Here is a 1,153,433-nt window from a genome sequence, read left to right as displayed (position 1 = left end):
CCTGGGTAAATATCTGCAAAAAACAAAAACACTAATTCCAAAAGATATATGCACCCCAATGTTCATAGCAGCATTATGTACAAATGCCAAGATATGTAAGCAACCTAAGTGACCCCATGAACAGATGAATGGATAAAGAAGATGTGATATATATATATATACACACACACATACATACATACATACACACAATGGAATACTACTCAGCCATATAGAAGAATGAAATTCTGCCACTTGCAGCAACAGGGATGGACTTGGAGGGCATTATGCTAAGTGAAATAAGTCAGAGAGAGAAAGACAAATACTATATGGTATCACTTATATGTGGAATCTAAAAAATACAACAAACTAGTGAATATAACAAAAAAGAAGCAGACTCACAGATATAGAGAACACACTAGTGGTTACCAGTGGGGAGAAGGAAAGCGGGGGCAATGTAGGAGTAGGGGATTGAGAGGTACGAGCTATTATATATAAAATAAGCTAGGGATATGTTGTGTAACACCAGGAATATCACAAATATTTTATAATAACTAACAATGGAGTATAACCTTTAAAAATTGTACTATATTGTATCACTATATTGTACACCTGTAACTTATGTAATATTATACATCAACTGTACTTCAATACATTTTTTTATTTTTAAAAAGAATGAAAAACAAAAACAAACAAAAAAATGCCTATCCCATTTTTTTACACAAATGGTGGCATTCTGTTCACAACATAAGGTACTTTGCTATGTTTGCCTAAAAGTATATTCTAGTTTAGAATACTGAATAATATCCCTCCAGACATCCACATGCTCATTCCAAGAACCTGCAAGCCTTACACGGCAAGTGGGACTTAGTTGATGTGATTGAATGAAGAGTCTTGAGGAGAGATTATTCTGGACCCTCCTGGATCATCCAGGTGGGCCAGTGTGGTCAAGGGGGCCTTGCAGGGGGAGGCAGAGAAAGACACGATTATGGAGAGTCACAGAGCAGAGTCAGAGATCTGAAGATGCTCCACTGCCGGCTTTGAAGATGGACAGGGGCCACAAGCCAAGGACTGCGGGCGACCTCGAGAAGCTGGAAAAGGCCAGGAAATGGATTCCTCTCGAGAGCTCCCAAAGGAATCAGTGCTGCCGACGCTGTACTTCTTTCTGCCCAGTGAAACTGGTTTATTAGACTTCTGACCTTTGTCTTAAACCACTAAATTTGTGGTCATTTGTTACCTCAGCAATAGGAAACTAGTACCCCTAGGATTATCCCATACCAGTGCATACAGATCCATCCCCTTCCTTTTTACTGCCTACATAGTGTTCATGCGTATGAATGAACCACAACTTAAGAACATTTAGGTTGTTTGCCATTACAAATAGTGCTGCAAGGAATATCCCTGTACATAAGTATGTACACATGCATGTGAGAACATTTGTAAGAAAAAGTGAAGTTGCTGGGTTAAGTTTTAATAAATATTGTCATATTTCCATAAATGACATTTTTTGTGTGAGTGTGTGTCCAGTAAAACTTCATTTATGGATATTTGAATTTCATATAATTTTCACATCACAAAAATTCTTTTGATTTTTCTCAATCATTTAAAAATGTAAAAATCATTCTTAGCTCAGGGGCTGTATATATCAGGTGGTGAGCCAGATTTGACCTTACCAGCCATTGTTTGCTGGGCCCTGGTTTAGTCTAACTAGTCTAGTTTAACTAGAAGTCTTAAAACAAGAAGCTTTGGCTACACCTATCTTCCCAACTGAAAAGTTCCATTTAAAAAAACACGTTTTCGACTTATTCAAAATGTTTTTGAAAAAAACATTAAATAAATTTAGTCTACTAATGCAAATCACTCTGAACATTTTTTTTACCAATTAGTTTAAAAAAGTTCATGATAATTTCTTTTTTTCAGTGTGTTAATTTCCATTGCAAAAGTTATTAATACAGACTCTACTCTGACTTTATATCAAGATCAGCAAAATTTTGTTATGTGAGACCATTCTTGAGGTTATTTAAGCTTCTGACCCCCCAACCACTAAAGCTTTCTGGCTCTGCTAAACTAATAAGCCCCACAGCATGATGGAGGTGGGAATGGGACTTTGCAGGAAAAGCAGGAGTGGATTTGGCTTCTCATCCATCTTATTTTGCTAAAAGGTTCAGAGATGTATAGGTTTATCATTCTCTCTCTAAATGGAATTACTTTAACACTTGGTGTCGCATTTCCTTGTTTTTTTCAGGTTCCTTGAAGCCTTGTGCTAGTCTCCGCATTTGAAGAAATCACCTCCTCCACTCTGGCTTCAGGAGAGAAATACCTTCTGTCCATCCCACTAGGGATGCCGAGTCTTTCTCAGACTTTTCTATGGATACGCCAGCTCCACACTTCTTGCTCCCTGTTGGGAGGAAACCTCAAATGTTGTGTGCCTTCTTTAGATCCTGTGAAGCCAGGCCGGGAGCTGACAGCCTCCGGCTCACTTTCTCTAGGGTCCTGCTGAATGCTCAGGCTGGAGCACTTTCTCCCAACCCCACTCACTGACATCTGCTGAGGCTCGCACCCACCGCCCTCAGGGGCACACACAGAGCGCCAGCCACCGGGTGAGGGTATGCGGGTGAGTTGTGTGCAGGGTTGAGGGTGCCCGTGGGCCAGCTGGGGAGATCCAAGGTCAAGGTGTCCCCAGTGGTTTGGGGGTGGATGTCCTGATGGAGTCCAAAAAGCAGTTCCTGAGATACGCGTCCCTCTGATGCCCCCGCCAGAGGCCAGCCTGCAGCTCTCCCAGCCTCTCTGCCTCCTCCCCCAGTCGTGCATCACACCTGGGCACCCGGGATGGGGGAGAAGGCAGTGGGCAGTGCCCCGTGGAGTTGGGGAGACCAGGGCTTGCTCTCAGGCTCTCACTCACCCCTCCGGGGAAATCACTGGGAGAAGGGCTCTCTTGGCCCAGGGCTGTGCTGCCTGGGGTAGGGGTAGGGGTCATAGGTGAAGTGGAGCTTCCTTTTGAGGGGGCTGGGACCCGGGCCCTTGGCTGCAGCACTGGCACCTGGACACACGTCTCCTCCAGCACCAAGATACAAAGAAACTCTACGGGACTAAAAATAACTGTGTGCATGCACAACTGGGGCAAATTATGGACAACGAGATACAAAAAGACCAAAAACCCAACTGCCACTTCTGAAGAGCCGGGAGCCAGAGCAGGGCACTGCGCACGCCCCCTGCACAAAACACCACCTGAGGGGTGGGCAGACCACCTAAGCTACCCCTCCAGCCAGACCCCTGGACACACCCCTACCCTCACCCTGTATAAGACACCAGCTCGCCCCACCTTGACAAAGGAGTGTTTGTTCTCACTCCCCCACTCCTGCAGCAGGGACCCAGTAAAGCCTCGCCTGCATTTCTTGTCTGGCCTTTTATCAATTTTTGTTGATCAAGGAGGCCAGGAACCCTGGTCGGTGACACGCTTACCCTCTTCACTGCGTCCAGTCTCGTGCTGGAATTTCTCCACTGCCCTCCCCAGGCCGCCACAGAGGCCCTCTTGTCTACAGGTGATTGTCAACGTCGGTCTTCTTTGGGGGAAGATGGGAGAAAACTCCTATTCCATCGTTTCGATGGTGTCCTTCTCTGTAAATCACATTTTCACGTATTCTGGGGCTTCCCTTTGCCTGAGAATTGCTTAAGCTGATACCCACAAAGGCTCGGGAGTGCCATGCCTAGGTTTTCTTCTATCTTCTTTTTACTTCCATCAGAAAGAAGCATCTTTGGGGCTTATTGGTGCCATGCCAAGAAAAGTCACCTCGGAGATTTAGCCGGTCACCATCCCCCTACACAGAGCTCCCTCCTTGAACTGGAGAAGCATGGCACAGTGGAACCAGGGGCACAGCAGTGCCTGCCGCCTGCAGCCTCCACCTTCCTGTGTAGAAACAGTCCTGGGTGTGCCCTCCTGGAGCAGCCTCTCCTGTCCAGGTTGAAGCCCTTGAGGGTCAGTCCAAGTCCCTCAGCCAGCGTTCCATGCCAAAGGGGACTCGACACTGAAGTGCTTCTGCGGTTTTTATTCTAAATCATCCCAGTCCTCCACGTACAAAAATGTCTGAAATCAAAGTTAATTTACACAGCACAGGGAGAACCAAAATGCACTGAAACTGTATAATATTTTCTTTTATAAAGAAAGACAGCTTCAAGAGACAAATTCTCCAGTAATCCAGTCTGACGGCTAAGGCAATTAAATGGGGGCGGGGTGGGGGGCTGTGAAGGAGGGCTGTGGACCAGATTCTCTCCCAGGGAGAAGGAGTTACCGAGACTTTACATAAATCTCCTCTCTGGCAATTAAAACCCAGAAGGAGATAAATGAGTGACAGACCCAACCATGCCTGTTTTCGCAGTGACTAAGCCATGGCCACCGTCCCTCCAATCAGGAGGAGGGAGGCTCCTTTCTCTTTTCATGAGGTCACAGTCATTAGTCTCCCCGGTATGATCACCTGACGCCGCAGCATCAGATGATTGTCTTACAGGCAGAGATGAGGAGTGGCGGGTCTTGCTCGGCCCCACAAAGACACCCACACTGCTTCCGAGGTGAACTAAATCGAACAAGCTTGGACTCCACCCCAGACACCAGCTTCCAGACAGGGATGCTCCCCCAGCCCACAAGAGCAGTTTTCTTCATTGTGCACTGATGTTTGCAAGCAGACCTGGCACAGGGAGGCAGGTGGTCCTTTCAGGTGCCCTTCTCGCTCGTTCATCCGCCTGTTGACCCTCAGAGAATGTCCCCTGTAACTGTAGCCCGAGCGATGAATAATTGCCCTCTCCAAGACCCAAGACCCAAAGCCAAGTTTCCCTGCATATCTTGCTCTCTGGCCACAGACGTGGTCTGTCTCAGCCTTTCTGCCTGGAGAGGAAAAGATGAGGACAGTCCCCGTCCTGTTCCAGCCCATCCCCTCAGACGACTCCAAGGTCAGAAGGATTTTCCATCCTGCAGAGAGCAGACTGAGTTTTCAAAGGGAGCAGGAATTTTTTTTTGAGCCAGAGCCCCTATCAGCCACAGTTGTTGAACTTGAGACTATTTTAGTAGTGCCACCTGAAAAAAAAAAAAGCACAGTATGCATATTTGAAAAATGGAATTTGCTCTACTAAGAGTTACTTGCCTACATATTTTTCAACAGTGACTGATTTCCTCAACTCGTAGCTAAACTTCAACCATTCTGTGTTCATTTCCTCACCTGCATACCTTTTCAAAGGCATTTCTCCTACTGCATGGGGGAGATTCCCTCACACAATCCCACCTGATCTTCAAGCAGCCCCTGACTCTTCCAGCCTGGTGTCCACACCCCGATGTACACATTACCTGCATCTCTCATCTTCCTCAGAGTCCAGCTAGACTGCGCCTGGTGTTTCATGTAACTATTCCATGAGGGTCTACCTTATCTAAAATTAGGTTATAAATTCCTTGAGGATGAAAATGTTCATTTGCCACCTCTTTCATATGCGTTTCATATGATTACCACATACCCTCACATGTGGAAAATTGTACATTTCTTTTTAAACTTGAAATTACTCCAAATGGGAAAAAGCAATGAATACGAGGCCGGTGAACCTTTTCCATTTGTACTTCACTCCAAGGAACTTGATTTAAAGCCACTCACTTATTTTTTTCTGCTGGTCCAACATTTAGGGAAATTTTTATGCAAAGCGTGAGATCTAGAGACTTAGGGAAATGATTCCATTTCCCGAGGAGCTGACTTTCTAACCTCATCTCTCATACCTGATCAGCCCCTCGGCAGAGTGTGCTTTTATCATCACGACAGTAAACATTTCATTGACTCATCATTGTGGGCTAGGTACCAAGCTAAGTGCTTTACATGCATTAATTCACTGAATCCTCACCATAATCCAAGATAGGGACTGGAATCACCCTCATGTCACAAATGAACCAACCCGGAGACATGAAAATTGAGTACCTTGTCTGAGCTTGTACAGACCTGCAATGGATAAAGCAAAAATGCAAATCCAAGACTTGTCTACACCGTGGTTACTCACTGTGGTCCCTTGCCCAACAGCATCTGCAGTCTGTGGGACCTTTAGGGATGCAAATTCTCACTCCTGCCCTAGACTCACCTCATCAGAAGCACTGAAGTTGGGGCCCAGCAATCTGGGCTTTAACAAAGTCTCAGGTCTCATAATACAGTACTTATGTCATTATGATTACAGGCAGACCTCAGAGATACTGCGGGTTCAGTTCCAGACCATTGCAATAAGGCAAATATCACAATAAAGTGAGCCACACAAACTTTCTGGTATCCCAGTGCATATAAAAGTTATGTTCACACTATACTGTAGTCTATTAAGTGTGCATTATGTCTAAGAAAACAATGTACATGCCTTAATTAAAAAATACTTTATTGGTAAATAATGCAAACCTTCACCGAGTCATAGTAGTAACATCAAAGATCACCGATCACAGATCATCATAACAAATATAACCATGAAAACATTTAAAATATTGCAAGAATTACCAAAGTGTGATACGGAGACAGTAAGTGAGCCAGCGCTGTTGAGAAAATGGCACCATTGACTTGCCTGAGGCGGGGCTTCCACCAACCTTCAGTCTGTAAAAAAAATCGTGGTAACTACGGAGCATAATAAAGCGAAGAACAAGAACAGGAGGTCTGCCTGTATTTACATATTATCCCAAGAAGAATTAAGTAATATGACTAAGCCCATAGAGAAGGGAATGACCAATCCTAGGTCATAAACCACAGCCACTTTAAGGAGAATGTTCCAGACTCCCAGGTCATGCTCAGCTGCCTCTGTTTCATCTACCTCATCTCACCCTCACTTAGTCTTTTTTTGTTTTGCTCAAACAAAATTTCTTGAGTATTTTTTTTCATATAAGGTGCCTGGTTATGAAACTTTCTGAACTTTTGCTCTCCTGAGAATGTCCTTATATTGCCCTCATCTCCGGTTGACAGTTTAGCTAGGTACAGAAGTCTACATTCAAAATCAGGGGTTGGCAAACTATGGCCCATGGGTCAAATCCAACACAGCCATGCTCGTTCATCTATATACTGTTAGGGCTGCTTTCATGCTACATTGCAGAGTTGAATCAGTGCAAAAGAGACCACCTGACCCACAAGACCACCTTACTATCTTGCCCCTTAGAGAAAAAGTGTGTCTACCTTTATTTAAAATCATTTTATCTCAGAACGTTGAGGTGCTGCTTCATTGTTTCTCGCTGATGAGAACTCTGTGGGCTCCGCATTATTGTCCTATGTTGATGTCAGTCTGATTATTAGGCATCTAGAATAATCTTGCTTTTTTCTCTCTGGAAACTCTTGGATTTTTTCTTTATCTTTGTATATACCTCAAGTATCACCAGGTTTTGTCCTATTTTTATTGGAATTTACCTTTTTTAGTATTTAGTGGGATTTTCCAAGTAAAGATTCATGCCTTCCTTTACATAAGGCAACTTTCCTCTACTATTTTTTTTTCTTTATTTATCCCCTTCATTTTCTCTGTTAGCTATGTCTTTCCTATGAGCTGGATGTCAAACCTCTGGTCCTATCCTCATACTTGATAACTTTTCTCTCATTTGTCTTTTTGCTCTACATACTAGAAGATTTCCTTTATTTTCTTCTAAGTTATTTCTTTAGTCATGTCCAACATATTTTTCAATCAGTTGTTCATTTCCTATTTTAACAACCTTATTTTAACTATCAGAAGCTCTTCTTATTTTCTGATGCCTCTTGTGTCATAGCAAGTTATTCTTATTTTAAGGATACAGTATCATCCTGAATTGCTCTGAGAATGCTGAAGAGAATTTTTCAAGGTCTTTTTAGCTCTCTGACTTTTATCAGCTTTCTTCAGGATTGGTTGGTTATTCCATGTGTTCATATTAATCCTTCTCTTTCAAGAACTCAGTATGGCCAAATATCTAGTGTTTTATCTATGGCTGAAGGGTGAAACGGGCCAGCACAAAAACCTTGTTCCTCAGGCTCTGTTACGTGAGGGAGTTCCACGCAGACACGGGGTGAATGGAAGTGTTGACCAGCAGGATCCCGATTGTGCAGAGCAGGCAATCAGAGAGCCCCCAGGCTTGCTCAGGGCGTGAAGAACGTAGGCAGATGTGTCTGGGCAAAGCGCCCTTATCCCAGCATTTGCTCCAGAAGCCCAGAGTTACCTCCAGCTTTCTTGTTTAGGGCCGGCACCCACACTGCCCTACTGTTCAGTCTTTAGAAGTTATTTGCTTTTATCCACGTGACACAGTTTGTCCATGTTTGTTGTGAAATTGAGGAGTGGAGTAGGGGAGGAAGAGTGGGGAAAGGAAGTTCTAGTTGAAGAAAGGTGTCCCAACGTTGGGAATTCAGAACGTTACATAAACGCTCGAATGAACATCCTCCCCTGTCCCCCACCCCTTCTTGTCCTTTGTGTCTGATAGCTCCAAGCCTGGGGCTTCTTCAGCCGCCCTTATCTCTGGAATCCCCCTCTCTTTTTTTCTTTTGTTTGCTTTTCATATAAGTCCATCTGCTTTCTATTTACTAGCATTTATTCACACTCTGTGGTTCCTTTATTGATGCCCAGATTGTTGTGGCTTCATTCGATAGATTTATGGATGGACAAACAGACAATACGCAATTAATCATTTCAGTCTTTCAATGGGAGCTTGAGAAAGGGTGAGGTTTGAGGCATATGGTCTTGAACCAGACACTCAGCAAAGTTTAAAGCGTACAGAGTTGGTTTGGGGGGGCCATCTTTACCTTTCCTTCCTTCCACCCTGTTCAATTATATTTTCAGGAAATTATATGATAAATACACATACAATAAATATATTATCTGAGAAATACTTCTTTTAAATACATACACACACAAAGATAATGGGAAATTTTAGAAACTAAAATTTAGTAGAAACAAAAGTCTTGGGCTTTAAAAAAATGAGTTCTCAGTTGAGAATTTTAGGCACCCTGGAAATGCAAACATTCAAACATTTTATGGAAATTTACCTTTTATTGTGACTTTAATTGACTTAGATCAATGAAGTTTCACTCTGAACATCTATCAATCAGATGAACTAATGACTTTTTGGTGATATTTATGATCAACTAAAGAAGCAAGGTATATTTTAAGAAAAGCCATAGAACAAACCAAACCACATCAAGGTAATTCTAGACATCTCATTTTTCAAAATGTCTAATACTGCAGGAATCTTTAGAAGCCCACAGAAAAGAAATAGTGATAAATCTACATATATTTCAAACTTCTAAACCAAATATTTTGCATCATGATAAATAATACCTTATCCAGATGTGAAAAAAACAGAACCAGGTACAGAGTTAGAACCGAAAAAGATAAAGGTGGCAAACAGATACGAACAAACAATTCTAGGGTAACAACTAAAAGAAAAATCACCTTTGGAGTTTGAACCCTCACTTTTGTTCTGAATAGAAAAGAAAACACATAAGCTAATAGTAACAGTGGAATCTTGGTAATTTCACCCATTATTCAAAACATTCTTGATTTTATTGTAACAATGTATATTCTAATTCATTCATGTAAGTTTTTATAAATGGCAACTGTAGAACGATTAAGGTATAGGAACATTTTTTAAAAGTTGGCAGTTGACAACATTCTTTGGTCCCCTTCGCAAAGAAATAGAAAAGTAATTTCTTAGCTCTCAAACCCATCTTAAATTCTGAACCTTTTGGACGTTGAAGCTGTTCTTGTCTCTCTTTTAAGCATGTGCGGGCACACACATACCCCTTGCTTTTCATATGGATGGTTGGGTGGACAAAGCCTATGGCCAGTTTCAGCTACACTCCACAGTTATCAAGCATGACAGAGCTGGAAGGGAAACATCTGGTCCAAGGCTGCTGCCTGCCTTTGTGGCAGAGAATTTCCTTTGATCTCCAGCTAGAGTTCTCTATCGAGTCTAGCAGATCAATTAGTTAATAGACCTTTCCCACTAGTAGTCCCACTGGCTGACTACCTAGGATAGAAAGAAGTTCTATTTACCAGTCCTTCGTTTCCCCTTTTACTTTGGGCAGATCCCTTTTTCCCTTGAAATGACATAATTATTAAACCACTTCAGTCACTGCTGTGATTAATGATCCCCTCTTTCATGCTGAAACCCCTCAGTGGGTTTTAAGTGCACCGCTCGATGGCTACAGTTTCATTCTGCGCTACAATTAAGGGTAGGAACAGCTTGAAATACCGTTATTAAAACCAACATCTTGCCCAGGTTTTCCTAGTTCCCTTGGGGAACTGGAATTATCATCTTAGTATCTATTTCTCCAAAAATTCAGGGAAGGGGTATTACGTTTTCAACTGGATTTCATTCTAACAAGCTTGGTTAGTTTTCCTTATATTACAAAGATCGGCTCTAAGAATTTAAGCAAACATATATTATCTTTCCCCAAGAATGTTTTTAATCCCGTTTACAATACCATTACTATCAGTGCTATTTAGGAAAGAATAATTACCTGCAGGAAACCGAACTGAATTATTTGGGGTCTTACATATAGAATTTCAATTAGCTTTAATGATTTTACTGGGCTCAAAACATTATACCTGAGCTATGTTTTTTCACCTGAACACAAAATCATTACCTTGTACTATTTTAACCAGTCCAAAAACTCTCAAAGAGCTCCCTTTCTTAAAAACAAGATTAGACAATTGACTGTACTTTTCAGGCACAATTATGCCAGCTGTGCCCAGGAGACACTCAGACACACGATGCTCCAGTGAGCTAGTGTTTGCTGCTCAATGTTTTTTACTGTAAGAAGCCCCAGCCTGAGACCCCAGTCTGATCTATACACTGCGACCGAAATCAAACTGTGCAGCGCTAACACTGGCCATGATGATACCAACCTGGGGAAAAAACACGGCTCCTGAGGGCATGCAGCAACACACAGGCAGTGCGGAGCAGTGCCCCGGGATGAAATCGCAAAGGGAACTTCAGGAGGCAGAATGTAATTATCCCCTTTGGAGTTTGGCGTGGACGGGAGGATTGAACAGTGCTGTCCTTTGTCCCCAGAAGAAAGCGTACCAGCAGATCTATGACAAACGCGGGCAGAAACATGAGGAAGGAGCCTGGAGTCTTGTTTGCTTTCAGTGCCCCATTTTTCGCCTCCTTAGATAGATTCCTATGTCCTCAGAAAACTGGAACAGTCCTCAGTGTGGCCCTTTTTATGTCACGTTACTACCACTTCGAATGCTCTTTAGAAGAGGCTAATATAAATGCTCAGTAAAGTCCTGTGAGCCACTCTCTCTGAGCCCAGTTAAAAGGAAGAAAGATTCAGAGCACCAGCTTCCCAGCTCTGCCTTGCCCAAAGCTCTACACCAGGTGCTAATATGAACCTTCCGCAGGCCATCTTAGGCGGGAACTACCAATGTCACTGTTCTCAAAAATAGACATAAGGCAGCTGCAGACTCCAGAGGCTGTCTGATAGCTCATTTCCATAAACTCTGAAATAATTAACACTTGTGATTAAGGTTATACAGAATTAACTGCTGAGTGTGGGTCTTGACAGGGCCATCATTAGGTAGCTTCAGAGAATTACTGAATGCCAGTTAGCTGCTGGATTTACGCCAAAGTACACCCTCAAGGGCAGCAAGGCCAGGACGAAGCAGAAGCCGCCTTGGGCCGCCCCCGTGTTTACTGAACACTGGTCTGACTCCCTTTGCTCAAGGCAGCCTTGACGTGACTCCCCTTCCCACCCTCTACTTCCTGCTTGGCTCTTCTGAGAAGGTCATCAACCTAAATGACTTCGTGCCAGGGTCTGACAAATGACTGCGTCTACTGTCGTTTGACCTTGGTCCAACCAGCACCGCAATGACAGCAGGTCCATGGCCCTGATTCCAAGGCACAGCTTGCTGATGAAAGCTAGGAAACAGAATTCTAGAAACCCCAAGGTCAACTCCAACCAATGCCTAAAACCTGACTTTCAAATCCATCGTTCCCAAAAGGAAAAATCTCCCAAGTTTCTCAATCTTGGTTAGTCCTGAACCACCTAGTACTGATATGTTATAGCTGACTGGGTGACATAGACATCAAACCTAGACTCAGGTCTCTACGGTGATACATTTTCCTTTAGAGTTTGTTCTAGATAACAAATATCCTCCCGAGGATGGAACTAGTGAATTCCTCTTTCCCAAGAGCCACGCTTCATCAAGTGGCCCAGGCCGAATGTTATGACGTGCAAACTCAGGAGGGAGTAAACATCATGCGGGGCCAGCACATTTCTTACTCGTGCATTTTTGCCACCTCCAGTAAAAACGTTTTGGGTCACTTTCCTACAAGAAGAGTAGAATTGTGGTTCTAAGTTAGTCCTAAGTAAGTAAGTCTTTCAGGTCAACATTTTGCTGCCCCATTTTGATCTCTTTTTTTTTAGCAAAAATCTTGAGTTTTTTTAATCCAAAAAATGAAATGATCGAAATAGGCAACAGATAGAATGTCTTCTACGTGATGGTCCCAAAGGAATTGGTTGGAGTTAACCTTGGGGTTTCTAGAATTCTGTTTCTGTGAAGTCATGGTCAGATGGACTTCTTTGGGGAGGCTGAACTTTAGCCAGTCAGGGTGACCAGAACATTCCACCCTGATGGAACTAAGGAAGCCCCAGCCCCAGTCCTGACACTTTATGCCCCTGAATTGTTCCCTGACGTCCCGTCCCTACACTCTGGTTCCATTGTCTCTGGGAGGTTGGCTCTAGGCAGGTCTGCATTTCTGAACCTTCTCATTTCTTGTGTCTTGGGAACATTCTGTGTGATGCTTACTCCTCCCAGCCTTCATGGGATACTCTCCAAGCGTTGGGTTTCATCACATATGTACTAGCTGAGAGGCCTGCTTAGCAAACTCCTCTGGTTTACGGCCTCTGGAAAGCCCTCTGTGAAATCAGCCAACCTTGAATGGGGCTCCTTCCTCCTGCTCCGGCCAAAGCCAGGTTCCCTGTTTTCTACCTGAAGCTCACGGTGAGTTAAGTTTCTTTTTCGTACTTGCTCAAAATTCTTGTCTGATCTTTAAGGAGGACTTGTGAGTTAATGACATGTAATCTAAGTAAATACACCGAACGCTAATTAGGGGAGACTCCAAATTTAAAACAAGCCTCCTAGGAAGACTAGAGGTTCCCCGACATCCCCAGGGTTTGGCTCAGAGGCTCTGTGACCACTCTAGAGTCCAGACTCTGTTCGGCCCCGGATGGACCTCCCATGGACCCGGGGTGTCAGGACATTACTTTAACCCAGGATGAACAGACACCTTCACTCTGGCTGAATGGATGGGCTTCTTTCAGTAGTGTTTTTCGAAAGTGGATGCGTATCACCTGGAAAAAGGATCCAAAAAGGTTCAAAGGTCAAATAGCTTTCCTTTGAGGCCTGTGTCCCAATGTTCTCATTTTTAATGGAAATGTGCAAGTTAATTTCTGTCTGAACTTTATTTTATACACATCAATCATTAACAACTTTTTAGTCCGGGGCCATAGACTATGAGAAAGCATGGGGCACTCAGGAAACCCTAACTTCTAGACAACCATGATGCTAACTATACAAGTGTCCCTGGGGAAGTGACATAACAAGTTTACTTATCTGAAAAAGAAGCCCTTCATCGGGCTGATCTCCTAGGTCCCTGTACCCTTAGGGAAATCAAACGGCTCTGTGCCAGCCTTGACGTCTGCCACCTCACACCCGATGCAAAGTTTTGTGGCAGGCGCCCCTGAAAAGGCACGGGCACCACCTGGGAGCGAGTCTTCACGTAACCACTTCACTTTTCTCTCCATCAAGAGACTGTGACAATCCCTTTGTAACAACACTACCAACCCCAGAAACAGGAGGGAATCTGGAAAGCTGCTCTGTAAACAAAAAACATCCCCATTGTAAAAAGCCTGCCTTGGAAAAATTAAGGTAAACATCTTTTGGACTTGCTGCTGTTGACAACATGCTTTCAATTTGCAACGCAAATTCATCGGAAGCCTTTCTGCCAGGGAACCGGATGGCCCAGGGAATTGGTAATTGGTAATGAGTCGTGCAGACTTTCAGGTCTCTGATACCACTCTGAACGGAGCCAGAATTACCTGATGCTGCTGGAAACCTTTGCAACACGAGCCAAACCCCTAGATTCAATCCTCAGCTTAAAACATGAGTTAAGACAGTGTCTGATGGGCATTTTTTTAATATTTATTTTTTTATTGGGGTCTAGTTGCTTTACAATGCTGTGCTAGCCCACTGCTGCACGGTGAAGTGAGCCAGCCATACGTATACACATATCCCCTCCCTTTTGGATTTTCCTCCCTCTGATGAGCACTTATAAGGAGAGTTAGGAGAGAACCATGCACGGGGACAAAAGTGGACAATGAGAGAATAAACTAGGTGTTTCTGCCTTAAAGTCTGATGTTTTCCCCCAAGACATTCCAAGGGAAATTTCCAAGGACTGTCAGACCTAGAGAAATGGAAGGAACGTCCACCTCGCATTCTTAAATGGTCCAAATTCCAGTCTTGCAGTTTTCATTTCTTCCTAATCACTCCCAGTCCAGAGGGTCAAACTATTTGTGCAGCAATTTTTAAGGTGAAATCGATTTTACTCTTTCTTATTTGTCCTATGAGCCCAACTTTCCTTTAAAAAACAAAAGAATTTTATCACTAGAGCTTTACAAACTAGTCAAAACCATGAATCTTCTTTTCCAAGAGTTACCAAAACGAATTTCCTCCTTAGGATCTGGGCTACAGCATTTTATTTACAGTATTTTGTAGTTATCCTAGGGGAACCATCCAGCAGAACAACAGAACTTTTGCGTCGCTAGCTTTCCCTGGCTATCCCAGTTCCATATTTACATCACTATTTTCCTTTGCACTCTTTGGTTTATAGTAGCAGTAATTTCCCCTCCTATATGGCCCAACGAAGAACCAATTAACAAATGCTCAGAGCAGCAAGTGTTCTTGGCTGTCCTGCCTTGTCAGTCATTAATTTGGCGAAGGAAGGAGTAACAAACTCATAAAGAAGAACTTGAATTTTAGAAGTTAGTTCAACTTTACATTATTAAAAAGGAAAATGTAGTAAAAATAATAAGAGCTTTGCCAAAACTCTACAGCAAAGTCAATTAGTCTCACAAAGGGCCTGGGAGTCTGCAATCTGAACTTGCATTTGGAACCACTTAGCCTATTAAAACAACTCCAAGCTTCATCTCTCGCAAATCATATTTCAGTGCTCATGGCTGGATCCTAATGAGTAAAATTCTTTCACCATCCTTGGTGCAACACAATTTAAAGTATTCCTTTACTGTAGAGCACAGGGAACTATATTCAATATCCTGGGATAAATCATAATGGAAAAGAATGTAAAAAAGAATGTCTGTCTGTGTATAACTGAGTCACTTTGCTGTACAGCAGAGATTGGCACAGCATTGTAAATCAACTCTACTTCAATAAAAACATTAATTAAAAAAAATAATAATAATAAATAAAGTATTCCTTGTGTATCTGCCTATTTCAAATATACGTGTGTAACTTCATATGCGCATACTTTCATACCTATATATGTACACACCTATGATAAAAGTTTCCTACGCTAAGTATAGCCTTATACAACATATAGTAAAATACATGCTGCATTATATATTACTATATACCTTTAAGAGGCCTTTAAAAGCAAATTAATTTCAAACAGAAAAATAGTAACACTGAAATTACAAGTCTACAGCAAAAATAAAATGGGTTGTATTCAGAAGACTTTTACAATTTTACCATATTTCAAACATGAGGGGATGCTGTTTATTTAATTAAGACAATTTGGTAATGAACTAAAGACATGTCATTTGTTTCTCAGTATACTGCTATGGGCAATAAATATTTTATTTTGCTCTGACTGATCAATGAGGAAAAGTTAAAATGCTAAGTGAGATTATTTTCATAGATAATTCTTGTAAAATAGTGCTTTCCAATCAATTATATTCACTAACTGATAAAGATTTTTAAATATTCTATTTCACTGAAACCTAACAAAAATCCTCCACATTCTTTAAATGAAAATGAATTTGCATATTTCAAACCCATGCTTCCCAACTCTTAGCCTCTATAAAAATTCCAAGCAATTTCTATAGGTTTTCCAAGGAACACTCAGCTCTAATTAACTACAATTTTGTCCATATTTTGTTTTTCTCCTACACTGAAAGAATAGCAGGGGGTTAGCCCTGCAGAAAAGAAGATTATTAAAACTTTAATAACATCAGCCTTTGAACGTTTCCAAATTCTTTACAGTTTTCTCACATTTCCAGCCCAGATGTCTACATGGAGTTATAGTGAGTGCCAACATGAACTTTTTGTTTACAATTGTATTCACCTTAATTATTACCTCCTTAAAAAAAAACAAAAAACAGAAGAACACACAGTAATTTTATAGCTCTTCCAAACAAAGGAATTAAGTTATTCTTAAAAATAAATTTGCAAGATGATTTTTTATCCATTTTTAAGTTAGATATTTCCAACAACACAAATATTTCTTCCCTGCTGCTAGAGGTAAATTGTTAGGCAGCCTAGCAACGGTGGCCGGCTGGATCACAACATTTTTTTCAATCAACCTACAAAGCTTCGAACTACTGAAAAGAGAGTTCACTTTGGAAACTTGAACTCTTGATATTGTTACAAAAGAAAGACCAAAAAGGAGGCATCCTTTAAAATAATTAACTGCTTGCTGTTTCACCAAAGATGGGGATATTTGCATACCACAAAAGCCCTCATAGAATTGCCTTTCATAGACCTCAATATGGCAGCTGTGTTATCCCAACTCCAGATAATTGTAGCCCCCCAATAGCCAATTATGACTTTTCTTTTAATGAAAGAACCCCAATTATTCTAATGAATCCATTGCCACCTAACTAAATGATTGCATTTCACAAGTATCTTTGCTTTGTAATCAAATGCTAGCATGTAAAATGTGAAATAGGTGTGTTGAAGGATACTTCCAGGAAGTTTCCTAAAAGGGAGCCAGTGGACCTGTTTCTTCCCTTCCTCTTTCTTCTGAATGGAATGTTAATGTGATGGCTGGAACTTGAGCAGCCATCTTGGACCATAAGTCCAAGGGAAAAAACTACGAAAGACAAAAAAAAAAAAAAAAAAAAAACTACGAAAGACAGAACACTGAGATAGCCAAAGCTCGGGTCCCTGGTAATCATGGAGCTACATTTCCAGCTATGCAAGACCTACTTCCAGAGCTATTTTATATATGAAAGAGAGCTAAACATCTTTATTGTTTAAGCCACTGTTATTTGGGGATGTTTGTTTGTTTCATGTGACAAAGCATAGCCCTAACTCACATATCACCTGATTGAAAGTTAGGCTATATGTATAGCTATATTCTGCTAGTTGAGGGAGGGAAAAGCAGTCCCTGACATCTAGGAGCTGGCCTGGTACCATCATCCAGGACTTGGTATTGCTAGAAGCTGCCCCAGAATTCACAATTAAATCTTGGTGTTGAAATTAACATAAGGGGGCTTCCCTGGTGGCGCAGTGGTTGAGAGTCCGCCTGCCGATGCAGGGGACACGGGTTCGTGCCCCGATCCCGGAAGATCCCACATGCCGCGGAGCGGCTGGGCCTGCGAGCCATGGCCGCGGAGCCTGTGTGTCCGGAGCCTGTGCTCCGCAACGGGAGAGGCCACAGCAGTGAGAGGCCCGCGTACAGCAAAAAAAAAAAAAAAAAAAAAAAAGAAATTAACATAAGCAATTTCACAAAAATTCAACCTCAGACAAGGCTACCGGTGACCATGAAGGATGAAGACAGAGTAAGACCACTCCATATTGTGTCTGAGCACAGACAAAGCATGAACATCATCCAGGCTTCAAAGTTCCACATCTCCCCCCCATCCTGGCTAATGGGACGCTATTCTTTACCAGTCACAGCCCTAACATGGCTTCGTTTCTCCTGCCTTCTAGATAACATTTATTAAGATGCCCAATTATAGAATTAATTCCACTTCCTGACAGCATCCAGTTCAGACCAAAACATCACCTCCTGGAACCCTTTCCCAAATCACCTAACACAGTCCAAATCCTACAACGTCTTTTCTAACATCCTCCTACCAATACTCCATGGTTTCCCATTGTGTGAGTTCTCCCCCATTACTAGAAGTCAACAAACCCAATTTGTTCAACTACAGGTATGCTCCTGGAGGGCTTTGGCTGGTGGACATTGAGTATCTATGCTTGTGTCTCCCTACAGCAGAAAACTCAAAATAAATCTACCATTATATCCATCCATAATTCAGATGATCCCACCCAAATGGAAAGCCCCAATTCTTCAACCAACTCCAATCATTAAAAAAACCAAAACATCAATTTGTAATCATCAGATTCATTGAAATGATCCCCTTGTGGTATTGCCGTAGCTTGAACCACACCCAGGCTGAACCCTCACCATGTGCCACCAAGTTTTCAGGAACTACAGCCAGTTCAAAGCTCCTTCAAGTAAGCAAAGTCTGCAGTATGAGAGGTAAATGCTGCACTCCATCTACTTTTTCTCCCTTTCTTCCTTTCCTGCTTTTTTTCTCCCAGTTCCTTCCCTCTCTCTTTTTTGATTTCTCCCTTGCTACTCTTCAAACTTTTCAGTGGTTCCTGAGCCGAGTTCACTGAGAGTTCTAAGTGGCTCAGTTCTGGGCTAAGTTCTTACATCATAGTTATCATGTCCATCCCTCAATGGTGGCTCTTGCTGTCCTGCCACCCCACCACTAGGAACCTTCCCTGCCACACTTCTGTTTGCTCTTCATCTACTGAAAAATGACAATTGCTTATCTTATCTTCTCAAGCAAAGTCACAATCCCTGTCAACTGTTTTACAGATGAAAGCTAGAGATAACTCAACTTCTCTTCTAATGAAAGCCTGATCCACAGGCTATGTTCAAAACTTATAGAGACGATGCCCTTGCTCTTCTTGTGCAAATCAAAGTTACAACTCTCAAGACTGACAAGCAGAAGGGAAATACAACTTGCCCGTCTGAGGCAAATATTTTACAGCTAGTAGTGTCTTCATATGTTTTTTCCCCTTGCTCCAAATAAGCATCAGTGCTAAAATTATCACAATCCTGTATGACTCCTAAAGTTCTTTGAGTCTCTGGTCCCACATAACACCTAGGACAAAAGTAGGTAGTAAATAAAATTGGTTGAATGATTTAATTTATTAGTCAACAGTACTAAAAACCAGAACAGCCCACGTTAACCTGGTAGAAGAAAAATCAGTAGGGTGGGCAAGGAAGAAAGTGCCATGAACCAAAGACAAAGGGTCATTGTGTTATATTTTCTTAAGAAACAAACAGTAGATTGGGAGTCTGGTTGTCCGGGCTCGCAGAAGATCCGAAGTTTGTTTGTGTTTTACTGTTTCTGTTTTTTATCTATATTGAAGGCTAACATACACAAAAAAGGACACAAATCCTAAGTTCATACAGCTCAATGAAGTATCGCACAGTGAAATACACTTGTGTTGAGTACCGTCCAGGTCAAGAAATAGAACATTACCAGTTTCAAAGGCTAACCAAAGACCATCATAGGTTTTATACTGAGGCTGAAAGGGCAAGGAAGAGCCACGTCACTCTGGATGGAGATCAGAGAGCTGAGTGTGTGAGGAGAAGACACAAGGCAAAAAGAAAGAAGTTCCTTCCAAAGGACATTGGCTCCTCAAAAATAGTTTTGAACTGATTACAGAATGTGATTGGTCAGTCATGTGAGTTTTGAACTGATTACAGAATGTGATTGGTCAGTCATGTGGGCAGGCATTACACCCCACCCAGCTCTCGACAGGTTCAAGTGTCCTCCAACAGCCAAGCCCCAATGGACAAGTTCAAGGTTCTAGCAGGAGCTGACCTTGATCTGACACACCTGGACCTCTCCTCACTCCTCTTCCCAGCCACTGCCCTCTCCCTTCTCTCCAAATGAAACCACTACCCTAACTTCTGATTCCAAGAACTATTTGGGCCTGTTTTTCAACTTTAGATAAGTATACTAATATACTATATGTTCTTCACTTTTTTTGAGGTAAAATTCAAAGGGCATAAAATTAACTATTTTTAAATGAACAGTTCAGTGGCATCAAGTACATTCACAATATTGTGCAGACACCACTTCTATGGGTTCCAGAACTTTTTTGTCATCCCAGAACCCATACCCATTCAGCATTTGCTCTGCATTGGTCTCTCCCTCTGCTCCCTGGCTACCACCATCTGCTTTCTGTTTCTATGAATTTATTCTAGATTTTTCATATAAATGGAAACATAAAGTATGTAACCTTTTATGTCTGGCTTCTTTCACTTAGGATAACTGTAGCAAGTATTAGTACTTCATTCCTTTTTATGGCTGAATTATATTCCCCTGTATGTATGTATATACCACAATTTATTCATTCATTGATGGACATTTGGGTTTTTCCACCTTTGGTTATTATGAATAATGCTGCAATGAACATGTGTGTACGTGTTTGAGCCCCTGTTTTAATTACTTTGGGTACATACCTAGGAATTAAATTACTGGGAACCTATGATAATTCTGTTTAGATTTTTGAGGAATCACCAAATTATTTTCCATAGCAGCTGGACCATTTTACACTCCCACCAGAAATGTATGAGGATTCCAATTTTGTTATATCCTCATAAATCCTTATTTTTCATTTTTAAAGTTATGGACGTCCAAGTGAATAAGAGGTGGTATCTCATTGTGGGTTTGATTTGCATTTGAATAACTAATAATTTTGAACATCTTCACATGCTTGTTGGCCATTTGTGTATCTTCATTGGAAAAATGTCTATTCAAGTACTGTGCCCATTTTTTAAGTGGCTTGTTTGTCTTTTTTGCTGTTGAGTTGTAAGAGTTTTTTATATATTTTGGATACATGTCCCTTACCTGGCATATGATTTGCAAATATTTTCTCCCATTCCGTGAGTTGTCACTTTTCACTTTCTTGATCATATCCTTTGATGCATAAAAGTTTTCAATTCTGATTACATCCAAGTTTATCTATTTTTTTCTTTTGTTGCTCATGCTTTTGGTGTCATATCTAAGAATCCATTACCAAATTAAAATCAGGAAGATTTACCTCTGTGTTTTCTTCTACTAGTTTTATAGTTTTGACTCTTATATTTAGGTCATTAATCCATTTTGAGTTAATTTTTATATATGGTGTGGGTTAGGGTTCCAAATGAATTGTTTTGTATGTGGATATCCACTTGTACCAGCACCACTTATAGGGGAGATAATTCTTTCCCCATTGGATGGCCTTGGCACCCTTGTTGGAAATCAATGAGCCATATATGTATGGTTTATTTCTGGACTCATAATTCTGTTCCATTGGTCTCTATGTCTATATTTATGCCAGAACCACACTATTTTGATCACAGTAGTCCCTCCCTCTCTTCAGGGGATATATTCCAAGACCCCCTGTGGATTCCTGAAACTGTGGATACTACCAGACCCTATATATGCTATGTTTTTTCTTATACATACATACCCAAGATAAAGTTTAACTTATAAATTAGGCACAGTAAGAGATTAACAAAAATAACTAATAATAAAATAGAATAAAAAATACACTATAATGAAAATTATGTGAATGCGGTCTCTCTCTTTCAATATCTTACTGTACATATTTAATGCTTTTTCCATCTTAACTGAACACTTACCACACACTGAGGCTGTAACATTTGCAACTTGAGGTGTGACAGCAAAACTAACAGAAATTTCTTTTTCCCTCTTCACAGTTTTATGGATAGGAGAATTGTTCTTATTGTAGATCTTAGCAAACTTAGCATACCTGGGCTACGGCTACCACGGGCCCTCTGGGGTCTCCTGGGGACACGGCGTCCTCACCCCGTCAAGTCATGACCCCAGAGAGAACCGCCCACCCGTCAAATGGGCCCAGCTCTGCATCTTGGCAGCTCTGCTCTGTGGACCAAGCGGCAATTTGCAGGGAAGGGCTCAGAACAACCTCCTTTCAGATACTGGCCGTGACTCAAAGCCAGGAGATTCTACTCATTGCTTGGCCCCTTTACTGGCCCCTCACAAGCCCCTCAGCTGCCACCACACCCCACCTCGCCGGGGAGGATGTGAGCCCACAGCCCTGCGTGTCAAGACACAGAAAACCGTCTCAGCAGTGACACCAGGGAACGGGGGTGTGTCTGTCTGGACATCAGCAGCATATTCTCAGGTAGCCCCAGCAGGTGCTGTCAGCTGCATGGCCCTGTGTCCAGCCGTGCTGCTGCAGGTGACTGAAAATTAAAGCAAACAACCCTCAGAACTCGTAGAGACAAGGATACAGCCCCCCAAATTAGCAAAGGGTCCTACAGCAGAAAGGGAGAGCATGTTTTGTAGCCAAACAGCTCTGGGCCCATCCACTGGGACTGATAGGGTTCTCTACAGCCTGGCACCAAAGGTCTGACCCCTGGGGTCTCCCGATGGGCCCCTGTGATACGTGTGTGTAGGAGAGAGTAGCAGAGAGCAGAAAATGGAAAGGCAGCCCAACCATGGCTCATTCTTTTCCTTTAGACCTGTCAGATGACATATAGTAGATGCTGATTCTCATGGGTGTGTGTACCTGTTGAACCATCAGGCACAGACTTACTCAAATTTCAGCCCCCATGCCTGCCACGGACCCACTTCTGTGCCCATCCTCCCATTCCATTGACGGGTCCCACTTGACCACTGCGTGGCGTTTGACAGCAGTGACTATTTCTTTCTTGAAACTTGCTCACCTGTGGCTTCTATGAGGTCACTCTTTCCTGATTCTCCCCTGGGCTCTCTGGCCGCTCCGACTCAGCCCTCTGCCTTCCCTTTCCATGCCGATGCTCTTCGTGGTCTGCCTCGAGCCCTTTTCCATTCACGCACAGCCACGGCTCCGCACATCCCCTCTGCCAAGGACTCGCACCATTTCTCTCTTGCCTTCTTGAGTACCAGAGTGGTGTGCCCCCAAAGTCAACCTGCCCCCAGATTGAATGCCCCTCCCTGTGTCTTCAAGCTCGGCCAAGAGCACTCGTTCCGTCCTGTTGCTTGGGGCTCCTCCACCATCCTATCCAGGACTCACACCTCATTGAGGACCTGCCTCTTCGAGCTCCTCAGTGTCTTTCAAGTCCATTCCTCCCTCTACATCCACACTGCAACCCCCTGACCTCCAGCCTCCTCCTCTGTGTCCAGACTCCTGCAATGCTCTTCAAACAAGGTTGTCTCCTCTAGACACAGCATCCACCGTCCTTCTCCGTGGGTCACCAAAGCAGCAATTCTAAGGAGCAGACTGGATGTGTTCTTCCTCAGCTCGCCTGCAAGACCTGCACCGGGAAGCAAAGCTTGGGTCTGTATCTGTCATGATGTCGTAAGTCTTGTTGAATGTGAGCAGGAGGGGGGTAGGGGATCAATCAGGGTCCAGCCAAGAAAATGAAAACTATTCTAGATATTTCCAGCTGAGGGAATTTAATACAGAGAAGTGGTTACGCAAGTGTTAGGGGGTCCAGAAGACAGCGAGGCAATCAAAGGATTAGCAAGAAGGAGGCAGCGTGACCCAGGCCCAGAACCCGGGGCCACCCAGCAGAAGGGATATCTTTAGGCAGAAACCCAGAGGAGAGAGTCACTGCTGGAGGTGTCACCTGGAGCAGAGGAAGAACAGAAAACATCCTGGCTTCTCCCAACTCTTTCCCCCCAAGCTCATGCCAGCACCTCCTATTGGCCACAACAGCCAGAAGTCAGGTAAGGAAACCTGGGACATGCAGTTCACTGCAACGCAGAGCACAAGGAAAGGGTGGAAAGTAGATGTGACTATTTAAACAAGCAAAGGACTAGCATAGACATGTAGAGCATTCATACATCTGTGGAGGGGCGGGGGGTGTGCCAGATAGAAAACTCAGTTACAGGACTGTTTCCACACAGGACCTCGGGAAACCTGCCACTTCTTCAGCAGCCATGGCTTGTACAAACTTACCTTTCCAAAACCTCTTCAAGCCAGGCAGCTCACATGTTTGTCCCCTAGACATGGCATGAATTTTTCCTGGGTCAGATCCTTTCCTCTGGCCTGGAATAACATTCTTGCTCTCCCTTCTTCCTTAAATCCAACGCACCTTTGAAATCCTAGTTTACTTTCTATCCCTTCCACTAGCATTTCCTGACCACTACCACCAGCACAGGGCAGATGCGTGTTGCCAATTCTAGTTGAACGTGGTATGGCCGCAAAGTTGCAGGATACACAATTTAAATCTACTCGCTGTAACACTTGAGGGACTTCTGATGTTTCCTCCCACGTGAAAGGACTTTCATGTAATTTCAGCCTCTCTCCACCTCTTACTCTCTCTGTCCAAGAGAAGGTGGAGAGGCTTCTGAGAAGAATGCGCTAGGTATGCTTGGCTCAGCTTCACCTTTTCTCTCCCAGAGTTGCACTTGACTGCAGGCGCCCGGAGTTCCCTGCTCCTCCACACTCTCTCACCTGGTCCTTCCCACACGAATGTGCGGGAAGGATGTTGAATTTGGGAATTAGTTTTCAGCCCACTTAGTTCTCCCGATAATCTACGCCTTCTAACTCAGCCTTTAATAAAGGACTATTGAGGCCCCATCTGCTACTCTGAATGTCTCCTTTCTTTCAAAACTCGAGCAGGTTAGAGGGGGGCTCTTTCTCAGTCCCCCTAAGAAACTCTTACATATGACTTTTATCTCAGACTCCTAGCCATAGATTCTTTGATATCCGCTTTTCATTTTTTAATAAAATACGTCTCAATCTCTGACCTACTTTTTTCCAGACTTGGGCTCTGACTTGGCATTTTTATGTTTTGAAACATCAGCAAAGTAGACCTTCATCTCTCCCTCTGCTATGATTACTCAGGTCCTGAGTAATCATATGATTACTATGATGCCTTCAGGTCCTGCTTCCTTGCTCCTTACTGGAACAACCAACCCTAGTGGGACAAGTCATTTCCAGCCCACAGTGATCTCTGGCTCTTTTGAGACCTTGGTGAGGCATCATAGTCTGGTGGCTAAGAACATGGGCTCTGGAACCAGACTGCCTGGGTCTGAACGGCTTCCCCACTTAACAGCTGTCTAGCCCAGGGCAAGATACTTAAACTCCCTATACTATGGCATTACATAATAATTGTTCTTCATAAAGATGATGCGAACCACCAAGAAAAATTCAAAATCTGTTCAACGTGCTTTGTTTAAGAAGGCAGAAAACACATTCTAGAAATATCTATATCTACAATGGTTTTCAAACTGTTGGTGCTTAAACGGCTAAGCTTTGATTATCTTGAAAAACAATTTAGAAAGGATTCATCATTTCTTCACACAATTATATAACTGAAGCTCAAAAGCTGAAACTTTGAAGAGGCAACTTAGTACAGTGGAAGAGATCTAGCCTCAAAGGCAGACCTGAAACTGAATCCCATCTCTGTCACTTAGTCTGAAACTTCAGGTAAGGTATTTTACTTTCCTAAGCTCATACATAAACGTGGGGATAGAAATTACTACCTTGAACAATGGTCTTGAAGCTTAAATGAACTAATGCAGGTGCAAGAAGGCATGTGGGTGGGGAGCAGGGTGCTCCTAATGACCACACCTCCAAGTCACTGAGACTCGGGCCGTGAGTGCTGCTGGGTGGCTTCTGTCCATCTACCTATTTGCCCCATAGAAACAGGGAGACCCCTTGAAGAAAAAGAGATCTCTTCCCTTTATAATTCAAAACCATTAAAGTTTGTCAAATGGCCTTGAAAGCACCAACCAAGGCCTGATTACACAGAGTACAGGATACCAATGTCCCTGAGAATGCTTCACGAGGGTAGGAGGAGGTGAATTACAAATGTAAGCCTCTCTCTTATCAAGGGTAGAGAAAGGATGATGAGCATTCAGTCTGGGTCTGTGAGGCTTAAACACCATCCTGACCCAGCCACCGTGGTGACAGGCTTATGCCTAGATAAGAGGCCCTGTGAGTGAATCTGAAGAGCTTTAATGAAGCCATATGAAACCCACAGAGTGCATCCAAAGCAGGGCTCCGAGGGAAATGTATAGCCTTAAATACAAGAAAAAATGAAATAAAACATTGTTTGATGCAGGGAAAAGCAGACAAAAGGAATTAGTAAAGATAAAATCAGACATAAATTTTAAAGGAAAAAGTCATGGAACTAGTAAATATATCAAAGAGTTGGTCATAGGGGAAAAAATCCCTTTTTTCTATACTTGTTGGGTATGAATGTATTACGTATTCAAAAATCAAATTATCTATCATGAAATCAAGAGAGATAGGTAGATAGATGATATGGATAGATGATAGACAGAGAGAGAGAGAGAGAGAGATGACAGATAGACAGACAGGATAGTTGTAGAGCTGGGACCCAAGCCTGGCTTAGCTCCCTTGAAGGAGGTCCGTAATAAAAGAAGAGACAGTCCTGTATTATTCTTAAACACGTGTTGCTACCATCTCGGCTTGCTGGCACAAACCCATGTTTTCAGGGGGAATGGTCTCTTGAGGCCCCAACAAATGGGACGGCCAGGCCAGCTTCCATCCACTTCTTTCTTTCTCTCACACCCACATCCAATCTGTCAGGAAATCATTTCTTCTGTAATTTCAGAATATAAGAGAATCCGACCACTTCCCACCACCTCCATCACAGCCTCGCTGGGCCACTGTCTTCATCTCTCACCTGGATTATCGTCATCCTAACCAATCTTTCTCTTGGCACCATCCACCTCTTGTTAACTGAGTACACTAGTCAGGGTTCTCCAGAGAAACACAACCGATACAATAGACGTAGGTTCACAACAGGAGCGGTGTCATGAGGGATTTGGCTCAGGCCAATGTGGAGCCTGAGGTGTCTTGTGATCTTCCATCTACACTCTGGAAGCCCAGGAAAGCGGCTGCTGTAGTTCCAGTCCAAACCCAAAGAGCATCTGAGAGCCGGAGGAGGTTGCCAACTCAGCTCAAGCAGGGAGAGTCAATTCACCCTTCCTCTGTCTTTCTGTTCTATTCAGGCCCTCAAGGGATTGGATGATGCCTGTCTGTATTGGTGAGAACAATCTTCTTTCCTCAGGCTGCTGATTCAAATGCTCTTCTCTTCTTCAAACACCCTCACAGACACACCCAGAAATAATGTCGTACCAGGTCTATGGGCATCCCTTAGCCAGTCAAACTGACATATAAAGTTCACGGCCACACCAAGTGAATAGTAATCATAATATATTTTTCCCATAGTAGTAGATGCCAGGGAAAACCTCTCCCAATCCCTTGTCCAGTATAATAATAGGATAACATGACAAAAGAACAAATGGTCCTTTTGGTTATTTACCCTGAAGTGTCTTTATAAGCTGATGTCAGATATGGCCTTTTTGGCCGGTAGAGGCAGGATCATTTCTGTCTTGCCTCTACAATCAGATTCTGAACAGCTTGGTAAGAGGCATTGTATCTCAGACCTTGTGCAAAACTCTAGGATTTGATATTGGTCTCAGGACATCACAGGAGATTCAACCATGGCATTTCTTTGGATTCAAAGTTGGATTGGCTTTTCTCTGAAATCTGTCCTCAGACTTCTTGCTGTAGGAGACCCCACAAGCAATACAAAGGTTATAGCCACATAATGTAAATTTTAATATAAATTTCTCGGGTTTTCTGGTGTTGAAAGTCAAGAAGTACGGGTTCCTGCCTCCAAAACTTTGAGAAATAAATGTTGCTGTTTAAACTTAAAAAAAAAAAAAAAGAAAGAAAGAAAGAAGAGGACTCCCCTTGTGGTGCAGTTGTTAAGAATCCGCCTGCCAATGCGGGGGACTCGGGTTCAAGCCCTGGTCCGGGAAGATCCCACATGCCACAGAGCAACTAAGCCCGTGTGCCACAACCACTGAGCCTGCGCTCTAGAGCCCGCGAGCCACAACTACTGAAGCCCACGTGCCACAACTACTGAAGCCCACGTGCCGCAACTACTGAAGCCCACGTGCCGCAACTACTGAAGCCCGCGCGCCTAGAGCCCGTGCTCCGCAACAAGAGAAGCCACCGCAGTGAGAAGCCCGCGCACCGCAACAAAGAGTAGCCCCCATTCGCTGCAACGAAGACCCAATGCAGCCAAAAATAAAATGTAAATAAATAAATAGATTTATTTTACAAAAAGAATTATAACAAAAAAAAGATAGAAAAAGGAAGGAAGAAAGGAAGGAAGAAATACGGGTTCCACTGGCTCCTTCATGTCAATGATTTATCTGCCCCCTCCCCCCCCATGTTAAATACAACAGAACAACCCAGATCCTAAGCAAAGTTCTCATGCTTTAAGGAGAGTCTTGAGAAGCAAGAAGCGGGCTGGAGGAGTTTGAATCAGCTTCCAAGCCTGCAGAGTAAAGAGCAGTTTGACCATTTGGTTTTATTCTGGGTCTGAGTCCGCTGCATAATTGAACTCTGACCCCAGGACTGGCAACCAGAGTCCCTGCCCACCCCCAGCCCTCCCCAGAATATTCCAGCGCTGCTCCCACACGCACACACAGACAACCAGCAGGAAGAGCCCAGCTGGGAGGCCCTGTGCTCGGGCTCGGGCGCAGCAGCTCACAGCCCGGTACAAAATCCATTGTTCTCTTTAGAAGAGAAAATCATGCAAACGGGAGGAAAACTGGCCTTGAAGAGGCCTCAGGCAGGCAGCTCTTCAGAAACAATTACCTCCCACACTGTGGAGGCACATTTTTTTCTTTCTACTCTTTGGCAAGAGAGCCTTTAAGAAAAGTGACTTACTGTTGCCTAACAGGATTAAATTCTTAACTGAGGCATTTTCGTCTAATCCATCCACTACTTTCTAATCCCCTGTGAGTCAGAATGTAAGGAAAAGTTTCTATCTTGACTCAAAACCCACATTCTTAGAAGTCCTCACACCCTGGCACGCTTCAGACCCTCCTTGCTCAACAGCGCGACCCCACTGGCCTCTCCAGCTGGAGGCCTGGGGAAGATTCACAAAGGCACTGGCTCCCCCAGTCTCTCTGCTCTCTGTCTACCACCCGACCTTGCCTTGGGCCTTGACTTTTCTCTTTTCTTTTCGTTTTATTTTTAATGCACACACATCAGAGAAGTTCCTTCTTGAGGCAAATAACATTCCAGGGGTCTTTAAAGGAAAAGGCCCCCTGGAGGAGGCTCCTTGTAGGTTCACTCCATGTTTCATTCTATGATACAGATTTTATTTTGAAGGTCTTAACCAGAAACATAAGGCAACACCAACTCATTCAAAATTCCCTATTATTAGAAATGTAGCCAAAATTGTATTGAAGTCGGAATTAAAATATCTAGATTTTTAAGCCCAGTTCTCCTACCTACCAGCTGAGTCACTTAATATAGCTGAACCTCAGTTTTCTCATCCATAAGAAGGGGCTAATCATACCCACACAGGAATCTTCACAGACGGGGACGATGATCACGCTAGCTTTTGTATATGAAAGCATCTCATAAGCTGCAGCGCGCTCTACAGATACAAGGTATTCATATTTTCCACTCTGAATTCTGCTCGTGTCTAAATTGTGTGGCGTCCCCTTCGCTTGATGTAAACACAGACTGTGATTCTAGTGTGATCTTCTGCAGGGTCTAGCCACCCACAAAAATCCCAGTTATCACGGATCTTCTGGGCCATCCTGCCGGCCTCCAAAAAAATAATATTAATGTTATTGAATCCTAGATTATCAAGCGTTTTCTGTTTGGCAGGTGTTACCGCTGTGTTGGCATAATGTTAGACTATTAGGCAAGGTAAATGTTTTACAGAAGTATTTATTTCTCTTGCAGAGCAGAAATTTGCAATTAATTCACTGGAGAGATTCACATTGAGATACACTATGACTCTTCCCCTTGAAATATCGCCATTGCAAAGCAAGAAAGTAAAATTCATCCCAACTAATTGAGAAGCATTTTGGAGTCCCACTGAGGCAATGGGAGGGAAGAGAAACTTGTTCTGAATTGCAAAAGTGTTGCTAGAGACAGAGCTCCTGGCCTGCTCTGTGCTGTACTGAGCGCTTCTATCCCACCGGACACTCAGGGGCCGTGGTGGTTCCCAGCCTCAGACTGAAAGCACACAGACCTGCGTACCTTTTTGTAGCAACTTTTCACCAAGGCGCTTACAGTGCGTGAGAACAGGAAAAAGCACAGTGACAAATGGCAAAAGCCAGGCCACCAGGCCAGCAGGTGCTGTGTCCTGAGGTGTTGGGCCCGGGTATTCTTGCCCTCCTCCCTCTGGTTGGATCAGAGAACATTCTGGCTGACTTATGCGTGCATTTATCAAAGGACAAGATCCAGAACATCCCAGCCACATTCATCATCCTTGTCCTCCTCAGTTGCGGAAAGACAGGCTTGCAAATTGTACTCATGACAGGTGGAGAGCTGTGGCCTGCGTGTGTCTCGCAGAAGTGGTTAATCCACTTATGGAAAGAAAGGCCTTCCTCTTCTCTGCCAAAGCAAGACAAGAAAGTCACTTTCCTTGATCACCTTTATAAAAATATCTCTCCAAATAGCTTAATCCCAATTGTGGCCTTTATGAAAGATAAATGCGTAGGGAGGAAACCTTTGATAATTCAGATGCTCTAGAGAGAAGCCATTTTACGGGAAAGGCAGGTCCCGTGTCCTTTCTAGAGCCTCCTATAGGTTAATAAAAGTTGCTCTGTCGAGGCCTGTGGGAAACCTGTTCTGATGTCGAGGTGACATAAATCACGCGTAGCCTCGCCATCCTGTGCCTGTGCTTGGTGTTTCTCAGAACCTGTGTGTTCTCTTTGATCATCCTTCCCTCAACGATGAGCAACTCATAGTTATCTTAGCAAAGGCTGTCAGATATGCAAATGTAAGCTTCAGTGCCACATCTTTTCAACCTGATTCATCCCCAAACCTGGCTTTGGGAGGTTTAAATTAACGAGGTTTTATTGTCTTCCAACCAGTGAGCGCCAGGAACCCAGTCTATGTGCCGAGTATTTACTGTCAGATGGTAAAGCGCCACATGAATCATTGATCCGTGTGTCCTAAGGCATGTTCTACTTTGTAGGCTACATGAAATTACTAATCCCTACATCTCTTAAAGGCATAAAATTTAAAACCCACAGATTATTAATACCAGATTCTTGTTTATTGTTTCATTATTTCTGAAATTGTGCTCTGGAGTGAAGGTTTCCAAATATATTTGTATGACTGCCGCCCTGGGAAGAAAAGACAAAAGTGAAATGGTCCTCTCACGACAATATGTGGCACAAGAAAAATCATTTCCCACGGAATCAACCCCTGTAACGATTATCCCCTGATGCCTGTTTTGACTGCAGAACTGGTGACTACCATCCTTCACCATCCTTGCCGGCATTTTCTTTGCTTGATTGCCAAAATCCTGCAAACAGTTACAGTCTACAGATGTTTCCTTTGAACTGCTTTTTATGATTGTTTTACCTGAGCCCATTTTTACCACAATATTTTCTGTTCCCTTATGCAGAAAAGATGCCAAATGCCTGTGGACCTTTCTGTGTAGGGGCAGAGGAGGGGGAGAGGGAGGGGTCTGTCTTGTCCCCTCTAAAATATGCAGATGAGGATAAAAGCCAGTCCCAGAAAACAGGGGCAAGTTTGCCTACAGAGAATTTTTTTGATTCAAAGTCTACCATAAAACAGAAGGAACATGCCTCTCCACATAGGGCCAAGCCTGAAGTAGAACAGGTGACAGAAGCGTCTTTTGGTCTATTTTGTAGAATTCTCAAATGTCCAAAGTCCAAAACTCCCAATTTAATGTCTGAATCTATTTTTTTCTTACCATCATTTAAAAGCATTTTTGTTGTCCATTTTGTTTTGCGATAGGGGGAAGGAGAGAAAAAGAGTTGTACCCTATCAGTCTTAAAATTAGACATAGACATAAAATACAATTTCAAATTTTCTGCTGTCTAGTAATCTACAAAAATTCTTTTGTTTAAATTTCTGCCTCATCACAGGCGTTAATGCCACCACGTTCTAATCTTAACTTTCTCTTACACCAAGTATTTAATGACCTAATGTACAGCACTGCAAAATTCCTTCTTGGCTAGAATCTGCATCTAGCCATTACATCTGTCATTAACAGACTGTCAATGTCCATCGATAAGAGCTCCCACTGAATAGCTGCTACAGGTTTCAGGAATAATTCAGGTTCTGGCTTGTGTCAGGGTTGGAAACACAAGTCAGTGGAGATAAACCCCAAACTAGATTTGATCAACAGGTAGTTTCGAACCTCATTTTCAAGCACCCAGACAATCTCACCCATCTCTTGCCTGCGCATAAACTGGAATTAAACCCACAAAACAACTTTTTAAGAAGATTAAAGAGGAAGGTAGGAGGCTAAAATCTTAACTAAGACTTCTTCTTGCAAACCAGGATACCACGTAACTACCAAAAACATTATTCCATATGGAGAAGAGTGGAAGGATTTATGTATTGCCTCATCAAAGTTGAGAATATGTATTACTATTCCGTAGAGTCCATTGTACCTTACAAAGAGAGTATATCACTCGTTTGCATATAAAGTTCGCTAAGTCAAAATGGTTCCCTTAATTATGAATTAATAACATATGAAGATGCTTTACATGGAAAAAAATTAATTCTTCAAGCATCAAAGGGAAAACTATAATCGTAGAAATGTGGCCAAGTTCATCAACTTGAAAAGTTAATGAACGTTTGGTGGATTGGATTGACTTCATCTGCGCCCCTCCTCCAGAACGAGTTATAACCATTAACGACTCTGCAGCTAAGGAACCAATCCAGCCTCTTAGTCATCAAGAAGGTGCGGGGGATGCGAGGGCGTGTTCTTTCTTCCAAGCTACCGAAGTAAAGGGATTTCACACCCTGAAAAATCCTCCAGCATTTTGAGGGGAAATGCCGGAGCCAAAGGAAAAGAAAGATATTTTTTAATTAAGAAGTCAGTGCAACAGCGAAATGCCTTTGGTCCAGCTTCTCTCCCAGTCGCTAGGCGACGTGGGGAAATGCGTGAGGGCTGAGCTACCTTGAATAATAACCCAAATCCTTGAGCGAGCGAGCTCCTCCTGGGTGGGCTTGCCTAGCGCCCCTCCCCCCTCCGCAGGAATGCACGTTGACCCCTCACGGCTCACCTAGGGGAGTCGTCTGCAGCCGGGGACGTCCGCCGGGGCGCCTTTCACCGGGCGCTAGAGCGGCGGCGCGGAGGAGGGGCTTGGAGAAAGGCGCCCGGGGCGGGATGCCCTTGGCTGGGACGCTGGGGAGAAGCCGGGCCTCGTTCGCTCGGTCACGTTTACGGAGGGATCTTGCCCCGCCCCCCAGACCCCTTCCCGTTGCTGGGACGGGACGTCTCCCTCCAGCCTGGCTGGGGGCGAGGCGGGACCTCACCCAGGGCGGGGGACGCAGGGGTCGCGCCCTGGAAGGGGAGGCCCCGCTGTGTCTTCCAGATGCTGTGACGACCAGCCTGGGAAGTTTCCTTCTGACCTCGCCCTCCCCCGCCCCGCCCCCGGTACTCAGAATGAAGCGAACCCATTAACTGAAAACACAGCCCCGAGCTGCTGCCGGCCTCCGGCGCCGGCAGACGCAGCCTGGCCCTGGGAAGCCCGGCCGGCTCCGGGGTGCTGGGCCCGTTTCGGGGGCTTGTCTGCACAGCTCCCAGCAGCGGCTCTCGTTACAGGGAGAGACCCACGCAGACAGACAACCCTTTCCCTTACACACGGCAATTTGGGAGCATCTGTTGCTCTCTGCTCCTTGTTTTAATCATTTGGACTGTAAAGTAATTAGAGGGAGAGACATTCCAAAAAGAAAAAGATCTGCAGCCGAGCTTTCTAATTCTAACGTAAGCACACATCTCATTTCAGCCTCTCCCAAGAACCCTGGGCAGGTACGATTTCAATCATCAAAGCGCTTTGCAGACCTTCTCTGAGGCTCACTCCGGCCCCCGGATTGTTGTTTTTGAACTTCAGAGCTCACCGGGGCCACAGAGGGTGGGCTCCATCCCCCTGCCACCTCCAGGCTGCTTCTCTTCTCGCTCACAGCCCTGGTGTGCTCTGACCCACCCCGTCCCATCCCCCAAAGCACTGCATGAGCAAAGGAAAACAGTGTTTTCGGGGGAAGAGTAAGGAGTGGTAATTATATTCCTAATCACATGTAATTTAGGAGAAAATGAGTAGCTGTGAGGGGCCTCAGTGTAATCCCACAGTCTGGGACCACAGGCACCCCACTGTCACTTGGGTCTTTCAAAGCCACCCTCAGCTCAGCAGCCAAACGGTTAATTACCAGAGCGGCGCTGCTCCCCAGCGTCTGCAGGCCTGACTGGGGAAACTGTCACTAGACAAGAAGGGTGACCTTTCCCCAGACCCCAGCCTTCCTCCCCAAGTGCGGAAGCCACCAGGGACGGAGGGAAGCACAAGAGTAGCAAACACAGGCGCAGCCCCACGTTGGGCTAAGGGCCTGTTCTAAGGACTTAGCTGTGGAACACGAGTGGTGTGCACCATCCAGTCAATGAACAAATGGATAATGCACCGAGCACCTACTCACCCGGCAACACCCTACAGAGAAGTCATCTATGTTAGTTCACCTGGGAAGCAAGTGGAGTCCCTCGGCGGGGCTGCTGGAAGACCAGATGGGATGATGCAGGAAACCTGGACCACCGCCCACTCCTAAGAGCCCTAGTAAGCATTCCATGTTAACACTTCAGGGTCAGTGAGTCTAAGTTGTGTGTCCAGTGTCTTCTACTTAGTATTTACAACAATATTATGAAGAAAATTCTATTCTTGTTCACATTTTACAGAAAAGAAAACTGAGATTTAGAGAGATTTGAAAAGGTGCCAAGGTCCACTTAGAAGTGGGATTGGAACTCAGGAAGCTTGGCTCAGCGGCCTATTATGAAATCAAAACATTATTGCAAACTATTACATATAGGATGGATAAACAACAAGGTCCTCGTGTACAGCACAGGGGCTATATTCAATACCCTGGGATAAACCATAATGGAAAAGAATATGAAAAAGAATATATATATATAAAACAATTACTTTGCTGTACAGCAGAAATTCACACAACTTTGTAAACAACTATACCTGAATAAAATAAATTTTTTTAGGGACTTCCCTGGTGGCGCAGTGGTTAAGAATCCACCTGCCGATGCAGGGGACACGGGTTTGAGCCCTGGTCCGGGAAGATCCCACATGCCGCGGAGCAACTAAGCCCGTGCGCCACAACTACTGAGCCTGCGCTCTAGAGCCCACGAGCCACAACTAGAGAAAGGCCGCGCGTAGCAACGAAGACCCAACGCAGCCAAAAATAAATAAATAAAATTTAAAAAATAAAATAAATGTTTTGAAAAATCAAAACATTACTCTCTTTCTTTCTCTCCCTCCCTGATCCTGCCTCTTTCTTATCTCCTACGTATAAATATACGTATAATGTCAAACATCTTTAAATGAGAAACCTCACACAAACAACCTTGTTGTCATTGGAACCTAAGGATTATTACTTTCCCTCAAAGAAATTCTCTTTTCTGAACTCACGGAGCATTTACTATCTCTCACATTACATATATATACGTGTGTGTGTGCACGTATACATAGAGATTTATACAGCTATAAATCATCCATAGATTTTTTTATTACGAATCACGTTTTATTTGTATGTGTCTTAATCTCCAAAATCAGGTCTGACCCCCTGGAGCAGTGTCACGTCTGTCCCTCTTGGTACACAGCCCCACACCTGGTACTTCATGTGCAGTAGGCGTGTGCGTTAATTAAATTCAAAACAAATTGATAAATACACATCGAATGCCAGTGGAAGGCACACTCACCATTTTCTTTTCATCCGAGGAATTGTAACAGACCCAGAAATAAAAAAAAAGAGAACTTCCCAGCATTTTTCGCACTTGGAACCAACGCCAGATGCCCTTAAATAAATATCATTCTTTACTTAAATGATGATAATCTTTTAGATATGGGGGGACATGTGATACGGAGGGGATCCAATAACTTCAGTCACAAGTATTTACCAAAACTTGCACCCATGGCCGTGCACTCTAAGTGAAATGCTAATAATCCATTGACTTCCATGGAGAAAAAAGCAGAAAGAGGTGAAAGCGGAGAGCAGTAGGCATTTGCTGTTGCCCTTGTATTTTATGGTGACTGAAAATACAGGGAAACTATAATGGTAAAAGGAAGGACCTATTTATTCAATATGGAAGTATCGATCATCAACTACGTCTTCCACATCGAAGGGGAAGCAAAGACATTTAAGCCATGATTCTAGTGTTTGCAAAGCCCTTTCACATTTTATTATCTGACTTCAGTACTGGAGAGTAAGCTGACATTTCCATGGGCAGAATGAACATGGCAGCTTCCAGGGCTTTTCCTTCTTTCAATTCCAAGGAAGCTGTGAATCTGACCATGACAGTGAGGCTTTGCTCCTTGGCCATCTTCCGGCACAGAAGGCAAAACAGAGGCTGTGTGTTATTACTAGAGGCCAGTGGTCTGGAATCCTCCGCTTGAGCCCATAGATTGAAGGAAGCCTCATTCAATTAATCCTCCACACATTAATTAAACAAACATTTCTTGAGCATCCACTAAGGCAGCTATGATATCAGAAGATGGGCACATACCATGAATAAGACACCATCCTCTGCTCAAGGAACTCAGAGTCCAATGGCAGAGACGAACAATGACGACACAAGGTAGTTGGTTGACAGAGACCGAACAGAATGCCCTGAAAGTACAGGAGAGGGTCCCCTCTGCACCAAGAAGCTTGGCAGAGGAGGGGAAATTTTAATAGGGTCTTGAAGGCTCTATAAGAGCTGGCCTGGTAGAGCAGGAGAGAGGAGCATTCCAAACGGAGGCCACAGCATGAACACACAGGGGGAATCATACTGACGAAGCACTCTCACATTCGTCATTTCATTGAGCAACTGCTGCAGTCAGAAGGACAAACATTATTATGCCCCATTTTACAAAGTTGGAAGTTGAGGGCCATAGCACTTCACTTCCCTAAAAATTAGTAGTAGCAGCCATTGAACAGCAATGCAGTGTTCCTTTCTCTAAGATAGACGTCAGCCTCTGATAAAAAGGAGGAAACGTTGTTCCTGAGAGGACCATCTTAAATGTTTTAAAGTTGGAATCTGTCAGTGCTGGAAGGGACAGAGAATGTTCATAATTTAATGGGGCTTAATCACGTTATGGCTGCAGGTAGCAGGGGCAGGGTCTCTGGCTGGATGTGACAGCTGCCTAACTCTATACCCAGGTGTCAGAAAGGAAGGGAGGACCCCTTCATCCGCTGTGCTTTCAGGATTCCCCGGAAGGGTCTACACTCTGAAACAAAAGGTGGTACTAAGTCCGTGCCTTTCTTGGTTTGGGCCTCAGTCCAGCCAATAACAAGGTGACGTTACCCATCCCTCGCTTCCTCCTCAGCACCTGCAGGCACTTCTCCATTTCTTCATTAATCATCCTCATCCAATGCCTTCAAGAGCTGGATAGATAGATACAGTGCACATTTGTTATCAATCAATGCAAAAATGAATTAAGCCCTTTATCACACGCCAGTGACACCGGAGTGGGTTTGATCTGGATTCCACTAAATCAAAAGTAACCTGATAAGATGATCCTTTGGCCGTCAAACAGTGATTCCTCATTCCAAAAAAAAAAAAAACACTAGCTCAAAAAAATGTTGTTCTTCTCAGTTGATACCTCAGGAGGAAAATTCTATCGCTCTTCCCCAAATCCCAAGACTTTTTGCTTAAAATTTTACTTTCTGGGCATCAGACAATTATAGCCAGGGTGTCTTTCATTTGAGCTTTACTGAACTGTGAAACGTGCTCCAAAGCTAAGTTTTGCCATTAAAAGATGCTACTGTTGCTCTGTGACCACCTGGAGGGGTGGGATGGGGAGGGTGGGAGGGAGGGAGATGCGAGAGGGAGGAGATATGGGGACATGTGTATATGTATAAGTGATTCACTTTGGTATAAAGCAGAAACTAACACGCCTTTGTAAAGCAATTACACTCCAATAAAGATGTTAAAAAAAAAAAAAAAAAGAAGATGCCATTGTCACCTGCACACAGAGTAAACAGACCCTCCCGCATTGCTGGGAGGGAACCTGTCGTACAGACTCTACCTCTGTTCCAAACGTCTCCAGACGGGGTCTAAGAACTTGCTCCCAAGATTAGAGAATGAGTTGAAATAAAATTTTTAAATTGCTCATCCACCAGTGAACCCATTTTGCGATAGGCAAGGCCAATCCGCTTTTTTCAGACGTAGAAAACCAGTATTGTGGTCCGCGTGCTTCCGAGTTGTACTTCCTGTCTTCGAATTTAAAAGAGCAATTCTTGTGTTCTTCTAGAGGAGGGTCACATCAACTTCATACGGCAGCTAGAAACGTGATAACTCCACCAGGGCCGCAGCGATTCCTTCCTACACTAACAATTCATTGCATTGCTACAGTGCGCCGCTCTTGTCATCACTTTCATGCCTCTAATTACCTTCCATCTGTTTCACGTTCGGAGTTTACAACACTCGCCCACTTTGGCTGTGCTAGTTTACCTCTAACGCCAAACACATGTTTATGTTTACCACATACCAGTTTTGCCTTCTTGGACTTAAAATTATGTCAATTTATAATCCCATTAATGGAAAACTTATGAGAAGGATTCGGCTCCTTTAATAAAACTAGAAAGAACAACCATTTGGATGCTGTTAAGTACAAGTCCATACCAAAGGCCAAATGCTTCAATTAGATGTGCCCTGCTCAGATAAGTGCGCTTTGAGAAACACTATCTTGGCTGCTGTGTCCAGAGTCAGGCTGGAGAAGCCTGACGATCTTCCGTTTGCCAGGACTCCACGCTCAAGCCCCCGTCTTCTGTGGCAAGATAAAGAATGATCAAAGTGAACCTGGGTGTGCTTTGTTCAAAATAGATCCCATGTGAGTTGGCATCCTTGAACTTGGCATTTTTAAGGTCAAGTTTGTGAACAAAAAAAGGTTTTCAACTTGGAGAATGAAAGGGGAGCCAGAGGAGTGGTGGGTGTTACCAGCTGGCAACAGCTTCCCCATATATGGCTCCCTAACATGGGGGGCGTACATGTCTGGACATCTATATCTACTGCTGAATGGTTTCCAAAGAAAACTACAGATAAGAACGTTATTTGGATCTCGGACCAGTTCTAAAGGGTTTCAGCTCTAATAAAAAAAATTTAAAAAAAAAAAAAACTTTGGGAACTCTAAGGGATTAAATTCTGCTTCCTTCCATTTAAAGGAGAAACTACACTTTCCCTTCAACCTACTTTGTGAATTTCAATCCTTTTGGTGAGGACCTGGCATCCTGCTGTCTTTTAAAGCCCGGCATCTAGTAACAGGAAACCTGATCTTCAAAACCAGTAAATAAACAAGAGGTCTGATGACCTTTTGATGATCTTTCTGAAAAGCATTCCTTTAAAACAAAAAATAGCCTTCTGTCTAGAATAAACAAGTGGGTGACTGCTGGTCTAGAAGTCTGGATGATAAGAGCAGTAGAATCTTGAGGGAAATGCACTTTGCAGTCTTCTTCAGCCTGCAAAGAGGAATAAGTATTGCATCTTCTGTCACTGCCTCTCCTGGATGGGCAATGGGCCCCAGGGGCATAAGAATCTTACAATAAAAATCACAAACATCGAATGAGATCAGAGTTTGTCCACTCATATTATTCTAAGAAAGTACTGGCCGAAAAGCCACTCTGGGTCTGTCAAAAGCGTTTTCCTCTCGCCTCATGGCCCAATCCACTGACACAGAATCTGAGTAGCATCTCCACCCTGGGATGGAGGGTGGGCCTGCCCATCTCCCCGCTCCGAGAGGACTCTGCCATTCCTCTTATGTGGGAAGCACGCTTCTCTGGGTCCTGTTCACCTTGCCTACCTATGTAGAGCCAGCTCCCAGTCAGTCCCAAATAAAGACGTCCTGGGCAGCACAGTGCAAAAGACTGGAGGGGCGAGATGGAGGGGACAGGTCCCTCTTCATTGCACTCGGCGGCTTGGGCCATGGGAAGCGCACCCAGGCTCGTAATTCATGCTTGCAAAGCAGTATCATTTCCTTTCATCTGGGCTCCTTTCCTTACACCTTGGGGTTTTAAGTGGGAACCAGAAGATCCTTCAGGAGCCTGTAGCCCTCTTAGAAATTCTGCTTAGACCTGAGAGACTCTCTTGGGCTGTGGACTACTCAGCAGAATTCCAGTCCAGTGCAAGTTTGAGCCTCACAATACTTTATGAGACACCGTATAGCACTGGAACACCCTATAGCACCTCGAAAGCACCTTCCCCACCTTCCACTCTTAGTGAAGGTGCATTCACACACACACACACACACACACACACACACACACACATCATTCTTTAGAACCAGATCTCCCACCCAGCTACCTGCAGACTCCTGCCAGGGAGTGTAAACGGGTGAAGCTAGCCCTACGTCGCACTCCTCTCTTAGAATGGAAAGCTACGCCTCAGCTCCAGAGAACAGGGCCTTGCAAAATGGACCCAGAGATGGCAGGTCTTACACATTTCAAAGAAATGCTGGAAATATGAATTTGTACATGAAATCTCCTGAGTTTAAATGTTGGCTGAAAAATACCAAGCACTGTGCAAGGCAAACAAAAGGTATCAGTAAGCTGCCTCGGCTGGGCCTTGGCCTGTCAGTTTTTCACTTTTGCTTTCAAACCTGGAGGCATTTTCTGGGAGAATCACACCTTTCAATCTCTCTCGCTTTCTTAATAATAACTATTGCTGTTTATAACCTACTGATGTTGGATGTGATGCTTTCACACGTGTAATTTCATTTGAACCTGACAACAACCCTACAAGTCAGTTGTTTTCTTTATTATTGTCATTTTCAGATTAGAAAACTGTGGCCCTGCAGGCACAGGACATAGTGGTGGCCCACAGCCTCAGCTGGGCCTCGGGCAGACTTACCAGTTACTAACTGGGTGACGGTGGCCAGTGTCCTCTGTGTCCTGATTTCTAACATGGGGCTATCATACAAACTAGGGATCATGTAAAAAAGAACTTAGCCAGGGGCCCAGCACAGCATGGTTCATAAATGATAATGAATGGTGGCTCTGATGATGGGGACCAACCCCAAGGTCACAGAGCGGGGTCTGGTGGACCTGGGACTCAGGACTAGGTCTTCTAGCATCAAAGCCTTACCCTTCAAACGCGGACCCACTGGCAGAGGCTGGAGAGGTGAGTAGCAACATTGCATTCTGCCAGGGCTGGTGCCAGCAGCTAACAAAATTCCTTAAGAGTGAAGAGTTGCCCACTATCTTACTGTCTTAGTCTATTCTGGCTGCTATAAGAAAAGACCATAAACTAGGTGGCTTAGAAACAACCAACATTTACCTCTCACGGTTCTAGAAGCTGAGAAGTCCGAGATCATGGTGTCAGCAGATTTGGTGTCTGCGGAGAGCTCACTTCCCAGACTCCAGCGGTCTTTTTGCTGTAACCTCATGTGGCAGAAAGGGGCAGGGGAGCTTTCTCGGGCCTCTTTTATGAGGGTATGAATTATGTCTGTGAGGACCGTGCCCTCTGACCTAATCACTTCCCAAAGGGCCCCCCCTCCTAATCACCTTGAGGGTTAGGATTTCAACATATGAATTGGGGGAGCACAAATCTCCTTTCCACATAATTACCAACTGTGTAAATTGAAATTTGTATCGATTTCTTCTAGATCTATTATATTTTACATAGAAAGATATGTATCATAATACACTGATCACTGAAAAACAGCTTTCCAAACAGCTTATACAACATGTAACCATGTTGCTTTTTTTAAGTGTGTGTGTGTGTACCAGTGTGTACATAAAAAAGATCTGGAAGGGGCTTCCCTGGTGGCGCAGTGGTTGAGAGTCCGCCTGCCGATGCAAGGGATGCCGGTCCGGGAAGATCCCACATGCCGCAGAACGGCTGGGCCCGTGAGCCATGGCCACTGGACCTGCGTGTCCGGAGCCTGCGCTCCGCAACGGGGAGGCCACAACAGCGAGAGGCCCGCGTACCGCAAAAAAAAAAAGATCTGGAAGGACAAATATCAAAGCGTTAACATCAATTGTCTCTAGGTATTGAGATTACAGTGTTTTTTTTCCTAATTTTCTTCTTTTTATATATCTGTAATTCCTAATTTTGCTCAAATGCTCATGTAATACTTTTGTAGCAAGAAAAATGTTATTTTATCTATTGAGAAATGTCTCTAGCATGGAATTTCTGCCCAGCGAAACGCCTCAGGTTGGAGGTGTTTACAGGCACTGTGAAATTTTTAGAGTTTGCAAAAACCTCACTGTTGGTGCCCACTAAATCCCTACCCCATGACACTTAAAAGGAAGTGGAACACGGCACCCACTAGGCAGACTTAAAAATCCTCACTTGAGGGCTTCCCTGGTGGCGCAGTGGTTGAGAGTCCGCCTGCCGATGCAGGGGACACGGGTTCGTGCCCCGGTCTGGGAGGATCCCATATGCCGCGGAGCGGCTGGGCCCGTGAGCCATGGCCGCTGGGCCTGTGCGTCCGGAGCCTGTGCTCCGCAACGGGGAGAGGCCACAGCAGTGAGAGGCCCGCGTACCGCAAAAAAAAAAAAAAAAAAAAAAAATCCTCATTTGAGACTCCCCAAAAGATCCACTTCTAGAAACAGATTTTGTAATGGAGGGAGCTTCTCATAGAGAAGATCTGCTGCGAGCATCTTCGTGATCGCATCAAGCATGAAAGCAACCTGTCCACAAGACACGGCGGCCGTTCCCTTCCACGTCTGTCTCTGTGTCCCAAATGACAAAAACAGACCCCGGAATCAGGGATCCGGTATGGAGCTTGGCTTCTTCTGTAAGGATTCACTCACTGGGGGCTCTGAGATTGCCTTCAGGGTGTCTTTCAATAAAAAGAACGTGTGACAACATTAGCGAAGACGTGTCCTGAGCCCCCAGCTCTAAGGTGATGGGCTTGGGGTCCCTTTGGGGAAGGAACCAAGCTTCTCTGAAGGTCTCCAGCTCAAGCTTGTTGCTCAGAGATTCCCATCCTCAGGGTAGTTCCTCCTGCTGGATAAAGGTCTCCAGAAAGAGGACCAAGTTTACCCGCTTTGCTCATCCGTCCACACGTCCAGCAAACCTTGTCACCTCTGGACACCTTCTGTCACTAGCGCCAGAGCCTTGACACCATCTCTGCCTTCCCCTCCCCGCTCTGCACACCCTAGATCTAGCGCTTCTTCTTGCCTTTTCTGAACGCCCCTGGGTCTCTTTGCCCTCATCAGAATTCCAGCTCTCAGCTGACTTTCAAAGAAGAAAGTAATGAACTCGTGCATTCTGAAACTGCCAATGACCAATGCGGGTTTACTTGTTCTAGGGAAATTTGCTCTTAGAGGGAGAAAAAAATGGGAAACTAGAGAGAGCCAGGACTAACCCTAAGAAAGAGGGGCTGAGGTCGTGCGTGTGGGCATCTCGGTCGGGTGGAGGAAGCTTTTGCCCACCTGCATGGTCCAGGACCCCTGAACGCAAGCCACAGCGGGTGCTCGAGGTGCCCTGCCCTGGACACAGCCACTTCACGCTCGTGCTGCAAAGCCAGCTGCCGAGAGGACGCTGAGGACCCTTCTCGCTGCTAGGAGCTACAGCACACTTAGCAAGGCCTTTGCCGTCCACTCCGGGGGACAGCACGATGCAGGAAAAGCCACCAGGCTGGAAGCAGAAGGCTGCCGCTGACCCGCCTCTGCACCAAGTCAGCGACCCCGCGGAAGCGCAGTGGTCTTGACCCTAGACCTCCACCGCAAGACGGAGGGATGATGCTAAAGGGTCCCCAGACTCTTGGCTTCTGTAGCAAAATTTTAAAAAGAAAGCTTTTTGGGAAAACTTTTATTTTGTGTCAAAAAAGATACTTAAAAAAAATCATCTAATAAAAGAAGGTACTTTATACCAAAAAGAGGGAAGAACAAAATCTCAGAGTCCAGATTGGTTCTTTGAATTGAATAAATGTAGTTGCTTGGGAAAACCCACTACAGCCTGAATTTTGCTCTTTAGTTGGGAAAGGTAGACACTGGCCTGGAAGGACCCCCGAGGGCCCTTCCAGCTTTGTACCCAAGAGAAAGGAAAATGAAAAAGAAAAAAGAGAACCTTTAGGGCAGAGTCAGAGCAGTGCCTTCAAAGCCCAGGAGGATGCTTTAGAGCTCGGGCAAATTTCAGGCTCTCCGTTTCAGCAAAGGCTCTGCAATCCAGTAAGACTTTGAGAGGAAGGATTTAAACATCCATCTCTTTGCCTTCGGGGGCTCAGAGCCAGAGCACAGTTTCAAGCTGATGGGCCCATGATATTATACCGTATTCATTAGGCAATAAAGGATAAGCTAGATGACTATATGTTTGAGGGTTACTCCAGCCTCTCATTTATACAGCCTCTAGGAAACTCACTTTATATGCCCTCAGCTGGAATGGCTCCTCCAAAGCCATCCCCCAGATTGAATAATTGTTCATTAAATGTCCGCAGGAAGGCTTCCATCTGTAGTCACGAATCGCCCGCACATCTGTGGGAAAATATCTCTGCTTTCATTACATCTAAAATGTGATCACCCGATATGAAAACACAAAGAATGGTTACATTTTAAAGGTGAACGACAAAAATAAATGGAGAGTTGACTTAATCCCATTTTTATGGGCTGATTAATGTCCCGAGTAACCAGGCTGGGGAAGAAAGTTAATGCCTATTTCCTTTCATGGAATGCACCAGGCTCCTTGGCTTTTATCATGACAGCACGTCGCTGCCACTGTGAATTTGATACAAACAAGATTCAAAGCCATTGTCAGAAATTTCCTTGTGCCAAATGGAGCCCGAATGAATCACTCACTAAAATTCCTACCCGTCAAAGCTTCAATCCTTAAGGGAAAATAAAAAGTAAAATAAATCAGAGATTGGGACATCTTCGCAAGAGGCTGAAGAAGTATGTTGGCTAATGTGTATCTTTGTGAGAGCTTGAAATCTGAATTAATGGTGAAAAGATGAAGAAATTCTGCCTCCGTAGTAACAATAATAATTGCTTGTCCAGTAGCTATTCTGTTCAAGGAACCGGGCCAAGCGCTTTGTGCTTTTCCTCGTTCAACCTCCTGAGGTAGTGAATACGAGCCCTGAGGAGGGTAAGCAACTTGTCCAGGGAGCACAGCTAAGCCTGCCAGGTGCCCAAGGCCACGCGGGTCCCCTCCTGCTGGCCCCTGGGCTGTGTTGTCTCCACCTACCTGGGCCAGCTTAGCTTACCTGCCCTTGAGCAGCGGTTCAAAGAAGACATCCTTTCACTCCTTCATTGATTCGTCAGCCAAGAAGTAGAATTCTTCAGAGCTCCTTCCAGAGGCAACATGGCCAACAGCAACCTTCCTCCACACCCTTGTCCCCTGCCCCCAAAACTTGAAACATGGGGCTTTTTATTCCACCTTGAGGAAGCACGTCCATAACCAGCAGGCCACACTCATGCCCATTTTGAAAAGTATCAGGTACCACCGTGGTGTCACCAAAACTTCTTTATAGTCCTCTACATGTGGAAGAACTCTTTCTCATAAACTATTTCATTTGATAAATTCCCTTGAGCAGAGAGAGGGTGGAAGCAAGGCGATGAATTATTCGGGTGGGGATTGGTTTGGCTGAGTGGCCCTTATACAGAGTACCCAGGCACAGAGGGCATAGGAATGGCTCAGCCGGGTTGTTACGGAATTCAATATGGTCACAGGTTACTGTCACTTGACTGTATAGCATTTTGGTTTCCAGGAGCTCCTACATTAGGCTAAATTGGGAAGGAGGTACCTACCATCTTCCAACACACCAGCCTTTGAACTCTGACCTTGTTTCTCCCCAGGTCAGTATCTCCAATATCTATCCCACCCCAACTCCTTCCTCTACCCTCCAGTACCCTTAAAACTCACTTTCAAGAAAGAAGAGAACCTATTTGCGCTAAAGTATAATAACTGGCAATAGACCAAAATGTTAGCTCTTGCCCCAGAATTTTTAATACGAGTTCAATGTCTTAATCTAGAGGAGTAATTTCTAAAGATCAACAGCCCGTAGGGTAGGGGAACAGAGCGGAGAGAGCAGTAGAGCTTCTGCAATTACCAGACACACAGCTGCTGACAGCACGTCGCAGTACCAGCCAGCAATCTGCCTAGGGAAGCACACCTGGAGCCATGCAGAACCTCCAGGAGAGACCTAGCCAGGAGCCAGTCCACAGGCTCTGTCCACGTCTCCACCTGCCCTGGAACTGAAGGGACCAGAGAGCAGGGCTGCTTCAGGCTCACAGTGATCCAGCATCCCTGTTGACCAGGACTTGGGACAAAAAGGGACACAGACCAGTGATGCTACCTGCCATTTCCACCCCAATTGGTTGTTTTACAACAGTGGCAAATGAGAAGAGGTTACATCGACCTTTTTTAAATGAATGGTACCCTTAAGAAGAATAATAGTCCATAATGTCTAGCATGTAGTTAACATTTACTATGTGCGAGGCATTGTTCTAAGCATGTGTAATTCATTTAATCCTCTCAACAGCCCTTTGGTGTAGGTGTTATTATTGTCCACATTTTATAGATGATAAAATGGAAGTTCAGAGAGGTTAGGTGACTCTCCCAAAGACACATAGAAAGTGACAGCTGAGATTCAAAGGAAATGTAACTGAGTTCCAGTCCTAGCAATTCCACTAAGTAGCTGTGCGACCCTGGGCCAGTCACTCAACCTCTCTGGGCCTATGAGAAAAGGGCATTGGACTGGTTTACCTCTCGCCTTACTTAGCTCTACAATTTGATGAATCTAAGATCCTTTGAGAAGTCCCTCACACCACCCCTGAGAGCTGGAAGGTGATTCATTCTCTTGGTAGGAGGTGTGAACCAGATCCTCCTGTTTTAAAGCCCAGTGGAATCCCAGGCATGAAATGCATTCTATAAATGTCCAGTTGTTATCGCTATTACTACTGCTTTAATGGGAAACATCAGCACTAACTTCCCCTGCCCCCTGCAGGGCCCTGTCGTTTCCCTGGATCCTTTCTCATTCACCACTTAGATGATGTCGAGGGCAAAGATGTTATTATTTGTGCGTCTGGCATTGGGCTGTCTCCCCTCGCCAAGTGACCTCCACCTGCCAGCCCCAGTGGTGGATGATTTATTCCCACACTGACTGCTCTTTCCATCCTAGGCTTGTAAAGAGGAAGACAGCTCCATGCCCTTCCAGCTCACACTCAACCATCTGATTCATTTTCTCTTTTCTAAGTTTTTCTTCTCACTTTTTCAAGCAGCATTTCTGCTTGAAGAGTTGTACCCTTTGGCCACCCATGAAGATCCCATGCCCAAATGCCTCTTTTATGACTTTTATATAATCCAGGTGAATTGGGGTCTAACTAAACTGAATGCGAAGCACACTGTGTCCCATGTCAGTCCTGCATTTGTCCCACTGGGGCTCTCTCTGCTGGCCTCCTGCCATTTCTTCACCAGGTCTGACCAGAATGAAGTCCCCCTTAGGAGCCCGATCCAGCAGCAGTTAGAATCTGGAATTTATTCTACCATAGTGATGGTTAATTGCACGTGTCAATTGACTGGGTCACAGGGTGTCCAGCTATTTGGTTGAACATTATTCCTGGATGTGTCTGTGAGGGTGTTTCCAGATGAGATTAGCATTTGAATTGGTGGACTGAGTAAAGTAGATCATCTTCCTCAGTGTGGAAGGTGAATTTGCTCTCTCTCTGCCTGACTGCTGAGCTGGGACATTGGTCTTCTCCTGCCTTTGGACTGGGACTCACACCATCATTGCCCTTGGTTCTCCACCTTATAGACGGCAGCTTGTAGGACTTCTCAGCCTCCATAATCATGCGAGCCAATTCCTATAATAAGTATAAATATTTTTCCTATTGGCCCTGTTTCTCTGGAGAACCCTGACCTATACAGCACACATGACCCATAGGCTGTATACATCCAAGTGTGCCCTAAACCAGCCAACGGTGCCCAGGTGACTCTCACGCTCAAGTTAGCTGTCCATCCCTCTAAGGACTGGAAACCTGATCCCACCCCCCAAACCAAAATCATAATTTTATATTTCACTTTTTGAAGAACCACCAAACTGTTTTCCACAATGGCCGCACCAGCTTACATTCCCACCAAACATGCACTAAGATTCCAGTTTCTCCACATCCTCCCCAAAAGTTACTTTCCACTTTTTTGTTGTTTTTTATTTTAATAATAGCCATCCTAACAAGTGTGAAGAGATATCTCATTATGGTTTTGATTTGCATTTCCCTGTTGGTTAGTGACATCGAGCATCTTTTCATGCGCTCCTTGGCCATTGAACACTTCATTTCTCACTTACCTGAAGTGTTAAAGCACCTGAATTTGTCCTGAGAAGAAATTTTATTTTAAAGTTCAGAATTAGAACGAATTTAATATACCATTCTCCCTAGGCCTGCATTTTTAAGTCATAAATAACAATCATTAAGAAACAAAATAAGATATACAGCAGGACAGAGAAACTCCACAATGAGTCTTCCCTTGCCTTCAATCAATGAGATCCATGTATTCATTCAACAAATATTGATCTATTGAGAATTATGTGCCAGGTAATACTGTAGGTCATAGAATGATCACAAGTGTGATCAAATTGAATAAAGGTCTGTCCTCATGGAGCTTTTGTTGATGTAGACAAACAATAAAGATAAAGAAAAGCATGTTAGTGACCGAGAGTGGGAAGCTAATCCAAATGCTGTTTCCCCTTTTGTGGTATGCAGCCTCCAAGGTGGCCCCAGTGATCCCTGCCTCCTGAAATCCATATTCTTGTGGAATCCCCTCCCCTTGAGTGTAGACTGGACCTGGTGACTTGCTTCTAACAAACACGATACAACAAATACACAATACAACGTCCCTTAACCTATTTCACTTTTTCACTCTTTTTCTTTCTTTCTGCTCCTCTGATTAGATGAATCCTACTGTCCTGTCTTGAAATCCACTGATCCTTTATTCTGCCTGATCTAGTCTGCTGTTGAACCCTTCTATTGAATTTTTCAGTTCAGTTATTATACTCTTCAGCTCCGTGATTTCTATTTGGTACTTTCTTACATTTTCTATCTCTTTGTTGAAACTCTCACTTTGTTCATGAATTGTTCTCCTGTCCTCAGTGAGTGTCTTTATGACCATTATTTTGAAGTCTTTGTCAGGTAAATCACTTATCACCATTTCATTAAGGTCTGTTTCTGGAGTTTTATCTCGTCCTTTTTGGGGAACATATTCCTCCGTTTCTTCATTTGCCTTGCCTCTCTGTGTTGGTTTCTGCACATTAGATAAAGCAGCCATGTCTCCCTCTCTTGACAGGGTAATCTCATGTGGGAGATGAACCTTATTGTTCAGCCCAGCCTGAGCTCTTGGTTATCTCTCAAACCTTTGTGATTGTCCAACCTGCCTGCTTTGTTCCCCGTAGTTGGGGAAGTGCCAAGACCCATTTCATTGTGGGCCTTTTCTCATTCACCTGATGTGTGTGAATCACCTAGTTTCTGGACTTCTTTCAGAGGTAACTGTTCCATGGGTAGGTGTAGATTCAGTGTGTCCATAGGAAGAAGTGAGTTCAGGAGCTTCCTATGTCATCATCTTGCATTTTTTCAAGTCCACACACCCAACATTCACCAATATAGGACATATTCTGGGCCATAAAACAAATTTTAACAAATTTTTAAAATTGAAATTATACAAAATATGTTCTTAGACCATAATGGAATTAAATAAGAAATGAATTAAAATATATACTGGTAAAAATCCCCAAATATTTGGAAATTAAATAACACATTTCTGTATAACCTATGGATCAGTGAAGAAATCACAAGAAAAATTAGTAAATAGTCTTAATTAAATGGAAATGAAAACACAATATATAAAAATTCATGAGATACAGCTAAAGCAGTGTTTAGCATTAAATGCTTACATTAGAAAAAGAAGTCTTAAATCAATTACATAGGCTTCCACCTTAAGAAGACAGAAAAGGAGAGCAAACTAAATCCAACACAAGCAGAATGAAGGAAATAATAAAAGTTAGAGAAATAATGGAATGTAACATTTTAAATAATAGAGAAAACCAAGGAAGCCAAAGCCATTTTTATATCAAAAAAACTGATAAACCTCTAATCAAATTTAATGAGAGAAAAGAGAAGGAAGACACAAATTACTAATATGAAGAATAAGAGAGAACTTTACTACATATATCCTACAAAAGTTAATGGGATAGTAAGGTAATGTTACAAATAACCCTATGCCCATAAATTCAACTTGGATGAAATGGACAAATTCCTTGAAAGACATCAACTCCAAAGGTTACTCAAGAAGAAATGGGTGATTTGAACAGTCCCATATCTATTTAAGCAATTGAATTCTTAGCCTTTCAATTAAAAAAACAAAAAACCTCCAAGTCCAAATTGCTTCACTGGAATATTTTACAGGACATTCTTAAGGAAGATAAACACCAATTCTACACAAACTCTTTCAAAGCAGCACTTCCCAACTCATTCCCATCTCCCAGCATTACCCAGTACCCAAACCAGACAAAAACATTGCACGGAAAAATAACTACATACCAATATACATTATGAACATAAATGCAAAATCCCCAGCCAAATACTAGCAAATTTAATTCAGTAACATATAAAAATGACAACATATTTGAATAAGTGGAGTTTATCCTGAGCATGCAAAGCTGACTCGAAATTCAAAAAGCAGTGTAGTTCATCATATCATCAGACTAAAGAAGAAAAACCACATGATTACCTCTATAGATGCAGAGAAAGCCTTGATAGAATTCAACATCCATTCAGGATAAAAACTTGCTGCAAATTAGGGATTGAAGGGACTTTCCTCAGTTTCATAAACTACATTCTTCAAAACTACAGCTACTATCATACTTAATAGTGAAAAACTTAATGCTTTCCCCCTAAGATTGGGAACAGGGCGAGGATGTCTGCTTCCATCACACCTACCCAACATTATAATGGAGGCCTTAGGGAAATTAGGCAAGAAAAAGAAAAAAGGTAATACAGATTATAAAAGAAGAAATAAAACTGCCTTACTCTGGGGTGACATGACTATCGCTGTAGAAAGTCACAAGGAATCTATTAAAAAACTACTAGACCGAATACGTGAGGCTAATAAGGTCACAGAATACAAAGGTAACAATTTAAAAAAACAACTGTTTCCGTATATTTGTAATGAACAATTGGAAATTGCATTTTTTTTTTTTTTTTGCGGTACGCGGGCCTCTCACTGTTGTGGCCTCTCCCGTTGCGGAGCACAGGCTCCGGATGCGCAGGCTCAGTGGCCATGGCTCACGGGCTCAGCCGCTCCACGGCACGTGGTATCTTCCCGGACCAGGGCACGAACCCGTGTCCCCCGCATCGGCAGGCAGACTGTCAACCACTGCGCCAGCAGGGAAGCCCGGAAATTGCCTTTTTTAAGTGTATAGGAGTCCTAAAACGAATATGTTTGAGAATCCCTGCTCTGAAGAACGCCACTCACTAGAGGTCGTCGTTGCTAACTGCGCTCTTCAGGGTGAGAAATGTTTGACCCGCTTCCGCTTCATAAACTCCACCCACATTTGGAAGAGGTTGAAACCTTTTCCAAAAAAAATTAACTCCTGGTTCTCCAGAGCAGTGACTCTCAAAGAGTCTGTGATATAAAGCTATTGTTTCCCCAACTTATATCACAGACTGATATTTTGTAAAATATAATCAAAATAAATTACTGGCTGAAATTAAATTAAAACCAAAAATATACAAAATGAAGCCCCGGTTTTTTTTATTAGATTCAACAAACACAAAATGACTGCATCAAATTGTTAAAGAAGTTTCTAGACGCTTACTCCCATTCTGTGCTCATCTCATCATGAAGATGCAAAACACTTCACGGACCAGCTCCAGCCATGAACCACACTTCAAGTCACCTGGTCCTACAGTTTCACCAGTGGAGCCAAGGAAAATGAAAGGAGCTATAAAAAATGGCGAGGAACCCAAGAGTCTAGAAGGGCCGGCGTCTAACTTTGCTGCAAATCAATACACACCCTGGGGAGAGAGTCTTTGTTGGCACCCCTGCATCTCTTTACACCGAAGTCTGATCTCTCAAAGCTCTAGACGCCAGATTTAATTGCTGCTTGGGAGCCCACGTGGGACCCTGGGGCTTGTTTTATTAAATGTTAATCTGTTCCTTTTGTTTCCTTTTTCCACGCCCAAGAAAAAAATTTAATTTCCTCCTAGTCTTCTAATATTCCTGCATGTTTTCCTCCTCCCCCCTCATTCTTTTTGTTTGTTTGTTTTCATTTCATCTCTCTCTCTTTCTCTCTCTCTCTGGATGTACATGCAACCATGGAATACAGAAAACCAAGATGAGGCAGCTCTGCGTACGGAGCACATGAAGCCTTTTTGAAAATGGTTCTTCTCATTCTCCATCCAGAGCACCTTTGAATGTGTCGAAATAACAAACCAATTTTCTCTCTCTCCCTCTCTTATACATTTAATTTAAGCAAAACTTGGAAAAGTTAAACATTGACCTCTTATATGCTAAGCATGCTGGTGACCCTTTGTCTGCTAGACTCCATGTAACCTAACATCTTATCTTTCTGATGCTAGCATTTTCTCAGCACCTGACAACTCTTTTCATACTGCTTCACTTTAGTTCGGAAATATCAAATATTCATCTTTCTGTGAGAGGCTAAATGTCACTGGACTTTTTGATTATTCTGGCACGGAATGCTACTCTTCCACGAGATGAATTGTATAAAAAGTTTCCTATGTTGTGATCACTGACTGTAATCTGAAAGGAAATACTTTTCAGATAGTGTTATAAGTAAAGTGAATGAAGATGTCAAAGCACGACCATGAAGAAAGCTGTTTGAGTCTCTTGCTGAAAAAGACACTGTCCAGGTATAATTACAGTGTCTGAGTGCTACTGAGGCTTTAGAAATACAATTTACATGAAGTCTGACATTATATGACTTTGCAAAATATATCCTGATACTATTCACTGAAATTGTACCAGGAACCCCCTGTTCTTAGCTAAGAATTAAAAATCAAGACTAGTAATAAAATCGACACATCATTTTTTTCCTACGAGTATGTCTATGTTTCCAAGGGGGAAAACAAATCTTTCAGGAAGGTTCACTAATATAAACTACAAAGGTCACTCAAATCAATAGACTTCTGCCTCTTTGGGCTAGAAGGGTGGTTTGTAAGAGGGAACCAGAAGAGAGAGAGGATGAGACTTCACTTTGACTGCCTCTCTCTGCTCCTCCCAAAGGCCAGAAAAAGGCAAGTTAAGAGGGGCCTCTCCTTATCTCCAGAGGGAGGGGGTCATCAGAGAGAAGAATGAAAATACTTTCCCCATTGCTGCCAGAACGACATATATAACATGGGCTCTTCCCTCAAGGAATTAAACCTCGAAAGAAGAGAAGAAATTTCTCCTCATCCCCCAAACCCCAGAAATAAGCCAGGCAGACAATTCCTTCCTGGCTCCACAGGGAGGGATGAGGTGAGACTTGGCAGAAATAATGTGATTCGGGTTTAATGTGGTTTTGCCTTCCTGAAAGGTAGAGACCCTATTTCACACAAAGTGCCACTGTCCAGTTTCCATTCAGAAATAAAACTTTGTGAACTTGATTTTATTCTTCTCACAATCTCTCAGGACCTATCAGGAGCATGTGGCCCGGGAATGTAGTCCTAAGCAGAAATCCCTGTTCACAGCATTTGCCTTGGGCAAGCCATTTAGTCAGTTTCTTTCAACTGTGGGGTAGGCAGAAAAAGACCCCAACTTGCAATATTTAAATATTAAACACTTAGGTGTAGGTGAAAAAGAAACATAAATATTTCTTGTTCTAACCATGACACAGTCTCCTCATCTTAACATTTCAGCTAATTGTAGAAAATTTTCAAAAACAAAAGACAATTTCATTGCTATATAAGATTTGCCTTAAGTAGCAGAGAAGTACAAAGGTTAAGGTGATTTTTAAGCAGAATTCTAAGGTTTTTGTTTTGTTGTGTCATTTTCTTTTTCTTTCCTTCCTTCCTTTTTTTTTTGGTTGTTGTTGTTGCTCAACTTGATGTTTTGTTTTGTTTCATTTTTATTCAGGACGTTAAGAAAAGTCAGCATGTTTGGTTCAAACTATACTCAACAGTTCTGCTACCGCTTTTGATAATTATACTGTTTGGACTTTTCTCTCTACCCACCCTGGCCCAAATTCTAAGCCTGAGGTTTTCTGTAAATGTAAATTCAATTAGAAACAATACTCCAAACAGGTAATGCTTGTATTGGTGGAAAAAAGGAAAGATGGCCCTAACCTTGTGACTGCTATGTAAGCCATGTTCTGTCTCCTTACAGCAAATTTTATGGTTTCATTATAGATATCAGAGAGAGGAGAAATGATTCAAAACTGATATTGAAAGAGTAATAAAACAAAAAGTATAAAAGAAATAAAAATACAGAAACACGAGAATCTTTCTCTTTATTTCAAAATAGTACCTTAACAGTGATTTTTATTTTATAGTGCCTTTCCCAAGGAGCTCAAAAGGCCTTGCGAGCCGTGCAGAATTCCCATAGCACACTTCCAAGGTGGGAAGGAAACAGTGTTATCGTGACTCTCATTTTACAAATGAAAAAAAAGCTGAAAGATGGCATGATTGACTCAGTCTCACTAGTCAGTGTGGAATTTTTGAACAAATGGCTTCTTTTTCAAAAACTAAGAACCGACTTCATCATAGTTGCACCATAGTGAACAGGGGCCAAGAGAAAGGTGTTAGCAGAGAAACAGCTGTAGCTGTCGTAGCTTTTATCGATCCCTGCGCTGTGCAGGGCATCGTGCTACCTGAGGAACGGGCCAGAACACGCAGGAAGTCTCTGCAGCCCCTCTCCACGGGCTGCCAAGGCTGCAGTGCGTCCTCAACCAGCCTGAGGCCAGCACTGCCCAGACCCCACCTTGGCACAGGGCATCAAGGAGCCTGCGGCAGAAGCCTGTGGGCTTTCTGGGGTGCACATCCCCACTAGGCCTGACCAGGGTGGGGTGCTCACCCCCTCTGACAGCCTGGGCTTGAACCACCCTGCCAGGGGAGCCAGGGGCTGACAGCCTGACCAGCTGCCTCTGTGAGCCAACAGTTTGGCCAGAAAACCTGTAACATCTCATCCGACCAGATCCAGCTGGTGGTTCCTGGGCCTATGAATTCAGGTAGCCTCCAGCCACGGGGAGCAGGCACTCTTGGGAAGGTGCAGGTCTCTTCCCTTCTCCCAGCTCTGCCAGGAGCGCGCCCCCTTGGCTCCTTAGAGAGGCCTCCCCGGTGGGTGTGGAGGAAGACTTATTCCTCCTTCTCACGGGCAGCTTAACAGCTTAACAGGCTGGAGGGGACTGGAAATGTCACCGCAGAGAACCAAAGAGTGGATGAGCCTAAATTAGAGCAATTATAACAGATTTCAGTGCAAGCCGTCAGACCAGGGCCTGGAAAAAACAGACATCCCCTTTTGTGATGAGCTCAGGGGCCACCAGAGAAACTGCCAGCGTGTCCTCACTCCCAATGGTGCGGGTCTCCTCCTTCAACCACTGTCTTGGCCATGAGGACTCCAGCTTACCTCTGACCCCCTAAGTCCACAGGGTCCAATCCTACATTATCATTGGGTAAGGAACGCCCACCAGGAAACGTAGGGTTAGATGTGTCTAGGTGAGGTTAATGAACATGTGATTCTTGAGTGTGAAGCCAAGTTTGTATCTAAGCAAGAGTCCAGTGTTTCCAGGCCCAGGCAGGCAGGGTGACTCAGGCCTGGTCCAGCGCTGGTTGGCCAGCTTGACATCATGGCACCAGGGCTGACACAGAGAGCATCCCAGTTAAAGCCGAAGTCAAAGGTCCGTGTCTAATCATAATCCTGGAAGACAAACAGGCTAGGCAGAAAAGCCAAACCTAGAGACATGCTCACAGGAGAAACATGACATTAAGTCAGAGCAAAAGGGCTCGAAACCGGCCTGATGCAGAACCCAGAGAGATGGCCTGAGCTGTGGAGTGTCACAGACAAGACACCCCAAGCCTAGGGGGAGAGATGGGGGACTGATGTTAATCATTAACAATCCAAGCCACATCCAAGGGGGTCTGAAGAAATAAGGGGCAAGACCTAGGATGGGGGGAATGGTTCCAGAGCTAAAGAGAAACGTGCTGCTCCTGCCAGCCGCCTCTCACGCACAGGCGGTCCAGGAAGAGGCTGGCACTGCTTGAAGGCGCTGTGTCGACGGACATGGGACCCACAGACAGAGCCCTGGGCTGGGGAAGCCCCGCTGATCTGTCAGCTTCTTAAGTGACATGCCCATGAGGCTGGCCTACAGGAACACTCAGAGACACAGAACGACAGGTGTCACCACATTCCTCACAAGGAACAATAAATGACAAACTGGTGGATTTATGATTGGTTCTCCTATTTTCAAAGCTGCAGCGTGTTTTTTTTAAATAAATTTATTTATTTTATTTATTTATTTTTGGCCGCGTTGGATCTTTGTTGCTGAGCGCAAGCTTTCTCTAGTTGCGGCAAGCGGGGGCTACTCTTCATTGCGGTGCGTGGGCTTCTCATTGCGGTGGCTTCTCTTGTTGTGGAGCATGGGCTCTAGGTGCGCGGGCTTCAGTAGTTGTGGCTCGTGGGCTCAGTAGTTGTGGCTCGTGGACTCTAGAGCTCAGGAGCAGTAGTTGTGGCGCACGGGCTTAGTTGCTTCGCCGCATGTGGGATCTTCCCGGACCAGGGCTCGAACCCGTGTCCCCTGAACTGGCAGGAGGATTCTTAACCACTGCGCCACCAGGGAAGTCCCTGCAGTGTGGTTTTAGGCCAACAGATTTCGTAGAAGCACAAATTCTCATGAGAGCAGTACTCACTGAGCTTATGGAACCCAGGAAGGGTCCGGAACAAAATCTTCATATGCCTCTCGCCTTCCTGTGGAGGTGACTCTCACCAGCTCGGCACACGGACCCCCGAGTGGCAAAACAGGGGGCCAGGCCACGTGCTTGTGCTACCTGGGCTCGAAGCTGTGGACTGTGGCTGGCCCCTCTGTCACTAGGTCAGCCAGGCAAACTAGCACAGTCGAGAGGTGTGTATTCATTAACAGGATGTGCAAAAACAGGCATCTGTTGTCAGGGAGCAGATAACATGCCCTTCCTGGTTGTGGAGAGTGTTACACAGTCTGCCCTGTGCTGATGTAGACATCATAATGGTTCCTAATAAGTAAACTTCTCCTACAGGGGATACTGTAGTTTCCATATTTTTTTCAATTCAAATGAAGTACTTTCCTACTGTCTTGAGCAAACTATAAACATGGAAGGTTAACCTGGACAAATTAAAGACACACATATAAAAACGACGGCACGTCACTGGATCTTTGAATCTATCCAGTCTGTCTCTTGGTCTGTAAAGTGGGCATGTGGACCCCCGGGCACCTGTGCGTCTGTTCTAAGCATCGTGAGGGTTTATGAAGGAACAACATCTCGTCGTAACGGCTAACATTTACAACTCCGCAAAGGATTGAGCTAAACCTTTATTTTCATTGTCTTAGTTAATCCTCCCAACAGCCCAAAGTGCTGAGAATATCATTATCTTTGCGTGTCAGTGAGGAAACAGTGGTTAGTTAGGCTGAGGTCCCACCACAGGTAACAAGCCAAGTCGGGATGCAAACCCAGGTCCCTCACAAGCCAAAACCATACCACCATGGCCCCCGTAAAGAAGATTAAAACGTCAGGACGAGCACTTTGAACGACTGCTTTTGACTAAAGCAAGTTCCCACAAAGACCCACCTAGGGAGAGACTTCATGGCAGATCTTCTTCAAGCCCAGGAAGGAGGGGCCTTTTCCCAGAATAGGTGGGGAGAGGAAGCCAAAGGAAATGGTCACTTTATTTTTTTCCAGACACAGTATTTATGTGATGGATATTCTGAAGACAGGAGTTTTCCCCTTTCGGTTGCCCGCTGCTTTGGTGGCTCAGGCCCAGCCGGGAGCACGGAGAGAAGCTCCACCACCGGAGAGCCGGCGGCTCCCAGGGGTGCCTCCGTCCAGGTCAGTCCAGGGCCGAGCGGCCGCTTGCACTCCCGAAGGCCAGCGTGAGCGAATGAAAACACCGAGGGTGTCGGTCACTGCTGGACTTCATTCACTGCTGAGGGCCACGAATAAGAGCCCCATAAATCTTCCCCCACCAAGAAAAGGCCGGGCTTCCCAAGTTGGGATAAACAAACTGAACATTTCAAAGCCACCGGTTACACCCCAATTTGCATACAAATGCCAACCAACAGCCTCCTGTGGTTAAACAAGGTGGGTGAGGACCTCAGGGGTTTATGGTCCACCTCTATCTAGTGCTTGTCACAAACCAGCGCCTGCAAAGACTGACCTCCTAACCTGCTTCACAGTCGAGCGTCAAGCCCGGGAAAGGACCCTTGGCATTTAGCATCCCGAAGGGACGGACAGCCCCCTTCAGACGGCCCCCGACAGCAGTGCCACCTCCGTGCCTTGTCCTCCTGTGACATCGTAGCGGACACGAAGAGTCCCAGGGGAGACCCGCAGGATCGCCGCCACGGCAGGCTTTGCAGAAAATTTGCCTTTGAAAACGTTGGCCGAAATGGCGTTCCTCTTTTCCACACTTCATTCGTATTTCTAACAAACACTGCTGGAAGCGGGCTGACGTTGCTTTGAGCCAGGACTCATGGAAAATATAAATACAGGTACATATAAAATGGTTTTAAATAAATAAAAGGAATATGGGAAACTAGGAATAATATAAGGGTTGGAAAGGCATGAATGAACAACCTCTACACATACATTTTTAAATTTACCTTTGGTTATTTAAGTTATCTATGCATGACTAAGTTTCTTAAGAGAATAATATATATATAATAATAAAAATAATGAAATAATATAAAATATCAACCATATTATGTATTATAGTATATTAACTATTGATATATTTATATGATATATTAATAAAATTAATGTTATTAATGCTATATTAATTATATCATATGTTATATTATATTGATAATATTAGTATAATATATAATAGTATAATAATTATATTAAAATAATAAAAACTATATAATAATGTAATAAAAGAAAGCTATACAAAGTCTAAATTATAAAACTGTAAATGGATGCACCAGAACCACTTGACTTTTGAAGTAAAAGCATTTTCAGATGAAAATGCTACACGTTTGAAGGGGGCAGGTAATTTATTTATAACTTTTGGTGTGTCCTTGAATAAAAGACACAGCAGACTATTCTTTGCTTTTATGATAGCATCTGGTCAGAGGCTCACTTCCAGAAGAGAAAGAATTTGCTAAAGTTGCCCCAGTGGGGCTGAGACAGGCCATTGAAGATGAAATAGTGTATCCGCCTGCAAGTTCCAGATCCCTGAGCTTTGTTATGAGCACAAGTCTCAGGCACTTATTCCTGGCTCCTTAGAGAAACCATATTTGATGAAAATCTTGGATATTTAAAAATACTAAGATGAAAGTACAGCTCTTGGTTTCATGGTGGGGGGAGGATATACTTTTTGGTGAGAATCAGTTTCCTTCAATTAACCTGGAGGCTGTCCTCACGTGAAAAGGTGGCTGAGCGGACTGGGCCACGCCTCAGTGGTTTCTCCCTTCACTAGCAATCTGCTTTCCTTTAGGCTTCCCAGAGAAAAAAATTACACGTGTGGGAAACAGTAGTCTGGGGTAGAGAAACAAACAGAAAGACAATGTTTCTTTATTTCCTGACAGTCTAAATTCAGATGCCTGTTGACAAGAAGCCTTGACTGTCCTTCATCTCTGTCCTTGGATTGTGGAAACCTACAAAGGTGACTGATGCCACCTCCTCCCCACTAGCAGGTCACAGTTTAATCCCTAAATCCAGGTGAGAAATGCCCCATTTGCCAAGGCAACAGTGAGTTAAAGTCTATGGTATCAAAATTACATCCACTGCATTTAGTAGAAAAGGTTTCCACCTGAATGTCTAATGCTTGAAAAGGCAGAAACGGCTTGAAGCGTGGTGTTTCGCCACTGTCCTCATTAGTCCCCAGGGAAATGCCAAGGGGAAGAGACCAGGGGTAAGGAGTTTTCTGTATTCCTCTTGGTTTTGACTGCTAGCACAATTTTTGTCCCATTAGGTTTGTAATGTGAGACCTTTCAGAGTAAACCCACACGACAGCCTCTGACTTGATTAATTCATCACAACTAACATAGTCTTCAAGTGTCTAAAAACAAATCGCTGACAAATTCCAACATCTACTTACACGCCCCCCTGAAATTTGTTACATGTAAAATCATTCCAGGATTACAAAGACCATTTGGCTGGCGTGGCCTGTGTGTATACATATGGTGTGTGATAAATAGTTATCGACTTGTCTTCCCAGGGTTCTGCTCAGGCTTAGTCCCATAGTAATCTAATCTGCAAGATACAGGCAACTAAATGCAATTTGAAATAGCCTCCAGAGGCCATCTGGCCGCTGGCTACTAGGTAGACGGAATCTCCCTGAAGTCTTCAGGAATCTCCTTAAATGCCTTGAGATGTTACCTAACTGCTCATTCAAAGTATCTCCAAGATTGCTCATCAGTACCCACCTGGTTATCCCCGTTCCTATTCACATAAAGGGGAAAGTGCAGCTGTAAGGTTGGTAGCCCTCCCCAAGTAACAACAACTTCGGAAGGTTACAAAGCAGAACCACTGGAAAATTGCTGCCTTGCTGCAAGTAAACCCTCCTATCTGGTTAAACTCAGCTCTGTGCCCCTGCCCAATTCTATCTCCAGATTTCTGGAATGGCAGACAAGTGAACGCTACCACCGCACTGCAGAACCGTGCAGTGTTAGCAAATTAACAATCAGAGGCTCTAAGGTTGTGGTTAGTCTAAAACTGTACCTCAAATAAAGAGTTGTCAAAACTTGAAAAGGCACTTAATTTCATTATTGCATTGGATCTCAAATTCTCAGATCGAGGGTCTGGTTTTTTTTGTCAGCAGAGTGAGGGCAACATGCACAGAATGAACTGGGTGGAAGGGAGGGAGTGAGTTGGTGTCGCAGCAGTTCTTTTTCTCATGATGACTGTGACCCACAGAGTAATAACTAAATTAACTTCATCCAGGCAAATTAAGTAGATTGTTTACTAAGTAGGGCGCCCCCCAAAAACATTCACAAAGTCCTCCAAACCAGTGGAACCGCTGTATTTTGTCGGGAACACCTATGGGGCAAATTGTAATTGATAGTAGCACTTGCTCAGAATGCATCAGACACAAACTGTTCAAGCAATTCTGACGCACTCTGTCACCTAACTTGGCTTTTGTGGGTTTCTCAATGGATTAAGCGCCTGGAGCAGCTGAAACTCTGAGAGAACTTCCTTCCGTCAAACATCCAACGGGATAGGTGCACACAGTGAAAACGGTCCTATCAGTGCCGTCCAGATTATCGCAAAAGGAAACAATTACAAACCAACAGGATTTGTAGCTAGGAGAGGCTAAAAGCGGTCAGGTGAAAGTGAATATTTAAAAAGTTAAATCCAGTCTGCAGGCAACTGAAGAAGGGCTTGCAAACCTCAAATATGCAAAGATCTGAAATACTAAAGAGTCAAATACAAATACCCACTGTATAAAGAATAGGTACCAGTTCTCCAATTTTGAGGATTTGGTGGCGGGCGGGGGGGGGACTTGAGTTCATCCAAGACTCGTGTATTAGCAGGAATACCGCCTCCTACACCTCCTCACAAGAGTCACATAAAGTGTAATTACAGCCCCCATCGTGTGGGTAACCGAACTGAGTATCCAAAGAGCCTAAGTAACGTGCCCAAGTTGACACGTCTAGTGGGAATAGAGGAGTACAGGAACCCAGGCTGTGAGACCCCCAAGCGCCCTTGACTGCTACCTTGGACGAGTGCAACCTCATCACACCACGTAGCTTTTGTATGTTTAAAGTTATTTGGGCTAAGAGACACAGAGGAGGAACAATTAGAGGCTCTAAGGGAAAAAAGCTGTCCTGGCCCCAAAAAGGCTAGTTCCAGACTCATGATACTAGATGCCACTGCTTTCAAGCTTTTAGTCTATAATCAAGCCATATTGAAACCAGATTTACAAGCTCTTCAGAGGAGAGCTTTGTGATTTTCTAAAGCAGACATGTTTGGTATTTCAGGAGGGAGGTCAAACCCCCTATGGTGCAGTGTTTTTAATAAAATCAGTTCAGCAGAAATTAGAGACACACCAGTCAATTTCTAGGAAGCCTCTGAGCCATTCAAAATAAGGGAGGAAAAATCACATGAAAGATGTAACCACGGACAGATCAATTTTTTCAAAAGGGGCAGAAATGTTTAAGGGGTGTACGTACAGAAACATCATGGCAAATTTGGTCCCATTTGTCTCTGGTTTGGGCAAATTTCCACTCAGAAAGGGAAAATTACTTTTGGGGGGAGTTCTATGTCAATATTAAACAGAGACCGTTCCTGGTAAGCCCAGCCGGGTCCTGACACCTCAGAGTAACGGCAAACATCTCTATGAGGGAAAGACAAACAAATCCATCACCACTCTTACATCACCGAATCAGCTAGGTCATTATTTCACGAAGGGTCCTTTATCTCCGCTCTTGGTAACCTCTACACTCTCGTAGGGAACCAAAAGTAGACACTATAGTTAGTTCTTAGAAAAATCAAAGTGGAGAAACCTGCAATATTTTCGTCAAAAGTCCAAATTACGTGCAGATCCGACTTTAAAACTGGTGGCAGGAACGTGTACGCATACTAAACAAGGAGATAAAAAAGGGACAGGGTTTGTTATTACGGAAAGAGACAGGTCCTGCCTATTATGTGGCTACAACTTGAGGACACCCTGAGCACAGAGCCACCGTCCCACCACCAGGGAGGTGTAAACAGCCTCCTTGACGCAAGAAAGAACAGGAAGCAGCTCAGCCCAAACAGAACGTGGAGACACTTTGTGTTCACCTGCCACTAAACTTCCGTGACCTTAGCACCAGCCCAGAGGCAGGCCTTCCTGGAGGATGGAATTTACTGATTTCAAAGTGTTTCCAAGAGTATAAATTTCAGTCCTTCACTGTTCTATTTATTTCCTAATGAATTCCTGAGTTCCTAGTTAACTGGTATTTGGAAGAAATGGGGTGAATAAAGAATAAGAGGAGGGCAAGCAAGGGAACAGGCCACTTCAGAATCATGGGACTTGCACGACGCGCTCCCTGACATGAGAATGCAGAAGGGGCAAGAAGTCTTTCAACCTTCAGGCTACAAAATGACTGTCATTTGATCTAAAGCTTGGAAGAGGCGGTGAGGGTGGAAATTTCACCAACTGGCCATTTTGATCCATTCTCTTCTCTTAGGTTTGGAGAGTTAGGCCCCAAAATTCTTTGGCTCTCTCAAAAATGGACACACATAAAACTTAATACCTTTTACAAATTGTAAGTCATGCGTGCAAGAACTGTCAACCTCAAAAAGCACAATACGAATGCCATTTATTAAAACGCATATTTATTCCATAGCCTAATTTGTTTGGGGCTGTGGTCCACTAGTTACTAAATAACCTAGGTATTCATTTTTAGACTAGTCATTTCAACTCAGATTCTTCCATCAACTGGGCGACTGCACCTGTCTTCTTAAGGGACCCAAATTATACTGATCATAAAATATCCCAGAAAAAAATGCAAAAAATCCTTTAACATTCGTAAAAGAAAACCCCACATGTACTCAAATATGCAGGCTATAGGTTAATTTTTAAGCAAAAGTTTCAAATATACAAAAGTATTGAGCAAAGAACCTACAAATTATTCTCACATTTAAGATAGCAAAGACCCATCTGGGGGGGAAAAGTAAACAAATGTGGCATGGGCTTAAATTCAGGCTGGGCTATATTGCCGAAGTCCTGCAGGAGTGGAAACACTGTTATATAGTGTGTTAGTGACTAAAATCAAGTCTATTTGATTATATTAATAAAAGAATCATTTGGGGAGGAAATTGTTATTTAAATCTCGATATATAACGTTCACTCTTGAAAATCTTTCTAAAGATTGAGAAGTAAAAAAAAAAAAAAAAATAACACTGTGTGGAAGGAAGGCTTAAAAACTAGGAACATGGTGCAATCATGTTTGGCTAATTTGGGGTCCAAAATATTTAATTAGGTTTGAGACAGAATAAACTGATGAATTAAGAAGTAAAAATAGACAGTGACTAACTTTACCAAACAAAAAGTTTCATTTAGTAAGCTTTTTTTCCTTTTTTGATTGGAGGTAGACACATTTTTAAAAACGTATTCCAGAGCACCTAGATCAAGTTGATAAATACCACTCTTTGCTAAGGCAACTTCAGAAATTGATCAGTGATACCTGGGTATAAATAAGTTTCTGATTTCTATTAGATGAAAGTTAAAAAAAACAGCATTATCCTAACAAAACATTGTGGGTAAGACGCTGAATGATGGGCAATACACATTTAGAAACTCTCCACACTGTAAGAAAATGACACACGTGCCATGTAAGAAAAAACGAGATCTTGGTCTTGTTTAAAAAAACATAAAGATAAAAAAGTTAAGCCAAAATCTATAGTTGAGATCCTACTCTGGGCAATGATAGGTCTTCATTTGTATAATTAACATGTAGTTCCTTACCTTTCCTGCTTAGTTTTTAATTTATGACAAGACACCGCTAAATTTCAGACAAAATATATATATATACATATATATATATATATTTTAAATCTCTATGATAAATCAAGATGTAGGAGCTTACATAGAGCACACTTTCTTTTATTTAGGTACTCGATTCCAGCTCCCTCTGGATGCAAATAACCCTGGTAACAGTGTACAGAGTCTTCTCTTTGCTTTTTATACTTTTAAAGCAAATAATACATTTTGACTGTATTTAAGTCTGTGCAAATAATCCTTCAGAAGAAATATCCAAGATTCTGTTTGCAGAGGTCATTCTATCTCTCGAAGGTCATGACGCGAGTTTGTTTCTCTTCAGATAAAGTGCTCCTGTCCAGCAGAACTCAAAGGGTCCCAGAAGTCCAGTTCCGTGAGACCCCGTCATACGAACTCCAGCTTCCCGTGCCCACTGTACATGCCCCAGTGCACAAGCGACAGGATCCGGTCGTGGCTGAGATCAGCCTGTCTCGTCTTGTCGCAGGTCAGACAGCAGTTCTCATGGCCGGTCACGGGCACCATGCACTCCAAGTCTAGCTTTGCCACCTGCCCCTTTTTGGAGTGGTGCCCGTGAAAGCTGTAGTGCAAACGGGACAGCATCTGCTGCCGCTGGTCCTGTAGCCTCTTGCTCTCGCTCCGCAGCATCCTCAAGGCCAACATAATGAGCAACACGAGGATCAGCCCCCCAGCGATGGGAACGGCGATCACCGCCGCCCGGAACCACAGCTCTCGGGAGGACGTCAGCTCCTGCACTTTGGTGATGAGGTTTCTGCTCCCGTCATGCTGATACCTGTTCCCTTGTCCTAAAGGAACACAAGCAAAATGATCAAGCCCTCCTGGAGACCTTCGCGAGCAGCCCTCTGTTTTCAGCGTGGCACCCCATTAAAGAGAAGCTTACAGTTCAATCAATATTTAGAACAGAAATGTCGCCAGTGTGGCGGAGAAGCTTCCAAAAACATTTGTTTACAAACTGTCATTACTGATTAGTAATGGTCTCTTAGTGGCTTCAAAATGTTGGAAAAACAGGCAAAACCTATTATGCAGACAGACATCTAATGCTCACACAGACACGAAAGCTACCCAGTAGAGATGCCCCTCTGCACCCAGCCGTGCTTCTCCCTCTGCTGTCCCTAATTACATTAACAGCAAACTCAGGAGCAGGCAGGCAAAGTCATGGCTGTCGCCAGCCTAGAGACCAGGCAAGGGCTGGGTCAGACGGCTTCTCCGTACCTGAGGCCTCCCCCTTGGGAGGGGCGAGGACGGCCTGCAGCCCCCTGTAATTGCACATGTCCTCGTGACAGCACTCCAGCGTGGGCGCAGGGCTGCCAGAGCGGTTGTGGGCCTGTCTGGCTTGGCAGACATCTGCTGTGCTTGAGAGAGAGTCCAGGCAGCCATGCGTGAGAGGGGAATGTGTGTTCTGAGGGTCAAGAAGTCTGGAGAAGCAGGCGCTCAGCTCCGATTTACACATATAACCAGTAGCCACGCAGTGGGCGGCATCGCAGTAGCATCTGATTTCACCTGAAAACAAGGGGAAACTGCATCAAACTGCTTCAGAGACCAGATAAGGCATCCACTTAAGCAACTGCTAAACCCCCAGTCTCAAAGACACTCACTTTAGAGAATATTCAGCTGAGGGCTTCGAGGGCAGTCCACGTGGACAGGGAAAGCCCTTTGTGCAAGCCGGTGCTTGAATCCCAAGCCAGGGAAACATCATCTTAGAAATGTATTAATCCACGTAGCAGAGAAAAGTTCAATTTAGGATAAGTTAGCAAATAATGAAACATAACACTTTTGTTTCTGAAGCAAAATAATCATCCCCATAATTTCTCCTACCGTAAGGTAAATTACATTATTTACTCATTTAATCCTACGTGACCGTGCAACATGAAATGCTACGCTTTTAGATTCTCTCAGTGTTAAGTATTTGATCGCAGCTGCTGAATTGGTTACTACCTCAAAGGGCTGCACCTAGATGTAAGAGCTTTAGCTAACACCTCATAAAGCTACTAACTAGAAACACAGCAATCTAGAAGTTGCTCCGGTCAGGGGGTCTGAAAACTATGAAACTGGGTAGCTATTTGCAACCTCTCTAGAAAAGGCAAACTTTGCCTATAAAGATCTATGCATGCAGGGGAGCTTTTAGTCAGTATATTGTAAAACAGGAACTAGGCAGTTTACAATTAGTGGTTTGCTTGCCAAAGTCAATTTCTTTCAGCCCAAATGGAAAGTCATAAAACTGGGAGCAGGGAGGAGGGGATAAAACTGCAAGGCTCACTCCCCCCCCACCCCAGACTCCCCAGTTTTATGTGTAATTCAACATGGGATCTAAAAGGGGAAACATTGAAACTGAAAAGCCTCTGCTGCTTGAATGAAAAATCCTTAAGGAAACCTCAAATTCTTCTACAGGAAGTGATTAAAAGTTTCCTTTATAAAACTTAGTTTGTGAGTTGCAAGTCACAGCGCAAGATCTGAGGCTTCCACGTCAACTTCTCCTTGAAATTATCTGGCTCTGGGAGCGCTCGCTCACACGCTATGTGACCCGGTGGACCGCAGCCACTGTCACCTGCCACAGCTGAAGCTGCTGTGAACTGAACTCGGGTACACACCTCTCCCCAGCTTCCTCCTCTGAAGTTCGGCCGGTTACGGAAACCGCCGCCCTGAAATTGAACACCAACAGCAACACGGGGCACGACCGCTTGACAAACCTCTTCCCAGCCTCGCCTTTCTTCCTCCCTCCTCCCGGGAATGCCTGAGTAAGAGGTCTAGTTTAACTATCTGTCCAAATTCCAGGCCGCCGGAGCGAACGCTCAGCTTTCACCAGCATCTGCTAATGCTTCAGGTCTAAAAACCCAGCCAACTAAACACAGATCTTTGGCAACCTGAGTGCCACCACGCAAAGCCGGAGGTCTTGCTCCTGTCCTGTCTTGCTGCCGTCCTGGTCTGGGCCCAGGTCCCTTCCCCAGTAAGTAGGACCTTCCAGTCAGAAGCCTGCTTCGCAGAAGCTCTTTACTCCTCTTTCCAAGCTTCTCGCTCTTTCGCATAAAGCTCACTGGTCCTAAGTGGTGATGACTGCAGATCCCTAAGTCTGACAATTTCCACATACAGATTGAAAGTAGACATAAAACAGATTAAAAGTCAGTTTTGATCCCAGTCACTTCAGACCTCGTGCAGAAAAAGAGCTGAATACGAGTAGAGTGCTGCTTCAATGTTTACGAGAGCCTATTTGAAAGACTACGTTTTCAGTGACCTGAAACAGTCTCATAAAATTTTGACAGGTAACTAGGAAAGCTCTAACAACTTTTTTTTTTTAATTGGAGCCACATTTGAGCAAGTTGAATGGACTTTTGTGTTACTGTATTAAAACTCTATTTCTGCCGTTTCATAAAGTTTCTTCCTGTGGCACGTGGAAGGCCAGGAGGGGACTGGTATTTTGAAACAGGGAACAATGCTCTTCTGTCTGCCCCCCTTTCTAGTTACTGTATGTGGTGATTAAACAAAAATGTCTGCTTCAGTCCGGGCGGCTACAGGAGAGACTGCGGGCTTCTTCCAAAGCTTTTGAAGTCCGCAGCAGTCAGAAACCTCTGATCCCCTAATTATATCATTATCAGGCACATAGTTTCGGTATCTGCGACTTATGTCAGCCCCAGTCCGGCCCCGTTCGGCCGGCCTTTGATAGGGCCAGGAGGCTCCCCTCTGCACCCCGCGAGGGCTGTTATTTAGGGTTGATTACAGCCTTCCTTACAAAGTAAATAAGTACTGTAGCACATCATCCTCGCTGGCCTGGCTTATCCTTCAACCTCATGCCTGCTACATGGCAATTAGAGGAAAGGGGGCGTGGGATGCGGGGTGGAAAAAGCTAAAAATGCTTCCTATTTTCTAAAAAAGTATCTGTTCGCAGAGCAAACAGCAGGGAGAGTTCCTGGCGAGGGAGGCTGGGGGACCTTGAAACCCAGAGGCAGATGTTTGGGTTATTTCGACCTAAACGGCGAAAGCCTGCGGGGAAAAAAAGAAACTGACCACTGCTTTTTTTTTTTTTTTTTTTTTTTTTGAGTAGCGTTTATAAAATATGAGGTGAGTGGGAAACACGACCGCTGACAGAGCCCACACCTCCTAACCCCTGAGAAGCAACACAGCCCACACTCCCGCACACCCCTCGGACGGCACACACGCTCGCGGGCTCACAGGCACCCTCGCTCGGAGACACACACACACACACTCACGGACAGAGACACACCAATACAGACACGCACTCGCAGCAGAGACACACTCAAATACAGAGCGGCGCAGACCACCGAGACACACACTCACGATGGAGATGCGCACACGCGGGCACAGGGCGACGGGGGCGGGGTCCGCCGGCCCTCCCGGCCGTCTCCGCCCCACATTGGGGCCCCGCTCCCCGGTTGCAGCGCTCGGAAGTTCACGACGGGCCGACCTGCACAAACACTGACAACCACTCGCCCGCAGGCTGTCACTCCACCTCCGCGCGTCGGGCCCGGGACACCCGGGGGCGGCCGCGAAGCCACCGCCGCGACTTCTAAGGACGGGCAACTTGTCGCGACCTGCGGGCCCCGCGCGGGAGGCCACCTCTCCCGCCGCTAACAAAGCCCTGGCGGCGGGCGCCCCGGGACCCCGCGGCCCTCCCCGGGGAGCGCGCGCCCCGCCGGCTGGCCGGCGGGCACCCACCTTTGGTGAGCAGCACGGCCATGGCGCAGAGCTCGAGCTGCAGCCAGATGAAGATGTAGCTGGAGTGGCGATCCATGGACGCCCCCCACGGCCGCGGTGCCCCCGCCGGCTCCCGGAGCCGCGGCGCAGCTGCAGCCTACGGCTCCCGGCGCGCGCAGGGCATGGGTGCTGCCCGGGGCGCGGGGCCGGGCCGCGGCCGGAGCATGGAGCGCGGCTGGAGGGCGCGCGGGGCAGGGTCCGACTCCGCAGGGCGCGCTCCTCCGCTCCGCCCGCTCGGCGCGACGGTCGGGGTGGGCGCCTGGCTCCGCTCCCCGCGTTCGGCCGGCCACTCGGCGAAGGCGCGAGCGCCGGAGCGCGCAGACACCGCCCGCCGCGAGCTGCCGCCTGCACCCGCCCGGATCAGGCCGGCTCCTCGCCGTAAATAGCGCCCCGCGCTGGGAGCCGGCCGGCACCGCCCCGCCCCGCCCCTCCCCGCCCCGGCCGCGCCGGCGCCATCCGATTGGTCGCCGGGCTCCAGCCGCTCCTCCTGCAGCCGGGGGGCGGGGCCGGGCGCGGGCTGAGGGCGCTGCCCCGCGGCTCCGAGCCGCGCCGGCGTCTGGGCTGCGGAGGGCGCCGGCCGTCTCCCGCGCTCCCCCTCGCGGAGGCCGCGCGCCCGTGACCTTCGGGAGCGGCGGGTTGAGCCAGGCCTCAGGCCCTGCCTCGGGCCCCCGCCTCCGTGACCCTCACCGCGCTGCCTCGGGCCGGCGTGCGCCAGTGCGTGGCTTCCTTTTCGTTCCCCGAAACTCGCGAGTGACCCGCGTGGCCGCCTTCGGACCCCTCCAGCCGCGCGGCGCGCCTCGGGCGCTCGGGGGAGCGGGGGCGGCCCCCGGCGTGGGCCCCGTGGGCCGGCGCGCGCCCGGGAGGGCGTCCGGGCGGCGGGGCGGGAAGGGGGCGCGTTCAGACCTCCCCCCGGCCCCTCCGCGCTTCCGCCCCGCCGAGTGATCAATAAGGCCCAGACAGACAGGCTGTCGATCTGCAGGGGCCGCCGAGTTCTCCCGGGTAGACGGGACGAGTAGCCAGCCACAGACACTTAACGAGAATTAGCAAATCCAAAAGCGCCCGGCGCCAGCGAGACGACACTGGCCGAGACTGACGCTCAATTAACCACCCCACCCCCCCCCGAACAGTCGCAGGCAAACACACCGGCTGACCCTGATCAGTACCAGCCCCGCGGGGAGCGCCCTTCTGAGATGCTAATTCACTTACTAGGACTTGGGGGGCTGCCCGCCACAAAGTGCCCAAAGGCGGTCCTGGGAGGGTTGCTGTTGTTTTTCTATTTTTTGTGGAGAGGAAATTCAGTTTAAAACTCTTATCTGAGGGAAGCTCTTTTCTCCCCTCCCCACCAAACCTGGGGTTAACAAAAGTCAACCGTTTGCAAAATTTCCTTTTAGGATCAGCCAGCTTTTTGCGACCTGATAAAATGTCAAGGGGTGGGGCGAGGGGGAAAGGCGTATTTAATGCTAAGGCAGGAGAAGCAGTCAAACCCTTGAGGACTAAAGAGTGCAAAAATTAAGACCAAGAAGAAAAAAAAAAATATATATATATATAGTATACATATATTTTTGTGTGTGTATATGTATACACACACATACATATATATGTCTCGACTGAAAATCAAGGCCAACCTTGTAAATTAATGTTGTTAAGTCCACAGAGCTGCAGGATGTAGTTAATGAAATTGCCTTTGAAAAATAACGTGTATATGCAGAAAAAATAAAATAATTTCATAAACTGATGTTCTGCCCATTACCTCACTGTATCAAAATTGCATCTAAAAGGAGAGGAGCGCCAGCCCAGCAGAAGTTTTAAGAGGCAGTTAAACTGGTTAGGGCACCAGGTAAGCAGCAGCGGGCGTTTCTTAAGTGGGGGGCTGCCCAGCAGGTCCTGAGGGGAGGTTCGCTTGGTACTTCCTGACACGTGAGTATTTGACAAGTTAACAGCTCTAAGGGGTTTATGCAGACAATACTTGTGCTGTAATGACACTCTCTCTTTTAACTCTAGACAGTCCATTATTAGCCAACAGGAAACTTTTCGAGCATATTCATTCAACTATTTTGGAGCACCCACTGTAGGCCAGGCTCACAGCTTGCGGGGTCCAAAAGATGCCAGAACCTAAATAGTAAATCACAAACAAGGGATGATAGAGATTATGTGCACAGTTATGATGCATAAAGACAGCAGAGGTAACTAGCCGAGGAATGGAAACAAGTCCAGAAGGTCTGCTGGAAGCAGGGACATCCGCCATGACGCCTGAAGAATGAAAGAACTGGGAGGGGACCATTACAAGCACAGAGGACCACAGGAACTTAGGCGTGCAGTTCATTGATCGCAAGGGGGCATATGGGTGGTAAGTAGGAGATGGGTAGTTCGGACTACAAGCAATTCTTTGTTGCTGGAGCATAGATGTGAAGCAAAGAGTGGGCAGAGATGCACCAGAAAATAACCATATCTACCTGTGATGCAGGTAAAAATGCCTGTTTAATGGAAGAGGGTCTAGGGGGATGCGTTGATGAAAGTCGGACTGTAGTAAACACTTTGAATGCCTTCCCAGCCCCCTTCAGAGAACATCCCCTTTCGTCCCCTAGGCACGTCCCCTAGGGCACTGTGCCCCTCTGGCCACAGCTAGTCACATGACCCCAGTTGGACCAATTAGGTTCTCTCTTCGGGGTCTTTAGACTGAGGTGCTGGTCAATCTCTAGAGGTCACTTCACGAGAGACAAACAAATTCAGAGTCCACCTGTCAGTAAAGCAAGAAAAGGACAGAGATGTGCAGGGTGGCAAAGATGTAAGTCCAGATGGATTCCCAGTCCTTGGCTTAACTTCCTGTCCTTAAGTTCCATCTCAGGGTTAACTCAGGCTCCTCGATAAGGTCCTCTTGTTACTTAAGGTTCTTTTACTTTCAACCCAAAGGGTTCATACTCTGATACTTACATTTTACTGAATGAACATCAGCTGTTGTTATTCCAGGATGTGTACTTTTTTTGTTCCAAATACAATTCAGAATAAGAACATCGTGATCAGACAGTGATTCCGCCTCTTTTGTTTTCATTATTAGTTTAATGGGCAGGCATTTTAAATGGCTAAAAATTCATTTTAAGAGAAACAAGTCTGCACTTTATCTAAGGGTTTTGGAGCAGACATGGACTTTTCAACTAAGTGAACAAGAGTGTTTGAATCAATATGGAAAATCAAAATTGGTTTAGGGATAATATGTCAACTATGAGGCCATATCAATAGTTGGAAGAATAAGCAACCATTTTAATTCAATTTAAGGCTCAAGGAAATTTGCTTCTCTACAGAATTTTACTTGTGTTTTGTATGTAATTTGGTTATTACTTTCCCACAGGTAGGTTGATAAGTAGAGGGGAAAATAGTAAAATCTAGTGGGATTTTTTTAAATTTAAATCAACAAATGAAATCAATGAACAACTTCTTTTTACTCTTATGAAGGAAATTGTGAAAATATAAGCTGGGAACCAGCTGTCTATACCCAAGAACAGAAAGCTGATTTTAGACCTAAAACCCGAAATAATTAAACATTATAATAGTTTTATTTTATTACCTTTGAACAGTGTTCTAGATATGATGTATATGAACATATATATACTATATAATCACAACATGCCACTATGATGCATTTTCATGGTTGTCCTATACACAGAAAAACTCTAAATTTTATTTTTCTTATAAATAGGATAAAAAAATACCTCAAGGGTTTTTATGTCCCAAGTCATTTTGTTAACAAAGCTGTAAATACTCCAGCAATCTCTGCTTACCCAAATAATGACATTGTTCCCCAAAATGATATGTGATACCCCATTTCAGCAATTCCTCTCTCCACGACACAGATGAAAAATAACTCGGTACTTTTGTTCAGAAGCAGTTGTGTTCAAGGTCCCGGCTAGCATACAAACTATTGCAGTCTAGAGATAGAATCTAACATTTCTCCCTGTTATACAAATCTTCTACCAACCAACAATCCACAGAGGTTAGATAACACTTTGAATTCCCAGGAGCAGTTTTGGGTTTTTTTTGGGGGGGTGGGGTTTGTTTTGTTTTGTTTTTGCGGTACGCAGGCCTCTCACTGCTGTGGCCTCTCCTACTGTGAAGCACAGGCTCCGGACGTGCAGGCTCAGCGGCCATGGCTCACGGGCCCAGCCGCTCCGCAGCATGTGGGATCTTCCCGGACCGGGGCACGAACCCGTGTCCCCTGCATCGGCAGGCAGACTCTCGACCACTGCGCCACCAGGGAAGCCCCTGTTTTTGTTTTTTTAAGTCATTTGTTCTCAGAAGTTAGGAGTGCAGAGCTAAAATTTACTTTCTTTGGAATATGGTCAAAGGTGAGAGATTAGCCCAGCCCAAAGGAATGAGTGTCTAGTGAAGTTTTTTCTTTTCTTTTTTCCTCCAAAATGGAAAAGGAGATAAAGGACAGAGTGCAGAGTCCAGGACGTAGTGTGATAGGACCGAGAAAAAAAGGGGGAGACTGAAGCCCACATTCCCAAATGCCCATCCTCCTACAGACCAGCAAAAATGCTACTGAGTTTTACAAATACCACAGAGTATCTGTTGTGTTGAGAATTTTTAAAGCAACTAAGTTTAGAATACAGTAAGAAATGGATTAAAAGAACATCATGAACTTAACAATGGACACTATTTATAATCAAATAGTATCAAATATATTCTGTGTGATCCTTGATATAGCCTTTGTTCTATTGATTTATGTTCATGTAACGTCCAATTAAGCCAGTAGAACTTTTAGAAATTATTCAATGATTTCTGCTAGTTTTGCCTATCTGATGTCAAATAACGAGGTTGATTCCTTTTGTTCTTTTAACTAAAATGGTAAATTAATCTTTTAAAGCAGAGACATTACCTTAAATTCCTGCTTAAAGGAACATCCTTGACCCAGAATGCTGTTCAGATTCAAGCAACGAATAGTATTTGGCGTTCTATCTCCTTAGCTGGCAATACTTGTCTTTTTTTGGATTTTTTTTTAATGTTCATGTACAAACCATTAAAATTAAAAGTTTTGATATTTTCATTAGACAATCAAACATTTAGGCTCTTGCTTGACGCTGGCTGAAACCTTGCATCCTGGCCCACCGCCCAAAACCGGCCTGTGTTTCCACTGCTCTACCTTTATCCAGGCTTACCCGGGGGGTCTATGTTCCAAGACCTTCAGTGAATGCCCGAAACCTCAGGTAGCACTGAACCCAATATATACTATGGGTTTTCTTCCTATTCATACATACCTACAAAAAGTTTTAATGTATAATTTAGGCACCGTAAGAGAATATCCGAATTGCCAGGATCACTCTTCTTGCCCTTTGGGGCCGTTATTAAGTAAAATAAGGGTCACTTGAACACAAGCACTGCGGCCGCAACAGCCCATCTGATAACTGAGAGGGCTACTAAGTAACTAAGGGATAGGACACAGGGAACAAGGGGATGATTCACATCCCGGGCGGGACGGCGCTGGACACCACGAGATTTCATCACACTGCTCAGAATGGCATGCAATGTAAAACTTATGAATTGTTTATTTCTGGAATTTTCCATTTAATATTTTTGGACAATTCACCAGGTAACTGAAACCTCAGATATCAGAATTGCAGAAAAGGGGGGCTGCTGTAATGACTTCTCCTCAATCCATTCTATTCTAACACTGGACCTTCCGAACTGAAATCTCATTAACGGAACAGAATGAGGGCTTTTGCAGTGGAACTTTGAAATTACTGATATTTGCCATCATGTTGCTGTCCCTGCCACTGTTTTTATTTCGCAACAGTGTCCGAGGAAATAATTAGCTATACAGTATTTGTTTTGCCGTTTACAAAGTATCAAGATGCACATTCAATTTGATGTATGTGTTCAACCCATGAAATGAAATGCCATCCAAATGAGCATATCTTCTAATATTTAATGCACTTCAGTGAAATGTTTCCTGTGGGCAGAAGTCATGAAGAGAGCTGCAGGGCTGCACTGAGATCATCACTGAACAGTTCTTGTTTTTAGCCTTGATATTAAGGGAAGGACTTACATGCATTTTCCCCCATATTCGATAACCTTCCTTTGTTCCATTTGGTCACCTAACACATAAGCTCCTTTTCTGCTGTGAATTTGTTTAAACACAAGTAACCCTTCACTGGCCCATTCATAGTTTGGTGTCACTTACCTACATTTTTAGCCTATCATTTCAAAGATATCATTTAAAATACGCACATTTATAGCTCACTCAAACTTGTTTAATTAAAAGAATGAGAGACCCACTTGAGATGACTTAATTTAGGAGGGGTTTCTTGGGAGGATACAATAGGCTTATTGTAAGGATACAGCCAGTTGGTAATTTACAAGCATTACTTATCTTCCTGCGAAGCCAGTATCCCTGAAACCGGAAACTAGAACACTTGGGTCTCATTTTCCCAGGGTTCTCTTTGCTTCTCACCTCTCTACCAAACAGCTGGCACACTTTCCCTACTTCTAGTTTTTGCTCTTCATAACTTCTGCTTGCTTTTATACAATCATAAGCCCCCATTACACAGGTTGCTGTTCAGCTTAGGGAGAGATCATCTCAAAATGCTCAGTTTAGGGTCCGATCCGCTAGGGCAGGGTCCTGGCTGATATAAAACACGACTGCTGCCCGTCATCAAGGTCGTGGACCAGGAAGACCAGAAGGTGTGGGCAGGCCAGCACCATAAGGCATTTATATATATGGTATATATATGATACACACATAAAAACAAGGTTATCATTTAACTCGACTTTTTATTTTTTATCTTTATTTATTTTTTGTTATTGTTAGAATTAGGCTTGAAATAAAGATTCACACATTGTAATTGATTGATATGTCCCTATAACTCTTTACATTTATCGGTTCCACCTCCCCTCTGTCTTTTCTTTTTTCTCTGCTGGTTACTTATGGAAACAATCAGATCATTTGTCCTACAGGGTTTTCTGTGGTCTAAAATGTGCTGATTGCATCTCCATGGTGTCACTTAACACGTTCCTCCTTCCTGCTATTATTTCCTGTGAATTGGTTGTTAGATCAAAAGTCTCCATCAGATTCAGACTCAGTTGGTAAGACTACCTCCCAGATGATGATTGTACCTCTCTCAGAAGTTCATTCTGTCTCTTTGCCTCTATTTGTGTGATGTGAAGTTATACATAATCATTGCCTACATCCATTATTTCAGTGGGGAATGCAAAACCGTGATATTCTATTATTTTATGTTCATTTATTAGCTGGAACACTTCTATAAAGAGAAACTTTCCCCTCATCATTAACTCGTCTTTTTAATCAGAAAAGTATTAGTGAGTGGAATTAAGATCATTCCTTTAAATTATCAGTTTAGTGTGAGTTTATCACTTGAGTGTTTGCTGTCATCAGGATTTTAGTTCCCTGGCCGGGGGCTGAACCCGGGCCCCGGCAGTGAAAGCACTGAGCCCTAACCACTGGACCACCAGGGAATTCCCTCATCAAAAATAAACTTAAGGGACTTCCCTGGCGGTCCAGTGGTTAGGACTCTGCACTGCCACTGCAGGGGGCACGGGTTTGATCCCTTGTCAGGGAACGAAGATCCCATACGCTGCACGGCACAAGACAAATTGGTGGGCTAACTTATCATTACACAAGAAACATAGCTGCTCCCAGGAGCCACAATTCATGCCTCTGGTCTTCTGGGAAAAACAAGAAGAATCTTCCACCTTAGCATAGGACTCCTTTGGATTACCCGTCTCCAGTTCAACCGCATTTTTCAAAAAAGTCTGATGCTGCTTCCGCACTGTCAGAAGGAAGCATTTCCCAGTAAAACCCTGATTGATTACGGATGTACTTGCCACGAACGACTCACGAGCCACACGCTCTTTTTTATGGATGATCAGTAAGATTACTGAAGAGCCTCCTGCCCTCAAAACGCTTTCAACCCTGCCATCCTTCTTTTAGGTGACTGTCTAACAAATGTTTGGAGAAACTGGGGGGTGGGGGGAGAGGGGGTGCTGATATGCTGACGTTCCTTTTTCCCTAATCCTTCAAGTCATCCCCGGAAGTCCTGCAACTTTTCTGGAAATAGGTGAGTTCAGGCCCTTGGTAGATGCAGATAATGCAGAGAAAAGAGCCTATGTTTTCATATTTTCGTCTCGAGATGTAACCAAAGCCCTTTCAGGTCTAAAATCTTTTCGTTTCCATCACGCAGCCAGGAGCCCAGCAAGACAAGGGAGATAAGGGGGCGGGGGGCGGGGGGCGGGTGGTAGCCGCGGAGGGGGCGGGGGGGGGCATCTTCCATCTTGACAGATCCAGGAAGTTTCGGGAGCGTTAACCCCAGGCTCTGCACACTTGTACTGGCTCCCGGTTTACCGGAAGCGGAGGAGTACCTGCAGATATCAGTGTGAGCAGAAAATAAATGCTCATGCAGGTTCCTCTGAGTTTCCGTTGCAAGTAGAAAAAAGTAGCAGCAGCATCGCCGTGTGCGCCCGTCGGTGGGACGCTAGTGTCTGTTCTAGGGAGGCCTCGGGCCGCAGGGGGTCGGACAAGAAAAGATGGACGAGGGGAGGGCGAGGCTGGGGAGGGCGGGTGGGCCCCGTGAGGGCGCGAGATCCCCGGGAGAAGCGAACGCGGAGAGCCCCGCATCCTCATCCAAGGTACCGGCGCCGAGGCCACGAGCAGCTCCGCAGCTTCGCGCGGCTCTGCAGGGACCCGGCGCCCCGCACCAGCACCGGTCCTCCCGCGGCCTCGAGCGCAGCGCCCCTGCGGCCCCGCGGCCGCTCGCCTGCCGGCTCCGGCCAGCTGTCCTCGGCCGCCCCGCCCCTCCCCGCCGCCTCCCCACGGGCTCTTCCCGAAGTAAACAAGCGGCGGGCAGACTCTCCTGGTCTGGACAGATCCCCCCAGGCTAGAGTCTGCAGGGATGGGCGATGCGACCCTTGTGCCATGGCGCCCCATCAGGCTGGAGTTCTCAGTCCTGCCCGCAGCAAAACCTCCTTCCCTGTCCCCTTTAACGCAGGGAACAGATGTGGGTCTTCAGAACAAGCCTGGTGCAGCGGGGGAGTGAGGAGGGTGGTGGATGGGATGGGAAAGGGCTGTGTTGTTGTCTAGCTCTTGGTCAAAATGGGATCCGGGAATCATTTAATTATTGCAAGCAGTGGAGGGTGATGGAATAGACATTCCTGCCTGGCACCTGCAGCTGTAGAGACGAGGCCAGGGGAGTTTACGTGTGTTTGGAAAAACCACTGTTTTATATAAATATAGTTATAAAATATATTTTTTTTCCTGATTGCAAAAGTTATGCATCATTGAAGGAAACTTGGAAAACACAAAAAAGAAGTGTGAAACTTCTGTGGCCAGGGCAGGTGGCGGGGCACTGTCCCTGGTCCACGTCCCTCAGGAGCTCCCAACTCAGAGAAGAGGAGGAGGTGCTCCCTGCTCCTGGGGCTCTGCGTACATAGGGCTCCAGCCAGCAGTGTGTGGTTTGGGCCAAACGTGGACAAACCTCCCCAGGCCTGTTTTGTCATGCATCGGGTACGACCAGTAGAATGATCTCTAAGATCATTTCCAGATTCTGTGGAAGAGCCTCAAAAGTGAAATCAGGGTCCAAAACGGCGAGGGCCACCTTCTCTATCAAGTCAAATAAAGTGGAATTACTACTTTTCAAGAAATGCTTTACGAACGCCCCCAAAAAGCAGCCATCTGACCCTCTCTATCACTTAGGAGCTCTGTCCCTTAAAAACAGATGCAGATAATAGCACAGGTATTTGACAAGGCAACTTGGTGCCAGTGCCAGTTTAAAAAAGTCCACCGCCAAATTATGACTGTCCTACTGGAAGCTGCACTGATCAGACCATTCTAGAACATGAGCTTAATGCAGACGGAGCACCTTAAAAGGTCTCTGAGAAGTGATCAAGTTGGTAAAGGCACTCAGTGCCACGCTTAACAATAAATGTGAAGGGAAAACTTTCAATGATAAAAAAGGAGACTTGCTTGTATAACAGCAGAGGGCGCACCAAGGATCAGTGGGTGCCAGCAGTAAGCTGTCAGGAACACTTAAAAGTAAGGAAGACCTTGCTAGCATGATTGCTCTTGGGAGCTGGGAGGGGCGGTGGTTCCCCAGCGCTTCCCCAGAGGAAGTCCGGTGAAGGACATGTGAACCAGTGGTTGGAGCAAGAGACCCTTTAAAATCTCTTTCAACACTAAGATGCTAGAGTTACAGCCACAGGTTCTGGTTATAGATGAAACGCTGTGTCATTTTCCAGAAGTAGGGAAAATGCTGGGCCCTGGAACTCATGAAGGATTAAGAACTGAAGAGTCAACTCAGACTGTGCCAAGCTGCTCCAGACCAAGGACGTCCCGCTGAGGGGATGAGTGAGGGCTGAGGTTCAGCTCCCATCCCCAGAACCACCGTGCACCCTGGGGTTTGCCCTGACTGCCTGAGAGGAGGTGCCTTTTTCTAATTCACAAAAAAAGCATAGTACGACCCAGCCCTTACTAACCTGGCAGGTCTAGTTCATCGGCAGGGAATCATAGCGTGGGCTGCAAAGGGTAGGTGGACCACAGGAAGACAGCTGATAACTGAGCTGTTAAGTCAAGTTTGGGATCCACACAAGACCAAGGAGAAAAATCTCAAAACCATTTCAGACTCATAGACATTCTCCCAAACCTGCATTGTGTGTTACTGAAAGGCACTTCCTTTCTCTCTGTCCTGACAGAGTCCATCTTCTTTCACTTGACAAGTGGACAGATTTAACTTTCTATGGGGATAAAGACTCAGCAGACCTTAACAAGCTTCCTCCAAAATCACTTCATATCTATAGCATAATTCGAGACCCCCCCCCCCCAAAAAAAGGCAGAGGAGGGCGGAAGGAGAGGTGGGGGAAGAGGAGGTGAGTTGGGGATCCCACATCTTTCTTCACCGTGGTGCTGTATTTTATTTTCCCAGCTTTTGCTAACACGTTATTTTTTTTTCCATTCTTTTTTTTAAATTGAAGTAGAGGTAATTTACAATGTTGTGTTAATTTCTGCTGTACAGCAAAGTGATTCACTTATACATATACACACATTCTTTTTCATATTCTTTTCCATGATGGTTTATCACAGGATATTGACTGTAGTTCCCTGTGCTCTACAGTAGGACCTCGCTGTTTATCCATTCTCTATATATACTAGTTTGCATCTGCTAACCCCAAGCTCCCACTCCATCCCTCCCCCACTCGCCCTCCCCCTTGGCAGCCACAAGTCTGTCCTCTATGTCTGTGAGTCTGATTATGTTCCCTAGACAGGTTCATTTGGAACATGTTATTTTAAATTCCTGATAAGTCTGCCTTGAGATGCTCCTGGGACCGGGCCCTGCAGAACGGGGAACAGAACCGCCAAGCCCAGGCTGTGCCCTTGCTGCTGTTGAAAGCCCTGACCTCCCAGCGCCGTCCTCCCCGTGCGTCACGGGCCCCCGAGGCCACGGTAGCAGCGCCGGGGAACAGGGCCTCTGCCCTAAACCACCAGCTGCTCCTTTATCACACGTTTGGGTTCTTAACTGTGCATCATTCAAGCGATTTAATTGCGTTCACTCTCTAGAGAACGTAAAAAATGTTTAAAAATGAAAAGGGAAGTGGAAAACCCACCAAGGTAACCCCTTATTCCTAAGCCAACACTGGAACATACACAGCCATTATCAGTTTTATTTTCCAGAGAATAAAGACGCACTGTCTTTGCAGCCCAGAGCTTTCTCCTCTTGGAGGGGACACACACTCTGGCCAGAGGCGGCCGGCCTGGGCTTGGGTCTTTCTCGCCCTCTAGTGACCAGAGGGAAGCAGCACCCACCTGGGAGGACGGCCGGCTGCCCTTTGCTGTTGACACAGAAAGCGAGGTCCTTCTAGGGGAAACTGAGACTCAGTGTTTCAACGAACGTGTCTCGGTGTCATGCGGTGACCTCAGTAAGAGGCTGTGAGCGCTGTTCCCAGAAGCTTCCTAGGGCCTCGGACAGTAACGAATAAGCTCCTCTGGGCGTGAGGCCGGAGAAGCTGGTGGCAGCAGGTGAGCTGTGGCCCACGGCTGTGACCGCCGTTCTGAACAGAGCGCCCTTCCCCGTGAGGGTCTGTGTCACCCGCCGGCAGGCCAGTGCGCCTCCCAAGGAGAAGGTCATACCTGGGCCACCCTGGTTCATTCTTTGGTTTTTTTGTATTTTTGATGGAAATGCGTTTACTGAACAGAACCCCCGAGAGGCATTGCCTCTGAGACCTCTGAGACCTAAACGTGTGCATTGTTCCTACAAATCCACAAACTCTTCTGGCCAATTTCAACTTTCAAAAGCAAACAGAAAACCTCCAAACACATGAATTAAACAGAGATCCCCTCCTGTCCTGATCCACGCAACACCGAAGGAAGGTGACTGACATTCCCCGGCCCTGAGGGTGGCAGGCAGTGCGCCTCGGACGCGCCCTGGGGCCCCACGGCCCGCCCTCACGTGACCCGAGAACCTGACTCTCATTGGGGTCGAGATCAAAGCCAAGCGGCTAACAGGATCATTCAGGCTCCAACTCCACATGAGTTGCCAGTCTAGACTGATCAAATTAATCAAACAATTCCTCTGGTACTAAGTAAGAGCTACGTGAGGCCACGTCAGCCTCTTTTAAATTAAATCATGGAGATGATCGCGTCTGTCTCTGACTTTAGAGCTGAGGAAGCTGAGCGGAGGTTCACCCTCCACCCCGGGGGCTACAGCGGCTGAGGCTCCTAAGGAGACTCTAGGCTCAGGGCATCACTGTCTGGCCGTCTCAAAGGGAGAAGCTGTGACGGGCCACCACATTCCCTGTCCGTTTCTCTTTGAACCAGGGTATGGGGAGAAATTGTGAGCGTTTCTGAAAGTCCATAGCAACATTTTGGCGATACTGAAAGGCCAAATTACCTCTTGACAAAAGGAGTAATTTGAGGGAGAGGGGAAAAGGAGAAGAGAGAACTTTTGCTGCTCAGAATAGGGCTGTTTACAAGTTGATTGAATCACCGTCACACCCAGACCTCACTCACCTCCTACGAGCCTGAAGTGAGGATTTCTGGGAATGGGTTTGGGGTCGTTCCTGGATTTCAGCTTTCGTTGCAGGAACCAGCCTTCCTCGGTAGCTGTCAGTGACCGTTTTCCCTGATGCTTGATTCAATGTGCAATCTCCCTCTGCTCCGACCTTGGCCTTTTCCTGTAGAAAATGTTCCCTGACCCTGACCCTGACCTCGGCGTCATTAGGTACATAAAACAAAGCAACGAGAATCATAGCCTTCACACCAGCCAGGATGCCCGCGCCCACCAGGGAAGTGGTTTCCAGGGAAGGGACCCCTCAGGGCTCCTGACTGAGGCCCATACCTGATTTCCCTCTTGAGGAGGATGGTGGGAGCCCCACCAGTCACTCCTGGAGATGACGTCTCTTCCAGGCCACCAGGAAGGTAGCCGCGACCTCCCCTGGGGCCCTGCCCTCAGGGGACCCAGCTTCCCACCTGACCTGCTGCTCCGCGGGGTCCTTCCTCCTCTGAGTAGCAAGTGCTTGGAACTTTGTGATCTGGATGCAAGAAAGGCAGTGGGAGAAGAGCCCGGGGCTGAGCGTCACCTTGACCCCAGCTCTGGGTTTGGATCAGCCCTCACTGAGCCCCTTGGGGTAGCAGAATCCTCAGCTGCAAAATGAGCCAACCTGAAAACTGGCTTCTCGAGTCCCTTGAGGCTCTAGAATCCAGAGCCTCCCTTGTGATGCCCGCTCGTGTGGCGGAGGGTGAGTAACAGGCCGGCAAGGTGGGGTCCTTCAGGTGGAGAAAGACAGGTATCACGGGGTAGCGCTCACGCGTGCAGTCTAATTTAAAAATGATACAAATGAGCTTACTTACAAGACAGAAACAGACTCTCAGATTTTGAAAACAAAGTTACCAAAGGGGAAACTTGGCAGAGAGGGATAAATTAGGAGCTTGGGATGAACACACACGCACCACTATGTATAAGGTAGATCACCAACAAGGACCTGCTATAGAGCACCGGGAACTCTACTCAATCATCTGTGATGACCTATATGAGAAAAGGATCTAAAAAAGAGTGGATATATGTGTATGTATAACTGAATCACTTTGCTGTACACCTGAAACTAATACAACATTGTAAATCAACTAGAGTCCAATAAAATTTTTTAAAAAAGAAAGAAAAAAGCGGGGCCCTTGTTCTTGGTCTCTGCAAAGCCTCCAAGACCTAGTTCATGGTTCTCAAATGTGAGCAAGTGTCGGAATCATCTGGAGGGCTTGTTAAAACAGACTGATTGGGGACTCACTTGGTGGCGCAGTGGTTAAGAATCCGCCTGCCAAGGAAGGAGACACAGGTTTGATCCCTGGTCCGGGAATATCCCACATGCCGCGGAGCAACTAAGCCCGTGTGCCACAACTACTGAGACCACGCTCTGGAGCCTGTGAGCCACAACTGCTGAAGCCCACGTGCCACAACTACTGAAGCCCGCACACCTAGAGCCCATGCTCTGCAGCAAGAGAAGCCACCGCAATGAGAAGCCCGCGCACAGCAACGAAGACCCAACACAGCCAAAAATAAATAAATAAATATATTTCTAAAACAATTAAAAAAAAACAGATTGGTGGGCCCCAAGCCCAGGGCTTCTGTTCAGCGGGTCGGGAGTGGGGCCTGAGAACTCGCATCCTGACAAGCCCCCAGGTGTTGCTGATGCTCCTGATGCTGCTACACTTGGAGGACCTTCGCCCTGAGCTTCACGGGAGGCACCAAGTACCACCCCCAGCCCCCAGCCCCAGAAGACGTGGCGAGAGACGGTTGAGGGCTTGTGCACCTGCTCCACCAGCAAGATGGAGGCTCCTCCAGATCCACACTGAGACCTACACCTGCCGCCAGGTTGCCAGATACCCTATGACCTGTCTCCTGGCGTTAGCCTCACGGAAAAGCATGTAGTGACAACTAATAGTTATGTAACGCTTTACGGTCTCTGAAGAGTTCTGCTTTACCTCATTTGTTCATCCTGACAATCCTATGATACAGAGAGGGGAGGTATTATCCCCATTTTCAGAAGAGGAAACTGCAGTTCCTAGTGGTCCCGTCTTTGATCTGCATCACAAAGCTAAAAGGCAATGGAGCAGGGACCCAGGACCCACCCAAGGCTTTAGAGTCACTTTACCAAGCCACCCTTCCAGATACTCTTCTGGGTAATTGGGGCACTATTTCTAACCAAATAATTATTTCTTTGAGGTGCTAACTTGGTATCACCTTAACACAGGCAAAGCATTATTATTCAGAAAGCCCTTTTCTCTGGCCCAACTGTCATAACCTAGTAGAAACCTGAGCGGGAAGCTTACTCTTGCATTAGAAGGTCAGCCACTCTAGTGAAATAGTAAATTAATTTAGATCATATTTCAATCATCATTAGTATCAAATAGTTTTTCTGTGTTGCCCCACGTGCTAGAGAAGTGCTCCCTGGATAAGACTGCCAGAGGGAAAATGTGATACTTAGTTCTCAGTTTTGATTTTTAAAATCTCTTATCGCTTTCTGGATTCCTTTCTGTGTTCACTTAACTTGGTTAACAGCAAGTCCTCGGAGACAGTTGGCAGAAGGGTGGTATAAAGTGACAGCTGCAACTGGAGGGAATGGAGGCGCCCTCCCCTGTACACACTCTTCACCATCAGTGGCAATGAACTTCCCAAGCACGTCCATCGTCCCTTCCGGGAACGCTGCCTGTGATGAGTCTTTCATGCTGAAAGCTCCAGTGCAGCCACAGGGAATGTGGACCTATTTATTAGGATAAAGGAACCACACCAAAAAAATCACCCATCATCTTAATTGTTTCTACGTGCGGACAAATGGACTGTCTTACAAGGACTCGACTGTGCTTGTCGTGTTATGAAACACTGACTCGGGATAGAGCTTTTGCGAAAAAGATTAAAAACCTTTCTCCTTCTTCCTGAGATTCTCACCCCATCACAGGGTCCTGCATCCCTCATTAGCAATGCGGCAAGGCTGGGTGGAGCCTAGGTTCTGACCAGTGGGATCTCCCAAGTCACACGGTACCGAGAGAGTTGAGCTTTCTGTCTTACGATCAAATCCCTGTCCAAGCAAGCCTGAGGCCCTGAGACAAGATTCTAAGCAGAGAGGGAAGGACAAATATCGTTGGCCTCCTGGCCGACATGAAGCTTGGATAGTCTCCAAGCACCAGTGGCAAAAAGATGGGCCTGGGAGAACGGCAGTGGCCGAGCAGAGGAGGGCAGAGGCTGGGTTGATGTGTGGACTGCGTTGTGAACAGTGCTAGCCATGGGGAAAGGAGCAAAAAAATTATTAAAATAAGTGTTTAGTAAAAGCTTATTAAAGAAGTTTCAGCAAAATGATTTCTAGCAAACTGGCTGAGAGCCACCCAGAGATGCCAGCTGGTCTCTCCCTTGACGTCTTCCTAGCCTGGGTTTTACAAACTCAACCAACTACCTTCTCACCTAAATTTGGTAGCAGTTATGCCTCTTCTTTACCCATTACCTTGGTTTAGAATACAAAGCGCTGGCTTCTGAGTTAACGGTTCAACAAGGATGCTTTCCTGCCTGTAAACCTCCCGGGCCTCACACGCCCCCTACGTGTTCCTCCCCCAGAGTTTAGGGGGCAGTGGACTGGGGCGAGGAAGGCACACTTGGACCCCAAACGCCACCTGCACCCTGGCAACACCGTGACTAGGTCTGTGATTCCTCCAGTGTTTTGTTTTTCTTAATAAAGATGGATTTAATGGAGCTGTTTGTTTGTCATACACTTGGTGGCAGTCTTCACATCTTCCTAAGCCTTTATTTTTTCATTTTTAAAATGGGAATAAAATAACCATTTCATAAGGATACGGGGAGGAAAAACAAGACGTTACGTGCAACGCACGTAGCACAACGCCCGTCACGGAGGACGTGCTTCCTCGTTGTCTGATTATCTGGTGCAGCCGCCCTAGGGTTCCGGCCAGGAGCCGTGTGCTGCACAGGTTATGTGATCTGAGAAGTGATGCCAGAAGGTGATTCCTGCTTCAGTGTCTCCCTCCATTTTCTTGTTGACCAAGTGGAGGCCCCGGTGATAATTCCTGCCGCCTGGGAACATCGTGAGGTTTAACTAAAATACTACATGAGGGACTGTCTCCTAAGCTGTAAAGACTGGTTCCTAGTATTCTAAGGGGCTGACATGTGAGGAGGGACCGTGACCAGGAGGATGAGGACGAAGAAGGAAGAACCAGGAAGACACTGAACACAGACTTTTCCCGCCCTCAATCACACCCAGAGGCTACCCCAGCTGTCTCTGAGAAGTCCAGCTCCCCAAATACGGTTGTGCTGCTGCAACGAACGGGCTTGTGCCAGAAGCAAACAGTTTACCATCACTCACTCTTTAGATTGAGAGGTTCCAGACTCACTGCTCATATTCCTGGGTCAGTAGCACGCAGATAACGCCGGAAGCCACGGCCTCCGGAAGGCAGGCCCCTGGGGGTACCGAGCACCTCCCTCACTCCCGCTACAGGATCACCCTTCCCTCCCCACGCCCGCCAGCGCTGGAGAGATGGGATGGCCAGGACGGCGTGGACTGCAATCGCCCCTAAAGCACTTCTGTTCCACCAGCCAAGGCCCACCAAGCAAATGGCAAAGTATATGGACACTTGCTGTCCTGCCCAGACTGACCTTTGAACACATGAGAAAATGAATAACCACAAAAGAGTTAGGTTATCACAAGGTTCATTCTCTTCTGAAGTAACAAAAGTCACACCAGCGTGTTGAAGTCTGATACCCTCTCCCCCTCCCCCTGCTACAGGGTCCTCATAATAACATTACGAGCTCAGGCTGGAATGTCAACTTGAACTTCAGCATTTGTGGCACAAGCAACCATAACTCCGTTTAAGCAGACTTTTTTTATTTGACTGAGCATTCCAATTTACTCTGCACTTCCTGAGGTCCTTGGGTTAAAACAACATGATCTAATGCAATGAAAACCAGCAAGAAAATATATTCCTTACTTCCAGTAGCACCAGGCCAATTGAATCCACCCAAGCACACTTCAACGGTGTTAATCAGCCTGGAGATGAAACGGTTTTCTCTCCTTTCTTTATGTCCACACATTCAACTCAGAAGCCCGCCCCCCATTCCACTCAGTCTTCTGATGGTATATAAACTTTCACAGTTTCAGGAATAACCCAGCATCTCTTGGAGCTAAAAGGTAGTGTCACTGAATAGTTCTGAGGCATATTAGACCAAGAAGAAAAGAAGTTCAGCCTTCAATAGTTAATTCTAAGTCTATAACTCCTGCCAGGAGTGTGGGGTATAAGAACTTTGTAATATTCTTTTTTTTGTTTTTAATATTTACTTATTTATTTATTTTGGATGCCTCGGGTCTTAGTTGTGGCATGCAGCATCTTTCGTTGCGGCACGCAGGCTGTTCAGTGTGGTGCACGGGCTTCTCTCTAGTTGTGCTGTTAAGCGGTTGTGGCGCATGGGCTTAGTTGCCCCATGGCATGTGGGATCTTAGTTCCCCAATCAGGGATCAAACCGGTGTCCCCTGCATTGCAAGACAGATTCTTAACCACAGGGAAGTCCAAAACTTTATAATATTCTTGAGGACATAAAACAAGGAAAGGGATCAGGGAGAAGTTGGTACTGACTTGGGCTTTAAAGCAAAGACAGGACTTGGTAGATGAAAAGGAGAAAAGAGGATGAGCTGGTACACGGGGCCACACAGTGAAGGCAGGTACGCACAGGTAAGCATGGCATGCGTGCACTCAACAAGTGTTAACAGGGCATGTTCCGTGTGCCAGGAAGCGGGCCAGATCCGGGGGCCATCGACGAACGCAAATATCTCCTGGAATCTGCACTCTCGTGAAGGCAGACAGACAACAAAAAATAGGTGAGTAACATGTGGACGTGGCGGATGGTAACAAGTGCTCAGGTGACAGGACAGAGCCAGGAAGGGGGGAGCTGGAGTCACGGAGTCACTGTCCCACAGAGTGACCGAGGGACGCCTCTCTGAAAAGTGACCGTCTCAGTAAGACCTGGGGGAGGTGAGGGAGTGAGCTCGACAGCTCGATGGGGGAAGAGTGTTGTGCACAGAAGGTACAGTAGGTGCAAAGGCCCTGAGGTAGAACTACGTGCAAGGAGGGAAAGCACGCTTTCTCAACAGGGAGACGTCGTCCAAAGGGGCGGAAAGTTCACTCTTGGAGGATGAAAAAAACGTACTCTTTTAATGTGTAAAGCAGGGGTCCCCAACCTCCAGGCCATGGACTGGTCCTGGTCCGCGGCCTGTTAGGAACCAGGCTGCACAGCAGGAGGTGAGTGGTGGGCAGGCGAGGGAAGCTCCATCTGCTGCCGCTCCCCGTCGCTCGCATGACCGCCTGGACCAACCCCCCCCAACCCGTCCATGGAAAAACTGTCTTCCACGAATCCGGTCCGTGGTGCCAGAAAGGTTGGGGACCGCTGGTGTAAAGCACAAACACAGAGACGGTAGATAATCAAATGTAGTATATTTATGGCATTAAGATTTCATGGGGTGGTGTAAGAGGGTCAATAGGAAAAAAATATCTAAATAGGCATTTCCCTTCTGCTCCCGGCAGAGGCAATAACGAAAAAACGTCAAGACACAGAGTTTGAGGAACAGTAAAGGGGCCGAGATGGCTAGAACGGAGTGACCAAGAGGCGTAGAAGAGAACAGAGCAGGTGCAGGAAATGGTCCGATAGGTCATTGTAAACCCTCTTGCTTCTACTCTGAGGAAATGACAGATGTTGCATCACACAGGAGTGATGCGACTTAGCTTTTAAAAGAAGCCCTCTGGCTGCTGAGTTGAGAAGTAGACTGTGGGATGACCACCGCGGGTGGGCGCTGTGGCCCAGGTGCCAGGTGATGGTGCTCCGTCTAGGATGTCCAGGGGAGGTGGTGGGAAGCAGTGGGTTCTGTGTCTGTTGAAGATGAGACAGACAGGAGACGCATGGATTGAATGTGAGGGTGAAAGAAGGAGAGTCGAGCCTGACTCCAGGTTTTGGCTGGAAGGCCAGGAAGGATGGGGTGAATGCCGAGCAGTAGAAGGGGGATGCGGGCGAAGCACCAGGAAGAATCGCCACCGTCCTCGAGGGGACCACTGAGAGAGGAGCAGGAGAGGCCGTCAGGAGGCTGGGCCTGGTATGAGTGTGAGACGCCTTTGTGCCCAAAGACAGACGTTGAGGAGAGACTTGAATCTCAAAGCCTGGGGTCCAGGGGAGGGGCCCGGGCTGCAGATATAAATCTGGTCCGAGAGGCCTGGCAGTGAGATCAAGAAGGCTGTGAGGTGGGGAAGAAAAAGGAACAAAAAGAGAGTAGACAAAGAGAAAACAAATTCAGTGGATCCACACGCAAGTATGCCAATAATTACGTTAAAGATTGATGGATTAAACACTCCAGTTGAAAGGCAGAGATGGTCAGAATAGAGATTCTATATATATGCTCTGTCCAGAAGAAATGCAGGTTAAATATAACAACACATGTAAGCTGAAAGTAAGCGGATGGAGAAGGATACATGAAGCAAAGAGCGGGCATGAGACGGCTCAGTGCTGTGTTACTACAGAGAAAACAGACCTTAAGACAGGAAGTACTTCCAGAGACGAAAGGGGACATTTCATTGAGATAAAATGATCAGCTCATCCAAAGTCATAACAACCATAAATGAGTGTGTGTCTAACTACAGAGATTCAAAACACATGAAGCAAATATTGCTATAATTAAAGGGAGAGGGAGACCTATCCTCAATTCTAGTGTGAGATTTTAACAGCCCCCTCTCAGCAATTGACAAGATTGCTAATAGAATAACTAGGCAGAAATCAAGAAACACAAGAAGATCTGAACACCACCGCCTACGTTTTTAGGTACCTGACAAGGGCGGAGCACCGTTCCTTTCACTCATGGTACCTCTAGCGGCATAAACTATATGCTGGGCTAGAAAAAAGCCTCTATAGACTTTAAAATAGTGAAATCATATAAAGTATGCTCTCTGACTATAACGAAATTAAATTAGAAATCAATAATAAAAATATAACTAGGAAACCCCCAAATATTTGAAAATTAAACAACACACTTCTGAACAATCCACAGACTGAAGAAGAAGTTAAAAGGGACATTAGAAAAGGTTTCAACAGACTCACAGACACAGAAAACAAACTTACGGTTACCAAAGGGGAAAGGGAGTTTGGGATTAACAGATACACACTACTATCTATATATAAAATAGACAAGCAATAAGGACCTACTGTATAGCACAGGGAACTATATTCAGTATCTTGTAATAAACTATAGTGGAAAAGGATCTGAAAAAGAATATATATATGTAACTTAATATATTTATATATAACATATATATATATAACTTAATCACTTTGCTGTACACCTGACACTAATACAACACTGTAAATCAAGTAAACTTCAATAAAAAATAAAATAAAAATGAAAGCAAACAAAACAAAAAACAAAACAAAGAAGTTTTCGAACGGAAGGATAATAAAAATACAACATATCATAATTTGTGGAAGGCAGCCAAAGCAATACTTAAAGAGAAATATACAGACTGCAATCTTTTAATTTAGAATCTAGAAGTCCAGCACAGGTCACCCCATTCTAGATTTTGAGTGCTTCTGACCTTTTAATCCTGCCTCAACAAGGGAGAAGCTCTCACTGAATGACTGAAGGTCTGCAAGCTTATCACAGGGTCCTACCCCCAACTCCCAAAAGCCCAAGTGTCTCCAAGAAAGATGCTTGGGCTACAGGAGAACTCAGAGCAGAAGGCAACCCTCCAACACCGTAAGTGCAGGCTTGCTTTGATACAGATTTCTGGGAGGTTGGTGAATGAAGGCCATGAAATACAGTAAGTTTCTGGAAAGTCCAAGAACTTGAAACATCATCATCCCAAAATAAACCGTAAATGAGGAGATGCCACCAGAAGGCTCTGAACACTGTGAGGATGTTTTCCCAGCTCTGGTCTAGATACGTCACAGTTTCTGGTTTTAGGTCCAAGCCTGATTCAGTTTTCTAGATAAATAAACCCTCCCCGGCCCTGATCCTGCAGCTTTGCCCGAGCAGAACTGGTCTGGGGTCAGTGGAAGGCATCCAGAGCAGGACTTCACAGCTGAGGCCAGAGCTCGTGTTTAATCAGGCGCCTACGAGCCTCTGGGAGAAAGATCAGGCCCCGTCAACAGGTCTGCTCAAGTGGCACCGGTGACAACGCTGGCCAGGGCACCGAGAGCGTCTAATTACAGTGTGGCCACAAAACTCATACTTCTCGCTCCTCCTTTGAATCAGAAAGCGTCGGCGCTGGACTCCCTGCCGCCCCTGTGCACACCTCGCACATGGCGCACACGCCCGTCTCTCAGCTGCCTGCTGGTCCGTACAGGCTCTTCTCCCTGAACCCATCTCTTCGTTAACTCAGATCCCAGCGCATCCCAGGCTGGAAGAGGCCTCCACACGCACCCCCGCCTGGCCCCTCGGGCTGCCCCAAGCAGACCCCGCCTCTTTCTGCAGCCCTCCTGGGGTTTAGAGACCCTCCTGCCTGCAAAGTCTTCCTTTGCGAGACCTACAGACTTGACAGGATTTTAAACATCACACGTCCCCTCGGAGCATCCTCAGCGGAGGCACCATCCCTGCGGCGAAGCCCCTTCACCTGTCTGGGGACCCCTGGACGTCACGGCCCGAACCTCTCCGGACGTGACCCGTTCCAGGTCTCTGCAGCTCTGACTCCTGCCGGGCAGGGCCCCGGCTTGCAGAGCCCAGGGCTGGGCCCCACGCGGGCTGCAGAGGGTGTGGCAGGGACGGGACACGGCAGACTCAGCTAGACCGCGGCCCCGCTCCCCCTCCCCTGGTCGCAGAGCTGGGGTTAGAGGTGGCAGGCGGCGGCGGCGGCGGCGGCGGCGGCGGCGGCGGCGGCGGGGGGGGGGGGCGGGGGGGGGCGGGGTCTCCGGGTGACGGGCCACACGAAGCCGCTGCCGTTACTCCCGGGCGCCCCGGCGCGGAGAGGCCTCGCTGGCGGCCTCCGTGCCTCTACCAGGAGCCGCCGCCCAGGCCTGAATTCCCCCGCACAGCCCCCGGCCGCCCAGGGGCCGCTGTCCTGCCCGCAGGGCGGGTGAGCGGGCAGCTCCCCGGCTGCACAGGCCGCGACCCCAGGCGTCCCGTGGCGCGTGCAGGGCGCTCGTGACCCCTGGGCAGTTGGGCCGGAGCCTGTGACCAGGCCCGCCTCTGCCAGCCTCCCTGAGGGCCACCTGGCCCCGAGGGAAAAGCGTTCCTCCCAAATGTTTACCTGGCACCGTGGCAGGACAGCTAGAGCGGAGGGGTCAGGAGTTCCCCGCACGTCGAGAGTGCGGTCAGGCCTCTCCCCCTCGTGCGCGGCGGCAACGTCCCCCTCCTCGGGGACGGAGGCTTATTCACGCCGGGCGGCCGGCCGCGCGGGCGGGACGCCTCCCCGCCTCCCTACCTTCCGGCCTTTTTATTTTATTCTATGTGACTTTAAATAGTATTTATTTGTTTGTCTGTTGGGCTGCGCCGGGTCTTAGTTGCAGCGAGTGAGATCCGGCTCCCCGGCCGCGGATGGAGCCCGGGTCCCTGCCCTGGGAGCGCGGACCCTTAGCCACCAGGCCCCCAGGGCAGTCCCCCTTCCTGCCTTTCGGGTGGACTTCTGGAGGCTTCCGTGCGCATGCCCCGTGTCCACGACCCCCCAGAAGAGGCCTTCCTTTCCCCCGGGCCCCGACCCTTCTGGAAAGGCGGGCTGGGTTCACGGCGGGAAGCACTCGGCTGCTCGGCCTCTGCCAAGTGGCTGCGGGCGGTGTGGACAACCAGGCCTTGACCTCGCCAGCGAGCCCTGAGCCCCGCTTCGTTCGGCTCTCCTTGCGGGCGGCGGGGCCCCTGGCTCTGGCAGCGTCGGGCTGGCGGCCCCACAGCCCGTCACCCACACGGGGGCGGTTCCGAGAGGGAAGGTCGCGGTCCCTGGAGGCGCCCGCGGCGGAGCTGAGCCGCGCTGCCCCGGGCGAGCCTTGGTCCTCGGCGCAGAGAAGGGCGCTGACTCCCGCTGCCGCCCCGAGCCGCCCCCGAGCCGCCAGCCCGGCCGGACGCTAAGGTCCCGCAGCCAGGGCCCAGCAGGGCCCACAGTGCCAAGGTGGGCTTTTACTCCCTCTGGCGTAACAAACCTCACTGGGCCTGTTGGGCAGGTGTACGGGGTCCCTGCCTCCCCGAGGGCCTGGGGCCCTGATGAGGCAGCGCCGCGTGGTCCCGCCCCTGCCCCCACCTGCCCAAGGCAGGACCCCTCCCTGGCACACGCACACACGCAGCACGCACACACGCACGTGCGTGCACACACGTACGCACGCACGCACGCACGCAGCACAACACGCACGCGCATGCAGCACGCGCACACACACGCAGCACGCACGCGCGCACACACCACATTCCCCAGCGGACCCACCTCACCCGCCAGCATCGTGCCCCCCTGAGCCCCTCGAGGGCCGCAGGGACTGGTGGAGCGGTGGAAATGGGGTCTTTCCACCCGATCCCGGGCCCTTCGTGGAGGCCACGTCCCACCGTGCCAGCGCTGCAGGTGCCCAAGCGGCCCTGCGCCATCCGCAACCATGTCCTGGGAGCAACCGGGGCCACCTCCCACCTCTCTCCTTCACTCTTCCCAGAACCGAAGGGTCACTCCCCGTCCCCCAGCATCTAGCGCACCGAGCAGCAAGGTCGGCCGCCTTCCCAGTGCTCCCGGCATGGCCCAGCCCCCAGCACCTCGCGCCTGGACCTCTACAGTAGCTCCTAAGGGCCGTGCTTCTCCCCTCACTGCACCCCCGTTCGGTCTCTTCTCGGCACACAGCCCTCTAAGACGTAAGCGTGATCTGCTCCAACCAAAACCCTCCAACGGACCTGGCTCACTCCTCACGTGCCTCCGGGGCCCCACGTGCTGTGGACCCGCCACCCATCCAAGCTTGCCGGTGCCCCTGCCGATGGCTCCGCCTGCCCCACGCCAGGCCTGCTCTAGCCGGTGGGCCTTTGCCCCAATCTTGGCTCCGTGTCACCGCTCAACCATGCTGACCCCCCAACACACTATTCAAAGTGGCAACATGGGGCTCCCCAGGGGTCCAGTGGTTAGCACTCTGCGCTCCCACTGCTGGGGACACGGGTTCGATCCCTGGTTGGGGAGCTCGGATCCTGCGTGCCGCGGGATGCAGCCAAAACAATCAAAAGACAAAGTAATTTTGAAAATGAGATAAAACGGCAGTCTGTCCCTGCACCACTTACACACCTGGATTTTGTCACCCCGCTCTTCTTGAGCTTTATTCATATCACGAATATCACGTCGGGAGTCATCACCTTCTAACTCACCGCGTAGTTTACTTAAGTGTGATGTTTACCATTTGTTGTCTGTTTTCCCGGGGAAGCGTGCGCGTTCCAGCAGGCAGGGGCGTTTCTGTTCAGTGATGTGTCCCAAGCACCGGGGAAATTTTCTGGCACACGAGAAGGTGCTCAATGTTTGCCGCGTGAATGCGCAAAAAGAATGTCACCCTTTACCAACAGACGTTGCAGCTCGTCCTGGGCCCTGAAGCTGCCCTGCCAGTACTGCCGGGACCCCCAGAGCCCATGGTGCGAACCCGCCTTCCTGCTAGCGCGTAGGTGTGTCTGCACCTGGCGGTGACGGCACAACTGGGATTAAACTGGCATCACCGGTTTAAGCCAGAGACGGAAGAAAATACAGCAAGTCCCCTACATCCGAACGAGTTCCATTCCAAGAGCGCATTTGTAAGTCTGATTTGTTTGTAAGTCCAACAAAGTTAGTCTAGGTATCCAACTAACACAGTCGGCTATAAACCGCTGCTTTCACGCTCGCTTCCGGACATCCTGGGCTTGAAATAAAGATGCTGCACTACTGTGGTCTACACTGTCCTGTACAGTAAAGTACACAAAAGCATGACCACTTGCAGAGGACGCACACACGTGACAACGTACGCCAGACACGTGAGCTAACACGTGACTGGACACGCGAACGCATGTTCGCATCTTTGAGAGCTTGCGATTTTGAAGCTTCATATGCAGGGGCCGTACTGCATAAGAAAGGGCAGCAGAGCCCCCTGCGGGTGGCCTCCCCTGTGCGGCTCCCTGTCAGAGAAGCAGAGGGTGGGGAGGTGGCTTGGTCCGGTTCACAGACCTGGCCTAACTCCCAGCCACTCCACCGCTACCTGGGCGGGTGGAGGACAAGCGCCCCGCAGGGCCGTTACAGCGGCTACGGAGATGATCTTGTGCGACAACCCAATGTGTAGTAGGGACCTGATCGACGACTGAACGCAGTGGCTGCCTTTGTAGCCCAAGCAGCGTGGCTGCATTTGCCTCGCAGGTTGGTCCGGCACCTCTGAGGCTCATCACTGCTGTCCGGGCACCACCGGCTCGGCTGGTAGCTACCCCACAAAAGTAACATCCTGGCTTCGTACGTGCACTGGCCTGGAGTGGAAAGCTGACAGATCAGAGAAGTGCAGCGCGTGGGGCAGTCACTCACACAAAAGCAGCCAAGTAGTTCAGTTTGCTAAATACCCCCTTCATGGCTTCTCACCACAGGGCGGTGTAAATGAAGGCCCGATGGAGGGCGAAGCAAACACACACGTTCCTGGTTAAAGTGAAACATCCACAGGTGGTGACTGCTACATCAAACTCATATTCTCTTCCCCTTCGGGAAGATTTTTCAACTTCCTTCCTCTTCAGGTAGAGAAAGTCCCAAGCTTTGTTTCTAGAGCCACCACGGTACTGCTCACAGGTCTGCAAATACCAGACCCCGTCACTCCCCGGCCTCTCTCTTCGGAAAAGAGAGGAATCTGTTTCGTTCTGTAGATTTGGCTTCTCCTGGCTGGGTTCTGCTACCTTCTGTTCCCCCTGGGATCTGAGCAGAAAAGCAAAGGTCAGATCGAAGCCGGTCTAGCCCATCATCCGCCTACTGATGTAACGTTTCCCCCCTTTTATTTTTATTTCCCCCCCTTTTAAATTCTTGCCAACTCCTAAGAGATACAAACCCCACGAACAATAATGCCTGCTTTCCCCCAAATTAGATAGATAATAAGTACCATCGATTTAGCACCTTCCGTTACATCCATCATCTCTCATTTAATTGTCACAATCACCCTTCAAAGTAGGTCACAAAATCCCCTTGTTACCCGCGAGGAAGATCACACTCCCCGGAGCTGGTTCTCACAAGGTCTCGGAGCTAGAAATCCACAGGGCTGAGATGTGAACTCAGGTCTATCTGAATTCCTTTGCACTGATTGTCCTGGCTGACCATTCGGTGTTCCCAGAGGAGATTAATCGCATCTCGCCCTGGGCTGTAAACCTAGCAAGTAATGAAAGCCAGGTACCCAGGTGCCAGCTGACTCTCAGCTTGTCCCTAATGTCCTCTCGGGGTGCGGCCGCCTTATTTTCTTCATCTTCCAGCCCAGACCCTACCGAGAACAGAGATCCCAGCCCTGAACTACATTGTGAGTTTCCTGCAAGCCGGGGCTTCGTGCCCCTGATCAGTGTTCATGGCTGTTGAACTAGACCTTGATCTCCTTGCCCACGATCTAGTCGTTTTTCCCAGTTCATCCAGGGCCCCACCCCCAAGGACCACTGCTGCTACCATCCCCTGGCTGGCGTCTTCCTGTGTAAATGAATCACTGTCCACTTTGGGCTACTGTCCCCCTGGACTCCTGACCTGCCCATCCACCTGCCGGCGCTCTCATCAAATGGCCCACTTCCCCGTCTCCTGTTTCCACCTAGCCCGGTTTGTTCCTCCTCCAATCCAGTCGCCAGCACGGCGGTCCTGGCACATCTGACACTCGAGCCCACTCGCATGATGACAGTGGGTGGTGAGTAGAACCCCGCCAGCCACAGCCTTTGGAGTTTTCCGGGTGGACAGAGGAGGGTAGGCGGACGGCTTCCTGCAACAGCACAGCATGTCCTTCCTGCAGGTTCTGTGCTGCTCAGACGACTTCCTCCTGGGTTCCTTCCCTCTGTCCCAGGCGCTGCCCTAGACTGCTCATCTCCACATGGACAACTAAGTGTTTTGTCCATAAGGACATCAGAAAAGTGCCCTCGAGGATGTTTTCCAGCTCTGAAAACTCCAACTCTATGATTTAAACACCAAACAGTAAACCTACAGCCAAAGAAATAGCCAAAAACAACCAAGGAACTGCTGTGCCCAAGGCAGGCATCTCATAGGATGCAAATCTGAGCTACTCTCATGGGCACTGCTTACTATCCCGACAGCTCCAGAGCCAACAGATCCAATGCGACGGTGAGCGTTCAGATGAAGGAGGAGAGAACTTAGCAGAGGGTGGGATTGCTTCCAGTTAAGGGGCAGGGGGTTTACGCATTCAACAGACCTTTATTAAGCACTTACGTGCCAGGCCCTATTCTAGTCTAGGCGCTGGGGACGCTGCCGGAAACAAACGAGACACATACAGGCCCTGCCTTTGTGGGGTTTACGCCTCAAGTGGTGGGAGAGAAGCCACAAGTACATAACGACTAAACCTCATGAGGACGTGCAGTCCTGCTCTGAACACGAGGCTGATGTCCACCTCCCTAACCTGAAGAGGAGTCCACTGTCCGCCCAACACACAGGTAGCTCTGGAAAACAGGTGGGCTAGAGCAGAGGCAGCGAGGTTTTCAGGAGGATAAAGCCAACAGGGACCCGATGTTGGGGAGGAATGAGTGACCACAGCCGCAGGGCACGGCTCGTGCCTTGTGTCGGGCACATGCTAAGGACTTTCCGAGCATCGTCAACGTTTGTCCCGTGCAGCAGGTCCTACACACGATCAGCGACATCGAGCCTCCTTGAGTCTATGGCAAGTCAGCTTTGAAGGGCAGAGAGCCTGGATTTGACTTCAGTGGGTCAGACTCGGAGACGGTGCTGACTCAATATCCCCGCAAAAGAAGGGTGTTCATTAAAATAAGGTCTCCGCCGTTCCCCCCTTCCAGTCTCTTCAGGGTCTGCTCGCAGTTCTAGCAACTTCTCTGAAAGCGTCACCATCCTCCTCTCCCGCCCCAGCCCTAAAGTGTCTGGGGGACCTTCCTGCGGGTTCGGATGATCTGCCTGAAGGCAGCCCAACACCGCCACCTAGTGTCACCAGCGGGAGGGCCCAGCCCGCCCGGTGCTGAGATCTGCGGGTCCTGATGCCGCTTCAAACCCTTTTCTTTTCCTGACTGCAAAAGAAGATGCTTATTGTAAAACGTTCAAGTATGCTTGTAGAGAATGATTCTAAAAGCCAATTTACACAGTGGAAAGCCAAAGCAGCCCTGATTTGACCTCCATATGGATGTTTCTCTAATTGTCCTTAGCTCCCAAACTCCACCCAATGGTATCTGTTCTTGTGATGCAGTGTTATTGGTTATGTGAGGTGCTGTCCTTATCCGTGGGAGAGTCGCGCTGGCGTGTGGAGGGTGAATGCTACAGTGTCTACAACTGACTTCCAGAGGGTCTGGGGGGAAGGGAGGGAACGGGGCTACGACAGTGTTAGTGACCGATTCCGGATGGTAGCACACAGGTGTCCGTTGGACGGTTCTCTTCACGTCTCATAGGTCGGACATTTTGCAAAATAAAAAGTCACAAGCATCACTGGGACAGGCGAGGAGAGAGGGCAAGCATGTTCCCAATGTCAATATCCAGATTCAGGAATGGGGACCGTGTGTGTCCTTGCGTGGGACTCCTCGGGCCTGTGTGTTGCTTACGGGCAAATCGGACCCTGGGGGACTGGATTCCAGCCAACAGCCTCAAGGGCAGCTTCGCACCTTCTTAGACATCAGTGGCTTTCCCTGCTTGGTAAGCTCGATGGAGCCAACCAAACAAAATATGGTTAACCCTGCACGGCATTAGACAGAAGATGATGGACATGACTGACTGACTGGAAGCAGAGAGGATGCAGGGAGAGGGTCTCCTGCTGGCCTGCAGCGCAGGCGCTGGCTTGAGTTGGCTCATCTTTTTTTTTTTTTAAAGATCTATTATTTATTTATATTTGGCTGCGCTGGGTCTTAGTTGCAGCACGCAGGGTCTTCATGGAGGCACACGGGCTTCTCTCCAGCTGTGGCGTGCCGGTTTTCCCTCCTCTAGTTGTGGCGCGTGGGCTCTGTAGTTTGCGGCATGCAGGCTCTCTTGTTGAGGCGCGTGAGCTCAGCAGTTGTGGCGCGCGGGCTTAGTTGACCCGCGGCATGTGGGATCCTAGTTCCCTGACCGGGGATCGAACCCGCTTCCCCCGCATTGGAAGGCAGATTCTTTACCACTGGGCCACCAGGGAAGTCTCAGACTTGACTGTCTCTTGAGCTCAGTTTCTCTCTCTCCCGGTTGGTACACAGGTGCCGCTCCATCCCCTCTCAATGCTGGACACAGTTTTCCTTGTAGATGCTCACTTTTTTTTTCTTGATCAGCTGACATTCCTTTTCTATTTCTACACTAAAGCAGGAGAGGAGTCAGAAACAAAGTGGAAAATAACAATAGTTGAAGGTACTCAGGGAAGGGCCCCGAAGGGTAGGCTGACCCCTTCTCCGGTGGGGTTTAGGGCAGAGGACACAGCGCATGTGGGAGAGGAGAATCCTCCAGGCTCCTGACGGGACCACGTGAGCCAGAGGTTGCGTCACCCCTGAAGTTAATCGTGCCCGTCACCCAAACATTCTTGCTGTGGAAAACCCCGAGCTAATGTAAAGTGTTAAAAAAGTGTGGCACGCTGAGGGGGGACACAGAGGCAGGAAGAGGGCCCTTTGCAAGCGAGCTTCATGCCCGGATCCCCATCCTTTCCCTCCAGGCCTGTGGCGCGGTTCCCCTAACTGAGGTCATGGACGGAGCCCGTGAAAGTGCTAAATAACAGGGCGCAGGGGGCCGGTCCTGGCCGAGAGAGGGTCTGGCGAGCGGCCTGCCCGCTGCCTTTCCTTCTAGTCGTGTCCGGGGCAGGAGAGACTGGCCCGGGGACTTGTCCACGTTTTTATTAACTAGACATTTGGTAGGGCGATAATGCTAGTCAGAGATGCAGAAGTGTGCTGATGAATACTTAACAACAGGCCCGGGGGGTGGGGTAAAGCCTGGTTTGAGGGTTAGTCCATTTCCATGGTGTCCATATCACCACCGTGGCCAATTTCGAGCTGCCAACGTGCAGTCATTAAACAGAGTTGGGAATAAACGCACACAGTTGCAGAGCCAGCGCCCTTGAGCTTGGCTTCCTCGCATCACTGAAAACCACAGTAGTATTTCCCAAGGAGTCTTGGAAGTAACAGAGGTGATAAAGGCGTCTTTCTGTTCACGAGGTTCCCGGGACAGCTTCCCGTGTCGTGCCGCCGAGCCTCACGTGACGTGGAGCTTGACATGCTGCCTCGTTCCCCCTCCTCAGGGCTCAGCCCGAAGGTCACGTCTTAGGCGAGGCTTTTCCAGGCTCCTTGATAAACCCCTCACCTCCCTCCCTTGTGGGTCTCTAATTTATTACCATGTTTTGTTTTCTTCACAGCAACTATTTCTGTTTTAGGCATTTTGTATTGAGTTCTGAATTTTTTGTGCGTTTACGTTTTCAAATTGTTTGATTGTTTTGCCTCGGCTGGAGCAAGCGCTTGACCTGCCCATACAGAGCATCTTCCTATTGATCAGCCTCCTGTTTTCTCCCTGCTAAGAAGCCAATGACTGCACTTGGATCTCCTCCCATTTCCTTATCCCAACCTTGCCACGCTTTCCTACATCATGAGCCTCGTGCCCCGTCTTCTGGGGTCGCAGGTCTAGGTTGCTTCCACGTCACCAATGGTGCTTTCACCACCTTCTCCCTTCACCTCTTGGTTAGATTTTGTCAGTGATTGCTTTCTTCAAGGTCTCTGACCCTTTTATGTTTGGGAGTGTCTGCTGTCGTTATATTTGAACAACTTACTAACTGTAACGTTTGGGTCACAATACAGTTTCTCAGACATCTGTTAGGACTTCACAGACGGTGCTGCATCAAGTCCTGCCAGGAAGCATTGCTGAAACTGGCACACTTTCGTCCCTTGTTCTGCTCGAGCTGGTTATTTGCTTGCTTGCTCTTAGGTCCATTTTCCTCCCGTTTCTTCCCAGCTCAGGGCTGCAGAGCACGTGCCGGGCTCTCTTGCCGTCCTGCTTCTGGGTAAGCTCTGCCGAACTGGGCCGAAGCAGAGGTGGGGAGGTGGGCCTTCTCCCTCTCTGCGCAGCTGGCATCTTCCTCAGTGGGCTCGCCTTTGCCTTGGACCCGGCTCCCTGGGTGGGAGCTGCCCCGTTGTTCCCTCCAGTCAGGCCTGCCTTGGTTTTACCCCCCGCCAGCTTCAATTTCCCTCCTTTGGAAACACCCAGGGTGACTTCTACCTTCTGGCTGGGCCCTAAGTCAGGGGTGACTGGATGTGCTAAACTCCACCAAAATTTTCTGTCCGCTTTTCTCTCCAGCCGTCACCTTTCACAGATTACAGGACAGGTTTGTACTTTTTTCATTGTTTTGAGGTTTCTGGAGGAATATTTTGGCTCTTCAAATACTTTTGTTTTGTTAAGCATTGGGGGATATTTCACCAGCTATCTTATGCTGTAATTCCATCATCAGTATTTTACATAATATCTTTGCAACCCTTGTGCTTGTCAAACAGGTAGAGAGAGATGGAGCCTGAGATTCTGCATTGGCATTTCAAAAATTAGAGCCTCTCCAACCATGGAACTATCTTCTGCTTATCACTTTTAACAGTTTTAGCTCAAAAAGATGGTAAAATGTCAAGGTATCAGAATGGAAAAAAAAAGTGAAATTTAAGGGAGTGGCCTGTTGATATTTCACAATGACTCTGTTCAAGCTCTCCTCTTTAATCATGAATTATTTTTTAAATAAAAAAGTTTGAATGCATTACATTTAAATATTAAATACAAATTTGAGCAATCCTACAAAGCAAATAGTTAAAATGTTTACTTCACTCATTCATGCAAAAATATTGGAGCATACACTAGGTGCTGATTTTTCTAGGTGATGGGAATACATAATACAGTAAAGAAACAAACATTATTGTCCTTGCATTCTGCCTTTTTCTTCCAAGGTAATAACCCTGGGACTACCTCAACAGGATGAGAAAACTTGAGGCCACAACACACCCGCATAGACTGGTCAAACTGGGCAATTAAACAGTAGGCACACACAAAAAAGAAAAAGACACCTGTTTATGAAGTGCACCGTCGCAAAAGCAGGGAATTCTCACACCCCAGCTGTTCTCCTCTAGGGTGGATGTAATAAAGATGCTCCTCCGTCAGTGACACATCTCAGAGCATAGTATGTGTTTTCTGCCTAAAACACCCGTCCTGAAAGAAGGATCTGGTTGGATGTCAAGGCGTCATCTGAACCGAAGACATGGGCCTAGCAAACCTTCCCTCCCTGTGAATCCTGGACCCAGTCTCCAACCCCCCTCTTCTGCTGGTCCATCTCCCCAGGCTTCTCCCATCAGAAGTAGCATCTTGCTTCTCAGTGGCTTAATCTTAAAATGTGTTCAAGTTGACTAACCTTGCCTGAGAGAGAGAGAGAGGAGAGAGAGGGAGAGAGAGGGAGTGAGCGAGCACACATTTCACAATGCTAGCAATTAAAATGGGTTTGGAGTTCGGTTTTGGTAACCAATTGTCGTTTCTTAAAAGGAAAACAAAACTAGCTGCTGTTCCGTGCCCATCTCCCAAGGTGAGAGGACCAAAATTACAACTTGAAAAGCTCCGTAATCTTTGTCAATCAATCCTCTTAAATTGATTCTGTCCATAGCCCTTTAACACTCGTAATTCATTCAGTAACTATCTTCTGAAGAATACCAGCGCGCAGGCATAGAGAGTGGTGCTCTGATTTGGATGGGAGGTCGGGGAAGGCCTCTGAGAAGAGACTGAACGGGCAGCCAGCTAGCTGTGCAGGCCTCTGGGAACAGGGCTTTCCAGGCAAGAGAACGGAGGACCCTGGGGGACTGACTGCAGCGAGCAAGGGAGGAACCAGACGTGAGACAGCGCTGACGTTCGGGGCTTGAACACAGAAGCCACGGGGGAGCTCTGGGTTTTGTTCTGAGCGTGACGCCACGGAGAGCAGGCTGTGCACGTGTATGCGTGTGCGGACAGGAAGGCAGGAGGCCGTGGCAGCGCCGGGTTCAAAGAGGAGCGAGGGCTGGGCTGGAGGGGCAAACGTGGGCAGCGGCTCTCAGGCCCGAAGCACCTCGGGAAGGCAGAGCACGTGTGGGAACAAAACGTCTGGGTCTTGAGCAACTGGGGGAACCGCGGGGTCGGCCCCTGAAGACGGGGAACAGGGGGAGGATAAAAGTCTTAAGCGCAAGAGCTCCTCTTTTTCTTAAGAGAATTTGCCACGCGTGGTAAGGCCAGTGTTAAACTAACTGGTTGGGAGCTCAAGGAAGAGACCAGGGCTGCAGATAACCTGGGTGAAACCGACCTAAGAGTGGGATTCTGAAAGCCGAGGGCCTGGCCGAGCTCACCTCAGCAGGATGCACTTTGAGGGCACTCCGCAAGCTCGGAATCAGGGGAAATGGGTACAGCAAATCATAACAGGATCTAAAGAATCCCAACTCTAAGCCAAGTTTTTCACTAAAACAGTGCAATTAAGAAATTCTGTGAAACGTGCCTGGAACACAACTATTTAAAAATTTTGTAGTAACCTGGTATTTTAAGTTTTCTTCTTCAAACGCATAAAATTATGCACTCCTTCAAAACAGACTGTTCTGAAATAACTGCACAATGTAGTCAAAACATATTTATTACTTTTCAGTGTCATTTTGTACACTCCAGTACAAATACAAGAATATAGCCGTATTTACAGTATTGAAAAGAAATCCGTATATTCAAACCCCACATCTAAACACAGTAGCTCTAAGTCCTGAACTACAATAGTTCTGGTTTGCAGTGAATTACTTCACGCCCTGCCCCCTCCCCTTTGAAATAATCCCTTGAAGTTAAGGTTGTGTTTAAAGACAACAATAGATTGTTTCTGAAATGGGTTCACAATTCTTCAAAAAATTTTAAGCACCTCCTTTCCAAGATTTTACAACTGTGAAGCAGATACATAAAATCTGGAAGATAAAATCACTCATTTGGGCTATTAAAAGCAGCATAATGTGTTTAAAAAGGGCTGACAGAGTTTTCAGTGTGCTTAAAATCTGGAGATATAGCCCAAGTTTTAAAATTAAAAGTTAGTCAAACTAGTTAAACAGAAAACAAAGGGGAAAAAGGTAGGGAGGCTGGCTCCTCGGGGTAAGACTCTAACAGACCCACCTTCACAAAATACATTTTATTACAACATCAGTTTTTAAGGTTTGAATGTAACACCACTCATGTCCCTTTCAAAACAGAAAAATAAAAACCCTGAGGTTTCCCAGGGGCTATTTGTATTTCTATTCGCAAACTATCTGAACCAAGGTGTCCACCAAAATGAGATACATGCTCAAAGCCATGGCAACAGGAGAACTAGATAAAGAAGATTCTGGGATACTATGCCTATTTTAATAAATATTCCCTGGTTACCTCAAGAAGGTTAGTAGCTGGACACCACGTGTGTATTAAAGTGCAGTATTTAAAGTAATTCACTACAGAATAAGTGAATCAAATATTATAAAAATATTTCCACAAAATTTTTAATTGTTTAAAAATTCACCAGGAAAATTTCAAATTAGGCATCACATATGTGTATGTGAGCAGTTCCTTCAGGGATATAAACATTTTTAAAAGTCAAAATAAGGTGACATAGATCAATAAACAATTGGCAAACCAAGTTCAAAGTTAGCTTAAATCACAAGTTGCCATCTGATTAGGAAACATCTGCCTACTACATCATCTCTCCAGAAAAGATATAGGACTACATCAGTAAGGGTTCTAACTTAACATAGTTCTCCAGAGTTTCATTTACATGCACTAGTCAAGTCCAGCAAATATCAACAATCTCACAGGTATTAACATTTCATGGCGATATAATTTATAACATTTGCTTTTTCTTACATTTTATAAGTATCCTCAAGTTACAATTTAAAAAAAAAATCAGTTTCCAGTATCACTTTAATTCTTAATTACACTGGAACATTTTTGTATTTTAGAAAGTATCATCCATACTATTGCTTAGTTTACCTTTTTTAAATTTATTGAAAAATCTGAGCATTATCTTTCTAAGCCTTAAATATGCTTAAAGCACAAGAGCAATTTGGAATTTTAGCATCCCAGAATGTACTAACAATGTCTAACATCACAAAATAAGCCCTTGGTGCTGGCAGTTCTGAAAGCACATGAATACATCTGCCTCAAGAGGAAAAAAAGTCTCTAAATTGGGTAAGTTAAGATTTTGAAATCAGGAGGTCTTTCAGCATAAAGAAACCCTTGTGATCTGATTTAATACTGGCAGTGTCATGCTAAGGCCATGTGACCAATATTTTAGCAAAGAAAAAAAAAGCCAAGGTAATTTTATAGTAGCAATAGTTTCTTTTTTTATTTTAATATACTTTAGGAAACAATATACAAAGCTGAGCTTTCCCACCATTTTCAGGTAACAGCAGGAAGCTCCAATTACACAAATTTAGCGTTTTGTGATGGCTAAGAACAGCAGTCAGCACCAGACTTGAACAGTTAGCTACAACACAAACATCCTTCAAAATGAAATGTCATTAATAGCAAGACAGGTAAACCAGGGTTTAACAAATGACAACCACTTGGGAAGTGACTTAATCATTCTTGTTGAATTTCATATTTCGTTAAATATTCTTATACACAATTTCCTGTTAATTGCTTTAAACAAAACCTCCCTTAAGGAATTACTTCAATTAAGTATAAATGTTCAACAAGAATAGTTCTGACAAAGAATCCCCAGGTAGTTCAAATTCTAATATGCATTGACCGAAGGTAAAGAAAAATAACAATTTTTGTTTGTTTTAACATGTTTATTATAACAGATACAATTCACATCTGACTAGCTGTTTCCTCTTCCCCCACAACCATGTTCATTGGGCCATTTCCTTATATTTGAGCCATCAATGTACTTTCAGCACACATGCCCAGCAGTACTTTTAAGTCCATTCTTACAGGGTGCAAATGGATTTCAATAATTTACACAAACAAGTGGGTTATGCTCAATCACTGCAATTTTAAGCTACTGTACACAGGAATGAAAAGGTTATAGAAAAGTGCCATAGCAACAGTGCCTTAAGAAAGGAGAAAAAGAGGAGCCTTAAAAAATGGATAAAATCAGATCAAGGATTTCAGAGGGAAATGGAACACACGGGAAATGAAAAACATTTCTCTGCAAAACAAATGGAGAAGCACTGCTCTTGATCAGGTGCAAGTGTGGAAACGGTTGTTTCATGGTATTTTGTACACTGCCCATATGGTTCAAAATTGTATCCTTAGACACAGATCGCCTGGCGCTTGCACTGAATTTTTTGAAAATGCAAGGTTTCTGAATGATAAATTAACCCCCCAAATTTTTCTTTAAAAAAGCTAATTTTGCAGACAGGTTTACATGTAAAAGGCTAGGTATTTAGCCACCTCAGCATCGATTAGTTTTGGATGTCTAAGCTCTGTTACACATGGCTTCCCATGGCTTCACTCTACAAAACATATTTACAACGTGAAGAATACATCTACAAGAAATCTACATTTCAAGGGTTTTACAAATCAGTCTTGTATCTTTCCCCTGAATTGAATCTCACAGACCCCCACCCCTTGTCATTTCCTTTGCCCAGCTTAACGGTCCAAAGTCTACTTAAATGCAGCTCAAAAATGTTAAGACTGGGCAACAGATTTACAGTTCTGTTCTCAACACCATGTGCAATTATTCACATCTTCACACCATGAAGGAATTCTGATTTTTTAGCTTTTCGAGTTCCTTAATTTGTTGTCTCAAAAATAGTATCCTGAAAAATAAAAGAGGGCAATAGAACCCATGTGGTCATTACAAATGTTACAGAAAAACCAGACTTTGAACTATAAAAATAACTTTACAAAGAAAATGAGTAACTACTAGTTAAGATGAAGTAATTTAAAACTGATTAGTCTAGTTAGGACAAAATCACCATTTGAAAATATTACATATATTAAAGTGTCAGGATGACAAAAGTTAGAAGGTTTCCTAGTTTTCTAAAACCCGTTCTCAATAATTAGTTTGAATATAATGACTGACTTAAAAGGTAACTGTTCACTGTATCATCACCAGACACAAAAGGCAGCAGATAACATGAGATAAACTTACACTGCATGTTTTCTGGACCACAATATAATAAGCCTAGAATTAACGAGCGGCAAGAGGCTAATCGTTTCTGAAGAACAATTCTCAACATAAACGCAGGTTCATAAAAATGGAGCAAAGTCCAACTGACATGTATATCTAAAACAAAAACTAAAACACAAATCCCACAGCTAACTCGATTTCCATGAACTCTGTTAACACTGTTCCTCTTCTGACCCCTTTCTTCTGCGAACTATGACGATTACTGCTTTGATATAGCAGGGTATCTGTGTACAGTCAAACATGATACGTGACATGGGACTGATACGATACGTGACTGTTTCAGTAAGCTGCTGTAACGAGCATCGCCTGCCTAGCAAGCCAAAATAAAGTTAAGTTTTATGTACGTTAGAACTACCGTCAGAGCAATCCCAGAGTAGGAAATTCCCAACTGATACTCAACAAGTACCTCCAGACATTTTAGTAGTTGAAAGGTTAGGTAAAAACTCACTTTTCCAAGTTTACTATAAATCCCAACGTGGCATTTATTAAATTTTTGTGATTTCATGACAAGATTAAGCTCTACTTACTGACCCAGCCACTCAATATAGACAGGAGGTGAAGCCACTGAAAGTTAAGCCCTCGATTTTGTAATAGGCATTAAAAAATATATCTATACTATTTATTTAACACGATCTAGAAATCCTACTTGAGTAAGATACTAGATTAAGAAATATGAGACAGAGTTTAAGTGAAAACAATTAAAGAAAGCAGATATATTATCATTAAACTTCCCGGACAACTGAATTCTTAATGTAATTGCCAAGGGAGTCTATTGATGCTGCGAGGACAATGTAAACAATGATTTGAATTTCAAGGGAAAGATGTACCCTCAGCAAGAGAACGCTGCTCTCAACAGAACAGGGGACTCCTGGTAACTGGTTGCTGTCAGCACCCCGCTTTTTAAATAAAACATTACTGGTACCGTATACTGTCATAACGCAAGAAAAAAAGTCTAATAATGAAGCATTTACCATGGGTTAAGAGAAAGAAAATCTAGATGCCACTACCATTCGCCAGGAATGTTATTAAATTATGAAAACACAGTTTACAGTATCATGGAATGTGATATATCAGAGAACTTTAAATTTCAGAAATGAAATTCAACTTACGTTCTTTAGTCCAATTTAAGATCTAATTATTTTAAGATATATAATTTTTAGCATTACCTAAAAAAAACAGAAAAAAATTCATTTCAGTGAAAAGCTTACCTCTGCTCTCGCAAAGTTGCTTGAATTTCACATACTCGGACTAAAGATCTTAAATTTTTTAATTCAGTACAGATTTCTGACATATGAACGCTTCCCATGTTATGGGCTTCCTCTCGCAATCTCGATGCCTATAATTAAAGAAATGAAAATCTCATGAAATATAAGTTATATTCACATACAAAAAATAAAACATTAAATTTGAGTGCAACTTTATACCAAGATTACAGAATAAATCTTTTCCTTTAAATCCACAAAAACGCTCATGAATCTAAGGGGGAAAATGATTTTCTTTTAAAAAACTGTCTCTAATGGTGGAAAGTGTTCATTTTAAGATTTCCCCTTCAGGTTTCCTTGGGAGGATAGTATTTCCCGTCTCACAGTAGTTTAGTGCTAGGATAGAAGGACTCATGATTTGTGGTTAAATAAAGATGCTGGATCAGCCAAAGTAAAGTTCAGGTATTAACACTGATAAAAGGGCCTACTGTATCCCTGTATCAAGAGATACACAATATATTTCCATGAACTTCAAGAACATTTCAGATGGTCAGTCATTTGATAAAAGGGAAAAGCCAATGGCAGTAACTGCAATGTCCTAAGGTCCCTCATCCCAAAGCAAAAGTGTTCCCTAACTCCAGTAGCTAGTCTGGAGGGAGAGTCGTAAGATTAATAAATAGTACAGCTGAACCTTGAACAACAGATCTGAACTGTGCAGGTCCACTTACACGTGGATTTTTTTCAATAAACACCACTGTACTACACGATCCACACTTGTTTGAACCTGAGGGATGACGGACTCCGGATATGGAGGGCTGACTATAAACCATACTCGGATTTTCGACTATGTGGAGGGTCGGCCTCCCAACCCCTGAGGTGTTCAAGGGTCAACTGCACTAACAGGTTCTAAAACTATCAGAGTGGCCGGCTGAGTAGAAAAAGCACAACGGCTTTGAGTCATAACACTGCAGTAACGGGGTGACCCTAGTATAGATCTATTTGGTCTTAAAGGCCTCATTAGTAAAATGGAAAACTCATTATCTGCACTGGTTAGTAGTTTTAGAAAGTGGAGAAAACAAACATAAAGCACTTAGCACAGAGCTAAATGCTGAGCACTTGATAATGGGAGCTATACTGATCATTAAACTATTTTATGTGAAACCGCAAAACGTTACCTCACAAATACCCACATCAAGTATTTTACAAAGTGACCACAGACAATCTAATTAGAAATTACTTGTTTCAAATACAGCTTGAATCCACTGGTCCAGATTGGATTTTCTCACAGTAGAATCAAGCTGCCAGTCATCCAAAGGTTAAGCGTCTGCTGTGACCATGTAACACACCTGCTTCTCTGCATGATCTGCAGGCCATCCTTGGACGTGTTTGATGAGATGTTCACTGAAGTGTGCTGCTAGCGTAGGCGTGAACGCACACGCAGGACGGGCGGATGAAGCCTGTGGTACAACGGCTGCAGTTGATGCATTACTGCTAGACGTGTGATTTGGACCAGGTGACGGGCTTCTCTGGCTGCTACGAGAGGAAACACGATGGACAGTGTAGTATGTTTACAAGTGGTCTCTGGGCGTCCTGGACACTGTCTGTCAATACCGTTCATTCACTTAAAGGTGCACAAATGCCTAACAAATATTTATTATTTTAACATCACATAAAGAGAACTTAAACTGCGAAGTATACTTACATCGTGTATTCCTAATGCGCTTTGGGGAGTTAAAACAGCCCCTTTAACATTAACGTCAGAGTTGAATTTAAAGTATCAGTACTCTCCCAAATGTGACAGCAGAACCTGCTGACTTTGTATACTACAAACACTAACAAGGATGTAACTAAGCAATGGTCACACTTGAACAGGTGTAGATATAAGGCACATTATTCCATCTTAAGTACATGAAGATATGGAGGGGGAAAAAGTACACTGCCTTTGACTGTTTAATATCAGAATAAAGTGCTGAATCAGAGGGTGAAATAATGTGAAGCAAAAAACTTTTAATTGCAAAACAATGCAAGAGTTTAATGGCAAAATAAGACCAAAAAAAGCAACACTCTGAGGTTGCTTATCTTCTTCTTCTAAAACTGTATGGCTTGGGCTAGGATTCGGGGATATAAATAATCACCCAAGTTGATTTCCTACCTGCTTCACATCAGTTATTTCCAAAAACTAAGTCTCCCAAAGGATGAATGAAGCATTTTCACCACTGAGGATATTTATAATTATACTGCAGCCTCTAATGCCAATTTAAAAAAAGAATTTCCCCAAAATGTTCTGAGCAATGGCAACACTGCTGAAGTAGATAGCTTCCCAAAGTGATCATTTTGAAGGGAACAACTGTCATGTGGATGTACATGCTCTGAAATGGTTGTTTAGAAAACAACAGCTGAATTATGTTGCCACCTCATAGCAAGAAATAAAAATAGGAAAATCAATCAAATTAAAACCATTTAAAGTTAATAAACAAAGAAAACCGACAACACAGTACAGTTCTACACAATACAGCTCTGTATCTGACAAGCAATCCATATAGGGTCAGAGTTGACCCTACAGGGGTCAGGAAAGACACATGCACGCAGACACACACACACACCAGTTGTAAAATACTGGCCCAAGTTTTAGATGAGATATTTGGCTTTATCAATACATTCAAATCTAAAACTGCTATTAGGAAGTTAAAAATGGTATCATTTCCAACTAATGAAGTAGTATAAAATCATGTGCCTTCTACAAGTATCACATATTATTACTCCCATCAGAGTTCACCAAGTAAAATTCTAAAGAAAGAGCCACTTTCTTCAAATTAACCCAGGATTCATTACTAGAGACAATTTACTTATTGTAGTAAGATTTGCCTTTGTAAATTTTATAATACACAAAACTATGGTTAAGCTATTCATGGATTCTTCCAAGATCAAGTTCTACGACATATATGCATATAATAATATCCAAACAATATGGCAATATGCCATATTAAGGAAAAAACAATGTGGCCTCAACACACCACATCAACTTACTTTGAGCGCTGAAGGCTTCGAGGAGAGGCAGGCTCATGACCCTGCTGCTTGTCAGCAGTTACAGGCTGCTGTGTGGCTGATTGTGAAACTGGTCCTTGCTTAACTACTGGAGTACTAACCTGAAATATCAAAATCTGGTGAGACAAGGCTTCTGCCACAGAGACGAAAAGCATGAAAACTAAATAAGAACGAAAGTTCTACCAATGAAATTATTTCTAGTATTATTCTATTATCTTCCCAATTATTTCTATTCAGTGATTTTTAAGGTAACAAGACTAGTCCTAACTGTCCTTACCTAATAAGATTAGTATTAGTAGTCCTTACCTAATAAGATCAGTATAAGTGATACAGCCACATTTAACTGTGTAAACTATTGTCATTTAAGGCCGAAATCCACATACTCCTCTAAGTCTAGTTAGTAATCTTAAACGCTTTATAATCTAGAGGTTTAAAGAAGTAGAATCAAATGAGTTTCCAAAGATCATGTAGTTAGAAGAAAGTCAAGTTTTGAGACTTAGATCTAATTTCATAAAACAGCCCTGGGCCAAAAAATTACTTAGCAAACCAGCATAAGAAACTAGTTCTCCTGATTTTGAGCCCAGTTTTCTTTCCAGTACACTATAATACCTCTTCTGATTTACTGTTATTCCTGTATCAATAAAAATAAATTCGTTACCACATCATACAAATACAGCTGCTCAAATTTCAACCACATACGAAGAGAATGTATACACCGGTCTATCAGAGAATGAGCTACGGCCCATACACAATTCAACTGGAGTGGGCTTCAAAGAGATGTCACCCTACGCAGGCAGACCAAGAGGTCCATGACTGCAGTGGGGACACATATATTAGGGTGGCCAAAAAGTTCATTTGGGTTTTTCCGTAAGATGGTATGAGAAACCCGAACGAACTCTTTGGCCAACCCAGTATCATTCGCATTCAAATACGACAGACAGAAAACAAGGAGTCAAAAACGGAAGCCCGAAATTAAGGCACAAATGCAGACGGAGGCACCTGGGATGAAGTCACGCTGGTCAGCAGCAGAGGCTGTTCCGGGGGGGGGGGGCGGATTAATATCACCCCAAACAACTCTGGTTGGCACTGCTACTTCTGAATATAGAAGAGCGTGTTCTTTTATAAAGAATATTTTTGTGAGATCAAATGTCCACTTACTTTTAAAAACAACTTGTAAGTTTTTAATGCAAAAAACTCAGAGCTACCTGCTTAAAGGATCTGAGATGACAACGTTAGGACTGACGGTAAACCCAACACTGCCGCTCACGCCACGTACTCTTAGAACACCACCGCCAGATGAGCTGTAAGCTCTAAGAATAAGGTCTCTTTTGCTAAAACTCACCTTTTAATTCTTCTCCCATCAAAATACAGGCAAACAATAAGGAACTGCACAAAAAACTAACAATTGTAACTCAAAATTTAAAAACTTAATCTAGACTGAGCCCAAAACACACATAGACAAATGGCTGGTAGGGAAGATGAGCCAACAGAAGACCTAAGAGCCGGCCCACCATCAATTTCAAGCTGTTTCAATACATTTTTATGTTTAAGCTTCTGCTTATGATTTTCTTTCTTTATTTATTTTTTTGTGGTAAGCGGTTCTCTCACTGTCGTGGCCTCTCCCGTTGCGGAGCACAGGCTCCGGACACGCAGGCCCAGCGGCCATGGCTCACGGGCGCAGCTGCTCTGCGGCATGTGGGATCTTCCCGGACTGGGGCACGAACCCGTGTCCCCTGCATCGGCAGGCGGACTCTCAACCACTAAGCCACCAGGGAAGCCCTTATGATTTTATTTGAATAAAGAGTTCTTTGGCATGAAAGTTTGAAACAGCCCACTGTTTTACAACTAAAAAGAATTTCCTCCTATAGTTACCAGTAAGAGTTAAAAAAAGAAAACAATTAAACCTGTACATTCCAACTTCCAAATAGCTCAAGTTTTACTGGTGGTACGCTACAAAGCAAAGAATGAGTGTGACTGGGAAGCGCTTATGAATCTGTGTGTAAGACTCAAAGAACGTAATGCAAAATCGGCAGTAGCATGGCAAGGTCCTGTTCACAGTCCAGTAAGAATAGAAACCAGCAACTTTCTAACCGTGCTCTGAAGAGCCAGCCATGCGCGATTTCGCTGGGACAACCAGGCAGTGTAGCTTAGTATTAATGAAAAGGGTTCTGTGCTCAGAAAGGCCTAGGTCTCAAAATCTGACTTGACCACAAACATCAGACTTAACGGAAGATTTCATTTTCTATTAAATGAAGCAAATAGTAGCTGATGTGAAAATTAATATAATACATATAAAGCTCTTAGCAGAGAAACTGACTCATTTCTGTAATTTGTAGAGAGGTGGATGGACCTAGAGTCTGTCATACAGAGTGAAGTCAGTCAGAAAGAGAAAAACAAATACCGTATGCTAATGCATATATACGTAATATTAAAAAAAATGGTTCTGAAGAACCTAGGGGCAGGACAGGAATAAAGACGCAGACGTAGAGAATGGACTTGAGGACACAGGGAGGGGGAAGGGTAAGCTGGGACGAAGTGAGAGAGTGGCATGGACATATATACACTACCAAATGTAAAACAGATAGCTAGTGGGAAGCAGCCGCACAGCACAGGGAGATCAGCTCGGTGCTTTGTGACCACCTAGAGGGGTGGGATAGGGAGGGTGGGAGGGAGACGCAAGAGGGAGGGGATATGGGGATATATGTGTACGTAAAGCTGATTCACTTTGTTATAAAGCAGAAACTAACACACCACTGTGAAGCAATTATACTCCAATAAAGATGTTAAAAAAAAAGTATGGAGAAAATCACTGGAAAACATGTTCTCTGATATCTCCGTCTAAAAATTCTACAAATATTAAGACTCAATTAGTATACCTTCTTTATCCACAAAGCCAATGAAGAGAAGAGAACCAGTGTATAAAAGTGGCACAGATGCAATTCCCTCCCCTCCAAGTCATCAACTGAGAGTCTAACCTGAACCTATTCTCACTCACCTGTCATCCATCCCACCACTACCTCATTCCCAAAAGAGGGCTTTTTCTCTAATACATATTCTAAAACATTATGAAACTTGCTTTAACCAGAAGCGGTTTCTTTCCCAATTTCCCTCAAGGGCGACATACCTTTGGCTGTGATGAAACAGGAGGAGTACTAGCCAAAGGCTTGACAGGGACTGCGTTAGTCTGAGGTGTGCTTATTCTCGGAGACACATAGGACCTCGGGGATGATGCGTCAGACGTCAAAGACATCGGAGACTGATTAGACGGCTGGGCTGTGAAGAGTGAAATAAACCAAAAGCCACTGTAGGTTATGTGCAGGAGATCTGCAGCATCTCTCCACAGGCCCCACAGCCCCAAAGAGAACAGCTATCTGACGAAGTCAGCAGCTAAGCACTCGCTGGGGCCACACTGGCCAATGGGCTGCTGAGCGGGACGGGCACTCCCAGTGCAGCCCCCACTGCGTCTGGGAACACGCTCACCTGCGAGGCCTCACCTCACCCTCGCTGCCTCCTTCTCACCCTACAAGCAGGCCCGACCGTCCCCCCACAGGTCCCCGCCCCAGGAGGCCGCCCAAGGGCTGGCGGCCCTCACTGCGCGCTGCGCCAGGAGGCCAGATACTCCTGCTCGCTGCAGCGGCTTTCTGCGCCGGGGCTGGGGGCAAGCCAGGCAACCCTTTCATTTCCCGCGTGCTCCTTCGTGCCCCGTCCCCGCTGGGCACCTGCACGGAGAAGAGGGCTGGCTAACTCAAGGCAGGGCTTGCGCGTTTCTGCATCCTCTGGTCAAAACCCATCTAACACCAACTTGAAGCAAACTTCAACTCTTAAAACAGATCCAGCGATTCGCAAAGATTGAGGGTATATCATAGTTGATTTTAGCTTTGGCGTAAAATATCTCACTAACGACTTAAATGCTGAATTAAATATAGACTATATTGCAGATATGATGGCAACAGTGTAAGATATATGTCAAAAGCTTGTTTCATCTCAAAAGATAAAGAAAAATACTACTTGTATACAGCAGTTAAAAAATCAAAATAAAATCAGTATCATAGCTACGCTCTCTTCAAAGACTAAAGAAAAATCTGCTACAAATCCCACCTGCCCCCACCAAGACACAATTCTAGAGGCATCTAAGAGTATAAGTACCTTGTGTAGAGAGCTGAGCAGCTTGAGAGATCAGAGAAGTCATGTTGAAAGCAGATGGTCCAGCAGTGAGAAACTTATGAATGATAGACTGCAATGAGGCTTGGGTCACAGCTGCTGTAAGAACTATAAACATATTACATCTTAAATTCAAATAAAAACACAGTGGCATATGTGGTATTAGTTACAACTTGAAAACTCAAAAGGAACCCAGAAAAAGTCTGGAGTGTTTCCATACTAGAACTCCCAAAATAAAAGCCTAGAAGACAGGAGTAATACAACGAGCCTAGAGAGGTGAGGTGACCTGAGACAAAAGGCAAAGAAGTTTAATGGGTTTATACAATAAAACAGTAGAGTTTCCTTTACAGTAAAGTTTAGGTGTCCAGTTAAAGGAAACTCCTCTATGAGACTTTTAAAACAGCAAAGAGTATTCACCGGAACTTCTGATTATACCAGAAACCTATCCATACGTAGGCAAGGTACTTAGTACATTACTTGGAATTAACTGGATAAACAGCAGTTATTTCATGCGATTGTATTATTAGACCAGCTGAGCACTCAAACCCTGCATCAACACTCACCCACAACAAGCTTTCAAAAATGGGTATTAAAAAGCTGGGTACTTTGGAATACCATGTATTTTTGAAGCATAAGATCTTTTATTATTGACATTTGCTTAGGCTATCATTTCTTCAAAATGTTTAAAAGCCCCACTTTGCCCAGTAAAATGTTTACCTATCAAACAAGAAAATACAGAAATGCTGAAGAGAATAAGAATGGAAGGTTAATGACCAACTAGCCTAAGATAGCTCCATTTTTAGGGTAAAGGAAGAATTTAACCACTTATGTGGAAGTGTACACAAATAGAAAATTTTGCAATGTTCATAAGGCTTAATGTTTCAATCTGAATGGTTTATGAATTAAAAACTACATCCACTTTTATTCAGACTTCTTTGAGGTGGCTGCCCAAATACTTTAGTAGTACACTGAAAAGTAAAGTTGGAATTAACAATGCAATTAACTAGGAAAAATAGCATAATGTTATCCATTACTTCCCTTCTCAAAAGTGTTTAAGTAGTTTAAGAACTTCCTGAATTCCTACTCTTAGTAATTAGCATATTTTAAATATTCCAAATAATCATTTACCGATATACATGAGACTTCTTGAAATATGTTTGAAACCAGGTGTTTTCAAATCAGTTTTTGCAAATATTCTTTTTTCTGTTTTCACTTTGAAAGAAAAAAAAAATTTGCCGTATACATTAAGCTGATGGAAGAGTTATCTCCAGTAACTACCAGGTACACAGCAAGTCTTGAAAAATATACAGAAAATCCAAGTATTGCTAATTCAATTACAGTCACAAAGACTTTCAGCTATGGGGGATATAAACTCCAAAGCATGAAGTTCAAATGGGAATTTCAAAACAAAACAAAGACCATTCCTATATTGGGGATTTTACTAATTACATAATTTTGCACAATGCAGCTGAACTTGGTAGAAATTATCACAATGAAAACTTACCTTCATTTATCTTGGATATGTCCACATTAGAATTATTGAGTTGCAGCGTGGCTTGCAAAGCAGGAAGCAACTGTCTGAGCAGGTTTGGGTCCTGCAGTAATGGAGGTATTGGTGACTGTGGGACAGGAGAGACAGGCATTGCTGAAGCAGAGGCTGGAGGGGCAGGCGTGGGGTTCAGTCCAGAGGCAGAAGACGTGGAAGGAGTTGTGCAAGAGTGTGACACCGATTTGTCTCCTGATGTAGATTCTAAATAAAAAGGAGATAATAAAGCTGAAAAACATTACTTCAATAGAGGAAACTGGAACCAACCTCAAACAAGCAACACCCATGTGGCAGGCACCTAACTCAAGTAACCTCATTTAATATTTACAAGGTAGCACAGAGGGGGCTCAGTAAATATCTGGCTGACTAGATATGAGGCAGACATTTCATATCCTGATTTCATAGATGAGAAAACTGAAAAAAGATTACATAACTTGCTTGAAGTCACAAAACCTGGCAAGGCAGCGACTCTACCATACCCACGTCTGAGTCTCACAGTACCACACTCTATTAGTAATGCTGTCTCAAACACACGCACAAGCACACCTTCTTGTATTGCGTTTTGCCTTTATTGCATTTCGCAGTTGCTGCCTTTTTCTCCCCCCCCCCCACCCCAGCCAACAAATGGAAGGTTCTGCAGCAACCCTGTATTGGGCAAGTCTCTCCGTGCCATTTTTCCAACAGCATTCTTTTTAAATTAAGGTATACTTTGTTTTTTAGATATAATGTTATGGCACACTTAATAGACTACAGTATAGTGTAAACACAACTTTTATATTACACTGGGAGACCAAAAAATTCGTTTGACTTGTTTTATTGTGAGACCTGCTTCACTGTGGTGGTCTGGAATTGAGCCCACAACATCTCCATGGTATTGTCCTGTACTAACTACACTTTCAAATAAGCTTCCATTAGGATATAAAGGGACAATACAATTCTCCAAGACTTAATTTCTATGCATCATAAAATAAGGTGAAAATGCTCATGAGCACAAAAACAGTCTACTTAAACATGACAACAGCCTTAGTGTCACAATCAGGAGAGTCACGGTGGTGAGCAACCCCAGAGTGGACTCAGGATGTGATGCCTAAGAGGAGACTCCTACTTTGAACTTTCGTCCTTACAACTGAGTTTTAGAATTACATACTCCTCTTTCGGAATTAAATATGTAAAGTAATGAACTACCTCTATTTGTATCACTTAATGATTATTAGCACTAAAAAAGATACTTTTAAAAGCAAGAAACTCCCGCAAGACCCCAACCTCAGTGTTTAAAAAGTATTAAACATGCATAAAAAATTATCCTTTGAAAGCCATCCCTGCAAATTACTTATATAGATTCAACGTAACTGAAATTAAAAGCCCAATAGCATTTTGGTAGCATTTGACAAGCCAATTCTATAACTTATTTTTAAGACGTCTGGGCTAGTAAGAGCCACAAAATTCTTTAATAAAAAGAACACAGCTGGGCTTCCCCGGTGGCGCAGTGGTTGAGAGTCCGCCTGCCGATGCAGGGGACACGGGTTCGTGCCCCGGTCCGGGAAGATCCCACATGCTACGGAGCGGCTGGGCCCGTGAGCCATGGCCGCTGAGCCTGCGCGTCCGGAGCCTGTGCTCCGCAACGGGAGAGGCCACAGCGGTGAGAGGCCCGCGTACCGCAAACAAACAAACAAACAAACAAAACACAGCGACTGACATGCCTTGCCAGACATAAAAACTTTAACATTTAAAACAAAACCAATTTAAGGCAGGTTAGACCTCTGTATATATATCTAAGTCTTTAGAACTAGTAGATGAAAACACAGGAAAATAACTTTGATGTGAGGATGCAGAAAATAACAAAGAGCAAAACAATTCCACCCAAAGTACTGGTAACCAAAATACTTTAAGGAACTCCTATAAATCAAAAAAGACAAACTAAACAATAGAAAGGTGAACAGAAGACATGAAGAGACAATTCACAGAAGAAACGTGAATGGCTTAAAAAACACAAAGGATGCTCAATTTCACTGATAATCAGGAAATGCAAATAAAAAAGCAACAGAATATTCTTTTATGTTCACCAGACTGACAAAAATGTCCAAAGTCTAACAATACCGAATGTCCTCAAGTAGTAATGGAAACACCTAACATCTCAGGTGGAGACTAAACTCATCATCACACTGGAAAACAACTTGACACTATCTAGAAAAACTGGGGCTACACGCACTTCACGAGCCAGTAATTCCCCTTAGGTATACACCCTTAGGTATACACCCCTAGGTATACACCCCTAGGTATACACCCCTAGGTATACACCCTCAGAGAAACTCTAATGTACATAAATTTGGAGAAATATTCAACAATTCTCATAACATTGTTATGCTTCTCTTTTTATTTTAGCACAAAACTAGAAACAAAACACATGTCCACCAACAGGAAAAAGAACATAAACTGGTATTTTTACACCATGAAATTTTACGAATACAGTCACTGTAATGGAGGAAAGAATGAGAAACCGAGGTCCCATGGGGAACGACATTAAGACTAGATCAGTCAAGATATTCATACACAGTCTCTTAAAATCTTGGCGGAAAGGCTCTTGAATCTCCCATATATACCCATTTCTTGGAGATTTTCAAGCTCATATATACATTATATAACTGAATTAAGACTGCTACTATGATGTAGAAAAGTTTCAGGAACACTACATTTGAATATTACACTGCTACCTAATAAGTATAAATCTTCACTCCCAATTCTAGGAACTAAACATTCATTAATCATCATGGCCCCAAAGAAGCCAGGAATTACTACTGAATAGCAAGTTCACTGCCAAAAAAAACCCTCCTCTACGGCCTTTTTACACTACTGTAATGGTCAAAAGACCTAGGGACAATAGCTGCTTTCAGTAGATTTCACGGATGTGTTGATCTCCTATGATCCACTCAGAAGGTCTAAGACATATTCATTTTTGTAAGGCCAATATGTTCATTTTAAGTCTAGCGGATTGCCTACCGTGTTCAGCTTTGCTGTTTTGGAATCATAAACAAGTATAAAGAAACTTGAAGAAAATAAGATCTTCCTTGTGAAAAGTTTATTACTTCCTTGTGTCAGTTATTACATTTTATGAGGCAATTATAGACTATAGCAGCAGTTCTCTCCAGATCATATACCTTAAGGTTCAGCTTAAGGAATAAACAGTTTAGGGGCATCTTAATGATGTTTAGAATTAAACAACTTCTCTGTTTTTACTTCCTGCATGAACAATCAAATTAGTACTTATATCCCTCTGAAATGACCCTTTTGTTACGTTTACTATGCTTTTCCTCTGCCTTTAATTATAGGAGTTGGAGAAGGTGTAAGTTGTTTCCAAATTTGTTTGAATGCTGCTAAATCTATCCACAGATTTGAAAAATTAACAAAGGCTTGAAAATTCTTCAGTGTTGCCATTCAATCCAGGAAAAGGAAAACACTCCAAAACAGAAGATCCATATCACCACAAAGAAATAAAGTAACAACGTAAAAACATACGTGTATCCTGAGGAGGAATTTCGTTTGCAGTTTTGTGAGAGATTATTAATGAACAGTATGGAAACCAGTTACTACTACTCAATATTTATGGGAACCTTGAGCAAACAACATCTCTGAAGGCCAGAATTTCTCTTTTTAAAAGGTCTGACTTTGATAGGACTTAACAAAGTTTAAAAACAAAAAACAGATACCAGGGCTCCACCCCAGCTCTAACGAATGGGGCGGGGGTGAGGTGTCCGAGCATATGGTGAACTTCCAAGAGTTCTATGGGTGATTCTGGCACACCTTGTTGGTTATGAAAAAACAGAGAACTTCCCAGATTCCATTTAACTTTAAAAAACAAAAGGAAACAAAACCAAAACAAAATTTTAAAAAATATAGCACAGGGCTTCCCTGGTGGCGCAGTGGTTGAGAGCCCGCCTGCCGATGCAGGGGACACGGGTTCGTGCCCCGTTCCGGGAAGATCCCACATGCCACAGAGCGGCTGGGCCCATGTGCCATGGCCGCTGAGCCTGCGCGTCTGGAGCCTGTGCTCCGCAACGGGAGAGGCCACAGCGGTGAGAGGCCCGCGTACCGCAAAAAAAAAAAAAAAAAAAAAAAAAAATATATATATATATATGTAGCACAAACACAGAGAACTAGTGGAGAAAGGGCAAGATCAAAGACAGCAAAGCTAAACTGCTTTTCCAGGTAGGTCTTCAGCATGCTATTTTCACACTAGTTATTCATTTTTAAAAACAGCTCCACTCATCCCCTTCTTCCTAAAGGACACACCCATACAAATGCCCTCCGGAAGTATGTTACATCTTAAACATTTTTACTACTACTTGCCTCCATCTAGAAGTATAATTGAGAAAAATGATTGTGATAAAAATATAAAATGCAACCCTGAAAGGCAGTCTTGGTTTCATCATTAAAATATAAACAAAAGGGGTTTCCCTGGTGGCGCAGTGGTTGAGAGTCCGCCTGCCGATGCAGGGGACACGGGTTCGTGCCCCAGTCCGGGAAGATCCCACATGCCGCGGAGCGGCTGGGCCCGTGAGCCATGGCCGCTGAGCCTGCGTGTCCGGAGCCTGTGCTCCGCAACGGGAGAGGCCACAGCTGTGAGAGGCCCGCGTATAGATAGATAGATAGATAAATAGGTAGGTAGGTAGGTAGATAGATAGGTAGATTAGATAGATAGATAGATAGATAGATAGATAAATAAATAAACGAAAGCTATTGGTTGGGTGCCACTCCTCTGTGTTCAGAGCACCCTACCACAGACATTACCGAGCATCTCCTATTATATAGCTTATTATCTCTCTCCCTTCTATCAGAAAACGAACTCTTTCAGGAGAAGAATTTTGTTGTATTTAACTCTGTAGCTCTGGTGCAAAATGGGATCTGGCACCAAGATGGCATCTGCATGTACTTGTTGACTGGATGCCTGATTTGGCAAGAAAGGCTCAGGTGCCTGTGTCTATGCCATTTTTCTTAAGCTCTAGGTTCAAAACTTATAATGGGGAGGAAAAGCCTAAGGTCTCCAAAAATAATTCATTGAGCAGGCAATGAACAGCTCACCTTATGCTATTTTTCCATAAAGCTAAGTAATACTACATAGTCTTAGAGACAAACTTAACTTATTTAGATTATAATAATCATAAAATCCTCAACCCCCTTCTTCTTTTTTTAAACACTCAAAGGCAACTATTCGGAACAAATTCATAGTCATTAAGTGTGCTTTTTCTACACAGATATTTAATTTTAATTAACATTTCTATTTGTCTTTTTAATCCGGAATCTGTTACAATGTTAGGTTAACATACTTCACACGTTTAAACAGTTTTGTATCAGACTAAACTTAAAAATCTTGATCTTTGAAAATAAAGACAAATAATGAATTTAAGAAAATTAGTGTAGTGTTTTACATTACAAAGCCATTTCAAAAGGCTCTTCTGCTTTTTAACATCAGCCTCTAGTCTCATTCTTTAAACGCACACTTTTCCAAGCATTAAAGAAACCTAGGTTGCTTTAAGCCTATTTTTTCAGCTTTTGGCAAAACAACGGTATCCAAGTTTAGCTCTAGCATGTTTATTTTTTTATTTTGTGTGTGCGCGTGTGTGTGTGTGTGTGTGTGTGTGCGCGCCTATGATTTTTTTAAGGATATGTGGCGATGTCGTCCTACGGTATTTTAAATTTAAAATGAGCTTTAAGGTCACTTTCCTACCTGATGTTTTTCTATCATTTGTAGATCTCTAACCAATTCTTATTGTAAGCCATGAAATAAATGTTACTCTTTGATTTTAATTTAAATTTTGTATATTAGCTTTGATAAAACCTTTTTCTCTCACTTTATGCTTGTAATTATGAATTATTCATTTATACTTCCAATTTTTACCAGTAGGGGGAGTAAGCTACCAAAGACTAGACGTCACAGAGAAATGTACTATAATCTAACTTTTTAAGGCTTAAGGTAATAACCACTCACCTCTTCTAATTATAGGCACCCTTTCAAAATACCCAAGACAACACAGACCAAAGTCAAAATTTTCTGACCTACATTTTTCTGGTATGCTAAATAACTCCTCCTCAATCTGCAACAAGATCTAACGAGATACTGCATGTAAAGAGTAAACGGTACCAACTGCATTTCTAACCATTAATTTCCCACAATGTTCTGACAGCTGCCGTCATAATACTAAGCAGGATATGGGGACAAAGCTCGAACCACTGATGCAACAAGGGCAGCCTGCTTGTTCCACTGTGTAGTAACGGTGTTACAACATGGAGGAATCACAAAGTATACAAGTGTAGTAGAAAAAACCATAAAATAACTAGGTGACAACACCGGGTATATAATCTGTGACTTTCATTTTAATTTATTTTTTACTCTATAATTCATAATTTTAAATGTGTCTGTCCAGAACTTTTCTATGCATTTAAAATGTACATAAAAATAAGTATAGCATTGATGTTTTGTAACAATTATGTTTTTGCAACTTGCTCTTTTATTCAACCGAGAAAATCTTTATGCTAATACATACAAAGGATAAGCCTATTTTAAAACTTTTAACAGGTTTTACTTAAGTGACCTCCATCATAACCATCTTCTACACTCCTACCAGTTTTGTTTCCCTACATTCAACTGTTAATTGTCACCAACTTTAAGAGTGAAAAATCTCATTTTAATTTCCAATATTGTATTGGTAATCTTTCTCTTGAATTCTTTTATGCTGGTAAAATATACAACATACAATTTACCGTTTTAACCATTTCTGGGTTTACAATTCATTAGCATTAAGTACATTCACACTGTCATGCAACCATCACCACAATTCACCTCCAGAACTTTTTCATCTTTCCAAACAGAAACTTTCTACCCAATTAAACTATAGCTCCCCATCTCACAAGACCAAAGTGAGCACTATTCTAGTCTGTCTGTCTATGAATTTGCCCATTCGAGGTACCCCATAAGTGGAATCACACAATATTTGTCCTTTAGTGTCACTTAGCCTAAGGTTTTCACAGTTCATCCATGTTGCAGCATTTATCATAATTTCACTCCTTTCTAAGGCTGAGTAATACTGCATGTGTGTGTGTGTGTGTGTATACATACACACACACACACACATATATCACATTTTGTTTACCTTTATCTGCTGGTGGACGCTAGGGTTGTTTCCACCATTTGGCTACTGTGAATAGTGCTACTGCGAACACTGGTGTATAAATACCCATTTGATTCCTTGGTTTTCAATTCTTTTGATTACATACTTAGGCATGGAATCACTGGATCCTATGGTAATTTTATGTTTCACTTTTTGAGGAACTGCCAGACTGTATTCCACAGCAGCTGTGTTATTTTACATTCCAACCAGCAATACACAAGGGTTTCGATCTCCACAGCCTCAAAAACACTTATTGTCTTCTATTGTTTTTTTAAATATATACACAGTAGTCATTCTGATGGGTGTGAAGTGATAGTTCACTGTGGTTTGATTTTCTTTCCCTGTTGACCAATGATGCTGAGCACCCTTTTATGTGCTTACTGTGGCCATCAGACTATGTTCTTTGGAAAAATGTCCCATCAACTCCTTTGCCCATTTTTGGACTGAGCTGTTTCATTTTATTGCTGAGTTCCAGGACTTTGTATTCATATATTCTGGCTATTAATCCCTTATCAGACATGACATAAATATTTCCTCCCATTCCATGGGTTCAGTCTTTTCACTCTAGAGTGTCCTTCGATGCACAGAAGTTTTTAATTTTGATGAGGTCCAATATATATATTTTTTTCTTCTGTTGCCAATGCTTTTGGTGTCATATCCAAGAAATCACTACCAAATCCTGTGTCAGAGATTTTCCCTTGCTTTCTTACAGTTTTATAGTTTTTAGCTCCTAAGTTAAGGTCCTTGTTCCATTTTGAGCTAATTTTTCTAACTGTTCTAAAGCAAGACCGGCAATTTAGAACTCCTCTTCTGTAACTGCCTGTTCATGTACTTTGCTCATTTTTCTGTTGGATTGTGTTTTTCATCTGCTTTGATGAATTCTTAATGTATCCTTAATGTACTGCTATTCACATTTGTTGCAAATATTTTCTCCCAATTTTGTATTTTTTTTCAACCTTTTATTTATTGTTTATTGTATCTCTGTCACAGAGAAGTTTTAAATGTCTTACATAGCCGAATTTACCAACTTTTTAAGGCAAATGTGTTTTGGGTCCTCATTTAAAAGGTCCCCCTTGCCCCTCCAGTTATAAACAGTATTTTCTAACATTCTTTCATCACAGCTATTCCCCCTGCCCTCCTGCTCAAAATGCCATCTTTATTACATAATGCAATTTTAGTGAAACTTACTAAATCAGACTAACACCAACCCCCCACCCCCACCCCGTTAACGTCCTCAGCTATTCAACAAATACTTAAGTACTTCTATGGCCAATTGGTCTAATTGGTCTAATTTTACATGAACATTTAGTAATCCTAAAAGTAGTTTGAAAAGTAGTTTAAAGCAAAGCAAGGAAGGGCTAAATGTGTCCCACTTACAGCCAGCTATGACCTCCTATGTGGGCTATAAAAGATTACTGCTGTTAACACACTGGGAAAAGTCTTCAGGTTCATTTTAACTTCACCCAGTCTACAAATATCATCAAAACACAAAAAGGAAGTTTATTCCAAGTGACTAACTCACATCTCACATTAAAGGATGACTAATCCCCTTCCATTAGATTAAGAGTACAGAACAGCATGTAACTATGTGAGTCTTTAGACAGGCTAATTTTCTGAGAGCTGCCTTGAGGTCACTGAGTAGGTCTGCTTCTGTGGCTGCTCTGTTTACTTTTCAAACTTATCTCTGTTAATAAACCATAACTCTAAATTATTAAATAAGAAACTTTAAAGTCGTAACTCTTCTGACCCTGGCACTTATATGGCTGAATCAAAAAACAAGGACCCACGTCTCCTGACTATTTTGTCGTTTCACAAATCTGGAAAAGAGGCTGGGGTCAGGACCAGTTTAGAATGGTCAATGGGTTGCCAGCCTATAAAATTCAGTTTTAGACTTTTTTTTTTTTTTAAGCACATCAGAGTTTCCCTGTACTTTGTTATATGGCTGTCCAATAAAGGAGTCTTGTCAAGAGATGTTCAAATGTTACCGTAAGAAACAGATATAAATCTAAAAGGAGGTACCTGATGCCCTTGTTTCACTCTATCTAACTCTAGGATTATTCTCTGCAGAACCGAAGAGCTTCACAGCTCCTCCACACTTCTGTCCCTCAGGCAAGCACAGACTGATTTATCTAAGGTTCTTTTTATCGAAAGACACACTGGCATTGAACAGATCTAAATCTATTTCTTTAATTAGACACGCCACACATGTAACACTCTTCTTTTTCTCCAAAGACATGTTTTAAACCATGACCAATGCAGGTGCTTCCCCAACTCTCAGCACATGCATTACCACCCTGTCAGTTACGTGTCCATAGACCACAACTACGGACTGCCTGCCTCTTGCCTGTCAGGTACCAAGGACACAGCGGTGGTTAGGACGACGCTCCTGCTCTTCTGTTGTTTATGAGAGCGTTCGACTGCTATCACCCTCACATCAGTTTAGCTGCGCTATTAGCACTTGAGACTAAGAGGCCTATCTTAGTTGAACCATCGACCTCTTCATATAAATTATTTGTTACGGAAAATCCAGACAAGTTGACGAGAACGGTCAATAGGAAGCTCAACTTAAATAACATGTATGTCTCCACTGAGGAAAAAAATATACCGCAAATTAATGGACCTTTCACAAACTTAGACTAACTGGAAAACAATCTGAAAAGATCCAAACTGTTATACAATTTCTTTAAGGAAATGATACTGTCTTCAATTCACATGCAAGGGGAAATACTTGGTAAGACTGTACTACTTTCCCTATACACCTAGGCAATTCCAAGGTGATCAAGTTTCTTCCTGTAAGTTTAAAATTACTATATTATAAAATTTTCATATAAAGTTTGTGATCAGCAAACACACTTTGTAGAATTTAAACATGAATCACCTAAGATTTGTGAGGAGTTTTGAATTACTGGAGTCCAAACGAATATAGACTGGTGATGTCTTTCATTACGTACAGTTGTATGGAAAGAACATGGATTTTGGAGAAGCAGCCTCTTACACCATATGTTTGAACTTCAGCAATGTGCAGGCTCTTCATATCTAAGAAGACAATTCTTTCCCTCACAATGTTTTAAGGAATAACCTAAAATATGTACAAAACATTTAGCACCAAAGCTGGTACACAGTTAATCTTTAATTACGTTAAGTTTGTCAGGAATGGTGCTTGAAGCTTCGAGGGAGAGGTTAGGGAGTGAAAAAAGTACAAGATGCAATAAATCATAACGTCTGACCCTACACAGGATAGTCTAATCGAAGGAACTAAAATTATAAAGTGGTAAGTGCAGAAACAGACAAAAAAACAAAGTGTTTGAGAGGTTAACTGACTCTGAGAACCCAAGGACATCAACGCTGGCCCTTAAAGAAAGAGTACTGAGTTCAACAGAATGAAAATGGGGGAAAGAATACGTCCTTTTCAGCAAAGGATCAAAACACGAAAGAGCATAACACGATCTAAAAAACTTTGTACAAGTTTGCAGCAGATGAATTATACAGGGAATGTTTAAGAGCGAAATACTGGAGATCAAGCTAGTAAGACAGGCTGCAACCAGACTGTCAAGGACTTGCTATCATCTTACTGAGAAGTATGGACTTTTCCTTTGGATAAAACCATTAGAAAATTTTAAGCAAGGAAATAACACAATCCAATCTAAATTTTACAATGATGTCACTGTAAGTGGACAGACTGGGTAGAAGGAAGCACAGCAGTTATCAGAAGGTTGTTTCAAGAGCAATGACCTGAGTCCCAATAATGGCAGTGGCAATAACAAGAGAGAGAAACGATATACACCAATAAGACACAGGAGGAAGAATCCAAGATTTGTTGATGGATGAATGGGCAAGAATGTTGAAGAACATGGGATGGTTGGGAGGATAGTGTTGTCACTGAGAACCTAAAAACTGTGGGAAAAGGGAGGAAGTTGGGACACACTATATTCTGGGGAGATGTTAACAAATACCAACTGCTTGGAGAAGGAAGCAGACGTGTGTGAGTTAGAAGTAAAGATCTGGGAGTCACTTATGTAGACAAGGTAGTCATGAGAATTGCTACCCAGCAAAAGACGACATGCTGGGCAGGAAAAAAGAACAAGGGCTTCCCTGGTGGCGCAGTGGTTGAGAGTCCGCCTGCCGATGCAGGGGATGCGGGTTCGTGCCCCGGTCCGGGAGGATCCCACATGCCACAGAGCGGCTGGGCCCGTGAGCCATGGCCGCTGAGCCTGCGTGTCCGGAGCCTGTGCTCCGCAACAGGGGAGGCCACAGCAGTGAGAGGCCCGCGTACCGCAAAAAAAAAAAAAAAAAAAAAAAGAACAAACCACAGTGAAGACTGAGCTCTGTTGCCATTTCAGGAGAGGAGAGGGCAGGAAGCTGACGAGCGCAGCGTCCCAGAAGTCAGGGAAGAAAAACACTCCAAAAAGGAGGTAAGAGCTAACAACAGGTAAAATGAGAGAAAGACCAAAGATCTTTCTGAAGGCCAAAGGTAGTTTTTCAAACTGAGAAGTGTTTTTTAAATAAACTTTTTCTGTAACCAAACTAAAACTGGCAAAACTGAAAAACCAAAACATCCTTTAGAAAGTATTACTACACTAACAATTAATGCATTAATTCAGATTTTCTCTCTCAGGAATTCTCTTTTGTAAATTTAATTCTGCATCAGGGCAAATATGACTTGTACATATGAATCTTGGTACAAGCCATCTTTGGGGAATCTGACAACATTTGGAATAACCTGTTTATGTATGATGCACTCTATGATGAAAGTATGTTTAGTAATGTGTAACAACTGCTACAGGGGAAATTCAAACAACATACATAAAAGGAGAGCAAACTAGAAGCAAAAGAAACCCAATTACTTAAATCCTTTGTCAACAAATCAAATCAATGTGAAATAATGAGTCAGACAATAGAGTAAAAGCTTAAAGACTCATTAGGTCCACATAGCATCTCCTAAACCCAAAGGACATAAAACTTCCTCAACATTTACTGATGCTAATCTGCTAATTCATCTGCTAAGGGGTCTACCCAAGGTGATTTATTTACTTAATGCTTTTCAAATTTCCTTAGTTCCTTAAAACTGGGTTAAGTCTGGGACTGTGGCTGGTCTATGAAATAGGCTTATCCTATCATCCTGCTGCTTCCATTATGCACTGCCCCCCCAAGTGGTGGTTACCACAGTTTTCCTGAACCTTCTATGGTTACTAGCACCGAGTCGGATAAACACAATTTGGGTTGCAAAGTTCAACTTCTACTCTTCAGACTTAACTCATAATTCAGACATTAAGACTCCTTATCTTATGGCCCACAACTCAGTTTTCTAATTCACAAACTGAAACCAATAGTTGCATGTATGCGGAAATGACAAGTTTTTAAATGTCTCTATTCATATTAAATTTTAATAGAAAACTGAGACAATTTCTAAACTATATCATGAAGACAATTATCACAAAAACCAAAAATTACTTTATCCAAGTATGATGGGACAGTCATTTAGCTGTGAAAAGTTATTTTATCCATTATTAACTGTTATAAATTAAGCACTTGACTTCAAAGTGTCAAAGGCAAAAAACAGTTCTGAGGCTTCATAATTAAAAAGAAAAAGAAAAAAGCTAAATATGGCTCACTCTAGATCTAAATCTATGCAGTAACATTCTAGAAGACTTTTTAAAAGAATTCATAATCAAGCGTCTTATTTAAGCTACCGGAAATAATGTAATATGATCAGAAACTCAAGAAACTATAGTTCAACGTGCAGCATCTCGCAATAATGGCATACCTTTTCTCTCTGTTTTCTGTGCAGGGACAGAAGATGTGGGTGTAGGCAGTTTTGATAAAGTAGATGCTCCATTAGCATCAAATGATTTCTTTGGCTGGTGATCAGACTGTAGCGTAAATGGACTAGAAGGAACAGTGCTTGGGGCAGCAGTTGGATGAACCACTGGTTTGATGGGGTGCTGTACTGGCGTAGAACTACTGTGAGTCTCTGCTCTTGGCAGTCTGTAGTCTCTGTCATTGTGTCTGCTTGTCTGAGACAAAATATTCTGTGGGAGCAAACTACTGGCATCACTGGAATGCTTGTCTTCCACTTTAGTTCAGAGTTCGGAAAAAGAGATGTTGGAAATGACGGAAGGGGAAGAAAAAAGATTACGTTAGAAACCTGTCTTTAACATCAGCTACTTCAGCAACACACTTGTATTTGACATCTTTTTATAAAACTGCGAGCCCAGTTAGCGTCTGCAGTTTTACCACTAGCGTATAGATATTCAAATACTGGAAGAGGAGTTTTAGCTCAACTGTACGCACTTCATCTACACTGAGATTTCAAGCAGGCTGCTGGTTTGGGGGATTCTTTAGAACCACACACCATAGCTCAAACAAAACATCTTTTAAAAGATCAATATATGGAGAGGTATAACATTTTACTCAAATAAAAAAAATTATTTTAAAAATAGAAAAGGTAAACGGTCCATTCTTTTAAAATATGGATCTTGGTTCTAATAATTGACTGAATTATCCACAGTGGTTCAGCTACAAAGGAATACTACTTTGTTGTTAGCCTGATTTTTCTGAATACTGAAGTGGCTCATTAGTGGGCTCTAAAGTAGCTGGTACTAGGGCTTAAATGACCTCATTTTGGGATGGCTGAATTTTATAAAGAACTCTGCACTGAGTAAGTAAATCAATTCATATTTTTAATGATGCTAACAAATACCAGAGTTAGTTATAAAATCAAGTTATAGATAATGCTATCTGACAACAGGAGCCCTACATCTGCAGCAAAGTCAGAAAAATATACTTGGTATTATCAGTCATGTTAAAAACAGATCCTCTTCCAATTTAAAGCCACAAAATTATTTTAAACTCAAAAGTACTTCTGCTTCCGCAAAAAGAGTACAAAAGAAGGAAAATTTCAACAATCACAGTAACAAAACTTGTATTTGTCGAAAAATCTCCAGCCTAAATTACAAGAATCTCATCGGTAACTGAAGGATTAAAGCAACTTCCAAGGAGAAAAACACCTTAAGATTCAAGCACATGATATGTAATGATACTACCAAAGGATGCCCTCCCTGTTGATACCGTGTCGTTTTTTCCAGTTCATGGTTCCTCCAAGACTAGAGAGCATGACAGCACAAAGAAGGAAGTAGGCTTAAACCGCAAAGCAGTTTTCAAATTGTCAGTGCACACCTGCAGCAGAGACACCGCAGAGCGTTACAGCACACGAGGGCGCTATGGCGCCAACAGCTTTCTCCTGCTCAGGGCTCGAGACGCAACGCTGTTCAGCAGAGACTCCATGCGCACAGCCACGCGACAAGAACGCTCAGCAAACATCTGCAGACACTTCCGGGTGCCACCACTGGGCGAGGAGAGGTGTGCTACCGGGGCTGGCACGGAAAGGCCAGGTGTAACGCTCTACACCCTACAACACGGGACGGAACCCACATGCGTTCCCTGACCCCAAGCGCCATCCGTGCCACTGCTGAAGAACCCAAGGTGAAGTTTCTCTAACCACAGAGCAATCAGTCTGTGAGGCACCGATTAAAGGTAATAAAAGTAATCAACGATACAACTACGCCAGTACAATTGCAGCAGCAGCAATACCGCATTTAAGATTTTACCCCCACAACGTCACCGTCAAACTGTGCGTATTATTTGCTACGTTGCCCAAACTCCCGAAACACAAAAACGCTCTTTAAGAATCTTTTTTCCTACCTTTACCTCTTTACGTATGCAATGTTCCCACCCCTCCCTGTCCCCTCCACACGCACACCTCTTTCGCTGGCTGTTCGGGACAACAGAGCTTCAGGCCCTACCCTACGTGAACAGCAACGTAGCAGACGTACGGGAGGCGCTGCCAGCATTTTCTGGATATGGACAAAGTTAAGCACTTCAGCGCCTGGTGACCATTACTACTGTCCCGCCAAGAACAGTCAGCTGACCAATTTAAAAAAAAAGTAGCAGCAATACAGCTGCAGCCCTTTCTCAAACATTACTTAAAACTCAAGAAGTGTGATAAAGGAGTACATTTCAGCACAAAGACCCACCGACTCCTCATCTGCACTTCTAGGAATTTAGCTAAGGAAGTAATCAGGGAAGCGGGCAGAAATAGGAACAACAGCATTGTTTACTGCAGGAAGAAGCTAAAAGCCACGCGGGTATCCACGGAGAGAGGATTATTTATGAATGGGGGCACGTCCAAAACCGGAACACCATGCAGTTAACATATGTTGAACTATAAAATGGCAAAAGGAAACAAATCCTTGGAAAACATTTTTTTCTTAATTTTTTTTGGCCGTGCCGCGCGGCACGCGGGATCTTAATTCCTCAACCAGGGATTGAACCCGTGCTCCGTGCAGTAGAAGCACAAGAGTCTTAACCACTGGATCGCCAGGGAAGTTCCATATCCTTGAAACATTATTGAACAGAAGAAAAAGGTTAAGAACAGTAACACACAATCCTATTTTTGGTGTAAAATACATGCATATGTAGTTTTTATATACTTTCACATGCAGCTAGAAAAAAGTGTATGTCTCCAAGTGTTCCTGAGTCATGAGATTAAAATACTTTCCCTCTCTCTACTTTTAATAACAAACATGCCTAACTTCTGAAATCATAAAGAAGAAAAAACTGATTTCCCTTTTGAAAGAAAAAGATGCACACAGATAATTTGAAACCAGGACTGTGATTTTATTTCCTTAAAAATTTTTATTAAGCAGCCAGACGTAGTATTTTCACTTCCATCGACTTTCCTATCAGACCTCTAATTACCCCAAGAGAGGACGAGTGACTAGGTTATTCTGGAAAGAACAAACGTACTAGGCTCTGATCTTTTCTTCTCTGGGAACCATCAGCCACTACGTGGAGAGGCCTGGCCCAATAACTAAAAAACATTACTTTTACACTCATCTAGCCACTCTTCCTGGATACCCACAATTTGTTCAGGAGGACCACAAGCTGGGCACTGTATTTTTTTTAACCTGGAAAGGAAAACCTCTCATTTTTAGTTATTCGCCAAAAAGTCACAGTTACTTAAGATATTAAGTGAAATGGGATTACAACCCAAGTCTTCTGTCTCAAAATACAATATTCTTAAATTTCCTAACTTCAGTGCTTTAAACCATTGTTTTTTTCTTAGAATTCAGTACAATTTCACTAATATAAAAAGTTAAATGTTCCAGGGAACATACTTTAAACATTCAGCCCTACAGAACTATATTATTTGTTTCATCTTAAGTAATTTCTCCCATCAAAAATTCAATATCCTCCACTGGGACCAAATGTAAATAACCCTACTTTTTGTCTTGAGTTACAGAAGGAGAATTCAAACGCTTAACTCTAAGAATTCCCAAAACACATCTAAAAATTCTCAAAACTTCAAAATTTGATGACGAGCCTAAGAATTCTATGTGGCATTTAAATTTTATTCTGGGCAAGACAAGCCACTGGGAATAGAATATATTTAGTAAAATCTTCAAATTCAAATTTTATTTGAACTTAAAATTAAATGTATGTTACCCATATTGTCCAACTCGGACAAAATCTGACCTCAAAAGAACCTGAAGGTGCCCACAGAATGGAGACGGCACACAGATCTATGATCGTGGTGAAACCCATTTCCAAATACAAGGATGGGCAAGCTTCTCGCTGATAACACAAAGACAGGCACTTCACGTCACTCTCTGTGTGCGGCTATCGTTCAGTTACTGGACTGAAACCCAGCGGGTTTCTCAGTGACCAGTGTAAATGGGGGTGGGGCCTCTTGTCAATCCACAGCATGAAATCTGACTTCTTCACCAACTCTACGGCATCAGAGCCACCACGGGTAGTGATGGACACCTCCACGTGCACCGTTTCAAGAACAAAACGATGCACGTTACGAGGACAGACCCAACACAGAAAACCTTTTATGTTTCTATTTCTTTTAGTTTACCTATATAAACGGATATGCACATAAATCTGTAAAGTAAACAAACTACAGGAATGAATCAAACATTATATTGGTTCAAAGAAAGAAACGAATACTTACTTCCACTGGCAAACCCACTAGTGGCTGTTGCTTGCATCACCTCTCTTCTGTAATCCCTATCTTTTGGGAAGCTATTAACTGCCATCTTGTTCGCTTCTTTTTGTCTCTGTTCTCTAAAAATAAAAGATACACCCATAAAAATTACAAGAGATACAATAAATCTACATTTAACACTTCTGGTCAAATGCTCAACGAAACTGTATATGGAACATAAAAGAACAAGGCAGTAATATCATTCAACTGGTGTGGGACATGGGATACAGCAAACAACATTAATGTTTCTCACCGATGGCAATATTATACCAATTATTTACATGCCATTAACCCTACAACCAAAACTCTGTAATGATAATTCTACATATATGAAGGAAATATATTATTGTCCTACAAGAATGATAAAGTTTTCTAATACAAATTATAGGGAAGATGTATGATAGATTACAGATTAATATAAATTTTTAAATTACATAAATACACTGACTGTTCACAAGGCCCTTGTGGACAGCTGCTCATCTGTCCTAGTTTTTTTGGTTTTGCTTTTTAAGGTAAAGAGAAATTATGGAAAACACAGACATGGGCCAACCACTGCAGTTAAGGAGTGACGAGCATCACACTGAGAAACCTGAACTCAGAACGTTTAGCACCCTAAGACATTAGCCGGTAGAATCAAGAATGAGACATACTGTTCAATTAAATGAGCAAATACCTTTCAAGCCACTCTTTTGGTTTTTCCCACTGTGAGACTTCTGTTCGACAATTGTAGTAGTATTTTTTCCCAGAGGAGCTAATATGCTCAGACCAGTCATCGGCAGAATCGTAAGGCTTAAAAACACATTTCAGAAAATTAGAAAACGTCAATACAATTTAATCACTTGGTACGAAATATCAAGAATGTCGATGGTTTTCAAGGCATACATATGGAAAAAGACCTGAGATAAAAGTCCCCTGATCTAAGATGTCCAAGATGTAATTACCTGCATATATATCTTAGGAGACCCTAGTCTATGAAAACCTTCAAGGGTAACAATGGAAAACTCTATAAAATATCAAATTAAACAGATTAGCAGGTTCATTAGGCACAGGAAGAATGACACAAAACTAACATCATAGTGACTTTAGGAAAGCATTACAAAGCTCCCCGTTACCACAGTTTTAATTGCTGAAATCTAGTCACATGGAGAAGCCACTCTCAACTGACTGACCTGATGGCATGAGAGTACATCAGTTCTAAACACTCTAAGGCACAACAGTAATCACAAATAGTGTGACAGAGAACAGCCTGCCTGTATTCACTGTTACTTAGTGGGAAAAAGGCACACACAAAAGAACTTTAATGTAAACACAAAGCTAATTAAAAGCTACGGATTTGTTTCAACTTCAAAATCCATGAGGTGGGTCAAGTATTAACTCAACTTGTCTCACACAGTATATAGGGTCGGCAGTGTTGCTCTTTTTCCCATAACTAAAACTGGTCTGTATTCCGAAAGTTCTCAGATACAGTCTCTTGCTAGTAATTTCATAGGCACTGTAAAATTATAATGAAGTTAGAAATATCTGAAAGGCCCAGTTCTCATGGAATTAATCTCAACAAAAGTAATGTTTAAGTGCCTGCACCAGCTCCAGGAAATCTGGTAGAACCCCAAGTACACTTGAACATGAATTTAACTGTTTTCAAAGGAGCTTTGAGGCTAAAATGAAATAAGGTTATACTCTGGCAGCCCATCCTTCTACTGGGCTCACCACAGTACAGAGGAACACAATTTTAAAAATTAAGGAAAGGGAATCTGATGCACTGTCTACCCAGCTTTCTTTAATATACCACATAGGAACAAGCTGAAAGAACTTACAAGTTGTCCACAGGTCACAAAAGTCATCAGTGGCAGAAGAAAGGATCAAAACTCAGGTTTCTGGACATCTATTATTTCCACTAAGTCAATACCAACTTTGGAAATGTCGTTAAGAGTAAGAATTTTGAGGACAGTTGAAGAAACGATGCAGATTATGCTCTCAGGCTGGTGTCTCAAAATCATGAAGCTGCTGGAAATCAGCCCTGTGCTTCCAAACCTCTAAAGATCAGCGGAGAGTTAACTCTCAAGCCCTCTAGCTTCCAGGAGGCTTTGCCAGGCTGCAGGAAACCCAATCACAGAAGGCCAAATTCAAAAGGTTCTTCTCCACCACCTACCACTCCCCAGACCTACATTAGTATGCCAACTGAGCCCCTCTACGGATGCATCTGGAAGATTTGGTTTGCTGGGCAAGTGGCCACGTGGGGTTACTAGTTTGGTCTGGAGAGGCAGAAGGAGATGTGAGGCAGGGCAACAGAGGCCAGCAGAGCGGAGCACAGGGTCTAAGCCCGTGCCCCTCACAAGCGCACGCTGACACACTGCTTCCCGAGCCAAAGGCCCACTTTCAGGACAGACACTGCCACCGCTCAACCAGGCGGTGTGTTTGACGGCAGCTAATCTGCACTCCGGCACAGCCTCCAGGACGGTTCAAAGGTCACAGACCAGAACCTTGAAGAGCACGGGTTCACCAGACTCCAGCTTAGTACTAGTTCGTGTCTTACGTCACAGAATGTGCTCCAGGTATAGCACTGCCCTCACGTACTAGTAACCTAAGCTATCTTCTCCACCCAACTTCTATCCTCAAAGAAAGGTTAAGGAAAAAACCTTTAAGGAACAGGGTCGTGTTTTTAAACGCTGATATGCAACAGCAGGTGTTAAGTTCCCCCCGCCCCGTTGTGTAACTGGGGGCGGGGGGAATTTTTTTTTCAGCCTTCCTAAGGTATAACTGACAAATAAAATTGTAAGACGCCTGAAACGCACACAGGTAACGACTCGACACCCACATTCACCGGAAGGGTTTGCTCATCTAGTTACTGATCACGTCACTCACAGGCACTTCTTTTGGTTAGGACGCTGACGCTCTGCTATCTTAGCAAATGTCCATCACACAACACAGTGTCCCCAACTATAGTCATCATGTTGTATATTAGATTCTCAAGTTCCTCGATTTAAAAAAGGTATCTAAAATTAAGAATTAAACAAACGTTTTGCAAACATTTCAAGTTTTCTAATTTAGGCTTGCTGTAGTGGCCAAGTGCTGCCCAGGAACCCTTGAGGGACCCCGAGATCATTCACAAAATCACAACTATTTTCATAAATAGTTTCATAAAGAATACTAAGATAATTTTGCCTTTTTCCTCCTCATTCTATCACAAGAACACAGGGGAGTTTTCTCAGAGGCTTTACGGGAGATCTGATATCACAAAAGACTGAAGGTAGAACAACTATGAACTTCTATGTTTCTTCTCCCTACTCAGGGATTTAAAGAGATGCTCAATGTCTATTTTTCAAAAAACTAGAAAGTTATTTTTCAAAAAAACATATTACATGTGTTGACATGTAATAGCTTTACAATTTTTAAATTATCTTTCAAATTTATCAGTTTTAATTTTTAATATGGTTACTCACAATGGAGTCCACATAAACAGAAGCTCTCAACTTTCATGAATATAGAGGCCCTGAGACTACGAAGCATGGAATGGCTGCTCTATAAGAACGGCACTCAACAGTTACTGTAGCACCCGTCTACTCTTCAGTTCAAAATGCCTTTTAGAGCTTATATCAACACTGCTTTTCTCTTCTTAAATAAAAAAGCGCCTCCCTATTGACTCTCCAAAATACAGAGTTCCACCATTTCTTCTCAAAGTTAAACTATGGAAAACAAAGTGTTAATCTTGGAATTTAATTATGCACTGTTACTAAAGAATAGTTCATTAAATAACATCAAAGATGGCACTCACTGTAACAAAGAATTTCATGGAGTCCTAAGAGTTCTATGGTTAAGTAGAATATCTTCAGTCAAGACTGGTTACAGAGAACAGATCTGAAGAAGCGCCTCCAACTTAAAACCTCCAGAAGATATTTGATAACAGAAGATATTTAATTCATAACAAGGGGAGCTGGAGTATAAATGCAAAGTAACCTAGGACTGGATTTAAAGCACCTGCAGCAAATCAAAATTGGTAAACCATACTTAAGGGAAGATTCCAATTATAATGTCTTTAAATGGAAATAAATTTCTCTTCCTAAATAAACAGATTTTCTGAATAAAGAGATCTCAAAAAAAAATCAGGAATATGCACAACATAATCTAAGGCAGCCTACGTGATGTCTGTAAATCCTACCATGATTTACCTTAGGAAGCAGGAGGCGTTCCACAGGCTACATATGTAAATTCAACGAGGCCTACCTGTGAGTATCTCCATACTAACAAAACAAGGTAATTGCAACTCGACTTCCAACAGTTAACTTGATAATATAAATCATCCATACACATACATATCTGTGTGCATAACTCCAAAGAATACTGCTACTGATTTTCAAAGACAGATTTAAAGCTCAGAAAGCACAAAATAAAAACCCACTTAAAAAAAAAAGCTACTCCATATTTTAACCTGGGTTAAAATAATGTGTTGACCTGGGTTACCTTACATTCTTGTTCATCTCTTCTTTCATTATGAAAGTATTAATGAAAGGTGACTTTATGTTTTACTTTACTACTCAAAAACCTTCCATTGGAAGTGATTTTAGGACAAAGTCAGTTTACAAGTAACCTTCAGAAATGTTCAAAACCCAGGCTCTCAGGTAACATTAAATTATAGTCTGTAAAAATGTCATTCCCCCTGGGTACATTATGGTGAAAAAGACCACTACTTGAGGTTAATTATATACCTAGAGCTGAAATCTACAGAAAGGGGAACCCTGATTCTGAAAACACATGACATTTAATCCGTCTTCAGTTTCCATTCACACAGTGCAGTCCCCTGACGCCCTTTAGAATTTGGATCTTTCCAACTTATCTGATGCCCATTATTTATTCTTTCTGATTTCATTATGTCAATCCACTTCCTGAAAATCAAAATAATCAGAAACTGTTTTCCCTGAATAAGGATTTTTTTCCACCGAAGCAATGTCCACATGGCCCGCCTCTGTCCTAATAGCAAACACCAAATCTAAATTGTCCGTAATAAAGGAAACATTAGGTTAGTGCTAGCCTGTTAATTTAATGGGGCCATTTTTCACACAAATAGAGATACGCACTGCAGAATCCTGAGTATACGCCTTAGTGAAAGTGATCAGCTCAAGCGGTGCGACGGTAACACCTGTGAAGGTCCATCGAGCTGCGGTCTCAGTCCCGATACCACCCTTTCTCTACTCTGTGATGCTAAGGCTGGGATAACGCCAATTACACTCTGTTTAGCCAGCTGGCTTCCTCTTAGATTCTGCCAGTACCAGGCATTAGAGGAGGGCTGAAAGGCAGGAGGAAGAAGCCTTGCAGCGCAGCGGGTTCCAGTTTTCAGCTCTCAACCCAGAACCAGAACCAGCTTCATCGTACCTCGCAGAGGTACCATCACCAACTGTGCAAGGCTCCTCCTCTGAGCACCTGGGCTCTGATGACCCCAACCTCTTCCTTTTGCTCCCAGCCGTCAGGGGTAATCACTATATGTTCCTTTTCCTTTCCTGTATTTGAAATTCTCTATGCTAAAATAACCGGTATGAGTCCTGTTTTCCTAATTGGACCCTAATATTTAAAACTACTCTAAAATTTTTATGAAAATCACTGATGTCTCAATTTTCTATGGAAATGTACTATCTACACTGATTCAACAAGAGACAAATAATAATAAACCCCGAGGGTTTTCAATACCGATTAAGGTATGATGATCACCTGAATAACCAAGGCAACGTCTGCTGGATTCAACATACACTTCTATAGCCTTCTAGTTGTTCTTCCTTCCTATAATGTATTTTCCATGTTTTTTAAATTGCAAATATGGTACTTCACTGATTATACCCTTTAGTAGCTCTCTCCTGCCTTTACGTACAGTTCATATTCCCTGGAAAGGCAGAGAATGCTTTGTAATCCGGCCCCATTTCTCTCTGTAACCTGAGTCCCTGCCATTCTTCCACACCATCGAAATCCGTGTTCTGCAAACATGTGGTGTTATTTCATACTTCTGCGTCTTTGTAGGTGCTGTTCCTTTTCATGCTACACAAATTCCAACCTCTTCCACTGCGTGGGTTACAGTCAGTCTGCTGGCCAGCACACCGTCCTCATCCAGGCCGCAGCCCCCTCTGGAGGGCTCCCCAGCAACATTAACATGCATCATTTTAATGGTTTACTTTTCAGTCTCCACCACAGGTCCAAAAGTTCCTTTAAGATGGGCTACATTTTCTTAGTTCTATACATCAACAACCTAGCATATGCCTGGGAAATTGAAACCTTATTTTTGAATGAATGTATTAAAACTTTTGTTTGAACCTTGACTCTAAAAAGTTCAACCTGAGTAACAGTTACTTCATTAACAATTACTTCATTTTTAGAAATACCTACAATTCCTCACTGGGTTTCGTGCTTTTCAGGAGAGGGACCTCTATACCACTAGTGTCTTATAGAGTATAATACAAGTAGACACTCAATAAATTTATAGAATTTTTTTAACAGAAGTTTATAGATTATGAAAAGAAGAAGCTCAAGTTAAGCCACAAGTTTCACAATCTAAAATAAAGTTCTTTGTATCTCAAATATCAAAATAGTAAATTCTGCTCCATAGAGGAATGGAAACAATATTATTTCTTGGTGAAACAATACCAAGATGGCATATTTGGATCACGCTCAGTTCGAATAATAAGGCCAGCTCATTAGTTCAAGTGCGTTAAGATCAACTTAGATTAAAAAAAATTTTTTTTTGCAATATATTCCAAAAACACAAAATTGGGCATGTTTATATACTTACTGCATCTGAAGTTTTGCTTGGATTACTGCTTGGATTAGAAGAATGTGAATTTGAACTATGAAGAGCACTGTGGTTGTGTGAATTTTCTTGGGGAGAGTAACTGGTCCCTTAAAAAATAAAAAGCAAAGTGAATTACAAGTCATATTTCATGTCTGCACTGGTTCCCATCATACTACAGATCATTGTATGTCACTAACTCATCACTGCAAAACCTCATTTTTATCATTTCTAGCAACTTGTAGCTTTTTATAAAATAAAAGTTCTAATACATAACGTACATAGAGAAAAAGGCAAAAAAATTCAACTGACAGAGAACTAGAAGTCACAATTATCCAGTACGTTTTTGCAATTATTTTTCAACTTCTTAAACAGTTTCCACACTTGCCCTTTTAAGTTTTGCCGAATTTCCACTAACACGGTATGAAGTTTTCAAAAAGTTAAGTTTCAGGGAAGGTGCCTGCTTTCAAGATGATGAAGATGGCATCCTATCTCCTCACCACAGGACCAACTCTTCCTAAAAACTGCTTAAAAGTAATTCATGAGTTTTATGAAAAATCTACACATCTCAGAGACCATCAGGGATGATGGTTTCTACTGTCTTAAGAAAAACCAAGATACAAATATCCACACTTGATTAATGATACAAAAAGGTCCACTACAAAAGTCTAATTGTTAGTACTTCAATTTCATTCCACGTATTTATTTTTCAGCATCAAGGTAATATAATTCAACTCCCCACCTCCAAAAATGAGCTGGCAAGTGGTATGGAGGCTACAAGACAATGAACAAAAACTGCAAGTGGTAAGAGCAATTCAGATGGTCCAGTGGTCCTGGAAATTAATTAGCAGTCAGAACCAGAGCTGTTATGAGAAGAAATGAATAAGAATTAACCATTTCAATCAACAGGAACAACTACAGGCCTACCTCTGTTTTACTGGGCTTTGCTTTATTGCGCTTCGGTTACTGGGTTTCTTACAAATCGAAGGTCTGCGGCAACCTGACATCTATCGGCACCATTTTTCCAACAGCACTGGCTCACCCTGCATCTCTGTGTCACAGTTTGTAATTCTCGTGGTACTTCAAACTTGTTCCTGTGACTCTACTTGTTATAGCGATCCGTGGCGAGTGACCTTTGAGTTGCTACTGTAACTGTTCTGAAGCACCACCTACCACCTCCACGGGACGGCAGACCTCACTGACAAAGGCTGTGTGCCCTGACCGCCCCCGCCTGCCCCGCCTCGGGCCACTCTTCCCTGAGACGCAGCAACGCTGCAATGAGGCCAGTTAATCACCCTGCAATGGCCTCTCAGTGCTCAGTGACACGAAGGGTCACACGTCTCTCACTCTGAGTGAAAAGCCAGACATGGTGAAGCTGAGTGAGGAAGGCAGATCGAAAGCCAAGACGGGAAGCAAGCTGGGCCTCTTGCACCAAACAGCCAAGCTGTGAATGCGAGGGAAGAGTTCTTGAAGGAGAATTAAAAGTGCTGCTCCAGTGGACACACGGAAGAAAGAGCAACAGCCTTAACTGCTGACGTGAAGAAAGTTTTAGTAAGCTGGACAGAAGATCAAACCAGCCACAACATTCCCCTAAGCCAAAGCCTAGTCCAGAGCAAGCCCCCAACTCTCTTCAATTCTGTGAAGGCTGAGAGAGGTGAGGAAGCTGCAGAGAAAAGTCTGAAGCTAGCAGAGGTTGGATCGTGAGGCTGAAGGAAAAAAACGGTCTCCATAACATCAAAGTGCAAGGTGAAGCCGCAAGTGCTGATGTAGAAGCTGCAGCAAGTCACCCAGGAGATCTAGTTAAGATCATTCACGAAGGTACCTACACTCAACAGATTTCCAATGTAGACTGAAAGAGCCTTCTGTTACTTTCACAGAGAGAAGTCAATGGCTGACATCAAAGCTTCAAAGGACAGGCTGACTCTCTCAGGGGCTAAGGCAGCTGGTGACTTGAAGTTGAAGCCAATGCTCATTTACCATCTGAAAATCCCAGGGCCCTTAAGAACTCTATGCTAAATCTATCTACTCTGCCTGTGCTCTGTAAATGGAACAGCAAAGCCTGGCTGACAGCACATCAGTTTACAACATGGTTTACTGACTATGTTCAGCCCACTGCTGAGACCTACTGCTAAGAAAAAGATTCCTTTCAAAATATTACAGCTCACTGACAAGGTATCTGGTCACCCAAGAACTCTGGAGATGGACAAGATTTTTGTTTCCATGCCTGTTAACACAACACCTATTCTGCACCCCATGGATCAAGGCTCATTTCAACTTCCTGTTCTTTTTTGAGAAATACATTTCATAAGGCTATAGTTACCACAGACAGTGAGTCTTCTGACTGATCTAGGTAAAGTGAATTGAAAACCCCCTGGAAAGGATTCACCATTGTAGATGCCATTAAGAACATTCATGATTCATGGTAAGAGGTCAAAATATCAACATTCACAGGAGTTGGGAAGAAGCTGATTCCAACCCTCACGGATGACTTTTGAGGGGTTCAAGGCTTCGGTGGAGGAAGGAACTGCAGACGTGGTGGAAACAGCAAGAAAACTAGAAGTGGAGCTGAAGATGGGACGGAATTACTGCAATCTCATGATAAAACCTGAATGGATGAGGAGTTGCTTCTCATGGACAAGCAAAAAAGGTGGTTTCTTGAGAGCGAATCTACTCCTGGTGAAGATTGTTTGAAATGAAAACAAAGGATTTAGAATATTCAATAGACTTAGTTGATAAAGCAGCAGCAGGGTTTGAGATCATGGATTCCAATTTTCAGAAACAGGTTTTTTTTTTGTTTTGTTTTAACATCTTTCTTGGAGTATAACTGCTTTACAATGGTGTTAGTTGCTGCTGTATAACAAAGGGAATCAGCTACATGTATACATATATCCCCATATCCCCTCCCTCTTGTGTCTCCCTCCCACCCTCCCTATCCCACCCCTCTAGGTGGTCACAGAGCACCGAGCTGATCTCCCTGTGCTCTGCGGCTGCTTCCCACTAGCTATCTATTTTACGTTTGGTAGTGTATATATGTCCATGCCACTCTCTCACTTCATCACAGCTCACCCTTCCCCCTCCCCGTGTCCTCAAGTCCATGCTCTACACCTGCATCTTTATTCCTGTCCTGCCCCTAGGTTCATCAGAACTTTTTTTTTTTTTTAAGATTCCATATATATGTGTCAGCATACGGTGTTTGTCTTTCTCTTTCTGACTTACTTCACTCTGTATGACAGACTCTGGGTCCATCCACCTCACTACAAATAACTCAGTTTCATTTCTTTTTATGGCTGAGTAATATTCCATTGTATATATGTGCCACACCTTCTTTATCCATTCATCTGTCGGTGGACACTTAGGTTGCTTCCATGTCCTGGCTATTGTAAATAGAGCTGCAATGAACATTGTGGTACATGACTCTTTCTGAATTATGGTTTTCTCAGGGTATATGCCCAGTAGTGGAATTGCTGGGTCACATGGTAGTTCTATTTTGAGTTTCTTAAGGAACCTCCATACTGTTCTCCATAGTGGCTGTATCAGTTAGTTTACATTCCCACCAACAGTGCAAGAGGGTTCCCTTTTCTCCACACCCTCTCCAGCATTTATTGTTTGTAGACTTTTTGATGATGGCCATTCTGACAGGTGTGAGGTGATAACTCACTGTAGTTTTGATTTGCATTTCTCTAATGATTAGTGATGTTGAGCATTTTTCATGTGTTTGTGGGCAATCTGTATATCTTCTTTGGAGAAATGTCTATTTAGGTCTTCTGCCAGGGGCTTTTTGAATAGGGACTATATTTCACATTCTATGAAACAGATTTATCTAGAACACTTAGCAAAACTAACAACTGTAACTTAACTTAAAAAAAGAAATGAGGAGAAAAAGGAATTTAGAAGTGGATCAAGAAGTCTTTTCCATTAAAAAGATGGGGGCTTCCCTGGTGGCGCCGTGGTTAAGAATCCACCTGCCAATGCAGGGGACATGGGTTCGATCCCTGGTCCGGGAGGATCCCACATGCTGCGGAGCAACTAAGCCTGTGTGCCATAACTACTGAGCCTGTACTCTAGAGTCCGTGAGCCACAACTACTGAGCCCACGTGCCACAACTACTGAAGCCCATGCACCTAGAGCTGGTGCTCCACAACAAGAGAAGCCACCGCAATGAGAAGCCCGCACACCGCAACGAAGAGTAGCCCCCGCTCTCCGCCAACTACAGAAGGCCTGCGCGCAGCGACGAAGACCCAACACAGCCAAAAATAAATAAATAAAATAAATTTTTTTAAAAAAAAGATGAAAGTTAGGGGACGCACATAGAATATAATAAACAAGCACTATGGGCTCAGAATGAAGTGACGGCATGGCAAGAGAAAAGGCAATGACCAAGACTTAATCCTGGATAGGACCCAGATTACTGGGGAAACTAGAAGCAAATTCAGACCCAAAAAAGCGAGTGATATGACAAAAGACAAAAGGGGGTTAAGTGCCCAGCAAAATGTAGGTGATAGAAGAGAGGAAATTTCCCAGCAAGACCACTGCTTGAGATGCCTGACGGTTTCTTCATCTACTTACTTTTAAATTTATCTTGCTGGATGGTATGTATTTATGTAAAACACCCTAAACTTTTTTTTTTTTTTTAATACAGTAGTCAATGAATTCTTCAATAAACACTGTAAGAATGAACACGACTAAAAGAAATCAGTCAAGGATAAGCTCAAGCATACAGGAAGGTTAACATGGAGCCTGAGACTGCAGTCCTTGGAAAAGCCTGCTTGCAGAGCTGGTCCTCGGCTGGCACAGCGGCTCTTCAGGAGGGCTGGCACAGCGGCTCTTCAGGAGGGCTGGCACAGCGGCTCTTCAGGAGGACTGCCACAACAATAACTGGCAAGAGGGGCTGACTGTGGCTAAGCTGTTGTGCAGACAATATGGTTTATGCTGAACACCTGCTTTCCTACTGGGAATCCAGACTTTTGGGAAAAACTAGGCAGAGATGCCTACCTAAGAACCCAAATCCAATAAAAACCTTGAGTACTAAATCTCTAATAAGCTTCCCTGGTAGACAACATTTCACCAGTGTTGTCACAATTCGCTGCTGGAGGAATGAAGTGTCTGCTGTGTGACTCCACTGGGGCAAGATTCTTAGAAGCTTGCACCTGGTGTCTTCCAGGTTTTGCCCCAGATGCCTTTTCCCTTTGCCGACTACATTTTGTATTCTTTCATGGTTTGTAAGTCATAGCCATGTTAATCAAGGTCCTATGACTCCTCTTAAGAGGATCACCAAACCTGGGGGGTGGTATGAGGACCCCAACACGTTCAGTTACAAAGAAAAATCAATACTCCAAATTAGACTTTAAAGAAAACCTCTGCTCTATGCCAAAATTTGCACTTTTCAGATGTAACTCATGAATTTTTTTTTCCAAGAAATCAAGCTTTACAGCTGCATGCAAATAAAAAAGAAACAGTAATATGGACTACTAGAACACCATACTTATACACTACCAGTTGGGATTTCCATGGAAATTTCCATAAATATGTTGGCAATGTTGAAGAAAAGGCTGATATTACTGACTGAAATGATCCCCACAGTAGTTCACTAAGAAGCCTGAGTTAGATGCCCTGACATTTATTTGCATACGTTCTTGAACAAGATGTAAGTCTATGAGATAAAGTGCCACACAAAAGATTTCTTAGAAGACATGATGGGGAGAGTACTCTATAAGCCTAAGATTTATTAGAAATGAAATCTATTGATCTCTCATGAGGTTAAGACACAGGAATTCACTTTAGTGTTATTCTTCATATCCATGAAAATTCAAAAAACTGCCAAGCACCCAATTAATTAAGCTCTTAACCTCTGAAGAAATGACATGTCTTCCACCAGCTTGACAGATGTTATCAGATAGTTTTTAGGTCTACTCTCAGTGTTTTCAGAGGGCATGACGTAACAATTAAAAAACATAAGCATCAAGGCACACTAGCATAAGACTTTATAATCAAGAGAAAAACTGAATCAGCTGTTAAGAGGAAAGTCATTTTCAGAAACAGGAGCTTTCTGAATGGGGACTAGACTCCACATTCTACGAAACAGATTTATCTAGAACACTTCGCAAAACTAACAACCGTTAACTTAAGAAAGAAGTGAGGAGGACTTCCTTCCCTGGCAGTCCAGTGGTTAGGACCCTGTGCCTTCACTGCTGAAGGCGCAGGTTCTATCCCTGGTCAGGGAACTGAGATCCCAGAAGCCACGAGGTGTGGCCAAAAAAAAAGAAGTGAGGAGCGAGAGTGAGATACAGATATTTTACTGCAAGACTAGGAATAAACTCACGTTCCTAAGGATCCAAAACTAAGTGAAAGATTTTTTTTTTTTTTTTTTGCGGTATGCGGGCCTCTCACTGTTGTGGCCTCCCCCGTGGCGGAGCACAGGCTCCGGATGCGCAGGCCCAGCGGCCATGGCTCACGGGCCCAGCCGCTCCGCGGCATATGGGATCCTCCCAGACCGGGGCACGAACCCGTATCCCCTGCATCGGCAGGCGGACTCTCAACCACTGCGCCACCAGGGAGGCCCAAGTGAAAGATTTTATAGGAAGCATGATAAAGCAGGCAACAGAGCTTTCGATCAGGGCCAGAAGGATGCACTTAAGAACTGAAGGCAGGGCAGCTTTGCCTCTGAGTATCAAGACCATGATAAGCTGAACAACGGTAACTCTCTGTTTAAAAAGCTACAGTTTATATTATCTTCCAAAGCACTGGGGGGAAAGGGATGCATTAAAAGCACTGAGGCCTTTAATTTCTCCATGTAGTTCTTTCCAAAATGAAGTAACATGCAAGCAGGAAAACAAGGTCAGAGCAATGATTATGGTTATGATTTTCTACAGCCATACCTTAAAGTACTACAAAACAGTATTTCCTTGAAAACTCCTATTTTATCTTAAAAACTCACATAAATTTTTATATTCTATCCCATGATGGATGGACTTGTATGTTTCAGGATAAGGCAGAAGTGTTTTTTTTTAAGTAGTAGTAGTAGTAATATAATGTAGAGTCTAAAGCTGAGAGAAAGAATAAGTGATTTCAGGATGGTAACATATCCAAAGAAAAGTAGAGCCATGCATAAAACTTGAACTCAGATTTTCAATGCTAAATCCAGAGATTCACATACATACATGCTGGTGAGAAATAATCTCATAGATGCTGTTCGGTCCAACAAAGTAATGGAAGCAAAAACTGTTTATACGTCTGGTGTCCTTTACGCTTTCTTTACATTACCAAGAAAAAGGCTTGCTACTTTAAAGAAAGAGAAATTATCTCCTTGAGAAAAGTAGAATTTGTGGCTAAGTGGGATAAAATTGGTTTTAAGTAATACACATTTAAACCAACCTTAAAAAATTAAAGTTAAAACTGATGAAGCGAGTATTCAAGACTTCTAAGAAAGGGATACTACTGAGAATTACTTGGGGTCTTGCTTTTGGGAAGGGGCAAAAGGCGGGGTGGCGGGGGGCAGTTTATGTTGATCCTTGCAACTTGACCAACCTACCGGAGTGGGCCAAGTTCTCCTGTCCGGAGCTCCAACCCAAGGCAGACACGAAAAGGGGATGTGGCAACCTGACTGGATGCTAGCGTTAGACTAGAACACACGGACCAGCAAACTACCACCTGCTGGGTGTGCGGTGCAGCCAGCCATTTAAGTACTGTCTACGGCTCCTTTTGCTCTTTTCATTGTGGCAATGACTATGTGGACTGCAAGACTAGAATTTTTACTATCCAGCCCTTTAAGAAAAAGTTTGCTGACTCCTGGACTGGACAATATTCATCTAAGATAGATAGTTAACATAACGATGTAAGATGCTGACTTCTTCCCTGACAGAATTTTCACTATTTAAAAGGCAGAATAATCCCTCCTACTTGTCATCCTCTAAACTTCAGAAGGTAGATCTTAAGGGTGAGAAGGCTATAACCTACAGTCTGAGAAAGATGGAGCCCTAAGAGAGCACTACGGGAAATGGACCCAAAAAATGTAGCAAAACTCACCTAACTCAGCAAGAAATGGGCGTTAAGCAATTAGACTGCCCTCACATTTAGAAAAAGGGAACCTGGATATTAGGTGGCAAGTGGAAGTATATACAATTCTATATAAACAAACAAGGCTGGGAAATGCAACCATCTTTTCTAAAGGTGAAACTAGTTTCCACTCTACTCAGGGGCAAAATATTATGGCATTTGTGTCCTTACTCAGAACAAGACAACCACCAGAATTCCCTACTACATCCTCAGACTTAGAAATCAAGTCTTAATGCCTTCTCCAAGAAACTGGAAGGAACACGTAAGGCACATCTATAATGATAATGAAAGATTTCAAGTACATCCACCACCCCGAACTGCTATTCCAATAACACAAGCAGATAGCAGGCATGACTGAGCAAGGTTCAGTAGTGGACCTCAAACTTCAGTCTATTAAAAAATGTCGAATTCAAAGTTGAATTTCACAGAGACTGTGATTCACACTATGTGAGACCGGACCTCAAGACCTGAAGTATTAACAGGCACTCCCTCTGTCCAGATGGCTTTGGTGGTCCGTATCCAGACTGCACTTTATCCCAAATGTCCTCCTCTCATCACTTCAAACCAGAGACCACAAATATTTAAAAATAAAGGGATTTCACAAAGGATGTCATGTATCTGTAATGGGTATTTCTGCCATAACATAATAAATGCTTTCCCGAAAAACCTTTAACTCTGAAAAATTGCACACTAAAAGTTTTATGGGAAGAAATAGGGTAGGACCAAATCACTCGAAACTATGCAACTTTACCACAACCAGAGCACTAACAAAAACTTGAACAGCACAGGCAAGCAGCTCAGCATGGTTGCAGATTGCTTCAGGGGATATTAAATTGCTGGGCTTGAGAACATGGAAGTGAAATTCTGAGCGTTGAGGCTACAATCCAAATGGACAGAGAAGAAAAGTGCAACCTGCCACAGAGGGGGAGCCATGGAGGACAAGGGGAGCAAACTTGAAATGTTCTTTAGGGGTCCTGCCTGTACAGCTGGTTGAGGGCTTTTTCTTTCTATTTGAAGGTTATAACCTTACTCCTACTATTTTGATTAGCACTGCCTAGAAAAAAAAAATTTCACGTATGAACCAGCACACAACTTCAGTTTATACTGATGCCATTTACCAACTGCATATGAGCTAACTGGTGGTGAAAAGCAAAAGCTGTAGCTAACCAGACTTTCTCCTGGGGAGAGGGGAAACAGATAAGATGACGTGTCAACAGTGGGCTGGCACCTGACAGTCCCCTGTAGTTGAGTTACTCCCTACAGATCTGCACTATCCAAATGACAGCCACTAGCCTACATGCAGCTAGTGAGCACATGACATGATGCAGCTCCTCTAAACTGAGATTTGCCATTATGTGTAAAATACACACTGGCTTCAGAGACTTAGTACAAAAAAAGTGTAAAATAGCACATTAATACTCTTATATTATGTAATATATTGGGTTAAATAGTGTATTAGTAAAATTAATTCCACACATTGGCTACTAGAAAATTTAAAATTGCATACGTGGCTTGCTGGACAGCACTGCTCTAGATGAAGATGCCCACTGACACTTAGTGGGAGGGGCCCGGGGTGACTACTGTGCATAGGACACTTCTCAAAGAACTGCTGCGTATCTGAAAAATCAGTTTCTAATCAGCTGAGCCTAGAGCCTGATTCTGCTTAATACAACCTGCTGAATTTTCTAGGAATGTAACTGTTGCACAAATTGTATTACACTTAGTCTTGTTTTGAACTTTTACCAAAATGTTCACCACTTAGAAAATTCTCATCACCAATAATGCCATACAATACACCTGCACTTGTATTTATTACAAACAAATGGTACCAAGGAGACACCCTTGTTAAGAGCGTTAGGACCAAAAATAGTTAAACTAGTAGAGATAAATGAAAGATAACAGCTCTCAATGACTTGCATTAAAAAAGACTATTTTAAAAATAGTACTGCTGGGCTTCCCTGGTGGCGCAGTGGTTAAGAGTCCTCCTGCCAATGCAGGGGACACGGGTTCGAGCCATGATCCAGGAAGATCCCACATGCCACGGAGCAACTAAGCCCGTGCGCCACAACTACTGAGCCCACGTGCCTAGAGCCCGTGCTCCACAACAAGAGAAGCCACCGCGATGAGAAGCCCACGCACTGCAATGAGGAGTAGCCCCCGCTCACTGCAGCTAGAGAAAGCCCGCGTGCAACGCAGCCAGACCCAACGGAGCCAGAAATAAATGAAATAAATTTATTAAAAAAAAATAGTACTGCTATCCTGTATGTTTATCCCAAATGAATATGCTAAATATTTTCAGCAAGGTGATACAAACTACTTTGTGAAAATTACATTTAACATTATTTCCTTTGAAGCTGCCCATATCTTTCCTACTCTTATCTGTGCAGGTAGCGTGTATTATTCACACTTGTCTACAGGCTAGAAAAGGGGAATTTACAAAATACTTGAGAAGGTGCACATGCAACAAAGAAAAATTCAAAATGAATCACAGAAATTAATGTAAGAGCAAAAACTGTAAAACTCTTAAAATACAGGTGTAAAATACTGCCAAAAAAACAAGCGAAAAGAAAAACAAAATAGACTTTGTCAAAATTAACAACTCTGTGCTTCAAACTCTGTGTCAATAAGAAGACAATCCACAGAATGGGAGAACACATTTGCAAATCTTATGCGAAGGACTTTTATCTGGTTCTACCAGTAGGAACTCTCACAACTCAATAAAAAAGAAAACCCAGACTTTAAAAGAGTGAAACAGGCTTTCTTGGTGGTCCAGTAGGTAAGACCTCCCGCATCCACCTGCAGCGGGCACAGGTTCGATCCCTGGTCAGGGAAGTTCTGCATGCCACATGGTGCGGCCAAAAAAAAAGTGAAACATCCCAAATTTCCCCAAAGACGTACAAATGGCCAAAAGGCACATGAAAAGATGCTCAACAACATTAGCCGTTGGGGAAATGCAAATTAAACCTGCAATGAGATACAACTTCACATCCATCAGGATAGCTACCGTCAAAAAGACAGACTTGGGCTTCCCTGCTGGCGCAGTGGTTGAGAGTCCACCTGCTGATGCAGGGGACACGGGTTCGTGCCCCAGTCCGGGAAGATCCCACATGCCGCGGAGCGGCTGGGCCCGTGAGCCATGGCCGCTGAGCCTGCGCGTCCAGAGCCTGTGCTCTGCAACGGGAGAGGCCGCAACAGTGAGAGGCCCGCGTACCGCAAAAAAAAAAAAAAAAAAGAAAAGAAAAATGACAGACTTAACAAGTGTTGATGAGGATGTAGAGAAGCTGGAACCCTCCTACACACTGTGCTGTGCATCTAAGCACTCAGTTGCTTTGGAAAACAGTCTGGCAGTTCCTGAAAAGGTTATACACAGAGTTATCATATAACCCAGCAATTCTACCTCTAGGTACACGTCCAACAGAAATGAAAGCGTGTGTCCACAAATGTTCATTGCACACTATTCGGAACAGCCAAGACACGGAAACAAACCAAATGTCCCGCAAATGATTAACAAATGAATAAAACATGGTATATCTACACTATGGAGTATTATATAACAAAAAGGAACAAGTATTGCTACATGTTATAACATGATGAACCTTGAAAATAGTATGCTAAGTGAAATAAGCCAGTAACAAGACTACAACATATTGTAGGATCTCACTTATATAAAACGTCCTTAATAGCCCAACTATAGAGACAGAAAGGAGATGAATGGCTGCCTAGGACTGCGGGCTCAGGGGAGAGGGGGAACAGTAAGAGGTACAGGGTTTCTTTCTGGATGACAAAAACATTCTAAAACTGGCTGTGGTGATGGCTGCACAACTGAACTCCCGTACAGTTCACTGTAAATGGGTGAACTGTACGGGACGTGAATTACACATCAATAAAAATGTTACGAAAGAAAAAAAAAGTCTACCATACCTTACATGTGACTTTGATTTGTCTAGCTTATACAGGAGTCCATCATCATTTCTCAAATTCTAATCCTATGAGATGCTTTGAATAAACAATCTTGCATGGTCATGTGAACCTGGAAAAAGCTGTATATGATAGTCTTACGGAAAACTTAAATGTGTTTTAAAGGCTCTGAGAATTATCGTTAGTGAATAAACTTTAACCTGGGGGAGGGGGGAGGGAATTAAGTACATGATACAATATGAACGAACCTCAAAAACACCATGCTAGGTGGAAAAAGCCAATCACAAAAGACTGCACAGAATCCATTTCTATGAAATGTCCATAACAGGACAATCTATCAAGACAGAAAGTAGATGAGTGGTCTGGGCGTGGGCAGGGAGGGGAAGAAAATGGAGAATGACTGCTAACAGGTACAGGAGGTTTTTTCTGCGGGTGGGTGGGTGGAGGGGTGGCGGGGATTAATTGCGTGGTATGTGAATTATATCTCAATTTTTAAAAATAACGTTTAAAATATTTTGTTTTTTCACAGGATGGGGAGGTTGGGTCTAACCAAGTTGAGAACCGCTCATTTAGTGAAGAGTACTCAATCAGGCCACAATCAGGCAACCTGGGCTTCAGTCAAGATTTTGCCTCTACTTTACGAAAAAATGAAGAGGTCATCCAACTTCCACAGTTACCTCCACTTGTCAAATAAGGTACTGGTTTACAGTGTGCAGGGCTGCAAAAAAGCCACAACTAAATCTGAAATGCCGTACTTATCAACGTTAACAACCTCTTTTGACCTCTGACATCTGACTTCTCACTATGGGATTAATGAAGATTTTAGAGTAAGATTTTTATCCTCCTTTCTGTTAGCTCTTCACGAGGGCTGTATTAACAAAGTAACAATAAAAGCCTACAGCCTTCAAACTGCCTATGCCCTCAACATTCAGCGTCTTATACTTCTCCTTGCCTAAAAAAATTATCAACACATGACTCTCAACTCTTCAGTGATCTCAGGCCCTTGGTCTGCTAACACACAGAGCAAACAGGCAGTGAGCACCACACGGCTATGCAGACTTAATCCTGGACGAACGACCTCCCCCTTCTCACTGACTCCAGCAGAAGTTCGCTGGGCTCACCATTCACCACAATATTCTAACTGCTCTCCCACCGTCATTCCTATCTCCATTTCAAAACACTCTACAAAATAGTCAAAGTCATCTTTTAAACATGTATCTCAGATCATGACATGTGTTCTGAATTTTAATGAGTACAGAAGGAAGCCATTCACTCCACTTTGGCTACACTGGCCTCTTTCAGTTCTTTGAATACATGCCCGGTTCTTTCCTCCCCTCGATCCCTCACACATTCTACCCCCTCACTGCTTATCTCCCACTCTCTGTCTGCCTATTTCTTCAGGTCATCCTGCAGGTTTCATCTTAAATGCCAAATCCTTAGAAAAGCCCTCCCTGATCCCTCAGTCTAAAAACAAGCCCCCATCACAGCACACATCTATCCTTAATAGCTATTTTTATGCAGTGTAATTAAGACTACATCTCACATTGCTCCCTATGTTTTCTTGTTTTTAAATTAGCTGACTGGCTAGCCTAAGGACAGAATGCATTCCTTTAAGAGAAAAATATAAGTTAGTATGGAAAACAACGAGCACTTTTAGTTAATTTATGAAATTATCGTAAGATTCTAAAAGGGAGAGTAGGAAACGATGCAACTGAAAAACTAAGTATCCTCCCAAGCTGATGTCTTTAGAGACAGAGAAAGAGGCACAGGTGCTGGCATGCCTAAAGGTCTCTCTCCAAGTATTTTCACCTCCTGACTCTAATCGACTGAGCAAGAAGTGGCAGAGTTCAACTTTGGAAGCCTCATGGTCATGGTAACCCCTCACTCAATCTATGAAAGGATGAAAAATGACCAAAGGAATCTTCAAGTATGTGCCATGTCCTAAATGTGTCATACACTTAAAACTCTCAGTTACACTAAGACTGTGAGAAACTATACAGATCTAAGAGATTTAACTGGGTACAATGAAATGGAGAATAAACTTCAGTCACAGGAAACAATATGAGCAACTGGCATAAAAAGAGGTAAACACAGAATGGCAAGGGTTCAGAGGGCAATGAGTAAAACTAGTGTGACAGGAACATGCGGTTCCCAAATGAGATAAAAGGGAATAAAGCTAAGTTAAGCTAAAGACATCAAGGGCCTTGGAAATCAAACTCCGGGTTTGGGGGGGTGGGGAACAAACAGATTTTTATCTTCTGGACAAAGGACTGTCAAAATAAATAATTAAAAACCTATTTTTTGCTTTTGAGGTTCTTTTTTTTTTTTTTGGTGCTTTTGCACAGTACTGGGTGCATCATGAAAAAGCAGATTAAAAGTAGGCATCTCTGAGGGTAACATAAAAGACTAAAGAAGAGGTTTAAGAAGATTCTCTCTAGAGAAATCGTTATCTAATATTCTCCCCCCAACTTCAAGCCACCAAATTTCTTGCTTACATGGCTGGCTGCTCATCCTTCAGGTGTCAATTCACAAGCTGCCCCTAAAAAAGCCCTTCCCTGACCACCTCCTACACCTGCCTCCCTCTCTCCTGCCATTACCATTTTCAAATCATAATTCATTTCCTTTACAGCACAGATCTCAGTATGAAATCATCCTGTTCATCTACTTTAGATCGTGTCTCTTCCCCTAGGAGGGAAGCTCCCTGAGCACAGGGAGCCTTGCCTGTCATGCCACGCCATAAACCCCGCACGTAGTTACAACGGTGCTTGAGTTTCTCAACAGACTCTAAAATAGACACATGAATGGAAGCCCAATACCTCAACAGGAGCCGCTCTTCCTGCAATGGTGGTAGTGGCGGATTAAGGACAATAATTAGCCCAGTCATATTCTTGGAACCTCTGGGCTCCATACAGTATCATTTAACAAGAAATGACATAGATAATCTCCAGAGATTAGTTGTCAAAAGGCTGGGTAGTAGTAACAAGTTCTATGTATCATAAGCAGGTATATAAACTTCACCTGTTAAATATAAATAATATGACACAGCAAAAAAGTTTTAACAAGACACTCATGACCTGAAACACCCACTGAAATTGAAAATTCTCTCGACCTCCCTGGTGGCACAGTGGTTAAGAATCCGCCTGACAATGCAGGGGACACGGGTTCGAGCCCTGGTCTGGGAAGATCCCACTTGCCACGGAGCAGCTAAGCCCGTGCGCCACAACTACTGAGCCTGCGCTCTGGAGCCCACGAGCCACAACTACTGAGCCTGTGAGCCACAACTACTGAAGCCCGCGGGCCTAGAGCCCGGGCTCCGCAACAAGAGGAGCCACCGCAACAAGGAGTAGCCCCCGCTGGCCGCAACTAGAGAAAGCACAGCAACGAAGACCCAACGCAGCCAAAAAAATAAATTAAGATCACTGAAACAGAGCCTTAGGCTTTAAAAAAAACCTTACCCTCCATTTTATTACCTGTACAACATAATATAAACTGGAAAAGCACTTTTCCCAAAATTTTAAGGTATATGAAAGAAAAAAGGCAGCATATTCTAGCAGAGTTACCTCAAGGAAAACAGTAAGTTTCCTCTTACAGATAAGACACTTTTAATATTGCTCTTGTGTGTCCCTTAACAGAGACATATGCAAGCAAACAGCATTTACTCCACCTGTTTTTGCTGGGCAGTCATGCTGCTTTGTACCAAGACAGGTCTGCAGTTTGGGATACGGTACTGGGGAACTAGTAACACTGGACACTTTGTACCTGGATGTGCCCCAACTATGAAACGGTTGTCTGCGAAAGGGAAAAGTCAGCACTGCCGTATCACCCGAACCAGTTCTATAAACACTGAAGTGGCATATGCACAATACTATGAAGTATTTAAAAACTAAAAACAGAAGCTCAGAATGATAAGGGGGAAGAGAAGCTGCAACAGATAGATGACATGTGCTGATACTGTGTAACCTACATACTGATTTTATGACAACATGCTTTGGACAAAGAATATTACTTCATTGTCTCTTCACTCTCCCTTCAGTCCCAATCTTTCTGTTGCTCACCACCCTCCTTGTCCAATCACAGCTCTAGCCAGACTTAGATTATATAGATTTATTGAGGAGCTGTTTCAAACTTTCACGGAAAAAGTATATAATCTGTTCCAGAATCAGACTCAATCATAAAAGTAACCAACTGGAAAATCCTGGCAAACATTAACAAGAATTGCAGAGCAACAGCAGAGCAACAGTTGAATATTCAAAGTCTTGCATGAATATACACCTTGAATGTTAACTTTTTAAAATATGCTGTCAACAGATAATGAACAGCATTTGATAAATTTCAAAGCATTAAACAACTGTAGAAATAGCTGGACGTTTCCTTAATATGAAAAAAGCGTCTAATGAGGAATGATCTTTACATAATGATCATCTTATCACCAGGCAATACCTTTTTAATACCAAGAACCACGTCCGCAATTGAGTCTTTTACTGTTTTTTTAATTGCAGTAACTATTATTTGATTTTCTAAAATAAAGAACAGGTATTAATATTATAATTGGAAGCTATAGAAAAACATTAGGAAGGATAACGGTATCCTCACAGGCTTTATTTCTGCACACACATCTAATACCCAAAGATAGAATCACACTACTTTATATGTGTATTTTTCTACTTAAATGGCAGACAGAAGAGTGGGGAGAGAGGGTCACTCAGCCCAACTGAGTAGAGAACTACCTGAATCAGAAGAGAGCCCTGCCACTCTAAAACCCTGCCTGGATCCACAGATGTGACGCCTGGAAAGAGAATTAAAGACAGTGGAAGTTCAGGGCTTCCCTGGTGGCTCAGTGGTTAAGAATCCACCGAGCCCTGGTCCGGGAAGATCCCACAGGCCGAAGAGCAACTAAGCCCGTGCGCCACAACTACCAAGCCTGCGCTCTAGAGCTCGTGTGCCACAACTACTGAGCCCGCATGCCACATCTACTGAAGCCCACATGCCTAGAGCCTGTGCTCCACAACAAGAGAAGCCACCGCAATGAGAAGCCCGCGCACCGCAATGAAGAGTAGCCCCTGCTCGCCACAACTAGAGAAAGCACGTGTGCAGCAATGAAGAACCAACACAGCCAAAAATCAAATCAATCAACCAATAAAATTATTTATTTATTTATTTATTTATTATTTTTTTAAAAGACAGTGGAAGTTCGGAGAAATCAGTATGAACTGCTACTTTCCCACATGATCACTCTCCTCCTAATAGAAACCTCCCTCACCTCCTTCCCTGATCTGGACTCAGTTTAGAAACCACCAACTTCTAAGGCTACAATTAAGATAGTGTCCAGGAGAGTAAGAAACAAAGAGAATCTAATCACACTTTACCTGTATGTGTATATGTATATATATGTGTATATATATGTATGTATATATTTAAAGCCCAACAGAATGACTTCACTCAAGTACACAGAAACCACTCCACACAGAGCCTGTGCAGAGACCAAAGTGGCAGTATATGACCTAAACAGAAGAACACTTCGAAAGAAATCTCAGGAAACCAGTAACCTCTTAAACAAATTCTCTTTTATCTCAAGAAATAAAGAGAACATGAATTCTACAAAACAAAGCAAGAGATAAAAGGATACAGAGGAGGGGGCTGGCATAAGTAAGAGGAACTCAGTGAAAAGATGAAATCAAAGAAACAAACACGACCTCAGAGGTAATGAAAGCATCAGTACTGCTGCGGCAACATCAACCACACGGAACACAGACCTGAGAAACGTCGCAAAATACGTGGGACAGAGGACAGAGATGACAGCCTTCAGAGGTAAGATGCCAGACATGAAAGATGAAGCCAGCATACGTAGAACTGGAGGTCCTGAAGAGGAGGACAGAGAACGGGGGTGGGGGGGGCACCCAAGAGAAACGAAAGCTTCCCTGAAATAAAGGAAGATCCCAATCTGGAGACTGAAGGGGCTCACCACGTGGCAAGGAAAAGTAACAAAGAACCAATAAAAACTGTCACATATCCTCACATTCTGGTGAAGCTGCTGAATTTTAAACATAAAGACAGAATTCTTAAAGCATCCAGGCAGCAGAAGCATGTCACTTATGAAACAAAGAAGGGTTCACCGCAGACCTCTCCACAGAAAACACTAAATGCCAAAAGACAATGAAGTAATGTCTTCTGCTAAGAGAAAAAAAATGGATGTGACCCAGAGAATTATTTTTCCAACTAGGATGTCATTCATGAGTAACAACAGAAAGAAGACATTCTCAAATATTCAAGAACTCAAAACTTAAAGTACTCATAATCTGGGAGGTGATGGGGTTAGTAGATAATCCTAAGAAAAATCGAAACAGCCATCCGCCAATGGAGAAGCTGTGCTTTCAGGACAGGCAGCGTGCACCGAATGAAGCTAAATGCATCTCCTTAACATCTGGGATCAACAGCCACGCATTGTTACCAAGCGTTTATTCTGATACCTGCCTTGTGCCAAACAACTGACATTATACAGCAAATCACTGTCAAAATACACTCTCTAAACTTTTCCTTTGTTACTCTTTGATCAACGCCGTCAGTGAAGTCACACCCCCCCCACACACACAGCACTCATTGAACAAATGCTTCATTTACTGAATATTTACTACATGCCGGAGACACTGCAAGACCCTAACAGGACAGAAGCCGTTCTTCCCTGAAGCTCAGTATAGCTTCCCAAACTTAACTACGTATTGAAAGAAACTGAGGTGCTTTTTAAACAGTTAAAATTCCTAGTCCCATTCACCACTTTTAATAATTTAGGACTTTTAGGTTTGTTTGAATTTCTCGGGTGATTCTGATAGCCAGGTTGAGGAGCTGCAGGTCTGCCACAGTTACAACATATACGGCTGACCATTGATTGAACAAGGCAGGTTTGAACTGCACGGATCCACTTATACTCGGATATTTTTCAGTAGTAAATACTACGGTCCTCCAGAGTCTGTGGTCGGTTGAGTCCAAGGACTTGGAGGAACTGAGGCTACGGAGGGCCACCTCTAAGCCACACTGAACCCCTGTGCTGTTCAAGGATCAAATGTACGGTGACCTCTCCAGGTCTCCTGAATCCTCAAAGGCAGATTAAATAACATCCAGTAATCTTACTGTTGACTGTATTTTATTCTAAGTTTTTTGACAATAGCAGTACAGTCAGGATGGCACTTTGCTATAAATGTCAGAGTCTAGATTGTGTCACTGCTCTTGAACAGTTTTTAAATGTCTTAAAAACAGAGTGACAGCAAAACTGACTTCTGTGAAAACATGTAACAGCTTAAGAGTTTGATAAGTTAAAAATAAATTACCTTAAATACATACTTAAGTATAAATAAACACAATATAAACAAATTAAATGTGAACAAAGTATATTTGTTCCACGGAATACACTGACCAAATATGAATGTACAAGTTATCTAGAAGAGTCACCTATAGTAAGACCTGAGAAAAATGAAAAGCAAATCTGGTACATTTACTATCACTCCACGTTAGATACAAACATTAAACATTAAATTAGCACCTTTCCTTTAAAAAAAATTCAGGTATTTGTGTAATGACTTACAGAAGAATGTGATTAGAGAGACGACAGCAGATGAAAATTAAATTCTGGCAACAGTAACAGTTTGATAACTGATGACAATGAGTGAAGATTTTCCTACTTGCAACCGTGACTAGAGAGTTAAGCAGCAATTATACTCCAGCATTCGTAACAGAGAAATGAAGTTATTTCACACAAAAATCTGTACGTGAATGCACAGCTATATCGCTAATGGCCAAAAACTGGCAACAACCTAAATGTCCTTCAACAGTGAGTGGTTAAACAAACTGAAGTACGTTATACCACAAAACACTACTCAGTAATAAAAGAGAAACACGCCATTGACACACAGTCCCTTGGTTCTCAAAGGGAATCATGCCGAGTGAAAAAGAAGTCAATCCCAAAGAGTTACCTACTGTGATTCCATTTATATAACATTCTTGAAATGACAAAACTATACAGATTGAGCACAGATTAGTGGTTGCTGGGGCTTAGGGAAGCGTGGAAGGAGGGAGGTAACTGTGGCTACAAAATGAATAGCACAAGAAACCGTGCTGAACCGTTCTATATCCAGACCTGGGCGGGAGTCACATTGATCTACTCATGTGATACAACTGCAAGGAATGCGCGCGCGCGCACACACACACACACACACACACAGCATGTAAAACTGGTAAAATCTGAAGTTAGTGATGGTGTCAACATCAATTTCCTGACTGTGACAGTGCACTATAGTTATGCAAAAGTGTTTTGTTTGTTTGTTTTTTTAAGTAGCCAGCCAAAACCAAACAGCTGGGGTGTGAAGGCTCCGATTCTCCCGCCTGCTAACAAGTACAGGTGGTGTGGTTTTGCTCTCACCGCCCTGAGTAAGAGTCATTCTTGCTGGAGGTGCTCTTCCATCACTGCTCTGCACTCTCCCCACTGGACTCCCTAACCTCCACCAACGCGTGTTTAATCACTCCCGTTCGCTCATCTAACCTCCATGGCTTTTCTCTCATTTCACTGCCATGGAATCCATGCGCATCAAAACATCCTCCAGATACATCATTCGCCTTCTAGAGAAGCTCCAGTATCAGCCAATCATGTCAATGAACTCCACACAACAACACTTTCCCACTGTTCTTGTTCCTTAATTTTTCTTTCAAGTTTTTTTTTTTAAACACTTCTAGATTTGATGCCATTTCAGAAAGAAAATCTCTATTCAAATAATGTTTTACTATAATTCTCCTTAGAAATACAAGTCTTGGGGCTTCCCTGGTGGCGCAGTGGTTGTGAGTCCGCCTGCCGATGCAGGGGACACGGGTTCGTGCCCCGGTCCGGGAAGATCCCACATGCCGCGGAGCGGCTAGGCCCGTGAGCCATGGCCGCTGAGCCTGCGCATCCGGAGCCTGTGCTCCGCAACGGGAGAGGCCACAACAGCGAGAGGCCCGTGTACCGAAAAAAAAAAAAAAAAAAAAAAAAAAAATACAAGTCTTGTGTTGCTATCATTAAATTGCCATACGTCTGAAAAATTCCCAAACCTGTTTAGTGCTATAAAATATAGCACTTTAAGAAACACTTTCAATAAAAGAAGAAGTGCCACATTTAACCTTCGCCCTTCCTTCAACTCCAAAATCTCACTTGTCCTTATCTCCTAGAGCACAATCACTATGGTTTGGCTATAAGCCAAAATGAAGGAAAAACAGAAATATTAGGCATTACTAAACATCCTACATAGGGCAGAAGAATCGGATTACTTGAAAAGAGTAATGCTGAAAGAATATGGTTCTTTGTGCCTAAACAGTATCATAAAACAGAAAAACAAAGTAACATTTTTTGATTACCATTTTTTGTAGGAATTGTTACAGATTTCAAGCATATTATTCTATTTAATCCTCAAGCAAATCTTTCAGAGGAGAGTAAAAATGCCTGTGTTACAATTCAAAAAAGAGAGAAGTTTTAAACAATGAACCCCAGACTACAGAGTTACTGTGTGGAAGACAAACAGACCCCTGGCCCTGATGCTCCTTTTACAGTATTTTCTTTGCACCACAATGCCGCCAATGCTCCACTATCTACATAAGTGACAGCTGGTACAGGAGAGCCTTTAACCCCTTCAAATAAGGGATGGAATGAAATGCCCAAATACTGTTAATTTTATTAATTTTTCTCACCTTTCTGATATCCTAAAAGTATATTCTTAAATTATATTCAAATTCAGAAACAACTATTAACCATAACTATTTGCTCATTAAATCACCATTATTATTCAGCAACTACTGTGTTCAAGGAGAACATGTACCAGACCAAAAAGCAGGCTGGAAATGGTCAGATCACTCTATTTGCATCAGATTTTCAATTAATGTCACTGCCCTTAAGGAACTGGGGGAAAAAACATTTAGAAAACCTATGAGAAAACAGAACTCATCTGAAATGTCTGCAGCATATCATGTATCGCAGTCAGTTCCCAGCTCCCGGTTTTCTGCCCTCCTACCCTCTCACCCTTAACGCCCACCCTTACTCCACTGAAGCCATAATATCTCACCCACCATCCCACCTAATGAAAAACGTTTAAAAGTTCTGTGATCCCTGTTCCCGCCCCCTTAGGGTCAAAACACACACACATCCACATACCCTAATGTAAACTGTTTTAAACTACTCTTTTTAAAAACACCAGTTAAAAGTGAACTTCTCTGGTGGTTTCTGTCAAAGGAAAATCTACAAAGGTGACTTTAAGAACTACCATATGACCCAGCAATCCCTCTCCTGGGCATATACCCAGAGAAAACCATAGCTCAAAAAAACACATGCACCCCAATGTTCACTGCAACTCTATTTACAATAGCCAGGACATGGAAGCAACCTAAATGCCCATCCACAGAGGAATGGATACAGAAGATGTGGCACATATCTACAATGGAATATTACTCAGCAATAAAAAGGAACGAAATTGGGTCATTTGTACAGACATGGATGGACCTAAAGACTGTCATACCGAGTGAAGTCAGTCAGAAAGAGAAAAGCAAATATCGTATATTAACACATATATGTGGAATCTAGAAAAACGGTACAGATGAACCGGTTTGCAAGGCAGAAACAGAGACACAGATGTAGAGAACAAACGTATGGACACCGGGGGGGAAAGCAGGGTGCAGGGGGGTGTGGTGGGGGATGATGAACTGGGCGATTGGACTTGACATGTAGACACTAATATGTATAAAACAGATCACTAATAAGAACCTGCTGTATAAAAATAAATAAAATTAAAATTCAAAAAGAATTAAATTTTATTTATTCAAAATTAAATTAAAATCAAAACAGTCCAATTCATGGGAATAACAAACATCAAAACGAGGACAATTATATGAAACTAATCCTTCCCATGTTTAACTTGAAAGGTGGTACCGCAGTGCTCTCTCCAGCTCGAATTAAGTCAACGGTCCATAATAATCTGTATATAGTACAGCAGTACACATACACACACCCCTACGCACTACCAATGGACTGTTAGCGCCCAACCTAAGGCCGCCCTCTCCTTTGCACTCCACGTGCTCCTGCTTCTGCTATTCGCACAGACGGAGCGCCTCCACGTCCTCCGACGGCTCTTCACCTGTTTCGGGGCCCAAGCCGGCACCCCCCCACTCCCACCCCCGCACGGCCTGCACAGTGGGGGCCTGCTGCCTTTCTGAGGCCGTCCCCTGCCACCTCCCACTCTCATAAGCTGGCGGTTATCTGGTTTCTCCAACACAGCAAACATGCTCTCACCAGAAGGCCTTGACACCCACCCTTCTAGAATGTACTTCCTTCAGCCTATATTCATATGCCTACCTCCCCTACTGCTAACATTTCCATCGAGCAGCCCCAACTTCCCAAGATTATCTTATTTCCTCTTATTCAGCTCCATGTTTCTGCAAGCCAGTGCTTTTCTCTAACTCATATATTATCAGTTCATTCTCTCTCTCCCAAGAGAGTGTGAGCTTCGTGAGGGCAGATTTAACTACCTGCAATATCCACAGTGCCTGGCACACAGGAGGTGGTCATATAATTTACGTGTACTCTACCAGTGTCTCAGGGAAATATCATGCTCCCCCAATGGTTTTCTACCTTACACATTCCACCTGTTCTATCAATAAATTCACCTTGGTGGACTTGTACTACTACACATTCTTCACTCTACAGTTTTCTGTTATCTTCTCACCTTTCACTTCTAATCAACCTTTGACTTCTAGGTGCCTGCCTATTATATCAACTAAAAGGCCTACAGTGTATAAAAATTATGTTCTACTCTTTGTAGAGTGTCTTTATTCCCCAGGACAGCCCCACCCTGGGATTCCCTGAACTCCTTGAGGGCACCAGATTTTACTGATTCTGAAGCAAACTCATCATCTTACTTGCCGTCGTCACTAATCACCAGCAATTGCAGTCCTTGACACAGCAAAATGCAGTAACGTGAGCCAAGGAAAATGGAGAACCGTGAACTTACCTCGGTTGGTTCACTTACAGAAAACTTCTTACAATTTCTATTTATAGGGACCTCCCTGGTGGTCCAGTGGCTAAGGCTCTGCACTCCCAATGCAGGGGGCCCACGTATGAACCCTGATCAGGGAACTAGATCCCACATGCATGCTGCAACTAAGAGGCTGCATGCCACAACTAAAGACCCCGTGTGCAGCAGTGAAGATCCCACGTGCCGCAACTAAGATCCGACACAGCCAAATAAATAAATGTTTATCAAGGTAGTTTGTCGTGCATAACACTGGAGAACAAGGTAAGCGGCAGCAGGAAAAATAATTTCACAGAAGTAAAGTTTCATCTCTAAAGACCCGAGCTTGCTAAATCTCATATCCTTAGTATAGGTAATGATAATGTATACCATTAATACAGTTTTATAATACTGTTGTTACATTGCCTCAATATGTGATTTTTACTGGCACTGAAAATGCATTAAATTATGCCTCAGAGCGGGGTCCCCAACCCCCAGGCCACGGACCAGTACCGGTCCATGGGCTGCTGTTAGGAACGGGGCCGCACAGCAGGAGGTGGGCGGCTGGTGAGGGAGCGGAGCCTCATCTGCACCCCCCATCACCCCACTCCCCCGCCCTGTGAAAAAACTGTCTTCCACGAAACCAGTCCCTGGTGCCACAAAGGTTGAGGACCGCTACCCAACAGTTTATTAACTGATAACACAGGTACTCAAGTTAATTTCTGAACACCTCAGGGTATAGATAACCACCTATTTTTATTAGAAATAGACTGTTTCAAGTTAAATAATCTTTTTTTTTTTTTTTTTTTTTTCTTTTTGCGGTATGCGGGCCTCTCACTGTTGTGGCCTCTCCCGTTGCGGAGCACAGGCTCCGGATGCGCAGGCCCAGCGGCCATGGCTCACGGGCCCAGCCGCTCCGCGGCATATGGGATCCTCCCAGACCGGGGCACGAACCCGTATCCCCTGCATCGGCAGGCGGACTCTCAACCACTGCGCCACCAGGGAGGCCCCATAATCTTGACTTATGCAATTACCAGTCTCAAATGTTTAGGACAATCTCCATCTTAAAACTGTTATACATTTTATGACAAAAATGAGAAGTTTTCATTTAAGGAAACCACTGCTGGCAGGCAGGAGACACAGTCTTCTACAACCAAAAATAACCCATTCACATCCAGGCCAAAAGCTGAGTGCTAGTGTAAAACAGTCCACAATTACTGTAACAAATACCTGAAATTTTTTGAAAGGACTAAGACAGAAGAGACATTTGCCTAGAAAGCAGAGGTTTGTAAAAATCTTTACACACTGTACATATGACTCAAACACACTGTTTGAATCACAGGTTATTCCAAAGTTCTCTAGTGTGAGACACTAGAGACAAAATGTCATTAAGAATTAGAAGGCGTGTGAGTGCTGACAACTCCAACTGGATCCTATTCAGCCCCAAAGTTTGTCACACTTGCTTCCAGGAGAAAATGAAGGATACCTTCCGCAGACTTAAAGGGCTCATGTTCGCTTAGTATCCAAGTTTTAACTTACAGTTCTTTAAAGTTTTAAATATATTTAAATTAAAACATTTTTAAGTGTTAAAAGACTTCAAGTTAAAGCTTCTCCCAGACTTTCTGCCACTACCATACCGTGGGATTCACCATGGGACTCCATCATTCATACAGCACAGACCAGTGGTTGTCCAACTTTTATGTGCACCAACCTGCAAGTTAAATTTGCTGACATTCAGGTCTCAGCACCCAGAGGTTCTGACTCAGGTGGAACTGAGTGGTATTTTAAACACCCCAAGTGATTCTGGGGTAAATGGTCCCTGGACCACACTCTGAAAAACAATGGTACATGTTTCTGACCATGGAAAAAACAAAAAACAAAAAACAGAACGCTTCTCTAAAATATGATAAACACAGATTTCTCTGAAACATACTGAAGTATATTCTGAAGAACACAGAAAAACTGACAAGACTTAAAACTACTGGCAGTATATTTCATAGTATATGTTCACTTTTTGTTCAAAAAACCCTCTGCAGACCTAAATAAATGCACTGGATTTAGTCTAAGATTAGATATTTAGTCCTCTGAGGGGAGAAGATTCATGAGAAACCAAGCATTTGAACAGTCTGCTGCTGCCCTGGGTGAGAACCACAGATGTCACTGTCATCCTTTCGACTCTCCCATTTCGGTTCACTCAATATCATTACTCCTTAGCCATTACTCTGAATGGCACATTTTTAGATATTGTTTTCCAACTAGCTAAGTGGCTGACTGAAGCTATCCGAGATACCCGGCAGGAAGGCAGACAGATCGTGAGGCAGGAAGGCACCTAACGTGCTCGAGGAGAGTCGAGGAAGTCAGTGCTGTCCTCTCAGCAAGTCGAGAGGAGGATCGAGACAGAATGTCAGAGAGGTGACAATGCTGCAGCCACAAGTCACACAGGGGACCTGCGGGCCATTGTTAAGAACATTCGAGAGGGTCTGCTGTCCTGAGAATAAACTGAAGAGTCAGAAGGCAGGAAAGCAGAAAAACCGGTTAGGAGGCTCAAGATTATTGGTCTGAGCAACTGAGAGGCTATAGTCTCTGCTTATCAAAATGCAGACGACTGGGAAAAGCAGGTTTGAGAGGGGAAAATGAGCAGCTCAGTTTTGGACACTACAATATAATCATCATAAATAAAGTGTTTCCTGGGATAACAGATGTGCTAACTAACCTAGACTGGAGATTGGGAGGTCAGAGAAGCGACCTCTAAATTGAAGCCTGAAAAACAGGAAGGAATTAACAAGGCAAAGGGGAGTGGAGGAGAGACAGTATTCTAGAAAGAAACAGCACGTGTAAGTTACCCATGTGAGACAGATCTCAATTAGCTTCAGAGAACTACAGGAGGGCTAGACACAGAGAGATGCAGCAAGATGTTCACTGAAACATTTGTGCTTTACCTGAAGGGCACTGGGGAGACAAAAGATTTTTTCATAAAGAATGAGCAAATGTGCTTTTCTTATAAGGTGATTCTGGCTGCAGTGTGGAGAATGAACTGGGGAGAGGAGGGGACAGTAGACTACTGCTTTAATTCAGGCAAGAGGGGATCACGATCCCAGCTAGAAAAAAATGAGTAAGATTCAAGAGCTATTTCAGAGGCAAGATCTAAGCGAGTCCGCAAGTGGATACTGGGGGTAAGGGAGGTTAACAGCACGAAGAAAGTCAAGAGCGAAGCAAAGGAAAGGAAACCAAGATGCAGTTAAATGGACAGCCAGGATACTTCACCTACACCTCAATGCTTATTCCATGACACAGTTAACCTAACACAGCATTACAAAAACATACTAACCCATGCTATATTATTTTCATTTTGAAAAATTCATTTTCACCAAAAACAAATCATCAAATTTAAGTATTAACATGTACACTCTACTTACAGACTTTAAACTTAAAAGACCAGTAATGACTCTTCCCTTAACCTTAAATGGCACTCTATATGATTTCATGACACCTTTGTTTTATAATTTTGTAAGTATCTCATCTATTAAGTAAAAACCAGTAAAGACTGTATGTTCAAAAGAACATACACTAGAATACATAGAACAAAGAATACAAAGAATAAAGAATACACAAGAATTTCTGAAATATGAAATTATTATTTCTTCCCTTTTTAAAAGTAAATCCACCAGAAAATGGTATTTGACCAATAGAGTAAGTTTAAAATATTTAATACTCAGCATCTTGAGAGTCAAAATGATTATTTCCCGACAAAGCAAAATACTATATTTAGTGGGCAACTTAAGACTTAAATTGGAAGCTGTACTGACAAGGTCACAAACTAAATCACTTTTTTACATAAACAAAAATGATTTTTAAAGTATATACCATACAGTGAAAACTTCAGGGCTTCTGTTTATAATAGTCTTGAAAAGTCTCGGCCTTATTTCTCAACTTAAACTTCATGAAGGCAGAGGAAACCATCATGCTGTTCTATCCTTCTCTATATACAGCGATGAAAATACTACACGAACACTGGAGAGAAATATTCCAAAGGTTCCCACACACACACAAAAAAGCCATACCATGCTACACTTGTGGCAGGGAGAGAGCTTTGGTTACCATGCAACGGCAGGACAGACACACAGCAAACATGTGAAAGCACAAAATAAAGCACAAAAATTCAGAAGGTTCTCCTGCACACGTCAAGCCATTTATTTGGAAAGGACCTTGGAGATTATCAAATTCAACCTTGTTTAAAAAAGGGGAAGGAAAAAGAAAGCAGTCAAAAAATTAAATGATTTGCCCATAGTCAAAAAGCTAAGAACCAGCAAACAAAAACTACAACATCCAGACCTCAAGACTGATGCTCTTTCACCTTACAATTTTCTCACCTAATCCTTGTTACCAAGTTAACAATGCTCTCTCTCTCCTAACATCATGCCATCCTAAAAGATACATATATCCAAACCCAAAAAAAGGAACTTCCTTACAATTAGAATCCAGTCAATATTCAAAGAGTTCTGGCTCTATGATTCAACGTTTTCTTTTTTTTACGTTTCAAATTTTACTTGGTAGTAGTTCTTTAACACGATGCTTTGACATGTGTATTAAAAACCCAAATGCCACCCAATAAGCGTCTTCTGAAATAACACTGCAGAACACAAAACAGAAGGTCCCCATATGCTTCCTGGCCTTCCTCCACTGACAGCAGTCTTAGTGATACTGAAAGGTTACATAGAGGGAATATCTAGTATGTCCAAGAAGAGACGGCTAACAAACCCAACTTAGGTACCACTCTGACCAACAAGCCTGATTTTCTCCACCTGACAGAGGATAAAGCATGATGATACACTATTCCAACATCGCAAAAATAAATTAGTGCTTTTAAGCCAGAAGACAGCTTTTTAAAAACCACACATATCCTTAATAAACATTGAGAGAAAAAATTGGAAAGGTGATAAATTATGTGATGATCTTTAAAAAGATAATAAACATTAGAATACACACATACAGAACAGCAGACAGTAGCCTTTAAAGCACTCACCTTAAGGAGTCTCCAATGATGGAAACTTACACGCACTTAAGTACTCCTCCTCTGAGAGCCTACAGTACATGCACTCAAATATCTGAGGCCAATTCTTTAATCACTGAAGATGTGTTTGACTATTAAAAATAACTAATAATTCAGTGAAAATACTGGTAACTAAGGTAGGAGAAAAGTTGGCTAATATTGTTTGGTTAACACTGTTTCAGATCAGAAACAAAATGGGACTTAAGAGAAATTAAGATTGATATGTTACTATGGCTCTTGATTTTCAACAAGATGTGAATTCAACCCCAAAAGATTTCAACCGAGCCACTGCTGGACTGAAATAGTCTATGTTCTTTAAATGAGTTTACTTTTAAAAGTCATAATTTTACTGTCAAAATTTTACTGTCAAGAGCCAAAGTATGCTATGTTATAGTTGTATTTTTTTTTTGCTGATAAAAAATGATCTTCAGTTAACATTTTAGTCACTTTTAGGAATAAAATCACAACACAATGAATCACTAATTAAAAATAATTAGAGCAGTAATTCTCAAGGGTGAAAGAAATGGAGCACCACATGTGAGAATTTCTGGGAAATTCTTAATTTCAGTAAGCTTGAAAAACCTTATTGAATATTCAAATATAAGGAAATTTGGGGAAAAAAAAGACCAACAACCAAAAAAAAAAAAAAGCCCCACAAAACAACAAAAACTCACCTTATTGTCCTGCCTAAATATATCACAGAAAGTACAACTGTAAGTTGTACTTTAAATAGTGGGTGGTGCATGAATTTAAAAGGATTTGAGAAACAATTTACAAAAGGAACAGTAAAAAAATTAGTAAAGAGTCTGTAAAGTTTTAAATGTCATTATTCAAATTAAATACAGTATATTATAGTTTATCATAAGGCAACTGATAGCAGTCTAACTATCAAGGTGACTTAAAAGAACTGGTAGGGCTTCCCTGGTGGCGCAGTGGTTGACAGTCCGCCTGCCGATGCAGGGGACACGGGTTCGTGCCCCGGTCCGGGAGGATCCCACATGCCGCGGAGCGGCTGGGCCCATGAGCCATGGCCGCTGAGCCTGCGCGTCCGGAGCCTGTGCTCCGCGATGGGAGAGGCCACAACAGTGAGAGGCCCGCATATGGCAAAAAAAAAAAAAAAAAAAAAAAAGAACTGGTAATAATGTGTTGGAATTAACATACCAATTACTATACACAATTTTTTAAAAAGTTTATTTAGATAGTTTCCTGAAAATGTGAATAAACTGCTTGCTTCCTTCACTAACAGCAAAAAAGCAACTTCAATCCAACCTAAGAATTCTAGAATAGTAAATGCACCTGAAAACTCTCTGAGGTTTACTACCACTCACCCGTTTCTCACATGTACTAGATATGTAAAATGGCATGTAAGTTTAACAGTGCTGAGCACCTACATTTATACGCCAGGCCCTGATACAATTAAAATTAAAACACAGTCTCTGCCTTCTAGGAGCTTAGAGTAGGCAAACCACATATGTGAACAATTACAATTCACTGGACAGGAACTGTAAGAGAAATAGGTTCAAGGAAGGCTTCATACAATAAAAGAACTGGGATCCTGAAGGATTAAGAGGTTTGCCAAGAAAAACAAGGTGGGGTAGGAGTAGTGAGAGGACAGTTTTGGCTGTGAAAAACACATACAAGGGGGAGAAAAGTATCTGATATTCTAGGACTGGGCAAGTAGTTTCTACGCGACTGTAGTAGAGAGAAAGGAGGGGGCGGTGCTGAGAAAAGTTAGGACTCTTGGCCACGGTGACTCGGAAGCTTTTCAATTCTTCAAATTTTCTAGCTATGGTTTTTGTTTTGTTTTGTTTTGTTTTTGCGGTACGCGGGCCTCTCACTGCTGTGGCCTCTCCCGTTGTGGAGCACAGGCTCCGGACGTGCAGGCTCAGCGGCCATGGCTCACGGGCCCAGCCGCTCCGCGGCACGTGGGATCCTCCCAGACCGGGGCACGAACCCGCGTCCCCCGCATCGGCAGGCGGACTCTCAACCACTGCACCACCAGGGAAGCCCTCTAGCTATGTTTACAAGCAGAAACTCTATTCTGAGATGCCAACTTTCCAGCGTGAACATAACAGCAGTTTCTTTTCACCTCAGTGTCCCCTACGTATACCAGGCAGGAAGACCACCCAGGTAGGCATATGAGGAAGCAGGGAGCAAAACTCCCAGATCTGCACAGTCATGTGGCTCGTATGTAACGTGCTTAGATTTAGAGCCTCCACGAGGTCTAGGATTCCTCCTAAACACAGGAGGAAAGGAAAGGAAAAGGAATCAAGGATAACTTCCCAAGTATTAACCAAGACAGAGAATACTCAAGTTAGGAACGTCCCATGAAACATGCCTAATGACCAAAAGGTATGTGGACCCAGAAATCCAAGGAGAGGGTGCACAGCAAGGACAGAACGACGCAGAAAACACTAACGAGTCAGTGCAGACCAATGAGACTCAGAGCTCAGGACGAGCTTGTAACAGCAGCATGGAAAGCAAAGACAGCGTAATGAAGAATCAAAAAACTACCGATAAGGAGGGAGAAATCACTTCAAAGGACTCAAGTGAAAGAACGACTGGAAGGTTTTCAGTGGACTTGGCAACCAAGAGATTACTAGCAACTGCGAAAAGAGAAATCTCAATATTATAGAAAGAAGATGCCATAACACCGATGGGCTAAATTTAAATTTTAAAACCCTAAAACTTCTTAGTTGCATGAGCCACATTTCAAGCATTCAACAGGCACACGTGGCTAGTGGCTACCATACTGGAGAGCTCAGACACTGAACATTTTCAACTACACAAACGTTCTTTTGGACAGTGGCTACCTAACCTAGACTCTCCTCCCCAAATATGAACGGACAACTTCAAACAGCAAACGTATGAGGAAACCAGTAACATGGAAGAGATAAACCAAACCCAGACAGAAAACTTTCTGAGGACACATATTTGACATGGGAAAAACTAGAATATAATATAAAATCTCAAGAGTATTTCTACTGAATCAGTCATCAAATTACAATAAGTTATTTAAAAATTAAATCATCCAAAATAAAACTTTCAACAGGTGGACAAAATGAACACAGCTTTCACTATAATTATATGGCACCAGGAGAACCTGTCATGGGATTCTTCTCCCTAGAGTACAACGTACTCTCATTCAAAAAGTATCCAAACACCTTTTTATCTCTTCAAGCAAGAGACAAGAACAGAACCAAAACACATCTAACACAAACCCCAAAAGGAGAAGAGTCAGAAACAATTTTTAAAAAAGAGAGGGAGGGCTTCCCTGGTGGCGCAGTGGTTGAGAGTCCGCCTGCCGATGCAGGGGACGCGGGTTCGTGCCCCGGTCCAGGAGGATCCCACATGCCGCGGAGTGGCTAGGCCCGTGAGCCATGGCCGCTGAGCCTGCGCGTCCGGAGCCTGTGCTCCGCAACGGGAGAGGCCACAACAGTGAGAGGCCCACGTACCGCAAATAAATAAATAAATAATAAATAAATAAATAAGTGAAATCAACTATCATATTGGAAAACTTTCTCACCTGTCAGAAAACAGATCAAGTAAACATTAAGAATAAAAGGATTTCTATTACACAGTAATGTATGACAGAATTAAAGAACTTGATCTAAACAGTTCTTTGTACCGAAGAGAAAAATACATTATTTTCAAACACCTCAAAAATATGTGCTGTAATTAAAGTATTCTGAGATAACAAGAAAAAAATCTTAATTCCAAAAGGCCAATAAAATTAGAATAACAAAAAACCAAATAATAATTTTTAAAATACCAATTTACAACATTCATTTAGAAATTTGGAGACACTTCTAAATACTCCTGGACTTACAAAAAAAAAAAAAAAAGGAAAATCAAAACTGAAATCACCTTTAGGCCTGAATTAAAATGAAATCACTCTATAAGTCTACATTAAAATCTATGTAATATGACCAAAGCAGCAAAGTTCAGAAAATTTACATGTCAATCCATTCTACATTATCAAAGTAGGAACCAGAAGTTTCTATATTAGTGAAATTTTGATACGGTTCCCAAACAAGACTGTAAGAGCAATAAAGAGGTCACCCAATGACAAACACATGTCCAAACCTATCTACCTAGATTTGACACCAGAAATCTGTTTTTCCCTCACAATATGCGTATCAACTGCAATCCTCTTCAAATCCTACTTCCACCGTCTTAATCCAAATCCTCATCACCTCAAATCTATAGCACAGCGAGCAGAGCCAACAATACACGGCTTTATAAACTCAAACGTTGGCTAACGTGCCCCACACCAGCACACAAAAGGACGACCTCAAAGCCCAACTATACAGCGTGCCCATGTGCAAGGACACAGGGGAAGTCGTGAACAGTGTGTCATCCCCCGAGCTAATCACGACATGGTGCCCGCAGAAGTCCAACTCAACAGCAAGCACGAAGACCCCACCAGTAGTTCTCCTGCTCTAAGGAGACCTTACTTAATGAAAACGAACATCAACTAATACATAAACTAAACAGTAATTCCTTATCTCTGCACTAAAAATAACAGTTTGACATTTAAACACTAAAATGAGTGCTACATTTTAAAACCTGTTCTTCCCAAGAATCAAGAACACCCCTAAATTATGAGAGTCAGTATCAGGGACTCACCCAACTCCTTGTCAAGGTAATAATAAAACAATCTAGCCCAAATCAAATTGACGAGGGAATCTGGAGGGACCGAGTGCCTTGGGTCTACTTCTGCAAAATAATCAACACTGACATTTAAGTTACGTTACAAAGGAACTACCATAATTACACAAAAATACAAAACTGAGGCTGGTCTACAGCTTTAGACACTACGGCCTTGTGACTTAACCCTTAAGAATATTCTTTATAACTTAAATGTCCCATGATAAATGAGACTCATCTCTATGCATAGAGTATTAAATATAAATACGTTAAGACACTGATAGGAGCCAACAGGCAGCAGGAACACATCGTCACAGAAAAGGCTGTGGGACAGGAGAGAACACCACTTCTACCAGCCTATCTTACTGTGTTCCAACTCCCATGTTCTCCCCAGGGCTTCAATAAATGTTTTCATAAACCACCAGCACATACTTTTATGAAGTTGGAAGAGGCTGGAAACTTATTCTTCACAAATGCATTATTAAATGCAGAAATATTTACCATGATCTTCTCATCTGAGCCAAAATATTCCAAAATAACATCTTTTACTCGTATTGCTTTTTGGCTACCACAAAGGACTAGTTCTACGGGTACAGTACAGGTCAAAACCCTTCAGAAGATGCCAACACAATGCCATGCTCTTCGGGCACACCGCCATACAATTCAGAAGTAATCAGAGATTAAACCAAAAGACTAGCACTATCTAAATACATCAAACACGCTCATCCTAAGTTTCCTTCAAAATGCAATTATAGTTGACCCTTGACCAACACAGGTTGGAATTGCACTGGTCCACTTACAGGCAGATTTCTTCCCCAATATGCACATTTCACAGCACTAGACGAGCTGAAGTTAGTTGAATCTGAAGCGCAGAACGGCGGGTAAGGACGCTTGACTGCGAAGTCATACACAGAACGGCGACGGGGGAGGGGGCTGGCTGGCACCCTAACCCCACATCGTCCGACAGCCCGCTCTACTTCTCAGGGCCAGCTGCAGGAAGACGGTTTGCTAGCACCTGAGGTCGGCCTGAGCGCGCCAACTCGGGTCAAGGCCCTGTGTTCCGAAGAAACAAAAACCAAATGAAGCCTAGCACTGGGCTGTCTCAGGAAAGCCGGACTGCACGGGAATGGGGGTGTGTGCGCCAGAAACACTTGATCTAAGTAAGAGCGGCAGCTTCAGATACGACCCAAACATGTCCTGCTGGCCTGGCCAGCTGCTAATACTGGTGGAAAAACTCCTCTCCTTCCCAGCATTAGTTCTACTCTGGAGCAATGGCTATTACATTAGATGCCACAGGATGCTAACTGAGCTATTTAATGCATAACTGTATACAAATTATACTGTTATCTGTGCATCAGAAAAGAAGGTGACAGAGAAGAAAGTTCTCTGAAACTCAAGAAAGCACACAGTATGATCTGGCAAACCACCACTCTGACTTCTAGACCCCTGACAAGAAAATTCACACCCCTTCATGTCCATCTCAGCGCTCCTCCTCTTGTGCGTACTCCCCCTAGGTCTACAGTCTGCATGTATCTAAATTAAACCAGTGTTTATTTAAAAATTCAGTTTTCTAGTCTCCCCTCCCCACCCGCCCCCCACTGCTCTGACTGATGATAATTCAGATGGAGTCAGGAACTTGTAGCTCTAACAGCTTCCTAGGTGATTTGAATAGACAGCCAAATTTGGGGTCATTACCCAAAATGTGTGTTTTGGTTTACCCGTCCATCAATCCTAAAACCCTCTCCACTGCAGAGCTCTGGATGAGCAGGTAACAAGCTAGCACGGCCCTGCAGCCCCTGCACGTAACTCTCACCGATCAGACTCCTCACCTGGCAAGTGAAATACCCAGGATGGTCCTTCCTAAGGAAGAAGGAAGAAAGAAGCAGTAGCTTGAGACTGGGGCTGCTGGTCTGACACCAACGCCTCATCAGTCACAGGAATAAGAATAAACATAATAATGTACTATGTCACAGGCTGAGCACTTGGCTAGATGCTTCACAAGTGTTCCAAGGTTTGTAATTTTCATTCAATCCCACAACAATCCTAGGGAGTGGACACAAAAACACAGAGCGAGTGACATGCCTGAAGTCAGCACCCAGCTACACGTTTTCAGCAACTGGACTAAAACACAAATCTAACTAAAAGATGGCTCCACCCACTGGTTAAGGGTAAGAGCTAAGTATTCACATTCTCTGAGCACTAACTAAAAGTATGCCTGGTCAGTCCTCTCAGATTGATACTGCCAACACCAAGTGTCTACTGAATCCACTGTGAAAATATACTAAAGATGAGGCAAATAACCCCATAATATGAAACCATTTTTAATAAAAACTGCAAAGGCTATGTATAGGATCCTTCTCCTATGTTATGGCACAAAAATAAGTCCTATGACAACTACCGACAGGATCCGAGGCGATTTCACCGTCCCCCTTCTCTACATTTCCTAGTTTTTCTACCACAAACCCGTATTGACAAAGAAAACTTGTAGTATAAGCAGCACACTATACTGTTCGGGGGCCCATTAGCTCCAACTCCGCCTGGCATAAAGATGCTGTTTCAGAAATCAGGCGGATAAAACATTTCTGTAGAAAAACAAGAAAACATGTTAGGCCAAATAGGTCAACAGGGTGATCATATCCTCCAGAACTGTACTGTCCCATTCAGTAGCCACTAACCACATGTGGCAAGTAGGCACAAGAAATGTGGCCAGTCCCAACTGAAATATGCTATAAGCGTAAAATACCAGATTTCAAAGACTTTGCCCAAAAAAAGGATTATAAAAAAAAATCTTAATAGTTTTTAAAACATCCAGTGCATGCTGAAATGAGAATATTTTGGATACGTCAGGTTATATAAAATATATTAAAGCTCACTTCTACTTCAATGGCGCTACTAGAAAACTCGCCTTTGTGGCTCACTTTGTTTCTACTGGGCAGTGCTGCTCTAAGACCCTGTCACTCCCGTGCAGCCAACAACATGGCAACATCTGGGATCTTGTTAAGAAGGCAGACCCTCGGGCCCTACCCCAGAACTGCTGAACTAGAAAGTGCCTTTCAGCAAGATCCCCAGATGCTCAGCATACACAAGCACGTTTGAGGAGCCCTATTCCAGAAAACCAGTTTCATTTCCCTTTCAATCTTAACAATCCCAATAGTGTTTCATCCACCCATTTACTAAAACCTGCCAAGGTGTCAGGCACTGTTCCAGGCAACAGGGATACAAGGGGATAAAATCACCCACAAATTTACTCCCTGTTCTGGTGGAGGATGTTCCAGAGGACAAGCAAAACTGTCAGTCCTGCTATAACACTCTTTTTCAAAAAATGCAAATTTGTTTGAGCACTATTGGTTTATCAGGAAACTACCTGAGCATGACACAAGATTTCCCCACTTACCTACAAGCAACTTCACCTGGGAGAAACACGAGCTGCACCCAGCTGGACCAAGCTACATGGGGATTCACGGCACAGACACAGACGCCTCTAATACCTGCCAGCTACCCCAGCTCAGCGTCCGAGTCACGGGTCACATCCATTCACAGTCGGTGACAATGTTCAAAGGGTTATTTCAGATAACCCTCCTTCCATCACTTCACAGTAACTCACGAACTGCAGCCCTCCCACAAGCTGCTAACTTCAGGTCTTCGTCAAAGTAAAATGCCGTATCTACTGCATCGTGAGTGTACTCCATGACCGTTTAACAAAGTTGTGCAAGATCTTTGCAAGGCTCCCCCTCTTCCTAACATGCCGCCGACAGTGTTCTTGGAGTCCTGTGCCCCACCCACGTCCCCCCCATAAACCCTGGGGTGCACTCTGCACGGCACGGTAACTTCCAGGAACACGTGCTGTAACACAATGACAAGAAGGCGGTAACATCAGGTCACCTAAGTACAAAGAAGGAACAAAGCAGTGGGAAGCATAGGCGATGATAGGACGGTTGTCTGAGTGACTGGAATGGCAGGTAAGGCCTCTGGGAGAGGGTGGCACTTCAGCGGACACCCTACTGGAGAGATGGCACCAGGGGGAGATACAGAAAGATGAACATCCCAGAAACGAGGAGCATGACGTGCAGAGCTCAAGAACAAACCCGCCGCAGGGCCAGTATGGACAGAGCAGCACAAACGAGGGGAAGAGGCCAAAAAAGTACCCAGACACCAGGTTACACAGGGCTTATTACAGGCCTCGCTAAGTAACACAGCCAAGGGTGGGTCTCGAGCGTGACAGTGATGTAAGCTGTCATTTTAACTGGACTAGTCTGGCTACGTGCTGTGTGAAACATAAAAGATGTGGGACACCATTCAAGAGGTCCTGCAGAGTCCAGATAGGAGGAGGAGGGAACAACAGTTTTACTTTAAGTACAGACAGTCCCAGACTCACCATGTTTCGACTTACGATCTGCTGACCTTACAATGGTGTGGAAGCCAACAGGCAGGCAGTGGGAACCACACTTGTAATTGTGAATTCTGCTCTTCTCCCAGGCGAGCGACATGCAGTAGGACAAGCCTTCAGGATCGGAGCTCCCAGTCAGCCACGTGACCAGAAGGCAAACCACCCTTACGCTTAGAGCCATTCTGCTTTTCACCCTCAGTACAGCAGTCAGTAAGTTACACGCGACATTCAACACTTTACTGTAAAGCAGGCTTTGTGTTAGACGATTTTACCCAAAATGATTTTGCTCATTTAAGTGTTCTGAGCACATTTAAGGTAGGTTACACGTATTAAATGCATTTCCAACTTACGATATTTTCAACTTTTGATGGGTTTATCGAGATGTAACCCCACTGTAAGTCCAGGAAGATCTGTACTAAGTGGTTACAGCTGGAGTACAACTTTAAGGTAGAGATAAGGTTTTATGTGTAGCAAAAAGACTTGCTTTCTACTTTCAACAATTAATAGTAGGCTAAATAATTAGATTATATGTCATCAGTAAAACAGGAATAATCCTGACCAGCCTAATTCAATGGGTTATGGGACCAGGTGAAAAACAATGTAAAAGGTCTTTCAAGATTATGAAGCATCATGTAAATCATAAAAAGGAGAGTCTTCATAGGATATATTTTCAAGCCCTGAATAACTGGTTTTGAAATGACTGACGAACAATATCTCCAGTTTTTAGCACAGGGTCGCAGAAGCAGAGTCCAGGTACAGATGTGGTCCCAGGTACAGAATCTCTACCAAGATACCCCAGCTCATTGCTAGCTCCACTCTTTCCAGCATCAAAACAAAATGGTTCACTACATAAATCAAAACCATTCTGCACAACAGAATAAGACAAACAGAGCCTCAACAGGAAGACAACCTAGAATATATAAATTTTCTGTGAATTATGGACCAGAAATCCTAAGTGTGTTACACCAAGAACTTTAAATACATCTTGCACAACTAAACAGTTCAACTGAGACTGCCATAAAAGATCAAAGTAAACCATTCCAAAATATTTGATTGTGAAATTGAAATCCATTATATCATAAATACATAATAACCACCTTTTTAAGAACAACAACAGGTTAAAATGTCATGACGAGACAAATGACATGGTATGTGTTCAAACACACACACAAATGTTTAGAGCATGTATCTCCTAAAATTAAGGAATACTGAAGAGTTGAAATATTACAACTGTTTATCCACCAACCCTACTCTGTTCTTCTTGAAATGGAATACCTATTTCCTGTGGTCTTTTTTAACTAACCTATGGAAACCCGATGCAAACCTATCTGCCTACTTTATTACCTTACTATATATACACTGGACCAATAAAAATAGGTAATAGTTATCTATTTTCACTAGACAGAAAAACAATTCAAGTATCAGTAAATTTTAGATTCTGTACGAAATTTCCAAGTTGCTCTGAAAACAAGCCTCTGTATACGAGGGCTTAACTTGAGAAAAATGGCTTCTTCCTAGTAAAATTGGCAAGCTTTTCCATTAAAACTTGTTTTTAAAAGTACACTAACATGATCATCTGGTCTAGAACCCCCCACCCCACCCCACCCCACACACACTCAATGCCCTGATGTTGATACCCTACTATAATTCGTTAAGATGTATCTGGAGCATTAAGATACAAGTAAAGTCATCTTTATACTAATTTGTAATACAGTAAACACCCACCAAATAAAGTTCAAATATGCCTGAATGTTTCATCTGCAACAGTGTACACAAGTTACCAGAGTAGAGAGGACTAATTTCTAGACTAATCTGTCACTATGGGTTCCTTTCATAAAAGTAAATCTTCACTCATCTATAAACTGTAATACAGGGATACTATCTGTACTATCTACCTTCCAAGGTCAATGAGGATCAAATGAGACTGTTCATTTTTATAGTACTTTCTAACATTACAAACGCACAGCATATTTTGTTTTATTCCAAATGTAAAGTTATATGAATAACTGTAAGACTATACTGTGCAATTATCAGTCTATTATTTAATGGGAACATACTAAAACATTACTAAGTTATACTTTAAAAACTATAAAAACACCAATTATCCCCAACTACTCCCTACTGAACAATTCCTTCAAATGTTACAGTAACTGTCATTTGACAATTGTATCAAATACATTTCCAAATTTCTCCAGATATAGCTAAATGACAAAACATAAATAAATAAAAGCTTTCATTATGCAGCTAAAAACTTTAAAATCTTTAGAAATGTAACCACTAAGGGCAATTTTTCCTTTGTGCTCAAAGGTATTTGAATGCTAACTAAAAAGCTATGCAAGATCACTGCTAAGTCCCACAAATCAGGGAACCAATAAAGAATATTTTTCAATTAACCAACTGAGCTAAGTTATCTCCCCCCAAAAGATGTTTCTAACAAGTATGTTTCTGACAGTTAATTCTTAGAGGGATGATGAGAAAAATGGGACAACCCCCAAGAGGCTGAAGTTTTGTGGAACAGCTTTACAGAATCCTTGAAAAGATATCCTTCATTCCTAAACTCATTTGTACTATCAACATTCTTAAAGTTACTTGGTAAAATTATCCTCAGAACTAGTTTCGTTAAAGAAAAACATACTTTAACGAAATGGAAAGAGTTTTAGAATTCCACAGAAGTACAAGTTCAACCAGTATTGTACTGTCATACTTCTGAGGTGGGGGAATGTCAGCTGCACCTTTAAAGACATGTCTAAGCTATAAAAACAAATCCAGTGTACCTTAAGATTCTTGTTTTTGGTTATTTTTAAACAAAAGATATTTTGCAGACAGATCAGGGGATATATAAAAATAACTTATTCCACCAAGTTAAACAACCTTCTAGGTAAGCTGTAATGTCACATAATTTCCCTTAATTACGACAGATAATCTACATTCCCTTTCATAAATCCTACGGGATAAAAACCTCTAATTCTTTTAACTGCACATACTAAGCTGGAATAAATCCTTTCTAGCTGCAGATTTCTGAGAGTGACGATCCTCCTCAATCCCTGCTTTCTGATTTATGATATACCTTAAAGTCATTTTATATATTACTCTGAATTGGCACTTTTCAAGGAAATCCAAGGTGCCATGGAAGAAATCTAGTGAATTACTGAAAGAAAAATATGCTGTGATGTGGACAGATGCCAGTAAAGCCCCATTTTGGGGGGGGAGGATACACACATCCTTAAACTAGGTACTTATAAAAATTATTAGATTTTTTAAATCCTAAAATAAGTATCAATTTGAAATTAGTTAAATAAATATAGTAACCGGTTCTTACATTAAGTTGTTACTTACAAATGGTGAGTGCACAGATAATCCAACTCACTTGCATTTCACTTTGGATAATGATTTTGACTGTTATGTGGACACTTATCTAAATATATTTGAATTCATTTTTTTTTTTTTTTGCGGTACGCGGGCCTCTCTCTCACTGTTGTGGCCTCTCCCGCTGCGGAGCACAGGCTCCGGACACGCAGGCTCAGCGGCCATGGCTCACGGCCCAGCCGCTCCACAGCATGTGGGATCTTCCCGGACCGGGGCACGAACCTGCGTCCCCTGCATCGGCAGGCAGACTCTCAACCACTGCGCCACCAGGGAAGCCCTGAATTCATATTTATTTAAAGATAAAAATCTCAGGGAATAAAAATGCCTGTAATAAAACTACATATTCCCTTTAAAATCTGTTTCAAACTCTCATTAGCAAGGAAAAAAAAAAACACACCTGGAGTCAAAGTATAATGACTAAATATATCAGTGTTAACTGAGGGAAGAATCACCACTTCACATCTTTAAAACACAGAATTAGGGCTTCCTCGGTGGCGCAGTGGTTGAGAGTCCGCCTGCCGATGCAGGGGACACGGGTTCGTGCCCCGGTCCGGGAAGATCCCACATGCTGTGGAGCGGCTGGGCCGTGAGCCATGGCCGCTGAGCCTGCGCGTCCGGAGCCTGTGCTCCGCGACGGAGAGGCCACAGCAGTGAGAGGCCCACGTACCGCAAAAAAAAAAAAAGACACAAAAACACAGAATTAACATCAAAGATGCACTCTGAGCTCAAGGATGTAGATCTGATTTTATGATATTCATTATTATTCCTACCTAGTGTAAAGTAATATGGTAGCCAGGTATATGAGAGACGATACAGTCAGGGATGAAGTTAGTATTAGTTAAAAGCCTCCAGAGAAAGAAGAGCAAACAGCTAAAAAAGCAAATCAGAAAGTGGGGTTTAACTGAGCAAGTGACTAGATCAGAAAAATAAGTTTCTTTACAAATGGAGCTAAAGAACCATCAGCAAGCAGATACAAGTAAAAAGGAAACTAAAAGCAAACAAGAAATATCTGGACTACACGCAGGAAGGAAAACTAAAATCAAAATGAAGAAAAAGTACAGAAAAAGCAAGCAGCTAGACCACCACCACCAGCACTCGAGTCAGCGCCTTTTAAGAGTAGCTGCGGGGCCAGGATCACTTCTTAGCATTACTTCCAGGAACACCACACAACTGCTCACACACAGCAGATGCCCAATGTTTGCTGAATGAATGAGCAACAAAATGTTCTTGGGATTATTCCACCTGTAAAAGAATTTACCAGGCATGGTTCACTGTAAATGTATGAAAGCATTTAAAGAAGTTTCCTAGAGAACTTAAAATGACCTCCTTCCTGGATCTGGGGATACATGACAGATTAACCAGATCATAATCACTAAAAGAGAACCTGGGATACTTATCCATAAGGAGATGAGGTGCCACATCCTATTTAGTCACAGTCACTAAAATTTTAAAGATAAAGCAAAATACAGTGCAAACAGTACTGCCTTCTAAGAGCTAACATTTGAAATGAAATCCACTGCAGAAGAGTGGTTGGTAATAGAATCATCTTGACTACACATACACTATGAAAATTTACCCACAAAATTAAAAACGTTAATAGTTTAAGTAATTCTGTCCAAGAACTTGTAACGCTAAATAACCAAACCCATCTGCTGTTACTTATAAACAAATATATAGGTTATCTGTGTAAGTAGCACAAAGCTATACTATATTTAATGGAGAACTATATTCCCCTCCTGTTCAATAACCATCCAAATATTCCATCTCAAAGCAATCTTCTGATCATTATTAACTTCCTCAACCCAGTAATTATATACAGAGGAGGCCAATGTTTCTCTATATCTCATCGTACTGAGTATAGCTGACTTCTACCCTAGGAGGCAAAAAAGAGAACCAAAAGATGCAGGATTTTTTTTTTTTAAGCAAAATATTGAGAAGCTAGTTGAAAATCAGACAGAAAGCCATGTGAGACTCTACCGAGTTTCCTTAGAAGTTTATAAAAGCACAATCAATAGGGTGTATTTATTTCAAACACGTTATCTATTAAGCAATTTAAGATCTTGTAGCAGGGAAAAATAGAGATTAACTGCCTCAGCGAAATTGGTTTATCCCTCAATGCATCCTTTAGACATGAAATCTGATTATTTTGGTAAATTCTGGCCACATTAAATTTGAAAACAGTTAAGAGTTTAACTTTTTTTCTCAGCCTTCCACCTACCACAAAGAACTTGAGGCAAAGGAACAGCTGAAGGGTAACACCACTGAGGCTAACTTTTAACAAGGTGAATATGTGAATAAATATAGAAATTACATTAATAAGATCCTAGGAAACAGGAAAAATCTCATTTAAATGTTCACAGCAAAAACTTAAGAAAAATTTTCTGAATCACAAATGATTTTTTTAACCTGTGAACTGTCTCAAAATACCTACTAAATTTTTAAATTCGTACTTTACCATTAGGAGACACGGCTGAACTCCTTAAAAAAAAAAAAAAAAATTCAAGCAGAAACAAGGATCTCAAAATAAACCAAGCCAAATAAACTGAAATCTTTACTTGAAGAGGTGAAAGTTCCTTTCTTGGAAAAACGTCCTGCATTTCCCTCACCATTAATAAAGTACTGGTAGGCTACATTCATAAATGCATTCTCTAATTATCAGCTACTGGAGTCCAGTTTTGGATGCTCAGGTCAGCATCTGTTATCTCTACATCACTTGTTTGGGAATCAAATAAATTAATAAAAATAAAACATTCTGATGACATAACCATACGGTAACGTCTGCAAGCTGGAAACATGACTGACACCTTTTGTTTTATACAGAATTATCATGAAAAACAAACATGTGAAAGTTTCAACAAAAAAGCTACTCACCACCATCCCTCTCTCTAACTCTGTGAATATGCACATTTTTGGCCTTACTGTGACCTGTGCTGTCACTATATTTGTTTTCAGGACTATCAGATCTCCGCAACATTTTATTTGGTGGTGAAGGATCTGCGGCGTCTCGCATTTTTTCATGTCTGTGATCACCGCTACTGGGGTGACTCTTCGATGAATACTTAAGTGCCTGTAAAACATCACCCCCCCAAAAAAAGAGAATTAAAACATTGAACTCAACTTTCTGGGTTAGTTGTATCGTAAAACTTGGCATATTAACTTCATTCAGATTTATGAATTTGTATCAAGAAAATTAAAATTTCCTTTTCCAATTCTGCCTTTAAGTTATTCAGACAAGACCTAAATGACTAAGAGTTACTGTAAGGCTCCTCACACAAATCAAAATACCACGTTCAAAGAAAAAAAGATCCACTCCACTAATTATCTTGTAAATACAAGAAATCAGACACTTTGGTAAATTAACTCAATAAATTTTTCTTGGAATTAGAAAGTTTAATCTAAAGGAGTACTACCGTCATCCCGTTTCTGCTCTGCAACCGCTAGGCTAGACACAAAATATAAGCAAGCATGCACAGGTTTCTGCAATCCAACAAAACAAAAGCATCACTTTCTCCAATTCTTGGATTCACGCATGTAAAGCATTTGAGACCTGACTTCACTGCTCTTGCAGGTGCGGGAAATAATTTTAAGAGGCATAAAGAAACGCTGGCTGATATTTCCGACCTATCACGGCGGAACTTAATGGAACTCCCTCGAATAACGTATCTGAGACAACCACGACATGGCAGTCTTTCAAAGTGCATCATCAATTATGCTTTGGAGGGCCCGGCTCAACAGGGTTTGACCTCTGACTTATGCAAACTAATGAACACTGTTTTTCACATCAGGGGACCTAGGGTTTTTAACTTGGGCTTTTAACAAATCATGCTGGCCAGTAACACTACCGTCAGCTTAGAAACCTGCTCTCCTACCTGGTAAGGGATCAGACTCAGAAAGTATTTCCTTCTAGTGTCATCTGAGCGCTGCCAACCATGTCTGAGACCCGCCCCACCGCCGGAACCAGGGGCCACTTCTACCAGGACTTTTTTTTTTTTTTTTTTTTAAATTACAGGTTTACGTGCAGCCGCCACAGGCACACACTAGAAGCACCTTCCTTACTTAGAGTGGCTGCCCCAGCACCCAAAGACCTCAACTCCGGCAGGAACAAAAGCGCCATCTTCCACTAGCAATGCACTTAGCCGCCCCGAAAACAAACTGCGAAGGGAGAGCGCTCCACCGCGCGCCCAGGAGTCGCAAACCCCTCGGCAGCCTCACCCCGGCCTCGCGTCTACTCTGGACACCTTTCCGGCAACTTCTTGTCGCCCCGCTACAAAGAAGTGTGGCTCCAGAGGCCCCCGCGCCTCGCCCCACCGAGTCCTCCCGCCCAGAGGCCCAAGTCCGGCCCCGCCCGGCCGAGAAGGGCTCCGCTCGCCACGCGGAGCTGCGCTTCCTCCAGTCACCTGTCAAGATGAGCGCCCACACCTCGCCGGCGAGCGCCGCGGGGGCCGAGCGCAGGCTGCGGGCGCCGCGGAGCCTTGGCCCCGAAGGGCCTGCAGCGGCTCGCGAAGCCTGCGCTCGAGTAGCGGCTCCTCCCTCCCCGCCGGCCCCGCCGCCCCGCCGGCCCCTCCGGCCCGCGCCCGACCCGCGGGTACCTGGTAAGGCTGCGCGTCCCCCCGCCGGTCGTGACAGCTGGAAAACAGGAAGAGAGGCGGCCTGAGGCCGGGGGCCCCAGCGCCCCCCCCCCGCGGAGCCCGCCCGCGCGCACACGCACACTCGCGCCCGCCGCCGCCCGCCGCCCGCCCGCCCGCGCGGCCGCTCCCCCTCCCGGCTGCTCCGGATCAGGGTTAACAACAAAAATGGCGGCGCGGCCGGCCCAGATAAGGAGCAGCCGCCCCCCCGCCGCCCGCCCCGCCGCCCCCAAAACGAAAAGACGATTTACCCATCACTGAGTCTCTGCTGTTTCCTCGCATACATTACCATCAATGCCCGGCCTGTGAGCGTGTGTCGGGGACGGGGAGCGGCCGCGGAGCCGGGCGGCGGGCGGGCGCGCAGGCGGCGGGCGGTGCAGGGCCCGGCGCGCCCTCGGCGACGCTCAGCACCTCCCCGTCACTGGCGCCGGCGCTCCCGGGCCATCCCCTCCGTCCGCACCACGCTCACGCTCAGCTCGGCTCGGCTCAGGCCGGGCAGCGGCGAACCGGGGAAGGGGGCACCAAGACGCGTCCGGCTCGGCCCCGCGCGCAGCGACTGCCTCCTCCGCTTTCACCTCCCCTCCTCCCCCCGCCGCCGCCGCCGCCGCCGGGTCCTCCTCCTCCGCCGCCGCCTCCTCCTCCTCCTCCTCCTGCCGCCGCCGCCGCCGCTGGTGCCGCCGCTGCCGCTCCACCAACTACATCCGGGCAACTCGGCCGCTGCGGCCTTCGGAAACCCTCGGCACTTTCCGCCGCGCCCCTCCTCTCCCACCCTCGCGCGCTCCGGAACGCCGCCTTCGGCAAACCTCGGCTTGCCGCGGCCCTCCTCTTCCTCCGCGGCCTGGCTCGCCTCCTCGCGACCCGTCCGCTCTTTCCGGTTGCCGCTGCGGGCCCGCACGCGCGCGTCCGGCCGCCGCCCTTCCACTTTAGGGGTAGTCCGGCTCGGGGAGCCGCCCGAGGCTGGTCCCGGGGGCCCCGGGGCGCGCGGGGCGGGCGGCGCCTTCGGGAAGAGGCCGGTGGGGCGCGCGAGGAGCCATCGCGGACTTAATAAGGGCGGCTGCGCTGCTGCGCGTGCGCCCGGCGGCGCGGGGCGGGGAGGCGTCCCGGAGGAGCGCGCGGGCCGCCGCCCCCGCCCCTGCGGGCTCCGGCCGGGAAGCCCCTGGTTGGGCGGCGGGCGGACGCTGGCCCAGGCGCCCGCTCGGCGCGCGGGGACGCGAGCTGCCCCGGAGGCCCGCTCTTCAGAGCCGGACCCGGGGCCTGCGCGGCGGCCTGGGGCGGGCAGGGCGCGCCGCTGGGCCGTCGGTGTCTTAGAAGTAAGTTACCGCCGGAAGCGCGGGGCGAGAGCGGCGTGCGTTCCGGGTCACTGCGCGGAGCGCCCGGAGCCCGTGGGCCTGCGCCCCCCGGGTGGGGGGTCCGCGGGGGAAGAGCGAGCGCCGCTCGGGTCGCTGATTGGAAACGCGCGATGCGCCTGCATGCGTGGGGGAGGGGGGACCTTGGAAAAAGTGTTGTTTACTGTTTTCCACCCCTAGCCGCGCCCTCCCCTCTGTCTCCTTTCTTCGTTTCCCATTTTTCTCTCTTCTGGCTCCTCTTTGCTCATGTGCGGTCGCTTGGAGATTCTGCATGTGAATGGAGGCCTGGGGAGTGCTAAGAGAGATGCTGTCAAGGGAATTTGGTAGCGCGCTCCAGGCACGTTGGGAGGGAGAAAATCAACTCTGTTCCCCCTGCTAGGCTTTCCTGGACGGCGGTGGTATCCAGGTGGTTTTATTTCTCCTTCTGTTCTAAACTTCTTGTAAGGCAACACTGAGTGAAGAGAAGTGTAATAAACATACACTAAACATACAACAGTTTACATGGAAGAAAGAGGTAAGGTAGGAAACAAATCAGGAGAAACAAGGCCCTTCCGAAGAACTGATTTAATTGGTATCCAACCAGTTAATTATGGTTGGTCTAATGAAGAGGTGGAACGATGCGGGGAAGAAGGCCCAGAAATCACAGCTGATGGAAAGAGAAATAAAAAATAATTACGTAGCCTCATTTGTCACATCTACCTGCCAAAAGCTAAGATTATTGCCGTTTGGGAGGACTCGTAAAGTCCACTTAAGGCCCACCGAAGCTGTCAGTAACTAAGAAAAAAACTGCCAGTGACTGAAATGAGGAAAAAAAGAAAAAAACCGGAGTCTTCTAAGTGCGGTTTCTAAACACTTTTGTGACAACTGCTCAGATTGGAGGAGTACAGAAAGTAATACATAAATCTCATGCAGAAACTTTTTGAAAGCTGGCAGCAAAATTTATTACTAATATCTTGTTTGATGATTAGATGTCTGCTGAACTTGTTATATACTGTTTGATCAAAAGCAGCAAACAGCTCTAGGCAGTGTACGGTCGGTCCTCGTTATTTGCACATTCCATGTCAGCGAATTCACCTGCTCACTGCAATGTATTTGTAATCCCTGAATCAGTATCCAAGGGTTCGTGGACGTGCACAGTGAAAAATGTGACTTGCCTGACAGGCACTACTGAGGTGAAAGGAGACGACACTCCGCCTTGTTATATCAGCTCTTGCGCTGTAAACAGATGTGCTTTCCACAGTACATACAGTGTCATGTTTTTAGCAATTTTGTGCTTTTTACTGGTGGCTTTCGTGTTTTAAGTGCCTCCACACCCCCACCCCAGGTGTAGAGCTGCTGTCTAGTATTCCTAAGCAGAAGAAGGCTGTGTTCTTTGTGGAGAAGACGTGTGTCCTGCATCGGGTTGGTTTAGGGTTATCATTAGTGCTCTGGGCCGTGATGAGGTCAGTGCTGATAAATCAACAGTACATTAAATAAGATGTCTAAACTGGAACTCACATAAACAAAGTGAGGTATCGGTCAGTTGACGAAAATGTGACCGCAGGATCTTAGGAACCTAACCCTGCGCTCCTCCAGGAGAAGTTTAGCGTTCCCGGTGACCTTATAGAACACAGCTGCCTCAGATAATAAGAATCGACCGTACTAAAGGACACGTCTAAATGTTACCCGCATTTTTTAAAATCTCATCTCGTCGCCTGCTTTAGATTCCATTATCTGTTGTTGTGAGTCGTCCTTTGGAAATACCTTCCATCCTTGCCTTCTCCTTCCACTTTACATATCTAACCCACAGCCGTGCTCAATTCACTGCATGCATGAGGAAAACATAACACCTTGCTAACTCTGAAAAGAGCTCCCTGGGTTCCTCACCCCCCTCACACTAACTTCCCTGATCTGTTCACCCTGCCCTCTTCAACAGCTGTTTCACCTCTTCTAAACCTGACAGTACATCCCCAGTCCTTGCTGTGTTGCTTCTTGAGATGATAGACGGAATCAGAAATCTGTAACAGCTTTGGCCCATGCCCACTTTGCATATACTAACCTTCCTCCATCTGAATACACTGCTAGCCTCCATAACTGGATGGATTGTCCAAATTCCTGTCCAAGACCAAAATTGCCACTTTTGCATTGAGTTCCATTTTACTCTTGGAATTGTCCTCGTTCCTTAGCAAATTTTCCCCTCTCAACTTGTTTTTGTCAACGTGTAAAGATTTTAATAGCTAAAATCTTGATCATATCTCCCTCCAAGTACTACCCCATTGCTCTGATCTGTTCTCCTATACAGAAGAACTTCATCTGCGCATCTGCTACTCTATCTTGAACCCACAAGTCAGACTTGATCCCCAGACTCCACTGAAACTAAGGCTCCGGATCCTCGGGAGCCTCCACGTTCTCAAATCCGACTTTCGTTTCTCAGTCTTCATCTCACTCCACCTGTCAGCAACATTTGACACAGCTGATGACTTACTGTCTTCCTCCTGAAGCCCGTTTTCTTGCCTGCCAGAATTCCATTCTGTATTTCTCTCTTGCTTCCTAAATGACTGTTACTTAGTACCCTTGCTGGTTCCCTCTTTTTCCAGACTCTAAATGCTGGAGTACCCCAGGATTCAGATCTCACAACTTGGACTGCTTCTCCTCTCTGTTCTTTCTCCCTCAGCAGCCCCATCCAGATCTCTGGCCAAATGAAACCCATGTTTGAATCTCCAGCCCACACCTTTCCCCTAAACACCAGACTTGCATTTAACTGCCTACTTTACAGCACTGCTTGAATGTCTAATAGGCATGGCAGATTTAATATAGTCTAAACCAGACTGTTAACACTCCTCCCACCCCCCCCAAAGAACTGTGATTTAGTGTTCCCTATTTCATGAAATGACAACTCCATTCTTCCAGACTAAAAACTTCGGAGTCGTCCTTGATTCTTTCACACCTCACATCCACTCCATCAGCAAATCCCACCAGCGCTATCTTAAAAATATACCCAGGGCTTCCCTGGTGGCGCAGTGGTTGAGAGTCCGCCTGCTGATGCAGGGGACACGGGTTCGTGCCCCAGTCCGGGAAGATCCCACATGCCGTGGAGCGACTGGGCCCGTGAGCCATGGCCGCTGAGCCTGCGCGTCCGGAGCCTGTGCTCCGCAACGGGAGAGGCCACAGCAGTGAGAGGCCTGTGTACCGCAAAATATATATATATATATATATATATATATATATATATATATATATATATATATATATATATATGTAGATAGATAGATATACCCAGAGTCTGATCTCAGCTCACCACCTCCATCACAGCCACTCTGATCCAAACCGCCGTCTTCTTATACCTAGACAATAGCAAAGGCCACCGACCTGATCTCCCACTTCTACACTTGCTTCCACGTCATCTACTCACTCATGGCAGCTGTCAGGGTGATCCCTTTGAAAGTCAACATCATTCCTATCTTAAAGCCCACTGATGGCTTCCCATCTCAGAACAAAAGCCATGGTCTTCCATTCTTACCGTGGTCTGCAGGGCCCTGCGTAAGCCGCTCCCGCCCACATTACCTCTGGTTTCACATCCAGTATGACATTTTTGCGTGCTCAGTCTTTTCCCACCACTCCATCCTTCACTTTCCTCCACTATACCAAGCACGTCTCTGTCTCAGGGCCTCTGCACTAGTATCCTCCTGCCTGAATGCTCTTCCCCTTGGTACCCACTTGGCTCACACTGTCACTTCTTCAGGTCTCTGCTCAAATCTCTCATCAGAAAGGTCTGAACTCTGAGAACTATGTAAACAGCACCCCACCACCATCTCTCTCCCTTACCTTGCTCTGTTTTTCCTGTACCACTTGCCACGAAATATGTTGTGTATTTTGTTTATTGGTTGTCTCTCACTAGAATGAAGGTTCTGTGTGACATAATCAGATAAATATTTGGTGAGTGAAAGAATATTTACCCGGGCTTCCCTGGTGGCGTAGTGGTTGAGAGTCTGCCTGCTGATGCAGGGGACATGGGTTTGTGCCCCAGTCCAGGAGGATCCCACATGCCGTGGAGCAGCTGGGCCTGTGAGCTATGGCCGCTGAGCCTGCGTGTCCCGAGCCTGTGCTCCGCAACGGGAGAGGCCACAACAGTGAGAGGCCCGTGTACCGCAAAAAACAAAAAACAACAACAAAAAAGAATATTTACCTACAAAAATATATACAAAGAAAATAGCAAAATATTATAATTCTCACGAAGAAAAAGATACGTGGGTTTATTTCTGCTTGCTCTCTTAAAGAATAGAATTATAAATTGAGTCCTGTTGTCACAAAAATAGTAAAGCTGGATTATTCCTAATACTCGTAAAATATTGTAAAAGGTAACATTTGAAAATTTATATAAATTTGCATATATAGCAAATCTTATGCAAACTACTTGCATTTCTATTGAATGGGAGATCTCAAATTTGTGAATGAGCAGCAAGATCCATAATTCAGCCAATAAATTAACACATATCAACCATTATGGGGGAGATCTATCAGCCAAAAGGCCATAGGTGACCCTGATTTTAGTGTGACCCTATTGGTGGAGGAAGAATCAGAAAGTCACATCATCAGGCCTCTAATTGTAAAAGAGACTTTAAAAGATGTGCTAAAATTTTTAAAGGGTCACAAAATAAGAATACATTCTCTGAAATTTTTACCAAGTGCTTTTACTTTCTATCTTTTTTCTCTGTCCTTGCCCTTCTCTCAACTTGGCACAGTTTAGTGTTTAAAAGCATGGGTTTTGGAATCATAATGACATAATGTGGAGCTCTGGCTACATTATTGACTGACGAGCAGTGTAACCTTGGGCAGATTGCCAGAGTCTCAGAGGTTATGCTTCCTCATCCCTAAAATTGACTTGATAGGGTATAGGGCTGTTTGTAAAAAGTTAATGAACTTCCATAAATAATTTAGCAGCACGTGGCACATACATAACTCCACTGCTGGTGGATATCATTCATTCATTCAAAAAAAAAAAGCATTACTGAGTTTCTGTGTATCATGTCTTGGGAACATAGTATTAAGCAAATTCACTTGGTCTCTGCTCCTATGGAGTTTATGTTTTAACTAAGTGCAGTACATAACTAAAAGGAGACCCTTTGTGTTCTCAGATTTGTGATGTGAGGCTTTCATTCAACTATGTTGAAAAATAGCAAAAGTGCAACAAAAATTATGATTTAGGAAAGGGGAGTAAAAACTTCCAGGACAGTACCATATCAGTATATGGTATATCCTTCTAAGCTGGGGTAATAGTGTAAATAATGGAATCAGCAGGTCCTGGGATTCCCACCCTCCCCACACACCCCCCAGGATCCTTATTGACTCATGTATTCACAGTTGAGCTAAGTTCTGGATTTACAACTTGCCCGTTTGGGGTTTTTTTTTTTAAAAGTTTCTCCCAGTGATAGATAACAAAGTGCAGCCAAGATTGAGAACTATACCCTAAACCCTTTGCCTCTGGGAAAACTTGAGCCTCGATTAAGCCAACTATTCACTTTCTCAGTACCTGAAAGCAGTTGCATGCTGCTGAAGGCTGTTGAGTGAACTTCTGAATAGACTGATTCCACTAAACTCTCACGATCACCAAATAGACGGACCCTCAGTACAGCCAGGCAGTCTTAGACATTTCTCTCTCCAACCCCCTCATCTACTCCAAAAGTTTCTCGAACTTCCACGCTCCTCTCACTGTGCTGCCTCCCCTTCACTTTCAGAAGACAGCACCTCCTTCCTCCGAAACTGAAGCCCCCAAACGGAAATGTCTTCCTGCCTCAAAATAGCCAAATTTACCTTCCTTCTACTTACTCAACAATTTACTGAGAACCCACTAGTGCTGGGAATACATCAATGAACAATACAGACAAAAATCTACTCCCCTGGGGCTTATATTCGAGTGGGAAAAAACAAATAAGTGATATGGTAATTTGGAAAATAGTAAGTGCTATGGAGAAGAGTGGAGAATGATAGGGAGAACTAGATTAGGAATAATATTTTAGAGTGGTCATTGAGGTGACATTTAAGCAAAGACTTAAAGGTGATGAGAGAGAGGAGTGTTCCTGGAAAAGGAAACGGTGAGAGCAAATGTCCTGAAGCAGGACTGTGTCTGGCGTGTTCGAGAGCAATAAGGAAAGCTGTGTGTATTGACCGAGGGGAAAATTTGAGGAAATGAAGTCAAATAGTTTAAAGGAAGGGATGGGGGAGTAGGTGATGAAGGATCAAATAAGCCATTATGAGAAGACTGGCTTTTATTCTGAGACAGATGAGAAGCCATTGGGGAGTTGAGCAGAGAAGTGACACTGGCTACTGTGTTGAGAATAGTCTTTGCGACAAGGAAGTATGCAGAGAAACTAGTTAGGATGCTACTGCATTGTCCAAAGGTCACTGTTTCAAAACAGGAGTTAAGCCTCATCTCGTAAGACCATTTCCTTCACATATGCTTTCCAGCCTTCCACTTTAAGGAACTAGAACAAGAAGAGAAAAGTAAATCCAGCAATAGCAGAAGGAAGGAAACAATGAAGGTTACAGGAGAGATAAATGATATAGACAATAGAAAACAGTACAGTCAATGAAACCAGAAGTTGGTTCTTTGAAAAGATCAATAAACTTAACAAACCTTTAAATAGAATGACCAAGAAAAAAAGAAGATCCAAATTACTAAAATTAGGAAAAAATGGGGATATTATTACCAACCATATAGAAATAAAAAGAATTATAAGAAAATACTATTAACATTTGTATGCCAACCAATTTGATGACCTAGATGAAGTGTACAGATTCCCAGAAACAAAGTACCAAAACTGACTCAAGAAGAAATAGAATAGACTTAACAACGTTACAAGTAAGAATATTCAATGAGTAATCAAAAAACTTCCAACAAAGAAAAGCTCAGAATCATATGGCTTCACTGGTGACTTCTATCAAACATTTGAAAAAACACCACCGGTCCTCAAACTCTTAGAAAAAATAGAGGAAGAGAGAACCTCTTCCTCTAGGCCAGCATTACCTTGATAACAAAGCCAGACAAAGACATCACAAGAAAATAAAACTACCAACGTAGTCCCTAATGAATATAGATACAAAGTGTCCCTAATGAATATAATACAAAAGTCCTCAACAAAAGTAACCCAGCAGCATGTTTAAATGATTACATACCATGACTGACTGGAATCCACAAAATTATGAGTGCTAATAAATTTAGCAAAGTCACAAGGTACAGGATCAACAAAAACCAGTTTTCTTTCTATACACTTGCAATTAACATTCCAAAAAAAAGAACACAATTCCATTTACAATAGCATCGATTAAAATACTATGAAGTTTAAATGAGACATAAACTACATTGAAAACTACAAAACATTGTTGAATGAAAACTACAAAACATTGTTGAAAGAAAGCTACAAAACATTGAAAACTACTTACAAAATACTAAAGACCTAATTAATGGAAAGACATTCCCTGTTCATATTTTGGAAGACTTAATATTGTTTGGATGCCAAACTGATCTACAGATTCATTGCAATCCCTATCAAAGTTCCAACTATGTTTTTTTTTGCAGAAATTGACAAGTTGATCCTAAAATTTGTATAGAGTTACAAGGGACCCCAAAACAATCTTCAAAAAGAAGAAAGTTGGAGGACTCATACTTTCTGATTTCAAAGCTTACTACAAAGCTACAGTCATCAGCACAGTGTGGTATTGGTGGAAGGTTAGATTGATAAGTCAGTATAATAGAATTGAGAGCCCAGAAATAAACCCATACATGTGTGTTAAATTGATATTTGACAAAGATGTCAAAACATCACTGGTGCAAGATGGAAGGGATATGGGAACAGATGTAGATGTATAACTGATTCATTTAGTTATAAAGCAGAAACTAACACACCATTGTGAAGCAATTATACTCCAATAAAGTTTAAAAGAAAAGATAATTTCAAAACAACTGAAGTTTATATAGCAATTTTGCATCCTTTTTCACTTACGAATAAAAAAAATCACTGGTGGAAGACTAGTATTTTCAGTAAATGCTGCTGAGAAAATTGTATATCCACATGCAAATTAATCCGTTTGAACCCTTACACCATATAAAAACATTAACTCAAAATGTAAGAGGGCAACTATACAAGTCTTAAAATATCGGGGGTATATCTACATGACTTTGGATTTGGCAATGTTATTCTTAGATATGACATCAGAAGCACGAGTAACAAAATGAAAAGTAGATAAATGGATTTCATCAAAATTTAAAACTTCTGTGCATCAAATGACACTATCAAGAAAAAGCCCACTGAGTGGGAGAAATATTTGCAACTCATATACATGATGAGAGTCTATTACCTTAAATATATAAATAACTCTCATAAAGTCATCAATAAAAAACAACCCAACTGGGCTTCCCTGGTGGCGCAGTGGTTGAGAGTCCGCCTGCCGATGCAGGGGACACGGGTTCGTGCCCCGGTCCGGGAAGATCCCACATGCCGCAGAGCGGCTAGGCCCGTGAGCCATGGCCACTGAGCCTGCACATCCAGAGCCTGTGCTCCACAATGGGAGAGGCCACAACAGTGAGAGGCCCGCGTACTGGAAAAAAAAAAAAAAAAAAAAACAACAACCCAACTTTAAAATGATCAAAGTACTTGAATAGACATTTCTCCAGGGAAGATATTTTAATGGCCAACAGTATATGAAAAGATGCTCAATATCATGCTATTAAGGAAATATTAATACAAATCAAAACCACAACGAGGGCTTCCCTGGTGGCGCAGTGGTTGAGAATCTGCCTGCTAATGCAGGGGACACATGTTCGAGCCCTTGTCTGGGAAGATTCCACATGCTGCGGAGCAACTAGGCCCGTGAACCACAACTGCTGAGCCTACGCGTCTGGAGCCTGTGCTCCGCAACAAGAGAGGCCGCGATAGAGGCCCGCGCACCGCAATGAAGAGTGGCCCCCACTTGCCACAACTAGAGAAAGCCCTCGCACAGAAACGAAGACCCAACACAGCCCTAAATAAATAAATAAATAAATAAATAAAATAAATAAAACCTACAATGAGATACCACATCACACCCACTAGAATGACTATAATTAAAAACCAAACCGGTGTTGACAAGGATGTGGAGAAATTGGAAGCCTCATAAATTGCTAGTGGGAAAGTAAAATGGTGCAGCCGCTATGGAAAACTGTTTGGTGGTTCTTCAGAAGTTTAAACGTAGGATTACCTTATGACTCAGCAGTTTCTACTCGTAAATATATACTCCAGAGAAAGGAAAACAGGTATTCAAACAAAAGCTTATACTTGAATGTAGCCAAATAATGACCAAAAGTGGAAACATCCAAAGTGTCCATCAACATGTGAATGGATAAATTGTGGTATATACATACAATGGAATATTATTCAGCCATAAATAGGAGTGATGTACTGATACAACGTACAACATGGATCAACCCTGAAAAACCTGCCAAATGAAAGAAGCCAGACACACACACAAAAAACCACATAAGATTCTGATTCCGTTGGTGTGAAATGTCTAGAATAAGCAAATCCATAGAGATAGATCAGTAGTCACCAGGGACTAGGGAGACATAGGATTGGGGAGTTACTGCTTGATAGGGAGTTTCTTTGTTGAGTGATGAAATGTCCAAATTTATACAGTGCTGATGGTTTCAGATGTGAATGTACTGGAAGTCACTGAATTGTATATTAAAATGGTGAATTTTGTGTTGTAAATTTTACCTCAATTTAAAAAAACAGAAACAAAGAATTGGTGCCTCCCCTCTCTATTTTCTTTCCAAGCACTCTGTCTACTCCCATGGCCTCTGTGTATAGTTACCACCTATACACAGATGGCTCACGAATTTGTATCTCTAGCTCAGATCTTTTTTCTAAGTTCCAGGCCTGAATATCCAACTACTTACTTACCTAACACCGCCACATGAAAGCTTCAAATGCATCGTTGAAATGTAGAAAACCGAGATCATTCCCTGGCCTTTCAAACTGGGTCATCTTTGAATGTTCCCTATCAGTAAAGGTTAAAAATAGCTCACACTCATTGAGGGTTCACCTCGTGTTAGGGCTGAAATAAGTGCTTTACATCCATCAGTTCATTCAGTCCTCATAAGAACCTCATATGTTATCTGCTTTTCACACAGAGAAAATTGAGAGGTCAAATAACTTGTGGATATAACACACCGTGCAAGTAAAGCTAACTTTGAGCAAAGGCATCCTGACTTCTCTCTTTTTTTTTTTAATTAACTTATTTTTTTTTTCTTTTTGCTGTGTTGGGTCTTCACTGCTTCATGCGGCCTTTCTCTAGTTGTGGTGAGCAGGAGCTACTTTTCGTTGTGGTGCACGGGCTTCTCATTGCGGTGGCTTCTCCTCGTGGAGCTCGGGCTCTAGGCACTCGGGCTCAGTAGTTGTGGCTCGCAGGCTCTAGAGTGTAGGCTCAGCAGTTGTGGCACACGAGCTTAGTTGCTCTGCGGCATGTGGGATCTTCCAGGACCAGGGATTGAACCCGTGTCCCCTGCATTGGCAGGCGGATTCTTAACCACTGTGCCACCAGGGAAGTCCCATCCTGGCTGCTCAAAGTCTATGTTCTTAAACTAGGGCAAATAGTTGGCTAAAGTCACAGAGATAATAAAAGCAGGAGGGCTGTGGCATTTGGGCCCTAGAAAATACCCTCTCATCCACTACACCATGCTACCTCGAAATGAATTAAAGCAGAATTTTCAAGTGTGAGCTGGGAGTAGTCAAGACCCTTTCAAAAGATCTCTGAAGTCAAAACTTTTCATACTAATAAAGCATTATTTGACTTTTTCACTCTCTTTTCTGAGTGTACAGTACAGTTTTCCTGAGGCTACATGACAAGTGTTATTGCAAAAGACTGAGTGCAAAGCAGATGTGAGAATACAGCTGAGTTCCACGAAGGCAGATATTAATGAGACTCACAAAGATGTAGACAAAGCCACTCTGTGTTTTGAAAAATACAGTTATTTTCCTAAAAATATTTATGTTAACATGTAGTTTATTATTTTAAATGAATTAATAAACATTTTAGAATGTTCTTAGTTTTAATTTCTAACATGGTAAATCTCAACAGATAAAACCCACATAAACGAAAGTTCTTTGGAGTCCTCAATAATTTTTAAGGATGTAAAGGAGTCTTGAGACCACAAAGTTTGAGAACTACCAAACTAAAGAATTACTTTCAGGGACTTCCCTGGTGGCACAGTGGTTAAGAACCCGCCTGCCAATGCAGGGGACACAGGTTCAAGCCCTGGTCCAAGAAGATGCCACATGCCACAGAGCAACTAAGTCCACGAGCCACAACTACTGAGCCCACATGCCACAACTACTGAAACCCGCATGCCTAGAGCTCGTGCTCCACAGCAAGAGAAGCCACCACAATGAGAAGCCTGCACACCGTGATGAAGAGTAGCTCCCGCTCGCTGCAACTAGAGAAAGCCCACGTGCAGCAACAAAGACCCAATGCAGCCAAAAATTAAATAGATAAATAAAAATTAATTAATTAAAAAGAAAAAAAAGAATTACTTTCAGACAAGAGACAGTCATGTCACTTGGGCCTCCATCCCCCTTTCTGTGTTCCTCACATAAACAGAAGAGATTCCATGGGGGAATCTGTGGCTTCTCCTTCAAGACTAAAATCTTGAGAACTCTTTTCTAGACTAGAGCAGTGTTTTCCAAAATGTGGTACGTATAGAAAGTTATTTGAGATGCTACTATCCCACCGTCAGCCCATTTCTACTCCCTGTGCACAAATCTGTGTACAGCCCCCTCTGTTCAGTAAATAGCCCCCCAGGGTGCCAGCAGATGTGACGGGGCTCCCTGTAGGCAGAGCGCATGCTTCTCTAGGGCCCATGCGCCATCAGGGCAAGTCCAGGATGACGAGGGAGTAACTGATGTTTGTAATCTGCTGTGGCCAGAAGGGCACCTGATTCTGGTTTTCCATTTACAATACTGATTTTTAAAGTTTCCTTTTGAGATCAATTTAAGTTTAAAAACTGAGTTGATTTAAAGAAAAGTGTTAGGGAAAAATGTTATATATTATGTGAATATGACAGTAAAGAAAATTAGATATTCTGTGAATATGGCAAAATTTGTTAAGTGAGGGAAGTTTGAGAAACGCTGCTCTAAAGCGAATCACTGATCTGTCGGGGGTGGGTCTTTAGATAGTTGTTGGGATCTGAGAAAAATAGGGCAAGACTTGAGGTACCTTCACACCCGTACTCTAGGGGAGATACCGAAGGAAGAGAGCTCTGCGCTAACAGTGAAAGATCAAAGCCCTTTACTTTGGCGTTTGTGGGGATTTCTAGCCTCTAGTTATTCCTTCCCCCAACGACACCTGCTTATCAGTATGTTTCGTTCACTTACACAAAGCTTGTGTTCATCCCCTGAGTCTACCGCTACTCAGCCATGGTGCAGACTTAATTACCCCTTAAAGTGCCACGTCATATCATATCTGATAAGGATTGATATCCAGAATATATAGGGAGTTTTCTACAACTCAACAGCAAAGAAATCTGATTTTAAAATGGATTAAGGACTTGAAGGAAATATACACACTGCCAATAAGCACATGAAAAGGTAGGCAACATGACTAAGCATTAGGAAATGCAAGTCAAAACAACAGCAAGATACTATCTCACACCCAGCAGGATGTCTATTATTAAAAAATTATTTAAAAAAAAACAAGAAAACAGAAAATAAAAAGCATTGATGAGGATATGGAGAAACTGGAGGCCTTGTGCCTTGCTTGTGGGAATGTAAAATTGTGCAGCCACTATGGAGATTCTGCAAAAAATTAAAAATAGAATTACCATATGATCCAGCAATTCCACTTCTGGGTTTATGCCCCAACGAAAGCAGGAACTCAGACAGATATTTGTTCATCAATATTCACAAAAACAATGTCTGCAAAGGCAAAGGATGGAAGCAACCCAGTGTCTAGTCATATATATGGATTTTTAAAAACTATACACACACACACACACGGGAAGGCACTTCTGACACACCCTACAACATGGATGGACCTTGCAGACATTATGCTGAGAGAAATAAGCCAGTCACCAAAGGACAAATGCATGATTCCAGTTAGATGAAGCAGCTGTTGTAGTCAAATTCATAGCGAAAGAAGGTAGGATAGAGGATACCAGTGGCCGAGGAGAGGGGTAAGGGAGAGCTGTGTCTTTATGGGTACCGACTTTCAGTACGGGACAGTGAGGAACCTCTGGAGGCGGGTGGTGGCAATGCTTGTGCGACAGCGTGCATTTACCTAGTGCCCCAGAGTTGTACACGTTAAAATGGTTTGAACGATAAAATTCGCGCTATGCTTGTTTCACCACAATCTTTAAAAAGCACAATGTGAGGAATTATCACCCACAGAACTTAACGTACAACCTGAATCATAATACTATACATCTCGTGTGAAATGGATAATCAGACATATAGCACAGGTGACCCCAATATACCAACCCATCCCTGCTCACAAAACCACAATATTCAACGTAATTTGCATGGTATTGTCTACTCATATGTAAGCCCGTTTACTCACAGACTACAATTGTAGTCTGACGGAACATTGCTTCTGGGTTCACATTTTAGACTTGACTTTTCTTCTGCAGCCCTGATAAGATTACAGTAAAGCAGGCTGGATGCAAAAAGGAAGCACTCTGTTTTACCGGGAAGTTACCCCAACACAGAAGCAAACAGTCATCCAACCAGTATACGGGGCAACACCTCTTGGTGAGGGAGTGAAAGTACTGTGGTGACAGCGCTCAGGACTTAACCTGTTCAGGTACCTGGTTTATCCAGATCGTTCTGCAATGCAAACTTTGCCAACTTCTTTTTTTTTTTTTTTTTTTTTTTTCTTTTTGCGGTATGCGGGCCTCTCACTGTTGTGGCCTCCCCCGTTGCGGAGCACAGGCTCCGGATGCGCAGGCCCAGCGGCCATGGCTCACGGGCCCAGCCGCTCCGCGGCATATGGGATCCTCCCAGACCGGGGCACGAACCCGTATCCCCTGCATCGGCAGGCGGACTCTCAACCACTGCGCCACCAGGGAGGCCCTGCCAACTTCTTTTTGCATAACAGTATAAAACCTTAAGAGAAAGCTGATTCATATTTTGAAAAATTCATCATTTTATCTACTTTTTACCAATTACTCTTTTCTTATGAACAAATGTTATTTATTTTTAAATTTTTAAAAAATGTTAGGAACTACATAATCTAGCAACATTTCTCCAAAAAAGGAGAGCTTATCGCTGCCCCTCAGCCTTCTGTTTTGCCCTTCAGTTATTATCTGCCTTTGAGACAAAGCAGAGGGAAAGCCTAAAAGTGGTTTCTTGGGGCCCTTTTAGTCTCTTAAATTTTAGAGAGATTACACCATTTCGGGGTCTTTAGTAAAGCAAGATTTGCTTATAAGACTGGTGAACTCTAGAGGCCTCTGATAGATTGTGCAATGATTTCTTGTTAAAGTAGGGTTTCTCCAGATCCTGCAGCAAGCAAGCACCACCCCTGTCAACACTCTCCCGACAGGACATCACTTCTGCAAAACCTTCTGCAAAACCTTCCAAATGTGCATATACAGGTATTTTGTTCAGAATTTGAATTCCTGGGATATTGGTAGATTAAGGGAGTCACAGGCATACAGTGTAATCCAACTTAGGATAGAGTTAACATGGTACCCAGCTTTTCATGCAGTGTTTAAGGAAATGTTATGATGATATCACTCATGTCAATGTCCAATATTTCCTAATGAATCAAGCTTCATTTCAAGGCTGTATGACTTCTGTAGGAATATCCTTTTAAGCTCACCGTTGACCTGTGTTATGTGCATTTAGGCCACTGCAGTAAACACACGGCAGCAGGGAGCACCCTTGGCACACACGAGCGGGTCTCTGTCCTTACAGCCCAGCCCAGGAGGGACATATGACTCCATCGGCATGGCTCCAAACTTGTATCAGTGTTGACTGCTTGCCAGGTGGTATGGCACCAAATTCTCTCCTTTAAAGAGGTTGTTTTCCCATCTGGCTTTCATCCTTTCTTGCATCACAAAAGTATACTTCTAGAAAAAGGAATATTCATCAGCTATATCAAAAAAGACAGGCCATCTTAAATCAACATCTAAAAAGATTAAATTTTGTTTGCAAAATTCTAAAACAGATTTTTGATGTTTTCTACATGAAAGCTACTTTCCTGTTCAAAGGAATATTGACCTGTTTATATAGTGAATAGATTTACCTATGGAACCCTACAAATAGAATAGCCCTCTGTGGCAAAGAGGCTTTCTGCCAGTATCTTTTCTCCTTTTCTTACTCAGTAGAACCCTTGGTTTGTAGTGGGACCCATCTCTGTCCAGAAGACTGTATTTCCTCACTTCCCTGTAGCTTGATGTGGTCATGTGACCATCTGTCGAATAGGAAATAAACAGAAGCCGTGCAAGGAACTTACAGGAAATCCTTAAAGAGAAGGGGCTATTCTCCCTCTCTCCTTCCTCTGGCACAACATGAATGTGATGGCCGGAGCTTGAACAGCCATCTTGAACTATGAAGTGGAAGCCACGTGCTAAGGATGACAGAGCAAAAAGAAGCAGCCTGGTTTCCTGGCACCGTGGACAGGCATATCAGCCCAGGAGAGACTACCGCCAGATTTTTACATGGGAGAGAAAGTAATCTGCTATTTTGGTAAGCCACTGTAATTCTGCATTCCTTGTTGCTCATAGCTAAAGTCTAACTCAACTCTCGAATATGGAAAGAAATTCTCTTCTTTTGAGAATATATCATAATGTGCTCTAAGTTGTTTAATTTAGGCTGATGGTGGCATCTTCATTTGATGGAGGAATTCAAATCTGAATGAGGTCCCCGTAGTAAAAAAAAATTAATAACAATACAGCTCACTTTGATTTCTCTCTCTGAGGGTATCAGTACCTTCACTGTGATGTTCACTTCCTCTGAAAGAATAACATGTTCTGACAAGTGGAAATTGGTTATCTAAAGCAAATACCTTGCTACTTTAAATCTGCTAAAAAACAAACTGTATTCATTTTCAATTCCTGTGTCTAAAGCAATTGTGGAAAATTTATGTTGCAATGAATTCAGAAGATTAATGTTGAATTAATAGTAAGTGAATTTTGTACTGAGGATGGGTTGCTTCTAGAGTGCTGCTAATTTATTTCTTGACCTAGACGGTGGTTGCTTACATATTTGCTTTATATTTATCCATTAAACTGTACATATGTTTATGTACTGTTCTGTGTTATATATTTCATAATAATAAAGGATTAAAGACGTGAATGTTGTGATTTCTTTTAAAAATACACCTTTCACTTGTTTTGAAGCAAATGTTTTGTTTTGTTTAATATTTATTTACTTACTTTGGCCGCACCGGGTCTTAGTTGTGGCACGCGGGATCTTTTTAGTTGTGGCATAAGAACTCTTGGTTGCAGCCTGCATGTGGGATCTAGTTCCCTGACCAGGGATTGAACCTGGGGCCCCTGCATTGGGAGCGCAGAGTCTTAGCCACTGGGCCACCAGGGAAGTCCCACAAATACTTTGTTTTTGATGAAACAATGTAAAATATAAAATTCATATTATTGTCAGCAAATTTCCCAATAAAAATGTATTGCTTTGATTAACAATTTTTATCAAATATATGTGGTATTTTCATTGAAACCATCCAGTAGTTTAACTAAGGATAATTCCAGAAAATTATCACTTTCTATATATAACATCCACTTTAGCCAAACCCTTTAATAAATAGGATCTAGCTGAAAGATAACCATCTCACATCTTTAGTAGAACAAACCTAGAATGAATGAATGGCTAGATTAGATTTTTTAAACTTCCAGGAGCATTCTAAGACATATTTCTGTAAAAAAATATAGCATAGTAAAAGAGCATTGGTCTCCACTAGTGTGTTTGGACAAGGCACTTAAGTTTTTGAGTTTTAGTTCGCTCTATCTATAAAAGAGGTATGATAATCCCTGCCCTCCTAGACGTATGAAAGACTATTGAACAAGCATTTTATAAACCTGTTATTATTAACATACAGATTTGATTTAACATGGTTATGGCCCAGATTGATCCAAGTTCTCTGAGGCTTTATGTGCCAGCAGAGGGGATGTGTTAGTTGAGTTAAGCAATACTAGCTGCCTTCGCAGGCATTCTGACCTCTCAGGGAATTAGCACTACACAGATGTACTCCTCCATCATCCTAATCCAGTGTGAGTCAGGAGGGTCTCTGTGGTGGCTCTCCTACAATTGTGGGACGTGGGATGCTTACATTTCACAACTCTGCCGTCTTAAAGTCCTTTACTTCCAGCTCTACTGATGGGAAAGAGAAGACGGAGAACTCACACCTGCCCATTATGGTTCTGGACTGAAAGAGTCATGTGTCCTTCCCCCCAGAGTCCTCGGGCCAGAACTGTTTCTGTAGCCCCATCCCAGCTGCAGGGGACCACAGGTACTTAAAACACTCTCTCACAAGAAGCAACTTACAAGGAAGCTACTTGATTTAAAGCCAGGATTCTTAATATCAAGTCCATGGAATGGCTTTAAGGGGTCTGAGAATCCCATTAGATTTTACACAAAAATCTGGACTTCTGTTGTGATGTTTATTTTCCTAGGAAGAGGATCCATCTCTTTTTTTGGTCTCAAAAAAAAAAGTAAAGAATTACTGATTTAAGGCAATAGGTAAGGGGAGAAAACTGTGGAATTGGCTGCTATCCTTTCTTTTAAATTTAATATTGCCTACAGTTTACTGCCTACTTAGTATAGAAGACACACGGACAGTAGAGGTTCCACGCACAGTGGATGGCTAGTTGTTACACCAGGCATTTTTCATATGCTACCTTTAATCTTCACATTCACCTCGAAGGCAGATATTCTCATCCCCTTTGTGCAAATAGGGAAACTGAAGCTGAGCGGGGCCCTGTGAGGTTCCCAGGCACCGAGACTCTCTTGCCCCCCATTTCTTGTAGGCAAGACTCCAGCCTCCATGACCTCCCCTGAGTTCCAAAGGGCAGATTATGGAACAGTTGCTAATCAGGGGAGAGCAGCCAAGAAACCACCTGAGGCAAGACTGAAGGGGCCAGAGAAGCTCATCAAGACGACGACGAGACCACCTGAGATGAGGTTAAGGGAGCACACGCCCTGCGCACTTCCCACCCTGAGTCATGGTTATAAAGACCCTCATCAAATCCTCTGGGGCGGGGACACACAGCTTTTCAAGGCAGAAGCCAGTGTGGCCCCCTTTGCCTGGCAAAGTAATAAAGCTGTCCTTTTCTACTTCACCCAAAACTCTGTCTCCGAGATTTGATTCTGCACCTGTGTGCAGAGAGGCTGAGCTTTCAGTAACAAAACTAAGAAGCATAAAGATCACATAATATGCCTCAGATCACACAGCTAGTAAATGCAAGGCGTGTGTGTGAACCCAGGACTGTTTAGCTTCAGAGTCCTCATATCACACTGGGCAATTTAGGTGTTTATCATCCATTGTGAATGAGACATAAAAGACAATATGGCCTGAACATATTCATAATTTTATTTTCCTGCAAACTGAACAAACCAGACAAAATACCAGTCTTTAGCAGAAATGTCATAGAAATTTCTGTGGTTGAATTGACAAGACTCCAACATTGATGAAGATCTGTTGTGTACACAACTGACTACAGATAGAAAAAGACAAAATAGCAAAGAAGAAGAGTGAAAGAATTTCTACCTGATTCATATTTAAATAGAGAGATGGACAGATAAATAGAAATATGTGCTTAATGCTTTTCTGATTTTTAGATAACTTTTATTATTTTTAAAAATTTATTTATTTATTTAGCTGTGCTGGGTCTTAGTGGCAGCACGCGGAATCTTTTAGTTGTAGCATTCAAACTCTTAGTTGCGGCATGTAGGATCTAGTTTCCTGACCAGGGATCAAACCCTGGCCCCCTGCATTGGGAGCACAGAGTCTTAGCCACTGGACCACCAAGGAAGTCCCTGATTTTGAGATAACTTTGCAAATAATTTTCAGTAGTTGCATTTAGTTGGTGAGAACTTTTTTTATTCTTTCTAGATTTTTTTCTGAATTTTCTAAATTTTCATTTTAAATATAAAAAGTCATTTAGAAATATTAAACATGTCCCTGAAGTATCTAGAGTGACTCATGATCCACTCAGCCACTTCTGAGAGCATTGTAGAGTTGGCACCCTGGAGCATTTTTGGCAATAGAATCTGGATTTTTTTTTTTTCTTGCAAACAACAAAAACCAACTCTGGCTATAATAAGCAAAATGGAATTTATTGGAAGAGCTTAGAGAATTCCTGGAAAGCTGGGTCCCCCAACTTGGACAAAGAATAGGAACCAAGTTGATCTCCAGGGTCAGGAAGCAAGTTGCTCCCCAGGGTCGAGGGTCAGGAAGCGAAGGTTTTGCAGCAGTAACATTTTGTCAACTAGTAACTGTTCTCATACCCATGCTTCACTGCTTCAAAGTCTCAAAGAAGTCTAAATATCCAATCCTCCATCATAGGCTCAATACCCCTCTCCCTGCTATTTCCCCACCCCTGCAGCCTTTTGTTCCTATAAGGGAAAGAAGCCACTTCCTCCAAAAATGACACACGATAAAGGGTTCTCAAAAAAGAGACTGGGATGCCAAATAGGACAGCCAAACACTAACTAACTGCCCCCACTACAACCAGCCATCCCCAGCTCACTGACACAAGCCTCTTTGTGTACAAATTTTAGAAAAGGAAATTAAAAAGTGAAATGTTGTAGTCAAATTTCGTAGTTACCTATGCTAAATGAAAATATAATAAATGTATTCTATAAAATAATATATTAATTTGGAAGTACCACTCATCTCTTAATCACTGCTGTTTCTTTCCCAATACTTATCAGAGGAACAAAAGCTGAGTAGAGATAGGTCTTTTAAAAGAATAGTGTAGGAATTCCCTGGCGGTCCAGTGGTTAGGACTCGGTGCTTCCACTGCTGTGGCCCTGGTCCGGGAATTAAGACCCCACAAGCCACGCAGCATGGCCAAAAAAAAGAATAGGATTGATTATACCAAAGGAAGTACAATAAGGAAAAGAACTTGTGAATAGTTAATAACAAAAGTAAGAGGTAGATAGAAAACAGAAGTAAGGGATGAAGAGACAGACCCTGCAGAGGAAAAGGGAGGGAGGCTGTAGAGGGACACATGGGTGCAAGTCTTCAGCAACCTCTTCTTGCAGCCCCGCCCCTTCTGCTAATGTGTATTCCTCATCACCCTTCCCTTCCGGTCGCCATGACTTGCATCAGTCCCAGTGAGTTCCCTGCACCTAGAGACAAACATACGCCCTACAGAGATTTAGGGCTCGTTCAGATTCCTACCAAGAGCAGCTTCCTTGCACTATCAGAACAGGAGCTCAGAAAGCCACAGTGCTGGCCACAGCAGCCCTGGGGTCTCCGGCAGAAGCCTGGCAGGCAGAGATGACAACAGCCATCAGAACCTATTCCTCCTTTCTCTTCTTTAGAGCCCTTCCGAACAAGTCTCTTCCAAAAGAAGGGAGAACCCTTCACTAGCGGAGCCCAGTGAAACAAACCAGGGCTAACCCACCCCTCTGGCCTTCACCCAAAAGGAAATTCACCCAAGCGCTAGCCTTCACATTCTCCCTCAAATTCAGCTAAAAAAGAATCTTAGGTTTACCTCTTTGGTTTTCAAGTTTTTCTTCCATGAGCTTAAGTATAAGGGACTGTTACAGAACCAAACTTGGGCCCACTCACCCACAGGCAGTAAAGACAATCTACTGACACTGGGTCGTGGTGAAGGAAAGCGCAGCACTTTTCGCAAGGCGCCCAGTGTTGGGCCAAGCAAGGAGCCCGGGCAGCTCATGCTCAAAGGGCCCAAACTCCCCAATGGCTTTCAGGGAAAGGTTTTTAAGGACAGAGTGAAGGAGAGGGCTTTGGGGTGTGTGATCATCTCACGGACACTCTTCTGATTGGCTGGTGGTGAGGTAATTGGGAGTCAACATCATCAGCCTTCTGGTTCCAACCGGTCTGGGCTCTCTGTGTGGGTGGGCAGCATGCAGGTAACACACAGTGGCTCAAGGACATGGCTTAGAATAGTATCTACAGCCCTTGAGGAGGAACTAAATGTCCTTGACTTTGTTTAATGGCTAAACTATTATTATCTTGTCTTGCTTGACTGTTTTCCTTGTTTCTGCATTTTCTCACTTCTCTGATTAAATGTCTTCTTTGGAACTCAGGGAAGGCCTAGAAGGCTAAAGCTTTTCATAAACAAGAGGCAGGCGGAGGACATGGGGTGGGGTGGGGTCTATCCCAGGAAGAGCCCACAGGGTCCTGCTTGGTTCCAGGACTGCTCTTGACCAGAAGCTTACAGCGACATGATCACTGGTTACGGAAGTCCTGGAAAGTCCTCACAACCCCTAAATTATAGTCTACTTTGAAAATGAATAGCTGTATTAGACAAATACAAAAAGTCTAAGAGTGGGATACTCCTAGATATTTGTCTAAAGTAGGAAGTCCAAAGTAGGAAGAGGTAGAGAGAAAAAAATAGATGGTGATAAAATCTTTCCACTCTGTTTTCTCAAAAGAGGATTTTTCTTGTCCCTTTCTTTGGGAGTTACCCTATTAACTCCCTTTCCACATTAACAGTGTGTCTCAACTGCGGCCAAGTTTTGCTATATTTTGTAAATCACCTATATTTTTCCTATCAAAAATAGCAAGCACAGAAACTTTTAAAGAGGAATGACTGTATCAGGACTAAGACTTGAGGAAGAATAAAAATAGGTCAATTTAGGCTTCACTTTACTGTATATGCTTTTTATAATATGTATTTTTCTTAAATTTAGCATATATTTTTGTTACAGAACAGCAAAAATGTAGAGGAGGTTCTATATTTGGAAAATTGTTTGATAAACATTTTGACATTTGAGGAAGAGTCAAAATCTTAAAAAGGAGAGCTGTAGACTGCAAATTCTATTTGAAAATGAATATAGATTTGGCAGTATATCCTGATAATTGGGTGGTAGGCACACGACAATACTGAATGCAGAAGACAATGGTTTCTAAGAAAACCAGAATATTAGCCTTGAGTCACTGAGATGGGCTGGTGAACATAGAGAAGAATCAAAATACCTTAAGTTTTTAGAGCAACCATGCTTTCTGCATGGATGTAAGAGCCTGAAAGCAGGGAACATTTAGGAGAGATGAACCTGGCTCTGTATTCCCAGAAAAATGGAACTGGAGTTAAAAACATTTTGTAAGATTCAGTGTTAAACTGGGTAGGGGTGTATTTGGCTATCAAGAGTGCATTTTTTTTACTTGGGCTGGAGGCCAGGCTTCAGGCTCAGATGAAAAGGAGTGTGCTTCCCTAATACCCAGGGGAACTGAGAAAAAAGAAACTGAGCAGCTGCTTTAAATCCTCTTAGTAGCAGTCAGGGTATGTATCTCAACTAACTAAATAAATAAATGGCTCTGGTCTTGGCCTGGTCATGGAAAGACGTGGACTAGAATGAAAACTGGAAACAGTTTAAATGGCAACTCTGCATGGAACATGAGTTAAATGGCTTTAAGCAACACATATGCTTATTCGCCTCTTTTGTACGTAATTTGTGACTAACGATATGCCCGGACTAGAGTAAACTAGTTTATACACCCTAAATGGCTGATGGCGAAGTGGGTCTCGAGCAAGAGCACATGCAACACGACCCCAAGGACATCCCAGACCATCTCGGGGACTCTCACTTCTTTCTGGCGTAACTGTATGTCTCTTTGCAACGTGACTTTGCTGTGCCTCCCATCAGGAGACAGTCCTTAAATCTGGCCTTGACCATGGGACTCCTGTGTGCAAGGCCTTGCCCTCTCTTGCTGTTGGGGACTCTGCCTGTTACCGAGTCTATGCTTATACTGCTGTGTTGGGTCTTCGTTGCTGCGTGTGGGCTTTCTCTAGTTGCGGCGAGTGGGGGCTACTCTTCGTTGCAGCGCGCAGGCTTCTCACTGCGGTGGCTTCTCTTGTTGCGGAGCACGGGCTCTAGGTGTGCGGGCTTCAGCAGTTGTGGCTTACGGGCTCAGAAGTTGTGGCTCACGGGCTCTAGAGCGCAGGCTCAGTAGCTGTGGCGCACGGGCTTACTTGCTCCGAGGCATGTGGGATCTTCCCGGACCAGGGCTCGAACCCGTGTCCCCTTGATTAGCAGGTGGATTCTTAACCACTGTGCCACCAGGGACGCCCCCTCTTCGTTTTAACAATGAGAATCTGAATCACAAGGATTAAATGGTTTGTCTAAGATAACAGTGAGAAACACGGTTTCTTGATTCCTACCTCATTCATAAACAATCCATTGTCTTAACCATCAGCATGACTGGTCTTGGTGACAGTGAGATGTGCCTTGGGAACAAGCCAGACTTATTAGAAAAGAAAATGCTGTGCACAGAGCTGCTTCTGGGTAAACCACACCAAAATAATCATGGGAACTCTGCAGAACCCAGGCTATTAGAGACGCCAGGCACCAAACTCATGAAGGTAGTAAATCAGAGAAAGGGATGTAACATAGTGAGCTGTTACTAAAACGGACTCTAGGCACCCTCAGATACACATAAATAAAATCAATCTATAATGTGGCCCTACAATCTCTGTGCCAAGCCCACACCTACTTTTCTCTACTCACTTCTCTCTCAAGGCCTCTTTCTCTTCTGTCTCCTTTCCCCATCACTACTCCCTCGAAATCTAATTTTTTAAAAATATTTATTTCTTTGGCTGTACCTGGGCCTTAGTTGCAGCAGGTGGGATCTTCGTTGCCACGTGCAAGGTCTTTGCTGAGGCATGCAGGCTCTTAGTTGCGGCATGCATGTGGGATCTAGTTCCCTGACCCGGGATGGAACCCGGCCCCCTGCATTGGGAGCACGGAGTCTTAACCACTGGACCACAAGGGAAGTCCCTCGAAATCTAATTTTAACTAGATTATATTTCCATCAGTATTTTTTTTTAAGTGGCAGGGGAGAGGGTAAAAAGTATACAACACATATGCAGTGTAATTTCCCCTAAGTCCTGAATTCCTTAAACTTGATCTTAGCTATGTAATTTAATAATTTTCCCTATATATTTAATTTAAGGGTAAAGTTTAAAGCTTTAAAAATAAAGCTTTGGGCTTCCCTGGTGGCGCAGTGGTTGAGAGTCCGCCTGCCGATGCAGGGGACACGGGTTCGTGCCCCAGTCCGGGAAGATCCCACATGCCGCGGAGTGGCTGGGCCTGTGAGCCATGGCCGCTGAGCCTGTGCGTCCGGAGCCTGTGCTCTGCAATGGGAGAGGCCACAACAGTGAGAGGCCCGTGTACTGCAAAAAAAAAAAAAAAAAAAAAAAGTTTTATTTTTTCCCTTTAAAAGAATTATAAGGTTGCTGCATTATGCACCTCATGATCCATATTTTGGAAAAAAAATTTAAAGAAAAATAAAGATTATTAAACTTACCATACATTTATAAGACTGGAAGTATCTCTTTCTGTGAATCTTGCTAATTAGAGGATTAAGTACCTTTAAAGAAATAATCTTTAAAGAAGTGCCTCTACTGTGAAATTTATCAGATGGAGGCTTAAGTACCTGTAAAGGAATAAGAAAATAGCAGAAGCCTACTCTCTAATTTTTTTTTCTTCTTCTGACATGTACTCTCCTCTAAATATGTAATATTCTGCCTTGATGGAGCATTAACTTAGCGCTTGGACTGTGCCTGGCGGTGGCAACCGACACGTCAATGATATGAAAGGACTGTTTACTCTCATCACATTGTCAAAAGGTAATGAAAACTGAGAATTTCTCAGTGGTTTTGATGGCACATGAGTACAGGCCAATTTACAGTTATTCCATGATCCTATTTTAGTCCCCTGTTGATAATGGAGTCCCCGCCGTGTTGTTTCTTTTAAAAATCTCATACTTTTGAGTAAGTTGACATTCAACGTGTGATACGTCTATTTCTAGATGTAGTGTTATTAAAGAAATTATCATCTGAAAGTGTGAACACATAAAATTGTACCCTTAGCTTCTTGAGGGTATGGTCTTCTGAACCTTAGGAGTTTGCTTCCAGGGCTGCTTAGCCCCTTTCTGCAAAGCAGGAAAGTTCCAGCTCAGACTCTGGAATAATTCAGACCCTCTGTAAGTGGTAGACAAAGAACCCTAAGTCCACACATCACCAGCCCAACATCGGATCAGACTCTAACTGCTGATAGTGTCTGACCATTTACCCCAATATTTCCAGGAGATCGCTTCCTCATTTACAGCTCGCCTTCTTCTTCGAAGGTGGGAAGCTTGATTGCTGCTTTTCTCCCTGTGCTTCACTGCCGCACCCCCTGCACACTGGTCCCCCGTCCCCATCGCATCCAGCCGAGTGAATGGTTTCCGCCTCTGAACATCACTGTTCAGTGACTAATATCCCTAGACCTCCTCTTTCTTTTGGAGCTTTTCCAACGGCCTGGGATTTGGACACCCACCTGCCTCACTGACCACAGCCTGGCAGAGCTAAGGTTCATCACCTCCAAGGACTGTGCTTGTCTGCAGTGGACCCGACCACTTTCTATCCTGACATGTTTACAGCGTTCCCCAAATGAGAGACCTGGCAGTGGGGGCTCTGCAGAGAAGCCCTCCTAAGAACACAGGCTTCTGGAACGTCACCATATGGACAAAAGCCAGCTCCCTAGTCCAGTGGAGGCAGAGGTCCCGAGACGCGTGGGGCATGGGGGCAAAGATGGCCCATCAGAAGGTGACCTTCTCATGCAGAAGCAAAGGCCAACTTGAAGCACTCTCAGCCTATAAACCAGTCTATACAAATAATTAAATAAGCCTTCAGAGCAACAGCCATTAGCTCTGAAGAGTCAAACTGGCATCCAACACCCAACATCCTGAATCGGTGTCTTTCCGAGGCAGAAAGGAAGTGATGCACCTTCGGCATTTTGAAATGAAAGCAGAAGTTACTCTGTGGCCGAGCTATAGCGTAACATTTTCAGCAAGACGTGGATCCTTTATTTGCTCTCCACTCAATGATGCTCTGACTGCAAGTCCTGTTCACAGTGAAGGGGAACTGAGACCAGGGTCCAGAAACTAAGCCCCAAACCTGCCTTGGGTCGAGCCGCTGTTTCAGGTAAAATCTGGGGTTGCCCTGCCTAAATAATGCAAAGTATTGTGTGTTGCGGCCATAAGAATGAGCCTCTCAGACCTCCTAGTGCAGGAGGTGTAACCGGCCTCCAGCCCCGGACCCTGGCATGCTGGCAGCCAGGCCAAGCTTCCCAAGGGCTGCTCTGGGCGGTGTCCGGGCACGGCAGGGATGCCAAGGGGGCCCACAATTGGGAGGCAGGGCCTCCTCCCATGGGTGACTCTGGCTCAAAGACCCTTTCAACCTTGCGGGATTTTCTTAGAACCGCACAGCAGTCTACAGCTCTCCTCCGCACCTTTACTCCCCGTCCTTTCCTCCCACGCCGTCCACTTCCCCTCCATCCCTCCTTCCCGCCCCCCTTCACGGTGTCAGACCTGCATCAAGTCTGCTGGCTCTTCCCACCCCCTTCTGCTCCCTCCCCACCGCCCCTCACAGGTGTTTGCGCCAGTACATCTCTTATGAATACATCTAATCCCTTCTTGGCATCTGCTTCTCAGAGGACCGGGACTAAATCATTATTTAGCTATTTTGTTTTGCATGTGCAATTTGGAACCAAACATACTTTCTGAATTCAGATATCATTCATTAGAAGGAGAAAGACTTAGTAATGAAAGAATGTGAATGTGAATTACATATATTGACCAATTAACTCTGTTGACCTAAACATGTAGAAAGCATTTCAGTTCTGATTAACTTAAAATGTTTAGAGCAAGGCGCTCTAGACTTGAAGAGCTATCATAGGAGCCACAAGGAAAGAGGTGAGGCCAGGCAGTCTCCCCGTCCTACGTTCACTGGAATGAGCTTGTAGAGGAGGTGCTGTAACAACTGAGAAAGCACAGACTGCCTCAAGGCTTGGCTGGGGGTGGACGGAGCTCTGAGGGACACACTGTCCCTCATTACCTAGTCACTCATCCACACAACAAAGTCCACTCAGCACCCGCTCCACAACGAGCTTGCCTTCAAGGATGACAGAGGCAGGCCTTTCCAACTCATCACTTTGCCATTTCCCTTTTGCTGGTGTAAAAAAAAAATCAATAATCAGAAACCTCAATTAAACAGAGTTAGGAGACCAGCAGGGGGCACTCCCACGCACAGTGACGGCAGCAGAAGCCAGCAGGAAGAAGACAGACTCTCCCTCTTTCCTGGCAAGGGCTCAGCCAACAACAAGCCCTGGACTCTGTTTACTTCGGCCCTAGTAAATCTTCTCTTCCCCTCTATAAAAGAGGTCTCCTCCCCCTGCTTTGCAGGGCCTTGCATGTGGTTCCCCATGGTTACAGATCTTGAATTGCAATTCTCTGCTGATCTCAAATAAACCCATCTTTGCAGGAGAAATATCTGGTCAATACTAGGAACACAGGTGTCCATCCATGTGTCTACCTTCTGAATGCCTGAGTTTTCAGACAGTATTCAGGAATCTACTTGACCTTTATCTGTTGTTAAAGTTTCTTTGTAAAAAGTAAGTATACGGGATTTGGTTATAGTTTGCTTTATATTTTTCTATTTGTTTTAAATTTGTCATATTAAAAGTGAAAAGTAAGTAAAAGTGAAAAGTGATCTCATAGACTGAAAAAATGTTTTCCCTTTTTTATGTGGAAATAATTTCACACTTACAGAAAAGTTGAAAGAATAATACTTTCTGATCTTTTGTTGTTAGTGTATAGGAATGCAAGAGATTTCTGTGCATTAATTTTGTATCCTGCTACTTTACCAAATTTTTTGATTAGGTCTAGTAGTTTCCTGGTGGCATCTTTAGGATTTTCTATGTATAGTATCATGTCATCTTCAAACAGTGACAGTTTTACTTCTTCTTTTCCAATTTGTATTCCTTTTATTTCTTTCTCTTCTCTGATTGCCATGGCTAGGACTTCCAAAACTGTGTTGAATAAGAGTGGCGAGAGTGGACACCCTTGTCTTGTTCCTGATCTTAGTGGCACAGACAAAGCAATCTTGAGAAAGAAAAATGGAGTTGGAGGAATCAGGCTCCTGGACTTCAGACTATACTACAAAGCTACAGTAATGAACATAGTACAGTACCGGCACAAAAACAGAAATATAGATCAATGGAACAGGCTAGAAAGCCCAGAGATAAACCCACACACGTATGGTCACCTTATCTTTGATAAAGGAGGCAAGAGTATATACAATGGAGAAAAGACAGCCTCTTCAATAAGTGGTGCTGGGAAAACTGGACAGCTACATGTAAAAGAATGAAATTAGAACACTCCCTAACACCATACACAAAAATAAACTCAAAATGGATGAAAGACCTAAATGTAAGGCCAGACACTATAAAACTCTTAGAGGAAAACATAGGCAGAACATTCTACGACATACACCACAGCAAGATCTTTTTGACCCACCTCCTAGAGTAACAGAAATAAAAACAAAAATAAACAAATGGGACTTAATTAAACTTAAAAGCTTTTGCACAGCAAAGGAAACCATAAACAAGACAAAAAGACAACCCTCAGAATGGGAGAAAATATTTGCAAATGAAACAACAGACAAAGGAATAATCTCCAAAATATACAAAAAGCTCATGGAGCTCAATATCAAAAACACAAACAATCCAGTTAAAAAATGAGCAGAAGACCTAAATAGACATTTCACCAAGGAAGACATACAGATGGCCAAGAGGCACATGAAAAGATGCTCAACATCACTAATTATTAGAGAAATGAAAATCAAAACTACAATGAGGTATCACCTCACGCTGGTCAGAATGGCCATTATCAAAAAACCTAGAAACAATACATGCTGGAGAGGCTGTGGAGAAAAGGGAACCTTCTCACACTGTTGGTGGGAATGTAAATTGATACAGCCACTATGGAGAACAGTATGGCAGTTCCTTAAAAAACTAAAAATAGAACTACCATATGACCCAGCAATCCCACTCCTGGCCATATACCCTGAGAAAACCGTAATTCAAAAAGACGTGTACCACAATGTTCATTGCAGCTCTGTTTAGAATAGCCAGGACATGGAAACCTAAGTGTCTATCGACATATGAATGGATAAAGAAGATGTGGCACATATATGCAATGGAATATTACTCAGCCATAAAAAGAAACGAAATTGAGTTATTTGTAGTGAGGTGGATGGACCTAGAGACTGTCATACAAAGTGAAGTAAGTCAGAAGGAGAAAAACACCGTATGCAAACGCATATATATGGAATCTAAATATATATATATATATATATATATATGGTATTGATGAATCTAGTTGTAGGGCAGGAATAAAGAGGCAGACATAAAGAATGGACTTGAGGACATGGGGTGGGAGGGGGAAGCTGGGACGAAGTGAGAGAGTGGCATGGACATATATACACTACCAAATGTAAAATAGTTGGCTGGTGGGAAGTAGCCGCATAGCACAGGGAGATCAGCTCGGTGCTTTTCGACCACCTAGAGGGGTGGGATAGGGAGGGTGGGATAGGGAGGCTCAAGAGGGAGGGGATATGGGGACATGTGTATGCATATAGCTGATGCACGTTGTTGTACAACAGAAAGTAACACAGTATTGTGAAGCAATTATACTCCAATAAAGATCTATTAAAAAAGAAAAAGTATAGTACTAAGAACATCCACATTGTTCCCGTATTATTAACACTTTACCTCATTCACTTTATCATTTGCTCTATCTCTTCCAAATATTTTTTCCTGAATTATATGAGAGTAAGTTACATACATTAAGGCTCTTTATCTCCATATACTTCACTGTTTATTTCCTAACAATTGCACAGTTACTAACTTCAGTTAAATTTAACACCATGCAATGCTTTTACCTAATCTAATCTATCATCGGTAACAGTATTCCAGTTTTGTCATTTAAATCAATAATGTCCCTTACAGAAATTTTTTTCCCTCCAGTACACAATTTTAGTTGTCACGTCTCTTTCAGTCTCTCTCTTTTTTTTTGCAGTACGCGGGCCTCTCACTGTTGTGGCCTCTCCCGTTGCGGAGCACAGGCTCCAGACGCGCAGGCTCAGCAGCCATGGCTCACAGGCCCAGCCGCTCTGTGGCATGTGGGATCCTCCCGGACCGGGGCACGAACCCGCGTCCCCTGCGTCGGCAGGTGGACTCTCAACAACTGCGCCACTAGGGAAGCCCCCAGTCTCCTTTTAATCTAGAACATTTCTATAGCTTTCCTTGAAATGTTTGAAAAATACAGCTCCCCACCCCCTTTTTAAAATAGAATATTCCTCAGTTTGCTTTTGCCTAGTTTCCTCATGATGAGATGCAGGTGTACATTCTTGACCAAAATACTACACAGGTAATATACCCTTCTCAGGATCACTTCTGGAGGCACGTGACAGTCCTCCGTTCCTCCCTGGTGATGTTGATTTAGATCATATAATTTGCTGTTTTCTTCCCTCTTACAACCAATAAGTAGTCTCGGGGGAGCCACCAAGCTCCTCATCAAAGGACCTGGATTGAGCACCCTGATGATTCTTGCCTGATCCAGGATTTACTGTGAGTGTCCATCTCCAGCACACCCTTCACACTGTGAGTGAGCCCTCATCAAGGGTCTTCTCTCATTCCCAGATACTTATCACTTATTATTGGTTATTATTATTACTATTACTATGGACTTGTGCATTACTACTTTCCCAATGGCTTATAATGTACTAACACAATTACTGGGGCGCCCACATTGTCCTAGGACAATAGCTGGAGAGACTCAGATTCGAAAAGCGCTTGAATTGTATTCCTCTGGACTACAAAATGGGGGAGGCTTATAAAGGCAAAAACTGCAAAATCACATAAGTTGTTTGTCAAGAATTAGGATTGGAGCTGGAAGAAGTAAGGGTGCTTGCTAAGCAAGGATTGGTTGTGGTCTGAAATGGTTGTGTAGTTACCAGGGGAGACCCTGAGACCATAGATTGCAGCCGGCAGCTGCCAGCAGATACTGGTTTGAGAACAGCTGGTGGTGTCCTTGAGTCTGATACAGTTCAGAAAATTCAAGTTCCCAGGGATGCAGGAAGGTGTCTGAAACCACATCCTCAGTGGCCACCCGCTCCATTTCTAATGCCTGAACCACAGTTACTCCATTTTGATTTTTAAATGCATTCTTTCCTTTAACGGTTAAAGCAGATATACAATGCACGTTTAATAGGCCAAAATGACTTCCCCACACGTCAATATGTGAAAACGTCTCCCATCACTACTATCATTATGTTGTATGGCACTAAGAATGCAGTGCCCTGGGCTTTGAAGGAAATGCCTGGTTAAATTCTCTTTTTTTTCCTTCTGTTTTTAACCTCTCTTTATCATGGAACCTTGCCCAAGTTATTCAATCTGGCTGAGCCTTGCTTTCTCCACCTGAAAATAGGGCTAATAATACCTATCCTGCAGGGTTGTTGTGATTATTAAATAAAATAACAACACAAATTCATAATCTAGTCCCAGCCACATAGCAGCTACTCAATATACCTGAGCTCCCTGTTTTCAGGTCTCTTCAAATGATGGTCATCGATACAGTGGATCCATCATAGTTCTACTTTTACAGCGGGATTCTCATCCGAGAGTATTTGTTCATCCCGTGGGTCACGTTGGAGGAGATGCCGGAGCCTGGCCCACTCTGCCTCTCTGAATGAGCTTCACTCTACAGACCAGCCAGGTGGAGACCATGTGTCCCACTGTGTGTACAGCTTGGGTCCCACACGCACCCACCCCGCTTCCACCCAGCAGCCACACACGTGCCATTTGTGGAAGGCGGGGACAGAGGACGAGGCAGGAGCAGCAGAGGGCTGGGCTGAAGGCGCCCGCCTAGCAGTGGGGTCACAGCGGAAGCCCTGCGCTCTCAGAGCTCACCCAGGGCTCTCCAGATTTACACAGTAACTGAGAAGGCAGTTCCTCCCTGGGGGCCGTTCTGCGGTGTTGGTCTTGGGGTTAGTTCTGAAAGTTCCACCAGGGTCTTCTCATCCAGCCTTTGCAGTCATTTTTGTCGACGCAATTCCCTGTGGAATCCCTTTCTGCTTGACTGTGCTGGAGTCATTACCACTTAAGACAGAAACTGGCTCACACACATGCTCAGAGCTAAAAGTCACGTGGTACCTGAGGCTATAAGCTCCGTGGGATTTATCTCCTAATGTTTCCTCTCTGCTCACTGTGGTCTCCCCATTGCCCAGAACAGCCCAGCACAACTGCCCAGGAAATACCTGTGAAACTGTTGAACAAACTGGTAACATTTCCCCTTTATTAGTTATGGATCCCGTATTAGTTATCTGTTGCTGCATAACAAATTACCCCACATTTAATGGCAGAGAACAACAAACATTTGTTGCCTCGCAGTTTCTATGGGTCAGGACTCTGGGATCGGTGTGGCTGGATGCTTCTGGGCTGGGGTCTCCCCAGGCTGCGGCCATCTCAAGGCCTGAAGGAGGGTCTCCTGCCAAGTCCCCCACCCCCCAGGCTGTTGGCAGGAGTCCTCATTCTTCACTGGGCAGGTGGCTCCAGTTGCCAGAGTGTACTCACAGCCAGGCAGCCTGATTCTCCCCCATATCTTCCCTGCAAGAGGGCAGTTGATTTTCCCCAGTGTGAGTGATTTAAGGGAGGGAAAGACAGAGAAGGAGAACCACACACATCAGAGACCAAAGCCACAATCTTTGAAGAACCTAGTCTTAGAGATGACATCTCATCTCCCACCTATTAAGGTGACTATTATCAACAAACAGTAAGCAACAGGCATGGGCAAGGATGTAGAGAAATTGGAACCTCGTGCACTGCTGATGTGCATGTAAGATGGTTCAGTTGCCATGTAAGACTGGTTGACAATTCATCCAAAAAATGAAGCTTTGCTTTACCATATGATTGAGCAATTCCACTCACAGGTATATATACCCCAAAGAACTGAAAGTGGGACTTGTACACCGATGTTCATAGCTGCATTATTCATAATGGCCCAAGTGTTCATCCACAGATGAGTGGATAAACAAGATATGGTACATACACACAATGGAGTATTACTCAGCCTTAAAAAGGAAGGAAATTCGGACACACACACTACAACATGGATGAACCCTGAGGATATTATGCTAAGTGAAACAAGCCAGTCACAAAAGACAAATACTGTACGATTCCTCTTACAGGAAGTACCTAGGATAACCAAACTCATAGAGAAAAAAGAATGGTGGCTGCCAGAGGGTGGGGCAGGGGGAACCGGGAGTTGTTTAATGGGTGCTGAGTGTCAGTCTGGGATGAAGAAACTGTTCTGGAGGTAGACGGTGGTGATGGTTATACAGCAATGTGAATATCACTGGACTGAACCTTGCACTGAAGACACCCACGCACAGCTCCTGTGGGTCAGGAATCTGGGAACAGCTTAGCTAGGCGGTTCTTGGTCAGGGTCTCTCACAAGGCTGAACTGTACACTGAGCTGTATACTGAAAATGGTTAAAATGGTCAATTTTATGTATATTTTACCACAATTTAAAAAAAGAAATAAAAAATAAGAAAGGAATGACAGCTCATCATTTCTCCCAAATTCTACTGGCTAGAAGTGAAAGACTAGACCTGGCCGACACTCAAGGAGAGAGGAATTAAGTGCCACCTCCTGAGGGAGAAGCAACAAAGGATTTGTGGGTATATATTTAAAACCCCACACTTATGAAAAGCTTCCATTCCCAAACAGGCATAATTGGTAGAAAAGCAGAAAGACACACCAGCTACTTAAAGTATGCATCACAAACTTCTTCAGGGGGTGGACTTCATGCAAAGACTGGCCTAGAAGTCAAGGATAAGTGTTCATCCTTGGCTTGTACTTAGATTATCTCTTCACACATGTGGGACTTGACATCTAAACTGAGAATAAAATACTGATTAGGAGATTAGTATCCAAACTCAGTGAGTTAAGATTCTTTTAGAAAGAAAACTCTATAAATCATTTTCTTCTCTATTACGTGCCACCCCTACCTCCCAAGACTGTCAGGCAATCAGGCTAAAGGCCTATTCTGGCTGATATAATGTTAACACTAAGAAAAGAAACCTTTAACACAGGGAACTATACTCAGTATCTTGTAATAATCTATAATGGAAAAGAATCTATCTCTATATTTTAGATTTATATAAACTTTATATATATAAAGTTTTACATAAAGATTTATATACCTAGGAACTTTTTTTAAACTTTTTATTTTATACTGGAGTATAGTTGATTAACAATGTTGTGTTAGTTTCAGGTGTACAACAAAGTGATTCAGTTATACATAAACATGTATCTATTCTTTTTCCAATTCTTTTTCCAATTAGGTTGTTACATAATATTGAGTATAGTTCACTGTGCTATACAGTAGGTCCTTGTTGGTTACCCATTTAAAATATAGTAGCATGTACATGTTAGTCCCAAACTCCCAAACTCTCCTTCCCCACCCTGGTAACCATAAGTTTGTTCTCTTAAGTCTGTGAGTCTGTTTCTGTTTTGTAAATGAGTTCATTTGTATCATTTTTTTTAGATTCTGCATATAAACGATATCATACAATATTTCTTTTTCTCTGACTTCATTCAGTATATAAAAACTTTATATATATATAACTGAATCACTTTGTTGTACACCTGAAACTAACACAACATTGTAAATCAACTATATTTCAATTAATTTTTTTTTTAAAAGCAACCTTTTAAAAATAAAAAGAAAGAAAGAGAATTCTACCTTTTATGATTTCAAATCAAAAGTAATTACCTAAAGGACTACACTTGAAGTGGTACAATATTTGCAAGGACAACATTCAAAGTTTTCAATCTGCGATTTTGTTGAATTGTTAGAGGAGTATATAAAAACATATTCTAGAGGCTTCTTAATAGATTCCCCCATGATCACCCTGGGCCTCTCAGTCATAGAATGGAATGGGGGTGATCATAGGTCAATGGGGGGGTGGTCACAGGAGGGGGCGTGGCTGGAGAGAAACACATGCCTCTGCTGATTCCTGTACTAAGGCCTTTAAAATTCTTCTCATGGTAGAAATCAGATGGAGAACACTCACAAGGCAGCATTTCCCACTTCTTCCCAAAGGAATATGCTAACAAATGTGCTTTTAATAAGTTCTCTCAAATAGCTTAATTTTTTCTGTATATAATGAGAATTTTATTGTTTTTGTTTCCGATTATTCATCTTTTTCTCCCTACGTTTCTTTTTCCCTTCTGATGAGCTTCCAAACCATTTCCAACTTAAGCTGACACCGCACAGGCTTTTTTGCGATATTGTAGCTGCTTTCCTTCCTCTTCTCTTTTCTTTCCCCAGAGCGTATTACAGAAGGGTTGCAGCTATTTCTTAATTTTAAACAGTTGCTTTCTGGGGGAAAAAATCAGGAAGAGAATAAACTTAAAAAAAAAACTCAGCACCTCTCTCTAGCTTCTTATTATTTTGTCATTTGACGTGCCCGTGGTTACAGCTCCTTAAGGAGACCACAGATCTTTATCAAAAGAGTTATACATACATTATGGCCATTTTAAACCAAAACGGGGATTTTGATGTGCCAGGGGCTTCCTGCTATCGCCTTTCCCCAGATCTTTTTTTTTTCTCCGAATCCCTCCCCTCCCTTTCTCCCCATTTCTCCCCCCTCCCTCTCCCTCCCTCCCTCTCTCTCCTGGAGGTAAAGGGATCCATCCTGCCATTTCCATTTCCGGCGCCCACCCACAGTCCGCCCCTAAAGGCCACCCCCGCTGCTCAGTAACTACCCAATTTCTATACAAGCACAGGCGCCTTGGGTCAGGAGGCCTCTTCCTTCTGTCTTTGCTGGGGGGCTTCATTTGGGGGAGATTTGCTGACGCGTATTCTCCACCCCCTAGCTAGTGGAGGAGAAGACAGGGGTTCAACTAAGCAACAACTGAAAAATTTAAGTTACTGGCCATGAACTGGGGCTCATTTGACCGGGGTTGTTTGTTCCCCAACGTCACATCTTTCTCAGCACGTGAGCGTCTTGTCCTAGTCAGCTGAACCCCTCAGACTCCAAGGTCGTGTCCCCGGATTACGAAGGCTTCAATTCTTAAAAGTTGTCATTTTCGAAACAACACTAAACAATAATTTCCAGTTTCATCGTTTATCTTCTAACATGAGCTCAACAGGAACCGTCAACGATCAGAAGTTGTACCATACCTAAGAGAGAGTTTTGTACAGAGTTCTGAAAGTGTGTGCTATTGTTTTCTGGACGGTGAAACAAACGCCAGTGCTGAGACTTGGGTCCCCAGGAAGCCGACTCCGAGCTGGAGACGAGCGTGCATTCGTGCGGGGTGCTCCCCGCACCGCACCCGGAGAAGGACATAGGACTGGGCGGAAGTCGGGCTCTAGGGTCAGGGTGCCTCCGGAGCTGTCCCGTCTGACAGGGAGGTTTGCTCAGCCCGTCACTGGATGTGGGCCACGCAGGGAACAGTGTGTCACCTTGGACGAGGCTGCTTCCCACCGGCCACTGGGGAACAGAGGTCTTCACTCCTGCAGGGGCTCTGGCGGCGGCCGGTGGCACTCGCTACAGCTAGAAGCACGCGCCACACCACGAGCCTGAAGGTGGTTCACCTGGCCCTGTCCTGAGGTGTTGTCTGTGCTGCACACAGGGGGCGCCGTGCCGCGGGGCTGGTCCCCCGCTGCCCGGCGAGCGCTGGCACAGGCTGCAGGGAGAGAAGAGCAGCGAAGGAAGCCACGCTCACCTCCACCTCCTGCCCCGCATCTTCTCCATCCTTCCGATGTCTCCGATGGCGACTAGGTGACCCTCGGCTGCCGCCCGCCCAGGGCAGAGGAGGACTGGCTTTCCAGCTGGACTAAGGCACAGCCGGCCTTGTGCCTGAGTTCTCACACCTGCCTCAAGTTCCAGCCACACAAATCCTTCGCCTTTCCTGGACCAAAGTCCCATTTCCTGTCCTTTTGTGAAAACCTGGAAACATGGCCCAGGGTGAGGAAGGGGTGATCTTTCTGGAATGATACGTCCCCTGCTCTGCTCTTCCCTTCTCTGCCGTGTCCAGTTAACCCCGTGCTGGACGCCCTCCCAGCGGGCTGGGGCCCTCAGGCTTCTGGTCCCCGCCCAGCAGGCCCTGGCGGACACCCCCAGTCGTGGGGGAGGGGTGACGGAAAGTGCACACCACTCCCTGACCCTCCCTGACCCTCTGGAGTCACTCGTGTTAAACTCACAAACGTAAGTGGAAGAACAAGGCAGAACCTCTTCAAAACCATGAGAAGTCACTCCTTTACAGAAAGAGAGTGTGCATTCCCATTTCCCTTCAAAGTTTTCCTTTGGAGGTGAGCTTCGTGAAGAGGTATATTACGATACATTATATGTGACTTGTTGATATTTACAGAATAGCATTTTACTTTGTATGTTATTTGAAATTTGGGGTTTGGGGTACTGAATAACAATATACCCCTGCCATTTTAGTCTGGCTAGAATCAAATACAGCTGTATGTGTATACAGTCCGCATTCCCGTCCTCCACAGCTGGGGGTAGGGGTAGGAGGTGAGGGAGGGCTGGCACTGTTTTTAAGGCTGGGCCTAAGTTGAAATGGCAGATACGACTGAACTGAACCACAACTAGAGTTGAGTAAGATCATCAGAAGTTAAAAAGACATTGGGACTCAACAAGAAATGATGTGGCAGGTTAAATACAGTCCTCCCTCGGTATCTGTGACCCCTGCGGAAACCACAGTCCTCTGGATGCTCAAGTGCTTTGTGTAGATGGTGTGGTACATGGTCTGTCCTCTGTATCCGCGGGCCCACATCAGCGGCTTCAACCAACCTCGGATCCCGTTTGAATAGAATTGACACTGAACTCGCGGATGTGGAGGGCCAACTGTAGATATTGTCTATAGTACATATGCATTTTGGATTTAAGAGAAATTTGGTTTCCTGTCATGGTTTAGTGGTAGAGATTTGTCAACCAGGTAGCAGAGCAAGTTCTGGGTTCTTTCTCTAGGTCAACCACTGACTGACTTGTTTTACCTCATTTACTTTTCCCAGGGCATTTAATTTCCTTTTTTCACCCACAGAATTTTTTTTCTCCCATTTGCACAGATTACAATGTGGTAAAATTAGTTATGAAGACAGGAGTCGATTTTAGGAAGTCAATATTCTAATAAAGCTCAGATTTATAGAACTGGAGAATTCTTTTTATAACTTAAAAGGAACAGAAGACACTCAGATACATTGGTGCCTGAACAAGAAATCGAGGTTTTAGTTTTATTATTCAGAACAACACTAGGTCTTGCTGCAGTGACAAGTAACCTTAAAATCTCCATGACTTAGTCCTAGCCTACGTGGCACATCCAGTGAAGGGTGACAAGAGTTTTGCTCCACAGACCATCAGAGACTCAAGCTGACATTGGCTCCACGCTCATGACACTGCATCTCAGCACGTGGCTTCAAGGGCACCACAGCAAAGGCACGGTGTGGAGGACTCAGCTAAACCCTACTCACAGCCCAGAACTGGTCATGTGGCCCCAACCCAACAGTAAGCAACTAGGAAGGAGAGGAGGACCAGAAGTGGTGCTCTTGTCATCTCTACCACGCTGTGGTTTTCGGATCGGTGCAGAGTGTGTCCGCGTTCCCATCAATCTGGAAACACGATTAACAGAATCTTTATTTAAAAGGCATGATAGGAAGGCAGTTACTGTGTCAGTTTACACAGAGTTGCGCTTTGATATAGCATTTAAAATGATATACATTTTAACAAGTACCAGAATCATTAGACAGCTCAATAAAACAGAGATTCCTTGTCCCTATCTCTAGAAATTTTTAATCCAGCAAACCTGAGGTGCAGTCCAGGAATTTGGATTTTAACAAGCACCCCTGAGTGTTTTTCTGCAGGTGGTCTTCGTAGTGTGATGAACACAAGATGATTGGTTTCTGCCTTCTGACATTGATGCATCAGGGTTTCAGCATGCATGAGAGAGAGACAGAGAGACAGAGAGAGATTTTGAGGAGTACAACACTAGGCAGCAGGTGGCTATTACTTATCTTTGATCTCTACAAGACAAAAGCCTTGGTAGAAATGGATCCCCAAACTTCAGAAGTGTGTGGAAAAAAAAACAGCCCCAAATGAAAGAGAATAAATAGAAAGTGTCTTGTGAGAAGCTGTGGAGGATGCATGGACCATGAAGGGGTGTAAAGGAAGAGAGGAAATGAGGATAATGCACATCCCTGGTGGACCAATCATGTCGCTCGATTGAGGGATTAGTGTATCTGGGTCAACATATGGTTTGGCGGAAAGAGAAGGTGCCGAGACTGTTCCACAATATGTCAAAGGGTTTTCATGATGGTTTTATTTAGAACCACTAAACTGCAGAACTAAGACAACGCCGAGAAGGGGCAAAGTACGGTTGAACTTATCATTATTGAAAATGTGATCACTCACTAAAGAAATCACCAGAGATGTGTACATATATTACACACATAGCTTTTGCAACATTTTTATAATGATAAAAAATTGGAAATCACCTGTTTGCCAGTTGGAAATTAGTTAAGAACATTTGGCTTTAACCATGGGGTTGGGATGCTATGTAACCATTAAAATGCTTCTGGGGCGGGACTTCCCTGATGGCGCAGTGGTTAAGGATCGCCTGCCAATGCAGGGGACATGGGTTTGAGCCCTGGTCCGGGAAGATCCCACATGCCGCGGAGCAACTAAGCCCGTGCGCCACAACTACTGAGCCTGCGCTCTAGAGCCCGTGCACCACAACTACTGAGCCTGTGCTCTAGAGCCCGTGAGCCACAACTACTGAGCCCACGTGCCACAACTACTGAAGCCCGCACGCCTAGAGGCTGTGCTCCGCAACAAGAGAAGCCACTGCAGTGAGAAGCCCATGCACCGCAACAGAGAGTAGCCCCTGCTCGCCACAACAAGAGAAAGCCCGTGCACAGCGACGAAGACCCAACACAGCCAAAAACTAAATAAATGTAAATAAATAAATAAATAAAATAAAATGCTCTGGGGCAATCAGGAAAGACTGGGTTGTATTAGCAGGCTTACAAAAATCTCCTTCCAATACTGGAATGAATAAAACAAGATACACCAAAGAAAACACCATCCAACAACAAATCTAGGAAAATTTCCCAACCTCATACCACAGACTTCAGGAAATACAAATCTAAATACAAAACATCTGATATATCCAAAATACAAAACAATCAAGCCCAAATGGATATAAAATCTGGGAACCAACCCACAGCTCCCTTTTTGGAGTGAGCTGTACGATGTGGTGAGAAGAGGCCCACTAAAAAGTTTTCTCACTTTGGAGGGACAGGAAATGGGGGCTTGAGTTGGCGAGAGAAAAGATCTGGAATGTTCCACCCGGGGCCCTTTTTCCTAAGTGAAAGCCAAACATCAGCCAAAGGTCATAGGGGTGGGAGAGAGGCCAGAAATGAGCTTCCAGCAGCAATTCTCTCTGAGGGGCCAGCAGCTGTGGACAGAGCAAGCTGGGCGGGGGGCGTGCCTGAGGCCACACCAGGCAAAGTGTTCACACCACTCGGCTGGGCTCTGACCACAGCTTCCAGCAGCCAGAGAGGGGAGACAAACCCAGACCTCCAGACCCACCACCACCCACGGGACAGGGCAGGCTCTATTCACTGGGCTGGGCCTCCAGACAAGGGTTTCAACAGAATCAAAAATAAGATGAATGTGAAAACAGTTCCCAGCTTTGAGGGCTCGTAGAAACACGCCCCTCCCCACTCTTCTCGGGCAGCTTGGGACCAACAGATACAAATGATGCTGATCCAAGCCCCAGCTCACTCACCCTCTACTGGGAAGATGCAGATTGTGCTCAGGTAAACAGGGAGTAAAAAGACCAGGTAGATACTGTTTTGGGGTGAAAAGCAGCCCATGTGGAATGGGCACTATTTCAAAATGACTAAACAAGAAGAAACCCAGCTTGGGGTCTGTGCAATAATTCTATCCCTCATCCCCTTAAAAAAAAAAAAAAAAAGGAAGAAGAGGAAAGGAGTGTGTTACGCTCGTACTGCTCACCACACAACAAGGAATAGCGACTTTATTTGGAAAGCCAGAAGACCAAGAAGATGGTGGACTAGTGTCCCAAAGAGCCACCTTACCTGAGTTAGAATTCGGGCTTCTTTTATACGAAAAGGGAAGGAGGTATGGCTGGCTGCTGCAAACTTCTTAGTGCTGGAATCCTTTGTTTTTGCAGCTGTCCATGTAGGTCTGGTCAAGATGTTCCTATAAGCCAACAAGACAATTTTTTTTCCTGTTCTGCAGCTTTTTATCTCTGTATGAATGGGAAAGTGTTATTCCTTTAAAGGTCAGAGCCTTGAGAACGGGCTCTCCTGTATATTTCAGGCTACAGGCACCATTCTTTTACAAAAGGTGCAGAGCCAGCATGACTAAGCACAGGCAGCAGAGCACAGGGTTAGAGCTAAAGGAATAGATCCAGTACGGAGTCAGGTTTGCTCTTCTCTGTTTCGGGAGGTCAAAATGCGTAAGAACAAGCAAAAGCTCACTTTGGAAGAAAGCTTCAGAAAATTGCTTCTACGCTTAAGTAAGTTAAAAAGAAACATTTGATCAAAATAACAGATCGGGGCTTCCCTGATGGCGCAGTGGTTGAGAGCCTGCCTGCCGATGCAGGGGACACGGGTTCATGCCCCGGTCCAGGAGGATCCCACATGCCGTGGAGCGGCTGGGCCCGTGAGCCATGGTCGCTGAGCCTGCATGTCCGGAGCCTGTGCTCCGCAACGGGAGAGGCCACAACAGTGAGAGGCCCGCGTACTGCAAAAAAATAAATAAATAAAATAAAATAAATAACAGAACGGAAAAGACTGCGCGCCTCGCGGAGACGCAGGACTTACAGTGTATGCGGTGGCTGAAGACTCCGCCATGTATTCAGCCATGCATGTGGCTCCTCCACATACCCCCCAGTCCAGGTTCATCAGCAAATAGGATTGCCCTGCTGATCGCTATGGGTTGGGGAGAGCATGTGACACAGGTTGACGCAATGAGGCTGAAAGAACCAGCTTACATTCCATGGCAGGGGGACATAAAGAAGGGACTGTGCAGCCTTGGTTGCCACTGGCAGCCATCTTGTGACTGTGAGGAGAATGACCTTGTAGATGAGGTCAGTAAACAGCAGAGGAGACAGACAGAAAGCCCTGGGATCTTGATGACATCTTTGAGCTCATCCTAGCTCTAAGTTTTTGGTTGTTTACGTGTTTATGCCAACTGAAGTCATGGTGTCCTAACTCAAATACTTTGGCTTTTTTCCTTTTTTTTTTTTTCCTATATGCTTCCATATTGCTTGCATTTCTTTTACATTCAGTGGTTATTCTTTCTGTAATTAGGGGAAAAGCTGTTTATATTTTGACAAGTTAATACAGATGGAAACAAAGATACTGAAAACTCTTTAAGATGTATTATTTAAAGATGTAAATTTAAAAAGTAGGTTACAAAGTTTTCGATTGAGATGATCCAATTTTATTTTTAGAGGTATACATAATGTTATATGTGCATAGAAAAAATCTAAAGGAATGCATATTGAAAAAATTGCAATTATTTTTGAGTAGTTGGATTATATGTGACTTTTTTCTTTTTGTCAGGTTCCTTCCCTCTTTCCTTCCATCCGTCCTTCCTTTCCTTTTTTCTTTATTCGTTTTCTTTTTTTCTTTTTTACCAATGAACATGGAATGACTTACGTAAAGGTACATAAAGGTTTAAAAGATAAATAAAATTTTAAATAAAAAGTGAAACACTTTGATTTGGCCAACAAATAGTCTTAGTTTTATATCCTTTCAGATTTGAGTTTATAATATTTTGCAACTACTAAAATGAAAGCGGGGGAAAAAACTGGAGGCACCTCCTCCTCTCCCAACCCCAGCATTAAACACAAGCAGACTCCACCCTCTTGTTGGACGCAGGTATCGCTGGCTCCCCTCCACCTTCACAGCTCTTCCGAGTGGACACTGAAAATGTTTCCTCTCTCTTCTCATGGGGGTGAGGCTTCCCAACACTGGTGGTTTTTGGGTCTTAGCTGATATCAGTTTGCCCTGTGGGGGTTCAGCTTCAGATCTACAGTAAATCCAGTGTCTGGTCATAGGATCAGCAATTAAAGCAAGAGATGGCTTTCCATGCCCTGCAAACAAATGTTTGATCCAAAATTGCAATGAGAAATTGTCTTTAGCATCTTCCTCTCTTCGTTTTAATATTACTCCTCATTTTTTCCCTTATTCTCATGCTCATACTCTATGGCAGGTGAAACCGTGCATAATCACTAGTTAAATCCATTTCAACTGTAAGATAATCACAGTTGTTTTAATTGTTGCTACAAAAGACTTGGGTCCTCGAAGCAGCACGTCTAAACAGTAAGAGGTTTGCCTGAGTTGTTTTCTAGGAACTTGGCGTCAGCTGTGTCTAGTGGGAGCTGAGCTGGTTCACACTGGATGGGACCCCTGACCTTCCACCTGGGCACGTGAGAGCATCTGCTCCGCCGCCACCTTCTGAGGCCAGTAGTGGCGCTACGCCCGTGCAGAAAGGCCGCCGTCACAGCTGTTTCCAATCACCTTTCCCGGGGTTCCCCAGGCCTCAGACCGCCCTGCCCTGCTTTACTCTTCCTCCCATAAGCATCCCAGCCCCTTGCCCTGGGGGGGCGGGGAGGGGCGATTTGAGACTTGTCTGCCTTATGAAGACCTCTCTCTTTGCTGCAAACCTCGGGGTCTCAGCATTCCGGTGTGTTGCACCACGGGCAAATGAACCTGGTTTTGTGACACGGGTATTTGATAGACATTAAATCATTTCACTCTCATAAAACCTCTGTGAGGTTGGTATCATTGAAACTATTTACAGATAAGTCTTGAAGCAGAGTTTCACAGGCACTACTGGTATTTGGGACTGGACAATTCCTTGTCGGGGGCTGTCCTGTGCCTTGTAGGATGTTGAGCAGCATCCCTGGCCTCAACCCACTAGATGTCAGTAGCATCCCACTCTCCTCCCACCCAGCTGGGACGACCAAAACTCTCCAGACATTGCCAAGGATTCCCTGTGGGGCAAAGTCACCCTCAGCGAGCATCACTGCCTTGGGGGTTAACGTACCCAAGTCTCATTGCAGAGGAGGAGTCTGATTTTGAATTCCAGTCTGAACCAAAGCTTATGCTTGTAGCCATGATGTGCTGCATTGTTTTTCCCACCTTCACCACTGGCATTGCTCCCCCCGCCCCCAAGTACATCGTACTCTTCTCCCTGCCATAATCTGGAATTTTCTTCCTTTCCCCACCTGGCTGGGGCAGTTATCACTAATGAAGAGATAATTGGACAGAGTTGTCCTACAGCAACACAATGTCCTAGAGGTCCTAGAGTCCACATCTTAAAGTTCATACGTCAACCTCTGATCAGAGCCTCCATGCCCACTGTCTTCCTCCAGACCAGGCTCTGGAGGGTCAGGACCGCAGCTGCCTATGTACTGTGGTTTGCCTAGTGCCCAGGGCGTAGAAGAGATGCCCATATTTGTTGGATCTAATTAAATTGAAGCCCAGTGTGCTTTCTTCTTTATCTCATGAGAGAGATCTATTCCCTCAACCCTTCTTTTTTTTCCCTTGGTTACAGCGGACAGTTATTTACCAAATAATAACCACATGCCGTATAGTCCTGCTCTCAGAGACGGAGGATGCAAGTGATTCTTTACACTTTAATGGGGCTGGTGGTGGAAAATGGGCAAGCAGTTGTTACAATAGTATAGACCACTCTATATATGAAGAGGCTTTTTTTTTTTTTTTTTTTTTTTTTTTTTGCGGTACGCGGGCCTCTCACTGCTGTGGCCTCTCCCGTTGCGGAGCACAGGCTCTGGACGCGCAGGCTCAGCGGCCATGGCTCACGGGCCCAGCCGCTCCGCGGCATGTGGGATCTTCCCGGACCGAGGCACGAACCCGCGTCCCCTGCATCCGCAGGCCGACTCTCAACCACTACGCCACCAGGGAAGCCCGAAGAGGCTTTTTTTTTCTATCCAGATTAGATTCCACTTGAATCGCCTTCTGCCAAGGCTTCTGGACTCTCACATCTCCTCATATCTTACCCACTTGCCTTGCAAACCACCGAACGGAGACAGTTAGGTGTAAACCTTACCTTGGGTACCACCGAAATGGAGAAATGGAGTCTCCACCTTCAACGGAACCGCCAAGCTCCCCACCTCTCGAGCAGGAGACGCCCTCACGTTCCGCCTGACCGGAAGCCGTCTTCCCGTCCCGCCCACACGCTCGCCTGCGCCTGCGCACACCTGGTTTCCTTCCCACAGATTCGGAGGCCGCGAGTCCTTGTGTGCCTCACGGGAGCCCTCGTCTGTGGGCTCCGCTCTCTCCCTGGGTCATCGCCTCGTCAACTGCACGCGAATAGGCTCACGTCTCCGAAGTAAAGCAAAACCTGTGCACACGCCTTGTTTCTCTCCAGATACCTGGCCAGCTTCCCTTTCGGTTGCCAGCTGCTGGAAAGCGTCGTGTTCCCTCCCTACCGAGTTCCTGGCCTCGGCGACCCCGGGCTGGGGGCCACGAGAGCTCGCCGCCCTGCTGAGGCTGAGGCTGAGGCTGGCACCGCCGGTCCACGGTCCGCGGGGCGGGCAAGGCTGTCCTGCCATCCTGAGCGCTCCGTGCCATTGGCGTTCGACCAAGGTAACGCTCCCCATCTTTCTAGAAAAGGAACTCCAGCATTTTCACTTCTTGGGATTTTTTTTTTTAAAGGAATTTTGCCTTTTTAAAAAAATTTATTTATTTATTTTTGGCTCTGTTGGGTCTTCGTTTCTGTGCGAGGGCTTTCTCTAGTTGCGGCGAGCGGGGGCCACTCCTCATCGCGGTGCGCGGGCCCCTCACTGTTGTGGCCTGTCCCGTTGCGGAGCACAGGCTCCAGACGCGCAGGCTCAGCGGCCATGGCTCACGGGCCCAGCCGTTCTGCGGCATGTGGGATCTTCCCGGACCAGGGCTCGAACCCGTGTCCCCTGCATTGTCAGGCAGATTCTCAACCACTGCGCCACCAGGGAAGCCCACTTCTTGGGATTTTTAAAAATTACAGCCACTCTATCCAGAACACATTAAACGATGCACAAATTGATGAGGAAAAAGTGAGCGTTCTCGCTCGCCCGGTGTGAAGCTTTCCGTGTGAGGAAGCTTCCGCGTTGTCTCCGCCCGCATAAACGCACGCAGTGAGAGGGTTTCTCCTCCTCCCTCCCTCCCTTTGTCAGCTTCCTTTCATTAGAGGTCAGTTTATTGTTCCTCTGAGTGGTTAGCGGGGAACGCGTCCTCCCCCTGCCGATGGATGGTTCAGTCCGTGCGAGGGGTGGGAACCTTCTCTATCTCTTTCCCGTGGCTTCTCTGCCCACGTGACCTGTCTGACCGAATGAAGAGACTTAGCTGGTCCTTGCTCATCTTCTCTCCCCTTCTCTGGTGGGGAGGGGTCTGCTCTGGGGCAGCACTGCCCTGACAGGTCACGTTTTGTAGGATTCGCGTATCCAGTATTAGGAGGACATTCTTCTCTCACGCTGGACCACGTCTTCCACCAGAGCTGCTGGTCCAGCCTAAAGGTGGTGTTTGGCGCCCTTCAGCCTCCCTGTTTGTCATATATCTCAATTTGCTCAGAATTCAAGTCAGAAAGGGGGTGAGATAACACTTATTCAGACGTATGTTAATGAAAAATTAATAGTCAGTCTATGAAAGAAAAGGAAACTTTTATTTGAGACAAATTGGAGATTATAACTGGGGAACAGCCCCTCAGAAACCTCCAAGAGCTGTTCTGTCTGTTAGAAGTCAAAACACAGTTACATAAATTTTTTGAGACAGAGACGACATTAGATGACGTATTAGTGCCAGTTTACACAATCCAGATCTGTAAGTACAAAGTGTTGGGTCATCCTGACCCCCTGACAAGATCAGGAAGGAATGTTATCTTTAAGGAGTTGTCTTGTTGCGAGCAGGTATTTCTGCCAGTGAGGGAGCTTTTTCGATGCATAAGGCAGATACAAAATGCACAGTGGGGGGAGAGAGGAGGCCAAAGGGCAGAGAAGAATTGTTTTATGTTTAAATTTTTCTTGCTATAAAATGTGAACTTTATTTTACACATTTCTACATTAATGAATTGTCCTTTTTTTAATCAGTGAGGGTAGCCCTATGTATATTAGGTATAATTCTATTAGGTATAATTCTATCTCATGTACCTCAGAGTATATTATTTGTCATGACTTTGTTAATGGTTTTTCTCCCTTTACATAAGTGTCTAATTGCTGTGTAGTCAGATATGTTGGCCTTTTCTTTTTTGGCCCCTCCCACACAAAAGTTACATATTCTCCTAAATTTTCTTTTATCATTTCAATGTTTATATTTTGATCTTTAATATATCTGAAGCTTATTTTTGCACATAGTTTGAAGTAGGGGGTCCAGTTTTTTAGTTTTTCCAGATGAATAGTCAATTATGCCAGCACTGTTTACTTTAAAAACCAACCTTTCCTTTTTTTTTTTTAAATAAATTTATTTATTTATTTTTGGCTGCATTGGGTCTTTGTTGCATGGCTTGGTCTTTCTCCAGTTGTGGCGAGCGGGGGCTACTCTTCATTGCGGTGCGCGGGCTTCTCACCACGGTGTCCTCTCTTGTTGCGGAGCACGGGCTCTAGGTGCATGGGCTTCAGTAGTTGTGGCACACGGGCTCAGTAGTTGTGGCTTGCAGGCTCAGTAGTTGTGGCTCACGGGCTCTAGAGCGCGGGCTGCAGTAGTTGTGGTGCACGGGGTTAGTTGCTCCACGGCATGTGGGATCTTCCTGGACCAGGGCTCAAACCCGTGTCCCCTGCATTGGCAGGCGCATTCTCAACCACTGCGCTACCAGCGAAGTCCCCAACCTTTCTTTTATCAAAGATCTTTTTCTAATACCCAAGAGGAGCCTCAAATTTGAGGTACTAATTAACCCTTCCTGCTCCTACATTCTTCAGTTAATCAGAGGTACCTCCACCTTCATGTTTGTCTTTCATGTTTGCACCATCACCGGACTACTAGCAATGTCTCAAATAACTTTAAAAAACTTAAAGCAGTTAAGTGTTTAATATAGAAAAATTAGAAAATACAAATAAGCAAGAGGAAGAAGTTGAAAACATTCATTATCCCCAAACTCAGAGATGACCTTGTGGTGTATATCATTGTAGACATCCCCCCCTTTTTTCAACAGGAGTCCAGGGAGGATGGCTTTATGCCTGTTATCTCCCTTTTACTCCTCCAAATCCACTGTCTGCCAGTCCACTGTGCTCTCAAGTCTCTGCCCCAGGAGCCCCCTTGTATGAACGACAGCAAGTTCCCTTACTCTCGGGCTTCCTGTTGGATTTGGCCAGTGGGGACGCCAGCAGGTGACTGGCGGGAGCGGGGAGGGAATGAGGTCAGGGAAGTGGATTCCTAACTCCCCAGATTCGTTGCGTCCCAAGTGCTCCTCCGGGAAACCTCTCTGCGTGACTCTCTCCATCTGGGTCCCCAGGACTCCCTCCCCCTCGTCCCTTTGGGTTTGGGGTGGTAACATCACTGTCCTAAGTGGTCCTCCTGAACCCGTAACTTTATAACTGTCCCCTCATTAAACTCTCCTCAAATCATCCTGGGTCATACCATCCGTTTCCTGGCTGCTACAAGGGGGGCAATTTTTAAAAACGGGTAACACAAGTAATACCTGAATATATTCGTGCTGTAAGAAAAAAAAAATTGAACAATACCCATGAAGTGAAAACATCTATCTTAACTTTGTCTCCTAATTGGAATCCTTGCCTCAGAGGTAACTATTGTTTTCAATTTGGTGAATATCTTTCCAGATTTTTATTTCTTGCATTTACTTACGCATCAGAATATATGGATAGGGCTTCCCTGGTGGCGCAGTGGTTGAGAGTCCGCCTGCCGATGCAGGGGACACGGGTTCGTGCCCCGGTCCGGGAAGATCCCACATGCCGCGGAGCGGCTGGGCCCGTGAGCCATGGCTGCTGAGCCTGCGCGTCCGGAGCCTGTGCTCTGCAACGGGAGAGGCCACAAAAGTGAGAGGCCCGCATACCAAAAAAAAAAAGAATATATGGACAAATACAGGTTCTCATGCATAGATTTGGGGTGTGTGAGTATATGTGTGCTTACATAAGTGATATCATACTGTATATATTTTTCCATATTTTGCTATTTAAAATTGATGTACGAGGATTTTTCTGCTTCAGAGCAATGTAAACTGTAACACATTTAAAAAAACTTGCCGCCTAGTATTTTGTAGTGTGGAGATGCAACTGTTTATTTAACCCCTCCCCTATTGACTGACATTCAGGGTATTTCCAAATTTCCACTCTCATAAACAACATAACTAAAAATCTGTATACACCCCTTTTAATGTGCATGGACCATTAGACAGATGCTGCGAATTCAAACCCTGGAGAAGCTTCAGCACATTTCTGGGTATTGTTCTAATGTACACCATAGAAGTGTCTCCCCCTTGCCCTGAGTGTAGATACACATGTATATATGATGGACACCCTGGAAGACTAGCCACAAGGCAGTCTTTTCAAAAAGAGGGACTTTTAGTTACGAGTTGCAAGAACCTGGAACTCTGACTCGGGTCCTCTGATTCACTGTAAGGCGGGCGCTCACCTCAGCTCACCGTCTCAGGTGTGCAAGATCTGTCACCATCTTCACAACCATTTCACTTCTCTGTCAGGTCCCCTCTGCCTGGCAGCGTAGGCAGGGTCGTAGTGGGCGCCTGGGCACTTTCTTCAAAGCAAGGAGGAAGAGGAGGGGCCCCCCGGCTCCCCCAGCACGTCTGTGGTTTCTCGGCTTGGTCCTGGGCTCCAAGCGGGGAGCTGGACCCGTTGTAGGGTGAATACAGGTCCGTCTTGCGGCTTCCCTGGGACAGTCCTGGTTGGTGTCTGCGGTCCGAGCATCACTATCCGTAGCACTCTCTCTCACTTTCCCAAGTGTCCCAGTTTGGCTGTTGATCTGTAGGGTCACCATCCCCACCCCCAATCCCAGAATCTCATTTCCCTGTTTCCTTTCCATCTTGCCTCTCTCTCCTCCCCCAACCTAGAGAATGTGTGTCTCATCTCAGCTTGGAGACCCTGATTTTCACCATCACCCCGTATTCTTTCCAGTCTAGTGTTTTTGGCCTAAAACTGATGCCGTGACTCTTTCAAGGCCAGGCTTTTGATACTGAAAAGCCAAGATGTATGAACCTCCAAAAAGCATTTCCTCTGCTTCTCTGATGTAATAACCCTTCCCTGGGATGTATGACGGTCACCTCACAGTGGACTCTGACTGGTAAAGGGCATCGGGTAAAAATAAACTACGGTAATGAGAAACACGTGGTATAGGAATCTAGACACATACCCACCCTTGCGTCATTCCCCTTGTGTCCCCTTGTGACACCCTCCCTTGTGTCACTCCTCCCGAACCCCTAGAGGAAGCTGACTGCTCTCAGAGCTCTTCTCTGCTACCCCCTCCCCAGGAAGTAACCTGTGTGAAGCTGGCTTCCCTGGGGAGTGAGTTCCACTGCAGGGACCCGGTTGGGGCACTGGGCCAGGACCATCTAGGATGACTTCAGCCAGCAGCTGGCCAGATGCCAGATCATTAGTGCCCTGCAAGGGTCCAGGAGTTGGACACTCCTGGAAAGAGGGGGACTCTACACTGAGTGAGATCACCCTGAATTAATTGGAAGGAAGTTTCTGCTACCTAGTGCAATGGGCACAAAACATTAAAAAATAAGTACACTTAGGGGAAAATAAAGCCAGTTACATCTTTTGCATATCCGAAGTGTGGCCTGAGATTCACCCCGCTGCATGTCGGGATTCATGTGGGATTGATACAGTCATCATAATAGCAGCATTTATCAATGGCTTACTGTGTACCGAGCTCTGTCCTCAGGGCTTTACATGTGATGCTATAGATACGATTCACCCCAGTTTACAGAAGACAAGTGAGTCACGTAGGAGATGGTCCAAGATCAAAGGGCACATTGGCCTTACAGACTGATGACAGACCCTGGAATGGAATTTGGGACAGGTCACCCCAGCACATGAGAAAACTGCTGTGCGGAGATGAGGCGAACTTCTCAGAAGTTTGTTGACTTAGAGTATTAGTGGGCCAGGGTGAGCACGCTTTTGAAAAAAGTGCTATTGTTTCTGAGTCTCTGCAGTATGGTCGGCAAAAAGAAATTTAGAGGTCAGAAAAGGAGCCTATAAGGGCTCTTCTGTGGATTCCTAAGTGAACTGAACTGAACTTTGTTCCAGAAAGGGGTGAGTTTTGTATCTTGTAGCTCATAGTTCCACCTCCAGGACCCCAGCTCCGACCACCCAGGTAGAGGACCCCAGACTGCAGGCACACTGGCCGCCTTTAACCTGCCATGAAGCCACTGCAGACAAGCTGTGCTTTGAAGGACGATCCCAGTTTCCAACACCAGAAGGGAAAAGCATTCCCCATCCTAAAGGGGATGAGGTTTTTCTTGTTGTTTTGAGACAACCTTTAAAAGTTTCCAGAACAAATGCCTTCTCTGCTTCTCTTGATTTTGTCAGTGGCAAACGGAACCTCGGGCGGTGGACTGTCATACAGAAACGAAGGTGGGTGTGGGGACTTCCGCAAACTGGAAGGAACCCCGAAGACTGCAGGGGTCCAGGCTCAGCCCCCTCTCCCTGTCCTGCGACAGCCGAGGCCCAGAAGGAGGGGGAGGGGAGAAGGCACTGCTGGGCATCAGGCTGAGGAATCCACCTGCATCAGTGCTCCCCTTCAGGAAGGGCAGTCACTCGCAGCTCCACAGTCCAAACTCGCCCATAGTAACTCCCAGGTAAGTGAGGAGACCTGGCCGGGACGCCGTGGATCTGGGGGTGGCGAGGGGCAGCAGCCTTGGGAGCCTCCACGCGGCGTGGCTCGGGATCCTCCACGCAGTGTGGCTCGGGAGCGGTGAAAGGGAGAGGGTCCCAAAGGATGCAGGAGCAGCTGAGCCTTGCCCTGTGTGGCTGAGTGCAGTGTGCCTGCAGCCGGGAGGGCCAGAGGCCAGCGAGAGGGCGCTGCGACCTAGCCCGGAGGACTGGGGACGCCTCGGACGAGGCTCCGGGGGGATCAGGCTTCTCCTACAGCGGATTGCAAGTCCCAGCCCTCCCCAGTTCCCAGAATTGAGATGCAGCCCCAGGAGGGGTGGGCGTACATGAACTGTTGAGAAATCATGATCTGAATTGGCTAAGACCTCATGCCTGGCACCCTACGGAATGAAGAGTGGTGGTCAGTGGCGACTGTTTGAGAGAAAAACATCATTGCTATAAAATTTTACATTTCCTGTACACCTGAGTTTAAGGCCTGAGTAACTGGTACCTACTCTGATTTAGGAAGTGTAAACTTTAGGAAGTGTAAAACATTCCTACTACGAAAGGAGCCCTGTTACTCTTGAAGAAACAGGGACGTCACCATTCGCTGGAAGGTGATGAAAAGTGCTCTGGTTTGGTGATGTCTGGTGCATTTGGGCGAGTGGCGTTTGTTTTGATTTGGAGTGTGAGGGTGGGGAGGCTTGGCTCTGTGGGAATGAAGTTGGTGCAAGTTCCTGTGGAAAAGGGTTTTTATTAGCGTTTTGATTGCTGTTTGCAGGCAAGAAACAAAATAAAATACAGAAGTGTCTGCTTTGAGAGAGACTTTGGGAGAGTGGTAGGGATGTGCAGTGTTGCAGTGGCCCAGGCGACAGTGCAAGGGTGGGTCCCAGCCCCTCCCCGGTCCCTTGGGGTGTTGTGTTAAAGGGCAGCCAGCAGGGATACTGGTGACCTTGCGCAAGGGCAGCAGACGGGCTCCTCTGGGCCGCCTGGTGGGCCGTAGATACCAGACAGGAGCAAGGGGCTGGGAAGGAGGGGCGCAGCAGCAGGAAGGCTCGGCCATGGGTGCCGTGGAGGGTAACGTTTCAAGGACTCTGGGTAGACCTGGAACCTGGAAATGCAGGTTACGTATGATGAGTGTGAAGAGCTCCGTGATACTTAGGTATAAGAATATCCTTTTCTTTACTTTTCTACATAAAATCAAATCTGGCTCAGAGTTCATTGGCTTGGCTGACAGGATGTCCCAGTCAGTCATTTTTGGAAGACTGTCTCCAGGCAAAAGCATTTCTACTCCAGGTACCAAAATCTTCCAGAGAGAATCTTTGAGTAAAGGAGGCAAATGGTTTTGGGTAAGTCAGTAGGTATAATTTTAACAGTCACCACTTCCACTCCCTGGGTCCCTGGCCAAATGTATTCTGGGAGTGTCCCTAAAGGGAGAAACAGCAACACTGGGGAGAGCATATGCTGCATCCCTGCAGGGTGTTTCTCCAGCTGGTGTGGGGACTGGCTGCCAACAGACCATCCCTCTGTAGTACTGAGCTGTCTGCTTCTGGTGTTGGGCTGCATAATAAGGTTAGGGAATCTCATGGGCATTAGCCTATGGCCTGCTTTTTCTCTATAAAATGAGTTTCGTGGTCAGAAGTGATGTCATGTGGAAGAATATGACAGAGTATAAGCTGTTCAGCAAGTCCGTAGAGAGAGTGCTGGCAGCAGCATGATGACAGCCAGGGAACCAAACCCAAATCAGGAACAAGTGCCTGTTCCAAAGGGAACAGTCACCCTTTCCCTGATGGAAAGTGGCCAATGCAATCAGCCTGCCACCTGGCAGCTGGCCCCTGCCCCAGAGTTCCTCACTGCACTAAACGGCACCGCTGGTCACTCAGTCGATCAGGTTAAAATCCTCAGAGTTCTCTGTCATTTTCCTTCACACTCAACATCCAGTCTGCCAGCAGGTACTACTGTTTCTACTTTTAAAATGGCCACCAAATCTGATTTCTTCTCATCCACCTCTGCCTCTGTCACTCTAATCCAGGCCATTATTGTCTCACCTGGACCACTGCAATAGCATCCCAGCTGGCCAGCTTGCTTCTGATTTTTCTTGTCTACAAACTGTTCTCCACACAGTGATTAAATTTTTTTAAATTGTGATAAAATATACGTAACATAAAAATGGTTAAAATAGTAAAATTTTAAGTGTGCGTTTCAGTAGTGTTAAGTACATTTACATTTTTGTGCAACCAATCTCCAGACTCTTTGATCTTGCAAAATTGAAACTCTATACCCATTAAACAGCATCCCATTTCCCCTCCCCCGAGTCCCTGGAAACCACCATTCCTTCTCAATGAATTTGATTGCATGACTCATATAAGTGGAATCATATATTCCACTTTTTTTGTGTGACTGGCTTATTTCACTTAGCCTAATGTCCTCAAGGTTCGTCCATGTTGTAACGTGTCAGGAATCAAAAATCAATAAGGAAACATCAGCTTTAAATGACACATTAGATCAGATTAACTTAACAGACATATATAGAACAATCCATTCAAAAACAACAAACTATACATTTTGAAGTGCACAAGGAGCATCCTCTAGGACAGATTGTATGTTAAGCCACAAAACAAGTCTTGATAAATTTAAGAAGATTGAAATCATATCAAGCGTTTTTTTCTGACTGCAGTGGTATGAAACTAGAAATCAATTACAAGAAAACTGGAAAATTCACAAACGTGGATAAAACAGCATGTTACTGAACAACCAATGGGTCAAAGAAAAAAAATTTTTGAAATACCTTGAGATAAAAAAGAAAATGGAAATGCAACAGACCAAACCATATGGAATGTAGCAAATGCAGATGTAAGAAAGAAGTTCATAGAGATAAATCCCCAATTCAAGAAACATGACAAATCTCAAACAACCTAACTTTACACCACAAGGAACTAGTAAAGAACAAGTGGAGCCCAAAGTTAGTGGACGGAAGGAAATAACAAAGACCACAGCAGAAATAAATAGATACTAAAAAGACAATAGAAAAAATCAAACTAAGATATGGTTTTTTGAAAAGATAAACAAAATTGACTAAACTTTTAACCAGACTCACCAAGACAAGACAAAAAATTAGAAATGAAAGAGGAGACATTACAACTGATAACACAGAAATACAAAGAATCATAAATGACTACTATGAACAGTTATACACTAACAAATTGGGTAAGCTAGAAGAAATGGGTAAATTCTTAGAAGCATTCAACCTAACAAGACTGGATGATGAAGAAATAGAAAATCTGAACAGAGCAGTTACTAGTAAGGATATTGAATTAGAATCAAACACCTGCCAGGAAACAAAAGTCCAGGACCTGATGGCTTCACTGGTGAGTTCTACCAGACATTCAGAGAAGAATTAATACCAGTACTTCTCAATATCTTCCCCCCCAAAAGGAGAGAGCACCTCCAAACTCATGAGGCCAGCATTCTAATACCAAAACCAGACAAGGACGCCACAAGAAAAGTACCATCCAATGTTCCTGATAAAACATAGATGCAAAAATCCTCAAATATCAGTAAGCCAAATTCAACACTATGTAAAAAGGATCATAAAACCATGATCAAGCAGGATTTATTCCAGGAATGCAAGAATGATTCATTATCTGCTAATCAGTTAACCATTATACACAACATCAACAAATGAATAAAAATCATATGATCATCTCAATAGATGCAGAAAAAGCATTTGACAACATTCAACATCCATTTATGATAAACACTCTCAACAAAGTAAGTGTAGAAGAAACGTACCTGAACATAATACAGGCCATACATGACAAGCACACAGCTAACATCATAATCAACAGTGAAAAGCTGAAAGCTTTTCCTCTGAGATCAGGAACAAGACAAGGATGCCCACTCTCACCACTTTTATTGGACATAGTATTGGGACTCCAAGTCAAAGCAATTAGTCAAGAAAATAAGAATTAATATTGTTAAAATGTCCATTCTACCAAATCAATCTACAAATTCATTGCAAACCCTATCAAAATTCCAATGACATTTTTTCACAGAAATAGAACAAACAATTTTAAAATGTGTATGAAACCACACATACACACAAAAAAACCCTAAAGAGCCAAAGCAATCTTGAAAAATAAGAACAAAGCTGGAGGCACCATACTCCCTGATTTCAAACTATATTACAAAGCTAGAGTAATCAAAACAGTATGGCATTATTGTGGAGATAAAGGAACCCTCCTACACTGTTGGCGGGAATGTAAATTGGTACAGGCACTATGGAGAACAGTATGGAGGTTCCTTAAAAAACTAAAAATAGAGCTACCATATGATCCAGCAATCCCACTACTGGGCATATATCCAGACAAAACCATAATTCAGAAAGGTACATGCACCCCAATGTTCATTGCATCACTATTTATAATATCTGAGACATGGAAGCAACCTAAATGTCTATCAGCAGATGAATAAATAAAGAAGATGTGGGGGGCTTCCCTGGTGGTGCAGTGGTTGAGAGTCTGCCTGCCGATGCAGGGGACATGGGTTCATGCCCCGGTCTGGGAGGATCCCACATGCCGCAGAGAGGCTGGGCCTGTGAGCCATGGCCACTGATCCTGCGTGTCCAGAGCCTGTGCTCCGCAACGGGAGAGGCCACAACAGTGAGAGCCCCGCGTACTGCAAAAAAAAAAAAAAAAGAAGATGTGGTACATGTATACAATGGAATATTATTCAGCCATAAAAAAGAATGAAATAATGCCATTTGCAGCAACATGGATGAACCTAGAGATTATCATACTAAGTGAAACAAGTCAGACAGAGCAAGACAAATATCATATGATATCACTTATATGTGGAATCTAAAAAGATGATACAAATGAACTTATTTACAAAATAGAAACAGACTCACAGACATAGAAAACAAACTTATGGTTACCAAAGGGGAAATGTGGGAGGGATAAATTAGGAGTTTGAGATTAACATACACACACTACTATATATAAAATAGATAATCAACAAAGACCTACTGTATAGCACAGGGAACTCAACTCAATATTCTGTGATAACCTATATGGGAAAAGAATCTGGAAAAGAATGGATATATGTATATGTATAACTGAGTCAATTTGCTATACACCTGAAACTAACACTAAAAAAAACCCAGTATGGCATTGTCATAAAAGCAGGTACATAGATCAATGGAACAACATAGAGAGCCCAGAAATAAATCCACGCACATATGGTCAATTTAAGGACCCAAGAATATACAATAGGGAAAGGGACAGTCTCTCCAATAAATGGTGTTGGGAAAACTGGACCCCTATCTAATATCATACATGAAAATTAGCTCAAAATGGATTAAAGACTTGATGTAAGACCTGAAACCTAAAATCACAAGCTCCTTGATATAGGTCTTGGCGATGGTTTTTTGGATCTGACACCAAAAACAAAGGCAACAAAAGTGAAAATAAACAAATGGGACTACCTCAAACTAAAAAGCTTCTGCACAGCAAAGGAAACCATCAACTATATGAAAAGGCAACAAAAAAATGGGAGAAAATATTTGCAAATCATTTATCTGATAAGGAGTTAATATCCAAAATATACAAAGAACACACACAACTCAATATCAAAAAAATGATCTGATTTTAAAATGGGCAAAGGATCTGAATAGACATTTTTCCAAAGAAGACATACAGATGGTCAACATGTACATTAAAAGGTACTCAACATCACTAATCATCAGGAAATGCAAATCAAAACCACAATATCACCTCACACCTGTTAGAATGGCCATTATCGAAAAAACAAGAAATAACAAGTGTTTGTGAGGATGTGGAGAAAAGAGAACCCTCCTGCACTGTTGGTGGAATGTAAATTGGTGCAGCCATTACGGAAAACAGTATGAAGTTTCCTCAAAAAATTAAAAATAGAACTACCGTATGATCCAGCAATTCCACCTCTGAGTATGTATCTGAAGGAAACAAAAACACTGACTCAAAGATAAACATACCCCCATGTTCACTGCAGCACTATTTGTTTTGTTTTTTTTTGCGGTATGCGGGCCTCTCACTGTTGTGGCCTCTCCCGTTGCGGAGCACAGGCTCCGGACGCGCAGGCTCAGCGGCCATGGCTCACGGGCCCAGCTGCCCCACGGCATGTGGGATCTTCCCGGACCGGGGCACGAACCCGTGTCCCCTGCATCGGCAGGCGGATTCTCAACCACTGCGCCACCAGGGAAGTCCCACTGCAGCACTATTTACAATAGCCAAGACATGGAAGCAATCTAAGTGTCCATCCATGGATGAATGGATGAGGAAGTTGTGGTATATATATGTATATATCAATGGAATATTGTTCAGCCATAAAAATGAAATCTTGCCAATTGTGACAGCATGGGTGGACTTTGAGGGCATACATAAAATAGGTTAGAAAGATAAAAACCGTATGATTGCATACGTAAGATTGTACATACAGGTATATGTATACACATACACATATACGTATATACGTACATATACACATGTGGAATCTAGAAAAATAAAAAAATAAAACTCCTTGATACAGAGAACAGATAGGCAGCTGCCAGAGGATGGAGCGTGAGTGAAATGGGCAAAGAGGTCCAAGGTACACATTTCCATTCTAAAATGAGTAAGTTCTAGGGATGTACTAAGATCGAACTGTACGTTTGAAAGCTACTAAGAGAGTAGACCTTAAAAGTTCTCATCGGGGAGGGGGAAGGGTAAGCTGGGACGAAGTGAGAGAGTGGCATGGACATATATACACTACCAAATGTAAACTAGATAGCTAGTGGGAAGCAGCCACATAGCACAGGGAGATCAGCTCGGTGCTTTGTGACCACCTAGAGGGGTGGGATAGGGAGGGTGGGAGGGAGACACAAGAGGGAGGGGATATGGGGATAGATGTATACGTGTAGCTGATTCACTTTGTTATACAGCAGAAACTAACACAACATTGTAAAGCAATTACACTCCAATAAAGATGTTAAAAAAAAAAGTTCTCATCACAAGAAAAAAATTTGTGCGTGGATGTTAACTAGAATTATTGTGGTGATCATTTCACAATACATCCAAATGTGAAATCATTATGCTGTACACCTGAAACTTATCTGTCAATTATATCTCAACTTAAAAAAGACATTACAGGATCATTAACCCATACTCAAAAAAAAGTATGTGCTGATTCCCATAAGCAGGTATAAAAAATTCAGTTGTGGGAAATTCAGAGAATTCAGAAAGCAGCAATGGGAATTCAGAGAAGAAAGAGATGATTTTCAGCTCTAGCAGTTAGAAGTGTCTGGATGAGGCAACATTATTTGAGCCAGGCTTTGAGACAGGGGTACCATTTTAACAGGAAGAGAGATGGAATGGATCAACCTATAACTTACAAGATATTAGTAAATTAATAAATAAGATATTTTGTCTTGTAAAATATAAGAAAAATACAGGTGTATGAACCATCTGGAGCTCCTGTTAAAATATAGATACTGATTCAGTAGGTTTTGGGTGTGACATTTCTACCAAGCTGGCAGGTGATGCTGAAGCTCTGGTCCATGGAGCAAGGGGTTAGGCTTTGCAGGTGGATGGAGCCGCACAGGTGAGGCTCCGAGACGGGAAAGAGTAACACTTTCCCAGAAGCAAGAACAGCCCAGTTAACCAGAGTGTGATTGTATTTGGGAAGCTATGTGAAGTAAAGCTACAAGGCAGGTCAGATCCAAACCGTAGAGTGTTTTCTTTTTTAAATTGAAGTATAGTTGACTTACAGTGTTGTGTTAATTTCTGCTGTACAGCAAAGTGACTCAGTTACACACACATAAATTCTTTTTCATATTCTTTTCCATTGTGGTTTATCTCAGGATATTGACTATAGTTCCCTGTGCTCTGCAGTAGGACCTTGTTGTTTATCCATCCTATATGTAATAGTTTGCATCTGCTAATCCCACACTCCCAGTCCATCCCTCCCCCACACCCCCTCCCCCTTGGCAACCACAAGTCTGTTGCAAACTGTAGAGCGTTTTGAATGTTGAGTTTTAAAATGTGAACTGTGTCCCAGCAAGAGGGAGAGTGTCAAGAGGGGAAATAAGAGGATCAGAATGCAGATTAGCAAAGTGAATCTGGCTGTGGGATGCAGGACCAGTTAGAACACTAACTGTAACGGTCCACATGAGAGGTATTGAGGGCTTAAGATGGAGAGATGCCAGCAAGACTGGGAAGGAAAAATTATTGTTATGTAGCAAACAGACGCTCAAAAACTAAAAATTGGATAAATAAATGAATCAGCAAATAAAATAAAGGGCTTACCGTAGGAAGAAGGCACAGGACCTGGAGGTGGACATGTGACTGTCGTCTTGATGTGTGGGAAAATGATGATGCCATTAACAGAAAACATTAACAGAAAACTGAGGAAGGGGCACTTGTTTGGGGGAAAACATGATCCTAGCGATACTCACTGAATATTCCCTGTGTGCCGTGTACAGATTCGAATGCTTTTTTTTGCTTTGTCTCACTTAGTCCTTTACCATAATCCCATGAGGACGTACCATTTATATGCCCTCCTTTTTTTTTTAAAGACTATCCCTATTTTTATTAATTAATTAATTTATTTTTGCTGTGTTGGGTCTTCGTTTCTGTGCGAGGGCTTTCTCTAGTTGTGGCAAGCGGGGGCCACTCTTCATCGTGGTGCGCGGGCCTCTCACTATCGCGGCCTCTCTTGTTGCAGAGCACAGGCTCTAGAGGCGCAGGATCAGTAGTCGTGGCTCGCGGGCCTAGTTGCTCCGCGGCACGTGGGATCCTCCCAGACCAGGGCTCGAACCCGTGTCCCCTGCATTAGCAGGCAGATTCTCAACCACTGCGCCACCAGGGAAGCCCCTATATGCCCTCTTTTAAGGATAAGGAAACTGAGGAACAGAGAGATTAAGTAACTTGCTCAAGGTCACACAGCTGGTAAGAGGTGGAGCCAACCTCAAACCAGGCCCTCTGGGTCCAGTATACAGCTCCTAACGGCTTCCCTCAGTCCTGTGCTGCATTAGATGTGTCTGGGGGTGGCTCCCCCAGCTCCCCTTGTGTGTGTGTGGGGGTGGCCTTTGGCTCCCATGCCCCCGGCCTCAGCTAATTGTCCAGGGGAGGAGGCCTGGCAGGGCAGGCCTGTGACCTGGTGGGAAAAGTGAATTGAGCCGACCTAGTTCCTCTCCTGGGAACTTGGAACGGGGAAACGGACGTTGATTTGGGGAGATAAGGGGACCCCTCCTTCCCACCCCTGAGACTGTCCCCAGGGCCCTGAGATCTGGGGCCCGTCATTAAGCCCCCCCATTCCTGAGGTAACTTAGTCTCTGTTCTTTGTACCCAAATGATCCTGACTTCAGCTCAATAATTTACTTGCTTCTAAGAATTTGTCCAGATCCATTGAAAAATGAATAAAATACTTTGGTAACGCTAGGTGAACATTAACTCTCTAGTTTTCCCATCTGTCAGTTAAAGAATAAGCAGACATCCATGGGGTGATGTGCACTGGCAACATTCACAAGTGAAAGCTTAGGAGTCAAACCTCAGCCGACATCAGCAGGAGGGGCAGACATTGAGAGAGTCCCCAGTCTGCAGGATCGTGTCTCTTTCCAAAGCGCCGCACAGCACCGTTCTCACTGCAGTACCAGGATAGGGACAGAGACGGGTGCGAAAGGTCTTCCACCGAGGGCAGCGATAGCTAACCTACCAGGCAACAGGCATTTTGCAGAACATTCTAGAAGACAGGCCTCCTCAACTTTTGTGCCATTAAGAGTGGGAACAGCTAGAGCCAGAGCGGGGCGCTGGTGGAAGGGTGATGTGACTTCAACGTCCGTCTCTCCGCTTATGGCCAGGGCTGGTGCTGCCCATCGGGGTGGGCACCCTCTCCATGCCCCCAGGGCACGTGCCTCCTTCCCCACACGGCTGCTTGAAGGAGCGGGCGGACCTTCCCAGACAGGCAGACGCTTCTCCACCGACGTGCATCGGTGTCTGTGCCCCTGCCAGGACCTTCAGGTATACTCTAGCGGTGCCTGCACGAAAGAGTGTGAGTGGGGAAAGCTTCTAAGGTATTAGACAGGACCAGTCTGAACTGAGGTAGCCTCCCTGTCGAAGGATAATTTATAGACCCTCAGTACCTAAAATCTGAACTTTGAGCAGTTGCCGAGAGAGAGAGAAAAGCTGTGTGTAATTAGCTGGTGCTACCTTGTACGTACTGTTTATTTAGACTGAAAAATCCTTTGCATCTGTGAACCTCTGGAAAACCTTGACTCAGTCTTCAACTTAACTTCGACATCATTTCCTCCAGAAAACCTTCTCTGACCTTCCCAGACCCCTGTGTTTCCTTCCCCGGGCTCTCATTCAGCCCTTCACATGCGTTTAGGAGGATGGTGTGTTCTCGGGCCTCTTAGTCAGGCACTATATTGTGTTTGTCTTCGTGTCCAGTGCCTGGCACAGAGTGGTTGCTTAAAGTATTTTGGCCAAATAAATGAAAATGTGATTACAGAAAGACGCCCCATCCCAGTGCACTTGCCTGTGTGAGACAAGAATGAAGAAGACACCACAGTCGAGGGAGTTTGAACATTGAGGGTGGAGGAAAGCTTTGATGACAGCAAAAGGAGGATATCGATTGAAAAGCCACCTGTCTCTGGACCCCGAGAGGAGGAAATAAGACAGAAAACGATTTTGAGAGACAAAGGCCCTAAGACTTCCTAATTGAACAGAGAGACTCAACCCTGCTGTGAAGATCCGGTTATTATTTCATATTTTCAAGGTAGCCCCTGTTAGGTGCGGGCAGGGCTGGAGAAGACATGGACACAAGGAAGGAAATCAGTAAGAGTCCTGAGGGTTAAGTCTTGAGAAAGAAACAGACCAGAGGTTTGCTCCATTTTCCGAGGAAATTACAGATTCAAGCACACCAAGAGCCTCACCGAAGCAGAGCCTTGCGCTTTAAAACGACCCTTGGCTGGCCTGAAGTGGAAGGGCCGTCACTGCTGCAGCCTCTAAAGGAGATGCGCACCCCTGTGCCCCTCAGGTGGAGAATGAGGGCCAAGGCAGCTCCTCCCACTGGCAGCCACGGGCCGAGGCAGGGAACTTCCTCCACCGCCAGCACGGGGGACTTGCCCAACGCACGTCATCATCGCTGTGTATCAGTGACTCACGGGTGTCTGCCATCCTGCTCACTTCCAAGTGGGAGCTTTTATGGTGGCTGACATGACCCTACTCTAGCGCTGTACGTCCAGTGTGTATATGGGAGGGAGGGGGTGGGATCATTTTATTTTAGTTCATGGCTCACCAGACCTCAGAGAGCCGCACCCGAATCCGAGGGAGGAAGCTGTGCATCAGAGAGAGGTTTTGGAGCACGGGCTGCATGGGGGAGCTGGGTGATGCTTTCCACTAACAGCTCTGGGGCGCCCGACAGGAGGGTGAGCTCTATGGCGTAGGAAGGGGGCTACAAGTGATTATTCGGTGCCAAGCGGAGCAGGTGGCAGAGACTGGCAGCGCTCAACAAAACCCTGTTCTCTTCTCTCCGGGCACACGGTCAGACCACATTTCCCAGCCTGCCTGGCAGCGAGCTGTGACCATGTCATGACTTCTGACTGAGGGTCTCCCTTGAGAGCATTTCCCCTTCTGCTGGCTGGATGTCAAGGTCACCTTGGGACGTGACCGAAGGCAGAGCAGCTCTCCCTCACCTGACCCCCGAACAAGGAAGACACATTTGAACTCCTAAGTGAATGAGAAATAACCTTGTATTGGGTTCAGCCACTGAGATGGTGGGTTTATTACGGCAGGTGCCAAGCCTTGGCTGATGCCGAGCTTTGCGCTTCTCATTGCTTGAGGCAGCGGTAGCTAAGCCTGACCGCCCGCCTAGAGCGTCCTGGGGCTCTTTGTGTTATCATGCGGGAGAGGACCCCCGAAGAGGAGACAAAAGTCTTCAACTGGTGAGATGGGTCTTCAGAGACATTTGATGAGACCACTGAGAGAGATTCGCCCTCCTCTTGGACCTGAGGCCAGTGATACGGGACACAGCTCCATTACCTTGTGGCTTGTGGTCAAAATTGTAGCACTCAGGATGGATGGACCTGAGATGCTGCTTCAGAAAAAGGTTCGTTTCTGTATGAGTGATGTTTACGTCATAAAAATGAAACATTTTGTTTTATTTCTCCATTTTTTCATTGATCTTAGTATGGAAGAGAGTACTTAATAACATAAGAAACCTTTCAAAACAAATTTAGGTGGAAAGGGCTACTAATAAAATAGCATTCTCAGCATAATCCAGATTTTAAAAAGCAAGCCATGAGTATATTTATATACACAGTGACCTAGGAAGATGACGCTGAGAAGTCACTTGTGGGTACTAGTGAGTGCGATGTTTGTGTTTGTCTTTATTCTCTTTGATATTTTTCAAACTCTTCTCCGTGGACATGCACCATCTCCAGATTAACAACAACAAAGGCAGTAGAAGTTGTTTTTAAGGAAAAGACAAAGAAAAAATGTCTTGGAATAACACACTCTAGTCTCTTCACTCATCCTTACTGTGAGTTCTCGGTCAAGGTTATATCCCAGCAGAAAACTGGGGATCCTTGAATTCATCAATGAAATCAAAGCTGCAAACAACGGTCTTGTATTTGTGGTTGAATGAAGTCGCGAGTGTTTAATCCAGACCTTGGAAAACACGGTGATTTTACCGAGAGTTGGTATTTTCAAGAGCTGTACTTGCTTCCATTTAAGCATGCCTGTACGCTCCTGTGAAACTTGGGAAATACACTACTCCTTTCTTGGGCTTCAGTGCTAAACTCAGGCAAATCTAGCAGTGTACGTATCGCAGTGTCAGCAGCATCAAAACACTGCTTTCTGGGCCTCCCTGGGGGCGCAGTGGTGGAGAGTGCGCCTGCTGATGCAGGGGACGCGGGTTCGTGCCCCGGTCCGGGAAGATCCCACATGCCGCGGAGCGGCTGGGCCCGTGAGCCATGGCCGCTGAGCCTGCGCGTCCGGAGCCTGTGCTCCGCAACGGGAGGGGCCACAACGGTGAGAGGCCCGCGTACCACAAAAACAAAACAAAACAAACAAACAAACACCCCTGCTTTCCTTCTGTTTACATCATCGAATCCTGGTTAAGAATGTGTTGGTGGCCCTTCCCTTCCTGAGACAGAATTCCAGCCTCAGGTTAAAAATCATTCGCATTCCAAGGAAGTGGAAGGACCAAAGTGAGAGTTTCTGGAAGGTTAGCTACCAGGTTGGGGCTGAGAAGTCAGTGCCCCTCCCCCTCTGCCTTCAGCCACCACAGCCTTCAATGTTCCTGCTTTATTTACTTACATATTTTTGGCAGTGCCCTGGGGCATGCGGGATCTTAGTTCCCGGACCAGGGATGGAACCCACTTCCCCTGCATTGGAAGCATGGAGTCTTAACCACTGGGCCACCAGGGAAGTCCCCAAATGTCTTTGCTTTAGAATTCATCCTGTGGCACGAATGTTCTTTTACTGGAACAGGATAAACCTGTGGTCTTCATATTGGAAAGTCCTCCACTTCAGGAAACGTTTCAGCTTTCTGTTTGGACAGAAGCTGAGGAAAAGGCAGTGGGGTTAGATTAACATTTGCCCACAGGACTTCATTGTTCTGTAAATTCTAAGCATTTGCTATGGAAAGACTCAGACAGTGAGTGATATAAACAGAAAATACATTTTTGGCTGAAGTATGGATTCTTGGAAAAGGTGTAGACTTTGGAGGCCAGCAGACCCAGGGCCAAACCCACTCACAGGTGGCGTGACCCGAGGCCAGCTTTCAGCTTCTCTGAATCTGTTCTTTCACTGGGAGAAGGAGGGTCCTAACCTGTCTTGAAGTGTCATTAGAACGAGGTGACAAATGTATGACAAGCACCTCACCCAGTACCTGGCACACAGCACATGCCCCACTTCCAGGAGATGAATATGTAGAAAGAGAAAGACTTTTACTTCAAAGCATCCCACAGAAGCAGAAGGAAGATGTATTGTGAGGGCTGCCAACAGGAGGGCCGACGAGAACTTCCCCTGAGAATGACCCCTTTCAAGGGCCAAGGATGGACCGTAACTAGTCAGCTCATGAAAGCTGCCATTTTTCATGCTGTAGCAAAGAGAATCTTTCTTTTCTTTTTCTTTTTTTTTCATGCTCTTTTCCCATCAATTTTAAAAAATTGAACTCTAGTTGATTTACAATGTTGTGTTAATTACTGTTGTGCAGCAGAGTGATTCAGTTATACATATATATGCATTGTTTTCTTTTTGAAATATTTTCCATTCTGGTTTATCACAGGATATTGAATATAGTTCTCTGTGCTCTACAGTAGGACCTTGTTGTGTATCCATTCTCTGTGTCCATGATTGTGTTTCTGTTTCATAGTCAGGTTCATTTGTGTCATATTTCAGATGCCACATATCAGTGATATCATATGTTATTTGTCTTTCAAAGACAGTTTTTCGAATGGCAATTGTCATCATCACAGTGGCCACATGAATGGGAAAAGGAAAAAAGAAAAGGTCAATTATGAATGTACAATATTTCTTCCACATTTATATTAATTAAGGAATTCCAATGCCATTTAGAAATCAAGCTTCATGGGTTGCATAATGTACTCGATCAGATCGGGATTATACTGTTTTCATTTCTTGGCAATTACATGTGGACACACCCCTTCCCAACTATCTGATTTAGAATCAGCATTTGATATAAAATTAGTTGATTCAAGGGAGTGTCAGGTCAATTAGTCACTCTGTGTTGCTAATTCAAATCCAGATCTGAAGAGTAACTAAGTAAAAATTTCAGTTGACCCACTGCACTTCCATGGAAATGAGCTTTGGCTCCAATCAGTCAACAGCTGATTTTTAAAAAATCTTAACAGTATATTGTGGATATCTTTTCACATCAGTAAATACACATTTTCCTCATTATTTTTACAACAGCACAGTGAGAGGAGCAGTAGAGTGCAGGGAGTAAGAGCATGAACTGATGTAAAGTGTGTTGTAATAAAATGCTTTCAGTGGGGATTACATGAATTAATGCAGACGAGGCAAGAAGGCCCGCCAGCAAGTACACTGAACCCATCGCCGCCTCCGTATTTCCTCAGTGGAGCGCTCTCAGCTCTTTCTAAAGTGTGACTAGTACGAGGAGTGCTGAGATCAACATTCTTGCACACGTAGTTTTGAACACTTACTAGTGTTTTTACAGAGGTGAGAAGGAGGGATTAGGTAGGAAGTCCACACAGTTATGTTTGCCTAACCGCTCTTCAGAAGTTGTACCAATTTTACACTCCAGCCAACAGTGTACATAGGACGACTTATTTCTCCAGACTTTTGCCCAAACTGGATTTTCTTTTTTTAAATTTACTTTTTGGCTGTGTTGGGTCTTCGTTGCTGCGTGCGGGCTTTTCTCTAGTTGTGGTGAGCAGGGGCCACTCTTCGTTGTGGTGCGCAGGCTTCTCGTTGCGGTGGCTTCTCTTGTTGTGGAGCACCAGCTGTAGGCGTGCGGGCTTCAGTAGTTGTAGCACATGGGCTCAGTAGTTGTGGCTTGCGGGCTCCATAGAGTGCAGGCTCAGTAGTTGTGGTGCACAGGCTTAGTTGTTCTGCGGCATGTGGGATCTTCGGGGACCAGGGCTTGAACCTATGTCCCCTGCATTGGCAGGTGGATTCTTAACCACTGTGCCACCAGGGAAGTCCCCAAACTGGATTTTATAATAAAAAAATTTTCTTCTAATAGGTGAATATAACTGATCTTTAACACACTGGATTACAGTATAATGAATACTTTACCCAAAAAACCCACAAGGCAACCAAACTGAGCAGATGCCGTGCATTATACACTTAATTTTTTTAGTAGAATGTTCTCACCTTTGTCTAACATCAAGATTTATGAAATTCTTATCTTTTCTTTCCATAATGCTTCTATGTGCCTTCATTTGGAACCTAGGGTATATGAAAATCAATTTCTTTCCTTTTCAAATCTGAGGACACTGTGATTACTCAAGCGTTCAGGGGAGGTCAGGTTCTAGTTGCTACAAGCATGTAAAGTCCTATCATTAGAATAGAAACATGTTGGTATTCTCCACATGATACATCTTCCCCAAACTGGTCTCCAGGAGACTGTGATCTGAGTGGGTCCCGGCTGCAAAGGATTTAGTCTTTACCACAGATAAATCTAGAAACAACTTGAAAATGCCAGGGTTAAGTCAGATTACTGTTCAAAACTGTGTTTACTCTTTTCTCAGTTCTTGAGTTAGGGATCGTGTTTGCATTTGGGTTCTGTGTGAACTCAATAAACTCGCAAAAAGCCCTCGTCAGCCTTGTCCATTTCTCGTTTTATTTGTCATCTTGTTCGCCCTCTGCTGGTTGTTTGGAAGAAGAACATGAATGATTAGAACTACCCTCTCTGACCCTGCGAGATTTCTCTTAACTTGTTTCTGTCTTGGGAAATCAAAATTCCAGTTGCACTCCCTAATTCTAAAAATGTTAAAAGAAGATGTGCGTTTTAGTGGGTTAGGTTAATTTTAATTACTGAGGGTGTTTGGATATAAGGCTTGAGGGTGGAAGAAAAGCAGCTTGACCTGTTTTTATATTTGTTTTACTGTTTGGCTCTTCAGCTATGGATTTTCTCACATGTATAATTGTAGTTACATCACAAATTCAAGGAGTAGAATGGACATGGATGTCTTCTGCCAATCTGGGGAACCCAGAGCTGTAAGCATCCTGAGAGACTAAAAAAGAACACAGAAGCAGACAGTTTCCACTTATTACCAGACCCATTCACTCAACAAAAGGTTGTAGAGTGCTTTCAGAGTCCCAGAGCGTCCGTTTGACTTGTAAGCTCTACACAACAGCATTCCAGGAAATCCTCCAACTCGTAGGCATTACAGTGATACCAATTCATTTAAGAGCCAAGCACTTCAGTGTTCTGGCGCACCTGGGAGATGTAGACAGGACAGCAGAGTGCTAACAAGGGAGGTGACCGTCTCCACCACTAGCCTCCACTCTTCACAGACATCGCCTTCTTTGTCTTCTGCTGATAACAGCACCACTATCCCTTTGGGAAACTGCCCTTCCTCCTCCATGTGATTCCAGGGGTTTCTAATCATGTACCTTGGACCCCTGGCCACAGGGTTGGACACAGAAGCAAGGCCTGAAAAATCACCGTATCACACCTCCCCGGTCAAAATGATTGGCAGATGACCCAAACCTGGCCACTTCCCTGGGATTTTATGTGTTAATTCTGGGAGAGAGAAGCTCTCTCCTTCCTCTAGGGATTAAGAAGCCTGACCCCCTCCATGATCCTTTCTCTGCCACCCGTATCATGGTAGACACCCAGGAGAGTAAATGTGGAGGGAGAGAGATGGAGCTGAAATATATTTGGAAGTAGAATCTCTGAAAGATTGAGCTGGAGGTAAGAGATGAGCAAGAGGAGAGCCCAGAATAACTTCTCAATTTCTAATTTTGGTTCCTGGATGAACGTGTTAGCATTTGTTAATATAGGGGGAGAACCAGGAGGGGGATTGGAGAAGAAATCAGAGCTGTGGGGTGACAGGAGTCCACGGGCCTGGAGGCATCTGTGGGACACCAAGTGGAGATGCTACGTGTGCAGTTGGATGTGTGACTTCGGGGCTGGGGAGAGAGATTTAGCTGAAGGTATCAATTTAGGAGTCGTGATGTGTATAATGTAAGGGAAGATATTGTAGTGGATGAGAATATTAGGTATAGAAGACTGTGAAGAGAAGAAGGCCCAGGACCAAGTTTTGAGGAGGTTCAAACTTTAATGATTGAGTAGAGGAGGAGAACTTAACAAATGAGACCTAAAAGGAGAGGCTGGTAGAGCACAGTGAGAATAAGGTATCATAGAATTAATTGGAAAGAAGAGTTTCAAAAGAGGATAGTGGTCAGCTAAGTCAAAAGCTACTGAGAACTGGAGAAATTTGAAGTCAGAGACACATTGGGTTTGGCAATAAGGAGCGCGTTGGTGAAGTTGACAAGCATTTTCAGTGGAGTAAGAGGTGTGAACACTAGTTCAGAGGTTAGGAGGCAGTGACCAGCAGTGTGGATGACCTTGTGAGTTCATGGGAGACTCCCTACCCTCACTGCACACACACACACACACACACACTCACCACAGTATCCGTAGCAGTGACTGATAAAGTATTTTAAAAAAATTTGAGAGACCGTCATTGTATCTCCTGGCAGAAAAATTCATCCCTTGGGTGTTTGACTCCTAAACCATCAGTACCTAGAATCATGAAGATTGTAGCAAAAATATTGAGGGGATTCTTAGGTATAAAAATGGAGACACTAATCTCACTTCTCCCATCTACACATGCTTCATTCTTCAGGGTAATAATGTTCTATAAAGTCACCACTAACACTGAATCCACTAATACTGAGCTGCTGCTCCAGGGAGGAGCACAGGGTTAGGTTCCTGCAAGCTTCTGGCCTGTGTTGTCATCAGTATATACCACGCTTGTTCTATATTTGCCAACCTCCTTGTAAAACAAGCCCATCTCATCAGTCCTGAAAACCTTCTCATCCACAGAACACTTAGCAGGTATTTAAAAACTACTTCCACAGCCTCCTGACCTGCAGAACCTGCCTTGCCTGCAAGTTTCACATTCTTCATGCTGTACTGGCTTTTGAAATGTGTGAGCCAGCACTGGCCCAGAAGAGTTTAATTAACATTCTCCTGACCCTGGGTAGTGTGATTGTAAATTTCTTCAGCTTTCAGCCTCACAGCAATGGTGTGCACTATGCTTTATTTTTTTTTTTAAATCAGTCCTCATTTTTGAACCTTATCAAATCTAGGCTCATACTGCTTGCCCCACAACAGGCCAGAAAGTCAAGGGATTAGCTGTTGGGGCAAGGAATAGTGACTTTATTTAGAAAGACAGCAAGCCGAGAAGATGGTGGACTGATGTCCTAAAGAACCATCTTAGCTCTGAATAGCATCCAGGCTTCTTTTATGCTAAGGGAAAAGGGGAAGCAGGAGGGTTCAAGATTAAAGGGTAAAAGCAGATTGCAGACTTCCTGGAGACACCTGGCCTTCAAGGGAAGCATAACATTTCTCTGTTCTTCCGCTTGCTCATATAGGCTGGATCACAAGGCTCCCACAAAAACTTCAAGTTGTCAGCATTTATTTTTACTTTACACTCTTATCTCTGCTTATTAGCAAGGCTTCTAGGCTGAAAGCAAACTTATCTACATGTAGCAGCCATAACTAACCCTGGCCCGTGTTATGGGAACTTTCTTCAGGGATCTTAATGAGCTATTTGAGCACAGGCAACGTTTCTCTAATATTTAACTCTTTATGTGCAGAGCTAAAGTAATAGAATACATAGGCTGAAGTACGAGGGAGGCACTTCCAGCATGGTGATAGTTCTGTTCTTCCTCTGCTACAAATTCGCAAGGTTAGCCCCTTTTCCTCTCTTCCATAGGTTCAGCACACATTACAGATGTTATGTTAGCACTTCCTGGAGTGGCCCGATGCACAGATCAGAGAATTTCTTCTTCCTTTTCCTGGATGTCCCATATGATTGATTCCTTAACTTTAAACCTACAGACACAGCACTGTAACTAATGCCTGAACAAAGCTTATTAAACACATGCATTTTCTTCAAAAAGCACATCACAACCTTCTTGTGCTCAGAACATCAGACAGCACTCTACTTGGGGGCCATTTCAAACAGAACAATCACCAAGCAAAAGCACAGAAGTGTGAAAGACATGGCACTAAAAAGGCTGCAGAAAGGACACTTGTTCAGCGTGAGCTGAAACAAGAAGGCAGTGTTGCCTTGTTCAGTCTCAGCTGGAAACGTGTGCACAGGATGACTGTACGTGTCCTCAAATGATGGCAAAAGTGCCGTCAGTATCGGTATCATGGTCACAAATACATTTCAGCAAGTAGGCAAATTTGCAAAAACAGAATCTGCAAATGATGAGAGTTAACTTTGGGAAGGATTGACTTTGGCTTTGGGAAGACCCGTGTTTTAGTCCTTCCGTGCTGTGTGTGACCCTCACCACCTGCCCACTGCCCCATCCTCTTCTCATACCTTCTCCCTTTTACTCACTCAACTCCTTTCAGTCCATTTATCCCACTAAGTTCTCTGCTGCTTTGCGGCTTTCACACATGCTCTTTCCTGTGCTTGAAATACTCTCCACTCTGTCATTGTGTAGAAAATTTCTGCTCATTCTTCAGAGCTCACTTTAGAAGTCCCTTTCTTCAGGAGAGCCACTGCCACTCTCTCGGCCAGGTTAGGGCTCCACCAGTACATGGTCTCCTGGCGCCAGTTAGCGTGGCCTTTATCACACTCGTCACAACGACAATGAACTGTTATGTTCATCACAACTTTAATTGTGAAAGTAGGCAATTCAAGAAGATTCGCCGAGAAAGGGTGAGATTTCCATTTTGGACAGATTGAACTGGGTATGCCTGTGTGGTGTTGAAGTGGAGATTTCCAGAAGAATCAGATACAAAAAGGGGTAGCTGGAAGGGCATGTCTTGAATGCAAAAAATATGTTTGGTTTGCAACCATCTTTCAGTGGTTGTTGAAACCTGAGGCTACATGAGACCACCAAGGAAGACTGTGAGGGACAAGCACAGGGACAGAAACAAAGAACCGAGAAGAATGCAGACACTTAGGGGAAGTCAAAGGAGGCGGAGTCTAAGAGACTGATGAGTGATTGCTGGAGACGTGGGAGGAGAACCCGGAGAGCAGGCGCTCGACACTGAGAAAGGAGTGTTTCAGGGCGAGCAAGATGCTGCACGTAAGTCAGACCAAGACTGAAAATGAATCTTTGGCTTTAACTGAAGATCATTTAAGACTTTAGTGAAAGGAATTTCTGTAGGATATTAGAATTAGAAGCCAGATCATAAGAGGTTTATTCAAATATTGAGAAGTTAGGTAATAAAAGCAATGAACATTGACTTCATTTTTTTATATAAGTTTCAGGTATACAACATTGTAATTCAACATTCACTTCTATTGAAAGAAGTTTAGGGACTTTCCTGGTGGCACAGTGGTTAGGAATCCGCCTGCCAACGCAGGGGACATGGGTTTGAGCCCTGGTCCGGGAAGATCCCACATGCCGCGGAGCAACTGAGCTCATGTGCCACAACTACTGAGCCTGCGCTCTAGAGCCCACATGCTGCAACTACTGGAGCCTGCACGCCTAGAGCCTGTGCTCTACAGCAAGAAAAGCCACCGCAGTGAGAAACCCGCACACTGCAACAAAGAGTAGCCCCCGCTCACTTAACTAGAGAAAGCCCCTGTGCAGTAATGAAGACCCAACGCAGCCAAAAATAAATAAATTAATTAAAATTTATTTTAAAAAAGTTTAACAACATATACAACAGAAAATCAATAAATATTCACGACATTAATATATTAATAATATATCAATATAATTCTACTTAAAATAACACATTAATAGGTTATTATTAGTTATATTAAATAAAATAAATTATATTAAAGTATCAACTGATATTTTTGTAAATATTAATACAAATTAATAATCACACTATTATACATAATCATCATTAAATAATCCACCTGTACACTATTATTAACAATATATAGATCTGTTATATGTTATATCACATTATTAATTGCATTCTCTTACGTGCATATCAGCATATTATTGATACAATCAATATATTAGCTAAGATACATTAGTGCCCCTTTAAAGATCTTAAGCGTATAGCTGGTGGGGGGGCTCCTATCGTATCTTTGTTAGAGAAGATTAATACGGCTCATGTTATGCAGCCATTGGTTTGGCAAATGTCTCTTCTATCCCAATCAGAAAAGAGGATCTGAAACAGTTTGCAGTTATGTGGACTCAACCATATAGCGATACATTTACAGTTTTTCCCTGGGGCTAACTTAACTTACCCGCTGACTGTCATAATGCAATCAGAAGATATCTGGATCACCTGGACATCCCGTGGAACATTCTGACCTATTACAAACTGACCTATTACACTGATGATATCTGCTCACTGGACAGGGTGAACAAGAGATGCTGGCAGCAGAGACCTTGGCAAGACCCATGCGCTCCATGGAACAGGAGATAATTGCTATGAAGATCCACAAACCTGCCACTTTGGTAAAAAATTTGAGTGCCTGGGGGTTGAGGCAAACCGGGACATCCCTTCAGGGTTAAAAGACAAATTGTTACGTCTTGCATCTCTTCCCACAAAGAAGAAAATACTGCCCCTCTTAGGGCTCTTCACATTCCATGCCTAGGCACACAGCTCCCAGTCATGTACTGAGTGGTCTGAAATTCTGGCAGCTTTGAGTCAACTCCGCAGCAGGAAAGGGCTCTGTAGCAGGTCCAGGCTGCACCACAGGAGTCCTGACATTTGGCCATTCAATATGGCAGACCCTGCAGTGTTGGAAGGATGGGTGGGGAGAAAAGATGCTATAACGAGTTTAAGGCAAGTTCAAGAGGAATAGCTCTTTTGTCTTTCTAGAAATAATTCCTGGTGTGTCACAGGATCCCGGTAGAGGCAGAATGCTTTACCACGGAGTACTGAGAGGCCCATATGTCTGAAACTGCTCACTGTGGGCTGGGTTCTCTTGAATCTACCAATCATTAGGTCTGGGGGTCCCAGCAACCATCCATAATAAGGTGGAAGTGCTGTATCATCTCAGTGATTGAGTTTGACCAGTACTATTAAGATGTACTATTGGGACTTCCCTGGTGGTCCAGTGGCTAAGACTCCATGCTTCCAAGGCAGGGGGCCCAGGTTCGATCCCTGGTCAGGGAACTTGATTCCACATGCCGCAACTAAGTGTTCGCATGCCGCAACTAAAAGATCCTGCGTGCCCCAATGAAGATCCCACATGCTGGGCTTCTCTGGTGGCGCAGTGGTCGAGAGTCTGCCTGCCGATGCAGGGGACACGGGTTCGTGCCCCGGTCCAGGAGGATCCCACATGCCACAGAGCGGCTGGGCCCGTGAGCCATGGCCGCTGAGCCTGCGCGTCTGGAGCCTGTGCTCCACGACGGGAGAGGCCACAGCAGTGAGAGGCCCGTGTACTGCAAAAAAAAAGATCCCACATGCTGCAACTGAGACCCAGCACAGCTAAATAAATAAATAAATATTTTTTAAAAAAAGAAAAAAAAAGAGGCACTCTTAAGCCCAGACTCCCCTTCTCCCCACCGGAGTTATAAAAGCATATTTCCTATATGGCACATTTGAACATATAGGGCAAAGTAAGAGATGGTGAAAGAGGAGGAAAGCTTGAATTTGGTTTATGGATGGATTGAATTGGATTGTCTTGTTAAGTGGGTGCAAGCTTAAAATGGATAGCAGATGCATTACACTCACTCAAGGGTAACCTTAAAAGAGAGTGTTGAGGGAAAAATCTTTCCAATGAGTAGAACTTTGAGTCATCACCTTTTCATCCACTTTATGTAGAAAGAAAGCAGTCCAAGGTGAGAATTTATATGAGCTCATAGGCAGTGGTGAATAGCCCAACTGGCTGATCAAGAGCCTGAAAGAAAAGGACTGACAGATGGGAGACAAAGAAGCATGGGCTGGAGGCCTGGGAAAGGACATTCGAGGCAAGTGTGATGACCTTCCTATGTGTCCTTGCAGTTCCTGCCATCAAGAGGTGGGTCTGTCTCTCCAACTCTTAAATCTGGGTTAGGCCATGTGACTGTGGCCAATAGAACAACAGCAAAAGGATGCAAGTATAGGCTTCAAACATGCCGGGGCATTGGGGCTTGCCCTCTCTTGCTTCTAGGAACTCTTCTGCCACTTATGGGAAAAGCTTGGCCCAGTCTCTTGGAGGATGAGAGCACATGGAGAGAACCGCCACCAGCCCGCCGCCGTCGTCAGCCAAGGTCCAAATGCACGAGTGAGCCCCACTGACATGACATGGAGCAGAGGCAAGCCGTCCCAGCTGAGGCCCAAATCCCCAACCTTTAGAATCAAGAGCAAATGAATGCTTGTTGTTTGAAACCAGTAAGTGCTGGAGCAGTAAAAGCTAACTGAAAACGCAGCTTTCTAGGCTTTGCTCCTAATCTATTAATAGGATTTAAGGAACTCTCTTGCCAAAGACTGGCTTTGGGACTAGATTCTGAATCAGAAAGTCAGATATGAGATTTGGACTTGATTAAAACCTTTTGTCCAGCACACCTGCCTTCCTTTCCTAGGGCATTAAGCCCCATGCATCAGCCTTAGAGGTGGAAGTCTGCAAGGGAATATGATTTAAGGAAGAAATTTGACGAAAAACATTTGCTTGATATTTTCAAAATATTATCCCTATTACTGAAGTTTGCAAGAAGCCAGGGGAACAGTCACTCTCATGCACTGCTGATGGTAGAATAGATTAGGTGGACGTTTTGGAAGGCACATTGGCAGCACTGACCAAAAAAAAAAACAAAAAAAACCACAACCATGAATCTACACTTTGTCTAAGCAATTCCGTTTCTTTGTATCAGTTCACGATATGAAGAAAACACGTGAGTTCAAAGAGGCATACACAAGGTGTTCGTTGCAACATTTTAATAGCAAAAAAATTGAAAATAGAAAAATAATAATGTATATGATGGTATGCCTGTATTGTGGAATATTAGGTAGTAGTTTAAAAAAATGAGGTAAATCTATTTGTACTGGCTAGGAAATATCTCCAAGATATATTCTCAAGTGAATGTGTTAGTTCAAGAAATGCTAAATTCTCTTAGAGGTAAATTCCAAAATCTCAGTGGCTTAACAATGGAAGCTGTTTTCTTTCCTCATACAAACTACAGTGAACAGCAGAGCAGAGGGTGGGTCTGCCCCATGCAGTCATTCAGGGCCTCAGGCTGACAGACTGTCTCAACCTCCACCCAGAGTTTCTCAGGTCTCCCTGGGCATTTGTCCAGCCAACAGTTGGAGGAAAACAGAAGAAATCCTTGGAGGGACTTTTTATGGTATCAGTCCTAGAATTGACACCCATCACTTCTGCCCATATTTCATTGGCCAGAATTCAGTCACACAGCCTCATCTAGTTGCAAGGGTAGCTGGGAATGCAGTCTAGTTGTGAGGAAGGAGACTGAGCAATGAGCTTGGTGAACAGTCTGTGCCCAAAGGCTGTTAGAATCCATGCCCACACCCTTACCCCCAGCTTCCCTGGGTATTTGTTGCTGAAGTCTGATTCCTCCGGAGTGTTGCTTGCCTTTTCCATGCTTACTGTCTGCACTTGCCCTCCAAGCTTTGTGGGGATCTGATTCTAGTTTGGGTCTAGAGGTCATAAGAGGTGGAAGGGTGCGTTTCAAGGATAATGTGGCATCTCTCTGTAAGAAAACTATCTCAGATGAGGGCTCTGCCAGGTCTTCAAGCAAGAGGAAGTTTCTCTTCAGACAGAGGAAGGAGCAGCTGCCTTGTCAAGGGGTGTCAACTCTGTTCAGATTCCCTGTAATCACTAGGATCCCACTCTTTCCAAACCAGGTCCATAATTTTAGCATAAAAAAGACCCAGAGAAGCTGTGAATTCAGCGGAGGTTGTAATTTTGCAGTCTCTAGTCTCAGACATTGGGTCTGTTTTTCACACACCCTGGCTTCACGGCTGTGAGAGACCAGAGACCCCTTAGGTCCATCACAGAAGCTCCCTGGTCCTCTGACCAGACGTTAGTTGACAGTTCCAAGCCCTGAGCTTGCCTTGTCCTTTCTTTTCCTCTGCAGGGCAGTCCAAGGGACCAGCCCACTTTCAGTGCCTTAGTCTTCACTTCCATCATTGCTGTATCACAGCAGCCTCCCTTTCAAGATGCTCTTCATTCCAAACAAATTCAGGTGATAATTTTAAAATGCACTTGCTACTCCAAGCCATGGACTATAGTATTCCACTTTCCACAGCCTTCGAATCTACCAGATCAAACCTAATCTTGGAGCCCCATCCCTGTGGATCTCTTTCCCAATACCATTTCTGGACAAAACACTCTACCAGTCAGGGTTCAGTCAGGAAAACACATCATTCAAGTGATTTAAACCAGAAAGCACTTAACTCAGGGGATTCGGGGCTCACACAACTGCTGACAGGACTACAGGAGCAAAAGTCAGGAGAGGCAATGCTAGCACTTGGGGAATCAGGAAGTTCAGGAATCACGGGAAAATGGCAGTGATGATCCCAGCTGCCTGCAGTGTCCAGACAGGTGATTCCCAGGAGGAACCGCATCGTGTCCAGAAACTGCTTGCATCCGCAGAGGCCCGCTAGTCCAGCCTTGTTTCTAAAGCAGTAATGGCCTCTGCTTCTCTTCCACCTTCCACATCTCAAGCAAGGGCTGGAAATTAATGGAAGCTAAACTGGAAACATGGGGCAAGGGAGCCTGGGAAGCACACTTTGCAGGTTTCCAGCCCCTGCAATGCCGGAAGAGCATAGGAAGGAACTGAGATAACAGTCAATCTACAGAAAAGGAATGGTGGTGCTGAGATAACAGTCAATCTACAGAAAAGGAAAAAAACCAAACCAACCAAAAAACAGTCGTGGAACAATATGCACAAAATAATGCCATTTAGGGGAGAATAAAATCTTCACAAAATCTAATTATAAAGCTGAAGAAATACACAGAGTCTAGAGGGAAGCAGCAAACTTACTTTGTGGTTGGCTGGTATGGGTTGAACCACAGGCAGATGAGGGTTTTTTTTTTTTTTTTTTTTTTTTTTTTGGTACGCGGGCCTCTCACTATTGTGGCCTCTCCCTTTGCGGAGCACAGGCTCCGGACGCACAGGCTCAGCGGCCATGGCTCACGGGCCCAGCCGCTCCACGGCACGTGGGATCTTCCCGGACCAGGGCACGAACCCGTGTCCCCTGCATCGGCAGGCGGACTCAACCACTGCGCCATCAAGGAAGCCGGACAGATGAGTTTTATTCAAATTTTTGGTAATTTTTTACAATGAGAGTATGTATTTAGGTAAATGAAATAACAGGCAGTAAAAGGATGGAGGAACATAAGGTAAAAACTTGAGAGAGTTTGGATTAAGAAAACTTTCTTTAACTTTTTTTTAAAGGATGCAGAATCTTGGGGCCTCCCTGGTGGCGCAGTGGTTGAGAGTCCGCCTGCCGATGCAGGGGAAGCGGGTTCGTGCCCCGGTCTGGGAGGATCCCATATGCCGCGGAGCGGCTGGGCCCGTGAGCCATGGCCGCTGGGCCTGCGCGTCCGGAGCCTGTGCTCCGCAACGGGAGAGGCCACAACAGTGAGAGGTCCGCGTACCGCAAAAAAAAAAAAAAAAAAAAAAGGATGCAGAATCTTGCATATATTTATGGACTCGGGGAAGGAGCCAAAAATTCTGAAGAGGTTGGACATAAGGGGACTTCGACGTGGGGGAAGATCTTGGTGGAGTCCGGAGGGGCTGGGCTGCAGGTCCAGGCGGGGACCTCAGCCGTGGAGATGGAGGGCGCCCGGGCCAGAGCAGGTGCTGCTGCAGGTTGCGGGGGTGGGGGGGGGGAGAAAGCCCAGAGGGACTGGGCTGGGTGGCCGGTGATGGGGCGTCAGGCCCCCTGAGAGTGAGGGGCAGTGTGCGGTGCGGCCACTGCGCCTCTTCGCCTGAGCGGCACCTGCCGAAGAGGCTGCTGCGCGTCTCAGGGCGTGGGGAGCCCGAGTCACCCGGCGGGGTATCCTTGAGTCAAGAGGTAGGCCTGGTGTTTCCGAGGATGACAGACCTCTCCCATGACATCATCAGGAAAGCAGGCTTCTCAGGCTCAGTATCACTAACACCTGGGGTCAGAGAACTCCCGTGCTGGGCGCTGGCCTGTGCGCTGTGATGTTTAACAGCATCCCTCCTGGCCTCCACCCACTGGGTGCCGGGAACCACCCAAACCAGTTATTTCAACCAACAGCATCTTCAGACATTTTCAAATATCTCTTGGGGGAAGGGAGCAAGATCTCCTCTGGGTCAGAACCACTGATTTCGAGCTAGACTTCGTGCCCACAAGCTTGGCACTTCTCAGGACGGGTCTGGAGGCCCTGCCTGCCCGCGCAGAGGGAGGGAAGGTCCCAGGAAGCCAGGCCACGCTCTTGGCGCCGCGCCCGCACCAGGTGCCAGCGTTCGCGTGTCCCCCCGCCAAAGCCAGGTCACCCACTGGCCAATCCTTCCCTTAAGTCGCTTCTCACTGTCACCACCTCGAAGAAGAGAAAAAGAAAATTAAGTCAAAGGTATGTATCACAATTTTCATCAAAGCATGTCACGGGATATTCCCCTTCCTCTTTTGGAATCTTGCTGTCCCCAAGCCCCCTCATTTATCTTGACTGTATTGACACCTACTGCTTTCCAGGCATTGTAGCAGGGCTGGGCACTCAGATACAGCAGGTGTGCTCCCTGCCCTTGAGGGGTTCATATCAAACGAGTGTAATAAAAAGTGGTAAATATTAATCAACCCACACACCCAGTATTTCATAAGCACGGCCCAGGGCGAATCCCTGCAGGAAGGTGCAGTCACGGAGGAGCCTCAGTGGTGGAGATGTTTCGGTTACGTCCCGAAGGGTGCTTAGACCTGCTACGGCAGGAGAATGGGTTATGCAGACAATGAGGCATAGCCACGTGCTGTGTTTAGAAATCTTTGAAAAGGTAGATGCAGCTGAAATTCGGTGAGTGGGGTGGAAATCAACCAGGGACCAAATTCTGATGGCCCCTGCCAGCTGTGTTAAGCAATGTGGACTTGTCCTGTAAGTACAAACTTTTAGGCCTGGGAGCCTCGGCCCTGCTCGGATCTTTTTTTTTTTAATTTTTATTGAAGTCTAGTTGATTTACAATGTTCTGTTAATTTCTGCTGTACAGCAAAGTGACTCAGTTATACATATATATATATTCTTTTTCATATTCTTTTCCATTATGGTTTATCACAGACATTGAATATAGTTCCCTGTGCTACACAGTAGGACCTTGTTGTTTATCCATTCTATGTATACTAGTTTGCATCGGCTCATCCCAAATGCCCAGTCCATCCCTCCCCCCTCCCCCGTCCCCTTCCTTGGGCCCTGCTCTGATCTTAACCTCTCTGGGTGGGTCACCCTTTCCTCCTGTCTTTTAATCCAAGACCCAACCTTTAGCTTCAGTTAAATATAACCCAGCCAGCCACTTGAAATCCCACAGAGAAATTTCTCCATTATCTTTTTTTCTCTTTCTGTTTTTACCTCTGCAAAACAGACCCCATAATTTCCATCAATGCACCTGCTGGTGTCTTCATAACTCTGTTATGTTCTACTTTCTGCTTTTTAGAATCCACAGTACCCCTGCCCCCGCAAACTCCTAGCTTTTGCCCAAATTCATTTCCCTCTCCCCATCGACATAACCAGGAAACCTTCGTTACCACTACTGGGATATCATATTCAGAAAATGATAAATATCCAAGCCCCAGTTTCTGGGCATGATTCTTTTAGTAAAGATTAATTCTCCTTGCACCAATCATGCTGGACATAAAACTTTATACAGTGATTTTTCTAGCTATTTTTTCCCCTTGGAGAAAGTGGCTCTCAAGGTGAGTGACGTTCTAGGTGCAGAGCAGGCTGCACCGCTCAGCGTCTCTCACCAGTCGGTCCTGATGTGTATTTTTAATTCTGAAAGGACCTCCAAAGAGAGAATACATGCTCAAGCTGTTACCAGAGGAATTCCTGGGCGTTGTTTCATAGCAGCTAGCTGAGAACAAGTTGCTGCAGGAAGGGGACAGGTTGGGAGGTGAGAGATAAGAGACAGAGACAGAGCCAGCGCCAGCTTTCCCCACATCATAATTTGCTCCTACAGTGTTCTTTCCCAAAGAAAACTGATGTGGGATCAGGCACAGACCGCGCTCACTCTGAACCCTGAACCCTGCCCTTTGCCCTCTCTTTGTACCTGTTCAGTATCAGAGACACACCCAGCTTATCAGGAGGGCTGGAGCCTCAGAGGGGGCAGGGGGCATATGCAGGAGGAGAAAAACGGCTCGTCGTCGTCTTCTGGCCCTGACTTCTGATGACTTTCCTTTATATTTCCCTTGTATTCTTTATTTTTGTATTTTTTTCCTTTCCTCAAAGTGACAAGCATTGGAGGAATAAAGCAGATGATGTCGAGCAAGACTTGGGAAGTATAGTCAGCAAATATGGACGTTTCTAAAGTATCAGTAGTAATTATGGGTCTGTATGTCTGTACTGTGTAATTTCCATAAAATTTTTAAATGGAGAGGACAGAAAGATGCCTCCAGAATTTTCAGGGAGGGTCAAAAAGTGATAAAGAATTCTAAAAAGATATTAATACTTTTGTTTCTCCTAGTTCCCCACTGATATAGCTCAATCCAGGTAGCCAGGAAAAAACCTGTCACAACTCTATCCCAGAAAAACTGTCCTTCTCCTGGAGATAAAAGTTTAGGCTTTGCGGAGCTGGTCCCAGCAAGGGTGGAGGGCAGGCCGTGTACCCATGGAGGGCCGTCACCCACTGGGACCACCTGCCCTCAGCTAGCCCCCGGCCACTCGGATGTGCCCTGACCCTGACCGTGGCTGCTGTAGAGAGGTGTGGGCTTCTGGGGGCTCAGCCCAGGTCTTCGCCAACCCCCGACAACCTCTCCTCTCACTAAGCATATATCCTCTTCTCTCTCTCTCTTTTTTTTTTTGACCTTGCCTTTTGGCGCGGGGGATCTTAGTTCCCCAGCCAGGGATCGAACTTGTGCCCCCTGCAGTGGAAGCGTGGAGTTGTAACCACTGGACTGCCAGGGAAGTCCCATATCCTCTTTTCTTTTCCATGGTAATTCTCTGATAATTTCTCTCTCTTTGTGTTTTGATCAGAATTCTGATAGAATTCTTCAAGTTGATTTTTGGATTTTTTTTTTTTACAGAAATTTTCACTCTTAATCATTCCCTTTATTTGAGTTTTTTTGTTTGTTTGTTTTCATCAGAAATAGAAAGAAGAAATTATAAAGGAAATAGATTATAGAGTTTGCTATCAATCTATTTTTTAATAAAAAATATTTAAACTTCCCTGTCAATTACCCCAATACAAAAATTACTAAGCAAATGGACAAACTAGAAAAACGTATTATATATATATATGTGTATATATATATATATATATATATTTTTTTTTAACGGGCTTTGGCACTAGAACTGTGGGATGGGGACGTGGGTTAAGACCACGAGCCCCTGGAGGCAGTTAGATTTGCATCATGGCCCTACTGTCACTAGAAGTGACCCAGTTACTAACTGTATTTTGACTCAGTTTCCTCACATCTAAAATGGAGATAATAGTAAAGCCTCTCTCACAGTATTGTTTATGAGGATTGAATAATCTATTTCGTTCAAAGCACTTAGAACAGTGCTGGGCTCAGAGTATATGCCCAACAAATGGTAGTAACATTAATTAATGATGACTTGTGGGAAAAACCAACCTAGTTGTCTTACTTTATACCAGAAAAAATTTCAAAGAGGTTAAGTCATACATAAAACATGAAAATAAAAGAATTAAGAAAAAAGCACAGAGTTGAGGTTGAAAGCATCACATTATATCCAGAAGCCCAAGAAAAGTGATACATTTATTTGCATCTTTAATATATTTGTTCCATCTTTAATATGGAAAAAACCCACAGTTAAAAAATAACAAAATGGGAAAAAATACCTGCAACAGATATGTGAGACAAAGGGTTACTCTCTCTTGCATACAAAGAGCTCTTTCAAATTAATAACACAGAACAAGAGCAATATAGGCAAAGGATATGAATAGGAAATTTACCAACAAAAATATGAAAAAAATGTTCAAACTCCCGGAATATCAAAGAAATGAAAATGAAGTCAGGACAGCATTTCCCTATCAGATTTGTCATGATATATATATATATTTTTTTTTTGCGGTACGCGGGCTTCTCACTGTTGTGGCCTCTCCCGTTGTGGAGCACAGGCTCTGGACGCGCAGGCTCAGCGGCCATGGCTCACGGGCCCAGCCGCTCCGCGGCATGTGGGATCCTCCTGGACCGGGGCACGAACCCGTGTGCCCTGCATTGGCAGGCAGATTCTTAACCACTGCACCACCAGGGAAGCCCTTCATGATATTTTTGATAAAACCCATTGTTGGCAAATGTGTGGTAAAATGTACAGTACCATAAAATATTGATGGTACTACAAACTGTTACATTTTTATAGGGCAGTTTGGCAATATCTATCAAAATATAAAACATGCATATCCTCTGATACATCATTCTCACTTTTAGAAAGTTATCACTAGAAGATAACCCCACAGTTATGCAAAGGTGAAGTATAAGGATATTCAGTGTAGTATTGTTTGCAATAGCAGAATGAAAACAAACAAAAATAGTTTAAATGTTAAATTGTTAAATAAATGACAGGCACATAAAATAAAATATTATTCACCCTTGGAGAAATATGCTATAGAGTAGTGTTCACTACAAGGAAAGATACCCACTTGCATATCCACAGGGCAATGTTCAGGGCAGCAGTCATGGCAGAGCAGGTTATAAAGCAGTAGTAAGAGCCCACTTTATTTAAAAAATAAAACTACACACACGTACACACAATACATAGTCACCATATTTGTATGTATGTATATATGTAAATATATGTATGTAGGTATGTGTATATATTCATATATATCCATTGGTATGCATGCATGTATATGAAGGAGAAAGAAAATATTCACTAAAATATTGGGTTATGGATTTATGAATGACTTTAATTTTCTTCATGTTTTTATATATTCTATTCCTTAAAAAGTTATTTAATTTCAAAAAGAAGTTATTTAATTTTTTTTAATTTTGGGAAAAAAAACCTTGAAATTCCAGAGACCAGAGAGCTGAGCTAATTCCAGAGTGAAGATTCTCAGTGGGTGACTAAGGGGCTGTACCAATAAGCACAAAGCCTCAGCTCAATCAGTTTTTGTTTTGAATTTTATTATTATTATTTTTTAATATAGCAGGTTCTTATTAGGTATCTATTTTATACATATTAGTGTATATATGTCAATCCCAATCTCCCAATTCATCACACCACCACCACCCCGCTTTCTCTCCTTGTTTCTTCTCTACATCTGTGTCTCTATTTCTGCCTTGCAAACCGGTTCATCTGTACTATTTTTCTAGATTCTGCATATATGCGTTAATATACAATATTTGTTTTTCTCCTTCTGACTTACTTCACTCTGTATGACAATTTCTAAGTCCATCCATGTCTCTACAAATGACCCAATTTCCTTCCTTTTTATGGCTGAGTAATATTCCATTGTATATATGTACCACATCTTCTTTATCCATTCGTCTGTCGATGGACACATAGGTTGCTTCCATGTCCTGGCTATTGTAAATAGAGCTGCAGTGAACATTGTGGTACATGATTCTTTTTGAATTACAGTTTTCTCTGGGCATATGCCCAGTAGTGGGATTGCTGGGTCATATGGTAATTCTATTTTTAGTTTTATAAGGAACCTCCATACTGTTCTCCATAATGGCTGTGTCAATTTACATTCCCACCAACAGTGCAAGAGGTTTCCCTTTTCTCCACACCCTCTCCAGCATTTGTTGTTTGTAGATTTTTTGATGATGGCCATTCTGACCCGTGTGAGGTGATACCCCATTGCAGTTTTGATTTGCATTTCTCTAATAATTAGTGATGCTGAGCAACTTTTCATGTGCCTCTTGGCCATCTGTATGTCTTCTTTGAAGAAATGTCTGTGTAGGTCTTCTGCCCATTTTTTGATTGGGTTGTTTGTTTTTTTAATATTGAGCTGCATGAGCTGTTTATATATTTTGGAGATTAATCCTTTGTCCATTGATTTGTTTGCAAATATTTTATCCCATTCTGAGGGTTGTCTTTTCGTCATGTTTATAGTTTCCATTGCTCTGCAAAAGCTTTTAAATTTCATTACGTCCCATTTGTTTATTTTTGTTTTTATTTCTGTTACTCTAGGAGGTGGGTCAAAAAAGATCTTGCCATGATGTATATCAAAGAGTGTTCTTCCTATGTTTTCCTCTAAGAGTTTTATAGTGTCCGGTATTACATTTAGGTCTCTGATCCATTTTGAGCTTGTTTTTGTGTATGGTGTTAGGGAGTGTTCTAATTTCATTCTTTGACATGTAGCTGCCCAGTTTTCCCAGCACCACTTATTGAAGAGACTGTCTTTTCTCCATTGTATACCCTTGCCTCCTTTGTCATAGACTAGTTGACCATAGGTGCGTGGGTTTATCTCTGGGCTTTCTATCCTGTTCCGTTGATCTGTATTTCTGTTTTTGTGCCAGTACCATATTGTCTTGATGACTATAGCTTTGTAGTATAGTCTGAAGTCAGGGAGTCTGATTCCTCCAGCTCCTTTTTTTCCCCTCAAGATTGCTTTGGCTATTTGGGGTCTTTTGTGTCTCCATACAAATTTTAAGATATTTTGTTCTAGTTCTGTAAAAAAAATGCCATTGGTAGTTTGATAGGGATTGCACTGAATCTGTAGATTGCTTTGGGTAGCATAGTCATTTTCACAATATTGATTCTTCCAATCCAAGAACATGGTATATCTCTCCATCTGTTGGTGTCATCTTTAATTTCTTTCATCAGTGTCTTATAGTTTTCTGCATACAGGTCTTTTGTCTCCCTAGGTAGGTTTATTCCTAGGTATTTTATTCTTTTTGTTGCAATGGTAAATGGGAGTGTTTCCTTAATTTCTCTTTCAGATTTTTCATCATTAGTGTATAGGAATGCAAGAGATTTCTGTGCATTCATTTTGTATCCTGCAACTTTACCAAATTCATTGATTAGCTCTAGTAGTTTTCTGGTAGCATCTTTAGGATTATCTATGTATAGTATCATGTCATCTGCAAACAGTCACAGTTTTACTTCTTCTTTTCCAATTTGTATTCTTTTTATTTCTTTTTCTTCTCTAATTGCCATGGCTAGGACTTCCAAAACTATGTTGAATAATAGTGGCAAGAGTGGACATCCTTGTCTTGTTCCTGATCTTAGAGGAAATGCTTTCAGTTTTTCAACATTGAGAATGATGTTTGCTGTGGGTTTGTCGTATTTGGCCTTAATTTTGTTTAGGTAGGTTCCCTCTATGTCCACTTTCTGGAGAATTTTTATCATAAATGGGTGTTGAATTTTGTCAAAAGTTTTTTCTGCATCTATTGAGATGATCATATGGTTTTTATTCTTCAGTTTGTTAATATGGTTTATCACACTGATTGATTTGCATATATTGAAGAATCCTTGCATCCCTGGGATAAATCCCACTTGATCATGGTGTATGATCTTTTTAATGTGTTGTTGGATTCTGTTTGCTAGTATTTTGTTGAGGATTTTTGCATCTATATTCATCAGTGATATTGGTCTGTAATTTTCTTTTTTTTTTGTAGTATCTTTGTCTGGTTTTGGTATCAGGGTGATGGTGGCCTCGTAGAATGAGTTTGGGAGTGTTCCTTCCTCTGCAATTTTTTGGAAGAGTTTGAGAAGGATAGGTGTTAGCTCTTCTCTAAATGTTTGATAGAATTCACCTGTGAAGCCATCTGGTCCTGGCCTTTCATTTGTTGGGAGATTTTTAATCACAGTTTCAATTTCTTTACTTGTGACTGGTCTGTTCATTTTTTCTATTTCTCCCTGGTTCAGTCTTGGAAGCTTATACCTTTCTAAGAATTTGTCCGTTTCTTCCAGGTTGTCCATTTTATTGGCATAGACTTGCTTGTAGTAGTCTCTTAGGATGCTTTGTATTTCTGCGGTGTCCACTGTAACTTCTCCTTTTTTGTTTCTGATTTTATTGATTTCAGTCTTCTTCCTCTTTTTCTTGATGAGTCTGGCTAAAGGTTTATCCATTTTGTTTATCTTCTCAAAGAACCAGCTTTTAGTTTTATGGATCTTTGCTATTGTTTTCTTTGCTTCTCTGTCATTTATTTCTGCTCTGATCTTTGTGATTTCTTTCCCTCTACTAACTCTGGGTTTTGTTTGTTCTTCTTTCTCTAGTTTCTTTAGGTGTAAGGTTATATTGTTTATTTGAGATTTTTTTGTTGTTTCTTGAGGTAGGATTGTATTGCTATAAAATTCCCTCTTAGAATTGCTTTTGCTGCATCCCATAGGTTTTGGATCACAGTGTTTTCATTGTCATTTGTCTGTAGGTATTTTCTTTATTTCCTCTTAGATTTCTTCAGTGATCTGTTGGTTATTTAGTAACATATTGTTTAGCCTCCATGTGTTTGTGTTTTTTACATTTTTTTCCCTGTAATTTATTTCTAATCTTATAGTGTTGTGGTCAGAAAGGATGCTTGATATGATTTCAATTTTCTTAAATTTACCGGCTTGATTTGTGACGCAAGATGTGAACTATTCTGGAGAATGTTCCGTGTGCACTTGAGAAGAAAGTGTGTTCTGCTGTTTTCAGATGGAATGTCCTATAAATATCAATTAAACCTATCTGGTCTGTTGTGTCATTTAAAGCTTGTGTTTCCTTATTAATTTTCTGTCTGGATGATCTGTCCATTGGTGTAGGTGAGGTGTTAAAGTCCCCCACTATTATTTTGTTACTGTTGATTTCCTCTTTTATAGTTGTTAGCATTTGCCTTATGTATTGAGGTGCTCCTATGTTGGGGCATTTATATTTATAATTGTTATATCTTCTTCTTGGATTTATCCCTTGATCATTATGTAGTGTCCTTCCTTGTCTCTTGTAACAGTCTTTATTTTAAAGGCTATTTTATCTGATATGAGTATTGCTACTCCAGCTTTCTTTTGATTTCCGTTTGCATGGAATATCTTTTTCCATCTCCTCACTTTCGGTCTGTATGTGACCCTAGGTCTGAAGTGGGTTTCTTATAGAAAGCATATATATTGGTCTTGTTTTTGTATCCATTCAGCGAGTCTGTGTCTTTTGGTTGGAGCATTTAATCCATTCACGTTTAAGGTAATTATCAATATGTATGTTCCTATTACCATTTTCTTAATTGTTTTGGGTTTGTTATTGTAGGTCCTTTTCTTCTCTTGTGTTTCCCACTTAGAGAAGTTCCTTTAGCATTTGTTGTAGAGCTGGTTTGGTGGTGCTGAATTCTCTTACCTTTTGCTTGTCTGTAAAGCTTTTGATTTCTCCGTCAAATCTGAATGAGATCCTTGCCAGGTAGAGCAATCTTCGTTGTAGTTTCTTCCCTTTCATCACTTTAAATATACCCTGCCATTCCCTTCTGGCTTGTAGAGTTTCTGCTGACAAATCAGCTGTTAACCTTATGGGTGTTCCCTTGTATGTTATTTGTTTTCCCTTGTATGTGTATATGTCATGTGTATGTTATTTGTATGTTATTTGTATGTGTATGTTGTGTTCCCTTGTATGTTATTTCCCTTGTTGCTTTTAATAATTTTTCTTTGTCTTTAATTTTTGCCATTTTGATTACTGTGTGTCTCAGCATGTTTCTCCTTGGGTTTATCCTGTATGGGACTCTCTGCACTTCCTAGACTTGGGTGGCTATTTCCTTTCCCATGTTAGGGAAGTTTTTGACAATAATGTCTTCAAATATTTTCTTGGGTCCTTTCTCTCTCTCTTCTCTTTCTGGAACCCCTATAATGCAAATGTTGGTGTGTTTCATGTTGTCCCAGAGTTCTCTTGGGCTGTCTTCATTTCTTTTCATTCTTTTTTTTTTTATTCTGTTCCATGGCAGTGAATTCCACCAGTCTGTCTTCCAGGTCACTTATCCGTTCTTCTGCCTGAGTTTTTCTGCTATTGATTCCTTCTAGTGTATTTTTCATTTCAGTTATTGTACTGTTCATCTCTGTTTGTTTTTTCTTTAATTCTTCTAGGTATTTGTTTTTGAATTCTTCTAGGCCTTTGTTAAACATTTATTGTATCTTCTCAATCATTGCCTCCATTCTTTTTCTGAGGTCCTGGATCATCTTCACTATCATTATTCTGAAATCTTTTTCTGGAAGGCTGCCTATCTCCACTTCATTTAGTTGTTTTTCTGGGGTTTTATCTTGTTCCTTCATCTGGTACATAGCCCTCTGCCTTTTCATTTTGTCTATCTTTCTGTGAATGTGGTTTTTGTTCCACAAGCTGCAGGATTGTAGTTCTTCTTGCTTCTGCTGTCTGCCCTCTGGTGGATGAGGCTATCTAAGAGGCTTGTGCAAGTTTCCTGATGGGAGGGACTGGTGGTGGGTAGAGCTGTGTGTTGCTCTGGTGGACAGAGCTCAGTAAAACTTTAATCCACTTGTCTGCTGATGGGTGGGGCTGGGTTTCCTCCCTGTTGGTTGTTTGGCCTGAGGTGACCCAGCACTGGAGCCCACAGGCTCTTTGGTGGGGCTAATGGCGGACTCTGGGAGGGCTCACGCCAAGGAGTACTTCCCAGAACTTCTGCTGCCAGTGTCCTTGTTCCCATGATGAGACACAGCCACCCCCTGACTCTGCAGGAGACCCTCCAACACCAGCAGGTAGGTCTGGTTCAGTCTCCTATGGGGTCACTGCTCCTTCCCCTGAGTCCCGATGCGCACGCTACTTTGTGTGTGCCCTCCAAGAGTGGAGTCTCTGTTTCCCCCAATCCTGTTGACGTCCTGAAATCAAGTCCCACTAGCCTTCAAAGTCTAATTCTGTGGGAATTCCTCCTCCCATTGCCAGACCCCCAGGTTGGGCAGCCTTATGTGAGGCTCAGAACCTTCACTCCAGTGGGTGGACTTCTGTGGTATAAGTGTTCTCCAGTCTGTGAGTCACCCACCCAGCAGTTATGGGATTTGATTTTACTGTGATTGCACCCCTCCTACCATCTCACTGCAGTTTCTCCTTTGTCTTTGGATGAGGGTATCTTTTTTGGTGAGTTCCAGTGTCTTCCTCTCGATGATTAAACAATCATCGAGAAAAGTAGTTAGTTGTGATTCCAGTGCTCTCGCAAGAGGGAGTCATCAATCAATTTTATTAGTAGAAAATAAATGGGAAATTGGCTAAAGTATAAAATGATCCAGTTGCTTTTTACTTTGTCTGGAAAAAGAACATATTCATAAAATGGAAATTGCTGGCACAGTCTTCAAAGCAGATCCCCCAAAAGTAAATGTTTCGTTGAGCTTATTGAATATTTTCTGTCTGAGTCAAGAGAGGTTAACTGTTGTAACCAACAGTCTTGAAATAGTGACTGAACACAATAAAGCTTGATTTCCCTGTCCCACTGGGAGTCTGTTGGGAGTGGGGGTGGTTCCCCATGTGGTCACTGAGGGATCCAGGCTTCCCAAAAGTGGTTCCAGCCCAGGGTCTCTGCAGAATCTTCCATAAGGAAGCTTAGCTGGTTAGGGAACCCCACAGCACCGTGTCTGCCAACTGTCCAGGGAAGAAATATACTGAATCTGGCAGATGCCCGTCTTTTACTCGCTTATGGTTCGAGGTTGGATCTTAGCTTCACCATGTCCTGGAGGATAAAATATCCCTCAGGAAAATCTATCTCCCATTGCTCTAAACAACTTTCTAATAAATAATTTAATGTCCTACCTACCTTGATATCCAAAAGGAGTCAGACGCTGCCAGCACTCCTATCACTGGAAAGGAATTGGTTACTTCCCTCTCTCGCCACTACTGTTTAAGTAAGTTCTCTTTCTGGTTCACACATCTGTAAATTTTGAGATGGAGTTTCCTTTCAAAATAGAGTTTCTGGACCTGGAAGCCAGTGGGACCTGAAACACGGTGACCAGGTGACTCTTTTGCTGTCCCATGAGTCTCTGTCTGACCTCTCGGTGTCACCTACTCAAAATGCAAAGTGACTCTTCTCAATATTATGTAACAACCTAAATGGGAAAAGAATTTTAAAAATAATAGATACATGTGTATGTATAACTGAATTACTTTGCTGTACACCTGAAACTAACACAACATTGTTAATCAACTATACTCCAGTATAAAATAAAAAGTTTAAAAAAAGGCATTGCTGAAAATAAATAAACAAATAAAGATATGGAATTAAAAAAAAAAAGCAAAGTGAAGCTCAGAGTGGGGCAGGCCCGAGCCCTGCAGGAGGCAAAGGATTAAGCCCAGAAAATCAATTAAGGCAGGATCAGAACTAAAGCCAGGACCCGGAGATCTGAAAGCTGGAAAAAGAGGCTGACATGATTTCACTGCCTAGGGAAAGCGAAGACATTTAGGCAGCTGCCTTTTAAAGCAAAGGTTTCTCCCACGCTAGACTGACTCTGCGACTGTGGGGAAGCCCGACTCTGCAGGGCCAGGTGAGCTGGGCCCCACCAGCTGGGGCGGAAGGAGGGCTGAGGGGGCAGAGCTGGGGGGTGGGGGGCAGCACCCCTTCCCCGGATTCTGGAGCTTTCCAGCGACACCAGAATTCATCTAGGCCTCTTCTTCCCTGCATGTTAATTTCTGCCCTGCCGTCACTGAGGAGGGTGTCATGAGCACTTACTTGGTGGAGAGGGCTTAACAAGCTCCATGAGAGTTATTTCTCCTGCTCACCAGCTTTACTCACATAAAACCTCCCACATGTAACTTCCCTGAGCCTCTGGGCTGAGGCTGGTGGAGAAGAGAGAGCCCAGATGAGGGCCGGTTTTATTCACTGGGTTTTGACTCAAGAGCCCTTTATTTTGGATTACTTGGCTTTCTCTCGGGGAGCATACTCTTGGGCTTGAAGTGGTTAACTGGGAATGAGAAGTTCTGATCGTGCTCCTGGAATACACGTTTCTGCCCTTGTTCACACCTTTCCCTGCAGACAGTGGCCCTAACACTGGGCTCTTAGCACACAAGAAGAATTGGCTAGGGCATTCCTTGGTGGTCCAGTGGTTAGGACTTGGCGCTTTCACTATGGCGGCCTGGGTTCGATCCCTGGTCGGGGAACTAAGATCCCACAAGCCGTGTGTGGTATGGCAAAAAAAAAAAAAAGAACTCGCTAAATAATTTGTGGGACCCAGTGTAAAATAAAAATATGGTGCCCTTTGTTTTAGTGTTTAAGACTTTCAAGATGGCAACAGCCGGGCATTAAACCAAGCATGAGGCTCCTCTACATATGGGACCCTGAGTGACCACACAGGTCACAAGCCCCTGAAACTGGTCCCGCTCACGGGTTATTTTCAAATTATACACTGTCAAACTATTGATAAATGCCAATTTTTCCTTCCTTGGACATATTTTTTCCTTGTATACTTACTTATCATATTTAATGGTGCCACTGTCTACCTGGGCAAAAAACCTGGGGCTTATCCCAGATCTCTCTGTCTCCCTCAGCCCACCTTTCAGTTAGTGACTGTTGCTCTTGATGTTACCCGGAAAACTCTCCTTTTCAGTAGATCTTCCCGTCCTAATCCCTCTGCTGTTTCAGACTCTCATGACTTCTCACTGTATCTGCCTGCCTGAATGATCTCTCTAAATTGCTAATCCGACCACATCATCGCCCTACTTAAAAACCTTCAAAGACTTCCTAGAACCTACAAAATTAAACCCAGGTGACTTCGCATGGCCCCTGTCATTCTCCGCAAGCTGGCGCTTCCCTCCTACCTTACATCTGAGGCTGCAATAACAGCACGCTGTGAACGGCTCCCACGGCTCCGGGCTGAGCCAGGCCACGTGCCCTCTTAGGCCATTCCTGCTGTCAGAATACTTTTCCCAGCTTCCTGAGGTTACCTCCTGAGGCTGGCTGCAGGGTGGCCCCCAAAGATATCCAGGTTCTGAGACTTTGCAGATGTGACTAACTTCTGGGTCTTGAGATAGAGAGATTATCCTGAGTTAGCTGGGTGGTCCCTAAATACAGTTGGATAAGAAGGGAGTAGAAGGTTTTACTACACAGACGAGAAGGTGAGGTGAAGATGGAGCAGATGGAGACTTGAAGATGCTACGATGCTGTCCTTGGGGATAGAGGAGGGGTCCACGAGCCAAGGAACGCAATGGGGGCAGCCCTAGAAGCTGGCGAAGCAAGGAGAGCCCCGTAGGCCAGCCTTCTCCATGCCTGGGTTTCCACCCAACGGGACCTGTCTCAGACTTCTGACCTCGGAACTGTAAGAGGACAAATGCGTAGCACTTTCAGCTGCCAAGCTTGTGGTTATTTGTTACAGCACCCACAGAGAACCAGGACAGCTCCCACCGGCCCCGCCAGGGCTCAGTGCCCTTCCCTACACCCCGCCCCCCATTTCTAAATTCCCCACTGGGCCACGTGTTCTCAGAAAACAGGGACCATGTCCTGTTCCTCGCTATAACCCTGGCACCCAGCCTAGTGTCTGGGACATAACAGGCACCCCATAAATCTTAACTGAGTTGAACTTCCCCACAGGGTGAAAAGCAAAGCAAGGCGAGGGATGGGGAGAACAGTCTCCTTTCAGCTGGAGAAGTTACTCTTCCTATGCTCACAGTTTTCATCGCTCTCGTGACACCAAGCGTAATCATCCCTTAGATCCGTCACACCTGTAACCTGCCTTCACTGATCGGGCGCCTTTAGTTGTTGCTGCAGAAAACTTCGTGAACTCCAAGTGGCACATAGCCTAAACAGTAAGACGTTTGCCCAGTTGTTTTTCAGGAACTTGCAGTCAGCTGTGTCCAGTTCAAGCTCCAGCCGGTTAAGACTGGTTCGGACCCCTGATCCTCTAGCTGGGCATAGCTAGTGTCCGCTCGGTGACATTTGACATCAGAGGGTCCCAAACTCCACCCTCAAAACCTGCGAACGCCACCATTTTCTGAGCACGTGACCCGTGAAGAAGCCACAGCTTAGGTGCATCTGCGTGGAACGACGATAACCTCACCTTTTTCTTACTTCCAGTCACCTTTCTCCACACTCTACATGCCTCAGCTTCATCCCATAAATACTCTGAACCCCTGCCCTCAGGGGAGGTGGATTTGAGATTTGTTCTCCCATCTTCTTGCAGGGCTGCCTCATGGGTAAACTCGTCTCTGCTGCACCATTTGGCTGGCAGCACGAGGATGGAAGAGCCCAACAGAGCAGGACAAGTTGGGCGGAAAAGAGCAGGCAGATCACAAACAGCCAGGGGGAGGGGGAGGACCTCGCCAATGGAAAGAGAGACTGTCCTGGAGGAATATGGTCACCTAAATGATTTCGGTAGATCACTTTCTAGAAAGCAAAATTCTCAGGTCAGCACTGGAACATCGCTGATCAAAGTCTATGTCAACTGCAGTTTTTGAGGAATTGTATAGGCAGAGGCCGATGTTTTGTGCCAGTAGTAGTAAGGGCTCTGATACCAGGGAGTATAACACCCTGCGCAGATTCACTCAGGAACATGCAGACAAACATCAGTAGAACCTGGAAAAAGCAGGCCAAGGATTTTGGTCTAGCAGAGAGACAGTTCTCTTAGCCATACTGACAGGTTTCCAGAGGATTCCTGGTGAGGTGGAGCTGGGAATTCACATCGTAGTCTCACTGCCTGCTAGGTCTAGTTAGATATGTGGACTTGTCATTCTTGCATAGTAAAAATTATATCAATTTTTACGACATAATGGAATATCATCAGTTGTGATCAACCTATCTTTTGTTGCCTTTGTAAATCGTGGAGTAATGAACACCTTGAGATATTGTTATTGAAACTTCTCTGGCCTCTGGATGGACCCTGATGACTGGTTGCCACAGGAATCTGGTGAGTGAAGTAAGCAACACCTTCTGGAAGCCTGCTTTAGCAGGCTAATCTCTGCCTAGCGGGCTGCACGTCACCAGTGTAGAATTCAGGAGAGCTGGAGAGTGCTTGTGTGTGATACGACCCAAATTATAATTCACTGTGTTGAAAGACAAACATGGAAATGATGGGAAAATTCCGAATCTCAGAAAATTGCTGACTCACTGAGAAAACTCTAGTCTTAGAAAAAGTACAGTCAGCACTCACAAACTAAACTCTGATCACTGGGCCACAGCAGTAAACAGCGCAGCAAACTTGGTGTCTGTAAGAACTGGTGTTGGCCCTTCCTCTGGCCCTGAGGGCACGCCTCTTGCCATCCAGCACTTCCCTAGTAAAAACCTAATCAAAGTTCACCCTCTCCAAGAAGTTTACTCCTGTTAAGTGGTTCAAAGCCATAAAAATCCATCGCAGAGACAGCACTGTCAGTGATGTCCATTACTGCACAGACGTAAACAATTATTCAAATAGATGTGGAAAAGCAGGAAGAGAATTACGCTGATCATTTCATGAAAAGTCCGTGTTTCCAAATAGGAAGCGCTTCCTGCAGACATGGTGCGCTTTCTAGGGTATCCAATGTGCTGTAGGTACTCAGCAAAAATTAAATTAACCTATCAAGACATCCAAGGGAAAATGCATTTTTTAGACATAAGAGAACACAGCTGTGTTTGGGGTCTGTTGACGATCTTGAGTTATTTTGAAAGTGTTTTGTTTTGGTAACCCATCTGGCAAATTCTCTTCCCCTTCGTATTTATACCCATGTGTATTTACGGGAGAATTTAATCCATATGTTCCTGATTCAGTTACACTTGACTCATCCCAGTATTGCTTTGTAAAAATGATTTGAATGCCAAGAATCTTGCAAGTTTCCTAACAAACTCTGAAGCCTTTGTGTTTTTTTGCACCAAAGACTGAGAAATTTACTTTTGTTCGTCCAAAATTCTGAATATTTTTCTTAAGGAAACACGTGGACTTTCACTTATCACTGTATTAGTATTTAGTTACAACTTGGAATGACGACTGGCGAAATGATGACCTGATTAAATTGCACTGGATGTTGGTTATTGGTACTCCTGTTACAGAGCTGTCCAAAAAGACATTTACCCCAAAAATAGATCATTGCAAGAATTATTAAACTCTTGAAAGCTCTCTTCTTGGTCCAATTCAATAAAAAAATATTGAACAGCAAGAGAATCAGGTCACTCTGCTCTTATAGCAGACAGCTTCTAGAATGTCTGCCCTTTCCCAAATTAAACGCTCCCACCTGCCTGTCCCCTCACAATTCAGCAGGGGAGCTTATGGCATCCTGGTGATTATTGGACTGGGTGGGTCCTTAACTCAAATGGGCCTGCCAGGGTCTCTCATGTCAACAGTTTGAATTGGGGGGTTGGGGATAGAGAGGGAGAAGGAAAGGGAGGAGGAGGGGGAGAAAAAGGAGAAGAGAGAGGTTGGTTTTGTCTCTGTGTGACTTGTATCGGTACCATATAATGTTATGCCTTAGAGTTTCCCACAGGGGCTCAGGGAGGCGAAGGGACTTGCACACCACTCTGCAGCTCAGAAGTCCCGGGTGCGGCCAGCTCTAAGGGCCGTCATTTTTCTGCTGTAACCACGCTCCCTTTCATGACTATATCATGATCAGTTACTAATAAACGCAGTAAACCAACAATCTATATTTTTAAAATAAAAGACCAGAATATTATTTTGAATGTTAAAAGGTGGGCGGAGTGCTCCTTTTAAAAAGGAAAAGCTGGATAACTATTGATCTCTTCTCTCCTGTTGCCAGAGACCTGTGCCTAGGCTCTTCCTATAAGGCAGTGTTCCTCAAAGAACATCTACAATAGAATCACCCAGAACTTGTTACGAATGCAGATTCCTGAGCTAACCCTTGTACGGCTTTTCCTTGACTTACAATGGGGTTACATCCCGATAAACCCATCGTAATTTGAAAATACCATTACGTTGAAAACGCCTTTAAACACCTAACCTACGTCATGGCTTCGCCTTGCCTACCGTAAACGTGCTCAGAACATTTATATTAGCCTACAGTTGGGCAAAATCATCTAACACAAAGCCTGCTTTACAGTAAAGTGTTGAATGTCGCGCGTAACTTACTGACTGCTGTACTGAGGGTGAAAAGCAGAATGGCTCTAAGCGTAAGGGTGGTTCGCCGTCTGGTCACGTGGCTGACTGGGAGCTCCGATCCTGAGGGTGTGTCCTACCGCGTATCGCTCGCCTGGGAGGAGCGCAGAATTCACAACTGGAAGTGCTCCGGTGTCTGCTGAGCACGTATTGCTGCCTCACCGTCCTGAGTCGATTCGTCCGTGGGACCGTGGTGAGGCAGGAACCGCCTGCTGCTGTTGTCACGGATGACCGCACGCCTCGAGACGTAACGGGACACAACTGTATCGTCTTACAGGTCTGAAGGTCAGGAGTCAAGGAGGGGGCAGGCAGGCGCGTGACTTTCGGACGTTCTAGGGGAGAAGATGTCTCCTTGCCTTTTCCAACTTCTAGAGGCCACTGGCGTCCCTCGTTTCTGGCCTCTGCTTCTGTTGTCGCAGCTCCTTCTTGGCCTCCCTCTTTCACTTATAAGGACCCTTGCGAGCAGGTTGGGCCCCTCAGACAATCCAGGATAATCTTCTGATCTCAAGAACCTTAGTTCAATGACGTCTGCAAAGTCCCCTTTGTTATGTAAGGAAGCGTATTCACGGGTTTCAGGGGATTCGGATGTGGATGCCTTTGGGAGGCCATCATCCTGCCTACGAGGATGCCTCGGGGATTCCTCTTCAGAAGTTTGATGTGGGCCCCAGGAGTCTTCATGTCTGACAGCCCCCAAGCTGTGGTTACACTATAGTTGGAGAACCGTTACTATAAATGAATACACCCCCTTTTATAAAAAGCAAGCATCTGGGGCTTCCCTGGTGGCGCAGTGGTTGAGAGTCCGCCTGCCGATGCAGGGGACACGGGTTCGTGCCCCAATCCCGGAAGATCCCACATGCCGCGGAGCGGCTGGGCCCGCGAGCCATGGCCGCGGAGCCTGTGTGTCCGGAGCCTGTGCTCCGCAACGGGAGAGGCCACAGCAGTGAGAGGCCCGCGTACAGAAAAAAAAAAAAAAAAAAAAAAAAAGCAAGCATCTGAGGGGGTCTAATTACCTTCCTCAGCAACCTATTTTAAATCTAAATTTGTTCTATCAAAGTAAACAACTAAAGGGACTTAAAGTATGCCTTTTGCCTTAACCCTGTGTTCTAATGTCAGATTATTTGACAGTATTTTAAAATCTCTTACTTTCTTTTCAACACTCTAAGCAGTCTATCTTCTACCTTTTCTTCTTATATAGGCTTCTTGCATTTCTTTTCTTTTTAAAATTTATTTATTTATTTATGAATTTATTTATTTATTTTTGGCTATGTCAGGTCTTAGTTACTACACGTGCGATATTTCATTGCAGCGCTCAGGCTTCTCTCTAATGGTGGCAGGCGGGCTCCAGAGCTCAAGGGCTCAGTAGTTGCAGCACGCGGGCTTAGTTGCCCGTGCCACGGCATGTGGGATCTTAGTTCCCTGACCAGGGATTGAAACTGCATCCCCAGCATGGCAAGGCAGATTCTTCACCACTGGACCACCAGGGAAGTCCCTATTTTATTTTCTCTTTACCAATATTTTAACAAGGGATAAAGCGATGGGATGCAGGGTTCCCTGCTAAGATTTCACAGCAGACTTTAATTGTTTACAATATTGTGGTTAAGAGCATCAACTCTGTAGCCAACTAGCCTTGGTGCAAATTCCAGGTCGGCCACTTACAGGCTGTATAACCTTGGGTAAGCTATGTAACCTCTCTGTGTCTGGATTTTCTCTCCTATAAAACGAGGATGACAGGAGTCCCTGTCTCTTAAGACCATTGTGAGGATTGCAGGAATTAATACATGTGAAGCACTTAGACCAGCACCTGCTGATTAGCTTCATTACTGTCCTTGAACGATGATGTTTTCACCATATTTGCATCTCTTTGTGTATTATTGCTGTGCTCTTAGGGGTTAATGTACACACCCCAATTTCTGTCTTCACTAAGAGTGAAGGAGAACGAACAGCACGTGTAGCCTGTGGTTTCTGGTGGGGCTACTTCGTTTCTCTGTGGCACTGGTGCTCAGCGGGGATGACTTTGGAGGTCTCACAGGCCAGGAGGGTAGGGTGCGGTCCTGCTGGGAAGGGCTGTCCAGCTGAAAGGAGGGAGAGGGTGGCGTGAGACGTTGGTCATTCCCTTGAAGGTCAGAGGTCAGAGCCATTACACCCTGTCAGTAGGAGGGCAAGAGGGACCCTCAAGGAGAACGTCGTATCTGTCAGGAAAGAGGCAGCGCATTCCACCTGGGGTAATTTTAGGAGCATTTAACAAAGGGACAAAAGTGAGCAGGTGGAGGGTCCTAGGACCCGTAGCAGCAGGGCTGCCATGACTGTCCTTCAGGCTGAGGGGCGTGGCGGGGAGCAGAAAGCAAGCGGCCATGGGCTGGGTGGGGGGCAGGGTGGGGAGCAGTCTGCTCTGGGCCCCCTCCTGGGAGGAAGTGGCTGAGGAAGAACGCTGACCCCATTCTCCTCCCTCTCCCCTCCTGCTGGGCTTCTCGCTGGCCAAACCCAGCTGGAAGCCAGAGGAGCCCCGGGTGGTGCCTGCAGAGCAGCCCCTGGGGCTCAGAGCAGGGCTGAGATGGGTGAGTGGAAGATCTCCAGGGTGAGAAGTATTTCCGGTCCTTGAGAAAGGTGTCACCGCCGTCCACCCTATGAACCAGCACCCTAAGGAGGTGGTGGAAGAGTGACAATCCCGGGGATGACTAGCGGGGAGCACACTGGGACAGTTGACGGGTCTTGTGTCTTGACGGGTCCCCCTGGGGCAGAACCTGTGCCGGAGATGGGGTGTCCTCCAAAGCTTCTGTCAGGATCACAGCGCTATTTCGTCATCATCGTGAAAAGACCTTTGCTGACAAGCTAGAGTGCTTAGCAGTAAGAAGACCTGAAATGCTTCAGGGAGAGTTTCCAAGGCTCCAAGTGGATGCTGGGCCAGTGCCCGGTCCTCGGTACCCTGGGCACACCTGGGACCAGGGCTGTATTCTCCGTTACATCACATCCAGATGTTTAATGGGCCCCAGGAAAGAAACAGTATTCTTTTAGGAGTTCAGAGGTTCTAGATACGCAGACAGAAAGCAAGCAAAAACAGCAAGAAGGAAAATGAAAAGGCTTTAACCTGGGAAAAAGTGGCACAATTTGAGAATCTGGTGGGACACAATTGTTACCAGTGCAAACTCGGGAAGAGTGAGGTCAGGAGGGAAAAGGATGCTCCAGGTCAGGGGCACTGCCCTTCCCGCCTCTTCTGTTCAGTGTCCGCCACTACTTTAAAGAGCACTCTTGAAAGACTGCACACCTGATAGTGTCCCTCAAGTACTTGGCAACTCTCAGTAGCTTCCCGCAGGGCTTTGAATAAAACCCGACCTCCTCACTCGCTCTGAATTCCCTGGGTGAGCTCTCCCACGCCTGCTGCTGCTACCTTAGCGCCTATCACTGGCCTTCACTCATTGCATCGTCAGCATTCACACCACTTTCCTAAAACTGCACACTCTTGACAGCACTTGGAGTTCCTTTCTGCCAGGACGCTGCACCGTTTCCCACACTAGCTCCCACAGGGCAGGCGCCTCCCTTGACCAGCTGCCCTCTACCTCTGCTCCTTATTTGCTTCCTTCCTAGGGCCTGTCTCAGTTTGTAGTTTTAATTAGCTTGTTTACTTGTTTATGGTCTGCCTTTCCCATAAGAGTATAAGCTCCATGAGGTCAGGGTTGAGTTCTGTTTTGTTTATTGTTGAATCTCTATTCTCCATGCCTGGCATGGGTGGTGGATGGATGGGTGGATTGGTGGATGGATGGATGGATGGATGGATGGATGGGTGAATGAGTGGATGGATGAATGGATGGGTGGGTGGATTGGTGCATGGATGGATGGATGGATGGATGAATGGATGGGTGGGTAGATGGATGGATGGATGGGTGGATAGATGGATGAATGGATGGGTGGGTGGATTGGTGCATGGATGGATGGATGGATGGATGAATGGATGGGTGGGTAGATGGATGGATGGATGGGTGGATAGATGGATGAATGGATGGGTGGGTGGATTGGTGCATGGATGGATGGATGGATGGATGAATGGATGGATGGGTGGATGGGTGGATAGATGGATGAATGGATGGGTGGGTGGATTGGTGCATGGATGGATGGATGGATGGATGGGTGGATGGATGGATGAATGGATGGGTGAGTGGATTGGTGGATGGATGGATGGATGGACAGGTGGATGGATGGATGAACGGATGGGTGGGTGGATGCATGGATGGATGGGTGGATGGGTGGATGGATAAGTTACAAAATCTGGTTTTTGCTCTCTCTGCTTGCACTTGAAAACTATCTTACTTAATGTCGGATTTGATTGGATTTTTCTCCACTGGACGCTGCTAAAAAGTTCTTGGCACTTCACAGTCAGAAAGAAGCAAAACAATTAGAGACAGTGCAAGAAGTATTTGGACAAGGGGAAGAAGTTACATTTATCCATTCCTGAATAATTACTCCAGAAATAATAGCTCTTACTTATCTCAGCAATTTCAGATTTGCTTTACAAAAACAAAAAATCAAAGCCTAATTTCAGTGTAGGAGAGATTATAAATGACCTGCAGGTGTGTGTGCATGTTTGTGTGTGTGTGTGTGTGTGTGTGTGTGTAGCCTCTATGTACACAAGTAACGGAAGGATTTGAGGCTTACAGAAATTCTGCCTAGTGCTTTGGCATAAACAGAATTTTCTCTCTTTGCAAAAAGCTAGAAGAATTCCAGGCAAATCTGGAAAATCTGTTTGCATCTCAAACCTCTTAGAGCACTTTCTCAAGGATTTATAATGTCTGAGAAATGTTATACCTCGAGACATGGAAAGCCAAGATGGTCAAAAATTAGGAGTCGGTGGAAAGAATTTACCTTTATATACCATTCCACCTCTAAATTTGTTATTTAACATGGGGCTAGGAAAACATGTTAAGGAGGGAAACCTCTCCTTACCTGACTACAAAATTTATAGTAAGGTGGTCCGACAGAGGGGAAAAGAAGCTTTATGACAAAAGGCACAGGACAGATCAGGGTATGAGAGCAAGGAATGGACTTCATCAGAGCCAAGACCAAGGAGAGCCCAGCTGCAGGGTCTGTGCCTTGTGGGTAAGACCAGTCTGGATTTGGCTTCTTAATCATCCGGCTTCAAGTCCAGAGACAGTCACACCAACTATGTAGCTTTGTTCCTAATTGTCTCTGAGTCTCAGTTTCCTAACCTGTAAAATTTCTAATACTGCTATTATGAAGAATAGATGAAAAACCAGAGTCCATAAAACCCTTAGCATAATACACATGTGAAGTAACGCTTAGGACCCAGTAAGCTCTCAGAAAACATTGGCCATAATTGTTGGCCGAGCTCAGCACTGTCCAGGAGAAAAATAACATGAGCCACGTGTGTAATTTAAATTTTTTCTAGTAGCCACATTGAAAAAAATTAAACAGATGAAATTCATTTTAATATTTAATTCAGTATATCCAAAATGTTATCACTTCAATATATAATCAATATAGATAATTAGCAAGATATTTTACATTCTTTTTTTCATACTAAGTCTCTGAAATTCAGTGAGTATTTTATACCTACAGCAAAAGTCAGTTCAAACGGACCGTATTTCAAGAGCATAGTCTCCATCCATGGCTGGTGGCCACTGCATTGCCCAGTGCAGGTCCAGCTGCCGGGCCTGAATCCCAGAGAATGACCCAGACGGAACGGCACACAACTCCTGTTCGGCGGCACACGTTCCCGATTCCAGCCGGAAACGCCTGTCCGTGTCCTGCTGCTGGTCCCATTTCACAGAACCGCAGCCTGTGAAACACGGCTGAACTCAAGGGTGAAGCAATTGTCTGCTTTGACTCCTGTGCCTCATGCTCCACAGCCCCTCCCTGGAAACTCTACTGTCAGGGCTGTGAAACCAGAACGGGATTTGTTTGTTTTCTGAATTCTCTAGGCCGCAGAGGACTTTTGTTGCCCCTCAGTAGAATTAAAGTGTCCTGTTTGTTCACTCAGGAGCCCTTCTAGAATTCAGAGCCTGAAGTCCACTGCCGGGTACCGAGAGAAAAGGGCTCTTCACTTCCTTCTTCAGGGTTACCGTGGTCTCTTCTGGGAAATGGTCCACCAAAGAGAAGGAGGTATAAAGTGAAGGGGGCCTCTGCAAATTTCGCCCTTTCTTTCCCATCAGTATTGGTGGGAAACCAGCAGGTGGCAGCCTAGTACCGTATACAGTCAGTTTCCGCCCAGGGAAGAGGTGCAGAAAACATCAGTCCCCTGTGTCTGCTGAGACAGGCAGTGGTCGGTACTTGGTCTTTGCCTGGAGTTCCTGAGATAATTACAGGATTGTGACGTTACAGTTAAAGCAGAGGTGGACATTCCAACATAATTCTCTCTTCTCTGTCTTCACTTAAGATTTTTTTTCTCTTAAGATCTTTTAAACTGCTTTTGGGATTCTTTTTCACATTTACTTTTTCAGCTCAAAAGACAATTTACATAATTTGAATCATGGGGTTCAAATGCATAGGGAATGTTGTCTATTTCCAGCTGAAATAGTCAGTCTTTTTCCTCTTTCTTCCACACCATTTGCTCTCTGATAAGCTTTTAAAAAATGTTTAATGTGTGTAGTTGGGTGTTTCTGGGGAACACTTGCTCTGTGAAATCTGAAACTTTATAGAGCAGCATTCACATCAGGCAAGGTTTTGAATTCCATGCAGTAAACCCGTGGCTGCTTCTTTTTCCATAATTAAATAACTTTGCCGAGAGTGTGACTTTTCAGGAGGCTGTCTGAGAATTAAAGCCACCCCTTATCAAAGATCAGATATCTGATCACCCAGTCAAGTAACACTCTGGAAATAAATACTTGCAGGGATCAGTTCTCTCTTCTGTCAAAATCATTGGCTTATTTCAACTTAATAGACCATTTAGATAATAGTTAGATAATTAGATGATTACAAGGGATCATTATTTTTGGTAAGATGATATACAGATAGTGTATGTGTGCTTCCTTAAAGAGTTTTTCTTTAAGTAATAAAATTGTGGAAATGGTAAGTAAACACTAGTTATTTTCAACAGAAACATAGAAAAAAATGAAGGATTCTTAGTTGTGTTTACTATAGTCACTTATTAACTTCTCATTCTTGCATTCAACACATTAATTATCTGCTGGGTATCTATTAGGTGAAAGGCACTGTGCTGGGTATTGTGGGGATAGGAAGATGGTCCTTTCTCAGATGCTTCCTGTGTAGTGGGGTCCACTGGAGGATGTGGCATTTAGAATGGATCTTTATAGAAAACAAACTTGTGGTCATCCAAGGGGGGAAAAGGGGGGAAGGGACAAATTAGGGGTATGTGGTTAATAGATATGTACTACTATATATAAAATAGGTAAGCAGCAAGTATATAACAAGCACAGGGAACTATACCCATTATCTTGTAATAACCTATAATGGAATATAATCTGCAAAATGCTGAATCACTATTCAGTACACCTGAAACTAACACAATATTGTAAATCAACTATACTTCAATAACAATTTTAAAAATGGATCTTTGAAATCCATTAATAGACAAATGGATAAGTACAATGTAGTAGATCCACTAAAAGGAATATTATTCAGCCATAAAAAGGAAGGAGAGTCTGCTATGAAATGGATGAACCTTGAAAACATTCTGCTAAGTGAAAGAAGCAAGACACAAAAAGACAAATATTATATGATTCTGAAACTGCACTCCTGCTTGGATGGGACTTGAACCCAGCCAAAACTCAGACTGGGACTTGAACCCTCAGGCTGAGACTCAAATCCAATGTCTTTTAATTAAAACTGCTTGCCTGGTCTCAGGACTTACTGAAGCTCAGTTTCTTTTTCTTTTTTTTTTTTTTTTTTGCGGTACGCGGGCCTCTCATTGCTGTGGCCTCTCCCGCTGTGGAGCGCAGGCTCAGCGGCCATGGCTCACGGGCCCAGCCGCTCTGCAGCACGTGGGATCTTCCCAGACCAGGGCACGAACCCGTGTCCCCTGCATCGGCAGGCGGACTCTCGACCACTGCGCCACTAGGGAAGCCCAGTTTCTTTTTTCTTGTCACAGAAAGAATTCAGTGTGAGGCAAAGCGGTAGGCAGAGTGAGTTTATTAGCATAGGACGCTGGTGAGAGATACAAGTGGGCCAGCAAGGGAGCGCAGCTCCGAGAACAAAGAGGGCTACATTTTTATAACCAAAGAAAGAGTGGAGAGGGGAGAAGACCACCTTCTTCCTCATTCTTGGGCAGACATCAAAGCTTACAGCACTGGTTCCTCCTTTGACCCTAATTGGTTTAACTGGGATGTCATGGTGCTATTTAAATCGTATGTATATTAGCAAAAGGGTGGTAACATATACTAAAATATGGTAATTTGTCTCAGATTTCTGTATAATGTCCCCTTTCACCTATATTGCTGTTGGCTACGTGCAGATATGCTACTTGTCAAGGACCATTAACTCCCTGACTTCATGTAACAAGATTCAGAGCCCATATCTATCGTCTTGTGTTTTAACTATCAGGACTTGTGGCTTGAGTGTGCCTGGCAGTTGGATGTACCTGGTCCTCCTTCAAGGTAAAGTAGATTGTTGCTAGGTTACTGGATTCCTTTCCTGCGTGGTCATGAGCTTACAACAGTCTCCCAGACTCCCTTAAAATTCCTCTTCTGTTTTTAACCGCCTAGTGGGATTTCTAAATGAACTAATTATCGTACTCTATCCCCATCAATTGCACTGGTACGGGGAGCCTAGAAAAGGCAAATTCATAGTCAGAAAGTAGACTGTTGGTTTCCAGGGCTGGGAGGAAGGAGGGACAGGGAGTCCGTCCGTGTTTACTGGGGACAGAGTTTCAGTTTGGGGTGATGGGTAAAGGGATGGTTGTCCAACACTGTGAAAGTACTAAATGCCACTGAATTGGACACTTAAAAAATGGTTAAAACGGTCAATTTTATGTTATAAATATTTCATCACACTAAAAAAAAAAAAAAAAGATGGGTAGGAACTTTGTGTTCACCAGAGGTTCTGGGCAAAAGGAACAGTATAACCAAAGGCTAAAGGACAGAAGAGATTGAGGGAGATTTTTCTTGGGCAGAAACTGTCAAATCTCAAAGACTCCCGGGTACCTCATGTGACACTTGGCAGCACAGGGCTCACAGCTGATGACAGAGCGGGTCTGGAGGAGACGGTGAGGCAGTAGAGGCTGGGGTCAGTGTGGCCAGCCAAGGAGCTGGCCACCTCCAGGACCCAGGGTACTCAGGCGGGGGGTCAGGTGATTCAAGGAGGCCTAATTCAGCGAGCAGAGTAGTGTTCTGGGAAATCTAGCTGTCAGTCCAATAAGAAGTCAAGAGGGCTGGGTGGGGTCCAGCTTACAGAACACCGGGTCATCGGCGGACAGAGGCAGACGCAGAGCAGAAGAGGCCACGCACTAGGCTGAGTGCTCACCCAGAAGGAGGGCTGGGCTGCTGAGACATCCTCGGGCTCCCTGGCTGCCAGTGCTCTAGGATCCCGGGCAGGGCAGCGCTCAGCAGCCCGGGACGTCTGGCCAGGCCAGCGGACGTCGTCTGTAGGAGGCGGGAGCTGATTGCAAACCGGTCCAGAAGCTGGGCTCAGGCTGCTGACCCACTCTGTCAGGCTCCCGTTGGAGCCGCCTGGAACGAGGAAAGAGCCAGGTAGAGGATTGAAATGGGACTGCATGAGTCACAGGGAACACACAGGGGGAAAAAATGGAAGAAAAGCCTCCAGAGAAGGTTAGGGCCAGATCGTGGACAAATTTAAGTCCAGGCTAAAGAGTTTAATTGAATTCCATGAGTAATAGGAAGACAGAATCCTCTTAATAGGGAAGTGATATAAAGAAAATATTGTCTTAAGAAGATTGATCTGGCATGTAGGATGGTTATACAAATAAAAGTCAATATGTAGATGGGAGATAGGGGGCCAGGATGGGGAAATGGGATGGAAGATTTATTTGTGTAAATTATCTTTCTGCCGGGGCCAAGGAAGTACACTGCAGTTGTATTTTCCATGTTTCAATGGATTGCAGCCATTTAAAACTGAAACGTGAAATGTATTAGTTTTCATTATAAACATTATAAGAGGAAATGTGGAAAATCAAAACAGTAGAGGGTAGAAAATAAAATTGCTCGGCCCTTTCTGCACCCAGAATAATCGCTAGTGATATCTTGGTGTATTTCCTTCTAGTCTTTTTTCTCTACCTAGTTACTTAGATTGTTTGTTTGCTTGTTTGTTTGACATCCCGTTTGACACGTGATGATGTGATACAGACAGCTTCATATCAGTTTTTCACTTACTGTCTAGTGAGAAGTTTTATATAGGATAGTGGTTAAGAGTACAGACTCCAGAGCTGGCTGCTTGGGTTCAAATCCCAATATCTGCTATATACTAGCTGTGTGACCTTAACCTCTCTGCCTCAGTGTCCATAACCATAAAATGTAGTGATAATAATAGCAATTTCATAGGGTTGTTGGGAGGATTAAATGAGTTGGCTGATGGGAAGCCCTTAATACCCAGCACACAGTAATCATTACATGTGTTGGGGACTAAACAAAGTTACTGCAAACATGTGCGAGATGTTCTGAGGATTTTCCCTCAAAATGGAAACCAGGGAAATCCACGAAGAATGGTGACGTCATTCTCTGACTCTGCTTCCCTGGAGCCCTGCCAAGCCTCCTCCGACTGGGGTTCCCCCCGCACAACAGGAGAACTTGAAGAGCTGACCCCGTGGAGCCCCGCTGGTTGAAGGCAGTGATGGGGTGGGGAGGAATCAAGGAAGAACACTACTATGTCGTGTGTCATCAGATGATCACACCGCCCCTTTAGGGACTGCTGCCCTTCCTCTGATAACAATCATAATCTCCTTCCTGGTCCGCTGATGCCTCCGAACAACATTGAGTAGGTCTGTGTCCTGAGCAGGACAGAAAGAAAGCGTGTCCATTCACACTCATGCTCTGTTCCTTGTTTTACAAAGGTCACGGGGCAGGGGGGTACCACTGGAGGTGTGAAAGGTCTCTGAAGGTACAAGAAAGGGGCAGCCGCAGTGGGGGGGCTTGGCAAGAGGACGGACAGTTTTTGAACAAATATGGAGAAGACTGCAAACACATAGAAATTTGGAATCGTCAAGAAGGATCCTGGAAGGAGTCCCTGTGAGACGACTTTGGTCTGAAGTGTAGACAGACCTGTAGTGATAAAGGCACGAGCTCCGGGGACAGACGCTCTGGTTCAGATCCCAGCTCAGCCCCTTCTGAGCTGGGAGATAGTCCCCTGATCTCTCTGCATCTCAGTTTCTGTATCTGTAAAAAAAAAAAAAAAATAGTGATGATGATATTGTGTATTACCTGGTAGCCTTGCTCTGAGGATTAAATGCATGGCTGAGGCTATGTGTTAACTCTTTTTGGTCTAGATAATCGGACCAAGGTGCGTCAGATAATCTTGGGAAAATCTAGTGAAGGGGGCGGAAGAAAACCCATCTTGCAAGTGAGGACGGCGATCAAGGCAGACATTCTGGACCGGGTGGTTCGGGGCCTGCTTCACTCTTCTTTGTTCCCCTTGTTGCCTCTGCAGGGATCAGGACCGTCAGCCTTCCTCCACTAAAAACACCAGTTCTCAGAGAACAGGGATTTTGGTCTGTTTTGTTCACAATGAACACAATAATTGCATAAGTAACTAACTAATGAGAAATACATTAGCTTGTAGGGAAGCTTGTTCAGAACTGAGCCTGACTCCTCAAGGCACAGGAGTGGCTGGGGAGGAGCGGATGGAACAGGGGTGGTGACCCAGGAAGGGGTCTGGGCGGGGAATGGGGCAGATGAAAGGAAGGAGGAAGCAGAGGGTAGGAGTTCAGGGTGCAGAGACGCAAACAGCATTCTCCAGTGTTCACGGGAGGACTTAATGGGACCCAGGCCAGGGACGTGCATTCCTATTCGGTCTGTTCCCATTTTGCATCACTTCTGTTGTCAATTTTTGGGAAAGAACATTTGTCTAAGTGAAAATATATATTCAAGTGTTTATAATGGTCTCATTTATTTCATCTATTCTGTAGCTTTTCTTATTCTTTATTATTGCTTTTATTCTTTCATTTGTTTTTCTCAAAGAACATTTCAGGATTCATCTGTTTTGGTGGGCAGTTTTCTTATTAAAGGAACCCCACTGGAATGGGGTTATAAACCCAAGTTACCCCCTCGTTTCTAACTTGTTCATTCTTAAATCACCTTGCTTTTTTCCTTCTCATGTCGTGAGGATGTTATGATTTTCTTTCCTTTTTCTAAAGTCTTGAGGTTAGTGTTTAATACTTTAAGAACAAAGTAGCTGTGTGGTTCCTGAAACCGGCCTTGTTTGGGTCTGCCTGAGCTGGACGTTCAGGGCCAGGGAGGGTCAGAGGGACAGAATGAAGGGCCGGCCTTTGCTCATTTGCATCTCAGTTGCCGGAATTTTAAAGTGGCTTCTAATGTCAACCCCGAAACTATGATCATTTCCTTCACAGACCTCACTTGCCTTGAAATGACTGCCTTTCGTACTTTTAAAGGCAGCCTGGCTTTAGTTTCTCTGCCTCCTTTCTATGCCCTCATGCTGATGCTGTGCCCAGTACTGACCCTGGGCTGGTGTGCACTTTTCCCACTGACGTTCTGCAGGCAGAGACCCTGGGCCCCAGGGATCAGGGTTCACTTCCCAGCCCTGCCGCCGCCTCACCGTGGGATCGAGGTCAGCTTATTTGACCCAAGCCTCAGTCTCCTCACCTGTTAACTGCGGGTAATCAAAGCACCTCCTCATAGAGCATTGTGAGCATGAAAGGAGGTGATGCATGTCAAAGACTTATCACTGGAGGAATATTAGCTGATCTAGTCTGTTACACTTGGTGTCATCCACACTGCCCTGTGGTTTAGGTAGGGCAGCTATTATTCCTCCATATCATGAGGAAAATGAGACACAAATACATTAAAGGCAATTTCTGTGGTTTATAGCTCATAAGGACTAGAATTTGAGATTCCTAGTCATGTGCTTTTTCTAAAGAGTAACCCAGCTCTTAGCAAAAACTGGGAAATACGGGTTTTCCAGCTTATACTTCACAAACGCCCCTCCTCATGTTCTCTAATTATTTCCCAGGGTCTTTATCCTCCTGCTAAAATCTCTGCAGGTAAGGTTAACATGTCCTATCTCCCAGCAGGCATTGATATTTCATCAGTGACTTCTTGAAAAATCAGGAAGTCTTCAAGGGGTGAAGAATGAGTCTCTGAAAGAAATTTCAAGGCCAGGAACAGTGCTGAGCAAGGGCCTTTTCCACGAGTGCACTTTCTTATTACATCTGGTGGTAGATGGAGTGACGCCCCTGCAAGCATGTTCACATCCCTGGAAGCTGTCATGTCACTTAACGCGGCAAAAGGAATCTTGTAAATGTGGTTAAATGTAGGATCCCAAGATGGGGAGATTATGCTGGATTTTCCAGGCTGACCCAGTGCAGTCACGAGGGCCCTTGGAAGAGGGTCAGAGTCAGTGGAGGAGTGGTGACAATGGAAGCAGAGGTGAGGGGACAGAAAGAGAGGGATTTGACGACACCATCCTACTGCTTTGAGGGTAGGAAGGAGCCGCAAGCCGAGGAATGCCGGCGGCCTCTGAAAGCTGGAGAGGCCAAGGAAGTGGATTCTGCCCTGGAGCCTCCAGAAGGGATGTGGCTCTGCCCACACCTCGATTTTAGGGCTCTGACCTCCAGAACTGGAGGACAGTGCGTCTGTGTTGCCTTAAGCCACCAGGTTTGTGGTAATCTGCTATAGCAGCAACAGGAAACTAATACCCATCTCACACTCCATCTGTGGCCAAGCTTCCTGGTCTCTCCCGCCAGCCCACCATTTCCAGCACAGACCCAGGGGCTCAAAGGAGCGTCATGCTGCACAGCTACTGCAGAGTGAGCTGTGTAATCAGAATTAACTCGAGTTCAAACACGAAACCAATGACCTGGAGCCTGTAGGATCATTAGTAGGTGAGGTATTGTGGGATAGGAAGAAACTATTGATCCTGGACCATAGTGTGTCCTTGTGCAGATTGGGCCCAGTTACACAACACCCAAGGAGGTGAGTGAGAGCTGCAATCCTGGCCAGGCCGCACCTGCCAGGGAGCTCACCCTGGCGTGGGTGGCATTTCCGAGAGGAAGAGACACTTTTTCCGAATTTGCCCAAAGGTCCCAGACAGACCAGCAGCAGTTCTAGAAGACTGATCCTGATTCTGCCAAGGACCAACGAGGTGAACTCACATAAGCCACTTCACTCTCCAGGTTTGTTACCAGTAATCCTTTTGGATAGAAGCGACAATTAATTAGGGAATTAAGCTCTTTACCATTCAATTCCTTCACTACAGAAGGGGGACCTCAGATGAATGAACTCACCCTCACCAGCTCCTCTCCAGCCCTGCACGAGCATATTGTATCCTGCATACGCTTCTCCCCTCAAGCCTATATCTGCCACCTCAGGGCCTTTGCACGCACTGTTTCCTTCACCCGCACACGTCTATCTTCTCTTGCAGGTCTCGGCTGGAAAGGCACTTATTCAGAGAGGGCTTCCTTCACTGACCATTCTATATAAGACCATCACCCTTATACTTTCATATCCACTCTGCTTAATTTTATTCCTGTTACTTCTTACCAACACCGTACTGTTTGTTTGCTCTCTGTCTCCCTGACTAGAACAAAGGCCTGGAAGTACAAGAACATTGTGTCGTTAGCTGCTGCACCTTCGGTACCCACTGCCTAAAGCACATAGTAGGTGTTCAATAAATATTTGTTGAATGAATGAACTTCTCTCTTCATGTTAAAGATGCCTTCCACAATAAGGTGCTTAGGTGTTTCATGGTTTTTTGTTTTTCGTTTTTTTTTGTAATTATACTCCCTGGCCTGCATGGAGGTGAAGGTGAGGGTGACTAGTGTGTCACTTCAGAATTTGTCCTGGTCCCCTTCTTCCTGGTGTCACCATCTTTAAGGACATGACCAGGGCATAGTGAGGCATATAAAAAAATGAAATCTTTTGGGCTTCCCTGGTGGCGCAGTGGTTAAGAATCCGCCTGCCAATGCAAGGGACACAGGTTCGAGCCCTGGTCCGGGAAGATACCACATGCCACGGAGCAACTAAGCCCGTGTGCCACAACTACTGAGCCTGTGCGCCTAGAGCCCGTGCTCCGCAACAAGAGAAGCCACCGCAATGAGGAGACCGCTCACCAAAGAGTAGTCCCCGTTCACCACAACTAGAGAAAGCCCGTGTGCAGCAAAGAAGACACAACACAACCAAAAATAAATAAATAAAATAAATTTATTTAAAAAAACCCTTTCGCTTAAAATTCATCAGTGTAAAAATGTCTACATCCTGCCTTGTTCATCTTCACTCGCAAAAAGACAAATTCTTCAGATTAAAACTCATGCTTAGCAATGAAAAATGCTGACATTTTGCATTAATTCAATCATCTGAAAACTAATCTCTAAGTTTTCATTCCAAGAGCCCAAGTCAATATGTGGAAAAGAGCCACTCTCGCCCCTGACCTTGACCCGCCACGATCTTTCCCCCACTGGCCCTATTCCCGTCTCTCTGAACCTTCTTGACAAACCCCTGCCCTTCAGCCCAGGTCTGGGGGGCCCTGCAGGTGGGCAAGAAGCAGACGCTCACCATCTCCTTTCTTTTCTCAAGAAGCTAAAGCCATTCTAGTCCCTATGGTTTGGGTATTTACATTAAATGTGAACCTGAGTAGACAAATCGCCCCATCTTCTGATTCTCCCAACTCGATAGTTTCTATTTGTGCACAGGAGTAACTTGTAGCTCTGCCTTTGAAGTCTCCTGACTTTAAGGACGCCCAGGAGGTGGGAGGTCTGTAGAAGAATTTATACCATGGAGACTCTTGCTGTATATTTTTCTGTCAGTTGCTCCTTGTGAGAAGCTGTGAGTCTTTAACGATCAGGCTCCTTGATGCCGCATCACAGGGATGTGGCTCTTCCTGCGAGGTTAGTGTTCTGTGTGATACGGGATGGTGTTGGATTCCCGGTCCAGGATCACCACTCTTTACCGTCTTCAGCTCATATTCGGAAACACCGGCCACCCCTGGAAGACACATAAACTATAGATCCCCATGTGAAATACCCTGACTGAATATTAACCTTTTCACTGTAAACTCGCCTGTTAACAAGGGGCAGATAAATTTGGAGAGAAACCTGAGTCTAACTTTGATCTCCATCAAACAGCTGCATTCCTTCCTTTCGGCCATGGGAAGGACTCTGTCCCTTAATGGCTGAGATCCACGCCAGCTTGAACGGCTTCGTGTGAAGCAAAAGTCCAACTTCGTTATCTGGGCAAAGCAACTTGGCCTCACTGTGGGAAGTTCATTAATTTCAAATGGAAAATAATCAGCTCAGAAAAGGATGGGTGGGATGCTGCCTTCCTCTTTTTCCTGTAAATTAGAGGAACAGGAGTTTTGGCTGAAAGACGGCTTGGCAAGAGGTTTGACTCTCCAAAGGAAACCCTATCTGTCAGGAGCAGATAGGTGACAACCGCCCAGAAAGCGAGTACAGAAGAGGCCACGTCTCTGTCCCTTTGCCCCACACTTTAGAAGCTGGCAGTGGTCTCAGCTGCGTCCATCATGGGGGGGTTCCATCAGGCTCTCCTTTTCCAGGCAGATGTTCTCCAGCAAGTGTCCTCTGTAACAACCACAAGCCGTTCGTGACTAGATGCCCATCTGCTTCTTTCTCTCTTTCCCCTTTTTCTACATCAGCATCGTGGATGGGTGAGAAGAGGCTGGGAAGTAAAAGAAAATAAGAGTTTCTCGCTTTTTAGCGATAACGTAAAAGCACACCTTGAAAACCACCGGGCTGCGTGCCCTGATCTGTAAAGATAGAAGCAGATTATGTTGTGAACAGTCTATCTGCGTAAGCAGCTCATTCTTCGGTTCCCTTTTACACTGTTTTCATCCCTCTCTTTCTCCTTCATCCAATTTTTTTTTGTCTTCTATTTTCCTCATCCTGTTTTGTTTTCTTTTCTTCTCCAACCCCTTCCTTGTGTATCTTTCTTCTTATTATTCTCTTTCCTTATTTTCTCCTTTAGACTCCCTTTCTTCCAAAATTCCACCCTCCACTCCCACCCCCCAGCTGTAGATAGTAAGAGAAAGTTCTGGATTTCATGTCATACAACCTGAGACTGGAAAGAGATATGAAGCCACTTTGGTTCATGTGGTAGCAACAACTGAGTCTTTCTAAACATTTACAGGGGCCCGAGGAAATGCGTAGGATAAAACCTATTTTAATGTCTCCATATAATCTTGCATTAGAATTTTTTAGAAAAATTACACTGTCGTGACAGTTATTAAAAATAATTTAAGAATTTTTGGCTTATAAGTATTTCAGTATTATTTCAAAAGCAAGGCTAAGATTACACATATGCATGGTAGCTTCACACTTATGGGTAGATTTAGGTTTTACCCTACCTTTAACATTTTTTTCATTAGTTTTTTTTTCTTTTTTTTAATTGAAGTATACTTGGTTTACAATATTGTGTTAGTTGCAGATTACAGCAAAGTGATTTGGTTACACATATATATACATATTCTTTTTCAGATTCTTTTCCCTTATAGGTTATCATTAGGTTTTTTAAAAGTTTTTCAAAATAATTGGTATAATAGACCATCACAGCAGCCTCTGTATTAGAAAAAAATTCTTAATTCTAATCATTAAGTTGGCTAATTAGTCATAATTTTAAAAAATTATTTGATGATGTTAGTAGTTGAATGACAGCATATTTTATTTTATTCTTTTGGAATATGTTATCACTCTTGTGGCAGTGCCCTCTCACCCAAATTCTGGGACAGCCCACTCCTTTGCCTATAGGAAATGCTGGTCCTGAGTACAATGTTCCCTAATCTTTTTGTGGCTGCCTGAGTAGCCCCTTGCCCATGTCTTGTTTACAGTCCTCCATATTCCTGCCTTGGATGGTGTGATGGTTCATGTCATGTGTCAGCATGGCCGGGCTAAGGGATGCCCAGAGAGCGGATAAAGCATGACTTCTGGGTGTGTCTGTGAGGGTGTTTCCAGAAGAGATTAGCCTTTGAATTGGTGAGTAAAACAGATGGCCCTTCCCAATGTGGGTGGACAGCCAAGCCCTTGAGGGCCTGAGTAGAACAGAAAGATGGAGGAAGGGCAAATTTGCTCTCTGTTGGGCTTGGGACATCATCTTCTCCTGCCCTTGGACATGGGTGCTCTTGGTTCTCAGGCCTTTGGACTCAGACTGAATTATACCGCAGCTTTCCTGGTTCTCCAGGCTGCAACAGCAGATGGTGGGACTTCTTGGCCTCCATAATTACATGAGCCAATTCCTGTGATAATGCTCCTTATACATATATATGATAGGTACTATATATTATACTCTATCGACTCTGTATCTGAATCTGCACCTATATGCACACCTTATCCTGTTGGCTCTCCGGAGAGCCCTGACTGAGACAGACGGGACCACCACTCTTCTTCACTTACTCACGGGGCCTGTCTGTGCTGGGTCCTAGCAGTGCAGGATCCAGTGAGGCCACAGGTAACTGTGAATCTTGAAGGCCCTCAGCATTCTGTTGGTCCAGGTAAACATTCCTAATTCTCCCTGGTTTTTTTTTCTTTCTAATTTTATTTATTTTCGGCTGCGTTGGGTCTTCGTTGCTGCACGCGGGCTTCCTCTAGGTGCGGCGAGCGGGGGCCACTCTTCGTGGCGGTGCGCGGGCTGCTCATTGCGTTGGCGCAGCTTGTTGCGGAGCACGGGCTCTAGGTGTGCAGGCTTCAGTAGTTGTGGCACGTGGGCTCAGTAGTTGTGGCTCACAGGCTTAGTTGCTCTGCGGCATGTGGGATCTTCCCGGACCAGGGGTCCAACCCCTGTCCCCTACATTGGCAGGCAGATTCTTAACCACTGCGCCACCAGGGAAGTCCCCAAATTCTCTTTGCACAATTGTCCTTTTGCCTGCAGTGGAAAGCCTAATACATTCCTCACCTTCATAGGAATGTCTCTAGACTAGGGAAAGTATAAAAATAAAGTAATATATGGTGTCATCTTCCAAGAAAATACCTAAATAAAATAGTTTGAAATTAGCAGATATTTGCATGACGTAATGCCGGCAATAAATCCTTAGAATCATCGTTGGACTCACTTACCTTTGTATTCTCAGGCATTGCTAGAATCCAGCACATAACAGGCTCTTCATAAATTATGAATGAATATATGGAATAAAGATTTACTTTATTCAAGAATACAAGAGAGAGATACAAAAGAGTACAGGGAAATCAGTGATATTTCAGCATCAATTAATTATTTATACTGATTAAAGACATCATTTACTACATATGAACAAAAATACGTCAAATAAATCAGGAATATACAAACTTTCACTAAAGACTATTAAACAAATTGCAAATTACAGTTCAAGAGCAGACACTCTTTTCTCAGATGAATTAAATAGGATGATGTTAAAAAGTGCTCTGGCTTTTTAAAAGTTAACAGTTTAATTGAGGTATAATCAATATACAATAAACAACGCATTTCAGAGTGTACATTTCAAAGGAATGAACTATTGATACACACAGCAACATGGATGAATCTCACAATACTTATGTTGAATGAAAGAAGCCAGCAAACAAGAGTATATACTGTATGGTTCCAGTAATATAAAATTCTAGGAAATCTGATAACTTCTGACATATCTATCCATCCATGAAACCATCACCACAATTAAGATAATGAATATATCCATTACCCTCAAAAGTTCCCTCGCATCCTCTTATGATCCCTCCTTCCCACCCTGTCTCTTCCCTTCCCATCCCCAGGCAGCCACTGATCTGCTTTTGAGTCACTACAGATTAATTTGCATTTCCTAGACTTTTATATAAGTGGAACCACATACGGTACCATTTTGCATCCTCACTAGCAGTGTATGAGAGTTGCATTTAATCCACATCCTCCCCAACACTTGCTGTGGTCAGTATTGTTAATTTTAGCTATTCTCATGGCCACATAGTGGTTTTAATTTCCATTTTGCCAGTGACTCATGATTTGAATGTCTTTCACATATTTGTTTAGCATTCATTTATCTTTGATGACATGTCTGTTCAACTCTTGCCCATTTTAAAAAATTGGATTGTTTATTTTCTTATTGAGTTTTGAGAGTTCTTTATGTTTTCTGGATCCAAAACCTTTATCAGACATGTGATTTGCAAATGTTTTCTCCCAGTTTGTGGTTCATTTTTGTAATGATGTCTTTCAAAGAGCAGAAGTTCCTAATTGTAACCAAGTCCAACTTATCATTTTTTCTCTTATGATCATATCTAAGAAATGTTTGCCCAATCTAAAGTCACTAATATTTTCTCATGGAAGTTTTCTTTTAGAAGTTTTATAGTCTTATGTCTTACATTTAGGCCGGTGATCTGTTTGAGGGAATATTTTTTAATGGCATGAGATGCGAATCAAAGTTCTTTGTGTTTTTTTTGGCATATGATTATCCAATTATTCCTGCACTTTTCGTTGAAAAAAAATCATTTTTGCACTAATTTACCATTGTGATTTGTTAAATATCAGTTGACCCTGGATGTCTGGCTTCATTTATGGGCTTCCTACTCAGTTCTAATAATTTGTCAGATTGTGTTCTGTTTTTATTCTGGAACTTAATGGGTTTTGTTTGCTAGTTCAACAAAAAAATAGGGGACTTCCCTGGTGGCACAGCGGATAAGACTCTGTGCTCCCAATGCAGGGGGCCCGGGTTCGATCCCTGGTCAGGAACTAGATCCCACATGCGTGCTGAAACTAAAAGTTTGCATGCCACAACTAAGACCTGACACAACCAAATAAATAAATAAATAAATAAATAATTTTTAAAATAGAAGGCTTTTTAAAGAGATTATCACTCACACTATTGGACAAACCATTATTGGAGATTAATCGATCATTATTGGAGAAATTTTTAATAGAGATTGATGTTTGGTTTTATTGGGCGTTGTTTTTAAATAATCTAGTCAATATTTGATAATCTATCTACCAAATGTCTCAAAAAGATTAATGGGGCTTTCTTGGAGGGGGAAGGTAAAGCAACCTTTGCAATCCTGAAAAGAAAAATATTACATAAAACAAATAGTATTGGCACAAAAACAGAAATATAGATCAATGGAGCAGGATGGAAAGCCCAGAGATAAACCCACGCACATATGGTCACCTTATCTTTGATAAAGGAGGCAAGAATGTACAGTGGAGAAAAGACAGCCTCTTCAATAAGTCGTGCTGGGAAACCTGGACAGCTACCTGTAAAAGAATGAAGTTAGAACACTTCCAAACACCACACACAAAAATAAACTCAAAATGGATTAAAGACCTAAATGTAAGGCCAGACACTATAAAACTCTTAGAGGAAAACATAAGCAGAACACTGTATGACATAAATCACAGCAAGATCCTTTTTGACCCACCTCCTAGAGAAATGGAAATAAAAACAAAAATAAACACATGGGACCAAATGAAACTTAAAAGCTTTTGCATAGCAAAGAAAACCATAAACAAGACGAAAAGACAACCCTCAGAATGGGAGAAAATATTTGCAAATGAAGCAACTGACAAAGGATTAATCTCCAAAATTTACAAGGAGCTCATGCAGCTCAATATCAAAAAGCAAACAACCCAATCCAAAAATGGGCAGAAGACCTAAACAGACATTTCTCCAAAGAAGATATACAGATTGCCAACAAACACATGAAAGGATGCTCCACATCACTAATCATTAGAGAAATGCAAATTAAGACTACAGTGAGGTATCACCTCACACCTGTCAGAATGGCCATCATCAAAAAGTGTACAAACAATAAATGCTGGACAGGGTTTGCAGAAAAGGGAACCCTCTTGCACTGTTGGTGGGAATGTAAATTGATACAGCCTATGGAGAACAGTATGGAGGTTCCTTAAAAAACTAAAAATAAAACTACCTTAAAAAAGTAAAAATAGAGCTACTATGACCCAGCAATCCCACTACTGGGCATATACCCTGAGAAAACCATAATTAAAAAAGAATCATGTACCACAATGTTCATTGCAGCTCTATTTACAATAGCCAGGACATGGAAGCAACCTAAGTGTCCATCGACAGATGAATGGATAAAGAAGGTGTGGCACATATATACAATGGAATATTACTCAGCCATAAAAAGAAATGAAATTGAGTTATTTGTAGTAGGTGGCTGGACCTAGAGACTGTCATACAGAGTGAAGTAAGTCAGAAAGAGAAAAACAAATACCGTATGCTAACACATATATATGGAATCTAAGAAAAAAAAAAGGTGTCATGAAGAACCTAGGGGCAAGACAGGAATAAACACACAGACCTACTAGAGAATAGACTTGAGGCTATGGGGAGGGGGAAGGGTAAGCTGTGACAAACTGAGAGAGTGGCATGGACATATATACACTACCAAACGTAAAATAGATAGCTAGTGGGAAGCAGCCGCATAGCACAGGGAGATCAGCTCGGTGCTTTGTGACCACCTAAAGGGGTGGGGTAGGGAGGGTGGGAGGGAGACACAAGAGGGAGGAGATATGGGGATATATGTATATGTATAGCTGATTCACTTTGTTATACAGCAGCAACTAACACACCATTGTAAAGCAATTTTACTCCAATAGAGATGTTAAAAAAAAATAGTGTGAATAGTGACTCTGCTGTTTTTAACTGGAGGAAATGGTTTTCTCTTATTGGTTCACTGAAAGATGAATGAATGAGTTAATCAATAAAGTATATTTTAGTTGGGGCTTCAAAGATTTTAAATTTCCTTAATTTCCCTTACATTTCAATCTGTGTTCATAGAAGCACATCATTCCACAAATTACCAAATAAATGCTCAAATATATCATATTAATGGATATCAATATTTTAAATAGTGTTTTTCTGCTTTGTAAGAGTGGATGCCCTATAGTGGCATATCTCTGGCTCTTCAGAATAAGGGGGCTGATTTGGGTCCTGGCAGCCAATAATCACAGGATGTACGACAAAATTGTCCTTGTATTTGGTTAGTGCTTTCTATCACTTAATTTGCGTATGTGTAGATATTTTATCCAGCTGCTGAGAGTTTAAATGGTAGCACTGTAACACGTATGCTGCACTGAAAGAAGTTGATTTGAACAAATTAGACCACATGCATTTTCCATGTATGATTTTGCTACAGCTCCACATTTCAAAACAGGAAGTTTATAAAACAGGAAAGAGTAGAAGTAGGAGGTCTTTTTCCACTTATATAATTGTCCAACTTTTGATTATGGATAATCTCTGCCTGTTTTCTCATCTGTAAAGTGGGAATGATTCTACTGGTAATACAGAGATATTGTGAGATTACAAGGCCTGTCACGTGACAGGTGGGAGAAATTATGCAGTAATGCGTCACATTTCTACAGAGTTTGGCTGTTTTTAAAGAACTTGAACAATCATTTTGACAATTTGAATCTCCCACTTACCAACAAGGTAGGCAGGTGGGAATCAATAACTCCATTTCATGACTTCTAAAGGTGATTGAAAGATTAGAATAATGAAAGTAACAATTGAGAAATAAGTGTCCAGGTATTCAGTATAATTTATTATAATGTAAGGCATATGTCTGTGTGAGTATTTTCCTCTGTTAAATTCTGTAGACTTATGAATAATAGCAGAAAATGATTTAAACTGTTTGTTTAAAAGGTAATGTGACATCATGTTATAATCATCGTGACCATATTCTTTTGTATTCTATTTTTATAAAAGTAAAATGTGTTGCCTATTTGGGGAAGAGAGGGGTGATCTGAAAGAGCTCACATCTGTTCTGAGAGGACTGAGGATGGCGGAGGAATTGGGGTGACGCTGGGAAGAAAGATCTGGAAGCTTGGGGCGGGCAGCGGCTATGGAGTGTGGGAAAGCAGGCACAGGCTCGCGCTGGGGAGGGACAGTGCTGAGAATGAGGCCATCGCGGAGGAAATGATGCACAGATGGCTGCATGAGCAGGGAGCAGAGAAAGGTAGAGGAAGTAGTACGGTCTGCTGTCCGCTGCTTCCATTGTTGTTCCAAGTGGATGAAAGGAATTCAACAGATGTGAGGAAGAGGGGGAGGAGGGAGGGAAAGGGGACAGACCGTGGGACGACTCAAAGGACAATTCATTGTTTCTAATGAGCTCCCAAGAGGTCGGTTGTAGAATCTTCATCATAAGATCTATGGGCTGATTCCAAGAGGCAGTTTCACAAGGCCCAAAATGCCACGTATGAAAGGGGAAGAATTTCAGGAGTTGATCATTACAATCTATTACTCAAGGAGTCTCTAAGAGAAAAGAGGAAGACTCTTGGCAGAAGGCTGTCACAATGCCAGGGGACTCCCGAGGACAAAGTCTCTCCTCTTATCACTGAGATGTGAAATGGTTGCTGAAGATTTCGTGGTTAAGTAGCTAAAATGAATTGCGGAGTTCCCTCAGTGGAGTGCGAGAATGAACAGGAGCAGGGTGAAGAGGGGAACGTACCTGTGCAGAAGAACCGTGATGGGTAGAAGTGGGATTCTTTTGGGATGCATCACGTGGGGTAGAGAGAGACTGGGGATAGATTAAAAACTAATACGTCTCCATCGATATCCATCCTGAGAAAAGCAAGCGTTAAGTTGCAAAAAACTTAAGCGTTAAGCAGCACAAAACTGCTGCTTTGAGGACGAGAGCAGGGGTGGAATCAACCTGGGCCTGGGTTTGGAAATGAAGCCACTCAATGTTTGCTGACCACCCAGCAGGGCAAGGGTTGTAGGAACCACTCGCTGAAAATGTACAAGTGTCTGAGAATCCTCAGGTGTGGCAAAGTCCACTAGCTTAGGTCAGCAACACTCTGTGTTAGAAGAAATCAAGTTGCTAAGCCTCCTTCATATCTGTCCTTTCTCCCACTTCCCTGGTGTCCTCAGGGTTTCATCTGTGATGAAAGATAACAGTAGTGCCCATCGTCCCATCACACACACACACACACACACACACACACACACACACACACCACAGTGTTTTTGAAAAGCAGATGGGATCATGAACATAAAGCAACCAGCACATAGTAGGACCTTGATATGGATTAGACTGTAAGCCCACAGGGACTTTTTTGGTTATTTACCATTGACTCTCCAATACCTAGCACAGTGCCTGGCAAACAGTGGGCGTTCAACATACATAGGTGCGATGGAGGAATAGAGGAACGACTTTTTACACCACCATCACGGCTCAGGTCCTTAACCTTGTTTTGGTTTGTCACAGCAACCTTCTCGTAGGTCTTCTTGGCTCCAATGTCACCTCTAATTTAGTCTCCAAAATGCCCCCAGAGTTTTCTAAAACACAAATCTGGTAACATCATTTTTTGCCTAGTTTTGAAGAGGCTCGCCATCCCACCACAGATAAAACCCACTCTCCTTAGCATGGCTTAGAAAGACTTTCATCTTTGGCCCACGTTTACTTCTCTTTTCAGAAAATCCCTTCAGAGCTTGGGGCTCCTTAACACAAGACAATTCTTCCCCCTCAAGGTACATTGATTAGGAATTGAATTTTGCGGCCGAAAACACAAACCTACTTGCATTGGCTTAAATAGTCTTCTTCCTCTCACATAACAAGGAATCTAGAAGTGGGCAGAGCTTGCTGAGCTGTCGATTTGCAATGGACTCAGGTTTCTTCTTGTGCTCCACTCACCACTGAGAACTGCGACCACCTACAGTAGAGTGAGTAGGACTCAGAACGGGGACCACCCGTGTCAGCTGCTGGGTTAAAAAAATGAGAATTTGGGAACAAAGACTGGATGTGGAAATGCTCCACCAAGCACGGCTTAGTTGTTGGTTCTAGAAAACCTCGCCCAAGGAAGTAACTAACCCATATGTAATATCCCTGTTGCTTCAGGAAAGTTCTGCCTGTCAGTGTATCTGAGGCCACAGTCTGCTCACTTGGGCAAACAGGTCACTTTCAGCAACAGTTTTCTTATCAAGACTCTGCTGAGACTGTCAAGGGGGCTGCTCCCTTCCTGCAAAGAGTTCTGATCACCTGAATGTTGCTTTATTAACAGGTTGCCTGGTGATATCTGGGGGATTTCAATACCTTCCTTAGCTTGTGGCTTCTGTCCTCTATTCAGAGATAACATATTTTTATTCCAGGTTCAAAGAAATGGGGAAGGGTAAAGGGTAAAAAGCACGTGCCAATAAAATCCTACCTTTTATTAACAACTTGGATTGCTGAAAAGTGAGGGCTGCAGGACCACCCTGCTGTGAGGAAAACCGAACTGGTTTCCTTTGTTCCATAAAATGACCCTCAGAGCGGGATGTGTCCTCCTAAGTCAGACTCCTATCTTCTTATCCTGATTGTGTCTCAGGGCCTAATGTGAGGACTTGCCCTCAAGTATATGTTCAGAAAAAGATGGTTGAATGACCTAGAAAATTTGCATGGCGTGAAATACCTTCAATGTGGAGCTCTTTAGATTGGAGCTGTCAAAAATAACTACTGACCCCCCCAGTACTTGCAGCAACTACAAAAATCCATATCCTAAGCTAGCCCTCCCTGGGATGGCCTCGGTGCAGTTATAAGGACTACAGTAGTTGAGAGAACCAGTTCCGTGGAATCTGGGCGCTGGAGAACTTCGAATTCTCAGTGGTGGCTTCCGGAGACCCCATGTTTAAAAAGAAGCCTTTTGCCAATTTCAAATCTAACATGTGCTCAGTGCAGAAATTTACACGTTGTTCAATGAGAACTCTCCCTCCCCAACGTCAGTAAGCCTCTCCACCACACTTCCCACCAGAGTATTGTTGGTAATACTCCAGTTAAATCCTTCCAGAGTTTTCAATGCATTCAGAAACATGTGTGTACCTACAAACCAAACTAGAAAATAATTTACGTTATATAAATCGTATCACATAAATTTTTCCACAAGTTCGTTTCTTTCTGTTATTTTTTAGAGACGCTTCCGTGCCAGCACGTGCGGTTTAGCTAATTCCCTTTAGTCACTACAGTTTCTACTGCATGAAGGCATCTAATGTGCATAACTCAGTCTGCCCCCTGAGCTCTTATTTTCCCCTCCTCCCCATTTTTTTCCCTTTCCTTCTTTTCCTTTTGCTGTTACAACCAATTCTCTAATCAACTTCTTTGTACCCAAGTTTCTTTTCTAACAGTTTTCCTTCTTTCAAGGTTTGTCAATGTGATGGGTGAAATGTGCAATCTCCTTGTTTCTTTCACTTGCATTTCCTTCCTATGGACGAGGTGGAGCATCTTTTAGTCTGTTGGCCATTTATGCTTCTTCTGTGAACTGTTTAGATCGGTGAAATCCAACATGGTAGCCACGAGTCAAGTGTGGCCATCGAACACTTGAAATGTGCCTGAACAGAGATGTGCTATCAGCACAAAATACACAAGAGATTTCCAAGAGTTAGTCTAAGGGTATAAAATACTGCATTCATATTTTTATATTGATAACATGTTAAAATAATATTATACACATGCTGCTTTCGATAATTTTCATATGGCTACTGAAAATTTTTAAATTACATATGTAGCTCACATGATATTCCTGCTGGACAGAGATGGTTTAGATTTTTCATTTAGGTCGGTTATTATCTTTTGCTTAGTGATTTCTAGGAGCTCTTGATATATTGTTAGTACCTATCCGTTGACCACTATATTTGCAGCAAATATTTCTTCTCAGTCTGTAACTTCATTTTTAACTTGAATTATGGAGTTTCTTGCCATACAAAAATTGTTTTTAAGAATCTGTCCATTGTTTCCTTTATCGCCTCCAGGTTTTGTGTCTTGCTAAGGAAATCTTTCACCATGTCCAGATTACAAAAATAACTTCCTGTATTTCTGTAAAGTCATTTCTTTCTTTAATGGTTGCCTCTTTCAGGCATCTGGAATAATTTTTTTTGTTCGATGTGAGATAGCAAGTTTTAAAACTTTTTATTAAATCACAGGATAGAGAATTGCACCCCTTCCTTTCCTCACTGATGTCAATGAATTGCTTCCTTCCATGTAATTCAATATTGCTGTAACAGGTGAAACATTTTGAACTCTTTCTTCCATCTCACCAATATATTTGATTATTCCTGCACCAGAATCTCACTATTTTAAATACCGACATTTTAGAGATTGTTTCTATATTTAGGAGACTAAGCTTTTTCAAGAATTCATTCATGGGCATGTTCTTTCCCAACAAACTTCAGAATCAGCTTGCCAATGTTGACATAAAATCCTGTTCGAATTTTGATTGAGATTGTGTTGAGTGTATAGATTACTTTAGGAGAGAACTTGCACCTTTACAATATTAAATACATCTAAGCAGGAACAAGATACATTTCTCCATTTATTCATGTCTTTCAAAAAGTGCATCAGTAGAGTTTTACACCTCCCTTAATATACACCTTTTGCTCATTATGTTTCAGGCTTTTTGTTAATTATTGTTCTTGTTGCCATCGTGAATCAATGTTGCTATTTTTTCTCTGCATTTTATAATTATGTTGATTTTGTATCCAACAACTTAACCTTCTTTGGATCTTAATTCTCTTTGCTTTTCTAAATACACGATTATCTGATATACAGTAGTAGGGCTGGCTGATCCTACTAGCTCAAGAGGGCCAATTGTTAAGTTTTCAGGAATCTGGTGAGGTGATTGGTAAATACAGTCATTAATAAAAATTAAATTATATAAGTGTACAGTTAAACAGACCATATTAAAAACAAAGATAATAAACGCGCAAAACTCATCATGTCCGAATTACTTCGCTTACCTACGCTAGTCCCCCGCCCCCTTTCCTGTGCCCTGGCAGCTCCGGGACGAGGTGGACACGGGGCCGAGGGGCAGGTGAAGAAGGGGGCGGAGTCAGGGTTGGGCCTGGGCCCAACCCACCGCGTGGGGCGTAGGGCCCCGAGCCCAGAAGGCCGGCCGGCTCTGGCCGGTGCTCCGCGGAAGCCGTGCTTTCTGGCCTTCGTCTCTCGGCCTCAGGGCCCCGCGCATCTGTGAACCGCTCCCCTTCTAGCTCACAGCCGGCTCGTCCACGCATGGGAGCGGCTGCTCGGGGGCCTCCTTGGGGGCCGGGGAGTGCTCTGGCCCTCTGGCCCCCAGCACCGCTGCTCCTGCAGGCGGAAGGCAGCGGCTCGTCCTTCGGGGGGCTCCTGGCTGGGGCCACCCCAGGCTGCGGGCCCTCCTCCTTCCCCGTTCCCAGAGTCCGCGCGGCGTCTTCCGCAGCCCCCAGGCTTCGGCCAGCGCGCCTGGGCCTGCGCCAGCCAACAGCTGGCGAACAGCCCCGGGGGATGCCCGCCCGGGGGCGCTCCTCCGCAGCCCGGCTGCCTGCCCCTGGGGTCCCCGGCAGCAGCAGGAGAAGACCTAGTCTCTTCTCGGAGCTTTGCGGGGTCCCTGGAGAGATGGGTACCTGACCTGGGACCTCAGAGCCCTGCGGCTGCAGCTTCTCTTTGTTCCTGGCACCGCTCAACCGCCCTGAAGCTTCAGCACTGCGTCCCCTAGGGTCCCCCTTGGGATGTGGGCGAAGCCTGGCACGTTGGCCCGCATCATCTCAGTGAAGGCTTCCATATCCAAGTTCCCTTCCGATGGCCCCGAGGGGTGCAGGTCCTCAGGACCCGGAGCACCAGGAAAAGATGACCTCCTCCAAGCCGCCTGGGGTCAAGGGCACAAGGGCTCGGAGCGCTTCCCTGACGATCCCTCCCTCCAGCCCCGCGCTCTCCCCTCTTCTGCTCGGCTGGGCGCCACCAGCGACTTGTCCTTCGGTGCAGCTCTCACCCGCCTCTTATCTATGTGCTGAAAGTTATTTTTCTGTAATATCTTAAAAATTTTTTTTAGTTAAAAAACGTTTATTTTATACTGGAGTATAGTTGATTAACAATGTTGTGTTAGTTTCGGGTGCTCAGCAAAGCGATTCAGTTATACATATACATACATCTATTCCTTTTCAGATTCTTTTCCCTTATAGGTAGTTACAGAATACTGAGTAGAGTTCCCTGTGCTTTACAGTAGGTCCTTGTCGCTTATCTATTTTATATATAGTAGTGTTAAATGTTAGTCCCAACCTCCTAATTTTTTCTAGTGTTTCTGTACAATGGGAATTCTTTGTTTGTGCTACTGCGGACCTCTTCCAACCTCACGTTCAGTGAGTTCACATCGGTAGCTTGAAAGGAACCACGACGAGAGTATTGACAGCATGAAAATCAGCAAACACTACAAACCAGTTCTTCACTAATCGTTTGGTTAATTGTCCAGCCTTAACAAAGTCATGGAGAAAATGTTAATAATGGAGATTAAATTTTAAAATGTGTCACATCTGTTATCATTACATTGTGAATAGTACCAAAAAATTGGGGAAATACTCTTGCAGTATTTAAAAACTATTTTTCAGTTTCATCAAGAAGAAGCTCACATTGTGGGCCAACAAGTGTAGTTAGGACAAGTTGTCTTACTATTTTTTTTTAAATTTTTATTGGACTATAGTTGATTTATAACGTCGTGTTAGTTTCAGGTGTACAGCAAAGTGATTCAGTTATGCATATACATACATCTATTCTTTTTCAAGTTCTTTTCCCATTTAGGTTATTTAGGCGGAATTCCCTGTGCTATACAGTGGGTCCTTGTTGGTTATCTCATCTATTTTAAATATAGTAGTGTGTGTATGTCAACCCCAAACTCCCAATTTATCCCTCCCAAGGTGTCTTACCCATTGATGTAAACAAAAACATCTATAGGAACTACACTCAGAGAACCTTCTCACACATATCACCACAATCCTGATGTTAAAGAATGTAAATAATGAAAGTCTCTCTTCCTTTCAAAAATTACATCTCATTCATTTTTTTGCACCTACTGCAGGGTACAATGTGGAATAACAGAGGTGTTACTTGGCTTTGTTGATTTGATCCTTATATCAAGATTTCTATTTTCTCATTGAGAATGATGTTTACTCCGGTTTCTGGTAGATACTAGTTAGAATTCTGGAATTTCATTTGAATACTTTCCTACACACTAATAGGAAACTTCTGCAGCCTGTTCTTAGTAAAATTTCCTGTTTGAAAAAAATTATTCCATTTCTACGAATCTCTATTTTCTTTCCAAAATTTTATGGCCATATGGATTCCAGAGCCCTTGCAGCATTCGGCACAGTCCCACCGTTAAACACAACACCTCTTTATGGCTCCTCCAAAAACTCGCTTAGGCTCATTGTTTCTACCTCCCAGCCTGCCGCGTCTCTTCTGCCCGCTGCCTTCGTGCTTTTGTCCTCCCGCCAAACCCTGCGCCACTGAAACCCCTCTTGCCAAAGTCACAGAGGCTCCACTTTGCCAACTCCAAGGGCAATGCTCTGTCCTCCTGTCAGCAGTAGTATTATTGTGCCCTTGACCACCTCTCCTTGAATCCCTGTCTCTTCTCGGCATCTGGACACCATGCTCTTCTGGTCTTATTCCCACCTCATTACCCACTTTTCAGTTTTCTTTACTTGCTCCTCTTCCTCGACCCGGGGCTCAGTCCTCAGCCCTCTTCTCCATCTATTTCCATGGCTTTGAGAGCAAAATGTTTGCTGATGATTACCACATTGAGGTCTTCGGTGAACTCCTGTCTAGAGTATTCAAATACTTACTCTTAGATCCATGTGGGTATTTCATCGGCATTTCCACCTTAACAAAGCCCAGACCATACACTCAGTCCTCAGCCCCTCCCCCTCATCCACTCCATTGTAACCATTACTTTCTCAATGAGTGGTATTATTAGTTGTTCATACCACAACCGAAGACTTCGCAACACAACCTTCAGTAAGTACCGCGTTCTTTTCTTTTTAATATACACCCCAATTCCAGCCACTGCTCACCAGCAGCATCACTTCACATTCAGTCCAGACCCCGCTCCCATTTCTTCTCTGGGTGCTACAGTAGCCTCTGAATTGTCTCTGCTTTCATTCTTCCTCTGTCCACGGCAACCACAGAGTGGATATATATTGGGGCTGTAACTGACATAAGACATTCCATTAGTTCATGATTTGCTATTTATGTATACTGCAAAGTGATCACCCCACTAAGTCTAATTAACATCCATCACAACACATAGTTACAATTTTTTCTTCTTGTGATGAAACTTTCAAGATCTATTCCCTTAGCAACTTAATATATATACAGTTCATGTCATTCCTTGTGCAAAAAAAAAAAAAATCTTCTGTGGCATCCTATTATACTTAGGAGAAACAATTCCACACTCTCTGACGGCCTGCTGAGTCTCCTGTCTGTCCCTCCAATCTCGTACTGCATCCCCTCTGCCCCGTTCGTCATGCTTTCTCTGCACTAGGTGTCCTGAAACAGAATGAGCTTTTTCCTGCGTCCGGGCTTTAAACTTCCCTGGAGTCCTCTTCCTACAGAGTATTCACGTGTCTGGCTCCTTCTCATCATTCTAGCCTCTCCTCAGAGAGGTCTCTCCTAACTGCCGGATCCAGATCACTACAGTCCATCACCCTTGGCTTATTTCCTCATCCTTACTGAACAGTATCTGAAATTACAGTATTTATTTATTTATTTAACATGTTTATTGCCTTTTTCCATTGGAATATAAGCTCCATAAAATTAGGGTACTCGTTTGCCTCACGCCCTGGTATATTCCCAGATCCTAGAACAGTGCCTTATATACAGGACTCAATCCAGGTGTGTTGAATGAAGGAAGGAATAAGGAAATAAATGACTCATTTGATTACAAATAACTCAACTGAAATATGCTTAAGTAAATAAAAGAATATATAGGTTCAAGTACTTGCAAAGTCCAAAGGTAAATGTAGCTTCAGGCTCACCTGGATCCAGGAATTCAAATACTGTCATAGGTCCTCCTCTCTCCAGCTATTGGCCATGTATTCCTCCGTGTTAGACTGTGGTCTCTTCATGGCCTCAAGGCACCGGCAACATCTCCATGTTTCCCTCTTCTAGTTGACAATCACAGGAGAAAACAGTGATTTTCTCTTCCTAACAGAGTCACAGAGTCCTAGTTCTGAGTCTCACTGGATCTGACTGCACCATGTGCCCTTCCCTGAACCAAAACCCATGGCCAAGAAACGTGCTGCTCTAACTGAGGGGTTGTCAATGGCAACCCCTGGGCCAAATCCAGTCTGCGTTCTGTTTTTGTAAATAAAGTTTTGTTGGAAAACACCACACAATTCAATATATTTTGTCTATAGCTGTTTTTGTGCTACAGTGGCAGAGCTGAGTATTTGAACAGAGATCATTTGGCCCCTAAAGGCTGAAATACTTACATCTGGCGCCCACGATGGAAAACGTGTGCCACTCTTTCTTCGAATTGGCCAGAATGTCACTGACCCAACCACAACCCCTGGACGGACGAGGTTATGAGCTGTGTGTCTCTGTTATCCATTGCTGTGTATTAAACCACCACCACACTTTGTGGCTTAAAGCAGTGATTTATTATTTCTCATGATTTGTGAATTGGTTCACTTTAGTTTTTATTTGAGTTTTAGTTTTTATATATATCTTTTCTCTTTTGTTCTTGATCAGACTTTCAAAAAGCTTTGCTACTTTTTGGTCTTTTTAAAGAAACAGCTTTTGGTTTTATTGTTCATAAGTACTTTAAAAAACTCTTATGTCAAACAAAAGCTGAAATTAATGAGTTTTTATAATTATTTGAGTTAAATGTTTAGCTAGTATATTTTCCATATTCTGGATTTTCTAATAATGAATTAAGGCTATAAATTTTCCTCTGACTATTAATTTGACAACATCCATAGGTTGTTGTATCCAGGATTCTTGTTTTTATTTATCTATCAATATTCTATAGTTCCATTTGCTTTCTACCCTTCCAAAAGTCCTCTTATTTTCTGGTCTTCACAGTAAAAGCTACCATGTCCCTTTTACTGTGCTGATTTGGATTTTTCTTTTTGTGGTGTCCAGCCTCCGAGATAAGCCCCCAGTGATCTCCTTGTCCTCGTATTAACATCCCTTTGAACTCCTCCCTACTTTGTATCAAAATTAGTCTGTGTGATGAAAAGATGCTCAACATCACTAATTATTAGAGAAATGCAAATCAAAAGTACAATGAGGTAACACCTCACACCAGTTAGAATGGGCATCATCAGAAAATCTACAAACAACAAATGGTGGAGAGGGTGTGGAGAAAAGGGAACCCTCTTGCACTGTTGGTGGGAATGTAAATTGATACAGCCACTATGGAGAACAGTATGGAGATTCCTTAAAAAACTAAAAATAGAACTACCATATGACCCAGCAATCCCACTATTGGGCATATACCCTGAGAAAACCATAATTCAAAAAGACACATGCACCCCAATGTTCATTGCAGCACTGTTTACAATAGCCAGCTCATGGAAGCAACCTAAGTGTCCATCGACAGATGAATGGATAAAGAAGATGTGGCATATATACACAATGGAATATTACTCAGCCATGAAAAGGAATGAAATCGGGTCATTTGTAGAGACATGGATGGACCTAGAAACTGTCATACAGAGTGAAGTATGTCAGAAAGAGAAAAACAAATATCGTATATTAACGCATGTATGTGGAATCTAGAAAAATTGTACCAATGAACCAGTTTGCAAGACAGAAACAGAGACACAGATGTAGAGAACAAACGTATGGACACCAGGGGGGAAAGCAGGCGGGTGGTGGGGGTGGGGGTGGGATGAACTGGGAGGTTGGGATTGACGTGTATACACACTAATATGTACAAAATAGATAACTAATGAGAACCTGCTATAGAGCCCAGGGAACTCTGCTTCACTTTGCTGTACAGTAGAAACTAACACAACATTGTAAAACAACTACGCCCCACTTTAAAAAAAAGTTAGTCTGTGTGACTAATAGAAGCTGGACTTCTGAGGCTAGGTCAGGAAAGACACGCTGGCTTCCGCCTTGCCCTCCATCTCTGGGGTCGCTCGAGCCGAGGGAAGCCAAGTGCCATGTCAGGAGATCACTCAAGCAGCCCTGTGCAGAGGCCCCATGGTAAGAAGCTGAGGCCTCCTGCCAACAGCCACGGGAGGGAGCTCGGCAACAAACCCCAGGTCCGTACCGCCTTCAGATGGCTGCAGCCCAACCCCTGGCCCACCCAACACCTTGATTACGGCCTCGTGAGAGACCCTCAGCTGGAAATTCCCAGGTAAAATGCTCCCTAATCCCCACCAGACTATGGGGCACCAAAAAAATGTTTGTTGCTTTAAGCCCCCAAGTTTGCTCCACAACCGTAAATAATATAATTTTGAAATACATTTCATCTCATAGATAGATTTTGGAAAGGAGCAAAAGAAAATGCATGTGTTCCATCTGTCTTGAACCATAATCCCACTTTCTCTTTCACTTAAAATATTCCCTAGCTATTTGGACAAAACATGTATATTCATAAAGAGAAAAAGGTTGAGAGAAATAGAGGTCCATAAAGGGAAAATATCAATATTAGAATTGCACAAAATATTTTATCCCCTGTAAGTTTGTATACGGTTTGTATCAGAACAAATAAACATCCAGCATATGAACATAAACGTAATGGGAAAGGACATCTAAGCAAACATGTTGCTTGGCAATTAAAGGAAAAGAAACAAAACCTCAGCTTCAAGCAGACACCATGCCATCATCTGACCCTGGATTCAGTTGTGGTGAACAGTTGAGGGTTTAGAGGGAAAAACACAGCCGGGTATGTTTTCTTCTGTTTTATCTAGGTTAAGTTTTTCTTATGTTTAGTATTTTGAACTGGAACTTTCACTCAAACTCCTCTTCCTAAGTTGTTCTAAAACTTTGTTCTTAGAATTCCTCCTTCACTCCTTCCTGGTGACCCCCATAACCGCCCCCCCTGCTCCCCTCAGGGCCCCCCAACTTGCCAACACACACACGTTTCTCCCAGCCCAAAGATATTTTATGTATATATCTGAGTTGAGATGTTTGGGAGGAACCCTCTGCTTTTCCTTCGTTTCTAGATAGACTTAACAAAAATCAATTCCAGGTGCTTTCCAAGTCTCTTTAAAACGTGTCTACATGGGCCTCTCTTCCCATGGAAACTGTTTCTTTGAAAATGCTTGAAAAAATTACATGCTAAGAAAGGAGATTAAAGTTGTTTGTACTCTGCCATATTTTTAGCAGACTTTAGTTATATTATTTCCTGTGTGATGATAGTTTCACAAGTGTATCATGTTGCAAAACAGAGCATCACAGAACTGCGTGTAACTGTTTCCTGTTTCTTCTGAGTGAAAGATTTACTCCAGTTGAAAATTTATGACCCGTGTGCTAAACAGGGCCATATAACTGCATAACTCAGGAATTAGAACAACACGTTCCAGAATACTGGGATTTTAACACCTTCTGCTAAATTAGTAGAATTCTCACAGCGCTATAAAGCACAACCTTTGCAGCCAGACACTTTGAATGAGTTCAGATCCTGGATGTGTGCATCAGCTGCCAGACATTTGGTGTGGTGCTTAATCTCTCTCTGCCCCAGTTTCCTCCTCTGTAAAAAGCAAATGATAATATGTACCTTGCAGAATAACTTGAGGGTTAAATGTGGTAACATGTTATAAAATATGTACTACAATTTAAGAGCTCGATAATGTTGATTTTGTACATACACACGATATTCTATGATACAGTTTTCTAGCTATAATAATTCTAACAGGCTTATACTATTCATATTCTAAATTACTATTTAGGTTATAAAATGTGTCTAAACTGCCAAACAAAACAAAACTGTAAAACAGTAACTTTAAAACTCCCATGCTTCAAAAATATTTTAATGATGTCCTTTCAATTTTAATTTACATCATAAATCATTTAAATGGAGTGAGGGCAGGATAGGGTTAGGACAGTCCTCAGAGAATGGATGGGAAGTAGAAATACTGTATCCAGATAAGCCACCTGTAATTTATTAGTCACACGCAGACACACACACAGAGACACACGTGTCTCAAATATTACCTAAGTTTCTTAAAACATGGTGCTAATGAAACCAAGATTTGCAGGTCACTTAATTTCTATAAGAATAAAAACTCCCCAGTGTCTTAGGGTATCTGGAAAGAGAACTCAAGGGAACGGTAGATGGGGTAACCCAAGCCAGTACCACAGCTGAATAAACAGAGCAAATGGCTGCTCAATAAACAGTGAGTCAGTGGCACCATACTCCCATGTCGAGGGTAGAACATATATAATTTCTAAATGTCTAAAGCCTGTGTCCATGACCTCAGTAACACCAAGAGGTGAAATGTGAGAATAAAAATTGTTCTAATTTTCTAGGTAAAGATAATATTTTTAAAACTACAAACTGAAAATCACTTTTCGGGATAGCATCTTTTGTTTGTATGATCATTTTTATCTCAGGCTGATTTGCTAAAATATGGGTGAAGAAGACCAATTATTGGGATTGAATAGTGAGTGCACTATGGTATTGACTATGTGGTTTCTTGCCTTACAATTCCTATCATGATTTTTAGCTAAATTTACTTAAAATTGTTTCTAACGACCTCCCCAGAACTTTACATCAGGAACTTACAGCTTTACTTGGTTGAGGCCCCTGTTCTCCGTGAGATTAGTGTGGGGAAGAGATTGAAGGCAGGTCCACTCCTTGAGGAGCTGGGAAGTAGGAGGGGGTCTACATGAACTCTGAAGATGTCTCCCTCCATTCAGTCATTTATCAAATATTTGTGGGGCACCTACAGTGTGCTGAGTCCTGAGCTGAGCAAAATGGCTGTGACTCTGCCCTCACTGAATTTATATTCTAGCAGGAAGATGGTAAATAAACAAGTAAAAAATGCTTAATTCCAAATTGGCATAAGTCTCACAAAATGAATAGGGTGCTGAGTGGGAGAATAGCCAAGACCAAGTTCAGACAAGGAAGTAAGGGAAGGCGTTTGTGAGGAAGTGGCCTTCTCAGTGGAGATCCGCAGGAAAAGAAGGAGTCAGACATTTGATAAAGGTAGGAGATCACAAAGAGAGGAAGAACATATTCCATGAAGGTGTCCAGCTAGAAGAGGAAGGAGTTTGCCATACTAGTGTTAGTTTGTACAGTATTGGTGAGACTGGAATATAATAATCTAGGTGAAGAGTTGTGAGCAATGAGATTGGGGAAATAGGGTTTCGATTGTGCAGTAAAACGTGGATTTTGTATTAGGTGTGATGGAAGCTATTGATTTAAGTAGGGAAGTAATGATCCAATTTATATTCTTTCACGGTGGTTGATGTGTAGAGAAAAGATGAAGGTGGGCAAGAGTGGGAAGCAGAGAAATCAAATAAACATCTATTTCAGTAGTTTGGCACAAAGATAATAACAGCCTGAAACAAGAGGGATGACAGTGGAGACAGAAGAACCAATAGTCCTCGAGAGGTTGAATGTGGGAGCGAGGAAAGGGAAGCATAAAAAATGACTCCCAGGTTTCTGATAGGACATAACTAGGCAGTTGGGGGTGCCATTTGCTAAGATGGGGGAGGAGAAGTTTTAGGGAGGAAATCAAGAGTCCAGTTCTGGAGAAGATGAAGAACCAATGCTTCTGCTGATTGTGTGAGCTCCCCTGCTGGGTCTGCAGGGATGTGCAGATTTCATCTGAAGGATCTGGACTGGCTAGGCAGTTCTGCGCCTTGCCATCTCCTGTAAGTACACTGCCTCTTGAATCTTGTGCTCACTCTTTGAGCAGAGCCTTTTTTCCCCTCCCGTTCCTTTACTGCCTTATTCCAGCTACATCTGTTTCTGATCTCTCTGAAACCTCCCCTTTCTAAGCCTTTGGTTTTTTGGCTCAGTTCCTCCATCTTCTTCTGGCCATGCTTTGGCTCCTATAGAGTCAGCAGGTCACTAACGTGAGGCACTTTCTCAGGAGCCTTCTCAGTCTCCCATGTTCTTTTTCCTGCAGGTTGTACAATCGTTCATTCAACTAATTTTTGTACAGTGCTCTCCCTTACTGGGGAAGTAAAGGATCATTTCATTGTTACAATTAGGAGGCCACCTCCGAAAAACAGACAGATGCTTCCAGGCACTTTCCCCTTCAGTTAGGATAGTTTCCCCTGGATCAACAAGGATGATGCTGAGATTCACGGGGCTGGGAAGAAGTGGAGAGGTGGCCTAAGTTAAGCTGTTCATCCAGGAAGTGAGGTCTTTTGGAAGCAGTTCTAAGAGAGCTCACTGAGCCATGAACTGATCAAATCTTGATTTGGATGGAGTCCTCAAAAGATATCCAGTTACACCTTTTTCTTTGAGCTTTTTTGGATCCTTTTTTTCTTCAGGTGTTTTCTTTTTGTTTGTTTGTTTGTTTTTGTTTTTTAAGATTGGATAAGTTCTACGGATTTGTGTTCAAATTCACAGACCCTTTCTCTGCTTCTTCATTCACTGTGAAGCCCATCCAGGAAGTTTTTTTCATTCCAGATATTGTACTTGTCAGCTCTAGAGTTTCATTTTGGTTCTTCTTCCTTCTCCTTCCCTCCCCCTTCTCCTCCTCTTTAAAATATAGTTTCCATTTCTTTTCTGAGATTTTTCATCTGCTCACCCATTATGGCCATCTTATCATTTATTTTTTGGAACTTATTTATAACATCTGCTTTAAAAATTCATATCTGCTAATTCCAACATCTTCGTCATTCAGAATATATTTCTACTGACTGATTTTTCTCTTAACTATGGATTACATTCCCCTGTTTCTTCACATATATAGTAATTTTTTAATGGTATACAGGGCATTGTAGATGATACATTGTAGACACTTCAGAATCTCTTATATTCCTTGAAGAGTGTTGATTTTTGTAATAGCAGGCGGTTAAATTACTGAATGACCTACTTTAACTTGTGGAGTCTTGGTTTAACATGTATTGAGGGCAGGTCTGTTTTGTTGGTTTCGCCCTTACTCCTGGGGTGAACCCTGCAGTCCTGGGACATAACATTTACCCTAAGGGAGGGCCCTTTTATGGTTTCAGAATAACTCTGAGATGTTTACCGAACCCCTCTAACTTGGTAGGTTTCAAAACTCTAAACTTTGTTTGCTTTGTGGAGGGAACAGCTAGAATCTCTCCTCATCTCTTTGTCTTGTGCCTTTTGTTTTCTGCTAGATGTTTTGCAGTCCACCCAGCATATGCACAGTTTGTGTCAGTAGAGGGTTTGAGAGTTTATATTCCGACTTTGCAGCTCCCTCTGTTCCAGGATTTCCACCCTCAGTGTCCACCAGTATCCCCTGCCCCATTCTCCATCTTCTACCCCTCAGTCCAGTAAGTCTCGGCTTTCTTCTTGACTCCCAGCCACCCCACACTGCCTGACGCTTTCAACCAATTTCTCCCCAGTGCCTTCAAATCATCAAAAAAATTTTTCAGAGTTTATAGTTGCTATATCAAAAGTAAGGCAAGTACAATACACGCTACTCCACTCTTCCCAACACTAAAACCTGCAGGTAGCAGTCTTGTTGGTGAGCACTGGCAGGTGTGTTTGGTGGATGCAGTGTGGTGTCTGTTGGGAAGCTATTCACAGCACCTGGCTTCATTGTCTCATTCATCCTCATATCACCTCAAAGTAAGGAGAAAAGAGGAATTATCACTCTTTCCATTGAACATAAGTGAAAACCTGTACTGAAGAGAATGGGAATAAAGTGCTTACGATCAGAGTATTTTAGCCAATGGGTTGAGAGTGGGCCCCACACCTTCATTATTATTTTGTTCCTGTTGGACAAGGTTCAAATCTGTAAAGATACGAAAGCTAAAAAGATGTATAGAAATGTGCATGTCCTCAGTTACAGCAAAACTTCATTATTTCAGACTCCATATTTTGATGATTTAAAGTACAAATGTGACTCAGTTTTGCATTATCTACTAAAGAAAGTTTCACAACTGAAAAACAATTAGAAATATTAAAAGAATATAGCAAAGCTGTTAGTTTTAAAAGTCATGTGCAAAAAATCAATACTTTTAGGGGCTTCCCTGGTGGCACAGTGGTTGAGAGTCTGCCTGCCTATGCAGGGCACACGGGTTCGTGCCCCGGTCCGGGAGGATCCCACATGCTGCGGAGCGGCTGGGCCCGTGAGCCATGGCCGCTGAGCCTGCGTGTCCGGAGCCTGTGCTCCGCAACGGGAGAGGCCACAACAGTGAGAGGCCCGCGTACCACAAAAAAAAAAAAAAAAAAACAAAAAAAAACAAAAAAAACCCAATACTTTCCTAAACTCAAAAAAGAAAATGAAAATATCAAGTAAGAGACAGAGCATTCACTCAGTCACAACCACAAACCAAAAACCTTAAGCACTTAGGAATAAACTTTAGGAGGAACTATTCAAGGAATACCGAATATTTTTATGCTTCAGCACAAGGAACATTTTGAAATATTTGTACTATCTAAATTAATAATAGATATCCCAATCAATTGGAGGAGAGGGAGCCGGCCAGAAGACTTGATCAGTTAGGTCACAGATTATTAAGAGGTTCAAGGAGTAGCCAGGGCCATTTTGGAAAAGAAGAGAAAAGATGAACAGTATCTCTTTATAATACATTTTAATATATGGTATAATAAATATAAAATGTGTTATGATATAATACAGTGGTTAAAACAATGTGGCAACATAAAAAATACACTGGTCAAAACTGTGGTAATTAAAATAGATATGGCAATGGAAAAGAAGAACAGAGAGGCCGGTATACATAAATCTTAGTATGTAATAAAAGTGTTTCAAGTCAGTGCCACGTTGCATTTGGACAAATGGAAAGCCTTTATACAGAACTGGGTTTATACTTTATTCTTTTTTTTTTTTTTTTAAGAAGATGTTGGGAGTAGGAGTTCATTAATTTATTTATTTTTGCTGTGTTGCGTCTTCGTTTCTGAGGGCTTTCTCTAGTTGTGGCAAGTGGGAGCCACTCTTCGTCGCGGTGCGCGGGCCTCTCACTATCGCGGCCTCTTTTGTTGCGGAGCACAGGCTCCAGACGCGCAGGCTCAGTAGTTGTGGCTCACGGGCCCAGTTGCTCCGCGGCATGTGGGATCCTCCCAGACCAGGGCTTGGACCCGCGTACCCTGCATTAACAGGCAGATTCTCAACCACTGCGCCACCAGGGAAGCCCTACTTTATTCTTTACACCAAAATAAATTCCAGCTCTATAGAAAACGTAAATGCTAAAAATAGAACTACGAGGTATTACACGAAAACATGGGTCAAAATATTTATAATTATGGAAGTCTTCCAATGGAGGAGAAAAGCATGTAAACTTTTCTTCTGTTATGTAGAAAAATAAGATCAGAACTATGAGTTTCTCTCTTTGGAATGGAAATCAACTTTTAATCAAAAAAATAGTTAAGGAAAAGTCTCAAGGTAGGTGGAAGGATTTTACTTTTCTTTTCTCAGAAATGACTCTGAGCTAACTCCTGACACTCAGAGAGAAAAAGCTGAGAATCCTACCAGGGCTGTTATAAATTCACAAACCTCATCCTTGTCATATTAAAATTCTGCCCTACTGAAAAAAAGGAACGCTAGGGATAATGCTCAGTTTCAAGGGATTCACACTTTAAAAACTATAAAATAGACCTTCAAGAACAATTATTCTATACTTTTGAAGATGTGAAATTGAACACTGAAACTATTTATTGCATGTAGGTAAAAGTTCTAATTAGATTCAGTTTTACTTATTTTTATCTTTTATTAAAAACTCAACAGTAAATCCCAACAGAGCTGAGATTTTTTAGTAACCAGGCATCGAGGGTCTATTCTATTCATGAGGCGCTAGAAGTTTAAGTCGAATAGGAAAAGCATTCACAGTTCCCGGGACAGAACAGCACTGTGTGTGAGGACAAGCACTTCTTTGCTGATTGAATGTGGACCCAGACCACGTCAACGTCAACAACTGAAAGATGCAAGAGCGTGTTCTTGTTCACCAGGTCAGGGGACCAAGGGAACCCCAAGTCAAATGCCACTTACTTCCTCTTGTCCTGTAAGGACTTATTATCTGAGCTATTTTTGGTCTGTGGAACTCTGCCAATCACCTCTATTCTGTGTAATACAATCAGTGCATGAAGGCCAACACCAAGCCGGAGCACAATGGCTGCTAGTGTGCTGAGCTTCTAGGCTCTGGTTTGGGAATCAAAAGTTCACTTGGGTCTTGACTTGAAAAATCATGTTCTAAACGTATCCCTAAATGGTCAAGGGTGATTCACCCCCATTGGTGAAAACAGAAACCTCACTGGAACGATGGGAGATGGATTAAACAGTTTCTGTGAAATAAATAACAAAGCAAACAAATTAGAGCTCCAATAAATCTGTAAATCTGAGTCTTTAAAAATCATTAAATATAAAGCACAGGTTTTCATTTCCACTCTTCCCATTAGCACACGTATCGAAGAAGTTCTTTACTGAGTTACACGCTGATCTGCCAGTTTTTCTTACTATGGTCAAACAAGAAGAAAGACAAACACTTTTTTTTTCTAACTGGAGATATTTTTCATTCTTTTGCTGATGACCGTCAAATGAATATGAAATAAGCCAGGTAAAACGTAGAACACTTGTATTTTTAATCTCTCTTTCCAAGGCAGCTTCTCTCAGTTGAGTTAAAACACTTTTTAACCTTTTTGGCCAGTTGAAATCTAAACCTGGGAGGCCCTAAAGCCCTGCCTTGCTCCTAGTTTGGGCTGTGCTGTGTGACGGGCTATTTTTACCGTCGGCTTGGAGCCATCTGGTTTCTCTGCGAAGGTTCACGATGGTGTTTTTTCAGTGCAGCTGGTCACATGTGCTCTTTTCCCAAGTCAAGGCTGATGACCTGGAGAGGAATGTGTGCAGACGCTCCGGCATCTTCGACGTCATCGTACCCTCTGCCGTTAGCTGATACTCTGGGTCATCAAGGCTGAGCACTGGGCTTGGTGGCCACCAGCACTTCAACTCCCTTTTGCACGTTAGTCCTGAGGTTTGTGGGTAGAGCCTGGGACAGGGGTTCACGAACCGTCTGGTGAATCGACTGGCATTTACCTTCCTGGTGGGACAGGGAACACTCTGCCACGTTTTCTGCCTTGCTGATGGGAGCAGTGTGCCAGGTGAATGTTAAGGAACCAAGTGCCTTGTCACAGTAAAAGTGTGCTGTGGACAGAAATTAGAAAAATGCCTTCCAAGGCAGACTTATGGGAAAGAAGAAATCGTCGCACGCTGCTCCATCGGCCTCGGGCAGGACGCTCGCACTCCTCTTGGGCAGCAAGCTGCCTGGGAGCTGTGCTGGCTGTCACCCCACACTAATGATCTGGACTCCTTTTGTTGGTCTTTTTCTTTTAAAAAACTGCAGCTGAAGTGTGGCTTGTCACCATTTGGAGAAGTATAAGCTTCTTTACCTTTTCAACACCTTTCAATTCAATGACTATTTATAGGGGGCCTGGGGGACCTCCTCCATCCCTGCACCTCTGACCTCTCATGTTTCCAGATGACAGCAGGGAGAAAAGCAGCCACCCTTCTCTGCAAGGTGAAAAGTGTTCTTTTTATTCTGCCACGATGATTTAGGTGCTAGGGTCTTTTGGTGATAGTACCTACTAGAAGCACAGAAAAATCCCAATAATTAATGTGGGACTATACAAATAAAAATAAGAGGTTTTCATCAACCCAAGAACATTTCTCTGCATCATCACATACCCCAGAGTCTTTGGTGTTCAGCTCCGGAATGGATGCTCACAGCCAGGCAGCACTGGGTTTGGACAAGCCTCCGAGTCTCAGGATCAAGGTAGGCACCGTGTCCTACCTTGACTTCACTGCTACACAGTGGAGTTTTTCCCTTTAAGGGTTTTCTTAATATTGGTACAGACTATCCCTCATCCCCTAGATACATTCTCTTACTAACGCTTCTACTACGTATTCAATTACTCCTTTCAACTACCAGCCAGTGGTATTGACCCTGACCATGACGCAAGCCCCGACCTCAACCTTACACTGTTTTAAGAACACTGGCTGTGGAGCGGATCGCAGCTCCATCACTTAGGAGCCGAGGACAAGCCACGTCACCTCTCGGTGCTGCAGTGTCCTCATCCATAGGAAGGAATAAGAATGATAATACCTACTTCATAGGGTTATGATGATGGTTGAATTAACCCTGGGGTCTGCAAGCCAGTGGATGCCTGTGAACTTGAATGCGGAAATTAGTTACATCTGGGCTCGTTAGTTTTTCAAAGTTTTGGTATCATTAAATGTGTCGCTGGATCTTATTATTTAATGTGTTAAGAAAAAAAGAAGTACTTTGATTATCATATAACTTTTCATTGTTTTGGCAACCATCTCAGTATATTTTGTTTCTCTTGTGTCCCGTTGGCCAAGGAAAAGTAAAGTCTCCTTGAATCAATAAAGATGCCAAGTACTTACAGTCATTCTGAACATAATAATCATGACATAGGTGTTCAGTGTTATTATTATTATCTCATTTAATTCTCACAGTAACTACTAAGAGGTAAATATGGCTATTATCATCCCACTGGAAGGTATGCTTATGAGGGCAGGGATTGTTTTTCTATGTTGTTCATTGTGTATCTCCAGAACCTAACATGGGCATGGCACATAGTAGACATTCACTAAATATTGGTTTAATGAATGTCCAGATCCCAGTTTTGCAGATGAGGACACCAGGGCGTTGAGAGGTGAAATAACACGTCCGTGGTCAACCAGCACCTATGTCATCAAGCCCCATCCATATGGCTCCAGGGCTGGAGACCGAACTTCCTCATCTGCTGTTTCCTAGTCATTTCATAATTCTTCAAGTGGCAATCTTTCCCCAGCATAGGGCTTGTATTTGGGAAAAGCAGTGCCTAGTTTTGGCTGAGACTTCTTAGCGGAAGCAGGAGATACTCATGCAGAACTGGGGGACCCAAGTTTCACCTGGTCCTCACCCGATAAGATGGCAAAAGTAACGTCCCATTAACATGTGAGTGTTCATGGCTTTTCCCCTTTTACACCTGCTAAAGGGAATTTTGTCCTTCTCAACTTAGTTCCTGGGCTTTTATGGTGCTGGATTTGGGTTTAGAGAAAATGGAGAAGTGACAGCAGGGATGTACTCCAGCAAGGATTGAGTTTCACCCACGGGAGAGGATGGTGAGTAGAAATCAAAGGGAAGAGACTGCGTCAAGGAGAGACAAGAGCCACCAGGCCTGGGTGCCAGGGAGAGCTGAGGGTGACAGAGAGAGGTTTGGGGACTGCCCGCTGTGTTGGTGGATAATGGAGGTCAGAGGTGGGCGTGGGAGGATTTTTCAAAGTTTTGTCACACAAACCTTCTTGCCTTCCTCTCTCTCCCTACTCTTGAGTCATGAGCATTTCCTTTAGACACGTAGTACAAACGTGAACTTCTAGGCCTCTGAACTAATGGTTAGCTCAATCTTACTTCTTCAGGACAGGGACCACCTACACTCCAGCTTTCATATGGTCAGTGAATGCAGGGTCTCCACTGGCTTCCTCCTACTCTACTTCTCCTTGTCAGGGTCAATGCTGCTCGTTTCTCCCAGGTCCTGGAGCCCAGGACTCCTGACATGAGTTGGAAGATTGGCTTTTTCCTTGGCTGTGTGATTCATTTCATCATGTGGCCCAGAAGTGGCCCAAAATGTATCCAGTGTTTCTCTAAATTTCTCAGAAAAGCAGGGTTTTTTTAATCTTCCATGAGTATCTGCAAAGCTAAACACACACATCTCTGAAAACAAGTAATGGCTTGCAAATGTAGTGCAGTCTAAATAAATTCTTTAAAAAACAATTCTATAAAGAAAATGTAATCTGAAGGATTAAGAGTGACAGTTGAGGGTTTTGACTTTGACGTGAGGCAGACAGGTTGAATCCCCAGCTCTGCCAATTATTATTAATCATCTAAATTTGGGCAATTGGGAATTGCCTGGTGGTCCAGTGGTTAGGACGCCACGGTTTCACTGCCGAGGGCATGGGTTCAGTCCCTGGTTGGGGAACTAAGATCTCACAGGTTACATGGTGTGACCAAAAAAAAAGGGGGGCAATTAACATAATCACACTAACCTCACTTTTCTCATCCGTAAAATAGAGATAATAATATTTATCCCATGGTGTTTACTGTGAGGACTGAATGCCAGAATCCAGGTAAGATATTTAACAGCAATTTAGATGTACAGAGCAATAGCATGAAAAGGTCTTTCTCATTTGGTGTCTATTTACGGATCTGTAATTAACCTCTTTCTGGTTTTCCAAAACAGACTGCCCCAAAGATATATTCTGGTCTCTCTATTTTGCAGGATAGAAAACTGCTTACATATGTGAAATGCCAGCTCTTCTTTCTGGCTTCTAGCAGCATCATTAAGGTTTGAAACCTTCCAGATCCAAGTTCAGATGAGGTATAGATGTGGGACTGGTGAGCTTCCTGGGTGCCCTGGAAGGAAGCTTCTTGATCAGAGTGTTTCAAAATGGGCTCTGGGCCCTGAGGGGATCCCAGGGCAGGCCTCTTCCTCCCAGAATGCTGAGCTCAGGGAGAGCCCTGTTTTCCCAAGATCACTTCCGGTTACAGTGAGGGGGGCAAGCTGCATCACGGGCCTTTCTCAGGGCCTCCATTTGCAACAAACCACTGTAAAACACACACACACACACACACACACACACACACACCAAAAAACACATTAGAACTTGAACATGTGGAAATAGATGATTTGAAAAGAAATGAATAGAAATTAAATAATAATTTTAAATTACTGAAAAAAATACAACTATACATCAACAAAGGTGAAACACAGATTTGGCACTCACCCTGAATATTAAGAGCATGTAAGGCAAATAGGGTATGAAAAGAATATGCAATAATTTCAATATAACCAGCTCCACTATCCTTAAGTAATTGGTAACTTCAATAGTCTATTTTTTTAAGTAGGCTTATTGTAAGGGTCCTCTTTCTCACTAGTATTGTACAAAATAAAAAATAATTTCAATGATTTTACTTTGAAACAGTCTTTTTTCCCGTGCCAGATTAATGTTCCTTAAATACCATTTTCCTCACAAGCTAAAAAGCTTTAGCAATTCCTACTGGCTTTCAGACCTGATCCAACTTTCTCAGCCTGGAAATCTAGGTCATCCCATCGTTGTCCAACCCTTCCCTACAGAAATCTTCCATCCCAGCTGGGATCCTCATTTTTCTCCAAACATAACATCGCTCGTTGCTGCTTCAGAAGGTTTAACCATGCTGAACCCCAAAGGAAGTCCCTTCTCCAAGGCATTTCTCTTCCTCAACTCATTTCTTTTCCTTCAATTCATGTTCATCTCTCAGACTTTTCCCCTCCAGAGACACTAACTCATTCCTTTACGTGGAGAAGTCCCAGGTGTGACTGGGAGAAGTAAACAAATGATACCCACAGTGCCTTAAACAGAGCAGTTTCCCTTCTGGAGGCAACGGAGGGCACCAGCAGGTTCATTTGTGTGGATAAATGTGTATTTTTATGAATGGCGTTTTCAATTTTCAGTATTTAGATACCCCCTCTGAATTTATGTCCGTGATTACTTCAGTGTAGCCAAACATAACTCAAAATTCAGCTAATTTAAGACACACAGTCCCATTCTGAGTAAATAAATGAAGCAAGCAAATCTTTTTCAAGGAAACAATGTCTTTGAAAGGGATTTCTAAAGCTTCATTACATTACGTGTAGAAATTGGTTCTTTAGTGAATAAACAGAAGTCATAACCTGCTTCTTGCAATACAATTTTCGAGGAAAAAACAAACACACAATGTCTACTGATGGTGTTTATTTGGATTTGGGCAGGTGGAACACCGTTCTGTGTCCCAGCGCACAGAGATGGAGGACTGTGTATCTGAGAGCACTTTTGGGAGAGCAATCCTACGGCTTTTCATCAGAGAAGCCCAACCTGGTCTGGTGAGCCATGCGATATTTTTATGTAGGGAAGGAGGAACCAGGAATCCAGGGAGACCTCGTGGTCTGTGAGGTCCCCTGCACAGTGCTTTGATGTGTTTTCCCACTTAAAGATCATCACACCTCAGCACCACAGCTGTTACCCCATTGTTACGGTTAAAGGCATGGCAATTACAGGATCAGTGCAAGAGTTGCGTTCTTTATTTCAATCCAAGGTAAACAAAATAACGATTACCTGTGACAGATGGAACGCCCACTCTGTTTGGAGAATCATATACACGGAGGCATGAAAGTGAGCTCAAGCTTGCCAAGCTCTAAGTAAATGACACTTGCTCGTAACAGACAGTGGCACCCAGAGCGACAGCATAGGGTCACGTAGCTTGGGCAGCACACAGGCAACCGTGGCTATGTCATAGGTGTCACACGTTTGTAGTTTTATTATTCCTGGCAGGTGGCAGTGAAATGTCTTGTTCTACCAAAAGCAGCATATTACAGCACATTTCCAGCAAACGGAAGTGAAGTATCTTGAAGAGTGGTGTCTTTTCCTAATTTCTGCCAAGGCGCCAACCACGTGGCCTGGCAGAGGCTGGGGGGTGGCAGCCCTTCCGTTGTTGACCCTCCCAGGCCTCTCCTAGGGGGTCTCCATTGCACTGGTGTCCCTGCCTCTACATCAATGTGGCAAAACTTCCATGGTTTCCATCACCGTGAACCTTTGTAGACGTTCCTGAAAATAGTTTTTTAAAAAGTTAAGGAATTGTATTTAGGAGAGTTGGCGTGAGTACTTGGGGGCTAAACCAATTTTTTTTAGAAATCAGTTATTATGAATCTTGATTTCATAAAATTTAGTAATCAACAGAAGAGCTTTTCTAGCATGTAAAATGGCAAATGCAAATAACAAGGATGCTCCTTTGTCCTTCGTTTTGGGACATCTGGCCTTGAAGTTTTAGGATATTGACTTTATCAGCTAAGCCTCTTCTTAACTTACAGCATCTTACTCAGTATTTCCAGAAAGGGACCTGCCTGGGTCACGCTTCCCCTTTTATGAACTGGTCGCCTGGACACAGGCATGGGGACAGCAGCCGTGATTCTAGCACCAAAACCTAGGCAGGGTGAAGACAGGCAGGTGCAGGTAATGGGCTTTTCTCTTTGGGGACTGAAATGTGGGACTGAGGGACACAGTGCCTGAGGGAGGACAGAGCTGAGTCGTGCTGAATGCAGTGCCACAGTTGAGAGAGGCTGCTGCGGACCTGACTTCTTCTTCTTCCCAACCTCGGGTGTCCAAATCTCCCACTGAGCTCTTGAGCTACTTCAGTATCCTTCGTATATACATATATACACGTACACATACATATATATAATCTCTTAAAAGTCAACTTAATTTTTAAAGCAGTTTTACCTTTATTGAAAAATGACAAAGATAGTACAGAGAGTTCTCATATACCACACACCTAGTTTTCCCTTTTAGGAACATAGCACATTTATCACAATTAATGAACCAATATTGATACATGTGATTAACCAAAGCCCATACTTTATTCAGATTTCCTTAGTTTTACATGGTGTTCCTTCTGTCTTCCAGGATCCCATCTAAGCTACCATATTACCTTTACTTGTTATGTCTCCTTGACCTGCTCTTGGCTGTGACGGGCTCAGACTTGTCTTGTTGTTGATGACCTTGACAGTTTTGAGTAGTACTGGTTAACTGTTTTGTAGGATGCTCCTCTGTTAGGGTTTGTCTTCTGTTTTTCCCATGCTTAGACTGGGGTTTGGGGTTCCGGGTTCTGGGAAGGAAGACCACACACACTGTCAACATGACTTGCATTCACTCTTGACATTGGCCTTGATCACCTGCCTGAGGTGGTATCAGTCAGGTCTGTAATCTCAAATTTATTATTATTTAGTGTGTCTCTCTCTATCTTTTTTGCTTACATGGTTTCTTTTTTTTTTAACCTTAGAATTTAAACTCAGATCTCAGAGGCTTATCTATTAAGTTCCTTTGTTTCCTGCTCATTTACCAGGGAGAGGGAATTTGGGGATAAAGGTGTAGTCACGAGAAAACTACATGAGTTAAGAAAATAGAGGCAACGAAACGAGAGTGCCGTCTCCTAAAGCGCCGTCTTTGTTGGCAGTGCACCGTCTGTGTGTGCACACCCTCAGATTGTTTCTTCTGCCGCAGCACTAAGGCGTTCCATTCTGCGATGGCTCCTCCTTACACGTTTCTTAATCTTCTGTGTACAAGAAGGAGTCACTCAGTTTCCAAGTGGCTTGATGAGGAAGCTTCTCATTTCCAGGGCAGCACTAGTTAATGAAGGATGGTGGATCGTAGGCTCTGGGGAACATAAGTAGAACAAGAGTGATTTTGCTTGTGACTCTCTCCCTTGTGAGCTCAACAAGGTAAGTACAAAGATGACTATTAATTAAAAGTTCTGAGTAACTCATTTCACTCTCTCTCTATTTTTTCTAAACTTTTCTATCAATGTCTTTCTTTCTCAATGTAAAACACTTAATCCAATCATAAGCATTACAAAGTGAAGGTATTCTTTGTTCCTTGGGGCTGTTCTTGCACAATGAGTGTGGCTAAATAGAGATAGGACTCATTTGGGGTATATTATCATTGTTCTCACTTTATAATCATGGTGAAAAGAGTTTTGGTCTTTCTCAAAAATGCCAAATGCAATTAAAAATTTTTTGTCTTATCTTCACCTCAAATGCCATGGATTGAAGAGTGTTTTTTTTCTTTCTTATAAATTTATTTATTTATTTATTTATATTTGGCTGTGTTGGGTCTTCGTTGCTGCACGCGGGCTTTCTCTAGTGGTCAGCGGGGGCTGCTCTTCGTTGCGGTGCGCAGGCTTCTCATTGCAGTGGCTTCTCTTGTCGCGGAGCACAGGCTCTAGGCGCGCGGGCTTAGTTGCTCCGCAGCATGTGGGATCTTCCTGGATCAGGGCTCGAACCCATGTTCCCTGCATTGACAGGTGGATTCTTAACCACTGCGCCCACCAGAGAAGTCCCTGAAGAGTGTTTCAAAACTACTCCAAACTCCTTCAAATTAACAGCTTTCCAAACTTGAGAGGATGGAGGCATATTTGATTTAGTACGAGGAACTTAAATGTGTGTGTGTGTGTGTGTCCGCGTGTGTGTGTGTGACCATCAGATAGGCATGTCTTACAGGCACACCTGAGACCACACACAGGCTGAGGCTCCTCAGGTGAGCACATGGGCATTTAAGCAATTATCAGTCTCTTTAATGTGTCTCATTAGCCCAGAGGTCCTTGACTGTCTTACTGTAACACTCTTGGTGACAACTGTGCTGAGGCCCACATACAGCCTTGTGTTCATGGGATCTTTGGTAGTCAAGGTTCATTCACCCACATATTATGCTGTCATTCCTCACCCCTCTTCCTAAGAGTTATGAGACAGCTTTCAGTTCACACCTAGAAGTCCTTGAGGAAAAAGTCAATTGCCAACTGCATCAGAATCCAATCTTGAAAAGTTGCCAGACAGACCACAGTCACTGCTAGTCGTTTAGATGAGTGTTTCTTGCTCAGGTACAACTGGTGGATTGAAACCCTCCCATCTTAAAATGAGTTCCAGATTAATTCATTTAGCAAACGTTCACTGGGCACTGACCCTGTGCCAGATTTGGTGAATAAGTCAGGCAAAGTCCCTGTCACCATGGGGACAGTTCCTTTCCTTTCACTCATAAGCAACATCAAGCTGGTGCTCTGAGCTCAGAGGAAAACTTTTCCCCCAAATTTATAGACCTAGAATCTTGACGAAGGGCCTACCGGATTAGTGCAGGATACAGCAGAGTTTCTCCACCTCCCAAACATACCTGCAGGTACTCTCCCCTCACCAACAGGGTCACTGCTGGAATGAGTTAGTCAAGTATGCGTATTTGGGGAGAGAACAGCAGGCAAGATCGGATCAGTATCTCAGGGCTTCTGTAACTTTCAGAAGCCCTTCAGGTAATTTTAATACTCTTCACTGGCTCTTCTTCTGGAGCAAGCAGACATGAGTATCTGCAGATGCTTGTGTTTATGGTGTTTTGTGTGTTATATAATTGTAGTTGCAGGATTTGGGCTGACCGGTAATGGCACAGTGGTGGCAGTGAGTGTGTGGGGCTTGGTGCAGTGAAAGGAGATGCAGACATGAAAACAGAACCTGGGGACCTAGGAGCTAGTGACCTGATCTGGGAAGAATTGGTCATTGATAATAAAGCCCAGCAGTCAAACACCATCAGAGACAAACCTGCAGTCTCGCTTAGTTGGGCTTCTGATCTTGTAACAGGGGAGCCCGGAGAGGACCTCCCCAGACAAAGGAAGAGCGGAGTTATTGCAGGGGGTGTGTGGGGGGGTGGAGTTTAGGTCAGATTTAAGTGAAACTGTGTTGTGATGGACTCAAAGCAGAGCAAGCCTGTCAGTCTTATTTTATTAACATTTAGTAATATTTTTGCTGACATCAAGTATGTGCTGAAAGGTGGATTCAGAGTCCTATTTCCTTGGTAACCATAAAGTTAAGATAAACATGGAATGCTGTTTCCCCAGATTTCTTATCCGAAGGTCTGCACCTGAGGAAATCAAGGCTGCATCCTTGTGTCAAAGGGACACACAGGCTCCCATCATCCAGGAAGGAGTGAGTGACTCTTCCATTCTCACTGATACTCAAACAGCTGAGTTTCTGACAGCCTGTGATTTTAGAGAACAAGTTTGCATCGCTCTATGTCCTTGGTGTTAAGAAAGCAGTTTTTGGAGACTCACACTAGTATGACAAGATGCAGCTGTAAAATTTTCACTGAGGCACCAAGAGACGATAGATGTAAAATTCTAAAAGTTGCCAGAGCCAGAAGCAAATCTCAAAGGAAATATCTTGGCCCTTTGAGGACTCTTCAAAATCCCTCACTCAAAATCGGATAACAGGGCAGAGGTCGAGTTTAGGGAAGACTCTATGAAGGTTTTCTTCGAGGGAAGCGATGCTGAGTCCCACAGAACCACTTGTCCAAGCTCTTCCTGTTTATCTCACAAGAGAGGGGGCGTCAAAAGTACCACGAGGGCAACTTGAGTTGTGTCCTCCGGTATTCGGAATGCCTGACTTTCACCCGAGGTCCCCAGAGTGGAGAGGCTGAAGGTAGCAGCTTGAGGCAGCGGTTCAGAGAGAGGGAGGGCAGGGGAGGAGGAGGGCCCGTGTGCTCTGGGAGCAGCTGCACGCCCACCACTGTTGCCAGCAAAGCATGTATGAGCGTGTCCTGTGGACCAGAGGAGGGAGCTGCGCTGCAGATGCTGGAATCAGAATGCCTGGAGAGGGCTTCTCCAGTGGGAGCACCTATGGAAGGGGGCTTCAGGGACCAGAAACTGAGGGAGTGGCAGCCAGAGAAGACTGCATTGTCTGAGTCATGAGAGGCACAGTCGGATGTTTCCAGTTCAGGTCAATGAAGCTCGAAGTGTTGATCAAATTATTGGCATTTGTATTAAAATTTCTGAATTAAAACTGTATCTTGTGGCTTAAACTGATCAAAGGATTTTTAATATGAACAGCCATCAGCACAGTGATGAAACCATCCAGGTTTTCATCTGGGCAAAGTGTCGCCCCTCCGCGGGCATGCTGATGGGACAGTGCTGGGCAAAGTGCCGCCTTCCGCTTCCCTCCAGCCCTAAGGTCCTGCTTGCCCTACACGCTGGTCTCAGCAGAGCCGGGAGCAAGGTCACCAACTTGGCAAGTGCTTTTGCTCTTTGAATGCACTGAGGTCAAGACGGATCCTCCAGACAGGGGGAGTTGGAATCAGTAGAAGGCTAAAGGCAACTTGAAACCGGAAGAGACAAGGGTCCTTGGTGCCGGGAAGCCACCTGGAGTGGGGAGGTATCAAAAAAGCTGGCAATCACCACTGAGGACACTGGCCTTGGCCTGGGGGCCTCTATGTCAGTGTGAAAGGACGGGGGAAGACTGTCACTGAGTAGAATGGAGTCTCATTGACTGGGGGACATGATGAAGGCCTCTCTGGTCATCTGCCCAGTGCCTGTACACCTGGACGTCTCTGCCCATCAACAGGGAAGGTGCTTAGCAGCCATGCCAGTGACCTCCATCCTCCCCACAGCATAGGTGATGGGGGGGAGGGGGAGACCAAGCTGGGCCAGTTATATCTTCTCTCCATAGAACTTGGGATTGGGTCAGGGGAGTTGATTCAGTCGTGTGTGTATTTGTGTGCATGTGTGTGTGTGTGTGTCTGGGGTAGCTTTTACTCTTACTTATGGACACAGGAGCCTGGAAAGCTGTTTTCTGGAGAAGAATAGAGCAGAAGTGTAGAGAGAGGCAGGTCTGAAGACAGAGAAAACTTCAGCTGAGTTTCTCATGGGTTTTCAGTCTCTGGCTCCCAGCCTTCCTGAAGACTGGCTTACTTTTGCTTATGTTGGCTTTGGCCAAAAAGTTCACTCGGGCTTTCCCACAATATCACCCGAACGAACTTTTTGGCCAGCCCAATCTTTGGCTTCTATAACACACCCCTCTATCTTTATAATTAATTTTTGAACTCTATTATTAGGGTAGAGGAATTACTTTTCAGTGGCTTTGAAGCACTGTGTCAGAGATTGCAAAGACTGCATTTTTAAATTTCTTAGTTGCTGTATCTTCTGACGCACCATCAGCCAGATGTCCTGAGATTCTATGACATTTCCCAGCCTTTCCTCTGATTGGCAGGGGCTGGCTCTCTTCCCTTATGGATATCTGCTAATTGTAACTTCAACTGAGAAAGAGCGCACCAACAAGCACTGGGAAAGGCTGGAACTAGCAGCACAGATCTCTACCCCAGGGGCTTTAGCGCTGTCCTAATTCTAGTCAAAGAGGATTAACACTCTTAACCCATTGTTATCCAAAAAAAGAATGTCATAGTGAAAAGTGGGTATCTACTAATTTTAGTGACTTTTGTTGAAGAAATGAAGGAGATGATGATGTGAAACAGCGATCAGCTTATTCATTCTCGTACTTTGTCAGCCCCCAGGCCTTCGGAACGTTGTCACTCACTGGGTTTTTGTTTCCACCTCCTGGGTCCACCCGTGCAAGGCAAGCTTGGGATGTGCGGAGAGTTGATTTTTTTTGTGCCATGGTCTCTAAGGCTTCGCGTCAGAGTCCCTTCCTCCTGCCTGCTGCCCAGTGTTCACCTGCTGTTGCCCCTGGATCTGAAACCTTGTCCCCGGTCACTGGGATGACTCCTGATTTAGCGATTCCTCCTCCCCTTCAGGACTGTGTCCCCATAGCTCCCTTGAGTTCTCCCATCACCTGTGCGGAGCTAGTTTGCTATAGCTCCACCCGGGTCTGTGTCTCACACCCAGCCTGTCCTTGGCAAATAGTATGATCTTCATAGATCTATGCTTGATAGACTGACTTAGTCAGTGAATGCCCATTTAAAACGTTAATGATTTTATTGCAATATTAGCAACTTAAGAGAAAGACATCTCCTTTGCCCCTTTCTGGAAAAAACGGCCCACCTGGGGAAGTGGAGAGAAGGCCTACACTTCACTGATGCTTGAAGTACTACTGATCAACACATCAGGAATCCATGCGATAGAATTCAGACTTCTCGCCATTGCCTGCCAGGCCCCACCGTCCTCTCTGCCCTGTCGGGGACCACCCTCCCACACCAGCCTAGCCACCTGGCCCTCTCTCTGTTCCTCTAACACGTCACCTTTCTTCCTCCTCAGGGCCTTCGCCCTGCTGTTTCCTCTACCGGGAATGTCATAGCCTTGCAGTTTTGTAGAGCTGTGGTTTCTCACTTAGGTGGCACCTCAAATCTTAGCATTTCTTCTAGAGCATTTCTCCTTAGAGTGTTCCTCTCTCTTTTCCCAATTTAAAGTCACTCCCCCATCTCTCAGGTCACTGTTTCCTTCTTTTCCCTGATCCCTTTCTGTAACTTTATCTGTTCACTGGTTCATTATCTGTCTTCTCCAACTGATAAATAGCTTCCAGTCTGTCTTGTTCAAGACTGTACTTAGTAGAGTGCCTAGTTCATGGCAGGAACTAGTAGTACTTGGTAATTAATATTGATTACATGTTTGGTGAGTAAGTGAATAAAAGAATAATCTTTGATATAAATTACTTAATCTCAAAGAAAGAATGTTAGTGACAGAGTCTTAGGCGTTATTGTGGAATAAACTTTACCAGGAGTGCTAAGCACTTCTCATCCCTCCCTCCTCCGCACCCCCTTCTTCTTCTTTTAAACATAACTAGATCTCAACACTAAGTTTCTTTCTCAGAATACTCTGGGACACATATTTTCAGACTATCGTTTAGAATTCCATTTCTTACAAGGGTTCTATAAAAAAGTCTTTGTTAGGTAATGAGGTTACTCTGTCCTCCAAAGAGCTTTACCTTATTCTCCAGAAATGAGAGAAAAAAAAGATTTGTCTCTTTCTTTGTATTAGGTTTCTTGTCCTTACATCACTTCAAGTTCATGTTTACCTTAACATTCCTTTCCTTCCTTACGTTTGACTTTTGTCGATCTCCATTTTTTCTCAACACTATAAAATTTATGGAGCTGTTGGGTGAAGTGCTTCACTTCAAATAGCCTATTTCAGAACCTCGTGGGAATGACAAAAAGAACAAATAGAAGAGGAAAGCAGCTAGAGAGGGTTAAGCGAGTGTGGTCCCCAGGTGAGATATACTTCGCCCCCTTTCTAGACTGGCTGGCGTGGTCTGAGAGCTCAGATGACTCTAGGTCTTCATCTCCACTCCCTCCTCCTCCCTCTGCTTCAATCTTCAAAACCTAAGTCTCATCTCCGAGGGCTGTCACTTTCCTTTGTTTCTTAAAATTCCCTCCATTAGCTGAATTTTCTAGTTTATCTTCTAAATTTCTTTCTGTAGTCTACTTTTTTGGTTAAAGCTTTATTGTGTATTTTGTATTCTCACTTCTTGCTATGAATCTGCTTACTGGGCAGTTCATTGTACACTATATGTGGGGTAAATAGTAGTTATATGGAAAGAGTATTTATAAAGTTCTTTAAGGCAGCTCAGTCATATTTATAAAGTTCTTTAAGACAGCTGAAGGGGGCTGATACCAGAATGTACTTTTTTGATGGCCCTCAGGTGTTGCGTTTCTTACTGTATTTTCTTCTGTTGTGGAAGTTCCCACGGATATCCTCAAAGTTTGCCTTTACCATTCTGTGTACCTTATTCATTTCCTATTAAACATTTTTTTTCTAATTATACAAGTAATACACGTTCAATATGGAACACGGAAAGGTAAAAAAAACAAAACAAAACAGCATAATCTCGCTAGGGGTGAAAACATTTCACACCTTCTTTTTGCATATGCCAATTTCCCTGTGAATCTTAGGCAGCATTTTAAAAAACACCCAAGAGGTCGCTCTAAATCTGAGCGATGTTAAGGATTAGCTGCTATTCAACAAGTTCATACGGAAATCAAAGACTCTTGGAATAAGGAAGCTCGCTTCTAGCAAAGCAACCTGGGCATCCGGGGTTCCCTTAAGGAAGGCAGTTAGCTAGTCCACGAAACAGCTGGTTCTGCAGCCACCCGGGGGCGGAGCGGGCGGAGGCGGAGCTTCGATGATTGGGGTAGGGGGAGAGGAGCTACAGGGCTGTCCCCAATCAGGTCTCTGCTTTGTTTTCACGTACTGACCAATGAGGGAGCGCTGCTGGCGAGCCTGTCTTCAAATCGGAGACGTGCACCCCTATCGCAGCCAATCAGCAGGCGCCTCTTACACAGCGTCCACCGCGTTCTCGCCCCGCGGGCGGAGCGGCCCCGCCCCGCCCCTCCGGCTGCGGCCCCGCCCCGCCGCGGGGCTGCGGGGCTGGAGCGGGGGCCGGGCTCCCGGGCTCGTGTGTCCTGCGCCCTGCGCCCGCCGCGGCGGTGCCGAACCCGCAGGCTGCTGATTGTCCTTCGCGGCGGCTGCGGTCGCAGCCTCCTTACCTCGGCCGGGGCTGCCTGCGCCGGACCGAGCGCGCCTCCCGCGGCCACGGCCGCCCGGAGCAGGTAAGGGGCGCCGGGGCTGCAGCGCCAGTCCAAGCCCGGGCGCGGGGCGGGCTCCCTGGCTCTCCCTCAGCCGCGGCCGGCAGGTCCGCGTCTCTCGGAGCCTCCCGCCCGCCTCGGGGCGCCTCCGCCGGGAGCGCGCGGTCGCTGCACCTGGCGGGGCGCGGGGGCGGGGAGCCCTGCAGGTGGAGGGGAGACGCGGAGTTGAGTCAGTCCGGCTCGCGGCGCAGGGGACCTGCTGATAAGGAGCAATAAGCCGAGTGGCTTTTTTTTTTTTTTTCTTTTTTTTTAAAAGCGGGAAAGGTGTCTGTACTTAGGTGGTGTGAGTTACAGCCTTCGTGGACACGGGCGCTTTGCAGTGCGTTTAGACAGGAACATGATTTACTTATTACTTACTATTTTAAAATTCGAAACAGCCTTTAACGTGAACTTATCGGGGTTTTTTTCTTCCGTGACAAGTAGACCCAGCAGTGTGACTCACCTTTGCCTGGGCTGCAATGCGGGCCGTGCGGTGGGGACGAGGGGAGGAACGTGGATGGCGATGCCGAGCTAGTGTGCAAGAGTCTGGGGGTGGCACCTTGTCTCTCCTCGTGGGTGGGTGTAGACTTGAGATTCGTTTTCTTTTTCTTATTTTTTAAACATTAGCGTTCGAATTAAAAAAAGCCTTTCTAAGCACAGCCTCCGGGCTTTAGGTTTTAGGGATGCACCTGCTACCCACGCAGTAATACTTTGCAGACAAGTCCTAGGCAGTTAACTACAGTGATGTGATTTACCTGTAATGAAGCACCTTGAATTGCTGTTACCTTTTCTTTGACTTGCGTAATAGCTTTTTCTCATTCCCCATTTGTTCACAAGTGAAATGAAGGTCACGAGTTTTAGCGGAAATGGCACGGTGAGGACTCTTGGAGCAGGGCCTCCCTTCCAGGTGCACTGCATTTGGGTCTTTTAATTGAGAAGCTCACTGCACTGCATCAATATTGGTATCCTCTTACTCTCCAGAAGCAGGTAGTGCACCTCACGCCCATTTTGCAGGTGTGTAAACTCAGAGCCCTAGAGATGAAGGGAATTCTGCCCCAGGTCTGTAGACTCCTGCTATTTTATACCTGTTATGGGTTTAATGCACGATCCAGTAAGGTTCCCACCGTCAAGCAAGCTTCTGCATACCGATTTGATTCCCATGTACACCAGTCAGAGGTGGAGATGGTTATTTCCAAGTAAAATATTCTTAGGCTTTTTTTTTTTTTTTTCCCCTCCTAGGTTGCTAAGATAGTTTGAATTTCACCAGAAAGGTGATTTTTTCACACAGGTAAGAAAACCTAGCGGTGCTCTGTGAAAAATCTCTATTTTAAGTTTTGGGAGGTTTTCCATGTTAGAAAATCTTATCTTCTTTGTTTGCATCTCTGGCTTAGCATTGGACTTGAGTACTGCTTTCTGAATTGAACTAGTTAATATTCATAAGGTAAGTAAAACTGAAGCGTAACACATTTTGGTTATGATTTTGTTTCAGAAAGTTTTTACTATAAATTTAGAAGTGTCGAACATGTAAAAATCATCTCTTCCTTGATGAGAGTAACTCAAGGGAGTTTGGGGGTTAACGGCAAGTGGGGTTAGATGGGTAGTTGAGATGGTCCCCTTGAATGATGTGAAGGCTTGGGGAACCTAGGGAGTATTAGGTTATGTTAAATTTAGTAGTCCTCAGGAACATAGAAATGTCTTATTTATTACTGAATGGAGCTGTTTAGTCATGAAGCAACATCTTGTTTTCATGGCAGGTGTTCTGCTGGGTGGAACACGTACATTTTGGCATAACTTATCTGTCATGTAAGGCATCCCTTACATAGGGCTTTTCCGTTCGGCTCTGATTCTGTTTACTCATTTTTTGTTTTTGCATTAATGTCTTTACTTAATTTTTACTCCTCTGGTCAAATTAAAATTTCTAGCACCCAAGCAGAACATTCCATAAAGAAACCTTTATCACCTGCTAATTTGTACAGAAAGTGAGATCTCTTCTGATGAGCACCTGTTGCAGTGTGGGGAGTTGGAAAGAGCTTAGGCTGCTTGTAGGGTATTTACCTGTATTCTTAGCTATAGGGCCTGTAGCCCCCATGTGATTTTCAGGGTTTCTACCCTTCAAAAAAGATTTAATTAGGACATTACACAGCTTCCACTAGATGGTGCACTGGGTGCTGTTTACTGGAGATTTCAATCAGATGTTTTTTGTTTTTATTAAAAGCATTTCACTGACAAAGATACAAATGTGCTGCAGCTGTCATCACTGACGTTCAAACAGAATTGCAATCAGTGATTTAAGTCAGGTTTATTAAATGAGATTATTTGCAAGGACATGGCAGCTTAATTTAAAGTGAGGAAAGTTGTTAGTAATTTTAGAAACAACAGCCAAAAAACTCTCTGGTTCTTGCTGTGCTCAGGAACCTAGAACAGAGTGTGAATTTATTGGTCCTTATTTATGTACCCTTGAACTGGTTTGTGTTTGATGGTTTGTGTTTTGTTGAAATCTTACGTGAACTCTGATGAGCTGTTTGAGCGTGCTTTATGCTTTGCCTTCCTAGATTACTGATTCTTTGAACGAAGAGGTAGGATAAAGTGGCTATATATAGTAAGATTATTTGATATCTGCTATGAACGAATACTTAAGTTAAACATCTTTTTTTCCAGGCACATAAGACAGTTTTTATTCCTTGAATGCTCACTTAGTAAATCTTTCTATTCTTTTGGGAAAGCACGGTTGTCAGCTTCACTTAGGAAAGAGCGGGGAGCTTTCTTTCTCCCTTGGGTGGCGGGAGCTTGCTTGTTACTGGCCTGGTTACTGGTTAAATTGCTTGTCACTGACGGTTACAGAAAGGAAATGAGAAAACACAGCCGCGGCTTTGGTAAAATGCCGTGCCGTTTTAGGGTTAGAAATGGCAGGGTTAGTGCAGAGTAAGGACTAGTTAGGGTGACTGCATTTTGTGAGATGTTTTGCGGAAAACACTGGACTTTTAAAAAGCAGCGCAAGCACTCAGGTGAGAAGGTCTGTAGGCGGTTGGTGTGTGTCTGTATGATCCAGTTCCGCTGAGCTTTGTGTGGGCAGGAGAGCCTTGGTAGTTTGCTTCTTGGAACCAGCTCTGGTCCTCAGGGGAGTTGATGGTGGTTTGGGAGGGGAAAATAAGTAGGTGCTGCTCCTTCCTGGAAGGAAGCTCCTGGAGCGTGGCCGGGCGGTGGGCTGTGTAAGCAGCCTGGCGGATGGAAACGCTGCCTGCGTGTGGGCTTCTCAGAGTCAGGGAGCACTGAGTCAGCTTTACAGACGCCCCGTGGTCCAGCCTCGGGCTGCTTAATGCTGCCGGCTTCAAATTTATGTAAAATAAGTAGAATCCTGAACTTGGTAAAATGAATGACTTGTGTTTGCAAGTGAATGGCTTAAGAGAGTTACTGGGCATGTGTTAGGTTCTCGAATTATGGTAGGTGCTTGAACCTACTTACCTCTGATACTCGGTCTTCCATTCCCTTTGGAAAAAGGCGTTATTAGAAATAGGAAACCTTGAATACGCATGGAGCTGGGGTGTTCATATTGGGCAGTTGATTTGGGGACAAAAGAAGGCACTGGTCTAAATACTACTTTGAGAAGAGAAGGGTCAGGTAGGGTGCCCTAGAGGGCTGGTCCAGCTAAGGGGCAGGGAAAACTTCAGCACTTATTGCTGTAGTCTGTACAGTAAAAGCCTCTGATTAGCTTTACTCGTGATTAAAAACTTGCTCTTTGCAAGACAGTGCCTCTTCATGTATACTTACAGCAATTTGAATCATGAGAATCTGAGGGTTGTAAACTTCTTTTTTTGGCGCTTGGAAGTTTGTGGAAATGAGATTGTAAAAGTTTGGAGTGGAGCTAGGGATGAAAAGGATTGTGGAGCCGTGGACCAAGATTTGCCAAGCTTCTGTAGCTGACATTCAAAATATTTTTTTTCCCTCTTCCTAATATGGCTTGGGATTTAAATTGTGAAGATTCTGTTTGGACCTCTGTGCTCCCTTTCATGTTTGGAATGTAGCTCAGTTCCCAGTAAGGCCCGTCAGAGTTGACTATTTTTTAGACGGTCTAATCAGGGTACAGAGTCCAGGGGGGAGGAGATGCCGTGCTTTGGGTAACGAGGAAATGAATTAATATCATTTAGATCTTTTTAAAATAGGGTCACAATTTCGCATTTTGGAATTTTCTTTTTTTTTTTTTTTTTTTTTTTTAATTTATTTTATTTTATTTTTTTGCTTTATAACAAATTTAATCAGTTATACATATACATATGTTTCCATATCCCCTCCCTTTTGCGTCTCCCTCCCACCCTCCCTATCCCACCCCTCCAGGCGGTCACAAAGTACCGAGCTGATCTCCCTGTGCTATGCGGCTGCTTCCCATTAGCTATCTACCTCATATTTTCAAGATGGTAGTCATTTCACCTTTAACATACATACAGCTGAGTATGAAAACTTTAGGCTGAGGTTCTCAAACTTTATCATTCCTCAGAATCACCTGGAGGGCTTGTTAAAACTCAGGTGGCTGGTTCACTCCCACAGTTTCTGATTCCTCAGGTCTGGGGATGGGCCCTGAGAATATGCATTGCTAATAAGTTCCAGGGTGACGGTTGGCGATGCTTCTGGTCCGGGGAAGACCACTGACAAGATTCCAGGGGGGAATATAAACGTGGTGGTTAAGAACCCAGGCTTTGAATCCCTGCTCCGCCCGTTATTCCTTCTTTGACATCAGGCAACTTTCTTACCTCTGGTTTTTCATTTCTAAAGTGGAAATAATGTACTAGTATGTTGTTGGGAGTATTATGTGACCTCAAATGTGTATAAAAACTCATAGGACATTGCCTGGAGGGTTGCAAGCATGCAATCAATGCTGGCTTTTAATCATAAAAGTCAACTGGACATGGCCTGGAGGGTTGCAAGCGTGCAGTCAATGCTGGCTTTTAATCATAAGAGTCAACTAGTGAATGAAATACCTAGAATCCTGAACCTTGTGAAGTTGAGGTATGTCCCTTAAGGACAGAAACTTTCATCTTTATCCCCGTCTCCCTGCCGTGTGCTATGGGAAGGATACATGAGTACTCAGCTTCTATTTAATGAATGAAGGGAAAGTCTGTGGGTCCTAACAATTTTCCAGAAACATTTTTAGAGACATAGAACATTTACATCGCCGGTGTCTTTTTCCCCCTCGAAAAAGCTTGAACTCTTTGGTCAAAATATATTGGACGCTAGCTGTAATCACTGTAGTCCGTACTTTATAGAACAGGAATCTTAAAGGGGGTTCCTTGGGGTTCAGTTACCAGGCAGCACCTGGATGTTCTTCAGAACATCTGCAGTCTCCCCTGGAGAACGGTGACCGAGCTGGATGCCCTGGGTGCATTTCCTGGAGATCTTTCCGAAGCTTGCCGGATGCCTGGTTCACTTTCTTCCCACGGATCTCTGAGAGCTTTCTTCTCTCTGGCGATCCCCTGGATAGTAGCCCCTCCCTTCCCATCACTTCCTGTCACAGTCACCCATTTTATTTCCATTGTAGCAGTTATCACACGCTTAACCATAGCTTTATCTGTTTCCTCTTTATTGTTTCCTTCACTGGAATGTCAACCCTGAGGGCAGGGACCTGATCTTCCTTACTGTGTCCCCAGCACGGGCGCAGTGCCTGGTGAACAGGGACCTGCCGGTTCAGTGAAGGGGCGTGTGAGATGGGGACCCCTCTCCCAGATCAGGTGTGCAGACCTGAGTTAGTGGTCCTCTGTCACTACTGGTCCTTACAGAGCCTCTCGTGTTATTTTACTGCGTTTCCCCCTTTTCTCCTCACAGCACCCTCTCTCAGGCATAGATGTTATTTCCTTGAGTCCTGCCGGGTTATTAGCTGGGCTGGCTGGGCTCGGTTACACCCCCAACATTCTTGCTGGCACTTGATAATTTCTGACCTTATAATTTTTTTCTAACCTGATGCCACAGATGGAGCGTCTGGGCACATATGTTACTGTTCTTATTTGCAATTCTCTGATTACTAGTGCAGTTAAGTATCTTATCAGATGCTTATTGAGTGTGTGAGTTTCCCTTTCTGTGAACTGGCACTGACATATTTATCTGTATTTAATTTTCTTGCAGGGGGAGCAATCTGTGGTATTTTAACGGCTAGCTTGTCTTTTGGGTGTTCCATGAAGATGATGATTTCATCTTTACATAATGGCCATTTGTCACTTCCTTCCAGTTCTTGCTCTCTGTGTGTTCTTGCCTCACTGTGTTTGTCTAGACTTGCGCTGATGTGTTGAAGATTAGCAGAGATAGTGGCCGCTTGATCACTTTAATACCCTAAAGGGAATTCATTCTTAGTTTTGCCTTTAATTGGGAGATTTCATTTCTTAAAATTGTATTTGATTTCATTTTTTAAAAATTCGTTGTGACTTCACTGTCGTTTGAAAAGCTGGAGAAGTAAAAGCAGAGAACTTTCTTCCTGATCTCCGTAAGGAAACTGACCTAGATGGTATTTAGCTCTTAACCCTGAGAAGTTACAGTTGTCTGTTCTGAGGTTTTTAAATTAAATATTTGAATTATTTTCATCAGGCTTTTCCAAAGTAAGTTGTATGTGATGACCCTGGTTAGTTGAAAGCCATCGTGGGTTTGGAAAAATAAAGCAGAAGTCATTATGCATCTTATACTGTGAATTTTAAAAACTTTATTCCAGTGTAAGATATACCTAGAAAAATGCGTACACCGTATACCTAGAAATATATAATGCATCTGTCCTAAGTGTGCGGCTCACTGAATTTTCACAGAGCAAACACACTTGTGTAAGCAGCATTCAGGTGAAGAAATAGAACATTGCAGGACCCCAGAGGCCATCCTCCTACTCATTTTCCTGATCCTGACTTGTAACTGGGGAGTAGTTTGGGTTCCCTGTCACCCGGCTCCTGCTGGGCTCCCATCTTTGTTCGAAGGAGAAATCAAAGTCACGTCTGAGAGCTTTGAAGAAGCACGACCTCGACTCCAGTTCTCACAGCTGTTGTTTTCTAACCTTTGGTCACAGTACCACTTCATACTCTTAAAAATTATTAAGGATGTTTTGTCTGTGTGGGTTGTATCTGTTAATATTTACTGGGTTAGAACTTCAAACAGGAAATTTTATTTAAAAATTCATTAAAAAATAACCCCATTATATGTTAACATAAATAACTTCTTTATGAAAAATAACTTTATTAAAATAATTGAGAAGTGTGACATCGTTTTACATTTTTGCAGCTCCTTTTAACGTCTGGCTTAGTAAAGACAGCTGCATTTTCATATCTGTTTCTGTATTCAGTCTGTTGTGATTTATTGTTTGGCTGAAATATATGAAGATAATCCCACCTTATACAGACCTGCAGTTGGAAAAGAGAGGACTATTTTCGTATTCTTTTTAGGTAATCTTTCTTTGATCCTACACTAAAACTCTGTAAGTGGTAGTTCCTTAAAGTTGGGTTGCAGAGTAGAAGCTGAACCCCAATCAATAAAGTTTTCTCGCTCTGTTACATTTAAATCTATCGGTCTTTCTTGTACTTTGAATCTTTTTACCCATACATGATTGAGGAAATGTTCATTCATGGAATTACATAAATCTGCCAAATATTGGCATGTGTTATGATACCATTTGAAAAAAACAACAGCAGCCATTTGTAGGATCACCAGTGAGCCCATCAGAAGAATCTGTGAGTACGGAGAAAGCTTTCATGAAAGTTCCTGGCGGCAGGTATAATTTTTCCAAAAACTGAATTTCTGCTTGAGAGCTTGAATTTTATTATTGGCAACAAACATTTCAGGTGTTTTCCTTGAAGCGTCTGGCTCACTGGGTTCTGTTTTGAGAAAATGTTTACCAGATGCCCAGCTTTGTCTTCCAGTTATTTATATAAGAATACTACTCTATGGGGAATAAAAAAAGCTGCTAGTTCAGCTTACACATAGAGCAACTGGCACAATTTCTTTTCCTCGAGATGACCGTCACTCTGCAGTGGACAGCTCAGGTTCTTATGTGCACTTCCTATTTTGTCACACACACAGAATATTTAAAAGACATGCATTCAGGGGTCAGGATTTCACCCAGTTGTTAGTTTTCACCGTTTCTTCAAGGATATTCTTAGGTGAAATGGTGCTTTCCCCCCGAGTTCCTCTTGGTGAGGACTGCAGTGCTGACCTGTACAGTTGGTGCCCCTGCCCTGCTTGGTGCTAAGGTGCCAGCGATTTTACGTGCCCTGGCTTGAGTATCATCGGTGCAAATGTCAGTGTAGTGAAAAGCACAACCTCTCAGCGTTGTTACACAAATAGTTTTTATGTCCTGAAAGGTTCTTGAGAAGTCCCAGGATTTCCTGGACCCTGAGAGCAAAGAGCTGGCACCTGGCATCTCCTCCAGTGCAGCCGAGGCCCGGCCCCTCGTTCTGATGTCTCCCTGACGGTGCTGAACCAGACCCAGCTTCTTTGCCTCCTTACTCCTGAAGCGATCTTCTTAGAAGCAGGGCCTTGCCACTTCTTGGCTCAGCTCGGCTATACTTTTCCCAGTGAACGAAAATTTAGTAACGCTAGGAAAGCAAGTATTTCTGAGATCAGCAACTCTAGACGTATACGAAGCTGTGCATTTTGCTGTCTTAACGCAGTAAACACACCCACGAACATGCCATTACTTGGTTGATTTTTCTCATCTTTTTAGATGGAGATGATCACAAAGGGACCTGGAAGAAATGTCCTGTGCGTGTATCAAAAAATATTTGCTTGGTAACATCATAATTAAGAATTAGAACAGGTAGTAACCTGTTGTGATGCTCTCAATTTAATGTGTGGTTTAACCTGTTCTTCTGTACTTTTATTTCCTGTAAATGCTAATCTGATCTTGATTTGGCTCCGTTTCTATTTTTTTTGCCAAAATTGCTTCACAGGTGGTTGAGTGTACCGGTAGCTGGATTCGGGCAGTGTTGGTTGTCTCTGTGATGTTCACGGTGATTGCTAATCATGGCCTAGATCCATTATTTTAGTAAAAGGGGTTTGCAAAACCGTGATATTTACATTCTGTCTTCCTTTTTAATTTATTAGGATATTTTAATAAAGGGAAAGTATATTATTTGAGATGTAGTTAGTAGAGAAAAGGCAGCGTAAATGTTCGATTAGAAAAAATTAGTTTTCAAGTACGCTCAGGATGAAGAAATTGGCCTGTCATTTTTCTTTGGAACACCAAGCTAAATTGCACTGGTTTGTAGAAGTAAGTAAATCCAAAGGAAACTATCAACAGAAAAGTCCTTTTGTTGTATTCTTAAAGTAGCTTAACTCATTTGAAATAAACTATAATAGTAGACACATCTTGGTGCTGTTAAAGGAACTGGAATTTTTTGAGTTAAACCACGATTTTTCTTGCCTCTAGAATAATGTACTTTTTGCATGTCATTATCCTTTCACGTATCTTACATCGTGTTCTGAGAGCAGACGTGAAAGTGTGTAAGGCATCCTGCCTTGAAGGTGCTGCTGGTGCGGTAAAATAGGTGAGAAGTTGACCGTTTATATACATTTGTCACTGGCATTCTGTGGGTTACAGTATTTCCCCCTTAAAAACTTATAATGCTGAGAAATGGATGATAGAAGATAAAGTTTTCTTTGGAAAAACCAAAGCAGTAGGTAAAACTGATTATCTGAGGAGCAAGTTAAATGGAACTAGAGTATCTGTTGGATTCGGGTGAGAGAAAAAGGAGAGGCAGATGCCTCCAGTCCTGACCTGCAGGCTTTCACCCAGGTTCCTGCGGGTGCCGACTGTGGCTTGGAACAGGTCCTTCTCCTTCAGGTCAGGCTGGTTCTTAGCTGCTCTTTCCTCCCTGCATTCCTTCTCATCATTTGAGTGATTGCTGAATGCACGCTACTTAGTACCTAGATGACAAAAGGTTATATAAATATTTGTACGTTTGTGAAACCTCCCTGGGCACTGATTCACACCCATGATCAGCAGTGGGATGTTCTTCATTCACTGGTTCGTCCTCTCGTGTGTGTTTCAGATTGGTATCCTCAGCAAAGTGCTTTCTTGCATTACTGAGGCACATAGTTTTGGGACTAAGATTTGTCAACTTGTTTTCAGTGCAGTGTCTTACACTTTGTAGACGACAACCAAAGTGATTTTGATTTGGCTTCTGGTGTCCTCCGTGTTTCTGATCTCCAGAGGACTCCAGAACTGGGTGATTAAATATACTCTTTTGCATTTGGACCCTAAGATATCCCTCAGGGACAGACTGTGACTGGTAAGGCGGGACTGCTTATCAGAATAGACAGTTTCCTGTCTGAGAATAGTTGTGGACTTAATAAAAGCTTTGGAATGCTTTAGCAGACTGGGACAGGCTTGGAGTTTACAAATAATCTCTGCCATTTGTCAGTCCCTTGCTGTAAGCCAGGCAGTGCTGAGCTAGCTCTCCTTAGATATTTATGCCTAATTCTTACAGCAGCCCTTTAAGTTACTGTCATTTTTATTTTGCAAATGGGAAAAAACCAAGTCACGGAGAAGTTAAATAATTTGCCCTGAGTCTCATGACTGGGAAGTGGTAAAAGCTTGGATTCAAACCCGCGTCACCTGTTGTTCTAAACAGCAGAGACCAGATAGTGTGAGAGTATCATGTGATCTGAACTCGTACCGGCATTTTTCTCTCCTTTATACATCTTCAGTCTTTCTTTCTCTGGCTCCTCATCTTAATCTGGACAAGCACAAGTCTACACTTTCCACCAAAGTGCACCCCTCGGTGACAGAAGTTTGCCGGGGAGAAGTCTGAGGGCTCTTCAAAGAGTAGCCCACCACAAGCATAAAATTGTTCTGAAGTTTATGTTGGATCTGATAGGTTAAATGTCACTTGCCACCCTGTAAAATGGACATTCCGGGAAGATGTGTCATTTTTATGCCCACCCTTCATCCTCCACAAGAGACCTCAGTTTGAGAGCAAGTCTGTGGGACCTTGTGGAGATGCCCTGGCCAGATGTGGGCTCTGGGTAATTCTCTCTGTTGGCGTGGTGAGGTCGGGAGGGCCCCGACGCGGTGCGGGGGGACACTGGTGAGGGGGCGACTTGGGGGGCAGCCGCGGCAGGGCTGGGCTGGATGCGGATTCGGGCGGAGACTGAGTGAGCCGATGGCCGGGTGGGGCGCTTAGTTCTCCTGCTTCTCAGGTGGTGTCATCTCGTCTCTGTTCCTGCTGCTGGCTCTTCTTGCTCCTGTTCCTCAGTTGTGGGAGTGGCTTCAGTCCTCGATCTGTTTTCAGACCCTGCCCCCGTACGCGCACACGCACACACGCACACACATACACCCGCGCGCACACGCACGCGCACACACACACAGCGTGGCTTTGCCCATCGTCTGGGTTCCGGCCGTGCTTTCTGTGTGAGCGACTCCAAACTGCCGGGCTTCCAGCGAACTCGGGTCCACTGAGCCCACTGGAGCCTCGTTTGCGGGAGTCGGTTTGCAGCTGCTTCGTGGCATCCCCTGGATGTTTGAATGTCTCAGAGTTAGCGTTGATTTCAGCTGCTCTTCCCTCTGAAACCGACTGTGACATTTTCAGGCCGTCTACACATGGGCAGGAAGAGAGCATTTGCATGTCCACTGTGGGTTCCCCTCAGATCCCTGTTTAATCAGCCAAGGGGGCAGAACTCACTGGAAGGTTGAGCCGAGGCAGCACGAGCTGGAATTCCTTTCTCTGGCCTGTGGTTCCCAGTGAAGCGTGCGTCTGCCCGCGACAACGTCAGGGCTTACGTCGCATTTCCAGCAGATCGGCGGGGACAATCGAGTACTTCCTTTTACGAGAATGTGCATAAACACTGGGTTCTATGATTTTTTAAACTAAACGTAGCTTCTTCAAGGCCAGAAGCCTCCTCGTGAGGCCGGGCTGATGTTCTGGATGGTGAATATACCTCCAGCCTCTTGTGTCCTGGAGAGTCTGTTTCTCCAACTCGCTTCCTAGTTTAGTTGATATTTATTGTCCTGGTCACTGAAAACCTTAAGGCCATATACATATATCTTAATGGTTAAGGATGTAGACTGTAAAACAGAAACATTTTTTTGTAGACCACTTGGCTGAGGTGTGACTGACACACAGAAAGCCGAACGTACTGGATGTGTGCAATTTAATGAGTGTGCATTTTGAGAGAAGTGCACATCTGAGGAATCATTGGTGCACTCTGTGTCATGACCTATCCAGCACCTCCAAAAGCTTCTTCCTGCCCTCTGTATTATTATTTTGTGGTGAGAATATTGACAAAAGATCTGCCCTCTGAGCAGATTAAGAATACCTCGTGGTGCTGTATCTGTAGGCGCTGTGCTGTGCAAAGCTCTGGGACTTTCATCTCGTACAACTGAAACTCTGTACGCTTTGTCTCACGCCTCCCGCGTCGCCCTGCCCCCAGCCCCTGGAGCCCCCGCCCCACTCTTTGCCCTGTGAGTCTACCTATTTAGATTGATCACAGAAGCAGTGCCATGGAGCATCTCTGCCTGTGACTGGCCTGTTTCACGTACCACAAGATCCTCCAGGTTCATCCACATCGTCGTGGCCAGATTTCCTTCTTCTTTAAGGCTGAATAATATTCTAAACATTTTTGGATTCAAATTCCACCTCTGCTCGTTGCTGGTCTTATGAGCGAAGGCACATTATTTACTCGAAGCCTCCGTTTTCTTACCTGAAGCCGGCTGGCGGCAGTGCCTGCCTCAAGCGAGGGTGGCGAAAGCCCTTGGTGTCGCGTCTGGCACCAGTCGAAGGTCCACAAGCGGCAGTTGCTATTCCTTGTTAATCAGCGGCGTGGTCGGAGACCCTGCAGGGCAGGTTTCCCGTCTCTGCCCTCTGTCAGCGAGCAGATGCCCTCACGTCTTCCTTCCCGGTGTTTCGTGGCACCGTTGCTGCCGCCGCCGCCTCGGAGGGCTCATCCGCCTGGTGTCCCGTGCGGGCGGCTGCGACGGCTTGCCCTGCCCTTCACGGTCTCCCCACGTTCCGAGCTGCGGCGCCCGCACGGTCTGCCATCCATCCTTTGGCTCTCCCACACTGGGACTTTCAAAGCCTGTCGTATTTAGGCCCACGTGTTATTCTTTCTTACCCGCCCCCTACTCTGGTCACACGTAGGACCGTGTCCCGGGACGTGCATCGTCCTCTGTGCTGTCTGTGCTGACATCCTGGATTTGCTGCAAATGCCCCCCGTCTGTCACGGACAATCGTGACCTTGCTGCGTGCAGGGCTCCCTGGTCGGAGGTGCTCAGGCCTCGGGCCTCAGCCCCTGTCTTGGCTGGGCCCTGGCCTGCCTTTAGAGGTCCAGAGTCTAAGAAGCTTCATTACTCTGTTGCTGTTATTAATCTAGAGGCCAGAGCACTAGACACCCCACCTGTCTCCTTTATGCCTAAACCCTGTTAAAAGGAATTTCGCTCCCGGAGATGTGAGCTGCAGCATCACTGTATTGCCTCTTTATGTCTTAGTCTTCCTAAAACTCAAAAGTGTTGAGTGGGTGCACAGTAGTGTTTCCTTTTGATGTATTTTTGTTCTCTTAGTTTAAGGGATCTTGGCAGTGGCTAAACTGAAACTCTTGTTGGTTAAAAAAAAAAAAAGTGGGGGGAATTGTAAGATGCACGAGTTCATCTGTTCCTTGTTGTCTGGAATCCCTGCTGACCTGGACGCAGCCGTGCCAGCCCCTGTTGTGTTCTGGGCGCAGTGGGGAAGCCGGGGCTCCCGGGCCTTTGTCCATTCAGGTGGCCTGACCTGCACCACATCCTACGTCATGATAGTCTTACGGGATCGTTTTGCTACGGGTAGGATTGAATTTCCTTGGCTTTGATGGGGGAGGCATTCTAAGATTAAGAGACTGAAAGGAGGCAATGTGTCCTTGAGGGCGGGGCTTCGCCCTCGTCTTGCTTCGCTGCTGCCATTGGGGTTGAGGGGGGGCGGAGCGAATGCATGGCTCTCCTCTGGAATGCGCTGTGTTGTCTCATAGTGAGCAAATGAGGACGCTGCTCCAGAGGTTTGCCCCTGTGCTGCCAGGCACCTGGCGGGGCCTTGGAGGAGGGAGGAGGACGGGGGAGGGAGGGGGGAGGGTGGGGAGGGCATTTATCCAGAGTTGTCTCCAGCAGCCTCTTCTTCCTTCTGGAATCTTCCGCTCAGCTCCCCGAGGAGACACGGAGGCCAGTGCTCTTTCCTAGCTGTCGCCGCTGAGGACTCAGCCGTGATTAAGGCCCACCAGATAGAGGAATTTCAGGGTACCGAGCCCAGGGTTCAGACCTGCTAATTAGTCCCTTGTGTTTCAAGAAATACGTCCCAAATAGAAGCTGGCTGCTTGGTGAAGTGAGTTTCACCCAGTGGAGCTGGGTCATCCAGGCAAGACAGGTCAGACGTGCTCTGTGTGGTATTTTCATTAGGTGAGAGGTTGGATCCTTTTTATCTTTGGAATAATTTGGGTAAAATTTCAGAAATACTGAATGGCGAAGAGACCAGGTAAATACCATATGACCTTCACCCCAGATTAACAGATGTTAACATTTTGGCATATTTGTTTCAGATTTGTTTTAAATGAAAGAAAGGAAACAGTGTAGATAAAGTTGAAGCATAATTTGTTGCCCTTCCCGGTTCTCTTGCCTTTTCTTCCCCACAAGCAATTGCTAATATGAATTTGTATCCTTCCATCTTTTTCTAAATGTGCTTTTACATATGGATGTTTCTATCCTTTTAAGGGCGTATACGATGTTAAAATGATCATCAGCAGAAAAGATACACTGCATGTTTTGTTCTGTTACTTGTTTTTAAAAAATTGTCTGTTTTGAGACACGGAGCATGGAGACACGGAGATCAGATGACATTTTCAATTCTAATTTTTTGTATTGTCTGCAGATGTCTTCTGTTTGTACCTAAAATTGCTAATGGAAATCCATCATTGGTTCCCTGATATTTAATAGAAATCCTTATTTGTTTGTAATGCCTTAAATTTTAAAAAATTGCTACCATTAGTAAGTTGAAAGCCTAATTTGTGGCTAAAATTTCCACATGTACTTCAGCAGATGGTCTCGATATTCTGTGTTTCAAAAAGATGCTGCAAAGATCCTGCACTGGGTGTGGAATCTTAGTAGGGGATGAGTGGGTGGCTGGGAGTTTTGTCTTGAGCTGACACATGTAGAACCGCTGTTGCTAGGGCCGCTTAGGGAAGGTGGGATTGTGTGGGGAAGTGTGTTATTAAATGTTTTTTCCCTTTTTTTGGCTAACAGTTGTTAGTTTTTTTAATATTAGAACATGTTTCCTTTGGTTTGAGAAGTATACCTAAATATAACATTAGTACTTATAATATGAATCTCGCCTGTTCTTCTCAACAAGCTCCGATGTCACTGTCCGCACTGTCTGGTGGACGTTGCACGTGAATCGCTCATCTTGACCTCATGCAAAGACTAAAGTGGAAAAGCAGGTCCACTTTTAAATGTACCCAATTCCTGTTTATGGCATCACTGTCCTTTTCATATCTAAGATTAGGAACTGTAGAGTCATCTTTGAATTCCAACGTCTCTTTATTTTTCATTTTTAGATCCGCTTTCCCCTCCCCCCTCCCCCCCGACATTCTACTGCACTGATCTCTTGTGTTCTAATGGCACTGCTGTCCTTCTGGTCTAAGTCTGCTCACCTCTGACTTAGCTCACTGCGGCTGCTGCTTTGCTGAATATGCAGCCTTCGGTGTCCCCTGTACCCAGTTATCAGATTTAAAAACACTGCCCACATTACACTGTTTTCAAGGAGGACTTCTCCCCCGTGGACCCTTACGGGCTCTGAAGTTGCTATGATCAAGCCCCAGTTCTATCACTTGCCAGCCATATGACCTTGAATCTGTTGTCAGTATTCTGAGACTCAGTTTCCTCATGTGTAACCTGAGGCAGTAACAATAGTGTTTAGGGTAGAGGGCTGTCAAGGGCTTGAAGTCAGAGAACACACTGGGAAGGAAGTACGGTAGCTGGCACGGTCCAGTGTTCGAGCACTTATTCCCAATCAGATCAAGTTTTTAATCCCTTTACCCAGATTTCATTGTTTTTCATATTGTGCTGCTCTCTAAGTATCCAGCTTTCACCTTCTAAAACCATAAACTGGTTGTGTGATCAGTTCAGTCTCGTTGAACTTTAACCCCTTTCCTTCCAACCAGACCTTTGCATGCGTGTAAACCTGGGATCCTGTAAATACACCCGCAGGATTGGGTGCCTCAGTGTTTTCCACCTGTAATGTCTTTCTTTTTGTTTATATTCTGTCCATCCTTTAATAATCGAACTCAAAGACCCTCTTTTGTTTTTATTTCCCCCTTTTGTTTAACACTAGCTTACAGCAATGGATTATTTTGTTTATCTTTATATAATACCTTCTTGTTAGTTTAGTACCTTTATGTAGAAGCTATTTCCCTGTCTCGGTTGTAAGTCCCTTCTGGGCTGGGCCCCTATTTTGAACTAGTCTTGCAGCCTAACCATTGCTGAGTACTTGATAACGTCTTGACGACACTTGCTACTTGGTAACATTCATGCTCGGGGTAAAAATCGTGGCACTCTTTTTGGCCAGGACTGCTTCACACGTGAATGAGTGTTGATATGTGTGGACTCAGCAGAGCTGTGCTGCAGGAGTATGGTGGCGTGTATGATGGACGGGGTTTCTGCTCTTGTTTGAAAGGAAGGCTGCCGTCAGACACGAGCTGGGCGGAAAGTGAGCTCAGCAGGGCACAGGAGGTACAGGTCGTAGCTGGAGCAGAGGAAGCGGAACTAGTCCAGGGCTCACCCTGCAGAAGTGGTGGTTGAACAGAGGCTGAGCGCGGCCGCCTGCAGGACCTGGAATGGTGTTTCGGGCAGAGGGGACAGTGTACGTGGGAGAGCTTGGCGCGGTGTAGACTAGAAGTGCTTAAGACTGGAGCTCTGTTCTGTTTTTTTCTCAATCTTTTTGATGGAAGTCTAGTTGATTTACAGTGTTGTGTTAGTTTCTGCTGTAGAGCAAAGTGACCCGGTTACACACACACACATATATACTTACACACACATTCTTTTTCATATTGTTTTCCAGTACCGTTTATCACAGGACACTGAGTATAGTTCCCTGTGCTCTACCATAGGACCCTGCTGTTTATCCGAGACTGGAGCTCTGAACGTGAAGGGGCGCGCGGTCCCGGGCGAGCTGGCGAGGTAGGGAGGAGGGGCCACATTGTCCACGGTCTTCTCAAGCCACATTCTGGATTTTTAGATTAGATTCTAAGAGCCAGTTTTCAGGTAGGGAGGGAGTTAATGAGTTTTTAGGACAGATGTGTGTGGGTGTGTACGTGCGCGCACATACTTTTTGTTCAGCGATCGCCCCTTAGTTGCCCGTAGCCAGTGCGTTGCTGGGGGGCAGCTGTAGGTCCACAGTGAGGCCGGTTGCAGCGGCGCAGGGCGGGAGGTGGGCTGATCCCAGAGGCATCAGGAAGATGACGGGACGCGGTGATTGGCTCGACGTAGGAGAGCAGGGAGCCACTCTGAGGGTCTGGCGTGGGCATCTGCGTGGATGCCAGGGTGCAGGGGTCAGGGCAGGTTTGGGAAGTAGCGGAAAGACGTTCAGTTTTAAACGTGTTGACTCGGAGGGGGCCTCTGCGCGTGAAGCGAGGGCGGCTCTTGGTCACACTCTGGGTCCTGGGCTGGGAGAGGCCGGGGGGAGGACTAGAGATTCCGCTTACAGGCGACAGTTGCAGCCAAACTTGTTATTCTTTAGTGGCAGCGTTTTCAGGTTCAACGATACCTTTTAGGTTTGGAACTTACCGATTTTGGCTGACTGTTTCGCAGAGATTTGTTGAGTACCTGTTATTTAAAAGTTACAACGTTAAGCTCTGGGCAGATGCAAAGAAGAAGAATATCCAGTTTTCCTCTTGGGACTTTAATGTCTAAGGATAAACTACCTAAAAATTGAGCAAAGCACAGTGGAGCATGATTAGAAAGGCAAATAGCGAGGGTAGCCGTGTTGGCTGACTATTTATGGTGTAGGATTTGAAGGCGTGCAGAAACTGGCAGGGCGTGGTGAGGAAGACAGTTGAGTTTTACAGGAAGGCAGGTCTCTTTCCCTTTTGGCAGCAGGTAGCAGGAAGCAGGGACGAGGTTGTCCAGGCAGGCTCTGGGGCAGAGCGGTGACCCTTGGGTCCGTGTGGCGTGGACCCTGCATGAGCACTGGATGCGATGCATGGCTGTGATGGTGCTGTCAACCGGTTTTATCACTGGTTGTAGAGCTGAAGAGTTCGGGTCCATTGAGAGGCCATTAGAAAATTGGCCTATTGTATGTAACTGTATTATTTTGTTTCCATGGTGTAATGTTGTGTGAAAGGCTTTTGATTGTTGAAGAGTATGCGGCAGAGCTTAGGGAGCCTTGGTGACTCCAGATGTAGCGCTTTCTCACCGGAGTTCTGAGATCTGTATCTCTATGGCTTCCGGTATTTGTGCGGGGGATGGGAATAAAGATCTGTGAGGTCTAACAAATGCAGAGCTTTAGCTGTGAATGCAGAGAGTGCTGTGTTCTGGTGGAGAGGAGCTGCTTTCACTGCGTTTGCATTTTGCCTTCGCCCTCTGGATGCCGTTTGTCTTTAAGGAGACAGAAGACTTTTAGTTAGACTCTGTGCTTTCGTAGGCGCCTCATGCTGATCCCTTAAGCGCCAAGGTGGGTGTGGGTGAGTGAACTGGGTGTGAAGGTGGGTGGGCTTTTGTATCTCATTGAGGTTGCTCTTCCTACTGTGCTGGGTAACTGCTTATGGATGTTTCCTGTTACCTTATAAGCTGTACCAGTAAAGGGTCCACCTAAGAAATCTGGACAGATGCATCGATCTGAATGATTGATAGAATTGATAGAATTCTTCTGTGATTGTGCCAGATGATATAGAAAAGACTCCTGGTTAATTTAGGTGGCACTGACTTACCAGTCTCTTTCAGGCTGCTCCAGGTAACGTTAGAACCATTTACACCAGGTAGTTTTGCTCATAAAATGACACTGTGGGTTGTTTCACTTGGCTGACGACAAAACCATTATTTTTCATAGGAGGCAGTGGTAGGTAGTAAGATTTAACAAGTGTGTGAAACACCTGAAACTGCTCCGGCACCTCCAGGCATCAGTGTCCTGGTAGCCTTTCGCCTTGCAATTCTCTTTCTTTCTTTCCTTTTAAAAAAATGTCCATGTGTTCCTAAAAGTAAAAGTATATACAACATTAAAATCCAAGCAAATCTTCATGAAGATTCAGTTAATGAGAAGATGAAATCTAGTGGAGGGAAGCCTTTCCCTGTATTTGATGACTCATCAGCAGTTGCTACTGGAACTAAATTATTTTCTAGAAGGTGTTTCCAGCTGTTAGATGGTTGCAAATAGCAATTCCTTGAAATGTCACCACTTTGCATTATTTGAGGACCTATCAATACCTGACATTACCTCTGTTAATTATTTTATATATATATACGCACATATATGTATGTGAATTTCCATCATACATATTTAATGTATGTACAGATATAGATAAAAATTTTACAAGTAGGCCACATAGAGAAAAGTGCCCATGAGTTTTCACAAGTTGGACACACCTGTGTAAATAGCAGGTGTATTTGAGTATATTTGAGTATACTTTACAAATAATTTTCTTTGGTTTGTGTAACAGGAAGAAGCGTTGATTAAGCCATGAATCTAGAGGTGCATTTTAGTTTGGCTGAAGATGTCTGGTTATTCATATCTTGGGTGTTTTTCTGACTCAAATGCTCAGAGTCAAGCTACGTGGGTGAGAACCTTGCTCATTCGTTAGTCGGCCTGAGTGTCAGAGGTGAGTCTTAACCATGCCTCCTTCAGCTGCCCTGAAGCTGAGGTGCCTGGGCTTTTTATTCACAAGGGCATTGTTCTTGCTCCCAAGCTCTATGGGAGAATCTTAACCCTGCCCTCAGACTTCTGTCAGGGCAGATGGATTTGTGTATGTCTCACAAAGTTCTTGTTAAAGTCTTGTTTGAAAGAAGCAGTATTTAGGGAGGCGTCTTAAAGGATATGTAGATCATACATTGTACTAGCTATTTTATTTTATTTTTTAAAATCTTTTTGTTATTTATTTATTTGGCTGTGCCGGGTCTTAGTTGCGGCTTGTGATCTCCTTAGTTGAGGCTTGTGAGCTCCTTAGTTGCGGCATGCACGTGGGATCTAGTTCCCTGACCAGGGGTCGAACTTGGACCCCTGCGTTGGGAGCGTGCAGTCTTACCCACTGCGCCACCAGGGAAGTCCCACTAGCTATTTTAAAATACACTCCTGGATCAAGCCAGATGAGCCTGAGCACAGCATCGTTGTATCATGTTTTATGGACAGACCAAGTTTTACTGGCTTGTTCGTTGGTGTGATGTTGGCGGGTGTTGTCAGGGAGTCCCCTAGACATGTTACAGATTCTCTGGCCACATCACCTGTTAGTTTACCTTCTCAGATAAAGCAAATGGGTTTCAGAGTCTGTGACCGTTGTCTGTACTTAAGTGAAATATTCCGCCGGGAAAGGGTAGGCTGCATATCTGCAGGGAGCACCTGGGAGGTGCCCCTTTGCTTAGAAATTGTTTGTGAGCACCTTTGTGTCTTTCTGAATTAAGCACATTTAATTTTTTCTTCAAACTTAATTTTTTTAGATCACTTTTAGTTTCACAGCAAGACCGAGGGGAAGCTACAGAGATTTCTCCTGTACCCCCACCCCTACATGCACAGCCTCCCCACCAGAAGGTACATCTGTTACAGTCAAAGACCCTACACTGACACGTCGTAATCACTCAAGTAGTTTACATTACGGTCCACGCTTGGTGGTGTGCATTCTCCGGGTTGGGACGAATGTACAGTGACATGAATCCATCATTATGAATATCGTACAGAGTATATTCACTGCCCTAAAAGTCCTCTGTGCTCTGTCTTTTCATTCCTCTCCACATCTCAACCCCTGGCAACCACTGATTTTTTTTTTTAATTTTTAAATTTTTTTATTTAGTTTCTGCTTTATAACAAATTTAATCAGTTATACATATGTTCCCATATCCCCTCCCTCTTGTGTCTCCCTCCCACCCTCCCTATCCCACCCCTCCAGGTGGTCACAAAGAACCGAGCTGATCTCCCTGTGCTCTGCGGCTGCTTCCCACTAGCTATCTACCTTACGTTTGGTAGTGTATATATGTCCATACCTCTCTTTCACTTTGTCACAGCTTACCCTTCCCCCTCCCCATATCCTCAAGTCCATTCTCTAGTAGGTCTGTGTCTTTATTCCTGTCTTACCCCTAGGTTCTTCATAACATTTTTTTTTCTTAAATTCCATATATATGTGTCAGCATACAGTATTTGTCTTTCTCTTTCTGACTTACTTCACTCTGTATGACAGACTCTAGGTCTATCCACCTCATTACAAATAGCTCAATTTCATTTCTTTTTATGGCTGAGTAATATTCCATTGTATATATGTGCCACATCTTCTTTATCCATTCATCGGATGATGGACACTTAAGTTGTTTCCATCTCTGGGCTATTGTAAATAGGGCTGCTACGAACATTTTGGTACATGACTCTTTTTGAATTATGGTTTTCTCAGGGTAAATGCCCAGTAGTGTGATTGCTGGGTCATATGGTAGTTCTATTTGTAGTTTTTTAAGGAACCTCCACACTGTTCTCCATAGTGGCTGTACCAATTCACATTCCCACCAGCAGTGAAAGAGTGTTCCCTTTTTTCAACAACCTCTCCAGCATTTATTGTTTCTAGATTTTTTGATGATGGCCATTCTGACTGGTGTGAGATGATATCTCATTGTAGTTTTGATTTGCATTTCTCTAATGAGTTAAAGATGTTGAGCATCCTTTCATGTGTTTGTTGGCAGTCTGTATATCTTCTGTGGAGAAATGTCTATTTAGGTCTTCTGCCCATATTTGGATTGGGTTGTTTGTTTTTTTGTTATTGAGCTGCATGAGCTGCTTATAAATTTTGGAGATTAATCCTTTGTCAGTTGCTTCATTTGCAAATATTTTCTCCCATTCTAAGGGTTGTCTTTTGGTCTTATTTATGGTTTCCTTTGCTGTGCAAAAGCTTTTAAGTTTCATTAGGTCCCATGTGTTTATTTTTGTCTTTATTTCCATTTCTCTAGGAGGTGGGTCAAAAAGGATCTTGCTGTGATTTATGTCACAGAGTGTTCTGCCTATGTTTTCCTCTAAGAGTTTGATAGTTTCTGGCCTTACATTTAGGTCTTTAATCCATTTTGAGCTTATTTTTGTGTATGGTGTTAGGGAGTGATCTAATTTCATTCTTTTACATATCCCTGTCCAGTTTTCCCAGGACCACTTATTGAAGAGACTGTCCTTTCTCCACTGTACATTCCTGCCTCCTTTATCAAAGATAAGGTGACCATATGTGCGTGGGTTTATCTCTGGGCTTTCTATCCTGTTCCATTGATCTATCTGTTTTTGTGCCAGTACCATACTGTCTTGATTACTGTAGCTTTGTTGTATAGTCTGAAGTCAGGGAGCCTAATTACTCCAGCTCCATTTTTCGTTCTCAAGATTGCTTTGGCTGTTCGGGGTCTTTTGTGTTTCCATACAAATTGTGAAATTTTTTGTTCTAGTTCTGTGAAAAATGCCAGTGGTAGTTTGATAGGGATTGCACTGAATCTGTAGATTGCTTTGGGTAGTAGAGTCATTTTCACAATGTTGATTCTTCCAATCCAAGAACATAGTATATCTCTCCATCTATTTGTATCATCTTTAATTTCTTTCATCAGTGTCTTATAATTTTCTGCATACAGGTCTTTTGTCTCCTTAGGTAGGTTTATTCCTAGATATTTTATTCTTTTTGTTGCAATGGTAAATGGGAGTGTTTCCTTGATTTCACTTTCAGATTTTTCATCATTAGTATATAGGAATGCCAGAGATTTCTGTCCATTAATTCTGTATCCTGCAACTTTACCAGATTCATTGATTAGCTCTAGTAGTTTTCTGGTAGCATCTTTAGGATCCTCTATGTATATTATCATGTCATCTGCAAACAGTGACAGCTTTACTTCTTCTTTTCCGATTTGGATTCCTTTTATTTCCTTTTCTTCTCTGATTGCTGTGGCTAAAACTTCCAAAACTAGGTTGAATAAGAGTGGTGAGAGTGGGCAACCTTGTCTTGTTCCTGATCTTAGTGGAAATGGTTTCAGTTTTTCACCATTGAGAACGATGCTGGCTGTGGGTTTGTCATATATGGCCTTTATTATGTTGAGGAAAGTTCCCTGTATGCCTACTTTTTGGAGGGTTTTTATCATAAAGGGGTGTTGAATTTTGTCGAAAGCTTTCTCTGCATCTATTGAGATGATCATATGGTTTTTCTCCTTCAATTTGTTAATATGGTGTATCACGTTGATTGATTTGCGTATATTGAAGAATCCTTGCATTCCTGGAATAAACCCCACTTGATCATGGTGTATGATCCTTTTAATGTGCTGTTGGATTCTGTTTGCTAGTATTTTGTTGAGGATTTTTGCATCTATGTTCATCAGTGATATTGGCCTGTAGTTTTCTTTCTTTGTGACATCCTTGTCTGGTTTTGGTATCAAGGTGGTGGTGGCCTCGTAGAATGAGTTTGGGAGTATTCCTCCCTCTGCTATATTTTGGAAGAGTTTGAGAAGAATAGGTGTTAGCCCTTCTCTAAATGCTTGATAGAATTCGCCTGTGAAGCCATCTGGTCCTGGGCTTTTGTTTGTTGGAAGATTTTTTATCACAGCGTCAATTTCAGTGCTTGTGATTGGTCTGTTCACATTTTCTATTTCTTCCTGATTCAGTCTTGGCAGGTTGTGCATTTCTAAGACTTTGTCCATTTCTTCCAGGTTGTCCATTTTACTGGCATAGAGTTGCTTATAGTAATCTCTCATGATCTTTTGTATTTCTGCAGTGTCAGTTGTTACTTCTCCTTTTTCATTTCTAATTCTATTGATTTGAGTCTTCTCTCTTTTTTTCTTGATGAGTCTGGCTAATGGTTTATCAATTTTGTTTATCTTCTCAAAGAACCAGCTTTTAGTTTTATTGATCTTTGCTATCGTTTCCTTCATTTCTTTTTCATTTATTTCTGATCTGATTTTTATGATTTCTTTCCTTCTGCTAACTTTGGGATGTTTTTGTTCTTCTTTCTCTAATTGCTTTAGGTGCAAGTTTAGGTTGTTTATTCGAGATGTTTCCTGTTTCTTAAGGTGGGATTGTATTGCTATAAACTTCCCTCTTAGAACTGCTTTTGCTGCACGCCATAGGTTTTGTGTCATCGTGTCTCCATTGTCATTTGTTTCTAGGTATTTTTTAATTTCCTCTTTGATTTCTTCAGTGATCACTTCGTTATTAAGTAGTGTATTGTTTAGCCTCCATGTGTTTGTATTTTTTACAGCTCTTTTCCTGTAATTGATATCTAGTCTCATAGCATTGTGGTCGGAAAAGATACTTGATACAATTTCAGTTTTCTTAAATTTACCAAGGCTTGATTTGTGACCCAAGATATGATCCTGGAGAATGTTCCATGAGCACTTGAGAAAAATGTGTATTCTGTTGTTTTTGGATGGAATGTCCTATAAATATCAATTAAGTCCATCTTGTTTAATGTATCATTTAAAGCTTGTGTTTCCTTATTTATTTTCATTTTGGATGATCTGTCCATTGGTGAAAGTGGGGTGTTAAAGTCCCCTACTATGAATGTGTTACTGTTGATTTCCCCTTTTATGGCTGTTAGTATTTGCCTTATGTATTGAGGTGCTCCTCTGTTGGGTGCATAAATATTTACAATTGTTATATCTTCTTCTTGGATCGATCCCTTGATCATTATGTAGTGTCCTTCTTTGTCTCTTCTAGTAGTCTTTATTTTATTTTATTTTATTTTATTTTATTTTTTTTTTTGCTGTACGCGGGCCTCTCAGTGTTGTGGCCTCTCCCGTTGCGGAGCACAGGCTCCGGACGCACAGGCTCAGCGGCCATGGCTCACGGGCCCAGCCGCTCCGCGGCACGTGGGATCCTCCCAGACCGGGGCACGAACCCGTATCCCCTGCATCGGCAGGCGGACTCTCAACCACTGCGCCACCAGGGAGGCCCCAGTAGTCTTTATTTTAAAGTCTATTTTGTCTGATATGAGAATTGCTACTCCAGCTTTCTTTTCATTTCCATTTGCATGGAATATCTTTTTCCATATCCTTACTTTCAGTCTGTATGTGTCTCTAGGTCTGAAGTGTGTCTCTTGTAGACAGCATATATATGGGTCTTTTTTGTATCCATTCAGCCAATCTGTGTCTTTTGGTGGGAGCATTTAGTCCATTTACATTGAAGGTAATTATCAATATGTATGTTCCTATTCCCATTTTCTTAATTGTTTTGGGTTCATTATTGTAGGTCTTTTCCTTCTGTTGTGTTTCTTGCCTAGAGAAGTTCCTTTAGCATTTGTTGTAAAGCTGGTTTGGTGGTGCTGAACTCTCTCAGCTTTTGCTTGTCTGTAAAGGTTTTAATTTCTCCATCCAATCTGAATGAGATCCTTGCTGGGTAGAGTAATCTTGGTTGCAGGTTTTTCTCCTTCATCACTTTAAATATGTCCTGCCAGTCCCTTCTGGCTTGCAGAGTTTCTGCTGAAAGGTCGACTGTTAACCTTATGGGGATTCCCTTGTGTGTTATTTGCTGTTTTTCCCTTGCTGCTTTTAATATGTTTTCTTTGTATTTAATTTTTGACAGTTTGATATATGTGTCTTGTCGTATTTCTCCTTGGATTTATCCTGTATGGTACTCTCTGTGCCTCCTGGACTTGACTGACTATTTCCTTTCCCATATTAGGGAAGTTTTCAACTATAATCTCTTCAAATATTTTCTCAGTCCCTTTCTTTTTCTCTTCTTCTTCCGGAACCCTTATAATACGAATGTTGGTGCGTTTAATGTTGTCCCAGAGGTCTCTGAGACTGTCCTCAGTTCTTTTCATTCTTTTTTCTTTCTTCTGCTCTGCAGTTGTTATTTCCACTGTTTTATCTTCCACCTCACTTATCCGTTCTTCTGCCTCAGTTATTCTGCTATTGATCCCATCTAGAGTATTTTTCATTTCACCTATTGTGTTTTTAATCATTGCTTGATTCATCTTTAGTTCTTCTAGGTCCTTGTTAACTGTTTCTTGCATTTTCTCTATTCTATTTCCAAGATTTTGGATCATCTTTACTATCATTATTCTGAAGTCTTTTTCAGGTAGACTGCCTATTTCCTCTTCATTTGTTAGGTCTGGTGGGTTTTTATCTTGCTCCTTCTCCTGCTGTGTGTTTTTCTGTTTTCTCATTTTGCTTATCTTACTGTGTTTGGGGTCTCCTTTTTGCAGGCTGCAGGTTCGTAGTTCCCATTGTTTTTGGTGTCTGTCCCCAGTGGCTAAGGTTGGTTCAGTGGGTTGTGTAGGCTTCCTGGTGGAGGGGACTAGTGCCTGTGTTCTGGTGGATGAGGCTGGATCTTGTCTTTCTGGTGGGCAGGTCCACGTCTGGTGGTGTGTTTTGGGGTGTCTGTGGACTTTTTATGATTTTAGGCAGCCTCTCTGCTAATGGATGGTGTTGTGTTCCTGTCTTGCTAGTTGTTTGGCATAGGGTGTCCAGCACTGTAGCTTGCTGGTCGTTGAGTGAAGCTGGGTGCTGGTGTTGAGATGGAGATTTCTGGAAGATTTTCGCCGTTTGATATTATGTGGAGTTGGGAGGTCTCTTGTGGACCAGTGTCCTGAAGTTGGCTCTCCCACCTCAGAGGCACAGCACTGATTCCTGGCTCCTCAATTCGGGATGATTCGTTGTCTCTTCAGGTATTCCACAGACGCAGGGTACATCAAGTTGATTGCGGAGCTTTAATCCGCTGCTTCTGAGGCTGCTGGGAGAGATTCCCCTTTGTCTTCTCTGTTCGCACAGCTCCCGGGGCTCAGCTTTGGATTCGGCCCCGCCTCTGCGTGTAGGTCGCCGGAGGACGTCTGTTCTTCGCTCAGACAGGACGGGGTTAAAGGAGCCGCTGATTCGGGCGCTCTGGCTCCCTCAGGCCGCGGGGGAGGGAGGGGCACGGAGGCGGGGCGAGCGTGCGTCGGCGGAGGCCGGCGTGACGTTGCGTCAGCCCGAGGCGCGCCCGTGCGTTCTCCCGGGGATGTTGTCTGTGGAGCCCGGGACCGTGGCGGTGGCGGGCAGCACAGGCTCCCGGGAGGGGAGGTGTGGAGAGTGACCGGCGCTCACACACAGGCCTCTTGGCGGCGGCAGCAGCAGCCCCAGCGTCCCACGCCCGTCTCTGGGGTCCGCGCTTTGAGCCGCGCCTCGCGCCCGTCTCTGGAGCTCCTCCTTTAAGCAGCGCTCTGAATCCCCTCTCCTCACGCACCAGGAAACAAAGAGGGAAGGAAAAGTCTCCTGCCTCTTCGGCAGCTCCAGACTGTTCCCCGGACTCCCTCCCGGCCGGCCGTGGCGCACTAACCCCCTTCAGGCTGTGTTCACGCCGCCAGCGCGCTCTGACTGAAGCCCGAGCCTCAGCTCCCAGCCCCGCCCGCCCCGGCGGGTGAGGAGAACAAGCCTCTCGGGCTGGTGAGTGGCGGTCGGCACCGGTCCTCTGTGCGGGAATCTCTCTGCTTTGCCCTCCGTACCCCTGTGGCTGCGGTCTCCTCCGCGGCTCCGAAGCTTTCCCCCTCCGCCACCCGCAGTCTCCGCCCGCGAAGGGGCTCCTAGTGTGTGGAAACCGTTTCTCCTTCACGGCTCCCTCCCACTGGTGCAGGTCCCGGCCCTGTTCTTTTCTCTGTTTTTCCTTTTGCCCTACCCAGGGACGTGGGGGGTTTCTTGCCTTTTGGGAGGTATGAGGTCTTCTGCCAGCGTTCAGTAGGTGTCCTGTAGGAGTTGTTCTACGTGTAGCTGTATTTCTGGTGTATCTGTGGGGAGGAAGGTGATCTCCGCGTCTTAGTCTTCCGCCATCTTCCCCGCAAGTCCAACCACTGATTTTTCTTTACCGTCTTCGTAGTTTTTCCTTTTCCAGAATGTCATGTAGTTGGAGTCATACAGTATAGTGGCGTCTTTCATTTAGTAATATGCATTTAAACTTCTTCCATGTCTTTTCGTGGCTGGACAGCTCATTTCTTTTTAGCTCTGAATAATATTGACTTGTCTGGATGGACCATAGTTCATAATTCTGTTCACCTACGGAAGGGCATCTTCGTTGCTTCCAGATTTTGGCCGTTATGAATAAAGCTGCTGGAAACATCAGTGTGCAGGTTTTTGTGTGGACATAAATTTTCACCTCCTTTGGGTAAATACCAAGGAGTGTAATTGTTGGATCTTACGGTAAGAGTATGTTTACTTTTGTAAGGAACTGCCAAACTGTCTTCCAGAGTGGCTGCACCATTTTGCATTCCCACCAGCAATGCTGAGAGTTCCTGTTGCTCCACACCCTCGCCAGCATTGGGTGGCGTCAGTGCTCTGGTTTTGGCCATTCTGGTAGTTGTGTAGTGGTGTCTCATTGTTAGTTGCATTTCCTTGATGACATATGCTGTGGATATTTGGCTTATGGCTTGTCTTCGGATTCTCTTGACGTTGTCTTTTGTAGAGCAGGAGTATTTAATGAAGCGCAGCTTGTCAACTATTTCTTTCACGGATTGTGCCTTTGGGATTGTATCTGAAAGTCATTGTCACACCCAAGGTCATCTAGATTTTATTCTGTGTTATCTTTTAGGGGTTTTATAATTTTGCATTTTACACTGAGGTCTGTGACCCACTTTGTGAAACATTTTGACTAACATAATTTTTCTTTAGAGATTCGTGATTTTATTTGAGCATTAATAGCATCCCACTTTAAATTAGTATTTGGGGTGATGTTTACTTCTCTCCTTTTGTACTTTTCCTTATTGCTTACATGAGTGTTTATAATGAGTGTTTATCATTTTTCCCCCCCAAACAAGAGCTTTTTTTCTAAATCAACTTCATTGAGGTACTATTTATCTACAATAAAATGCATGTTTTAAGTGAACCTCTCTGAATTTCGACAAATTTAGACCATCAATCAAGACATAGGACGTTTCATCACAAAGACCTTCCCCAGTGAGTCCTGCCACCACGGCTCTGGCAACTACTCATCTGCTTTCCGTCACTTTATATTAGATTTGTCTTCTCTAGTTCCATGTAGATGATATAATACAATATATATTCTTTTTGTGACTCGTTGCTTTTGCTCAACATAATGTTTTTAAAAATTAAAAAGTTTTTCATACAATGTTTAAAGGGTACTTCTCTCTTTTCTTTCTTTCTTTTTTTTTTTTTTTTTTGCGGTACGCGGGCCTCTCACTGCTGTGGCCTCTCCCGTTGCGGAGCACAGGCTCCGGACGCGCAGGCCCAGCCGCTCTGCGGCATGTGGGATCTTCCCGGACTGGGGCACGAACCTGTGTCGCCTGCATCAGCAGGCGGACGCTCAACCACTGCGCCACCGGTGAAGCGCTAAAGGGTACTCTTCTCATTTACAGTTATTACAAAATGTTGGCTCTTGATGAATATAATTTTTTAAAAGATTAAAGCACACTGGTTGCCGTTCGTGACAAAGTAGAACAGTTCTGCCTTAGTTGCTGTGAATCTGCTTCTCCTGGTCCTGCCGGCTGTTTACTGTTGTACTAAAACATCCAAAAAGCAGATGGCTGGGGGCAGCCCATCCTCTGCGTCGTTTCGTGTTATTCAGGGAAAAGTAGCTTGTGCTTATTTCAGAGAACTTGCGTCTCCAAACAGCGCTCTCCTTCTCAAAACCAGCAGCCCAAGCGGTACAGCTGCTGGTGTCTGATAAGCTCCAGTCCAGCCGCTTCCTCAGAGACGTGTTTAACTTGCGGTCACTTGGTATTTTTATACATCTTTTACAATAAACACTTTCATTTCCTACTGAGCATGTAAGAAAATAAGATGGGGGGTATTCACGCTGCACAGTGGCAGTGCCTGGGAACGGAGTTGCGAGGTGGACACGTGTGCCCCTTCCCGAACTCTTTGCCTGTCTGTTTTCCCTCCCACCCTCCCTCCCTCCTTCCCCTTGTTGTTAAAACGACGGCTTTAAATGTCCCTTAAAGCCTCTGAACTGCCGGGTGCCCGTGTCTTGGGACTGCAGTGGCCCTAGAGGAGAAGCACAGACTGTGCTGAAGGAAAGTGCAGTCCTGCTGCTGTCAGCTGGATTGGCTGCAACTTCATCCTTGTACGCGCTGGAGTCTGCACACCCCGCACAGACGAGCTCACACATGCCTTGATCTTCGAAGCTTTTCACCCTCTTACCTGGTCGTGTCAGAGTCCAGCGGTGCCTCCCGGCCTTGAGTCATCGGATGGAGCAGCCTTAACGGGTCTTGGAGATACTGGGATTCATCTAGTTAGCCCTTCGGATGGGAGACCCCACCCGAGGCCTGAGCATGCGTCACTGTTACCGGGAGAACCTCAGGACCAGGACTAGAGCCCTCTCCGTGGCTCCAGCTCAGGTCTCTCTCCTGGGCTAAGAATGCCTGCTGCCATGTCAGTAAACAAAGGATGCTGTGGCCATCACGGCAGCCCCCAGTGGTGCGCCCCGAGGGGATTCAGGATGGAGAGAAGCAGGACGCCGGCCCCAGAGAGCTGAGGTGCACATCAAAGGAATCATTTCAGCGAGCCCAGACTCTGGCATCTTCCCGTACACAGAAAAGTGCTGACTTCATTAACTTGATACCTGGTTTTCTTTCATTAACAGCCATTTTTTGATGTTCCCACGGCCTCTTTGTTGTTGAAACTCCCACCTATCCTGTCCCCCACCACCCCCCAGCGTCTTTAGTCCCTCGGGGCTACCTGAGAGGCTGCCTCCTGGGCTTGAGTCCCCAGCAGGTCTGCCGAGCGAAGCGTAGCTCCGCCTTGCAGTCCATGCACTGTTTTCAGTCGACGTTGGTATCCTTTCCTTGTTGAACTCCGCAATCCTGTGCCCAGTAAGTTAATCAAGTTCAAAGTTAATCAAGTTCAAAGATCTGATTTTATGTAGTTTGAAGCCCTGCTTAATAATTTTCGGTTTAAAATATTCAGATGTTGAAGACCAATTGCTCTGGATAGTTCATGATGGATCTTATGTGTAGTTCAGGATGGTGGCGGCGTGACTTCTCTGCTAAAGGGCCCTGGTTCTGTGGTGCGGTTCAGAGGTGCTGCGTGATCTGCTCCTGCCTGCATTTCCTTCCTGGTTTTATCAGAACTGCACTCTGGCTCTGTATGTTCCAGCCACAGCTTCCTTTGAACGCGTTGGGGTCTTTTCTTCCCGGAACCTAAGCCTGTGCTGGATCCCCTGCTGGGATGTGCTCACCCCCCGCCCCGCATGATTCAGTTCTGTTCAGTTTCACATCCTTAGAGGAACGTGCCCTTCACCCGCTGGAAGTTGTGTCTCCCTCCTGCGCTCATTCTTCTCTCAAATTATGCTCTTTCCTTTCCAGTGCTTATCACCGTGAGTAGTTCGTTTATTGCTCATTTATTCACTTGACTGCTTGTACCTGCTTTGTCTTTTCTGCTTGCTAGGCTGGCAGCTCCGTGCAGACACAGGCGGGCCATGTCTTTTATTCACCACAGTATACCCAGCACCGAAAGGCAGGGACGGCCTCCTAGGAAACCTTCTAATGTTTGTTGACTCACTGAGTGGATCCAGCCGATGCAGAGCTCAGCAGAGATTCCGTGTAAAGGGCCCGGTAGGCATCGCACTAGGCTTTGCAGGCTCTGTGACCTCCGTTGCGACTCCTCGGGTTTGCCGTCGCAACCCGCAAGTGGCCGTCGGCCGTGTGGGCGATGAGGCTGTGCACGGGTAGAAGCTTATTGTAGAAACGGCCAGCTTGCTGAAGTCTGCTGGCTCAGAACAGCTAGCGAGTTGTGGCTACGTTATCTGCTTAGGTTCCTTCTGACTCAGGTCTTACACTGAAGGCAACCTGAGCACGTGGCGCGCTTGAGCCGCATGTTGACCAGAATGAACTGAAAAAAGAACCATTTCTTGAGCGCTGACTGTGTGCCAGACACCCTGGGAACTAGGGACACAGAGACCCGGCTTCCCGACTCGGGGAAGCAGGCAGGCGAGCCGGCCGTGACGCAGTGAGGCCTCAGGGCTGCGAGGGGTACACAGCCTGTGGGTCTCGGGGACGTCGAGGCCGCGGGACGATAGGGTGGGTGCCGTGTGCTGAGGGCTGTCCGCGCGGTACCTGTTTTACTTCTCCACAGGAAAACGCTGGAGAAGGTGTTGTGAGGATGAGAAGCTCAGGGGATTGGGGGTCCAGTGAAGGGTTATTTTGGCGTCAGACTCAGGTTCAGGTCCTGCCCTCCCTCTTTCTCTCAACTTGGGCCAGTTGTTGAACCGTAGAACTCAGAGGGTTACTGTGAAATCAGATGACTCTTGGAAATCACTTGACACAGAAGCACTTATGCTTGTAAATTTCCAGGCGATGAGGTGCTTGTGTTGATGTGCTAAAAATGCCTTTGAAACACAGGTGTGGACAATTTAAAAACCCATTCTCTCCCGGGTACTGCACTTACTATGCGCATTACCTTTCACTTAAAAAAAAAGTCCAATTTGTGTTAAAATTTATTAATTGACTTGATAAAGTTAAAAAAGCTATGGAATCTACTTCTTGGTGGTTGAACAATGGAACAGGCACATTAACACACTGAGAAATTTATAGGGATTTTACACTGGGAAACTATCCACGAGGAAAAGATTCAAAGTAGGATTCACCTTCTTAGGTGTAAAGGCATTTTGACGTGAACTGGGCTCATAATCTCGTTCCTTTCAATGCTCCTTGTTTTGTCACTTACCCAGTGTCATTTTTTACATCTTCAATCTATTGGCTCAGGTCTACCTGTCTTTAAAAACCCAGTGTCTCTATGGGAACTCGGGGAACTCTCTCTTCTCTTTTCATGCCTGACTTCCCGACGGGCTGTGTGTGCTGAGCGCTGCTGTTTCCTCAGGACATGTTCACAGTGTGTGAAAACAACTTGTTTTCTTCCTTCCTGACCATTACTACTATTTGCAGCTGTGTCCCTACTGGGTTCTGCCCTCGACCTGCCTTCCCCCACCCTCCACTCTAATAAAACTGACACAGGCAGTGTCTTCTAAGCAGTATTTTTGTATCTCTGAATACCGACAGCCTTTGGAGATGAAGTGATGCCTTCTTCCTACAGCTCCCTCCCCCTTGACATCTACAGCGGTGGCAATGAATTCCTCTTTTAGACCCGGTTCTGAGCACGTTCCCTTCCATCCTGCGTGCCCTCGCCCCCTGTGAACTCCTTGGGCTGGCATTCAGGATCCTCTGCCCTAATCTTATCTCCCACTTTCATTCCAACACTTACCTTGTGTTTTATCCCAACTGTAATAAACAGTTTCCCAAACGTGTCTCCTGCTTCCCACTCCCATATGTTTGCTCAAGCTGTTGGGAGACAGCGGAGATTCATGCCGGGGCGCCACAGACTCTCCTTGCTTTTCTTTAACACTCAGAAATGGAATTTTATTTCTAAGGAACGCTCTGAGGCCAGGATTGGTGTCTGTCTCACTTGTCTCCACTCTAATTCGGTGGTCCCAGCAGGCACCAGGGAGGCAGAATTAAAAGCTGAGCCCCCTCGCCTGCCCTCTGGGCTGTCCTTTGGCTCTGGTGGTTGATTTCAGGTCTGGGCGTAGGTTTCCTGCACGTACTTACTTGATTGCCGACCAGATCAGGATGGGGGCTCGTCCGGCTCAGTTGCTGCTCTTGAGAGCCAGTCCCTGTTAGGATGGGGCTTCTTCCTTACTCAACCCTCCTTTTCTGGGGATGGAAGCTCTGGTGGAGTCTGGGGCTCGGGGCTCCGTGGAGCTGCCTTCCTGGAGGGTGTACACAAACACACCTGTTGCCCAGGTGCTTTAGAGCATCTGCGTGACTGGAGATCGTTACCTGGCCCAGGAAGACCCGCTCCCTGTTGTGTGTCCTCTAGTCTCAGTGTCTCACTACGACACCACTTCACTTCCAGCACCAGATGCGTGGGCTCTGTCCTGTGGCACCCGACGGGTGTTGCATTTTCACTCAGGTCTGGCACTGTCTACTTGGAGGCAGCATCAGATCAATCCCACAGGACCGCCCTCCCCCTCACACCGGGTGCACGTCCAGGCAGCCACCTGGGCTTCTGACTCGCCAGCAATAAATGGGAGGTTCCCATATAAGCATCTCGATAGATGCAGAAAAAGCTTTTGACAAAATTCAACACCCCTTTATGATAAAAACCCTCCAAAAAGTAGGCATACAGGGAACTTACCTCAACATAATAAAGGCCATATTTGGCAAACCCACAACCAACATCATTCTCAATGGTGAAAAACTGAAACCATTTCCTCTAAGATCAGGAACAAGACAAGGTTGTCCACTCTCACCACTATTATTGAACATAGTTTTGGAAGTTTTAGCCACAGCAATCAGAGAAAAAAAAGAAATAAAAGGAATCCAAATTGGAAAAGAAGAAGTAAAACTGTCACTGTTTGCAGATGACATGATACTATACATAGAGAATCCTTAAGATGCTACCAGAAAACTACTGCAGCTAATCAATGAATTTGGTAAAGTAGCAGGATACAAAATTAATGCACAGCAATCTCTTGCATTCCTATACACTAGTGATGAAAAATCCGAAAGAGAAATTAAGGAAACACTCCCATTTACCATTGCAACAAAAAGAATAAAATACCTAGGAATAAACCTATCTAAGGAGACAACAAAAGATCTGTATGCAGAAAACTGTAAAACACTGATGAAAGAAATTAAAGATGATACAAACGGAGAGATATACCATGTTCTTGGATTGGAAGAATCAACATTGTGAAAATGACTCTACTACCCAAAGCAATCTACAGATTCAGTGCAATCCCTATCAAGCTACCAATGACATTTTTCAGAACTAGAACAAAAAATTTCACAATCTGTGTGGAAACACAAAAGACCCCAAATAGCCAAAGCAGTCTTGAGAAAGAAAAATGAAGCTGGAGGAGTCAGGCTCCTGGACTTCAGACTATACTACAAAGCTACAGTAATCAAGACAGTATGGTACTGGCACAGAAACAGAAACATAGATCAATGGAACAGGATAGAAAGCCCAGAGATAAACCCACGCACATATGGTCACCTTATTTTTGATAAAGGAGGCAAGAATATACAGTGGAGAAAAGACAACCTCTTCAGTAAGTGGTGCTGGGAAAACTGGACAGCTACATGTAAAAGAATGAAAAGAACACTGCCTAGCACCATACACAAAAATAAACTCAAAATGGATTAAAGACCTAAATGTAAGGCCAGAAACTATAAAACTCTTAGAGGAAAACATAGGCAGAACACTCCATGACATAAATCACAGCAAGATCCTTTTTGACCCACCTCCTAGAGAAATGGAAATAAAAACAAAAATAAACAAATGGGACCTAATGAAACTTAAACGCTTTTGCTAAGCAAAGAAAACCATAAACAAGAGGAAAAGAGAACTCTCAGAATGGGAGAAATTATTTGCAAATGAAGCACCTGACAAAGGATTAACCTCCAAAATATACAGGCAGCTCATGCAGCGCGATATCAAAAAAGCAAACAACCCCCAATCAAAAAATGGGCTGAAGACCTAAATAGACATTTCTCCAAAGGAGATATACAGATTGCCAAGAAACACATGAAAGGATGCTCAACATCACTAATTATTAGAGAAATGCAAATCAAAACTACAATGAAGTATCACCTTACACCGGTCAGAATGGCCATCATCAAAAAATCTGCAAACAATAAATGGTGGAGAGGGTGTGGAGAAAAGGGAACCCTCTTGCACTGTTGGTGAGAATGTAAGTTGATATAGCCACTATGGAGAACAGTATGGAGGTTCCTTAAAAAACCAAAAATAGAATTACCATACGACCCAGCAATCCCACTTCTGGGCATATACCCTGAGAAAACCATAATTCAAAAAGAGTCATGTACCACAATGTTCATTGCAGCACTATTTACAATAGCCAGGACGTGGAAGCAACCTAAGTGTCCATCATCGGATGAATGGATAAAGAAGATGTGGCACATATATACAATGGAATATTACTCAGCCATAAAAAGAAACGAAATTGAGTTACTTGCAGTGAGATGGATGGACCTAGAGTCTGTCATACAGAGTGAAGTAAGTCAGAAAGAGAAAAACAAATACCATATACTAACATATATATATGGAATCTAAAAAAAAAAAAAAAAAGGTTCTGAAGAACCTAGGGGCAGGACAGGAATAAAGACGCAGACATAGAGAATGGATTTGAGGACGCGGGGAGGGGGAAGGGTAAGCTGGGACAAAGCGAGAGAGTGGCATGGACATACGTACACTACCAAATGTAAACTAGATAGCTAGTGGGAAGCAGCCACATAGCACAGGGAGATCTCAGCTCGGTGCTTTGTGACCACCTAGAGGGGTGGGAGAGGGAGGGTGGGAGGGAGACGCAAGAGGGAGGAGGTATGGGGATCTATGTATACATATAGCTGATTCAGTTTTTTATACAGCAGAAACTAACACACCATTGTAGAGCAATTATACTCCAATAAAGATGTAAAAAAAATATATATATATATATATAAAAATAAATTGGAGGTTCCCACGACCCCCTCCTTGGGTTCAATTAATTTACTAGAGTGGCTCACAGGAGTCAGAGGAACATTTTACTGACCAGATCACCCACTAGAAAAGGATACAACCCAGGAACAGCCCGATGGAAGAGATGCACAGGGCGAGGTCTGGGGAAGGGCAGGGCTGGCGTGCCCTGTCCAGGCTCCACTTGCCCTGCACCAGCCCGCGAGCTCGCCTAACTCTGTCCTTTTGGGGTTTTATGGAGGCCTCGTGACACAGGCGTGGTTGATTAATCTCATTGGCCGTTGGTGACTGAACTCAGTCTCCAGCCCCTCTCCCATCCCTGGAGGTCGGGGCAGGACTGAAGGTTCCCACCCTCCAATTGAGGTTGGTCCCCTGGCCACCAGCCCCCATCCTTAGGGGCTTTCCGGAAGTCACCTTATTCCCATAAGCTCAGGTGTGGTTGAAAAGAGTTTTTGTTTGATCAGTAACAAAAGACACTTTTATTGCTCTTATCACTTAGGAAATTTCAAGGGTTTTGGGAGCTCTGTGCCAGGTAAGGGAAGAAGATCAAATATATGTTGATGATAAGTCATAGTGTCACATGCCCCCTCTTGAAGATTACAGCCCCTGAATTAGGTAGGACTAGGCTTCCCACATTTGTCAGATGTTTTGCCTTGCTCCTGTTAAAGAAAAAATAGTATTTGAAGTGTTGAAAAATTTCTGACGCTCATGAAAGTAAGGCAGACTTTATTCAAGAGAGGCCATTGTGATGAGTGGAGAGACCACTGTGGTGGGGGGCTTGGAGTCGGGGAGGATCGGGCTCAAGTCCGCAGACAGCTTGGGCACATGGGAACTCATAGCCAAAGTCACGGGTCAGCATGGATGTCCTTGTGCGGAGATTTACTAAAAGGAATATCTGGGGTATGGGGTATTCTGTCTAAAGCAACCTAATAGGATTCCTGTTGCAGGCGGGCCAGGGCGATCGGGCCTCCCCTGGTGGGTGGAGGGAAATGAGGAACCCGAGCAGATACTGAGGGTGGGGGGTTCTGGTTAAACTGGCTGGTAGGGATTCTTGCCAGAATTGTGCAGTGCAGGAAGCCCAGGAGTCAGGCCTGGTTGAGAAAGACTTCAGGGGGTCCTGAGGTGAGTTCGGTTAATGAGAAAATCTTCCTTATGTTCTCAGCTGCAGCTCCTGGAAGTCTGAGCTGGGGGGGCCTTCTCATCTCCCTGCCCCCCTCCCCCTCCCTCCCCACTGCTGAGGAGGGGCGGCTCCAAGAGCCCTCCCCTGCACTCCTGGCTGCTTGGGTTATGCTTCACAGCCAAGTCCTGAGGAGGAAAATACTCTCCAGTGTTGATTTTAAAGGTCTTCTGTGTATGTCCAATGAGCAGATCTAATTGTTCATCGTAATAAACAGTGATGGAAAAATGTAGCATTGTGGTATTGTGAGATCCCACTGCCAGTGGTGACCCAAGACAGGAGAGGTGTGCTGTAGTCCCCCGCCCCCATTATTGGATGTGAACAATTGCCGTTTTCTTAACATTTGTTTGGAGAGCTGTGCAAGCTCAGTCTCAGTACCTGTGACTCCGCCCCTCCCCCTCCCCATCACATCACACCCCTAATTCCTTAAATCCAAGAGCCCCTGGTGGCCTTTTCAGTGTATTTAGATAAAAAGCAATTTGAATATGCTGCCACCAAAGAATTTCAGTTTTTCTTGACAATATTTTATAATTGCATCTGACTTAGATGTGATCAGGTACTTAGATATGCAGAGAAGCAGCAGCCTGAGAGGCATCTCGTCTCACCTGTGAGATCCAGCAGGTCCTCGACCTGTATACACGGACAGACTTTAGAGTCTTCTGGCTCCACAATCTGCCTGGATTAGGTGCAGCTTTCTGTGTATCTTGTGAACGTTTCTGAGGACAGAGAAGGTCCATGGTTTTCATCTGATCCAAAAATATCCATGGCTCCTGAAATGCCAAAGGCCATTGTACTACAGTATTATTTATGTAACTGAAATGGTAACATAAAACACAGATGACTGTTTTTAAAAGTGCCTGATTTAGGACCTGTGATGGTGGGTACCTAGCGTAGTGAGTGCATTGTGCCAATTTTTGAGCTATGCTGTTTCACCCTAATTTACTAGTTCAGTCAAAAATTATAAATAGAAAGATAAACTAGTCTCTCAGGGTCCGGAAGCATGTTGATTATCACAGGACCAGACGTTACCACCTCACCAGTTGGAGGATGTTCCATGTCACCGTCACTGGAGCGCTTCTCATGTATTTGGAGGTCAGAGGAAGAATGGAGGTGGTGTTGACATTGAACAAGTACTGTGACTTTCTACTGGTTCCTCATGTTAAAGAACAAAATTCAATGGAGTAAATTTTAAAGATCTCATTGGATTTATTCAGTGATTCATGGAACAGGCAGCATCCACCTGGCAGACAGAAGTGAGCTCTGAAGAGCTGTGCAAGGCAACAGGTTTTACGGACCACAGTTACTTAGCAGGAGCACAGAAGTGACCCTGGGCGTTTGCTGAGTGATTAAAGCAGGGTTACTTTCCTTGGGTGGAGCAGAGGGAAGGCTTGGAGCTGACTGCTTGGCCCAGGCCTTCCTTTCCTGGGAGAGCTGAGCACAGGATCTTAAATTTTGGTTTTCTGATGTGGGGCTTTGCACAAGCAACTCCATCTTGGGCCCAGTCTGGTTATTTCTGTGCTGGTATGACCATTTTTAGGATCTAGTGGTAGGGACAGTGGTTTGCCTTACTGAAGTCCTTGTGTAGGTTTGTGCCTTGGATCTGGTTTATTACTTGTTCTAGGATAAAAAGCCCTGCTCAGGGGGATGCAGAGCTGCTGTGCTGATGGGCAGGTGCGTTTGTGATAAACACCGTAGAGTTCCAACCCCAGCGAGTGACTTGCAGAATCTTATATAAATCATGGTTCAGTGTAATAGCTCTCAGTTAATTCTTTGTTTTCTCACTTGTGTGTCAGACCTGCTTTTGCTAATGAGCGTAAATCATTCTGACTGTTAAAATGGTCAATTCTGGACAGGGAACTAGTGAGAAAGTAGATAAGAGCAATTTTTCTTTCTTCGTTGGAAGGTTAAAGACTCTTAGTTGAATTGAAGATCCATCTGGCTTTGCAATTTGCTGAATTGACTTAAGAAAACGAATTTGCTTTGGTAAGGAACTAAGCTACTTAAAGAATAATTTCAGGGGCTTCCCTGGTGGTGCAGTGGTTGAGAGTCTGCCTGCTAATGCAGGGGACACAGGTTCGAGCTCTGGTCTGGGAGGATCCCACATGCCGCGGAGCAACTAGGCCTGTGAGCCACAACTACTGAGCCTGCGCGTCTGGAGCCTGTGCTCCTCAACAGGAGAGGCCGCGATAGTGAGAGGCCCACGCACCGCGATGAAGAGTGGCCCCCGCTTGCCACAACTAGAGAAAGCCCTCGCACAGAAACAAAGATCCAACACAGCAAAAATAAATAAATTAATTAATAAACTCCTACCCCCAACATCTTAAAAAAAAAAAAAGAATAATTTCACAGTGTAACTTTTTTAGGCAACTATAATTGCAAAAATTATTTAAATTCTTTCTTTAGTAGGAATTGGGTATAGAATAAGTCTCAACACTGAGTTAAAATATATCACATAGACAACAGCATTTTTCTTTTAAGTACATTAGAAGAGAGATACTGTTTGGTTAAAATAGTTAAATATGTTATCTAGTTGTTTTCATATGTTTTTATTCAGTAATTTCTCTATCTTGACAGGCGATTGAAGGAAAGACCGTCTGTCTATAGGTATGAGGAAGATTGCTGTAACTATTTCAGATCATTAATAACTAGATATAGACAATACATTCATTGGTAGCTTGGGAGACTGAAATAGAAGGGATTTCCAACTGGAAATAATTGATTACTTTTTAGGTTAAAACATATACTAACAAGTAGAAAAAAGAATTGACACTGATGTAGTCATCTAATAACGCCATAAACATTTACTGTTTTTTACAAATAAGGAATTTATAAGTAGCTGGTAAATTTTTTTTTTAATTGGTCTTTCCTAGGTGTGGGCATGCAGGGAAATTTTAGCAGTATTCTAATGAACAATTTTTGTTTAAACATTATGCCTTTATTTTCATGTGTATTAGAAAACATAACTAGCTCATCCAACTCAGGGTTTCACTGCTATTTGTTTTAAAAGGGTCCAAAGTAGGTATTTAAGAAAGACTTGATTGAAGAAAAATGTTGAGTTGTTTTTTATGTAATGTAAATATTGTCAGGGTGGTATATGAATGAGCGAAGTTTGGGAACTACTGATTTTAATTGTTGATACACAGCTTTCTGTTTAACTTTGAGTTGATATATTTTAAAGAGTAATAATGAACTGGGGAGTAGGATGGGGTGTTACATTGGAGGAGCAATGTCACCTGTTGAAGTTGAGCCCTGAGCCTTTTCCTTGTCTGATGCAGGCTCTTTCTTATTTCCCCTTAGCTGTTTAGTGTAGCAGTAACCTGGTATGTCCACAGCCTCTGTTCCACTTTTCTGCTTTACTTGGAACTCCCTCTCCCAATACGCAGCGTGCTCTCAGAGAGGGGATTATACCATCTTCATCTGTGATGATATAGTGCCTGGTAGTTGCTGACTAAGACACGTGGCTATTGTTCAATAAAACTAACAGGTGTAAAGCCAGGTATTTCATTAGTCCTAAGTTAAAGCAACAGTCCCTCCCCCGTCCCCCAAACTACCGGATAGTTTTATGAATAGGCAAGCTGCAGGCTTTTGGTACTAGTAGTAACCCAAAGAGAAAAAAAAAAAATCCCCCCACGCCGTAGAAGTGTTTTACTTCTCTGTCTTCCTCGTGATATCACCTTGACTCTGCTTGGAAAGACCGCACCAGCGTGGCAGAGTGGAAGGAGCACTGGGTCTGTCCTCATCCCGTTATGTGGATCTGGGACAGGAATGGTGAGGTGAGGTATAACCTGCCGCAGAGGGTCGTGGGTCAGATGAAATCGTGGCTGTGTAAATATTCAGTATTGCCAGGACCCACAGGAGTGTGTGTTTTTATTTTTACTCTTAAGTGTCAGCACATGACTATAAATACCTTCCCTAGAAATTTTGTATCCACCCCTCCCACACATAACTGGTCTGCCCTCTCCTTGTTGAAAAACAGAAACAAAGCCCCCATCCACAGGCAGAAGCCCACCTCCTGGTTTATCGGCATCTCTCTAAGCTACCTCAGATCTTTTTGGGGGAAGGAGTCAGAGTATGAATTCATAAATACTTTTTTTTTTCTTTACTGTTTATATAATATTTTTTTCTGAAGAGCATTGGTAGTTCCAGAATACATTATTGGTGACTTAAAAACAAAACAAAAATAAACATAATTCTTTTCATCTTTGAAAGAGATTTTTGTTAGGAGTTGATATTGGTGTATTATTTTCTGTGACATTGAAAGAAAGTATGCAAGAAACTTACTTGGTCCTGGGATAAGGTCATTCTGATGGACCATTTATTGACCATGATACATGACTTAATGTTTACTGACTGTTATATGTACTGTGAAAGGCATTTGATATTACATTTAACACTTTAAGATATTATTATTTCTGTTTAGGGGGAAAAGAAAGCCGATAAGTGGCAGGGCTTGGGTTTGAGTCTAGGTTTGATGGACTCAAAAGCCCAGTGGTTGTTCACCCTGGCTGTGCACTTGATTCACTGGGGAACCTTACTGGTGCTGGTGCAGTTCTCCTTCATGGTTTACATTTTCTTCAATATAAACTAATTGTGATTAATAACGTTCATGTCTGATGATTCCAGTATCTGAATTACCTGTTAATTTGTTGTCTTTTTCTGTTGGCTCTGTCTCTTTGATATGTCTAGTAATTTTTGGTTGAATACTGGACATTATAGAAAATTGTAGTGGTGCGGTCCCTTTGGGGTCCCAGCTGAAAGCTGGCGGGATTTAGTAATGTTCTTCTACCTTGCTGAGCCCCAAACTCCAATTTTTATCTTTCCAGCCTGGTGAGATAGACTGTATCTCTGCTCAACTTCTCAGTCACTCAGCAGCTGCATTGTTTGACTTCTCTATCCTGTGGTTTGGTTTGCTAATGAACCAGTGAATGCTTTGAGAAGAAAAGCAGCTCAGACTGCTGGACTCACTTCTTTGTGCTTGTGCTTTTCTTCTTGCAGGACTTCTGGCCTCTCAAGTCCTAGCTGCCTTACTAGGCCTGAACTCCATTTTTTGTCTTCCCAGGCCTGTCAGAGTGACCGAGGCTCCCTTAACTCCTCTTTTTAACAGTCGTCTTCTCCTGTCTTCGTAACCTCTCCGTCTACACTGCTTATGAACTGGGAAGTGGGAGAAAGCAGCGTTGGGTACATCTTAAGATCCTTTTTCTCCAGGATCTTGGCCATTCAAGTCCTACTTTGGGAGATATATATATATATATATTTTTTAGCTTTCAAACAGATTAAAAAAAAAGTTTATCCATGCTTTCTACTTTTTTTTTTTTTATTCTTACCATCATTGTCATCTGGAATTAGTTGTTAGGTAGAGCATAAAATGGTTTTTATTAATTTCTATAATTGCTACATTTATTTGTACTTGCCTTTTGAAGTTAACAATTAGCCAAGGTCTGATTTTGATGGAATTTTATGACTTTTTTAAAGAAATAAAAATGTTTATTTCTAAAAATAAATAAGCGAACTTAATTAGATTTCATTAAAGGGACCATTAGCTTTAAAGCTTTATAAAAGTAATTTTCCCAAAGTCTTGATTATATATGAGTATAATTTTACAATTTACTACTTTCCCAGAATTTTAATTCAGTTAAATGAAAATGAACATTTTATCTCTTTCTGTTTTGCTTACTGCGAGACTATTTTAAACATTCTTAGATTGAAAGTTACCTAAAAGTATTTTGAAAAATTGATATCCAGAAACTGTAAATACTGAAAATTCCTTTAAGTACTTCATATTGTAAATGATTTAAAGATACTTGTTTTTCCATCATAACGAAAAGCTTTTGAATTAAAGCCTGAAAGTAATTAACAAGATAAATATAGAAGCCTAAAATTAAGAGTTTGGCATTAATTAGGTAACGTAATAAAAGATGATCTCACATTTGAACTTGCATACCTTGATAATTCTTCTCTTTCTCTACCTAAATACCTCTTTGCATGGAATGTTATTACATGAAGCAGTGGTACTAAGCAGACTGTTCTGGTACCTTAAAACAAAGTGTCTTTCTTATGCTGCATAGATGGGTAATTTTTCAAACGTCTGGAAAGGCAAAATAAGAAGGAGAATTCTTTTTTGAATTCAGTATAACCCTTAGATTGACTCATAAAGCTAGTTACACAATTTGTCACTAAAGCTCAAATACATCATTATTACAGAGCGCAGAATTGCTTAATTTGTTGGCCTGTCAAGGAAACTTTGAACACTGGGTCAGGAACTAGTGAAGAAATTTAAAACATTTTACTTCTGGATAATATTTTTAGTAGACTTTTTGATGATAAGGTTACATGGAGACAGTATTTACCCAGAAGATTATGAAACCACAGGAAATTTCAAGATGCATCAACACAAGTTGTCAACTAAGATTTCCTGGTAGCACTCCATAGAACCCTTGGGGACACACACCTGGAGGAACATTGTTTGCACACTACTACTGGCACACTGCTGGGCTTGACTCGTAACGATCAGTGAACAAGTCACAGCAAGTGAGATGCCATAGAAACAGTCACACGTTTGTTTACTGATAGTGCAGTGGTCCTGATCAAAACTGTAAAGTGCTTTTGAAAAAAATTTTTTTTTTTTTTTGCGGTACGCGGGCCTCTCACCGTTGTGGCCCCTCCCGTTGCGGAGCACAGGCTCCGGACACGCAGGCTCAGCGGCCATGGCTCACGGGCCCAGCCGCTCCGCGGCATGTGGGATCTTCCCGGACTGGGGCACGAACCCGCGTCCCCTGCATCGGCAGGCGGACTCTCAACCACTGTGCCACCAGGGAAACCCTGAAAAAAGAAATCTGATTCAAGTTATGTATTATTTTATTCACAGAGAAGCTTTTATATAAAAGTTTGCTATAAATCTGAATTCCTTATTAACTGATGTTATAAAAGATAGTGAATCTAACAACATCTTAGCCCTTAAAGTTTAATTCTGGTCCTCCATCTCCCCCCATCCCCTTTCCTTGACTTTATACAAAGAAATGGGATCCGTGTGCAGTTTCTGCTCTTTCATACTTCAAGTGTTAGAAGACCAAAAGAAAGGTTTGGTCAAGAGTTTGTGTATAAGAAGAACTAACTTAACTTTTGTGTGTGTGTGTGAATGGTTCTCACTTTGTGGATTTGTAGAAAGACTGTTGTTAAGTTGAAAGATGGTTTACTTAAGAAAAAATATATCATTGAACATCTTAATCAACTTAGTAGAAAATTGCAAGAACTGTGTAGTTATGTATTACTTTTTAGTGACACTTCAGAGTAAAAATTCAGCTTAGTAAAAATAAGATTAAAATGGCCACCTTATGATGTTCAGTGAATATAAAAGAGTTTTTTCCTGTTTGAGGAGAAGAATGTTTGAAAATTGACTTTATTCTTCAGTCCAGTTCTGTTTAGAGAAGAATTGAGTGGAAGGTACAGATATTTGCCCCCCACATGCACAGCCTCCGCCATGTCCACACCGCTACCAGGATGGTATGTTTGTTACAGTCGAGGAACCCACACTGACACAGCATCATTATCAACCAGAGTCTGTGGTCTATATTAGGGAAGTTTGATTGGGTTTAAAGTCCATTAAAGTCACAAATGCATGAAAGAATAGGAAATGTGCAATCCAATTAAAACTTTTGAATGACAGTAAAAGTGATTTTAAATGTATTACCTTGTGTGAACCAAGTTTATTGTTGATGGGGCTCCATCTGAAATTTGAAGAGCTCATCTGGGCATCATCAACAAGCACAGAACTCAGTGTAAAAAAAGTTTGTTCATACAAACAAGCTTAGGTTTCTCATGAAAAAAATCTGAGCACGTTTTCTTTGGGAGTTTTATATAAATTCTGGATTTAATATCTTCCCTAATACTTTGTATTTAAGTTTCCTGATCATAATTATAGGATATAAAGAAAGTATAATTGATTTGTTTCACCAAGAGCAGACTTCCAGGCATCAGAAAAATATTTCCAATCCGTGCCATGACATGAAACACTGAACTGTATTTGCTGCTTTTTAACACCATGGAGCCACTTAGTTTTTAATCTAAGTGGGTGGTCTTGGTGAGGGATAAATTCCATCTAGGGAACCTAGAACCTCCTACAGGATTGTGGAGCTTTTTGAAATGTGTACAATTTCTTGAGAACCATCTGTATCCTTCCTGCCGGTCAGGCTGACATAGCTCGGAGAACTTCCAGTCATCACCTTAGCTGGCTGTGGTTGCCCCGGTAACCTTAGGGCACACGTGTACTTGCTCATTTGTCCACTCAGCATACATTTAATGAGCATCTCTGTGCTAGCCATTGTGGAATATAATTTATATTTCTTAAGAAATTTATAATTTCATGGAGGAGAAAGTCACACAGATACTGACATAAATGTTTAAGTACGGTGATAGATTAAGTAGGCCTTGAGACCCACAATGGAATTGTGAAATTTTGAAAGATTGCCATAGTATGTATGATTTTTTTCTGTTTTTAATTATACAAGAATTGAATAAGTACTTGTGAAATTTAAAAAAATAAAAAAACATAGTCTAAAGATTTATTCCCATTTTACACCCCACCCGCCCTCCTGGTTCCACTTTTCATTCATTTTTTTAAACCATTGCCTGATCGATGGACATTTTACGTTTTTTCTTTTTTTTTTTGTCATCAGTGATGCTTAGTAAGTTCCCTCGTACTTATATATTTGCACACATGTGAATTATGTTGCTAGTGAAAATTCTTAGGAGTAGAATCCTGGCTGAAGAATATTTCTCTGGTGTGTTTGTTACTGGAACCCTTAGAGTCAGCAGGCTTTTCTTTTAAAGAAAACGAAGAACTCAGGACGCTGTGGGCGTTTTAGTTGCAGAAATCGTCTGGAGGACCGCAGTCCCCGTGGTTTGGTGGCAGCACCTGCAGAGGTCTGGAGTTGCGGGGTGTCTGCACTTGTCCCTGGTTCATCTTCAGCTGCCCACCTGGGCCCTCACCTTCTTCTCCTGCCCCGGGAGCCACCACTGCCCTCCTGTCCCCGTCTAGACATGCTCTTCCCCAAATTGTTTGCAGTCCTCGTGCCCTTTGGACCTTGGTCAGGCCGGGTTCTTCCGTCAATGCCAGAGTGTGTACAGGGTGACGTTTCCCTCGTCCTAAAAGAGGTGACATTCCTGGGCTGGAATGTCCCATTTCCTGTCTCTTCCCTCTCTTCTCCTACTTCCAGTGCTTCTCTACAAACTTTTTGGGATATAGTTAGTGACACCCAGAAATGTTTCTGGTTGTTGATGAGGTATGAGGTATTTCTCTGGGTCGGGATGCTCTGTGATCAGAATTTTGTTAGCTGATTAAAATCGACCAGGAACAAGCATTTCAGTAATAATTTGTAGCATTAGGAAAAAATGAGTTCCTACCTCTTTCCTATACATTTTTTTTCAAAGTAACCTTTGCACTGCATTCGAATGAGCACCATAATTTGCAAATAAAAGGGGGAAGTGCTAAAAGTTCAGTACTCTCTGGATTCCCTGTTGCAACAAGTTCATGTTTGTTGTTTGGTTGCAGATTCCCGCTGGAACCCCCCCCCCCACCCCGCCCCTCCCCGTCTCCCACCATCATTCAGTTGTTTTCCAACCTGCGATACGTAGCAGTTTATGGGGGCCTCAGGTGTGGACCCCTTACTTTTGTGCAGGCTTCTCTGTGTACATCCCGCAGTGCTCCCCAAGGCCCTCCCGAGCTGGCTGTGTGCCAGGGCGGGACACCAAGGTCCCCAGCCAGCACTCTGCTGTTGATGACCTTGACAGCAGGTTTCACCTCCTTCTTCCTCGGCCATTCCTGCCGTGGTTGGGAGACCCGGTGAGAGTATGGGCAGCAGAATGACTCAGTCAAATACAGTCTGCCTCAGTTTTCATTTTGAGATAAATGTTTTTTATGGTTCTTTGCATAATACTCATTATTTCCACCCAGGGTCATTCTGTTGGGTAGGTATTAAATAATTATCTCTAGTCTCTCTTTTTATTTACTAGTTAAGGTATAATAAATCTAGGAATCCTTGGTATTTAAAAAGATAAGATCAGATATTTGCTCAGGATGATTCAGTACTGTTTAGCTAGTTGTATTCGTCATAGCCTTGCAAAATAAGTACTTAAGAGCAGATGCCCAATGGTTTTAGGTAATCCCTCCCTCCCTCCCTGAAAAATGTCTATTACAACAATGTCATTGCATTCCAAATGGTAACTTTTTATTTTACTGGGCCGGTTCCTTCCCTCTTTCCAGTCTATAGCAATTTACTCTTCAGGGATTAGGGCAAAGAAACACAGCCCTTGAACCACAAGACAAGCAGGAAAGACCGCCCTTGAACTGCAAGTTGTGTTTAGCAAGATTTTCAGAATCTATGCAGCTGCGATGTTTCTGTTAGAAATCTTGGCTCCTTTGTGAAATCAATGGTTTTAGAAATGTTCACAAGTGGTTTAGGGTAGAGTAAAAAGAATCTTTCTGAGACATTGTCACATTTTTTTAATCCAAAGAGATTGCAGTGCAATTGAGGGCAATCCACACAGGAGTGGACATAGCAAAACTATCTCTTTTTAGTAATAGGGAAATGATGTCTTGAACAGTCAAGTGGACACAGTTGCCTGGTCTACTTTGTGTAACTGTTGCAAAAGTGCTGGAATTGCAAAAACAAAACTAAAAATGGATTAGGAACTAGTTTAGGAAACTGTAGACCGGAAGACCCGAAGTGAAACAAACCACCAGGGTGTGAATGAAGAGGTGGTGGGCGTAGTGCCCCACGTGTCAGTGCAGACACACTGGAGCCAGGACCCTGTGCAATAGAGTCAGACCCACGTTGATGCTGTGAGTGAAGCAGTGACTACAGTGAAGATACTGTCCTTGGAAACCTGGACCTCTTCCCCAGTGTATTGTACTGTAAATTGATTGATCCGCTGTTGCATACTTGTTTATTTTTTCGGATAAATTCCTACTAACAAGTTGAGTTGTTGGTTCAGAGGGTATAAACACTTAGAATTTTGGTGGATGATCATGCGGTTTCTTTCTTAAATGGGAAAGAAAGATATTTGTTCACATTACATCAGTGTTGGATGTTTATTTTCATTTTCAAATTTCTAATTTATTGGAAATATAATTTTTAGGGCTTGCAACAGAGCTTAAGTCATGCAAGTTGCTTTTGTTAATATGACTTAAATTTCCTTTTTTAAAAGTGAAATTATGGCACCCTCTGCTGAATTTGAGAGGAATTGCTGAATAGGAATGTACAGGTTTGAATAAGAGAATGTATAAATGTGTACTTTAGACTTTTTTGTCCCTTATACGGTGGCCCTTTTTGTTCACACTGGTCACCACTAGGCCGTGTGATGACGGATATTTGATTAAACCCGTATTTTGAAGCGGGCAGAAGACCTCGAGTGAACAAGTCCACAGAGGCAGGAAATAACAGAGGCTAGGTGTGTTCAGGGTTGTTTCATAGAAAATTTGAGAACGGGTGTCCATGTGACTTCTGCAGTGAAAGAAACTAGTAAGAACAGAGGGAAGGTATCATTTTTGGAATTTAAACTTTATCATGAACGTGCCGTTGAGTCATCAGATAGTTTTTTTAGAGCAGTAACACGATCCTTGGAGTATCTTAGAAAGATGATGCTGTGGGTTGGAGGTGGGGACAGGGCAGTTCGCCCATCAGTGCATTTGCTGAGTGGGGTCCCAGAGGGAGAGAGACCGAGCTCTGGGAAGCTGGTTACACGGTGGGTTGGTTTGTGAAAACAAACAGAACTTTACCAAAAAACTTCAAACATACAGAAAAGTAGAAAGAATAGTACAATGACTACCCATAAGCCTACCTTAGGCCCAACAGTTGGTAACATTTTGCCCTGCATGCCCCGGCCCCTGCTCTGAAGTACTTGGGAGTAGGTTGCAGATGTCTTTACTGTGCATCCGTAGGTACATCAGCAAGCATCTCTCCAAAGTGGCCTCAGGGGAGAGGTGCTCAGGGGGATACAATCTGGAAAGCTTAGGATTGGGGGCACAGATATGAGGTCCTGTTACATCCTGTGAGAGATGGCACAGAGGCACAAAGGCTTGGTTTACTATACTTCATTTGAGGCCCTCTGGCATTTTCCACCTCTCCTTTTGAGACTCTGGGAGATGGGTATATGGTGAATACTGCTACATTTTAAATAGAAACTTGAAAAAAAGTTTTCTAAGTTTTCTTTTCTTCTTTATCAGAAGAAGTTTCAAGCGTGCTCAGTGGTTGAAGAGGCCAGCTTTCTTGGGTGAGGTAGCTTCTCCCTGGGGGGAGAGAGAGGTCACTGCAGACAAGCTGGCCAGCCTGCCCCTCAGGGAGGCAGAGGGGCCAGGCCCTTGCATTGTGCTGAAGGCCCACATCAGTGGAAGTCTGTGTGAGGGAGCAGGTGTGTGCCTGGTGCGAGGGTGGGGAGACAGTGCACCCCGGCAGGGCCCTGGCACCTGCAGGGCCTGCCTGCCTCGGGGTAGGGACGCTGGGGCAAGCGGGGAGCCGGAAGTGCCCGTGGGCACTGGGCATAGATGCTGACCTCTTAGTACATTTGTTGGTAGGGAATCTGCGTACCCTGATCTAGTAAGTGTTTTACATCGTGATCAGTGGGCTTCGCAGCTCTCCCTCCTTTGGGCAGGAGAAGTAGCAAGGGGGTGGGCAGAGGCATATAATACCCACCCTACTGTATATAAAATAGATAGCTACTAAGGCCCTGCTGTGTGGCTCAGGGAACTCTGCTCAGTAATGACCTATATGGGGAAAGAATCTAACAAAGAGTGGATATATGTATACGTATAGCTGAGTCACTGTCTGTACACCTGAAACGGACACAACATTGTAAGTCAACTAGACTCCAATAAAAAATAAAAAGTAAACAAACCAACAAAATATCATGCTAGGAATTGGTAACGGGTTCACTGTTGACTCATTCATTCTTTCATTCATTCAACAAACACTAGGGAGCCGCCTCTTACTGTGTACAGCAAGCTCTATTCTCAGGAATTCAGGGAGCAATACAGGCAGAAGCCCCTGCCTCTCACAGCTGACATTCTAGCAGGAAAGACAGACAGTCGACTAGATAAATGACACACACATAGTGATTAGACTGTGCCGAGTGTGAAGAAGAAACATCAAGTCGGCTTGGGGTTTGTGGGGAGATTCTGCAAAGGGGCCACCCAGGGAGTCCACTGAGATGCCGTTTGGGGAAAGACCCACGAAGGCCGCCCGGGAGCTGTGCCCGTGTGCCCAGAGTCTGTGTCATTTGCTCTTTCTGCCTGGGCCTGTCCCCTAGAGTGTGTTAGTACAAGGCAGTGTGCCTACAAGTCCCCTCAAAGGCTTTGCAGAGTTCTGTGGAATGTTCTTTTGTGTAAATGTTTCCCATGGTTTCTGAACAATGACTGGCATGTTACTTCCCTTAGCAACTTAATTTTTGTTCCTTCTTCACGTGAAACTTTGGAAATGTTAGCCTTTTTTTCTGTTCATTCATTTCATTCTGGAAATGAAAATAATCCTTTTCAGAGCTATGATATGCAGATGAAAAATTTACAAAGTATAGTCAGTAGATTCCGGCAACTAATATTAATGGTTTAAACATTGAGGTAGTTGAAGAAAATAACATTAAAAGGTATATGAACAACGAAATACTCAAAGTTAATGACCCTTGGGTATAACTGACTCTGAGTGTGAGATTCTCTGCTACTTAATACCTGAAGGGCCAGTACAGAACAGATACTCTTCATCAATGTAGGATTCACTGTTACAGTGTAACGTTAGGGGTTTGGATTATTCTTACGGGGGTTATTCTCTTTGCTTTCAGCTTTGGATGTCATTAAAGTAGATGACGTCAGGCTTGCAGTGGTGATGCAGATCTACCAAAATCAGTCAGTAACTGGGGAAATCTCTAGTGCCAGCAGGTAGAGGAGTTTATCTTTCTGTGGGTCTTGTCCTTTTTATGTTAAAAAAAAAAATCCAGTTTGTGTTTCTTTACAGAGAAATAACTGATCAGGCTATACTTTAGGTTAGAGGCTTCTTTTATTTTTATTAGTAAATAAAATTAACTAATGTCCTTGTTTAAAAACTGAAATTCATGCTGTTTACTATTTATTTTTCAGTACATTGAAACTGACATTGTTTCCTGAAGCATTTAGTTACGACCTGAGTGAATAAAATCACTTCATTTGTGGAAATGCCCCCCCCCGCCCAAATAAATAAATAAATAAATAAATAAAGTAGATGCGTATGTAAGAAAATAGGACACATAGGGACTTGAATAAAAATCTCATGTGCAAGAAGGTGAGGATTTCCTTTAAGAGTATTAAGACCACCGTGGAGGAGAATTTAGTACAAAGTTGTCTGTATTATAAATGAACAGGGCTTTTGAATTAGATATTTGCTTTTGTCACTATCTATGATAGCTTTAAAAAATACATATGTAAATATGCATTAACTATTGTGTATTACATTTAGTTTCACTCTTTGGTCCTGTCCTTACTTAGAAGATACAGTTAATGTTGGTAGCATGACATAATTAATGTTTTGCAAATAAGAATTGATATTTGGGAAGCTTATTTTTTGATGGTTCTGTTGTAGGGCCTGAGAAACTGATGAAAGTAGACAGTTTGCATGATTTCTGTTGTCAGTAAACGAAATCATGTTTATAAATGTCCAGATTCATTACAGATGTTTTTAGTAGGCTACATTTTAAGCAACTATTGTGTTGAACCACACAATATTTATTAGTACCCAGTAAATAACAGTGTGTAAATGCTTACCTGATTCATGTTATTTAAAAATTACACCACTGATTTCCGTACATGATCAGTTTATCCGTCAGGAAGGGCTAGGTTGAGCTTCAGTAGCAAACGGCTCCAGTGCCACTCTCATCTCTCGCTCTTGCAGTGTGTCCATCACGTGTTGGCAGGGGACACTGTTCCACGACGTCCTCTGTCAAGACAGCTGGAACGCTGGACAGCTGTGAAAGGCGAGGTGTCGAATCTCATGGTGGCTCTTAAATGCACCTTTCTGGAAGTAACAAACCTGTTTCCTTCGTGTTACTGGTCAAGGCATCAGGGGTCTGCCAGAGAAGGCGTGAAGTCTGGTGGCCCAAGAGCGAGCTAGAGGATGTGGATCTGAAATGCGCAGTTTTCTTACTTGTAAATAAAGAGGATAAAATAAAAGAAGGATGTCAAGCAAAAGACTGAGAGCGTGGGGAAGCCAATACTTGAGCATCTGTCACGTTCCCAGTGCTTCAGATATGTCTCATTTGGTCATCACAAGACGTAATGAATCATAGAAGTGATTTCCATCTGACACCAGAGGGAACTGGATGGGCAGGATTAAATTCAGAGTGAAGAGGCAGTCCTGTGAAGTGTGGTTGCCAGCGGGGTGCTGGATTCACGCACGCTGATGTGAGAATCCCTTCAAGCTGTGGCTTAGAGCAAGTTGCTTAGAATTCAGTTTCCTCATCTGTAAGACGATGATAATAGTCCTTATGTGATGAGATTATTATGAGAATTAAATGAGACGTTGAGTTTTTAACCTAATGTCTGGGAAATTGGGTGCATTCAGTGTTATCTGTTGCTCACATTTGTGTGTGTGTGTGTACTTTTTCTTTTAATTGTTTTCTTTGGTTTCCCAAGGTCTCATATCTTGTAAGTTGTGTGTGTAGTAAGTGATAGAATCAGGAGACTGGACTGTCTCCCACCAAAGCGTGTATTCTTTTCATTATAGGGCCTTTAAATGTTTGCTAGATTAGAGGACGTGAGAAGTAGAGTGATGAAAACGTGGTTGAGAAGTATTCATAAAAGCTGTCATCTGTTGATTGGCTCCTATGGGTTAGGTGTTCTACTCACGCCATTGCATGTACTCTCGTTTTATTAAATCGTCTGGCCAAGACCATGGAGTCAGGAAGGCAGGGCTGGGCTCTCATCCGAGGTCTGTCCTGTGTCCAAATCTGCGCTCTCTTCATTAGGCTGTGCTGTCTCCCCGTAAGTAAGATAATGCGGTTACGCTGACCTTGAAGGATCAGGTCAGAGCTCTTGGCAGGTTGGAGTTGGTCACCTACAGAAGCACTTCTGACTGGGGAGCTGTGATGCAGTTTTGAGGACATATGATGATACAGGCTCCAACCTCAAGGAGATCTAGTGGGGGACTGTAAGCCCAACAAAGATGCAAAATGACATCGATGTATCTTAATGATCAAACATGATCGGTTGCTTCACTGGAGAGGACTTCGGGGAATGCCGGTGGATTGCTGGGGAGGATCTGGAACTGAGAAGCAGTCAAGGAAATGCAGTGCGGAAGTTCTCCTCCTCCCCTGCCCCCATCAAATAGAGGCGAGAGTTCAATACAGCAAACGAGTGGTGCGTTCGTGGTTGGTAATGTACTCTGGAAGACTGCCCAGGACTTTTCAGCAGTGGGGGGCAGAAGATAAATATAGCGAGAAAAGGTCGTTGTCAGGAGAGCCGTCTCACTGTGAGGCCGAGGCTGTGCACGGCCCTGGAGAGGCTGCTGAGTTTCCTGAGGACGTCTGAGAACAAGCACAGGGTTGCGGTGTGCTGCTTGCGGTCGGTGGTTCAGGTCGTCGGGCGTGGGGTCATGGCTGGTGAGCGCCGGGTCATTCCTTACACCTGGGCTTCCCGACGAGGGGCAGGTGAGGAGTGATGTGGCGCGTGCCGCGCAAGCCCTGATGCTGATGCACGGGGGTCAGTGCCCCTTCCCGGCAGGTGGAGTCCTGGGGTCCCGGGGCTCCTGCGACTTTCCTGGCAGCCTTGAAGCCTGAGTCTCCTAACCTGGGGGTTATAAAGCATTGTTTCTCTCATTTCCTCTCAAGTCTTCAAAGGTTTATAAAATTCGTTCAACTGGAGTCCTCTTTTCTGTCGCTTTGGTTTTTTCCTTTCCATTTGTGATATGTAAGTTTTGTATTACATAATAATTGAACCCTGGTGAGTTTGTAAAATGTGAGATGTTTTAATTTTTTGTAATTGTCCCCTTTTTGAAATCCAGGACTTGCTGTGTTTGGTTGTATAAAGCATATTTTTGTACATATGGCACCCTAATGCATTGCCAGTTGTAAGCATATTTTTTAATTGTCTGTGTGTAGACAGAAATTGTAGACAGTTTTTTTATTGTCTCACAGTCTAAGATTCTTGGAATAGACAAAATTGAAATGTGATTTTGTTTATGATTAGGAATTGCATAGGTTAAAATTCCGTATCTATTATTTTGCATACATTTCTGCATAATAGAAAACTGACAAAAATTTGAACTTTCTTTGAATATTTAAAGAATAACCAATAAAGAAGTTGCTGGAAAGCATGCTACTGTTGGACCCTTCAGTCACTGGCAGATAGGGTATAATGTACAGGATGGTGTCAGCAAATCTGACCCTCTGCTTTCCTGGAAGTAAAATACTGTGGGAACAGGGTCACACCCACTCATTGGCGTATTGTCTGGGTTGAGCCTGGAGACCACAAAGCCTAAAATGTTTACTGTCTGCCTTTTGTAGAACATTTGTGCCTGCTCTGGCCACAGACAGCAGTTCTCAAACTTTGGGGTCTCTGGACCGTTTTGTTTTTTTTTTTTTTTTTTTTTTTTTGCGCGGTACGCGGGCCTCTCACCGTTGTGGCCTCTCCCGTTGCGGAGCACAGGCTCCGGACGCACAGGCTCAGCAGCCATGGCTCATGGGCCCAGCCCCTCCGCAGCATGTGGGATCTTCCCGAACCGGGGTACGAACCCGTGTCCCCTGCATCGGCAGACGGACTCTCAACCACTGCGCCACCAGGGAAGCCCCCTGGAGTGTTATAGACTCTTAAAAATTATTGAAGACTGCGAAGTGTTTTGTTTATGTGTGTTATATTGATATTTACCGTATTGGAAACTAAAACAGAAATTTTAAAAAGTCGTTTCAATTCACTTAAAAAGAACAATATTAAACTTGTTATATGTTAGCATAAATCATGTTTTTGTGAAAAATAACCGTTCTCCAAAAAAACAGAAACATGAGTGAGTTGGGAATTCCTCTAATGCCTGCCTGAATAGAAGACAGTTACATTCTCAGATGTGTATACTTTTTATTTGTTGCTCTATCTTTTAGTTGAAGGATATGAAGAAAAACCAGTCTTACACATATCTGTAGTTGGAAAAGGGAGGAGTATTTCAGTAACCTGTTTAGGTAATTGTAGATGTTCTTTGTTACTGCAGTTGACCCTTGAACAATGTGAGGATTAGGGGCGATAACTGTTCATGAAGTTGAAAATCCTCTTATAACTTGTAGTTGGCCTTCTGTATCCATGGATTCAGTCAGCTGTGGATCCTGTAGTCCTGTTAAATCTGTGTATAAGTGGAGCCATGCAGATGAAGCCCGTTGTTGTTCAGGGGTCAACTGTACCTCAAAACTTGACATATGGTAGTTTCAGTGTTGCAGTATGGAATCTGAAAATACATCAACAGACATATCATATTGGAACTTTCAAATCTGTTGGACTGTCCTGCGTTTTGACTGGATCTTTTATTCACACATTATTTTTTAAAATATTATGCATTGATAATTTCAAAAATATTGGTTCACTATCCACAGGTTGACACAATATAAAAAAAATCACATTTGCTCATATCACCACTGATCTTGGAAGAGCCTGTGGGTTTTGGGAAGCTGGTGGACCTGCGCAGAGCGGGAACTGGTTTCAGGATGCTTGCATTTCGGTTAACACGGTGCCTTGCAAAGCGAGGACCGCCTCTAGTGGACACAGGTTTTATAAAATTCTATTTTTTTGCTTGAGTGTTTATGCTTTATCATTAGCAACGCCTCAAGAGTCAGTTATTATTAATTTTACTACTTTATTAAGGACATTCTAAAGTCAATGCCCTTCCGTCTTTTTTTTTTTTTTTTTTTAATGAGACTGCTTGGTAGTGAAGTAATTAACTAGGGCGAATAGTTTCCATTTGGTACTGTTACCTTGATTTGTGCTAAGGTACCCATGGTTTTGTCCACCAGTACTTTTCATCATTGGTGCAAATGTCCACACATTGCAAAAGGCAAATACCATCTTGATGGTTTTATGAAAATAGTTTGACTTCAGGGGCGCCTCTCAAAGGATTGCAGAGACCACTGGTGTCTGCAGACCAAACTTTGAGAACTGATGGTATAAAAGGTTTAAATACCATTTTCTATAAGCAGATTGATGCCACCTACCTGCATTGCTTCCTGTATTTTCTAACAATTATAATTTATGAAGATTTGCTGCTTGCATTGGCTAATACAACTCATGCATCTTTCAGGTAGAGTTTTTTTTTTCTTAATGTCAGATTTGTTAAAAAAGGGTTTACCCTTTTTGTGTGTGTTATTGCTCTGTTAGGTTTTGAAAGTGTAAGTTGAGAGTATTTGTAACTCATGAAGTAATCTACAGTTGGATTACTGGGCACAGTTACTGTCTCTTGAAATGATGGGATGTTACTATTATTATTAGTTTATTTATGATGACAGTTAATTAAAAGTTTTCATATTCTTGAATACTCTTCCAAATAGAGAGGGCGTGAGTTTGGAAAATTAGGTCCAGTACCTGATTTCTCATTCATCTGTGTTAACCTCGTGCGTGTGTGTGAAATATTGTGATTTATATAATAAATACATATTTGGTGTTCTGTGTAACCCTTTCTGCTTCTAAAACCCTTGGAATTTCCTAAGTGATAAGAGTGACAAAGGTGTCTTCCGTTTTTCCTAACTACTTTCAGCCATACCTTTGTTTATGTTAACGAGGTGACTTTTGGGAAGCCCTTATGGACTGGGGCTGGTGGCGAGGGCAACCAACCTTGACTGGAGGGTTGGAGCTTTCAGTCCCACCCCACAACCTCCAAGGAGGGGAGAGGGGCTGGAGGTTGAGTTCAGGCACCAGTGGGCCAGTGATTTAATCAACCATGCCTGTGTGACGAAGCCTCCATAAAACCCCAAAAGCCTAGGGTCTGGAGAGCTTCCAGGTTGCGGACACATGGAGATTTGGAAGAGGGCGGCTCCCAGGGAAGGGGTGGAAGCTCCACCTCGCCCTGTGCAACTCTTCTGTCTGGCTGTTCCTCATCATTTCCTTTTACAGTTAACCAGTAACCTAAAAAGTAAATGTTTTCCTGAGTTCTGTGAGCCCCTGGGGCAAATTCAGTGAACCTGAGGGAGCTGGGGGAAACTGATGTCTAGTCAGTCGATGAGAAGCACAGGTGACAACCTGGGTTTGCAGGTGACATCAGAAGGGGGCCAGTCTTGTGGGGCTGAGCCCTTACCTTGTGGTGTCTGGCCCTATTCCAGGTAGACAGTGTCAGAACTGAGTTTTATTGTAGGTCGCCCAGCTGGTGTCACAGATCTGCGTGGGGTGTGGAAAACCACATCTGCTGTCAGAAGTGAAGTATTGATAGTGGAGGAGATACACAGGAGGAGTGTGTGTGTGTGTGTGTGTGTGTGTGTGCGCGCGCGCGCGCGCATGCGCATGCGCACACATTAATAAAAGTTTTTGCAGATGGTCATTTCACTGGGTGCAGTTAAGACTTTTTTTAGGGGAAACTCAAAAAACTTTCTGCTACAGACACTTGCACTTCTGTGGTTGACCACTAGATGTCATGAGTGCCCCGGGAGCCCTAAGCATTGCCCAGGACGGGTAGAAACTGAACATTGTAGGTTCTAGACCTTTGCATAGTTCACTGTTTCCATATGACGGATGCCAGAAGAACCTGATACAGTGTGATACATAGAAGCACGGTATGACTGGAATAATGAAAGTTCAAAAATAAGCCCTTTTAAAGTAGGGTTGTAATGGTTCTATTGGGGATCGTAAATGCTTCAGGTGCACTTGACACTGCAGTTTCGTTCCTGGCGTTTGGGTCGCTCTCTTTTTTATGGAAAGATGGATTGAACTTCAATTTAAGAATATTCGGTAATCCCTCTCAGGACGTACTGTAACAGCTGGTATTTTTGTGTTGTAGTAAATCGATTCCATACAACAGTCAGTAATAATCATGGCTGGATTCTGACAAATTCCAAAGCATTTTAAATAAGTTTAGCCAAAGAAAATAACATGATTACTACAGAAATTTAGCTCAGTTTGAAAGTTAAACCCAGCAACTCTGCTTCGTTCCACAGAATATTAACCATTTTCCTGGTTGGGATTTTATCAAACCATTTTTTTTTTATTAATGTACTTGTGTGTGTTCTGAGAAGATAATTATCTTGTAGCATATATTTCTTAAATAATATAACTTTGGAAAAAACTTAACCTTGAGTGTTTATTGTGAAATAAAAGATGAGAAATACTGTAATAAAATCTTTTGTATATGGCATACGTGGAAAGCTGCAGCATCAACTCAGGAGGATATTTTGATGTGAAATGTAAGGTGGTTTTAGTATTAATAGGATGTTTGTTTTAAGCATAAATTGGCTTATATGTTGTATGTGGTTTATGAAATTGAAACATGGTAAGTTCTTTAAGGCTTGAAGAAAGTTGTAGTTTGCATGGTACAGATTATATAGTATGTGTATTTCTGTAGTTAGGTAATCTGTACTGTACAAATTATGATTTATGGCATAAAGTGCTTAAATTACATACATACACACTATAATAAATACCTACCTACATACCTACGTATATGCCTTTTGTCCTAATGGTAGAAATATGCGTGCATATACTTTACAAGTTATAACCGTTTTTCCCTTTTTTCTCAGCAGCAAAACAAAAGTTTACTAATTGAATGCATTTTTTAAATTATGTATGGTCTGTTTTTTATTTGCTTTGCGTTTGAGTCGAGGAGCACTTTATGTAGTTGAATCTTAATCCTGATTGTTAGGATAACTTATGAAAACAAAGCAGAGTTGCCTTTTAGAATTATTAGGGAAAACAGCTTCAGAGACGGGCACTAATGAAGCCTTGCTTTACCTTTTTCTGTCTTATTTTTAGCTTAGTGATTTATGTTTTCACTTGGTATTTAAAATAACTGCCTTCATATTTTTAATTAACACAGAGGATCTCTGTATGAATTTGTATGTGTATTTTAACTACGTCAACCTTTGTAATGTAAAACAAAACTCAAGACATTGCACCGGGTTGCCTGGTCCAAGATAGTCTATTTGATGGTGAATATTTTTATGCTAACGTTTACTTTGATAATTAAGAAGCTAATTTAGAAGGCTTTAATAGAATCTTATAGTTTTAATTTTTTCATGAGGAATTTGGCAAGCTCATTTTCTTTATTCTGTAATATGAATCAGCAATTTAAAGGCTTTAAGAATTGAAGTGAGCCAGTTTTTCAGATGTTTACAGTATCTGTTTTTCTTGTTAATATATGTTAAAATATGCTTTTAAATCACCGAACGAACTTGCTTTATAGAGAACTGGGGGAAATGCATTAAAAAGAGAATTTAAACACGTTGTGTGGTTCTTCTGATTTCTGAAAAATGTAAATGCGGAGCATTTTCCGTTATTAGACAGCCGTGGTCCAAATTTAAACCACATGGCGTCCTCCTAGGTGTAGGCCAATGTAAATTTTAATCTTGCTACTTTTATGTTTTCATTTTATAATCTCATTACCTGAATTTTAAAAACCCAATCGTAATAGTTAGCATTCATTGTTTGAAGGGTGTTCATTGGATTATCCAGCAGTTCTAAATTGCTGTTCTCTTCATTTGCATATAAGGAAATTAAGGCTTAATAAGATTAAATAACTTGTCCAAGATCACAGAGCTAGCAGGATTAGAGATTAAGCAAACAGTAGAGCCCTTGCTTTTAGTTACTATACAATAGTGCCTTTACTGCTTGTTTTGGGATAAACATAACTTAAAATAGTTATTTAAAAAATTGATATTTTCCAAGATACATCAAAACTTAGTTTTTACTAAAACAATTTATTTTCATATATTAGCTTGGATTGTTAGGTTTAGCATAGATTATCAACAGTTCTGTAAATCTATAATAATATCTTGCTTCAATTCTAGTATTCTTTCAAGGTTGTTTGTAATCTTCAGTTAGAGAACTTTGCAGTTGTCGTATTAGGATGAGTTACTTAAAAAAATTACAATTAGTTATAAGTTGTTGACAATTTAGAGAATCTCTGCTCTACGTTTAGGAATACAGTTTTGAATTCTAACAGAAGGGAGGAATTTTAGGATGACGTTGGCTTACAAAAGCTTCCTCAAGTTCTCCATCTATGCAGTCAGTGGTTCTCAAACCAACTGTAAAAATCTTTAAGGAAACCTTGACACATTCACGAAGAGCTTTCATGTTTTTAATTAGAAATCCCACGTCGAAATAAAAAACTCTCCCACTTCACATTTGTCTGTGGTCTGTAGAAGAAATTGTGAAGGTTGTGATCTCCCTAATAAAGTGTTGGAATCAGCATTTTGAATTAGTTACAGAAAGTTGCAATTTAGTAATCTTGCCTCTTCTATTTTTAATGTGTTCCTTTTCTTTGTAGAAACGGACTGCAGAAGACATAGATCTGGGTAGACAGCGTGGCTGCAGGCCTTGGGGTTGGCATCCCTGCCGCCTTTGAACAGAGCGTGTTGGCAGTTCAGGGCCCAGCTCAGCCTGCATCCCGCATCCTGCATCATGCCCGCGCTGTCCGCAGGCTCGGGGAGCGACACAGGTATGGAGCCCGTGAGGGGCACTTTTCCTCCCATCCTTACAAATCGTCCAGTTCACAGTGAAAACCAGCATTGCTTTAAGCGACTGCAGACAGGCTTGTCTTTCTGAAACCAAAGTGAGGGCCATCATGGCCTCAGGATAAACGTGACTGGAGGGCGTGGGCGGACCGCTTTCTCGGGTCCTGAGGGCTCCGTGCTGATGCCCTTGTGCTGGTTTGCATTATGGAATAATGCCATACATTTACATTTCTCTTTTAAAGATTAAGTATTTTAAAGATACAGAAAAGTGTGGAAGATATCATGGTACTCATATTACCTGTCACTCTACTTTAATCATAGCTATGAATTTTTTTGGCCATATTTGCTCAGACCTCTCATTTTTTCCCCCCATTTTTCTATTTTCTTTTTTTCTGTCCAGAGGTGAACACTGTTCTGAAGTTGATATATGTCGTTAAAGAACTCAACTAAAACAAGCACATTGTTATCAGTTGTAAGACTTAGTGATACTTAAAGATTTACAAGAAAGGGAAAAAAACTCATGCATGTATGTATGTGTGAATTCCCCTCTTTCTGACCTGATTTAGAAGGTGGGATGGGGGTGGTCAGTGCCCCTTTGAAGCCCTTTTCTGGGGTTCCCCGGAATCAGCACTTTAGAAAAATGTAGATTCCTGGACCCTGCTCAGAATTATTAAAACAGAATGCGAGTGGGGTTGGGGAGCTGTAGCTTGCATTTTTCAGACCGCTCAGAAGAGGGGGTGGCACAGAGTGTGGCCAAAGGGATGGGCTTTGTTACACTAACCACACTGAGTTGGTCCCATTAACACCCTTCTGTAACCAGCTGAGATATGTCTTGTCCTGGACAGTCACTGGCACCCTAATTTTTAAAGAGCCGAATCACAAATGTGATTTTGCATTGTGTTCGGTGACCCTGACCTTCTCATGTGCACTATTTGCCCGTATCATTCTTTGCTGTTTCAAGCAGAGCCATACTTACACTTTGGCAAGTTTTTTCTTGTCTTTATCCATCAAGAATAATGTTTTTCTACTGTGATTTACACTAAGGATTAGTTTTTCTTAGGAAGTGATTTTGATTTTTAAATTACATAAAAATCTTTTTTTTCTCAAGACGTGAACTTGGAAGCAGCTCCTTTGGACCAAATTTTTTTTCTCTCAGTTTTTATATAGTCCCACATTGTGTTCCACTGTATAAAATGAATGATTTAAGTTTCCGTCGTGGTTTGGGAAATTATAGATAAAATTTATTTGAACCATAAATTTACTACAGTTTATGTAGTAAATAAGTTTTCTGCCTTGCCGTTCACCAAAAAATGCCTTAGTTTAATTGAATGCAAAATATTGTTGATTACACCTAACATGGGGAATGATTAAAGTGGCAGTTTAGGCGTCAGTCGTGAAAAATACCATAGGCTGTTTAGAATGGAAAAAGGACTCTAGCACGCATAGCTGGCCCGCTTGGTGCAAATCTAAAATACTGGTGCGACTCACTCCCGGCTTTGCGATAGTTTTTGACCAGTGTGTCCCAATAAGGTTTGAGTTGGGCAGAGGAGATTGTTTTAAGAGTCACTGCATTCAGGGGGGCCCCAGGGTGTGGGCACCCATCAGAGGCTACGTTCCCTTGTCCTTCCTTGTAGACCAGATGCCATTGATCCGTCAAGGGTCAGTGTTACTGTCAGCAGCATTGCTTAGCAGTGGTCTCCAGGGGAACAGCGTTAGCATAGCTGAAGGGCGGTTCTCACGCAGTGGGAGAGGGTGTGACTCAGAGTGTCCCCAGTGCACGCATGGTACTCACGTGGGGAAGTGCTTGCTGTGTAAACTTCCACCACTTCCTCTTCCTCTGAGAGCAAACAGTTAGTAACACAAGTCATACATAAAACTACACAGATGAGAAAAGGAAAGAAACCCTTCCTACCCGCTGTTCCCCTTCCCCCAGTCTCCTTTTCTTTCTCAGTTTGATGAGTACCCTGCAAGAATTTTCTGTACATTAAGCACTTATGTGCCTTTGTAAGTAAATGTGTGTGTACATAAGTATATTGTTTTGTCTTTTTTTCTTATTTTTAAATCACAGATTCTGTCATACTCTATGGATTGTTCTGTGACTTTCTTTCTACACCAATTAATGTCTCAAAGAGGTATTTCTATGATATGTGTGTGTGCATACATCTGTATGTATAGATAAACATAGATCCTCCAAATTCTCTTCAACTAACGCATAGTTTTCCATTGTGTCACATTACATTGTGTAATGAACCAGACTACTCTTAATGAAAGCCCTGGTTTTGTTCCTTTTGTAATATTTTAGGAGAAAAGATGTACACATTTAGTGGATGTTGTCAAATTGTCCTCCAGAGGTGTTAAACCATTTAACAATCCATGGACGGTACCTTAAAAATCGTTTCCCCCATGTTCTTGGCAATATTCAATATTATGTCCGTATAATTTTTACCAACCTGATGGGGAAAATACGGTATCTTAAGCGTGAAATGTGCATGACTACCAACATTGAGCACGTTTCCCTTTGTTTAATGGCCATGATTCCTCTGTGATTTGTTTGTTCTTATCCTTTCCCCATTAGTCTATTGGTTTATCATTTTCTTATTTATTTGCAGTATTTATTTGTATTTTGTGTATGAACCCTTTGGGTCATTTTAGGTTGAACACCATTTCTTCTGGCCAGTCATTTGTCCTTTTTTTCTTCCTTAAATAGTATCATTTTTAAAATAGAAGTTGAAAACTTTTATATGGACAAATCAATATTTTCTGTGTGGTGAATGCTTTTTTCCTTCTGCTTAAGAAGGTCTTTCCAACCTAAGGCAGGATTGAGAAGATAGTCTCTAAGATCTTCTTTTAATAATTAAAAAATTTTGGGGACTTCCCTGGCGGTCCAGTGGTTAAGACTCCATGCTCCCAACTTAGCGGGCGCAGGTTCGATCCCTGGTCGGGGAACTAAGATCCCGCATGCCGCACGGCGTGGCCTAAAACAAAATAATAATAATAATTTTAAAAATTTGATTTTACACATTTGGAATTTCCGTCCAACTAGTTTGCATGTGGAATGAGACAGTAATCAAATCTTAACATACTTCCCATGTGAAGAGCCTGTAGTCCCCAAATCACTCACTCAATAGCCCAGCCTTTTTACGTAAATGTGTGTTAGCCCCTCTCGTGTGTACATATGTTCTGGGTTTTCTTTCTTGGCTATTATGCTCTGGTGATCTTGTTAAAAAAATTTTTTTTAAATGAACTTTATTTTTAGAGTAATTTTAATTTTAGAGAACGATTATGAAGATAAGACAGAGTTCCAATATCCTTTATACTTGTTGCCCTGATTATGAACATCTTACCTTAGTTTGGTACATTCATTTCAATTAGAAAATCAGTACTGATACATTATTATTAGCTAAAATCTATACTTTATTCAGATTTTCTTAGTTTCCGTTAATATCCTTTTTTGGGTCCAGGGTCTCACATTATATTTAGTTGACCTTGTCTCATTAGGCTCCTCTTGGCTGTGAAGTTTCCTTAGACTTTCCTTGTGTTTGACGACCTTGACCGTTTTCGAGTGTAGTACTGGTCAGATATGTAGTGGAATTCCCTCTGTTGGAATTTGTCTGATGTAAAGTGCCACTGTCGTCATATTGTATGTTAAGGGGACGTGCTGTCGACTTGGTTTATGACTGTTGATGCTGATTAAGTGGCTGACGTGACCTTTGCCGCACGTCCCCACTGGAAAGTGACTCTGTCTGCCCACCCTGTCCCGCTGTGCTCTGGGGAAGGACGTCTGCGTGCCTCTCACATTCGAAGGGGGTGTGTCCTGCTCTCCTTCAGGGTGACGTATCCCTGTAACGTATTTGGAATACTTTCTCTCTTCTCTTCCATGAATTTATTCAATCCTTTTTCATATCCGTGTGGACTCTTGGATGTTTATTGACACTTCGGGACATAATTCAATTCTACTTCACTTATTTTGTTGTTCAAATTGTCCCAGCTTTGGGGCCACTGGGAGCTTTTTCAGTTGGTTTCTTTGACGTATCCCTATCCACAGGGGCTTGTTTTAAACGCTTCCTTACTTTGGGCATGACGGGATGCTTCAGGTTAATCTTGCAGTGCCCCGTCTAGAATGAGCCATTTCTCAAAGGACCACCAGCTCCTTTTATTAGGGAATGGGATTAGAAACCAAGATCTGGATGATAGGTTTGCACAGTGTTTTTTCTTTTAGGCCCTCTCATCTGGCAGAGCAAAGAAATACATGTGTGTATACTGACCTGTGTATATATGCACATATATGAACATTTCTATGTGCAATCATCTGTAAGTATATTAAGCTACATATGAGTTCTTACTGGTGTCTCCAACTCTAATCCATAGGAAATGGATCATTTTAGCCTCCTTCCCTTGTCTGTAAATTCCCGCTGGCTACCACCACCCACCACGCACCATCTATCTACTGAATTATTCAGCCCAGTGTGCGTGTGTCGTAGTGTCCAAACTGTTACCTGTCCCTCCTTGGGGCACAGCTTTTATCAACTAGAGAGCTGATCTTGTTTCCGTTCCTGTGATAGTTCCGTTCTGTTTTTAATCTTATGGAATCGTTCTTTCCCTGCATAGTACCTGTGTTAGTTTTAGTTTTACAAATTCATTAGGTCTGAATTTCACAAATATCATATAATGTGGAATATAATATATATACAGAAATGCATATAAAACTTTCATAGTACAGTTTTTTTTTTTTTTTTTCCCGGTACGCGGGCCTCTCACTGTTGTGGCCTCTCCCATTGCGGAGCACAGGCTCCGGACGTGCAGGCTCAGCGGCCATGGCTCACGGGCCCAGCCGCTCCGCGGCACGTGGGATCCTCCCGGACCGGGGCACGAACCTGTGTCCCCTGCATCGGCAGGCGGACTCTCAACCACTGCGCCACCAGGGAAGCCCCATAGTACAGTTTTAAGAGTGATTATAATGCCAACATCTACGTGGCCACCACCTGAGGAAAGAAACTGAACCCTTGAGAGCATCCCGTGCGCTTCCTGCACTCACTGTCTCCCCAGCCGCCATGGCGACGGACCGCAAAGAAGAATATCCTGCCTCACAGTGTATGTAAGACGTATGTTTTAAGCATCCCTGGGCACTTTGGTTTAATTTTGCCCATTGTTGAGCTTTATAAATGGAATTTTACCACATGAACTTTTTTTAGGTTAGTGGTGACTAGAAAGAGGAAAAAATAGCAAATTATGAATTTTTAAAAGTGGATGCATAAAATAAATATTACAAAATCCAGGGGAAAAGCATAATATTTTAGTGAGCTGCCTGACATACCTCTATACTTGGTTTTCTTCTTTATTTTTTGGCTGTCTACTTTTTGATTGCCTCTTCCTACGACAGTGATTTTGCAATATTTACTTTAAGAGAAGAGAAAGGCGGTCCAGCCTGCAAAGGAGAAGTGCAGGATACTTGTATAGACAGTACTCCTGACACACAGGAGCTCTCACTCCAGGTGTGTGGGTTTCCCTGACACCGAGCAGTTCTCTGCGACACCAACTGGGTGTCCCAGAGCTCGGTTCTGACACACGCTGGCGGTCGCGCAGACCTCACAGGCTCAGTCCCCATAAGACGCCCCAACTTTGGATACCAGTTACAAGTAATAGGCCCCCAGGTTGCCCACAGCTCTGTCTGGCGTGGCTGCAGAGTGGGGTCCCACAGCCGCCTCCTTGCATTCTGTCCTTTGCTAGAACAGCTCACAGAACTAAGGGAAAGATTTAACTCATCCTTGTCAGGTGACTGTGTAATGAAAGACAGGATAAAGGATACAGATGAGGAGATACGTAGGGTGAGGTCTGGAAGGGTCCAGAGATCAGGAGACTCCGTCCCTGTGGGAGTTGGGGTCCATCACCTTCCTGTGTGTAGAGTGTTCACCAACACAGAAGCTCGCTGAACGCCACAGTACTGGGATGTTTATGGTGGCTTCATCACATGGGCGTGACCCATTTATTCACTCCACATTCAGCCCCTTTCCTCCTCCAGGATGTGGGAAAGACCCTGTCAGTCCATATCTGTATCTGTTGCTCATGGTGGTCCATATGTAGTGGTAGCTCATGGTAGTTTTAATCTGCACTTCTTGGTTATTTATGAGGTTGAACACATTTTCACATTGGCCATTTCGATTTTCTCTTTCGTGAAGTACCGATTTAAATCTTTTGCTTACTTTTCAATTGCCTGGTCTTCTGTGTAGGACATTTTTCTGTGTTCTGGATTCCGTCCTTTGTCAGCTTTGCCAGCTGACAGCCGTCTTCTCTTGTTCCGTGGCCTGTCTTCTCACTCTTCTTGCTGCCTACCCTAGTCCACATGCAGAAGTCACACATTTCAGTGCAGCTCATCACCACGTCCTTTATGGTGATTGATTTCTGTATTTTATTCATGAACTGTTCCTTAGCCTATGGTCAGGAAGTTATTCCTTTTTCCTTTTACATTTTGATTTTAATACTCTAGAATAGATTTTGTGTAAGGTGTGAAGTAGGCTACAGATTAATTTTTCCCGCGTGGATGTCCAGCTGTCCCACCGTGACGTTGTAAAGACTGTCCTTTCTCGCGTGTGGGCAGAGCTGCCATATGGGACCTTGATTACAGTGTTGACTGTCACTGTGACTCTCAGCATCCTCGTTTTTAGTTCTAGATCTCAAAAGGAGTCACTTCAGCATTTCTTCTTTGTCACGCTTGCTCTAGGTTTTTTTCATATATGCCCTTTATTAGATTAAGGAAGTTTCCTTTTATTCTTAGTTTGCAGAAAACTTTTAAAAAATCACTAGCCATTGAATTTTGTCAAGTGCATTTTATTTGTTCATTGTAATCATATGATTTGTTTCCTGTAAATCTCAATATAGCAAATATCACTGATTTTTGAATGTTAAGCTAACTGGCATTTTAGGGATAAGCCCAATTTGCTCCTAATTTATTATCCCTTTCATATAGCCTGCTGGATTTGGCTTGCTCACATTTTATCTACAGTTTTAATATCTGTGTTGATGAGTGATTTTAGCCTGTAATTTTCCTTTCTCATTCTCTCGTCAGATTTTCACAGTCATGTAGTGTGTTGGAAAGTCTTCACTCCTGTTCTCTTCTGTTCTTGTGGGTTCATTAGAGTACTTCTTTTTATCATTTTAGATTTCCCCTTAATTATTTTTAAGTTATACACTCTCTTTCTCTATTTTTAGTGGCTACCTTAGAAATTACGACATGCATCCTTTATCATAAACTCCCCCGTTGATCTGTACCTTTACTGTCATCCTGGACAATCCCAAGACCTTACTTGGAACACGTTTACCCTGTACGCTTCCCTCCCCGTTCATATGCTATCGTGTCATGTATTTTAATTCTCTATGAAAAAACAAAACCCAAACCTTGAAGATGTCAGCGTCATAGCATCTTACAACTTGGCATTTTCATCCAAGATGACTTTTCATCTGCTTAATGTAAAAATCTTTAGAATTTCCACTGTTGAAGGTCTACTGATGTCCAACGGTGTCTGTTGTCCTGTCGGATATGCTTTCATTTGCCTTCATTTTGAAAGGTATTCTTACTAAGCATAGAATTCTAGGTTGGCATTATTATTTTTTCAGTGTACTAGGAACGAGAAGATGAAGAAACAATATCTTTAAAGTTGCTATTTAGAAATCAGCTGTCAGACTCTCTGTTTTAAAGTAATCTATCTTCTTTCTCTAAGATTTTCTTTTTTGATTTGGGTATCTATAGTTCTATTCTTGCTCTGTGTCTAGGTAGAATTTCTTTTTTTTCTATTTTTTTAGAATTCTTTTGGCTTTTTGGATGTATGTGTTAATGTATTTCATGAATTCTGGAAAATTTTCGGTTGTTATCACTTCAGATATTACCTGTACTCCATTCTTTCTCTCATTTCTCTTTCTGTGTGTCAGTTGAATATGTGTAAGACTTTTTCTGTGTCCCTTATTTCTCATGTCACTCTTCTGGATTTACCTCTCTTGGCACTCTCATTCTTTTCTCTGAGTAACTCTCACCTGTCTTCCATTTTTAATAATTCTTTCTGGAGCTATATATGATCCCCTTTACATCCCTGCATTGTTTTTAATTAATTAAAAAGTTAAAAAAAATAAGTTGTTTAGTTCTTGAAAATGTTGTTTGCACCATAGATCAGTCTTGTTAGGAAATCTGGCTAACCTTATTTCGCACATCAAAATCATGATGTTTTTACCTTTAAAGTGATAGATTCATGTTCTTGGAGATACTGAGTATATCACTGAGATACACCACTAAAGGAAGCCATTTGAAATAACAAAATGGACTTTATTAGCATTGTCTGTCATGAAGGCGTTTTGGTCTCATCTTTCACTTAAAAGGCTAATGTGATCATTTCCCCTCCTTGATTGTACATTTCATTGTTGACCTTGCTGCTCTTTTCTTCTGATAGTTCCCCCAAAGAAGTATACTCTGTAGCTTTGCGCTGACCACGTTCATATTTTCACAGTTCCCTTCCTCAGCAAGTTGAGCTCATTAGGCATGTGGTTGACGGGTAGCTGTTATGTGTGAACAGAAAGCAGTGTGTGAACCCACATTTGGGTACAAGTTTTTTTCTTTTTGGTGGTAGTGTACTTCTTTGTGCATAGAGCTTGTGCCCCCTTTAAACTGAATCAGTACACTTATGTCCATCCTCGTCTCTGCTCACAAAATGTTTATGAACTAAGTGAAGAAGTTTCTCTCCAGGTAGTATGGGGTTTTCAGTGTTTAACAGAAAAGTCACTACGTGGCATTTTCTCCCAGTGGCTCACAGGTGGAGACTGTCTCAGCTTCTGTCCTGCCAGTAGTTTCCTCCAAAGGGTACAGTCAGCATGTGCCAGCACGCCTCCATGATAGCAGTAACTCTTCCCCAGTGCATACCTTTGCTGGTACAGAGAGTCCCACAGAGTCATCTCGTGTAGGAATTTTGCCAGTAATTTTCATTCATTGCATAATATTTGTCTTTCATTCTGAGGCTCATCTTATAATCTTTATGGCAATAGTGTGACCTCTGTTTTAGCTGTAAGGAATGCAGTATTTAGTGATGTCTATATAGTTTTGGTTTTTTTTTTCACTTCTAAGTTTTTTTAAATTGAGGTAAAATGTATATAATATAAAATTTGCCATATTAACCATTTTAAATATACAATTTAGTGGCATTAATTATATTCAAAATGTTGTGCAGGGCTTCCCTGGTGGCGCAGTGGTTGAGAGTCCACCTGCCGATGCAGGGGACACGAGTTCGTGCCCCAGTCCAGGAGGATCCCACATGCCGCGGAGCAACTGGGCCCATGAGCCATGGCCGCTGAGCCTGCGTGTCCGGAGCCTGTGCTCCACAACGGGAGAGGCCACCACAGTGAGAGGCCTGTGTACTGCCAAAAATATATATATATATATGTTGTGCAGACATCACCACTATCTATTTCCAAAACATTTTCATCACCCCAAACAGAAACTCTGTATCCGTTTAGCAATAACTCCACTTGCCCCCGACTGCCATCTTTTGACAGTCACCATTCTACTTTCTGTCTCTCGATTTTGCCTATTTCAGATATTTCCTATACATGGAGTCATGTAATATTTGTCCTTTTGTGACTGTCTTAACACTACTTAACATAATGTTTACAAGGTACATCCATGTTCTGATCCATGTATCAAAACTACATTCCCTTTTATGGTTGAAGAATATTCTTTTGTATGTACATACTGAATTTTGTTTATCCATTTTTCTGCTGGTGGACACTAGAGATGTTTCTACCTTTTGACCATTGTGAATAATGCTGCAATGTAAATTGTTGTTCAAGTATCTGTTTGAACCCCTGATTTCAGTTCTTTTAGGTATGTGCCTAGGAACAAAGTTTCCTGGTCGGATTCTGTGTTTAGCTTTCTGAGGAACCACCAGACTGTTCTCTGGTCTGCACCATTTTATATTTTCACCAGCAATGTATGAGAGTTTATATCCTCATCCATACTTGTTATTTTACGTAGCTTTAAAATTATAGTCATCCTAGTAGGGGTGAAGTGATAGCTCATGGTGGTTTTTGTGTGCATTTTCCTAACGACTAATGATGTCGAGCATCTTTTCATGGCTTGTTGGCCATGATCAGTTGACCCTTGAGTGACACAGGTCAGTTTTTTCTTACATTGCTTATGCTTTTGTATATTACATCCCCATGTCTTTTTATAACTGGAAATTTGTACCTTTTTACTCCCTTCACTCATTTTGCCTGCCCTCCACCCCTGCCTCTGGAAATCACCAGTCTGTTCTCTGTACCTGTGAGCTGCTGCTTCTTGTTGCTGTGTTTAGATTCCACATATAAGTGAGATCATACGGTATTTGTCTTTCTCTGTCTGACATTTCACTTAGCATAATACCCTCAAGGTCCACCCGTATTGTCACAAATGGCAAGATTTCATTCTTTTTTCAATGGCTGAATAATATGCCATTGTGTGTGTGTGTGTGACATTTTATCTATTCATCTGTCGATGGACGTTTAGGTTGTTTCCATATCTTGGCTATTGTAAATAATACTGTAATGAACATTGGGGTGCATATATCTTTTTGAGTTAGTGTTTTTTGTTTGCCTTGGGTAAATACCCAGAAGTGGAAATGCTGGATCATATGGTAATTCTATTTTTAATTTTTTTGAAGCACCTCCTTACTGTTCTCCATAGCGGGTGCACCAATTTACAATTCCACCAACAGTGCACGAGTGTTCCCTTTTCTCCACATCCTTACCAGAACTTGTTATTTCTTATCTTTTTGATAGTAGCCATTCTAACAGATGTGAGGTGGTATCTCATTGTGGCGTTGATTTGCATTTCTCTAATAATTAGCAGCGTTGAACATCTTTTCATGTGCCTGTTGGCCTTCTGTATGTCTTCTTTGGAAAAATGTCTATTCAGATAATCTGCCTTCTTTTTAACCCCTTATGATATATATAATTTACAAATTTTTTTTTTTTTTGCGGTACGCGAGCCTCTCACCGCTTTGGCCTCTCCCGCTGCGGAGCACAGGCTCCGGACACGCAGGCTCGGTGGCCACGGCTCACGGGCCCAGCCGCTCCGTGGCACTCAGGATCCTCCCGGACCGGGGCACAAACCTGCATCCCCTGCATCAGCAGGTGGACTCGCAACCACTGCGCCACCAGGGAAGCCCCATAATTTGCAAATATTTTTATTTTATAGGTTGCCTTTTGATTTTGTTGATGGTTTCCTTTGCTGTGCAAAAGCTCTTTAGTTTTATGTAGTCCTGCTTGTTTACTTTTGCTTTTGTTGCCTTTGCTTCTGGTGTCAAATCCAAATAATCATTGCCAAGACCAGTGTCAAAGGAGCTTCCTGCCTATGCTTTCTTCTAGGAGTTTTATGGTTTCAGGTCTTACATTCACATCTTTAATCCATTTTGAGTTAATTTTTTGTGTAAGGTGTAAGATAGTGGTCTAGTTTCTTTTCTTTTTTTTTTTTTTTTGGCCTGTGGCTGTCCAGTTTTTCCAGCACCAGTTATTGAAGAGACTTTCCTCTACCCATTGTATATTCTTAGCTCCTTTGTCATAAATTGAATGACCACAGATGCATGTTTCTGGGCTCTCTATTCTGTTCAGTTGATCTATGTGTCTGTTTTTATATCCTTACCATACTGTTTTGCTTACTATAGTTTTGTAATATAGTTTGAAATCAGGGAACATTATGCCTCCACCTTTTTCTTTCTCAAGTTTGCTTTGGCTGTTGCAGTCTTTGTGGTTCCATACAAATTTTAGGACTGTTTGTTCTATTTCTGTGAAAAATGCCTTTGGAATTTTCATAGGGATTGCACTGAATCCATAGATTTCTTTGGGTAGTATGGACATTTTAACAATATTAAGTCTTCCAATCCTTAAGTGTGGAATATCTTTCCATTTATTTGCCTTTTTCAGTTTCTTCCATCAGTGTCTTAAAGTTTTCAGTGAACAGGTCTTTCACGTCATTGGTAAAATCTGTTTCTAATTATTTTATTCTTTTTGATGCAATTGTAAATAGGATTACTTTCTTAATTTCTCTTTCTGATAGTTTAGTGTATGGAAACACAGTAGATTTCTGTGCATGATTTTGTATCCTGCAGCTTTAATAAATTCATTTATTTATTGTAACTTTTTTTGGTGGATTCGTTATGGTTTTCTATATATAATATCACATCATCTGCAAAGAGTTACAGTTTTACTTCTTCCTTTTTGATTTGGATACCTTTTATTTCTTTTCCTTGTTTGATTGCCATGGCTAGGGCTTCCAATACTTTGTTGAATAAAAGTGGTGAGAGTGAGCATCCTTGTCCTGCTCCTGATCTTAGAAGAAATGCTTTCAGCTTTTCACCTTTGACCTTGATGTTAGCTGTGGGTTTGTCTTAAATGGCCATTATTATATTGAGGTATGTTCCCTTTATACCCACTTTGTTGAGACTTTTTATCATGAAGGAATGTTGAATCTTGTCACATGCTTTTTCTGCATCTATTGAGATGATCATATGATTTTTATTATTCATTCTGTAAATGTGGTGTATCACAAACTGATTGATTTGCGGATGCTGAACTATCCTTGCATTCCTGGAATAAATCCCACTTGATTATCGTGTATCACCTTTTTAATGTATTGTTGAATTTGATTTGTTAATATTTTGTTGAGGATTTTTACAGCTATGTTCATCAGGGATATTAGCTTGTGGTTCTCTTTTCTTGTGTTGTCCTTGCCTGGTTTTGATATTAGGGTAATGCAGGCCTTGTAAAATGAGTTTGGAAGTGGTCCCTCTTCTATTTTTTGGAAGACTTGAGAAGGATTGGCATTGATTCTTCTTTGAATGTTTGCTATAATTCGTCGGTGCAGCCGTCTGGTCCTGGGCTTTTGTTTGTTGGGAGGTTTTTGATTACTAATTCAATCTCCTTATTAGTAATGTCTGTTCACATTTTCTGTTTATGATTCACTCTTGGTAAGTTGTATGTTTCTGAGGAATTTACCCATTTCTTCTAGGTTGTCCAGTTTGTTGTGCATGTTGTTTGAAGCAGTCTTTTAATGATCCTTTTGTTTTTGTAGTATCAGTTCTAACAGCTCCTCTTTCATTCTTGATTTATTTGAGTCCTCTCCTTTTCTTTTCTTGGTGAGTTTTTCAGTTTTATCTTTTCAAAGAACCAGCTCTTGGTTTTATTGATTTTTTTTTCTCTTGTCTTTAAGTCTCTAATTCATTTACTTCTGCTGTAATCTTTTCAAAATTTCCTTCCTTCTACTAACTCTGGGCTTTGTTCTTTTTCTAGTCCTTGAGTTATAAAGTTTGTTTATCTGAGATTTTTCTTGTTTCTTGAGTTTTAGGCATTTATATCTATGAAATTCCCTCTTAGAAATGCTTTTGCTACATTACCTAAGTTTTGGTATGTTGTATTTTCATTTGTTTTTTGACTTCTCTGTTGATTTCTTCATTGACCCATTAGTTGTTCAGTAACATATTTAATCTCCACATATTTGTGAATTTTCCAGGTTTTTCTCTAGTTAATTGATTTCTAGTTGCATACTACTGCAGTCAGAAAAGGTGCTTGATATGATTTCCGTCTTCTTAAATTTGCTAAGACTTATCTGTGACTTAACATATACTTCTGGGAAGTGTTCTGTTTGCACTTGAGAAGAATGTGTATACTTGGTTTGGTTTGGTTTGGATGGCATGTTCTGTATATATCTGTTAAGTTCTTCTGCTCCAGTGTGTCACTGAAGGCCAGTGTTTCCTTATTTATTGGTTTTCTGTTTGGATGAGCTATTCACTGATGTAAGTGGGGTATTAAAGTCCCCTACTATTATTGTGTTGCTGTCTGTTTTCTCCTTTAGGTCTGTTAATATTTGCTTTCTCCTATATTGGGTGCATAAATATTTACAAATGTTATGTCCTCTTGTTGGATTGACACCTTTATCATTATATAATGACCTTTTTTGTCTCTTATTACAGTCTTTGTTTTAAGGTCTATTTTGCCTGATGTAAGTGTAGCTACCCCAGATTTCTTTTTTGGTTTCCATGTGTATGGGATATCTTTTCCATCCGTTCACTTTCAGTTTGGGTGTGTCCTTATGTATGAAGTGAGTCTCTTGTAGGTAGCAAATAGCTATTGATAGGTCTTGTATTTTTATCCATTCAGGCAGTCTGTGTTTTTTGATTGGATAATTTAGTCTATGTATATTCAAAGTAGTTATTGGTATAAATGTACTTACTGCCATTTTGTTAATTGTTTTTAGGGCTGTTTTGTAGTTCCTCTCTTCCTTTCTTCTTCTCTTGCTCTCTTCTTTTGAGGTTTTATAACTATCTTTAGTGGTATGTTTAGATTCCTTTCTCACTGTCTTTTGTGTATCTCCTATAATTTTTTTCCTTTGTGATAACTGTGAGGCTTACCTATAACAACTTACATTTATGACAGTATTTTAAGTTAATAGCAAGTTACGTTTGAATGCATTCTAAGGCTCTACATTTTTACTTCCTCTACCACTCTTATGTTTTTGGTGTTACATTTTATATCTTCTTATCTTGTGTATCCCTTAACTAGTTATTGTGGTTACAGTTATGTTTACTGCTTTTGTCTTTTAAACTTCACACTGGCTTTATAAGTGATTAATCCACTACCTTTTCTATGTATTTACCTTTACCAGTGAGATTGCTACTTTTATATATTTTCCTTTTACTAAGGAGCATCATTTCTTTTCAGCTTAAAGAAGTCCCTTTAACATTTCTTTTAAGGCCCGTTTAGTGGTGATGAACTACTTCTCTTGCTTGTCTGGAAAACTCTTTACCTCTACTTCATTTCTGAATGGTAACTTTGCCTGGTAGAATATTCATGGTTGGAAGGTTTATTCTTTTAGAGCTTTGAATATATCGTGCCACTCCCTCTGGCCTGCAAAGTTTCTGCTGAAAAACCTGCTTATAGTATTATGGGGGTTCTCTTTTATGAAAGAAGTTGTTTTTCTCTTGCTGCTTTTCAGAGTCTCTCCTTGTCTTTAACTTTTGATGTTTTAATTGTAATGTGTCTTGGTGTGGTTCTCTTTGGGTTCACCTTATTTGGACTTCTCTGGGCTTCCTGGACCTGGGTGTTGTTTCCTTCCCCAGGTTAGGGAAGTTTTCAGTCAGTATTTCTTCAAGTAACTTTTCTGCCATTTCTCTCTCTCTTCTTCTGGGATCCCTATATTGTGAATGTTAGTCTGCTTGATGTTGTCCCATAAGTTACTGAGCTGTCTTTACTTTTTTTCTTCTTTTTTTGATTTTCTTCTTCTTTGAGTTCCTCTTCTCTGTCTTTGAGTTCACTGATCCTTTTTTTTTCTGGTTCGTGTAGTCTGCTGTTGAATCCCTCTAGTGTCGTTTTTAGTTCAGTTATTTTATCCTTCAGCTCTGTTACTTCTCTATGGTATTTTTTTGTATTTTCTATTTCTTTGTTGCAGTTCTCACTGTGTTCATCAGTTCTCTTCCTGAGTCAAGTGAGCACCTTTATCACCACTACGTTTTCCCCTTTATGAGGTACATTACATACCACTGTTCCTTAAGGTTCTTTCCTTAGGTTTTCCCTTGTTCTTTCCTTTGGGATGTATTCCTCTGTATCTTCATGTGCTTGACTCTGTGTTGGTTTCTGTGTATTAGATGAAATAGCTGCCTTTCCAAGTCGTGAAGGGTTGGCCTTCTGTAGGAGATGAACCTTATTTTTCAACCCTGCCCTAACTGTTGTCTCTCAAACCTTTGTGATTTTCCAGCCATCCTATTTTATTTTTAGTGGCTCCCAGTAGTTGAGGGTGTGCTAAGACCAGTCATTGTCCCAAAGGAGAGGATCTCAGCACCTAGATTCAGGCTGATTGGAAGCCAGACCCTCAAGCAGCAGCTTTTAAAGAAGGCAAATACATATCTAGTCTTGTGAGTGTAAGCCCTGCTGTCCACAGACCAGAGGATCTGGAGGAGTCCTCTGGGTGGCAGCCAAAAAGTCAGGGCTCCAGATGAGTGTATAAGCTCCTTTCTGGGAGTTACTGGTGAGCTGTAGTGAGGCAGAGGGAAAACAAACAGATGTCTGTGTCTGGCCTACACCTCCATTGCCTCTAGATGTGTGACACACCTGAAGCCTGCGCCCAAGGCTGAAGCTTCAGAACATGCAGGTTGGCCTCGTTCCCAGAAGGGCAAGGAGTGTGTTTTCAGTGTGCTGGCCGTGCAGTGCCCTTGGGGCGGGAGTTGGCCAAGAACTCTATGACTGTTACGTCATGGGACCCAGGAATGGAAGCTCCCCTGGCCTCTAGAGCCAGGCACAAAAACTGGGTCACCAGGTGTACGTAGAAGCTTCCCTCAGGGGGATGCTGGCACTCTGGCGCAGCGCAGAGGGAGAGCGTGAAGATGTCACACGCTGCCTGGAGCGAGGCAGAGGAGGTGGACAAAGTTGGCATCTGCCGAAAAAAGGAAAAAAGAAGTAAAGAGAAAAAAATAGAGGGCGTCCACTGGTTTTAGCAAGGCAGAGGGAGAGTGTGGAAGATGACACCCACCAGAAAAAAAGGAAAAAAAAGCAGCACTTGCTGGCTTTAGCAATTGTCAACTGAAAAAAATGCACAACCTAAAAGTTGAGAATTATGTTTTATTTGGCAAACTTTCTGAGGACTTAAGCCCAGGAGGCAACCTCTCAGATAGCTGAGGAACTGCTCTGAAGAGGTGAGGGGGAGCCAGGATCTGTAGGAGTTTCTGCAACAAAGACCAGGTTGTCAAAACTTCAAAAGATTACTGTTAATTAAAGAAAAGCAGACACCTCAAGTTAAGGAATTTAGCACTTTTCTATGTACGGGAGGATGTAAGAGTCTGGGCTCATTGCAGCCATTCCGTTGATGTGCACTTTAACTGTCTAGGGCCAGGATCCTGCTTTTCTCCATCCTGAATCCCCTCAGGGTGCACGGTCAGGGCGGCTGCAGTGGCTGAGGGCTTGATGGCCACAGCATCCTTTGTTTACTGACATGGCAGGTGACATTCTCCATCCACACAGGGAAGAAGGAGAGCAGGGATATGGCTCCCCACCAGCCACTGTCCTTGCAGAGAATTCGAGTCGGCCCCTGCCACCCAGACCAACACTTTAAAGTTAGCAAATGAGCCTTTTTCACTTAAAGTCTGGGTGATTTTTCAAAGGGCTGCTTCTGCACTGGGCCCCGTGGTGGGTGAGTCTGTGTAGGGGCCCTTTAAGGACTGTTTCTCAGCTTCCCACAGCCTGGTAGATCTCATGGGCGTGAGCCCCATTGTGACCACATTTTAATTAACAACACTTTAGGGTATAATTGCAACTCTGTGCTAGTCTTAGCATGAACGAAGAATGGAGCCTGCTGAAATTTTCTTTGTTGCCATAAAATGGCTGACAACATTTTATAACAACACTGTTTAACTTTTCCAGCAGGATAATAAAAAGTGCACTTTAACAAAAATATTTGGAGTCTTCCGTTTCTACTGAAGTTTTTTTTTTTTTTTTTTAAAGTTTGGTATTCAGATTGTTCCCTCTTGAGGTGCAATGCAGTGTCAGGCCTGTTAGTTTTTTCCTCCTTGGTCGGTAACTGGTAGACAGACCTCTTTCGGAAACTCATTCATCACCATCGTTTCTGGTGTTTGAAGCACGTTTTCACCTTTACCTTTGTCAGCCCTGTGAAATCCTATAGCTTTGCAGTGATGTTTATGGTATCCAAGATAAAACCCAGTGACATTAGTGTAGCGGGCGTGTGTTTGATAGGAAGGGATATTGAATGAGGGCTAATGTTGTGCGTTGTCAGTTTATTAGTGAATATCGTCATGTTCACTTGCCTTTGTAGCCTTGTAATGTTTGGTACTCAGATCATGCTCAGAAGATTGGGAACCTCTGTGTTTGTATTACTGTTTTCTGTCACTGTTTTATGCTTCTGTCAGCGAATTTGAACAAATGACTTGATATAGTTATAGTTGTATAATTTTCCAAACACAGATGGCAATAAGGAGATGCCATGAAAGTTGATGAGAAGGAACAAGGGTTCTGACAGGCATAACTGCTGCAGCACCTGTGTGGCCCAGGTAACAGCGACAGCACTAGATTTCTGCAAAAATCGTCACCTTGTTGCAAATTTGAACATAGGTCAACAGAATTTTGATTTTTTTCCCCTTGGACAGTGCTAAATTCCCAGTGGGAACAAGTGCCTGTTGACCGTGTAAGGGACCATTGGACCCTGTAATTGTCAGCAGGTGGCGACTTAAGAATCAAGAATTGATCTAGGGCCTCCCTGGTGGCGCAGTGGTTGAGAGTCCGCCTGCCGATGCAGGGGATACGGGTTCGTGCCCCGGTCCGGGAAGATCCCACATGCCGCGGAGTGGCTGGGCCCGTGAGCCATGGCCGCTGAGCCTGTGCGTCCGGAGCCTGTGCTCCGCAACGGGAGAGGCCACAACAGTGAGAGGCCCGCGTACAGCAAAAAAAAAAAAAAAAAAAAGAATTGATCTACTCTTTCATTATGTTGTACACATAAAACGAATGCCATGTTATATATGTTGTATGTCAATTTTATCTCAGTAACTAATAAAAAAGAATCTGCTCTCTTGCACTGTTTCCTCAGAGGCTTGAAGCCCAGTTCCAAATTTGGAAAAGTCCCTTCTTTGCCCCCTGGCAATCTCTTGATTGGTGGAACATGCTGTGCTAAGTGACATTTAAATTAAAGGGGGCATTTTTGGGTGTTCTTCCTATGAAATAAATGAGAATTGTTATATCAAGAGTCTGTTTTTATAACCCAAATTCCATATGTGCTTGTGTGTATACATGCTAACTAAAATTAGCCAAATCACTAGGCTTTATTTTGCAATGTTCTTCCTTATCACAAAAGAGATTTTGCCTTTTAAAAAAATTCTTAATACGATCTTAGGGTTTAGTTTTAAAAGGGGGTTATTGGCAGTTTGGGTGATCTTGGTAGATTTTAGATCCCTGTTGCTGTGGAATTGTTCATTACAAAATATTCTTTTCTCTTTGGTAGTAAGAACTTTATTTAGTGGGTTTATATTGCTCTTGGAACTTGGCATCCAAAAGATGTGAATCTTTTTTCCTTTTACAAGAGACCTTGAGAGATACACAGTGAGCAGTTATAGTAAAAATGGAGACCAAACTGTTACTGTATTGGTTGACTGGACCCAGTCAGGGTCCTAGCCTGGGCCACACCCCCATCCCAGCCAGGGAGGTTCTTTTTCCAATTGGATTCATGCAGCCAGTAACGAAACCGGTGCTGATACTGGAACAGCACCATCTTTATTCGAAGGATGGAGAAGCGGGAACCTAGTTTGCAAATCAACTTCTCAACCCAATTCAGGTGGAGACACCACATACCTAGGAGGGTCGAGGTGAAAGGGAGGGAATTGGGAAGAGAGGGAGGAATATTCATGAGTTATTCGAGGACAGGGGTGTGGTTTGGACCCAGAACTGAGGGAACTCTCCTTTTCAGTCCTCGTATGGGCTTTTCTGGTTGTCATGGCAACTGTCAGCTGTCATGGGCTGGTGGCTGTGTCATTTAGCTAATGAATTACAATGACCAGGTAATGAGGCTCCAAGTCTACAGGAGGTCACATCTTCCGCCATCTTGGGTTTGGTTGGTTCCAGCCAGTTCTTGTTTTTCTCTCGCAGCTTCCCCCTGAAACTTAGATAAGAGCAGTTGGTTTGCCTTTGAGGAGGGACGGGGGCATGATTCTGGGGCAACAGCCTTGGTAACAAAACCAAGAAGATGGTTTTATGCTGTTAAGATGTAACTGAACTGCTATTATAAGGCTATTGACATCAATACAATTTTAAAAATATTTTATTTGCCAAAACTCACATTAAATGTTAAACTTCTCTTTCTGATGTAGTGCAGTTGAACCTCCTACATTTTTAAATACTGTCCAAGAAGTGCATGTGAACGTGTCTTAAGGTACGGGACACAGTAGCTAAAGTCTGTAAGGCTTCTTGACAAGTGAGGATTGTGAAAAAAAATCACTCTTGTAATTATTGTGAAAGGATTTTTGTGATAGCAGATATTTCTTAGACTGAATTTTTATGATACAATTTGGATGCAAAGATGTTATTTGGGATTGCCTTCATTATGTAGGGATCTAGTTTAGTATTTGATTTCATTTTTTCCTGAAAAGGTAATCCAGGGATGCAGCACTCTTAGTAGAATAATTTCTCACTACTTCTCTGGTTTGAAATGCTACCTTTATCTTATACTAAATGCTTTACGTGTACTAGGTCTCTTTCTGGATATTCTCTTACATTTCAGCAGCTTTAAACTGGCCACTCTTGGAGTTTTGAGGGTGCGGTTTATCCCTGATGATTGTGATTTCTGTTACAGGCAAAATTTCAAGCAGTGTAAAGAAGATTTGTGTAGACTGGAAGGGTGGGAAGCATTTACGTTGGTGGTTATCAGTTTTGAACCACCAATTTATTATTTTTGGCTTAAAATAAAATGTAGTTACACTGTACATTATTCCATTTATTATAAGATTCAGGCATGGAAGTACATTGTCATCACTGTTTGAAAACTGTCTCACCTACCACATCTTTTCCCCATGGAAGCAGGGGGTTTTTTTTGTTTTTTTTGTTTTGCGGTACACGGGCCTCTCACTGTTGTGGCCTCTCCCGTTGCGGAGCACAGGCTCCGGACGCGCAGGCTCAGCGGCCATGGCTCACGGGCCCAGCCACTCCGCAGCATGTGAGATCCTCCCGGACCGGGGCACGAACCCACGTCCCCTGCATCAGCAAGGCGGGCTCTGAACCGCTGCGCCACCAGGGAGGCCCGGAAGCAGGGTTTTTATATGTTTTTGATAACACCGGTTTTCTTAGGAGCGCGGCTATTGCATTTCTTGGAGCAGATTGTCCTTGGGGATGTCATGAAGGGTATTTCAGGAGAATCCTTGAAAAGAAAGCCATTGAAGTGATTCTGTCTCTTGAACTCTGCTTCCCTTTCACTTAATTGCTTATTAAATTCAACTAACAAGCCTCCAAGAGGAAATGATAAAAAAGGTGATGGCATCTACTGTGTAGCTACTAAGGGTGGCCCAGGTGCCAGGTGTTCTTTGCGTTGCTTCCGTTGTAAAACAGGGAGGTGTTAAGTGAGGTGCTGAGCAGTCGTTCTTTTTTTTTTTTAACATCTTTATTGGAGTCTAATTGCTTTACAATGGTGTGTTAGTTTCTGCTTTATACCAAAGTGAATCAGTTATACATATACATATGTCCCCATATCTCTTCCCTCTTGCGTCTCCCTCCCTCCCACCCTCCCTATCCCACCCCTCTAGGTGGTCACAAAACACCGAGCTGATCTCCCTGTGCCATGCGGCTGCTTCCCACTAGCTATCTACCTTACGTTTGGTAGTGTATATATGTCCATACCTCTCTTTCGCTTTGTCACAGCTTACCCTTCCCCCTCCCCATACCCTCAAGTCCATTCTCTAGTAGGTCTGTGTCTTTATTCCTGTCTTACCCCTAGGTTCTTCATGACATTTTTTTTCTTAAATTCCATATATATGTGTTAGCATACGGTATTTGTCTTTCTCTTTCTGACTTACTTCACTCTGTATGACAGACTCTAGGTCTCGTTCTTTATCTCTGCCGATTACTACAGTCGTCCCGGGAGAAGTCCTCCCCTCTCCTTCTGTACAGTCAGTGAACTGCCTCCTGCTGGCTTGGTTTCTCTTGCAGTTCCTTATCCTCCTGATGGATGTTGCTACCTACTGGTGTGTTCACTGTTTACCATTTCATACACCGAATAGTAGCTACAGAAGTTAGAGTTAATATTAAGTTAAGATTAGGTTGCCATCCTGCAGTATAAGTTAAAACCCAGGTATACTATTTGGCTTGGTCTCACTATATGTTATGCTAAATTTTAAATATATTATAAATATTGAAATAAATGGAAATAAATCCTATTGTACTATTAACTGCAATAAAACAAATACAGTGCTTTAGCTTTTGTAGCCAACTGTTCCAGGCCAGGAGGCCCTATAACTGGATAAATACAGTATAAGTGTGTATCCAGTTTTCTAGAAGACAGCTCTCGGCCGTACTTTATAAGAGTTTTACAAGTAATTTTCACTTTGCTATGCCTTCATCTTCTGGAATCAAAGTCTTGTTAAATTGACTGGTGTGGAAGACACCGTCTGCGAGGCCACCACGGCCAGCGTGCACTTAGTTAGGAATTGGACCCGACCTAGGTTGAGAGGTGGCAGCTAAACACGGGAGTTCTGTGCAGGTGTGTGTGCTTACCTCTGTTAACTCACCCTGATTTATAGACTTTAAGGCACCCGATACCTCGTTTCAGTGCGCTTCGCAGATACTGTTTTTACAAATTAAAGGTTTGTGGCAACCCTGCATTGTCAGATGATGGTTAGCGTTTTTTAGCAGTAAAGTATTTTTAAATTAAGATATGTACATTAGGTTTTTGGACATAATGCTATTGCACACTTAATAGGCCGCAGTGTAGTGTAAACATAATTTTTATATGCACTGAGAAACCAAAAAATTCGTGTGACTCAGTTTATTGCGATATTCGCTGTCTTGTAGTGGTCTGGAACTGAACCGTTGTGTCTCTGAGGTAGGCTTGTAATTGTGTAAGCTGGAACTAAGCAATCTGCCGTTTTATAATTATTAAAATTATTTTGCATATTTAAAAACTCAGCCTGCCGAATGCTTTAATAAGTTATTTGCAGTTGAGGGAGAGTGTAAAAAAGAGAATGCCTGTATCAGGGTTGAATTAAAATATTTTAGTAGTATAGGTAGTTTTGGAAATAAAGCATAGTTTAAAGGAGAAAAATTGAAGCCTGTTATGAATGGCACTGAATTGTGCTGATTATTTTACCTTTGACAAAGTGGAAAATTTAAAGCTTGGTGTATCCCATTTTATTAATATAATAAAGTTTTATAGTGTTGTTCTGGGCGTCGATATATGTTCTTTAGTGTTTATTAGCCCATGGTTATAGTAAAACGTTTTAGTCCTGTGCCTGGCCATACTGTATAGGACACAAATATCAAAACTAAGGAAAAAATCAAATACATATATTTCTCTTTACCAAGTCTTTTTCTATATGATTTCTCAGTATTTTGGTCATGTATGGCATCTAATATGATTGGACACAGAGAACATCTTTTTTATCATTTAACATAGGTTTATAGCTTCCCCAGACTTGTTCTAATAATGAAGCTATGAGGGAAATGACAAGAATGGTGATATTAAATTTCTCTAGACTCACAGTAAATTTTTCCATCCTGATGGCAGGAATGCCGAGCATCTGGAATCTGCAAGAAGAGTGAATTGTTTGCTGTGGGAAGACTGTCATCAAATTCTGAGCCATTTATTCTCCTAGGAACTACTGTCCTGTACAGAATGTTATATTTTTATAGAAGCACTTTGCTAGAACTGGAAAAATGTCTTCACTTCTTCATGCTTCTGTATTTTTTTTTAGATGTTATTGTTTTGAGAATTTTATTTGTGATAAAATGTCACATTTTATCATTAATTTCCTTTGATTTAATAATTATTTCTATTTGTCGAAGTACAGTAAAATAGCAATAGAAAATAAATTGTCCTAAACAAAGATTTCTTTACAGTATATATAGGTAAATCTATGATACATACGTTGTCATCTACGTTCTTGAATTTTCAGAATATCTACAATATGTATAGTGATACCTTCTCCCTAGATTACGGCATAGCTGTAGTTCTACAAACTTGTTGTGGAGGAGGAGGGAAGGAATGTGCGAAATTCTCTGTTGGTTTTGGTGAAAACATTTCTCAAATCAGGATTTAAGATTCTAATTAGCCCTGGATCATGCTGGGTATTTACAGCAAGTTTAAGCTGGTAGAAGTTTCTTAGTGTGTGTGTGTTTAGGACAGCAAAACCTTTTTCTCTGTTTAGTAAATTTTTACTCTGAGTTAGACTCCTGAGTCTTGGTGTTTTATTGTCCTTGTGTTTGAAGGTAGTACTGCTGAGGCTGGTTTGATCACTACAGCAGGTGGGTGTGATTGCCTAAGACGTGAGCCAGAACCTCTGGTTATTTTTTTTTTTTTTTTGCGGTATGCGGGCCTCTCACTGTTGTGGCCTCTCCCGTTGCGGAGCACAGGCTCCGGACGCGCAGGCTCAGCGGCCATGGCTCACGGGCCCAGCCGCTCCGCGGCACGTGGGATCTTCCCAGACCGGGGCACGAACCCGCGTCCCCTGCATCGGCAGGCGGACTCTCAGCCACTGCACTACCAGGGAAGTCCAGAACCTCTGATTAGAACGCTTCGTCTTCGAGTTCTGTGATCCCTGCTACAGGTGTACAACTCGGTAGTTGGTTCACTTAGATGAGATGTTCTTCTCCTCAGTTTAGCGGTGTCCGGTCGGTGTGTGTCTGCCTCACCTGCTGTCTGTCATCAGCTCAGCCTAAACACGGAGCCGATGGGGCTGTGGCTTTGCCTCGCACCCACAGCCTGTCACTCGCTGGGGGCACGGGTTTCCCAGCAGGCGAATAGCCTTAGTGTCCTGTCTGTCCTTTACTCCCAAGACTCCTTCCCCCTCTCCTAAATCACGATGCTTCCTGTTCTAACCAAGCCTCGCGCTGCCCAGCGATGCTCCCCATTCCATCACTGTCTCAGGTGCCCCATGGCCACTTCGCAGTCAGACTGTGGGAGTCCTGTCCCCACTGACGTGAGGTTAGTCATCGCTGCTGCTTTGAGTGGTTATCTACTCGTCACGTTGATCTGGCCCCCCAGGGACTTTAGTTTCATTTAGGCTTCAAGTCTGCCCAGCAGCTATGAACCATCTTCCATCTGATGAGTTAGTGCAGTCATAGCTCCCGTCCCTTGCCCACTTCTCTTTAGACTTTCTGAACCCCTCGCTTGAGTAGGTTAGAGGCTTCTGTTTTTTGCTTTGCCCTTGGATTGCTTTTGATGTAGTCTAGATGGTGTGTCTACACTTTATAGTCTCCTTGATAAAAAGAAACTTCTCTGTTGTTTGACAAATGTGACAACCCTGGTCATTTTCCTCTTTTACAGAGCATTATGACTTTTTCTCAGCTGTGCAGGACATAAATATGTTGCCTGATTTCTCTTTCAATCCATTATTCGTGTTCCCTGTCCACCACCCTATTTTAATGATTCAGAAGAAAGTTTTTATAATAAAGATCAGTTTGGTGAAGTGATCTGTACCAAGTGGTAAAGTCTTTTTGTGACTTTTTGGTATAAGTTCTTGACCGATGCAGTTTTTCTGACTTCTGAGAATGTTGTATTCTCTGTGAAGGATGTCCTTGTGAAGTTTCAAATTCCAGAATCTTTTGTATTTCGATAGAACTGTGTAGCTTTGAAATGGAAGATAAAAGTCTCTCAAAAATGTTTCAGCACTGAAACTCTAAACAGGAATTCTTGGCTTTTTTCTTACGAAGATGTTAATTATGTCAAGAATTCTTGGGAAAATTGCTGCGAGACCCATTGTTGAAAGGCTCAAAAACAAGATCTGTTTTTAAAAAAACCAACTACTACCTCTTGAGGTGAATTATACTGCTGGCTGGTTTTGCACTTTCTCTGCATGCAGCCAGGATTCCCTGATGCTTAGTTTTGCCAAAAGAAGGAGGATATGAGTGATTTTATGACAAAGCTGATCCTGTATGAGATGCACCGTTTTCCATTGTCACTTCAAGAGGCAGCGGCCCAGAGATCCAGAATGATCGAATAAGTGGAATGAACATTTGTGGTCAGATCTGAGTCATTTGTTTTCGCAAGGCTACTGCGGCGTGGTGTAGCTCTTCATCTGCAGAGTGTTTCCGTGTTGTGTCTGACCCTGGCAGGCTGGAGAGGGTGGGGAGTGTATAGAATTATCTCAGTAAAGGGATTACTGTTACTTTCCTGTGGTCACTTGAAGCATTGGAAGATGAGTCCGGTTGTTCAGCACGTTGGTGTGAATGACGAATGATTGTCTCCTAGGAGCTTCAGTTTGGATTTTGAATTAGGACCGTGCATTAACACAATTTACACAAGCCAGTGTTGTAAGGACTTTGTCAGTGAATACGTGACATTGATATCACCAGAATTAGAGTTAGTGCCACTTCTTGCAAGTATTTGTTGCATTATGTTCATCTTGAAGGTTTTAATGCCGTTTTAGAGCTGGGACCATTTGTCATCTTTCTTTCCACTTTTCTTTTTTTTTTTTTTTTTTTTTTGCGGTATGCGGGCCTCTCACTGTTGTGGCCTCTCCCGTTGCGGAGCACAGGCTCCGGACGCGCAGGCCCAGCGGCCATGGCTCACGGGCCCAGCCGCTCCGCGGCATATGGGATCCTCCCAGACCGGGGCACGAACCCGTATCCCCCGCATCGGCAGGCGGACTCTCAACCACTGCGCCACCAGGGAGGCCCTCTTTCCACTTTTCTTTATCTACTATGCAGATGCCGAGACTGACCTGAGTCAGGGGTACGTGATCACTTTCTTCATTTCTCTTCTCGCTAGTTCACACTTTGCCCAGTACATGGGGTCCATCACTGCCCGTCTGTATTGCCTATCTTGGAAAGCTTTTCTCCAGCAGCATAAACTTACATTTTCTATTCTGTCTCCTTGATGCCCCGGCATACGCATATGTTTTAGGTTTAATTTGGAACTTATTTTTATTTTAAATACATAGGATGTACAGTTAAATGAGGCATCATTCTGAGCTTTACAGATGACTCGTTTAAACCTTATTACAATCCTAGTAAGGCTAGGCCAACTATGCCTTTATACAGTTTAAAAACTGGATGCACAGAGTTGTTAACCAATTAACAGTTGCAGAGTTGAGATTTGTATTTATGTCATCGGCTGTGGAGTCTAAGCGTCTACCCCTGGGCCTTCGTATGTGCATTTCTTTTTCCTATGGGTCTTTCTGCTCCCCACTTCGTCATTCCCAGCTTGCGGCTGTACTTGGACCATCTCAGCGCAAGCATCACTTCCCCGGGAAGCTTTCCCTGAGGCTGTTCACATCCCACGGCTGCGCTTTCCCCAGCCACGACTCCCTCCCTCCCGTGCAGACTGGTCTCAGTTACAGCGCTGCCTTTATCCTCACGGTCTCCCACACTGCACTGGGGGATGACTTTCCTTTCTCTCCCCCAGCCTTGTATCCCCAGCTTTAAGCAGTCTGGCACATGGTGGCACTCGGTATGTGTGGAGTGGGGTCAGGAAAGGATCCAGAGGAATTTTGAAGCGCAGAGGGAGTTTCCCAGCTTCCTCCACGCGCTTGAGACGTCGTCAAGTGTGTCATGCCAAACCTGTTCGTGAAAGTTTGAGGTCAGACTGTTAACCACGCTTGTTTTGTCTTCCAGATAATCTCGAGGGTCCTGGCGGAGGGGACTGGGACAGCAGTAGTGGTCACCAGGAAGTTACTTATCTAGCGAGTTGGTGTACGATTGCATGGAAACAGTCATGCTTTCAGGGGATAGCAAATAGCGGTCCACCGTGGCTGGAACGGAATCGGGGAGGTTGTGAGCCCTCGTGCTGGGAAAAGGTTTATGTCAGAATAGTACCCAGAAGTGAAATTTTTGAAATTGTGAAAGTAACGTCTAGTTTGTAAAAACTCAAGCGATGCGGAAATATATACATATATATATAAAATATGAAATACACACACACACACACATATAGTGAAAATGAAAGTAATTATTTCCTGTTCGTTCTGGTTTCTCTTCCTGGATTAAACGCTGGTGGAGTTGGATGTGGATGCAGGCTCCCTAGAAATGGAATGGATGAGTGAAGGAAGGAGCTGGCCGAAAGGGAGCGCATGGAGGCTTGAAATGCTCGCGTTGCCAGTGCAGTGCCGACTTAGGACTCGCCTGCTTCATTCACGTTTCCATCCTCCCAGGTGACTCTTTCCAACCTTTTCTTCCGAACGCAGACACTGGATTCCCTGCCATCACCCCCACGGTTTCCTAGTTTATAGTGTGATCGTGGGAGGCCCCTCTGCCCCGCCCCGCCTTCTCTGCCGTCCTCCCTGGAGCCACGGACGACCGTGCGTGCAGCCGTCGCAGCCGTCCCTCCACGTGTGCCTGACGCTGTTCCTTCTCACCTCCTCAAGGCGGGGGTGCCGATCGATGCCCTTAGCGCACGCACGGGCTGTGTTTCTCATCTTAAAGCAACTTCTTTACCCCTCCCTTCCCTGGCACCTGACAGACATTGATTCTCTTTTGTACCAACCCTCCTCCTAAGCGTCATCGATATTTGCTGTTTCCAACGTGTCACTCGATGTCGTTAATGCTCTGCGGTCATCACCCGTCTCGCTGCCAGAGTCGGTAACCTCCACGCGGCTGGATCCGAGGGGCAGTTCTCGGGCCTTGGTGTACCCCCCTGACGGTGGCCTCTCACACCCCAGCCGTCACCCTTCCCCGCCACACCAGACCTTGGGGACAGCAGGCCCCCGCGCTCCTGTGTATCTGGTCACCGTGGAGACCCCGGGGCTCGGTCCTCAGCCTCTCCTTCTTCTGTGTGCACACGCGTGTCCCCGGGTCTCACCCAGGCTCGTGCCCAGGGCACCTAAGTGTGCATCTTCAGCTCAGCCTCTCTGCGGAGCTCCTGGCTTCTCCGTCCAGCTGCCCACCTCATCTCCACCTGGTCGTCCCGTCCACATCTTCAGCTCCCCGGGCCCCAAACCGAACGTCCCCGTCTGCCTTGATGGCAGCTTCAATTTTGCGGTCATGCTTGTTTCTTTTCTTCTCCTCATCCCCCCCATTCACTCCGACAGAAATTCATAACTGGCTCTTCCTTCAGAATCTCTCCAGAGTTTGAATGCTCCTCACAGCTCCCGCCCGCTGCTGCTGGGTGCAGGCCGCTGTCCTCCGTCGCCTGGGTCACTGCCTGACCCTCTGACTCGTTCTCTGCCTCTGCTCTTGCTCCCCTGCCCTCTCTTCTCAATTCAGCAGCCAGAGCAATGCTTTTAAGATGTAACTCAAATCGCTTTACTCGTTTCTTCAAAGGAGTGGCTCTGTCCCTATAAGATAAAAGTTAAGTTCTTTGCAGTATTTGTCCTACAGGATCCAGTGCGACCTGGTCCTCGTTTCTCCCCTTGGACCATCCCTCCCTCCCTCTGCCCCAGTCAGCCTGGGCGCCTTGCCCTCCTCAGACGCTGCGGGCGCCCCGGACTCAGAGGTGGGCTTTCTGTGCCGTCCGACCCTCTGCCTGGATTGCTTGTCCCTCGCGTGCCCATTAGCTCCCTCGCCATCCTCCTGTCTCGGGGTTCCCCGGCCACCTCACCTGTCGTGGCCTGTGTGGTGGTCCAGCACTGGGTCTGCCTTACACTGCTGCATTTTCTCTTTTTCTATCAGTGTCTTATACACGCTGTATAATTTACTGACTTATGTTTATTATTTGTCTTCGCCCTGGAGTCGGGATCTTTGTGGGTTCACTGATCTAGCCGAACGCCTGGCACAGCATGTGGCCCAGAGAACTTACAGTGGGCAGTGGATGCCAACTGACTGGATCAGTGTGTATTCTACCAAATGGCTGCTGGGTGCCTGTTCTCATGCCCTTCCTAAGACTGGGTATTTGCAAACATAATTGTCTCCTAAATTGATGAAAGAAAAGTGATATGCTTTGGCTCTTAAGAATCATTTTATATTATTTCTTAGATTGAACACTGCTTTATGTATTGATTTTTTGGGGGGGGATCATCTATTTCTTCTGCCACCGTGTATGCCTGTTCATGTGCCATTGCCCATTTTTCTCTTGGTTTACTGATCTTTTATTAGGCTTAATACCAATCACTTGTTTGTTGCAAATAATTTTTAGCAGTTTCTCTGCAAACTTCTTTAGGTTTTTTTTTTTTGCGGTACGCGGGCCTCTCACTGCTGTGGCCTCTCCCGCTGCAAAAGCGCAGGCTCCGGATGCGCAGGCTTAGTGGCCATGGCTCACGGGCCCAGCCGCTCCGCGGCACACGGGATCCTCCTGGACCGGGGCACGAACCCGTGTCCCCTGCATCGGCAGGCAGACTCTCAACCACTGCGCCACCAGGGAAGCCCTTCTTTGGGTTTTTTGATGCATGAAAATTTTGTCACAAAGTCTGTCAGTCATTGCTTTTTGCGGTTTCTAGGTTCTTTGTGTGCAGAGAAAAGCACTTAACTCTAAGATGATAAAAATATTCTCTGAGATTGTCCTCTAGTTTATATTTGAAATATTTGATCCATCTGTAATTTCAGTGTCCAGTTGGACATTTAACTTTTCTCTTGAGGGAGCTCTTGAAGGTTTTTGAGTAGAAGATTTAAATGATGGGGTTATATGGGAGACATGGGCCAGAGTTGATTTTAAGTCCTGACTATGCCACTTCCTAGGCTAAAGGTATTCCTCCTGTAAAGTGGAGACAGTAATAGGACCTGCTTATAGAGAGCAGTGAACGAGGTAACCTGTAAAGCACTTCACCATAGCTTATACCATAGTATTAGGTATGGTGAACACTACTAGGAATTTCTGCTGGTAATAATTTTTACTAAGTATTATTTTAGGAAGCTTTAGGAGTTGGTGGTAGGAAGGATAGATTAAGGAAGGGGGAGGCTAAAGAAATAAACGCAATTTTTAATATTCAGTAGCTAGTTGGTTTTTTTTTTTTGGCGGTACGCGGGCCTCTCACTGTTGTGGCCTCTCCTGTTGCGGAGCACGGGCTCCGGACGCGCAGGCTCAGCGGCCGTGGCTCACGGGCCCAGCCGCTCCGCGGCATGTGGGATCTTCCCGGACTGGGGCATGAACCCACGTCCCCTGCATCGGCAGGCGGACTCTCAACCCCTGCGCCACCAGGGAAGCCCCAATAGCTAGTTTTATTAGGCAGGGTGAAAATCGCTAGGGGTCTGACTACGATGATAGGAAGCTTTACCCACAGTTAAAATTGCTATCATATATTTAAGTAAATTGACGAATGTTATAAAGTCATGAAATTTTAATGCAAGATGATGACACTTTATCTTCTGATCAGTGTATTATGACTTCGGGTGAATTGTTTATTCAATACGGTTGGGTCTGTGTTACCTGCCTTCCACAGTCCTTGATCAAATCGCCTGCCTATTACTCACATACAAGATCCTGATAGGAAGTGTGACTGTAGCTTTACAGTACTACTCTTACTAGATATTGCAAAAAAAAAAAATTGCAGGACAACTTACTTGAAGTTGCTAAAGCACCAAAGTATTAAGTATTTATATCTGTATGTAAAATACTACTGCTGACCCTCTGTCACTTGTGTTGCCTCAGAAGGCATCAAGAACATACTCTGACCATAGGTTTTTTTGAGGGAGAAAAAGCACTTACACTTGGCCCTTGAACAACGTGGGTTTAAACTGCCCAGGTCCACTAATCTGCAGATGGTTTCAGTAAATACAGTACTACATGGTCAGCGTTTGGTTGAATCTGCTGTTGTGGAACCACAGATACAGAGGATGGCTGTGGGACTTGAGCTTCTGTGGATTTGGGGATCCTAGGCGGGTCCTGGGGCCAGTGAGCCACGGATACCAAGGGACGACCGTAGTTTTTTTATCTTTAAGGAAAATGACAAGTATTTTACCCTTCAGTGCAGCAAGGCTGCAGAGAAGCCAGCTGTAGCACATGGAACTCCAGTCAAGTACGTAAGTGATTGACGTTAAATTAAGATCGTGGTCCACACGTGTGCTGACTTAATGACCTGGCTCGCAGGGTGGGCAGTTCATACTGTACGGAAAGCATTCTCCTTAGGATATTATTCTCCGTGGCGTCAGCCAGCCAGCATTTGCCATCTAACCTTCCTCTGGAAAGGGGAGAAGAAATTACAATACTTCGCTCCTAGACAGCAGGCTTCAGGAACCAACTCAGAGATCTTAAAAGCATCTTTGCATCTCTCTGCGATTGGCTTCTATTATTGTGAACACCTTCATTAGCCCCCAGTTTAGAATCACCCTTCTGGGCCCTGTTTTCCCCCCTTCAGATCCCAGCCAGTATCGTGCCAGCTCCATTAGAGGCTTCTCTGACCTTCATTGATTGCTCTCTTCTTAAAATTGCTAGAATAATTATTGCACATATTAATCGAGTCACCCTCGACCTATTTTAGTTTTGCTCTTGTTGATTTCTTTTCTCTCAGTATGTAAAATACACTAATTTAAAAATACTGCTTTTTTCTGTTGGAATATTTTTATGAAATAAGTTTATTGAAATCCACAGGCATCCTTTTATTTATTTATTTTGTGGTACACGGGCCTCTCACTGTTGTGGCCTCTCCCGTTGTGGAGCACAGGCTCCGGATGCTCAGGCTCAGCAGCCATGGCTCACGGGCCCAGCCACTCCGCAGCATGTGGGATCTTCCCGGACCGGGTCACGAACCCGTGTTCCCTGCATCGGCAGGCGGACTCTCAACCACTGCGCCACCAGGGAAGCTCTCTCCACAGGCATCCTTGACAGTGTCTTTTATCGTATGTGCCCAAATATAAGGTGAGTTTTTTTTCCCTCTGTAAAAGGATCTCTTAGAGAAGAGAGAGCTGGCATATATTCAAGTCCTTACAAAATCTCTTAGAACGTTCTCTGTGTCTTCACGTGCACAAAAATGTGTGTTGAATGGAGAAGCCAAAATTACTCACATATAACCGAAATTCATAATTTGGGGGATTATTGAGAGCTCCCTTGGCAGAATAGTTTTTTTAAAAAGGAGACAATCTGGTTTAAACCAGATTTAATCATTCCTTGGAGAAGGGTTAAAAACCTCACATTTGCATTTGATAGAATTTTAAAGAGTGGGTAAGTGGTTTTGTTGATGAAAAATGTAGAGCCACAGAACAAATGGAAAACCAATCAGCTTTACCCAAATTCTCAGTGAAGGCATCTCCCATATTCAAACAGTGCTGTATCTCAACTGACCTAGAAGCGAGAATGATCTCACGATGAGGAAGAACTTCACTCTGAAGAATTTAAATGAAATGGTTGCGTGAAATGTGCAAGTGGGGCAAAAACTAAGTATCTGAGTTAATGTATTTTACTTAATAGGTAATTCAAAGTGTATGTTTCTAACTAAATTACAATTTAAATACTAGAGGCAGTCATGAGCATCTTATTAACATCCCTGAAAATTAATCATTTATTTCATCAGCTGCCTAAACATCTGTTGATTTTACTTGGAAGAGAAAATGTTTTGGCTGTTTACCTGGGCAAATAGGATTGCTTGATGTTTGCTCATATATGAGGTGCATTCTGTGTCATCCAAGACTGTAAGATCCCTGGGGAGAGGGTGACGCTTGGTGCTGTCCCCAGGGCTCCAACTCTGAGAGCTCACGCATATTGAGTCTTGGGCCTGCAGCCCTTGCAGCCCTGACTCGGGCATTGTTCCTGCTGAAGGGTCCCCTGATGTTGTCCCCTCCCCTGGAGGGACCGGCCCCTTCCCTTGCCTCCACAGCCTGACCCTGTCTGGCACTCACTTTGCTAATAGCCTGTGGTGTCATCTGCGCTGTAGACACCTGCAGACAGGAATCACGTCCGATGTGTCCTAGAGCTTCAGAGCTAGGGATTCGCTGGGTTCAGAGGTGCCGTAGACGTTTATTAGAATGAGCTGGGCTGACGACAGAGGAGCACAGGATAAGTTTCATGGCGCAGGGAACGAGTGGATTTAGGTAAAATTTTTAAAGACATGCCGAGCTGTCTCAGCTCTCTTTACTTGCCCTCTGAACCTCAAGGACCAAAACTATTTGGATTTCACAGTATTCTTCATGACTGGGACTCTAGGAACTGAATATAGGACTTTAAAGCACATGTAGGAGCACAGACCCAGTTTTAGACGTGGACCGAGGTGCTTTCTGGGGCCTGGATTGCTGATTTGAGTGGAAGTGATGGTTTCCTCGTTGCCTGCGTTGACACTACATACAGCCCCGGCCTAGGAGCTCTTTTAACCGTCTTTTAAATTTCTGATTGGCCTTGTCCTGTCTCTTCTGACTTTGTCCTCTGGCACCAGATGTGGGAGGTGAATAAAAGCAAGTGTTACTGCCACTCGAGGACCGTACAAAGCAGGAAAAACACAGAAAACTCAGCCTTCTGAGCTCTGACTAACAGAGAAATTATTACTATTTGAAAATTAAACCCAACATGGCTTATTCCCACAAAAAGCTAAGGTGTATGTGGGTAAAGTGAACAAAAAGTAAAAGACACGGGTGGTTTCATTTCTGAGTATGGTGTTATGTCCAGTTGGCAGGTGTCTCTAAGCTGTTGTTTTCCCTTGGAAGCAATGCACTGAGATTTTCATTGCAAGGAGACACACTAAGGAAAGAAGAGCATCGTTATTTTAATCAGGTGCCTGCCCTGTGAATTGTTCCATTGAATTCTTACAGCAACTGTTGTGTTTCAGCTTTATTTCGAGATAATTACAGAGTCACTCGTTGTAAGACATAGTACAAAGAAATCCTGTGTACTTTCACCCGTTCCGCCGTGGTAACATCTTGCATAACTGTAGTAGCGTGTCACAACTGGGAGATCGTCATCCATGCCATCGGTTGACGTTTTTCAGATGTCCTCGGTTTCACATGTGCTCGTGAGTGTGTGTGTGTGTGTGTATTTATTTAGTTCTGTGCAGTTTTAACACGTGTACATTACCATTTCTTTTTCAACACGTGAGGGAAACGAGGTTCAGATAAGTAATGTGAAATGCATAAAGTATAGACATGGGGTTTGAATCTAGGTCTGTCTGTTTGATCCAAACTTTTGCATTTTTAGTAATGATAATGATGAGTAACAGTCGAAATCAATAACCCAATGGCTGAAACTCAAGTTACATATGAAACATTGAGTACTTACCACGTGCAGGACTGTTCAAGTGTATTAACTTATTTAAACTTATTGAATCCCCCAAGAACTGTACCACATAATTATATCATAGTTGAATTAGTATCATTCAACTCTAATGATATTACTAAGGAATCATTTTTACTACTCCTGAAATCAATAATAAAATAGTGAAATTCTACCTTCTTTTTACATAATTTCATGTTTTGAATCTCTGATCTTGGCAATTGTGATTACTTTACATTTGTGTGTGTGTGTATATATTTGTATAAAGTGAGACCTGTATCATTATACATTGACTTAGGTTGAGCTACCATAAAAATATTTTTACTGAATTGTAAATAAGAACTAGTTTAGGCAGGATGCCAGGTTTTTATGAGAATAAATGTAAACCACCAAGAATACTTAAGAATGCAGTTGGGAGAAGGTTTTTTTTTTTTTCTTTTTTCCTGCCTGGAGTATTTTGGATCTTTTTGGCCAAATACAGCCCTAGGAATGTTTCAATTTAATCGAATCTCTCAAGTTTCGTATCTGACTTCCAAAGTGGTACCCATGCATGTGGTTGTGAATTCTCACTGGTTATCAGAATATTATAAGGCTTTGGAAAGATAACAGACGCGCTCATCAGAAGTCCGTAATTTATGAGTCTTCGCTGGTTAAATATCTTGTAAAGCTGTCTTTCTAATGAACAGCAGCTCTTGTTCAGACCAGAAATAGCAACAGTCCCATGTGTTGCAGACCCCAGGAGGTCTCGGTGTTTTTGTCGACAGCAGACAGAAATAAAAAGAAGTTTGTCCTTTTTACCTCATGGAATCCCGCTGGAAAATGAAACATGAGCTCTGAGTTGATGCTGACTTCTGCCGGGTCACCTCCCTGAAGAGTCCCGGGCAAGCGTTGCTGCAGCATTTCTTGGACAGGAGTCTGCCGGCCCCGGGACGAGACGGATGGTCTGTGCAGGCTGCTCCTGGGACACTGCGCTACTGTCTGCTTGCAGGAAGCTTCCAGTGAGAGCACGCGCGACCTGCATCTGTTGCCTTGACTCTTTCCAGGGGTATCACATGCCTCCAAATTAGAGTCGCATTTAGCCTAAGTGCTACGCAGTTTGTTGTTGTCACTGTTTAAAAAAAAAAAAACGTGACTACAAATAATGCCACACCAAGTATGGTTTATTCTGGCTTACTTTTGGGAACTTGATTTTGGACGTTCAGTAACGCAAATGTTTTTGAAGCTATATATTATTAGGAACTCTTTGGAAACCACAAAACCATTTTAGTGGACCACGCTATCAATTTTCTCTTCTAAAGAAGTTTTTCCTATTCATGACTCACTTCACTTTTTGGCTAACATTGAGGGAAATGTAATAACGATTAAGGGAAGGAATGTATGCATTTTCTTCTTCTTCTTTTTTTGAAAGCTTGTACACGTTTTCTGTCTCGGGTTATGTAAACTTGGAGGACTGTAAAATGACCACCGCATAAGGTAAAAACAGGCCTGTTAATACATACATCTTTGGAATTTAAAACTCCAAAAGCTTCCCTTGCTTCTTTGGAGAAGAGTTTTGCTTGATGGCCCAGAATACAGATCCAGTAAAAGCGACATGTTCCAGCTGTCAGTTTCACACACCTTAAGCGAAATTAATGAGATCACTCTACGGTGACGCTTTGTGTTTTATTTCCATTTTATAGGTCTGTATGAGCTGCTGGCAGCTCTGCCAGCCCAGCTGCAGCCACATGTGGACAGCCAGGAAGACCTGACCTTCCTCTGGGATGTGTTTGGTGAAAAAAGCCTGCATTCACTAGTCAAGGTAAACCATGCTGTTGTCAGATGATCTTCGCGGAAAAACATATGGAAAAATATTTTGAGCGCCATCTAGTAAACGAGAGATCAAATTGTTGCCCTCTGAAAACAAAACAGCCTTGTTCCATTTCACTGCCAGGCGTGGAAGTTGTTAAAAGGATTCCACCAAAAATACATAGATGATTTCACTTAATGGTGGTGATCTGGCTGTGCATACTGATGGAGCATGCCCGTGCTTGCCCTTGTTTAGAAAAGGAATGTGAAATAGTAGCAGGAAGGGTTAGACTCCTCATGGTCAGCATTCACGAGCTGGAATTTAACTTAAATAAATAAATGTTCGTAGCAAAAATTAGAAGGAATATATTTTCTGAGGTTCGGGATGACAGCTATTCAGCAGCTACATTAATTTAAAATAATTTCCTCTAATAAAGTCAAGTGAAATTCTAGCAAAGCTGTTTCTTCTCCTGGCACAGTGCCACTGAAGTGGAATTTTGTATATAAATACAGGGACTCTAAATAGGAATAAAAAACAGTGTGTGGGAGACCGTTTTAGCCAAGCGTCACGCCGTGGAAATGATCAGCCACCAGAAACCAGATCTTGCCACACAGCAATGCTGGGAGTGATCAGAACTCTTAAAATAGTAAGACGAGAACAAGGAACTTACTGGAAAATATGCCACTCTTGCTTCTGGAAATATGAGTTGCATTTTCTCTCTTTTAACTCAAGCTGAAAGAAATTTAGAGTCTTACTTGAGTCTGGACGAGACGGACACGTGTGCCTCAACAGTACCTGATCCTGTCCTCCGTTCAGCTCAACCTGTTATGGTTGTCTGTTGTGATAAGAGGCTTTTTGACAGATGTATAGTATTTGGAAATGAGTGACTTCTGAGGTATGGTTGCTTCACAGGACAGGAGAATTCTTACTGCATTTTTTTCTTGTCAAATTTGCTGAAATTTGTGTGCTTCAAGCAGTGGCAGTTCTCAAGAAGTTAGCGTGTTGATATGTGGCAGTCTCCTAGCAATACATTTAAAGAGTGCTTTATTGATTTATTTAGTTTTTCTATAATTGCCAAGATATCTTTGTATTCTGAATAATTTTAGGTCTTTTAGTTGCTCTCTTGGGATGTGTTAGAAATGGTTTTGGGCTTATAATTGATGAAGTTTATCACTTACTGAGGCAGTCATGAAAATATTCCTGTATTAAATGTTTGGAAGTTGGATAGTTATGGATTTGATTAGATAGATTTGATCTCTTGAGAGAAGGAATAAAACACATTTCAGATGGCATCATCACTCCTTAATCAGTAAACAAACATGCCCCTCAAACAATGGATGTATGTGTGTTGGTATTTATTTATAATGTGGCTACCATCTCAGTTTCCTTGCCTATAAAATGGAAATTATAATACCTATTGACAAGGTTGCTTGTGAGTTTCAAGTAAGATAGTGAAGGTCTTAGTTCTCTTTGTAGTTATATAAGTTAGGCAAATATAATTATTAAGAAAAAAATGAATTATCATAGCATGTGAAGGACCAAAAAGAATTGACAGAGATGGTTGTTATTTTTATTAATAGAATAAAACTAATGTGTAAAAAATTTCTTCGTTACACTAGCTGTTGAGTTTTAAGCATAGGTTGTTATTCCGAGTATGTGTCCATAATTAAGTGGCTAGGAAGCAAACTGTTATCGATATCTGGTTTATAAAAACAGTGCAGCAAATGAATTGATATTGCTAGTATTTTAAATAGCATAACAAACATGTGTACTGTTCCAAACGTTTTTCAGTAGTTGCCGTAAAGTGTATTTTTAAAATCAGCTTTAGTTTGTAACTCTAGTACGTCCTCCCTTTCTTAACAGCTCCCCACTCCCCACTGCGGACTCCAGGGTGTCCTCTGACTGACCCATTATGTTAGTTTTCAAGTAGGAAAGCCTAGGATGCCCTGCAGGAGGTAGGTCTCACGGGACAGTAGTTTAAACAGCCGGGACAGCCTGCTTAGCTGTCTTCCAAGTGCCTCTACTGAAGGGTGGAGGAGAGAAGGCTTCGGCTTCTGTACGTAAATCTCAGCAGAGCAAAAGGAATTTGTTTGAAGAGAGTTGTTTTTAGACTGAATCAAAATGTGCTCTGATGTTACGCTCTTTTGCCTGCAGTTGACGCTGTTGGTATATGGGTTAGAACTGGGTGAATGTAAAACCTGATTTTATTCTAGCCCCAAATTTTCACAGTTCTCATCTTATTTGAGGTAAAAAAGAAAGTGATTGTTAAATCAGCACACAGTTTTGAATGCAGACAACTTGCTGGTCTGATGTAAAATATACTTAAGAAGAGGTAGGTTTGGTGTCAGGGTCTGTGGCAGGTATGGCACGTGCCACCGTAGGATTTTGAGCTCCACTCTGGGGGAGTTACTGGAGGTTGTGAGATTGTCACTGGAAAAGAGCTGTGATGATCCTATACTGTGTTAGCTGCGGATTTCTTTTTTTAAAGAAAAACTCTAAATAGAAAAGTTGAACAATAAAAACTGTGAGCACGAGATCCCGAAGAAAGGGTTAGGCTGAGGGTGAGGTCAGAAGAAAGATGGTACTGGTAGAAGACCCAGGAAATATCATATATAATGTGAGGCAAGACAAGGATATCCATTTTCACATGACCTAGTGAAGCTGATAGATCATCAGTCAGCATAGAGCCACATTTTGGATCCATGTTTTGCAAATATACAGAACCATGAAGCATGTAGTTTGTGTCTGAACCTCATTTCTAAATTTATCTCCTATCCTTGTGTTTTTTCCTACCGTGATTCCTTTACTTACTTTAAATTTTATTTTATTCACTGGTGTTGTATGTATTTTTATAATCTAGTTTAAGTTCACTTTAGAACAAGATGTGGCTTAAAGACTTCCATAACTGTATTATATTTATTAAAGAAGCCTGGTAGTTTTGTTTCTTCAAGAAATTTTTGTTCTTATTTCACAATTGTGTTGGATTTCTAGGATAAGAATATCAGACTTTTAGTACCTTTTAAATAGCTGTGTATGCTTTTTCTCCCCTTTCAAATAGTTGCATACATGTATGGGGACAGGAGGAAAAAAAGGTAGCAATCTGAATTTTATCCTTTTGGGATCTGAAGTATTTCAACAAAACACAGATTATTTTCAAGAAAAATTTCCTGATGTGATTGAATTACTGTGTGTATTTCTGTGATTTCAGTCTTACAGGGGTAATGATAAAACTCACTAGACCCTTATAACATTGCGTTACGTAGTTTTAATTTCCAATGATTGATTGCTTTGTCGGTGCTGTCTTTGTTGACGTCCTACTATGTGCCAGACACCGTGTAGGTCCCCAGGGCTAAGCTTTCCGGCAGAGCGGGTACAGCCCCTTGTTTTCAGGCGTCTCCAGACCCCCAGAGGGCTTGTAGATGCAGCGATGGGCAGTTGCAGCATCCCGGGGCTGCCCGCGTTTACAGCTGTTATGGGACATGCGAGGTGTCTCCCTCAGTGCTGGCCTCTGAGAGGTGCTCGAGGAGGATTCGGTAGTTTAAGCTAAAACCTGCGTGTTGAATCAGAGTTGCTCAGGTAAGAATTTATGCGGGAGGAGGGGGAGGTCAGGCAGAAGAAATAACTGTATTGTACAGGCACCAGGAGGCAAGTGTGAACCTCGTGTCTTCAGGATGGAGGCTGCCAGCTTCTCTCGGCTGCAGGTTCTCTCCTTACCCAAGTCAAGGAAGTCTTGGTTGCTTCTAGCCTTGGGCAATTATGAATAAAACTTTGATAACCATTTTGTGTGCAGGTTTTTGTGTGGGCGTTAAGTTTTCCGGTCATTTGGGTAAATACCTAGCAGCGTGATTCCCGGATCATATGGTAAGAGTGTTTAGCTTTCTGAGAAACTGCCAATCTGCCTTTCAAAGTGGCTGCACTATTTTGCATTCCCACCCGCAGTGCCTGAGAGTTCCTGTTGTTCTGCATCCTTGTCAGCATCTGGTGTTGTCAGTTTTGTGGATGTTAGCCATTCTAATAAGTGTGTAATGGTATCTCATTACTGTTTTAATTTGCAGTTCTCTTATGTCGTGATGTTAAGCATCTTTTCATATGCTTATTTGTCATCTGTATATCTTCTTTGTTGAAGTGTCTATTCAGATCTTTTGTCTGTTTTTTTAAATGAGTTGTTTTCCCCTTACTGTTGAGTTTTATCATGTCTTTGTCTTTCTTGGATACAAGTCTTTTATCAGATATGTGTTTTGCAAATATTTTCTCCCAGTATGTGACTTGTCTTCATTTTCATAATGGTGTCTTCACAGAGCAGAAGTTTTTAAATTTAATAACGTTCATCTTAAGTTTTCGTTCATGGATCGTGCTTTTGGAGATGTATCAGAAACTCATTGCCATACCCAGGGTCACCTAGATTTTCTCTTCTGTTATCCTCTACAATTTTTACATTTAGCTCTGTGATTGATCTTGAGTTAATTTTTGTGAAAGGTGTAACTTCTGTGTCTACGTTCAAATTTTTGCATATTGAATATCCAGTTTTTCTAGCATCAATTGTTGAAAAGACCATCCTGTCTCCATTGAATTGCCTTTGCTCCTCTGTCAAAGATCAGTTGATTTTTATTGTGTGGGTCTATTTCTGGGCTCTCTGTTGTGTTCCACTGATCTATTTGTCTCTTTTTTCACCAATACTACCTTCTTGATTACTATAGCTTTTATTTTCTTTTTTTAAATTTTTTTGGCTGTGTTGGGTCTTCGTTGCTGTGTGTGGGCTTTCTCTAGTTGCAGCAAGTGGGGGCTACTCTTTGTTGCGGTGTGCGGGCTTCTCATTGCGGTGGCTTCTCTTGTTGCCAGGCATGGGCTGTAGGTGCATGGGCTTCAGTAGTTGTGGCGTGTGGGCTCATTAGTTGTGGCTCGTGGGCTCCAGAGCGCAGGCTCAGTAGTTGTGGCGCACGGACTTAGTTGCTCCATGGCATGTGGGATCCTCCCGGACCAGGGCTTGAACCCGTGTCCCCTGCATTGGCAGGCAGATTCTTAGCCACTGTGCCGCCAGGGAAGCTTGATTACTGTAGCTTTATGGTAAGTCTTGAGGTTGGGTAGTGTCCATCCTCTCACTCTTCTCAGTATTGTTTCAGGCATTCTGGGTCTTTCGCCTACTCATACAAACTTTAGGATCAGTTTGTCATATCAACAAAATAACTTGCTTGAATTTTGATTGGGATTATGTTGAATATATAGATCAAACTTGGAATAATTGACATCTTAATATTATGTATTCTTGCCCGTGAGCATGGAATATCTCTCATTTATTGAGATCATCTTTGGTTTCTTTCATCAGAATTTTTGTACTTATTTATATTCTGTACATATTTTGTTAGATTTATACCTAATTTTTGGATACTAATTTAATTTCAAATTCCAATTGTTCATTGCTGGTGTATAGAAAAGTAATTGATTTTTGTATATTAAATTTGTACCCTGAATCCTTGCTGTAGTCACTTAGTAGGTTTCAGAGTTTTTTTGTTGATTCTTTGGCATTTTCTGTTAATACATAGATAATCATGTCATCTATGAACGAAGGCAGTTTTATTTCTTCCTTCCTAATCTGTATACCTTTTGTTTCCTTTTCTTACAGCATTAGTTAGGAATTTCAGTAAAGTATTGAATATGCGTGGTGAGAGGGAGGGGACCTCCTTGCCTTGTTATTGATCTTAGGGGGAAAGAATCTAGTTCTTCACTATTAAGTATGATGTTAGCTGTAGGTATTTTTATACATATTCTTTATCAAGTTGAGGAAGTCCTCTCTATTCCTAGTTTGTTGAGAGTTTTTATCATAAATGGATGTTAGATTTTTTTTAAATGATTTTTTGCATCTCTTGATAGGATCATATGACTTTTTTTATCCTGCTGATGTGGTGGATTACATTATTACTTCTGAATATTGAACCAGCCTTTGCATTCCTGGGAAAAATCCCCCTTGGTTTTGGTATATAATTCATGTTATACATTGTTGGATTTGATCTGCTAATGTCTTGTTGAGGATTTTTACATCTCTGTTCATAAGAGATTCCAGTCTGCAGTTTTCCTTTCTTGTAATGTCTTTATCTGGTTTTGGTAGTAGAGCAATAATGCTTGGTATATGGTTAGGTATATAGTTAGGAAGTGCACTCTCTGCTTTTATTTTTTCTGGAAGAGCTTGTAGAGAATTGGTATGATTTTTCCCTTAAATTCACCAGTGGAACCATCTGGGCCTAGTGCTTGCTGTTTTGGAAGGTTATTAATTATTGATTCAATTTCTTTAATAGATACAAGCTTACTTAGATCACCTATTCATCTTTGTGTGAGAGTTTTTGTCACTTGTATCTTTCAAGGAATTGGTGGAATCATGTAAGTTATCAAATTTGAGGGCGTAGAATTATTTATAATCTTTTTTTAATTTTTTTAAATTTATGGCTGTGTTGGGTCATCGTTTCTGTGCGAGGGCTTTCTCTAGTTGTGGCAAGCAGGGACCACTCTTCATCGCGGTACGCGGGCCTCTCACTATCACGGCCTATAATATTTTGTTATCTTTTTAACATCCATGGGATTCATAATGATGATGACTCTTTCATTTCTGATATTAGTAGTAATTTTTGTCTTCTCTCATTTTTTTTCTTGATTAGCCTGGCTGTAGGTTTATCAGTTAATCTTTTCAAAGAACCAGCTTTTGGTTTCATTGAGTTTTCCTGTTTCTTGTTTCAGTTCTATTGCTTTTTGCTTGTATTTTATTCTTTTTTTTTCTCCAGTTTCCTAAGGTAGACACTTAGGTTACTGATTTTAATTCTTTCTGTTTTTCTTACCTTCAATGCTATACTTTCCCTCTAACCACTACTTTTGCAGCATCCCACAGATTTTGATGTTATATTTTCATTTATTGCAAAGTATTTAAAAAATTTATCTTGAGACTTCTTCATTGACCCATGTGTTATTTAGAATTCTTGGTTAATTCCCAAATATGTGGAGATTTTACTGCTGTCTTTCTGTTGATTTCTGTTTTAACTCCATGTGATCAGAGAGCATATGCTGTATGATTTCCATTCTTTTAAATTTGCTAAGGTGTGTTATGGCTCAGAATGTGGTCTGTCTTGTTCTATGTGAGCTTGAGAAGAATGTGTATACTGCTATTGTTAGATGAAGTATTAGATTCAGTTGCTTGATGATGCTATTTGGTTCAACCGTATCCTTACTGACTTTCTGCCTGCTGGATCTGTCAATTACTGATAGAAGAGTGTTGAAGTTTCTGAGCATAATAGTGGCTTTGTTCATTTCTCCTTGTAATTTTTTTTTAATGTTTTTATTTATTTTTGGCTGCATTGGGTCTTTGTTTCTGAGCGTGGGCTTTCTCTAGTTGCAGCGAGAGGGGGCTACTTTTCGTTGCGGTGCGTGGGCTTCTCATTGCAGTGGCTTCTCTTGTTGCGGAGCACGGGCTCTAGGTACACGGGCTTCAGTAATTGTGGCTCACGGGCTCAGTAATTGTGGCTTGTGGGCTCCAGAGTACAGGCTCAGTAGTTGTGGCACACAGGCTTAGTTGCTCCATGGCATGTGGGATCTTCCTGGACCAGGGCTTGAACCCATGTCCCCTGCATTGGCAGGTGGATTCTTAACCACTGTGCCACCAGGGAAGTCCTCTCCTTGCAGTTTTACCAGTTTTGCCTCATGTATTTTGACATTGTCTTGTTAGGTGCATACACATTAAGGATTGTTATGTTTTCTCAGAGAAATAACCCTGTTTTCATTATGTAATGCCCTCCTTTATCCCTTATAATTTTCCCTGTTCTGCTCTCGCTTTGTCTGAAATAGATGCAGGTACTCCAGCTTTCTTTGCGTGGTTTATCTTTCTCCATTCCTTTACTTTTAATCAATCTGTGTCTTTATATTTAAGGTGGGTTTCTTGTAGGCAGTAGGTTCTTCCTTATTTAATCTACTCTCACAGTCTTTGTCTTTTAATTGGTATATTTAGACCGTTCATATTTAAAGTGATTGTTGACATAGCTGAGTTATATTTGCCATATTTGCCACTGATTTCTATTCATAACACTTGTTTTTTTTTTTTACATTTTTATCACCCTCTTTCTTCCTTCTCTGCTTTTAGTAGGACACCTTATATGATTCCATTTATTCTTTCTTAACATATCAAAGATTTCTTAGTGCTTGCCCTAGAGTTTGCTGCATACATTACAACTAATCTAGGTCTACTTTCAAGTAACACTGTACCATTTCACAGGTAGTTGCAGGTACCTTATAAAGAATATTCTTAATTCCTTTTTCCCCATCCTTTATAACATTGCTGTCATTCATTTCACTTATCCATATACTGTAGTCACCCAACACATTGCTGCTATTATTTGAACAGTTATCAGATCAATTAAGAATAATAAAAATAAAAGTTTTGTTTTACCTTTATTTACTCCTACTCTGATGCTCTTCTCTTCTTAATGTATTTCCGAGTGCCTGACCTACATCACTTTCCTTGTCTCTTGAAGAACTTCTTTTAACACTTGTTGCAAGGCAGGTCTACTGACAGCAGATTTCTTAAACTTAAGTTCGTTTGTTTATTTCTCCTTTACTTTGTAAGTACAGCTTCACTGGATACAGAATTCTAGGGTGATGTTTTTTCCTTTCAACACTTTAAATATTTTACTCCAGTTTCTTCTTGCTTGCATAGTTTCTGATGAGGTGTCTGATGTAATTCTTGTCTTTTTCTTATATAGGTAAGGTGTTTTTTCACTTGAACTTCTTTCAAGATTTTCTCTTCATTTTTGGATCTTGCAGTTTGAGTATGGTATACCAAAGTGTAGATTACTGGGGATTTATTCTGTTGGATGTATTCTGAGCTTCCTGTATCTGTGGTTTGGTGTTTTGTCATTAATTTTGGAGAAATTTCAGCCATTATTACTTTGAATATTTCTTCTTTCTCTCTCTGTTCTCCTTCTGATGTTCCCATTATGTGTATGTAACACCTTTTGTAATTGTCCTGTAGTTCTTGGGTATTCTGTTCCTTTTTAAAATTTCATCCTATTTCTCTTTGTGTTTCAGTTTGGGGAATTTCCATTAACATATTTGCAATCTTACCGATTCTTTCCTTGGCCATGTCCAATCTACTGATGAGCACATCAAAAGCATTCTTCCTTTCTGTTATGGTGTTCTTCATTTCTAGCATTTCACTTTGATTCTCTCTTAGAGTTTCCATCTCTCTGCTTACATTTTCCGTCTGTTCTTGCATGTTGTCCACTTTTTCCATTAGAGCCATTAGCCTGTTTATCATACGTATTTTAAGTTCTCTGTTTCATAGTTCCAAAATCTGTGTCAGAGTTGAGTCTAGTTCTGATGCTTGCTTTATCTCTTCAGACTGTGTTTTTATTGCCTTTTATCATGCTTTGTGATTTTCTGTTGAAAGTTGGACATGATGTATTGGGTAATAGGTACTGAGGTAATTAGGCTTTTCACGTGAGTTTTTATGTTGACCTGGCTGTGTTCAATGTTTGCTCTAGCTCTCAGTGTCTCCCCTCCCCTTTGTCTTTCCTTAAGGACTCTCTTGGAGTCTGTATTGTACGGCTCTCTCAGTTATAATCCACTGTTATTTTACTGGAGCCCTGTTGATGGTGGTGAGTTGTAGGGGAGAGGAATTGTTATATAATCTTCTGATTAAATGTCAGCTTCTGGGCTCTGAGGGCCTTCAGAAACATTTCTTAGCCTCTTTTTTTTTTTTTTTTTTTTTTTCTCTTTCCTTTCTCCCCTTATTTGAGACAGGAAGGCCAGAGGGGGCTAGAGTTATTTTAGTGCCCTTTCCCCAGGTCAAATAAAGCTCTGGTAAATAAAGCCCCTCCATTAGAGGGGCGGACTTTGTTATGGAGAAAGCTCTTGGCCTTTGTATTTCAAAATGAGTACCTTTCTCCTTCCCCTGCTTGAAATAAAAGGGGATTTTTCTCCTGTCACCATGAGAACTTGGTGGGGCTCCCGGAGGGAAGTGCAAGGGTCTCCTCCAAGACCGGGTCCCCAGGAGTTTTTAACCCTCGGACTAGTCACATTTGCCCACCATCAGTTTGTCAAAATCACCAGTTAAGGGTCCCTACAAGTTTCTGGCTCCAGTAACATCTGCCCCTGCTAAGCTGATTTCAGCCATGACTCTCTGCATTCCTGTCTGTCCTGATTTCAGAGTGGCATTGTGTCCTGCAACTTCCATTCTCCTTACATGTCTGAGCTGAAACTAGAAATCTCCTTTTGCCCTCTGTTTTATTTGGCTGTCATTTGATTACTGATGTGTAAGAGTTCTTTATGTATTTTGGATAATAGCTCCTTACCAAATTACATTTGTAATTGGAAATGTTCAATTTCTCTTCTGAAAGATGTTTTGCAATTTTGTTTTTAATGAAACACATGACACCGTGGGCAGAGTAGTTGAGAAGTGCAAGCAAGGTGTGAGGGATAACTCAGCAGGGGTTTATTTTCAATCTCCATATTAATATGAATTTGTGAAGTTTTTTTTTTTGTTTGTTTGTTTTTTTTTTTTTTGCATTACGCGGGCCTCTCACTGTTGTGGCCTCTCCCGTTGCGGAGCACAGGCTCCGGACGCGCAGGCCCAGCGGCCATGGCTCACGGGCCCAGCCGCTCCGCGGCATGTGGGATCTTCCCAGACCGGGGCACGAACCCGCGTCCCCTGCATCGGCAGGCGGACTCTCAACCACTGCGCCACCAGGGAGGCCCCGAATTTGTGAAGTTTTTATGCTCGTGAATTTAGGTAGAATTTTAAAAGTGAAAATCTTAATCTTGAGTCTGAAAATAAGTCTTGAGCAGATGCTCAGAAAGCAACCTGTGAATGAGAATGTACTTTAAAAATTTTATATCTCCAACCTGGAAACTTGAGGAAACGAAAAACCAGCTAGAAGGTAATGCTTGATCTTACTCTTTCACTAATTCCAGTTTTCTTAATCATTAGCACCATGAGACTTGCTTGGAAAGTAGTTATTTCCAGGATAATTGATATAGTCAAGCTATAAAGAGAGAGAGAGAGTTTTATTGAGCTGTAGTTTTATAATCATGCAGGCACTCCATGTTTTTCTCTTCCTTTAATCTAGAAGCAATGAAAAGCATCATATAGGGGGGAAAGGTGATATTTACACAGTAGTAAATCAGATTCAAGGCTGAAAGGCTATTTAACAAGACACTAGTCCCGGACTCTGCAGAAACAAATTGTGCTGTTTTGGAGGGGAGAGGGGGTGTTAGGTTCAGAGAGGAAACCCGTTGGGGAGGTTATGTTACTTGCCTCTGCAATACCATTTGCCTTGGGTGGGAGGAAGAGGACGAGGCAGCCGACATTGCAAATGATCCCTGGCCACCTGGTCTGACAGAGCGGAGAATTGGGTATCAGCAGCTGGTAACGCTCCTTGGCCAATCAAAGGTAACTGTTCGGCCAGCTCTGTTGGAGCAGCCAGACGAAGTTATTTCTTACGTTATAGCTTACATTTTTTCAGGCACAGAAATATTTAAGTTCTGCCGAAGATATGAATTCCTGAGACCCTGAGTAAATTGTTGCCCTTGTAATTCACTCTCTCAAAACAGAGGCCATATGTAACCCTTTTAAGATTTGCTTGGGACTGGGGATGGGTGAATAGGTACAAGGACCGTGGATACTCCATGGGGCTGTTCCCTCCTGCCGGGTCTGTGTTTAATATAATGGAAGAGCATCTTTTAAAAGTTACTGTGAGGGGCTTCCCTGGTGGCGCAGTGGTTGAGAGTCCGCCTGCCGATGCAGGGGACACGGGTTTGTGCCCCGGTCCAGGAAGATCGCACATGCCGTGGAGCGGCTGGGCCCGTGAGCCATGGCCGCTGAGCCTGCGCGTCCGGAGCCTGTGCTCCGCACCAGGAGAGGCCACAAGAGTGAGAGGCCCGCGTAACGCAAAAAAAAAAAAAAAAAAAAAAAAGTTACTGTGAGATTTATATATTTATTTGAATATGCTTAGCTTTAGAACAGTCATCTGAATTTGCATTTATTCATATTTGACTGACAGAACGTACATTCTCCACAAACATGAATGTCCAGGGTATCCTACCTGACTTAAGAACAGTTCATTCCCTAGAATGGATGGGGTCAGGAGGTCCGTAACCCTCTCACTTCCCTTGTGGAGGCGATTCCGTGATTCTCCAGTTTCAGAGACTTAATTCCAGAAGGGAAACATCCAGCTTCTCTGGGTTTTTCTACCTAACAGTGGCGTTGCTGGGCACAGAGATGTGCCTCTCCCCGCTTCCTTAGGTTTTGCAGGATTGTCCTGCAGGTGATTGGACATACCCGGCTGGGGAGTGGTTGACTGGCTTAGTGAATTGTGTGTTTGCAGTCCTAGTGTCCTGGATTGTCCCTCTCTATCGCCCCAGCTCTGGACTCTGCTGTTTCTGGAGGCCTTTCCTTAATGCGAGGGCGGGCAGCAGTTTGCGTCCTCTTGCCGGGATGCCGTTGAGCCGTGAGCGTGGTCCTGATTCTCTGAATCGGTTCTCAGAGTACATTGACCAAAGATGGTTGTGGACCCAGAGAGAAGAAGGGAGCAGGCTGTTCCGCAGGGCCCTGACGCAACGTGACGGGGCAGCATCACGCAGAGCTAGGTCCGCACTTCTCTAGGCTGTGTTGGAAGGTGTACAGGAACACACAGCTGTTCACAGAAAACTCCGGGTTCAGGTGAGATTTCACACGCTTTTGTGGGCTGGCTTGGAAACCTAGCTGCCATTTTAAACAGTATTTCTAGGGTATGTGTCCCCAAATCTAAAAAAATTAGAATCACAAGTAAACTTTGGGTGTAAACTCCATTTGATTTGGGGGGAGGGACTGGATAACGTTCCCTGAAGTGTATTTTGGTACGTTAGGCGCTCCGCTCAGAGTCATTAGGTGCACGAGTGAAGGTTTCCATATGTGGCTGAAGGAGACCGAGATAGTCTCTAGAGGGAGGAAGCTTGTCACCTCCAGGACGACCTTCATCGTTCAGATTCACTTCGGACCTTCTGTTCCTTCTCTTTTCCTTCTTTTTTCCTGTTGCTCTCACTCTTGCAGTCATTTCATTCTCATTGTATTTGTCTAGTTGCCTTGCGGATATTGAGGCGTGTTCCGCGTGTCCAGGTACCCAGCTGGCCCTTCTTGTGAATACACATCTGAAGCAGGGTTTAGAGCTGGGACTGTGGAGCCGTGTTACTTGGTCTCAGATGCTCGCTGTGCCAGGAACACTGGGCCAGCTGTAAGATGATAGTAGCAAGCGTAGCATTTTACTTCACCGTGTCTCCTTTTCCTTATATGTTAAACGGGGACAGTAGTAGTACCTACCTTGTATTTGCTGCTGACGGGGAGTGAAGGGATTAACCGATGAAACATGCTTTAAATGGGCCTGGTACCTGAGCCACTGTTGTTATTCTTATCACCATAAACCTCCTCCATTTCTTTCTCTTTGTTAGCTGTGTTCAGAGCTTTATCCCAGGATTTCGCTCTTCTTCTCATTATCCCTTTGGCTACATTTCTGCTTTTTCAGGATGATGTTTTCTTGCCTTAATAAACTTTTCTTCTTGCCTTTTTATTTCCTTTCTCTCTGTAAAATGGCAATGGAAATTAATACAGTCTATGATTTGAAATTCTTGAAAAAGTTCTTGAGTTGGCTAAATGTGTTTTCTAACTTTTCCTTCACTTTAAACATGTCATAGAATATTTTGGGCATTAAAAAAGGCAGAACCATAGCTTGAATACCCACATATTCAGCACGCAGCGTAAGAAAGAAAATACTGCAGATTCGGTTGACGCCCGAGTGTCCCTTCTTGTTTCCATTCCTTTCCCTCACCTGCCAGAACTTCTGTCACCTTATCTTGAACTTCTGTTCCTAAAAAATATGAAGTATTATATTTTCTCTTTGAAAACTTTTTATAATTAGAATCATACTTAACATCTTTTTGCATTTTTTTTTTTTTTTTTTGCTTAACATTTTGTTAATGCACCAAGACTGGGGTGCATCTCACACTTTTTTAGGTATTACCAGATTGCGCTTCTAAGATTGTTTCCTTTCACACTCCCACCAACAGAAGGAGAGTCCCAATTGCTTTACATCTGTGTTAACACTTGGAATTAATTTTTGCCAACAGGATCAATTTGAAATACTGTCCATTTATTTTAGTTTCTGTTTATTTGAATATTAGAGATTGAGCTTTTCCAATTTCCTTTTTATGCCTTTTTATATCCTTTGCCTGCTTTTTCTCTTTGGTTATTTGTCTTTTTCTGGTTGATTTGTGGGAATTACTTTATATATCTGATACCGGATCTTTGTTTATATGCATTTTAATTATCTTCTGGTCTGTGTCCCATCTACTTTTTCTGATAGTTTATTGTGTTAAAGCATACGCACACACAGATTCTTTTTGTCTTAAATGCAGAAGACAGAAGCATCTTGGACAGACCCACTGTCCAATACAAAACGCTTAGCTCATAGATCTTATGGAGAACATGTGTTAGGGTGTGAGGTGTATGTAGCCCCCAGCCAAGTCTGAGGTCTGATTTATTTTTATATGCTGGTTCCAGAGAGGTTGTCCATGGCTGTTTGCACTGATCTAATATTCCCATTTGGTTGTGAGCATCCATGTAGCGTATTTTTGGCACCTACTGTAATTACGGGTATAGTTGTTTGTTGAAGCCAGTCCTTTTTGGGCAGCAGCTGTGTGTAGTTCATCCCTGCATATTCCACATGGCTTACAAGTGATGTAGGTGTTCAAGGGAGGTGGCTGTTAAGGGCGACGGGGCACCTTCCCTTCCAGGCTTCGTCTTTCCCAGTTTGGTTTCCATTTATTTCACAAATACTTGAGTGCTTGCTGAGGGCATAGTAAGAGCTGCTCACATCCCACTGGCTTTGTTTATTGAAATACTATGGTCCTTCGTAAATAATTGAAGATGTAGTTTGTGTTTTGAAATCACTTGCAGTTAACTCAAGTTGTTGCCTAAGTTGTGTCGTCTTTATTACAGGTAGGTGACAGTAAAGAAAGATTTTTAATCCACCTGTTTTAAAATGAATGTTAATGTTTTTTATATGTCAGTAAAGATAGTAGGAATGAGGGGTGTTCTTTGGTCATGATTTGGAAATCGTGTACTGTTGGTTTTATAATTCTTTCCATTTTCACGTAAAATACTTAGAAAATCCTTAACATTTTCAGATTAAGTACTTTCAAAAGTTTCAAAATGTTGTTTAAAACGCTCTATTGGAATTTTATAAACCAAGACTTTAATGCAAATTTATTACTAAAAACACCCTCAAAGTGAAATTGTAGGCTTTGGTGAATATAAAATGGAGTTAATCAATTTGAAGTGATTTCATTCTGAATCACAAAAGCATCCATCCTGCCATCCTGCTTCTCTCCTATGGTAATACAGTTCGCAGGCACCTGTGAAGTCACCTTAGCTGTGCCCCTTGATGTGAGTCGTTAGTTGAGGCCATGAAACTTGGGGAGTCGATAAAATGTGAGTGGAGGTGAGGCGTGGCTGCAAGGCAGAAGCCCTGGGGAGCAGGTCGGGGGTTGGCCTGGTCTCCGTCCGCTTGGTGACGGGCTGTGAGATGCTGGGGGCACCATCTCCCCGGTCCGGTACGTGGGCGTGTGAGCAGAATCCCCAGGACCTGCGGTATCAGGCGACAACAGGCCTTCCGTGTTAGAAGCCACTAAAGACTTGGGGGTGGTTATCACCCAGTTTACCCCACTGACTCCCAACAGGTACCTTCACCGTGTGGTATTTCCGTTCTGTTTTTCATATACAGCTCAGTGATGTAGCGGTGAAGATAAATGCGTATTAACATCCATGAAGTTCGTTACTTTAAGTGGTTGCTATTGATCTGACAGTTACACTGTAAAAAGTTAGTGTTTGTTTTCTTGTCAAAACTTAGTAATGTTTTCTTTCTTGATACACACGCACCTCCCGCTGGAGAAAAGTGGACGTGTATTTTAGTCTCACTGTTTTTTGTGATCTTCCCAGTGCAGTGGGGTGTTCCATCCTTGATCGTCCATCTCTAATTTCACGTTCTTTTTCATCACGACAGCTATGTCTATATTATTCTCATAGTCCCCTTGTTTTCTTACTAAATTTCATGAGGTTATTTTGGCTTAACAAGCGCAGGCTTTCAAGATCAAAGTATAAAACACAGGCACACACACATACCTTCTGATAAAGAGCTTTCCTAATTAAAAAAAAGTGGCCTTTAATACATCAAATCATATATTTCATATGCAGTTAGTGTTTCAATTGTAACTTCTTTTTCTTTTGCACCTTGGGAGAGTAGAAGCTATAAGTGCTTTTTTCCTCATTTTCGTTTCTGTGTTTAGTTCAGTTAGAAGCTAAATTAAATGGTGTTAACTGCCAACTTTAAAAATACATTTTATTTATAAATTTCATTTATTTAAACTGGTATGTTTTACATTATGCAGATGATAAAAATTTGATTTTCATTACTTGACAATGTTGATATACATCTTTAGTTTCTAATTTGAGTAAATATTTGCTAGGTCTCTATTTTGTGCCTAGTAAACTTTAGATAATTGCCTCGAGTTGCTTTTTAATCTTATGTCCTTCCACCAGGTGACACTCATTCCTTTAGGAAATCTGAGATTTAGTTCAAAGAACTTGTCAGTTATGTCACTGAAGGATTACAAATAAAAAGAAGCAAATGCAGGCCAAAACAGTATGAGAAACTTGTGAAATTTCCTTATGTCATGTAAAGAGCCATAGAACTTTGTGGTAGAGGTAGTTGTGATTAATAATGTATTATATTTACAAGGAAGCAGTGATTTTATTATATGGCTCATTCGTACAAAAAGTACCTAAATGCTTATCGTACCTTATGTTAGGTGATTGGGATACGATGGCAAAAAATAGACATGGTGGTCTGTTCTTTAGCTCTGTGACTCTTGAAATCAATACTCAGACCATCACTTAAATAAGGGTAACATTAACACTGAGATACAGACAGGTTTTTGGTACTTAGAGCATGTAATGGGGGTGGTGGGAGTGTTTGCTCACATTTTGGGAATGTTTTGTTGGAGAAGTGACTACTGAGCTAGTTAATGAGGTCTGAGCACTACCTGAGAACTAATCAGGTAAGAGTGGGTTGGGGCAGGAATTTCACAATGAGCGTTATTGTGTTGGGCATTCTCTGTCTGCACCCCAGTGTTGCAGTGGTTGGATCCCATGGGCCTTTTCAGGTTGGAGACTTTTGTTCTTCTGCTCTTATTTCTTTGATAATTTCCTTCCCTCAGCTCTTTTCTTCTCCATCTTTCTGGAAGTTATTTTAGGTGTGTATTGGTCTTTCTGGATTAGTAGTCTAATTTTTTTTCTTCTGCTCTTGCTTTTGGAGAGATATCCTCAACTTCTGCTTTCCATCTTTCTATTTAATTTTTAAAGAATATGCTGTCAAAATTGTGACTCCAGTAAGTTTGTGTGTGTGTCTGTGTGTGTGTGTGTGTGTGTGTGTGTGTGTTACTGTTCCTTTTTCATAACATCCTAGTCTTTTCCCATGGATATACTGTAGAGTCTAAGAATAATTAAAGCAAACCAAAATAAGCCCCATCTCTTATGTATTGATTCCTTACTGTGTGCCATGTGCTTTTCAAAGTTTTAAATACCTTGTTTACTTCTGCTAGCAACTCTGAGATATGTGTACTAATCTTTATCCCCATTGTGAAGATGAGGAGAGCAAGGTACTGCTTTGACTAAGGTTACACAAGCAGTTAAGTGGTGGAGCTGGCCTGGAACCCAGGTTAGTTCTGTGGCTTTAACATGTAGCTATTCTGCAGACCTAAACAGATATTTCTCCAAAGAAGACATACACTTGGCCATGAAAAGATGCTCAACATCGCTAATTAGAGAAAGGCAAATCAAAACCATAATGAGTTATTACCTCACACCAGTCAGAATGTCTGTCATCAAAAAGCCTACAAAGAAGTTCTGGAAAAGGTGTGGAGAAAAGGGAACCCTCCTACACTGTTGGTGGGAATGTAAATTGGTGCAACCACTATGGAGAACAGTATGGAGGCTCCTTAAAAAGCTAAGAATAGGGTTGCCTTGTGATCCAGTGATCCCACTCCTGGGCATATATCTGGAAAAGATGAAAACCTTAACACGAAAAGATAGCTGCACCCCAGTGTTCATAGCAGCACTATTTACAATAGCCAGGACATAGAAGCAACCTAAATGTCCGCTGACAGATGAATGGATAAAGAAGATGTAGTACATATATACAATGGAATATTACTCAACCATAAAAAAGAGTGAAATATTGCCATTTGCAGCCACATGGATGGACCTAGAGATTATCATACTAAGTGAAATAAGTCAAAGACAAATATCATATGATATCACTTATATGTGGAATCTAAAAATGATACAAATCAACTTATTTACAAACCAGAAACAGACTCACAGACATAGAAAACAAACTTACGGTTACCAAAGGGTAAGGGGTGGAGAGAGGGATAAATGAGGAGTTTGGGACAAACAGATACACACTACTATGTATAAAATAGGTAAACAGGGCTTCCCTGGTGGTGCAGTGGTTGAGTCCGCCTGCCGATGCAGGGGACACGGGTTCGTGCCCCGGTCCGGGAGGATCCCACATGCCGCGGAGCAGCTGGGCCCATGAGCCATGGCCGCTGAGCCTGCGCGTCCGGAGCCTGTGCTCCGCAACGGGAGAGGCCACAGTAGTGAGAGGCCCGCGTACTGCAAAAAAAAAAAAAAAAAAAAAAAAGGTAAACAACAGGGTCCTACTGTACAGCACAGGGAACTATATTCAGTATCTTGTAATAACCTATAATGGAAGAGAATCTGAAAAAGAATACACACACACACACACATATAAAACTGAATCACTTTGCTGTACACCTGAAACTAACACAATATTGTAAATCAATTATAGTTCAATAAAAAAAAAAACAAGCTATTCTGCCGGTTGATGGATACTCAGTAGAATGGTTTTGATTTCGTTTTCAATTCTCTGCTGTTTCGTTAATAAATCCTTATTTCCTCTGGGACTTTTTTCTGTTAGTCTGCTTGGTGTTTGTCCTGTTGAAGCCTTCTGTCCAATGTCTGTTAATTCTTGGTTATCTGCCTGTATTTACTAGTGAGGTGTAAGAGGCTGATGGGAAGCTCCTTGGCTTCGGCAGGGCCTGGTGACTGGCAGACTTCTCTTTAGAACAGTGGTTTTCAAGTTGAGAGAGGATCTGGAGGGAATTGGGGAGGATTTTGCAATACTTGAAGACATTTTTGATTGTCAAGGTTTGAAGGGAGGGTTTCTGCTGGCATTTAGTGGATAGAGGCCAGGGATGCTGCTCAAATGCCAGGACAGGCTCCCACAAGAAAGCATTATCTAGCTTAAACTATGAGTAGTGTCAAGATGGAGAAACCCAGCTTTGGAGTGAAGGGATGAAAAATCAGCTACTGTTGGTCGTAGGAGGTTACAGAGTACAGAATGTAGAGGCCTTTTCCCCTGCGGCTTTCCAGTTTTCCATCATAGAAACCTGGGGTCTGCTCCCTGGCACCTACGTGGCTGGCTGCACGGTGCTCTGAGGAGGTGGGCCCTGCCAGGGTCTGGGTGTTGGCACCCCTGTGCCTGGCGCTCTGAGCATCACAGTGCTCCTGGGCCGTCTCCCAGTTTGCTCTGACTCTGTGCTCTGGCTTCCCTTCTCTAGAAATTAGTTGTCTAGTCTTCTGACGGACACATATCCACGGTTTTTCATTGTTTTAAAAAAACATCATTTTAGTGCATCTGAGGTTGAGGAAGAGATCCCTGTCTGTTGTAAATCACTAAACTTCGTAACCATAAATTTCAGAGGCATTATTGCTGTAATCTGTCAGCTACTTACACCAGCATTTATTTAATCATTTTCTTAGAGTTAGAAGTTTTTCTTATCAATTCGTAGGTTACTCTGAAATACAGCTTATGGTGGAGCCATAGGCTAAATGCTGGAGTTTTTCCTTTAACTTAAAATGTGCAGAATATTGTTTCTGTGCCCTAACAGTCTCCAAAGTTAGTCAGGAATCTCTTTTTTTAAATTTTAAGTATCATCATGAACTCAAGGATTTTTTCTATCTGGGAGGTGTCAGTCCATCGTAGTGATTCTTTTTGGTGGTCGCGTCGCCGCGTCTTTGACCCGTGGGCGCTCCTTCAAGTTGGCTGCTGGGGCTTTTGACACAGCCCCACTGGACTTTGATTGTGCCCTTTTGCTTTTCGGCCTGACGGGGTGTCTCAGGCTTATTTTACACATTTCCTGCCTGGTGTGTTTTAAGAGAGATTCACAGAAATGAGACTCTCTTTTTTTCAGATACTGTCTGTTGGTTCCTAGCAGTGACCAGTAGGTCTTCCCAACTTCTAATTTACTTTATCCTGATTGTTACTTCCAGTTAATGCCTGTTACGTGATCAGTGTGCTTCTTTATTTTCCATATATTCTCTCCCTTCTCTTTCTCATTTTTGGTGCTTGTACTGGACTGCATTTCCAGATCTATTTTTTTACCCTTAGCCTGGTTAAATAAGTTGCTTGTAACCATCTTTATCCTGAAGCTTCTGTAATTGTTTCAGAAATTCATCCTCTCATAGCTTTCTCGTGGGTAGGGCTCATGGGAACAATTTTCCTAAAAGTTCTAAAAGTTCTTCTTGTGGTCTTTGTATTAATATTTGAGGGTCAGTTTGTCTGAAATTGAAATGCTGGGTTTCAGTTTCTTTTTTGAGTATCTTAAGTATGTTTCCTCTTCCTGCCTGAGTCTGATGCCAGTATAACTTCTTTCCTTTATATGTGTTTTTGTCTTGATGATTAAAGGATATTTTTCTTTTCATTTTCAAGTCCTTAGAGAATCGTTCTCAGTGTTAACTATTCTGTGTTAATTTTCCCAAGTATTCAGTGTGCCCTTTTAATCACGTGTTCACATGCTTTTTAATCTTATGGTAGTTTTTTAAATTCCCCCCAAATACCCCTCATGCCCATCTCTCCTTCCTAAGGGTAAACCGCTATTCTCACTTTAAACTTTTATGGATTGTTTTGCCCATTCTTGGAAGTTTTAATGGAACTTCACAGTATGTAATTGTGTGTCTGCGTCTGTCTTCTCTTACTCAAATGATGGTTGTGTGGTTCACTTATATTGTCAGTAGATAGTTCATTCTGTTGCTGAAGGATATTCCATTCTGTAAGCACACCACAGTTTATTGAGCTGTTGATGGACATTTTGACTTTTTCTGTTTTAGACCATTGTGGATAATGCTGCTTACGGGTCTTTGGTTCGTACCTGGATGTGTTTCTTTTGGAAGCATAGTAAGGAATTTGTTGGAACATAGTGTTTTCATTGAACTATTTATGTACATTCTTCTGGAGTGTGTGTGCTTAGCGACAGCAGCAGCAGGCAGTAGGGTCTTGTTCAAAGCGTTTGCTCCTGTTCACATCCCCACCACAGCTCAGGGCTCCACCCGCACCCTCAGCAGCCCTTGCTGTTGAAGGGGTTCTGTTTCATTTTGTTTTTAAACTCACGTTGGTGAATTGTGATGGTATTTCAGTGGGTTTTAAATTTGGATTCCCAGATGACTGGAAGGCTTGGGCACTTTTTCATGGGTTTGTTGGCCATTTGGGTATCCTTTCTAATGAGGTGCTTGTTCGGGTCTTCGGCCCGGTTCTCTTCTGCTTTTGGGTATTACAGATATCTCCTATCCCTCTGTGGCTTTTCTTCTAAACAGGGTCTTGATGAACAGAAGCCCCCAGCTGTAACACAGCAGAGTTTATTAATCTTTCCCGTGGCGGTTGGTGCTTTCTGTGTCCTGTTTAGGAAAGCCATATGTACTTCAGATCATGGAAATATTTTCCAGTATAACTTCTGGTTGCTTTATTATTTTACCTTCCACGTTTACATCTACCGTCTCTCTTGAGTTGATTTTGGTATATGGTGTGAGGTAGGAATCTCTTTGAGGAAGGGCCAGCCTTTCCCAACGGCTCTGCAGCACTAACTTCCTCATTAATCATGTGTCCAGATATGCATGGGTCTGGGCTCTCTCTTCTTTTCTGTCTTTCTGTCCTTATGTGTCATACTATTTTTTTTTTTTTTTTTTTTTTTTTGCGGTACGCGGGCCTCTCACTGTTGTGGCCTCTCCCGTTGCGGAGCACAGGCTCCGGACGTGCAGGCTCAGCAGCCATGGCTCATGGGCCCAGCCGCTGCACGGCATGTGGGATCTTCCCGAACTGGGGCACGAACCCATGTCCCCTGCATTGGCAGGCGGACTCTCAACCACTGCGCCACCAGGGAAGCCCCATACTATCTTAATTACAGAAAAATCTGTTGGGGTTTTTATTGTTATTGCATTGGATTCATAGTTCAATTTGAGTAGAATAGATATCTTTACAATATTGGGTCTTATAATTCACAGATACGGCCTATGTTTCCATTTATTTAGGTTTTTAATTTCTCTCAATAGTACTTTATAATTTTATTTTATATGTCTTGCATATCTTTCATTAGTTTTTTCTAGGTATTTAAAATGTAAATATTAAAAAAAAAAAAAGTTTCTCTCGGTGCAGGTACCATTTTATTCTTTGTACAGTCCGCCTTCTCTGGTCCCTCCTGCACGGACTCTGCACCGTCTCTGGCCCACACCTCCAGGCTTCCTGTCCTGCTCACATCACTTCTGTTTCCAGCATCTTTCTGTTGGTGGTCTCTCTTTTTGCATAGGAATTTCTGCCACCATCTTGCCTCCCCTTGGCTTATATTTATTTAAAAAAAATCATTCAAAAATGTTATGTCCTCTCAACCAAACCTAATGATATGCAGACAATCCATAATGTAGGAAATCATAATGCTTATACAATTATTGGAAACATTAGAGGAGCTAATCCCCTGAAGCACCTAGAACAGTATCAGGCTGTCGTAAGCACTCAGTGTTTCTTGGTCTTATAATTATTAGTAACAATTAGTAAATGCCATATTCATACATTCAACAAAATAAGTAACTATTTGAATACAGTGTTAAAGTTGGTAGTGATTAAAAGAAAAATGAAGAGAATAAGGCTAATTTATTACTAGTCTGACTCGTTTGGCGAACATGTGTAATTAGATATATGAGGAGCAATCAGTATAATTGGTATAATTTCTATAATTCAGAAAGTCCTCTTTGGGGGGAATACTGCATTCCTTAATATTTTATTAGATTTATTTTTCTTCTTTGAAACTTGATGCAAAGCATTATTTCATCTCAGCTAGAAAAGCAATTTTCTGCCACCTCTCATTGGCAAATATGTGTTACACCCACATTATCTTGGTGTCACAGACCCTTGATACGTGAACAGTAGCTGCTTTGGCAGAAGGAGAAATATAATACATGTATGTCTAGGGCAGAACAAGGGTCTGGAATGAAATAAGATTTGTACATGTGCTACACAGAGCTTTTTAGTCTTCCTACATAAATCAGAAGTGGGAGAGGATTGAATAATGTCTCGCTTTTTTTTTTTCTTTTAAGATTTTTCATACAGTTCCAACAGTATCTATTTCTAAATCACAAATTTTACCTGGTGATGTATTTATTTCTACTATATTAAAAAAAATTATCCATGGTGTGTTGAGGTCCTAACTTACATTTTAGTAAAATATACTCTTGAAATTCATTAGGACAGTTTGATTTGGTATCTTGCAACTTGGTGAAACTGTGCTGCCTGAGGTCCATGACATCACCCTCTCTGTAGGCCAGTGAAAGTCCATTGCATCATCTGGGTCTGGCAGCCTGCACATGCTCCCTCGTGCTGCGGGATAGTGATGACTGCTGCTTTGGCCAAGTTACTGAGCGCGTCCAGGGAAGGACTGTAAGGGTCTTGGGGATGGTGGAGCCACTGGGATGGAAAGATGTTTGGTTCTTGACGGACTGCATGAGACAGGGAGGCCAGCCATTCTCCCCTCTTTTCTGTTTCTCATGAGACCCTCTCTGGAACAGGACATGAGCAAGACGTAAGCGAGCCAGAAAGGAAAGATGTTACAAAACTATAGAAAGTCTACTGTGTAGAAAGACTGAATAAAACTACAGAATTGCAATGCAAGCATAGGATACCATAATCGATTTACATGGATGGTGTGCAAGCATTACCGATGATTTGTTTGTCTGAGGGTTCCATAAAATTCTTACTTCACCTGCCAAGTTGAAATTATGGTATACTTAAAAAGTTTGGTCCCAAGCATACTCTTTTAACCACAGCCTGTTAGAAAGCTTCAGTGTATGCGTAGAGAAGACCCAGCTAAATGTTCGTTGCTCTTTCCATTGAGATGACATATTTTACTTTTTAACTTGACTCCAAAGTTTGGCCTCCTTCACTTTTTGCCACCAAGCCTAACCAGAAACTTTTTTCTTCAGCTATTAAAATACAAAACCAAAAGGAAAATAGTCTTTTCCCACAGCATAGGATTCTGAGGTTAAAAATAAAAACAAGACAAGTTAGAGGTTAGCATGGACAGAAATTTCCCTGACTTTCCTGCTTCTGATTTTTATTAACTTCATTAATTTCTTTTTTTTTTTGTCTATATCTGTTTCTTTTTTTGTCTTTAGGAGAAAATCGATTAAAAACCAATTTAAAACAACTGTAGTTAATTGTCGTTAGTTGCTTGTCAGTCCCTCCAGACAGTATGCTATAAACTTCAAGAAGGTATCGTATTTATCTTACACCCCTTGAATATCCTTGATTGTGATGTGTCACATTACTTGACACCTAGTACATACTTATTTATTTGTATTTTTATATTTAGTATGACATTCTCAGAATTTTTGTAACAATTTATCTTTTGCAGCCATTGTGGAATGCTGAAGTTGTTTAAATCATTTCGGAGTGATTTTATTACATGACTATTACATAATGATGTCAGAGAACACCTTCCTAAGCCACTACTTGAGCTAGAAACTGAAAGGGAGAAAACAAAGATATAAAGGATGCTGTCCCAAAGATGAGCTACAGTGAGAGATTATTATGAATTAACAGGCAGATTTGGGGAGAAAATGAAACTTCTAAAAAGGTAATTGTTGAATTAAAAACCTCAGTGGATTTAATGGCTTAAATTGTGAATTAGATATAGCTAAAGAGAAATAGTGAACTTTAAAGTAGATCTGAAGAAAGAGGAGATATTTGAGAGTGAATGGCTACACGTTTTCCAGAACCAAAGGAAACCATGACTTCACAGATTCAGGAAGCACAGTGTATCCAAAAATGTACATAAAATAAATTTTAAAATATGTCTGTGTCTAGATGCATTGTTGTGAAAACACTGAGCACTAAAGGAAAAGAGAAGGTCTTAAAAAGATCCAGAGAGAAAGGACAAAGAATGACAATTCGAGCGTTAGTAGACTTCTCAAAAACGAAAATACGAGCCAGAAGGTAGTAAAAATCTTCAAAGTGCTGAAAGAAAAGTACTGTTAGTCTGGACATACCTAGGCAGAACTATTTTCAAGAACCGAGGTGAGTAAAAGTGCTGTGCAGTTGACGCTTGAACAGTGCAGCTTTGAACTGCCCGGGTCCACTTATATTTACTGTTTTTCAATAGCAGATACTACAATCCTGTACAGTCCATGGTTGGTTTAATCCAAGGATGCCGAGGGCACAGTGTAAGTTATATATGGATTAACCCCTTCTTTGTTCAGGGGTCAGTGGGATAAGGGGAACTGAAAGAGTTTACGACCTGAGGCTCACACTGAAGGAACTTCTAAGGGATGAATTTAGGGGCATGCGGAATCCCAAATGGAAATGGATGACCTGAGATGCAAGAAGGAGTGATGATCAAATAAAAATAGTCATATGTGTCCATCTAAACAACGTTGGTTATGTAAAATGACTTCTAACAGGTCAAATTTGGTGGTCTAAAATAAAGGCAGAGCTAGGATACTGTGAGCACCACTTTTGGACACAATAGCATTTGAGTTGGGAGGGAAATGATAGGAGTTAAAAGTGTTCTAAAGGCCATGTAGTGTTTGTGATAGATGGTGTTTACCTTTATGTTGTTAAACATGCATGGAAAAATGTAAGGTGACTTTGTAGGTAATAGTCAGAGATCATAAGTTTTAAACCATTAGGAGAGGGGGAAAAGAAGAAAAACAAAAGGAAAAACAACAACAATGCACACAAAATGAGGCAGTCGATACAAAAGTAAATGCAAGAAAAAGAAAAGAAAAAGTATTACAAAAAGAAACAAAAAGTGAGATGTAGATATGAAGTCCACATGTATCAGTAGTCACAATAGATATAAACTTGAGAGTTAAAAAAACCCACATATAGACTGTTAATATAATTTAGTTATATGCTATTTGTAAGAAACATACCTAAAACATAAGGCCATGAAACAGGTTAAAGTAAAAAGGTAGAAAATTATTATTAGGGCAGATATTAAACCAAAAGAAAGTGAAGAGAGCTATAATGATGTCATACAAAGTAGAGTTTGAAATAAATATCATTATAGTATTAGAGATGGAGAAGGTTATTATAAAATGATGAAAACCAGTCACTTCTTTTTTTTTTTTTTGGCCATACTACGTGGCATGCAGGAACTTCCCTGACCAGGGATTGAACCCATGCCCCCTGCAGTGAAAACGTGGAGTCTTAACCACTGGACCACTAGGGAAGTCCAGCCATTCACTTCTGAACTTGTGTACATGCAACAAAGTTACCTCAAAATAAATAAGCAAAAATTGATTAAGGAGAGATAATTCAACGGGTTCATTATAGTAGGATTTCAACACATGGGTCACATAGATAAATTGATCATATATAAGTCCATAAAGTGAGTCTCAACAATTGTCAAATACTAGGTGTCCTACAGACTGTATTCTCTGGCCCTTTATCAGTCAGGGTCTTTTTAGGAAAACAGAAACCATGATAAGTAATTCAGACTGAGGTGATTTGATAGAGGGAATGGTTACGTCCATGTTAGAAGGCTGAAAGAAATAAAGAGGTGATAGCAAACATATTACTATAGCAATTGGCTCCCACTGGCCAAGTCTTAACAGGAAGACAGTAGGCAAGGGGGTCTGGGGAATCTGGTCTGCTGGCTCCAGTACTCCCACCAAAGAGCTGAGAAAAGATAAATAACTGACACAGACCCCATGCATTTAAGGTAGAAGTTAGTCATAAATAGGAAGAATGAATCCCCATATATTTTAAACTTAAAAATGCATACAATGAGGTTCTGGAACTCATGGGCCACACAAGTGATCATAATGAGAGTTAAAAAATAGTTAGAACTGAATGCTGATGTTTATATATCAAAACTTGGGGGATGCAGTAAAAGGTGAACTGTTTTTAAGGAGACATTCATAAAATCCCTTAAATGCTTATATTAGGAGAGAAGAAAGGATAAAAATAATGAACTGAACAGTCAGCTTAAGAACTTTTAAAAGAGCAACAGAATAATCACTTCATGAGGAAATCGTAAAGAGTAGTTAACAGTGAAAGACAAAATAGAGATGACCGATGAGACCAAAACCTGTTGTTGCTGTTGTTTTTAAAGACTAATGGAATAGACAGTCTTATGGCTAGAATGATTGAGGGGAAGAAGAAAAAAGGTACAAAAAAACAGTATTAGGAATGAAAGAGGGCTGCAACTACAGATCCAGCAGAGATTACAATGATGGAGAGCACTATGAACAATTTTAGGGCAATTAATTTGAAAAATTAGATGAAATGTAAGAAGTTCTAGAAAAGCACAACTTACGGACTTGTCAGGAAGAAATAGGAAGTCAAAATGAGATAAGAAATCACCAGGCTCAGATGGCTCTACTGAAGTGTCAAGGAGCAGGTCATTCCAAGCCTCTGCAGATTCCTCCAGAAAATAAAGGGAGTACACCTCTCTCCTCCCATGGGACTTGATACGACCTTGACATCAGACCAGACACAGTACAATGAAGGAAAGTTATAGGCCAACCTCAATTCATGAAATGGAGGCAAAAATGTTAGCAAGCTGGAAACCAGTAGTGAACCTAAAAAATAATATACTGTGATCGAATTGGATATATCACTAGAAAATTTATAAATGTAATTATTGCATATAATTATTTTGACAGATGAGGGAAAGGCAACAATATAACCTTCATTTATGAAGTAAATAAGGAAAGATACAGTCGCTCTTCATATCCATGGGACTTGCATCCACAATTCAACCAACTGGAAATCAAAAAATGTTCAGGAGGGCTTCCCTGGTGGCGCAGTGGTTGAGAGTCCGCCTGCCGATGCAGGGGGCGCGGGTTCGTGCCCCGGTCCGGGAAGATCCCACATGCTGCAGAGCGGCTGGGCCCGTGAGCCATGGCCGCTGAGCCTGTGCGTCCGGAGCCTGTGCTCCGCAACGGGAGAGGCCACAGCGGTGAGAGGCCCGCGTACCGGGAAAAAAAAAAAAATTCAGGAAAGAAAAGATCCAGAAAGTTATGAAAAGCAAAACTTGAATTTGCTGTGGGCAGGCAGTTATTTACATAGCATTTACATTGTATGAGGTACTGTAAGTCATCTAGAGGGGATTTAAAGCATGTGGGAGGATGTGTACAGGTTATATGCGAATACTCTGCCTTTTTATACAAAGGACTTGAGCATCTGAAGATTTTGGTGTCTGCGGGAGTCCGGAACTAATCCCCTCCATGGATACTGAGGGATGACGGTACTCTTGAGAAATAGAAATGGCAGGAAACTTTCTTGTAGATATGTACCGAAGTTTACAAGTAATTCATACTCTTCACGTGGAAAAATTAAAACCATTCTTTTAAAGTCAGGAATAAATAAAAAATATTTTCTATCATCACTTAAAAGACTTTTTTTTATAGTGGAGATCCTAATTAAAGCTGTAACACAAGAGAAGGGGAAGACGGAGTGGGAAAAAGACACAAAGCCGGGACTTCCCTGGTGGTCCGGTGGTAAAGAATCTGCCTTACAGTGCAGGGGACGGGGGTTCCATCCCTGGTCAGGGAACTAGGATCCCACATGCTGTGGGGCAACTAAGCCCACGCGCCACAACTGCTGAACTCGTGCGCCTCAGCTAGAGCCTGTGTGCCGCAAACTACAGAGCCCACGTGCTCTGGAACCTGTGCGCCCTGGAGCCTGCAGGCCACAAGTAGAGAAGAGAAAACCTGCACTCCACAACTAGAGAGAAGCCCCTGCGCTGCAACAAAGAGCCATAACTAACTAACTAAATAAATAAAAATTCTAAAACATAATATTAAAAAAAAGACACAAAGCTGTCATCATTCACCAATGATATGATTGTCCCCACAGAGACAACCTCAGAAGAATCTACAGACTGTTAATAGAGAGGTTAGCACACATGGCTGACTGCAAGGTCGATGCAAAAATCAGTTGTTTATAGTCTCCAGCTACCAACAGAAAATGAAACAAAGGAATTTTTTAGCTCTGTTAATAATTGCAGCATTCCTCAGAATAAATGGAGCAAGAATGTTGGACTTGTACACAAGAGATTATGAGCCTTTACTGAACTATTTTAGAGAAGACTCAGTAAGTAGAGAGTGATGCCCTGTTCATGAGTAGGAGGACTCAGGATTGTAAAGATGCCACCTGTCTCCAGAGTGTTGTAGAGCTTCAGTTTATGTAGACCAGCAAAGTGCCAACAGGAGCCAGCATCTCCTGATGCAGATGGTAAGGACCGGGGGTGGGGATGCTTTCTCTACCAGGGGTCAAGGTTTATCATAAAGTCTGCGTCGTGAAGATGGCCTGGTATGGGCACAGGTGTGGAGTAGAACACAGGATGCAGGAGCTCCTGGTTACAGACCTGCAGTTACAGGGTCAAAGTAGTTTATCCGTATAAGAAAAGAATGGGTTTGGGTCTCGTCTCACTTCATAATGAAAATCGGCTTTCAGTGGATTATAGATCCAAATGTGAAGAGTAAAACTTCAGAATTTTGGGGAGATGGGAGAATATCACTCTATCATAAAAGTAGTGTGAAAATTTTAACTACAGCAAAACTAAGAACTTCAGTTTGTCAAATTATCCCATATATATGTGAGAAGACAAGCCATAAATTGGGAGAGGAGTTATAAAACTTAAAATTGACAAAGGTTTCATTTCCTGAAAATATAAAACAACAGAAGTTCGTTGGGCCAAGAGACATAGAAAAGGTAATCTCATCAGTAACCATGGGATGCAAGTTAATACCACAATGAACTAGCTATTTGTTTACCCCTACTAGATGGGCAAAAATTAAGAATCTGTTAAAAGCAAGTATTGGTTGAGTATGTGGACCAGCTTTGCTCTTTTGCTAATGGGGGTGTAAATAAATACCACCATTTTATTTTTTTTATTTCATTTTTTAACATCTTTATTGGAGTAAAATTGCTTTACATTGTTGTGTTAGTTGCTGCTGTATAACAGAGTGAATCAGCCATATGCATACATAGATCCCCATATCTCCTCCCTCTTGCGTCTCCCTCCCACCCTCCCTATCCCACCCCTCTAGGTGGTCACAGAGCACCGAGCTGATCTCCCTGTGCTATGCGGCTGCTTCCCACTAGCTATCTATTTTACATGTAATACCACTATTTTAGAAAACAATTTGACATTAACTCATCAAGTTAAAGATAATTTTACTCCTTGACCCAGCAATTCTCCGCATAAGAATATACCTTAGGGAGTCTCTTACATATGTGTACCAGGGAATGTTTGCAAGAATGTTTATAGCAGCAGAGTTCTTGACAGCGGAACAACTGGAAGTAACTCAGATGCCCACTCACAGGAAAATGGATAATAATTTGGGCTTTTTTGTACAATGAAGTAATATGCAGCAGTGAAAAAAAAATCTATAAGACGTGCAGCAAAACGGGTAATTTCAAAACATAACGTTGGGTGTGGGAGGAAAGCAAGTCCCAGAAAACTGCTTACAGGTTGATGTTATTTTTGTGAATGCTGTATCATTGGAATATTCACATACAAGTTATAAAGTTGGGGTTTTTTTTAAGTGGAAAGATTTTGTTGGTTTGCCTGGAAGATAAAGACCTTCAGGACCATGTGGGAAACTAAATTCCAGGTCTGCTTTTATTTTGATCGGTCTGACAGGGTCAGTGCTTATTACCAAAATGATTTTTGGAAGATGTCATGCCCTTGTCCTTTTGTGTTTGAGGTGATGAACTGATAATGGCTGCCTTAAACATTTTTGAGGCCCAAGTCATCCGGTCCTTATACTGTAGAAGGGGGCTCATTTTTAATGTAACCCACTGGAACCATGTCTTCCAATGACTGTCCTTTGATTTTCCTCTTTTATTTGGTGAGTCTTCATTTATAAATATGGGGGTCCAGTCTGACAAGTGTAGACATTTGGTTTGGCCACATCTCCCTTGTAAGGCGTGGTGGGTGTAGGCTTCCTAGGGCAAATGGGCCTGGGAGGTCATCTAGTCAAGGTGGGTGGTGGGAACGGGAGGGTTTTCTGAGACCTAGGATGCTTTGTTGTCTGTACCAGGTAAATATTCTGAGCAAACGCCATAGTCCGCTACACTGGTGCGCTTCCTAAGCTTCCTTAATCTGTGCCCTGTACTACTTTCCTGTTGCTGCTATAACAAATTACAACCATCTCGTTGGCTTAAAAGGACAGATTTATTCTTTTCCAGTCTGGAGGCCAGAAGTCTCACTGAGCTAAGGTTAAGGTGTCCACGGCGTGCTTCCTTCTCGACCCTCTGGGGGAGGATCCATTGCCTTTTCCAGGTTTTAGATGCCGTCCTCGTGTCTGTGGCCTGTGTCCCACTGTGTTTTCTCTCCGCTTCCATCACCACATAGCCTCCTTCCGTCTAATTTCCTGTGTCCCTCTTGTATGGACCCTTGAGGTTAGCTGTCCCAGCGCGTTTTCTCCTCTGGCCTATACCCCTGTGTTCGTTGGGGGCCCTGGGCGTTGGTGGGAGCATCACCAGGTAGACAAGGGTTTGCTCACCCCCCCCGCCCCTGCCCCCCGGGAATGGGAGCCTGTCTTCCTGGGCTTGGAGCCTGGCTGCCACACTCTGCTTAGTCGCCGAGCAGAGCCCACGGCGAGGGGGTGCCGGCTCAGTTCCGGAGTTCCTTCATTGTGTCTCTTGATAAATAGCCTTGAACTCCTCTTCCCGGAGACTCGGGGACCCCGGGATCCTCCAGGCTCCCCCTCCCCGCCGACCTGACCCGGGGCCACTGCCCGTGGCCAGCCGTGCCCCTTCCCCTGGGGGCACTTGCGCACTTGGGGTCCTTGCAGCTACCACGTCCGTCCCCTGACCCTTCCGATCCTTGCGCTCAGCGTCGGTCTTTGCTTAGAAAGCTGGGCCCGTGGAGTCCCACGGCCGTGTTCCTTCTCGGCTTGGTTGCCTCTGGGCTGGCAGTTCTGTGCTTCAGGGCCTGACGGCGGCTGCGCCCGTTCTTACGGAAGCGCGGGGCTCGTCCTGGGCAACTCCTGCCCCGACCAGAGGCAGCCGGACCCCGGGTGCTTTTTATTCTGCGTGATGTATTTGTCTGGTGAATATTTGCCTGGGCTGAGGCTCTTGCACAGCTCAGGCCCTGGGCGTCCCTTTCTTCTAGAACACACATTAAAGAAGTAACAAGTAAATGAGAAAGGTAATTTCCAGTAGTGAAAAGTGCCTGGAAAGCAGTAACGCAGGGCGATGTGAGAAACGGGGATACAGGATCGTGGAAGGCCTCTTTGAAGAGGCGGTATTGTTTTCATTTATTTAATTAAGAATGTTGATATCTGTATATATTCCAGCAAGGTTAGTTAACACCTCCGTTGCCTCACATGATTACAGTGTTTTGTGGTGGTGAGAACATTTCAGCTTTACTGTCTTAGCAGCTTTCACGTCTGTGATACGGTGTCGCTCACTGGAGTCGTCACGCTGCCCGTCACAGACCCGAGCTTAAGGGGTGATGTTTCCGTTAAGTCCGTAGTGACAGGGACTGCAGAGCGCTCTGTAGACATAGGGAGTCAGGTGCAGAGCCCTGAGCGGCGGGGGCCGGCGGGCAGCTGCCCGCACAGGAGCTGGGGCCAGGCCACGGGGAGCAGTGGAGCCCGGTGCGGTGGGCAGTGGAGCCCGGTGCGGTGGGCAGATGCTGCTTGCTCGCCTCAGGCTGTCCGCGTCCTCACCCCCAGAGCCTCTGGATGTGTCCCTTCACAAGGCAAAAGGGACTCGGCTGTGATTGAATTATGGATTCTGAGATACGGAGATAATCCTAGATTACGTCGGGGGTCCAGTGTAGCCCCAAGATCCTCGTGACAGGGAAGCAGGAGGGTCAGTGAAGAAGGAGCTGTAAGGATGGAGGGGGATGGGGAGAGTGCGTGTGTGTGTGAGTGCGTGTGTGTGCGTGTGTGCGCGTGGCCAGCAAGACAGAAGTCACGGACTCGTATAACGTAGCCTCCGTGGTGACGCCCCGTCCCTTTTTCCTGTTTCTGTTCATTGGAACTACATCCTTGGGTGCAGCACACACACGAGGGGAACTGATTCCACGACAGAGTCCATACAGGGAGGGAAGGATCTTTGCGAATCACTTCATAAGCAGCCTCCCACAGCCTTTAATGCGTTACTGTTGAGTAACAGTAACGAATAGGATAATCTCCTCCTCACTCTTTTCCCGAACTCCTGCTTCCCAGAGCTCGGGGTTCCTCGGACCTCTGATAGCAACAAGCCCACTCCCTTCTCGGGGCCCTCTTAGCCTGTGAGTGTAGGACATGATGATACAGATAGGCTTTTCCTACTATTTTATCTTTATATTTTCTAGAAATGTTCCAGTGGTGCCTGATCTCTCGATGGCATTTTTCTCTGCCACCATACGCATTAAACATTTTTTTGTACATTATTTGGTCATTTCAGTGGGATCCTGAGTAATAAGGGTGATACATTTATGGACACAATTCACGCTCTCAGAACTGGAAGGCCTCGTTCTGTGTTTTCAAGGAAGCTCTTGTGTCCTGGGGTGGAATTTTTGGTATTTCCACAGGTAAAATGTTAAGTTGATGGAAAAACTGTTCTTTTGCTCCTTCAAAGAGTTAATCTTTCATCTCTTGAGATCCAAAGCTTCTTCCGTTCAGGTTTTAAACAATACTTTGTTTTAATTGATCTGGGGGGGAAGTTCAGCTTGATCTCAAGAGTAGTAAGATTTGACAGATTCAGCCCTAAAGATGGAATTCAATTGCACTGTGAATTGTGACGTGGAATTTTGGAGGCCTAAACTAAACCAGTAATTATGTTTTAACCTCTACCATTTAAAAATAGATTTTATTTACCTTTCGGTATCTGAGATAGTTTTAAAGCTAGTAGAAAGGCATACAGTTTTTACAGTTTCATTTCTATGAAGGTGTTTCACATATACCCTTACAATGCTAAGGACTTAATTGAGTGAAAAGTTGGGAAAATAATCTTGGGAAATTGAGGTTTCTTTTTTTTTTTTACTAGAAATACATTATAAATACTTAAACTTACACTTTAGAAGCCTAGGACGTTCGGCTTTGAGGTGGTAGGAAAATTTTGTTTTGGAACAAGATTAAAATGGTTAATTTTGGTCTGAGTTTCTCCTGCCCACCTAGGGGCCATCTTCCTATATAAGCAAAGTCATTATAAGTTTTTGTTTCTTATTGACCAAGAGTTATATTTGATTACTCATGTCTGCACAGTCTCATATAATAGCAGCTTTGTTTTTCTATTTAAAAATGCTTTTTCATAGAAAGATAAACATTTTCGGTAACTCTGCCAGGAACAGGAGGGGAGTGGTGAGCTGTGTTTTTATATAAAACTTAGAGGGGAAGAAAAGAATGCCATTTTTTAAGTTGTGGTACAGTTGCGATTAGCTTTGCTGCAATTACAATTATTTAAGCGAGTTAAAGTATCCCGGCTGTGATGGTAGTAGAACAAGCAAATGCCTTTTTATGTTATTATACAAAGCAGAAAAATAGAATAGCATTTTAGAACATAAAGATACGTAAAAGGAAGAAATATAAAATTGAAAAATTTATACAAATGTGTGAGAGAAAGGACGGTTTTGAAACAGTGCAATAAATAAAAGAAGATGATAAAAGCAGTCTTGGGCTGACGCCAGAGGCACTTGGTCTGGGACGCTGTTGTAAATCGCTTAGGTTTAAATGTACTAACAGTTGCAGCAACAAGCCAGAGTGAAAGACATCAAAGTCAGAACTTTGAAAAAATGTGAATAATGAAACATTAAGGGATCGAGCAAACTTAAGTTTCATGGAATGCTGAAACCTGTGTGTCTGTGTTTAGGTTAACTCTTTAAAGTATGCTAGTCTTTTACTTAAAGCTTACCGTCACCACTCTGCAGACCTGGAACATGTGGCTTTATAGAAAAGTACCACCTGGTTCTGAGAGTAACAGGTATGATGAACTTGGACCTGTGGTTTTAGGTCAAATGCTAGATCCCAAAGAAAGTGTGCGTAAGGTAGAAAACATTAACATTCCTATGCTAGAGTCGTATAATTCGCCGTGTGGGTGCCGCCACAAAGAAGTATTAGCTTTGCTTCACTTATTACATGCACTCAGAATTTTAAATGGTGGCAACTCTCAAAGCGTGGTCCATGGAAACCCTGAGGGCTCTGCAGACTATTTCAGGGGTCCGCGAGGTCAAAACTATTTTCATAATAATATTATGATGTCATTTGCTTTTATCACTGGATTGGCATTTGCACTGATGGAGAAAAGCAACAGTGGGTAAGACAGCTGGTGCATCCACAACAAGTCAGGGCAGTGGCCCCAAATGGTACTAGTTGGTCGTCACTGTGTTCTTACCACCGTGCACTCACAGTGAAAACCAAACGCCAGATTTAATTAAGACTGTGCTTGATGAAGCAGAGAAGACGCTTCATTGCATTAAATCGTAACCACTGAGGGCATGTCTTTCTGCTCTCAAGTCCTTGTAACATAGAAGATGTGGGATGTACTCAGCACTTTGCCAGGTATCAGAGCAATTGCAGGATTATGTGTTTCGAGAACTGAACCAGCTGCCTTTTTGTCATAGGGTACCTTTTGTACTTCTAAGAATGACTGACACAGAAACAGTGTTAATCCAGATTAGGTGATGTTTGGAAAACATCTTCTCAAATAATTGAAGTGAGCCTGTCACTTCAAGGACAGCAAGCAACCATAGTGTTGCCAGTGATAAAATGCAAGCCTTCAAGCAGTTACTAGAATCTTGAAGACCTTGTATCTGCCACTGTGAGGTAGCCACTTTCCCTTTTGGATGACATCAGTGGTGTTACTAACAAACATGATTTTGTTGTTGTACCGTGAAATGTGTAAACATTTGGAAAACCCGCATAACTCATTGAAGCACAATTTTCCACGTGACCAGTGCCTGGAACTACAAAATCATACTGGGCAAAGGGCCACATGGAGTGCAGAGGAGGCCCGTGATTGTGATGTAATAGAGTCTGGAAGGCTCATGCATAAGGCCTCAGAGTACACATTGCAACTCGCCTCTAAACAGCTACCACCTGTAGCTATCTGGTGTTGAGTCGATGAGTCTCCACAATTCGCTGAAAAAATATGACTCCCTCTTCCCAGTTTATGTGAGGCCTGATTTTCTTCCTTTAGTTCAACCAAAGAAACATATCCCAACAGGCTGAACGCAGAGGCACACTGGAGAGTGTGCCTACTACAGCCAGAACTGAAAGATATCAACAAATTTGTAAAACAATATAACTCTTCCCTCTAAAATTATTATTCTGGAAACTATATTTTTCATTTTATGAAAAATGTTATTTTAACATATTGGTTATTTTAAATTAATTAATAAAAATTTGAAATTTTTTAATTTTTTTTTTTTTTTTTTGCGGTACGCAGACCTCTCACTGTTGTGGCCCCTCCTGTTGCGGAGCACAGGCTCCGGACGCACAGGCTCAGCGGCCATGGCTCACGGGCCCAGCCGCTCCGCGGCATGTGGGATCTTCCTGGAGTGGGGCATGAACCCGTGTCCCCTGCATCGGCAGGCGGACTCTCAACCACTGCGCCACCAGGGAAGCCCAAATTTCTTAGTTTTAATTTCACTGCTACAGACATCAGTTAAAAGGAGTCGCATAAGAACTCTTTGAGGTCCTCAGTGACTTTTAAGAGGACAAAGGGGTTCTGACACCAAAGGTGTTAGATTGCTATTGGTCGGTATTACTGTAGTCAGCACAGCGAACAGCTCAGTGCAAATAAAAGTCAGTTTTAATTTTCTCCAATCACTGCGCCGTAGTGTGATACATTGCAACTAGCTTTTCTGTCTGTTAAACAGAATTTCTTGCCAAGTCTGTAACTCCCAAGACCTTTTCAGTTATTAAAAGACCAGTTTAAGACTCCTTTGTCATATCAGATTTGAATCTCACCTTTTTCCTTCCCTAGTGCCAGCCAGGGGTAGCTGAGTTGATGTGGGGATGGGCAGTGTGTTCTTTCATCCCCTCCCTCCCTCCCTCCCTCTCTCCCTCTCCGTCTGTCTGTCTGTCTCTCTCTCTCTCTCTCCCCCTCTCCCCCTCTCCGCACCCCCCCCAACCTTGGGACACGGACTGGTTTACTTCTGGGGGGAGATCCAGCTTTTCCAGTGTGTTGCGGCTGGGAGCAAAAAAAAAAAAAGGGAAAGGGGCAATGTTTTTTGCTCGATTGTCCATATTGTTGCTGCTTCTCAGGCGGACACTTGCTGGCATCCTTACCTCTTTGGGTTAAGCACACAGATGTTGCGTGTCTCCAGGGGCACAGTTGGTGTGACCCACAGCCTTTACCGTGCGGTCGGCTGGATTATCAGCGAGGCAGCTGAAGCCCAGCTACCTGCAGTGAGGGCCACTTGCCCCCTAGGAAACTCACACTCCTTGCAGACCAGGCAGTGGGGACTCTGCAGCGGCTGCCCCCTGACTGCCCCCCGACTGCCCCCTTGCTGTGTTCTGCCATCTCTCCTCATTGCTGTTCATTCCCTGATTAGATCGACACGAAAGCTAAACCAGCCAGTCAGCTGCCTGAGCTGGAGGGTATCTTTTCAGTGTCCGTATCTGCACTTGATTCTCTGAGAGGCTTGCTTCACTAGGCTGTAGACTCCCTACTCCTGTTTTTCTCTTCTGTCTTGATAAGACAATTTTTCTTTCTTTTGTCCTCTTTTATATAATATTACACATACACATATACTATACATGCACACACACAGGGAGGGGCAGATGGGACAGTAGGGATGGCTGATGGCTCTATTTCGGCCACCTCTTAAGCTCTAGACAGATACATTTCCAGTTGTTGGAAGTTTTCCTTAGAATGCGGACTTCATACTTTTTCTTCAGCTTTGGGCACTAGACGTCAGTTGGAGGCAAGAAGAAACAAATCACACCCACCATCCTCTTAAACTGTGATCTCAGAATGTTGCTGGCCGGCTGGGATTGCAAGATTCATAGATCCATTTATCATTAATTAATCATAATTATAACTTTTGAACTTCTGTTTTATGAGAGGTATTGGGCTAGGAGCAAGGGATATAGTGGGAACTCTAGGGACACGGTCCCTAGTGTATTAATTTCATTATTGAGTGGGGACTGGCATGAGCAGGTAAAGAAATGGATCCGCAAATCCGAAATCTGATAAGGGTGATGATCAAAAAGAATAGGGAGGGGCTTCCCTGGTGGCGCAGTGGTTGAGAGTCTGCCTGCCGATGCAGGGGACACGGGTTCGTGCCCCGGTCCGGGAAGATCCCACATGCCGCGGAGCGGCTGGGCCCGTGAGCCATGGCCGCTGAGCCTGTGCGTCCGGAGCCTGTGCTCCGCAACGGGAGAGGCCACAGCAGTGAGAGGCCCGCGTACCGCAAAAAAAAAAAAAAAAAAAGAATAGGGAGCTATCAGGACGAATAATGGTGGCGTGCCACTGTGATTGGGTGGGGCTGTTAGGGACTGTGTCTTTGTGTAAGTGACATTCGAGCTGGGACCCAAAGGTGAGTATGCGCACCCGGCACCCCTCAGCAGCACTGCAGGCAGAGCGAAAGCCTTGAAGGTCCCTGTGGTTGGCACGTGGGGGAGAGTAGCTTGAGCTGGACCCCCGCAGGGGCTGTGGGTCCTGCAGGACCCCAGCTATCTTGAATTTTGAAGTGCATTGACAGGCAAACCCTTAATCTCAAGTGCAGTGGCAAGGCATTGACAGATTTGAGTAGGGAAGTGACAACTAATTTATGTTTGCTAGAGATTTCCACTGTGAGTGGAGTCTGGTTCCTGTCTAACACTCATTTTCCATACAGTCACAGTGGAATGTACTCTGCTTTCCCCACCAGATCCTACCTCATCTCAAAACTATGCGTTTCCTCATCAACTTCGGCAGAACTTGAGATTGTGGGCAAAGGGTCTTTAAATTCCCACGGGGAGGTGATGGCTGACAGTGATGGCCAGCTTGGTCTGGTCTCGGAAGTAATTCTGATGTTTACTGTTTTTTCCAGGACCCCTTGCATCCAGCTGTTAAACTTTTTCCTGTGCGAGGAGTTTGTCCTTTCTTCTCCCCAGAGACAGAACTTTCTCCTTTGGGAACAGGGCAACTAGGGTGATGGCTGCTTTAAGACAGGTCCTTTTTGCACATGTTAACAAATGTGTCGATCCACATTTTTCATCACAAACCACACTGTGCCTGGAAACCTCACTGAGTTTGCACTCTCGTCCCTTGTTCGCTGCTTGCCGTGCTCAGAATTAACTTCTGCCTTTTCTGCATCCACCCAGGCTTTCTTAACCCTGTGGCCACTGCCTCCGTTCAAGTCCTTTTCTTCTTTTACTTTGACTGTTTTTGAAGAAATGCCAAAGGGGGTGGCATTTAGTCAGAAATGTGTATTCTCTACTTGAGCAGAGGTGGTAATTCTACTTTGGTGTTATCTTTAGGCATCAGTTAGATCTTACGTGTGTGCGATGTGATGTCTGTCATCAAGGAGAAACTAACGTGTCCTCTCCCTGGAATGTCAGTGGAGGGTCTGAAGGAGAATCAGGACATAAACTACCATTTATGGGCTATTTTCTGTTTTCCAGAGATAGCGTGAAGGTCTTTTAATGGTTACTTTAATTTTCACAATAACCCTATGTAGTAGGTACTATTATTATCCTAGTCTAAAGATGAAGGAGCTGAGGTTTAGGAAGTTATATTAGTTCCTTTAGGCTGCCTTAACAGAATACATAGACTGGGGACTTATAAACAGCAGAAATGTATTTCTCATAGTTCTGGAGGCTGGGAAGTCCAAGATCAAGGCACCAGCGGATTGGAGGTCTGGTGAGGGCCTGTTTCCTGGTTCATAAACACCCCTCTTTTTGTTCTGTGTCCTCACGTAGTGGAAGGGGAAAAGGGGCCCTCTGGGTTTTCTTTTATAAGAGCACTAACCTCATCCAGGAGGTCTCTGCCCTCATGACCTAATCACCTCCCAAAGACCCACCTCCTGGTAACAACGTCACATTGGGGGAGTAAGTTTCAACATATGAATTTGAGGAGAAACATAAACATTCAGTCCATTGCAAAAGTTAAGTAAATTGTCTAACTGGCAAGTAAGGTGCAGAACTGGGATTTAAACTCAGATGTATTTGGATCCAAGGCTCTTAATAAATTAAATTGATGCTTCATTTTTAACAACTGTGAGAATGTTGTAAATTCTTCATGTTTATTTTTCTTTGCCCTTGTCCTTTGCCCCCATGTGAATAGCCGTAAAATCCCTAAAACATCGTGGACCTGAATGCTTCTCTTTGGGGTCAGCAAGAAAAACAACAGCTGGGAAGTTTTGATTGAACCCACGGAAGGGGAGCTTGCAGATACGGAGGGCCAGCTGTATTCCCTGCTCCCCACCCCCCCCCAGTTTATATAAGGGATTTGCGCATCTGCAGACGTTGGTACCCACAGGGGCTCCTGGAACCAATCCCCTGCAGCTACCGAGGGGTGACTGTCTATCCCATCCTATAGCAGGCTTGGGGGTAGGGGCAGTAGTGGTGGCTACTGGGAAGGGATGGAGTCTTTTGGGCCCGAGGAAGCAACAAAGTAACCTGCACGGAGCAGTGCCAGGTCTGCGGGGATTTCTTAGCACTAGAGCGGTGCCCTCCTAACTGGTTTCCTGTTTCCAGAGCAACTCCTGCCCCCCACCCCCCATCTCTACAAGGAAAATGGAGGGAAGTACAAATCCGGCCTTGGATTTCCTCTTTAATGGCTTTTTGGGAAGGGTGGGGTCTAAGCCTCTTAGCATGAATCATCCATCTGTATTTGGGAACCTAAAATAAGAATTTTTAACCTTCTTGGGATCATAGGTCCCTTTGAGTTTTTGGTGAAAGTTTTGGATTACTTTCCTAGAAAAATACATGCAAACAATTTGCATAGGGCTTCCAGGAGGCTGCAATCTGCTGAGAGCCATCCACCCCATAACGTGGACCCTAGACATGCAGTTTGCCACTTTTTAAAGACAGCTGATGCCATATTTTGTTCCTAAAAGACTTTCTTTTTAAAGCTGTAATTACAGTGCTTGCTTGTTAAAATGTAAACTGTTGGGTTGGCCAAAAATGCCTTCGGTTTTTAAGTAAAAATAAAAGATGCGTTTTTCATTTTCACCAAGAACTTTATTGAGCAACGTATTCACCCTTTTGCTCCACTACCTTCTGCCATTTTTCAGGCAACTTCATAATTCCATCTTCCCAAAACTTTTCATCTTTTTGAGCAAAGAACTGTTCCAGGTGCCTTTTACAGTCTTCCAGGGGATTGAATTTTTTTTCATTAAGAGAATTTTGTAAAGGCCAGAATAAATGGAAATCTGAAGGTGCAATGTCTGGTAAATCTGAACTTCCCAGCCAAGCTGTAACAGTTTTTGCCTGATCATCAAAGAAACATGCGGTCTTGCATTATCCTGATGGAAGGTTATGCGTTTACTGTGACTAATTCTGGACGCTTTTCGTCGAGTGCAGCTTTCAGTTGGTCTAATTGGGAGCGGTACTTGTTGGAATTAGTTGTTTGGTTTTCCAGAAGGAGCTCATAATAGAGGACTCCCTTCCAATCCCACCATATAGATAGCATCACCTTCTTTGGATGAAGACCGGCCTTTGCTGTGGTTGGTGGTGGTTCATTGCGCTTGCCCCACGATCTCTTCTGTTCCACATTCTTGTACAGTGTCCACTTTTCATCACCCGTCACAATTTGTTTTAAAAATGGAATGTTTTCGTTACCTTTCAGTAGAGAATCGCATGCAGAAATATGATCGAGAAGGTTTTCTACGCTTAACTTATGTGGAACCCAAACATCAAAGCGATTGACATAACCAAGCTGATGCAAATGATTTTCAACGCTTGATTTGGATATTTTGAGTATGTTGGCTATCTGCTGCGTGGTATAACGTTGATTGTTCTCAATTATTGTTTCTATTTGATTGCTATCAACTTCAACTGGTCTACCTGACTGTGGAGCATCATCCAGCGAGAAATTCCAGCACGAAACTTCACAAAGCACTTTTGACACATTCGATCAGTCACGGCACCTTCTGCATACACTGCACAAACCTTTTTTTTTGCGTTTCAGTTGCATTTTTTCCTTCCTTGAAATAATAAAGCATAATGTGCTGAAAATGTTGCTCTTTTTCTTCCATCTTCAATGTTAAAATCGCTACACGAAAATTCACCAGTTTTGATAAGTCTTTTTTTAAATGCACGCTGATACGATAGCTGTCACATACCATCTAACAAAATTGTTTCGAATGAAGTTAAAGACAACTAAGTGCCACTAGAGCCATCTTACGGAAAAAACTGAACGAAACTTTTGGCCAACCCAATACAAGCAAGCCTAGAACGCAGTGGACTGCTCCTTGTACGCTGAGACCTGCCCAAGTTCCATGATCTCACACCACCCCATCTGCCATTCTTGGTAACATCCACCATCACTCTGATAAAAATTGAGCAGTTCCCAGCTTTTCAATTAGTATTGAAATACAAAATTTTTTTTAATGGCAAATCTGATCATTTCACTTATGAGGGCAGGAGTGAAAGAGGTATGTACAAATATTGGACAGTTTATATACTTCTGGAGTGAATAATTCAAGTTCAATTTTTGTTGAATCACTAACACATTCCAAAGAAACTTTAATGCCGTGGCTACTCCCTCTAGAATATTGTCCTGGGAACTAAAGGAATCTGATCTGTGGAGAAAGTTCTGGGAAGTGATTTCAAATAGAATCAGTACACAGTCAACCAGAATCAAAAGGTTGATGGTTTGTTGCTTTTTATAATTTATCTTAAGCCTAAAAACTGTTTTTGGTGCTTATAACCACTTTATCCCATGTCCGTTATAAGAATCTTTGTAGCAATGCTGCAAGCACCCTGGCCTGACTTGCAGGCAAAGTACCGGCGGCTCCCAGTGGCCTCCTGTGGAAAGGCTCCCCCCACCCCGCTTCTGGCTGTATCCCTGGAGTAGAGTTACAGCCTCAAAGCTCTGTTTTTGACTGTGCTTACAAGCACAAGTATACCCATAAACTCACGCCGTAGGGAAGGAGGGTCCAGAGGCAAAGACATTATAAGGATCTCTCCTTTAACCATGAAAAAGTAATTAATTGCAAATTAGATGAGCTGTTCTTTAGAACTTCAAAAAAAATTAAGATCAGGTAGAAACACTGACCAAAATGGATCTCGCCAGCCACATGAGCATAATTACTCATGAAAATTCAAATATAAAGGTTCTTAGACTCTCCTCCTGGAAGTAAAAAGTGATTTTTTTTTCCTTTTATAATAGTATTGCCCAAGGGAACTGGATGCTACCTTGTTAGAGGCCAGAATTAATTTACATTAACTGACCAACTCAGCCTTCTAGTTCCTACAAGAAATTCTTAGAAGTTCTAGGTCAGTCATTGCAAACATTGTTTTAAATGCGTTTCTGAGCTTGTAAGAAAGAAAGGGAAATCACTTGTTTTAGAAGTGAAGTGGAAACCAGACGCTCTGCAGGTAACTGCCTGCTTGAGCTTCTGCTGTGTCTGTGCTGGAGCCGTTGGCCAGAGCTGGGGTTGCGGGTCACTGTCCTGACATTCCAGCTGCATGAATGGCTGGGAAACACAAAACACAGACGACAGCTACTCTCCTGGGGTTACTCTGTTAGCTACTGGGAAGGAGTGGAAGACGCCAAGTCGCTTTCTAGGGAGATGGTGAAGAATCTGGTCGGCCTCATCCTGGGATTAGGTAGGAACAGAAGAAAATCTACTCTAAGAATTTGTAACCACGAATCTGTTGGTCCATGGCTTGGGGTTTGAGTTTTTTATCTGCAAAATCCAAGAGTCCTGAGCTGTGAAATTAGCCAAGGAGCTCTAGTGCCCTCGGAAGCAAATAAAAAAGTATTTCTGAAGAGGTATATCTCTCACCCGGGACTCCCTCACATAACGCCCCAGGCTACAGAGCATTTGAGAAAACAGCTTCCCTTCAGCCTGCAGTCAGCAGACACCACCAATAGCAAGATTAAAACCTAGGCACTCTATATAATACACGTCTTACGGCTTATGAAGTAAGTACGCTTAAAGTGGTATTAGCGTGAAGGAAGGCCTCAATCATAAGAGCACTAGGTGCTAGGAAAACAGAACAGAAAGATTTGTCAAACTCTTTGAACTATAGGAATAAAAAGTACAGTCATTAAAAAAAACACCCAGAAAACTCTGTGGCTAGGTTCCTCAGAGATTAGACACAGCCTAAAACAGCGAGTAAATAAGATAGATTTCGGGAAAATTCCCAGAATGCAGAGAGAGAAGAGGTTAAGACATGCCAGCTCAGTTTTTCATGGAATATGGGATCCATAATGCTTTGCATAAGAATAAAGGGCTAAGAACTTTTGCCTTACTAAATATCAAACGTGTAGATAAAACTATAGTTACGGCATCGGCTTAGAAAGACAAATCAGGGAACAGAATAGAGAGCTCAGATGCAGACGCTTGTATGTGAGAGTGTCATAAGTAACAGGTAGTAATATTACCTGTCAGTATGAAAGGATTAAATGTTGTGTCCTTTTGGAAAAAGATAAAGGTCGAGAGCTCCTCATGGGTGTGGGTTCAGACTTCACTGTTCAAAGTAAAGCGGTAGAACTTTAAAGAAGTCACGGGAGAATCTCGTTATTACATTAGGATAGGGAATGTTTTATTAAGAAAGAAAATGCACAGCCATAAAGAAAGCTAGATGTTGGCTGCTTTCAAATGACTTCTGTTTGCCTAGGGCCACCAGTTATTTATTTAAGGTAGGATCAGCAATGGACTGATAGTCCAAAAGCTGGACCGGTTTTGGTGCAGTAGGTTATTTCTCACTTACTCATCACTTGCAGGAATTTGCCTTAGGGATGCGTGACTCTTCTTCCTGAGGCGTTTGGGGACCCAGCTTCCTTCCATCTGGTGCCTTTGCTGTCTCTTAAGCCCTGCTCTTAACCCACATCCTGGTGGGGGAAACCAGCCGGTTTCGTCACTGAGAACTTACACTTACCGTCCTCGCTTGACAGCTGATCACACGCGTTCACCAGGCTGCAGGGCGACGGGGGAGTGGACGGCCTCGGAAGTGCGGCCCTTGACCCGTCGCGGCTGTCCGGCCGCAGGGAGTCCCCATGGAGGGAGAGGGTTGGTGTTGGAGGGCAGCTGCCTGCCGCAGAAACTATCATGAACAGGGAAACCTTAGGGGGACTGCATTTCACATCCGTGTCACTGGCAAAATGTCTGCTGATGCCAAGTATTAGCAAGGGTTTTGGGGCCACGGGGAACACGCTGGGGAACACGCACACACTTTCAGGCACCCAGGCAGGACAGGAAGGAGTCACGTGAACGGATATTTAATAGCAAAATCTGCTAAGGGCCAGAGTGTTCCTCAATTGAACAGTGGATACATAAACTACTGTTGATTAATATGATGGAATATTGTTCAGCTGTCAGAATGAATGAACTGGATCCTCATGTATCAACACAGATATGGCAGATTGTGTTGAATGAAAGCTCCAGTCGTAGCAGAAACAGTGCCACTTATGTACATGCGGAACGACAAGAGAACGTGCTGTTGTTTCAACTGAAGCACAGTTGATTGACAGGGTGTCAGGTGTACAGCAGTGATTCGGTTACACATATACATATACATTTGTCCCACTTGTTTAGTTGTAACATCTAAAATGTTTGAAAATGGTTTCATTATTAATGTTCCATTTTAAAACACTTCAGACATATAGAAAGTAAGAAAATATAATAAATAAGCTGCATACCCAGCATCAAAATTAAAGCGATATTAACCTCGTATATTTGCTTCAGACACCGTATGAAGTAAATCATAAGAGGTGTGGCTAAAGGCCCATGCTGAAACTGCTGGATATATTCCCATACACACTTTCATATTTTTAAACATATATACATCCATAAACAGTACGTGCTATTCTGTTCACAGTTGCCAAGACATGGAAACAACCTAATTGTCCATCAACAGAGGAATGGATAAAGAGGACGTGGTACATATACACAGTGGAATATTACTCAGCCATTAAAAAGGAATTCAATTTTTGCCATTTGCAACAACATGGATGGACTTGGAGGGCATTGTGCTGGGTGAAATAAGTCAGAGAAAGACAAAAGCTGTATGATATCACTTGTGTGTGGAATCTAAAAAACACAACAAACTAGTGAATATAACAAATAAGAAACAGCCTCGCAAATATAGAGAACAAACTAGTGGTTACCAGTGGGCAGAGGGAATGGGGGAGGGGGAGGGGTTAAGAGGTACAAACTATTAGGTATAAAATAAGCTACAAGGATATTGTACAACACAGGGAATGTAGCCCGTATTTCATAATAACTAAATGGAGTATGACCTTTAAAAATCGTGAATCACTATATTGTACACCTATAACTTATACAATATTGTACATCAATTACATTTCAGTAAAAAAAAGGAAAATATTCAGAGTAAACAACAGTGCACTATACACAATGACTAAAATTTTTTAAAAACACACATGAAAACCACTTTTGGCATTCCCTATCATTAGAAGCATCACCTGAAAGGAGGGCAGAGATGGAAAGAGGGAGGGGCAGGCACATGCCCTCACTTCCAATTTCCTAGTGGACGGAGTGAACGGACAGCGAGTCCTCTGTCACCTTCACGCCACCAGCAGTGCAGGTGGTCTGATGTGCCAGCCTGTACTGAGCACTGTGAAGTGAGCGCTAAAGTGCGCGGCAGCAAAAATGGACAAAAATGTCTTCCTTCTCATCTCTTCAATTAATGAATAATGAAGAGGGACAAATCATATTTTAACTTAAACAGATCTCCTGCATCTCCCCTTTGTGTGATGATGCCCTCTTAGCTCTTTCCCCCGTTACCTTTCTAAATAGAAAGGTTAGAAGCACTTACTCTTGCCATATTTTGTTTCCAAATTGCCTCTGAGTATCTTTCTTCTGGGATGGGTGTTTATTTCATTTAATATTTTATGAATGAGTAAAACTCCGATTAGAGTAGCGTACCTTTTCTTTTGTCCCCAGTCGTTTGTATGATGTACGTGTGGGGCTGGGTCACCTAAAGAAAGAAGGAATAAAGTAAGATAAGAACAGAAAAATATTAGAAAACAAAAATGGTAAAAACTAATGAATCTAAAAGGTGTTTCTTTGAAAACACGGTAAAATCAGTATTAGTTAACTAACGTAGGGATGAGGGGTGAAAATAAAGTTACAAACACCAAATAAGAGATGGTAACGAAGAAAAAAATATGGAGTAAATTCAAAGACTTCTAAGAGACTATTTTGCTTAAGTAGCTTCAGGTAGCTTTTTTTTTTAAAGCCAGACAAAAATGGATAATTTTCTAGGAAATAGTATTTTCTGCAGCTGATACTAGGAGAGATAGAAACACCTAACTGGAGAAATTGCTGTAAACAAACCAGAAGAAATAAAATACCAAAATATATCAGAGACAGCTGGTTTCTCAGGGGAATGCCATCAAATATTTAAAGAAGAGATCACTCCAGTGGTATTTAGATGTCCCCAGAGCATATAAAAGGTAGAAAGCTTCCATAATTTTAAAATAACGAAATGATTATAACATTGATATCAAGACCCAGTAAAGACCTAGGGGTAAAACGGGAATAAAGACACAGACCTACTTGAGAATGGACTTGAGGATATGGGGAGGGGGAAGGGTAAGCTGTGACAAAGCGAAAGAGAGGCATGGACATATATACACTACCAAACGTAAGGTAGATAGCTAGTGGGAAGCAGCCGCAGAGCACAGGGAGATCAGCTCGGTGCTTTGTGACCGCCTGGAGGGGTGGGATAGGGAGGGTGGGAGGGAGGGAGATGCATGAGGGAAGGGAAGTGGGAACAGATATATATGTATGACTGATTCACTTTGTTATAAAGCAGAAACTAAAAAAAAAAAAAAAAAAAAAGACCCAGTAAAGGCAGGACCAAAAGAAATGTCAGTCTTAATTATGAATATTGATGCAGAAATTCTAAATAAAGTATTGGCCAGTGGAATTCCCCGCACATTAGAAGAACAGTGCATCGTAACACATGAAGTTCATTGTGGGTTGGATGGGTTACTATTTGGACATTTATAAAGAGCACTCATAGTAACGGGTCAGATAGGAAAAACAATATGTATATACCGAAAAACATTTTGTGAAGTGGAGCATTCATTCTTTAAAAGTACTCTTGATAAATTTAGAATGCGTGGGTCCTGATTTCACGAGATAATACTTATCTGCGGCGATGTGAAGCCAGAATTTATCACGTTAAAAACAGGAACAAAACAAGAATGTCGGCTCTCCTCAGTTTTATAAAATTGTTTTCTGGAGGTGTCAGCCAAGAGAATTAGCCCCGAGAGGGAGGTTAGTAGGAGAGAATGGAGAGGAGGACATACAGTTAGCACTGCTACCTCTGCTCTTTGTTGTCTTCTTGTTTTTCAGTTTTAAATTTACCCTTCTCTTTCTTGTCCCTTTTCTTCTCTTGAGCTGAAGTGTTTTGTTTTTCCTTTTGGAGAAAGATTAAATTATTCTTTTTAAAAGACAGTCCCAGCCATTAGAATACTTTCACTTTTGTAATCTTTACACAATATAGTGTGTAATTTTCAGCTCTTCTAGGTTGTCATTGTGATGCATGGATCTTCTTTTAATACCGAATTCCCTCCTCTTCATGTTTTTAAATAAAGGAGGGAGATAGCAGTGTGCGTGCGTGTGTGTGTGTGTGTAGTGTTTGTGCACGCGTGCCATTTCTAGATTGGGTACTATGATACACACAGCAGAGATTCAAACCACTGTGCTTTTTAATACTCATAATAGAAGGCAAAAGGATTTTACAGCTTTGGTTTATTTAATGTCATCATTTAGGTAACCTTGATGGTGGTTTTCAGTTTACACATCATTGAGAGGTTTAAAACAAATGATTGCATTGAGATTGGTCAAGCTTTATTTATACTTTTGTTTTTGAACCTTCATTTAAGGCAGTTTCTACTGTACATGTACCGAAATTAGATTACTGACCCCAGATTTCCTTATAGAAATTGAACATTTATTTTCAAGATGTGAATGTAAATGAAGGTACCTATAGCTTTCGTATAAGCCTTGGTTACATATACAAATGATTTTTATTTTAACTGACTTCTTCTGATTAGAAATGTAATTACAGAAAACAAACCCTTATGGACACTATTTAATAGAGCATAAACGTGTATACATTTTGAGTTGTCCCTTTTTTTCTTAATAGTGTATTTTAAACATTTTAGCACATGCCATTCTTTTTTAGGATCTTGGTTTTGAATAGTTGCATATTTTTCTGTCATATGAAATTAATGTAACCAGAGTCTCCCCTTCTCCCCAGACTTTTTTTTTTTTTTTTTTTTTTACCCCTAGGTCCTTTCTCTCCTCAATTCCTTCCAGTTTTGCTCTCTTCTTGTTCTTCAAGGGAGAAAAAATGAAGTACACTTTTATTATGCGGTTGAATCTGCAGAGGAAATGTTTTTTTAAAATAAATGAGATTTTGCACATTTGGTGATCCATAATATTTAGTAAGGGATGCTGTTTGCCTTATTGCTAAAGCCACGACTTTGGTTATATATTTGTCTATTGGATTCCAGAATGTTACCCCTCAGGGAAACTTGCCAAACTGTATATCAGAGTGAACTTTTCTGGGGTGTAAAGGGAAATGACATAGTGGATAACATGAAGTGATGCCATGTCATCCAATATAGAAGGCACTAGCCACACACGGATGTTTAAATTTAAATTAATTAAACTTAAAAATTCAGTTCCTCAGGCCCACTAGCCACAGTCCAATCACTCAGTCCAGGAGCCACGCAGCTGGTGACTCAGCATAGTGAACAAGCAGAGTATGAGTCCAGCATCAGAACGTGCTGTTGGGCAACCTTGGGGTCACGGCTGTACATGTTACCTGTTTTTATATTAGAGTTTTTACATCAGTTTGGTTTTAAATTTTTGTTCCTAGTATTATAAATACTAGTAAAAAGCAGAATTCCAAGATGTTTGGAAACAGTGAACAGTTCAAAATTATTTAAAGTAATTTTTACTTTGCTAACCAACTTAAATTTTAAAATTATGTACTGAAGTAAAACACATCTGGACAAAGGGTTGCCAGCATCTTGAAATTCTAGGAGAACATTTAAAATATTCTTGATTTAGTACAAAGTCCAGGGACGGGCAGGGGAGGGTGGGCTCTTGTATCCTTGAGTGAGGGTCTTGGAAGGATGATGGAGAAAGAGGAAGCTGTTTTTAAAAGACACTCAGAAGAAGCAAATTAAATGGAGAAATAATGTATTTATTTGGGGCATGTAGTTTTAGGTTATAATTATAGTAGTTTGATAAATCTAGAAAAATTAGAAGCCATAGGAAGGGAAAAAAACCAAGGGGGAGAGGGGTGAACAGGAACCGTCAATCATCCTGTTGTCAATGGCAACAGCCGTTGTGATTTATCATCTCTCTATCCAGCCTCTTTTCTGTCATATTCATTCAACAGTGAATGAGGTCAGTGGAGAACACAGACGAGATCTGAGAGGCCAGTGGGGTGATTAAGTGCCCTGAAGCTAAGCCACATGGCCTGAGTTTTAAATCCCAGCTCTGCCATTTGTGGGACCATAGCCAGTTATTTAACTGTGTATCTGTTTATCTGTAAAACTGGGACAATGACAGTGCTATCTACCTTTTAGTGTTCTTGTGAGGGTCACGGAATTAAAATGCTAAACTCATTGAAGACCATGTTATGAAGAGTCCTGATAACTAGGCTGAGGTAATACAGGCACATGAGCTTCGGGGCTTATTGTTGCAGGAAGGCAGACACTTAAACAGGTAGTTGCAATAAAGTTAGATAAGTTTTATGAGCGGGTAAGTTTAGTATTCTATGATAGTATATGTTCAGGTGACCTAATTCTTTTTTTTTTCTTTTTTTTAATTCTTGATAATTATTTAAGCAAAATTAATTTAGCTTTTAGGACAGTTTCATTTTAGATTATATTTTGTTAGTTTCTTCAAGTCAACTGTTACTTGTTTCATGGCTTGTATTCCATAAAAATTGTTTATTTCCATAATATGATAAATGTTGAAAGCTTCCAAGATATTAAGTAAAAATGTTGCCCTGATAATTCTGGTAATGTCATAAGTGTCAAAACTCTTTCCCTGAAGCTTTACGTTAGGTACCAGGTTGCCAAAAAGGTAATAGAATCCTCTTTTAGCAATAGCATATGCCTAATCAAAATAAAATCTATCTTCCAGACTTTTTACAAGAGAGTTTGGTTAGCTTTGAGCATAACTAAAAGAGTACTTTACTTGATACCTGTTAAAAACAGGAAACCATGAGGTACAACTGTTTTTCATATATAGTGGGGGGCAGTCTCCTCAACTGGAAATAAGAAGAGGCTAAAGTAAGTTTTCAAGCATAAAAATCTAAGGGCACCGAGACTGGTTCAAGGTGGCGGAGTAGAAGGACGTGCGCTCACTCCCTCTTGTGAGAACACCAGAATCACAACTACCTGCTGAACAGTCATCAACAGGAAGACACTGGAACTCACCAAAAAAGATACCCCACATCCAAAGACAAAGGAGAAGCCACAGTGGGATGGTAGGAGGGGCACAATCACAATAAAATCAAATCCCATAATCACTGGGTGGGTGACTCACAAACTGGAGAACACTTATACCACAGAGGTCCACCCACTGGAGTGAAGGTTCTGAGCCCCACGTCAGGCTTCCCAAACTGGGGGTCCAGCAACGGGAGGAGGAATTCCCAGAGAATCAGACCTTGAAGGCTAGCGGGATTTGATTGCAGGACTTTGACAGGACTGGGGAAAACAGAGACTCCACTCTTGGAGGGCACACACAAAGTAGTGTGCGTGTTGGGGCCCAGGGGAAGGAGCAGTGACCCCAGGGGAGACTGACCAGACCTACCTGCTAGTGTTGGAGGGTCTCCTGCAGAGGCGGGGGGTGGCTGTGGCTCACCATGGGGACAAGGACATTGGCAGCAGAAGTTCTGGGAAGTACTCCTTGGTGTGAGCCCTCCCAGAATCTGTCATTAGCCCCACCAAAGAGCCCAGGTAGGCTCCAGTGTTGGGTCGCCTCAGGCCAAACAACCAACAGGGAGGGAACCCAGCCCCACCCATCAGCAGACAAGTGGATTAAAGTTTTACTGAGCTCTGCCCACCAGAGCAACACACAGCTCTACCCACCACCAGTCCCTCCCATCAGGAAACTTGCACAAGCCTCTTAGATAGCCTCATCCACCAGAGGGCAGACAGCAGAAGCAAGAAGAACTACAATCCTGCAGCCTGTGGAACGAAAAACACATTCACAGAAAGATAGACAAAATGAAAAGGCAAAAGACTAAGTACCAGATGAAGGAACAAGATAAAACCCCAGAGAAAAAACTAAATGAGGTGGAGATAGGCAACCTTCCAGAAAATGAATTCAGAATAATGATAGTGAAGATGAGCCAGGACCTCGGAAAAACAATGGAGGCAAAGATCAAGAAGATGCAAGAAGTGTTTAACAAAGACCTAGAAGAATTAAGGAACAGAGACCTAGAAGAATTAAAGAAAAAAAAAAAACAGATGAATAATACAATATCTGAAATGAAAAATATATTAGAAGGAATCAATAGCAGAATAACTGAGGCAGAAAAACGGATAAGTGACCAGGAAGACAGAATGGTGGAATTCACTGCCATGGAACAGAATAAAGAAAAAAGAATGAAAGGAAATGCAGACAACCTAAGAGACCTCTGGGACAACATTAAATGCACCAACATTTTTATTATAGGGGTCCCAGAAAGAGAAGAGAGAGAGAGAGGACCCGAGAAAATATTTGAAGAGATTATAGTCGAAAACTTCCCTAACATGGGAAAGGAAATAGCCACCCAAGTCCAGAAAGTGCAGAGAGTCCCAGGCAGGATAAACCCAAGGAGAAACACGCCGAGACACCGAAACACATAGTAATCAAATTGACAAAAATTAAAGACAAAGGAAAATTGTTAAAAGCAACAAGGGAAAAATGACAAACAACATACAAGGGAACTCCCATAAGGTAAACAGCTGATTTGTCAGCAGAAACTCTACAAGCCAGAAGGTAGTGGCAGGATATATTTAAAGTGATGAAAGGGAAGAACCTACAACCAAGATTACTCTACCCAGCAAGGATCTCATTCAGATTCAATAGAGAAATCAGAAGCTTTACAAACAAGCAAAAGCTAAGAGAATTCAGCACCTCCAAACCAGCTCTACAAGAAATGCTAAAGGAACTTCTTTAAGTGGGAAACACAAGAGAAGAAAAGGACCTACAAAAACAAACCCAAAACAGTTAAGAAAATGGTAATAGGAGCATACATATTAATAATTATCTTAAATGTGAATGGATTAAATGCTCCAACCAAATGACACAGTCTCGCTGAATGGATACAAAAGCAAGACCCATATATATGCTGTCCACAAGAGACCCACTTCAGACCTAGGGACACATACAGACTGAAAGTGAGAGGATGGAAAAAGATATTCCATTCAAAGGGAAATCAAAAGAAAGCTGGAGTAGCAATACTCCTATCAGATAAAGTAGACTTTAAAATAAAGAATGTTACAAGAAACAAGGAAGGACATAATGATCAAGGGATCAATCCAAGAAGGAAGATATAACAATTATAAATATATATGCACACAACATAGGAGCACCTCAGTACATAAGGCAACTGCTAACAGCTATAAAAGAGGAAATCAACAGTAACACAATAATAGTGGGGGACTTTAACACCTCACTCACACCAATGGACAGATCATCCAGACAGAAAATTAATAAGGAAACACAAGCTTTAAATGGCACAATAGACCAGATAGATTTAATTGGTATTTGTAGGATATTCCGTCTGAAAACAACAGATTACACTTCTTCCCAAGTGCACACGGAATATTCTTCAGGATAGATCACATCTTGGGTCACAAATCAAGCCGGTAAATTTAAGAGAATTGAAATCATATCAAGCATTTTTCAGACCACAATGCTATGAGATTTGAAATTTACAGGGAAAAAAAACGTAAAAACACAAACACATGGAGGCTAAAGAATACATTACTAAATAACCAAGGGATCACTGAAGAAATCAAAGAGGAAATCAAAAAATACCTAGAGAGAAATGACAACAAAAACACGATGATCCAAAACCTGTGGGATGCAGCAAAAGCAGTTCTAAGAGGGAAGTTTATAACAATACAATCCTATGTCAAGAACCAAGAAAAATGTCAAATAAACAATGTAAGCTTACACCTAAAGGAACGAGAAAGAAAAACAAAACCCAAAGTTAGTAGAAGGAAAGAAATCATAAAGATGAGAGCAGAAATAAATGAAATAGAAACAAAACAATAGCAAAGATCAATAAAACTAAAAACTGTTTCTTTGAGAAGATAAACAAAATTGATAAACCTTTAGCCAGACTCATCAAGAAACAGAGGGAGAGGACTCAAATCAATAAAATTAGAAATGTAAAAGGGGAAGTTACAACAGATACCATAGAAATAGAATCCTAAGAGACTACTACAAGCAACTCTATGCCAATAAAATGGACAACCTGGAAGAAATGGACAAATTCTTAGAACCTTCCAAGTCTGAACCAGGAAGAAATAGAAAATATGAACAGACTAATCACAAGTAAAGAAATTGAAACTGTGATTAAAAATCTTCCAAGAAACAAAAGTCCAGGGCCAGATGGCTTCACAGGTGAATTCTATCAAACATTTGGAGAAGAGCTAACACCCGTCTTTCTCAAACTCTTCCAAAAAGTTGCAGAGGAAGGAACACTCCCAAACTCATTCTATGAGGCCACCATCGCCCTGATACCAAAACAAGACAAAAATACTACAAAAAGAAAATTACAGGCCATTATCACTGATGAATATAAGTGCAAAAATCCTCAACAAAATACTAACAAACAGAATCCCACAACACATTAAAAGCATCATACACAATCAAGTGGGATTTATCCCAGGGATGCACGGATTCTTCAATATGTGCAAATCAATCAATGTGATATACCATATTAACAAATTGAAGAATAAAAATGATATAATCATCTCATTAGATGCAGGGAATCAGACTCCCTGACTTCAGACAATACTACAAAGCTACAGTAATCAAGACAGTATGGTACTGGCACAAAAACAGAAATATAGGTCAATGGAACGAGAGAGAGCCCAGAGGTTACCCCACGCACATATGGTCACCTTATTTTTGATAAAGGAGGCAAGAATATACAATGCAGAAAAGACAGCCTCTTCAATAAATGGTTCTGGGAAAACTGGACAGCTACATGTAAAAGAATGAAATTAGAACACTACCTAATACCATACACAAAAATAAACTGAAAATGGATTAAAGACCTAAATGTAAGACCGGACCCTATAAAACTGTTAGAGGAAACCATAGGAAGAACACTCTTTGACATAAATCACAGCAAGATCTTTTTTAACCCCCCTCCTAGAGTAATGGAAATAAAAGCAAAAATAAACAAATGGGACCTAATGAAACTTAAAAGCTTTTGCACAGCAAAGGAAACTATAAACGAGACGAAAGACAGCTCTTAGAATGGGAGAAAATATTTGCAAACGAATCAGTGGACAAAGGATTAATCTCCAGATCTCCAGAGAAGACATACAGATGGCCAAGAACCACCTAAAAAGCTGCTCAACATCACTAATAATCGTTAGAGAAATGCAAATCAAAACTACAATGAGGTATCACCTCACACCTGTTAGAATGGGCATCATCAGAAAATCTACAAACAACAAATGCTGGAGAGGGTAGGGAGAAAAGGGAACCCTCTTGCACTGTTGGTGGGAATGTAAATTGATAAAGCTCCTATGGAGAACAGTATGGAGGTTCCTTAAAAAACTAAAAATAGAATTACCATATGACCCAGCAATCCCACTACTGGGCATATACCCAGAGAAAACCATAATTCAAAAATACACATGCATCCCCATGTTCATTGCGGCACTATTTACAACAGCCAGGTCACAGAAGCAACCTACGTGCCCGTCAACAGACGAATGGATAAAGAACATGTGGCACATCTTTACAATGGAATATTACTCAGCCATAAAAAGAAACGAAATTGAGTTATTTGTAGTGAGGTGGATGGACCTAGAGACTGTCATACAGAGTGAAGTAAGAAAGAGAAAAACAAATATCGTATATTAACACATTTATGTGGAATGTAGAAAAATGGTGCTGATGAACCGGTTTGCAAGGCAGAGATAGAGACACAGATGTAGAAAACAAACATATGGTCCCTAAGAGGGGAAAGCAGGGGCGGGGGGTGGTGGTGGGATGAACTGGGAGATTGGGGTTGACATATATACACTAATTTGTATAAAATAGATAACTAATAAGAACCTGCTGTATAAAAATATAAAATTCAAAAAAAAATTTAAGGGCCCCTGTGTAAGAGCTGAAATAGATTAAACTTAGGTGCCAACAGTTACAAATTTGTCAAAGCTCCCCTCATTCTTCGCTATCATTCTAGGTTTTTTAAAGGAACTCAGTCTTCTAATGCATTAAAATGTATTTTTGCCTTTGTGTTTCTTTGGTCATGGTGATGGGAAATGGACAAAATTATCTTGTATTAATAGAATTTTACTGATTTTACAAAATGAAAAACTGACGCTGAATAGTTATGAGAGATGTCTATAGTTATGAGAAATCCCTTTGTTTTGTAGAAATTTGAATGGGTGGGGGGAAGCTGACTATTTGGAAGAAAAAATAGCCAGGAGAAGAAGAAGCGAAGGGAACCGTGTGCTCCGTGAGGTCTTCCGGGAGCGCTGGCCCTCGGTCTGCACGACGCCTGGTTCTTTGCTCTGGGTGGTTATTACACACCAAATTGTCAGAATATGGCTGCCAGCTTCTTGCTTTGCTTTAATCATAATTTATGTTTTTAGCAGGTATATAACCTACAGCCACTGCTCGAAGTATTGAAGCAATTATGTTTTAGAAATCAAAGATTTTATAAAGCTAATGTTTGTTTGGGGAACACAGTTTAGCTTTGGCGTGAGTTCTATTTAATGATGATTCCCCCCCCCCCCAGTTTGACTTCATGTTACAAACACTGAAGCACAGTAATAGATGAATTAGGCACGCCTATTTGTCATCTTTAGGTTTACAGAAACATGTTTAGAATGTTCAGTAGATCAGTTGCTGTTGAAATGATCCAAGTAGTTGAATGTCTCAGGTTGCTTGCTGGCAGGTAAGCTTATGTGCATTTGCTTTCCTTCCAGATTCACGAGAAACTTCACTACTACGAGAAGCAGAATCCCACGCCCATCCTCCAGGGTGCGGCAGCCTTAGCTGGTGACGTAAGTGTGCCTTTCTGAGCTCAGGGGGACTCATCTTCCGCGGCCCCTTGGGTACAGGATTCACCCTAGTGCAGACAGAGGCGTGTGATCCTAGGAGTGAAAACTGAAAGAAGTTGCAAATATCTCCAAAAGGCCTGTCATCCCTGAGTTTACGCTGACACTAGGCTGATTTTCGTTCACTTTCCTGTCCTAAAGATTTTGCATGGAGATAACCCTCTTGTCCTGCCTTGGTAACTACGAAATAGAAATTTTAGTCTGTGCCTCTGTGGGGAGAGATGCTATCAGCTGTTAGAGTCCGAGAAAGTCACAGGCAAGAGAAAAGCTTTGGAGAAATAGATACAAGACGGCTGTATCGCTTCGCTGGCAGTCCTGAAACTGACAGACGCTAGCATAGGAATGAGGCGGACGAAATACGTAAAAAGTCAGGGTTGTTTTTTAAATGGATTGTAAAGCATAGTAGTGATTTATGGATATTAGACCTTTCCAAATTACCTTCATAACCGAAAAATAAATTTGAGCAGCAGTTGGCATTGATGGAGTAGTTAATTTCCCGTAGCTATAATTTTATTTTAAATCTGGGTCAGGGAACTAACTTGCTGTTTCTTACTGTTAACTTCTGGACTCAGCTGAACTGAGCACAGACCTGGATGAACTACAGGGGACACTAAGCTGGCGTGGAGGCTGCTTTTAGTGACACCCTACAGCCTATCTGTTGTTTTTTAATCTTTTACGTTATTACAATAAAACAAACTATAGTTCCTTTTAGTAAGATATTAGGGCTGTAGGTATAATGAAAAAAACTGACATCTTCAAGGGTTGATTTTCTTTGATAATACCGTGTATTCTAGTTTAGAAAATAAAGCATGTATAATGAATCTCCAAGTTGTGTGTTACCTGTTTAGTCCCCATTTTTTTTCTTCCATTTCTACAGAGATTACAAACTAAAAGGATGTTGCAATATACATGTTTTGTGAAGAAGCTTACCTCTGTGTTGCACAACCAAAACACTTGACAATTGAGAGAGCCTTGAAAACCGGTTTTAAAACATTTATTGTCGAGGGTTTGGGGAAATATTTATTTATAAACCAATGTAATTAAGGCCCAGTCATGTTACAACAATACTGCATTTTTTTTAAATTAGAGATTTTATGTAAATATAAACTTAGCATTTTGTAATTCATCAGAGCAATATATTTAAATGTTTGATTCAAGAGTGCAAAGAACCTTTTGTGTCTTTTTGTAAGTTTAAAATTCTGTAAAAAATGTTACCTTCAAAAAGGAAAAGCACTTTTTGAAGTGTAGTCCGTGAATATATCAATTTTATCTGATTTTATTTTTTGTGTATAATTTATATTACACCCCTCATTTAGAGAAAAGTCCTTTCCAGAGATAAGAGCAATTATTTTTTGTTTGTTAGAAACTATAGGGGCAAATGGAACTTTCATGCAGTGTTTTGAGAAGGGTTTTTAAATGAAAGTATATGTACCTATTTTGCATTCTGTGCTGCATTTTTTCATAATTCTATTTTTTTTTCTATTTGAATCTTGCTTTTCTTCTTATGAAAATGATATGATCCTTCTTATAGCCTAAGATTGAGTAGAGGTTTTGATAGAGGCCTCTTAATGCAGAACACAAGGCAGGTTCCAAGCTCCACCCCTTTCTTCTTCAGCTTCAGCTGGAACCGGCAATGGGAATTTATAATCCTGGTGGTAGAGAACAGTCAGCATCTGAGGTAGCCGCATAGTTATCAACCTATTATAAGTCATTTTATGATTAACCTATTTTATATTTAACAGACTGTGTAGGTAAACATAATAAAAGTTTCAGATCATTTGCTCTTCTAGAGGCATTCTAGTTCTTTTTACCCCAGCTCGAAACAGCAAGCTACTGTGGGTTTTTAGAAACCCTGTGGATTTCACCACTTCATTCAGAAGTTCTTTTTTTCTGTTTTTTTCTTTCTTTCTCTTTTACAATGTCAAAGCTTGATCCAGTCCTTTTTACAAGTGGTCCTTTGTCTGCATGCAAAAGACCATTTCGTGGATGAAGTGCTGGGATTTGCCCCCTGTGCAGTAAATCAGAAGGTGATCTAGCTGATGTGATTTCTTGAGTTGTACTCAGCTGAGAGCCTGGGCTGGGACCGGGGCTACTAAGAGCCTCAAAAGAAGAGCAGAGATTGATAGTCTGTTTTCTTTCCTGCTGACTTGTGCTTAATCACTGAACAAGTAGCAAGAGAGATTCTCAGTTGTCGCACGTGGAGCTCCCCCTGCTCTTACTAACTGTTCTTCGTGTCAATGTGATCTCCTGTGCAGCTGGCGGAGGAGCTTCAGAACAAGCCATTAAACAGCGAGATCAGAGAGCTGTTGAAACTACTGTCAAAACCCAATGTGAAGGTGAGGACGTGTGACACCTGTAGTAAATATATCCGAAAAGGGCCACTTTCTGGGACTGCAGATGAATTTTGTTTCGAGCATCAATTTTCAAGTAAATGTATTTTCAAATAGTGCACAGTATTTTAATCATCTAAATCCCGTTAAGGAAAAAGAGTTGAGCTTTTGATGATAATGTTGTGACAATCTATAAAATACTTAAATGGGAAGCTCAGGATTTAAGTTGGCAAATATAATGGAGTTTCAAGGTCGTTTTTCTTTTAAATGAAGTTAAGAGTCCAGGATACAGAACCTATTAGTGATTTTGTTTAGGTTCATTTTGCTTGGCTAGTTAATGGTGTGCCAGTGTATTTGACAATAGTATCTATTTTTCTGGGGGACTGTCTTAGCATTCCTCTTCCTCTCCCTATTTCCTGCCCCCCTTCTGCCAATGTGTTTTAATGCGTCATACCATTTTACAGAGCAAAGCATTTTTCCAGTGTAAATACCAGTAGAATATTGGCAGATCCATTTCGAGTCTCTGTTTTTCTTACAAGTTTATCACTTACTTTTCCTCCAGGTGTGATTAGTCAACGATGTGATTTAGAAATTTTCCTGTTAATTCTAAGGTCATTAATGTATTAAATTCTATAACCCATACATTTTGTACTTGATACTGCCACACTTGTATGGGAAATATTGTCCAGGAGTCAGAATTACCTATAGATCAGTAATTATGTAATCAAAATGATCAGTTATGTCATGATTTATGTTAGGCATATATAGACTGTTGAATGAAAATGTCCATCTAGATGCAAAAACTGATGATTTATTTCTACCTTCTTTGAAAAATCTCCTTTGGAACTATGCTATATATGGTCTTAAACTGATATTCAAAAAAGTATTAAATAAAAGATAAAGAGAGAACATGTATGGACCATGATTTCTAAACCATGTAAGTAAATATAAAGTACATGAATGTATTTCTGTAAAGGGTAAATGAACTATGATTAGTAATATGAGAGGAATTGACTGGTGCAGAGGAAATTGATTATACTTTAGTTCTAGAAGAATAAGGATCTGGTTAGTGCAGAAAGGTCGCTTGATGCTGAAGACGGAGTGCACAGGAAGCGAGCAGCTTGGAGGAGATTTGTGAATGCTCTGAAAATTTCTTCACTTTCCTTATACTGCACTTGGGAAGTTGATGTTAATCAGAGCATGGCAAAAGGGTACCCATGAGGCGCTTGGTAAGCTCCTTTTTGACAGCGTTACCTTGGTTTGAATTTTACAAATTAAACAGGAATATTTCTGACTCCCCAGAAACAAAAAATCTGATTTTGGTATTCTGTTCAAGAGTGTTTATACTGGATGGAAACTGGTATGTGGCGGGAGGGGGGGTGTGATCTTAGGTGGTTATGAGGTAAGAGAAGATATGTACATTTTGGTGTCTGCCCAGGTTCCTGGCAAAGCTCATAAAACCCTAGTTAATCTCCTAAGTGATAAGAACACTGGGACCATCTATTGCACTTGTATTTCTTTGTCTTTGACCCTGTCCAGCCCTTGTAAATTTTTAAGTGCTAAGAGCACCGGGAGCACCCTTTGTCCTCATGAGGTGACTCTGGGTGTGCCCCTGGCAAGACCACGCCAGGATTAGAAGCTTGGAATTTTCAGCCTCACCCCACCCCTGCCACCATCCTCCAGAGAGGGGAGAGGGGCTGGAAATGGAGTTCAGAATTGATTATGCCCACTTGAGGAAGCCTCCCTAAAATCCCCGAAGTGTGGTGTTCAGAGAGCTTCTAGGCTCGGGAACACATCCATGTACCAGGAGGGTGATGCACCCACCTCCATGGGGACAGACGCTCCTACCCTCCAGACCTCACCCCGTGTGTATCTCTTCAGCTGATTGTTCATCTATGTCCTTTATCATAACCTTTAATAAACCGGTACATGTGTTTCCCAGCATCCTGTAACCTGCTCTAGCAAATTAATTGAACCCAAGCAGGGGGTTGTTGGAACCTCACATCTGCAGCTGGTTGGTCAGAAGCACAGGTGGCAGCCTGGAGTGGTGACTGGTGTCTGAAGTGTGGCTGGGGGGGCGGGGCAGTCTTAAAGGATTGAGCCCTCAACCTGTGGGAGCTGACGCTCTCTCTGGGAAGATGACCTCAGAACTGGGTTGAACTGTAGGATGCCCAGGTGGTGTCACAGAGAATTGCTTGGTGTTGAGAAAACCCCTCACGCGTTTGGTGATCAGAATTTTGTTTTGTGTGAGCAGTAAAGGAAGCACACAGGAAGAGAAACCCAGCAAGGAAGGAGAAACTCCTCCAGAAGGAAGAGAAATGTGGGTTTTCTTCCCTTTACAGTGGCATCATGCAGCACCATAGGATGCAGCTTTTAATTGAGTACTTAAACTTCATTATGGCAAAAATACCTCAGACGAACAATTTTGTCTGTTTTCACATTTACGTAGCAGTGTGACTAAGGAATGGTGAGAAGTCAGCATGAAATGTGTATGTTCAGGAAATATAACGTGTAGAAAGTGGGTGACATTGCAGACACTTGACGGTACAGTCGACAATGACAATTTCTAGTTCACCAGTCTTGGGAACAAAATACTTTTCTTCCCAGTTTGACCTAACATTGAACATTGCTTTCCTTGAAATCATTTATGTTAACAACCATCACTTTGAATCTCACTTTTGAAGGTAATTACTTTAAGAAGTGCAGTCCCCAAATAAGTTTTAAGCTATTTCAGAATTTGATCAAATACTCCTTTTTGTCTTGGGAATAAATGAAAATATTTGCTTTTTTTCTTTTTTTTAAGAGCAGAAGCAAGGTACAGTAGAATATAATGTGTATACATGAATTGTTCGTTGAACTGACAGTTAAAATATGAAAAATGTAATTCCAAGGTGTTAACTTGAATATTGCCCTTAAATTTTAGTGGATAAGGGAACTAATTATTTACTTTTTGAAGATTGCTCTTCCATTTAAAATATTTAATTCACAATACTGAAAGGAAACCTGAAATGTACCTCCAAAGTAATAATGATTTTTTAAAAACACACATAGGTATATACAACCAAGTGTGTAGCCAACTATGAAATGATAATACGTGCTTTCTATAGACAACTCGTTTTGAAAAGCATTAAAACTTTGTTTGGTAATTTGTAAATGTCACCAGAGTTGGATCTTCATTCATTCATTCCTACATAAATTCAGCATCTACTCTGCCAGTCCCTATAGCTAGAACTTGTGGAAGATGTATGAAGATACATGAAGATTAATAAAGGTGATAGAAGTAGGAGATAAAGAGAGGGAAAACCCAGAAATAGTGTGGAGCACATAGGAGTGGAGCCGGTGCTGAGGGTGGGTGCGGGCGGGTTGAAGAGGGCTGCAGAGGACATGGTCTGTGCCAGGTGACGCCTGAAGGCTGGTGTGAAGTGACCAGAGCGGCAGAGGAGTGAGGGATGAGCCGGCGGGGGAGGTGAGAAATGAAGGTTTCCGGTATGAAGTCCTACAAAGGAAATAACTTGTCACGTTTGAGGGCGTAAAGTAGACTTCATGTGGCTGAGCAACAGCATGTGAAAGAAGTGGGGGGCAGGAGCTGGACAGTAGAGCTGTGAGTCGGGGCCGACCTCCTGGTTACCCAGGCCAGCCTGGTGTTCGCCTGTAGTTCCAGTGTTGTTAATATTAATAGTCTCCCTTTTAATTTCAGTGGTTTCCTTATTTAGATGATAAATTATATGGCCACTCTAATTGCGAGCATATGAAACAGTTTGAATTCCATCCTAAGAGCAGTGGAAAGTCATTGGAAGGATTTAAATAAGCAAGCGATGCCATCACTGTGCGTGTAGTATGCACAGCAGTTCCCCGGGTGGGAAGGCCAGCTGGGAGCCTGTAGAAATAATCTGGGTGCAGCATGACTGTGGTCCTAACGAAGGATGTGAGGATGGAGACAAGGAAGTGGGGGATGGGTGGAATTGGATGTAAATTCAGTATGAGGTGTTGGGACAGCTGGTTAATTATTTGGGGAAAAATAAGAAAGACCTCTACTAGAATGAATTCCAAGTAGATTAAAGATGGAAGTGTAAAAATTGAACCATAATCATGGGATAGGGTAAAAAAGCATTTACAGCCTCAGGGGCAGATGGACACACACACACATGAAAAGTTAAAAAAAACAATCCATACATGAGGTTGGAAGGAGTAACTTATCTTTATAACTGATTTATGATATTGTCTTTAATAAGATGGGATGGCTTATTACTCTGACTTTAATTTTTACCTTTTACAAAGTGACTTGATAAAAACTTTTGAAATTAAACAGAAAAGAATTTTGGATAATACATAACTGTGTTTTGAATCTAAATTTTAAAATAGAAGTCCCTATCCTTGTTGCTTTATTAGTGAAGATGAGCATCGTTTCATATGCTTAATGGCTTTTTATTTCTTCTGTGAATTGTGTGTTCATATATCTTTACGGATAACTACTCTTAATTGGCTGCATTACCTTTCATTCCTTTTTGTGTACAGAACTATTACATATACATTTTTTTCCCATTATAAGTAGGGTAATAGGATGCACTACTTACTGTATTGGAATACACCCAGTCTTTAAAACTTGGAATTGGTCAGTCGCCATATACAAAAAAAATAATTATTATGACTCAACAGTGTCTACAAAATCCAGTCTTAATTGTCCAAATCTTACAGTCCAGGAAAAATAACAAAGTATAAAAGAAATCACATGGTGAGGAAAAGGTAATGATAGAGTCACTAGAGGCCTGCGTAGATGTTACAGACTCTACAGCTTGCTGCAGTGGAGGAGGAGCACGGGGCATTTAGGGGGCACTGCGGAAGGGACGTTGGTCTCTACAGAGACTTTGTTTCCAGGGAAAGCAAAGAGAGTCATCAATAAATAAAAAACACTCCTAGGCATCACACTGCCACATTAAAGGCAAATCATTCCCTCTGAGTTGTCATTCAGTGGCTCATTTTTGATGAAAGTGAGGTGACATCATCTCTAGAACATGGTATTATAATTTAGGAAGTCAGGGAGAATTTGGTAGATTTTTAAAAAGGCAATAAAATAGAAAGATGTGTTGTAATTTTTCTGCTTTCCAAAACATTCACTTACCAGAAATTACTCACTGCCCGGGCATGCGGAATGGATGAGATTTCATTAAAGCATAATAAATGGCAAAGTTAAGCTTCCTTCTGGAAGAATAAATCAGCGTTACTCATCCTTATGAGTCAGACACTTAATTCTAAGGGTCTGACAGATATTTAGAGCATAGAATTGACTCCAGGGGGTCTAAGGCAGGGAGAGCTTGGGAGCCCGATGAGTTACAAAGCCCAGTGTCCAATTTCCTGCAGATTCCTCTAAGCGACAGGTAAACCCATCAGCTGTGATCGGTGGCATATGGAAACACAATTTTCATTTAGGTACTGCCTCCTGAAAAGAATGTCTGTATAGTGAAGAATAAAGTCGCTGCAGTTAAAACAGGAAAATGGAATACGGAGTTACTTGTAGTTGTCCAAAATTAAAATGTTGCTAACCAAAACTATTTATAAAGCAAAGCTGTTAAAAATAATGAACTTGATATCTGTAAATTAAAGTTTTTTTTTTGCAATCCAGATATGAAAGTACAGAGCTAAGGAGGAAAAATAATAGCTGGTGTTTTAACAATGCCTATCAACTATAATATTCACTTTATGATGAAACATATTCATTAGCATTCCCTGTTATTCTTATCGTCTGCAAGATAGTTACCCTAGATATACAGATAACAGCCATTTCTGGTGCTCTTTGTTCCTCTTTATAGGTCTGTGTTCCCATCTGCAGTCATTCCTCTTGTCTGAAAGAACTTCTTATAACATTTTTGGTAATGCAAGTCTGCTGGTGATTAATTCCTTCAGCTTTTGTATGTCTTTAAAAAGTCTTCAGTATTCCTTCTTTTTAAAAGGTATTTTTGCTGGGTATAGAATTTTAGGCTGACAGTAGTTTTCTTTCAGTATTTTAAAGATGTTGCTCCATTGTCTTGTGGCTCACATTGTTTCTAAATGGAAGTGTGGAGTCATTTTCATCTTTTTTCTTTTGTATGTAGTGTGGTGTGCCTTTTTTTTTTTTTTTTGGCTGATTTTAAGATAGTCCCCTTTTCACTGGTTTTAAGCAGTTTGGTGTTATGTCTTTTCTGTTTATTGTGCTTGGATACATTGAGCTTCTTAAACATATGGGCTTTTTTGTTTCCATCAAATTTGGAATATTTTCTGCCATATTTCTTCAGAATTTTTTTTAACACCTCTCCTGTCTTTGGAGATGCCAGTTAGGTGCATATAAATAGACCATTGAAGTCCCACAGCTCAATAAATGTCTGTTCATAATTTTTCATTATATTTTCTCTTTGTGTTTCATGTGTTTCAATAGTTTTATTGCTTTGCCTACAAGTGTTAATCTTATTCAGTGTATGAATGAAATGTATTTTCACCTTTTATCTGTAGAAGCTTGGTTTGAATCTTTTTTATATATTCCACGTCTCCTGTTCAGCCCTTCTTCTAGCTTTTTGAACATTTGGAATTAGTAGTAACTGTTAATTTCCTTTTCTGTGATCTTTCTGTAATTCCAGGATTTGGTTCTATATAATTCTATCATCTAATTTTTCAGGGTTTAGTTTTATAGCTTTATATTTTTCATCACTATGCATAGTAGTTTCTGATTTTTTACATGCCTAGTAATTTTTGATTGTCAGTCATTGTGACTTTACTTTTTTTGATGCTGGATATTTTTGTATATTTATAGATAATATTCTTGAGTTTAAATTACACAATTAAGTTATTTGGAGGCTTGCTTTTAAGCTTTGTTAAGTGAGATCTTAGCAGCATTTAATCTTGGGCTAATTATTTCCTGCTATTAAGACAGTACCCCTCTGTTCACTCTCCTCAATGCCCTGTGAATTGTGAGGCTTTTCCTTGTAACTGGTGGGAACAGGAGCTATTCCTGCCCTGTGCAAGCCTCGGGGATTGTTTCCTGTAATGCAGGGTTTCTCAACCTTGGAACTATTTAACTTTGAGGAGTGGATACTTACTTGGCGGTGGGGAGGGGATTGTCCACTGTGGTATCAGATGCCTCGGAGCATCTCTTGCCTCTCTGCACTAGACAGCAGTAGCATCCCTTGAATTGTTACAAACCAAAAACGTCCCCAGCCATATGGGTCCCGGGGAGTAAAATTGCCCTCAGTTCCGCACTACCGCTCTAATCCTTCCTGGCAGTTGTTCCGTATGCGAGCCTTGGCTAAGGACTCAAGGAGCTCTGTGTCTGTGCAGCTCTCTCCATTCTCATCCCTTCCCTGAGAACGTTCGCCCCTTGATCTCCCTAGGTTCCCAGCTCTGTTGTCCTGGGTTCCTTCTCCCCCTGACATAGCGGGACGTTCGCTCTAGACAGGAAGCTGGGGCAGTCTCAGGGTTCGCAGTTGTTTCCTGTCTCTCAGTCATCTCTGTCCTTCTTTGTCTCATGTCCAGTGTCTTCAAAAACCATTGCTTCATTATCTTTTTTTTTTTTTTTTTTAAGTTTTCTCCAGTGGGTCCCTGTTAACTTCACCTTGGTTCTTATCCTCATTCTTGAACTGTACTTTTGCTGGATACACAATTCTGGGCTGACTGTTATTTTTTTTCTAAGCACTTTCAAGGTGTTTTAACTATCTTCTAGTGATCTTGCTGCTTGATCAGTCAGTTCTCAATTACTTTTTTTTTCTTTCCTTCCTGATGATCTGTGTTTTTCTCTCTGATATTTTTAAGAACTACTTTCTGTCTCTGGCATTCTGTCATTTCACTATGATGTATGTAAGTGTGGGTTAATTTTTATTGTTCCTGCTTCCTAAAGGATACATTGGAGTTCCTGAATCGTCAGACTGTGTTTCTCATCAATTGTCAAAAATTTGCAGCTATTATGTCTTCAGATAATATTTTATCATCTTGATGAGGCTCTTCATTCTTTCCCTTTGAAACTTTTGTTGGATACCAAAAAAAGCACCAACAATAAAGGAAAAAAATATTACTGGGTTCATTCATTGGGATCCTTTTTTGATCAAAGAACACTAATAAGAAAGTGAAAGGGCAAGCTACCAAATGGGAGAATGCATTTGTGGCATCTGTAACCGACAAAGGCTTGGATCCAGTGTGTTATAAAGAACTCTTACAAATCAAGAAGAAAAAGACAGATGGAATGGAAAAATGTGCAAGGATCTTGAACAGGCATTTCACAAAAGAAGGTATCATGATGAATAAAACCCTTGAAGACCGGTTGAAACTCGAACCGAAAAATGGGACATTGGGTGTATCGGACACCATGGTTGGCAGCAAACAATTGACATTTACATTAAAGAAGTTAGAACAGCAGAAGGAGCAGCAGGAGGCTGAGAAACTGCACCAACAAGAGAGGAAGACCCTCCGCTGTTCAGCTGGTCACCTGAAGTCCAGGCCCTGGAGAGGATGGCCGTTCCACTGAGTCTGGAACCGATCCCATGCATGATTCAGAGGAGCTCACTTCCCCCACTTGATCATCGTTAGAGTGTATCATCCACGCCGGGGACGTGCGCTCCTGAAGTCCATGGAAACCCTCGCTGCGTGTGCAGAGGTCAGCATCTGGCAGCGGGTCCCAGGCCTCTGGTCAGACTGCGGGGCTGGGCCCACTGGCCGTGTGGTGCCCCCAGGGTGCTTCTGTGCCCTGTTGCTTCCCAAGAACATTGTCCCTTTCCCCTGGTTTTAATCAAGTAAACAAGGTGGTGGTTTTGTAATATTGTGAAACGTGCACCGTGAAATGAGAGGTTGTCCTGTGCTGAAAACCGGGACTGACGGTCTTCCAGAAACTTTCTTGCACTGCTTGCCGCCATCCATGAATCAAGCATCCAAGATGCCATTCCTGTCTTGCCTGACTTGTGAGCATCGGTCGTGTTTATGTGTATAAGGATATGCTGGTAGCTGTGTTGCTTATGTGTTAGTTTGGGGTTTTTTAAAGCATATTTTTATACCAAGAGAATATAAAGTAATGGTAATAACAGTCTAAAACAGGAAGTGGAAGCTACTGGATATTCTTTTAACTTGGCATAAGATGAAATACAGATTTTTTTTTAAAATTCTGTTTCTTAAGTGCAATTGGAGATATACTGGCTGGAGAAAACGTTTATAAAAAGAAATACTTTCATTTGAACAGCAAAGAAGAAAGATATCGTGAGTTATAAGAAAGAAGAAATTTCAACCACAAGAAGATAACACTGTATACTCAGAATGGCCAAATTTTAACTACCACTGTAACCTGTTGGATCCCGTGATGCAGCTAGAACTCACATAAGCTGTTGGTGGGAGAGTAGCTGGAATGACCACTTTGTGTCGTCTGCCTGTGTTGAATGACCTAGACTTCCACCCTTAAGTATACTTAACCCAAATTTGTGTGTCTATGCATCAACTGATATGAAATATTTACAGCAGCACTGTTTATGATAGCCAAGAGCTGAAAACAGCCTAAATGCCCCTCAGAGGCATAATGGATAAAGGAACTGTGAAATATGTACATGTTGGAGTACTATACAACCATGAAAAAGGAATGGCTACCAGTAACAGGATGGATGAACCTCACTAAATTAATGTCAGGGAAAAAAGGAAGATCCCATTATGTGGTATTTAAATAGAGGCAAAACTACCACCTTCAGCGGAATAGAGGCCATGGTGACTAGGAAGGAGCATATTTAGGGGCCCCTGGGGCTCAGTTAATGTTGTGTTTCTTGTTTGGGTTATATTTACAGGGACATACTCATTTTTGAAGATTCTTCATGCAGTATGCTTATGAATTGTGTGCTTTTCCATATATATGTTATAGTCCATAAGAAAGCTTAGTTTAGACACCATTTCTTCACCATCTTGGAGCTTCTGTTTCAGTAGATAGCAGATATTAAATATGTGTACATAAAAATGGAAACATGGTTAAAAATTATGCGCATGTATGAGGGCAAAGAAGATGGTGCTGTGAGATCACGTAACCCCGGGGTCTACATTTATATTGGATGTTTTGGCCACGCCTCTGTGAGCGTGAAGCCAGGTATTTAAACGGAGTGAGGACAGTGGGTATGAGGCAGAGTTGGAGGGCAAATACAAGACCAGGACTTGCTCTTAATCCCAAACCAGTGGGTGGGTAGGAGAGTTCTCAGTAGACCACTGACGTGACTTACTCTCAGTTTCAAAGTAGTTACTCTGGACACACTGTGAATCAGGAATTTGAAAATGAGCCAAAGGTGAATGCAGGTGGACCATTGAAAGGCTCCAGGTAAAAATGCTCCAGGTAAAAGATGATGATCAATGGTCTAGACCAAGGGTCTGCCAACTTTTTTATGGAAAAATGCCTGTTGCTTCTACTCAGTTTCTCACTGTAGCATGGCAGGCGCCATAAAGCACACATCAGTGAACAGGCATGGCTGTGTTCCAGGAAAGCTTCACTTACGAAAACAGGTGGCACAGTTGGCCACCATCTGCTCTGGACTGGAGAGAAGATAACAAATGTTATCTTACATTGTGGAAGCAGATTTCACAGGGTGGGGGTTGGATGTTGGGAGTGTAGGTAAGGGGGGTTTCAAGGATGATTCCTAGGCTCTGGCTGGAGTAATCGGTGGATCATGGTGCTGCTGATTAGGGAACAAATTAGTTAAAGCTCTAGACCCCGTCACCCCCAGTATAGTGACATGTCACGTTTTTCTCATCTTTGGCCTCCAATGACAATATGACCATTTTGTGGAGTTTCACCACCACAACCATCATGACTAGAAATACTTTTATTCTTTTATACACATAGTCGGCTATTACATCAAAAATTAAAAAGTGAGAAAAATCACAGAAGAATGAAAGCTAGTCAGTCGTATTGAGCAGTTCTTTTTGTGCTTTCTGCTAACAGAAGGAAAAAAAAACATGACATGCGTCGTTGCCTGACACCTGCCAGCCCGTTGGCAGTCTATCTGTAGCCTCATTTTTCTCCCTTCTTTCAAAAGTAACACTCCCTCACCGACCACCCCCCCAACTGCCACGTCTATACGGATGAACCGGAGGGCGCTCAGGTTAGCAGGTGCTTTACGCTGATGCTTGCCGCACCCTGTGGCTGAGTAGGGTCACCTCTGTTCTATAGCTTCCCCTCGCCCCGTTTGCAAGAGGCTCCTTCCCAAGTAGTTGCCTTCTTACCGTTGCTGGGGCAGAATTGGAACATCAGTTTGATTTTCCTTATACTGTAGTCAAATATAAAACGCTAAACACGTCCAACTGCTGTTAACACTTTTCACCTTGGACTTTGGTAGGCTTTGCTCTCTGTACACGATACTGTGGCTCTGAAGAACTATGATCCCGTGTTGCCTCCTATGCCTGACGATATTGATGATGAGGAAGACTCGGTGAAAATCATCCGTCTGGTCAAAAACAGAGAACCGCTGGTGAGTTCTGGTCTACATTTTATGCTCAGCCATGAGTAGATATCATGATAAAGCCAAATCTGATGGGCACATACCATTGATTCCTCTCTTTAAAATGTACTTCCTCTGTGTCCTCAACTTTGAAATAAGTGGAGCATTCACACCTAAAGCGTATGATTTAGAAAAATTAAAATGGAGCCAAATAAAATGGCAGGCATTCTTTTGGTTATAAATAGCAATCGTGTTTAAAATGTGACTTGTTGACATTTATAAAAGACAGCATAACGTGCACCAGTTAGAGCTGATTTGAAATTTAAAAGTGCAACTAAAAATAATTGCTTATGGCTTTTCTGGAAAGCTGATAGATTTTAAAGTGACGAGGAGAAATTAATCAGGTATCCGATATTTCAAAATGTAGATGTAACCATTTGTTTTAGCCCCAGAATTTATACAGTGCTGGATCATGTCAAAGTCTGGGGTAGGCCAACTGATGCCTCGCACCAGCCCGCAGTGATGTCATGTCCTAATCTTCAGAACCTGTGGATATGTTACCTTAAAAGACACAGGGAGCTTTTCATGATTAGTTAAGGATCTTGAGACGGGGAGAGTCTCTTGGATCATCAGGTGGCACCAAGGTAGTCACGAGGGTTCTCTTTAATGGGAAAGAGGGAAGCAGGAGGGTCAGAGGTACAGAAAGAGATGTGATGGTGAAAGCAAGGGTGGGAGTGACGAGGCCAAGAGCCCAGGGATGCCAGAAGCGTCTAGAAACTGGGACGGGCAAGGACCGGATTCTTTCCTAGATCCTCCAGGACGAGTGCAGCCCTGCTGGCACCTTGATTTGGGCCTGTAATACCCATTTTTGTCTTCCTATCGATACCTCCAGACCTGTCAGATAATAAATTTGTGTTCTAGTAAGCCACTAAATTTGTGGACATTTGTTGACAGCAGCAATAGGAAATGAGTACAGAGTGTATCCATATGAAACTATATTCAAAAGGAAAATAAATGTCACAGCCTAGCCGTTGACTTTAAATGCGTTGTGGCCCATTTATTCTGATTAAAACGTTTTTTTGTTCTTAAAGCAAAGGGCGGTTGATAATACAATAGTTGCTGGGCACCGTGTTACATACTTTACATACTGATTATATTTAATCCTCACAGTTGGTACCATTTTTCTGTTTTTACAGACTAAGAAACTGATGTTCAAAGAACTAAAGCAACTTAACCCAAAGTAGCACAGCTATTGAGTAATAGGACCAGGATCTAAACTTGACTCTTTTTCTTCAGACACTAGTTTTTTCTTCTATACCACATTCTGTCTTTATACTTTTTGGTAGTTTTTATCTTCTTCTTTTGTTTAAAGGCAACTGTGGTATGTTAATAAATACATTGGACACTCTTACCCAGAACAATATACAGATAACTTTGCTTATTACAGAAGGATAATTGAGCCCCCGAAGCTCATCTGTGGGTGTTCTAAGGCTCCCTATAGCCCTGGTTAAGATTGTTTGGTTTAGATTATACACTAATGCTTTTCGCCTATGGTTATAACTCTGTGCTGGTAACCTAAGTATGTCTTGGTCTTTATCATGCAGGTGATGCAGGTAAGGGTGGATGGTACGCAGACTAGATGGATAAAGAGCTCTCCTGGGACCTGTCACCATAAAGTGACTAATCCTTGGTGGGTTCTGTGTATCTACCAATAAGAAGTATGTTTCTGTTTTGACAAATTCACTCTCTCAGAGAATTCAAAGACTGGCCATCTTGAGGAGATCAGTAATTCATTACTAACAATTTCTTTGCTCAGTCATAGTTTTCCAGAGGTGGTGGTTTTTGGTGTGTTGCTTTGGTGAGCTGACATTTAAACAGTCATCAGCAACATTTAAGTTCCATGCTTCCTGATCGAAGAAGATCTTCAAATGTTAATCAGAGAATTTAGGCATGTACTGCATGGGGATTTCTCAAAAGTTTTAACTGGACCTGCTGTAAATTAATTTCAATTTAAAAAGAAATTGAATGAAGTATATAAAATAATGTAAAGTTGTGTTTTCACAGTCTGTTACTGAATAAATCACACCCTTTAGCTCATAACAAGCATGTAACAACTGAAATAATTAGACCTAACTTTGAGGTGATAATTCTCTGTCATTAGCTCTCTTTTGTTATAGTTTATATAATACATTAAATTCATAGTTTAAAAATGAGAAACTGGGGAACTTCCCTGGTGGTGCAGTGGTTAGGAATCCACCTGCCAATGCAGGGAACATGGGTTCGAGCCCTGGTACGGGAAGATCCCACATGCCATAGAGCAACTAAGTCCATGCACCACAACTACTGAGCCTGCGCTCTAGAGCCCGTGAGCCGCAACTACTGAAGCCCACGAGCCTAGAGCCCGTGCTCGGCAACAAGAGAAGCCACCGCAATGAGAAGCCTGCACATGGCAACGAAGACCCAACACAGCCACAAACAAACAAACAAACAAATAAATAAATTTATTTTTTGAAAAAAGTAAATTAGCCAAAGGTTTTTTTTGCCAACATATGCAGTTAACTTCTTTAAACTCTAGGTTTCGTTTTCTGTATTTAATGCAATTTAAAGTAATTTTGAGTACTTTAAAAAATTATTTTAGTCACTTGCTCTTTGCCTTCCTGGTGAGCCACAATTTGATTGCATGATTTTTGTTCAAGGGGATGTATTAAAAATAAGTAAGAACTTCATGTAGAAAACAGAACCTCTAACTGGGATGAAGAAATTCCCAAAATTATTTGTTGGGAATCCTGAAAAAAAGTATTAAGATTTTAAATATTGTTTTAACACTGGAATATGGAATCAAGTGAGAATTATTTGCCTTGAACTTTTCTTCATCCAAATGCGTAATTACTGTATTTTCGTTAGTTTGACAATTACTGTGAAAGTGAAGAAAGATTATTGGGTGAATAAATTTATAGTTTAAAAAATGCACGACCCAGAAAAATGGAAAGTATTTATTTTTAACAAACTCGTCATTTTATATTTGTCAATTGTCTTCTGTCATTTTGGGGAGGTCATTGGAAAAGCCACAGCTGCCGAAGGGGGTCCAGGGGAAGAAAAGACCAAGAGAAAATATAGAGTCTAAGGCATCTTTGGAAGAATGGGTCTGAGTAGTAAGACTCAGAGATCGTCAAGGTGAGGGAAGCCAGGCTGACATGAAATTCTAGCACGTGGCTGGGTGGTCAGGAGCTGTTTGGCAAATGATTCAGGAGGAAAGTCCATAAGATTAGCAATCAAGAGGTTAGCTTATCAGTGTTATTTAAGAATGTAATTTTGTTGTTAGACTGAGGTATAATGTGCTGAAAGAAGCCCTGAGCTTGCATTAGGTGACCTCAGTGGGAGGTTTGCTCTGTATCCTTAGAGCAGCAAGTCATTTATTGCAGCCTCAGGCTCCAGATCAGAAAATCAGGAGATAAGCCTCTTTTGTGAGTGTTTTGAATATCAGCTGACATCTAACGTGTTCAAAATGCTGTGTTAAGTTCTTTGCATTATGCCAGCATCAAATGAACGTGACATAGAACGATCAGGTAGAAGCTAGTTGACAACTAGATTTACAGAGAGGATGGTTTCCTGGGGAAGAGGCAGTGAACACAGATCATGTAGGTATTTGGGAATGGAAAGGCGAAGGGGTGATAGTCTGAGGGGGAGGGATGGATGAAAGAATTGCGAGAAGGGGAGAAGGACACTGGTCAGGTTGCAAGGAACAGGGCTCTTCTCCCTCCCTGTGAGTTTGGAGCAATTTATACCTATTTTATCCAGAAGATTAATTTTTAGACCGGCTGAAGAAAATGAAATTCTCTTAGTGAATGTGTGGATTATGAGCCTTAATTTTCAGTGTTTCTTGCATGGATTTTCCTTTTACTTCTTTTAGAACAGGGGCTCTCAGGCTCTGGTATTACCAGGGTTACCTGAGACGCTTACTTCAGATACAGACTGTAGGGCCTCTGCCCTCAGGAGTCCACGTCATTAGCTTCAGGTCGGGCCTGGGAATCACATAGATTGTAAAATGTGTCGCAGGCCTTCTTGATGCCAGTGTTTGGTCAACCGTACATGAAAGCCCTTGTTTCAGAAGTCCAACCTGAAATTGACTGTGCCACCTCTTTAAGGAGGTCTTAGGGCGTTGGCAGTGGTCTCCGAGGGATGGTTTTTATTTGTGTCTTAGTACTCCTCGTTTCTAAACCATTTTACAGAAGTAACAAGAAAAGTCTAACCAGAATGTTAACTTCTCAATCTAACCTAAAGCTGTCTACACTCTGTCATCAGAATCACACAGAATAAATTAAAAATAATTATGTAAGAAAATATGTAAGTATTAAAACATTAGATTCCGTTTTAATTTATATTTCATTTCAGACTATACCGTCAGAATGTCGACTTTTGTACAGTATCACATGAAACGTGCTCTATGTTACTGGGTTGTTTTTTTTTTTTTTTTTTTTTTGCGGTACTTGGGCCTCTCACTGTTGTGGCCTCTCCCGTTGCGGAGCACAGGCTCTGGACGCGCAGGCTCAGCGGCCATGGCTCACGGGCCCAGCCGCTCTGCAGCATGGGGGATCTTCCCAGACCGGGGCACGAACCCGTGTCCCCTGCATTGGAAGGCGGACTCTCAACCGCTGGGCCACCAGGGAAGCCCTGTTATTGGGTTTTGATCTTATTCCTAGTACATTGCCCTAGGAATACATCAAGGAATTGTGATAATAAGGGTGTGGAAAGCAATATGGAAATAGAAAGTGTTCAAGAACGTAGGGATCCAAAAGAAGATTGAGTCAAGTGCTAGTGTCCTGTAGAAAGTGAGAGACCGTTCCTCAGGGCCGTAGTTTACCCTGCAAGGGGAGGTGGAATCAGCAGAGAGCAGGCATGTCTATTTCAAGGTCCTGTCTGTAGCCATAGGTAAGTGTATTTCAGGGCCTATAACAAGTCCTGTAAGTGTGGGAATGCTTTTCTCCCTCCACACATCCTGGAAGTGATTTCTTTCAGCCCCTGGCTTTAAAACCCATTTGTGTGCCAGTGACCCTCAGGCCCCTTTCTCTTCCGGACCTTTCCTCTGATCTTTAAATTTGGACGTCCATCAGTCTGCCTAGTGGCTCAGTTTGGATGTAGCAGGCATCTCAGTCTTCACGTGTCTGAAAGTAGACTGATCTTTGTCCCCAGTCTGTTCCCGCCCTGTGGTTCCCCCTCTCAGTTGATGGACAATCCCATCTCTCCAGGTATTCAGCCAAGAGCCATAGCGTCTACCTTTGATACCTCTCTTTCTTTCACATCCCATTTCCAGTCTGCTGGGAAGTCCTTTCAGCCCTCCCGATATATTCCAGCACGTCTGGACCACTTTTCATCGCTGCTCTTCCTGCCAGTCAGATCCAGGCCTCCATCATCTTTGCCCTCGATTGTTGTGACAGCCTCCTCCTTGTTTGCTTGCTTTAGCCCCTGCATTCCTTCAGTGTCTTCTTTTTTTGTTGTTGTTGTTGTTCGCGGGCCTCTCACTGTTGTGGCCTCTCCCATTGTGGGGCACAGGCTCCGGACGCGCAGGCTCAGTGGCCATGGCTCACGGACCCAGCCGCTCCGCGTCATATGGGATCTTCCCGGACCGAGGCCCGAACCCATGTCCCCTGCATCGGCAGGCGGACTCTCAACCACTGCACCACCGGGGAAGCCCTCCTTCAGTCTCTTCTTAACGGCAGGTGGAGGGGTCCTTCTGGATCATGTCACTGGCTCTGTGCAGGTTCTCCCTGTTTGTTCCGCAGCGCAGTCCAGAGTCCTCCCAGGGGCCTACAGAGCGCTGCACGGCCCGACTCCCTGCCCCTCCTGACCCACCGGCTGCTGCTTCTCCCCTTTCACGTTGCCCCGGACATAGTGGCTTCTGTGTGCTTCTCTGATCGTTCCACTTTGCCCTGTGGCTCTTTGCACTGTTCTTTCCCTTTGGGTAACTCCTTCATCTCCTTCCAGCCTTCTCGTTGAGAGCGGCGTCTTTACATACCGTCTTCCCTCTCCCTGCCCTGGCACTCCTGCTCCCTCTTCCTGCCCTACCCCCGCCAGGTCGCCAGAGTGTTTACCACCTTCTAACATACTGTAGGACAGATCTAACTGTTTCATCCTCTGTCTGTTGTCTGTCTCCCCTGTGAGAATGTAAGCTCCATGAGGGGGAAGAAACATTTGGGTTTCTTTTTTTTCAGCAATGTGTCAGAAACCCTTAGACCAGAAGCTGGCACATTGTAGGTTCTCAGTAAACATTTATCAACTTAATTGAGCACAGCAGACTGGATGTTTCCATACTGAAAAACTGTAATCTGTAGTGGAGCAAGAGATTTGTTGCTGTTACCTAATTTTGTGTTACAAACCACCACCCAACGTTTGTAGCTAAAACAATAATATCTCTCACAGTTTTGGAGGTTGACAGGCTCAGTTGGACAGTTTTTCCTTAGAGTCCCTCCTGTGTAGTTAGACAGGGGCTGAGACTGGAGTCACCTGAGGGTTACTTCATCCCCAGGACTGGTGCCTGGGCTGGGTGGCTGGAAAGCTGGGGGCTGGTCGGGCATCTCTTTTAACAAGTGGCATCTCCACCTGGCTGGCTTGGGCCTCCTCACAGCATGGCTGTACATGTGATTTCTTACATGGTGGCTGACTTCCCACAGAGCCAGAAGAGTTCCAGAAGGTTAGCTGCAAGTCTTCTCACAGCCTTAGGTGCCCCAGAACCATTTCACCACTTGACGTGGGGATACAGCAGGCACACACCAAGAGGGGAGAATTGATGCTTTGCATCTGCAAAAGCAGTGGTTAAGAAAGCAGTTCTCATCAGTTTGCCTTAGACAGGTTCTGACTTTACTGCATACTAGTTGTCTGATCTCAGGCAAATTATAACCATTTGGCATTCAATTTCTCATCTATAAAATACAGATAAGTAATCTTAAATTAGATAACTAGACGCTTATGACATTAGACATACTTTGGTGGGAGAGTTTGAGACACATTGTTAAAGAAAGTGAAAGTTGATCTAATTACACTAATTAGTTATATTAAGGATATTACATTTCCAGTCATCTTGGCTACAAGTTATCTGTTTAAAAGCAGAAGATACCAGTAATTGGAGAGTCTACGGTTTATGACCACGGAGAGATACTCATTCAAGTCTTCAGCCTTGAATGCGTGCGTAGGTGAGGAAAAATGCCACAAAATCATCCTAACACTTAATTATTTAATTTTTTTGCTATTATTAGATATGTATTTGATAGCTGTCATATACAAAATAAAACGTCATATAGAAAGCACTTACTACAAATGGATTCCTAATTTTGTTTCCATATCTGTTTGGCAATGCTGCACATGTGTTTATTGGCAAACACGAGAAGAATTCCACCTTCTTGGGGGTGCGCTCCACCTCCACCTAACGTGCACCTCTTCAGCGTGTGGTGTGATGTGGATGGCTCGTCTAAACCACTGCCAGTTTCTCGGAAGCAAAGTCATGAAAAGGCATTCAGAGGAGCCGTGTGTACCTGATGTTCTGACAAAGAGCATGCAGTTAATTTGCTTCTGAACATCCATAAGTAAAGAATTTCTGGGTTCTTTTTGAAATCGTTTCCTAATCTCATGCCAAAATGTTAGTTCTGTTTGTACCTAGGTGCAGTCCTAGTACATAAAAACCTTGGAGTAACAGGTCTTTTCCCCCCCCCGCCACTTTCTTTATTATCATTGCTGAGTTCCTTTACTGTAATGTAATAGTGTAACAGAAGGATCACTGAACTAAAGGTCAGGTGATCTGGGTTTTAGTTTTCTAGTTTATATAATCTTTTTTCTATTCACTTCACCTTCTCTGTTTAGTCTACCTTCTCATAGGGTATTGTAAAGATAAAGTGAAATGAGGAAACTCTGTAAAAGGGTAAAAACAAATAGTAGTCAGATACGAGGTATTATAATGGAAGGAAGATATTTGTACACTTTGCATAGTACTGAAGAGATTAAAGATTTCAAAAATCTTTGTGCTGAAAACCTTAGACGATCTGTGTGGTAGAAAGTTGTGTGTCTAGTGATAAGTATCTGTGAGCAAATGGCACGACGTCTGTTCCTCCTTCCTTTACTTTTTGTAGCGTTTTTACTTTTTCCAGATGAATGTCCTTATTTCTGCCCTCTTTCCTACCACCCAGTACACACATTTACCCACAAATACTATTTTTTTTCCTTAAAAGGGAGCTACCATTAAGAAAGATGAACACACCGGCGCCATCGCTGTGGCCAGAATCATGAGAGGAGGAGCTGCAGACAGAAGTGGTGAGAGTTTAAATGTTGGGCGGGTGTGGACAGGTCGTGTGGATTTTATGTGTCACATGTCCAGGATGTAACTAAGAGGATAACTGTCTTTTGATACAATACAGCAAAACAGTAATAAGATATTGTACTCTGTTAAAATGTGGGAACCTATTTAAATAAATGGTAAATTTCATTCTAGAATACTTTACGGTCTTAGCTTATATGAGCTTCCAAGGTTATGTTAAGACTTATTTCAATGTTTCTGATTTGAAAAGTACTACTGAAAGCATGCAGCCTTTTAAAAAATTATCTTTAAGATGAAAGTCATGTGCATCTCTAGAAAAAGACCGAGACGCCTCTGCTGTTCCTTTGGCAGCGTTGTGATGTTATGGCCTTGGCGAGGCTGGAGCCTCAGCCTCTGAAACCTCAGAGGCCTGAGATGCGTGCCCTTGCGTGCACTGAGGGCACCACACGGTGCTTTCAGGACGGGTGCACTGCAAACCACGGTTTCTTTTGTACGTAACACTGCTTACTTTCTGAATTTGCGATTTTTCAGGTCTTATTCACGTTGGCGATGAACTCAGGGAAGTGAATGGGATACCTGTCGAGGATAAAAGCCCTGAGGAAATCATTCAGATCTTGGTAAGCTGAAAATTTACTTAAAAACTGCAGTGAAAATGAGGTTGAATCAGTGTATTTCAGACCTGGTTGTGAACACAGGATTTGGATTTAATAGTACAGGGTTTGGATCCCAGCGCTGTTACTTAATCCCCCTTATGTCCTTGGAAAATACCTTAATCTTTTTATTTCCTCCCTGTTTTCATCTACAGAATGAGAATAAGAAGTGGTAACTCTCTCACTGGAGTGTCTGGAGCGTTAAATGAGCCAATGTAGATCAAGAGTTTGACAGGGCCCATCTCAGATTAGGTCCTTAATACATGGCACCTACTCTGTTCTTGAGGATGCATTTATCTCTGTCTCTAGGGGCTATGCTTTCCGGGCATATAAAAAAGTGAAACTAACTTAGATGTCTTATGAAATCTAAAACAAAATGAAATTATTATAAGCCTTGGCAATATAAATTCTCAAGTTCATTTGTAAGGATAGAATAAAGGGAGACTGTCCCTGTTACATATGCAAACATGTTATTAACCTATAAAGAGTTTAGAATCTCAAAATAGACCTCAGTATATATGAAAATTTAGTGTATGATTAAGATGGCATTTTAAATCAGTGTGAAAGCAGTGAGATCATTTCATAAATGGTATTGGTTTAATTGATTTTTCAGTTAGAAAAAATAGTCCTTATTTTATAACTCACACAAAAATAAATCCCCTCAAATCAAGTACGTTTTTTAAAAAGTCATAAAAAGTAGAGAAAGGTTTTTTTAACCTTGATGTGAAATTCAAATAGAAAAATAACTGATGACTAGAATTGAAAACTTTTTCTACAGTAAAAGATGCTGTACATAAAATTTAAAAGACAAATGAGATCATAGGCAAAATATTTTCAATTTATATGATAGAAGGCTCATATTTTAATGTATATAGAGAGTTCTTAATCATTAAGAAAGAAACGGTTACAGAAAAATCAGCAAAGTGTATGTACAGAGAATTACAAAAGAAGACATGATGTCTGAAAAATATTGGATTGGTAGTTATTTAAAAGCTTGGTAATGCCCAGAGTTAGCCAGATTATAAGGAAATAGATATGTTTATATGCTTTTTTGGTAGGGTAAACTAATAGAACCTTTTGAGATGGCTATCTGAAACTATCCATTTTATTTTTATTTATTTTTTATTTTATTTTATTTTTTTTTTTCTTTTTGCGGTATGCGGGCCTCTCACTGTTGTGGCCTCTCCCGTTGCGGAGCACAGGCTCCGGACGCGCAGGCCCAGCGGCCATGGCTCACGGGCCCAGCCACTCCGCGGCATGTGGGATCCTCCCAGACCGGGGCACGAACCCGTATCCCCTGCATCGGCAGGCGGACTCTCAACCACTGCGCCACCAGGGAGGCCCTGAAACTATCCATTTTAAATTTGCATACCCCTTAATCAAGAAATTCAACTGTTGCAAATTAACCCAAAGGAAATAGTTTCAAATGTGTATACACGAGATATTTTAAACATATTTAGAAACTATCAAGAAGGTTGAATTGATTGTCATTCATTCACGTGGTGGATTACTGTGAAGCATTCACAGTGGCTGATAGACCTATATGACTTGGTCATAATAGTCATACTAGTAATTGCTTACACTGATTGAACCCTTGATGATACTGTTCTGAGGGCTTTACATACATTAAAACGGCAGTCCCCAGCCTTTTCGGCACCGAGGACCGGTTTCGTGGAAGACAGGGGTCGGGGAAGGTTTCGGGATGATTCGAGTGCATTACATGTATTGTGCACTTTATTTCTGTTATTATTACATTGTGATATATAATGAAATAATTACACAACTCACCATAATGCAGAATCAGTGGGAGCCCTGAGCTTGTTTTCACTTGCCACTCACCGATAGGGTTTTGTTATGAGGCTGCAAGCAGTTGACTTATTACGGTCTCTGTGCAGTCAGACCTCTCTGCTAATGATGATCTGTATTTGCAGCCGCTCCCCAGCGCCAGTGTCACTGCCTCAGCTCCACCTTGGATCATCAGGCATTAGATTCTCATAAGGAACACGCAGCCTAGATCCCTCGCGTGTGTGGTTCACAGTAGGGTTCGCGCTCCTATGAGCATCTAATGCCACCGCTGATCTGACAGAAGGCGGAGTTCAGGTGGTAGTGCAAGCGATGGGGAGCGGCTGTAAATACAGATGAAGCTTCGCTGGCTCACCCGCCACTCGCCTCCTGCTGTGTGACCCGGTTCCTAATAGGCCACAGACCAGTACCAGTCCGTGGCCCAGGGGTCGGGGACACCTGCATTAAAACACACACACACAAACTAGAAGAAGGGGAAGGGATTATAGAGAAGACTTGCTTTCTTTCTACTTATGCAATTTAGTATTATATAAATTCTTAATAAGGTTAGTGAGTTACTTTTATGATAAGCAATAACAGTGATATTACCATTTTGAAACCACTCCTTTATAAAATTCTGATATTTATACTATTAAACCCCAAGAGACTCACATAAAATGGGGGTTTAATAGTATAAATATCAGAATTGGAGCTGCTTCCATATGCTGATAAAAGCTGATTCAATGCAACTTTTCCCATCCTGGCTTTCAGTGACTTCATGCTGATAAATTGAAACTGGCTGTGATGGGAGTATTCACACCATGGAAATTGGCAAACAATATCAATCAGGGCCTTTTTAACAAAATGGAGTTCTGGTCACCAGCACACACTGATAGTAGAGCCTCAGGGAGGTCCACCACCCCTCCCCCTCCCACCTTTCCTCCCTGTCTGCCTGTCCTCCTAAATATGTACTTAGTGCTTTCACAGAGCTTACAATTTAGTGAGGGTAACAGACATTAAGAAATAATTGTGTAAATAATTACATAGATATGGTTATGACGAATGCTAAAAAGAGAGAAAGAATGACGTAAGAGTGTGTTAAAGGCAGACCTACTCTTTAAAAAAATTTTTTTGAAGTACAGTTACTTTGCAATGTCATGTTAGTTTCAGCTGTACAGCAAAGTGATTCAGTTACACACACACACACACACGTATATACATATGTATATTCTTTTTCAGCTTCTTTTCCATTGTAGGTTATTACAAAATATTGAGTAGAGTTCCCTGTGCTACACAGCAGATCCCTGATAGGAAGACCTACCCTTGTCTGAGGTAGTCAGCAAAGAATTTTGGGTATTGTTGCTTGCTTTAATTAAATTAGAATACAGTCTTTTCATCTTTTAATTAATCTGCTACATTTGGTACTTTGCTTACTAACCAGAATATAATAGAGATGAGTGTTTTCCATTATTTTTCTGATGAGCATCGCAACTAATTGAATCATGTATTTATAGCCCCATTACTGGCAGTTGTAGGAATTTTGTCCCTGAAACCTGGCTGCCGAGCCTTGGGTGCAGTGGTCTGAGCCTCTCACATGGTCTGTTCTTGCCATTTAATCCTGTTTAAGGCACTGTGCATATTCTGTCTTTCTATTTTGAGGTAACTCAACATGGATGGTAATACATTCATCGGCATTTTTAAAGTGCACAGGAGGTAAAAGTGGTTTTAGTGGTTAATGTTTTTTAACTTATTTGACAAACTTTAGTGCCTTCTCACGTTACAGGAATTTCTACAAAAATAGTTTCCTCGGTTTGTTCTGTCTAAGAGTAGAAACCCCAAGCTTGTAAATTTTTAGCATCGTTTCATTTTCTACCTATTTGACTTTCTTCCTCCTTGGCTCCAGAGGTTTTCTTGTAACTCTTTCTTTCCTCTGACATCAGGCTCAGTCTCAGGGCGCAATCACATTCAAGATTATACCCAGCATCAAGGAGGACACACCATCAAAGGAGGGCAAGGTAACCATTCCTCAGAAACCCTTTTTTTGTGGGAACCAATGTTTTTCCATTTACTAAATATCCTCTTTGTCACAACAAGTTTATCTTAATATTCTGTTTCTTAAATAAATCAGAGTTCGAAGAATGTTGGCCACTTCACATTTATTTTTTATCTTTATTCATCTGAAATGGAACTTTCTTCCAGATGTTTATCAAAGCCCTCTTTGACTATGACCCTAATGAGGATAAAGCAATTCCATGTAAGGAAGCTGGGCTTTCTTTCAAAAAGGGAGATATTCTTCAGATTATGAGCCAGGATGATGCAACATGGTGGCAGGCGAAGCACGAAGGAGATGCCAATCCCAGAGCAGGCTTGATTCCCTCAAAGCATTTCCAGGAAAGGTGAGTTCCTGGCACGGAATCATGGCCTGTCTTCAGCTGACCTTTTGTTCTCTGCAAAATACCATTCCAGCATAGTTGTGATAAAATAAGCACTAAAACCTTGCCTTAGAATTCCTTATCCCTCAGGTTTGGATTTCTGTTTTGTCTAACGAAGTATGAATAATGACCAAAAATAATATGACAGTCTCAGGTCGTATTCAGTTTTTGTTACGAAACAAATGGAAAATAGCACATTAATATCTGAAACTGTATTGATGTGAAAGATGGAAAAATAAAGAAGAGTGATTTCAGAGTGGGGAGAATTTATAAAAATTTGAAAGTAGAGGATTTATTTCTTAATTTGAGTAGATTGCATTGTGTTCATTTTTTCCTCCAACGTTCCATTTTTTTTCTTAAGGCTTTTAATGTTTTGGTGTTATGTTAATCTTGGATCTGTACTGAAAATTGATAGGCATATTGACCTTCTTTTCCCCCAGGAGATTGGCTCTGAGACGACCAGAAATATTAGTCCAGCCCCTGAAAGTTTCCAACAGGAAATCATGTAAGTTTGTTAATCAGAATGCAGAGTAACTAAGTCTTGCTGTTTACTTTTGGCTATTACAGCAGGTGTTTGTGGTAGAATAAGAGATCCTATTACCTGTGATAGCATTTGGATCATCATTTCCCAAGAACCAACACGTAAGAAATTCATAGTGGGGATAGTAAAGTGAATCTTCTGAAGAAAGGGGTGTTTGGGGTTGTTTATAATAAACCCATGACTCACTCGTTAAGGAAAAAACTAATAACTACGACTCTCTTTGATTCTGAGTTTAGGTATTTTATAATGTAACCCAAAATGCAACTCTTATTTCTCTAAAGCTAGGAGGTTTGGATAAGATATTTCTTGGTAAAGATTGGAGGAAAAAAATCCGTCACTTTCTTGGGCACAGAAGCAATTGTGCCTAAAACAGTCGTTCCTGTTCTCCTTTCTTCCTTGCTTATTTTGACATCACAGTAACTCTGACCTTCAACCCGTCTGTTCAGAGTTATTACCGAACTAGATTAAAAGAAAATAAGAATAAGAAAAACAATGATGTAGGATTACTGGAAAAGAATGCTTTTTCTTTTAACCTACGCTTCTCTCAGATTCTCTTTACTTCTCACCTCCCACCTCTTGTAAGTCCCCATCCTACTTTATCTTCTCTGCTTCATGGTTCTAGATATTTTAAGAGTTAAAAAAAAAAAGCCCTTTTGTTTTCAGCATAGAAATTGTACGTTAAAAGGTGAAATGAGCAAATAAATGGTCCTGGAATTTCACACCAACATCTGTTTTTAGTATCGTTGCATTTTTTCCCATCTCCTGTTATTTCTGTCAGTTTGTAGAAGCCTAGAGCCCAGGAATCACGTTATAAGGGAGCCAGACTACAGTCGAGTATAAATCTCACAAGCAAGCTTCAGGTCGAGCGCTGATTCAAAAGCCTGCTTGTTCTTGCTCTGTTAAGTCTGGGCAGAAGGAAAAAACACTTGTCATAGAATGCCACATGTCCCGTGACATCAAAAGCTTCAAGTTTAACCAGAATGTTGCATTGTTCTTAAGTGTGATGAATTTTCACTGGCAGCTCATCCCGTGGAAAGGAGCTCTGAGGCCTCTGCCTGACTTGCTCTTCGAGGGTTTTTTAAATTTGGGGGCCTGCACATTTCTTATACATTTGGTGCATGTGGGATAAAATGTGTCTAACTTGAAAATGAAATAAATGTGATTCTACTCGAATCTGAATCCATACTCTAGTTTGCTTGAGTTTTAGGCCACTTAGAAATGTGTAATTGGTTATAATTATGAATTTTCACTTACTTAAAATTTTTGATGTATTTTTTTTGTTTTAAAGAACTGTGCAAAGTAGAGAGATTGTCTTCTTAATAGCTCTCCCCAAACTGGTTTCAGGATAAATGTGTGTGAGTGTGTGTGTGTGTATGTGTGTGTGTGTGTGTAGAACACTAATTGTAATGGAGGCTGTTTTGTCTTTGGATTTACATAATTTCTTTTTTTTAATTTAATTTTATTTATGTTTTTATACAGCAGGTTCTTACTAGTGATCTATTTTATACACATCAGTGTCTACACGTCAATCCCAATCTCCCAATTCATCCCACTGCCCCACCACCGAACCCCTCTTTCCCCCCACCACCGGTGTCCATACGTTTGTTCTCTACATCTGTGTCTCTATTTCTGCCCTGCAAACCGGATCATCTGTACCATCTTCCTAGGTTCCATGTATATGCGTTAATACATGATATTTGTTTTTCTCTTTCTGACATACTTCACTCTGTATGACAGTCTCTAGGTCCATCCACGTCTCTACAAATGACCCAGTTTTGTTTCTTTTCATGGCTGAGTAATATTCCATTGTATATACGTGCTGCATCTTCTTTATCCGTTCGTCTGTTGATGGGCATGTAGGTTGCTTCCATGACCTGGCTATTGTAAATAGTGCTGCAGTGAACATTGGGGTGCATGTGTCTTTTTGAATTATGATTTTCTCAGGGTATATGCCCAGTAGTGGGATTGCTGGGTCATATAGTAATTCTATTTTTAGTTTTTTAAGGAACCTCCATACTGTTCTCTACAGTGGCTGTATCAATATGCATTCCCTCCAACAGTACAAGAGGGTTCCCTTATCTCTGTACCCTCTCCAGCATTTGTTGTTTGTAGATTTTCTGATGATGTCCATTCTAACCAGGGTGAAGTGATACCTCATTGTACTTTTGATTTGCATTTCCCTAATATGAATCTACATAATTTCTTTTATATGTTAATACTCCAGTGTTTGAGCTTCAGGACTTGTCTTTATGGAATGTGGTCGTCCTTTCACCCTTTCTTCCTTTTTTTGTCTCTCTGTCTTTTATTTTTAACCTAGATTTTGATTCACTGAGAGATACATTGTTTGTTCTCACAGGTAGATGTTCTTTACTTTTAAATAAAAAAATAAATCTGATCAATATTATCCAAAGTAAATACAGCATGTAGTCAATACAGCCTCGTTCAGAGAGACCATATACTTCGTGAAAATTAAATAGAAGGCTACTGTCTTTATTCTCAAATAATTGAAATTCCATTTGAAATTTCTTTGAATGTTGTCTCATAAACCCCTGAACTCAAAAGTTATACAAAAATCATTGCACTGGATCTGAACATTTAATTATTTATTTATTTTTAAATTTATTCATTTGGCCTCACTGCACGGCATGTGGGGGGATCTTAGTTCCCTGACCAGGGATGAAACCCGCACCCGTTGCATTGGAAGCGCAGAGTCTTAACCACTGGACTGCCAAGGAAGTCCCTGGATCTGAATATTTTTAAAAGCATTTAAGAGCACTTTGTTTTGTATTTGAAAGTGATTTTTTTTTTTTTTAATGTAACTAAATCTTGTAAAGACCATCTTAACACTTCCTGGACTTCAACCTTTGGTACTTAGATTTTTGGAATAGGACATTCGTTATCATGCCCTTTGCTAAATTATAGAATAATACTATGAAGAAAAGCAGAAAGTTGATATAAAATCCTTTATTTTTATATTTTATTTTATTGAAAAAAATCTGTATATATTTTATAATCGATCTATTTAATTACATTGAATAGTCATGGAATAGGTTTTAAGAAAATTTCTGATTTAATATAAAATTTCTAAAAGAAGAATAATTCTCTCATGTTGGTGTTTATAAATTTATGAAAAATACTCATGTTGATAAAAATTTTCTGCACTAAATTTCACAAGTGCTCTTTAAACCTAGGAAGATATTGGTTAAGCATTGAGTTTACAATAATGACTTAAAGGCCATTAGCCAGTTAACTTTTTTGACAAACTGATTGCTTTTGTATTAGTAGGGTTTTACTCTTTATTTGATTCACAGCGTATCATCATAACTGAAGTCTGCATGGAGGAAAAGTTCATGGGAGATGGCTCTGGCGCTGTAGGGCTTCAGCTAGTGTGCTCACAGAGGTCAGAAGGGACTGAGCATCCCAGTACTCTTATCTCTGCCTTTATATTTGTGCTAGAACTCTGGGTCCAGGCTCCATGGTTAAAAAATCAGAAGCCATGGTAGTACCGACCTCCTCAGGCTTTTAAACTGGCGCCCTTACGCAAAACTCTGAGTGTGGGTGGTGTTCATCCTTGGTGCTTGGTTATTTCCACTCCTTGGGAATCTTGGCGTATCTAATGCATATATAGAAAACAGGCTCCTCAAACGAAGTAATTTGCCTCTTACACATTCCTAAAAACTAAAACATGAACTCTTAAAACTAAAACATTCTGGGCTTCCCTGGTGGTGCAGTGGTTGAGAGTCCCACCTGCCGATGCAGGGGTCATGGGTTCGTGCCCTGGTCCGGGAAGATCCCACATGCTGCGGAGCGGCTGGGCCCGTGAGCCATGGCCGCTGAGCCTGCGCGTCCGGAGTCTGCGCTCCGCAATGGGAGGGCCACAGCAGTGAGAGGCCCGTGTACCGCAAAAAAACAAAACACAAAAACTAAAACATTCCTAGATCTTAGAAGCTTGATGTGGGAACTCATCTCCTCCTCTTTCTTCCTGCTGCTCCTCCCATTTTTTGGAGGAGTAGCTTATCCAACAAAGAGATTAATGACAGAATTTTATCTTCCCGCCCTCCCCCTTCATCTGATGCTAGGTTCTCACATAACAGGTTGATGTTAGTAATACAGACAGAGGAACAGACCCGGCAGGCTGACAGGTGTTCCTTGCTGTGACCAACGTTTAGACTGTTATCAGAAGGACACGGGGTGCGTGTTTGGGGTCCAAGTAAACGCCTATCTCATGTCTCAAGTAGCACGTAGGGGCAGTTCTCCTGACAGACACTTAGTAGCTTTCAGCTCTTGTGTTGATAGAATTTACCCTATGACTTTCCTGCCAAAACGTATTTCTACAGTTCAGTTGCATATATAAAGCCATATGATAGCACCTAACCTTTAAAAAGAAATATGAATTTCTTTGATTACTTGAAATATTGTTTGTTCCCTTTCTATTGAAACATAAGTATGTAAGTTAGGAATTAGCTTCTTAGTAGCATAAACATTAACTTCAATCCGATGTAACTTATATTTAAATCGAGTTCTTATTCACGTACTATATTTTACTGCAGAATGTTCAAGTATGATACTTACAGTGCTTGGTTTCCTTTTTTTAGTTATCAAAGTATAAATAGCTGAACATTTCTAATAATGCTGATTGAATAATATTAATGAAGACATTTTCTTTTACAAAATAGCTCTAATAGAATTCTAATAATAAATAAACCAGAAATCAAAAATGTACAATTTATTGACTTTTTAAAAATTAGAAGGTAAAGACACAAAATAGTTTAGAATTTGTTTTAACTGATTTTGATGGTTATCATGGGGGTAAAAAAGAAAATATTTGACTGCAGGCAAAAGGTGTCCATTCAAACAGGCTGTCACCAGATTCACTCAAAGACAAGTATTTTGCGGATTGCAGATCTCAAGCTACCAACAACAGAATTTAAACGTTGAGGAAAAGAGTGGATTCATTCTTCATGGTACCAGTGGTGTGGAAGACCAAACTTTTTTTTTTTTTTTTTTTTTTTTTTTTGCGGCACGCGGGCCTCTCACCGCTGTGGCCTCTCCCGCTGCGAAGCACAGGCTCCGGACGCGCAGGCTCAGCGGCCATGGCTCACGGGCCCAGCCACTCCACAGCATGTGGAATCTTCCCGAACCGGGGCACGAACCCGTGTCCCCTGAATCGGCAGGCGGACTCTCAACCACTGCGCCACCAGGGAAGCCCAAGACCAAACTTTTGAGAATACTATATATATCATTGCTCTGCAGGTTGTTGTAATACTACTTTCCAAGTTGAATAAGCACCTTCTTCCTGGCATCTTAGATAATGTTTATTTACTGTGTTCACACATAAATTTAATTCAGAAACGAACAAATAGCTTGCTTATGTTCTTAAATTTCTGTATCTAAAACTTTGTCAAACATTTTCTTAATATTGGTGGGATCATGTGTAACAGAAACATACGGGGTTTTAAAAATACTGGAAATATTTTTTTCCCCTGACACTCTTTGGGAGATGCCGGAGATCACAGCTCACGGAGAAAGAGGTGTAGATGAATTAAATTGTAAATTGCACATCTGATAGTTTACACCATGAGGTGATTGAGGTAAAGGCTTTTCTTGCTGCTTATTTTTCGTCTGTGATATCCTTACATATATAAAGATAACACTGTCAGGGTGTGTGTTTAGCTTTTCCAACTGAGAGGTTTTAAGCCATATGGTCTCTGGGGACCCGATGTCATGCAGGTAAGAGGGTTGATCAGCGGTTAGGGGTCTGGTCTTTGGTCATGGATCACTGCAGCCTTTTAGGGGAGATGGCATTGAGGGGTGAGGGTTCTGAGAAAGCAGTTTCTAGAGTGGGGCTCTAACTTTGCCCCAAGACTGTCCCACTGATAGAGACCAGTTTATCCACTTGTCAGGAGTATCAGACATGTCCCACACGGGGTGACCTCCAGTGACCGAGAAAGTCCCTCCTGCCTGGTGCGCAGAGCTCATCAAATGCTTTTCATGCGAGCCTCCACACTCCTTTCTCTGAGGGCGGCAAGTCTCTCTCTTCGTGACCTTGGCCTCTCTCTGTGCATTTTATAATTGTCACATCCTGCACGTCAGTGCTTGATGACGTAGCGTGGACTTTTGCTGCGGCCGGGAGAGGAGAGGGCCCCTCCCCAGCTCTCCTGGCAGAGAAACACCTGAGAGGTTGATGTTTCTTTCGGGGCAGGCCAGAGGCTGGAGCAGCAGAAGGTGGACGGAAGTAGTCGGGAAACTTGAAAGAAATTTGTTATTTCCGATGACCTTTCCCCTGACGTGCATTTTCTGGCTTGAAGCTCCAGGTATTAAAAAGTGACTTTTGATGTGATGGCATAGCATGGTAGTTCAAAACTCAGACTCTGGAGCCAGACCGCGTGGGTCCACAACCCAGCTTTGCCACGTACGAGTGCTCCATCCGTCTCTGCCTCTGATTCCCCATCTGTAAGATGGGGATAATACTTCCGACCTCATAGAGTTGTTGGAAAATTAAGTTTATGCGTTTGACATCCATGCAGCAGTGCCTTACCAAAGGAAAAGGCCTGCCACATACCCCAACTGTCTTCTGAGGTCTTACCTTCTGTATATTTTCCCCCTTTGTTTTTCCTACTGGATGTCTATTAAGCATGATACTTGCTATTGGATATTTACGTGTGTGTTGTATTATGCTAAAAATACCATTCTCTTCCTACTTAAGAACTGCAAGGAGGAAATATTCTTTTGAATATTTATGGAGCCTATTTAGGACCTCTTATTAGAATATGAAATATACATATACTACATGTAATTTAAGTTACAGATTTTATTTTGTGGATTGGCTTTGGTGTGTGTGTGTGTGTGACATGGCTTTTATCATCTGATTTATGTGACATTGAGTCTTTAATCAAGAGTGCAATATTCGGGCGTCCCTGGTGCCACAGTGGTTGAGAGTCCGCCTGCCGATGCAGGGGACATGGGTTCGTGCCCCGGTCTGGGAGGATCCCACATGCTGCGGAGCGGCTGGGCCCGTGAGCCATGGCCGCTGAGCCTGCACGTCCAGAGCCTGTGCTCCACAACGGGAGAGGCCACAGCAGTGAGAGGCCTGCGTACTGCAAAAAAAAAAAAAAAAAAAGAGTGCAGTACTCAATCTATCCTGCTGTTTCTATCAGAAAATACACTCTGTTTAACAATCAACTTTACAGCAGAAATGTCTGAGATCACAGGTTGATCAGTCTTAGACACAGCTTGTGTTATTTCTACCTAGATGCCTGGCTTGGCTATCCTGTGTCACATCATTCATTGTTTGTTTTCTACTAATTTGTTTTAGATGCACAGGACATTTCAGAGCTACTAAGAAATGAGGATAAATAAACTCACAACTTGAGTGACTCATACTGTGAGCCTGAGTAATAATGATTTGCTTGTCATTTTGGCAAATACTATCCAGATAGAGCTAACGCAGTTTGAAGGACCATAGGTATTTGAAAAGTAAAAATAGGTTGTTGTGCACACTTTCTCCTAAGTGTTTTCTTTGGCTGTCGTGCTGTACGTGAAGAGAGGAGTGAGCAGAGAACTGTTCTTATCGGTCCTGTTCACTCTGTAAGGTCGTGTAGCAAAATATCTCCTACCTTGACTTGTGGTTACAATTTGCTTCTGTTAAATTTCCAGTTCTTTCTCCCCCCTCAACTGAAGATGTGTCTCCTAGGTCAAACCTAACTCATAAAATGCTGTCTTATTAGTAACTTAAGAATTATTTCAGATTACTTCTTAAGATACTTTTCATCAAGTAATATAGACAGAATGAAAAGAAAGGGTTCTGTCTGATTCATTTCATATGTGTAATAAGTTGACAATTGTCAAGATATTGTTAAATTTACAGCATATATAGACATTTTAAAGGCGAAATTTGTTGTTTCTAAAATGTTTACTTCTTTTCACTGTTTCCATCATGAAATATCCTCAGTTCTAAACAGATTAGTTTAGAAACAGAGCAGTTCCATGAAAATAAAAATAATCCCCTTATTGAAGGTATTATTTTGAAAAAAATACTGATATTTTTTCCTGGTTATTTTCCCCTTTGGGGTATTTAATAAGCTATATGAAGACTTTGTGTTTTTACTGCTTAAGTGTATACATTATTTTTAGACCATAACTACCGTGTAGTCTAAAATGTAGTTTTTCACAAATTCTATTTATTCATTGACTAATTACTTTGAAATATTTAAAATGCGTTTGTTTTTTTCCTTTGGCTTTTCTAAGATGAGGAAACAGTTGAGTGTGGTAGGTGGATTTTTTTTGTCCCTTGGATGTAACATCTTCCTACTTTAATTGTGTTTTCTACACATTTAATCATATCCTCTTTTTTTTTTTTTTGTGCTTCTCAGAGGAAATAAAAGGTACATGTATAAAAGTTTCCCTGCGTAGTCTAGTAACTTTGTTTAGCACACATATGTAGAGGATTAAGTTGACCATAGCAAGCAGTTTGTAAAAGATCATGGTATATCCCAACTTTCATTGTAACATTACAGTACCATCAGTTGTGGTTGGACTTCGTTTTTGAAAGAAATGTACACTTTTTTTTGCTTCATATAGCAGAAATATACGCAGTATTCTAATGTAGTACATTGTTTTTATCTATCAGTAGTCTCGAATAAAGATGAATGAAGAAAGCAATGTTATTCAGATACGCTGACAGACTTATTATTGCATAAGGGTGTGAGGAGAGTCTCTCAACTATTTGATTTCTACACAGTCTGTGCTGTTAGTTTTAGAAGTATATTTATTTAAAGATTAGAAGCCGAAAATAAGTAGGACTCCATGACTCAAATTAAAATGTTAAGATATGCATAACCCAGTATTCATTTAATTCCTGGAAATAATTAATAGCACATTGTTTATTTTAAAATGTTTTCATCTGTTCATCTTTTTAAAACAAAATAAAAACAGAAGTACTGTGCCTTTATTCCTTCCCCGCCTGGACTCTCTTTTTATCAAAAGAAAGGCTGTATTTTCACTTTAACCTTTCTGTCTACTCCAGTGAGCCAAAATAAGAGCTATATTTTACATATTATCAAAGAGCCTGATTTACAAAAATAAATTTACTTTGGGGATCAAGTGTTGTAATTTTCTTGACTGTGAAAGTATAAATGTATCAGGCAAGTCTGTTATAATTTTCTTGGAACTGCAGTAAAGGCACTTCCAAAGAAGCTTGAAAAAAGAATTGCATGATGTTTCAAACGTTACTGTAAACTTAAATATAAAACACAATGTTTTATGTTTAAGAGTAGCATTGTGAGGTCTGTTCTATGCTGTGCTTTATGATTGTTTGAAGTGATTTGGTTTTTTTTGCGTCTGTGGCTGGGCTTCTAACTGTTCTGCTTTGTTTCTTGGCGTTTGTTCTGTCTGCTTTTACACTCCATCCAGAAGATGCTGAATATGGTGGTATCAGCAGTGGAACCTATCTAGGTGAGCAATTGGTCATGGAAGAGGATTTCTTTCTTTCTGTTGCTTTCTTTAAAGCCATTATACTGTTTTGTCTTAAATTAGCGTATTTTCATTAGCATGCTCTGGTATCAGCGGGGGTAGCATGAATCTTTATTTTAAACTGGCTCAATTGGTTGGACATAAAGGAAGTCAGTGTGTGCTTTGGTTTATTATTCAGGAAGCTTCCCAGATGCTCTATTTTGTAAACCCTCATATATTTTTTGATAGAGGGTGAAAAAGCATCTATATATGCTAAGTACGTTTACTGAATTAGTTGTATCTGGACTCTTCTAAATTATCTGGTTAGCTGTGAATTATTCAAAGCTTCTGAATAACTTATGTCTTCAACTTTTTGGTTCTGTTTTCTAATGATTTGTTATTCCCATAACACTCCCCAAATAACCATCAACTCACCAGTTTCCAGTACAATTAAGCCTTATGATTAACTTGCTCATCTGTTTTGGAAGGAAACTTTCCAGTTTGGAGATGCCAAGCATGTTATTAACAAAATTCATGATATCCAGAGATTGTTAAAGGCATCAGAATCATCTTCATCTTCATCTCCATTCAGACCTTTCCCCGCTCTGCCGTGTGTTCGAACACTGACAAATTCTCCACTTGCGGTAGTGAGAGGTAGTGGTGTGGAAACTCAGTTTGAGAGAGAAAGCCTTCAACCTCCTTATTTTCAGATTAATATTATGTACATGATGATAGTGTCTCTTGGTTATTGAAGAAATGTGCCAGATACTGTATTTGGTATTTAGTGCATCTTATCTCTTATATGGTGAGATTGGAGTATTTTATCCACTTTACAAAAAGGAAACTGAGGCACAGAAAGCTTAAAGGATTTACGAAAGACAGTAAATGGTGCATCCTGGTTTCAAGTCCACATCTATGTTGATATAATACCTACTCTATCTATATCTATGTATATCTATGTCTATATCTACTGTATCTATATCTATGTATATCTGTGTACATCTATGTAGATATAATACCTACTGTATCTTTTACAGTATGCTGCCCCATAGCGTTTTTTGTTTTTGTTTTTTTTTTTGCGGTATGCGGGCCTCTCACTGCTGTGGCCTCTCCCGATGCGGAGCACAGGCTCCGGACGCGCAGGCTCAGCAGCCATGGCTCACGGGCCCAGCTGCTCCGAGGCATGTGGGATCTTCCCGGACCGGGGCACGAACCCGTGTCCCCTGCATCGGCAGGCGGATTCCCAACCACTACGTCACCAAGGAAGCCCCTGCCCCATAGCTTTTCATTCTACAAAACAAATTAAAAAAAAAAACATGCAAAAAACCATGTAGAATATAGGGTATTCTAATTTTTAGGCTAGAAAAACTATAATTTACGGAGAGAACTGGATGATCAGAAAGAGGTTACAATTTCAATAGTTCTTCTCTCATTTCAGTACAATACAGTGTGCCACATACTCTGTATCGATTGATCCCCGCCCTTACAATTTTGGAAACCTTAATGGCTTTTCAAACAGCAAGCATTTATTATTCTCCTGTTTCTGTGGTCAGCTGGATGGTTCTGCTCTGTGTCAGCATGGTGGATTGCTGCAGTCTGGCTGTCTGGCTGGGGTCTGGTTGGCCTGGTGGACAGGAGTGCTCACTGGGCGAACTTGTTTCTGTTCCACGTAGCTCTTCAGCCTCCAGTAAGCTACCCACGTGTTGGTCTCAGGGTTCTGGAGAACAGCAGAGAAAACCATCTCCAGTGTGTAAGTGCTGTGAAGCCTCTGCTCACATCACATCCTCTGATGGGCCACTGGGCAGAACAAGTCTCGTGGCCAGGCCACGGTCGGCGTGGGAGGGGCTGGCCAGGAGTTGGCAGACTGGGAGAGGCCGTCACTGCAAGCTTCTGCCTCTCTCCAAAATAGAAAGAGGGACACCTATTCTCCCCAACTTTCAGGGCTTATCTTTGGTCTGTTAGATGGTAAGTATATATCCATCCAGGGAAGAACTGTGGCGTAAGGCAGCGTTATTTGATGAACGTCACATAAAGTGCTGTAATTCAGAAGGAGTGATTGTGGCCGCCTGTGGCGGTGAGGACTCAGCCCCACAAGAGATGATGCTAGAACTGGCGCCGGGGGTTAGGTGGAATTACAGTTAGACCAGAGGACGAGGGTAGAGACAGGAGCATGGACGGAGGAGACTGTTGCAGAGCACAGGGCGCATTTTAAGTTTGGGTGCCACGTAGACGACAGCACTGCAAAATCAGCACGGCGCTCGATAACGTGAGATCCTCAGTGACGGGCCAAGTAACTTCACACATTTTATGAACGTTTTGCCTGGTTTTTGCACTTATTCTTTGGATAAAATTTTATCCGAGGAATGAAATCTGGGTTTTAATTTACATCTCTCTTATAGAATGTAGAGTTTTATAAAATTAATATTTAATCAGTAAATATGCATTGAAGTACAAAAGCGAAATTGGCCAGCATGATGGGCTTCAAAGGGAATGAGTTCTGATAAAATGCCGCTGCATCTGGAAACTCGTAGCTGCTGGCTGCATCTGAGCGATGACTTTACTGGGAGCCAAAGCCTTGCAAGTAAGAGTAGACGGGGAAGGCAGAGGTCAGCTGAGTCCGTGGTGGTTCGTGTTGTCGAGGGTTAGGAGTGTTTAGTGGGAGAGGATAATCGGAGCACTTCTGTCGCAGAGATGAGGGACTGATGATAAAGGATTGAAATTCTGAGATAGGAAGTAGTTCGTTGGGCAAAGCCCCAAAGCAGATGAGATTGAGTATAATTAAGACCATGGGATCTTAATCACTTAGATTAAGGAGTTTGGCGTTAGGGGGTGAAGTGAACCATGCAGATACCCCAGGTCCCAGGAAAAGATTTCTTTGGAAAACCTAGAGGGCTTCGTCCTTCCAAGACACCACTCTGCACCCCCCAATTACGGATGAAACTAGGGCACCATCCAGGTAAAATGGGAATATCATAAATCATGTAACACTTGGTGTCAACCTGGGGAGCTCACAGACAGTCTTCAGGCTGTGTTTAGGCAAAGGATATATTTTTGTTAGACCCACAAATATGAGAAATTTCATGTAAAAGTTTCTGGCTCCTTTGACAAAAGATTTGACCAAACTAAGCCTTCATTTCACAGTGTTAAGAATTAGCTGGGGCTGAGTTACAAGGGACCCCTTAAATGAACACGGCCCTGCCACTCTGTGGGCTGGCCAGCACTGAGACGGGTCCCCCAACACTCCCCAGCAGTCGTGTCGATGCTTGTACTATAATAGTGAAGTATTTCTTTGTATCCCTGTCCTCAAACGTGGCGAAAAAAAAATAACCAAAGAGCAGTTAAGGGAAAATGGAACCACCTAGTTCTTCGGAGGAGTAACGTTGTACAAAATGCATTGACAGAATGCAGTCGAAGATTCTTCTGCCGTCTAGCTTCTGTTGGCTTTTGGATTTTACAAACTCTGATTATAGAGCCTCGCTGTCGACTCCATTCAGCTCCTGGTCTTGGAAACGAGTTTTCCTTTCCATACCTGACTGTGGCCAAGAGGGAAGCGTGGTCGACATGTTTTAGTAGATGTGCATTATGCCATCTTTTCTTTCTGGTCTAAATGCTTGTTCTGATGCATGTGCAGCAAGAGATCCGCAGATTCAAGGCACCTAGAAGTTCATTTAGCTACAGCTGAGGGCAGATATCTGAGAAGAGAAGCATACAGTAAGATGACTTTGTATTAAAAAAAGGATATGGGGCTTCCCTGGTGGTGCAGTGGTTAAGAATCCGCCTGCCAGTGCAGGGGACATGTGTTCGAGCCCTGGTCCGGGAAGATCCCACAGGCCGTGGATCAACTAAGCCCACGCACCACAACTACTGAGCCTGCGCTCTAGAGCCCGCAAGCCACAACTACTGAGCCCGCGCGCCTCAACTACTGAAGCACGTGCGTCTCAACAAGAGAACCACCGCAATGAGAAGCCCCCCACTGCAACCAAGAGTAGCCCCCGCTCGCTGCAACTAGAGAAAGCACGTGTGCAGCAATGAAGACCTAATGCAGCCATAAATAAATTAATTAATTTTAAAAAAAGTTTATTTAAAAAAAAGATATGACATAATAGGATACAGAAATTAATAGTGTTTCTGATGAAAGTTTTTCTTTTAAGGAAGCCCTTCAACTAATGACCACAGATCGGAAATTGTTTCTTTTTCAGAATACACAAGTTTGATGGTAGTTCTCTGGTTATTTTTTGTAGTATTAAAGAGTTACTTTGTTACAAATAGACTGAGCAAATTGACTGTTTTGTGGAATTGTTTTTCCCCCTCAAAAGTCAAACCCTCAAAATGCTGCAGATCTTTATGCATTTTTAAAAGCAATGTCATAAGCAGCATGCTAACATTTATGGCAAAGCTGTTTTTTGGTAAAAGTATTATTTGTTAAACACCTTTAAATATAGTGACTTAATGCAATACTGTGGCTTTTTATTAGCTTTTCTTCTTTTTTCCCCTTGAATAATCCTATCTCTACCTATCTTTTTCTATCAGGTTCTTTATCAGTCTCCTGTTAATGTGACGAGCCCTTTCTGTAGCATGAATATTAACCCTCTCTCTGCTGTCTGCATTTTCTTCTGGTCTTTTGGTTGCATTTTACCTTTTTTTAAGGCCAAGTTTATCATCATGTAGACATTTTAATTTTTGCATAGTCAAATCTGTGAATTCTTTCCTTTGTCTTCTGAGTTTTCGTTTGTATTCCCCACACCAAAATTATTAAAAAATTTTAATTTATATTTTTATCAAAGTAATATGTACGTTAGGTTGAAGCGTGTGAAATTGCTGTTTTTTGTAGGTCAAAAGGCATTAGAATGTCAGCAGTTTCCCACGGCTCTATTTAATAAGTTGTTTGCAGAGTCAAGTAGCGTCAGAAGTGTTGCGGCCGCAGACAGGAGCCCCCTTCCCTCTTCGTGCTTAGTGCTATGTCCTCCACCAAGAGACGCCCACTTTAGCTCTGGTTAACAATTTCTTCTGGTATTTGCAGAATAAAACTTTCTTATAAGGCTATTCCTAGCGTTTTTTCCTAATATTTATTGAGCGCCTGTTATGTTCCGGACTGTTCTGGGTGCTGGCGTTTCAACAGAGATCCAAACAGACCCCCTTTCATAGCGCTTCTGTAAGGGGGTGGGGTGGAGACAGGTAGCTAAATAAATTATACGATGCATCCGATGGTGAGAAGTGCCGTGAAGAAAAGTGAAGCAGGAATGGGCGCCGGGGCAGGCGAGGACACGCCTGTTTCACCAGGGTGGTCACGGAAGGAGCTCGACCGTTCAGACAGGGCCCTGAAACGTCTGTGAAGCAGGGAGGAGAGCAGTGTGGCCGGAACGGAGTGAAGAAAGGAGACGGCGACAGGAACCGAGGCTGGCGAGGTAACAGGATGCTGGTGCGAGGGGCGCTGAGCCCGCTTCTTCACCCTTAGTCTGTGTGAGATGGGAAATCACGGAGGGGTTGGAGCAAAGCAGTGACCTGCCCTGACCTGGACTTCAGGGTCACCCGGGCTGATCTGCTGAGAGCAAGGGCAGAAGCGGGCAGCTGTGTGTCATCCAGGCAAGAAGTGACCGCAGCTCGAACCAAGATGCCATAGGTGGAGGTGGGAAGAAGACAGCAGACTCTGGATGTACCTTCAGATAGAACTGACAGGATTTTCAGACCAGTTGGAGAATCAGGGATGAGCTTAGTGACTTCAAGGATGGAGTGACCGTTTGCTGAGCTGGTCCAGACAGCAGAGGAGGGTGTTGGGGTGGGGAGAGTCTCCGGAATTGCGTTGGGATAGGTTGCGTTTAAGACGTCAAATAGAGATGTCGGATAGGTGATTGCAGGGGCGGCTCTTGCACTGAGGCTCTTGATTTTGGAGTTGTCGATATTAGATCAAATTGAAAGCTGTGAAGCCAGATGAGATCACCAAGGAGTGAGTGGGGATACGGGCAAGAAGAGAACCCAAAGTGAGGTAAGTAGAAGAAAAACCGGGAGTGGGACTTTTTAGGAGCAAAGTAAAAATAACACTTCAGGGAGGAAGAAGTGATCACCTCTGACAAATGTTGCTGATAAGTCAAAGAAGAGAAAAAGAGAACTGACCATTGACTTTGCAGTGTGGGAGTTAGCAGCAGCCTTGGTGAGCAGTTTTGCTAGCTTGGTTGGGTCAAAAAGCATTTGACAAAATCCAGCGCCCTTTTGTGATAAAAACTGAACAAACTAAGAATGGAAGGGAATTTCCCCAACCTGATAAAGGGCATCTGCTAACAGCATACTTCATGGTGAAAGGCTGACTCTTCTCCCCCTGTGAGCAGAAACTAGACAAGGATGTCCATTCTTGCCCCTTTACTTGACGTGATACTGGAGGTTCTACAGCAGTTCGGCAAGGAAAAGAAAGAAAAGGCCCCCAGACTGGAAAAGAAGTCGTAAAACTATCTCTGTTTGAAGATTACTTCATTTTGTATATAGACATCCCTTTTTCTGCACCAATTGGGATGACCATGTAGCTTTTTTCCTTCACTCTACTAATGTAGTGTAAACATTGATTGATTTCATACGTTGACCTTGCATTCCTAGGGTAGATCCCACTTGCTTATGGTGTATAATCCTTTTCAATATGTTGTTGAATTTGAGTTGCTAGTATTTTGAGGATTTTGCATGCATATTCATAAAGGATATTGGTCTGTAGATTTTTTTTTTCTTGTGATATCTTTGTCTGATTTTGGTATCAGGATGATACTGGCCTCATACAGTGAGGTGTGAAGTGTTGCCTACTCATATTTTTTCAAAATATTTGTAAAGTATTGTGTTAATTATTCTCTAAACATTTGATTGAATTCACCAGTGAAGCCATCTGGCCCTGGGCTTTTCTTTGTGGGAAGTTTTTTGATTACTTATTCAGTCTCTTTGCTTGTAAGAATCTGTTCAGATTTTGTTTGTGTCTCTCTAATAATTTGTCCATTTCATCTAGATTATCTAATTTGTTTTTATAATATTTTTTATTTCTTCAAGGTCAGTAGTAATGTTCATTCCTAATTTTAGTAATTTGGATAGGTAACAGTTTGTCAGTTTTATTGATCCTTTCAAAGAACCAAATTTTGATTTTATTGCTTTTCTCTATTTTAAGGGATGCTGAAATGTTGCAATTAATTTCTCCACTAACTAGGAAGCGATATTCTAAAATTTTAATATTTCCCTCCTAATCGTTTGTATTAGTCGGGCAACAGACTGTGTGTACATACACACACACACATACACACACGCACGTACACATAGAGATTTTAAGGAATTGGATCCTGTGATTGTGGAGGCTTGATAAATCGAAGTCTGCAGGGTAGGGGGCAGACTGGAGACCCAGGGAAGAGTTGCAGTTTGAGCCCAAAGGCGTCTGCTGGTGTTACCGAGTCCAAGCTCGCTCTGCTCGCTGCACGACAGGCCAGCGAATCGGAGACGAGGTGCTGAGGCAAGGAAGACGACTTCATTTGGAAAGCCCGCAGATGGAGAAGATGGCAGACAAGTGTCTCTGAAAAACCATCTTATAGGGGTCTGGTTGCCAGTTCCTTTCATAGAATCAGAGGGCGAGGTGGTGAGGGAGTAAAGTAAAAGGGCCATCAGGCTTTCAAACATCTCCTGAAATGACCAGCCTGGGGAGGGGACGTGTTAGTTTCTTTTTTCTTGCAGCCATTAACAGGTGGGCAGGGTTCCCTGAGGCAGGCCATTGTGTATGATTATAACAACAAAAGCAACGAAAAGCAAAGGTTAAAGTAAAAGAAACAGATCCAATGTGGAGTCCGATTTATCTCCTCCCTGTTACAGTTGCAGAAATCCTTCTTGCTCAGGGAGATGTTAGTCTCTTTTCTGTTAAGGCCTTCAGCTGATTGGATAAGGCCCACCCACATAATGGAAAGTAAGCTGCTTTATTCCAAGTCTCCTGATCTAAATGCTAACCTTATCCAAGAAACACCTTTAGAGAAGCATCCAGAATAATGTTTGACCGTCTGGGCACTGTGGCCCAGCCAAGCTGACACATAAGATTAACCGTCACATTCTCCATTCTGTTATTCTACTTTACCTATATCTGTGGTAATTATTGCAATGAGGAAAAATTTACCCTTTGGAGATTTAATATGTCTTCCACATCAAATGTTTCCCTCACTAAAAGAAGTATTTTAAACCATACAAGTCAACAACGTGGAATGGATTTGTGATGTTTCAGTCAATTACTGCCTGTCCTACGAAACACCCATAGTATTCTGGTGACATCAGATCCCAGCCTGTGCCACTACGTTCACAGATAGGCGGTAGCGCACCTCATCTGACAGAACACATATGTGCACAGGATGCGCCTGCATCCACCTTCAGCACAGGGCACCTTCTCTGGTTCTAGGACCACTCTGGAACATAGCCATGGGAGTTCCGAGAAATGCTGCCATCTCATGAGGTCTTTTCCAAGGACTATTTAAATAGAGGAGTTTCTGAGACCCTTCGCCTTGCCCCTCATCTGCCTCTACACTGTATCTCCTGAGTCCACAGAAGGAGAACAGAAGCAGGAGGGATTACCGTGCAGACAGAATACCCTTGGACCCCAAAATGGGAATGCCCAGGGTCCCTGTTGATCTAAATGAGGCCTATACACAGTGAATGCATTTGATTATTTTCACTTTCTCTGATGTGCGTAAAATCAAACACAAAACAGCATATATAAGTAGCCCTTTCCCTGATGACTGGTTACATTTTTGAAAAATACATTCCATGTCAAAATGATCAAAGTTGACTCTTTTGGAAAAGTAACATTGTAACACTCCAATAATTGAATGAATGTTTGTATAAGAATTATATCTTAAAACCATATTTAGTGAGCCATCACTAATATGAATGTACACCAGTTTGTAGCGTAACACGCTGGATTTCTTAAAGTTCAGCATATTTATCAATAACAGAGGTTTGGCTGTTACTAGTGGAAGGAAGGAAAAAGCTCACTGACTAGGCAGTGTAAGTTGTGTATTGTTTGCATAAAATTAATGAAGTGGAGGTAAATTGATAATATGCTGTAAATATGAATTGCAGAAGTTGCACCTTTGAAAGTGTGTGTGTGTGTATATGCACACATATACCATGTACATAAGGTATATGCACATGTATATATACCCACACACATGAATTATTTGAAGTAATTCATTTCCTGCTATAAGCTCTCGACAACTTCCTTTAGCTTTGGTGGATGGTGTGAAAGTTAGTGTTTTTGGTCTGTGTGTCTGTGCACTTTGGTGGATGGTGTGAAAGTTAGTGTTTTTGGTCTGTGTGTCTGTGCACGCGCGCATATGCTGGCTTCCAAAGGGTGATTCCTTCTCAGTGGTAGAAGCGCAAGCTTTAAAGATTCTCTCTCCTTTTTCCTACTACAATACAAAATAGTCCATGTGAAGAGTAATTGGTTTTTTCTTTAATTGGTAAGAATTGCAGAATGTTTTTGCTCTGTGTAGTTCATTATAGAAATTGTGTTATAAACAATTCACAAAGCACTGCTTATCATGCATCTGTCTTCAAACATAATTTGTTGCAAATGATCTCCTGAAAAATCATCAGTTTTTCTCCCCTTCTGCCACTGCTGGAGCATGTCATGCATTTTTTTAAAACAAGATCAGTTTGGGGACTTCTATAAGTTAAAACTGTTCTTTCTGTTTAACTAAAATGTTTACCATAAAGTTCAATAAAAAGTAAACCATCCATTTGCTGTTATTTCTTTTAAAAGCTATTATTTATCCATCTCTACTTCTGTGTTTCTTCCTAATCCTGTCTCTTATTTGTCCAGTGTTTAAACACCAGTGAGCCTCTAGTTACATTGCCTATTTTATAAACCTAGCAAAAATTCCCATTTGTTCCAATATTCAGTCATTTTATTAACGAATGTTATATAGGTAACTACAGCTATGTCAAAATTTACTGCCTTAATATTTTTTCCAAAAAAATAAAATTTATACAAAGAGAACATTTAGAAGCATTCTTTCAAAAGCGGTACAGGTTATTTCTTGAACAAGAAAGAACTCTGCGTAATCTTGACATGTCTGGAATACTACTTGGAAATATTTTCTCGGACAGAAAGAAACCATTTCTGCTTGGAGAATTTTAGGTTGCATAGACTCAACTTAAGAAAATACATTAAAATTTCAAATCCAATTTTACCCCTTTCAGAATTATATTTTTATATTAATTTTTATGTGTGCATACTGTATTTTCTCATAATTTTGAAAGAGTAAGTTAGAACTCATTTCTTTATTAGCTGGCTGGAAGAAGATTAAATTCTCATGTGGTTTTTCTTTTTTTTTTTAATGGTAATGCTGTGCTGTGCTTTAAAAATACATTGTTGATGGTATCAGGAAAACTTTTTAAGACCTAGGTAATTTTTTTTTCTTGGAAATTGCAAATTGATATTTTATATTAGCTTCCATGATTTCATTAGGTACTTTGATTTCTATTTTTATTTTTAGCTGGAGATGAGTTGAATGATTCAAGGGTAATTATGGTATTTGAACATTTCTTTATACTGAAAGCAACTTTTGTATCTGTGACATTCCAGAGGTGAATTTTCCTTGTTTGAAAGCCATTTCCCCCTTTATATACAAAATTAGCATATGTATGGCTAGTTAATATAATCCATAATAACATTTAGGTTTCTCCCCCCACCCACTGTTTTATAAGATGGATGTAGAAGGTGACTAATCCAGCCACTCCAGATTTCAGTAACTTGTATAGTTTACTGTTCGCGTTGCTTTTCAATTTAAACTTCCTCCCAAGATTTTTACTTGTTTGTTGTTTTAAGATGTTCTTAATTATCTTTCTTTGTCTTTGGGATAATTTTATGATGGACATACTATGGGAGCATCACTTCAACAATAAGTTTGTCTTAGGATAATGTTACTACATAGTCTTTATATGTCTCTTATGATTTATATCATTATAACAAGATTGGCATTATATTCAAAATGTTTATTTTAATGGAAATTTCCAACATTTTGTTGTCAGGAGCCTCTTGTTGTATAATAATTCCCAGCTGCTTAGTTTTTATTAATGTCTACATGAGTTTTTTTAAAGTCTTCTTTGAAAGTTCATTCATAGTAATATTTTTCTCTTCCTTTTTTTGATAAATTTATTTATTTATTTTATTTATTTATTTTTGTCTGCATTGGGTTTTCGTTGCTGCACACGGGGCTTTCTCTAGTTGTGGTGAGCGGGGGCTACTCTTTGCGGCGGTGCGCGGGCTTCTCATCTCGGTGGCTTCTCTTGTTGTGGAGCACGGGCTCTAGGCACGCAGGCTTCAGTAGTTGTGTGCATGGGCTCAGTAGTTGTGGCTCACGGGCTCTAGTGCGCAGGCTCAGTAGTTGTGGTGCATGGGCTTAGTTGCTCCACAGCATGTGGGATCTTCCCGGACCAGGGCTCAAACCCTTGTCACTAGCATTGGCAGGCAGGTTCTTAACCACTGCGCCACCAGGGGAGTCCCTCTTCCTTGTTAAGGTGCCTATTGAACTCATTAAATATTTGATTGGTCAAATTAATCCATTGTTTTAAGAGAATAACTTTCATCCAACATTTTTGGCAGTTCTCCCAAATTTTTTTTTTGAAAAGCACATTTTAGTATATTTAAGGTGAGAAAAAAATAATTAAAATGATTATTTTTACCTTCTTTTAAGAAACTAAGCACTTTTCTTGATTGTGTTAAAATAAATGTATTTCTTCAAAAAATCAGGAAGTTTAGAGTGGACCCTTCTAAAGATCCTTAATTTTTGCGGTGCCTGTGACCGATACTGCTCTGTTATAATTCAAGCAGCTTTCACTGAAACTCTTCTTTTCCCAATCTACCAACATCTGTAACATTTAACATATTAAGAGCTTATATTCTTTAAAACATTGGGGATGCATAATATCTGATGTTATTATATCAGATTGGTTACAGAAATGTAACCAAAGATGGAAACTGTGCCATTTGAAAAGTCCAAGCAGTCACACAATAGGATTTATTTTCTTGTAGTTAACAGAAAGGCAGGTCGCACTCTCGTTCACACCTGTGATTTTTGAGGCTCTTGGTGTTGGTGGTGAGTTACCTTGGCTCTGATGGGGGTGGGGGGCTTTTGTGGTAATGGAGATGACTGCCCATAAGATGATCGTGTATTTTTTTTTTATAAAATGTCATCATAAATGTCAAAATTTTATGAAAAAGTAAGATCATTAAAATGATAACTATTTATAAAAATTTACACTGAAGTTATTTATGGGAGCCAAAGAATATGATAAAAATTTGTGATTTAAAAAAAATTTCCTATCAATTTGATTAGTTGTAAGTTTTCAAAACCCAGACTGCTTCTCTTTTACCATTTTCACTTCTTAGGTGAGACTGCTGGTTCTCTATTTATTTTCCTTGACCTTTGATCTTTAGTTTTTATACTGTATTCTCATTAAAAAATTTTTCCATTGTTTTTACTTTCATTGCTTTTTAAGTATTTTAATTTATTGGCTATTTCTAACCTTTAAGAATATAAAACTTTGATCTATTACCATAATCATTTCAAGATACAGATGACTGGAACCTGCCTCTGAGACACAGGCAAAACGTATTTTCTGTTATATGTTGGTATAACCACACAAATACAACTACCAGTACCGGATTTCATTTGTTTGGTGTTTTTGTCTGTGTTTTTTTTTTTTAATTGTAAAATTACGTAATATTATGGAAACTTTAAAAAAAATAGGACAAAATAGTTGCCTACAGCCCTCTTTCCCTAATACAATCATTGTCTGCTTTTATACTTTTTTCTGTATCCATACCAATTTTTATATTAGTAAAAGTAAAACTCGTAGTATAACTATGACTGTTGTATATGTCCAGTTTTTTCCATTTATTAGTATATCAAATGCAATTCTAATGGTGCCGTATAGGTTTTTTTAAATATTTTATTCTATATTGGGGCATAGTTGATTAACACTGTTGTGTTAGTTTCAGGTGTACAGCAAAGTGATTCAGTTATATATATACATGTATCTATTCCTTTCAAGTTCTTTTCCCATTTAGATTATTACAGAACATTGAGCAGCGTTCCCTGTCCTATACAGCAGATTTTTGTTGGTTATGTATTTTAAATATAGCAGTGTCTTCAGCCCCATTTCTTTGAAAAGGTGTTTCATAATTAATCATTCCCATACTTTGTATATTTTGGATGCTTCAAGTTTTTTTTTTTTACTATTAAAAATATCACTAACATTTGAAGTTATAGGATGGTTAGGCATAATATTTATCTACAATTTGAAGCTAATTTTAATACCAAATGAGTCTTAATTCACATATGTAAGCATTAAATTTAATACCCTTTTGATGAATGGTGTTATATCAATAAATATAGTGAAGTAACTTTGAAAATAACCAAATCACAACTGCCTGAGTTTAACTTTTTTTTTTCTTACTTAAGAGAAATGTCAAAGTCAAATCAGATTAGAAGTACTTGCTAAAAAACCTTAGTTTCTACTCCTGAGCCTATGTTGTGAAAACCCTTAAATTACAAGTATTTGGAATAATTTCTGTTCTCCTAGTAGATCAGGAACTCTTTGAGGGCAGTGACACTGTTTTATATATTTTGTATTTTACACATCATCTTAAGTACAGAGGAGTATCAAAAATATATTTAATTTGAAAAATATCTTCTAACAAAAAAAGAGCTTTTATAATTTTTAATCCCTAAATTAAACTGCTGCTTCTCTTTGATAATTTTTTCCTGTTAAGTTATTTCATAAAGTCACTGAAGGCTCACCAGTTTTTCTCTCATACATCTATGTGTGTGGAATAACATTTCAGACTTTCTTCTTGACTTTCTTTCATCTTTTAATATTTGAGCCAAGGCTTTGGCAATTGTTTTCTTTTTCTGACACTAAAGGAAGAGTTACTTAAGCCTGTAGATTGTTACGCCTGCCTCATACGTTGCTGTGAGAGTTAAATGAACTAACGCACGTAAGTGCTTCCGATGGTGTCTGTCATCCCGTAAGTTCTCCACAACCAACCACTAGCACCACCACTTCTTCTGTTGTTTTGGTCTTAATGTTCCTAAGAAGGGAGTGATCCAAACTCAGACCAAGCGTCACCTTTTCCTGGCCATGACGTCATAATTAACTCTGGTGCTTCCGTACAAAGTGTGTATTCATATAAAGTAGGAAGAGGATTGTTCACTAAGTATTTCTGGGACCACTGGTTAATTACTTAGAAAACTACAAAGTTACAGCCTCACCTCACAAGCTTGATCTCATAATCACAGCTGAGTCATTCCAGATGGATTTTAAAAATGAAGTGTAAAGCCATGTAACCTATCTTTTTTTAATTTAAGAAAATTTGGGTATTTATCAGACTAAAGGGTAGGAAAGTCATAAAAGCAGTGGAAGAAATGACAAACAAAAGAAGTTCACAGATTCAAATACATAAACCTTTAAAATTTCTTTGAAAAGGAAAACTGAAGATCGTAAAAAGTCTTTGCAACAAATAGGGCCAAGGGCTGTGACCTTAAAAGATACATGCATGTGTATGTATATTTATGGAGACCCCAATCAAAAAGTGATCAACATGTATTAGCCAACAATTTACAGAAGAAATAAATGCAAATGAGTAATAAACGTGAAGCAGAGTTCAGCTTTACTAACAGTTAAAATGAAATGATACACAGTTTTTCACTTGTCAAATCACTAAAGATTTTTAAATGGTTAGAAGTCCTTTAATGAAAGAATGGTAATACGGGCAGTTGTACTTGGAAATGTACACTGTTATTAACCAGTCTGAGAAGCATTTGGACAAGATCTGTCAAGCTTCTTGCAATTTGCCCTAATGAAGTCATCAGTGACATAGAGTAACAGGAATGTACAGGGATGTTTATTGCTGTCTTGTTGAAATAAGGAGCAAATAACAAGCAACTTAAATGTCATCTTTTATAATAAAAAGTAAATTTACTTTAAAACAGAACCATACAACTAAATAAGTTAACAAGTCATCCTAAATTATTCCTGCTGGAAACTATTAGATAAGAAGCGTCTCCGTGTGATGAAGGGCTGACCTGCATCTGCAGTCTCACTGTGAAGCCACTTTCCTATTGTAATAAAGTAAACACGCTGTTCCTTTAAAAACACAAATCTTTAGCAGCTGTGGGTAAGAGCCCTGGAAAAAGCCTGTCCGTAAAAATGTTGAGCCAATTATAAATTACAAAAATGTGAGATATAAGGAAAAATACATTTCGTACGAAACTGTTCCCTTACTCCAAATTCCTTGTTACTGCTCCTTTCCTGCTCCTTCTTTTTAAAAGCCAGCTTTTGCTAAGACTTGTGCACAGAAAACGAACTAGAATTAAATACGTTCTAGGTTATTTATTCACATTCATTGGAAAGAACCTTCTGCTCGCTTTCAGCTTAAGTGCACGTTCTTGGTCATCCTTTTAATAAGAGAACCGCCGAAGACCTGAAGGCCAGAAATTATTAACCCCTTTTCCTGACATAAAGGTCACTCTCCTTTAGGCTTAGACTTAACCAAGGTGTGCTGACGCGTCACTCCCTGTGTCACTGAAGTTTGAAAGTTACAGTCTCTTTGCTGCCTTGAACGGCAGGCCCGATGTGCCATTACCTCTGGCCACCTGGTTTGGTTTTGCTTTTATCTGAGAGGCAAGTTAAGTATTCTGGATTTCATACCTTTTGCCATATCCTCTGTTGTCCTGGGTTGGGGATTTTTCTTTTCTTGTTTTCTGACTCTCTTTTTGTGTATGCACATATATGTGTGTACATGTGTATATGCGTGTGTGCATATGTATGCATATGTGTGTGTGTAAATGTGTGGTGTAAATATGGACCATATATAGGTGTGTGTGTTGAGGAAGTGAGGGATCATGGGTAAGGAGGACAGGACGGAGGGATGCTTTCTAGATTTAAATATAGGAACAGAAGTAGCACAGCCCTAGAAGGAGTATCTAAAACAAAATGAAAGGATAGTTAATGTACACTTAAGTCTTTGTTTTATTTCTTTAAAAATGCCTTACCACTTTAATAAGGTACTTTTAATATTTATCATATTTAAATCTGGCTTTACTATTTTGTGTCTTTTGTAGCATTACCCAATTAAAAACATATAAGCCCCTTAATTTGTTTTTCCCGTTCTTGCTAGACATGTGCTGTGGGAACACAGGGGACACAGCATGTTCCTGCCTTCGAGGACTTTAAGTTCAGGTGGGACGTAGTCAGGTAACTGATCTCTGTCTAGTCTGTAAGGCATTTGCCATATGCTAGGCACTGAGCGAATGCTCCACATGGATAGTTTAACCTTAATAACCCTGTGAGGAGTTGACAGTATCCTTATGTTAAAGCTGAGAAATGAGCCTTAGAGAAGTTTTTAAACAGTTGGCAAGTCACCCAGTTAGTAAGTAAGCCAGTGACCCAGGCCTGTCCCCCTCCAGTCTGAGCCTTTAACACTCAGGGAGCTCCGATTGGATCCGTATGGACCTGGCTGACTTTTCCCTTTGTTTTGTAAATGAGGCACAGGGCCAAGGTACTCAAGCCTCAGAACCTGTGGGAATTCCACTTGCCTGGTCGTGGCCACCTGGAAAACATGTGAGCGAGGTCAGGGCCGTGTCGTGGTGCGTGGGCGCACGTGGTGACATCCCTGATGCGCTGGCCCGAGCGCAGGGGCCGAGCAGCTCCGACGCTCCCCAGGGCTGCTTCCAGCTCTGAGCCTCCATGGATGCAGTGTTTTGTCCTTTTGTCTGCCTTTTACATTTCTCTTGCGAAAATACCATATGCGTCCTGCTTTCTTTGTTGAAATTTATGTTAAGAAAATGAAGCAGGAATGATAGTAGAGTTTTGGGGGTTGCCTTTTTAAAATTCTGTTTTGAAAATTTACTTTTTACTTTGATCAAGCACCTATTCTGTACCAAGCGCTGTACAGCTCGCATCACCAAGCCATCCTGTAGACCAGGGTCCTCCATCCCTGATGTCCATCGAGATCTCACATTAGAAATCTGGTTCCCTTCTCTCTTTCTCCCACTATCTCATTATTGTTTATGATGAAGTGAAAACTTCAGTTAATCATAAAGACGCCATTAGGTAAGCACGTTCACTGAAGTTCAGGATTTAGCTGAGATTCGTGGATCAGGAATTTTCCCGGTTTTCACTTTTAGGTTCATTGTGGATGAGGCATTTATGTCTTAGATCCATTTCTGTGCCAGACATTTGTAGTGACTTGAGGAAAGCCCTCCCTCCATAAAAGGAATAATTGTGAAGGAATTTTTAGTTTTACCTGCAAGTCCTACAAGGTCTGCGGGAACATGGAATTAGAACCCTGACAGGCCAGAATCGCAAAGTTAGAACAGCTAACATGTAAGTTCTGTGCCAAACTGGAAACCACCTTATACTGGATCCCAGTCTGGGCCAGAGGTCGCAGGCGACAGTGGTGGGGAGGGGCTGGGATGGTGTTACTAATCTGCAAATTAGGAAGATGTGATTGTCTGAGGACCACGTAAGCATCCGGGCGGTTGTAGAATCTCGGCAACTGCTGGTGTGGTGCTGGAGGACTCAGACCTGAGGGTCCTTTTCCCAGGTTCTCATGAGTGCATCCCAGCACCCTAGGATACCAAAGAGACAAAACATAAAGACAGTCTGTCCTCTGGCCCTTGTCATACAAGTGTGACTTGTCTCTGCAGGTGACATCCTGGAATCCACACACCTTCTCTTCATCACAGGACAAGGGTGGCACAGTTCCCCTTTCCGGTCCCTCGAATCGCATCTTTCTTTGTAAGATGATAATGCGTTTCATCATTTAGTCTGTTTGCTTTTTCCTTTTGTCTTTTTTTTTTTTTTTTAATAAATTTATTTATTTTATTTTTGGCTGTGTTGGGTCTTCGTTTCTGTGCGAGGGCTTTCTCTAGTTGCGGGGAGCGGGGGCCACTCTTCATCGCGGTGCGCAGGCCTCTCACTGTCGCGGCCTCTCTTGTTGCGGAGCACAGACTCCAGATGCGCAGGCTCAGTAGCTGTGGCTCACGGGCTTAGTTGCTCCGCGGCATGTGGGATCTTCCTAGACCAGGGCTCGAACCTGTGTCCCCTGCATTAGCGGGCAGATTCTCAACCACTGTGCCACCAGGGAAGCCCTCCTTTTGTCTTTGATAAGAGAGCTTTAGAGCAGTTGTCTTCCTTGTTTCACATTCTTTGTAAATCTTTTCCCTCAAATAATTCATCTTCTCAAGATGAGAGTGATTCTTGGTGGGTCCCAGGAACATACTATCAGATGAACTTTTATCGCTCCATTCTTAATATCTTGATTGATTTTTATTAAACTGTGAGTCCATAAGGTGAGTGATATAACTCCATGGTCATTGATAGTTATTTTTTCATATTGCCTTTATTTTGAATATTATTAATTTTTAAATCCAATAGTAATATTTATTTTTCATGTACCCTAAAATTCACACAGATCAGTTATTACATTATTATGTTTTATTATAAAATACCTTTATTAAAGTTTTTTCCTGTTTATCAAATTTGATCAGTATTCTTTTTAAAGAGAATCTATTTTTATACGTTTTATAATACACTTGGGTCTTGTTTTGTACTACGGAGCTGATATAGAATATATATCATATTTTAATAAGCAGGCTGTTTTCCCTCCCTTTAAAGTCTGTATTTTGAGAGTGTTGGTTAGGCCAAGAATTCTTGAATGGTGTGTGTGGTAAATATCACTATTCTAGAAAAGGCATAAAACCAGAATGATATAACAACATGAAGCAGAAGCAGAATGAAATGGGAGTTGACTGAGAAAAGGAACTTTTGCAGCTGCTTTTCTAAGCCGACATTTCAAGTGACAGTGGTGAGCTGGAGGGGACCGTTTAAGCAGACAGGAAATTTATTTAAATACTTGAAAAGCTGTTTAATAAAAGATGACATGGCCTATTCATAAGAGTGCACACTTGTGGTTCTGAAACTTATTTCCAAATTTCAGTAGCCTTCAAATTACAAAAGCATAGAATTTCCGTAGGAGAAAAAGAACTTGGGGCTTGGTCATTTACTCCACCCCCTGGGGTCTCATAGCAGTCAAGTCACTTGCTCTTAGTGACAGGTAGATTCTGTCTGCCTGATCTGTGCAGGGGCCTGTTTGACACTGTGGTCTCTGTAACTTTAGTTTTCTTTCTGTTTAACAGTAGATGCTGTCTGTGGTACAGGTATGTTGTTAGGCTGTGCTCAGAATATAGCGTAAAAGATTCTAGTATTTCTGAGTGGGAAAATTCAGCATTTATATTTAAAGTGTTTTTAGTGCTTTTAACTTTTTCTTATCAAATGTGTTCATCAGTCAGTCTGTGAAACATTTTCTTTATGGTGTCTGACCTCCTTATTTTGTTTTGTAACGTAGTTATTTTGGTTCCTGATTTCGGAAAAGAACTCCTTATGATTTGGAACCAAATAAAATTTATGATATTATAACTATATAATTAAATGTTAGATGATTCTCTTATCAGTTGTTTTAATGAAATAGTGGAACATCTATTTACCTTTATTACTAAGTGCACTTGTAATGATATTGTGGTGAATAAAATCCAGCCCAACTTGGAGGGTGTTTTCTTTCCGTATTGTGGTGGGGTCTCTTTTTTTAGTTCTAATTGCTAAAAATAGTTTTTTGTATTTGCAGCTGGTTTTAGAAGAAGTTTCCGTCTTAGTAGAAAAGATAAGAAAACAAATAAATCCATGTATGAGTGCAAGAAGAGTGACCAGTACGACACAGCGGATGTGCCCACTTACGAGGAGGTGACACCCTATCGACGGCAGATGAATGAGAACTACAGACTCGTTGTCTTGGTTGGTAAGTGATTGTTTTGCGTGTGATGCTGAGGAAATAAGTGAGACGGTGGGAATTTAGCTTCAAAGAGAAGAATGCTGGAAATGTTCAAGCTCAAAAAATCTCATCTTAACACCTTTTGTTCGGCCTCTAAAATGAAACCTTTAGTCTTTTTGTACCTGTGACATCGAGGAGACTTTCAAGACCTCTGGGCCACGGCGTTGGCAACTTACTGGACCCTCCGTGGGAGAGGGAAGGGCAAACACCATCACAATGTATTCAGCATTTCGGGGCAACTAAGTAATAGACATGAAAGAATTTAATGTAATCGCGTTTCTTTTGATTCGTTTGGAGGCGGTAGTCATGGTGTAAACTTCCTGCGGGTTCAGATCTTTGATGAAGTTCTAGGGCGTTTAAAGCTAGAGAGTTAGCAAAACTGTGAAAAGTAAGTATATGCGGGGATTTCCGTAAATATTGGTCTGATTTGCATTAACATCCTAGCAGACGTCTTGTCCAGCCTTTAAGATAGGAGCAGACACAACCTCCGTGTCCCCACCCCACCCTTGTTTGTGTTTCTTTAAAAGTGTGGTGACAGGTGTATAGGCTCCAAGGATCAAATCCAGTGATTTGGGGGGAAAATTTGGAGCCTAGAGTCTATCTCTTGTTAATTGTGCCTTTATAAACTGAAGATGACAGTTACGGGGATGAGAATAGGTGGAAAAGCTGAAGAATCACCCTTTTTATTAAGATGGGGTCCTCTGAAGGTAACAGTATGTTCGTAACAGACGGTAGGTGACCAGTAGGAAATGATGCAGTTTCTCACATCCAGTGGCTCTGGAGGGGATCATGGCATCGTCAGATATCCCCACTGTTTGCACTATTTAGAAATACATATTCACACACTCCAAGGTTTCCTTTATTGACCGTGCCCTCTTCTTCTAGTCTGCGTATACTGGACCCTCACCCCCTCTCCAACCCCACCTGGAAGAATGTTCTCCGTAGGTCTTTTTGTTGACTGGAGAGCTTACAACGCCCCAGCCTCCCTCCTTGTGGAGCTGAGCGAGCGAAAGCCCAAGCCTTCCCCAGTTCCAAGTCCTGTTGCCTCGTTCTCGGGCTGCTTGGACCTCCTGCCCCTGTCCTCGCCCACCCCTGCCCCGAGCCGCCCCTCAGCAGCACCGGGCCCTGCAGAGTCTCTCCCATCCCTGTCGCATACCTGCCCTGCACCCGAGGTGAGGTGTACTTTGTGATGAAAGGGCAGAGATAGTGTGATTTCGTACGTCCCCTTAAATCTAGATGACCCTCTCTAGTCCAGGAGTTATTATTACAACTGTGTAACTTTTGGTTTTCTCTATGGGATCTAATTGAAAGGAAAAAGTAGGATAAACCCTGCCTTTTTTTCTTTCCTATAGGTGCTAACAATAAAAAAAAAAAAAAAAAAAAAACCCTTTCCTTGGGGCTGAGGAAGGGGAGATAGATGAGGATAAGTTATGAGTCTGAATACTAATCCAGGGAAGAAGAAAAATTAATCACAGAAGCAACTAATGATAGTTGGTGATTATGGAAAGGAAATAGCCACTCCCTAGAATCTTCCAAAGGAAAAGGGGGTGGGGAAAGCTTGGCCTCACGCAGATAGAATTAATCATGGGTTTCTGTGAAATGGTACTGTATGCAGATGTCATTCCCCAGTGCTGAAGGAAATTCCTAGTATCTATTTTGTAGATTCCTTGACACTTTTCAGGAATAGTTAATCCTGTTATCTGTGAATAGAGACAGTTTTGTTCCCTCTTTGCAGGCATTTTTTACTTCTTGCCTTACTGTATCTCCTCCTCACTCCAGGCTCCCCAGCGTGATGGCGAATGTGGCAGTGGTGCTTTGTCCTCCTTCTTACTGAGACAGTATTCAGTCCTTCACCAGGAAGTATGATACTAGCTATAGGTTTTTTAATAGATACCTTTAGCAAATTCAGAAAATTCCATTCTATTATTAGTTTGCTAAAAAAGTATTTTTTTTTTTGCTAAAAGTATTTGTCATGAACTGATGTTGAATTTTGTCAAGTGGTTTTTGTCTGCATCAGTTGAGATGATTTTATGTTTTCTGTCACTTGATCTGTTGAAATGCTGACTCATATGGATTGATTTTTGAATGTTGAATGAGCCTCTCCATTCCCAGCACAAACTCCACTAAGTCGTGACGTATTAGTCTTTTGTATAACACTCCATTCAGTTATCGGGCCTGCAGTTTTCTTACGACGTTTTTGTCTGCTTTTGTATCAAGGTAATGCTATATTCATAAAACATGTTGGGAGCTGTTTCCTTCTCTTCTCTTCATTTCTCTGGGGAGTTTCTGTAGAATTATTATTATTATTTTTTAAAATGTTTGGTGAAATTCCCTAGTGAAAGCACATTTGGTCTTGGAGCCATCTTTGGGGGGAGGTTTTTAACTACAAATTTAATTTCTTAAAAAAAAAAAAAAAAAAGGGAGGGGGGGAGAGAGACAGAAGGGGTGGAGAGACGGCGAGCAAGCATGCCAGAGAGTTCATCTGTACACACACACACACACATGCGCGTGCGCGTGCGACTGTTAGGTTTTCTTCTTTTTTATTTTTAACATCTTTATTGGAGTATAAATGCTTTACAATGGTGTGTTAGTTTCTGCTTTATAACAAAGTGAATCAGCTATATGTATACATATATCCCCATATCCCTTCCCTCTTGCGTCTCGCTTCCACCCTCCCTATCCCACCCCTCTAGGTGGTCACAGAGCACCGAGCTGATCGCCCTGTGCTATGTGGCTGCTTCCCACTAGCTATCTGTTTTACGTTTGGTAGTGTATATATGTCCATGCCACTCTCTCACTTCGTCCCAGCTTACCCTTCCCCCTCCCCATGTCCTCAAGTCCATTCCCTACGTCTGCGTCTTTATTCCTGTCCTGCCCCTAGGTTCTTCAGAAGCATTTTTTTTTTTAAGATGCCATATATATGTGTTAGGTTACGGTATTTGTTTTTCTCTTTCTGACTTATTTCACTCTATATGACAGACTCTAGGTCCATCCACCTCACTATAGATAACTCAATTTCGTTTCTTTTTATGGCTGAGTAATATTCCATTCTATATCTGTGCTACATCTTCTTTATCCATTCATCTATCGATGGACACTTAGGTTGCTTCCATGTCCTGGCTATTGTAAATAGTGCTGCATTGAACATTGGGGTGCATGTATCTTTTGGAATTATGGTTTTCTCTGGGTATATACCCAATAGTGGGATTTCTGGGTCATACGGTAATTCTATTTTTAGTTTTTTAAGGAACCTCCATACTGTTCTCTATAGTGGCTGTATCAATTTACATTCCCACCAACAGTGCAAGAGGGTTCCCTTTTCTCCACACCCTCTCCAGCATTTATTCTTTGTAGAGATTTTTTTTTTTTTTTTTTTTTTTGCTGTACGCGGGCCTCTCACTGCTGTGGCCTCTCCCGTTGCGGAGCACAGGCTCCGGACACACAGGCTCCGCGGCCATGGCTCGCGGGCCCAGCCGCTCCGCGGCATGTGGGATCTTCCGGGATCGGGGCACGAACCCGTGTCCCCTGCATCGGCAGGCGGACTCTCAACCACTGCGCCACCAGGGAAGCCCTTTGTAGATATTTTGATAATGGCCATTCGATCGGTGTGAGGTGATACCTCATTGTAGTTATGATTTGAATTTCTCTAATGATTAGTGATGTTGAGCATCCTTTCATGTGTTTGTTGGCAACCTGTATATCTTGTTTGGGGAAATGTCTGTTTGGGTCTTCTGCCCATTTTTGGAGTGAGTTGTTTGTCTCTTTGATATTGAGCTGCATGAGCTGCTTGTATATTTTGGAGATTAATCCTTTGTCAGTTGCTTCATTTGCAAATATTTTCTCCCATTCTGAGGGTTGTCTTTTCGTCTTGTTTATGGTTTTCTTTGCTATGCAAAAGCTTTTAAGTTTCATTTGGTCCCATGTGTTTATTTTTGTCTTTATTTCCATTTCTCTAGGAGGTGGGTCAAAAAGGATCTTGCTGTGATTTATGTCATAGAGTGTTGCCTATGTTTTCCTCTTAGAGTTTGATAGCGTCTGGCCTTACATTTAGGTCTTTCATCCATTTTGAGTTTATTTTTGTGTATGGTGTTAGGGAGTGTTCTAATTTCATTCTTTTACATGTAGCTGTCCAGTTTTCCCAGCACCACTTATTGAAGAGGCTGTCTTTTCTCCATTACATATTCTTGCCTCCTTTATCAAAGATAAGGTGACCATATGTGCGTGGGTTTATCTCTGGGCTTTCTATCCTGTTCCATTGATCTATATTTCTGTTTTTGTGCCGGTACTGTACTCTCTTCATTACTGTAGCTTTGTAGTATAGTCTGAAGTCCAGGAGCCTGATTCCTCCAACTCCATTTTTCTTTCTCAAGATTGATTTGGCTATTCGGGGTCTTTTGTGTTTCCATACAAATTGTGAAATTTTTTGTTCTAGTTCTGTGAAAAATGCCAGTGGTAGTTTGATAGGGATTGCCCTGAATCTGTAGTTTGCTTTGGGTAGTATAGTCATTTTAACAATGTTGATTCTTCAATCCAAGAACTTGGTATATCTCTCCATTTGTTTGTATCCTCTTCAGTTTCTTTCATCAGTGTCTTATAGTTTTCTGCATACAAGTCATTTGTCTCCTTAGATAGGTTTATTCCTAGGTATTTTATTCTTTTTGTTGCAATGGTAAATGGGAGTGTTTCCTTAATTACTCTTTCAGATTTTTCATCATTACTGTATAGGAATGCAAGAGATTTCTCTGCATTAATTTTGTATCCTGCTACTTTACCAAATTCATTGATCAGTTCTAGTAGTTTTCTGTTAGCATCTTTAGGATTCTCTATGTATAGTATTATGTCATTTGCAAACAGTGACAGCTTTACTTCTTCTTTTCTGATTTGGTTTCTGTTTATTTCTTTTTCTTCTCTGATTGCTGTGGCTAAAACTTCCAAAACTATGTTGAATAATAGTTGTGAGAGTGGACAACCTTATCTTGTTCCTGATCTTAGAGAAATGGTTTCAGTTTTTCACCGTTAAGAACAATGTTGGCTGTGAGTCTGTCATATATGACCTTTATTATGTTGAGGTAAGTTCCCTCTATGCCAACTTTCTGGAGAGATTTTATCATAAATGGGTGTTGAATTTTGTCAAAAGCTTTTTTTGCATCTATTGAGATGATCATATGGTTTTTCGCCTTCCGTTTGTTAATATGGTGTATCACTATGATTGACTCGTATATACTGAAGAATCCTTGCATTCCTGGGATACGCCCCACCTGATCGTGGTGTATGATCCTTTTAATGTGCTGTTGGATTCTGTTTGCTAGTATTTTGTTGAAGATTTTTGCATCTATGTTCCTCAGTGATATTGGCCTGTAGTTTTCTTTCTTTGTGACATGTTTGTCTGGTTTTGGTATCAGGGTGATGGTGGCCTCGTAGAATGAGTTTTGGAGTGTTTCTCCCTCTGCTATATTTTGGAAGAGTTTGAGAAGGATAGGTGTTAGCTCTTCTCTAAATGTTTGATAGAATTCACCTGTGAAGCCATCTGGTCCTGGGGTTTTGTTTGCTAGAAAATTTTTAATCACAGTTTCAATTTCATTGCTTCTGATCGGTCTGTTCATATTTTCTGTTTTTCCTTGTTCAGTCTCGGAAGGTTCTGCTTTTCTTAGATTCTGTCCATTTCTTCCAGGTTGTCCATTTTATTGGCATAGAGTTTCTTGTAGTAGTCTCTCATGATCCTTTGTATCTCTACAGTGTCAGTTGTTACTACTCCTTTTTCATTTCTAATTGTATTGATATAAGTCTTCTCCCTTTTTTTCTTGATGAGTCTGGCTAATGATTTATCAATTTTGTTTATCTTCTCAAAGAACCAGCTTTTAGTTTTATTGATCTTTGCTATTTTTTCCTTCATTTCTTTTTCATTTATTTCTGATTGTATCTTTATGATTTCTTTCCGTCTGCTAACTTTGTGGGGTTTTTTGTTCTTCTTTCTCTAATTGCTTTAGGTGTAAGGTTATATTGTTTATTTCAGATTTTTTGTTGTTTCCTGGGGTAGGATTGTATTGCTATAAAATTCCCTCTTAGAATTGCTTTTGCTGCATCCCATAGGTTTTGCGTGGTTGTGTTTTCATTGTCATTTGTTTCTAGGTATTTTTTGATTTCCTCTTTGATTTCCTCAGTGATCTCTTGGTTATTTAGTAGTGTACTGTTTAGCCTCCACTTGTTTGTATTTTTTAAAGGTTTTTTCCTGTAATTGATATCTAGTCTCATAGCATTGTGGTCGGAAAAGATACTTTATATAATTTCAGTTTTCTTAAATTTACCAAGGCTTGATTTGTGACCTTACCCAAGATATGATCTATCCTGGAAAATGTTCTATGAGCACTTGAGAAGAAAATGTATTCTGTTGTTTTTGAGTGGCACGTCCTGTAAATATCAATTAAGTCCATCTTGTTTAATATATCATTTAAAGCTTGTGATTCCTTATTTATTTTCATTTTGGATGATCTGTCCATTGGTGAAAGTGGGGTGTTAAAAGTCCCCTACTATGATTGTATTACTGTCAGTTTCCCCTTTTGTTGCTGTTAGCATTTGCCTTATGTATTGAGGTGCTCCTTTGTTGCGGGCGTATTTACAATTGTTATATCTTCTTCTTGGATTGATCCCTTGATCATTATATAGTGTCCTTCTTTGTCTCTTGTAATAGTCTTTATTTTAAAGTCTATTTTGTCTGGTAGGAGAATTGCTACTCCAGCTTCTTTTGATTTCCATTTGCATGACATATCTTTTTCCATCCCCTCACTTTCAGTCTGTATGTGTTCCTAGGTCTGAAGTGGGTCTCTTGTAGACAGTATATATATGGGTCTTGTTTTTGTATCCATTCATCCAGTCTGTGTCTTTTGGTTGGAGCATTTAATCCATTTACATTTAAGGTAATTATCGATATGTATGTTCCTATTCCCATTTTCTTAATTGTTTTGGGTTTGTTATTGTAGGTCTTTTACTTCTCTTGTGCTTCCTGCCTAGAGAAGTTCCTTTAGCATTTGTTGTAGAGCTGGTGTGGTGGTTCTGAAGTCTCTTAGCTTTTGCTTGTCTCTAAGGTTTTTAATTTCTCCATTGAATCTGAATGAGATCCTTGCTGGGCAGAGTAATCTTGGTTGTAGGTGCTTCCCTTTCATCACTTTCAATATATCCTGCCACTGCCTTCTGGCTTGTAGAGTTTCTGCTGAAAGATCAGCTGTTAACCTTATGGGGATTCCCTGTATGTTATTTGTTGTTTTCCCCTTGCTGCTTTTAATATTTTTTCTGTGTATTTAGTTTTCGATAGTTCGATTAATGTGTGTCTTGGTGTGTTTCTCCTTGGATTTATCCTGTATAGGACTCTCTGCGCTTCCTGGACTTGATTGACTATTTCCTTTCCCGTATTAGGGAAGTTTTCAACTATAATCTCTTCAAATATTTTCTCAGTCCCTTTCTTGTTCTCTTCTTCTTCTGGAACCCCTATAATTCGAATGTTGGTGCATTTCATGTTGTCCCAGAGGTCTCTGAGACTGTCCTCAGTTCTTTTCATTCTTTTTTCTTTATTCTGCTCTGCAGTAGTTACTTCCACTATTTTATCTTCCAGGTCACTTATCCGTTCTTCTGTCTCAGTTATTCTGCTATTGATTCCTTCTAGAGAATTTTTAATTTCATTTATTGTGCTGTTCATCGTTGTTTGTTTGCTCCTTAGTTCTTTTAGGTCCTTGTTAAACGTTTCTTGTGTTTTCTCCATTCTATTTCCAAGATTTTGGATCATCTTTACTATCATTACTTTGAATTCTCTTTCAGGTAGACTGCCTATTTCTTCTTCATTTGTTTGGTCTGGTGGGTTCTTACCTTGCTCCTTCATCTGCTGTGTGTTTCTCTGTCTTTTCATTTTGGTTAATGAAAAGCTGTGTGTTTGCGGTCTCCTTTTCACAGGCTGCAGCTTCGTAGTTCCCGTGGTTTTTGGTGTCTGCCTCCAGTGGCTAAGGTTGGTTCAGTGGGTTTTGTAGGCTTTCTGGTGGAGGGGACTATTGCCTGTGTTCTGGTGGATGAGGCTGGATCTTGTCTTTCTGGTGGGCAGGTCCACATCTGGTGGTGTGTTTTGGGGTGTCTGTGATCTTATTATGATTTTAGGCAGCCTCTCTGCTAATGGGTGGGATTGTGTTCCTGTCTTGCTAGTTGTTTGTCATAGGGTATCCAGCACTGTAGCTTGCTGGTTGTTGAATGGAGCTTGGTCTTAGTGGGAAGATGGAGATCTCTGGGAGAGCTTTCAACCTTTGATATTATATGGACATGGGAGGTCTCTTGTGGACCAGTGTCCTGAACTCGGCTCTCCCAACTCAGAGGCACAGGCCTGACACCTGGCTGGAGCACCAAGACCCTGTCAGCCACATGGCTCAGAAGAAAAGGGGGAAAAAAAGAAAGAGAGAGAGAGAGAGAGGGAGAGAGCGAGAGAGAAGGGAGGGAGGGAGGCAGAGAGGGAGGGAGGGCCGGAGGGAGAGAGAGAGGGAGGGAGGGAGAGAGGGAGAGAGAAAGAAAGTAAAACAAAGTTATTAAAATAAAAAATTTTTAAACCATTAAAAATAAAAAAAAAGAAAGAAGAGAGCAACCAAATAAAAAAACAAATCCACCAGTGATAACAAGCACTAAAAAGTATACTTAAAAAAAAAACGGACAGACAGAACCCTAGGACATATGGTAAAAGCAAAGCTATACAGACAAAATCACAGAAAGACGCATACATGTACACACTCACAAAAAGAGAAAAAGGAAAAATATATATATAAAAAAAGGAAGAGAGCAACCAAATCAATAAACAAATCTACCAATGATAATAAACTCTAAATACTAAACTAAGATAAACATAAAACCAGAAATAAATTAGAGGCAGAAAACAAACCCCAGGTCTACAGTTCCTCCCAAAGTCCACCTCCTCAATTTTGGGATGATTCGTTGTCTATTCAGGTATTCCACAGACGCAGGGTGCATCAAGTTGATTGCGGAGCTTTAATCTGCTGCTCCTGAGGCTGCTGGGAGAGATTTCCCTTTCTCTTCTTTGTTCGCACAGCTCCCGGGGCTCAGCTTTGGATTCGGCCCCGCCTCTGTGTGTAGGTCACCTGAGGGCATCTGTTCCCTGCCCAGACAGAACAGGGTTAAACGAGCAGCTGATTTGGGGGCTCTGGCTCACTCAGGCCGGTGGGAGGGAGGGGCATGGATGTGGGGCGAGCCTGCGGCGGCAGAGGCCGGTGTGACGTTGCACCAGCCTGAGGCACGCCGTGCGCTCTCCTGGGGAAGTTGTCCCTGGATCCCGGGACCCCGGCAGTGGCGGGCTGCACAGGCTCCTGGGAGGGGAGGTGTGGAGGGTGACCTGCGCTCGCACACAGGCCTCTTGGCGGCGGCAGCAGCAGCCCCAGCGTCCCACGCCCGTCTCTGGGGTCCGCGCTGTTAGCCACGGCTCGTGCCCGTCTCCGGAGCTCATTTAGGCAGTGCTCTGAATCCCCTCTCCTCGCGCACCAGGAAACAGTGGTCTCTTGCCTCTCAGGCAGGTCCAGACTTTCCCCAGACTCCCTCCTTGCTAGCCGTGGTGCACTAGCCCCCTTCAAGCTGTGTTCACGCCACCAACCCCAGTCTTCTCCCTGGGATCCAACCTCCGAAGCCAGAGCCTCAGGTCCCAGCCCCACCCGCCCCGGCGGGTGAACAGACAAGCCTCTCGGGCTGGTGAGTGCTGGTCAGCACCGATCCTCTGTGCGGGAATCTCTCTGCTTTGCCCTCTCCACCCCTATGGCTGCGCTGTCCTCCACGGCTCCATAGCTTCCCCCTCCACCACCCGCAGTCTCCACCAGTGAAGGGGCTTCCTAGCGTGTGGAAGCTTTTCCGCCTTCACAGCTCCCTCCCTGAGGTGCAGGTCCTGTCCCTATTCTTTTGTCTCTGTTTTTTCTTTTTTCTTTTGCCCTACCCAGGTACGTGGGGAGTTTCTTGCCTTTTGGGGGGTCTGAGGTCTTCTGCCAGCGTTCAGTAGGTGTTCTGTAGGAGGTGTTCCACATGTAGGTGTATTTCTGATGTATTTGTGGGTAGGAAGGTGATCCCCATGTCTTACTCCTGTGCCATCTTGAAGGTCCTCCCTAGGTTATCTTCTTGAGTGAGCTTTGCCAGTGTGTCTGAAGGAATTTGTCCGTTTCATCTAAGGTGCCAATTATATAAGCATAAAGTTGTTCATGATATTCCTTTATTATCATTGAATGGGCTGTAGTGTCCTCTGGTAGTGTCCCCACTTTCATTCCTGATATCATAATTTGTGTCTTCACTCTTACCTCAATTATCTATTGTTGTATAATAAGTTACTGCAAACTTAGTGACTTTCAGACAGCAAACTGTGTATTGTAGGAAGGTTTCTGGGGGTCAGGATTAGGGAGTTAGGTCATGACTTAGCCGGTCCTCTGTTCCATGGCCCCAACAGGGCTGCAGACGTATCTGGGCAGAGGCAAGGGTCTCATTTGAATTCTAGACCGATGAGGGATCTGCTTCCAAGACCATGTGGTGTCAGCAGGGTTCACAGGCCACCCCCAGTTCCTTCCCACTCGGGAGCTGCTTCATCAAAGTGTGTGAACTGAGAAGGTCATCGAGAGTCAGCCCGGAGCTGGAGGCCACAGCCTCACACAGCCTGGCAACACATCCCACCTTCTGTTGGTTAGAAGCAGATCACAGGTTTCGCTCACATTCACAGAGAGGGAGTTTACACAAGGGTGTGAAGAGCAGGAGGTGAGGGTCATTGCTGGCCTTCTTGGAGTCCACCTGCCTAGCTCTTTGTCCAATTTATTGGTCTTTTATAGCACCAAATTTACATTTAAAATTTTAACAACTTTTCACAATTTCATTGATTTCTGCTCTTTATTATAATTTCCTTTCTCTGCCTACTTCGGATTTATTTAATTTTCTCTTTTTCTAGTTTTATCAAGTTTTTCTAGTTTTATCAAGTTGAATCTTAGATCGTTGAGCATAGTTAATTGTGCATAAATTTAAATTTAAATTTTCCTCTTAGCACTGCATCCTACGAATTCTGATCTATTATTGTGTTTTTATAACATATCATTCAGATCAGAATATTTTCTAAATTCTTTTGTAACTTCTTTGACCAGTGAATTGTTTACAAACATGTTATTTAATTTCCAAATACTTGGGGATTATCCAAATATCTTTTGGTTATTGATATCTTATTTAATTTCATTATAGTCAGAGAATATGCTTTGTATGATTTCAGTTAAGTTTGTCAGAATTTTTTTTTCTGGCCCAGAATATGGTCTGTGTTGTTGAATGTTCTGTGTGTATTTAAAAAGAATGTCTTCTGTTGTTGTTGAATAGAGTATTTTATAAATATTATTTAAGTCAACTTGGCTGATAATGTTATTCAGGTCTTCTATATTCTTACTAATTATTTGTCCATTTGTTCTGTTAATTGTTGGAAGAAGAATTAAATTCTCTGTAACTGTAGCTGTGTCTGTTTCTCTTTTTATGTCAGTCCACTTTTGTTTAATAGATTTAGAAGCTCTGTTGCTAGGTAGATACACATTTAGGAGTATTATGTTTTCTTAATGAATTCACTCTTATTATGTAATACTCTTTTTTACCCCAGGTAATATTCATTGCTCTGAAGTCTACTTTGTATGATATATAACATAGCCACTGAAGCTTTCTTTTGCTTATTGTTTGCCTGGTACATCACTTTCTGTCTTTTTACTTTAAGCCATCTATATGTTTATTTTTTGAGTTTTTTTTTCCCAGACAGCATAGTATTGGGTCTCATTTTAGTTATCCAATCTCACCATCAGTGTCTTTAATTGATATGTTTAAACTTTAACATATATGTTTATATATATATTAAATAATGGTTGGATTTAAGTCTACTGTTTTATTATTTGTTTTCTGTTTGGCCATTTGTATTTTTAAATTTTTTCTTTGTTCCCATTTCTGCCTTCTTTTGGGTTATGTGACTGTTTTTTCTTATTTAATTTTAATAAATTTGATGACTTTTTGGCTTTATCTCTATGTGTCATTATTCCCTAGTTGTTCTCAGATTTTTTCCTTATCTTTGCTTTTTAGCCGTTGGATTATGATGTATCTTTTATGTTGAGTTTAACCTGTCAGGATTTCCTGGACTTCTCAAATCTGAAAATTTATGACATTCACCAAATTTAGAAATTTTTGGCCATTTTTTTCCACAGACTTCTTTGCCCCAGCCTCTTCCCCCTCTGCTGCTGGGGCTCCAATGGCACATGTGTTAGACCCTGTACTGTTATCTCACAAGGTTTCCAAGTGTTTCTCTGTGTCTCACATTTGATGATTTGTATTGGTTTATCTTCAAGGTCTTTGACTCTTTCCCTCACCATCTCTGTTTTGCTGTTTAGCCCACTGAGCAATTTGTTTTTTCTTTCAGGTATTGTATGTTCTTCAATTGGGAAATTACCAGTTCTTTTTCATAGTTTTTGTTTATCTAGTAAGAATTTCATTTTTCCATTCATTTCAAGTGTGTTTACTTTTACCTCCTGAAGCTTAGCTGCTTTCTTGTCTTGGAAAATTCCAACATCAGGGTCATCTTGGGGTCAGCATCTGTTGCGTTTTTCCTTGAAAATTCGTCACCTTTACCTTGTTCTTTGTATGTTGAATCATTTGTCCTGTACCCTGGACGTTGTGAACATTATTTCATACAGATGTTGGGTCTTATTATATTCCACTGGAAGATGCTGAGTTTTTTCACAGGCTGTCAACCTGGCTAGGCTCCCTCTGCAAGCCTCAGTTCAGTTTTCAAGTCTTTGCTCTGCTGCTTTGGGTCTGTGCCATGCGTGTGACACTTTGGGTAGTCAGAGGCATTGGTTTGAATCTTAGTTCATTTTTCCAAGCCTCTGTTATGCTGCTTTGGGTTCATCTCACTTATGCACAGCTTCGGGGTAAACCCACATCTTTGTGGGGTCTTAGCTGTGCGGCCCGCTGCTCCACGGTTCAGCTCTGAGAGAGACTCACCCTCTGGGCAAAGCCCAAGAAGAGATAAAAAAAAATAAAATGGGAAACTTCACCCCCTTGGGGGTCACCTCTCCAGACCTGACTTCCTTTTACTCTCTGCCTGCTTTTGTTTGCTTTTCCAGAGCCCCAGATTGTTGCTTTTTGTGTGCCATCCAGAGGTTTTAGTTGTAATCGGTGGGCCAGGTAGGCTGTATTGAGCTTACCCCACTGGAGTGGAGCTACAACTCCCAGCGTATACAGCTGTGCAGACTGGCACTCCGCAGTCAGCCTCCTCAGAATTGGGTAACACAGCCTTAAATTTCGTGTCTCCTGCTCACAGTTTCAAAGGGTCACCAGGACAGAAGAAAAACACAGCATCATCCCAGCTGCTTTTTAAGGTAAATTAATGGTCCCAGAAATACGTATCACAGCGTTCCACTGTAAGCCCCAAATCACAGAGTGATCTGCAGTGTTTTGGCTTCTGCTTTACACGAGTATTGATTGTCTAGATCCACAGTCATTGAACTAAAACGTATCTGAGTGAGAACTTTACTGAAGAGCTTAGTTGAATTGTAGGCACTTATCTTGCCCTAAATCCCCTTTGCCTCTTGATCTTCAGGTTCCTGGCACCTGTCTCTAAATTGAATGTGGACCCTGTCTTGTGGGCCAGGTGTCTTAGTTTTCGAACAAGCACACTGCTTGCTCTTGTCACTGTATATTTACATTCCCAACAAGATCCTAGAGCTTTCTTCATTTTAATTTTAGTTGTTTAGCATGTGACATCACTCAGACTGCAGGAACTGGTCTGTCTCTGTCTCCTTCTTGGAATTCCTTAGGTTTCTGAGGCCTCATTTTCAGAGGAAATTTCCCTTTTATCTACTCAGAGGAGTGTTACCCTCAAGCAACTCCTACACTGGAGGTGCTAAATGTTGATGCTTCATAGTGGTACAGTCAGTGAAGATTCTTATTTCCTGTGCTATGTGCTTCTCCCCCACTAGCATTTCCTTACTCTTTGGAGTTTTCCAGGCCTGGAATGAATAATTAATTGCTTTACTTCAACAACAAGCAAAATGTCCTTTTTTGTGACTTAGATTTCTCTGTTATGTACTAAGATCTAACTATAACGTTTTATTACTCTCTGCTGTTCCCAACTGCGTTCAAAGTGTCCCAACTGTTTTTCAATTTTAACTTGTTTCTTAAGTGGGCCTTGACCTTCCTCTGCCCTGCGTAATAACAGTAGCCATTATGTATCGAGTGCCCTGCGTAGTAACAGTAGCCAATATGTATCGAGCGCCCTGCGTAATAACAGCCAACACGTATCGAGCGCCCTGCGTAATAACAGTAACCATTATGTATCGAGCGCCCTGCGTAATAACAGCCAACACGTATCGAGTGCCCTGTGTAATAACAGGCAACACGTATCGAGCGCCCTGCGTAATAACAGCCAACACGTATCGAGTGCCCTGTGTAATAACAGCCAACACATATCGAGCGCCCTGCGTAATAACAGTGGCCAATATGTATTGAGTGCCAGGCGCTGTACTCAGTTCTGTGCTTATATTATTTCATTCAGCCCCCACCATGACTATGAGGAAAATACTTTTCATATCCCCATTTTACAGAAGAAACTCAAGCACGAAGAGGAGAGAGGTTACTTGCCCAAGATCCATCTACTAAGCTGTGCAGCCAATTCAGACCCAGACAGTTCAGGACCAGAGCCTTGTTCCTTATCTCACTGTGGAATATTGCTTCTAATCTGTAAAATCAGGGCTGAGCTGACATTGTTTGCCGGTTACGCAGGGTGCTCGATACATAATGGCTACTTTTTTTCTTTGATTTAGGGCCCATCCATTCATTTTCCTGACACAGAGCTCCATGTTTTGTGGAAGTTTAGATCTGAGTCTACCAAGAGTGTCTCTCGTGCAGGAGTCACGTTTCCACTCGGGGCCTCGGGGTCAGGCCAGCCCTGCCTTCCCTCCCTGCGCCGTCCACAAAGGGCCCTGCGTTGCACGCAGCGTCACTGGTCCGCTTACTTTACTGGTCTGCTTTCCTGCTCCTTAACCTTTGCCAGCTCTTCCCTGAAGGATCCTAGCAGATCTGCCAGCTCTTTCCCTCTTCAATCTCTTCACATGTTCGGCAACCCACCTGGGTAGCTCTCCCGGCCACCAAGGAAGAGCTCCGGGCTTGCTTTTACCGTCTCCTCTGTCTTCAGGCTTCAGCCGTAGCCCCCAGCCATGTTGTGATGGTGGAGACAGATGCGTCTGCTACCCCAGCGGGGTAGCCTGCAGCCCCTGCTCCGGCACTTCCCAAACTTTAAAAGGCATTTGACTCACCTGGGGATCTTGTTCGTAGGCAGGTTCTGAGCTCATACCCTGGGGCGAGGCCAGAGAGTCTGCATTTTGCTTTTTGCCTGCTGTTCCTGGTTACACTGAGGTGCTAGCCCTGTGCACCCCGGGGAAGCCCGTGGCTCTCGTTGGTTGGGTTCAGTTGCTGAACGTTCTTTGTTGGTGGTTGCCAGCTGGCTGCAATTTATTTTGATTTTCTGCTTTTCTTAGCATCACACTTTCTACATTTTATGCTTTTGCATGCATGTGTTATAATGATGGTTTTAACACTTCTGATTTTTCTTAATCTGCTATTCTGGAATATTTGAGGTTTGGTCTATCTGTTTAGAGCAACTGATTTATTATCTTTTAGCCTTTATTCTGAAATTCCTGTTAGAAAGATAAGTTTATTTGAAACTCTTTAGCTCTTAACACTTTATTTCCCTATTTTGGAGCAAGTGCTGGTAAAAGGTAATTTTTAATAATGCAGAACTTTTTACTATTGCATTACAACAGAACAGACTTAATGAAGAATATTAGTCTTATTTTTGTGTGATGTTAGAGTACATATTATACCCAGGCAAATAGTACATCCTGTATCTCTACATGAAAAATAGAGAAGGAAAATCACGTAAAAGTATTAAATTCACACAAACTGCTTATTCTGTTTCTACTAAAGGAAGGGTTTATAAACTTTTCAAAATCAGGAAAGCCTGCACAGATGGAGGCCTGGAAATTGCATTAAGCTGGTGTCACTGACTGAACATGAGGATGTCTTCTGTCTTCTGCCTGCACTGTGGCCTTCTGTAGACTGGCCTTCTAAAGAATTTCCCATTATTCACTTTCTTCTATGTGGTCACCACTCAGAAAGCCTTCCTGCTTGTCCCGTATGGCACAATTTGAGGTATCAGAAGTTTAGAGTTTATTGAGAAATCTCCATCTACCAGGTCCCATGATACAGTGCAGGATAGCGTGGATGGTAAGAAACAGGCTTCTGGGGCAGGACAGGCTGAGTCCCCATCCAGTTCTGCGCTTCAGTAGCTGGTGACACCTGCACATTTCACATTTTCTCTGGCTTCAGTTTCTTCATCTAAAAAATGAAAATAATAGAATCACCTGCTTTCTAGGTTTGTTTGAGAGCTAAATGAAATATCTGCAAAGGGTTTAGGCCAATTCCTGGCCCTACTAAAGTTTTAATAAAATGTAGCTCTTATATATTAGCTAAAAATACTAACAACATAAACATGAAGTGTTCAAACATGAATAGGCCTCTGCTGATTTTGAAGCTCAGTGTTCAAAATGCTTAATAAATTAGATTATTTAGCAGTTTATCATCTAAAAGAGGTAGCCAAGCAGTGGACTCCAGTTTTGGAAATTCTCATTGTTCCTGCATTAACTGTTTACTTTTCTTGATTGTGAAAATTATATATTTAAAAACTAGTTCTTGGATCCTGTAACGTGTACAGAAGACGGAAAGAGTATAAGCATCGTGGTCCCCAGGCTCATTTGTTTTCTCTCAGTGTTCACAAAGCCATCAGGAATAGCGGTATTTGCCCTGAAACTGTTAGATAAATATCATTAAGGAGCTACCCAGAATTATTATCTCTACATTTTTACCATAATATTGCATGACTTTAATTCTCAGACTTAATGTTCAAGAACTTAAAACTATCCAAATTGTTAACATGGCAAAAATACGACAGGGAAGGACTTTGAGCCTTGATCGGAAGTATTTAATTTTCTCTTCATTTTGGAAAGATGCTATTCCCAGCCACATTTTAGCAACTAAAACATCTCAACGATGGTTTCTGTTATATTTCCTTCTGCATTTAAAAGTATTTTCCAAAAAGTATGTTAAAACCAAATGACAAGCATTTAGGACATTTTTCTTCTTTTTTTTTTGCGGTATGCGGGCCTCTCACTGCTGTGTTCTCTCCCGTTGCGGAGCACAGGCTCCGGACGCGCAGGCCCAGCGGCCATGGCTCACGGGCCCAGCCGCTCCGCGGCATGTGGGATCTTCCCGGACCAGGGCACGAACCCGTGTCCCCTGCATCGGCAGGCGGACTCTCAACCACTGCGCCACCAGGGAAGCCCAGGACATTTTTCTACATAAGTTTTATCTTTGGTGAAACCTGACTTTTTAAAAAGTCAAGTAATGAAACCAAATAATGTGTGTGTGTTTGTGGGACAGCTACTAAAACCCTTCACGGCTTAAGGCAGTAAATAGCGAGGCTTATCTCGTGGATGGTCGGACAATCTGTGACTTGTTCTGTCTGGTTAGGAGACAAAAGAGGAAACTGACAATGAATCTGTATGTTTCACCTTGCACGTTCTAGCATGAAGCCCTATTCTGCCTCCTTAAAGACTGCCTTGTGGAAGTAGTTTGAATAAATCAGCATTTGTAAGACTGTCGCCATTTTCCCATAAAACTGGCAGAGCAAAAAGTCTCCCACATAAAGCGGAAAGAAAAGAAAGCAATCGTGACTAAATGTAAATGTTAATTTGTTTATTAGGATTCCCATAACTTTTGTTGAACGTTGATTGAAGGTTTGTGGGAACTAGAGTCTGCTCTGCAGGATTTTAGATAGACAACTATAAATCCAAAAGTTATCATTGAATCTATGAATGTGTGATAGATTTAAAATGATAATCCTTGTATATAAGAGGTAAATATGATCTTTATTACAATCACAGTTGGCTGTTGGTCTATCTTAAATGTTTACACTCTGGCTGACTTCCTGGGCATAAATCACAGTTATGTTCGTTTGGGGCACAGATTTGTTTGGGGCACGGACTGTGCCAGGTACTGTTCTAGACTTGTGAATTCATCACTGAAGAACACAACATTTTTTTCCCTTGGGGTGTTTACATTCTAATGAAAGGATATATAGACAGAAAACATACTCATAATAGATTAGCAATAAATAGTAAAGTCAATTGTATTGTACTTAAGAGGGTGATAAATGGTGTAGAAGAAAGTAAAAGCAGAGCAGAATCAGGGGACTTGGGTGTTGGCCATTTTGAATAGAGATCATGGGAGCCTCATTGAAAAAGTCGCAGTTTTGAACAAACTGGAAAGAAATGGATAAGGGAATTATCCATCTCTCTTCTACTTAGCTAAGGAAGACCCAAGGATGGTTTTATGTTGCCTTTTAATTTTACTGCACTCTTGTCATAGCCCTGAGTTAGAGGTGAGAGACAGGTACTTAAGTCGAAGTCTGGTGTAAATAGCTGCTTTCGAAAAAATAATGCCCTTTCAACAAGCCTCCTACTTCCTTTTTCTTTTCTTTCCTCTTCTCCTCCTCCTTCTTCTGACATCAACATAAAAACTGATGCTTTGTTAATTGCATTTTTCTTCTATTATGAAAGCAACAGAGGAAAGAAAATCAGAATGTCTAACAAGGTTTGTTACGAACTGCGAAGTTGCTGCGTTTTCTATGTAGTTTGATTCCCAGGGTTTTATAAACAGATTTGTCACTCTCCAACACAAAAATCCAGCCACACACTAAGCGATCATTATAAGATTATGAGTCAAATATAATAGCATGATTGTTTTTATTTTATGCCTAGAGCAGCAAATATAGTGTATAGTGCTGCAATATGGTAAGTAGACTTTTTATAACATGTGTCTGATCTAAGGGATACCTAGAGATTTCATTTGATTTGTTTTGCAATAAATCAAATGAGTAAGTGTGTTTTTTTTAGATCACAAAAGCAGTTTGGATATTTGTTGCAGTCTCCAGTAATTCTGATATTTTTCACTGGATAGTAAGAGTAACAAGTCTGGCCAATAGCATAAAACGTCTGGGGGAAAATGTGGAAGAATTGCCATGTTAAGTAGTGCAGGTACACTGGAGGCAAATTTAGTAAAAGCTGCATCTGTGTCAGTAGCTTCGCACACGATAGACCACCTTTATGTTTGTGCCAACATGTTCAAAGATCAGTAGCAAAAGTGAATAGTACTTGGTCAGAGCAACAGATTTCTTTCCAATATATAATTTAACATTAGACATAAATAAACATCGATTTTATTATTAATACACTATGTCTGTTACATGAATATATAGTATGTCAAAACTAATTGGGCTAATCTCCACCTACCTGTGTCTCTTGCTGAGAAGTTTGTTTCCTAACAAATTAATACTATAATTTTTAGCATATTGACCTTTTATGTGTAAGGTACCACCCATCCTTATTTACATTATTAAATTCAATTTGATGCTCATCAGCCTTAAGAAAAACTACAATTAAATTCTGTGCTGGATATTTAGAAATTAGAAATTACTTTATGTTACTTCTTTGTAGGACTACATGAGTGTCATTTAAAAAAATACGTTTCATACATTATTTTCACAGTAGTAATATATTATTGTTCTGGTAAATAATTATTCAGTGACTCAGGATCTGTGCTAACGCATAAATAAGTGATGGCTGAAGATTCAAAGTACAGTGTCACAGAGCTGGGCCTTTTTCTTTTATTGAGTAAGGGCATCAGACCAGTAGCTTAAAGCATTCTTCCGGTGTTCTTACACTTTCAAAGTGCTGCTGTACGCACTGGTTTTACTGCCTCAATGCTTTCTCAACTCACTTAGCCTTTAAAAATGTTTAATTGTACATGTCTGTTTCAGGTTCAGAAAGTAGATCTTTTGGGGGGCCGTGTTTACAGAATGAAAAACTTTTATGCTCAACTAACTATGAATTAATTTTGAAAGGATACTGTGCTAGCATTCTAATACAAACTTATTTCTTATTTTCTACACATAAACAAATCATAAATCCCTAAAAATATTCATGAAATAAAAAGAAAAAAAATCTGAAAAGAGAACAATGGAAAAAACCTCAATCTCTCATAATTTCATAGAAAATGAGTCAGTAATTTCAACAGACTTGGGGGTCATTTGGGTCAAAGTTGGCATATGTCTTAATTCTCCTACATAAAGCCTGAGAATTTACATAAAGATTTGTTTTCAAATCTTTTTAAAAATTATAAATTTTTTGATTCCATATTTTTCATTTCAAAATGATCACCAAGATAAGTCCAGTTACTATCCGTCACCATGCAAAGTTGTTACAATATTATTGACTATATTCCCTATGCTATATATTACATCCCCTTGACTTATCTATTTTATAACTGGAATTTTGTACCTCTTAATCTCCCTCACTTATTTCACTTATCCGCCTGGCTCCCTTCCTTCTGGCAACCACCAGTTTGTTCTCTGTATCTTTGAGTCTGTTTCTGTTCATTCGTTTTGATTTTTAGATTTCACATATAAGTTAAATAATATGGTATATGTTTTTCTCCATCTGACTTATTTCACTTTAGCATTTAACTCTCTAGGTCCATCATTGTTGTAGCAAATGGTAAGGTTTCATTCTTTCTCATACTCCATTGTATGTATGGACCACACCTTCTTTATCCGTTCATCTATCAATGGACACAGGTTGCTTCCATATCTTGGGTATTGGAAATAAGGCTGCAGTGAACACAGGGATGCATGTATCTTCTTGAATTAGTATTTTTGTTTTCTTTGGAAAACTATCCAGAAGTGGGATTGCTGGGTCGTATGGTAGTTCTATTTTTAGTTTTTTAAGGACCCTCCATTCTGTTTTCCGCAGCAGCTGCACCAGTTCACATCCCACCAATTGGGCACCACATCCTTGCCAACAGCTGTTATTTGTGCTCTTTTTGATGATGGCCATTCTGACAGGTGTGACGTAGTATCTCATTGTGGGTTTGATTTGCATTTCCCTGATGATTAGTGATGTTGAGCATCCTTTCATGTGTTTGTTGGCCATCTGTATGTCTTCTTTGGAAAAAAAATCTGTTCTGTTCCACTGATGTATATGTCTGTTTTTGTGCCAGCACCATTCTGTTTAGATTACCATAGGTTTGTAGTATAGTTTAAAATCAGGAAGCATAATACCTCCAGCTTTGTCCTCCTTTCTCAAGATTGTTTTGGCTATTTGAGGTCTTCTGTGTTTCCATACGAATTTTTTTCTTTTTTTTTTAATTAATTTTTTTGCTGCATTGGGTCTTTGTTGCTGCACGTGGGCTTTCTCTAGTTGCGGTGAGCAGGGGCTACTCTTCGTTGCGGTGCGTGGGCTTCTCGTTGTGTGGCTTCTCTTGCTGTGGAGCACGGGCTCTAGGCACATGGGCTTCAGTAGTTGCGCCATGCAGGCTCAGTAGTTGTGGCTCACGGGCTCTAGAGCGCAGGCTCAGTAGTTGTGGTGAACAGGCTTAGTTGCTCTGCAGCATGTGGGATCTTCCTGGACCAGGGCTCAAACCTGTGTCCCCTGCATTGGCAGGTGGATTCTTAACCACTGCACCACCAGGGAAGTCCCTCCATACAAATTTTAGAATTATTTGTTCTAGTTCTGTGAAAAATGCCATTGGTATTTTAATAGGGATTGCACTGAATCTGTAATTCCCTTGAGTATTATGGTCATTTTAACAATATTAACTTTTTCCAGTCCATGAACATAGTTTATCTTTCCACCTGTTTGTGTCATCTTCAGTTTCTTTCATCAGTGACTTCTAGTTCTGTAAGAACAGGTCTTTTACCTCCTTAGGTAGGTTTATTCCTAGGTATTTTATTCTTTTGATGTGATGGTAAACAGGATTGTTTTCTTAATTTCTCTTTCTGATAATTTGTCATTAGTGTATAGAAATGCAACAGATTTCTGTATATTAATTTTATATCCTGCAACTTTACTGAATTCATTGATGAATTCTAGTAGTTTTTTTGGTGGCATCTTTAGGATTTTCTATGTATAGTATCATGTCATCTGCAAGCAGTGATAGTTGTATTCTTCCTTTCCAATTTGGATTCCTTTTATTTCTTTTTCTTGTCTGATTTCTGTGACTAGGACTTCCGATACTATGTTGAATAAAAGTGGCAAATAAAAGTTTTTTCTTGTAGTTGATTTCTAGTCTAGTGGTTGGAAAAGATACTTGACATAATTTCAGTCTTTTTACATTTATTGAGAGTTGTTTTGTGGCCTAGCATCTGATCTATCCTGGAGAATGTTCCATGTGCACTTGAAAGGAATGTTCTGCTGCTTTGTGGATGGAATGTCCTCTGTATATCTATTAAGCCATTGGATCTTACATGTCATTTAAGGCCACTGTTTCTTTATTGATTTTCTGTCCAGATAATCTGTCCATTAATGTTAAGGGGTGTTAAAGTCCCCTACTATTATTCAGTTACTGTCAGTTTCTCCCTTATGTATGTTAATATTTGCTTTATGTATTTAGGTGCTATAATGTTGGGTGCGTATATATTTACAATTGTTATATCTTCTTGTTGAATTGATCCTTCTATCATTATGTAATATCCTTCTTTGTTTCTTGTTGCAGTGCTTGTTTTAAAGTCTGTTTTGTCTCATATAGGTATTGCTACCCCAACTTTATTTTTGTTTGCATTTGCATGGAATATATTTTTCCACCCCCTCACTGTCAGTCTGTGTGTGTCTTTAGATCTGAAGTGAGAATCTGGTAGGCAGCATATATATAGGTCTTGTTTTTTTATCCAGTAATAATTGTATGTCTTTTGACTGATAAGTATGTACTTATTACCATTTTGTGAATTGTTTTCTGGTTGTTTTTGTAATTCTTTTTTCTTCCTTTCTTTACCTTTGTTCTCTTCCCTTTTGATTTGATGACTATCTTTACTGTTACGTTTGGATTTCTCTCTATTTTGTGTATATGTATCTATTATAGATTTTTGATTTATGGTTATAATGAGGTTCATATGTAACCACCTGTGTATATGCATGATTATTTTAACTGGATGATCTTAAGTTCTAATGCATTTTAACAACTCTGCGTTTTTACTCCACCTCCTCCCATGTTTAACGTTTTTGACAGCATATTTTACATCTTTTTGTGTATCCTCTAACTACTTATTGTGGATAAAGATGGTTTTACTACTTTGTTCTTTAATCTTCCTACTAACTTTATAAGAGGTTGATCTACTGCCTTTACTGTTTGTTTGTAGGAGGCTCCAGTGGGACCCCGCAGCACACTCCTCTCTGGTCACCGGAGCTGCACGCTCGAGGGGTGCCGCTGTGTGTGCTGCGGGGGCCCTTCTGTCGTGGTGGGGCTGACTCCTGTGGGCACGCTGGTAGGCGGGGCTGACCCCAGTCCAGTGGGCTGCCCGGCCCTGCCTCATGAGGTGGCTGTCAGCCCACTGTTGTGCGGCGCTATGTCCCAGCATGGCTGGTGCCAGCCCGCCGCTGGGCAGGTCAGTGCTTGGTGCTAATAGGCAGCAGGAAGGACTCCAAAACGGCACTTGCAGCACGCACGTCACTATGGTAGCGTGAGCTCCCCAAGTGGCTTCTGCCTGCATCTCTGTCCCCAGGGGTGTGCCAGCTGTCTCCTGCCTCTCCGGGAGGCTCTCTAAGACCAGCAAGAGGGTCTCATCCAGGCTCCTTTCAAATTACTGCCTCTGTGCTGGGATTTGGAGTGCAGGAGATTTTGTATTTGCCCTTTAAGAGTGGAGTCTTGGGCTTCACTGGTGGCGCAGTTGTTGAGAATCCACCTGCCAATGCAGGGGACACAGGTTTGAGCCCTGGTCTGGGAAGATCCCACATGCCGTGGAGCAACCAAGCCCGTATGCCACAACTACTGAGCCTGTGCTCTAGAGCCCGCGAGCCACAACTACTGAGCCCGCGCTCTAGAGCCTGTGCACCACAACTACTGAGCCTGTGCTCTAGAGCCTTCAAGCCACAACTACTGAGCCTGAGCTCTAGAGCTTGTGCACCACAACTACTGAGCCTGCACTCTGGAGCCCATGAGCCACAACTACTGAGCCCACGAGCCACAACTACTGAGCCTGAGCTCTAGAGCCTGTGAGCCATGGCTACTAAGGCCCACACGCCTGGAGCCCATGCTCCCCAACAGGAGAGGCCACCGCAGTGGGAGGCCGCACTGCAGTGAGGAGTGGCCCCTGCTCACCGCAACTGGAGAAGGCCCATGAACAGCAACAGAGACCCACCTCTGCAGAAATAAAATAAATAAATAAAGTAATTAATTAATTAATTAATTTTTTAAAAGGGTGGAGTCCCTATTTCCCATGGCCCCCTGGCTCTCCCGAAAGCAAGTCCCACTGGTCTGTAAAGCCAGAATTTCTGGGGGCTCATCTTCTCGGCGCAGGACCCCCAGGCTGGGGAGCCCAGTGTGGGACCCAGATCTCTCAATTCTTGGGGAGAACCTCTGCAATTGTAATTTTCCTCCTGTTTGTGGGGTATGGGTCTTGACTATACCTTGCCTCCACACCTCCTACCCATCTCATTGTGGTTCCTTCTTTGTATCTTCAGCTGTGTAAGATCTTTTCTGCTGGTCTTCAGGTTGTTCTCATTGATAGTTGCTCTGTGAATACTTGTAACTTTGCTGTGCCCGTGGGGGCAGGTGGGCTCAGGGTGGCCCTTCTCCACCGTCTTGGCCACACCCTCCAAAATCTCTGTAATATAAAAATAAAGGCATTTTTACAGCTAGTTAGTGGGAATATTTACGTAAATGTAAAGCTTTAAATAGAAACTTTCGGGCTTCCCTGGTGACGCAGTCATTGAGAGTCCGCCTGCCGTTGCAGGGGACGCGGGTTCGTGCTCCGGTCTGGGAGGATCCCACATGCCGCGGAGCGGCTGGGCCCGTGAGCCATGGCCGCTGAGCCTGTGCGTCCGGAGCCTGTGCTCTGCAACGGGAGAGGCCCGTGTACCGCAAAAAATAAATAAATAAATAAATAAATAGAAACTTTCTAGCATCATTTTATTAACCCCCAAATGGGCTGTACTTCTGTGGCTGAAATGAATGAGCCTTTATATAAAATCACACACAACACATTTGCCTACTGTAAGGAAGGAGTTACTAATTAAGTGCACACAAATAATTAGAAGTAATGTGCCTTTCTAATTATCTTACCCATTTGATGTATTGTTTACAAGAATTTCAACTAATGCAGATTGATGCTCATGGCTTTATTCTTTCTTTCCAGAATTTGCACACAAAGTGATTTTCTGAATTCTTATGAAATTAAAAAAAGAAAGAAACATAGTTACATTTCTGCTTCAAATAGAAACATTCTTTTATTTTTAAAGCCAGCAAGCCCATCCACTTTAGTGCACTGCATGAATTCCACATTAGTGAACTCCAAAATGATTTTTTAATGTGCTTTTTTGGCTTTTCCTTTGATATCATCATTCTGTTTGGGTTTCCTTAGTCCTGAATCAAGAATCCTGATAGACGCCCTGTGTGTGCTGCCCAGGCCTGGGATGCCTGCCATCTTCCTTAGGTTTCGTTTAGATTTCTCAGAGGCTCTGCACAGGATGAGTTTTGAGTTCACCGGATTTGACTTCTGCCACTTTTTGTAGCCTGAGTCTTGTATTCCACAAGCATAACTTTCATCTCTGTTTAAAGTGTGGGACAGCTTGGAATGGGGTGAGAGACTTTGTGAAGTTGTGGGTCACAGCCGCAAACAGCTGAGCAGCCGGCTACCTGAGCCTGTGTCCTGTCCTTGGCATTCTTTTGATAAGATGATGGATCGAATGGAAGGAATGCAGGCACACTGGCTTCTGAATACCAGTGAAGCCATAGTCCAAACGTGCGATCTTGGGAAAATTACCCTTTCATTGTCTTGGTTTTCTCATCTGTAGAACGAGGATAATTATACCTTTCTTGCAGGGATGTTTTGAGGATTAGTCATGGTGTATGTAAACCATGGGACACAAGCCTGCTGCATAAAAAGACCTCATTGTGTCATCATTGTCCTTACTTTTGCGAAGCTTGCAGTCTGTGATTTAAATACATGCTATTGAGGTTATCTTCTCTGCTTTCCTTTAGCGTGAACAAGCACAGCTGGAAACAAACTCTAGAGAAACTAATTTGTATACTTATGTGTAAATGTGTGTCACCAATTGTGGTAAAAATTTATACATTGAAGAGGAGATGAATGTGTCCCGTTACAGAGACATGAATAAACCTAAGTCAGTGTGCATCCCTAAACCCCCTGCGGTGTAAGTAGTCTAAACACAAACCAGCCAACTAAAAATGTGAACTTAGGCCCCACCATAGAAGAAGGACACAGGACAGGAGTGTGGATGTAAGATGCGATCTTAAGGTCAAGATCTAAAAGAGGAAAAAGTCTATAACTTCACCTGTGTGGATGGCAGAATTGATCCAAGGGCCTGGCTGGGAAAATGCTCTTAAGTGGTCTGCCAGGCAATTTTGTAGTAAGAATGATTAAAATTGTGTCCCTGTTTTAATCTTTTGGTGACAGTATCCCACCTTGAAGATGACGGCTTCAAATAACCTAACCTAGGGGAAATTTTTAAAATCGAAGTATTTGCCACTGCACATTCTTGGCATGGTCTGTGGGTGTGCGGTGAAGCAGGGTCCCTGGTAAGGGTTAGCTTATGTAAGGGCTCAAATTGAAAACAGTCCAAGTTTAAGGGTATCACGTGAGCAACAGCATACCTTCCCCCGCTAATTCAAACATACCTACTTTTTTCCTCCAGAGCTAAAATAAATCACTGTGGTTTTTTGGCGTGGGTGGAAGAAGAAAGAAAAAAATGCTAGACTTTCACTCGGCAAATTAGCTCACACTCTGGGAAGTACTCCAGAGCCCAGACCTCCTGAAGGGACAGTGACTTCACATCCCCCCTTCGTCCTCGGCGCCTTCGTGGGGAGCGGGCGTGGCGGGCCAGGGCCTGCTATTTAAGTTGTAGTGTTTTCTGTGCTTCTTTTTCTTGAGCATATATAATTGGGTTTGCATCATCTGCAAACCATTGTAAAGCCCCTTGTTTTTCTGGTTTGTTTTCTGTTTATTTTAAAGAGTAAGTTTTAGCACTTACTCAAATCTTGTTTGTCCCTACAGAGTAGATAAGACACATGAGCCCTTGCATGGTGCCTGGCGCTTTGGAGACACCCAGTAAATGCTTATCACTCCCCCGCCCCTCATCTCGCATTCTCGCTTTACCTTGATGTGATTCCATTCACAGGGAGACCCCAGCCTGCGTCTGAAGCACACCGCGGTCCTTGTCTGAGTTTAGGCAGATGGATTTCCGTCCCTTAAACTCACTGTTCCAGAGCCAAAGTCATCCCCTTCCCTTCTGCTTCTCTGTATCTTTAGATCAAGGAGCCAGGTTCAAATGTGAGCCCCACCACCTTCTGCTACGACTTTGAGCACGTTCTCTAACCATCGCGTGCAGACATTCCAGGTGCAGATGCTTCTTGCTTTAACTCCCGTGCCTTTGGTTCATTCGGCAGATAGCTTTACCTCCAGGACAGCGTAGTCACTGAGCATAACTTAAATAAATAAAACAACCTAATGAGTGCCTCCAGTTTGCCAGCTAGGGAAACGGTTGGTGAGCAGATAGATGACATCGCTGTTTTCAAGTCTTTTCGAGGGTAAAGACAAGTGTGCAGACGATCATGACGGAGTGTGATCGGCCCTCTGACACGCAAGGGCAGGGGACACAAGCACTCGGCGCCCGACCGGCCTTTAAAGTGTCAGGGAAGAATCCCTAGGGCGTATCTAAGACGAAGCCTGAATTAGCCAGGAAAGAACAGCAGTGTTTTTGCACAGGTGAGCGGCATGTGACGAGGACCCAGCAGCACAGAGAAGACTCCGCCACGTCACAGGGCGCAGGGGTCTCACGCAGCCAAGGTGTGCGGTGTGGCGAGAATGAAGGTTAGGGAGGGAGGCGCAGCTCCCAACGTGCGATCCAGGCAGACCTGTCAGAGTCACGTCGGGTTCTCTTCCCAGTGCAGGAGTGGGAGGTGCTGGTGAGAAGTGATGGGAGCCTGGCCGGGATGCTGGGGACAGGCGTGCACAGTGCAAGGTTAAGGAAGGTGTTCCTTCATTTTCTTGGCCATTCCGGCTGTTTTAAGGTGGGAGACAGTGTGAATTTCCAGTACTGACGGGAAGGAGCGCGAAACAGCGCAGGAGAGGTGAAGACGCGGGAGGAGGCCCCCTGCGAGGGGCTGCAGCTGGTGGCTGGGTGTAGGCGCGCCGCTTGGTGCAGGGGACGGAGGAGGTGCGCGTGCTGGCGTCCTCAGAAAGACGGTGCTGGCTGCTGGGCAGAGGTGTGCGAGCTGCTCGGAGGCTGGCTCAGGAGAGGGGCACCGACGAGGTGTCCGGGCTCGGGTGGCAGAGGTGGCAGCGGCACGTCGCAGCTCTGAGGATCTTCAGGAGGGAAGATCGACAGCCTTTGGCAATTGTTAGATTAGAGGGGAGGTTCTAGGTGTGAGGAGAGAGGACATTGGAGGGTTGGGATGACCACATGGTGACCCGGGAAATACAGTCAGGACAACCGGGCACCTGCTGGAGAGCCCAGGGGTCTGAGCTCTGTGGGGAGCACAGTGTGTGTGCATCCCTGCTCCCGTTGTACGGGCTTTCTCAGTCCAGGCGCAGACGTGTAGAGCAGCCATGAGATTGACCTTGGACTGGAAGTTTCCGCGACAAGTGTGATAAAGGCTAGCGCGTAAGAGCTTTGAGGGTATTAGCAAGATAGTGGGAGATACCACAGCCCAAGGAAGCGAAGACCCGAAGGGCTGTTAGACAGAAAGAAAGGAAAGAAAGAAAACACTGGCGGTCCTTTTGATAAGAGGAGGAACAACGGAGTGGGAGGGCTAATGACCGGGGATTGGGGTCACACAGGAAAGCCTGAATTTAATATCGTCGTGATGAAATAGCTTCTAGAGAGGTAGAGTCAGGGTTTGCGTGGTCTGTGGTTGGAGTGACGTGGGGAGGAGGTAGGCTCTCCGCAGGGGTGTTGAAGTCGCCCCCGAGGACGGCAGGGTTGGGGTGCAGAGGGGACGAGAGCAGTGGTCCCAGGCGGGGCAGGACCGCCTACCGCGGAGCATCCTGGACTTTTGTGAGGGCACCTTTTCTTTATGCAAATGGCTGAGGACGCCGAGGATGTACACCTGACATTTCTATGGAACAGAAACCTGTCCTGCATCCCACACGACTTCCCAGTGTCACGCTAGACACTGAGGGACTCACAGATGACGCACCTGTCCCATCTCAGGGGAATTATTTTTACACTACACTTGCACATACACTGCACGTTCTTTGTAAAAGTTTTATTTTCTTCACTTTGATAGCCTTGATGTGTTGTATCCCTATTTCCTTATTAAGGCTGTTTTTTCCTCTTTCCTTATCATATTCCAGTAAGACCCATCCATGGTTTCCATCTAGTTGCTAGACTTTATTCTGATGTTTACCTGTACCCTTGGGCTTTCATTCTCCTGTACTTTCTTGTACAGAATGGCTCCTGATCTTTTTATTACGCTGAAGTCCAAACTTATTTAGAATAAGTAGGTGCAGACGTCTGACTTCATTTTCTCCAGTCATGCCCGAGCATTTACATATTGAAATACACATGGTTTTATTGTCAGTTACTTTTTGATCCTTCATATATTACAGCTAGGGCGTTATATTAATTTGGAGGGAGAAAGTATATGCACTGGCAAGTTATATCAGCTGTGAGTGCCATTTCAGGATAAAACTGGGATATTACAGTGTTCATTTTTTTTTTTTTTGCGTTACGCGGGCCTCTCACTGTTGTGGCCTCTCCCGTTGCGGAGCGCAGGCTCCGGACGCGCAGGCTCAGCGGCCATGGCTCACGGGCCCAGCCGCTCCGCGGCATGTGGGGTCTTCCCGGATTGGGGCACGAACCTGCATCCCCTGCATCGGCGGGCGGACTCTCAACCACTGCGCCACCAGGGAAGCCCCAGAGTATTCATTTTAAAAAGAGAGACGTGAGAACCACTGTCTTGGGGCAGAGAACTGGCACCCAACAGCAGTGTGTGGGAAGGTGGAAGGTGCTGGTGAATGGCCAGCAGGGGGACAGGTCAGTTTGTGCAGGCGGAGACCCCGGAGTAGCACTGGAGCAGAGGGAGGCACGGTCGCCGCCGCAGCCTCTTCGTCTTGCTCCCAGCTCGCCCTCACCCAGACCCCCAGCCACTCTGCTCTGTCCTCCTGGCTGCTGTTCGTTGTCCAGCATAAAACCCCATGCTTGTCAAAGCCTGCAAGAGTAAGTAGGCAAGGGAATGAACCCTTGAATACCTGGGTGCGGTGCTAGTTACTAGACATGGGTTTTCATTATTCCTCCCAAGAAAGGCAGCATGATTCCTTTTATGATTAGAGTGAAGTCTAGCCAAGGCTCAAGGAAGAGAACTTGTCCAGTGTCTTAGTCGTTTCAGGCCAACACAGCGAAATATCACAACCCAGGTGGCTTATAGACGACAGACATTTGATTTCTCACAGTTCCGGAGGCTGGAAGTCGGAGATCAGGATGCCAGCAGTAGGGGCGAGGGCTCTCTTCTCTCCTTGTGTCCTCACATGGCCAGGCGCTAGGGGGCTCTGTGGCATCTCCTATAAGAGCACTAAGCCCGGTTATGGGGGCTCCACCCTCGTGACCTCAGAACCCCCCAAAGACCTTTGCTTCTAACAGCATCACGTTGGTGTTTGGGTTCCAACATGTGAATCTGGGGGGGACACAGACATTCAGACCACAGCATCGGTGTCACCCGGTGAGGGAGTAATGAGGATGGGGATCTAACGGAGGGCAGCCTGGCCCTGCAGCTTGTGTTCTGCTCAAGGCATGACACCGTCACTAAATAGACCTCGATGGCAGGGCTGTGAGAAGCTAGCCATCTGGGGCTCGTGCCCTTCTAACTCTTGATTTCGGACTCGTATTTGAAACCACTCTTCGTTTTCTGGCCCCAGTCTGTTCATCATTTTTTGTGACTCTCCCAACCCAGTTACTTTCTCTGAAGGCGGACTTCACTTATCTTTTAATCTTCACAGCATTTACTATATGCCTTGTTCACGACAGGTGTTTAGTATGTGCACACTGATTGAAATACATCAGGTCTATGTAAGTTTTCAAAGGCTTAAGGACCAACTGAGAATAAACAGTGTTGCAGGGGAGCTTGACTTTGCACTGATGGTTTGGCAAGTTTAAAATGCATGATTAGGTTTTTGCACCTAACATAAAATCAAGGTTCAAAGATTTTCTTTTATTACGATCTAAAAATGTTTAAAATGGAAATGATCCCTGTCCAGACTGTGTAATTCTGTTTTTTTAGGTGCACCTATTCTTTAAGCTCTTCTGGATACCATTACCTGTTAATGTACTCAGATACTCTTGAATATGTTTCATTTAAAACAAAGATTTCTAATCTTTTTAATGGAAGGATGGGGATTTAAATTTAAAAAGTAGAAAAGCGAAATACAAAAAAACAGGAAAAATAAAGAAATAAAAAGTAGAAAAGCAAGCAAATAACTCCTAGTTTTTTCTTAGGTACAACTTAACTAGAGATAATCTCTTGACTTGGGATGCATGTGAAGTTGGATGCACGTTTTCAGTCTGTCTTACGGATCATGTCAATCATAGCAATGTTTATATGGTGTTCTGTTCAGGAGTGAATTTCTGTTTTCCTGTTTTTCAGGTCCCGTAGGGGTGGGTTTGAATGAACTGAAACGAAAGCTGCTCATCAGTGACACACAGCACTACGGCGTGACGGTGCCCCGTAAGTTCTGTGCTCTTTGCTGCTCCTACTGCCGGCCCAGCACACACGCAGCATGTGTGCTGCACAGCCCTGCTGTCCGCACTCACATGTAGACCTCACCACAGCCCTGGGGAGTAGGGAGTGACCGTGTCCACATTTTACAGAGGAAACTGAGGCACAGGAGTTAAGGGGTTTGCCCCAGATGACACAGGTCATTGGCAAGGTGTTTGTTGCTTTCAGCTTCCCTACTCGCATTTTTTATGGTGGATTTTAATAGAGGTATGACATCAAATTACTACTTACAAGTTTTCTGCTCAATAGAAGTTTATTCTGTTTCTTCAATTTCCAGAGTTTTCAATGAGCTTTAAGATTAGAAGGGCCAAACTGCAGAGAGTGAAGGAGGCTTCTTATAAACATTTAATTACTTTTCATATTGTAGTAATTGGCATATAGTAATTTTTCATGGCCATATAATCCAAATGTGGTAGGCTTCTTTTCAGTATACAGAATTAGGTCTGTTTTTATAAAAGTGGTTTTCACAGGCATTCTTACAAGTGAAATGTGATCCTGGAAGCATTTTGATACCCAGAATAAATGCCATTTGACTACTTAATAGGTTGATGTTAGGGGACCATCTAAAAGACTAGATTAAATATTGGCTTTTTAAGTGGTTTTAGTAATGTTATCAAAAAGTCATTTGTATAACGCCCTTAGCAATGTTCTCTAGTTTTGGACTGGTTGAACTTTATTTTAAAATTATAGTTTTCTGTTACCTTGTTACACCTTGTTACTGCATTTTTCCAAGTTATTGTTTTTAATCATTTTCAGCCGTAAGTTATAGGGCTGCTGGTTTCTTCCAACAGAGATGAAAGTAAAGGAAACTGGAAATATGGAATTAAACAGTTTCTTTTTATTTCTACTTTAATTATGTACTTCTCCCACAAAAGCTGAATTGCAATACACAAGTCATTAGAACATTTTACAAAACAACTGTTAAGCTTACAGGTGAGCTATTACAGAAGAAACCTAGAAGGTGGAAAACGGATTACAAAGGAAAAAAAACAAATTAATTTCCTACTGTGTCTTCATTGCCCTTATTTGTCTTATTTTGCCCTTCCAACAGCGGTGTAAGATGGGCAATATCTCCATGTCACAGAGGAGGAAACGGGTGAAAGGATGCTTTGATTGACTCAGGTTCCGTAGGCAATAGCTGCACTTGGATTTGAAGCCAGGTCTCACGTTCTCCCTACCATATAATGCTGCACAACCCTTTCCAACTCCAGATTCTCTTTACTGTAGACCAATTCATAGTAAAAACTAATTTCTTTTGAAGAGGATCAAGGTTAATAAGGCTGCCTATCAAATGTAACCCTCCATGATAATTTTGGTATTACTCAGGGCACTTTGGACTCAGTTAACCCAACTATTAAAATACTGTTTGTATCTGAAGTTGTTACAGAAGTTAACAACATCCAGACATGTTCTGGGGCTGAGACTCTCCAAAGAAATCCCTAAAGGAGTAATTTTCCTTTTCAAACAGGTGTTAATGTCAAAAGATCCCCAGAACGCAGTGTTTTCCATACTTGCCTGATAATAAGAGTCTCTTGAGGTTCTTATGAAAAGATTCCAAGGCCTTTCCAAAGAGAGTCTCCTTCTGGAGACATGACAGAATTCCTGAAAATCTGTGTTTACAGCAAGTATCCCAGGTGATTCACTGTGTCAGTCATGTGTGAGAAATACAGCCATAGCATCAAATGAGGATGATTTAATTAGTTAAGAAGCTATTTTAAGAGCAGTTTTGGGATTTTAGATTTTGCTTTGCTTTGTAGAAGACTTTTAGGTAGAGTCGTGATTATCTGGAGAAAAATTATTGCTTTGATTATACCACCAGTATTCTGTTTGATGTTTAAATTCTCTGTTCCATAAAATGTACCAGATATCCACCAGAATGGGTAAATGGAAAAGATGTGGAGCAGTGGAGCTCTTACACATTGCTGGGGTGGGGAAGCAGAGGAATTCAGCCACTTTGGAAAACCACGTATCTGTTGAGGCTGAGCAAAGCCGATACCCTGTGACCCAGCCGCTCCGCTCCTAGGACACTCCTCCCAGAAACGCATACAGTATGTACTCAGATATGCATAGAAACAGTATTCAGAAGAGCTCAAAACTGGAAGCTACCCCAGTGCCCATCAGTAGTAGACTGGATAAGCAAATGGTGGTATATTCACAGAGAGGGATGTTGTAATGCAGTGATAATCTGCTACCGCATGCAAAAGTACACATGACTCCCACAAACATTTATGCTGAGTGAAAAGAGGTAGACAGACGCAAAAGAGAATGTGCTTATGACTCCCTTTTTATAAATGCAGGAAAGGCAGTGCTAGTACGTGCTGTTAGAAATCTTCAGGAGGTGGGTTGAAGGGGGATTCTGCGTCCTGGCAATTTTCTTCTTCTTCCGAGTGCTGGTTACACGGGTGTATTTGATGTGTGAAAATTCTTCAGGCTTACATGGGAACTGCTCTGTATATTATACTTCAGGTTTTTAAACATAAAAAGAAACACTTGGTAGTTAAGTTAATTGCTGATTTAGTTAATTTCCTGGTTTGATATGTACTATAGTTATGGAAGGTGTTACCCTTGGAAGAAGCTGTGATGGTTACATGAGGCCTTTATGTGCTCTTTTTGCAACTTATTGTGAATCTGTGATTATTTCAATTAAAAAAAACTTTTTGAAGGGATGCTAAATTAGGTAAATGCTATTTCTTTCGTGCTAAAGTGGATGAACAAACTATATGAACTTTTTAAATGACCCATATAGCCATATTAAACATGCCAGGTTGCTTTTAAAGAAAGTGGTCAGAACCCCTGATTTCTGCCTAAAAATGCTTCTGTGTGGGAAATTTCATCCTTGCTAAGCAGCATCAACATTGTTTTAAGGCCACAGTTTATCCTAACAAGTCTGTATGGCTGTTAACATACTTAGTCTTTCAAAAGGCTTTTTCAGTAAATTAAAATAGTTAACAAAGTGTATTAGAGTGGATATCAAATACTTGATGGACTCCAGAGTGTTTATAGTCTGGCATTTGGGGGCTGTCTCAGCCAGCCACACCTGTTAATCACTCTCTGTGGCTTCTCGTGAAGGTATATTGTTACAGTTATGTGTTGTCAGAGGTTTCAAAGTCCTCGTGCTCTAGAACACTTCTTTGTAGATAGGATATCTCTGTTGAGATTTCTAAAAATATATATGTATATTGCAAGTTAGGGGACCAGTTAAAACTTTTTTTTTTCTTCTTCTCTCACCATGGTGGTTATTCTGGGGTTTTGTTGGGAGCACAGGAAGACAGTGGAGTTCGTTTCACGTTTGTTTGATGTTTCTCTTAAACGATAAACATGGCACCTAAACAGTGAATCATGGCGAGGTAGTGGCCTGTGTTGTGGTTTGATGCCCATCTTTGCCTTCTAATTCCTTCTTATAAGAGTTTTCTGACCCCTGATTCAGGATTGCTCACGTTAATGAGCTTATGAGATTCCTATGGTGCCTCAGTACAATTAGGCAGTAAAATTCTTCACCAGTAAAACCACATCAGACCTGGATAGTTCAGGTTGATCATGATAAGCAATTTGGTTGTAGATGTGTTACCTTATAACTGTGTTTAGCGGTGTCATAAATGTCTTATTCACTTGATTTGGGTCTAATAATCTTTTTAACCCTCCCAAGGGGATTCCGTGTGTCCGTGCAGTAATCCTTAAACTGTGTGTGCCAGATTTTCAGTGTTCTGCCATTAAAATCGAATAGTTTTATTCAACCTTTTCTCAGTTCATGAGAGACAGATTACTGCACACAAGATCCTCGGTTTTGATTGTCAACAGTACATTTTTCTTAAGCCTACTATTTGCTAAAGGAATACCAGCAACAGCAATAACAATTAAGTAATAAATGAATATCAACCCTAAGCTCAGAAGTAGGGTCTTGTACTAACTTTAATATCTTGTATATTCTTGGATGCGTATTATGTTATATACACTTTAATAGAGTCTGTTTTTCTGCTGTGAAATTCATTCTCAGCTTTTATGGTAGAATTAAATTTATCAGTATTCCATGCTGTTCAGCAAAGCAAGTGACATTCTGTAAAGGACAGCACCACCTCTTGATGCCCCTCCAGCAGCTCTGAGTGTTGTGTTAAAATAAGCTTGCTAACTAAATAGAAGGGAATTTAAATTTTGAATGTAATTTAAACTAATTTGGTTTTTCTTTATTAGTTTGTGCTTTATAACAAGGTGAATCAGTCATACATATACATCTGTTCCCACATCCCTTCCCTCTTGCGTCTCCCTCCCTCCCACCCTCCCTATCCCACCCCTCCAGGTGGTCACAAAGCACCGAGCTGATCTCCCTGTGCTATGCGGCTGCTTCCCACTAGCTATCTACCTTACGTTTGGTACTGTACGTATATTTGGTTTTATAAATCTATTCCTTTTTGTGTTCGGTTACTTTTTTCCCACTTCCCTTATTTTTCCTTTTATAACATTATTGACATATAATTAAAATAAATAAACTGCACATACTTAAAATGTACAATTAGATCACCTATATACACACACGTGAAATCATCACCACAGTCAACATAATGAAATTTCCATCTCAGAGAACGTCCCTGGGCCCTTTGTAATCCATCCCTCCACTCCTGTCCCCAGGCAGCCACTGATCTGCATTCTGTAACTAAGATTAGTTTGAATATCTAGCATTTCTTATGAATAGAATTATACAGTATGTTCCTCCATTCTTTTCTTTTTCACCTGGCTTATTTCACTCACCGTGATGAGTTTGAGATTCACCCATGTTGTTTCATAGATCAGTAATTGATCCCTTTGAATTGCCGAGTAGTCTGCTGCATGGAAATACCACAGTTTGTCTATCCATCCAGTCTCCTGTTGATGGATACTTGGGGGTTTCCCCACATTTCTGACTGTTACAAGTAAACGTGCTGTGAGCATTATATTCAAGTCTTTTGATGGACATATTGATTTGTTTCTCCTGGGTAAATAAGTAGAAGTAGAATGGCTGAGTCATATGGTAACTGTACGTTCAGTTTTTTAAGAAACTGTTTTCCCAAGTGGTTGTGCCCTTTTACAACCGACTAGCAGTATATATAAGATCCAGTTGCTCCGTGTCCTTGTCGACACCTGGTGTAGCCAGTCTTAAGGTTTTGTCAGTGCGGCGTGTGTAGTGATGTCTCACTGCACTTCAGTTTGCACGTAACTCGTGACTGTGATGTTACCATTTGGATTGTTACTGACTTTTGAGAGTTCTTTGTGTATTCTGAAAGTGTTCTTTATCTGATAAATGGGTTACAGATGTTTTCTTCCAGTCTGTGTGGCTTGCCTTTTCAGTTCTTAATGGTGTTGTTCAAAAAGCAAAAGTTTTAAATTTTGACAGAGTCTAAATTATCACATATATTTTCTTTTATGTTTTGTGCTTTTTGTGTTCTGTCTAAAAATGCTTTACTATCTCAAGGTCACAAAGACATCCTCCTGTTTTTCCTACAAGTTTTATAGCTTTAGGTTTTACATTTGGGTCTTGATCCATTTCAAGTTATTTTGTTGTGTTATTGTTTAGCAGACTTACCCTGTTCCTGACCTCAGGAGAAATTCAGTCTATTACCATTAAGTGTGATGTTGACTCATTGATGCCCTTTGTTTGCCAAGACCTTTTATCACAGATGCGTGTTGAATTTTTTCTAATTCTTTTCCTGCATATATTGGAATGATTGTGTCTTATCTTTCATTCTGTTAATAGGATGAATTCCATTGACTTTCCAATGTTAAGCCAACCTTTCTTATGATCTGGAATCTTTATATATATATATATACAAATAGAATTTGACTTGTTAAAATTGGTAAGGAGTTTTGTGCCTAAATGTGATGCATATTTGTCTATAATTTTACTTTCTAATGTGTTAGATTTTGCTATTATGATTGTACTAATATCAAAAAATGAATTAAGCAGTGATTCCTCCTCCTACCTGCAAAAAATGTTTATGTAAGATGAGTGTTATTTCATCCTTGAATGATTGACAGGTATCCTCTGTCATCTAGGCCTGAAGCTTTCTTTTGGGGAAGGTTTTAAAAAATAAATATGATTTATGTAATAGATGCAGGGACATTTAGATTTTTTTGGTCTCCTCTTATTTCAATTTTGATTCATTATATTTTTCAAGAAATTTGTCCATTTCATCTAAATTATCAAATATGTTGGCATTAAATAGAACATAATGTTCTCTTATCCTTTTTAATATCCATAGGCTCTGTGGTAATAACCCCGTTTTCATTCTTTATATAGGTGATTTTCTCTTTTTTCTTGATCAGTGTAATTAGATTTTAAATTTTTGTTTGTTTTTCTTTATTGTCTTTTTTTCTATTTTTGTTAATTCTTTTTCTGATAAAATTATATTTTTTGTCTTTCAGTTTTATTGAGATATAACTGATATATAACACTGTGTAAGTTTAAGGTGTACAGCATAAGGTGTTTACTTACATATCCTGCACAGTGATCACCAACATAAGTTCAGTTAATGAATCATCTCATACAGATACCAAAAAAAAAAAAGACAAAGAAAGAAAAGTTTTCTTCCTTGTGATGAGAAATTTTAGGATCCATTCTGTTAGCAACTTTCAATTATACAGTGCATCAGTGTTAAGTATAATCATCATGGTGTACATTACATGCCCAATACTTATTTATCTTATAACTGGAAGTTTGTCCCTTTTGACCACCTTCATCCTGCCCCCCCTACCTACCTCCAAACCCTCCCACCACTTCTGATAATCATGTCTGATCTCTTTTTCTTTTTTTTTTAACATCTTTATTGGAATATAATTGCTCTACAATGGTGTGTTAGTTTCTGCTGTATAACAAAGTGAATCGGCTATACGTATACATATATCCCCATATTCCCTCCCTCTTGAGCCTCCCTACCACCCTGCCTATCCCACCCCTCTAGGTGGTCGCAAAACACTGAGCTGAGCTCCCTGTGCTACGTGGCTGCTTCCCACTAGCTATCTATTTTACATTTGGTAGTGTATATATGTCCATGTCACTCTCTCACTTCGTCCCAGCTTACCCTTCCCCCTCCCCGTGTCCTCAAGTCCATTCTCTACGTCTGCGTCTTTATTCCTGTCCTGCCCCTAGGTTCGTCAGAACCATTTTTTTTTTTTAGATTCCATATATGTGTTAGGATACGGTATTTGTTTTCCTCTTTCTGACTTACTTCACTCTGTATGACACACTCTAGGTCCATCCACCTCACTACAAATAACTCAATTTCGTTTCTTTTTATGGCTGAGTAATATTCCATTCTATATCTTTGCCACATCTTCCTTATCCATTCATCTGTCAGTGGACACTTAGGTTGCTTCCTAATGTCCTGGCTACTGTAAACAGAGCTGCAATGAACATTATGGTATATGTCTCTTTTTGAATTATGGTTTTCTCAGGGTATATACCCAATAGTGGGATTGCTGGGTCATATGGTAGTTCTATTTTTACTTTTTTAAGGAACCTCCATACTGTTCTCCATAGTGGCTGTATCAGTTTACATTCCCACCAACAGTGCAAGAGGGTTCCCTTTTCTCCACACCCTCTCCAGCATTTATTGTTTGTAGATTTTTTGATGATGGCCATTCTGACTGGTGTGAGGTGATACCTCATTGTAGTTTTGATTTGTATTTCTCTAATGATTAGTGACGTTGAGCATCCTTTCATGTGTTTGTTGGCAATCTGTATATCTTCTTTGGAGGAATGTCTATTTAGGTCTTCTGCCCATTTTGGATTGGGTTGTTTGTTTTTTTGATATTGAGATGCATGAGCTGCTTGTATAATTTGGAGATTAATTCTTTGTCACTTGCTTCATTTGCAAATATTTTCTCCCATTCTGAGGGTTGTCTTTTCGTCTTGTTTATAGTTTCCTTTGCTGCGCAAAAGCTTTTAAGTTTCATTAGGCCCCATTTGTTTATTTTTGTTTTTATTTCCATTTCTCTAGAAGGTGGGTCAAAAAGTATCTTGCTGTGATGTATGTCATAGAGTATTCTGCCTATTTTTTCTTCTAAGAGTTTTATAGTGTCTGGCCTTACATTTAGGTCTTTCATCCATTTTGAGTTTATTTTTGTGTATGGTGTTAGGGAGTGCTCTAATTTCATTCTTTTACATGTAGCTATCCAGTTTTCCCAGCAGCACTTATTGAAGAGGCTGTCTTTTCTACATTGTACATTCTTGCCTCCTTTATCAAAGATAAGGTGACCATATGTGCGTGGGTTTACCTCTGGGCTTTCTGTCCTGTTCCATTGATCTATATTTCTGTTTTTATGCCAGTAACATACTGTCTTCATTACTGTAGCTTTGTAGTATAGTCTGAAGTCCAGGAGCCTGATTGCCCCAGCTCCGTTTTTCTTTGTCAAGATTGCTTTGGCTATTCGGGGTCTTTTGTGTTTCCATACAAATTGTGAAATTTTTTGTTCTAGGTCTGTGAAAAATGCCAGTGGTAGTTTGATAGGGTTTGCATCTAATCTGTAGATTGCTTTGGGTAGTAGAGTCACTTTCACAATGTTGATCCTTCCAATCCAAGAACATGGTATATCTCTCCATCTATTTGTATCATCTTTAATTTCTTTCATCAGTGTCTTTTAATTTTCTGAATACAGGTCTTTTCTCTCCTTAGATAGGTTTATTCCTAGATATTTTATTCTTTTTGTTGCAATGGTAAATGGGAGTGATTTATTAATTTCACTTTCATATTTTTCATCATTAGTATAGTGGAATGCAAGAGATTCTGTGCATTAATTTTGTATCCTGCTACTTTACCAAATTCATAGAGTAGCTGTAGTAGTTTTCTGGTAGCATCTTTAGGATTCTCTATGTATAGTATCATGTCACCAGCAAACAGTGACAGCTTTACTTCTTCTTTTCCGATTTGGATTCTGTTTATTTCTTTTTCTTCTCTGATTGCTGTGGCTAAAACTGCCAAAACTATGTTGAATAAGAGTGGTGAGAGTGGGCAACCTTGTCTTGTTCCTGATCTTAGTGGAAATGGTTTCAGTTTTTCACCAGTGAGGACAATGTTGGCTGTGGGTTTGTCATATATGGCCTTTATTATGTTGAGGAAAGTTCCCTCTATGCCTGCTTTCTGGAGGATTTTTATCATAAATGGGTGTTGAAAGCTTTCTCTGCATCTATTGAGATGATCATATGGTTTTTCACGTTGATCGACTTGCATATATATATATATTTTTGTTTGTTTGTTTGTTTTGTTTTGCTGTACGTGGGCCTCTCACTGTTGTGGCCTCTCCCGTTGTGGAGCACAGGCTCCAGACGTGCAGGGTCCGTGGCCATGGCTCACGGGCCCAGCCGCTCTGCGGCCTGTGGGATCTTCCCAGAGCGGGGCACGAACCTGTGTTCCCTGCTCGGCAGGCGGACTCTCAACCACTGCACCACCAGGGAAGCCCTGATTTGCATATATTGAAGAATCCTTGCATTCCTGGGATAAACCCCACTTGATTGTGGTGTTTGATCCTTTTAATGTACTATTGGATTCTGTTTGCTAGTATTTTGTTGAAGATTTTTGCATCTATGTTCATCAGTGATATTGGCCTGTAGTTTTCTGTCTTTGTGACATCTTTGTCTGGTTTTGGTATCAGAGTGATGGTGGCCTCGTGGAATGAGTTTGGGAGTGTTCCTCCCTCTGCTATATTTTGGAAGAGTTTGAGAAGGATAGGTGTTAGCTCTTCTCTAAATGTTTGATAGAATTCACCTGTGAAGTCATCTGGTCCTGGACTTTTGTTTGTTGGAAGATTTTTAATCACAGTTTCAGTATCAGTGCTTGTGATTGGTCTGTTCATATTTTCTATTTCTTCCTGGTTCAGTCTCGGGAGGTTGTGCATTTCTAAGAATTTGTCCATTTCCTCCAGGTTGTCCATTTTATTGGCATAGAGTTGCTTGTAGTAATCTCTCATGATCCTTTGTATTTCTGCAGTGTCAGTTGTTACTTCTCCTTTTTCATTTCTTATTCTATTGATCTGAGTCTTCTCCCTTTTTTTCTTGATAAGTCTGGCTAATGCTTTATCAATTTTGTTTATCTTCTCAAAGAACCAGCTTTTAGTTTTATTGATCTTTGCTATCATTTCCTTCATTTCTTTTTCATTTATTTCTGCTCTGATCTTTATGATTTCTTTCCTTCTGCTACTTTGGGGTTTATTTGTTCTCCTTTCTGTAATTGCTTTATGTGTAAGGTTAAGTTGTTTATTTGAGATGTTTCTTATTTCTTAAAGTAGGCTTGTATAGCTATAAACTTCCCTCTTAGAACTGCTTTTGTTGAATCCCATAGGTTTTGGGTCATTGTGTTTTCATTGTCATTTGTTTCTAGGTATTTTTTGATTTCCTCTTTGATTTCTTCAGTGATCTCTTGGTTATTAAGTAGTGTGTTGTTTTGCCTCCATGTGTTTGTATTTCTTACAGATTTTTTTCCTGTAATTGATATCTAGTCTCATAGTGTTGTGGTTGAAAAAGATACTTGACACAATTTCAATTTTCCTAAATTTACCAAGGCTTGATTTGTGACCCAAGATATGATCTATCCTGGAGAATGTTCCATGAGCACTTGAGAAGAATGTGTATTCTGTTGGTTTTGGATGGAATGTCCTTTAAATATCAATTAAGCCTATCTTGTTTAATGTATCATTTAAAGCTGTGTTTCCTTATTTATTTTCATTTTTGATGATCTGTCCATTGGTGAAAATGGTGTGTTAAAGTGCCCTACTATGATTGTGTTACTGTCTATTTCCCCTTTTTTGGCTGTTAGTATTTGCCTTATGTATTGAGGTGCTCCTATGTTGGGTGCGTAAATATTTACAATTGTTACATCTTCTTCTTGGATTGATCCCTTGATCATTATGTAGTGTCCTTCTTTGTCTCTTGTAATAGTCTTTGTTTTAAAGTCTATTTTGTCTGATATGAGTATTGCTACTCCAGCTTTCTTTTGGTTTCCATTTGCTTGGAATATCTTTTTCCATCCCCTCACTTTCAGTCTGTATGTGTCCCTAGGTCTGAAGTGGGTCTCCTGTAGACAGTATATATATGGGTCTTTTTCTTATATCCATTCATCTAGTCTATGTCTTTTGGTTGGAGCATTTAATCCATTTACATTTAAGGTGATTATTGATATGTATGTTCCTATTACCGTTTTCTTAATTGTTTTGGGTTTATTATTGTAGGTCTTTTACTTCTCTTGTGTTTCCTGCCTAGAGAAGTTCCTTTAGCATTTGTTGTAAAGCTCGTTTGGTGGTGCTGAATTCTCTTAGCTTCTGCTTGTGTGTAAAGATTTTAATTTCTCTGTCAAATCTGAATGAGATCCTTGCTGGGTAGAGTAATCTTGGTTGTAGGTTTTTCTCTTTCATCACTTTCAATATATCCTGCCAGTCCCTTCTGGCTTGCAGAGTTTCTGCTGAAAGATCAGCTGTTAACCTTATGGGGATTCCCTTATGTGTTACTTGTTGTTTTTCCCTTGCTGCTTTTAATATTTGTTCTTTGTATTTACTTTTTGATAGTTTGATTAATATGTGTCTTGGCATGTTTCTCCTTGGATTTATCCTGTATGGTACTCTCTGTGCTTCCTGGACTTGATTAACTATTTCCTTTCCCATATTAGGGAAGTTTTCAGCTATAATCTCTTCAAATATTTTCTCAGTCCCTTTCTTGTTCTCTTCTTCTTCTGGAACCCCTATAATTCAAATGTTGGTGCGTTTAATGTTGTCCCAGAGGTCTCTGAGACTGTCCTCAAATCTTTGCTTTCTTTTTTCTTTATTCTGCTCTGCAGTAGTTGTTTCCACTATTTTATCTTCCAGGTCACTTATCTGTTCTTCTGCCTCAGTTATTCTGCTATTGATCCCTTCTAGAGAATTTTTAATTTCATTTATTGTGTTGTTCATCTCTGTTTGTTTGCTCTTTAGTTCTTCTAGTTCCTTGTTAAACATTTCTTGTATTTTCTCCATTCTATTTCCAATATATTGGATTATCTTTACTCTCATTATTCTGAATTCTTTTTCACGTAGACTGCCTATTTCTTCTCCATTTGTTAGGTCTTGTAGGTTTTTGCCTTGCTCCTTCATCTGCTGTGTGTTTCTCTGTCTTCTCATTTTGCTTAACTTACTGTGTTTGGGGTCTCCTTTTCTCAGGCTGCAGGTTCGTATTTCCATTGTTTTTGGTGTCTGTCCCCAGTGGCCAAGGTTGTTTCAGTGGGTTGTGCAGGCTTCCTGGTGGAGCGGGGACTAGTACCTGTGTCCTGGTGTATGAGGCTGGATCTTGTCTTTCTGGTGGGCAGGTCCACGTCTGGTGGTGTGTTTTGGGGTGTCTGTGGCCTTATGATTTTAGGCAGCCTCTCTGCTAATGGGTGGGGTTGTGTTCCTGTCTTGCTAGTTGTTTGGCATAGGGTGTCCAGCACTGTAGCTTGGCTGGTCGTTGAGTGAAGCTGGGTGCTGGTGTTGAGATGGAGATCTCTGGGAGATTTTCGCCGTTTGATATTATGTGGAGCTGGGAGGTCTCTTGTGGACCAGTGTCCTGAAGTTGGCTATCCCACCTCAGTGGCACAGCCCTGATGCCTGGCTGGAGCACCAAGAGCCTGTCCTCCACATGGCTTAGAATGAAAGGGAGGGAGGGAGGGAGGGAGGAAGGAAGGAAGGAAGGAAGAAGATAAAGTAAAATAAAATAAAGTTATTAAAATAAAAAATAATTATTAAAAAAATTTTTTTACGTTAAAAAAGAAACCGGACAGACAGAACCCTAGGACAAATGGTAAAAGCAAAGCTAAACAGACAAAATCACACACAGAAGCATACACATACATACTCACAAAAAGAGAAAAAGAGAAAAATATATATATATCGTTGCTCCCGAAGTCCACCTCCTCAATTTGGGATGGTTCGTTGTCTATTCAGGTAGTCCACAGATGCAGGGTACATCAAGTTGACTGTGGAGATTTAATCCGCTGCTCCTGAGGCTGCTGGGAGAGATTTCCCTCTCTTCTTTGTTCGCACAGCTCCCGGGGGTTCAGCTTTGGATTTGGTCCCGCCTCTGCGTGTAGGTCACCGGAAGGCGTCTGTTCTTCGCTCAGACAGGACAGGGTTAAAGGAGCCGCTGATTCGGGGGCTCTGGCTCACTCAGGCCGGGGGGGAGGGAGGGGCACGGAGGCGGGGCGAGCGTGCGGCGGCGGAAGAGGCCGGCGTGACGTTGCACCAGCCCGAGGCGCGCCGTGCGTTCTCTCGGGGAAGTTGTCCCTGGATCCCGGGACCCCGGCAGTGGCGGGCTGCACAGGCTCCCGGGAGGCGAGGTGTGGATAGTGACCTGCGCTCGCACACAGGCTTCTTGGTGGCGGCAGCAGCAGCCCCAGTGTCCCACGCCCAGACTCTCTGTGGTCTGCGTTGTTAGCCACAGCTCACGCCCATCTCTGGAGCTTCTTTAAGCAGCGGTCTGAATCCCCTCTCCTCGCGCACCAGGAAACAAAGAGGGAAGGAAAAGTCTCTTGCCTCTTCAGCAGGTCCAGACCTTTTCCCCGGACTCCCTCCCGGCCAGCCGTGGTGCACTAACCCCCTGCAGGCTGTCTTCACGCCACCAACCCCAGTCCTCTCCCTGCGTTCCCAGCCCCGCCCGCCCAGGTGGGGGAGCAGAGAAGCCTCTCGGGCTGGTGAGTGCCTGAGGGCACCGATCCTCTGTGCGGGAATCTCTCCGCTTTGCCCTCCGCACCCCTGTGGCTGTGCTCTCCTCCGCGGCTCCGAAGCTCCTCGCTCCGCCACCCGCAGTCTCCGCCCGCGAAGGGGCTCCTAGTGTGTGGAAACCTTTCCTCCTTCACGGCTCCCTCCCACTGGTGCAGGTCCCGGCCCTGTTCTTTTGTCTCTGTTTTTTCTTTTTTCTTTTGCCCTACCCAGGGACGTGGGGAGTTCCTTGCCTTCTGGGAGGTCTGAGGTCTTCTGCCAGCGTTCAGTAGGTGTTCTGTAGGGGTTGTTCCACATGTAGATGTATTTCTGATGTATCTGTGGGGAGGATGGTGATCTCCGCGTCTTTACTCTTCCGCCATCTTGAAGCTCCTCCTTTTCTCGGTTCTTTTCTGTTGAATAATACAACACTGCATCCCAATATTACGAATGCAACGTTCTATTGACCCCAGGTCCTGTTATAATATTCTGGAGAACAGTGATGTTTTATTTTAGCTAGTAACCGACTAGTTTATGTTTAGACTGCAAGTTTTAACTCTTTTTCTGTAAGTTATGGTTTAAATCTCACTTCAATTCTCTAAACTTCTGCTGTGTAGGTTTGGGTCTGCCCTGTCATGTGTAGTTCAGGGATTAGTTTGCAACTTGTGTGCATAGTTCAGATGTCAGCTCCGTTCTCTAAGCTTTCTGTCCGTTGGTTTGGGTGTGTTTGGTACTTCCACTACTCACGGATTAGGCTGAGACTTGGGTATTCTAATCTTAATTCACTTCTTAAAACTTTGCTATGCTGGTTTGAGTCTGGGCTGCAGGTGTACAGCTTAGGGGTTATTCTTAGGCTAGTGTTGGTTTGTGCACAGAATTAGAGTATTTCATTCTCTAGCTCTCTCCCTTCCTGGATTCCTTGCACACTCTTCAGCTCACAGGGGTGTTTTTCTTCCTGGTCCTTTTCGCCAGGTAGTCAGGGCTTCTATTGTAATTTAGACACACATTCCTCCATGCTGCTCTGTGAATGAGCCCACCCCTAGGGCAAAGCTAAAAGGAAATAAAAGTTAAACCCTTCCCCAGGGCGGTTGACTCTCTTCCACAGCCTACCTGCTTTTTTTATTGTCAAAGTGCTCAAAACAAAAATAGGTGTTTTGGGTCCAGAAGTTTTAGTTGTAATCAGCAGGAAGGATGGACTGTAGTCAGTTTTTCACGTGCCATATTAGTGCTGCAGTTCCTTAGGGTTTTGTTTTTGTTTTTAAAGTTATTTTCTGTTCCATTATAATTCAGTAGCAAATAATTAGGCAAAATTGCTGAAAGTTTAGAAGTTCACTTGTATTTCAAGAAGATGTTTATGATTTTGCAAAGGAGGAATGAATAGCACATAGAAGTCTTTGACTTTGATTGGGAAAACAAAGCATTGATGGCATACACCATGTGCCCTGTGCAGAAAATAGTAAAATAATTTTAGAGTTTACCTTTCAACCTAGTGGGCAGTAGACTTGCTTACAATGAATAAGGAATCAATAAATGACAATAATAAGCATATTATTTGCAAAAGAAAGGAGTTTTTCCTCAAGGGTTGAAATACCATTTTTGTTTAATTAACATATTAAAGCCCCTTCAGAATAATTAATAGCATAAACATAATGCAACTTAATTTTGAATCCATCTTCAAATCAATATAACTTTAATATCAGTGGAAAAACTGAATTAATGGGATTCCTATATTTTATTACCTAATTTGCTTTTTAAGTTTTAAAATCTTGTTTAAGAAAAGTCCTTTAATCAAATATATGATAATTGTTTTTTAGTATTTTTCTTAATGTGGCTGATGCAGACTTTTCTGAACTCTTTTTAATTAAATCACAGACACCACGAGACCAAGAAGAAGCCAGGAGAGTGATGGTGTTGAATATGTCTTCATTTCCAAGCATTTGTTTGAGACCGATGTACAAAATAACAAGTATGTGGACTTCTTTTAGAATCTTTGTGGAACTATTGTTTTTAAACATGTGCCCATATGTCTAGTTGTAGACAACTGAGGATTTCCTTCCGTTTGAAATGAATTTTCATTTTTATAATAATATTTGAAACTGATAAAAAGATAATTCAGTTAGTGGTTCTTACCCATCTTTGCCTATAATTTTTTAATAACCTAGAGCTGTTGTGTATCTGGTAAATTGAATGTGTCGGGATTATTTTGCTAGTGTACTATTGTGAGATTGTCCTACCCCAGTAATTGAATCTTAACGTAGAATTTAGATAGAACTTTATTTTAGTAACTAATAACTGTGTAATAGATCCCTAGTTCAGTCTTTTCCACGTACCTCCCTCTCTCTCATTGGCTCTTCAAAAAACCAAAATAATGTTAATCATCTTGCTTGTACCATATCCTCTAGCAAGCGCTAAGTCTCCCAGCCCCCAGTTTTCCATTTGCTGATGCATGGATATTTTAGGGTATCAGGGAGCAATGTGTGTTCTAATGCAGGATTGTGGGATTTTATTGAAACATTGAAATGCTTTTTTCGTGTTTGGCAGAGTGATTGAGTTTTTATAGCACATTCTCAGCTGTCCTGCTCACGTTAGCCACCAGCCAGTCCTCCTTGAATTCTAAAGCTGAGCTTGGTTGTTCTTTCGTGTGCAGTGAAATTTCAGTAGTTTTTATTGTTTGGCTTATTCACTGTTTTACTGCATTGCATTAGTTCTGAAAAAGAGGTGATGGAAAACATTAGAGTCCTGCTGGACTAAAGTACTTTTTTTCTGCTTAAGTGTAATACAAGCAAGTGTTACTGATTTGAAAAAATAAAATAGAAGATTTTTTAAAATTGACATTCTGGAGTACTTGGACCTAGTTGTTTTATTAAAAACAGTTTAAAAAATTACATGTTCAGCAAAAACATCTTTTATATATGAATTATGTCTGCCATATATATGTATATATAATTCACAAATGATTCTAATTTCTACAGGTTTATTGAATATGGTGAATATAAAAACAACTATTACGGCACAAGTATAGACTCAGTTCGGTCTGTTCTAGCTAAAAACAAAGTTTGTTTGTTGGATGTTCAGCCTCATGTAAGTGAACAGTGACCTATTCAACACCCTTCAAGCCCATGTAATCTACCACATTTGAGCATTTCAGTATGGGGTAAATCTGAAATCTACTCACTTTAGGGATATAGGTGGCTTTCCTAAGGTGACAAAAGCATTTAAATGTAAGTTGAGAAGTTTCTGCTGGAAGAAAAGCCCATGTTGTTACTAGGAAACGGGTCGGGGAAGCCTCGACATTTGTGTTTGTAACTCTTAATATTTAGAGTCAGTGTTTGCCAAGTATAATGTCTCTTAGATATTTCTTCTGTGTATTTTGTATTTAAAAATATGTTGCATTATATGTATAATGTGTTTCATGTATGCATTGTTATAAGTGTTCATAATTTTTGACAATGGACATTTTGGTTCTCAGTCCTCTTTCATTGATTTTGGTTCTGTAAATATTCTAGAAGTGTAAACTGCCCGGCAAGAGCCGCGGGCATCTCACAGGAACTTTACCAGGTATGCGTCGCCAGGTAGAGCTTGCCTGGCACCCTGGGAACTCATGTCACGTGGACTGAGTGCCAGTGGGTGAAGCAGTTCACTTCCCTGTCTCACCACAGACCCCCAGCAGAGCCAGAGCCCACGGCATTCTCCTCGTTACCCAGAGGCAGTGCTGACGAGCTTCGTGAAAAGCAGGGGGCTTGCCCTTTGTAGGGGACTCTGAAGGGCAGAATGAAAGAGGAGGGAGACCTCAACCTGAGATCAGGAAGAGGCTTAAAGAGGATGGTTGGAAGACTTTCGTGTAAAGAAAGTTAACTCATAGCATCTTTTGGGTATTAGATCTAAAAACTAGTTTTCTGGTATTTTTAGCTGCTTCTCTTCAATGTTAATTATGGCATATTTCAAAGCATTTTTAAAGACAAGTTACATTCTCCATCTTTTGAGAGGCGTCTATTACATTTAATTATCAACAACTGATTGAATAACAATATATTGAAAGACCTGCTAACCTTAATTAGGAAATAATTTTAAGGAATTTTCTCCTTAGAGAATTCAGTTTTGTTTTAAAACTTACTCATAACATTATGAAGAAATGTAAGAAAACTTATTTTCTTCATTGCAGACAGTGAAGCACTTAAGGACACTAGAATTTAAGCCCTATGTGATATTTATAAAGCCTCCATCAATAGAGCGTTTGAGGGAGACAAGAAAAAATGCAAAGATTATTTCAAGCAGAGATGACCAAGGTGCTGCAAAGCCCTTTACGGTGAGTATGAGGATACTTTACTGAAAATACACAAGCAGGACTTAAAATCATATGTGCAGTGGTGACTCCGTTAGGGAGACTGCAGTAGGTGAAGGTGTGACCCAAACACCCCCGCGAGACAGAACTGTATTCAGGTGCACGTATTCAGTGATTGCTTTCTGCGCTTCTGTGAATGATCTTCATATTACACTGACTCAGAGCTATTTTGTATGCCATTATGTGTACTTATAAAATTTTTGAAGGCACATGTAAAAAGTTAGACCACTAAGTTTTCAACTAGCCTTATCTTTAAAGGGAAAAATACCAAAGTCAGTTACTATTACTCATTAATAGTCTAGATGAAAATTTAATAATTTACCTTGTCTGTTTGTATCAACATCATATTTAGCATAGTGAAAGAAAAAGCATCATTTCGGGTGTAGGACAAGTAGACTTGTATTATTCAATCTGTATTTGTATTTCCTTTGACTGTTATTAGAAATGGCAGCTGTGGTTTGTTAGTGACTAGAATGACTCTGGCAGGGCCTTTCATTGTTTTTTGTTTTTAACCGTAAGACGATGTATTCTACTTTAGGATCAAAAATAAAAAGCAGAGAAATTTAATGGCAGAAGGCTTTTTCCCCTCCCTCTCTTAACTAACTCATCTTTAACTTTAGTCTGTATTAATTTGTAAACTATTAATTGTGGGTACCAAGTACAGATAATGTTTTTGATTCCCAGTATTTGAAAATATCTTTTTTCTAAAGTACTGACAATACATAACCATAATGAACAGGTACTGTTATATGAGGTTAATTACTCAGGGCTCCGGATTAACACTAAAATTAAAATTTCTGTTGTTGTGAAAATCTTCTATGACATTGAAATGTAGACTCTGAAAAGACTCCAGGATGTCACAGTATAAAGAGTTATTGTACTGTTTATTAAAGTATTATACTATGTGAAGATTTCTCAATGAAGATAATAAATGATAACATAAGATTTAACTCACATTTATGTATATAGTCTTGTTTTGTAATCAACTAAAATTCTTACTGGTTTCAAAAATGTGAGTATGAAGGGCCCCTGACCCACTTCCCACTTTTACTGAGACGTAGAAGGACATAGTGTCCTTTCATAAATGTATCCAACTCTGAAAAACTAGTTTGTTATACATTCCTTGCTATGAATAAATGTGAACAAGGCAGGCAAAGCCTCAGGGTAAACAATTCTACTTTAATACTGAAATATCCCTGTAGTAATAAGCGAGTGACTAATTATCCTGAAATTTAGGTAAGGCAGGAGTTTTGACTTTTGTCAGGGCAGTTTAGTTACAAGCAAATAGAGAAGGAGGGTATTAGAAATTATGGCTTCTGAAGAATTTATAGTTAAAGAGGATAATTTTCTTTCGTGGCTGAGGTGAAATAGTGAACACAGAACAACATTAGATAAACCAGTTGTGCAATATTTCTATTGACGTGATGTGATAAAATTGCCTGGTTAACCAATTTTTTAAAATACTTCTTTTTGTAGGAAGAAGACTTTCAAGAAATGATTACATCTGCCCAGATAATGGAAAGTCAATATGGTCATCTTTTTGACAAAACTATAGTAAATGATGATCTCACCATGGCCTTCAGTGAGCTTAAAACAACTTTTGACAAACTGGAGACAGACACCCACTGGGTTCCAGTGAGCTGGTTGCATTCATAACTAAGGGAAATTTCCATAATTATCTTTTCTGTAGAGTGCATGATTAAATCAGTTACCATTTTGGTGGTAGGGTTTTTTAATCTACATCACTGTTAAGATGTGCAGTCTTGGTGAAAATTGAATGTTGGTTTTGTTTGTATCTTTTTACAGCCTTATTTCAAGCACAGTGTTTGAGTTTAAGGTCCAAAGTCAAAATCTGCACAGTACCGTATTCTGAGCAAAGCTTTGAGCCTTCTGGTTGTCTTGACTGTGTAGCTCTATCTCCAAAATGGGGTTGAACTTTTTAGAGAGACATAGCTGGAGAATGTACACGGGAGTTCAGTGCTTCAGCTGGTCTCCGACGTCGTCACTGCCTTGGAGTTTGCATGTCAGCTGCTGAATGCGTTCAGTTCGCGGTCTTCAGGAGTTCCAGACGTCATCATAGAGGCGCCTGGGCTGGCAGTAAGGCTGAGTCCTCTTACTATTCTGCAAGTGCACCCTTTTTCTTACGTAGACACAATATATTCACAGTTGCAGTTTGAGAAGGCCTTATGAGTGCATATATCAGTGACTCAACAAATGTTTAATAAGGGAAGATGGGCTTTTAAAAATGATTATTTATGAAACTAAAAACCTTTCTTTGTGGCTTAAGAATGGTGATATTCTGGGGCAAGTAAGATTACAAAGGACATTTTTATTTGTAAATCCTCAGACGACAATTCTGGACTCACCAGAAACTCTGGAGCCAGTTATCTGGCTTTGGATTTCCCAATAAATTATAAGAATGATTCCTATTCTAAAAGTAGGTTTTACATGTTACTGCTACAGTTAAAGAAAATGTGATCATGTTTCAAATGTGTGCAATTGATCACAATATATTTAAATTGCACTATAAGATATATTTTAGAAAACTTTTCATGTAGTGTTGACTTATTTCTTTGTCATCAAAATATTTCTTAACACTGGCCAGATACCATCCTAATCTTGCCATTTTTAAAGAAGTTTAAGAAAGACTCTTTTGTTGTAAATATTTAGATGGGATCTCTCATTTTTCTTTGATGCTACTCATCTTCAGCGAGTAAATTATATAGCTCAAAATACCAGAAATGTCCATAGTTGTATAAGAGAACATGTCCTCCCATTCTTGCATGCCGTAAGACCCTGTCAATCAGAAATCATTGCATCTGTGACTTTCAAACAGAAAAAACAATATTTTTTGTTGATTTGTAAAGAGAGTTTAGATGTCCTGTTTAAAGAAAAAGAGTGTAGTGAAATTTTATATATTTATGAAATATTTGAAAGGCATATTTTTTTAATTATCAAATGAGGCTATTCATTAAATAAATTGTATGTAAAGACATCATAATTTAAGATAGTAGTTTTATAAGTCAGGGTCAACATTCCATGTAAATATTTGACCTTTATTCATATGCAGATCCACAGGTGTGTTTTGTATGCACATTTGATAGCATCACTCACTGAGTTTCCTTCAGACGTGTCAAATTTCATACCTTAATACACACTCACAGCTAAATAGTTAGATAACCAGACATTGTTACTTGACAGCATAATCCAAACAGCAAGTTCTAAGTTAATTAACTAAATAGTAAGCAATTTAGTTTAAAAAGGGGTTGGTGGGTTGCCAGATCTAATACTGAAGCCATACTTTATAGTTGTGTGGCTGGTCTAAGAAAGTACAAATCTTCCTTAGGTGGTTTGGGTAGAATATTCTCTTTGAACATTGACTGAAATTTCCGAAAAATCAGGACTTCCTAGGAAATGAATTATAATTTAGGCAGTCCAAATTCTTTGTTCAGAAATAGTACATGGTTTGTTTTTGGTTTTGTTTTTTTTTTTTCATTTACAGACAATTGCCTCAATTCTTTCCTGCGGAGGTAGAGATAGTGTAACGTGGTAGAAACGGAGTCCTTTTTGGTGGTGGTGGTGGAGGTGTTATAGAAATATATTTGTCCAGCCTTTCTCCCTTTTTACACGAGAGCTGGGCAGTATTTTTTTAAATAATGAAAAGAGGCACTTCAGCAATTTGAAAAATCTTTTATCGGGTAATATACATACGTGGTCTTGCAAGTGACGTTTACATGGCCACCTTGATGCTTAGAAAGAGATTCGGTTAAAATTTAATGTGGCAGGGCCAACTCCATGGCCTCTGATTAATGTTGCAAAGGGCCCTTGATTCTGTACTTTATGCATCCTCAGCTCCCTCTCTAGCAAGGACAGACTAGTTCTTTAGGCAGCTTGCTTCTGAGACAGTGTCAGCCACTATTTGAGAGAACAGGAATATTGGTTTTTTTAAGTCCATATATTTAAAATCCAAGATCAAGAAGATAATTCTATATTCCCATTACTAACATGCTGGAATCTTCTTTTTTTTTAACCATTATTTTACTTACCAATATAGACATTATCGATATCTTTAAGGCTGACCTTCCTGGTATTGTGTAATGATTTAATGTATCTAAATTGTAATAATTTAAAATTGACAAACATGTAAAACGAAATTATGTTGTTAAAAGTTTCCTGAAGATACAGATTTTTATTATTTATTTTCTTTTTGACTAGTAAGAGTTTATAAAAGTAATGGAAAACCTTTGAGCTTAATAAAGTATCTTCAAATTATGTGTGTACTCTCTTGAAGATGGCTCTTGCACTTGGTATCTACTTCACTGTTTCCAATGGTGGGAAAAATTGTTTTTTAAATGACACCAAGTGATATATTTGAACTGGCTCTGTCTAAAATTAAATTTCATATTTGTTTCAAACATTAATCGGTTTCATCCAGGTTGTTGGAGAGGTGGACTTCACTAGCCTTGCTCTTACCCACACGGTCCAGCCATTTCAAGCTGTGGAGCAAAGAATGGGATGGTTGGTCCCAGCCCGTCCACGATGGGGACACCCCGCCCCGCCTCTCTCCATCAGGCATTGAGCGTCACCCACAGCCTCTGCCCCTGTTCCAGGTAGGCAAAGTCGACTTTTCCAGCTCTGCATGTGAGGACAGACTGCCACCTGCTTATACAGACAGGCTAAGTGGCACTGGCCTTGCTTAAGCCGCTGAACAAGTTAGCCCAGCTCTGCTTCCACTGAGAGGCTGTAGGATGTAGCAGTTAGGGGCGTGGGATCTGGATCTGGAGTGTTGAGTTCAGATGCTGCCTATTACGAGTTTTATAACCTCATTTAATCTCACTGTCGTTTTCTCACCAGAAAATAATGGAGATAATAAGAGTGCTTACCTCATAGGATTGTTGTGGGCATGAAATGAAAGAATTGATTCGTGTAATGTGCTTGGAACAAAACCTGGGCTAGACGTGCTCGCTGATGGTAAGTTCGCTTCACAGCGATCACTCTCACACCCCACAGTTTAAGAGTAGCTGCATAAATATTCTTAATTACTCCACACAGACAGTTCTCCTGTTAGTAAATTCACAGGAAGCTTCCTAAATAATTTCTGTGACCAGCTTTATTGTTTTATAAAAATACCATTACTTCCAAATGATACATCCACAATTCACTGGGTGATTCTCAACAGGAAAGTGAAGCAATTTCTATTTGCAACCACTAGTATAGAATATAACTGATATCAGCTGAAAGAAATGTCCCTTAATTGTATCCCAGCCCTTCCTTCTGCTACCGCACTTCCTTTCCAAATGCGTGCTCACTTACACTTCAGCTTCTGGGGGGCAGGGAATATTTTTACTTTTATAACAGCTGTCTTATTCACATACACCTACGTGGGCCTGCTCACCGCCAGACCAAACTGTCCTTACTAACGTCAGACATCTGTATGATTTGTCTGTGATTTCATTTAATCCTTACAGCTGCCTTGTATGGGAGTGGTAGCTTCATATTTTACAGTTGAGAAAACCAAGGTGCTGGCTTCCGTACCTGGCCCAAGGTAACAGGGGACGAGTAAGGAATCGGGGCTTGAACAGTGGTCAGGCTTCCTCCAATCCCACACTGTTTCACTGCGTTGTGCTTCCTGGTGGTTCTAGAACTTGAGCCAGTTCTGGAAACAGGAGAGATTTGGTCATTAGGGGAGTGATTGTTCATCCTTTTGATGCACAGCAGTTTACAAAGAGTTTTCTCAGAACACTGTTGCTTTAGTCAGATATAACTTGATTTATCTGTGTCTGTATAGTGGGCTGATCTTCAAACAGTGGCTATTATCAAAAACATACAAAAAACTTAGCATAATATGCAACGTTTCTATTTTGTCTGAGTACCAGTCCTTAGTGATGAATCATGATTGGTCTAATCAATCATGACAATCCCCTCTTCACAAGGATGGATCTGAGTTGGTCATGCCACCCAATTCGAGGTAATGTCTGTCATAGGAGCTATGAGTAAGAGTTGTTTCCCTGATTTAAACAACTGCATGAGGTGAAAACCTTTTATGCTCCTGCCCCCATGCTTCCTGTTTGAGATGCTTCAGTTATATTGAGGTGCTTGCAAAGATGACAGCCATAACCCTAACCCTAAACCAGTGGACGACTGAGGCCAATCTATAGATGAATGAGTAGAAAAAGGAAAAGATCCTAAATCCATAACATCACTGAGCTGCTGAAAAAAATCCTGGGACCTCCTTCCTCTAATTACTGAAAAAGCAATGTTCTTTTACACTCTGTTGGTGAGAATGTAAATTGGGGCAGCCGCTATGGAAAACAGTGTGGCGGTTCCTTAAAAAAACTAAAAATAGAGCTGCCATATGACCCAGCAATTCCACTTCTGGGTACATATCTGAAGAAAATGAAATCACTAGTTTGAAAAGAGATCTGCACTCCCACGTTCCATGTTCACTGCAACATTATTCACAACAGCTGAGACAAGGAAACAGCAAGTGTCCCTCAACAGATGAATGAAGAATGGGAGGATGCACTCACACACACATACATGAAGATTATTCAACAGTTAAAAATAAGGAAATTCTGCCTTTTGTGACAACATGGATGTGTCTTGAGGGCATTATTCTAACTAAAGTCAGAGAAAGACAAATAACTATATGTTATCACTTATATATGGCATCTACAGAAGCTGAACTCAGAAATAGAAAATAGAATGGTAGTTACCAGGGTTTGGAGGGAAAAGGGGGAGGTTGGTCAAAAGATACAAGCTTCCAGTTATGAGATGAATAAGTTCTGGGGATGTGATGTACAACATGGTGACTTTAGTTAACCACAGTGTGTAACATGCTTGAAAGTAGCTAAAAGAGTTATCAACAGACAGGGTAATTATGTGAGGTGATGGAAGTGTTAAATAACCTTATTGTGGTAATCATTTCATCATATATACATGCATCAAATCACACTGTACACCTTAAACTTACACAATGTTGGGCTTCCCTGGTGGCACAGTGGTTGGGAGTCCACCTGCCAATGCAGGGGACACAGGTTCGTGCCCCAGTCTGGGAAGATCACACATGCCGCGGAGCGGCTAAGCCCATGAGCCATGGCCGCTGAGCCTGCACGTCCGGAGCCTGTGCTCCACCACGGGAGAGGCCACAACAGTGAGAGGCCCGCGTACCGCAAAAAAAAAAACAAAAAAAAAAACTTACACAATGTTAATTATATCAATAAGACTGGAAAAGATGTTCTATTAAAAAGTGTTAATATTAAGCTGTTTACTTGCTGCTGGAAGCGTTCCTAATGGAAAGCAGTATCCATGACAACCTAGGCCACTCCCAGTATCTATGTTCACTTTCCAAAGATGTCACGTGCCCTGCAATGATGCATTGAGTTTTAAAACATTCTGGAACTTGTAGTGAAAACTAAAGCAAGAGATCCCATTTAAATTTTATTTTTCTTGGGTTCCACGTTTTTTTCCTCCACAATATGGATAAAATTTAAGTTTGGGGAAAGTTGTTCATATGTTTTTGGGTTTCCAAATTTATCATGGTTGTGAGTCTACCATTTTGGACAAAGTAATACCTCTTTAACTGTTTAATCTGACCTGGGCATTAGTAATACCTAAAGGCTCCATTCATTGGGCCCCTGCTCTGTGCCTGGCACTTTGCTAGTTAGTAGTAGGTGAGCTGTTTGTTATCACTGGCTCCACTTAAACAGAGAAAAGACATAAATAGCAATATGTTTAAATAACAATGGCTACAAAATGTAATTATTGTACATGTCAATGAAGAGCTATATAACATAAAGTAATAACTTAGGGAAATACATTGCTCTTAGGAATCTAGAAGATACGAAAACAACTGAGGATGAAAGAAAGAAGGAAGAAATATAAACGTGCTTAAATATTAGTTAAATTTTTAAAAAGTATTTGAAGGCAATCATCTGTGGAATTGAAAGTAAATACAAAGAGGAATCAGAAAGAGACTCCATTAAATGAGATGACAGAAACAAGGCCAAATGGGTCTCTTATTACAGATTTAAATGCCATGAACTCATGTATTGAGACCATTTTTCAACTACATCAAAAATGGATATCAACCATATTCTTCAAGGAGAGAAAGATTTAAAGTAAGAGGATTGACAAAAATAAGCCAGGCAGATGCAAACAAAAAGAAAGCAAAAAAATAAAAAATAAGAAAACAGAAAGCACAATAATAATATCAAAATTGAGTTCAATGTTTATCAGTTGGGTCAAAAAGTAATTCTTTAGTAATCAGTGGTATAAGCCACAAAAGGAGGAGCATCAAAGACAAAGGGTAAAACCTTGAGAAGTGCAGTCAATAAAACCATGTTATTTGATAATCTTTAAAATACTTCTCTTAGACCTTGAAGAAAATTGTTATAGAAGGTCCATGTATCACAGTTCCTCAGCCAATCTCATAGCCATGGAAAGAATGCTTATTCCTGCAAACTGAGATTATACCTTCTATTCAAGAGCCACACTGAGCACTTATAAAACCCAGTCCTCAAGTAAGCTACAAGAAAAACCTCATTAAATTCCAAAATATTTAAATACTTCAAATTACATCTAGTGACCACAGTCCAACAGAACTAAGGATGAATAACAAGTAAACACCAATAAAAGACCTCTTAGAAAAACTCAAAATTTAAAAAAGTATTCTGATCATGGACTAACTAAAAATAAAATTGTAGATTATTCAGAAAATAACAATGTAACTTTCAGAATCTATGGACTAGGACTAAAAGACTGAGCTCAGGAAAACTTGTTGCCTTAAAAGCTTTCCAAAGGAAAAAAAAATAAAAATAAACACTGGCTCAAGCAACTCCGGAAAGAATAACATGAGTGGTATTTTGGCTAGGTTGTAATATACACTGACTTTTCCAGGAATGCGCTACCATGTAAATCAAAGGAAGATAGTATTTCATTTTTTCAGAAGTTTACCAAGAGTTTTTCACTATTTTGGAACATCATGTCACTAATGGCAATACCACTCATGCTGTCAGTCTCCAACATTGCATGTCAGGACACACCCATGCCACGATGTGTGAACCTTCCCCATGCACGTGATCACTGCTGTCTTTGGGGAACTGCTGCTTGAGCATTTACATCTCACAATGTGAGCTATTTTACTTTCCATTGCTCTCCTTTTCCTTCTCCCTTATATTACACTGGGGTTCCATTTTATTATTTTTTATTATTTTATTTTATTTTGCTGCACTGCGTGGCATGCGGGATCTTAGTTCCCCAACCAGGGATTGAACCTGTGCCCCCTGCAGTGGAAGCGTGGATTATCAACCACTGGACTGCCAGGGAAGTCCCTGGGGTTTCTTTTTAACTGTTCAGACTACACTATATCTGTGGATTTCATTTCAGGATAACAGAAGGGATGTCACAAAAATCTCTCTTATAGAAAGAGACCATTGAGTATGATAGGAGTGATTATTGCTGCTTCAGATGGATGGCTATTCAAATCCCATCTATTTTGCACCCTTTGAGCTGTACTGCTCATCCTGTTTTAATATTATGCTTTGATATGATTAATATGTGACTGAGCATCAAGTACTATCCTTGGGGATACTGCTGCAGAAGAAAATAGCTTTAAAGTTGATAATATTTTCCAAAAACATATAATGAGATTATATGAGAGTAGACATTACTACAGACCCAAATACTAAGTTGAAAGATCACAGACTCTCCCAGAACATAATTTTAATAGCATAAGGATGAAAACTGAGAAAAATTGTGAGACATGGCAAGTAAATCCAAAGGGAGGAGATCAAGATGGCAGAGTAGGAGGACACAGAGCTAACCTCTCCCCATGAACACATCAAAGTGCAGTTACATGTGGTGCAATTCTCACTGAAAACTAGCTAGAGGCTGGCAGAAAGACTCCTGTGCAACCAAGGCTGTAAGAAAGATCCACACGGAATTGGGTAGGAAGGAAAGAGAAGCGATCAGATTGGAACTTGTGCCCCTGGAAGGGGACCCAGAAGAAGAGGGGGATACGTAGGCAAAGATTCCCCCTGGGGAATGAGGGCTTCGAGCCACATATTCTGCACCCCAGCCCTGGGGTCTGACACTGAAAAGACGAGTCACCTTAGCTGGTTTGAAAATTAGTGGGACTAACCGGAGGGCTGTAAGAAACCTAGACTCCGCTTGTGAGGAGAGTGCACAGACTTGCTTACTCCTGAAACAAAGCAGAGAGAGCAGATTGAAACTGCACGGGACTCTGGCCGGTTTCCCCCAACCACCCTGCAGCATACCCCAGCCTGAGCCGAGCGCCCACTCAGGCGCCATTTGCTCTGTGACACAGCTCCACACTAGGATGGCAGCAGCCATGGAGGAGAGGAGTGCTCAGTTGTGAGGGACGGAACTGGCTTGGACCTGGAATGGCCTCTGAATGGGGCAGGGACAGCCATTACAGGTGCTTACAGAGAGGTCCAGGACTCTGGGGCCAGGACTGCCACAGTCCATACCCTGATCCACACCAGGCACCCACTGCAGCCCCTCTTGCTCCAGTGCTGCTCCCCTCTAGGGTGAGGGTGCTGGTGCTAAGAGACAGGAGAATACACACTTGACAGAAGAGAGTCAGCTTGGACCTGAGCCTCAGGACTTCTGTTTCAGCAACTTGGGACCTGAACAACCCTGCAATAGAGTGATGTTGGCTACTGACCAGAGGAGAAGCCCTGGCACAAACACCTGGCCATGGCTCTAGCCTGTCCATCTCCAGTCCCAACTCTTACCAAGATGACAGGTGCCAGCACACCCTGGAGGAAGCATGACTGGTGCTCACATCAGATCCAGCTCTCCCGCCAAAGCTACAGGGCATATGCAACTGTACAGGGATGCTCCCATATGGGGACATCCCTTCAAGGCTGGAATAGGTAACTATTTCCCCTAAATTCATAGACTCAGAGAAAGATGAGCAAAATGAGAAGACAGAGGAATTTGTTTCAGTTGAAAGAACAAGAGAAAACCCCTGGAAAAAAAAAAAACGAATGAAACAATAAAATTTACCAGATAAAGAGTTCAAAGCATTAGCATTAAGAATGCTAACTAAATTAAGGAAAAGGATAGATGAACACAGTGAGAACTTTAACAAGGTGCTAGAAAATGTAAAAAAGAACCAGTCGTAAATGAAGAATATAGTAACAAATGAAAAACACTAGAAGGAATTAACAGGAGACTAGGTGATAGAGAAGAATGCACAAGTGATCTGGAAGACAAAGTAATGGAGATTATCCAATCAGAACAGCAAAAATAAAAAAATTTTTTAAATGAGAACAGTTTAAGGGACCTCTGGGACACCATCAAGTGTACCAACATTCACATTACAGGGGTCCCAGAAGGAGAAGAGAGGGAGAGAAAGGGGTCAAAAATGTATTTGATGAAATTAGGTTGAAAACGTCCCAAACCTGAAGAAGGAAACAGATATCCAGGTACAGGAAGCACAGAGGGTACCAAACAAGGTGACTGCAAACACATTCACACCAAGACATGTCATAATTAAAGTGGCAAAAGTTAAAGAGAGATTCTAAAATCACCAAGAGAAAAACAAAGAGTTATATGCAGTGGAACCCCCATAGGCTATCAGCTTTTTCTGCAGAAACTTTGCAGGCCAGAAGGGAGTGGCAAGATATATTTAAAGTGCTGAAAGGGAAAAACCTGCAACCTAGGATACCCTACAGAGCAAGATAATCACTTAGAATAGGAGAGAGAAAGAATTTCTCAGACAAGCAAAAACTAAAAGAATTCATAAATAGTAAACCTACCCTAAAAGAAATGTTAAAGGTTCTTCTCTGTGTAGAAAAGAAAAGGTTACAAGAAGAAGTAAGTATCTGTAGAAAAGGAAAAATCCCAGGAGTAAAGGCAAAGAATCAACCACTTAAATAATCTAGTACGAAGATTAAAAGAAAAAAGTGTAACATCATCTAAAACTACAATAAATAGTGAAGGGATAAACATGAAGATGTAAAATATGACATCAAAAACACAAAATGGGGGGAAAGGGAGTAAAAAATGAAGATCTTTTAGAATGTGTTTGAACTTAAGTGACTACCAGTTTAAAACAAGTAGATATAGTTCCAGTCAACATATATGAACTCCTTGGTAACCACAAATCAAAAACCCATAATAGATACACAAAAACTACGGGAAAAAAGGAACACAAGCATGCCACTAAAGAAAATCATCAAACCATGAGGGAAGAAACAAAAAGAAGAAAAGAACAGAGAACTACAAAAGCAACGAGAAAACAAATAACAAAATGGGAATAAGTACATACTTATCAATAATCACTTTAAGTATCAATTAAAATGCTCCAGTTAAAAGACATAGGGTGGCAGATTGGATTAAATAAAAGACCCATATACTGCTTACAAAAGTCTCACTTTAGAGCTAAAGACACGCACACTGAAAGTGAGGGGGAAGGAAAAAGATATTTCATGGAAATGGAAACAGAAGGAAAGCAGGGATAGCTATACTCCTATTATACAAAATACACCTCAAAACAAAGTCTATAACAAAAGCCAAAGAAAGGCACTATATAATTATAAAAGTATCAGTACAAAAAGAGGATATCACAGTCATTAACATATATGCACCCAATACAGGAGTACCTAAATAAGAAAATATTAACAGACATAAAGGGAGAAATTGACAATAAAACAATAATAGTAGGGGACTGTAACACCCCACTTACATCAGTGGACAGATCATCCAGACACAAAATCAATAAGGCAAAATTTGTCTTAAATGACACAATAGACCAGTTGGACTTTATAGATATCTACAGGACATCTCATCCCAAAACAGCAGATTACACATTCTTTTCAAGTGCACATAGAAAGTTCTCCATGATAGACCACCTGCTAGGCCATAAAATAAGTCTCAACAAATTTAAGAAGATAGAAATTACATCAAGCATTTTTTCTAACCTCAGTGGTATGAAGCTAGAAATCAACTACAGAAAGAAAAATGAGAAAAACAAACGTGGGGACTAAAAACATGCTACTAAAAAACCAATGGGTCAATGAAGAGAGAAAGCAGAAAATCAGAAAATACCTTGAGACAAATGAAAGTGGAAACACAACACTCCAAAATCTATGGGATGCAGCAAAAGCAGTTCTAAGAGGGAAGTTTATAGCCACATAAGCCAACATCAAGAAACAAGAAAAATCTCAAATAAGCTGATCTGCCAGTTAAAGGAAGTAGAAAAAGAACAAGCAAAGCTCAAAGTCAGCAGAAGGAAGGAAATAATAAACATCAGAGAGGAAATTTAAAAATAGAGAACAACAACAAAAATACAATAAAAAAGATCAAAGAAATCATGAGCTGTTTTTTTTGAAAAAATAAACAAGAAAAAATTGATAAGACTTTATCCATGCTCATCAAGAAAAAAAAAGAGAGGACCCAAACAAATGAAATAAGAAATGAAAGAAGAGAAATAACAACTGATACCACAAAGATTCAAAAAAAGCATAAGAGAATACTATGAACAGTTATATGCCAAAAAAATTGGACAACCTAGAAGAAATGGAAAAATTCCTAGAAACATACAAACTCCCAGACTGAAAAAGGAAAAAAGACAATCTGAGCAGACTGATCACTAGTAGTGAGATTGAATTTGTATTAAAAAAAACCTCTCAGCAAACAAAAGTCCAGGACCAGATGGCTTCACAGGAGAATTCGACCAAACATATAAACACCTAATACCTATCCTTCTGAAACTATTCCCAAAAAAATAGAGCGGAACACTCCCTAATTTATTCGACGAGGCCACCATTACCCTGATACCAAAACCAGACAAAGACATGGAAGAAAGAAAGGAAGAAAGAAAAAAGATTAAAGAAAATTATTACAGGCCAGTATCTCTAATAAATATAGATACAAAAAATCCTCAAGAAAATATTAACAAAACAAATTCAACAATATATAAAAAGGATCATATGTCATGATTGAATGGGATTTATTCAGGCATGCAACGATAGTTCAATATCTGTAAATCAATGTGATACACCTCATTAACAAAGTGAAGAATAAAATCATATGTTCATCTTAATAGATGCAGAAAAAGCTTTTGACAAAATTCAACATCCATTTATGATTAAAACTCTCAAGAAAGTGAGTATAGAGGAACATAACCCAACAGAATAAAGGCCATATATGGTAAGCCCATCGCTAACATCATACTCAATGGTGAAAACTCGAAAGTATTTCCTCTAAGATCAGGAACAAGACAAGGATGCCCACTCTCACCACTTCTGTTTAACATAGTACTGCAAGTCCTAGCCATGGACATCAGACAAGAAAAAGAAATAAAAGACATCCAGATTGGAAGGGAAGATGAAAAACCATCACTGTTTGCAGATGACATGATACTATATATAGAAAACCCTAAAGTCTCCACCAAAAAAATATTAGAACTAATCAATGAATTCAATAAAGTTGCAGATTACAAGTTTAATATATAGACATATGCTATATTCTATACACTATTAATGAACTAACAGAAAGAGAAAACAAGAAAAGTCCCATTTAAAATTGCATCAAAAAGAATAAAGTATCTAGAAATAAACTTAACCAAGGAGGTGAAAGACCTATACTCTGAAAATTATAAACCATTGATGAAGGAAACTGAAGATAATACAAAGAAATGGAAAGATATCCTGTGTTCATGGATTGGGAGAATTAATATAGTTAAAATGTCCGTATTACCCAAAGGAATCTACAAATTTATACAAACCCTATCAAAATACCCGTTACGTTTTTCACTAGAACTAGAACAAATAATTCTAAAATTTTTATGGAACCACAAAAAACCCCAACGAGTCAAAACAATCTTCAGAAGAAAGAACAAAGCTTCAGGTATCATGCTGTCTGACTATACCATAAAGCTACAGTAATCAAAACAGCATGGTACTAGCACAGAAATGGGCACGTAGATCAATGGAACAGAATAGAGAGCCCAGAAATAAACCTATGCACTTACAGTCAACTAATCCACAACAAAGGAGATATATAATGGAGAAAAGATAGTCTCTCCAATAAGCAGTTCTGGGAAAACTGGACAACTACATGTAAAAGAGTGAAATTAGAACATTTCCTCACACCATATACAAAAACAAAATGGATTAAAGAGCTAAATGTAAGACCTGAAACCCTAAAACTCCTACAAGAAAACATAGGGAGACACTGTATAACATAAATCATAGCAATATTTTTTTGGATCTCTCTCCTAAGGTAAAAGAAACAAAAGCAAAAATAAATAGGACCTAATTAAAAGCTTCTGCACAGCAAAGGAAGTTATCAACAAAACAAATAGACAACCTACTGAATGAGAAAAAATATTTGCAAATGATATGACTGATAAGGGGTTAATATCCAAAATATATAAACAGCTCATAAAACTCAATATCAAAAAAACAATCCAATTAAAAGATGGGCAGAAGAGCTGAATAGACAGTCTTACAAAGAAGATATACAGACGGCCAATAGGCATATGAAAAGATGCTCAACATTGCTAATCATCGGAGAAAGGCAAATCAGAATCACAATTAGATATCATCTCGCATCTGTCAGAATAGTTGTCATCAAAAAGAACACAAATAACAAATGTTGGCGAGAATATGGAGAAAAGGGAACCCTAGTACACAGTTGGTGGGAATGTAAGTTAGTGTAGTAGCCACTATGGGAAACAGTATAGAGATTCAAAAAACTGAAAATAGAACTACCATATGATCCAGCAATTGCACTCTTAAGTATATATCCGAAGAAAATGAAAACACTAATTCAAAAAAATATAGGCACCCCAATTTTCATAGCAGCATTATTTACAATAACCAAGATATGGGGAAGCAACCTTCATGACCATCAACAGATAAATAAAAAGAATGAAATTCTACCATTGGTAACAACATAGATGGACCTAGAGGGTGTTACACTTAGTGAAATAAGTCAGAAAGAGAAAGTCAAATACTGTATGTTATCACTTGTATGTGGAATCTAAAAATTAAAATGAATGACTACAGCAAAACAGAAGTAAACTCACAGGTATAGAGAACAGGCTGGTTGTTACTAGTGGGGAGATGGAGGGAGTGAGAGGCAGGAGGGGATTGAAAGGTACAAACTGCTATGTACAAAGTGGATAGGCTACAGGGTTGTATTGTACAGAACAGGGAAATATAACCATTATTTTGTAGTGACTTTAAATGGAGTATAGCTATAAAAATGTTGAGCTGCTATGTTGTACACCTGAAACTAATATGATGTTGTAAATCAACTATATTTTAATTTAAAAAAAAGAAAGTAGATCCAGGAGATCCAGTATCCATGTAGTACAGTTTCTCATTAGGAGAAAATTAAGCTAAAAACATGACATAAACAATATATTTACCTAAATTGAAGATAGAATCACTTTAAAGTTCTAAGTACTTCTTTCATAAATTTGTGAACCTCAGCAATAGAAAGAGTCCCATAGCATGATAGAATGGGGGAAAGAGAGAGAGTGAGATTACCTAGAAGGAAATGAAAAACCTGCTGGGCATCCAATGCCTCATGTGCAATAGGATATTAGATAACAAAGGCACAGCAAGTACTGTGGGGAAATGAGTATAAGTCTAGAATTCTGTAACCAGCTAGACTATCATTCAAGAGTGGCAATAAAACAGACTCACTTAGGCGTACAAGGACATAGCCAGTTTTGTCACCCTTATATTCTTCCTGGAAGAAAAGACTCAAAGATGTACTCCAGCAATGAAAATGAATTTATGAAAGAGGAAGTTATGAATAAAACCAAGAGTGGTAGGTAAAAGAATCAGCAAAACTTACAGACAATAATACATTTAAAGTATTTGGATTTAAATCACTCCTATATCACTTCTTAGCTATGTTACCTCATTCAAATTACTCATCCTCCCTGCACCTTCATTTCCTTATCTATAAAGCAGAAGTAGTAGTAACAGGACAACACAGTAGGGTTTGTTGAGATGTTTTACATAAAGCCCCCAGTACAGTATTTGTATCTGGTTAATGTTCAATAGATATTAGCTATTATTTTATAGTGGTGGGCTTCAATTTGCTAAAACATTTTTGCAGGGCAATTTTGCAGTTCCCTGAAAATTTAAAATACACTTGGCCCTAGACCAGTTTCATTTGCAAACTCATATTTGTACAGGAATGTCAAATGCAGTAGAATTTATTTTGGAAAAATTATAATCAGTCTTACTATTAGCAGTGAGAGAATGATATACAATTGTAAAATATAGTTTTGACCACTATGCTACCATTGTAAAATATGAGGTGGTTCTTTCTGTATTATTTTATTATAATGTACATATTAATAATGTGTATAGACCTGAAAGGATGTTACATTCTTGTATGTAAAGGTATATAAAAAATGGTATGAAGGTGCCAAACCAACTGTTAATGTGGTCCACCTAGGAAGAGTGGCGGTACTGAGAAGTCTTGCTTTTTAGTACGTACCTTTTTGTATTATTTGAATTGTTTTTTATTTAGCACATCGTGCTTTTGTAGTTCAGGTGTTTTTTTTTTTTTGCGGTACGCGGGCCTCTCACTGCTGTGGCCTCTCCCGTTGCAGAGCACAGGCTCCAGACACGCAGGCTCAGCAGCCATGGCTCACGGGCCCAGCCACTCTGCGGCATGTGGGATCTTCCCGGACCAGGGCATGAACCCGTGTCCCCTGCATCAGCAGGCGGACTCTCAACCACTGTGCCACCAGGGAAGCCCTGTAGTTCAATTTTTAAAAAAATGAATGAATGCCTCACAAATATCACACCTCAACTTTGGTTACAATATATTCCAGAAGTTCTTTATTTTGTAGAAAGTGTGTCTTGACATAGAGTCTAGTGTACAAGATATGTACCCGTTTGCCCTCATTAGAAAGCTAGGAGGTTAATCTGTGTCCTACTGTGTAGTCCTGATGTATTACGAACATGTGTTCTCCCAGTTTCCTTTTCTTTATTCCTCACACTCTGTCCACCAAGGTGATGCTTCTTCAGTTCCATCTTTCCCCATCTTTGTTCTTTTCCCTGGACAATCTCATTCTTCCCTGTGGCTGCATCTACTGGAAAGCATGTTGGGCACATATTTTGTTCTAGGAACTGCTAACATGTATCCTCATTCACTGTTCACAACAATCTGAAAAGGAGTTGCATATAGTCTAAAACACTTGCCCAAGGTTATGCAGCCAGTATATGATAGATATAGCTTTTAAAGTCCGAGTCGCCTGCTGCCTAAACCACATTTTGCTAGCCTTTAAACCGTACTGTCTTCTATACATTTAATATTCACTCTGTGTCTCGGTCTCCTCATCTGTAAAATGTGGGTTAATAATAATAGCGCCCACCTGACTAGGATTGTTATGAGGGGGAGAGGAACCCAGTGTAACTAAACCTTTTCTTTGGTCATCTTGCAGAGATGAGGAGGCAGGAAGCAGACAAATTTAGGTGTAAATAACTAGTTAACTGAGTTAATACCTGTGATGATGCCCAGAGCTATGCTTGGCACATAGTGAGTGTTATATAGGTATTATTTTTCTTGAATTCTAGACCCTCATTTCCAACTGAATTTGATTCCCTTGATTAACTTTCATGTGCAAAAATGGTCACAAGCACCTCTCAGTTCTACCTCAGAGATGTCTCTCCTTAACCCAATGCCACTATCTTAGCATCTGTTGCTGGACCTATTCCAATAACCCCACTGGCCTCTCTTCTGCAGTCCGGCCCTGGTGTGACTCATCCTCAATATTTCCTGCTTGAGTGATTTTTCTAAAACATAAATTTGATTATGGCAGTCTCTTGCTTACATCCCCTCAGTGTCTACAACTCAATAATAAAAAATGAGCAAAAGGTTTGAACAGATACCTCAGAAAAGAAAAAAATATATATATATATATATAGCCAATAAGTATATAAAAATATGCTCAATGTCATTAGTCAACAGGGAAATGCAAATTGAAACCATAATGAGACACCACTAATTCAGACTTCAGGTTGGCTGAAATGAAAAAGACTGACCATCCCAAGTGGTGGCAAGGATGTGGCGCAGCTGGGACTCTCATACATTGCTGGAGGGAAGGACAAAATGGCACAGCCACTTTGGAAAGCAAGTTTGCAGTTTCTTAAGTGAAACATACTTCTGTCACACAACGCCGCTATTCTACTCCTAGATATTCATCAAAGAAAAACAAAAGCATAAGTTCACATAAAAACTTGTACACAAATGTCCATGTCAGCATGATTTGAAATAGCCCCAAACTGGAAATAACCTAAACACCTATCAACAGGCAAAAAGGATAAGCAAATTATGGTTTATCCACTCAATGGACTAGAGCTCCACAATAAGAAAGAATAAGCTAATGAGACATGCAACAATATGGATGAATCTCAAGATGGTTATGGTGAATAAAAGAAGCTAGACAAGAGAACATACTGTATGGTTTCATTTATAGAAAACTTTAGAAAATTCAGGGTAATCCATAATGACAGAAAGCAGATCAGTGATTGCCAGGATGAGGGGAAGGAAGAGAGGAATTACCAGGGGCTGCGAGGAAACTTCAGGGGATAATGACTACGTTTGTTATTTTCATTATGGTAATGACTTCAAAACTGATCAAACTATACACTTTAAGCATCATGCAGCTCCTTGTACCTAAATGTTACCTCAATAAAGTTGTACAAAAAATAAGAGAGACAAATTCTGAAATTAAAAGAAACCCCACAGATAGAGAACTGGCTCCCAGGCATCTATAATACAAAGCAAGATAAAACAAGCCAGTCCTCGTATGAAAAGGCTTTCATGATCCGTCCCCTGGCTGGATTTTGACCTTCATTTCCATCCTTGATCTCTCCAGCACCTCATGCACATGTCTATCAGCAATGGGCCAGTTACCGTGCAGTTATTTATCCTTAAGTGTGTCGCCTCCTATGTCCTCATCTCTGCAGGATGAGAGAAGAGGGTTGGTTACACTGTGCTTCTCCCCCACCTGCAATGCCTGGCATCTCAAGAATTTGTGGGAAGGTAGAAGGAATAATGGAAAAGTATATAACTAGACAGTGGAAAGCCGTTTCAGTCTCTGGAAGTGCTGCCCTGGGTAGTTGATAGTTTAGACTTATGGATAGGTTTTGGAGGAAGGAGGAACATTACCTTGCAACCTCTCACACTGAGGTCTTCCACTGGTACAGCACCGTTATCCAGCAGACTGCCATTTCCTGCCATGGGGTGGAAATACCAACTGTAATGAAAACTTGGGGCCAGGTTCTCTCAAGAATTAGAGAATAAAACATCTTCAGGCACATTTTATACCCATTATGAGTTAGAGAATATTCTTTAGAACTTTCAGAGAGCTGAGAGGAGCAAAATATTTCTATAAAGTATAATTATTTTATCCCCATATTCCCTAAAGATCAGTTCCTTTTAATAGCTTATTTTTTCACCAATAGTTTTCCTCTGAAAGAAAATACTGTTGGGGCTCAGCCCTTGTAAGGCAGGCTGGCAGGAGATATTCTTATATACAAAAAATTGCTTCGTTGAGATTTTTTTCTTTTAAACTCTTTATCTCATGTATTCTAAATCTGAGCTCACCTTCCCACCAAAACTCTCCCACCTTCTGTGTTTTCAGCCTTAGTCAGGCTTCACTGACCCTCCAATGTCTCCAGCTAGGTCTCTCCCAGTCTACCCTCACTTCTCTACTGTGTTAGGCAAAATTTGGAGATGACCCCCAAATCCCCACCCTCTGGTGTACCTACTACACCTTCTCCCAGTTGTTCAATCAAATACTAATTTAGGTGTTCCTATAAAGGGATTTGGCCGATGGAATTAAGGGTTTCAAATCAGGTGCCTTTAAAAAAAGGGATTTACCCTGGTCTAATCAAGTATGCCCCTAAAAAGCGACTGGGCTTTTCCTGACAGAAAAAATAAAATAAAAAAGATTTGAAGTGTGAGAAGGATTTGATATGAGGAGATTCTCTGTTGCTGGTTTTGAGGATGGAGGGGACCACACGGCAATGAATACGATTAGCCCCTAGGACCTGAGAGCCGTCCCCAGCTGACAGCAAGAAAGCTAGGACCTTGGTCCTACAACTGCAAAAACTGAATGCTGCCTACAACCAGCTGAGCCTGGAAATGGACCCTGAGCTCCAAGTGAGATGAGCAGTAAGTCCTGCTAAAACCTTGATGTTAGACTTGGGAGACCTGAGCAGAGAACTCAGCCATGCCTGGACTTCTGACCTGCAGAACTGTGAGCTAAAAATGGGTGTTGTTTTAAACTACTAAGTTTGTAGTAAGTGTTACACAGGAATAGAAAACTTGTATGTTCACCCCCTACAGACATTCAGCCACTGGATCCTATCTCTTAGCTCCATCCTCTCTACTCTCTCCCTCCCTCTTTTATTTTATTGTGGTAAGAACACTTGAGATCTACCCTCTTAACAAATTTTAAAGTTTACAATACACTGTTGTTATCTATAGGCACAATGTTGTAAACAGATCTCTAAAATTACTCCTCTTGCAAAACAAATATTATACCTGTTGATCAGCAACTCCCCATTTCCACCTCCCCGCAGCCCCTGACAACCACCATTCTATTCTTTGCTTCTAAGAGATTGACTATTTTAGATACCCTAAAGAAGCAGAATCATGCAGTATATGTCCTTCTGCGATTGGCTTAACTTAGCATAGCTTCCTCAAGGTTCACCCCTGTTGTCATATATTGCAGGATTTCCATCTTTTTTAAAGCTGAATAACATTCTGTTGTACGTATATAGCACATTTAAAAAACTCCATTCTTCCATCGATGGACATTAGGTTGTTTCCACATCTTAGCTATTGTGAATAGTGCTGCTATAAACGTGGGAGGGAAGAAATCTCTTTAAGATCCTCGTTTCAGTTCTTTTGGATAAGTAGCCCTAAGTGGATTGCTGAGTCATAAGGTAGTTCTGTATTTAGTTTTTTGAGGAACCTCCATACTGCTTGCCATAGTGGCTGCAGCATTTGCGTTCCTAGCAAAGGAGTTCGGGAGTTCTGATTTCTCCACACCCACAGCAGTTGTCCCTTTTGTTCTGATTTGCATTTCCCTGATAATTGGTGACATTGAACATCTTTTCATAAACTCTTGGCCATTTGTAAATCTTTGGTGAAATGTCAATTCAAGTCCTGAGACCATTTTTAAATCAGGATTTTTTTTTTTTTTTTTTTTTTTTGCTATTGAGTTGTGGGAGTTCCTTTCATATTTTGGAACTTAATCTCTCATCAGACATATGGTTTGCAAATATTTTCTCCCATTCCACTGATTGCCTTTCACCCTCCTGGATTTCTTGTGCTTTTCAGTTTGATGCAGTCACACTTATCTGTGCTTTTGGTGTCTTATCCAAGAAATCATTGTGAAGACCAATGTCATGAAGCTTTCCCCCTATGTTTTCTTCTAGGAGTTTTATAGTTTCTGGTTTTATGCTTAGATCTTTAATCCATTTTGAATGGATTTTTATGTAAGGTGTGAGATAAGGGTCCAATTTCATTCTTTTACATGTGGATATCCAGTTTTCCAAGCACCATTTGTTGAAAAGATGATCCTTTCCCTACTGTGCATTTTTGGCACACTTGTTAAAGATCAGTTGACCATATATTTGTGTGGATTTATCTCTGGGCTCTCTCTTCTGTTCCATTGATCTATAAGTCTGTCATTATGCTAGTATTTATACTGTTTTAATTACTAAAACTTTGTAATACATTTTGAAATCAGGAAGTGTGATGCCTCCAGCTTTGTTCTTCTTTTTAAAGATTGTTTTGTCTATTTGGGTCTCTTTCAGTTTTATATGAATTATAGAATTTTTTTCTGAAAAAAAATTACCATTGGTATTTTAATAGGGATTGCATTGAATCTGTAGGTCTCTTTGTGTAGTATGGACATTTTAACAATACTAAATCTTCCAATCCATGAACACAGGATGTCTTTCCATTTGTTTGTGTCTTCCTTAATTTCTTTCATCAGTGTTTTATAGTTTACAGTGTACAAGTCTTTCACTGTCTTAATTAAGTTTATTCCTAAGTATTTTATTCTTTTTGATGCTACTGTAAAAAAGATTGTTTTCCTAATTTCCTTTTCAGTTTGCTGTTAGTGTATAGAAATGCAACTGATTTTTGTATGTTGTATGCAACTTTACTGAATCCATTTACTAGTTCTACCAGTTTTTCTGTGTGGAGTCTTTAGGTTTTCTACATATAAGATCATATCACCTGCATACAGGACCAATTTTACTTCTTCCTTTCCAATTTGGATGCCTTTTTGCTATGGTCTGAAAGTTTGTATCTCCTCAAAATTCGTGTGTTGAAATCCTAACCCCAAATGTAGGCCCTTTGGGAGGTGATTGGGTCATAAGTGTGGTTGGAAATCTCATGACTGGTATTAGGTCTCTTAAAAAAGAGATCCCACAGAGTTCTCTAGCCCCTTCCATCATGTGAGAATAACAATGAGAAGTCTGCAATCCCAAAGAGGGCCCTTACCTGATCACATTGTCACCCTGATCTTGGACTTCAGCCCCTAGAACTGTGAACAAAAAATTTCTGCTGTTTATAAGCCACCCAGTCTGTGCTAGTTTGTTATAGCAGCCTGAAACAGACTAAGACACCTTTATGTTTCTGTTTTTGTTTGTTTATTATCTAATTGTTCTAGCTAGGACTTCCAATGCTATGTTTAATAGAAGTGGTGAGAGTGGGCATCCTTATCCTGTTTGTGATCTTAATGGAAAAGCTTTCAGTTTTTCACCATTGATTATGATATTAGCTGTGGGTTTTTCTTACATGGCCTTTACATATACCAAAAAACTACAAAATCTAGAAGAAATGGATAAATTCCTAGAAATATGTAACCTACCAAGACTGAATCATGAAGAAATAGGAAGTCTGAACAGACCTATAACTAGCAAGGAGATTGAATCAATAGTCAAAAGCTTCCCAGTAGAAAAAAGCCCAGGACCAGATGGTTTCACTGGCGAATTCTACCAAACATGTAAAGAAGAATTAATGCCAATCCTTCCCAAACTCTTCCCAAAAAACTGAAGAGGAGGGAACACTTCCAGACTCATTTTATTTTTTAAAATTATTTTATTTTATTATTATTTTTTAAATAAATTTATTTATTTTTGGCTGCATTGGGTCTTCGTTGCTGTGCGTGGGCTTTCTCTAGTTGTGGCAAGCAGGGGCTACTCTTTGCTGCAGTGCACGGGCTTCTCATTGCGGTGGCTTCTCTTGTTGCAGAGCACAGGCTCTAGGCACACGGGCTTCAGTAATTGTGGCACACGGGCTCAGTAGTTGTGGCTTGCTGGCTCTAGAGTGCAGGCTCAGTAGTTGGGGCGCACGGACTTAGTTGCCCCGCAGCATGTGGGATCTTCCCGGACCAGGGCTTGAACCCGTGTCCCCTGCATTGGCAAGTGGATTCTTTTTTTTTTTTTTGTGGTACGTGGGCCTCTCACTGTTGTGGCCTCTCCCGTTGCGGAGCACAGGCTCTGGACGTGCAGGCTCAGCAGCCATGGCTCACGGGCCCAGCCGCCCCGCGGCATGTTGGATCCTCCCGGAACAGGGCACGAACCCATGTCCCCTGCATCGGCAGGCGGACCCTCAACCACTGCGCCACCAGGGAAGCCTGGCAGGTGGATTCTTAACCACTGTGCCACCAGGGAAATCCCCAGACTCATTTTATAAGACCTGAATTACCCCAGTATCAGTGCCAGACAAGGATGCTACAAGAAAATTACAGACCAATATCCCTAATGAATATAGATGCAAAAATCCTCAAAAAAATATTAGCCAAATGAATTCAGCAGCAGATGAAGAGGATCGTACACCATGATCACGTGGGATTTATGGCTGGAATGCAAAGATGGTTCAACATATGAAAATCAATTAATGTGATAAACCATATTAACAGAATGAAGGATAGAAGCCACATGAACGTCTCAATAAATGCAAAGAAAGCATCTGATAAAATTCAACACCTTTTCATAACAAAAACTCTCAACAAACTAGGAAAAGAAGGAAATTACCTCTACCTTCTCTGCCACCTTCTTTGTTCAGAAGCTCATGATCTCCTTTCGCCACCATTATAATGGCCTTTATGGCCCCTTTTCCATGAGCATCTTCCCTTCTGTTCATCCTTAACACTGTCACTATTAATCTTACCTTCCACCTCCTCCCTGCTCTCTTACCATTTGCTCCTCTGCAGAGAAACAGCTGTAGCAGAGAAACAGCTAGCAAGGATAGGGAGAACAAGTATGCACACTTCATTTATGGAAGAAACATTTGAGTGCCTGCTATCTACCCAGACTGTGCTTGGGATGATGACTAGTGGGTTGAATAGCATAGAGTCCCTGACTTTAAGGTGCTCACGTTGTAGAGGGAGAATGAAGCACACAAATTAGGAATTTTGAGAACTGGCATAAGAGCAATAATAGAGATACACATGTGGAAGCTCAAGAGAGGATCTGGCCTGCTGAACAGAAGGGGAAAAGATGTGGGAGAGAAGAGGATTTGGAGGGTAAGACCTTAAGGCTTGCTGCAAGAGAGGAGACAGGAGCTGAAGATCTCAGTGGATAGATATGAGATAACCAGGCAGTGGGGGTGTGGAGTGAGTGACAGGGTCTGGGTATTTCAGTAGCGGCACGAGCAAAATCATGGAATGAGACACACAGTGTAGTGTAATACAGGCATTCGGGATTATAAAAGCATGGAGCTAAAGTCAGGGAATAGTGAGAAAGAAAGAAAATGGGAGGAGCAAGGGCCAGGGTCAGGAGGGTCCTGGTGTATCACTGGGCCAAAGGTTCCAAATTTTAAATGTGTATATCACTGAGACACGTGTGAAAATTCAGAATTTCTAGGCACCCGCTGGCGAGTATGATTTGGTAGGACTGTTGCAAGGTTCCGGAATCAGCACTGTCACAAGTACCCCAGGTGAGCCTGGTGAGGACATTCTCGGGTTGACAACTTGAGAAACACTGTTGTCAGCAATAGGGGGGCAATGAAGGGGACTGAGCAGGATGGGAGGCAGTGGAGTTTGCTTGTATGGCTGTGTCTCCATACTAGGCCTTCTGGAGGCTTGTAAAATGCTTAATTTGAAGGGAAAAAGAAAGACCTAATCCATGGGGAAACTGACCATAATCCAAACTACTGTTTGGATGTGGAGAGTCGGTGGAGATGGAGAGAAGCAACATGATTCTGGAAGTCTTTGGTGGGCAAAATCTGTAGGATGCACACGCTGGATTAGAAGTGCGGGGTCAGGAAGAGGGAGGAACCGAGTTTCTAACCTGAGTGGCTGGGTGGTGGTGGTGTTGCCAACTGAATGAGAAAATGTAGCAAGAAGATCTGATGGGGCTGAGGGAGTATGACTGGGTCAGTTTTGGATGTGTTGGTTATGAGATGAGTAGACAGCTGTCAGAGGCAGAAGCTTAGGGGGAAATGGGGTAGGTATCCAGACTCTGGAATCCATGGAGCACAGGGCTAGTGGAGACATGAGAATGGATGGGATTGTCCATGGAGAGGAACAATGTGCTGAGAACGCATCCCAGATAATGCCAACTTCCACCAGGTACACAGAGGAGGAGGTATAAAGGAGGTGGTGAGGGAAAAGCTAAAACTGTGAAGAGAGTTAGGAGAGAGTGATATTGGAGAAGCCAAGGAAGTAGAAAATACCAGGAAGAGAGGGATGACCAATGATGTCAGACCCAAGAGAGGACTCAAGAAAAGTCCACTGGATTCAGCATGGTGCAGGCACCGGTAACCCTAGTGGAGACATTTGCAGGTAAGTGGTGATGGGAGAAGTCACACTGAAGTGCGTTAGGAGGTGAGGCAATGGAAATAGTAAATTGATGCTACTTTACTTGCAGGGTTTGAATGAGAGTGGCAGTTAAGCTGGACTGTACTTAGAGGATGGGAGATTTGAGCATATTTATGGACTGAAGGCAAGGAGGCTTCAGAGACAGAGAGGTGAGGATACAGTAGGGAAAAGAGTGACATAAGAAGCGAGGTCCTGGGAGACGTGGGAAGGCATAGGGTCAACAGCACAGGGGGTGAGGAAGCCCGCCGCAGGAGTCATCACCTTATCCCAGAGTGGAGGAAGAGAAGGGCCACGTTGATAAGAGTGTCAAGTGTCCTTAATTTTCTTCATAAATCAGGAGGCAAGCTTCTCTGCTAAGACTGAGTTCTCATTAGGTTAGTGGTTTTTAAAAACACTTAACTTCACTGACTGGCTTAGAATAGTGTTTGCATGTTTTATTCCTTAGAATTCCTTCAGTCTTAAGTGTCATGATACCCAGGCCAAACTGGCTTCAGTAAAAAGGTAATCCACGTTTGTATCTGGATAGCCCACGGCAGAGCTGGCTTGAAGTGGTCTTGATGTTGGGCTCCAGCGGTATTATCAGGAGCTGGTTCTCTCTGCCCAAGGCACAGGGCTTGGCGCAGCTCACTCGGCTTTCTTCCACTCACTGGCTTGATTCTCAGACAGGTTCTCCACTTGGGATTACAAGCCAGCTGTACAAGGAACTGAGTCCAAGGCAGCTGGGAGAACAGGAGTCTTCTGGGAGCTTCGGATAAAGTCCTGACATTAACTGGGCAAGCACAGGTTCTGTGTACTACCCCTGATTTGGGGTGCCTGAGATTAGGGAAGGGAGGGGTTCCCCATGGTAGCAGCATCAGAATTACCTAGAGAGCCTGTTAAAATACTGGTTTCTGGGCCCTGCCCCGGAATGTCTGATTAAGGAGGTCTGGGGTGGAGCCTGAGAATCTGCATTTCTAACTCATGCCCAGGTGAGGCTGGTACTGCTGGTCCAGGGACCACACTGCAGAAGCACTGATCTGCACACAGGAAATTGGGGTGCAGCTGCCCAAGAAGAGGAAGTGCATGCTGCACCCGTTCTCTGACCTTCCGGAGCCTGTATCTATTCTGCATCTGGCTTGTTCTGCAAAATGAGGCTAGAGAAACATCATTTCTTCCACATAGAATGGAAGCCCTGCTCAGGCAATTAGAACCAGCCTGGTAAATAATGCCAAGGCACAAAGCACAGTGGCAGGGACTCAAATGACATGACACAGTCGGAGTACCTTTCTTCACAGTCGGAGTTTTTGCAGAATTCTTCCAGGCTGTTGCCGGCAGCACAGTGAAAAAAATTTTTATTCCTGACGTGTGGGTTTCTGCTCCTTTAGTCAAATGAAAAAGTCTGTCTAGATAGTGAATTTTGACACTCATAAATAACATCCTCTACTCTTGTTCTCTTATTTTTAGCCAAACACATTTTCATCAAGTTAATTTAACAGTATAAAGTAAAATATACTGGCTGGGAGAATGACTTCCAGAAGCTGATGTCCTATTTGTGTGTATTTTCAAGCCCTTTCCCCTACACAAACACACGCACACCCCTCAGGTGAATTAATACAAATTTAAACTCCAGATTTCTTGCTCATATTTGAATAGATTTTCTTCCATCCTAAGAGTAATTTTTAATCTCTAATCTTCAAATATAAGTGAAGCTTATGTAAGTCATCTTTAAATGGGGTTATCACAGTGGATGTTGAATGGACTCTTAAGCCAGCCCTCCAGTCCATGGTGGTCAGAGTACTTTCTGTAGGGCTGAGGTCAGTGTGGTCCTCCCGTCAGGAGTGCACCAAGAGCTTGCAAGGCCTTTGTGGGGAGACAGAGCTGGGCACTCACAGACACCGTTTCATGCACAGGACATGAGTTGGACTGTCATCTCTAAGAATGAGGACAAAGTTGGGTACAGAAACTGCAGTTTGATTTGATTTTTGTGATTGTGGAGATCCAGCTCCTTACAGAAACCTGGGAGATTTACTTGCCCCAGATTTCAAATCAAAAGTGCCTAGAACTAGGACTTCCCTGGTGGTCCAGTGGTTAAGAATCTACCTTCCAATGCAGGGGCACGGGTTCAATCCTTGGGCAGGGAACTAAGATTCCACATGCCATGGGGGCAACTAAGCCTGCGGCTGCAACTACTGAGCCTGTGTGCTCTGGCGCTCATGTGCCACAACTAGAGAGAAGTGTGCGCGGCACAGCTTCTGAGCCCACGTGATCTGGAGCTCGTGCCACAACTAGAGAGAATCCCGTGCGCCAGAACTACTGAACCCACATGCTCTGGAGCTCATGTGCCACAACTAGAGAGAAGCCCACAAGCTGCAGCTACCAAGCCTGAGTGCTCTGGAGCTCATGTTCCACAACTAGACAGAAGCCCGCACGCCACAGCTACCGAGCCCGCATGCTCTGGAGCTCACGTGCCACAACTAGACAGAAGCCTGCACGCCACAGCTACCGAGCCCGCGTGCTCTGGAGCTCACATGCCACAACTAGACAGAAGCCCACGCGCCGCAGCTACCAAGCCCACGTGCTCTGGAACTCACGTGCCACAACTAGAGAGAAGCCTGCGTGCTACAGCTACTGAACCCACATGCTCTGGAGCTCATGTGCCACAACTACAGAGAAGCCCGCATGCTGCAGCTACCGAGCCTGTGTGCTCTGGAGCTCATGTGCCACAACTAGAGAGAAGTCCACACACCGCAATGAAAGATCCCGTGTGCTCTGGAGTTTTTGTGCCACAACTAGAGAGAAACTTGCACGCCACAACTACTGAACCCACGTGCTCTGGAGCTCATGAGCCACAACTAGAGGGAAGTCCGTGTGCCGCAACAAAAGATCCCGCGTGTGCTGGAGCTCATGTGCCACAACTAGAGAGAAGCCTGCGTGCCGGAGCTACTGATCCCACATGCTCTGGAGCTCATGTGCCACAACGAGAGAGAAGTCGCGTGCTGCAACGAATGATCCAGTGTGTCTGGAGCTCATATGCCACAACTAGAGAGAAGCCAGTGCTGCAGCTACCGAGCCCACGTGCTCTGGATCTCAGGTGCCACAAACACTTGAAGAGAACAGAGCCAGCTCGGGCTCAGCCCTCACTCAGGGCTTCTGCTCCAGCAACTTGGGATCAGACCCTGTCCCTGATAGGGTGGTGATGGCCACTGAGCCGAGGAGAAGTCCTGCCTCACACCCGGCTCCAGCTTTACCCCACCACTTCCATCTCCACTCCCTACCAAGGTGAGAGCTGCCCCACACCCTGAGGAAAGATGTGACTTCTGTCCATGTCAAATCCAGCTCTCCCACCAAAAGCACTGGGCATATGCAGTCTGTACTGGGATGCTCCCACATAAGATCACTCCTTCAAGACTGCAATAGGTAATTGTTTCACCTAAATTGATAGAGATGGGGAATGATATGCAAAATAAAAAGGCGAAGAACTACTCTCAATTGAAAGAGCAAGAGAAAAATCCCTGAAAGTGTAAGCAATGAAAGAGAAATAAACCATCTACCAGATGAAGAATTTTAAAAGTAGGCAATAAAAATATTAACTGAATTAGGGAAAAGAATTAATGTACACAGTGAACACTTTAGTAAGGAACTAGAAAATATAAAAAGACCCAAACAGAAATGAAGATTTTAATAGATGAAATAGAAAACACACTAGAAGGAATGAGTAGCAGACAAGTGGCACAGAAGAATGCATAACTGATCTGGAAAGTTGGAATAATGGGAATCACCCAACGAGAACATCAAAAAGAAAAAACAAATTTAAAAATGAAAACAATTTAAGAGATCTCTAACATAACATTAAGCATACCAACATTCACATTATATGATCCCAGAAGGAGAGAGAGAGAGAAAAAGGGGATTGAAAATGTATTTGAGGAAATTATGGCTGAAAAATTCAAACCTGAAGAAAGAGAGATCCATGTACAGAAAGCATAGAGGGTCCCAAACAAGATGAACTGAAACAGACCCACACCAAGACATATCATAACTAAACTGACAAAAGTTAACAAGAGAATTCTAAAGGCAGCAAGAGAAAAACAAAGAGTCAATATACAAGGGAACCCCCATAAGGCTACAACCTGATTTCTCTGCAGAAACTTTGCAGGCCCAAAGGGAGTGGTATTATGTATTCAAAGTGCTGAAAGGGAAAAACATGCTACCTATGATAATCTACCCAGCAAGATTATCATTTAGAAGAGAAAGAGAGACAAAGAACTTCTCAGATAAGCAAACTCTAAAAGAGTTGATCAATAGTAAAACCTACCCTAAAAGAAATGTTAAAGGGTATTCTCTAAGTGGAAAATAAGAATCTGTAGGAGAGGGGAAAATCTCACCAGGGAAGGCAAATATATAGTAAGGACTGAGGATCAACCCATTACATAAGCCAGTATGAGGATTCAAAGAAAACAATTGTAAAAGCAACTGTAACTACACCTTATAACTCTTAGAACTAATAAATGAATTCAATAAAGTTGCAGAATACAAGATTAATATACAGAAATCTGTTGCTCTTCTAATACTAATAATGTACTCAGAAAGAGAAAGAGGGACTTCCCTGGTGGTCCAGTGGGTAAGACTCTGAACTCCCAATGCAGGGGGCCTGGGTTCAATCCCTGGTCAGGGAATTAGACCCCGCATGCATGCCACAACTGAGAGTTTGCATGCTGTGACTAACATTCTGCATGCTGCAACTAAAGATCCCGCATGCCACAACTAAGACACAGCACAGCCAAAATAAATAATAAATAAATAAATATTTTAAAAGTAAAATAAAATAAAAAAATAATTGTACAAAAATAAATAAATCTAAAATTATTTTTTAAAAAAAGAGAAAGAGCCGAGAAGTAAACCCACACACTTATGGCCAATTAATATATGACAACGGAGGCAAGAATATACAATGGAGAAAGGACAATCTTCAATAAATGGAATTGGGAATACTGACAGCTACATGTAAAACAATGAGATTAGAGCATTTCTTCAAACCATGTACAAAAACAAACTGAAAATGGAATGAAGACCTAAACGTAAGACCTGAAACCATAAAATTCCTAGAAGAGAACATGGGCAGAACACTCTTTGACATAAATCAAAGGAATATTTTTTTGGATCTGTCTTCTAAGACGAAGTAAAAACTAAAATTAAAAAATGGGACCAGGGCTTCCCTGGTGGTGCAGTGGTAGAGAATCTGCCTGCTAATGCAGGGGACACGGGTTCAAGCCCTGGTCTGGGAGGATCTCCCATGCCGTGGAGCAACTAGGCCCGTGAGCCACAACTACTGAGCCTGCGCGTCTGGAGCCTGTGCACCACAACAAGAGAGGCCACGATAGTGAGAGGCCCGCGCACCGCGATGAGTGGCCCCCTGCTTGCCACAACTAGAGAAAGCCCTCGCACAGAAACGAAGACCCAACACAGCAAAAATAAAAATAAATAAATTTTAAAAGAAAAAAAAGAAGGTACCTAATAGAACTTTAAAGCACTTGAATAGCAAAGGAAACCATGGACAAAATGAAAAGACAACCTACAGAATTGGAGAATATATTTTCAAATGATATGACTGACAAGGTGTCAGTATCCAAAATATATAAACAACTCATACAACTCCATTAAGCAAAAAACAATAAAAATGGACAGAAAACCTGAACAGACATTTTTTCAAAGAAGACATACAGATAGCTAACAGGTACATGAAAAGATGCTCAACATCACTAATTGTTAAGAGAAATGAAAATCAAAACAACAATGAGATATCACCTCACACCTGTCAGAATGGTTAACATTAAAAAGAACACAACAACAGATGTTGGTGAGGATGTGGAGAAAAAGGAACTCTTTTTTAAATAAATTTATTTATTTATTTTTATTTGGCTATGTTAGGTCTGCAGCTGCACACGGGCTTTCTCTAGTTGGGTTGAGTGGGGGCTACTCTTTTTGTGGTGCGCAGGCTTCTCATTGTGGTGGCTTCTCTTGTTGCGGAACACGGGCTGTAGGTGCACAGGCTTCAGTAGCTGTGGCTCGTGGGCTCTAGAGTGCAGGCTCAGTAGTTGTGCACGGGCTCAGTTGCTCTGCGGCATGTGGGATCTTCCTGGACCAGACCAGGGCTCAAACCTGTGTCGCCTGCATTGGCAGGTGGGTTCTTAGCCACTGCGCTGCCAGGGAAGCCTGAGAAAAGGGAAGTCTTGTACAGTGTTGGTGGGAATGTAAATTAGCGCAGCAACTATGGAAAACATTATGGAAATTCCTCAGAAAAACTAAAAGTAGAACTACCATATGACCCAGCAATTCCACTCTTGGGTATATATCTGGAAAAAAACAAAAACACGAATTCGAAAAGATACATGAACCCCAATGTTCATAGCAGCAGTATTTACAATAGCCAAGATATGGAAGCAACAACTCTAGTGTCCATCAATAGACAAATGGGAAAAAAAAAGACGTAATATATATATATTTCATTATATATATGTATATGTATATATAACGAAATATTACTCAGCCATAAATAAGAATGAAATTCTGCCATTTGCAACAACGTGGATGGACCTAGGAAATAGTATGCTTAGTGAAATAAGCCAGACAGAGAAAGACAAATACTGTATTGAATCACTTATACATGAAATCTAATAAATAATAAAAAATATATATAGCAAAACAGAAATAGACTCACAGGTACGGAAAATAAACAAGTGTTTACTAGTGGCAAGAGGAAAGGGGGAGGGACGCGTTAGGGGTATGGGATTAAAATACACAAAGTATTATGTATAAAGTAGATAAGTGACAAGGATATATTGTAAAGCACAGGAAATTGTAGCCATTATTTTATAATAACTTAATGGAGTATAAACTATAAAAATACCTAATCACTGTGCTGTACAGCTGAAGCTAATATAATATTGTAAATCAGCCATACTTCAAAAAGAAGAAGAAGAAGAGAAAGAGGAAGAGCATACCTGGAGCAGTATGAGCAAGGGGAGAGTGTTAGGGTCAGACGTTAGACAGGCAGTGGGGGCAGATTTTGGAAGGCCTCTTAGGCAATGGTCAGGGCTTTAGATTTTGCCCTGAGTAAGATGGGAAGCCGTTGGAAAGTGTAGCAGAGAAGTGGTGGATTTGATTTGGGAGTAAGGATACCTCTTCTATCATGACAGGAAGAGGATGGAGAGTTTACAGGTTAGAGGAAAAAGGTTGACATGAATTCCCATTCAGGGTCTTCTGAGCTAGGAGCAGAGGTCAACTTCTAAAAGGGACTTAGGAAGGGTTGAGGATGGAGTAGATTGAATAGTGTTAAAATAACACTGCAGAGGGCTTCCCTGGTGGCGCAGTGGTTGAGAGTCCGCCTGCCGATGCAGGGGACACGGGTTCGTGCCCCGATCCCGGAAGATCCCACATGCCGCGGAGCGGCTGGGCCCGCGAGCCATGGCCGCGGAGCCTGTGTGTCCGGAGCCTGTGCTCCGCAACGGGAGAGGCCACAGCAGTGAGAGGCCCGCGTACAGCAAAAAAAAAAAAAAAAAAAAAAAATAACACTGCAGAGATGCATTTCTAGAATAGTAGAAAAAATTCCTTTTTCTGAGGAATTTCCATAATGTTTTCCATAGTTGCTGCGCCAATTTACATTCCCACCAGCACTGTACAAGAGTTCCCTTTTCTCAGGCTTCCCTGGCGGCGCAGTGGTTAAGAATCCACCTGCCAATGCAGGCGACATGGGTTTGAGCCCTGGTCCGGGAAGATCCCACATGCCACGGAGCAACTAAGCCCGTGCACCACAAGTACTGAGCCTGCGCTCTAGAGCCTATGAGCCACAACTACTGAAGCCCGTGCACCTACAGCCTGTGCTCCACAACAAGAGAAGCCACCACAATGAGAAGCCTGTGCACCGCAAAAAGAGTAGCCCCCACTCAACGCAACTAGAGAAAGCCCGTGTGCAGCCGGAGACCTACACAGCCAAATATAAATAAATAAATAAGAAGAGTTTCCCTGGTGGCACAGTGGTTAAGAGTCCGCCTGCAGATGCAGGGGACACAGGTTCGTGCCCCGGTCTGGGAAGATCCCACATGCCGCGGAGCGGCTAGGCCCGTGAGCCATGGCTGCTGAGCCTGCGCATCTGGAGCCTGTGCTCCGCAAGGGGAGAGGCCACAACAGTGAGAGGCCGGCATACCGCAAAAAAAAAATAATAACAATAAAATAAATAAATTAATTAATTAAAAAAATAAATTGTCCTTTCTAAAAAAAAAAGTATGCTCAACTGATTTTTGAGGAAGTTGCAAAAGCAATTCCATTGAGGAGAGAGAGCATTTCAACAATTGGTGCTTGAGCAATAGGACATCCATAGGCCAGAGAAAAAGATCTTGACCTAAGTCTTACACCTTATACAAAAATTGGTTCAAAATAGATCATAGTCTCTAATGTAAAACATGAAACTACAAATACTTTTAGGAAATAAAAAGAGATAATCTTCAGCATCTCTGAAGAGTTCTTAGATTTGATACCAAAACCTTGATCCCCAAAAGAAAAAATGGACAAATTGAACTTAAAAGTTTTAAAGTCTTTGCTCTGTGTAAGACCCTGTTAAGATTTTTTAAAAAGTTACAGAGTGGGAGAAGATATTTGCAAGCCACATATATGACAAATGACTAGTCTTGAATATATAAAGAATTCTCAAACTCAACAGTAAAAAGCCAACCTATAACACCAAAGGCACAGTTTATGGAAAATGTAGTTCATAAAGTAGAATTAATTAAATTAAAAACTTCTGCAGTGCAAAAGATACTTTCAAGAGAATGAGAAGACAAGCCACAGACTGGGAGAAAATATTTACAAAAGACATACCTGGTAATGGACGGTTACCTAAAATATGCAAGAAACTCTTAAAAATAAGAAAATAAACCACCTTATTGAAAAATAGGCAAAAGGCCTGGACACCTCACCAAAGAAGATCACAGATGGCAAATAATTATATGAAAAGATGCTCAACATCATATGTCATTAAGGAAATGGAAATTAACATCACAATGGATGTCCTTCAGTAGGTGAATGGATAAACAAGCAATTCCACTAAAAGAAATACACTAAAAAGACAAAAACAAAAAAACAACAAAATATATTAAAAGAAAGAACACGGAAATTAAAATAGTATACTAGAAAATAGTCATTTAACACAAAAGAAGGTACTACTAGAGAAACAGAGAAATAAAAATTATTAAGACATACGAAAGAAAAATAGTAAAATGGCAGATGTAAAGCCTACCTTAGCCAACCAGTGTATTTCAGCCGCCTGCCACAGTGATTGGTTTAGCAATGGATACACGATCCAGATTGGTCCAATATGAGGTTAGCCTAGTCAGTGATTAGGGAAATCAGTCTCCTGCTGGACAAGAAAAAGGATGACTGAGTTGATGCTGGCCTTCAGTATGAGTGGAGCCAACCTATGGATGTTGCTGACATAAGGAAAATGCAGAACAGATAGGGAAAAAGAAACTGATTCTTGGCTGACATTGTTGGGATGGCAGGGGTCCCACTGTTAGGACATAAGGTACTTCCGGGTGGATGAACTGGAAAAGTCCAGCCTGCAGGAGATGGCTTTGCTATTAGAGGTTCCTTTGTGTGAATAAAATGGCACCCCTTCCTCCAGGTAGACCCAGATCCATGTCTGGGCATATGGATGGTGAGCTGGATCCAGCTCCCACTTGCCCCCTTGCCCAGGCACCTCTGAGCAATGCACAGTCTACTCAGATATACACTGGATCTCTGAGCCTCGCCTAAAACCTGCTCTTCCTCTGAGGTTTGAGCCAATATATTTCCTTTGTTGATTAAGCCAGTTTAAGTCTTTTCTATTATATTTACAATGCATACGGAATTTATTAACATAAAATGAGGTGTTACAAAGAGAAGATTTAAAAATGTGGAACTGTGTGAGCTGAGAAGGTAGGCTAGAAGGTAATGAGGATAATCATACAGATCCCAAGCAGGGAATTTGGACACCTTTGTATATGGCAGCAAAGAGTGGGTTAAAATACTTCCTGCTGTGCTTTGGGACTCTGAGTACATTTCTACCAAGGCTGTTACACTAACATCTGGTAGGAAAAAAAAAAAATCAGGATTTTGGAGATTTTGAATATATATTGTGACCTTGAGTTAGGTCTTACGTGAGCAGTACAAGCAAACGTAGGCTGCAGGTGGCTTTTCTGAAAGCAGAAAGGGAATGTAATGCAGTTGCTGTCTTAACTAGAATCTGCTGAATTGATTGTTTGGCCACTTAATATGCTCCATTCTCCTGTAAAACATCTTGACTGAAGCCCATGGTCCTCAGAATGTTCATGGGTATAGGTGTTGCCCTTAACCCACCAAGCACACCTGTTCCCACCAACTGAGTTTTATGGCCGCCCAACTTACTTGTGTCTTTTCCTAAATTTATTTATGCCAGTTATGTTTATTGTAACATAATAATTTAGTAAGTAATAAAGGATTACAGAAACCAGTGAACTATGAGTATGACAGTAGAGGGTTTTTTTTTTTTTTTTTCCCCTAGGAAAACTAGATTAAATGCTTTGGAAAGACTTGCTAAAAGTCAACTGCTTAAAAATTGCTCCAAACTATAAAAATTGGGGGAAATTGTAAAAATTTAAAAGGATTTTTCTCTCCTCTACATCACAAGTTCCTTTAAATTCTCACTCCACATTAAAAGAAAACAGAATAAAAGAAACTGTAAATCTTATGCTTCAATGCATTACGTCTAAAGTTTAATGTGAGAAAAGACCCACACTTGAAGAAAATGCCTTGGCCTCGTGCCAAACTACTGATGAATGGATGAATAAAATAAAATGTTTATAATCTATTTGTATCCTTTTATGTTTCCTTTTGAATTTAAATTGACCGATAAGCAGTCCTTACCACAATGGTTAAGAGGTTTCCATGGTCTGGCTTTGCTAAGAGATACTTTCCTAGGGAACTGGCTGTCTGTGGTGTCTGGGGGGCCCAAACATTTGGAGCCTCTCAAAGCTGGAAGAGCTAATTCTCCTTCACAAGCTGAGGTGGTGCCAGAGAAAGCAGGAAGGCAGGAACTTCTCAGAAATGTGAGTAAGCTTAGTCCTGACCCCTCCCACCCCCGTGTCCATTTCAAACACCTTAAGTTATGCAGTAGCGACCAGATGAATGGGAATGAAACAGTAAATTTTTAAGGAAACCGTACTTCCCAAGAAGCCCAAGCCTGGCCAGTAATTGTTGGTGGCCCAAAGGTCTTGTGTTGAGGGAAGAGGTCTTCTCTCTCCTCACAGACAGGCTGCTGGCAGTCCTTCAACAGCCATGAGCCAACAGTGAGGAAGGCGTGGGCCTGGGGATGTCACTGGGCTGCAGATCCAGGCTCGCCTGAAGGTCACCTTGACTCGTCTTTTTTTAAATTATATGAGTCAACGTATTTCCTTTACTGTTGGGATTTAGTTTTCGATTTGTTCCCAAGAGCACTTTTTGGCTAAGGGCATGGACGAGGCAGTGTCTGAAAGTGGATTCAAGCGTTCTACCAGATAAAGTGCGTTCTATTTCCTTTGGAGGAATTTTGGGAAATGCAAGGCCTTTTTTGGTTTTTGGGGGTTTTTTTCTCCCCCCAGGTAGTGACATTTCCAGCGATGTTTTAATGCCCCATTGATCTCTTAGCGTGTCTCATTGGTTGGTGTCATGGACAGCTGCTCAGCTGGGCTTCCACTTAACCTGCCTCTGGTGTGGTTGTAAAGTGTGCTCTGCCCAAAGGTCAGTGGATGAATTACAGCAGGTCACCCAGAATACAAGCCAAATGAGCCCTTTAAAAAACGTGTACGACCAAACTGAAATATTACTTTAAGTAATGCAGCAGAGAAACACTGTCAAGACACAAGGAGCAGTCAGGGGTGAATCTACTTGCTTTGAGCCAAGTGTCACACAGCAGGATAGAGTCCCTGGTCATCCTAGCGCTGTGCACGTCCCTCCCCATGGGAGGTTCTCCCCTGAACATAAAGGAGGAAGGGTGTGCATCTGCTCACGCAGACAGCATTTGTGCTGGTCCTGGACCCATTTGCCCTGGGATCTATCTGCTCCCCTGCACTGCGGGACGATGAACCCTGTGAGCTAGTTCCCCAGCTGGGGCTGGCGGGGCAAACACTAGCAGGAGGTCGGGGAGGAAGGAGGGAGAAGCCAGTATCTCTCCTGTTCCCTTCTGTCCCTGGGAACATCTGATGCAATGGTGGGCCGCGTCCAGCTCCCCTCGGGTTACCCGTGCCCTTTGCATCCTCACTCTGGCCCAGGGATGGTGGTGGCTTCCTGCTAGGGTTAAGCTTGGGGTGTCTCCCTGTCTGCTGTTGGGCATTTCAGCTCTGCCTTCCCCTGGGGAACCAGTTTCCTGCATCAGGCTCTCTGTTTTAAATACTCAAGTGATTTCTCTTCCTTGAGGAGGTCCTGACTGATATAGCATATAACTCAAAGCCTTAGGCAGAGTTTCAGAAGGATGGTCCAGAATATACCGTCATGTTGCTCTTCTACATCTGAAGGCTTTTAGTCTAGTTGTTACACATTTATTAAGTGCTCATGGTTTTTTTCCGCCTTGCATTCTCAACATTTCTTCTATTTATGACTGAAAGTTACACTTCAGCTTATAAATGGACTTTCTTGTTTTCTAGTTATTACATCTTGGCATAATACTTTCCAAACACTGTTTTATTATGTTCCACACTTAAAAAGCCACCTGGAGCGTCTCCCTTTCTAGTCTTTTTGTTAAACTATCTTTAAGCCCCCTTGCATGTTTTTGTAATGTGTAACGCAGACTCTGTTACAACAGAAAAGTTTCAAAAGACTTGTGCAGCTGGGAACTTTTTGATGATTTCATTTTATAAGTCCTTTGGAAGGAACGTGGGCATTAAAAGGCACAATGAATACAATATCAGTTTAACAAGATTTGAGTGGCCTTATATTTACGGAGAAGTTAACGTTTCTAGACATTGCAATTCCACCAGTGGCTTTCTCTATGTTTAAAAAATGGAATTTAGCAGACATATAAAATGCAAAAAAATAGGAGAGTTGTCATAAATCTTTTTTACTAAAGTGTTTTGCGATTGTTTCACAAAGAAATGAGATGAGAACGTCCAGGTGCTATTTGTTAAAGTATAGGTTTGATGTTTCAGCATCTCAAAGGGATATAATGAAAGAAACTAAAGAACATAGGTCATATGTGATGGTAACTCACCAGAAAAGTCAGGTCCATCTGGCTTCTCCCAAGAAACAGGAATACATGAGGCCACAGCAGTGAAAAGTGCACAGTGTGGCCGAATTCACCAGACACTCCCGTGTGGCAGGTCTCAGCCTGCCCCCATCCTGGCCAAGGTACTGCCCCGTGTGGGTCATAGCAGGGCAACCTGCGGGCAGCTGTGGAGGTGGGATCTGCTGGCTTTTGTGACTGCCTGCCGTGGTGGTCCCATCAGCCACTTGCACCACTAACACCATCTCCCGAAAGAAGGTCACGTGGCCACAGCGCTTGGGCCGGAAGAGTTAGCAAGGCCTCTCAAGCCTCGCTCCCCTCTTTTCTTTAGAAGATGTTGGGGGTAGGAGTTTATTAATTAATGTATTTGTTTTTGCTGTGTTGGGTCTTCGTTTCTGTGCGAGGGCTTCCCCTAGTTGTAGCAAGCGGGGGCCACTCTTCATCGCGGTTCACGGGCCTCTCACTATCGCGGCCTCTCTTGTTGCAGAGCACAAGCTCCGGACGCGCAGGCTCAGTAGTTGTGGCTCACGGGCCCAGTCGCTCCGCGGCATGTGGGATCTTCCCAGACCAGGGCTCGAACCCGTGTCCCCTGCACTGGCAGGCAGATTCCCAACCACTGCGCCATCAGGGAAGCCCCCTGCCCTCTCTTCAGTCTGTATGCTGATAAAGGCCAAGAGACTTCATTGCTTGGCCAACTGTCCTCCTCCATAGTCTTGTTTTTACTTTTTAGGGTCTTTGGTTTAGTAGATAGCTTGCACTTTACCCTTTGAAAAATACTTAAAGATTATTTAATATCTTGACTTAAAAGAAAAAACAATATATTTTGAGAGCTTTCTAGATTAGTGTGATTTCATTCACTCTTTTAAAGTAGCCGTGTAATAGTCCTTCCCGTGGATATACTGTATTTGTTTAAACCAGTACCGTATCAGTGGATACTTGAGATATTTCCAGTTTTTTGCTACGACAAACGCTGTTGCAGTAAACATTCATGTACATTTTCCATTGATGAACTTTCTTGACTAATCCTATAGGATGATTTCTAACTGTGGGATTTTAGGCCAAAAGGTACGTATATGTTGCATTTTCAGAGAGATTGCTGTATTCTCTTCTTGGAAAAACCAGGCCAGTTTACACTCAGAAACATAATGAGGGGAGTTCCTGGTGACTGCAAAATCCTTTTGTTTTCTGAGCACCTTGATGGGATGGGTTTGATAAGCAAATGTAGAGGCAGAAGGTAAGGCATAGTTAAACCTTCCTAGATAATCTCAAGAGAAAGAAACTTGACAGGGAAGGTGTGGCATTCTGGAGGTCAAAGGCTGAGCAGTAAGGTGGCAGGGATGTGGTGCTGTGAAGAGGGAAGGAAGGAAGAAGAGCCTTCCTGGTACTAAAGCCCAGAAGGGATTCTGGAGAAGAGCATTCAAAGGGACTTTGAAATTCCGATGTGGGATGAGCGGTGATCGTCTCTTTTCCTTTCCTACTAAATTGCCAGAACACTGCACATTGATCACTACGTATGTTTTTGAGTAAAGTCTTTAGGGTGTTCAATAAAGAAGACAAGGGAGTTTTGAGTTACAGTAGTATCACCACATTGCAGAGCATTTGGAAAGTCAAGAGAAAGGCAAGCAAAACACCGTGGCTCTATAACCCTAGCATAACTGCTATCACAATTTTAGTGGATTCCTGGCCTCCCATTTTTTATATGCATTTTTTACATAGTTGCAGTCACAGTTTACATATAATTTTTGTATCCTGTTTTGTGACTTTAATATTAATGTGTATGTGTGTACTTATAAACAAAATAGCAAGATGGAGAAGCAAACCTTTTACATTCTTATTTTTCACTTTCACTTGAAAGTTTTGTTGTGGTCAGAAGTAATCATAGACATATGTATGTAGTGAATGTTTGGGATTCTATTCTCAGGGCTGAAAGTTCAGTGCACATGTTAAACGGATGTGTTTGGAGACCAAAACTACGACAATGAGTAAGTTGTTGAGGGCTGTTGATGTCACTTTCTGGTTTTAAATATAGAAAATGGTATTGACTGAAACATCCGCTCCTTCAACTTGTGCAGATGTAAGCAGTTTGTTAGTATTTTGGTTCTAGATCAGATTGAATTAATTTTAAATAGACAATTGAAAGTTAATTCAATTGGTTGTATATGCCAGCTTGAAAATGGAAGACTACAACATTTTCTCCCCAAGGTAGTGTTTTCCTAAAATGTAGTTTTACTTATTGATTTTCATGCCTCGTTGAACTTTCTTTGCATGTACTGATTTAAGTACAGAGCTAAGTTAATTAAATATTTTTGTAAAGCAAAATGTAGAATTGACAAGATTCTTTGCTTACACATTGCCAAGTAATACACAAATTATGGTATTTAGTTTGTAAATAGTCATAGAAGTTGCTTCTAATAAATATTTAGCATAGACCATGAAAAGATTTTAAAAAGAAAAGTATATGATTGTCTTCATGATATGTAAATAATAGTAAATAGTTATGTATGCCAAACACAATACTTAATGTGACTGACACATTTATTGTTATAAAGTTTAGGGTCAGTTATACAAGCTAGCTTTCCAGTTTTACTAAGACTAGGACATATTTTCAAGACTCTTTAGGGTAGCTGAAGATATCACCTTGGGGCACATTACAAGGTAAGGCCCTCTTCTCTCCTCTTTCTGTGATAGTATCTCTCTGATAGTGGGCTGGGGTAAAAGTGTAACCCATTGAATTCTGCCTACTCACCTTCCCTGTAATCTTGGTTGTACTGGTGTAATTCCAGAGGCCCAAGTTCCTACTTTTGATTTGACCTGATTCCTACACCAGAATTTCTGAATTCTTCTTCTGTTTACTGTGTTGGCTCCCTTTTGAGCTTGATCTCTTCTGGCCCAGGCTGATACACTACCCCTAAATCCAGAGAATTCCAGAAGTTGCTTGATAATTTAGGTAGGTAACTTTGACGCATCAGGTTCCAAATAGTCTGATTATAGCAATTACAAGGACCAGCATCTCTTACAACACAGCAGTTAAATATGCTTTCATTGAACTGAGGAAGTCCAAGGCTTATAGTTCTTATTAGTAACTTATTTAGAGAAAGCCAATTATATGCAGTCATTTATTCTTTCAGGCCATTTTCATGCTGAAGCATGGATGGCAATTCAGTATCATCCTCCCCTACCACCCTGTCTCCTTTTATTAATTTTGAATGATCAAATGGATCTGAGTTTTTAAAAATATATTTTAAACTTTTGTAATCTTAACTTATATGTTCTGAAAATAATAAATAAGAAAGAATACTTGACTTTATTTAAATGCCAAAGAATGTTTAAACTATTTAAATCAGATAGTCAGTGAAATACAGAATTTGCTAAGACTTTGTCATCTTTTTAACTTTTGGATCAATCCTGAATCAGATGAATTTATATGTTTGTTCAGCATGTTTATCAGTAAGTTGCTTGGGAAAATTCTGAAAAATATAATTTCTAAGCCCTGATGATTCTTTTTTTTTTTTTTTTTTTTTGCAGTATGCTGGCCTCTCACTGTTGTGGCCTCTCCCATTGCAGAGCACAGGCTCCGGATGCGCAGGCTCAGCAGCCATGGCTCACGGGCCCAGCCGCTCTGCGGCATGTGGTATCCTCCCGGACCGGGGCACGAACCCGTGTCCCCTGCATCGGCAGGCGGACTCTCAACCACTGTGCCACCAGGGAAGCCCGCCCTGATGATTCTTAACCAATTTTATTTCTTAACATATAGATTTTATTTTTTTAAAAATTTACACATTCCTCCTCTAAATACTTACCCAGTTTGAGTTGGAGAAGTCATAAATGCTCCTGGTTTAAATGCACTATATAAACTATGAATTCAAAGCAGTTAAAAAATATCTTTGATGTTATATCATTTCATATGTATTCTATCATTAAGGAAAGCATTCCTATGGAAGAATAAAAAACTTTCTATAATTTTCAGTTTATTTCAATATGCAAAGTCAAATTTCTCTCACATCATAGAAACCTATAAAAATTATCAGTAGCTGTAGTCACTGTTTTATAATTGTCAGAAAATGGCTTTCCCAATAACTTTTCAAAAAATTCATAGCCCGAAAGAATTAACTGAAGAAGCCAAGTATGAGTTTCATAAGAAACAGAGATTTGAACAGTCATTAGAAATAGTAGACATTTTCCAAAACAGTAAAATATGCATTAGTAAAACTTCAAATTCCAACAATGCTATAATCTCTCTCCAACAATAGTTTTTAAATATAAATATTACTGCTTTAGATAAATAATGAAGATGGAACCATCTGGTGAAAATTAGTTACATGCTAAACACTTGAAGTTAAAAAAAAAAATTAGGGTCTCTGAAAATAAGTATATCTCTACTAAAGCATTAGAAACCTGACTAGAAATAGCTCCCTAAGTATGACTATTGTACATGAATCTCCAACCCTTTTTTAAAAGATTGAGGAGGCAATCAGATTAAATTTTCTCAACAGTAAAATATACAATCACTACCCACTGGTAGGCTCTTTTGCCTCAATTCAAATACCCACTCACTTCAACTAAAGCACTCACTTTAGGTAATGACCAGAAACAGGAAATGAAAAAATGCAGATTCTAAAAGTAGTCACAAAGAGCACTCTAATATTCATGGTGTAAAATTTGAGAATACCAAAGAACGGATGGAGGGGACTCTCACCATGTACACTGTTTACAACAATTATTCACTGCATATCTTTGCCCCAAGAACAGTATCTATTATGAAAGCATTTCAATTCTAATTTATAGTAGTTCATATTTACATTGTAAGAGTTATTCCTGGATCATATGTTTAAAAGAAAGATGTTAAAATTTGTAAGGTTCAAAGACTATCTACAAATAAGAAAATGACTCAGAAAAAATTATAAAAATGGGCAAAATAAATGAACAGCAATCATACAGAAGAGAAAAGCAAATGGTCAGGGCTTCCCTGGTGGCGCAGTGGTTGGGAGTCCGCCTGCTGATGCAGGGGACGCAGGTTCGTGCCCCGATCCGGGAAGATCCCACGTGCCACGGGGCGGCTGGGCCCGTGAGCCATGGCCGCTGAGCCTGCACGTCCGGAGCCTGTGCTCTGCAATGGGAGAGGCCACAACAGTGAAAGGCCCACGTGCCGCAAAAAAAAAAAAAAAGTGGTCAATAGAAGTAAGCAAAATTATGTTCAGCCTCGTTAGTAGTAAGATATCAGCAGATTAAAACAATAATATTCTCTCATCAGATCAGCAAAATTTAAAGATTGATAACATCTAGTATTGTCAGGGGCACAGGTATATATTGGTGGGCTGTAAATTGATAGAATCTTTCTGGAAGGTCATGGGTAGTATGTATGAAACATTTTTAAAATACACATTTTCTTTGCCATAGCAGTCCAACTTTCTGGAATGAATATATACACATATAATGTATATATTATATATATTTGAAATGAATACATTCAATATATATTATTGAATAATAAGTGAACATATATGATTAGAGGATAAACATATATATAAAATTAGAGATGATTATGCAAGCATGTAAAGCTATGTATATAAAGATACACATTTTCAGTGATATCTACTTAAAAGTCAACAGTTGAAGGATTAAATAAATTATAATATAGTCTTATTATAGAATGCTATACAACATTAAAAATAGTAGGTGAATTTGTATAGAATGACAGACATTGCATGATTTACTGTTAAATGAAAAATTACAGATCAAATATATAAGATGATACCAGTAGTTTAAAGTAGTCTTGAACATATAGTACCCTAGGTATCCGGCAGAAGCAAAGGTCAATCTTCTCTGGTGGAAGCTTTTTTTTCCCAGTTCCCAAAGAATTCCTTGAAAAACAAATTTCCAAGGGAAATGAGCAGCTCACAGCAAAAAACCATTCAACACACAGGGAAACAAGGTACCATGATTGTGAAGCAGCAAGAATACAAGACTTCAGATATTGTTATTATAAGAATATTAAATAATTATGTTCAGCATGTATAAAGAAATAAAAGTTTGAAAATCTGTACAGAGAATAAACTATATAAAATGACCAAATTTGAGCAAGAACCAAATAGAGCACCTGGAAATGAAAAACCTAATAACTGAAATGAACAAAATAAACCCTCAATGGATGGGCTTAACAGTAGATTAGACACAGCTGAGGAGAGAGTTAGTGCTCTCAGAGATAAATAGTCATGAGGAAATTATCCAGAAGGTTGCACAGAAATGACATGCAATATATGGAAGAGTAGGTAAAACAATTTGTGGATAGAGTACATATGTGCCTAATTGGAGCTTCAGGAAGAAAAGAGAGAAGGGGAGCAGAGGTATTATGTGAGACTAAAGTTGCTGAGAATTTTCCAGAACTGTTGAAAAGCGTCTTCTGTCAGATTCAAGGGCACAGAGAAAATCAGGCAGATAAATACGAAGGAAACCCACAACTAGAAAACTCATAGTGAAAGTGTAGAGCCCCAAAGAAAAGAGCAGATCTTTAAAGGAGTAACAAACAGCGGCTTTCCTGATGGCAAAACGGAAGCCAGGAGACTGTGAAGTGATACATTCAATGTACAAAGGGAAAACTACTTTTAACCTAGACCTCTATTCTTAGAAAAAAGTATCTTTTCTGCATGAAGCCAAACTGATGATATTCTCAGGCCATCAAAAACTGAGGGATATTTGCCATTAGTAGACCTTCACTAAGGGAAAATCTAAAGAGCGTAAAAGAGAGAGAAGGAAAGTGATCTCATATTCAAAGTCTGAGATACAGGGACTTACCTGGTGGTCCAGTGGGTAAGACGCTGAGCTCCCAGTGCAGGGGGCCCAGGTTCGATCTCTGGTCAGGGAACTAGATCCTACCTGCTGCAACTAAGAGTTCGCATGCCGCAACTAAAAACAGATCCCACGTGCCACAACGAAGATCCGGCACAACCAGGTAAATAAATAAATATATATTAAATAAAAAAACAAACCCAAAGTCTGAGATACAAACACATATGGAGAAAGATGTTCACTAATAGCTATGACAGAGTAATAGGATTTGGATTTAGGCTCCTGCCTGAAATACCACCGACAACAATAAAATAAAGAGGTAGGAGTGAAGGATTAAAAGGGGCCTGAGAAACCTTTTGGAGGTGATGATATATTCATTCTCCTGGCTGTAGTGATTGTTTCGCGTACGTTGAAACTTTTCAAACTGTACACTTTTAATATGTGCAGTTTATTGTATGTCAATCATACCTCAATGATTCTATTTTTAAAAGAAATGGAAAGCAGAGAAATTGGTAAATATATGCACAGAAACAAACAATATGAAATGATGACTGTATAAAGCAGCAATATCACAGTTTTAAGGGGTTAAAAGAATTTAAACTCATGAGCACAACAGCATGTTATCCCAGAAGGGACACAACTCTGACAGGGATGAGGGCTCAGCAGGTGGACAAAGACATTGATCAACTTGAGACTTTGATTAATGATGCCTGTTATTTTTGGGGAACAGTATCAGAGTGCACAACTTCCAAATAATAGTAGATAAAACAGAGTTAGAAAAAAAATTAATCAATTCAAATAGAAGGAAACAGAGGAGAGAAAAATAATCATAGGAAAGATGGGACAAATGGAAAGCACAAAATAAGATTTCACATAATGTAAATAAGTTAAATGCCTTCATCCAACACAAAGATTGTCAGACTATATTTTTATTTTTTTACTTTATTTTATTAAAAATTTTTTTATTTTATATTGGTGTATAGTTGATTAACAATGTTGTGTTAGTTTCAGGTGTACAGCAAAGTGATTCAGTTATACATATACATATATCTATTCTTTTTCAAATTCTTTTCCCATTTAGGTTATTACAGATTATTGAGTAGGGTTCTGCGTGCTATACAGTACATCCTTGGTGGTTATCTATTTTAAATATAGCAGTGTGTACATGTCAATCCCAAAAATTGTCAGATGTATTTTTTAAAAATCAACTATATTCTGTTACAATGAACATATCTAAAATGTTAGTTTCCAGAAAAGTTGAAAGTAAAAGGATGGAAAAGATACCCCAGGAAAACACCAAACAGAAAGTTGGTGTACCTCTATTAAAATCATAAAAAATATACTTTCAGGCATAAATCATTACTAGAGAAAAACAGGTTAACTTTATAATGATAAAAGGGTCGGATCCTTAGAAAAGATAACAAGAGACTTCCCTGGTGGTTCCGTGGTTAATACTCCGTGCTTCTAGTGCAGGGGCTGCAGGTTCTATCCCTGGTCAAGGAACTAAGATCCCACATGCCACTTGGTGCAGCATGGCCAAAAAAAAAAATATTTTAATTTCTTTGTACCTATTACGATAGCTTCAAAATGTACAAAGCAAAAATGTTCCAGGTGATTAATTTTGGCCATTGAGATATAAGTAGAATTGTGGTATGGCAGTTTCCTTCAAAGTAAGCCAGTACATGACCTTTGCCCCTTTTCATGCTTTCCAACCTCCTGTTGGCAGGAATGTGGTCCTGATGTCTGGAGATAGAGCAGACCATGGAAATGGGGGTCCTGCCCAGGGGAGGAGCAGCCTGGGTCCCTTAGGACTCTGTGGAGCTGAACTACTGCTGCAGACTCTTGTTGTAATAAACTTCTGTCCTCCGTAAGCCACTGTTCTTGGAGTCTGTTTCTCACACCAGAACCTAATCTTAACTAATACAAAGTGAGTTTACAGAAACTAAGGAAGTAGACAATTTTGCAAAGGAGGGAGAAAAATCATCATGGCTTTCCTAATCCCAAAGAGCTCCTGTGATGTTACTGTAACACTTAGGTAATCAATAAGACAGAAGAAAAAATAGTTTCCTCAAATGACAGCTGGCAAGATATTGCATATGGTTTATTAATCTGCGCTTCTGCCTCTTTCAGCTGATTTGCCAGTTAGGAAGGAAACAGAAGATTAATCAGGTTCATTGAGACTTCTTTTTTTTTTTTTTTAACCTTAAGAACTTAAAGTTCATGGAAATTGCAAAATGGCCCATTTGTGCTTAAAATCCTCTATAGGAGATTGAATGGAGTGAATGCAGTATCTCTCAGAGAGAATGCACACGTTCTGATTTCTGTTCTGTGATACCTGATTACAGTCTGTCCGCGATCCCTAGAGACGAGTTTTGTTCCTGCTGCTATTGCTGCTGCTGCTGTCTTCTAATCCAGTGACAAAACCCAGAGCAGAATTGCTCAAGCCCAAACACTTGCCGGGTAATACTACAGGGATGAGAATATGAATCACCGAGAAAGTCAAAGGAAGATTTCAGCATGGAAAACCAATGCCAGCGACCTCAATAAATGCTCTTCAGGACCCCAACTCTGAAAGGTAGTAAGTTCTGGCACATTGTGATTGGTGCAAATCCACACTGGAATGTATTGGAGGGTGTGACCTAAGACCGCAAAGGGCAGAGGAATATGGGGCACGAGACGCTCCATCAATGAACCAAGTGAGTGGTTTCCAAACTGGGAACACGTGGACTCTTGCCAAAGGGTCTGTGGGTGTAGATGCTTTATAGGAAATCAATTTCCAGATTCCAAATTGTTTCTGAAATTTATGTATCTAAAAACGTTCCTATGCACTAAGCCTCAGCCCGGTTTTCTCATCCTACCTTTTTACAATCATCCTTCTTCCACTTTACAAGACTCCGAGATATACTCCAGTCACCAAAGAAGACAAATCATCTCACCGTAAAACCCTAATTTATTTATTTTCTTACAAAAATCACACTGAACGGTAGAACTAATTTTCATTGCAAATAATGGTATCCATCATTCCATTATTCAAAAAGGATAATGCTCTTGGCTTCTATATCTTTAATAATATTACAGAGTTGAACGGCAAAAGACGACTAGCCACCCAAACAATGCTTCTTTTCTCAAAATAAGTAATATCCTCCTTAAGCCATGTTCTCATTTGGTAGAGACACATGATTTACTAGGCATCTGGAAGCCATTCTTTTAAGACGTCTTCACTGTTTCCTTTGGTGTTTTTGGGAGACATCACCCGGATATTATTAATCCTCAGTTTGTTTTTCCAAAATATCAAGTCTCACATTAAATCCTTTATTCTCCATGAGGATTTCTGGAGTAATCACTTCTTGGCTAGACTACACATTTTCTATATCAAATAACTTTCCCTGCATTCCAGTGTATTTGCCCTGAGTTTCTACTTTTAAAAAAATCCAGAACAGGGACCAAGTGCTACTTGACATAAAATGGGGTTAAACATTTTTTTATGGTATTCTGTCTTCTTACTTAGATAAAAGAGAGAGTTTAGAACCAAAAAGAGAGACTTTGAATAAAATAATTTATAAAAAGATTTTTTAAAGACTCAGAATAATTGCATAAAAATAAAGAAGCAAATCAGAACACTTAACTAGGCTATTCATCCTAGATATTCTTTTTTTTTTTTTAACTTACGATTACAATGTGTTTAAATTATTTGCAAACAACCTTAGATATTCCTGCTAGAGGATAGAGAATATGATAAGGTGACAGAACCACCATGATAATGCACTGGGAATGAAGACCACAATTAGAACCCACCTGATGAATGATACACGCAGAAGGGTGCTTCAGTAGATTATTAGTTCCAGTGATTTCTTCACTCTGTTGAAGTGGTGTCAGATTATCCACACCCTTGCCATGATTTCATGGTGGGCAAATAACAGCTCCCAACCTTTGGCTTTGCGCTTGGCCATGTGACTTTTTGGATCCATGGGATGTCAGTTGACATGATGCAGTCAGAGGCTTGGAATGTCCATGAAAGTGACTCACCACAACAAGTACATCCCATAGGTAGCCACTGCCCCTGAGCCTGAGTTCAGAACAAGGCCTGGAACCAAGCCCAGAAGCAGAGCCTGAAGCACAGCACTTATGCAGGGCTCGCCTCGGTGAGCCAGGCTACAAGAACTGCAACCGACCTGAAGGTCTGTGAGTACAGAGCCATGCGTACCACTGAGTTTGGGGCTCTGTGTCTTGCAGCATTCTTGCAGCACTGGCTACTTGTCACAGAAGCTTTGCCCTCTCCAATATCTGAGTTCATCAGGACTGGGTCTCTTAAGTCTGTGTATGATTAGCCAGGCCTGGATGATGGAGCACAGCCTTTCCACAAGGTGGTTGGCCCTGGTTTTTCTTGAGCAGTTGATTGGATCCTGTTTTTTTTTTTTTTTCTTTTCTTAAAAATCACAGTGATGGGCAAGACTCTTACTTGTCTTTGGTATGGCTCAACATTTCCAAATTTCTAAATGACATGCTTAAACTGCTATGGCTTGGTTTTTCTTTTTAGAGTTTATTGTTGACTCTTTTTTTTTTTTTTTTTTTTTTTTTTTTTTTTTGCTCTACGCGGGCCTCTCACTGTTGTGGCCTCTCCCGCTGCGGAGCACAGGCTCCGGACGCACAGGCTCAGCGGCCATGGCTCACGGGCCCAGCCGCTCCGCGGCATATGGGATCCTCCCAGACTGGGGCACGAACCCGTATCCCCTGCATCGGCAGGCGGACTCTCAACCACTGCGCCACCAGGGAGGCCCTATTGTTGACTCTTTATTCTGGAAGTAGAGGGTATAATTCTGTGGCCACCACTCCTGCCCCATGCTACCCATACACGTCCCCTCTTCCAACACCTGTCTATTTGACTGGAAGAACTGTCAGATGTCAGCACCTGTAGATCTTTGCATTCATGCTGGTCAGTGTCAGATCTTCTGCCTGAAGATGGAAGTCGGGTTGCCAGTGCGAGGAAGGGTCCAGGAGAGGGGGCGGCGGGGATGGTCAGCATTCCGGGAGCCCATATTTACTTAGTTCCATGATTTCCGTACAGTGTTTTCAGCTGCTCCTGGCGCCCTGATAAACCTCTCTGTCGGGGAAAAGGTTTATAAGTCCAGCTCCTCCTTGAACAAGGCTTTCAGGCTCTTTTTCTGTTTTCGGTCTACTCTTCACCTTTAGAGATGCCTCCAAGTTCTGAGTCTTTCCAGGGTCTATTTTTCTGCAAATGTTTTATTTTTATTGGCTTTGATCCCTTCAAGCTTTTAGGTTTCAGCTTTCTCCTCTCGGCTAAGCCATTTCAACCCTTCTGTTTTCTATTACCCACATTTTGTTGACGTGTTTCACCCATTTCATCTTCCCTCCCATTCTCTTTCCCCACTGTCATTTTAGTGATGTAGCATACAGGTTTAATTAGGCCAGTTTTTATCATTTCTATAGGTGTGGCTCAAACTGATAAGAGAATGTACCTCTATGGGTTTATTTTTTAGTTTTTCATTTATACAGAAATGAAGCACACAACATGCCTGCCTTAGTCCTCCCCAAATTCAGTTTGAGATTCTGTCATTTTGATTATCTTCCCACTCAGATTTTCCAATCAAAAGGCCAATCAATTGCACTACATGTATATACGAGAAAAAGATCCGTGAAAACACTTCTGTGTTTCCTTCAAGTCAAAATGTTTAAGGCAATCCTACACCACTTTTACTTTAGAATCAAAATCATTTTGATTAATGCATATGAAATGACCTTTGATGTTTGATATATGGCCTAATTTTGAATAATCTGTATATATATAAATTACTCATATGTTCTATGTCTGTTGTTTCTTACACAGTCCTAATCATTTACTATAGGAACACAGGCTCATTGTAACACATCAGAAGATAAGGAGGTATATAAATAAAAACACTAATAATTCTTCCCCATCCATTCACTTTCTAAGGCAGTGTATATTCTTGATTTGCTCTGAAATCATCCACAATTTGTACATATATCTAAGAAATAATGTGTTAAAGTTGTTTCACTAATTCAAAACATTGGGCTTCAAGATACAGTAGACAGTTTATTCCAGAGTAAGGCACTAGGCTGAGATATAAAATTGTAAAGGTTATAACTGGAAAGTCAATTTCCTGACTCACCCATATTGAAGTTATAGAAGGGAAATGAGTGGATTTCCAGGGAAGAGCTTTTTGGAGAGAGCTGTGCTAGCCATCTTTTTTCTACTCACCTGCCCCCCAACCTCAGTTCAGAAGGAAGAAGAAGGACTTTAAGGAGATGACTCAGAAAGCTTAATATGTGTCCTTTATCCTGTGCAGTTGTGAATAGGGGAGGAGATGGTGGGCGAGCCTGGGGGGTGAGAGACAGGCAGAGTAGAGTGGCTCTGGCAGCAAAGTGGAGGAAAGCATCTATTGCGATAGGACTGACCTGTGCTCTAGAGTTTGCTGAGCAAATGATGTGTGAGTGCTTTCCATGGGCCAGATTTTGGCTGTGGGTGAAAAATACACTGGGGGTTGGAGGAGGTGGAATGGCAGCTATAAGACCTCAGCAGAAAGTAAATGTATGAACTGTACATTCCCAAGAATGTAGTCAGAAGGAAGAAGGCTGTTTTGGGATGGAGCAAAATACAGTGGGAAGGGCACCAACACTGCAAGATTTTTGAAATTCTAAGAAAAAACATTCACAAGAGAATGAGCCAGATTAGGCTTAATGCAACAAATGCAAAGGTAGTTTATGACAGGGCAGACAATTTAGAAGATTTCTTGTCCTTTTACTTCTTCTTTCACTCTCCTTTCTCACCAAAAGGGCTAGACTGAGACTACAGAAAGGAAATAGTGAAGACAAAGTACAAACAAGAAGCTGACCAAGCTTATTCTATGAGGCCAGTATCATCCTGATACCAAAACCAGACAATGGTATCACAAAAAAAGAAATTACAGGCCAATATAGGTGAATAGGTGCAAAAATCCTCAGCAAAGTATTAGCAAACCAAACTCAACAATACATTAAAAAGATCATACACCATCATCAAGTGGGATTTATCCCAAGGATGCAAGCATGGTTCAATATCTGCAAATCTATGAATGTGATACACCATATTAACAATTTGAAGAATAAATCATATGATCATCTCAATAGATGCAGAAAAAAGCTTTTAACAAAATTCAGCATCCATTTATGATTAAAACTCTCCAGAAAGTGGGTATAGAGGGAACATATCTCAACATAACAAAGGCCGTATATGCCAAGCCCATTGCTAACATCATACTCAATGGTGAAAAGCTGAAAGCATTTCCTCTAAGATCAGGAACAAGCCAAGGTTGCCTACTCTCACCACTTTTATTCAACATAGTATTGGAAGTCCTAGCCATGGCAATCAGAGAAGAAAAATAAATAAAAGGAATACAAATTGGAAAGCAAGAAGTAAAACTGTCACTGTTTGCAGATGACATAATACTATACATAGAAAATCCTAAAGACAGCAACAAAAAACTACTAGAACTCATCGACAAATTCGGTAAAGTTGCAGGATATAAAATTAATATACAGAAATCTGTTGCATTTCTATACACTAATGACAAACTATCAGAAAGAAAAACTAAGAAAACAATCTCAGTTACCATCACATCAAAAAGAATAAGATACCTAGGAATAAACCTACCTGCAGAGGTAAAAGACTTGTACACAAAAAACTATAAAATGCTGATGAAAGAAATTGAAGATGACCCAAACAGATGGAAAGATATACTGTGTTCATGAACTGGAAGAAGTAATATTGTTTAAATGACCATACTATCCAAGGAAATCTACAGATTCAATGCAATCCCTATCAAAATATCAATGGCATTTTTCACAGAACTAGAACAAATAACTCTAAAATCTGTATGGAAACATAAAAGATCCTGAATAGCCAAAACAATCTTGAGAAAGAAGAACAAAGCTGGAGGTATCACACTCCCTGATTTCAAACTATACTACAAAGAAAGCTACAGTAATCAAAACAATGTGGTACTGGCACAAAAACAGACACACGGATCAATGGAACAGAATAGAGAGTCCAGAAATGAACCCACACTTACCTGGGCAATTAATCTATGATGAAGGAGGCAAGGATATACAATGAGGAAAAGACAGTCTCTTCAGTAAGTGGTGCTGGGAAAACTGGACAGCTACATGGGAAAGAATCAAACTGGAGTATACTCTCACACAAAAATAAATTCAAACTGAATTAAAGATTTAAATGTTAAGACCTGAAACCATAAATCTTCTAGGAGAAAACATAGGCAGTTTCTAGAAGAAAACTTTGACATCAGTCTGCAAAATTGTTTTGAATCTGTCTCCTCAGGCAAGGGACACAAAAGCAAAATTAAACAAATGGGACTACATTGAACTAAAAAGCTTTTGCACAGTAAAGGAAACTATCAACAACATGAAAAGGCCACCTACTGAATGGGAGGAGATATTTGCAAATGATATATCTGATAAGTTAATATCCAAAATATGCAAAGAACTCATACAACTCGACATCAAAAAAAAAACAACCTAGTGAAAAGATGAGCAGAGGATTTGAATAGACATTTTTCCAGAGAAGGCATACATATGGCCAACAGGCACCTGAAAAGATGCTCGACATGACTAATCATCAGGAAAATGCAAATCAAGTCCACAATGAGATACCACTTCACACCTGTCAGAAGGTCTATTACCAAAAAGACAACAAGTGTGGTGAAGATGTGGGGAAAAGGGAACCCTTGTGCACTGTTGGTGGGAATGTAAATTGGTGCAGCCACTGCGGAGAACAGTATGGAGGCTCCTTAAAAAAGTAAAAATAGACTTAGACGATCCAGCAGTTCCACTCCTAGATATTTATCTGAAGAAAACAAAAACAATATGCATGCCTGTGTTCACTGTAGAATGATCAACAATAGCCAAGATATGGAAGCAACCTAAATGCCCATCAATAGGTGAATGGATAAAGAAGATGTATATATACCACACACACAATAGAGTATTACTCAGCCATAAAAAAAATGAAATCTTGCCATTTGCAGCAACATGGATGGACCTAGAGGGAATTATGCTGAGTGAAATAAGTCAGAGAAAGACAAATACTTATGATTTCATTTATATGTGGACTCTAAAAAACAAAACAAATGGAAAAACATAACACAACAGAGAGTTATAGATACAGAGAACAAACAGGTGGTTGCCAGAGGGGAGCAGGGTGAGAGGAGGACAGAAATAGGTGAGGGAGATTCAGAGGCACAGAATTCCAGATGCATGACTCTTTGTCATGACTTCAAGGCCCTGCCTTCTGCGATCCTGCCCACCTCACCATTCTCTTCTCTCTCTCTGCTTCCTATGCTCCCCGTCGCTGGCCTGCCTTCTATTCCAGGGATTTTCCATAGAGTTGAATGGACTCTTTTTTTTGCCAGCACTCGAATTGGAAAACCCAGTTCTAACAACAGAGTGCCTAGCACACACCGGTATCCAAAAAAGCACTTATCAAATAAATGAATATCTAGGAAGTTAGAATCTAAAAAGAAAAAGCCATTTCATTTCTGCCCGTGGTCTTGGTCCATAGTAGATCACTGAGAAGGCCGCTGAGGCTGGACTTCTTTGATTGTTTGTCTCGATCTGTAAGGAAAGGTTGGACCTGGGGAATTTGGCTGTTAGGACTTCATCAGACCTCGTGCAAATTTTCCTATCACCAGAATTCTGTTGAAATCTGAAAAATTCCATTAAGAGGCAATCTGGTCCCATAATGAGACTTAACTCCATGATTGCACAATACAGTGATTGTACTTTCCTGGTTTATGATGTTCCACTGTCAGTCCTTTCCTGATTGAGGAGGTATTGGACACTGAGACCAACCTTGCCTGTCACCTTCTCCTGGTTATGGCCTGTAAATACTCCTGTTGGCTGCCTCACACCCCTGGGCCTCACTCTAACACTGATGAATGGGCCCCTGAAACCCACTGAGCCCCCCGTTTACAGAATGTTATGTTTGCTATTGTGTCCCCCACTCCCATTCGTATGTTGAAGTCCCAGTTCCTCAGAATGCAACCTTGGAGGAGAAGGGGTCTTACAGAGGTAATGCAAATTAAAATGAGCTAATGAGGATAGGCCCTAGTCCAATATAACGGTTGTCTTTAGAAAAGGGGGACATTTACACACAGAGACAGATATATGGGGAGGACATCCCAGGACCATGAAGATGGCCATCACAAGCCAAGAGGGGCCTGGAACAGATCCTTCCCTCACAGCCCCAGAAGGAACGGACGCTGCTGACACCTTGATTTTGGACTTCTAGCTTCTAGAGCTGTGAGACGGTATGCTTCTATTGTTAGGCAACCATAGCAAATACTGCCACAGCATCCGTGCCTCCTCCACTGTGCCCCAGGAGCGCTGAGCTGCCCTGAGCCAGGGTGGCTGGTCTCACAGAGAGCACATTCAGCTGGCAGAAAGCGGTGGGGGGAGTCAGACATGTTGAAGCTTGTCTCAGCTGCCCGTGGCAGACCTTCTCTGAAGTCCCACTGGACGGAACTGGGTCATGTTCTAGCTGCAGGCAGTGTGGGGAGAGACCTCTGCCTCAGCAAACGGCTGGGTGCTCTCTGTGTTGAAGGTTCTTTCCTGTAACACAGCCACTCAGAATCATCAAACTGGTTCATCAGTTGTGTCCAGGGAGATGTGGGCCTCACCTTTCTGGCACCTGGTCAACAAAGAACGTCAGGTGGCAAGCCATCTTTGACCAGATAATTCCTCAATTGTGCTCCTTCCGTGGGTCAGTGTCTCTTCTAGCTCTTAGGGGTACAGACTTGAAGGAGACAGAAAAGGTCCCTATTTCATGGTGCTCACTGCAGTGGTAGGGGACAGGCAAAGAGACAAAGACTAGTTAAGTCCTCCCGGGAGGCTTCTTTTGGTGGGGTGATCAGCACTCTGAGAAGTGGTCAGTTAAACTGAGAGCTGAGGGACAGCCACGTCAGTGCTTCCACATGGCAAGAAAAAACTGGAAGAAGCCAGCTGGGAATTCTACAAATTTAAATATTATTAGAAGCTTTTTTTCTTGGAAAATCTCAAGGTTAATAAATTCCAGTAAATTCCAATTTTGCAATCAGGTTAAGCAATGGGAGATTCTGCCCCTTGGCATGAATTTGGCACATGAGGACACAAATGCTCAGATCTTGGTTGGTGCTGGCTTTTCCCTCCTTTGCAAACCAAGGTCAGTTGTCCAGAACTTTGTAGATCTCTGGCCAGTTTCTACATAGGGCCCTCAGTAACGCTCTCTCAATATTATACAGCTGATTAAAATGCACAAGTGAAATAAATTACCCAAAGAAGTTTCCCTCCTTCCGGGACCACTCCAGAATGCCTCTGAAAGGTGGACCCTCACCAGCTTGTTTACCTTCACCAGTTTGTGATGTGCATCAACTCTACAGCTAGGATGCTGTGACTGTCTTCGAGTGTAATCTCTCTACTTTTTTTTTTTTGTTTTTTTGAATGGGCCCTCATACCTATTGGCACGTAATCTTCCTTTCTGGTGTTGGCAACTCTAGGCTTCTCTGGAGGTAGAGTCCCCTTCGGGCAAAACGACTCCACTCCTAACAACTTTCACACTCTCAAGAAGAGAAGAAAACCCCAAACAAATCGATCTTGTTTCTTTATGTGTCTGCAGAAAGGCTCTGTTTTTGAGCAGGGACAGCCTACTACCCTGACATGTGACACCTAACATCCTCACACATCTGCCTCCCTGGCTTTAAGGAAAAACAATCCAGTTCTAGTTCCTAAACACTCTCCCCCCTGGGTTGTCCAGCACTGTCCCCAAACACTCCAACCCCCAAGACAGTACACTGCTCATTCCCTCTTTTTTCTCAACCAAATATTTTCTTTTTTCCCATTCCCTCATTCCCCTCTGGCTTTTCAAGGTTGGTCTCTTGTTGGTACAGTGTCTGCTGGTGGGATCAAGGTCATTTTAACCCACAAACGTAAAAAAAGGCATTTAAAAGCACGAGGAAGTGTTCTCACTTCATTCCAGTTCTCTGAACTATATCCAAGGGCAGTTTCTGCTTTTCCAGTGAGTGTTCGAAAATTCTAGCTTATTTGCCTTCTGGAGGGAAAAATGTGCACCTCAAATATCCTGTGAGAGGCCTTGTGCTATTTTTGAGAACCCAGTGAAGCTTTCAGGTACACAGAAGCCCTCCTGGAACGCTACAAGGCTCCTGTCTGGAAGCCAGTGGGGAAGCAAAACGGTGTTTCTAACGACTCTTTTCCATTTGCTATCGGTTCTACCATGAAGTATCTGCTAAAACCTCTCACTGTGCCTTAGGGAAGGTGAACGTTTCCTACCTGGTGGCCTGAGCGGGGACTCACCCTCCAGGAGGGGGAGGGGAAGGAGGGGGAGGGAGGGGATGGAGGAGGAGGAGGGGAGGAGGAGGACAGCGTGTTTCCAGAGAGGCGTGGGCGGGGGCGCGCGGGCGGGCTGGGGGCGGGACGCCGTGCGCGCGGCCCGGCGCCTTGTTTACCCGGCGTCCTAGCAACCGGCGGGCGCACGGGCGGAGCGTGGGGCGCGGTGCGGGCGCCGAGCCGGGCGCTGCAGGTCAGTGCGGCCCGGGGGCGCCGGTGTCTTTGCCGCCGTCCGCGCGGGTGTGGAAACGGGAGTCGCGCTCGGGCCCCGCTTCTGGCCTTCTCCCCGGCTTCCCCTTCTCTCCTCGGGCCCCAGGTGCGCCCCCTCCCTTGCCTCTCCCGCGCCCGTCCGGCCCTGCCTCCCCGCGGACACCCTGCTCCTGCCCGGGCCTCCCGCTCCGCCGCCGTCGCCGCGGCCCGCGCGCCCGCCCGGGCCGCACCCTCGTCTCCCGTCCCCTGTCCCTTCCCCCTCCGCCTTTGCAGCTCTGCCTCCGTCCCGGCGCCGTGCTCGCTGCCGCCCTCCCGCCTCCCCTCCCCGCTCAGCCCGGGAAGCCAGCCTCCTGCTCCGGCGCGTTCCGCCCGTCAGGGGGCCGCTTGCTGCCGTCGCCGCGTGTCTTCACGTGGGCTGAGTTTGCCTGGATTCAAGGTTCGGTTCCGGGCAGTTCGGAAACTGATTTTTCTGTAGGTCTCACCGCCTAGCTTCCTCGTTCTCGGGATGCCAGTGTAGGCACTGTCTCCTAACCCGCTTCACCAGCCACGGTTCTGGGCCTTAGGGTGGACGTTTTTATTCCTGTAGTCTCGTAAAGAATTTGGTTTTGCTTCTGCTCAGGTGTTACAGAAATTATTCACGAATGGGTTTCATTTTATTAATGATCCTGGAGGCTTGCAACGGACCCTTAAAAAAGAAAAACAAATTGTATCCATTGGATGAGTAGAGAACATGAGTGTAAAGTGATTCTTAATTTATGGCAACAAACACATGCACTAAACCTTTTTTTCCCTGTAATTGTTAAACTTTAAAATCTTCAGTTAATTCAAAGGTATGTACTATGTGTGCACATGTGTTCATTGTAACCATGTTTCTCAGGCCGAAAGAACTCATGGATTGGCACTGGGTGGAAACGTCCCATCAGCCCGTCTTGATAAAAAATGTTAGTGTTTGAATTTTCACCCGAGTTATACTGACCATTTTGGAACATCACTGGAATTAGTGGAGTAAATGCTGTAGCTTTGGTCCTCTTGGTAAATTAAGAGGCCATTAGAAATTTCTCATACTTAAGAAGAAAAAAAATACAAGACTACCTATTTTTTCTTTTAAAAAACTCAGTCAGTTGGGCCTCCGAAGTCTTTTTTGTTGTTGTTAAAGACCTTTTATACATGGTGTTCTCTTCTTTGGGATTTTGTTCCACTTTTTATTTTTGGAATAATATTCAAATAATATTGTACTTGCCTTCTGGATGCTCATAGGCCCCCAAAGATTTTCTTAGGCCTTCTTAAATCAAGCCTGTCCATCGCTGCAGCTCCTGGTTTATTAGACTCAGAAAAACAATTTGAATAGAGTCAAATATGTTACACACATTCCTAGAAAAATGTATCATGATGAAAAGACTTTTTGCCTGTCGTAGCTCCTTTGTAAGTGTCTTCCAGGAAGTTACTCTATGGCATGTTGACTGCCACAGCCTTACGTAATTTCACATTTTTCTTTTAAAAGGTGCAAGAAGGAAATGATGCATACAATACAGCTTTATAAACCAAAACAAGTTTGTACTTAAGATTAAAAACAAATAGAACTGTCCTCCTGAGCTTTTCCATATAAGATAAATCTATTTGCATTTATTCTCGTAATACTGGGAAACTCAGCAGTATCACACATAAACATCAGTACCTGCTTATGTGTTCAGAATCTAGCAGTAGAAACAAAACACTGAAATACTAAAACGACTGCACACAACAAATTCGTACATTTTTTGGTGTACATTTTATTTCACTAGCACTTTTTCAGACATATATATGTACATATGTATGTGTATGTATAAGTTGTTCTCAACCTTATCTGATCCAATACTTGCTTTTTATAACAAATAGTTTGTAATGCCCACTTTGCTCTTCTGAAATCAAAATCATAGTTTTAAATCTCAATGGTGCTCTAAATATAAAATAAAGGAAGATAATTGTAATAAAGTATCAGCATGTAAATGCTCAAGTATATATATATATATATATATATCCTCAGAATATATAATGAAGTAATCAGTTGTTCTAGCCTTACATAGAATTACTGTGTATGCAGTAGCTCCAAATACAGACGTGTCACTGAAACTTAAATTGTGTGACTAACATTTCAGTCAATGACATGATTTTACCAACTGCTGACCTCTTGGTAAAGTTCTGTGTAAAATGAAGTATATACAACTGTCCTGTGATTTATATAATAGTTTCAGTTCTGGAAAATTCAGTGCATATTAAAACTGTGAAAAAATCCTTCATGATTATTTGTAAAATAGTGATAGGTTGTAGGCTCAGGTATTAATTATCTGAAGTGTTTACGTACTAGATGCTGGAGATCGCAGCATAATTCTTCCTTCTGGGCTGTCCTGCACATTGCAGGACATCTGGCATTCTTGGTCCTCGTGACTAAATGCTAACAATGTTCCATTCTTATCATTTTGATAATGAAACATCTGGACAGTGCTTCTCCTCTGCTTCTCAGCGGCCAGCACTGCCCATTTGAGCACCTCTGATCTAGAAGTCCCTGTTACTGTATTTCAGGATTTAGTACAGGATGGAAAGTAAAATCTCCAAATCATTTCTGTAGAATATTGGTACTGAGCTTTTGTAATAATGATGGGTCGAGGGGGAAGCTAATTACATTCTTTATTTAACTTTTTTAACCATTCTCTAATATTCCAGAAGAAAGGTTTTAATGATCAGTGTTATTACAAATGAGAAAATAAACAAGTATAGATTATTTGAAAAAAAAAGTCTTAAATGTCCATTATGTATTAATGTCAGAACTTACTTGTTAGCTTGGCTCTTATTTAAGTTTACAGATAATATTATCTTTTCAAAGATCTTCTTTTAAAGGCTAATTTCTATTTAGCTAAAGTAAAATTTATTTCAATTTCTGTTTTACATTTTAATGCTAGACTCTTGGTAATTTATTTTTTTTTTTTTTTTTTTTTTTTTTCGGTACGCGGGCCTCTCACTGTTGTGGCCTCTCCCGTTGCGGAGCACAGGCTCCGGACGCGCAGGCTCAGCGGCCATGGCTCACGGGCCCAGCCGCTCCGCGGCATATGGGATCCTCCCAGACCGGGGCACGAACCCGTATCCCCTGCATCGGCAGGCGGACTCTCAACCACTGCGCCACCAGGGAGGCCCAACTCTTGGTAATTTAGATAAACAGGGTAAAGAGATTCTCATTTGTTCTCACATTTGCTCTTAAGAAAGTTATGAATTATAATAAAATATTCTGGGCAGGATATATGGGCAGGGAGTATGGAATTTGAACTGCTCAAATATTTTGATTAATAGGGTCAATATGTGCTTTACCAATTTTCAGAAAAAAATTAAAATTCTGTGTCACTTAATGTTTTTATTCTGTTTCTTATGAATTCAGAAGGCACTTGGGGGACATCCAGAGCTCTCAGGATCATTTTCATCAGCCATCATTGCACTGATGCAGATGTATGATGATGACAGAGAATAACAGAAGTCAGTTTAATAGCATAATTCTAAACAATGTGTGACCCAGATCAAAAGAGCATCGCTCCCTTCACCTCTAGCCCCAGCAGAGCTGCAAACCAAAGGCCTTGATGCCAACCTCCTCCAATTCTTTTTGTTCCGCTCTTGGACTTTCCTGTTTCCAATTTCTGCCCAGCTATTTGAATTCTCTCTCTTAGGCCCAGGAAAATGAGAAAGAAGTTACTCATTCCAGGGCAGGCAGATATTGGAAAATCCTTACGTCCTCGTCAGTTTCACTTAGCGCTGGTTCAGGGAAAGTTAACTATTTTATTGAATTGAAGAGCAACTGGATAATTTTAAAAATCCACCTCTAAGATGAATAAGCAGAATGCGGGTTGGATAAGTGCTAGCTTAAGACCTTGAAAGTGAGAAATGTTCTGGGGGAAAGGTGGATGCTATCGTCCCTCTCTCTGCCTTGACGCAGTGTGCGTGCTGAGCTCGGGTCTGAGCATCGTGGGATCCCATGGGCGCGGCACTGACAAGGTCCGCGCAGTGGACGGCTGCGGGGCACGGGGCTAGGGCCCTGGAAACTACCCCTCTCAATGAGGCGATACTGAAGGAAATTATTGCGTTTGTGGAGAGTTTTATCTATAAACATCCCCAAGAGGCAAACTATGTTTTTGTAGAACCACTGGAATGGAAAACCAATTTGGACCCCTCAGCCTTTGGATCAGGTTATGTTGTCAGGTAAGCCAGTGAATTGCTTCTAGAGTTTAATATCTTCAGTTGCACGTTTTTTATTGATTGGTTGTAGGTTTGGGGCAAGTCGCTTAACCTCTGTGAATCTCAGAAATCTCAGAAAACCGGAGACGCTCTGGTGAAATCTGAGGATATTTTGTTTGGCCAACACACTAATTTTTAAATTTGAATTTTCTTTCCATAGGGGATGTGTTCTCCAGGTCACCACACTCCCAACATTTGCTGTTGCCTTGTGACTGGCCTTTCCACTCCTATGAACTGCCAGATGCCACTAGGCATTGATTTTGTGATCTCAGATATAGACAAAATCCCTTCTGATATTTAAATCTGTAAAATTTGTGGGGTGGCAGAGGGAGAGTGGTACATTTTGCTTAATATAAGGGAGAAACTTCGTAACAATTAGCACTGTCCTCAAATGAGAACTTTCCAAATCTGAGATTTAAAAAAAAAAATCCTACCTCCACCTCAAACAATGGGCTATCAGTTTATGTCTTTTGAACATAGCTAAATGTATATCTTATGTAAATTACATATGTTTTATATAACTATATTATACTTATATGAAATATTGATATATAAGTATAGATTACAATTGCAAATGATAAATTTATATAAATTCATATGTACTTTTTTTTTGGTCATCCTCAGTTTATGTGTCACTCCAGGCATTCTGATCCTCTTTTCTGTATCTCTGTCCCTCTTTGGTTTTGCCTATGAACTTTTAAAGTCTGATCTTTTCAGAAACAGTTCTCTAACTAGCCAAAGTTTCCTATAGATGCCTTTTCCATTTTTTCCCTTTGGGATTATTTGTGAGAATAAACTCAGAATTTAATTTTTAGAACTGTAAAACCATTCTTGAACTGTATTTCAAAAGCTCTTTAGTTCTGGTATCATGATCTATTTTCTCTCTGAATTTTCTGAAATCTTTTTTCTTTAATCCTATTTTTAACGGTGCTTATGGTCACTTTCTCCCAAAGTGCTTCATTCCTCCCACCTAAGTTCAATGTAGCATCACACGTTGTTTTTTCTAATTTTTGAAAGATGAACTCATCTGTGAAATCAATTAAAAACATGTGAACTACTTGGTGCAAAGATGGATTTAAAGCAAATGTCAGAAGAGATCAAGATTGTTGTTGTATCTTGCCTCTGTACTAATTTTGTGTACGAGTGCAGACGTGATCACATCTGTGCCCTAGTGAGGGGGGCTGACATACATATAATGTATCACTATTTCTCTATCCCTGTCCAGTTTTCTTTGCTTTATTTCTATTTTTGTATCTCTGCATACAGTCTCTAGATACAGTGTTCCCTCAAGCAGGGTGTTTTGACATTTTGACAGCATGTATATTTTGAACCAACTACCCCTTGATTGTCTTCCTTCTGTCAAATTTACCGTATGCAGCTTTTCTGTGGGCCAACTTTTCTATCCGTCATTCTTGTTCCTGACCTGTGTTGATGGTACCTTTGATGCTGGAAGGGATGAGGGGGTGTGATCCAGCGCTTGTTGCATAGGAAGGAAACCATGCCTGTGTGTCTTGATGAAAACCAGGTAGGCACCGACTGCCCCGAAGACGGCAAAGGATACAGCTGAGATTTTGGTAATGATGGAGAATACCAAATGCTTTCATATCCAGGTCTTGACCGTACCCCAAGGAACTGTCGGCAACCCATAGCCACTTGGTGTCTGCTGCTTCCAGCAACATGAGAAGTGAGGTGACCCAGGGGTGCCCTCGAAGGCAAGAGGAGTGTGCTGTGGACCAGCCCCACTGCCACACCCGTCGCCCTTTGGTTCATGCACTCTGTGTGCTTAGCTGGTGGACCGTAGAACACATGTATTCGTTCATGTAAAGTGGGGGAAGCCCACTCGTCAGGATTCATGTCTGTAAGTCCATGTGGACAGCCAAGTCATCGTGAGGAGTTTAAGCCTAGAGGCTCTGGACGCATTGCTACCAAACAGTAATATCCTTGCATGGTTTAGAATAGGGGCAGATTCTTCTTGGGGATATACATCCTCTCAGCCCTCTTGTTCCAAAACAAGTCAGTTGTATCTATACTGGTACAATTTTTGTTGATCTCTGCAGATATTTTGGGGACTGTGTTTATACTTGTGGCCTCACTTCTCAGCGGATGTTGTGCATCTCCAAACACGGTCTCTGTAGCCGTCGGCACAGTTGTGATCAGCCTTCTTCTGATTTAGGCTTGTCGCATATGACGTTGAAATCCACCCTTTAGTCACACGATGAGGAGGTTGTACGTCCCACCCACCACCTTCTTTCCTTTTGTGCAGATGGTTATTAATTGACTAGATAAACATAGGACTTTCCGCACGGCCTGCTTCACTCATTTCCTTTAGACTCATTCCCGATGTGCAGCTGCTCATCCTGTAGTATCACCTCTCCACGTTCGATTTTGAGGGGAAAAGATCTCTACTTTCATTTGAATGGAAATCAGAGGTCTCTTATCACCATTTCCAATTGCTTTTGTTCTTCTCACACAGGATGAGATTAACAGTCTTCCTAAAACACCTCCGAAGGAAGCCCAAGTCACTGTAAATTAGGGACAAGTGACACCACTCAGTGGTGACACCATGTGTGAGGGGTGCACAGAACTGAGCTGCTTGAGTCTCTAGAATGTAGCTTGGGTGAGCGTTCAGAATTGCTTTGTGAAAATGTTACCTGTTCTCTCCTTTGGTAGAACTATGATTTTTGCATCACGTCTGCTTTAATATTGCTGTATGTCAGTTGTGAACTGCAGTCTGCTGTGTCTCAGTTATGTACATGAGTCAGGACCAACTTATATGCCGGTTCGAGTTCTGTGTGGATGAGCCAACAGGGCGCCTGAGCGAGGGGTCCTCCTCTAGTGATGCACACCTCACACACAGTTCATACCTTTTTGATCCTTGGTTTTCTGATCCGTATCACTAAGGCTGAATTACATGATCTCCAGCCTTAAAATGGTATTGTTTTATGAGACAATAATTATCGTATTTTGGTAAAATTTCACAGTCACAGTATTAAGGTCAGTGGCCCAAAGTTCTGTCATTGAACTCTTTGTCATCCCTGAGCATTACTAAATAGTTTCTCACCTGTAGACTTATTTGTGGAGTAATTACTATGTTCTGGACATGGAACCTGACATTGGGGTTTAAATAAATCAGACCTTTTTTCCTGCCCTCTATAGCATAAGCTGAGTATTTTTAGCTCCCTCCTGCAGTTCCAGTTTAAAAGTCTCTTGATCAGGTCGGTGGATTTCATTTATTCTTTCTTTCATTCTTCTTAGCCTTATCAAGGTGGCTACAGCAGTTTTCTTCCAAAGAGCTCTTTCCTCAGGGCCGGCAGACCACGAGCCTGAAACGGGAGGCTGCTTTTCGACAATCCTCTCCATCACTGGCGTTTTAGTTCCTCCTGGTGTCTGTTTAGCTGCAGGCTTCCGCTGGCAGAAGCAATGAGAATGTCCTATGCCCTGCTGTTCTCCTGGTCTCCCCAAGAGTTTCACCTTCTCAAGTTCAGGAGCTTAGTCCTGTGGGCATTCAGTCTGCCTGTGACTTTGTCCTGTCCTCCTCCGCTCAGCACCAGCGGCCAGCCCCAGAGCAACCCTCTAAGAAAGCTCCTTGATCCTTAGGGCGTTCTTCCAAAAGCTTTATTCCTGGGAAAGTATACATTTTGTAAATGATGCACGTCCCTGGCAAGCCTAAAAACATTTTGCTGCTTCATTTATGAAATAGTAGTAGATTGTCTCGAGTGTCAACATTTCACAGCTATTTATCTGTGTTACAATTTAAAATATCAGGTCTTAAGATGTGGACAGTTTTGCCAGAGATATCAGTATGCAGTGAAAAGCTAGGCAGTTTAGGTAATGTTGTAAATGGTAGAAATCTAGAGATGTATCACTGCCATAAAAACATCTTAGTCTTTTAGAAATGCCAACCTAAAAAAGTTAAAATGGGCAGAAACACCAATCTAGGAGAGCTAATAATTTCTGATCAGGAAAAAGCCTTGTTAGAAAGATTGCTTGTTATCCTAAAGTAAACCAAATTGGAGGTTTGGAGTGGGAAAATAATCCATTGAGGGGATCTAATTTGTCTTTTTTCATAGCTTTTTTGCTCATAAACAGAGTAGCCAAGAAAATTCCTAACCACTAATTACTGTGGTATAAAAATTTTATAAATTAAATAACATTAGAAATCCACAAAACATGAAAGGTTCTGTAGAACCAGTGATTTTTAAAAACATGTCCACTGCATTATTAGAAAAACAAAACCAAAAACTGTGACTGAGTTCACATAGGTAGTCAAGAAATTGTTTAAAAATTTTCTTCCTGGGTATATCACGTTGCTAATAAGTCAGGATTTAAGGGCCTGTGTGTGGATGAAAGTGGGAAAATAGATGAGCTTCTAACGAGGTATTTATATTCTCTGTGCTTTATCATGAGACATGGAAATAATTTGTTGAAATGTCTTAAATTTAACTTCTACTGGCATCCAGGTTAACCTTAAGCTTTCAAAACAATTTTTTTTGTTTTCGTTTTTTAGTGAAACAACAGTCAAGTCAGAAGAAGCTGATAAAAATGGACAGCCTTTGCTACTTCTCTCTGTACCACAGATTAAAATTAGGAGCTTTGGGCAGCTGTCATGTGTGTTATATATTGCCAAAAATACAAAGCTGAAGGAAGCACAAGCATGTATTGAAGGTGATATTTACACTCTAGTCTGTGATTTGCACTTTCAGAAACTTAATTTGGGGGCGGGGGAGGGGATCATTTCTTACAGTCTCTTGAAAAAAGTTCTCTAACCTAAAAGGTAAAAAGTACACACACACACACACAGTTCTAGTGACCATTCTTCTAAGGAGACCAGTATTTCTCTATCTTCAAATCAATTCTGAATGTATTGATTGAATGCATATTCTGAACAATGCCCCACAGTCAACTTAAAAAAAATAGACCTCTGAGCTTCTGTCCTATTAGGGTGATAGCATATAGAGATGATATTACAGTACAAGGTAAACATCTCAAGAGGTGTGAGAAAGTTCCTAAGTACAGTAAAATCTGAGAAGTAGAGATTAATTCAAATTGGGTCAATCAGAGAAAGCTTAATGAAAGAAACACATTTGAGTGGGCTGCAAAGGATTTGATAGTCTTTATGGTTCTTGCAATAGAAGACAAGAGGATAACTTTTTTTTAATTCACTTTTTTGGTCAGCAAACAGAAGCCCCATAGCAAAAATCCTGGGCTTGGATTATAATATGATAAATGAAATAAATGAAGACTCATCTGTATTAACTATTCTTGATAAAATTACCAAAGATGATGATCCTGAACGTGAGATTAAGATGAAGATCGCCCTGCTACTCAAGCAGCTGGGTCTGCACCTACTCAATCGTTCTCTGAAAAATATTTCCTTGTGAGTCTTTTTTTTTTTTCAAAAAGAAACCTCTAAAAATTGGTTATAAAAAGTACTTTCAGAGCTTTAGGGAAAAGACACAAGAAAAATAAAGTTTGGAAGTGGTTGCTATTGATTTAACATTACATTTTTGGGAATAAAATTTTAGTTATTGCATGAAGATTTCTAATTCTAAACAGTACAATTTTCAGTTAACATGGCTAAAACATTGTAGTGGAGTTTCATCTAATTCTGAAGACATTAAGTGGTCTTGTTACTTTCAAAGTCTCTTAAACTATTAGATAAATTTAAAAATTATAATGCAATTATCGTGTAGAGTTTATCAAGTTTAAAACTTCATTTGTCCTGTCTTTCCTAGTACTTTGGAATTTTCATTAAGAAATGAAGTGAATATTGAAATGAGTATATTTAATGTTGCATTCAATACGAATCACTGATTCTTTGTTGTTTTGACAGTGTTATAACACTGTAACCTGGTTAAAATTCACTGTAATTTTGTTGTTGTATAATTTAACTGATATTTTAATTACAAAAAAAGATATTCCCGGGCTTCCCTGGTGGCGCAGTGGTTGAGAGTCCGCCTGCCGATGCAGAGGACACGGGTTCGTGCCCCGGTCTGGGAAGATCCCACATGCCGCGGAGCGGCTGGGCCCGTGAGCCATGGCTGCTGAGCCTGCGTGTCCGGAGCCTGTGCTCCGCAATGGGAGAGGCCACAACAGTGAGAGGCCACAACGGCGAGAGGCCCGCGTACAGAAAAAAAAAAAAAAAAGAAAGAAAAAAAAGATATTCCCCCTGATATAATGAAATGTTTTCATGTTGTTTTCTGTAGATTCTGTTTTAAAGTATTTAAAATGAATTTCTAAACATTTATTTCAGAGAAATACGATTAAATCCAGGGACTGTTAAGAATGATATAGAGCTGCTTAAACGGTTCTCAGGAAAGGGAGAACAGACAGTCTTGGAATCTATCGAGTACACCTCAGGTTCACTTTATATTACATATATTTTCATAATTATATTTTCAAAATGCTTCAGTAGCTACATTAAATAAGAAATGAAAACTTAAAATTTCAATCCTATTTTTTTTGAAGCCCACCTATTTTACAAGTTGAGGTTAAGGAGCTCCTTTTAATTGATTGATAATTGGTTTCAGATTACGAATTTTCAAATGGATGTCGAGCCCCACCTTGGAGACAAATTCAAGGGGAAATTTGTTATGTGCTGGTGAAACCACACGATGCTGAAACTTTGTGCGTTACTTGTAGCAAAGAAGGAGTGTTTTTAAATGGTGTAAGTAATTGTTTAAAAACCGTATTGACTTTGGTCTCTGTCAGTGCAGGCGTGTCTCCAGGATTGAATCCCAAAACCACAGAAAATGAAGTATGTTCTGTGAGATTCATGCAGATCCCTTTGCTGTGTGTTTGCTGTCTCTGTGTCCCCTTGTAGGTCCTTAAGTCAGTATTCTAGGAAATGGCCTTCAAAGTGACCCGTTCCACTAACTACAGCCTCTTTAACATAATCCGTTTGCTGATTAATGACACAGGTATTTAAGGAAAGACAAGTCGATAAAGGAGCACCAAGGTAATGCGGAAGCAGTTGGAAGAGTTGAGGGGACAGATGGGAGAGCAGGGAGGGGCCCCAAATGCGGGAGCCTGGAGGACGTGCCCCCTGAGTTGGGGCCTCCGCGGTCTGGGGCCTAAGCGGCCCCGGGCAGGGCCCGCGCAGACTGGGACTCAGACCCCTGAGGCGCGGACCCTGCTTGCGTGGGCAGGGCTCCGCCACAGAACTGGGGTTCACACGTCTGGAGAATGATCACCTCCAGGCCGTGCTGGTCCCCTCGGAGCCCAGGTGTCTCCACGAAACCGGCCCCGGGGCCCTGAGGAGTGAGCAGCGCCCGGTTCGTGCCGGTGGTGCAGGGGCTGGGGCAGGATGGGGCAGCGCCTGGCCTGGGCCTCTGAGGCTGGGCCCGGGGCGGCTGTTAGTGGGATATCTGAGGGGTCGTGGTGAGCCTGGTTCTGGGCCTCTGGGTTCTTCCAGAGGAAATGAGAACCAACTGTCGCTACTGGGAGCAACTGCCACTGCCGGGTGAGGGGCCGTTGCTGGGTGGCTCTGACAGGACGTGGGAGGGAGACGTCCCTTCTGCCTCGTCCAGCCTCCCCGCTGGCCTCTCCCCTGCCGGCCTCTCCCCGCCTGCTGCCCGAGACTCAGCCGGCCTGGCAGCGGAGAAACACAGCTCTGCAGGCTTCCGGCCCGAGGGTCGCAAAGCAGAGTGTGGGCGGTGGGCCTCGACCTGAGAGAGACGGTACATGGCCTTCTGGATCCTCTGGATTAAAACCTTGGCACTGAGCCTCACGTCTGCTGACTGAACTTCGCGAGAAGGAACTCAGCTTCCTCCTCTGCAAACCTGGCTCTTGCTGTCTTCCATGTAAAACTGGGGCTCGCAGCAGAATTCTGCAGGGAGGGTCCAGATCCTTAATGGGGGCCCAGCTATCGCAGGGCGCCATTGGAGCCTTGGCCTGGGCTGCTCTCGACATGCGGCCGTGTTCTCGGCGGCGGGGCTTGTCTTCCGACCTGCCTTTCATGCTTGTCCCATTAGCGTGGTCCTGGGCTTACTTCTGCACAGAGGAGCCAGACAGCCTAACTATGATTTGCTTTCAGTTTGCTTTGATACTTAGAAAAGCGAAATCTCTAACCGGAAAATAAGAGCTTAGAGAAAAAAAGGAATGGTTCTCTTGGGCCTTCCAGAGTGGGGCAAGGACCCTTTGTTTCTGTAGAAGGCTGTGGACGCACGTACAACTTTATTTGACATGGAAACATCTGAGTGTTCCTCTCAGTTTAAAGAATGAAAGACAAGGACCTGAAGCTGTTCAGTTGTTACAAGAAAATGTGTAACACACTACAGTTTACATGTATCTGTATGTTTTACATATATATACAGTTATACATGGAACACTACAGTTTTTATGTGTATATGTATGTGCAAACACACAAATATAGGGTGCAGGGAGAGTAATAGTAGGAAAGCAAAGTGAAATGAGGACCGGAAAGAGAGAAGAGGAGAGACAGAGGCTGAGGGTGGAGGGACAGGTGGTCACATAGAGGTCCCACCCCTAGAAAATGAGCCCATAGCAATCTTGCTCCACACACAGCAGGGGTAGGGTGAGACCAACAGAAACAGCCTTTTATGTGGTGACATTCTAACCTCGAGGCCTTCTATGACTTCGTCAAAAGCTCTTGAAGTCATAATGCATTTTCACAGGAGAGAAGTGGGAAGGGAGCTTTCAGGTCTCTGCTGGATAGCAGCGTGCCCTGTGCATCTAGGGGGCACTTGGTAAAGGCTTGCTGAACGAATGAATGAATGAACGAACGAACGAATGAATGAATAGGTAACATTAAAAGGGAAGGGTGTGCCTGTACATTTCGTGTATAAAGACTACCACATGGATCCTTTAGAGAAGAAAACAATACTTGTGCTTGGGTTGTGATGTATTGATCAGGTCCTTATATCGCTCATCCATTAACTATAGCACCAAACTTCTTCCAAAGGGCAAAACAGATAATGAGGAGGAAATTAATTATGAGAGAAAAGGAGGAATTTATAAAGACCTTGTCACACTTTTAAGAGAAAAATCAGCAATATTTTCCGAAAATATGTCTCAACAGGTAAGTTTTACAGTCTCTTTTGAGCTCTCATAGCATTATACTTTTTGGCTACAACTTTCTATAGCATAAAAAATTGGAGAGTAATTCTGCCTTGTTTTGGACAGTGCTTTCAATTATTGGAGTGTTTCTCACAATATAAAGTAATAAATACTGTAAATGTAGCAATTTAAGAATGTTTCTGGTTTTCTTTAGGTGACAGGTGTAATATTTCAAAGTGCTTTCTAAATAGGACTTCCCCTTCATTTTCCGTTTTGAATTAATTACACTAAGAACAGGGGACTCAGGTCTGTTAATGAAGCCTGGATGTTTTGATGATTTTTATCCTTTCTGGGAATCCCATGACTACTACCTAGTTGGATTGTCTTAATAAGTGTGTCAACTGCGTGTGCATAAGAACTGTGCTTTTCTGTCTCCCTTGGTTTGTGAAATAGTGCTGGACAAAGAAATCAGTCAGTATAGTATTTTGTGAAAAAAATTTTGGCTGAAGCTGATGTAGGTAAGAAATGATATGCAAGGAACACTAGTGTGGTTCACTTGTGCTCCGGGCTGATCCTCAGGCCGAGGGCAACTCCGCAGAGCCCACGGAGCAGCTCACTGATGAGGCCCATCGTCTTTCTGATGCCGCTGCTTGTGGAGAGCTCCGTTTTCTTGTCAGACCGCTGTCGCTCTTATCCCGGCACTTTGTCATCCTTTTGTGAATTCTTTTTGTTTCCTGGTGTTTGATCCCTTGTTTCCTGGTCCCCAGTTTTCCGTTGTTTCACTGCTGTTACTGTCATAAAGTACATATATACATAAAATATAAAATTTGCCACGTTAACCGTTTGTTTAAGTGTATCATTCAGGGGCATGAAGTACATTCACAAAGTCGTGCAACCGTTACTACTGTTTCCAAACCTTTTTCATCCTCTGAAACTGAGCAATAGCTCTTCATTCCTCCTCCCCCAGCTCTTGGTAACCTCTAATCTACTTTCTGTCCCCATGAATTTTCCTATTCTAGGTATTTCATATAAGTGAACTCATACAATATTTTGTCCTTTTCTTTTGGCCTATTTCACGTACCGTAATGTTTTCAAGGTTCATCCGTGACGTGCCTGTATCCGAACTTCATTCCTTTCTATGGCTGAATGATATTCCATATATGTATATACCAAATTTTATCTGTTCATCTATTGATGGACACTCGGTTTTTCCACCTTTGGTTATTGTGAAAAATATTATGAATATTGATGTACAAATATCTGAGTCCCTGTTTTCAATTCTTTTGGGTGTACACGTCGGGGTGGCATTTCTCAGTCATATGGGGGTAATTCTACGTTTAACTTTTGGAGGAACTTCCAAGCTGTTTCCACAGCAGCTGAACCATTTTACATTCCCAATGCAATGTATGAAGATTCCAGTTTCTTCACATCCTCACCAACACTTGATATTTTCTGTGTATGTTTGTGTTCATTATAGACATCCTAATAAGGGTGAACATGGTGTTGCATTGTGGTTTTGATTTGCATTTCCCTGATAATTAGTGATGTTGAGCATATTTTCATGTGCTTATTGGTCATTTGTATATCTTCTTTGAAGAAATGTCTATTCAAGTCCTTTGTCCATTAAAAAAATTAAGTTGTCTTGTTGTTGAGCTAGAGTTCTTTATATATTGGGGGTATTAATTCCTTATCAGGTAGAAGATTTGCAGATATTTCCCCCTATTGTATGAGTTATCTTTTTACTCATCTTGATAGTGTCCTTTGGTATACAAACATTTTAAATTTTGATAAAGTCTAATTAATCTATTTTTTCTTTTGTTACCTGTGCTTTTGGTATCATATTTAAGGGAACATTGCTAAATCCAAGGTAATAAAGATTTGCCCTTAAGTTTTCCACTAAGAATTTTTTAGTTTTAGTCCTCTCAAGTTTAGGTCTTTGATTCATCTTGAGTTAGGTTTTGTACATGGTGTAAGGGACAACCTTCATTCCTTAGCACATGGATGTTCAGTTTTCCTAGCACCATTTGTTGAAGACACTGTTCTTTCCCCACTGAATGGTCTTGTCATCCTTGTTAAAAATCAACTGACCACAGATTTCAAGGTTTATTCTTGGGCTCTCAACTCTGTTCCATTGGTCTGTATGTCTATCTGTGTACCAGTACCATACTATTTTGATTACTATAGCTTTGTACTAGTTTTAAAATCAAAGTGAGTCCTCAAACTTTGTCCTTGTTTTTTCAAGACTGCTTTGGTTATTTGGGGTGCCTTGATTTTCTATATGAATTTTAGGCTTGGTTTTACCATTCCCACAAAAAACACCATTGAGATTTTGATAGGGATTGTACTGAATCTGTAGATTGCTTTGTATAGCACTGTCATCTTAACAATATTATCTTCTAATCCATGAGCATGGGAAGTTTTTCCATTTGTTTGTGTCTTCTTTAACTTCTTTCAGCAATGTTTTATAGTTTTCATTTGTATAAGTCTTTTGACTCCTTGGTTAAATTATTCCTAAGTATTTTATTCTCTTTGATGCTATTGTAAATGGAATTGTTTTCTTCGTTTCCTTTTTGATTGTCCACTGCTAGTGTATAGAAATACAACTGATTTTTGAGTGTTACAATCAGATTTGATTTTTGAATGTGAAGTTCAAAATTGAATCCTGCAACTTTGCTGAATTTATTTAATTCAGTTTCTTTTGAATCTTCAGGTTTTTCTGTATATTAGATCAAGTCACCTGTGACCAGAGATAGTTTACTTTTTCCTTTCCAATTTGGATGTTTTAAATTTCTCTTGCAAAATTCCATGGCTAGAACTTTCATGACTATGTTGAATAGAAGTGGTGAAAGTAGATTTCTTGTCTTACTCCTTACTCCTTAGGGGAAATGCTTTCAGGCTTTTGCTCCTGAATATGATGTTAGCTGTGGGCTTTCCATACATGGCCTTTATCTTGTTGAGGAAGTGCCCTTCTCATCAGTTTTCTTTTTGTTGGTCCACACCATCATTTTGGTAGTGCTTCCTGAGTAAAAGAGGCACATAGGAGGGAAAAAAATTGAGGGTTAGCATGTTTGAAAATATCTTTATTCTTCTCTCTCAGTTGATGTTTCTATAATGACAGTTTGAAAATAATTTTTACTTAGAATTTTAAAGGCATTTTTCCTATGTGACCTGTTTGTTTTGGCTTTTCCCATATAATGAGGCTTTAGGATTTTCTCTTATCCCTGATGTTCTGTAATTTTCATGATGATGTGGTTGGTGCTGGTTTTTGTTTGTTTTTCATTAATGATGACATATGTCCTTCAGAACTGGAAAAATATTTTTGTATTATATCTTTAATCATTTTTTTCCTCTCTGATCTTTTTGTTCTTTTTTTGAAACTTCTGGTTGGATCTTGGGGCCTTTGAGACTGATCCGCTGATTTTCTTTTCTCTCATACACCCCACCACACTTTCTGCACATATTCCTTTACTTAGTCTTCCAAACATTGTACAAATCTTTAAAATTTAGGCTCTTATGTTTTTAATGTTTTGTTTTGGGGTGTTTATTTTTACAGACCACATGCTTTCATTTCTCTTGGGTAAAACCTCAGACTGAAATGGCAAGGTTATATGGTGGTTATATGTTTAACTTTTTAAGCAATTGGTAAACTGCTTTCCAAAGGGGTTATAACCATCTCCATCCGCTCTGGCAGTGCATGAGATTGACAGCTGTGCGCCACATACTCATCAATAAGTGGTACGGTCAGTCCTTTATTTTAGATGTTCTAATAGGTGTGTACGGATATCTCACTGAGTTTTAATTTGCATTACTTGAATGTATCCTTTCATATGCTTATTTGCCATTTATATATCTTAAGTGGTAAAGTGTATATTCAGATCTTTTGCCCATTTTTTATTGGGTTGTTTGGTTTCTTATTACTGAGTTGTGAGATATACATACATACATATAGACTTATATATTCTTTCAGGTACAGGATTTATAAATAAATATTTTCTCCCAGTTTGTAGCTTGTTATTTCATTCTCCAAAAAGAGTCTTTCAAAGAGCAAATGTCCTCAATTTTGATGAAGTCCAACTTATTATTCTTTTATAGTGTTGTACCTAATAAAGCTTTACCAAACCCAGTGTTACAAAGATTTTCTCCAGTGCTTTTTTTTTTTTTTTTTCTCGGTATGCGGGCCTCTCACTGTTGTGGCCTCTCCCGTTGCGGAGCACAGGCTCCGGACGCACAGGCTCAGCGGCCATGGCTCACTGGCCCAGCCGCTCCGCGGCATGTGGGATCCTCCCGGACCGGGGCACGAACCCATGTCCCCCGCATCGGCAGGCAGACTCTCAACCACTGCGCCACCAGGGAAGCCCTCCAGTGCTTTGTTATAGAAGATTTTAAATGTTAGGTTTTACATTTAGGCCTATGATCCAATTTAATGTATGTTTTGTACATGATATGAGGTATGGATCAAAGTTCATTTTTTTCTTTTGCATGTAGACATCTAGTTGTTCCAGCATCATTTGTTGAAAAAGAATTGTCCTTTCTTTGCACAGTTGTCCATTTATCTGGGTGTATTTCTGTTCCATTGATTTATTTGCCTATTTTTATACCAGAACCACACTGTCTTGATTACCAACTTACTTGCATTAAGTCTTGGGTCAGGTAGTGTCAATGCTCTGATGTTGCTGTTGTTCTTTGGAGTTGCTGGCTATTCTATATCTTTTGCATGTCCGTTTGAATTTTATAGTCAGCTTGTCAATTTCTTCATAAAAACCCGAAGGAATTATGACTGATCTTGTGTTGAATCTAAAGATCAATTTAAGAACTGACATCTTAACAATATTGGGGTTTCCAATCCCTGGAACATAGTATATCCCTCCATTTGTTTAGTATTACTTAGCATGTCTCTCCATCTTATTTAATTTCTCTCAGCATTGCTTTGTAACTTTCGGTCCACATGTCTTACACATCTCTTGTGAAACTTATCTGTAAATATTTCCTATTTGGGAGCTTTTTTTAAAAAAAAAATCTTTATTGGAGTATAATTGCTTTACAATGGTGTGTTAGTTTCTGCTCTATAACAAAGTGAATCAGCTATACATATACATATGTTCCCACATCTCCTCCCTTGTGCGTCTCCCTCCCTCCCACCCTCCCTATCCCACCCCTCCAGATGGTCACAAAGCACCGAGCTGATCTCCCTGTGCTATGTGGCTGCTTCCCACTAACTATCCACTTCACGCTCAATAGTGTATATATGTCCATGCCTCTCCCCTGCTTTGTCACAGCTTACCCTTCCCCCCCCATATCCTCAAGTCCATTCTCTAGTAGGTCTGTATCTTTATTCCTGTCTTACCCCTAGGTTCTTCATGACATTTTTTTCCTTAAATTCCATATATATGTGTTAGCATACAGTATTTGTTTCTCTCTTTCTGACTTACTTCACTCTGTATTACAGACTCTAGGTCTATCCACCTCCTTACAAATAGCTCAATTTCGTTCCTTTTTTTTAAGATTGCCGAATTTTTAAAAAAATTTTTTAATCAAAGTATAGTTGATTTACAGTGTTGTGTTAGTTTCTGGTGTGCAACATCGTGATTCACTTTTATATATATATATATATATATATATATATTCTTTTTCATATTCTTTTCCATTATGCATAATTACAGTGTACTGAATATAGTTCCCTGTGCTATACAGTAGGACCTTGTTGTTCATCTATTTTATTTATTTATTTATTTATTTTTTATTAGTTTCTGCTTTATAACAAAGTGAATCAGTTATACATATACATCTGTTCCCATATCCCTTCCTCTTGCGTCTCCCGCCCTCTCACCCTCCCTGTCCCACCCCTCCCGGAGGTCACAAAGCACCGAGCTGATCTCCCTGTGCTATGCGGCTGCTTCCCACTAGCTATCTACCTTACGTTTGGTAGTGTATATATGTCCATGCCTCTCTCTCGCTTTGTCACAGCTTACCCTTCCCCCTCCCTATATCCTCAAGTCCATTCTCAAATAGGTCTGTGTCTTTATCCCTGTTTTACTCCTAGGTTCTTCATGACTTTTTTTTTTTCTTAAATTCCATATATATGTGTCAGCATATGGTATTTGTCTTTCTCTTTCTGAATTACTTCACTCTGTATGACAAACTTTAGATCTATCCACCTCATTACAAATAGCTCAGTTTCATTTTCTTTTTATGGCTGAGTAATATTCCATTGTATATATGTGCCACATCTTCTTTATCCATTCATCCGATGATGGACACTTAGGTTGTTTCGATCTCTGGGCTATTGTGAATAGAGCTGCAATGAACATTTTGGTACATGTCTCTTTTTGAATTATGGTTTTCTCAGGGTATATGCCCAGTAGTGGGATTGCTGGGTCATATCGTAGTTTTCTAAGGAACCTCCATTACTGTTCTCCATAGTGGCTGTACCAATTCACATTCCCACCAGCAGTGAGAGAGTGTTCCCTTTTCTCCACACCCTCTCCAGCGTTTATTGTTTCTAAATTTTTTGGTGATGGCCATTCTGACTGGTGTGAGATGATATCTCATTGTAGTTTTGATTTGCATTTCTCTAATGATTAATGATGTTGAGCATTCTTTCATGTGTTTGTTGGCAGTCTGTATATCTTCTTTGGAGAAATGTCTATTTAGGTCTTCTGCCCATTTTTGGATTGGGTTGTTTGTTTTTTTGTTATTGAGCTGCATGAGCTGCTTATAAATTTTGGAGATTAACCCTTTGTCAGTTGCTTCATTTGCAAATATTTTCTCCCATTCTGAGGGTTGTCTTTTCATCTCGTTTATGGTTTCCTTTGCTGTGCAAAAGCTTTGAAGTTTCATTAGGTCCCATTTGTTTTTATTTCCATTTCTCTAGGAGGTGGGTCAAAAAGTATCTTGCTGTGATGTATGTCATAGAGTGTTCTGCCTATGTTTTCCTCTAAGAGTTTGATAGTTTCTGGCCTTACATTTAGGTCTTTAGTCCATTTTGAGCTTATTTTTGTGTATGGTGTTAGGGAGTGATCTTATCTCATACTTCTACATGTTCCTGTCCAGTTTTCCCAGCACCACTTATTGAAGAGGCTGTCCTTTCTCCACTGTACATTCCTGCCTCCTTTATCAAAGATAAGGTGACCATATGTGTGTAGGTTTATCTCTGGGCTTTCTATCCTGTTCCATTGATCTATCTTTCTGTTTTTGTGCCAGTACCCTATTGTCTTGATTACTGTAGCTTTGTAGTATAGTATGAAGTCAGGGAGCCTGATTCCTCCAGCTCCATTTTTCGTTCTCAAGATTGCTTTGGCTATTCGGGGTCTTTTGTTTTTCCATACAAATTGTGAAAAATTTTTTTCTAGTTCTGTGAAAAATGCCAGTGGTAGTTTGATAGGGATTGCATTGAATCTGTAGATTGCTTTGGGTAGTAGAGTCATTTTCACAATGTTGATTCTTCCAATCCAATAACATGGTATATCTCTCCATCTATTTGTATCATCTTTAATTTCTTTCATCAGTGTCTTATAATTTTCTGCATACAGGTCTTTTGTCTCCTTAGGTAGGTTTATTCCTAGATATTTTATTCTTTTTTTTGCAATGGTAAATGGGAATGCTTTCTTAATTTCACGTTCAGCTTTTCGATCATTAGTGTATAGGAATGCAAGAGATTTCTGTGCATTAATTTTGTGTCCTGCTACTTTACCAAATTCATTGATTAGCTCTAGTAGTTTTCCGGTGGCATCTTTAGGATTCTCTATGTATAGTATCATGTCATCTGCAAACAGTGACAGCTTTACTTCTTCTTTTCCGATTTGGATTCCTTTTATTTCCTTTTCTTCTCTGATTGCTGTGGCTAAAACTTCCAAAACTAGGTTGAATAAGAGTGGTGAGAGTGGGCAACCTTGTCTTGTTCCTGATCTTCGTGGAAATGGTTTCAGTTTTTCACCATTGAGGACGATGTTGGCTGTGGGTTTGTCATATATGACCTTTGTTATGTTGAGGAAAGTTCCCTCTATGCCTACTTTCTGCAGGTGTTTATCATAAATGTGTGTTGAATTTTGTCGAAAGCTTTCTCTGCATCTATTGAGATGATCATATGGTTTTTCTCCTTCAATTTGTTAATATGGTGTATCACATTGATTGAGTTGCTTATATTGAAGAATCCATGCATTCCTGGGATAAAACCCCACTTGATCGTGGTGTGTGATCCTTTTAATGTGCTGTTGGATTCTGTTTGCTAGTATTTTGTTGAGGATTTTTGCATCTATGTTCATCAGTGATATTGGCCTGTAGTTTTCTTTCTTTGTGACATCCTTGTCTGGTTTTGGTATCAAGGTGATGGTGGCCTCGTAGAATGAGTTTGGGAGTGTTCCTCCCTCTGCTATATTTTGGAAGAGTTTGAGAAGGATAGGTGTTAGCTCTTCTCTAAATGTTTGATAGAATTTGCCTGTGAAGCTGTCTGGTCTTGGGCTTTTGTTTGTTGGAAGATTTTTTTTATCACAGTTTCAATTTCAGTGCTTGTGATTGGTCTGTTCATATTTTCCATTTCTTCCTGATTCAGTCTTGGCAGGTTGTGCATTTCTAAGACTTTGTCCATTTCTTCCAGGTTGTCCATTTTTTTTTTTTTTTTTTTTTTTTGCGGTATGCGGGCCTCTCACTGCCGTGGCCCCTCCCGTCGCAGAGCACAGGCTCCGGATGCGCAGGCCCAGCGGCCATGGCCCACAGGCCCAGCCGCTCTGTGGCATGTGGGATCTTCCCGGACCGGGGCACGAACCCGTGTCCCCTGCATCGGCAGGCGGACTCTCAACCACTGCGCCACCAGGGAAGCCCCAGGTTGTCCATTTTATTGGCATAGAGTTGCTTGTAGTAATCTCTCACGATCTTTTGTATTTCTGCAGTGTCAGTTGTTACTTCTCCTTTTTCATTTCTAATTCTATTGATTTGAGTCTTCTCCCTTTTTTTCTTGATGAGTCTGGCTAATGGTTTGTCAATTTTGTTTATCTTCTCAAAGAACCAGCTTTTAGTTTTATTGATCTTTGCTATCGTTTCCTTCATTTCTTTTTCATTTATTTCTGATCTTATTTTTCTTTCTTTCTTTCTTTCCGCTAACTTTGGGGGTTTTTTGTTCTTCTTTCTCTAATTGCTTTAGGTGCAAGGTTAGGTTGTTTATTCAAGATGTTTCCTGTTTCTTAAGGTAGGATTGTATTGCTATAAACTTCCCTCTTAGAACTGCTTTTGCTGCATCCCATAGGTTTGGGTCATTGTGTCTCCATTGTCTTTTGTTTCTAGGTATTTTTTTATTTCCTCTTTGATTTCTTCAGTGATCACTTCGTTATTAAGTAGTGTATTGTTTAGCCTCCATGTATTTGTATTTTTTTTCAGATCTTTTCCTGTAATTGATATCTAGTCTCATAGCGTTGTGGTGGGAAAGATACTTGATACAATTTCAATTTTCTTAAATTTAGCAAGGCTTGATTTGTGGCCCAAGGTATGATCTATCCTGGAGAATGTTCCATGAGCACTTGAGAAAAATGTGTATTCTGTAGTTTTTGGATGGAATGTCCTATAAATATCAATTAAATATCCATCTTGTTTAATGTATCATTTAAAGCTTGTGTTTCCTTATTTATTTTCATTTTGGATGATCTGTCCATTGGTGATAGTAGGGTGTTAAAGTCCCCTACTGTGAATGTGTTACTGTCGATTTCCCCTTTTATGGCTGTTAGTATTTGCCTTATGTCTTGAGGTGCTCCTGTGTTAGGTGCATAAATATTTACAATTGTTACATCTTCATCTTGGATTGATCTCTTGATCATTATGTAGTGTCCTTCTTTGTCTCTTGTAATAGTCTTTATTTTAAAGTCTATTTTGTCTGATATGAGAATTGCTACTCCAGCTTTCTTTTGGTTTCCATTTGCATGGAATATCTTTTTCCATCCCCTTACTCTCAGTCTGTATGTGTCTCTAGGTCTGAAGTGGGTCTCTTGTAGACAGCATATATATGGGTCTTGTTTTTGTAGCCATTCAGCCAATCTGTGTCTTTTGGTGGGAGCATTTAGTCCATTTACATTGAAGGTAATTATCGATATGTATGTTCCTATTCCCATTTTCTTAATTGTTTTGGGTTCGTTATGGTAGGTGTTTTCCTTCTCTTGTGTTTCTTGCCTAGAGACGTTCCTTTAAAATTTGTTGTAAAGCTGGTTTGGTGGTGCTGAACTCTCTCAGCTTTTGCTTGTCTCTAAAGGTTTTAATTTCTCCATCCAATCTGAATGAGATCCTTGCTGGGTAGAGTAATCTTGGTTGCAGGTTGTTCTCCTTCATCACTTTAAATATGTCCTGCCAGTCCCTTCTGGCTTGCAGAGTTTCTGCTGAAAGATCAGCTGTTAACCTTATGGGGATTCCCTTGTGTGTTATTTGTTGTTTTTCCCTTGCTGCTTTTAATATGTTTTCTTTGTGTTTAATTTTTGACAGTTTGATTAATATGTGTCTTGGCATATTTCTCCTTGGTTTTATTGTGTATGGGACTCTCTGTGCCTCCTGGACTTGATTAACTATTTCCTTTCCCATATTAGGGAAGTTCTTAACTATAATCTCTTCAAATATTTTCTCAGTCCCTTTCTTTTTCTCTTCTTCTTCTGGAACCCCTATAATTCGAATGTTGGTGCGTTTAATGTTGTCCCAGAGGTCTCTGAGACTGTCCTCAGTTCTTTTCATTCTTTTTTCTTTATTCTGCTCTGCAGTAGTTATTTCCACTATTTTATCTTCCAGGTCACTTACCCGTTCTTCTGCCTCAGTTATTCTGCTATTGATCCCATCTAGAGTATTTTTAATTTCCTTTATTGGGTTGTTCATTGTTGCTTGTTTCATCTTTAGTTCTTCTAGGTCCTTGTTAAATGTTTCTTGCATTTTCTCTATTCTATTTCCAAGATTTTAGATCATCTTTACTATCATTATTCTGAATTCTTTTTCAGGGAGACTGCCTATTCTCATTTGTTAGGTCTGGTGGGTTTTTATCTTGCTCCTTCATCTGCTGTGTGTTTTTCTGTCTTCTCATTTTGCTCATCTTACTGTGTTTGGGGTCTCCTTTTTGCAGGCTGCAGGTTCGTAGTTCCCGTTGTTTTTGGTGTCTGTCCCCAGTGGCTAAGGTTGGTTCAGTGGGTTGTGTAGGCTTCCTGGTGGAGGGGACTAGTGCCTGTGTCCTGGTGGATGAAGCTGGATCTTGTCTTTCTGGTGGGCAGGTCCACGTCTGGTGGTGTGTTTTGGGGTGTCTGTGGACTTATTATGATTTTAGGCAGCCTCTCTGCTAATGGGTGGGGTTGTGTTCCTGTCTTGCTAGTTGTTTGGCATAGGGTGTCCAGCACTGTAGCTTGCTGGTCGTTGAGTGAAGCTGGGTGCTGGTGTTGAGATGGAGATCTCTGGGAGATTTTCGCCGTTTGATATTATGTGGAGCTGGGAGGTCTCTTGTTGACCAATGTCCTGAAGTTGGCTCTCCCACCTCAGAGGCACAGCACTGACTCCTGGCTGCAGCACCAAGAGGCTTTCATCCACACGGCTCAGAAGAATAAAAGGGAGAAAAAGTAGAAATAAAGAATTAAAAGAAAGGAAGGAAGAAAGAAAGGAAGGAGGGAGGGAGGGAGGAAGGTAGGAAAAAATGAAAGAAGATAAAATAAAATAGAGTAAGATAAAATAAAGTTATTAAAATAAAAAATAATTATTAAGAAAAAAAAATTTTAAAAACCGAAAAACAAAACCAAAAAAACGGACAGATAGAACCCTAGTACAAATGGTGGAAGCAAAGCTATAGAGACAGAATCTCACACAGAAGCATACACATACACACTCACAAAAAGAGGAAAAGGGGAAAAAATCATAAATCTTGCTCTCAAAGTCCACCTCCTCAACTTGGGATGATTCGTTGTCTCTTCAGGTATTCCACAGATGCAGGTACATCACGTTGATTGTGGAGATTTAATCCGCTGCTCCTGTGGCTGCTGGGAGAGATTCCCCTTTCTCTTCTCTGTTCGCACAGCTCCCGGGGCTCAGCTTTGGATTCGGCCCCGCCTCTGCGTGTAGGTCGCCGGAGGACGTCTGTTCTTCGCTCAGACAGGACGGGGTTAAAGGAGCCACTGATTTGGCGGCTCTGGCTCACTCAGGCCGCGGGGGAGGGAGGGGCACGGAGGCGGGGCGAGCGTGCGTCGGCGGAGGCCGGCGTGACGTTGCGTCAGCACGAGGCGCGCCCGTGCGTTCTCCCGGGGATGTGGTCTGTGGAGCCCGGGACCGTGGCAGTGGCGGGCAGCACAGGCTCCCGGGAGGGGAGGTGTGGAGAGTGACCTGCGCTCGCACACGGGCTTCTTGGTGGCGGCAGCAGCAGCAGCAGCCTTAGTGTCCCACGCCCGTCTCTGGGGTCCGCGCTTTCGCTCGCGCCCATCTCTGTAGCTCCTTTAAGCAGCGCTCTGAATCCCCTCTCCTCGCGCACCAAGAAACAAAGAGGTAAGAAGAAGTCTCTTGCCTCTTCGTCAGGTCCAGACTTTTCCCCGGACTCCCTCCCGGCCAGCGGTGGCGCACTAACCCCTTCAGGCTGTGTTCACGCCGCCAACCCCAGTCCTCTCCCTGCTCTCCAACCGAAACCCAAAACCCGAGCCTCAGCTCCCAGCCCCAGCCGCCCCGGCGGCTGGAGCAGACAAGCCTCTCGGGCTGGTGAGTGCCGGTCGACACCGATCCTCTCTGCGGGAATCTCTCCGCTTTGCCCTCCGCATCCCTGTGGCTGTGCTCTCCTCCGCTACTCCGAAGCTTTCCCCCGCCGCCACCCGCAGTCTCCGTCCGCGAAGGGGCTCCTAGTGAGTGGAGACCTTTCCTCCTTCACGGCTCCCTCCCTCCCTGCAGGAAGACCTCCCTGCAGGTCCCGTCCCTATTCTTTTGTCTCTGTTTTTCCTTTTTTCTTTTGCCCTACCCAGGTACGTGGGGGAGTGTCTTGCCTTTTGGGAGGTCTGAGGTCTTCCACCAGCGTTCAGTAGATGTTCTGTTGGAGTTGTTCCACGTGTAGATGTATTTCTGGTGTATCTGTGGGGAAGAGGGTGACCTCCGCGTCTTACTCTTCCGCCATCTTCCCCTTCCGCCAGCTTCCTCGCTCGTCCGGGAGCTATTTTTAACATAGGTTTAAAACGTCAATTTCTGGTTATTTGTTGCTACTATATAAAAATACACTTGATTTTTGTATATTGATTTCATACGCTGAAACCTTGCTAAAGTCCCATATTAGTTTGTAGATTTCAAAAGGTCTTCTATGTAGATAGTCATATTGTCTATAAATAAAGATCATTTTACCTCTCCCTTTACAATTTCAGTGATTTTATTTATTTTTCTTTCCTTAATGCACTAGCTGGAACCTCCAGTACGGAATTGAATAGACGTGGTTTCTTGTTCCTGATGGTAAAGGGAAAACTTTCGGTTTCTAATTATTGTTAGCTGTCGGTTTTTCATAGATGAAATTTGTAAGGTTGAGGAAGTTCCCCTCTATTCCAAGTTGTTGAGAACTTTATTAGGATTGGATATTGGATTTTATCAAATGATATTTCTGTACCTATTGCATTTATCATGTTCTTTTTTTCCTTTTTTAGTTTAACATGGTGAATTACATTGATTTTCAAATGATAAACCAACCTTACATTTCTGGGACAAACTTCATTTGTTCAGAGTGTATTTTCCTTTTTATATACTTTAAAATTTTAATTTGCTAAGATTTTATTAAGACGTTTTGCATCTATGTAAGATTATCAATGTGTAGTTTTTTTTCTTTAATAGCTTTGTCTGGTTTGGGTATCAGAGTAATACTGGCCTTATAGAATGAGTTGGAAAGTTTTATCTCCCATTCAATTTTCTGGAAGAGTTTGTGTAGAATTGCTATTCTTTCTGTCTTAACTGTTTGGTAGAATTCACCAGTGAAGCAGTCCGTGCCTGGAGTGTTCTTTGTGGGAAGGTTTTAAACTACAAATTCTATGTCCTTACTAGTTCTAGGACCATGCAGGTTACCTGTTTCTTCTTGAGGGAGCTTGCTAGGTTGTCTTTAAAGGAATGCATCCCTTTCATCTAAGTTGTTGAACTGATTGGTATAAACTTGTTTATTCTTTTATTAACCTTTTAACAACTGTAGAATCTGTAGCTATTGTTACCTCTTTCGTGCCTGGTATTAATCATTGTGTTTTATTTTTTCTTGATGCATCTGGATCAAGAAAATCCAGAAAGCTGGAAAACCCATCAGTTTTCTCAGTTCTCTCAGAGAATTCGCTTTTGGTTTCATTGATTTTTCTCCATTTTTCTTTTTTCTTCTTCACTTTGATATTCTTTTCTTTTTACTTAAAGTTTCATTTACTCTTATTTCTCTAGATATTTTAATCATACATTTAATTTAATCTAGTTATGTTTGCATTGAAAGGGATTTTGGTGATTTCAGGGGTGAATATTAAGAAAGAATTCTCTTAAGTCTACATTCATCTATAGAAAATTTGTCTTTTGGACAAAGACATTCAGAAACAAGTGAGCACCTCTCTGGGGCAGGACAGCAGTAAGATGGAAGGCAGTCTCCACTGTCCTGCTCTCACCATAGCGCTGACAGTTCAGAGATGCAACTATTTTTACATCCTTCTGCCTGTTTTGAGTTTATGTTGCTCTTCTTTTGCTAGTTTCTTAAGGTGGCAGCTTAGACTCTTGATTTGAGAGTTTGATTCATTTCTAATGTAAGTATTTAGTGCTATAAATTGCCCTTACAGAACTTCACCTACCTGTCACACATTTTGGTGTTATATTATCACTGTTTTCATTTTCATTCAGTTTTATTTTTTAAAATTCCCTTAAATCCACTGTACCTCAATAAAAATTTTTTTCCTTGAGACTTCCTCTTTGATCCATGATTATTTAGAAGTTTGTTGTTTAGCATTAGATTTTTCTATTACGTGATTCATTGTTAGTTTGATTCCACTGTAGTCAGAGAGCACACTCTAAATAACTTAAATCTTTATAAATTTGGTTTTTGGTGTGGTTGAGTTCTTCATATCCTTGCTGATTTTCTATCAGTGTTGAGAGAAGGATTTGAAATCCTCCAACAATAATTGTAGATTTGTCTGTTTCTCCTCTTAGTCCTATCTGTTTTTGTGTTTGCAGCTCTGCATACACATTTAGGATTATGTCTTCTTGATTGACCATTTTATCATTATGTAATGTCCCTCTCTGTCTTTGGTGGTTTTCTTTTTTCTGAAGGGTACTTAATCTGCTATTCATATAGCCACTCCTACCTTTTTTTTAAACTAACATTTGCATGGTGTATCTTTTTCCCTTCTTTGACTTTCAAGCTACCTATATCATTATTATTTGTAGTGCGTTTCTTGTAGACAGCATATAGTTGAGTCATTTGTAAAATCCATTTTCTGAAACTCTATATATTGATGTATCCATTGGTGTGTTTAAGTTGTTTACTTTTAATTATTGATATGTGAGAGCTTAAGTCTGCCAGCTTCGTTTCATTTTCTGTTTTTTCCTTCTGTTTTCTGTTTTCTTTCACTTTTTTTTTTCCTGGTTTTCTTTGGATTACTTGAACATTTTTTTTTGAATTCGATTTTGATTTTTCCATAGTGTTTTGAGTGTATCTCTTTGTGTAGAGTTTTTGGTGGTTGTTATAGATATTGTATTATACATAATTTATCATAATCTACTGGTGTGACATTTTACCACGTGAGTGAAGTATAGAAACCATATCTCCCTTTAAGTCCCTTTACCCTCTCTCATTTATATTTGCCTTTATTTCCTTCATATTGATAACTGTATGAGACAATGTTATAATTTGCGCCTCAACCATCAAACATCATTTAGAAAACTCAAGAGGAGAATGAAAGTCTTTTGTATGTACCCATGCTTTTATTCTTTCTGTTCTTTTCTTTCTGGTGTTGCTAATTTCCTTCTTTTATCATATCCTTTCTGTTTAAGAACTTCTATTCTTTGAGGTATGTCTGTTGGTGACACATTCTCTTAGTTTTCCTTTATCTGAGAACATCTTGAATTCCCCTTTATTCCTGAAGAATATTTCCACTGGATATGGTATTCTGGGCTGACAGTTTTTTATTTTCAGCACTTGAAAAATGTTGTTGCAGTCTTTCTGGACTCCATGGTTTCTCCTGAGAAATCTGCTGTTATTTTAATTGTTTTTCCTTTATAGGTAAAATATTGTTTCTCTCTCATTGCTGTTAAGAATTTTCTTTGACCTTAGTTTTATGGAGTTTGATTATTATGTGTCTTGGCAGGAATTTCTTTGGGTTTATTCTGTTTAGGGTTTGCTCAACTTCTTGAATCTTAGATTTATGTCTTTTTCCAAGTTTGGGAAAATTTCAGACATTCTTAGAATGCATTTTCAGTCTGACCTTCTTTCTCCTCTCCTTCTGGTGCTCTGATTACATGATGGTTGGATTTTTTGCTATGGTCCCACAGATCTGGAGGCCCTGTTTATTTATTAAAAAAAATTTTTTTTTCAATATATTTCCTCTTTGTTGTTCAGATTGGGTAATTTCTGTTGTTTGTCTTCAGGTTCGTGGTTTCTCTCCTATGTCTTCTCCATCCTGTTGCTGAGCTATCCAGTGAGTTATTTTGGTTTGTAAATTTCATTTTCAGAATTTCTATTTGGTTCTGTATATCATCTATTTATTTGCTGAGACTTTCTGATTTTTCATTTGTTTCAAGTCTTCGTAATTGATGGGTGAAGCATTTTTATGATGGCTACTTTATTTTTTTTAATAAATCTATTTATTTTATTTATTTATTTTTGGCTGTGTTGGGTCTTCGTTGCTGTGCGCGGGCTTTCTCTAGTTGCGGCAAGCGGGGGCTCCTCTTTGTTGTGGTGCACAGGCTTCTCATTGCGGTGGCTTCTCTTGTTGCAGAGTATGGGCTCTAGGTGTGTGGGCTTCAGTAGTTGTGGCACACGGGCTTAGTTGCTCTGTGGCAAGTGGGATCTTCCCGGACCAGGGCTTGAACCTGTATCCCCTGCACTGGCAGGCGGATTCTTAACCACTGTGCCACCAGGGAAGCCTCATGATGGTTACTTTAAAATCTTATTCCAACATCTATTTGAGATTATTTCATCATCCGTTTTACTTTGGTATAAGCATCCATTCATCGTCCTTTCTCATTCAGGTTGTGACATTCCTTGTTCTTGGTATGATGAGTGATTTTTTGTGTTGTCTTGGACATTTTTGGATTACGTTATGAAACTTTGGATTTTATTTAAATCTTTTGTTTTAGCAGGACTTCTCTAAGTGTAGGTCTCATGGTGTAGGTCTGGGGTACTACACGGTGCATGTAAAAATCCAAGTTCCCCACTTAGACTCCATTGAGAACCTGGTGGTGTAGGGTGCCTTGTTACCACCGGGTAGGGGGTGGTAGTTCGGTCTCCCCACTGGGCCTCTGCTGACACTCACCTGGCTAGGAGGGGGAGGGTGCTTTATTACATGCTTCCCATGGGGCCTCAACTTAAACCATGGGAGATGAGCCTATTACTACTTGGGGGTGGTGATTTTACTGTATCTTGAGATGATCACGTGATTTTTCTTCTTTAGTCTGTTGATATGGTCATTCATTTTTGAATATTGAACTAATATTAATCCCGGGATTGGGATTGGTCATGATGTCTTACCCTATTTGACATTGCTAGATGTAATTTGATAATATTTTGCTGAGGATTTTTGCATCTGTGGTCATGAAAGATATGGGTTAGTAGTTATCTTTTAATGTTTTTGTCTGTTTTTGGTATCTGGGTAATGTGGCCTCAGAATGAATTGGGAAGTATGCACTACTCTTTTCTTTTTTCTGGAATTCTTTATGTAGGTTAAATCTTATTTCTTTGTTAAATGTTTGGTAGAATTCACCAAGGAATCCATCTCTACGTTTCTTTGTTGAAAGGTTTTATGTTGAGAATTTTATTTCTTTAGTAGATATAGAACTATTCAGATTTCTTTCTCTTACTGAGCTTTGGTGGTTCATGTCTTTCAATGAATTTGCACATTTTATTTAACTTACTTCATATATTGGCAACAAGTATAACACTCCACTATTATTTTCTGATGTCTGGAGGCTCTGCTGTGATGACCCCTCTTTCATGCGTAATATTGGTCATTTATATCTTCTTTTTATTCTTTTTTTTTTTTTTTTTTTTTGCGGTACTAGGGCCTCTCGTTGTTGTGGTCTCTCCTGTTGCGGAGCACAGGCTCCGGATGCGCAGGCTCAGCAGCCATGGCTCACGGGCCCAGCCGCTCCACGGCATGTGGGATCTTCCTGGACCGGGTCACGAACCCATGTCCCCTGCATTGGCAGGCGGACTCTTAACCACTGTGCCACCAGGGAAGCCCCTTCTTTTTATTCTTGACTAGTCTTGACTAGTCTGGAAAGAAGTGATAAATTTTATTGATCTTTTCCAAGAATAGCTATTTGTTTCATTGATTTTCTCTATTGTTTGCTTTCTATTTTATTTTGTTTCTGCTCTTTAAATTTTTCTTCTGCTCTCTGGGTTTAATTTGCTTTCCTTATTTAATTTCTTAGTTGGAAGCTTAGGCATCGATTTGAGACCTTTATTTTGTAATATAAAGTTTTATGCTGTAAATTTCTTTATAAGCAGCATATGAACTGTGTCCCATAGACTTTGGTATGTTTTCATGCAAATTAATATATCTGAGGATTTTCCATATATCTTCTTATGGATTTGTAGCTTACTTCCATTTTATTATGAGACAATGTTGTGTATGATTTTAGTTCTTTTAAATTTGTGGATGTTTGTTTTATGGCTTAAAATATGGTCTGTTTTGGTAAATTTTTCCTTGTGCATTTGAGAAGGATGTGTATTCTGCTGCTGTGTGTGGTGTGTTCTATAAATGTCAGTTACGTCCAGGTGGTTGATAGCCTTCCTCAGGTATTTTATGTTCTTTTTTCTTTTTTTTTTTTGCGGCATGCGGGCCTCTCACTGTTGTGGCCTCTCCCATTGCGGAGCACAGGCTCCGGACGCGCAGGCTCAGCGGCCATGGCTCACAGGCCCAGCCGCTCAGCGGCATGTGGGATCTTCCCGGACCGGGGCACGAACCCGTGTCCCCTGCATCGGCAGGCGCACTCTGAACCACTGCGCCACCAGGGAAGCCCTATATTCTTATTAAGTTTTGTTTTGTTCATTCTGTTGATTACTGAGAGGGGGGTTTTGAAGTCTCCTAATTGTGGATTTATCTGTTTTTCCAGTTCTATTGTTGCTTTAATCTTTTGAAATTCTATTGTTCGGTGAACACACAGTTAGAATTGGGTGTAATTGGCTCTTGATCATTATATGTCTCTCTATCTCTGATAATATTATTTGTTTTGAAGTCCATTTTGTCTGATTTTAATGTAGCCATTCCTGCTTTTTTTGATTATTGGTTTCATGGAATGTTTTTCTCCAGCTTTTTACTTATAGTGTATTTATATCTTTATATGTAAAATGGTTTCTTTTAGACCACAGATAATTGGGTTTTCCTTTTTCATCCACTCTGATGATTTCTTTTAACTGACGTTTTTAAATCATTTTCATTTAATGTGCCTACTGATAGAGTTGAATTAAATTTACTAGTTTGCTTGTTGCTTTTATTAGTCCCACTTGTTCTTTGTTCTTTTTCTCCTCTTTTTCTTCCCCCTTTGACTTACCTGAAGTTTTAGAAATGATTCCACTTTGTATATGCAATTAGTTCATCAATTATACTTTTTAAAACACATCTCAGTTGGGCTCATAACATGTGTCTCTACTTTACCTTGTCTGCCTTTGGACAGTATTATGCAGCGTCATAGGCAGGCTAAGAGCCTTACAAGAGTGTGCTTCGAATGCCTCTCCCTGTAGTTGTACTACTGTCATCACACAGTTTACTTTGACATGCTATCAACCCCTTATCACAAAGAAGCTTTTATATTTATTTTTACCATTTCTCCATTCTTTTGTGTAGATGTATGTTCTGTCTCGTATGAGATCCCTTCTGATTGAAGAGCTTCATGAACAATGTTTTTAGCCTGGGTCTTCTGGCAGTGAATTCTCTCAGCTTTTTTTCGTCTGTGAAGTCTTTATTTTACCCTCATTTTCACAAGATTTTTTTTCTCTGTATAGAATTTTGGGTTGGCAGGATATGGGTTTTTTTTCCCTTTCATCACTTTAACTATATCACTCCCTTGTCTTGTGGATTGCATTGTCTCTGATGAGAAGTCTCTTTTAATTGTTATGTTTCTTCCTCTCTCTATAATCTGTCTTTTATTTCTGGCTGTCTGCAAGGTGGTCTCTTTATCCTTGGTCTCAGCAGTTTGACTAAGATGTGTCCCAGTCTTTACAGGGTTTAAGTGTAATTTTTTTCTGGTGGTGGTGGGGAGTGAGTTGGTCCAGTCCTGCTGCTGTATCCGTGTGGGCTGCAGCAGGGGTGTGAGTTTAGGATCATCCCATTACTGTCAGCCTAACTCCAACAGAGGCCTTGGTCTTGAAGTTGCCCAGATTCAATTTGTGTTGCTAAGGAACACAAGTTAGAGCATCTTGAGACTTCCTGTCTGAATTTATCGCCAGGGTTAATTTTCAGATAACATGAGGTAATTCAGAAGTGATATCACTGTAAATATATGCTCTTTTTTTTAATTAAAGGAGGTTAGATTCAATGAAGAACAGCGAAAGGAAAAGGATCAGCCTAATGAGGCACCTGAGGAGAAAGCAGCCGCTTTACATAAAGCTAGCACTGCTTCCCGCAGGATTGCACTGGAGAAGAAGCAACTCAGTTTGGGAAGGAGTCAGATGACCAAGAGATTAGAGCCAACATTAATCTGGAAGACCACTGTTGATACCAAAGAGTATGTAGACACTTACATGATGGGTTTTCTGATACATCCTTGCTAACCACACAGTTGCCCAACTTTTCACATAACTTAGTTTCATCAGAGAAAACTACAGAGGAGATAACTCACACCTTCCTCCATAATACACGTTGGTTCCTTCCTGCCCTCTTCATGTTCCAGGCAGAAAGCTTGGACGTCCAACAGCATTTGTCTGCAGAGCGCCACGGGGGGAGAGCCCAACTCACTTCCATGTGGTCGGTGAGTCAGGGCAAATGACACGCGAAAAAGATGGTAAAAACACATGGAGGAATCCCATGGGAAATGTCAATATTGTGGTAGGGACCTGAGTAAGTAAGTGTTAGAAGAATTCCGATTTAAATTATGTGATTAAATGTACCATTCTGTGTAGTTAATTAGGGAAAACTTCATAGACGTGGTATCTTGTATATTAACAGAACTTTGAGTAAATACTATAAAAAAGGATAGAACCACAAACATATGAATGAATGGTCTGAGTAAAGTGGACACTGGTTTGATGAACGTCTGAAATATACAAGCCTAGTTCCACTTAGGACCCTCTGTAAATTGGTGCCAAAGCAAAGATGAAGGGCCAATGTTACCAACACGTAAGCAGTCAGAAGCACCTAGAGCACTTCTTAAAGTGTAGCAAATAGGTTAAACGTTACAGCCTATTTTTATTCCATGTCATCCCCTTATTGGGTTAAGAACTGGGTCCCTGCTGGTCACATGGGTCCCTCACCTGCAGGGATTCTCAGAACCACAGGTGATTGTATTTTGGGTGCAAACTCAGAGAGCTGGCAGGGGAGTCCTGTGGAAGGAGGAGACATGCTTGGTCCTCTGAGTCTCACTGATTTTGGGGTGTTTGACCTTTGTGGCCCTGTTTGAAAGAGTGAGTCTGAAAATGACAAATGTATGGGCTACTCTGTTAATGGGGCAGTGAATTATAAAATACTGCTTTTTGCGTGTGCTTATTTTCTTCAATTAAGAATTCACTAAACAAGTATTTAATGCAAACCCAGTACATGCCAAGGTGTAGACTAAGCTTGAGAATATCCAGAAAATCAGGCATAGGACCTGCTGCAATGTCAGGTGGGCAAGGTGGAAAAACAGGCAACAGTGATCCAGGACAGACTGAAGGACCTTCCCAATGATGGCAGCCTATGAAGACCTGTTTCTAGCACAAAGAAATACTGGACAAAGTGTTTCTCCATTACATAAAATGCATGGCTGTGCTTGAAGGACAAAAGGGACCTCTCAGGTGTCAGATGAGACTGGAGCTCACAGTCATTCTCTGTGTTAGGAAAACACATCATTTGGATGCGTGAAAATGATGGAATATTTGTATACATTTCTATTTTAATTTCCTGTTAGCGTAAAGTGATTAATAAAATTAATATTTCTTTAGGAACAAAAGCTCACTAAGAGACACCCAAGAAGAAAAACATGGAGGAAGACTTGAAAAGTCCAGACCATCTACTTCACCTGGAAAAGCACAGTTAATTCGGTGAGTTTCTGTTAACATGACCAGTTCTTTAAAGCCACCCCTATGCAACAGGCTAGTTAATGCTGGTTAATGGTGTTTTACTTTCACATTAGGGTCCTAAGGTATCTATATTGACAGTTAGTAGGAATGCTGTAAACATGGTAATACTGGATTTCTTTCAGTGTACTTACAGAACATCCTTTTAATGTGGCGTTACTTTAACACAGTGAGCTGCTGGTATTAGTTACCTCTTTGTAAATGAATATATTTAATGCAAACAGCAGTTAACTAAGTGGTAGCAAAACTGGGCTCTTACCTGATCTCTGGCCTCTGAATAAGCATGTCATACAAAATTGTCATCCTTCGTAGCCTTACTTTACTGGTCACTGATAGCTCTGCCAATTCTAAAGTGATAAATGTTATTTCTCATTAAAACAGCCATTAATAGAAGGCCAACTAATAAGCTTCTTACCCAGTTTTCAGTTTGATGACAAGAAGTGACATATCTGGGGAGAAGGTTCAGCCATTTTTACTCTAAGGTGGTGGTGGGAAGAAATGGCAGAAATTTCACATTTTAAATTTGCACACTTGGAAAAAACAAACTTTAAGACACTCTACAACATGTATGCCATTTTGGGGAGTTAGACATAATAAACTATTAATTTTTTGACAACTTTTTAAAACTTTTTATTTTGAAATAATTGTAGATTCACAGAAAGTTGTGGAGATAGTGCAGAGAGGTCCCATAGACCCTTCACCTAGCCTCTCCCAATGCTTAAATCCTACATCCTATGTAACTGTGGTACAAGATCAAAACCAGGAGATTAATACTGGTACAATGTATAGGTATAGTTCAATGTCATTTTACCCCGTGCAGGTTTGTGTGATGACCATGGCGACCAGGCTAGAGCACTGTTCACCCCGCACAGACGTCCCCCTGCTGCCCTATTATAGCCACAACCCCCGTCATTCCCACTTCCTAGAAACCATTCATCTGTTGGCTATTTTCATAATTTTGTCATTTTGGACCACCATATAAATAGATTCACACATTTTTTATATTGACTTTTTTTCAACACCATAATACCCTTGAGATCCACCTAAGTTGTTGCATGTATTAATAGTTTGTCCCTTTTAATTTCTGGGTGGCATTCCATTGTATGGATATGCCATGCAATGGTAGTTTTTTAAATTATTCACATATTAAGGCACCTTTTAGTTGTTTGCAGTTTTTGGCTATTAAAAAATAAAGCTGCGGGCTTCCCTGGTGGCGCAGTGGTTGAGAGTCCGCCTGCCGATGCAGGGGACACGGGTTCGTGCCCCGATCCCGGAAGATCCCACATGCCGCGGAGCGGCTGGGCCCGCGAGCCATGGCCGCGGAGCCTGTGTGTCCGGAGCCTGTGCTCCGCAACGGGAGAGGCCACAGCAATGAGAGGCCCGCGTACAGCAAAAAAAAAAAAAAAAAAAAAAAAGCTGCTATGAACAGTCACATACAGGTTTTTGTATAGATGTAAGTTTTCATTCCTCTAGGATAAATGCCCAGTTGCTGACATAGATAGTAATTGAGTATTTAGCTTTTGTAAGAAACTGCCTACCTTTTCCAGACTGGCTGCACCATTTTATGTTCCCACCAGTGACGTATGAGAGACTCAGTTTCCCCTCATCCTCGCCAGCATTAGGTATTGTTGCGTGTTGTATTTCAGCTGTTCTAAAAGCTGTGTAGTGATAGCTCATTGTGGTCTGAGCTTTCCCCTAATGGCTCATGGTGTTAACATCTTGTCATGAGCTTATTGCCGTCCCTTTATGCTCATCAGTGAAATGTCTCTTTATGTCTTTTGCTCATTTTCTAGTTGAATCATTTGTTTTTTAAATGTTGAGTTTTGAGAGTTCTTTATCTATCCAGGATATCCTTGGTTGTATATGTAGTTGGCAAATATTTTCTCCCTTTCTGTAACTTGTCTTTTCATCCTCTTAATAGGGCCTCTCAGAGAACAATTTTTAATTTTGATGAAGTCTGACTTATCAGTTTTTTCTTTCATGGATTGTGCCTTTGATGTCACGAAGCCCTTGGTCCTGAAGATTATCTCCAATGTTTTCTTCCTAAAAGTTCAATAATTCTACATTTTATATTAAAGACTGGGATCCATTTTGAGTTAATTTTATATAAAGTATCAGACCTAAGTCAAGATTCATTGACCTAGGTCATTTCTCCAGCACCATTTGAGGAAAAGGCTATCTTTCCACCTTTGACTTGCTTTTTCACCTTAATCAAAAATCAGGTGGGTGTACTCGTGTGGGGCTATTTCTGGGTCTTTATTCTGTGCAGCTGACTTTTATGTCCAGCCCTTTGCCAACACCATACATTCTTGATTACTGTAGCTCTGTAGTAAATATTGAAATCTGGTAAAGTGATTCCTCTCACTTTATTATTTTTCTTCCCAAAATCGTTTTGACCTATTCTAGCTTTTTTCCTTTCCACATAAATTTTAGAATGACCTTGCTATATCTAATAGAAAAAACTTACTGAAGATTTTGATAGAAATTGCATTAAAACTCTGTATCAATTTTGAGAAAATTGATATCTTTACTATGTAGTCTCTGCCAATCCATGAACACTGTATGTCTATTTATTTAAGCCTTTGATTTCTTTCACCAGCAGTTTGTAATAGTTTTCAGCATATAAGTCCTGTACATGTTTTGTTAGATTTACATCTAGAAGTAGAAACGCCAGTACTATGTTGACTATCAGTGATCAAAGTCCTTGCTTTTCCTCAATCTTAGGAGGAAAGCATTAGTCTTTCACCAGAAAGTATGATGATAGTTTTTGTACAGATATTCTTTATCAAGTTGAGGAAGTTCCCCTCTATTCTTGGTTTTCTGAGAGTTTTAATCACCATTGGGTGTTGAATTTTGTCACATGTTTTTTCTACATCAATTGGTATGGTCATGTCATTTTTCTTCTTTAGGCTGTTACTGTGGTGGATTACAACGGCTGATTTTTGAGTACTGAAACAGCCTTGCATTCCTGGAATAACCCCCACTTGGTCACGGTGGGTTCATTCTCTTTATATGTAGCTGAATTATGTGTGCTTAATAGTATGTTAAGAATATGTGCATCTACACTCATGAGGGATGTTCAGTAACAGTGTTTTGTTTTTGTTTGCACTTTGGTTTTGATATCAGGCTTCATAACATGAGTTCCCTTCTCTTCTGTTTTCTAGAAGAGATGGTATAAAATTGGTGTTAGTACTTCTGTGCCTGTTAAAATTCTCCAGTGAAATCATCTGGAACTGGAGACTTTTGCTATGAGTGTTTAAATTATGAATTAATTCCATTAATAGTTGTAGTGCTGTTCAAATTATGTGCTTCATATTGGTTAAGTTACGGTAGTTTGTACCTTTAAAGGAGTTGGTCCATTTTATCTAAATTGTCAAATTAATGTTCAGTTGTTCATAGTTTTCTGTTATTATCCTTTTGTTGTCAGCAGGATCTGTAGTGATATGCTACGTTTCATTCATTTCTGGTACTGGAAATTTGTGTCTTCTCTTTTTTTGTCAGTCTTGCTAGAGCTTTGTCAGTTTTACTGATCTTTTCATCGAGCAGTTTTTTGTTTTTTACAGATTTTTCAAGTTGTTTTTCTGTTTTCAATTTTATTGATTTCTTCTCTTTATTATTTCCTTTTCTCTGTTTTCTTTGGGGTTGTTTTGCTCTTCTTTTTCTAGTTTCTTTAGATGTGAGTTTAGATGACTGAATTGAGACTTCTCTTTTCTTATGTAGGCCTTTAGTGCCATGTAGTTCTCTTTCTGCATTGCTTTAGCTATGTACAGAAAAACCTGATATATCTTTGTGTGTGTGTGTGTGGCTTTTTTCAGTTTTATTGAGATGTAATTGACATACAGCTCCGTATAAGCTTATGGTGCACCCTATGACTTGACATACGTGTATTGTGAAATGACTGCAATAGGCTCAGTTAATTTACATCCCCTTATGTTGTTGCAAATAACTCTGTTTCTTGTGATGAGGACCCTCAGACTTACTCTCTAAGCGACTTTCAGATACACCACACAGCAGTGTTAGCGTAGTCATCTCTTCGTACACCACATCCCCAGCACTTACTTATCAGATACCTGTGTGTAGCATTTGACCACCTTCCCCCAATTTCCCTCCCTCCACCTCTGGTAACCACAAGTCTGATTTGTATGAGTTTGCTTGTTGTTTTGTTTTTGTTTTTTATTTTTAGATTCCACGTATAAATGAAATCATACAATATTTGTCTTTCTCTGACTGATTTCACTTAGCATAATACCCTCCAGGTCCACCCAGGTTGTCACCAATGGCAGGATTTCCTTCTATTTTTATGACTAATATTACATTGTATGTATGTATCATGTCTTCTTTATCCATTCATCTGTCCATGGACACTTAGGTTGCTTCCATGTCTTGGCTATTGTAAATAATGCTGCAGTGAACATTGGGCTTTACTTCATTTTTAGGTAGACCTGATCTACCAGATTTTCCTCTTTAACCAATGCAGGTTTCCTGACATCTTTTGGGCAAGAGGCTACATAAAACTGAAACTCAGCTCCAGGCACTTCAGTTCAGGGTTTCCCCCCACTGTGGTCCAGAGAGCACAGGTGCACCATTCTGCACTTTTTTTTTTTTTTTTTTGTGGTACGCGGGCCTCTCACTGTTGTGGCCTCTCCTGTTGCGGAGCACAGGCTCCGGATGCACAGGCTCAGCAGCCATGGCTCACGGGCCCAGCCGCTCCACGGCATGTGGGATCTTCCCAGACCGGGGCACGAACCCGTGTCCCCTGCATTGGCAGGCGGACTCTCAACCACTGCGCCACCAGGGAAACCCCATTCTGCACTTGTGAAAGTACAAGAGTTGGAGCTCTCTGTGCTGAAAAACCTTTGAGAAATTAAGAGAATGGTAGAACCTTAAAAATAATGAAACTTGACAATTACCCATCCTCCTACTATGCTTCCAAATGGAAAAGACTAGGAAGGAGTTGTATGGAAGAGAGCACCTGGGGGGATGGAGAGAGAAAAGGAGGGAGAGAAAGAAAGAAGATAAGGATGGATTCACTATGTTCCCAAGGGCTTGAGTGAACTAGCCTGTGTCTGTGACCTTGATTTTGAGTTAGAAGCCCCTAGAGCAGTGAGGAATAAAGTGAACTCTCTTTGGTAAGGGAATAAATGCCTTCCCTTTGGGGCACTGGCAGCACTGCCCAACTGAACTTTCTGCAGTAATAGAAATGGTTTATTTCTGAGCTGTCCTGTACGGTAGCCACTAGCTAGCTATGATTATTGAGCACTTGCAATGTGGCCAGTGTGGCTGGAGCACTGAATTTTTAATAGTATTCAATTTTAAGTAAGTAAATAAAAGAAATGTACATAGAAATAACCACATGTTAAGTTATTCAACTGCTATGACAAGTTGCAGTCTTCAGTCATTTACCTAATACCCTTGCATTTCTTGCTATGTTCTTTATTATTATTGCACCCATAGCAAAAATTCTGAAATGCATCTGCTACAGAGACGTGTTTACTCACCTCCTCATATAGATATTAACAAAGATCTTCCAGAACTCAGAAGGTGTTGGTACCTTATCCATTGCTTATGTACATGTTGCTGAAATAGTAACATTATAACCATGTCCATACTGTAGCATAAGCATACTTATCATACATTGTTGTTGTTCTTAGTAAGAGTGCTGAAAAGATTGAGGAAATTATTAGTGAGAGCTCCTCCGAGAGTGAGGACGATGAAGAACCACCTGACTACCTTCAGGAAGCAAATGGAGATTTGCCGTCAGAATACTGGCAAATTCAGAACCTGGTGAAATATTTGAAGGTGAGAGAGAAACCTTTTGTACTCTGTTTGCAATGTTTATTTAAAATGTTTTCCTAAAAATGTATGTTCTGCTTCCAAGTTGACTGTATATTTCTTTCAAGTAAGGGTAGTAAGTATCCCTGTTACTACTTAAGTGTGCACAGGGGAAGGTCCTATTACCCTGAGGACAGTGAGGTTAGTCCTCATGGAGCAGCTGGGCTGCCAGGTACCAGCCCTCTCCCCTAGCTGCGGAGCGGGCAGCGGGCCATGGCAGCCGTCAGATATTGTGACTTGCCACCATTTTATGATCTGCAGTATGATGCGGTGGAAGGAGCAAGGAGTCTTGGAGTTGGACTTAGACTAAATTCTAGGTTGTGTCACTTACTAGCAATGTGACTGTTGAAAAGTTATGGTTTTGAGCCTTAATTTTCCCAACCCGTGGAGTGAAATTAGTAATACCCACTACAGGATTATTTTAAGGACTGAGAAAGCACATTTGAAGCATGTGGTGTGGTGTCTGATACATTGTAGGTGCTTAAAATATGTACTGGTCCATTTCCATTACTCTCAAGTAATAGCCCATGTGTGAAAACATTTTATAATCATAAATAAATAAATGGCCCATATAACAGGGTATCAGTATTTAAGTCCTTGAATGTGGGGTGGGGCAAGGAAAATGATTTACCCAAGCCCAGATTAATATTCATTTCTGATATTGGATAGTGGATATTGATAAATGGCGAGGCCAGGTCTAAAGCGATAGCCCGGAAGTACTTGTGAAAACAACATTTTGACTTACCTCATCTTGTCCTCCTGCATTTGCTAAGCTTTGCATAGTTCAAGATATTTATGTGACTCCTAAATTGCTAAAGGGTGCTTTTCCTGTGCCTCTGAGGTCATCCCAAGCTGACAGGTGAACTAGCCTATATGCACATTTTGGTGAATTCAGCAAAGGCCCTCTGCGTGGACAGTCTGGCAGGTATAAGTAAGCCAAAAAAGCTTTTCCTAAAAGAAAAATATGCCTGCTTGCCTGGTGGACACAGTCTCAGTGGCAGTTCTCAGCACTTCTCAGAAAAAGGTTTTTATGTTTTCCTGAATCCTGAATCCCAAGAAAAATTAGTCAAGAAATTGGGAAAACGGGAAGTTAGAATTAAAATTTGACAATTCAAATTTAATAATCTTCCTGAAGACATTACCGGTTCAGAGGAATCTACTGACATCATGGAGAGCAAGACCAGTTGATTATCTCGGTAATCATTCCACAGTGTACGTGGGTATCAAATCCGCACATTGTACACATCAGATACAATTATATTTGCCAGTTATCCCTCAATAAAGTTTTTAAAAAAAGAAAATTCTGGCAGCAGAATCAAAGGTGAAGGTAGACATTTCCAGGCATCAGGACGGGACCCAGTAAGAGTAAAGTGGTCACAGCCTAGGTGGTCAGCCTCACTTGTAGCTGTTGCCGTGCTCTAAGTAATGTGTATGTGCAAGTCATTCTTGCAAAAATAAATGATCTGCTAATATGCATCATATACTTCATACAAGTCCTATTAGTGGTGTTCTAAGAAATAACCAATTTGTAAAGCAGAGTAAGTCGTTAGATTTGAAATTTTGACCTGTAGATTCTCTGTAGCCTTGGTGAGCTTGCTAGGAGATCTGAATGGTATGTCATTTGGATGTACCTGGGCACTGTTTTGTGTTTGAATATTCACTATATTGTATATATTATGTATTACAATTTGTTCTTTCCAAGTAATTTAACATAAGAAATGCAAAGAGAGGAAGATGTGAATGTGGGTTGTGCAACACTGCATCATGAAACCAGAAAGTGATCTAAAATCTTAATTAGCAAAAACAGCATAGACCTCAATGGCCCAACCAGAATCAGGGCAGGCAGATAAAATATTTTCATCATTAAAAAAGGAAATGAGCATATATGATGCAAACTCTAACGCCTAACTTGGATATGCTTTTGGAAGCCTGTCAACAATTTGACCAATGTCAATGTAAAATGAAAGAAAAAAATTTTAACATCTGGCATATTTGTCCTGAAACGAAAATCAAGACTATTGGATAGGACAATTAATGCTTTGTGTATTTTAAAATTGTATTTTAAGAATATCTTATAAATGATAAATATTTTAATGTCATCTTTCAATTTTTGAAATGGCTTTTATTTAGCTTTTTTTTTTTTTTTGCATTACGTGGGCCTCTCACTGTTGTGGCCTCTCCCGTTGCGGAGCACAGGCTCCGGACGCGCAGGCTCAGCGGCCATGGCTCACGGGCCCAGCCGCTCTGCGGCATGTGGGATCTTCCCGGACTGGGGCACGAACCCGTGTCCCCTGCATCGGCAGGTGGGCTCTGAACCACTGCGCCACCAGGGAAGCCCCTAGCATTTATTTTGTGTTAATGTTCTAATGTTTTCTGTTACCAGATAACAGGTGGAGATCATTTTTACATGTTATTGCAATATATAGTTTTTTTTTTTTTTTTTTTTTTTTACAGAAAACCTCTGAAATTTTTAGCATGTCTACCATAAATAAATGGTTTGTTGTTTATTATGGACATAATTTACTGTTATGGTCATCATTATTATTTAGTAACATGTAAATAAAATTTAGGAACAAATATGAAATAACATGATTTCAGGAATTCCTGAGAATTTCTGGGAATTCCAGTTTCTCATTCTGGAATCTGGAAGATTCATATCTGCCAGAATTTGGAAACACTCGTGTAGAGTATAGGCTGGCATTCCATCCCTGTGATCCTGCCCCTGCCTTGGCAGGAGTCCTTGTGCACAAACCACCCAGTCAGCGCAGCAGCCAGCCCAGCACACACGGCAGCAATGTCCAGACTCAGGAGACCCACCTGACCTTTCCCGAGCCACAGGGCTGCCCATAGCCTCTACTCATGAAGAGCATGTCCTCTGGGGAAAAACTGGCAGCAGAGATCTCTGTCATCCAGTCCTTGAGCCAGACAGGCACTGGGGCTCAGACATGGCCTTTGGAAGAAGATTTGGAAGAGCCCTGGTGTTGACGCAAAGAATTTTGGTCTATGAACTTTATTTCATTAGTAAAAGGAAATAAAGAGCCAGAGGGGGCAGAGGCATCAGCCAGGCCAGAAGGCAGAATAATGGAGCAGTTAGAGGCACAACCTTCAATGTCAGAAAGACTTCAGCTGAGTCGGGTTTCTGCCACCCACTGGCTCAGCGGCCTTGGGGTGCTGGCGGACCTCTGTAAGCTTTGGTTTCCTCATTGGTCAAGATGGCAAAATAAAAGAGCCCGCATTTTAGGATTATTATGAATATTCAATGAAACCTGACGCACGTAAGTGCTGTAGCACCAGGGGCTCAGCACCTGTTGGCAGTGGTAATTGTTTCTGTTGCTATTGTTATTATAGACAGGTAAGGTGGGGAGTCTTTACCACCCACAAAGGTGGTCCTCAGCTTTTGCTTTAAGATTCTAGCAAGCAGTAAAAGGCAGAAGGACAGCGAGTTAATACAGTGAGGGACTCTTTCCACAGTAAGGTAAACACAGCCCACTTGCCAGTGAGTGTAACTGATCCTGGTGCTACGAGCAGGAAGAATTTCCTCCCCGAGGACTTAATGGGGCAGACAGTGAGTAGGTGGCACGCAGCGTTCTCCACAATACCCTCTCGGTGGACACGGCTAAGAGTGTCTCGTGGTAGTCTCATTATTGAATCACGGGCTTGCGTTTTTCAGCTATTTAGGATAAATCTGTATGATAGTGGGTCAAAAAGGGCTGCACTGTTGCTGTCCCAAAACAGCTGAGGAAAGCATGTATTGATGAAGTGCTACTCAAGCTTGCACAAGTTTACCCATCAGTAAATCTTGTGCAAATGTGATACTTTGGGCCAGACAGCAAATCGCTTGGAATTATTATAGTTCCCACAGGTAAATATTCTTAACATAGCCAATGAAAGAAAAAGTATATCTACAAATGATGTCAGGATTTTCAACACAGATAAATGTTTTTCTCTGGAGACACAAAAGGATACGGAAAGTCTATGAAATGCAAAATTGAATGTCTCTAGGTAATCTCAAAGTAATACACCTGACGTTGTAATTTACAAAATTATGCCTTAAATGTAGATTTCAACCAGCAGAGAAATGTCCACGTTGACCTGACTCTCCACTTACCATTTTCCAAGTGCAGCGATGTCTGTGATTGTTGAAAAATTTTGATGCGTTCATTAATACCCAAACAAGTCGATGAATGACACAGCTTAGTATTTATCCAGAGCTATGAGCTCAGGTCTTGGCATGCCATAAAGGGACTTAGTCTTCAATTATTTGGCTTGGACATACGTTCATTTCAACCTGCAAGTTTTGCATCTGTATATATGCTTTTAATCTGGAGTCGTAGAATACAATTTAATTTTTAAACTAATGGGCACTCTGCATTTTTACTCACCAACCTTCCAACCTCTGTTTCCCCACACAGCCGGTGACTCCGTACCCTAATTCTGAATGAAGTATTAAACTCCTTACTCTGCTGCCCTCTGCGCTTACCTTCTGCTCCTTTTCACAGTACAGCTTGTCTGTCTTATCAGCTACTCCCTGAGTGGAGAGACCGTACTAAACTCATTTCTGTGTCTTGCAGGGTGTCTTCCTAGTAAACACAGGACTGTCCATCCTCCGCTCAGGAGGGACGGTGACAGAACGAGGCTCCCGAGGGGCCAGGCTGCCCTTCGCTCTCAGGTCCTTCCGAACAGCTTTTCCTTCCTCTGAGCCTGAGTCGTTCTGTTCCCTCTGCTGCTGATGTCTTTCCCCACCTTCTCTCCCTCCCCTTTCCCCTCCTTCTCCTGCCCCCCTTCTCCTTGTAGACATACTGTTTCCTTGCTGCATTTGCCCGCTTCATGTGAATATTATTTTCTCCCCTGTCCATGGTTGCTTCAAAATCTTGCAATGAAAATATTTAGCTTTGTATCCATCCCAGCGATTGGGCGACACAGTTGTTAAGGCGTTCACCCCACACTAATACTGTGAGTCTCTCTAAAAATACAGTAAGTTTCACTCACTTCTGAATCAGAAACGTAGAGAACCCCTTTGTGAAATAGGAGGAGAGTTGGAGGATTTTTTGTTGTTTGGAAATGGTGGCTTTCTTCATCACAAGTATTCTAATATTAATGTAACTAGGTACTCCTTAGTAACACAAGATAAAATGTTGAAAGGTCATAATTACAAGTAGATCTGCATTTCATGCGCCTTAGTGTAAGTATCCTTAAACTGAAGAATGAATTTCTGGACCCATAGTTGAAAGCCTGCTGGAATCCATTTCTATGTGGTTTGAAGGTAGATTGCGTATGGAATTTAATACTATAGGATCAGGAAATCCAAGAGAAAATCGAGGAGACTAGAAAATGGTTGGTTAGCTTTCAGGCAGTCCGAAGGGATCTCAGAGGCTGAGGCTAGAATCATGCTTTATCTCCCCTCTAGGCATTTCTTAGGGCTGTTACTTGAGGATAAGCTATCTGCACCGTCGGCTCCAGGCTCAGCTGGGATAATGTCAGCAAGTGGGTTTGGAGACGTCTGCCCCTACTCACAAGTGCCTCGTTCGGCTGGGCTTATTCCTGAGTACTTGCTGCAGTAATGGAGGAATCCAGGGTTCATCCCTGGGACCACTTCCCCAGGTGTACCACCACCTCACCTGGGGAAGCAGGAAGGTGAAAGCATTCATTTAGAAAGCTGAGTTCAGCAGCAGGTGGTTTGCCAAATGAATCCCAGTGAGAAGACCAGAAGCCAGTGACGTGTTGCCCTGATAGAGTGTGTTGGGGACTTGGAATAGGGCAAGTGTCCTTGGGAGCAGCCAAGAAATGGCCAAGAGAGAAGACCGGCCAGTTTGCGAGGGCGGCCTGGTTTGGGGCAGCTTAAGTTTGAAGACAGTGAAATGTCCAAATAGAAAGGCCTGTACAATAGTTGGAAATAAAGGATTGAAGCTCCAATTATTCATTAGAAATGGGGCTATCATTTTGGGACCCAGAGGAATGAAAGGCTTAGGAACGAGTGTGGAGCAGGTGGGCATGTTCGTGTTTTTTTAATTCATGATTGAATGTGACCTCTTAAAAGCTAATCAGAAAGTAGCTGTCTCTCACTTGAGTTAACACATACAACTAAGGCAGTGTTTATGGATCAGAATATTTATGTTAAATGGGCAGTCTTTCTTTAAATATTATTTTGCCATCTTATAAGTAGATTGTTTCATTCGCCTTTTTTTTCTTAATCTTAAAGAAAGTAACATCTTATTTGGTAATTTTATGCAACCAGTTAATGGATTAAAAAGATTAATTAAAGGAAGATAAATAGGAAAGTTGTAAGCAAAAAGAGAAAAACGTTTACTTTTAAAGTAATTTTCCCTCCAACTGAATGTTCCTACACGCTAGCACTGGGAAGGCCAGGTATGAAGACTGGGGAAAGATGGGCTTTTTTTTTTTTTTTTTTTTTTTTTTTTTGCGGTACGCGGGCCTCTCTCTCACTATTGTGGCCTCTCCTGTTGTGGAGCACAGGCTCCGGACACACAGGCTCAGGGGCCATGGCTCACGGGCCCAGCTGTTCCGCGGTATGTGGGATCTTCCCGGACCAGGGCACGAACCCGTGTCCCCTGCATCGGCAGGCGGACTCTCAACCACTGCGCCACCAGGGAAGCCCAAGATGGGGTTTTTAATGTAAGTTCGGAAATGTGGTATCAGCCTGGAGTATGATACTGGGGCAAACTTTGTTTTCAAGTTCTAGATGAGTGATGATGTCATCTGAACACAGGTCAGTGAGTGGAGAGTGGTGGGCGTGGACTGCTCAGAGTGACAGCTTATGATCACGGTGGCAGGGGCATCACATATTAATCCTCTCCCCCCCATCCACCATGTGTTGGTGAGGGGTGGTGCCTCACTAATTTATACTGTGTGATCAAACCTGTGTTGATTTCACCTTTCACGTGAGCCAGGGACCTTGCTAGTACTTCTTCTGTTATGTATCCACAAACTCAGAATCTCAGGCCATGAGAAGTGAAGGTGTTTGATGGTGCCCCCAGCTCAGCAGTGACAGGGCTCTACTTCAGAGTGACATCTAGAAGACAGTCACATCAGGAATCCCCGGAGGCTTCTGAAGAGACTTTCCAGGCTCCCTTTCTGGAATGTTTTGGATTTCCTCTCTGGAAGGGCAGTCTTGGCAAAGACATTTTCAGACTTGAAAACCTTTGTTTAAGACTGCTTTTGGGGCTTCCCTGGTGGCGCAGTGGTTGAGAGTCTGCCTGCTGATGCAGGGGACACGGGTTCGTGCCCCGGTCCGGGAAGATCCCACACGCCGTGGAGCAACTGGGCCCGTGAGCCATGGCCGCTGAGCCTGTGCGTCCGGAGCCTGTGCTCCACAACGGGAGAGGCCACAGCAGTGAGAGGCCCGCGTACCGCAAAAAAAAAAAAAAAAAAAAAAAAAAAAGACTGCTTTTGTGGGGCTCGGTTCCTTCGTGATCTTCCACGAACTGATTAAAACGCACACGCACACTCGCACGCGACCTTAATTGGTTAAGGGGTTCTTCTAAGTGGCAGTTGGGAGTTATATGGTTTTTCATCAGAGGAATTTGATGTACTTTGCAATCAACTACAGTTAATTAATTGCTTTCCCATTACGTGGGTTTGGGGTGTGGAGTGGCAGGTCGTGTGATCCCTGTTCGTTGGTGGGAAAGCTGAGAAATACTTCGCTCCAGGCCACACAGAAGGTGGCTGTGCGCCGGGAAGGCATCCAGGGGCCTCTGCTTATTGCTCGTCCCTCTGTCCGGAAATTCAGTGCCCAGGGGGCCTGAAGGCCTCACTGCTGAACATTCCTGTTTTCTCTCCTGTTTGAGTCAGAGGCTCGTTACACATGGAGCACTTCTTCACACAGGAAGTCAGCGTTCAGTTTGGGGAGGCGGTAGCAGAGTGCACTGGGCGTTTACGTAAAGAGATGGAGAAATGTATGGGAGTGCCGTGATTGTTAAGAAGAACCTTTCAAAAATGGAAAACACTGGTTACTGCTTGTGCAGCCAGAGGAACTCCACTAGTTAAGAAGAAAAATGAGAACCACTTTCCTGAGAAACAGCCTTTAAGTTAATACATATGTTGTTACACTGATGTAGTCAATTTTGTTTTTACAATGGTGTGTTAGTTTCTGCTTTATACCAAAGTGAATCACTTATACATATACACATGTCCCCATATCTCTTCCCTCTTGCGTCTCCCTCCCTCCCACCCTTCCTATCCCACCCCTCTAGGTAGGTGGTCACAGAGCACCGAGCTGATCTCCCTGTGCTACGCGGCTGCTTCCCACTAGCTATCTACCTTACGTTTGGTAGTGTATATATGTCCATGCCACTCTCTCACTTTGTCACAGCTTACCCTTCCCCCTCCCCATAGCCTCAAGTCTATTCTCTATTAGGTCTGTGTGTTTATTCCTGTCTTGCCCCTAGGTTCTTCATGACCTTTTTTTTCTTAGATTCCATATATATGTGTTAGCATACGGTATTTGTCTTTCTCTTTCTGACTTACTTCACTCTGTATGACAGACTCTAGGTCCATCCACCTCACTACAAACAACTCAATTCGCTTCTTTTTATGGCTGAGTAATATTCCATTGTATCTGTGTGCCACATCTTCTTTATCCATTCATCCGATGATGGACACTTAGGTTGTTTCCATCTCCGGGCTATTGTAAATAGGGCTGCTATGAACATTTTGGTACATGTCTCTTTTTGAATTATGGTTTTCTCAGGGTATATGCCCAGTAGTGGGATTGCTGGGTCATATGGTAGTTCTATTTGTCGTTTTTTAAGGAACCTCCATACTGTTCTCCATAGTGGCTGTACCAATTCACATTCCCACCAGCAGTGAAAGAGTGTTCCCTTTTCTCTACACCCTCTCCAGCATTTATTGTTTTTAGATTTTTTTGATGATGGCCATTCTGACTGGTGTGAGATGATATCTCATTGTAGTTTTGATTTGCATTTCTCTAATGATTAATGATGTAGAGCATTCTTTCACGTGTTTGTTGGCAATCTGTATATCTTCTTTGGAGAAATGTCTATTTAGGTCTTCTGCCCATTTTTGGATTGGGTTGTTTGTTTTTTTGTTATTGAGCTGCATGAGCTGCTTGTAAATTTTGGAGATTAATCCTTTGTCAGTTGCTTCATTTGCAAATATTTTCTCCCATTCTGAGGGTTGTCTTTTCATCTTGTTTATGGTTTCCTTTGCTGTGCAAAAGCTTTGAAGTTTCATTAGGTCCCATGTGTTTATTTTTGTCTTTATTTCCATTTCTCTAGGAGGTGGGTCAAAAAGGATCTTGCTGTGATTTATGTCATAGAGTGTTCTGCCTATGTTTTCCTCTAAGAGTTTGATAGTGTCTGGCCTTACATTTAGGTCTTTAATCCATTTTGAGCTTATTTTTGTGTATGGTGTTAGGGAGTGATCTAATTTCATACTTTTACATGTCCCTGTCCAGTTTTCCCAGCCCCACTTATTGAAGAGGCTGTCCTTTCTCCACTGTACATTCCTGCCTCCTTTATCAAAGATAAGGTGACCATATGTGCGTGGGTTTATCTCTGGGCTTTCTATTCTGTTCCATTGATCTATATTTCTGTTTTTGTGCCAGTACCATACTGTCTTGATTACTGTAGTGATGTAGTTAATTTTAAAAATAGTCTCTAAGACAAAAAGAGTAGAAGGACTTTTGTACTGAAAAAAAATTACCTGTTACTAATCAGAAGATATTTAAATTCCATCTTCTAATGAAATTTCTACTCAGTAGAGTCTGCACTTACATTTTCTTAAAGAAGAATTTTACTTATTCAGATGTGTGTGACTTGTATGTTTATAATGCCCACTAAGAAAGGGTTAGTCCTCTTTTATTTTTATTACAGAGGAGATGGTGGGAGTGATGGAGGGCCTCATCTCCAAAGGGGCATCCATGCTCTACAAATAAAACGGTAACTTGTTTTCAGTTCTGAGCTTTAAACTCACTTTGCCTCTTGGCTATCATAAATAAAGAGAAGTAGAGAAAAAGCAAAGATAATTAGATGATTATGATAAATACACTATTGAATCGTAACAGTGTATACCTCCCCTAGCCAGCATTATACAACCACATCAACTTAACTACTGAAAAATGACAATATGAAAAATCTCTGGGAAGGGCTGTTAAGCTTTAACTCCATTCACTTATTCATGGACACATACTATTAACTAGTCCAGCTAGAGCATAATTAGAGCCTTCTCACTGCTGTCTAGCTACTCATTAACTACATCACTACAGTAATCAAGACAGTATGGTACTGGCACAAAAACAGAAAGATAGATCAATGGAACAGGATAGAAAGCCCAGAGTTAAACCCACGGACATATGGTCACCTTATCTTTGATAAAGGAGGCAGGAATGTACAGTGGAGAAAGGACAGTCTCTTCAATAAGTGGTGCTGGGAAAACTGGATAGGGACATGTAAAAGTATGAGATTAGATCACTCCCTAACACCATACACAAAAATAAGCTCAAAATGGATTAAAGACCTAAATGTAAGGCCAGACACTATCAAACTCTTAGAGGAAAACATAGGCAGAACACTCTATGACATAAATCACAGCAAGATCCTTTTTGACCCACCTCCTAGAGAAGTGGAAATAAAGACAAAAATAAACACATGGGACCTAATGAAACTTCAAAGCTTTTGCACAGCAAAGGAAACCATAAACAAGACCAAAAGACAACCCTCAGAATGGGAGAAAATATTTGCCAATGAAGCAACTGACAAAGGATTAATCTCCAAAATTTATAAGCAGCTCATGCAGCTCAATAACAAAAAAACAAACAACCCAATCCAAAAATGGGCAGAAGACCTAAATAGACATTTCTCCACAGAAGATATACAGACTGCCAACAAACACATGAAAGGATGCTCAACATCTTTACTCATTAGAGAAATGCAAATCAAAACTACAATGAGATATCATCTCACACCAGTCAGAATGGCCATCATCAAAAAATCTAGAAACAATAAATGCTGGAGAGGGTGTGGAAAAAAGGGAACACTCTTGCACTGCTGGTGGGAATGTGAATTGGTACAGCCGCTATGGAGAACGGTATGGAGGTTCCTTAAAAAACTACAAATAGAACTACCATATGACCCAGCAATCCCACTACTGGGCATATACCCTGAGAAAACCATAATTCAAAAAGAGACATGTACCAAAATGTTCATAGCAGCCCTATTTACAATAGCCCGGAGATGGAAACAACCTAAGTGTCCATCATCGGATGAATGGATAAAGAAGATGTGGCACATATATACAATGGAATATTACTCAGCCATAAAAAGAAATGAAATTGAGCTATTTGTAATGAGGTGGATAGACCTAGAGTCTGTCATACAGAGTGAAGTAAGTCAGAAAGAGAAAGACAAATACTGTATGCTAACACATATATATGGAATTTAAGAAAAAAAAATGTCATGAAGAACATAGGGGTAAGACAGGAATAAAGACACAGACCTACTAGAGAATGGACTTGAGGATATGGGGAGGGGGAAGGGTAAGCTGTGACAAAGTGAAAGAGCGGCATGGACATATATACACTACCAAACGTGAGGTAGATAGCTAGTGGGAAGCAGCCGCATAGCACAGGGAGATCAGCTCGGTACTTTGTGACCGCCTGGAGGGGTGGGATAGGGAGGGTGGGAGGGAGACGCAAAAGGGAGGGGATATGGAAACATATGTATATGTATAACTGATTAAATTTGTTATAAAGCAAAAAAATAAAATAAATTAAAAAAAAAAAAAAAAGATTTCTGACTCTAAGCAGTGTTGGTATCTAAGGCAATTTAATGTAATTATCTGAAAATGTAATAGATCTTTTCAGGGAACTTGTCACCTGATGTATTTGCAACAAAAATAGTTTTTATTCCTCGAAGCATGCTTCCCCCCAAATTTATTTGAGAGGCTAAATAGAGAAAAGAAGCTTTGCCTAGTTCCCAATTTATATAATGCACTAGGCTGCTTTACTTTTTGTTTTAAAAACACATATTCAAGTCCTGTTACAGAAGTTTGCATGCTGAAGAATTTCTAAGTATAAGGGTCAAGGAGTAAGAGGTACCAGATTTGGTATAAATGATGTTTCATTTTATATATATCTATAAATCCTTTGTCCCTTTTTGGTCCGCTGACCTTTGAGATTCCTGCTGACAAGGGCTGTGGATCCTAACCCAGCTCTTGGTCTGGCTGGCTGTGGCCTCCTGATATTTCTGTGACACACAGAGCGTAGCGGAAGCTTATGTTCCTCTTCTGGTCCATCCTTTACTCTCTTCTGTGTTTAAAATATTAAAGTATTATAACATAATGCATTAACATATGCTCATTGTAATTATTCAAGCCATGCAAAGGAATAAAAGTGAAAGCCCCCTTCCACATGTTTGTTTGTATACAAACACATATGTGATTTTTATACATAAAATGAAGTCAGACTGTGATTCTACATTGTACCTTTTGTATTTAATGCTATGTCTTGGTGATCTTTCATATCAGCCTTACTCCTTTTAATTGCTCCATAGTATTTCATTATACATAAATCAGTAATTTATTTAGCAGTTCCCTTATTGATAAGTTTTTAGGTTGTCCCCCAAATCATGTAATTACAGCGGTGCTGCAGCAAATATTTTTACATACGCTTTGGATATGTACACTGTTTCTGTAGGATGGATTCTTTGAAGTGGAATTGCTTGGATCAAAGAGCATGCACATTTCGAATGTTGATAGCTGTAACGGGCAGTTGTTCAGTGGGTATAAAAGTTCAGTCATGCAAGATGCATAAGCTCTAGATCTGCCATACAACACAGCACCTACAGTTAATAATGCTGTTTGTGCACTTAAAAAATTTAAGAGGGCAGGTCTCACGTTAAGTGTTATTAACAGACAAAAAGGGGGAGGTATAAAGAAACTTCGGGAGGTGAGGGGTATGTTTATTGTCTTGATTGTGGTCTTGGTTTCACAGGTACATGCATATGTTCACACTCATCAAATTGTGTACATCAAATATGTGCAGTATTTTTGTAATCAATTATACCTCAGTAGAGCTGTGTTAAAAAAGAAAAAGAATATATGCACAGTAAAGTCTAATTACTGCATTAATTTTTTTTTATTTCAGACAGAAATAGTGAAAAGTGATCAACCAAGCTTGGTTTATGTAAAAATTTTTATGATACTCCCTACAGAAAGCAAGCATCAGTTTACACTCTTATCAGTAACACACCAAAGGTTTTAACCTCGGATACAGAGTGAAATCAGCCCAGCTCTTAAAAACAAAACAAAGACCTTGGTGCCCAGGTACCATTCATGGAAGTTTTAATTGAATTGGTTTGGAATGGGGTCTGGGCATTGATGGTCTTTAAAATCTCTCCAGGGTGTTAAAGTTGCTCACCTAGGATTGAGATTAACTGTTCTAAATTCTAATCTGCAGTCTTTTTTTGTTTGTTTGTTTAATAGGGGGAAAATGTATCTTATATGGATTTACCTAGTCCTCATTGCTAGTGAGGTTCATAAATTTTTTCACACGTCAAGTAGCCATTGTATTGTATACCTTGCCTATTTTCCTATGTGGTTGTCTTTTGATTCTTGATGCAAATTAATCCTTTGTTTTTTATGTGCAAATAATTCCTCTCTGCTTGTCATATGTCAAAGCCAGATGACTGGCTCCCCCATTCTTTCCTCCAGTGATTGGAGATGCTACTTTTATCAAATATTGTCATTTCACTTTTTTTTTTTTTTTTTTTTTTTTTATTTTATTTTTATTTTTTTATTTTGTTGTTGCTTTATAACAAATTTAATCAGTTATACATATACATATGTTTCCATATCCCCTCCCTTTTGCGTCTCCCTCCCACCCTCCCTATCCCACCCCTCCAGGCGGTCACAAAGTACCGAGCTGATCTCCCTGTGCTATGCGGCTGCTTCCCACTAGCTATCTACCTCACGTTTGGTAGTGTATATATGTCCATGCCGCTCTTTCACTTTGTCACAGCTTACCCTTCCCCCTCCCCATATCCTCAAGTCCATTCTCTAGTAGGTCTGTGTCTTTATTCCTGTCTTACCCCTATGTTCTTCATGACATTTTTTTTTCTTAAATTCCATATATATGTGTTAGCATACAGTATTTGTCTTTCTCTTTCTGACTTACTTCACTCTGTATGACAGACTCTAGGTCTATCCACCTCATTACAAATAGCTCAATTTCATTTCTTTTTATGGCTGAGTAATATTCCATTGTATATATGTGCCACATCTTCTTTATCCATTCATCCGATGATGGACACTTAGGTTGTTTCCATCTCCGGGCTATTGTAAATAGGGCTGCTATGAACATTTTGGTACATGTCTCTTTTTGAATTATGGTTTTCTCAGGGTATATGCCCAGTAGTGGGATTGCTGGGTCATATGGTAGTTCTATTTGTAGTTTTTTAAGGAACCTCCATACCGTTCTCCATAGCGGCTGTACCAATTCACATTCCCACCAGCAGTGCAAGAGTGTTCCCTTTTTTCCACACCCTCTCCAGCATTTATTGTTTCTAGATTTTTTGATGATGGCCATTCTGACTGGTGTGAGATGATATCTCATTGTAGTTTTGATTTGCATTTCTCTAATGAGTAAAGATGTTGAGCATCCTTTCATGTGTTTGTTGGCAGTCTGTATATCTTCTGTGGAGAAATGTCTATTTAGGTCTTCTGCCCATTTTTGGATTGGGTTGTTTGTTTTTTTGTTATTGAGCTGCATGAGCTGCTTATAAATTTTGGAGATTAATCCTTTGTCAGTTGCTTCATTGGCAAATATTTTCTCCCATTCTGAGGGTTGTCTTTTGGTCTTGTTTATGGTTTCCTTTGCTGTGCAAAAGCTTTGAAGTTTCATTAGGTCCCATGTGTTTATTTTTGTCTTTATTTCCATTTCTCTAGGAGGTGGGTCAAAAAGGATCTTGCTGTGATTTATGTCATAGAGTGTTCTGCCTATGTTTTCCTCTAAGAGTTTGATAGTGTCTGGCCTTATATTTAGGTCTTTAATCCATTTTGAGCTTATTTTTGTGTATGGTGTTAGGGAATGATCTAATCTCATACTTTTACATGTCCCTATCCAGTTTTCCCAGCACCACTTATTGAAGAGACTGTCCTTTCTCCACTGTACATTCCTGCCTCCTTTATCAAAGATAAGGTGACCATATGTCCGTGGGTTTAACTCTGGGCTTTCTATCCTGTTCCATTGATCTATCTTTCTGTTTTTGTGCCAGTACCATACTGTCTTGATTACTGTAGCTTTGTAGTATAGTCTGAAGTCAGGGAGCCTGATTCCTCCAGCTCCATTTTTCGTTCTCAAGATTGCTTTGGCTATTCGGGGTCTTTTGTGTTTCCATACAAATTGTGAAATTTTTTGTTCTAGTTCTGTGAAAAATGCCAGTGGTAGTTTGATAGGGATTGCATTGAACCTGTAGATTGCTTTGGGTAGTAGAGTCATTTTCACAATGTTGATTCTTCCAATCCAAGAACATGGTACATCTCTCCATCTATTTGTATCATCTTTAATTTCTTTCATCAGTGTCTTATAGTTTTCTGCATACAGGTCTTTTGTCTCCTTAGGTAGGTTTATTCCTAGATATTTTATTCTTTTTGTTGCAATGGTAAATGGGAGTGTTTCCTTGATTTCACTTTCAGATTTTTCATCATCAGTATATAGGAATGCCAGAGATTTCTGTGCATTAATTTTGTATCCTGCAACTTTACCAAATTCATTGATTAGCTCTAGTAGTTTTCTGGTAGCATCTTTAGGATTCTCTATGTATAGTATCATGTCATCTGCAAACAGTGACAGCTTTACTTCTTCTTTTCCAATTTGGATTCCTTTTATTTCCTTTTCTTCTCTGATTGCTGTGGCTAAAACTTCCAAAACTAGGTTGAATAAGAGTGGTGAGAGTGGGCAACCTTGTCTAGTTCCTGATCTTAGTGGAAATGGTTTCAGTTTTTCACCATTGAGGACGATGCTGGCTGTGGGTTTGTCATATATGGCCTTTATTATGTTGAGGAAAGTTCCCTCTATGCCTACTTTCTGCAGGGTTTTTATCATAAATGGGTGTTGAATTTTGTCGAAAGCTTTCTCTGCATCTATTGAGATGATCATATGGTTTTTCTCCTTCAATTTGTTAATATGGTGTATCACGTTGATTGATTTGCGTATATTGAAGAATCCTTGCATTCCTGGAATAAACCCCACTTGATCATGGTGTATGATCCTTTTAATGTGCTGTTGGATTCTGTTTGCTAGTATTTTGTTGAGGATTTTTGCATCTATGTTCATCAGTGATATTGGCCTGTAGTTTTCTTTCTTTGTGACATCCTTGCCTGGTTTTGGTATCAAGGTGATGGTGGCCTCGTAGAATGAGTTTGGGAGTGTTCCTCCCTCTGCTATATTTTGGAAGAGTTTCAGAAGGATAGGTGTTAGCTCTTCTCTAAATGCTTGATAGAATTCGCCTGTGAAGCCATCTGGTCCTGGGCTTTTGTTTGTTGGAAGATTTTTTATCACAGTTTCAATTTCAGTGCTTGTGATTGGTCTGTTCATATTTTCTATTTCTTCCTGATTCAGTCTTGGCAGGTTGTGCATTTCTAAGAATTTGTCCATTTCTTCCAGGTTGTCCATTTTATTGGCATAGAGTTGCTTATAGTAATCTCTCATGATCTTTTGTATTTCTGTAGTGTCAGTTGTTACTTCTCCTTTTTCATTTCTAATTCTATTGATTTGAGTCTTCTCCCTTTTTTTCTTGATGAGTCTGGCTAATGGTTTATCAATTTTGTTTATCTTCTCAAAGAACCAGCTTTTAGTTTTATTGATCTTTGCTATCGTTTCCTTCATTTCTTTTTCATTTATTTCTGATCTGATTTTTATGATTTCTTTCCTTCTGCTAACTTTGGGATGTTTTTGTTCTTCTTTCTCTAATTGCTTTAGGTGCAAGGTTAGGTTGTTTATTCGAGATGTTTCCTGTTTCTTAAGGTGGGATTGTATTGCTATAAACTTCCCTCTTAGAACTGCTTTTGCTGCATCCCATAGGTTTTGGGTCGTTGTGTCTCCATTGTCATTTGTTTCTAGGTATTTTTTAATTTCCTCTTTGATTTCTTCAGTGATCACTTCGTTATTAAGTAGTGTATTGTTTAGCCTCCATGTGTTTGTATTTTTTACAGCTCTTTTCCTGTAATTGATATCTAGTCTCATAGCATTGTGGTCGGAAAAGATACTTGATACAATTTCAATTTTCTTAAATTTACCAAGGCTTGATTTGTGACCCAAGATATGATCTATCCTGGAGAATGTTCCATGAGCACTTGAGAAAAATGTATATTCTGTTGTTTTTGGATGGAATGTCCTATAAATATCAATTAAGTCCATCTTGTTTAATGTATCATTTAAAGCTTGTGTTTCCTTATTTATTTTCATTTTGGATGATCTGTCCATTGGTGAAAGTGGGGTGTTAAAGTCCCCTACTATGAGTGTGTTACTGTCGATTTCTCCTTTTATGGCTGTTAGTATTTGCCTTATGTATTGAGGTGCTCCTATGTTTGGTGCATAAATATTTACAATTGTTATATCTTCTTCTTGGATCGATCCCTTGATCATTATGTAGTGTCCTTCTTTGTCTCTTCTAGTAGTCCTTATTTTAAAGTCTATTTTGTCTGATATGAGAATTGCTACTCCAGCTTTCTTTTGGTTTCCATTTGCATGGAATATCTTTTTCCATCCCCTTACTTTCAGTCTGTATGTGTCTCTAGGTCTGAAGTGGGTCTCTTGTAGACAGCATATAGATGGGTCTTGTTTTTGTATCCATTCAGCCACCCTGTGTCTTTTGGTGGGAGCATTTAGTCCATTTACATTTAAGGTAATTATCGATATGTATGTTCCTATTCCCATTTTCTTAATTGTTTTGGGTTCATTATTGTAGGTCTTTTACTTCTGTTGTGTTTCTTGCCTAGAGAAGTTCCTTTAGCATTTGTTGTAAAGCTGGTTTGGTGGTGCTGAACTCTCTCAGCTTTTGCTTGTCTGTAAACGTTTTAATTTCTCCATCAAATCTGAATGAGATCCTTGCTGGGTAGAGTAATCTTGGTTGCAGGTTTTTCTCCTTCATCACTTTAAGTATGTCCTGCCACTCCCTTCTGGCTTGTAGAGTTTCTGCTGAGAGATCAGCTGTTATCCTGATGGGGATTCCCTTGTGTGTTATTTGTTGTTTTTGCCTTGCTGCTTTTAATATGATTTCTTTGTGTTTAATTTTTGACAGTTTGATTAATATGTGTCTTGGCGTATTTCTCCTTGGATTTATTCTGTATGGGACTCTCTGTGCCTCCTGGACTTGATTAACTATTTCCTTTCCCATATTAGGGAAGTTTTCAACTATAATCTCTTCAAATATTTTCTCAGTCCCTTTCTTTTTCTCTTCTTCTTCTGGAACCCCTATAATTCGAATGTTGGTGCGTTTAATGTTGTCCCAGAGGTCTCTGAGACTGTCCTCTGTTCGTTTCATTCTTTTTTCTTTATTTTGCTCTGCAGCAGTTATTTCCACTATTTTATCTTCCACCTCACTTATCCGTTCTTCTGCCTCAGTTATTCTGCTATTGATCCCATCTACAGTATTTTTCATTTCATGTATTGTGTTTTTAATCGATGCTTGATTCATCTTTAGTTCTTCTAGGTCCTTGTTAACTGTTTCTTGCATTTTGTCTATTCTATTTCCAAGATTTTGGATCTGGGAAATAGAATCTTGGATCATCTTTACCATCATTATTCTGAATTCTTTTTCAGGTAGAGTGCCTATTATCTCTTCATTTGTTAGGTCTGATGGGTTTTTATCTTGCTCCTTCTCCTGCTGTGTGTTTTTCTGTCTTCTCATTTTGCTTATGTTACTGTGTTTGGGGTCTCCTTTTTGCAGGCTGCAGGTTCGTAGTTCCTGTTGTTTTTGGTGTCTGTCTCCAGTGGCTAAGGTTGGTTTAGTGGGTTGTGTAGGCTTCCTGGTGGAGGGGACTAGTGCCTGTGTTCTGGTGGATGAGGCTGGATCTTGTCTTTCTGGTGGGCAGGTCCACGTCTGGTGGTGTGTTTTGGGGTGTCTGTGGACTTTTTATGATTTTAGGCCACCTCTCTGCTAATGGGTGGTGTTGTGTTCCTGTCTTGCTAGTTGTTTGGCTTAGGGTGTCCAGCACTGTAGCCTGCTGGTCGTTGAGTGAAGCTGGGTGCTGGTGTTGAGATGGAGATCTCTGGAAGATTTTCGCCGTTTGATATTATGTGGAGCTGGGAGGTCTCTTGTGGACCAGTGTCCTGAAGTTGGCTCTCCCACCTCAGAGGCACAGCACTGACTCCGGGCTCCTCAATTTGGGATGATGTGTTGTCTATTCATGTATTCCACAGATGCAGGGTACATCAAGTTGATTGTGGAGCTTTAATCCGCTGCTTCTGAGGCTGCTCGTCATTTCACTTTTAAGAGCTTGTTTCCAGATCTTTCTCTGTTACATTGATTTATTTGGATGTCCCCATGCTGTTTAATTACTGTAGCTTTGGTATATTTTAATATTTGATTGGTCAGAGAGTTTTCTTAAAATATTTTAAATTACTTTTTACATATTCTCCATTCCCGATCATCTTGAGAATCAAATTTTTTAAAAAATCTAAAAAATGCTGTTTGGATTTTGGTTGGCTTACATGAATTTGTAAATTATTTCTGGATAAATTGCAATTTTAATAACATTGAATTATCCTATTCAGGAACATGGTATGACCATTCATTTATTTAATCTTTTATATACTTCAGTAAAACTTAATAGCTTTTCCCCCATATATTTACAACACATTTCTTGTGAGATTCACTCATAGATATTTTTACTAGTATTATTTTGCCAGTAATGGGATGGGAACTTTTCTCAAATTACATATTTTGATTTGTTATTCTTAGTGTATGGTGAGTTACTCATTTTTGAATATCCAGGTACCCTCGTATCCAGTCACTTTACTGAGATATTTTTATTAATTATCATAATTATTCAGTTCATTCTTCTGAATCTTTTTAGAAAGACTATTATATTTCCTACAAATTTTTCATCATTGCAGCAACATTCCAGTAGATCATCAATTTCTGTAAATGTTCCATGGTGGTTTAAAAAGAATGTGTAGGGAATCCTTGAATTGTTCCTTACCCGTTCCTGATTTAAAAAAAAAAAAAAAAATTCTTAGCAAGCCTGCAATCCAACAATCTGAGTCTAATTTCTTTTTTCTTCTGGAACAGCATCTTCTCTTTTTCCTTGGAGTTTGCTTCTGGTCTCATCTCTTGAGCCCTAGGTTTATGAGTGCTGAATTATCAGCATAAAATTGGCTTACAAATAAACCGAAGGCAAAGCAATATATTTTACTAGCTTGACTTACGTGGTTCTATGCCACTCACTTGGAGCTCTGACCCTTTACCATTTCTACTCCTGAGAGATGAAGAGCATCTCTGAGCCAAGCTCTGCGCCGGGCGCCAGCCCCTCTGTCATCATTAATAAACAGTCGTTGGCAGGGTTCACGGCTCTTGCTCTATGAGTGGCATGTTTGGAGGAAAAAATGCTGAGAACATTGAAAGCCAGCTGGACGGCTGTGATGGCTGTGTCACCTCACCGGGTCTCACCCGCTGCCCCCTGACTGCAGACAGTGGGGAACAGGAGAAGGAGACCTCTGTTCCCCATCGCACCTCTGCCTGCCATCCTGTCTCACTGGGTCCGACAGGACGCCCGGAAGGATGGCCCTGTGAGCGTGCTGGCCATCGCACTGCCACCTCCTAGCTTCTGGCACCCTTTTCGGAACCGAGTTACTCAACACACGATGGGTCACCTCGGCCTGCCAGCCCCTTGTCCCCTGCTCCGGATTCCTGCAGTAATCGGAGTGGTCTCACCTGTCCATGCTGGCCGGCTCCAGCCAGGGGCCTCTGCAGCCAGAGGGATGTGTAAGAATGTAGTCACCTCCCGTTAGCCCTCTCCTTACCCCCAGACCAGCCACCTTGAATATTTTCTGTCGGTTGTGAACTAAAGGCAAAAGTGCTCAGCCTGGCCTTTGGCCCAGCAGGTCGTGTGGCCCGCCTGGCCTGTCCGCTCACCTGGGCCGCCGGCCTCCTCCTAGCCTCACCCACGTGGCCGCACCCACTCCTTTGACTGCGGCCTTCAATCACGACGGCGCCTCCTCCTGTCCGGACCTCTGCCCAGGCTTCTCTCCTCAGGCGAAACTTCCCTGATGCCCTGGCCCGGTTAAAGCCCCCGTTGTGGGTTTCCCTGGCCGTCTGCCCCTCTCCCTTATGGTACCTCTTGGACTTAAAATTTCCATTTATTGGGATGGGCTTTAAAAAATTAAAATCATTCTTCTCCACTGAACTGTGAGCTCCATAAAAGCAAAGACCACGTCTGTTTTTGTTTACCAGGATGTCTCTAGAGCCTGGCATCGGACTCGGCAAATAGTTAAGTAAATAGGAAGCAAATTTGTTGAATGAAAGAATACAGAAGTGATTTCAGGCAGCTTTCTCCCTGTTTTACTCTTGAATACATGCTTCATCTCAGCTGAGTCATGTTTATTTCTTCCTTATCAGCAGTAAGGGGAGGGGATTACTCTATATACTGGATAGGGTAATACTTCTTTATTTCAAAGATTTTATTTAAATCCAGGAAAAACATTATTTTTTAAAATGTCCTCTATTCATCTTTTAAGAAGAAATTTTGAGGAAAGTGAGAGAAAGCAACATTCGTCTGATCTCGGCATGTTTGAAGCGTGATCGCAACCATGAACGTCGGCCTCCTGGTCGTGGAAAGGAACCTGAGCTGGTAAAATATCCAAAGGCCGGTGGAGCCTGGAGATGTCTGAGAAGCATCAGGGGATGGAGGACAACTAGCAAAAGAATTGCATTAATTCAAGACGTAGAAAAGCTTATTGGAAGCATTCTTCAAAACCCTTCAGAAGCTAGTAAAATAATATTTTACTGCGTTTTTCTCCAGCTCTTAAAACCTCACAAATGCAAATGCGTGATAAAATGTGAAAATAAGTATTGGCAACTAATTACATTCTCGGGAGATTTAATTGAAAAGGAGCATATTCGCATATTTGCACTACTTCTCTTCAGTAAGACGTTTATGGCATCTGGTCAAAGTGGAACGGACATTTGAAAACCCTTTGACATAGCTGGTATTTAAAGAATAGCAATTGGCTAACATTTGCGGCTCTGTACATTGAATATTTTGGCTCCCATCCGCTGGTATTCATTCTAAAAGATTTATAATCCTTTGGGGAGTGTGGTCAGTGACAAGAGTAGAAGTAAATCCTGAAATGTGGAAAAACTAACTTTCCCTCATAAAAAACTGTTCTAAAAAAATCCCTCAAGCCTATGAATATGTTTCCAGATTTTCAGAAAAAGCTGATGATTTACAGAAAAAAATATTTTTTCTATAAGGATCTAACTTCTTAATGATAAATGTAAATTTTCCATCATTTGGCTTCAAAATTGGCCTAGAGATAATTCAGCAAAATACAGGGCCTTACCTTTCAGGCATCAGCTGCAGTTACATGACTTTTAAAAATGTATGTCGTCAGTTGTAGTGTCAATAATGAAATAAAACTCAAAAGGTGGAAATAGTCTACAAGAGACAAATGAAAAGCACTTGAACTAGGAAGCAAAGCTTGTGCTGAGTGTCTAAGTAGAAAAGTGCTGTCATCACAGAAACTAGAATGCAGGCACAGGGGTCAAGAAGGTCCTCCATCACGTGTGACTGAGAACGTCAGGACAGAACATCCCTGTCCAGGGAGTGGCCTGGGGGGCGGAAGTGCCGTTGGACGACTTCTCGCCTCCTGCTTGTGCTTGAGTCTGGAGCCACTGTCTCAAGAGCCCTCTCGACCTGAGGCCCTCGGCTTCCATTTCAAACCTTTATTGTAGGAGCCCACCTCTGTTCCTGCAGGTGCCCTGGGAGGATCCTTCTGCTTCCTTTCTCCATTTAAATTCAGAAAAAGAGCCTTGTTTAATGACTTGTTTCCCTTATTTTCTTTGCTTTTCTTTTTTCTGCATTATTTTCCTTAATTACGGTTGGCACTTAGATGCTTCCTTATGGTTTACAAAATATCTACCTTTTTCTAAGAGGTGCTGGTGTGTGGGATCCTGTGTCTGACAGCAGTGACAGGGTGTATTGCGTTATGTTTTGAAACCCACTATGGGGAAATTGGTGGTGTTGAAATTTCTGTTGATACCGAGAAAAAGATGCTAAAAGCTGTAAGAACAAAACTTATTATTTTAAATGTAAGTAACAAAATTAAGGCTCTTGTCATTCTAAACTTAATCTTGAATATGGAGGACAGCCTGGAGTACCCAGAGGGTAAGTTAGAATGAAAGCAGAAACGGCACTCATAGCATTTTGAGAGAAGTGGGAGGAATGTTCTGGAAAGGAGTTAGTAGGAAGTCTGAGCCTAAGCGTTTCCTTCTTCACTTTCTGATGCTCACCCTCTACTGATCCCACTTTAGTTTCTTATGTTAAAAGAAACATATTGTGTTGAATTCACAAAAGGATTGGCATGTGTGCATTTGTGTGATATGAAGGAGGGGGTGGGTAGCTTGAAGATAATTTCCATTTTTTTGTGCTAAGTCTATCTATGTACATACACATGTACGTAATATATAGCAATATAAAGTAATGATTTGCAAATGATAATAAATATAATTTGAAAGTGTCTTCCCTCAAAAAAGAGAGATTTATTTGAGGCCATTGCTACTATGTTTTGAGGTAGAAATCCAGGGCTGTCGTTTATGAACACCTTTTACAAAAATAGTTTATTCTTGGCTCCATTAGAAATGTTGCTTTTGTGTCTTATGAACTATTTTGGGGACTCTTATTTACCAACCACCCTCGATAGCAGTAGAAGTAATATGTACTATGCTGTGTTCTTCAAAGATTTTCAAAGCGTTAATGATCAGTGGACATTGCTTAAGAATTCCTGCAATGAATTCTGATTTAATTTCCTGGCAGGCCTGATTCACCGATCAATCATTAAAAGTTTTTGAATCTCATGGGCTTTTTAAAAAAACAGTTCCCCACTACTCTTCACTTGTGGTGATTAGCTAAACAGACCCTGATTTGCATGTTGGTGGGCCAGTGTTTCGTTCACGACAGTGACACTGTCTTTCTTCTCCTCAGTCCACCCACCGGTCGGGCCCGGGTTTAGTGGAACTACCGTCTCTTTCTCAGCCCCACGCCCTCGCTCCACTTACTCTTGGTCCCAGTGTGGATGGCTGTGCTGCTTCCCACGTGGCTCTGCTTTCCCCAGGTTTCCTCTGTCCCAGACTGTTCTGTGTACGTGTGTAAGAATAATTTTCAGACGCGGTTTGCATTGCAGAGTACACAGTTCAGGGACTGCCTATTACCTCCACGTAAAACTCACGTTCCTCAGACCACCTCTCAAGGCTCACCCCCGGGGGCCTCCCTGGTGGCGCAGTGGTTGAGAGTCCGCCTGCCGATGCAGGGGATACGGGTTCGTGCCCCGGTCTGGGAGGATCCCATATGCCGCGGAGCGGCTGGGCCCGTGAGCCATGGCCGCTGGGCCTGCGCATCCGGAGCCTGTGCTCCGCAGCGGGAGAGGCCACAACAGTGAGAGGCCCGCATACCGCAAAAAAAAAAAAAGGAAAAAAAAAAAAAAAAAAAAGGCTCACCCCCGGCTCTATTTAATATCCTAATACCACCTAATGTCTCAGCTGTTTGAAGCAGACACACCACCTTTACATGGTGACTCTCGAACGGAGCAATATTTTATGACGCCCTGCACAGCTTTCTTGTGCTTCAGCTCTGCATGATTCATTTAACAAATTATAATCTACTCAGAGAATTTAAAAGAATTGAACATGCTGTGTATGGGGACACACACTTCCCGGTTCATGGATTCATCACCCTTTAGCAAATTTCCTTGGGAGTGTGAGCTTATTTAACCTTCCTGTGGCCTTGCGTCTTTGCAGCGAGGAAATCAGACGGCCACAGTGATTGCATTGTGTGCATTGAAGGACTACAACTTAGCGCAGGAGACCTGCCAGTTGGCGATCAGGGATTTTGGAGGCCTTAACGTTTTAATAAATTTACTTGAGACAGATGAAGTCAAATGTAAGGTGAGTGGCTGGCTCGCAGTGGATGAGGAGCCTCGTTCGCGCCTTCACCAGCTTCTCGTCTCAGTGCTGGGCGCCTGCCCTTCCTGCTGCTTGTTCCTTGTCTTTATTATTACTGACAACCCGCTTCTGCTATTAGCTATTAGCTGCTCTTGTCAACTCTCCGCTTTTCTTCCCTCTCTTCTGGCTCTTTTCCATTAGCATGTGCTTCTTACATGATGAACGTTTGTTTACTTAATTGAAGGAAAATGCGGGGGGGATATGTACAACACCTGGGAATAGAAACTGTTCCCTTAAAAAAACTTAATTGGGGAAAGAGTTTAGGGAGGCTTGGAATTTTTAAAAAATACAGCACCGGTTATGCATTAAGCACCCATTCATCTATAACTTTTTCTTCTCGTTTAGATTGGTTCGTTAAAAATCCTGAAGGAAATCAGTCATAATCCTCAAATCAGACGTAATATTGTTGACCTTGGGGGCTTGCCAGTCATGGTTAATATTCTTGACTCTCCACATAAGAGCCTGAAATGTTTGGCAGCTGAGACAATTGCGAACGTCGCCAAGTTTAAGAGAGCCTGGCAGGCGGTGAGATGCCACGGGGGCATCACCAAACTGGTGAGTAAGTGCCATTCATGGCAGCGGGCACCCCGCTGTCCTTCCCGGCTCCTCCTGGACATAACCACTGGGCGTGCTCTGGGAATCTTTTTGTGTAACGTGTCCTTGAAAATTATTTTTGTGTATTTACATTGGCAAATAGCCAAAAAACATGTTCAACCTCATTTTTCAAAGAAATACAAATTTAAACAAATAGAAGTAATTTTTACGTGTCCCAAAGGTAGGGATACATACGTGTGTGTGCGCAGTGTCGGTTAGAGGGTGGTGACTTACTTCACTCAGTCTGAAACTATCAGAACATGGTTAATCAACTGTACTCCAGTATAAAATAAAAAGTTAAAAAAAAAAAAAAGAGCATGGTGAACACTTGTCTGGTAGCCCATGTCCTCTGCTGTGGTGACCTCACTATGAGGAAGTGTCCTCCATGGAGACAGTCAGAGCTGCAGGCACTTACTCATCTCATTGCTACTTAGAGGAGTGACAATTGAAAACAGCATGTTTTACAGTATGAGGTTAGTAAAATCATATGCATCATATCCATAAGAAGCATCCGCTGTCAGTTGTCAGTATTGTGTTTTGGAAGTTTATATAGTAACATGGAATGTTTAATATTATATAAAATCATAACAGGATTGAAAACTGATGATACCCATGATCCCAACTTTTAAAGACCAGAGCTAACAAGTATAGAAAAATCACTTGAAATAAATACAGAAAATTGTTCATCAGGGGTTTTTTCTCTGAAATGACCACCAAATTTCCTTCCTACTTTTCTACATTTGCCAGTTTGTTTTGTATTACTTTTATATTCAGAAAAAATGATTATTTCAATAACTATCGCTGAAAGAAAAAAGTAGGCTCAGTGCCCCTGCCACAGCAGGAGGGATCTTTATGAAGTGCAGTATGGAAGTGCATTTGTATCCTCACTGGATCTTGAGTCGCTACCACGGCTTTTATCACGCTGGATTGTCACCACTTCCCTACTTTAAGGTCCTGAAGATGAGAGACGTGTCTTACTCATCTTAGTGTCATCCTCAGCACCTCGCCCAGAACCTCACACATATAAACAGTTAATAAGTATCTACCAAATTAATATGGATTTAATGTGAATAAGTGCGCACTGAAACATGTTCAGGAATGTACTGACAGAGGTTCTGTGTGTTCACTTTCTCCACGTGTACTCCGTAGAGCACCATATCTTGTCATCGTTTGCCTCAAGAACAAGGTGGACTCATGGCTGGATAGGTGGGTGAATAGATGGTTAGCTATGCGGTAAAACAGATGTGGAAGAATGTTAATGATAGGATCCAGGTGGTGGGTATGTGGATGTTGCTGTATTCTTTCAGCCTTTGTGTGTGTGTTTGAAAATTTTCATAACGAAACGTTGGGGGGAAAGGTAGTTATTACTATGATTATCATTGTCCTGCTTAAATAATGAAATCGTATGGTAGGCTGACGTGGCAGTCCACTGAAACTACTTACTCCCATAAGAATGAAAGAACATAACATATGTTTTTATGGACATCTTACGTGTCATGTTTAGGGGCCTGGAGTTTGGACAATTACAGTCACGTAATCAAAATAATGACATACATTTTAATTTAATTTTAAATAATAGCAAAATTAGGAACAGGAAAGACCATTAATGGGTAAACTTGAAATTGCTGGGTTGGGAACACATCTGACTTCTCAACCAGGATTGGGGATCCACTTTTGGTTGGGTACATGTGGCGGGGGGGAGTATGTGACACGCAGGCAAGAGTCCCCAGCAAAGACTGGAAATGAGGGACATCACACAGTACAGAGATGAAGCCGTGGGCTGATTATGGCCCCAGAGCAAGGGAACCAAGGGCAGGATCAGAGCAGGCAGGAGGGCACTGGCCACAGTGGGGTCTGGGCACCTAGATGGCATTCAGGCTCCGGAGGGGCAGCTCGATGAGACTGGGCAGAAGGTGCGACACCTGAGCAAGCAGGGAGGGTGCACCCAGGCAGGGAGCACTGCACGTCCAGGGCCGTTCAGTCCCAAGGCCAGTTTATGTGCTGCCCTGTATGTAGAGTATCCTCAGTCCTTTCACTGCAAACCATTTCAAATACCTCTAGAGGTGTAGATCCACAGAACAAGGTGGTGGGAATACAAGTATAAATATAAATGTAAATAAATGTATGTCCCCGACCACAGTGATGTCACAGCCTCATGGTCGTGGGGATGTGAGGGCAGTGGGGATATGGGCAAAAATATAAGCATAATGGTGAGTATATTAGGTATTTCGAGGAAGTCAGTACTGGGAATAGTGGAGGAACTAAGGGGGGGTGATCAACAAACTCTACTTGGAGAAGAAGGGTGAAGAAACAAATGAATATAACAAAACACAAACACATGGATGCAGAGAACAGACTAGTGGTTACCACTGGGGAGAGTGGAGGGGGTGGGGACCATACAGGGGATTAAAAGGTACAAACTACTATATATGAAATAATTAAGCAACAAGGATATATTGTACGGCACAGGGAAATATAGCTATTATTTTACAATAACTTTAAAATGGAGTATAATCTATAGAATTACTGAATGTTGTACAACTGACACTAATATAATATTGTAAATCAACTATACTTCAATGAAAAATTTAAAAATTTAAATGAATTAGTTAATTAACTAGGATAGAAAATTTAAAAAAAAAATTTTTTTTTTTTAAATAAAGAGAGGCTGGAGAGAGGAGATGTCACCTTTCTTGAGTCTTGAAAGGTGAGTAGGTATTTATCAGGCAGACACATCAGGCAAAAGCATTTAAAGAAGATGAAGCCATGTTGGTAAAGGCCCAGAGCTGGGAAACAACACTGAATGTTTGGAAACTAAGTGGTGTAACGTGGCCAGGCCTTGGGTGAGGTGGGCTGAGTCGTGAGAGACGAAGATTGAGGACCATGGGCATCACACACAGTCTTGTCCAAGAGCTACGGAGTTTGGACTTCGTACAGATAATGAGGGAGTAACTAGTACATAGACAGGTACTTTAAGACTGTCTTCCCTGTGTCTAAGCCCATTGTCTTGCTGTCCTGGGCCCGGTAGTTACCTGGAAGCCATGTAAATCGTCTTCACCCCCGTCCTTGAGCCATAACTAATTAGACCATGAGTGTCTTCCTGATGCACATCAGTGTCCTCTCTCCAGGCGTTTGGAGTTAGGAATCAGTGACTCAGTCCGGGCTACTGCCTTCTAAATGGTGGCCGTGGTTAAGTGGGCAGTATCCATGGGATCTGGTCTCTGGTTATGCGTGGGATTAAGACAGCTCTGGGAAGCCTGGCTTCACTTCCTCCCTGGCCACCCTGCTGTATGCATGAAAATTGCCTCTCCCTCAGGGGCTTCGGTGACTCTGGTTACTGCAGAGAAGAGAAAGGATCCTGGCTGCTGTGCGTTTGGTTTAGTTGGTTTCGACAGTGCAGGGGGAGGGCCATGTCCTCCAAAGAGGCCTCGTGGTTTTAAGAGCGTTCAGGCCATTCAGCTCTCACTGGAAAGTTCTCCTGGCTTTAGGGAGCCTACTTTTCTGAGATACCAGGGATGAGGGTGTGCTTTACAAATCTTACTAATGTAAATGTTAGAGCTGTATTAAGAAAATACTCTCTTGGGGGGGATTAAATTCCTTGTGGGAAGGAAATGTAAAAGCTCCCAAGTCTGGAGGAAGGTGTTTCGAAGGTTCTGTTTGTTTCTTTGACTGCTGTGTGGTACGAAAGTTAAATTTCTTAAAGGATTCTTACTTCTGAGGGAGGTGAGCTTGGTAGCAACCCTGCAGCGATTGCGGGGTGGGTTAAGTCTTATCTCGAAGGTTCCCGCTTACGTTGTATTGATCTGTTCTAGGTCGCTCTGCTTGACTGGAGGCATCGTGCCAGAGGACCTGCTCAGCCGAGCCTGTACGACGCCAGCAATGAGGAGGTGGCCCGCTGCGGGGCCCTGGCGCTGTGGAGCTGCAGCAGGAGCTCCGCGAATAAGGAAGCCATTCGTAGAGCTGGGGGCATCCCTTTGTTGGCTCGGTTACTGAAGACCTCTCATGAAAACATGCTCATCCCGGTAGTGGGGACCTTGCAGGAATGTGCCTCTGAGGTGTGCACGCCAGCTCTGCTTGCCTTGCTCTCATTCACCTTGACTTTCTATAGCGGAAACATAACTTTTAAGGTTAACATGACTGCTAAGGGACTTTTTTTAAGAAGTCACCCTTCTGTTTGAAAGAGAAGATCAAACTAATGGAAAATTAATTACATTGATACCTGGATGATATAGTTTTGAAAATGTTGACTAAACTCTCTTATTGTTATAACGGTGTGTTAAACTTGGACTAGGGTGTTTATTTACTAAGAAAGTTTTTTTGGTGTAGTTATTAAGAAATGTGTGAATAGACACTTATATTTATGCATATTTATGCAATATGTAACTATTAAAGTTTACTTTCCTAGGAAAACTGCCGAGCTGCAATCAAAGCTGAAAGGATAATTGAAAATCTGGTAAAGAACCTCAATAGTGAAAATGAGCAGCTGCAGAAGCATTGCGCCAGGGCCATCTACCAGGTACGGCGGTCTCTTCTTCGTGGAGCTTAAGGTGCTGTTTCATGAGGCTCCATTCTCTGGGGATGGGACTCAGGAATCTGCATTTTTAACAAGAACCCCCTAGGGATTTTCACGCACACATAGGTCTGAGAACCACTGTCCTGTGGTAATGGCAGATGCCTTTAAATGTCACAGAGAAATCTGCTCCAGCATGTCTGATTACTTACAGTTCTGTAAGACAGTTACATGTCTCTGTCTGCTAAGATGATGTACTTCGGTGTAAAATAACCAGATATGTACATGGTGCCTCTATATCGCCTTTCATATATCCTATTCAAACACAGTGGTCTCGGGAAATATATCTCCCACCAAGACAAGATAGATGCATGAGTGTGTGTGTGTTGTGTGCATATTCCTGTTTTATCTTTTTATTAATTTGCTTATTTTAATCTTCATTAACTTTTTGTGGGTTACAAGTTTCATAGTATACAAAAAAAATAGAATGGTAAAGGGGAAGAAAAGATGGCTTTGACAAATTCATACTTGGCTGGCTACTGACAGCACCAGTTTCTGCCTAGTTAGAGTAGATCTCCTGGAAGAATGCATCTCAAAATGTGCAGAGTGAGAGAATGTGCCAGAAGGACGGAGTCAGAGAGGGGTTCGGGTCAGTCAGCAGAGGGTCGCATGAGTTCTCTGGGGCGGCCGTAACTGTACACACTGGGTGGCCTAAACAACAGCAATCTGTTTCTTCACAGTTCTGGAAGCTGGAAGTCTGAGATCAGGTGTCAGCAGGGTTGGTTCCTTCTGAGGAATCTCTCTGTGGCTTGTAGATGGATGTCTTCATGTTCCCCTGTCATTCTCCCTCTGTCTTCACACGGTCCTTCCTCTGTGCCCTAATACCCTCTTCTTAGAAGGACACCAGGAGTTCTGGATTCGAGCCCACCGCAGTGGAGATCACTTTAACCGTGATTACCTCTGTCACATTCGGACGCACAGGGGTGAGGACCTCAGCGTCTGAGTTTTGAGGGACACAGCTCACTCATAACAGGGATATGTAATAGTCTTTTTTTATTTTTAATTTGTATATAATTTTAACGGTTACTTTTCCATTTACAGTTATTACAAAATATTGGTTGTCTTCCCCGTGTTGTACATACGTCCCCGAGCCTGTCTCACACCCAGTAGTCTGTGCCTCCCACTCCCCTACCCCATGGTGCCCCTCCCCTCTCTCCACACTGTAATCACTAGTTTGTTCTCTGTATCTGTGAGTCTGCTTCTTTTATGTTACATTCACTAGTTTGCTGTAGTTTTTAGATTGCACATGTAAGCAATAGCATACAATATTTATCTTTCTCTGACTTATTTCACTCAGTACAATGCCCTCCAAGTCCATCCATGTGCTGCAGATGGCAGAATTGTGTTCTTTCTTATGGCTGAGTAGTATTCCATTACGTATTATATATACATGTGCCACTTCTTCTATATCTGTTCATCTATTGATGGACACTTAGGTTGTTTCCATTTCTTGGCAATTATAAATAGTGCTGCTGTGAACATTGGGGTGCATGTATCTTTTTGAATTAGTATTTTTATATTTTTTGGATATATGCCCAGGAGTGGAAATGCTGGGTCATATGGTAGTTCTCTTTTTAGTTTATTGAGAGACCTCCATACCGTTTTCCACAGTGGCTGCACTAATTTACATTCCCACCAACACCGTACAGGAGTTCCCTTTGACTTGTATATATGCCTCATATGAGTATATTTTAAGGGTCTGTTAGAAATAGTGATTCATTTTTTAAAGTTGCAGTTGAGGCAGAACTGAAAGTCACTAATAGAAGGTAAACATGGCAGGTGCTGTGTGATGCATTGTGATGAGGATTTCTTGTAGGGGCCCTCATGGATGATGCATGATATGCAGTTCATGGCCTTAGGGAACAAATGTACACTTAGAATAATATCAAACCTATGCTAAACTTGTCATCTTTTGGCTCTATAAACTGGGAAGGATCATCTGTTGGGAACATCTCTGCAGCCTGTATTTATTTCAAAGGTTGACACAAGCATGTGGATAAACATGTCTGAATAACATGTCAGTTGCTGTTGATATAACCCACTGCTCTGGGCATAGAAACTCTGTTGGGGAAATTCCTCACTTCTTAGATTTTGGGGGTCATTAAAGATCTGACTGAATCCCCATCACTCACCTATCTTCTCTACTATGTTTTCCCAAGGCTCTGGGTTACAGCACTGCAGAAATCCCCCATCCATGCATGTGGTATTCTAGGTTCCTTACCAACCTCTGCATCTGTCTTGGTGGAAGCCCAGGCTACCCCAGAACTGGCTTGGGAGGATTGCCAAGTATGTAGAAACCTCTAGACACTGTCAAAACCACGTAAAGGAAGAGTGACACTGTCACATAGCTGCCAGTATAGACGAGTTATATTTTATTTGATGTCTCCTGCAGAAAATTATACTCTCCATGAAAAGAAGTTTCATAGCTACTAGAATGGCAGCCTCTTTAGCAGTCACTGAAAGCTTGATACGCCTTGATCAGTGACCGCATCTAATTTGGCTTTTGTGTAGTGTGCAGAAGATGAGGAAACCCGCGACCTGGTTAGGCTGTGTGGAGGACTCAGACCCCTGGCTTCTCTGCTCAGTAACACTGACGATAAGGAACGGTTGGCCGCTGTCACAGGGGCAATATGGAAATGTTCCATCAGCAAAGAGAATGTGACCAAGTAAGCGAAGGCATTCAATGTTCCGTATTAAAATATGGCCATCAAAACACATTCTTCTATTTTCATGCTATTTTATATAAAGAGCTGATTCTAATGGTACTCCTATAGTTTTCAAAGCTGTACATTCTGGACTAAGTTGGCCGATTTAAGGGATTCTTCCCATCCCACCATCCGACAATGGTTTTTGTGCCTCAGTAGGAGAAAGGGGGTGCTGACATAAGCTCCCAGTGCCAATGGACTGTTTTGCATGTGGGCAGCCATGTAAATGAGAAGTATCCCTGATATTTCCTGCAGAGACCTATCAAGGTGAGGGAATGAATTTCCCACAGAATCTTTAGAAATGGAAGTGGTTTTATTCTTTTTCTTTTGCTAAAGATAAATTAGTCAGCTAAATGCCAACTAACCACGTTAGTCTTAAAGTGTAGTCATTTTCAAATACGATTTCATTGAATTTTAAAGTATTTGTAAACTTTATGACCATTTGATTGATTTTAATCTTTGAATTTATATTTTATATATTTTTAGAGTTTACACACTCTATGATGTTTGTTCTGGGGCAGCTCTTTCCCGTTTCAGGGTGATGACTTTCTTTAACAAGAAATTCACATGTTCTATTTGACACACAAAAAGGTTTGTTTTGCTTTGTTCGTGTAAAATAATTCCTGTAACCTGAGGGAAAACCCTTAGCACAGTGGGATTGTCGACGCTCAGATCTGGAAGCAGTTGTAGTGTCTTAGGGGTTGTACAGTGTAGCACTTAAGGGCACAGAAGGTCGGGTGTGGATGTTGACTTCACTGTTTACCAAGGTTCAGATTAGCCTTTTGACAACAGGGTTGTAACAGCATCCATATCACAGGGTGGCTATAAAGATGGAATGAGCATACAGTCAGCATTTAGTAGATTTTAACTACCAGTATTATCACTAACATTATTATCAGCTAACTTTATACCCAAAATAATGCTGTTCGCCTCTTTCCCTTCCTTCCCACCCTCTTCTGCTTGTGGTGAACTTAGATTTCGGGAATACAAAGCCATTGAAGCCTTGGTGGGACTTTTAACTGACCAGCCGGAAGAAGTGCTCGTGAACGCAGCTGGTGCGTTGGGAGAGTGTTGCCGAGAGCCTGAGGGCAGAGTCACCGTCCGCAAACGTGGTGGCATCCAGCCACTCGTGGACCTCCTCGTGGGAAGAAACCGAGCTCTACTTGTCAACGTCACAAAAGCGGTCGGTGCTTGTGCAGTAGAGCCCGAGAGTATGATGTAAGTGGCCCTGAAGGCTGAAAGCTTTTATTTGGGAGGGTTAGGGGGACACTGGAGAGTACGGAATGGTGTCATCTCTTAGAACTGGTGTGCACAAGTGACGGAAGAGTGAAATGTGCCTACATATAAATAACACAGGGTGACCAAATCATGAATTACAGAGGCACATTGTTCCCTCGGGTGAGCTGGAGGGTTTTGATTAAAATAGCCAGTAATCAATCAAAACAGTGGGGGAATTATCATCAGGGGAATCATCTATACTTTATAGATATTGATAACAATAATATAATAATACAACTGACAAAGTGAAGGGTGGATGAGTAGGTGTGCAAATTTTACCTTGCAATAAATAAATCAATAGATAGTATTTAAAACATAATTTTATCTATCCATCCATCCATCCATCCATCCATCCATTTATCTATCTATATCTATCTCTCTCTTTTTAAAAAAATATTTATCTATTTATTTTGGCTGCACTGGGTCTTAGTTGTGGCACACGGGATCTCTGTTGCAGCGTGTGAGATTTTTAGTCGCAGCACACGGGCTTCTTAGTTGCAGCATGCATGAGGGATCTAGTTCCCTGACCAGGGATTGAACCTGGGTCCCTTGCATTGGGAGCATGGAGTCTTACCCACCGGACCACCAGGGAAGTCCCATTTATCGATCTCTCTTACCTATCCATACATCCTTTTATCTAGCTGTAGGCATAAAGAGATATCTAGAATAATTTATATTAGCTGTTAACAATTATTATTTCTGGATGGTAGGATTTGGGATATTTTCTACTTTCTTTTTTGTATTTTCTATACAATTTGTATGATGAATATGTATCATCTTTGGGCTTCCCTGGTGGCACAGTGGTTGAGAGTCCGCCTGCCGATGCAGGGGACACAGGTTCGTGCCCCGGTCCGGGAAGATCCCACATGCCGCGGAGTGGCTGGGCCCGTGAGCCATGGCCGCTGAGCCTGCGCGTCCGGAGCCTGTGCTATGCAATGGGAGAGGCCACAACGGTGAGAGAGGCCCGCGTACCGCAAAAAAAAAAAAAAAAAAAAAAAAAAAAAAGTATCATCTTTAAAAAAATTAAAGTTCTTGTTTAGTACCTTGCACAATATCATTTTATTCTGAACAGTAGTGCATAATGGTTAAGAGTATAGATTCTGGAACCATTGCCTGGAATGCCAGTCTCACCACTTACCAACTATGTTTCCTTCAGGAAATCATTAAACTACTTGGTGCCTTGGCTACCAAATATATAAAATGGGGACAGTCATGGTACCAATCTCACTGGATTGTTGTAATGATTGAGTGAATTAATATATGTAAAATGCTCGATACATGATAGTGCTAGGTAAATGTTGGCTAGTGTCGTTCACATAGCAATAGCTTTAATGAATAACAATTTAAACCAATGATACATAAATACAAAAAAAAGTCAGAGGGTCCAGTATCTGTACTCATCTATAGATGAGTCCCTTCATTCTGTGTTTCTCTCTTTTCTAAAATAATTAATTAATTTTTGGATGAGTCCCTTCATTCTGTGTTTCTCTCTTTTCTAAAATAATTAATTAATTTTTGGCTGTGTTGGGTCTTTTTTGCTGCACACGGGCTTTCTAGTTGCAGTGAGCAGGGGCTATTCTTCATTGTGGTGCGTGGGCTTCTCATTGCAGTGGCTTCTCTTGTTGCGGAACACAGGCTCTAGGCACACGGGCTTCAGTAGTTGTGGCACATGGGCTCAGTAGTTGTGGCTCATGAGCTCTAGAGCGCAGGCTCAGTAGTTGTGGCGCGCGGGCCTAGTTGCTCGGTGGCATGTGGGATCTTCCTGGACCAGGGCTCGAACCCGTGTCCCCTGCATTGGCAGGCAGATTCTTAACCACTGTGCCACCAGGGAAGTCCCCTGTGTTTCTCTTATATCAAATTAATCATGTTATTTAACTTGCTATAAATCGAGAACAAGAGGACCCTAAATGGGGTCCTCTCAGCTGCAGTCAAGGAGCTTTGAGGGTGTGGCACAGGCATGTCAGTAGGCAATTATAATTCAGGCCTTTGTGCATCATGCTAAATTTGAATTTTGCTTTAAAGTCAATTGAAGGTTTTTAAAGGGTTTTAAGCATAACCTGAAACAGAGAAGCTTGTTTAGGAGATCACTGCCGGCCAGAGGTAAAGGTGGTTTAAACTAAGCCTGTGGAATATATTATACAAAGAACAAAAAAATGACAGAGTAAAGAGAAATAAAGGGAGAGAATGGATAAGACCAGGTGAGTGAATGAACACGAGTTGTGAAGAAGTGGGGGGAGTCATGAGTGATATTTAGCTTTCTGACTTGGGTGGCTAGATGGATAATTGTAGTACTTGCTGTTATAGGGAAGATGATAGCTGGAGGACTGGTGAAGGCAGAATGAACTTCACTAGGGGAGAAACAAAGTCAGTTTGTTCGTCATGATATATTCATTGTCTAACCCAGTCCCAGGCTCAGGGTAGGCACTCAGCAAACATTTATTGTACACTAAATGAATGATGAGTTCAGTTACGTTGGGTACACGTTGAGGTTCTCATGGGACATCTCTGTGGTGATGGCAACTAGTCAATTGGATATTCATTCATGTCTAAAGCTTAGGATAGAGTGTGGGCTGGGCATATAGCATTACGAGTATTTGGTAACTTAAGTGATGAATATATGTGAGATTGTGAGGAAGAGAAAGAAAGGGAAAAGAGAAGGACAAAAACGGAATTCTATTGCATCCAATCTTTTAAGGAGAATGAATGGACCAGAGAAGAGGTGCCTATAAAGAAATGCAGAAGGAACAGCCAGAGTTGTGAGGGAAGCCAGAAGAGTGAGTTACTGAAGAAACAAAGGGAAGACAGTGTTTAAGGAGAGAAAGTGATCAAAAGTGTCAAATTCTATGACAAAGCCTCATAAGATGAAGACTAAACTGTTCTTTCTTGTGTAACACGGAGGTTGATGATCCCTTTTGTACTTGCGAATATGGTTTTCCCACAGATGGTTTTAGAAACAAAGTCAGTTTTAGCAAACAGTGTTTTGAGGTTGGTAGGAATCCAAACAGCATTCCATTTGGCATCATATATCAGACGTGGCTATTATTGCTAGATTTGCAGGATTTATTGAGTCTTCAGGCTTTTAAGTTAAATGGTAAGGAAATGAGAAATAACTTTGCCTTGTGTAAGGCTTCAATAATTCATAGGTTAGGAACTTGTTTTAATGATTAGCAGTGTTACGTTTTAATGATATGTCTGTGGCTATGGCTAAAATGTAGGTTGCATGTGAGGATGAACATACAGACTCAGAGCAGAGTTTTATTAACTCCGTGTGCTCGTATGCACAGTTTTCTTCCTGTATCTGTTTCTCAGTGAGAATAAGAAACATCGTAATAATAACAGTTTGGCTACTGAGTCAAAAATGATTTTTTTTTTTTTTTTTTTTTTTTGCGGCACGTGGGCCTCTCACTGTTGTGGCCTCTCCCGTTGTGGAGCACAGGCTCCGGACGCACAGGCTCAGCGGCCATGGCTCACGGGCCCAGCCACTCCGCGGCATGTGGGATCTTCCCGGACCGGGGCACGAACCCGCGTCCCCTGCATTGGCAGGCAGACTCTCAACCACTGCGCCACCAGGGAAGCCCCCCAAAAATGATTTTTAAGACAACAATGATTTCATAAAACTCTACTGACTTTTCTCAGTACATCAGACTACTGCTTTTTTTTTTTTTTTTTTTTTTTTTGGCGGTCTGCGGGCCTCTCACTGCTGTGGCCTCTCCCGTTGAGGAGCACAGGCTCCAGACGCGCAGGCTCAGCGGCCATGGCTCACGGGCCCAGCCACTCCGCAGCATGTGGGATCTTCCCGGACCGGGATACGAACCCATGTCCCCTGCATCGGCAGGCGGACTCTCAACCACTGCGCCACCAAGGAAGCCCAGACTACTGCTTTTAAAGACTCAGTATAAACAGTTTCATATTAATTATACCCTTCCTGAGGAACTAACATGGAGCAACAGGTATCCCAACGTAGTAGGTTCATGAAAAAGTAGATTTATTCATGCTGAATTTTCTTTTCTTGTTGACTTTTTAATGTCTATTTTGATACGTACAGAATTCATCTGGAGGTAATTTGGCCTTCAAGTATATAAAAATCACATCAACATTGCAAAAAACAGTTAACGCTTGTGTTTTGAGGAGTGTCACTTTCTCATAAAATACTATAACATTTCAAACAATTAAAAAGTATTGATGCTGAAAACTTAAATATCTAGAATTTCTTTTCCACACCTCAGGATCTTTACTTTCTTTTAAAATTTTTTTAATTTTTATTTTTAATTGAAGTATCATTGATTTACAATGTTGTGTTAGTTTCAGGTGTACAGCAAAGTGAGTCATATATGTATATTCTTTTCCAGATTCTTTTCCCATATAGGTTATTACAAAATATCGAGTATAGTTCCCTGTGCTGTACAGTAGGTCCTTGCTGATGATCTGTTTTATATGTAGTCGTGTGTGGATGTTAATCCCAAACTCCTAATTTATCCCTCCCCTCCTTTCCCCTTTGGTAATCACAAGTTTGTTCTCTAAGTCTGTGAGACTGTTTCTGTTTTGTAAATATAAGTTCATTTGTATCATTTTTTTTAGATTCCACATATAAGCAATATCATATGATGTTTGTCTTTGTCTGACTTACTTCACTCAGTATGACAATGTCTAGGTCCATCCATGTTGCTGCAAATGGCATGATTTCATTCTTTTTTATGGCTGAGTAGCAGTCCATCGTATACATGTACCACATCTTCTTTATCTATTCATCCATTGATGGATATTTAGGTTGCTTCCATGTCCTGGCTATTGTAAATAGTGCTACTATGAACATAGGGGTGCATGTATCTTTTCAAATTAGAGTTTTCTCTGGGTGTATACCCAGGAGTGGAATTGCTGGATCATATGCTAGCTCTATTTTTAGTTTTCTAAGGAACCTCCATCCTGTTCTCCACAGTGGCTGCACCAATTTACATTCCCACCAACTTAACTTTTATTTTGAAACAGCGTAAGACTTACAGAAAAGTTGCAAAAGTATAGAGTGCACGGGACAGAGAGTTCCCATATACCCTTCACCCAGCTTCCCTTAACACCCTACATAACCACAGTGAAATTATAGAAACTTTTCATTTGTTGAAGTCTAGTTTTTTTAATTTGAAGATTGTTGTATGTGGATTTCGTGCATTTTTGTTCAGTTCATTCCTAAGTATTTAATCTTCCTCGCTGGTGGTATAAATGTTTTTTTACTGCCATTATGTGCTTCAGTTGATTGTCTCTATGAACACTATTGAATTTTGTATATTAATTCTCTATGCTGCTACCTAATGGAATTCTCTTATTGTTTGAGTTCACTTTATTGTTGATTCTCTAGCACAGTTGTTGACAGACTACAGCACATGGGCCAAATCCTGTTTTTGTAAATAAGGTTTTATTGGAACATACTCACACTCATTGATTTATATATTGTCTTTGGTGGCTTTTGTGTTACAGTGGCAGAGTTGATAGTTGCTACAGAGACCAAATAACCCACAAAGACATACTTACTACCTGGCCCTTTACCCAAAAAATTGCTGAACTCTGCTCCAGGATATTCCCAAGAAAGTTTTATTTCTTCTTTATAAATTCTTATTCTTTAGATTGATTTCTCGTGTCTGATTTCATTAGCTAATTCCCTACTGCAGTGTTGAATAGTAGTGGAGATAGCTTCTTTGCCTTGTTCCTGATTTTAGTAGAAATGCCTCTAGTGCTGTTCTATTATGTAAAATAACGTCTTGAGGACTAAAGTATATATGTTTTATCATACTTTAAAAAATCTCTCAATTTCTATTTTTAAAGAGTGTTTTTAAAATCAGAAATAGGTATTGAATTTTGTCAAATCTCTCTTTAAGCATTTATGGAGATTATGCTCCGTATACTCCATTATGATTTTTTCCCTTATATCTATCAATATGTTGCATAATATTAATGGGTTTCCAAACACTGGACCAACCTTGCATTCTGGGAACAAGTTTCACTTGGTCATGATGTACTATTTTCTTAATGTGGTGCAGGATTCTGTTTGCTAATCTTATTTAGTAGTTTTGTAATGATATCCTTGAATTATATTGGTCTGTAGTTTTCTTTTCCTTCCTTGCTTTTTTTTTTTTTTACAACTATCTTTATCAGATTTAGGTATCAATGTTATACCTGCTTCACGAAAGGAATTAGGAAGTTTTCTTTCATTTCAATACTGTGGAATAATTTATTGAGCAGTAGGACCATCTAGGCTTTAAAGTTTTGATAGAATTATACTGTGCAGTCATCTGGGCCTACTCTGTGTGTGTGTGTTCTGTTAGTTCTTTACTGGTTTTCTCTAGTTCTTCTATGAAACTAATCTATTTATGCATTCTACTCTAATGGGGTCAGTTTTGGCAATCTGCATTTCCTTATAAAATGATCAATTTCATTTAGGTCATCAAATTTATTTAAATAATGATCTGCAAAACAATGTCTTATGATTTTTAAATTTTGTCTCGTTTCAATGGTTGTTTTCCACTTGTCATTTTATATTTGTGTATGTGAGCTTTCTCCTGTTTTTTCCATGATCAAGTTATCTAGTATAGTTTCTCTATTTTGATTTTTTTCTGAAAAAATTTTATTAATTAGATATACTGTTCTTTTATTCTCTACCTCATAAATTTCTTTTATATTTATTCCATGTTGCCTTTTTTGGGGTTATTTTGTAACTATTTTTCTAATTTTTTTGAACTGAGAAGATATTTATTTTTATTCTTTTTTTTTTCTTTCTTTTTTTTTTTCTTTCTTTTTTTGGCTGTGCCATGTAGCTTGTGGGATCCTAATTCCCTGACCAGGGATCGAACCCGGGCCCCCTGCAGTGGAAGCATGGAGTCCTAACCACTGGACTGCCTGGGAATTCCCTCTTTTTTTAATAATAAAGATATTTTGTCCTATGAGTTTTTCTTTGACACTTCTTTAAATGTCCCTTGTACATTCTGATACATAGTGATTTCATTATCATTATCTTTAAGAAGTTCTTTAATTTCAGTTTATATTTTCCCTTTAGGCCAGGTGTTGTTTAATAGAATTTTTTTTTTAATTCCACAAAGAGGAACCTTTTTATTTTCTGTTTTTGTTAGATATTTCTTACTATGTTGCAGTTTAGTCAGTGTTTTATTTCCACTTTTTATGGAACTCACTGGTGTTTTCTTTATGACTCAATATATGATGAATTTTTACAAAGCATCTATAGGTGCTTGGGGTGAAGATGTATCCTCTTTCAACAGAGTGTAGAGTTTCATGTATATATATATATATTTTTTTAAATAAATTTCTTTCTTTTTCTGGCTGTGTTGGGTCTTCATTGCTGCACATGGGCTTTCTCTAGTTGTGGCGAGCAGGGGCTACTCTTCATTGCGGTGCGTGGCCTTCTCATTGCAGTGACTTCTCTTGTTGCAGAGCACAGGCTGTAGGCGTGAGGGCTTCAGTAGCTGTGGCACATGGGCTCAGTAGTTGTGGCTCGTGGGCTCTAGAGCGCAGGCTCAGTAGTTGTGGCACACGGGCTTAGTTGCTCTGCGGCATGTGGGGCCTTCCCGGACCAGGGCTTGAACCCGTGTCCCCTGCACTGGCAGGTGGATTCTTCACCACTGCGCCACCAGGAAAGTCCTGATGTATATTCTTAAGATCTGTTTTATTAAGTTATGTAAGTCTTCTATCTCTACTTACTATTTTTCATGCATTTGATCTGTCTCATACTGAAAATGGTGTATTAAAATTATTAGTGCGCTTCTACCTATGTCTTCTTACAACTCATGTAGTTTTTGCTTCTTAAAGGCAGGCACTATATTACTGGGTGCATAAATGTTTCTAATCATTGTGCATTGTGGATTTTAATTTTTCAAGAGCTCTTCTTTGTCACGTTTAATGAGTTTTGGCTTGATATTTCTACTTTGATATAAGGATCTTTACCCCTGCTTTCATATTTTTTCCATTTTCCTGGAATATCTTGGTCTACCTTTTATTTTTAGTCTTTGTTGAACCACTTTCTTTTAGGTGTGCCCTTTCATACAGTATATAGATGGGTCTTGCTTTGTGTGCCAAGCTAAAAATATTTTTAATAAGTGAGCTAAACCCATTCACACTCATTGATGTTTGGTCTCAACAATGTCATAATATTTTATAATTATTCATATTCTTTTATATTTGCTCTTCTCTGTAAGATTTGTAATCTTTGCTCTTTAATTTTTTTTGGTGTTATTTAGAAAAGTTTACATTTTTGTTTCATTCTAGTCACTGTCTTTGTACCTGTACATTTTTCTAATGCTTGCTTTCTCCTTTCTGTTATGTAGTTATTTGATATTTAGTTTCTCAGTTCTTGCTGGTATCTTTTAACTCCCACCCATTGTCTATACAGTAATCAGTGGGCTTATTTCATTTTTCTCTTTCCCTCTTCCTTATCCTCTCCACTGTAAAGTGCATTGTTTCTACTTTGTTATAACATGTAAAATTTGAACATTATTATTCTACCCTTGACCCTGCCCCTGTTTGAATCTTAGACCAACAAACAGATATACACATATACTTATTATCAGTTTTTGCTGCAGTTTTACAGTCATAGTTTAATTTTTGGAGCTCATCCCCTAGTAGAATCTTCAAAAAGGGCTCATGGGTACAGAATTCCCTAAGTTTTTATATGTTTAAAGTACCTTTCTTTTTTTCAGCTTTATATAGGTATAATTGACAAATTTAAACATTATGTATATTTAAGGTGTATGACATGGTGTTCTGATATAAGTATACTTTGTGGGATGATTACAACAACCAAGCTAATCAACCTCATCTCACAAAGATACTTTATTTTTTTGGTGTATGGCAAACACACTTAAAATCTACTCTGTTAGCAAATTTCAAGTATACAATACATTATTATTAATACAGTCACCATGCTGGGCACTAGGTCTCTGCAGCTTATCCATCTTATAACTGAAACTTCGTACCCTTTGACCAGCATCTTCCCATCTCCTCCACTCCCAGCCCCTTCACCATTCGAGTCACTGTTTCTCTAAGTTCAACTGTTTTAGACTCTACATGTAAGTGATTTCACGCAATATTTGACTTTCTGTGTCTGGCTTATTTCATTTAGCATGATGTCTTTCAAGTTCACCCATGTTACAAATGGCAGGATTTCTTTCTGTTTTAAGGCTGAATAATATTTCATTGTATAAATATACCACAACTTCTTTATCCATTCATCTGTCAATGGATACTTAGGTTGTTTCCATATCTTGGCTATTGTAAATAATTCTGTAATAAACATAAGAGCACAGATATCTTTTCTAGCTACTGAATTCATTTCCTTTGGATATATACCCATAAAAATGGGATTGCTAGCTCAAATGATAGTTATATTTTCAACTTTTTGAGGAACCTCCATACTGTTTTCCATAATGACTATACCAATTTACACTCCCACCAACAGTGTGCAAGGATTTCCTTTTCTCCACTTCTTGCAAATATTTTTTATCTCTTGTCTTTTCAATAACAGCCTTTCCAATGAGGAGTAAGGCAATATCTCACTGTAGTTTTGATTTGGATTTCCCTGATGATTTGTGCTTTTGAGCATTTTTTTCATATACCTGTTGGCCATTTGCATGTCTTCTTTGGAGAAATGTCTGTTCAGTTCCTTTGCCCATTTTTAAATTGAGTTATTTATTTATTTATTTTGCCATTGAGTTGTATGAATTCCTTATGTATTTTGAATATTAACTTCGTATCAGATGTATGGCTTGCATATATTTTCTCCTGTTCCATAGATTGCCTTTTCATTTTGTTGATTGTTTCTTTTGCTGTGCAGAAGCACATGTTTATATCTAGTGAAGCTATTTTCCTATAAATACTCAGAGGACAGCTTTACTAGATATAAAATTCTTGGTTCCCACTTTCTTTCTTGAATTAAAAAAATGCTGCTCCATTGTTGTCTTACTTCATACCTTTTTTGGGAAAAGTCTGATGTTAGTCGAATTCATGTTTCTTTGTGAGTTATTTGATCTTTTCATTTGGAGGGCATGAGAATTTTTTCTTTACCTTTATAATCTAATACTTTTACTAGGTTTATCTTAGAGTTGATTGCTAACCATTTGGTTAACCTGAAATATAGTTAATACAGGAAAATCAGGATAAATGCTTTTCTTTTCCTTTTGAAAAAGTCAAATTTCAGATATATGAGTTGTCAGGAACCCTAGCAAATGCCAATAGTGATAATAAGGGCTGTTTTTCAGACTTTTTAGGAACTTGTAGATCCTCATGATTTATTTCAGTCTCTTCTGTGCCTTTAATACAAAATTCCTGGCATGCATGATTCAAAACATGCTAAAATTCTAATGTCCTAAGTTTTTCATTACTTCAGAATAACCTTAAACCTAAAGGTCAGCTTTCAGATATAAGTGCCTGACTACAAAAGAGTTAAATTTCATGTTCTTTAGAAAATAATCAAGAAAAAATGTTTCTATTAATATTCTGTAAATGCCCATGATTCTAAAAAGTTTTACATGGCAGTTTACCTAAATAATATACTAATTTCCTACAATTTATCCTGTAAAATATTTTCCTTCCACACATTGTAAAACAAACATTTGCTGAACTGATTGTTACATAGTCCAGTGTTATGTGATCATGTAATGAAAGACTCTTTTATAAAACATATACACAAGGATAGAATTAAAACTTACCATGGAATCTGTAACTCTAAATTTCCTGTCTTCTGTGGTTTAAACATAATTATGTTGCATTTACATAGTTTTTTTTACATTGGGTTTATTTGTTCTTTTTAAAAAGGGGGAAAAAATAAAGCTATGCTTGTTTGCATACAAAAGAGATTTAATCTCTTTGTGGCTGCCCGGAAATTTCATTTACCACAAAACCAGTCCTTGTGACATTTTAGGGTTTATGCAAGATATAAAATAGAATATGTGTTTTATATGTTTGTATCAATAAGAGCATTATTCCTTCCTTTTACATTTTTTTGTTTTTGTTTTTCATCTGTATACTTTTAAAAGCGTATGGATTTAACTGAGATACTGAAATGCCAAATGAAAATTAATTATGTGAATAATTTAATCTTCTGAATCTTAGTTTTCTCATTTTAAAACAAGCTCTGGGGATGTTTAATTTGAGGATTATTTGGATTTTATTTATCCACATTATATATCCCATCCATCCAGTTGCGATGTGTGCTTAGTTCCATAGCTGAATGAATTGGCTTTTCAGTACTATATCCTGTGTGTGAGAGTATGTGTGTGTGTTTATAATGAAGTTAAAATACATTTTTAAAACTTTTAATTTGTGAAATATAATATACATAAAGGAAGGTGCATGATGTAAACGTACACATTAGTGAATCCTTAAAAAGGGAGGACTCATGTACCTGCCACCCAAGCCAAGAAGCAGAATACCATCATCACCCTACAAACACCCGGGCTGCCTGTCCTATCACGGCCCCCCAGTGCCCACTGCCCTGCAGTCTGGGGAGAGCCCCTCTCTTGCCTTTTATGGTAATTCATATCTTACTCTGTTTTCATCATTTTATATTTGAGAATGCCTCCCTAAATAGTTTTATTTCTATTTGGAAACAAGTGGAAGCATATAATATGTGTTGGTTTTTGTCTGAATTTTTTCTTCAAAATTATAGGTTATTTTAACACTTAATTGCTCAGTTTGATGCGTTTTAGCAATTGTATACACTCATATAACCACCAGCCAAAAGAAGATATAAAACATGTCCTTCACCCAAGAAAGTGCACTCATGCTATTTTCCAGTCAATCCCCACTCCCACCCCAAGCAACCACTTTCTGATTTCCATCACTATAGATTAGTTTTGCCCTGTTTTGGGATTGGAATTTCTGAGTCATAGGGTAGAAGTTTAACTTTATTAGAAACATCCAAATAGTATACAAAAGTGGTTGTACAATTTTACATTCCCATTGGTGCCAGCATTTAATGTTGCTCTTTTTTTTTTTAATTTAGCCCTTCTAACAGTAAAAGTGTATGTCATTGTAGATTTCATTTGCATTCCCCTGATAACTAATGATGTTGAATAACTTTCCATGTGCTTATTTCATGTGTATATATGTTATTTTGTAGTCTATTCAAGTTTTTTGTCCATTTTAAATTTGGATTGTTTATCTTTTTTGGCAATTTGAAGAAGTTCTTCACATATTCTGGATACAAATCCATTGTTCGATTTATGTGCTGTGGAATGATTTTTCCCAGTCAGTATTAAGGCTGTCTTTTCAGCAGAAAGTTTTAATTTGATGAAGTTAAAGTTATCAATTTTACTTTCATGGCTAGTGTATTATATGATATACCTCAAACTAGTTTCTAAGTGTGGTGTGGAAAGGGGAGTCCAAGTTAATTTTTTCATATGATATTCAATTGATCTAGCATCATTTATTGAAAACACTTTCTCAGTTGATTAGCTTGGTCCCTTGGTTGAAATTCAGTTGACGGTATATTAGCAGATCTATTTCAGAACTCCTTTTTCCATTGATCTATTTTTCTGTCCTCATGTCAGTCCCACACCATCTTGATTACTATAGCTTTGTAATAAGAGTGTTAAGTCCTCCAACTTTTTAAGATGCTTTGGGCTATCTTAGATGTTTTGCATTTATATATAAATTTTAGAGTCATCTTGTCTAAATCTTTTCTTAAAGCTTTATGGAATTTTAATAATTGTTAAGAATCAATTAAGATCAATTTAGAAAGAGTAGAAATCTTAACAATATTGAGATCGCCAGTCTACTAATATGGTGTATATCTCCATTTATTTGGGTCTGTTTTAATTCTAGTAGGATATGCAGTCCAATACTCTCTCATGATGCTGGGCGGTGGCAGTGATCTGCAGCCCCCAGTCAGCCATGTGATCAGGAGGGTAAACAATGCAAACACTCACAACCATTCTGTACCCATCAGCCATTCTGGTTTTCACTTTCAGTACAGTAGTCAATACATTACAAGAGATATTCAGCCCTTTATTATAAAATAGGCTGTGTGTTAGATGATTCTGCCCAGCTATAGGCCAATGTAAGTGTTTTGAGCATGTTTCAGGTCGGCTGGGCTAAGCTGTGATGGTCGGTAGCTTAGGTGTGTTAAATGTGTTTTCCACTCGTGCTGGGTTTATTAGGACGCAGCCACATGGATAAGTCAAGGAAGGTCTGTACAGAGAAAAGAGGGGAAAGTCAGACGACACCTTGAGGAAGCAGTCAGCCAAACTCAAACTGTGGGACTTTCTACAACAGTCCTGATCTCTTAAAAGAGTCAGTGTCATAAAAATGTTCTAGATTAAAAGAGACTAAAAAGATATATCAAAAATACAGAGTATGATCCCTTTTGAATCTAGGTTTTGTTTGTTTTTTAAAAAGCTCTAAAGAAAGTTTTGCAAAGAAATGGGAATATTTGAATATGAGCTGGACCTCAAAAATTGTTGGGCTCTCTTAATATTATTCTGTGAATGCATAACTTTTCGTATGAATGAATAACTGTATGTATGAATGAATAAGTTTTGAAAGCTTTTCTGTTATAGTGCTTGCACAACTATAAAAGGATAGACTATCCTTCTACTCTACCAAAGCCAAGGAATTCTGGGACACACTTGACATGCATTTCCAGAGACTGCTACATTCACATCTTTTCTCCCAATTTGGTCTCCCATAGCCTCTTTAAAAGAATACACAGAGATATAAACATTAAAACTCTGAGAATTTTAATGAAAATGTAAAATTCTTTTCTAATCATAGTTTTTCACAGCAATCATTAATTCTGACATCCATTTATGTTTCCATTTTTGTGGAATTGCCAACTTGGTTTTAAAACCTATAGATTTCAGTTGCATCTTATAATGTGGCTTGAGAACATCATGTTCCTTGAGGCTATAACCACATTTAGGCTGAGCTATATAGTATTTATCAGCATAATTTTCAGCAAATATCGTGAAATTTTTAGAAAAGATGCAGAATTATGGTTTCAAAATAGATATATTGGCATTGCCAGAAAGAAACTCTGCAACCTCAGCCATGCTGGCTATGTGGGTGCAAACTGTTCACATTTGTTCATATATGTGGCCTCAGTGGGCAGGCCAGCCAGCCAGACTTGCTAACAATCCTGACAAGAGTTAATAGAACAAAAGACACTGAGAACCATAACAAGCAGCTGTGTCTTTTTTGTTTGTTTGTTTTTAAGAGCCAGAATATGAATATGTAGTCATCTTTCAAGAACTGTTATTTTGTCAGCCACACAGTTTGATTTCTATGAATAAAGTTGAAGATTTTGGAAACATATAGTTCAGTTTTGTTTTTATAATATCAAAGTATTAATGTAAAATTCTATTGACAATAAAAACAGGAAGAGTTAACATACTGCTGGAAGTGAATTCAGAGCAAGATTCTAATCAAATTAAAGAACTATACAAAAGGAGATAGACCCATTGAACATGGGCAGTGATGTAATGAATACCACCTACAAGCCCAGCATTGTATATTCAAAAAGCAATAAAGTTGTAAAGAAGATCTATGAAAATGCACTTTCAACTTAGAGGCAACTCCAAGTAAAAGTTTACTGGTTAGATTTTGAATTTGAACATGCACTTTCCAAGTATGAGGTTAAAAATGAATGTATTTGTGTTGGGAGAGATTTTTTTTTTTTTTAGGTTTTTTTTTACATCTTTATTGGAGTAGAATTGCTTTACAATGGTGTGTTAGTTTCTGCTTTATAACAAAGTGAATCAGTTATACATATACATGTGTTCCCATATCTCTTCCCTCTTGCGTCTCCCTCCCTCCCACCCTCCCTATCCCACCCCTCCAGGTGGTCACAAAGCACCGAGCTGATCTCCCTGTGTTATGCGGCTGCTTCCCACTAGCTATCTCTTTGGGAGAGATTTTTGATTCATCAAAAAAGGAGTAGGCAAAGGCTGTCTTGTTTCAGGTCCATTTAACCAATCCTCACCGTCTGCGGGAGCTGCCCTGAGCATGGCGGGCAATAGCAGATTCCTGCTGTCAAGGAGATTACACCGTACTTGGGGAGATAAGAAGCATACGCACCTGCCTACAATGCAAAGCAGTGTGTTATGAGTGCTAGAAACGAGGGCAGCAAAACTCAAAAGAATCTCAGAGGAGGGAGAAGCCAGAGGACTTGGGGAGAGGTCTTATGGTAGACCTTAAAGTGTGGATTGTTGCAGCAAAAGATGGAGATGGCAGGGCAAAGGCTTAGTCCTGGGAGAATTTCTGTGGCTTGTGAGTTAACAGTGTCTCCCCTCTGTGTTCACATGGAACCCCATGCCCGCATGTATTATAGCATTTACCAGAATAGATTATTATGGTCTCTTTAACACACTCGCTAGACTGCAGTTTCCTAAAGGACAATTAAAATCCTCACTATCTGCAGATTCTGTATTTGTGTATTCACATCCTTGCTAACATGTATTTGTAATCCCCCGTTAATCCTTATAGCACTTTTGCAGTTATTCACGGACACGTGTGGAGCCAAGAAAAATTTGAGTTGCCTGGTGCACGTGTTTCCAGCTGGGGTTGAACAGGACCACACTCTGCCTTCTTGTTTCCGCTCCCATTTTGTAAACAAGTGTCATCTTCACAGATTTAGTGCCACGTTTTTCGCATTTTCGTCCTTTGAGCTAGTGATCTTCCCGTTTAAAATGGCCCCCAAGCATGGTGCCAAAATGCAAGAGGGCTGTGATGTGCCTTACGGAGAAAATGTGTGTATTGGATTGCCCGTGGGTTCAGTGTTAATGAATGTGTTAATGAATGAATCAACAATGTGTATTAAGTAAGGTGTCTTTAAACAGAAACACACATAAAACAAGATTATGTATTGATCAGTTAACGAAAATATTCTCACCAGAGGCTCTTAGGAACAAAACTTTATATTCCCCCAGGAGCAGTGATTTGGTATCTACCAATTCACTGTTTTCAGTGACTTTATACAGCGAACTACCCTGAGTAATAAGAATTGACTGTATCTGTTACTTCCGTATGCTTAGCACTTAGTGTTTAGTAGATGGCCAAAGAGTTTTATGAGCAAACACCTGAATGTAGGGAGTTTGGAGGAATAAACCAGCTCATTGGAAATGTTAAATACTGAATTCAGGAACTGGGGTGTGAATACCGTGCAGGCAGCGGGAGGCTGTCAGAGACTGTCTCCTGGGAGCGACCGCTCAGTTGTGAACTGTTCACCAAGCATTGACTGAACGTGCTGGGTGGTGTGATGGACAGAATGAATATCCCCGGGGCCCTGCTGGCAAGGAGATACTGCAGAAGCTCTCAGAACTCCTTCAGCAAGATTAATTTCCCAGGGATTTATGGGATGGATTGGAATTGAGAGAAACTGGAGACATAAAACCAAGTTAGGCAACTACTGTAGCAATCCTGATATGAGGTAGTAGAGACCAGGATTAGGATGCTGGCAGGGAGAACAGAGAAGTAGTGGGAGATACTTGAGTTATTTGAAGAAAATCCACAGCATATGACTCGATACAGAGGATGAGGGAGATGGAGGGACAAAATTAAACACTGAAGTTTGCTACCCATGACTTCGTTAGTTCCTGTGTTTGCAAATGTTTTTTTTTAATGTTTTTCTCATCTGAGGTAATTACTCTGTACTGTGCTGTCTTTTAAGACATCTGTAATGGGGTCACAGTCCTCATCTGTTGTAACTAAGCAGCTGATGAATTGCCTAGGGTTTGGGGTGACGGTCGAGGACAGTATATGTGGTTTTAGAAGGAATGGTGAATTTTTATTGCTAATTGTGAGATTTTTCCTGGGGGGATCCAGAGTTGAATTATGCCTCTTTTTCACTGAAAATGTGTGCCAGCCAGGTGACTTCCACTCTGATGACAAGCTATGTCCCTCATTGTATGGATCAGTATTCCTAATACAACTATTACTGCTACATTAGAGAGAGAGGAGGGTGGATTGACATTCACTACTGTCCTTTGTGAAATTGCCTGTGAAAAACTAGAGACCCAAGGATCTCCACTAGGTACATTTTCAGTGGCGTATGTGAACCAGTGAGCTTTTTTAAGTTTGCAAAGTAATTCCTTCATTGTGAAGTACAGTGTATTCAGTATCTTTCTTTATAGTTTCTATAAATTAAGAAATAAAACTTTATTTTCCCTCAGCATGATACAGACAGAAAGCTTTAGTTTTAGAAAGCTATTTAGTTAAACTTTGGGTTAAAATACTTTCTCAGTGTGCTTTTTTCTTATTAAAGATGATCTTTTAAAGAGAGAGTTTATATCTTACTATAAGCTATTTGCATTACCAACTGTTTTATAAGGTTATGGAAAACATATCCAACTTGGAACCTTTGGAATAATACTTTTTTTTTCCTGGCATACTCAGATAATCAAGAAATGTAGTTTTTTAATGTCAATTTTCAGGAAAAAATTTGAATGGTGCCAAGCTAGTAGTATTTATTCTATCTGTGGCTAAGTACTACATGTATTTAACTCAACTTGAGGTTCAAAATCAAAGGAATTTTGATGTTCTTTATCTTTTTTCATATGCTCTGAGTTTATCTTTCTGAACAAAGCCATGTTTGTAAGGGATATTAAGTTTTGTTTGACCTTCGTCTCAACTGCAAGTACTTGATGGACCTTAATGCAGGGTTATGCTCACTGGACTGATTGATATATAAACAGAAGACAGATGGTGTGGAGATGACTCTGGTGATAATTCATTTTTCAGCTAGTCAAGAAGATATTTTGATTACAGTGTGTTTAAGTAACTATAACACAGTCTGCAATGTTGGTCTTGCTGGGAAGGGAGCACATGGAAAACAAGTTATGTGTTATTCGTGCCCCACAAAGGATGCAGTGTGTTGTACTGATTTTAATTCCTAGTGCTAGATTAGTACTGGAAGAGGTTAAACTGTGTCATGCAGTACGGTAAGTCAGTTAAACACAGACCAAATAGAAAAGGTAACTGCACAGCTTTGAGCCATAAATATTTGTCTTGGAAAGTATTTAGATGTTACTATATGAAAGAAACCAGTATTTTTACATTTAGGTAACAGTCTGTATACAGCTAATTAAAGAATCACATGGCTTGATTTTCAGTTTATGTGAATCGTAACTATCATGGAGCTTGCTTTCTGTGTCAACGAGTTTAAAACTGAAATCAGAGAGCTGACAACTCAACAGCATGTTATGTCCCTGCTGTTGTTAAAGTTTTGAAAAAAACTAGCTGAGCAAAATGTCAAAAGGAGAAAAAATAATTATAATTGTGTGACTAGATAGGCCATTTAAATTTTTATTTTCACGTACTAATTACAGTCTCTGCCTCTGTTATTTTGTTGCACACTAGGATAATTGATCACTTAGATGGAGTTCGTCTGTTGTGGTCCCTACTAAACAGTCCTCATCCAGACGTGAAGGCCAGTGCAGCCTGGGCCCTTTGTCCCTGCATCCAGAATGCAAAGGTGAGAAGAGACTGCAAATCAGTCCATTCTAGAGTCTCTAATACCATATGGAATAATGTCACCACAGGTCGCTAATTGCTTTTCACTTCTTTTTGGTTCGATTTATCTGGGGTAAAAATGTGCTGAACGTTTGTGCCAAACTAATTTTTGAGCAATACCTTCTCCTGGTCAGTTTTGATATGTAAAACGAAACTGGGCTAAGATGGCAGTGCTTATTACCATGTTCTACATGGCTGGTGCAATCAAAACCACTACCCCAGGTAAATTAGGGGGAGGAAAGTTGACTGTTCTTATCTCTTGGGTGAAAAGAAATTGCATTACTGCTACTTTCAGAAGCTCAAGATGACTTCTGTGTTATTTATTGTCTGAATTACTACAGTGAAAAATCACTAAGTTCTTTGTTACCTTGAAAAAGTCACATGATTTCATGAATCGCACTTTTCTTATCTGTCAATAAAGACTAGATATAAAACCTATGGATAAAATTTTTATATGAAAAAAGAGTGAACTGGAAGTTTCTGAAGTCTTTTAGCTCTTCATTTGTAAATTTTATTATTTTCTTTGAGGATCTCTTTTCAGCCCATTTCTGTTATCTTCACTTAAATTTCTTTTCCTATAGGTTTAGGGATTTCCCTTTAAGATCCTAGTTGCTAGAGATATTTCTCTCTGTTGAGTATTTTTATCTAAAGTATTTCTATTTAAAGCATTTAATTCCTGTAATAAATTTAACATGCCTCTATCTTCCTAAATATTTGTGACTAGAAGTAATCTTTTGTAAAAAGTGAATTGTGATATATAGCAATGGTAGAAAAGACTTATTACAAACTGGTTAATGGAACCATTTTTTTATAACAACAAAAAAGGAAAAATAAAAACACCTCAGATGTCAACCTACAGGAAAATGGACAACAGGGTGATAGTACAGTCATAACATGTCATACAGTGCAGCAGTGAAAAATGAATGTATTTCAGCAATGTGTTCATCAATATCGATACATCACATAAACATATTGAGCAAAATAAAAACAAGTTTCAGAAGCAGACATAAAATATAATCCTATTATATAAGGTCCAAAGAAATTTTTTAAATGCAAAATATAAATGATATTATTTAGGCAGCAAGAAAGAAGCCTACTGGAGAAAGATTGCTACACATCCTTAAAGAATATCTTTAAGGATATTCTTTAAGAAAGACCTTAATCTTCCTTAAGGAATCTTTAATATCTTTAAGGATCTTAATTATCTTTAAGGAAGGTTAATGGTATCAGAGGCAAGCCAAGATTAATAAGCAGAACTAACTTCAGAGGAAAGAGATAATGTAAAAAACAGAAGATAACATTAAATTTTTAAAATTAATATCCTCAGAATGACCCAAGGGATACTACTAGGCCCAAAAAGCCTGAATAAAAAAGAAATATTCATAGATTAAGAAAGAACTTTTGGAAATTAAAAATATAGTTGACAAAATGATAAATTTAATAAAAGAGATAAATACTAGGTTATGTGTGATGCTGGGATATGACTACGTAATTATCTGGATGATAAGGTCTAGTAAATAGCTAAAAATGTAAAGTAAAAGTAAAAACTAAATAGGAATCACAAGCACACAAAAAGAAAGAGAGCAATTGAAAAGAAGAAACAGTCATTTTTATTTTAAAGGGGGAGGGAGTGGTTTCAGTAAGCTGAAGAGTTGAAGAAAGACTCTAGTCTTCAGATTGAAAAGATCCATTTAGTGCCAAGTAGGGAAAAAGAATTTATCTACGCCTAGACACAAATACAAATTTGGTGTTTCCAGAAATTAAAGGAAAGGGAAAAGTTACATAAGAGTAAGAATCGCACCAGTATTAGGCTTAACATCATTCACAATAAATTCTACAAGAAAAAGGAACAGGGGCTTCCCTGGTGGCACAGTGGTTGGGAGTCCGCCTGCCGATGCAGGGGACGCGGGTTCGTGCCCCGGTCCAGGAGGATCCCGTGTGCCGCGGAGCGGCTGGGCCCGTGAGCCATGGCCGCTGGGCCTGCGCGTCCGGAGCCTGTGCTCCGCAGCGGGAGAGGCCACAGCAGTGAGAGGCCCGCGTACAGCAAAAAAAAAAAAAAAAGAAAGAAAAAGGAACAAAGCCTTTACTGTCTTTAGAGGGAAACACTTTTTATGCTGGAATTCTATACCCTGCAAAACTAGCATTCCAGTGAGAGTAGACTAAGGACAGAATAAAGACATTGAGCCTTTAGAAATGTCAGCACTCAGGAAAGTTATCCCCCAGGGGTCTTCTTTGAAAAAAAATTACAGTGTTTTCCAGCAAAACAGAAGATTCTAAGGAAGAGAATAACATGAGTTATAGAAACAATAATGAACAAATAAATCATTAGAATTTATAGCTAAATATGAATTTGTGTTGGTAATATGGCTTTCAAATTTTGTCAGATTATTAAGAAAGAATTTCTTTAAAAGTAATGGCATAAAGTAAAATGAAAGCAGATGGTGTTGTCACAGTAACAATCTGAATCTAAACTACCAGATGATTCGGAAAGCATGTTAGGGAGTGGAAGGTAATAGGTAAAAACATGCCAAAAGTCTTTCCTTTTCCTGGAGAAGGGTGGTAGAGATACTGTTTAAATGTCAATCTTCATTGAAAATATGATGAATTTAATATTATCATTGGTGAGATACCATTTTGTATAGATAACATTTCTGTCAGTGCTGTTATTACGTGTAAACTGTGTCCTGTATTTGTATGGACTTCAACTCCCAATCTGCCTATTTATCTATTATTGGCTTTAAAAGGTATTCCAGCATTTCCACATTCGTTATTCTTGCCCCAGATTTCTGTCCCAAATATCCAACTGGTCTCCTTTGCTAGCGACCCAAACTGAGCCACACTCAGACTTTAAGAACAACCCATCTTGTCTGTGTTTAAGCCCTTGGCCCCAAGGCCAGTCTACACCCAAGCCCTCATAAAGAGCTCCATTTCTCCTGAACCTCTCCTGCCTTCCACTGCTCTCCACTCCCACCAACTCAGCATCTTTGAACTCTTCTCAGCTCCCTTCCTACCACTCCTGAGGGAAGGACAGACCCGTGAGGATCTCTGCTTGTTCACTTCTCTTACCAAGAACTTCTGAATGCATTTTCATTTGGGTAACATGAACATCTGAAGAGTTTTGAACAAGGAAGAGACATAAGCAGATTGGCTCACTAGAAAATGTGTGAGTGGGTGATTGATTAGGCTATTACCATGATTCAGAGGAAGGTAATTAGAGTTTGACCTAATATGGGGCAGTGTGGGTGAAGAGGAAGAGCAAATACAAGAAATGATTGGGAAATAGAATCAGAAATTCGTGAGTTATTGGATGTTGGCTATGAGAAAGAGGTGAGAGAGAGTATGAATTTTTGTTTTTGTTTCAGTGTTTTAACTTTGACAACCAAGTAACCTTAATTGCTAACCTTGTTAGTAACCTTCACCAAACATGGGAAGAACACAATTTGGGGAAAAGATGGGGGATTTGCTTTCATCCAGGTATAGATGTCCAGTCATTTGAATATATGAATCTGGGTGTCAGGACAGATTCTGGACTGGAGATATGGGAGCCATCAGTATGTAAGAGGTGGTTGAAGTCTTGAGCAAAGATGAATGGCAGAGGGTGTGGGCGACAAGAGAAGACCAGTGACAAAGAACAGTCACAGAGGAAGACCAACGTGTGATGAGATCACCAGGAGAGGGCAATTTCAAGAAAGACAAGAAAGGAAGCAAAGCCAAGAAAGGAGGAGTGTTCAACAGTATCATTTTCCCCTAAGATGTCATTTGCCTTTGAAAACTGAAAAGAGTACATTAAATATGGAAATTAAGAGATCATCGGTCATAGACATTTCAGTTGAGAGGTGGGAGTTTAAGTACATGGTACTGGGGTGAGAAATGAATTAAGGGGAGAAATAGATACAAAGAAGATTAATAGTTCTTTCTGGAAGCTGAGCTGTTAATATCAATAGAAGGAGCCAGTATGAAATCCGGAAGACAGTTTAGGCTGAGGGAATGACTAATATGGGAAAGGCATGAGAGAGATGGAGAGGGTATGTATAGGTAGTAGATGGAGAAAGGAAGAAAGGATGCATGGAAGGAAGGAAGAAAGCATAGCTCTCACTGTTCCTAAACCTTATAAGCACATTGCTCTAAGTAGAGTAAAAAACTTCTGGAGCACCACGCAGAAGGACAGTTCTAGAATACGTAACTCCTGAGGGTGAGCCCTGTGAGAGGAAGGACTTCTGGTAAGAAACACTGAAAAAGGCAACTTCTTACTTCATCCAGGCAACAAACACATGCCCAATCTCCTGTCTCCCTGTCTGTCTGTCTGTCTGTCTATCTATCTATCTATCTATCATCTATCTATTATCTACTTACCTATCTATTTATCTATCTCTCTTTCTATCTATCAGTCTTTCTGTCATCCAATTCAGAAGTGACAAAGTTATCAAAGGGATCTGAATTAATACCCTTCTGTGAATTTAAAGACTTGAAGTCACACATTTCTTAGCTGACAGTAAGTATAATTTGGCTGATTATTTCAACAAGGAGGACTGGCTTTTCTGATTACATAGTATAGAAGACATTTCCATAAATTGAATTAATTAAATACACAGAGTCAAAAGTTGATGTCAAATATATCACAAAATTCATCTTTTATGACTAAATTTATGATGAACATTTTTAGATGTCAATTCGAAATAGATGAGGAGGATGCATACCTTTTCAAAAATGTATTGAGATATGTAAGCAAGAATTTTGAAGACTATTGGTCTAGTATTTCAGGTCTGGCCCTTGAAATGGGAGAGAAGAAAATTTAAAACATCTTTCCTCAAGAAAATACCCTAATTTGCAAGATTCTTGTCCTTTTGAAAACTCCTATTTTCTAGGACCAGGAGGTGAATATTATACTGGTTTCCTTCCTTGCATACTTCTAGAACAAAACTCATCTTCCCAAGGCAGAAGGATACCTCAGGGGTCAAGTGCAAGAGAGGTCATGTGCTCAGAAAGGCAAGAGGAAAGAAAGCACATTTATATTAAAAAATAGTATCTCATTATTCATATAGATCCCAATCAAACCGTGGTTTCAGACAGCTCTATCTAATAGAAATTTCTGTGATAATGGAAATGTACTCTTCAGATACTGCAACCAGTAGCCATGTGTGGGTTTTGAAATGTGACTAGTCTGACTGAGGAACTAAACTTTTAATTATATTAAGTTTTAATTAATTTAAGTAGCCACATGTAGCTAGTGGCTATTGTTTTGAATATTCCAAGTCTAAGATATGCAAATAATGGAGAGTTGTTTTTGAAAAAGCAACTTCTACAAAAAGTTCTAAACCTCAAGAATTATATAAGTTGGCATATGGTTATATATTCACTATGCCTATTTTAAAAGTAAAGAAAAACACAAAGGAAAGTGTCTTTTGTGTTTCCATATAAATTTAAAATATTTTTTGTTCTAGTTCTGTGAAAAATGCCATTGGTAATTTGATAGGGATTGCATTGAATCTGTAGCTTGCCTTGTGTAGTATGGTCATTTTGACAGTATTGATTCTTCCAATCCGAGAACATTTCATCTGTTTGTGTCATCTTCAGTTACTTTCATCAGTGTCTTATAGTTTTCCAAGTACAGGTCTTTTGCCTCCTTAGGTAGGTTTATTCCTAGGTATTTTATTCTTTTTGATGTGTGTTTCCTTAATTTCTCTTTCTGATCATTTGTTGTTAGTGTATAGAAATAAAACAGATTCCTGTGTATTAATTTTGTATCCTGCAATTTACCGAATTCATTGATGAGCTTTAGTAGTTTTCTGGTAGTGTCTTTAGGATTTTCTATGTATGGTATCATGTCATCTGCAAACAGTGACACTTTTACTTCTTCTTTTCCAGTTTGTATTCCTTTTATTTCTTTTTCTTCTCTGATTGCTGTGGATAGGACTTCCAAAACTGTGTTGAATAAAAGTGGCAAGAATGGACATCTTTGTCCTACTCCTGATCTTAGAAGAAGTGCTTTCAGTTTTTCACTATTGAGAATGATGTTAGCTGTGGGTTTGTCATATATGGCCTTTATTATGTGGAGGTAGTTTCCCTCTATGCCCACTTTCTGGAGAGTTTTTATCATAAATGGGTGTTGAATTTTGTCAAAAGCTTTTTCTGCATCTATTGAGATGATCATATGGTTTTTATTCTGTAATTTGTTAATATGGTGTATCACATTGATTGATTTGCATATGTTGAAGAATCCTTGCATCCCTAAACCCCACTTGATCATGGTGTATCATCCTTTTAATGTGTTGTTGGACTCGGTTTGCTAGTATTTTGTTGAGGATCTTTGGGTCTATGTTAATCAGTGATACTGGCCTGTAATTTTCGTTTTTGTGGTATCTCTGTCTGGTTTTGATATCAGGGTCATGGTGGCCTCGTAGAATGAGTTTGGAAGTGTTCCTTCCTCTGCAATTTTTGGGAATAATTTCAGAAGGATAGGTGCTAACTCTTCTCTAAATGTTTGATAGAATTCTCCTGTAAAGCCATCTGGTCCTGAACGTTTGTTTTTGGAAGTTTTTAAATTACAGTTTCAATTTCAGTACTTGTGATTGGTCGATTCATATTTTCTATCTCATCCTGGGTCAGTCTTGGAAGGTTGTACATTTCTAAGAATTTGTACATTGCTTCCAGGTTGTCCATTTTATTGGCATAGAGTGCTTGTAGTAGTCTCTTATGATCCTTTGTGTTTCTGTGGTGTCAGTTGTAACTTCTCCTTTTTCATTTTTCATTTTATTGATTTGAGATCTCTCCCTTTTTTTCCTGATGAGTCTAGCTAAAGGTTTATCAGTTTTGCTTATCTTTTCAGAGAACCAGCTTTTAGCTTCATTGATCTTTTCTATTGTCTTCTTCATTTCTATTTCATTTATTTCTGCTCTGATCTTTGTGATTTTTCCTTCTACCAACTTTGGGTTTCGCTTGTTATTCTTTCTCTAGTTGCTTTAGGTGTAAGGTTAGGTTGTTTATTTGAGATGTTTCTTGTTTTCTGAGGTAGGATTGTATTGCTATAAACTTCCCTCTTAGAACTGCTTTTGCTTCATCCCATAGATTTTGGATTGTCATGTTTTCATTTTCACTTGTCTCTAGGTATTTTTGATTTCCTCTTTGATTTCTTCAGTGATCCATTTGTTGTTTAGTAGCATATTGTTTAGCCTCCACATGTTTGTGTTTTTTGCAGTTTTTTTCTTGTAGTTGATTTACAGTCTTACAGCATTGTGGTTGGAAAAGATTTTACATGTTATTGATTAATCCTTTCCATACTAACCCAAATTAATAATTAAAATCCATAAAATGTTGGTTTGTTTTTTCAATACTCATACCAAAAATTAATCACAAATCAGGAATAGAATAGGGTTTTGTTTTGTTTTGTTTTTCATTCAAATTTTAACCTAAACATAGTAATCTAGGGGTTAAATGAGATTTTATCTCATTTTCACCCATGTATTATACCCAAGGAGATACAACTTCTGTTACTTCTTAGTAATTGTGAAAGACAGCCTCAGAATATAAAATGATGCTGGTGAAGAACATGTTATAGTTTTAATAATTAGTAGTTAGACTGGGTTTCTACTTCATAAGCATTTACATTTAAATTTTCATTTTGCCTTGAGCTTCATGACAGTACATGAATATAATAAGATTAAAAGTTAATAATGATTTAACTCAATCTCCAGGCATGTCAGATAATGTCATTACTTCAACAACATTGGTTTCGCACTAACTGTTTGCCAGACCCTGTGCAGGTGCTCATTACATTCTGTATGCCCATTGTTTTGCATCTTAACATAAATGCATAATATTTATGCAATTAAGTTTCTAGTGTTAAAAAAAAAAGAGTGAGGTTAAATGAAGCAAAACTTCCATCATTTGAGCCTTTCTAGAATGTTCCTTCACATAGGGAGAGAAAATAAAGTTACCTATGACCTAATGGTAGAAATTTGAGCACAGTTCCCTAGGGATATGTTTTATAATTGACATTGTGTCCCTAGGTTAACAGGCAGTGTTTTCTCTTCCTTGGTGGTAAATGTAAAATACTAGCACATTTTACAGTCAACTTCCTTTTTGATAAGCTAAAGTAATATAGGTAAAGATACTTATAAATGTCTATATGCACTGAAGTTATGTATGCTTGGGACTCCTTTAGGGTCTCACGTGTCTTATATTACATCACTATCCAAAACTTAACCCACTTGGTTATATTCAGTTAGCATCCTCAAGTAGATGAGCATCCCATCCTCATGCTTGAGCATCCTCAAGAATATACTTTGTATATTCTACTGTTTTAGGTAAATTTACATTGTTTTCAAATAAGGGTATATGTTCTATGGGAGAGTAGAGGCAGGAAACATTTTTTGAATATGCTGGGCATCCAGCTCGCAGTAAAGTAACAGAACCAGAAAAGATCTTGCCAGATATTTTGGCCCATTCTTCCCTCTTCTCCGCTCCCTCCCGCCCTCTGCTTCAGGTAAGTTAATGACTCAGCTTTCTAGGGAAAATTTCCTTTTATTTTATAAGAAAGCATTTCCACATTTTTCATGTAAGATGCTTTTGCAAGTCACTTTAGAATTATTAACTTATGAATCATAGGAGTTGGCATCATTTAGAAATAAACCACTTCTTTATCTGGATTGATGGCACTGACAGTCATGCTGCAGAAACCAGCCACTGTCAATGATAGCTAAGGGCTGTGCCAATCTGAGCACGCTCTGTGTGTGTCCATGTGGAATGGATGTGATGAGGTGTCAGCTGTTCGAGACAGATGTTACCCATTTTTTATACTGTTAGCAGCATATACATTAGAACACGTTTTCAGATCTGTTAAGAAAATGAGATGTGGAAATTACTTGTGTTGGATGGATTGCCTCTTTTCTTGCTGGGAAATATTTAAAGCTACCTATCAGTGAATGAGTGAGACAGCAAAGTATTTCAGTAATGAATTGTGGAATAATTGTGACGAAGAGTCACAAAATAAGTTGGCATTGTATTTGCGTTGTAATTAGATGTATTGAACAAATGGGCAGTGGGATTTTTGTAGTAAGAAATATTGACTTTTTTACCAGGAGGCCAGTGTCTCAACTAGAAAACTTAAAATTTACCTTCATTCTGGAGAAAGTCAGTATATTATAGTTTTTGGTCACTTATCAGTGATACAGAAGATGTACTAAGTGAAAAAGAAATGTTTTGCCTGCTTGATAATACCTGTCCATTCCTTATATGATTCGAAAATCAGGGTGTGAAATGTAAGTCTGTTTTATGGTCTTATATTAAACCTGAAAGAATATTTAAGATAGGAAATAAGCATCTTCAGTTTAAAAACTACTCAGTATTCTTCAGTCTATCAAGAACTAAACTACAGAGGCTGAAATAAAACTGAAGTAATTACGAAAAATTCACTGCATATTTTTCTAAGTAGCTTTATTTAAAAGGTTTTATTTAAGGCTTAAGGAAAGTTTGTTGTTGTTTTCCTGTTAAGATTGCTAAAAAGGACAGAGATCCTAAGATGTGACCTCTGTTCTTTGGTAAAATTCATGAGCTGCAAGTCTGGCTGCAGATGAAAAGCTGCTTTGTAAAAAGTGTGAGAGATTTGTAAATGGAAGTGAAAAGCTGCTCCTTTCCAGCTGAATGATCAAACACATTTTTGGAGGAAAACAGTGGTCGAACAGGTGTTCAGTATTATGAACTTGTGATGTAAAGAATGCAACGACTAAATCTGGCAAAGATCCACGTATTAAATTCTTTGTTCTTAAGAACCAAAATTTCCTGCTGCAGAAAATCAACTCACATTTGTGCTCCATGAAAAATAAGATATTGAAAAATTACAGAATTCACATAAAGAATGTATAATTGTGTTACATCACTTACTTTCAAGCTTTTTGCCAGCATTTATAAGAATCATGTTTCTTTCTTAAAATATCACTGTGTTTTTTAATATTTTCTTTTTATGAATGCTGTAAGATAGCATTTAATCCTATTTCTTTTCATTAATGGCTTTTAAAAGTTTTTATTAAGAAAAAAGTAGAAGTTTACATATATTTATTGGCCTTTTTATATTGGCCTTTTTATAAGAAGTGATTCACATAATTCATATTAATTTGTAATCACCACTTCCTTCTGAATTAGTTGGGAAACAGGTATTTTATTTTAGAATAAATACTCAGTGTAATAAGTCAGCTGTAGCATTAGGAAGAAAACTCAATCTGTCTTCCAAATCAGTAATATATCCATGAGATCTCTTGGCCTTGTAACCTTCTTAAACCTAATTTTGCTACTTGTTTAGAAAATAATGTCTGGTTGTGAATTTTCATCTCAGAGGGAAAAACAAAAATCTCTAGTAATTTCAAAACCAGCAACCTGAGGGTCTGCCCCAAACAGAGAAGCCAGTTAGAAGATGTATGAGAATGATCCCCCAAAAGAGACGAGGAAAAAGTTAATTTCTGTGAGGCTGAAATACAAGCTTGGGCAATTTTAGCTTCCTCACTACAGGTGTGACAAAACACAGCTGATCAAACCAGGCAGGAATTTGACATCACACTCTGTTTAATTTCTGCTGCCCAATGAGCCATGCCCAATCTGGAAGCCAGAGAGAACCTGGAAAAGGAGCGTGTAGGGCTGTAACTTTATACTGAGAAGACTGCCATGGACACGGCTTAGGAGCTTGGATTTGGTCACGCTTGGGCCAAAGAATGTATAGCTGTCCACGGTGTGCCAAAAAGGCTGCGTAGGTTTTTAAAACATTGAAAACCTGTTTAAAATGTAATCCGTGTTTGGCAGCCCACCTATTTTTAATAAGTCACCAAATAGTTCAAAGTAGGCTCCTCATCTGGCCCCCAGTTTCTAAAATCCTATAAACTAAAGTGAACTGTATTACAGGTATTTTTTCTGTGTGCCGGATTTTCAAGTGGGAACTTGAAGGCCCAAACACAACTGAGGGTGTGACAGAGTTGTCTTCAGTGTCTGTGGGTCACATTTGCTGCTTTCACCTGGATTCCCCTCCTGTCCTGCTACAGTTTCCCATTCCATGCTTCTCAGCCCCAAAGGGGGCTACAATGGAGGTTGCTAGTTTAGGAAGGGGTAGGTTGACAGAGGTGTAATATACAAAATGGAAAGTAACGACTAAAAGGTATAGCCTGTTCTAAACAGGCGTGCCAACCGTAAGCTGCTCATGAAACCATGTAACCATTTTATTTGGAAGTACAGTTGATCAGTTTCCAGTTACTTTATTAAACTAATAATCTCATCCATTGAGTGAATCATATCATTATCTCCACCTCAGCCAGGAACTCCCAGGACCACACACTGCCCTTGTTCACCATCAGAAACTGTGTCATCTCACAGTTCATGGGTTTGGACCCCAGTTTCTGATGCAACGTTATGTCCCTCTGTCTTTCTGGGCACAGAGCTTTTTTTGCTTGTTTTGTTTTGTTTTTAATTTTTCTAAATTGAGGTAGAATTGTTTACAGTATCATATAAGTTTCAGGTGTACAGCACAGTGATTCACAATTTTTAAAAGTTATATTCTGTTTATAGTTACTATAAGATATTGGCTGTATTCCCTGAAAGCAGGCACACTTGTCTTGTTCCTGATCTTGGAGAGAAACTTTCAGTCTTTCACCATGGAGTATGATCTCAGCTGTGGGTTTTTCCTCCTTGGCCTTTATTATGTTGAGATTGTTTTCTTCTATTCCTAGTTTGTTGAGCTTGTTTTTTTAATCATATGAGGATGTTGAATTTTGTCAAATACTTTTTCTGCATCAATTGATGTGCTCTTATGGGTTTAACCTTTATTCTGTTAATGCAGGGTAGTATACTGATTGATTTTCTTGTATTGAACCACCCATACTTTCTAGGAATAAATTCCACTTTGTCATGATGTGTAATCCTATTGAATCTGGTTTGCTACTGTTTTGTTGAGGACTGCAGTTTTCATTTTTTTATACTGTCCTTATTTGGCTTTGGTATCAGAGTAATGCTAGCCTCATACACTGCATTTGGGAGTGTTATCTCCTCTTCAATTCTTTGGAAGAGTTTGAGGATTGTTGTTAATTTTTATTTAAATGTTCAGTAGAATTCACCAGTGAAACCATCCTGTCCTGGGCTTTTCTTTGTTGGAAGGTTTTTGATTACTGATTCACTTTCCTTACTTATAACTTATATAGATCTGTTCATATTTTCTGTTTCTTCATGGTCCAGTCTTGGTAGGTTATGTGTTTCTAGAAATTTATCCATTTCTTCTAGGTTATCCAATTTGTTGGCATACAACTGTTGATAGTATTCTCTTACAATCCTTTTTATTTCTCTAAATTGTTATGTCCCTTTCATTTTGGATTTGAGTTGAGTCTTCTCTTTTTTTCTTCATTAATCTAGCTAAGGATTTGTCAATTTTGTTTTGAATAGCCAACTCTTGGTTTCATTGATTTTTCTCTACTGTTTTTCTATTTTTTTCTTTAGGAAATAGAGTGATGTCTTCTTTAACCCAATAGTTATTTACAAGTGTATTGCTTAATTATCACATATTTGTGTAGTTTCCAGTTTTCCTTCTGTTGTGGATTTCTATTTTCATTCAATCATTGTGTTCAGGAAAGTTACTTTGTATGATTTCAATCTTTTTTTTTTTAAGTTAGACTGATTTTGTGGCCTAAAATATAGTCTTCCTGGAGAATGATGTTCTGTGCTCACTGAGAAAAATGTGTATTCTGCTGTTGTTGGGTAAAGTGTTTTATATATGTCCGTTAGATCCAATTGGTCTATAGTGTTGGTTAATTCCTCTATTTCCTTATTGATCTTCTGTCTGATTGTCCTATCCATGATTGAAAATGGGGTATTGAAGTATCCCACTCTTGTTTTTAAGGAGCTGTCTGTTTCTTCCTTCAGTTCTGTCAATGTTTGCTTCATATATTTTTGGGATTTATACAAATGCTTATAATTATTGTATTATATCTAGTTGAATTTACCCTCTTACCATTATACATCCTTCTTTCTCTTTTTAAGTAGTTTTTGACTTTTCATGGAATACCTTCCCATATTTTTACTTTCAATCTATGTGTGTCCTTAGACCTACAGTGAATCTCTGTAGACATCATACTGGATCTTTTTTTAAAAATCCATTCAGCCCATATGTGTATTTTGATTGGGGAGTTTAATCCATTTATATTTAGAGTAATTACTGATAGGGAAGCACTTACTTTCGCTATTTTAATATTTGTTTTCTGTATGTTTTGTGGCTTTTCCCCCTCATTCATTAATGCTCTCCTTTGTGTTTAGTTGATTTTTCGTAGTGCCATATTTTTATTCCCTTCTCCTTTCCCTCTGTGCGTATTCTATAGATATTTTCTTTGTGGTTACCATGGGGATTACATATGTTATCCTCAAGTTACGACCGTTCACCTTAAATTGACACAAACAACTTCAGGTGCATGCAGGCACTCTACTTCTTTACAATTCCGCTTTCCTACTCCCCCTTGATGTTCCCAGTGCCACAAATAACATCTTTACATGTTGTGTACCCAGTAACATAGATTTATAACTATTTTTATGAATTTGTCTTTTAAATCTTAATAGAAAATAAAAAGTAGGGTTACAAACCAAATTACTACAACACTGCTATTTGTATTTTTCTATTTACCTTTATCAGGTCTCTTTCAGTTTATCCTAAAGTATATTGAACCTCTTGGGTTTGTATATCCATGTATTTACTCAAATTTGGAATGTTCTCAGCCATTATTTCTTCAAATAATCTCTCTGCCCCTTTCTCTCTCTCTCTCTCTTTTTTGTTTTTCTCCTTACATTTAGTAATTTCAAATGTCCTGTCTTCAGGTTCACTGATTCTTTCTTCTGCCAATTTGAGTCTGTTATTTTATACCTCTAGTTAATTTTTCAATTCAGTTATTATATTTTTCAGTGCTACAATCTGTATTTGGTTCTTTAAAAAAAATTCTATCTTTTTGCTGATATTCTCATGTTATTTCTATATCATTTTCCTTATTTTGTTTAATTCTTTGTGTATTCCTTGAGCATTTGGAGCATACTTAAGATAGATGTTTTACAGTCGTTGCCTGATACATCTGTAAGTCTGATGCATTTGTTTCTTCAGGGTTGGTTTCTGGAGATTTACTTTGTTCCTTTGAGTGAGCCATGTTTCCCTTTTTCTTGGTGTATCTTGTGGTTTTTTTGTTGAAAGTCGGGCATTTGAAAAAACAGCCACTACTCGTTTCAGATTGGCTTGGAAGACTTTCACTAGTCATTCTTGTCATTCCTATTGGAATCACCTAGGGTAAAGGTGTAAAGTCTTCTCAGATCTTTTCTGGGCATGTGTTTTATCTGGGCCAGTGTGTCTATCTACTTAAAATTTCCCCCATATTCATAGCTGCTTTTAAATGTCTTAATTTCCCAAAGAGTCTCACCCCAGGTTTTTCTTGGGGCCTTAAATGTTCTATTTTATTCCTCTTCTTATAACTTCTTGCCCTGAGGTGTCTGTGAGTCTGCAGTCCCCCTGCAGTTTTCACACCCCACAATGAGTACCATTGTCTTCCACAGCTTCTGCCACCTGAGGTCCAGCATACACCACAATTTCACATTTAGTTCTTAGTCACATGAGACAGGGACCAGTCTCTCAGGTAGCTCATCCACAGGCCAGAGTGTTGCAAGTCGTTTCTATTCCTCTTGTTCTGGTCAAGGGAGGGGACTGGGAATTGGCCCGCTTCCTCCTGACCTGTAGCATTGCCAGGAAGGGGATGGGACATGGGCAAGTAAAACTGCCAGGAAATTTCCTGAAGTTCTGAATGTGACTTTATCTTGGTTCAGTGTTTGTTTATTTACTATAGATCTCTGAATTGGTTTCCAGAGCTCCTATAAAGTTACTTTAGCCAGTCTGTTAGTTGTTTATTTAATGTTTCCATGGGGGAACAAGTGTCTGGTGCTTCTAAGTCCACCATCTTGGAAATGTCTCCATGCTTTCTGATGAGAAGTCAGATACTGGTATTAATGAAGTTCCCTTGTACATGATAGCCACATACAACTTTCAAGTGCAGCCTGCAACTTTCAAGATTCTCTCTTTGTCTTTCAGCACTTTAATTATAATGTGTCTAGGTGTGTATCTGAGTTTATTATACTTGGAATTCCTTAAGATACTTGAATATATAGGTTAAATTTTTTTTTCTCAGATTTGTGAAGCTTTTGCCATTATTTCTTCAAATATTCTTTCTGTCCCTTTCTCTTCTTCCAGATCTCTCATATACATAGGTTGGTATGCTTGATGGTATCCTGTAGGTCTCTGAGCATGTGTTCATTTTTCTCCATTTTTTGTTTGGCTTCTCAGACTAGATAATCTGAACTGACCTATCTTCAAATTCACCAAGTTTCTTTTCTGCCCACTCACATCTGATTTTGGGCCCATATAGTAAACTTCCCATTTCGGTTATTGAACATTTCAACTCCAGAATTTCTAATTGACTTTTTTTTTTAATAAGTTAAATCTCTTTATTAATGTTCTCTACTTCCTGACACATTGTTCTCAAACTTTAATTGTTTAGGCATGGTTTCCTTTAGTTCCTTGTACATATTTATAATAGCTGATTTAAAGTCTTTATCTAATAAGTCCAACATGGCACAGGCTTCCTTACAGTCAGATTTTATTGACTGCTTTCTTTCCCTGGGGCATACTTTGTGGCATACTTTTTTTTTGTTGTTGTTATGTCTTATAACTTTTTATTGGAAACCTTATATTTAAAATAATATAATTTAGAAACTCTGGAAATCAGATTCCCCCCTTTTCAGGGGTTGTGTTCTTGCTGTTTGTTGTTGTTTTTGCTATTGTTTGTCATTGACTTTCTTTGACTAATTCTGTAACATCTGTGTTCCTTCTCAGTTTGACCACTGAGGTTTCTTCTCAGTTAGCTCATTGGACAGCTAATGAGTTGATAGAGGTTTTCTTAAACACTTTGCATCATTAGATTTCTTACCGTTTGGTGTGGGGCCCTGTGTACATTCTATGGCAGACATTGAACACGAGCAGCTCACACATCTGTCTTACCCTTCACTTCTCACGTAGGGCCTCACGGTCAGGCAGAGACAAGCGATCGCAGCTGCCTCAGGTCTTTTCTGAGCACGTGCATATCCCTACACTTGCTTGTGGCATTTTAAAGCCCCAGGAATATGGTGGAGTTTTTCACAGCCCTCTATAGACCTCACATTTCCAAGATTTTCCTTTAAAATTTTTTTTTTGTCCAACCTCTTGTTTGTCCCAACTGATATTGCCATCTCAAACAGCTTTTATGTTCAATAATTGCCACTGATTTTTTTTTTTTTTTTAAGACACACCCTGAGGATAGGACTTTCCTCATTAAATGAGTCCTGAGGTAAAGACAAGCCTTTGGAGCTTTTCCTAAAAGTTGCCATTCAGGTCAAACAGTGACCATTCTTTTGTAATGAGGCTTTTGGGGGAGCTCCAAACCCATTCTTCCCCCTCCTGTGGCTGCCAGGCTGCAGGTTTTTCACAGATACCATGGTTTCCAGGCCATTGGTTTTCAAGGCTACTGCAGAGCTGGGGAGAGGAAGGTGGTAAAGTCAAGATGCCACAAAGCTCACTGTTCTTACTGAAGTTCAGCTGTTTTTCTTGAATAAACACCCCAGTTACAAGCCTTTCATTAAGTTTGAGAGTTCCAAAAATGTTGATTTTGCCCTTTTTTGCCAGTGTACTCACTGTTGTTATAGACGATCGGATCCTTACCCTACCATTCCACAAGCACTTGGGCATTTAAGTTAATCATTTTTGCACTGATGCTATGATTTTGGAAGTAATAGCAACACAATTTGATAATTATCCAGATTGGTTATTCCCCAGTCTAGATACGCATCATCTTCGGAGCTTTAAAAAAAAATATCCTCATGCAAGAGCCTTAACCCTTGTTCTGTATATTGAGATTGAGACCTTGGCATACAGATTTCTAAAAAATCACCCCAGGTGGTTATGATGTGAAACCAAGGCTGAGAACCACTGATCTAGATCTTATTTATTTTGCATCCCATAACGTAAAATAGTACCTTACGTTTCTGAGGTTCCACACGGATATCTCAGGAGGTAAGAAGTCCGCCAGTCTCTGTTCTAGTCAGACCACATCTGGAGCTGTGTTAAACTCGGTGTGTCCTCAGAGGAACTTTGATAAATGAGAGGCAAGACCGATGAAAACCATTTACTATGAAAATTAGTTAAAGGTATACACAGAAAATTAGGGAGACCAGGTAGCTGGCTTCAAATGTTAGAAGAACATTCATGAAAATTAGTTGCAGGTAGTATAATGTTCATTATGAGTTAAAGAGATTCATCTGATGAACTGGGAAGCTAATCACATATTTATAAAAAAAAAATATATGATGTAACAGACCCAACAAGTAAACTTTTGGAAAAGAACCTCTTCATAAATTAGAGACTCCCTGTTTTTTGTTTTTGTTTTTTGAGGTGTAGTATTTCATACAGTTAATGTTTTTCAGTCAAGATTATGGTTTCAAGTATTATTCTTAGCCTGATCTGCACAACTCACTGATTGGATCTTAACCAGAAACTGGTTTACCCATCTTAATCTGTGGGTTATTGACTACAAGTGGGAAAAATTCTAAATATATATATGCATATGTATATGTACAGATTTACATGCAATAGGTACTTTATGATAATATGCCTTATATTTGTTTAGCCCCTTGTACTTACAGACTTCTTTCAAATACATCATTGGGTAAGAAGGTCACTTAATTACCTCCATAAGCCTCTGAATACACAATGGTGCTTCACAAATTAGACCTCCTCATTAACAGAATATGGCATCTAAAGCAGAATCAACACAGGACATAGTAAAACCGGAAAATCACAGTTGACCTTGATATTTTAAAAGATTATCTTAAATTAGGCTAAGGAAGTAGAAAAAAATCAGAACCATTAAATTAAAAAAAAATTATCTTGTGAATTAATTGGATAAAGCCAACTTCAATGTTTAATAGGTTTTCTGCTACATAAATCTAGAGTGTGAGCCACCATGTCATTTATTTCACTGGAAATTAATTTATTGTTCCTTCAGTTCAGAAGGAAAGGAATGATCAGTGATGTTCTATTTTTGATTTTTGAAGAACTACATTTGAAAGTGTAAAGTAATTCTAGATCATATATATATATTTAAGCTGTAGGACTTGTTAACTACCAGGAACAGAACAAGGGTCTTATTGTGAAAGCCACACAAACTGTCTGCTCTCCTTGAGTATATAGAGGTATATTTAGAATTTGAAAAGCGATTTATTGAATATACCTTTAGGACAAGATCTGCCTGTTCAGTTTTGGTTTCTCTGACATGCTATTCTAATGTGAATGTAGCATTTTTGAAATTTTTTATATGCAATGTACTCTTTTAAAATCTCTTTCAAATATTATATTATGCATTGTATGGGCTCTATGTGGCACAGAGCAGTGTTTTTATAGCCTTCTGGTCAAAACTTTCTTTCTGAAGTCATGTTACACTTGTCTTGCATGTGCTTTAAAGTTGCATTCTGTGTACCTCACCGCCTCAGAAAGCTGCCGGTTCTTTTTTGCTGGAGGCAAGAGAGGGAGTTTCAAGCCTGTTATTTTACCTGCTCTGTGCCAAACATCCGGGTTCCTGTTTTATTCATTAATCCGTAAATAATAATCTGTCCTAATATTTTCCTATTAGTTGAATTGTAACCAAAAATATTTTGCTACTTTATATTTTCATCACATTTGTGTATTTGACTTAATTTTGTTTAATTTGAACTTGACATCTTTTCCTACTTATTCAATCATTCAAGCTTTACTTTGATAGCAGCATGAAGGTGTTTCATATTCTCTTTTTCAATTATGGTTTTTGTTTGTCTTGGGAAATGTCATTGGCAAAGTAGCTTCATCTCTTTTGGAATTATTAACTCTCTAAATTGGGAAGCTTCTTCTGACTGTTTATAAACTAACTGTAATGTGACAACTTCAACTGTTGGCACTTCCAAGTCCAAGCACACAGTGTGTAGTGAAAAGACACTAAATGAGAAATCAGGAGATCCAAAGTTGCTTTTTAGTTTTGTCATGCATTATGCATGAACCTTTAGCCTTCCTATCTATAAAATGAGGATGTCATGTCTTCTTAAGGCAGAGCTGTGAGCATCAGATGAGATAATGTATGCAGGAGTCCTTTGTAAACTGTAAAAGAATTAGGCTGTTGTTATTGTATTACTATTATTTATTTATTTATTTTTATTTAAGTATGATTTACAATGTTATGTTAATTACTGCTGCACAGAAAGTGATTCAGTTATATATATATATATACATTCTTTTTGTTACATTCTTTTCCATTAGGGTTTATCACAGGATATTGCATATAGTTCCCTGTGCTCTACAGTAGGACCTTGTTGTTTATCCATTCTGTATATAAAAGCTCACATCTTCTAACCCCATCCTCCCACTCCTCCTTCCCCCAGCCTCTTCCCCCTGGCAACCACCAGTCTGTTCTCTATGTCCGTGATTCTGTTTTTGTTTCATAGATGAGTTCATTTGTGTCGTATTTTAGATTCCACATATAAGTGATATCATATGGTATTTGTCTTTCTCTTTCTTTGTTTTACTATTACTATTATTACTATTATCATTATTATTATTAAAGATTTTTCCATTACAGGTTAGTATTTGAATTGTCTATAACCCATATTGTACCAGTGGTGAAGTTGGCAAAGACTAGATATTAAGACACATGAGAAGGTGGGAAACGTGGTGGATTTCCCAGCTGCTTAGCATTTAGTGAAAGACAGTCTTGGTGGAATAATTACTTTTTCCATCCTCAAATATACTGTCTTCCTTTCCAGAGAAACTATGTGAGGCAAGAAGTCATGTGTCTAAAATCTTTTTTTTTTTTTTTTTTTTTGCGGTATGCGGGCCTCTCACTGTTGTGGCCTCTCCCGTTGCGGAGCACAGGCTCCGGACACACAGGCTCAGCGGCCATGGCTCACGGGCCCAGCCGCTCCGCGGCATGTGGGATCTTCCCAGACCGGGGCACGAACCCGTGTCCCCTGCATCGGCAGGCGGACTCTCAACCACTGAGCCACCAGGGAAGCCCTCTAAAATCTTTAAAGCTAAAAAGGAAAAAAGAAAAAGAAGTCTCACCTTCAAAACAAATAAACTTTGGAGGGGCCTGTAGGCTTGAGTGTAACACTTCACGGTCCCACAGATGATAAACGTTAGGAGACCTTGGCGAGCCGCGCCCACGACCTCGCTGACACCGGCTCGCTGGGTCTCCTCCCGCGCACCTCAGGAAGTTCTTGAGTCGGAGGCAGATGCGATCACTCTCGTTACTCTTCTGCTGCTATATTTAAAGATGTTTCCCATTTTGTTTATTCATTCTTGTGTTACTTCTAGTTTACTCTTTATTTCCAAAATGAATTTTTATTTTATTTCTAACTTTTTATGGATCTTTAAAAATGGGTTTTTACTAATCACCTAATTTGTGAGCTTTAATAATTCTAATCATACTTTCTATGATTTTCTTTTTTTTGTTTTTTCATTTTTTTCTTGTAGTAACTCTAAATGGAAATTGACTGTGGTCTTTTTATATTGTGCATTTTTTTTTTTTTTTTTTTTTTTTTTTTTGCGGTACGCGGGCCTCTCACTGTTGTGGCTTCTCCTGTTGCAGAGCACAGGCTCCGGACGCACAGGCTCAGCGGCCATGGCTCACTGGCCCAGCCGCTCCGCAGCATGTGGGATCTTCCAGACCGGGGCACGAATATATTGTGCATTTTTAATTGAAATGAGTATTCATGGTCTTTTAGGAGAGAGATGTGGGCCAGGGTAGCATTTTTAAGTTCATGGTTCTTAAGATGCCATTTCTGCTATTTTCACAGTGATGGAGAGTAGGTTCAGGCTTCTGTGCTCTCTTGCCCTCTTTTTATCTGGACTTTCTCTTCTCTTCTTCCTGTTATCCTTGCCTTGCTCAATTAGGTTGCAACCCCAGTAGTTTCTCCTCAGTGCTGGCTTTGTCCTGTGACAGGGCTTCAGTTTTAAGAATTCATGGGACTCAGATCTACAGAATATTCTAGCACCACCATACCTGTGTGTCCTTTTAGTCTTTCCATCCATCAGAGCCTGAAAAGTCAGCTCCCAGCTTCTGTTGCTGTTCCTGAGCTTTCCAATGAGACCTAAAGGCAATTTGGTTTCCCTTTGCTTTTCCCCTGCAGATTTCAGAGTTTCTTAGAGCATGTGGGCTTTGTGGCGCTTGGTAACTTGTCCTGATCAGCTTGTATTGGGGGTTGGTGTAGATATCTCGTCACTGAATATTGTTGTATGTGTTATCCCTTTTTTGTTTTGCTATAATACTTGCTCTGTTTCCATAGGGAGATTCAAAAACTATGCCCACCATCATCTTTCAGGGATTCCTGCAGTTTTTTCTCAAGAAAACAATTGTTAGCTAATTATATAATTGATAACTTTATTCGATTATTGATGCCTATAACATCCCTTAGAAAAGGTTGGGCGAATCTGGGTTCAGACCCCACTTCTGCCACTTACCCGTTTTCTTCTCACATGTTGGTTCATTTCTCTGAGGCTTTTCTCATCTATAAGGTGGAAGCACTACCACACCACTACCAAGTACTACCTCAAAGAGTGATTTGGATCAACTTAAGTTGGACGTTTGACCAGCGGTTAATAAATGCACATTTATAACCTTGCGATTGGATTGCATCCGGAAGCACAGAAGTGTAATACGGCGACAATGTAGAAAGATAATTTCTTTGGCATTACTTAAAAACCTTTATTGTAGAATTTTAGAAAAACTGGCAATTAAATATTTTCAAAATAATTTTATTGATACATCAGAATTAGGAAGTGTGTCCTAACTCTCAGAAATTATATTTAAATTTGACATTGAGAACAAGCCCACCAATATTGCTGATACCATCTCACCTAGCAATCAGGAGAGGCAACATGTTGTGGACAAAGATGCTTTGCCCTTAAAATTGGGAAGAACCTGACTTAGGCCCTTCCTTCATCATCTCCTAGAAGCTTAGGAGTGAAAATTTTCCTTCCATAGCTGCAAGTTTGCATATAATCAAATTCAGTAAATGTTAATTGAGCATGTACTCACTGCTAGAAACTGGCTTAGGCACTGGACGTATAACACTGAGCTAGACAGAGTCCCTGCCCTCCTGGAACTTACAGTTCAAGGTCAAAGGCAAACAGATAAGCTAATACTGCATAGAGTATTATAAACAGAGAAGAGGGACTTCCCTGGTGGCACAGTAGTTGAGAGTCCGCCTGCCAATGCAGGGGACGCGGGTTTGGGCCCTGGTCTGGGAAGATCCCACATGCCACGGAGCAGCGAGGCCTGTGCACCACAACTACTGAGCCTGCGCTCTAGAGCCCGCGAGCCACAACTACTGAGCCCGCGTGCTGCAACTACTGAAGCCCACGCGCCTAGGGCCCATGCTCCTCTATGGGAGAAGCCACCACAATGAGAGGCCTGGGCACCCCAGCTAAGAGTGGCCCCTGCTTGCCGCAACTTAGAGAAAGCCCACACGCAGCAACTGAGACCCCAAAATAAATAATAAATAAAATAAATAAATTAAAAAATAAAAAAGTAAACAGGGAAGAACCAGGTATTATAGGAGGAGCGGCTTAACTCAGACTTGAGGTTCAGGAAAGGCTTCCCAAAGAAAATGGCACATTAGCTAGTAGCTGAGGATGTGTAGGAATCCCCAAGCCAGTGGGAAAGCAGACAAGGGCATGTGCAGAGGCATGGAGGCACGCAGGCAGCACATCTGAGGACGTGAAACAAAGGACTAATGCATAAACAGTGCTTCCAGTACTGGTTGAAGTTCAGACTCACCAGGAGAGTTTTTAAAGAATCAGATTTTTTTTTCTAGGCTGCAGCACAGACTGGCTGAAGTACATTCTCAGAGAACATTTCAAGATTCTGGCTATTAGCTCCTCTGGGGAGCCACTGGCTTAGGGTGTGTGTGGGGCTGGGGAAGGGGGCTCAAGTTAGGGAGGGCGAGGCAGGGAACCCAGGGGTGCACTGGGAAGGGCTGTAAAGCATGTGTGGAGTTGGGATTTTATCCGCAGGGTGGGGGAGCTATGGAAGGACTGAGGAGGTATGGGGATGAGGAGATCAGATTCGTGATGTACAAGGATCACGGAGTTTGCTGAGGCACGGCCCCTGCCGTCGTGAGTGATACAATCTAGTTTATGAGGTTCAACATCTTTGAACCTCAGTTTTTAAAATCAAAAATGGAAAAACAGTATCTACTTTGCATGGTTATTTGGAGGTTTAACTGAGATAATTCATGCACAAAGTGCCTGACATGTAATTGGTACTCAAAAGATGTGAATTTCTATTATTTGAGAAAACCATGGTGCCAAATAATTGGTGGACACCACGCGGCCGCTGTCCAACACCAGGGGAGGTGGGGCTCCTGTTGCGCCATCGATCTCTAGGCTCCTCTGACGAATTCCTTGTCTCTGCCCACACGGCCATACCGGGACAGAAAGCCTGCTCTTTCGCACTTACTACCTCGGTTACGGCCTTTATGCTGATAACTTCCAAGTCTCTGCCTCTAGCCTGGGGTTCACTCCTGAGCCCCAGACCCGCGAAGCCAACTGACTCCTTCAGTGGATTCCTCCACTTCAGTGTCTTGTGGGGACTTCTTCTGTTACCTAACGCCACCCGTTCCCACACCAAGAAAACAAAACCAAACCCCACTTTCCAACATTATCAACACCACTAGGTCAAGTCGGAAGCATGGGAATGGAATCACTCGTCCTTATCTTCTCCAGTTAATCCTCACAAGTCCACACCCTTCTCTCCAGGCCGGACCATCACCTCCTCCAAACTACCACCACCTGTTACCTGAACTTGTGAAACAGCCTGAGTTCCCAGCGCCATTCTTTGCCCCAACCCTGCCATCTTGAGGGACCTTCCATGAGGCAAAATGGAGAAAATTGCCTCTCCTGCTTCCCCACACACAGTTAATAAGCCTCTTCAGCGGCTTTCGAATGCCACCGAAGCGAGTCTCATGGTCTCCCGTTCTCCCTCTCCTATTTTATGCTCTAACCATCCTGACCTAGAAGAAAGTACCTAGTCTCCCACTCTCGGTTCCTCTCCCAGAATCCCCTTCACGCTGGGTAACGCCTCACCCCTGACGTCTCAGCTGGCAAACATCGTGGTGGAGGGGCACTCCTTGAATCTTTACACCAGCCGAGAGTCCCTTGTCACACGTATTTGTAGTGTCTTTCCCTCTTCCCCATTAATGCTACTCGGTCTACTTGTAGCTTCCTAACGCCCGTCTTCCCCACTAGATTGTAGCAACATGGTGGCTAAAGAGGGATTCACAGTCAGTCCATGTTGTTCGCAGATTCTATTTGGGGCGTCACCTCCTTGCTCACGTTTTTTGTAACTCCCAGATCAGCACTCAGGGCACTTTCTCAGTCATTCTTGGACACGCACAGAAAAGTAAAATTTTAAGTTGCCCGACACGCTCACTCTCAGTGGAGGTTGAGCAAAGCTGACGCTCTGCCCTCTCGTCTCAGCCCTTGGACCATCAATAAGCCTCCGTTGTGCAGTCTGCTTAGTGCCACGTTTTCCACGTTTTTGTGTTTTTTGTTGGTTTCACTGTTGAAAATGGCCCCCATGCATAGCACTGAAGTGCAGTCTAGTGTTCCTAAGTGCAAGAAAGCTGTGATGTGCCTTATGGAGAAAATACATGTGCTAGATAAGCTTCATTCAGGCATGAGTTATAGCGTATTGCCTATGGGTTCAGTGTTAATGAGTTAACGTATATGAAATGAGATGTCTTTACACAGAAGCACACATAAAACAAGGTTATATTTTGATCAGTTCATGACAGTGTGACCAGAGGCTTGCAGGAAGCTAGCCCTGTATCTCCCCTAGTAGCAATGGTTCAGTATTAGCTAATTCTGTTTCTTTGATGATTTAATAGAACATAACTATTGCAATAATAAGACTCAGTGTGTTTTGTTAACTTCTACATCCCCAGTAGTCATCACAACAACTCTCATGATATAGTTGTTCAGTACACATTTGTGGAAACAGAACTGTCTCTGTGTATGTGTTATACATACATACATACATACATACATACATACATACATGTATGTATGTGTGTATAACATAACATGTAAATATTTATATAACCTATAAATAAACTGAATTTTTTCCATGCCGAAGGTATACCTCACAGCCTTATCGTTACTTTGTGCTTTTTTAAAAAATGCTAAACGTAGGTTTATTTTTGATGTCATCTTTATTTTTATTGTTATCTAGGATGCTGGAGAGATGGTTCGTTCCTTTATCGGTGGTTTGGGACTTGTTGTCAATTTACTGAAATCAGATAATGAAGAAGTTTTGGCGAGTGTATGTGCTGCTATTACCAATATAGCAAAAGATCAAGAAAATTTAGCTCTTATCACAGATCATGGAGTTGTCCCTTTACTGTCCAAACTAGCATATACAGTAAGTAATGTATCTTTTTATTTCAAAATGCATATTGTCATAAGATATCACGGTGTAGTAGCAAAAACAATGAGCTTAAAATCCAGAGACCTGGATCCAAGTTTAATATCTATCACTGGTGAGGTATGAGGTTTTAGTGAATTCATTTTAGTTTCTCTGAGGCTAATAAATGTGAAAGTGTATTTCAAACTGAAATCATCACCATCGTCGTTATTACGAGCCTTAAGATAATTGTTCATGCCAGCTTTAGAAGTTAAACGCTCCTCTCCCAGCTTGGGTCGATGGCATTCTTGAGCTAGAAGATTTTGGCAATCGCTGTATTGTTTACCCAGAGTTGTGCCAGATAGAACAAGCAGCCCTGAGAGATAATGACTTCACCATGACCAGAGGTATTTGAGCATAGCTTGAACTTGGCAGAAAAGTCATGGAGCAGAAATTCAATGATTGGAAGCCTGCTTGGTCTAGAAGACTTTTGGGCCAGTCTAATACTAAATTCCTGAGAATATCTGCCAGTTTCAGTTAAGGACACCAAGTTGTGACCTGAATCAAGAGAACAGTACAATTAATAGACAGAAAATTTTAGTGTTATTCAGTTGTATTATACCTATATGAGGTAATTACATCCAAAAAGAAGTATGTGGTCTGCGTAAACAATACAGAAAGGAAAATGGCAGACTCAAAACCTGTCCTCGTTTGCTGCATTGTCTTCTCCCTCTTGGGAACCAAGGTGTATTCCTGATGTGGAAGAATTCCTAAGGTGAAGAAGTAGAATTAATGCACTTCCCCCAGTTATCTGGCAGGCTCCCTTAAGAGTGTCCAGTATTCCTTAGTTGTTTTTATTACTTGGCCACTCGCTGATCTGTAGCTCTGTGTTGTGAGTAGACTCACTCAAAAGGAAATTGAGCCTTGAGCAAATAACTAATACCAGACACCTGATCGCCTTTACCTGCATGCACTCCACTCAGTTCATAAAAGGAAAATGCAGGATTGAACCTTGATGCATTGGTGACCCGCCAGAATACTAGTCCCCATCAAGACACCAGCTGAGCAGCCAGTGGGTAATAAACACCTAGAGCATAAGCGTCACAGGGTCATTATGATGCACTTACCGTAATCTGTTCTCCGTGTGCAGAATAATGATAAACTGAGACGTCATCTAGCAGAAGCCATTTCACGGTGCTCTACGTGGGGCAGAAACAGAGTGGCCTTTGGCGAGCATAAGGCAGTGGCTCCATTAGTGCGGTACCTGAAATCAGATGACACCAACGTGCACAGAGCGACGGCCCAAGCCTTGTACCAGCTTTCAGAAGATGCCGACAACTGCATCACCATGCACGAGGATGGCGCAGTGAAGGTACTGTTGGCCAACTTTGTGGTTTAGTTCAAGTTACGTCAGTGTAGGTTGGAAAGAAACTTAAGTGATGTTAAGGTTTTACTGAAAGGGGTATTTGAACACACAAAACTGCCCACTTGTTGCATCATGGCTGCAAATGAGCCGTGTGTTATCATTATCATGAATTGTGCTGCAGAAAAGTTGCGTGGAGACAGAATTTTTCTAAATTGGAAACTATAAAATGTACCCAGTTAAATAAGTACAAGTTCCATAATCTGAATTGGATTAAAGAAAATGTATAGTGCAGGAATAATCAGTGGTATTCATAATTCTGTTTAATATTTTATTTACTTAGCACTTAAATAATAAAATATAGGCACCAACTGCACAACAAAGGAGCTGACAAACAGCAACTAGACAGTGTTGCCAGTCTTAACCACAAGCAAAGAACCAATTCAAAGACATGTTTTTTTAAAAAAAAAAACCGTGCATCAAATTTTCTTTGCCTTTAACTAATATCCAGGTGGGAAAGTTTCTGCACGTAGACTTTGATATATCTATACATTGGAAACCACCTAGAGCTTATTCTGAGTGGAATATTTTGATGACAACAGATAGAAAAATACTTAAGAGTACGTGAACAGCTTACAAGTATTAGGAAAAACTGATTTCAAATTCTAGTTCTCTTCTATGCCTTGTTTCCTTGTACAATGTAATTTTACTGTCTGTTACCTCAGTTTGGAGCCTCTGACAGCCAGCTGCATTTACATTTTGAAATGTATACCCAAAGTTAGCTTGGTCTTTTAGACAAAAGCTAATAAAATCTTAAGTTAATCATATCTTGTCAAACTTATATATGCTAAATATGAAACATCTTTGGAGGAATAAGACTCTTAGAATGCCAGTTGGTAATTTTTTTAATTAATTTATTTATTTATGGCTGTGTTGGGTCTTTGTTTCTGTGTGAGGGCTTCCTCTAGTTGTGGCAAGCGGGGGCCACTCTTCATCGCGGTGCGCGGGCCTCTCACTATCGCGGCCTCTCTTGTTGCGGAGCACTAGCTCCAGACGTGCAGGCTCAGTAGTTGTGGCTCACGGGCCCAGTTGCTCCGCGGCATGTGGGATCTTCCCAGACCAGGGCGCGAACCCGCGTCCCCTGCATTGGCAGGCAGACTCCCAACTACTGCGCCACCAGGGAAGCCCCAGTTGGTAATTTTTTGAGACCATTATTTTAATTTATCCTTTAAACCTATTAGAGCTGAAGAATACGATGTTAATTTTTCTGAAATTAAACCCAATTTACATTTAAATGTGTCAACTTTTCCATTATAAATCCATTTTTACGGCACAAAAGTTAGGCCATATTAATTTTTTCAAGCAAAAAACTGGCAGAAAAAGCACCTTTTAAACTAAGCACTAATTTTTTAAAGTTAATTATAAAAAATATACTGGAATGTTTACTTCAAGTTACTAAAGAATGGTAAAAATGTCATCACTTCTATGTGATTATGTTCACACTTCAAAAAAGAAGATTTTCTAATTTAAAATTATACATTCTGTTATTGAACAAGGACAATCTAATATGCACAACCTAAAGACTTTTAAAGAAATGAAGCTATAAATTTAAGTAGCCTGATAAAGTGTCTGACGTAACATGCTTAGACAATTATCAGTTTAAAAGCAGAATTTCTAGACTACTCAGAAAGTTTTCAAATTTAATAGGTTTACGTGTTACCATTCAATTGACATATATGCCAGGTATATATGCAACTCTCAATTATTTCTCCTAATACAAGTCAATTTCTCCTAATACAAGTTTGGATTTTGGTAATCCAAAATCATTTATGAATTGTATTCTGCTATGAAAAATGTTGAAACTGTGTTCACCCACCCACAGAGCTTATATAAATAAAAAAATAAAGCAATAAAAATGATTAGGGTGAGGGGACAGGATAGAGGAAAACAGAGGGAGTTGGGTCTGTTGCCCTTGAGACACTTTCCCGGGTCATCTAAGGGTGTGTTGAGGGCCTCTCTGTCTTGCCTATCGGCATTCCTGACTACCTGCTATTTCTACTGTAGGGTACGTGTAAAGAACCGATTCTTGTAAGTTTACTGTAGGCTACTCTGTCACGAACAGAGGCTGGCCTCATGGTGGGCTCTCCCTCAGGCGGCTGTCGGGGAAGCATAAGGACCTGTGTCCCTTCTTTGGTTTTGAGGTAAAAAATGTGGATGTAGTGTAGTGGCTGTTGGTAGAATCCAGTGCAGTTTGGTAGTTGCTTGGATATGGGGAATAAAGGAAAGTGTTGAGTCAAAAATTACTCCAGACTTCAGGCTAGGTGAAGAGGAAGATAACAGTAGCCAAGACAAGGCAAGAAAATATGTGGCGCATCAGGGTGGTTAAGGTCCCTGCGGTGAATGTGTCACATTGTGTAACTGCTAACATTTCTGACTTCAAATGCATGTGAACTTTATCCACTATTTTGGCAAATCCCTGACTGTTTTGTTCCTAAATGCTACAGCACCTCTCTAGGCAAATGCTTAGTCGGCCCTTCATATTGATGGGTTCCACATCTGCAGATTCAACCAACCACAGATCGAAAATATTCAGAAAAAAAAATTCCAGCAAGTTCCTAAAAGCAAAACTGGAATTTGCCACATGTGCTGGCAACTATTTACATATCATTTACATTGTATTTACAACTATTTACATAGCATTTACATTGTATTTACAGCTATTTACATAGCATTTACATTGTATTCAGTATTATAAATAATCCAGAGATGATTTAAAGACATACAAATGCTCAAGTCCATTCTCAAGTAGGTCTGTGTCTTTATTCCTGTTTTACCCCTAGGTTCTTCATGACATTTTATTTTCTTAAATTCCATATATATATGTGTTAGCATACGGTATTTGTCTTTCTCTTTCTGACTTACTTCACTCTGTATAACAGACTCTAGGTCTATGAGGACATGGGGAGGGGGAAGGGTAAGCTGCGACAAAGCGAGAGAGAGGCATGAACATATATACACTACCAAATGTAAAATAGATAGCTAGTGGGAAGCAGCCACATAGCACAGGGAGATCAGCTCGGTGCTTTGTGACCACCTAGAGGGGTGGGATAGGGAGGGTGGGAGGGAGGGAGACGCAAGAGGGAGGGGATATGGGGATAGATGTATACGTATAGCTGATTCACTTTGTTACACAGCAGAAACTAACACAGCATTGTAAAGCAATTATACTCCAATAAACTTGTAAAAAAATAAAAATTTTTTAAAAAAGCAAAAATAAATAAATAAATCTAAATAAATAAATAAATAAACAAAGACATACAAATGGCCAACAGGCACATGAAAAGATGCTCAACATCATTAATCATCAGAGAAATGCAAATCAAAACCACAATGAGATATCACCTCACACCTGTCAGAATGGCTATCATCAAAAAGACCACAAATATCAAATGTTGGTGAGGACGTGGAGAAAAGGGAACCCTCTTGCACTGTTGGTGGGAATGTAAATTGTTGCAGCCACTATGGAAAACAGAATGGAGGTTCTTCAAAAAACTAAAAATAGAACTACCATACGACCCAGCAATTCCACTCCTGGGTATATATCTAAAGAAAATGAAAACACTAACTTGAAAAGATACATGCACCCCAATGTTCATAGCAGCATTATTTGCAATTGCCAAGATATGGATGCAACCTAAATGTCCATCAACAGGTGAATGGATAAAGAGGATGTGATATATTTATCTACACAATGTACATATAAACAATGGAATATTACTCAGCCATAAAAAAGAATGAAACTCTGCCATTTGCAACAACATGGATGGACTTGGAGGGCATTATGCTGAGTAAAATAAGTCAGACAGAGAAAGACAAATACTGTATGTTGTCACTTATATATGGAATCTGAAAAATGCAACAAACTAGTGAATATGACAAAAAAGAAACAGACTCACAGGTAACAGAGAATACACTAGTGGTAAGTGGAGGGGAGAAAGAAGCGGGGAGGGGCAAGATAGGTGTGGGGATTTAAAAGGGGCAAAACTACTAGGTATAAAATAGATAAGCTACAAGGATCTACTGTACAGCACAGGGAATAGAGCCAGTATTTTATAATAACTGTAATGGAGTATAATCTTTAAAAATTGTGAATCACTGTGTCACACATCTGAAGCTAATATAATATTGTAAATCAGCTATACCTCAATAAAAATTTTAAAAATTAAAGTACACAGGACAATGTGTGTAGGTTATATGTAAATACTACATCATTTTATATGAGGGACTTGAACATCCGTGGATTTTGGTATCCGTGGGGGTCCTGGGACCAATCATTCCCCCTTGGACACCGAGGCACAGCTGTATAGAGTTATTTCCTAGTCCTGCAAACATTCCTGCAGCAGCTGCCCATGAGCAATGTGGACAGGTTCTTTGACAATTACCAGAGTCATCCTATCACCCTGTTCATAAGTAATTTATTCTAGAGTTAGCTCTTTCCCTGTACAATTTCCTCAACAGTAGCAGCTGACATTATGCAGTGTATCTGTGAATGCCAACTGGTGTTTATTCTGTAGTAACAGAGAAGGAGCAGGTTTGAGGGTCTGGAATAAATTAAGTTCAGTTTCTAATGTGTTCCATTTATTATTTTTTTAAATTTTATTTATTTATTTTTTACATCAAAACCCACGCACATATGGCCACCTTATCTTTGATAAAGGAGGCAAAAATATACAATGGAGAAAAGACAGCCTCTTCAATAAGTGGTGATGGGAAAACTGGACAGCTACACGTAAAAGAATGAAATTAGGACACTTCCTAACACCATACACAAAAATAAACTCAAAATGGATGAAAGACCTAAATGTAAGGCCAGACACTATAAAACTCTTAGAGGAAAACATAGGCAGAACACTCCATGACATAAACCACAGCAAGATCCTTTTTGACCCGCCTCCTAAGAGTGATGGAAATAAAAACAAAAATTAACAAATGGGACCTAATGAAACTTCAAAGCTTTTGCACAGCAAAGGAAACCAGAAGCAAGACAAAAAGACAACCCTCAGAATGGGAGAAAATATTTGCAAACGAAGCAACTGACAAAGGATTAATCTCCAAAATATACAGGCAGCTCATGCAGCTCGATATCAAAAAAAACCCAAACAACCCAAATCCAAAAATGGGTGGAAGACCTAAATAGACATTTCTCCAAAGAAGATATACAGATTACCAACAAACACATGAAAGGATGCTCCACATCACTAATCATTAGAGAAATGCAAATCAAAACCACAGTGAGGCATCACCTCACAGCAGTCAGAATGTGTTCCGTTTAAACAGTCAGTTTGAATTTTAGGTCTAGAGCAAATGCTATCCAATAGAAATGTAATGTGAGCCGCATATGTAATATTATATTTTCTAGTAGCCCCAGTTTAAGAAAAGATAAAGAAACAGGTAAAATTAATTTTAGTAATATATTTAACCCAGTACACCCAAGATATTATTTCAACATGAATCAATATAATAAAATACTAATAGTTTACATTATCTTTTTTTGGTACTAAATCTTCAAAATCTGGTGTGTGTTTTTATACTTACGATACATCTCAATTTGGACTGGCCACAGTTCAAGTTCTCAGCAGGTGGTTAGTGGTTTTCTTGTCCCACAGCATAGTCTAGAGACAGGAGAGAGGGCAGATTCCGGAAGTGTCATTGGAGCAGTATTAAGCCGTGAATGAGGGTGGTTAAGACGTTTTTGGCTGAGAGTTTAGAGAAGCCTGGGAAATGTCTACATTTTTACTCACGGAGCATGTAAACCAGGAAGAAGAACTGTCAAAGCAAACTCAGGAAGTCAGCCCGTTAACCAGGAGCCCTAGAAGCCAAAGGAAGAGTAGGTTTCCAAAGGGTTTGTGTTTGAATACTGCTAAGCCGTCAGTTATGAAAAACAATCCTTGTGGTAGAGGCTCTCCCGGCAAGCATCTCTTCTATAGGAACTAATAAACCCCCTGGTCTGATGCATACAATGGGTAGGAATAATCCAGTCCTTACCCTCTTTATGGTTTCACACAGACTTCCTTCTCCAAAGTATCAGCCCAGGGTCTGTGTCATTACAAAACCTTGCGAACATGGAAGCAGAGCTGTTGGCAACTGTATCGAAAATATGAGACATCTAGGAGATATTCCAAAGTCATTTGCTAATTATAACAAAACTGTAACATAGGAAAGTGATAGAACGAGTGATAGAAGAAGTTGCAGAAAAACTGAGCAAGACAAGCCCTTTCCTAAGACAGAAAAACTGATCAAATAGAAAGAAGATGAGCACCTTTAAGAAGCATGAAACTCCCTTCCCCATCGTGACACTGGGTTTGTTTTGCAAATGTCTATACCAAGCAGGTAAAAACTACCATAACTTTCTGGAAGGCAGGAAATTGAAGAGACTGCAGAAAATGCAACCTGGAGTACTCCCAGCAGTGGCAGAGTGACGGAAGAGTGGTTCAATTTGAGTAGAGCTAAAAGGGTGGTCTTGGCTGTTCCCAGACTCATCATGCATAGTGGCACCCACAGTACCAGAAGATGAACCCAGAAGCTAACACACCCCTTGGTTTTTGAAGCCTGGCACAGGGAAAGAAAAATATCACTAATGCTTTTGAGTTAAGTAAATGGACTTTAGGTACTCAGATTACTCAGGAACTCTCATTGTCCATATGCAAGTCTCCATAATGTTTGATTGAACTATAATATTTTTGGTTAATTAAAACGCTTCATGTAACTTTATGGTTTTGAGTACTTTCCTCACATTTCAGGTATTCCCTGGAGTGCTGGGAATATCTAGTTCACTTGATGATATGCAATTAAATTACTTAGTTAGGACTATTAGATATCACTGAATATATTACAATACCACACATAGAGTCATATACAGATTTGTTTCTGATTGACTTTTTTCTTATTACAGTATTTGAACTTTTCCTTTAAAGTGAGAAAGAACTTTATGATTACTTAAGGTTTCCAGTAAGTTAGATTTTAGTTTATCCTGTTTAACCTTAATATTATTCATATGCCAAACATTTTCCTTATTTCATTTTTGTTTTTTAACTTAAAATATACTAGCTTTAGTAAAGTGTAATTGACATATGCATGCACATAATTGAAGTATACAATTTGGTAAGTTTTGACATATATATATATTGTACATACACATACTCACATGAAATCATTACCAAATCAATATAATGATCCCACCAAGTTTCCTGCTACTCTTTGGTAAAGCTTCTTTCCTGCCCCTCTCTGTCTTGGGGCAACCACTGATCTGCTTTCTATCTATATAGATTTAGTTTTTATAGATTAGCATTTTCTAGAGTTTAACATAAATAGGATCATACAGTATGTGCTTGATTTCTTTGTTTGGCTTCTTTCACTCAGCTTAATTGCTTTCACATTCATCTCTGTTCTTACATGTATCAATAGTTCACTCTTTTATTGCTGAGTAGTATTCCATTGTATGGATATACCACAATTTCCTTTCACTTGTTGATGGACTTGTGAGTTATTTCCCATTTGGGGTTATTACAAACAAAGCTGCTGTGGATATTCATGTACAAGTCTTGTGTGGACATGCACTTTCACCCCTCTTGGGTAAATGCCTACCAGTGAGTGGCTGGATCATATGGTATGTGTGTGTTTAACATTTGAAGAAATTGCCAAATCTGCTCTCCAAAGCGGCTGTACCATTTTGCATTTCCACCAGCAGTGTATGGGGGTGCCCTTGTCACACTTGGTGTATTCAGTCTTTTTTATTTGAGGCATCTGAATAGGTGTGTAATGGTATCTCATGACTTCAATTTCAATTTTCCTAATGACTAATAATGTAGAACATCTTTTAATGTGTTTATATGCTAGCTCTATAACTCCTTTGGGAAAATGTTCAAATTTTTTGACCATCTTAAAATTTCATTATTTGTTTCCTTATTATTGAGTTTTGAGAGTTCTGTATATAGTCTGGATGTAAGTTCTTTACCAGATGTATAATTTGCAAATATTTTCTCCCACTTTGTAGCTGGTCTTTTTATTCTCTTAACAGTGTCTTTTAAAGAGCAGACATTCTTAACTTTGATGAAATCTAACTGATCTTTTTAAAAAATGGATCATGCTTTTGGTGCTATATCTAAGAAATATTTGTCTAACACATGGTCACAAGGATTTTCTATGTTTTCTTCTGGAAGTTTTAAAACTTTGGGTTTTACATTTAAGTCTATGATCCATTTTGGGTAAATTTTTGTTTATTATGCTAGGTAGGAATTGAAGCTAATTTTGGGGGGCATAAGGGCATCATTTGTTGAAAAGATTGCTCTTTCTCCACTGAATTTCTTTTGTAGTTTTGGAAAGAAAATCAATGAATACATATCTGTTTTGTTCCCTTGTTCTATTTGTCTATATTTATGCCAATACCACACTGTCTTAATTACTGTAGCTTTGTAATAAATAAGCCTTAAAGTTAGATAGTATTAAGTATTCCTACCTTACTGTCTTTTAAAAGTTGTTTTGGGGCCTCCCTGGTGGCGCAGTGGTTGAGAGTCCGCCTGCCGATGCAGGGGATACGGGTTCGTGCCCCGGTCTGGGAGGATCCCATATGCCGCGGAGCGGCTGGGCCCGTGAGCCATGGCCGCTGGGCCTGCGCGTCCGGAGCCTGTGCTCCGCAGCGGGAGAGGCCACAACAGTGAGAGGCCCGCATACCGCAAAAAGAAAAAAAAAAAAAAAAAAAAAAAGTTGTTTTGGCTATTCTAGTTCTTTTACATTTCCATATGAACCTTAAAATCAGTTTGTCATTCTCTACATTAAATGCTTCCTAACATTTTTGATTGGAATGACATTAAATCTATAGATCTTTTGGGGAAAATTGGTATCTTGACAATATTGAATCTTGTGACCCATTAAAAAGGACTGTCTTTCCATTGAATTAGATCTTATTTCATATCTCTCAGCTACATTCTGTAGTGTTCATCATATGGGTTTTTCACATAATCGCTATGTAATCAGTACAGATTATTCCCTGTGTAATCAATATGTTTTGATGCTACTGTAAATAGTACTTTTAAAATTTCAAGTTCTGATTGTTAATTGATATTATAAAGAAATGTGATTGATTTTGTATACTGATCTTGTATTCTACAACCTTGCTAAACTCACTTATTTACTCTAGTAGGTTTTTGGAGATTCTATCATATTTTCTATATAGACCAGGGTAGGCAAACTTTTTCTGTAAAAGGTCAGATACTAAATATTTTAAGCTTTACGGGTGGCATATAGTCTATGTTGCAGATTCTTCTTTCTTTTATTGTTGCCATTGTTGTTGTTTACCACCATACGAAAATGCAAAAGCCACTCTTCCTTCTGTGAGCCATACAAGGACAGATTGTGGTTTGCCAGCCTCTCACATAAACAATCATGTCATCTGCAAGTAAAGACTTTCTTCTTTTCCAACTTAGATGCATTTATTTATCTTTCTTTCCTGATTGCATTGGCCAGAAACTGTGTACAGTGCTGGAAAGAAGCAGTAAGAGCATATGTCTTAGTCTTATTCTTTATCTTAGGGTAATGCATTCAGTCTTTCACCATTAAGTTTAATGTTAGCAACAGATCTTTCATGGGTAACCTTTATCAGGTTAGGGAAGTTCTCTCCTATTACTACTTTGATGAGAATTTTTTATCAGGAATAGATGCTGGTTTTGTCAGGCGCTTTTTCTATATCTATTGATATCATCTTATTCTTTTTCAGTTTGTTATTATGGAGAGTTATATTCATTTTCAGATGTTAAACCAACCCAGCATTCTTGAGGTAAACCCACTCTGTCATGATGTATTGTCCTTTTCATACATTGTTGAACTTAATTTGCTGAATTTTTGCTTAGAGTGTTGCATCTATATTCATTTTTATAGTATTTTTTTTTCTTACAATGTCTTTCTCTGTTTTGCTATCAGGGCAATGTTGGCTTCACTGAGTGAGTTGGGAAGTATTCTTTCCTATTCAATCTTCCTGAAGAGTTTTAATAGCCCTTGTATTATTTCTTCCTTAAATATTTGGTAGAATTCACAAGTGAAGCCATCTGGACCTAAAGTTTTCATTTTTGTAAGTTTTAAAACTACAAATCCAATTTCTTTAATCAGTATAGGGTTGTTCAGGTTATTTATTTCTTCTTGAGAGAGAAGATTTCTTCTATTTCTTCTGATATCTTGTGTCTTTCAAGGAATTAGTTCATTTCATCTAAATTGTCAAACGTATTGGCCTAAAGTTGTTTAAAATATTCCCTTATCCTTTTAATATATATAGAATCTGTAGTTTTGGCACCAGTTTCATTCCTGATATTGGTAATTTTTGTCTTCTTTTTTATCCTGATCAGTCTGGCTAGAGGTCTATCAATTTTATTGATCTTCTCAAACAACCAGTTTTGTTTCATTGATTTTTCTCTATTGATTTTTATTTCATTGATTTCTTTTGTGATCTTTATTATTTCCTCTCTTCTGATTACTTTGGGGTTTCCTTTTCTCCTCTCTGTCTAGTTTCTTAAAGTGGAAACAAAGGTAATTGGTTTGATACCTTTATTGTTTTCTAATAAATGTGCTTAGTTGTCCAAATTTTCCTCTAATACTGCATCCCAGAAATTTTGATAAACTGTGTCTTCATTTTTATTAAGTTAAAAATACTTTCTAATTTTCCTTTTGATTTCCTCTTTGATCCATGGATTATTTAGAGATGTGATATTTAGTTTCCAAGTATTTGAGGATTTTCCAGTGGCCTTTCTGTTATTGGTTTATAATTGAATTCCACTGTAGTCAGAGAACACACATTGTATTACTTGAATATTTTAAAAACATTTGAGACTTGTTCTATGACTCAGAACATGGTTTATCTTGTTAATGTTCCATGTGCACTTGAAAAAAATGAGTATTCTGATGTGGTTGGGGTAAAGTGTCCTATAAAGTTGAATACAAAGTTGGTTAATATTGTTGTTCAGGTATTCTACACCTTTATTGATTTTATCATTACTTGTTCTATCAATTATTGTGGATTTGCCAATTCCTACTTGCAGTTCTATCAGCTCTTTTTTTCTTCACATATTTTGAAGCTCTCTTATTAGGTGTATAAATATTTAAGAATAGTATGTCCTGTCAGTGATCCTTCATCACTATGACATGATCTTTATCCCTCATCATATTCTTTATTTTGGAATCTGCCATCTCTGCTACTAATAGAAAACCTACTACTTTTTCTTTGGTTAGTATTAGTGTGCTAAATTTGATAGCTTTTTATATCCATTTACCTATTTGTATATCTTTATTTAAAGTGGCTATTTATAGGCAATGTATATTTGGGGCTTGCTTTTTTATTCAAATCACAATCTCTGCCTTTGAGGGGGAAGTATGAGGGGGGACTTCTACTGTTTACATTTAATGTGCTATTGACATGACTGGCTTTCAGTATATCAACGTACTCGTTTTCTATTTTTCCCGTCTATTCTTTCTTTTCTTCTTCTGTCCCCTCTTGGGTTAATTAAATTTTTTATTGTTCCATTTTATCTCTTTTGTCGCTTTATTAGTCATGATTCTCTGCTGTATTTCAGTGGTGGTTTTAGACTTTGCAGTACACGTATTTTACTCAGCACAGTAGTGTACCTTCAAGTTGTAGCGTACTTAGAAACATTCAGCCTAAGAGTCACGCAACATACTTCCATGTCTGCCCTCTCAGCGTCTGTACTGTTGTTGCCAGGACTTGACTCCTACATATGTTAAAAAAAATCAACACTACATTGTGCTTACTTTCGGCCGTAAACAGTTATCCTTTACAGAGATTTGAATAAATAGGAACAAGTAGTATTTATTCTTTTCTGTAATGCGTACTTTCATCTGGTGTCCTGTTCTTTCTGCCCAAAGGACTTTTAATGTTTCTTTTTTAATTTTTTTAACATCTTTATTGGAGTATAATTGCTTCACAATGGTGTGTTAGTTTCTTCGGTATAACAAAGTGAATCAGCTCTATGCATACGTATATCCCCATATCCCCTCCCTCTTGCATCTCCCTCCCAGCCTCCCTATCCCACCCCTTTAAGTAGTCACAAAGCACGGAGCTGATCTCCCTGTGCTATGTGGCTGCTTCCCAGTAGATACCTATTTTACATTTGGTAGTGTGTATATGTCCACGCCACTCTCTCACTTCAACGCAGCTTACCCTTCCCCCTCCCCGTGTCCTCAAGTCCATTCTCTATGTCTGCATCTTTATTCCTGTCCTGCCCCTAGGTGCTTCAGAACCATTTTTTTTTTTAGATTCCATATATATGTGTTAGCATACAGTATTTGTTTTCCTCTTTCTGACTTACTTCACTCTGTATGACAGTCTCTAGGTCCATCCACCTCACTACAAATAACTCAATTTCATTTCTTTTTGTGGCTGACTGATATTCCATTGTATATATGTGCCACACCTTCCTTATCCATTCATCTGTCAATGGACACTTAGGTTGCTTCCATGTCCTGGCTATTGTAAATAGAGCTGCAATGAACATTGTGGTACATGACTCTTTTTGAATTATGGTTTTCTCAGAGTATATGCCCAGTAGTGGGATTGCTGGGTCGTATGGTAGTTCTATTTGTAGGTTTTTAAGGAACCTCCATACTGTTCTCCATAATGGCTGTATCAGTTTACATTTCCACCAACAGTGCAAGAGGGTTCCCTTTTCTCCACACCCTCTCCAGCATTTACTGTTTGTAGATTTTTAGATGATGGCCATTCTGACTGGTGTGAGGTGATAGCTCATTGTGTAGTTTTGATTTGCATTTCTCTACTGATTAGTGATGCTGAGCATCCTTTCATGTGTTTGTTGGCAATCAGTGTATCTTCTTTGGAGGAATGTCTATTTAGATCTTCTGCCCATTTTTGGATTGGGTTGTTTGTTTTTTTGTTATTGAGCTGCATGAGCTGCTTGTAAATTTTGGAGATTAATCCTTTGTCAGTTGCTTCATTTGCAAATATTTTCTCCCATTCTGAGGGTTGTCTTTTCATCTTGTTTATGGTTTCCTTTGCTGTGCAAAAGCTTTGAAGTTTCCTTAGGTCCCATTTGTTTATTTTTGGTTTTATTTCCATTTCTCTAGGTGGTGGGTCAGAAAGGATCTTGCTGTGATTTATGTCATAGAGTGTTCTGCCTATGTTTTTCCCCTAAGAGTTTGATAGTTTCTGGCCTTACATTTAGGTCTTTCATCCATTTTGAGTTTATTTTTGTGTATAGTGTTAGGGAGTGTTCTAATTTCATTCTTTTACATGTAGCTGTCCAGTTTTCCCAGCACCACTTACTGAAAAGGCTGTCTTTTCTCCATTGTATATTCTTCTCTCCTTTATCAAAGATAAGGTGACCATATGTGTGTGGGTTTATCTCTGGGCTTTCTATCCTGTTCCATTGATCTATATTTCTGTTTTTGTGCCAGTCCCATACTGTCTTGATTATTATAGCTTTGTAGTATAGTCTGAAGTCTGGGAGCCTGATTCCTCCAGCCTCGTTTTTCTTTCTCAAGATTGCTTTTGCCATTCGGGGTCTTTTGTGTTTCCATACAAGTTGTGAAATTTTTTGTTCTAGTTCTGTGAAAAATATCATTGGTAGTTTGATAGGGATTGCATTGAATGTAGATTGCTTTGGGTAGTAGAGTCATTTTCACAATGTTGATTCTTCCAATCCAAGAACATGGTATATCTCTCCTTCTGTTTGTATCATCTTTGATTTCTTTCATCAGTGTCTTATAACTTTCTGCAAACAGGTCTTTTGTCTCCTTAGGTAGGTTTATGCCTAGGTATTTTATTCTTTTTGTTGCGGCGGTAAATGGGAGTGTTTCCTTAATTTCTCTTTCAGCTTTTTCATCATTAGTGTATAGGAATGCAAGAGATTTCCATGCATTAATTTTATATGCTGCAACTTTACCAAATTCATTGATTAGCTCTAGTAGTTTTCTGGTAGCATCTTTAGGATTCTCTATGTATAGTATCATGTCATCTGCAAACAGTGACAGTTTTACTTCTTCTTTTCTGATTTGGGTTCCTTTTATTTCCACTTTTAATAATTCTTATAGTACACTTCTATTGATGATAAATTCTTCCAGCTTTTGTTACATTTAGAAAAGACTTTATTTTGTCCTTGTTTTTGAAAAATATTTTTGCTAGGTGTAGAATTTTACATTGACTTTTTTTTTCCTTTCAGAACTTTAAACATGTTGCCCCATTTTATTCTCACTCACATTGTTTCTGAGAAGAATCTGCTATCATCTTTATGTTGGTTCACCTGTATGTCGTGTCTTTTTTCTTTGGCTGGTTTTTAAACTTCATTATTTTCACTGATTTTGTGCAACTTGATTATGATGTTCCTTGGTGCCGTTTTCTTCATGTGTCTTGTGCTTGAGGTTTGATGAGCTTCTTGGATCTGTGGGCTCATAGTTTTCACCAAATTGGGAAAATTTCGAGCCATTATTTCTTCAAATACTTTCCTTTTCCCCTTCTCTTTCTACTGTCCTTGGAAACTACATTTTCACTGATATTTGGGCTACTTCAGGTTTTCCCACAGCTGCCGTTAGTTTTTTTTAGTCCTTTTTCTTCTCTGTGTTTTAATTTGGGATATTTCCATGTCCTCAAGGAGAGTAATTTTTTGCAATGTTTTATTTGCCTTTATTTGCACTCAGTGTGTTTTACATTTCAGATACTATAATTTTCACCTCTCAAAATTCAATCTGTGTCTTTTTGTTCATCTCTCATGTCCCTACTTAACATGGTGATTCTTTCCTCTGGCTTCTTGCACATACAAAATCCAGTTCTAATTACAGTTCTAATATCATTGCTGCATGGATCATTGGACATCAGACAGTGAATTTTAGTGTGTTGAGTGTTGGATATCTTTTTGTGTGTGTGTGTGTGTTTCTATAAATATTCTTGAGTTTCATTCTGGGATGCAGTTATGTTACTGTGAAACAAGTTGATCTTTTCAGTTCTTGCTTTTACACTTTGTTGGCAGGACTAGAGTAGGGCTAATTCTTCCCCACTTCTGAGGTAAGACCCTTATGTTTATTCTACCGGACACCCTGTAAATTATGAAGTCTTCCACTCTGAGTAGGGGGATTAGGCACTATTCCTCACTGTGTGTGACCTTCAGAGATTGTTCCGTCTTTCAGGTGTCCTTTTCCTGTCCTCAGGTAGGCTCCTTACACACAGGGCATGGTCAGTGCTGCACTGGAGACCCAGGGGCACTGATGCAGGGCTCCAGAAGTCTGCCCTTCCTCTCCAGTAATCTCCCTGGAGGACTCTAGTCATCATGGTCCCCCAGACTCCCAGCTCTGGCTCCCAACTCAGGGAGGTGGCCACGCTTTGAGTTCTCTCTTCCTGCACTGCAACCTATAAACTCTCTCCAGGCAGCAGACTTTCCCCAGGCAGCAGGCTGGGACACCCCCAGGGCTAACCATTTTTGTTTTCCTTTTCTCGGTGATCACTGTGCTTTGTTTGTTGTCTGACGTCCGATGACTTGAAAGCCATTGTTTTTTTACTTTTTTCTGTTCTTAAATTACTTGAGACAGGAAGGTATATCCAGTCTCTGTTACCCTATCTTGGCATGAAGCAGAATTCTTATTTCCCTTTTAGATTTTCTCTTATATAATAAATTCATGGAAAGTGATAGCTGGTAGAGGTGAGTTATCCATTTTAAACACACGTTTTGAAGATGAGGGAACAAAGGGCCAGGTAGGTGAAGTTCCTAAAACCACACAATATTATAGGGCATAACATCATTTATGATTGTGATATATAGTTTAGTGCTGTTTCCACTAGATGAGTGAATTTCAAACCGCGCCTCATGGACCCTTAGGGTTTTCCCCAGGGAGAGATCAGCGCCTAGTACTCAAGGCCCTGGGGAAGGGGGGCAGGGAGTAGTCCCTGAAGTCACCTACTTCAGTTAGAGTGGTTATTTTTTCCATTTTGTATATTGAAATTATGCATGAGATTGCTTCAAAAAAGCTTTTGGCTGCTTTAAAAAGAATTGAAAATTACTGCGCTAGGCCATGCTGCCCTTTAATAGTTGTTTATGAAGCCCAGTAGGAGCCATCCTTGTCGTATTTATTTAGCACTTTGGTTTTCTTTGATAGAAAGGTTTACAAAACAAGAATCTCTCCAGTAGGAATTAAGAATTCAAATCTTAATTCTTTGTACTCTGACAAGTTTAGTGCATATAAAAATCTGATATGAGAATGACTCTTAAAAATGACTTTTTTTGAGTCTAAGTTTTCCTTGGAGAGCTCTAGGCAATGCTTTTGCCCTTGAGGTGATTCAGTGGTCTTCTGAAATATTCACGGAGCACTTTGGAAAACTGACTGTGCCTAGGAGGGTCTGAGCTAACAGGATGCTTGTATTCTTCCGTGCCAGCTCCGCTTCACTAGAGTGAATCCACCCTGCTTCTGCTACCTCACTCCCACCCGACCCCGAGCACAACAGATCCCCCCTTCCTGAAAGCTAAAGGTGGGAAAAAATGAGAAAGATAGCTGCATGTAAAGCAAAAGCGCTAGGTAACAATGAAAGCAATATCATTTTCATTTATTCAGCTTCTTATGTGCAGATTCTATTCTAAAAGCACATTAACATATATTCTTTCATTCAATCTTCTCCATTATCCAATGAGATGGGAAGTGTCATTTTCTCCGTTTTACAGATGAAGAAACGGGGTCTCACAGAGGTTAAGTAACTTGCCCCACATCATCCAGGTCATAAGGAAAGGACCCAAGAAATCTGGTTCCAGGGTCTGTTCTCTTCACTCCCATTGCAAGGTCAAGGTGAAGTCCTCGGGGGCACATGTGGGCGTGGGCGCCTGTGCTGAAGGCTGTGTTCGAAGGGCTGAGTCTGGCTGGGGAGCTGCTTTACGAGGCAGAGGCCCTGTCTGGGATGCACAGGCAGGGCCGGGATGTGGCAGAGGGCACGCTTGTCTTGTGGTGGACTGGCGCCCATCCCTCCGGTCACAGCCCTCACACCCTCTCTTGAATTACGTCCCCAGTGCTGTACTTTCCTCCTTCGTCTTCATGATTTTCCAGCCTCTCGTACTGCCCTGGAGGCTCCTGCATATTCTTCGTGTATCCCAATTAAACATTAGTACTAGAAAGAGTTATAGTATGTAAAGGTAAAACCAGAGGATTTTGTGATTAAAAAATTACATTGCTAATCTTTACATAGATTTTAACAAGGGTAGCTGTATTTTCCAAAGGTAATATTAGTTCATATTGCTTAATTTAGCTAATATGAATGGCATTTTATGCTCTGTGTGTGTATGTGTATACTTGACATTTTTAGAATTAGGAAAATTGGAAATAAAATACAGTTCCATTAAGTTTTGGGCTAAATTTAAACCTTTTCACTAATCTATAGCAAGTTTTTAGGTCTACATGAGCTGTGTTCCAAAAGTCCAAGATCTTTATATTATTTTTACTTTTAAAAACATCTCCTACTACCAAGGGGCATACTTCTAGGTATTATTATAAATACCACTAATTATGACATTATAAAAGGAGAAATCCCTAATCAAATCAAATTGAAAATCTAAGCTGAACCTGGAAATTTGGGGCAAAAGTCTCAGGCCTCTTAGTATATCATGAATAAGAGTGTCCATTCTTAAAGTCATATGACTTCTTATGAGTCAGAACTCTCCTATCTCCTCACCCAATATCCTGAGCATCAGGGAGCAACCCCACCAGTGACTCCTGGGCCACGTGAGTGCACTGTGGTCCATTACAGCAGTCTTTCCCAACGCATGCTCCACAGTCTACTTGTCTCAAAGCAATATGGGGCTTGTTTGAAAACACGTACATGACTTGGCCACACCCTAAATCGACTGACACAAGGTCTCCGTGAGCCATACCAGGAAACTGTGTTTTAACCAAGTTCCTAAGGTGATGGGGAAGCACAGGGAAGTTTGAGGACCACTGATCCCCATGAGTTTCAGTGGCAAGGGTGCCAGACAATCATTGACATTTGTCAACCTCTGACGCTCAAAAGTCAACCTGTTCAAAGAAAAAGGTTAGAGAAACCTGATGGTGATGAATCCATCGCATGGAAGCTTAACCCACCCAACAAATACTGATTGTGCACTTGGAATGCACCGGTGTGTGACATCATGCTGAACAGGAAGAGTGTGGCTCCAGTCCGTATGGAATTAGGGTGGGCAGGTAGTTGTGGAACTCGGCTTTGCAGCACCTCTGCAAGTGTGAAGACAGTCTGTCTAGGACACTTTATTTGCTCCTCAAAGACAAGACAAGGAGGACTTTCTGCTAATACTATAAAAATATAATTTCCTCTAACTGAGAGAGGCCTGAATTTATTTGTTACCTACTTTCAATACTATCTTCAAAGCTATAAGCTTTGAAACTAGGAATATAAGATCTGACACAGTATGCCAGACCCTTGGCCAATCCAGTTAATTTAATTGCCTTTGAAAGGATATCAAAGTATATGCTGTATGATTGTCCTATAGAATAGTGCTTCCTAAACTTTTTTCCTGTCATCAGGAAAACATTCAATGTTTGTTAATGGACAAAGCTATTTGTGGCCTGGAGGCAACTGGTCTGGGGCCTCTCCTGGCGCCGTGAGGACTGAGGGCTTGCTGTTCAAAGTGTGGTCCCAGCACAGAGGTGCTTGTTAGAAATGCACAACCTCAGACCCTATACCAGACCTACGGGATGAGAATCTGCATTTTAACAAGATTCCCAGATGATTCATATCCACGGTAAAGTTTGAGAAGCGCTGGATAAGGCACACCCTCTCCGGCAGACTTAGAAAAAGGAACCAGCAATATTGCAGATTGGTTGCCTTTACTAGCTATTCAAATTTGATATAGTTTAAACATTTTCTAAAAGTTGACTTAGGTGTAATTTTTATGCGAGTATAAAACTTTTTATATAAATTGCTAAAATTCCTGACTTGGGATCAGAACATGCGGTCACTAGAACTTTTCTAAGCCCTTCTTAGGTATTTCACCTATTCATCCCGACCCCCCTTTAAACAAGAAAATCGTTAAATCTTCTCCTCTCAGTATAAAACAGCCTTTTATTTTCCCTAAGGTTTCTAACACCATAGTTGAAAAGGACACCCTTTTGTTCTAATATCCTGGAATTTGATGAACTAGTCCACATTTAGCCTACTAGTATTCTTAATTAATTTATTAAGTTTAAATGCTAAGGTTTATAGTTACCTCTCAAGTAGTCATATATATGGAGAGCCACTTCCCATCAGCCAGTCAGTTACTTTTCCACTCAGTTACACTGGGTAGCACACCACAGCATGCACTACTATAATGGTATTCATCCACTGCAGTGGTTTCCAAGGAAACAAATTATTATTATTATTTATTCAGCTGAATCTTTTCCTAACCCTCAGGATTTTCACGCACAGATTTGTGTGCAGATAGGCTGTTTCTATTTTATTTTTAAGACTTTATACTCCACAAGTGGGTTCAGCCTATTTTTTTTTTAACTATGACACTAGTTTCTAATTTATTCCAGAAATGGTTTTCTAATTTATTTTAGACACCAGTTTCTAATTTATTCTAGGGAATATATATTATTTTATATGTAATTTCAGACATTTAGTTACAAATTATACAGTATTTATCCAACTTCTGAAAAACTTGTGAATGGATAATTTGAACATGAAACATTTTTTTTAAGAATCCTCTACCTATTAGAGTGAAAATGAGTTGGATCTATTACAAATGGTGCTTCTATGAGCATCCTTGACGTGAGTTTTTGGTGGACACAGCACTGATTGAGTGTATGCTGAGGAGAAGAAATGCTGGCTCAAAGAGTATATGTATAATTGGTTTTATAATTATTATTAAGTGATTACTTTTACTCCAGTGATATCATGCCAGATGAAAGTTCAAATATGAAACTTGGATAAATATTTTTTATTCAGAATTCTGATCAATTATCTGACTTTCAGTTTATCATTTAACATTTATTTAAAGATTTTACTGAGAAATTGATTTCTACTTGAAGTTAATCTGTCTGGAAGTGGTCCATGGTTTTATAGAATCTTTTAAAAGATAATTTTATATGCTTTTGAATTCTCCTTTTAACAAATTAAATCAAATGGTAGAAGATGGATAACTATTTGTGAAAAGAGGTGATTCCATCCTACTTCGTCCTGATATATTGGTTATTAATTTATTGAAATCAAAGGAAAATATGCATTGCTAATTGGGGGCAAAACCTCTTAAAAAGTGTAGTCAAGAATGACCGCATATGTTTAGTGCTGATTTAGGAAATGACTCCACCTTTGAAGGGGCACCCCTTTTTTCAAAGGAATAGAATAAAGATAGAGTATACCGATTCTACACACAGGCAGGACCTGGCCTTCTACTTCCCACGCCCAGAATTCAGGAGGAGAGGGTAGCACCAAGAGTTCCATACCCCTCTTAGGCTCTATAGGAAGGACCTGGTCAACAACAAGTAAATGGACAAAACAATTACCAGTGTGCTGATGCTATGAAGGAAACAAATAGGGGTGAATGAAGAGTAGAGAGGGCTAACCTACTTTAGACCAGGAAGTCAGAGAAAGCATCCTGGAGCAGGTGCATCTAAACTAAGATATGCAGGATAAAGAGAGAAGAGTTTACAGACAGCAAGTATGTGCAGAGGACATAAGGTGGGAATGTGCTTAGCGTGTGCAAGGACCTGCAAGAAGAGCGGGGTGGCTGAGGCTGAGTGGGGGAAGGGAGAGTGACACAAGATGTGTTTGGAGAGCTGGATGGGGCTGGACTCCGCGGGGACTGCCAGGACACAGAAAGGAATTGCGGTTTTATTCTCGTGTACTGAGAAGCCATTGAAAGTGTTTAATTAGAACAGTGACATGATCCCATTTGTGTTTTTAGAAGATCTGTCTTGGAGGGGTGTAGAAAGTGGGTCAGAAAGAGTGGAAGCAAAAAGCCCTCTAGGGGCTGGTAAGCAGTCAGTGCCCAAGAACATGGCGGCCAAAACAGGACTTGGCTACAGATTGGATGAGAGATTAAGGGAACAGGAAGAATTAGGGGTCCATTCACAAACCTTTTTTTCCCTACTATAAAGAGGGAAATAATCATAGTGATAACAGTTGCTCACAGCCCATTTTCATTTTATTTTTAAATTTTTTTATTTTTAACCAAACCTCACATTTATTCTTCACAGCAATCCTACAAGATACTCAGCATTATTCCCATTTTTACAGCTGAGGAAAGAGAGGCTCAGAAAGATTAAGCCCATTACCTAAGGTAAAGCAGTGTATTAACGGACTTGAATTCTGATCTTTGAGGATTTGCCAGTATGTCATACTACATTTCATAATGGCTTTAACTTGAATACACAGAAAGTACATGCATATATATAATATGTACACCTGCTTATGTATAGTTTGACTGATAAGTTTTTAATCTAAAATGTTTTGGAAGTTTTGGCCTTTATGAAAGTCTAGATTACAATAATTCACAAGGGCATTTTGCATAGATGTGTTAGCTAGTGCTGGTAAAGAAAGTCCAGTAGTCACTGACTGATTTTGAAAAAACTCCACCAGAATATAATGTTCAAAATCTTTTAACACCTCATGACTCGATCTTACAGTAGGTCTCAGAGAAATGGTGTTTACAAGTCAAATAATTCACTTCTAGGAGAGATTTATGATAGCTTATAGCTAATACATATGTTCCAGAAATTGGGCCTTAGTGAACACAGTTACAAATAAACTGTATCATGTGGCAAATGCTTGATTTTTTCCTTTCTTAAAAATATGATTTCAAGGTCCCTGGCCTTCATTCTATCTTTTTCCTGTTTATTTATTTATTTTAAAAACATCTTTATTGGAGTATAATTGCTTTACAATAGTGTGTTAGTTTCTGCTTTATAACAAAGTGAATCAGTTATACATATATCCCCATATCTCCTCCCTCTTGCGTCTCCCTCCCACTCTCCTTATCCCACCCCTCCAGGTGGTCACAAAGCACCGAGCTGATCTCCCTGTGCTATGCGGCTGCTTCCCACTAGCCATCTATTTTACGTTTGGTAGTGTATATATGTCCGTGCCACTCTCTCACTTTGTCACAGCTTACCCTTCCCCCTCCCCATATCCTCAAGTCCATGCTCTAGTAGGTCTGTGTCTTTATTCCCATCTTACCCCTAGGTTCTTCATGACCTTTTTTTTTTTCCTTAGATTCCATATATATGTGTTAGCATGTGGCATTTGTTTTGCTCTTTCTGACTTACTGTCATACTCTGTATGACAGACTCTAGGTCTATCCACCTCACTACAAATAACTCAATTTCGTTTCTTTTTATGGCTGAGTAATATTCCATTGTATATATGTGCCACATCTTCTTTATCCATTCATCCGATGATGGACACTTAGGTTGTTTCCAGCTCCGGGCTATTGTAAATAGAGCTGCAGTGAACATTTTGGTACACGACTCTTTTTGAATTATGGTTTTCTCTGGGTATATGCCCAGTAGTGGGATTGCTGGATCATACGGTAATTCTATTTTTACTTTTTTAAGGAACCTCCATACTGTTCTCCATAGTGGCTGTATCAATTTACATTCCCACTAACAGTGCAAGAGGGTTCCCTTTTCTCCACACCCTCTCCAGCATTTATTTTTCCCATTTTCATTTTAAACTTCACCAAATAATTTGGAGTCGCCCCTTAAATGAAAAGTTAGCAAATATTAGACTATTAGACAATAATATGAGATTGCAGTGCTTTTCTTAGACTAACAGTTAATATGAATAACTGTATATATTTTTATAAAATGTATATTACAGCATAATCTCTTCTTAAAACAGAAACCAATTACTTAGTGTTTTCTGCTGGGCTAGGTACCCTCACTGTATTCACAGTCACCCTGTGACACAGGCATTACTGTCCCCATTTTAAAGATGGGGAAGCTTTAGTTCAACAGTCTCAGTGATGTGCCCCGTGTCCCACAGATAGAATGCAGGATCCATTAGGATTCAATAGATTACAAGTAGCACAACTCAAATAACCTAAGGCACCAAAGGGGATATGCGGGCGTTTGACAGAGTTCATGGGCCACAAAACAGCAGAGTCCTAGGAAGACGCTGGAGAAAGGACCAGCTAAAGATGCTTTTTAGAATCTTTTCTTTCATCTGTCATCTCACTTCCTTTCTGTATCTGTTTCGTTTTATTCTTTCTCTGTGAGCTGGCTGTGTTTCTCCACATGTGTCTCCACTGTTTCTGGTAGGTTTCCTCTCCAGTCACCCAGGGAGGTCACATATTATTTTCACTTTCAATTCAAAAACCTCAGGGAAAGGAATCTGACTGGCCCAGTTTGGGAAAAGTACCCACCCTTAGTCCAATCAACTGTGGACAAGAAAACAGTGTGGTATCTTAACAAATGGCTCCCAAGGCGGCCCCTGGGGGTGAGGGATAGGGACAGTTCAGGGCATTCCTGGTGAGCTGGGAAGGCGGTGTAAGGTGCACACGAATGTGTCAAGCCATGGTTTAGATTTCCGGACCAACTAACATGAGAAGTTGTTGGCTCAGTGGACAGTCACTGTATTATCATGTTATTATTGGCGGTGTTTAGAGTTATATATACTTTTGTTATGACATTATCATGGCAAGGCTTTCAAAGACATATAGAGGGCATTTTACCCAACACTTCTAAAATGTTGTGCCTTGTTTGTTAAAATTATAAATTCCTGCTAACAGCTTTGGCCAGCTTTATTTATTATTATTATTTTATTTTTATTAAAGAACTCTTTCACAAGGCAAGCTCTGTGAGTTAAATGGATGTAAATTATAAAATGTGAGAGGTAATTATTTATAATTTTTATTGAAAATATTCCAGATCTAGCTATTGCCAACTGCTGGTATGGATTTAGCATTCCGAAATTTAAACAGTAACTTTTGGCTTTTTTTTTGTCAGATACTTTGTGATTAAACTATTAAACTGTCAACCTAAGTTTAAGAAAAGACACTCCTTCACCATTTAAAAACCTATGCAAAACAGTCTTCATTTTATGCACATATAAACCTGTGAAGCATTCACATGTTGGTTTTGGGATTTTAAACTTGGCAAATTACAGATTCTTATTTTTATATCTGTCACTGATGGCTCCAAACTGTAAATTGAAACCACAGGGTTTATCTGGCACTCACACCAAGCTAATGCTTTTCCTTTGCTTTAAATTAGCTGCTACTTTATGATTAAGAAAGATGCACAAGATGGCAGATAACATCAGAACAATAATATATCCAAATCACTGTCAACTATAGAAAGGCTGCTTGAATTTTTGGCCGTTTAAAAACCAAACACCTGTCCATCATGTTGTGTTCAAAAACTTCACAGCGAAAGGTGAATACACTGATGTTTTTAAATTTTTGTTTAGTTTAGAGGAAATCAATGAAAGGTAAAAACAAGAAGTCATTTCCATCTGAGAGCATGAAAGACCTCTCAGGTGTGAGCCTCCCTTCCTGAGTTGGGTGAAGCCGGAAACCATGACCTTGACATATTTAGAGCTTGTTACTCATATATCCTAATAACTTTACAATAGAATGACTGCCAGATAAGAAAAAATGTAGGGTTAAGGGGTGTTGGAGTCCACAGAATTTAGATTCGAGGCTGGAGAATTAGTCTTTCTCTTAACCTAATCATGTCACCAAAATTAGGAACATCAGGGTAACATTACAGTTTTTCTGATCACAAATAAAAGAAAATGACAGGACTGGGTAGTTTATCTTGTCTAAACTGTACAGTCCAGGACTCCTCAAATTTAAATAGGTTTGGCTATCAAGGCACTAGGTTGGCATAAGATGCTCTTGGCACACGTTAAAGCATCTCTTGGTCTCAGAAAAAGACCCTTTTCCTGCCGAGCTGTAGGTCCGTTGGAGCCCTTCAACAGGAGCCCTGCCCCACAGCTTTTGTGGTGATAAATGATCTGTTTCAAATAAATGAAATTGCAGCCAACTCTGCAGAAATAATCACCTTCTAAAAAAAGAGAGCCAGTTTGGGAGGGTCAAAAATGCACAAACAGTATGGTAAAATAAAGTATATGCTGCTCCTTTTAATGGAAAAGATTGCTACTGGTTACATTTGCCAAATTCAATCAGCCTGCCAAAAAGTCGAGGAATCTGGCAGGGGTTCTAGAGTGCAGTTCCATGTTTCATCTGTATTTCTTCTCTGTATTTATCTAGCTTCAGAAAATGCTGGGAATGTTTTTTCCTTCCGACTTGGCCCCTTTTTGAAACCACAGAAATACACCGGGCAGCTTCTTGTAATTGTTTGGTTACTTACAGTGCTGTCAGTCTTTAAACTTGTGAGAAATAGATTGTTTCCATTGGAAATTTATAAAAAGCACCAACAAATGTTTGTTTCCATTTTCTGAAATTTATCTTGGGAGCAAAAAAGAAAAAAATCAATTTTATTAATTGGCAGCTACTGGACTCAATACACAAAGGCAGGAGGCCAGCTCATTATTTTTGGCCTCCAGCTGACCCAAAATAGTTTTCTCGTATAAGAAGCTATTCACAGATGCTAGACATAAGAATTAATAATAATAATGGTATTTCAGTCTTCATGAATAAGTAGTTTTTGGCACTCAGAAAATATCTTCTGTTTTACCCTTGAAAACAGCAATCCTGTTATATACAAAAAGTAAACAGTGCTTGAATTAACACGTTGAAGTCTTTAAGGTACCAAAAATATGCATGCATTAACATTCCCTTCTAAGGCTCCTTTTTTTTCACCTCCTTCAGGATCAATCGTTGTTTTTTTGTTTTTTGTTTTTTATTAAAAAAATACAAAACTCTTCAGTTCATAGAGGGTGTGATCTCTGTACTTTCCAACCCACTGATTGCCATGGTGTAAGATGTCTCCCTTTGAAATGTCTTTGGACACAAATTTAAAAGTATAGGTGCTCAACAAAAGTTATGTTTTTGAAATCAGCTTAATTATAGTGTATGCGTATTTAAATTAGAACAACGATTTCTGTGGTTAAGGAGCGATCAAACATAATGGCTTATGCTTCTGGTTAACAAGTCTGGACTTGTTTATAATATCCTAGTTTGCAATATGCTTTCAGTTTTTCAATCACTTCATTCTCTAGGTCTTTGTTGACCTGTGAGTAAAAGTAAGAAAAATATTTCTAAAGTTTAAGCTAACATTCTTTATAACCCAAGTTTAAAGTTTGAATCCCTGAGGAGGAAAAAAAATCAGAAAAGCACCTCTAATGCTCCATTTACAGCAAGGAAAACCGACGTGCAGTTTGAGGGCATCTCTTTACAATGTGTGGCTTAGTATTTATACCTCTGCTTATCATAAGAGCTAACTTAAAATGTGCACACAAACTACTGGAAATGTTGATATTTTTCACTAGACCATGATTTTCTGATTGGGGGGAAATCTGATCAAGTTTTTGTGAAGTTAAATTTCTAAGGTATTTTTTCTTAGATGGTCACTTGCCAATGAAACTACACTTGTCAGAATGTTGACCCAATATTTTTCATTCCAATTTGCATGAAGAGAAGTAAAAATGAAAGGCTCTTTGAATCTTGTCATCTTTGCCAAAGAAGGGTAGAAACACCCATCTGGGACGTGTTGCTGGTCACCTAGAGACAGGTCTGGGAGAGCCGCCGACATGTGGTCAGAGGGCAGCACAGGTGGAAATGTGGTGTTCTCCCTGTGACCGGGAGAGGCAACAAAGTTGCTGGCTTGCTTAAAGTGAAATTGTGTATTGACAACAAATTATCCTGTGTCTATCTGGACATACACCTTTCTTGTGCCAGAATATGCCCTCAGCTTTGCTTGTACAAGTCCTGGAAATCCTCACAGTGGGACTGTTTGGGACCTGGAAGGGGGCACTCAAGAGCCTGACTGAAGCCACACTGGGTCCAACTTTTTTCTGCAAAACCAAGGCAAGTCCCCATGTACGTATATGTGTATACATATATACATATATACATATATATATTTTACATATCTGACAAAGGACTTGTACTATTCAGATTACATAAAGAATTCTTACAACTCAATAAAGAAGATAAACAACTCAATTAAAAATTCACAAAATATCTGGACGCTTCAGCAGAGATATATGGATGGCAAACACAAGTACATGAAAAGATGCTCAATACCACTAGCCATCAGGGAAATGCAAACCAAAACTTCATGAGACACAACCACATACTTATCAGAATGGCTAAAATTGAAAAGACTGACAATAGTAAGTGCTGACAAGGATGTGGAGGCGCCAGAACCCTCCCACACTGCTGACAAAAATGCAAAATGATACAGGCACCCCACCCCCGGAAAACAGTTTGCCAGCTTCTCAGAAAGTTAAGCATGCCACACAGCCTTGCCCCTCCACTCCCAGGTGCCTGTCCAAGAGAAGCACGAAAATGTGTATACACACAAAGATCTCTTTGTGAATACTTTCAGCAGCATTATTCATAGTCACCCAAACGTAGAAACAGTCAAAATGTCCCTCAACAGGTGAGTGGATCAACAACCATAGGTGCCTTCGTACCGTGGAATACTACTCAGCAACAAGAAGGAACAAACCAGTGACACGTGCCACAGCACGAACAAGTCTCAAAAACACTGGGCTAAGTGAAAGAAGCCCCAGGCTGAGTCGTGACTCACTAAACTATCCTCATTAGGTGTGACTTTTATTAAATTGGTCCTCCATGCTTCAGCACCATTTCAAGTTTTAGCTCTGCTAACTGTTCAATTAAATTACTAATAGATTAATCAGAACTTAATTATTAATCAATCAATTGATAACCCTTATCATTAATAATTAAATCAAAACCACTAGTATGGCTTACCCATATTTTTCATGTTCATTGAAATCCTAAGAGAAGTGATGTGCTATCATAAAAAGAATGATTTGGTAGTGAGCCATGAAAACAAGGATCCTGACAGCACGTAGGCACTCAAGCTACCTACCGCAAGCCATTTTGCAAGAATGAGAACATCAGAATTTTCTGATGTACTTTTTATAGGATATAGCCAGTGATTTGTATGCAAATTTAGATAGGTTTTGAAATCATTTTAGGTGGCATAGATACATAATATAATACATATAAGTATAATTTAGACAGACATCCCAAAGTTAGTTCATTAATGCAATTTAGAAAATGGATAAATCTGAGGGAGAAACCTACTCATTAAATAAATAACCCAGGGTACAGAGAAATGAGCTTGTGTCTGGTGCCAGACTAGACCTGGGTTTGAGTCCTGGCTGTGGGTACAGCTTCAAGCCACCCAGCTTCCCTAGCTGTGTCTTCACCACTTGTATAAGGATGATAACACAAAGAGGATGAGAGGAGAAGAAGAATGAAATGTATGGAGAGAGATTCATATATATAAAGAGCCTGACTGCTGGGGGTGGATCCAAATGCAGCTGCTGTTTTCATCAGGAGCAGAGTCCTGCCAAGCCCGGTGGAGGCTGTGAGCCTGGGGTAGGCGTCTTTCTAAAGTGCTCCTCCCTGGAGCCAGGTCCCCTTTCCGTGTGCTGAACCGACTCAGACAGCAGCGCTCAAGGCCTCGGCCTCCACGTTTTCAGTGTAGACAAGAATCTGAGGTGCCGGCTTCCAGCAGCATTTCTCCTGAGGGGCTGAGTGCCACGTGGATGGGCCCTGCATCCTTGGCAGGATCTGACGCTCTGCAGAGAGGCTGCTGGCGGGTCCGTGCCACCCTTGAGAGTGGCTCGGTCCTCCTGCAGCTTGGCCAGGGCGCAGGCCACACTCATATCTACATCTGTGATTGTGCTGGTGTGGCCACCTCTGCACCCCAGGCTGTGTTCTTTGTTGGGACCTGTGACCGTCGTAAACTCAGAGCACATCCGAGCGTCACTGTGGGGGAAGGCTGAATAATACAGGATACTCCAGGTTTCTGTCTATAGCCACCAAAACCTTTCTGTTGAAACCTAAGCTCTCAGGCAATTTCTTCAGAGGCCTTATGACTCAGCTGTGTGTCCTCTGAATGCAGAATTTGGAATGTCTGGGTAATTAAATGGGAGACCCACTGGGAAGCCTTGTCTGGTGTCCCCCTGATCCAGCCTTTTCTGCGAGCAGATTCTCCTCAATCTGCCCTTGCACCTTCTACAACGCTAACGTGGTTTCCTTTGCTTTGAGCAAGACCTTGTGTAATCCCAGAACCCGAGTCCTGCCTGCCTCTCTGCCACCATCTGGCCCCTCTCCCAGCCTACCTTGGGGCACGGACGGCTAAGGACGGTTTCAGCACAGCACAGAATACGGTTCTCAGCCTTCCCTGACTCTCGCTGTGACCATGGGGCTAAGTTCTCCGGGATGGGACGTGTGAAGCTGTGACGTGGGCGACTTTGTTTCTTGCCCCCCGTCAAGGATGCAAGCGTATCCCTGGGCCCCTCTCCTCACTCGAAGGCTGAGGGATAGAGGCCACTGGGGCAGCTTTGGACTCAGAGTTTAGCCAACACGTTGAAGATGGCAGGGCCGTGCTACCAGCCCTGGACCATCTGCAGCGTTACACAAGGGAAGACAAACTTCTAGGTTGTTTAAACCGCTAAATTTGGGTAAGGGTTAGGGTTAGGGTTTGAGGGTCTTTGTGTGAAAACTGTTTATCCTGGACTCAAATGAATATACTCATGGGACATGGCTTGGTGGCAAGCATCGTCTACTGTTGTGTGAAGTAAAGCCTGCTCCTGGGGCCAGCCACCAGCCAGGATGTACAAGTGGAGGGCAGGGCGGGGGTGCGGGGCCGGCGCCGCTTCTCCGCGGGCACCTCTGCACTCGGCAGGTCCCTGTCAGGTGGTCCCGCCGCTCCTCCTCTGCCTCGGATGCTACTCAGATCCCCGCGCCACACCGTGTTGTCCACGTCCGTCTTCCAGGTTTCAGATGCACGCTGCTTCCTCGGGGACGTCTGCTTCTAGTCCTGCCCCGTCTGTGCGCTCCGAAGACTCGTACGTCTCTTCTTCCCCCTGTCGTGATGGAATTGTTGGTTTCAGGAGACTGTGGCTCCTGATGACAGGAGCCGTGCCTGTCTCGTCCACTTCGGCACTCCCAGGCACAGTTTGTGCCACGAAGCAGAACATGGTAAATATTTGTCGAATGAAGCAACGAACCTCTCCCCATTTTCAGTCCTGCCACATACCATAATATCCAAATATCAAAATATTCTGCAAATGTGAAGACCAAATCAAAAGTATTTGACAGAGGGAAACGTGTTACAATATTTTCCTTCTACACGGCCACAGAGCTCAAATGGTTTAAGTTGTGAACAATATAGAAAAGGGCCGAGTTCCTCTGATGCAGTTGGTTTTCAAGTCTATATTTTCCCCACCGCTAGAGAAGTTTAATTTTTCTCTTTGATTTTTTTTTTCAGTTTGTACCCTGGAAAACTGAGGTGATAAATACAGGCAATCATTGCAAAGTATGACTGTTGGCTGGGTGCTAATGTTTTCAAATTGCTGATGATTTTTAGGGACACCACAAACTGGCCGCACTGTCAGAAGCATTTGGCAGTCATAACTGGCAGCAGGAACTCAGACTGTGAATTTAGAAGTCATTGCACCATGTTTGGGAATGAGCCTGAGTCACCTCCAAATATGTCATGGTCATGTAGCTGGGGGTTCGGAGTGAATTTAACTGCCCTCTATTATGTATTTTGTGGTACATAAAAAACTGCGAGAAGCATGCATGGCTGGGCAATGGAGAAAGCTAGTCTGTTGCATTTAAGGTAAAAATTTCATCACAGATTCCACCTGCCATTGCCAAGTTGGCAAAGCCATTTTGCACTGACACTTTCTTCTTATGCCCTCCAACTTTATTGAAATAATTTAAAAAATTATTTCTATTATTTATTCCTCTAATGCTCATTAGGATAATTTTCACAGCAACTGCCTATGTCAGAGTAAACTGACAGGCTGAAGAAGAGATGTTTAGTTTTACTGCACGAGAGCTTTAACATACCACTGGCTGTGGAGAGTAAGATTCACACCGTTAGCGCATCCTCTTGAAATGCATCATTAAGTCGTTTTGCCTTACGTATGAAGCAGTAAAGCTGGAGGGGAAAAATTAGCATTGCTGGTTACCTATATTTGGGTAATCCATGAAATGTGCTCACAGATAAACTTATGGGCTCCTTGATTGCCCCAAAAGGAGCAAACTGGTCATTATGTAGATTTCTAGGACATTGGTGACAAAGTTCTACACCAAAGCAATTCAAAAGAAGTGTGTTTGTGTGTGTGTGAGAGTGTGAGGCATGATAACATGGGCGGGGACGGGACGCTTTGTTATGGTTGATGGTTGGGGAACCTGACAAGGGGGCAGGGACAGGAGACAGAGTAGAGACAGGAAGCAGCTGTTCCTTGGCAACACTCTTCCAGGGTCAGTACTAGGAAGAATCTTATGGAACAAGGTGAAAAACAACGTGCACAGTGGAGTGCAGTCTGTGAACACAGTATGAGCTGTTAGGAATATTAAACCAGAGAGATCCAGTCATTGTGCCCCGAAGAGTGGAAAGAAGGACTGGTGAGCTTTATCTTGTACCAGAGAAAATGACTCAAGTACATTTAAAAAGGGGATTGAAAAAGGGGTCTGAGTGGGAACGAGTGGAAGGGTCAGACGAGCGATTTCAAAACCTTCTCAGCCTTGTTTGTTGCCAGCGCTGAAAGGCAGAGCATCTTAGCTTCAGGATGGTGTTGATTGGCCCAACCTCTGAGGGTTCGCAGAGAAAGGAAGGGACTCAGCCTTCAGGAGAAGCTCTGAGTGTGCTGGACTGCACGTCCACAGTGGTGCGGGGACAGTGGGGCATCGCCGGTGGAGGTGGATGTCTAACAGGTCAGCCCCGGCCAGGGCCTGCTCCCCTCAGATTACACTTGGTCTGCAGCGGACCCACGGGGAGCATTTGCAGAAAGAGAGAGGCCCCTTTGAGTGGAATCATTGCAAGTGGAGCCAGTTGACCGTGGCCGCAGATTTTGGCACTGAGCGTGGGCGTGACGGCCTGAGGGGGTGCAGCGCCAGGGGCCCAGGGTCCGGGCCAGACCGGCTCCTTCTGCACGCACACTTCTGACAAAAGGGCGGCCGTGTTCGGGACGGGTGAGAGCGTGAGACCTAGAGCTGACGTTCAAATCCTGGCTTTCCCAAGCTCTGGGACTTTGGGCAAGTGACTCAGTCTCTCTATGCGGCAGTTTCCTCATCTGTAACACTAGGAAATTAATAATATATAACTCCGGGTTTGTCGGGAGCATTAAGTGAATTAGTGCGTACATGGCGCTTTGATGGTGTCTCACACGCGGTGAAGCACTAACCGCCGGTTGGAATGTTGGTCATGGTCCCCTTCCTTCTTGCGGGGTACCCGCCCTCCCTGCCTTCCCTGGATCCGTAATGGTGGAGTGGGTGGGGAACGTCATCTCTGGTGGAGGTTGGGTGGTGATGAACTGAGGAAAGCCTGCCTGAGCTTTAGCTTGTGTCCTGCCTAGGCCCTGCTTTGTGAAAAGGGAGAGAGGCCTCCCCACCACCTGTTCCTTGAGTCTGGGGACATGGGGCTTGTAACAACCCAGAAAGCTAGGTCCTCTGGCCCGAGGCGGAGGGAGGGCTGTGCGCTGGGCTGCCTGCCACACGCCTCACTCCTCACCCTCCACCCGCCTCGAGGGCTGGGCCGTGACTTCCTCACAGTGCCTTCCACATCACATGGCAGGTGACCAGCAACATCTTTTCCTGGTAGACAGGGAAACAAAGACCTGCCCACCTGTGCTCATCACATCCAAAGAGATGTGATAGAGAAGATATTAATTTAAAAGGAAAATCTTGCCCAAAGTGTAAGATAAACGTTGAAGAAAGCTAGATTAACACAAAATAAGTATTGACACAATAAGCTACTTTAGTACCTTGGATCCAAACTGACATTAAAGTAAGATTGAAAGGATGACTTTATTAACATGTTTGACCAGGAGCTCTGGGTTGGTCCTGGGACAGGCTCAGGAATATGATCCATCCAGTTCCCTCAGGAGAATTCGGAAACAGGCCACAGAGAAACAATGTTCTACACGTATCATTTCAGGGGGGCCCCAGAGACCTTCCTAAATCCTAAGGGAGAACTTCCTAAATCCTAATGTGCTGCCTAAAATGTATCACTTTGCTATATAATTTGAAATTTTGTAAGCTAAAAATTTAGCCTAAAAACACAAATTTTGAAATCCAGGAAGCATAAGCAAAGCTATCACTCATTTAAAACTGAGCAGGCATGTGTTTAAACTGTTCCTTTCCGAATGTCTAGCTGAGACTATCAAAACTGAGGGAACGGCAGTTTTTAGGATTGTGAGGCAATTGTTGGAGGAGTGAATGTGGACAGAGCAGACCTGTGTGGAAGGAGCAGCAAAGGGAGCTGATCTGTTGTGAGAACGGAAATAAAGAGGTGAGGAGGTCAAAGGTTATGAAGATGAGGGGTTTGTTGTGTATCACAAAACTGGAGACAGTACCCTGAGGGTCCGTACGGGGGACAAGAGGGACAGGCAGAGCTCTAGGAACCCATGCCCTGCTTTCCCTTCCGACGTTCCGTTTTGCCTTACACAGGATGTTTATGTATCAATCTATGTGAATTTCATAGAAAAGTTGAGTTTTTGTTTGGGGGAAAAAAGGAAAAGAGTTCTTCCACTCTTTAAAAGTTTCTGGGACTTCCTATTGCTAAGTCTTCCCAGAACTTGAGAAAGATTATATGAATTTATGTATTAAGAAAGAAATTACTAAATCATATAAAGTTTGATGACCAATTTCAGATGTGCAAGAAAATATATCAAAACTTTTCAGAGTTTAATGGATTTATCCGTTTTTGAGAACTACATTTAAAAGAAAGATGCTAAGAATCACTGCATAGCTAAGGAATGCTTCCACTTAAATTGAAACAAACAGTTTTCAAAAAATTATATAGGTATTACTTTTACATAGTACATCTAGATGTTAAATTAAATGTTCTTCCAACTCAGGACACTGGTAATAAAAATTAGAGGAAATATACCTGATACAAAAAATGCATCTGCATTTGGTAGATACATATTTCATCATTCCAATTTGTACTATTAGCTTTCAGTCCTTAATATTCTTATTAATATTGCAAGATAGCTCCAGGATTAATAAAATTATATTTCTCTTGCTACTTACTATTTTATGATAAATGTGTGTAAATTTTGCTTCTGAATATGCTTATGCCTGGAAATGAGATTTTATATTGTTAATTCTTACATCAATTCATAGTGATAAATACTTGGTAAATTTTTTTTTTTTTAAAGAAAGGAAAAGAGTTCCACTGCTGAAAAAATTTTTTTTATTTAATCGCTGGCCTAGATACCATGCTTAGAGCCAACCCTGCAGTTCTGAACAGCTAACTTGGTAAAAATAATGCAAGATGGGCTCTGAAATGAACATGGTCTTTGCCAGAAGGGGAAGGATCATTCTGTTATAAAACTCATTCCATTTCTTTCACTGAAATTTGAAGTTCTTATATAGATGAGACTAAGGAGTATCATTTTATACAATTTTAGCAAAACGAGAAGATGAAAATTAACATGTTAGTTATATATTAAAACTTTTTAGAGGGTTATCACAGTTTTTTTCAAAGTTGGTAGAAACATTACTTTGTGAAATTTTGTGGTAATATTTTTTAGGTCCCATTTTTAAAGATCTTAGACGTCAGAGAGAAGTTTTTAAAAGAAATGAAGGAAGCACGCTTTTGACTTATTCCTGCCCACAAATTGTATCAGAGAAGGAAAACATTCCCGAGATGGGTAGTAAATGCCAAGACTGCCTTTTAGGTACACTTGATACCAGTAGGGTGTGATGGAAGGGAGGGCAGAAGAGGCCTTGAGAATGAGGTTAAGTCAACTGGAGTTTCAGAAAAGCAATCACTGGGCCAAAAGAATCTTTCACTTAAGGTTATTTCCCAAGAAATTAGTCATTTATTTTCAACCTTATGAGCTTAGTTCCAATTTAGTAGGAGCAGGGAAAGCTATTTCTTTGACACTGAAGAAGAAAAATTGTGGCTCTTTTCTCCAGCCTTGTGCTTTATTTTTCCATATTAATCTGCTTTTGAAAGCTAAAAAGAAATCAAAATAAAGTTGGGAAAATGGTTCAACTAAAGGTTTTTTTTTTTCCTTTTCAACTCTTTGGCTTTGTCTCCTCTGGATATCTTTCCATGTTTACTCCTATGGGGAATGAATTCTCTATCCAATGAGGTATTTTAAATATTAACATGTTTTTGGTTTTGAATTCCTTCTAATGATGTGCCAATTTTTAGAGATAAATATAAATGCAGACAAGATAACATTAAGAATTTAGACTGACTAAAATTAAGGAATACTGTGGACATTTTTTTCTTTTTAACATCTTTCTTGGAGTATAATTGCTTTACAATGGTGTGTTAGTTGCTGCTGTATAACAAAGTGAATCAGCTATACATATACATATATCCCCATATCCCCTCCCTCTTGTGTCTCCCTCCCACCCTCCCTATCCCACCCCTCTAGGTGGTCACAAAGCACCGAGCTGATCTCCCTGTGCTATGTGTCTGCTTCCCACTAGCTATCTAGTTTACATTTGGTAGTGTAGATATGCTGTGGACATTTTAATCTATTTTAATATATCCATATTTAGATGATTCTTGGCCTGGCCTTATTTTTAAACAATTCAGAATTCTTGCTTAGCTTGATATAATTCAATTCTATAGATTTACCTCAGATTTTATAAATTCTTAGCATTTCCTAGAGCAAGTTGTAAACCAAAACAAAATCCTTCCATGGAAAATGCCTTTCTATAATTAAGGCAATTGTTTTCTAATAAAGAGTTCATGTCTCTTATTGTTTTAAAATACTTTTATGTGAAATTACCCATTATAAGCCTATGTGTTAAGTAGGGGTACTTCTCACATGAACTTGCCTTCTATATTAAAAAGAAAATGGAAGTCATAAGCAGAGAATACCTCAACTTCCAGTCCCTACGAACTTACCTGTAGCGACATTCAGTAGAAACATATTCTCTCTGGTATCTCAGCATTTCTTCTCCAGGCTGTTCCCACCCACTGCACTCATGATCCCATTTTGTCTCCTTCAGAAGCTGGAAGTTCTGACATTAGCTATTTCTTCTAACTTCTGCATATTGAATCTTCATAAATTTTTATCAAAGTAAAATTGGTATATATATAACATTATATAAGTTTCAGGTGTACATTATAATTCAACATCTGTATACACTACAAAGTGATCACTACCAAAGGTCTAGTTGCTATCCATCATCATGCAGTTGACCCACTTCATCCATTTTGCCTGCCTCCTAACCCCCTTCCCCTCTGGTAACCACCAGTCTCTTCTCTGTATCTATGAGTTTTTGTTTTTGTTTGTTCGTTTGGGGGTTTTTGTTTGTTTGTTTTTTAGATTTCACATGAGTGACATCATGTGGTCTTTGTCTTTCTCTGACTTATTTCACTGGACATAATACCTTCAAGGTCCATCTATGTTGTCACAAATGGCAAGATTTCATTCTTTATTATGGCTGAGTAGTATTCCATTGTGTGCGTGTGTGTGTGTGTATACATAAAATATCTTATTTATCCATTCATCCATTGATGGACACAGGTTGTTTCCATATCTTGGCTATTGTAAATGATCTATAATGAACATAGGGGTGCATATATCTTTTCAAATTACTGTTTCTGCATTCTTTAGATAAATTGCAGAAGTGGAATTGCTGGATCATATGGTAGTTCTGTCAATTTTTTGAGGAATCTCCATACTGTTTTTCACAGTGACTGCACGAATTTACATCCCACCAACAGTGCACGAGGGTTCCCTTTTCTCCACCTCCTCGCCAACACTTATTTGTTGTATTTTTGATAATATCCATTCTAACTCTAACAGGTGTGAGGTGATATCTCATTGTGGTTTTGATCTGCATTTCTCTAATAATTAGAGATATTGAACATCTCTTCATGTGCCGGTTGGCCATCTGTATGTCTTCTTTGGAATAATGTCTATTTAGGTCCTCTGCCCATTTTTTAATCAGGTTGCTTTTATGTTGTTGAGTTGTATGGGTTCTTTGTATATTTTGGATATTAGCCCCTTACTGGATATATGATTTGCAAGTATCTGCTTATATTCAGTACATTGCTTTTTCATTTTGATGATGGCTTCATTTGCTCTGCAGAGGCTTTTTAGTTTGACGCAGTTCCATTTGGTTATTTTTGCTTTTGTTTCCTTTGCCTTTGGAGTCAAATCCACAAAAGCATCACTAAGATTACTGTCAAAGACCTCACTGCCTATGTTTTCTTCTAGCAATTTTATAGTTTCAGGCCTTACATTCAAGTCTTTAATCCATTTTGAATTAATTTCTGTGTACGGTATAAGATAATAGTCTAGTTTCATTCTTTTGCCTATGGCTGTCCAGTGTTCACAACACCATTTATTGAAGAGACCATTCTTTCTCCATGTATATGTTGTTGACTCTTCTGTTGTAAATTAATTGTTCATATATGTGTAGATTTGTTTCTAGGCTCTCTATTCTGTTTCATTGATCTGTGTCTGTTTTTATGCAAAACCATACTGTTTTGATTACTGTAGCTTTATAGCATACTTTGAAATCAAGGAGTGTGATCCCTCCAGCTTTGTCCTCCTTTCTCAAGACTGCTCTGGCTATTTGGGGTCTTTTGTGGTTCCATACAAATTTTAGAATTAATGTTCTATTCCCATCAAAACTGCCCTTTGAATATTGAGGGGGATTGCATTAAATCTGTAGACTGCTTTGTACAGTATGGACATTTTAACAATATTAATTCTTCCAATCCATGATCACAGAATATCTTTCCATTTATTTGTTTTTTTAAATAGATCTTTACTGGAGTATAATTGCTTCACAGTACTGTGTTAGTTTCTGTTGTACACCAAAGTGAATCAGCCATACGCATACATATGTCCCTATATCCCCTCCTCCTTGAGTCTCCCTCCCATCCTCCCTATCCCACCCCGCTAGGTCATCGCAAAGCACTAAGCTGATCTCGCTGTGCTATGCTGCTGCTTCCCACCAGCCAACTATTTTACATTTGGTCGTGTATATATGTCGATGCTACTCTCACTTTGCCCCAGCTTCCCTCTCCCACCCCGTATCCTCAAGTCCATCCTCTACATCTACATCTTTATTCCTGCCCTGCAACTAGGTTCATCGGTACCATATATATATATATATATACACATACACATATATATTTTTTTAGATTCCATATGTACACGTTAGAATACGTTATTTGGTTTGGTCTTTCTGACTTACTTCACTCTGTATGACAGACTCTAGGTCCATCCACCTCACTACAAATAACTCAATTTTGTTTCTTTTTATGGCTGAGTAATATTCCATTGTACATATGTGCCACATCTTCTTTATCCATTCATCTGTCGATGGACACTTAGGTTGCTTCTGTGTCCTGGCTATTGTAAATAGTGCTGCTATGAACATTTTGGTACATGACTCTTTTTGAATTATGGTTTTCTCAGGGTATATGCCCAGTAGTGGGATTGCTGGGTCATATGGTAGTTCTATTTTTAGTTTTTTAAGGAAACTTCATACTGTTTCCCATAGTGGTTGTATCAATTTACATTCCCACCAACAGTGCAAGAGGGTTCCCTTTTCTCCGCACCCTCTCCAGCATTTATTGTTTGTAGATTTTTTTGATGATGGCCATTCTGACAGGTGTGAGGTGATACCTCATTGTAGTTTTGATTTGCATTTCTCTAATAATTAGTGATGTTGATCAACTTTTCATGTGCCTCTTGGCCATTTGTATGTATTCCTTGGTGAAACGTCTATTTAGGTCTTCTGCCCATTTTTTAATTGGATTGTTCTTTTTTTGATATTGAGCTCCATTAGCTGTTTGTATATTTTGGAGATTATCCTTTGACTGTTGTTTCATTTGCAAATATTTTCTCCCATTCTGAGGGTTGTCTTCTTGTCTTGTTTATGGTTTCCTTTGCTGTGCAAAAGGTTTTAAGTTTAATTAAGTCCCATTTGTTTATTTTTGGTTTTTATTTCCGTTACTCTAGGAGGTGGGTCAAAAAAAATCTTGCTGTGGTTTATGTCAAAAGAGTGTTTTTCCTATGTTTTTCTCTAAGAGTTTTATAGTGTCTGGTCTTACATTTAGGTCTTTAATCTATTTCAAGTTTATTTTTGTGTATGGTATTAGGTAGTGTTCTAATTTCATTCTTCTACGTGTAGCTGTCCAGTTTTCCCAGCACCACTTATTGAAGAGGCTGTCTTTTCTCCATTGTATGTTCTTGCCTCCTTTGTCATAAATTAGGTGACCATATGTACATGGGTTTATCTCTGGGCATTCTATCCTGTACCATTGATCTATATTTCTGTTTCCATACAAATTGTGAAATGTTTTGTTCTAGTTCTGTGAAAAATGCCAGTGGTAGTTTGATAGGGATTGCATTGAATCTGTAGATTGCTTTGGGTAGTAGAGTCATTTTCACAATGTTGATTCTTCCAATCCAAGAACATGGTATATCTCTCCATCTATTGGTATGATCTTTCATTTCTTTCATCAGTGTCTTATAATTTTCTGCAAACAGGTCTTTTGTCTCCTTAGGTAGGTTTATTCCTAGATATTTTATTCTTTTTGTTGCAATGGTAAATGGGAGTGTTTTCTTGATTTCACTTTCAGATTTTTCATCATTAGTATATAGGAATGCCAGAGATTTCATTAATTTTGTATCCTGCTAATCATTAATTTTGTATCCTGCTACTTTACCAAATTCATTGATTAGTTCTAGTAGTTTTCTGGTAGCATCTTTAGGATTCTCTATGTATAGTATCATGTCATCTGCAAACAGTGACAGCTATACTTCTTCTTTTCCGATTTGGATTCCTTATATTTCCTTTTCTTCTCTGATTGCTGTGGCTAAAACTTCCAAAACTATGTTGAATAAGAGTGGTGAGAGTGGGCAACCTTGTCTTGTTCCTGATCTTAGTGGAAATGGTTTCAGTTTTTCACCATTGAGGACGATGCTGGCAGTGGGTTTGTCATATATGGCCTTTATTATGTTGAGGAAAGTTCCCTCTATGCCTACTTTCTGCAGGGTTTTTATCATAAATGGGTGTTGAATATTGTCGAAAGCTTTCTCTGCATCTATTGAGATGATCATGTGGTTTTTCTCCTTCAATTTATTAATATGGTGTATCACGTTGATTGATTTGCGTATATTGAAGAATCCTTGCATTCCTGGAATAAACCCCACTTGATCATGGTGTATGATCCTTTTAATGTGCTGTTGGATTCTGTTTGCTAGTATTTTGTTGAGGATTTTTGCATCTATGTTCATCAATGATATTGGCCTGTAGTTTTCTGTCTTTGTGACATCCTTCTCTGGTTTTGGTATCAAGGTGATGGTGGCCTCGTAGAATGAGTTTGGGAGTGTTCCTCCCTCTGCTATATTTTGGAAGAGTTTGAGAGGGATAGGTGTTAGCTCTTCTCTAAATGTCTGATAGAATTTGCCTGTGAAGCCATCTGGTCCTGGGCTTTTGTTTGTTGGAAGATTTTTTATCACAGTTCCAATTTCAGTGCTTGTGATTGGTCTGTTCATATTTTCTATTTCTTCCTGATTCAGTCTTGGCAGGTTGTGCATTTCTAAGAATTTGTCCATTTCTTCCAGGTTGTCCATTTTATTGGCATAGAGTTGCTTGTAGTCATCTCTCACGATCCTTTGTATTTCTGCAGTGTCAGTTTTTACTTCTCCTTTTTCATTTCTAATTCTATTGGTTTGAGTCTTCTCCCTTTTTTTTTTGATGAGTCTGGCTTATGGTTTATCAATTCTGTTTATCTTCTCAAAGAACCAGCTTTTAGTTTTATTGATCTTTACTATGGTTTCCTTCATTTCTTTTTCATTTATTTCTGATCTGATTTTTATGATTTCTTTCCTTCTGCGAACTTTGGGGGGTTTTTGTTCTTCTTTCTCTAATTGCTTTAGGTGCAAGGTCAGGTTGTTTACTTGAGATGTTTCCTGTTTCTTAAGGTGGGATTGTATTGCTGTATACTTCCCTCTTAGAACTGCTTTTGCTGCATCCCATAGGTTTTGGGTCATCGTGTCTCCATTGTCATTTGTTTCTAGGTATTTTTTAATTTCCTCTTTGATTTCTTCAGTGATCACTTCGTTATTAAGTAGTTTATTGTTTAGCCTCCATGTGTTTCTATTTTTTACAGATCTTTTCCTGTAATTGATATCTAGTCTCATAGCATTGTGGTGGGAAAAGATACTTGATACAATTTCAGTTTTCTTAAATTTACCAAGGCTTGATTTGTGACCCTAGATATGATCTATCCTGGAGGATGTTCCATGAGCACTTGAGAAAAATGTGTATTCTGTTGTTTTTGGATGGAATGTCCTATAAATATCAATTAAGTCCATCTTGTTTAATGTATCATTTAAAGCTTGTGTTTCCTTATTTATTTTCATTTTGGATGATCTGTCCATTGGTGAAAGTGGGGTGTTAAAGTGCCTACTATGATTGTGTTACTGTTATTTCCCCTTTTATGGCTGTTAGTATTTGCCTTATGTATTGAGGTGCTCCTATGTTGGGTGCATAAATATTTACAATTGTTATATCTTCTTCTTGGATCGATCCCTTGATCATTATGTAGTATCCTTCTTTGTCTCTTGTAATAGTCTTTATTTCAAAGTCTATTTTGTCTGATATGAGTATTGCTACTCCAGCTTTCTTTTGGTTTCCATTTGCATGGAGTATCTTTTTCCATCCCCTTACTCTCAGTCTGTATGTGTCTCTAGGTCTGAAGTGTGTCTCTTGTAGGCAGCATATATATGGGTCTTGTTTTTGTAGCCATTCAGCCAATCTGTGTCTTTTGGTGGGAACATTTAGTCCATTTACATTTAAGGTAATTATCAATATGTATGTTCCTATTCCCATATTCTTAATTGTTTTGGGTACGTTATTATAGGTCTTTTCCTTCTCTTGTGTTTCTTGCCTAGAGAAGTTCCTTTAGCATTTGTTGTAAAGCTGGTTTGGTGGTGCTGAACTCTCTCAGCTTTTGCTTGTCTGTAAAGGTTTTAATTTCTCCATCAAATCTGAGTGAGATCCTTGCTGGGTAGAGTAATTTTGGTTGCATGTTTTTCTCCTTCATCACTTTAAATATGTCCTGCCAGTCCCTTCTGGCTTGCAGAGTTTCTGCTGAGAGATCAGCTGTTAACCTTATGTGGATTCCCTTGTGTGTTATTTGTTGTTTATCCCTTGCTGCTTTTAATATGTTTTCTTTGCATTTAATTTTTGACAGTTTGATTAATATGTGTCTTGGCTTATTTCTCCTTGGATTTATCCTGTATGGGACTCTCTGTCCCTCCTGGACTTGATTAACTACTTCCTTTCCCATATCAGGGAAGTTTTCAACTATAATCTCTTCAAATATTTTCTCAGTCCCTTTTTCTCTTCTTCATCTGGAACCTCTATAATTCGAATGTTGGTGCATTTAATGTTGTCCCAGAGGTCTCTGAGACTGTCCTCAGTTCTTTTCATTCTTTTTTCTCTATTCTGCTCTGCAGTAGTTATTTCCACTATTTTATCTTCCAGGTCACTTACCCGTTCTTCTGCCTCAGTTATTCTGCTATTGATCCCATCTAGAGTATTTTTAATTTCATTTATTGTGTTGTTCATCGTTGCTTGTTTCACCTTTATTTCTTCTAGGTCCTTGTTAACTGTTTCTTGCATTTTGTCTATTCTATTTCCAAGATTTTGGATCATCTTTACTATTATTATTCTGAATTCTTTTTCAGGTAGACTGCCTATTTCCTCTTCATTTGTTAGGTCTGGTAGGTTTTTATCTTGCTCCTTCACCTGCTGTGTGTTTTTCTGTCTTCTCATTTTGCTGTTTGGGGTCTCCTTTTTGCAGGCTGCAGGTTCGTAGTTCCCGTTGTTTTTGGTGTCTGTCCCCAGTGGCTAAGGTTGGTTCAGTGGGTTGTGTAGGCTTCCTGGTGGAGAGGACTAGTGCCTGTGTTCTGGTGGATGAGGCTGGATCTTGTCTTTCTGGTGGGCAGGTCCACGTCTGGTGGTGTGTTTTGGGGTGTCTGTGGACTTTTTATGATTTTAGGCAGTCTCTCTGCTAATGGGTGGTGTTGTGTTCCTGTCTTGCTAGTTGTTTGGCATAGGGTGTCCAGCACTGTATCTTGCTGGTCGTTGATTGAAGCTGGGTGAAGGTGTTGAGATGGAGATCTCTGGGAGATTTTCGCCGTTTGATATATGTGGAGCTGGGAGGTCTCTTGTGGACCAGTGTCCTGAAGGTGGCTCTTCCACCTCAGAGGCACAGCACTGACTCCTGGCTGCAGCACCAAGAGCCTTTCATCCACACGGCTCCTCAATTTGGGATGATTCGTTGTCTATTCAGGTATTCCACAGATGCAGGTACATCAAGTTGATTGTGGACCTTTAATCCGCTGCTTCTGAGGCTGCTGGGAGAGATTCCCCTTTCTCTTCTTTGTTCGCACAGCTCCCGGGGCTCAGCTTTGGATTCGGCCCTGCCTCTGCATGTAGGTCGCCGGAGGACATGTGTTCTTCGCTCAGACAGGACGGGGTTAAAGGAGCCGCTGATTCGGGGGCTCTGGCTCACTCAGGCGGGGGGGAGGGAGGGGCACGGAGTGCGGGGCGAGCCTGCGGCGGCAGAGGCCGGCATGATGTTGCACCAGCCCGAGGTGCGCCGTGCGCTCTCCCGGGGAAGCCGTCCCTGGATCCCCGGACCCCGGCAGTGGTGGGCTGCACAGTCTCCCCGGAAAGGGGGCGTGGACAGTGACCTGTGCTCGCACACAGGTGTCTTGGCGGCGGCAGCAGCAGCAGCCCCAGCATCCCACGCCCATCTCTGGGGTCCGCGCTTTCAGCCACGGCTTGCGCTCATCTCTGGAGCTCCTTTAGGCGGCGCTCTTAATCCCCTCTCCTTGCGCACCAGGAAACAAAGAGGGAAGAAAAAGTCTCTTGCCTCTTCAACAGCTCCAGACTTTTTCTCAGACTTCCTCCCGGCTAGCTGTGGCACACTAACCCCCTTCAGGCTGTGTTCACGCCGCCAACCCCAGTCCTCTCACTGTGATCTGACTGAAGCCCGAGCCTCAGCTCCCAGCCCTGGCCTCCCCAGCGGCCGTGCAGACAAGCCTCTCGGGCTGGTGAGTGCCAGTCAGCACTGGTCCTCTGTGCGGGAATCTCTCCGCTTTGCCCTCCGCACCCCTGTGGCTGCGCTCTCCTCCGCGGCTCCGAAGCTCCCCCCCACCACCACCCACAGCCTCCGACCGCGAAGCGGCTTCCTAGTGTGTGGAAACTTTTCCTCCTTCACAGCTCCCTCCCACTGGTGCAGGTCCCGGCCCTATCCTTTTGTCTCTGTTTATTCTTTTTTCTTTTGCCCTACCCAGGTACGTGGGGAATTTCTTGCCTTTTGGGAGGTCTGAGGTCTTCTGCCAGCGTTCAGTAGGTGTTCTGTAGGAGTTGCTCCTTGAATTTTGTTTGAGACTTGTTTTCTGGCCTAACGTGATCAACCCTGGAGAATGCTCTATGTGCCCTGAGAATGTATACTCTGCTGCTTTTGGATGGAATATTCTGTATAAACCTATTAAATCTCTGGTCTCACACGTCATTTATGGCTGATGCTTCCTTATTGATGTTCTGTCTGGATGATCTATCCATCTATGTAAGTGGGGTGTTAAAGTACCCACTCTTATTGTATTGCTGTCACTTTCTCCCTTTAGGCTCATTAATATTCACTTTAAATATTTTGGTGCTCCTCTGTTGGGTGTATATTTATAAATGTTTAGATCTTCTTGCTAGAGTAACCCTTTTATCATTATATAATGTTCTCTTTGTCTTTTATTACAGTCTTTATTTTAAAGTCTATTTTATCTGATATGAGTATAGCTACTCCAACTTTCTTTTCATTTCCATTTGCATGGAATATCTTTCTCCATCCCTTTGCTTCACTGTGTGTGTCCTTACTTCTAAAGTGAGCCTCTTGTAAACAGCATATAGTTGGGTCTTGTTTTTTTCGTCCATTCAGCCACTCTGTGTCTTTCAATAGGAGCATTTATTTTTATGTTTTAAATTTTTTATATTGGACTATTTTTCAAGTCCTTATTGAATTTGTTACAATATTGCTTCTGTTTTATGTTTTGGTTTCTTGACCATGAGGTATGTGGGCTCTCAGCTCCCTGTCCAGGGATTGAACTCACACCCCCTGCATTGGAAGGTGAAGTCTGAATCACTGGACTGCCAGGGAAGTCCCCTCAATAGGAGCATTTAGTCCATTTACACTTGAAGTAATTATTGATAGGTATGTATTTACTGCCATTTTGTTAGCTGTTTTCTGGCTTGTAGTTTCTGGTTTGTAGTTCTCTCTGTTCCTTTCTTCTTCTCTCTCTTCCTCTGTGGTTACATGCATTTCTTTAGTGTTATGTTCAGGTTCTTTTGTCATTTTTCTTTTTGTGTATTTACTATAAATTTTTGCTTCATGGTTACCGTGAGGTTGACATATAATGTAATGGTCTGTTTTAAGTTGATAACAACTTAAATTTGAACACATCCTAGAACTCTACTTTTTATTCCCCCCATCATGTCTTATATCACTTTTTATATGATATAAAAAGTGATATATCACTTATGTTACTTTTTATATCTTTTAATTGTATGCACCTCTTGACTAATTATTGTAGTTTTATTTAATTTTACTTTTGTCTTTAACCTTCATGCTTGCTTTATAAGTGACTGATTCCATTACCTTTACTATATATTTGCCTTTCCCAGTGAGATTTTTTTAATTTGGTATGTTTTCTTGTTATTAATTAGTACCATTTCTTTTCAGCTTAAGGAAGTCCCTTTAACATTTCTGACCTAGGTTCTCATTCTCCCAGCAGATCACTTAAATTGTCTTTTTTTCTCTTCTCTGCCTTTTCTTCTTAAAAGAAGGAAAGATTCTCCTAAGTTACCAATCTGAGTGATTTAGTTTTCTCTAGGCTATACCTTCAAAGTCAGCCCCAGATCTTTTTTGCATATCAAAAAGTTGGCCTAATTATTACGTTCAGGCAAGAGAGAATAGTGACTCAGACCACTCCGTGGAGGTAGTCAAAAGAGGTCCAACTCTGGGCACATTTTGAAGGTGGAGCCAACAGATTTGTTCATGTCTTGGATGAGGGCCATGAGAAAAGAGGAAGCTGAGGACACTGCAATGTCTTTGGCCCAAGCAACTGGAGAGATGAGTTGACATGAGTCGAGATGGGGAGGCTGTGAGAAAACGGGTTTCAGATGGGAGAATCAGCAGTTCAGCTTTGTCTATGTAAAATTTAATGTGTATTTTTATATCCAAGTGGAGATGTCAACTAGGCAGTCAGATGGTCAGAGTTCAGGTCAGAGCTGGAGACTTAAATTTTATCATTCCACTCCTTGATATAATATACATCATATGTACAACTTATATTCATGATATATATGTATACACACACAGTTGACTTTGAACAACGTGGGTTTGAACTCTGTGCGTCCACTTATTTGCAGATTTTTTTCAATAGTTGGTTAAATCCATGGATGTGGAACTACAGTTACAGGGGACCAACTACGGGACTTGAGCATCTGTGGATTTATGGTATCCGTGGCAGGTCCTGGAACCAACACCCTATGGACACTGAAGGATGACTGCGTATATGTATATAATTTACATACACACATATATACACACATATAACTTGTCTCCAAAAAAACCTACTTCTAAATATTCTCTCACAAAAGTGATTTAACAATAGGACACAGACAGCCACATGGACTTTCAATCTCTTCCCAAAGGGAGAAACACAAGTTAAATGCAGGCACTGTATCCAGAATTGATAACAAGAGGGCATTTTTCTTAGAGTCTGGAGGAAACCTATGGACTATTCCAAGTAAGATAGCAAATTAAACTCCTGAGTTTAATTTTTCTTCCTTCTGAAATCTACTAACATTATATTCAAGAAACTTAAAAAAAAAACCCAACAGGGACAAGGAAAATTGGAGAATTGCAGAGGAGAAGATAATAAATTTGTAGATGTTGAAATTCAATGGGAGAGTGGCAACTGCCCAGCAGATTTGAGGAATCAGAATGCAAAGTCAAAAGTGGGGAAAACTGAGACCAAACCCAATTTACAACGTGGAAGCCTCAAAATATCAGGAACTAGTAGTCCTAAGTACCTCTGGAACTGTTTGGTAGGGTTGAGGGTGCAGGCTCCAATAAGGAAGACTGGGTGAAAGCTAGAGCCCCCTGTCCAACTCCACCCCACAGAGTCACTGCTGTCCCCAGCCCAGCATCTGTCTACAGAGGGTAAAACAGTGTCTCTGGGCTGGAGGACAGCAGCCACTGTGAGGTGTGGCTACTCTACCCAAGATGGAGATGAAGCTCCACTGAATGGAGCTCTCTGTCTTACTCACTCAAAGATCTCTCGAAGCCAATCCTTTACTCTGCTGGCTAGAGTTTGAAGTGCTCTTTCTTGCATAATTTGACCAGCTCAACACAAAAGCTCTCAAGATATTGACCTGGGGAGAACTTCAGCCAGCCTTCCCAGGGCCTCTGCTGGCCTGTGGGAAACTGTTGTGTGGATTGGAAAACATTATTTTCTCTGGGTAGATGAAGCTTTGCTAATGTCAGACTTGAAAAGCAGATCACAGTTTTGTGGGAGGAAAAAGGCATCCCTTCTTTCAGGAAGACATAGCCTCTGACCAGGGTTCATGAACTGGTAAGTAAGTGAGGGCTGCATTTCAGCCCCCTTCAATCTGGTGTCTTCATAGAGAGCACCATTGTAAGTGGCCCTGAGACCACCCCGATCAACCTGTAGTAAAGCACAAAGTCAGCAAGCCCCACCTGCATACTCAAAATCTCCAATCATCCAATGAGTAACTGCATCTAAAGGATGTCTTGAACCTGTAAGATAGATAGAATCTGAAACAAACAGAAACAAACAAATCAATCCTTGGAAGAAACAAAGTGTAGCACAGAGAAGAAAAAAATTAACATCCTCAGGTGATATAAAAGGTATCACATCCATGAAACCAGAATAGGACTCTATTTAAAAAAAAGCATTCAGGAAGCACAAATTCAATAGAATAGTTGGAAAATAAAGGTAAAGAAACCTCTTAGAAAGTGGAGCAAAAAGATAAAGAAATGAAAATAGGAAAGATTAAGAAAAAGAGAACCATGTAAAAGACGTAACTTTGGAAGACTGGCTTCAGAAGGAGATAATCGAGAAAACGGAGAGGAGGAAATGGAATGAAATAATTGGAGAATTTCCCAGAACTGAAGTGCATGAACCACTAGATTGAAAGGGCCTATCAGGTGCCTGTATACAGTGGATAAAACAGGCCTACGATGAGATACGGCATTGTAAAATTTCAGGACGTTAAGTTTACACACACACGCACGCACGATTTTGTAATCTTCAAAAGAGAAAGAAGGAGAGAGACAGAGATCACAACATCAAGAATCACTTTGGACTTCTCAACAGTAACACCAGAAGCAAGAAGAAAATGGAGCATTGCCTTCAAAACTCTTCCAACTCCTCAAAAATTACTTCCAATCTAGAATTCTATACCAAAGCAAACTGTTAAATTACGTATGAAAGAAGTCATGTAAGTCTTAAGAGGTTCACCTCCTTTGCACATTTTTCAAGAAGCTACTGGAGGGTATGATTATCCTTTTAAATATCTTCCAAATGTCTTCTAGACCTTCAAATAGAATATTGACAAGCCCAGCTCATATTCTATCATACTTGGTCTTGTTTGAACACATATTGGTGAAGTTCCTGACTGCTCTATTTCAAGGTCATTTTACCCCACAAAAGTGTTCTTTGAGCTACTAAGAACCAGAGGAAAGCCATAGTGAAACTTCAAAGCAAAAATACAGAGCAGTCTCTTCCTTCTTCTGCAGCACCTGGCCTATATTCTGGCCACCAGAGCCCCCAAGGACTGTGAGCCCTGTCTCTCAGGTCTCCCTGATTTCTCCAGAAAGGACTCTTGGAACCTATCACAGAAGCAGAACTTGACAGGGACTCAGAGACTCTATCCCACCGACCTATTCCTGAGAAACTCTGCCCTCTCTTCTACAGAGGTGCTCATGCACATGACCCAACCTCCACTGCCCAGGAGCAGCCTGACCTCTTCTTGAGAGGGTCAGTTGCTCCAGCCAATTGTAGACACTTTTCATCGCTGTCACTTGTTACTAGCGTTGGGATGGGTGTACATCTCCTGACGTGTGTTTTCTACTAGAGTACTAAGGCCTAATAACAACCGGAGAGCAGTTACTGTGAGCCAGGCCTTGGCCCTAGAACCTTAAAAATATAACTTACAGATAATAGTAAACTTGGGGTCATCACAGGTGGCCTCCCATGCCCATTCCCCATGACCTTATCCTAGATTGCACCTTCTCCTAGCTCATCCCTGCCTTCCTCTGAGAGCAGTTGCAGGCTGGGCACTTATCTTTTTCTTATCACATCTTGTAACGGTCAGGCAGGGGAAGAGATTAATAGTAATAATTTAAAATATTGAATTATCAGTTTATTTCCCTTCTCTACCATCTTCTCCACCTTCCTTCACTTAGACTGAGTTACCCTTAACATTTTCCAACTCAATAGGAAGGAAAATACTTGAGTGAAAATGCATTTGAGTTCTGGCCAGCCTTGCAACTGAGTTTATAGGATAGTCTTTTGCAGGAAGGAGGTAGAGAAATTTTATTCAATTATTCTAATAACACAAGAGGTGTGGGTGAGCTCTGTTTTTTTATAATATAAATTAATAAGTTATATAGTTTAGCCTTACCTTTCCATGAATATTTAAAATTTCACTGACCATTTCCATATTCATCCAACTTCTCCTATTTCCCATTGCAAATATATTCCAGATCCAAGGCATTTATCCCATTTTAATTATCTACTATATGCCTTTGTTCACCCGTGGGGGTCTGATGTCCTTGTGGACTAGAGACTGACTCGGGGGGGACTCTAATCTGAACAGAACTCATCATGTATTAGAATGAACACAGACTTGTGTTAGTGCAACTTCCTTGCCTTATGTTTTTCTTCACTTAACAGGACACCACAAACCTCCTGTTAACATTAATTTCCAATATAATTAGATTAAAATTGCTTATTTGGATCAGTTCAGTTGGAACTCTAGCAGAGAGAGTGAGCTGACAGCAAATTTTATTTGACTGTCTCTACTCAACAACAACCAACCTCCAATTCACGACAACAACAGTAATAAAAGGATCATCCTTTATGAGCATGTAGTATAAGCACTTTACACCATCATCGCATTGAATCCCCACATCTATCCCATTAAAATGGCATTATTGCAAATCCTAATTTTACTGATGAGAAAACTGAGGCTCGAAGATGGCGGAGTAGAAGGACGTGCTCTCACTCCCTCTTGTAAGAGCACCGGAATCACAACTAACTACTGAACAATCATGGACAGGAAGACACTGGAACTCACCAAAAAAGATACCCCACATCCAAAGACAAAGGAGAAGCTACAATGAGATGGTAGGAGGGGCGCAATCGCAATAAAATCAAATCCCATAACTGCTGGGTGGGTGACTCACAAACTGGAGAACACTTATACCACAGAAGTCCACCCACTGGAGTGAAGGTCCTGAGCCCCACGTCAGGCTTCCCAACCAGGGGGTCTGTCAATGGGAGGAGGAATTCCCAGAGAATCAGACTTTGAAGACTAGCGGGATTTGATTACAGGACTTCAAGAGGACTGGGGGAAACAGAGACTCCACTCTTGGAGGGCGCACACAAAGTAGTGTGCATCGGGACCCAGGGGAAGGAGCAGTGACCCCAGGGGAGACTGACCAGACCTACCTGCTGGTGTTGGAGGGTCTCCTGCAGAGGCGGGGGGTGGCTCTGTCTCACCGTGAGGACAAGGACACTGGCAGCAGAAGTTCTGGGAAGTACTCCTTGGCGTGAGCCCTCCCAGAGTCTGTCATTGGCCCCACCAAAGACCCCAGGTAGGCACCAGTGTTGGGCTGCCTCTGGCCAAACAACTAACAGGGAGGGAACCCAGCCCCACCCATCGGTAGACAAGTGGATTAACGTTTTACTGAGCTCTGCCCGACCAGAGCAACAGCCAGCTCTACCCACCACCAGTCCCTCCCATCAGGAAACTGGCACAAGCCTCTTAGATAGCCTCATCCACCAGAGGGCAGACAGCAGAAGCAAGAAGAACTACAGTCCTGCAGCCTGTGGAACAAAAACCACATTTGCAGAAAGATAGACAAAATGAAAAGGCAGAGGGCTATGTACCAGATGGAGGAACAAGATAAAACCCCAGAAAAACAACTAAATGAAGTGGAGATAGGCAACCTTCCAGAAAAAAGAATTCAGAATAACGATAGTGAAGATGATCCAGGACCTCAGAAAAAGAGTGGAGGCAAAGATCGAGAAGATGCAGGAAATGTTTAACAAAGACATAGAAGAATTAAAGAACAAACAAGCAGAGATGAACACTACAGTAACTGAAATGAAAAATACACTAGAAGGAATCAATAGCAGGATAACTGCGGCAGAAGAACGGATAAGTGACCTGGAAGACAGAATAGTGGAATTCACTGCTGCAGAACAGAATAAAGAAAAAAGAATGAAAAGAAATGAAGACAGCCTGAGACCTCTGGGACAACATTAAATGCAGCAACATTTGCATTATAGGGATCCCAGAAGGAGAAGAGAGAGAGAAAGGACCCGAGAAAATATTTGAAGAGATTATAGTCAAAAACTTCCCTAACATGGGAAAAGAAATAGCCACCCAAATGCAGGTAGTGCAGACAGTCCCATACAGGATAAACCCAAGGAGAAACATGCCAAGACACATAGTAATCAAGTTGGCAAAAATTAAAGACAAAGAAAAATTATTGAAAGCAGCAAGGGAAAAATGACAAATAACATACAAGAGAACTCCCGTAAGATTTACAGCTGATTTCTCAGCAGAAACTCTACAGGCCAGAAGGGAGTGACATGACATATTTAAAGTGATGAAAGGGAAGAACCTACAACCAAGATTACTCTACCCAGCAAGGATCTCATTCAGATTTGATGGAGAAATCAAAAGCTTTACAGATGAGCAAAAGCTAAGAGAATTCAGCACCACCAAACCAGCTCTACAACAAATGCTAAAGGAACTTCACAAGAGAAGAAAAGGACCTACATAACAAACCCAAAACAATTAAGAAAATGGGAATAGGAACATACATATCGATAATTACCTTAAACGTGAATGGATTAAATGCTCCAACCAAAAGACACAGGCTCGCTGAATGGATACAAAAACAAGACCCATATATATATGCTGTCCACAAGAGACCCACTTCAGACCTAGGGACACATACAGACTGAAAGTGAGGGGATGGAAAAGATATTTCATGCAAATGGAAATCAAAAGAAAGCTGGAGTAGCAATACTCATATCAAATAAAATAGACTTTAAAATAAAGAATGTTAACAAGAGACAAGGAAGGACACTACATAATGATCAAGGGATAAATCCAAGAAGAAGATATAACAATTATATATGCACCCGACATAGGATCACCTCAATACATAAGGCAACTGCTAACTGTTATAAAAGAGGAAATTGACACTAACACAATAATAGTGGGGGACTTTAACACCTCACTTACACCAATGGACAGATCATCCAAAAAGAAAATTAATAAGGAAACACAAGCTTTAAATGACACAATAGACCAGATAGATTTAATTGATATTTACAGGACATTCCATCCAAAAACAGCAGATTACACTTTCTTCTCAAGTGCGCACGGAGCATTCTCCAGGATGGATCACATCTTGGGTCACAAATCAAGCCTCAGTAAATTTAAGAATATTGAAATCATATCAAGCATCATTTCTGACCACAGTGCTATGAGATTAGAAATCAGTTACAGAGAAAAAAACGTAAAAAACACAAACACATGCAGGCTAAACAATATGTTACTAAATAACCAAGAGATCACTGAAGAAATCAAAGAGGAACTCAAAAAATACCTAGAGACAAAAGACAGTGAAAACACGATGATCCAAAACCTATGGGATGCAGCTAAAGCAGTTCTACGAGGGAAGTTTATAGCAATACAATCCTACCTCAAGAAACAACAAACATCTCAATTAAACAATCTAACCTGCCACTTAAAGAACTAGAGAAAGAAGAACAAACAAAACTCAAAGTTAGTAGAAGGAAAGAAATCATGAAGATCTGAGCAGAAATAAATGAAATAGAAACAAAGAAAACAGTAGCAAAGATCAATAAAACTAAAAGTTGTTTCTTTGAGAAGATAAACAAAATTGATAAACCATTAGCCAGACTCATCAAGAAAAAGAGGGAGAGGACTCAAATCAATAAAATTAGAAATGAAAAAGGAGAAGTTACAACAGACACCGCAGAAATACAAAGCATCCTGGGCTTCCCTCGTGGCGCAGTGGTTGAGAGTCTGCCTGCCAATGCAGGGGACACGCGTTCGTGCCCTGGTCCGGGAAGAGCCCACATGCCACGGAGCAGCTGGGCCGGTGAGCCATGGCCGGTGAGCCATGGCCGCTGAGCCTGTGCATCCGGAGCCTGTGCTCTGCAATGGGAGCGGCCACAACAGTGAGATTGAGAGGCCCGCATACCACTAAAAAAAAAAAAAAAGAAAAAAAAAAAAAGAAATACAAAGCATCCTAAGCGACTACTACAAGCAACTCTATGTCAATAAAATGGACAACCGGGAAGAAATGGACAAATTCTTAGAAAGGTATCACCTTCCAAGACTGAACCAGGAAGAAACAGAAAATATGAACGACCAATCACAAGTAATGAAATTGAAACTGTGATTAAAAATCTTCCAACAAACAAAAGTACAGGACCACACGGCTTCACAGGTGCATTCTATCAAACATTTGGAGAAGAGCTAACACCCATCCTTCTCAAACTCTTCCAAAAAATGGCAGAGGAAGGAACAATCCCAAACTCATTTTATGAGGCCACTGTCACCCTGATACCAAAACCAGACAAAGATACTACAAAAAAAGAAATTACAGACCAGTATCACTCATGAATATAGATGCAAAAATCCTCAACAAAATACTAGCAAAAAGAATTCAACAACACATTAAAAGGATCATACACCATGATCAAGTGGGATTTATCCCAGGAATGCAAGGATTCTTCGATATATGCAAATCAATCAATGTGATAAACCATATTAACAAATTGAAGAAGAAAAATCATATGATCATCTCAATAGATGCAGAAAAAGCTTTTGACAAAATCCAACACCCATTTATGATAAAAACTCTCCAGAAAGTTGGCATAGAGAGAACCCACCTCAACATAATAAAGGCCATATACGACAAACCCACAGCAAACATCATTCTCAATGGTGAAAAACAGAAAACATTTCCTCTAAGATCAGGAGCAAGACAAGGAGGTCCACTCTCACCACAATTATTCAACATAGTTTTGGAAGTTTTAGCCACGGCAGTCAAAGAAGGAAAAGAAATAAAAGGAATACAAATTGGAAAAGAAAAAGTAAAACTGTCACTGTTTGCAGATGACATGGTACTAATACATAGAAAATCCTAAAGATGCCACCAGCAAATTACTAGAGCTAATCAATGAATTTGGTAAAGTAGCAGGATACGAAATTAATGCAGAAATGTCTTGCATTCCTATACACTAATGATGAAAAATCTGGAAGAGAAATTAAGGAAACATTCCCATTTACCATTGCAACAAAAAGAATAAAATACCTAGGAATAAACCTACCCTAAGGAGGTAAAAGACCTGTACTCAGAAACCTATAAGACACTGATAAAGAAATTAAAGATGAAACAAACAGATGGAGAGATATGCCATGTTCTTGGATTGGAAAAATCAATATTGTGAAAATGACTATACTACCCAAAGCAATCTACAGATTCAATGCAATCCCTATCAAATTACCAATGCCATTTTTTTTACAGAACTAGAACAAAGAATCTTAAAAATTTTATGGAGACACAAAAGACCCCAAATAGCCAAAGCAATCTTGAGGGAAAAAAATGGAGCTGGAGATATCAGGCTCTCAGACTTCAGACTATACTACAAAGCTGCAGTAATCAAGACAATAGGGTACTGGCACAAAAACAGAAATATAGATCAATGGAACAGGATAGAAAGCCCAGAGGTAAACCCACGCACCTATGGTCACCTTATCTTTGATAAAGGAGAGAAGAATATACAATGGAGAAAAGACATAGTCTTCAATAAGTGGTGCTGGGAAAACCAGACAGCTACATGTAAAAGAATGAAATTAGAACACTCCCTAACACCATACACAAAAATAAACTCAAAATCGATTAGAGACCTAAATGTAAGACTGGACACTATAAAACTCTTAGAGGAAAACATAGGCAGAACACTCTTCGACATAAATCACAGCAAGATCTTTTTTGACCCACCTCCTACAGTAATGAAAATAAAAACAAAAATAAACAAATGGGACGTAATGAAACTTAAAAGTTTTTGCACAGCAAGGGAAACTACAAACAAGACGAAAAGACAACCCTCAGAATGGAAGAAAATATTTGCAAATGCATCAATGGACAAAGGATTAATCTCCAAAACATATAAACAGCTCATGCAGCTCAATATTAGAAAAACAAACCACCCAATCCAAAAATGGGCAGAAGACCTAAATAAACATTTCTCCAAAGAAGACATACAGATGGCCAAGAGGCACATGAAAAGCTGCTCAACATCACTAATTATTAGAGAAATGCAAATCAAAACTACAATGAGGTATCATCACCTCACACCAGTTAGAATGGGCATCATCAGAAAATCTACGAACAACAAATGCTGGAGAGGGTGTGGAGAAAAGGGAACCCTCTTGCACTGTTGGTCGAATGTAAACTGATACAGCCACTATGGAGAACAGTATGGAGGTTCCTTAAAAAACTACAAATAGAACTACCATATGACCCAGCAATCCAACTACTGGGCATATACCCAGAGAAAACCATAATTCAAAAAGACACATGCACCCCAATATTCATTGCAGCACTATTTACAATAGCCAGGACTTGGAAGCATCCTAAATGCCCATCAACAGATGAATGGATAAAGAAGATGTGGTACATATATACAATGGAATATTACTCAGCCATAAAAAGGAATGAAATCGGGTCATTTGTAGAGACGTGGATGGACCTAGAGACTGCCATACAGAGTGAAGTAAGTCAGAAAGAGAAAAACAAATATCGTATATTAATGCATATATGTGGAACCTAGAAAAATGGTAGAGATGAACCAGTTTGCAGGGGAGAATTTGAGACACAGATACAGAGAACAAACGTATGGACACCGAGGGGGGAAAGTGGCAGGGTGGGGTGGTGGTGGGATGAACTGGGAGATTGACGTGTATACACTAATATGTATAAAATGGATGACTAATAAGAACCTGCTATATAAAAAAATAAATAAAATAAAATTCAAAAAAAAGTATCAGTAGAAATCCTACTTGGAATAGTATGCCACAATAAAGCAAAAACATGTACTTACACAAATGAAAAAAAAAAAGAAAAGAAATAAACCTGAGGCTCAGGGAAAGTTACCCCAGGTCATACACAGTGAGGAGAATATAAGACTGAAAACCAGACTGTCTGAACCCAAGGTGTGAACTCACAGCCACTACATTCCATAATCTATGAGCATGTTCTTTTTTCTTTTTTACTCGAGAGAATTATCTTTGTCACTTTGATCTACCCAATAGCAAAATGCAATTCTAAACAACCGTGTCCATGTGTGTGTTTTTATCCATCCTTACCTTATCTTTTCTTTGGCATTCTTATCCGGGAAACCTCCGTAGACACAAATGTTCTTTATATTGGATAGGAAGCAAAATGGAAGAGTGACTTGAAGCTGTTCCAAGTGACACCGTGAACTTCTGCCCAGGGTGTGCAGAGACTTGTCGCTTCCTTTTCCTCTAGTAGAGAGCAGGGTCCCATGAACTCCTGATCCAGCCAGAAACCAAGTCATTCTCCATTTCTAGCATTCTGTAGAAGAGGGCTGTTAGGGCACTCTTTGTTATGTGACCTATTTCTCCCACCCAGGACACCAGACCCAACACTCTAATCTCGTGTGTGTGTGTGTGTGTGTGTGTGTGTGTGTGTGTGTGTGTGTGTATCTGGGCACAACAGCACTCTAGTGGAAGGCTCATGTAAAGACAACTTGAGGGAAAACCAGAGGACAAACCTACTCCAGTGTGAAGGAACGTCTACACAGAAAGGGCAGTGGATGGAAGCAGCAGACCCCTCCCAAGATCTGTGGACATGGCCCTTGGATCACAGGGCATGTGCTCCTGTCACCCAGAGGCAAGCAGACACCATGCAAAGGCAAGCTCCTTGCTTCACTTCACCGAAAAGCAGAATCAAGAGTTTTGCCCCAACCAGCAAATGTAAAATGGGTTTTGAGGCCCATGGCTCTGGGGAGCTGCCACGTGAAATGAGTTACCAAGGCTCAGAGTTGGGGTCGGGACCCACCAAGAGCCTCTGCAGCAGAGCCCAGCCCGCCGGACAGCCAGGAGGCCACCGGCCCGGAGGACAGGGTCCAGAGGCATCGTGTGTTCCTGGGTCACGCAAACCTCACCTCAGTGCCCGGGAAACTGACAGCAGAAGAAGGGTTCAGATCAGCTCTGGGAACGCCAGAGTTTTCTGGAAAACCCGCTGAGCTCGGCATGCATGCAGGTATTTCAGCGCTCCTCCGGCTCTAATGAGAACTCCTATTCCCAGCCTGGGTTCACCCGAACAGTGTCAAGTCAAACCACAAGAAAATCTGTTATCACTCAAATTGGTACTTTTCATACATACTTTTCATACAACTGAAATATTACATAAAGTCATGAACTGTTAGTTGTAAAAGTAGAAATTGGACGCAGACTCCGATTCCCTTGCTACCTTCGTCTCACCTTCCCAGGGATGTGAAGCTCTGGTCACAGCTGCATTCTGAGGGCATGTGCCTTGTGATCAAAGCCTTTGCCACTGGAAGAAGTACTCGTGCGCCCAATCCACAGACCACTCTCGGTGCACCTCCCAGTGTCCTCGTTCACACCAACGGTGTGAAAAGTTATGTGTTTGAACGATGTTTTAAAGTGCTCTGTGCAATTAAGTTCTAAAGCAAGGGAGCCGGTTTTCCTTCAGTGTATATATGAAACTCTCAATAAATTTAAGGTCTCTGGGTATGTTTGGGGGAGGGGGAGGATGAGAAAGAGGAAAGTTTTCGAAAGGAACAAACACTTCAAAAAGGTAAATCTGAGGTGTTTTTCCTCCTTATCAGATTTTAAAATGTTTTTATAGTTGGAAAAAGTCTACAGATCAAAAAAATATATACTGGAAAAAAAATGCATACCAATTCCATAATCACTTGTACCCAGTTTGCGTCTCACCTTCCTAAGGAGAGTACTCCTTTTAAGTAATGATCGCAAAGTATCACATAGCACCTTCCCCTTGCCATGTGTGTTAGTGATCTGAAAACATGCTGCTCTTTACTTTCTGTTAGCTGCCCCTCAAATGCAGGATTTTGTGCTAAGTTTCCATTATGTGGCTGTTTATATTCGTTTTAAAGCATTGCCCTGGGTGCCCTTGTTTGCTTGTGAAGCTCTTAAGGAAAACAGATATTCCTGAGCCTAATTCAAAACCAAGACACATACACAGTACATGTTGTTCAGATAATGGTTTGGGAAAGTCGCACATCCTTACTCAATTTGTAAAGCAGCATTAGCTACATAGCCTCTGGATGTATTAACAATGCAATGAGTAGCATTCATTAACGGCCAAATAAAGTTCAGGGAAAATAAATTCAGAGCGCAGCATCACCCAAAGAGGGTCCTAGGAATGCCTCTCAGCTATCAAGCCCTTCATACCTTTATCAGGCAGAGAACGTTACACTTCCAACTCTGTACCCTGGATTGAGAATGTTCCTGGGTAAGGAAAAGGGCCAGAGCAGGATACGATTAACCAACAAAGAAAAAATCCCAGTGCCTGGCACCCAGTAAGCTTGGTAGCTAATAAAACCATTTCACGCTGTACAAACATCAGGTGGCCTGTGGCCTGAGGCCAGTGAGTCACTGAAGCTATGTTTAAGGGGGCAGCTGTTACCTCTACCACATGTACCTTTCTAAGCCATGCTTTTCTCCTTTCATCTATTTTTAAACCTTTCACCCTTGTCTACATTTTAGTCATTTAAAACACTGGACTGCTGGGCTCCCCTGATCAAGTTTTTAGGCTAAACATTCACTCACCACCATACTGGATATGGAAGGAAACCTCATGGTGAGAGCAAGAAACTGAGGCAAAATCAATTCCCCAAAGAGAAGTAGTCCTTCTGATGCACTCAGGAGTAGAAGTTCGGTAACAGACAGAGTCATTTATGCAGTTGGGTCATAAACGGTACTGGCATCGACTGAACACTGTATTCTAACGGAGCATGTGTGACGGCACAGGGCATGCCCTCCCAGCAGCCCTGTCCAGTAGACTCCAGTGGCCGCCAGCACGCCACAGGCTCTGTCACAGACACAGGTGCCGACAGCATGCCAGACATCTCACACTCACTGTTCACTGGTTTACGTAATTTGCAATTAGGTAACTGGCATCAAGGGCTTGGGAATAAATGCACCCGACTCTTGGAAAGCTGGAGAGGGAACCACAGAACAACACCCAGGTCTGAGGGGGAGCATGGGCAAAACACCGGCCCATTTTTGGCAGGCATCAGCCAATGGGCTGCTTTCTTAGGGAGCTGTGCCAGGCAGCAGTGGCAGTGGCTGAGGCCAAGTGAAGCCTGAACCATTGGTACCCATGGCGTCAACCAGAGACGAGGTAGGGCCTGGAGCGAGTGCTGAAAGGGGCAGACGGACCACAGGGCCAAAATGCCTGCTTCCTTGTTCTTCTCAAACTAACCAGGGCTGGGCTCCAAAGAATAAATGCCAGAACCAGACTTTGGAACTGGTGAAGAAATCACCATGATCATGGATGACAATTACGGAGCACTTACTTTGTCCTGGGCCCTTGGTTTACGAGATTCGAGTGCGTAACCTGTATGAAGCCAAGCCCCTCATGGTCCATTCGTGACTGGGACATGCAGTCCGAGACACACAAGACTGGCCGCCAAGGAGCAATTGAAAGTTAACTGTTATCCTGGTTTCCCTCTCTCCTGAAGCCAGAGCACCGTTAAGCTCTTTAAAATCTCCTACCTTTGTTCCACTCAGTCTCTCTCTCTCTGAAGCTTCTCCCAAATAAGCCCCCTACTCCAAGCTCTCCAAACCCTCTCTTCAAAACCGGGTGGACCCTCTGCCCTCTCTGCCTTTCCCCCTTCCTCCCCATCTGTTGTTGCTTCTCTCCGCAAGGAATCCTCTGCCCTTTCTGGTGTAAAGTCTCCCTGCCTGTGCTTCTCCAGTTTCCCCCTCACACACGGCCTCAGGGAACAATCAGACAAAACTGGAAGCGGGGGCGGGGGGCATACAAAGGTCACAAGATAGACCGAGAGAGCCTGTGAACACAGGTGGTCAAGCCCTTTAAAAGGTGTGTACCGTCTCACCCATCTTCACGATGACCCTCAGAGGTAGGTGATCCCATTAAACACATGACAAGGCAGAGCTGAAAGGTTCCGTAACTTACCCAGTAAGTGGAGAAGTCAGGATACAAATCCAAGCAGCTGCAACCTCAAAGACCATGGCCTTGACTACTACTTGACACTGCCTTTTCTCCAGAGGAGCTGGACAGCGTAAGGAGCCGTCTGGTTCCTCACTCAGGTAGTTGGGGTTCACAGCTAGAGCTTCATTTCACTTCTCCCTGGATTTAAAAAAACAACAACAAAAATTGCTGCAGGAGAGGCCCACGACTAGAGCAGAGTGAGGCAGGCTGTCCCCGCAAGGCAAGCTTAGGTGAGTTCTCCGTACCAAGTCTCTGCCCCTATTGTCCTCCGGTTTTCTGAATAGCATATGCAGGGCAGTTGGACACTGGACCATTTCTACATCCCATCTGCTTGTAGAAATCAGGCTTTTAAGGTGGCATCAGGCCCCCTAATCCAGGGCCCAGAAACATCTATAGGTAACTGACATTATTCATTATGATGACATGACTATAATTTAAAAAGTTAATATAGTAATAAATATTGTCTATTAAAGTGATTTAGACTGGTGGGAGAATGTTAATGCTATATTTTATAAGACAGTGGGATCAACGAGGGAACTCATGAACCCATATTAATCATCTATTATACTTGGGAAAAGGAGGGAGAAAACCCTCAAGTTATTATATAATTTGCCGAGAAACTGATTGGAACGTCTGGTTTTGATAAAATAACTAATCTGAAGATTGGAAAGTAGAATGAAGGGGACAACAGGCCCCTCTGTGGAGAGAGGAGCATCCAGGCTCCCTCGACGTCACGCTGGGATGCTCTCAGCTAATGGTTTAGTAATGGCGCGGCAGCGTGAACTCCCCACGTTTACAGCGAGCGCTCCACACGTGAAGATGATGGAAGGTTACAGTGATGAGGTGGGAGCGTGAAAAAAAGTGGTGGATGAACGTCTGTGCTAAATGTGCATTCAGAAGAGACCGTCTAAATTTCATATCGTCATATCTGCTTTAAAAACTTTCATATAATAGTAAGGTGAGGCATAAACAAATAAGTAGATTGGTAAAAATACCAAACTGTAGATCAAGAGTTGAAAGTTGCAAGCTAGGAAAGGGGTTCAAGTGTGAGCTGCTATAAAAGGACTTTTAAGCTACGTGCTGCAGTAGCCAAGGAGAGCTGCTACTGCTCCGTTCTTCCTTTTCCACTATTTCCTCTTCCTGCAGAGAGAGAGACAGAATGAGAATATAAATTGTGGTCGTGTGTGTGTGTGTGTGTGTGTATGTATAAAACTGTGTAACAATCTTTTACTGACCTATATTCCCATAGCTACATCCTGGACTTTGTCCATTCTCAAGACAACCTTATCTATAAATCTTAAACTCCAAATAATCCATTCTCAGACTATAATGTCCTGTTTTTCAACTTCTTCCTATGCTTCATTCCCACTCACACTGTTTTCCTCCTTCACTGAGGTCTCTCTTCCTAATTCTCCCAGATTATCAGTACACTTCTGTTTCACTTCCCTTCCAGCCCAGCCCAGACCGCATGGCTGTTCAAATGAATTACAATCCTATAATATATGTCCTCTGTCCTACATCCTGTGCCTAGGTTATTGAATGATGCTGGAGAAAAACTCTCAGTAACACTCTTAAAAGATAAACGGAGGCATTTACAAGAGTCTATTTGAGCAAACATTGATTCACATCAGGCGGCACCAAATTGAAAATGGTTAGGAGGGCTCCACCAACAGGAGCCAGGGGGTGGCTTTTATAGAGAAGATGTTACCAAAAGTGGGGTCTGGCTGCTTGTCACTCAAAAGCCACAAGTCAAACCACAAGTTAGTGGTTTGAGGATCCAGTGAGAGGATCCAGTTGGGGCTGGATTTACGAAGGGTTCATTTGCCATGTTGCACACATATTGTCTCCAGCAGGACTCAGTTAGAGGTGAGGGCACGGGGAAGACAGAGTAGGTTATGGTTTTAATGGATGGGTGTCATAAGGAGGCTTAAGAAACTGGTAAGATAATGAATGAAAAGATGGACTGTAGAATCTAAACTGGTTATGGAGGAAGTGAAGACAGGAGATGGTTTAAGAAAAAGTACACAGGCCAGTGGACTAGAGGTCGTGATGAGAACAAACAAGTAAGTTCAACGGCCAAATCGGAAGAGAAGTAATTGTTATCAGAGAGTCTGGAGGTTGGACTGTTGATGAAAAACAAGAACCAGGGTGTGACCCTGGAAGCAGGGGCTAAAGTGTAGTGAAGATCATTGACAGGAGGAGGTCAAGAAACGGAGAGGCCAGACACCCTTCAATACCCCAGTGTGATCAAGGTCTCTCTTGTACAACCTCCTAAACGTTTCACGTTTTGCTTTCTTATTTAAGTCATCAATCTACCTGGAAGGGGTGTTTATGTATGAGATTACCATTTTCATTTTCTTCTATTTGGATAACCAGCTGTCCTTGGGCCGTCTGTTGAATAGTTTAGTCCCTAAATATCCCTTGAACTCATTCCTTCCATGCTGTTCGTGGTTCTGCTTTACTCAGTTCTTATCACCTCTGGCCTGATGTGTTGCAGTTCCCACCAGTCCCCTCTCTCCACAGTCCTTATTCTATTAAGTTGCCATAAAATTTATCTTTCTAAAATACAAATATGACCATGTCACTATCCTGATTAATGTGCTTCAACAACTTCCTTTTATTACCTGCAGAATAAAAGCCAAACTCCTAAGCCTGCCATATTTAAGATGTTTCACAATATTTTTCTTTACAATATTTCTTTCCTTATCAAGACATCCTCATTCTATGACATTATCCACATTTGTACTCAAAGGCTACCTTATGAAAAATGTTCAATTCAAATTACATTTTAAATCTTTCATCAGAACTATTAGTTAGAATTATAATTGATAGATTTTAAAAGTTCTAATTAATTTATTTGGCATCTACTGTGTATCAGGCACTGTATGATTTTACAAGATTCTTCCAGAGTTTACAATCTAAAGTAGGACAAAAAGCATTAATACAAGTCGGTGAAAAAGGGAAGAATACAAGTATAGCAACAGACATTTGAGTAAACAACTATGAGAGTTCTGATGAGGGAGAAATGGCATTTTGTTTGACAGAAGTCAGTGGAGGCTTTGTAGAAAAGTTAGCTGGGTCATGAAAGGTGGATAACAGAGAGTCAGAGAAGGAGATGGGAGGGCATTTTAGGTAGAGCAATGGCACCAATCAAGGCAAAAGAAGTGGGGAAGCGGGACCTTGGAGTACAGGATGGAACAGGAGAAAGATGAATGGCTAGAAAGGTAAACTGAGGCCAGAGCACAGAAATCCTTCAAGGACAGGTTAAGAGACTGGGCTCTAGTTAGCTGGCATTGGGAGTCAAGGAAAGTCTCTATTAAGGGACCGATATAACTAGGTTGTGACATGATGGGGTAGACTGGAATGCAGAGAGATTAAGCCTCGGAGGATGCACCAACAGTCTAGGCGTGATACCCTGCTGGCTTGTCTCCGGAGGTGGAAGAGCCACAAAGGATGCAAGAGAAATTTCAAAGCAGAAATTTCGAGCAGTTAGATGACCAAAGAAAGGAGGGAGAAACAGGTCTAGCTCAGCTCCATTAAATAAAAAGGTAAGAATTTCATGAGAAATTCCTGCATCTGATTAAGTACCATTTATATTTGCATTTGCCACAGTGGAATTTCTCGGCCTTTTTTTTTGGTGACTTAAAAAGCATTTCATATTTAACATCATTCTTATAGTCTAACTTTACGTGTTTAGATTAATGGTTTTATTCTTATTTCCCTTCTCCCCATGCTCCGTGTGTGGCAGCTTCTACTGCATATGGTGGGGTCACCTGACCAGGATCTCCAGGAAGCTGCAGCTGGCTGTATATCCAACATTCGCAGGTTGGCTCTTGCTATAGAAAAGGCGAGATACACTTGAACGGACATTATAGCTACCAAATGTTACACGACACAGGCCATGTCACTCCCAGGGCCAGGAGGCCTCAACTGGGAAACATTTCGTAGCAAATCCTTTACAAACAAATGTCTGAAAACACAGGAATTTAGAAATGCAAAGGATGCTGTTCATCCAGAAATTGTATGGGTATTTTTGTTCTATTTTAGGAATATGCCATGTAATGACATATAAAGCCAATATATTTGTGATAATTTTCCAGGAATTTGAGAATATATGTATACAGCTTGTGTGTGTGTGTATATATATATATATATATATATATATATACACACACACACACATCGGCGATGCTTTTGTATTTGTGGTGATTTTAATAAAGACATGGCCTTCCCGTTGTGCATTCATTCATGAACGTCTTTAGAATTCCCTTTCTGTTAAACCAATCTAACTGTCTTGACACTATGGTTTTGTTTGTTTGATCGCTTGCAACCCACGAGAGAGCTCTGAGGAGATGTGCTGATTTCACAAACTGTTATGGAATATAATTCAGAGTTAAGCAGCTGGGCTGAGAGAGAGCATCCCGAGGTCATTCCAAGTTTCTCCTAAAACTATCAAACATCTGAGAAGACAACGTATAACTGTCACTGTACCAGATAATGCAAATCACAAAAACATAAGCAATGAGTGAGATTTTCACTTTTGGATTTCCAAAGTATAAACAATTAGATGTTTTATTTCCCTCACAGGATTCACCAACACTTTTATTGAAAGAATTAGTTTATGCTGATTTAAGGATAATATTACTTCACAGAAAATTGCTTTGAATTTCTGAACTTGTTTTCAGCACAAACAATACTTTTTAAAAAGTGGCTACAAAGGATTAATGGCATTTTATCAGGTTATAGAAACATTAGAAGCCACTTAAAAGAATCACATATGTAACCTTGGTGTGCTGCAATGTTTGGGAACTAACCGTCCCCAGCATCTAAAACGAGCTAGGAAAATAGCTTTGTATGCATCCACTCAGTAAACCAGCAACCTCACTTAATGCTTTAAAGAGCAGGCAAGGTTTTATTGAAAAACATTAAGTACTGTGTATGTTTTTCATAATTTGGAGAAGATCATAAACTTAACTGAATTAAATGTAAATAATTTGTATGAAATGAAAAGCCTGTACAGGATGAAAATTATACCAGTGATAGATTCTCCGATAAAAAGGTAAGGCATTTCTGAGAACTTTAAGGTTTTGTAAAACACCAATTCATCTTCACTGCTTTTCAAAGGATGTTATAAAAGAGGATAATAGAAACAAGGAAATGGTATCAGTGCTAACAAAGAATAGAATTTAAATAATAGTGTAAATCCTTTAGCTTTCAACAGTAGTTATTTCTAATGTTAAAGTCACTGGTTAGCTGTGTTTTACTAACATTAAAAACACATCTAGAAATCATGGATTATGACAGCTATAGAAAATTAATAAATATATTATTGTTACACTATTATTAAAGGAAGATTTCACCATCATTTTAAGATTTTTAAATATTCTTGGAATTAGTGGCTCCTGAGAGTGGAGGGAAGCAGCCGAAAACAAACAAAAAACAGAAGCAGCACAAAGAACTGGATGAATGGTTGGGAAGGATTGTTCCTTTACCATATGCAAGCTTGGGGCTTTTGTTTGCATGATTACTAAATGCATAAAATAAGAGCAAAGTACCATTTTAAAGGAAACTAAGCTTGTGGAAACAGATACAGTAAGCTAACATGAAAATCATCTTGTGTATTGCTAAGAATTGTGTCTTTTAATTCTTGAGCACCAGGAATGCAGTACCTTTAAAGTAAACAAAAGAGAAACTGAATTTCAAGGTCAATTTTTGGCTGTGTGTGTGTGTGTGTGTGTGTGTGTGTGTGTGTGTGAGAGAGAGATGGCATAACAGAAAATTCTGACCTTACTAGAAAAATGTCAAAGGCAGTGAGTGAAAGCACTCAGAGATGTCAGAGAACAAACATGCCGAGGATCACGCTATTTCTTTGCTACTCCATGCAAAGAGACCATCTTTTCTCTCTCCATGGGAGAGCACTTACTTTTTTTTTGCTTTAGTTTTTGTATAAGATGTTTTGTTTTATAGTTGTTTTCTGCTTTAAAGCTGACGACATTAATTCTAAGTTTTCAGCGACAGAGTTCTGTTTTAGGTTTTATTCTTCCCCTGGACATCCTGGGAATCCAATATGTTCTTCATGATAGCTGGCTATTTCAGTCTGAAAGGAGTTTAAGGTGGAAGGAATTTTAAATAGATACTCTCTGATCTTCTACTGTCTTTAGCTTGGAAAGTTTCCTTTTAGAAATCCTGGTCATCATTCTGCTGTTTGTAGTCACTATTATTTTGCCTCTCAGGATGACTTGTGTGAAAATAGTTTTCTTTTTAAAACTTCTTTAGGTTCTGAAAGTGAGTGGAAGGTTAGATGTCTTAGGGAATGACATTGCAAATCCGATTATTTTGATAGATTTTGGAATTACCACTATGTATCTCTAAGGCTTTTTTTTTTTTTTTTTTTTTTTTTGCAGTACGCAGGTCTCTCACTGTTGTGGCCTCTCCCGTTGCGGAGCACAGGCTCCGGAAACATAGGCTCAGCGGCCATGGCTCACGGGCCCAGCCGCTCCGCGGCATGTGGGATCCTCCCGGACCGGGGCACAAACCCGTGTCCCCTGCATCGGCAGGCGGACTCTCAACCACTGCGCCACCAGGGAAGCCCTCTCTAAGGCATTTGCATGGACTCGAAAGTCAATGATTCAAAATATTTGGAAAATTTATTTCCACTTAGGAAAATGAGAAATTCAGTTGTTGATAAACAGACAGCCATCTAACAAGATTAGGTTAAAAATAATAAAGAAAATTTCATAGTCCAAATAACTGAAGGTGTGTAATCACATTCCATAAAAGACAAGAATGGAATAGGCCATGTCCATTCTTATAATTCAGTGAGAACAGTAAGGACACCCACTTATTTACCTCACTGCCTCAAATGCATTAAGTGCCCAAAAAACACCTATGTTCCTCCTGTTGTACTTAAGTGTAAAATGTGGGATTCTCTTCCTCAGTGAGAAAGGATTAGAAAGAGAACAGCATTTTATATGATGCTACCTAATGCTGTCACTGTAGTAGGTACTTCCTGCTTGTGATCTCATTTAAAATACAGGAGAATTGGTAAAAGAGCTAATCTCGTATCATACTAGGGTCTATCTAAGTGGGCACAGTTATTCTGCAAGGACAATTTGGCAACGCACACCAGAAGCTTTTTAATTTTTTGTGCCCTTTGGATTATGCCCAAGGGTTTATGTACAAGGGTGTTTCACCACGTCATTATTTATAATGGTAAAAATGTTAGGGAAAAATTGGTTAATTCAATTATGGTGCAACCTCACCATGAAAACATGTTGTAGAATAATAGTTAACTAACTTTAATAACTAACTTTAATAACTTTAATAACTAACTTTAAAAGAGAGATCCTCTCCGGGCTATTATAAATAGGGCTGCAATGAACATTTTGGTACGTGACTCTTTTTGAATTATGGTTTTCTCAGGGTATATGCCCAGTAGTTGGATTGCTGGGTCATATGGTAGTTCTATTTGTAGTTTTTTAAGGAACCTCCATACCGTTCTCCATAGTGGCTGTACCAATTCACATTCCCACCGGCAGTGAAAGAGTGTTCCCTTTTTCCCACACCCTCTCCAGCATTTATTGTTTCTAGATTTTTTGATGATGGCCATTCTGACTGGTGTGAGGTGATATCTCATTCTAGTTTTGATTTGCATTTCTCTAATCATTAATGATGTTGAGCATTCTTTCGTGTGTTTGTTGGCAGTCTGTATATCTTCTTTGGAGAAATGTCTATTTAGGTCTTCTGCCCATTTTTGGATTGGGTTGTTTGTTTTTTTGTTATTGAGCTGCATGAGCTGCTTATAAATTTTGGAAATTAATCCTTTGTCAGTTGCTTCATTTGCAAATATTTTCTCCCATTCTGAGGAGATGGCAACAACCTAAGTGTCCATCATCGGATGAATGGATAAAGAAGATGTGGCACATATATACAATGGAATATTATTACTCAGCCATAAAAAGAAACGAAATTGAGCTATTTGTAATGAGGTGGATGGACCTAGAGTCTGTCATACAGAGTGAAGTAAGTCAGAAAGAGAAAGACAAATACCGTATGCTGACACATATATATGGAATTTAAGAATAAAAAAATGTCATGAAGAACCTAGGGGTAAGACAGGAATAAAGACACAGACCTACTAGAGAATGGACTTGAGGATATGGGTAGGGGGAAGGGTAAGCTGGGACGAAGTGAGAGAGTGGCATGGACATATATACACTACCAAACGTAAGGTAGATAGCTAGTGGGAAGCAGCTGCATAGCACAGGGAGATCAGCTCGGTTCTTTGTGACCACCTAGAGGGGTGGGATAGGGAGGGAGGGAGGGAGGGAGATGCAAGAGGGAAGAGATATGGGAACATATGTATATGTATAACTGATACACTTTGTTATAAAGCAGAAACTAACACATCATTGTAAAGCAATTATACTCCAATAAAGTGTTTAAAAAAAGAGAGAGAGATCCTCAGTTTACAAATGGGAGACACAACCCATACATAAATTTTTTTTTTGACAAAAGAATGGTCGCTTCAACATCTAAAACACTATAATATACTTTAACCTACAAAATGCACATTTGTAATAGCTTTCAACTACAACTAACAGTAGTACAGTGTACTTGAAGCATGCTGAAATGGCCCATAAGTAAATTCTGAAAACTTTTTTTTGTCTAAGCAGCTGAATTCTATTCCAAGAGCACCAAAAGCAGACAAATGAAATAGCTCAAAAAGTCATTGATAGATTGCTTTTTACACACTGTTTTTTTGAAAAGAATGAATTTGATCCATTCATTTGTTTATTGTTGTAGATGCCTAAGACAAACAATATTGGGATTTACTGTTTCTTTATATATTTTGCCTGAATTAGTCTAATAGAAATACACTTCCAACCAATAAATAAATATAGTAGAGTTCCATAGACTTCTGTTCTCCTTTAAAGCATCGTGTTTTTCTCCTTTGTGCTCTTTTTTTTTCTGCTCTGTTACATTAATTTCCCCTCATTCCAGCAATTGTTTCCCTTCTTTTTTTCCTCCATTTTACTTTCCGTATCTCCAGCTTCTGCTCCCATTTTCTCTGATAAATGGTTGTTACATTTCTGGCTCTTAAAATGCCTTATGCTTTAATTTCCGTAAATGCAAGATGTAAAGTTAATATTTCAATGTTTCTGATGCACAGCTCTCATGGCTGACTTGAAATCATGTAACAGATGGAATCTTTATACTCCCAATCCATTTTTTTTCAAAATTTCAAGTAAAAGTAATTATTCTTTATTTGCATCTATCAAGACAAAAGGGAGCTTTTGCCAGTTCATGCCACCCTGATTCATTAGTTGATAAAAGACATCCTTTGCAGATTACATATACATAATTGGCCCATGATGTTCGGAGTTAAGATTTGTCATTTCAGTTTAGATTTATGTCCTAATTTATTTTCATGATTGAAAGGTATATTAGTGTATATCAGCATGGTTCATACATATTCAGAATCTACAGCTGGTTAGCTTGCTCATAAAGAAAGACTATATATCGGGCTTCCCTGGTGGCGCAGTGGTTGAGAATCTGCCTGCTAATGCAGGGGACACGGGTTCGAGCCCTGGTCTGGGAGGATCCCGCATGCCGCGGAGCAACTAGGCCTGTGAGCCACAGCTACTGAGCCTGCGCGTCTGGAGCCTGTGCTCCGCAACAAGAGAGGCCACGACAGTGAGAGGCCCACGCACCGCGATGAAGAGTGGCCCCTGCTTGCCACAACTAGAGAAAGCCCTCGCACAGAAACGAAGACCCAACACAGCAAAAATAAATGAATTAATTAATAAACTCCTACCCCCAACATCTAAAAAAAGCAAACAAACAAAACTCCTACCCCCAACATCTTCTTTAAAAAAAAAAAAAAAGACTATATATCAAAAGCGAGTTCAGACAAGATAGTGTGGATAGTTAAATGCAAATCCTATTTCATTATTGGAAGAAAATTGACCTTTGTCAATAGATTAGTTACATTATCAGTTACAAACCTAAATCCACAATGGTAAGGCAAGTAATGTAAATGAGTGAAAAGAGCTGGATTAAAAATAATACTGAGACAACTGCCAATTGACCTTTATCCTCCATGTCTGGGAGACATAAGGGAGTGGTGGAGACTGTGGAGAAGTGGAGAGTGCAGACAAATTATTACTCATCTCTAGCTAATTGTAGCCAGATCTTATCATTTTCAAGAGAAATTCAGATTTTTATAGGCAATCACCCACATTTTAAGTATTGGCAATTTCATTGCCATAGCAGAATACAACAGACTGGGTGGCTTAAACAACAGACATTTATTTTCTCACAGTGCTAGAGGCTGGAAGTCTAAGACCAAGGGGCTGCCAGGTTGGTTTATGATGAGACCTCTTTCCTGGCTTGCAGACAGACACCTTCTTGCCATGTGCTCACAAAGAGATTCATCTCTGGTGTCTTTTCCTCCTACAAGGACACTAGTCCTATGGAATTAGGGCCCCACTCTTACATGTCATTTAATTTTACTTATCTCTTTAATAGGCCTATCTATCTCCAAATATCGTCACATTGAGGGTTAGGACTTCAACATATGAATTTGGGCGTGGGGGACGCAGTTCCATAACAGCAACCATGCAGAAAAATCAAAAAGACATTGAGCCAGATATGGTCTTCAGCTCATCAGTCTGCAATGTCATCACCTTCATCTATTAGAATGAGAGTTTAAGTCCTGACATTAACATCCCTGAAGATGCCTGGAGCTAATCAATAGAAAAGGAAAATAATTTATGAAAACGAGCACATGTCAACACCATCTTGGTTCATGTAGATTCATATTATGGGCGTCAGCACTACAAAGTGCAGCATCCGACAGGTTGACGTCCTCGAACTGACTGAAGCTTTAGAAGAATTACTCTGTGGACGTAGAGAATCATAATGAAGTGTAGGGTCAAAGAACAGCAGAGCTGGAGACACCTTTCGGGACAACTCCCCGCCCTCTATCAGGCAAGTATGAAGGCTGCTCAGGACAAAGGCCTTTTCTCTTCCAAAGGTTCTCCAGGTATTTGCTTCCCATTCCCCCTCAGACAGACTGGACTAACCAGCTTATGAAGATAAAAAGAGCCTTGAGGGCTTCCCTGGTGGCGCAGTGGTTGAGAGTCCGCCTGCCGATGCAGGGGACGCGGGTTCGTGCCCCGGTCCGGGAGGATCCCACATGCCGCGGAGAGGTTGGGCCCGTGAGCCATGGCCGCTGAGCCTGCGCGTCCGGAGCCTGTGCTCCGCAACGGGAGAGGCCACAACAGTGAGAGGCCCACGTACCACAAAAAAAAAAAGAAAAAAAAAAAGAGCCTTGAGAAATACTTTGAGGAATCAGCTTAATCCCACAGGCCAGTGTCCCCCAGGCCTCTTGCATGATACTAGTCTGGGGTATCCGTTGAAATGCAAAGTCTTGGTCCTGTCCCCATCCTACTGATTCAGAATCTCTGAGAAACCCGGAATCTGCAGACTTCCCAGATGTAGTTACTGGATTTTGGGCATGGCAAAAAAATGTATATAAGGGTTTTCTAAAAGTTAATCTGGTAGGGGTACAATGAATAGAATACAGAGAGGCAATGAGATCAATGAACAGTTTGTTGTACTGGGCCTACCGTAAAGTAGATGGCTAAGACTAGGGAATAGGAATAGAAAGGTATCAGAACTGACAAAGTCTTAGAAGTTGGTCTCTTATACCTTAGAGAAGGAGCCCATAGTCATGAAACGAACTCTACCTCTATGCTGTTACACCATGAACTACCCCACATACCTCTAGAGCAGAAATATAAGACGAGCCACTGTGTAATTTAAAATTTTCTGCTCAACATCACTGACCATCAGGGAACACAAATCAAAACCACAATGAGATTATCATCTCAGAGCCATCAGAATAGCTATCAACAAAAAGACAACAAATAACAAGTGTTGGCAAGGATATAGAGAAAAGGGAGCCCTCCTGCACTGTTGGTGGGAATGTAAATTGGGGCAGCCACCATGGAGAACAGTGTGGAGGTTCCTCAAAAAATTAAAAATAGAACTACCACGTGATCCAGCAATCCCACTTCTGGCTGTTTATCTGAGGAAAATTAAAATGCTAATTTTCAAAGATACATGCATCCCGTTGTTCAATGCAGCATTATTTACAATAGCCAAGATATGTAAACAACCTAAGTGTCCATCAGTTGATGGACGGGTAAAGAAAATGTGCCGTAAATATATACAGTGGAATGTTCTTCAGCCATACTGAAGAATGAAGTAGTGCCACTTGTTACAATATGGATGGGCCTTGAGGGCATCACACTAAGTGTGATCAGACAGAAAGACAAATACCATATGATCCATATATGTGGAATCTAAAAAAACCCCCAAAACCCCACAAAACTGAACTTACAGATACAGAGGACAGTTCAGTGGTTGCCAGAGGCGGGGATGTGGGGTGTTATAAAATAAATAAGTCATCAGGATGTAGTGTACAGCATGGTGACTATAGTTCATCACACTGCACTGCATATTTGAAAGTTACTAAGAGAGTTCATCTTAAAAGTTTTCATCACAAGAAAAAATTTTTGTAACTATGTGTGGTGACAGATGTTAGCTAGACTTATTGTGGTGATCATTTCACAATATATACAAATATCAAATCATTATGTTGTAAACCTGAAACTAATATAATGTTATATGCCAATTATACTTCAATAAAGTACATACATTGCATACATATATAAAACAAAATTTTCTAGTAGCTGTAGTAAAAAAAAGTAAAAATAAAACAGGTGAAATTAATTTTAATATGCTTAATTTAACCAAATGTATCTCAAATATTATCATTTAAACATTTAATGAATAAAAATTACTAATGAAATATATTACATTGTTTTTCACTAAATCTTTGAGGTTGGTATTTTACAGTTATGGCACAGTTCAGTTCAGGCCAGCCACACTTATGTGGCCACTGGGTACCACGTTGGTATGTCTTAGTCTTATACACTTGGTTAGGTTAAGGGGTTTCTTTTACCAATACTGTTCCAATTTATGTGAGTTTCCACTATTTCTTTGGGTTATGCCAGATCATCAGGCATCGTGTCTTAGTGCTTTTTCTCCTTCTGACAGACCTCCCAGAGTCATGCTATTTCTGTTGGCGTGATGCCTTTTTAAATTCAAATTGATATGAATTTCAAAGGCAACTCATCTAGAAGACCATGGTCAACATTATATTTTGTGTACAGTTATTTTTAGTTTTTTTATTGTGGTAAAATATACACAACATAAAATATACCATTTCAACCGTTTTTTAAATTGTACAGTGCAACAGATTAAGTGCATTCACATTGCTGTGTAACCATCACCACCATCCATCTCCAGAATGCTTTCATCTTCCCAAACTGAAACTTTGCACCCTTTAAACACCAGCTCCTAACCTCCCCTCCTCCAGCCCCTAGAAACCACTTTCTGTCTCTATAAATCTGACCTCCCTAGCTACCTCATGTAAGCGGACTCATACAATATTTGTCTTGTTGTGTCTGGTTTATTTCATTCAGCACATTGTCTTCAAGGTTTATCCATGCTGTAGCGTATGTCAGAATTTCCTTCCATTTTGCAGGGCAATAATATTTCATTCTGTGCACATACAACATTTTGTTTATCCATCCATCCACTGGTGGTCGCTTGGGTTGTTTCCATCACTTGGCTGTTGTGAATAATGCTGACATAAGCATGAATGCACAAACATCTGTTCAAGTCCTTGCTTTCAATTCTCTTGGGTATACACCCAGGAGTGGAATAGCTGGATTTGGATAAAATTATTTTTAAAGCCTACCTAGTCAAACCTATAATAAGAAAAGGTGGTTCGGGGCATCCTTACCAGCAGAGTCAGTGGACTTGAGATACACTCCACAGCGTCTCTAGCAGGGACTCTATTTTTTAAGCATCCCAACAGTTTCACAGTCACTGACTCATGGACAAAGAATCCTCTCAAGTTACCTCAGCCAGTACAGTATATTTTTAATTCTGAATGAGCCAAGTTCTCCCAGTGTGTGATTCAGTGGGTGCAAATTAGGCATTTAAGAAGATACAGTCATACTTTTGGAAAAACAGTAAGGTCTCTTAATGGTGCCACTAAATCTACCAAAATGGCCTAAAAAATGAACCCAACTCTCAAAAGTTCCACTGTGAGGTGTTTAGGTTGTGCTAAAAAGCAAATGTGAGTTTTCTGCAACTCCCATGTACAATTCAGCACTTTTAGAGAGAAAAAGAGGCTGAAGGGCTCTGAAAAGTTTGTGCTGGGGCTGTGAGAAATATTTCTAGGCTGGGAGCTGCCCTAAGAATCTGCTCAGTTTGCACTGCGGATGTGGTCCAGGCACATAAAGATGGCGAGCGTGGTCCCTGACAGCTTGCAAATGCGTCCCCTCCGCTGCAGAAAAACGCTGGCCCCAACCAACCCGTGTACTGCTTGAACCTTGTGGACACATGGGGAGGATGTCACGGTTGGCCCCCGGTTTTGCTTTGAAGGGAATGTGTTGTTTTTTTCAGCTCTGATGGTCCTTCCTAATCTGCACTCGCAAGGTGTAAAACATTAAGGCAGCACCTTAATTATTTTGTCCCGTTTGAAGCAATAGACAGCTGCTGACGCTGATTTAAAACAGAAGACAAGCGACCCCACTGTAATATCCGATGTTAGTTTATTTGGATTATTCTCTGAAACTGAACTGACCATGAGCTCCGACAACAGAGGTGAAGGCCTGGAGAGAAGGCGGGTCTTCCTTCCCGCCTGGAGCGTCGTGACACTGGGGACACGTGCGCCCCTCGGACTCGGGCAGACCCTGCACGGGGCCCAGGGGTGCTCGGTGCGCTCCCGTGCGCCCACTCTGGCTGCGTGGCCCTTTCACCCGGGGGGAGGGTAACGATGTGAGCGCCTTCCTCAGGAAGGGTATTTACTCACGCCCTCTGGGCGGAGCACTGACGTTTCAGAGTTAGGCTGAAAGAATTCCTTAGGAGCTGTAGACAACCCTCGATTCCTTTTTCTTTTTTAAAAACAGCTTTGTTGTTGAGGTTTGATTGATACATAAAGAACTGCACGCTTTTAACATGCGCGACTTGAGGAGTCTGGTCATGCCAAACAGCAGTCTCGCGAGCACCACAGTCCAGGCAGGAGAAGCACCAACGCCTCCCAGAGCAGATGCACACGCAGGCCCGACTCACTTTGTTGCAGAGCAGAAACTAGGACACCCTCGCCCAGCAGCTAGGCTCCAGCAAAGGTGTTAAAGCAGAAAACCGAAAGCGCCTCCCGGAGTCTGCCTGTCGCCTGTGTGCGTGCGTGCGTGCGTGCGTGTGTGTGTGTGTGATGGCAGCGGAGGGGCACTTGCCGTGAGCGCGTCTGAACCGCACGCCGCCGGGACCGCGCGGCCCATCTCAGCACTTGGTCCTGCGGCGGAACTCGGACCCCCGCCCCCGGCAGCCGCTGCCGTGCGCTCTGCTTCTGCGACCCCGCCCGCTTTCGCAGCCTCACGGCAGTGGGATCGGGCCGCGTTCGGCCTTTGGGACTGGCTCATTTCGCCGAGCATCGCGTCCCCCGGGAGAAAGGCCTCCATCCGCTGTCGCCCCGTCAGCTGCAGCCCGGCCTCCCCACGGACGACCTCCGTGCCCTCGTCTCGGCCCGCTCACTCCTCCACGTATACTCTGCTGGGACTCCGCTCAGAAAAGCCGCCAGTGCTGACTCCGACGTGCAAAAGCGTGCGTAGCTTCAAGTTTTACCCGCCTCCCCCGACGGAAGCCGAACGTGACCTTGCCAGCTGGGGGGCGGGGGAGGGGCGGGTCTCCCGGGTGAAAACAGCCCCTCCGGCTGGGCGGCGGCCATCTTCTCACAGCGCACATTTACAAGAGGAGTCGCGCTGCACGCCTTAAAGAGATGCGATCGTTGCCCATCACACGTCAGGAAAGCGGAAAGACGACTTTTAAAGGCCCGAGTAGCGTAAAACGGCGCCTCTGCGCGGACGCTGCATCCTTGGGGCTGTCCCCGCCCCGGTCCCGAGCGCCAGGGCACCTGCAGGCAGCGCGACGCCCGGTCCAGCGCTGCCTCCCCCGCACCCCGGGGCCGCGGCCGGGCACTCGGGGGCTGCCCGGGCTCCGGCCGCCGAGCCGCACCTGCTGCTGGGCGGGCTCCGGACCCCGCCCGGCCCTCTACCGGCTTCTTAGGTCCCACAGGCTCCCAAGTAGGCCCAGCATTGGGGGCACCTCTTTCCCGCCTCTGCCCGGCGCTCAGCCCTCCCAGAACAGAGGCGCTTACTCTCCCCTGTGTGGCTGCACTTCTGGACACATGTTCGCCTTCGTCCTCCCTGAAGCCAAGCCTGCAAGCTTGTGATGTAGGAAGTCTGCTGGGAAAGGTCTGAGAAAACACCCTACTCCTGCCTGAAAGTCTGATTTCTTGAGACTACGATGCACCTACCAACTTTATATTAAAAGTCCAGTTTGAAACTCAAAGCTGAGCAAGGGTTTCTTTTGTTCTGGGTGGCGTTCTGTCTCTCCTTCCCTGTAAAAAAACTGTCTTCAGCTTCTTGGCTCAATGGAGGGGAAGCTGCAGGGTTTTAAAAACAACCAACTAACCGACCAAACCAACCAACACAGAAACCAGTTCTGGAACTACTAAGGAGGAAAGACACATTGTACGGCATTTCAAAATCTTGCCCACTGTAATTGGCCAAGCTAAACTGTTTCTCTTCCCCCACATATGCCGGACGGCCCTGCTTCCACATCTTGCCTGTGTTGCTTGCTCCCTTCCCTTCAAATACATCCAATAATTCAGTTTTGACTTCACACTTGCTTTGCTGTTGTCTGGCTTTTCACATTGGTTGGTGAGAAATTTTTCCTTTGATTCCTGATGTATTAAAAGCAAGTTAGCAATGAAGCGATGAAAACTACTTCTTACTGATTCTGGAGCTGAACTTATACGCCACACAGTTTCAAAATGAATGAAACACAAAACATTATGTACGGCGGGGAAACTCTGTATAACCCGACGCCATCTCCTAGTGGCTGAAAGTCCTCTGGTTTGTGAGGGTGATTTTACCCACTAAGATTTAGACAAGACCGGCTTGAACCTCTAGAGAGTGACAAACCCAACACTCTTTGAGTATTTCCAGGAATTCCTGAGCAGGACATATTCTTCCAAGTCACCTCACGATTCTGGTCATTGCTTGCTTCCTCTCAGTGTTCAGTTCTTCCCAGCCTCACCTCTGGCTGCTGCTCCCCTCTCCTTCCTCCCTTCCTGCCCTTGTGAGCACAGATATGTAACACAACTCCTTTTCTCTGATTTCTGAATAATGCCACCCATCCAAGACAAGTATGAGTGGGAGCCATTTGCGGAAGATTCTGGGGTTCGAGCAGCACTGAAGAAAGCGTCCCTCTGTGAGAGCAGCCTCAGCGCTGTCTCCTAGCCCTTCTCTCCATCAAGAACCTCCCACTCCTGGGCATCTATCCAGAGAAAACTCTATAATTTGAAAAAATACATGCACCCCAATGTTCATAGCAGCACTGTTTACAATAGCCAAGACGCAGAAACAAACCCAAGTGCATATCAACAGATGAATAATCAAAGAAAATTATATATATATATAATGTCTCATATGTATATATGCCATTCTATATATAATGGAGTATTACTCAAGCATAAAAAAGAATGAAATCTTGTCATTTGCAGCAACATGGATGGACCTAGAGATTATCATACTAAGTGAAATAAGTCAGCAGAGAAAGACAAATATGATTTTGCTTACATGTTGAATTAAAAATAATACAAATGAATCTATACAAAACAGAAACTCACAAAGAAAACAGACCAAAGGGAAAGGGGGAAGGGATAAATAAGAAGTATGGGGTTAACAGATACAAACTACTGCACATAAAATAAAAAAGCAACAAGGGTTTACTGTATAGCCCAAGGAACTATATTCAACCTCTTCTAATAACCTATAATGGAAAATAATCTGAAAAAAATACATATATATACACACATAACTGAATTACTTTGCTGTACACCAGAAACTAACACAATATTGTAAATCAACTATATTTCAATTTAAAAAAAAAAAAAACCTGTCACTGACATCACCTGCCTTGTTGGGCTCTTTCTCCCTCACCACCTATGTCTCGTCCCAGAGTCTCGCCTATTCCCAGCAGCAACTCCTGGCCCTAGTGATGCTATCTTCAGAGATTTAAAGGTTTCTGTATCAATTCGCTTTTATTGCTTCACCCCCCACCCCCGTTCCAAACAACTATGCATTTAGCTCGTGAGTCTGCTGGGCAGCAATTTGGACTGGACCCAGCTGGGCACCTCAGGCGTCTGCTGGCAGTGGCAGACTGGCTTTGTTTTTAGAGGCTGGGCTCTCGTATGTCTAGGGCCTCAGCGGGACAGATGGGCTGACTTGAATCTGCCCAATGCAGTCTCTCACCCTCCTTGTGAACGGAGATTGGGGTGGGTTCCGTGAGGAAAACCAAAAGCACCCAAGGCTTCTTGAAACTTAGGAACAACTGGTCCACCAACGCTTCACTGCATTCTATCGGTCAGAACAAGTCAAAGGTCTCCACTCAATGGCGTGAGCTACAAGTCACACTACAGCAGGTGTGCCTATAGCAGGCTACTTACTACAGGTTTCTTCCTTCTCTGATAGAGAGGGATTTAATTCTCTGTGCCTCACTCTGAACCCGTCCACGACAAATCCTCAGGGCTATCTCTCCACAATCAATAGTCCTTAAATTGTTTTTACAAAAATTACATTTTCCCCCTCAGAGGAATTTTGTGGCCACCTCTTAAATTTCTGGGTTGTTTCTTCCCAAGAACACGTAGAAATAGTGCCTGTGTGTGTGTGTGTGTGTGTGTGTGTGTCAACAGGCAGGGGGTTGTTAAAAATAAGTCATTGTTTTGGCTCCTGGGATTATGATGATAATTTAATTTTTAATTTTCAAGACATGCTATTATAGTGTCTTTAAGATAAGCCAACAGTATAAATACATATTTACAGCTGCTTTATTTTGTTTTATTCAACACAGAAGTACAATGAGGACATGCATCCTAATACTCCAGTGTAGTGATCAGACAGGTTTCTAACTATCCTGATACTTGCTGTAGAAAATAGGTCACACACAAACTGCGAAATAGATTTAAAGTCCACTGGGGATAATTAATTGTTACAAAATGCATCAGAAGGCTAAGATCCTTTCTAATTCAATTTTCAATAATGGCAGAGTTCATAAAGAACTAAAAGAGAACTGAAACTTCTGTGAAAGTAATAATAAAAAAAAGGCATAAAATTCCTTTCCTAAGGAAAAGGAAAGAAGCTGATGAGGAAAAAATAATCAGTTCTGGGAAAGCAAATTTCAGCAAGTTTAGGGCACTGGCAAAAAAAAGACTTGGGAAGAAAGGAGTCCAAAGAGCTGGATGGCCTTTAAACAAACAATTTTGGCAGGTGAACAAACTGTATGGGACATGAAGGACAGGGAACAGCCTGCCAAATTGGCAAAACGGAACTATGCAAAGTTCTGAAAGGCAAATTAGGGAACTAAGAAAGGATGTCCAGCCAGATCACCAAGGATGAACAAATGTGTAGGGACCACATCAAAAGTGAGACAGATAATACCGTGTAGGTAGACATAAAAGACATCAGAAAGTAGTTAATCGGCTGCACTAATAAAAACCAAGTTATTATTGACTATGTTATCATTTGGTTGAATAACCACCCCTGGATTTCACATTTTTCCGTGCAAGCCTGTTGCCTGGCACCATAGGAGGCCTTTTGGAAGAAGGATTACCGTGGCTGTGTGATCATCGAAGGTGAGGACGCTCCGATTTCAGTAACCCTGGATGACACCAAGCCAGATGGATCACTGCCCGCCATCATGGCTTCATCCTTGCCTGAAAAGCTGACCACCTTGCTGAGGTCCATAAAGAAATAAGGAAAATCTGTGCGTTCTACGCCAAAGGGCTAGGATGGATCCCCAGAAGCTTTACAGCCAGTGCGCTACGACAAGAGGAAGGGGTATGAGGAGCAGCGCTCCGGGGGCCGGCACACTCCTTCCCCCTGGGCTCAGGGCTCAGGACAGCACAGAAGGGCGATTCGCCAGCCCGTAGGCAGCATTTGCTTTCCTGGCACGGAGACTGCCACACAGTGAAGCAGAGAACGGGCAGCCAGAGAGGTCTTGAATGCTTTGGGGAAGGTGGCAAAGAAAGACATATGAGTCCAAGAACCTGAATCAGAGGATGCTGCAGCTGTAGACACCACCCACACCTTCTGGGAGAGGAACCTGCTTCCTGTGACAGGCCTGTTGAAGATCATCAGATTTTCCACATCGATAACTGCCCTGAGGTTTGTGGTGTACAAATTCAGGCTGCTGACCCAATCCTGAAGTTTCAGTTTCATGCTTTCTGCTTTCTCTTTCCCAGCATCATAACAAGGAAAATATTGACAAATTTAAAGGCTATGTCATCGGATTATCTTTAAGTGCACTGATTTAACCCCTCAGTTTAATCTCAGTGTATCACCTCCTTAATTTCAGTAAGATCAAGCTCCATCCTGTGATTTGTCTGTAGACCAACTTGTGTTGATTAGTAGAAAATAACTCTGTTATCAATTTCCTAATTTCAAGAAGTTAAAGTTGATGTGCTTATAAGAAACAAAAAAATCATTATATAGTATATTAATATATGTTATATATGATATCATTATAGAATAGTGGTATCATTGTTATCCCATTTTACCTGTGTTCACTCAGTCCTCAGACTAGACCTAGGGGGATTGGTAATATTTATTACCCCATTTTACAGAGGAGGAAGCTGAGGCACAGATACTAAAGCTATTGGTTTTTGAAGGCGTTTGAAGTGGCAGAAGTTTTTCCTTGGTAAGTTACTGAGTAAAAGTCATGCGTCATAACTTCACACTTACTCGTCTCTTTTACTTTCCTTGAACATTCTTCTGTGTTTCAACTGAGTACTAAGTACCCACCAAATAGGGTACTTAGCACTCAGCTGAAACACAGCAAATGCATGAAGGAGACACTGTCTCTGTTACTCATCCCTGGCCAAAGCTACCCTTGTGGGCTTTTATTGTATATGCAGCTTCTATCTTCCGGTATCTTCCTTTGGTGGTTTTTAGTTTAAAGATTACATAATCTTATAGTTAAGCTTAAACATCTAGCCTTACAATTACATTTAAATATGTGGCACTTAGTAAATGGTCATTAATATTGATCGAAGGAATGAATAAAGAAAGCATGACATTGGTTTTTAAAGGAAAAAATAGGCTTCCTAGAAAAATAGAAACCCTAATTCTTACACCACCACTTGGGCCAATGATAAGACTAAAGGAATACAAAAATGGGAGACAGCCTGAACTAGCTGTGGAAACTAGGAGAAGGGGGCATTACATGTCAGAAACATAACAGAATTTCTGCTAAATGCAATTGGAATAGGAACAGACTAAAGGAAGTCACGGAAGGTCAAGTGTGCAGAGTTTCCAAACAACTTTTATCATCTAGCAGTATATCTTAAAATTTTTTCTAGGTGAATTACCACTACAATTGCTTATAAACAACCCATTCTTTGATGTATGATAAGTTATTTAATTCTTAGTAACATTTAGACTGCATCAAGTTTTGCTTTTACCAAACTGGCATGGAACATCAAGAATTTGCCTTATTTTTAAAGGCAACTTCTTGCAGAATGAAAAAAACAGAATTTTCAAAAAATATAAGGAAAAAAGCAAATAAAACCAAGTACATATGACAGAAGATTAAAAAGCAAAAGGAATTGCAAAGAAGTTTAAAACAGCAAAATAAGATGACAGAAGAGCAAATATACTACTAAATGTAAGTGGATGAATGTACCTCGTAAGAAGTTTAGAAAAAAGCCCTCTGTGTTTGTGTCCAGAGCAAACTCAGTTTGTTCAGTTTATATAAGGCGCTAAAAGAAAAGTTACACATAAAAATTAGAAGGATACTCAACAAGAAATTATGCAAACGTTTGTATGAAGGACCTGGGTTCTTTCCTTCTCTCTGCTCTGTGTTGGCTTTTAGGCTTGTAGCAAGACGGCTGCAGCAAACCCAGGGTGACACGAGGAACAGCCATCGTCAGGTGGCGGGGGAGACCATGGCTCTACTCAGAAGAAGGACACTTTCCCAGAGGCTCCCCGCCTGTCAGCACACTGCATTTTGGCCGACACTGAATCTCATGCCCAACAACCAACCAACTGGAAAAAAGAATGCGCTCACCCGTAGACCAACCAATCTGAGATACTTAGCTGTGTGAAAGAGAAACAGGTGGCTACCTGAGCAAAACTGAGCTTCTACTGGAAGGAAAAGGGATAAATGGATTTTGATTAGGCAACCAGTGATGATCACAACACCAGATAAATGTAGATCAAAGGAAAGCTGATATATACTCAACAGACTTAAGGGCAAAAAAGCATTATTAAAGACCAAGAGTTGCTTTACTTAATGATAAATTCACCAGGAAGACATAATTATTCTGATTCCCTATCCTCCCCCCCAAAAAAAGATGTAGCCTCAAAATATATGCAGCAAAAAGCAAGCAGAAGCACAAGGGGGAAATTAACAATTTACAATTATAGATCATAGTGGCTTGAGCAGACCAAAATTTAGAAAGAAATGAGAAAATATGAACAACAGAATTAAGCTCGACATAACTGATATGTATGTGTATACACTGTATATGTAGCTAGTCCCACAAAAATATAGTAAATACATATTATTTTCAAGTACACATTGAACATCTTAAAAAATTGATCACATTCTTGACTCTAAGGCACTATTAACAAAAAAAAACCCAATGCATTAAAGTCAGAAATACAACCAACAGCTAAAGATAGCCAAGAAATCAATCTATTCAGAAATTTTAAAACCCACTTCTAAATAATTCATGGGTCAAAAAGAAATCATATTGAAAACAGCCAAATAGAACTGATTGACAATGTAAACCCTACATATTAAAAACTCACACAGGATTATTTGCAGGGAGAATTCTTTCTAAGCAAACCGGAGCTAATCTTTTTTTAATAGCATATTTCCATCCAAAACGTTGACAATGATAGAAGAATTCAGGGAAACATTTTACTTCTTCCATGCACACTGGGAAGACTGCCCTCTGTTCTTTCTTTCCCTGGGTGTTTCCATGAAGTCTCAGCTAGAGTCTGTAGGCTGTTCATTTTATTTAGCATTGTTGTAGCAATTTTACAGAACTAGCCAGTCCAGTAAAGGTCAGCCCTTCTGTACTGCCCCCAATGCCCCCGCAGAGGAATGTTTTCTTTATCCTATCAGGTGGTCATCAGAAGAGCCTCTCACTCCCTTCCTGGACCACGCTACCAGGAAAGCGAAATTGACCCGGGTATTGCCAAACCAAACATCTCCGAGTCGACTCAACTTATCATTAGCTTCACAACTCTGCACAGTGGTGACCTCCTCTTCCTGGAATATCCTCATATGTGTATTTAAAAATCTATGGATTTTAGTTATTCTATTAGTCCAAAGCCATGCAGCATTTCCCTTCTAGCAGTAACTCAAATGAATTGTGTGACCAACCTGATGCAAGGAAAGAGGAAAAAATTAACATTTCAGTGTCTGCCCTAGAGAGAGAGGGTTTGCAGAAGAGTCTTTCACTTGGCTTGTCTAATAGGGCTGATAATAAACTCAAATAAGGAAGATGAATATAATGACTTCAGCTTCCACGTACATTATAAAAACAATACATTCTTGTTATATTTTAAATTGATTTCTTCTCATGGGTATTTAAAAATCCACAAATATTTTTACAGATCATCTGCTATGATAAAGAGTGATTTTGCACATGGTTGCATTAAGGAAAACCCATTTTAGTTTCCTTTGACTTCATCCTAAGATCACAAATGTTGGCACTCTTAACCGAACAAAGGATAGACTTCCTTAAGCATGTTTCATGATAATAGCTTTCATTTTATTTTGGTTGGCTAGATGTATATTGCCTCTCCAAGACCTCAATTATATAACCTGGGATTTCCACATTGTTTTTGACAGAAAAGTAGAACAAAAATAAGTTATGCAGACTAAATTTGAAACACATGATATGGAATTGAAAGGACTTAGTGATGAAAAAGTTGTCTGAGTTAGGGTAATCAAATCTTGAAATAGATTTCTTCTTAAACAAGCAAACAGTTCAAAGTATTTGGCTATGCATCACTGTTTTTTCAAGCTTGAAAAGATTATATTGCTCCATCTCTCAACTATAGTATATTTACAGCTGGACTTTGAAGCTGATGCAGTAAACATCAAACTCTTACCCCAATCTTGGGTTATAGTCTCCATTAAGCCTCTGTGAGGCTCTGGCTTCAGTATCACAGACAGCAAGCAGAATTTTGTACACTTGAGGGAAAATAGCAAGGTTTTGAAAACCATGGACTCCTGCAACAGATGTTCTGCTTTTGTCATTCCAATAGGATTAAGCTGCTTTAATCTTCTAATGCTATAGAGCCAGGCTTATATTAGACGCTTATTTAGTACTTATTATTCAAGACCTTACAGCTTCTTAACCTATTTGGAGGCCATAGACACTTGTGTACATCTGATGAAAGCTATGGATCTGTATTCTCGAAATTTTGCCTGTCATTTCTATCCACATTACAGACCCAGAAATCCACTCATGGATCCCAGTTAAGAATCTGCATCCTAAGGAATCTGAGAATGAAAACTCTGGGAAAAAAAGAGGATTTTGAGTTTTTCTTTAACTTTTGGAATACAAGATCCTCTAATTGAACATTGGATGTATATAGGGGCCATCCATTTTTAGGTAAATTTTTTAAAAAGATTCATAAGGATTAATAAAAAGGAAGCATATAATTGTTGAGGGATTTTAACATTTGCAATCTTTTCACCAAAAATCCACATCAATATCACAAATGAATAGATAAAGTGTTAGGTCAGGGTCCAGGTCCAAATGGTGTTGTTTTTTTCTTCTTTATTCTACTAGATAAGAAAACTCTAACTCACAATTACAGATCGTCAGAACTGGCAGAAAATGTTTTCTGGCTCTGACAAATGGATCTGGATATCTGGATTGAAATTACAGAGAAATTTCCAACTGAGGACTACTTTCAGCATTCTGTCAAAGACTAAATCAAGGAATATAACACACTCAAAAGCTGGACTGTTGTATGCTTCCACTTGGGAGTTAGGGGCAAATGGTTTCCATTCTTTGGTTGCATTTGACTCTGGAAAGCATTCCCACTGTTACAGCATATGTATGTGGTTTTATAATGTGCCCAATATGATGTCATTATTTTTTTCCTCTCAAGACGGAAGAAAATTGAATATTTGGTGTTTGAAAAGTCAAACACACAGTGATAGAGCTGTTTGCACCAGAGTTTGGTTTTCTTAAGAAATTCTCTTATCTCCCACATTAAATATTAAGTTAATTTTGGCTCTGAACTGACAGAATCAGGCTATTAACAAAAACAACTAGACTGCAACACATGTTTCTTTAGCAAACCACTGGAAGTCATAGAAATGGTCTTTATTACCCCAATACTTAATCAAGAATAGGAAGCATATTAATGGCCACTATAACACTTAGGACATAAATATGTTGCAGGTCAAACAAAAACACAGAGTCTGGAAGAAGAGAGATGCTTAATTTTCTGCATCACACAAATATCCAAGCTGGTACCAAAGCTCTGGCCCATACAATCGTCAGATGTCCATGCTCTTTCTCTCTCTTAGCTTAGTGCTCTTCTGGAGTGTTGCCCTTGTAGGCGTAACTCAGGGGAGCCCACCAGATTCAAAATTAGAAAAAAGAAGGGCAAGGTACAAACCTCAGAGGTTGTACATGTGATTTGTGCATGTATCTCATCTGGGTGAGCACAGCCATACAGCCACCCCTACGGCAGGAGTGGCTGGAAAATGCCACCTTTACTCTGGGTGCCGTGCGCACAGCTAACAGTCTAACACCATAAAAAAGAGAGCAAATGGATATCAGACACGTTTAGCAGTCTCTGCCAGAACCGCCAACTAGTCCCTGTGAATCAAGCATTATGGCTTTGACCTTTCATTGTAACCTTTTATTCCCAAGCAACACCTGTCTTTGCACACAGAACTTGTGCTCCAACAAAACTGCTTCTAACTCAGCTTTTTTTCTGGTCTTCATCATGGATCACAATTGTAAACTAAACAAACAAAAACAGATTATTTGTCTATAATAAGGGTTTTCAATGATAAACAGAATTTTTAAAAAAAAATCATTGAGCACTTTATCCTGATATTTTCACAGCACATATTAATATTAAACATATACATAATTTAATCCAATTGTAAAGTGAAACATCTGCAGACACACATACTCAATTAGAGAGTTTTCTTTAGTTCCATCTGAAATTGGGAACTTGTTGGCTCTGGTAACAGGATCCTCCAAGGGATGAGCCTGGTTTCCAGCACCCGTTGTCTAGAAAACACATTTGGGGAACGGACTTAGGGGTAGGTGTTAGTTATAGTCTTTTTACTGCAAACAATAGCAACGGACTCTGGCTAGCTTTAAAGGGAAAAGAAAAGATTTTATCACAATGGTATCAGGGTTACTCATAGAAAAGAAGAGAAAGATATGTCATGAAGGACAGAAATCAAGACAGGGCAGCCATGGGGATCTAATGCAAAGACCCTCCAGGACACTTCTGTCCTAGTGAATCAGCTCTTGTCATGTTTTTCCCTGGTCATTGTGCTCTAGATTCCAAGTCCTGGAAGAAGAGTCTGGAGCTTGGTGTTATAGGCTGAATTGTGCCCTCCCTGCCCCCATTCCTATGTTGAAGTCGTAACTCCTAGTACCTCAGAAGGTGATGACTATATATGAAGAGAGGCTCTTAAAAGAGGTAATTAAGTTATAATGAGGTCATCAGAGTGGCCCTAATCCAATATGACTGGTGTCCTTATAAGAAGAGGAAATTTAGACAGAGATACCTATAGAGGGAGAATTCCATGTGAGCATGAAGGTGGCCGTCTACAAGCCAAGGAGAGAGGCCTCAGAAGAAACCAGCCCTGCTGACATCTTGATCTTGGACTTGTAGCCTCCAGAACTGTTAGAAAATAAATTTCTATTGTTTAAGCCACTCAGTCTGTGGTGCTTTGTTAGGGCAGACTGAGCAAACAAATCCATTTGGCTTATCTTTTTCTTAAGATTTTGCATGTACTGAAGCAGAGGCAATCTGCCAAAGGAAGGGGGAAAGTAGAAAGGGGGAGGGAACGTCCAAAGTACAAAACATTGTACATTTCTTCCAAACAGTTGAAGGCTCCCAGTTGGAAGAGATATTAAATTTATTCCATGTTACTCCATAAAAGAAAATCAGTGTAATTGGAAGTTCTAAGAAAATATACAATTACCTAACTGTAATAAAGAGCTGCCCAATAGAATAGAACAGAACCAACTGCCTTGTATTATAACAGAAATTAAAGCAATTACTATCATTATCATAGGCAACGTTTACTGAGTGCTACTATGTGCCGAGAACTGGGCGGGATACTTTCCCACATTATGTTATTTGATTCAACTAAGAACCTCATGAGCAAGTGACCATTACTATACCTCCATTTTAAAACTAATGAAACTAAAATCAGTAAGTGATACAACCAGATTTTGAACCCAGGCCTAACTTAACTGGGAGCTAGAACTCTTACCCTAGCAAGCGATACTAACACTAAGAGTATTCAAATAGTAGTTCAACCGCTGTGGAAGGGGAAATTATCATTGTCATCTTCCAAACCGGTGATCTTTGCTCCAGTCCTTGATTTCTAGAGGCTCTGTACTTGTCTTTGTTTCAGCTCTGGCTAGTATGTTCTTGAGAGAAGCAGAGACTCAGAGGCTTAAAAAGCAGTTGTTAGTGAAAAGCTCTGGAAAGTTAAGAGATTGTTGAATATTGTGCTGTACTCTTTAAACCAGGTCAAAACTGTTAGAGTAAAACAAATGTTGGGAATATTCACAAGATATTTAACTCCTACCTATGTCAGGAGAAAAGGCCCCCAAGTTAGATGTTTATATGTTTCATATCTTAAAAACATTCTGTTCTGTATCTTGTAAGCCTAGAAGTGACCCAACGCTAAGTTTTTTGTAAGAAGTCTACTTTTGGAGATCAGACTGAAATGTTTAGCACTCTCGCCTACATAATGCAATCATTCCAATTAGGGCTGCATCTGCCAGCCTAGGCTGTGCATCAACAAACCTGGGAAAGCTGCTAAACAATATATAAGCCTGGGCTTCATTCCCAGAAATGGTAACTCAGTTGGCCTGGAGTTGGGCCTGGGCATGGATATTTTTGGAATGCTCCCCCATTGCTTATAATATGCAACCAGGGTTGAGAACCACTGCCTAAGAACTATATAATCTAACTGCACCTAGAACTAAAAATGAAACTCCATTTTTCTTTAAGTAACCTACCTGATTTTTTTTAAGTCAGAAAAGCATCAAACTCTGACTCTGGCTTTTATACTACCTGATAAAAGATCTGATGGTATTAGTAAATCCATCCTGTCAAACAACATGAGTCTGAAACTTTTTCTTGTTCACTATCAATGGTGCAGGAGATTCCTAACATAGGTGCAAATTTTCACCAAAAGATACCTATATATTTTTTGTTCTAGATTATTACATTTTCATATTCTGCTTAGTTAAAATTTTTTTTTTATGTACATGAAGGGAAGTTACCTAGAAATGGGACTTAAGTTAATGTGTTATTATCTACTGCAATAAAAAACAGCCACAAACCCTCACTGGCAGAAAACATGAAATGTTCACTGCTCATGCATCCGGGGTGACTTAAGGATTAGCTCAGTGGTCCTGCTGATCTTGGCTGGACTAGTTCACACAGCTGAGGGTCAGGTGACCATTGGCTGATCCAGCTGACTGGGCATGACCGGGGTGACTTGGCTGTGCTCACATTTCTCACATGCTCCAGCAGGTTAGCCTAAAGATATTCTCATGGTGATGGCACAGGTGTTAAGAGGAAGCCACAGATGCAATCCCTTTTCAAGACTTGGCTTGTGTCAAGTCAGCTAACACCCATTAGCCAAAGCATTCACCTGAGCCCATTCACCTGCCCTAAGGGGCAGGCAGTCACTCCGCCCACTTGCAATGAGAGGGCAAAAGGTGTGAATACAAGGAGGGAGAAAGAATTGGAGCCATCGTTGTAATTCTACAACTGTTGGAAAAAAACAAATCCAATAACATCAAGCCCTGTGACAGAGGACAGCGACTAGAAAAAGATGATGATATGGTGAAATACAATGTTGGAAATACCTCAACACAATAAAGGCTATATATGATAAACCCACAGATAACATTATACTCAATGGAGGAAAATTGAAAACTTTTCCTCTGAGATCAAGGAAGAAGAAAAAGATGCCCTCTCTCAACACTCCTATCCAATATGCTTGCTCGTCCTAACTAGGGCAGTTAGCAAGACAAAGAAATAAAAGACATCAAGATCAGAAAGGAAGAAGTACAACTGCTGCTATTTGCTGATGATACAATTTTATATATAGAAAACCCCAAAGAGTGCACCAAAAAACTGTTGGAACTAATCAACAGTTTCAGTAAAGTTGCAGGATATAAAATCAACATACAGAAATCAGTTGCTTAGTTGTATTCCTTTACATGAATGATGAAACATCTGAAAAAGAAATAAAGAGAACTATCCCATTAACAATAGCATCAAAAACAATAAAATACTTAGGAATACATTTAATCAAGGAAGTGAAAGCTCTATACAATGGAAAGTACAAGACTTCACTGAAAGAAACTGAAGATGACAAACACATGGAAAGACATCTCACACTCATGGATTAGAAGAAATAATACCGTTAAAATGTCCATACTACTAAAAGCCATCTACAAATTCAACACGCCCCCCCCGCCCCCCCACAAAAAATACCAAAGGCATTCTTTACAGAAATAGAAGAAACAATCCTAAAATTTTCATGGACCTGAATAGCCAAAACAATCCTGAGAAAAAAGGACAAAATTTCCCGATTTCAAATGACACTACAAAGCTGTAGTAGTAAAAACAGTATGATATTGGCACAAAAATAGATACATAGACCAACTGAACAGAATAGAGAGCCCAGAATTAAATCTCAGCATACATGATTAACTAATATTAAACAAGGGAGTCAAGAACACCCAATGGGGAAAGGATAGTCTCTTCAATAAATAGGCTGGGAACACTGGAGAGACACATGCAGAACAATGGAATTTGACCCCAATCTCAACACCAGTCACAAAGATGAACTCAAAACGGATCAAAGACTTAAACACAGACCTGATACCATAAAACTCCTAGAAGAAAATGTAGGGAAAAAGTCCTCAGTATTGGTCTTGACAACGATTTTTTTGAAATGACACCAAAAGCTCAAACAATACGAACAAAAATCAATAAACTGGGGCTTCCCTGGTGGCGCAGTGGTTGGGAGTCCGCCTGCCGGTGCAGGGGACACGGGTTCGTGCCCCGGTCCGGGAAGATCCCACATGCCGCGGAGCGGCTGGGCCCGTGAGCCATGGCCGCTGAGCCTGCGCATCGGGAGCCTGTGCTCCGCAACGGGAGAGGCCGCAACAGTGAGAGGCCCGCGTACCGCAAAAAAAAAAAAAAAAATCAATAAACTGAACTACGATCAAACTCAAAAGCTCCCACATAGCAAAAGAAACAATTAACAAAATAAAAGGAATAGGAGAAAATTTTTGCAAACCATATATCAGATAAAGGGTTAATATTCAAAATATATAAAGAACTCATATAACTTAATAACAAAAAACCCAACGATCCAATTAAAGAATAGGCAGAAGAACTAAATAGACATTTTTCCAAAGAGGATATCAAAATGGCCAATAGGCACATGAAAAGATGCTCAACATCACTAAGCATCAGGGAAGTTCAAGTTGAACCCACCACGAGATATCACCACACACCTGTTATAATGGCCATCATCAAGAAAACAAGAGACAACAGATGCTGATGAGGATGGTGAAAAGGGAACAATTGTACACTGTTGGTGGGAATGTAAATTGGTCCAATCACCATGGAAAAAATATGGAGGTTCCTCAAAAAATTAAAAATATATCTACCATATGATCCAGCAATTCCACTACTGGGTATATACCCAAAGGAAATGAAAACAGTATTTTAAAGAGATATATACTGCAGCATTATACACAATAGCCAAGATATGGAGACAACCTAACTGCCCATCAGCAGATGAATAAATTTTAAAAAGATCTGGTATATATAAACAGTGGGATTTTATTCAGCCATGAGGAAAGAAGATACCCCGCCATTAGTGACCACACAGGTGGACTTTAAGTACATTATGCTAAGTGAGATAAGTCAGACAGAGAAAGACAAGTACTGTATGATTAACCATATACACAGAATCTAAAAATGTCAAACTTGTAAAAATCAGAGAGCAAAATAGCAGTTACCAGGGGATGGGGGTGGGGGGATAAGACTGATATTGTTTAAGGGTACGAACCTGCAATGAGCAGTAAATAAGCCACAGAGATCTATGTACAGTATAATAAATATAGACAACAATATTGTATTATAATTATGTAATGTGATAAATATCACTACAATGGCAATCATATTACATTATACAAATGTATCAAAGCAACAAATTGTACACCTTAAATGTACACAATGTTATATGCCACACATATTCAATTAAAAAATGTTGGGGACTTCCCTGGTGGCGCAGTGGTTAAGAATCCACCTGCCAATCGATGCAGGGGACACGGATTCGAGCCCTGGTCCGGGAAGATCCCACATGCCATGGAGCAACTAAGCCTGTGCGCCACAACTACTGAGCCTGCGTTCTAGAGCTCGCGAGCCACAACTACTGAAGCCCACACGCCACAAATACTGAAGCCCGCGTTCCTAGAGCCCGTGCTCAGCAACAAGAGAAGCCACGGCAATGAAAAGCCTGCACACCACAACAAAGAGTAGTCCTCGCTCGCGGCAACTAGAGAAAGCCCGCACACAGCAACAAAGACCCAATGCAGCCAAAAATAAATAAGTAAACAAATAAATAAAAATGAAAAAAAAATGTTGGAAAGATAGAATTTTTAAACAGAAATAGAGACCAATGGTTGTAATTTTGTTAAACACCAGAGAATAGGAAGGAAGGACTCGGCTCCTTCTTTCTACCGTCCATCATCTGTCTAAATATGACTGTTAAACCCTATGAAATATGGATAAATTATAACACATTCAAGGAAATGTGAAGAAAAAATGATACTGTGAGTATATATCCAAGCACACAATTAAACTGTATCATAATATATCAGTGAAGACACTGAAATTATCAGGGAATAAACATGTATTTGAGTCAACTACTAAGACATACATGAATTAGGTACAAGACACTATATTCTTAAATCTCTTAATAATTTGACAGTCAAGTTTGAGTTGCTATTCTATCAAATTTCATATTATTTGTTTACCTGACTTTAAGTAATAAAACAGATGCTTGGCAGATATTATTAAAATAAGGAGCCTGGCATCTTCCTAATAGCTTAGACTACAGTTCATTTGGTCTTCTCAATTTCAGTTAGGTATTTCTTTAAATGATTTCATTTATATACAAATCCAAATAAATGTGGTTCTTAGACCTTTTCTCATCCCCAAATTTGGCCTAGCTCTTTATCTGAATAAACAGATACAGTTTTTTAAACTTTTCAAAAATATTTTGAACTGACTGCATGATTTTTAGTGAAATTATCACATTATTTTGAAGATTTCGGATACAAGAGATGAGTTTCTGCATAAATGCTAAAATTGCTTTCTGTTTGGATCAGATTAATTACAGAAATAAAGGAATAACTTATTACTAACTATCCCCACATAGGACACAGAAGAATGGAAATCTGTGGTAGACTTTTAACATCTGGCATAGTTAAGATAACAAGAAATTACAAAGTACACATGGTTTTTTAATGTTTAGCTATCATTTTTTCCACATTAAAGAGTACTTTCCATAAATGTGTTACATACATGTGGTATTGGAACATCAGTATACTTTTTAGACAAGAACATTTTTGTACTTGAAGCAAACTTAGAGGTCACCCTATTTAGCCCCTCAATTTATAGGGCTGGAAAGTAATTGTCAAATAAGTTGAAGTGATTTGCCTAAAATCATGCAGCAATTTAACCATCATCATAATATCTAATACTTATGTAGTCTACAAAGCATTTTACATTCACTACATCCACTAATTTTAATAACAACTCTGTTAAAGTATGCAGTACAGTTTTCATCATCTTTATTTTTTAGATGACCTAAACCAAGGCACAGAGATATTAAATAATTTACCCAATGTCACCAAACTACAAAGGGACAGAACAGCCCTTATAAAACTCTGCTTCATTACAGCACCAAAGTAACCCAGTTGGCAAGCTAAAACCACAGTGAGATCCACTACACACCCATGAGAATTAGAATTTCTAGACTCAAAAGACTGACTGCACCAAGTGTTGGTAAGGATGCAGGGGGCAGGGGACTCATACTTTGCTGGTGGGATGTGACGCACTGCATCCACTTTGGATAGCAGTTTGGCAGCTTCTTTAAAAGTTAAGCATACACCCACCTGTAGCCGACTCTTTCCACCTTAGGTATTTACCCAAGAGAAGAGAAAGCACATGTCCTACACAAGCTGCATAGCACAAATGCTCACAGCAACTTTTCTGGAATAGCTCTGAACTGGAAACAGGACATAGATGACTCTCAGAATAATTATGGTGATTAGAAGACAAGCCAGACAAAAACGAGTAGCTGATCTATGATTCCACGTACTTAAAACATTCTAAAGTTCCAACTAATCTTTAGTGACAAAAAGCCAATGGGGTAATGGGAGGGCAGGAAGGATCTGGAAAGAATACAAAGGGCCAAAAGAAAACCCAAGGGTGGGGCTTCCCTGGTGGCACAGTGGTTGAGAGTCCGCCTGCCAATGCAGGGGACACGGGTTTGAGTCCTGGTCCGGGAGGATTCCACATGCCACGGAGCAACAAAGCCTGTGTGCCACAGCTGCTGAGCCGTGGCAGGCTGTTGAGGCCCACGCGCCTGGAGCCTGTGTTCCTCAGCGGGAGAGGCCACCGCCGTGAAAGAACGAAGAGTAGCCCCCACTCTTCGCAACTAGAGAAGGCCTGCGCGCAGCAACAAAGACCCAACGCAGCCAAAAATAAATTAATTAAATAAATAAAATTTAAAAAAAACCAAAACGGGGGTGATGGAAAAGTTCATTATTGTATTTGGTGATGCTTTCACGAGTGTATACATGTCAAAATTCATCAAATTGTACACTTTATGCAATATGCTATGTTTCAGTATATATGTCTACCTTGATAAAGTTGTTAAAAAGTGGCCCGGATGAAGTCAAGATTCTGAAAAATCTGCTTAATTATACTCAGACTTGCTAGCTCGCAGCGATCCAACAAACGACTTTCTACTTTTTTGGTTGAAATAAATGATTTAAAAGTGCACATATAAACAACAATAATAATGACAATAGCACTGTCACACTTTTACGCCTTTTAAGGCGACTGCAATGATCTCTAGTCTTTCTAAGCCCCCAGAACACTATGAACTCTAACAAAAGTTAGCTGTGCCTTTTGTTGATTTGCTTCGTTTCAGTAAAAGCAAGGATTCGATCGGAGAGGCATGCGTAACCCATGCTGGCGGGAGTGCAAATCAGAACACCCGTTTTGGGACACAATTTGGCATAGATGTTCCAAGGATCTTAAAAACTATCCTAGTTTTTGGTCTGATAATTACACATTTGGCAGTTTAGCCAAAGAAAATTACCTCAAAACAGAAAGATTTTTGCAAAGATTGCTCCTCCAAGCATTATTTACAATAGCCAAAAATGGAAACAAGTTTAAGGTCCAAAAATAGGGGGAGTTCTTTAATAAATCATGTTACATTCACTCACTGGACTATTACCTAGCAATTAAATAATTTGTAATTTTTTTGGAGAATCACCTGAAGACTTGCCCAGAAAAAGTGAAGCCAACTTGCAAAATGTCCTTCCCTTTAAAACTAATGAAATGAGCAAAACTAGGTAAAAACAGAAGGAAAAAAGCCAGCACTCAGAAGGTCAACTTCTTATAATAGTACTTGAAAAGTGGTAGTCAGGGCAAGAGAGAGACCAATAAATTATGTCATTTGGATGAGTTCCTAGCTCTCCAGACAGTGGGGAAGCAAAAAAGGAGCGCTGATGGCATCCTAAACATTCTTGTGAATCCTACTCAGTTTGGGGAGAGGCTCGTTTGGGATAGAGGAGAGGCGTGTAGACAAGAAAAGCAGCAAAGTCTTGTAGAAGCAAGAGCCCCTTGTCAGCATCTCGCCAGTGACAGGGGAAAGTGTTCGGCCCTCTGTTCTCGATTTTCTTGACCAGGAGAAGACACGGCAGACACTGCGAGCAGTCAACATGAGGGACGGAGAGCAGTAAACGAGGATCTACCAGGACAGAAAGCAAAGGAGGATGGAGAATAAGGCAAGTCCACTTGCAGGAGCAGGAAGACGGAGTGGAGACACCCAGGGGAACCTCCTACAGCCCGTCTAATAACTCCTGGACCAAAATCCTTGGGATTTCCCCCTCTTAAAACCCCTGAGACATCCCAGCATTATTAGAAAAAGGTAAAAAGTGGAAACAACCCAAATGCCCATTAACTGATGTTGAATAAACAAAATGTGCTATAGCTATAGAACAGAATAGTATTTGGAAATAAAAAAAGATGGAACTTCCCTGGTGGTGCAGTGGTTAAGAATCTGCCTGCCAATGCAGGGGACACGGGTTCGAGCCCTGGTCTGGGAAGACCCCACATGCCGCGGAGCAACTAAGCCCCTGCACCACAACTACTGAGCCTCGCTCTAGAGCCCGTGAGCCACAACTACTGAGCCCACGTGCCACAACTACTAAGCCTGTGCTCTAGAGCCTTCGAGCCACAACTACTGAGCCAGCGAGCCACAACTGCTGCAGCCCACGCACCTAGAGCCCATGCTCTGCAACAAGAGGAGCCACTGCAATAAGAAGCCTGTGCACTGCAACAAAGAGTAGCTGTTGCTCGCCACAACTAGAGAAAGCCCGCACGCAGTAACGAAGACCCAAGGCAGCCATAAATAAATAAATAAATAAATAAATAAATCTTTAAAAAAAAGAGATGAAGGACAGCCACATGCTACATGCTACAATGTGGATAAAGAAAATGTGGTGTATACATACAATGGAATATTATTCAGCCTTAAAATGAAGGAGATCCTGCCATATGTGACAACATGGATGGACCCTGAGGACCTCATGCCAAGTTAAATAAACCAGTCACAAAAGGACAAGTACTACATGATTCCACTTACATTAGGAGTCTAAAAGAGTCAAATCCATAAAATCAAATAATAGAACAGTGGGCCCCAGGGGTTGGGGTGGGAGAACTGCAGTGCTGCTCATCGGCGTCTATAAATCTCAGTTACGCAAGACGAGTAAGTTCTAGAGAGCTGCTGTACAGCACTGCGCTTGCAGACAACAGTACCGCAGTGCACACGTAGGAATCTGCTAAGAGGAGAGCTCTCACATTAAGAGTTCCTGTCACAGGTAAAAACAGCAACAGAAAACATGGGCGAATCTTGAAGACATCATGCTGAGTGGAAGAAGCCAATCACAAAAGGTCATATACTGCACGAGTGCATCTACGTACAATGTCCTGAAAGTGCAAATCCATAGAAAGTAGACGAGTGATCCCCAGGAAAGCAGGGTGCAGGAGGGGAAGAAGGAGCAGTGGGGAGGGACTGCTAAGGGGCAAGGGTTTCTTTTGGAGATAATGGAACTGTTCTAAAATCAGTGGTGATGGTTGTACCACTCTGTGAATATACCCAAAACACTGAGCTGTACACTTTAAAAGAATGGATTTTATGGCGTGTGAATTATATTTTAATAAAACTATTATTTTATAGAAGAAGCCAAAGAAGAGGACGGACAGCTCCTGGGGCAAGCTGGTGGGAGTGAAGGGGGTGACTTAGCTGAAGGGCTACATCCTGTCTAAGAGCCTAGGAAATGCCACTGCCTGGATGGAAGTAATCCATGACAGGGCTTCATGTTAACTTGTAGAAGAGAGACCCAAACTCATTCACTAAATATGATTGATTGGGTATTCACTGCACTTTCCCTCTTTATCCAGACCCTCAGGCTTCCAAAAAGCAGCCAGAACAGCAACACCCCACTTCGACATTCTGAGATTTCGGAAAAGTCAGAAGGGAATCAAGATGACTCACTAACAGATGAAAGAGAACACCTTGGTAGAGTTGCCTATGGTAAAGAAATAACAAGTTAACAGCAAAGAAAATAATGGAAAGCATCATAGAAAGATAAAAGGTGAGCAATCTTTGGTCATAGGAAACACCACTCAAGGACTAAAAGAAAAATCCATGTAAAATAATAGAACAACATGTTCTAAAGAACATGAAAGGACATAAATTTTAAAAATAAGACTTTAGAACCATGGAAGTTGTGGTTTAAAAAATAATATAATCATTATAAAACAAGCAATTACAGTAAAAGACACTTCTGGTATAAGGCTAAATTTAAAAGATACAAATATATATATATATATATATATATATTATGATTACAAATATTTATTTAATAGGATTACAAGAAAATTCCCAAGCCTGATAAAAGTCACTGTTTTGAGGTGATTGGATCTTTTTTCCTTCCTTTCATGCTTTTGCATTTTCCAAGTTTTCTCTAATATGCATATATTACCTTTATACCGCATATCTTAAAAGATACTGGTTTCTGAGTGGCACGTCGGAAGACATGCTTGTGCACACAAGTGCTATGTGAACACTGTGTGGCAGCAACAGACTCACCATTTAATGGCAGACTGACTAAAACTACGTGGAGGTTTAGGTAGTTTTTCCTCCCCGACTCTCATGGAAATTTCAAAGGGAATAAACACTAAAAGGAATGAGTCCATAACGGTGCTAGAAACCAAGGACAAGTATTATCATCAAACCACATATGCTGAAGAATTTCTGTAGGACAGAAAGCAAATGAAATTGTATTTAAGAAGAAGCCAGAGGTAAGTGTCCATAACCCAAGCAGGTGTAGGTGAGGACTGTCAGAGAGTGAGTTACCATCTTCCCATCAAGAACACTCTCAGCAACCTTGGTTGAAGGTTAAAGTGAGCCATGTGCTCTTAGACAGGTACTCACTTAAAATCTTGCAGAAGTACTGAGCTAGGACCCCACAGACACTGTGCCATTTTCACCTGAATAAAGCCTGAAAAACTGTTCTCTAAATAAAGCAGGGAAACTATAACTGTGGGACCCTTATGGAGCCAGAGGCTAAATTTGGCTATTAAAAGAAGAAAAGCAGTGAAAGAAGCCCCATACACTTAAGAAAGACAAATTTTCAGATTGAAAGATATCCCCAAGGCAAAATGGGCTGAGCAAAGGTAACAAAGGGCAAGACAGACGGCTAGACGTAGCCTGTTTCTCAGAGAACAGAAAAAGAAAAAAAAAAAAAAACCCAAATTATTTTATGAGGCTAGTATATCCTTGACACCAGAACTAGATAAGGACAATAGAGGCCTAAAGAAGAAATTGATCTCACCTTGGATACAGATGCAAAATCAAGTCAGCACTGTACAAAAAATAATAATACAGAATGACATTAAAGATTGTACCCTGGGCTTCCCTGGTGGCGCAGTGGTTGAGAGTGTGCCTGCCGATGCAGGGGACACGGGTTCGTGCCCCGGTCCGGGAAGATCCCACATGCCGCAGAGCGGCTGGGCCCGTGAGCCATGACCGCTGAGCCTGCGCGTCCGGAGCCTGTGCTCCGCAACGGGAGAGGCCACAGCAGTGAGAAGCCTGCGTACCGCAAAAAAAAAAAAGATTGTACCCTATTAGCAACAAGGTGTTTCAACTTTAGAAAAATCAACATAATCTAACACATCAAAAGGTTAAAGTAGAAAAAACTGACTTATTTCCATAATTGAAAAAATGTTTGATAAAATTTGAGTGTGCATCATTAAAAAAGATAAAACCCTAGCAAACTAGGCCTGGAAGGTAGAAAAAATAATAAGCTGTGCCATCAGTCACCTGCACTTCTTCCCTCCTAAAAGAACGGCCACCTTTACTCACTGTCCTCTCATGGCAGTCCTGGTGGTGTTCAAATATGTCCACAAGAGCTTTGATTGTTCTCTCTCAGAAGTGGAGCCTACCTAGTGACTGAAGTGGGACTGGCTTGAGAGATTATGTCATAAACAGCAGTGCAGCTTCTTCCCTGCCATCTCCGCGGGGCTTGCCTAGTCTGAGCAGCCCTATGGAGAGGCTCCACGGCATGAACAGAGGCCCCCGGAGGCCACGGTGGTGAGCCATTCTGGAGGAGGGCCTCTGTCTGACAGCCTTATGTAACCTCACCAAAGACCCCCTCAGCCATAACCACCAGCTAAGCACCCCAGAGTCCAACTGTCACAGACTATGTGAAATGATGAAGGGTTGCTGTTTTAACCTGCTAAATTTGGCGAGTAATTTGTTAGGCAGCAATAGGTAACTAATGCAATCATTCTTCCAGGAAGGCTGGACTCCCCCAGACCCAAGGGCAGGCCTTCACTGAAGCAAGCTCATCATGGTGGCCTTTGGTTTATGAGTCAAGTTTGGATGGTGACACATTAGTGTAAGTATGCTTCAGGGGGTTGGAAAGGCTTCCTCACTCTGAAAAAGTCACAAATACTCCCACTTCTGCCTCGGAAGTTGCTATCTGAGTCAGACACATGGAACAGTGGAAGCAGTGTCTAGACCATGAGGAAAGGCAGGAGTACCTAAATGGGAACAAAACGAGCTGAGAGCTGGAGAGCGAAAAGAGACAGGAACCCAGCCCTGAATTCCTGGAAACGCTGACGTTCTTAAGGGAGGGAACAGACGCCTTTAGAGGTTCAGCCTGTTTTAACTGGGCTTTCTGGTTACTTGCAGCTGACAGCACCCCGACTGAGCCAAAAGAAGCCTCTTGTATTAGTCAGCAGGGCTGCCATAGCAGAACATTACTGACTGGGTGACTTAAGCAACAGAAATCTGTTTCTCAGCGTTCCTGAGGGTAAAAGTCTGGGATCAAGGTGCCAGCATGCTCTGGTTCTGGTGAGGACCCACCTCCTGGCTTGCAGATGGCCACTGTCTCACGTGTCCCCACGTGACAAGACCCCTTCTTCTTATGAGGACACTAATCCCATCACGGGTGCCTCGCCCTATGACCTCATGTAAACCCAATGACCTCCCAAAGGCCCCACCTCCAAACATCAGCACACTGGGGCTTAGGGCTTTAACGTATGAAATTCGGGGGGACACAAGCATTGAGTCCATATGACTCTTTTAATCTGACAAAGGATATCTATCAAAACCCACAGTAAATATTACATTTGCTGGTAAAACTATAGAAACAGTCCCACTAAAAATAAGATCGAGACAAGGATGCTTGATATCACCACTTTCATTGAACATGCACTTGAAAGTCCTAGTAAATGGAAGGAGAAAAAAAAAGTATATGACTTGGAAAGTGTTAAAGGTGTCCTTTTTATGGTAAATGGCTATGATTGTACCAAAATCCAAAGGTATTTCAGAAAAATTTTAAATCTATTTTTGATGTAATTGTAAACTGGTAACATTGTTTTGGAGAATAATTAGAAAACATCTACTAAAATTTTAAATGCATAACATCTAATCTAGTATATCACTTGATTCTAGGACTCTTTCCTGCAAAAATTTCTCAAGGTGTGTAAAAATGTATACATACACACTTGTTTGTTTTAACACTGTTTGCAATAGAAAATTAACTGGAAATAACCTAAACACCCAATTGATAGAAGACAGCTAAATAAATTTTAGTACATACAATACTATGTAATTGTTTGGAAAAATGATGTCAATTTTATGTACCAATGAAAAGTAGGGGAGAAAAGCTTGTTAAAGATCCATGTGTGTACAAATGCACCTGTAAAACTATACACCAAAGTGTTAAATAGTTACCAGGGAGATCTGAATATTTCATATGTACCTCTGAGTTATTTGAAATTTTTCAATGAGAAAGATTTGTTTTAAATTAATTTTTGTTGGAGTCTAGTTGCTTTACAATGTTGTATTAGTTTCTGCTGTACAGCAAAGTGAAGCAGCTCTACATATAAATATATCCCATCTTTTTTGGGTTTCCTTCCTGTTTAGGTCACCACAGAGCATTGAGTAGAGTTCCCTGTGCTATACAGTAGGTTCTCATTAGTTACCTATTTTATACATGGTAGTGTATATATGTCAATCCCAATCTCCCAGTTCATCCCCTCCTTCCCTCCTTGCTATCCATATGTCTGTGTCTGTTTCTGCTTTGCAAATAAGTTCATCTGTATCATTTTTCTAGATTCCACATGTAAGTGATATTATATGATTTTGTTTTTTCCTTTGACTTACTTCACTCTGTATCATGGTCTCTAGGTCCATCCACATCTCTGCAAATGACACAATTTCATTCCTTTTTATGGCTGAGTAATATTCCATTTGTATATATGTACCACATCTTCTTTATCCATTCCTCTGTTGATGGACGTTTAGGTGGTTTCCATGCCCTGGGTATTGTAAATAGTGCTGCAAAGAACACCGGGGTGCATGTATCTTTTTAAATTATGGTTACCTCCAGTTATATGCCCAGGAGTGGGATTGCTGGGTCATGTGGTAGTTCTGTTTTTAGTTTTTTAACCAAGCTCCATACTGTTCTCCATACTGGCTGCACCAATTTACATTCCCAACAGTGTGAGAGGGTTCCCTTTTCTCCACACTCTTTCCAGTATTTATTGTTTGTAGATATTTTGATGATGGCCATTCTGACTAGTGTGAGGTGATACCTCATTGTAGTTTTGATTTGCATTTCTCTAGTAATTAGTGATGCTGAGCATCTTTTCCTGTGCTTTTTGGCCATCTGTATGTCTTCTTTGGATAAATGTCTATTTAAGTCTTCTGCCTGTTTTTTGATTGCATTGTTTGTTTTTTAGATATTGAGCTGCATGAGCTGTTTGTATATTTTGGAGATGAATCCCCTGTCAGTTGCTTCATTTGCAAACATTTTCTCCCATTCTGATGGTTGCCTTTTTGTCTTGTTTATGGTTTCCCTTTCTGTGCAAAAGCTTTTAAGTTTCATTAGGTCCCATTTGTTTATTTGTGTTTTTATTTTCATTACTTTAGAAGGTGGGTCACAAAAGATCTTGCTGCAATTTATGACAAAAATTGCTCTGCCTATGTTTTCCTCTAAGAGTTTTATAGTGTCCAGCCTTACATTTATGTCTTTAGTCCATTTTGAGTTTAATTTTGTGTATGGTGTTAGGGAGTGTTTTAATTTCATTCTTTTACATGTAGCTGTCCAGTTTTCCCAGCACCACTTACTGAAGAGACTGTCTTTTCTCCACTGTATACTCTTGCTTTCTTTGTCATAGATTAGGTGATCATAGGTGTCTGGGTTTATCTCTGGGCTTTCTATCATGCTCCATTGATCTATATTTGTTTTTGTGCCAGTACCATACTGTCTTGATTACTGTAGTTTTGTAGTATAGTCTGAAGTCAGGGAGTCTGATGCCTCCAGCTCCGTTCTTCTTTCTCAAGATTGCTTTGGCTATTTGGGGTCTTTTGTGTTTCCATACAAATTGTAACATGTTTTGCTCTAATTCTGTGAAAAATGCCATTGGTAATTTGATAGGGATTCCTTTGGGTAGTGCAATCATTTTCACAATATTGATTCTTCCAGTCCAAGAACATGGTATATCTCTCCATCTGTTTGTGTAGTCATTGATTTCCTTCATCAGTATCTTATAGTTTTCTGAATACAGGTCATTTGCCTCCTTAGGTAGGTTTATTCCTAGGTATGTTATTCTTTTTGTTGCAATGGTAAATGGACTGTTTAGTTAATTCTCTTTGTGATTTTTTGTTTTTAGTGTATAGGAATGCAAAAGATTTCTGTGTATTAATTTTGTATCCTACAACTTTGCTGAATTCACTGATTACCTCTAGTAGTTTTCTGGTGGCATCTTTAGGATTTTCTGTGTATAGTATCATGTCATCTGCAAACAGTGACAGTTTTACTTCTTCTTTTCCAATTTGGATTCCTTTTATTTCTTTTTCTTCGCTGACTACAGTGGCTAGAACTTCCAAAACTATGTTGAATGAAAGTGGTGAGAGTGGACATCCTTGTCTTGTTTCTGATCTTAGAGGAAATCTTTTCAGTTTTTCACCACTGAGAATAATGTTTGTTGTGGGTTTGTCATATATGTCCTTTACTATGTTGAGGTAGCTTCCCTCTATGCCCACTTTCTGGAGAGTTTTTACCATAAATGGGTGTTGAATTTTGTCAAAAGCTTTTTTCTGCTTCTATGGAGATGATCATATGGTTTTTATTCTTCCATTTGTTAATATGGTGTATCACATTGATTGATTTGCATATATTGAAGAATCCTTGCATCCCTGGCATAAATCCTACTTGATCATAGTGTATCATCCTTTTAATGTGCTGTCAGATTCAGTTTGCTCGTATTTTGTTGAGGATTTTTGCGTCTGTGTTCATCAGTGATATTGGCCTGTAATTTTCTTTTTTTGTGATATCTTTGTCTCGTTTTGGTATCAGGGTGATGGTGGCCTCGTAGAATGAGCTTGGGAGTGTTCCTCCCTCCACATTTTTTTGGAAGAGTTTGAGAAGAATACGTGTTAGCACTTCTCTAAATGTTTGATAGAATTCACCTGTGAAGATATCTGGTCTTGGACTTTTGTTTGTTGGAAGATTTTTAATCACAGTTTCAATTTCATTACTTGTGATTGGTCTTCTCATAGTTTCTATTTCTTCCTGGTTCAGTCTTGGAAGGTTGTACCTTTCTAAGAATTTGCCCATTTCTTCCAGGGTGCCGATTTTATTGGCATATTCTAGTAGTCTCTTATGATCCTTTCTATTTCTGCAGTGTCATTCGTAACTTCTCCTTTTTCATTTCTGATTTTATTGATTTGAGCCCTCTCCCTTTTTTACTTGATAGTCTGGTTAAAGATTTATCAATTTTGTTTATCTTCTCAAAGAACCAGCTTTTAGTTTCATTGATCTTTGCTATTGTTTTCTTCATTTCTATTTCATTTATTTCTGCTCTGATCTTTATGATTTCTTTTTTTTTAATATATATTTTATTTATTTATTTTTTTGCCTTATAACAAATTTAATCAGTTATACATATACATATGTTTCCATATCCCCTCCCTTTTGCGTCTCCCTCCCACCCTCCCTATCCCACCCCTCCAGGCGGTCACAAAGCACCGAGCTGATCTCCCTGTGCTATGCGGCTGCTTCCCACTAGCTATCTACCTTACGTTTGGTAGTGTATATATGTCCATGCCGCTCTTTCACTTTGTCACAGCTTACCCTTCCCCCTCCCCATATCCTCAAGTCCATTCTCTAGTAGGTCTGTGTCTTTATTCCTGTCTTACCCCTATGTTCTTCATGACATATTTTTTTCTTAAATTCCATATATATGTGTTAGCATACAGTATTTGTCTTTCTCTTTCTGACTTACTTCACTCTGTATGACAGACTCTAGGTCTATCCACCTCATTACAAATAGCTCAATTTCATTTCTTTTTATGGCTGAGTAATATTCCATTGTATATATGTGCCACATCTTCTTTATCCATTCATCCGATGATGGACACTTAGGTTGTTTCCATCTCCGGGCTATTGTAAATAGGGCTGCTATGAACATTTTGGTACATGTCTCTTTTTGAATTATGGTTTTCTCAGGGTATATGCCCAGTAGTGGGATTGCTGGGTCATATGGTAGTTCTATTTGTAGTTTTTTAAGGAACCTCCATACCGTTCTCCATAGCGGCTGTACCAATTCACATTCCCACCAGCAGTGCAAGAGTGTTCCCTTTTCTCCACACCCTCTCCAGCATTTATTGTTTCTAGATTTTTTGATGATGGCCATTCTGACTGGTGTGAGATGATATCTCATTGTAGTTTTGATTTGCATTTCTCTAATGAGCAAAGATGTTGAGCATCCTTTCATGTGTTTGTTGGCAGTCTGTATATCTTCTGTGGAGAAATGTCTATTTAGGTCTTCTGCCCATTTTTGGATTGGGTTGTTTGTTTTTTTGTTATTGAGCTGCATGAGCTGCTTATAAATTTTGGAGATTAATCCTTTGTCAGTTGCTTCATTTGCAAATATTTTCTCCCATTCTGAGGGTTGTCTTTTGGTCTTGTTTATGGTTTCCTTTGCTGTGCAAAAGCTTTTAAGTTTCATTAGGTCCCATGTGTTTATTTTTGTCTTTATTTCCATTTCTCTAGGAGGTGGGTCAAAAAGGATCTTGCTGTGATTTATGTCATAGAGTGTTCTGCCTATGTTTTCCTCTAAGAGTTTGATAGTGTCTGGCCTTACATTTAGGTCTTTAATCCATTTTGAGCTTATTTTTGTGTATGGTGTTAGGGAGTGATCTAATCTCATACTTTTACATGTCCCTATCCAGTTTTCCCAGCACCACTTATTGAAGAGACTGTCCTTTCTCCACTGTACATTCCTGCCTCCTTTATCAAAGATAAGGTGACCATATGTCTGTGGGTTTAACTCTGGGCTTTCTATCCTGTTCCATTGATCTATCTTTCTGTTTTTGTGCCAGTACCATACTGTCTTGATTACTGTAGCTTTGTAGTATAGTCTGAAGTCAGGGAGCCTGATTCCTCCAGCTCCATTTTTCTTTCTCAAGATTGCTTTGGCTATTCGGGGTCTTTTGTGTTTCCATACAAATTGTGAAATTTTTTGTTCTAGTTCTGTGAAAAATGCCAGTGGTAGTTTGATAGGGATTGCATTGAATCTGTAGATTGCTTTGGGTAGTAGAGTCATTTTCACAATGTTGATTCTTCCAATCCAAGAACATGGTACATCTCTCCATCTATTTGTATCATCTTTAATTTCTTTCATCAGTGTCTTATAATTTTCTGCATACAGGTCTTTTGTCTCCTTAGGTAGGTTTATTCCTAGATATTTTATTCTTTTTGTTGCAATGGTAAATGGGAGTGTTTCCTTGATTTCACTTTCAGATTTTTCATCATTAGTATATAGGAATGCCAGAGATTTCTGTGCATTAATTTTGTATCCTGCTACATTACCAAATTCATTGATTAGATCTAGTAGTTTTCTGGTAGCATCTTTAGGATTCTCTATGTATAGTATCATGTCATCTGCAAACAGTGACAGCTTTACTTCTTCTTTTCCAATTTGGATTCCTTTTATTTCCTTTTCTTCTCTGATTGCTGTGGCTAAAACTTCCAAAACTATGTTGAATAAGAGTGGTGAGAGTGGGCAACCTTGTCTTGTTCCTGATCTTAGTGGAAATGGTTTCAGTTTTTCACCATTGAGGACGATGCTGGCTGTGGGTTTGTCATATATGGCCTTTATTATGTTGAGGAAAGTTCCCTCTATGCCTACTTTCTGCAGGGTTTTTATCATAAATGGGTGTTGAATTTTGTCGAAAGCTTTCTCTGCATCTATTGAGATGATCATATGGTTTTTCTCCTTCAATTTGTTAATATGGTGTATCACGTTGATTGATTTGCGTATATTGAAGAATCCTTGCATTCCTGGAATAAACCCCACTTGATCATGGTGTATGACCCTTTTAATGTGCTGTTGGATTCTGTTTGCTAGTATTTTGTTGAGGATTTTTGCATCTATGTTCATCAGTGATATTGGCCTGTAGTTTTCTTTCTTTGTGACATCCTTGTCTGGTTTTGGTATCAAGGTGATGGTGGCCTCGTAGAATGAGTTTGGGAGTGTTCCTCCCTCTGCTATATTTTGGAAGAGTTTGAGAAGGATAGGTGTTAGCTCTTCTCTAAATGCTTGATAGAATTCGCCTGTGAAGCCATCTGGTCCTGGGGTTTTGTTTGTTGGAAGATTTTTAATCACAGTTTCAATTTCAGTGCTTGTGATTGGTCTGTTCACATTTTCTATTTCTTCCTGAGTCAGTCTTGGCAGGTTGTGCATTTCTAAGACTTTGTCCATTTCTTCCAGGTTGTCCATTTTATTGGCATAGAGTTGCTTATAGTAATCTCTCATGATCTTTTGTATTTCTGCAGTGTCAGTTGTTACTTCTCCTTTTTCATTTCTAATTCTATTGATTTGAGTCTTCTCCCTTTTTTTCTTGATGAGTCTGGCTAATGGTTTATCAATTTTGTTTATCTTCTCAAAGAACCAGCTTTTAGTTTTATTGATCTTTGCTATCGTTTCCTTCATTTCTTTTTCATTTATTTCTGATCTGATTTTTATGATTTCTTTCCTTCTGCTAACTTTGGGATGTTTTTGTTCTTCTTTCTCTAATTGCTTTAGGTGCAAGGTTAGGTTGTTTATTCGAGATGTTTCCTGTTTCTTAAGGTGGGATTGTATTGCTATAAACTTCCCTCTTAGAACTGCTTTTGCTGCATCCCATAGGTTTTGGGTCGTCGTGTCTCCATTGTCATTTGTTTCTAGGTATTTTTTAATTTCCTCTTTGATTTCTTCAGTGATCACTTCGTTATTAAGTAGTGTATTGTTTAGCCTCCATGTGTTTGTGTTTTTTACAGATCTTTTCCTGTAATTGATATCTAGTCTCATAGCATTGTGGTCGGAAAAGATACTTGATACAATTTCAATTTTCTTAAATTTACCAAGGCTTGATTTGTGACCCAAGATATGATCTATCCTGGAGAATGTTCCATGAGCACTTGAGAAAAATGTGTATTCTGTTGTTTTTGGATGGAATGTCCTATAAATATCAATTAAGTCCATCTTGTTTAATGTATCATTTAAAGCTTGTGTTTCCTTATTTATTTTCATTTTGGATGATCTGTCCATTGGTGAAAGTGGGGTGTTAAAGTCCCCTACTATGAGTGTGTTACTGTCAATTTCTCCTTTTATGGCTGTTAGTATTTGCCTTATGTCTTGCGGTGCTCCTATGTTGGGTGCATAAATATTTACAATTGTTATATCTTCTTCTTGGATCGATCCCTTGATCATTATGTAGTGTCCTTCTTTGTCTCTTCTAGTAGTCTTTATTTTAAAGTCTATTTTGTCTGATATGAGGATTGCTACTCCAGCTTTCTTTTGGTTTCCATTTGCATGGAATATCTTTTTCCATCCCCTTACTTTCAGTCTGTATGTGTCTCTAGGTCTGAAGTGGGTCTCTTGTAGACAGCATATATATGGGTCTTGTTTTTGTATCCATTCAGCCAATCTGTATCTTTTGGTGGGAGCATTTAGTCCATTTACATTTAAGGTAATTATTGATATGTATGTTCCTGTTCCCATTTTCTTAATTGTTTTGGGTTCGTTATTGTAGGTCTTTTCCTTCTGTTGTGTTTCTTGCCTAGAGAAGTTCCTTTAGCATTTGTTGTAAAGCTGGTTTGGTGGTGCTGAACTCTCTCAGCTTTTGCTTGTCTGTAAACGTTTTAATTTCTCCATCAAATCTGAATGAGATCCTTGCTGGGTAGAGTAATCTTGGTTGCAGGTTTTTCTCCTTCATCACTTTAATTATGTCCTGCCACTCCCTTCTGGCTTGTAGAGTTTCTGCTGAGAGATCAGCTGTTATCCTGATGGGGATTCCCTTGTGTGTTATTTGTTGTTTTTGCCTTGCTGCTTTTAATATGATTTCTTTGTGTTTAATTTTTTTTTTTTTTTTTTTGCGGTATGCAGGCCTCTCACTATTGTGGCCTCCCCCGTTGCGGAGCACAGGCTCCGGATGCGCAGGCCCAGCGGCCATGGCTCACAGGCCCAGCCGCTCCGCGGCATATGGGATCCTCCCAGACCGGGGCACGAACCCGTATCCCCTGCATCGGCAGGCGGACTCTCAACCACTGCGCCACCAGGGAGGCCCTGTGTTTAATTTTTGACAGTTTGATTAATATGTGTCTTGGCGTATTTCTCCTTGGATTTATTCTGTATGGGACTCTCTGTGCCTCCTGGACTTGACTATTTCCTTTCCCATATTAGGGAAGTTTTCAACTATAATCTCTTCAAATATTTTCTCAGTCCCTTTCTTTTTCTCTTCTTCTTCTGGAACCCCTATAATTCGAATGTTGGTGCGTTTAATGTTGTCCCAGAGGTCTCTGAGACTGTCCTCTGTTCTTTTCATTCTTTTTTCTTTATTTTGCTCTGCAGCAGTTATTTTATCTTCCACCTCACTTATCCGTTCTTCTGCCTCAGTTATTCTGCTATTGATCCCATCTAGAGTATTTTTTATTTCATGTATTGTGTTTTTAATCGATGCTTGATTCATCTTTAGTTCTTCTAGGTCCTTGTTAACTGTTTCTTGCATTTTGTCTATTCTATTTCCAAGATTTTGGATCTGGGAAATAGAATCTTGGATCATCTTTACCATCATTATTCTGAATTCTTTTTCAGGTAGACTGCCTATTACCTCTTCATTTGTTAGATCTGGTGGGTTTTTATCTTGCTCCTTCTCCTGCTGTGTGTTTTTCTGTCTTCTCATTTTGCTTATGTTACTGTGTTTGGGGTCTCCTTTTTGCAGGCTGCAGGTTCGTAGTTCCTGTTGTTTTTGGTGTCTGTCCCCAGTGGCTAAGGTTGGTTTAGTGGGTTGTGTAGGCTTCCTGGTGGAGGGGACTAGTGCCTGTGCTCTGGTGGATGAGGCTGGATCTTGTCTTTCTGGTGGGCAGGTCCACGTCTGGTGGTGTGTTTTGGGGTGTCTGTGGACTTTTTATGAGTTTAGGCCACCTCTCTGCTAATGGGTGGCGTTGTGTTCCTGTCTTGCTAGTTGTTTGGCTTAGGGTGTCCAGCACTGTAGCTTGCTGGTCGTTGAGTGAAGCTGGGTGCTGGTGTTGAGATGGAGATCTCTGGAAGATTTTTGCCGTTTGATATTATGTGGAGCTGGGAGGTCTCTTGTGGACCAGTGTCCTGAAGTTGGCTCTCCCACCTCAGAGGCACAGCACTGACTCTGGGCTCCTCAGTTTGGGATGATGTGTTGTCTATTCATGTATTCCACAGATGCAGGGTACATCAAGTTGATTGTGGAGCTTTAATCCGCTGCTTCGGAGGCTGCTGGGAGAGGTTTCCCTTTCTCTTCTTTGTTCTCACAGCTCCTGGGTCTCAGCTTTGGATTTGGCCCCGCCTCTGCGTGTAGGTCGCCGGAGGGCGTCTGTTCTTCTCTCAGACAGGACAGGGTTAAAGGAGCAGCCTCTTCGGGGACTCTGGCTCACTCAGGCCGGGCGGGAGGGAGGGGCACGGAGTGCGGGGCGAGCCTGCAGCGGCAAAGGTCGGCATGACGTTGCACCAGCCCGAGGCGCGCCGTGCGTTCTCCCAGGGAAGCCGCCCCTGGATCCCGGGACCCCGGCAGTGGCGGGCTGCACAGGCTCCCAGAAGGGCGGTGTGGGCAGTGACCTGCGCTCGCACACAGGCTTCTTGGCGGCGGCAGCAGCAGCCCCAGCGTCCCACGCCCGTCACTGGGCTCCACGCTTTCAGTCGCGACTCGCGCCCGTCTGTGGAGCCCCTTTAAGCAGCGCTCTTAATCCCCTCTCCTCGCGCACCAGGAAACCAAGAGGGAAGAAAAAGTCTCTTGCCTCTTCGGCAGCTCCAGAGTTTTCCCGGACTCCCTGCCGGCTAGCTGTGGCACATTAGCCCCCTTCAGGCTGAGTTCTCGCCGCCAGCCCCAGTCCTCTCCCTGCGCTCTGACCGAAGCCCGAGCCTCAGCTTCCAGCGCTGCGCGCCCTGGCGGGCGAGCAGACAAGCCTCTCGGGCTGGTGAGTGCCGCTCGGCACTGATCCTCTGTGTGGGGATCTCTCCGCTTTGCCCTACCCAGGTATGTGGGGGGTTTCTTGCCTTTTGGGAGGTCTGGGGTCTTCTGCCAGCGTTCAGTAGGTGTTCTGTAGGAGTTGTTCCACGTGTAGCTGTATTTCTGGTGTATCCGTGGGGAGGAAGGTGATCTCCGCGTCTTACTCTTCTGCCATCTTCTGACCAGGTTTTAAGGAAGGTTCTTTATGATTTCTTTTCTTCTACTAACTTTGGGTTTTATTTGTTCTTCTTTCTCTAGTTGTTTTAGATGTAAGGTTAGGTTGTTTATTTAAGATTTTTCTTATTTCTTGAGGTGAGTTTGAATTGCTATAAATTCAAACTCTTAGAACTGCTCTTGCTGAATCCCATAGGTTTTGGGTCGTCGTGTTTTCGTTGTCATTTGTTTCTAGGTATTTTTTGATTTCCTCTTTGATTTCTTCAGTGATCCATTGGTTATTTGGTAGCATTTTGTTTAGCCTCCATGTGTTTGTGTTTTTTACAGTTCTTTCCCCTGTAACTGATTTCTAATCTTATAGCGTTGTGGTTGGAAAAGATGCTTGATACAATTTCAATTTTCTTAAATTTAGCAAGGCTTGATTTGGGACCCAAGATGGGATGTAGCCTGGGGAATGTTCCATGTACACTTGAGAAGAAAGTGTATTTGTTGCTTTCAGATGGAATGTCCTATAAATATCAATTAAATCTATGTGGTCTAATGTGTAATCTAAGGTTTCTGTTTCCTTATTTTCTGTCTGGATGATCTGTCCATTGGTGTAAGTGGGGTGTTAAAGTCCCCTACTATGATTGTGTTACTGTCGATTTCCCCTTTTATAGCTGTTAGCATTTGCCTTATGTATTGAGGTACTTGCATGTTGGGTGCATAAATATTTGCAATTGTTTTATCTTCTTCTTGGATTGATCCCTTGATCATTATGTAGTGTCCTTCCTTGTCTCTTGTAATAGTCTTTATTTTAAAGTCTACTTTGTCTAATATGAGTATTGTTACTACAGCTTTCTTTTGATTTCCATTTGTATGGAGTATCTTTTTCCATCCCCTCACTTTCAGTCTGAATGTGTCCCTAGGTCTGAAGTGGGTCTCTTGTAGAAAGCATATATGTGGGTCTTGTTTTTGTATCCATGCAGTCAGTCTGTGTCTTGGTTGGAGCATTTAATCCATTTACATTTAAGGTAATTACTGATATGCATGTTCCTATTACCACTTTCTTTATTGTTTTGAGTTTGTTTTTGCAGGGCTTTTTCTTCTCTTGGGTTTCCTGCCTAGAAAAGTTCCTTTAGCATTTGTTAAAAAGCTGGTTTGGTTGGTGCTGAATCCTCTTAACTTTTGCTTGTCTGTAAACCTTTTGATTTCTCCGTCGAATCTGAATGAGATCCATGCTGGGTAGAGTAATCTTGGTTGTAGGTTCTTCCCTTTTATCACTTTAAGTATATCCTGTTACTCCCTTCTGACCTGCAGTGTTTCTGCTGAAAAATCAGCTGATAACCTTATGGGAATTCCCTTGTATGTTATTTGTTGCTTTTCCCTTGCTGCTTTTTAATATTTTTTCTTTGTATTTAATTTTTGTTGTTTTGATTAATGTGTGTCTTGGCGTGTTTCTCCTTGGGTTATCCTGAAATGCACACTCTCTGCACTTCCTGGACTTGGGTGACTATTTCCTTTCCCATATTAGGGAAATTTTGGACAATAATCTCTTCCAATATTTTCTCAGATCCTTTCTTTTTCTCTTGTTCTTCTGGGACCCCAAAGTTCAAATGTTGGTGCATTTAATGTTGTCCCAGAGGTCTCTGAGATTGTCTTCATTTCTTTTCATTCTTTTCTCTTTATCCTCCTTTGCAGTTATTTCCACCATTCTATCTTCCAGCTCACTTATCTGTTCTTCTGCCTCAGTGATTCTGCTAATGTTTCCTTCTAGTGTATTTTCCATTTCAGTTATTGTGTTATTCATCACTGTTTGTTGGTTCTTTAGTTCTTCTAGGTCCTTGCTAAACATTTCTTTTATCTTCTTGATACGTGCCTCCATTCTATTTCTGAGATCTTGGATCGTCTTTACTATCATTACTCTGAATTGTTTTTCAGGTAGGTTGCCTATTTCCTCTTCATTTATTTGGTCTTGTGCATTTTTACCTTGCTCCTTCATCGGCAATGTATTTCTCTGTCTTCTCATTTTGTTTAACTTACTGTGCTTGTAGTTTTCTTTCAACAGGCTGCACGGTCATAGTTCCTCTTGCTTCTGGTGTCTGCCCCCTGGTGGGTGAGGTTGGTCCAGGGGCTTGTGTAGGCTTCCTGGTGGGAGGGACTGGTGCCTACACTCTGGTGGGTGGAGCTGAGTCTTGTCCCTTTGATGGGCAGGGCTGTGTCAGGTGGTGTGTTTTGGGGTATCTGTGAGCTTATTATGACTTTAGGCAGCCTGTCTGCTGATGGGTGGAGCTATGTTCCTGTCTTACTGGTTGTTTGGCATGAGGTGTCCAGCACTGCAGCCTGCAGGCAGTTGGGTGGAGCTAGGTCTTGGTGTTGAGATGGATATCTCCAGGAGAGCTCATGCCAATGAATATTCCCTGCGCCCAGGAATTCTCTGGTGGTCTAGTGTCTCAGACTTGGTGTTTTTACCCCAGAGGCTCAGGCCTGACCCCTGGCTGGGGAGCCAAGATCCTACAAGCTGTGTGGCCACTAAATAAAAAAGAGAGAGAGAGAAAACAAAAAAACCCAAACCAACAAACAAAAGCCAAGGCAAATGATAAAAGCAAAACCAAACCAAAAAAACAAAAACAACAAAAAAAGAAATAAAGAAAACAAAAAACAAGAGAACCAAACAAAAGAATCCAAAAACAAAAACAAACAATAAAAACAAAAGTAGCAAAAACAAAACAAAAATAGGCGGCAAACTAATAAAAGCAAAGAAAGCATAAAACAAACACAAAAATCAAAAACAAACAAAAAGCAAAAGAACAAAAACAAAAACAAGAAAAAACCCACAAAATCATAAAGTAAAAATAGAAAAATAAAAATATATTAATAATTTTTAAAAAGAAAATAAAAAATAAATAATAATAAAACCCCCCAAAACAACAGAACAAAATGAAACAAAAAAACAACAAAAAAAATTGAATAATAATATTTTCCTGGCGCCTCCTCTGTCAGTGTTCTTGCTCCCACAGTGAGCCACAGTCAATCCCTGCCTGCCCAGGAGGCCCTCCGATACCTCTAGGCTGGTCTCTGGACCCACTGTGGGCACTATGGCGGCAGCTCAGGCTCTGACCTAGCCCAACTCCTGCATGTACTTGCCCCCAGCATCCACTGCTGCTAAAGCTAGGCCGGTTTCAGTTGTGGGAACACTCGTTGTCCATTCAGATATTCCACAAATGCAGGATTTACCAAGCTGACCACGGGGATTTAATCTGTGGCTTGTGCAGCTTCACAGAGAGATTTCCATTCCTCTTCCCTAGTTGCACAGCCCTGGGGCTCAGCTTTAGTCTTGCCCCTCCTTTTCGTGCGGGCCATCCTCAGGTGAGAGGGGGTGGAAGCTGTGGCTGACTGGGGCACGTACCTGCTCAGGCTGGGGAGGGATAAGGCGGCCATGACTGGGGCGTAAGCAAAGTGCCTGTAGCAGCAGATCCCGGCAAGAAGCTGCAGCAGACTGGGACCTGCTCGCTCTGGTGGGACCCCCTCCAGTGCCCGTGGACACAGAGGCCAGTGGGCTGGCAGGGGTTTGCTATGGCCGCCCCGCTCCTTGCGCACCACTCAACAATGGCGCCTTGGTTCTGTGGTCCCGGGCTTCTTCCAAGAACGTTCCCGGTCATGGGGCTCCTTACTCCCCAGGCTGTCTCTTCACAGCCAGCAGCTGTCCCCTCCCTGGGCTCGCTCTCCAAACCCCACTTTGTAGCACCCGGCCCCTCTGCACCAGAAGACACACGACTCAGGCTGGGGAGCGCAGGGCTGTGGCAGGGCCCTTGCGTGCAGCCCTGACTCTGTCCTGCCTTCCACAGACTGCCTGCTGGGTTCTCCTCTGATCCCCCAAAGGCCCTTTTCTGCCCCAGCTGATCTCCACACCGAGAGGGGCTTCTCTGATGTGGCGACCTCTCCTTCCCTTCAGCTCCCCACCAGGGGTACTGGTCCCTTCCTACTTCCTCTTTTCTTCTTCTTTCTTTCTTTCATCCTACCTGGTTGTGTGGGGAATTTTCTTGTCCTTTTTCCAACAAAGTTTATTTTTAATAAAAATAAATTAGTTAAAATACTTGGTAAAGAATAATTTTGAAAGCATTTTAAAACAAAAAGAACCTAATATATCTACCCAAAATGAATTACTAAAGACAAAGATCTGTACAGTGTCTCATATAAGACATAACTATATCCGGTTTCAGTGTTAATTTCAGATTTATGCCACAGAAATATGCCACATTTTGTCAAGTATCTAACAGTTATTATAATCACTTCACATCTAACTTCAGATCAGAGAAAACAAAGCCTAATTCAATAAAAAATATTAGACATGTATTTTGAAGCTTTTGAGAATATTGTGATATTTCACTCAAATATGTTTTAAAATTGTCAAAATGCATGTTTACATCCATTTTGCTCCTATCAGTTTGTTTCAAACATCTTAGAAGCTCAATGTGACATGGGTTTTAAAGAAAGTCTACTGCAAAAACTACACTGAGAAGATGATTGATACCTCCCTCCTTCCAAAACTCCCAGCGACCCTCCTTTTCTGCGTCTTTATTCCCATGACACGAAGAACTGAACTAGCACTCGGAGAAAAGAGTGGGGGAAGGTAGAAGAGGCAGAGATGGAGCAGTGGCCGCATCTACAATCGTGGAAAGAGCAATCGATCCATTCATCAATAATTAAAGTTATCTGTGGGAGTCTCAGTATTGTCAAAAAAAATCCTTGATTTTTATCGATGTTCGTTTGAGTGACTGAAGTGTTAATTTCCTGAGGATGTTGCAGAACAAAGCCTGCCCTTGCTCTCTGTCCCAGAGGCCATCAGTGACAAAGAGCCAGGACAGGGGACTCACGGAGAGAAACTCCAAACTTCAGCAGGACCTTCCCAGGACAGTGAGTGAGCTGCAAAGCGCGGCCTTTGGAAGGAGTTCCACCTCCCAAGCCTGAACCACGGTGCTTGTGCTTTTTCTCCTGAAAGAGACCCCCAATCCATGGGGTAACTGTCCTTCTGATTGAAAACTGCTTCCAGAGCAACTGTGTCCCAGGGTGTCCTATGAAAGTGGGGATTCCTTTTCCCAAGAGATGATCAGTAAATTAAGAAGTGGGCATCTTTTGAGATGTCTCAGAAATAAAGGAGTTTTCTAAAGTGATGGAAATTGGGTATCAGTGGTTGGGGGAGAGATTTAACCTTCCCCTTTTCTTATGAGTTTTCCCATTTCTTCTTTCCACTGCTGAGCACTCCCCCAGCTTTCCTTGAGGAAGCAATGCTCATCAACAACACATTCTTGTTATCAACTCACCTCCGTGTATTCACCACAGGTCCTCCAAGACAGACAGGGCGGACCTGGGGCTGCTGACACATCTGTGGCGTTTAGGGTCTCTCCTCATCCAAAGAGGCAATGATTTAAGGAAGCAAACATTCTCACCACGGCCTGACTGACGACAGGGTTCCAAACAGACAGTGTGTGAAAAACTATCCCAAGGAGCTTATGAGTTTCTTCCACGTTTAAAAGGGCCTGTTAACACCAAGCCATGTGAAAAAATAATACTCTAGAGGGGTTTCCCCCACTTCCTGATGCGATTCACATCTGAAACTACTCAAATTATGCTCCAATGAGGAAAACTTAAACAAGAAAATCTCTCTTGAACGTGAAAAGAACCTGCTTGTTTTGGAGTCTGCCCTTTGGTTTCCAGGCCTCACTCCACACTGCCCGCAGCGCGGCCTTTCTCAGGCTGCACACTCTGATATAAGCGTCGAAACTGGTGAATGGTCACAGGTTTTGAAGTATTTTGAAAGCAGTTCTTAGCTGCTAAGAGTAGAGACACATGAGACACAGTCCTCTGACGGTGAAAAGATCTGACAGGATTTGGATAACTCTAGGTTTTGCTTATAGCTATTCTGCCAGGTCTCATCATTTGAATCTGGCAGTTTATCTTTGTCCTTTCTATCTTTCCTTTTGGAAAACATTTTTTTGTCTTTCCTTTGATCTCTGTATGCTCTTATGTCAAATTTTAATTTAATAATCATCTAAACAAAAGGGAAGTTACTTAAAGCTAATAAAAAGCAGCAGTAAGGCATATAGCAGAAAAACCTTTGGGACTTCCCTGGTTGTGCAGTGGTTAAGAATCCGCCTGCTAATGCAGGGGACATGGGTTTGAGCCCTGGTCCAGGAAGATCCCACATGCCGCAGAGCAACTAAGCCCGTGTGCCACAACTACTGAGCCTGTGCTCTAGAGCCCACGAGCCACAACTACTGAGCCTGCGAGCCACAACTACAGAAGCCTGTGAGCCACAACTACTGAAGCCCACGCACCTAGAGCCCATGCTCCGCAACAAGAGAAGCTATCGCAAAGAGAAGCCCGCGCACCGCAACGAAGAGTATCCCCCGCTCGCCGCAACTAGAGAAAGCCCGTGCACAGCAGCGAAGACCCAACGCAGCCAAAAATAAATAAATAAATATATTTAAAAAAAAAAAAGAAAGAAAAATCTTCATGATGAAGTCAGGCAGGCCCTGTTCAGACCCTGTGACCTCTTTGAGTTGCCTCAGTTTCCTCATCCATAAAATGGGGTTAAACAGGACTCTCCAAGGCAGGGTTTCTAAGACTTAATATATGAAGACCTTTTAAAAAATAGAACCTTAGTGTTGATTCAAAATGTTTTCTAACTTAATGCTACTGAGTTATGTGTAAATATAAAACTAGGTATGAAGTTTTTTATGCTTCTTATGCCTTTTGTGTTGGTCGACTATAAAAATGCAGCAGAGCTGACAACCCCCAAGTCTCAGCAACTGATGAATGAGTTTGTTTTCTTTTTTTTTTTTTTTGTTCGGTACGTGGGCCTCTCACTGTTGTGGAGCACAGGCTCCGGACGCGCAGGCTCAGCAGCCATGGCTCACGGGCGCAGCCGCTCTGCGGCATGTGGGATCTTCCTGGACCGGGGCATGAACCCGTGTCCCCTGCATCAGCAGGCGGACTCTCAACCACTGCGCCACCAGGGAAACCCTGAGTTTGTTTTCAATTCACAGTAGGGTTGGGCTCATCTCAGCTGGACTGGATAAGGATTCTGCTCCCCACACCTGCGTCTTCATTCTGAGACCAGAGGCAACACGAGGCATGGGTTTTAGGGTTTGTTTGGTTGGTTTGGCTTTGAGTGTTTCTTTTAATGATGTATCATGGGACTGCAAAGACCAAACCAAATCATGCATACATATTTAAAGCCTCATCTTGTGTCATGTTCATTAACATTCCACCCAAGTTCTGCTTCCATGGGGCAGTGGAATACCCTCTGTGTACTCTCTCCGGGGCACTGCATGGTTCCACAGTCTCGCTCACGGTAATTTCTCACTTTGCACCCGTATGCAGTGCACTCTTCCCCACCTCTCAAAACATGCCATAAACCTCATCCAATCACGGTGTCAGGCTCCAAGTTCAGAATCTGTGCTCTACATTGGGGGCAGATGTGGCTCTTCTTAATCCAGATATTGATCAAGAGCACTTAGCCACTTTTCTCAAAGTTGTTTTGTCCAGGTAAAAGTATCTACTGTCGGACATTGCCCTGAGGTTTGTCTTAATGGGGTTATACCTGGATTTTGTCATTTCCCTGAGGCTATTTTAGTAGGTCTTTCAAATACAAGGTATTTAAAAATTTTATCTTCTACTGATTGGAAACAAGGAACAATTTTATTTATCAACCCTACAGCTGCTGGAACTTCTAGCCTCCTACATTCCCTCTCAATTTTGCTTACAAACTGGCCCATTCTTTTCTGAGCTCATCGCTTTCTTGTTGCACCTTACCAAATGCAGTGAATTGCAGCCCGCCCAGACGGTCTACGTCCTGATTCAGAACCTGCTTGTCCAGTGCTATACGGTCATTAGGTACATGATTGTTTTGGCCTTTACGTTATTGAAAGGGACAGTTTTGGAGCTTCCCTGGTGGCGCAGTGGTTAAGAATCCGCCTGCCAATGCAGGGGACACGAGTTCAAGCCCTGGTCCGGGAAGATCCCACATGCCCCGGAGCAGCTAAGCCCGTGCGCCACAACTACTAAGCCTGTGCTCTAGAGCCCGCGAGCCACAACTACTGAAGCCCATGTGCCACAACCACTGAACCTGCGCGCCTAGAGCCCATGCTCTGCAACAAGAGAAGCCACCGCAATGAGAAGCCCGCACACCGCAAGGAAGAGTAGCCCCCGCTCGCCGCAACTAGAGAAAGCCACATGAAGCAACAAAAACCCAACACAGCCCCCCCCAAAAAAGATATAACAGTTATAAACTCTTATGCCCTACTATATAGCATTAAACTATATAAATAAAAACTATGAATAAAAGATTTCATTTTTAAAAAATATCTAAAAAAAAATAAGAAAGTGACAGTTTTGCCAATGTTTCACTGCCACATAATACAGGTTGCTTTTTTCCCAGCCTCCTATAACATTCTGTCTTCTCTGGTGGAAGGTACTGCAAAGGCACAGGACATAAGCTTGGCTGTATAATAACATAATAGAGAAGGACTGAAAAATTGGGAAGAATAATTCAATTTACCACACTGATATAAATCAACACAAATTTGTAAATTTATTACAATACTCATAAAAACAACAAAACTCAAAGAAACAGCATTAACAGTGTGATGATACTGTCTTGCTTGTACCCAGTTATTAACATGATACTGCCATGATGCATGTCCTTTAGAATATGACTTTGCTACCACATGCCAGGTGATGACTCAAATCTCTTAGCCCTATTCTGAATCTAAACTCCTGCAAAGCCATCATTCATCTCATACAATATAAGATATTTTGGCCTCTACTTGGCGTACTTGTGTCATTTATTAAGTCTGCCTTTGTGCCTTTCTCACCAGTCTACCTCAATCAAAGTAGCACACTGAGATACTGTGTGACTCTTTGGCTACAAGTATTTGATGATGAGATAAATCCTCCTGATGATCCAGAATATGCTCATGGGTTTTGTGTTGGTCTCATCCTGTTGACAGTGATGCTATCCCCAGGAATGCCAGAGGGCATTCACCAGGGCCCATGTTACCTATGGCAAGGTCCCCAGACATTTACCAATGAGAGCCAATGTAGTGACTGGACCAGCCCTTGTCATACTTATTATGATTGCAAGATGTACCTCAGCAACAAGCATCAGGGCACTGGAAAAAACAAGGTTTATTACTCACAGGTTCTGGTGGGTACGGAACCACACAGCAAGGTCACAGGTAGAGAGAGAGAGAGGCAGCGTGAACCTGGGGCTCTGCCTTTACTGGGGTCTCAGGGTGGGTGCCTAGGGTTTTATGGGTTCACTCTTTATTGGCAAATTTAAAACATGAGGTGGGAATTAGGGTGCAGGAGGGAAAAGTGGGATCACTCCAGCAGTCAGTTATCGAGATTACCCAGGACTTTCTAAAGGGGAATTTCATGGGAAGGGGGTCAGCCTAGTTCCTTATCTAGCTGTTTAGCTACTAACTGTGTCACACGGCTGGCAATCTATTTACAGGAGATGATGTCTTTGAAATGGATGCTTCTGTGATCAAAAGCTTAATGTCAGGCACTTACATTCAAAGAGCTGATTGTCAGGCATTTGCACTATGTCGTGTGAATCATTTTAATATTATTTTTGATGTGAACACACAAGCGTTTTAAAATCTCACCACTCATGGACTAGCAACAATATGGTCTGTAGATCTCCAAGCTGAGAGCACTGATCCGAAGGGTTAATGGGGGTTTAAATGACATGACATTGTTTAAAGGGTTAATGGGGGTTGTAAATGACATGACATTGTTTAAAGAGCTTAACACAATACTTGAGTAAGTGCTCAATAATTTTAGTTCCCTTCCCTTCCCTTTGCACTTTACAGATTAGCCTTTTGCAGTCCACTGTGAGCATTAACTTGTTCAGCTCTGCCTTCAGGTGGGACACCTGTATAAACCCAGCTTTGAGACTATTTTTAAACTGAGAGACTTTCCATCTGTTTTGGAGTTACAGCAGTCCACGTTATCCTCACGAGAGCTCCTAATAACACGTGTATGGTGGAAACAAAGCGTTTTAACGCATAAGCGTTCACAGCCTGCTTGTTCCGTCTGTGCAGACTTCCTCCCCACCCCCCATCTCAGGCACCCTTTCTGTGCCAGTCTAGTTCTTGGTATTTCTGTGATGCAAAATTAGGAGACAGGGGGATGCATGAAGAACAGGGAAGGGGTTTTGCTTCCTGGGTCAGCCCTGGGTTCTTTCTTGAGGACAGTCCTGGTGATGAGCAAAGCAGAAATGAAACTATGAAAAGCAGCTCAATTCTAAACTGATCTAAATAAGGAGGAGCCAGAGGTGCGGGCAGGAGGTAGAAGACAGAAGCCATAAAAGGTGGGCATTGGGAACGTGTGGAGAACGAAAGAAGTGTGGAAGACAGATAATATCTTAAAAATAATTGTGTGGGTTATAACACAGATCTCCTGAACATTTCTTTAGAAATGCACAAAAAATATTAAAATTCCTTTTAAGTTACTTTGGGCCACTGCAGTATGTATTTCTTCAGATGGAACACTATGTTAAAACTGATTCATCTGAAACCATGCCCCAACACACACACACACACACACACACACACACACACACACTTCACATTTCGATCACCTGCAGTATTTCCTAACTAAACAGCAAGCATCCACATTACATACTGATTAGTCTTTGAAACTCCACAAAATCACTAAAGTGCATTTTCCAGAGTGTCTTCTGTGTATTTAGTGGAAGGTTTTCATTTGAACCTACTTTTAAGAAGAGAAAGTTACTAATATTGATATCACCTATAAACACAGTGACTTTTGTTGGACTTCAAAATGCATTTTAAAACTTCTAAGCAAGGCTATGTTCTCCCCAGGCACAGAGTCACGCAGTGCTCGAGCAGATGGCTAACTGATCCTCAGTCCATCCTCCCGATATCTAGCTACACAGCTAGAGACTACATTTCCCAGCCTCCCTCACGGTTAGTTGGCCACTGGACTAAGTGTGCATCAGCGGAGGTGAGCAGAGGCGATTGTGCAAGTTCTGCATCACTTACAAGAAGACTGCCTGTTCTCTAGATTTTCCCTTTCTTGAGGCTGAAGTGCGGACAAGGAGCTGAGCCCATTTCAAGCACGTGGACAGAACAGCACTGCCGCAGCCAAACACAGGAGGAACGCAGGCCTCTACAGGCTCTTTGCCGTCCGTGCTGGTCAAGTACCTCCTCCCAAACTGTGCCCGTGAGAGAGGAGTACACCTCTAATACGTAAGAAGTATTTGTTACTGCAGCTTAGCCATACCATGATCAATACATGTCGAATATGTTGCTTTTAGTTTAGGGAGTTATTGACTAAAATGGGTAATATAACTTACACATGCTGCTTTCTGTAGTATGCAAACAATCTGGTGTAGTACAACAGTCAATCATAGGGGATCATCATCATGTTTAAGAAGCACCTTTCACTGGTATGAAAGTGCATCTCTTCCTGTACAATTACGTTGTGATTGATTAAAATACAGTTCAGATTTGCAAAACTAGAGCAAAGTGTAGTGAAGCAACCAACAGCTGTCCATTCCTACAGCATTTATTCAACTCATTTGTAAAAAAAAATATCGAAGGATTTCCAGCTTCCAGCCCAGCATGTAAGGAGCTTGGAAGTCATCTCTCCCATCGACTCAAAAGAAAAAAGCTGAACAAACAGAATCTATCAGAGAACTGAGGTCACGGGGCAAACCTCCAAAACTGCAGACAGATGGGTAGATCCCACCAGGGGAAATGTCCTTGGGAACCAGTGCAATGGCAGGAAACCTAAACTGTAACTGACAAGTTGCTGGAGGCTCCATGTGGACAAGTTTGAAAATTAAAAACTCTGCGGGTTAGGGGGCAAAGGGGGCGGGGTCCTGCCTTGTGGGGTTGGGCCTTGGGTTTTACCTACAGGTTCTCACAGTAAATACCAGAGGGAGTTCCCCTCCTGTTTCTGGCAGGGGGAGGAGAGAACAGCCATTCTAAATATGCCCAGCGCATCTGTCCTGCCCTCAAGAGAAACTACTTTTCAAGAGCCTTATCTACAGAGGTTATATCGGAGCCTGACTGACCTCGAGGAAGGGAAACACCCAACTCTCTTCCATTTCAGAAATCCTGTCCGACCTAAGGCAGGGAGATGTGGTCGGGGGAGGACATGCAGCAGCACGTGCGGAGGTCACAGCCCAGGGGTACCGGCTACTGAAGACAGAGACCTGATCCCAGAAGGTCAAGGATGCTTCCCTCCCTCCACACGGCCCTGCCCATCAACAGGGCCCCTGTGAAATAATGGAGGAATACAACTGAGAGAACTGTGCGTCTCAGATGATATTTGAGAACGAGTCTCCAGGGAAACCTACACAACACCGAGTGCCTTACTAGGTACCAGGCCGTGTCTCTGTTGGAGACACACTTACGTTAAGTGAAAGCTCTCCATCCTGGAGCTCACACGCTCCCGGGAAAGTAGGACAAAGACAACCTAACTTCAGTCAGTGGTATAAGCGATATGAAGAAAATAAGGTACAGCGGGGCCTGGGAAGTGCTGGGGAGAAGCGCATAGTGTTTTGGCCCAGGTGGCCGGGGAGGACCTCTCTGAGCTGAGGCCTGAATGGATCAGAAGCTCGCACCGTTACAGCAGAGAGAGCTGCACTCGGTCCACTCACACCTTTGCTCCTGACCCTCCAGGCGTGCGAGACCACCACGAGTCCCCAAGAAGCGGACGGAGACACAGCCCGACCTCTGATGTATCAGGAAGATCAACTGCTTGATCCCTGATGCCTAAGGTTATTACAGGGTTTTGTTTCATGAGGAGAAGAAAGTCATCAGATCCCTGGATGAGTCAAGTAGTGGGTCTGTGACCTAAGCTTCCAATCCAAAGGTCTGTCAGTCTTTCAGAGAAGCCCTTCTGACTTTTGCGACCTATTTGTTGAGATTGTTTCTCATGGGCTGGTGGGTTAGTTCCAGAATCATGTTCCTTATTAAATAAAATGTGCTGTGATTTGGCTAATACATCTTCCCATTTATTTGAATAATATGACTTTATTTTGATATGCTAATCAATTATACTGTTTCTATCTGGTTAAACATTGTACCTGTAGTAATTTTTATTTCAGAAATTGGGCTTTTACTCAGCAAGCTTAGTCTCTATATTAACATTGTTTCCATGGAAAAGCCGGACTCAAATGAGTGCAAATTATATCACTTTGACAAACAATGTTCTCTCCAGAAAAAGAAACTGGATTCCATATATAATACATTAAAAATGTGAAAACAATGGTTTTTACACTCTTTCTGAGCAGTGGAAGTTCCATATGTAAAACATAAATTCTCTACGAAGTGCAGTAGGGAATCAGAACCTGCCCTCCCCACCCCCGTTCTGTTGTTCCAGGATTTATCTCTACTTGTAATATTCATTTTTTATAGCTTTTTACATCCCAAAACCAGAGGAGAGGGCATGTTAAAAGCCTATGGTTGGGACTTCCCTGGTGGTGCAGTGGTTAAGAATCCTCCTGCTGGGCTTCCCTGGTGGTGCAGTGGTTGAGAGTCCACCTGCTGATGCAGGGGACACGGGTTCATGCCCCGGTCTGGGAAGATCCCACATGTTGCGGAGCGGCTGGGCCCGTGAGCCATGGCCGCTGGGCCTGCGCGTCCGGAGCCTGTGCTCCGCAACGGGAGAGGCCACAACGAGAGGCCTGCATACCGCAAAAAAAAAAAAAAAAAGAATCCACCTGCCAAGGTAGGGGACACGGGTTCAAGCCCCTGGTCCGGGAAGATCCCACATGCCGCGGAGCAACTAACCCCGTGCACCACAACTACTGAGCCCGCGCTCTAGAGCCCACGAGCCACAACTAATGAGCCTGCGCTCTACAGCCTGTGCTCCACAACGAGAAGCCACTGCAATGAGAAGCCTGCACACAGCAACAAAGAGTAGCCCCCGCTTGCCACAACTAGAGAAAGCAGCAACAAAGACCCAACGCAGCCAAAAATAAATAAAAAATAAAATAAATTTATATATATATAAAAAAAGCCAATGGTTTACAAACTGTGCTTCCCAGGAACAGCTGGGTGGAGTTGCCTTAGGAGTTGGGTAGGCCCAGGGAGAGAAGCAGCAGAGACAGGCGGTGACTGCAGGACTCCAGGCCCACTGTGTCAAGAGAGACAGGCTCTGTTGTGACAACACAGGGTCTCAGCGGCGTCATACCACAGACAGTTACTTCTCATCCCACAAACAACCAGTGTAGTCACATGGTCCCAATCTAACTGCAAGGAAATCTGGGAGACATAAGCAAGCATCTGGAATATACGAGGAACACAAAATACTTCTGCCACAAGGCCCTGTGGCTGCCTCAATGAGAGTAGCTATTTATTTATTTACTTGTATACAATGTTTCCAAGGGATATTTTATATGAAGAAAGTTCTCTGGCTAAAAAAAAAAAAATGTATGAAGGCACCAATTCAATGATAAAAATGATTATGTCAAATCTAAGATCACCTGATTTTGGTATACTTCTGAAAATATAAAACTTTCATGGTTTGATCAAGTTGAGGGAGACTGTTGATAGATTAACATACTGACTTGTCAGAATCAAGGAAAAAGGACACCGTCCCACATAAATGCTGAGCTTCCGTTCTAGTTCCAGAACAGGCATGAAGTACTGGTGACCAACAGCCACGCCACCCTTTCTCTAGCCGGCCTTCACACGCTGCAGAAACTGGAAAACTAAGATGTACGTTTCCCAGACTGCCTTGCAGCTTGAATTCTCTAAATGCAATTTAGATTTGACAAATTAGATGCATCCTGTGTGAGATTTGGCATTTGGAAGTAAGGTAGAGGCCCTGCCTGGGCAGTTTTGCTGTTTCTTCTTGCAGACCTCCTCCCAGAGACATCTGAAGTTTTTTGTGCCAGCATCAGCAGATGTTCCAAGGCCCACACACAAGGTCCACGGGTGTCAGAGGCACCGAGCAGGCCACTGATGCTCCTTGTGTGAGTCTTAGTTCTGGAGCCAGCAGAAGTGGTGGCTCGTAATCACGGCGCTTCCTGACTGTGCCACAGAAGTGGTGGTGGATCAGGGACAAGAGAGAAGCCCTTCTGGTGGTCCTGCTCTGTGGTGTACTTAAGAGTCATTTCTGAAAAATCTACCTAGAGTTTACTTATTTGGCACCTCCCTTCTCGCCACCCTAACTAAGCTCTTAGTGATTTTGTGTGTCATTTAGGTCCTGTAATAAATCCCTTCCTGATTATCCTAGCTAAAGTGGATTCTGTTTGCATCCATTTTGGCCAGACTGATACAAGACCCAAATGTCTAACAATTATAAATCTTACCTTGATAAAATAAAGACAGTAATATGGGGGAACGTCTTGGTACCTTACTCCTAACATCCGGTACCAATGTAAGTGCAACTCAGACCCTACTTCTTAGCACTTTGTAAAGGCTGCTGGATTTTGTAAATGAGCTAAACTTGACTAAAGATTAGAGAAGAGAGGGCAATCACCTAAGAAATGTAACAGGGGCTACAAGTTATCCCTCTTTTCTCTCACAGCAGGAATCAGCAAACATTTTCTGTAAATCGCCAGCAGAAAAGATTTAGACTTTGTGGCCCATATGATCTCTTTCTCAACTACTCAGCTCCACCGCTGCACAGAGATCAACAGTGGACATTATGTAAATGAATGGGCGTGGCAATGTCCTAATCAAACGTCATTCACAAGATTCAGCCTGCGGATCCCTCCATCCCTTGTCCTCCTCATTTTGTAGATGGGCACATGGCCGTCTGGAATAAAGACTACAGTTCCCAGCCTTCCTCCGCTAAGTATGCCCATGCGATTAGACACCATCTATGGGAGCCAAAGAAAGGTAGTGTGGGAGTGGAGGAAGCAGGCATTTTTCTCTCCTGTTCTCCCTGCCCTCTGGATGGGATGTGGTGGTAATGGGTGAGACCCCAGCAGCCATTCTGGACCAGATAATAATCTCAGGACCAAAAGCCATGCACTGGGAAGCAACAAGGCAGAAGGTTACTACACCCCTGACATCTTGGAATGCCAGGTGGACTCCTGGATATAAGAAAGACGTAAACTACTATCTTGTTTAAGCTATTTTGATTTGTTTTTTTTCTGTCACTCACAACCAAATAATCCTAACAGATCAGGAAAAAATTCCAAAAGTATAATAAATGAATAAAGAGCTGCTCAGTAAATAAGTTTCGCTGGATTAATAAATGACCATGAATTGAAGTAAGCACTACATGAAATAAGGCTATTGGGGCTTGGCTCAAAAGATCTAAATGCCAACTTTGGGTATAAAATATATAATTTTATTTGGTTTACAGTATTTGCAATACCAAATTTCTGTATGTGAAGTTTCTTTGTAGAAAGTGATTTGGTATTTTCATGATAGAAAATAGAGAAAAATACATTTCCTTAAAGGGGAATAAAACAAGTCTAACTCTATTTATAAAGTGTGGATTAAAAATTCAAACTAGGGCTTCCCTGGTGGCGCAGTGGTTGAGAATCTGCCTGCTAACGCAGGGGACACGGGTTCGAGCCCTGGTCTGGGAGGATCCTACATGCCGCGGAGCAACTAGGCCCGTGAGCTACAATTACTGATCCTGCGCGTCTGGAGCTTGTGCTCCGCAACAAGAGAGGCCGCGATAGTGAGAGGCCCGCGCACCGCAATGAAGAGTGGCCCCCACTTGCCACAACTAGAGAAAGCCCTCGCACAGAAACGAAGACCCAGCGCTGCAAAAAAATAAATTAATTAATAAACTCCTACACCCAACATCTAAAAAAAAAAAAATTCAAACTAAAACACTAAGCAATTATGGGCTAAGCTGCCATTATAGATAGTGTTCAGATTTATATCCACATTCTAGTCACTGCGCTACAGAAAGCTTTCTTAATTAGTTTTACAAGTTTTGTTCATTAGTTTACCAGTAGCCTTATTAATTAGTTTTAATTAGAAATTCAACTATTTCACTATACCAATAGTACTATAAAGGTATTTTTTCTCATCCCTACCCATGTCCACACCTCTCTCTATAATGATAGTTTCTCATTGTATGCTATTTGTTTTTCTAGGTTAAGAAAAGAAAGGCTGAATTAGGCTGTAGGTAAATTCTTTACAATCTTGCTGTTCAAAGTGTAGTCCTTGGACCATCAGCACCACCTAGGAGTTTGCTAGGAATACAGAACTTGGGCAACCTTGCACCAGAACTGGATTTTAGTAAGATCCTCCGGGTGATTCTGCATGCATGTTAAAGTTTGGGAAAACTGTTTTTCAATTCTTCTACACTAACATCAAGTGGCAAATGCCCTTTAACTTCAGTTAGCGCTTTCCATCTCAAAAATACTAACCACCTAAATAAAATTCTTCTGATCCCTAAACCACCCACGAAATGCAATAACTCAGGTCAAAGATCTGGAAACCAGAAAAGGGACTAAAATTAAAACGTATGTCTCATAGCATCATATTCTTTCCCTTTTATGGGCTCAAAGTACTTAAAAAATTTCTTTTTTTACTAGAAAGCATCCAGGATTGGGTTCCTCTCTGGTCCTGAGATGAAGAATGGGATTTTAGTGATAAATCCTAAGAATCAGATGTCCTACCTGTAGAACCATTTGGAGATCCCACAAAATCTATTAAACTCTGATAAATTAAACTAATGGTTTTATTCCCTGAGACATGAATTTATTAAGGGTTTTGTTTTTTTTTTTTTTTCTTTTTGCGGTATGCGGGCCTCTCACTGTTGTGGCCTCTCCCGTTGCGGAGCACAGGCTCCGGATGCGCAGGCCCAGCGGCCATGGCTCACGGGCCCAGCCGCTCCGCGGCATATGGGATCCTCCCAGACCGGGGCACGAACCCGTATCCCCTGCATCGGCAGGCGGACTCTCAACCACTGCGCCACCAGGGAGGCCCTATTAAGGGTTTTAAACAATGTCAGTTTCATGAGTGCTATAATTCAAATATAAAAACTTGTATTACAAAATAGAAATTGTTTTCTCCCAAAGAAAAACCTCTGCTTGCAGCCCTGCTTGGTTAATACACCCATATCTATGCTTCAGGAATTTAGAGGACAGCCACAAGTGTAACTAAGGGTTTGAAAGTACATTTTGAAAAAAAATTAAAACCTTCTAGAATTAAAATACTGAAAGAGAATTGAAAAATAATCTCTAAACTTTTGTTAAAGAATGATGCCCTACTGTTCACAATTACTAGCATCAACCAGAGAAAAAGATTAGTCTCCTGTAAAGCATGAGAATTTTAGGTAAGATATAAAATTAAAAATAGAATATTCTCTTCTTTGAGGGTATTTAAAAAATATATTGGGTAGAATCCCATCATGGTCTAATTGTGGCCTTGACTAGATATGGAAAACAGACTCTATAACTTCTCAAGGTCCCTTTCAATCTAACATTCAATGAATAGTCTCTATAGAATAGTACTTACTATAAATAAAATTCCATAGTGAAAATCAGCTCAAGCACATTTTACCTCACACCATTCCATTTTCTAAGCTTTGGCTGAAATATTCAAAATATTGGCAACTATTTTACCTCTTCTAAAGTAGTTAGATACTCGGACCCTTTTTATACTGGCAGTTTTAGACACTTTTAGTGCATTCCTGATATTTCTAACAATTCATATGTACTTAAAAGGTAATTTTCCTGCCAGTTTGACATATCAATTTGTTTTTGAATTAAAGACTTCATTAAACATTTGAGTTAAGACCAGGAAGATCCATCAGAGATCTGTTGCTTGAATGCCAGGCTGTTTCTCATTCTGACAACTTTAGGGTGACCAACCATCCCATTTTGCCTGGGACTGGAGGGTTTACTGGGACACGTGACTCTCAGCGCTAAAACCGAGACAACTGGTCACTCTATAATTTAGTAATACACCTCTCAATGCACGTGTGAGTCTGTCTGTGTCTGTGTGCATACTCACACGTTTATCATTATCGTTTTCTTGTGGGTTTAACGTCACTTTAGAGAGCAGAATAATAGCCAAATATAAAGCTCTTTTCAACGGATGTGCTATGTAATGAACTGCACAATTAAGCCAACAGTTGGCTATTCAGCAACTCATTTTTTAAAAAAGGAAAGAAAAAAGTATAAAGTTCAATAGCCGCAGTGTTAAATTTTTAAAAAATTCCCCAAATAGAAAGTTCTTGTCTGGCCTGTGGTACAGGTGAACAGCTCTTGAAATGGTGTTTCTCTTTAAGTCTCAGTGAACCCGTTTTCCAAGAGTAAATTCACTTTAATCACTTAAGGCTGACAGACTGAACATTAGACACCACACCTGGTGGAGGGCATTTTCTGGGCTGAGTGACCCGTCATGTGTAATGAAGGCGATGTTCACTGTTCGGTCAATCTCATTTTTTCAAAATGTTCATAAAATTGTAGATTCGGTGGTATCTCAATAACACTAAAGAGTAAAACAACTGATACTGAATTATTCAACTCACAACTTCTTAGGCCAAAAATGTTACAGGGATGTAGGGGCACTGATTGAATCACTGAAAATCCATGAATAGATAATGCTACTCAAAAAAAAGAAAGCAGCCTCCAACTTATATGTAATCATTTGAAGCAGTTATTAGGTCACCTCCTTCCTTTGATAACATGTATCTAGTGGGAAAAATGAAACATTTATCCTACGTTTCCAGTAAGACTATATTTCATAGTAACCAAAAAAAAAAAAAAACAGAAAAACTTCACGTAATGAGAGAAAGCTTTATTTTACAGAAGTATGCTACCTATTAAGAGAAAAGAGTTTAATCATTGTCAATCCCTAATGAAATTACTGACCCAGGCAAGGGTAGTCAACTGGTGTTAAAAGCATTAAGTGCATGGTTTATGGGGAATCTGACATTCCCAGGGTGCCAAAGTAACCCTGCGAAGATTTCCTTTTAGCCACAGGAGTAAAACCTAAGTGTAAGTTCATGGAGGAATCAGATTTTCATCACCCTAATGCAGTGGTCAAATTTAGCCCTGTGAATGGTGGAACCATCAGCTGCTGTGCCTCCTGTCGTGCTACACAATAAAGCACAAACCATCGGCTGTGGCATGGTCTAGTCAAAATGTTTAACGTGAGTCCAGCAAGCGTTTAGACTTAATTTTCACCATAAGAAAACAGAGGGAATAGGGAAAGTTCAATGACAGCACCAGAAGGAACCCAGACAAATGAAGATGGTGAATCATCCTTTGGGATCCTTAGTCTGGTCTATCCACCAAGTCAAGTGTGTAACGGGAAGAAAAATCAGGGATGATTCTACATTAGAAGAAAACCGAGGGACATAACAACTAGGTTCAATATGTGGGCCTGAATTAGACTCAAATTTGGGCAAAAACTAGCTCTAAAGGGTATTCTGGGGTTAACTGAGGAAATTTAAATATGGATAGACTATTAGACAAACAAAAATTTTGAATTCTAGAGGTAAAGATCATTAACCTGTAAAATCAGGATATAAAACAACTTGCAAAGTATTATCTCATCTTAATAAATACATACACACACATATATGTGGTACCTGAAAATGTAATCAAAAAGATATTAAAGGGGCTTACCTGGTGGCACAGTGGTTGAGAGTCCACCTGCCGATGCAGGGGACACGGGTTTGTGCCCCGGTCCGGGAAAATTCCACATGCCGCGGAGCAGCTGGGCCCGTGAGCCATGGCCGCTGAGTCTGAGCATCCGGAGCCTGTGCTCCACAACGGGAGAGGCCACAGCAGTGAGAGGCCTGCGTACTGCAAAAAAAAAAAAAAAAAAAAAAGATATTAAAAAATCTCCAGTGGTAGGAATCCAGTGCTTTTATTTTCTTATTTTTATCTTATTTTCTAGCTTTCTCAAGGCACATATACAGCTTTTGTAACAATAACACATATTTCTTTATTTAAAAAAAACAAAGAACAAAAACATTGTGTGCTGAGGGTAGGAGTGCCTTGATTCAATGACCTTAACGTTTTAGACCTTTCTATCACCTGGCACTGATTACTGTAGTAAATTTGGATGGATTCAAACAGAGAACTTTTCACCCTAGGTAAGGACTGTCGGTGAAGATCTGCTCCTCCCATCCTGTTTCCTGCTAATAATACATCTGATGATGATAAGAAAGGAATTCTGTCTTACTGAAAGGAAGAAAAAAATAAACAGAAGTGTGGATTGGAGGAAATTTGCGAAGAGGCAATGGGGACGGAAAGTGGGGAGTGACAGGGAGAGCACTTGATATCCGTTTTCAGGTACTGTGATAAACAAATGAAAGAAGGCCACCACTCCACCCAGCCGACTGCAAACCATTCTTTCTGGAAGGCTTCTCTGTCTTCCCAAGTCTGTGCACAGCCACTTGTCCCTATAAACAACCTCAACATGCTATATGAACTACATACCCACGTAACCTGTTTCTCTCTAGACTGCAATTTTCCTGAGAGTAAGGGACAGATCTTTGAAACCGCTGTATCTCAAGACTCAACACAACGCCTGGAACAGAATGGATGCTTATACATTGACTCATTTGGAGGAAGCAGTCCAAGAAAACACAAACTAATATTTATAACAATCAAAGAAAATGCCCCTGTCACTAATATTACATCTCTATATATGTCACAGAAATTAAAGAAACACATTCTGAAGCAAATGATATCCTAAACAACCAGACAGAGAATTCTTGCCGAGAAGTTTGTAGACCTCAGGAAATCCATGCCCCACAAGCTCAGCTGATGGTTTCAGATACTCTAGCCTCTACACTGTTTGCAGACTGAAGACCGCAGAGGGCACCTTCAGTGGGAGGGAGGTCTGCTTCCTGAGTGTGTAGCATTCAGCCCCCAGGTACCCTCGAGTACCCCTTCCATCTGACTGGGAAGGCAGAGTTGAATCGTGATGAGTAGGTCTAAGGCCAGACAGCACAGTAATTCCTCATTACCCACGACTGTCATCCCCAGACTTGCTGGACTCCTGAATCCACTTCTCAGCAGCTGTGTGACCTTGAGCTCAGAGTCCTCATCCATAAAAAGGCTGATACTTTGGTGTGAGTATTGAATGATGTGCTGCAACACATGAAAGCCCTAGAACCGTGCCTGCCCCTAAGGGCCCCATTACGATTAGCTCTGGTCACTGTTAGTATTCTCTCTCACAGCGTGGATTCCACCATCTACCCACTTAGGGCTGAGAAACATCCCACAGGCCCTGTTCCCCTCCCACAGTGAAGGGGGTGTCCATGACTGGCATTTATGATTGCTCCGTTTTTCTAGGATAGAAATGAAAGCCGTGGGCATAAAATACAGGCCTCACATTATCTAGCTTTTGCCCATTTCTCGGCAGTCTCATGATTTTCACTATTTCCTTAATATCTCCTCAACTTCTGTCTTAAACCACAGTAATTTGTTCATCTTTTGGGAAATGTGACTTTCTATGAGCATCCACTTTATTTAAAAACAAAACCCATAAAACACTCTTTATCTGCCCCCTTCAGGTAAAGATGACATTTAACAACAATGAGAAAGTTACTGCTTTCCAAAACACACATGATTAAAAATGTACCCATCACCGTGTGATTTTGTTCCTGAAAATGACTGTATTGCCTATTGAAACTCACCACATTTAAAAAACTTGGAAACAGAATTTTCAAATCTATTTAAAAATCTCTCAAAGAGTTTCAGCAAATTATTAAAGTCAATTTTTGAAAGTAAAAATGTAATACTTTGTGAAAAATTTATAAGAACTGATGGATCTCAAGGAAGACTTATAAAGACAAACCCTTTATATAATTTTGTGGATAAGACTGAAAACAGGTACAAATACAGTCAGAAATCCACCTCTGCTGTGTGAACCTGGCTTGTCCTGAAGCATCTCTTTTAAAGATGACATTAAAAACAAGTCTCTAATTCACCTGAACTTGAATCCCAATCTTTATGTCATTATTAAATCAAGAGTTTTTAAAGTATAAAGCAATTCAAATTATATTGCTTTCACTAAAAATAGCCTGTTGATCATATTATTAATTATTTATTCATTAACAGTGACATTTTGGTGGGAGCAAAAAATATTTTGTATCATTGAGATAAAACAAAATTATTTAAAAATAGTGTTCATTTCATTTTTGCCTTTTAGAAGACTTTGTTTTGTGTTTTACTATTTACATGATATATTAGCATAATTGTACATGTATACTGTTTATACATAAATGACTATATATTAGATCCGCCTGCCAAAAATATTTTAATGATAAGGGAGTATAATAAAAAAAAGCTTAAGGGTCATTGATTTACACTAATTTTTCTCAAACCCTGGTTTGAGAAGCATCTGTGTAAGTATCGCTATAGGGCCTAAGCTCAGAAAACCTCACTTGGAGCATGTATAGTTGAGATCTGGAACATGTATTTTTAACAAGCACTCCTACTTAAGGTGGTTCATAGGCTACATGCTGAAAAAAATGGCCCTGAAGGAAATAAAAAGCCTTCTATGGGGACCACAGTGCCTGTGAGCAAGGTGGTTAAGTAGCAGCCATGCGCCACAGGCAGTGGCCCCAACCAGCTGTCTCCTTGTTCGTCCTGTTGAAAGTTGAAGGAAAGACTTTGCAAAACTGACCTCTCCCAAGTGTATAAACCTCTGACCCTCAGTGAAGACATTATTTTCTAAAGGATGATTCTTAAATAATTGCCCCTGTTAAAAATATATGTCGCCCCCAGAAGGGCTTTAAAAATAACTCTGCTTTCTGCAACTTCAGAAGTTGTGGTTTGTATTAACGACTGCAGGATCATCAGAGGGAAAACTCATGGAAAGGCTCCCATTAGAGTGATTTCATTTTGTTGCATCAGAGGGTCCAAGTTTAATACTTTAAAAAAATAAGTAAAAAGTATGTCAATAAATAATACTTATTTTAAAACATTCCCCAAACCAGTACCACTCTTAAACCAAGGCAAAGGGCCACTGCCCTGAGCCCTTCTTTTAAAGGTCCTACATCACACACGGGTGCACGCGCGCACACACACGGAACTTAAAGAACATATGATGTCTCTGTCATCTGGGATTTAGGGCTCAACAGGATACAGTGCAACTTTAAACTCAAACATCTGCTCTTGTGACCAGCGCCACTGAGGACCCACGGAAATGCTTCCACACATCACTTGCTGTATGTCCTCAAAGTCAAAGGTGATCACACCCAAAAGGCATAAAGGCTCGGGCTGTGCTGATAAGAACACTGCTTCCAAGAGCAGGCAGAAAAGACCATTAATCAACCTGGCAGATCACGCGAATGCAATGTAGCCTTTCCTCATGCACTATCGTTTCCCAGGAGGCCTGGCATTGTTTTCTTGCTTCGCCAGTGCGTGGCTCTGCAGGTATTGAATATTTAGCGACTCTTTGCAACAGCTGCACCTGGCAGCAGAGGGATATTTTGCAATATTAAACAATTCATATCACTCCTAGGTTGGTAAGTCTATAGATCTACACAAATAATTTATGAATCTAACACTAATACTTCACCTTGAAGACCAGATGCATTAGCAAATACTTTTATTTGCAAAAAATATTTCAAATTTATTTTCCAAAAAATTAAATAAAATTTCAGCTTTATTTAAAATCTTGTATTACTTATAATTTTTCTTTTCTATTTGTATGTGTAACTTTGAGTATTTTAGAATAAAAATAGCATTTTATAAATAATATGTATTAAATAAATTTAACGTTAAATTTTTCTATATTTATATTAATGTACATTATTGATAAAAAATATATTCAAATTTTGGACACTTTTAGTAGAATTACATTTTATTTGTAATCCTTCAGAACACAAATTATGATGGAATATTGATTATAATGACACATTAGTGATTTCTGCTGAAATGAAGACAAAAAAATCAATTTAATGGAATATATAGTAAATTATGAATTATGTCTCTTTCATTTTATTACTCTTCTAAACATCTGCAGTCCAACAACAAAACACTGGGACATGCAATAAAAATTACACTGATTTCTCTTTGATATTTTTCCACCAAAATCCATAACTTTACATAGTTTTCCATTCTTCCTTCTGATGGTATATTTGTCAAGGTAGTAGGATGGAACATATTTTATTTAACTGTGTTTTAGCTGATTTTAAATATTTAGACATATGGTATGTGGTCGTTCACTTGCACTCTTGCCTTGGGCTATGCAAATGTAAGAGGCAGGCCTGACAAAGGAAAACAAGAGGAAACAAAACATAACAGAGACAAAGCGTCAAGACAGGATTAGGAAGTTGTAGGGACCACTGCCATCTTAATCAAAGCTGCTGCTTTTTACTGCACTCAAGATACACTGCTTAAACCATGCTGTGTCCACTCCTGCAACAGAGCAACTATTTCAGCCTGCCTTGGCTGGTCTACAGCCTGCTGTTTTTCATTGCTGAACCACTTCATTCCCAGTGGGAAGGATGCTCTCCAGATTTAGAGAACCCGCAGAAGATTCAGAAGTCACCGGCTTTTGAGTGTGAGCTCACACAGGAAGGTCCACATGAAGTATAGCCTTTTCACCACGATGTCAGAGCCAAGGGACGTCAGGGACGTCATTTTCCAGGTGACCCTAAGAGTCCACTTTCTCCCCGCCCAGGATGAAGGGCACGTACGGAAGGGAAATGAACACATTGGCACTGAATGCCCTGCTCTTAAGTGAGAAGCCAAAAGGTGCAGCTACACAGTCAGCTGTGCCCACAATTATGCCGGCACGTGTTTAAAGTTCGCTCTCTCTGTCCTTCCTATGCACCTGCAAAGAGGCAGTGAGTCAGGCAACTCAGCAAACAAGCTCTGGCATCTGCCTGATTCCATTTAGATCCTGGCTCCACAGTTACCAACCTGTGACTTGAGGCAATTCTATGCCTAGGTGTCCTCTTCTACAGAATGGTTTCTAAGGGGTACTTACCCCAAAGGGTGGCTGCAAGGATTATATGGGCTAAGTTCCTAGAATAGTGTGTGAGCCTGTAGTAACTGATACATGTGTATTATGCAAATAAAAGTATCCTTAATTATGCCCCCATTTATAAGAGTCTGCAAGAGTAGTATTAGGACATATGTCTTTTTTTAAATTATAGTTGATTTACAATATTATATTAGGTTCAGGTGTACAACACAGTGATTTGATATTTTTATAGACTATACTCCATCTAAAGTTATTATATAAAGTTATATTCCCTGTGCTGTACATTACATCCTTATGTCTTATTTTATACATGGTAGTTTGTCCCTCTTTTAAGGCCCTACCCCTGTCTCACCCCTCTCCCCATGGTAACCACTCATTTGTTCTCTATATCTGTGAGTCTATTTCTGTTTTGTTATTTTCATTCATTCGTTTTATTTTTTAGAGTCCACATATACGTGAAAACATACAGTACTGGTCTTTCTCTGTGTGACTTATTTCACTCAGCATAATGCCCTCCAAGTCCATCCATGTTGTTGCAAAATGAGGTCGTATGTTTTGAGCTGACCACTACTGCAGGTCCAGGGAAAAAGAATTTGTGCTACTTGGCTATTGTATGGCTCCCCTTACCCTAGACTCTGGGCCATTTAAATGGAACAATTAAGTGGCATAGCACCTTTCTCCTTTTCCCATTCTCATAGTCCAAGCTCCCCTCTAAACAATATTTGTGGTAGCCTACAACACCAAAGCCCACTTCACAAAGTTCAATGAATACCAAAACAAAGAGGAGGTGAATTACTTAGGATCACAATGTAGTCCAAGGTGCAGCTGCCTGCCCGTGGCTCTGTGGCCCAGATACATGGGCCAGAGTTACCCACAACTTGTCCCCTCCACCTCTCTCTCCTTTCAATATTTTTCCAAAAAGTGTAAAAGTGGAGGAAGGTTCAAGGAGGTCTGGACAAGGGAAGAAAGAAAGATGGTGTACTAACCTCAGGATATTTATTTACTCTTACTGTGTTTTTTTCCAACAGAAGCTCTAAAAATCTCTCTTGAAACCCAGAGGTTTTGGGCATAAAACTGGAAAAAGTCTGATGTAAGAGGTGAAGATGCTGTTTTTCAATCAGGCTCAAATTTCTGAAATAATGATCTCTTTTTGCACGTTTTGGGGAAGGACTGTCTGTAATACAGTTCCAAAATTTTTAGCAGACACACCAAATGGCCCTTCTATCATTTTCAAGGTCCTCGTGCGTTTCTACAGATGATTTGCAGGTTACTGGATTCAAGCAATCTTTACATCAGACACCCTACAACTTTTTAGATGAGGTATATTTGTTTCCCTGTGTTTTCTTAACCAGTCTGTAAACTAGGCAAGGATCATGTCTTTTAAATCAAATTTGATGTAGTTCTTGGCAGGATTTTGCATGCAGTTGCCCCATAAATATTTATTGTTGATTATTAAAAAAGAAAACAATGAAAAAATGGTTCAAATTTCGTGGGGTTTCTTCTTGGGGGGGGAGGCTAAGCCAGAAAATAGCAATTCTTATCAAGAAATCACTATTTTCCATGACTACAAAAAATGCAGGTATCAAAAACCAAATATCAATACTGGGTCTAAAGGTATATCAATACCTTAAAAACAAGTGGTTAAAATTTGAAAAGTACCTGGCATAAACTATTGTGAAAATAGTCAGACTGATTCTCTAAACATACGCAGCATGCTCGAAGGGGAAGAGAGGGGAAGGCAGTTTGTCACTCCATCTCCTTCCAGTTCTTGTTTATGGCAGCCTCGAGCCATGTAAAAAGCACTTACCCAAGTCCACCCATGGTGACTGAGACCATCTTTGCACAGGTGTGTATTACATAGGGTACCGGCTAAGTTCTTTTATCCAGAAACCCCAAAATACAGTGACTTAAAGGAAAGGAAGTTTACTTGTCTCCCTACAGTCCAGGGCTCAGTAGCCTAGGTCGGTGCAGGGGGTGTGGGTAGGAGACAACAACGCAGCCTGGGGTCAAATCTAGCTTTGCTGCCTGTTTGTAAGGTAAGAGTAGTTTCTATATCGTTAAATGGCTGAAAAAAGATCGAAGGTAGCATATTCTGTGGCACATGAAAACTTCATAAAATTCAATCTTCAGTGTCCATTAAATAAAATTTTACTGGAACTTCCCCACAACTCATAGTCAAGGATTATCTACAGCTACTTTTCACTACAAATGGCAAAGCTGAACAGAGACTTTATGACATGCAAAGCCTAAAGCATTTACTACCTGGCGCTTTACAGAAATAATCTGCTGAGCCCAGGCCAAGGAGATCTCACTCAAGTGGTCCATCCAAGGCCCCAGGTTCTTTTCATCCTGCGCTGGCTCTGCTGTTCTCCAGGTTGCTATCTGATTGGCAGATTGGGCCACTCCCACATCCATGTTCCAGCCCTCTGTAACAGGGTAACAGGGAGCGGCTAAAAAGAAGGGCAAGCAATTGCTTTCTAAGTATAGTAAGCAGAAGTGGCACACATCACTTTTGTTCACGTGCATTCTTTTGGTGAACTTATTCAAATATCCTACACAGTTTGCTGGACAGCAGAAACTAACACAGCATTGTAAATCAACTATACTCCAATAAAAATAAAAAAAAAATCTTACACAGAGATGAAGGCAATGAGGCTGAAAATGAAAGCAGGGAGGATGGAGACAGGAGGGGGTGAGGTTCAACCAAAAGCCTGATACAGCATGGAGTACATACAGTAACTAAATCTCAAAAGTCTATTGAGTACCTTAAGTCCCTTAGGTTCCAAATACAGAGTCATGCTAGCCTATGATGAAAAGTCTTCACTATATTTATTAAAATGGCCACTTTTTGATGTGAAGGCAAATTGATTTTCAAGCTAGAATAAACTTCTGCAAGAAATTCTTGTATTTCAATGAACATGTTGAGGACACAATGTTGTCCAGGTTCCCCTTAGGACCCATGTAGTGAAGACTCAGTATTCGCTGGCAGTTACTGAAGATATTTTAGAATCAATAGAAAAGACGGAGTCTTAGTTAGGACTGCAGGGTCTGTCTTCTACTTCAGGCCCTGTCTCAAGCTCTATGAAGTAGAAAAAGACATTAACCCACCTGGATCTCAGCTCTGCTGACTGCTTATTACCTGTACTTTCTGCACTTATACGTAGCTAATGTTTTCTAGAAATTTCAGTGATAAAGTTTTTGCATTTTTGTCCAGAGTGAGTTTGCCTAATTTGCAATCATATCGAAGGTTCTCATCTTGACTGGCTGCTTTGTGAAAAAAAATGAATTCATATTCCATAAGGAATTGAGCAAGAAGAAAGATGAATTTCCGTTTTCAAATCACGGATGGCAGGGAATCATCACTTTTACAAATAACCTTATGTTACTGGTGGTTGGTTGTCACTTGGTTACATGGTGTGTTTGAAGAGCTCTAATCAGTGTACTCTATTCTGAAGAACATGGCTGCCTGAAACTACTCTCCTGTTTCTGAGCAGGACCACAACAGAAAAAACGGCACCTTCATCCTAGAACAGATTGAATTAGCCTTCTAAATTGGAAACATAACCAGGCCACGCACATTACTATTCCGATACTTGACATGTTCTGAAATTAGAAACAGAATAATATTGGAAGTCTTTGGAGCGCAAGATGGTTTTAAAAATGTGAAGATTAAATTTATTACAGTCTATTGGGTGCAACATCTCTCAAAGCCTTGTTAGACCAACCTACATATGGAAAGGAATTCACCACATATATGAGGAAAGTTATTTCAAATTGATGGGGGAAACTCTTTAATAAATTCCATAGGAATAATTGACCATTCAGTTGGAGAAGAAAAAAATCAAATTCGACTTCTCCCTTACAACATACACAAATTCATTCCAAAAGGATTAAGGAGCTGAGTGAAAACAATTTTTTAAAGTATTAGAAGAAAATATAGAAAAAGCCTTTGTGAGGAAGGCACAAAACCCAGACTCCATACAGAAAAAGACAGATCTATTGACCTTTACTCATGTTTAAGCCTTCTGTAAGGCAAAAGACAAACTAGATAAAAGGCAGTCTTCTCAATGCATATTGTCAATACATAAAGTATATATTTCATGGAAAAGTGTTTTTTAAAGAAACTTTTATAAATGAATAAGGCATCTAATAAGGATATAAGCAAAGGATATAAGCAAATTTCTTCAATTAAGAAATGCAAATGCTTATAAATAAATGAAAAGTTTCTCAAACAATGAGACATTACTCATCATATAGGGAAACATAATGAAGACCAAACACATGAAATGCTACACAGCATGTGAGGAAACGGGGACTTTGTGGGGCTGGAGGTTGGGGGGGAAGTTTGTAAGGACCTATCCAAATTTTAAAATCCTGTTTTCTTCAGTTGAGCAATTCTATTTCTATGTAGTTATGCCTTGAGAAATACTTACACACATACAGAAAGAATCATATACAAGAGTATTTAATGTTTATCATAGTGAAAACTGAAAAGACAGAAACGTTCATAAGGGAATGGATAAACAGATTATGGAGCATTATGTACCAGTTTAAAAGATGGAGTTCCATTTATATGGACCAATATGAAAGTGCTCTATGAAATCAGGGAGTGAAAAATCAAGTTTCAGTTTAATATTGTGTGTGTGTGTACACGTATGTAAAGTACGGTCTCACTGATTTCAAAAACTCACACAACAAAATGATAATGATCTGTTTGTATTCATGTCCGTGACTGTGTGGAAAAAAGTCGAAAGGATGCCCACCTCCTGGTCGTTGCCTCTCAGGAGTGGCAGCCGGCTGGACAGGAAGTCTCACTTGTGCTCTGTTCTTTGACGTTTGAGGGCGCATTTATGGAGAAGGCCCTCGCTGAGAGCATTTATTCTGTACTATGTATGCAATTCAAGTTAAATTATAAACAAAGCAAAAGTGAGATACTTCGGGGCCATCCATCTTCCTAGTTCACTCAGGATGTTTCTGCAGCGGAGTCTCTCACTGCTTGTTCTGTTGGTCCACTTACACACTCCAGTGTGTAGCTTTACAAGGCAAACTGGCCGAGTGTGAGGTGGAACGGCTATTTGTTCATAAATTTACTACTTTATACCATTTGGAGGGGAAGCAACACTCATTCCCTGGCTTTGTAATTCATTTCATTGCTTATAAGTAATAACTGGAAAAGAGAGTTTAAAAGCAATCATTATTTTCAAAAACTTTGACCAATATTTGTTCTGAAATGTCAGGTTCCTTGGTAAAATATCAAAAGGCTTAAAATGTAGGCTTCTTATTTTTTTCTTTATTAGAAAGTTAACATTACTTACATTTATAACTACACTCAAAGTCCAATAGACTGGATTAAGATTTCTGCCAAATGCTCTTACTTAACATTTTTTCGAGTTTTAGCAACAGCAATTGTTACTTTCACATTGAAAAAACAATATCTTAGTAGCATAAGGCAAGTTTGTGGAAAACTAAATATCTTCATTTTACACTTCAGTAGATTCAGCCTAAACCAACATCAAATTAATCAGAATTAAGATCAGGGCTCAAGTCTTGTGACTTGTAACCTAAGTTTTGGGTTTTTTCCCCCATATGTGGCCGATGCCCACAAACTACATACACTTTCTTAAATCTTCTGATAGTGCTTTCTAAAACTGAAAGCTTTACTTCTGAGGCTTATAATACAGTATTTCACATACTGAGACTGGAATATAGCAGAAGAAGCTGAGTAAAATTCATTTTAGGAAGAGATGAAATTTAAGATAATGATAAATGGATCTGTATTGTGCATTAAAAGGAAGAAGGAATTTCTCTCTTGCATAGAGGGTGACACTTGCAAAAATAAAATTCTGGTCTATCGCACAATAGATGCTCATTTGTATATTAGAGAGAGATGCTCCACACTATTTCATTTTAAAATGGACCCTCCATTGTTCTTTCATTTTTTAAAATGGACTCTAATTATTAAACTATAGTCTAAATGAATTAAAATGTATTAATTTTTCAGTGACTTAATTTGAGACTAAGGTGTATGTTATTCCTATAACAAATTTAAAATATTTTGCAGAAAGACTTTTTGCTGTATATATCAGATTTGTAATGATATTACATGTAAAAATGCCTTAAATCAAAGTCCTCAAAATGCATTTTAAAGTTGAGTAAATACATTTAAGACTAAAACAACAAAATTCACTTGTCCTCTATTGGCCTATATACTACAGCAAACAGCTAGGTAAGCCAGTAGAATGCTGTGAAATTGCTAGCAACGGCAAACATGCCTGGCGCTTTATCCAGCACAGCTGAGCAAAATAAATGTCAGAGGGGCGTGTTACAGTTGGTTTCATTATAACGTCTGGTGACCACCATCAGTCACAGTCTTTAGATGAGAACCAATCTCTTTCCTCCTCTGAATTATAATTTAGATCTGCTTTTGTTGTGAAACTTATTCGCTGCAAGTCGGTGGCTGAAATTTTATGATGTATCCCTGACTTTAAGTCCCCACGGCGACGTCTGTAGACGCACGTCTGCCCTGAACCCACCCTGCAGAAGTCAAGTGCAGCAGCGCCAAGGGCAAGATGCGGCAGCGCCACAACCGCAAACCAACCGTACGATAAAATAGAACCAAGGACATCTGGAAACAGGATCAAACGACAGTATTTATCTGCCAGATGCGCAAAAATTTAAACCCACGCCTCCTTCTGCTTTAGACTGTGCCCCTGCCCGGTGTGCAGTCACGTTTTGGGGGTATAACATACTGGAAAATTCGGGGGCGATTAGTGCTGGAAATAACAGATTTACTGTACATTTTAACCACTTCCAGGCCAAATAAAAGGAGGCGGCTTAGATGGGCCACCGCGCCAGGATGGCCAGCCACCCTTAGGGGAGAAAAGAACAAATGATGTCATAACTTTCAGGTTTGGGGGAAATCTACTTTTGCTCTTTAAAAAGAGATGAAAGGTGTCGCTGCCGCAGTGAGGCCCGCGGCGAGAACGCGGACGGCTTGGTGCGCTCGGCGCCGAGAGGATCGATCACCTAGGCTGCGAGAAGCTCCGAGCTTCCAGTGACACCTAAACCACAGCTTTCGCTACTCTCATATTTGGGGTGATAGTGGGAAGGCAAGTATCACCTCTAAGAGAATCTGATAGGATTCTTACCCCTTGCACTGTGTCCAGGCTCGGGATTCTTCCAAGTTCCCTCCCCTTTGCTCCATGCAGATCCTGGCCCTGCCTGCACTCGCCGTCTCTCCCACACCTGGGTCGCCGTGGGTTGAGTACCTGGGCCCGCCTCGACCCCGCCTTGCCTCCCTCCTCTCCAGCGCTGGCTCTGGAAGGTGACTGCGTGCCTGGTTTGGTGACACGCAGAAGCCCAGTGACACGAGAAAAGGGGCGCAAGCACCTTCTGCAACCAGTTCTCACGCGTTACGGGTACAAACCGAGCTCTAACTAACCTCCCTCCAGCTAACCGCGAGGGGGGAAAAGGGCGCGTCGCAGTGCCCCCTCCAGCCTAGCCACGCGTGGTGAAATTTCCGGCGCTCGGGCCGGCTAAGACACGGGATCTGCACCGCAGCCGCTCAGCTCCCAGAGCCCGCGCCGGGCGCTGCTGCGGCTCCTCCAGTCGCTCCCCGAAGTGCGAAGTCCATCGCCCCTTTCGCTGCGCGCCTGCGAGGCCGGCGGCTCCGGGACCCGCGCCCGGCTGCGGAGCACTCGGCGGGCCGGGAGCGGGCCGGGGGCTGCCCGGCGGCGGCGGCGGCGGCTCCTCCGCAAGGGTTAACAGCGGTCCCCGCGGAGGCTTCCTCTCGCCGGCCCGGGAACATGGATACTGCGACCGCAGGATGTTCGCCGGCTGGGCCGGGCAGTCAGGAAACATGAGAAGGCCTCGCTATTCCTGTTCCCGGGCCGCGCGCGCCCGTCTGGGTAAATAAAGCCGCGACACCGGCGGTGGCCGCGGTGAGCGCGCTGGAGCCCGCGCGGAGAACATGCGGCGGGGATGGGAGCGCGCCTAGCCTCGACGCGGGAGAGCCAGCCGCCCTGCCGCCGGCCGCGGGCCCCCCCGCCACCGGTACAGCCCGCGGTCGCCGCGTCCCGGCGCGGGGCCGCGGGAAGGGAGGCGCGCTACGGCTCCCGTGCCGCTCCTTCCCTCTGCTCCGCGCGCCTGGGCTCTCCCCGCCCTTCCCCCACCTCCCTCCGAGGCCCTTGGGGACGCGCCCGAAGGGGGGTGGGGGCGGCGGCCGAGGCTGGCCCGAGGGTCTGCGAGGAGCCTGGGAGCCCACCTGGTTCGCGGGCGTGGGGCGGGGCGGTTCCGCAGGGAGGGAGCTCCCCAAGCCACAGTGTGGAGTGAATCCGGGTAAGTGGGGAGCACGGGAGCCGAGAGGCGGCGTTGGGGGCCGCGCGGGGACCCAGCTCTCGGCCCTTGGCCGCGCCTGCCGCCTGCAGACGCAGCCGCGCCAGGGTCTGTGGTTGCGACCTCGGCGTGTGCTTGGGACAGCGGGGAGGGTCCGCGTGGCAAGCTTCGCGGCGCAATGGCCGGGAAAACACGCCGTGGCCGACAGGAGGACAGGGCTGAGGTGGGGACAGACAGCGCGGCTGGGAACGGGTTGCTTCACAAATAGAACAGCCTGAGCGCAAATCACCGAGCGCACGGATTTAAAAGGAAAAACAAGGCGCCTCCTGACGCCTCGAACGAGGGCTGCGAACACGGACCTTTGCTCTCACACGGCCGCGGAGGCTGCACGGACTGCCCAGACACGTACCTGTCTGCGGGGGGCAGCTAGCAGAGGTCTGACTTCACCTCCCCGCGAGCACTGACGGTGGCCGTCGTCTAATCTCTGCGGTCACAGCCCTACACGTCGCGCGCGACCGCTGCTGCGATGGCCAGAGGGCGGGGCGCGGGGGGGGGCCTTAGCGAGCGTGGGCGTCTGGCGTGGGTGCGTGGGCGTCCGGCGTGGGCGCGTGGGCGTGGCGCCCCTCGCCTGGGCGGGGCGTGGTGAGGGGTCTCCGGCCGTGCGGCGGGGGCAGCTCGGAAGCAAAGCGAGCTGCCCCCCAGGCGCGAGGCGGGGAGGTAGGGTGGGCTGGGGCTGCTGCGCGCCTCCGGGCGGTCACCCGGCTGCTCCGCGGCGGCGCGGACCGGCCCCCGACGCTCACGCGCGGCGGGCAGAGGCTCCGGGCCGCCACGACCCGGGAGGTGAGCTGGCGGCTTTTCCCGACGGGGGCAGCCGCAGGCCCGGCGGTGCGCGGACCGCGGCGCCTCTTCCCGCTCTTTAACGCCTTAGCAACTTCTGAAATGGTTCCCCGAGACCCCAGAGAGGGGTGGGTGTGGAAGTACTCCGAGCTCGCGGCTCGCACCCGCGCTGCGGAAGAGGACAGCACTGGCCACCGGCCCCGGTGGGGGGCGGGGGCCGGACCCAGCGCGTCCGGAGCGGGCTGCAGGGTGGTAGGAGACTCGGAGGGAGGGGAGGGCATGGTGCATTTGTCCCTGAGGCCAGTTCACTTTCTAGCTCTGGAATCTGCTAACTTTCCTGCCCTCACCCCCACGCCAGGGGCTGTAGCCGGAAAAGGGACGCAGGGGTTTCAGCCAAACCATCCAGGACCTAGAAAACATGCAAATCCCCGAAATCCCAGTGCGGCCTGGGACTCATTGACTGGGGCTTGCGAAAGCGGTTGTTCATGTTTCCCCCAATTTTTCCTTTCTTCCAACCCCTCCTTACGACCCCGAGTGGGAGCTCTGAGAGGCTTTAGTCTTCCGTTTTGACTGAAGAACCCCGCGCGGCCCCGCGCCTGCCCTCCGCTTTCCGGAGCGGGCTTCATCCAGATTAAAACCAACTCAGGCAAGGCTCCTTGAGGAGTCACTTTGCTTCGCCCCCGCGTGTTAACTGTTGCCGGTTGAGATTCTTTGGGGGCTGGGTGGCCAGGGCTAAGAGGAGGATGGGTACCTGCCCCGGGAGCGTTCGGGTGCGGGTGACGGGCGTTGCGGCGGAGTGGTGTAACCAGCCAGGGGGAGGCGGGGGTTCCCGCGTTCAGGTGCGGCGGCGCCGCTCCTCCCCTGGGCTCCGCAGCCCCGCGCCGCGGTCAGGTTCGGGGCTCGGGACGCTCAGGAGGGTGAGTGCTCTCGGCGAGTAATGTGCTGCATCTTGATCTCCTAGAACCCGAGCCCTGCGGAGCTCCCGGCGGCCCGGCCCCAAGGCGCTGCGGCCGCGCCGCGCGGCCCTGCCTGCGCGCGCCATGAACACCATCGTCTTCAACAAGCTCAGCGGCGCCGTGCTTTTTGAGGACCGCGGGGCTCCGGAGCGGGAGCGGGGCGGCAGGCCCTACGGCGGCGTCCTGGACAGTACGCACGCTCGCCCCGAGGTGGGCATTACGGACGGCGCGCCCCTCAAGGACAACCTGGGCCTGAGGCACCGGAGGACCGGGTATGCGCACCCTCCCGGGGCCCCCGCCCGCTCCGCGAGAGATGGGGGCGGTGAGAGGCTTGGGCGTGCTTGTGACAACCGGGGCCTGCGCCTTAGGGCCCCCGAGTTTTCCGGGAGGAGTGGTCTCCGCCTCCTGGGTTCAAGCATTCTCATTTTAAGGGAGTAGTTGCTCAAAGTGTGGGGGGTCGATTCGTCAGAAGGGCTCCAAAGAGGCTCGTTGGAAACTGAGGACACCTGAAACCTCCTCTTAGTCCTCAGATGCCCGGACCTGGGGGCGGGGGTTACGTGCCTCTCTCCCGACCGCGGGTACGGAGGCGCGGCCGCTGGGGAGGCAGAAAGGGCTGAGCGGGATGCACGGGCGCAGAGCAGGGCCAAGCAGTCGGGGCTCCCCTGGGGGTCCCCCCCGCCCCCCCATGTCAGGCCAGCCCCGTGGGCTTCCCCCCTTGTGTCGCGACAGGGCCTTGCATCGGCCAAGGTGTTGGGAAGGTCGCCCCTCCGCAGGATGCCGCGGACGCGCGCGCGGCTCGGCGGGGCCCGCCGCGAGCCCGGAGGGGGGGGTGCCCGCGGGCCTGCCGGGCCGGGTTTCGGTTTAGCGGCCTGAGGGGCTGCGGGGGTGGCGTGGGGTGGGCGGGGGCGAGAGCTCGCGGGCCACCGGCGGCTCCGGCTGCGGAGGAGGGCCGTCTGTAGCCCCGCCACGTCCCGCGGCTCCGGGAGCGCCCCGCGGGGGGAGGGGCGGCCGTCCTGGCCGGTCCACCTGGAAGATTGCATCAGCTGCTTGTTGTGCGGCGTTGCTGGTTAAGGAAATAAAGATTAGGTTTCGTCAAAATGTTACTACCAGTCCTCACGGATGGAATTGCATTTCAAAGTGTTTAAAGAGGCAGAAGTCCCGGAGGCTGCGGCGCAGGCGCGCGAGCCTCGCGGAGCGGCTGGGCGCGCGGGCGGCGGCGCGGCGACCCCTCGCGGAGCCGCTGGGGAGCGCAGCGCCGAGGCCCGGCTCCAGGCTGCTTCCCGCTCTTCCTCCTTGGAATATGATTTTCCCGAGGTCTTTTTACGTTATCCGGTGGGACAGACCTTCCATACTTTTAAGCTCGCCCTTTTGTTGTGAAAAGCCCCCTACAGTGTTTTGAGTTTTGTCTTTTCGCTTTTTCGTGTGTGTTTTTGTTTTCGGTTCTGCATCTTTCCTCCACAAACCCCTCCTTGGAAAGCTTCCCCTTTACACGAGGATCAAAGGGTACAGGGGAGAGCTTGAAGAGAACCAGGGCAGCGGGGCGGCCATCACTCCTTGCTTTGTTCCCAACGTCCAGTGGGCGACGGGAAGCCCCTGAAAGAACATTCGAGAGCCGGCCTCAGCCACTACTCATCCCCTGAGGCCAGGGCCCCTGGAGGGCGCGGTGCAGGCGGGCGAGGGACGGTGCCGGCCCTGCTGCTCAGGTCTGTGGCTTGAATAACAAAAGAGCTTCCTTCAGATCACCTAAACCTCTAACCTCTGGTTTCAGGATTTCACCCTTTTCCGTATAAACCTGGTGGCCTTCGCCGCCCCACGCCCGTCCTGTGCCACCCGGGCCGGCCCCGCGCGCTCTGACCCTGTGCGGCTCCCACCCCTGCCTGGCCTCCGCGTCCGGGCGCGCGGGGCCGGGGTCGACGCGGGCTGAAGCGCGTGCGAACCCGGGGGCCCGGCGGGCGGCGCTCGGCCGGCGCGGCTCACTGGGAACCCCTCCTCTCCCGGTGTCCCAGGGCCCGGCAGAATGGCGGGAAGGTGAGGCACAAGCGGCAGGCCCTGCAGGACATGGCGCGGCCCCTCAAGCAGTGGCTGTACAAGCACCGCGACAATCCGTACCCCACCAAGACGGAGAAGATTCTCCTGGCGCTGGGCTCGCAGATGACGCTAGTGCAGGTAATCGGGGCCCACGAGCCCCGGCCCTCCCTCGGCGAGGCTGAGCGGCGGCTCTGCTTCTCCCGCCACTGGGCACGGGTGGGCCCGAGACCGGCCGTCCGGACGCTGCCGCCGCTCTGCCTGAGGCTGGTGCGGGGCGGGCCCAGGGCCGGAGCGGTGGTCTGGGGAGTTTCTGCGTCTCCGACCGTCTCCCGGAGGCTTGGCGCAGCAGGGGTCGTGTGGCGCTCGCTAAGGAGGGCAGGGCAAGGGCGAGCGCGGAGCTCTGAGAAGGTGTGCGGGCCATGCACGCGGCCGTGACTCCAGCGGGCACTACCCCGCTGTGATTTGCGTCGGGGTCGCCCGAGGGCTCGTTAAAACACACGCTGCCGCCGCCCCCCACCCAGCCCGGAGTTCGCAGGAGGTCCTGGCCGGGGACGGTGCTTTGTACTTCTAACACGTTCTTGGGGTGATGCGTAAGCTGCTGGCCGCACCACACTTTGAAAACCAGGCAGAAGGGCACCCCACATTGGGGCCCCATGTTAAAGGTCAAGTTACAGGATACCTTTCAAGTTGGCCGCTCCTGACAGAGCTAGTAGGTGGGCTGGAAGGGCCAGAAGCGGGTTTGGGAGGTTTTTCTTTTTTAATAAGAGGCACCCTGGGCCTTAGCTAGACTCCACGCGGCTTTGCTGGCGGTATCTTTGTCCTTGGGTTAAGGGGCAGATCTCAGATGGCGGGTACCTGGTCAAGTGCAGAGGGGCGGCCTAAGCTTGCTCCATCTCTAGCGAGCAGTACTGCTGTGCACAGGTTTCCCTCCGTGGCGGCATGTGATGCTCGAAAAACCCGGTGAGGTAGAGCACATGCTGTCAGCCTTTCGCAGGTGATGTAACCAGGGCAGGAGAAGGCTGTGTCGAGGGGTAGAGGTGGGCCTGGAAACGCCGCGGGTCCATACCACGTGCTCTGGCCGGCACACCAGTTTCCTTTCATAAATGCAGTGACGTGAACTTTTATGCGCTCAGGCAGGGCAGACTCACTCAGAAAGAGGAGGGGGGGAGCTCCCTGAGCTGAGAGATCTCGTCCGTTGTAGCAGCACTGCACCGCTGCATTCGTGACACTTTGGCCGTTCCATGAAAGGTACAGTAAGTGAGAACCCCGAAGTAACAGGGAACGTTTAACTACGAGGTAACATAAAAATTGCTTTCCAGAGCATTGAAGATTATCATTTCAGGAGTTACTAGAAAGTTGGACGAAGCATGAAAATTGACTTGTACTCAGACTTATTAAAACTATAATATGCATTTTTCTGCTTATTTTAAGAATACAGTTGTAGAGAAAAACAAACATCTCTTCCGCTTTATATTAACAGGCAATAGTATTAATAGTGATTTGCTGCAGCACTGGAGGGGAAAATTAAGTTAGTGTTCTTGGCTTAATATCTGTTTAACACAAAACTGAACTTTCAGTGATTTTCAAAAGTAGTTTTTAAATAAATAATTCCAGCCAGAAAAACTTAAGAAAATAAATGCATATATTCAAATTTCACTTTAAACTGGTATGCTATTTATTTTCAAAATACACTAATTTATAGAGCTATTTGAATAGTTCACTCTGATGTCAACAGTAAAATATTAACTTATTGATTACATAGTTCCATGTTTAATACTTGCCATTCTTTCAGACAGAAAGCAACAAATGTTTATGACAAATTTAGGACGTTTTTAGCTACGAAAAGTATTGTCATTAGCAGAGACATTTAAATTTTCACCTGTGGTAGTTTTTCTGAGTTGCAATACAAGTAGCTGTCATTCTAATACAGAGTCAAGTTATTCTCTACCTGTAATGATAGTTCAAATACAAATAATTCTTTTTGCGTTAAGATCTTGGTAAGACTATTGCATTTTTCTAATTTACATGAAGTTTTTGTTCATGTAATGAAAATCTTTCCCATTATATTTTCTCTCACACTAGTCTTCAGCAAATAAAAATGCATGCAAATATGTAATTTTTAAATGGGGCAAAGAAAGGTAATTATTTATAATTATAATTGATACCTATTTAATGATTTCCAAGTTTTATAATAAATGAAGTTGGTTTCTGGAACTTTAAAGTGATAAATGGAAAAAATCAAACGTATAGAATAACCAAGGGACCCTTATATACCATTCAGGTTGGGCCCACCTATTCTCCATTAGGCACAATGGAATGTCTGTGTAAGAAAAAATATATATATTTATGAATATAAGGGGTTTGTATGAGTCAGACATGTATTAAACATCCAAAGCAAATTCTGACTCTGTGGAAACCAAATAAATTATGTCAATACATTTCACTTCTGGGGGAAAAATATCAAGCTGTGATCTGAATAAAGCTTTTGAGCCCTGCAATTTAGACCCCTGTTTCATGAATCAGGTTCTCCCAGTGAATAAATTTCTCCTGTGGAGTCAGCCTTCTTGAGAAGAGTGATCATGTCTTATTCATCTTCATCCTCCCATTTCACCCCAGCCCAGTACTTTCCATATAGTAAACTCTTCATACATGTTTGCAGACTGAATAGGTTCTCACTGGGGAATACTACTGTAATCACCATGTGACTTCCCCAAACATATTGTGGAAAACTGGAGAATGTCTTGAAATCAGACTAAGATATTCTAGTTTTAAAATCCATCTCATTGTAGGGAACACACAGAGGGCAGCTCATTAACTTTAATGGTACATGTTAGTTCTACAGCACAAGCATATAACTCACCTTATTATTTTCAGTATATCTGGAAATATGTCATATTTTATGTCAATAGACAAATATGGAGTGTTCCCCTTATTTCTATCTCCAGTCTCTATTTCTTGCTTATTACAATACCTCCTGTCTCTGCTTCTCATAATTTATATTAAGTTGTCAGCATAATTATTCCTTAACTACAAGAGTGTCTTATTTTTGAACATTTATTTTACCCTTCATATTTCCCTTTTGGGTGTATGTCAAGCTATCAGACCTTTCATAAGCAGTACTTTTGCCTTATTTTGCTACTCTGAAGGGTGTAAAACTTGGTCAGCAATCTCCATTAAGCCTAGAAACAATGCTGAAACTTTAATGAGGGAATTTTTTTAGGACCACAGAAGTAACTTTTTCTGATAAACAGAAGCTCTAAGGACATTAATCAACACTACATTTTGTTCATTCCTGAAAGATGAGGCAGAGAGAGGTATTTATGCAGCTTTCATTTTTTTTCTACTCACTAGACTTAGAACTTGTCTTAATTTACTATATAACTGTTTGCATTATTAATCTGCCATCTTCCTATTAAGATATAAGCATTTTTATAAAATTAACAGGAAGATGATTTGTGTGTGTGTGTGTTTTCACTTTAACCAACCGAAATACTCCATTTTGCTTGGTTCCTATGACCGTTGTTCAAACATCATAAAAATATACTCTCTACTCTCAAAATATAACCAACTTCATTGTGGAATAACAGATACGCGATTGGGGTTTTGTATTACTGTAGGATATGGAGCTTACCCAGGGAATAATTGCCCCTGAAGAAGTTTTTTAAAAGAAGGGCAGATGGGGGCTTTACCTGGTTTCAATATTTCCCATTGTTTATGTGTATATATTTAAAATATATTTATGTTTTTTTCTGGATTATAATAGTGAAATGATGATTTTTTTATGATCACATTACAGAGTGCAATGCAAGTGGAGTTTGAGACTACATTTTAGCAATTGGATGTTAATGCTCCCTTTTCTTACAGTAGAAGTTTCCAATTCCTGTGCTACAGCCATGTACCATTTGGTTAAATCTGTGTTGCAAGATTTTGCCCCTGTGTTGACATAGCTTTTGCTTGCTATGGATTGCTTCTGCTGAAATGTGTGTGTACTTATCAACTGCAGGAATTATGGCTACTGTTAAATATTCAACAAAATCTCAGATTGGTCCTTCTACGTTATTCTCAGTGTCAAACTACATGGGGTAGAAGTGAGGTGTTCGATATTTCAGTTGAATGACTGAATCTGCGTTGTTAATTCTGTGTGTTCAAAGGGGGACAGATGCCAGAGTATCCCCTTGGGTTTACTATAATGATTGCTCTGCCAGTGTGATGAATATAAACACTGCTGCGTAGGATGAAAACTACTTAGCTTTCTCTTCCAGCTTCTAGATATTTTGTTCTCTAAGCTTTCGCTATAAAATGCAGTGCTTTTAAAGCTCTGAGTTTGACGTTAAAATGCTGTTGCAGAACCTGTTCTTGGTAAGGAGACCTGTTTCATGTAAAATAGAATTTCAAAAGGATTTGAATGATAACCTGAAGGAATCCATAGTAAGTTAAAGGTAGAAGATTTGAACTGGTGCTTTTACCTTCAGTGAAACAGATGGCGTTTGCATCAATTCATCAGGAAAAAACTTGTGAGATGATACTCGTGCAGATTTGTTCACCAACTATTGTCTGCTGTTTGCATGACTTAACACAAGAAGATATTCAACACCCCAGACTATGTCCAGCCCTTAGGTTGTACTGTAAATTGCTGATAATAAAACACTGGCAGAGTAAATGTATTAGTAGATTGGGTGCCAGTCAAACTTACGAAATGACTTTAGAAATAGCCTGTTAGACCCCACCAAACCTTTATGGAAAATCTTCTGATGTATAATTAATATACTCTGTTAAGAGCTATGAGTATACAAAACATAAAAAACGATATGACTCCAATATATGAAAAGCTAGTTAATGCCACCATGACATTTAAAGGTCCTTATTTTTGTATGTTAGAATTATAAGTATATTGATTTTTTTATTTGAAGTCCATCGCGTTTTAATAAAAATATGAAGAGTTTCATAAGAATTGGATTTTACACTATGCGGTACTGTGTGTTGGTTGTATTAAGAGTTAAGGTCAGGGACTTCCCTGGCGGTACAGTGGTTAAGACTTTGCCTTCCAATGCAGGGGGTGCGGGTTCGATACCTGGTGGCGGAGCTAAGATCCCACGGGCCTTGGGGCCACAAAATCAAAACATAAAACAGAAGCAATGTTGTAACAAATTCAATAAAGACTTTAAAAAAAAGCGTTAAGGTCAGTTAAGATTTAAGATTAGCCTCTGGATTATATGATGTTTAGTAAAGAAAGTAACAAAAAAAGTTTGGGAGTTGGATTCTAATAAACATAAGTGACATAGGCATGGGGGAAGTTGCAGGCTGTCCTCTGTGTGCAAGAGGAACAGAGAGGGACATAAAACACCTCTGATTGCTGAGGAGAGTAGCGGTCAAGAGCAGAAGACAGGTTGGTACCAACCATAAAGGAGATGAATGAACACTTTTATAGGAGAGCGTGGACGACATTCACAGATCTTAATTTTCAGAGTTCGCAAGGATGTCAGGAAGCATGCAGTTCTGAAAAGATGAATGAGGTATCTAAACTCACACAGCCTGTCTTTGGCTAAGTCAGAACAGGAAACCAGGTCTCTTTCCATTATACCACGGTTAGAGGATGACAGGACATACATGAGGATTTGAAGACGTTAAGTAAGTAATTAAATCATAACGGTGCATCAGCACTTGAATTTGATGATGGTTGTTAAGATCCGTTCAAGTGGATGGAATGGAAGATAGGGAAGTTTGAAAAAATACTGTTCTAAAACTCCCAGTTGGTACTGATGGGACATGGACGAACATTTTGGCCACGACTTGGAGAACAGAGGGAGGTTTGAGAGGAAATGGACCAGGCCTCTCATGCTTCCATAGTGCAGGCTCACCCATGGATCATAGTTAATCACGTGTAGCTCTTCACTTCTAGTCCTTCTGTATGTGCAGGGGACAAAGTTTATTTGTTCCTAGCGCTTAATATCAGGGCTAAAGCACAGGAGCTGCTCAGTATGGGTTTGTTGAATGAATAGTCCCAGAAGTTGTCTGTCTGTAGAGGTTGGAGGAGACTGAGAAGTTAAAGTCAGACTAAAGCATAGTAATAAAAGCACAGCTTGGCAGGAAGAGGCGTTGGTGGAGTCTACAGCTTCTGACGTGCCGTGGTAAGATATCACACCACTGCACATAAAGTTGGGGACAGTTATCATTGCTTAAGACACAAAGGGAGGTAACGCTCAATATATATTATATTATAGACGATATGGTTTGTGCGTATATAAACTGGGGAAGACTACCATGTTTTACCCATGGAGAAAAAAAGGAAAAAATTATAGTTTTTTTATTTTTAATGTAGGATTCACCACAGGTTCATTCAATAATTAAGGCTTGAGTAATGTACAAAAGCTGTGTATTTATAGTATAAATTTAAAAAAGAAAAAAAAATTCCAGTGCAAGTATCACCACACAAACCATTAATATACTGTGGAGTCATGTTATAGAACAAATGGGTAGAAAAACATAATCCTCTTTCCACTTTTCATCCTTTTAAAGGCAAGTATGGGCCTTCCATGTTTTTAATATATATATTCTTTTTTTTTTTTTTTTTTTTTTTTTTTTTTTTTTTTTTGCGGTACGCGGGCCTCTCACTGTTGTGGCCTCTCCCGTTGCGGAGCACAGGCTCCGGACGCGCAGGCTCCGCGGCCATGGCTCATGGGCCCAGCCGCTCCGCGGCATGTGGGATCTTCCCGGACCGGGGCACGAACCCGTGTCCCGTGCATCAGTAGGCGGACTCTCAACCACTGCGCCACCAGGGAAGCCCTAATATATATATTCTGATGATAGCTTGATGTTTAAAAAGAAATGTCACGTGCCATTTTAGCCTCTAGAAATCCAGTAGCACCTTAAACAAAAACAATGGAACTAACCTTGTTTTGCAGTGTTCATTTCTTTGCCATCACCTATTTGGAAGCACTAGATTTTTAGCTTAAAGCTGGGTATTATTTGGCCTTTTTCTCTCTCTCTGCTTGTCTGATTGCTCTGTCTCTGACTGTATTGCCAGCTCCTACCTCCTTAATTGCTGGAGGTTTCCAGGGTTTGGTCCTTGACCCTCTTTTCATTCTGTCTGCTCTCACAGCTTCAGCTCTCACCTCTGTGCATTTGACCTAAATCTGATCTTCCTTGCCCTTAGATCTCAGATGCCATTTTTATTTTCTTGCTGCACATTTCACCTGTATGCTTTTCTAGTACCTCAAACTAGACATTCCCAAACCAAACGCATCATTTCACCCTCAAACAATTCTACTTTCTCAAATTGGCACTATCTTCTCTTCTTACACAAATTTGATAACTCAAGGGCATCTCTTTCTTCCTTCTTCGTTACCTACCACAGTGTCTCTGGAATTTGACTTATATTTGTTCCCGTGTCTTCTTTGTTGGAAACACACTTCCCTACCCATTATCCCTGACCTGTTCCTTCAAAATCTAGCTTAAATTCTTCATGAAGTCTTGAGTGACATCAAAGTAACCCCTCCTTCCGTTGCACTCCTGTAACATTATATTTTAATGCGTCTTAAGCCATTTATCACATTCTTTCCTATATTAGTTATTTGTTTATTGAAGTCGGTTTACAATGTGTTAATTACTGCTGTACAGCAAAGTGATTCAGTTATACATATATATATATACACACACACACACATATTCTTTTTTGTTATATTCTTTTCCATTATGGTTTATCACAGGATATTGCATATAGTTCCCTGTGCTATACAGTAGGACCTTGTTTTATCCATCCTGTATATAAAAGCTCACATCTGCTCCTCCCACACTCCCAGTCCATCCCTCCCACAGACCCCTCCCCCCGGCAACCACCAGTCTCTTCCCCATGTCTGTGATTCTGTTTCTGTTTCATAGTTAGGTTCATTTGTGTCATATTTTGGATTCCACATGTAAATGATATCATATGGTATTTGTCTTTCTTTTTCTGACGTACTTCACTTAGTATGATAATCTCTAGGTCCATCATGTTGCTGCAAATGGCATTATTTCATTCTTTTTTATGGCTGAGTGATATTCCATTGTATATATGCACCACATCTTTATCCATTCATCTGTTGATGGACATTTAGGTTACTTTCATGTCTTGGCTGTTGTGAATAGATACTAGGGTTGTTTGTGTACTCTCCTACCTTTCTTACTAGACTGAACATTTTATGGCAAAGCAATTCAGTATTTTTTTTATTCCCAGAATACAGTTAGTGCTCATTCTGTGTAGTAAGTGCTCAGCACATTTGTTGAATGAATGAATGGATGGATATAAATGTCCAATACTGTTATGTCATGAGAATATGTAATGATCAGAGATTATGAGAGAGGCTTAGGTCCTTTCTGGGAAAGTAATTGTATGATGGGTAATGTTTTTATTTTGTGTTAATTGAGAAATAAAACTTTTTTAGGTGTCAAATTGGTTTGCTAATGCAAGACGTCGGCTTAAGAATACTGTTCGACAGCCAGATTTAAGCTGGGCCTTAAGAATAAAGTTGTACAATAAGTATGTTCAAGGAAACGCTGAGCGGCTGAGTGTAAGCAGTGATGACTCATGTTCTGAAGGTTTGTTAGTGTTTTTATCTTGCTTTCTTTGCTCTGCCTTTCACTTCAATTGCTATTTTTAAGGTTGATCCCACAAAACATGGTGGTGCCATAATGGTTCTTTTTTATTGCATGAAGTAACTTTACTTTTACAATACTGTAAATGACCAGCCAAATTATGGCTGCTTCCTCTTGTTCACAGATTTATCATGTGCCAGAATAACATTTTTTGTGAAGTTCATTAAAATTAACATACCAAGGGGAGAGATTATATAGATTCCTGCTTTCCTTTGCCTAACAATTAATCTTAAATATCAAAGATAATTTTATACACTTTAAATATTCTTCCTATATATATTTTAAATCATTAAATGTAACAATTGTGTGGCTGGGGAAAAGTATGTGTAAGTACTACCTGGTGATATTTTTCCCCCTTAGATGGAGAAAATCCTCCACGAAACCACATGAATGAAGAAGGCTATAATAATCCAGTTCACCATCCTGTGATTAAAAGTGAGAGCTCAGTCATAAAAGCTGGAGTGAGGCCAGAGTCACGGGCCAATGAGGACTACGTATCGCCCCCAAAATACAAGAGCAGCTTGTTGAATCGTTACCTTAACGACTCTTTGAGACACGTCATGGCCACAAATGCTGCCATGATGGGAAAGACAAGGCAGAGAAACCATTCAGGATCTTTTAGTTCCAATGAATTTGAGGAGGAATTGGTATCTCCCTCATCGTCAGAAACTGAAGGCAATTTCGTCTATCGCACAGGTAAGTCTGTGCTTTTTGTGATACCTTGTTTAAAACAGAATTAAAGCTGCAGCAGAGGGCTTTCTTTTGACAGGTGTAAAGGCATAATTTTTATTGCTTGTGCATCAGATTATGTACATATGGCCTATAATTCAGTTTGAAAGCTTTCCTTTTGTTCTTAATTAGCAGATACGCTCATTAGTAGATGATGGTTTACTGGGAAGTTTTCATCCTTAATAAAATTTTCTAATCTTAGTGATAAACATTCTTAGAGGAGATATGTATTGGCTTTATGAATAAATTATAATGGAGGAATATCCCAGATTATAACCAGCCATGCAAATACTCTGTACTTCATCTTTTCTCTTAAGTTCTTTGATTGCTTATAGTGATGGAAAATGAACACAAACTAGCATGGGTGCCAAGACATTTGCGAAGGAAACGTGGCTTAAATTGCTTTGGAAATTTTACTTTTATTCCTGAAATGCACAAGTAGGGCTATAAGTAGCTTTGAAATTTTTGCTTTTAGTCTAGAAATAAGGAATCAATTTCTACCTGTCCACAGCTTTCAGATGGAGTGGCAAGTTTGGTAAAATTCTGTCTTGACTTCATTACAAAGGACTGTGTGCCCTACCTCTGGTGTAGGCAGACTCCAGGGCCTGAAAATGCCAGGCAGTGAGATTTAGAAATGTTACCCCTGGAATTAATAACTTCAGGGGGCATGCAGCCCAGCCACATTATGCCACAGATAAGAAAGCCCCAACCAAGGACACACAGCGAGTTACTCTTCTCCAGATCAGTGGTGTAGCTGAGCCTGCACAAGAGGCTGGAGGAGCGTAACTACCGCTAGACGACTGTTACCGCTACTGTTACACATATTGCCACCAGTCATTTATTGGATAGTTGTGATATGCTAGGTTCTGTGCTAAATACTACACAAGTACTACTACATTTAGTCCTTCTAACATCAAGGAGCTTGATCTGTGAACAGAGCTTTATAAAGAAATTTAAAGTTGGTCTGTTTAATATATCCTTAAGGTTATTTAGCCAGATATCTGATTTTTAAGTGTCTACAAATATGTACAAGATCTATGAGGATTCAGAGGAAATCTCAATACATTTTTGACTTAATCTCATTTTGTTTGTATCTCCAACTCCAACAATGAAAACAACTCCAAACACTCAGAAATACATAGCCTTGTAAATAATAAATTGGGTCTAGGAAGAAGTAAAAGATGCAATAAAAGATAAGTTAGCCAATCATGAAAAATTTAAAACTATCTACTAATACCTGACCGAACTTGTAAGTAATTCAGAATGTTTGAGAAAAAGGAAAATAAACCAAGTCATTCAAGTACAGATAATTGAAAAAGAATAAACAGAAGACAAAAAGTGGTAAAATGGAAGGCTGAAAAATAGATAAATAAATCAGGAGTTGGCTCTTTGAAGTCAGTAGTAAAAAACTCAAGCAAAAATGGACACAAATTAAAGTTGGAAATAAAGGATATAGCAATCATTATATAGTTATTAAAAAATATTTTTAAAAATTATGATAAAGTACTATGCATAATTGTTTGACAGTATACTCTATGCAAATGTATGGATGAAGTGAATTGCTATTATCCACACAAATTAAATTATTAATTCATAATAAGAAAAGGTTTAAATGACCACTAATGCAGGAAAAATTAAGGTTTTTAGTAAACTCAGTTCCCAAAACACTTGATAGATAACTTGATAGATCCACTGGGTTTTTTTTCAAACTTTGAAGAAATAATTAATTCCTATGCTCTATACATTTTTCTGGAACATATAAAAACATGGGAAGTATCCCAACTTTTAAAAATGTAAATGTTATCCTAATCCCAAACCAGATTAAGATAGCATACAAGTCAAAAATTTTATTTGTAATACTGATACTCACTGTGAAACAACATGGGAGATATTGTAATGTTAAGTGAAAAAATTTTAATTGTGGATACACTGAGTATAATTATGACAAGTGTGTATGGACAAAAACAAGAAAGATAAAAACAATGAAAGTTACAGTTTGATGAGGGGGTGTAATTGAAGGACCGTTGTTTAAAAATTTTTTTCTTGTAAATTTGTGTTGCCCAGTAAAAACAAGGTCACGTGCCTATGAAATTTCCCCAGTGTGTTGGGTCTTCTGAAAATCCATGCTCTTTTCCAAGGTAAATGTAAAGTCAAAGAGGGACTAGCATGCCTGTATAGTTGATGCTTTTCGAAGTGAAATAGCTTGGCCATGTATTTTTATTAAAGCATTCCAAATGCACTTGGTCCGTGTCATGGACTATTCACTTGCCAAATTCTAGTTTTAAATCAAACCTATCTTTTAGTTATGCAAGCAATGAGATGGCAGCCTAGACGCGTAAACATCTGGATTTTCGTGCATATGTATAAGCTTAAAAAGAACAGAATACAGTGTTGGGGTTTGTGGATGGAGAATGAGGAAAGACTGGCTGGTCTCAAACTGGTCTACTAAATTTCAGGCGAAGACAGTACGTGGCTGTCTTCCGTGGAAAGTGAGTGACGGTGCTGCTGCAGTTGTATCTGGGTTACCAGTCATGCATAAGTGGTGGGACAGAGAATCTCAGTGAATACTTTCTGAACAACTGCTTTGGTTTTCTCTGGCGTACAGGCTATTCTGAATCCCTTCAGTTCCTTCTGGTTGTATCTTTCCTTCCTCATCCAAACAGCAACCTTCGAAGTCTGCTCTCTAACACCATCCCCTCCACCACCCTAGTTCTATAGTAGTACAAAGATTTCGGCTTTTAAATTTTTGTTTTTCAGAAGAGATCACCTTTAAATACAAGTTATTGGTTTATCTGTGCTGAGAAATCGTATCCGTTTTTCCACCCATTTTTGTAAGACAGCTGCTATCCCACGATGCATTTCTCTAAATCTAGGGAGTCAAAAAGCCAAGTGAAAGAAAGAGTTGGTGTTTGGAAGGGTAATGTATCACTGAATTTCATTTCACTTGTTAAACTCTAGCAGGGAGGGTAGATTATAAAGCAGTAATCCTAATCGAAGATATTATTAGACACGATCCAAGCAGACACAAACATGTTTTTATTGATTTTACATAGACATTAAATATTTCTCTCTAATCTGCAGTCTCCCACAACATGCAGGAAAAAAAAGAAAAGATGTTCTTTTTTCAGGGGCATGGTAGGCTCTCAATACGTATTCTGACAGCAGCAATTATAACATTAGAATTGATCGGAATTATTAAGGTTATTGCTTCTAAATACAGTTAAGTATTACACAAGAAAACCTAGTCACAGAGTGTCATCTTTTGAATGAAGTCACCTAAATTAAAATTACAATCCTCTTCGTCATGTTAGGTTAATGGATGGTAATTTTCAGATATTCGATGGAGTGGGTCTGCCCTCTGAGGTGTCAGGATGAGGACTCTAGCATCGTACGTACCTCCACTCCTGTTGACTCAGTGCTCATGTTCCCCGGATGGGGCCCTCCATGAAGGAGCCAGCCGCCATCTGTAGCATCTTCCAGAGTGAGTCCTCACTAGAGGCTTTCCTAACTTGGATTTGAGTTTAATTTACCCTAAACCAAGCCTACTAAATTTCCTTCTTCAGTGAGGGAGAAAGGAGACATTTCTAAGAAGTATACTTGGTGAGGGGACTGTCAGGCAAGTCTTGAAATAAAACGTGTGAACTTCCCTGCTCTGTTGCTGGCACGAGGACAAGTTGCTATTCTGTTCTTTCTTTTCGCAGCTCACAAATGACCGACTTATAAATGGCTAGTGCACTCTAATGCTTGCTCTCTGAGCCCCACTGCTTCCCCACTGCTTATGAATTTATATAATTCATAAATTTACTCTGCTCCCACAGGGCTGAATGTTTCAACTTCATCTTATTAAACTGCCTAAAATCCCTCTTAATTATACACATCTGGTATAGAAAAAACATATTGGCGGATAGAACTCTTTTCTATGTTAGTGTGAATTAATCAGATTAGCTTCCCCTCCACTTGACTGAGGTGAATATCCCTGAAGAAGTGGAGATTTTTTGTGTGTGTGTGGTACGCGGGCCTCTCACTGTTGTGGCCTCTCCCGTTGCGGAGCACAGGCTCCGGACGCGCAGGCTCAGTGGCCATGGCTCACGGGCCCAGCCGCTCCGCGGCATATGGGATCCTCCCGGACCGGGGCACGAACCCATGTCCCCTGCATCGGCAGGTGGACTCTCAACCACTGCGCCACCAGGGAAGCCCCAGAAATGGAGATTTTGATGGACAGAAAAAAGTCATTTATGTGGTGTACAGGACTCTTTGGGAGGTGGAGTCCATTTGAATGGCCTGCAAAATGGGGCAAAATGAGGGAACTAGGGATTTTAGTTACTGGGGAAAGACAAACAAGGCAGTAGAAAGTAAATCTGGGAGAATGACAAAAAGCTAAATGCCATTTCCAAATGTTTTTTCTTGGCTAATGATGACCCCGGTGGGTGGTGGAGATGTTCTTTTTTCGTTCTCTTCCTGCACACTTGTGTACTTTAGAATTTAAGCTGGTACTATCAGTAAGTAGTGAAAGCCAGGGTTGCTCGTGAGTTCAATAAACCATTGCATTAGCCTGGGATTTAACCCTAATTTATAGCACAGTTTCTTTGGCGAAATGGCGCTCTCCATTCTAAACTGCTGACTTCACAGGAAACTTCTGGGGCACAAGTCCTTCATGTACGAGGTGCCCTTTCATGCCTTCATACCGCAAACAAAAACGTTCTAGGCTCGCTGGAGCCCTGGGCCTTACTCATCAAAGAAATCGTAGTTTAAGTGAAGCAGAGGAAAGATTTAAAGAACTGCCTTGTCAGATCCTTTTGAACGGTGAATAATCATTCCTAATTTGTTTCACCAATTTCAGGTGTTTGGGGGTAGCTTAAAGAAAGCCTCATGGTAGTTGACAGAAGGCTTTGTCGAGACCCAGCTGTTAAGGGTAGCCTGGGTTCCTGTGTACATGCTAGTTTCCCTTTGGAAGTTTGTTGACCAGTAAGTCGACTTTGGATACTTTCATCTTCTTTTATTTCCCTTTTTGTGCTTGTCACTTCCTTGTTTTTAGTGAAAGATTAAGCTTAGCCCTGTTGGATGATTCCAGACATTCTTTTCCTGGCATGCAAAGGACTGTTGATGTACTCCAGCAGAGAATAATAAAACCCTCTATCACCAGCCCAGTTTGTGACATTTAAAGGATACTTGAAAGGTTATCCAATTTTTTGTCCTGTGTCTTTACTGCAATAATACCTCACCTATCAGATACCATCTGGAAATGAGGTTTTCCACCTAAGTGAAATTTCCAGATAGAAATTTAAGGACCGATTTTAAAAAGATAGAATTTTCTGCTCTCCTAGACTTACAGTATGAAACACAGCATGTGAGGTGTGCCTCCGCATCCTCTCTCTTCTCTAAACTCCCTCCTCCTGTTGCTTTTTATATGTTTCCACCCTTCAAATCAGTAATTTTAGGATTCACCACAGCTCTGAACTTGCTCCTGATGCCTTTGAATGAAGGACGATGACTTTCTGATAGCCGTTCTAAAAGGGATCTTTCCTAATGGCTTATTCCAAAGCAGTAACCTTCAAAATGAGACTTACAGAAATTCTGAGGTCTGGGGAGGCTTGGGGTAGAATTATAAAAACTTAAGCATGATATTCTGAACACTATAGATTATTAAATGTTTATCAGTGATGATGATGGCAAAACACATTCACGTGGATTATTTCTGAAATGCGTATCAGCTTGATCTTTGAAAGTAAATTTTCTTTATGGATTCACTTGCAAAATTTAAATGAAACTGTGTAAGTGTAAGTGTTCCACCTACTGTTAAAAACTGAGAGATTCATGGCAGACAGAAATAGAAAAAGAGAACACATGTTGGCATAAGCAGTTTGCTGGCTCCTTCAGGCGTTAGTTTTTCATTCACTTTTCTTTGTTTGTTATTTGGTATCATGTGAGAGCCTGAGAAAGTCTATACGTAGAAGCTGAGACTTAACAGCCCTATTCAACAACCTGGCTTACAAACAAATCAAAAATATACGGCAGCCTAGCTTAGAAGAAGTATGCACTTTTAGGGCTGTGCTTGATCCTGAGTTTTTTGTCCCTTTATATTGTGTTCCCTCCATGTGGTGCCTTAGAATGACAGCAACACGTTTCAAATTTGTGTGAATATAGACAGATTGCCTCTGAAATGCAGCTGCATCCTGTCTCTTCTTTCGTGTTGATACTTGCTGCCTTGTGTGTATTAAAAGCTCTCCGGGGCCCTGAAATGGTATTTTATTCATTTTTATCGTCCTCCTAGCACCTAGTAGTGTCTTTCATGTATTTGCTCCGGAACTGTTTCTCAAGTCAACGAGTTAGTGTTGTCATGATTTAGTCTGCCTCTTAAATCATGAAAGACATTTTAATGTACATATGTATATGTTGATCTGTGTCTGCGAACATGACAAGGGAAAGAAAATGGTCCTGAATAAGTAAATGGGTGAAAAAAAAAAAGGCAAATGCAAAAAAAGTTAAAACCGGTAGAAAAAAGTAAACAGAGAGAAGCTTAAAACTGAGATGTTTAAGAGAGTTGAAATAAAAACTTAGAAAGTATAAAATGAAACTAAACCAATTTTCAAGTTAAAAGAGTGACTTTCAGGAAAATGCAAGGATGATAAATGGAAAAGTTTAGTGGGTTTAAAGAAAATCCACTGAAGAATAAAAAGTATAGCAGACAGGCAAATAAAAAGAAAGGGAACTTTTCTGAATTTGACTTCACTAAGTAATGATATCTATTGTCTACTTATCTAGGTCCCTGCCTTGTGGGTGAGATTTAAGAAACAAAGCACAGATTTAGATCCAATGATTTACCCTCTTCTGCCCCATTCACTCTCGGGGTTGACATGACTACTTTGGCTTTTTAAGAATGACTATTTTTAATCCTATGACAGAATTGGAGAACATCGATGCAGAAATTTTACATTTTCTCTCTCCTCCACATGTAAGAGTAAAGATCCCATACATTTTATCTGTTTTTCTGTTAAAAACAAGTTTATCAACATGACATTTTGATTCTGCAGGGGTATCCCCTATATTTTGGCAGGACTGTCTCCTGGCATTCTGTCTGTTGTAACTGATTTTCCGACACTGCATTTCGACTGGCTGGAGTGGTCAGTCACACCTGGTGCAGTTTCGTAGAAGTGCCGGTTCATGTCACTGTATTGAAGACCGTGTCAGTATTTCCATTAAGAGACTTTTCATTCCCTAGGGCTTCTAAATAAGTCAAAAACTCAAGCCAAACTCAAAGCTGGCATAAAAGGACCTTTTTCCCCCTTCTCCTGTGTATAAGGAATATAAGTGCCTAACTCCCACTAATTCTAACTTCAGTCAGGTTTGTAAACTCTTTACACACTGACAAGACCAAATAAGACCCGTTGACGCCTCTCCAGCCTGGGCCTGAAGTGAATGTCAAAAAGTTGTTACTGTCTGTGGAAATAACAAGACATTCTATTTAATGAGTGTGGAAGTGGTTTCTTTTCTTTCTTTCTTTTTTGGTGCGTCACTGTTAGTTTTTCCCTTCTGCCTCCCAACTTTGTTTCTAAAATTAAACAGGTATTTTTCTATGTCAAAATTCGTCTTGTTGATGTAACAGAATTTTTACTCAGAATAAATATGTGTTTTTTTCTAGTCCTGAAGTTTGGTACTTTTAAATTTTGGAAGCTTGTGTTCTTGTTTTCTATTAGAAATTATATCATTTATAATTGTGAGTTTTGAGGAAGCAAAATAATAATAATAATTTTCACTTCGGTTTTTTTCACATTTGAATTTTTTCATGGTTTTCAGTCTAAATGAAGGATGGCCTGTTTAAATAGCAGCTGCATAATGAACCTTTCCTCTCTGTGTTACCTAATTTATCTTATTTTCATTGTACTAAAGAGGAAAACAGGCAAGGATTTTTATAAATTCAGCATTAAACACTAAAGGATCTTCCAGTTCAATCCCTTAATTTGCAGATTAGGAAATTGCTTTGGGTTCTACACTGGGCATTGAAATTGTTGGGTTTTTTGTATGCAAGTTTACTGGGTTGCTTGGAAATGCAATCCTGATCATTGGTACAGTAAGTCTACGGCTTTTGGCAATTTCAGGTACTTAATTGACTTTTATTTTAAAAAGCTTGTCATTAGTGTTGAACTTTTCAGAATTTAGGATAGGTGTGTGCGTGCATTTTTTAAAAAAACTAATCTATTTTAATGGCTGCAGTGGAAAAGTCTTCACACATGTTGGTAGATTATAGATTGTAATAAACATCTGGTCTTACCTGTGTTACTAAGGGAAAGAGGAATCGTTTGTAGAAGATCTCTAACAGTTAACTGCTGCTGGGCAAAAGTGTCTTGGTGTGTGTGTGTGTCTGTGTGTAGCAGTAGTAGTAGAATTGAACATAGTTGGGAAAAGAAAGTGGCTTTTGAAAACGACCAGTGGTATCTTCCCCCTGCCTTGGGTCTACCCTGGAGACCTTGAGTCATTACCTGAAAGTGGTCTGAAAAAATGTGAGTGATACTAACAACCCGATTGGAAGGTGGTTTGGGGAAGATAGATTGGACTCAGCTTTAAGCACCGACACCACTCATCAACTTCTCACAGTGTTGAGTCTTTTTCTCAGGCCAGTAAGGTGCTGCAGTGCCAGATAACACTGAGGTGCTCTGGGGTCAGATTCACCTGTAGCATTTCCTCAGATCAGACACTTCACTGAATTTCACATAGGAAAAGCTAAATTGCACTGTAGACGTCACCGTACCACAGATTGGGCAGCACCTTGCTGTGTGGCCAGATGGCACTGTGGGTTTGTGTGGTGTCTTCCACAGTCACTGGACTGCGGATGGGGTTAGAAACAGCCTCTTGCCCACTGACTCAGTGCTTTGATATAGTGACCAAGATGGACATCTTTGACAGAAAGACTGTGTTCCCTTTTTGGTATCATTATATAAAGCAATTTTGCCTTTGATCAGGCTTCATTTAAATGAAGAGAAGAATGTTTTTTAGAATAGTGGTTTTGAGAGGACCAGTTTGGTGAGATGAAATTAAAATGGAAAAACAACGCAAATGAAAAGGAAACCTTTTAAAGTGCTGAAAAGTAGTCGGAGACAACCATTCACAAAGTGGGATTTCCAAGAAACAGTTGCTGTTTAAGCTTTCACATGGTTGCCCCTGTATTTAAAATTTAGAACTGATAGTCCCTTGATCGAGCCAGACTCAGGTTACGATGGACAGAGCTCTCAGTATGGCAGAGACATTTGAAGTAAGAATACCCTGTTCTGCCAGGACTGTCATTATGACACTAAAACGTACCCTTTTGCTGAGGCCAGAATTCAGAGTCGCTGCTTCCAGTTTCTGCACTGATTTAGACAGCAGATGTGTAAAAGGCAGAGTGGTATTCAGGATCACTTGTCACATGGCTTCAGGGCAAGAGGATGGGTATCTGGCAAGAACAAGAACCCTTAAATGTGACTGGGTCTTACATTTCTAAACGTAAAATCCCTGACCAGAAGTTGCTTGGTGCCAAGTGCCTTTGCTGTGATGTCTTCTCCCAGCACAGAGCTAAACGGCTGCTTGAGAATCCACCAGCCTTCTCTAGTTTGCAGCCCAGGCTGAGTGTTATCATTGTTTTGCATTTTCTTTTATCGTCTTGGTTGCATTTAGTCTCGCTGTCTTTTTTCCTTCTTTACTCCTCTTCTGGGCTGCTAACTCTATCCAGATGGATCAAGGAGTATTTTTACAACTTTGTCAGTAGTGCAGTTGGTCTTTAGTTTTTACTGTGTCTCCTGGGTTCCTTTACTTTAGACCTATTCGGAAATCATGGTACCAGTTCAGATTTACTCCCAACCCGTGGGACCTCCCGTTTATCTAACCTGTGTACTTTTTTCTTCCAGAAGATTTTTTTAAAATTTATATTTGGTCTTAAAATGTGTTTTAAAAAGTATAAACATAAATCATCTGGAGTAGTAATTCTCAACTATCTTGAAAGGTGTTTGAGGACTATTTCATGGTTGCTATGATTGAAGCAGTAAAATTTTAGTTTATAGTTACAGTAACTTTCCTCTCATTAGGAAAATATGAAAAAGCTCAACTTTATGATTTCATGACATATTACCAACCCCCAAATACTGTTCCTAACCCCTGCCCCCTTACACACGCTCGGTGAAATGCTAGTAGGAAGCTCAGAGGAGACCCAGAAAAGGGAATCATCTATATTTGACCTCATTCTCTCAGGTGCTTTAATTAAAATGATAGTGTAATGGTCTGGGTGGAGGCCCAGTGGAAGCGTGACAAGTTTAATGTATATTTTACTATAGTTAAGTATCTGCTGCTTCATCTGTGGTTTGGAAAAGGACTTTCTGTATCCAGATTTTCTTTCCATCCTCCCTCCTACCTGACCTGAAATTACCCACTTGTAGATTAAGCCCCAGGAAGTTGTAACATGGAAAGAGCAGAGAGCATTGCCTTATAAACCAGGAGCTCTGAATTCAGCCAGAACTGCTGGCAATTGGGTATGTGTTCTAAGGCAAGTGCCTTTATTAACCAGGGCCTTGGCTCCATTAGCCATCACATGAGGGCTGTGATAAGATGATCCATGAGTACCTTAATACCTCTGATAATCTGAGATTCTGTGAGATTTCTAGGGAGAGAAGGAAGCCCACAGCGTACTGAACATCAGAGTTAAATACAGACCGTGTTACCTCTGTTAGAAGCAGAACTTGGGCTCTGAGCAACGGGAGGAACAGCTCTCAGGAGTGTCAGGAGCCCCTGGTGGCAGGTAGAGGACCTGTCTGGGGTGCTGGGCCCTGAGGTGGGGAAGGAGGCCAGGAAGGAGACCTTGGGTTAAATCTGCATGGGGTCTTTCTGCCCTGTGTCGTGATTCTGCATTTTCTTCTACTGCTCTTATTATTTTAATTGTGCACTTATATGCTCAGAATCTACCTGAAATAATTTTATAAATTGTATGAGGTAGTGATCTGATTTTTTTTCCAGATTGGTAGCCAGCTGTCCTCACACAGCGTCCTGAGTACTTCCACCTTTCCTTACTGGTTTGAAATGCTTCCCTTTGTGTGTGTGTCCGTTTCTAGACGGTACTGTATACCATCCAGCTTAAAAGATACTCCTTTGTCAGTAGCACGCTGTTTTCAGGACTGTAGCTTTGTTGTGCGTGTTGACATCTGGCAGGCTGTGTCTACTTTATTTTCACTTTTTTCAAAATACTCACATCTAGACAATTGAGTGTACTTCTCTAGTTGGAGTTTCGAATAAGTTTGACAAATTCTGTTTTAAAAACTCCATTGGAAGTTAATTTAGGATAGCACTGAATTTAATATCCTTATTATATCAGATCTTCCCACTCAGAAACAACGTTTATTTCTCCCTTTATTATGATCACCTCTCATGATATTCAACAAATTTTTGTAGTTTTTCTTTACATAGGGTCTGCATATTTCTCATAAGTTAATTACATCTTTTATTCTGTTGTTCTTATTGTTTCTATTGTGGATGACTTGTCTATTACATTTTGTAACAGCCATCACTAATATATAGAAATCTGTTGGGTTTTGTATATTTTCCTTATATCCAGTTGGATTGTCAAAGGACGCACAAGCATATTAACTTCAAATAGTAACTGTTCTAGGCATTTATTCTCCTCTCTCTTTCCCTCCCTCTTTGTTTCCGGCTATCGCACTGCACTGACCAAGTTTTCCAAAACAATGTTGAGTGATAGCAGTGATGACAGACATTAAAGGGAATTTTCCTCATATTTTACCATCAAGTATAATTTTCACGGAAAGCTTCTGGTATAAACACTTTGTCGAGTTAAGGGATTCTCTTTCCATTCCTAGATTATTTAATAAGGGGTTCCCTCCACCCCCAAACACACATAACTAAATAGAGTTGTTGCATTTATCAAATGCTGTTTCCACAGTTTTTAAGAGCATCATCTTGTTGTCTTTTTTTTTTTTTTTTTTTTTTTTTTTTGCGGTACGCGGGCCTCTCACTGTTGTGGCCTCTCCCGCTGCGGAGCACAGGCTCCGGACGCACAGGCTCAGTGGCCATGGCTCACGGGCCCAGCCGCTCTGCGGCATGTGGGATCTTCCCAGACCGCGGCATGAACCCGTGTCCCCTGCATCAGCAGGCGGACTCTCAACCACTGTGCCACCAAGGAAGCCTTTGTTGTCCTCTTTTAATCTATCTAGAGTAAATTTCTTAGTGTTCAACTGGCCTTGAATTCTTGGGAAAAGTTCTATTCCTTTTTTTTTTCTCATGTTCTGCTTGCACAGTTTTGATGTTAAAGTTATATTGGTCTTGTGGAATGAGCTGGAAAGTATTTCATCTTTTTCTGCTCTAGAAAAGTTTAAATGAAGTATGGATCAGCTCTTCCTGATACCTGAAGGTTTAAAAGAATTCACATGTAAAATTATCTTGGCCCGGGGTTCCCAGGTCCTCTCCTTTTCCTCTCACATTTTTCATCTTTCTTCTTTATTTTATGAACGGTTTCCTCAACTTCTTCTCCCGGGTCACCAACTTAGTCTTCAACTGTGCCACTCCCATTCTGTTAATCAGCCTTTCTATTGCAGTTTTAATTGTGGTGTCCTGTTTTTATTTTCCAAGAACATCTTTTTTTCTTACTGCTCCTTTTTCATAGCAGCCATGATGCCTGTGGAGATCAGAAGTTACCTGAATCTCCGCTCTGCACGTCTTCATGGCCTTCATGCTAGGAGCCCTCTTTAGAGAGGTTTCCTAAACTGTTTAAAGAACATTCGCAGAAGCTGTGTCCTGGGGCCAGATGACCCAGAGACACCTCATTGACTCAGGAAGGAAGCATGGCCTAGCTCTTCCGATGTCTGTCCCTTGACTGGCAACAAGTGGGCCAGCAGGAGTCCCCTGCTGGCCCACTTGTTCTCAACTGGAATATCTTCTGTGCCTGCTGGGAGCGGCAGCTCACCATGTGCCGTGGTCTCACCTTCCTCCTGTTTTGAGTTGTGGTTCTCTGTTTGGATTTGCCCACCAACTTGATGCTATATGCATTTCATCTTCCATGAATTTCTCAACTCTTCTGATTTGGTGATGGTACCCATTATTATTTTCGAGGACTGCTAGGCATTTATTTGTTTTTAGTTTACAGTCTGTGATTTTAATGGTATTTTGAGAGAGAAGTAAATAAAGCTTATTCAGTATACCATCTTAAAGGGTACTCTGTAGTACAGACTTTCAGCAAATAATTTTATCATAAAAGATGTTTCCTTTGTTTCTGGCCGTTTTCACTGGGAATTTGCACACATTCAGAATTAGGCATAGATTCCGAGTATCAAAGGACTAATAAAAATAGAGCTGTTGTGTACAGAGTGGGATGTGGGAACTCCTGGAAAATTTCTGATGGGTGTCATGTACATAAACATGACACGTTATGATGGGTAAGACTTTCCAAACAGTAGTGCTTGAAATAGGGAGCTAAATATAATTTAGTTAAATAAAAAATGCCTCTAATTGTACCACTGTGATATAGTGGTACTTGGCAGCCATGCACCTAATACATACGACACTTTTGAAATGTGATTAGAATCCAAGTGGGTTTTACTCTGCGGTGAGGCATGTGGCAGGACACGCTAGCACTGACTTTTCTTTTTGTCTTTCCAGTGGAAAACTGAACTTCTTTGTTTGAGTGAGTACTGCTGGGAATGTTTAAGTAAAAACAAGAAGCTAAGAATTCCGTTCTTTTCTGCCAATCTTTCCTTCTAGCAAAATTATCAAGTAATGGAGCATTAAATAATCATTTGCTTCATATTATTATTCTTACCCTTTCATACCTGGATTATTTTAATAATTTTTAGCTAGTGCTACAGATGTATTTAATTAAAGTTATGCATCAAAATAAAATAATGACATGGGAAGGAAAGGGTTATTATGTTTCAAAAATATATTAATAAAGTACATATTAAAATTTGAATATTCAAGTTATTTTGAAAATGTCAAAATATCTTGTCTTCCCCCTAATATCTTTCTTCCTTTTCTCTCTTTCTTCTTTCTTCTCTCCTTCCTTCCATCCTCCCTCTCTCCCTCCTTCCCTTTTTCTGTCTCTTAACAATAAAGTCCCTTGTCTTTGTTCAGGGCTCTGCTGTCCAGATTCTTTCTCGGTTTGTTTGACTGTGGCTCAATTGACTGATATTTCACCATATTTCTGTCTCTGGGCAGTGGTAGACTGACCACAGAATACTTTTCTATGAGTTTTCTTTTTCCCTCAGGGATATGCTTGATTGTCTAGCTGTCAGCATGTGGACACTGTGCTGATTAAACATTAATGAATTTAAAATGGGCCACTGTTCGCATTATCATTTCTAGAGCAGCACCCTCTCTTGCTGGAGCACCTAATATTCCCAGAGTCCTCTGCTTACAGCGACTTTATCTGCTTTCTATAACAGATATCAGTATCTGTTAATCTGGGGAGGAGGGGTTCTTTCCCTGGATCACGTAGCTAATGCTTTGGCATATCCTTTGAGGCACTAGAATCCTTCTGATGAGGATGAGGTCAAGAGCTTCACATAGTATCGCTAGTTGATCTCGCCATCGGGCAGCTGCATAAGCAGGAAATATCCAAACACAGTTCTTAGCTAGGCATGACATCATATCCCTTCACAAGGCTTTTCCTGGAATATAGGGATTTGAAGGGTTTTCTCTTCCAGTGATCCTGCACACCCTCTGTTAGAGATGCTAAATGAGCAGCAACAGATCCAAGCACTTATTTTAAGAAAATATTAAGTGAAGCCCCTGAAACTAAGACAGATGCCAGAAGACTAGCTTGAGATCATGGCGCATCCATTGCCAGGAACGGCAGCTTGTATGTCACAGTCAGGAATGGAGTATGCTGTTTTTTAATTAATTAACCATGACAGGTTCAAAAGTGATGACTGTGGTTATAAATCAAAGACTGGTTTTATGCTTATATTTTGGTTTTCTATTGCTGCATAACAAATCACCACAAACTTAGCAACTTAAAACAACAGTAAATATTATCAATATTACCTCAGGTCAGCAGTCCGACACAGCACAGCTGCACACTCTGCCCAGAGCCTCACTAGGCTGACATCAAGGTGCTGGTCACACTGGGTTCTTACCTGGTGGTACTGGGAAAGAACCCACTCACAAGCGTATTGAGGCTGTCGGCGGAACCCGTTGCCTTGTGGTCACAGGACTGAGGTCCCCCCGTCCCCCTCCCCCCTCCCCCCCCCAACGTCTCAGCTTCTAGTAGCTGCCCCGTTCCTTCTCTCCGGTCCAGCAACAGCACGTCCAGTCCTTCTGGGCTTGAATTTCTCTGCCTTCCTTCCCCCTGCGGCCCCAACCAGGAAAAAGCTCTGTGTTTAAGGGGCTCACATGATTACATTGAGCCCACCCTTCATTTAAGGTCAACTGATGGGTAATCTTAGTTCCATCTGCAAAGTCCCTTTTAACATGTAACATAACACATTCACAGATGTGACACTAGGGGGGAAAGTTATGGGGGCAAAATTCTGCTTATCCCAGCAGAGATCACACAGCAGGAGCATTTGGATGTGGTTTTGCCCGTTCAACCTCAAATGTTTAGATGATAAGCATGGTCGTTAGTGTGATCTGTCAGTTATAAAGTGTAAGTAAGATACTGCTGTAAATGCTTTGGGTATGGATAATCTGTAAACTGAGTAATCAAATCTTGTCTAAGTAAATTAGTTCAAATTTAAATAATTATTTACATGTGAGCACACACAAAAAAACCCACACATATTTATTCTCTTTATACATTTGGTTAGTCCTGCTTCTCTGAAGGGTACGTACCTTTTATCTGTAACATGCAGGCAGGCATCAGGCAGCTGACAGTGTATTTCTAAGGTAGCTGACTAGACAGTGGTCTGATGGATGTTTACTGCACTTACTAACAACAGCTGCTATTTACTGAGCACTCACTATATGCCTGCACTGTCCTGTACCTACATGTGTTGTTTATTTAGTCCCTTCAATGATTCCGTGGTATATGTGTTTGAGGATGAGAGAACACACTTAAATAGCAGAATTTGCCCACATGTGTTGCAGAGCCCGGATTCAGACTCAGATCTGTTTGACGCTAAAACTTTGCTCTTGACCACCGTCTTTTACCTTTTCCCAAACCTGGGGAAAGTTACACAGATGGTGGTTCACCTTTGAGAGGTCTTCTACCTCCTGGCTCCTTTCACCTCTCTCCAGAGGAGCCTGTGTCCTTTTGCTGTGCTCAAGCCCCAGCCCATCACACAGGTACTCTGCTGCCCCTCCAGTCCTCCAGAGTTAGTGGGTATCCGTGTCTCCGTCGAACACTGCAGGCCTTCATCTCAGGACAGCTGATACCTGTGACGCTATGAAAAGAGCATGGTCAAAATAGCTTACACCAGGGCACAATAAAGACCATAATAATAATCATAGTAACAATGGCTGGTGATTACTGAGCACTTACCAGTAAGGCCCTGCCCTGAGCCCTCGGCGTGCATGTTCTTACTTAATCCTCATAACCGCCTCGTGAGGCAAATACCATTATTATTACCATTTCCCACAGGGTATTTTGCATGCAGAACTTGTAAATCACCAAGTGACTGAATGCGTGAGAGAGTTTTAAGGGAGCCTCCTTGGATACTCTGGGCCATCCTCATGCTTTCTCCACTCCAAAGAGTAGGACCAGCCATGGGGCTCCCTCATCTTTGGTTACAACTTTCAGTCCAGAATTTATTTCACCTCTTCCTTTGTCTTACTGCAGATTCTTTCTTTCCGAGTCCCACTATGGGCATTTGAGGCTGTGGATGGTGCCATTAGGATGGAACCGTCTCTGTAGGGCAGGCGATGCCATTCGGGCCTTCGAATCCCAGGAAGGAGCATAGACCATCTCTGTAGAGAGGAGAGGGAATCCAGGGACATAAAAGTGGCCAGAGGGAGACAAGCGTCTGCCTGAAGCAACCCTCCTGAGAGCTGTGGAGTCCAAAAATGTGGTGAAACGAGATAAAACAATCACACAGAACAAGGTTGATGGGGTAGGGGGAGCTGTGACTTTGGAAGGGGCAGCAAATCTGTTGAGCAAACAAGCAGGTGGCAGTCAGATTCCTTCCTGCAGCATCCTGAGTGGTCCCGGAGCGCTGAGGGCGTGAGCCGCAGCCCTTGCCTGGAGCCTGGGGTCTAGGCCTGTGCTGACTGCTCTTGCTGGTGCACTTGACTTAAAGTTGCTATTTTAGGCCACTCTGTATAAATCCACAGAATATAATAAACTTGTGCGTTGAATTTTTAAATAGATACATTCTAAAAATATTAGATTTAAATTGAATCAAGTTTTAAGGATAGCGCAGACACTTGGTATTTTAAAACAGTCCTGCAGTGAATCCTTTTGTTGTGTGAACAATAGAACTCAACTCCTGTGTTTCATAAATTTAGATTCCTTTAGGCTTTTCTAACATTTAAGGGTAAACAACACTATCAACTGCCTTTTATTAGGTCTGTCATTGTTTCAGCAGTACTGCCTGTTAAAATATTGCATCCTGGTCATAAAATACAACTGAAATCACTGGAAAATATAATACTGAGTAGATGAACTGTGACTATCATAGTTTAAAAACCACAAAAATGTTGTCTTTATGTGTGAGTGTATGCTCTCAGTTTTTGATCTTCCTATATTAATAAAGATTGTTACTTTAGGAGAAATAATTTTTTTTTATTTCAAATGCTTTCTCCAGAATTGGGACTCAATAGCATTCCTTAAAAAAAAACAACCTTTCACTTTTAATCTATAATTAAAGCCAAAGTTTTCTTTTAATTTTAAAAGCTTGTCCTTGAACTAAAATAACATGGAACATTTTAAAACATGGCTCCAAGTTACTGTAGATACATTTTATTTAAACCACAGAGACTGCAGTTAAATTTCTCAGTGCCAGACAGACTGCAAATTATAACTGTAGCAGAAGTGACTCTGAATTTCTGGACGTTGCAGTACCAGCAAGGCTGGTTGTTAGTTTGGAGCTGTTCCTCCCTTTGGGCTCTGCTCATGAATGATTTAATCCCTATGTAAGATCCAATGTCATGCGTGTTGCCATGCGCAGAAGAAACCAGGAAAGCTTCCTTTGCGACTGCACAAGTTCAACGAGCACCTGCAGGGGGAGGTGGCAGGAGGAAGGAAGAGTCACAAAATAAGTTGGAAAGTGAGGCTGGGACACGGTGAAACTCCCAGAGTTGGGTCAATGATAAAAATATCCTTTAAAGCTGAATGCCATTATTTATTATGGCAAGAAAAGGGGATAATATCCATGATGGAACTGTAAAAATATTTTCACTAAGGTCATTTTTGTACTTTTGCTATTTTGGTATTTGGTTAGCGAATCTAATGCCAGATGAGATCTAATAATATAGTGTGTTGCTCTGTGTACTGTAGCAAGTGCGCAGGCATCTGTCATTTTACCGGGTCCTCACTACAACGCTGTGAGGTACAGATAAGGAGGATGATCTCGGCTTTCTCGCAGGATGGGAGGGAGGGACCCACTGGTGCACAGCTACCTAATGGCAGAGCCGGAAAGAGAAGCTGAGTCTCTCAGCTTCTCGTTCAGACGCTTTCCACTCGAGTTTACGGGGTTTTCCATCCTCATTAGGTGTACTCCGATTTTTTAAAAGATAATCATTTATGGAGTCGGCCTCTCCAAAACAGTGACTCTTAACTTATTTGGAGCTGTTCCTCGTTTTGCACATGGACTGCTTTGACAATTGGATAAAAAGCTTTGGATCCTTCTCCAGAGAAACAAACAAGCACTTCCCCACCCCACAGTTCTCTGTAACTGGGATGGCAGCAGGGGTAACTCTGATCCTTTGGATCTAAATCGGATTCTCTTGGACACGGTTCCTGCTGTGGAAGCTCACACCCTTCTGAAGATTTCTGAAGATGCCTAAGAGTTCTGTCTTTGAAGCATGTCGGGAACATTTAGTTTCCAAAGTGTGTTCAGTTTGTGGTCACACTGCCATCCCACACGTGTGGTCCCTGTTCTGTATCACGTTGATTCAGAGGTGCACTGTGCTCCCTTCCTCAAATGCCAGAAGATCCCCACCCACTCTCAGAAGGTGTGTGCGTGTACTGGGCTGTATGGAGGATTGGGAGGCAATGAAGGAGGGCTCTGCATCCCAGCGGTTCACATAGCTTCCTAGAGAGCACTGCGTTTCCTTGTTCTTAAGCGTGCCTTGGCCATTTCGCGTGGGACTCTTCCCTGCCTGCTCGGGACCACGTGGTCCCCACGGCAGCACAGAATCTCCCAGCTCCGGGCTTCCCCCTTGATCCTTTCCTGCTTAGCACCTCATTCCCCAGTTGCTCCAGAATCTCCAAGTTCTCCCCATGTAGTGCTGTGTAATCCAGCTCCCTCCTGCTTCAGCTACAAACCTCTGTCCCAGGCCTACTTGGTGCGCTCGACCCACTCCTGAGGTGCTAAGCAAATCAGAAGGGCCTCGCAGTTCATAACCTTCACTTTATAAGACATCTGTGTCATTAAATGGCAACTTACTTTCTTCAGTTACACCTGTTATTTAGGGGTTTCAGAGATTTCCTAAAATCCCCCTATTTGGAGGTAGCTCTGGGGTTTCTGGGGCTGTGTGAGTTGAGGACTTAATTGGGGTTGCTCTCTGGGGCAGAGGGAGTGATTAGGCACAGAGCACGCTCACGACCGCTGCAGGGTCGTATCTAGTTGGGGAGACGGTGTGGAGCCCTCCCAGGAAAAGTGGAAAACATGGTATAGGAGTAGAAAACGGCATAAAATTGTATAATAAAGTACATAGTGATTTTAGGAAAGGAGTCTTTTAGATCATTTCTTTCATTTGATTTAAATTTGAAGCTATGTTATTCTGAGAGATGAATTCTTTTCCCTAGTGGTGGAGCTCCCTTCCTTGGTCCATGATTTCAAAGTACCACTGCTTGAGGTCTCCCTCTATTTCAGGGTATTCTGGCCTGTATGGTCTTGTTCTTAGTTGTGATTGAGCAGTCGCAAAAGATTTTCATCCTACTTGAAAGCAGTGATATGATTGGGCTAGAATTTATCATATTTCTGAAGGAAACTCCCTCTTCAGTACCGTGATAGGACTTGGAAATATCACTGGTGAACACAAATGTTAAGAAACTGACAGGAGACCTGGAGCTAGGGATAGACCAGAGATGTTGTTGTACCCACTGCAGTTCTGAAGTTGCATTGCAGAGGCAGAAACCCTAAAACTGGACATGGCGCCCTGTCCATGCTTCCTTCCAGCAGTGGGCACCACCTGTGGTCCCTGATGCCTCAGTCCACTCCCTGATCAATTAGAGGAAGCCTGGGAGGAAGCAGTGTCAGAGTGTTAAACCAAAGAAGCAGCTTCAGACACATTTTGTCTTGTCTAACCAGCTTATCACGATTCGACTGGCCTCTGCAAGTCCTTCCTGCCTTCATAAAAAGACTCAGCCAGGGTTAAAAGGCACTGGGTCCACCGCTTTATTTTAACCACTGACCATTTAAATTTGGGTACTTGGGACAATTTATATATAAATTTCTCTCCTGGGAAGGAAGGGCTATCTTAATATTTGACTGTGTATCAGATAAATATATTTTGATAAAGAGTTAGAGAATCTGATTTTGAGAAAGAATAATCCAGAACAATGATATTAAGTGTAAATACGATTACCTGCCAGGTATAAGAAGTAATGATGTCAGAGATAGAAAGATAAAAGAAACAATGAACAATAGCAAAGAAAATCGAGAGGAGTAAGATCCAAGAAAACGTCATAGTGCTGTGGGGAAAAGGACCTTTGAAAGTTGATGGAATTGAAAAGGAGAGAGCTGGGGGAAGAGGGGAAACTCGGAGAGTGTCAGGGCAATGACTCTTATTTCTGGATCAGGGTCTGCCTACTAAGGGTCAAAGGGTCGTCAGACGCCAGGGGTTACTGACCAGTTAGGCCTGAATGGGCTCTTGAAGGGATTTGTGGATCCCATGTTGAGTAGAGCTGGTGAGACTTTCAACTAGGATCCTTTACTTACTGATTTCTGTGGGATTTAGTTTACGTCTTTCATACGTTTGTCCAGCCTTCTCCCAGGGGCCCGTGAACAAGATGGGCCTTTAAGGGAAGAAGAATGTATTGAAGTGTGTTGAGCCAGCAGCATCAAGAAGTAGTCCCTCCTCATCCTAAGACAGAGACTAAGGGAAACTGGCAAGAGGGGAATCTAATCTGGTCTTCGTGACCAATTAGTAGTGAATCCAGAATAAGAGGTTCCTTTAAGCCAGAGTTTAAGGATAGGAAGCAAAATACATGGTGACAAATCAAGCCCTACCTTATCTTCAACTTTTTCATTGTAGGACGATACTAGGAATCTCTGCTTTCACAGGAATTCTATAGGAAACTGCGGACATTTCTGTACTTTTGAAGATTCCTCAGAATTCACTCTATCACTGTGAGATTTAGGGAACAGCTCAGGTGTCCATTCTACATAGAGTCGCTTAGAAGTGTGCTGTCCGATAAGACAGCCACTGGCCACGTGAGGTGACAGAGCCCTTGAAATGTGACTAGTCCAAAGTAAGATGTGTTAACATGTATGGCGGGAAAAGCATGGGAAATATCTCATTGGTAATTTTTATATTGTTTCCATGCTGAAATGATAATATTTTGGCTGTATTGAGTTAAAGAAGATATTTTATTAAATCTGTGTTTTCTTTTTCCTTTTTCACACGTGTCTACTCGACAGTTTAACATTGCTTATGCGGTTTGCATGTGTGGCGTGCAGTATAATCCTGTTGGAAAACAGTGCCTTAGTGGTGGCAGGAGGCAAGTGGGTGAAAGGCCTCCTCGTTACAGCTCGAAGGTGTGGAGTTGACCTTCAGGAAACCCTGCTGTCTTCAGGGTCCTTCATGCATGTGGCCTAGAGCCATATTCATGTGCCTGCTCACCTTTGTTTTATTATAGTTACCAGACCTCAGAAATCAGTGTGAAGAACAGAAGTAGTTTGCTACTCTCCTTAGATTCTGACTTCCCTACAATATAGATTCTGTCTCATTCATCTCCAGCTCCCAACATACCTGGTGTAGAGTTGGTTTCATGTGTGTGTTAAAGAAGTACAGAAATGCATAGCTGAATGGTGCACAAGAAAAATATAGGTTCTATAGGTTCAGGTAGATAATCGAAGACCTTGTGACGGTCAGTGAACTGAATCAGGGGAGAAAGCATGTGAAGTTGGGAGCAAAGCTTTTCCTACAGCAGGTGTTAAGTATTCGACAGTGCGCACCAGTGTCTTCGTCTTTACAGCCAACATGTCTTCGAATTGGTTGGTGTACATGCCATACCAGCTGTTAAATTCTTTAATATTCTCTGGTTGGAAGTATTTCTTAAGCTTTAAAAAAATTTTTCTTTAAATCAATGAAGACAGGTAATAGTTTCCCTCTTCAGGGAAAGAATGTAGGAAAACATTATTTAAAAATTTTATAAAGGGTGGCATCATCCACTTACCCATTTTTTTAAGGGCACAAAGTTGCCATTGGTTTAACCTGCTCATTTCTGATAGAATGATGCAGAGGCCAGTTTAATTTAATCTGTACACATATGACATGAGTCACTGTGCTTTCAAACGAATTTAAAAAAAATAGGAGATAGGCTTTCATTTAGAAAAACATGGTTTTTTAAAAAATTAATTTCCCTTGAAAAACAAGTGGATTAACTAGAGGAACATTTAGGGTAGGGCGGGAAGAAAGTTCTGTTTTCATTTTTTTTTGAAATTCAAAACCTAAGTTAGTTTTGCAGGTCTAGCCCATATTTAATGCAGTGGTCGCCAGGTTGCGGTGGTGTAATTGTCAGAGCCGGCAGAGAAACGTGGTGCGGAAGCGGGGAGGTGAGCTCCAGACGGCTGGGTCTCTGCTCCTTCTGCGTCTCTTCACGCATGCTTCACGTTGCTTTCTCATCCCCAGGACCACAGCCTTGGGCATCCTAGGCCTGCTTTCTTCGAGGAATCCCCCCCATTCCTCTACTCTTTCCTCATCCAGGGTCAGCTGCACATTGCACACAGTAGCGCAGCCCACTTTAATTTAATGCTTCCATTTTCATTTCTTTTAAAATCAATAGAAAAATGAGTATAATAACAGTGAACGTATGATAAGTTTTTTAGGGAGGAAGGAGTCCACAAAGGCAGAAGTCCATAGAGCCCACAAGTCATAACGCAGCCCTGAGCCCACCCCTTAACTCACCAGGATCTTTCTTCCTGCTTTCCAGTGGGACTGCTATGATGATCTGACAGTTTAGCATCCTAATAACCTGATGTATTCTGATGTGATACATTCCTCTCTCTCCATCAGTTAGTCAGTCTGTTCACAAAAAATCATTGAGAACCCTTTCTGCTACATATTGGATGTAAAACAGTGAACATCACAGACAGCATATTGTGGAAGGCAAGTATTGAACAAAGAAGTGTGCCAGATGCTACGAAGAAATACAGGATACCATATAATATGTAACAGAGGGATTTTGTCCAAGTACATTGTTAAAGTATTTTTTTAATGTATCCTTACAGGGAATCTTTATATATTTAAGAGCAAATATGAATGTAAATTCTTTCTTTCCCCCATTTTTATATAGACTATTCAACTCAACAACAACAAAAAAAACTCAATTAAAAAATGGAAAAAGGTATCTTTAGGATTTTTTATGTATAGTATCATGCTGTCTGCAAACAGTGACAGTTCTACTTTTTCCTTTCCAATTTGGATTCTTTTTATTTCTTTTCCTCTCTGATAGCTGTGGCTAGGACTTCCAAAACTATGTTGAATAATAGTGGTGCGAGTGGGCATCCTTGTCTCGTTCCTGATCTTAGAGGAAATGCTTTCAGCTTTTCACCGTTGAGTATGATGTGAGCTGTGGGTTTGTCATATATGGCCTTTATTATGTTGAGGTAGTTCCTTCTGTGCCACTTTCTGGAGAGTTTTTATCTTAACTGGATATTGAATTTTATCAAAAGCTTTTTCTGCATCTACTGAGATGATCATATGGCTTTTATTCATCAAAAAGAACACAAATAACAAATGTCGGCGAGGATGTGGAGAAAAGGGAACCCTTTGACAGTGTTGGTGGGAATGTAAATTGGTGCAGCCACTGTGGAAAACAGTATGGAGGTTTCTCAAAAAAACTAAAACTAGAACTACCATATAACCCAACAATTCCATTCCTGGGTACATATCCCCCAAAAACCAAAACCACTAATTGGAAAAGATACATGCACCCCAGTGTTCATAGCAGCATTATTTACAATTGCCAAGATATGGAAGCAAGTGTCTATCAACAGATGAATGGATAAAGAAGATGTGGTACATGTATACAATAGAATATTACTCAACCATAAAAAAGAACAGGATTTGGCATTTGTAGCACATGGATGGACTTGGGAGGTATCATGCAGTGTAAATAAGCTAGACAGAGAAACACAGATACTGTATGATATCACTTATATGTGGAATCTAAAAAATACAACACACTGATGAATATAACAGAAAAGAAGCAGAGTCACAGATATAGAGAACAAACTAGTGGTTACCAGGGGGGAGAAGGGAGGGGGGAGGGGCAGTAGAGGGGGGGGGTGGGCAAACTATTAAGTGTAAGATAGGCTCAAGTGTATATTGTACAACACAGGAATACAGCCAATATTTTGTAATAACTATTAATAAGTAACCTTTGAAAATTGTATAAAAATTTAAAAAATAAAAATAAAATTAAAATGTTTTTAAAAATGGAAAAAAGACTTACTAATTAGACATTTCTCCAAAGATGATATACAAATGGCCAATAAGAACATGAAAAGATGCTCAACATCACTAATTATTAGAGAAATGCAAATCAAAACTACGTTGAGGTACCACCTCAAACCAGTCAGAATGCTATTATTAAAAAGTCTACAAATAACAAATGCTGGAAAGGGTGTGGAGAAAAGGGAACCTTCCTACACTGTTGGTGGGAATGTAAGTTGTTGCAACCACTACGGAGAACAGTATGGAGGTTCCTTAAAAATCTAAAAATAGTGTTGCCATATGATCCTGGCAATCCCACTCCTGGGGTTATATCTGGAGAAAACTCGAGTTTTCTTCCAGAAAACTCAAAAAGATACATGCACTCTTGTGTTCATACCAGCACTATTTACAATAGCCAAGACATGGAAACAACCTAAATGTCCATTGACAGACGAATAGATAAAGAAAATGTGGTATGTATATATACACAATATATAATTTTACTCAGCCATAAAAAAGAAGGCAATCATGCCATTTGCAGCACATGGATGGACCTAGAAATTATGATACTAAGTGAAGTAAATCAGAAAGAGAAAGACAAATATCATATATCACTTATATGTGGAATCTAAAATATGACACAGATGAACTTATTTATGAAACAAGCAGACTCACAGACACAGAAAACAAACTTATGGCTACCAATGGGAAAGGGGGTGGGGGAGGGATAAATGAGGAGTTTGGGATGAGCAGATGCAAACTACTGTATACAAAATAGATAAACAACAAGGTCCTACTGTATAGCCCAGGGAACTGTATTCAATATCCTGTAATACACCATAATGGAAAATAATATGAAAAATATATGTGTATAACTGAATCACTTTGCTGTACATCAGAAACTAACACAACATTATAAATCAACTAGACTTCAGTTAAAAAAAACAAACCCAAGAAGAGATGCCACTTCCCACCAATTAAGATGGCTGTTGTCAAAAAACAGAAATTAACAAGTGTTGGTGAGGATGTGGAAAAACTGATTCTCCTTTTGATTTTTCCCCATGTAGCCTTTGAAAAAAATGTAATTACATTTACTGATATTTCTTAGGCTGCTAGATTTTAAGTGATAGAACTTCCTCACTTCAAAACCCTAAAGGGAGTATCCCAGGTTTTCTTCTGGTACCTCTGTCTCAATTTGTACCTTAAATATTTTATTTCTTTGGAATGTGTCTTAGCTTGAGAAATGGTATAATATAGTGTGAAGAAAATGTCCCATTTTATTTTTTTCCGTAGAGCTACCCAGTTATTCTAATACTGTTTATTGATCTTTCTCCTCCTTCCCTGGTTGGAAATACTACATTTTAAGTTGAGTCTCTCTTATCTTTCTGGTCTCGATTTTTGTTTCTCCTCAGGCTACAATCCCACACTGTTTTAACTATTGAGGCTTTAGAATATGTTTAAAATCTGGCTATGCTTATTCTTCCTCCATCTTCTTTTTTCATAGTTTTTCTAGCTATTGTTGCTTGTTTGTTTTCCACTATTAACTTTAGGATCAACTTGTCTCCTCAAAAAAAAAAGTTTTGTTATTTTTATTGGGATTGTGTTACATTTATGAATTAATTATAGAAAATTTGATTTTTTTAAGATACAGAATCATCTTATGCAGAAGCTTGGTATGTCTGTTCATGTCTCCTTTTGTGGCCATTAGTCGTGTTTAAAATGTTCCAAATAGGTCTTGAACATTTCTTGTTTAGTCCTAGACCCTAATTAGGGTCCTTTCTTCCATCACTTTTTTTAACTGTTGTTTTTACATGAGAAAGCCGTTCCTTTCTGTATGTTAATATTGTACTCTGCTACCACCATGAATTTGCTTATCATTTTTGGTAGTTTTTTCAGTTGACTTTCTTGTGTTTTCCAGTAATACAATTATGTTATTTTCAAAGAGTAATGATTCTACCTGCTTTCTGAAGTTTTTGCCATGAATTTTTTCTCTGGCTTATTGCTTGAATTGTATATCACAAGTAATGTGGTACACATTCTTGTCTTGTTTCTGACCTTCCTGGCAATACTTCTAGTGTTTTCCCATTACTTGTGATGCTGGCTTTTGGGCTTCAATTATAGTACCTTCAGATCATGGTTTCAGGCTTTAAAGATCTGGGTTCAGATTTTCTTCTCTACCAGTAACTAACTAAGAAACATCAGGTAAATCATCTAACTTATCTGATTTATATCAGTATTTATAAAATGAGGGAAAGAAAAAATCCCTACCTCACACAGCTATTGAGAATAATTGTGAAAGCACTTGATAAATTGTGGGGATAAATGTCCCTTGTTATTCCTGTTTTCTCCTGTACAGAATGCTTCCCTACAGAACACTTGAGAATTGTAGAACTGGATTTCCCTTTGTGGCTCTGAGCTGTTTTGTAATTCCATTCACAACACAGTTCCTACATATACTCCAAGGTTGGAAAGAAATAGTGCTGTTTGAATGATGAGCAAATTCCTTTGCTGACATTTAACCAAAATGTATTCCAAACCTGAAGCTTTTTGGAAGGCTAAGAAAATGTTGGTCACCGTCTTGTAAAAAAGTGAAATAAAAAATGTTTATGTACCTCAGCCCTTCCTGACTGAGCTGGAGTGAGTGCACTGAGGTGGTGTTATTTTGTGGTGTTTCAGTTCTGGGAAAAATGAAACCAAAAAATATAGGACATTTTTCAAGATTTTTGGTTGTGAAAGCTTTCCTTTTTTGTCTACTTTGGTTAACATTGAGAGGGCCGTATAAATTTGATTCAACTGCAGCTCTTCTGCAAACTGATTGCGGCCAGTGATCCGTAACTATAAATGTTGCTTCTGTGTGGAAGTCTGCGTTTTAGAGAACGAACTGAACATCCAGAGATACTGGTGGCCGTGCTCCTTTGTCAGAGGTAACAAGGTCTCCCGATAGCCTTGCCCACGTGTACAGTAACTGGCGTGTGGAGGCGTTTTGTATCCTTTTAAAATGAGCTTCCGTATTAGTTTCTATGCAGAGTTGTGTCTTGGTCCAATCTGATAAGATTTGCAAATGTACTTTTCCTTTTTAAGAAGCCACCCACAAGTAGCTCCCTTCCTCAAAAGGTCTTTGTTCCTTGAAGTCTATCAACTGCTCCTTCCCTCCATGCTTGAAAAGTAAAAATGTGTGGTCATTTGAATGTCCCTTTTGTTTTCTACCACCACTTACCTTCCTCTTTTAGACAGCTCTCAGGGTACCTAGATATTAAGGTGGTAAAGTTACTTTTTCAAGCTGCAGCAGCCTTCTTCACCTGGTTTGCTGGTACATCTGTGGCTTTGGAGATGCTTCTGGCTTTGTCACGTGGCTGGGCTTCGGAAGAGAACTTCGTACTCCCTCATTTTCCTGGATTCCCTTCTCTGACTACATGTTGAATTTGAGGAACCTGCCCCTTCTAGAATGATTGTGGATGCAGTTTTGCCTTAAAAGCTAATGAGGCCTTAATGTATTCTCTCACAAATACTAGTCTGAAGACACTCCCGTCTCCAGCACGCGTTCTGGATTTGTTAGGTGATCTTTAAAGGCATGCACATTTGAAAACATATTCCTTCCTTATTTATATATGCCAAATCATCTTTTGTGAGCCGACAAAGCAAACGCATCATGAGAGAAAACAATGGGAGAATGTGCCATGAGGTCTATCAATCAGTGGATCCAGTCCTTTCAGGGAGATTTGGAAACCCCTGCTTATGAGGCGTGAGCGGCAGCTGCTCCAGTGGCAGCAGTGCCGTCGTTTACATTATTTCACCCCACAAAGTGCTTATCAAAGCAAAGTTAGCCCATTAGAATAAAAGCCAAAATGGAGGGCGTTAAATGAATCACCCAGAAACTAACCCCATTACAGACAGAGCCAGAGCTGCTAGAGGGAGCTGGCACAGCAGAGTATCTGAGGCTCCCTCAATACAAAACACCCACCAATTCCAAATGAAGGACCCCATCCCTAGTTTAATTCAATAATAAGACAGGAGTCAGGGGGGAAATGTGTTAGTTTCAGTGGGGGAATGGGCTTCCTAATTGTATAAAGTAAAATGAACAACCTAGAAAATGACAGTATGTGTTCAACGTATCACTTTTCTCATTAGACAAACTTCAGAGGACAGAAAGCATCTCCTCCTTGCTCACTACTGTGTTACCGGCTGTTAGCACAATGCAGTAAAGATCTGTTGATTGATTGGTTCATTGATTGATCGCTGGGGGATATAATGAGTACTTCCACCTTTGAAACAATCTTAGTTTGGAGAGGAAAGTATGTCTATCTTTTGTTATGTAAATATAACAGCAAGCAAAGTAAATAAGATGGGCCAGAATCCGTTCTTAAGGTAATCAGGAACAGACTCTCTGCCACGGAAATGGTTTACATTACTCCAAAAGCAAAATTTTGCATTTAGTGTAAGAAATAGTGGTAAAACACCGAGCTTTTGCTTTCTACCAATAGTGTAAACATTACTCTAACATGTAGTCTCTGGAAATAATTTAGTTAACTCTTATTTTTATACGCATGTTCTGTTCTGGAGACTTGATGCAGAAATACTGATGGAAAGTTTTTTCTTTAAGTGACAGTTTGTTTACAGAAATCCCTTGAAATCTTGATGTTATTGAAAAGTCTGAAATAAATGTTGCCTCGAAATTGCCTGTTCCAGAACAGCTCCACACCTCCCAGAGCAGTTCCCCACTTCGTTAGTAAATCCCCTAAAATCCATGAAGGTCATGGAGACTGCTCCCTCTGTGAGATGAAATATTTATGTTCCGATCCCCCAAACATATTGCGGATCGTTTTGGTGTTTTAAGTTGAGGGTACGTAGTAAATTATTCCAAAATTATGGAGGCCAAATGTCATTCCCTCCAGAAGTTTGTGTAATATCTATTTATCTGTGGGCAGATGACTGCTCAGGATAATCAGACGCAGACTTTGTCAAGTTTAGTCTAAGTAAACACAGCTGAACATAAGCAAGTTGGACTATAAGGGTTTTTTGAGCTTTGCCAACAGCATATGACCTTGGAGAATGCTGCTTTTTTTTTTTTTTTTTTTAGTACAGTCTGCTTTCAATGGAAAAGAAGAATTCTTTTTGTTTCAAATTAACAAGTGATGATTAGAAGCTTGTTATGTTCTAATTTTTAGATGCAAGACAAATGAACATCATGCACATACCCAACAAAAAGCTGCCTTCCTGAGGGAGTTATTCCCCCCTTAAGGAGCTGAATTTAAACCGCGAGAGTGGAAGCCAATTAACTGGAGTTTCTTTCTAAAAGAAAACGTTTCTTTGTTGTTGTTTATTTGTATTTTGGTTTTTGTCTCTGTGCCATTTCAACAGATTAAAATTGTGGCTCCAAATATGCCACTAGAAAATGGACTTTACTGACTTACCATTCTTTAAGAAGCATGTGTCCTCAATAGGAAAAAAACTTTGCATTGTCATTACCGTTCGGTCTTCAGTGGAAATCCTCATTAACTGCTTTATGCTTTTCACAAGTCCTTTTTTTCTTCTTTCTTTTTTTTTTTTAAAAAATACATGTTTCTTTTCACTTACCTAATACGTTCTTTTAGCCTAGTATGGAATCTGATGTTACATTTTTTTAAGGGCACTTCGTGGTTAAAATAAAGTTCCTATTAAATATTTCATGTCAAAAGTGGACTTTAAGTGAGAACTTTGGTAAAAGGTGGATTAGTCGAGACCTGCCTTGAAACTTCTAGCTTTTCAGGGTTCTCTCGCTGGCAGGGAGCCAGCTACATGCTCTGCTCTTTCTGTCCCTTCACTTAAGAAAACTCTGTCTTTCCTTCTCACCCTTCGGGTGTACATTTCCTTCTGAGAGCAAATGCAGTATGGATAAAGGGTGGGACTAATAAAGTTTTTAAAATAATTCGTCTTTCAAGACTTTGGTATTTGACACTTTTTTTAATCACATGCTGGATAATATTAGCCAGCATATGGGAAGATACTTAGATCTATGTGCTAAAACATTATTCATGTAAGACCCATCCATATTTAGTTATTTGTATACCTCTTTTACCTATATGCTGATCGATTTCCATGTTACAATGAATACTTTGAGGAGATAATATCACAGTGTTTCTAAATACCTTGCTATGTAATGCGGCCACGCTGAGTCCTTTCTGTTCAGGGCAGCGTCCTGCATCCCTGAGCACATCAGCATCCACATTCGAAGGCCCTCAAAGCACTTCCTACTCTCAGCGTGTCACCGTCAGACTCCCGAAGGCCGTGCCCTCCAAGCTGAAACGTGCTCTCCCTCCTTCCTTCCGGACTCAGAGAATCCCCACCCACCCAGTCACTGGAGGCAGACCCAGAGGCGGTAGAGGCTCCGGCCTCGTGCTCCCAGACCCCATCTACCCTTCAGCAGGGCTGCCCCCGAGCGAGCGTCCTCACTGCTGCGTCCTCCATCCCCACTCCTCTCCTGAGTTCCTGCCTCGATCTCACCTTCCACGAAGGCAAGGGGGATGGTTCTGAAATCCATGTCCGATCACGTCACTGTTACACATCCTTTCAGGGTGGCACTCACCTTCCTCCTCCTGGCACCCAAACCCAGGAACCCCGCAGCGCCCGGCCTTTGCTGATCTCCCACCTGCCCCTTCGCACGCCTCATTCCTTTCAGCTGCACAGAAAGATGTGACACAGAGGTCAGGTGCCAGCATCGCCCTGCCATTTCATACAGCTTGCCCCTTCACCTGGAACACTGCTCCCCATCTTCGCCTCAGTGGCCCCCACTCATCTGTACCTTGGCCGGTGCTTTCCCGTCTTTACTGTGTCCTGGTGCTCAGATGGTGGTGACGCTGGCTGGGTGCAGGCGTGAATGGAGGAGGGTGCTTGCTGGACGCACCTGCCCACGGCCTCTTCTCTGCCGCCCCAGAGGGTGCCACCTCAGAGCCCCACTCAGGGCCCCCAGAGCACTAGTCACACTGAGCTCTTGTCATGTACTCAGTGAGTTGCTTGGGGTGAGACCCACCTGTAATTCGTACAGTATGTCCCCTGCATACGAACCTTCAAGTCGCGAGCTTTCAAAGATGCGAACATGTGTTCACGTGTCCGGTCACATGAGTTAGTTGTCGCGTGCGTGCATCCTCTGCAAGTGGTCGTGCTTTTGTGTACTTCACTGTACAGGACTGTGTAGACCACAGTAGTGCAGTATCTTTATTTCAAGCCCAGGTTGGCTGGAAGCAAGTGTAAAAGCAGCAGTGATGTAGCTGGTACTGCTAAGACGTGGCGGCGGTGATGTAGCTGGCGTCTCCTGTTGCTGACGATCTGCTTCAGCTCCACCATCTCCCACCTGCTCTCCCTCCTCCAGTCAGTAAGTCTTCTGTCCTGTTCACTCAATGCCAGCCCCTGGATGCCAGCTGTTGTACTGGACTACTGTCCTTTTCAAGGGACTGTACAGTAAGATTAAAATGTTTTATTTGTTTGTTTGATTTTTATGTGTTGTGTGAGAAGTATTATAAACCTATTACAGCACAGTACCGTAGAGCCGACTGTGTTAGTTGGGCACCGAGGCTAACTTCGTTGGACTTAACAAACGTGCTCTCGAAACAGAACTTTTTCGTGTGTAGGGGACTTACTGTATTTCTAGGGCCTATCACAGTGCCTGACATTTAGAGTGCGTTCAGTAAATGTTTGCTGGACCAACCAATGAACTTGTAAAGCGGTAAATGAAGACACCATGGAGAAGAGCCCATTCTATTGCACTTAAAATTAAAAGATTGGGCTTCTAGTATCAGCCCTATTGTTTACTAAGTTTAGCCTCGGACCTGTCAGTCAGCTTTTCTGAGTCTCAGTTGTAAAATGGGGAAAATGATATAAGTGTGCACAAAAAGGAAATGAGATTAATTGCACATTTATGACTTGCAAAATGCTTGATAGATATTGTTGTCACCACTGTGAATTGTGATAAGTTGACCTGGACCTTAATTATGCCCCCAAAAGCTGGGGGGGGGAGGGTAAAATGCTGTGTACAAAGTGTAATTTTCCATTTGATACTCAAAAAATTTTGGTTTTCACTTGGATAAGTTCAGCTTCACTGTAGCGTTGTTATCCATTCTCTATGAGAGCACCAGGCATCCAAAGATGGCACAGAAATTCCAAGGGAAGTTGAGTATGTCTCCCATTCTGCTGTGCAGTGGGAAGAACTTTTTAATAAATGTTGGTCTCTTTGTAAGATGTTGGGAGTACTGAAATGACCCATATATTCTTACTCCGGTTTAAGGATACCAAGTACAGCTGCTTAGGATAAAGCAGTGATACAATTAAGGTCTTTTAGGTGATGTACGTTTTAAGTAGTTATTTTTTTCCTTGTGGAATTGTATCAGTCAGTGAGCTCTTCATAGAACTTTTTTAATAACAAAGATTAGAGACCTGTCTTTTAAAAACTGGGCATTTTCCAAAGCTGTTTCCCCAGATCCAAATGCCATATTCTATCTTGAGTAAAGATCTTCACAATTTAAAACTTTCTCTGAGCAATTAAGAGTAAACACGCTAGCATACCTATATGATTGCGTGGATAACACATGCAAGCTGCCAGTCCAATAACAGCTACGTGCGCCAACCCCAAAAATGAGCAGCAAAAGACCAGTTGCTGACATAATCCTGGAATTTGCCTTGGTATGCGCGTTCTCACTCTCATCGACGACTCCGTTCTAATGTTTTGCATATTATGGCTACTAAGCAACTTAAGTGACCTTCTCCAAAATCCGTTGCAAAACTGAAGTCTCCATAATATGCAGTCTTGCCCTTTGGGGAATTTTCCACGCTAGAGTGTCAGAGACATAACATGCCTGCCCGTGACCCAGGGGAGACAACTCAAATAAAAGAACTATTTTGAATTGTTGTGTTATTCATTATCTGTTCCATTTCAGGGTAAATCTTCAACACTGCATCCTAGTTTGCTGCCACTACAAAAAGAGTTTGCAATTGTGGAATAATTATAGCCGCTCTTTATTGAGAATTCCTGGCTGCCTGGTGTTTTGCAGTGATTATTACTAATTTCTGCAACAGTCTTCATTGTTCCGTATTTTGTGTCTATTTTACAGATGAGAAAAAAAAATGAGACGCAGAGATATTAACCGACTTTCCCCAAACCACCATGCTAGTAAGCAGCGGTGCTGGGATTCAGACCCCCGAGCTCTCTGGTTCCAGATCTACTCTTCCCGTTGCACGTTACTGTTGCAGGGGAGAGTGTGATTAAGTGGATTCCACCCCTCACAGTTCACACTGATTAGCAGTGAACAGGTGCACTCAATTTCTCAATTCAAGATAAACCAAAAAAAGGCACTAATCCCATTAAAAGCAGCTGTAGGAATTTGAGTAACTAATTGGGTTATTCTCTTTCTCTGTCTTAAAGACTGCTAACATTAGCATGGAATTTCCATTTGAATAATTTTTCAATTAATCATAAACTGGGACTCCCATTTCTCAAGCAGCCTTTTGACAGATGCTTTCAACACTTGCCCCACACAACTCCCATTATCTCCTTCTTTTTTTCTCCAGTATAAAAATAATCATCTTTTTTTCATTTCTGGGCCCACTTTCTGCTTTTCCTAGCCCTGCTAATTATTTTTATGATGATGACGATTACTCGTGAATAATTAATTCGGTGCATTTTCATCATTACACATCCTTCATTTCTTTATGCTTCTCCAGGGGGTCCTATAAATCAGCACAAATACAGATTCCTTTGCCTTTCACTTTGAAAGAAAGGATTTTTGTGCATCCTTTTGTCCAAGTAAGAATCTATTATCTATTATCCAATAAGCTATCTAATAAAATAACTTTTATTTTTTAATTTTTTTAAATCTCATGATTTTATTTTTTTCTAAGAAGATCATTCAATTTTTAAAATTGAAGTATAGTTGATTTACAGTATTTATGTTAGTTTCAGGTGAACAGCATACTGAGTCAGTATTTGTACAGATTGCACTCCGTTAAAAGTTATTACAAGATAATGGCCACATTCCCTGAGCTGTGCGATAGACCCTTGTTGCTTATCTATTTTATACACAGCAGTTTCCCCTGCCCCTCCCTCTCCCCCGGTAACCACTAGTTTGTTCTGTCTGTCTGTGAGTCTGCTTCTGTCTTGCTGTACACATTTGTTTATTTTTTAGATTCCACATATAAGTGATATCATTCAGTATCTGTCTCCTAAAGTAGGCTGAAAATCAGTTGGATAATATATCCAGTTACTTAGAGTTTGGAAAATAAGAGAAATATATTTTCTAAAAAGCCCGACCGACTAACTCCTATTCCCATCTTGTGCTGAGGGCTGTGTGATTAAATAAATGCCTCCCGAGGCCTGAATGGAACAATGGCTCACTTCTTCTGGTGTGTCTGTAACGTCCTGTGTTCAGCTCCCATTGTGGTGGCCCGGGAAGGACGGTTTCTCCTCCCTTGTTCAGTAGATGCTTTTAGCTCCCCTGGCTTTGGACCCATGTGCAAACCGTATGCGTAATGAGTGGCTCACTCCTGCTGGCTGTAACTGGGTGCGTCTAACAGGACAGACCCCTAAAACAACAGAGGATACAGTGAGCAACGCTGTGGCACATCTGTAGTTTCAGGGGCCTTCCCAGCTCTTTAGTTTCTGTGAGTAACTGTTCTGCCCTTTTTGCGTTCCCCTTCTGAGTGTGGGGAGTCACCACGAGGGAGGGGAGAGACCATATGCCTGCGAGAGCCTGGGAATCTTGCAAGGAATTAGGATTTTCCTGGCTGTCATTACCCAAAGAAGGGGCAAGTTTTTGTGCTTTCATGATGAAAGTATGTAGTTTGTTTACCCTCGAGTGTGAAAGCCAGGCTGTTTTGTGTAGTCCTTTGATTCAAGGCAGTGACTGTGATCTTCACAGTGCTCATTCATCACCTACTTCTGGTTGTCTAGAGAGAATTTAATATTTAAATCACTTTTGAGTATATATAGTATATATCCCATCACCAAACCCAAAAGTGTGACTAAGTGGATCTGGTTGGTCCTACAAATGTCATTTTTGATCCTCTTCTCTGGTTGTGCACAGCTTTCTGCTTTTCCCTGTCTCTCTTTTGTTTAGTTTAAAATTAGTTTACACAACTGATGGCTAAAATATATTTCTCTCTGAAGTCATCAGAAAGTATGTGAAAGGGTAAAAAATATCAGGAATTACGGAGGATTGCTTTTAGTCCAAAAATAATATTGGATTCATTGTCCATTTCTCTAAATCAGTCATTTTTAATGATTAAAACAAATATGTTTTCTCTTTTATTTTTGAGGGATCTTATTTACTTTTAAAACAGGCTATGACATTTACAGGGCGTTATGTATGGCAGCTGCTTGGCATTTAAATATATTTAAGTCATGCAAACATGCCATTCTTCTGCATTTAAATTTCCATGAAATGGCTTTACGAGAACTTTTCTGTATGCTATACTCATTCTTTCTGACAGTCATCAAGCTCCGGTATTTTTTCTTTTTATCTAAGACCCTAAGAGTGTTTGCTCTTTCTTTCTTTAGTTTCTTTGCTTCATGTTTAAGTACTGTATTTTTACTATCTTGTGATAGAAACACCCCTCCTGAAGACTGCATTGCTTAAGGCTGTAGCGTGGAGCCTATGTGTCTAATTTGGGTCGTCGGTGGCGGGTGGTGGTCCCAGCACAGGAGGGACCCACGTGCTCTGCAGGAAGAAGGGGCTCAGCTCACCCTCCAGCAGACACGGCCGAGGGTCGTTCCTAGTTCTCAGCCTGTCCCTGGACCTCTGGGTGGCTTCGAGGTGATGACCATTAGCACTTTGATCCTGTTCAGCCCTTTGGTCCCAGATGCTCTGCCATTTCTGCTCTTGTTCAAAAGCAAAGCCACCAGCAGGCCTAGACAGGACCCTGTCACTGCTCAGTTCAGCATCCTGACCACTGAGCTCTACTGTAGTGATTTTGGTCCTGGGGGTGACCACGTTGTCTGCATGGTGGTTCTGTTCCCCTATCCCTGTTCCTCTTTAGAGATCATCTAGCTCCAGGTACCTCTCAGGGCTGCTTTAAAAATAACAGATTAAAAATAACCAAAAACCGTTTGTAAACCTCATCACAATGTATAATAACACCACGCTCTGTTCTTTTTGAGGCAGGCCTGAACAAAATATTCTTCTAAGGGCAGCAGAAACTAAGTTTACTTGAGTTTATAAAAGCTTTTCATCCTACCCTAGAAAGAAAAAAAAATCCACATTAGGTTGAATAATTACTTTTTGATGACCCCCATCTGGATTACTGTTTCCCAAAGGAAAATTTAAAAAAATATAAGACTCCCAAAAATAAAAGTCCCCACCATCACAGCAATATAGAGCTGGGCCTATGTGTTTATTTTCAAAACAGAAAACACAGATCTTATAACAGTCTGTTATTACTATAGCTGTTCCAGTTAGAAGAGAATGAGGGTGATTTGATTATCCTGAAGTATTGTGTAATATATTACAATGAAAATCTTGGGTCCCTTTATCCTCCAGTTTGTATTTGTAATGACTCTCCCTGAACTATATACATCACAGCATAGCAAACACTGTAATACCTGGGGAAAGTAATGCAAGTAAACTTTTATTACACCATCCCCCCCCAAAGAAAAGGCATTTTTTAAGTGGTATTATATTCATGTTTAAGCAAAAATAGACAAAAGCATTTTGAACCTAGAGTCACCCATTTCTGAATGGCATTTTCCTAATACAAATGTTATATCTGCTACTGATACGAAGGTAGAATCAGGAACTTGGTTCATTAAACGCAGCCCCGACGGATCCTACTGAGCCATAGGACCCTCGGCACCCCCAAGGGACCTGGGGTGGCCCCCTCAGCTGGTAAAGGTCGACTGACAGCTTCACTTCACTCAGGAAGTCGTGACACCGAAGCCCTTCCTGTGCACCAGGCTCTGTTCCACGAGCTTTACACTGGGCACCTCATTTAATCCTCACCGCAAGCCCGGGAAGGAGGGGTTACTGTTATCCCTGTTTTATAGGTGAACCTGAGACGCGGCGCACATAAATGACTCACCGACGCCCTGTTCCTAGTGAAACCGCCAGCTATTTTCTTATGGTCCTAAGATACATCCTGTGCCTTAGAGAAATTATTGTACAAAAAGGTGGGTTTGATCTATGAAATGTTTTTGTTTTCTCCCCAAATAGATCAACTTGTTAGGTGAAAGCAACTTATCCCCTACTCTCTTCTAGAAACTTCTTGTATCCTACATTTAGGTGATAGCAGGGAAATAGGATCTATATACCACTGGAATTTAATGAATGGTTTGGGGTGTAGATTCCTAGTGATTATCTGGTCTTCTCTTGGTCAGATCGGGTCATCAGAAGACTTCTAGACTAGGGACACTCGGACCCATAGCCACAGCCCAGGCCTGCAAGGCCTTCTTCCTCATCTTTATGCCTCTCCCTGCTTTTCAGCTTCTCCCACCTTCAACACCATGAACAAAGATCTTCCCAATTTTCATTTGAAAGTCCTTCCCCACCCTAGTTTAGACGTTAAATGACTGTTTCTGAAATTAAAAGCAGAAAATCACAGAACCTTTAAATGTAGAAATGTGTGAACATAGAACACTGACATGCCAAGTACAATTTTAACATTTTAAGTGTATTAGGAGCATCAAAATGTATCTGAAATGTAGGAGAAGGACTGGTAATACTGTTCATCTTATGTCTAAAATATGCTTCTTTTCTATTAATAAGTACAGCAGACGAACTGTGAGTAGAGAACTGTCACTTGCACCTCTTCTGAAAGATCCAAGGGGTTGGCGAACGTCACCTCTCTTGTTGTGTCATTTCTGGTGTTAATGCATTCAGACAGGTTTAACAGCAAGATCTCCTAGTCTGAAGTGTCATTTCTGGTAATTTAAGGAATTTGAAAAGCATGGCCATAATGTGAGCCAACTCAAAGATACACTTCAGTTCATATATCAAAGCAAAAGTACTTTTTGATGATTTTTCAGAGATACTGAAGAGCTTGAAAATACATGGATGGAGCCAGACTTTCCAGCCAGTTTCTAGATTAGAGCAAATGCACATTTTTCCATTTACAAGGCCTTTTTTTGCTGAAGAAAGTCGTATTAGTACGTTGTAACCTAACACTATTCAGCTACATGTTTATTAAACATCAGCCTCCTAGAACTGTGGTGTGGCAGCTATTATGTAGCCCTTGTGCTATTGCACAACTTAGAGGATGAATGTCAGTGTTGGGACACTGGGACAAAATTAAAGTTCAGCTAAGAATCAGAGTAAGACCACCCTGTTTTCAGAACTAGTAGCCCAACTTGCATGTGGAAGGGAGCACTTCTATAAACAATAATGCCCCTTGCAGCACACGGGCACACACAGAAGTTACTTGTGTATAGTTAGGAAGTCATTTTCTGAGACTTTGGCTAGAAACCTAGCTTTCATGGATGAAACATTTGGGGTAACATCTCCAATATTCCCCTTGAGAAAATGAAGTAACAAAATCCATTAGACACTTAAAGTTAGTGGATATTCTTTAATGTGGCTCCAGTATTCTTTGTCTTGGCATGTTATAGTACTCTGGCACAAAGTAGCATCAGAAAAGCCATTTTGTCTTTGAAGATGATAGATTCTGCACAATTAATGCATTAATCTGAGCTCATGGGCTTTGGCCAGAGTTAAAATATTTCATCCTTACATAATGGTTTTCATATTAAACCTCTGAACAATACTATGTTTTCTGATCACTACATTCAGCCCCATATTCTAGATGTAAAAATACAGTGAGAGGAGAGGTTAATTTTTTTTTTTTTTTTTTTTTTTTTTTTTGCGGTACACGGGCCTCTCACTGTCGGGGCCTCTCCCGTTGCACAGCACAGGCTCCGGACGCGCAGGCTCAGCGGCCATGGCTCACGGGCCCAGCCGCTCCGCGACATGTGGGATCCTCCCGGACCGGGGCACGAACCCGTGTCCCGTGCATCGGCAGGCGGACTCCCAACCACTGCGCCACCAGGGAAGCCCAATTTTTAGAAAATTTTACAAGGATTTATATAGTTCTTGGTATACATGCTTAAGCTTTCTTCTAAGTGTTTTAGAAAACATGAAATCCTCATAACCTGAGTCTAGTGTGATTAGCCCTGCTTTCTAGGTGAGAAAGTCGGAGCACAGAGTAACTTAGCATTGAGGACCTTTAATATCTTTAGTGGAAAACATGAAAAGTGGAGTTGAGACATTCTAATTGGGTGGTACTCTGCTCATTTGAAAAGTTACATTCAAATTACAGGTCCCACTTCCTGTGCCTTTAGTCCTCCAGTCCAGACTGATGAGGTCAGAATAACTGTGCGTTTTACCAGAACAGAGGTTCAGCTGGGAATTAATAAGGAGCCACCAGCCTCAAGTTTTTTTCCTCTGCATAATCAGAAGAGCCGTAGGAAGGCTCTGGAGCTCCCTGACTGATAGGGAGCCCATCGACACTTAGAGGTTTAGCCACGGTCATGGGTGCTCCCGGAACAATAAAGATGTTCTGCTGTTGTTACTGGAACTATAACCTATCCTGAAAGCTTTGAGGTGTCAGCTACCTCAGTCTTCACTATTGGTCCAGAATAGAGGGGTGTGGTTTCTAATTTTTTTATTTCCTGGGAGGAGGATGCATTGACAGAAAGGCAGCTGACGGTGGGGACCCTGCGGATCCAGGACATCTGGGCACTATTAGCTATAGTGAGAGGCCAGCCCACGTGAGAGGTGGCAGGAAGGAAAAGAATCTTTCTCCAGATGGTGGAAGTCATGGCTGGAGGAAACACTGGCTTAATTTTTGGAAAAGATTTTCTTTAAACTCTGAAATAATTTTGGAAGCCACTCATTCTTTAAGGCCTCAGGATAAATAATTTAACTAGTATATTGCAAAGGGAAAAGAAATACCAGCTCCATCCATGAAGATGAGGCGGGTTTCATTTTATAATTTTCACTATTCCGAAAGGCTTCACTAATCCTTCCATGAGCGATAGCCTTGATATTCACCAAGTTTTGGTGCAATCTCTTCCTGTCATGCTGAATGAAGCTTTAAAGTGTAATTCACCTTCAGTCCATGGCACTGGAAAAAGCAGTTTAATCATCAACAGATAAGTGTTACAGGTTGTTGGGTAGGTTTTTTTTTTTCCTTCCTTTTTGAGCAAAATCACTTGGGATGATTTATCTTTACTTATTCAAAAGCTCTAACTACCCCCAAAGAGAGGATAACCACAGACATTTCCCCTAAAGTGATGCAGCAACAGCTGTCTAGCAGTTATTTAGCAGTAATTCAGTCCTGGCGATGCAAGAGTGATTTTAGGGATATCAAATCTATTAAAATGTCTCTCTAATTTAAAGTCTGAGGATGAGCTCAACGGAGCTTTAGATTTCCTATTCTGTGATTTGGACTGGTTTTTTGATGTTACAGATTCAATAATAAGGAGGAAAAAAAGTCATTTTTTGTATCTCTATGGTCTAAAATACTAGCAAAAGGTATAGAAAAGGTGTTTAATAGGTTTTTAATAGGCTGTCTATGTAAATAATGCATTAGACCTTGCCATGGTCTTTGAAGGTGGCTTTATCAACTGAGATTGCTTAAATGATGAAATGCTAGTAATTGTTGTTTTAAAGATAACCCCTTCTTGTAACATTCGAGACTCTCAAAATTCAAGTTTAAACCGGGCGAAGCTGGATTTTGAATTCTTTCAAGCTGTTTCTTTTTCACAGGCGAAAAAACAAGAAACAAACAAACAAACAAACAAAAAAAAAACATTGCCACATCAGGGGAAGCCAAATGATAGATTATTATCTTATTTGTTAACAAAAGGGTAAGGAAGAAGTAGAAGTTCAGTGAAAAAGCAAGTTCTAAAACGCATACAGGGACTTCCCTGGCGGTCCAGTGGTTAAGACTTCGCCTTGCAATGCAGGGGATGCAGGTTCGATCCCTGGTGGCGAAGCTAAGATCCTACAGGCCTCGCGGCCAAAAAACCAAAACATAAAACAGAAGCAATATTGTAACAAATTCAATAAAGACTTTAAAAATGGTCCACATCAAAAAAAAATCTTAAAATAAAACACGTACAAAATGACTCCTTTTTAAAAAATGTATATAAACTTGCTTTGGGAGTCGATACATCCAAATATTAATTTGAGTTATCCGTCAGTGCCCTCTATTTTCTCTTTTACACTTTTTCCTGGATTTTCTGCAGCGAACCTGCATGCCTTTCTTATTAGAGAACAACAACAAATGCTATTTTTAAAAGTAAAGAAATGTCCAGCCGCGGTGGAACCAGTGTGTAGGGGTGTGTGAGCCCAGCCCAGATCCAGAGTGTGGGGAAGTAGAGAGAGACGGGGTCGATGCTGTCTGGTGTGAGTTCCTGCAAATCTGGAGCGATTGGTATTTCAGAATATTCAGTGAGGCTTTATATCTACCCGACTCACCAGAGTCTCGTGCTTTATCTCAGTTGTTCCAAGTATGTAAATAGCTCCAGAAACTGGTCTTGTGCGCCAGGGTCTCTCGGGACCCGAGACCAGAAACACTAAAGCCTGGCTGTCCACATCTGCTCTCTCCAGCATCGGCTCCAAAACCGACCAAGTGTGAGAAGGCACATTTGTCAAGCGTCTGGAACTCTCTTTCCATTTTAATTTAGGGGAACATATAATATATGATTTTTAGATTATTTAATTAAAAATACTTGTCTTCTTAATTTTATTTACCTTTCAGTGGTGTGAGTAGTATTTTGTGGAACATTTTAAAACAGGACTTACTGATTAAATTTGAAAAAAAATCTCAGTGCAAAAGATTTGACCATATTTTTGTCTCTTTTTATGACTAGAATTATTACCTCAGGAATATATATCAGAATGAATATTTCTAAACTGCATTTCTCAAACTTGAATGGACACTTTGCCCACAGGGCTTTGTGCTTGCACATCTCGAGTTGCAGTAGAGCTGAATTTTCTTTATAATTGTTTCTCTACTTAACTTTATAAGGAAACACATGTCCAAACTGAGGATAGCCCCATTTTAAGTTTCAACATGGTTTGGGTTTTACAGCATCCAAGATTTTCCTAACGACGCATCTCTTTTTTTCATTCCTTTTCTTTTTTGGTCTTAAAACACGCTCTTTTGGCTGGTTCAGTAAGTTGTTCCTGCCAACCAGTTGCTTTTATGATAATTGACAGCGTAGCTGATTTTTGGAACCTTGGGATCTAAAAAGGCATTTTAGCTCAGACGTGGGACCGGCAGAGCCAAGCTACTTGCAGAGTGAGAGACGCAGCTGAGCTGGCCTCGGACCCGGGTCTGTGCCTGGGCAGTAACGGCGGGCGGGCGTCTGCTCAGACCCCTTCTTGCTCCTGTCACGTCCTCTCTTGGGCTACTGGGCGCCACTTCTGGAGGGAGCTGGTGAGAGACCTCCTGTCTGCTGAAGTGGCGTCGAGTGGTGGCCCAGAAACCCACCGCTGCTTAGATACTGACGACTGGCCGAAGAGATACAAAATCCTTGAACCAGATAAGTGCCGGTGAGTTTATACGTCCAAGGAAAAGAACACATGAAAAAGAACATTTCACATTTAGCACATTTAATAGAATGAGCGGATTGTAAATTGCCTGAGTCCCCGTCAAACGACCTCCATTCTCTAAAGCCGCTGGGGCGTCTCCCCAGATTTCATCTCAGCATCAGGAAGAGAAAACAGTCTCCCCGGATTGCCAGATGCTTATAGTCCTTTGCTTTCTTACAAAAGTAAAAATGTTTCAGAGTAAAAGGGCCCCTGTCTGCTGTCTTCCTTCTGCTGGTGCTTCTGGGAACCGCTGCTCTGCAGGAGGTGGATGCACAGAACCCCAGCGACGCGGGCAGCTTGCCAGCAGTAGCAGCAGAAGCACGCCCTCCCAGCACCAATTTATGTTGTGCACCAAAACCACCCTCGGCATGGAGATGCCCCCAAAGCAGCTTTTGACCCCCCAGTAGTCAGCTTTTGCTTGTTGGTTTGAAATCTTTGACGTCGAACTTCGTTACATGCTGTTTTAACATTTACTACTGACAGAGAAGCAAAGTGTGTCTTCTCTTCATTCCTTTTTATGAAGCCTTTTCTTCTGTTGCTGGGAAAGGAACCTGAATCCATACCAAATGACATTGAACTAAGTGCCCTCTCTGCCTTAGAAATAAATTACAGGATTCATCTTTGCTGCGAGGACATTGTTGAAATTCGTGAAACTAATTAAGAATACCCAAACGGGGAGCGGGGTCTCTGTGTTTACACTTCAAAGGTACTTTCATAGGCACCAAACTGTAAAACACATACACCCCAAGAGTAAGCAGAGTTTTATAACTTCACGGTTGGCCGTAGTAAACTTGTTTCTTGGTAGCAGGATTCTGGCAGGCAGCCACGGGGGGCTGGTGCTCACAGCGTCTGGCCGGCCGCAGGGATGCAGAACATCCTAGTTCACACTTCACCTTAAACAAGCTCTTGTGGACGTTCCCAGGGACCTACGTGTCTTCCTTCCACCTACAGAGTCGGCAGCCACAGGCTTCCTTCCTGTTGTCTGCACTCTGTTGACCATCCAGGTGGGGAATCGGATGCTGGTCCCCTGTGTACATGCGAGACAGCTTCGTTCGTAAGCCAGAGCATCAGTTACATGGTCTTTTCTAAATTATGTTTTGTTATTTCCCTAATGTTATTTAACCTTCATGGAACTTATTTTGCTTTTGCCAAGTCTTTCCATTGGATAAATATCTCCATAACCTATTGCTTCACTTTGGCAACAGAATTGTTGCAATTTGTGGGCAAAATTGAGCAAAGGCCTAACTCATTTTTTTTTTCTCTCTGTAAAATGTCCAATATTGTTAGCTTTTCTTGTCCTAAACAAAGGCACTGACTTATTCTCTGTTCTGGTAGTGCCTTGTATCTGTCATTTTTGAGCAAAGATTTGCAGTTAATAGCACCAAACGGAGAAAGACTTGACAGACAGCAGAGACACTAATGCTGAATAAGCTAAGACACAAAGTGCTTGGAATTGTGCCCACATGTAGGACGTGATCTGTAAACTAGGATTATGAGGGTTCTGTGAATTCAAAGTTGTCATTCTTTTTCTTCTGTTTACATAAGCAATATTATAATTCCAAAATTATCAAGCAGCAGAGGTGTAGCTAACCATCCAGGCCTACCTCGTAGGGGCCAAAAGATCCAGAGGCTAGCAGGGCTCCAGAGGGTGACCAATGACTCAGGAATCCAGTTATTTTTCCAAAGATCCCTGAAACGAAAGGAGACCAAAGGGACTAACGTTTATTGTTCCATTTGGGGCCAGACACACTTCATCTCATTTACTTTTCGTAACAACCTTGCCATTTATTCACTACGCACTTTTGTTGTGTTTGCTCGTCTTCTTCGGCGGGGTAGGTAGGGTGGCCCTGAGTGAAGCGCTGTGCAAAGAGCTCACAGTGACCGTTCCCATCTCCCGGTCTACACTGCCTGGCCTGACGCGGGGTGTGTTAACAGCTTTCCATGATTCCTTTCATCCATCGAGGGCATCAAGGTTTAGCTGCCTTGTCGACACGGTCGCGTCCCTGGGAAATGTCGCCCTGGTTGGACTGTATTATGATCATGGCCCTGACCAACCCCCCCCCCCCAAGTCTCTCCGAGTTCCACGACCCTCTGGGGGCCCAGGGCTGGAGATCAGGCTGCACCACGGCAAACTAGCTCTGAGCACTGCCGGGGAGTTAGGGGAGGAGAACAAAGGGAGAGAACTGAGGGCCGGAAAAGCCAGCTTTCCACAGGCCGTGGAGCTCAAGGACGCTGTGAGCAAACTCCCTGTTCCTCGTGCTGCTTGTATGGGGTGCAGGGCTTCGTTCTGTAGGTCCTCAATGGTGTTTGTTGCTGGTGGTGGAGGTTTAGCCGCTGTGTTTCTGGTGTCTCTCAGGCTGCTGGGAGCTCCAGCCCCACTCTGTGCTCTGACCTCCCGTGCTATGCCGCTGCCCCTCTTTCCCTCCAGCAGGTCTGTTTTTGTGTTCCTGATACCTTGTTCTTTTGGCCAGAGGAGCTCCCCCAGAGAGGGTTAATCCAGATCAAGAACCCATTTCGTCTTCCTTTATAAGGTGTGGTTTTGATACGACATTCGTGCTCTGAGTGAAGCAGCAAGCCTGACTTTCATGTCCTGCAGGATGAGGGGTCCGTGCGGAGCTCACAGACCAGTGCCTGCTCATTCCAATCCGCCAGGAATCCTGCGTTGCTGTCAGCACTGGGTCTGTTATTCATCGGCTGACTCGCCAGAGGGGACTATCTGCCAGTCCTTTTTCTGAGATGAAGGTTTGATTTCCATGAAATCATAGACTGCCGAGCCACAGGCACCCTGAAGATCATCTAGGAACCCCTTTATTTTATAGTTCGGGAGGCTGTACCCCAGACCTCATGCAGCATCACGATCTGCCCAAAGGCACACGGCCGGCGAGCAGTGGGGTGAGACCAGAAGCAGCTGCCCCGGAACAGTCAGCACTCTTTCCCTGTGCCATCGCCCTTCTCACCAAAATGCCCAATCAGTGTCTCAGAACAAATTAACCTCAGATGTTTGTATGTTTATGAGAGCCACTTTTTATTCTTTATTACCTATTCTCATCTTATTCCTGCTTCTTTGCAAAGAGATTTTTTTTCACACCTTCGTTGTAAAAAAAAAAAAAAGTGTAATCAATTTTCAACATGTTTCCTGACGAACTTTCATTCCTTGTAATTAATGATGAAAGGCCTGAGATTCAAAAAGATAGCAAAAAAGAAAAGTAATCAAATTTTTGCTTTTCTTTACAGACACTCTGGAAAATAGATCCAGTAAGGGTGACAGGTGAGCGGTATGTTTTTATTTGCCATTTGTGCTTTTCAGTGGTGGTCTTCTCTACGTACGCTGCAGTGAGTTTGATCATTTTCTTTCTGTTCTGCTTAAATCTAGTGCAGCTAATAGAAAGGGACCGAGCAAGGACGACACGTACTGGAAGGAGATCAATGCAGCCATGGCCTTAACAAATCTCGCACAGGGAAAAGACAAGCTGCAGGGGACCACCAGCTGCATTATCCAGAAGTCGTCCCACATTGCAGAAGTGAAGACAGTCAAAGTGCCCCTGGTTCAGCAGTTTTAAGAGTTTGTCACTTTTCAGATCGATGGCTATTCTTCGCATCAGTGTTTTTTCATAAACCCTCACCCTAGGAGCTGGAGCAGGAGTGAAAATGACTCCTTTTCAAACCTCTTCCTATTTTTAATCATCCTAAATACATCATTTAGTTGCTTCTATAAAAGACGTATAAATTATAAGACCTCACTTTAATCAAAAATATTAACTTATTTTATGTTACTCCAAGTATGCATAAAATGTCTGCATTGCTATTACAGTAAGTGCCTTGCTTTCCCGAAAATAAGCTGCAACGTGGGCATAGTAGAGCAGCTGTGCCTCAAAATGACAACACCACAATGCTCATGAGACTGTGAGTGCCATTCCAGATGGACCTACCCACGCCAGGACTGAAACCATAATTGCTGAAAGCCCTTGAAATGTATTCACTAATTCACATGTTAAAACTTGCAAATCTGTTCAGCCCAAATGAAATGTTCCTTTAAAAAAAAAATTCTGAAGTATTTAAAATTGTTCAGTGTGCTTTGCAGAGGGACAGTGAGAATTTTATGCACGTATCTTGCCTGCATATCTGGTTGGTTACAAACTTCCAAAATAAAAGGTTTGGGGATCACATAATGTGTACATTCAAGAAAAATGGTAATGAATGTGATCAGAAAAGAAGTTTTTAAGCACTGCTGGAAAACACCACAATGCTCTTCAGAATTGATTTGGATTTTCTTTTTCTCAAGTTTTGCCGAAGTTTTCAAAAAGTTTATTATCTAAATAACTCGAAATGTTCCCGTATAAAACTAAAACTATAGTTTAGGTTTAAAAACATAATCCTGTTTGCATTAGAGTTCAGTGTTTTTTGTAATGGAAACTGTTTTTCATATGGAATAGCTAAAAACCTCTTATTTGGTCCATTTCAAATTACAGTTGCTGATGGACAACTTATATTGCATTGAGAACAAGGTAATAAAAGAAATGTATCTCGATGTGAATATACATATACACACAAAATTGATTTTTAAATTTAAAACATATGGGAAACAAAACATTGAACAGTCTCTGAATTTTGCCAAATAGGACATTAAGGTGAAATCATGTATTAAAAGAAAGAACATTTTGTTTCTAAATTAGACTATCATGGAGTGAGAATAATCAATATCAAGAAAGATCTTTTTCAATCAAACGTTAATATTCTAATCAGCTTGGGGAGGCTTGAAATTTGAATAAACAGTAGGGATGCCAAATATAACAGAATATTTGTGCTCAGAGAAGTAAAAAGGATTTGTCTCTTTTATGGTGGGATGTTTTTTCTGAGTATGTAACCTATTTTATAATTTTTTTTTAAAACTGGAAAGCGTTTTTGTGAGTGTGAATGACAGCCAACAGTGCAGCCACGTGGTGACATTTTTCTTTATTTTGCAAAATGCTTTTAAAACCAGAGGCTGCTCTAGTTGACATATGGACAGTATCAGTCTTGATATACATTGTAGGACACTTTTTCATGTAACATAACATTTGGGGATTGGGTTTATTTAGTGTAATGAAAATAATTTGATATTAAAATATTTTGTACATATATATATTTTTACTTTGTTTTCTAAATTGCTGTTTGCAGTAAGAGTAAGTGCAAAGCAAGATATGTAAGTTATGACTGTATGATCAGATGAAGTATGAGTTCTTCTGGTTTACAAGATCCTTAAATAGTTACAGATCCATGATAAAACTTTGGAATCTTTATAAAACAATTTTTCGAAAATGTGATCATGTCAGTGAAAACTATGGACAAGTACTTCACTCTTTTTCATACTATTATAAGTTATTCTGGTATTAAATATTTTAATAAAATTGTTTTTGTTTTTACATATTTCAGCTAGATGAATGGATGCTGGTTGTTTTTTTACGTGAATTAGTCATAATTCATTTTTACCATCTTTTCAAAAAGAATCAACAAATTTGTTCTATGTTATAAACCATGGATGACAAGCCAGTATAGGACAGCTCTTCACATGATTTTTTTTTAAATACCAAAGCTTGGAGTCTGGCCTATAAATACATCAAGGCGATTTGATAATTAGCACATCCTGGCATAATAGCCCCAATTGCAATTACTTTTACTTTATTTTTTCTTTTGCTGCTTTTCACATTTTCTGGAAATCAAAGTCCCCCCGATCCTTTAAAAGCATCTTCAACAATGCTGAGTCAGCTGCTGAGACTCTAACTCATAATTTATGTTGTAGAGAAATAGAATTACCTCTATTCTTTGTTTTGCCATATGTAATCATTTTAATAAATTTAATAACTGCCAGGAGTTCTTGACAGATTTAAAATAAAAGTTAATTTCTACACCTCAATGATCATATGAATTTTGTTTTCCTTTGAGAGTTGGCCAGGTGGAAAGAGCAGTAGAACAGAAGGGTCCATTATATGCCATAATTCTCCTTAGGTTGGTCAGGGATATGATATCGGGGCACTGCATTTGTATTAGGGTTGAATTTCATCACCTTAGACCACCAACACACCCTTTAAGAGCCGAGGAAAAGTATGATGCTAACTGTTAAAATACATAACTTTAGAATGAACATTTTCATTAAAAACCTTCTTCCAGTAGCTAATACAATACGCATTATTACCGGGTGCTGTGCACTGGAGAGAACCTTGGCTTTGAGGCTAAACAGATGTATGTTTGCATCCCAGCTCTGCCACTCACTACCGTAGGGTCCAGACTCAGTCACTCTCAGCTTCAGTTTCTTTATCTGCAAAGTGAGAGTAATGAGTTATACCCTGTACACTTTGCTGCAGGGTTCAGAGATAATATACAATATATAAAGTGCCTACCACAGTGCTTGGCATTTAATAGGTGCTCAATAAATGGAAGGTATTATCACATAATTTTAATTCCCATATAGAGGGTTTATGTGCAAGAAAGTAGAAATATAAATGGAATATGAGATGTGGGTAGTTTAATAAAGAGCCTTGAGAAAGGAAAGCTGTCTGACTTGAAAGATTGCAGTGAAATGGTAAAAGTTGGTATCAGAATTAGAACTTCAAGAAAGATCATTTTATTGTCATTAGTTTGAAATTCCTGGAGAAAAGCTTAAAGTAGAACACAGGTAGGGAAGAACAGACATGCCCATAGAAAACGCAGCGTGTGCAATGCCTTCATTACGAACAGCAAGAATTGCTTTCCCCTCTTTTTGTCCTGCTTGATCCTGTTCAAGATGACTAAGAACTCAAGCTGCTGTCTGTACTCTCTGCCTGCTCCAAGTAGCAATGTTTAGCAAACAGTGGCAACAGCCACGGTCTGCTTTTAAACTCATCCAGCTCGAAGGCATAACATCATGCAAATAAACACAGAAAATAAGAGCAAGCTGCGCAGACTCTTCCGTCTGGGGCCGCTTAGGTCGACCATGCCTTGGAAGGCAGTGTGGGGTGGTGGTAGAACTTGGGCCCGCGCAACCTGGCTTTGCCTCTTCACTTCTGAGTGACTTTGGGGACTAAGCATAAGCCTTCTGTACCCAGTGTTTGCATCTATAAAATTTGATCTATGAAATTTACCTACTCCAAAGGTCTGTTATGAGGATTAAGTAAGACAGTGGATAGAAAAGTGCTTTGCAAACTGCAAGGTACTGTACAAATGTTAACGATTATTAATGAGTTCCAGATGACTCTGAAAGGCCTAATATCCCATAATTTTTAGCAGAATAAATTGTGGTTTCCGTGAGGCATATAGGACCCCTAGATTTTGAAAAGACTTGTTATGTTCCACCATCTTTGGGCCTTCTTGAGTACAGAGTCTTTTGGTCCTGTGCTTCTTTATAACAGTTATGATCAGAATTAGGTCATTGATTGTCACACTGCAGGGATAGAGTCCTGACTTCACTGCTTCCTAGCTTTGAGACCCATCCTAGAGATGAACTAAAAATTTGGTTTGGGAGGTGTGTGCATTGGCCATAATAAACTTTTTTTTTAAGGTGAGAAAAAGATTTCTGAGTTTGGAAAAACAAGCTGATGTGTTGTTACATCTTTACACAAATGACTCCATGGAAATTCATCCCATGTAAAGATTGTCTCAATAAGCCTCTGAAACAAATCTCAGCCCAAATTTCCAGTTTCTGGAAACTTGATCTGCAGTGAACCTGATTCATAACTTCTAAACAAAAATTTTTTATTCATGTTTTCAAACATTATAAATGTAGCTTGTGCTAGCTGTAGAGACATTGAAGCAGTATAGAGGGAAACAGATAAAAAGCCCCATGCCCTATCTCTCCACGATCCCAATCCCACACCCCAAAGATAACCATGGTTCACAACGTCTTGTGTGTGCTTCCAGAAACTCTATGTACATACAACCTTGTGCTTTTTCATCTTGTACTTGGTACTATATTCCTACTGCTTTGCAACATTTTTTACACTCCATCCTGTGTGTGTATACATATACAGTATATATACATATATACTATATGTAGCTTTCCTTATTTTAAATGAATGCATAGGATTTTGGTTTCAGGTTATTAAATTTATCCAACAAATACCCCTATGGACTTGAGTTATTTCCAATTTTTAGTTATTATAAACTAGTGCTATTCCAAGTGCTGTTTCACATCGAGATAAGGAGCTGTCATCAAAATACAAATCAATATACTGTTTTCTTAATCAAGAAATTATTTCTATGAAAAAAGATTGTCACCTGAACTCACAGTGCTCTTAGAAGTGTAGTTGGATTACATTCTGGCCCCTGATCTCCCAGCAGACTAATAACAAGCCATCTGTAGATTATCACTGCTGTGCAGACCGTGTTTCAGTAGCACTGTTATAAATACTGATGCAGTGAACCTTCTTGTGTGTATATGTCTTCAGCCACATATGTCTGTGGAAGTAATGTGTCGAATGATAGGTACGTTAAACATTTTGATGGATGTTGACAAATTACCATTTTAAAGTTTTACCATTTTACACTTTAACAGTAGGGTGTGAGTGTCTGTTTTCTTCCAATTGGTCAAAACACTGAATATTACTAAACTTTTCAGTACTTGACAATGTGGTAAGTAAAAAATGATATCTCAGCGTTGTTTTAAATTATACTTTTTAAAGAATGATATTGTGCATAAGCTTATTGGCCTTTGATATTTCTATTAGTGAACTGCCTGTTTATATCTGTCTGTCTGGTTTCCCTCCCTTCCTTCGTTCCTTCCTTCCTTCCTTCCTCCCTTCCTTCCTTTCTTTCTTCCATTTGTTAGTGATTTGTATGAGCTCTTTGCAAATTTAAAACTTCAGTACCTTGTCTATAATACAGGTTGCAAATATTTTCCCAGTTTTTAGTATATTTTTTACTTCCCTTATAATATTTTTAAAATTCAGAACTTAAACATCACATGTGCATATACACAGGGTGTATAAGAAGTACTACATATATTTGGTCATCGTAGAAGCAGTGTAGCTCTAGAGCCAGAATGCTGAGGTTCAAATTCTATCTCTTCTGCTTACTAGCCCTACAATCTTAGACAAGACACTTAACCTCAGTTTCCTCATCTTTAATATGAATCATAATAATACTTCCTAGTGCTGTGAGATTAAATTAGTTATTATATACAAGAGCACTTACAACGATAGTACCTGGTACATAGTTAGTGCCTAGATTGTAAAAAGATTCACCCAATTTTCTGCTATTAGTTTTTTGGTTCACTTTTTTCTTTTTTTTTTTTTATTAGTTATCTAGTTTATACATATTAGTGTATACATGTCAATCCCAATCTCCCAATTCATCCCACCACCACCACCACCCGCCCCGCTTTCCCCCACCGGTGTCCATATGTTTGTTCTCTACATCTGTGTCTCTATTTCTGCCTTGCAAACCGGTTCACCTGTACCATTTTTCTAGATTCCACATATATGCGTTAATATACGATATTTGCTTTTCTCTTTCTGACTTAGTTCACTCTGTATGACAGTCTCTAGGTTCATCCACATCTCTACAAATAAGCAAATTTCATTCCTTTCTATGGCTGAGTAATATTGCATTGTATATATGTGCCACATCTTCTTTATCCATTTGTCTGTCGATGGGCATTTACGTTCCTTCCATGACCTGGCTATTGTAAATAGAGCTGCAATGAACATTGTGGTACATGAATCTTTTCGATTATGGTCTTCTCAGGGTATATGCCCAGTAGTAGGATTGCTGGGTCGTATGGTAGTTCTATTTTTAGTTTTTTGAGGAGCCTCCATACTGTTCTCCATAGTGGCTGTATCAATTTACATTCCCACCAATGGTGCAGGAGGGTTCCCTTTTCCTTGCACCCTCTCCGGCATTTATTGTTTTTAGATTATTTTGATGATGGCCATTGTGACTGGTGTGAGGTGATACCTCATTGTAGTTATGATTTGCATTTCTCTAATGATTAGTGATGTTGAGCATCCTTTCGTGTGTTTGTTGGCAATCTGTATATCTTGTTTGGAGAAATGTCTATTTAGGTCTTCTGCCCATTTGTGGAGTGAGTTGTTTGTTTGTTTTGATATTGAGCTGCATGAACTGCTTGTAAATTTTGGAGATTAATCCTTTGTCAGTTGCTTCATTTGCAAATATTTTTTCCCATTCTGAGGGTTGTCTTTTCATCTTGTTTATGGTTTCCTTTGCTGTGCAAAAGCTTGTAAGTTTCATTTGGTCCCATTTGTTTATTTTTGTTTTTATTTCCATTTCTCTAGGAGATGGGTCAAAAAGGATCTTGCTGTGGTTTATGTCATAGAGTGTTCTGCCTATGTTTTCCTCTAAGAGTTTGATAGTGTCTGGCCTTACATTTAGGTCTTTAATCCATTTTGAGTTTATTTTTGTGTATGGTGTTAGGAAGTGTTCTAATTTCATTCTTTTACGTGTAGCTGTCCTGTTTTCCCAGCACCACTTATTGAAGAGGCTGTCTTTTCTCCATTGTATATTCTTGCCTCCTTTACCAAAATAAGGGGACCATATGTGCATGGGTTTATCTCTGGGCTTTCTATCCTGTTCCATTGATCTATATTTCTGTTTTTGTGCCCATACCATATTGTCTTGATTACTATAGCTTCGTAGTATAGTCTGAAGTCCGGGAGCCTGATTCCTCCAGCTCCGTTTTTCTTTCTCAAGATTGCTTTGGCTATTTGGTGTCTTTTGTGTCTCCATACAAATTGTGAAATTTTTTATTGTACTTCTGTGAAAAATGCCATTGGTAGTTTCATAGGGATTGCATTGAATCTGTAGATTGCTTTAGGTAGTAGAGTCATTTTCACAATGTTGATTCTTCCAATCCAAGAACATGGTATATCTCTCCATCTGTTTGTATCATCTTTAATTTCTTTCATCAGTGTCTTATAGTTTTCTGCATACAGGTCTTTTGTCTCCTTAGGTAAGTTTATTCCTAGGTATTTTATTCTTTTTGTTGCAATGGTAAATGGGAATGTTTCCTTAATTTCTCATTCCGATCTTTCATCATTAGTGTATAGGAATGCAAGAGATTTCTGTGCAATAATTTTGTATCCTGAAACTTTACCAAATTCATTGATTAGCTCTAGTAGTTTTCTGGTGGCAACTTTAGGATTATCTATGTATAGTATCATGTCATCTGCAAACAGTGACAGCTTTACTTATTCTTTTCCGATTTGGATTCCTTTTCTTTCTTTCTTTTTTTCCCTCTGATTGCTGTGGCTAAAACTTCCAGAACTATTTTAATAACACTGGTGCAAGTGGACAAGCTTGACTTGCTCTGATCTTAGTGAAAATGGTTTCAGTTTTTCACCACTGAGAATGACGTTGGTGGTGGGTTTGTCATATAGGGCTTTTATTATATTGAGGTAAGTTCCTTCTATGCCTACTTTCTGGAGGGTTTTTATCATAAATGGGTGTTGAATTTTGTCAAAAGTGTTTTCTGCATCTATTGAGAAGATCATATGGTTTTTCTTCTTCCATTTGTTAATATGGCTTATCACATCGATTGATTTACATATATCGAAGAATCCTTGCATTCCTGAGATAAACCCCACTTGATCATGGTGTATGATCCTTTTAATGTGCTGTTGTATTCTGTTTGCTAGTATTCTGTTGAGGATTTTTCATCTCTGTTCATCAGTGATATTGGCCTGCAGTTTTCTTTCTTTGTGACATCTTTGTCTGGTTTCAGTATCAGGGTGATGGTGGCCTCATAGAATGAGCTTGGGATTGTTCCTCCCTCTGCATTTTTTTTGGAAGAGTTTGAGAAGAATAGGTGTTAGCTCTTCTCTAAATGTTTGATAGAATTCATCTGTGAAGCCATCTGGTCCTGTACTTTTGTTTGTTGGAAGATTTTTCATCACAGTTTCAATTTCATTACTTGTGATTGGTCTGTTTATAGTTTCTATTTCTTCCTGGTTCAGTCTTGGAAGGTTATGCCTTTCTAAGAATTTGTCCATTTCTTCCAGGTTGTCCATTTTATTGGCATAGAGTTGCTTGTAGTAGTCTCTTAGGATGCTTTGTATTTCTGCGGTGTCCATTGTAACTTCTCCTTTTTCATTTCTAATTTTATTGATTTCATTACTCTCTGTCTTTCTTGATGAGTCTGGCTAAAGGTTTATCAATTTTGTTTATCTTCTCAAAGAACCAGTTTTAAATTTATTGATCTTTGGTATTGTTTTGTTTCTATTTCATTTATTTCTTATCTGATCTTTATGACTTTTTTCCTTCTACTAACTTTGGGTTTTGTTTGTTCTTCTTTCTCTAGTTCCTTTAGGTGTAAGTTTTGATTTATTTCAGATTTTTCTTGTTTCTTGAGGTAGGGTTGCATTGCTATAAACTTCCCTCATGGAACTGCTTTGGCTGCATCCCATAGGTTTTGGATCATCGTGTTTTCATTGTCATTTGTCTCTAGGTATTTTTTGATTTCCTCTTTGATTTCATCAATGATCTCTTGGTTATTTAGTACTGTATTGTTTAGCTCCCATGTGTTTGTGTTTTTTTATGTTTTTTTCCCTGTGATTTCTAATCTCATAGCGTGGTGGTCAACAGGCTTAATACGATTTAAATTTTCTTAAATTTACTGAGGCTTGATTTGTGACCCATGATGTGATCTATCCTGGAGAATGTTCCATGTGCACTGGAGAAGAAAGTATAATCTGCTGTTTTTGGATGGCGTGTCCTATAAATATCAATTAAATCTATCTGGTCTATTGTGTCATTTAAAGCTTGTGTTTCCTTATTAATTTTCTGTTATAGCTGTTAGCATTTGCCTTATTTACTGAGGACCTCCTATGCGGAGTGCATATATACTTATAATTGTTACATCTTCTTCTTGGATTGATCCCTTGGTCATTATGTAGTGTCCTTCCTTGTCTCTTGTAACATTATTTTAAAGTCTATTTTATCTGATACGAGTATTGCTACTCCAGCTTTCTTTTGATTTCCATTTGCATGGAATATCTTTTTCCATCCCCTCACTTTCAATCTGTATGTGTCCCTAGGTCTGAAGTGGCTCTCTTGTAGACAGCATATATATGGGTCTTGTTTTTGTATCCATTCAGCAAGCCTTCGTCTTTTGGTTGGAGCATTTAATCCATTCACACTTAAGGTAATCATTGATATGTATGTTCCTATTACCCTTTTCTTAATTGTTTTGGGGTTTTTTTTGTAGGTCTTTTTCTTCTCTTGTGTTTCCCACTTAGAGAAGTTCCTTTAGCATTTGTTGTAGAACTGGTTTGGTGGTGCTGATTTCTCTTAGCTTTTGCTTGTATGTAAAGCTTTTGATTTCTCTGTCGAATCTGAATGAGATCCTTGCCGGGTAGAGTAATCTTGGTTTTAGCTTCTTCCATCACTTTACATATATGGTGCTATTCCCTTCTGGCTTGTAGAGTTTCTGCTGAGAAATCAGCTATTAACCGTATGGGAGTTCCTTTATATGTTATTTGTTGTTTTTCCCTTGTTGCTTTTAATAATTTTTCTGTGTCTTTAATTCTTGTCAATTTGATTACTATGTGTCTCGGTGTGTTTCTCCTTGGCATTATCCTGCTTGGCACTCTCTGCACTTCCTGGACTTGGATGGCTATTTCCTTTCCCATGTTAGGGAACTTTTCGACTATAATGTCTTCAAACTTTTTGGGGGGGGTCCTTTCTCTCTCTCTTCTCCTTCTGGGCCCCCTGTAATGCAAATGTTGGTGTGTTTAATGTTGTCCAGAGGTCTCTTAGCTGTCTTCATTTCTTTTCATTCCTTTTTCTTTATTCTGTTCCATGGCAGTGATTTCCATCATTCTGTCTTCCCGTCTGTCTCAGTTACTCTGCTATTGATTCCTTCTAGTGTATTTTTCATTTTATTTATTGTATTGTTCATCTCTGTGTTTGTTCTGTAATTTTTCTAGGTCTTTGTTAAACATTTTTTTTGACATTTTAAGTGTAGTTTTTTGTTTAAACATCTTTATTGGAGTATAATTGCTTTATAATGTTGTGTTAGTTTCTGCTGTATAACAAAGTGAATCAGTTATATGTATACATATATCCCCATATCCCCTCCCTCTTGCGCCTCCCTCCCACCCTCTGTATCCCACCCCTCTAGGTGGTCACAAAGTACCCTGTGCTATGCAGCTGCTTCCCACTAGCTATCTATTTTACATTTGCTAGTGTATATATGTCAGTGCTACTCTCTCACTTTGCCCCAGCTTACCCTTCCCCCTCCCCGTGTCCTCAAGTTCATTCTCTATGTCTGCGTCTTTATTCCTCTCCTGCCCATAGGTTCATCAGAATCATTTTTTTTTTAGATTCCATATATATATGTTTGCATATGGTATTTGTCTTCCTGTTAAACATTTCTCATATCTTCTTGATCTCTGCCTCCCTTCTTTAACCGAGGTCCTGGACCACCTTCAGTATCATTATTCTGAATTCTTATTTTGGAAGGTTGCCTATCTCTACTTCATTTAGTTGTTATTCTGGTGTTTTATCCTGTTCGTTTATCTGGTACATAGTCCTCTGCATTTTCATTTTGTCTATCTTTCTCTGAATGTGGTTTCCGTTCCACAGGCTGCAGGATTGTAGTTCTCTTTGCTTCTGCTGTCTGCCCTCTGGTGGATAAGGCTATTTAAGAGGCTTCTGCAAGTTTCCTGATGGGAGGGACTGGTGGTGGGTAAAGCTGTGTGTTGCTCTGCTGGGCAGAGCTCAGTAAAACTTTAATTCACTTGTCTACTGATGGGTGGGGCTGTGTTCCCTCCCTGTTGTTTGGCCTGAGGTGACCCAGCACTGGAGGCTACAGGCTCTTTGGTGGGGCTAATGGCAGACTCCAGGAGGGTTCATGCCAAGGAGTACTTCCCAGAACTTCTGCTGCCAGTGTCCTTGTCCCAATGGTGAGCCAGAGCCACCCTACACCTCTGCAGGAGACCCTCCAACACTAGGCAGCAGGTCTGGTTCAGTCTCCTATGGAGTCACTGCTCCTTCCCCTGGGTCCCAATGCGCACACTACTTTGTGTGTGCCCTCCACTAGTGGAGTCTCTGTTTCCCCCATTCCTGTTGACGTCCTGCAATCAAATCCCACTAGCCTTCAAAGTCTGATTCTCTGGGAATTCCTCCTTCCGTTGCCAGACCCCCAGGTTGGGAAGCCTGACTTCGGGCTCAGAACCTTCACTCCAGTGGGTGGACTTCTGTGGTATAAGTGTTCTCCAGTTTGTGAGCCACCCACTCAGCACTTATGGGATTTTATTTTATTGTGATTGTGCCCCTCCTACCATCTCATCGTGGCTTCTCCTTTGTCTTTGGATGTGGGGTATCTTTTTGGTGAGTTCTAGTGTCTTCCTCCAAACTCTGGAACTCCACACTCCCATACTCTGGAAGCTTCCCTTTGGATGTGCTGCATCTTCCCTCCCCTTCCGCGCAGGTCCTTTTGGTTCATTTTTGTATGTTTAAATCTTGGCAATTTATTTTGGCATTAAACCTGAGCTGGGCACTCCTAAAAATTAAATACTTATGTATAAATCTAACAAAATATGTATAAGATCTCTATGAGGAAAACCACAAAACTCTGATGAACAAAATCAAAGATCAAAGAAGAACTAAAAAAATTGTTCCAAGTTAATGGTCGGAAAGACTCAATATTGTCAAGATGTCAGTTCTTCCCACTTTGATCTATAGATTCAATGCAATCCCCAGCAAAATCCCACCAAGTTGTGGATATCGACAAACTGATTCTAAAGTTTATATGTAGAGGCAAAAGTGCCAGAACAGCCAACAATATTGAAGAACACAGTGGGAAGATTGATACTACCTGACTCCATGACTTGCTATAAAGCTCCATCAGGGCAGTGTGGTGCTGATGAAGGAATAGACAAATTCAACAGTGCACCAGAATAGAGAGCCCAGAAATAGACTCACACAAATACAGTTAACTGATATTTGACAAAGTAGCAAAGGCAATATAATGGAGAAAAAATAGTCTTTTCAACAAGTTGTGCTAGAACAACTGGACATCCACATGCGAAAGAAAAAAGAAGAATTTAGAAACAGTCCTTTCACTAATTCACAAAAATTAGTTCAAAATGGATCACAGATCCATTTACATAAAACGTAAAACTATAGAACTCCTAGAAGATAACACAGGAGAAAACCTTGATGACCTTGGGTATGGTGATGACTTTTTAGATACATCAACAAAGGCATAATACGTGAAAGAAACAATTGATAAACTGTGCTTCATTAAAATGAAAAACTTCTGAAACACAATGCCAAGAGAATGAGAAGACAAGCCACAGACTGGGAGAAAGTATTTGCAAACAACACATGTGATAAAGGTCTTTTATCCAAAGTATACAGAGAACTCTTAAATTCAATAAGAAAACAAGGGGGCTTGTCTGGTGGCGCAGTGGTTGAGAGTCTGCCTGCCGATGTAGGGGACACGGGTTCGTGCCCTGGTCCGGGAAGATCCCACATGCCGTGGAGCAGCTAGGCCCGTGAGCCATGGCCGCTGAGCCTGCACATCTGGAGCCTGTACTCCGCAACGGGAGAGGCCACAACAGTGAGAGGCCCGTGTACCACAAAAAAAATAAATAAATAATAAGAAGAAAACAACCTGATTTTAAAATGGGCCAAAGATCTTAACAGACACCTCACTAAAGAAGATATACCGATGGCAAATGAGCATATGAAAAGATGCTTCACATCATATGTTATCAGAGAAATGCAAATTAAAACCACAATGAGATGCCACTACACACCTATCAGAATGGCCAAAACCAGAACACTGACACCACCAAATGATGGTGCGGATAGGGAGCAACAGGAAGTCTCATCCATTGCTGGCGGGAATGCAAAATGGTGCAGCCACTCTGGAAGATAGCTGGGCGGTTCCTTGCAAAACTAAACATACTCTTACCACATGAACCAGTAATTGTGCTCCTTGGTATTTATCCAAAGGAGTTGGAACCTTGTCCACACAAAAACCTACACACGGATGTTTATAGCAGCTTTATTAACAACTGCCCAAACTTGGAAGCAACCAAGACATCTTTTAGCAATTTAATAGATAAATAACCGGTGGTATAACCAGACAATGGAATATGATTCAGCACTAAAAGCAAATGAGCCATCAAGCCACGAAAAGACCTGGAAGAACCTTAGATGAGTGTGACTAAGTGAGAGAAGCCAACCTGAAAAGGCTGCACACTGTGTGATTCCTACTGTATGACACTCAGGGAAAAGCAAGACTGTGGAGACAGAATAAAGATCAGAGGTTGCCAGGGGTTCAGGGATAGGGCAGGATGAACAGGCAGGGCACAGATGACTTTTTAGGGCATGATACCATAATGATGGATACATATCACTATACATTTGTCCAATCCTATAGAATGTACAACACCAAGAGTGAACCCTAATGTAATCTATGGACCTTGGGTGATAATGATGTAGGTTCATTGTAGGTTCTTCAATTGTAGGTTCATTAGTTGTAACCAATGTACCACTCTGGTGGAGGATGTTAAAAATAGGGGAGGCTATGCATGTGGGGGCGGGGCAGGGAGAATACTGGCAATCTCTGTACCTTCCCCTCAGTTTTGCTGTGAACTTAAAAGTGCTCTAAAAAGATAAAGTCTTAATTTAAATAAATAAATAAATAAGTGAACTAGATATCTAGCTCTCCCCAAAAACACCCCCACTCCTGCAAAAGAAAATCTAGCTGGTGTCTCAAAACTATTTACTAGATAATCCACTAATCTAAATATTTGCTTCTCAACTCTTTATTCAGTCTTTTACTACAGTAGTGAGTATAGAATCCTTCATTACTATTCTTTTTGCTCAGAATTTTCCTGGCTCTTACCTCGACTTTTTTTTTTTTTTTTTTTTTTTTGGCGGTACACGGGCCTCTCACTGTTGTGGCCGCTCCCATTGCAGAGCACAGGCTCCAGACACGCAGGCTCAGCGGCCATGGCTCACAGGCCTAGCCGCTCCGCAGCATGTGGGATCTTCCTGGACCGGGGCATGAACCCGTGTCCCCTACATCGGCAGGTGGACTCTCAACCACTGCGCCACCAGGGAAGCCCCATCTTAACTTCTAAAGATATACATGGTTAATTATTTTATCAGAACCCCACTCCCCCCAAAATTGTGTTGGTATTTGTTGATCACATGAAAATATAGATGAATTTACACTTTGCAATATTGAATTTTATTGTCCAATTTTCTTCTTTCCTTTTTTTTTTAAAAAAATCAATCAATTAATTTTTGGCTGCATTGGGTCTTTGTTGCTGTGCACAGGCTTTCTCTAGTTGCGGCGAGAGGGGGCTACCCTTCATTGCGGTGCATGGGCTTCTCATTGAGGTGGCTTCTCTTGTTGTGGAGCATGGGCTCTAGGCATGTGAGCTCAGTAGTTGTGGCTTGTGGGCTCTAGAGTGCAGGTTCCGTATTTGTGGCACACGGGCTTAGTTGTTCCACAGCATGTGGGATCTTCCCGGACAAGGGCTTGAACCTGTGTCCCCTGCATTGGCAGGTGGATTCTTAACCATTCTTAACCAGAAGGAAGTCCCTCTTCTTTCATTTGATTCTCAACAACTGTATTTTTCTTCATATGTCTTATTAATTTATTCACTGGTGTTTATTTTTGTGTTGCAGTGTAAATGGGATTTTTCCATTTTTATGTAATCTTAATTATCATTTGTTTGTAGGCAAACTATTGATTTTTAAATATTATTTCTGTTAGCTAGCCACCTTAATTAGAAAATTTCAAGTAAGTTTTCCAGGTGTTTCACTTTGATTTCCAGGTATACAATCATATTTTTCCAAACAATGAAAATTTACTGACCCTGATATTTGTACTCTATTTTTCTTAACCTTCTGGCATTGACTAACATCTCCAGAATAATTTTTAATGATGGGGTGACAGCCCCATGGTGTATTTTTTCTTACATTAATGGGGTCATTTCTAGTGTTTAAATATTGTATATAATAATATACACTGGGTTGAGATAGTTATTCTTTTTCATATTTTAAGACAATGTTCTCTCATTCTTGATTTACTAAAAGATTTTATTATAAATGGATATTGAGTTTTTTCTAAGCATTTTAATTAAATTGTAGCATCGAAAACTTTACAAACCATAGATGTACAAATCAATAAACTTTTACAAAGGGAATATAATTGCATGACCAACACCCAGATCAAGATAAAGAACAGAAAGTATTCCAGAAGCCCCCCTAAAGGTAAATATTTTTCTGACTTTTGTCCATTTCTGAAATTTAAACAAATGGAATCACAGAATTACACTGTTGTTTCTGTCTTCTTTTACTCAATATTGTGTTTGTGAGATTCATCCATCCTGTTGCATACAGCAGCAGTTCATTCTTTTTATTGCTATATACTATTGCATCAATATGTGACTATACCACAAATTATTAATATATCCTACTGATAATAGACATTTGTATTGTTTTCCATTTTGAGGGCCATGACAAATAATGCTACTATAAGCATTCTTGTACATTTCTTTTGGTAACTTTATATATTTTTTGCTAGGTAGGAGTGAACTTGTTGAGTTATGTTCAGTTTTAGTGGATATTATCAAACAGTTTTCTATAGTAGCAATACCAGTCTGCATCTCTACAAGCAGGACATCAGAGACCTAGTTTCTCTACAAAGTTTTTGAAGCAAATTGTTTTAAGTGTTTTAGCCATTAGGGTAGAGTTGCAGAGGCAACTCATTGTGGTTTGAAGTTGTGTTTTTAATATGAAAATAAATAATATTAAACATATCAATATTATATAACACTAATACTTAATTTGTGTTTCAATATGTGTTGACTATTTGGATATTGTGGAGTGCCTGTTCAAGTTTTTTGCCCATTTTTAAATTGGAATGTCTTGTTTTTTCTTAGCAATTTTCAAGTGTTCTTTAACACATTCCGGATGTGAATACTTTATCAGATATATAAGTGTGTGTAGCAAATATCTTTCAGGAAAAAAAATGTCGTATGATGCTACAACTGAATCTCCTTGAGCATATTTGTTTGTTTATCTTCAATCTCTAGTAGTTCTCATCCAACAGTTGCTTCAGTAGAAACTGCCTGCTCTGGATATTATTTTTATTATTCCTCAATCTGGCTGCTCAATCACCAATTTTTCATTGCATGCTCAAGACTTTCTTCAATTAGAAGCCCAGGTCCATCTTGAGCAGTGGAAAGCTTATGATAGGGGGTGGGGCAGACGTTTTCAGCCCTTGGGATCAGGAGGTTGCCCAGTGGCAAACTGTCATCCCTTGCTAAGGCGCCCAGAGGCATCCCTTCTGCTCACCAGGCTGCATAATTCTGCAAAAAGTAGGAAGAACTCAGCCAGTTGCTCAGGAATCTCACAGCACTTTGAGGGTCAGGACCTCACCCTGTCTAGTTGCCTTCTTCTCGGAGATCTCTGTATGTTCACCAGCCAGACTTTCTCCATGAGCTAGAGCTTGTCGCTCACCTTGGGGTTCTTCTCTCCAACACTTCAGGTTCTACTCTGGACAGAGGAAACAAAGAAACTACCCCCCTCCCTCCCTTCCTCCCCTCCTCTCCCTCCCTCTTTCCTTTCTTTCCCTCTCCCCTTGTCCTCCTCCTCCCTCTCCCCCTCTCTCCTCCAAGGGCTAAGTCCTTGCTCAACCCCACGGCCTCTGACTGAGAACTCAAGCTTAGCCTCCATGAGGAGCTCATCTGAAGCTGGCAGCAAGAGGCACACTTGGGCTGCCATCTTCCCAATCCCTATTCCTTGAGCTGCACACGTTAAGTACTCTCTGTTGGATCCTCAGTATGAAAAATAAAGTAACTTCCTCTCATTCGCACATGCCATTTAAACAATTTTCTTAAGTTTACATTGTCAGTATCTATGCTACTTAAATTATTCTCTGAAACCATTAACTCCCACAGTTACCGAAATAGCTTTAATGCTGACTGTGAGTCCTTTCATATACTACTTCCTTTTCCTGAGTTCTCTGCTTTGATTTATCATTTGGTTGGATGGATTTGGTCATTTTTTTTCATTCCAAAATGAGCTCATGAATGCTGTATTCCCTCAGGTTGAAGCTGTCTTCTGTTCCCTTACACATTCATGATAACCTAGATAAGAATACAAGTCTGGGGTCTTACTCTTGCCCTTGGAAATCTTGTTATTTCTCCACTACTAAGTGACAAATTGGATATTATCGTGGGGAACTCTGATCCCAGCCTCATCTCCCCTGATACATTACTTGTAGTTTTTTTGTTTTTGTTTTTGTTTTTTGGCCTGAATGCCCGTACAAGTCTTTGTTCACACCTAAAGTTGAGTGACTTAATGAGAATGTATTCAATATCTGAAGTATTCTAGAGCATTCTCTGTCTTTTAAATCTCCAAATTGAAATCAAATTTATTTCAGGAAAAAAATTCTTATATCTGAATTATTTCTTTTTTTACTTTTTTTAAAATATGGAAAGATTCTGTATACTCCCCATAGTTGTCTTTATTTTTATTAATTTATTAATTTATTTATGGCAACACAGCTTGGCTTGTGGGATCTTAGTTCTCCAACCAGGGATTGAACCCGGGCCCTCAGCTGTGAAAGCACAGAATCCTAACCACTGGACAGCCAGGGAATTCCCCTGAATTATTTCTTAAGTTACCTTTTTCTGTTATCTTCTTCAAAATTACCATTTTGCCTCATACATTTATTCAAATGTAGGTACTATGCTATTCCAGGTACTTTCCTAGGTGTTGAGTATCAGTAATGTATACTAACAGAGTATAGTAGAATTATAGTTAAATCCCCTGTGTCCATCTTTCATACCTATTATTAACAGTGTCAAATTATCCTTTGGTTGTCTTCACATCTCTGTATTTTTTTTATAATTATCTTCTATTTTCTTTCCTGCTCTCAGAGGCTCACTTTTCATGTCCTTATTATTCTCTCCTCTGTGACAGTTATATAATTTATATCTTTTTTTCAATGGTATGGATCTCATTTATTTAAAACAGTATTTCTCACCTTTCTCAAATGAAGACTGCAAAAAATAAAAGCAGTGCTTTATTGAGTGTCGTTAACCTGGGAGCAGTGCTGCTGGCATGTTCATTTATATCTTTTTGAACTTACTTTCCAGGACATATTTCCTTTTTAGCCTCTTTGAGAATGTAAAGTAATATTTGTCACAAATGTTCTACTTTTCCTGGAAAATCTATTTTCATGCAGGTTCTTCATTTGCTTTTTGCTCATTATGTTTGCTTTTTTCCTTTTGGGGAATAACATTCAGGTCCCACTTTTTGTCTTTTATACTTATTACTACTCTTTGCCAGTTACTGAAATGGGTCTAGTGCTGACTAGGAGCCCTTTCGTACACTACTTCCCCGTTCCTGAGTTCTCTGTTTTGATTTACTCGTTGTTCAGGAAGGGCTGTTGGGACAGGGCAGACACAGGGTCCCTGGCAGCTGCAGTCCACGTATGTGTTCAGAGTAACACCCTCCTCCTGCTTTTACCAAGTCTGCTCCATGTCTGTAGAGAGGGCATAACTCCTCTCCCCGGGAGGGGCAGGAATTGAAGACGCTCATAGTGAAATATTACTCACAGATTACTTCTTTGTTCAAATGACCCAGGTCAGCAATTGCAAACTGGCTCATTGTTTTCTCTCTTTTTACAGGCCTGTCTCACTTCTAGTCCATTTCTTGAGAGGAGAAAGTAAGTCTTGCAGTTAGTTAGGAAACTAAATGCCCCTTGGGATTTACCCCTTTTCCTGTGGCCTGCTTAAGACTCAAGCCCTTGTCTTCCTAAGTAAGGGATTATTCATTGGCTATTTTAGCATTTTGTTTCACTTACTTTTAGAGCAATCTACAGCCCGCTTGAGACGTAGAGAGGCATGCATCAACTCTTACATTACCCCTCAATGTGGTCCAAGGTCACTGCACACAACGCGTAGTCTTCATCTTCCGTGGCTGGGTCCAAGCCACGTTTCATCAAAGGTGAAACTTTGCCCTCTGCTCTTCTTCTTGTTGGTACTTGTGGGAGCCCTGGCAGAGGAGTCAAATCAACATAACTCTGCACTGTCGTCTTCTACCAGAAGTCTCAGGGGAAATTGTATTCGCATTATTTTTCTTTATTGTAGTCTTAAAAATTCCTGTTCTGATATTTCAGTTTTACTTTTTTGGTAAAGTTTTTTGTACCTCTGCTAGATTTGTAGCACTCTCCAACACTACCCACACCCCACTCTCGCTTTCTGCCTGACAGTATCATGCTACCTGCAAATGATTTCTTCCTTTAAATAGCCTCAGTCTTGCCTTGCCTAGTATGTCACAAGACCCCCTGAGGTCAATATGAATGGAGTGGCTATGAAGAAGTGATAACCTCTATTTCCTGTTCACTTTCTCACAGGCAGTTAAGCTTAAATGTGTGCTATAAAATCTCTTTAACCAACAAGCCCAACCATTTATCACTATAGTCTTAACTACCTCTGCTTTTGGATATCTTAACTCCCCAAAGGACTGTCAATTTAACCATAACTACCTAACAACTGCCAAGCGTCACTTTATGAGCTGCTGTTGAGAGTTTAGCTATTTAAGACTGATTTTTAAAAATTTTTATTGGCACCTCATGGCATTTGCTTGATTTACTGTGCTGCAAATAACCACAAATTAGGAACATTTCTTTACTTTAAGGTGTAGGCAAAGATTAAAATGGATACTGAATCATCTTTTCTCCATATTATTAACTCCTTACTGGGTCACTCTTCCAACTTTGCCCAACTGGAAAAGGTCAAATGTGGTCAGTTCTTGACGGAGACCTTTGTGGGTTCCCTAAGCCAGCAACTCTTTTCTTCCCCAGCCTGAGCTCCAAGCAGCTGCTTCTCCACCAGCCCCAGTGTCTTTTCTTAAGGCAAAGGCTTTCATGACATGTGTGGCTTCACACGTCTCATCGAGGACCCTGTGTTTTTTGCAAAGGTAACCAAAGTGGGAAAAATTCAATGGTTAAAAAAGAGACATTGGGGCTTTCCTGGTGGCGCGGTGGTTGAGAGTCCGCCTGCTGATGCAGGGGACGCGGGTTCGTGCCCCAGTCCGGGAAGATCCCACATGCCGCGGAGCAGCTGGGCCCGTGAGCCATGGCCGCTGAGCCTGTGCGTCCAGAGCCTGTGCTCCGCAACGGGAGAGGCCACAACAGTGAGAGGCCCGTGTACCGCAAAAAAAAAAAAAAAAAAAAAAAAGAGAGACATTGAACATTATTTAGCCATAAAAAGGAGTGAAATTCTGACACATGCTACAACATGGATGAACTCTGAAGACATTGAGTAACATAAGCCAAACACGAACGGACAAATATTGTACACTTGCCCTTAAGGTACCTAGAATAAGTGAATTCATAGGGACAGAAAGTACATTATAGGTTAACCAGGGGCTGGAGGAAGGGCAACAGGGATTCACTGCTTAACGGTTACAGAGTTTCTCTTTGGGGAAATAGACGGTGGTGATGGTTGTACAACATTGAGAACGCAATTAATGTCAACTATGCGTTTGAAAATGGTTTACATGACATTTTAAAAAGACATATACTTCTTTGGGCCTCCCTGGTGGCGCAGTGGTTGAGAGTCCGCCTGCCGATGCAGGGGATACGGGTTCGTGCCCCGGTCTGGGAGGATCCCATATGCCGCGGAGCGGCTGGGCCCGTGGGCCATGGCCGCTGGGCCTGTGCGTCCGGAGCCTGTGCTCCGCAACGGGAGAGGCCACAACGGTGAGAGGCCCGCGTACTGCAAAAAAAAAAAAAAAAAAAAAAAAAAGACATATACTTCTTTAAAATGAGATGTGAGGACGTCATTTCAGGACTCCCACCTCCTCCACACTCACCCCTTCTGCGGGGACCAGGAGGGCTCTGCCCTTCTCTTCAGTCAGAGCTGAAGCCCCTGGACTCTGTCTTGGCGGCTCTCTCTCCACCGCCCTCTGCCCTTTCTCCCGTCCTGGCTCTCCCTCCCGGAGAGGCCCCACCTGACTCCTGTCTCCCACCCTCCCCCTCTCTGAAGACTCTCTGCTCACTTCCGAGGCTGAGGGACCCTCCCTGCAGGGGTCCTCCGGCCAGTGGGAAGGCGGGTGTGACAATTCCAACCAAGGCCAGCCGAGATCTGACAAAACGCACTCACCCAATTCTGCATGGGAGCAAGGACCTTTGGGCGGAGGCCAGCACGGCTCCTGTCCCTCTGGAGCCACTCGTGAGCGCCGCGAGAGACGGAAAGGCACTCAGAGCGGCCGCCTCCTGAGTGTGGCCATGAACAGCCACAGCCTCGGCCCTGCCGGCCCCCTGGGGACCAGGCCAAATCACTGGAGCTGGTGTTCCAAATCACCAAGTGGGCTGGTGACCAGTTTGACTTGTGCCCCAGCCCTAAATCCTTCAAGCCAGGGGCGCTAGTCTGCTGCGGTTTCACTGCCAGAAGCAGGGGCAGGTCCAGGCCCATGGAAGGGCAGGGCCTCAGGAGCAGCTGCGGGGCATGGATCAGCCAAGACAAACAGTGCTTAAAGAAGAAGGACCTCTCCTCTTTCTAAACCACGATACAGGCAGCGGCAGATGCTGCTGCAGAAGCCCAGGCCAGCGGTCAACTCTGCCAGAGTAGGAAAGACAGGAAGGCATCTCAAAGCCGCAGTGACAAGGACAGAGGTAGGTAGGGTGGGAGACCTGTGCAGAAGCCCAGGCACAACTGAAATCAGGGGGCAATCCTCATTAATTCAAGAAAGTAGTCACTGAGTGAACTGATGCTTAGTGAATTTGCTTTTGGACAACTGGAGTGTCTAGCCCAGCAATTCTCAGTTAGAACCAACGCTGGTTCTTATAAAGTTGATTTTCAGATTTCTCAAAAAATAGAATTTGTCACATAACCACAGCAGGAGAGAAATAATATGCCAAAATATTTATTAAATATTAAAGTTCTTTTACTTAGTGATGACAAATAGCTTCCAGGGAACACAGGAAGTAGAGTTTTATTGCTTACATCTGCTTACATTTGTTAAGGGTCATCAGAGGAACTTTCGCACGAGCAGGTGAAGGTGGCAAGAAGCGGCCGAGCTTCTGAGGCAGTGTGGCTGCCAGAGCCTCAAATGTGCAGGAGCACCAAGGGGGCTGTGTATTAGCCTAAGAAAAACATCGTTAGGAAGGAGACCTGCTACTGAAAGCTCCACCGTCATATATCACGCACCCCAAAGCCAAATACACTGGAAGGGTGTGTTTATCCAGTGTCTGGAATTTTCCAGACTTTTGCCATTGGCCAATGGAGAAACAGCCTCAGCTTCGAGCTGGTTCATTAAGACCTTTCAGAAAGGAGCCAGTGGATTTTAGCATCTCACCCCAGACGGAAGGCTCCTGATCACATTAAACCAGAGCACTGCCCTCTCAGTTCAAAGCACAACAGCACTAAAGAACCTGGGATTAAATTTCACTTTCTTTTCTGCCATTGTTGTCCCCCAAAATAGCCTACACAGCAGGCTGTTTCTCTAACTGGACGCCACTCTTCTATTTCACGTTCTCACTTTTCTTTAATTATTTGCCCATCCTCCTCCTCCTTTTCCTCCTTTTTCCTTGGCATTTTTGTCTCGGAGTTGAAGTCAGTGCTCTGGTGGTAAAAGCAAACATAACACACACACTATGCAAAACTCCAGCAGCTCAAGTGTGAAAACTTCTTTCTGGAAACTCTGCCTTACTGTATCTGGATATCTTGTAGAATGAAAATGACAGGATCGTGTTGTGTTTTAATATGGTTTTACTGTTGAATCTACAGGGCTTAGATTGCACCCCCGTTGCTAGGTGGAGTCTCACTGGAAAGATGGAGCGATTCCTGGGCCAACTTCTTTGGGAAAGAACTTGAGCCTCAGAAAGGAAACTGGAACTAAGAGTGCGGACCCAGTTGGGTGTAGAAGAGGGCTCAGCTTTTCTTGGTCTGGTATCACAGGGTCTAATATCTAGGGGACCGCTCCTAAATGGTAGTTGCTAAACACAGCATTTTCAGACTGACACCTAGAAAAGAAAGTCTCAAAACAAGGCTGGATGTGATGCTCTGGTATCCTACATGTGGCTGTGACCTTTGGGTCACAAGCTCTACTTGTGAGAACAAACTGCCACTGCTTTCAGTATTTTCTACATTTATTTCCCTTTGGTTATCCCCAACCATGATTAGAGAATTTTTCTCAGGGAGTCAAGGAAAAAATCTCTTTGCCACCGTTTAGGTCTGAATATCTTAAGGATTCAGTGAGTCCCTGAGACTGCACGACCCTACAGAGGAAGGTCTATGGCAGGGGCAGACTTGGGGTTTCTCGCCAAAATGAGAGTCCCCTTCTGACAGTAACTTGATTCATTATGGAAGTTAGTGTTTCTTTTGCCTTCTCCTGTCCAATTCACTTAATGATCTCCTTCTTCCTTCTCCAGATATTTCCAGCCAGTTACTAATTTTTGCGCAATAGAGTAAACTCTGCCCCACAGAATCTGCAATTAGGGTATGTTGCCACTAGGTGGTGCAGTACTGCAACTTTTCCTGGAAGCCAGTAGTTTTTTCGTTTGTTTGTTTGTTTGTTTGTTTGTTTGCGGTACGCGGGCCTCTCACTGCTGTGGCCTCTCCCGTTGCGGAGCACAGGCTCCAGACACGCAGGCTCAGCAGCCATGGCTCACGGGCCCAGCCGCTCCGCGGCATGTGGGATCCTCCCAGACCGGGGCACAAACCCATGTCCCCTGCATCGGCAGGCGAACTCTCAACCACTGCGCCACCAGGGAAGCCCGAAACCAGTAGTTTTAAAACCCTGGTCCTGACCTGCTATGTCAAAAATGAACTGAGATCATTTTAAAAAATAATAATAATACAGATTCTCAGGCCCTGTCCCAGACCTACTCAATAAAATCTCTGAGAACAGGATTCATGAATTTGTGTGTTTGTTTAACTGTTCTCAGGTGAATCTGATTCACAATTGGTTTTTAGAATTCCTGGCACAAACTATGACACGCTTTCACATTTTGCTTGGAATCCAACTTCAAAAAAAAAAAAAAACCCAGCAATTTAACCAAGGTCCCTCCAATTTACAATAAATTTTCCATCTTGCATTTACCAAAATATAGAACTTTTTACTAAGTTTACAAAAATGGCCTCTAAAACTACTTTCTCAGAATATTTTTTCCTTCTTTTCTCTTCGTTTTGAGAAATATTTTAAGCTTGTCTTCCGTATTACCAACTTGATATCATTCCGGGAGAGGAATTCGGATCTTTCATTTAACCTTGTATTTCATAGCATTCTTCCTTACCCCGTTTAGCTTTTTCAGGAAATCTTAGCTTGAGGACCGATTTCAGTCCTATTTCATAGGGTCCACATTTTCTTAAATTTTATTGAGAGTCTTGACTTCCTTTTTCTGCAATAAAGCTTTCATAAAGTTAAGTTCCCTCTGCCTTTGGACTGCTGTGTTTTTCTTATCAGAGTTTCTTTCTAGGCCCGTATGAATCCGAGTTCAGTCAGAACATAAGCACTCTGGACGTTTCGGACAGGGAAGCTACCGACGGATCCTCGGCCCGGAGGTGACGGAGGAGGTGAGCGGTCACACAGGGAGGCTGCGAGGGCACCAGGACGGAGAGGCGGGAGCGGCGGGGCGGGTGGAGGCCGGAGCCCGGCCGTCCGGGGAAACTGGGGCCTCGGCCGCCACACTCCGGGGAGCGGGGCGGTGCTGGGGGACGTGGGGTGAGGGCGGGAGCGGCGTCCTGCGTGCTGAGGGCCCTCCGGGCCTGCGGTGCTTCCCCCGCTCCCACCCTCCGGCCTCTCCGCGGCACCTGCCGAGACCCAGCAGCGCCGGAGGCGGAGCTCGCGGCGGCGCGGGTCTGCGAGCGCCGCCTGCCCGTTCTTGGCCGCCCTGGTTTCCGTTCTCCCCTTTGGTGGACGGCGAGGGGCTGGCAGCTGTGTGCCATCCTGCCCAGGGCCGGGACCAGAGGACTCCAGACGGGGAGCCCCTTCTGCGTGTGGCCAGCGCCCCTTGCCCGGGGGCCCAGAAGACAGTCGTGGACTTTGAGAGTCTCTCCGCTGGCTTCCTGCGAGGCCGCCGCCACCGGGAACGCCGGGCGGCTCGGAGGACACGGTTCCCGCCCCGCTAGGAAGACGGGCGCGTAAGGAGGACAGAGGCGGGCGGTGTGGCCAGGCTGCTGCTGGACACGGAGGCCCAGGGGACGGCCGGCCTCTAAGGTGGAGGCCTGAGATCCGGAGAGCGCCAGGGGCAGCCTCGGCTCTGCATGGCGGGGGAGGAGCAGCCAGGCGGGTGTCCCGAGAGGCCTTGAGAGCTGTGGCACCAGGACGTTCAGAAAGTGCGCGAGGGAAACGGGCCTCCAGCGGGCGCAGGCCAGCCTCGCAGGAGTGGTGGAGCACGACACCCTCGGGGTACAGTAAATACAGTAGTTTAGAGACCCAGAGACCAGTTGGAAGGTCAAGGCATCCTGTGCTGGGCGGGGCAAGAGGGGATGGAGAGAAATGGATGGTTCACGAGAAACTGCAGCACCCTCTGGTTGGCTGGGTGTGGTGTCAGGGAGAGAAGCCGTGAGGGCGATCCTGAGGGCTTTCTGGCTTGGGTGACAGGAAGAATTAAAGAAGGACTGAGCTAGCGAACAGTGAATGAAAACCAGGTCAGTGGGATTAGGAGGGAAGGTCTGATGACTCCCCGCCCCCGCCCCCCCCTTTTTTTTAACTTGATGAGGTTGAGACGCTTGTGGAAAATCTGCTTAAACTATATGTTTCTGGAGTGCAGACATTACATACAAATTGTAAGAATGCTTGTGGATCTAGATAATTCTGAAGTTCCAACTAACAATATTTCATTACTCTATAAACCGCAATGTGTGATGCAAGGGGCAAATAATACTGAAGATGCTCTGTCTCTGCTTGGAAATGATTCCAGATCACGACAGTGACAATTTGTATGAGAGCTTTAAAAAGGACAGTTTTTGTTAGAGCATGCCTTGTGGTGACCTATTCAAAGTTCTACAGGTCAACAGATCCACCTAGACTCAGAAGATCGATTTGAAACACGTTGAAAGGGCAGCCGAAGCATCGGCCTGCACGCACAGAAGTCCCTCGTGGAACTGGCTGGTTCTCAGGAAGCTCTGGCTCACAATGACCAAGTAGGACACACAGGTCTGTCTCTCTGAGCAAACATGGCCAAGTCAGGAACTGCAAAATTTGGTGTCTCTCAAAAAAGTCCCAGACAGCCTGAAACTCATTTCAAACTGTTTCAGGGAGAACCCTTTCGAGGAACATGACTGGCCTCATACAGCACATTTAAAATAACAACCTTCCATTAAGCTGTGAACACTAGGGAAAACATTTCTCCCAAATGTTTTTAACCAACTTCCAACAGAGCATTGCCTTATGCAGCTGCCCTGGCTGAAACACTGCTTTCGTTCCATGAGGAGCTATAGGACCTCCTGCAGACAGAGGCAGGCTCCCAGGGCACGGCCCTTTGCAGCTTTTTTAGGAGGAAGATGCAGTGAGAATTCTCCACATCATTTGTAATATTCTTTGGCTCTGTTTCATTAAAACATGTACTAGAATGAAAATAATGGTAAGATGAATATGGGTTTACTACTGAAATTCCATTCTTCCTTTAAAAAATTAATTATGAGCACTTACTAGATGCCAGGCACTGTTATGGGTGCTGGTGATAAGAAGTTAACTGTAAGGTGTGTCTGTTCTCATGAAGCTCACATTCTGATATGGAGAGAAAGAGAGTTAGCAAGAAACTACACATGAACAAGAGAATGTCAGCTTGTGCTGGGTTGTATGAAGACCTGCGTCGAGGGGTACGGAAGAAAGTCCGGGGCTGGGGCGTGTGTGTAATTGAAAGAGCAGTCAGCATTTCACTGAGGGGAGTATTTCATGATGTGAAAATTATATAAAGTTCAAAATTTAGCATCCATAAAGTTTCTGTGGAACTTGGCCATGTTTATGTGTTATCTATTGCTAATTTGTGCTTATAACAGCAAAGTCGAGTCATTGCAATAGAGACAGTATGGCCTGTAGAGCCATTTTCACTTTACTTTCCTTTTTTTATATTTTTACCTTTACTGTGTGGTTCTTTACAGAAATAGTTTTCTGATCTGGTCTAGATTTAAGAAAACGAGAAGGCAATGTTAAGAATGCAGATACTTAAACGTTAAAATCAAGAGTGTTGTGCCTTTTAGTGTTATGTTATGAATAGCACAAAAATTGGGGAAAATTTCTCCCAGTATTCAAAAACTATTGTCCAATTCAACAAATAAATCTCTCACATCTTTACCAAACAAGTAAAGATCTGGCATACTCTATGTTGCTTCACTTTTTTCTTAATCAAGATAAACAAAATTATCAACTGACATTCATGATGTGAGTGATTTCTTTGCTGAATCAGACAGTAATCAATCATTACTCCTAGCCTGATTTTATTGACACTATTGCTGGAAATAGTATAAAAATAGAGAGTGGAGGACTGACGTCAGGGAGGATGGTAGAGTAGGAATCTCCAGAAATCCACTTCTCCACCCCACGACAATTGTCCTATCCGAATCTGTCTGATGTAACTATTTTGGAGCTCTTGAGTCCATTCAAAAGCTTTCAGCTTCCAGGGGAGGCTTGGCTTGTAAACTGAGGTTAATTTCAGTCAATGTCAGCTCTCAGTAGGGTGACGGCTACCAAGGTCCCAGCCCCCAGCCCCATAGCAGGCAGCCATGCCAACATTCCTGAAGTAGATCCTGGGAACCAGAGTAGCCAAGAAGGACCTTGTCCCGCAGATACTGGGGGCCTTTGTTCTGATCTCTGATTGCTGTTTCTGATCATAAAGTTGCAGACCCAGAAGTGGGCCACCACCATTGCAAGACACATCCATTGACAGCAGTGTCTTCCAATGGATTTAAGAAACAGAGCCTATTTCTCTCCCCTTCATTTTCTCCTTTTTCCTTTTTGGGAGGCTGACATTTAAGGATTAGGACACTTAAAAGCAACCACATGTGTGGGGTAATTTATAAAGTCACTACACATGCCCAAGGAAAAGACACAGGCTCAGAAAAAAATCTGAGGAGGTCTTAAGTTTATGCTTCAGGCTATTCCCAGGCAGACATACCCTATGAGAATGTTTTTAAGCAAACCCTGGGGAAGGAGGAGAATCTTATTTCCAGAGTTACCACATTATAAAATTCACATGTTCAGTTTTAAATAAAAAATTACAAGACACTCAAGGAAACAGGAAAATATGGCCCATTCAAGGGAAAAAAAATCAAAAGAAAATACCTATGAGGAAGATCAGATGGCCGACTTACCATAAGTAGACTTTAAAACACTGTCTTAAAGATTCTCAAAGAGCTATAAACTAAGATATAGACAAATTCAAGAAACTGATGTATGAACAAAATGTAAATATCAAAGACATAGAAAACAAAAAACAAAACAAGAAGGATTCTGGAGCTGAAAATTGCAATAACTGAAATGAAAAATTCACTAGAGAGATTCAAAAGTGGATTTGAACAGGCAGTAGAAAGATAAGTGAATTTAAAGAAAAACCCCCAAAATATCAAGTCTGAGAAACACAAAGAAAAGAGACTGAAGAAAAGTGAACAGAGCCCAAGGGACCTGCAGGATGTATCAAGCAGATTGACACATGCACTGTGGGAGTCTCATAAGGAGAAGAGAGAGAGAGGGGCAGAGAGATTATTTGAAGAAGTAATGGCCAAAAACTTCCTGAATATGATGCAAGATATGAATCTACAAACCCAAGAAACTTGAAGCTGGATGAATTGCAGGTATGATAAACTTAAAAGAGACCCCCAGAGAGACACATTATAATCAAACTGTGAAAAGAGGAAGAGATAATCTTGAAGATTCAAGAGAGAAGTGACTTGTCACATGCAAGGCATCCTCATAGATTTAAAAAGATAAATATTATACAAAGTTTCTTCTCCAGCCATAATTAGATGAAATTAGAAATCACTAACAAAAGGAAAATGGGAAAATTCACAAATATGTGGAAATTAAATAACACACTCTTAAACAACTAATGAGCCAAAGATGAAATAACCAGGGAAATTAGAAAATATTTAGAGATGAATGAAAACAAAATCACAACATATCAAAACTTATTGGATATATCAAAAGCAGGGCTAAGAAGGAAATATATAGCTGTAAAAACTTACATTTAAAAAGAAGATTCCAAATCAACAGCCTGATTTTATACCTTAAGCAACTAGAAAAGAACAAACTAAACCCAAAGCCAATGGAAGGAAGGAAATAATCAAGGTTAGAACAGAGATAAAATAGAGACTAGAAAAAAATAGAAAAAATTAACAAAACCAAATGTCTTTTTCATTGAAAAGATCAACAAAATTGATATAACTTTAACTAGAGGACTAATTACACAAGGAGATTAGACTAAAAATACTAAAATCAGAAATTAAAGTGAGGATAATACTACTGATTCTACAAAAATAAAAAGAATTATAAGAAAGTACTATGGGGCTTCCCTGGTGGCGCAGTGGTTGAGAGTCCGCCTGCCGATGCAGGGGACACGGGTTCGTGCCCCGATCCCGGAGGATCCCACGTGCCGCGGAGCGGCTGGGCCCGCGAGCCATGGCCGCGGAGCCTGTGTGTCCGGAGCCTGTGCTCCACAACGGGAGAGGCCACAGCAGTGAGAGGCCCGCGTACAGCAAAAAAAAAAAAAAAAAAAGAAAGTACTATGAACAATTGTATGCCAACAAATTGGATAACCTAGATGAAATGGACAAATTCTTAAAAACACAGAACCTAACAAGATTAATTCAGGACAAACAGAATATCTGCATAGACCTATAACATATAAATATGGAAATAGAATCAGTAATCAAAACTTCCCAACATAGAAAAGCCCTGAACCAGATGCTTCACTAATGAATTATACCAAACATTAAAAAAAAAAGAACAACAATCCTTCTCAAATGCTTCCCAAACACTGAAGAGGCAGAAACACTTCCTAACTCATTCTATGAGGCCAGCATTACTCTGATACCAAACACAGACAAAGACACTACAGACAAAACAAAACAAAAAACTGCAGACCTATATCCCTGATGAGTACTAATGCAACAATCTTCAAAAATATACTAGCAAACCAAATCCAACAACATATTTAAAAAATTATGCACCATGACTAAGTGGGATTTATTCCTGAGACATAAGGGTACTTAAACATACAAAAATATCACACTGGTCAGAATGGCCATCATCAAAAATTCTACAAACAATAAATGCTGGAGAGGGTTTGGAGAAAAGGGAACCGTCCTACATGGTTGGTGGGAATCTAAATTGGTGCAGCCGCTATGGAAAACAGTATGGAGGTTCCTTAAAAAACTAAAAACAGAGCTACCATATGACCCAGCAATCCCACTCTGGGGCATATATCTGGAGAAAACCATAGTTCGAAAGGATGCGTGCACCCCAGTGTTCAATGCAGCACTATTTACAATAGTGCTATTTACAATAGCCAAGACATGGAAGCAACCTAAATGTCCATCAACAGAGGAATGGATACAGAAGATGTGGTGCATATATACAACGGAATATTACTCAGCCATAAAACAGAATGAAATAATGCCATTTGCAGCTACATGGATGGACCTAGAGATTATCATACAGAGTGAAGTAAGTCAGAAAGAGAAAGACAAATATCATATAATATCGCTTATATGTGCAATCTAGAAAAAATGGTACAGATGAACTTATTTGCAAAGCAGAAATAGAGTCACAGATGTATTAATAGAAAACAAACTTATGGTTACCAAGGGGTAAGGAAGGATGGGATGAATTGGGAGATTGCGATTGACATATATACACTACTATGTATGAAGCAGAGAGCTAGTGGGAACCTAATGTATAGCACAGGGAACTCTACTCAATGCTCTTTGGGGACATAAACGGGAAGGAAATCTAAAAAAGAGGGGATATATGTATACCTAGAGCTGATTCACTTTGCTGTACAGCAGACACTAACACAACATTGTAAAGCAACTATACTCTAATAAAACTTTTTTTAAAAACATACAGAAATTAATTAGTGTGATACAACACATTAACAGAATGGAGGGAAAAATCCACATGATTATCTCCATTCATGCGGAAAAAAAACTGGAAAAGTGCAACCCTTTAATGACAAAAACACTCAGCATACTAGGAATGGAAGGAAGTTACCTCAACACATCAGCTTTTCCTTGGAAGTAAATCAGAATCAAGTTTCTCTCACCTCCACTGCTACCAGGGTTTGCACCCTGGGTTTGCACCCTGGTGCAAACCTCCACCCTGTCTCATCTACAGAAGCTTCATAGCTGGTCTCCTTGCTTCTTCCCTTGTCTGTTCTCAAAATGGAACCAAAATGATCCTGTTAAAGTTTAAGTCACGTCGTGTCCCCTCTCTTCACAGATTCCTCCCGTGGCTTCCCATCTCACATGAGAAAAAAGCTTGAGTCTTCATCATAAGCTACATGAGCCCCGCAGCCTCTCCAAGGCACCTCGTGCTGCCCTCCCCTCACTCAGCACCCCCAGCCACTCTGGCAGTCACCTTCTTGCCTCACGGCCACCCCTCGTGGTCCCCTCTATGGAAATTCTCCCTTCTTATGTCCTCCAGGTCTTTACTCAAGTATCTCAAGTATCTCCTCAGTGAGAGCTCCCTGGCCGCCCCGTCTAAAATGTCAACCACCTCCATCCATCCTGACGTTTCCGATCCTTATCCCTGCTTCAGTTCTAGGTCTTAGCATTCACCACTATCTCACTATCTAGTATGCATCCACTAGATCGTAAGCAACATGAAAGCAGGATTTGGGGCTCTGTTTTGCTTTCTCTCTCTGTAGCGCTATATCCTTAGCACTTGAACAGTGCTTGGCACCTGGTGCTCAGTAACTATTTGTTGCATAAATGTAATACGTGGCAACTGCCCTTAAGTGGGTGCTTGTGTGTTTGGACCCAGCATGGAACATTTCCACTGTAACCTGGGTTTTGTGATTCAAAGTAATATCATGCCGGCCAGGTGGTAGGGACCATTCAGCAGTCATTTTGAAAGGAATAATCATTGCCAAACTCAAACTTTCTTCAGAGGCTGCAAGTGAGGGCAAAGATGAGGTGATATTGGTTGTATTCAAGATTCCTATTTTTGAATATATTTTTACCTGTATTGGGATTAGAAGAATCAGTGATGGGCAGCCTGCAGCAGAGAGAAGGCCCTGAGCAAGAAACAGGAGAACGCTTATGTGAGGCAAAAAGAAGGGGCAAGGCCCAGAGAGAAGTGAGAGCAAAGGGCCAGGAGTGATCCAACCTTTGGCTTTTGTGGTGTAACCCAAATAGAACTGAAACCCACTTGGCTTGGCTTCAGCACATACATTTTGATTCAAAGAACCACACTCTGCTGAAAAATATAAATGAAATCAGTTCCAAATTTTACTTAGGGAAGAATTGCCAAGACGTAGAGAGAACTGCACTTCTAATGCGCAGCCAGTCGTGTGGCGTCTCCTCTGTCCCCCCTACTCTCAGTACTCACCCCAGAGGTCGCCGTTGCCCAGAAGCCTCTGGTTGCCTCACCTCGGCCCCCAGTCCTGCTCCTCTCCCTCCTCTCTCTGTCCACCCTCCCTTCCAGCTCCAGTTTTCTTTCTCATGAATAATCTTGTCCTTTCCAACGTACACCCCACATCCTGGCTCGTCCAGTTGTGTGTGTCTCACCCATTGCCTCAATTCCACATCATGCACTCTGAGCTGACAAAGCTAGATTCTCAAGACAGGCAGGAGGGGTTCTGGAAAGGCTGTGACCACAAAACATTAATAATTTTCTTCCCTGTCACAGTAGAACAAAGTCTCTTTTCCCTCCCTGGATTTCAAGTATCTTAAAATATCTGATTTCAAAAGAAGGGGGAGGAAGAGCCCTTGGAAAGACAGAAATACTAGTATAAAGAGAAATCCCTCTTGTTGGGGGTTTCAGCCAAGTGAGCTAAAAAGCCAGGTTCTTCTTAACCGTCCATGCCACAAGATGTAAACGAATCTATTTACTCAGCAAAATATTTCCTTATTACATTTTGAGTAATTTCCCATTGAAAACAAACAGTGCATGTCAAGAAGCTCCAAAGTCCCTCAGGCCCTCGAGGCTGGAACGGCCTCATCCCAGTCTCTTTCCTCTTCCTTCAAGGGAGAAAGGCAAGTTTATTTTTACTTTTGTCTTTCTATTTTGACTTACCAAACGCCACTACTCAATTGAGCTTTGAAAAAGACAGACAAAAGAAGCAATGACCTTAGTTTAGAGTGACTACAGAACATTTGAGCTGAGAGGGGCTTTGCTGGCAACTCATTTGATCATGTTTTCTTTGCTCAGGTAGCTGGGAACAGTCACGGTTACCAACTTTGACACAGCGTGCCCAGCTTTCGCCAACTCTTCATTAATAAACCGCTGAAAAAGGAATAAAATCATTTTCCTTTTCTTTTTCTAATGATTACCAACACAATTCATGGGACAATCTACTCTTTCTCTACTGATGTAAAATGCCACTTTTGTCATCTGCGGAGGTCTCATATTTAATTCTTCTCTGTTATACTGAACTGTCCTTTCTGGCAGCAGAGCCTCACTCTTTTAATTCCTGTAAATTTATGATTAATTTTAATAGCTTACATGATAAGCAAGGTATTGTCTTTTATATTTATTATTCCAGGTGAAATTTAGGATCATCTGACTTATTTTGTTAAAAACGATTAGGATTTATGTATTAAATTAGGGAGCATTTAACATCATTACAATTTGTTAAAAAATATTTCTCTTTTAAAATTTTGCTGTTTTCTACATATAGGTATAATCCAGATGTCACGTGCCCTCCACACATTTTTAAACATTCAAATTGGATTGTCTTAAACCTTCCCCCAAATGGAGTGGAAAACCCAGAGTAGGTGGACCCTCGAGGACAGGTTGGAATATTGGTTAAAAGCTCTCCAGGTGATGTAAAAAATCTTCAGAACCAACAGCCTGCGCTCCTCTGCTGACTGGATGACTCAGTTGGGTCCTGCTGAAGGCCAGTTGCTTGGGCTTCAAGAACACAGGGATCTTGCAAGGAAGGGTGAGAGCAGTCTTTTCATTTGGGCTGGGCAGTTTCCTCAGAAAGGAATTAACTAATCTTTTGCTAGACGGTTCATGCTGGCTGTTAGTTTTCTGAGACCCAAGTGAAGGAAAGGGGCCAAGGTCTCACCACTGAGGATGTCAACTTTCATCTGATCCTCTGTTTTCAGTATGACACCTCACTCTCACTTCTCTGCGGTGTGGGGTATCCCCAAGTTTGGAAACTGTCAGATGGACCATCTCCAAAGAGAAAACTTTCAGACTTCTACTGAAAATGGGGAGCAGTGACGTGACAGTGTGAGGTCAGGGAAAGGATCCAGGAGTCTAACTGCTCAACATAAGGACTTTTAAACAGTCTTCCTGATCTCAGCCACTTGCTATACTCTTGTCTTCCTGAGCTTTTCTGGAGCCATGTGTGGAAACTCTCTCACTTCCTGTTGGTTTCTCTGCCCTATAGGCTTAGATTTCAACTTTCTCTCTACTTTGTTAAGTCAGTCACCATTTTCCTGCTTCCAAAATGTTGATATATATATTGTTTGCTATTGTTTTCTATCCTGTACTTCTTGTCCTTGTGGATTTAAACCTTTCGAATATTCTTTTACAGTCATTTCAGGGAGATTTCAGGAGAGAGTGGAAACATACCGTGCTTTCAATACACCATGTTTCCGTTATGTATTTTTTAAACCTTTCCTATCATTTATTTTGAGATGTGTCTTTTGAAAACAGCATATAGTTGCATTTTAAAACTCATTTTGAGTCTGTTATTCCTTCTTTTTTTTTTTTTTTTTTGAGGTATGATTTACATAAACAGCTGAAGGCTGCTCACTGACGGCACTCCCAGCAGCTGGAGCAAGAAGTCCTTCCCTGAAGGGGGTCTGGGCAGCACCTCTTCGTGTCTGCCATATCCTCCTTGTCAGTAACTCCCAAGGAAAACATCATTCTCACTTCTATTACCGTAGATTAGTTGTGCTTTTTAATTTCATTTAAATGGAATCATAGGGCGTGTACTCTTTTCATTCTTGTTTATTTTGTTCAGCAATATGTCTGTGAGATTCATCATCTTGCTACATGTAGCAACAGTCATTCTTTTTCATTGCTATATAGTATTCCACTTAAAACCCATACTACAATTTCTTTATCAACTCTTTCATTAATGGAAGTTTGGGTTGTTTCCATTATGGCTATTATTAAAAACGTTACTATTAACATTCTTATACATGTCCATTTCATGTCTTATATACATCCTATTATAGAGGACATAAAAACTAAATATTCTTGGCATGTATCCCAAGAGCAGAATTGTTGGATCATAGGATATACCCATGTTTACCTTTAACAGATATTGCTAACTAGTTTTCTTAAGTGGTATGTACTGTCAATTTGTTGATTTCATTTCCATTATATCTTTGCTATCTATGTCATTGATTTCTGCTTCAGCTTTATTTTTCCTTCCATATACTTAGGATTTAATTTGCTTTTTATTTTGTAATTTCCTAAGATGGAGACTTCAATCACTGATTTCCAACCTTCCTTTTTCTAATATATTCATTTAAAACTAGAAATTTCTCTTTGGTCAGAAACTGCATTCCACAAGTTTTGATATGCCAAATTTTTATTATTATTGAGATCAGAATGTCTCATAACTATTACTGTGATTTCTTTTTTGATACATGTGTTATTGAAGTTGGAGGTTTTCTACTTATGTTTCTGTTATTGATTTCAAGTTTAATTCTACTGTGGTCAAAGAGCATTTCCTCTATGTTCTCAGTCCTTTGAAATTTTCTGACTTACTCTATGATCCAGCATATGGTCTATTTTGGTAAATGTTCCACATAAACTTGAAAAGAATGTGTTTTGCAGTTGTTGGGTGTGATGCTCTATACAGTATTTGTCAATTGGGTTCAGATCTTCCATGTTTTTATTAGTTTTTTTCTCTATGTATTATATCAATTATGATCAGTTACTGAGAATGATGTATTAAAGTCTCCAAACTATAACTGTGGATTATCAATTTCTGCTTTTAGTTCTATCAACTTTTGCTTGATATCTTTTGTAGCTATTAGGTATATACAGGCTTTAAATTATTATGCCTTCTTGATGAATTGGCTCTTTTATCATGGATGTCCGTCTGTCCTTATTAACATTTCTTGCCTTAAATCCCATTGTTTGCTATTACTAGAACTACATCTATTCATGTAGTGTTAGTGAATTGTTAGTGTTTTGTATGGAATACAAAACACTAGTGTTTGTATGGAATCTGGTTGTGGTTAGGGTTTGTATGGAATCTCTCTTTTGTCTTCCTATTTTTCCAATCTTCCTGTGTCCTTACAAATAAAGTCTCTTGTAAACAGTCTTCTATTTAAAATGTGTCTCTTGTAAACAACACATAGTCAGCTTCTTTTTTAAAAACCAAATTGGAAAATGGGTTCAGCAAAAAAATATAGCTGGTAATTGCCAGATGACCTCAGAACTGGAATTCCAATTCATCTAGTTCTGTTTCCACAACTGTCCTTTGTCTTTGAATATATAATTTTGGAAAATTTCAGGATTTTTCTAGTTAATGTAGTGACGACATTGGGTGGCTATGACCTACTCTATTCTGCCATAAACTGCAGGTCCTGAGTCTCTGTCATTTAGTAGCAAGTTTAACTACTCACATAACTATTTTACTTGCTCTAACTTCTTATATCTTATTTAATGCTTTGAGGTTATTTTTCATTTTACTTTTTGATAGATTTATCTTTTTAACTCTACTACTGTAGACACTGTGTATACAGATATCACACGACTTCTTGATATTTGAAAACAGTACAAAACCATTGACCCTTGCTACCACATTCAATGAGAAATCTAACATCCTCTCCACGATTTGGGCAAATTTATAGGCACTTGCATTTTCATGACAAATTTTGCTTCTGATTGTCTGTGTCTTCCACGTTCGACATCTCTTGAGCACTTTCCTTGGCTGTGCAATACCCACAGCTTTGTCCTGGCCCAGATATTTCTCTATTCCCTTTCGCTTTATTCCCCCATCAACCTCTCCACCCCTCCAAATTTTATACTAAACTTTTAATTACTTCCAGACCTTCTACAAAGCTTTTACTGAAGACTTGAGGTGATGAAGGGATGACCAAACTTCTTTGGTCATCCTGACATTATAGATTCCTTACAAACCACCTTCCCCCACAGGGGACTGTTCCCTCACCATGTAAAGCTGACCTTGGGCATTTACTTTTGCGTAGGTAATATCTGAGCTCTCCACCCCTAGTCAAGCCTGCCCACATCTGTAGATCCCAAAACTCATTAACATGCTATGTTAGAAAAAGGACATGCATTTTATGGATCTCATGCTCACCAGCACCCAAGTATTTGCCTGTGATTTTAAGTTTCAGCCTTTGCCCCAAATTGTCACTCTATGTTGAAAGGACCAATAGAAAGGCTTATTTTTCCCTTTGACATGACTTACACTATAATTTTTTTTTTACCTCTCTCTATTCCTATGTTTGTTCTATAGGAGGTTGCCTTTCAATAATATTTGAGCCAAAATTCTTGGTCACATCAAGCAAAAAGAAATTGCATCTACTCATTGCCCCTCCCTCGTGTAAAATAAGACACTTAATAGCCTTTTATGTCATATGTCCCAGCTCCAAACTGCTGTTGAAATAATCTAAGCTTTTTGATCCAAATTACTAATTTTTTATATTATATATATTACCTTTCGAGTAACTTTTATTAATCTGCCCAGGAGTTGCAGTCTAAAAATATTAGGATCAACTCTCCCTCCATTCACCACTCTTTTCCGTCATACTTGCTTTTGCAGAAACCACGTAAACACTGATGCAGATTTCTCTTTTATATATTTATTTGGTTATTTCAGTGGGAATTTGGAAGGGAGGGAAAATTATCAATACCTGCATGCTTAAATGCAGGGGAGGTTATCTGCATCTTGAACTAGAAATCCATTTGTTTACTTTTACTGAAGTAGGGTCTCCTACTAAAACTCATTCCTTAGATGATATCATGTCCAATTTTTAAAGTTATATTCACGCTCCCTTCACTAATCCTACCTAATCCTTCAACTTTCTCCTTCCACAATGACCCTTCCCTTACACTTTTAGGCCACCATCCTGATACTTGCCTAGTAAGAGTTTATTCAAAGAATACAAATTAATTTTCCTACTCACCCCAGTCTGTTTTTATTTTAAAATGCCTACTGCATTTTTACTGCATAACACAGACGTTATTTCTAAAATTCTGTTTAAAGTTGATTTTTCTTGGTAAATTAGATGCACTAGCAGAGCTGTTATTTACAGAAAGATTTCGGTGAATCGTTTTGCAAAGTCAAGAATTTTCATGTGATGTGAATAAACTCCTATCCCCACTCATTTCCACTCCTCTTCCCACTAACAACAAGAACAACAAAAAAACCTGTTTTGTAAATCTGGAATCTGAATAGTAAATAGGGTTTACCATATTTCATTTAAAAACCAAATATAAACATTTACAGACTCCGCACTAAGGCTCTCTCATATCCGTATAAATAATTATGCATTCTCTTTATTTGAGAACTTGCTATTTAACTGCTTTCACTTTCTCTTTTTTCTTCTCCCCCCCACCCACACTGTGCAGATGCTTAATGGGAACTGAGAGACAAGAAAGATTAGAGAGAAATAATGTTTTTCTTTGAAAACGTTAAAAACCTCTTAATTTTTCTTCCTGGGCTCAAAGCTCCTTCAGCTTTCTTCTGTCATTATGATTGGCCTTCAGAGATAAAACAAATGTGCTAAATAGCATGGACCCACTGGCGGATTTTTGTGTTTGCTGCTTTCTCAGGCAATGAAGCCAGCAGCCTAGGATAATCAATTCATTTGCTCGAGTTTAACTTTTTGGCAAAAACCACCACTCCAATATGAATGTCCATTCCCATTTCAGGAATTTCTTTGCATGGGACCTTTCCCAGCACTGCACTCTTGATGAGCTAGTAATGATGACTGTAATGGGGACGAAGTTTCCAAAAATGAGAAAACCTTGCAGTGAAAGATAAGCTTTTGCAGTTGTCCAAGAAACACAATAAAGTGCTGTTACCGAGTGGCGGTGCTCACTAACGGACCTGCTTCTGATGATTAAGGGAGAGAGCTCAGTGGGCTTCATGCTGAAGTAATTAGCAGAATTTTTGATTATATTCTGACAAGTTCAATACAGAGTTGTTTGGTTAGTTTCTACAGTCGCAACACACATGGAAAACACATGTGGCATGGACTGGAGTTCTTGCTACTTCAGAGGTATTGATAAAATATTTTTTAAGATGTAATTCACAAGCCTGTAACATTCCTCAACCTTATGGGATGTGAACCTACCTCCCAGTCAAAGGGCAAAGTCTTTGCCAAGCACCCCAGTGCTACCCAGCTGTCTGTACCACCCCAAAGCAGCACCACCCTGCCCCGGCCCCGACCTTGGCCTCAACCCAGGCCACTGCTGGGACCTGGCGCAGCACAGGAAAGCTTTTCATTCCAGAGACAGAAAACACCAAGCTGGGCCTGCTCTCATTCTCTTCCCTTCACGCTCTTCCAAGGCTTCTGTGCTCCTGGAACCCGAGGACCAGGCTGCCAGCAGAATCCAGTGTTAAATCTTAGAAGGCAATATATAAATGACCAATGAACACAGAGTAAACACAAACACCAAGTCCTTGTGATTCCTCTTCTGAATTCATCTGTCATCACAATCAATCTCTTAACCCTGGCCACCATCACCTCTACCTTGGATGAAGGCAATAATCTCCTAAAATATCATTCTTTTCTCCAAAACTTTCTTCTACTGAGGCCAAAGTCATATTTCTACAATGCAAATGTGACTGTGTTTCTTCCCTCCTCAAAGGCCTTCAAGATTGAATTCAAATTCTTTGGCATGGCTTGAATGAGGTGACTGTATCATTTTGGGGTCCAAACCAATCACTACTGAGAGTGAAGGAGGGGAGAGGGTGGCTGTTATGCTGGGACAGCAGGTGTAAGTGGAGACCACCCCAGGGCACATGAGGACGTCTGGTCACCCAGAGCACAAGCGATCTTCATGAGCTGATCCCAGCTAACCTCTCCTCCCTCGCTCCACTCTTTTCCTATTTTTGCACATGCTGTTCTCACTGCGTTGAATTCTGTTCTCCTTACCACCTACCCCTTCAGCACCTGGTGGTCCTCCAGGACCCTGCGGAGGCTCTTCTTCTTCTAGGAAGCCTTCCTCAAACTTTGAAGACCAAGTGCTCCCTTTTGGGTACTTCTCTTCCCCTGTGGTAACTACGGCCTTAGCAGAGACCACACCCTATTGTTTCCTTGTCTTTCTCCCCCTGTAGATTGCTAAGCTCCTTGAGAGCAGAGATCCTGGTTGGTTCTCGATATGTATGGACTGAGTGTTAGTGTCCTCCCAAAATTCCTATGCTGAAATCCTAAGCCCCAAGTAGACGGTATTAGGAGGTGGGGCCTCTGGGAAGTGATTAGGCTGTGAGAGTGGATCCCTCATGAATGGGATTAGTGCCCACATAATAGGGACCTCTTTCACTCCTTCCATCATGTGAGGAAAGAGAGAAGACCAAGAATCAAGGTCCTCACCAGACACCAAATCTGCTGGTGCCTTGATGGTGCACTTACAGCCTCCAGAACTGTGAGAAACGAATTTCTGTTGTTTACAAGACACCTAGTCTTTGATGTTCTGCTACAGCAGGCTAAGGCACCACATAAAACTCCAAGGGCCGCTGCAGTTGAGGAGCTAGCAGTCTGCAGAGATTCTGGGGCCACGGTGTTCGCGCTGTACTCCGGGCGGCGCTGGGAGCCTGAGGAAGGCTCTGGGCGCACAGCACATCCCTGGCTTCAACTCACTCTGCCCTGAAGTTCTGGCACAAAATTAACCATTATCGTCTTTAGGGACTGACAAGAAAATTGTAATTTAGGATATAATGATGAGAGGAAGAGAGCAGTGCCTGGCAGGGAGCTGAGGGAGGCTTCTGGGTGCTGATCACACAGACACGCTCAGCATGAGAAAGTGCACTGACCTGAGGGACACGCTTCCCTGCACGCACCTTATAAGAAGTTATCAGGTAGGATGAACACTTTCTAAATCCCGTCTCCAATCGGGATCCCTCGGGAATCTTAGGACATCGACTCTAGCAAGTCCCGCCTCCATGCTGCCCCCTAGCCACGGCACGGCTCTGGAGAACCTTCCGTGGGCTTAAAGGGATCTGACCACCGCTGCAGCGTTAGGGCTTGGCGACCGAGCGCCACAGCCCAGCAAATCGAAAGGAGCCGCTTGCTAATTGCCTGGGTGCACGTTCAACGTGTCTAAGGTATGCTTTCATTTTTGTCAATGGCGCATGTGTTTCCAATGAACATTCCAAATGTGTGTTCGAGCCCTCCGCCCTTTGGGGGATGTTCACAAACAGCCTCCAGTATACCCTGCATATGCGTGCTCACATTCCATTTGAAACACACACTGCCCAGACATGCATATTTATGGCTGCGCCTCTGTCTTCAGCCTCCCCGCCCCCCTCCACTCCCAGTCCCCTGCCCCCGATTTCCATTTTTGCTTTCCTGGAAGCAGACTTGTCCAGGAACGCCTGGGATTTTCACTGGCCCATCCCCGTGGTCCTAATATGACCCGGGCTGCCGACATCCAGTGGCTGCCTGGCTTCATCACAGACGTATATTCTGCCTGGTGATGCTGGACCCTGTGCCTCCTAAAGTGAGCCCTGCCCAGAGCGGCCCAAGTGACCCCAGCCAGAGGGAAGGGTCACAGCTGCGGCCCCGCGGTGAGCAGAGGCCCTGCGGCGCCTGGACCGCTCCGCTCGGGCTTCGAGGGGCGAGGCAAGGGCCCGACCACCCAGGGCAGCCGAGCAGCCTCCCGCCCTGCGAGCCCGTCCCCGCCCCTTCCTCCACCGTAGAGGCCTAACCGGCACTCATTTCCTGACAGAAAGCTCAACTTGAACTGTGAAACAGAAGCCATTTTAAAAGAAACCGACTCCGCGTTTTATTATTTTTCCAGAGAAAACAGGTTCCGCCTTGGCCGGGCCTCGGAGCCGCGCGGGACGCGCCCCCGCCCATCCCCCCCGCCGTTCGGGGGCGCGTGGGCCGCGAGGGGCTTTATTTCAGAGGAAATCCTTCCCTTTGAATCCGAGACTGAGGGAGGGAGAGAGAGACTCTAAGAAGGAAAAAAAGGTTGGTTTTAATATGTGAAGCTGGTGCCCCTGGGGGAAACTTTAATTCTTGTCAAATGTTTCGGGAGAACGCAAAAGGGAAACTTGCCACGTTTGCACATGCCTTTCACGGCTCTCCAGCTCCGGGTCCCTGTGCAAAGCCTCTCACTCGCATCCAAGGAGATGCTAGAGGGAAGGAGCCCCCCCGCCCCGGGATGGCCTGGGAAAGGGAAATGAAGGGACGCCCAGCAAGGGACAAAGCGGCTGTGCGGCCCCAGTCAGCACCACGTGCCTGAGGGGTCTCAGCGGGAGGCGACCGAGGCAGGAGCAAGGCGAGGAGCGGGGCTGGGGGGCGTTCAGGGGCGAAGCAGCCCCTTCCCAAGATGGACAAGGCTGGGAAAACGCTTCTCATCCACCTGCCCTTCTTCACAGACTCTGCAGGTCTAGGGGGTCTGCGTGTCAGGAGACCCGGAAGCGCCAGAAAAGGGTGTTAGAAGACAGGGCCCTCCACTGATCCCGCGGGGCCACATAAGTGGAGCCATGGTTAGAGTCGTCAAAAACCCATTTCCCAGCCCTAGTTTCTGAAATCCAATGCCCTTGAGACAAAACAGTCAGGAATTCTAATTCTAACTGGTTACTCTGGGGGCCCTTCTGGGCATAGCTGGGGTTTTGAAGAGGAAGGGGAGATGGTGGGGAGAGCTGGCAACTCCAGAGACGAGATGGACACCCTGCAGACATTTCTCCTGCAAAAATAAATCACCCTGCAGGTTGGTCAATATTCTGCAGATAAACAAAGGCTGTGACAGCCCCAGAGTTTAAATTGAGATGGACTGTGAAATGAGATCTTATTAGATCCCCTGCCCAAGACACACATGGAGCCCTCAGCCTCGGGGGACTTCAGAAGGGTTTGGGGGCACAGGACTCTGGGCATGGTCCCCAGGGACGGCTGGCTTCTCTTGGGCTCTTAGGTCCATTTAGGTGATCTCTATCACCTCCCACATCGTTGCCCTGACCTCTGGAGCGAGGTAAGATCTTGTCCCTCCCATAACTTCCTTCTCACACTGTCATTTTTCTGTGTTTAAAACCCATCTTCCTAGTTGGACTGGTGACCTCCCAGGGGCAGAGCTCTGCTGTGTTGCTCACCTCTGAATCCCCAGTGCCTATCTTAGGCTGGCACACAGCAGAAACTTAACAGCTCTTTGCTGAGTGAATGAATGAATGAATGAATGAATGAATGAACCCTCCCGCTTGCTGCTGGTGAAGGAGAGTGTTGGGAAGGGAGATGCGAAAAAAAGAAGAGGTGGAGGTTTTTAAACCCCTAACTGGCCTAACTTGGTTTAGCGCAGCTTAGGAAAGAGCTTTGAAGGCATAAATCCCTTGGGGCCATTCCCAGTACTGCCTAAGAGAAGCATGGCCTGGGGACCCGTGGGGGTTCCCCCTGCGCAACAGGAGTGCCTGTCTGCCACGCTGGGGGAGGGTTTGGGGAGCTGGTTGCACAGCGAGAGTTGCCAGACACACAAACAAGCAGATTGTGAGGAGAAGGCCAGCTTTACAGAATAAGCAACAGCTCCCAGGGGATGAGACGACGCCAGTCCCTGGTGTGAGCACACATTCCCCGGCCCCATTCTTTTGGGTTGAAGCACAGAAGACTGCCATTAAAATACAGGTGTTATCTTGGAGGACACGCTAACAGGAATTTAGGAAACGAGTTAGGTTAAGTTCTTTCATGGTCCATGAAAAGCATCTTGGTACTTAGAACAAGGAAGGAAATGGATCCAAAAGGGAAACCAAGAAGAATGCCAGCAGCGAAGGCAGCAAAGCAAATAGCTGCATGAGAACGTTATTTAGAAAAGAAAGCTTCTACCCACATGACCAACACAGGTTCCTATTCTAGATTTAGTTCCAGTTTTTACAGCATCTCCAGGCTGATAGGTGCGGAAACTGTAGTGGACATGCTATGCAATGATTTCAGCAAAACATGTGACAAAACATCCAACAATATTTTTATAGAAAGTGTGGTGAAGTACGCACTGGATGATAATAAGTTTAGCTGGATTTGAAATGGATAAATTACTGAATCTGAAGAGTGATTAACAGCCTGATAACATCTAGAGAGTTGTTTCTAGACTTTATCTTTTTTTGTGTGTGGTACGCGGGCCTCTCACTGCTGTGGCCTCTCCCGTTGCGGAGCACAGGCTCCGGACGCGCAGGCTCAGCGGCCATGGCTCATGGGCCCAGCCGCTCCGCGACATGTGGGATCCTCCTGGACCGGGGCACGAACCTGTGTCCCCTGCATTGGCAGGCGGACTCGCAACCACTGCGCCACCAGGGAAGCCCCTAGACTTTAACTTTTTAATCAGTCATTTTTATGGGGAAAATATCAATGTTCCAAGTGAAAAACATCAAGAGAGACAGCTGGTATTATAGACAACAGACTCAAAATTCAAAATGCCATCAACAATCTCAAATATTGGCTAAAATTGATGGAATGAACCTTAACACAGAAGGAAGATGATAATATCTTATATTTAATCTCCAAAATAAATCACAGAAAAACAGGATGGAGGAGACTCAGGTTGGCATGAGCTCATAAGAAAAAAAACCAGAGAGCTAAGAACAACTAGAATGTAAGTGGAGGAGAAAGAGAAAAAAACAAGAGAAATGACTGAAGAAATAGGATGTGCTACCTGGAAAAGAAAGTTTGGGGACATGTGAGTGTTCTCTTCAAATATTTAAAGGACAGTCTATCAAGAAGAGGAGGGGGCTTCAGAAAGAAATCAGGGTGACAGACTTGTTCAACAAGAGAACGGAGAACCTCCGAGGAACTGGTGAGGCTTCCTTGTGAAGCACTGAGCTAAGCTCCCTGTGCTGCAAGACCAGACCAGATCCAACGCTTCTGCTGACAGACATCTTGCAGCCAGAGATCTTGCAGTGGATGGTAAATCAAACTGGATGATTCCTCAGGTCTCCTCTCTGGCATAGCCTCTGATTCTAGGAGCACCGAGGAAGCCTTTACTTACAGCACTGAATTATACACAAGTACCAAGCATTACAACAGACCCTCTTGATAAGAATGCACATCCTAGGAAATAGGGACTAGAGAACAAAGCACTAAAACAAAGCCCAAGTGGACAGGAGGTTTTGTGCATGTAGTTTGGGGGTGGGTGTTCCAACCTGTGGACAAGGATGGGTTTGAAATAAAAGACAGCAAAGGTGGAAGTTCCATAGCCTGCAGTGGGAACTGTTCAGTGGAAGGGTGGTCGAGCATCTTAAAAGTTCCTCTCAGACTTTTGATTATGGGTCACTTTTTTTTTTTTTTATCCCTTTCCCTGCCTCTTGGCGAGGACACATATCGTTAGGTCGCTGAGTTTTCCTTGTGAATCACTCATAGAACAAGCAGCCGCTCTGCCATGTCGTAAAATATTTTTCCACTTAAAGACACAAAAGAATTTGTTGTGAACACAGAGAACCCTGACATGCTGTCCTCTCGCCAGCAGTCCCAGAAATTGTCTGCTAAGTCTGAGGAGGGAGGACAGAAAGGGCTGTCTCCAGACTCTTAACGCACAGGGATCCCCCAGGCAGGTCTTATTCAATCCGTCTGGCTGGTCTCATGAAACATTCTATTCCGTACCTTCTGGGCTGTTGAAGATGCAGAGTGGAGATTTATAACAACAGTTGTTCAATCCAGCCCAACTGGCTTGGCACAGGGAGAAGCTATGTTTTTCAGAACAGCTTTTCGACATTCCTACATGAGTTGAGATGCATGAAAATTTCAGTTTTGAAACAACCAGATGTTTTTGTCAGGAAAGAAATAGATGACCTCAAGGAGGCCGGGAGGATAAACTGAGGGCTCGGGGAAGAAAATGGTACCGCGGGGAGCTCATGTCTTTCTCATAGCTCCTACCAGCCACTCACCATGATGACCTACTTGTGCCAAAGCCAGACCCCACTCAGCATATCCCTTCCCACTGGGGCTGCAGTGCTAGGAGTTAAAGACACAGCCCGCCATGTTCCACCGCAGACACCGGGAGTGGGTGGGTACACGGCTGGGCGCACACCTCTCAAGGCAGAACTAGCCCACATGAAGCAGATACACAGTGAACTGCAGAAGGCAGTAGAAACAGCACCAAGCTTAAAAGTGGGGCTCTGGGTTCTCAGCCACTGATCTGGTTATTTCCTGGAGCTCCAGCCTCATCTTCTGTCAAACGAGGGGCTGGGAACAGATGAGCCCTAGAGCCTTTTGCAGCCCCCTTGATTCAGGAAATCTCCGATTCCTCTCTTCCTTACAAACAGATGATACACTGAGATTGATTCTGAGGAAATAACTTCTCTATTACCAGTTATCAGCTAAAAGATAGAAAGGGTTTTATCTCAATAAGGGTGGCATTTCCTAATTTGAAAAGCAAATCACTTCAGAACATTCATGAATTACACCTATATTATAGTGACCACAGTCACAGACTTTTCAAAATTGTCTGGATTTCAAATATTCTGACCTGCTATCTTACCATGGGTTCCGATTTTCTGTTAAGAAACCATGGTCAGAGACTTATAAATACTGGTGGGGAAATGGAAAAAGGAAGAAAGGCACAGAGTTCATATTTCATATGACTCTTTTTATCCCGCATGTGGGGTTTTCTTGTTACTTCCTCATATCCTTTCTGGTCAGTCCTTTTTTGGGTTCTCGAGCAAGAGAAGCCCAGGAGTGACACACCTCCCCCTCCCTGGTCTCCAGGAGTTCTGAGTCCTCCTCAGTGTGCCTAAGACATTGAGCTACACCATGTGTCTGTCTGCTGCTACAGCCAAGAGCCAAGCTCTCTGGGCACCCTGACTGGTGCTCCTTGGTGGTCTGGCACCTGCTACTATTTCCACTCTTGTTACCTCTCTCCTCTGTTTTTACAAAACCCTGCTTGGTCATGGGGAGGCCTTGACCCGGCCAGAGAGCTCTGAGGGTACCTGTCTTCCTCTGTGCTCACCACACATTCAACCCCAGTGCTGCTCTTTGCCAGATGAGCCCCAGCTCCCCAGGCAGCTCCCCTCGCTTTCCGAGGGCTACCAGCACCTGGATGATTTGTCTAGCACTGCTCTTGTCAAGCTACTCCCTCTCCTAAAGCCGTGCCAGCATGCCTCTCTCTTCTTCGGAGAGAGCCGGGAGAAACTATTACACATCCCCACTCTCCTTGACAGAGAAGCTTTGCAAACCTCAATACGAGAGCTGGAGAAAATTCCACGGGACATTTCTGAGTTTATGGTTATTATTTTGCATGTGTTGCTGAGCTAACGGAGTGTGACCTTGGACATCCATGATCCAAGGGAAGATGGTCGCCTATGTCCAGAGGCTATCCTACCAGCGCAGCAGAGATGGCTACCATTTTGGCTACTCACCCCCATTCGCTCTACTTGCAGACTTCTTGAAAGAGAGGAGAGCCAAGGAGACAAAGATAAAGCGGAAAGGAATACATGTGGGCGGGTTTGGGAATGAGTCCTCTCACTTCCCTCCTCTTTGTCTCCCTCCCTCCTTGCTTTTCAGATGGTGGATGGACTGATTAGGATTATATTATAATTTTGCAGTTTTTCTCTGACTCTGTGAAACTGAGCTCTACCAGAGCTGGACTTAGACTTGTAAATACTCTTCTAGAGAAGCCTTGCTAAGTGGAAGCAACCTGTTCAGTTCACTTTTCTCCTCTGGTTACCACCGATGACCTCCAGACATCTCACTTTTACATAATTCTCCAGCAAGTAAAGCCACCTCTCCATTGCCTCTGCTGGAAAGAATGTCATGCTTGACCTGCTCCCTTGCTGGTGTGTGAGCCTGACAATGTGCGAATCAGCCCGGCTCAGATGAGGAAAACTCCAGATACAGACCTCATGGTTTTATATCTTATGATTTGAGTGCCTGGTGAACGTATTGCTAAACAGACACATTAGAAGTGAAGTTCTCTACCACTTCATTGAAACCGATCTTTTGCTATAAAAACAATGGATTTCCATCAAGCAAAATGTGAAAAAACACCATCTGATCTCAGGCCATGTAAATAACTTCAACAAGCAAAAGCTAAACCATACTGAGCCCATCTAACAAGAAACATATATTGAGAAATCTGGCATGTGGGAGAACTTCAGCAGATTTTTGAATATCCAGCAAAAATGGTAACTGAACAACTCAGATACACCTGATTTCCAGTGTCTTATACATTCCAGAAGCAAAGAATGGAAGGCTTATGGAATGCAATGAAAATAACTTCACCTTGAACTAAGAGTTTAGAGGACCGGTGCCATCCCTTTTCTCCTACCTTCCTGCTTCCTCAGTTCTTGAATTGAGATACCATTGTTAACAAGCCAGCCATCCCCTAAAAGATGAACACCACAGTTTCCTTTTCATTCATTCCCTGAAGAAACTGGAAGAGAAAATTTTTATCCTATTGCATAAAAATATCTCTTGATAAATAAATGCTGAATCCTTAACAGGACATTGTGCAACCAACACCAGAAGTATCCTTTCTTCTGCAAAACTTTAAGCACAATTTCAGGTCAAAGAGTTAAGAAACAATTTCCAAAAAACAATTCGGAAACTACATCCATCTGTCTAAAAAGACCTCATTTCCAAAACCCTGTTGTTAAGCTTTTTGTTTCCCTGAAAATGTTTTTCTTCCCATCTCAACTCTTACCTAAAGCAAGGACCAAGATTTACTTACAGGAATAGCTCAGAAAATTTTTTTATCCCACAGTCCTTTTTCTTCTTGATTTCTAAGCATTGCTACCCACAAAGCAGGATCTTTCTGTCTGTGATAATTACTGCGTGCAAAGATCTGATCCTTTTATGTGAAAATGTGTGTTTTTCAGATTAACATCAACTTTACATTCAGTCAATTGTTCAGAGTTCGAAGGCTTTAAACAGTCATCTTCATCCTTCCACTGCTGCCATGGAGACATAAGCACCTAGCATGCAACCCCATGTCTCCTAAAAGGGACATTAGCTCTTTGTATTTAAGAGGTACTTGGGGCACTGGGTGTCCTGAGAGTTTGGAACCATCTGGTACATGGCACAGAGCACATTCCAGATGCTGGACTCTAGCGCGCTGTCCTCCGTCCAACTGGAGGGTGGCAGTTGGCTAATGGAGAACTCATGTATCAGTCTAGCAGCTGGAACTTGAACTCTTGGTCCAGAGAAGTAGTGTTTTCTAATTGGCCATAACTGAAGTCTCTCTGTGATTCAGGGCAGTAAGTCCTTTTCTTGAAATGTACAAGTAATCAAGGCATGAGGTGTTAAGAACAAGACAGCAGCCCCAAATGGAGCCACTTATGCTAAACCCCACATCACCCCACTGAGACTTATTTACAGTTTTAGCCTCTCCCAGAAATGGAATGTGAAACCAGTCCAATCAGGTTTCACCTGGTCAGCGCTAGGCCTGATGGACCCCTGCCATCCCCTAAAGGAAAGTGACCTTTCCACAATGAAACCACTTTTCTGCCTCCCTGTTTCCACTCCCTTCTCCTTTCATTTCACTTTGAATGTGTTGATATTTGCAAAACAGAAAGAGACTCACAGGCACAGAAAACAAACTCGAGGTTACCAAAGGAGAAGGGAAGGGGGAGGGGCACATTAGCGCCATGGGGTTGAGAGAGACAAACTACTATGTATAAATAGATAGGCAGCTAAGATATACTGTACAGGACAGGGAATTATACCCATTACCTTGTAATAACCTATAGTGGAATATAATCTGCAAAAATACTGAATCACTGTGCTGTACACCTGAAACTAACACAATATTGTAAATCAACTATACTTCGATTAAAAAAAAAGTCTTTCATTTCTATCCGCTAGATTAGATGCCGGCTGATTCACTGAATCAAGCCAGTAAGACCTTGAAAACTTACTCCGTTGAGTTCTGTTTTCCAAGAGAGGACAGGGTTGGGTCACCTCAAGGCTTCATTCACTTTGAGGTTGAGACAGCTAAAAAGAAGAACCACCGCACAGAAGCAGAGCCCTAAGAACGGGGTTAGGAACAACTGCTTTTCCCAGGTGAGAGCATGTAAAACCTCAAGCAGCTCTTAAACCTCTAGGCCGTACTTAGCTTTGTTTCAGTGCGCTCGGCTCTGGGCAAGCTAAGAGGGGCTGAGGAACTGACCGAGCTTCCGACGGCTCCTGCCGCCACCATTTTCAGAAGCTGATTTAAATAAAGCGGAAACTCGCAGAAGTCTCCCTGGAAGTGCCCACAGAGTTTAAGGAGAAACAGAAACGTACCTGGCAGAGCCTGGCTGGGTCTTACTTGTCTGCGGAAACCTCCTGAGAAGTGAGCGGCTCAGGCACGCAGTCTACCTGGGATGACGACCTCGTGTGCGGGCGCGTGCGCGAGCGTGTGTGCGGGCGCATGCGCGGTGAGGGGCAGCCACGACGTCGCGCTGGGCTGACCTAGTAGGACCGGCTTCCCTCCCATGGCACACGGAGGAATCATCGTCGTCTGACGAGAAGAGACAAAGGCAAGTAGGAAAGGACACGTTGAGGTGCCCGTGTTGGGAACGTGAACAACTGGGGGGCGGGGGGGATGTGAGCGGGGACAGCAAATGCGAGTTGAAAAAAATCAGTGTATTTTGTGAGGAGAACTTCTTAATACTTTTCAAAAAACCCCACAAAACCCCAAGCGAAGAGAAAAACAGGTAAGAAAGAGGGAGAAAAGGGGGAAAGTCCGCGAACTCAGGTGTAAAAAGCCTTGTGGCACTGAACCCCGCGGGGCCCGGCTGGGCGGCCCCCCAGCTCCACGCGGTTCCCCTTATCTCGCCGTGTCCCCCGCGTGGAGTCGAGCTGGTTCCCGGGTTAGCTCCGGGCTACTGGGGGAAACGCTCTCTGGCGCTTCGGGTCGCCGCGCTGCCCGGGAGACCCGGGCCTCCACCAGAGCAGCGCGCAGGCGCGCCCGTCCAGTCCCGAGGCTCCCCTTCGCAACGCGGACGCGGGGCAGCGGGGCTCTGACGTCCACCCCCCCACCCCTCGGCAGGTGCGTCAGTTCTCACTCTTTGGCGGCCGCTCACCCACCCGCTCAGCCGCTGTGCCCGGGCAGCGGGAGGCGGCGGGCGCGGCACAGGAGCTCGGGCAGCGCGCGGGGCGGCGCGCGAGGCCGGCCCACAGGCGCGTTTGGCAGCCCCGCGACGCCGCGCAGACGGGGAAGAGGGAGGCGGGCCTCTGCAGGCGGCCCGGAGGGAGGCCGGTCCCGTGGGTCGCGCGGGCCGCGGCGAGGACCTGGGTTTGTCCCGAGTCCTGGGGCGTCACCGGCGGGCTTGCAGGGAGAAGGACGACGCCGGCCTCAGCTGGCGCCTGTAGAGAATCGCTGACACCCGCCTACCGGGTTCGCGGGAACGTGTGATGAGAACAGGGACACCCCAGTTCGGGCGGCGACTACTCACGACGTCGGGCTTCCTGCTCTGGTGAGCGGGGGTCTTCGGACCTACCCCCCCGTGGCAGCCCCTCGCTTCGTCCGAAGGGATCCCTGGACAAGCCGGGCAGGAACCCTGAGGGCTGGAGCGACCCTCCAGGAAGCCGGCAGCCCGGCCCGGTGACAGGCTCCCCACTGCGGCTTGGCAGTAACACTTAGGACGGAGCACGTGGGGATGAAGAGGGGGAAGGGTGGCCTCTCCAGTTCCCTCAAGGCCGGCTTCACCGATGTTAGCAAACGGAGTGACCTTCCTCAGCAAGGAAGCTCGTTTCAGCCCGGTTCACCCAGCCGGGCTGGCGGGCAGCCACAGCAAGTGTCCTAGACCGGCGGCCCCCAGCCTCTTTGGCCCCAGGGACCGGTTTCGCGGAAGACGACTCTTGCACGGACGGGCTGGGGACAGTTCGGGCGGGAACGGGAGCGGTGGTTCAGGGGGTCACGCGGGCGACGGGGGGTGGGGGGGGCGCCGACGGAGCCCGCGCTCACGTGCCGAACAGGCTGCAGACACACAGCACTGCCTCTCAGGAAGGAAGAGCGCTGCCACCCCCCAGAGCGAGTGAGGGCACCCCCCTGGGAAAGCAGCCCGTTCACTGCAGGCTGAGACTATACTACGTGTTACGTGGATTTACCTTCCTGTTCCATGACACGCCAAGGCCTGTTTTGAAATTTAGAGATTACCGCAAGCGAGGCTTCGTTCGGCACGTGGCAAAAGTGGGAGCCAGCCGAAGGTCCATGCCCGCCCCCTGGGGCAGTGCCCACCTCATGGAAGCTGCCGCCCGGAAGGTTCTCAGGTAATGAAAGGACCGGCTGCCTCTGGAGCTTTTAAGAGGAGACACATGGAAAGTCTGAAAATAAATGTCTGCAGCTTCCATTAAAGGCGTGCTCTTCCGAGGGAATCCCATGCGCTCCCAGTTCCGTGGAGGGAGCCCCTGGTGACCAGAGTCCGTTCACAAGGGCGTCAGGAGGAGGTAGCTCGTACTCTGGTCTTGAAGAATGAGTACGATTTGGGTGGGTGCTGTGCTCGGAAGTGTTTGTGTCTCCCCAAAATTCATATGTGGTAATGCTGACCCCCAAAGGGAACGGCATTGGTGGGGGGGCAGGCTTTGTGAGGTGCTTAAATCATTAGGGTGGAGCCCTCACGCGTGGAGTCAGCGCTCTTACACAGGAGGCGCCGGAGAGATCACTAGCCCGTTCCACCATGTGAGGACACAAGAAGTCTGCAGCTGTGCTGCCACCCTGATTTCAGCCTTCCAGCTCCCAGAGCTGCGAGAAACAGATTTCTGTCGTTTAATTAGCTAACTAAAATGCATTTTAGAAATTATAATGTTTCAAAATATTTTATCAATTAAGCTATTTTGCTTTCCCCTAACAGTGTTATGATTAAAAAAAAAATCCAACCCTCTGACACGTTGACCTGACAACGTTGATACCACCCTCAGGGTGCCCCGCTTCCCAGTGTGAGAGGTGACACTCTAGGGCCATCAGTGCCGCCACTACCACCCCATGCTCCAAGAATCGGGCCCACACACCAAAAAAGTGTAAATGGAAGTCGGGCCTGGGTGGGGAGGGAGGAAGGGAGGAGCTAAGAATCCTGCCCGGGTTCCAGAATATGCCTGGATTTTTAGATGGCGCTCAAGTCCTTTACTGCACCCCTAATCCTCCAGGGCAAACCTCTATTCTTCCTGCAACCCTTGGGACCTGGGCTGATTCCAGGTTCTACAGCTATTGCTCCACCCATCAGACCAACCTCTCTCCTTGCTTACTTATGAAGAAATGTCATGAGCTGTGCATTCACAGAAGAAAACCAAAAGGTCTTACATCATCCTATGTTGGTTCAGATGTATTGCTCATGAAGTTCACGTCAGTTTTTCTGTTTTTCAAAATCACCATGCTCGCAGCCAAATCAGCCATCAGCTGTTACCTTTTTAAAATTTCAAATACTGAACTATTCTTGTTTTCCTGAAATGTCTTAAAAAGGTTATTTCCAGGCTGACACTCTGCTTGCCACCTTTTATTTAGAAGCACATTTTTAACATATTCACTTCAATTCTCTAAAAGAGAAAAGGACCAAGAAAGTAAATAAAGCAGTGGCTGAGGTTACTACCCATCCATCAATCCCTGGGCCCTGATTAAGCCCAAGCCATGAAAACATAGCCTTTGAAGGCAGTGGCACCTGCCAGACCCTCTTTCAAAAGGGACCCTTGTTGCCCTTGAGGGTTTAGAATTGAAAAGGAAAGCTCTTCAAAGCCATCAGAAAGTGAAAATTAATCTAAGTGCATCCACGTAGCACAAGAGTGTCAGAATTTATAATTAGGGGTCATAAATCTTTTTGCAATGGAACAAAAATAAATAAGCATGTGAGAGCCAAATCGAAAGGCGGTGGGCGTTCACACACTCCAAGTGTCAGCTTTAATTTATTTCTCTACTTGGAAAGGGGAGACTTTGAAAGCTGGCTGCCAGTCTGGAGGGAGCCCCCTGAACTCTTCTTCTGGCCCAGACAATGGTCTGAATGTTGAGGGGAGACATCCAAAGAATAAACAGGAAGCTTTTGACTTCTTGCACTGAAAAAGAGCTCTTCGGAAGGTGGGGGGGTGGTGGTTGAGGGAGAGAAAGCAGAAAGAGAAGAAACCTCGAGGAATCTCTTTTGTGTAATTCAGAATACTCGGCACATTAAAACCAAATACCAGGACTTCCCTGGTGGCACAGTGGTTAAGAATCCACCTGCCAATGCAGGGGACACGGGTTCAAGCCCTGGTCCGGGAAGATCCCACATGCCACAGAGCAACTAAGCTCGTGTGCCACAACTACTGAGCCTGCGCTCTAGAGCCCGCACACCACAACTACTGAAGCCCACACGCTCTAGGGCCTGTGCTTCACAACAAGAGAAGCCACCACAATGAGAAGCCCTCACACCGCAACGAAGAGTAACCTCGCTCGCCGCAAGTAGAGAAAGCCTGCATGCAGCAATGGAGACCCAACGCAGCCAAAAATAAATAAATTTATATATATATATAAAAAAACAAATACCAACAAACAAATGAAAAAGAAAAGTCTGATTTACAGTATGCTGTTGGATGCACCTAGAGGGGCTTTGGAAAGACATTCACAGACCATTTTAACTGTATTGAGAACTCTGCTAGGACAACAGGTATATGTATGTAAATATGTACATATGTATTCACACAGTGCAGAGGGCACATAATCATTTCCCTTGCGGATGGAAACGACGTCATTACAGCATTAAAACTGGAGGGGATCAATAGTAATAGAATATCCTGAGAACTCCACATGGAGAAAGGTCAAGGAAAACAGCACCTGTGGAACCAATTACTTGTCATCAGACTCAGTGGCATGAAAATACACACGTTCCCTCTCTTCTGCTGTCACTCACTTGAAGGCATCAAAACAGAAAGCTTCTTGTGAGCAAAGTAAAAGAGCCACTCCAGGAAGATTCCATAAGTTCTCTGGGAAGATGTCTTCTGCAGCAACCTTTCGAGATTAGAACTATGCTAACAAGTTTATGAGCTGAGTCAGCGACACACATGAAGCTGCCAGACTCCTGGGTCACCCCTGAGCTTTCGTGTTTCAATTTCCCTTGTCTATTAAATAAGAAGACATTTCTGTCCTAGTGAATCATTTTTATGTTTACAATATAATGAATTAAGAGATTGAAAGCACTTTTAAAGTATGAAGTGCCTTAAACATACAAGAAATGTATTGCTCCCAGATTACTGGGCAGAGAACACAGGGCACAGAGCAGGTAGTCACCCACACAGGAGAGAAGGCTTTGCTATCTTCTCATGGTGGCCAGCGTGGGGTGGAAGTTGGTACGTGGAGCAAGGAGCAGGTGACTCTGTGCTAGACTTGCACGCAGCCAGCTGGATTGGAAGGCGGGAGCTCACGGGCAGCGGTGGGCTTGCTTGATAGACCTCTCCACGTAAGAGACTCAGAGGAAGTCTGACTTGCTAAAATTGCAACCCCACTTTCCAGACCTGTCTGTCTTCCATCATCAAGAAGAGCTGAGGAGTTAACCAGCATTGGGAATTATTCTTTGGGGAGGAACATACCTGATCTTACGCTAGACTTTGCATCATTGCAGGAGACAAAGCCCACCAGTTTATCTAAGGCCTGTGTAGAATGCCAGTGCCATAGAGAACAGGGCACCTGTAACACTGCTTGGCCGTGCTAAGTCATGGCTCCCATGAAGAGTCTCTCAAGGACCAAGGGTCAGTTGAAAGGACCCTCTTGAACTCTTCTGGCAAAGGAAGCAGGCATCTGCATGCAGTAACTAAGGGCTTAGGTTTTGGCTGGTCCTCCCACCCATTTCACCACCCTTCCCCTACACTCAGTCTGTCCCTAAACTTAACCAGCAGTTAACCAGCTTAACCAGTGGCCTTCTGCTTAAAAGTTTTATTTCATCTGAGAAGTCAGCACTTTAATATTTGTAAAATATTATGGAATAAATAATCTGCTATTCCAGGAAGCATCAACTAATCCAGGGGCACAATAACATTAACAAATTCATCTTCTTTCTGCCAATGTCCTCCCCTTTAAGCTGGTCCCCATGGTCACCTGATTCCACCAAGAAGAAAAAATCATTCCCTCTGTTCAGTAGGTTCATTTCTTATGGGTCTCCCTCACTCCTCCCGTACCCCTTATTTCTTACCACAAAACCCTAGCGGGGGCATCAAGCAATAGACATTTATTTTTGCTCAAGTTCTCTGGGTCCACTGGGCATCTTTGCTGATCCAGGCAGGCATGGCTGACTTCAGCTGGGCTCATGTGTCAGTCGGCAGGTCAGCGGGGGCAGCTGGGAGGAGCCACCTCTGCCCCACATGGCCTCTCGTCCATCCTCCACCCAGCTAGCCTGGCTGGTTCATACGGCTGCTGGGCAGGAGCACACAAAGCCTCTTTAGGTTTTAGGCTGGTACCTTATTCTTCTAGAGCATTCTGTTGGCTAAAACAAATCACAAAAGTTGGCCCAGATTCCAGAGGTGCAGAAACAGGCTCCATGTCTTGGTGGGAGGAGGTCACTTCTAAATCACACTGCAAAGTGTGTGGATCCAGGGAGTGATGGAGAGTTGGGGCTATTTTTATCATCAGCTTTACCTTAAATAGATGGGACAAATAAGCCTTATGTTCCACGTTAGAAGAGAATGATAACTATTTCTGTGCTTTTGCACAGATGTTTGTCCTGTCTAAATTCAAAGGTAATAACTTATTGGGTATGGAAGTCTCCAACAGCAAGTCCCCAAAGGAAAATTGCTATATTTTTTTATGAGGGGATTTTTCTGAGGGAGTTTAGCCTCCTAGTAACTAAAAATCCTTTCATTAACTGGGACAGGTAGAAGAGAAGAAAAAAACCTTAATTTCAGGTTTAAAGTTTGGGACCTTTTTTTAATCCTTTAGCCTTAAGGAAAAGCAACTTTACCGAAAGAGAGTGGACTTCCCACAATGTCTGTTAACAGTGGAGGGTAAGATTTCGAGCTTCTTGGTTGATGTAAGCCTGTCTGTCCAGACTTCTGACAGCTTCCTGATAACACAGACCTGGCGGGTTTTCATATACGCGTCCACGCTGTTAATGTGCATATATGTCTCTCAGTTGTCTGGATCCAATTTGACAGCCTTTTGGATTTCATGTAGCATAACTGTCTACTCACTGACATAATAATTTTAGGAGATTGGAGAGCCAGGGTTGAAAATGGTCTTGCCAAAGCCAAGGGAAATCTGGTCTGGGGAGAGGGCTTCCTGCGGTCCCTTTTGCAGGGAGACCTGCCTGAAACAGAGGTTGGGGTCACTTCCCACTTCCTTTTATTGGAATAGGCTAGCCCTATGGTAAAGAGATTGTTGGTCATTCTGTATCCAGTCCCTTTGCCATGTGACTTTTTGTTCTTCCTTCTAAGTGGAATGTTCTTCTTCCCGTGATTTTGGGCTCTGCTATGTCGCTTGCTTTGTCCAGCAGGCTATTAGCAACATGATGCAAGCAGAGGCTTGCTTTCTTGAGCCTCTATCATGAGAAGAACATGCCTTGGGTAACTGAACAGTCCCAGGAAAACGAGAAACACCTAGAAGATGCTTGAACTGCTGAAATCATCCAAGCTGCCCCATTTGGCCTAAATTTGAAGTCTGCCTGCACCAGCTGACCAGCAGATACATGATCCAGAAAAAAAGCTTATTTTTTTATGCCACCACGTTTTGGGATGGCGTGTTATGTGGCAGTGTTTCGCAATAGCTGACTGATATTAGTCCCCATGGAAAGTAGAACAGGTTATAAATTACAAGTGGAAACATGACCTTTGGTGTGTAATACAGGGTATTTCCAGTTGCAAATTTTGGGAATTGTATTTTATCAATGTGACTTGATTGGTCCTCACTGACATTCAGTTGGCACCCAAGATTCCCTCAGTAACTGAGATACCAAATGGATAAACTGGATAAAAGAAAACTAGATATTTCATTTTTTCCCATTTTTACTACAGAATTACCGTACCCCAAAGAGAGTAAAGAGCCATTATACAACCATCGCCCAGCTTCAACAATTATCAGCATTTTACAAAATTTGTTGCTGCTACCCTACCCATTGTTTTCTTGAAAATTAGCTCTTTTCAATTCCAGAACCACTAGAATTTAATTGGGTGAGTCCCTAGAGTCACTTAAAGTAGAAAAAACTCTCTCTTAGGGTTGCTTGGGTTCTTAAATTTGAGTTCAGAAGCTTCTTATGTCTTCAGAAATTTATGCAGAAGTTTGTGTATATAAATGTTTCGGGGGAGGATGTCCCTGGTTTCCATCAGATTCAAAAGGTAAGATCTGCTTTTCTGCACAAATACCAGCCATTTTTGCCTGTTCTCACCCAACCTTGCCAGATGCCAGCATCTCGCACCCTCTGCAGGCAGAAGGTAAAGCATCAAATCACCTCAGCCCCAGGAGAATGGCTCCCTCCCTAGATGGGCAGAATCATTGATTTGTTTATGTGGGCACAGAACTAAGGCAAAGTGTCAGCTTTAATTTTAGTAGCACTAGAAGTCACAATCCTTTAAATATCAGGAAGAACAACTCTGCCTTTCAATGGAAATGTCTTGGGTGGCTTAAGGGCTCATCTTCTAAATCTCAGCTGTCTAACAATTTCGGATGCGGCTGCCAGCAGCCTCATCAGTGGAGAGGAAGCACCTCCGGGCAGGTAGACCGAGCCCAGTGCTGTGGTTCTTGCAGTTTTGAGAACGTACAAATCACCTGGAAGACTTTAAAATCCAAGTTTCTGGGTCCCTTTCCAGACCTACCAAATTGGAGTCTCTGTGAAATCTGCATTTTTAACAAGCTCCCGTGATTGGTAGCAACTGGTCCACAGACCACACTGGAGAAGCATGGCCTGAGGCGCACCCAGGTCCAGAGTAACCATCTGAAGCTTAAAATAAGTCTTCCTGTCTTGCATTCATATTTCCTTTCAGTCTGTAAATGGGGGAGGATTTTAAAAAATAAATTGAAAACGAAAACAACCAAAACCCTCTAAGTTCTCTACCAGCCTAGAAATCTGATTTCCAAGATTTCCAATTTCCTTTAGGGCCTGTGCACCTCTACTATTTTGTAAGTGCAACTGCTGTTGCACTGGGCTGATCCTAAAGGTTTAGGCTCTGCAGGAATTCTCATCAACCCAAACTGGGGAGAGCAGGCCAGGGACAGGGGCCACCAAAAGTTATTCATGCTACACAGGTGGCAGTGGCAGGCATGGGACATTTAGTCGAGCACGACTTGAATTTCTAAACCAGTTCTTCCCAGGAGAAATATCACAAAAGCAATGGGAGCTCCAGAAATTATCTTCAAGTACAAAAGGGAACAAGACCATAATGAGGAGTGCAGAGCTCCACGGGACAGTAATACTTGGTCCTCCCCCTCCGCGTTTGACATCAAGGCCACTGGTGCAATGTGGGTTTCATTAATGGCTCAAAGACAATATTTCACAGAGTTATAGGTTCAAGATGTTATTGAAAAACCCATGTTGTGCTTTTTATCCCACCTACCCTCTCCCCCAGGGTTTTCTTAAATCATTAAAAAAAAACAACCTTGTTTTAACGTGGTTCCACCCAAGTGGTCATATTTCTAAGGATCTGGGGCAATGCACACCAGGGCCAGTGAAACCCAAAATGGTTTGGTAGAAGGATGATACCATTTCCTCTGCCTCTTGGGGCTACAGGGGGGAAAGCTATGAACCCGTTAAGTACATAAGCAGGATCATGTGGGTGGCCCCAGAGAGAGACACCTGTTTTGCTACTAAATGCAGGATCACAAACACAATTTTTCCTTAATACTATCCTATCTGAGGCCCAGCCAGCACTGCAAGGCCAAGGAAATTTCTAGAGAAATTTAGAGCAAGATCTCACAAGGTCTTAAAGGCATAATCTTGGGAAAGAGCCACTGCGTTAAAAGAAAAAGTCTATGAACTTTCTTTTTCACAGATGCAGACTATTCCATGTACGGCTACACTGTTTACTGGTGGACATTCAAGTTGTTTCCAGTCTCTTTTCCTATTGTAAACAAGGCAGCAATAGATAAGTAAATATATGCTAATGTAAATTAAAATGCTGCTTTGATTTCCAGAGGATGGATTCCTACAATCACTGTGAATGGGTTAAGAGTATTTATAAGCATGGACATTTGGTATTTTAATAAAGATTGTTATGTTATTTTCAAAAATTACAATAACAAGTCTACCACCAGGAGTAAAGTGCCTGTTTTCCCACATTTCTGTGATCACAGGTTATTTCTCCTCTCCTTCCTCTCCTCTGATGGGCATAAAATGATCTTATTGTCCTTTTTATCTGCATTTCTGTGTGTCAGGTTGACCACATTTGTATATGTCTACTGGTCATTTCATAGATATTTTCTCTTTTGTGAATGCCTGCTCTTACCCATATTAGGTTCTTTTTCTCATGAATCTGCAAAGGCTGAATAACATTAACACTTGGTCTTTTGCATATGTTAATAATGTTTTTTCCCAGACTTGTTTGTCTTTTAATTTTGCTCTTAAACTTGTCCTTTGACACAGAGAGATTTTTTAATTTTTAGGTAGTCAATTCTTCGTGGATTCTGGCTTATGCCACCCAAAGTTATAAAATATGTGTCTTAAATTTTCTTTTAAAATATTTGCTATTAAAAAGATCAAAAACTTTAACCCATCCATCTTAAATTCATTTTTGTGTGTATTATGTGAGGTTTGGGTCTTGGCTTATTTCTTCTGATATGTAAAGCCAATCATGACAATGCTGTCTGTAAACATCACACTAGCCTCCGGTGAGCCAGGATGCCATGGGATCATATATTAAATCCCATGAATCTGTTTCTAAACTGTCTTTTTAAAATTCCTGTGCCTATGCTGCACTGTTTTGTTTACAGTACTTTCACAGTAAAATTTAATAGTCTCCTATTTTTTCTAAAGATTTTGGGGCAACTTTAGCATATTGATTTTTACACAAAAACTTTGTCTATTAAAACACTGCCTACTGAAATTCTGATTGAAATAACATCTCATGTGATTAAGTCTTCCCATCCAGAAATATCTGAGATTAAGATCTTTCCATTTATTCAGATCTTGTCTAATGCCCTCTAATACTGTTTTATAATTGTCTTCATTTGGGTTATTAGTCCACAATTAGGACTATGCTGCTAATATGAATGAAATTTTGCCATGCAGGCAATAATAATCCTCCTTATTCACAGATTCCATATTTGCAAACTCACCTACTCACTGAAATGTATTAGTAATCTCAAATCAGTATGGCTGTGCTTCCTCCATCATTCACAGACATATGCAAAGAGGCCAAAAATTTGAGTCACCTGATGCTGAAGTTCCCAGCTGACGTTGAACAAAACAACACTTTGTAAACAAGTGTCCTTGTCATGGTATATTTAGTGCCATGCTTTTGTATTTTTGTGCTCTTTGTTGGTGATTTTGCTGTTTAAAATGACACCTAAGCATAGTGCTGAAGTGTCATCCAATGTGCCAAGGTGCAAAAAGGCCCGATGTGCCTTAAAGAGAAAATCTGTGTATTAGAAAAGCTTCCTTCAGGTATGAGTTATAAGCATGAGTTGGTTGTGAGTTCAGTGTTAATGAATCAACGGTATATATTATACAAGGTTTTTCTAAACATAAACACATAAAACAAGTTTATGCACCGATCAGTTGACAAAATGTTATGATCAGAGTCTCACAGGAACCTGACCATGTATTTCCCCTAGGAGTTCAGTATTAACTAATTCAGTGTTATGGCAGTTTTATAGAAAATAACAAGAACTGGCTGTATGTCCTTACTTGTTATCCTTATATCAGCTTTTGATATTAAGATAAAGCGAGCTTCATTAAATTAACAAGCTTTGCATCCTTTAATATGGTCTAGAATAGTTTAAATGTATAAATTCTTTTCTTTAGGGCAATCTGTATTCAGATTGTATCTGTATCTGAATACAGTGAGTATCTGAATACTCACTCCCTCTTCTATTTTCCAACCCAATTACATCCACCCATATTGTCAGAGGTTCTTCAATGATATGGAGATAATCCATTATGTGTTTGTATTAAATACCTTATTAGTTAAATAGTAAATTTCCAATAATATAGTGTTGCTTCAAATTTAAATATAAACCCCATCCCATTATGAATTTCCTCCTGAGAAATTAAAATTTGAAGATTAAATCCTAAAGAGATCAAAATCCAAAGTTCTTGTTACAGCCCAAAAGAAAATATCCAAAAGTTTTTGCCCTTGTGTGTTAAGAGTCCAGAGAAATAGAAGTTTAACATTCTTCTTCCTCCCTAATGTCTGATTTTGCTATCACTAGATGGTCCTCAGTGCCTGGGTAGAGTGAGTGTTGGTCAGCAGCTGCAGACTGGGATGTCCTCTGGAAGGTGTGGCTCCCCTCAAACCACAGGTTGAACTAGCCTCTCATATACCCTGCCTTTAAAAAGCCCAACGTGTTCAAAGAAAGGTAAGAATATCACATTGGCTTTATTTTCTTTAATTAATTTTTATTGGAGTATAATTGCTTTACAATGTTAGTTCCTGCTGTGCAGCAAAGTGAATCAGTTATACATATACATATATGCACTCTTTTTTAGATTTCCTTTCCATTTAGATCACCACAGAGCACTGAGTTCCCTGTGCTATACAGTAGGTTCTCACTAGTTATCTATTTTACACATAGTATCAATAGTGTATATGTGTCAATCCCAATCTCCCACTTCATCCCAATACCCCCCAACTTCCCCCTTTGGCAACCATAACTTTGTTCTTTACATCTGTAACTATATTTTTGTTTTGCAAATAAATTCATCTATACCATTTTTCTAGATTCCATATATAAGCAATATTATACAATATTTGTTTTTCTCTGACTTACTTCACTCTGTATGACAATCTCTAGGTCCATCCACATCTCTGCAAATGGCACTATTTCATTCCTTTTCATGGCTGAGTAATAGTCCATCATATATATGTACCACATCTTCTTTATCCATTCCTCTGCTGATGGACACTTAGGTTGCTTCCATATCCTGGCTATTGTAAATAGTGCTACAGTGAACACTGGGATGCATGCATCCTTTCAGATTCTGGTTTTCTCCAGGTATGTGCCCAGCAGTGGAATTGCTGGGTCATATGGTAGCTCTATTTTTGGTTTTTGAAGGAACCTCCGTACTGTTCTCCACAGTGGCTGTATCAATTTACATTCCCACCAACAGTGTAGGAGAGTTCCTTTTTCTCCATGCCCTCTCCAGCATTTATTGTTTGTAGATTATTTGATGATGGCCATTCTGGTGTGAGGTTATACCTCATTGTAGTTTTGATTTGCATTTCTCTAATAATTAGTGATGTTGAGCAGCTTTTCATGTGTTTGTTGGCCATCTGTATGTCTTCTTTGGAGAAATCTCTATCTAGGTCTTCCACCCATTTTTGGATTGGGTTGTTTGGTTTTTTGATATTGAGCTGTGTGAGCTGTTTGTATATTTTGGAAATTAGTCCCTTGTCAGTTGCTCATTTGCAAATATTTTCTCCCATTCTGAGGGTTGTCTTTTTGTTTTGTTTATGATTTCTTTTTCTGTGCAAAAGTTATGTCCCATTTGTTTATTTTTTTATTATTTTCATTACTCTAGGAGGTGGGTCATAAAAGATCTTGCTGTGATTTATGTCAGTGTTCTGCCTATATTTTCTTCTAAGAGTTTTATAGTATCGGCCTTACATTTAGGTCTTTAATCCATTTTGAGTTTATTTCTGTGTATGGTGTTAGGGAATGTTCTAATTTCATTCTTTTACATGTAGCTGTCCAGTTTTCCCAGCACCACCTATTGAAGAGGCTGTCTTTTCTCCATTGTATGTTTTTGCCTCTGTTGTCATAGATTAGGTGACCATATGTGCATGGGTTTATCTCTGGGCTTTCTATCCTGTTCCATTGATCTATATTTCTGTTTTTCTGCCAGTACCATACTGTCTTGATTGCTGTAGCTTTGAAGTATAGTCTGAAGTCAGGGAGCTAATTCCTCCAGCTCCATTTTTTCTCAAGATTACTTTTGTGGGACTCCCCTGGCAGTCCAGTGATTAAGACTGTATGCTTCCACTGCAGGGGGCATGGGTTCAATCCCTGGTTGGGAAACTAAGATCCTGCATGGAATGTGGTGTTGCGTAAACATAAAATTAAAGATTTAAGAAAAATCTAGGAAAAAAAATATTGCTTTCGCTATTCAGGGTCTTTTGTATTTCCACACAAAATGTAAGATTTTTTTTTCTAGTTCTACGAAAAATGCCATTGGTAATTTGATAGGGATTGCACTGAATCTGTAGATTGCTTTGGGTAGTAAAGTCATTTTCAGAGTACTGATTCTTCCAATCCAAGAACATGGTATATCTCTCCATCTGTTTGTGTCATCTTTGAGTTCTTTCATCAGTATCTTATAGTTTTCTGAGTACAGGTCTTTTGCCTCCTTAGGTAGGTTTATTCCTAGGTAATTTATTCTTTCTGATGCAATGGTAAATGGGCTTGTTTCCTTAATCTCTCTTTCTGATCTTTTGTTAATGTATAGAAATGCAAGAGATTTCTGTGTATTAATTTTGTATCCTGCAACTTGACCAGATTTATTGATGAGCTCTAGTAATTTTCTGGTAGCATCTTTAGGATGTTCTATATATAGTATCATGTCATCTGCAAACAGTGACAGTTTTACTTCTTCTTTTGCAAGTTGGATTCCTTTTATTTCGTTTTCTTCTCTGATAGCCGTGGCTAGGACTTCCAATACTATGTTGAATAATAGTGGTGAGAGTGGACATCCTTGTCTTCTTCCTGATCTTAGAGGAAATTCTTTCAGTTTTTCACCATTGAGAATGATGTTTGCTTTGGGTTTGTCATATATGGCCTTTATTATGTTGAGTTAGATTCTCTGTAAGTTCACTTTCTGGAGTGGTTTTATCATAACTGGGTGTTGAAATTCATCAAAAGCTTTTTCTGCATCTACTGGGATGATCACATGGTTTCTGTTCTTCAGTTTGTTAATGGTGTATCTCATTGATTGATTTGCATATAATGAAGAATCCTTGCATCCCTGGGATAAAGCTCCCTTGATCATGGTGTATGGTCCTTTTAATGTGTTGTTGAATTTGGTTTGCTAGTATTTTGTTTAGGATTTTGACATCTATGTTCATCAGTGATATCAGCCTTGCAATTATTTTTTGTGATATCTTTGTCTGGTTTTGGCATCAGTGTGATGGGAGCCTCGAAAATGAGCATGGTAATGTTCCTTCCTCTGCAATTTTTTTGGAACAGTGTCAGAAGGGTTAGCTCTTCTCTAAATGTTTGATAGAATTCTCCTGTGAAGCCATCTAATCCTAGGCTTTTGTTTGTTGGAAGATTTTTTTTTTTTTTTTTTTTTTTGCGGTACGCGGGCCTCTCACTGTTGTGGCATCTCCCGTTGCGGAGCACAGGCTCTGGACACGCAGGCTCAGCGGCCATGGCTCATGGGCCCAGCCACTCCGTGGCATGTGGGATCTTCCCGGACCGGGGCACGAACCCGTGTCCCCTGCATCAGCAGGCGGACTCTCAACCACTGCGCCACCAGGGAAGCCCTGTTGGAAGATTTTTAATCACAGTTTCAAATTCATTACTTGTGAATTCTCTGTTCATATTTTCTATTTCTTCCTGGTTCAGACTTGGAAGGTTGTACCTTTCCAAGAATTTGTCCATTTGTTCTAGGTTGTGCATTTTATTGGTGTATAGTTGCTTCTAGTTATCTCTTATGATCCTTTCTATTTCTGTGGTATACATTATAACTTCTTTTTCATTTCTAATTTTATTGATTTGGGTCCTCTCCGTTTTTTTCTTAATGAGTCTGGCTAAAAGTTCATCAATTTTGTTTATCTTCTCAAAGAACCAATTTTTACTTTCATTGATCTTTGCTATTGTTTTCTTCATCTCTATTTAATTTATTTCTGCTCTGATCTTTATGATTTCTTTCCTTCTACTAACTTTGGGCTTTTTTTTGGAGAGATATAACTTGTTCTTGGATTGGAAGAATCAATATTGTGAAAATGATTATAACCCAAAGCAGTCTACAGATTCAGATTCAGTGCAATCCCTATCAAATTACCAATGACGTTTTTCACAGAATTAGAACAAAAAATTTCACAATTTTTATGGAAACACAAAAGACCCCGAATAGCCAAAGCAATCTTGAGAAAGTAAAACAGAGCTGGAGGAACCAGGCTCCCTGACTTCAGACTATACTACAAAACTACAGTAATCAAGACAGTATGGTACTGGCACACAAACAAATACAGATCAATGGAACAGGATAGAAAGCCCAGAGATAAACCCACACACATATGGTCACCTAATCTATGACAAAGGAGGCAAGAATATACAGTGGAGAAAAGACAGTCTCTTCAATAGGTGGTGCTGGGAAGACTGGGCAGCTACATGTAAAAGAATGAAATTAGAGCACTCCTTAACACCATGCACAAAAATAAACTCAAAATGGATTAAAGACCTAAATGTAAGTCCAGACACTCTTAGAGGAAAACATAGGAAAAACTCTCTATGACATAAATCACAGCAAGATCTTTTTTTTTTTTGATGATTTTTAAATTTTGCATTCCATATATTATCCAGTCTCACATGCTCACAGGATCAGCAATTACAATAGCCGCCTCATCTCCCAAGTCTGAAAATGGCAAGACAGCCACAGCTGCAGCCAAAGGCAATGCACTGATGGGTTCGCAAAACAAAAAATTGCACAATTTTCCTTCATTTTTCTTAAACTAATGGCTGATGCTAAGGCTCACTGCTAGAGAACGGAAACCCTTTTCTTCTTCATGCCTCAAACTAAAATGTTAAACTTATCAGACAGGGCGGACAATGTCTCTTCAATAATTAATTGCACACATACACGAAAAATCCTTTATGTTGCATAAATATTTTGTTGCACAGGGTACAAAAATAGTTTCACTTTTTGGTTGGTTTTGAAGTTTGGAAATAATGAGGAGCCATGGCAAGGGTGGGGTGCACCGTGGAGAGGTAAGCGAAATTGGGCAGAGAAAGCATTTTCCTAATGGCTGTTGGCCCATCTGAGAGGGAGGAAGCAGAGGACCCCGATTTGAAATGACCAAGAAAACGCTCTGTCTTGGCTGGGTGGTCCTTCCTGTTCAGCCTGGAAGTGTGTGGATGATGGATGGCACCAGCCGCTGGGCGGAACTGGCTGCAAGGCTTGATCCTCACTGAAGCAGGGTGGGTGCAGGAGAGGGGGTAAGGGGAGAGGGGCTGGGAATGATGAACCATTAGTGGGCAGGACTTGTTGCTATGGTGACACAGTGTGAGAACAAACTGTACAGTCACATATATACCAGTTTAAGTGTCTTAATTCATGCCAGGAAAACATGCAAAATTAAACGCCTCATTTCTTTGAGGTGGGGCTACAGAAACAAATTTGGACTGGGGGTCAGGCCTTGCTGAGTCCCAGCGAGACCTCCTAGCTGGGTCTGGGTGTCCTGGTGAGAAGGCCCCTGAATCCTGCTGTGAGGCCTTGGAGAGGGGCTTTGGGGCAGGACAGGGCTGAGGAAAAGGAGAGAAAGGAAACAGTCCACTGAGTTGGGCTTAAAATTCAGTCTTTGGAGGGAAGCAGCAGCTCTGCACAGGCCACCTGGGGGCAGTGGAAGCTCAGGGTGGCTTCCTCCCCACTGGGGCGGGGGCTTCGAGCTGTGGTGACCAGACTGAAGAACTAACAGAACTGACGATATTTCCATCCTTGCTGGGTGGTATCAGAGGAAGGTTACCAGTGCACCTGAGCATGTAGGGCTGCAGCAGCAGCAGCAGTGGTGGCTGGATAGGTAAATGCAGCATGTGAGATGGCTGGGGTCAGCTCTGTGGTGTACAGAGGGTCGGGGGCCCAGGCCTCTAGGGCTGCGGGGATCAGAGCGGCCCCCATCAGGTCACAGGGGTATCATGCGATGAAGTGTGCTCCTAGGGCAGGGTGAGCGTTGGTGGGATTTGGTCTAGCCGTTAGCTTGTTCTTGGCCATCTTGGTGTTAGCTTTGGCAAACTCTCGTCTCAGGGTCTGCGGGTTCTCGGGGTCAAAACGAATACCGTTCAATGCATTCTTGGCCACTTCTGTTCCTGCCCGGCTGTCAAAGATCACAAAACCAACAGGCTATCTCGACGTGAGCTTGATCAGGGACCCTTCATACCCTTGAATGGCCTGAAGAGCAGGTAGAGTTCTCTGGGTTTAATATGCACAGGGAGCCCACTGACGAACAGTGTCCGGACCTACTCCTCCTCCGGGAGCCGCTGGAGCCCAAGCCTGTGCCAGTGCTGTGCTCGCCGTCCGCCGTCCGGCTTCAGGCTGCTCATGGTGCAGGGGGTGGAGCGGAGGTGGGAGGGGGCGAGGGGAGCTGGGCACTTCGGGGTAAGGGGCTGGGGGGGGCAGCCGCAGCGTCGGACTAGCTCACATCAAGTTTGGCGGGTGCAGGAGGCGGGGAGGGGGTGAGGCACTGGGAACCGGAACCCACAGCACGATCTTTTACGACCCACCTCCAAGAGCAATGAAAATAAAAGCAAAAATAAGTGAATAGGACATAAGTTAACTTAAAAGCTTTTGCACAGCAAAGGAAACCATAAACAAGATGAAAAGACAACCCTCAGAATGAGAGAAAATATTTGCAAACGAAGCAACAGACAAAGGATTAATCTCCAAAATATACAAGCAGCTCATGCAGCTCAATACCCAAAAAAACCAAACAACCCAATCAAAAAATGGGCAGAAGACCTAAATAGACATTTCACCAAAGAAGACATACAGATGGCCAAGAAACACATGAAAGAATGCTCAACATCACTAATCATTAGAGAAATGCAAATGAAAACTGTAATGAGGTGTCACCTCACACTGGTCAGAAGGGCCATCATCAAAAAAATCTACAAACAATAAATGCTGGAGAGGGTGCAGGGAAAAGGCAACCCTCTTGCTCTGTTGGTGGGAATGTAAGTTGATACAGCCACTGTGGAGAACAGTATGGAGGTTCCTTAAAAATCTAAAAATAGAACTACCATATGACCCAGCAATCCCACTACTGGGCATATACCCAGAGAAAACCATAATTCAAAAAGACACATGCACCTCAATGTTCATTGCAGCACTATTTACTATAGCCAGGACATGGGAACAAGTTAAATGTCCATCGAAGATGAATGGATAAAAAAGATATGGAACATAAATATAATGGAATATTACTCAGCCATAAAAAGAAATGAGATGGGGTCATTTGCAGAGATGTGGATGGACCTAGAGTCTGTCATACAGAGTGAAGAAAGTCAGAAAGAGAAAAATATCATATATTAACACATACCTGTGGAATGTAGAAAAATGGTACAGATGAACCTATTTGCAGGGCAGGAATAGAAATACAGATGTAGAGAACGGACGTGCGGACACACGGGTGGAAGGGGAGGGTGGGATGAACTGGGAGATTAGATTTGACGTAAATACACTACCATGTGTAAAATAGAGAGCTAGTGGGAACCTGCTGTGTAGCACAGGGAGCTCAGCATGGTGCTCTGTGACAACCTAGATGGGTGGGATGGGGGAGGAGGGAGGTCCAAGAGGGAGAGGCTATATGTGTACATCTGGCTGATTCACTTCACTGTACAGCAGAAACTAACACAACACTGTAAAGCAACTTGACCCCAATAAAAACAAACGAAAAGAGAAAAACCCCTTCCCATCACAGAAGCCTCCACAGCACCGTCTGGCTCAGGCTCACCAGCCCACACAGCAGCCGCACTAGGGAATCTCAGCCCTGACTGATGCTGTACAACTGCTCGTCTGCATAAAAAGTGTCCCTTGTGTGTGGATGAAACCACTCTTAAGTGCAGTAACCCGCAACACGGTGATGCCACTTGACAGCCTCTTGAAAAACTTGAGTGTTAAACATCTCACTCAGTCTGTACTAACATTGACCTAATAGGACTTCCAGAGTCAGAACAGAAAGGTAGGAAAGGAAAAAGTATGAATTCACTCTAGAAGAAATAGAAGTTCAAGTTCCATACACGTATGCAAGAAATGCTCAATTTCATTTACAAATTTTTTTTAAACTAAAGGAAGGTGATAGAGTTTGAGGCCTATATATCTGGCAAAAATTAAAAGATTTATAGCACTTGATGTCATCAAGGGTGTGAGAAAATGGCTACTATCATATACTCTTGGTGAGGGTAAATTTGTATGGCCTTGTGGGATGGTAAAAATTGCATAAAAGTAGTACTTTATAATAAAGGAAAATTACAGGAGCCCAAATGTCAATGACTAGGGAGTGATGATAATGGCACAGTCTTAGGGTAAGTGGGATGAGAGCGATGTGTATGTAATGACAAGGAAATGCCTGTGATACGTGTGTATTCCCATTTCATTGCTTAGTTTATCTGGATTTATAGACAGCTAGATAGATTGACAGATAATATATGTTCCACTTGGCTACTAAGTTACCTAGAGTACTGAGGACAAGTAAAACCAGTCTTTCCCAAATTTCAACCAAATGTAAGTCCCAATCAGCTCGAACCCTGCAAGTCAGTTTCTTAATGATAACAGAGGACAATTTGGGGGGTCATGGGCCACCCATCCTTCTACTCTTGGTCTTCCTTGAATAGGGGACAATTCACTGCGAGTCTGAGCTCTTTCCCACAGGAGGTGAGGTAACCAGGTTTGGTGGGGCCTGAATGTATACAATTTGAGGGTCTGCTCATTCAAAAATTAAAATACCTTACCTGTGCAAGTGTTTAAAATGACCATGTGAACCCACTGCCCTGGCACCTTCCAGGACCTGGGCAGAGACAGAGGCTTGAGAGGCCCAGAGTTCAAGGGTGTGGCTGGAGCTCAGTCAAAGGGGAGCCCAGTCTGGGAGCATCCTCCAGGTGCGCAGTTAGGTGGCCAGCACTCAGCTGAAACGCCCCTCCGTGGGGAAAGGGAGAGCTTGATCCCCACCCCAAGCCAGGTCAGGGTGGCTCTGTGGAGAACTCTCGAAGAGACTCTGGGGTTGTCTGCTTCCCAGCCGGAAGAGTCTGAAGGCAGGAGGCGTCCAGAGCAGACTGCGCGGCACCCGGACGGTGGAGGCTGCAGTGGGCAGTAGTCTGCACTCTCACTGCCCCAGTTCGAGTTCCCCGGGATGCTTGGTGGGCAACTGAGCATGTGCCATCTTGAAAGGCCCACAACCAGGGGGCTTTCAGGCTCAACGAGGAGACCTTGAGAAAGAGGCGGGGTATTGTGCTGGGCAAGCAGGAAACAGGACGGAGATGGAAGGGGCTGGCCAGAGAGCGCCAGGAAATAATACAGGGCAGAGGCCCCTACTGGGCATCTCTGAGGAGTTTACTAAGATGCCCCAGAAGAGCCAGCGTCTGGAGGTCTGCCTGACAGAGGGCAACCCGCTGCTGCAGAGAGAACTGTAAACAGCACCGTCTGGATGAAGAGGACTTTGCCCTTTTCCTCTAGCCCTTCTCCTCCTTCCTTGTCCCACCTCCACTTAGGAGAACATGAGTGAGGGGAGGAGAAGTGTGAGGCCAAGGAGGAGCATTAACGAAGGCACCGCCCCACTGCAGATTCCGGAGCCGAGCTTCTGGGGACGAAGAGCAAGAGGAGAGGCTCGCAACTGGAGGCGAGGTTGAAGGCTTTACGTTATACTGGACTGGACTAACAGTATCTGGAAATGTGGCCATTCTCACGGCCAAGAGTGAACTGAAAAGCAGGGAGATGAGTCATCATTGATGAGCAGAGCAAAGGGAGGTCGCAGAGAATTGGTTTAAAGGCAGTGGTGAGAAGAGAAATAGTGTTGTTTCCTGGTTGTATCCTCACTCTGTTCAGCCCACTAAGTCAGTCAGTTACACAGAATATAGTGCTCATTCGATTAAAAAAAAACCTTGTAAGACTGGTTATGATGGAGGACTCGCCCACTTTATCATAGTAGCATTGCACTAAGACATGGTGATTCGTAACAGAACTTGCAGCTCACAATCATGACACGTGGTCCCCTCAACTCATTCATAGTCTGGACCACCATCAACAAAATATTTACAAAGTTCCCTTTCATTCATTCCCTTGATTCCTATCTTTCCATCTTTTCCTAAGAAAGGCAACCAAAATTTATAATCATAATTGACACTGATTTCTTTATGGTTTGCTTTCAGCTGAATGACATGGGTGACACTGAGGGTCTCTAGGGCAACAGAAACGTGTGATTGCAGACTCTGGCGCTGGCCAAAACTTCAGGAGAACAGTCCCAAATTTTGTTACCAACATATATAATTTCCAAATATCTATAAACAACATTTAAAACGCAGGAATAGATTCTGCTTTCATTTTAGCAGAGTTTACATAAACTTCCCCATTTAGTAACAGTATGCCTTGATTCTCTTAAAATTTTCTTACATTTTGCTTTTCATATCACTGTGAAATGATTTCAACATCCACCCAAGTAGATGCCATTTTCTAAAGCTGATGTATTTGTCCCCCTTCAGTGCCACCCCCAAAACATCTAAAGGCATCACTGTTTCCCGCCAAGACACTTTCATCCAGCAAATAATTGTTTGCATAATTTTAAGAGCCAGTCTGGACATTAGAGATGTAATAGCAACAAGACAAAGTTCTTGCTTTTATGGAACTTCCATTACAGTGGGCAGTTAATCATGATAAATTGAGAGATAATAGTAGTCAGTAATCTCCAGAGAAACAGAACCAATATGATAGGTAGGTAGGTAAATAATTAGGAATTGGCTTATGGAATTATGGAGGCTGGCAAGTCCAAAATTTGCAGAGCCGATGTCCCAGTTTGAGTCTGAAGACCAGTAGGCTGCTGTAGAACCAGGAAGAGCTTATGTTCCAGTTTGGAGGTCATCAGGCAGGAGAATTCTCTCTTACGTAAAGAAGGATCAACTTTATTAGCATCTTCAACTGATTGAATGAGGCCCACCCATGTTATAAAGAGCAATCTGCTTTAATTACCAATTTAAATGTTAGTCTCATCCAAAAATTCCCCCACAGAAACACCCAGAATAATGTGCGACCAAATATCTGAGCACCTCATGACCCAGTCAAATTGACACATAAAATTAACCATCACAAGAGATAAAAAGTAAGTTGAAAAATAAAATGTTTCAGGACTCTTAGGCTACAGAGAAATTAAAGCTGTGACCTTCTCACATGGTAATATGAGAAAGAGTGACCGGGGAAGGGAAGACATTAAAATAGGTATGTGTTTAAGTTACAGTACTGTCCCAGACTTTAAATACATTAGCATTCAAATGCCATCCTGTGGCTGATGATTCACGTTAGGTTTTATTTGTTTCGTGTCATTCATTTCACATCTGTTAAAATCTGTTGGACTGTCTGTTGGAGTCAGTGGAGTTGCTGTCTTAAGCCCCCAGGGTTTTTGCTCATATTTCACGTGTATTAGTAGTAGTAATTCCATGCTCGATGGGTTCAGGGTACAGCCATGCCAGCTTTACTCCAGGATCAAATGCCTTCTTTGGTTATAATGGATTTAATTCAAGCACACTATAAAATAAAATATTCATGGTCAGTGTACATAAGGGTGCCATAACAGAAATATTTACACACTTAAACTGACATACAGAATCACTTTACAACCCTTACGTTTAGTGCAACAGTAACATCATTACATAGAATAAACAGGACTGAATCATTTCCCAAATTCTGGGCCTCCATAAATAGCAGTCTGCATTCTTGGCCCAGTGTTATAATCTTTGCTTTGTAACTTTATGCAATCTAATAAAAGACTTATCATAAAAATGGTCTTGGGCATGGCCCATAACCCATGATTTGTCTTTAAGACTCATTGTCATTATTGTGTAGGCCAAATCTTTAAATTCTTTTCACACACAACTACCCCCACCACCTGCATTGTTCAGAAGGCCTACTAAAGTCAAGAGAATTAATTGCTAGCTTTCTCTTTAATATATAAATGTATCAAATCAACACTTTGTACACCTTACACTTATACAATACTATATGTCAAATCTCAAAAATAAATTTTTTAAATTCTATAAATTAAAAAGTTTATTAAATAATGAAATTACACTAAAGATTATGTATAAAATAAGTAAAAAGTACAAGTCCAACAATTTAAATGCCTATGTATATTAGTTTCCTATGCTCTGTAGCACATTACCACAAGAAACATCCTTTTATTAGCTCACAGTTCTGTGTGGAAGCCCAGCATGGTGGGACAGGGTTCTCTGCTGAGGGTATCACAGGATGAAGTCAAGGTCGTGGCTGGGCTGAATTCTCATTGGCAGCTCTGGGGAAGAATCAGCTTCCAAGCTCATCCTTGTTGGCAGAACTGAGTTCCTTGCAGCTGTAGGATTTAAGTCCTCACTTCTTTAACATGTGGCCCCTCTATCTTCAGGACAACAGTGGCATGTCAGTCAAATCCTTCTCATGCTTTGAGTCTCTGACTTCCTGCTCTGCAACTAGCTGGAGAAAATGCTTTGCTTTTAAAGAGTTTAAGTGATCAGGTTTGACCACCCAGACAACCTCCCTTTTGATGAAGTCAAAATCAAGTTAATTATGTCTGTAAAATCCCTTCTGCAATATTAAGTGACATAATCACAGGTGTAACACTAGGGACAGAGATCACTGGGGCCATCTTAGAGTCATTCTTACCACACCTTGTAGCCAGTACCCAGGTAAAAAGATGGAAACATTGTCAATCCTCTGTGAGTGCCTCCCTGATCTTACCCCTTCCTACAATCCTGAATTCTGGATCTAGCCTCCCCTTGCTTTTCTTTCCCCCTCATCACATTTGCATGTGACATGAAGCAGTACCATTATATAAAACTCTAGAAAATAGAAACAAATGTATTGGGACAGGAAGCAGATCCATGGTTGCTGAGGGTGATGGGGAAAATCAGAAGGGAAAGGTTACAGTGGAGCAGGAGAAAACTTCCGGGGAGTGCAGCTGTGTTGGTTAGCTTGATTGTGGTTATGGTTTCATAGGTGTATAAATATATCAAAACTGATCAAATTGTTTACTTTATACACGTCCAGTTAATTGTATAGCAATTATACCTGAGTAAGCCATTCAAAAAACAATAGAAGGCAATTTACTCTGAATTTTATGAATTAAAAAATATCAAACAAATTATTTGCCAGCTGCCTGGGCACCTGCAAATAGAGGCACATCACAGAAGAGAGTTGCCACAATTGTTTTGCTAGTCAAACTCAGGTGAACACAATTGAATAAATACAAATTTACATGCATAGTCTTTTATTTATTTTACTTGTTTGCTTATGTATTTATCATACTGTTATGAAGAGTCACAGTTGCCTGGCCAGCTGCAGAACTATAACTCTGATCATCACTTCTACCCATTTCTTTCCCTGGCCCTTAAACCCTGCCTCAAATTACCAACCACTGTGCATTTTCTATTTAGCACCTTCTTGATGTCTTAGAATACTTTAATCTAACATGACTAAAAAAAAAAGGTTGTTTAGTTCTAAATATCCTTCGAACTTAAAAAAAAAAAAGGGTAGGGGGCAGGTATTATGTTCATAGCAGCACTATTCACAATAGCCAAGAGGTGAAAGCAATCCTAGTGTCCACTGTCGGGAATGGATAAATAAAATGTGAAATATACGTATAGTGGAATATTATTCAGTCTTAAGAAAGAAGGAAATTCTGACACATGCTACAACATGGATGAAACTTGAGGTCATTATGTTAGGTACAACAAGCCAGTCACAAAAATACAATTACCGTATCATTCCACTTGTGTGATGTATCAAATTCACATAAACAAAGTAAAAGGGTGGTTACCAGGGGCTGGGAGGAGGGGCACAAGGGGAGTTGTTATTTAATGGGTATAATTTCAGGTTTGCAAGATGAAAAAGTTCTGGAAATCTGTTTCACAACAATATCAATATACTTACTACTGAACTTTACACTTAAAAATGGTTAAGGTGGTAAATTTTATGTTATGGGTCTTTTACCATAGAATCAATTAATTAGTTAATGGAAAAAGGTTATCAGGCTAAATGTAGCCTTTTTTCCCACTGAACACTACTAAATTATAATTCATATTGCTGTATGTTGTTGTAGTTATTTTTACTGTTGTAAGATATTATTTTCCTTCTTTCTACTTTCTTTGGTTTATTTTGGTGGTTTATTTTGCCTGACTCATTAATTTTCAGCATTTATTTTTTTGTAATTTATGCATTGATGGCTATAATTTTTCCTCAATATATGTTTTAGTGTAATATAGCTAATATACCACATGTTTTAATATGAATTATTTCTGTTATTTGCATAACATGTTCTAAGTTACATTAAGACTTCTTCTTTGACCCATGGGTTATTATTTTTATTACACAAAAATTATCAGAAGTATACTTTTTAAATTACAAACACATTAGGATTTTCTAATAACCTTTGGGTTTCCAGCTTAATTCATTGTGTTCAGAGAACCACAATATGTGGGTCATTTTTCAAATGTTCATGTGATTGAAAAGGACGTCATTCTTCTTTCTTTTTTTTTTTGGAGTATAGTTATGTTGTGTTAGTTTCAGGTGTACAGCAAAGTGAGTTAGTTATACATATACACGTATCCACTCTTTTTTAGATTCTTTTCCCATATAGATCATTACAGAGAACTGAGTAGAGTTCCCTGTGCTATACAGTAGGTTTTTATTAGTTATCTATTTTATATATTTAGCGTGTATATGTCAATTATTTTCTAGTTTTGTTCACAACTTTATATTTAAGCCATGAGCTTTTTAGAAGTATAGATTGTTTAAATTTCCAAATAATGAAAAATTTCAGTTTCTTGTTTTGGAATTCCTCAAATGTTTCCTTCTTAATAAGGGCACCAGTCACTGTTTTTAGGGCCACTATAATACCTATTCTTTGAAATTTCCTGAAATTTGCTTTACAGCTTAGAGAATAATGAATTTTTATAACATTATATATGTCTATGAAATCAAGCTTAACTCTGTCATTCAAATCTATATTTTCTTCTTACATCAACAAGAGATGTTTGGTAAATTCTCTACCATGACATTGGATTTGCCAATATCTTCTTGTAGTTTTATAAATTTTTGAATATTCAGATTAATTTATCAGGTGTATACATGTGTGGAATTTTTATATCTTCTTATGAACTGAACACATACTATTGTATAGTAAACCTCTATATCCCTAATGATGCTTTTTGTTTTAAAGTTTTTAATATTTTTTATATTAATACAGTCACACCAGCTTTCATTTAATTAGCATTTACCTAACATACATTTTCCACCCTTTTACTTTCCAACTCTCTATAGCTTTATGTAGGTCTGTCTTACAAATCAGCATTTGGCTGGATTTTTAAAAATCTACTCTATCACTCTCTCTTTTTTCATTGGCAAGTTTAGTTCATTTATATTAACTGTGATTATCATCTTACTTTTTTACATTCAATTTCCCTCCTTTTGCTATATTCTTTTTCCTTACTGTTTTTTTTAAAATTTGATATCTGTATCTCTCTCTGTATAGTTTTGTGGGGCTGCCATAATAATAAAGTACCACAAACTGGATGGCTTAAAACAACAGAAAAATACTGTTTTACAGTTCTAGAAGCTAGAAGTCTGAAACCAAGGTGTTGGCAGGGCTCTGCTCCCTCTGGAGGCTCTGAGGGAGAATCTTCCTTGCCTCTCACCTGCCTCTGGCAGTTCCTGTTTGTAGTTGCATCACTCCAATCTGTGTGTCATTTTCACATGGCCTTCCTCCCTGCATGTCTGTGTCTCTGCATCCAAATGTTTCCTTTTTTCTTTTCTTTTTTCTTGGCCATGCCACACAGCTTGCAGGATCTTAGTTCATCTGTGAAAGCACGGAGTCATAACTATCGGACCTCCAGGGAGTTCCCCAAATGTTTCCTTCTTAATAAGGGCACCAGTCACTGTTTTTAAGGCCCATCCTAATCTAGTATGACCCTCATCTTAACTTGAGTACACCTACAAAGACACTATTTCCAAATAAGGCCACGTTCACAGGTACTGGGGGGTTAGGTCTTGAACTATCTTTCTGGAGACCAATTCAACCCACAACACCCTCCTTTCAAGATTAGAACTTTAAACACATTTTCATCTTCCTTTCTTTCCCTTTATACCCTGTCATCTTGGTCTTGTGATATTTCTTAACATTTAGATCCTGGGCTGTTATGTACACAATTTCTCTCTTCATTTTGCTTATCTTTTTACTTTTATTCTGTTTTATTATATTGTGGGTTTTTTTACACAGTTATTTGATCATTCTAACTTTCCATATCTATTTGTAGCATTTCCTAGATTTGTTCCTCTTCACATTTGAAGACTTTCTTGAAAACCATTTTTGGATCTTTGTGTAGTGACCCTTTTGAAGCCTTGTATGTCTGAGATTGTTTCATTAAGCTATACATACACATGGAAATTTCAAAGGATATAAAATTCTAGACTAAAAGTTTTGTGCTTCAACCCATTGAAACATTACTGTCTTCCTGCATCTGTTTCTAATGGGAAGAAGAATAACATCATTTGTTTGAAGGTCACATGTTTTTCTTTTTTGAAATTTTAGGAGTCTTTGTAATCTGAAGTCTTTCTCATTTCTTCAATTCTGGGAAAGATTCTACATTGTTTCTTCACATATTTTCTTCATTATTATCTTTCTCTCCTTCTAGAATCAATTATAGTAGACGTTAGCACTCTGTCCTCCATATAGCTTAGCTTTTTTTCTATGTTTTTATTTCTTTTCTATTTTGTATTTCTTTGTCCTCTCCTGCTTTCTTCTTGGGAGAGTTTTTCAATCTGTTTAACTCATCAGCTGGTCCTTCTATTATTTATGCCATTATGTTCTTATTTCAAATTATTTTCTTTTTCATACTTGATATTTATATTAGGTTCTTTTTATGTTTTTGTGCCTATATTGTCCATTTATATTTTTTCACATATGTATTAAGTTTATTTATTTATTTTTTGGCTGCACTGCACAGCTTGTCGGATCTTAGTTCCCCGACCGGGGATTTAACCTGCGCCCTCTGCAGTGAAAGCATGGAGTCCTAACCACTGGATGCCAGGGAAGTCCCTTAAGTTTATTTAAATATCCTGGTCCATTTGTTTCTAATACTCCCAGGGATCTCTGGTTTGTTATTTTTCTTTTGAGATAATTACACTCCATGCATCTATCATTATTTTAGCTAATGAAGTCATACTCCCCAGGGGTATCTAATAATGGATGATAGGAAAGGGCTCAAAAACCTGCAGGAGCCCACACCCTGGATCTAACATCCTGAGTACAAGTAGGCAGGGATGAGCCTTAGAGTGGAAAGTCCCAGGAGTCATAAAACAAGTTAATTACCCACTTTTGTCACCAAGCAGCACCTCAGGTCACGACTTGTGCATGTTGATGCCCAGATCAACAGCCCAGACCAATTAGATCAGAACCCCTGGGGATCTTGAGGTGGGGAAACTAATCCATTTCAGACTTCTGGCACCAGAACTATAAAAGAATAAACGTGTGTTGTTTTAAGCCACAAGTTTGTGGTCATTTGCTACAGCAGCAACAGGAAACTAATACAGCTCAGCTTTCCCTTTTTACTTCAGTCACAAGAAGCATATATCAATTTTTGTAATTAAAAAATAATAAAAAGAAAAAGGGATTATTTCTGATTACTAAAATTATCTTTGTATCCTGTGAGATTTCTTAACGTGTATGCATTACATGTTCAAAAATAACATATTTACATTAAAAAATAAGCGGAAGGTTGCAGATTTATGTTGTTATCCATGGACCACGCAGCAGTCTGACATGTCCAGGAGGAATGTGGGAGTCATGGGCCAAACAGCCCAGGAACTTTGCCTTTGGCAGCTTCATTTTTGTTTTTTATGTTATTGTTTGTTTCATTTGTTTGGTTTCCTGGAACCATGTTCCTGGTGGAAGTATAGTAGTATCTCAGAGGTGTATAATGACCTACCAAGGAGACAGGGTTGTGATTTCAGTGTGTTACCCTGCAGCAGAGTTTTAACCAGCCACATTACCAAGAACTTTAATAATGACAAAAACAACAACAACAACAACCTTAGCGAGCACCAGCTTTCTGTGTGATGAGGGTATTCACAGTTACTCTTCCCTTTACTGGTGTTGGTCCAAAGATGTGGAAATAACCCCAAGTAAATCTGACCCAGTTTCTTCTTTGTTCTATTTTTTATCTTGACAACCCAGCCCCTGAAGACTGGGACATCCCCAGTGCCTTAGACCCGGCCCTTATTACAGTGTTGCCCCCCCATCCCAACCCCACCACCACTTCCCGAATGTCCTTTTTGTGCTCCTAGAAAAACTGTACTGCTTTCCCAGAAGAGGAAGAGACCCAGGACTCTCCATGCCTTCCTTCACTTGGTCCAAACAGTAATGTACGCAGCAAGAATTCCATGATGTTTGTACAAGGTAGTTGACATTTTCCTAAATTCAAGACTTGTCTTCTTTTACTCCCCACCCCCCAATTTTGTTTCTTTAGTCTTTTTTTTTTTTTTTGAGAGTGGTTTTTGGGTCAAGAATGGGAATCAGTAATACGTAACCTTGCTCTTATGTGTTCATATTCCTTGGTTATCTAAATTTTCTAATTTTCCTAAAATGACTGTATAGTTTAATTTAAAAATAAGTTTCACCTAAATTTATTTTTAAATTAATGTCATTAAATTTTATCCTAGTGTTTTCCAATCAATCAATTAAATCTTGCAACAAATATTTGAGCTTATAAAATGTTCTGGGATGACATCAGCTAAGTTGCAATTGTCTGTTTAAATCGAGCTTCTATTGTTCCTTTTACTATTGTTCCTATTCCTTTTTCATATACAATTATATGAGCCAACAAGAATGTACCTCTGCTCAGGAGAATATAGGCAAAAATAATACATTAATAAGTTTTAATTTTACTCTGAGGCATTCTTTTTGAGTTTCAATCTAAAACTATCATAAACAGGATAAAAACATCAGCATTTAGATTAATAGCGGGATTTGTGTAAAACATTTCCTTAATTATAATCTACTTAAATTTGTGTGTGTGTGTGTGTGTGTGCTGTTTAAGCGATTTTTGTTGTTATTGTTATTGGTTTCCAGAGAGAATCCCTTACTTGTGTTTCTTATGTGACAATTTTGTGTTTCTGGGATGCAGAGTTGAAAATATGGTGGCAGTTATTCTGAAACACTTGTCTTCTTATTTTGCTCTTTTAAATTTTTCACTCAAGCAATAATTCTCTTTTAGAAATAGGTCTTCAAAAAAATTTAAATCTCAGTAAATCATGTAGAAGTAGAAGTTGACAAGACTGGAGGAAGTTCAGTGAATCTTGAAGGAAAAGTTTCAAAAGATAAAAGCAAGTAAATACTGCGAGGGTGTTTACTTCCTCTTGAAACTTAGAAAGACCTGAGCCATATAAGTGCTACGTGAACCCAAGATGCTGGTTTTTTTCACTTTTCCGCTTTTTGAGAGACTGGAGACAAAGCCCACCTATAACCATAGCAAGAGCTCTCGGAGCCAAGGTGGAGCTTTATCATTTCAAAAAAGACCAATTTTGATTATAAGAGCCTACACATGACTCAGACCAAAAACCTTCATACTCTAGAGACTCAAAAACATCCTAGAACTAGTCCCATTTTGACCAAAATAATAATAACAACAACAGCAGCAGCAGCAGCAGGAGAAATAAACCATAGTATCAAGGTATTTTGCCAATAAGGTGACTCATGTCACATAAATTAAAAAAAGGAAGTAGAAAAAAGGAACTAGTCACTATGTGCAAAAACTGGGCCATCCTGGGAAGTTGAGACAGTCCTATTTGCAATAAAATGTTCAAGAGTTGGTACTATAGCAATGTAATCTGTGGCTCTATTCCTCAGGAAGTATTTCAAAACTGAGATTATCCCTTAGATCCAGAGGTGGACAGGAGAAACAGAGGAACAACAGTAATAACATCAAAAACCCAAAACCAAAAAACAATGATGGTATAAGTAGAAAACAAAGCATAAAATGGTAGATATGCATATAACTATATTAATAATTGCATTTCATGTAAATATACCAAAATATTCTAACTAAAAAGGCAGAGATTGTCAGATATGATCTTTTTTTAAAAAAACCCAGTTATATGCTATCTACAAGAGATACACTTTAAATTTGAAGATATGCTAGATTGAAAGTAAAAGGATGGAAAGAAGTATTCCATGAAATAAAAAGCTGGTGTGTCTATGATATCAAAGTAGACTTCAAGAAAAAGAGAATTTTATCATTTTATAATGATAAAAGGGTTGATTAATCAGGAAGGCAAAATTCTAAATGTGTATACACTTAATTTTGAAATACACATTTGGAATTTTGTCTTCCTAATTAAAGCAAAAATTGAGAGAACTAAATGGAGAGATAGAGAAACTCACAATTGTAATTGGAGAATTTAACCCCATTCTCAGTGATTGATAGAACAACTAGACTAAAAATCCTTAGAAGTATAGAAGACACCTGAACTATACTATTAATCACTTTTATCTAAATTGATATTTCAGAGCTCGATTCTCAATACATGGAAAGTTTGCTAAAATAGAGCATATGTGCTGGTACATAAAATAAAGTTCAGTAAATTCCAAAAGATTGAAATTTTACACAAAATATTCTCTGTCCACAATAGAATTAAATTGGAAATTAATTACAAAAATATCTCTAAAATGTCTCCATATATTTGGAAACTAATACACATCTGAATAATATATGGAATGTATAAGTATCCTTTCTTCCTCTATCTGGCTGTCACAGTTCTTCTTTTATGAGATAAGCACTGTTGCCAATTTCTCATAAATTCTTCTGGAGATAGTCTATGCATTTTCAAACATTTATATATACCCTTCTTTATACAAATGCCAGCATACACTATGTTGCAACTTGTTTCCTTCATTTAACAAAGGAAGTCTTTCTATAATTAGTATATTTAAAGGTGCCTCATTTGTTACAGTGTATGGTTAAACCATATTTTATTTAACCAGTTCTCCATTGATGGTCATTTGTGTTGTTTCCAATGTTTTGCTTCTATCTAGGGGTGGAATTGCTAAGGTCAAAGGGTAAGTGTATTTCAATACATGATTGAAAATTCCACACCACCTTCTCTAAAGTTGCACCAATTTATCCTCCAACCAGCAACATGTGAGTGTGAAAAAAGAAACAGACTCACAGATGTAGAGAACAAACTAGTGGTTACCAGTGGGGAGAGAGAAGGGGGGAGAGGCAATTGAGGGGTAAGCGATTAATAGACACAAACTAATAAGCTACAAGGATATATTGTATAACACGGGGAATATAACCAACACTTTATAATAACTATAAATGGAGTGTAACCTTTACAAATTATGAATCACTATTGTACAGCAACTATACTTCAATTTAAAAAAAGAATATGTGAGTATGTAGAGCTCTCTTTTAAAGTACGTATACTCCTGGAAGAGCATCAAAGTAAGAACGTCTTAAAATTCTTCTTTGGAACTAGGTGTTGGAATGGGTGAACATGAACAATAAATGTGTGAAATAAACTTATATTTAAAAATTCTACCAGCAGACAGTACTACCCACTTTCTCTTTGCAGAGTGCCCTCAGAGCAGTTCCCTTGATGTGAGTTAATACAGGGATCTGGGAACACATGGGCCTCTCAGCCCAAGATCCTCATCTCTAGACATGGTACAAACCCTGCTTCTGCCATTGAATTTGAGAATAAACTCTGCATTTCTGCCTGAAAGCCCAGGATAGTTTATCCCTTGGCAATGTAACCAGGTGTGCACATTTTTTTAACAAATGTTCCTATTTAGCTTGTGAAGAAAATCTTAAATTCAACTCAGCCTTTGTCACTGATGAGATAAAAAGTCTAGAGCAATATGCCAGAATCTTGCTCCTGTTCCTGGAATACCACACTCCTACCTAGAGAAATATCCTGTCAACAAAGTGAACCATTACATCTCCTTGGTATATAAAATAGTGCTCAGTTTGATCCAAAGGAGATGTTGTGGACCATCTTTTACTACTGAAATCAAAACTATTGTAATCAATAGTTAGTGGTTATTGGAAGGTACATTAGGATACCTCAAGATTATTAGAGGCTTGAAATATGTTTGTTCAAAAACAAAGTAAATATTTTTTTTAATTAATTAATTTTATTTTTGGCTGCGTAGGGTCTTTGTTGCTGTGTGCGGGCTTTCTCTAGTTGTGGCGAGCGGGGTCTACTCTTTGTTGTGGTGCATGAGCTTCTCATTGCGGTGGCTTCTCTTGTTGTGGAGCACAGGCTCTAGGCTTGTGGGCTTCAATAGTTGTGGCGCACGGGCTCTAGAGCGCAGGCTCAGTAGTTGTGGCACACGGACTTAGTTGCTCCGCGGCATGTGGGATCTCCCCGGACCAGGGCTCGAACCCGTGTCCCCTGCATTGGCAGGAGGATTCTTAACCACTGCACCACCAAGGAAGTCCAGTAAATATGTTTTTGCAAAATAAGAAACTGATATATTGTATAACATGGGGAATATAACCAACACTTTATAATAACTATACATGGAGTGTAACCTTTACAAATTATGAATCACTATTTTGTACACCTGTAACTTATATAATATTGTACAGCAACTATACTTGCCAGTTAAATCTTTGATATTAGTGATTTCCTATGTTTTATCCCTCTGATTTATAGCCAGCTGGTCAGACTCACAGGCGATAACCTTGGGCTTAAGACTGGCGTCTGAACTGTGTGTGTGTGTGTGTGTGTGTGTGTGTGTGTGTGATGGGGGAGGGGCAGTCTTGTGGGACTGAGCCCTTAACCTGTGGGGTCTGATGCTGTCTCCAAGTAGATAGAGTCAGAATGGAATTATTTGTAGGACACCCAGCTGGTATTGCAGAGTTGCTCGGTGTGAGAAAAACACCCACACAGCTGGTGGTCACAGAAGTGTTCAGTGTGAGTAGAGCTAGGAGGAGACACAGAGGAGTTTTCTCTATACAAGGTGCTAGGAAAAGATTGATAGAGTACATCTAAAAAGAAACGTAGAAGGATAAGACCTTAGAAGAAATTAGTAAACTAGAAAGAAAACATACACATACAAACATACACAAAAACAAGAAAAGCAAAAACTAGGGTCTTTTGGCAGCTTTTTTTTTTAAATAACAATACATTGGAAACAATTTCAATACCTATAAATAAGAGAATAGGTAAACAAAATGAGACCTATTAGTAGAGTGGAGTAGAATGATGCCATTTAATGAATGAATGGGAGCATGAGTAAATCTGAAGAGCAAAGTTGAAGAACAAAATCAAGTTGCAAAATGACACGTGCATAAAGTCCCAAGTACATCAACAAAAATGTCTATTTTATGACTATACAGAAACTTCCTAAGAACCAAAAGTCTGGATAGAAAGATCCTTACCAACTTGAAGAGAGTGGCTAGTTCTATGGAGGGAAGAAGGGAGAGAGGATGAGATCAGGAAAAGACAAAACAGGGGCTTTAAACATACCTGTCTATTTTTGTAAAAAATATCTAAAAACAACAAGGCAAACATTAACATTTGTTAAATATGGATCTTAAATGCATAGATGTTTTGCCCTCTATTTTCTGTCTGAAGTATTTTGTAATTAAGAAAAATATTTTATAAAAGAAAAACTTTTGACCAGGAGCTTATGTGAAATTATGTTTATTTTATTAACTTGTTTATCATACACTGTCTTCTTAAGTATTACAAAATTAAAATTTAACTGGCGTCCATCCAAAACATGTGATAAATGAGTTTGCTGGGGTTTGACACTCCGTTCTTTATCTGTCTTTGGCTTGTCCGCCCTTTCTTGGGAGCACAGTGTTGTGGAAAGAACCTTGACCAGATCAACAATAACAAAGAAAAACACTCTGTTTCCTATGTAGGGGAAGGATGGCATCCTCAGATAAGAAATGTTTAATTCTATCAACAGCTCAGGTTAAATATATTAATTATGGGCTCTATCAACAAATTTCACTGTTTCAGAAAGATGCATCTGTTCTATACACAGAAAAGCAAGCCATCCTTCAAACACGAAAGCTGCACAGCACGCACTGTGCTCGAGAGGGCTACCCACTTCTGCAGCAAAGCGGCAGAACCCTGCCATGTGGTTCTCATCAGAGTCCTCAAAAGTGCGTTTCACATCATAATCTAAAGAGACGACCCTAGATTAAATGCAGGCCCAACACATATACATTTCAGGGTTTGGTTGAGGTATTTCGATTGTATAACATATGTAGTCATTTCTGGTACATAAATTGGATTGTTACAGGCCCTTACAGAATCCATAAAGAATCCTCCTACTTTTTATATTCTTTCTGACAATACTTTGTGTAAATCATTGACATTTATCCGTTGAATTTTGTTAATTGGCTGGTGTGGCTTCTGTGTCCTTGTCGGATGACTTTGGGATATTAGTGTTGAGCAAGGAGAGAGGAAAGGAACACATGAGCCCCATAGGGATGGTGCGAGTGCTGGCAGGGTGGATGAGGGGAGTGGGGAAAACAACAGGGAAGGGGCAGAGAATCCACCCCAAAGCTAGGATACCCCCTCCTTACCTGCTCCTGAGACTACCCCCTGCTATGTGTCACCAGCCAAAGCGACCCAAACCTCTCAGCCCCCAGAAGGAGACAGAATAATGGTCCCCCAAAGAGGTCCACATTCTAACTCCCAGAATGAGTGAGCATGTCCCTTACATGGCAAAAGGGACTTTGCAGAATTGACTTAGGTAAGGGTCTTGGAATAGGGAGATTATCCTGTGATCTGAGTGGGCCCAATGTAATCACAAGCGTCCTTATAAGAGATGGGTAGGAGGCTCACTGAAGGAAATGTGGTGATGAAAATAGAGATCAGAGAAAGATTCAGAGAAGAGAGACAGACGGATGGAAGACACTGGCTCTAAAGAGGGAGGAGGGGCCCTGAGCCAAGGAATGCAGGTGCCTCAAGAATCCAGAAAAAAGCAAGGAAATGGATTCTCTCCGGGAGCCTCCAGAAGGGACACAGCCCCGCTGACACTGATTTTAGGCCTTCTGACCTCTTGTACTGTAAGACAATGAATTTGCTGTTTTAAGCCACTAAATTTGTGCCAGTTGGTTATGGCAACAATAGGAAACTAATACTTCTCTCCACCCCAGTGAAAAGTGACTGACTTATAACTCCATTCCTTCAAATCTTGATGGCCTTTCCAGTTTTCAAAGTTTGTGTTTTATGACTACTGACTAGGTGCTACGAGGAAACCTTGCTGTTGTGTTTTAATACGCTGAGTGCACTTTCCTCTAAACAAATTATGAGTCTAATGTGAAAGACTTTCAGAGCTAAAAGCACTGGGACCACAGAAGTGGGGTAGCATTCCACTTACATTTCAGCAGACAAGAAAAATGGGATCCTCACACCCACAAGACAAGGTAGCCACCTGCATGCACACCCTCCTTGTCTTTCTTACACAACCTTGGGAATATATTTTCAGTTCCAGGAAAACAAAATTTCTCAACTAGCTGAAGCACTGAAACAAAAATCTCTCCTCATAAATATAAGCATATTTCTAAGAACCACATATACCTGAGAAAATATGAAACAGAACTGACACTTGAGGAAACATAATTTTCAGAGGAGACCAGAGGAAAATAATCATAAGTATCCTCAGAGAGATGAGAGGTTATCACAATAGGAAAGAAAAAAAGGTATTAAAAAAGTGATCAGAGGGCTTCCCTGGTGGCGCAGTGGTTGAGAGTCCGCCTGCCGATGCAGGGGACACGGGTTCGTGCCCCGATCCCGGAAGATCCCACATGCCGCGGAGCGGCTGGGCCCGCGAGCCATGGCCGCGGAGCCTGTGTGTCCGGAGCCTGTGCTCCGCAACGGGAGAGGCCACAGCAGTGAGAGGCCCGCGTACAGCAAAAAAAAAAAAAAAAAAAAAAAAAAAAAAAAAAAAAGTGATCAGAGGGACTTCCGGGTAAGATGGCAGAAGAGTAAGACGCGGAGATCACCTTCCTCCCCACGGATACACCAGAAATACAGCTACACGTGGAACAACTCCTACAGAACACCTACTGAACGCTGGCAGAAGACCCCAGACCTCCCAAAAGGCAAGAAACTCCCCACATACCTGGGTAGGGCAAAACGGAGAGATCCGCACACAGAGGATCGGTGCCGAGCGGCACTCACCAGCCCGAAAGGCTTGTCTGCTCGCCCGCCGGGGCGTGCAGCGCTGGAAGCTGAGGCTCGGGCTTCGGTCAGAGCGCAGGGAGAGGACTGGGGCTGGCGGCGAGAACTCAGCCTGAAGGGGGCTAATGTGCCACAGCTAGCCGGGAGGGAGTCCGGGAAAACTCTGGAGCTGCCGAAGAGGCAAGAGACTTTTTCTTCCCTCTTGGTTTCCTGGTGCGCTAGGAGAGGGGATTAAGAGCGCTGCTTAAAAGGGCTCCACGGACGGGCGCGAGTCGCGATTGAAAGCGCGGAGCCCAGTGACGGGCGTGGGACGCTGGGCCTGCTGCTGCCGCCGCCAAGAAGCCTGTGTGCGAGCGCAGGTCACTGCCCACACCGCCCTTCCGGGAGCCTGTGCAGCCCGCCACTGCTGGAGTCCCGGGATCCAGGGGCGGCTTCCCTGGGAGAACGCGCGGCGCGCCTCGGGCTGGTGCAACGTCACGCCGACCTCTGCCGCTGCAGGCTCGCCCCGCACTCCGTGCCCCTCCCTCCCTCCTGGCCTGAGTGAGCCAGAGTCCCCGAAGAGGCTGCTCCTTTAACCCTGTCCTATCTGAGCGAAGAACAGACGCCCTCCGGCGACCTACACGCAGAGGCGGGGCCAAATCCAAAGCTGAGACCTAGGAGCTGTGAGAACAAAGAAGAGAAAGGGAAACCTCTCCCAGCAGCCTCAGAAGCAGCGGATTAAAGCTCCACAATCAACTTGATGTACCCTGCATCTGCGGAATACATGAATAGACAACACATCATCCCAAATTGAGGAGCCCGGAGTCAGTGCTGTGCCTCTGAGGTGGGAGAGCCAACTTCAGGACACTGGTCCACAAGAGACCTCCCAGCTCCACATAATATCAAACGGCGAAAATCTTCCAGAGATCTCCATCTCAACACCAGCACCCAGCTTCACTCAACGACCAGCAGGCTACAGTGCTGGACACCCTAAGCCAAACAACTAGCAAGACAGGAACACAACGCCACCCATTAGCAGAGAGGTGGCCTAAAATCATAAAAAGTCCACAGACACCCCAAAACACACCACCAGACGTGGACCTGCCCACCAGAAAGACAAGATCCAGCCTCATCCACCAGAACACAGGCACTAGTCCCCTCCACCAGGAAGCCTACACAACCCACTAAACCAACCTTAGCCACTGGGGACAGACACCAAAAACAACAGGAACTACGAACCTGCAGCCTGCAAAAAGGAGACCCCAAACACAGTAACATAAGCAAAATGAGAAGACAGAAAAACACACAGCAGGAGAAGGAGCAAGATAAAAACCCACCAGACCTAACAAATGAAGAGGTAATAGGCAGTCTACCTGAAAAAGAATTCAGAATAATGATGGTAAAGATGATCCAAGATTCTATTTCCCAGATCCAAAATCTTGGAAATAGAATAGACAAAATGCAAGAAACAGTTAACAAGGACCTAGAAGAACTAAAGATGAATCAAGCATCGATTAAAAACACAATACATGAAATAAAAAATACTCTAGATGGGATCAATAGCAGAATAACTGAGGCAGAAGAACGGATAAGTGAGGTGGAAGATAAAATAGTGGAAATAACTGCTGCAGAGCAAAATAAAGAAAAAAGAATGAAAAGAACAGAGGACAGTCTCAGAGACCTCTGGGACAACATTAAACGCACCAACATTCGAATTATAGGGGTTCCAGAAGAAGAAGAGAAAAAGAAAGGGACTGAGAAAATATTTGAAGAGATTATAGTTGAAAACTTCCCTAATATGGGAAAGGAAATAGTTAATCAAGTCCAGGAGGCACAGAGAGTCCCATACAGAATAAATCCAAGGAGAAATACGCCAAGACACATATTAATCAAACTGTCAAAAATTAAACACAAAGAAATCATATTAAAAGCAGCAAGGCAAAAACAACAAATAACACACAAGGGAATCCCCATCAGGATAACAGCTGATCTCTCAGCAGAAACTCTACAAGCCAGAAGGGAGTGGCAGGACATACTTAAAGTGATGAAGGAGAAAAACCTGCAACCAAGATTACTCTACCCAGCAAGGATCTCATTCAGATTTGATGGAGAAATTAAAACGTTTACAGACAAGCAAAAGCTGAGAGAGTTCAGCACCACCAAACCAGCTTTACAACAAATGCTAAAGGAACTTCTCTAGGCAAGAAACACAACAGAAGGAAAAGACCTACAATAATGAACCCAAAACAATTAAGAAAATGGGAATAGGAACATACATATCGATAATTACCTTAAATGTAAATGGACTAAATGCTCCCACCAAAAGACACAGAGTGGCTGAATGGATACAAAAACAAGACCCATCTATATACTGTCTACAAGAGACCCACTTCAGACCTAGAGACACATACAGACTGAAAGTAAGGGGATGGAAAAAGATATTCCATGCAAATGGAAACCAAAAGAAAGCTGGAGTAGCAATTCTCATATCAGACAAAATAGACTTTAAAATAAGGACTACTAGAAGAGACAAAGAAGGACACTACATAATGATCAAGGGATCGATCCAAGAAGAAGATATAACAATTGTAAATATTTATGCACCCAACATAGGAGCACCTCAATACATAAGGCAAATACTAACAGCCATAAAAGGAGAAATCGACAGTAACACAATCATAGTAGGGGACTTTAACACCCCACTTTCACCAATGGACAGATCATCCAAAATGAAAATAAATAAGGAAACACAAGCTTTAAATGATACATTAAACAAGATGGACTTAATTGATATTTATAGGACATTCCATCCAAAAACAACAGAATACACATTTTTCTCAAGTGCTCATGGAACATTCTCCAGGATAGATCATATCTTGGGTCACAAATCAAGCCTTGGTAAATTTAAGAAAATTGAAATTGTATCAAGTATCTTTTCCGACCACAATGCTATGAGACTAGATATCAATTACAGGAAAAGAGCTGTAAAAAATACAAACACATGGAGGCTAAACAATACACTACTTAATAACGAAGTGATCACTGAAGAAATCAAAGAGGAAATTAAAAAATACCTAGAAACAAATGACAATGGAGACACGACGACCCAAAACCTATGGGATGCAGCAAAAGCAGTTCTAAGAGGGAAGTTTATAGCAATACAATCCCACCTTAAGAAACAGGAAACATCTCGAACAAACAACCTAACCTTGCACCTAAAGCAATTAGAGAAAGAAGAACAAAAACATCCCAAAGTTAGCAGAAGGAAAGAAATCATAAAAATCAGATCAGAAATAAATGAAAAAGAAATGAAGGAAACGATAGCAAAGATCAATAAAACTAAAAGCTGGTTCTTTGAGAAGATAAACAAAATTGATAAACCATTAGCCAGACTCATCAAGAAAAAAGGGAGAACACTCAAATCAATAGAATTAGAAATGAAAAAGGAGAAGTAACAACTGACACTACAGAAATACAAAAGATCATGAGAGATTACTATAAGCAACTCTATGCCAATAAAATGGACAACCTGGAAGAAATGGACAAATTCTTAGAAATGCACAACCTGCCAAGACTGAATCAGGAAGAAATAGAAAATATGAACAGACCAATCACAAGCACTGAAATTGAAACTGTGATAAAAAGTCTTCCAACAAACAAAAGCCCAGGACCAGATGGCTTCACAGGCGAATTCTATCAAGCATTTAGAGAAGAGCTAACACCTATCCTTCTGAAACTCTTCCAAAATATAGCAGAGGGAGGAACACTCCCAAACTCATTCTACGAGGCCACCATCACCTTGATACCAAAACCAGGCAAGGATGTCACAAAGAAAGAAAACTACAGGCCAATATCACTGATGAACATAGATGCAAAAATCCTCAACAAAATACTAGCAAACAGAATCCAACAGCACATTAAAAGGATCATACACCATGATCAAGTGGGGTTTATTCCAGGAATGCAAGGATTCTTCAATATACGCAAATCAATCAACGTGATACACCATATTAACAAATTGAAGGAGAAAAACCATATGATCATCTCAATAGATGCAGAGAAAGCTTTCGACAAAATTCAACACCCATTTATGATAAAAACCCTGCAGAAAGTAGGCATAGAGGGAACTTTCCTCAACATAATAAAGGCCATATATGACAAACCCACAGCCAGCATCGTCCTCAATGGTGAAAAACTGAAACCATTTCCACTAAGATCAGGAACTAGACAAGGTTGCCCACTTTCACCACTCTTATTCAACCTAGTTTTGGAAGTTTTAGCCACAGCAATCAGAGAAGAAAAGGAAATAAAAGGAATCCAAATTGGAAAAGAAGAAGTAAAGCTGTCACTGTTTGCAGATGACATGATACTATACATAGAGAATCCTAAAGATGCTACCAGAAAACTACTAGAGTTAATCAATGAATTTGGTAAAGTTGCAGGATACAAAATTAATGCACAGAAATCTCTGGCATTCCTATATACTGATGATGAAAAATCTGAAAGTGAAATCAAGGAAACACTCCCATTTACCATTGCAACAAAAAGAATAAAATATCTAGGAATAAACCTACCTAAGGAGACAAAAGACCTGTATGCAGAAAATTATAAGACACTGATGAAAGAAATTAAAGATGATACAAATAGATGGAGAGATGTACCATGTTCTTGGATTGGAAGAATCAACATTGTGAAAATGACTCTACTACCCAAAGCAATCTACAGGTTCAATGCAATCCCTATCAAACTACCACTGGCATTTTTCACAGAACTAGAACAAAAAATTTCACAATTTGTATGGAAACACAAAAGACCCCGAATAGCCAAAGCAATCTTGAGAACGAAAAATGGAGCTGGAGGAATCAGGCTCCCTGACTTCAGACTATACTACAAAGCTACAGTAATCAAGACAGTATGGTACTGGCACAAAAACAGAAAGATAGATCAATGGAACAGGATAGAAAGCCCAGAGTTAAACCCACGGACATATGGTCACCTTATCTTTGATAAAGGAGGCAGGAATGTACAGTGGAGAAAGGACAGTCTCTTCAATAAGTGGTGCTGGGAAAACTGGATAGGGACATGTAAAAGTATGAGATTAGATCACTCCCTAACACCATACACAAAAATAAGCTCAAAATGGATTAAAGACCTAAATGTAAGGCCAGACACTATCAAACTCTTAGAGGAAAACATAGGCAGAACACTCTATGACATAAATCACAGCAAGATCCTTTTTGACCCACCTCCTAGAGAAGTGGAAATAAAGACAAAAATAAACACATGGGACCTAATGAAACTTAAAAGCTTTTGCACAGCAAAGGAAACCATAAACAAGACCAAAAGACAACCCTCAGAATGGGAGAAAATATTTGCAAATGAAGCAACTGACAAAGGATTAATCTCCAAAATTTATAAGCAGCTCATGCAGCTCAATAACAAAAAAACAAAGAACCCAATCCAAAAATGGGCAGAAGACCTAAATAGACATTTCTCCACAGAAGATATACAGACTGCCAACAAACACATGAAAGGATGCTCAACATCTTTACTCATTAGAGAAATGCAAATCAAAACTACCATGAGATATCATCTCACACCAGTCAGAATGGCCATCATCAAAAAATCTAGAAACAATAAATGCTGGAGAGGGTGTGGAAAAAAGGGAACACTCTTGCACTGCTGGTGGGAATGTGAATTGGTACAGCCGCTATGGAGAACGGTATGGAGGTTCCTTAAAAAACTACAAATAGAACTACCATATGACCCAGCAATCCCACTACTGGGCATATACCCTGAGGAAACCATAATTCAAAAAGAGACATGTACCAAAATGTTCATAGCAGCCCTATTTACAATAGCCCGGAGATGGAAACAACCTAAGTGTCCATCATCGGATGAATGGATAAAGAAGATGTGGCACATATATACAATGGAATATTACTCAGCCATAAAAAGAAATGAAATTGAGCTATTTGTAATGAGGTGGATAGACCTAGAGTCTGTCATACAGAGTGAAGTAAGTCAGAAAGAGAAAGACAAATACTGTATGCTAACACATATATATGGAATTTAAGAAAAAAAAATGTCATGAAGAACATAGGGGTAAGACAGGAATAAAGACACAGACCTACTAGAGAATGGACTTGAGGATATGGGGAGGGGGAAGGGTAAGCTGTGACAAAGTGAAAGAGCGGCATGGACATATATACACTACCAAACGTGAGGTAGATAGCTAGTGGGAAGCAGCCGCATAGCACAGGGAGATCAGCTCGATACTTTGTGACTGCCTGGAGGGGTGGGATAGGGAGGGTGGGAGGGAGACGCAAAAGGGAGGGGATATGGAAACATATGTATATGTATAACTGATTAAATTTGTTATAAAGCAAAAAAATAAAATTAAATTAAATTAAAAAAAAAAAAAAAAAAAAAAAAAAAAACAGTGCCTGATACACAGTAAATACACAAGACATGTTGGTTCATTGAGTGTCAAATCTGTTATTTGAACAAATCTACTGAAGATTATTTTTAATAATATATTTTTAGAATTTCCAAAAAAAAAAAAAAAAAAAAAAAAACTACAAATAGAACTACCATATGACCCAGCAATCCCACTACTGGGCATATACCCTGAGAAAACCATAATTCAAAAAGAGACATGTACCAAAATGTTCATAGCAGCCCTATTTACAATAGCCCGGAGATGGAAACAACCTAAGTGTCCATCATCGGATGAATGGATAAAGAAGATGTGGCACATATATACAATGGAATATTACTCAGCCATAAAAAGAAATGAAATTGAGCTATTTGTAATGAGGTGGATAGACCTAGAGTCTGTCATACAGAGTGAAGTAAGTCAGAAAGAGAAAGACAAATACTGTATGCTAACACATATATATGGAATTTAAGAAAAAAAAAATGTCATGAAGAACATAGGGGTAAGACAGGAATAAAGACACAGACCTACTAGAGAATGGACTTGAGGATATGGGGAGGGGGAAGGGTAAGCTGTGACAAAGTGAAAGAGCGGCATGGACATATATACACTACCAAACGTGAGGTAGATAGCTAGTGGGAAGCAGCCGCATAGCACAGGGAGATCAGCTCGGTACTTTGTGACCGCCTGGAGGGGTGGGATAGGGAGGGTGGGAGGGAGACGCAAAAGGGAGGGGATATGGAAACATATGTATATGTATAACTGATTAAATTTGTTATAAAGCAAAAAAATAAAAATAAATTAAAAAAATAAAAATAAAAATAAAAAAAATTAAAAAAAAATAAAAAAAAAAAAAGTGATCAGAGTAGTTGGAAAATAGAAACAATTATAAATCCCCAACCTGACAAATCTCAGTACATGAGTTGAATTATATAATGGAAATAAGTGAATATTAAGTTCGCAACCTGGAAATGCAAGCTGAAGTATTCTTCTGGAATAGAGTGCAAAATAAAGAGGAATGAATTGTGAGAAAAACAGGCAAGGAAAACAGATACAAGAGTCCACGGAAAGTCTAACAGGACTTCTGGGGGAAAGTCATACCAGATACAACTAACTGAGATTTTTGATAAGGATAGAGCTAATGAGGTGCTAAAGAAGAAGTAAAGGAAGGAAGAAAGGGGGAGAGGGAGGGAGGTAAGGAGGAATGAAAGAAGGAAGAAATGGAGAGGGAAGGAAGGGAGGAAGGAAGGAAGGAAAGAAGGGAGGGAGGGAGGGAGAGAGGAGGGAGGGAGAGAGAGAGAGAAGAAGAGCAAAGTGCAAAACAGGCTACCTACAAATACTTTAAGTAGACTAGCATATGACTCCACATCTGCAAGCTATCCATAGAGGAATATATTATCTCCATAGCAAAATAATTTTAAACTTAGGATTCAAATACAGAACCGAGCCATCATATAATTTTGAAGGCACAAAAAATATTTTCAAATTACAAAGATTCTGTAGAAAGTTTACTTCTCATGGAACCCATTCCTAAGGAATTACTAGATGATGTACTTCACTAAATAACAGCAGCAGGGACTTCCTTGGTGGTCCAGTGGAAAAGAATCCTCCTTACAATGCAAGGGACGTGGGTTCGATTCCTGGTCAGGGAACTAAGATCCCACATGCCGTGGGGCAACTTAGCCCACGCACCACAACTACTGAGCTCGCACATCTCTACTAGAGAGGCTGTGTGCTGAAAACTACAGAGCCTACACGCCCTGGAGACTGCTCGCCACAGCAAAGATCCTGCATGTCGCAACTAAGACCTGACACAGCCAAAAATAAATAAATAATAAATAATCTTAAAAAAAATAACAACAACAAAGTTGGAAAAAAGCCATCATGGAATTCAAGAAATAATGGAAAGTAATGAAACCAGTAAGATCATGACATTTTACTTCTATATGGCTTTGAAGCATAATATGGCTTAAGAAACCATTACTCTAAAAGTAGAGGAATCATGGTTTTAAAATAATAGAAATCTGCAAATACTGATGCCACATGCTTTTCAGAAAGTCCATGCAATGGGTAGACAAAAAGAGGGACTGAAAGTGTCAAACCACTGACTGTTCAGCTTCTGAGAGAGGCAGGTAAAAAAGATGGATTGTCAATGTTCATAGAAAAACACAAAGTTACCAATTTGGAGAATAATAATAAGATGTATTACTTTCAAACCACAAAAATATTGAAAAAGGAGGGATAGAAGGGATGAAGGGATGGGGAGAAGGAGAAAAGGAAACAGGAAAAGAAACAAGAACACTTAATAGTTTAAAATAAAAGTAAAATAAATGGGAAACATACACAAAGGTAAGAAGTATAATACTAAATATTTCAATTAATGCAGTAAAAATAAATGGGTTAAATCCAGTGTGTGTGGTGTGTGTGTGTGTGTGTGTGCAGGAGACAGAGATTCTTAGACCTAAAAACAAAAACAAATGAAATTTAGCTCTACACTGTTTACAGAATACACACATAAATCAAAATGAGACAAAAATGGAAAATAATGGGGTAGAAACAGATAAACCAAGTAAATGCTAGCACTTTGGCACTATTAATGTCAGCCAAAACATAATCAAGCAGAAAACATATTTTGTTTAAAAGATACAAGTAAGAGAAGTGCCTTCTGTGGAATAGGGAGAGACAGAGGAATATAAGGGTGGCTCGACATACAAAATTTGATCAATATAATACAGCACATTTACAGAATGAAGGACAAAATGAACATGATTATCTCAATTGATGCAGAAAAGGTATTTGACAAAATTCAACACCCTTTCATGATTAAAACAAACACAACACTCAACAAAGTAGGAATAGAAGGAAATTATCTCAACATAACAAAAGCCACATGTGAAAAACTCAGAGTGAACATCACACTCAATGAAAGCTTTTCCTCTAAAATCAGGAGCAAGGCAAGAATGCCCATTTTCACCATTTCTATTCTACATAGTTGTAAGCTCTAGCCAGAGAAATTAGGCAAAAAGAAATAAATAAAAGATATCCAAATTGGAAAAGAAGTAAAATTATTTCTGTTCACTTATGATCTTCTATGTAGAAAACCCTAAAGATTACACACACACACACACACACACACACACACATGCTATTAGAACTAATCAATGAATTCAGCAAGCAACAGGATATAAAATCAATACACAAAAAACAGTTGCATTTCTATACACTAGCATGAACAATCTGAAAAAGAAATTATAAAAACAATTCCATTTACAACAGCATCAAAAAGAATAAAATACTTAGAAATTAAGTTAACCAAGAAGATAAAAGACTTGTACAATGAAAACTACAAAACGTTGCTGAAAAATATTGAATGAGATATAAATAAATGGAAACACATTCCATATATATTGATTGGAAAACTTAATATTGTTAAGATGTCAGTACTACTCAATGCAATCTATAGATTCAATGCAATCCTTATCAAAATCCCAACGTCATTATTTGCAGAAATAGAAAAACTTATTCTACAATTTCTATGGAATCTCAAGTGAACTTACATAGCCAAAACAACTTTTTATAAGAAGAACAAAGCTTTGGAACTCACAATTCCTGATTTCAAAACTTACTACAAAGTTACAGTAATCAAAACAGTGTGGTACTGGCACAAAGACAGACATACAGACCAATGGAATAGAATAGACAGCACAGAAATAAACCCTTGTATATATGATCAAATTATTTTGGGCATGGCTGCCAAGACCATTCAATGGGGAAAGGATAGTGTTATCAATAAATGGTGCTGGGAAAACTGGACATCCACATACAAAAGGATGAAGATGAATCCTTACCTAACATCATACACAAAAATAAACTCAAAATGGAGCAAAGGCATAAATGTAAGACCTAATACTATAAAACCTAAAACTCTTAGAAAAAAGCATAGGGCAAAATCTTCACTAATTGGATTTGGCAATGATTTCTTGGATATGACATCAAAGGCATGGAAAACAGAATAAAAATTTTTAATTGGATTTCATGAAAAATAAAAAAAAATTGTACATCAAAAGACAATATCAACAGAGTAAAAAGGTACCCTACGGAAAGGGAGAAAGTATTTGCAAATCATATATCTGATAAGGTATTAATACCCAAAATATAGAGTACAACAACATAAAATTTAACAACACAAAAACAAACAACCTCGTTCAAAAATAGGCAAGGGGAGGGCTTCCCTGGTGGCGCAGTGGTTGAGAGTCCGCCTGCCGATGCAGGGGACATGGGTTCGTGCCCCGGTCTGGGAAGATCCCACATGCTGTGGAGCAGCTGGGCCCGTGAGCCATGGCCGCTGAGCCTGCGCGTCCGGAGCCTGTGCTTCGCAACGGGAGAGGCCACAACAGTGAGAGGCCCACGTACCGCACAAAAAAAAAAAAAATAGGCAAGGGGAAACTGGAACACTTGTGCATTGCTAGTGGGAATGTAAAGTGGTACAGCTACTGTGGAAAACAACATGGCAATTCCTCAAAATAATTTAATATAATATTGCCACATTTTCAGCAATTTCAGTTCTTGGCATATACCCAAAATAGTTGAAACCATGGTCTTGAAGAGATATTTGTACACCCATGTCAATAGCAGCATTATTCACAACAACTAAAACTTGGAAGCAACACAAGCGTCCATCAATGAATGAATAAGTATAATGGTATAACCATACAATGGAATATTATTCAGCCTTACAAGGAAGGAAATTCTGCAATATTCTTCAGTATGGATGAACCTCAAGGACATTATGCTAAGTGAAATATCTAGTCACAAAGAGACAAATATGGTATGATTCCACTTATGTGAAATACTTAAAGATAGTCAAAATCATAGAGACAGAAGTTAAAATGATGGTTGCCAGGAACTGGGGGGAAATAAATGGAGAGTTACTATTTACTGGGTGTAGGATTTCAGTTTTACAAGATGAAAAGAGTTATGGAGATGGACAGTGGTGATAGTTGCACAACATTATGAATATATATATAATATCACTGAGCTGTACACTTTACAATGATTAAGATGGTAAATTTTATGTTATGTGTATTTTGCCACAATAAAAAAAATTAGAAAAAAGATGCTCAACTTCCTTTATAATTAAATAAAAATTAAAACAACAAAAAGGTAGAGATCAAAAACAATGTAACAGAAGTTAATAATGTCTTTGATGTGTTAATTAGTAGACTGGATATGTCTGAGAGAAGAATCACTGAGCTTGAGGGTATGTCAATAGAAACTTCCAAAAGCAAAGAGAAAAAAGAATGAAAAAAAAATGGAACAGAACATCCAAACACTGTGGAACAAATACAAAAGGTATAACATACACATAACAGAAATATTAGAAGAAGAGAGAAAAAGTACACAAAAAATATTTGAAACAATAGTGACTGAGAATTTTTCCCAAATTAAAGTCAGACACTGAACAACAGACTAGGAAGCTGGGAACACCAAGCAGAATAAATGCAAAAACAAAAACCAAACAAACACCCAAAACCCTACACTTAGGCATATAATTTTCAAAGGGCAGAAAATCAAAAATAAAGAAAAAATAGTGAAAGAAGCCTTCAGGCAAAAATCTTACCTATAAAGGAACAAAGATATGAATTATATCAAATTTTTCCTCAAACCATGCAAGCAAGAAGAGAGTGGAGTGAAATATTTAGAATGCTGAGAGAAAAAAGAAGCCAACAACCCAGAATTCTGTATCCTGTAAAATTATCCTTCAAAAGTGAGGGAGAAAGACAAAAATTGAGGGAATTTATTGCCAGTAGACCTGCAAGAAATGTTAAAAGAAGTTCTCTAGAGAGAAGGAAAATGATATAGGTCAAAAACTCAGATTTTCGTAAAGGAAGAGCATTGGAGAATGAGTAAGTGAAGGTTAAATGAAAGCTTTTATTTTTCTTACTCTTATTTGTTCTAACAGATAACAGTTTGTTCAAAATAATAATGGCAACAATGTATTTTTGCATATGTTTACGTATACTTATGTATAAGTGAAGTGAATCACAGCAGTGATAAAAGGGATGAGAGGAAAGAATTAGGAATATTTTGGTTTTATAAGGCACTTGTATTACTCATGAAGCAGTATAAGGATATTCAAAAGTGGACTTGGATTAGTTGTAAATGCATATTGCAACCACTAGAAAACGTTTAAAAAGAAGTATAATTGCTGTGCTAAGAAAGGAGAGAAAATGGAATCATATAAAATGCTTGATTAAACCCACAAAAGGCAGTAAAAGAGTGTGAGACAAAAATAAGAACAAAGAACGAGGGCAACAAACAGAAAACTAACAAATATAGTAGATATTAATCAAACTATATCAATAATCACTTTGAATGTCAATGGTCTAAATGTACCAATTGACGTTTAGATTACACAGATTACCAGTGGATCAAAAACAAGACCAAACTATATGTTGACAACAAATAACCCTCTTTAAATACAATGACACATATAGATTAAAAGTAAAGGGATGGAGAGAGATATACAATGCTAACACTAATCAGAAGAAAGCAGGAGTAGCTATATTAATTTCAGACAGAGCAAACTGCACAGCAAGGAGTTTCTCAAGGATAAATAGGGTCATTAGATAAAGGGGTCAATTCTCTAAGATGATATAATAATCCTTAATGTGTTCACATCTAACAACACAGCATCAAAATGCATAAGGCAAAAACTGATCTGCAAGGAGAAATAGATGAATCCAGTAATATAGTGAGAGATTTCAACATCCCTGTATCATAAATAGACATATCCAGTGGGCAGAAAATCAATAAGGCATAGTTGAACTCAACAGCACCATCCATCAACTGGATGTAACTGGCATCTATAGACAAATTTATCCAACAACAGCAGAACACACGTTCTTCTCAAGCTCACGTGGAACTTCCACTAAGATGGAACACTTTCTAGGCTATAAAACACACCATAACATATTTGAAAGAATAGAAATCATACATGCTTTCAGATGACATTGGAATTAAACTACAAATTAATAACAAAAATAGCTGGAAAAACAGCTAGTGTGGGATGCTGGTAGCTGGGGGGAGCTGTGCATATGTAGGGCAGGGGATATATGGGAATTCTGCTTTTTGCTCAGTTTTGCTGTGAACCTAAAACTGCTATAAAAAATAAAGTCGATATTCTTTAAGTAGAGGGAAGAATTAATCAATACAGAAGCAAAAATTAAGTAGAAACATTACCAATAAAAATGTAGACATATTATCAATAAAACCAACATCTTAAAAGTAGCAAGTGTGATCAAGAACATTAGCTGAAGACTTCTGAACCTTCTAAAAACGACTAACATTATAAACATATATTTATATCAAGCATGTCTGCTATTACTCAGTCCAGAAACAGTGCCATTTAAACAAAGTAAGCAGAGAAAGAGAGGTAGTGCCAGACTCTGATGAAGAATACAATGACAGAATTGTCTTATAATTTGAAACATTTGGAGAAAAATAGCCTGTGAGAATTAAATGTATTCAATATACTGGAGTCAAAATCATCGAACAATTTAGTTTTAAAAGTTTGGTGGAAAATGAAGTGCAATTTTAAATCCTTTATTTTAACTGAGTGTTTCCAGAAAACAGTTCTCTCTTCTCACAAAAAGAAGCCTAATATAATCTCATCTTTAAGCTCTAAACTGATTTTAAATCAAAAACATAAAAGTAAATAATTTTAAAGCCTTAAATTAACTCAGCTTCACAAACTATTTGTGGCATCCTCATTTTATCTGTAATGCCTCTATTCAATCCTCCAAACTTCTCTTTAAAATGATGAAGGCATACCACAGAAGGAAGCAGTCCTCTTCCAAACTGTGAGACCAACTATGCTTCCATTTTCTCCGCCTCCGGCGAAATCAACCCTTGTGGGTGCTGAACTGTAATTTGGTCCTGAGCACTGTTGTGAAGTCTGTCTGTTGACTTCAGTATAAATAGGCCATTTCAGAACAGAAAGGCTCAGATGTAATAAAAATGTGATCTGTGGCTGAACTTTGCCAAAAAAAGAAAAGAAACAAAAAAAGAGACAGTGACAGAAAGAGAGAGAAAGGAGGAAGATGGCAAAAAAACAAAAACAAACAAAAAACAAACAACAGCAACCAAAAAAAAAAAAACAAAAACAAACCCCACAGGCTGTAAAAATTCTCAAAAAATTGGACAGTGTCAAGGCTTTGACGGTGACCTTCACTGCAGAAATTCTCAGATAACTGAAGAGCTGCTGCCCCCTCATGGAGAACTGAAAGATCTCATTTAGAAGCATTGATTCTGCAATCACACATTTACATCCTGTCTTCTTCTCTTTTATTGGACTATTTAAAAAAAAAGGCACAAACATTTTCTATAGAAAATGCCCACTCTTCTTGATACATAATTTTCCTTTAAAAATAATTAATTTAATTTTTGATGACCCTGGTATTATATAGCACAGGCATATGAAAGCAATAAAATATAGAATTTCACTTTAAGTTTTTACTTGGATTTAGATGTCAGACTCTTTGCCCCACACATGACTGTGGAGAGAAACAGTCTGATGTGACAGGTTACAATTCTGCCCTGAACACACACTTTAAAAATCTAACAGTGAAATTTCAAAGTTTAGAGAGTAGCACAGTTGAAGGTTGTCTTCTTGCCCCATGTCTACCTTCCCTGCAACATCCTGATCGAAAAATCAAAAATCTTTCCTTCTTATCTTTCGTATTGTTGCCTTCCCAATTTCTCAAGCCATGCGATCCTAGCAATAGAAATGGGCAAGCTCAAGACCTAAAGTACAATAATAAATTCACTTTCAAGGAACTTTCATATCTTAGTAGCAGAGCAAAGCAACATGCCTTTTTTTTTTTTTTCTGCAGAGGAGGATAATATGCTATAGTGTGCATTTTGATCAAGGGAAAAATGACCTCAAAATCTAGTTTTTAAATTGTCTGTCTTGTCCTACTATAATAGAATATAAATTCCAGGAAAGTAAGGAACTTGTCTGTCTTGTTCTAGGTTGTAGGCAATTTGAAATACTTCTATGTGAATTAGAAAATTAACACTGGTTTACACAATGACAACCATCATTTTTTCCACTAGCACTTGTACCTTGGTTGCATTTCTAAGTTTTTCAAAACATTTGATTCCATGTGGATAGAAATTTCTCCATCCATCTACAAAATAAGATTGGTTTTCTTTTAAATTTAAATTCAAAGAGGATAAAGTTTTAGAAACTACTGAATTTACTTCAGTCTCTATTTTCAAATACTAACCTAATACTTATCCTTTATAAGACTCATTCTTGAAAAAAAGAAAAGCTCTTTTTATCCAGTTTTACTGGAAATATATTACATATTGTAAGACAGTTAAAATGTATATCATGATGATCTGATATAAATATACATTGTGAAAGGATTCCTCCCATCTAGTTAATTGACGAATCGAACATGTAATTTATACAAATGATATTTATCACTGGAGCTTGAAATGGGATTTCCAATAGCTGCATCTTAATCACTTAGAAACTAAGTGAATTTTGGTATTTCCATATCCTCTTTGAATGCTTCAATAAGGAACTCTTCTCCATCAAACTTGTGTAAAAAGTAAGGCTTTTCTAACTTTGTTCACCTACTTTTGACCCCACTCCAGTGCTGTATACTCTTTTGAGCTTGCACTTAGACATTAACATCGTTTTAAAACAAATCTGAATTCCTGTATTGTGCACATTCTTCAAATTTTTCTGAAGTTGGAAGAGAAAATCTAAAGGAAAAGGTCTATTTTTGATTTTATCTCCCAAGTATAGAAATTGAAGAAATCTCCAAAAATAAATTTTATACACACACACACAGCAGGACTTCAATGGGTGTTCGTCATATTATTCTTTATAACATACATACATTACCCATATTCTCTTATAAACATGAAAAAATTAATGAAATAAAAACAAAAGAGTACATGGTTGCAATATTATCAGATTAAGCAAAATTCAAGGTCCAAATGAATTAAACAAGACAAAGGGGGCGTTTATGTAATGATAAAAGATACAAGCACAAAGAATATGTACATTCTGTTTCCTTATGGACTAAATATCATAAAGCTAAAACATGTAGCTCTACAGGAACTTGATAAAATCATCTATCATTATAACATCCTTTAACTCTTTCAGAATTTGACAGCTCAAATACACAAAATAACAATGCTATAGAAGATGTGAAAGACACTTTTTTTTTTTTTTTTTTTTCTGCGGTACGCGGGCCTCTCACTGTTGTGGCCTCTCCCGTTGTGGAGCGCAGGCTCAGCAGCCATGGCTCACGGGCCCAGCCGCTCCTCAGCATGTGGGATCTTCCTGGACCGGGGCACGAACCCGTGTCCCCTGATCGGCAGGCAGACTCTCAACCACTGCACCACCAGGGAAGCCCCATATTTTACTTAGTAGATATATCTGTATAAAACTTTGTTCTCTATAAATTATGTGTTTTAAATTTCTAATATCCATGCATTTTAAAAAATGAATCAAAATTCCAACTCTATTATTTATTAGCTATGTGACCTTGGAAAAGTTACTTAATTTTTCTGAGTTTCTATTTCCTTCTCTGTAAAATAAAAACTGTCACACTTTCTCACTGGATTGTTGTGACAATTTAATAATTTTTTTCTACCACTCTTAGAGACATCTTTAACACATGTGTCTTTACATAGTGTATTCCATGCAGTACAGTGTGGTGAATGCATTTGAAGTTTAATAATGATTAATGAGTGAAAGCCAAGCACAGGAACTGGCACCTAGGAGATGGTAAAAAATAGCATTTTTTTTTCTTTCTGTAATTATCTCTCTTCTTGGTGCCATCTTCCTCAACTTGCGTACTAGTCCTTTTCATTCATATCACAGCTCTCCTCTAGTTGGGAAATTTAAATGCTCTGAACTCAGCAACCCCACACACTGCAACAGTATGCCAGGTAAACTGCTCTTGCCCTTGGTTGCCCTAGGCTATACAACTGCAAATCTAAAATAAGTAATGATAAAATATGAACAAACCAAACAGTAATAAAAATAAAATTCTTGGCCACCAAGAAAACCTTAAAGGATCCCCCAAAGTACAGAGATTTTATGTTCCACATTCTCTAACCATAACTGAGTTGTAAACTAGAAGTTTACAAGAAGAAAAACTAACCTAAAGAGAAAAAAACAAAGTCCTTACAATATGAAATTAAGACACTCTGAATAGTTTCCTACTCAAACATATAATTAAAATACATTACAAATAAAAGAATACTTAATATCAAAATATCTGGAACATAGCTAAACTATATACAGTAGAGAATATTTAAATGTTTCTATTACTAAAAAAGACTGACAATAAATAAGTATGCAACTAAAGAACACTTTATAAAATTATAATAAATCAAAAGAAAGCCAGAGAATTAAGAATCAAGGATGATGATCCAGCCCCCCACACTCCTTGGGGGTCTGGGTCATCATCCTTGATGATGCCCAGCCCTTCTGGGCATCACACAAATTTTTCATAGCAGCTTATTTATTTATTTATTTTTTTTGCTGTACGCGGGCCTCTCACTGTTGTGGCCTCTCCCGTTGCGGAGCACAGGCTCCGGACGCACAGGCTCAGCGGCCATGGCTCACGGGCCCAGCCGCTCCGCGGCATATGGGATCCTCCCAGACCGGGGCACGAACCCGTATCCCCTGCATCGGCAGGCGGACTCTCAACCACTGCGCCACCAGGGAGGCCCGCAGCTTATTTATAATAGCCCCGAATTGGACAATTAAAATGCCCTATAATAGGTGAATGAGTAAATGAACCGTGTACAGCCATATTATTAATTACTACTTAGCAATATAAATAAAAGAACTGTTGATACATGCAACAACTGGATGCATCTGAAGGGCATTGTGCTGAGTGAGAAAAAGCTAATCTTAAAAGGTCACATACTATATGATTCTAGTTATATATTGGGTTGGCCAAAAAGTTCCTTCAGTTTTAAAGTAAAAATAAAAGACACATTTTTCATTTTCACCAAGAACTTTATTGACCAACGTATTCACTCTTTTGTTCCACTACCTTCTGCCATTTCTCAGGCAACTTCATAATTTCATCTTCCCAAAACTTTTTATCTTTTTGAGCAAAGAACTCTTCCAGGTGCCTTTTACAGTCTCCAGGGAGTTGAAAGATTTTTCCATTAAGAGAACTTTGTAAAGAATTTTGTAAAGAATAAATGGAAATCCAAAGGTGCAATGTCTGGTGAATACGGCAGATGAATCAGAACTTCCCAGCTAAGCTGTAGCAGTTTTTGCCTGGTGGTCAAAGAAACACGTGGTCTTATGTTATCCTGCTGGAAGATTATGCATTCTCTGTTGACTAATTCTGGACACTTTCCATCGAGTGCCACTTTCAGTTGGTCTAATTGGGAGCAGTACTTGTTGGAATGAATTGTTTGGTTTTCTGGAAGGAGCTCATAATAGAGGACTCTCCTCCAATCCCAACATATACACAGCATCACCTTCTTTGGATGAAGACTGGTCTTTGGTGGGGTTGGTGGTGGTTCATTTCACTTGCCCTACGATCTCTTCCATTCCACATTTTTATACAGTAACCACTTTTCATCACCTGTCATAATTTGTTTTAAAAATGGAACATTTTCGTTACATTTAAGTACAGAATTCCATGGGGAAATATGATCAAGAAGGTTTTTTTTGCTTAATTTATGTGGAATCCAAACATCAAAGTGATTAACATAACCAAGCTGGTGCAAATGATTTTCAGTGCTTGATTTGGATATTTTGAGTATGTCGGCTCTCTCCTGTGTGGTATAACATTGATTGTTCTCAATTAACATCTCGATTTGATCACTGCCAACTTCAACTGGTCTACCCCACCATGGAACATCCTCCAGTGAGAAATCTCCAGTGTGAAATTTCGCAAACCACTTTTGACACGTTTGATCAGTCACAACACCTTCTTCATACATTGCACAAATCTTTTTTTGTGTTTCAGTTGGTTTTTTACCTTTCTTGAAACACTAAAGTGTAATATGCCAAAAATGTTGTTTTCTTGCATCTTCTATATTAAAATTGCTACACAAAAATTCACCAATTTTGATATTTTTTAATGCACACTGATACGACAGCTGTCACAATACAATCTAACAAAATTGTTTTGACTTGAAGTTAAAGACAGCCAAGTACTACTAGAACCATCATACGGAAAACCAAACGAACTTCTTGGCGAACCCAGGAGCATTCTCGAAATGACAAAATTATATAGTGGAGAACACACTGGTTGCTGGGGGTTAGGGATGATGGGGGAAAGGGGAGGCATGACTATAAGAGGATAGAACAGGAGAGAGCTTTGTGTGATGGAACTGTTCTGTATCATAAATAAGGTGGAGGTTACACTAATCTACATATGTGATAAAATGTAGAAATACACACACCTATTGGACCAACGTCAATCACCTGGTTTTGATATTATAGTCATGTAGGATGTAACCACTGGGGGAAACTGGGTGAAGGGTGCATGGGACCACTCTGTACTATCTTTGCAACTTCTTGCAAATCTATAATTATGCCAAAATAAAAAAAATTTTAAATAAAGGATAAAATTATTAAGTAGAATTAAAAATATTGATAAAATAAAATCTTGTTCTTTGAAAATAAAAATAAAACACATTAAACCCCAACAAGTCTGACCATACAAGAGAGAAAATGAAAATACATAGGGGATAAGAAACAAGGTAAAACCCCAACTACAGAAGAAATGAGGAGACCTTATATATTCGTCTATTTATATATGGCAATAAATTTGAAAATTTATGGTAAACTCATCTACTATAGGCCACTTTTCTAGCTAGGGCCTCCCTGGATGGCCACACAGCTTGTGCTCACTGAATTCACTCCTATAAAAGATGCCAGAAGTCTACAGGGTGGAGGGGGGAAACACAATTGTATGCATGAGCTGCCCTTTTCTTGGTGCTGAGGACAGATCAATTTACAAGATTCCTTTGATGTCTTCAGATAGCTTATAGATGTAAGAGTTACAAACATATAAGTAAGTTGAATCCAGTAGAATATTTTTAAAAAATACAATTCAGACAAGATATATTCCTAGTATGTAAGGATGGTTTTTCAACAAGAAATCTTCAACATGATTCCTACATTAAACGAAACAATGAAACCATTTGCTTGTATCAATAGGTGGCAAAAAAAAATTTGAAAAAATTCAACTGCCATTCCTAATAAGACTGAATTCAAATATTAAAAGTATGAATGTAAACCAATATACTAATTAGGCTATTTATTGAAATGAAAAAAGCAAATAGTACATTAAAAGGCAAAATACTGAAACTATTGCCATAAAATCAGGATCAGATAAAATTATCTTTACTCACACATATTATTATGAACCTAGATAATAAGAAACACTAAATAGATTAGTATTCATAAATTCATTAAGATGATGTTTATAAGAAACATATAAACTAATTTTTCTTTATTACAGAGAAAAAGAAATAAGAAAAAAACCCATGATACACTATAGTAACAATAAAATGCCTAGGAATATATTAACAAATATAGCTAGGGGGTGTATATGAAGGAGATTCTAAAATTTTATTGAAAGACATAAAGCAAGAACTCAGTAAACGGAAAGATATGCCATGTTTCTGGATGGGAAGACTTTTTAAAATGTCAGCTTGTAAGTTAATATATAAATATAATGAGGCTTCTGTCAGAATTCCAAAGAACTTTATTTTGTAACTGGATAAAATGATTGCCGAGATAAGATGTTAAAAAAAAATTGCGAAGGGGAAAACGATTTATAAATATATTGCAAATCAAATCATTATGATCTGGCAGAGGACTACATTTGTGGAACAGAATAGAATCTAGAACTAATTCAACTGTGTATCTATTGATTGAAGGAACATCCATGACCCATCTAGTACTTTGGCCTCTTCACCCCACATCAGGCACACACACGTTTGTAACTGTGATCTACTCCCAGAATCTCATTATCAAGCATCTCTCCACTATTGCCTGTCTTTCTAGCTCACTTGCCTTGATATATCCATTCCAAAATATTTGACCCTATTGGGAACACCCATCCTTTGGTTCTACATTTTCCCCCCATCAACAATTTCTTGTTGACCTCGCTAGTTAACAATGGCTGTTCATTTATATGTGGAATCTAAATAATACAAGTAGTGAATATAACAAAAAAGCAGCAGACTCACAGATATACAGAACAAACTAGTGGTTACCAGTGGGGAGAGAAAAGTGGGGGGGGGGGCAGTATAAGGGTAGGGGATTACAAGGTACATACTATTAGGTATAAAATAAGCTATGAGGATATACAATATGGGGAATATAGCCAATATTTTATAATAATTATATATGGAGTATAACCTTTAAAAATTGTGACTTACTGGGCTTCCCTGGTGGCGCAGTGGTTGAGAGTCCACCTGCCGGTGCGGGGGACACGGGTTCGTGCCCCGGTCCGGGAGGATCCCACATGCCGTGGAGCGGCTGGGCCCGTGAGCCATGGCTGCTGGGCCTGCGCGTCCGGAGCCTGTGCTCCGCAATGGGAGAGGCCACAACAGTGAGAGGCCTGCGTACCGCAAAAAAAAAAAAAAAAAAAAAAAAATGTGAATTACTATATTGTACAACTGTAACTTATATAATAATGTACAGTAACTATATTTCAATTAATAAAAATGGCTCCAGCTTAGGAGGGTACACCCAAGCACGTGAGTTTGTTTGTACGTCCTCCCAAAAACATGTTAAAAGTATATTAAAGAAATTGAAGAACAAATCTTCTTAGTGAAGGCAGCAAAGAACATTATGATTCTAGGTTTATGCAAAATGGAGAAAAGATGGCTGGCTCTATTGGATAAAAGAGGAGAAACTGTAGGTCTAGAATTTGCAGGTGGAGAATACAATAAAGGCCAGAGCCATTCTGCCTGGGGTCACAGAGGAAGCCCCAGGCAGTGTCAGGCATAGTGGAGATGGGAGGAAGAAGGGACCAAACATTGTACACAAGGGAACTTTTGGATGTCCTGGTAATAGGAAGGTTCCAGATCTTGTGATAGCGGTTTCATAAGTGTATGTATTTACTAAAACCCATCAAATTACAGTCCTAAAATGGGTGAATTTATTTTATGTAAAATATACTTCAATAAAGACTTTTTTGGGCTTCCCTGGTGGCGCAGTGGTTGAGAGTCCGCCTGCCAATGCAGGGCACACAGCTTCGTGCCTCGGTCCGGGAAGATCCCACATGCCACGGAGCGGCTGGGCCCGTGAGCCATGGCCGTTGAGCCTGCGCATCCGGAGCCTGTGCTCCGCAGCGGGAGAGGCCACAGCGGTGAGAGGCCCGCGTACCGCAAAAAAAAAATAAAAAAATAAGGTTTTTTAAATTGCCTTAGGAACTTAACCTCCACAGATACAAAACAACACATACGATTATTCACTGCCCATTCACAGGCAACTGGTTGAATAAACTGTGCAACCCAGGACAGTGGAGGACTTGCAACCATAAAAAAAAGAAAGGAAGAACGCTACAAACTGAGGATACATAGAGTGATTTTTCAGGTTACACTGTTAAGTAAAAAAGCAAGATTCAAGAGTGTCTACAGCATGCTACCTTTTGTGTAAGAAATGGAAAAAAAGAATATTGCATAATTTTTGCAAAAACAAACATAGGAGGAATAAACCAGAACCTATTGATAAGGACTACATATGGGGAGGGCAACATCTCAATGGGGTCAATAGGTTTGGGAACAGGACTCGTCTGATTTAGCTTTTTATATGGTATTGACTTTTGAGCCACGTGAAATGTTTTAATTATTCAAGACTAAATAAATTAAAAGGGATGAAAAAAGTAACCCTAAAATTGAATATATGCAGGAACAAATGAAATTATATCAAATAGATAATAAGACCACATAGAAAAATATGTATTCAAGTAATTTGAACACTTGACTGTACATCCATAGTGAGATAAACACCGTAAGGTTAAAAAGAATGCAAGTGAATTTTGACATTTTCTTAGCAGGTTCATGCTTGGTAGTTCTACTGGTATTATAATTCTGAAGTCATTTTGTAAAGAATGATTTATTCGTATTTCTATTAATGCAAAGTGAACTGTGCAAGAGGTACATGTAAACAGACGTGTTTATTAATGTACATGGTTATGCTCTCTATCCAGCACTGCAAGATTTATTAGTGTTGTTTTAGAGAAAACTTAGATGTTGCTTGTGTTTTTAACCTAAAAAAGGTGGTATGAGTGTGACACACAGGAATATTTAAGTAGCTTAAAATTCCTAGTGAAGGAAATATGGCTAAAGGTACATGACTCTCAAGAGGACAACTGCCTCGTGGCCAGGAGCCTGTCCTATTTCCTGGCATGGTGGCAGGTGCAGACTTCAGAGGCTGGGACACGCAGGATGCCTTAGAGCCTGACGTGGGGTTGGCTGTCAACATCTAGGTCTTCACAATGCAGTGAACCTGGCAGCATCCTCAACAGGTGCCTCATTTGCACTTATTGGCTCTCTTAGAAATCACTGTATCATTTATTCCCAGTTCACTCTTCTATGCTAGTTTTTGCCTGTTGGAAAGACCAAAGAGACAAACTGCTTGCAGAAGAAAAAAAGGAAAATTCACATATACACGTATGGAATGAGAAACTATAAATAACCTTAGAAAAATAATTTTCAAATGAGTATACCCAATTTTGTTCCAGAAAAAATTTAAATCTCAAAAGAAAAAAAAACCCCACTGTTTTCTCTATGTGAATTATAAAAACTGACTTAAGAATAGAAAAACTAAGAAGACCAATAATCATGATATGCTAATAATAGCTAAGCTTATTGAAGTGTACTCTGTCAAGCTTTGTACTCCCTAATTCATTTAATGCCCAGAACAACCCTACAAAGTATTGAGACTGTTATTATCCCGTTTTCAATTTGAAGAAACTGAGAACCAAGTCTAGGAAACTTACAACAGGCAATACCCATTTTTAAAATTAAGTATTCCAGCATGTAGAAAAACATAGAATCCTCAGTTTTATGAATCTTGCAAAACATGAAGTTAGCACCGACAGAAACAATAGCCAAGTCTCACACCGACAGAAACAATAGCCAAGTCTCACTATGACTACATAAGAAAAAAGCAGAAAGTGGTGGATCCTAGGGAGAGCTCGGCCTGTGGAATTCTAAGAAGACCTCTGGCCTTGGAGAGGCTGGGAGGGCTGGTCGAGGAGCTAGCTGCATGTTAGTTGCCTCTTTGGAAGGCCGCAGACCCTAACAGCAGTTGTGAAATGGGAGGCTCCCTCCAAGCACTTTGTCAAAAGATTCAAAATGATATTAGAAACAAAACAGACGGCTGTAATTTCCTCTAAATAAATATATATGTATTAAAATTACAAATTATATTTTTTCTATTTTACCTAGAAAACAAACCTTATTGATTTTTAAAATTAATTAATTAATTAATTTTTGGTTATGTTGGGTCTTCGTTGCTGTGCCTGGGCTTTCTCTAGTTGCAGTGAATGGGCGCTACTCTTCCTTGTGGTGTGCAGGCTACTCTCATTGCAGTGGCTTCTCTTGTTGTGGAGCATGGGCTCTAGGCACACGGGCTTCAGTAGTTGTGGCTCGTGGGCTCTAGAATGCAGGCTCAGTAGTTGTGGCTCACGGGCTTAGTTGCTCCATGGCATGTGGGATCCTCCCGAACCAGGGCTCAAACCCATGTCCCCTGCACTGGCAGGCGGATTCTTAACCACTGCACCACCAGGGATGTCCCACGAAACCTTATTTTAAACCAAAGTACCAAATTGATTAGTCAGCTGGATAGACAGAAAAGTCAACAGCTTTTCCTTACTAGCAACAAGTTCATAGATTCTGAAATGAGAAGACCAACTCTATACACACACACACACACACACACACACACACACACGAGTTCTTAGGAATAGTTTTAAAAAGAAGGTTCAGGACCTATGTAAAGAAAACTATAAATATAAAAACAGTATAAAATCTGAATAGACAGAAAGATATCTCATTTCCTAATGTCAAGTCTTACCATTATCAGTTTTCTCATAATTAACGTAGAAATATTTATCAGGTGATTCCAATTAGAACTCTAGTTTTTACAAATGGACTAAAATGATTAAATTCTTAGTTTAAAATTTTTAATTATGCACTATTTCAAACAAATTCAAAAGACAAACCACTAATTGTGACAAGACTTCAGCAATATATATTAGTGACAAAAGACTAGTATCCATATCACATTTTATAAAAGATCTCTATTAAAAAAAGGAACCACAAAAAGGAAAAATGGGCAAAGGATAAAGTGAAAGAATCATATGTAAAAAAACAACAAATTGAAAAGAGTGAGAAAGGACTTCCTTATCAGCCATGAACATACTATAGAGCCACTAACATCAAAACCTTTGTTTTGCCAGGCCTCTGCTACAGTATGATGGAACCCACAGAGCCCTTCTAAGAATGTTTTTAAAGCATAAATGAAACACACAGGATTAAAGAAAACCAATTACACTGAAATCCATAACCTTCCAAGGTGAAGAGAGCCCAAAATAGAAGGCCAAAGTAGATTCCAGTACTTATGGGAATTTTATCTAGGGCAAAATTGGTATTTCAGCTCAGTGGGGAAAAAAAAGTTTATTTAATGTGTAGTACTGACACAACTGGCTATCCATATGAAAAATAAGATGGCTCCCTACTTTGTGTCATAAGCAAAAGTGAATTCTAAGTTATTAAGGATTTAAAAAGAAAAAAGTAAAACAAAAGTCTCAGAAGAGGTTAAGGAGATTGCATGTACAGTCTAAGAGCCGAGGAACCCAAAAGGTATAAAATATTAAAAAATAAATTGTAAGAAAAAACATAGCATAAACAAACTGAAAAACAAACATTGGGTTAGAAAAAAATGCTTAAAACTTACATATATATGGGTTAGTATCTGTACTATACAAAGAACTCGTATAACATGATAAAACCAGAAAAAAACCTGACAAATGATATGAATAATCATTTCAAAAAAGAGTAACTCCAAATAGCCTACAAACATGAAAAAATATTCTGCAGAAAATGCAAACTAATGTACATCAAAGTGGTAAAAATTAAATTTTGTGAACACCTCCTACTGCTGATGGGGAATGCAGGGGGAAAAACAATACCCTTACATATTGCTAGTAGAAATGTAAATTGTTACAGATTTTTTTTTTTTTTTTTTGAGGTACGTGGGCCTCTCACTGCTGTGGCCTCTCCCGTTGCGGAGCACAGGCTCCGGACGTGCAGGCCCAGTGGTCATGGCTCACGGGCCCAGCTGCTCCGCGGCATGTAGGATCTTCCCGGACCGGGGCACGAACCTGTGTCCCCTGCATCGGCAGGCAGACTCTCAACCACTGCACCACCAGGGAAGCCCTGTTACAGATTTTTGGAAAGCAATTTATAAGATCTATCAAAACTAGAAAATATATACATTTTCTTTGGCCCATAGATCCAACTCTTAAATATCTATCCCATAGAAACAAAACGGTATGTGTACAAGGATACTTATTGCATCACCATCTGCAAAGGCCAAAATGGAAACAATGTAAGTGCCCATTCCTAGAGGAATGGTTAAATAAACTGTGATAATCCATACCATGGAATATTAATATTGTACAATCATTGAAATAGATAATAGATGCATCCAAGTTGGCTTAGAGGTATTTTCACAGTCTATTGTTAGGTAAGAACAGCAACATGCAGAGGTGAATATACAGACAATCTCATTCTTGTAAAATAACAAGAGTAAAATAATGTATATATACATACTTGCATACGATTAAAGAGGCATGGAGAAATGCAGAAAGGGTACACATGCCAGGCTGTAACAATGATTATGTCAGGTGGGAAAGGGGAAGAGTGAATGTTGGGATGACAGAGGAAATTAAACCAAAAAACGTGAGACCCTATAAAATAAGGAGCCCTTAAAATTATATATATGTATATATCCACAAAGAAATATATGAAAGTAACCTCACTGAAATATTAAGTTACTTAAGAATAATGGTTTTTCAAGTGATAGTCATCAACATACTGAACTCAGTGTACAAAGAGCCCCTACATGACCATATACACTCACAGAGCATACCTCTGGTTACAAGAAAAAAAATCCAACTCAAACTGGCTTAAACCAAAAGGGAATTTATTGGCTCACATAAGTGAAAAGTCCAGAAGTGTAACTAACTTCAGGTCCAGTTTGATCCAGAGGCTCCAGATTGCATCAAGGGTCCAACTTGGACACACTTTTATTTTCTTAGTACTGCCCTCAGGCTGGCTCCTTTAAATAGAAAAGCTGGCTGCAGCAAGTTCAGAATTATCACACCACATTATCTCCAAGAAAGTGTCTTCTTCTGCAGTTCCTGAGGAAGCCTTAGCAAACATCTTATAACTAAGTAGCCTCATCTGAACCATTTACTGTGGGGAGTGGGGGCAAGTGGCACTGGTTAAAGATAACCACGTCAGCTCCAGAGCTGAAGGTGCGACAATCCCATCCAAGCTGCATGTGTGATGATGGAGGGCAGTTACCCAAAGAAAAAGTGGGTGGTGGATGCTGGATGGGCAAGCACAACATAACATGAACAAGGAACAAAAGAAAATAATACAAATATCCCAAGTGCCCAACCACACTGGTACTCAAAGAAATACAAATAAAATTACATAGTTTATTGTTTATCAGGTTAATAAGAGAAAAAGAAACATTGCTTGTGTGTGAGAGAGAGATGGTGAGGGGGCAGCTCCTGTGAGAAGAGAAGCTCACAGTACTACTGGAAACATTTGTGACAAAACAGTTGTAACTAAGAGGCCCTGAAGCAAACTTTATGCCACTATCAGAAATGTCACTGATTCCTAAATATGAAACAAAAAGCTAGCAACAAACAATAAAATTTAAAGCCCATAATGTAACAGAAGTTGAGCATGTTTCTTTTCCTCCAACCTGATAGATGTTCCCATTAAAAATGATAATAAAAAATAAAAACGGAGATTCCTGGGTAAATCTTTATTCCTTAGCTCCAAGTGTTGACTCAGCTTATTTCTTTCTATTCTCTTCCTTCAACATTTCCAGACAAAACCCAAGATGAAATCTATAGTTGATTACCCTCAGCATAGCTGGGGTCAGAACTAGTATAATATCTTCTAAATTAAATGCTTTTATTCCTATCTCTAACAAGGGAAATAAATGAAGGATGCAAAAACTTCATAAGTATGACTGATGAAATGGACCCCAAAATATAGAAGCATAATGCTTGAATACTGAGAAGACCTACAAGCTATTGGATCTAGAGGATTATCCCAGTTCACTTGAAAATCAGTTAGAAAAAATATATATTAAACTGTATTTAAAGACATTATAGACATAAGGTAGGTCTGTGCTATCCCACACTTAAAACAGAATCATGTAATCATGTATATTTCAAGTATGCAAATTACAATGAATCAAAATCAAGTCCAATTCCACTGTATTCAGTTAGAAAGCCAAGTGTGAATTTGTAGATGGCAACTGAGTACTTGAAATGAAAACATCCCCTAGATTTCAATTTTGAGCCGAAAGGCTGTTCCCAGATTTAATAACTTTTCCCATATCCAATTAAAAATAGGAAATTAAGGTGCCCTAAGTCCCCTGATTTTGTACCTTTACTAAGTCAAAGATTTTCACTCCACTATGAGGTGGTAAAAGAACTAAGAGGCCACCTACTCTACTACCTTAACTTCTAGGTCAAATGATTTACACAGTTGGTTTTCATCAGTGGGATTTACTCTACAACCAAAAAACCTGAAAAGCTTCTATTACACATGACAAAAGAATGATAAACCTGCTATGTTAAAACAAAAACTAGCCATAGCAAAGGGAGCGGTGGTTAAGTGTACGGACTCAGGAGTGAAAATGCCTTGACTGGAATCCAGCTCCATCACTGACTAGCTCTGTGATCTTTGGGAAGTTACTTAACCTATATAAGTTTCATCATACTCATCTTTAAAATGGGCATAATGGCAGTACCAACCAATCTCTTAAGGTCGCTGTGAGGTTTAATGAGATAATCCAGCACTTAGAACTGGACCTGACACCCAGTAAGCTTTCAATAAATGTTAACTCTTACTGTTAATATAAATTGAAGTTATTTTTTTTGTTTAGGTCTATCTCAGTACTCCCAGACTCAAAACACTATATTCTAATTGTTCTGATTTTCTCCATCTGCAAGAGGCACTTTAAAACTACTACAAATGACTGAGAAATGAAGAAATGACAAAATCCTGTTAAGTGACTAATTTTAGATATTACTACTACATCACTTAGAAAACCTACACTATGAAACAAGAAACTTGCAACAAAATAGTGACAATGTGAATCACACTGTATTCAGGACTTCCTCAGCTGATGAGAGTAACAGGGAAATGTGTAATACTTCCTGCACAAATGCATCTAGGGAAAGCAGGCTATATTTATTTAAAAACTATAAAAGGTTACAATATAAATCAAACAAAATTAGTTGTTAAAAGTTAAGTGACTCATATGTATCCAAATTCTGACCAAATCAAGACAATCCAATGCATAGAAAGTATTATATATAGTTCAAGGAGCAAAAAGCAATAAACAGAAATGTCAATACAGAAACTACATAAATATACAAATCTACAGTTTTAATGTAACAACAAATCGTTAAGTACATGTGTTAGCTATCTTTCTCCAACATTAAAGTAGTATGTTTCATATTTAGTAAAAACATACATAATGCAGAAAACCTTTAATCAAATGTAATGTAGTCTAACAAGTGTGAACCACGTAGAATGTAAGGTTTTCTTATGTGAAGATGTACATTTCAGCCCATTATCACACGTATTGCAAAGGTGACCCACAAAAATGTTTATCATTTGCAACTGTATACAGAGAACAAACTGCCCAGAAATTAATATTTCTTATTAATCTTACTGAGGGGTATTAGAGTAACCTGCCTGAAAGGACAAATTACTTATCTGGAGGCTTAAAATAGCAGAGATCAATGTAAATTAAATATATGAGTGAAAAAATATACAGTGTACAATAGCAAGAGGTTAGAAAACTGAATACTGTGGAGAAGATTTATTAGTCTGTACAAGTTGGTTTTGATAAACTATTGGCTACTTGTTACAGTAAATTACCAAGATTTTCATTGCAACAGTATTTTCCCACATACATCAAAATCTGGAAGCAATATGCCTTTCTCAAATTATAATTTAGTGTGTTTTCCCCCAACCCTCAAAACACAGAAGTAGGTTTTTGAGTATCAACTAGCCATTTATGGAAGTCATAAGATACAGATATTCATTAACATTACACAAGCTACAATTGAAGTACTTGGACAAACACCACCAACATTTATGGGAAAAGGTGTTGTTTTTAAAACTGCTAAGTACTACACGAGTAGTAAACACATAAACACATAAACACACTATTCCTGTCCTTCTGAAAACAAAATGGGGGGAACCTTATTGCCATCCTGTCAAATACCACATAACCAAAAATGCTGCACAAAGGGTCATGAATCCCATGTACATATCACAGAATTAAAACTGCAGTTAAGCAACTGAGCTACTCTTGAACTAAATTAAAAGTAAGACCAAACTTCTTTAACATATCGATGCTATTTTAGAAGCATCAGAACAACATCAGAACAAACAAGAGGTTTAATTATAAATTGGCCTGGACTACATCCTGTAAAGAGAATTTTGCTTAGTACTAAAAGAGAATCCATCAGCAAACATCGTAGAAAAGTTATGGCATCATGCTCTTTGTTATTTCTGAAGGGAAATTTGCCAGGTTTGATGATACCTGTATATCTCCCAGTGGTCCTAGGAGTTCTACATACCAATTAATTCAGTAATTGATGAGTATTTAAATGAAAAGGAGACCAGAAATAGACCTTGTATCAACATACACTAGATAAGTGGATTTTTAAAAAATCACATGATGAATGTAAATCATAAAATCAAATGTACTTATAAAGGTACACCTATTTTATGTTACATAAAAAACTGCAGATTGCAAACTGTGCATGCTTACCATAATGTTTTACCTGGAAAAGTTGATAAGTGGGATTTCTCGCAAATATTTACTGCCATGATACAAAACAAATATGTGCAAACTGCAAGGACCCTAAAATAGCAGTTAAAGAGTTTATATACAGAAAGATGACATTATCTGATCAAATATGCAAGAGATGGAGTTTCCCAGAGTTTATAACACAGAACAGTAACCACCACAGGCTCCTCCTCCTTGGCCTTCTTCCCTGTGTGTCAGTTTGACTCCTTTATTCTGGTTCTCACTTTCCCACAGTCCAGGCGTCTGAATGATCTTTTCAACAAGTTCCTCAAAAGCACACTGTACGCCATCACAGGTTTTTGCACTTGCCTCTGAAATTCAAGGAAAAATGTCAGATCTGATCACATTTCTATGTTTTTCTGGAAAACTATTACAGCAGAAATATCAGCTGATGATATCTAAAAAGCCAAATCTCTCCCCACAGGTTTAAGATTAGCGAATTTCCTGCAACTCTCAAAGTTGAGCTATTTAAATTCTATCCATTAAGACTAGCGGTATATAAGCCCAAGATTTTGTGATAGAGTTGTAAATTTCAAAGCCCTACTCAAATACTACGCCAAAGTTCTTTCCTTAATTTTTTTAGTTCTTAAAATTAGCCCCTGAAGCAGGTATCATTCCCATTTTAGAATAAGGAAATCTAGGCTCTAAGTTAAACAATCTGGTTGCTCTGTGCCTGTGACCCAGCAGCTATAGGTGGTTGCATAAATGACATACAACCATGAACACTAGTCCCATTTTAAATTTATGCTCATGAGATGCATGTGGACACTTAGCACTGCTCCCCAATCCTGTATTTCCCCAGTGACTACCTTTTTTTCCAGTCTGAGATGACTATTTATTCCGTCATCTTAAAGCTCCTCTACCTCAGCTCATGATCTAGCTCTATATTGAGAAAAACAGAAACAACCTGGCAAGAACTACTGATCATCCCACTAACAGGGTTACCAGCCAATCTACATCTGTATCCTTAGGCTTTGCCTTCACTCCTGTTACAACGGGTGAACCATCCCGGCTGCCATCCGAGGGCCCCCTTTGTCTAGTTCCCGGGATCCCACCCCTTCTCATTCACTGAAAAATCATGTGCCCTCTCTACTGGATTATACTAGTCAGCTTAAAAGCCCACCAAAATTATTGTCCGTCTTATTCAACACCCACCCGCCCAACCAACCAACCTGCCCTCCAGCCCACACCTCCTCCAGTAGCCACCTGGTTTCTCTACTCTCTCAAAACAAAACTGTCACAAAGAGCTGTCCATATAAGTTGTTTCCACTTTATCTCAAAATTTTCTTCAAACTACTCTGATTAGACTTTTGTTCCCACCACTCCATGGAAACTATTCTTTTAAAGACTACCAACAGCCTCTGCCTTGTCAAATCCAACGTCCTTTTCTCATTTGACACCTTGCAGCATTTGATGCGGCTGACCGCTTTCTTCCTTTAAACACTTTGTTCACGTGACTTGCAGGACACTGAACACTCCTGGTACTCCTCTCTCACTGGCATATCGTTCACGGCCTTACTTGCTGGCACCTCCTTTTCCTGCTGACTTCTGACTGTTGGAGTGCCCCAGGGTTCAATCTTCAGCCCTTTTCTATCCAGTTTTTCCTGTAGTGATTGCTCCAATCCCATGACTTTAAATGCCACCTAAATGCCAATGACCACGATGTCCACTGGTTGTCTGAAAGACAGGTCTCATGTCTAAGCAGAAATCGTGATTCCCTATTCCTCTGCCTAAACCTGTTCTTATCTCAGACTTCCACATCTCAGTTACGGCACCACCATTCACCTAGCTGCTCATGCCAGAGACTTGAACTTATCCTGATTGCTGTCTTACCCTCCACACCCAACCTGTCTGCTGTCAGCTCTACCCTCAAAGCGTCTCCTGGACCTGCCAACTTCCCACCACCCACGACTGCCACCACAGTCAGCGCCACCAGCATCCCTCATCTAGGCCACTGTAAGAGAATAACCAGCCTCTTGCTTCTGCTTCTCACAGGCCATTTTCTACACAAATGAGTCTCTTTAAAAGAATATCAAATCACAGCACTACTCCCTTGCTTTCCACCTTGCTTAGAATAAAATTCATTTCTTTACCATATCCTAGGAGGTCCAACATGACCTCTTAAGATCTCTTGTCCCATCATCACCACCCTTTCCTCCAGCACACACTATGCTCCAGCCCACAAGCTTTCTTCCTGTTGCTCAGACACACTAAGCTGGTTCCTACCTCAGGAAATACTTGTTATTCTCTCAGCCTGAGACGCTCTCCGTCTTGATCTTCATACCACGAATTCTTGCTCAAATGGCACTCTCTCAAAGAACTTTTCCTTATTACCTCCCACCCTGGTCATTCTCTCTCCCCTTACTATGTTTTATTTCCTGCATAGCACTACTTACTTATACAAGTCTGTTTCCCAGCCTGGAATGTAAACTCCCTGAGGACAGGAAGTTGGACCATTTTGTTGTTGTATCCTCAGTGTTCAATAAATATTAATTGAACAAACTAACATATAAAAATGAAAGACACCTAGCAAGTAAGCAGTAGAGATACTACTCAATCCCCTTCTAAAATTCCCTATACCGGGCTTCCCTGGTGGTGCAGTGGTTGAGAGTCTGCCTGCCGATGCGGGGGACGCTAGTTTGTGCCCCGGTCCAGGAGGATCCCACATGCTGCGGAGCGGCTGGGCCCGTGAGCCATGGCCACTGGGCCTGCGCGTCCCGGGCCTGTGCTCCGTGGCGGGAGGGGCCACAGCAGTGAAGGGCCCGCGTACCGCAAAAAATAAATAAAAAATTTAAAATTCCCTATACCTTCCACTTACACCACCCCACTTCTCTTTATATGTGATGTTCTCGCATTTCCATTTCCTGATTCCTACTAGGTTCTAATACAGTGGAATAGCTAAAACAGTAATTCCTAAGGCTGGCTTCACATCAGAATCAACTAGTGTGTTTCTTATAAACTGCCTTCGAGGCTCTGTTTCATACCTGTGATAAGTAAGGCCCAGAGAGCTGTAATTTTTAAAAGCCCCCAACTGGTAGAGGCAGCCCACTATGCCAGACAAGGGGTCAACAAACGTCTTCTGTAAGTGGCTAGAGAGTAAATATTTTAGGCTTTGATGCCATACTGCCTCTACTGTAATGACTGAACTCTGCCATGAAGCACAAAGGCAGCCATAGACAGCAACGCAGATGAGCGGGCATGGTGTGTTCCCATACGAACAGTGGGGCCACATCTGGCCCGTGCTGTATTTGCCAACACTTGCTCTACCGTGCTTCTCACACATTAACGTGCATACAGATCACATGAACATCTTTCTCAAATGCAGATTCTAATTCAGAAAAACTGGGCTAGGGTCTGAAATGAAGCATTTCTAACAAGCTCTCAGGTGGTGCCACTGCTGCCAGCACATGAACCAGTAGGTATGACTGCAGGGCTGGGTTCCTGGCTTTACTGAAGGAGAGGAATGGTGTGACTGTGCTCTGTCAGGCTTCACATGATGTGATCCTATTCTTTTTCACAGAAAGAAAAATAAGGAACCTGGTTCTACAGTTGGTTAGTTTTATAGCACAAGCTATATACACACATTTTATGGTTCATAAAGAGAACAATGTAACAGAAACTCCATTTAAAAACTCTTCATTAATAATGAAAAGATAAAGATTTACACACCTACCTATAAATAACATGGAATGCTTCCGTGCAAACTTCAGGCCTTCATTTCTGTCAACTTCACGATTTTCCTAAAAGGTAAATCAAAGATTAAGAAAAGCTAGCAAAATATAGAGCCAAACTGCCAAGTGTCTAACTTCTCACCTTATCAATTTTATTTCCAACCAGCATGTTTACTATGTCATTTCTCGTGCAGTACGTTTCCAACTCATTTAACCAATTATCCAGTTTAACAAAGGTGTCTCTTCTTGTGACATCATAAACTGAAATAAAAAGAATCATTTATTAAATAAATATCAAAAGTAAGAAACAATGACATTACACTTCTGATATGTACTAGGAACTGACATTACTATACAGACAAGTCTGTTTTTTAAGCCTTCAATGCTTAAAAATCAGTGCCTACTGATCTAGATGGAAGAAACAAGTGTATTTTTTAAAAATATATATGCATTTACATACATACTTCAACTTTATTTACATATGTTGTGAGAGAAATGAAATTATATCCTATGTGATAACTGAAAATTAAGCAAAACAACAGCTGTCTCCATTTATAACAATAAAAAAAGTTTGTCTGAAAACCAAAAGGTGTTTAGATTCAAATCTGTGGCAAAATACCAAAAAAATTTACATAAATTTCAACATCTATGACCCTATTATTTTATTTCTCACAAGGACCAGAATTTGAAATTTTGAAAAAACATGTAAAGTTAGTGGGTGGAATCCTGATCGTCTTCCTCTGTTTTCACTTTCATCTCACATCACTCTGCATTATACTAAATAAAGAGCTTATTAATTTAAAGTGTTTTCTAAACTTAGGAGATGCTGAACCAAAACTATGAGAGTCACCGTCAAATTAACAGAAATGAAACCAAAGCCTCACAAGTCATGATATATAAAAAGAGATTTCTCCCTACAATTGATCAATATTCATTTTAAACAGTTTCTCAGGAATATTAAGAACAAGCACTTTTCAATAAATTATATTGAAAATCCACACTTGGTTTTTAAGTTCTGTGTGATTATAAATCAATAGTACTAAGTGCTTTGTGCTATTTTTCAAGACTAATAAAACAGATTCTGCTAAGCAACCAACACTCTCCTTTTATAATCTGGCAGTAAATATTTGTAAGCTGCTGACTGAAGATTGGTTTCTGGTAATACTCTAAGACAGACCAGTGACAGGAGGACTGGTCCTCAATTATGTCCTCAGCAACACGTGCTTTTAAACCAGATAAATTATAGGGGTGTTTTATTTTAGGTAAGCGATTTTTAGGTTGTACTTTAAAAAATGTTTTCTATGTATCTTCTTTCAGGAAAATGCATAAATCCAAACCACTCCTTAGTACATGTTTCTGATCTTTATTTTTTAATTGCTAGACAAAGGGCTGAGACAAAATTTTAAAAGTTTAAATATTCATTAATATTACATGAAGTTAATATAACTTCAAGTCACATAAAAGTAGCCCTAAAGAAAAATGAAACAAAAACTTATTGACCTTCACAAACAAGGAAAATTAGAAATTCCCCAGTAATAAAACAATATTTTTTAAACGGTATATTAAAGTAAAACCTTACCTAATATAACACCCTGTGCACCTCTATAATAGCTGGGAGTTAATGTTCTGAACCTTTCTTGACCAGCAGTATCCTAAAAGTGGCAATCAATTATTATTAAACAAAACAAAGTATAAATAAAAGCCTTCAACATACTAATTTAAGAGCAGAAAGTTGAACAGCATTATTAAAATATCAAGCTCATTTAAAACTTAAAATTTAAATAAGACATTTTTTTTTTTACTGACAAATGTAACATAAAAACTAACAAATACCGCCTCATCTCTAGAAAAAATGTAACAAAGTATAGGTTTTCTACCATTTTGAATTTAAGATTTTTATTACACATGAAACCCATTTCATTGAAAGCCACTGTTCTCAACTCCGGTGGCACAATAAAATTTCCTGGGAAATGAAAAATACAGACGCCTAGCTTGAACCCATGAAGATTCTGACTTAACTAGGGTATGACAGAAGTTTTAATACTCTTCCCACCAGGTGATTCTGACATAGAATCAAGGTTGAGAACCAATGATTTAAAGAGAATTACAGGGGTGTTTTATTTTAAGTAGGCAATTTTTAGGTTGTACTTTAAAAAATGTTTTTGATGTATCTTCTTTCAGGAAAATGCATTAAAACCAAACCACTCCTTATTACATTTCTGACTCATATTAGGGGTAATGAATATAAGATGTACACAAGCTAGGAAATGTAAATTTCACAAGGAAGGGACCACATCTGCTCAATCACCGGTTTAACCCCAGAGCCCAGAGAAATTCCTGCCATAGGATAGTTGCTCAACTTCTGTTGAAAAAAAAAAAGGAGTAAACTAATTAACAAGTCTCTTCTTCTGGGCCTGGTTCCTTCTGTCTTCTTTCTACCATCCTCGGACTGTGGCTCACGTCTACCTAAGATTAAGCAAAGCAGCAGTTGGTAAACTGCTGCCTCAACCCACGACCTGTTTCATTATATGTTTTTGTTAAATAAAGTTTTCCTGGAACACAGCCAGGCCCATTCACTTATGTACTGCTGTACGGCCCACCTTGGGGTTGAACTAAATATTTTCCAGTCTTTTAAGAAAAAGTTTGCAGTCTGCTAATGTAAAATAACCTGAAGAAAAGTAAACACACATATCAAATGTCAACAACTGCCAGTCCCATGGTTGTGAGTTTAGCTATGGTGCAAGCAGAAGCTCAGATGGATCAGAATTTATAATAACTATATAATTTATATGTTTAAATAGTCAGAAGTTAGATCTTTGCTTGTCTTCAAAACAGGAATTTGCAGTAAGTAATAACATCTTTGTAAGATAAAGGAAGCAGAGCTTATTATATGTGGTTTTATTTTCTGATGGGAGAAGAGAGGATTATTAAAGACAGAAACGGACAAAGCTGGAAAGGATCTAGAAAGGCTAAATGACAGAATGTGGGGAGTAGAAGTGAGGGAAGGATGCAGAGAAAAACCACCTCGGAGGTGGGTGCCCAGTAGGCCATGCTGTGTGTGCCGCACTTTCGGGGGCACAGGAGGCAGGGCTGTGCCTGACTGATCTGTTTGAAGAATCCTGGAAGGAGCATCCAAGTGGGAGAGGAGCTGATTTTATTTACATGAAGTAGATTCATATATTTCTAATACTGAGTGAGAAGGCCTTCCTAAATATGACATGACATCCAGATGCATGAAGAAAATAACTGATTTAATCATGTGAGTACTAAACCCTTGGTATGGCAAGAACACCCCTCCCCAACACATGCTCTCTCCCCGCCCGCACCCCAACACTCATCCTCAACAAGATTTGAAAGTAAATGACAAACTAGGGGAAAAAATCTGCAGCATATGACAGAGTTAGTATTACACACACACACAAGAACATTAATGTATACTCCTCTTAAATAAGATTTTAAAGACAAATGACAGAGTGGAAAAAGTGTGGCGTATGACAAAAAGCTAGTATTTTTATTATATAAAGACTTTAACCATGAAAAAGATGAACACTAATATAAAAAGGGCAAAGCATATAAGAGAAAATTCATTAAAATATAATCAATAAATATGTAAGAAAAAATCTCACTAATCAAAAGAAATGCAAAACAAGTGAAAAATTATTACTCAGAAAGGCAAAAATGAGAAAGATTAACAATATAGAGTACAGAAGACCTTTTTCCTATACCCCAATGTTAAGTCTTCATATTCTTTGAGACAATAATTCAGCTTCTACGTATACACTGTAAAGTAACTGGACAAGTACACACAGATGTAAAAATTAGTATGCTCATCACAGCACTTCTGATCTTTGTGAAAAACTATTAATGGTGTAAATATCTTTAAGATGGTCATTTAAACTGATGTACTTCTATATTTATTGACACAAAAATGTACACAGTGTGTTGGGGGGAGGGTGACAAGCAGGTGAATCCTTTCTTTCAGAAAGTTGCATATACAACACGTGTAACAATGTGCATGTGTCTGACATTTTATAGGATGTTCACTAAAATGCAGACATTGGTTAAAGATGAACGTTCTTCTCTATTAAGTTCATACTATTTTGATTATCCTTTTTAGAATGAAACTATATCATCCTTGCAGTCAGGAGAAGCCTCTCTTATTTAAAAAATATTTATAAGCCTATGATAAAGATGTCACTTCAGTAATACCTGCCAACCTTTTTATTGAGCAGGAACTAGAAAGTAAATTAAAAACAAACAAACAAAAAACCTCTTGTATGAAAGTAAGATCTCACAGCAGCCATCAAGCCTCAGATCCTATTCTAAATTGTATATGTCACAGCAGGAGCAAGGGCAGAAGAGGTAATAAATCAAACAAGAAAAATATGGAAAATCAGGCTCCACTTCAGTACGAAAAGAAGGGAGCATTCTTAAACTTCAGTATATATTTTACTATGGTCTAGTTCAACATTTTCCAAATTGTTTCTTGTTAGACATTACTGTACTGATTGATATTAAACAGATTTTGGGGAAGGGACAAACAGGCTACCAATCATGTAAAGCATTGTATCTTAGAAAACTGACAAAACTGACAAAAAAAACATAAGACACACAGTCATTTGGAATAAAATGTGTGTTAGAAATAGTGTGCCATTCAGAGAATGCCATTAACATGAATGAGATCATACAATGCATGAACACTTGCTGTTTCAATCTGTAATTGATACCCACCCAGCCAGCATTTACTACTTAGCCACCAAAGTATGACTCAATTTGATGACTGCAGACCAGTTCTAGTATTATTATCATGTTATAAAAATATACTTAGATATTTAACTATAGCATATGTGGGAATTAGCTGAGTATATTTTTATAAATTTTATATGTAATATATTTAATATATAAGCAATCATACTTAGATGGAGAGACAGAGATAGGAAGGAAGGAAGGAAGGAAGGAGAGGGGGAAAGAGGAGCATACAGATGCAGGCTGAGTAACCTGGATGTCCCAGCAGCTAGTGCTACCTTATTCAGCACTACCAGGAAGAGGTCTAGCTAGCAGAGAATGCGGATCAGAACAGCTGGGTTAACAGGCAAATGAAAAGACGCTAGTAAGTAAACACTCAGCATCAGTATTAAAAAAAAATCCAGCGTTGGCAAGCTCAAATTTTATAGATATTTACACTAACAAACATGAAAAATCATTTTTTCTATCGCTTCGTTCCCTTCTCCCCAACAACTGCCTTTAGCATTAGTTCAGAGTAGGTTGTCTTTTCAAAACTTTAAAGAAACACATTCAATAACAATGATTCTCTCTGGCAGACGATGAATTTTTTAATACTCTGTTTTCAAATATTCTGAAGGGATTATATATTTTAAAAATCTGAGTAAGTAAAACAAGTCTCTGCCCGATTACAGAATTATAAGATATAACTATTTATGTCTATCCTTTAATCAACATCAAATCTCCCAAGTTATTAAACACACATTGCTCATTCAGCTCTAGAACACTACACACATCAATTTCTGCTTCTTCAAAAAGTACAAGTTTAATATTCACACAGAATACATTTTAAAAATTCTTACCCATATTGCAAGTTTAGCCTTATTTCCATCCACTGAAATTGTTTTCACCTTAAAGTCAACACCTTGGAAAAATGAAAATTTTGATAAGAATTCCAGTAAAACATACATTTAAAATCAATTACCAAGAAAATGAAGAAACAGAAAAGCCACTTTATTAAATGCCCAAATTCACATCCGAATTCTTAGAGTTATGGATGTGAAGATAAAAGAAAAAGTGTCACTAAAGTTTAGCAGCTTAGAATTTAATCGAGAAAAATGAAAACCAAATGCTTGCAAAATTTATTCACTTACCTGGACTTCTTGAAAAAGCAAACATTTTATTGAAAAAAATGAAAGTGTAAGGTGTAAGGCGGTGATCGACCCTGCACATTAAAAGCCAAGAGCTAGAGTTCACCGTGCTGATGTAGAGAAGATGTCTGGCTGACTGTGGGTTGGGGCACTTTCCCAGGGCCCCCTAAGCTATTATTAGGAGCGTTGTCCACAGCTGGCCAACACCCTAAGTCAGATTCTGGCTGTGGGCAGCTTGGAAGACTGGTAAAATTATAAAAGGGCCCCTCTTCCCTTGCCTTATGAATTCTTTGTTTTTGTTTGTCTTTATCCTAAAAAACAGTATTCATTTTATATAATTTTATCAATAATCACTTGCTACTGCACAATTGCAAAAAGAGAATTTACACACAAAAACGTTTATGCCCAATCCTTTAAGAATCTTCATAAGTTACAGAGGAGTGCTTGAAGAGCAGTGAAATCTGTATGTACTGATTTATATGAAGGGAAGACAAGTTCCGTAAGAAGTCACATTGGGCTCTACTACAGCAGCCCCCAAAACCTCTCCCTGCCCTGGAAAAGGACTTGACACATGCCACCTGGCTTAAATGAACAGTTAACTGCCCACATGTCTTAAAAGAGTATCAAAAATAATGTGCAGTCTATCCCACTGGCCAGAGGGAAAATATTAACTCAAGACACTTGGAAAGAAACTTTCAAAAGATTTTAGCTTATCACAATTAATTCAGAACAGCCACAACTAAGATGATATATATAAATGCTCAAATACTAAATGCTTCCTAGAACACCTGTCACCAATATGGAAATATATTAGTAATTCTTGGATGATTTCTGATAATCCATTACACAAATTAGGTAGTAAAAATGCATTTCAAAACATGCATTACACCAGGTCTTTCTGCATGCCAAAGATTAAAAAAAAACAGTTTGGTGTCTTGGGCTAAGGTGATAAAGAAGTTGATAAAGTCATTCCTAGAATGTCAGGCAACCATGAGTTAAAGGACAGTGGCAATTGCACAGTCCAAGGAAAACCTAAGTGTAGTTTCTTTGAGGCAAAACAAACAAAAAATTCTATATATTAAGTAAACTTGTATTCACCAGGTCTAGATAAAGAAATCTGCCACACCATTTTTATAAAAAATATGAAATTATTTACATTTTACTCATACAGCTTTAAAAAAAGACACCCAAACTTGAGAAAATGTGGATGAAGAAATGGTTCTGACTTGGTAGAGGTACTAAATGAAGGCCACTGGTAGACATCACAAAGAGACGGCCTGTCACACATGCTCCACAGTTAAATTCTCAAGGTTCCTCAGAGAAGATAGAAAGAACTTTTCTATTCTTAAACACCTAAGACAAATCTGCTCAAGGGCAGACTGCTACCAGCTAGTCTACCCAGGAAAAGAAACTCAATGTTCCCAGAATGTTTGTGTTCTCCTTCCCTCCCCCAATATCCTCTTTCTCTTTTATAATTTCCTGCATATATTTCTTGGCAGTCTAATGACTTTCTCTGTCATACGTATAATTTGCATGTCAATAACTGTCTCCAAGTTACTCTTCTGACATGTTAGATTTGAAAGCTACAGATAACACCCTCAGGAAACACTGCCCCTGGAGTCCTACCATCAAAGTCAAGAGACAGGCAACCTGAAAGGGTACCTCTCCTGGACACAGGACCTTCAGTTCTCATTCATCCTCCCTTGGTTCCTCTGGTGAATCTCCTGTGCAGACATTGATCTCTTTAGCTCTTTGATGCTCAAACTGCTTCTTCACCAAGTCTGGGTCTTCTGTTTTGCAAGTGGCTGTTAATTTGCCTTATGGGTGGCAGCAGTGGGAATGTTTTTGATAAATTTTATTTTGCCAACTTCCCACTACATTTGATTAAACTATCTTCTCAACCTCCTCATGTGGATGACAAACAAGGAGCTCATAATAGAAGCAGACTGTTTAGAAAAAAACACTCCTGTGTTTCTCCTCTACAACACTGAACACTTCTGTGGCCCAATACGTAGGGTTTTTCCCACAACTACCAATTCTTTGACTTTCCAGGGACACCAGCTGGGTGTCCCACAATTCAATTCAGTTCTGACACTATCTACCTGAAGTTAAGAGATAGATCCCACAGGGTAAGGGCGAAGTCCCACAAGACTGCCACACCCCCATTTCAGAGTCCAATCTCAAGTCCACGTTGTTACCTGTGCTTCTGACCAACTGGCTATAAATCAATCCAAAAAGAAAAATTTTAAATATCATTTCATTTACAATAGCATCAAAAAGAATAAAATACTTTTAAAATAGATGATGATGACGATGATAATAATAATAATAGTATTCAGGAATAAATTTAACCAAGTAGCTTTAATATTTATACACTGAAAACTACAAAACACTGCTGAAAGAAATTAAAGAAGACACAAATAAGTGGAAAGACATGCTGTGTTCATGAGTTGGAAGGCTTAATATTGTGAAGATGACAATACTACCCAAAGCTATCTACAGATCCAACAGAATCCAATAAAAATTCTAATAGCTTTTTTTGCAGAATGGAAACGCTGACACTCAAATTCATATAGAATTACAAGAGGCACTAAATAACAAAACAATATTGAAAAAAAAAAGAATAGTTGGAGGACTCAAACTTTAAAACTTCAAAACTTACTACAAAACTACAATAATTAAAACAGTGGTACTAGCATTAAGTACAGTCATTTAAACCAATGGAATAAATAGAGAACCCAGAAATAAACCCTCACATATATAGCCAACTGATTTTCAACAAGGAAGCCAAGACCATTCAATAGGTAAAGGCCAGTCCTTTCAACAAATGATGCTCAGAAAACTAGATATCCAGATGCAAAAGAATGAAGTTGGACCCTAACCTTACACCACATACAAAAGTTAGCCCCAAATGGATCAAAGATGTAAATGTAAAAACTAAATCTTAAAAACTCTTAGAAGAAAGGATAGGAAAAATTTTTCATGACATGGGATTTGGCAAAGATTTTTTGGATGTAACACCAAGAGCACAGGCAACAGAAGAAAAATAAACTGGACTTCATCAAAATTAAAAACTTACATGCATCAAAGGGCAACATCAAGGGAGTGGGAAAAAAACCTCACAAAATGGAAAAAATATTTGCAAGCCAGTTATCTGATAAGGGATTAGTATTTGGAATATATGAAGAATGCCTATAACTTAACAACAGAAAGCCTTATTCAAAAATGGTGAAAAGGATTTGAATAGACACTTCTCCAAATAATATACACAAATGGCCAAAAAGCACAGGAAAAGATGCTCAACATCATTATCCATTAGGGAAATGCAAATCAAAACCACAATGAGACACTACTTCATATCCATTAAAACAGCTACAATTAAAGAAAAAAGTGAAAAATAAGTGTTAACAAGGACATTAAGAAATTAGAATGCTTGTGCATTGCTGGTAGGAATGTAAAATGGCACAGTCACTGTGAAAAATAGTTTGACAGTTCCTCAAAAAGCTAAAAATAGAATTACCATATAATGTAGCAATTCCACTCAGGTACATACCCAAAAGAACTGACAACAGGAACTCAAACAAATAATTGTACAACAATGTTCACAGCAGTATTATTCACAAAAGGCAAAAGGTGGAAGCAACTCAAGTGTCCATGGACAGATGAATGGATAAACAAAATGTGGTATGTACATATAATGGAACATTATTAGCCATAAAATGGAATGAAATTCCAATACATACAGCTATAAAATGGAATGAAATTCTGATATATGCTACAACATGGATGAACCTTAAACACATTATGCTAAGTGAAATAAGCAAATTACAAAAGGACAAATATTGTATGCGTCTACTAATACAAGGTATCTAGAACAGGCAAATTCATAGAGATGGAAGGTAGAACAAGTTACCAGGGACTGAGAGGAAATGTGGAGTGGGAGTTATTGCTTAATTGGTGGAGTTCCTGTTTGAGGTTATGAAAAAGTTCTGGAAATGGATAGTATTGATGGTTGCAAAACAATGTGAACATAGTGCCACTGAATCATACACTTAAAAATGGTTAAAATGGTAAATTTTATCTTATGTATATTTTCACAATAAAAAATAGATAACCAGAGAATCCTATATCTATGAAAGAATTTAAATCTGTGGATAAAACCTTTCCATGAAAAAACTCCAGGCCCCAAATGAATTCTACTGAACATTTCAATAATAATCCATTACAAACAAACTCTTGCAGGAAACTGAAGAGGAATGAATACTTCCTTAGTCAGTCTATGAGTTCTACAGTACCATGATACCAAAACCAGACAAAGACACTATAATTAAAGAAAACTACAGATTAATATCCCGCATGAACACAGATGAAAATCCTAAACAAAATTTTACCATTAGTCATCCAAATAGGTGTAAAAGAACAGTACAGCACAACCAAGTGACGTTATTTCAGAAATGAAAGGTTGATGTCACACGGGGAAAAAAAATCAATGTGGATTTTACTATTTTAAACCAAAAAAGAAACTTCATATGAACATCTCAACAAGTGTGGAAAAGGAATTTAACAAAATCCAACACGCATTCCTAATGAAACCTCTCAGCAAACCAGAAATAGAAGGAAACTTCCTCAACCTGATAAACTGCATCTATGAAAAGATACAACTAACAGCACACTCAGTGGTAGAGACTGAATGTTTTCCCCTTAATATCGGGAACAAAAGGATGTCAGCTCTCATCACAACACTGCACTGGAGACCTTCAGCCAAGGCAATAAAACAAGAAATAAAAGGCATCCAGATTGGAAAGGAAGAATGTAGAAACCCCGTGGAATCTGTGGGATTAAAAAAGCACCTAGAACGAATAAGCAAGCTTAGCAAGGTTGGAGGGCACTAAATAAACATTTAAACAATCAAGAGTGTTTCTATGTAATAGCAACGAAAAGAAACAATATTTTTTTACAATTTACTACCATCGTACATTAAAACCTATAAAATACTTAGGGCTAAATCTCACAAAAGATGTGAAAGGTATGTATGTAGCCACTCTGAGGCGTTTCACCTGCACCTCAAGGTCTCAGGTGTTTTTGCTGCAGCACCCACAGTGCTGTGGCCTGCATGGGCAGTGGGAGGGGAGGGAGGGCACAGGAGACCCAAGAAGCCAGGGGATGGCGTCAGGCCTGGGCCTCTGGGGTGGGAGTGCTGAGTCCGGGACGCTGGGCCACCAGAGGATTCCTCTGCCCACGGAATATTAATCGGTGTGTACTCTCCCGGAGATGTCCAGCTCGACCCCAAGACCCAGCTCCGCCCAAGTGCCTACAGGCTCCAGTGCTGGAACACCTCAGACCAAACAACTACAAAGACAGGAACACAGCCCCACTCATCAGCAGACGGCTGTCTAAAGTCATACTGAGCCCACAGCCACCTCTAAACACACCCTCTTGACATGGCCCTGCCCGCCAGAGGGACAAGACCCAGCTCCACCCACCAGTGGACAGGCACCAGTCCCTCTCACCAGGGAGCCTGCACAAGCCCCATGACCAGCCTCACCCATCAGGGGCAGACACCAAAAGCAAGCAGAGCTACGATCCTGAAGCTTGCAGAAAGGAGACCACAAACACAGAAAGTCAGACAAAATGAGGTGGCAGAGAAATATGTTTCAAAGGAACAATATAAAAACCCAAAGGACTATTAAATGAAGTGGAGATAGGCAATCTACCTGAAGAAGAATTTAGAGTAACAATAATAAAGATGATCCAAGATCACAGAAAAAGAATGGAGGCACAGACCAAGAAGATGTAAGAGATGTTTAACAAAGAGCTAGAAGATTTAAAGAACAAACAGAGATGAACCATACAATAACTGAAATGAAAAATACATTAGAAGGAATCCATAGCAGAAAAAATGAGGCAGAAGAACAACAAGAGAACTGGAAGATAAAGTAGTGGAAATCACTGCTGTGGCACATAAAAAAGAAAAAAGAATGAAAAGAAATGAGGACAGTCTTAGAGACCTCTGGGACAACATTAAACCCACCAACATTTGCATTATAGGGGTCCCAGAAGGAGAAGAGAGAGAAAGGGCCTGAGAAAATATTTATAGAGATTATAGCTGAAAATTTCCCTAACATGAGAAAGGAAACACTCAAGTCCAGGAAGCACAGAGAGTCCCATACAAGATAAACCCAAGGAGGAACTTGCTGAGACACATATTAATCAAACTCACAAAAATTAAACAGAAAGAAAAAACATTAAAGGCAACAAGGAAAAAGCAAGAATTAATATATAAAAGAATCCCCATAAGTTTATCAGCTGATTTTTCAGCAGAAACTGCAGGCCAGAAGGGAGTGGCATGATATACTTAAAGTGATGAAAGGGAAAAAACCTACAACCAAGAATACTCTACTGAGCAAGGCTCTTGTTCAGATTTGATGGAGAAATCAAAAGCTTTACAGACAAGCAAAGGGTCAGAGAATTCAGCACCACCAAACCAGCTTTACAAAAAATTCTAAAGGAACTTCTCTAGGCAGAAAAGAAAAGGCTAGAAACAAGAAAATTATGAATGGGAAAGCTCACCAGTATGGAGGTTCCTTAAAAAACTAAAAATAGAACTACCACATGATCCAGCAATCCCACTCCTGGGCATATATCTGGAGAAAACCATAATTTGAAAAGATACATGCACCCCAATGTTCACTTCACTATTTACAATAGCCAAGACATGGAAGCAACCTAAATGTCCATCAACAGAAGAACGGATAAAGAAGATGTGGTAGATATATACAATGGAATATTACTTGGCCATAAAAAGAACGAAATAATGCCACCTGCAGCAACACGGATGGACCTAGAGATTATCATACTAAGTGAAGTAAGTCAGACAGAGAAAGACGAATATCATATCACTCATTAGTGAAATCTCATTTTTAAAAAATGATACAAGTGAATTTATTTACAAAACAGAAACAGACTTACAGATTTTGAAAACGAACTTATGGTTACCAGTGGGGAAACATGGAGTGGGGAAGGATGAATTAGGAGCTTGGAGTTAACATATACACACTACTATATATAAAATAGATAACCAACAAGGACCTACTGTACAGCACAGGGAACTCTACTCAGTATTCTGTAATAACCTACATGGGAAAAGAATCTGAAAAAGAATGAATATAAGTATATGTATAACTGAATCACTATGCTATATACCTGAAACTAACACAACATTGTAAATCAAATATACTCCAATAAAAATTTTTTTAAAAAAGAACATTCGGGCTTCCCTGGTGGTGCAGTGGTTGAGAGTCCGCCTGCCGATGCAGGGGACACGGGTTCGTGCCCTGGTCTGGGAAGATCCCACATGCTGCAGACCGGCTAGGCCCGTGAGCCATGGCCGCTGAGCCTGCGCATCCGGAGCCTGTGCTCTGCAACGGGAGAGGCCACAACAGTGAGAGGCCCGTGTACCGCAAAAAAAAAAATAAAAATTAAAAAAATAAAAATTAAAAAGAACATTATAAGTGAAAATTTAAAAAAAAAATGAGTCATACACCTAGTGTAAAATACAAAACTATAAAACTTCTAGAGGAAAATGCGGGAGAAAATCATCGCAATCATCTGTTGAGCCCAAGATATAACACTGAAATCATCATCCATAAAAGAAAAAAATTGGTAAGTTGGATTTCATCACAATAAACAACTTCTGCTTTTAGAAGTAAACTGTTAAGAGAATGGCAAGAGGAGCCACAGACTAAGAAAAACACATTTACAAAGCATATTTCATCTAATAATGGACTTACATGCAGAATATATAAAGAACTCAAAGCTCAACAATAAGAAAAAACCCAATTAAAAACTGAACAAGAGTTGGACACTTCACACACACACACAAAATATATACATATGGATAGCAAATAAGAACTTTAAAAGATGCTCAACATCATAAGTCATTAGAGAATGCAAAGTAAATCACAATGAGATTACCAATACACACCTATTAGAATGATTACGATTTAAAAGACTGACCATACTAAGTATAATGGATGGGGCTACAGAAGAACAGGAAGTTTCATATACTGCTAGTGGGAATGTAAAATGACACAACCACTTTATTAAAAAATGGACAGACTGTTTTCCAAAGTTAAACATGCATTTACCATATGATCCAGCAATTCCATTATTGGGTAATTACTCTAGAGAAATAAAAATTAATTTTCATGTAAAATCCTGTACTTGAATGTTTTTTAACAGGTCTATTTATTATCATCAAAAACTGGAAACAACCCAAATGTCCTGCAATGGGTAGATGACTTAACCAACTCTGAAATGGAATACAACCCACCAATAAAAAGGAACAAACTACTGACACGCAAAAACTCAGAGACAGCTCAAAGGCATCATGCTAAGTGAAAAAACTCAGGCTGGAAAGGTTACACACTCTATTCCATCTATATGACATTCTCAAAAACACAAAACTATAGTGATAAGGACCTAGCAGTGGCTGCCAGGGAATAGAGACAGGGAAAAAGTGTGCCTGAAAAAAGATGGCACTAGGGGAACTCTTGGATGATGGAACTGTTTGGTATCCTGATTGTGGTAGCGATTACATAACCATATATACTTGTTATAACACATATTAAATTCAAAGAACTCTATACCCCCAAAGAAGCCAATTTTACTATATCATAATTTAAAAAATATTGCTATCTACTTGGAACATAATAGATCAAAAATACTTTCTGAAAAAATAAATTATCAGAGAACATGTACTGTAAAATTTCTGCTTCTTTCCAATTTATTTTGCTGCCGAAGTAAAGATTGATTTTGTAAAACTGTTCCGTGGGCTTTTAATATAATTAGTTCTTCATTCAAAATATTTCTTGACTGTGTTATTCTGTTTCCCATGACCTTATTTGTGTCTTTTGGACAAATCTCCTAATATAAATGTATTTTCATCAAATTCTTCTCTTGTGTTTTAAACAGATTTTGCTTTTATATATCATTTCTGTGTTTGATGCCTACTTGTTTATGACTATGATAGCTGTTTTGTTAATTAATTTGGCTTTTCATCATTACATAATATCCTATTTTATTTTGTCGAGTGCATTAGCCCTGAATTCTACCTTAAATCATGTTATATTACCACCTCTGCTTCTATACTGGTGCATCCCTTTATTTCAACCTTTCCATATTTCTTTTAAGTGCTTTTCAACTCCAATCTGGCAATCTGAATTATTAGGAGAATTGGACCCATTTACATTTAATTAACTGATAAATCTAATTTTGCTGCTTCCCTCTTATGTTTAGCATTTCTGACATTCTGTTCAAATCTGTGTTTGATCTTTTTCATTGCTGAGTTGTATTTCTGTGCTGTAATTAAAAGAATACCAAGTCAGGAGGCTGGATTTAGTCTCAGCCCTCTTACTAAGGTCTCGATAGCCAAGAGCTTATTAATTAATCTCTTTAAGTCAATTTCCCCCTTCTCATGAAAGATATACAAATTCCTGGTTTATCTGCTATGTCGTTATTTTGGGGGAGGGGCTAGAGGATAACAGGAGAGGGGGCATCAAGACAGATACCATCAAAGCTTTAAGGGTCCAAGGAGAACAAGATAGGAGGACCTGGATCCCAAAGTCTCAGTTGACCAACAACCTAAAAAGTATCAACAGTGACCTGTGCTACGTGCTCTGCTCCCCCAGAGGACAGAGCTGAGAAGCAGTGAGCACTGGAGGCAAGAGAAGAAGGGGAACAAGGGTACAAAGGTCCGAGCCTGGGAAATGAAGAGACACCGGGGCTTTCCGTGGAGACTGCTTAGAGGGAAAAACGGTTAGGATGCCTGATGGTCTTACGGTGGCTAGCAGTAGCAAGATAAGAACATCTGGAGGGGAAAGAAGGGTGTGGAGGAAGGTCTTGTCAGAAGTAGGCTAAATTCTGAGGCTAACCTGACTCTTGCTGATGGACATGAGGCTGGCAGAAGGGTGGGTGGCTTTACTCCAAATGGAAGTCATTATCCAATAAATAAGAAATAAAATGACCAAAAAAAGCCTGGAAATTAGGAAACATATTCCTAAATCAAAGATTTCAAATAGTCAAAGAGGAAAGCAAAACTGAAAATTTAAACTATGCAGAGAGCAATGAAAAACAAACAGCCTATCACAACCTATGGGACACAGTAAAACTTGTTCTTAGAGGACATCTTTATTAAAGAATAAAGACTAAAAAGAAGGGAACTTAATACTCATCTTAAGAAACTAACAAAATAAACCAAAATAAAAGTAGGAAGGAGAAAGAGGGGAAAAATAAGGCAATTCCTCAAACAATAAAATAGATACATTCCTTAAGGAAAAGACAGACCAAAAAAATGTACAAGTTTAGAAATGAGGGAACATAAACACAGATAATGAAGAGTTTAAACGAATACTACAGCGCCTTTCCTGGTGGTCCAGTGCTCCCACTGCAGGGGGAACGGGTTCCACTCCTGGTCGGGAACCAAGAACTAAGATCTTGTGTGCTGGCCAAAAAACAAAAAAAGATACTACATGCAACTAACTTAACAAGTGAGTTGGGATTTTCCTTCCTAGCTGCACTCCTAAGACTGTCCTAAGAAACAGAGAACCTGAAGAGGTTGTAACAGTAAGGAAGAAGCAGGATCAGACTGACTCAGATGAAATATAACCTTCACAGAACAGATAATTCCAGTAATATTTACGCAAGTAAGGACAATTTAAAAAGACAGAAAGCTCCTTCATTGTATACACTAATACAACTTTAATACCAAATTCTGATTTTTAAAAATACAAAAAAGGAGACCATCTTACATATAAAAATAGATGTAAAAATTCTAAATTAGTCAACAGAATCCAGAAATACATCAAACAAAATGAGTGAAGGCTTATCTAGGAAAGCAAGGACATTTCAGTATAAAAAGGTCTATCTACCATTAGTCAGTGCTGAAAAGGCATATGAAAAACATTACAACCTTTCCTAATAAAGCCTCTAAGTAGAATGGAAGAAAGAAACAATCTATATATGATCAAGACCATTTGTCATTATTCTAAATAAAGAAATGTCAGAGCCAGTTTTATTACTTTAACATGTTTAATTGAATGAAATTATATGAAATAGAATAGTTCTATTTTACTTTCTGAATTATCTCATATTCCCAAGTATTTTAACAAGTTTATGTTGTGGCATTAAACAAGATGTATAAACTACTTTGCATTTTAATTAAATTATCTTTCTGTTAAGTAAGCCCAAACTATAAAGTAACTTGTGGATGAAATAGATCTGACACCTGCCCTTAGAAGCCAAACAGTCATGGGTATTTCTAAAAACTTACCAAGGGAGTGATAAGAATCACTGATCTAAAGTCAACCAACAACAAGCAAAATTTGTCTAACTTTAGTTGAAATGTATCAACCCTCAAAAAACACTTTCACATATTGTAACAACTATAAGTCTTAGAGATTAAGAAATAGTTTGTGAGCCTGTCCTAAGTAGAGAGCCAGTTTTAAATTTTGTAATTTTTTTATTTGAAAATTTTTACTTAAAGTGCTCTTTTTGTATTCAAAGGTTACCTAAAATAGGGTAAATTAAAAAAACAAAAAGCATGAAGCAAATTTTGCCTATTTAATCATACTATATAAAGTTAATGTAACTACTTTCTATATCCATGCTTAAATTTCAACCAGTTGTATCTATGCAGTTGATTAAATACCTCAGGTAAAGACCTGATTAAGCACCATCTTATGGCCTGACCATAGCAAAAAAGAGAAATCTAATGCTTATTATTTTCCCCCCAAACATTCCCATGTAACAAACAAAAACCTGGTCAAAATATTCTTACAATTTTGTCTATGTGGTTTATTTTTATGTCAGAAACGTTACCTCGGATTATATATCATTAAATATTGGTTGTGCTTCATTATGTTTCTTCTTTTAAGACTCAAACATACTATGTAAAATCTCCTTTTCTGATTTGCATATCTATCATTTTCTCACTCTAATTTGTTTTAATATTCTTATTCATTTTGGTAAATTCTACCCACTTTTCCATTCCTAGCTTCTAGGTTCTTTATTGTGTTTCCCAGTTTCTACTGTCCCTTGTGATCCTTCCAATCTCACCTTCATTTCAGTGATGGTTTTATCTTTTCTTTCTTTCCACTCAATCAGCTCACACTGTATTTTCTCATGTAGTCGCACTATCTCTTCCCCGACCTCTTATATCACTGTTTTGTGCTCTCACTGATAAATATTTCCATTAAGGCTTTTAAATTCATGGCAAAATGTTTGGTCATTATTTTCATCTTCTTTACGGCAATATTTTTTTCTGGTGAGGATTCTTCAACTGTCCTTTGTTTTTCCATTCCTTTCTTCCTTTTCGATTCTTGAATGGTGGTAGTGGCCTTGAGCTGGATTCTTTTTTACTAAGTCATAGTTGAAAGTGGTGAGGTTTTCCTGGACAAGCTATTTGCAGGAGGTTCATGCAGAAAGCCACAGTGGATCAGTTCTGCACTGGCAAAATTTTGTCTTGATTCAGGGTTTTACATGAGAATCAGTTAGTTTTTTATCTCTCAACATTCAGAGGAGATAGGAAACCTTGAGGTTTTTCAAAGGCATCTATCTCCTCCCCTACTGCTACAGAGACAGACAAAATGCAAAAATGGCTGGTTTGTATGACTCCTTGTTTGGCTTCACCTTCCCAACTTCTTAAAACCAAACCAGATGCAGGGCAACTCCTGCCATTAGCTTAAGAAACCATTTTGCTTTTACAAACAAGGGATATAGGTTTTGCACCTCACAGTGGGCCTCTCAACCTCATGAAGCACCTCTTGCTGGCTCCGAGCTCTGCAGCCCTGGCATCGCCTACTTTCTCCTGCAGGCGGCCTGTCTGGTCCCCACTGCTCTTGGCAGCCATCCCACCTATTTCGTGGCTTGGTGTTTTAGCTGCCTTCTAGTATAGTGGACTACAAGGTGGGGTTTTAGTTTCTCCCTTTCTTTGTTATTAGTCAATTGCCAGAAAGCAAAAGATGAAAATGCCAACTCTATAGTACCACCTTCAAACCCGAAATCCAACAATTACCTTAATAGAGTATTTTATACAAGATAGAAACTTGAGTGTCTCACTGTATTACTGTAAGATAAAGGTGTGCTTTCCTTACTATTATACTGTGAGGTAAATACTAATTTTCGTATGGCCATTAACAACTGGGCTAATTATTTTTATTTCAAAAACTCATGTATATTGGTTATAACCTAGGGCAGAAAATTATCTGATGCCGAAATGTAAAAGATACTTTTCAAGACCCAAGGCCCATTGGGGGAACAAATTATGTATATTCTCATCAGTATGCTACAATCTTAGTATTTGCTTTTAAAGCAAAGCCTTTTCAGTAATAAAGACAACGAATGATCTGTCAGTCTGCAAGTCCCCAGTTACATTTGGGTTTGAAATGAAGACGGATAGTTTATAGTATATATAAGATCACTCCCTTAGGAAAATTTTAACTCTAGGCAAGTTTATTTTCCTGCCAGTTATTATTCTTCTACTCCTCGCTTATCCAATACCAGGTATGTTCTGAACAAAATCAAGTTTTATTAATAACTGATTTTTTAAAGGAGCAAATAATATACCAAAACCAAATTAAATAGATTTTGAATTACTAGTGTTTTAAATGATTACCTTTTACATGCATAACAGTAAATCTGTCAATGTTAACATGTCATCCAAAAGCTAAGTAATGCCTGATATAATTTATTAAACATTTAGAGGCACCGTGAGCTCATACTGATAGAAAGAAACAAAGAAGAACTCTTCTTTACAGAATTCTAAATAAGAAATGTAAATGGAAGGACGGAATTTGAAAAACCACAGCTGGACAACCACTATAGCTGGAATGACAGGATGACAGTTTACAGTGGAGAGACTTGGTGTACATCATCTTAAGGAACCAAGTCCCATCACCAGTAATGGCACAAATATACACTGTGTTCTGACAAGCACTTCTGAGGAATTCCTGACCAAAATGCATAACCTGAATCTAACCATGAGGACACACGGACAAATGCAATTGAAGGATATTCTATAATAACTGGCCTGTATGTGCTCTTCAAAAATGTCAAGGCCATGAAAGACATAGAAAGAGTGAAGAACTGTTCAGATTAAAAGAGACTAAGGAAAAATGACAACAAAATTCAGTATGTGATGCTGGACTGGATTCTGGACCAAAAACAATTCTTTTTCTTTGGTATACAAGACATTAGTGGGACAACTGATGAAATCTGTCTGTATACAGGAGAACTGTATCCATGTTCATCTAGAAAATACACATTAAAGTACTTAGAGGTTAAAGACACTGAAGACACTGTCTGCAATTTTCTCTCAAACAATTCGAGAAAAGCAAGAATACTGTGTATGTGTATGTAGACAGCAAATGATAAAGCATATGTGATAAATGTTAACATTTGGGGAATTTGATTAAGATATACAGGAGTTCTTTGAACTATTTTTACAACTTTTCTCTAACTATGAAATTATTTAACAATAAAAAGGAAAAAAAAATCAACCCAGTTAATAGAAACTCTTTATTTTGCCTAATAATAATACAAGGGTCATCTTTACTACATTCTACTCATCAGATCATGAAATTTTAGAGCTGGAAGAAAAATGTATTCTCTCACCAAAATTCCTCAATGTACAGAAGACAAGGAAGTGAATGACTTGCTCAAGAAGACAACATTCAAGGCAGAGCCAAGACTATTATCCTGCTCTGACTCAGCTCCTCCTACTGCTGCTGCAAGCTGCCTCTTGTTCCTTTACATTGTCACCTACTCCCTAAACATGTGACACCAGAATATTTAGCTCTGTCTTCTCATATATCCTAATAAGCTGGCGTGGCAAACCACTTTCAGGCAATCTAAATTTCATTTTTAAAAGGCATTTATGTATTACTGCTTCTAACAGTCTTTAATAACTAGTATCAATAAATATGCTGCCAGATGGGCTTCCCTGGTGGCGCAGTGGTTGAGAGTCCACCTGCCGATGCAGGGGACGCGGGTTCGTGCCCCAGTCCGGGAAGATCCCACATGCCGCAGAGCGGCTGGGCCCGTGAGCCATGGCCACTGAGCCTGCGCATCTGGAGCCTGTGCTCCGCAACGGGAGAGGCCACAACAGTGAGAGGCCCGTGTACCGCAAAAAAAAATTTTTTTAAATAAATAAATAAATAAATATGCTGCCAGAATACATGCCAGATACTGTACTGAGTGCTAAAAATACAAAATTAACACACTCTACTGCTGGGTGATACTGCTAGGTCCCTTATGACAGAGACCAAGTCTGCATTATTGAACATTATAACCCACCTCTTAGGACAGTGCCTGGCATGCAATAAACATTCAAATGACTGTATACTGCTAAATAACAGACAACCCATAGCACAGGAATGTGTATACAGATAATCGTAATATCCGCAGTGTTAACAAAGTACCATGAGACAACAGAAAAGGACTTTTTTTGCTTGGTGAGATCTACAAAGGCTCCAGAAATTTAATGACTACCAAAGTTAAGACTTGAAAGACAAATAAGATTTTGACACACATGGAAGCAATGGGGTGGTGAGAGGATGGGTAGGGGGAGTTAGATGAAACAGCCTGAAGCAAGAAAATATTTGGCATTTCTACTAAATTTTTAAACATAGGCTTACCTATTGTTGCTGCAAGTTCTGGATCAAAAGTATCATCTGTGAACCTCAAGAGCAGGCTAAAAGAGATGTTAAAAAGACAGATTAGTAATTTGGCTTTTCTTTCTAATCACTTGATAAATCTTCCTGATTGTTTTATTTTGTCACTAGTTAGATGCAGATAAGAATAGCTGATGTAGTCCACTCCCAGAAATACAGCCTCAGTGCAGGTATATACAGAGGAATTAAATTATTGGAACAGCAATTAAAGAGTCCCAAAAGCAAAGTAGTTTTTACTAGAAAATATGTTCCCCATGCTCCCCTGCTCAATTCGCCACGTGTGAAAACGACTGTGTTTTTTGCTTTTTTATAACTGTATTGGTATGTCCTTCTGAGAAAATGATATTAGCAAACATGTGACACTTTAACTGACATGGACAAAAAGGGGAAAAGTAAGTCTTTTGGAATGCAACAAATTAATTTTTTTTAATCTAATGCATAATTCACTCTGAATTCAGGTAAAAACAGAAAGGTGTGAAGTCTAGCATTTTGAAACAAGTAGTAAGACTATTACCCAACTGTAAAGAGATATAATAAAAAGTGAAGGCAGAAAGGTCACATGATGGCCAGAGCAGGTAGCCTCTGGCAAATGCTGGGTAGGGTGTATGAAGTCAAGGAGGCAACATGAAGCTACCAAAAGCTTTCACCGAAAGGAATGGCAGGAATCGCTCTTTATCTTGAAAACTTATTGCCAGCAAAAAAAAATGCAAGAAAAACAACAGAAGACACCTGCCATGATTATAGTAAGCGATCATGAAGGACTAAACCTAGGAAATGGTAAAGAAACTAGAAAGGAAGGCATGAAATGAAAAGATACCCTAAGAGTACTCCAAGATTTTGTTTCCCAGCATTATTTTGTTTAACATAAGGCAGAAGTGTCAGTTATTAGAAGCTCTTCAAAAATAAAATCTAAGCTTTTGTTAAAGCCCTAGATTTATAAAATTAATCAACTGCCCCTCACATTATCTCCTAAGTAGGACGAGACCATGCTATTGACCTATTTGCATTAATAAAATCAAGACAATAGCTATCTCATGTCTGAATTGCAGGAAAAAATGTATGAATATTTCTATAGATTATAATTATTGCTGCTAAAGATTTTTTTTTTTTTGTCCACAGGGTTGCAAAACGTAATGGCCTCCTGGTAGTTCCTGAACCCAGTGTCATTAATTCTATTTGAAGGATTAACTCTCCCTTTGCTGGTTTTGCTTTTTGTTGATCATAAAACCAGCACTACAAAAGCAAAGTAAAAAGAATCATATTGTAGATTTTTCTACTTAACATTGAACACTCTTGACTATAACTCATTTTACTTACCTCCAACATGAATTAGGTGACAGCACTAATAAGAATCTTAAAACACTACTCATAAGAATTTTCTTCTGTCCCCAACATTAAACTTCAAATCAATAAAAGTGAAGATTTCACTAAAAATTTCAGTTACTCACAATTTAAGAATAGAAAGCTTGTGTATCTATACTCAGTCACCAAAGAAAATATTATTACAAAAACGTAGAACCTTGTTGAGTAGTAATAATAACACCATAATAACATAAATAATAACAATGGTATTGGCTATTATTTATTAAACATCGACAACGTGGCTTGTCATTAATGGTATTTTGTCAGGAAAGACAAGGGTGTAAAGCAACAAATTTTAATACAGGCTTCGAGTATAAGGCAGCAGATCTTAGCCAGGGGTAAACTATTAGCTTGAAATGTATTCTAAATTCTATGTGTACATTTTTCTAGGCAGGGAGTCTATTTCTCTATTAGATTTTGACAGGAACCCACAACCCAAAAATGATTAAGAGCCACTGCTCTAAAGGATGTATGTTTAAGCCTTCATACTTTCAAAGTTAAAGGAGCAAAATACTCTCCATGCAGAGCTATAGATGGAAGGAGACACCAATCCACCTGGAGAAGACCAAATCTGTAATTAATCAGTGCGATTATAACTAACACTCATTTCTCAACTTACAAATGAAATTGGTCAAAAAGGATGGGATATAAGGGGCACAGGAGGGACGGCAACTTAAATAACAGAAGGTCTCTATAATCCCTCCCAGTTTCTGAAACACCTGGCTACTTCTTCACTTCACTATGGCTAGCCACGGAATCAAAGACTATTACACATTTAACACTTGATAGGGCCTGAGAGATTTCTACCCAACCTCACTTTTCGAACAAAGAAATGAAGGCCTGGAGTGTCTGAGTGACAAAGGTCACACAAGTGGCAGCACCAGTTTCATCATTCTCATCTCCTGGCTCCTCTCACACATGCTCATTACACTCCAAGTACGAAATAAACTGGAAAAATAACCCACTAGTTTGAATTAGTTAAGATATCCTTTGTTGTGCGATGATTTCTCAACAACACAAGTGATACATCACTTCCACTAACTCTAGATTTATAAAGAAATAGAAACCATTGGTTAGAACAACGCTGTATTATATCCATGACAAGTGTTTTTGTACTTACCTTAAAAAGCATAGGCTTCTAAAGTCATTTATTCTCATCTTATCCAGAAGGTGTTCAAAGTTTTTTCCATAGCATATGACATACACCAAAAATGTATATCTAGCCAGAAAAATAAGCCAACTTTCTCCTTAAATGCAATCCTTTCTTGAAAGAGGTAAAGGTGTTAAAATTTTGCAGTGAGTAGTTGATAATTCACCACTAACTATTGAGAAAAAGTCTGGAGCATATTAGATCCAAATAAATTTGTTTGAGGGGAGGGAACCAAGGGAACCAGTAAATCCACTTAACAGATTTTACTCTAGGGGAAGAACTTCAATTATGTGAACACTGCACTGCAATTAGCTTTCAAGTAATCACCCATCTAACACATTTAGAAAAGGTGCCAATCAACCATGTTTGGGGCTGAACCACATGAAATGACATTCAACCATTCCTAACTTCAAAATCAGCAATTTCATATGTCTTAACCTAAATGAGGGTCACATCTCAAGAAGAAAATGGTCACAAGGCCAAGGAATTCCTATTAAGACAATGTTTATATATTACCTAGCTTTTTAACCCTCAAATACAATAGATGGTGATCATGAAAATGATTTTATTCAGCCCTTTAAGTAACACACACACACACACACACAAATCATACTATCTTTTTAGCCCATAGTGTTTCATTAATTTACTCATTCTTAGGTACAAATCCCTCACTCTAACATACAGAGTACATTAAATGAGAGAAACTATGAAAATGTACCGCCATGCTTTAAAAACACATAAAGTTTCAGAATATATTTACAGAGTAAGGTTTCAAATACTCAAGTATTTTAAAAAAGTAAGACTTCACGAAGTAATGTGAAAGATAAGTTTATCAGGAGGTATAGCTAAAATATGAAATTGCTTGCAGCTCCTGGAATTTGGCTATTATTTGAAGATCAAAGCAGCGTAGAATACAAGGAGCTCATAATCATATGGCGAGGATACCTTCACCTGGAGAACTCTGTTCCAGGATGTGGATGAAATCACAGCCCTCTTGCAATACGCCCCAGGCTCCACGTCTTCCCTTATACTCAACTCTAACTACTGTCGACGTTATTTTCCCCCAAGAAAGCGTCAAGAAAGAAGAGACACATGCTAATGTGTTCTTTTACCTCTATATGATGCGGCACAATGACAAGTAACAATCACACTTGATTTTCAAAAGCGGCCCACAGCTTAAGCTCTACAGTCTTAGACTAAAGTGAATTATTTAAGCAATCAGAGGACTGAAGAGTTCTTTCACAGATGATTCATTTTAAAAAAAAAGAAAAAAATTGCGGGGTGCACCATAATAGGCCAGGAATGCGACCTACGGCGTCGCTAAACTTCCCGTGCAGAACTTGACGTACTACGAGGCAGGCAGGCCGAAACCCCAGCTGTAGAGCTACACCTCTCAACTCGCGGGGTGCAGGCAGCCTGGCCCCGGGGCCCAGAGGCCTCGCCCTCGGCCGGACTCGGGCCCAAGCCCGCCCGCCGCGCCCTAGGCTCCTCTACAGCAAACCGCCGGCCGGGCGGCGGCCCCGGAACTGTTTTCCTCTGGGTGCGACAGGAGGCGAAGCGATCCAGGGAGCCAGGCCTGGCAGAGGCCGTGGACCGGGCGGAGGGGTGGCGGGGCCGCGGGGCCGCGCAGCGGGAAGGCCCGGAGGCCGCCCCAGCCCGGGCCGCGCCCGGCCGTCGCCGTTTACCGTTCCTGCCGCGGCCCAGGGGACAGCGGCCACCGAGGGGGAAAGGGCCCTGCCACCCTCGTCACGGCCCGCAGAGCCGCCTCACCTGGACTTGCCCACGCCACTCTCGCCGATGATGAGGATCTTCAGGGTGGTCAGCACGTCCTCGTCCATCCTGACCCTGCTCCGCTCGGCTCACAGCTGGCCGCCCCGCTCCGCCTCTCAGCCCTTCCCCAGGGGGAGCTGCCGCGCATGCGTCCCGCCCCGCCGGTGCCACCTTCCTTTCACACCGGGTGTTTAGGTTGCAGGAGCCCCGCACGCCCGGGTTCCGCCTGGAGGTAGCTCTGCGTCGGCGCAAACCCAAGTCCCAGGTGTCCTTCCGGAGAGGGCAACTCCTCCCTTGCGCAAGCGCAGAGGGAGAGTGCCGGGTGTGATTTCACCGAGTTCGCAGGCTCTTCCGCTTCTCCAGCCCTCATTTAACCGTCCTTCCTTGGTGCACGTACTCGGAAGAGGACTGAGTCAGGGGAGTATGGTGCTCTCTGATTTCAATAGCTGCTCAAAACAGCTGCATTGCAGTGGCAAGAGTCTTGTGCGCGAAGGCAGATTATCTTAATTTTAGGTCCCAGCCACCGTATAACCGCTTTGCATTACCTAGACTTCTGAGCCTGTTCCCCTCAGTCGGCACAACTATACTTCTTTGAACAAGACCGGCGTCTTAGAATTGTTATGAAGATTAAATGAGTTAATTTCTGATGGCACTTTGTAAACTCAAGTGCTCTATAAAAGGTGTGATCTGGTATTATTAACTTCCTGGCTGTTTGACAAATACCCTTCACACCTCACTTCATATTCAGAGAGATGTAAACCTCAGGTAGATCAGGTGCATACAAATCTCTGGTGGTGCAACTCAAACCAACTGTTACTCATAAGAGCTACTACACCACAACTGCAGGAATTGTATGTACATGCTTTGTCTTCTTGGCAAGCTATAAATCTTAGTGAGGGCGCCAAACCTCATGTATAGTAACTAACAAAGTGCCTGGTACATGGCAGACACTAAATAAACATTAGCCTCCCATCTTATCTTCTTTTACCTGCAGCTAATGCCAGATACAATAGATATTTAATTAAAGAATACATGTTAATAAAAGTTAAAATAAATTAAGGAAATAATCTTTTTAAATACCCGGAAAAGCTCTTGTGTTAGATACCCAAATGGGTCCTTCACCTCCTTCAGGTCTTTGCTCTAATGTTGCCTTCTTAATGAAGCCTTCCCTGTACACACTACTCGAAATCTGCAAATCCTTCCAACATTCCCTATACCTCTTTTCATTGTTTTTCTGCATGTACTTACTGCCCTCCGATATATATTTTACTACTTTGTTCACTGTCTAATCTTCCCCAAAGACAAGGGAAGCTTCATGAAGGCAAGGATTTTTTTTCTGTTTTGTTCGTTCTACCCTCTGTGTCTAGAGTAGTTCCTGACATATAATATGGGCTAAATAAATATTTGTTGAATGAATTAATTGAATGAACATTCTTCCGTTCCTAACTTTGGAAGGTGATGTCAACCAGGCAACCACAACCTCTCAAAATAGCAGTTGAAACCTCAATCAAGACTATCCAGCCTCCTTTTGGCCAAGGCATCAAGAGCTTATTAGTGAGACTCACAATATTGTCAAGTTTTCCTGCTCTGGGGCAGTGATTCTAAAAGTGTAGTCCCCAGATCCCTAGAGATCCCCTTCAGGGATGAACACAAGGTCAAACTATGTTCATAGTTATTCAAGATGCTGTTTACTTTTTTCACTCTGGTTCTTTGATACTACAGTGGAGTTTTCCAGAGGCTATATACAGTGTGATAGCAAAACAGATTGAAGGCAGAACCAGATCTTAGAATTCAGCTATTTTCTATTAAGCCAGACATTAAAGAGATTTGCAGAAACGTAAAATAGTGCCACTTTTCCACTGATTTTTTGTTTTAAAATAATTATTTTCATAAACATTTATACCAACTAGTAATAGGTTTATTATGTTTTAAGATGGTTTAATACATATGTTTAAATTTTTCTCAGTTCTAATTTGAATAGTAAATATGAATAGTCATCAGCTCTTTCAAGTCCTCAATAATTTGTAACAGTATACAATAATTTGTACAACCAAAAAGTTTGAGAACTGTTGCATGGCACAGCTGCCAAGACGTCTCCACGTGGGTCTGTCCAGGTGCAGAAAACCAAGCTAAACATGAATCATGCCGACATCATCATCTTCTCTATACTAGCTTTTCCTCCTGGTTTCCTTTTTAAGGAATGACATTAACAGCCGCTCACCTTCCTCAGCCTCACTACCCACCTCCCTTAAGCATCCTGAAATGTATCCACTTTCTTCACTTCTACCATCACTGCTAATGTCAGGTCACCACCTCAGTTTCTTGCTGGATCACCTGCCCTGTTAGCTGCCCAGCTGGCCTTCCTGCCTTCATTCTTCTCTCTCCTCAGGCTCTTCTCTACCCTGCAGCCAAAGTGGCACTGCTAAAGTGCAAACCTAGTCCAGTCATCCTACCTTTTTTATGTTGCTCACTGCCCTTCCAAGTATTTATTATTTTATCATAGGCCCTGGTTATCCCTCCAACCTCATCTCTTGCTATCTCATGCCTTGCACTCTGTGTTCTGGCCAAATTAAACTCCTTTCGTATGTTCAGTGAGCCGTGTTTTCCTGTCTCCAGGACCTTGTCATTCCTTCCGCCTGGAGTCCCCTTCTTTCCTCTGTCCCCAGTCCCATCCCTGCACATACACACACTCTTGCTTGGGCAGCTCCTCCTCATCCTCCATGTTCCAGTTTTTGGATCTATTTCTCCGGAATGATTTCTCAGGCCCCCCAGGTCAGCATTACATTGTGTTCTGATAGCGTCCTACGCATCTACTGTGGTATGTACTCCACAGTATTATAATTGCTTGTTCTCCTACCAGAATGTGTGCTTCTTGAAAGCAGACTTGATTAGTGTCCTGTTCACTGTTCTGTCTCCAGCATGCAGTAAAATGCCAAGCATAGAGTAGCTGCTCAAAAAATATTTGTAAATATAAAAACCTCAAATCAACTTCAGAAATTTGGAACAGTGAGGTCTTCTTATTTATTTGTTGCTTATATGAGTTGGAGTGTCTCTTGAATCTCTGTCTTGAACATTAGGGCAAGAAAAACCTCGGTAAATCTTAATGCACAGCCATTACCAGGTATTGCTAGAAAGGAAGCAAGCATTCATGCACAGGTAAGGCAAGGTAGTATTCTTTGTGCTAAATAGGTGACACAGAAAATAAATGCTCCAGAAATTCAGGCAAGAGTAATTGATCACTGAAGCTTAGGGCCACCAGAAAAGGCTTCAGGAAGGAAGCAGGACTTGAAAAGGGGTACAGTTTAGACAAGTGCAAGAAAGGGGGTACCGCTTCAGGCAGAATGAATCTAGCATAAACAAAGGCATCAGGACTCTATTTTAGATGGATAAATCTGGCTATTTACAGGAAGAATTAGGGAACAGACAGGAGTAAAGACATTGTGGACAAAGGTCACCTGCCATATCAGTAAACAAAGGATGTTGCCACCACCAAGCTGTCAGCTACTGCAGCCGCCCCCAGAGGTGTACCCTGAGGGGGCTCAGGGTCGGAAAGAAGAGGATACTGGCACTAGATAGTTAAGATGCATATCAAAGGAATGATTTCAATAAGCCCAGACTCCTGCATCTTCCCATGCATAGAAAAAATGCTAAATCCATTAAATTGAGATGTCTGTTTCTTTAATTAGGAGTAATCTTTTGCTGTTTGACCACTGTTTTATGTTTTTTTCCAAAAACTCATACATATGCTGGCTCTTTGCTTACCTCTTTGGAACAGTCCCTCAGAGCTGAGAGACTGTATCCCTGGCTTAAGTCTTGTGTTAAGTCAACCAAATAAAGTATAATTCTCAACTTTTAGGTTGTGCATTTTGTTTTTAGTCCACAGCATGGAGACCTCATAGGAAATTAGGGGAAGACCTGAATGTGGTGGTGATGGGGGTTGGGGACTGGAAATGGAGGTATATATACAAACGACAAAAGGAATAATTGCCCCATGCCCAGTGAAAGATGAGGAGGAAAAAAAGGTGAGAAAAATTTCAAGAATTTCTCTACTATTGTAAGTCTCAGTGCCACCAATAAGCAGGCAAACTTATGACAGAAATGGTGAGGAAAATGAATTACATTTCAGCCATTTCAGTTGAATTATGTGAAGGTACACCTTGGAAGCAAAATTTTTCAGAACCCTTTTAGAGCCGTGCTTCTGAAATTCAGGCCAGATAGCAAGACACCAAAACAGAAGAATCAGGAAGATGACATTCCTGGCCAACAGTCTGGCCTGGGGGATCTGTTTCCCATATGCACTGTTTTGTTTTGTTTTTAACATCTTTATTGGAGGATAATTGCTTTACAATGTCGTGTTAGTTTCTGCTGTATAACAAAGTGAATCAGTGATATGTATAGACATATCCCCATATCCCCTCCCTCCTGAGTCTCCCTCCCACCCTCCCTATCCCACCCCTCTAGGTGGTCACAAAGCACGGAGCTGATCTCCCTGTGCTATGTGTCTGCTTCCCACTAGCTACCTGTTTTACATTTGGTAGTGTATATACGTCCATGCCACTCTCTCACTTCATCCCAGCTTACCTTTCCCCCTCCCTGTGTCCTCAGGTCCGTTCTGCATGTCTGCGTCTTTATTCGTGTCCTGCCCCTAGGTTCTTCAGAACGTTTTCTTTTAGATTCCATATATATGTGTTAGCATACGGTATTTGTTTTTCTCTTTCTGACTTACTTCACTCTGTATGACAGACTCTAGGTCAATCCACCTCACACAAATAACTCAATTTCGTTTCTTTTATGGCTGAGTAATATTCCACTGTATATATGTGCTACATCTTCTTTATCCATTCATCTGTCGATGGACACTTATGTTGCTTCCATGTCCTGGCTATTGTAAATAGTGCTGCAACGAACATCGCGGTACATGTCTCTTTTTTTTTTTTTTTTTTCTTTTTGCGGTATGCGGGCCTCTCACCGTTGTGGCCTCTCCCGTTGCGGAGCACAGGCTCCGGACGCGTAGGCCCAGCGGCCATGGCTCACGGGCCCAGCCGCTCCGCGGCATATGGGATCCTCCCAGACCGGGGCACGAACCCGTATCCCCTGCATCGGCAGGCGGACTCTCAACCACTGCGCCACCAGGGAGGCCCACATGTCTCTTTTTGAATTATGGTTTTCTCAGGGTATATGCCCAGTAGTGGGATTGCTGGGTCATATGGTAATTCTATTTTTAGTTTTTTAAGGAACCTCCATACTGTTCTCCCTAGTGGCCATATCAATTCACATTCCCACCAACAGTGCAAGAGGGTTCCCTTTTCTCCACACCCTCTCCAGCATTTATTGTTTGTAGATTTTTTGATGATGGCCATTCTGACAGGTGTGAGGTGATACCTCATTGTAGTTTTTTTTTTAAACATCTTTATTGCAGTATAATTGCTTTACAATGGTGTGTTAGTTTCTGCTTTATAACGAAGTGAATCAGTTATACATATACAAATGTTCCCATATCTCTTCCCTCTTGCATCTCCCTCCCTCCCACCCTCCCTATCCCGCCCCTCTAGGTGGTCACAAACCACCTAGCTGATCTCCCTGTGCTATGCGGCTGCTTCCCACTAGCTGTCTATTTTACGTTTGGTAGTGTATATATCTCATTGTAGTTTTGATTTGCATTTCTCTAATGATTAGTGATGTTGAGCATCCTTTCATGTGTTTGTTGGCAATCTGTATATCTTCTTTGGAGAAATGTCTATTTAGGTCTTCTGCCCATTTTTGGATTGGGTTGTTTGTTTTTTTGATATTGAGCTGCATGATCTACTTGTATATTTTGGAGAATAATCCTTTGTCAGTTGTTTCGTTTGCAAATATTTTCTCCCATTCTGAAGATAGTCTTTTCGTCTTGTTTATGGTTTCCTTTGCTGTGCAAAAGCTTTTAACTTTCATTAGGTCCCATTTGTTTATTTTTGTTTTTATTTCCATTTCTCTAGGAGGTGGGTCAAAAAGGATCTTGCTGTGATTTATGTCGAAGAGTATTCTTCCTATGTTTTCCTCTAAGAGTTTTATAGTGTCTGGCCTTTCATTTAGGTCTCTAATCCATTTTGAATTTATTTTTGTGTATGGTGTTAGGAAGTGTTCTAATTTCATTCTTTTACATGTAGCTGTCCAGTTTTCCCATCACCACTTATTGAAGAAGCTGTCTTTTCTCCATTGTATATTTTACCTCCTTTATCAAAGATAAGGTGACCATATGTGTGTGGGTTTATCTCTGGGCTTTCTATCCTGCTCCACTGATCTATATTTCTGTTTTTGTGCCAGTACCATACTGTCTTGATTACTGTACCTTTGTAGTATAGTCTGAAGTCAGGGAGTCTGATTCCTCCAACTCCATTTTTCTTTCTCAAGGTTGCTTTGGTTCTTCAGGGTCTTTTGTGTTTCCGTACAAAATGTGAAATTTTTTGTTCTAGTCTGTGAAAAATCCCCTTGGTAGTTTGATAGGGATTGCATTGAATCTGTAGATTGCTTCAGGTAGTATAATCATTTTCACAATGTTGTGAAATTCTGTAGATTTGAGTCTTCTCCCTTTTTTTCGTGATGAGTCTGCCTAATGATTTATCAATTTTGTTTATCTTCTCTAAGAACCATCTTTTAGTTTTATTGATCTTTGCTATTGTTTCCTTTGCTTCTTTTTCATTTATTTCTGATCTGATGTTTATGATTTCTTTCCTTCTGCGAACTCTGGGGTGTTTTGTTGTTGTTGTTGTTCTTCTTTCTCTAATTGCTTTAGATGTAAGGTTAGGTTGTTTATTGGAGATCTTTCTTGTTTCTTGAGGTAGGATTGTATTGCTATAAACTTCCCTCTTAGAACTGCTTTTGCTGCATCCCATAGGTTCTGGGTCATCATGTTTTCATTGTCATTTGTTTCTAGGTATTTTTTAATTTCCTCTTTGATTTCTTCAGTGATCTCTTTGTTATTTAGTAGCATATTGTTTAGCCTCCATGTGTTTGTATTTTTTACAGTTTTTCTTTTCCTGTAATTGATATCTAGTCTCATAGCATTGTGGTCGGAAAAGATACTTGATATGATTTCAGTTTTCTTAAATTTACCGAGGCTTGATTTGTGACCCAAGATATGCTCTATCTGGAGAATGTTCCATGAGCACTTGAGAAGAAAGTATATTCTGTTGTTTTTGGATGGAATGGCCTATAAATATCAAATAAGTCCATCTTGTTTAATGTGTCATTTAAAGCTTGTGTTTCCTTATTTATTTTCATTTTGTATGATCTGTCCATTGGTGAAAGTGAGGTGTTAAAGTCCCCTACTATGATTGTGTTTCTGTCGATTTCTCCTTTTATGGCTGTTAGCATTTGCCTTATATATTGAGGTGCTCCTATGTTGGGTGCATAAATATTTACAATTGTTGTATCTTCTTCTTGGATTGATCCCTTGATCATTATGTAGTGTCCTTCTCTGTCTCTTGTAATAGTCTTTATTTTAAAGTCTAGTTTGTCTGATATGAGAATTGCTACTCCATCTTTCTTTTGATTTCCATTTGCATGGAATATCTTTTTCCATCCCCTCACTTTCAGTCTGTATGTGTCCCTAGGTCTGAAGTGGGTCTCTTGTACAGAGCATATGTACAGGTCTTGTTTTTGTATCCATTGAGCCAGTCTATGTCTTTTGGTTGGAGCATTTAATCCATTTACATTAAAGGTAATTATTGGGCCTCCCTGGTGGCGCAGTGGTTGAGAGTCCGCCTGCCGATGCAGGGGATACGGGTTCGTGCCCCGGTCTGGGAGGATCCCATATGCCGCGGAGCGGCTGGGCCCGTGAGCCATGGCCGCTGAGCCTGCGCATCCGGAGCCTGTGCTCCGCAACGGGAGAGGCCACAACAGTGAGAGGCCCGCGTACGGAAAAAAAAAAAAAATTAAAAAAAAAAAAAATAAAGGTAATTATTGATATGTATGTTCCTATTAACATTTTCTTAATTGTTTTGGGTTTGTTTTTGTAGGTCTTTTCCTTCTCTTGTGTTTCCTGCCTAGAGAAGTTCCTTTAGCATTTGTTATAAAGCTGGTTTGGTGGTGCTGAATTCTTTAAACTTTTACTTGTCAGTAAAGTTTTAATTTCTCCATTGAATCTGAATGAGATCCTTACTGGGTAGAGTCATCTTGGTTGTAGGTTCTTCCCTTTCATCACTTTAAATATGTCCTGCCACTCCTTTCTGGCTTGCAGAGTTTCTGCTGAAAGATCAGCTGTTAGCCTTATGGGTGTTCCCTTGTATGTTATTTGTTGCTTTTCCCTTGCTGCTTTTAATATCTTTTCTTTGTATTTAATTTTTGATAGTTTGGTTAATATGTGTCTTGGTGTGTTTCTTCTTGGATTTATCCTGTATGGGACTCTCTGCACTTCCTGGGCTTGACTGACTATTTCCTTTCCCATGTTAGGGAAGTTTTCAACTATAATCTCTTCAAATATTTTCTCAGACCCTTTAATTTTCTGTTCTTCTTCTGGGACCCCTATAATTCGAATGTTGGTGTGTTTAATGTTTTTGCAGAGGTCTCTGACACTGTCCTCAATTCTTTTCATTCTTTTTTCTTTATTCTGCTCTGCAGTAGTTATTTCCACTATTTTATCTTCCAGGTCACTTATCCATTCTTCTGCCTCAGTTATTCTGCTATTGATTCCTTCTAGAGAATTTTTAATTTCATTTTTTGTGTTGTTCATCAATGTTTGTTTGGTCTTTAATTCTTCTACATTTTGTTAAATGTTTCTTGTATTTTCCCCATTCTATTTCCAAGTTTTTGGATCATCTTTACTATCATTACTCTGAATTCTTTTTCAGGTAGACTGCCTATTTCCTCCTCATTTGTTTGGTCTGGTGGGTTCTTACCTTGCTCCTTCATCTGCTGTGTGTTTCTCTGTCTTCTCATTTTGCTTAACTTACTGTGTTTGGGGTCTCCTTTTCACAGGCTGCAGGTTTGTAGTTCCCGTTGTTTTTGGCATCTGCCCCCAGTGGGTAAGGTTGGTTCAGTGGGTTGTGTAGGCTTCCTGGTGGAGGGGACTGGTGCCTGTGTTCTGGTGGTTGAGGCTGGATCTTGTCTTTCTGGTGGGCAGGACCATGTCTGGTGGTGTGTTTTGGGGTGTCTGTGACCT

General features: G+C 41.7%; 6 protein-coding genes, 1 long non-coding RNA gene and 1 pseudogene across 19 annotated transcripts; 4 read left to right on the top strand and 4 right to left on the bottom strand.

Annotated features, from left to right (window-relative positions):
• Nucleotides 1-63,319: 63,319 nt before the first annotated feature.
• BAMBI (BMP and activin membrane bound inhibitor) lies at nt 63,320-69,297 on the bottom strand. Of its 2 annotated transcripts, XM_082619546.1 has the most exons (4): nt 69,188-69,264; nt 66,115-66,215; nt 65,732-66,019; nt 63,320-65,304 (listed from the first exon to the last, which is right to left on the bottom strand). In XM_082619546.1, the coding sequence occupies exons 3-4, from the start codon at nt 65,967-65,969 to the stop codon at nt 64,886-64,888; spliced, it is 657 nt and encodes a 218-aa protein (XP_082475672.1). In that variant the 5' UTR covers nt 65,970-66,019; nt 66,115-66,215; nt 69,188-69,264; the 3' UTR covers nt 63,320-64,885. The 2 variants fall into 2 exon arrangements, with proteins under 2 accessions (XP_082475672.1, XP_082475671.1); XM_082619545.1 differs by lacking the exon at nt 66,115-66,215 and having other exon boundaries at nt 69,188-69,297.
• A 34,614-nt stretch (nt 69,298-103,911) lies between these two features.
• WAC (WW domain containing adaptor with coiled-coil) lies at nt 103,912-188,474 on the bottom strand. 3 transcript variants are annotated; one of them, XM_082619969.1, is made up of 14 exons: nt 188,236-188,474; nt 187,397-187,433; nt 185,679-185,874; nt 141,374-141,480; nt 135,278-135,393; nt 134,572-134,684; nt 130,321-130,629; nt 117,352-117,597; nt 115,833-115,955; nt 114,811-114,959; nt 111,669-111,787; nt 109,988-110,174; nt 108,648-108,775; nt 103,912-107,065 (listed from the first exon to the last, which is right to left on the bottom strand). In XM_082619969.1, exons 3-14 carry the CDS (start codon nt 185,815-185,817, stop codon nt 106,996-106,998), a joined length of 1,806 nt encoding a protein of 601 aa, XP_082476095.1. In that variant the 5' UTR covers nt 185,818-185,874; nt 187,397-187,433; nt 188,236-188,474; the 3' UTR covers nt 103,912-106,995. The 3 variants fall into 3 exon arrangements, with proteins under 3 accessions (XP_082476095.1, XP_082476093.1, XP_082476094.1); XM_082619967.1 differs by lacking the exon at nt 188,236-188,474 and adding an exon at nt 187,684-188,045; XM_082619968.1 differs by lacking the exons at nt 130,321-130,629; nt 188,236-188,474 and adding an exon at nt 187,684-188,044.
• A 133-nt stretch (nt 188,475-188,607) lies between these two features.
• Nucleotides 188,608-206,852, top strand: LOC309801808. Its single transcript, XR_014293654.1, has 3 exons — nt 188,608-188,742; nt 206,093-206,247; nt 206,765-206,852. It is a non-coding gene; the product is annotated as an uncharacterized lncRNA (long non-coding RNA).
• A 138,036-nt stretch (nt 206,853-344,888) lies between these two features.
• MPP7 (MAGUK p55 scaffold protein 7) lies at nt 344,889-612,490 on the top strand. Of its 4 annotated transcripts, XR_014293831.1 has the most exons (20): nt 344,889-345,046; nt 406,254-406,424; nt 442,882-443,000; nt 500,678-500,755; nt 503,065-503,145; nt 514,452-514,583; nt 522,770-522,851; nt 523,387-523,472; nt 527,228-527,302; nt 527,487-527,683; nt 528,160-528,224; nt 537,675-537,713; nt 557,398-557,568; nt 589,384-589,464; nt 605,050-605,143; nt 606,150-606,258; nt 607,340-607,483; nt 608,996-609,154; nt 609,326-609,616; nt 611,955-612,129. XR_014293831.1 is itself a non-coding variant. In XM_082618226.1 (19 exons), exons 2-18 carry the CDS (start codon nt 406,388-406,390, stop codon nt 612,096-612,098), a joined length of 1,854 nt encoding a protein of 617 aa, XP_082474352.1. In that variant the 5' UTR covers nt 344,889-345,046; nt 406,254-406,387; the 3' UTR covers nt 612,099-612,129; nt 612,374-612,490. The 4 variants fall into 4 exon arrangements, 3 of the variants coding, with proteins under 3 accessions (XP_082474352.1, XP_082474353.1, XP_082474354.1); XM_082618226.1 differs by lacking the exons at nt 537,675-537,713; nt 609,326-609,616 and adding an exon at nt 612,374-612,490; XM_082618227.1 differs by lacking the exon at nt 611,955-612,129 and having other exon boundaries at nt 609,326-611,933.
• On the top strand, nt 612,395-853,233 carry ODAD2 (outer dynein arm docking complex subunit 2). 6 transcript variants are annotated; one of them, XM_082618220.1, is made up of 22 exons: nt 612,395-612,490; nt 628,537-628,705; nt 670,053-670,202; nt 670,982-671,244; nt 675,788-675,945; nt 676,456-676,657; nt 677,534-677,640; nt 677,811-677,947; nt 680,204-680,320; nt 700,952-701,154; nt 702,566-702,664; nt 708,352-708,499; nt 733,522-733,668; nt 734,071-734,280; nt 738,132-738,374; nt 738,725-738,835; nt 741,401-741,555; nt 742,570-742,812; nt 761,221-761,335; nt 786,708-786,896; nt 788,029-788,250; nt 852,755-853,233. In XM_082618220.1, exons 4-22 carry the CDS (start codon nt 671,021-671,023, stop codon nt 852,866-852,868), a joined length of 3,144 nt encoding a protein of 1,047 aa, XP_082474346.1. In that variant the 5' UTR covers nt 612,395-612,490; nt 628,537-628,705; nt 670,053-670,202; nt 670,982-671,020; the 3' UTR covers nt 852,869-853,233. The 6 variants fall into 6 exon arrangements, with proteins under 6 accessions (XP_082474346.1, XP_082474347.1, XP_082474349.1 ...); XM_082618221.1 differs by lacking the exons at nt 628,537-628,705; nt 670,053-670,202 and having other exon boundaries at nt 612,432-612,490; XM_082618222.1 differs by lacking the exons at nt 612,395-612,490; nt 628,537-628,705; nt 670,053-670,202 and adding an exon at nt 666,975-667,009.
• Nucleotides 853,234-936,181: 82,948 nt separating this feature from the next.
• Nucleotides 936,182-994,384, top strand: MKX (mohawk homeobox; the record flags this gene model as incomplete). The annotated part of the gene is made up of 6 exons (XM_082618229.1): nt 936,182-936,369; nt 938,104-938,263; nt 946,546-946,699; nt 947,117-947,452; nt 994,000-994,033; nt 994,139-994,384. The coding sequence occupies 6 exons, from the start codon at nt 936,182-936,184 to the stop codon at nt 994,323-994,325; spliced, it is 1,059 nt and encodes a 352-aa protein (XP_082474355.1). The 3' UTR covers nt 994,326-994,384.
• Nucleotides 994,385-1,062,642: 68,258 nt separating this feature from the next.
• LOC309803074 (RNA-binding protein with multiple splicing 2-like) lies at nt 1,062,643-1,063,299 on the bottom strand (annotated as a pseudogene). The gene has a single exon. The product of its transcript is annotated as an RNA-binding protein with multiple splicing 2-like (transcript).
• Nucleotides 1,063,300-1,111,307: 48,008 nt separating this feature from the next.
• RAB18 (RAB18, member RAS oncogene family) lies at nt 1,111,308-1,144,535 on the bottom strand. Its single transcript, XM_082616811.1, has 7 exons — nt 1,144,295-1,144,535; nt 1,139,977-1,140,032; nt 1,123,997-1,124,058; nt 1,119,991-1,120,063; nt 1,118,554-1,118,672; nt 1,118,414-1,118,480; nt 1,111,308-1,115,051 (listed from the first exon to the last, which is right to left on the bottom strand). Exons 1-7 carry the CDS (start codon nt 1,144,360-1,144,362, stop codon nt 1,114,876-1,114,878), a joined length of 621 nt encoding a protein of 206 aa, XP_082472937.1. The 5' UTR covers nt 1,144,363-1,144,535; the 3' UTR covers nt 1,111,308-1,114,875.
• Between the last annotated feature and the right edge of the window lie 8,898 nt (nt 1,144,536-1,153,433).

Source organism: Mesoplodon mirus (assembly GCF_964341445.2).
Source record: "Mesoplodon mirus genome assembly, chromosome: 4".
Lineage (NCBI taxonomy): Eukaryota > Metazoa > Chordata > Mammalia > Artiodactyla > Ziphiidae > Mesoplodon > Mesoplodon mirus.
The sequence above is the reverse complement of the archived record's forward strand: the minus strand, read 5'-3'. Positions and strand labels throughout refer to the sequence as shown.

Coding starts and splice junctions, on each gene's coding strand:
- MPP7 (XM_082618226.1), top strand. CDS start 406,388: ATGCCCGCGCTGTCCGCAGGCTCGGGGAGCGACACAG. Junction 503,146..514,451: donor TGTCAAAACCCAATGTGAAG/GTGAGGACGTGT, acceptor GGACTTTGGTAG/GCTTTGCTCTCTGTACACGA. Junction 528,225..557,397: donor AGTTTCCAACAGGAAATCAT/GTAAGTTTGTTA, acceptor TTGTATTTGCAG/CTGGTTTTAGAAGAAGTTTC.
- ODAD2 (XM_082618220.1), top strand. CDS start 671,021: ATGGGCGCGGCACTGACAAGGTCCGCGCAGTGGACGGCTGCGGGGCAC. Junction 677,948..680,203: donor AAGGAGTGTTTTTAAATGGT/GTAAGTAATTGT, acceptor CTTCTTCCAAAG/GGCAAAACAGATAATGAGGA. Junction 708,500..733,521: donor ACCTGGTGAAATATTTGAAG/GTGAGAGAGAAA, acceptor GCGTCTTTGCAG/CGAGGAAATCAGACGGCCAC.
- BAMBI (XM_082619545.1), bottom strand. CDS start 69,263: ATGGATCGCCACTCCAGCTACATCTTCATCTGGCTGCAGCTCGAGCTC. Junction 66,020..69,187: donor GGCCGTGCTGCTCACCAAAG/GTGGGTGCCCGC, acceptor CCTTGTTTTCAG/GTGAAATCAGATGCTACTGC. Junction 65,305..65,731: donor TCCCAAGGGGGAGGCCTCAG/GTACGGAGAAGC, acceptor GTGTTCCTTTAG/GACAAGGGAACAGGTATCAG.
- RAB18 (XM_082616811.1), bottom strand. CDS start 1,144,362: ATGGACGAGGACGTGCTGACCACCCTGAAGATCCTCATCATCGGCGAG. Junction 1,118,673..1,119,990: donor TGCACAGGGTGTTATATTAG/GTAAGGTTTTAC, acceptor TTTTTATTTCAG/TTTATGATGTCACAAGAAGA. Junction 1,118,481..1,118,553: donor TTGGAAATAAAATTGATAAG/GTGAGAAGTTAG, acceptor TTTACCTTTTAG/GAAAATCGTGAAGTTGACAG.
- WAC (XM_082619967.1), bottom strand. CDS start 187,724: ATGGTAATGTATGCGAGGAAACAGCAGAGACTCAGTGATGG. Junction 130,630..134,571: donor TAGTGGGTTTGCCAGTGGAA/GTAAGTATTCGT, acceptor TCTGAACTAAAG/TGGAAGACAAGCATTCCAGT. Junction 114,960..115,832: donor TGCTCAGCTCTCTACACAAG/GTACTTATACTC, acceptor CACTCTTCACAG/CCCAGCCGTCTAATCAGTCT.